Raw genomic sequence first — 824,599 nt, forward strand, 5'->3', positions numbered from 1 at the left:
AGAGCTAATTATACGCATTTATAATTAACAAAAACGAGATAGTGCAAAACAAGATGGATCCAATGAAAAGACAAAAGAGAATAATTAATGGATCGAATATAATTCAAAATGGGCACAAAACAAATTTGCACGCAAAAAGTTATTGAATGAGAGTTGCAAAATCTCATATAGTACTTATTTACTACATATGATTAGTTTATCTCGTTGAAAAGTTCGTGTTTTTTCCTATTTTGCACCAAATTCAACAAATCCTTGAGTCAGTCCAATTACAATTGAAAGTAAAGAACCCAAACTTGAACCTATACGACCAGACGGAGACGGGCATGCAAGTGTTTAAGTGTCATTAGATTACAAATGTTTAAGTGTCATTAGATTACACGAAGTATAGATTTAGATATACCAACTAGCTCGGGTTTGCATGACTTATTTTTTCTCACTAAACTCAGTTACATCATCTCTCCGACTCTCTTTTATGAAAATCATTTTGCTAATTAATAAGGTGCGCGGCAGATAACACGCATGATAAAGCCAATGTATCGGTTTCTCATTTACTCATATAACGTATAAAATGGAAAAGCTAATTCATCGGCGCCTCATGAAACGTGTGATAAAGCCAATGTATCGGTTCTCATTTCTACTATATAATAAATAAATAAATATAACAGTAAATATACACATATTGACCGGAAAAAAAAAAGATTGTTACCGCATGAGCAGTTATATTTGTGACGACTTCTTAAACTTAAGTATCCTACTAATTTTGTTCTTTCATTAGTTAATAATATGCTCGGGTTTGTAGTAGTGCTTTGTTCTTCACAAACGCTTATCCTATATAAAAAGAAAGTTTTTTTAGACCAGAAAAGTAAATAAAATTAAGCTAGTTGTGTGTAGGAACATTCAACTTGTTCAAATATTTGAACTATTTTGTAATTTATAATTTTACATAATGTGGAACAAGATTCTAATATTATTTAAATTGAACTTGACAGCACTAAGTTTTTTATTTATTTATTTTTGATAGAAAGACCACTAAGTTAATATAATAGAGCAATAATTCAGGGGTTTTTTCTATTAAAATGACAGAACCCAAACACAGTACTCTTTCTTATAAGTTATAAATATGGGAAGGGTGGTTGCCAAACTCAAAGTACTTTGGGTCTTAACTCTTTCTAACACACAAACTCACATAGAATTCAAGAAAGAGAGAACGAGGGAGAGATGGGTGAGGATATGCGAGGAGTGAAAGTAGTCTCAAAATGGCCACCGATGATAGTTATGGTGACATCACAAGTAGCGATGGGTTCGGTGAATGCACTTGTGAAGAAAGCTCTTGATGTTGGTGTGAACCATATGATCATTGGTGCTTATCGAATGGCTATTTCCTCTTTCATTCTGGTTCCTATCGCCTATTTTTTGGAAAGGTTTATTGATATTTTGATGAAAATAGTTGAGTTATATATTTTTCTTATGCAAAATTTTCAAAAATTTGATTATATCAAAATAGTTTTTTCATATTTACATAATTAACAACATTTACTACAATTGAAGATTGTCAGAATGCTCTATTATAACATGTAAATAAACACCACTACATGTTACTAATATATGAAGTAGATTGATATTTTCTTTCCCCTAAAGTTTATGTCTTATTGTTAACAGGAAAATAATACCGAAAATAACGTTTAGGCTAATGGTCGATCATTTCATCAGTGGTTTGCTCGGGTTTGTCTTCTCACAATTTCTTATGTTCTTTTGTCGTCCATTTTCCATTTTCCTTTTCCATTATACATTGATTGTTTCCACAGAAGAAAGATTTTCTTTCAAGTGAGCATAAAATCTTCATAAGCTAGCTAAATTGTTTTTAATCTTAGCTTAGTTTTGGGTTTAAATTTGCAGGGCGAGTTTGATGCAATTTTTCTATTTGCTTGGTCTGTCCTACACGTCAGCAACTGTTGCGTGTGCTTTGGTAAGCTTGATGCCTGCAATCACCTTTGCTTTCGCTCTTATTTTGAGGTAATTATGGAACCATCTAACTTCTTTATCATTAAAATAAGTACTGTATTTACTATTACTATGCAATGGGTTCATGCAGGATTTATTCGTATTTGTTATGTATACAGTGCATATAATTTCTTTTGTTTTTTCATCAAGCATATTATACTTCTATATATAGAAATACTCAAAAGAACCTTACTCATAAATTATCTCAAATTTATCATCTAAAAGGTTATATTACTTTTCAGAACTGAGAAGATAAAAGATCTAAAGACCCAAGCAGGAATGATAAAAGTGATGGGAACTCTAATATGTATAAGTGGAGCTTTGTTCTTAACATTTTACAAAGGCCCTCATATATCAAACTCTCACTCTCACCTAGAGGCTCTTCCTCACAACAACAGCGATCACAACACCAAGAATTGGCTTCTTGGATGTCTCTACTTAGTCATAGGAATCGTGTTGCTATCTCTATGGATATTGTTTCAAGGGACTTTAAGCATCAAGTATCCTTGCAAATTCTCAAGCACTTGTCTCATGTCAATTTTCGCAGCTTTTCAATGTGCTCTATTGAGTCTTTACAAGAGTAGAGACCTTAAACATTGGATCATCGACGATGGATTTGTGATTGGTGTCATAATATATGCTGTAAGTTATAATACTATATTATCAGAAATCTTAACATTTTTATAAATTATAATGTAGTATATATGTAAATAATTAAATAAATTTTGGGGTTTACCTAATATTACCTTATTACTATACACGTATTATAGGGAGTGATAGGACAAGCAATGTCGACTGTAGCAGCGACATGGGGAATAAACAGATTAGGAGCTGTTTTCGCATCAGCAATTATGCCAGTTTCTCTCATATCGGCTACTCTATTCGATTTCCTTATCTTACACACTCCTTTATACCTCGGAAGGTGCTCTCTTCGATCATCTCTATGAAATTTTTTGTATAGCTTTATAGATGTTAATGTATTAGGTTCATGCTCGTATTACTAATTACAATTTATTTTGTAACTTTTGCTATACAGTGTGATTGGATCAGTAGGGACAATAATAGGTCTCTACGTGTTCTTGTGGGGTAAGAACAAAGAAACGGAAGCAGACATAACTACATTGTCTTCTCGGATGAACAACGAAGATCAACGAGTCTAGGTCGCCCATTTAATCAAATAATATTGTTGTCATAGAAAGATTCATATGGCTTCATTGTCGTAAATTAGTATTTACTACTGAATACATTTACCGTAAAGACCAGTCATAAATATTTAGATTTAAATTGTGCAAGCACACTCACGTTAAAGACCAGTCATAAATATTCAGATTCAAATTGTGCAAGCAGTTTGTATAATTCATACTTTTCGTTTGCAGATTTATAATTTCGTAAAGAGATAACAAAACAGATTTGTTATAATATTCAAAACTAACCAATATAAAGCATATATGATATATCAAAACATTTCACAACAGATCTGTTAAAAGAGCCTCGTAATATTGTTTTTAGTTTCAAAAGCTCTGTTTCTTGGATTATTTTCGTGCTGATTTTAAATGTGTTGCGTTTTGAGTTTGTAGCCTGTTGCTAAAACAGTAAGAATTTAAGGTCTAGAAAAAATAAAGACCAATTGTAATTAGTACTACTGTATATATATTATGCACTACTGGAGTGAAAATGCCCCGTCCATTTTTTCTAAGCCTTACCTTAATCTAGAATAGCATCTGCTTTTTGTCCCTACAAAGTTCGACGGACAAAATAAAGGAAGGCAAAATTTCGATACCCATATTGGGGAGAAACAACTATATACTAATACAGTATAATTTTTTTCATTAACTTCTATATTGAAATGTATAACAATTATTATGTGCATTATAAATAACAAAAACGAGGTACTGCATGGATCCAGTGAAAGGACAGAGCGTAAAAGGGATCGAATCCAAATTGGGAACAATAAAATGGAGAATTATTGAATGAGAGTTGCAAAAATCTCATATAATTATGATAACTTTTTCCCATCATATCGAATCAGAATTCAATATGACGTGGTCATCGTAGATGGGGAATTCAGTATAATACTTTAGTGTTTATGTGTCATTAGATTACACTAAGTATAGATTATACCGACACTGTTTTACTTCATTTGCATGACACGGGTGATAACGCCAATGTATTGGTGTCTCATATAACGTATAGAATGGAAAGCTAAGGTATCGGTGTCTCATGGAACGTGTGATAAAAGCCAATGTATCGGTGTCTCATGCATTTCTACTAAATATAAAAGTAAAAATAATACAGTAAAGGCAATCGTCATGTATATATCGCAACACTGACCTGAAAAATAAATAAAAAATATTTTACCGCAGTAATTATATTTGCGACAACTTCTTAAACTTAAAGCTAACGATTTAATCCATTACTCAATAAGAATATGCTCGGGTTTGTGCTTTGTTCCCTCCTCACAAACACTTATCTTATATAAAATAAAGTTTATTTTTTAGATTAGTCTTAACCAGAACAACAAAAAAATATATACAAATTAATTAGCTAGTTGTGTGGGTGGGAACATTCAAACTATTTAAATATTTTGACAAAAAAAAATTTTATTATTTTTTTTTACTTTTCACACATAATGCGGAACAAGATTCTAATATTATTTAAAATGAACTCGAGTAGACACCACTAAGTTTTTTTGTAAAAAATGTTTTTGATAGAAAGACAACTAAGTTAATACAACAATTCTTCAACTCAGGGTCTTTTCTATTAGAATTAGAGAACCCATACACACATGTTTCTTATATATATAGAGGAAGGTTTGTGGTTGCCAAACTCAAAGCACATTGGGTTTCAATTCTTTTTAACGCACATACACCAAATGACATAGAAAGAAAGAGAGGACGAGAGAGGGATGGGTGAGGATATGCGAGTAGTGAAAGTAGAATCAAAATGGCCACCGATAATAGTAATGGTAATATCACAAGTAGCAATGGGTTCGGTGAATGCACTTGTGAAGAAAGCTCTTGATGTTGGTGTGAACCATATGATCATTGGTGCTTATCGAATTGCTATTTCCTCTTTCATTCTGGCTCCTATCGCCTATATTTTGGAAAGGTTTGATTTTTTTGATGAAATAGTAAGTTATTTACTTTTTTGGCGAATATTGTGAGAATGCTCTACTTTAACATGAAATAAATATAAACTAGTATTTGTTACTAATATATGAAGTTTAATTATTGACATTTTTTCCTAAAATTTACGTCTTATTGTTAACAGGGAAATAATACCGGAAATAACGTTTAGGCTAATGGTCGATCATTTCATCAGTGGATTGCTCGGGTTTGTCTTCTCAACTCAACATAATATTTGATTATGTTCTTTTGTCGTCCATTTTCAATTTCCTTTCCACATAGGAATTATTTTCTCTCAAGTAGCATAAAATTCATCATAAGCTTTTTTTTTTTTTTTAATTCTAGCTTAGTTTTGGGTTTAAATTTGCAGGGCGAGTTTGATGCAATTTTTCTATTTGCTTGGTCTGTCTTACACGTCAGCAACTGTTGCGTGTGCTTTGGTAAGCTTGATGCCTGCAATCACCTTTGCTTTCGCTCTTATTTTGAGGTAATTATGGAACCATCTAACTTCTTTATCATTAAAATAAGTACTGTATTTACTATTACTATGCAATGGGTTCATGCAGGATTTATTCGTATTTGTTATGTATACAGTGCATATAATTTCTTTTGTTTTTTCATCAAGCATATTATACTTCTATATATAGAAATACTCAAAAGAACCTTACTCATAAATTATCTATATAATGGGTCCGTGTAATTACTATCTTATGCATACAATATATACACATATAAAATTTCTTTAATTTTTTCATCAAAGATAATACTTTTATAGTAATACTCAACAGCATCTTACATATTTTTCATGTTTAATATTTGGAATGAGCCAAATAGGCCTTGGATACTATAAATATATTTATAGCATCCACACGTAAATTATTGGATTTAAGTCGATTTAAACTCCTATTTTCTCCTGTTTTTTTTTTTTTGTTTTGTAACGTAAGGACAAAAACATTTACTGTGTTAAATTATCATATAAAATTACATATCTTTTCAGGACTGAAAAGATAAAAAGTCTAAGAACCCAAGCAGGAATGATAAAAGTGATGGGAACTATTATATGTATAAGTGGAGCTTTGTTCTTAACATTTTACAAAGGCCCTCATATATCAAACTCTCACTCTCACCAAGAGGCTCTTCCTCACAACAACAACAGCGATCACAACACAAAGAATTGGCTTCTTGGATGTCTCTACTTAACCATAGGAACCGTGTTGATATCTCTATGGATTTTGTTTCAAGGGACTTTAAGCATCAAGTACCCTTGCAAATTCTCAAGCACTTGTCTCATGTCAATTTTCGCAGCTTTTCAATGTGCTCTATTGAGTCTTTACAAGAGTAGAGATGTTAAAGATTGGATCATCGATGATAGATTTGTGATCGGTGTCATCGTATATGCTGTAAGTTCTAGTGTTATATCTTCATAAATCTGAATATTTATAAATTACAGATTTTATATGTAAAAACTTAAATAAATAAATAAATTTTGGGAATTACCTTTATATTAATCAAATTAAAGTAGCAACTTTCGGTATCTTCAGATGAAAATTCTCTGTTTCAATAACCACTACAAATTTAACTAGTAATGTTTTTCTTTAGTCTCTGTTATACAAATAATTACTAGACAATCTCATGCATGTTATCAAAAAAATTGAATACTATAACTTGGATAAACAACTCTTACCTTATAGGGAGTGATAGGACAAGCAATGTCGACGGTATCAGTGACATGGGGGGTGAAGAAATTAGGAGCTGTTTTCGTATCAGCAATTATGCCAATAGCTCTCATTTCGGCTAGTCTATTCGATTTCATAATCTTACACACTCCTTTATACCTCGGAAGGTACTCTCTTCTATCATCTCAATGAAATTAAATTCGTTTCTAAATAGCTTTATATATGTAAATGTATGTAGGTCCACGATCATAACACTAATTAAAAAATTTATTTTCTAACTTTTGCTACACAGTCTGATTGGATCAGTAGGGACAATAACAGGTCTCTACGTGTTCTTGTGGGGTAAGAACAAAGATATGGAAGCATAACTACATTGTCTTCTCTAATGAATAACGAAGACCAAAATTAAATATTAGTGTCGTATTATTGTTCTTAGTTTCAAAACCTCTGTTTCTTGGATTTTTTTTTTTTTTTGTGTGTGTGTTGCTTTTAAATGTATCAATGTGTTGCTAAAACAGTCTGAAAGGGTAATTTTATGTGATATGGACTGTAATTTTTCGAAAAGTTCACAAGTGCCATTGGTAAATGATATATAAACTAATAACATCGAGAGGCGCACTATATGAAAAATGGAGGAAGCCATGCCATGAAAGAACGTCGATGCATTCAAAATGAGATTTGAAATTCCTAATTAAAGTTAAGACCAGTTGTATTAGTGTTATGCAGAGTAGTATATTATTCTACTTGGATTAATTCACAGTAAAGAAGAGATATACATAATTCAAAGGCTTATTGTTATTTCAAAGCAAAACATGAAGAGGTCACCCAGTTAAGAAGAGATACATAATAAATTCAGAGGCTTATAACATGAAAAGGTATTCGACAATAGATGAAATGAAAAGAGAAGACAAAGAGTACATAAGAAAGCGCGCACACACAGACACAGACACAGACCAAATTAATAGTTAATCATTCACTTGGGAGGGCGAGTAGCGTGAACTATCCCGTTTTCCTTTAACAGCTTAGTCTCCAACTTCACGAGAGACACGAAAGCAGGCCAATTCTCGGTACGATTGTGCATTTGGTCGCAGTTTGGGTCTACTTTCTTCAAGTAGGAGTGAGCAGCAGCTATGCCGATAGTGTTACCAATGATATCCACAAAGAGTGCAACCTCAGAGGTAGAGAAACTCATCTCCTTTCTATGCATCCACATAAAGATCTAACAACAACCAAAAAAACAAACTTTCATAAATCCTAACACAATGATCTCTAACTAGAAAAGAAATAGAGCGATGAATACAAAAGTTAGATAGATGAGAAAGATACCTGGAGAGCATCTACATGTTTGCCTTCCATGTAAGCTGCTTTGCCGAGCTGACGAGATCCGCCTGGGTGACGGGAACACCCTTCTTCTCTTCCTCCGCGATGATGAATTCTAAGGTCTCTCGGGTAAGAGACCTCAGCTTCTTGAAAATACCACTCTTTGCATTCTCAGCATCACAAGAGGAAGCAGAAGAAGAAGCTCCGTTGATCTGCCTGTTCCCTTTGTTCTCAGCAGAAGAAGAAAACGGAGCCGTTCTCGCGATCTTAATCTCAGCAGAAGAAGAAGAAAACGGAGCCATTGTTCTCGTAAGCGTAGAGATCTTCATCTCTCTTTTCCATAGATGAAGAGAACCTGATGATACCATTCGGCGCAAGGCCAACATTTTCCAAACCCTAATTTTGATAACCCTAATTCTCTAATATATAAAACAATCAAGTTGCCTTGTTAAAATCAGGATATGATCTCTCTTATATTAGTAGGTTACTTACACAATTACCTACATCTTTGTCGATTTGTCAGTTTGACTTATGAATCAGTCTACTAGATTGTAAAAATAAATAAAACGATGAAATGTCTATAATACCCCTAACTCTACACACGTGTGAACTTTTTGAATAGTACTGGACCCGGGTCAACCACACACAGTAGACACGAGCCTTCTTCTTCTTCTCTAAGCGAGTGAAGTAAGCTTACCAGTGGCAGTGAGTGAGCTCTTACCAGTGTTTAGGGTCTTCTGCAATTTTCCTTGTTTTGATCGGGAGCTTGATCAAGACTACTGATGCTGAGATTTACGAAAATTGCCAACGGTCTCTATGTTCCCGGTGACAGTGAAGCTCTTTACGCTTCCAAGTTTCAAGACTCCACTGCTACTTTGACTTCGCCTATCTCGCTGGTACAAGGTCTGTGGAGGTTACAGTATGGGTGATAACCTTTTCCTTCTGCGAGGAAAGCATTGTCTCGGCTTTTACTTTTGTTCATAACTTGTGGATATTGGATAGTAAAGCCTACCACTAATGGCATAACATTCAGGATGCTTCTTGGTGTGCTATGATTTGTTATAAGCGAATCACTCTCGTTGGCTAAACACTTTGAGAAAATGACTCTTAAAATGCTCTCTTGGGCTATACTGGAAACTTGCTGTGTTCAGTGGATCTTCAGGTCCTTGTTGACAACCATTAACAAGCTTAAGGTAAGAATAAAGAAACCAACAATACTTTCAGTCCTTTGATGATTTATAATTCCATAACAGACTAAGGGCAGTGCATATAGATATCTTTCGTACTCATCTGCTTTTTCTGGTCTCCATCACAAAAGCCAACTAGGTAATCATATCAATCTCTCTTTACCGTTTACTCGACCTTTTCCAATCAGGTGCTTCTGGTGTGTCTACTACTATCAGTTTTAGGTCTTTGTATACCTGATCTTATCTGCTACTGAGGCTTGTAAAAGTGATTAAAACTGTGACATTTACTCTAAGAGAAGTAACCTGTTTGATGCATTTCCCTAATATACCGGTGTGGAAAAGTGTAGGTATCTGTACTCAGCTGAAATGGTGGACGATTTTGAAGAAGATGAACTCTCATTGACTGAAAGCGGGTTGAAGAGTGAAGATGGCGTTATTATCGAGATGAATGTCTCCTGGATGCTTTTATTATCATGTTTGGGAATTTACCAAGGGAGAGGTATCAGAATCTATCTTAGAAGGTTACATTTAGCTCAAGCTTGCATCAACATCTTTACTTAGAGCTCTACGGGTTTTAGTGTGTTTGAAGTTTCTTAACTCCTAGTATAATTAGAATCTTCTGCAGCAGACTTTAGAGTTTTGGGATGTAGAGCTAACCAGAGTCGGTTTGTTTAAACTAGAATCTTTTTATGTAGCAGACTTGTTCAGTACCTGAATACCAGTTTTAAATTACCGTCAGATGTTGATCTTGTTGGTAATAATGGAGAAACGGAAGAATAATTAGACGAAACAAACTCTTTAAGAACGTATCTTTCAGTTTTCCATCACAAATTTTCTTACAAGCTACAAAAATCGAACTATATATAACTGAACCGAATTTAAACCGGAGGGAGGGTTTGACTTTGGTCAATCACATTTCCAATGATACCGTCGTTTGGTTTGGGGAAGCCTCGTCGTACAAATACGACGTCGTTTAAGGAAAGCCCTCCTTAACCCCAGTTATAAGCTCAAAGTTGTACTTGACCTTTTTAAAGAAGCACGAAACGAAAAACCCTAAAATTCCCAAGCAGAGAAAGAGAGACAGAGCAAGTACAGATTTCAACTAGCTCAAGATGATCATCCCTGTTCGTTGCTTTACTTGTGGAAAGGTTGATATTTTCCCCTTCGCTTTGGTCTTATTTAGGGTTTTACTCCGTCTTTATAGGGTTTTAGTTACTCCAAATTTGGCTAAGAAGAGATCTTTACTCTCTGTATTTGACACGAATGTTTTTAATCGGTTGGATACATGTTGGGTCGATTAGAGAAATAAAGTATTGAGCTTTACTAAGCTTTCACCTTGTGATTGGTTTAGGTGATTGGAAACAAATGGGATCAGTATCTTGATCTTCTCCAGCTCGACTACACTGAAGGGTAAGCTTACAATGATTCTCACTTCTTGCTGCTCTAATCATCATACTTTGTGTCAAAAAGAGAGTAATTGCTTTGCGTTTTAGAGAAATTAGCCCAGATTTCGTATTGGGTCTGTGAAGTTTCATATTAGCTAACACACTTCTCTAATTGATAACAGAAGCTATAAAATAGATTTGCTGATGAAGGAGTTAGCTTTTTATAATCTTCTGTGTTTGTGTTTTACTGTCTGTGTCATTGGAAGAGACTATGTCCTGCCTATATAATCTCTATGTGCCTATCTAGATTTTCTATACAATTGATATTTGATAGAAGTAGAAAGTAAGACTTAAGGTCTTTTGATTAGACTTGTGCCCATCTACATGATTCTTATTGGACTAATCATTCTTTGTGTGAAAATAGAATACTTTGTCTGAACATGAGAGAATGGTTCATAATACGTGTGAAGTATGGGATTAGTTCAACAATTTCGCTATTGGAGAAGCAAACCAAGGGTTAATCGTTTATAGGGTTAAGCTAATGCTCTGCTCTTTATATGTTATTGGAACAGACTATTGTTGTGCCTATCTTGTTTAGTTGTAGATTCTATCTCGACTGTTATAAGTATGACTGAAGGCTTGATGACTTATGATTCTCTTTACACCTGTAGAAGGATTTAAGCTTGGTGTCTAGATATTCAATCTGTGTTGGTTTTGTCTTTCTTTTGGCTCTTAGTGTTGTTCAATCTCCTCAATAGGTATGAAGTTACAATATCCTTATTATTTTGCAGGGACGCACTTGATGCACTCCAGCTAGTCAGATACTGCTGCAGGCGTATGCTAATGACTCATGTTGATCTGATTGAGAAGCTTCTCAACTACAACAGTATACTCTCCAAACTCTTATCATATGTTGTGTATCTTTTGACTCGGACGTTATTGTCCTTTTCGATTTATTTACTGGTACCCACGTACTTTTCCTTGCAGCTCTGGAGAAATCAGACAACAGTTAGAAGAGGATGCAAATCTGCTGAAAAAGTTTTCCTCTTTAGAGGCTTAAATATTAGTATGTATGAAAACATTTGGTGTATGTGGTGTAGACCCTTCAACTCCATCTAAAATTATATATGTGTGTCAGTTACTTTCTCGTGTGATTCAATCTCATGATTTCCTGACCTTGAAGATTTCTCCTTTGGATTCATGTTTCATTAGTATTATTGAGGTGATTTTCATGGCCATAACTGAAAACCTTTGAGAAAAGAGTTAAAAGTCACTGGTCTTCATAACCTTTTGTATACAAAACGCAAGTACAACAGAATCGTCCAACTGTTTAGTGTGTTCAGGCTCGGGCAAGAGTTTTCAAATCTTCCAAACGAACGGTTAAAATAAAATGTATAACCAAAGAAGAATGAAGAACACAGTGTAATCATATCTGGCTTATGTAACCCGACCCCGTTCTTAAGGGAACATATCACATTCAAATCTCCAATAACGATCCCAAACCACATAAGATGTGTTATTAAGATCCAATTAATCGGGACTAAAACCAATTCGAGAGAACAAACGAACGATGACTCAGTACCCATTAATCTGTCTTCCTGTTGTTGTCGATCCTACCAACCGAGAGAAGGGTTGCTGCTGCGTTTGGTTGTTGCGGCTTTTGTTAAAACTGTTGCTGCTTCCAATTCCAGATTTAGGGTCAGAGAAAGGAGAATAGGCTTGAGCTAGCTCAAGAGCAGAAGCTGCTTTTCCGTGACGAATCCCTGTTCCATTTGGTGAATCCAGTTTCTGGGGAACCGGCTTTCGCCATGTCTCTGGTGATGGATGTCTTGTCTTCTCCTGAGTCTGCTGTTGCTGTCTTGCGCTCTTGTTTTCATTTTCACGCCAGTTTCTCCTCTGAGTTTCGGATCTGGCAATGTCGCTTACATTTCGCCCATCCTTTTGGTCGAATTTCCTCGTTCTCATGTCACGTGGAGAACTCACTGGCCTTTGACTTGCATGCTCTGGAACTCTTTCAATCGGTTTGAGGACCATCCTTTTGATATAAAAGAAAAAACAAAAACAGAACTTTAAATTAGATAGTTGGTCTCAATGGAATCGTAAGTGTTGGATCGCAGAAAGTATACACAGAATGTGAGTGGGTAGAGAAACCCGTTCTACCTATCTGTCGGTTGATCCAATTTGTGATGCTCGGGCTCATCAATGCCTCTCTCCTTCAACACCTGTCCAGGAAATCAAATGATGATAAACAAATGGACAACATAACAAGAGTGAGTTATACAACAAGATGAAACAAACTGCACTCACCAGCTCTCGTGGTCTGGCACCACCAAAAACCGCACTTCTGCACCAGCCAGTACAAATTTTAAGAACAATTCTTCTATATAACTATAGTTATGTCCCCAAGCTCCAAAATAATTATTACCGAGCTGGGACAAAAAAATGTAAGTACCACATTGTTACCTGTCCTTTTCAGTTTTAACTTCTGGCTGCTCAAGCAACTGTGCCACAGGCTTCAGATTCAACTTGGGCCGCTCAGCCGGCTGGTTAGGAATCTCATCTGTAGACAAACCAGATTTTGAATTGTTGAAACTTTTCTGTGTCGCATTTTCACGTTGTATAAGGACTGAAGCACTATTTTCCTGCAGATACAAAACTGAGGTATCAGAAACATAGTTGAGGAAAAAAGAAACCTGAAAACTAAAGTGGCAGTTCAGAAACTTGTAACAACTATACCAGTTTTTCGTCATTCACAGGTTTCTCCACACTTTCAAGTGGTTTTGTCCGAGGAAGCAGGTTCAGCTTAGGTCTTTCCACAACTTCAGAAGGGGCAGTTGGCTGCACCAAATGTCCAGCAGGCTTAACGTCAGAGTATTTTGGATGAGGTTTATCGTTGGTGTTTGCTACAATTTTCGCTTCCTTAGCATCCACATAAGTTGGACCAGGGATTTTCTCATACTCACGGGAGAGTTTTTTCCCACGCTGGATCCCATCTTCAGCAATCAGTGCCCGTTCTACATGTGTTCCATGTGGCTCAACCCCTTGACTAATCACAGGGCTATTAGTCTTATAAACTCTGGTATCTATCTCTGAATGCTTAACAACATCAAAACCCATCTGAGAAGGAACCAAAAGCTTGGACTGCCATCCTCCTGAAGACACTTGGTCAAGCGCACTTGTATGGACCAAATTCGAAACAGCTGGTTGTTTAGTCCATGGAGACTGTCCAGGCTCATTGTTAGCAACTGATACCTCCTTCCTCCCATTCCAAATATTAGAGTGATTTCCTGACACTGAGTTCTCAATATTACCAGTCCCAGAATGAGTCAAAGGACCAGCTGCCCAACCACTATGCCTCCCAGCTAAAACCGAGTCTGCTTTCATCTCCAAACGGTTATTCGCAAACCGAAAAACATCATCACTGACCACTCTACGAGGAGCAGAGTGACCATCCAGAGGCTTCCGTTCATCTTCACTGAAATTACGTCCGATATTGACATTGTGAGGCAGAAACAGTGATTTATCATCGAGATTTCTAATAGCATGAGACGAACTCGGTCTTGCTCTCTGATCTGGCCTGCCAATTGAATTCCCCCAAGGCGCTCTATCAAAAACAGGTCGATCCGGAATAACCTTCGGAGTCCTACAAAGGAAAAAATCGATCAGGATAAACAACAACAGACCTAAACAATCAGAAAATGAAAATTTCTATGTAGATCTAATAATAGCCCTAGGGATAAACGAGATTTTGTCCACCAGAAAACATCACTCGAATCTCACAAAAGCAAAACAAGGATTCGATTGATCTCCGATAAGTATATAAACTAAGAAGGCGATCTAAAGGGAACGAATCAATAGAGACTTACACTCCAGGAGCGGAAGGGAGAGGGAGATCAGATGGTATTGAGCCGCCATGGAAGTCCTTAAGCGTCATGGCAGCCGATTTCTTCTTTGACATCGTTGCACAACTTTTTCTCTCGCGTATCGCTTTGTTTTTCCTCTCTTCTCCGATTGAAACTGAATTTCTCGCCGCCGGAGACGAAGAGGTGGTAAGAGATCACCTCCCTCGCTCTCTCCTCTCTCGCCTCGGTTTATGGTTCGTCTGGTTCAGCTTCTTCAGATTCTCTCCTTCTTCCTCTCTCTCTCTCTCGGATTTTATTAATATCGAAAACCTTTGCTTCCTCAATGGACGGAAAAATGTTTTTTTTGCCCCTTAAAAAGAATTAAAATACGAAACTATCCCTATTGAAATCAACTATTTACGATTGATTACGTGGCAGTCTGATGCACACGTGGATTTTTACACTTGTTGATTCGGCTGATGATGTGGTATACACGGAACCAAACTGAAATGCTCTATAAGTCTTCTGGTGAATATGGGGTATTAGTATACAACACAGTTTATAGGTAATGTATATATTAGTAAATGGAGTGTGTATTGCTAGGATTAGACAAAAGTATTATAGAAAAATGTTTAGTTGAGTTTTAGTTTTTAAGCGAGTTGAATTTATTAATTGGAACAATAATACATATATTGCTACTAGAACTACCTGACTAAGTAGCATTGAAACGGGTACGAAAACTAGTAACGGGAGACGACAAAGTAAAAAATTCATAGATCCGGGTGCATCGTAGATAAAGTATATTCTATAGTTTGAGGTGGAATATAGAAAGGATTCGGGTTCGCATCAGGTGAGGCAGGAATGACCCAGGAATCGTCAAAAGGCTTGGCGATATCCATGAATCCATACTCGTCGTAAGCCTGGACATAGACGTGGTTACGGACTAGGGAAGGAACGGATTTGTAGCTACTAGTTGCAGAGACACAGAAAGATTCAGATTTTGAGAGGAAAATGCAGAGATCTCCAATGTCTCGAGTGTAAACAGCATTTCCTTCTTTTTTTTTTTTTTTTTTTTTTTTTTTTTTTTTTAGCATTTCCTTCTTTGTCAAGCTTGAACACCATTACAGCCTTTGTTGTCATCATTCTCTTCAAATCTTTGCTTTTCTTCCTGTACCACTTAACCAAGAAAGTTTCATTTTCTGCTGACTCCACCAAATGTTCGCTCCTGCTACACGAATCCAAAAGCTTCCATTCCTTCTTTGTCAACTTAGCAAGGTTTCGAAATCGCACCCTCTGCAACTTGTGTTTGTGGAGATCCCACGATCCAGTAACGTGACCTCCAGAAGAAGGTATGCAGAACATCTCAACTCTCTTGGAAAACATGACAGGGGAAGAGAAGAAGCTTGAGTTCTGAATCTCGATGTTGATCCACTCAGGGTTACTTTGAGCGGGTCAACATAAGCTGAGTTGTGGTCCTAAGACTTATAGCCACAACACAGTCATTTTCCTCAGGAGATGAGCAAGACATGGCCATGTTGGTGACAACTTGGGTTTGGCAATGAGGTAGAGTTACTAGACTAGGCAATGAGATGCGTTTCGGGTCTGAATTCGATGTGCTTGGGTTTAGATCATCTTGGAGACACACTACTCCGTCTTTCAAAGTAGCTACCCACCCATGGGATGCTCCTACAATTCCCTTTCCTCCTTCCACCAACTCCACAGGGGCCTTCTTCTCCAAAACCCACATCGAATTATCACTACTAATTGCAATCATGAGTTTTCCCATACCCAATCCGCAAGGTTCAGCGTCGAGATGACAAGCACCCAACACTAGGGCGTCTCTGAGTATAATTGTAGTGATCTCACATCAGCAAAACATCATCAAAAAAAAAAAAAAAGAACAAAGTGTGATTGGGGAGAGAAGAGAATAGTATCTTACAAACAGAGGTTTCCGGAGGGAGAACACTGAAGGCCGGCTCAGAAGCAGAGGAGACATGAGTGTTCTTAGCGAAGAGCTAGTCAAAGAAACCCTAATTGAAGAAAATGGTAGCACTAACAGTTACAGTCTTCTTCACCCTTTAAATATAGAGGCTGGGCATAGACTTGTCCAGCAAGTTTTCCATCTTTCAATTTTGGGGAAAGCCCAACATTTTTAACCTATTACAGGCCCACCAAATTTTGCAAGAAAAAAGAAGATGAGAAAACTATACAAAAACCTAAAGAATAAATTTTGCATATACGGGCTTGTTTCATGGCTTGAAGATTATCACAAAGCAAGGTAACAAAGCTTTTGTACTCAACAGGTAAAGCTCTTCAATTCTTGAATTTTGTCCAACTTTCAAAGCTAGTGAATCAAACTCAGAAAACCCTAAAGAATTTTCAAACGTCTGCATAGGTTTATGAACCCTCCCTGCAATCACTCTACATAGCACAACAGCTATCAATGAACCTCTATTTCTTCCTTGATCGGTTTCGATAGATTCAAGAGCTGTAGAGCTAGTTGATGCTGTGAGAACTCCTTTTATCCCATCTGGTCTTGTTTTAGGACTGAAACCATGTCTTAGAATATGACAAACTTCACAGTGATCCGAGAAACAGAGGTTTGAAGAGCTGTTACTGAAACCGAGAGTGCAAGAAAGAGTTGTACCGTGGAACCCAAGAAACTCGTTGCCATCAGCCATACAACGAGAGTGCTTCTTTGAAAGCTTGTTTGCTCTTATTTTCACGAGCTCTCTGTAATCTTCAAAGTCTGCAACAACTCTCTGCAAGTTCTGGATTTTAAAGATCGCTGAAATGTTGTTCCCTTTCATTTTGCCTAGCTTGTGAGAATAGCCTGTGTTGCAGATTAGTTCCACAGTTGTTCTTGAGAAATCTCCTGCTAAGAGTCTAACGACTGCAAAAAAGAAAAAACAAATCAAATTCTCCTCACAACATTGGCTAAAAGTCAATGAAAAAGTTCATCTAATTCAAGTCTTACCAGAGTGGTTAGAGAGGTAATGTGCTTCAAACGCGTCAAGATCTCTGACTCTCTCATGACATTTTTGACAAGCAAGAACTCCGAAACCGCAGATGTCAGAGCCAACAACATCAAATCTCTCTGAACAACGACCGGGAAGTAAATCAGAAGAAGATGCTCCGCTAAGCAAACCTTTGAATCTGTCTGAATAACCTGCATTCTCCTCAAATTTCACTGTGTTTACAAACCTGGAGCTCTCAAGAGACCGTGAGCTGCAGCAGCTTACATTCTGCATAGCTCCTTCATCTCCATTAGTTACAAAGACATCTCTCAGATTCGACATTGATCTTCTTGAGCATCCAGATGGATTCTCCTTCTTCTGAATTTGGATCTTGTCTGGATCACAAGCTACAGTTGACTTCTGTGCCTTGCAGCAGCTAAGAGACTTCTTGAGATAAAGCCAAACCCCACGCATGTTTGTTCAAGATCCGTCTTTGGATTCACTGGGAGAGATGTGAATTATAAAGATATTCTATGAAGATTTGGCTTTGATTCGGACACAGCTCTGTTTCTGTTTGTTCCTGCTTCACCATATCTACACAAACTGTTTCCAAAATGAGACTGAAGATTTCCATAAACGTATGATATCATGTCACACCATGAAAGAACAAACTAAAAAATCTTTTTTAGAAATAGAAAATTACAACTAAAATTTGACGTTTATGTTAAAAAAAAATGATCAAATCTTAACCCTGTATGATTCTTTTCCAATTACAACCTGGAAAATTATAATAATTTTTAGCATAATATGATTACAGAAAGAAAAAAAGATATGGGAATAATAATTTTCACCTCTCTTCACGTTCCAAAACAGAGTATAACGCCACATGCTGCCTCTATTGAGCTTTGACATTTTTAAAGTAAAAAAGTCAAACATGTGATCAACCTCTTAATTCAATATGAAATTATATCTTTGTAGTAGAATTATTTACTACTATATCCAGTTTACAAGAAAAGCATCCAAACTAATGTCATTATATAGAAAAGGAATGAAACTTTACTTACTTGGAAAGACCAAAACCGAATCTGTATTCTTTTGTCTTGCAGTGAGAGGCAAGCTTAGGAAAGTAATCTGATGCTGTTTCCTTATTATTTTCCTCTTCCTTAAACTTTCATAGAACAATTGAAATAAATACAGTAATCAAATAAAAATATAAGGTTTTTATTATGAATCAAGGAAAAATGGAAAGTGAACTTGGGTTCTTGGTTTCTGTTGTGATCATATGTGCAGACATTACAGCTACAGTCCTCGGGATCGAAGCCGAGATTGCTCAAAGCAAGGTTCTGTTTTATATTAAGAGTGAAATGTAGTTTATTTTATTTTAACTACCAATAATCTTTTCTTGTATTTGATGTTTATCCTTCAGGCACCTCATCATCATCATCAACAACATTCAAGACATTCAGGTTCTGGATGTCGAAGAAGCCCCAGCGATGGAGCATTTGCTGAGGGAGTAGCTGCAATGGTGCTTCTGTTTATTGTCCATGTCCTAGCTAATGTGCTTGGAGGCTGCACTTACATTCGCTCTAAGCAAGATTTCAAAAGAGCAACGGCGAACAAGATACTCGCTGTGGCTTTCCTTGTTCTCTCCTGGTAATGGAAAAGATAATAGGTTTTTGGATTTCATTCAAAAGACAAATTTGAATTATGTCAGCTGTTTTTGTTTTTGACATACCTTTGTTTGTCTTAGGATCTTTTTTGTTGTCAGCTACTCAACGCTAATGATAGGAACATTAGCCAACTCGAGAACGAATCGACTCTGCAGCTTGCCACATCGTTGGTTTTTTCTTATTGGAGGCATATTTTGTCTAGGACATGGAGTGGTGACTTCAGCATATTATGTTTCAGCAATTGCTGCTAAAAAAGAAGACAAAGAGAATGCGCAACAAGAAAATCTAGCAAATAGAAGCCGCGCATAACACGTCTTCTTCATCAAGATACACAAAATGTTTCATCTGTAAATAAACTTAAATTGCTTCAAAAAAGCTTCCTTCCATTTTGATAAATCCGCAATATTCCAAAATAAACTCTTTCAAGAATCAATAGAAAACTAAAATATAATATAAAAAAGCCAAGAGTTCTAAACAAAAGAGGCAGAACCAAAAAAACAAAAACCATAAATATATCTAAGCGTTTGATCCAAATGCTTCAGATATCTTTGATAGCACTTCAAAAAGAAAACCATGCTTCTGCAAAAAGAACTCAAATTCCCTAGCCTGCATCGCTTTCCACTGCTCGTAAAATCTCTTCATATCCTTTGAGGCAAGCTTACTCAATCCTTGTTGAGCAGTAAGTTCATCCATGCCAAGACCCACTATCGATCTAACAAGAGAAGACTTTGTAAAAGAGACTTCTCCTTCATCCATCACCTCATCTTCACAGTTGTTTTTACTGTTGGGCAAAGAAGAATCAAGTTCATGCTTCACAGACTCAAACTTACTACTCTTCTTCGACTTCTCATTAGATTTCATACCAGATGCAAGAGCCATTCTAATACCTCCCCAAACTAACTTAGACAATTCAAAAGCCTTGCGATCATGAGGTTTGACGAAAGTAGGTTCAACACCATCCTTGGCTTTACCAAGATTGTTCTCATACTTCTTCTTTAAAGCCCTAAGCTTTTCCATAAGCTGATTCTTACTAACATCAAAACTAATAGATTTTTTCACCAACTCATAAACCTTATTCGTATTACTTACCCCTGTATCTTTTTTGTCATCAATCAGACCTTGTAAAACCACAATCTCATCATCTTCAGTCCAAAGTCGCTGGAAATAAGTTTTCTTCGTCTCTTCTCCTCCGCCACCACTCTTCTTCTTCTCCTCTTCCCCTGAAACCTTCTTAGCCCTCTTCACATCCATAGACACTGCTGCTTCATCCACTTCAAGAGAACGTTTAGCCCCAGATTTCTCGGAGGTTTTCACCTTCTTAGCCCTCTTCACATCCACAGGATTCGTCACAACTTGATCTTTCTTCTTCTCGAGTTCAGAGTCTGAATCGGTTTCTTCATCCGAACCAGATTCGGAATCGGAAACGGCGTCGAGAGTCGTCTTCAAAGGTGATGGGTTTTCAGAGGAAACGTCATCTTCATCATCCGAAGAAGAGTTTCGTGCGATTTCTTTACCTTCTTCGTCGCTTGAAGAAGCACTCGGCGGATCTTCTAACGGATTGAAACGTCTCGACATTGTTTTAGGGTTTATGGGACTTTGGAGAGACTTAAGAGGTTGAAATTGAGATTTTTGCTTTGCTGCCTTCACCACTTCGTTCTTAGGGTTTATATATATTGAACAAAGTGTCTCTCTGTTTTCCAAAAATAAATAATCAAAAAATTATTGGAAAACGTATAAAATTATTTATTGTTTTTCCTCTTTTTTTGCATGACGTTTAGATTTCCGATTTCCTTCCTTAAAAATTTGGAAATTAGCTATATTGACCAATTTTATTTCCCTATATTTTATCTCTTACAAATAAATGTTAGATCTCTCTTTTCACAACAACACCCGAATATGACCGCTCATTCAATCGTCGCACACGTTGATAGCGTCCTTCCCAAGAAATCTCGTGAGATCGACCGTCGCCGCCGCAGACGGAAGCGGAAGAAGAAGAACAAAGCATCTCAGGCCGATGTAGATGCAATGGACGTGTCAAAATCTCTGTCAAGCACTCCTACTGGTATTGAGACACCGGATGCAATTGAACTTCGTAAGGAACAGAGAAAGGAACCTGATAGGGCTCTATACCAGGTACTTGAAGAAAAGGGAGAGAGTGTTGTTGCTCCTGGAACATTGCTGAGAACTACACACACATACGTTATTAAGACTGGTACTCAGGACAAGACGGGAACCAAAAGGGTTGATTTGCTGAGAGGGCAAAAGACAGATAGAGTGGATTTCAGTTTACAGCCAGAAGAGCTGGATGCTATGGGAAATGTTTTACAGTATGAGGAGGCAAGAGAAGAGGAGAAATAGCGCAATAAGCCAGTGGACTTGAGTGACATGGTCGTCGAGCATGTGTAGCAGAATAGTAGGAAGAGGAAAATGCATGGCAAGGAAGAGAAGAAAAAGAAAGATTTCAACTTCTGAGGTGCGTTATGGAAGAGACAAAAAAAAAAAGATTTTAGATTCTGGACATGAGACATAGAAAGAGATTCATGTTCCAGAATTATTAGTCTTGAGTAAGAGATCTTGAGTTTTTAGTCTTAATGCTTATTAAAAAAAAAAAAAAATGTTAGACCACCAATGATGTAAATTTTTAAATAGGTGATTGCATCATTGTGTAAACCTAATATTTACATTTTGAAGGATTTGGTCTTTCTGCAGTATGTAAGTTAATTCAATCCCCTTATTATTCTGACTTGTAAGGGGATTCAAACCCCATCAATGGTTTCTAAACTTAAGTTTCTTATTTTAGAGAGATAAGTTTTATTATAAAAAAATGTGTGGGTTTTTTGATTAATGAAGAAACCATCTCCAAAATACTTTATATAAGAAATTTTGGAGAGAATTTCTAAATATTTAAGAAACCCACATAATTAAATAATATTATTTTTGTTGTTTTAATGTTAAGAAACTTATATTTAGAAACCACCAATGAAATTCCTCTAAACATTAACATTGCATATAGTCATAAAAAAAATATCTATTTTCTTTTTGGTTCTCTTTTTAATATAGCTTTCTTGGTCAACACTTATTCTTAAATATCTTAGAAATTAATAAATTATTTCGTAACTCGTTGAAAGATAACTGGCCACACTTTTTGTGTATGACTCAGACATAGTTTTTGTCCACTCGGTCCCATCATGCAAGTAGATAAACACTGAATCACCAAATCTTGTTTGAGATTTAGAAAAAAAGGAAGCTCCAAGAGATGGCAAGAGTTGTTAAAATCGATTCTGCAGAGTCATGGAATTTCTATGTGAGTCAAGCCAAGAATCAGAATTGTCCCGTAAGTCTCTCTTCCTCTTATCACTTTCGTTTTCTAGTAGCCAAAATGAAATCTGATTTAGATCCAAGACCTATGAAAGAATCAAGATCTTAGGATTAGAGTTTTATGGAGAATTTGATTTACAATTGGTTAAATCCAAATTGTGTTACTCTTTAAGATATGAAGTTAGTGAGAATGAACCATGAATATTAATGTTCAGGATTGTGAATGAATGGCTCTGTCTTGTTTGTTTATATGAATTACCAAGAACGGTTGTTCCTTTATGGTTTTTTGCAGATTGTGGCTCATTTCACTGCATTATGGTGTATTCCTTCTGTGTTTATGAACTCCTTCTTCGAAGAGCTTGCGTTTAACTATAAGGATGCTCTGTTTCTAATAGTTGATGTTGATGAAGTTAAGGTAAAACTACTTATGTGTCTCTCTACTTGATATGTCTTTCTACTTTGGCTTCTTTGTTGAAGAGAAGTGTTTAACCATCAAGAGTAAAAGATTTAAACAGTTGCTAAATTGGTAGATGATTAATGGTTTTTCTTTGTTTTTTACTATGTTGGATTGGTCAGGAAGTGGCAAGTCAACTAGAGGTAAAGGCGATGCCAACTTTCTTGTTCTTGAAGGATGGTAATGCGATGGACAAACTCGTGGGCGCAAACCCTGATGAGATTAAGAAACGGGTCGATGGTTTCGTTCAGTCCTCACGTGTTGTTCATATTGCTTAAGAGAGATTTATAGATACGAGCAGAATACTAAATAAAGTTTGTGTGAAGTGTAATTAGTTTGTAACTTTGGTATTTGGTTTGTGTGAAATATCAAGTGTAAGTGTAAATTTTTATAAAAGCAAGTTCTGTTATAAACAAGAACTGGATTTATTTAATTTTGGTTCTTAACAGGGTAATTTGAAACCCATGTAGCGACCAGAGACAAAATCATTCCAAACATTAAAAGCTCCATGGGTTGTCATCAGTACAGTGCTAAGTGCCATGACGATACCAACTGCAAACACAATGATCGAAGCCCTCCCATACTTGGCTATAACCTTCTTAACCACCATTAGTCCAACCAGTGATGCCACGAAACAGACCAGAGCAAATATCGCAGCGGTTCCAGCATGTTCCATGCCTAGTAGTAGGTACTGGATTGCAGACATTGATGAAGAAAACAAAACCATGAACGAACATGTAGCTGCAGTTACCTGTAGAGAGAGCACGATTAACTTAAGAATCCAATTGCTTGTTTTGGTAAAACTTTGGTTCTGATGCTGCTAGAGAACAAGACTCAAGAACGTACCTCTGGAGCAATACCGATTTGGAGAAGAAGAGGACTAATGAGCATTCCACCACCAATACCAAAGAGGCCACCCAAAACTCCAGCCAAGAGAGCCATTACAGGGAGCATCAACTTGTTTTGTCTTCCTCCAACTCCAGTCTCCTGTGGAGTAATTTCAGTTTCATATTCATCAAACCTGTTGACTTTTGACCAACAGAAAAGCTAATTTAATCAACAGCAAGTAGTATGTATTGGACCTGTTCAGAGTTTTGGTTACTATGCGATGTGTGGTTGCTTTGAACATTGTCACTGAAGTAAATGCAGAGAGTAAAGAAGATAGTGAGAGGTATTTGAAGCGAGGAGAGGAACCAGTAGAGAGCTCCACATGGCTTGATCGATATGATTCCCTGTGCAAATCCAAAGTATATCAACTTCTTACTTCTACATGCCATTAAGATTTCAATAATTTGGAAAGAATTATAACACTTCAAGGAACGTTCAAATAAGTGGAGGGAATGTGGAAACAGAGCAATGAGAGCATTGAGATAGAAAAATATTCAAATCAATCGACCAAAAATCATAAATACGCGTTTAGATACTTAAATTCATACCTGACCGTATTTGTTTCCGCGGAAAAGATTAATAGAGAAGAACAATAACCAAATGATCACTAAAACTCCAAGCTTCATCCATGGAAACCTAATCATCCCTCTCTGTCTCACATCTTCTCTTTCTTCACTCAGAAGCGGCGATCTCGCTACCTCGATGCCATCAACGTCTCTTGGACTCTTAATCTTCGCTCTTTCCGACTCCAAATTCCAGTAAGAAACTCCCTTTTTACAAGTCTTCATCGTTGACCAGGCGAGGAACACAGCGAAGAGAAACAACACAAGCCAATTTGGGAACATACGGTTACAGATCACACCAATACTTACTCCGAGAAGTAGACATGGCTGAATAGTAAGAGCTAAATCGAAGTCGATTAGGGTTTTGTCTCTTGATTTAGGGTTTCTCAGGAAAAGATTGCATCCCACGTTAGCGAAAGAGACGCCGGTTACCATGAACGCTGAGAAGCTTGAAGCTGTTTTCATTTCGAGACCGGCGATGATTGTCATTATCGAGAGGAAGAGTCCACCGCCGCCGATTCCTCCGGCGCTGGAGATAGAGGCGGCGAAGAACGAGAGAACGGCGGCGATTATGGTGGGGATGGAGACTTCAATAGTTGATTGGCTGAGGTCCTCCGAGAAATGGAGCCATTGGCTTGTTGTGCTGCGGATTTGACTCTGGTCTGCAAGGGCGGATGGATTGAAGATGGTGAAGATGGTGATTAGGGAGAGGAGAAGAGGGACTAAATTGATCGTCATTTTCTTTACTTAGGGGGTTGTTTGTAACCTTTTGAAAGTTTTGGGGTTTATTTTTGTTTGGAACGTTAGAAATTTTATGCTCATTTATTGTTTGGTTTATACTTATATATGAATCAATAAAGGGTTTAGTCAACTGCAATTCTAATACAAGGTATTTATTACGGAATTAATTAATTTAAGACAATTTGGTGAAATAAAAAACTAAAGATGACAAATGCAATTATTTTTCCTATGTTTTTGTAGATCTAGTAGTATTATTTTTATTGAAATATTTATTCAAAGGAGCTTCTTTCCCATATCCTCTAGATTTGTTTTTGTTTTAGGTACTTGTAAAAAGTGGTAATAGCATTATGTATTTATTAGCTGAAAAAATAAAGACTATGGCACCAAGTTATATTTGTCTTTCTTTTACATATCAATTTTTGGAAATTAATTAAGAGAAAGGGAGAAAAGTTTGAATATTTGCATACAAGTTTGGAAAGAAATACTTGTGCTATGTGTAAATGTCCTTTGACTATCAAGACGAGAAATGGGCTAGAAACATATATGGGAGACAAGTTCTAGAGGAAAAATGATGTTAGCAAGCTTAGTTGACATTGTGGTTCAAAGTAAGTTTACGAACATATTTAATTTATAGTGTGTAAGAAAACGTACTATTTATTTTATCCCACCAGTATGTCATATTATTATTTTTATACCCAAAAGTGAGGCAATCGTAATAAAATGCAAGAAATTCAAAATTGTCAATCAAAAATGAATTGTTTTTCAAATTAAAAATGCGATAAATAGTGTTCATCACTTGGCACGTAAAAGGTTGACTTTTAATATCGGAATGAATCCGGACATAACACATGTCCAACTTGGCATATTTAGCAAACTTGGACTATTTATTAGAAGATAGTGTTTATAGAAGAAATGTACATTAAAAAACGGTAAATCGCTAATCCTAGGCCTATCCTCACGATTGTGATGTAATGTAACCCACTTCCGTTGATTTCTTCAAAGAAATCAAAAGTTGTGGGTTCTTCTAGAGATGCTACTACTACAACGATCGATGGACGATTGTCATTGATGTTATCGAATGGTAAATCGGACAAAAGTTTCTGGATATGCTCTCTTATAATATCACAATCACAAATGCTATTTCTTTTCAATAAGGTATTTGGGCTTCATTAGTAGCTGTAGCTGAACCTTTTGTTTGTCACATGTCTTTACTCTTATGCTCATCCATGTTCGTTTATATTTTTGACCCACTGTTCTGTTCTGAGACCTTAAGTGTAAGAAGAATTCTCAAGTTAATATACATCTTAAAAAGCAGTTATGAAATATAGCCGACTAAATAAATAATTAATTAAATAAATAAACAGAGGATATAGTCCATAACAAAATAAGAAATGCCAAAAAAAAGAGAGTAAAATTATTACATAAACCATTTCCACTTTAATACACTCAAAACAAAATTGATTTTAAGCCCAAGGGCTAATGGAACACTCCCAAGGAAGAGTAGGGAACCTCTCACTGTCTTTGCAATAATCGTATACGACGAGATTACGCTGCACCCACGCATAATCCATCTTCTGTGTCTTGGACAAATGCCACGCGTCGTACTGATCCCACCAATTCTCTGTTGTGGTAGAGACGCATGCAGGGAATGGATCCTTCCAACGGCAGCCTTCGACGGCGAAGTCCTTGTAAGAAGAGACGAATGGAGCTTTTTTCCAGTCAGTCTTCTCCAGACCACCACGTGTAGCCCAATCGTCAGCGTTCCAAATGCTGGAGAACAAGTACATCGGCTTCTGGTTCGGGAAGAAGTCGTTGTTTGGTACCTTATCACTGTTCTTGTATACTCGAATTGGTACCCTATCCACGAAGAACCTGGTTTGGATTGGATTAAACCGGGTTATGCATTGTACCAATCGATAAAATTAGCTTTGATTGACCAATTCGGTTCGAGTTGGTCTAGTTTGAGTTCTTTAAAGTTTGGTTAAGATAGGCTTGCTTTGGTCGGTTTGAACTTTAAACCAGATTGGAATTTTTGTGTCGGTCGAAATTTGAATCTGCACCATTTAAGTTTTCTCAAAGCTAAACGTAAGAAAACAGGATTGAACCTATTGTGAAATTAATCTGTAAACTGAATTATGTTATTGTGAGTGGAATGTTGGTTCTAACTTCGAACCGATCATAAACCTAAGGTTCCGGTTTCTACCCAAAATTCCCGGTACAGTTCGTGGTATCTCTATATATGTAGCCAACTAACCATTAGCCAAGATCAAGAGAGGACTTACACAAGCTGGTGGTTATTCCAAAGAATTGAGTAGGTGTGATAATCCTTGGTCGGGTCGAACCAGAGGGAATGTCGCATCTCCCGATTCCCGGTTCCGTTCTTATACACATTGGTCTGAATAATGTAAGGCTGTCCGGTTCGGTTCCCTAGAAATTCGAAATCTATCTCGTCTCTCTCCGGTCCTGCCCCATTCTCCGAACACATCTGCTCAACCAAATTTAATCTAAAATAATTAATACAAAACAAAATCATTGGTTATCTTCTTTACAAAATTGAAACATTAAATAAGAACGACGGCTCACGTAGTAAGCGGTGACGACGCCGGCGGAGTCGCCTCCGACGAGCTTTAGCTTCATACTAAACCATCCGAATCTATACATGTGCTTTGTCTGAAATCCACATCCTGTTTTATTTTTTATCCAATCAGAATATTTAAACTTTCGATATAATAATCAAGAGACTAAGTTAAAAAATGTCATGTAGATTTAAGTAGGAACAGAGTAAGTATCAGTGTAATTTCGAAAGACTAGAACGGCATTGATCCTAAACCGGAAGCAAACTGGATTTGAACGTACCGGTGTCGTTATCTAAGGAAAGATTCCAGATCTCTCCATCATCGGAAGTCGTGAAGTGATTTTCAGACCACATAATGTTGAAATTATCTTCAAACGATTGTGTCGGTGTTGCTGCGATAGAGGACGACGCCATTAGAGCCGTCATGAACAAGAACAGAGCCGTCATGGCAGAACAGCTCGTTATGATCCTCCTTTCCGTCTCCATTGGTTGTCTCTACTTCGAATATTTCGAAGAGAGAGAGAGAGAGAGGTAATGCAATCTACACTTGTTCCGTGAGTGAGAAGAGTATAGAGCTTTCTTGCTTTTATTATAAAGACCGGGGAAATGACTGTTTTGACCATTAATAATTCTTTTAATATGCTATTGCGTTTAGACTTTTGATACGGTTTTTTTTCTAAGATTTTCATGTAATAATGATGTTTACGATAATTTGTAAAAGAAAGCAAAAAGGGTAAATGAAAAAGTTTAATTAAAGAAAACTAACAGTAAAACTCAATGATTTTTATGTTAATCAAGTGTAAACTGTTTGGTTATAATACACACGGTTTAGCTAATTAAAAGCCGACCGGTTTATTCATTAAGTTGCTGAGATAGGTCATTTGAACCATATTGATGAGCTAGCAAGGGTACTATAGGAAATATAGAAAACAACAGCAGAACATGGAGAATTGGATCTCCAGGCTGCCACCAAGTGGAAGTGGGATCCATAGAAATGTTCATGTAAAAGCAAAACCAAAAACATTATTTAACTCTGTACTTTAATTCTTTGGTTAATCTTCACTTAGTAAATCTGATATGGGAATATGTCTAACAAAACCCAAATAATATAGGCGAACATGCTTCGGAACATAATATTTTGTTCAACAAAAGAAAGAGTTTGCCTTGCCTCTCTCATATTTTGTTAGCCCAAGACAAGGCACGTGAAACAAGCACGTTATGAATAAGAAAGCAGGGAAATAATACACCTGGAGTTACTAAATTATTAGGTTGACAAAGATTAGTTTATTGGATTGTCTCTTGCATAATCCGGTATTCTTACATTTTTACATAATTACTATTTTTTGTATGGATATGAATGTTTCAGATCTAAGATTGTAGACTGAGGTTTATATAATACCACAAGTATATGCAACTCGACCTTGTTACTTTAGACTATAATAGAGTAGTATTAAGATTATGATAATGACAAAAATGATTTCTTATACATTAATAATACCATTTAAATGATTTACGAGCGATGAAATAAATATGCATGGTCTAGTTTTATGTAAACTCTCTAATCCATGTATGAGTCTCTCTTTTTTGTATTACTAAGTGGTTTCTCATATGTTTCCTGTAAAAGAATCTCAACTTGTCGGCATGTCGGTCCTAATAAGAGAAACCAGAAGTGATCATCAATTTTATTGTTAATTATAGAATGTTTAAGTTTCACATATCATACAACAAGACAGTTTGGCCGAGTGGTCTAAGGCGCCAGATTTAGGCTCTGGTCCGAAAGGGCGTGGGTTCAAATCCCACAGCTGTCAATTTCTTTTCCTTTTTTTCCCTTCTTTAAAACTAAACCCTCTAACTCATCAAGAAGGTTCAATCAAACCTATAAACACCTAGAATTTTGAACAGTTCTTCACTTCTCCAGTATTTCCCGGCAATTCCAGATCTCTCTATCTCCTTTCTTCTTCAAATCCAATCAGAGAGTGATCTAAAAATGGTGATTCAAACGAATCTCTCATATCGTTTCTTCATCTTAATTGTGTTTTTATTTACCCTAGCGAATCCAAAATCAGATTCAGATCTCAAAAACGAACTAGTCTCCCTCCGATCAACCGCCGAATCAGGCGTGATCTCCTTCAACAACGACGACGTTTCCAAATTCATAACCTCCGTATCCACTCCTAGACCTTACTCACTCATCATCTTCTTCGACGCCGTTCATCTCCACGGCAATAGCCAGCTACGTCTTCCAGAGTTCCGCCGCGAATTCAGACTCGTCTCCGCCACTTTCATCACCAACAACAACAATGAATCTAACGGCACAAAGCTCTTCTTCTGCGAGATCGAATCAACTCACTCCGAGGCTTCTTTCCGCCGCTTCGCCGTCGAGTCACTACCACACATTTCCCTCGTTAGCCCCACGACAGAGAATTTAACAGAATCAGATCAAATGGACGGTGGAGATTTCACTGGATTAGCCGAATCAATGGCAGAGTTCGTCGAACGTCAAACAAAACTCACCGTTTGTTCAATCCAACGACCACCACTCATATCAAAGACACAAATCGGAATCATCGTTGCTATAATCATAATCTCGACTCCGATTCTCATCAAGAAGATTCTAAAAGGAGAAACACTTCTCCATGACCATAGAATCTGGTTAGTTGGCGCGGTTTTCGTCTACTTCTTCAGCGTCTCGGGGACAATGCATAACATCATTAGAGAAATGCCAATGTATATCAAAGATTATGAAGATTCAAGTAAGTTTGTTTTCTTTATAGAAGAATCAGAGATGCAGCTTGGAGCAGAAGGTTTCTTTGTAGGGTTTTTGTATACTGTTGTTGGATTGCTTTTGGCGTTTGTTACTAATGTAGTTGTACGAGTCAAGAAACTCGATGAGCAAAGGATGGCTATGCTTTTGGCTCTGTCTATATCGTTTTGGGCTGTGAGGAAAGTTGTTTACTTGGATAATTGGAAGACTGGTTATGAAATTTACCCATATTGGCCATCGAGTTGGCGGGGATGAGTGATCTTCACGTAAGGTTAGTTTTTCAAGATTGTGGAACTGATTAGTTAGTGTTTTGGCTTTCAATACTTGAACATGCATATAGCCAAGTTTATAGTTTAAAGATTCAATAATTGCAGTTTAGGATTCACGAATTTGTGCTAACTAGAGGAATGATTGCTCGAAGACTTATAATGCTTATGGTGTTGCTTTGCATCCATTGAGAAAGAGTACTCTACCAAATAATCGTTGCTTTACTATGTGTGAAGGTTTGGAAAAAGATTGTATGCAATACTTGACCCACAAGAAACCTTCTTAAAAGTGAAAAGATTCTCTCTTTGTTCTTTTCTTCCAGCTTTGTTTAAAGTTAAGCATCTAATTCCTTCACACCCTAGAATTTAATTACTTAAGAGAGCTCATGTTAATATTACTACTGTTTGGTTTTGCTAAGAAAATCAATTTTATTTTGGAAATTTTGACTATGGCAGAGACAAATAAAGGAATTGAAGAAGAAGTGGCAAGTGCTTTTGTGAATCACTACTACCATCTCTTTGACAACGATCGATCATCGCTTTCTTCTCTCTACAATCCCACCTCTTTGCTCACTTTTGAAGGCCAAACGATCTACGGCGTGGATAACATCTCCAATAAGCTTAAACAACTTCCGTTCGATCAATGCCATCATTTGATCAGCACCGTCGATTCTCAGCCGTCTTCAATGGCCGGTGGATGTGGTGGAATCCTAGTTTTTGTGAGCGGTAGCATCCAATTACATGGAGAGGATCATCCTCTTAGGTTTAGCCAGGTCTATCTCTTATCTATTTGTAATCGATTCGAAGGTTTCATTTGGTTAAAACAATCTTAGGTTTAGCTTAATCGATTTGCATAAAACAAAATGTTATTTTCATTGTTTTCTAGTTTCCATCGGTTTATCTTGGACCCCCGCTATAACAATCTTCAATTTTTAATGTTGTTACTAAATTATATGAATCAAACTATAAGCTATATAGTATGAGCCTGTATTATTTTATTTTTGTTGGATTTTTAGCTGACTTGAATAATAACATTATTTATTAATTGCAGACGTTTCACTTGATTCCGGTTCTGCAAGGAAGTTTCTTCGTCCAAAATGAGATGTTTCGGCTCAACTATGGTTGAACTTATTATAACTTTAATGTTTGTAATCGATTGATCTCTCTTATACGCCGAAATCCAACTGATAATGTAGTCAAATATTTTATGAAAATCTATCGTTTATCTTGACTAGTAAAACATATTGACTTTTTCTGTTATTTTCATATATGTAAACAAGTTTCGAGTTATTGAAAAACATTCGGCAATTATAGATTGGAAAAATCCATACAATATAAGACTATTAGTGAACGTAGATTCACATGATCCACTTTTTTAAAAAAAGCCGAATAAGACTTTTCTCTGCTCTCATATAATCTCGTCCACTCAATAGTTATTAAAAATAGGGATATCTCTGTGTATTTTAAAAATAGTGAAAATTGACGAAAAAATCGAACAAATATGAGGCTACTACTATCTTTTGACTCTTGACCATTCTCTTTTACTCAAAAACATTTCCTTCTCTTCCACGAAACCATTTTTCTCTCTCTCCCTTTTCCTGATCAACTTCTCACGAACTACAATATGAAGAACCGGAGCAAAAACTTAGCCACCCTGAGTTTGATGATAATTACGTTATTGACATGGTCGGATATCGTAGTAGGACAAGAAGCACTACTAGGAAAGAAAGTATTGCCGCTATGCCACAGAGAATGTATGCCAATATGCATGAAAGTGATCGAAGCCACGCAAGACATTTGCGAACCTGCATGCCAATCTGGTTGTCTTCAGCTTCAAGGTAGAGGCACCGGACTTTCAGCTTCCGATCAAGGAGTCGATATGGTCATTGCATAAATTAATATCTTTACCGGAAAAAGAAATCAAGATTTTGATATTACCAACATAGTTGCTTGATGTCGTTCACATGAATAGATTGTAAAATAGGGTTTCATATTTTGTATGATAAATGCATCATCCAATCCCTCCAAAACTAAAACAAAATGTAGTTAATCTACAGAATCCGACATCGTATACAATTTTTGTTTTTATAATTCATGGGGACAAGAAGAAGATCCCTTATGTGTTCGTCTCTTTATCTCATGATCAATCCTAAGATCATTTTAATTTATTAAATAAAATTACAGGTTAGCTTACAAACAAACAGTATATATATTGATACAAATCCAACGTCAGAAGAATTCATAAATAAATATCGATCGAGTGAGAGACAGTTTATAGTTCTTCTGAATTATTTTTGCAACAAAAACATAACAAAAATTATTCGTCACAGGGGTTATGACATTTAGCAAAAAAAATTACTTTGTCATAACCAAGTTATCTTTATCTCCGTTGTTATTTTAAATTGAAAAAAATGGATGACATACTAGTAATCTAGTATTTTCATAATTTTCAATCAATATGTATTCATTGATCGTTTAGGATAATGTTCAATTCTGGAATTTTGAACAATCATATAGCTCGTTAAACACACACAGAAAACAAATGGCTAGTAAATAAAACGATATGTCCAAAATATTCTTGCCATATTAAATTTAAAATATTTTGAATTTATTTGTCTGAGATGTTTATCCCCAAGCCCCCAGCTCTATACTAAGATAATGAAAAGAATATGGCCACCAATTATGCATTGCTTAGAATAATCGCACCAGTTGCGTCGTCTGTAAATGCATCAACTACAGCCTGAAAGAAAAAAAAGTGAAACTTAAAATTTTCAGAAAAGTACATAGGATTAACTTTGAATTATATATTTTGGGACCATTTTCTACAAATACAACATATTTATTTGACATAAAATAGTGAAGCATACATTTTTTTTTTTACGAGAAGTCTGTATTATTGATGATAAAAGTAGTGTTTTAATCATTGAAAATTCAACTAAATTGAGAAAAGTGCATCTAGAATTTTTATTTTCTTTCTTACTTTAGTGGACATATCCCTTTGGAAATTGAATACTATAAAAGAATGACCCTAGTGGCCCGGACAATAACAAAGTTAGAAAACAAGAAAATTATAATTAATTTACACTTGTAGATCGTATACTATAATTTACACTAGCAGACAGTCACAAACGTCGAGGACAATAAACTATCACTAAAAACTAAAAAGTAAATAAAATTAAGGAGAAAACAAAAATAAAATAAAATATTCTGCATATTTTTATCAATAATAGCAAATCACACAGTACGAGTCAAATGGATCAGACAAGTGATCTCAAACTCGGGAAGAAAATTTAGCAAAAAAAAAAACTCGGGAAGAAAAATTGATAGGAGACAAATATAACTAAAATAAAATAAAGACAAATCAAAATTTTAAAGTATTTTCTTTAACATTTACAAAAATAATCGAAGTTTAAGGATTTTATAGTTTCTATCATATGTAGACGCACAAGTGAAAGAAAAAAAAAAAAAAAAAAAACGCACAAGTGGTATCATCCATTGTTCTTCGCAATCGAATCTCCAATATTTTATTTTTATTGTTTCTTAATTCTTAAAAATGGGTCGGGTTCCGGGCCGACTCCATCTACTCCAAAACCACATGTTAAAACCGTGCCACCACTCAGAGCTATTGTAGATCTCTTTTAACTTTTTCATAACACTTGTAGAAAAATAGGAAACGAATCTGGTTTAAAATGTTTTTTTTTTTTGGATAAATCTTCTTTATATGTTATTTAAGGTTAATTACAAAATAAGAATAAAACTTTTCGTTGTATTTAGAAAAACTGAGTAGACATGGCTATATAACTAGTTATCGTCATCTGACCATTTTTTTTTTTTGGCTAATTATTATGTAACAAATAACAATATAGGAAGTTCTTACTTAACGATCAATATGGCTAAAAGATAATTGAATAAGCTAAAGTCGTTGGTTGATCTGATGAAATGGTTATTTCCTATAAATTCTATTGTTACGAAAACGTTTTAGAAAGAAGAACCGTTTAAAAGTTATCAATCAATAAAGCAATTAATCGAAACAGTTAAAGAAGACGATTAGAGAAAGTGACTGAAAGCACTGCAAGATGGCAAATCTAGACAACGTTCTTTATCATATTTTTTTTTTTTGGATTAAATATGTTGAATTGGTGAAAAAATGCACATGTTTTTATCAGTCATCGTTTTCCGCGCATCTCTAACATTTTCTTCATTGGTTTTTTTAACAGAAAATAAAATAAATAAAGCCAATTCCGTGTACTACATATAAGACCACATCTTTTACCAAGCCACCACTCCAACCCATTGCATGTCTCTTTAACCTTTAGTTAACATTCTTACTATAGAAAATTTCGAACTGATTAAGTCACAGAAAGTTTCAAAATGATTATACTTAATCAGTTTTAATTTCATTTTAAGTTAATAATATATATATTACGATAAGGATAAGGTTTAAAAAAAAAAAACAGAGTAGGTATAGATAAATCAGATAATGACTGATACCACTTGTTATTTTTCATTGTAGCTATAGTCAAACGATATATTTTTGTGTTACTTTTTTGTTGTCAGTTATCTTTACTGGCTAATTATTACGATGTAAGTAAAAATAGGTATAGCCGAGTTCATACTTATAAGTCAATATTTCTAAAAGATAGTTTGAAAAGATCGATGAGCTAAATTCTTTAGTTTAACTGTTTAATAAAAAGTCATTGGTTGGTTGCGTTCAATGTAATGGTTATTTCTTTCGAAATCAATTTTTGGTTTATTCAGAAAGCATATGTAACGTATATATTTTATAAAAGACATTACGTGAATATTTTTATAAAACAAAAAGCCATTATTAAGATGATATTACGTTACTTATTTAATTCAAACGTGAAAAGTACAAACTTTTTTACCGCGTGTTTATTGTCAATTTTTGCCACATAATTTAGCTATCTAGCAAATTTATATATATATTTTTTTTTATCACCATCACCAAATATTAATGGTGGTATTTTTTAATAATAATTGATATACATCTTTGGTGGTTGTCAGAGATGAAAAACGCCAGTGATAGAAATCTATAGTTGTCGTCGTTAGTGTGTCGAGCGTCAATGGATCGGATCAGATGTAATGAATTTCAAACAACTGAATAAGATAGCTAGCACTTTATATTTTAGAAAACAAAATAGTTTAGGTGTAGACTCTTTTTTTTATATTAAAAATTGTTTTGCCACTGACTTAATAGAACACCAATTTGTCGTTTTTCTTTTTTCTTATATAGACGGAATCCCGTGAATTCGTGAAAACACGTATATTTGTTCTTTTTAATAAATGTGGATAACTTTTAACAGATTGATGGGGAACATGGTCTTTGTTAATTCAGTATCTCGTAAATTTGGTCATGTAGTTATCAAAAAAAAAATTTGGTCATGTGTACGTTTTATTATATGAATAGTATTGCGATTTCAATCTGTTAACGTTATCTATCAAATATTATATTTCAAGAATGTAAAGTTTCACACATACGTCATTTGGTTTACATGATTTTAATCAAATAATTTTTTTAAATTTTTTTTTAGTAATTAAAATTTACGATAAAAAAGAATTGTCGTCATAATATAAATAAAAATTGGATATGCTAATTTGGTTATATGAGTGCTTCTCTATATTTTTAATTCGAGTGCTGGGCAAAACAAGAGTCAACATGTTCATTTAATTTGCTTTTAAAAAAAAGACAAGCACATTGTTTTACATTAATTTATAGAGTATTTGGTGCAATGATAATGAAAAAGCATGTGCAAAGAAAAGGAAATCATAGCACTTCCTCATGTACTCCACTCACTAGCGTTTTCTATAAAATGTCATGATTTGCGGTAGTGAAAGGCCAACACAAAGAATCATTTTACCTCTAAAGCCAAAGACCAACATGTCTAATTCAAACCAACCACTTCTTTCCAAACCAAAGTCTCTTAAGCACAAGAATCTATGCCTTGTCCTCTCCTTCGTAGCCATTCTTGGCTCTGTGGCTTTCTTCACAGCCCAATTAATCTCCGTTAACACCAACAATAATGATGATTCCTTATTAACTACGAGCCAGATTTGCCATGGAGCTCACGACCAAGACTCATGCCAAGCTCTCTTGTCCGAATTCACGACGTTGTCGCTCTCAAAGCTCAACCGCCTTGACCTATTGCACGTGTTTTTGAAGAACTCGGTGTGGCGGCTTGAGAGCACGATGACCATGGTGAGCGAGGCTAGGATCCGCTCGAACGGTGTTAGAGACAAGGCAGGTTTTGCTGACTGCGAGGAGATGATGGACGTATCAAAGGATCGGATGATGAGTTCGATGGAGGAACTTCGCGGAGGAAACTATAATCTTGAGTCATACTCAAACGTTCATACTTGGCTGAGCAGTGTGCTTACAAACTACATGACATGTTTAGAAAGTATTAGTGATGTCTCCGTCAACTCTAAGCAAATAGTCAAGCCACAACTCGAGGACTTGGTTTCTAGGGCAAGAGTGGCTCTAGCCATCTTTGTCTCCGTCTTGCCTGCCAGAGACGATCTCAAAATGATCATTTCCAATCGCTTCCCGTCGTGGCTAACTGCTCTTGACAGAAAGCTTTTAGAATCTTCTCCCAAGGTAATAAAAAATCATGTTCAATTCTTATACTTCAATTAATAAATATGGCCAATATATTTCTAGGAAAGAAAAAGTTTCGGTTGTAATGTAACAAAAAAATAACTTTTACCTATCTTTCGTCATTCAAACTCTAAACACTTTGACCTTTTACTAGACACTTAAGGTGACCGCGAACGTTGTGGTGGCAAAAGACGGCACCGGAAAGTTCAAAACAGTGAATGAGGCAGTGGCGGCAGCACCGGAGAACAGCAATACAAGATACGTTATATACGTAAAGAAAGGGGTTTACAAAGAAACTATTGACATAGGAAAGAAAAAGAAGAACTTAATGCTTGTTGGTGATGGCAAAGACGCAACGATCATAACCGGTAGTTTGAATGTCATTGATGGATCCACCACCTTCAGATCAGCCACTGTTGGTAATATAACATTTTTCTTTCATTTGTGTCTTTTAAGTTATTACATTCTTGTATCCGAAGAACTTAAAATATTGCTTTGAAAACATGTACAGCTGCCAATGGAGACGGGTTTATGGCACAAGACATATGGTTCCAAAACACTGCAGGGCCGGCAAAGCACCAGGCTGTGGCTCTACGAGTGAGTGCTGATCAAACTGTTATAAATCGTTGTCGCATAGATGCGTATCAAGACACGCTCTACACTCACACGTTGAGACAATTCTACCGCGACAGCTACATCACCGGTACCGTAGATTTCATCTTCGGAAACTCTGCTGTGGTATTCCAGAACTGCGACATCGTGGCACGAAATCCTGGAGCTGGGCAAAAGAACATGTTAACGGCTCAAGGACGGGAGGATCAGAACCAGAACACCGCCATTTCGATCCAAAAATGTAAGATAACGGCTAGTTCGGATCTTGCTCCTGTAAAAGGATCTGTGAAAACGTTCCTTGGTCGACCGTGGAAGTTGTACTCAAGAACAGTGATCATGCAGTCTTTCATTGACAACCACATTGACCCGGCTGGTTGGTTCCCATGGGATGGTGAGTTTGCGCTCTCCACATTGTATTATGGAGAGTATGCAAATACCGGTCCTGGAGCGGATACGAGTAAGAGAGTGAATTGGAAGGGATTTAAAGTTATTAAAGACTCAAAAGAGGCCGAACAATTCACTGTGGCGAAGCTTATTCAAGGAGGATTATGGTTGAAACCCACTGGAGTTACTTTCCAAGAGTGGCTTTGATTTTAATGTCTACTTGTTCTTGTACTTTGTGTTGTGTTACCTCTGTTTTAGTTTGATGTATTTTTTCTGGTTTGTTTTGTATGACTTACCCAATAAATAACATGCTCTGTTTCGCAAGTATTAGGTTAATAATGTTTAATACAATAAATTTAGTGATGTGGCATATAATATTTTGAATAACTTTAATACTAATTAATTGAATTTTTTTAATATATAATCATACTGCCACTCATCAGTTATAACACCATCATTCTACCCAAAAAAAAAATTATAACACCATCAATTTTTTTTTTTTTTATGGGATTATTATATGTACTAGATGACCCAAACTTTGAGAATATTTTCATGAATAATATAAATTTTTTAAGTTGATTACATTATTTATCAAAAACAGTAGTTACCAAAAATAATAGTTTCATATTAAATTTTACACGTTGGTCATATAGGGGATTTTTGCGTACTGCATTCTGCATTGCATGTCAACACAGTGTATCAGCATGTGATATAATTTTACTATAAGTAGAGCATTCACCAGTCGTGAATTTTCGGAATATATATTGATGATAACGTCGGTTGTTAAATGACACAAAAATAATGACGTCGGTTTGAGAACCGTCGTTACATCGTCCGACGCAAATTATATTGGCTTCAGTTAATCAAATGACGGTAAGTTTTACGTCATTATAATTTGCATCGGTTTAATGAGTTTAGCGACGGTTTTCAATTTTGACGCAAAAGTCAAAAGCTCATGCTTTGTATCACTTCTACAACCGACGCATATCCACTGTATTTATTTTCTATTTTTTTCCGTTTTCTATTATTTCTGTATTTCTCAATACAATAAAAATTCAAACTAACCAAAATTCAGAAAAAAACAGTATATTATATATAAAATCAATTGCCGCCCAAAAATAATAATCTGTTTTACAATGAATATAACTGAACAATTATACATATATCTAGCAAATCTATCTCTTGGCATTTCTAAAGTAATAATCTCCATTGAAGAGCTACAACTTTGTGTTTGCTAAAACTTTTTCACCTGGAACAAAATGAGTGTAATGGGAGATTTAAAAATCAACATATGCATACAAAAATATTCCAGAAAGAAGAGAGAGATAATAAGGACAACAAATTTTGAGTCACATCATATTTGTTGTGATGGGCTCCATCCCATTGATAAATACCTTAATCAACCGATTGTCAGCTGAATTCCTCATGCTAATACCTAACTATACAATATTATAATTGCCATATACTAGAAAACTAGCAGATTACACAACAATATAGAAAAGACACAAACATAAGAAAGAAGCCTATGCGACAATTACTACAGATAGAGTGTATCTTTTCGGGTAAACATTGTAACGTAGTGAAAGTTGAGAGTGAATTGCCTAACAACCGATAGAATGAACCAAAAAGAAAAAAAAGAACATCTTTTCTAACGCCCAAAAAAAAAAACCTAGAGTTTTTTTTATTTATTAGGTACATATTGTCTTTTCTAGTACTAAAACAATAATGGCTAAGTCTCATCCTCACACGCAAGAGATTAAGGTTGAGAATATATTGTATTGTTGTTAGCATAAACTAAAATGGATGAAACCAATTTCTATCAAATACATATTTTTTTTAGCCATTTAGAGTACATTGGAAAACAAGTATTTCAACTAAATTACTCTAAGACAATTTTTCTTCAATCTTTTATGAGATAAAAATTTTGGACCACTTTTCTTTTCTGTTCTTTGTGGATAATAAAACCAAACTTCACTGAATTATAGCTTCAATTCACATTGTACTGAATTTTTAGATTGATCTCAAAATAAAGTTTTTTTTCTAAATATTATCTTTTATCGAATACAATTAATTAAAGGGTAAATTGATTAAGTTGCTTTGCTTTGTATATAAGACCACCATCGCTCCATCCTCTTTCATCAGTTAAGATAATATATATTCAGTAATTAAGAGAGAAGAAATAAACACAAAAATGTTGGTTAAAGTTTTCTCTTTTTTCATCCTTATGATAACAATGGTGGTTATTGGTGTTAGCAAAGAATATTGTGATGACAAACAGTCATGTCAAAACTTTTTGTTGGAGCTTAAGGCGGGTTCATCGTCACTCTCGGAGATTAGACGTCGTGACTTATTGATCATCGTTTTGAAGAATTCCGTACGGAGGATCGACATGGTTATGATTGGTGTGATGGATGATACAAAACAACATGAGGAGATGGAGAATGATTTGCTTGGTGTGAAGGAGGACACAAAACTATTTGAGGAGATGATGGAGTCGACAAAAGATAGGATGATCCGTTCGGTGGAGGAACTCTTAGGAGGAGAATTTCCTAATCGTGGATCTTACGAGAACGTCCACACTTGGCTCAGTAGCGTTCTTACTAGTTACATCACATGTATCGACGAAATTGGTGAAGGTGCCTATAAACGCCGTGTCGAGCCAAAGCTTGAAGACCTCATTTCTAGGGCAAGAATAGCTTTGGCTCTCTTTATCTCCATTTCACCGAGAGACAACACCGAACTTATCTCGGTGATTCCCAATAGCCCTTCTTGGTTATTCCATGTTGACAAGAAAGATCTATATCTCAATGCTGAGGTAATAAAACAGAACCCTTATATTTTGAAATTATAATTTGATAATCGTGAAAACCCATATTAAGGATTTACTTGATACTCAAGTAACAAATATTTAGGATTTTTATATTTACCTTTTATTGTATTTACTTTTAGGTAGATAATTCATTTTCCTTAGAGATCAGCCCTTGTATAAAAATAGACCTTAAGGTCACGTAATGAAGAACACAATTCGATCGATATGTTTGCAACTCTTAACAAACCTTTTATCCTTTTTTTTCTTTCTTTCTACTGCTTATAGAATTTCTTCCGTTTCTTATAAAGCAGGCTCTAAAGAAGATTGCTGATGTTGTGGTCGCGAAGGATGGGACCGGAAAGTACAGCACAGTGAATGCGGCCATTGCAGCGGCACCTCAACACAGCCAAAAGAGATTCGTCATCTATATAAAGACAGGCATTTATGATGAAATCGTCGTCATTGAGAATACGAAACCCAATTTAACTCTTATAGGTGATGGTCAAGATTTAACCATCATCACGAGCAATTTAAGTGCTAGCAATGTTAGAAGAACGTTCAACACCGCAACTGTTGGTAAGAATTTGTATTCTCTTCTTGAATAATTTATAGTTTTCTCTTCTTTATACCAAACTATAACATTCTTAAAGACATTACTAATTATTCTAGAAATATATTTGAAGCTTCTAATGGTAATGGATTCATCGGAGTAGACATGTGCTTCCGAAACACGGCCGGGCCGGCAAAAGGACCAGCTGTTGCCCTCCGTGTGAGTGGTGATATGTCCGTCATTTATAGATGCCGTGTCGAGGGATATCAGGATGCCTTGTATCCTCACAGTGACCGCCAGTTTTATAGAGAGTGCTTTATTACCGGCACTGTAGATTTCATTTGTGGGAACGCGGTGGCGGTCTTTCAATTCTGCCAGATTGTAGCAAGACAACCTAAGATGGGGCAGAGCAATGTCATAACCGCTCAGTCACGCGCATTTAAGGACATTTACTCGGGCTTCACGATTCAAAAATGCAACATTACTGCAAGCTCGGATCTAGACACGACAACCGTTAAAACGTATCTTGGAAGACCTTGGAGGATATTTTCAACAGTCGCAGTTATGCAGTCTTTCATCGGTGATTTAGTTGATCCCGCTGGCTGGACTCCTTGGGAAGGAGAAACTGGTTTGTCAACTCTCCACTACCGCGAATATCAAAACAGGGGTCCAGGAGCTGTGACTAGCAGAAGGGTGAAGTGGTCAGGCTTTAAAGTTATGAAAGATCCTAAACAGGCTACAGAATTCACTGTAGCCAAGCTCTTAGATGGAGAAACTTGGTTGAAAGAAACTCGAATCCCATATGAAAGTGGATTGTAATAATGTTGTTCCATGCTTCACATGTATAACGTACTAAATAAAAGATATTATTCTTCTATAATTTTTTCCATGATTTTCTACAAAGATGGTAAGAAAGTGATATCAGGGAAATATCACGAAGGGATTTACTATCTTGAAGGCACGGTTGTTAAGGCTGAAAAGAGTGTACCACATGCTGAAAATGGTGGAAAAAGTGTTGTCAAGGCTGTAGTTGGAGTGAGGAAGAAGAAGTCAAGGAAGGTGACTTTCAACGTGAATTTAATTTAAGGACCTACTCCATATGGCTTTGGAACAAAGGAATCATCAGTTCAAGGTGGAGATGAATCCTCAACAGAAGAATCAGATTGTTTAGAGGAGGTTAAATCTGCGAAAAGTGAAGGACCTTCTGATGACCAGCCACTGTTGAGAGATCACAACAAGGAGTGGATGTTGTGTGATAGTAAAATGAAGGATGAAAGGATTACGATGCCAGAAAGTATCATTAAGAAAGGGGACTCGTTAAAGTTGAAATGAAAGAGTTGGAAAAAGCTTCAAGGATTCAGGGAATGGAGGTTAACAGAGATAAAGCTAAGGGAGTTCTAGCTCTGTTACAAGAAAGTCAGGAAAAGGAAGCTAAAACTTTCAAAATGAATGAAGCTACAGTAGTTGGTACCAACTACATCTCATTTCAGATTAATGAGCTTAACTACAGAAGGGAAGGAATCGGGAACCGAACTTATGGACACAAGATTTCAGATCATCACAGATTTGGTATCCAAAGGAGATGTTGTCCTAAACAAGATACTAAAAACAATTGAACCAACAGATGTTATGACTCAAGCAATAGATGGAGAGGACTTTCATGCTTGCTACGATCTCCTCAACATCGTAAGGAGGACGACACAGCTCCAGGTAACTCCACTATCGATATTGTACGCTGGAAGGAAGAACAGCAGAGAAACAAGTCAACTTTGGGAAAAATTGTTATGTCGATAGGAAGACTTCATAAGGGTTAATGGAGTTACCTGTAGGCGCCTGGAAATACGGTGAGGAGACTTATATTCCAGGTGGAGCTGCAGATTCTGATTCCATGTGGAGTTTCTGTGATGAAGATTCAAGAAATCCGAGTTAGGATTTCAGCGGCTCAAAGGGGAAAAAGAATCAGCAGCAAGAGAGGAGATGATTCATGGTTAAGAGAGTACCTGAAGTCATCAAGGAGAAAAAGAACACCAGTTCATCAAAGGAGCTGCTGTGAAAATTCAAAGTTAGAATGTTATGTAATCTATGAAAATCGAAAGAGACCTAATGAAGGAAGATCAGGTTAAGAAGAGTTACCGGAGCTCATCTTAACAGATGAAGGCTTCGTTGTTCATTGGAGAAACAGTCCTAGTGTTTGTGACTTGATCTTGCAGGACTGTGAAGAAGCTACCTCGGAATATTTTGGAGCCGTGTTAGAAAGTGATAGGTTCCATGAAAGTTTCAGCGAGAAAACTTGGTGGATCAAGAAACAAAAAAAAAGGAGGGAATTAGGGTTCTCGGGCAAAATCCAGAAATTGAGATGGAGCAGCTACAGCCTAAAGGCAATAGAAATTGGGGGGATAAAATTGCTCACCTTTGGATTTCTGGAAGTGACAGTGGAAGATGGAGCTCGTCGGAAGAAACCTACCGTGGTAACAAAATTGAAATTTGTCAACTTTCAAAAATTTTGAATTCTCAGAAGATCTTAATCTCTAAGTGTGAAGAAGAGACAAGAGAGAGATTAGATTTACCTGAGATTTGCAGAGGAATCAATGGTCGGATTCGCGGGAAAAGAGGTGGAGCTCACCAATGGAGACTGAAATTGAATTTGAAGTGTCTCAAAATTTCAGAAGAGATACTCTCTAATCATCACAACAACGAGAAAATGAGAGATTGGAGAGTACCATGAGTTGTGCGGTGATGGTGGCGGTCCGATTCGGCGGAGTTAAACGCAGCCGGAGTTAATTGATGGTGAAGATGATTGTGATGTTGTGATGTGTCACGGACGAGAGGCCTGGATGAGAGACGAAGAGAAGTCTCTTGTTTCACCAGAACGGAGAGCAACCAAGAAAAGGTGAAGGTTTGCAGTTGCTTTCGCCGGAGGTAGCCATCAAAGTAGTCAGAATCTGAGTTTGATTTTGTCATCGAAAGGCAAGCTCCATCTTCTCCATGTCGAGAAAAAGAGAACTCGGTGGGGAAAGGAGGAGACGATGGCTGACGGGAAAAAAGTCCTATGTTCGTCGAAGGAGGTTGGAATCCGGCAGTGGTGTTGATTTCACGAGATGACGTTGGTTGTCGGAGATGTCGATGTCGTCGTGGAAGTGTGTTGTTGCCAAAAGGTGGAGATTGTTATTGAGTTTGACCAAAACACAACATTGGGCTTTTATTGGGCCAAACGGAGTTGACATAAAGAGAAGAAGAGCAAAAGTAACCCATCACATATATATATATATATATATATCTACGTGGGATATGAATCATAATAATATGATAAGAGTGATAGTGGTGGTAACTAGATGTCATATTTAATGTTTAGAGAGAAAGAGAAGAAACGAGAGACTAATATAAATGATTTAATGTGAATATGAATTATTTAATGTTTTTTAATAAATAAATTTATATGCATTTTGCTTTAATATATGTCATATTTTCTTATGTTTATACAATTTTTCTAATATAAAACTCATAAATTTTAAAAATATAATTCAATAAAATAGTCCTTGTGATTAAATGGCTATTGTAATTAAATATGAAGTACTAATAAATTTAGAAAGACTAATAGTATATTATTTATTTTAGTTTATAAATTTAATAAAATAGAAATTTACATTTTGATAATTTTTATATTATTTGGTTATAAAATATTAGAAATTTTTCCATATTTTCAAATATTTTCATATTTTCTTATTTTATTTTTTTTCATTTCACAAAAATCTAATAAAAAAGAAAATAAAAATAGTTTCATAAAATTTAATTAGCGAGATTATTTGTTGTTTAAAATCCTATAAAGACGTACTAAGAAGAAAATAATTTTGACTTTTCTATAATATAGATTAGTTATTTTTTTATTTATTTAATTTCTCCTAAAACCATTAAAAGAGAGGCTCTTAGATCTCAGTCAAATAGTAACAACATGTTTTTCAAATCTAAGAAAAGAAAATTATCTTATGGGTTGTCATATTGCTGTTAAATCAAAATCAAATATTTTTCTTACCTAAATAAATGGTCAAATTATCAAAAAAAAGAAAATATTGAATTGTTTGACAAATTGCTAATAAATTAAATCATTTTATTATGGTACATAATCTGTAAGCATTTAATTTTGAAAAACTTTTCAGCCTATATAAATCTCACGTAAATTCCAAAACACACAGAACAAGAAAAATGGTTGCTTACGTCGATAAAAACTTTTCATTGGCTTGTTTTTTGGTTTTACTTCTTTTTGTTGACTCATCGTATGCAAGGTTTAATATGTTGGTTACAAAAGATCAGATCCACACAATATGCACCAAACAAGATATCAATTCTTCATATTGTTTTCAAGTTCTAAACGCAAATCCTGAAATTGCTAGATTAGATTTTCCTAGTCTCTTCAAATTTGTGCTTAATTATCAGGCTCAAAATATTTCGGATACGCTGAAGCAGTTTAAATTATCAGGAGGTTACACGCCGGGTGTTGAATCTCAATATAGCTTATGCATAAAATTATATGGATGGGCTTTCGATAATCGTGATAGTATCCTCAGATATTTGGCTGCCAAAGACTATAACAGCGTAAGCACTATGATCGGTGGAACGTTGGAAGATATGTTTACGTGTACTGATGATTTGTCAACAATGAAGCCAGTACCACAATTTTTTATGACGGAAAGTAATTTGATTAAAGAATTATCTAAGATTCTCGCAGTGATTCTTGAATGTTTCATAAGTAAGAGAAAAGAATTCTGTAATTGAGATCTATAATAATAATAATATTAGTATGATTGTTTTCATTATAATAATAATAATATTAGTATGTTTACATGTGGCTAACTTTGACGCTTTCTCTTGCTTATGGCTCTTTGATGATGCTTGTCTCTTGGGTCACTCGAGTTGCAGAAGCTCTTAAAATCGATCTCGATTTCTGGAAATCTTTGTTCCCGGTAAAGGATCTAACTTTCATTACTGTTGTTTCTTCATAAATTGTCTTGCTTTAGGTGTGTTTGATTTTGAATGGGACACATCTTTAGATTAAGTGTGTAAGTAGTATTGATGGAACTGTATGATGATGATTTTGATTGTTCAGGTGGCTTTGGCGCATACAATTGGACATGTTGAAGCGATAGTGAGTATGTCTAAAGTAGTAGTGTCCTTCACACACACATCATCAAAAGCAGTGAGGCAGCCTTTGGCGTCCTTGTCTCAAGCCTCTTCTTGGGCGAGTCATTCCCTCTACATGTTTACCTCTCCCTCTTACCCATTATTTGAGGATGTGCTCTTGCTGCTGTTACGGAGCTCAACTTCAGTATGATAGGTACTTAACAACATCCTATTGATACCTTAAGAAGCTAATGCAATTCAATGAAATGTTTTGAGATGTTGATATACGGGTGTTTCTTGGGGGTTTTCAGGGTTTATGGGGGCGATGATATCAAATTTGGCGTTTGTGTTTCGTAACATATTCTCAAAGAAGGGAATGAAGGGGAAGTCAGTGAGTGTGATGAATTACTATGCTTGCTTATCTATGATGACTCTTCTCATTGTTACTCCTTTCGCCAATTATGTGGAAGGTCCCCAAATGTGGGTTGATGGTTGGCAAAACGATGTCTCCAAATCGGACCAAACTTTGTCTAGTAAGTTTATATTGATGTTGTACAATACAAAAGAGACAAAAAAAATCAAAGAAGTTGATTTAAAACCTTGTAAGGTATTTGATTCTAAATGTTTGAATTCAGGTGGGTAGTGGCACATAGTGTTTTCTACCATTTGTATAATCAAGTCTCATACATGTCTCTCGACTAGATTTCACCACTGACATTTAGCGCTGGAAACACAATGAAGCGGATCTCATTCCTCGTTGCCTCTATCATCATCTTCCAAACCCTCTTAAACATGTCAATGCCCTGGGTGCTGCCATCGCGATTCTTGGAACTTTCATTTATTCTCAGGTAAAAAATAGAGTGAAGAAAAATCATATTCTGCTTGTTCTTTGTCTAGGAATGCTTGAACCTTTAGTGATAACTCTATGAATTGGCCAATGTGGTATCGCATTTTGAATTCAATCTTGAACTTAAAGCTCTTCGATTCCTGAGCTGATGATGTTCTTTTGTTCGTTTTGAATCTTTGAGCATGCTAAGGAGTGAGGAAGTTGGAGGATAAAAGATAATTCCTGTGAAGATCTCAAGAGGCTTATGTAATCGTAGGATATGTGCAAATGGAGTTGGAAGATCAAACACCTTAAAATCTTTGTCTACTTCTACATGATTGTATAATATATACTTTACCTTCTTCCAGTAAAATCTAAAGTTCAACTAGTTGACTAATCTAATAAAGTTGATGATACGAGACCTACTAATATATCATATTTTCTTTTTCTTGGAATGTTTATTATAAGCTTCCTTATTCTTTTCATTGGAAGTTTGCTCGTTTTTGTTCTTCTTCTTATGTGTCTTGGTGAAGTGATGAGCTGACTCGTGGGTCAATATGGCTAATTTATTGTGGAGTTGCTATACAAATTTCTGGCAGGCCCACAATTTCTCAAATATATGTTGAGTTACGATCGTGATCTCCCAGTTTCGAAACAAGCAATGTTCACAAATGTTTTAAACTGCAATCAGGGTTAGTACTAGCAACACAATCAACGATGGAAGGAAGATGAATAGCGTGTGATTCCTCTGTTTTCCTATGTTTTGGCTTGCTCTGTTTTCGTCAGGGTTTATGTCTATCATTTTCGTACATTGTTGAATATTATAGCATCACACCATCTATAGATTCTTAACAAGCAACTTTAGAAAATCTTTTAAAATATTATATAAAACAAAATATGAATTAAAAAAGTTTAAAAAAAAAACTCTTAAAAGAGAAAAAATAGGTTTTAATTAAGAGATTTTTGATACACTTTTTCTTTTGTTAAAAGCCCTCTAATATTTCATTATTATTTTGTATATCAAAAATGTTAAGAATTCTATCAAAGCCTATAATCATTGAACGTTTTATTTTTTGTCAATCAAAGCCTTTGTATATAGTCCTTTGAACGTTATTTTCATGAATATAGTTCTTCGTATAACAATAAAAGTAGGCGAATTCTGATTTTCTCGGAACGAATCATTGTAAATTGGGGACGTATCCAGTGCCACGTACCTTACAAACATTAATTTTGACATGCTACATGTAAAATACAATACTATAATAAATTGAGTTTATTTTATAAGATCTCGCTGTATTTTTACAGTGACTTGAAAAGTAAAGTGAAAGTTAAAATAAATAAAAAAAGGAAATTGAGCCAATAAAGACATTAACAATTGGCCAACCAACCTCCACCCGTCTCTGTTAATTCTACAGAGAGTAATTAAGACTCAGAGGCTTCTGTCTATCTGACTATCTATATTGTCTAAGATATGGGTTTTGCCAATATTCGAATAGTGAATGTTTCAGTATTTGAACATTTGTTGGAATCGGTTACTCATAGTAACTTTTAAGTTTTGTAATTAGCTATCGTCGATAACTTTAAATTCATACTTCCTCTTAAAGATTCATGTTTTAGACTTTTGTATTCTTTCACAAAATTGCATGTTATAAGTTTCCGATGTAAATTTAATTTTTGTTACTATGAAAAATAAAAGATAATTTTTTAATTTTTAACGATTAACTTCTATCATCATTCTTTGCAATTAATTATCTTCTTTAAATAGGAACTTCACTAGGATAGATCAAATAAACAGAGAAATAAAGTAGCTTCTATATTTGTGTTTATTTTCTTCTCAAAAAGCTAAACCCTTAACTAAACAACAAAAAAGTCTATAGCTAAGAAGAAGACTTGACGCTTGCAAATGTAAGACAAAATAATTATGCATCCCCTTAATTAATGTTGCCGAAGAAAATATGCGATGCCTAATGTGTCCCCTATGAACACATACCTTAAAATATATCATTATGGAAACTGGAATTTAACTAGATCAATATTTCACAAAAAAAAAAAACCCAGATCTTTAATACTGTCATACTGAAAATTAAGTATACTACTGTAATTAGGCTAAAATCTAATTATATAGTAGTAAAACATATACCAATTATATACAGTATGAAGTAAATGCACACAGATGACAGATGGTTGGTGAGACCAATTACTAGTTGACAGATTCACTTCAGTACCCATACATATACTTTCTCTATATAAGAACCCTAAATCTCTATTCACTCTAAACTTGTTCAAAACTCTGACTAACATTCTTCTTCACTTATCTCCCATCTTTCTCTCTTCAATAATAATAAACATGGATCTCACCGACGTAATCATATTCTTGTTCGCTCTCTATTTCATCAACCTATGGTGGCGCCGGTACTTTTCCGCCGGAAGCAGCCAGTGTAGCTTGAACATTCCACCGGGACCAAAAGGATGGCCACTAGTCGGAAACCTACTCCAAGTCATATTCCAACGTCGCCATTTCGTCTTCTTAATGCGTGACCTACGTAAAAAGTATGGTCCAATATTCACCATGCAGATGGGACAACGTACGATGATTATCATCACGGACGAAAAACTCATCCACGAGGCACTAGTCCAACGCGGCCCTACATTCGCTTCCCGGCCTCCGGACTCGCCGATCCGGCTCATGTTTAGTGTTGGGAAATGCGCTATAAACTCGGCGGAGTACGGATCTTTGTGGAGGACTCTGAGGAGGAACTTTGTGACAGAGCTAGTGACCGCGCCGAGAGTGAAGCAGTGCTCGTGGATAAGGAGTTGGGCTATGCAGAATCATATGAAGAGGATTAAAACGGAGAATGTTGAGAAAGGTTTCGTGGAGGTTATGAGCCAATGTAGGCTAACGATTTGTAGTATCTTGATCTGTCTTTGTTTCGGTGCCAAGATCAGCGAGGAAAAGATTAAGAACATTGAGAATGTTCTTAAGGACGTTATGCTTATAACTTCTCCGACGTTACCTGACTTTTTGCCGGTTTTCACTCCGTTGTTTCGGCGTCAAGTTAGAGAAGCTAGAGAGCTGAGGAAGACGCAGCTCGAGTGTCTCGTGCCGTTGATAAGAAACCGTCGTAAGTTCGTTGATGCAAAGGAGAATCCTAACGAAGAGATGGTTAGTCCGATTGGTGCAGCTTATGTGGATTCTTTGTTTCGTTTGAACTTGATCGAGAGAGGTGGTGAGCTTGGAGATGAAGAGATTGTGACTTTGTGCTCGGAGATTGTCTCTGCCGGTACGGACACGAGTGCAACGACGCTTGAATGGGCGTTATTTCATCTAGTGACTGACCAAAACATTCAAGAGAAGTTATATGAGGAAGTTGTTGGAGTTGTTGGCAAAAACGGCGTCGTTGAAGAGGATGACGTGGCGAAAATGCCTTATTTAGAAGCCATCGTGAAAGAGACTCTCCGACGACATCCTCCGGGACATTTTCTTCTCTCTCACGCCGCCGTGAAAGACACGGAGCTAGGAGGGTATGATATTCCGGCAGGGGCGTATGTGGAAATTTACACTGCTTGGGTTACTGAGAACCCGGATATTTGGTCGGATCCTGGTAAGTTTCGACCCGAGAGGTTTTTAACCGGTGGGGACGGGGTTGATGCTGACTGGACGGGGACACGTGGTGTTACAATGTTGCCTTTTGGTGCGGGTCGTAGGATCTGCCCGGCTTGGTCTTTAGGGATTCTGCACATCAACTTGATGCTTGCAAGGATGATCCATTCGTTTAAATGGATCCCGGTTCCGGATTCTCCACCCGACCCGACTGAGACGTACGCCTTCACGGTCGTTATGAAAAATTCTCTCAAAGCGCAAATCAGGTCAAGGACCTAACGGATATGTTTAGTTTTTGTAAGCGTGTGGGGTAATTAAAAGTTATAATTCCTTAGTACGTCACATTAATCTTTGCTATTTTTAATGTTGTTTATGTCTATCTTTATCTATTCTCAAGGAGTGTAAAATATATATAATCATATGCAGTTTCTGTTCCTTCATGTGTTTGTACTTTGTAGGTATAATTGTTCATCAATTACTTTAAGTATTAATGCCACAATAGTATATAGTTGTAGATATTTGTGTGGACAGTCTAGTCAAGTCTAGTCAAAAGCGATTTAATATTTAGATTCTATTTTCGATTTATTTCAATTATAAGTATATCTTGTACCACGACGAAATGTGGGTAAATCTGACGCAGACGTATTCAAATTTAAATGAACTTGTCAGTAGTAAGGTGGACATTTAAATTCCACCCCAAGTATGTTGGGGCTAGCTAGCCAAGTAGTACGGTGAACAACATTAACTTCGATCAAAAGAAAATTTTTTCTTTATCAGAAAAATAAAACATACTTCTTAAACCGTAATGTATGTACACTGTCACTAATATTCGTTAAAAATACATATATAATTTTACAATGAAACAAACGAAAAGTAAATAAAAAATAGATATATCATTGCGAGAAGTTGAAATTATTTTTTGGCCACCGACAAGGCGACAACTACAGTAAACTTAAAAGATGAATTCTTACTTATCATATGTGAATCACTCGCTTCAATTATTAGTTGTCCTTATAAAGAAACTACTATATGTTTGTAAGATCTAGATTATAATATGATAAACGAACAAATAATAGTAGGTCAACCGATTAACTTAAAATTGCAAAACATTCACACCGAGTGTCCGAGTCACTGACCATTAAAAAAGTCATCTTATGTTTTAGAAAATTAAGGAATGATGGATCTAAAGTTTCTAAATATGAATGTACAAAAACGAAGGTGAAAAGTAAGTGAAGTTTGTGTGTTGGCCTCACTTGGTGAATGAGTAGCAGTGAATTTCTAACCTTCCAAGCCTGTCATTGGGCCAACCGTGCATTAATTTTAGGGCAAAATCATATGCCAAAGATAAACCTTTTTTTTTTTTCTTACCGACAAGTCTTTGATTCTTTCACTTAATTTTATATGTACGAGAGTTTGTTTTTTCTTTTCATATGTGTTTTTGTTTTATTTTAAAAGTAGTAATTTTGGTTCAATATTAACAACAGTTCTGAAATATTAAGTCTTAAGAAAAGCAAATCCCATTTCATAATATGAATATATCAAAGTAAATTCCCTTAACCTTTAACCATGCCACATTTAGCTTGACTTACATAGGCAAACATAGGTGATAAAATGGAAACATTGTTTCTTTCCTTTTTTAACAATAATTAAATTTTGAAAAATGGTCGGCCCTAAATGTTTGAAATTTCAGAAAGTTGTTTTTTTTTTGGTTCAAGAAGAAACTTATTTAATACATGGTGGGCAGAAATGTCTAGACCTTGAATGAACTCAGAATTTTACAATTAAAATTCTGATCAAGGACATCGAGACCCACATCGGCTATCTTCTTGGTCTCGGTGCAAGATCTATAGATAATATTATACTCATCATAAGTTTACTTTTTTTTGTAACATCTGATTTTGCTAATAAACTTGCGTCGCATTGTCTGTGTTTATTTATCATAAATTATATATATTTTAAAAACATTTCAGAATCATATATTTCCAAAATTACACGAATTTTTTTGTTTGAATAGAAAATTCATTAATAAGTTATAATCGAAGAAGAAATTAATTTGTAAGAAAGTGATTCTGAACAAAAAAAAAATAGACAGTGAGATATGTGGATCTTTGGATTTATATTGGACCTAAACCAGATAAATGGGCTTTAACATTTCAGTTTTGCTTCTACCTGCGAAGTCCGTAGAGGCAAAGACTATATAAAGTATGAACAATACATCGCCTTTTTTTTTTTTTTGAAGTCTAAAACCCCCCTCAAAAATCAGACGACGACAGCGTTGGAGCTTTCCTTTGATATGATAGAGGATATACTCTCATGGGTTTCATCTAGATCTCTTCCACGATTAAAATCCATCTGCAAACCTTGGGAAACCCTAATCACAGATTCAAGATTCATGAAGAAGCACTTGTAACACATGCGTGGCCGTGAGCAACAATTCACTGTCTTCAACAACGTTTCCAGTTCCGAAGTTTCTAACAACTTGTCTGGTTCCACAGATTCTTGTGTCGGTATCGATTTCGACGAACTCGAAAACCCTTGTTTGAATTTGCAGGTTTTTCAACCAATTTCGACATTAAATTGTTTGGTACAGAACATGTATCATTGTGATGATTTATTGTTATGAGAACCAAAAAACTTTAGTGGGTTGTTGTTGATGAAAGCTTTAATGGGTTCTTAGAGTTACCAGATTCTAGTGTGTGTTTGAGAGGAACTCCTTATTGGTTAGGTTATCTAAATGGTGTACCTTATGGGACGATACAGAGTTTCGATTTCTATAAACAGAGATTTAAGTCTTTGTTTCTTACTCCTTCATGCGTTGTGTCTGAGAAGTTGGAGAATTCTCTTTCTTTAGGGGTTTTCAGAGGAGATCGACTTTCGTTGTTACATAAGTCCCGAGTAACAAGTAAGATACACTTGTGGGTGATGAAGAAGCATTGGAGTAGGTTGATGACAGTTGGTCTACCTGAATTTCCCATGTGTCCGAAGTATTCAAGTTACTTCATTGAGAATCATGGTAAAATTGTGCTATCTATTCATCACTTAGGGTCTATTAGTATCTACATTGTTGGAGAGGATCAAGAATGTCAAAAAGTTAAATATTCTTCTATGGATCGTTCAGTTGGTGGTTCTGGTTGCTACTATGTTCCGAGCTTGCTTCCGGTTCCCGGTTTTCTCTAGGCGGGAAGAAGAAAGGTCAGGTTATGACTATGGAAACAAAAAGAAAGATTGACTCAAAGAATGATGTCATGGTTTTTCTTGTTGTTGTTGGGTTTTGTCACTACATTTGAAACTGTGTTATTTTAACTTTTTAACGAAGAAAGAGTATGCAGCTTTCATCGAGACTGTTTGTCCTTCATGCGGTAGTACCCCTGCGTGTTGTAGTTCCACAGTTTCTTGTGTGGGTATTGATTTCCACAAACCTGAAAAATCTGGTTGGATATTGCAGTTTTCAAAAGCTAATTCCTTGGCGGTCAATATTTCTCATTGTGACGGTCTATTGACCATTCTGTGGATGTGGACGGTCTTGGATACATTTATAACCAATCATCAAGTCATTATGATTACCAAGTGGTAAGTTTTTGTTGTGATGTCAGAATTAAAGATCCATCATATCATTATCAAAAGAAAAGAAAAGATTCATCAAATCTTGAAGTCTATACATTCAAATCTGATTCTTGGAAGGTTGTTGATGAAAACCTTTTTTGGGATCTATGGATTACCATTGTCAAGTGTGTGTTTGCGAGGATCTCCTTATTGGCTAGGTTACAATAAGAATGATAATCAACTCATGTAGATACAGATTTGATTTCGTAAAAGAGAGATTTGAGTCCTTGTTTCTTCCTCCTCAAGCCATTGGGTCATGTAATTTGGAAACGTGTCATTCTTTAGGGATTTTCAGAGGAAATCAACTTTCTTTGTTACTTGAATGCCACGAAACAGGTAAGTTACACTTATGGGTGATAAAGAAGCAGAAAAAAAGCATGTCAACAAAAAACCATGTTTATTAATTGAAGGATTATTTCTTTCTTACAACTCTTCTTATTCCTTGCACACACAAGAAGAAGAAAAAAAAAACTCTTCTTATTAGTGAATTTCATAATAGGGTAAAAGAAACATTTCATGCAACGGAAGATGGAAATGCAATGAGAGGGTTCTTGCGACAAACATCGAGACCAAAATCTTCAGCTAGATCAGGTTGATCCCCATTTGGTCCAGGATCGACACTCCAGTCAAATCGGCCTACAAGGTTGGCCAATGTAACCTCTACCAAACCCATAGCAAGATTTATCCCGGGACAAATTCTTCTACCTGATCCGAATGGGATGTATTTCAAATCTTGTCCATGATAATCCAAAGTTGAATCTAAGTGTCTCTCTGGTTTGAATTCTTCTGCATCCGGTCCCCATATCGCGGGGTCTCTATGGATTGACCAAGCATTGATTAACACCTGGAAATGTTTCCATTACAAGTTTAGCCAAATCGTTTGTTATATATATTGGAATAAGATGATGGTCAATTATTCAATTGTTATAATTGAATACCTCGGTCCCTGCGGCTATGTCATATCCCTTTACTTTAACATCTTCAGTTAATAGTCTGGGAAGTATTAGTGGAAGAGGAGGATGCACCCGAAACACCTCTTTAATCACTGCTTTCAAGTATCTCATATTTTCAACTTCTTTTTCTTTTATGTATGAACCATGTGGCCTAATGGTTGACCGAATCTCGTTTTGGAGTTTCTTCATACACTCTGGATTTCTGATCAGCTCCGTCATTATCCATTCTAGTAGAGTTGAACTTGTTGAAATACCTCCTATAAACATATCCTGATATCAAGTCATGAAAAGTTGCATGTCATTACTCAAACTTGAAAACTCTAGGTTAGTTATCAATGAATTAGCTTATAATGATCCTACCAAGATCATAAATTTTATGTCGTTTCTTTGAACTTTGAATCCATTATTCTTTTCTTTTTCGATTGATAACAGTATATTGACGAAATCCGCTTTATGTTCGCCCGCCTCTAAATGTTCTTGCACCACTTTTTCCATAAGATCACTATACGCTCGACTCACTTCCACAATCTTAGAATTGAAACCGTTGATCCTGTCTATCCATGCCAAAGCCGGGACATAGTCCCCGATTGGGAACTCGCGTAAAAGCTCCATGATCTGCCTCACTCGCTTCTTGAGACCCCCTGCGGTTTCGTCCTCCCAATATTTTTTCCCCAAGGAAACTCTACTCGTGACATCACTTGTTAGAGTAACAAAGAGTTCACTCAGATTTTCTGCTGAAGAAGAACAACTTGCTTTCTCTAGCTTCTCCATCATTGCATTTACCTCTTCCTCTCTTACCTTCTCAAAGGATGCAACCATTTTGTTGGTGAGTAGATTGAGAATGCAGACACTCTTCATCCAAAGCCACAACAAAAAATCATTATCAGTTGATTAAAGGATATATATACTATATATGAGAATTTGTGGTACATATATATGTGTGGGTGCAAGTTATAAAAAAGATAAATATACATATATATGAAAGAGGGCTTAGTAATGAAATACCTTCATCTGTCTCCAATATTCTCCATAGGGACCAAAAACCACATCACGCCCACCATTCATAAGTCCATGAACGGCTTTTGATTTCGGGCGGTTGGCAAACTTAAGATCGTGTGTTTTCAATATCTCATGAGCTGCTTCGCTGGAGGAGACTACGAGTATGGGGACACGGCCAAAATGAAGCAGCATCAGTGGGCCATACCTGAGGCTGAGGGAGTGGAGGGAGCGGTGAGGGTGGAGGCTGAGCTGGTGGAGGTTTCCAATCACTGGAATTCGCCATGGAGATGGTGGTAAGTTCACTTTTTTGGCGGTTCGTTTGAGGAATTTTTTAAGTAAGAGAAGGGTTAAGAGGGTCGTTAAGCACAGAGAAACCATCAATGTCATTTCCATTTCTTGAATATTGCTCATGTATGAAAATGAAAGTGTATGATTTGTGATTTTTAACTCATCTTCTGCTGGTTATTTATAGGGTTTATTGGAGCGTGAATAGTTTGATTGCATAATTGTGTACGTTGAAAAGTAAAAAATACTTGAAACAAAAAATATTTGAAACGTGAAAAATATTATAGTCAGTTTTCTGTAACTATATCTAGTCGTCTCTTTTGAACAACTTGTCCTTGCATTTTGGGTTTATTGGAACTAGTTCTACTTGTTATTTAATAGGGTTTATTGGAACTCATCGTTTTTTGTGAACAAACAAAGCATGAATAGTGAGAAATTGTCCATAGTATGATTCCTATAGTCAGTGGCTATCGTCAGTGGCTACTTTTCAAATAGGAATTGTCCATACGTTGAAGAGTAAAAAAGTACTATAGTCAGTGGCTCAGTGCCAGTGGGCAACTATATCTAGTCGTCTTTTTTGAACAACTAATCCTTGCATTTTGGTCATTTCATTTCTTCATTTTATTCTCTGCTCTTACCTTAGCTTGTTGGGCCTGAGGCCTTTTCTGATTTTTGCTCTGGATTATTTCTTTTGTGTTTGGGCTTGTAGCCGTCATAAGCCATTCGGCCTTGCAATTACCCCTTTTTAATGGGGAAAAAAAATGTTTGTGTACGTTAGTAATATATAACACTACAGTTATTTTTTGTTAATTCATATTTAACTGTTACGACAAAAAAAAAAAAAAAAAAATCATATTTAATTGTTTCATTATAATCATGAGAATAAGTTTAGCTAGCTGACATATGATAGTAGTTATAATTTTGACTGTATTTTTGTTTACTTAGAAAATAGTATACAAACTATAGTGTTTGGAACTAGACGTTCTTTTTAACAACTCGTATTAGAATATTAAAATCGTAAAGTTTTACTAATTTGATATATACCTTTTGACTTTTGTATTTATGAATAAGAACCATCAGTTTTATTAGAATCAGTTTAGATGATAATGATAATGTAGTAATAATGAATTGGATTGTACTTCTGTAAGAAAATAATAATATACTGAAGTTAGTTTTAGAATTAAATTTAGATATCAAATCTTATATGTTGATTTTGATTGGTTATTATTTTTGAAAATTAATAATGTATTTCGTTTTTAATTAAATTTCATTAATTAAATTAGTATTTGACTTTTTAATCTTTAAAGAGATAAATTAATTTACTCTTTAAAATTTTATTTCTAATGGCATACCTATGTAATTACTTACAAAAATTAAGGTTATATTTAAAATGTACTTCCCAAATAATATAGTAGGATCATTGTACTTGTTGTTAAATTTTGGATTTATCCAAGACTTTACATATTTAAATGTCAAATCATTTTACTAATTAAAATAAACATAATATAAAAATAAAAAAATTAGAGATAAATATGAATAATCATGATTCATAAACGAAGATATTAACAAATATCATAATCTCCTAGATCTTCGTATGGCCGATCCCATCAAACTCCCTTTTAAAGAAGAATAAAAAACTACTGATCACGATGGCTACAATGGATCTTTCGTCTGATTTGGTAGAGGAGATACTCTCACGGGTTCCAGCGAGATCTCTTGTACGATTGAGATCCACATGCAAGCAGTGGGAAGCCCTAATCGCAGAGCCGAGATTCGTCAACAAGCACTTGTCTCACATGCGTTACCGTGAGCAACAATTCACAGTCTTTAACAACGAACACATAGTTTCTCCTTTGTTCGGTTCCACAACTTCTTATGTAGGTATCGATTTCAACAAACCAGAAAATTGTGGTGTGAAATTGCCTTTTCCAATAGCTCTTTCACCAGCGATCAATATATCTCATTGTGACGGTCTATTGCTATACGTCACTAAAAGTATGCTTTTGGTTGCGAATCCGTTGTTGAGTCAAAAGAGATGGATTAAATGTAGCGAAGGGTTTGACCATTCCATGGACGCGTATGGTCTTGGATACCTTTTTAACCAATCATCAGGTTTTTATGATTACAAAGTTGTAAGATTTCGTTGTGGAATTAAAAATTCATCAAGGGTAGAAGTCTACGCATTCAAGTCTGATTCTTGGAAGGTTGTTGTTGATACAAACTTTGGTGGATTCGATGGATTGCCATTGTCAAGTGTTTGTTTGCGAGGAACTCCTTATTGGCTAGGTTACAATAAATCTGGTAATGAACTCATGTCGATACAGAGTTTCGATTTCTCAAAAGAGAGATTTGAGCCCTTGTTTCTTCCTCCTCAATCCATTGGGTCACGTAATTTGGTAAAGTATATCTCTTTAGGGATTTTCAGAGGAGATCAACTTTCTTTGTTACTTGAATGCCACGAAACATGTAAGTTACACTTATGGGTGATGAAGAAGCAGCATTGGAGCAGGCTGATGACAGTTGATGTACCTCAAGATGCGATATATGGAAAATATTTCAGTTCCTTCATTGAGAGAAATGGTAGGCTTGCATTATTGATCAAAAGCAGGAATATTAGCATCTACATTGGGGGAGAGAATCAAGAATTCAAAAGATTTGAATACTTCACTGGTCTTGGTCCCATGCTCAGTGATTGCTGCTATATTCAGAGCTTGCTTCAGATTCCAGGCTTTTCGAGATGAGAATAAGAACAAAGAAGCTGGCTCCATTGTTTGGAACATTTTCGGTTTTTCTTTTAAGGATTTCTCAGTTTCTATCTTTGGATATTTTATGTTTTTTTTTTACTTTCAAATTCAAGAAACAGATAGGAATTACATTTTATGAGTTTGAATCTGATTTAAGTTCAACGGTTGAAGTTTACTCATTCAAATCTGATTCTTGGAAGACGGCTGTTGATAAGACCTCTAATGGTTTATATTGATAACCATAGTCGAGTGTGTGTTTACAAGGAACTCCTTATTGGATAGCTTACAATAAGTCAAATCATAAACCCGTTTCAGTACAGAGTTTTGATTTCTCAAAAGAGAGATTTGAGCCCTTGGTTCGTCCTCCTTTTTATCTTTCGAGTGAGTTATCTTATTTGATGAATAATCTTTCTTTAGGGATTTTCAGAAGAGATCAACTCTCTTTGTTACTTGAATGCGGCTTAACAAGTAACATACACTTATGGGTGAAGAAGAAGAAGAAGAAGCTGCATTGGAGCTGGCTGGTGGCAGTTGCTATAACAGATCGGCTTCCGATATATGGTTGTAGATATTTAAGTTTCTTCAATGAGAAGAATGGTAAGCTTGTGGTATTTATCGAAAGCGGGTATATTAGCATCTACATTGAGGGATATAAGCAAGATTGCCAAAAAGTTGAATACAACACTGATATGGGTCGTACACTCGGTGGTTGCTGTTATGTTCCTAGCTTGCTTTGGCTTCCGGGCTTTTCAGAGGTGGGTATAGGTAGAAGAAGAAGCTGGTTCCAGTATTTGGAATGGCTAGATATGATGCTTTTATTTTTTTGTTTTGGAGAAGAATGTAAATATCATTATAATGAAGAGTTTTGGTCTTACATAAGCTTAACCTGATGGACATTTTCATGAAGCTAACATGGTCCCATGCCAACAAAAGACATTCGAGATTCAATTCATCAGCAAGGCCATGAAGCGATTAGGCTCATCGTTTCCGATATATTGAAAAATGTTACATTCCATTTATATACAACATGTTCAAAAAAATTCAGTAAGAAAATTGATAATTCACCAGCACCAATCCTTAGAGAGATAGCTTCTTAATCTCAACGACAAGATTCTCTTCAAACTATATCCCCTTTCATTTCAATTTTGACAGATGATTTCAGCTAAACTAACCAATCTCAAAAACTTCAAATCCTCATGTCAAATCGAAGATGAATGACTTCTTCTATGTGTACCTTTGTTCACTGAGGCAAAGGCAATGCAGCTTCGACTTCATTCCACAAGTCCACATTTCTGGTAAACTTCTCTTTAACTACCGCAATGAGCTCCTTTGCTTCATCGACCTTTGAACGACTTGCTAGTCCATTAACAAGCCACTTCATGACACTAAAACTCGGAACCCAATTCTTCTCCATACTCTCTCTACAAAGGATCAAAGCTGTCTCAAAGTCCCCTCCTTTACACAAACAATGTATCAAAGTGAAGTAACATTCACTATCAGGCTTGTATCCATTACACACCATAACCTCAAACAAATTCATAGCTTCATCCAAATTCTCCTCACTGCAAAACCCATGAATCAAAAGCGAATACGTCACAGAGTTTGGTCTCATCCTACAAGACATAACCCCATCAATCAACGCCTTTGCTTCTGCAGATTTCTTCCTTTTACACAAACATTGAATCATAATGTTGTATGTAGCTACACCAACATGAACACCAAATTCATCCATCATTCTCATCACTTTCCTCACTTCATCAAACTTCTCCTCCTTGTAAAAACCATCAATCATTAAACCAAAGCTAGCAGCTGTTGGCTTTATCCATTTCCTCTCCATCTCTGCAACAATGGAGTATGATGAACTCGTTGAACCTGATTCACACAAGACTCTAATCATTCTATTGTAAGTTTCGAGATCAGGTTCAATGCCATACATCTTCGGCATTTCGAGGTAGACACGATTCGCTTCTTTGTAATCCTTAGCCATTAAACAAGCGAAAAGAAGAGCATTTAGAGACTTCACCGTCCTTGGGATCTCGTATTGCTCGAGGTTGCGAAATGTTTGTATAGATCGATCAAGCATATTCGCTCTGCCGTATAGGATAATGGCACGGACTGCGAAACTCTCGGATTTTGGATCGGGTTGGTTTTGGATGAAACCGTCGAGAAGCTGCGATACAGCGACGAAGTGTTTCTCTCTCGCTAGTGTCACCACCGCAACGGAGAAGATGATACGGTCGACGTGATAATCAGGTGAGAGTGAAGTGGATCGGCAGATTTCGAGGATTCGATCAGGATTATTCTCGGATTTGAGAAGGGAGAGAGTATCTCGGCTCTTCTTCTGCTTGCTAGTGAGAGATTTTAGTGTGAAGATAGATGAAGAAGAAGACTTCAATCGGAATTGAGTCGCTTTCTGGAGTATAAATTCCGATGTTCGAATGCGGAAGAGGAACGCCATTACTAGGGTTCATGATTTCCCCGAAGAAATGGAGACGACGGCTGAGAGAGAAGAGGTTTAAACCGGTTTAGGGGTTTGACAAAATAAAATTTTTAATTTCAATGGTTTACTTAAATCATATACATAATTCATATCATCCGTTGATTTTATGACTAGTCAGCAACTTGGACGGTTCCGATTGAATCTAGGATATTTTTTAAAAAGTTAAATAAAAAGTTAAGGATCATGTTTAAACCGGGGGTTTGAACCCGACGTGAATCGAACACGCAACCTTCTGATCTGGAGTCAGACGCGCTACCATTGCGCCACGGATCCCTTGTGATTACAAGCACCAAAGGATATTTATATAGTAAAACACATATCGTTTTATTACAAACCGCCGCCTTCTCAAAGGGTTATCAACAATCTCTCATCTTTAGCATTGTTTTGTTATCTTCTTCTTCATCACAATTTTTCTACGGTCAGAGATTCAAAAGAGTTCTTTCTCTCTATCTTATTCTCCGATCATCATGATGCAGCAGCCACCACCCGGAGGTATCCTTCCACATCACGCTCCTCCTCCTTCTGCGCAACAACAGTACGGTTACCAACAACCTTACGGGATTGCTGGAGCTGCTCCACCACCACCACAGATGTGGAATCCTCAAGCGGCGGCGCCGCCATCAGTTCAGCCTACGACCGCTGACGAGATCCGGACTCTTTGGATCGGGGACTTACAGTATTGGATGGATGAGAATTTCCTCTACGGTTGCTTTGCTCATACCGGAGAGGTAATATTCTCAGATCTCTCTGTTTTCGCTTTATCGTTCGCGCTTAATTGTTTGTTCGAAGGAGATTAAGGTTAATTTGATAAGTACTTGTTAGTGTTAATTGTTTCCTCGCTTTTATATTTGAAAGATTTGATTTTGATGTGTAAAAAGATTAACTTTAGATGTTTGAATTTTTTTTAATATGTAATCTCTTTCCGACAATGAGTTAATGAGTGTTCTGTCTAGTTATATAATGACTAGTTGGTTTAACACTATCAGTATTTATTTTGCAGATGGTTTCTGCTAAAGTGATTCGTAACAAGCAAACCGGTCAAGTTGAAGGATACGGTTTCATTGAATTCGCATCTCATGCTGCTGCTGAAAGAGTTCTACAAACATTCAACAACGCTCCTATCCCGAGCTTTCCTGATCAGCTCTTTAGACTGAACTGGGCATCATTGAGTTCAGGAGATAAACGAGACGATTCACCGGACTACACGATATTTGTCGGTGATCTGGCTGCTGATGTTACGGATTATATCTTACTTGAGACGTTCAGAGCCTCTTATCCGTCAGTGAAGGGTGCAAAGGTTGTTATTGACAGAGTCACTGGACGTACAAAAGGATATGGGTTTGTTAGGTTTTCTGATGAAAGTGAACAGATCCGTGCTATGACGGAGATGAATGGCGTTCCTTGTTCTACTAGACCTATGAGAATTGGTCCCGCTGCTAGCAAGAAAGGTGTAACTGGTCAAAGAGGTAAAGTAAAGTATATGTCACATTAGAACTGATTTGATCTTGCATTCTCTTGATTTGTGTGTTGTAGTATCTATGTGATTAGGTTGCCTTAAGTAAGAACTAGTTAACTGCCTTGTGCTAAGTATGACTCCATTACTTTTTCTAAAGCCGCATCCTACATTTACCGCTGAGGCCGCAGTCAATTCTGTTAAAAAACTTAAAAAGATAGAAATCTTATAGAACACTTGTTGTATCCTGTTTGTTTCAAAGCAGGGGAGTCAAGAGGCTCTCTATCATCTTGAGGCCTGGAACTGATATTCAGCTGAAATGGTTATCTCCTTATTGAGTGCCCATGCTTAGGTCAGTTTTAAAGTTCATGTGTTGTCCTTTATTAGCCCTTTCCTTCGATTCAGCCCTACTTTAATTTCCATTTATCTTTTCTATACAAACCTTTATTCCAGTTCTTGGTCAGTTACTTACTTTTATAAGTCGATTCTTATGTAATTACTTTTCTATTTCATTCCGCTCTACTTAAAGTTCTTATCTTTCACTTGATTTACTTATATCTTTAGTACATCAAGCTCTTTTTTACTGTTTTTGTGAGTCTAGATGATAGAAGTTCTATCCTTAAGTTATGAGATTTGGTCAGATGTGACAGTTTCTGGAGTGGCCAGAGAAATAGTCTATACATTGTTTCTAATTTTTTCAGTATTGACCTTTATAATCCTCTATATTCCTCTCTATAGGCATTTCATTTAGTTTACCACCTTTATCTACCCTTGAGTAGTCAAAAACCTTGGGTGAAATGTGATGCAAATGTAATTGTTGCTCTCTACTTGCTCGTTTTCTTGCGGTTGCAGCTCCTCAGATCCTTTCTCAATGCTTGTTGATGGAATGATCCTATACGTATAGTTTATGATTGATGTTAACATCACTGATGCCTTCTTTGAATACTATTCTCCTTTTGGAGTTTGGGCGGTGTGTTGTATATGTGTGAATGCCTTCTTTGCATTTGCTTTCATTTTGATGTGAATATCTAGATGAGGCTGCAAAAGGCTCCCTCATAGTTTTCCAATCACTTTGTTGCATGTGTAATTTACAGTGACTTACTACTTCCATTATACCTGTGTTTTTTCGTGTAAATGCAGATTCATACCAGAGCTCTGCTGCAGGGGTAACAACTGATAATGATCCAAATAACACAACTGTGGGTCTTAAGCTCCTATTATATATTTGTCCCTCTCGGTTATCTTCCAAAGCGGTTATATCTGACGCATTTTAATTTACTGTACAGGTTTTTGTTGGTGGATTAGATGCATCTGTCACGGATGATCATCTGAAGAATGTCTTTAGCCAATATGGTGAGATTGTGCATGTGAAAATACCCGCTGGAAAGCGCTGTGGATTCGTTCAGTTTTCCGAGAAGTAAGTCTGCTGCTACTACTGGAAGCTCTGTCTTTCATTTAACCCTAAAATAGTCTTTGGAATAGAATTCTAATAGTTTTTTTTATCATGTGTTTTGTGACCAACCCTCACTTTTCAGGAGCTGTGCAGAGGAAGCTCTTAGAATGCTGAATGGAGTGCAATTAGGCGGAACAACCGTCAGGCTCTCATGGGGCCGAAGTCCTTCGAACAAACAGGTAATTGATAATCTTTACATTGACATTAGATGATAGAAAGAAACAGCTCACAGTGTATCGCCTTTTGTCTAAGAACTATCGCAGCTTCTCTCACCGTGTATCGGCTTTTGTTCTAAGAACTATGTAGTCCAGGCTATTGTTTTAGATGATAGCAGAATCGCTTAAAATAGTTGAGTTCAAGTAGCTTTTTATAATCTGAAATGCTTTTTTGATATTGGTTTCCAGTCGGGGGATCCGAGCCAGTTTTACTACGGTGGGTATGGACAAGGACAGGAGCAGTATGGGTACACGATGCCTCAAGACCCTAATGCATATTACGGAGGCTACTCTGGTGGAGGATACAGCGGTGGTTACCAGCAGACACCACAGGCAGGACAGCAACCACCACAACAGCCACCACAGCAGCAACAAGTCGGGTTTAGCTACTAACCCCGAGAGTATTGCTTGAGTTAATGTCACTCTGCTTGTTGTTTGCGTACTTTGTTATGAACTTGTTTCTGCGTGCCTTGTTATGAATATTTTCCCAAACACAGTTTATTTGTCTTTGCTTTTCTCTAGGTGTGTGTTGAGTTTTTAACTCTTAATAATGTTTCTGCGATGCTTCTGTTTTTAATGTTTTCATCACCTTTTGAAAGAACGTAAGCGTTGATTATATTTTAGGGTTATGTGTTTATTTTTGAATGTTAAAAGAGTGGTCGATGAATGATAATCACCAGAGATCTTGAGCACAACTAGGCTCCAGCTTTAGAACAGTTGGAGTCTTTAGAGGTCTATGTAGAGGCAGTGTGGTATACGTCTCTCAAATCTCAAGTTGAACATTTTACATACTATGAATCTTGGAGTCATGTATGTATGGACTCATATCAACAGCTCCAAGCTTTGAAAAATATATTTAAAATAATTGTCTTGACCCGTTGTCCTAACCAAAGGACACATAATAAGGAGAATCTTGATTAATTTAGTAGATCTTGCAAATCGTTGTCTTATATCTGAGACCAAAAATTGTTGGCTCCGAAACAATATTATTATTTTCTCAAGTTCATAACGTTATAGACTTATAGCTTTTTCATAACCGAGGAAATTAGAATTCTTTCATTACAATAAAAAGAAAAGTCAGCGATTTTTCCCCTGCTAGATCAGTAATATTCCTAAATTATGTCCATTAATTGAAATCATTATTCATTAATTATAAGAAATCTATCAAAAAATTAAGAACTCAACAAAACTATTGATTAATGGTTTTTCCGACATGGACACAAAGGTTAAAACCAAATTCCACATATGTATTTTTGGGCTGCAAACTCGTAAATTAAAATGCTAAAGTAGTAAATGTTATCTTATACATGTAAGTACTATATATATATGACCTCATTTTTGCAAACAAATAAATTAAGATATTTGGACGGCAAGCTCTTAAATTTAAATGTTTACAGTCTAAGATGTTATCTTACAAATATATAAACTATATGACCTCATTTTGCATAATTAAATATGAACAATGATTTTTATATACAGGCATTAACTATAAGATTGTTAGCTGGAAAATTCATACTATCTTATATATTATCTTAATGATTTGACTTATAATTAAGTTTAATTGTCCTCTCTTTTTTTTTGGCCAAAAAGTTTAGTTTCTAATAAGAAATTACATAACTTGAGAAAAAGAAAATAAGAAACACGTATACAAGCTACAAGTTAGTGCACCAGCACTGCTCAATGCAATGACTACAAATACTTGGTCATTTCAACTCCTCTCCTCATCTCTCTCTGATCACACTACCTTCTCTTCCAAAAGTCGTCGCCGGGAAAACACAAAAAGACGAAAATGACCCTATTCAAGAGGCCATGTCTTTACTCAAAGATGGACAAGGAAGATCCAGAAGAGGTACTTAGCCGACGAGCCAAGTTCTTGATTTACAAAACACTTCAAGAAGCCGACTTGATTTCTCGGCGTGATCCTCATTCGTCGTTTATACGGCTGAAGCTTTATCTGTTGAAGGTCAAGATCGGAAAGAGGTTGGCTAAGCTACGCCGGAGTGTAGTATCCGCCGTTAGATTTGGCGGAATTCGAAAGCATTCTCATAATGGCGTGAGAGCGTTGAAGAAGATGTTCCAAGGTGGTGCAACAACTGGACTACCTAGGCCTATTTTCTCCCTTGAAGTTTGAAATTTCATTTATTTATATTTCTTGTTTTGTGTAATTTTTTTTTCTTTTGTTTCCGGAGTTTCTTTTGATCTCTATTACAAAAGTTTATCAAGAAATGTAATATGAAGAGATCATGAGTTTTGTTTCTTTCAAAAAGGTAAAAAAAAATCTTGAAATAATCATTTAACTATATGATGATCTATTTTTATTTTGTCAAATTTTAATTATATGATGATGCTAAAATATATATAAGACACACAGATTAGTGTAAATGTGAGTTATGTTTACTTAATTTTTGTACCTAAACTTTTTTTTTTTTTTTTTTTTGCTAAAGAACCTAAACTTTTCAAACGCTCATCAAAGTGGTTAGAGATCAAATTTAAGTTTGATGTAAATGTGAGTTACGTTTACGTAATTTTTGTACCTAAACTTTTTTTTTTTGCTTATGAACCTAAACTTATTATTCAAACGCTCATCAAAATGGTTAGAGATCAAATTTGAGTTTGGATATTTTGGATAGTCATAAAAAGCATGGTTGGATAGCTTTTTTCAAATTTCAAATTAGTACCACATATATGGATACAAATCAAGTAATTCATGCATGTTAGCAATATGTAAGTTCAAACGACCTACCTTTTAAAGCGAAATAAAATCTCAAGTCAAAAAGTTATTGAATCCGAAAATCCGATCCTACTCGATTGAAAGTTTGAAACATGTGGGGGCATTCGTGCGACATCGTGAATCAATCTTGCGCTAGGTTGTCCAAAAATATCTCTGGGATATAATATCAATTAAAAGGAATTAATAAGGACTTAAATGCAAATACATTTTTCTTTTCGTTAGCCTTTCCCTTGTCTCTTATTTTTCTAATTTCTAGCCCTTTCTCTCATCTTCTTCGTTCCTCGTTCGAGAAGTCATCGGAGGTCCTTCGAAGTTTCTGATCATCGGTATAGTCTTCTTCATCATTTTCTTCTTCTTATTGTTTGATTAGATTTATCCTTAACGAGCACAAAATTCATAATGCGTATATATATATACCTAAGATCTCTTATTGTTGATTTGCTAGAAAAATCTAAACCATAGAGAAGAAATTTCTGATTTCGTTTAGTGTTAACGATCCTGTTAGGATTTTAGTGCGCATTCTTGTGAAGTTGATCTTGGTTGTATCAAATTTGTTGAATGTTTGCGTTGTTTCTCAGATTGTTTCGGGTCGTGTTCTTACTTTCTATGGATACATGGATTAAAAATCTATGGTGCATTGTTTCGATTCCTTTTTAATCAGTAGATTCTCTTACTGTTTGAGATTGGTTGATTTAATTGTGGTTCTGGTTTCCCATATGCAGAGATTCTTTTCTTCCTTTGAGCTAGACGAAATCAGGTAATTGAGGTTTGTTAAAATGAGTGTAGTGGGATTTGATGTTGGGAATGAGAACTGTGTTATCGCAGTTGCAAAGCAACGAGGGATCGACGTTTTGTTGAACGATGAATCGAACCGAGAAAATCCTGCTATGGTTTCCTTTGGTGAGAAGCAGAGATTCATGGGTGCTGCTGCTGCTGCCTCTGCTACTATGCATCCCAAGTCAACCATTTCTCAGTTAAAGAGATTGATCGGTAGGAAATTCAGGGAGCCTGATGTTCAGAATGATCTGAGGTTGTTTCCTTTTGAAACTTCTGAAGACTCTGATGGTGGAATTCAAATTCGGCTTCGGTATATGGGTGAGATACAGAGCTTCAGTCCGGTGCAGATATTAGGCATGTTGCTTTCACATTTGAAGCAGATTGCAGAGAAGAGTCTCAAAACGCCTGTTTCAGACTGTGTCATTGGGATTCCATCCTACTTTACAAACTCACAAAGACTTGCCTATTTGGATGCTGCAGCCATTGCTGGCCTGAGGCCATTGAGATTGATGCATGATTCTACCGCCACTGCACTTGGATATGGTATATACAAGACAGATTTGGTAGCTAACTCGAGCCCTACTTACATTGTGTTTATCGATATCGGTCACTGTGATACACAAGTGTGTGTGGCATCGTTTGAGTCTGGAAGCATGAGAGTCCGTTCTCATGCTTTTGATAGAAACTTGGGCGGGAGAGATTTTGATGAGGTTCTCTTCAACCACTTTGCCCTTGAATTTAAGGAGAAATACAACATAGATGTATATACAAATACCAAGGCGTGTGTTAGGTTAAGGGCATCGTGTGAGAAAGTTAAAAAGGTCTTGAGTGCAAATGCTGAGGCACAGCTGAATATTGAATGTCTGATGGAGGAGAAGGACGTGAGGAGCTTCATCAAGAGAGAAGAGTTTGAGCAGTTGTCAGCAGGCTTGTTGGAGAGATTAATTGTACCGTGTCAAAAGGCTTTGGCTGACTCTGGTCTAAGTTTGGATCAAATCCACTCTGTGGAGCTAGTTGGTTCAGGGTCCCGCATTCCAGCTATATCTAAGATGCTAAGCTCGTTGTTTAAGAGGGAGCTAGGCAGGACTGTGAATGCAAGTGAGTGCGTAGCTCGAGGATGTGCGCTTCAATGTGCAATGCTCAGTCCAGTTTTTCGAGTTAGAGATTATGAGGTACGCTCTTCTCTATATGTGAAAATACTCTTGCTTACTTCTCATTTCTTTTTGAGTATCGTGTGTATTAAATACATGATGGCAGTTATACATTTACGGATTTATTTTCTATAAATGGTGATGTGTCTTTTGTTTATGCTTCCCTATTTCCAGGTTCAAGATTCTTACCCTTTCGCAATCGGCTTTTCATCTGATAAAGGTCCCATAAACACACCATCGAATGAATTGCTCTTTCCGAAAGGCCAGATCTTCCCAAGTGTAAAGGTTCTTACTCTACATAGGGAAAACACTTTCCAGTTGGAAGCCTTTTATGCAAACCATAATGAACTATCACCAGATATACCAACACAGATAAGCAGTTTTATGGTATGATATCTTTCAGGCTTCCCTTATTCAGATATATATTCAGTCTTTAGAGTTCTGATTACGCATTGGATGGTTATGCCACTATTGGGCACTGCATATTTTATGGAAAGTTAATTTTGCTGTGTATGTTTTGTTAGATTGGGCCTTTTCATATATCGCACGGAGAAGCGGCACGTGTCAAAGTAAGAGTTCAGCTAAATCTCCACGGGATTGTCACGATTGATTCAGCTACGGTGAGTACAATCTCATCAGTCCTCTCCAGATATGATTTCCTTTGTGTGTCTCGCTAGCTTGAGTCTAAACTTTCCGTTTCTGAACAGCTAATAGAATATCATAAGGAGAATATAACTTCTGAAGAGATGATATCTGAAGAGAATCATCAATCTTCTGCTATGAAGGATGGCTCTTTGGACCCTTCGTCAGGTTCTATTGTAAGTATAGTTTAACACCTTATAAAGAAATACAGTTGCATAGCAAAAAGGCTGCAAGGCCGAGATAGAAAAAGCTGTGATTAAATTCTGAAACAATGAAATGATTGATCTGAGGATTCTCCAAAGAAAAAGTCCTGACAATAGTTTCTCTTGTGTAGGGTAATGAGCCTAAGGCTATCAAAAGAATGGAAATTCCAGTTGTTGCGAACGTGTCTGGTGCATTGACGAAGGATGAGTTATCGGAGGCCAAACAGAGAGAGAACTCTTTAGTGGAGCAAGATCTGAAGATGGAATCGACAAAGGATAAGAAAAATGCTCTTGAATCTTTTGTCTATGAGATGCGTGATAAGGTACTCATCTGGGTTTAGTAGACTCAAAGCTTTCCCTTTAGATTTCAGTAAAAAATGTTTGTTCCCTCTTCAATATTTAATCACTTCCAAGAATTAACAATGTGTATACGAGCAGATGTTAAATACATATCGGAACACTGCAACCGAGTCAGAACGGGAATGCATAGCTAGAAATCTTCAGGAAACAGAGGAATGGCTATATGAAGATGGTGATGATGAATCTGAAAATGCGTACATCGAGAAGTTGAATGATGTCAAAAAGGTTACTCTCTCAAAGTTTGCAATATAAAGGTTAAGTCTATGTGGATAACATTGTCCTAATTGATGGCTTATGTTTCTGAGCAGCTCATCGATCCTATTGAAAACCGGTTCAAAGATGGAGAAGAGCGAGTTCAAGCATCAAAAGATCTTCTGAAAACTATTGCAGATAACCGAATGGCTGCAGAGTCTCTTCCTCCTCCAAGAAAGAATGCGGTTTGGTTCTAAACTACTAACATAAGTCTCACTCTGTTGGCAATAATATATCTTATAAGATGGACAAAGTTTGTTGTCTAGTTGGCTATATAATTGAGATTATATAACCATGATGTTTTTTTCGTTTTCAGGTTCTCGATGAATGCCATAAAGCTGAGAGGTGGCTCCACGAGAAAACCACAGAACAGGAATCTTTACCCAAAGACGCTAATCCAGAGCTGCAATCTGCTGAAATCAGGAGAAAAGCTGATGCTCTAAACGCGTAAATCTAATCTTTCCCTCTCTTTCTACTCTTCAAGCCATCTTCATTCTTCACATTTCTACTGCAAAAACTTTGGTCATAATTGATGAAACCTATCCGGATATAAACTGATGAAAGGATTGTGAATGTGTTTCAGGACATGCAAGTACATTGGGAAATCAAACTCTCCCCCCGCGAAACCGGAACATAACGGATCATACGGAAGTAGAAAATCAGATGATATGGAGCTTGATTGATTGTTCTTCTTTCTCTTATAGTCTAAATTTTGAATCTTTTATTCTACATGGGGCAAACAAAAAAAAAAACAATAAACAATCTCACTGTGTATCTCTCATGATGGGTGATTTGAAACGATTATTCTCGAGGTTGATTTTTCAGATTTTGTTTTTTTTTCCTATGGTGAATCCCTTTTTATTTAATCTTTAACCACTTTTATATTTAAAATGCTTTGTTGGATAGATAGATTGTTGTGACATGTGCCAACCAATTTAGACCAATCGTACACAAAACAGTACAAATAAAAAGTGGAATGAGTGAGAGAACACCGTATCGGTTACGCATGATCGTGAGTGGATCCGTAAACTCATATGGAAATGATTTCCAGTTTCTATCATCTGTTCAATTTCTCAGATCGTACGAGCTCGAATCTCAGACGTATCCAACCATAAACATTTAAAATTGCCGGACCAAGTTGAAGAATCATTTATTTATCTTTTTCGTCAAGTCACGAGACAAAATTTGCCGATTTAGTTGAAGATAGACCAAACTCATGTCACGTAAGAACAAACCTATACAATACAATAATAGCGAAACCATATTAATTTGGTCCTTAAATCTATTATCTATAGTATGTGTATATCATGCGAATCATAATCTTATATACAGTATGGGTTCTTTTTAAGGAATAAGTATATGAAATCAAAAATTAAAAAAATAATAAATGAGGTGAATAATTTCCAACGGCAATATTTAATAACGTCAACAACAAGATGGACTTATGTCAGAATAAACATTTAACTGAATCTTGACAAGGACCATTGAGGAAAACGAGTACTGGGGGCTGGGGATGCTCAAAACTCTTAACCTATATCACATCGCAATCTTCGCTATATAAGATTTGTTTTATTTAGAACTTTCTGTTTATATTCAACTCGAATACGAATATAAGTTTTTTTACGAATTGTAAACTTAAAAAACCTAAATGAACAAATTAAACCGTTAGTAATATTTTGTGACGAAAAGTAATGTTATTAAAGATTTGTTTACTATTATTTTATAATTCTGGAATGTTTTATAAATAAGAGAAAAGAATTCTATAATTCTCGTGATCTATAATAATAATAATATTAGTATGATTGTTGTTATTATTCTTTTTTATATATTGAAAATAAAATAACAATTTTTTACTCCCTCTTTTTACGAATTTCTTATTTAAACTATATTTTTTTTCTTTTTTTGCCATCCAAACTAAATTCTTCTCTAAATCGTTTACGAATCTATAAAGATTATGTAATTCTCGTGATCTATAATAATAATAATAGTATGATTATTGTCATTATCCTTTTTAATTTATAAAAAGTCATAAAATATAAAAAGTTCTCCACTCCCTTTGTTTACGAATCTCTCATTGAAAGCTACTTTTTTTTTTTACAATCACATCCAATAACCGGTTGGCACGTAACTCTATCAAATTCCAAAAGCTTTATCAATTCTAAAGAGTTCGGCTCTTTAAATAATTAATTATTTTTTATTTATTTAATTTCTCCTAAATTCATTAAAAGAGATGTCCTTAGATCTCAATCAAATAGTAACAATATGTATTTCAAATCTAAGAAAGGAAAATTATCTTATGTGTTGTCATATTGCTGTTAAATCAAATATTTTTCTTACCTAAAAAAACAGTCAAATTATAAAAAAAGAAAACATTGAACAATTTGACATATTGCTAATAAATTAAATCATTTTCTTATGGTATATAATCTATTAATCTATAAGCATTTAATTTTGAAAAACTTTTCAGCCTATATAAATCTCACGTAAATTCCAAAACACACAGAACAAGAACAATGGTTGCTTACGTAGATAAAAACTTTTCATTGGCGCTTTCCAAAACACACTTAAATAATAATATTAGTATGATTGTTGCCATTATCTTTTTTTTAATATATATAAAAATAAGAAAAATAGAAAACATTTCTCCATTCCCTCAGCCTACGAATCTCTCGTTTAAAGCTACATTCTTTTCTTTTTTTGTCATCCAAGCTAAATTCTTCTCTAAATCGTTTTAATCGACTTGTTGACTCGTGAGTTGACTCGTGTGCTGTTTCTCTAATTGCTAATAGAATTTTTATACGCTGATGGAAGAAACTAGAGGAAATTGTTAAAAGATAAGAATTCATTTCTTCTACGCAGATTGGTGGCTGTTTGGTAGAATTTGTTCTCTATGTTATGCTAAGGTTATAAATTCTCATATTTTTTTTGCTTAGGATTTGGGATTAATAGTTGAAATAAATGATTCATCGCATCACTTTTGGATTTAGGACCGAGGTCTTTCAATCTATTGTATTCATATAGAGGTATGATATCATAAATGGATTTATGTTTCATTTGTATGATGGACCTTAACATGATGGACCTTAAAATTGCTACATATAACAAAAACACAATTTTATTTATATGATGATTTATATATCCATCATTCTGTGAACGGATTACATTTTCTTTGCCTTGTAGATTAATGGTTTGTCCAGTATAGTATAGACAAGTTCAAACTAGCTTGGCTTTGCTTAACCAATCATTAATTCATATTTTAATTTTAATCTTTCTTATCAAAATCATTGATGCTTAACTTAGCTATAGACAGTCTCTACGATCAAAAAAGAAATATAAATTTATTTTACTAACTTTACATGAAAAAGGAAAATTTAAACCCTTTCAGTATCTACCAAACCAGATTTTGACGATTTCAACATTCGTGTGAAGGCAGTCATACTAGACTTAGTTATGAACCTTCTTTTTATATCAATGTGTACTAAAATGCTATAAGAACAAAAACAATTAACTAGCAAGATTAAAAAAATCATCTTGACTTTTGATTTCATCAACTATTACAACAATCATTAAAAAGTTAATAAGTTATAACAATTTCGTCATCATTAGATCAAGAAAAATCAACAAACTAAACTTTGATTACCATAAGGTTTTTCTCATATAAAATTACTGAATATCTAGTATACATCTTAGACTTAGAACTATATTCTTGTAGAAACTTAAATAAAGCGCTTTATTAAGTTTCTACAAGAATATAGTTCTAAGTCTAAGATGTATACTCAATATAGATTTCAATTTCTTACTAGCAAGTTATCTTAGTTTACGGTTGATAAGTCATACAAATAGTATTTCTGCACTGAAAAAGTCTATAGGATTACTCGTTTTATTTTTGTTGACATTATTAACAGATGATAATAACCAAAATTATTACATTTTAAAAAGTTTTGTTTGACGTTGATCCACTAACAGAAAAAAGAATATTGTTATTCTTTGTCGCCGGTGAACGTGAACTGATCCTACAAAGACTTGCATTGACCATTGACTATAGTATACCCTAACATGTTTTGTATTATAGAAACGGGCTTTGTACAAGCATAAATAATCATAAATCACAGCAAAGTTTCCAGAATTACAGAGTACTAGTTTTACAGTTTTATATATTATTGGAGTATACAGTTTTACAGATTACATAATTGATAATATGGAAAAAAAATAATGAGTTCTATAAATCATTGATGGGATTATTATACCTATAGATATAGTTCTACATATTACAAATAAGATTATGTGACCATTACTACTTATACTGATATTATATGAACTATAAAAAAAGTTTCTAAAAAGAAAAGATTCATGTTTCCGATTCGTAACACCACAGAACGACAGTATCACTGAAAATGGACGAATATGCGAAATAAAATCATATACTAAGTAAGAAACTGACAAAAAAATGTAAAACCTTAAAAAGTTCCTACAGGGTTACGAAGAAAAAACTTTTGTGGACCATAACACCCATTTTTCATTATCTGATTTATTTCATACAAGAAACGATTACAACAAATTCACTCTTCCATACAATACAACATTTTTTTCAATATATCATTCTCACTTCTCAATATTTTCTCTTACAAAAATAGATGTACATTGGCATCCTTCTCTTCACTCTAACCCCCTCAGAAAACAATCGATTTTCCAATTCATTAATCAAGAGATTCGCATATCTCTTGAATAACTAACTAGGGTTTTATCCATTTAAAAATCATTTTGGGGAAAACCAAAAATTATTTATATAATTGATCTTTGAATCTCCCCAAGCTAATTTTTTCTTTTTTTTGAAAAAAAAATCAATTTATTTATTTTATTGCTTAAGAAGCGGAGATGTGTCCTCCCACTGGTCCAATCGTCTCGAAGCCTTCTCCACCTGAATTTGAAAACCAAAATAAAAATGAAAATCATCAATAAAAAAATATTACCCAAAAATAAAACATATAATTGTCGTATTTTAAAAAAAAAATATAAATGATAATTAGTAATATACCTCTTTATCCCAATCGGTTCGGAATGTGACAATGACCAAGATAATAGTTTGCATGAGTGTGCCACCAATCATCCCTGTCCATATTCCCTGCACCAAATCAAACCATTCATTTTATAAGTCTCATCTTTATACACCAACCAATTATTAATCGTTGATTAGAATATAAATCATGTAAGATGAAATTTACCCTAGCTCCCATATCATAGGTGAAACCAAGAACATAACCAATCGGAATCCCCACAATGTAATAACATCCAATGTTAACGTAAGCTACATATGCTTGCCATCCACATCCAACGGCCACACCTGATTTAATAAATTTTGTCATTAATCATTTATTCACAACTAATCAATTATTGCATTTTTTTTGTATTAGTTTTTGTTATTAATTTCTACCAGATAAAACAGGTTGAACTCCATTGAGAACTATGGTAATGGCTAAGAAAGGAGAGAGCTCGGCGACGGCTTCCGCAACCGCTGGACTATCCGTAAAAATGTAACTGATGACATGTCGCCACGAGAGGATCACGATGGCTTCAAACAATGACAGTAAAAATGACACTCCTGTAGTTACCGCGGTTGAAAATGCTGCTGATCTTGGATTTCCAGCACCTAATTCGTTACTAACTCTCACACTGTAGTAAAAATAAAATTAATGTTTAGCTTATGCTATTATATTATTACCTCTAGCATAAAAAAAAATGTTCTTAAAACGTTTTCATTTATTTATTACCAACCTGGCAGCTGCGTTGAATCCAACTGACACCATGAACGACATTGCAGAGATTGACATGCTGCAAATAAAAACAAATTAAGTAAGATAAGTTAGAATAAGAAATTATATATTATGGCCAAGTCGTAAGAACTAGTTAGTAATAAACTTTTTGTCTCTAGTGAAAGAGTCAATAATGCACACTTTAATAATCATGGTTGTAAAACAAGTCGCTTAAATAAACTAATAACTTGTGGTCTCGGAGTAATCAACACTTCATGAGTTTTCCCAGGCACAGAAGTGCATGCCGTTGATTATCAAGGAAAACGACGCGCAGTTTGCGCTTACAAGAAACGTCAAAAAAACACTGCAATTTGACTTTAACGGAAAGGTTAAAAAGGAAAAACGTGGCGAGTTATAATTCCTGCTTACTAGTCATAGTACGACGACAAATTATTGCTGCTGAGTAACGTGACTTTCGTTTATCAAAAAGGAGATTCCCGAAAACTAGCCAAAAGTCGAAAGGTTTTGATCGGACAAATGATAAACAGTACAGTACCATTATTAATCATGTGTTCATGTTCAGATTCACTGTTCTTCAATTTTATATTAAAAATGAACAAATCATCCACTTTTTTGGTTTTTCTAATTTCACAATCAAAGCTACATTTCATGGAAGAAACTAAAGTTTTGGAACTATTCAAAGATTTTAATATTACTTACCAAAAAAGAAGGTTATCTATTTTCGGCTGTTAGTGTTTTCATGTGTAATATTTTTACTTTTCTTTTTTTCTTGGCATATGATGGGTATTAGTACTTCATAAGGTAAAATATTGACCGAGTAAAATGTAAAAGGAAAATTACCAGATTGCTAGAGAATCCAAAGCAAGTTCAGGGTCTTTAAGAAGTCCGGCGAGGAGAACAAGAATCTGAGAGTACCAAGATTCAAGGCAGAGCATGACGGCGGAAGCTGCGGATAACTGGAAAAAGTCCCAAAGACCATCAAAAGCTTTCCAACTAAAACCATCCCAAGTCCGGCGACATCTTGGACTTATCTTAATGTAAATAATCTGAGCGAGGACAATGATCCACCACGAGAGACTATGAACAACGGAGAGACCAAGTAAGCCCCAACCAAACTTAAAGACAGAGAGCCAAGAGAGGATTAAGTGGATGACTAGTGTTGCGGCTGAGATATAAGCACTCGGCGTGACGATGCTTTGCGACTGGAGAAACTTTTGGATGGGGAAGTTGACGGCGTAAGCGAAGATCATTGGGATCATACCGTAGACGAATACTGATGCCACTGATGCTACGTCAGCTGGCTCGCCTAAGGAAATGAGGAGAGGTTTTGAGAAGATGAAGAGTAAAGTCATTGGAAGTCCGGTTATGACAAGAACAATCGTGGATCTTTGTAAGTAGACTCCAAGCATGTCGTATCTATGAGCTCCATGCGCTTGCCCACATAATGTCTCCACTGCACTTCCCATTCCAAGCTATGTCACCGGCCATTAAAAAAACAAAGATTAGATTCTGAAGACCAAAGAGAAGACTTTATTTTTTTTGGTATGAAATAGAAGACTTTATTCATTTTAAAGATTAGACTAGATTCTGAAGAACATAAACATCAACTTGTATTTGATCATTTCATCGGATCCGTTTAGTAGTATTTGTGTTTTATGGATATTTTTGATGTGATTTGAAGTTTTGTATAGCTGAAATTAGTTTTTTTAAGAGAAATGAAAATGTAAAGTACCATGAGACCAAGAGTGAACATATTGAAACCGCTGTTTCCTAGAGAAGCGGCAGCGAGTTGCATACTTCCCAAACGACCAGCGAAGATACGAGTGAGCATAGACATGCCATTGTTGATGACGTAGACAAAGATCGCCGGAGCCGCCAAGTGGAAAAGGTACTTCATCTCGATCAACGACGCAAGGTAGATCCGCCGAAAATATGACAAGTGTGTGTCCGTTAATACACTCTCCATCCTGAAGTCAGCTTCTGATTTTGTTGACTCCAGTAACGGTTGCTGAAGGTTGTTCACGGCGGTGGTCGCTTCCGAACCCATTTTTTTTTTAAATATCCAAAAAGAAAACAAATATTTATGAAAAAATAAAAACAAAACTTCGTCTCTCTCTCTATCTCTATCTTCGTTTAAGTCTGTATCTTTCTGCGACTTGGCTCAGAGAGTAGGTGTAATATAAAGGCGATTTTGCCGTGTCTGCTATTTTTTAAATTATTGAAGAAAAAACAAAGCTGAAAAAGAGGAAAATAAGCCTTGTTTCTTTTTTTAATCATAACATCCGTTTCGTGAAAATTATATAAAATGTTTACACAAAATAGGCGTTTGCATGTTTGGCATGTGGTGAACCGATCCTAATCGTATCTTACTCTTTAGGCTAAAAAGTAACTAAAATTGAATAGTTGGATCAATATATATATAGAGTCATATGAGTCCTACCGATATGACTAGCTAGTACGTACATGGAAACAAGTTACTCCAGATAAGCCTTGTGATGGGATGTGCCGGATTGAATCATTTAGCAGATTGTACCCGATAATTTGCAAAGTGCGATTATAAATTCATAACCTTATTTATCAGGACCACCGGCTTGATATCCACGAACTTCAACAAATACACAAATTAATCATTTATCCTTAAATCATAAACTTAATTAAAAACGTATGGTGTAGCATATACTTTAATGCAACTATAAAACTAGTTATAAATACATACATATCTATATATATATATATATAACGTATAAAGATATTACATATTTATAAATTTTTTACACAAACTTCTCTTTTCCTTAAATATAGGTCTTGTTAAGTATTCACACAACAAATGATATACTTCCTTTGTTATTTTTTGTTTGATCTTTTAGGAAAAACAGAAATATTAAGAAATCATATTAAATATTACTTTTAAATATATTATTCTTTCTGGTTTACAATTTTCAATAACTATAAACCAATAATATTCAATAATTTGTATTGAATTTTATAATTTATCAATTATAACTAATAAGTATTGCATTAAAAACCTAAAAAAACAATCTTTTGGAACAATTTTTTTTTCTGAAAAATCAAATAAAAAGAAACAGAGAAGTATATTTCAATTTTTTTTTTATTTTTTTTTTTGCCAAAACAGATATTTCAGTTCTTTTTCTCTAATTAAGCAACAGTTTTCATACAAGTTCTTTTTGATCAACAATCATACAAGTTCTAATCACAGCATTTCACTCTTGGTTGTCACAGTTTTTTTTTTATTATTGAAAAAGTTCGTTGTCACAGTTTACTAATTATGTTCTTTTGACAATTGTTTGTCGCAAAATTTTCTCAACAAAAATATTAATTAGAAAATAGAAAACTAGTCATAAATTAGTAACGATAACAATAATGATAATGATAATTGAAAAATTTACATCTTGTCTTTTTTTTGACAACACTTGTGGAATGAAACGCCGAACGCGGAAATCAAAGCAGAACACGTGAGTTTAACGTACTTCCTCCCGGAAATTAAGTCCAGACACTACTACACAATCACAGAGCAATTAAAAGTAACCTTTCCAATTTTGACACTTTGTTACGTTTAATATTTTAGTTTCGTTCTAAGTATCTTCTGCGACTGTGTGGGTAAAAAAGCTCTTATTTTTGGTCGACGTACGTGTATCATTATGTATTCTTAAAGCAACTGTAGTTATTAATTATGTCTCTTAGATATATTTTATTTTATTATAAACCTCCCCGATTTTTGAAAGGGTGTGTTGGCAAAATAGTCACTTTTTCAAACTTAATTAGGAAAGTAGTCACTTTACTATTCATAATTTGCAAAACAATCACTTTTCACTGTTTGATTCGTACACTTGGATTGTACATCACTTTTAGTGTACAAATGTAAAGTGTACACTGTGTATTTTTATATATATTTGTACACTAAAAGTGATGTACAATCTAAATTTACAAATCAAACAGTGAAAAATGACTATTTTGCAAATTATGAATAGTAAAGTGACTACTTTTCTAATTAAGTTTGAAAAAGTGACTAATTTACAATTTAACCCTTCTTTAAATCTCAACAAGAATCTATCACAATACTACTTTTAAATTAAATCTCTTACGAGTTTCATTTGAAGATAAACGGATGGGAAACCAACCAAAAAAATAAAAATCAAAGATATCTTTTGGGTTTGTTGGCGTAGATAAAGAACACTACATTATAGTATGTAGTTTTTTTTTTTGTTTACAGATTTTGAAGATATTGCATTAAATTCGTGCCAATGCTAACAGTTAAGATATGTTGGAAATATGGCAGTCGTATCGTGGCAATTATGAAAAACAACGAGTCATTTCGTCTGCGATGTCACATGGTGACATGGATATATTTAATATTTTGAAGAAAAAGAATATACGTACTCAACTAATTTTCTTACAAAGATCTTAGCCGATTAGGTACATAATAATACATACGTAAGCATACCAAAATATTAAGCTTGTAATAATATAACAATAATAATTTCTGTTAATATCTAATTTGAAAAAGGGAAATCATTGATCTTTATATGCAAGTAAATGATTTATTGAGTGTTCTTTGACCGAATATGGATGAGATCGAGAAAAAATATAGACTACTGACTACCAACATAAGATTCTGGTTATTACAAAGATTAGTATGTGGATATGGTTTGCACAGCACGTAACTTGCAATTTGTATCTCTTATTTTATCCAATATGTGTATCCTATAGAAATACCAACTCCAACTACAAGATCAAAATTGAAACATGTTAAAAGAGGAAATTGACAACTCTTGGTACATGCTTAAGATTTAAGAAGAGCGTCACATCAACTAAAGTTGTAAAGCAAAAATTATGTTAACTAATAATGCTTTTACTTTTAGTATGAAAATGAAACTAATGAGTTTAAATCAATTGGCACATTTCTATCAAACTTATAGTATACTCGTATCGAAACAAACGTTAATCAAATAATTTTCCGATGCCTTTTATATGAATCTTTATTTCTATCAACCTTTCTGCAATCGAACTCTAACAGAAACCATTAATTTACTTTTAAATTTCCTGCTCTCGTTACTAGTTACTACACAAAAATTCAATCAACAATAGTCCTAAATTCCAGATCAGAATATCTATTTTACATCATACCTTTAAGCAAATTCTAATAATTCACGATAGATAACTATTAACAGATAACTCAATTTACAAACATAGTATTTTTGAAATCTTTTTATAACTTGTGTGAGAGACCGTCGAAGTTCGAAGGCATATATACCCAACATTTAGTATTTTACTATTACTACATGACTAGGTCTGATTTTTTGTTAATATATATTGCAGTATAATTTAACGTAGAGAAGAGAAAAAAAAAAACAAAAAAAACCATGTTTACGAAAGATGTGACGTACAAAAAGTGCCACGTTGGACATGCCAAACTCGTGCTTTAAACATTCACAAATCAACTTTGATTAAAAGGTCAAACTACGTTGACCATTGAGTCGTAAACGCGGCAGTAAATGATATAAGAAGAGTCGGTCTTTTTAGCATACACACACGGACTCGTTGTGTAGACTGAAACTATATATGTTCTCTTTAATAATTTTGTTTATGAATAACATTTAATGCATAGATTTACTTAACTACAATTATTATGTAGAATATTTGACAAGTCATTTTCAGAATAAGATATCATCAAGGTATTTAAGAAATCCGAATAATCGCGGTAATTAGTTGACCAACGAATATGCCATATAATTTTTAGTTTATTTTCATTTTAAATTGTAAGAAATTTATTTTCAACTAATGTTGATTCTCTAACAACTTTTACAAGTCATAATTAATCCTTATATATTTTTCGTGTATTTTTATTCTTTAGTCATAATTATAAAATTAGTTGAGAATGTGTGCACTATGGATTATTGATGTTAACACTTAACATGTATAAATCTGCACATTATGAATTTGCAGCTGTTTTCTAGTTTAAATGTCTTAATTAAGATTAATACAGTAGATAAATGATGCATGTAATGACGCAAGTGTGTAACCCCAAATCTTATACATGTATAAATAATATATCATACATTGAGACGAGTAGTGTTGTAGGCTCTTTAATATGAACACAAATTCCCTTGGGCCATGGTTGTTGGGAAAATTCTTAAATGAAAATGACATTGACATACTTGTATACACACATATGTACATTGACATTTTAACTTTAAACTTTTGTTTTCTGCATTTCTAAATAAATCAAACGACGGGAAGTTGTGAGAGCCACAAGGGTGCGTAAAATGGGGCATTCAAACATTTTAACTTCAAATATTTTATCCAAAATCTTGATAAAAACAAATTATCGTCTTCTTATAACGCATTAAGTAATGTCCCTATAATGATTTCAGCAAGATTATAATAACCGTTCGAGAATGATCTACAAAAACACATGTGTAAATGGATGTGACCATATTGCTTTATATGTCAACGCATCTGATGCATATCAGCATAGAAGTCGAACTTCTTGCGGGAAATCAGGGTAAACCAATATTACAACTCGAGAATCTCGTGGTAAATAATTGTAGACCACCTTGATGTCTATGTAAGACGACTATAACTCGAGGATCTCGTGGGATCCTACATGGTAATTCGATAGATATATTATTAAAAAGAACGTGAGTTTTGGTGAATCAAATGATAAAAAATTTATATAAGGATAATATTTTAGGTCTAGTTAGTTTGGTAAGAATTAGCTTTGTTAAACTATATCTTAAACTAAATAAATATCTAATTGATAAAAATTATAAGGATAGTATTTAGTGTATATTACTAGTAGATATTCTATTGGATTGCATAGTACATATCTGCAATTAGTATTAAATAACATTAACTATTAGATTAATGCGTATTACACATATTTTGATGAATGTAACGATTTCTAGAGATTTGGAATTATTATTTTTTGTTTCATACGCTACGTAATCTAAAAGCTTATACTATTAATTTTTATTATTGTAATCGTATATTTAATAATGTAAGAGAGAGACCAAAATTTAATCTCTTTTTTTTTTCATTCTCGAAACTCGAAAAGCTTAAGAATTTGCGTTAAATACTAGTATTTCTATTGAGCTAAATAGATTAATTAACACAAATGTTAATTTTGATACTGCCGAATCTTTTTGTAAGGGTTACTGGATTAATTGATAAGAGCGACACCATGACAGCTATTTTTCGTCTAACTATTTCCAAGCACTTTTCTTAATTCTCTGTATATATACAGTATATCCTATTGTTAGGGCGTTAGGATACATTAATCGTACTCCATGATTGTTATCATTAAATTAATTATCCACTTAAATTTATCGATTTTTAATAGACGGTCCATGTGATCTCATTATCTTCCATATTACCATATCTTTGTTTGTCATCCTAAAAATTTGTTTCAGCGTATCAATTTATATTAGATAAGCATATATTATGACGTTAGATTACCAAACTATTTATCAAAAAGAGTAGCAAAGAAACAGTTTACCAAACTATATATATATTTAAACTAATTGGCAGTGAATATAAAACCAAAATTAAAAATTTAAAAACATACATTGACAAACAAAGATATGATATGTCTCCACACGAACATATTTTTACAATAAAAGATTTCCAAGAATCATGAACTCATAAGAGAACTTTTTAAAAAGAAAATTAACTAATTAATATAAAAAAATCTTCACATCTTGGTACCGGTGCGATCTAAAAAAAATACCAATTGACTAATAAACATGTCTTCGTATAAACCCAAAAACATGTCTTGTCAATTGTCATAACTCATAACCGGTCTGAGAGAGTCGTTGTGTCTAGGCCGATGGTGATTAATATCTGGTATCTTACATGTTATCTATCTCTGTTTTTACACAAATCCGACGGATCAGTTCAGAGATTCGATGAGTTTTGGTATAGAAGAAGAGAAACTCTAGATTTGTTGAAAATTCTCAACATGATAATCCAAAACGTAACAGGCTCAATAAGATAAGCGGGCCTGAAAATTAAAACAAGCCCAAAGAACAGAATCAGAAACTGGTGGGCGTTAGTGAAGGACCACTCCTGCTTGCTCTTGGCCTTGGCTGCTTAGTGAAGGGAAGGGAGAGAATTGCCAGAGCAGACGCTAAGCCCAAAGAAAGTGTCAACATCTGAGTTGTGCGACTTGTGAGACACTAACTGAGAAAAAAACTAATTGTTTATTTATGTTGAAAACAGAAAAAAAAAACTATTCTAATTGAATATTGTAAGAATACCGTGTGCGTAAACATAAATGTTATCTAAAGAGATTACTACTAGTGGTTCCTCGACATGCACACAATTACTTTAGTTTAAAGCTTAGCTTTTAACCCAACTCGGCACTACTATAAGGTATGGTGAGAGATCAATCTCAAGAAACAAGAATATTCGAAGTCTGGGAACTATAATGAGACAAAACAATCTTTAAAATACTCGATCGCATGTGTTGTGATCACGAGCTCACTACGACTCAGTCACTTTGTTCTTTCTTTAATTTAGTAAAAAAGTCGAGTTACTTTGTTTTCTCCGTCTTAAGGCATTAGCCATATAAATCGCATCATTGTCCGGATCAACTCTTGAGTTTAAAAACCCACATAGACATAAATTTGGTTCGTAGTGGAATCAATCCGAATATATGTTGTGATTTTACGCAGAAAATGGGAATTTACATTCGTCAAAATTTGAGTTATGTTGGATTTTTACATGAATAATACTATTGTGCAATAACATATACTACAACTGAACATAAATTTTAATTTTTGTGTCAAAGCATATACCATCAACGCCGTTGGTTTTACTTTTGTTGTAACGACGTCGTTGGCTGGTTAATGAATATGAAGCTTTTCCGTAATTATACCATCAACGCCGTTGGTTTTACTTTTGTTGAAATAATCCAATCATATTACTAGAAAAAAACAAAATTGCCACATGGGTGTGTTTTCACTTTTTACTTTTTACTTTTTACAGTTGAATTTTATATTAAGGAAAAAGTCGAAATGAAATAGTAAATCGAAAACAAAATCAGAGTTAAAAGAGTAAATTCAGGTGAGAGAAATCAGCTTCAAGCTTAAGAGAGCTTCGAAAGCGAAAGCGACGATTTCTTCTCCATCGTGAGAGCAAATCTCCAGAGCCGTTTTCTCTTCTTCTTCTTCCTCCTCGCGCCGTCTCTGAAACTCCATCATCGTATCAATCAAATTGCTTCCTCCTCCAAAGTAAGCTTCTTTTCGATTCTCAACCAATCATAGTAGTAGTGTGCTTCTCTCTTATCCTCTGTTTTCTAAGTTTTGTATCAATCTCCACATAGCTTTTCTCGTTCTATTATCGTAGAAACTCTTAAACTATAGATTAGATCACTCACGATTCAATCATAATCAATCTGGATCTGAATCTAATTACGCATCGTGATTCAAAATTTGTGTTTTTTTGTGTGTGTGTGACAGTTGAAAAACAATGGAATTGGATTCGGAGAACAAATTGTTGAAGACGGGTTTGGTTATAGTGGCGACACTTGTTATAGCCAAACTCATCTTCTCTTTCTTCACTTCTGATTCTAAGAAGAAGCGTCTTCCTCCTACTCTTAAAGCTTGGCCTCCATTGGTTGGAAGTCTTATCAAATTCTTGAAAGGACCTATTATTATGCTTAGAGAGGAATACCCTAAGCTTGGAAGTGTGTTTACTGTTAATCTTGTTCACAAAAAGATTACTTTTCTTATTGGTCCTGAAGTCTCTGCTCATTTTTTCAAAGCTTCTGAATCTGATCTTAGTCAGCAGGAAGTGTATCAGTTCAATGTCCCTACTTTTGGTCCTGGAGTTGTTTTCGATGTTGATTATTCTGTTCGTCAGGAGCAGTTTCGGTTCTTCACTGAGGCACTTAGAGTTAACAAGTTGAAGGGTTATGTGGATATGATGGTTACTGAAGCTGAGGTAAAGAAATTTGGACTTTTTAGCTTGTACTTGTGATGTATGAGTTTAGGTTCACTTTTCATGCTTCTGCTTCGTTATACTCACATACAACATATACTCTGATTGATCTTTAACGGTATAATCTTCCAGTGAGTAGGTGTTGTGTGCATTTATTGGTAGTTTCATTTATAAATACTTGTCCTTGTTCTTGGCAGGATTACTTCTCTAAATGGGGAGAGAGTGGTGAAGTTGATATTAAGGTTGAGCTAGAGAGGCTCATCATCTTGACTGCAAGTAGATGTTTACTGGGTCGAGAAGTTCGTGATCAGCTTTTTGATGATGTCTCTGCTTTGTTCCATGACCTTGACAATGGAATGCTTCCCATCAGTGTTCTCTTCCCATATCTCCCAATTCCAGCTCACCGCCGTCGTGACCGTGCCCGAGAAAAGCTTTCGGAGATTTTCGCAAAAATCATTGGGTCGAGAAAACGCTCTGGAAAAACAGAGAACGACATGCTGCAGTGTTTCATCGAATCAAAGTACAAAGATGGTAGACAGACAACCGAATCTGAAGTCACTGGTTTGCTCATTGCTGCTCTGTTTGCAGGACAACACACGAGCTCTATCACTTCCACCTGGACCGGTGCTTATCTGATGCGATACAAAGAGTACTTCTCAGCTGCTCTTGATGAGCAGAAGAACCTGATTGCGAAACATGGAGACAAGATCGATCATGATATCTTATCCGAGATGGATGTTCTCTACCGCTGCATTAAGGAAGCGTTGAGGCTTCACCCTCCACTCATCATGTTAATGAGAGCCTCGCACAGTGATTTCAGCGTGACAGCTCGGGATGGAAAAACTTACGATATCCCAAAGGGTCACATCGTTGCAACCTCCCCTGCATTTGCCAACCGCTTACCGCACATCTTCAAAGACCCCGACACCTACGACCCAGAAAGATTCTCCCCTGGAAGAGAAGAGGACAAAGCCGCAGGGGCATTCTCGTACATTGCATTCGGAGGGGGAAGGCACGGGTGCCTTGGAGAGCCGTTTGCTTACCTGCAGATCAAAGCCATATGGAGTCATTTGTTGAGGAACTTCGAGCTTGAGCTAGTTTCACCGTTCCCTGAGATTGACTGGAACGCTATGGTGGTTGGAGTTAAAGGCAATGTGATGGTGCGTTACAAGAGGCGCCAGCTTTCTTAAAGACAAGTTTAAGGTTATTGCAGCTTTGGATTTTTCTCTCTGGTTTCTGCTTTGCTTTTGTCCCTCTCTGGTTTTAGTTTTGTTGTTGAATAATTCTTCTGTTTTTATAAACTGTTGTTACTCTTTAATTGACATTTATTTTTAAGCTTCCTAAGTTTGTTGGTTCTGCAAATGTGCTCATTTATACGGAACTTCTTTGGTTTAGGCTCAAACTTCTAGTAGGCAATATGTTAAATTGGTAAAATTCTATTTTAGGAAGAAAATATTTGATTGTGCCCTATATTTTGGACAACAACCGGTGCAAAACAGTTACTAAAATTACATATAATTATATAGGAAGATATCTATCAAATACTTTTATTTTTGTTCAGTATACCCAAAATTATCTGATTATTACAAGAGAAAAGGTTCATAATGTGCTTTAAACTATACAGATGCGGTAAAGAGACTAAATCTGGTACCAAATCATTGTCTTAGCTGGTTTCGAAATTTCTTTCTTAATACTCTACATTATGATTCAATGTAAATGCAGATGTATGTTATGTATTCGATTTATATGCCCCCAAAAAATGGTTAAATCTTGATTATTATCGTGTCCCTTATGAACGTTTTCTTCTCTCGCATTGCCAACGTTACGGATCAACTCTCTCTTCATCGCCCAAAAGAACACATCTCCTCCCACCAGAGACAACAACGGCCACCTTTGTTCCGTCATAATCTCTCTCGACAATCAAAATCAGAAAGATCCAAAGTATCGGCCAGGAAGCTTGCGTCTAGGCTTCAAGGCCTCCTTTCCAAGGTCAAGGTTCCTTGGCTTGATCATTTTGTTTGGTTTCTGAGATTTCTCTTGGTTAACTCGATTATCTAACACGATAAATTGCAGATGGAGAGCATAACGGAGTGGGACTTGGGATCACTTCGAACGTATTACTCCGTTGAACCTAGTGAGAACTTTCAAGAAGACGAGTTTTTAGACTTTAACCTCGTTCCTTGTCTTCAAACGGAGCTATGGAAGGCTCAAACGAGAATCAAAGAGCTTGAGGCTGAAAAGTTTAAATCAGAGGAAACTATAAGATGTCTCATCAGAAACCAAAGAAATGAGAAAGAAGAAACCACTAATCCATTTGTTGATTACTTGAAGGAAAAGTTAAGCAAAGAGAGGGAAGAAAAGAAAAGAGTTAAAGCTGAGAATTCTAGGTTAAAGAAGAAGATTTTGGATATGGAGTCATCAGTAAATCGGTTGAGAAGAGAAAGAGATACAATGGAGAAGGTGTGCGAGGAACTGGTGACGAGGATCGATGAATTGAAGGTGAATACAAGGAGGGTGTGGGACGAAACGGAGGAGGAGAGGCAGATGTTGCAGATGGCTGAGATGTGGAGGGAGGAAAGGGTTAGGGTTAAGTTCATGGATGCAAAACTTGCCTTGCAAGAAAAGTATGAGGAGATGAATTTGTTTGTGGTCGAGTTAGAGAAGTGTTTGGAGACGGCTAGAGAAGTAGGGGGAATTGAGGAGAAGAGGTTAAGACATGGTGAAGGTTTGATAAAGATGGCGAAATCTATGGAAGTTGTAGACAGTAAGATTGATTTTGAGAGATTTGAGTTTGTGTCTGATGAAGGTAATGTTTAACGACGCTAATGTCTTGCAAGAAAAGTATGAGGAGATGAATTTGTTTGATGTCCAAGTTTTTTTCCTTACAAATTACAAAAGCGTAATTTTTAGATTGTAACCGTTGTAACAAATTTATTTTTTCCATCAATTCGCAACATTTGGAACAATTACATAAATTCACGATAGAAGTATTAACGGGCAACATATGTAATTTGATATGATTTTGGTCTAGTGTGGGAACCAACGAAGACGACCATTTGCAACAACTTTTTCATAGCTTGGAATTTGAACCTCAAATATAAAGTAAAGAAACATTTGTATCTTTAGACCAATCATTAGGTCAAAGTGTCCCCATGATTTTTGGGACATGGTTACATGTATAAATTTACCTTACGCCTTTAATTATTGCATCTTCAAAGATATTTTTTTAATAAAAATCATTGCATCTTTAGTTTTTAGAAAAGTAGTGCAAAATGAATCAAGCATTTTGATAAGAATTTGTCATTTTAATATAAACCAAGCATTTGTCATTTATCAATGTCAACCTCTAATATATTTTATTAATTGTTGAACTCTGCATCGCAAACATATTTGTAATTTTTATGTATATATTTTTTTAGTTTCTTTTTCTATGTCACTTGTTTTGTTTGTTTCTCTATAAAAATAAAAAGTATATAATAAATATCATATAATCTGTCTATCTTATTTTTTGGTTGCTAAATGATCCATGGAATCTAGAGATCCAATCTTTGGCCAGCGTTACGGCTTTGCACATGGCCAATCATATTATTTTCCAACTCCAAAAATTCTATTTTTCAATTGAATACTAATTAAAAATTAGAAGAATCTAACTTTGTCCCGATTCTGCTGGTTCAGAAGATTTGTAATGTCTCTAGCTACATTTATAAGAATTGAACTTAAAAATTAGATATCCCACATGAGAAAGTTTCATAGCCATTGTCATAAAAACTCTAATCTTGTAATATACCAGCCTCCTCGAGGATACTCACGATAGACAAGACTGATGGATTCTATTGTTTGGTGCATTTCACAACAAATACATGTAAATCTTTTCTTGCAGAAGATTGGATCATTTGTACCATATGGTGACAAATATTTAATGTTTGTAGATTATTATAAATACAGTAAGGTACAATTGCCCTAGCTAGAGGAGGTAGGGGTCTATTGTGGGGTACTGAATGAGAACAATAGAATGACTTGTTCGTCTCTCAAAAAGACAACTACCTGACTTATTATATATCAATAATCTCGTCAAATTAAAATTGTATCCCTACATTGATTAAGACGTACAGTATAGTTATATCGAAATTTGTAATTTTTTCCTCATTATTGTATCATCTTTTTCACTATTTCTACTTGTATGTTTTAGTTTTAGGTATTTTCTTTCTTTCTTTCTTTTTCTAGCATTATTGAGTGGAATATTTTTGTGGAACCACTCATGACTCATCTATAGTGTAATCATATATGTGACTGTGATGGATTTACAAACGTAAGAATATTCTTTCAGTGTATAACATACTATTTGAATTTGAAGACACTAATATTTGAATATATTTTCTCACATATTAGTTTAACTATATACGTTGATAAATCAAACACTAAAATGTTTGCTCATATGTTATTCCTATGATCTAAATTGAGAAAAGTAGACAAATTAAAAAGAGTTTTATGTATATCTTAATTATCGATTTTATTCGTAATTGAAATTGTATTTGTTTACGGCAAACATGGCATATGAAGAATTCTGATACTTCAATTGAAATGACAAACACTTGAAGAAAAAAAAGTCGAGTTTACGTACGTATAAGAACACGCATAAATCGAATATTTAAGAGATGAAAAAACGTTTTAATATTCTCTACCAACTATATATATATTTTTTTTCCTCAATATATAATTTGTTTTTAAAGTTTTATTAAAGATGGACTACTTTGCTACTCTATTCTCCTATATTATTTTCAAAATATTGGATCAAAAGATGGAAAAAAAACGAAAAATAAGATGTATACATTTTTAAAACAAAACGTAGCTGGTGCTATGTTTACGAAGTATGTACGATACTCTTCTGTCTCTTATTCTCAGCCGTTCAATGTGGACACAGTGGGGTCCTTCTCTTTCTTTGTACTAAGTTCGTCACAAGTGTCAAGTGGAAAACCTACTTTAAATTATTAATTAAAAGTTATTATTGAATTGAAATGCATGCGACACCATTTGATTACCAATCAACAAATCAGTTAATTATGGTTTTGGTGTTGTGAAATATACTCGAGTTCTTTTGGGTTCCACTTTGGATTTAAATACTGACGTATGATTCCCTTGAACTTGACCAAATTAAGTTTATACTCTTTGTTACAACAAAACAGATATATACCTTTAACAATTACTTTTTTACTTTTTCAGTTAACCATTTTTATCGTTTTTTACCGCATCGTCTTCTCCATCGCCATTACACAAAAACCTTTGGTAGCACTTAAAAACTTTTATCAGACTGGCCACGTCACGTATTGTATATTGTGGTTGTGATCACCATATTTAAAAATGGCGAAATCTAATTAAAATATTGAATGAAGATAAAATTAGTTATTAATATTTTTAACGTAATGTAAACATTAACATAAATTATACATAGATTTATTTTCTACAACATATGGATATATATTACTATACGATTATGACACTATTACAAATCCATAAATTGGTATCATCTTATCGCAAACTTCGTTGCACACAAACAATTTGACTAAACTTTTGATCGTGCTACAAAAATTCTGTGCACAGGAAAAAACTTCTCGTGAACAATTATTTCTTACCAAAACAAGCGACCTAAAGTTTGCAATTTCTTTCCCCCCCCAATTTGGCAAGTTGACAATAAGTGTTTCCCTAGACTTTCTCGAGTAAAATTAAACTTTTATCAGACTGGCCTCGAGTGATTCACACGCGCATCTCGGTAGCGCGTCACGTGGCATGTCTCGTCTTATTACAGCGTATCCAAATTGTTTATCTGTTAACTGTTACGTGTGGGAACTCTATGATTTAGTTTATCCACATTAATCAGACCCTCAAACATTTACATTTACCACCTCCTTATTTTATTTATTTCTAAATAGACCCCTTCACTATTCAGATTCCCAGATATGAGATCACAGAGATTCTTACTTGATTTGACGAAAGACAAAAGAGATGGTCTAAATTAAAAATTCGTTTGCGCTTATTAGATGGCAGAATATTAAACACATTCACGAAATTACGTACTACCTTTCGTGCAAACTTTTTCCATCCAAAAGTTGGTTTTATATATTAAATCCAACGGTGGAAAGAAACTCTATCAAACAAGGACCACTAGATTTCAGAAATTAAAATTAGGGTTTATTAGATATTGATAATATATTATGGGGTGTTTTTGTAAGAAATTCATAATGAGTGGTATAGTTGAGATTTTATTTGTCATTTCACATTCTTTTGGACTCTTCTGCTTACAAAAATGCTATATATAGTCGTCCATTTCCCTTCGTTTAAAACTTATAGCGAAATCTCTAATTACTTAATCTCTGAATGCTTAAGATAATAACTATAATCTAAGAGTAATTAATTAAACGATAAGTGGTTAAATTTGTTGAGGTTAAAAGTGAAGCTTCAATGGCAAGAGGTCGAAAGCTGACGATGAGCCAGAGCGAGAGGTACCTAGGAAGCAGCTATAGTTACGGTGACAGTAACGGAAACTCCGCCACCGACGAATCAGAGCTCACGGAGGAGGACATCTGGTCACACGCCGTCGATCACAGCCCGGAGATGCTGGAATCTCATGGAGCGTGGAACACACGCGATGCTGTGGTGAGGAATGGGCGCGTGGGTGGTGGTTTGTCGCTGGCGTTTGAGGACGCGTCATCTTCGCCGAGGATCGTGCACCAGATACGTGGCGGAGGAGAAGGAGGAGGAGGTGGTGGAGGAGGAGGAAGAGTTGAGAGGCAGTTGGCGTCGTCGGCTCCGGTGAACGTGCCGGATTGGAGTAAGATATACCGAGTCAACTCGGTTGAGTCGATACACGAGTCTGATGAAGAGGAGGAGGAAGATTCCGGGATGATGATGCCGCCGCATGAGTACTTGGCGAAGAGCCAACAGCGACGGAGCAGAAAATCTGGCGGCGGTGGCTCGGTGTTTGAAGGAGTTGGAAGAACTCTTAAAGGACGAGAATTAAGGCGCGTTCGAGACGCGATTTGGAGCCAAACAGGGTTCTACGGCTAAGTTAGTAATATAAAATTTGAAAGAAAAAAAAAACAATATAAAACTTCAACATAAAAACTTTGGAAAATATTTTGCTTATTTTGTCAGTTTAGAGTTAATTTTGCAACTTTCTTGAATCCCAAGCTTGAGATGTATAAGATTTATATATTGCTTCCCATGCAAACGCTTTTTCTTTTCTTATTTTTAGATCCATAAACTAATTGTGGGAAAATTTTCAAGAACCTGCTATGCGTATAATTTTCTCTCTTTTTGCTGTTGTATTGATTTAATTAAAAAAAAATCAATATTTTAATGTCTTTATAACATCCCAAAAGGCATAAAATGTAGATTAATAATATAAGTATGATTAAAATTCAATAAATATTTGTTAATACAAGGCTAATGTATAGCTTACGATGCTAAGCAATAGTTTCCTGACAGGAACTTGATTGAATTCTTGCTTTCGAGTTTGAATATTTATAATTATAAAACATAATGGAATATAACTGAATCTTTGAATTAGCAGCAAACAAATACAAAAATTAAGCTATGAAAATAAGTTATATAATGCTCTTCCTCGTAGTGTTCATTTTTAGTTGTATGTGGTGTATATATATATTAAAACGTCAAAACTCAATTCGTATGTCATGTATCACGTAAGAAGGATATTAATGATTGAGCACCGGTATATAAGATTAAATTAGTGACAATGTAATTAGGTCTAGTTATTAATTAAGTGATAATTTGATATAAAATGAAAGGGAAAGTTTGTATAATTAATGAGAACAGATGTGTCCTCGCAACATTATTGTGTCCACAGGTAAACTGTCCAAAGAATCCACTTCAAAGTGGGGGCACTCACGAGCTAGAAAAAGACACTATTTTCAATTCATTTTCCCAAATAAAATCATGATTGCTCATGAAATGGCATCTTCTTATATATATATAAGGGCGTCACTGAAAGTTATAACATGGAAAAAGATTAATGATATAAATACTTCTGTGCAGATATAGATTAATGATATATACATATGGAGTCATCTAGTGGGAAAACAACTTTAAGACAGTCTACACGAATTAAACTTACGAGCAATAAGAACAATATAACATGCATAAATAAGAAACAAATCCTTAAGAAATTCATGAACAAACTAGAAAATATGATTGGCGACTTGATCGAATCGTTGAAAAATGGTCGTTAGAATTAGCCGAGGGGAATCATGTGTGGTTTCAAGTATAACGAGATTAGGATACATGTTTCGATCTAATTAACAATCCCAACATATACTTAAGTAATGATGTATCTACTACACTAGAGAGATAGATATGTAATATATGGACATGAGGTTATGGAGGGGGTAGGGTATGGTTGGGGTCAAAAGAAAGTGACACAAGTTAGAGAGTGTTAAAGCATAAGAGGGGGAAGTTTGTCAAATATGTTTTTGATCACTTTGTGAGTTATGCCTTTGCCTTTTTCAAGAAAGGACCTTTGAAAGTGAATTTGATCGATCGAGAAGTCTATAATATCATGACCTAATTCATATATGTGGGCTCAACACATCTCTTTCCACTCTTATCTCAAACTCTCTCTTCACCATTCACCATACACTCTCTCTCTCTCTCAATAATTTGATTCCTTTAATTAATTGATTCCTTGCATTTATATATACAATTCCAAAATCATTGTTTGATATGGAAAACTATAAGAATGCTCAAAATTCTAACTAATTAACAATATTTGTCAGCGAAAGTTACATAATATAATTGTCTTTTTGTGAAAAATATAATCCTGCAATAAAGGACAAATGAAAGCATGTAAGTCTTGTGGTAGTTCAAATATGGTACTATGTGATGAGGTTAGTGGACACTTTCACTAAAAAACAATTTTGATGATTGATACATCTTTTGATTCACCGGTGTATCTTCAGATTGCGTAAACTTCGATCCAAAATTCCTAATTAAGAAAAAGAGGATCGGAATAACTAAACCTTGCATATTCCATTTCACATAACTTTGCGAAACAAGTGATTTCATTGCTGCTACTAATGATGGCTCAACAAGTACGTGACTAGTTTAAGTGATTTCACTACTGGATACGTAATGGGCTCATAATATTATAGGGGGTGGATGTCATGGCGCCCAATTGGACTTAGACCCAACTTCGTAAAACTATGCTAAAAGCCTTAAATTATACTATCCCTCGAAACCAATTTCGGTTAATCCTTAACCGGTCCTCTAGTTGGGTATTTAAGCCCTTTTGTCTTTTTAACCGTTTTTCTCTCTGCCGCCGTCGCCGTCACCAGAGTTACTCATCGTGGTTTGTCAAACGCTAGCGAGGCTCATGTATCGGACGATCATGCCTTCGAATTCTACGTTTAAAGACCTCTGTCTAGATTTAGGGGTTTTGCTTCTAGGGTTTATCGTTATCTGAGGTTTTTCTGTGTACCGTATGTTCGGTCACGTTTTCTCCAGAAGAACGAGCTTCCTGGTACGTTGCTTTCACGTTGCTAAGAAATTCTCGAATCCTGAGCCGGAAGATATTCTCTTTAGTGCTCTCTGTTTGAATTTAAGACAGAGAAGATGGAACACTCTTCATCAATTCTCCTCGAGTCTCACAAATCCGTTGATAAGTCGAGTTCTTCGCGAGTTTCGAAGCTCGCCGAAGTTAGCTCTAGAGTTCTACAATTGGGTTTTAAGGAGTAACACTGTGGCTAAGTCTGAGAATCGATTCGAAGCCTCTTGTGTGATGATTCATTTGCTGGTTGGTTCGAGAAGATTTGATGATGCTTTATCAATAATGGCGAATTTGATGTCTGTAGAAGGTGAAAAGTTGAGTCCTTTACATGTTTTGTCGGGTTTGATTCGAAGTTACCAAGCTTGTGGTTCGAGTCCTGATGTGTTTGATTCATTGGTTAGAGCTTGTACACAGAATGGTGATGCGCAAGGAGCTTATGAAGTGATTGAGCAGACGAGAGCAGAAGGTTTTTGTGTTTCTGTTCATGCGTTGAATAATTTTATGGGTTGTTTATTGAATGTGAATGAGATTGATAGGTTTTGGAAGGTTTACAAGGAAATGGATTCTTTAGGGTATGTTGAGAATGTGAATACATTTAATCTGGTTATATATTCGTTTTGTAAGGAGAGTAAGTTGTTTGAAGCGTTATCTGTGTTTTACCGGATGTTGAAATGTGGGGTTTGGCCTAATGTTGTTAGCTTTAATATGATGATTGATGGAGCTTGTAAGACGGGTGATATGAGATTTGCCTTGCAGCTTTTAGGGAAGATGGGAATGATGTCTGGAAACTTTGTTTCACCTAATGCTGTGACGTACAATTCTGTTATCAACGGGTTTTGCAAGGCCGGGAGATTGGATTTGGCGGAAAGAATCCGTGGTGACATGGTCAAATCAGGTGTTGATTGCAATGAAAGAACCTATGGAGCTTTGGTGGATGCGTATGGTAGAGCTGGAAGCTCAGATGAAGCCTTAAGGTTGTGTGATGAGATGACGAGTAAGGGACTTGTGGTAAATACAGTTATCTATAACTCTATTGTTTATTGGCTGTTTATGGAAGGTGACATAGAAGGAGCTATGTCTGTGTTGCGTGATATGAATAGTAAAAATATGCAAATTGATCGATTTACTCAAGCCATTGTTGTCAGAGGTCTATGCAGAAACGGATATGTAAAGGAAGCTGTTGAGTTTCAGAGACAGATTTCAGAGAAGAAGCTCGTGGAAGATATAGTTTGTCACAACACGCTTATGCACCATTTTGTAAGGGATAAAAAGCTGGCGTGTGCTGATCAGATTCTAGGGAGTATGTTGGTTCAAGGTTTGAGTCTCGATGCGATTTCGTTTGGTACTTTGATTGATGGATACCTAAAGGAAGGTAAGTTGGAAAGAGCTCTCGAGATATATGATGGTATGATCAAGATGAATAAAACATCGAATCTTGTGATTTACAATTCAATTGTGAATGGATTAAGTAAAAGAGGAATGGCTGGTGCAGCTGAAGCAGTTGTGAACGCTATGGAAATCAAGGACATTGTAACTTACAACACGCTGTTGAACGAGTCTCTCAAAACCGGGAATGTCGAAGAAGCTGACGATATCTTATCTAAAATGCAGAAACAGGACGGTGAGAAATCGGTTAGTCTTGTGACTTTCAACATTATGATCAATCACTTATGCAAGTTTGGTTCTTATGAGAAAGCGAAGGAAGTTTTGAAGTTTATGGTTGAAAGAGGTGTTGTTCCGGATTCTATAACATATGGAACTTTGATTACATCGTTTAGTAAGCATCGCAGTCAAGAAAAAGTCGTTGAGCTTCATGATTACTTGATTCTTCAAGGAGTTACACCTCATGAACATATATATCTATCTATAGTTCGTCCTCTTCTTGATAGAGAAAATGGAAGGCCTTAGTCAACAAAGCCAATGAAAGCTTGTTTCAGTTTTAGGAAGAAACTACTGAACTGTCCAGAGGGTTTGTTTTGGAGGTACGGTACGGATCAGATTCGTATCCTGTTCGTACACGTGGACCCTTGGACGATTCTTTGTAATCAACGGTCAGTGTTGGAAACAGGATCGCTTGACGTGGACCTGTAAAGCGGGGATTGTCTGACACGTGGCGCTAATGCACCGGCCAAACAATTTGGTTGTCACGAGCTATTACGATACTTTCCACGTGATTTGTTTAAGATTAGCCGTCCAGATTATGTAATGTTGGTAGACACCGTAAGGAATATAATCTGAGAAGCAGACGAATATTATTTTCCACATTATACAAACAAATGGCTGCGTGTGAGAGACTGCGATTGTAAAATCTGGTGTTGTTATTTTGCTAGATGTCAACAAATCAGAGCACCATTGGTTTAATTTCATGAATAAAAGCCACTGTTATGATAAATATAATAATATTAATCAACACATGTATTCTCTGAATAAATTGGAATAAAATAATGAATGAGATGAGTTTCAGACTTCGGTGATTGAGAAGTGTGGTGTGGTGAGGCAGTGGAGTCAGGGGGCTGCTTCAACAACAAACATTCTCTCTCTCTTGTCTAAGCAAAGCAACCCATATAAGATATATACCTGAAGTACACGACCACTTTCTTTCTCCATCTCGTCTCTCTTTCTGTCTTCTTCTTTCTTCGGCAGCTATGGAAGTGTGTTGGCAGATACAGAGACCAGCGAGTCTCAGACCGGGTTTTCAGGAAAAGGGTCGGGTCAAGATCAATACTTTTTCTGTTGGGTTTTTTCCTCGCTCCATTTCTAGTGTAAATCTCTTTTGTTTCTTCTCGTCTCAATTTTTTTCGCTGATATGTTTGTATATCTCTTTAGATTCTACTTATCGGGAATTTAAGTGTAAAGTGTTCTACTTTTTCATAGTGAGATCGCCTTTTCGATTAGTATATCTTTAATTGAATCAATGTACTATTTTTAAATAAGATTCAACTCTGGTAGGGTCTCTGGATTGGGATTCTCATGTTAGAACCTCGTTTGAAATTGGTAAGAGTATAGGAATTGACTTAATTTCTCTAGGAAATGTTCAATTTCTTCTGGTCAAAATCGTCACCTCATTGAGAATACCAACTCGAGGGGAGAGAAATGATTTTGGGGACTATGAGCTAGAAGTAAGAGTCAGCTGAAGATTCACAGTAGAATGAAAATGTCTCATCTTTTATAGTTTGATTTTAATATCCACCTTGTTTTACTTATAGTGTGATTAGTTTAGGTGTTCTTGGAGATGAAAATGTCTCATTCAATATGGTTTTGATTTATAAATGGCTAATATTCTTCTTGTTTATTGCTGGTGTGGCTAGTTTATGTATTTGTTAGAGCTTGTGAACCAGGTGACTGAACAGTTTTATAATCGATTTCTAACCATCAGACATGTTTGGCTTTCAGATTGCTTCATTGGAAAGTCAATACAAATCAAATGGGTTTCTGCATCAGATCACGGCAAGTGCAGGTTAAGAATCTGTGATAACCTTTCATTGTGATTACTGATTCAGTCCTTTTGATGATTTCTTATTTTCTTAACCAAGACTTTTCAAGGAAGAAGCAAGGAAGAATGGCTGCTTCAGGACCAAAAAGCTCAGGTCCCAGAGGTTTTGGGCGACGAACAACAGTAGGAAGTGCTCAGAAAAGAACTCAGAAGAAGAATGGTGAAAAAGATAGTAATGCCACTTCTACAGCAACAAACGAGGTTTCAGGGATTAGTAAGTTGCCCGCAGCTAAAGTGGATGTACAGAAGCAAAGCTCTGTTGTTTTGAATGAGAGAAATGTGTTAGATAGGTCGGATATTGAGGATGGAAGTGATCGTTTGGACAAGAAAACAACCGATGATGATGATTTGTTAGAACAAAAGTTAAAACTTGAAAGAGAGAATCTTCGTAGGAAGGAAATAGAAACGCTTGCAGCGGAAAATTTGGCGAGAGGTGATAGAATGTTTGTGTATCCCGTTATTGTGAAACCTGATGAAGACATAGAAGTGTTTCTCAACAGGAATCTGTCGACTCTGAATAACGAACCCGATGTTTTGATCATGGGGGCGTTTAACGAATGGAGATGGAAGTCTTTCACAAGGAGATTGGAAAAGACCTGGATCCATGAAGATTGGTTGTCATGTCTCCTTCATATCCCCAAAGAAGCGTATAAGATGGACTTCGTGTTTTTCAATGGGCAAAGTGTATATGACAACAATGACTCAAAAGATTTTTGTGTAGAGATAAAAGGTGGGATGGATAAAGTTGACTTTGAGAATTTTCTTCTAGAAGAGAAACTGCGAGAGCAAGAGAAGTTAGCCAAGGAAGAAGCTGAGAGGGAGAGGCAAAAAGAAGAGAAGAGAAGAATCGAAGCTCAAAAGGCTGCAATTGAAGCTGATAGAGCACAAGCAAAGGCGGAGACTCAGAAGAGACGTGAATTGCTTCAACCGGCTATTAAGAAAGCTGTAGTCTCGGCTGAGAATGTTTGGTACATTGAGCCGAGTGATTTCAAGGCTGAAGATACAGTGAAGCTATATTACAATAAAAGGTCAGGTCCTCTGACTAATTCCAAAGAACTGTGGTTACATGGAGGGTTTAATAATTGGGTTGATGGATTATCTATCGTTGTAAAGCTTGTTAATGCTGAGTTAAAGGATGTTGATCCAAAGAGCGGAAATTGGTGGTTCGCTGAAGGTATATATGTGAAGCTTTTTTATCTTTTTGAACGAACCTGCTTTTTTTTTATACATTTTTGTGGTAACATATCCTTTAACTGCCATTTGATTTATTGATCTTTTTCATTTCAATATGCAGTTGTAGTGCCTGGCGGTGCACTAGTCATTGACTGGGTCTTTGCTGATGGACCACCTAAAGGAGCGTTTCTGTATGACAATAATGGTTACCAAGACTTCCACGCACTTGTTCCTCAAAAACTTCCTGAAGAACTTTACTGGTTAGAGGAAGAAAATATGATTTTTAGAAAACTTCAGGAGGATAGGCGGTTAAAAGAGGAAGTTATGCGTGCCAAGGTCAGTGTTCAATGCATGTAAAAGAAATACCAGCTTATCCTCTTTACTATATTATTTGCATTCCTGTCAAATCTCTTTCTTGACTACATTGGTTTACATGTCTTCATCCTCAATTTTTATTGGCAGATGGAAAAAACAGCTCGCTTGAAAGCTGAAACTAAGGAAAGAACACTGAAAAAGTTTCTGCTATCCCAGAAAGACGTGGTTTACACCGAGCCTCTAGAGATTCAAGCAGGAAACCCTGTGACTGTATTGTACAATCCTGCAAACACGGTTTTGAATGGAAAACCTGAAGTTTGGTTTAGAGGCTCTTTTAATCGTTGGACTCACCGCTTGGGCCCTTTGCCACCTCAGAAAATGGAAGCAACAGATGATGAAAGCTCACATGTGAAGACTACGGGTACGATTTCAGTTGTACAGGTTTCCATTCTGGAGACTGTTACATGATATGTGACTAATGTTTCTCTTCTTCTTTTTTCCAGCTAAGGTCCCATTGGATGCTTACATGATGGACTTTGTGTTCTCTGAGAAAGAGGATGGCGGAATATTTGATAACAAAAATGGTCTGGATTACCATTTACCAGTCGTGGGAGGTATTTCAAAGGAACCACCATTGCACATTGTTCATATTGCTGTTGAAATGGCACCCATCGCAAAGGTAACCGTAAGATGTGAGGTTGGCCTTTAAAAGCATTGTATAAATATATCCTAAGTTTTTGTATATCTATTACATGCAGGTTGGTGGCCTAGGTGATGTTGTCACTAGTCTATCTCGCGCTGTTCAAGAATTAAACCATAATGTGGATATAGTTTTTCCAAAGTATGATTGCATAAAGCACAATTTTGTAAGATCAATATCTTCTCATATCTTCCGCTTTCATTTCCCTTTTTTGCTGCTTCTCTCTCTTTGTTCTTAAACTTTGTGAAAATAGGTGAAGGACTTGCAATTTAACAGAAGCTATCACTGGGGAGGAACTGAAATAAAAGTTTGGCATGGAAAAGTAGAAGGCCTTTCGGTTTACTTCTTAGATCCACAAAATGGGTTAGCTTTATGCATATTGCTCTTTAAGCTCTTTCCACATTTCATTCATCATCTCTTGAGGGCATGAAGAAGTTGTTGTCGTTGCTTGACTGTTGCAGATTGTTTCAGCGAGGATGTGTTTACGGTTGTGCAGATGATGCAGGAAGATTCGGTTTCTTCTGTCATGCGGCTCTTGAATTTCTTCTCCAAGGAGGTTTCCATCCAGTAAGTTTACAAGTCCTGCTCTTGTAGAAAAATGGAGAATTCTCAGTGGAAAGTCTTACTAGTATGCTCTAACTAGCGGCTCTAACCCATGGTCTCACCATCTACAGGACATTCTTCACTGTCATGACTGGTCTAGTGCTCCGGTTTCATGGTTATTCAAGGATCATTACACACAGTACGGTTTAATTAAAACCCGTATTGTCTTCACAATTCATAATTTGGAATTTGGAGCGAATGCCATTGGTAAAGCAATGACATTTGCAGACAAAGCCACAACGGTAATTTCTGAAAGCATGCTCCATTTAAGAGATCTGTAATTTCAGAAATATCATTTGTGCTTTTTCTCTGAAGAATCTGAAAATGAGCATGACTCGGTCTGCTCTTAACGTTATACTAGGTTTCACCAACTTATGCTAAGGAAGTTGCTGGAAACTCTGTAATCTCTGCACATTTATACAAATTTCACGGAATTATAAACGGGATTGACCCAGATATATGGGATCCATATAACGATAACTTTATTCCCGTAAGCTTCATCACATCCTCTCCTTTCCTGTCTTTAGATTTCTTTCTACATCTTGTGATGTTTGAACACTTTGTGTGTTTCTTAGGTACCTTATACTTCAGAGAACGTTGTAGAAGGCAAAAGAGCAGCCAAGGAAGAATTGCAAAACAGGCTTGGACTAAAGAGTGCCGATTTTCCAGTAGTAGGAATTATTACGCGCTTAACACACCAGAAGGGAATACATTTGATCAAGCACGCTATTTGGCGTACCTTGGAACGGAATGGACAGGTCCTTTCGAGCCTTATCGACCTTTGAAAAGTCCTGTCATGAACTTTTCACAATCCTTACCGGTTTTCTTGAAAGCAGGTTGTCTTATTAGGTTCAGCTCCAGATCCTCGGATCCAAAATGATTTTGTAAACTTGGCAAACCAATTACATTCTTCTCATGGTGACCGGGCTCGGCTTGTTCTAACCTACGATGAACCTCTTTCCCATTTGGTAGAAAGACAATAACAAACCTTTAGTTGTAGTTCGTTCCTTTATTTGCTGTCGGTATTACTCTTTTAAGTCTTTTTGTGTTTTACTCTCCAGATTTATGCTGGGGCTGACTTTATTCTTGTACCGTCGATATTTGAGCCATGTGGACTGACACAGCTCATAGCCATGAGATACGGCGCTGTTCCTGTTGTTAGAAAAACTGGAGGTAACTGTTTTTGGCTATGGTTAGAATCTTAAGCTTTACCCATTTCACTCAAGACCAAGCTGACTTTACGGTAATGGTTTATCTTTGTCCAACAGGACTCTTTGATACGGTTTTTGATGTTGACCACGATAAAGAAAGGGCACAAGCTCAAGTTCTAGAACCTAATGGTTTCAGCTTCGACGGAGCTGATGCTCCTGGTGTTGATTATGCTCTCAATAGGTAAACCAACCAAAATCTAAACTAAGACTCTCTTTTGATTCGAGCATTATGAACCGATGTTTCTTGTTTCCTTTTGTTCCCAGGGCGATATCGGCGTGGTACGATGGTAGAGAGTGGTTTAACTCGCTGTGCAAGACGGTGATGGAGCAAGACTGGTCATGGAACCGTCCTGCACTTGAGTATCTTGAGCTCTATCACTCTGCACGCAAGTAAGACCAAATAAAATGGAAGCTCTAAGATGAATTCTCTTTGTATGTACAGAAATTAGCTTATGAGACAACTTAGAGAGTTTGATCCTTTCTTCTTCTTTTACATTCCCAAAGCAATATAAAAAACGTGATAGGTCTATGGATTCTGCTTTTGTAATTCTGAATAAATCAAAAGTTAAGCAAAGTTTATACACACACTGTTAGTACTTTTCTCACATTGTTCCAGTTTCTAACTAAATTAGTACTTTTTCACAATTCCAAATCTGACCCGGAAACAGAACAGTACGTAACTCTTTTCTCCGGTACTAGATCTGCAGCTGCAGTTATCATTACATTAGTAGCAAAAATCATCAGTTTAAAATATTTTAGTAACTTCAAAATCTATAATCTGAAACGTCATTATTGTATATGCCAAAACGTTACCAAACTTGTAAGTTATATAAAAAGTGATTCAATTAGTGGGTTTGTTCTCTCTTCATGCGGAGAGAGAGTGGGAGAAAGAGAGTGTGCAGAAAAGTACTGTAAATAGACCCACAAAAAAAGCTTGAATCTTTTGACTTCCAAATTAACAAATCTTTGATTTTGCATTGACCATTCTCTGCTTTTTTTGGATTTGAGTCCTGAAACCAAATCCAAATGTCATTCAAGAACAGAGGAGATTACAATTTTACTCCAAGAAATGTAGTTTCTAGAAACTCTGTATTTTTCATGTGCCTCGCAAGTTTCTGCCTTGGAATGTTCTTCACTAACAGGTAAATCTATTACATGAGCCCCATTTTTATTATGTTCGACGATTTCTTATTAAAGTTTGGATATCTCACTGTTCGTGTTTGATTCTAGCTTCTTTTTCTTTCTGGATTTTTAAGTATTTTGTTGTTTCTAATTTCATCTTCTTGGGACTGAATCTATCTTGTGTTTCTCAAAATTTAAGTAGATTTCTTAAGCTTTGAGTTTTGTCGGTGAAGGCATGTTTTTGTTTTTTATCAAGACTACTGGTCTATTTGTGTCCTTGTAGCTTTAGTGAGGAGGAATCAAGAGACACACACAAAAAAAACTATATCTTATACTGCTTATCAGATAGATTTGATCAAATAGTGGAACATTGTAACTTTTGTAGTATTTGATCAATCTCTTTGCTTAATGTATCGTCGGAAGAGGAACAATTGAATAATTTGAATGGCACATTGTCCACAAAGTATGAAAATAACATAGAGATTACTTCTTTTTGTTTCAAAAATCTGTATCACTGAGATAGATAGTGACTTGATCTGAATTTTGGTTCGGATTTGTGTTTGTTTTGATCTCATGGGATAATGATCATCATTATATCAGGATGTGGAATATAGTACCTGAAGCTAGAGGCATATCAAGACTCTCCAAACTAAGCTTAAGTTCCAGTGATTGCGATAAAAAGAATGTAAGATTTCTACGTTTTTGCATCATCAATTCACTTGGAAATTCGATGATACATTGTTTGAACTTGTGTTTCTTTGCAGGTTTTGGACTATGGTAACAACACTATCGGGTAAAACCATTTAGAAATTTGACTAGATGTATCTATGAACAATTACTATGTATGTTTAGTTGATGATGATGTTGTAGAACTCAAAACAAATTGCAGGATCTTAGATAAATCCATTTCAAATTTAGAGATGAAACTAGTAGCTGCTAGAGCTGAACGTGAGTCATTGTCCGGGAAATTTAACATATCCAATGAAGCTAAGAAAAGAAAATACTTCATGGTTATCGGTATTAACACGGCCTTTAGTAGTCGTAAGAGACGTGACTCTGTCCGGTCAACATGGATGCCACAAGGTAAGTCTGTTTCTACTTTTCTTGATTTCTAGTTTAAATTAGTCAGAAATTGTAACTTTTACGGTTTTTAAACTATCATTCAGGAGAGAATCTTAAGAAACTTGAAGAAGAGAAAGGCATCATTGTTCGCTTTGTTATAGGACATAGGTACAAAGGAGAAGTCATGTTCTGTAGTGAGAAACTAAGCATTTATAACTATACTTTACTTTGTGTATACCGACATTTTTATGTTCTTGGAATGTTCTGATTTCAGTGTGTTGTCCCACGGGATTCTTGATAAAGCTATTGAAGCAGAAGAGAAAACACATGGTGATTTCTTGAGACTGGTAAAACTCTGAGCAATTCTCACAAAATTTTCTGTGTTTGGTATTTTCGTGCTACATTTATTCAAAGCTTTAGAAAACAAAACAGGAACATACGGAGGGATACATGAAGTTATCTGCCAAGACAAAGACGTTTTTCGCTACCGCTGTTTCCTTGTGGGATGCAGAATTCTACATCAAAGTTGACGATGACGTTCATGTGAATCTTGGTAAGAAAATCAAAATGTTTCATTTATGTCTTATATATCATCCATCCATTTTGTTTTGATGCCTTGATCCGATTTTTTGCAGCCTCCCTCAAGAAGGCTTTATCCGCACACCAAAACAAGCCTCGGGTTTATGTTGGTTGCATGAAGTCTGGTCCCGTCCTAGCCAGAAAGTAAGTAAAAACCCTACTAAGGTGAGCATTTTTTAGGTACTTAAACAGCGTAAGAGCATCAACCTTTCCGGACTTTCTATACTTCTGGCAAAAAAAAAAACAGGAGTGTGAAGTACCATGAGCCAGAGTATTGGAAGTTTGGAGAAGTCGGGAACAAGTATTTCCGCCACGCCACTGGACAGTTTTATGCTATATCTAAAGATCTAGCTACTTACATACTGATAAACCAGTAAGTTTTTTTCCTAACTTGGTTTTAGCCAGCGGTTTAATGCAGCCAGAATGCTTGGGAAAAACCTCTAACGATCTCTATTTATTTTGTTGAAATAAGGGATTTACTGCATAAGTATGCGAATGAAGATGTTTCGTTGGGATCTTGGTTCATCGGATTGAATGTAGAACATGTTGATGAAAAAAGACTTTGTTGCAGTACTTCTCAAGGTAAAGAGCTTAACAATCCTGGTTTGGTTTAATCCATAGATGTTACCGGTTTTACTCTAAGTTGATTTTAGTATTTTACAACAGAAAAGCTTTTATACTGGTATGAAATATATCAAGGTTTTAGAAATTTCTCTAAGAAAATCATATTCTAAAGCATTATTGTTTCTTTACAGATTGTGAACTAAAAGCAATGATGGGACATGTTTGCGCGGCGTCGTTCGACTGGAAATGCAGCGGAATCTGTCGGTCGGCTGAGAGGATGGCCGACGTTCACGAACGTTGTGGTGAACCTCAAAATGCATTATGGACGTCAAATTCCTGAAAATATTTATAGAAAACAAAATTTATATCTTACTACTACTACAATGCTATAACTTGCTAATAATTTAGAATGATTAAAAAAAAAAAAGAGAGCGAAAAGATTTCAAAACAATTCTGTTTTTTTTTTTTGTTTTTTTTTGGGTGGGGTTATATAGTTAGTAGGGTTTTTGGTCAGAAAATGAATAAATGTATGCAAAAAATAGTTAGTGAAGTGGTTTAATGAGAGACAAGAAATAATGTTTTGGTCACATTTGGTTTGTCCTATGACAGACAGAGAGTCCTTATTGTTGTGCCTTTTTATTAAATTTCCACATGTCCTTTTTGCTTCTCATTGCACTCCTTTGTGTGTTTTTTCTTACCTTTCTATGGGACCATATATATATATATATATATATATATATATATTAAGTTACTTTTGGACTTATACTCTCTCGTTTTAGAACTCAATTTCGTTTCAGAACAAGTGTAATAACCTCAAACGACATATATGTGAAACAGGAGTATCAATATAGGTACAAAACTCCTAAGTTTATTCAAATGATTTGGATTAAATCGATCGCATCTTTGGATTTCAGATCGATATCATAATTTCTTTATTCGGTCTTGACTTTTCTATGTTGTGGATGTTTTTTACATGTGTTTTCTTAAGTTCGAGCATTTATTTTATTTAGCTGGTAATTCTCTTATCGTCTAACATTGGTTGGACATTTGTCTGGGGAAAATGTAAACAAAAAAACTGACATGTTTACTTTTTTCACTAAACTAGAAATATTATAATTTGATTTGTCACAAACATACTTCCGGAAATGTGGACCGACTTGATGAAATTTCATAGATTTAACCTTATCTGATAGAATAAGTCCAAAAACAGACTTCCTCGTTTTCGTTAGATTAACAACAACAAGCGAATAAACATATACACTTTTCTTTAAATAACAAATAAGATAAATCATTCCACAGCTAACTTATGGACAAAAGTTTCAGATAGTAATTACAAATGTTTTACGTTCTTGTTAGTACTTTTACTCCCTTAAATACTTGCTAAAAATAGAACTGCAAATCGCAGTTGTACTTGGATTTTGGGTTTTGTGTTGCTTGTCCCCTCTAAGGCTACCGATCGAGTGCCTGTAGAGTAAAAACATTATAAAAAAAAAATGAAATATCAAAGCCATTAATCAAAATTGAAACAATAAAACGATAATGATACATACCTTTAAGGTTATAATAACTATCTTTGCCATTTTTGGTTTACCGCGTGATATTGGCACGGCTCAATCGAACAACACCGTTCTCCATGAGTTAAGAGGACGACTATTTGATTGAACCGCACTAATATCTCGCGTTACCTTGCATAAAACCACTCTTGTTCGACTATAATCTCCACTTAGCTCCAGAAAACCAATAAACAAAACAAAAAGTGAAATAAAAATATGTATAAATGACTATTGACACTAAAATGTTAATTTACCGGAGAGAACCATCGGATCCTGGAGAAACTCTTACTGTCTAAAAATTTTAGGGACGTCAGAAACCAAAGTACGAATTAGAAGAATCGAAGGAGAAAATAGAAATGCGGCCAGTAGCAAAGTTTATGAGTATGCATAGTGAAGAAGAAGATATAAATACGAAGATGGTTGAAGAAGAGAGGCAAGCAAGAGACAAGCATTAAATTAGACCAACAACCCCATACCAAAAAGGAGGTTGGTTTATTAAATTTGAATTGTTTCTATGAAAAACTTTTTTCAAAAGATAATAATATTTGTTTATACTTTATACATTAGTAATGTAACATTACATATTCGTTTTTACAACCGATGATATCAAATTATCAGGTATACTCTCAAATGAATTTTCAAGAACAAGAGTTTGTCTTTGTTGTCGCAGTGGCTGTGGCTGTGGCAGTGGCCTAACAAATTTAGTTTGTTCTCTAAAACCATGTAAAAGATGGTCTAATCATCATATATATAAGTTCTAACCAAATAACTATAATCTGGTTTTTACGTTAGAATACGCATTTTACGTAGACTGGTTTGCTATGCTGATATTATTATAGAAGCTATTCTAACCAAATCAATATATGTAAACTAGTATATGCTAGATTGCTAGATAACGATAAATTAAAGGAACACAAGGTTCCCACGAGCTTTCAATTTAGTATTTATGAGGTTTGTAAGAGAGAGCAAGGCATGTTGGTGGGGTTGTGCCACTCCCAATATACATTTGAATTTCGAAATTAATATGGCTCAACTTTCCAAATATTCTCCCTCCCTATTTATTTCTTCTCTTGTTAAGTTCCTATCATTTATTTAATATTTCCTTAAAAAAAAGTAAATATATGTTTTATGAACCTATGCAAAAAAAAATCATGAAAGTGATCATTTCGGCCGCTAGCAAAGTATATGGGTAATCAACATATACATCTCAAAAGTTTATAATGTGTTTTGTGTACTTATTGAAAAGTGTATTCATATTTAAAAAATGCTTACAAAGTAAATGCATACATAATAGAATTTTCCTAATTTTCAATGCTTTCATATCAATAGTAGGGTCAACTTAATATTTAGGAATTCTTATCATTTTTAATAGATATTGCAACCAATTGGAAAGATATGCTTAAAGAAATAATTGACTTTGCACAAAAGATTATCATATAACTACTCTTTCAATCATCTGAAGTATTAACTACTTTTAGTTTAGAAAAAATATGGCTCCAAAAAATTTAGATATATGTTCATGGTCCTTTACAACTAAACCTTAAAGACTTCTAACCAAACCTCTGAAGAGCGTTTTTATTTTTCCTTGGTCAACCAAGAGAATGTGTCTAATCCTGTTAAGGTTGTAATTTTCCTTACGCATTTTAATTTTCTTATCATGATACATGTCTCATTCGTAACATGTATGCTATAGCTAATTACTAATAACATAATATGAAGACAAAATTGAAACAAGTACCCAAAAACACTGAAAAATCAATAAGTAACAGTAATATAGTATACAACTTTATATTCTTTTGCTTCCTTTGGATAGGGATATTATACGGGATCCATCAGACAATTTTTATATTGTGAACATTGAAAAAATTTCAATCCATTCGTGGGATGCACACCATTGGAACTCCAAGATACCATTTAAAAGAATTAAGAATAATAATAGCATAGAAGATTGTGACATTTCAAATAGAAGAAGCAATAGCATGTTTTATATCTATGAAGAAGTAGAATCCTTCTTCTTCCTCTGCACAAGATTCTTCATCCAATTGACACCAATAAATACAACAATCTTGGCTTTGTTAATCCCTGCTTTGGTCTTGCCGGACTTTTTCCCGGTGACGTCTTTTTTGCCGTCAGTTGTCTCCTCCGCAGCCATCACCCCAATTCCTCCGGTCCCCCATTGATCCGCCCAACTAGGTGCTTCACTCGCCATTTTATAATGATCCCAATATCTTATGTACCTATCAGAACATATTAGTTGAAATCGAATAATCTATGAATATATAAGCATGACCAAACAAACAAATACCTCTGATTCTTGGAGCTCTTCTTGGTAAAGACTAAAGAGAGAATGACCGATTTTGGATGAGCAAGATAAGTGGAAATGTGGAGAATGTAGACTAATAGTGGATGGGTTGTCAATCTTTTGTTTTTAATGTAATATAATTATACTATATATTCCCTATTTGCTTGTCGTCTTTTTATCTAAAGCTTTTATTGTTTGATACAAAATGTTTAAATATGATTTTTGGGTTGTCATGGAATGGACTTGCCAACTCAAGTTAGTTCGTTTCCAACTTGCAAAGCAAACGTTGTTTTGGAATCTTTCAACTTTATTTATAACGCATAAGAAGAACCTAATCATACGAAATCATTTTTTATTTTGTAGTTCCATAATTTACTCCACAAAACTTGTTCTATTTTTATAACTCTAAAAGTCCTAATTCCACTTTCTATAATCATGGAAGAAATGTAAAGTTTAAACATAAATCAATGTTTAGGGTATCAAAATGTCTCAAACACCAGTCACTGGAAATATCGCAATTTTTATATGAAAAATCGATCGGATATATATGATAAAATATGCATTTACAAAACCGTCTAAACAAGTTAAAATAGCGAAGGACTTGTAGCCCCTAAACTGTGGTTAATAGACATCAAAATCATCTGTGTAAAATGTTTAGATTAATTATTCATGAGTGACGAGTACTTTGTTTTACAACAAACACAAAAATAAATCACATAGATATGTTAATGATCTAAGTCTAACGCTTAAAATATCGGCTTATAACACTCGCCCCATATTTTGTTCCTCAACAATATGTATTTTGCCAAATTTAAATCCGAATAACAACAACACAATGACAATACTATCACATACTACTAACTACGTATGCATGGTCCCAAGATATTTATCTTTTTGGAAAATTTACTTTAGCGCATCCACATGATAGTGTTATTTTCTTTTTACCTACAAAATAAATGAATAAAATAGCATCATGAGACATATTATTGTTATGAAATGTGATGAAATACTTGTATTTGTGTTCCTTTCTAGTTAGGAAAGATTAATAAGATAAGCGTAGAGAAATGTAGTATTCTATTGTTTAAAAGGAGTTTAGTGAAATATGTTGAAAAGGAAATAGAGGATCTATCCTTGATTAGAAAGATTGAAAGAATGTGCATGAAATTGTCCTATCTATGTATTGATCAGAACTATCAACATCTAAATGACTTCTAGTAGACTCAATAGATCTCTAATTAATGTTACAATTACCTGAATTATCTGAGTTACTAGTCCACTTATACCCTGTTGGTATCGTGAATGGATCCACCACTTGTTCCTCATCCACCAAACGCCGCCGTGAGCTCTTGCCGGTGGCATTGATGTTCAGTCTCAACCAAGAAGGCGTTGAAAACGATGGACGTGAACTTGAGATTCTTCTATCTAATTTTTCATCATCGTGCACGTCATGTTGGTCTTCCATTGCAGCTAATAGATGTTTTGGACTTGAGAGCGGTGTGTAGAATTCATCCAACGGTGGAAGAGCCACGAACTTGCTGAATGTCATGACTACTTTTACTGTTGGGATCACCGGTATGGACAACTAAATACCAAAAAGATGGAAAAAAAATTGATGTGAAAAAGCAAAATCTAAACCGGTTTTGGATTTTTTACGTCCCAACAAACTGTAATCTTTTACTGTTAGTAAAATACCGAATCTCAAATCCGAACCAAACCAAACCATATAAATTTGATAACCTAAAAGCCTAAACCAAATCGTAAACGATTCATTTTGTTCCTCTGACTTTATGAGGAATGTCACATTAGTGCAACTCTAAACATCAACCAATGAAATTACGACACGTCTGATAGAATGTTCATGATACTTAAAATTTCTCATGCAAAACGCTTAAAATAAATTTGAGTAATGTCCAAGAATGCCCCTTCTTACCTTGACCGGAAAAGTTCCCGCCGGGAACTTGGTGGTAAGCAGCTCTCGCATTCTCCGAACAGCCTTGACATGGTTGGCTAAAATATCAAGCAACGGAAGCAACTCCTCTGTTTTCAAAGGAAACTGATCCGTTAACCAAACCGAAGGACGCAAACTCTTCACAATCTCCTTTTCTTTGATCCGCCCCACAGAAGAATTCGCCACCAGAATCGCCGCTTCCGGTAAAGAAACCGATCTCCTCCTCTGCTCCCGCCTCTGCGGCCGTAACGGTTCTGACACACTCCGACGAGTCTCGTCCAAACGCAAACCCTGCTCTTTTCCGACTTTTCTTGATTTAAAACTAAAACTAACGTTTTCGACATCGTAAGCTTTAGCTTTCCACTCTCCGACAGTTTCAATCTTCGCTTGCCGTCGCCAATTCGTAATCTCAACGAGCTTTGCTTTAGTAACATCCATCCCCGGACGGTACAAGCTAGATTGACCACAAAAGCCAGCTATATCGCTATCGCTAATCGGATCTTTAGCGTTTTCGAAAGCGTTCAAGATCGTTTTATCGTCTCTGTTTAACACAAGCAACGTACCAGGAGACACATCAAGAAACTCATCTCCATCACTAAGAAAGAGAAAGCTCTGATTGGCGCGGCGTATCTTGAAACCGTCGAATCCGGCTAATGAAGTATCGGCGCGTAAATCTCCACCGCGTTTCCATATCTTGTAAGTATCGGAAGGAGCGATTTTTCCGACGAATGGAATCACGGAGCTCTCGAAGTGAAATGATATCTCCATGTAGAAATCTCTCATGCGGCTGAGTACGGCGATGAGATGAGGAAGTCTCCGTCTCCATTTGCACCACGCCGAACGGTGATGGTCCCGGAGAATTGCCTCCGTGATCTCTGAGTTCCGACGACACAAAGCCTCATGCAAGGAGTTCCACCCGGCGGCGTTTTGGAGCGTGATATCAGCACCGGCGGAAGATATAGTCTTTGCCGCGAAAACGTCGCCGAGACGTACGGCTAAATGGAGAGGCGTCTCTCCAAAGGGAACGTCACGGCGGTCGATGACGGTGGAGATTTTCTCCGCGACTCGCTCTTGGCTCATTGAGTCGGACTCGGTGTGGATTTGTTCCGGGTCGGTTAGTTTAGGCAAAGACGAAACCAGACGAGTCAAACCGGCGTGATCTCCTACAACGACGGCGTAGTGGACGGGACTGTGAGCATAATCATCTATAGTAGTGGCCGGAATATTTGCCGGCGAAGACCTTGCCATGTTTTCCCCGGCGACTGTTATTAAAACTCTAAAGGAGAGAGTTGAATAACTTCTTTTTAATAAAAAGTTTATGTTTCATATTTATCTCTGACAACAGTCAACGTAAATACAAAATTAAAACTCCATAATCTTTTTGTTCACAGTTTTGACCATTGTTTAAATTCCTTTTAAAATTGAGTATCCTAGATCTTTGTTTTGGCAACAAATGACTAAACCTTAGATTGTTATTCAAATTCAAAGAAGATCCTTTCACAATTCAAAAGCACAGAGAAATGGTGCATGAATTTGTAGATAAAGCAATGGGATTCATATGAGGAACAGAAATATATTTGCATCAAAAAATAATCAGTCAATGCAAAAAGGCTAATTAAGTATAAGTGATGTATTCTATGTGAATTAAGTGTTGTGGTCAAGCAATGACTAATGAATCATAATGACTAATTAAGAGTTTGAACAACATGCACAACCTCTCTTTTTTTGTTTCCTTTCACAAATGCAAAACCGTCTCTAATTTTACAAAATTAACAGATACAGTGGGCCTATTTTGAATCATGTTAAAAATATTAAGTTTGTAATTTGGGCTTATTGAATCATGGATTTGGGCTTATAATTTGGTTTGAAACCTTCTGAGTGCACCTGAGTCTCTGGGACCTGTGTCACTGTTGCTGTTGCCTTGGTTGGGTTCGGTTTAAAGTTCGTGGCCAAACAGTAACCTTGAGTCTTGCCGTCCTCTGTCATCTATCCACGCCTGAACCCGAAAAACTCTGAAAGCTGAGCTCTGGTAATGGCGGGTTTAGCAATTTCACCTCCTCTCGGTCTTTCCTTCTCTTCTCGAACTCGAAACCCTAAACCCACTTCCTTTCTATCTCACAATCAAAGGTACTACTAACTTTTCTAAACGCAATCACACACTCTCAAATGATTATGCTGACCTTAAATTTATGAATTTTGATTTGTGTAGGAATCCTATAAGACGTATAGTTTCTGCTCTACAGAGTCCATATGGAGATTCTCTGAAAGCTGGTAACTTTAAATCATTTGCTTGCTGCTACTAGCTCTAAAGCATTTGGGTTTTAGGTTTTTTTAAATGTTGGAATTAAGCTGCTTGCTGCTCTTTGATGCTGAAGAGTTTCCGGATTGATTGATTCGTTTCTGAGATTGGGTTGTGTTTGATGTTTTCAGGACTTTCTAGTAATGTTTCTGGATCCCCAATAAAGATTGACAACAAGGCTCCAAGGTCAGCTCTTTTCTGTTTTGCCTCTTGATTATGTGTCCATTTTATGTTCTCACCATAGAAATTGCAATAGCTCACTGCCTCTTCCTATCTTGAACATTCTTAAGTCGTCAACAGTGTACTTTATGTATCCAGTTTTATCTGTTTCTCTTAGCTGGATTGATTGTTAGAGTTCTTAGTACTAATGTCAACCGATGACAATACGGTTGTAAATTGGTTGATAGATCGCTGAACCTTTCTAATTTCAATGTATTTAGCTGGTTTTGTTTCTATGTTGCAATGTTTTAGATTTGGAGTGATAGAGGCGAAAAAGGGAAACCCCCCAGTAATGCCTTCAGTGATGACCCCTGGAGGACCTTTAGACCTCTCTTCTGTGTTATTCCGTAACCGCATAATCTTCATCGGGCAACCAATTAACGCACAGGTTGCTCAGCGAGTCATATCTCAGCTTGTAACCCTTGCATCTATTGATGATAAATCCGACATCCTGGTTAGCTGAAAGCTCATTGTTTTCCCAATCATTTTTCAATTCTGTAAAGTCTCATATTTACTTGGAAGTAATCCTTGTTTCAGATGTACTTGAATTGTCCCGGTGGCAGTACTTACTCCGTCCTAGCAATTTATGACTGTATGTCTTGGGTAGGTTTTCTTTTCCTAGTAACGTTTTCATCTCCTAGAAACTGTGATATATTAACCTATTGAATTTTCTTGAAAATGATCTTCAGATAAAGCCTAAAGTTGGAACAGTGGCGTTTGGAGTAGCTGCAAGCCAAGGAGCACTTCTTCTTGCTGGAGGTGAAAAAGGAATGCGCTATGCAATGCCAAATACTCGTGTCATGATACATCAACCACAAACTGGATGCGGAGTATGGCTCTTGAATTCTCCTTGTCAATACCAATATACCATTCTCGTTGGAAATCTTATATGCATATGAACTTCATTGATTTCATGCTAACATAATTTTGCAGGGACATGTAGAGGACGTGAGGAGACAGGTCAATGAAGCCATCGAAGCCCGACAAGTAAGTCTCTCTCTCTCTTTCTCTCTCTTTATTCTCATGCTTCTTGCTTTAAGAATATGGAAGATCGAGTTTTTGGAGCCAAAACTTGAACCTTTGACTGATTGATCTCTTTGGTTGTACATGCAGAAAATTGACAGGATGTATGCAGCTTTCACTGGACAACCTCTGGAGAAAGTGCAGCAATACACTGAAAGAGATCGTTTCTTATCAGCATCTGAGGTAATTTGCCTCTGGTATCTGAAACATTAACGCGAATTCCTTTTCAACGAGACATGGCTCACTGATAGTTAGGAATTAAGAGGTCTCGCCATATCTCGTGGACTTTGTCTTTCTTATGTTCCTCATGATCATTCTGTAACGATGTTGAATTCTGCATATGATATTTTCTTGGTTATTTTTTATGCAGGCGCTTGAGTTCGGGCTCATTGATGGTCTATTGGAAACAGAATACTGAAGCAGCATACAGGACAATGCACAACAACAGCTCATTGCAATGTTCAAAGCTTCCATTTTCATTTGAATATGAACGGTTGTAACTGATATTTGTGCATAAATCAGTTTGGTTTTCTTGGTTTTATTGTCTACTAAACAGAATGAGAAAACTAAACTGTTTATTTTTTTACTGAAAAATCTGAAAGTTGTGTTCTATTTTTGTTTACACACGATAACCAAGCAAACCGGAACTTTATGGAAAAACCGGATTGGTTAGGTCCAGCTTGTTACTACTTAATCCTATACAATGCCAATGCATATGTTGCTTTGGTACATAGAATTGCCGGAAATTGGGAACAGTAGTGGCTGCACTGACTCAAAAGCTCTCCAATAATCTCTCCTTTAGAATTCATTGCAAATATGTGAATCACAAACCAAAAATCGATCTCTGAAACTCTGCTCTCTAGTCACCGTTAAGTTCCTGTCAAGAACAACCAGAACCATCCCAGTCAAGCAACATAAAATAATTAGGGGTGGGTGGCTCAATCAAATTCATAGGTGGAAACATTTGGAGTAAAGATTTGAGACTCAAAAGGCAAAAAGGTGACTCAGTCCAGCTCAGAGGTAGAAACTTTAGTATCTAAACTGTGTGTGTGAGAAGAGCATATAAAGTAGTGGGAGATGAGAGACTTACCATAGTTTTGGTGGACTCCTGTGAACTTGTGAATTGCCTTCAAAAGGGAACCATATCTCATATACTTCAAAGTTCCCATATGTCTATCAACAAACAAATACCGAGAAAAAAGACAAACTCTATGAGATTTAGCTCTAAAGATATAAGAGAAAAAGAGTTAAAAGCACGTACACTATCTCAGTGTATCGAAGTCTCCAAGCAGGGAAACCGAGGTGGCTCCTTATAGGTCCATAAACCAGTAACAGATCGGGTACATGCACATTCTCACCTGCCATAGTATTGATGATCAGATTCTTGGAAATAAACTTAATAATGACTTGAATCCAATATGAGAGAGTCAACACAAACCAACAACTCTTAATGCGTCATTCAAATGAGACTCTGTAAAAAAGTCTTCCCCTTTGTCGTCCTCAGGATGGCTGGATTTCAAGTATCTCTGAAGAAGTATGTTGGCTGCTTTCATAACAGCTTCTTTATTGTCTGAAGATGAAATGAATTCTAATGCAATGCGCTTTCCGTCAGGCGCAACATCCTTTTCAATCTCCTGGGAAAGAAAAACAAAAACATTGACAAGGTAAAGTTTATATCATGAGCTACATAACTAACAACATAAGCTAAAGATTTGATTCACAAGTAAAGCAGCAAACTAAATGAAAGGTATGAGATTAATATACCTCTAACAACATGGAACCTGGAACGGTTTCAAGGATCAAATCCTTGGATTTCTTCAATAAACCTAAAGAAGCCAACATCAGCAATCATTTAATGAACGTGAAAAAACGAGATAAGTAGCTAAAGCATGTACCTTGAGAGTCAAATAGACCAACTTGTTTAACCCCAATGGTGGTTAGCCATTGCAAAAGCTCAACAACATTGGCAACATCTTGAGCTGCTTCGATGTCCACTACAACAGCTAGACACCGGAGTTTCTCAAGATCGATGGAACCGTACTTTTTATTCAATCCTAACGTTATGGCATAGCTTTCTATTGCCTCAAATATGCCAGAGACAATGTACCATAAGCTCACAACAATGTGTATAAAACGCCATAGCAAATTAAGACCAAGATCACCAATCTGTGGAATACAAAAATTCAACAGAAACAAAGTTATGGCTTGAAGACTCAAATTGGCAACACCAAATTGTTCTTAAACACTTAATTCCATAGGCCTTGTTGAAGCATTAATGAGCTAAAGCCTGTCAATGATCAAGGAATACAAAAAAAAATCTCACTTGACCAATCCAAGCACTGAGGAGCCGCATCGATTGATTCGAATCCATATATCTGAAAAATCAGAAAACACACAACAGAATCAGAAGAAATTTGAACAAAAGGGTTGTCAGAAATCAGAATTAACAAAGAGAAGAGAGACGTACACAAAAAGTGACTGTCTCCGTAAACAACGAAGGTGTTTGCTGCGTGTGTTAGGGAGATGTTTCCAAACCAACCAATCGAACTTTCCTAAAACCCAAAATTCCTTTTCATCGGAATCGGAAAAGGAAGAATCTTTGGAGGCGAGGTTAGAAAAAGTGAGACACTTTTGAAGATGATCTTATTAGCCTCTGTATCCTGGTTTTGGCGATTCGTTTGCTTAAACCTTAGCAAAAAATCACTCTAGTTTGCGAAACTAACTCTGTTATCTGAGAGGAGTGTGAGACGTCTCGGGTTCAAACCCTATAACTTAAGTCTTAAGTGTGTTTCTAACTTTTCTTGTCACGGTTTTGTTGTGAGTGTTCATGTTTTTGTTACGTTTATCACGATTTTGCTGTGAACGTGAGGTAATCAAAACTCAAAATTATACTAGTTCGTTTACATTTTTAAACTCTTGATAATCATGGTTAATACAAAACCAAAAACACATCATGTACAAGATCAAAATTAGTATTCTTTTTGAAACAACAGAAACATAATAACATATGAAGAATCACACAAAAAAAGAACAGCTTCTTTACTTGAGATTCAGAATAAAAAGCCCAATATTTAGTAAGAGTCATAAGTCCTAAATGATACCCCCAGTGTTGCTTCTAGCTTGGCTCAATCCCATGAAATAACAGAACATAACACTGATTAGGCCACTCTTCCCATCACAACGACTGACTCGAGAGTTATGGAGCTGCGGTTGTCGAACTTAACACTAACTAGGCACGCTATTGAGTCGAGTCTTCAGAGAATCTAGAATCAAACCCGGTAGAGGATGAATGAACAGAACCAGGAGCTACACCAGAGCCACGTTGCAGCTCAAGAACAAGCCATCGAACCGCTCTACTCATCTGTTCAAGCCTTACTGCACTAATGGGAGGGAGACTAGTCGCAGCACCAGTCACCGCTGCTGGTGCTTGGCCACCTGCTGCAGTAGTAGTTAAACCAGTAGCCTCATCAACTAAACACTCAGATCCAATTCTCTGCTTAACTGACTCCACAAACTCCTCTGCTTGATCACAAGCCACACGGAACAGTTCCCATTTCTCCTTGAAATTCTCCAACGCAGTATCAGTGAGCAAAGCTTTTTGTCCACCTGCACTCTCTTTAGACTCAAGAACACCAGCTGAAGCAAGAACAAACTTCTCATAAGCTTTGTTCAATGAGTCCACAATGTTATCCATTTGATCCCTCCCCTTCAAATAACTGCTCAAACCAAGTATCAATCATGAGATTTCAAGTTAAACAAGAAAAAACTGCAAAAGGAATCAAGTAAGATCCCAGCAAAAGTATCTGGAAATAAGAAACCCTAAAAACCTCAAAAAATCTTAATTCGTTCTCGTTAACGCTACACATAGAATGAGAGAACTCAAAACCTCAGGGAAAGAATAAGATGCTACGGTAGCAATGGAAGCTAAATGATCAAAAAGATTACATCTTTGAGACAGAAATTTAACGAAATTGCAAAACTCGCGATTGCTTTCGCAAACCTAGGGTTCAAATTCACGGCATAGAATCCGTAAACTCGTGAAGGAATTGAATCATTAGAGCAGTTTTAGACAGAATCTAAAAAAATCAGCCCAAAACCGCCGGAGATAAAGAGGAGAAACTTACCGGCGATGAACGGAGAGTCCGATTTGTGTCACTTTCTTTCTTCTTCTTCTTCATTGTAATAGTCTGGTTAGGTTTATATGGTAAAAATTGAAATTAAGATTGGTTAATACAAACCGGACCGACATAAACCGGATTGGTCATTTGGATTTTTTTTTTAATGTTAAAATTCCATATACATACAATTTAATTTCTCATCTTTTAAATATGTGTGTTTAATGTTATAAAATAAAACATCTAATCGAAATCAAGACGATTTTAATCAACTTTAGTGTTAATATAATAATAAAGTTATCACAATTAAACGATAGATATGTATATACTAATCGAATTATTTATCTGTTTGTAACGAATTGGCAGAATATAATAGGTAGTATTTGGTAAATGTATCACGTCAAATTACTGTCCGTGTTGAAAACAAATGTTCTTTGGAAATATTTACTCAAAGATCTAAATCCATATATTGTTCTCCACTCAACCATCCATATCTATTGTTGTGTTTGAAACGATTTGATACCGCAAATCATTAATAGAAAATACTAATAATAAGAGAGCAATATATAATAAGAACGTAAATTCAAAAATAGCATACATATATGTCTATATATACAATACCGTAAATAAAAAATTACTCCGATGACAAAACCTCTAAGCATCTAGAAAGAAAAAATGAAAAATACTTCAATCTTTCTAGTTGTCTTTGCCCTATGCATGATTAGCAATGCATATGGCCATTCGAATCCATTTAAAGGAAAAAAGACGTCGTTGTTATTCAGGAACAGTCTTTCTCACAACAAATGGCTCAAGGTACGTTGTAAATCTGGGGACAATGATGTTCGTGAAAGATATATGAAACCTGGAGAAGATTGGGGTTTTAGTTTCCACGATGACGTTATGGGAGAAACACTTTTCTGGTGTACAATGTATAAAGGAGCTGATTACAAGGTACAAAAGAAGTTTGACGCATATGTTCAAGACAAGAGAATGCCTCATGGTGGCTCGTATAATTATGTTGCTCAAGAAGATGGGATCTATCACAGTACTTTGATACACCGTATGCGGAAGATGTATGATTGGAATTAGGGATGTTGGATAAAACTCTCCTATGTTTATCCAATATTTATAAAATGCTTATTCAAATCTTTGATTTGATATAGTTGTAAAGTATTATTATTACTCTTTGTTTTCATGTAAGAATCACTCTTTACATTCAAAGAAAAGTGTAAGGGAGAAGTTTCAGAATGATTCAAAGAAGGACAATTTGTTTATGTGCATGTTATCCTCATGTCAATTTAAGGAATTCGTCAAGAACAAAAAATAACATGCCATTATTAAAAAAACATTACGTTTGCGCCACAAGCTCTTGACATTGCTTAATTACTTGTTCTCGCCTTTGTTCGAAGTGTTTTTGTTTGTAAGATCATATATCAGCTATACATCCTCCTTGCATTTATTATAGTGCCTAGATTTTTTTTTTTTTTTTTTTGACATTCAGTGCCTAGAATTTTGGTTTATGTAGATAGAAAAGTGACACTCGACGCAAATTCGAAAGAATGCCACCGAAAAAAATGGAACGAATGATGTTTCGCTATGTTGGATGCTTCAGATCCCATATAACAACACTACTCTCAAAATTCATAAACTCTCAAAACATATTAATTTAGTAGCATCACGAAAATACATGTTGTTCTCAAATCATTACAATAACTTCTACTCTTATTAGCTGAAAAGTATAACCTTATGTTTTTGTAAAAAGATTGCTAAACGTTATATTTGTATATCTTTTCAGTTTGTTAATGTCATTAGAACGAAGTGTAAAATCGCTTCAAGATTTGTTATTCTAAATGTATTTTAGAACAAATATTCTGAACATTAAATTATTTTCAACAAAATTTATTTTGAATAACAAATAACTTGTCATGGTCGTAACTCTTTTTTTTCATTCTCTAGATTGAATCAAAAATAATTTTGTTTTGTAGTATAAAACATTTTTGGTCTTTTATTCACCGTTTTATAGAACATTAATATCTCAAGTTCTAATATGAAAACAAAAATAACTGATCCCTCAAAAAAAAGGAAGATAAAGGTTGAAAGACATGTTATTCTCTTCCCAAAACAACCTAATCCAATACCTCTAAAAATTTATCTTTCTCACAATGCCTTCAAACAAATTGTGTTCTTTCTATAGTTAACTTGACTATATTAAAATCTCTAAAGTTAACTTGACTTCTGAAACTTGTGATCTTTCTATAGTTAACTTGACTATATTAAAATCTTGAGCAATTAAACCATTAAAAAAAAAAAAAACAGGAGAAACCTTGACCAATACAACAAATCCTAAAAATGGCCAACGATAAGAATCACAACAGAAATTTAAAGACTACATGTAACTATTTATACTACAGAAAACACCAAATAGAATCCAATCAAAAAAAAAAAAATGAAGATCTTTTGTTTAATTCTCTTCTTAATCTCCTCCTTCATCTCTACTTCTCTTGCCGTCGAACCTCCGCCTGAAACAATCTACCAAAACTTTCTCCAATGTTTCACAAACCAAACAAAAGCTCCTCCTAACTCATTAGCCGACGTCGTTTTACCAAAAACCGCTGCCGCTTTCACCCCCGTCTTACGCGCTTACATCCGTAACGCGCGTTTCAACACCACAGCGACTCCGAAACCCGCGATCGTAATCGCGGCGCGTTCCGAGAGTCACGTCCAAGCTGCCGTCATCTGCACGAAATCGCTAAACATCCAACTGAAAACTCGAAGCGGTGGTCATGACTACGAAGGTGTTTCCTACATCTCTCACGTTCCTTTCTTCGTCCTCGACATGTCAAATCTCCGTAACATCACCGTCGACCCCGCCACAGAGTCTGCATGGGTCGGTGCCGGTGCAACACTCGGTGAAGTTTACTACAGGATTTGGGAAAAAACCAAAAGTCATGGATTCCCCGCCGGAGTTTGTCCCACGGTTGGAGCCGGAGGTCACATTAGCGGTGGTGGCTACGGAAACATGATCCGAAAATACGGACTCTCCGTTGATTACGTCACCGACGCCAAAATCGTTGATGTTAATGGACAGGTTCTTGATCGGAAAGGAATGGGAGAAGACATGTTTTGGGCCATTAACGGTGGAGGCGGTGCTAGCTTCGGTGTTATCCTAGCTTTCAAGATCAAACTCGTCCCTGTTCCACCGACCGTAACCGTTTTCAGAGTAGAGAAAAACTTAGTCGAAAATGCTACTGAAATGGTTCATAAATGGCAATTTGTTGCACCCAAGACCGATCCAGGTCTATTCATGAGGCTATTGTTGCAGCCGGTGACTAGGAATAAAATGCAAACGGTTCGAGCATCGGTTGTGGCTCTCTTCTTGGGGGACCAAAACACTGTTATGTCTATGCTAACCAAAGAATTCCCGGAGCTTGGTTTGAAGAAGGAGAACTGCACGGAGATGACTTGGATACAGTCGGTGATGTGGTGGGCAAACAACGATAACGCTACGCAGATTAAACCGGAGATTCTACTGGACCGAAACCCTGATATGGCGACTTTCGGGAAAAGGAAATCTGATTTCGTTGAGAAAGAGATCACTAAAGATGGTTTAGATTTCTTGTTCAAGAAAATGATTGAAGTTGGGAAGATAGGGTTAGTGTTTAATCCTTACGGAGGGATAATGAGTACGGTGGCTACAACGAAGACACCATTCCCACATAGGAAGAAGCTTTACAAAATCCAGCATTCGATGAACTGGAAAGATCCGGGAACCGAAGCGGAAACCAGTTTCTTGCAGAAGGCGAAAAGCTTTTATAGCTACATGGCTCCTTTTGTGACCAAGAACCCTAGACACACTTATATCAATTACAGGGATCTGGATATTGGAGTTAATACCCCTGGCCCAAACAGTTACAGAGTAGCAGAGGTTTTCGGGAGGATGTATTTCGGTGAAAATTTTGATCGGTTGGTGAAAGTGAAAACTGCTGTGGATCCGCAAAATTTCTTCAGAGACGAACAGAGTATACCTACCTTGCCTGGCAAGCCAGCTAGGCGTTAGTTTGTGTAGTCACCTTACTTGGTTCCCTTTGATTTCCTTAACCACAATGTAAAATATGTATGCTATCTGAAAAATGATATTTCCTTTTTGTAATTATACAATTCTTTTTAAAAATGGCCTAAAACCTCAAAATTTCAGCAGAAATTGATCTGCTATTGTACTCGAGTTCCGGTCATATCTTACATGATAAAGAGATTCTATGACAATAAGAACATAAGAAACCAAGAAAGTGCGAAAGAAGTAGTTGCTGCTTCTCAAATCTTCTGGCTCGATGCGACTAGTAATACAAATTTTTTTGCTCGAAAGCAGGAGAATTCAGGCAATTCAGAAAACTTGCCTGATGTTTATGTTGATCCTCGAAGTTTTGATATACTCTGCGAAAAAATGTCCACTCTCATGGGACAATTCTGATTCAAGTGCACCAATATCCGCATTTTCTTCACCCGTAAAGATACGGGGTATACCTGCAACAACAACAGATATTATAGCAAACCAATCTGTTAATTAGCTGTCTCAATTAGTCAATTAGAGACTTCGAAAGAGTAACCATCCAATTGAAAGTGAAGCAGATTACCGTGAAAGCATTCTCTGGCTTCTCCAGCCATTAGTACAACATCTCCACTTCTGAGATACATAGCATGAGGAGGATCGTCTTTTGATTTTCCGCCTAAGAGGAAAATAGCTTTACATCCCAAGCTACGTAAGAGGACATACAGTTACTCTATTGTACATCATCATACGGTCTTACGTTTAGCAAAAACAGAAGGCAACGAGATATACCTCATGCTTACTATGGGTTTACTCCAGTCAGCTTCCATATCATCAAGGTGGCCTCCAAGGGTATCACCTATAGAATGAGTTAAAAGGCTTTCAGAGTTCAACATCTTAAGGCTTTCCAAAGCAAGAAAATACAAAATTTAAGGTAAACTCTACCTATGCCAAAATAGTTTACAATAGCCCCCTCTGGACGAAATTCCTCTCCGTCAGGCATTGCAATGGCGGCATGTGTCTTAGCTAGTTGACAGAGTGCGTCAGGGATGTTGTTATGAGGGAGAGAAACATCATAGTTACGCTGAAAAAAAGCCGAAAGAATCAGCACTCATTATAGATTCATTGCAATAGGTTACTAAAACTCATCAAAAGATGTTAAAGATTCAACCTTGGACCAATCGAACTGTAAACCGAGAGTGCTCCATCGAAGCTTCCTCAAAAGAACTGAAGCTGAAACTGATTTGCAACTACTTCGTGTTGCTTTTTCAATATCTACTTCTTCATAGAACTTCCACTTGTTGTTGGTAAGATCATCCTGAACCAATACCTTGTTTTCTTTAGCTGAATCAAACAAATCATCAATAGGACCGTAAATTGCATTGTGGTTTGTTCTATTCGGAGGCTGCGGAAAACTCGTCAAGCTCTCTTTAATCCATTTACATTGCTCCTTTAAACTCAATGCATCAGGTATAAAGTAAAAACCTGTATAATAATAGTTCAAAAGCTGAGCTCTTGGATTCTAATTTAACACAGATGATTGAAAGTTGGGGATTTTAACTTACCAGGGCGATTATCGATGCAGAACACAGGAGAAGAATCAACTTTCGAAACCCTAATTCCGTCTGGCAAAACACCGTCATTGTTGAAATTTTGTGAAATCAAATTGAAATCAAGTAACTCAGACAAATCAATTGGTTTTGGTAGCTTCTTCCTGCGAGTTCCAAGTGATTGATTATAAGTGGAAGGATTCAAACAAACGCAAGTGGAGAGAAGATAAAAAATTGGCTTACTTTCTAGAGAACTTAGAATCCTGTTCATAGTAAAGTTTGTATTTTTTCTCTGCTCGCCGGAAAGCCGTACGATCTGCGTCGTCGGAGACGTTCGCCGATTCGTACATCTTCTTCTTCACCAGTCGACGATTATTCTCCGGCTGGGGGAGCAACCAACCCGAGTTTATTTTTTTATTTTCTTTTATTTGCAATAAAAATCACTAGTCTTTCCTAAATTCTTTTTTAGACCTATAATACCTTTTTGTGTATAAATAGACCAATAATTTATTTTGAAAAATTGAACATTTGAACCCTGCATTTCTAGTTTTTGGCCATTGGACATAATCAGAGTTGGAAAGTTTACAAAAAAATAAAAGAAAAATCTAAGGTGTAACACTTTCATCTAAAAACTGATAAAATTAAATGTCAATGGTATTAATTAATTCTAAGGATGCAAAAACACTCTCATAAGCTATTAAATCAATGGTGTTAATTTGTGAAACTTAGTCATCTAAATAATTTGCTAATTTTTGTAAAAATATATCATATATGTAAGAGAAATTCATTGCTTACATTATCTAAGACCTACACTTGATTAATGGTCAGCTTTAGACCTACCCTTGATCTTGGTGGCCAATTCATGTATAGCAAATGTGGACATCAAAATATTTTTTTTCATAAATAGAGATGATAACAATATTGGAGATAATTATTTTGAACCTTTTTCATTCACCATTTATCAAGAAATTAATTACATATACCATAGTCTATAACAAATTTCCAAATTTACCACAAAACTTTTCTCAAGAAGGTTTTAAAAAATTTAGGAACTCTTTTGGCCCAAATCCTTTGAAACAATTGTGAAAGGACTCCATTTACTTTACAACAAAATAAATAGGGAAATTTGCAAAATTGATTAACAAAATAACTATAATTAAGAAACTAACCAACAAAAAAAACAGAGATGATATTTTGTATATAAACTATAATATATACTAAAGTACCCTTATCTACACAATCACCATCTCTTCTATGCTATTACAACCATTACCCTTGCAACCGTCGTCATCATCGCATCCACCATTATTTCCACAAATGTCATACCATCATCACCATCACCACTGCAATCGTCACCACCATAGAAACAACCATTACGCTGTCATCTCTACCACCATCACCATTATTGCGGCCGCAATTGACACACGACCACTGCAACCACCAACACAAATATTACTACGACCTACACCATACACACCATACACACCACCACCACCTTAATCACTTCTTCCTCTCTTCCATTGCTTGTTTCATCTCTCTCGCCTCTCATCTTTTTTTTTCTACTTTAACTTAATTAAAACAGAACCGAACTATAGTTTTCTATTTTACTTTCAATTTTGTACCATTCTATTTGCTAGTTAGAACGAAGAAAAATGAAAACAAAGACTCACAAGATCTTATTGAATATTTTCTGGTTTGATCAATATCTAAAATTGAAAATTCCTAACACAAATTTAAACCCAAAATCGAATCGATTTCAATTCGCTTAAGGAAAGGAGAAAAGAGATTAAAAGTATATAAACATGATTTTGTCAGATTTCTAAAAACTGAAACTTGAGATGATTTTATTTAGTTTAATTATTTTTGTTTGGGTTCTATATATAGTATCTTAGGGTTTAGTTTTCTTAAATCAATAGATGTTTTAAATTAGAATGAATTGATATAAAAAAAGTTAAATTTTCTGGAAATTTTCTGTTGGATTGGAGAGAAGAGAAGAAGCAACGAAGAAGATGATGAATGAAAAAGGTTTGTTAAAAAAACATTACCTTTAGATCAATATCTGATTCACAATCCATTACCTTTAGAACATATGGAATATTACCTTTAGATCAATATCTGATCAACAAAACGAAGAAGATGATGAGTCATGGCAAATTGGAAAATAGGGAAATAATACAGGAATAGACTTGTAATTAGTTAGAGTTTTTGGTTACTTGCTGAATTACGTAAATTATATGGTTATAATCTTAATTTTTTGTCGAAATATGGCTACACAGCTAATTCACCCAAATAAATATCCACGCGTCATCAAAACTATTTATTGTTGACAGAAAAAAAACAAACAACAGACCTTTTTGTCGGTGAAATTAATTAATAAAAAAATGATATATGTGTGTATGAAATGTAAGTAACGTCTTGCAAAGTGTGGACCTTTCCGTCTGAGTAAGAGTATTCTGAGTTTTGCTCTTCTTTGAAAGACCTTCCAGAAATCCAGACTTTTTGTTGTGACTTGACGTTATCTCTATGACTCTCCATTCTTTCTCACCAACCCCATTTCCCCATTGAGACTTTTGTTGACCTAATTCCTCCAAAATCTCACCTTCACATTGCTCGATTTCAGTCCTCTGAAAAAATCTCCCTGCTTTGCTATGGCTCTGAGGTGTTTTCCCATTTGGGTTTGTCCCCAAACGACTCATCATCGTTCTCCTCTCATGGGTCTCGCTGAATTCGACGCTGATAAACGCCGTCGTTTCTGTCTCTGGGAGTGCTCTTCTTCAGCTTCTCAGAGAGCTGTCACTGCCATTGAAGGCGAGATTCCTTTTAGCCGCGAGCTCAAAAAGTCCTCTGATGAATTGGGTTTGACTCAGGAGACTCAATCTCTTTCTTTTCACAGAGACTTAAGTATGCTTCCTAGTGAGTCATCTCCTTTCCCTTCTCGATTTCATCGAACATGTTGGTTTATGGAAATGCTGATTGGTTCTTGTGTTCTGACGATCATTTCACTTTCGAAATTTGTAAATTTTGGATCTTGTTTAGCTGAATTTTGATCTGTAGGATCCTTTGTTGGGGTATATACGCTCAGAGATAATGTGGCTGATAGATTCTTACTGATAGCCTAGATTTTGTGTGAAGAATTACAATGATTATGTCCTTGCATGGTTTTTACAGAAAGTCTTTGCTGATTTCTGTTATAGTTTATTACACTTGTATTAAAATATCTTGAACTTTTGTTCTGTTGATTGTTGAAATTAAGAAATGATTGAGTACTAAATTATGCCCCTTGACATTAATAATGTCTGTGGCTATGTTGTGTTCTTGGATCCAAGATTAGTAAATGTCCTTTGACATTAGATTCCTTCTGCTTACCATATCAGTAGCTGCACTTGATGTTTCAGATTCGATCTTTTCTTATCATGTAGTCATGTGAATGATTAGATCACTGTCATTTGCACTGCGATTTGTGACATAGGGCTTTGCTATAAGTGAATCGATCTAGGATACTTGTATTTCAAACATTGTTAATGAAAATGGTGTACTTAATTTGTTTATTTAATAGTAGATTCTCTTTTCCATATTAGTAGCTTCATTTCATGTTTCAGATTTGATCTTTCTTGTTGTGTAGTCTCATAATTATACTAACCATTGTCCTTTGCATCGCGACATAAGGCTTTCTACACGTGTATCGATCTGTTCTGAATGGACTACTCTATATATTTTCTTAATACCAATTTTTCCAAATTAGTTGCTGCAGCTGATGTTTCAGATTTAGTCTTTCTTGTCATGTAGTCTCATAAATATATCAACCATTGTCCTTTGCATCGAGGCATAGGGCTTGTTACACGTATAGCAATCTGTTTTGAAAATGGAGTATCGATCTGTTCTGAATGGACTACTCTATATATTTTCTTAATACCAATTTTTCCAAATTAGTTGCTGCAGCTGATGTTTCAGATTTAGTCTTTCTTGTCATGTAGTCTCATAAATATATCAACCATTGTCCTTTGCATCGAGGCATAGGGCTTGTTACACGTATAGCAATCTGTTTTGAAAATGGAGTATTCAATATGTTGTGTTAATATTCCATATTAGTAGCTGCATTTGATGTTTCATAGTCGATCTTTCTTGTCGTATAGTCTCATAAATGGATCAATCATTGTCATATTCATCGCGCCTTAGGGACTGCTACACGTGTTATCGATCTATTTTGAGTGAGACGATACTCGCTATTCCAATTGTTGTTAATGAACATTTACATAACAAGCCCCTAGAAAAATTATGAAACTCAAATGCATTGTCTGTCATATCCTCGTTATTATCGATCTTATTACTTTTAATCGCTTCTCATGGCAAGCCTTAACATTTAAAGTTGATTACAGAACCGCTAACTGCAAACAGTCTTTACTCTTCTGATGGCGATGATTCAAAAGTGCGAATTTCGTTTCAGGTGAAATATTAGCTTCCTCACTTACATGCAAAACTGTTTTTCTCTTTCTTTAATTTTCTTGTGTTACAAACTCTCGCCAATTGCAGGGGATACCAGGTGCATATAGTGAGACAGCAGCACTAAAAGCATTTCCAAATTGTGAAACCGTTCCATGTGAACAGTTCGAAGCTGCGTTCCAGGTTTTGATTTATCGGTCACTTCTAATATATTCTATCCCTACACAAAAAGGTACGGTGCTTTACTATGTCTTTATATGATTGATTCTTCAGGCTGTTGAGCTCTGGTTGGTGGATAAAGCAGTATTACCGATCGAGAATTCAGTAGGTGGTAGTATCCACCGTAATTATGATTTGCTTCTTCGTCATAGGCTTCACATTGTCCAAGAAGTCCACTTGCCTGTGAATCATTGTCTCTTAGGAGTGCCTGGTGTTAAAAAGGAAGATATTAAATGTGTTCTAAGCCATCCTCAGGTTCTCCTGCTCCCTTCTTCTTCAGGCGCTGCTAAGTTCACTTGTTTTGAGTACATTTCGTTTAATTTTTTCCTTCTCTCCAGGCGCTTGATCAATGTGTGAATTCACTTAACAATTTAGGCATACAGAGAATTTCTGCAAAAGATACTGCCACTGCTGCTCAGGTGATAGCTCGAAAGAAAGAGTGTTTTTTTAGTTCAGTTCACATATGGATTTGACTAAACATTACACGTTTCTTCAGACTGTTTCTTCAAGTGGTAAGATCGACGTAGGAGCAATCGCGAGTGTACGGGCTGCAAATATCTATGGTCTAGATATTCTTGCTGAGAACATACAAGTAATTAGTCTCCATCCTCTTCTTTACTAATAATGTTGTCTCCTACGGAAATATATTAACATATTGTAATGCACATCATTGGGTAAGGTGGAATGATTTATGACATAGAAGGAATGTAATGATACATATCAATATCCGTTATCTTTAAGTTGATATTTTGTTCTTTCGACGGTTTTCAGGATGATGTTAACAATGTGACTCGCTTTCTGATACTTGCGAGAGAGCCTATGATTCCAAGAACAGATCGACCATATAAGGTAATCACATCTTTATGTACTAACTAATTCGGCTGATACTTGTAAGTTATAACTCCCAATAGTAATGCTTCTGTTTCTCTCAGACAAGTATCGTGTTCTCGCTAGAAGAAGGTCCTGGTGTGCTGTTCAAGGCCTTGGCTGTTTTTGCTTTACGAAGCATTAACTTATCTAAGGTAAGTTCCAAGGAAAAGTTGGATCCTATTATCAGTAATTCATTCCAAAAATAGAAATATATGACGTAACTTTTGCTCTTCTTTAGATAGAAAGTCGTCCGCAGAGAAGAAGACCGTTAAGAGTAGTTGATGGTTCTAACAATGGAAGCGCTAAGTAAGTAGATTTCTAACACACAACATGCAGACATCTTTTTTGACAAAGTAGTTGAGTGATTGTTTTGTGATGATGACAGGTACTTTGATTACTTATTCTACATTGATTTTGAAGCCTCCATGGCTGATACACGTGCTCAGCACGCTCTTGGCCATCTACAGGTCTCAATCTTGTAACCCCAGAGCTTTTATAGCTGGTCTTAAGGCTCACCAATTCTAAAGATCTTACCTTCTGGTTTTGCAGGAATTCGCAAGTTTCATCCGTATCCTCGGGTGTTATCCAATGGATCTAGTCAGATAACCGAGCAACTCTTCAATTGATTTCATGTTACCATACCGTGAAGAACATGTGAATATACCCAAACAGAAGAACAGGGTTTGTGGCTTTGGTATACTTCAAGAATCTTCTTTCACCATTTTCTCATTTTAGAACTTTAGCTTCAAACTCTTCATTGTTGAGACAGATACAATTGATGTAGCATTTTGTTAAGAATATGTTCTGTACATTAAACAAGTTTTTTCAGTTAATATCAATGAATAAGGTTGTTTGATGCAAAACCCTCTGATACCAAAATCTCTCTGGTTTTTAACGATCATATTAATATGTGATTAGTTTCAGAATCTTCATTACAAAAGGTGGGGGCATTGTTGAACAATAAGACTGATCTTTCAGTTCGAATCAGGAAATAAGGCCGTTCCCAAACCAAAAAACAAAAAAAACTTAAACCAAGAACTGTTTATCATCAGTTCGAAACAGAGAAACCCTACGCACCAAATTTGGTGTTTCATACAGTTTTTTAACCTAGTCACAAAAGCTTCACTAAGGAAGACTAACTTCGAGCTCTGAATAGTTTGATCTCATTTTGGCGAAAGGGTTACAAGCAGACCGAAATGATCACTAGGCAACACCGGAAGCTCTAACTTCTTAATGTCACCCCTCACTTTCTTCTCTTTTACATATGATAAACCAGGAATGGCCTCTTTCCCAACCATCTCGATTCCACCAAGCTTGTAATCATCCAGACGACACAAAATCCGGTCTAACCGTTTCTGCAATGCCCGGTTACCGGACAACATTGGGTTTGCTTTTGTGTCATATGTAAAACCCAAATCACCTGGTTTCAAAACCTCCCAAACATCCACCCATTTGTCTGGCAAAGGAAACTTCCCATCTAGCTTGTCGCACCAGTTCATGTCTCCCCCGAATATCACATTGGCATTAGGTCTGAGAATCTCAATTGCCTCCTTGGCTTGTTCAACGCGTTCTCGACTGAACATTTGGTCCCATTTTGGAGGACCTGGACAGGGACTCTCAAGATGGCTAGTTGCAAAAACAAGTGGCTTTCTCCCTGGAACTTCAACTTCTGCGATAGATAGTTCTCTTCCCATTATCGAGTTCCCAAAGCTTTTGCTGCTGAAAGATTTCACTCCCAACTTGCTCAACTGCAAATTACACATAAGGGTCAGTTACAAGAACCACAGGGAATTATTCAGATACAGACGGCAAGAGCCTAAGCCAAGCAAGCACAATCTTTACCAGCATGCAGTAGTAGCCTCTCGAAACTGCCACATCAACTGAGACAGAACAAGAATACGCTTTCCACCAATTCGACTTGCGGAAAATATCATATATCTCAGGAGTGACTTCCTACAAACCACACAAAAACCACTTGTCAAGAAAGCTGAGCTATTTCTAAATGTTGCAGATAGAAATCATTCTATAGCAAAATGTAAAAGTGACCTGAAAACATATGAGATGAGGAGAATGAAGCTGAATAAGATGACCAATCGCTCTCATCCTTAGATTCAACTCAAGGTCTTCACGAAACCAAACATTGTAGCTCAAGATCTTCAAGCAAGTTAAAGGTGTTCCTGAATCAGAAGCTACCCCTACAAAAACCAAACAATGACAAAAAAAGTAAAGACTTCTGCATTGAGGAACAATGGAAATCAAACTCACACAATTTAGCAGTAATCAAAAACCAATAACAAGCTTTAGATGAAACAGGAATCATACAGTAATAAGTCTCGTCTTTCAAACTGATATCTAAGGTATGAGCCACAATGAGTATACCAAAATTCACAAAGACCTAAAACCCTAGGGAGTAGAAAAAAACCGACCTTTCGTTTCAATCTCTTTGTTCTTCTTCATGACACCTTGCGATTCAGAGCAAACAACAGAAGCACCATCGACCTCGACGACGTCATCATCCATAGCTTTACGCTTGATACACCGCCGCAGAGGAAAGAAAACAGACCCGACGGAGGAATCAGCGTCGTTACTCTCGAGACCCGAATCAGTCAAATCCTGAAATCCCAAGAGAGAAGACGTTGGCGATCGTGTTCCACAGACGTCACAGATTGAGTTCTTGTACGTGTTCAAAAAAGTACAGGCCTTGCAAGCCCATTTAGCTTCATCGTTCGCGGAAATTGAGAGAGAAGGTGGAGGAGGAGACAAAGAAGGGAGAGATACAGGAGCCAAGCAGATCATGCAATTGAGTTTCTGAGACGCAGAATTGAGGAAAGTACATTTGTTGCAGGACCAAGACGACGACATTGCTCGACTTGTGACAATTCTCAGAAATCGGATTGTTGTTGACATTTACCCTAATTAGTTTTTATCGATTTTGATTTTTTGACGCTTCGGTTTTCATTTAACGGCTACGTGTTATTATTATACGACATCGTTTTGGACAAAGAAGATGGTTTACAATTTCAATGTTTAAATTTGAAAGGTGAACCGTAATCAAACCGAAACTAACCGAAGTATACCCATATACCAGAAGACAGAATTAGCTGTTGGGGAATACAACAAAAACAAAAACATACTATTTAGGAGACAAATTTTATACAAAATTTTATTGTCAAGAGACTAAAATCTATACTAGCATTTTCGAAGTACATCTCTTGGCAATAAAATTTAGATGACTAGTTTTAGTCTATTGTCTTTCTTTTTCTAAGATCGATCCTAAATGTATTGACATGAACATGATCATGTCTATTGCAAAAACCTGTCATTCTATCTTCAAACTTTAAGAAGAAGAGGGGGAAAAACTCCTACGTTTAAAATGAGTAAGTCTATTTTTCAACTCGGAAGAACAAAATGTTGGATTTGCAGTGATGTAGGTATCTTCAGGACAAGGAATCGCTAAGCCACCCATTGGATGATCAAACCTTGACTCGCTCTCGAAATTACTAATGAAAGCTTGAAACCAAGGTTGGTTCAAGTATGAGATTGGAACCTAATATATCTTCTTCTGGCTCTCTTTGACGTACACCGCAAGCAATCTTTGAGACTGATATTTTTGTTCTTAGATCTTTTTCTTGTTTGAAGTTTTAATTTCTTTTGTTAGCTAATTTTGAAGATGTATATAGTAGGAAAAGTTCAAGTTTTTGGATTGGTCCTTTTTTGTTTGCTTTATAAGGAGTTGTTAGTTCTGTGAATTATTTACAGATCAATGAATGAGTTAAGATCTCTAATACTTATGGTCTACAGTCAGACTAACACAAAGACCAGCAAGTTCTGTTCTTCATTAAGTTGTAATTAGTTCTTAATGTTGTAAATACCAGAACAATAAGTATCTATCATTTGGTCAAGTTGTTCTTTGATCACAAATGACGGTTCTTAGCAAAGAATATACAAGTGTCGTCTCTCACTTCATCATTTAAGGAGACGAACAAATAATGACGACTTTGTCCGATCTTTCAGTAGATTTGGTGGGAGAGATATTCTCTAGAGTTCCATTGATATCTCTGAGTGAAGTGCAATGTACTTGTACAACGTGGAACACTTTATCCTGGAACGTTTTGTCGGAAAATTATGTTTTTGGTAATTAAAGCAGATACAAGTAAGCAATTTCTAGGTTTCGTAGTAATGTATTCTAAGGTTTGTTCCCTGAGACTTGATCTCCAAGGAATCCACAACAACGATTTCGTTGATCCATCTTTAAAGGAAATATATATAGTTGATCAATACGATATATCTAATATATTTCACTGTGACGGCTTGATTGTTATGCGTCATACACAAAAGGAGAAGGAGGCTCATGGTGTGGAACCCTTATTAAGGGGAATTCAGGTGGATCCAACCAAGAAGCAAATACCATAAGTTCCACAGATTAGACATGTATGCTTTCGGTTACGACAAACAACAACAACAACAACAACAACAACGGTGTGTCTTTGAAGGGAAATACTTATTATTATGCTCCACAAAAAGAAGTCAGATAGCCATGCAGTTTCAAATCGTATTGTTTTTTTACTCTGTTTTGATTTTACATCAGAAAGGTTTGGACCGCGTCTTCCTCTTCCGTTTCACTCTAGTGATGAAGAGACTGTGACTCTATATATCTTGTATCAGAGAAGAGCAGCTCGCTATGTTATATCAACCCTACGACTTATGTTTGGACTTGGTCATGGAGATAACGACTAAAATTGAGTCCAATGCAGTATCATGCATGGACCAAGTTCTTCACAATGGAAAGGACATCGCTCTCTGATTTTTCGAGTAAATTTCGTGTTGAGAGCTTCTATATCGACGAGGAGAAGAAAGTTGTTGTGGTTTCCAAATCTCGTAAGTATAGACCGAACGAAAACTGTGGATACGAAACAGTTAACATCATTGGACAAATCTGTTGTGAAAATCGGAACAGATCACATCTCGAAACCTAAAATGTTTAGATATTATTTTGATCCACTTGTGTTCTCTTCTTACGTTCCAAGTTTAGTGCATATACGAAGAATCTATCAACCGGGCAAAAGTAACGAGAGAGATTATTAAATTAGTTCCACTGATTACAATAATTTTTTTTTTTCTTCTTGCATCATCTCCTTTTGTTTCGTGTAACGTCCTTTTGAACAAGATTACTGTTAGTCATTTTAACCAATCACCTTTGTAGATTAGGGATACAAAGATGGAATAAAATCCACCAAAAATAATTAAAATCTTTTCCAGATTTCCTTCTGTATTAAGCATTTATTGCCAATTTAGAAAAGATTTCTTACCCTTAAATCGTAAACTAACACATTTGTCTAGTGGCTACACTGAACCCAAAAACGAAACAACCCCTAACAGTCCTTGGTTTTTCTGAAGTTCAGAGAAATGACGACGACGATGTCAACCCTTCCAGTGGTTTTGGTAGACGAGATTCTCGCTAGGGTTCCCATTACATCTCTTAGATCACTCCGATCAACGTGCAAGAAATGGGAGGCTTCATCGAAAACCAATCTTGTAGGTGGTAAAGCAACCGCAAGGAAAAGCAGTCACGTAGGGTTTATCCTCATTGGTGACAAGATCTGTTCAATGAAGCTGGACCTAAATGGCGGCGATGACTTTGTTGACACATCAGTGAATCAAGTAAGTGCATTTGATGGATTCGCGATATCTCAACTCTTTCACTGCGACGGCTTATTGTTTTGCATCTCCAATAACCACTACAGCAACTACACGCTCATGGTATGTAACATGTACTTGGGGGAAACTAGGTTGATTCAAAACCGTAGCTTGTTCGAGAGTTATCAGAACTTTTGCTCGTATGCTTTCGGATATGATAGCAGCAAAAACCGTAACCACAAAATCTTGAGAAATAATTCTGTTTCTGGTGGTTATGAAATCTACAGTTTAAAATCCGATTCATGGAAAGATCTTAATGTTGATCTCGAGAAATCTATACATCTTTGGCGACTAGGAAGCGTGTCTTTGAAGGGAAATGCTTACTTTCGGGTTATAAAGGTAATTGAAGAAGGAGTTTGGGAATATAATTTACTCTGTTTTGACTTCACAAGAGAGAGTTTTGGAAAGCTTCTGTCTCTGCCGTTTGAGTCTTTGGGTGATGAAGGAGAAGGCATTATGGTTATATCTTGTGTTAGAGATGATCATCTTGCTGTGTTATATCAACGTGACACTTTAGGTATTTGGATTTCGACTGAGATCGAGCCCAACAAGGTGTCGTGGAGAGAGTTTTTGCAAGTGGACTTGGCGACGCTGGATGGTTTTCCGGATGTATTTATAGCTGGGAGATTCATCGTTGACGAGGAGAAGCAAGTCGTTGTAGTTTTCGGTCAAGAGACAGAGTTGGATCTCAACCACGGAAATGCTTTCATCTTTGGAAGAGATGGATACTTCACCTCTTTTACCGTTGGAGATGCTCCGCCCGAAGACTTCACTTCTTATGTTCCAAGCTTAGTCTCATTGCAAATCGACAAGACGGGTAAAAGGAAAGCAAGAGATGACTAGATTGTTTCTTATGTTTCTTATCTCTCTTTTGTTTCAGTCATTTACTTTCATCTCCTTCTGAACAATTCTGCTTTTTCATGTTTATTTGGGATATTTGCTGCTGTGATAACATCTTGATGCGTTTTCTGTTTTTACTTCATTTCTTTTAATTTTATTGCCACAACAACAAATTACAAAATTATAACAAAATAAAATGTTTCAAGACCTAAAATTGGTAACTCGCCAAAAATAAAAATCACGAAAAGGGTTACAATATGGAAAATGTTACAAGAATCATAATAGTGACACAGAAGCCTCTTGAGAGACTCCTTGAAGTAGCTTCACCCGCGGCAACTTCAGTCGAATTCACCACTGTCTGTGTCCTATTTCCGACCTTCTTGCTGCACAAAATGAGGTAAGAGTACCAATTAAAAGAATGAAGACTTTATCTCGTCTAAACATATAGATAAAAGAGTTTCCAGAAGGGAGTTCAATGCAAGAACTTGCAATACCTTCCCGGGAAAATGCAGCTTCCATGACCTGAAACATACGCATCTCCTCATTTAATAGATTTTATAACGAAATAAATGGAAAAGGATAAAGAACTATGTAATGTATCCAGTTAACTCACAATTTCGAACTTTTAAGGAACTCGAGATCATTTACACAACAAGTATATGATCTTGATAAATATTTTCTTGTTAAAGCTCCTATAGACTCTCCCAACTTAGGATCTAAAAACTAACAGACTCAGATGGTGTTTGTTGATTTTCATAAGTCTTTTACTCTAGATCTTCAAACTATAAACCATAACAAGAGAAAAAGAAGAAGAAAAAAAGAGCTTACTTGGGTCAGTAGTAGTGATCATAGCCACACCTTTGAAGTCACATGAACCAGAAGCTCTTCCTTCCTTCTGGTAATAACTATTAAAAGCAAACGAAGCATGTCCCTTCACATTATTCGGCTGGTAACAACTCTCCCCAGGTTGAATCTCACTACAGTTAGATCTCCCAGGTCCACAAGCCCAATCCAATGCAGCTTGAAGCGTCTTCGCATCCACACCATCCATAGCAATGCAGTAAGTCTGGTTTGTTGTATCATTCGCTAAGAACGTTCCACTTCCAGATACATGAAGCAAATAAACCGGTGTAGAGTTCCCATAGAATAACCCCCAACTAGCTTCACTAACCGGAGGAGCCCTCAAATCCTCATTAAACAACTCATAAATGTAGACACTTGAAGTCATCTCAGGGTGCAAAGGAGTACCAGTTCTATCAAACACATGCTTGATCAAATTCGAGTTGTACGTATCAGCATTGTCGATAGTAGCATAAGGCTCTTTCGAGTCACCTTTCGAAGGCCAGCCACTCTCAGTCACAAGCACAGCCACATCAGACACATTTAAGTTTTTCATCGAGACATAAGCAGCATCAACCATAGCATCAAGAACATTCGTGTAATGCAACAAAGTGTTCGGATCCACCATTTCTTTAGACGGTGTCAATGGCTCAAACAAACAGTTATCGAGCGGAACCACACCTTTGTTCTGCATATAAACATAGTAAGGATACAGATTCATCATCAAAGGAGAACCTGTTTTCGACAAGAACTGAAGCAGAGGAACCATAATCGAATGCCAAGTCTGGTTAAAGTAAGCTTGAGAAGGCGGGAAAGTATCGAGCATGATGGAAGCTGCGTGAGGCGTAGAGACCTTGATTTGAGTGTGGAGATTAGAAGCAACAAGAGCATTGTATAAAGACTCAATAGCAGGTAAAAGCAAAGGAGCTGAAGAAGGCACAGTTGTTAAAACCTCATCTCCAACAGAAATGGCTGTGATTAATGTTTCAGGGTAATAAGCAACAACATTTCTACCAATCCATGACGCAGCAGTACTGTTGGATGATCCAATAGCGAGAAGCTGATTGTTTGGTACACTGATTATGACTCGTACCTTGGTTTTAGCTAATGCTTTGAGCAATTCTGGATCAGCATCGTATAATCGGACGTGATTTACTTTCTGAGCTTGGAGAAATTTGACTAATTCCGTCGGCGAGAGAAGATTAGAGACATCTGTGCCGATGTTGAAACCAACGAAGGGATCTTTGTCTTGTTCCTGAACCTTAATGTTGTGAGATAAAGACGACGAATTCGCTGCACATAGAAAGCTAGTTAAAAATCGAAACTTGGCAATGATTTCTAACTAAGGTTTAAGAATTCACTAAATGGGTTTTGTCTAGATTTGGATTCGAAACAAAAGAAGTAATATTTAGCCAAGTGTTAACTCAAAAGGAGACCAAAAAAACAATTTTTTATTTGAAATATGTAAAATTCGTCAATTTGGGGGAATTTGAACTGAAAAGTGGAATTGTTTGGTGAACTTACCAGAAATCAAAAGAAGAGTGAAGAAGAAGAAGAGAACAGGAACGGTGGAAACCATGCTAGTGAAAGCCATTGAAGAGGAGCTTGAGCTTATTGTGCAACTCTTCCCCTTCAGATTCAGACTCAGCGACTGATTCTTGCATTATCTTCCTCCTCTTCCGATGGATTTATGGCTGTATGGTTGAGATAATCTAAAGAGAAACGGAGAAGAAGAAGAGAGATTAGACATTTTTAGGGGTTTTAGGCTGTGAAAGAAAGATTTATGTCTCTGTGCTTTCACGTGAACCGACTCTGCTCGCTCCTCCCCACACAAACTGTTTTTTTTTCAGACCATATGTGATATTTTACCGTAATGCCCTTGAATTCCGATAAAAGCACCAGCTAGGCATCACTATGTAATCTTTAATAGATTTGGTCCATTTGGAATATTTTCTTTCATCCATAAATTTTGTAAAAAACCAAATTAAATAAAGTTGAATTGCTTGTACACAAAAAGACTCTGTCTAAAATAATAGTTCTTCAAACAATTAAGATAAAATAAAATAAAAAATATTATTCTTTATTATTATTTTGGTTTTGTATATTGGGTTGGAAATGGGATGTTGGTGTTGACCACATGTAATAAAAGTGGACAATTGAAAGCATATAACAATGGCCTTTAGTTGAATTATACTATTATATTATGTAGGTGTTTTCTCTATGTATTTATTTTCCGGTCATTGAAATATATCTATCAAACACATTGAATTACAAGTTGACAAACAGAGAATTACAATATAACCCATGCTTCCGCTGAACAGCAAGAAGACAATGGCCCATTTTATTTATTTGTTGATAACACTTTTTCTCATCTCAAACAATACAAGAAAAAAAATAAAAATAGATGTCTCAAGAAAACGTAACAAGTAATATTGTTAGCCTGAATCTTTTTGCACCGACTAAACTGTTTAAAGGGAACTTATATACAAAGAAATTATGTTAGACAAAATGAATACATTTTCTCTTTTTGTATCACTTTTACATAGTCTCTTTTGTAAAGTTGTAGACTTCTTTCTAGTCGAGCAAGAGAAGAAAGAGAGGACAAAAAAAAAAAAATACAGCAACCCAACAAACATACTAACATAGAGATCCATATGTAACATAAGATAACAGATTAAACAAACAAAGAAACAAACTCTGAAAAAGAGGAAAGCTTTCTGTATGTATGTATGTCAATAAACAAACACTCTTTGAATCATGAAATCACACTGAATTATATGCTATAGTATATGCCAATCTCCTGAAACAATTTAGTTATCTCCTTTATATAAATAAAATAAACAGATTTTCATTACGGAAAACAAAATAACAATGAACCGTGACACTTTTTCGTCTGTTTATAGGAATTATTAAATCTACAGTTATATATATTGAAATTATACAAAGGGTTTGATTTTAAAATTTACAATCCGTTACCGCATTGCTAAGAGGTGTGTCGTTTTCATAATGTAGTCTCGGTATACACTACGCATGGCTTCAAAAGATTCAATGTGAAGCCAATTTTATCGTTTTTACTTTTAAAATTTAATGCATAAAAAGCCTTCTTTTTATGGTAGTGCCAAAAAGAAGAATGAAGAAAATGATTCCATTTCAAAACCAAACATGTCGATAAAGAAAGCTTATGATGTGTCGTGAATAAGACATCGTCCAAATTTCATACAAAACACCAGAAAATATATATAAACAAAAGAAATAAAATATTTTCTAAATGGGCTGAGATCCCATTTCACGGACTGATGGGCTTCACTCCCTCGCTAAATTCTAATTTCACAATTTTGTGTGGGCCTTGGCTAATGCCTTTCCAAAATCACATGAAACACGATTCTACTTGAATGAGATTCTTTCTCTATGCTCGAGTCTGTGTCGCACACTGTAAACAGACGGTTTACAGAAGCATGTTTTTAACACCTGTTTCACGCCGCCACGTGTCATCCCATGACACGGCTGTTAGATTATAACCGTAACGGTCGTTCACCATATTTTCACAATAATACACTCATCCATCGGTTGTAACGCGTCTGTGATGATCTAACTATGTCACAGGCAGTAGCAAAGACATTGTCGGCAAAGTTTCTACAAACTCCTATTTAAGTGACGACGATTGTGCCAACAATGACTGGATTACTCACCTACTCGAGAGTGGTTTAGCTTTTTTGTACCGTACATCTTCTTCCCAGGTGTGTTTACTGTTGCAGATATGATCAAGTTCTAAACATTTCGTTGATCATGTTCTAGATTTTGTGATTCTTAATCATTTTTTCTCGATTCAATAGTGGAATTTTATTCTAGCGATCCGGTGTTTTCCGGATCTAATTTAGGACAGGATTCGTGGATCGATAATTTAGTGGGATTTTTATAGAATGTAATTGTTCTTTGTGTTGTGATGATCATTGAGAAATCACAATTCCGTTCGTTCTTGTTGATCGTTTTGCGATTATATAATAGCGGCGAACTTATAATAAGATTCATATTTGGTGCATCATGATTTTGGGTATGTTAAAGTTGAGACCTTTTTGGGTTGAAAATGCTTATGAAGTTGAGATTAGTGATGTTTTATAAGAATCCTGGTAAATGTAAATCTAGAGTTGATGGTGTTCGTTAAATTTATCAGGAGAGAGCAAGTTTATAGGGGAAATGAATGAGATTGCTTCCGCCTCTATGTTGAGGCTGTGTCAATGTTTTATCTCGATTTGTAATGTACATTTTGTTTCAATGAGAGCAGCTGAATCAAGTTTTCTTCTTTCTAGAAACATGGCTGAGGCTTCTGATTTGTTGGAATGGCCTAAGAAGGATAACCGTCGTTTTCTCCATGTTGTCTACCGCGTTGGTGATCTTGATCGCACCATTGAGTATGTCTTTTTCTTTTTCATTAATACCTTATTCTTTATCTTTCTGTAACAGGAGTTATTTTACATTTTAAGATATTCTTTATTTGTCTCACCAGGTTTTACACTGAGGTCTTTGGTATGAAGCTGTTGAGGAAAAGAGATATCCCTGAGGAGAAGTATTCTAATGCTTTTCTTGGTTTTGGACCTGAAACATCTAACTTTGTTGTGGAGCTCACATATAGTATGCACTCTACTCGCCCTCTCCTGTTATACGCTTTTTCACAAGTTAACTACTTTGTTCTAATGTTTTGTGTTTCGCAGACTATGGTGTTAGCTCATATGATATTGGAACTGGCTTTGGGCATTTTGCCATTTCAACTCAAGATGTAAGTCCTATTACTTTGAGCTTTAGGTATCAAGAATCAAAATATGCATGTGATCCTTAACGAAGAGATACACGGCTTTTTTTTTTTGTAGGTTTCCAAACTGGTTGAGAACGTCCGTGCCAAGGGTGGAAATGTGACTAGGGAACCTGGTCCAGTCAAAGGTGGAGGCAGTGTCATTGCGTTTGTGAAGGACCCTGATGGCTACACTTTTGAGCTCATCCAGAGAGGTCCAACTCCTGAACCTTTCTGCCAAGTCATGCTTCGTGTTGGTGATCTCGACCGTGCCATCAAATTCTATGAAAAGGTAATGCAGTGAAATGATTGTCTTAATGTTTAAATATTCATTACTATAGTGTTTACATCATTTCTAAATTCCTCGCAGGCCCTCGGGATGAGACTCTTGAGAAAGATTGAGAGACCTGAGTACAAGGTGAAGTAATCAGTGATGCAATGTAGACATATAATTTAGTTTTTTAGAGCTACGCTGGGACTTATTTATGTTTTTATTTGTTGTTGGATGAAACAGTACACCATAGGCATGATGGGGTATGCTGAAGAATACGAGTCGATAGTTTTGGAGCTGACCTATAACTACGACGTGACTGAGTACACAAAGGGCAATGCATATGCACAGGTCTGGGATTAGACATGTCTCAGTTGCTTTCTGTTAGCTTTAAACCAGTTTCTGTGTTCATTCCTCTGATAATCAAATGGTTAAATATAACAAACAGATTGCAATAGGCACAGATGATGTGTACAAAAGCGGTGAAGTTATTAAGATAGTCAACCAAGAGCTAGGAGGAAAGATCACTAGAGAAGCCGGACCTCTTCCTGGACTCGGCACCAAGATTGTCTCATTCCTTGATCCAGATGGCTGGAAAACGGTTAGTAATCGATACAGATCTAATGATTTGGTATCCGTTTCTAGTGTTGGGATTTGTTTAAAAGGTTTGGTTGTTATAATGACAGGTTTTGGTGGACAACAAAGATTTTCTCAAGGAACTGGAATGAGAAGAGCGATGAATGAAGGTCGAGATCACAAAACCATAATAATAAAAATGTGATCATAAAATAAAAGGAAGACTTAGAGTTTGATCTAAAATAAGAAGATGTGGTTTAGTTTGTGTCGTGCTATGTGTGTGTGCTCGTTTCTTTTGTCTTTGAGCTTAAAAGTTAAAACTCTAGTCTATATGGACCTGAATAAAAATATTTCCACCACCTTGAGGTTTTGGTGTTTGCGGTTATGGACGGTTTATTGAATGTAATATTTTCGTACCAAATCGGTTTACTAGATTTGAGACGGATCATATGGCTCTTCTTGGAAAAAGAGACGGTTTAAATCGGTTTATCTTTAGCTCTGCTTTTTTTCTTCCCGGAATTTGCGGACCAATTTTGATTGTGTTGGTTCAGATATAGAAACCTAGTATATTGTAGCAATTACTCTCCAAAAATAGCATTAGATCCATCCAAGACAATTGGAGAAACAGAGAGGAGAGAAAGAGAACTTGTGTTTATATACGTTTATCAAAACTAAATTTATGTTGGTTAATAGTTATACCATGATGGAGTAAAATCAGATATTGTATACAATAGCTTTAGTATTCAATCTAACTACTATAAGTCTACATCTTCAATACATGTAGTCACATGAAAACTCAGCCACAACCGCAAATAAAAGGGAGATCAAATTAGTTGGCTGTATTAATGGTAATGGATCCACCTACTTTACACTACAACTATATCATTGGAAAGCCATTTATAATATACATTCCATATAGCTAGAGCCATATCCACTACGTAACCGAATCTAAAATTTCTAAACCCTTCTCTTTCTTTCTGCATGCTGATTAAAACCGACGCTGCAGAAGTTCGATCAGTTATATGAGTGCATTAAATAGAATCGATTTTAGAAAAAGAAGAAGAAAGAATCGATTTAACTTAAAGTCAAGCTGTTTGCTTAGGCTAGACCGGATCTGATCTTCATGTATAGGTCTCAAGGATCATGCGATCGATGTATATAAATATGTTTTGGGGTTGGGACCAAATTAAAGTAGTATATAGTGGTATTTCTCTTGGCTCCCCAATTAATTTTATCGGTTGGGTTGTCTGTCTTTTTATGCTCATTTACCTAACTATCACGGCATCTCCATAGGAATTAATACTTTTGTGTAACTATATATGTGTAAGTGTCTATACTGAATATAATCCGGTAATATGTGAATATATGCACGTGAATTTAATTTAAATATATGTGTCCCGCCTCTTGCAAAAATAGTTATGATAATAAGATGACTAAAATTTAAGAATGTATAAAACCAACAAAAATATGTTTAAGAATGTAAGTTTTGTGTATCACATCCCATGTTTTAAGGTTGTTAGGAATCTCACATGCACATTGAAAAGAGACTAACACTAATTAATGTACGAGAGTTGATTGATGCTATGTTTAATCTCTTTGTATACAAATACATATCGTTTGACATAGAAATACAAATACATATCGTTTGACATTGTACTCTTTGAAAAGAGACTAACACTAATATGTTAGTAAGACTAATTTATATTTAGCTACATTGTACTCAAGGTCCTATATCCAAAGTTTTATCTGCATTTATTGCACACTTACATTACGTATGTGTGTGTATACATAACAGCCTATATATATGGTCTTGTAACACAGCTCAGGGATTCACCATAAACAAAAAGAATTTGAACCAACAAAGCAAAACATGAAAGGCACATTCACTAACTTGCTTGTGCTCCTTCTCATTGCACTTGTTTGTGCCAATGTCGGTGCTAGGAAACTTATCTCCGAAGATACCCAATTCAAGGATGAAAAATCTTTCCTCGGAGGCGGTGGCAGCGGTGATGGCTTAGGGCTTGGCCTTGGTGGAGGAGCTGGTCTTGGTGGGCTTGGGATTGGGGCTGGGATCGGCGCGGGAGCCGGACTAGGGTTAGGTGGAGGCGGTGGTGGACTCGGAGGTGGTGGCGGTGGACTCCTCGGTGGAGGCGGCTTTGGGGGAGGAGCCGGTGGCGGACTCGGTGGCCTTCCTTGAACGTATTGACAAGTGTGCGTGTGAGAGCTGATTCTCAGCTTATTACTAATTAATTAAGTTACTTTCATTCTCTTAATAAAATCTAGAGGGTTTGAATTTCGGATTTCTTCAGCTTTAATTTAAACTTCAATATTTGAACCAAAAAGGTCTTGCTACTAGAGGTAATGCTCGTAATCGTATTATGTGTAACGCCGGTTCTGATATTCTTAAGTGCAAGTGTGGAACGTTTCTCTTTTATTCACTATATAGCATTACTTTCTTTTTTCTTGTTTATATATCGCTAAACAAAATGTATTTTTAATTTGTTTTGAACAAGTGTAGTTATAACGCCGAAAAACGATTGGAAGAAGTAGCATATAACAAAACAAGCTTATATTCTATCCGAAGTAGGAAGAGAAAAAGAACTATATATGGATTGTGATCATGACCCCTCCTCATATATAAACAATGCTATGCTTACATTCTTAAACATGTGATTTTAGTCCAGTGGTTTCATCTTTACTGTCATGACATATGATCATAAATATTTTTGCAAGAGGCACACATTTAAATTTACTATGTATATAGTTATTCCTACAACTAGGTTAGTGAATGGAGATGCCGTGATGGTTAAGGTAATTAATAAGATCAAATTAACCGCGACTAAAACACAATACCATTATTTTTGGTCCCAAACCCAAATCATATTTTTATACATCCATGAGACCTAGATATGAAGATCAGATCCGGTCTAGCCTTGTATAAAAAGTACCACTATACTAATTATTCTTCTTCCTCTTCCTCTTGTGTTTGTTCTTGTTCACGTCTTCCGTTAGTAGCCTTTTTTTTTTCTCTACAAGGTTTTAGATCTTATTAGGGAAAGTGGGAAACGAAACCCCATGATTCTAGAGATTAGAAATCACAACGTTATCAGATATATAAAACTGAGGGTTCACAGGAAACCATTTCGACATCTGCTTGGAACAAAAAATGCATAAGGGGTCAAAATTACCCAAACAAAACTACAAGTGAGAAAGGGAAACTACTTGTGGCTAGAGGTTGTTAAAAGACAATGACAAAATCTATTGAAGGGGTTCGTTTTAATGGGCCTGGTGAAATCTCAAACCCATCTTCCCCGGCCCGGTATTACCCAAAAGAAAAAAAACAGAGAGGGCAATGAGCCGTTCTGGTTTTCGATAGAGCGAGAGAGAAGATAGAAGGATTCAGAAGGAAAGTGTTCGAAATGCCGATGATCACATTCACGTTATTGATGGTTGCATAGAACAGAAGATCACAATGAACATACAATGTTAAGTCACATATAAGCAAACAACAAGTTTTAAAGCAGCTTCATTACCCATAGTAGTTGATTTTAAATATATTTCTTGAATACTTGATAACTTAAGAATCAAACCGTGACAAAGGAAATGTTATTTTGAATCCTGTTTCAAATTTAAGTCAATGTACTGTATTCTTTTTTTTTGGAATAATAAATGGATAAAAATGTCTACAACTCCAACATTTGATGAAGCAAATGTTCCTTTTTCATTTTTGGTGATCTACAATACCTAAAAGTTTATTTAGATTTTTATAAAATTTTGAAAAATAAGAAGATAAAGATTGAACAATTACTTACCACTCAATGGGGATGCGGTTGCTTTGGCCTTTTCTTCGTTTGGCTGATGATGATTCCTCTTCCATCACCAACCCCATCTCTTTCTTCACTTTTTTAATTCACAAATCTCTATTTTTAAATCTCATTAATCCTACCTAAATATAAATATATAAAGTCCCTTTTGCCATTGATAGCAACAAAATCATCAATTAATTTGCAATATAACACACACTTACTACTACATAGTAGTTTGAGGAATCTGGGAAGAAGCTCCAGTGGCAAAGACTCAACATTTGTAAGATTTCTACACAACCCATTTCAGTTTTTATGTTTTCTATTCACAGATTATTTCGATTGCAGACAACATTTGTTTTCTTCTTCTTTCTGATAATACGATTTTCGATTCGATCTCATTGCGATTATTAAGTTTTCTGATTGTTTCAGATGCTATATTATGAATCTTAATCTGATGGTTGAAGATTCATAGATTTAAAAATGCTATCTTTTTGCCTATAGAGCCTTTATATGAATCTCCTTTCTTCATTCCATAGCTTAAGAGTTTATCGAATCCAGTTGAATTTGAAAAGATGCATTTTTGGTTATTGATTTTGAGTGTTCTTGTATCAAACTTGTTGTGTAGAAGATGAGAGGTGGGAGTCTATGGCAGCTAGGGCAATCAATAACCCGTCGTCTTGCTCAATCTGACAAGAAGGTTGTGTCACGTCGCTACTTTGCCTCTGAAGCTGACCTGAAAAAGACTGCTCTTTACGACTTCCATGTTGCCCATGGAGGAAAGATGGTTCCTTTTGCTGGTTGGAGTATGCCAATTCAGTACAAAGATTCGATTATGGACTCAACGGTTAACTGCAGGGAAAATGGGAGTTTGTTTGATGTTGCACATATGTGTGGTTTGAGCCTTAAGGGTAAAGATTGTGTTCCTTTTCTTGAGACACTTGTGGTTGCTGATGTGGCTGGTTTGGCTCCTGGAACTGGGAGCTTAACTGTGTTCACAAACGAGAAAGGAGGTGCCATTGATGACTCGGTGATTACCAAAGTGACAGATGAACATATCTATTTGGTGGTCAATGCTGGCTGTAGGGATAAGGATTTGGCTCACATTGAAGAACACATGAAGGCTTTCAAATCCAAAGGAGGTGATGTCTCGTGGCATATCCACGACGAGAGATCTCTTCTTGCCCTTCAGGTTTGGCCATTATAAGATTCTTCTCTTGGTTTGTTCTGTTATTGCTGAATACTTGTATATACAGTTCATGAGTTATCTTGAACCTTGTGATGCAGGGTCCTTTGGCTGCTCCAGTGCTTCAACACCTGACTAAAGAAGACTTGAGCAAGCTTTACTTTGGCAATTTCCAGATTCTGGACATTAATGGTTCCACATGTTTCCTTACCAGGACTGGGTAAAATTTCATGTTTCACTATCTGCTTCTAGTCAGATTTGCTTGGTTCAAGTAGACAATAGCTCAAGAGGAAAAGTTCTGAAGATCTCATAGGTAATGAATGTCTCTGTTTTGGTTTTTCAGGTATACCGGGGAAGATGGGTTTGAGATTTCGGTTCCAGATGAGCATGCTGTGGATCTAGCAAAAGCAATCTTGGAGAAGTCCGAGGGTAAGGTAAGGCTTACGGGTCTAGGAGCAAGAGACAGTCTCAGGTTAGAAGCAGGACTTTGTCTATATGGAAACGACATGGAGCAACACATTTCTCCTGTTGAAGCTGGGCTCACATGGGCCATAGGGAAGCGTAGAAGAGCCGAAGGTGGATTTCTTGGCGCGGATGTGATTCTCCAGCAGCTTAAAGATGGACCTACAATCAGAAGGGTCGGTTTCTTCTCCTCAGGACCACCCGCAAGGTCGCATAGCGAGGTTCATGATGAGAGTGGGAACAAGATTGGAGAGATCACAAGTGGAGGGTTTAGCCCGAACCTGAAGAAGAACATAGCCATGGGATATGTGAAGTCAGGTCAGCACAAGACTGGGACTAAAGTCAAGATCTTGGTCCGTGGGAAACCATATGAAGGCAGCATCACGAAGATGCCATTCGTGGCCACCAAATACTACAAACCAACATGAAATGTGTGTCTCCTTCGTCCATGACTTTGTCTCTTGCTTCTGTTAAATGACTTGTGTTTTTCTTCTGTTCTGTTTTGGCCTGAAAAATGTACGATATTTTGCCAAGAGGGCATTGCTTATTTCATTTTTATTGAAATAAATTTAACACATGTAATAGTATCAGAGCCCATGGTTTTAATGTGTCTCGATTGTGGATCACCCGTGGATGTCCAGTCCTGAACGTGAAGGATGTGTGTTAGAAATTAGAATATGTCTCTCATATGTATATATAAGTATGTGAACAAGAACAAGAGGAAGAGGAAGTGGAAGAAGAATGATAAGAAGACGAAGGCCCTTGACGTTGTTCATAAGTTGTAATAATGCAGAATTGGATTAACTTTCGTCTTCCTCTTATTCTTCTTCCTTGTAAAAGTTTCAACAACATAAGATAGAATTATCATACTTCATAGTTCACTTCATACATACGCAAAACGTTGTCGTTTTTATTGAGGAGAGATGTCAACACTGAATCATAAAGAAACACGTGGCAAGTCAAACCAGTTAACAGATCCAAACGACAACGTTTAAATAGCAATCCGCAAAACAGCAGAAGATAAAACTAAATCGTCGTCGTCGTCGTGTCTTCTTCGTCAGCAGAGAAGCTCCGGCGATGGGTTTACACAAATTGAGACTCGCAGCGGCGGTTCCTGTAACCTTCTCCTCTCGCCTCTTCCTCAAGCCATTTACCAATACTCTTACCCTAGGTTTGTTTTCCCGCCATCTTCAACCCCGTAATAAGCCTCTCCTTGTCAGAGCTTTCTCCGCTTCCGCCGCCGTACAAGATATTCCGGCCACACAGACCTCCGATTCCTCTGGTATTCCAGTTTACCCTCTCTTACCTCGTGGCATTGCTTTTGAATGCAAAGCTGATTCGTTCCTTTTTAGTAGCAGCAAGGCCTCTGTGGAAGGCAGCGATTGATTTCAAATGGATAAGGGACAATAAGGAAGCAGTCGAAATCAACATCAGGAACAGGAATTCGAATGCTAATTTGGAAGCTGTGCTCCAGCTTTATGAGAACATGGTCAATCTCCAAAAGGTTACCTAATCTTCTACTCTCTTCGAATTTGGGATTCTTAGTAGTAGAAAATATGTGAAGTCAGCTACTTTGAGGAAGAAGAACTCAAAAGAAATGTTAAAGTTGCAAAAAGCTTCTTGTTTTCTTAGTTTATGGATAGTTTACTTAGTATTAGTTTCTAGTCTCTGGCTAGATTTGAGAGATTGGATTAAATTGTTTTTCTTTTCTCTCGGTTCAGCTAATCAATGATTGCAGATAGCAGGAAGTTGAGAGGCTTCGTGAGGAAAGAAACAACGTTGCCAAAAAGATGAAAGGGAAGCTGGAGCCATCAGAACGTGAGAGACTCGTAGAAGAAGGTAAATGAGGAATATCCATTTTGTTTGTTAGTCTGTGTTCTGTACTGAGATATCATAGAGCGTTTTTGCCTTCAGGTAAAAATCTTAAGGAAAGTCTTGTTACTCTGGAAGAAGACCTCGTGAAGCTTAAAGATGAGCTCCAACATGTAGCACAGTCTATACCGAATATGACTCACCCTGATGTTCCTGTTGGAGGAGAGGATTCATCGGCAATTAGACAGGAGGTAAGTTACTTTTGTCAGAACTCCCTCAACTCTTGCGTTGACGAAGGCATTTTGCTGTCAAAGGTCTTTCTTAAAACATTCATAATTTTCTTATGTAGGTTGGTAGTCCACGTGAGTTTAGTTTTCCAATAAAGGATCATCTTCAGCTTGGGAAGGATCTTGATCTCATTGATTTTGACTCTGCTGCTGAGGTATACACTTTGTCTTATTTCATAGGCACCAAAGCACAGTTTGTAGGTTGTTGGATCAGATTTGGCATCTTGCGTAGCTGCTGGTTTTCTTTTTTTTAGTGCAGTTGTATTTAGACTGAACATTTGATTACTTCATATTGTAGAGTTCACTTGAGTAGGTGAACGATCACCTCCTTCAGTAAAGTATTAGATTGATGACCAAATATTTTGGTTTTCCGGTATATTTAATCAAGGAGATAAGTTGAAGTAACTTCCTTGTTATTTACACTCATGCAGGTAAGTGGTTCAAAGTTTTTCTATCTGAAGAATGAGGCAGTTCTATTGGAGATGGCTCTTCTTAATTGGACATTATCACAAGTCATGAAGAAGGGTTATACCCCCCTAACGACTCCTGAAATCGTGAGATCTTCTATTGTTGAGAAATGCGGTTTCCAACCTCGTGGGGATAATACTCAGGTTTCTGCAATACTAGTGTGTTTGCTCTGTTTGATAAGTCAACGTTTTTTGTTTGTTGCCAATCATGCTTCCATTCTTCTGAATAGGTCTATTCGATAGATGGAACTGACCAATGTCTCATTGGTACCGCTGAAATTCCCGTAGGAGGAATACACATGGATTCTATTCTTCTTGAATCAGCATTGCCTTTGAAATATATAGCATTCTCTCATTGCTTCCGTACTGAAGCGGGTGCTGCTGGCGCTGCCACAAAGTAAGTTTGACGAAAGGGTTTACTCCTTGTAGCATCTGCATGTTTTTGGCTTCTTCAATTTATACACAGGTTTTACTCAACATCCTACTTTCTCGATTTCGAGCAGAGGTCTTTACCGAGTTCATCAGTTCAGCAAAGCAGAGATGTTCGTCATATGCCAACCTGAAGATAGTGAATCCTTCCACCAAGAACTCATTCAGATCGAAGAAGATTTATTCACTTCTCTAGGATTACACTTTAAGTAAGAAACTAACTTTTAAACCCGATTTCCTCTTACCAGAGATTTTTTTTTTTCACTTAAACTTTATCTTTGCAGAACATTGGATATGGCCACAGCCGATTTAGGCGCTCCAGCATATCGCAAGTTTGACATTGAAGCATGGATGCCCGGTTTAGGACGATTTGGCGAGGTAAAAAACAAACTCTATTCATTTGTGTCGGACCACCAGAATGGAATCCTAGTTTCTACTTTGAGCTTGCTGCTTTAACTTCTGAATTAGATATCAAGCGCATCAAACTGCACAGATTACCAAAGTCGAAGACTGGGAATCCGTTACCGCCCATCTGAACCGCCTCAGACGGGTCCTAAGAAAGGGAAAGCGAATCTTCCAGCCACTAAGTTTGTCCACACTCTAAACGCGACTGCGTGTGCCGTCCCAAGGATGATGGTGTGTTTGCTGGAGAATTACCAGCAAGAAGATGGATCTGTGGTGATCCCTGAGCCCCTGAGGCCTTTCATGGGAGGCATTGAACTCATCAAACCCAAGCACAAGTAGTTTTTAATGGTTAGCTCTTTGCAATTCTTGCTGTGATTCCTCTTGTACTTGAGGTTTTGTTCATTATACTTTTCACAGGCGCTGAGTTTTTTGTGTTCTTGTCTCAGAACATACCATTTATAGTTTATATCATCATAACCGATGTTCTTTGATTCAATAATAACGAAAGGGAAGTATACATTAACAGGTTTCTTTTTAATGCAAATACATGTGGATCGTGGTATTTCTTCTAAAAATAACTGAGGTCAGATTATGTCTTACTAAAAAGAAGTGTTTGATAATTGCAAACTAAATATTGAACTACAGAATTGTAGGGCTTTACCCCGAAGGGAACCCTTCCAGAAATTCTCGAAGGCCCAAGACAAGCTTAGGCCTAGGAGGGGGTTTGGAAATAGTTTTCAACCAGCAATAGACGCGCCTCGGTTAAGACCTCATTAGCTGCGTCATTGCCCCAAGCGCAAAGATACTTTAGCTTCAACCAAAGCCTCTTTCTTATATAGTCACACAATACCCATCAACTTGATACTTACTTCCGATGTGGGACTCTGTTACCTAAAACAAATCGACTCAAGTTCTCAAAAATTCATTTATTCCCGAGAAGATATTTAGATAATAAATGTTGAAAGATAACAAGATTAGGAATTAAATAGTTTACATAAAAAAAAATTAAGACTAATAATGGTAGGGGCTGCGCGAACGCAAACCCCCTCTGCCACAAATAATGACGTAGGCTCTTCCTCAAGGGAAGACCTTAAGCTAAGCACCCCAGACAAAGTGCAGGCCGGTCACTAGCCTAGGCCACTCGTCATCTTGATCACGAGTAGACCCCGTCCAGGTAAGTGATTTGCTCGTTCCAGCCACTTCTTTATTTATACTCCTGTGTCCCAGTCATTATTTCTAGGCTAAGCAATGTGGGATTATTATCACTTACAAACATCCTGCCGTTCGAAGTTACTGGTATCAAACAACGTGCTGGTCTCTTACATATGAGTTTCTGTGCCTCTATACACATGGGCTGGATGCTCTCTATCTAGGGCCCAATCAAATGTCTCGTAGTTGTTACTTGTATAACGAAGAAACAAAACAAGTACTTATACTGAAACAATCATTGATCTAACTAGTACTTATACTGAAACAGTCACCTCAATGTCAAATCTTTTACAAACAGACCACAAAGAACATATCAATGTCTTGCCAAACGAGATCACAGTGAGCACTGAGCAGAGAACAAAAGAAAAAGAAAAAAAAAACAGTTGGTTCTCTGTATTTACATCACTAGAAACCGATAGTTTTGCCTTTAGGAAAGTTATATCCACGTATTAGTACTCCAATGATACTGAGAAAACCATGAATCAAGTGAAGGGATAAAAGTTTGAGAAGAGCAAAGTACCAAGAAGGATATAGGCTGCACAATATGACCATATCAAGTACCCCCATTTACTATGTTTTGGAGATCCAATCAAAGACGATGCAAACCAGTAAAGTGGAGGGCTTGCTGACAAGAACCTTGTTGCAACCTGTAATTACCACAACACAAACGTGAGGACAGTCTCACTAAAACCTTAATCTCATCTAAAATTATGTATATTATATTCTGTTTATGCCATTGAGGATTGTAACCTGGACATGCATGATGAAGAACGCCGTGGTTACCATAAAACTCAAGTGTACGATAAATGGGAAAACATCAGCTGAAAGGTATCCTGATTTTTCTGGAGCCACTTTGGTCCCAGTCACATCCTTCTTACTGCTAGGTTTCCGCTGCCTAATGTCATGGTTTCCTACTCAGGAAAACAGAGAGAATCACTCAACGTTTAATTTTGGAACTATTATATAACAACGATGAAACTGATACCTTCATTTGTTGAAGTTTTAACACTTGGTTCAACTGCATCCTTCAGAGAATAAAGTCTGGCAGCAGATCTCTTTTCTTTCTCGGTGGCTTGAAACCCCAGCGATATGAAGAGCTCAGGCCGAGACTTCATGTAACTCATAATCGAACACACAGCTAAAGAGAGAATTGGGGATGCGAGCAGAAAGTTTGGGAGCTGCTTAAACTGAAAGTATTTAAGGAAACCTACTCCCCTGTCAGAAACAAGAATCTCTAAATCAAATATAAGAAAGAAAATTTACAAGAACAAGAAAAGGTTTGTGTTCAAAGTATTAACCAATAATGACTTTGAATGAAGTTATACAGCAACGGAATCCTTCCTTTGCACCAAGGCCTCACTTCATCACGCGTATGTCCATGGCAGATGTTATAGTATCCGTATGCTTGAAATGCGACAAAAGGAAGACAAATGCATATGCATCTAAGAAATCCAGCAATAAAAACCTGCATAGCTAACTGGGTAGCGAGAAGAATCATTAGGCTACCATACCTTTAAAGAGTTGACAGCAAGTTAAAGAGACAGGCTTTAATCATTACATGATTAACCAAGCAGATGTGATTTGAGACATACTAAATCAAGAAACTATTCCAGTGCAACCATGAACTAAAGAGCATACCAGCAGAACAGTTAAGTAGGAATCCATCAGATAGAGATATAAAGAACAAAGTAACTAAAAATTGTTCGAGTTCTCCTTTTCTATCTTCTAGAAGGATCTTAATTGTAGGAAATAGAATGTTTCAGATTAAGCATACTACCGAAAAAATCCGGAGTTTGAATTGCAGCAATAGTTCTGAAATTTGAATGAAATATGTATAACTTACATAAGCACGCCGTTTCTGATATAAAGCTTCATATGCTCGATGCATTGTCTGGAAACAGATATAACCAGCATTAAGAATTCCATTGGACCTTGCACAGCCTGAGAGAGCAAACCAAAGAACGCCTACATTGCTGGTACCAGATAACAAGTGATACACTCCTCCAATAGAGAAAAGAGCATACAAACTTTCTGAATATCTGAAAGTCACAAAGAAACAGTTTGGTCTTCAGTTAGTTACCATTCTGATAAGACTGAACATATTTACTTTCAGCAAATGAACTTAAGAGATCATTGGCTTAAACACATTACATTGACGAATAAAATATGGACGCCGGATTGAAACAGAAGATAATCGAAGCTCTGAATGATGCTTCAGTATCCTTCAAGATAATAACTGAAACCCTGTTAGCAACGACTGGTGTAAGACACGGTGAATAGCAAACAGCATTAGCTTGTAGAGCTCAAAAGACTCTTGACTTGACTTATTTCTAGACACAATAATCGATTTAGGATGAATGTCAAAGAAGTACCTAAATAGATAGATAGCAGCAAATATGAACGCCAAGTTACTAACAGTGAAACCAGACAACACCATCACAGCTCGAAGACCAATCAATGGAACCAAAGGCGCAAAAACTGAATCCAAAAAGAATCAGTTACTACCGGAATGATACAACCAAAGTAAGGAATCAAGTGGGTAGATGTCTAAATTACAAAACCTGTGCGAGAGAGAAGCGAGATGAAGAAAGGAAGCAGAGGCAAGAAGGCGTAAGTCTGCTCATACTCATAGCCACACTCTGTGATTCGGAGAAAATAAACACTGTCCCAGACAACACTGTTCTCAAGGGATCTCGAAGCTGCATTGGCTACTAGAAACGGAAAAGAATCTTCTTTGTGATACAAGCAAGGAGGATTCAGTGCAGCGGATGTATCGTACGGTTGGAGTAAGCTCCGCCACAAAATGGTTAAGAAGAGAACGAGAAGTCGCGAGAAGATGGCGTATTTGATCAAGATGGTTTCTTTCCTTGATTTCGAGTTTGATTCCAAAGCTTTCGCCATTGATCACGAGCTCGTATTCGAGTATAAAAAGGCGACAGATGGTTCTCGATTGCAAGAGTCCGGTGACGATTTGTGATTTTCGATCTTCTCGTCGGAGAAGAATGTGTTACTCTCTAAATGTAAAAGAGAGTTTCAATTTAATAAATGAACCGGTCGGTTCAATAAAAGGGAAAGTCACCGGTTTTAGAAAATTGTTCCGGTATTATCCGGGTCATTAAGACGCTTTGATCGGTTCAATCCAGTTTTAAAAACGCTAAGATGAATGTAGCGTTTGTGAAGCTAATTAAACGAGCCACGTCATCAAGACATGTCAACAAAACGCGTCATAAGCCCAATCACGTGAGGGCTGGTAATTGGTAATCGCAAAACGTAGATCGCCATAAATTAAATTTCGAACAGACAAAAAAAGAAAAGAAAATCAATAAATAATCATTTAGTCCCTTTGTTTGATAAACCCTTTAATTGAAAAAAAAAACAAATTACTTCTCTTTCCTTCGATCATCGTCTTCCTCTGGTTCTCAGATCTTTGAATCGAGCAGAAGCAATTTTAAATCTCCTATCAGGTTTCTCTAAATCCATGCTCAAGTCTAATTTTACGTTTTACATTTGTTCAATTTTGTATGAGATTTGCTTCCGTTTGGGATCGGAACTTTGAGAACGTTCTGAAGATATTACTTTACTGTGTAGCTCTTGAATCAATTTTTCCGTTTGATGTCTTGTATTGATGTTGTTATTAGATCGTTAATTTTCTTTCCGTAGATGATGAATGTGGATTATGCTGAAATTCGTTATAAACTTTGGATTTGATGGTGGTGAATTGTCACAATGTAGAAAACGAAAGCTTTTGATTATAGAATTTTCTTTGAGGTTGATGTTCTCTGCTATATTTGAATCTCACGTTTGAATAGTTCGTCTTGTTCAATATCTGAATGCAAATAGAGATAAGCTATTTCGAACACTCATTGTTGAAAAATCAAAATAATTCATCTTCTTAGAGTATTGTGTGTTCTTACAGAACCCAAGTTTTAAGCATCTGTGTTTCAATTACCTGGCTTACATGTTCTGTCTTGATGATAAATATTGGTTTTGTGATTTTAGTGAGTTGCAGGATTCATATTCTTGTTTTGAAATTTGTGATAATTGCAGTGAATTTTTATTACTGGAGAAGTAATAAGGCAAAGATGGTGAAAATGACATTGATAGCTCGTGTTACTGATGGGTTACCTCTAGCTGAGGGGCTCGATGATGGACGTGACTTACCGGATTCAGATATGTATAAACAACAGGTCAAAGCTTTGTTTAAGAATCTGTCCAGAGGTCAAAATGACGCTTCAAGAATGTCCGTTGAAACTGGCCCCTATGTTTTCCAGTATCCTTAACCTCTGGTTTTTTCTTCATTCCTTATTAGTTCAGTTTCTGCTGCAAAAGTTTGTTGATTGATAGATATAATAAGGATTGTAGAAAGTTTACTTTGATTTACTTAAGATTCACACTTTTGACATCCTTGTACATTTTTACCAGTTTTTGGCTTAGTACACGTTTCAATCCTCTTGCATTATGTTTGAAATCTACGTTGTCATATTAGTATGCTTGTATCTCAAAGCTAAAGTTTAAGAAAGACCAGATATGTATGCTTCCTTGACCAGAAAACTTTAGTTACATCATAGAAGGACGTGTTTGCTACTTGACAATGTGTGACCGCTCTTACCCAAAGAAACTCGCTTTCCAATACCTGGAAGATCTCAAGAATGAATTTGAACGTGTCAATGGGCCTAACATTGAAACAGCTGCTCGGCCTTATGCCTTTATTAAATTTGGTATGTGTAGTGTAGATTTTTCTGTACATTCAGTATCTTGGAAACATACCTCTCTGGATTCACTCTTTTTCCACTTTGCCTTTTTTTGTAGATACATTCATACAGAAAACCAAGAAACTGTACCAAGACACTCGTACGCAACGAAACATCGCCAAGTTGAATGATGAACTCTATGAGGTTCATCAAATAATGACCCGGAATGTGCAAGAAGTCTTAGGTGTTGGTGAAAAGCTGGACCGTAAGTCAACATCCATTACTTCTCCTATGATCATTATTTAAGCTTTTAGAATAAGGAGAAATGGAACACTAGTTTTGCGTTTGTTATAATCAGCTGAGCAATATGCTTATCATTTGCCATTTTCTCTTCTTGTTTTTTCTTAATGCAGAGGTGAGCGAGATGTCGAGCCGGTTAACATCTGAATCTCGTATATATGCTGATAAGGCTAAAGATTTGAACCGTCAGGTGAGTTTGATTGTATATTACCTTATATTACACATTGCAACATTGATCACACGGCTATGAGATGCTCTCATTCCTTGTGAGCTTGACATATTGTAGCTTAGATAGTTAACATATGGTTATGAAACATTGAATTTGGTTGACCAGGCTTTGATCCGAAAATGGGCACCAGTCGCAATTGTGTTCGGTGTAGTCTTCCTCCTTTTCTGGGTCAAGAACAAGCTATGGTAAAAAAAAAAGGAGGAATCTAAGGCTATTTTCGTAATTTAGCGGACTTCTCCAGACATATGTCGACCTCCCCTACCGGACTCAAGTCTCAGATTCCGGCACCCAAAATATCTTCTTTCTTTCAAAGAGAAACTTTGACACATTTTGTACTTCTGTAGTATGCAAACTTTATGAGACTGGTCATAGTATCATCCATTATACTCTTTTCAAACCTTCATTGTCATTTTCTCAGGCTTCTTTTAAATTGAATTAGAACCACAATTAAAGTAAAACGGATTGGGTTTGATTTCATACATATATCTAACAAAATCTGAAGAGTTTACACAGGCTATTTTAGCGTCTATGTGACCTCAAATGTCTCTTAAAATCTTGTGGACCAGCCAAATCTAATGAGGAAGTGTTCTTCAACTCATCTGAAAGCTGCAATGCACTCTGAAAATCTCCTGACTTCTTCAGACAATCGATTAAAGCTCGGTAGACATAAACCGATGGTCGAATCTGTCTCTGCTTCATCTCATCGAAAAGCCTCAACGATTCCTTAACGTTCCCAGATCGACCCAAACTGTCTATCACCGCTGTATAACTTAGCAAATCTGGTTCAATTCCACATTGAACCATTTCATTGTATATCACCAAACACATATCGAATCTACAAGCTTTCCTCATCCCGTTTAACACCGTGTTGTAAGTAATGATGTTTACAGATACACTACAATCTTCCTTCATCGTTGACAAAACCCCCAGAATCTCATTCACAAGGCCAGCTCGTCCCAAGATATCCAAAACCGAGTTATATGTGATCACATCTGGTTTACATTCCCACTCTTTCATCTCCTTAAGTATCATAAGAACCTTATCGATCTGTCTAGTTTCAGCAAATGCAAAGATGATTCTGTTCATTACTATTAACCTATACGGAAGTGAAGACTCTGATATCTCTTTAAGCAGACTCGTCAAATACGTGCAATCATCCGTGTTAATGAATGCTCTAGCAAGGTTGAGATAACAATCTGAACTCAATGGTTCCTTACCCGGCAAGATCAAGACCTCTCTGAAGACTCTACAAGAAAGCTTCATATCGTTCAGCTCACCCGCCGCTGCAAGAAGGTTCTTGAAAACCGAAATAGGCAAACATATGTTCTTTTCTTGTAAAGACTGTAACAAGTCATATGCTCCAGAGAGATTTCCATCTCTTGTAAACTTCTCAACAAGATTCGTATAATCGATTTTGCTGATGATCTTTGAACCACTTTCACTATGGTTAACGATCTTCTTCAAGAGTTCTTCCTCGTCTTCTTCTCCAGTGTTTATCAAAGAGTGCATACCAGAGAACGAGCAGCTCCAGCTCAAATCAGCTGGAACTAACATCATATGTTTCTGCAATGCCAATAAACAGAAAACCAAATCATCAATTTGCAGAATCACCATCAATCATCAACTTCCACATATAACTATGAACAATGTAAATCTATAAAAATGGATTTCTCAGTTTTCGAGATGACTACAAAAAAACTCACACATTTAATCAGAAAACTTCGTAATCAAACACTAGCTGAAGCGTGAAAGCCCCGAAACTAAAAAACGATCAAACTCAGAAGAACAGCAATGGTTCGAAATTTCGCATCTTCATCGAATCAAACATTGATAGAAGAAACTCGCTGAGCAGTAACAATCAGAAAACAACAACGAGAGCATAACATGAATCACGAAAACGGTTCTGGATTTTTGGAATTCATACCATAGAAATGAAGGAACCTCCATAGACGGGGATTCTCTTAACGATCGACCACTTCATCATCTTCCTCGGTAATCTATCTCCTCTCTGCTTGTGACATTTTTCAGATTTTTGATTTCTGAGGGAATTAGTTTTGGTTACAATTAACACATTAGTTAATATCGAGCCAATTTGAAACCATCTTAAACCTCAGGGACCAATAAGATAAATACACGAAAATTTAAAAAGCAAAATGTTATTTGACAGCTTATTAATTTCCTCACGACTTCAACTTTCCTCCTTAGTATTTTCCGACGAGGAAAGTTCTTCAAATTCGCTGTTGAATTTTGTTTCTCGGAGAAATTATCAAAACCCTAGACGATCACATTATCGCTTCTGAGATCAAAGACGATGCAGCAATTACTGTTCGCTGTTGTTCTCTTCGAGGTTGTTGTGATAATGGCGCTTTCCTTCAAGACGCCGATTAGGAAGCTGTTGATTATGAGCTTGGATCGTTCCAAGCGTGGTCGTGGACCGGTGGTGATTCAGACGGTTTCTGCGACGGTTATTGTGCTTCTGGTGACGAGCGTGTACAATATGATGGGGATCCAGAAGCGTTGGATCGAAGATGGTGTAGTGAATCCTACAGATGAGGTTATCATGGCTAAGCATCTCCTTGAATCGACTCTTATGGGTAAGCTCCTTGGATCCGATTTCGTTCTTCTCTCTCTCTCTCTCTCTCTCTCTCTCTCTCTCTCTCTCTCTCTCTCTCTCTCAGTTTTTACCAATTTGTTTTAGTAATACTGGTTCTAGTGACATATTTTGAGATCTATGATTGTTTTAGAAACTTGTGGATGTTGCAATCTCTTGAATGTTTGTGATCATCACTGTGCTGGATCTTAACTTGTGTCTAATATAGGTGGATAAGTTGTATTTGGTGTTGTTAGTGTGATGGTTTAGCTCTTGAATTTTCGATTTGTCACTGCTTTTGATTCTTTGATTCAACCTACTTCAGTCAATTTGGCTGTGGAAGGTTCCATATAGTCCCATAAGGGATTTGTTATTTGAAGTCGGCTTTTTAAGTTTCAGTTCGAGTGTTGGAACTTTGTCTTTTGCTTTGGTAAACCTTATTTGCTAGTGTGATTGTTTAGCTCTGGAGTTATCCCTATAGTGAATTAAGGGTTTTGTTAGTTGGAAACTGGAATCAGCTTTCCAAGTTTTAGTTTGGTTTCTTTGTTCATTGGAAGTTTCTCTTCTGCTTTGGTAAACCTTATTTGTGTGTGTTTCTTCCAGGTGGTTTTCTATTCCTTGGGCTAATGATAGACAGGCTGCATCATTACATGAGGGAGCTACGCATAAGAAGGAAGAACATGGAAGTTATAAAGAAGGAAGGAGCATTATTGGAAGGTGTTAAGGCCAGAGGTTTAGATGAAGTTAAAAACTTGATGGAAGAAATTACGTCCCTTCGGAAAAGGCAAGAGCAGCTGGACTCTGAGCTTGAGGCAAGGTCTAAAGAAATCCGTACCGAGAAAACTAGTGCGGTTGCTCTACAGAAGCAATCTGAAGGGTTCCTTATTGAGTTTAACCGGTTGCTTGAGGAAAACCAGGTGCTGCGAGACCAATTGCACACTGTGGATTCGAAACTTTCGCGTTCAAGCAGCAAAAAGAATACTTGAGAGACCTTATTCCAACACTTGAAACTTCTTTGCGATTCTGCCGTCTGAATATATATGTTTCGAGTTTGATATCAGGAGCTTGTGGTTTGGTGTTATCGCATCTTGTTAACATGGAAGATGATTGGGAAAGATCAGAGAATACAAAACAAGTATAGGTTTGCTTCTTGTTTAAGTGTTTAGCTAAGGTAGAAATTAATCAATTCTTCTGCTATAGGAAACTGTAACTCGTTGTAACTTGTTCATTTCGCAACAAAAACTTCTCGAATTGGTTCTTATTTCCTTCCATATACGTATACAGTCGCTGCAAGTGGGTTGTCATTATAATTTCTCATAAGTTCACAGACTTGTTCAAAATAGATACTTGTTCCGAAATTCAGGAAGGATGCTGCAAGCTTCGTGTTGGGGAATTTACCTCGCTCTTGACGAATTATTAAGGTTTTAGAAAATTGGGTCTCAAACAGTCTATCAACTTAAAATGCATGTTTCAAGCAGGAACGTTCTTCAATATATGACAAATAACTATTATCATCGTGACTTTTTGACGTAGGAATTTATGTGGTTAGAAAATGAAGATAAAGCGAGCTTGACCATTTTCAAATTTTTTATGCTACACCGTTTTTACCGAACCATTTGATACAACTTACTAAGCATAAACAAAAGAGGCAGGCTTTATTAAAGTTTTCAGTTTTTTCACCATCGAACTTACTTAGAAGGTATTTACAAAGCCAATGCCTTCAAAACTACAAAGGCCTTTTTTCGTTAGGAAACAACTTAAAAGGAACTGCGCCACCATTTCTACTACGACTCAAAGTCCTCAACTCCAGAAAACATACAAACAACACTTGAGACGCAGATTGTTCATACTAAAACCATACGCGACACCAACCCGATCGTGTTTAGGCTGCCTCTGCAAACCCGACCTGTTCGTTACCAAAGTCAAATACGGTGTGGTATTTGCCCATGAACACATCTCCCAAGATCCTGTTACATTTTTACCACCGTTCTTAGGGTTAGAAAAAGAAAGCAAGAAGAAATTGTGCTACAGAGTAATAGATTCAATGGTTTACCAGAGAGGTCCACGAGGTGGAGCAACGTCAAGAGCAATAAAACCACTGATGCACTGTGCCACAGGTCCCTCACCAACTTTCAGAACATACTGCTCACATCATACCAGTACAACAGATTAGTAGATGGTCATATTCACTACATAATATGAATGTTGTCTTTAAATAGTTCACTATCATACCTCTTCTGGAGCAAGATCAAATACTTTGCCTCCAATGGTAAGTGAAACAGTGGGCATTGTTGACAGTTGTGCACAGTCAACTGCAGACTCTCCCATTGGGCTGGGGAGGCGTTCACATAGCTGTTAAGAAAACCCACAGTAGCGATTTATAATCAGTAATCAGGACAACAATAACTACTGTTTCACAAAAGTCTTGAAATGACAACTTATTGGTTACCTCGTTGACGTAGTTCAATATGCGCTCTTGAGTCATGTTTTGCCTCAACTGGCTCTGGATCCACACAACAGCCATCTCACATGCAGAACACGCAGCATCTCCAACACCATTAGACAATTTGGCGTTTTCCTTGTCCACCACCGACTCAATGCCCATACTAGATAATTTATAAACAAAATCATACTAAATATGAGCAGATCACACGGAAAAACAAACAAGCATTCCAAAATGAAGATCCTAGCTTAATGGCAATGACTACAGATTATAACTTTACCTGACACCACGGGTACCATCAAAAGTACACAGACCAATCTGCGAGCAGATTTTCTTCGGTTGGGTCTGCAAGGCGCAAGGGGGATGAATGGTAAGCCAAAATAATTTGCACAGCATATGACTTGTCACAGATTTTATTAGCTAGTCCAATATTAAGCACACTAACCTCAGACAAAAGTAAATCCAAAATGGTCTGCCCGTATTGATCCACAACAGTCTTGCACTGCTGGCTAACAACTCCAGCTGCTCCAATAGCATGGTTTATCATGGTGATTATAGTCTACACAGGGAAAAAATTGAAATATTACTACATATACTAGTTAAAAAACCATAATTCTATAAAGCTATAAGCAATTTTAATTCTTGCTTACCGTTGGACCGGCAAGCAAAGATGTACCAGAATCTGCTATCGCAGAACAGCCACTTTCACAGAACCCTGTATAACAGTAACTCAAACTTTAGAACCAGTTGTCACCAGCAAACATAAATAGCAAAACCTTTTTGAATTTGTCAGGAAAAGCTATATATATGTGTTATAAAGAACAACGCCAATCAGTGTTACACATACCAGTGGGTGCACCGCCAATAAGAACATCACCCATGTCAAACTATAACAAAATATATATAGCTTGAGTTAGATCGTCACTGGAAAACGTTATGAGAAAACCAGACAAGGAAGTGATGTATCACAAACCTGCCAGTAGCCCTTTTGTGTCACAGGAACATATGTATGTTTGCCCTTGAAATGATTTGGATCAACACCTCCAAATACAAGTTCACCACCTTCTTCTTCATCTGCATTACGGTTAAGCCAAAATGAAAAAACCGGCTCCTTGATAAGGCCTTGCTTGAGCATGTTGTACCTGTAAAAAACAAGACATATTAGCATTAACACTACAGGAATGTAGTAACTCAGTCCAAACAAGAGAAGAATGTGCAGGCATACCAAACAGGAGCAGCTTTTCCAACAGAGATCTCTTGGAATCCAAGACCAAGGATACCATCAAATTTAGCTACAACAAATGTTATACCAGGCTCCTTGGTTGCCTCGATAAACTCCTGATGAGATAGACAAATGTTAAGAAGGAGGTCATTGATGTGTATGTTGTAAGAGTACTGATTAGGGTCGGACATATAGTTTACCTGATCCTTGACAACTAAATCGCCAACTGTGACAGCATCATTACTAAAAAAACCAGCAATTGCTCCAGTGCCGTAATGAATTGCGGCAGCTTTTCCTGCATCAAAGATGAGCAAGTTAGTTATAACCTAGCAGCTGCTATCAGTAGTGATGTTGCATCTTTTAACAATGGTTTTCTGCACATTAACATGAATTCTAGAGGCTACATTGAGTGAACTGTAAAGTATCTACCAACTGGGAAATCCAACTGCAAAAAATTTCAAGTTAAGAGAGAGAACAAACCATTCTTCTCATATGTGCTTGAACGAGACGACTTGTATTTGGGATGCAAGAGACATGCAAGCTGCAAAAGAGATAGAACACAATTAGTTTTCTACTCAAAAGTATCTCAACCACAGCTAACAACAATAGTCCAAATGTTGCTTACTGAGAAATAGCATTTTGATGATGGCACCCAGAGGTTAGAGCTCCCAGTGTCAAAAACCACAGTGAACTTCTGAGGTGGAGTACCAATGGCGATCTCACCATAGTACTGAGCATCTAGATAATTCTTAAGCACAACAACATCAGCATCTCCAGAATCTCCAAGTCTGTAAGCTCTCAGGGGCTTTTCTTGCTTGGATTCGACGCGTGCTGCAAGCCGATTTTTCGAATCCAACTTGAGTTTTTTCAGTCCAACTCTGAAGGTCCCGTCATTGCGCTCAGCAAAGGCAGAGAAACACAGGAGGAATGACACAATGAGTGAAACAGCAACCGTTCTAGAGTATATCTTCATTTTACCTATTCATTGACAACAAAAACCAAAAACATAAAACAAAGAAAGTTAGAATCAAGAGACCATCACAGAGAAAAAAAGCAGAGAACCATACCCATAAAAGTCAACCAGTATGTATACATATATTTATATCAGAGAGTTCATATTGAATGATGCAACATAAAAGAAAATTTGTAAAGTGACTAAAAATAGGCTAACTCGGTCCTCCTCCTCAAACAGATAACGAAGGACAATGTTACACGCAATATATTGTACAAACTACAAATTATTAGTTTAATTGGTCTCTCTCAATCAGCCACGAAGCAATAGCGTGGAAGCAATAAATAAAGTAAAAACTCTCTTGACTTTGCAAATGACTAAAGACTTCTTTTGCTAGAGAAAGTGATATAAACCTTGAAATCGACATTTGCTTGCCGAAATCAGAAAGCAAATACCCAGATTACAACAAAACCCTAAACATCCGTTCCTATAAACCTTTTCAACATAAATGGAAAGTTTTGTTCAATAAGACAAGCAATCTAGTAAAAAAAGGAAACAATCTCAATTGCACCAAGACTCACATGCAACATAATTGATTCATAAGACACTGAAAATCGCCACAATCGCGACAATAACAAGAGCATGAAATTTATTTTCTTCTTCTCAATCAACTAAAAACGATCACAACTATAATCGATAAATCTTCAAGTAAACAGTCCGATTACGTAATCAAACAAACCTAAAACCCCAAATAAATTCATACCACCGATGAAACCAAAATTAGCCACAAACCATACACAGATCACAAAATCTAAGCGAGTCTACTAATCACATCATACAATCATCCAGATTCAAAATCGAAGAACATGAAATTCGGTAACAAAACTCTTACCTAACTGCTCAGAAAACGATTTATGAACAAATCCACGAGTATTAAGGACAATAAATTAAGCAGAGAACTAAAAGTATAAGACAATCAACGAGAAGAGAATCGATAAGTTTCATAAGAAAGAGAGCTCACCAAAGCTAAAGCACCAGATTCTCAGAGAAATGAGGATTTTTGTTGAAGAAAACGAGAAGAGAGATGGTTACATTTATTTGCGAAGAAAGAGATGACTGTGAGGAGGGATAATGCTAAATTAACCGCGCTGTCTCCTAAATGGACAATTACAGGTGGAGGCCCACTGTATAATCCCGTCAAAAAAAAAAAGGAGATTTCGTGTGGGCTAATGTTTCGTTATTAGCCGTTGGATCTCTATATTGAACGATTGGATTTAATCGTTGACGGATGGATAGGAAGGCGTAACGTATCAAGTTTTATATTTAGTGAGAAATCACGTGTTTACGAATTTAGAGTGGATTACGTGCTCCTTGGAATACTAACCGTTGGATTGAGATGACTGAAATTGAACGGTTTCGATTAAAGAGTTCACCTTACATGGATAATGATCAATGTGTTGTTTATATTGGGCCTATGAGAAGCCCAATGTGTTGTTTACATTGAGATTATCTTCCAAAGATTACTTCACAAATCACAACCCTTTAAACGAAATTCTAAATAAAAGAAAATTCAAAACTATTATATACTGAAATTACTATTTTGTATTTTATAAGGTTCTCATACATTTTATTTTTTTTGTTAAATGGTTTTTAGATAACATGTTAAAGAACAAATTTTGTTGTAAAATATCAGAAAAAAGAATAGTACGTTTGTTGACATATTGTATGTAAATATTTCAAATAATCTGAAACAAAACCACGAGTCCTCTTGGAATACTTTATACTAAAAAGAAAGGTGAAATTTTAAAAACAAACCGAAACCTAAAATAAGCAATATTAACAAGCACATGACAAGATTGATTCTTAAACTCTTTAACAAGACATTCCAAGCTTACTCAACACTTCACACCACCAAATTATAATCTCATAACTAAAAACTACCCAATAATCAAATCTAAACTCCTAATTTTTGAACAATGTCTCCACTTCACTCTTACATTATCTTCTTCTCCCTTCTCATGACCATCCTTCTTCAATCATCAACAACATCATCCCAATCAAATCTCTGCAGATCTTCTTGCGGCAACATTCCGATAAATTACCCTTTTTCCATCGACGACGGTTGTGGTAGCCCTTATTACAGACACATGCTCATTTGCTCCGACAACGATACCAAGCTCGAACTTAGAACACCATCTGGTAAATACCCTGTTAAATCTATAAGCTACTCTGATCCTCACCTTCTTGTCTCCGATCCATTCATGTGGAACTGTCAAGATCGAGACAATTTTCGACCCACTAGATCTTTTAGCATCGATTCAAGTACACACTTCACTGTCTCTCCTCAAAACGACTACTTGTTCTTCAACTGCAACACCGATAAAGTTATCGTCGAACCAAAACCGCTCTTCTGCGAAAGGTTTCCAGATAGATGTGACTCGTCCTGCGATAGTTCTAGCTATCTATGCAGACATTTGCCTGAATGTGGCTCTGCTTTGGGATCTAGGGTTTCTTGTTGTTCGTATTACCCTAAAGCGACTCAATCTCTTAGGCTCATGCTGCAGGACTGTGCGACGTATACAAGTGTGTATTGGAGGAGTACAGGTGTGGAGAATGCACCGTATGATCAGTTTCCAGAGTACGGGATAAGGGTTGATTACGAATTTCCAGTGACAATGAAGTGCCTTCTTTGCCAAGAAACGACTAAAGGTGGTGGAGTTTGTGGGTTTAATACGAGGACACGAGATTTTTTGTGCCTTTGTAAACAAGGCAATGTCACTACTTATTGCAAAGGTCAAAATGTCTATGTTCATATCTTTTCGTCCTAACTACAATTTCTATTGAGAACTATTTAACTACTATTAGATAGTTTTTTTTTTGGTAGGGACTATTAGATAGTACTAATACGTATTTTCAATCATTTTGATACATTCTGCAGATCCAAGCCTCGTAAACCATAAACGCGTAGGAGCTATCGCAGGTAAATAAGCAAGTTTACTATAACTACAACATGAAGTTTGTGGTCATCTTATTACTATATGACTTTATATATACTTGTAAGTTGTGACCTGATTTGAACCGGAAAATTTGTCGCTAACAGGAACAGTGACGGCAGTTTCAGCGGCAGGAGCGATTGGCGTTGCCGGTGGAGTATATTGGTACTTGAGGAAAGTGAGAGCCAATGCTCCGGTCACTTGTGGAGTTCAAAGCAATGAGAACAGAATTTTCTAAAAGCTCCAATGAAATCATAATTTTAAAAAGATTAAAAGCATGGTCACACTCACACTCTTCTTTTCTTCTTTTTTCGCTCTCTTTTGCCTTTTTTGTTCTTTACCTTTTATCTTTGATTTTGTGTATACTACAAGTTCTAGATAAAGATTTTCGTATAATTTTTTGTGTTTTCTTATACAATAGTAAATTTTTCGTTTTGGTCGGATAGTAATCTTTTGGTAGGCACCAAGCAAGAAAAATTTTGCAAGCATAATGGTAGCTGTACCGTCATCCATATTAAGAATCACATAATTGTTCGTATAAGCCAAGACAAAAACTTCTCCAAAATACTATACTCTTCACATTGGTCAACTTCAAATCTTTATACAAAACAAATCTTGAAAGTAAAACAAAAAGTATATAAATCCTCCAAGATAACTTGAATTCCGTCCCGGGTACTGAATAATTCACAAAACACACCTCAGGAACAGGAATTCCGCCTCGTCGTTTCCAAGGAAAGAAACAAAATTATCAAAACGTTACATTTTATGAAACATTATATATAATCACATATGTATATATACGTGAATAATAATTAATTAGTTAGCAAATTCTGCCGGAATAGCAATGGAGAGGACCGGCGGATGAAGTAAGCAAAGGGACGAGAGAGCCGTGAGACACCGGAAACCGCTCTGCTCTTCCGTACAACGGCGTGACGGTTCCGTAGCCAGAAGGCACGAAGTAAGCTCCGTTCTTAAAAACGTCTTTGGACGTTCTCCATTTCCATCTCTTCCAATCATATCCACTATCTATTCTTTTTGTCACCTAAATATATAGAATCATATATATGCATGTAAGATTTCATTGCATTATTGATGTGTGGTATTGTAATGATAGTTATTAAAATATTAACTATTTTAAATGAAGAGACCTGTTTTTTGCTAGGGTCATCAGAAGCAACGAAGTAGTTGCCTTCACTAAAAATGGTTGGATCAGCACTTCCTCCGATCGCATACATTTGCCATTTCTCGTACCTATTGTTTGCTACATGCGCATATCCTCTTCGCACTCTGCCACGTCATCAGTCACATATCCATGTCAGCATTTTCTAATCTAGTTCAAGTAATCTAGATATCAATATGTATGCATGTACACTCACCTAGGCATTCTCTCAATAAGACCCGGTCCGAAATGGTTGAACGCAATTGTAACTCTCATGATCTTATCTTCCACATTATTGTCATTATGTCCGAGTAACATCACCTTCATAAAAACATACCAAATTATCATCAAGTATTCAAAATACTATTGTAGAAGTTACATCTATGTAAAATATAAACTTACTTTATCATGCTGCGTGAAGTAGTTATTAGAAATAGTGACAGCCGTAGAAGCATGAAGTACATCGATCAAACCATCTTGACACCGAGAAAAGAAACAATGATCAATCCAAATATGTGACGAATCAAAAATGGCTATTGCATCACCGTCCGATCCTTTCCGGCTACCAACATGGGTCGGGCTGCTCCGTACCCGCCCCGACTTACCCGGTTTACAATCATGGATACTTATCCCATGTATAATGACATGGCTCACATGTTGGATCGTTATGCATGGTCCATAGGCAATTTCCACTTTAGCCCCTCTTCCATCAATCGTCTTGTAGCTGTTCATGATGAGCTCGTTACGCAACACTATGACCATGTCACGTGCAAATGTGATCCATAATGGTTTAGATTGGATCACTGCGTATCTCAGTGTTCCGGGTCTAGGGTTTTCAGGGTCGTCTGATGGGTTTGTAACCACGTAGATCGACCCGTATTTCCCCCCAACCGCAGATTTTCCAAACCCTACCGCGCAATCGGCTAGTGCACGACGGTTAGACGCCCAATAAGGGTTTCTTCGCCAGCAAGAATCGATAGGGTTTGGTAATAGTTTGGGAATGGTATAACCATTACTGTAAGCAGCCTCTACAACAGAAGAAGAGAAAGCTGCAAAGAGAAGTGAAATAATTGTTAAGAAAAGAGAAGCCATTTGCTAGAAGATGTAAGGCTTGAATTGAACTATGTGTGTGCAAATATATATACACGACAATAGATATAAGCTAGAGAATATACATATCAGTATCTATTATTAAGTATATATGATTTTGTGTCTATGTGTGAAAGATGAGAAGGTGGGACACACGGATGGCGCTGACTAATGAAATGAAACTTATATTATCGAAATACTTCTTTGATCAACGCTCTTCGCTTATTTATAGATAGACGTGGGTGCACGAGCTTGAGATGACGATGGATTAATGGTTTTGACTTTGGATTTTAGTTTGTACTTGTTTAATAATCTCACAAGTTTGGAGTATATATAATTTAGTCCTTTTGTATATATAAACATAGTGACTAGTCTAAGTCTATGATTCGTGAGTTCGGTACACAAAGACACTGCATTTTGACATGCATGGTATCGGCCGACGCATACAACATGGTGCCAATTATCAGATTTAATTTATCGGTAAATACTTCAACTTGTTTAACATAATGCGCTTTTTATTTGAAAACGACTGAAAACGAGTGATGATATATAAGAAAACTATATAGACGGCAATTAACAAATGTCATTATCATCCCTTTCTTCTAGGCACTAAAGTCAACTTCTGTCAAATGACTCAAATCCGTACATCTCCTAGATCATCTTCACTTTTATATCAAAGAGTAAATGGGATTAGGATAATGTTGGATATTTAAGGGAAAAATTATGATTAATCCCTTAATAAAACTTGAAAATCCATCGTAAATAGAATTGTTTTAGGACTATAGAACTTAGCTTTGTATTGCTTATTTTATAAATTATTAAAAAATAAAATGTAACTAATCAATTCAAACTTTATTCAATAATAATACATTGGATTGTTACATGTGACATGTGCATATAAATAAATTTAACAATGTAATAGTGATGACAAACTTTTACAAGACCTATATATCTTTAAGAACAAGTACTAGACCGTTATGTAAGCTAGCTATATTATCTTTTAATTCCGAAGTGTATGTAATATAAAGGGAATGTAATCCAATTTCAACCAATAAATTAAAATTATTTTTCCTTAGTGACCTTTATCCCATATTTTTTCTTTAAGCATAGCTGCACATCCCATAGGCGCACGATCTCCCTTTCTTGCACTTCTTAAAGCAACCTCCACAATGTCTCCTATCAAACATTGGGTTTACACAATATCCGTTGCAGCAAACCTCCGAGTATTGGCAGCTTTTTCCACATCTTCCGCAGTTCAATTTGTTGGTCCTCAAATCGACACACTTCTTACGACAACAATTACGACCTGGACTGCCTTTGAGACGACATACCTTGGAGCTTTTGTCACATGTCAATGTTGCACCTAAATGTTTCCTACCTTTGTTCCTTGCAGAAGCGGCTATCCCCCAACCATATTTGTGTTGATGTTTTGCTTCAACCGTTAGCGGCTCGCTAAATGTTATAGCAATGGCTAAGACCATTATGAGCACCATAATGAAATATGATATCTTGAATGTATTCATTCTTGTTGTTGTGGATCTTCTTTTAAGAAATCAAAGGAGAAAAATTGAAAAAACAATTTTTTTAGAATTGGGATGTATTTTCGTGTGTTTGTATGTGTATGAATGTTTTTAGATGAAGAGTAACGAACGACGTGAATGGTATTTATAGACGAGAGAATGATGCATAGGTCAACGAAGAAGTTCTTTCAAAATTAGGTCGTAATAAGAAAAATATTTGACTTTTTAAGACTCTTTTAGTGGAGTGGTCAATTAAATTCGAAGAGTTTAGATTTCAGAAGAGTAAAACGAGTTAGGCTCGCGTAGAAAAAAAAACAATAAATTTCTAAATTTAGGCAGAACAAAAGTGGGACACATGAAATTCATTTGATCATTTGGCAATAAATTGTTTTTAGCTATATAGCTCTAGATATATAGATGTTTTTGTGATTTGGTATATATCATCGATATTTGGAGATAAAAATTTCTCCAAAATATCCAGAGACAAAATAAGGAAATTAATTACTTTAAATAAGTAAAAGGGGAAATATCTAGATATTTTGCAAAGAATAACACCATGAGATATCCAAGTTTAATAATATCTAGAGACAAAGTAAAAATAAATAATCTTTTAGCTAAAAGTGCAACTAGTATAGTAACGTCTTGATCGCATCCGTTAGTGATTTTTTTTCTCTTCCTGATCCTGACAACACGATCAGTTAACTCAGAAAGCTCAAATGATTTATCTACTAATTGTTTTTAAGGATTTAATTATAAACGTAACGTAATACGATTTATGATAATATATCTTTAAAAATATAATGTTTTTGCGTAATATTGTTAGGTTGATTACAAACAATCAACTAAATTATAATGTTTTTACGAAGTATATACTATATAGAGATTTACTGATTTAGGGAGATATTGTTCAATAGTGTATCCATATGGAATGGAACTCCACTATCCGAACCAAACCAAGTCTTTTTGTTGTACACACTTTAGCCTTTATGTGCCATGTTTACGAAACTTGCATTCTTTTTTTTTGTCAAAAGGTTAGACATTGACATTTTTTGAAGCGTTCATATTTATTATTCAACTAGTTTTTTTGTAGTATCAATCATATCCATGAAGCAAATAATACATTTAGAACTAAGAAAAATATATAGGAGAGAAAAAGGTACGAGTACAAATGTACAATACAAGACTTTCCGTAATACACGGTATATACATATTTGTTCAAACTTGACTAAATTCAGTTCTGAGAGCACTCAAGTAAGGCGTTGACACTTAACTTGGTGGGATAAATTCAATGAATAATAAATTTGGGACCCTAATATATTTGCGTATTTTAAACAAGTACAAAAAGTCCCTTCAACTTGAAGGACATTGCTGCAATTTAAAGTTCGGACTGTGACGCTATAGGCACACTGGTTAAACTCCTTAATGAAATTCTTATGATTGTTGAGGGATGATAAAGTGTCGAAGTTTCTAAGTGGAGAGACATATGGATCGTTAAATGTACGTTGGATTTAAAAAGCATGAAAGATTTAGAGAACAACTTCAACCATGCACTCATTAAAATCCAGACTTAGAATTTAGAAATATATGAAAGTCCCCATGGTTGAAACTAGTGGTAAATAGGATGTGTGACAATAAATGTACAAAAACACAAATTTAACTTATGAAGACAAAATGAATATCAAAGGTTTGTGGAATCAATTACGAATAAAGAACTTATTTTGATGGTTTATAGACTTTGCCCATTTGTCAAGAAAAAAAAATCAAAATTGCCATTTGCTTATATACAAAAACACAAATTTACACATGATGCTTGGGGTTATTAGGTTCTAGTTTTTTTTTAGGATATAGTTTTTGTTTTATGAAAAAAATATTTCCCACTGGTATTTATTTTCAAAACTATTTAGTATTTACAACTACGTATATAATTAATCTACATCCATAATTTAGCAATACATCTGCAACAGTACATTCGTTTAACTTCTCACGGGTATCAACATTGTTCCTTTTTTTTTTGGGGAAAAATCAACATTGTTCCTCTGTTTCGAAACGTGGCGAATGTTTTTTTTTTCATTGAAAATTAAAACATCGAAACGCAGCGTATTATCCGTCTCTCTGTCCTCCCTCTTTCTCTCCCACAAAGCTGTGACCAGAAGATCAGTGATTGTTCGATGAACGAAGAGGAGCCAGACAAAGAACACGTGGCGGATTCTACTATGTCGGCGGCGGCGATTGATGGTGTGGCGGCTCTGAGATCGGTGTTTCAGCGGGTAAACCAGGCGGCGGAGAAAGCGGGTCGTGGGTCGGATCAGATACGGGTCGTAGCGGTGAGTAAGACGAAACCAGTTTCTCTGATTCGCCAAGTATACGACGCTGGTCAGAGGTCTTTTGGAGAGAATTATGTGCAAGAGATCATTGAGAAGGCACCTCAGGTTCTCTCTGCTTGCTATGATTTCTACGAATCCTTTAAAAATTGAATCTTTTGGATTAGAAAAGTTCTGAATTTATATTGATACATTGAAATTTGCAGCTTCCAGAAGATATAGAGTGGCATTTCATTGGGAATTTGCAGAGCAACAAAGTGAAGCCTTTGCTATGTAAATTGACTTTGCTATTTCAAAGTCCTCATCTTTAGTTTTTTTGTATTGAGTTACTAAATTGGGTGTAAAACTCCACACTTGAGTTCTATTCTTAATTCTTTGGTTTGATCAGCTGGTGTTCCTAACCTTGTGACCGTGGAAAGTGTTGATGATGAAAAGGTAAAAGTTTCTCTTTTGTATATTTAAAGAGAAATTGGTTTGTTAAATGTTCTAGAGCTCTTTCGAGGTGTTAGATAACGAAAACATCATGATCTTTGGGTAAGAATACTACAATTATCCAGATAGTGGACTCTATTGTTGAACTTTTGTGGGTAGTGATATTAAAGATGGATTGAGAGTTTGATAAGTGATCAAACCACTTGAGGAATATACGTGTGACAGTCCACCGGTTTTGTTTATTTGCATATGCTTTATAGATTGCAAATATGCTTGATCGTGTGGTTGGTAATATCGGAAGAAAGCCCTTGAAGGTATTTGTCCAAGTGAATACCAGTGGTGAAGACTGTAAGAATCTGGAATTTCTTCTTCAACATTTATCTCAAATGTTTTCCCACTTTCACTTTTCTTAAAGCTATCTTACATGATCGTATTCACCAAAACTTTCAGCTAAATTCGGCGTGGAACCCTCGGGATGCGTAGGACTGGCGAAACACGTGAAGGAAGCTTGCTCGAATCTTGAGTTTTCTGGTTTGATGACAATAGGGATGGCTGATTACACTTCAACCCCAGAGAATTTCAAGGTTTATATAATCTGGTTTGAACCTATAATGTTTGGTAATATCGTGAGATGCTTAAAAGAGCTCACTTTCGTTTCTTATTGTAAGTGTAGTTGCTTGCGAAATGCAGAAGTGAAGTGTGTAAGGAGCTTGGAATACCGGAGGAGCAATGTGAGCTATCTATGGGGATGTCTGGTGACTTTGAACTAGCAGTAAGTTGTTGTGATTGTTGATTCGAGTGAAAAATTCTTTCTGTTCAAAATGTTAAAGAGTTTTCTTTACGGTTTGGTGAGTTGCAGATTGAACTGGGAAGCACAAATGTGAGAATAGGATCTACTATTTTCGGGGCGAGAGAGTATCCTAAGAAGTAATGATGTAAACTACTGAGTGATGAGATTGATTCTAAGTTTGAACATCAAAACCAGTTTCAGGGAAGAATAAGAGCTTAGGTTTTAATGTTGAAATCATGTAGATCTTCTCTCTTCTTTTGTTTTGCATTGTATTTGGTGATGTTGCTTGTAAGTTGTAACCAAGGTACATTATTACTATTTTTCTAATTTCATGGATATAAACACATGAAAGAAGAATAAAGAATCTTGTCTTTGCTACGTTACTAGTGAGAAGTAGTTAAAAGGGTGTCACAACCACTTGTTACTATTCTTTTGGTTTGAGAGCTCTGCTAACTAAGATTTTAATACTTCTTTTGTGTTATGAAACACTGAAAGCAAAATCCACTACATAGTACAGATGCTTCAAAGTTCAAACTTCAAACTGAGCTTCTCATCATTTCAATTTTTCAGACCCAAGGTGATCATTTTTATTGGACTCTGCATTTAACTATATGGTTACCATTAAGTTACCATATATATTATAAAAAAAAATTACCATACATCTCAAAATTAATCACAATCACTCATTTATATACAAAATTCCTTTTAAATAAGTATGAGCATTTTTGTTTTCTAAAAATATTTAGTGTGAGAGGATAATGGGTTTTAAGCCCAAATGAAAATAAAAGCCTAAAGAGAAAACAAGAAGATTGCAGGAGGAGGAGGAGGAGTTGAGTTTCTGATGAGAAGTTTTCGTTAATGGAAGTTTTCCTTTTTTTATGATTGCTAGGCTTAGCTCGAGTCGGTTGGGAATTTTTTTAATGGTTAAGATTTTTGAACTTAAAAGATTCAGAGAGATTTTTATAAAAATGACAATGCCAATACTATGGATTTGGAATAATTGCATTGTTGTAGCCCAATTAAAAAAATGTTTTTTTTAAGCTAATTTTAGTGAACAAATTTTTTCAAAAAATGTGGCCCAATTGAGCTCAACTACCGTCCAACGGCTCGTCGTTTGACTCATTTCTATGGAATCATCAGATTTGCAAAAGAAGCTTAGAATTCCGACGAACTAGGCCCAGTCCGCCCATAAAGCAACCAAAACATGTGCTTTACGCTACCAACTATAAAGAAAAATGTAAGGTCACTTGTTTAAAAAGTTTGTTTTGGTTAAGTGTTTATGTACTTCATTATTGTGTGTTCGAGTCCTTGAAAATTTTAGTTTTTTTTTAACAATTTCCAGGAGAATGAGTAAAAGACATCAATCCAGAGTAGAATTTGCTATTAACATATTCTATTAATCGAAGCCAGTTTCTTCAGACATATACACATAGAAATTTTAACACCCAAACACAAGATTATCCATGAAGAATGATTATTAGTTTTTACTAAGCGTCATATATAATCATAAACCATTAAACCTCATGAGGGATGTTTGTAATGTATCAATGCTATTCCTACTCTATGTATACGCTCTGTTGCTTGACCTACTTGCTTACACTGTTGCAAAGTTATAAGGTTTTGTTTGCTGATGATCCTATTAGTCCTTCACTCACAATGCGCATAGCAGCTTCATTCGTGAACTTCCTTGCAAAGAGAAAGCATGGGACGGGTTTCGAATCCGCCTTACACCATTCCGTTCGAGATTCAGACTCGTAATAGACATGGTCTATTTTCTGTCCCGAGAAAAGCAAAAGAACTAGAGAGATTACTTAGGGATTCATTCGGTTGTGATATTAATCCTCTGAACAAAAAGATTGTACCTTTATTTCTTTTATTTCCTCAGGGCCGGAGTTTTCCAATGTGAAAGTGACGGGATGCCAAGATTTGGCTTCATATTTTGTACCTGAAACGTTCCATACAGTGTATGTCACTGTTCTTCGTTCCATTTCACTCTCTAGTCCTTGCATCTGAAATGGTCAGTTTGTAATACATTAACAATATGGAACTTTTTAGATGGAAACAAAAATGAGAGAGATGTGTATCAGATATGATGGTCACCGTAAGCAATGTTTGCACATAGTGTTCATCGGGGATGCAGTTGCGTCGCTTCTGTTTCTGAGTTCACATCAAACGTAATAAAAGTTTCCCCATTTGTTTAATAAAGAAAGAGGTTAATCAATGGAGAGAAGTATTCATAGACTACAGAAAAGACACTGTTGAGATTGTTTTGAAACCAACACAAAGAATCAACATAAACATTCAGGCTGGTATTAAATGAAAAATACCAACTTTGAAATAGCACTTACAAGAAACAACCATGCCTCATTGGTACCTAAAGGTGGACATCTCTGCAAATCGAAAGAGAAATCAAGAAGTAAGTTATTGTTTCTTCAGCAACAAAGAATCAAGATTGAAATTAAAGTCATGATCATAAAGCTTAATCTTTACCTTGCAGAATTCCTTAAAAACTGGGAATACGATACCATCATTTACAATGACCTCTGCATGACTTCTGATCAAAGCTATCCACTGCAATAGATAAAACTAAGATGAGATTAAAAACTTCATGAACTTTAAAAGGTCCCTATCCTCCTAATGCTTAAATTTTCACAAGAAACTCAGGCTTCAAAAATCTTGGTAGCAATGTTCATTTCCTAAGCAAGAAAATGAAGATACCTGGGATCCTTTTCGCCATTTCTCTTCAGGTATGACAGGAGACATTTTCACACTGTACCGTGTCTCTTTAGTATGAAGAAAACTGCCAATAGAGAGCAACAAACATAGTTATCAACATCTAGACAACTCCTCTTATAATACACCAGTTATCAGGCCATATATATCAAGTATGAAGTACTAAGAAACCTCATAAATTCAGACTTTCAATCTACCTATCCACAAAACTCCTCGGTGAAGAGATAAGATATTTGTATATATAGCCAAAGTCATATAATGGAGCACATCTGCAAAACAGAAAGTAGATGAAAATGAAATAAGTCCGTACAAACCACAAATGTGCTCAAAGTCAGATGCAATAAGTGGTCAGGCATAAGATGATCTGAAAGAGTAATGCTGAAAGAAGCAAACCTGTCAGAGAGAAGAACAAATCTTTGATTGGAGTGATCCTCTAAAGCAGATGCAAGCAACAATCTTTCTGCTTCAATCATGCTTGATTCTCCCCATACTACCTATAACCATAACAACACCACCCTAAGTTTCACTATAAAAAAACATCAAATGGAGAAATTCTCATGAACACTCACCTTAATGCTATTGTTCAATTGGCGATTATAGAAATACTGTGATCGTGTAGTTTCTTCATTGAACACGAAACCAGGTACTGAATGTATATAAATTGAGAAATTCGCATGATCCACTCCCTGCAAAATCACCAGAATCAGCAATTTTTTCGAAATTTAGAATAACGGACAAGTATTAATAGGACTAAGAATCTTTTTTGACCTTGAAGAATCTATCCCACATAAAATCAAGTGGGAGATCACGGCGAGCTAAGAAAAGGAAAGCGAGCTTGGGACGATCACCGGAGTATTTGTGAAGCGGTGTCTGAGATCTCGCGACGGAGAGTGGAAACGACAATGTCGTGAAGGAATTGTACTGTAGTTGGATTCGAAGAAGAGCAAGAAGGCAAAGCGCGACGGAGAAAGCGATTACGAGTTTCCATCCCAGCCACACGACGCCGCCGCGACGGGACAATGGAGGCGGAATCTGCGGCTGTGATTTCTTCGTCATTGTACTACGATCACTCACCGTCGTACGATCAACATTCGAGTTAGAGAAACGAACAATCACAAGTCTTTTTAGGGTTTTTGAAGTCAATAAATTTCTCAGGAGAGAAACGGAAACTGAAGAATTGCAAATTACAACATTTTGGATTTTGAGAGAAAGAGAGAAAGAAAGGTAGAATGATGTTGATAGTTCGACGTATAAACTTGTAAACGACGTCGTAAGCCACGTACACGTTTTAAGTTAGTTGGGACCCACGTTAAATTAGAACATCATTAAATTGTTGTCCGAAATTGAAATTGTCAGAAAATGGTATGAAAATTATACAATTTGACTAGGAATATTAATTATTGTATTTCCTTCTATACAATTAGAAAAAAAAAAAAAATACCTTAAAACAAAACCTTTGGAAATTAATGTATTAAGTCATTTTAAAACCTTTGAAAACAAAACAATCCATATTTACTGCAGTAAAAATTTGCAAGCAACAACTGAACCAATTGTATTTGCTACTATGAATCTATGATGCTCTCATATCATAAACTTTCATTTGCTCTCAAAATGATGTAAAGATACAAAACTATACAAAAGAAGCTTACATCAAATATTCATTCATATGCCAAAACAGACCGGAAAAGGAAAAGTTACATCAAAATCCCATTTGAAAAAAAGGAAATCATTCTTTTCAAGAGACACTTGTCTCTTTTACATACATATATCACAGCAAAAGCCAACTACAATAGCCATGGCTTTAACAATTCTACAAAATCTGCTGTTAATCCTACAACAACAAAGCTATAGAGCTTTTAGCTGCGATCTAGCAATAATGTCTCCACTTCTTTCAGAGCTTGTTCAACTGCATAGATCACCATCTTTTTTATCTGTTCACATGGCAAAGATTAAAACAAGATTCAACTACAAACAAAACTGTATCCATTGACAGAAGTTGCTAATCCAAAATTGAAAATATCAGAAAAAGAATCACCTCAAGTTTGTCTTCTCTGGCTTTATGGTTCTTAGGGAGTTGTCGAAACTCATCAGTCAAACGGAGACACTCATCGATGTTTTCAGGGGAAACAAAATCAACAGCTACCTTTGTGCACGACTGTATCAAAATCCATAATACAAGTTAAAGATAATGAGAAAAAGTTTAGTTAATAGGACAGCTTCCATTCAAATAATAACCTTGAGATTCCGAACTTGATGAGGACAACCTGCTGGAATAAACACTGCTTCTCCTAGCTTTTGCACAAATGTCCATGGCTCAATCCCTTTAGTTCAAACAAACAAACACAAAAACGTAAGAATACAATGTCGGTAAGTGACAGTTACTACAGTTACAAGTAACCATACCAAATTCTGCCTTGAGTTTTCTTTTATGCTCCACGGTTAAGAAATATGACTGATCATGTATTGGATGATACACCTAACATAAAGAATCCTATCAGCACAATAACCTCTAAGACTCGGAACTGAAAACGTTTTGTGGATTATTTCTTACCTTTGTAACACGAGAGCAATAAGTATGTCTGAATTCTATGCAATGCTTCCTTAGATACTCTTCAAGCTTAGGAACATCTTCTCTTTTAAAGATGTCCCAAAGTGCACCACTTGTTTCATCATAAACCACAATCTCATCACTCACAACCTCTTCTTCCTCTAAACCATTTTGCTCCTGAAGCTCTTTCTCATTCTGTTGCTTATGTTTCTGTTTCAAATCTGCAATTGCAGACCTTTGCTCCTCACTTAGTGTTACTTCAGCAGTATGCATCAGAATATTAACCTACAAAAACAAAAAACCGTTATACACCTGAGAAACCGTATTATTATTTAACAGTACTAAGTAACAATTCTGAAACTTACAGCATCTGACATATCACAGTGAAGCTTAGTGACTGAATCTCCTCTACCGAGCTCATCTGAAGTCCCATATGCAACATAAGTTTTTGGACCAAGATCTGGTTTAAGAAGTCCTTCAGGAAGTTTTGTAGCAATGTTGAGAATTCCTGATCTAGGATCGCTGTATTCTTGAAATGGTAATGCGGAAATGAACTCATCGCAGTGACGAGGTAAAAGGTTTTCAAACTTGTCTGAAGGAGGCCAATCCTTCAGCTTCAGCATCTCAGGCCAGAAGTTTTCATATGTTCTTCCTTTGCTATATCCTTCAAAGAAACATAGAGTATTTATCTTCACCTGAAATAACAAGAAACAAAATGAGCTTTATAACCTCTTATACAGCTATAGAAACTTTATAAGAAAATGAGTTTCTACCTCACAATTAGCTAAACAATCGATAGCTTTGACATCAGACATATTAGAGCTAATTGCTGAATCAACATTCTCACATAAAGCCCGCCACATCACCATTGGCTCCCAGCTTAAACCAGCTGTGTTGTTAAGAGCATTTCGAACAATCACTGGTTCACCTTTGGACCAATGCTCTTGGAAATGCAGAAGTTCTTCTTGCTTCAGGACATCCAAAGAATCAGGAGAATAAAGGTAATTGTCACTAGATCCGTCCCTCGAAGCTGCCTTCCTCTTCATACTACTCATATCAGAAGAACATCTACAATATGACATTGGCGGTTTGATACTATAAGAGGCTAAGAATGTTTCTGCCTTTTGCTCCAAATCTGACATCCAAGTCACTGGTAAGATTCGCTTAAGCTCCAGCACAGAGTCCCCGCAACCTCCTAGCTCTTTTGGCGCACACCGTATGCTTCCATTTTCATCAGCATTCCACTTGATGGATGGAGTTTTAGTTTCATCCTCGGAAACAGAAGAAGAGCTCGGTTCTGCAGCTTCGCCATGTATATACCGGGTCCCTCTGTACTCGAATTGTAGCTGACATTCCGGGCGGTCAGAAAGCCAACCTCCACGGATCTCTTGGCAACAGTTCAGACACAATTCATATGAACACTTTGGACAGCTTCGATGCAAGTCAACAATTGATGTTGCACAGTGGTTACTAGAGCAACAAAGACATTTCAGTGATATATAAGATAGATGTCATGTAACTCTTCAAACACATGCAACAAAAGGATGATACTTACCAGAAGACACGCTCTTCATTTGAGCATAGACTCTCGGATATATCAACTTGAGAAGCCATTGAATCTATAAACATATCAATATGTTATCTTGTAGCAAGAAAAAATCTTGTCTTAGTAGTAAAAGGGAGAACCATATATACCTTGAACCTTAGCCTCGGTTTCGATTTCTTGATCTTGTGCTTTGCATAACTTTTTCAGGAAAGGAAGCATCGCCACAATCAAGAAGCGAAGATGATAAAATCTTTCGTATTTATCGAGCTTTCTCTTAGATGTCTGCAAGACAAATAGATACATCTCTATTCACACCAAAACAAAAATCGAACTTGCGGTTCTTGATCTATATAAACAACCACCACATATTTTGTTAAGAATGCAACTCATACCTCGATTAAACCACTAGAGTGCAAACATGTGCAGCAGTTGCAAGTTCCTCGGCAAAAGGGACATTTTTCAAGGATATCATCCGTGGACAAATGGGGATACCTGTCACAAATCATAAGATTGTAATTGACGATATTGAAACCTATAGGCAGTGTCATTAAAATGTAAGAACAGAAACTAACCATTTCTTTATGCATGGAAAACAATACAACCTCACTTCACAAAAGGTGCAAATGAAAAGATATCTTCTTTCCCCTTTAGAGCATTGATGGCAAATTGCAAGCTCTCCCAAATTTGCCTGTGTAGGGAAGAAAACAAATCAGAAAAAAGTTGAATACAGTTTCATCACATGATGTTTTCTCATTGTGTAAGAACAAATGCTACCTTTAAACTCCTTGTCATGCTTCTGCAGTCATTAAAGTACTCGGTTTTCAGATAAGAATCCGAAAGTTCAGACTCAGAACGCGAACTCAAAGCGCTAACATCAATCTCGTTGTTAACCAACCAAGTATCCACACTGACTGATTTCTTGCTCCTGCTTCGAGATGTTGCCTTGCTGGAAGGAACTAGTTGGAGTTGTTGTTCGCATTTCTTTTCATCATCAACAACAACTTCTTCTTCTTTCCATGTAGTTGCTCTCTTTTTAACAGAGCTCCTCTGCTTCTTCTCATTCTCTTCACACTTGTTCTCATCATCACATTTCCTCTTTCTTGAAGATTTCGTTTTAATCTCATCAGCTTTAGACCGTTTCCGTCTTTGATTAGCCACTCGCTTAGGACATTCCACACTAATCTCTTCTTCTATGTCTGATGAACCACTGCTAAGACTCGTTGCCTCAACCGGTTTCTTCTTCTCTGGCCAACAAGTTTCTAAAGAAATATCCTTTACACCATTATGCTTGAGAATCACTCCGTTAGTAGCAACTTCACCCTCCATTTTCTCAATTTCACCTGCCAATTCCATAACCAAATCGTCAGAAAATTCAAATTCAGACTCAATTTAATTGGACTCCAATCTTTTTCTAATATCAAACTATGGTTTCACAGATTACGAATGGGTTGTTGAATCAAACAATACAGAGGTTTTAAAACTTTAACATCACAGAGACAAAACCAAACAAAGAGATTAACACGAGTCAAGAACAGAATAAAAGTAGAACAAGAACTGAGAAAATGAAACGACAGAAACTAAAAAAATCACGGAAATATGTCAGAGAGAGTAGCATCATCACCTTTCTGATTAGCTCAAATCAAACAAACACAGAAGAGTTCTTCCTGGACAACCCTAGATTCCGGTGAGAGACAGTGAGGCGATGGATAGCTGTTGAGTCCGACATGAAACAAAGAAGAAATTTAAAAAAACATGAGATTGTGAAGAAAGATATGTCCGAAATGTTGTTCTTTAAGAGTTTCTGAGAGATTTAAAAAAAAGAAAAAGAGAAAGAAGTACAAAATTTAACAGTCAAAGGAACAAAAGTTTTTATGAGCGCTTCTAAAGTAAGCTGCTAGCGACTGTTTCGTAGTACCGTACGTTTTGGATATGAGTGGAACCACGCACTCTTCAGTCGCGCGTGACGATTTTAGAACCGAAGCACCGATTCGCTCTCAGTCACATCCACCGAAGCTTTTTCATTTCTTATCGGAGAAAGCAATTCAATTCAATTAATCATCGGAATACACGATATATATGCAGATTTTATTCCTACTTAAGATTTTTAGTTTGATATATATCACAGACTTGGACGTTAAAATCTATGAATTTCTGATTCTGTAAATAATGTACAGATATGTTAGTACAGTTGGAAATAAAGAAATGTATTTTCTATTTCAAATTTTTGGTCAACAAATATGTTATTTTGATTGGCTATAGAAGAAATGTTATTATTTTCTTTTTCTTTCCCATCACAAAGAAAATATTTTTTTTCTTAATATGTATGTAGAGATATAAACATTCAAACTGTGTACAATGTATCTTAATTTTGATATAAAAAGCAAATACGACTTACCATTCTACATTTATGAGTATTTAATCTTCTTTTTTTGCATTTACTATTATGGTGGTCAGATTTTTTTTAAATTGTTAGCATTTAAGGAGAAAGTTTTTTTATGAAGAAAATATCTACAATAAAGTGTTGACTAATCAAAAGAGACTAAAGTGTCTTGGTTTTTTTTTAAATGGAAGTTAATCTACTAAAAATAGAAGGAAACCAATTCCAATGCTGTTTATCGACAGATGTTTGGTTTTTCTTTTTCTATGGTGTGAGCAATAAGGAGATAGATTCTTTAGCATTGGCTTGTTTTTCCTCGACAATTGTTACATAAATTTCGATGGGACTTCAGTAAAGAATTTTTTAATATACTGAAAACAACTCAAAAGTCAGAACCAAAAATATTCTCATAATATACAAAATCTGACTAAATAACTAAAATTCCCAATTGATATCGTTTCTTTCTATACCGTATATATCCACACCCGGTTTAAGTGAATCAATGTGTCTTACTTTGAGGGTGGTGAACGCGAAGAACCGCGGCTTGCATGGCTAACAGCAGGCGTATTTATCCGGGACTGACGTTTGGTCGGTACAGTAACACACTCTTCATCCGAATCTTCGATGCAATAACCGGATATTTCATCAAACCGGCTATCTTCATAGTCGTTGTCTTTGAAAACCGGATGAATGTATGCTTTTTGAAGATACGGTTTCAGATTAAAATTGGGTTCTCTTGCTCGTTCCAATGTATCTTTGACCATAGCTTCCTGTAAACCGAGCCTTATGATATCAATAACATATACTTAACCAAACCAAACCAAATAGAGTTACTTAACAAGTGACAAAACCTCTGTTTTATGAATATGGTTTTAGTAACAAAGTGAGATTTTTATCTACTAACCTTCAAGGGGTGACGGAGGAATGCTGGTTCATACCGGCCTTTGCAGTACCGGTGGAAGAAAAAGGTTATGATCGGTAAGAAGAGTAGGAAAGGCGTGGACTGAGCAGCTCCCTTAGTGCTTAATAGTCCCATCAAAAGGATTTGTGCGATGATCAATGCTGATATTATACGACCATGAACATCTGGCCAGAACCTAGCCGCGCTTTCATATTCCTGATTATACACATTTATGATCTGCAAAAAGGCAAAATCAGCAATGCAAGAAAGTTCAAGAAGTAGAGAAGGTTTAGTGTGCTTGTGTTATAACAAAGGAAGAATCTTGGTTTAACCAAAATTTGGAAAAGCTTGACAAGAGAAAAGAATCTTGAAGATGTTAAAAGAAGAAACAGAATTTGTTTTACTAACCTGATGACGAAAGACAAGGTAAGCCAATGCGAAGAAGATGATAATGAAAGGGAGTAGAACTGGAGTCACAGGAGCGTAGACAAGACCGAGGAGGAAGTAGAGTTGAATCCGAGGCTCTGTCGCATGATAATTGATCTGTCCCGGGTTCATTGCTTCTTCTCTATCCTTTTCGGTTTTCACCAATAAGGAGTTCTTTATATGGAAAAAGATAAGAGGTTTCAGCCTCAGAATCTCCCCTGCAATACCAGCCCAACCGTCCACCATTATATATGTGATAAAAAACGTTGCTTTTATCGGTATCGCTACCCCAACCGTCTTAGGAATCCTAACAAGTGACAAGTGCAACAATACATAAGCTCAAGGATCTATATCTGTTCCAATGGAGACAGAGAAAGAGAAAAGGGAACTTACTCCTTTGCGGATTGTTTTAGGAAAGAATCAAGCTGTTCAAATGCAGAGCCGGTGATTACGCTTCCGAGGAAGACATTGATGAGATTAAAGATATAATATCGAAAAGCCGCTCTTCTCTCTAACGATGATAACGATACAAACCCTTCGAACTTCGACATTACCATCAAAATGCTTGGCAGAAATATTAGAAAGAGCTTTAACACGATACCCGGAAGAAAACCTTGGATAACCGATTTGAAAAGATCGCTGCAAAACATAGCAAATTCAACATCTAATTCATATAAGTAGGCAATACAATGGAGAGAGTAAGAGACAGAAACATTACTTCTCGATGATGGATTTCAGGAAAGGAGCATTTTTCTCAATGCCTTCGATGCTTGCAAGGGATTGAACAAAGGCTATTGGAATCATGAAGAAGAAAGTGAGGAAGAAGAATGCAATGTGCATTATAAGTCTTCTTACTGTTAAAGAGACATAAGGTATTGCAAGGTTCGACCAAAACACTTCTCGTGCCTCGGGAGCCCATTCAGTTAACCATTCAGTCGGATCACTCGACTGTTGAGTCTGTGCACTAACCGCAGCACCCCACCGTGTTTTAAACGAGACAAAAGCGGCTGGCATTACACTTGTATCATCTTTCTTCACTTTTTTCCTCTCCTCCATTATCTAATCAAGAAACCGAAAAGATAAGTCAAGTTTGATTATTTCCAACTGAGAAACCGTTGTAGGAAGAAATGATACTTACTTGCTCGTTTAATTTCTCGATTTCAGCTATATAATGATCGATTGCGTCAACTTTCTTTCCCCATAGCCCGAGAAAACCCGTCTAGTTTCCCAAAGAACACAACATGAAACAGATTAGATACAAGACAAGCTTCTTTAAGTTTGTGTCTAAGACCACTCAGTTACCTTTATCCTCGGCTTATGTTCCTGGTTCCTTGTATACTTCAATTGGTAATAGTCAAGCCAGTTCTGTGTGCTCTTCTTCTGCTCTACTAATGCTGCCAAATCGTTTGCATTGTACACAACCTGGGTATAATCAACTTCCATAATTTAAACAAAACCCGAGGAAAAAGACTGATTCTTTCTAAGCAATGAATGAGCTTATAACCTGATGCGTAAGATAATGGTCCGGATGGTTAACTAGAAAGAAATGTTCCACACTGTCACTAATGGACTCATCTGGGTCCGCTGGTACGTTCCTAACCAAAACCTGGGAAAGTAACTGGCTCAGTCCAAGGTTCTAACATCAAGAAACAAAACTGATCACATATAATTGCTTTACCGTGAACTGATCAGGGCGCCGTTGCTCGTTCTGGAGAAATGCCAAACGCATAGCAGCTACTTTCTCATACTCTTTCATAAGAACATAGCAAGTCCAGAATGTGAATGCGTAAGCCATCACAAGGTGAGTCCAAAACCTTCCAAAGTACAAACTTTGAAGTCACAGAGGGAAGAAAGAATCATCAATATGAGATTTTTTGGGATAATTTGCAAACCTGTCTGATCCATTTTCGATATTCGAGATGGATAACTTATCAATATCACTAGATGTCACATTACGAAGCTTAGCTAGTTGCAGACCATGACTAGTCCAATTGACAGGTACAAGAATCGACCAAGCAAGTAACGCTATCGGTACAAAGATCTTAAGCCTGAAAAAAAACAGAGAAAACAACATTAGTTTTTAAGATCATACTAATCAAAAGCAACAACCTTTCACAAGCAAATCACAAAAACATTAGTACCCTATCAAGTAAATCCTCAAGTAGACAGCAGAATCCAATCCAGCATGATCAATAAGCTCAGGCTCAGGCATCTTTAGAGCCGCGGGCATCCAGTTCAAGAACCGGAGGTATGAGCCTAAGTTAACATTGACAAACTTGCTGACAAGAGCACCTGAATGCAAAGGGCTGCTTCTTATACCTTTGAGATACCATTTAGGGAAATAAACCCTATCGTTGAATGGTTGAATCCTCAAGATTGCAAATGCCAAAAGGAAGATGATTGCAGTGAGTATGTTGATTGCTGCTGCTACTCCAATATCTCCTAGTGTTGCCATCTTTTTTTAACTCTTAGCTTAAATCTATTTATCAAATAAATGAATCTCCTTTGGGAATCAAACGCTTCTTCTTCACCTGCAAAATCAATTCGAACCCTTTGAAATCAAAAACTTCACCTACAAAAATATTCATTCAAAAAGCGTGTGATATATGTACAGATTATGGAAATTTATATTTCTTAGATATAAAAAATTCTACATTTTACCGAAAAGGAAATTGGTAAAGAGGAATTGGTAAGATAAGATTTTCAGAGTATTCCAAAAAGAGTGAAGATATATCTCTACATTTTAATATCATACCTTAATACGTCTCTTGTTCCTCTCATTTTCATATTACTAGTAATCAATAAAAAGAACAGAATTTATGCACTAGTATAGCAGTGACTAGAACCTTTAAGAAAAGATTTCAATTCAATTCAACTCCTAGATCAAAATCTCAAAGAGACCCAAAACCCAGAAAAAGAAGTGTTTTTTTGCAGTAACGTCTCTTTTTGACAAAGAAATACCATTTTCCTAGAATTTCTGTATAAGCAATCTAACTTATAGATTACTCAAATACATAGAAATTAAAATTGAAGAAGAAATTGAAGACAAAGCTAAAAACACCAAATTAGAGAAGTAAGAGATACCTTGGAATGACACTCTTATAGAGAAGCTTAAACAGTATTCACCAACTCTTCAGAAAACAGAGATCTTGGAGAGATCGGTCTTATTCTCTGTACATACATACACCCAGGAAACAAAAATAGAGAAGCTATGTCGGTTTTTAGCTGTGGAAAACGCTGAAAAAACACGGAATAGGAATAAAGTGAGGACGAGGAAGATGAAGAACTTTTTTTTTTACTTTTTAATGTTTGACAATGGAAAGATTTTTTTTTATTTTGTTCTTTAGCATTGGGTGAATAGAAAAAGGTTGAGGGTGACGTTGGTCTGCGTATAGTCTTTGTCTCTGTGGCTCCCTTTTTCTAGTTGAATCCTTGATTACTGATTAGTAAAGCGTTTACTTCACTTAAACACATGTCTTATGCTGTACTGTATTCAATCAGTGAATATGAGAATTTGAAAGGAATGAGTCAAAGTGTAATGAAAATATAAGGATCTTATGAAGTAAGAAGATAATCCGTAGATTGTTAAGTAATTATTATAATTAATTTAGTGCATTGGTATTAGATTTGATCCTAAAATCAGCTAGCTGCCACGTGGGGCGGCAACAGTGGAAGTCGCGTATGTGCCACGTGGGTTATGCATTGATCGAGCTTCTGGAGAATGTCACGCGCAAGTTGGAGCGTGAATGCCACCACGTTAATACTTTAAATTCACATGGGAAGCGGGAGATTGCTGAACGACAGCGTTTCAAAGTCAAATCTCAATTTCTTAGTGAAAAAAAAATCGACATTGAGATTGATCCCATGGACAAGATTGAACAGATCAAAGAAGGAATCGAAGAGGAAATAGGCATTCCTTCTGATGATTTAACCGCCGAACATTATAACCGACTACGTGGTAGTGTTATTCATCGTTTTTGATAATCGATCGAGGTTTGGTTCTATTGTCTTGGTTTTCTATTTTTTTCTTTTATTCTTCTGTTGTATTTCTCAATGTTAATCACTGCTTTTGGTTCTATGAAAATTCTGACTTTTAGACCTAGTTTTAGAGGAGTTTTTGTTTTGTTTGTATGTTTTATGTTGAATTTATGTAGGATTTAATTGATAAGAAGCAAATTAGTCTGACAAATCCGAAAATTTTGGTATTCTCGTCAATTAATGTTACTAGGTGGGTTGTGATTCTACAAAAATATGAACCTTTTAGAACAATAAACCTGCAAATAACCTTATCTGGTAAATTAGAATGTCACACCAAAATCTTGATATTCTCTTGAATCACATAATAAATAAATAAACAAATATTCATTACAGAAATGAGAAAACTCAACTCGATTAAAAAGGTTACAAAATAAGGATAAATCGAACCAAAACCGGACGGCAAAAAAGAAAGAAAACAAATTCATCAATTTTTTTTTGTTTTTCAAACACTCAACCATAATATTCAATTGTCAATATAAAAAGGGATGAATTTGATATTTGAACTGTTTTTAAGTTTGGATAAGTTCTTAAAGGACTTTTGGGTGAATTTCAATTTTTATTTTATTTTTTATTAAAACTTCTAGAAGTATCAAGTAAACCATGAAATTTGATTGGGTTTTTTTTCAGTACAAAGAAAGATTATTAATGGATTACTTGATAAAAGGTATTTCAGTTTTTACCTTAATTTTGCTAAACGTTAATGAATTTTTTATTGATCTGATAAAATCTACTAAAATATGTTAAATAATGGATTTGTTTTGGAAATTCCAATGCCTAAAAAAAAGGAAATAACTCCAAATCCTTCAAGGCTTTTAACTATCCGAAGATATATATATTTTGATTTGAGAGACAAAAGACAAGGTTGAGAGCGAGAGAGAAAACTTGAGTAAGCATGGAGATCAAAGTGAAGACTCTGACGGAAAAACAAATAGACATTGAGATTGAGCTAACGGACACGATTGAGCGGATCAAAGAACGAATCGAAGAGAAAGAAGGCATTCCTCCTGTTCATCAAAGGATCGTCTACACTGGGAAACAACTTGCTGATGATTTAACCGCCAAACATTACAACCTAGAACGTGGTAGTGTTCTTCATCTTGTTCTTGCCCTTAGAGGTGGTTGTTGCTAATCTAGGTTTGGTTACAATAAGACTAGCTAGGTTTATGTCAATTGTTTTGGTTTTCTAATTTTTTTCTTTCTTTCTTTTCTTCTGTTTGATTTGCTTATGTTATATTGGTTGCTTTTGGTTCTATGAAGATTCTGAACTTTGACCTAGTTTTAGAGGAGTGTTTCTTTATTGTGTTTTAATTGAATTTTTGTAGGATTCAATTAATAAGAAACATATAAATCTCACATATCATGTGCACACCAAAATCTTGATATACTCTTCAATCATATAATGAAAAAAAAACATATATCATTACAGAAAACTCAACTCTTAAGAGGTTACAAAATAGGATAAATTGAACCAAAACCGGACCCCAAAAAGAAAACAAAAAAATGATCAAATATTATTGATTCATGCATGACACATACATTCTTTACATCTTGGGTAACGGTAAACGCTGCGTCCATTAGGTCTAGCGAATACATGTTTCGTCTGTCTAATCGCTTTTCTTACTCTTTTCTCAAACACGTTCCACTCAATCGTACTGTTCTTCAACAATATGTCCGAAAGTCTCCGTTTGTTCGGTCTTATCGTCGGCAATTTCCCTCCTCCGTAATAAATCCGATAACCCGATACAAGAGATGATAACTGACTCCCTGAATCCGTCATCGCAAAAGCGTCTGCTGCAGCACAAGCGATGAAATCTAATGCCGCTAGCTACACATAAACCAAAGGAAAAAAAGATTAATACAAAATTGGTTTTTACTTAGGATTTGATGGTTTGTCTATGTTTAAGTTTTACCTGAGATGAAAAGTTTTTGAATGGTTGTAGTTCGGATTCTGTTAGTAACTTTTCTTTGGTGACTAGATTCGGGTATAAGCTAGTTAACACGGCTAAACGTTTTGATCCTCCATATATGTTTGCACCAGCTACGAAAACTCGGGTTTCGCGGTTGAAGCCAAGAGCCGCGAGCATAAGCACGGCTTCTTCGGGTGTTAGTGGACAAAGTCCTTCTGTCCTCAAAACATCCGCAGATCGGAATCTGAATAAAGAAAAGAAACAAAAACAGAGCAAATTAGGTTTAGAATCGAAGACAAGGAAGCTTGAGTTTGAAGTAAAAGGAACAAACTTTTTTTTTCTGGTTAAAGTTGAAAGAGATGGAAAGTGTTTTTGGCGGTAAGAATCCAACTCTTTCTGTTCTGTTTCACCTCCTCCGAAGTAACATAGAGAATGAGCCACCATGTCGATTTCAAACCGTAAATGGAGAGCAAGGTACTTAGAAGAAGAAGAAGAAGCCGCCTCCTCCTGCACCGGAGAATCAGACTTATTGTCCAAGATTAAGGAAGCATATTTTGGACCGAGGAGATGTAGATCAAGTGGTGCAACGTAAGATCCACTGCCCCGTAATCTCTTCACGAGCAATGCCGCAGTTTCTTGTATCCTCGGGACAAAGTTTAGCGCATGAAAGTTACATCTGCACCGAAGCCTCTACTTCCAAAAAGGTTTAGATAAAGAAGCTATAATCAGAGATATATAGAAGCGCGTAGAGTAAAAAAAATGTCTACCTGTAACTCAAACGGTAATGGATCAAAGGCTAAGCGGTTTCCGAATCCGACAAAATGGATTACTCTGTTCTTGAGTAGTATAGGGAGAATGTGTGTCATATAAAAGTCTGGTTTGGCTTCTTTCATCACTTCTATATCTGTCACCTTAAGAGGTAAAAGTGACAAAACATGAACAAAAAGAGAAGAAAGATGAGACTGTTCGCGTCAAGATTTGGGGAGAAATGTATAACTCACGACGCTACCGATTTCTTCAAGATTAAGAGATTGAAGCTCTTTTGGTAGCTCCTTTACTATCCGAATATCGGGCGACAAGTACTCCATAAAATGTTCCTCTTGGTAGATATCTCCAAACTGACTATATATGAAGTATTAATTAAAGTTCAATACATCGTTACAAATGTAAAAACCTCAAAAATGGCTAGAAAATGAGAGATAGAGGACGGAGAGCTTACAATAGTTACCTTGCATCTGTCCAAACGTCACTTAACATGAATTTGGGAATGACGAGAGCCGCATTGAGCAATCGAGCTACAACAACAATGTTACATACCTATGACGAAATCCATTGGTTATAGACTTATAGTCACTAGAGAATTTGAAAGATAAATTTGAAGGACAAGGAGAAGAAAACTTACAGCAACTCTTTGCTGATTAATCCCTCCGTTTGCAGTTACCATAATATATCCATTTTTGCCATCTAAAAAATCAGGCAAGTTAAACTCCATAGGAAACAAGCTTTAACCTAATTTTATAAAGAGAGAGATTGAATGAGACCGTCAGGAGTCAAAGAACGTTGATCCGCACAAGGCTTCCACGCCGAAGCTTGTTCCTTCGGCTCCTGCCATAAGTCTTTGGTCTCAAGTTTGTTCTGCTCAAAATCAAAACCATTACAATAACGGTTATCACGCATTCCCTATTAAAAAGAACAAAACAATGTTACTGAGAATTAGGAAGGATAAGATTGGTTTGTGAAGAATATATTTACCTCTGCCAAAGCATCAGTAGCCAAACTCAACATTCTACCATATGTTCCATTATATTTCATCTTCTGTTTTTCAAACTTTTTACGCTCTTCATTCTGATTCACACAACAAAAAGTTTAGATCAAATGAAACTTTAAGCACAAAACACAACTCTTCATATAGTCAATTACCACCATATAATAATTCAGTTATGCAACACAATATTTTATTTCAACTAAGATATCATTTTTCTTATCTTCTCTGTTTTTATAAATAAAAAGCTTTTTTTGTTGTATGTGAAAATGAGTGTAGCGCAAGAAACGTCAGTAATCAAGGAAACATGTCAATGAAGATTACGATCATTGGACCTGTGCAGAAACATGTTTTGGGTTCTCAGAGAGTCCTCTTCGAAGCCAGACCCGACCTTCGTGAAGGCGAGAGAGCATGAACCAATTAACGAGGCAAAAGAAACCCAAAATCGCCATAACGCCAATAGCTGTTTTAGCCGTTCTTTGATCGTTACAAGCTTGGATTCTCTTCCTCTTGCATCGCTTTATCGTTTGTTTTGGATTCGGGTCTCCAGCAAAGACGTAGAACCTGGTCGGACCGAGACGCGGCGAATGAGGCGGTGAACATCCGTAGACCCCAAGATCACGTGACTCGGGTCTCTCTTCGTCGTTAGGTCTTTCTTGTCCCATGATCAACAAAAGTCTCCTTTTCTTGGTCTCTCTCTCCTCTCTGTCTCTGAATTGACAAAAAAGGGAGAGAGAGAGAGACTAAACTAAAGGATGAAAGAAATTTCCATAAATAAGAAAGCGAAAGCTTTGCCGAATTTAACGAAGATAGTGAGAGAGAGAGAGAGAGAGAGAGATTATTTGAATTTCAGTGTGTCTGTTATTCTCTTCGTTAGAAAACTTCGAACATCATTAACGTTTAATGTTAGTCCTATAGTTTAGCTATTAACAGAAACAACCTTAGTGTTTTTTATTTCTTCTTATAAATATCTTTAATTTATCACAATTTAACATTCCACCAAGGCACCACTTGAAATATCATTTCACTTGCTAAGTTAGGATCTATAAACAGTTAACATACATGTAAAAGTTATGTGTTGTTTTGCTTTCAAGAAGCAAATAATAGACCCGTTAACAAAGCAACCTACCGGTATAATTTGATATGAAAATGACCTTGATGTATCTCTAGAACCTACCAGCATTAGGTTTTACTATTTTCTTTTAATAGGGTTTACTGGTAAGCAAAAGGTGGTTTAACAGTTAACCTCACAAGTAACGATATGTTGATTTTAGTAGCTTAAGATTTTCCTAATAGAAACCAAAAGAACTTTGTATTAAATTTGAATTCTGACTTTAGAACTTTGTATTAAAATTAGAATCTGACCTTGATGTGTATATAGAGCCTACCAGGACTTTTAGTGTGTTGAAACAATAATTAGCCTTAAACTAAATTTGTACTTTAAAAACATCATAAAAATTCAAGTAACGCATATGTTGACAAAAAGTAGCTTACGATTTTCCTAATAGACCCGCAAAGGACTTTTTTCTAGACAGACTCCGACTTTAGATCTTTGTAGTAAATTTAGACCATGTAGTATAATTATCTTATATGTTGAAGAAACACGAGAGAAATAATATTATAATTATCTTATATGTTGAAGAAACACGAGAGGAATCAACTTAATCGAAATGTTACGGACACGTAATATTCAAGATAAAACAAGACTGATGCGAAATTCCAAGGAAGGCAGAAAAGCAAAGGAATGGTGGTTAGTCGAGAGACTATTGAGCCCCGAGTTCAAGAAGTAGAGTGTGGCTGAGAGAGTCTGAACCAGGTCCAGTGAATTGGATCGGACCTGCAAGTCGATAACATTCCCGCAAAGGGATTAGAATCTGAAACACAACAGATGGTTTGTCAAAAAAAGACAAGAAACATGCAACAAACCTGGGCTGATGTATCGGTTCTTCAATGCCCATTCTTCACGCAGTGATGCGAATTTCTTAAATGGTGCACCTGCAGAGCTCAAAAAGACAGTCAGCAAGACAATCTAACCGCCAATCGAAAACTATGAAAAGGGAAGGGAATCAAAGGGTCACCTTCAAGTTCCACCATTGCTTTCTTGATCACAGGCTTGAACTTACCTGCAAGTTGAAATCAACTCTGATTTTTTAATATCTAGATTTCAAAATGTGTCTTAGTAAGCTTTATTGATTTATATTTCTGTACCGTGTCTCCTCTCGACATCCATCAAGGCTGTGAGAGCAGTCCCACCTACAGTCCATTCTTCCACAGGAGCAGCCAAGTTCCCAACCTGCGCCAATAAGTTAACTCATCTCATTCTAAGCACATACTAGTTTACCAAAGGCTATTATGATCACAGATGGAAAACAGATTTTAGTGGAAATGGTGGAGTACAAACCGAAGAAATTAGTCCGGTCTTCCCACTGTTGAGGAGTACTCCAGCGCCATAACCAAGTGCATAACAGTATGTGGCATCAAAATTTGTGGGCAAGCCGCATCTTCCTTCATACCTGTATTCAAGTTGATTACAAACCATAAATCAAGCTTGTATTATTCACATCAATAAATAAGCAATGTATTATATAACGATTTGGTTAACTGAAAGAACAAATTGCGTAACTTACCCGAAGAAATGTGACTGTCCCATGAATTGTCCCTTGTATGCACCAGCTTGCTTTCTTTTCTCCAATTCAGTTTCAACCATTTGAATAAGCATCTTCTCAGTCTCAATCTTAGCAACCTATTGAGATGAGGACATGGTATTATTAATAATGATTTGTGAGAGATGAAGCTAACTGCATTGTGGTGGAAATTTAGTACGAGGAGACAGGACCATGATCAATTACCTGGACATTTCCGTGTGGGTCTCTCTCAAGCATCAGCTGTTCCTGAATTGCTTCAGGCAGAAGATCAAACAGCTTCAGGGATTGCTCGGTGAGCTTCTTCTTCCACAAACCATTTTCATCGACAACCTCATTTGCCAGAATTTCATTCAGTTCAGCAATGAGCTCTTGGACCTGAGAAGTCATGAAATAAAATTAATCATCAGTTAAGAAGAACAATTATATTAATCGGTTTAAAAGTAGTAGATTCTATTTTTTTACAATGACAACACACCTCAGGAATAAAGTCGATCAGACCTTCTGGAATCAGTATGACACCGTAGTTGTAACCAAGTTCAGCACGTTTGCAGATAACATCCACCATGTAGTCTGTGACATTCTTCAAAGTCTGCTTCTGGGCAGAAACCTGCAAAAAAGTATTTCCAGATCAAAGTTGAGTAAATATAAACTGATCTAATGAGGCATGTGTGAGGTCTCTCTGAACCAATAACCCCATATTGAAATGAATAATTTGCTTCAATGGAAAAGTGTCACAAATATGAATCTGATTTGCAGTCTAATTCTATCATCTACACGATTAAGATTCAGATATCTTTACGGTAATTTGAATTGAAGTCAACCAAAAACGTTACCTCTTCTCCAATAATGGTTATGTTTGGGTGAGTTTGTAAAGCACACTCAAGCGTAATGTGGGAAGCAGCACGACCCATAAGTCTTACAACTGCAATGAAAATGTGATACAGCATGTAAACAAATAGGGCACAATAGAAATGATGCAACTTCAAGAAATTTTGTTAAACATTTACTTACAATGATAGTACTTTCCAGTCGACCTTGCATCAATCATGACGTTTCCGATCATTTCAGAGTAAATCTGCATAGGCATTAAAATGTTTTTAATAGGCTTTTTCCAACATAATTCTTCTGGTGGAACAAGAAATTAGATTCTTGACGAGGAATTGAAACGAGAGCAAAGGATTGGTTATGTAATAACTTATGTAACAATTGATAAAAAAAAAAAAAATGATCAAAACGGAATATCACCTTGCAAGCTGTATCAAACCCAAAACTAGTAGGAACCTCTTTGCATTTCAAATCACCATCAATGGTCTTGGGGCACCCAATGACTCGGGTTTTCAAGTTCTTACTCCTAATTATACAAGTAGATAATAAGTCAAATGCTGAATCAGCAAATATTAAAGATTCTGGTCACATGGATCTTCAAGAACAACTACTTTCGCCTAAGATAAATAAGTTTCAACATAACAGATTCAACTGCAAGGTTTACCTGAAGTTTTCAGCAAGAAGGCAAGCATTGGTGTTGGAATCATCTCCACCGATAACCACCAACCCATCCAAATCAAGCTTCTTTGCTGTTTCTTCAGCTTGTTTAAACTGCACATGAGAGGCATATATAATTACTCACTGCACGAAATAGAGGCTTTGGAAGCAGTAACAAATATCTTTTCAAACCACAAAAAAATATTCAACCTGGTCAGGTGTTTCAATCTTGTCTCTTCCACTGCAGATCATGTCAAAACCACCCTGTTGAGACCAAAAAAAGAATTATAACCACATCGACTTAAAAAGACAAGTATATTTAACCAAGGACTAATGCTCCACATCTAGTGGAGTGTAAATTCAAATCTTGTGGAAGGATCTGAATCCAAGTACCTGGTTTCTGTAAGGCTGAATATATTCAGCATTCAACTCAACATATTTGCATTTCATGATACCAGCTGGACCACCCTTGAACCCGTAAAATGTGCTACCTTTCGCACGCTCTTGCAGGTAATCTAACACGCCGAAAACAAAATCAAGAGTGGAACAATGTCAGCAACTATTCTACAAAAAAAAAAAAAAAAACATCATTTGACGTAAAAATCAAACCCTTACCAAACAGTCCAGAAATAACATTGTGCCCACCAGGTGCCTGACCTCCAGACAAAACAACACCAATCTTCAATTTCGGTGCCGACGAAGGTGCATCCTGATCTGGAACCACTGCTACTGATGGCTGGCCATATAGACCCGGAAACAACTTCGCTATCTCATCTACAACCACATAAACCAAAACACTAAATTCTCCAAAACTCTTCTAAATAATCTATAAACCACAGATCTATAAGAGCATCCATTCTCAAACTACACGAGAGCATAATACACACATAATCACAATTAAACTACTTCAATTTAGCTTAATAAAATCATCTAGTTCCTCAATTTTTCTCACCAAACTAACAAGATCTAGATCAGACTGATAAAAAAACTCAAATCGCGAGTATCTAACCTGGATTCCCGGCGGCGGAACTAGCGGGACCTTCGACGATTTTGAAAGCTCCTTTGAGAACAGAAGGCAAAGGAAGAGTGTTGTTAATACGGCTTGATTGAACTTCACTGTAAACCGAAGCACGTCCTTTCGCAGGAGCATTCTCCGGAGATCCGACGGCGGTGAGATCTCGTGTAACGGCGAGAGCAGGGGCCATTGCTCTGTGGGTGTTGTTTCGCTTTTCACCTAACTAGTTTACTTTCGTTTCGAACCTAACTTTTTTCTTCCCTCCTTTCGTTCACTCGTCGTCAATGGAGTTCACTTCGAGGTCTCCGCATTGGGGTTGGTGTGAATATATACTCTGACCCAAGGGTTTAATAGTCAATTCCTTTATTAATTTACTCATCCTACAAGGCAAAGGGTATTTTAGGGATATCTTGTATAATGGCCTGTTCTATGATGTTCGGAACTTTAAGGCCCAATTTAATTTTTGGGCTTTTGAGCCTTGAGATTATCGTATCTAGCTAGCTTCTTTTTTGCTGTCTATTTTTACGTTTTGTATGCGACGAGTACACATGCCTTGCGTAGACACCAAACCAAACACAATATAGCCTAGTCTGTTGCATTTTATTATAACGAAATTAGTGTTGTATTAATGAAAATGCATGCGTGTGTATAACTCCATAAGTTTTTAAAAAGACATGTAATTCCATAGTTTACTTTCACCAAAAAATCAATCAAGACATTGAACAGTAAGAAGAAGACGGTATATATGAACGTTTTGTAAGCATAAATCTGAATTTTTTTAAAAAATTAAAACGTTACCATTGAAAGTAAGTATTTTGTTCATAATAAGTCTAGATAAATCCGAATTTCGATAGATATATAGTTTGTAAATTAATACTTGACAAAAAAAAGAACTTTTCAATTAGTGAAAGAAATAACAAGCTCGCATGGGGGTTATTGGGCTAAGATCACTAAAAGAAAAGTAGGTAGTAGTAGCCACCGACCGAAGTATTTCTTTCTGATTTTTTGTTATCAATTATCAATTAATTTCACAAGATACGAGAGAGATAAAGATTGATTTATTTTCTTGTTACTTGATACAAGATTTTTTGTGGCACGAATTATTATAACCTCAACTTTAACCCTTTTCCGAAAAAAGAAAGGTATTATAACCTCAACTATTACAACTTGGAAGTAATTAATCGTATATTGTGTTGTTTTTCGTACATAAAGAGAAAGTACTATCATTTTAAACTTATTTTATTTTAGTTTCACTTCTTAATGAGTTTGGGAATATTTTCTAACTTTAGTTAAATTATATATAATGTATACTTTTCTTACCAAACATTTGATTTAAAGGTTTTTATTGATTTGTTAAACTATGAGGAATATTTTTTCCCTATTATGGAAGAATCCAAAGATAACTTATTGTAATTATATTAGCTGGCCAAGGCCAACCGGTATTATCGAAGAAGCAACCTCATAATGATCAAGATAATTTGACAGAAAAATGATCAGGTTAATCTTCTTCCTTCCCAAAATTAACAAAGTTGATTTATAATCCAAAAAGGACCAAAATCATATACGTATCTTTAGGTTGTGGTTGGTAATCCATGAATTAGAACGATAAACTGATTTTGCGATTCTGTCAATTAGTTATTGATAATTTAATTTATGTTTTGTTATTTCACAATTTATTTGACAAAAGTAAAAGAAAATGATCATCATATATACATCATAAATTTTCAGTCCAGTTAAGAAAAGGAAAGAAAAAACTTCATTTCATTCTAATTTTGAATATTACTCTAAGTCAAAACTATAAGTCAAATTCAAATTCTCTCACTGAAAATAACATATTTTTACTTGATATATATACATCAGACCTACTTGCCAACACCCATAAGAACGAGGAAATAATCATGCAACTCGAAGATGCAAGATGTTGGTGATGAAAATCATCCTCTTGTATATGTTACCATCTACAATATATATAAATAAATTACTCAACATGGAATTTGTCTCCTCATCCTGCTATTATGCAAAATAAGAAAATCTATCTGTCAAATAGTAGAATTACAAGCACAAACGATTTTCTATTTATTGCTTGTACGCATTTTACAATGACTTAGTCATTCCCTATTCATAGTGATTCAAATAAAATGATCAATCATACATAACTAGATAACCAAAAATCCAAAATCAGTATATTGTAATATTGTTATTTGTCGAGATTGATCGTATATTACACATCATCCCTAGCCTTTTTTTTTGCATCTAATGACTCCACAAAGCACCAGCAGATAAAAAAACTCTTCGAGTCTTTACTTGTACGAACCTTATAAACAATTATTCATGTTTTTTTTTAAAAAGGCAAAAGAAATAACCAATAGAATTGTAGAACTAGAGATACAAATGGAAAACACCAAATTTTATCCCATCTCAAAAGCAGGAGAGTAAGGTCCCCCCAATTATATTGCACACACACAAATACAACTTCCCCAAACTCTTTTTCTTTCTAATAAGAAAAATAATTTTTATATTTAGCAACTATTATCTAAATGACCCAATTATGTGATCTTATGACTCTATGATACTTATCTATCGTTTTACTTAAAAAATTATTTAAAAGACTTAACATTTGTTTTATTATTTGCGCCTATAAATAGCTAGCGACCCTCTCTCAACCCCTTAACTCACACATTTAGCATCATCAAGGATCGAAAACATTAAGTAGCTAGTTAAGAGAGAGAGAGAGAGATGGAGATGAACATTAAGTTTCCAGTTATAGACTTGTCTAAGCTCAATGGTGAAGAGAGAGACCAAACCATGGCTTTGATCGACGATGCTTGTCAAAACTGGGGCTTCTTCGAGGTTCTTGTCTCTCTTCTCTTGCTGATTGATTATCAGGGAATTTAGGTTCTTTCTTAGATATTCTTTGGTATCATATACATAAAACCTATTATTTTGAAAAATAATCAAATTATTTTCCCTTACATTTTTTTTTTCCGAAAATGGACGTTACAATTCAAAGTTTCGTTATTTCAGCTGGTGAACCATGGACTACCATATGATCTAATGGACAACATTGAGAGGATGACAAAGGAACACTACAAGAAACATATGGAACAAAAGTTCAAAGAAATGCTTCGTTCCAAAGGTTTAGATACCCTCGAGACCGAAGTTGAAGATGTCGATTGGGAAAGCACTTTCTACCTCCATCATCTCCCTCAATCTAACCTATACGACATCCCTGATATGTCAAATGAATACCGGTACACAAACAGACTTTGATCCAGCTTTGAAAACGCCTCACAATCTTCCAAAATTATTGATTACTTTGCTTTCCATGTCTCTTAACAGATTGGCAATGAAGGATTTTGGGAAGAGGCTTGAGATTCTAGCTGAAGAGCTATTGGACTTGTTGTGTGAGAATCTAGGGTTGGAGAAAGGGTACTTGAAGAAGGTGTTTCATGGGACAACGGGTCCAACTTTTGCGACAAAGCTTAGCAACTATCCACCATGTCCTAAACCAGAGATGATCAAAGGGCTTAGGGCTCACACAGATGCAGGAGGCCTCATTTTGCTGTTTCAAGATGATAAGGTCAGTGGTCTCCAGCTTCTTAAAGATGGTGATTGGGTTGATGTTCCTCCTCTCAAGCATTCCATTGTCATCAACCTTGGTGACCAACTTGAGGTAAACCGGTTATTTATTGGTTAAACCCGGTTTATGATAGACGTTAGTACAACTGGTTTTTGTTTAACAAATAGCAGAATCCGGTTCTAGTATCAAATTGACAAACCGATATTAATCAACAAATTGGTTTAGGTTAACCGGGATATATAACTTTTTTGTCAAATGTGCGTAGGTGATAACAAACGGGAAGTACAAGAGTGTAATGCACCGTGTGATGACCCAGAAAGAAGGAAACAGGATGTCTATCGCGTCGTTTTACAACCCCGGAAGCGATGCTGAGATCTCTCCGGCAACATCTCTTGTGGATAAAGACTCAAAATACCCAAGCTTTGTGTTTGATGACTACATGAAACTCTATGCCGGACTCAAGTTTCAGGCCAAGGAGCCACGGTTCGAGGCGATGAAAAATGCTGAAGCAGCTGCGGATTTGAATCCGGTGGCTGTGGTTGAGACATTCTAAATGGATGTGGGATCTTCTACGAAAGCTAAAAGTATATGATGATAAAAAGATGTGTGGTAATGTCAATAAAAGGATTGGGGTTGATGTTAGTAAAATCAATAACTAAGTGATGAATATTATGTGTTAAGCGTGGGAGTGAGTGACTATTTATGCAATAATTGTGTGGGTTCTAAGTTCTAACTACAATACAATCTTAAAGATACAATAATTAGAAGAAAAAAAATGACGTTATTTATGTGATTAATATATTCAAGTTTAGACTATAAGTTTATAGCATATGAAGATTGTCACACAAAAGCCATTAGCTCTAGCCATTTACATTTCCATGAATTAAACCTTTCCAATCAAATAGAATGTTATATAAGTTGGGCCGAATTACATTTCAGCCCAAAGGCCCAAAGGCCCAAAAGCAATTACATTGTTTTGGAGAACTTAGGGCATCAGTCAATATCAAACTATAAATACCTCTCTGTCGCTCCGAAGCCTTTTTATCTCGATTTCTAGGGTTATTAAATGTCTTACTTTTATTAGTCTCGTCTCTTTGATTGGATCTAAGTTTCTGAATTGAAATGTTTTTGGATTTGATTTTGGAAAAAGGAAAACCTCGAGGTTCTAAAAAATGGGGCAAGAGAGAGTAACGGTGTCTCTGAGTCCTTGATGAACCGGCGAGGGAAATCAATCTGGCCGAGATATCGTTTCAGTCGTTCTTTGTTTTGGTTTACGATCTGATTGTTGCTCGTCCACATCTTCGTTTTTTATTTATAAATTGATCTTCAAAACTTATGATTTTTGGCAAACTTAATTTGATCGGAAAATGCGAATGATGAATATCAAATTTATTATTTCTTCACTTTGATCCGATTGGGTAATTATTTATCCTTGTGGACAATATTCAGATTACTGACGCATTCACACTTTTTCTTATAAAATCCTAAGGTTTTTGTTTGATCGTATTATTTAGATCTCTTATTCGTATAATATTTGTGACTTATTTTTAGTTTGCTAATACAATTTTCTTCTAATTTGATTATAGAAAATCAGTTGTCCAAATCTAATCTATGGAAATGTCATACGTTTGTATGATGAGAAAGAAAGCAAAAGTAAAGTTGAAACCTAGAATACGCAAATTGATACCCTAAATTGGCGACTTCAATCACTAATTTCGAATGTACAAAATGATGGAGATAGTATTTAGGTGACATGGATGTCACTTAGCTAATTGACATCTTCAAATTGGTAGATTGATACTACGAAAACTAATTTGAGTTCTAATTAAAACATTGGGAAATGAGAACCGTGGAGTGAAATCGTCTTACCCAAATGAGAACATTGGCATAAGTTATTGATACTTTATCAAACAAAAAGATGTAAAGAAATTACTGAATTTTTTTTTAAGGATAAATCGTGTTGAAGCCCAGTGAACATGTAAATTTTGATGGGCCTCGGGTGTTTTGTGATATTCTAAAATAATTTAGTTGGGCTGTATTGAAATATGAAAGGCCCAACTCAAAGTCAGAGATAAAAAAAATTATACGACGGCCCATCTAAAAATACCTTGTTGGCTTGATGCAATAATTTCGTCCCTGGTTTAGCAATGAAAGAGAATTTTATATGCTCTCAAGTCCTATACTAATGATTCAAATGATTCATTGTCAATATAGTACTTGTTACTACAGGTTATTTGGTTTTCACTTTCCGAAAAGTCTAGACGGTTTTCACTTAAGTTACAAAGCCTAAGAAGAAGATGCTACTGCAACACATAACAAGTCAAAAACGTTGCGTTGAGTTTTTAGTACCAAGTCTACTGAATCAAAAACAAAAAAAACTCTCAAACACGCTTGAAAGCTTCTGTCGTGATCACTGACGAGGACTGGTGACATCTTTTTCTCTGACATTATATATTTAACTTCTTTTTTTTTAATATGAAAAGTGAAAACATAACAGTATGACTAACTACACTTTTCCTCTTGACTTTATATATATTTTATTGAAACGTAAAAAAAGACATCAATAATTCTTGAGTAATGTATATCTTAATTATTTTTGCCCAAAAAAAATGTATATCTGAATTATTCGTAATTTTCACACGAATTTCGGAATATGTAACTTGTATGTATATGTTTGCATTTGGTCACTGTTACTCACTGCAGTGTAATTAGTCTACACTCTAACTTCTATTCTGTTAAAATGAACAAGTCGAGTAGAAAACGTTAGTTAGTTTGTTACTACTAGATTCAATTACCAAACACTATACTGTACTATTTTATTTAGTCCAAACGAAAATACTGATCTTTGAGAAATGTGAGTTAAGTGTTACACCGAGACCAGAGCCATTATGTCTCCTCTTTCTCTATTTTCTTTTGTCAAACCCAATGCTTAAAAATCCGCATTTCTAGGATTCAGTTCCCTCGTTTTGTCTAAAAAGTTGAATTACTCCATTTTATCGTGGTTACAAACCATTACCCAAGAGACAAGAATGATGATCAGATCACTTTTAACATTTTTGGTAGTTTAAACTTTAAAGCCTTTACATTTGGATTTTTCATTTACAGGTCAATAAAATACGTATCTTATTAACCTGTGTAAATACTGCAGATGATAATCCTACCGATCTAGCACAACCGCCATTGCACGTTTTAAAGTCTGGTATTCGAAGTTTTCACCTTTTTAAAAAAAAACTTATTTTAGAATTGGATTCGACAAAACAAAACGAGGAAAAAAGATTGAACGTAGAAGATAAGGCGTAGGGGTCCATTATTATTCTCCAAGTTGCAAGAAATCCCAAACAATAAAAAAAAACACAAGATAAAGGATTACCAAATCAGAGCTATGATTACCTAAACAAATAAATGTTTAACTGAAATTTAGAACAAAACTTTTATATTTAATACAATCCACCTGAAAAATATATATATAGCTTGAGAAGAGCTCATTTGTTAAAAAAACACACCCTGGTTTTAGTCTTTGCAAAAGAGAGTAATATATATGAGTTAAATACTTAAGAAATTCATAAATACTTTAAAAGAGAAAAACTAGTTTATATTAGCAGTGGACCAACCAATTTTGCTTTGAGAATTGCGGACCCAATCAATTCCAAAATTGCAACTTTAGCTTTTGCGCGGTCAGATATATATTTTCTATACTATTTTTGTCACACACAAAAAAAACTTTATTTTTCCTGTAGGTTTAACTATTTTTCTATATGTACAAAAAAAACTCCCTGAAAAGTGAAAACCTCACAAATTAGACCTACATCGTATATATGTTGTTTGAATAAAATGGATGTATGATTGACAATTTTATTCACAGACTTCCAGACAACTATTTCTTGTATAATCCATTTTTCTTATCTAACATAAGAGCTTAACAAAACTTTTGTCCAAAAAAAAAAAAAACTTTACAAATCATATATAGGGTCCGAATTATATGGATATTAATTGGCCGATACAAAAAAGAAGTAAACGATCTGATAAGAACGGAGAAATGAGAAGTCTAATACAAATCGATTGACATGTCTACAAAAAGGTTATAAAATGAATTATTCTTTTATTGCGATCATATGTACTCCGAGGAATGGAAGTTTATAGAGTTTAGACTTTAAGCTTTGATGAAAAGGATCAGATTGAGTGACCCGCAAAGGGCAAAAATGTATAGACAAATAATGTGACAAAAACAATTCATTTTTTTTTTTTCACTTAAAATTTTATTAAAGATACTAATTGTAGAATCAAAGATGAAATACATATGCCCAAACAAGAAAAATCTAAGTCGGCAAATAAACAAGTCTCCGAAGACATAGCCGGAAGAGAAAGGAATATTCTCCGAAAACCTAATCCCTATCAAAGGGAGACAACTAAACTGAAATAGACACACAAAGCAAATATAATCAAGCCACAATCAAAAGAGGACGATTCCCAAAACTAAAAGCAAAGGTAACTAGGCAAAAACCTTGAGAGATATGATAGAACCCGAGAACAACAGAGAAACTCTCCTTTTGAAACGCCTGCGAATGCGATTTATCACGGATGCCTACGGCCAAACCAGGAATAAACCCCTACCACCTCCTATCATGTTGAGAGCCAATCTCTCGAGAACCAAGGAAACATAACCCAACAAGCAAAGAGCATTCATAGAAACTCAAACAAGCTTCCAGATGCGACGGCGACGACGACTCAAGCGTCACTTAACGTCTAGCTAGAATCCAACAAAAAGCGATCAGATATAAACCAGATCTCAAAAGCAAGGACAAGGAGCGAAGCAAAACTTCTCAAACATCACCAATCTCAAGAAGGAGCTCGACGAAAGATCAAGACAGCTAACACACACCGCGAACACAAGGAGAAGAAGCTCTGTAAACTGAAAAGACTATCATAACCAAACATGAAACACGAATTCATATGAAGCATAAAAATGGCTGTGGTGGTGGGCAGCACAAAAGTTATCTTTGGACCCGAAATAATATATTATATAGTACATATACATATTTTAATTAAAAGCTTCTATCAAAGCATCCTTGTAGAAGACGATGAATAATCAATTGCATATGTCTAGGCGTCATATGATCGCAATAAAAGACTATAACAATTCTACTTTATATTGTCCTCAATAATGTAAATACTTTTTAATCTTGACGGTAAGAATATAATAAATTAAGAATACGTTATACGTTAATCGTAACCTTGTGGAGTTGTCGTCAGTGGTCACACCTTTGTAGTTGATGTGTGCATACATTCAGGCGTATTAAATACGTGCAATTATACTGACTTTTTCTATATAATCAAGATGTTTAATACACTGATAGCTTGTCGCATTAATTATAAACACAATTAATGTTGTCACATGAAACCTTTCGGGAAAAAACTAACATTTTGGCCTAGAGAGAGATGTGAATAAACAACAATTTAAAAAACCATTTCGAGCATTTTATTTCTTGTAATTTTGTAGCAAAATTTTCTTATCCCCAAACACCAAAAACTTTCTCACCAATAAAACTCACAAATCTCCTCACGGTTCCCTTCTCCTCCTCCACCTTCTCACAAGCGTCTCCGGCACAAAAAAACTCCATTGGTTCCAAACCGCCGCTGCAACCACCTCCATCTTGAGTCAACTCGCTTGAACTCGTACACGGACACGAATTCACAACTGACTCACCGAGTCGACTCGGAATCTCTGAGTCATCCGTACTAAAGCTAGAACTAGCAAGAAGTGAAGAAGACTTCCCTGAACGCTTTCTTCTATCTTTCTTACCAGTAACGTTCTTTTTCTTGTTCTTGTTCTTCTCCAAGCTATCTTCGAAGGCATCGATGATTTCATGAATAAGCTGCCGACTCGGTGACGAGTCCCATCTAACCCAGTAACTCGTGTAGCAGCTAAAGCAGTCACAGTGGAAAAGAGGCGAGTGATTGTCGAAAAGGGCTTTTTTGTGGGCTTTGGTCTTATTCAGGCGAGAGGTAGGGTTTCGCTCGCCGGAGTAAGATGCGGTTGATATGAGATAGGCTAAAACTTCACGGTCTTCCGGTGAGAGAACCGCCGCTAGTGAGAAAATAGCGACGGGAAGAAGAGTAAGAAGGTGGTCGTTGGATTTTATCTGCGGCGGCGACGGGTGTACGGTTCCTTTTCTGTAGAGCTTCTTCATATTTTCTATGGAAGAGAGAGAGAGAGAGACTTGTGGAAGAAGATGTTATCGAGACTTTAAATACCGAAAGTTTTATTAGGTTTTGTTTGTTTTGGTATTGTTTTTTAGTTATTGTCTCTCGTCTTAAAAATCCACCGCCTAAACCTTTGTTTAATGGCAAAACTAGGTTTAAGCAAAAATCATTCGACCACTTTGGTTTTCATCAAATTGGTTAAAAAAAAGTCAGTAAAATGTTAAAAAATTTCTTTTGTATGACCAATTAATCAGCTTAGACGGCTGACTTATATATGAAATTAAGCTATCTTTATTGACTAAACAATGTTCCGATTAACTCTTATCAAAAATTTTATAACATTGATTATATATGAATAAACTAAACTTAATACATTGAATTCCACTACAAAATTCAATGTAGGAAATACATTTAAAGAAAACAGACCAAAAATACTAAATAAAATTAATTATTTGTGTGTTTGTAAGACTGTTTGTGTTTTATTTCACATAAATCCTTCGGCTTTGGATGAGTGATTGTTTTTTTTGGATATACACATTGGTTGCAATAAGTTTTTTTGTTACAAACTTAAAAATGCTTCATTTGTTGACAAAAAAAAAGTGTTTATTAAGACCAATTAATCAGCTTACACTATATCTTCCACCACTTGTTAAGTAGGATCAGTCATTTGCTTAGATCCAATATTTAAATCGACATTCAAATAAATGTATAGTTTTTAGGTTCGAAAACTTGGAATGATGATATATAGTGGAGCTTGCAGTCGAACACTACAGTTAGTGCAGTGTAGTAAAAACTAAAAACGTAAAATATTAAGATGATTGCAATTTGCAACAGTGTTATTTACGGTGTGAATTATTTGTGATGGGTGCACGACACTTAAGTGAGTATATTAAACTTTTCATCATTCAATTACTAGCTTTTTATAAATAAGTTTTGAAGAGAGAGTTGCAAATGCTCATTAAGTTTGAATCGTCCAATTAATTAACTTTTATAAGTAATAAACGCACCACACTCCAATAAAAGTTTCTTAAATGGAAACATTATAGAAGACATATCGAGTGAGATGTTGCAGTCTACTCCTATAACTCTGAATCTCAAATATAAGCTATATAGCCAATGCCATCAATCCTTTGTTATTTTAGTTTTTCCTTCAACAAATCGAAGTAAATTAGTATAAAATTTGTAAGAAAGACAAACAATCGGATACTCCGATAGAGCCGGGCCAATAATATAACGGGCCGAAAGTGAAAAGGCCTTATTTAAAATGTTGCCTAAACAAAATAATATAGACCACTACAACTTACAATAAGTTTTGGTAGCCAAACAAAAACTTTATAGATAATTGCTTCTCTAAACCCCCAAAACTTATATATATTTACAATATAGTATAAAGAACTCTGAAACATCAACACCTAGAGCCCTATACTTTATTCTAAAATATTTGCAACCCCACTTCACTGCCGTTGAAAGCCACCGTTAGCTGGCCAACCTTTAGACCACTCCTCCTCATCTCCCCATCTTTAAAACCATTAAAGGTCGTCATTTTAACCGATTCTTCAAACCCTACACGCGGTCCACAGCCGCAGCTCTTAACCCTACTCACCACTTCGTTTGAGGTTCGTTTATAGTGACCGAACCACTTGGCTTGCATATAACCATTCCTTCTCCACGGCGGCACGAAAATATCCGCTCGCTTCATCGACCGCCTGATCTCAAAGCACATGATCCTCACAAGCTGTTTCAGCTCCTCAGGTGTTCCCACAAAGACACGTGGCACTTGAGCTAAGACGGAGAGGTATCTTGTCGTTGGCCGTGCAATCTCGAACTCTCCGGCAAGATTTGTCTCGACGATGTAACGGTTCTTATCTCCTGCCTTAACGTCTACATACTCGTACTTCCCAGCCGTGTTCTTACCAAATTTCTCCCATCGAGACTTGCAGAGACCTAAACACGTAGATTAATCTTTTCATTTCAGTATAATTGCACACTTACAAAATACTAACAAAAAAAGTTGCACATTTAAATACAAAACATGTATGCAATATGGTACCATACACATCCAAAAAGATGTGAATATTACAACATCAAATGAGATAAAAATTGACATACGATTATCGTTCATAAACATATTTCATTAGCATCTCACTTAATTTCAGGTACAACAATTCATATCTAAATCCTAATGTGATTTGTTCTACATATCATGGTATGCTGATGTGTATGGGGAGAAAATACTTACACTAGCCAGGAACTCTTTATAAGAATCAAATGACTAAATAATTAACCAACCTCAAAGCTCAAATGTGCTACTCTATATTGATCAAATTTATTTCTGAATCATGTTTTTGTAATCACGCCTTCAAATCTATTTCTTTGCAAACTTAATTTTGGTTTCACTATTTCAACCTTTAACAAAAATTCAAATAAGAAAATCAAATGACCAAAAACTCTAAGAGCTTAGCTAGGTTTAGAAGAATCAACTCAACCCAACAAAACTAAATCTCAAACGGATTTGAGCCAACCATTTAAAGTTTGTACCGAACAAACTTAACCAACCTCTGAAAACCAACTACATACAATTGTAATTTCATACGAACATAGAGTAATAGAGATAATTGTTATTACCTGCATCAAAACCTTTGTTACGTAGATAAGCCATAAAGTGACGTTTCTCCCCGGCGAAGACCCGACTAGCATTTACCGCCTCATCCATTATTCTCTGCCGCTCTTCGCCTCCGTGGTTTTCAAGAATCTCCCGTAACCTCTCCTTCACATCTTCGTAATCCTCATCCGATTTATCATCTTCTTCTTCCTGAAAAGCATCCTCAGGTAAAGTTTCCACTTCTCTGTCGATAAAAGATTCGACCAGATCCCAAAGATCTTCTGTGTCATCCGGAGAGTGATCGCTTCCGCTGCTGCTAGCGCACGGAGGGCGTGCACGCGCCGCCGCCACATCAAAAGCCGCCGCTGTTCTGATAAATCGTCCTCCTATCTCTACCATTTTATGCCCTTTTCTTGATTTCTCATCTTCTCGGTGACTTGTGGGATATATATACACGAGTATTAATTATATTTAGTGATATGTTTTCATTATGTTGACAGAGACTTTGACTTTTTGACGGAGTAAACGACAAAATGTAAAATATGACAACATGATGGTGAAAAAGGATTAACGGCGTTTTGTGTAACGGAGAAACCCTAAATCCCGTTAAATTAATTACAGCTTTGGGATATGCTGGCGGATTAATTTTAGATTCTCAATTGTTACCACCATATTGTCCAGATACATTCACTTTTAAAAGGATTATATCAGAAAAATAAAATAATTAGGCATTTAGTGTTAGTCAATTAATTTTCATTTTTAGATTCAGATTTTTAATAACACCTTTGTATATTTTATTTACTTCAAAAATTCTGATTAACGGACGCCAACATTTATTAACTAACGTCCGTGACAAAGTATCCATAACCAGTTCCAGTTGGAGTAAAAACTAAAAAAGCTAGGTCACGGTCACGGTTACATAGTAGCGCGTGGACACACGTACCGGCAACAAGTTAAATTGTGGTTACCACGTGGCAAGTTGTGGTCGGATCTTTCGTCTTGTTTTTTTTTTCACATCAGTAGATTTGCTGATACATTCTAAACATCTGATGCGGAAACCAGAAGTAGTAGAGTAAACCAAACACGTCCAAGTTCAATGAATCTGAAATGCTGTCTAGATTCAATGTATCTAAAGTTCTTGCAATTAGTAGTTGAATACTATTAAACCTTGTCACCGCTAATGGCTTCATCCGGATAGAAACTTATCTATTACACGTGACGGCACTAGTGTTTGGCTCTGTCTTAGTCATATAAAAAATCTCAAATTCTAACAAATTTCTAAAAAAATCTCAAAATATTTGTTCTACTAAACAAAAATCAAAATCACTACGTTTTCATGATTCTCGTGCATGTGGTTCTATATATAAGATATATCGGACTGGTCTGATCTTCTTAACTCTCAAAACCCAGTAGCTTCCTCTAGGTTTGAACACTTCTCCTTTGGATTTAGACAGTGACGTGTTTGAAACACTCTGATCACTAATCACATATATTGAATTTAGTTCTGAATTTTCTGCCACAAATCCACTAATTCCTTAACGAATGAACTAACTAAATCATTTGTAGAACTCTTAAACCTTATGTTGATCTGTTTGACTGACAATTGTGGGTGATTCTTGATTATGGATCGTTAAGTTCTTTTACAACTAGAGTGTCTGAAATTGATGAATACAGTGATCCATTTGATTGTATTGTACCTACTATGACATGATCGCTTATCTATTTCGAAGGATGTGTTCCTTCCTGATTCCCAGTTTGCTAATAACATAAACTTCGATTCTATCTTCATCTTGATGATCAAGCGCGTTGGCTTTATAAATTTTTTGAATGTTATAGCTCTGTTTGATTCAGAGACAATAAGAGTTTTTGTGGATATTGTAGTTTGCTTTGTTGGATCATCCCTTCAAATGATCTTCTAGAGAGTATTTGAGATACTCCTTCAATTCCACATGCTTTAAAATTAGTTTTTTTTTTCTTTTGTCGTCGTCTGTGTTCATTAATTAATATTGGACATTGCTAGCAATTTATGTGTTAGGGATGCATCGCCTTGGATCAATCTCGAGAATAGGCAAAATACTTGAACCGAAAATGAAATAAAAACACCAAGTTAATGAATTTTAGTCTTTCCAACTAATTAATTTTCGTTGGTAATTTGTAGTTGTTGATTCAGTTAAATGGTTTCTTGCTATATCTTAATTATTATTGTGCGACCCTGGCTAACACTTTCTCAATCATTCTTTTGTTCTCAGCAGATTAATACTGCTGGGCGTTACGGTTGGATTGACCATCTTCTGCCATTTTTATAACTTTACGCTTAAGTAGCTTATTTGTAGATCCACATTCGTGAATCGGAGTGTAGAGATTTTTTTGACGCATGCTTTCAAAACAAATTGTTATTTCCTCATATTTTAAGATCGGCATATTAAAATGTAGATTTATCTTTTTCATTTTTATGATAGCCAAAATGTATGGTAAGTTTAGAGGATAGTTTAAAACTGATATAATATGATTAGCTATAAAGTTTGAAATGATAAGTTGATAAGTTCGATTTTTTAAAGTATAGGTCTTCATATTGTTGTGTTGTTCTTTTTTTGTATAGTTGGTAATTAAAACTCATAATTCTTGATGTTAATGTATCAAATATGAACTTACCATTCCAAGCTTTTCTTCTTATGTTTTGCTTCTTGTTTCGTCTTATATTTTGCTCATTTTTTTGCCTTTTTTCTTATATTTTAAATTTTACAACGATTCCAATTTGTCTAATGTATTAATCGATAGTGTTGTAGTAAAATGTATTTTATTTATTAAATTCATTATAAAAAATAATTTAAGATTTTTTAAAAATATTTCACATGGTAATTTCGATAAGAAACTTGGTTGGACCTATGTAAATACATAAGAAGGAAGGCAACCACATGGATGAAGAAGGACAGCGGGATGGAACTAAGTCGTGCTAGCGATATACACGGTGTTTGTTGACAAGTATACTGGTGTTCTCCCCTCTTAAGATCGCCAACACCAACGACAAGGCACTGCTTCACCCATTCCACCACGGATCGTTTCTTAGCCAATTGACCAAAAACGAGCATGACTGTGGTAATGACACACTGATGATGGTATGCTTATGTTTGTGAGCCGGGATTTTCATACTATTACTTCGCGCTAGAGGTTTTCTCATCGGGAAAATTGGATGGCCTATCCCTCTCTTGTTTTAACATGCTTTGCAATTGAACATGTAATATTGGACATTTCTTGCTCTGTTATAGGGCCTATATATACATCCCCTTGGATCAATCTCCAGAAAACGAAAATTACTTGAACATGAGCTTTGCTTATTTAACTACCCGGCAACATAGCTTAAAAGTGAGGTATTTAGGTCATTTTTATGTGGATCTACGCGTATCGCTTGATTTTCTTTAAACTTTGTTTGATCAAACGAATGGACCAATTTATCCTATGATATTATCTTCCATGTGTTGGTGTTTTGTAAGCCAGTTGAATTCTTACCAACATCTTGTACCAAGGAGTCACTTATTTCTGAGTGTCTTTGTAAGACTTTCTTGTTCATATATTAAAAAGATCTACGTCGCTTCCAAGCTACTATAAATAATGAAATCAAAGAGATTAAGATATCATGCTATTTCAGATTATTCTACAAACCAAAAAAGAGATATCGATCTTTCTCTTTTATGCTAGTTGCTCACCTTTTGGAAGACTTGACAACTGATGAACAACTCTTACTCATAGGATTGAAAGATCTAAGGAATGATGATATATACACGTTTTTGTGACAGACATGCGTCCAAGTTTTGTTCCCATTTGGTCGTGCGTGCAGGTTTCTCTTTCTTTGACCGCTTCTAATTCCATAGATCGTGCTATAATGTAGTTTTGAGTTATCAACATATTAAACTCTATACTTTATATGATTTAACGTTGACGGCTGACTATTTTATTCTTTAACATCATAGAACCTCTAGGAACGTGCGTCCAAGTTTGAGGAATTCAGTGACGATGGTTTTATCTCCCCGCAAAGGTCAGCTCTTTTTGTCTTCTCTACGTTATTTCATCAACGTGTAAACATGTCACTAATTGAAAATTTCCGTAAAAAAAAAGAAGGCCAAATTGGAGAGAGAGAAAGAGATACGACTTTGGAATTTCTAAACTGTTTTATAAAGATGGAGCACATAGAGATATTAGATGTTCATAATTAGTAAAATTGGGTTTCTTGACCCATAAGCAATGTTGTTCCCTCCTCTTCGTTCCCTCTTTCTCTTCACCCTCTTGCTCTCCTCCGTTTGTTTCTTACAAATCAAAGCAGACCACGACGATGAAAGCGACTTGGGCAGTGATATCAAAGTAGACAAACGTCTCAAGTTCGAGAACCCGAAGCTACGTCAAGCCTACATTGCTCTTCAATCATGGAAAAAAGCAATCTTTTCTGATCCTTTCAACTTCACAGCTAATTGGAATGGTTCAGATGTTTGCTCCTACAATGGAATCTATTGTGCTCCTTCTCCTTCATACCCGAAAACCCGAGTCGTTGCTGGCATTGACCTCAACCACGCTGACATGGCCGGTTACTTGGCTTCCGAGCTAGGTCTCCTCTCTGATCTCGCTCTGTTCCACATTAACTCAAACCGTTTCTGCGGTGAAGTCCCTCTCACGTTTAACCGCATGAAGCTTCTCTACGAGCTTGATCTTAGCAACAACCGATTCGTCGGTAAGTTCCCTAAGGTTGTCCTCTCTTTGCCTTCCCTTAAATTCTTGGATCTCCGCTACAACGAGTTTGAAGGCAAGATCCCATCAAAGCTCTTCGATAGAGAGCTTGACGCTATATTCTTGAACCATAACCGGTTCCGGTTCGGGATTCCCAAAAACATGGGAAATTCCCCTGTTTCTGCTCTGGTTCTTGCGGACAACAATCTCGGAGGATGCATACCGGGAAGTATCGGTCAAATGGGGAAAACACTCAACGAGCTTATCCTCTCCAACGACAACTTAACCGGTTGTTTACCTCCTCAGATCGGAAACCTCAAGAAAGTGACGGTTTTCGACATCACTTCAAACCGTCTACAAGGTCCGTTACCATCTAGCGTTGGTAACATGAAGAGCCTAGAAGAGCTTCACGTGGCTAACAATGCCTTCACAGGAGTTATTCCTCCAAGTATCTGCCAGCTTTCTAACCTTGAGAACTTTACTTACTCTTCCAACTACTTCTCCGGTCGTCCTCCTATATGCGCAGCTAGTTTGTTAGCCGACATTGTGGTGAACGGTACCATGAACTGCATCACCGGTTTGGCTCGTCAAAGATCGGATAAACAGTGCTCATCTTTGCTTGCTCGCCCTGTGGATTGCAGTAAGTTTGGATGTTACAACATCTTCTCTCCACCACCACCGACGTTTAAGATGTCACCTGAAGTCCGGACACTTCCTCCACCGATTTACGTGTACTCATCGCCTCCTCCACCACCGTCGTCAAAGATGTCCCCTACCGTCAGAGCATACTCTCCCCCACCACCACCTTCGTCCAAGATGTCACCCTCTGTCAGAGCATATTCACCACCACCGCCTCCTTATTCCAAGATGTCACCTAGCGTTCGAGCTTACCCTCCTCCACCACCACCATCACCATCTCCCCCACCGCCTTACGTATACTCATCTCCTCCACCGCCCTATGTGTACTCATCTCCTCCTCCACCGCCGTATGTGTATTCATCCCCTCCTCCACCGCCTTACGTATACTCATCTCCTCCACCGCCTTACGTGTACTCATCTCCACCCCCGCCTTACGTATACTCATCTCCACCTCCGCCTCCTCCAAGTCCACCACCACCGTGTCCTGAATCATCTCCACCACCGCCTGTTGTATACTACGCACCCGTGACACAAAGCCCTCCACCACCATCACCGGTATACTATCCACCAGTAACACAAAGCCCTCCACCACCATCGCCAGTATACTACCCACCGGTGACAAACAGTCCACCACCACCATCACCGGTATACTATCCCCCAGTAACATACAGTCCACCACCACCATCACCAGTTTACTATCCCCAAGTAACACCAAGTCCTCCACCACCATCGCCGCTATACTATCCCCCAGTAACACCAAGTCCACCACCACCATCACCAGTTTACTATCCCCCAGTAACACCAAGTCCTCCACCACCATCACCAGTTTACTATCCCCCAGTAACACCAAGTCCTCCACCACCATCACCAGTTTACTATCCATCGGAAACACAAAGTCCTCCACCACCTACTGAGTACTACTATTCACCAAGCCAGTCTCCGCCACCAACAAAAGCATGTAAAGAAGGCCATCCACCACAAGCAACACCAAGTTACGAACCACCTCCAGAATATTCATACTCATCATCACCACCACCACCATCTCCTACGTCCTACTTTCCACCGATGCCAAGCGTCTCATATGATGCATCTCCTCCTCCTCCTCCGTCTTACTACTAGTTTCAACCATTGAGTAAAAAAATGCATTGCCTTATGATTAACGAGACTACTCACAATTATATTCTTTTGGCTGCGAGACTTTAATTTGTGTGTTTTGTTGATTTAAAGAAAAAAAGACATTCCAGTTACTTTTTCTTGTAATATTTTTTTTTCTTTTGGATATTATGTTCTTTTTTCCCTAACACAGAGCTGCTCATTAGCAGCAATGGAGTATATAGTTTCAGTTTATTTAATTTGATACTAAAATGTTCTGTATAAATAATAAAGAAAATAATAAATCCTTTCACAAAATCCATTTTTATCTCAAATTAAAATTGAATATTTAATTGAAAACTGTAAAGATGACGTCAACTTCTCAGTCATCATCTCAAAAACGGAAGCTTAAGAAAAATCTATACCTACCACTTCGAACTAACTCTCCTCTCTCGCTTACTGGAATTTGGGGATTAGCTTGGGAAACTTCGCCGGAGATTCATACGTCGTCGTCGTCTTTAGTATCTGTATCGTCAATGGCGTTGCTGAAGTCTTTCATCGATGTTGGCTCAGACTCGCACTTCCCTATCCAGAATCTCCCTTATGGTGTCTTCAAACCGGAATCGAACTCAACTCCTCGTCCTGCCGTCGCTATCGGCGATTTGGTTCTGGACCTCTCCGCTATCTCTGAAGCTGGGCTTTTCGATGGTCTGATCCTTAAGGACGCAGATTGCTTTCTTCAGGTTCGTTTTTCCGATTCCTATAAACTCGGATTACTATGTAGTAGTACCCTGGGAATGTTTCCGTAAATGATTTCGAATTTGCTATTTGAACCTGATCTCTGAAGTTTGCTCCATGGTTTATTGGATAGATCAATCCCGTTTAGCTCGAAAAAAATCCATTGTTCTACTCAATTGCTCGTTGCTTCGATTCATTATCTGTTACAGTTTGAGTTTTCTGTTCACGATTTTGAACTTTTGCAACTATGATTATTGCTTTATGATCTGACGGTATAGTGTATTGCTTACACTTAGTGATGAGGAAAATGAGGTTGTGTTTATTTTCTGGTGTGTTTCTTTTGATGTTAATATTGTTTAGTTTCTGTGCTCTGTTTGCAGCCTAATTTGAATAAGTTCTTGGCCATGGGACGGCCTGCGTGGAAGGAAGCGCGTTCTACGCTGCAAAGAATCTTGTCATGTATGCTCTGTTTGATCCTATTGATTTATTTGGATTTTTATGGAGTTTTGTTATTTGGCTTCAAGGTTTTGGTTTTGGTATGTTTTCATGCAGCTAATGAACCTATCTTGCGAGACAATGATGTTTTGAGGAGAAAATCATTCCATCAGATGGTTAGTAGTGTGAAATTGTTTTTTGCTTAAACTAGGGAAATTGTTTGTATATCTGTTACTTACGTTTATTGCTGTTTGATGCAAATTTGCAGAGTAAAGTGGAAATGATTGTTCCTATGGTGATTGGGGACTATACAGACTTCTTTGCATCTATGCATCACGCGAAGAACTGCGGACTTATGTTCCGTGGGCCTGAGAATGCGATAAACCCAAATTGGTGCGTTTATGTTACTTTTGAGCTGAGAGTTTCTTCATGAAATGGTCAAGTCGAAAGGATGACTCTGTATTAACATGACATTACCATATTTTTCAGGTTTCGTCTTCCCATTGCATATCATGGACGGGCATCATCTATTGTCATCTCTGGGACTGACATTATTCGACCAAGGTTAGGAAATTGTGTATTATTATCTGGTTTTTGGTGGGCTGAGAATGGTTGTTAAGAATAATTCACATGTCATATTTGAAGTCATGCATCATGCAAGGTTTTATGCTTTGACAAGAAATATAGTTTTTTATAAGATATTATTACATTGAAACCAATATTGGCGGATGGTAAAATTTCATGCAGACAAATTAATAATGAAATGCTAATTCCAGTTTTATCTTTGCTTGTTTTGCTTTCTTCCAGAGGTCAGGGCCATCCACAAGGAAACTCTGAACCATATTTTGGACCTTCGAAGAAACTTGATTTTGAGCTTGAGATGGTAAGCATCTGATGCCTCAGTTATGTGGATTTGTTTTACAATGATTCGGTTGATGCTTTTTGGTGCTAGTTAAGAATAACGGCATTGACAAACCTCTCTTTTATCACATGATATTCAGGCTGCTGTGGTTGGTCCAGGAAATGAATTGGGAAAGCCTATTGACGTGAATAATGCAGCCGATCATATATTTGGTCTATTACTGATGAATGACTGGAGTGGTACTCACTTAACTATAGTTTTCGTTGAGTCATCTTTAACCTGACCGGGCATGACCGGTTTTTTTAAATGTTTGTTGTTATAGCTAGGGATATTCAGGCGTGGGAGTATGTACCTCTTGGTCCTTTCCTGGGGAAGAGTTTTGGTGAGATATTTGGCTTCAATACTTTGATTTCATTTCCTCTAGTTGAAGTATATGGGCAAAGAACTTCGGTGAATGTTGTCTTGTTGTGTTGTAGGGACTACTATATCCCCTTGGATTGTTACCTTGGATGCGCTTGAGCCTTTTGGTTGTCAAGCTCCCAAGCAGGTTGGTACTTAGGCATCACATTCTTTTTGTGTCACGCAATCACTGATTCTCTCATGATCTAACTTGTTCTTGGGGCAGGATCCACCTCCATTGCCATATTTGGCTGAGAAAGAGTCTGTAAATTACGATATCTCCTTGGAGGTAGCATTCGATATTGGAGTTTCACTTTTTGGCTTTTTGCTATCAACTATAACAGCTTATGGTGGACTGAACTGAAATAAACATCATGTTTTTACCTCTTATAGGTTCAACTTAAACCTTCTGGCAGAGATGATTCTTGTGTAATAACAAAGAGCAACTTCCAAAACTTGTGAGTTCCTCTATAATCTCCTACCCAATTCCTCCATATAATTAAACAGTTTGGTTCAAACTCTTTTAAACTTATTGTGACAGATATTGGACCATAACGCAGCAGCTAGCACACCATACCGTTAACGGTTGCAATTTGAGGCCTGGTGATCTCCTTGGCACAGGAACCATAAGCGGACCGGTAAACTCTTTTCGAACCAGTTCTCTCGTCTACTATATCACGTGATGACTACACAATAACTCGCAAAATCTTTGTTTCTTGGTTCTAAACGCAGGAGCCAGATTCATATGGGTGCCTACTTGAGTTGACATGGAATGGACAGAAACCTCTATCACTCAATGGAACAACTCAGACGTTTCTCGAAGACGGAGACCAAGTCACCTTCTCAGGTGTATGCAAGGTATCAGCTGATTAACACGGTTTCTGCTTTAGTTTAATTTGCTTTATACCCCAACAACTCCAAATGAATTTCGTTGCATGACATTTCGGTTAACGCTTATTAATCAAATTACGTCTATGATTAAACCGTTGTAGGGAGATGGTTACAATGTTGGGTTTGGAACATGCACAGGGAAAATTGTTCCTTCACCGCCTTGATCAGCTGTCGCCGGTAACGTACCTTTTATAACATTAATAAAAAAAATCCCGTCACCTGAATTGTTTACAGAAAAAATGGAATTGATGGGAGTATCACTTTATTGCAGGAAAAATGGTGAAAAGAAAGATTTCCATAATCACGATTAAGCACTTGGGGATATGAATATTATTAAGCAGATAACCCCAACCCATTAACAATAAGTCATTTCTCGATATTAGTGTAATATGTTACTGAATCTTTTATAAAGAAAGACAACGGAATATTAGTAACTTTCAATATAAAAAGTGATAATCATCGAGTGGTAATGAGTCCTTTAGCAACGGTCGGTCGTTTATACACAAAAACTTTCAATAATTGGTCTTTGCAAAATTACTAGGGAGTTATATTTATTTATACCACATTCACGAGTTATATACTAACGACCACCGTCAAAAAAAAAAACAATCTCATCCATATCAAGAAAAGAAAACAAAAAAATGAAACGTTCAAGAAAATTCTCATCGTCGACAACAACAACCACCGTTATTCACACTTTCTATAATGACCATACTACCCCTCCGGCAACCAAAGAAATCCCGATTGAAACTCCATTACCGGCGACGAAAGCCAACGTCAAAACAAACGCCACCGCCGCAGCAGCGAGGATTCAGTCTGGCTACCGTTCTTATAGGATCCGAAACCTATACAAGAAAATCTCATCCATCAATCGGGAAGCGAACCGTGTACAGAGCATAATCCAACGGCAAGAAACAGTAGACGCCATTAGAAGCGATGAGAAGGAACGTCTGAGAATGAACGAGACTCTGATGGCTCTGCTTCTGAAACTAGACTCCGTCCCTGGTTTAGATCCGACGATCAGAGAAGCTCGGAGGAAAGTGAGCCGTAAGATCGTAGGGATGCAGGAAATACTCGATTCAATCTCGGAGACTAAAGACGAAATTCAATGGTGGAATTACAACGATCTCGGCGGAGTAGACTCCGGACAAGGCGGTGGCGCGTGGCCTTTGTATTGGGAAGAAGCGGTGGAGGAAGAGATGTGTAGAGAGAGAGGCGGTGAGGAGATGGAGAGATTCTGTGCTCAGTATTTGGGTTTCAGATGTTTCCAGAGATTTCTCAGAGAATGACGGCGGTTTAATCCGGTGTGTCGCGGTGTACCGTGTACGATAGGTCATCGTTTGCTATTGTTTTTAGTCCGTTTATGTTCCATTAAATAACGAAAATTTCCACGGTTAATAACGAACGAATTATCTTTTTTTTTGTATGTTATACGAATCTTAAACAATAAATTAGTCTCCAAAGTCTAAAACTCAAATTTGGGTCCATGGTAATGTCAAAATATGGTTTAAAGTGAAATAACTTGTTACTAAAAATTATTTATCCAAATAATTATTGACATTCAAAATTCTATGAATGCGTATTGATCTTTTAGTGTTTATTCATGAATCATAATTCAAAATTGCAAAATAAATAGATTTGATCCTACACTAAAAAATTGCATAGCTAATTTGAAAAAAAAATACTAGTTAGTCAATTCTATCCGATTACTATGTGTGTGTGAGTATATTGACCGGAACAAAATACTTGTGTCATAATCCGGAATCAAATTCATCAAATGTGTGTGTGTGTGAGTATATTGACCGGGAAAAAAGAATAATGTGATATATCTCTTAGATATATGACTATAAATAGGAACTATATACTTTTAGCATTCAACGTATACAACATCAAGTTAAACGACAAAAAGATTCAACATACATATATAACATCAAGTTAAAGAGACAAAGATCCAACATGGTAACATTTAACATATTATTTTACCATCAAGAGAGCATTTACTCGATTTGTTCCTAAGCCGCACAGCTACACTTACACCTAGAAACGCAGCGTTTACACTCCAGCAACGACGGCTTGGCCGCGGTGTCGCATCGACACGTGGTGGTGCACTTCCTCTGAGTAACACCGCCCCAAAGACAACGAGCCATGCATCGGAGCACCGGCACGCACTTAGGGCAGTCGTATTTCATTTGCTCCGCCATGCATGTCTTGCAGCTGTTTTGTGATGGTGGATGCCGGCAGACACCGCCAGAGCCGACGGCCGCGGCTCTCGAAATCAATAGCAAGATTATGAGGAAGATGAGAGAAGAGAAGAGGCTTTGAAGCTTGTAGGTCTTCTTCATGTTGGAATTTGGTTTTGGTTTGTGAGAGAGTTTGGAAATTTATATCTTTGAGAATGTTATTGTCTTTATTTATATAGAGGTTTTGTCATGATATACAAAAATATTTCTGTTGATTAGATTATTATCTAGTGACTTCCACAAGAGTTAAAGACGAGATTGATAGTGCAGTACACCAAGATGCATTTAAGTGAGGCATTCATTGTTCTTGAAGTGTACAATTTCCTTAAATGCGCTCTTCACTCTTTTTTTATTTCAATGATATGTTAAATATATATATTTCCGGTAACAGAATGAAACATTTTTTTAAAAAACCAGATGAAAATATAGAATATACAAAATGAGTTTTGGTAAACTTGTAGAATGAAACAATTAAATAATAATATATATATGTGGCAAACTGAATTTAGTTTTGAAAACGGTATGAATGAAACAAGGGTCAAAACATTCGTAGAATTATTTTTAGTAAAAATATCCCAGTTTCAACCGAAGAACCTACTAAATTTCTTTTAGGCTTTTTCTTTATATTTAGAACTCTCCAAGGGAAAACCAAACCAAGTTAAGTTTCAAAATTTAGTTTTATATAGAAGTTTTGGACTATGAATAAACGAATAAGGGAATCTATAACGATGACGTACGTAGTTCATCTATATACATGCACATGTAACAAAATCTGTATCTAGCTAGTTTGAAAAATAGAATAAAATCCGAAAATAGTAACTTACAGAAATACAAACAAGCATATTGTCTATATCAAGTGAGATGAAGAATCATCCAAAAAAAGTTAGGCGAATAACGATATGAACAAATTTAAATTGAAGAAACAATAATGAATAATATTATATTTTTTTCTCTTCTTCCAGTAACTTTTGTGATGGATATCACAGCCAATTTTTGCGAATGTCGAAGGTGTAGTTGTTCTCCAAGTAGCACTGATTATCATCATCGACGAACTGAAAAATAGATACAAGACAATAAGTAAGTGATTTAAATAATCCATAAAATAGTCTACAAATTAATAAAACTCTAAGACAACATATTTTGCTAGATGATGCATACATACTTACATATATTGTAACTAAACTAAAAAAATGTAACTATTAGATTTTTGGTACCTTAGATTTAACAGAATAAGAGCCTCTAACGAGTAGACCAGAGGGTGCCGTCTCTTCAAACATAACATGAGTGTACGGTTCCGCCTGTGGACTAAACGTTCCTAACATCTCCTTTCTACTATACACTGTTCTCCACAAAGTTAAAGAAAATAAATTAGACAACGGCTTCTAAAATGTGTGTATTTGTGGTTAGCGAAAGTGTAAAAGATAAAAATACCCTTGATTCCGGTCTTCCAAACTGTATTGCTGTATTGGAGGCCGGACACAATGTTGTTGGTGACACGGAAAGTAAATATGAGAGTGTACTTAGAGCCTTCTTTGAGAGTGAACCATGGTCCTTTCGAAGCCGGTTTTCCGTTTTCAGGGATCGTTAATACCATGTCTTCTCTATCCGGTGACCTAATTGTTAAGGTTAGTATCTTTACCAGTGGATCCGGAGTCTCTGCATTTACATTTTGTCACTCTATCAAAACAGTACATATATATATATATATATATATATATATATTTTTTAATATTCCTACAATTATCTTATCTATTGAAATCTAAAAAGTAATTCTAATCGGATTCATCTGTTATTTAACCATAGATATAAACCGGATATTGGATTTTGGTTTACCTCCGACCTCCTCAAGATCCACGCTGCCTAGAAGTTGCTCCTTCCATCTCCTCAAGCTTTCATCATCCTAGACAAATTTTTAATTGTAGAAAAGCGCTATAGCCAAAATGCAATTGGGTTTGAATAATTTATGAAATCATAACAAGAGAGATCAAAACCTTGTCTTTCTCGAGCTGTTCTTTAAGAGCAATCATGGGACCAAGTTCGAGTTTCTTGTCTTCTTCTTCTTCATCATCATCTGTCGGACACATAGAGCTATGGCTATTTTTCCTGCTTAGCCCTTGTCCCTTTGGCTCTTCTGAAGACTCTCCAGCTTTCATCTCCTCATCGTTCAAAACCATCTTTGCTTTCCTGATCTCTATTCGTTCTCTGATTTAATTCAGATTTGTCGTAGAAAATCTCTACCGTTGGATTTGATTCGACATGATTTACTGGAGATGGTTATGCAACTGAGTTCAACGAGGAGACAGCAAAAAAAAAAAAAAAAAAAAAACTTCAAAAATAAGACAGCAAAAAAAGAGTATGGGAGAATAAAAGAGAGTCTAATTAAAGGGTTTGTTTTTCGTCAAAAGAATGAGAAGAAAGTAACAAGAAGAGAAATAAAAGATAATGAGAGAGAAATGTTTGAGGAATGTTTAAATATGGAGTTCGAAGAAAAGGTCATATGTGGTGATCCTTAATTAATTAAGACTTGTAGTCTTCCCGTTCACAGGTTTTTTTTTCTTTTTCTAAAAATAATTGGTACAATATAATTAGCTATATATGCATGCATGCACGTAAATCGAAATAGACGCATTCACCTCTTAAGTCTGGTCCGAAAAAATTGTGTGCATAAAGCCCTGGTTACAAAATTGTTACTTCCGTTATCTACCATGACCAGCGAATGTCGTCGTGGCGATGGAGAAAAATTGGTCTGAGTCAGCAGTGGTAATATATAAAGGAAGAGAAATTTCATAGGTTTTAAAGAAAGTCAAATTGAAAATTTTATTGGGCTATTGAATTAGGCCTCTAGTCCCAAGTCCAACAGTGGTCTTTGAAATTTGACCTCCTCCACTATCTGATCGTTAAAATCGAATAAATAAATTTTAACAACTAATACATACTATTCGTAAAGACCAATGCAATCATTATAATCTAAGAAGTTTTTGTTTACCAAAAATATAAGAAATTTTGCTAATTCAATAGAGTTTCACGTACAATTTTTTCGAAAATTTCTATGATTGAACTATATAGCGATTGTTAACTAGAGTCTTCTCATGTCCAAGTATACACCATCCAGAAAAAAATACAGGATTAGAGCCATTTTGTTTTGTATTCTCTGATATTTTTGGGATCAGACCCAACCCAGATTTTGTAATGATCACCAAACCAAAAATATTTTTTCTCTTCATCAAAATTTTCTCTCATTTTTTAAAACATTATTTAATCATAATGTATGATCTTCATATCCAAATTCGAACCAATATTAATTATTTTGGATATGGTCTAGATCGATATATAGCAAACCACAATTCCCAATTACTAACCTTACGATATGAATCCTCTACCATGAGATTCAAATCTTTCTTCTAAATCAACGGTGTAGAACCACTCGTAGAGAAAATATAATTTAGAGACATATCCATCAGTTTGTCCGCGCTTTAGCGTTACACATGTTGAAGACATGGGGCGTTTTTCATAATTGGGACACGAAAAGTGAATTATTTACAACTTTTTTTCAGATCTACCTCATAAATTAATTAAAGTTATATCGAGGAGTAAAGGATATACTGTATGTGTCTCCCTCATTTTTTTATTTCCCCCACTTTTTTCTTTATAATATATCTAGTTTTTGATGAAATGTATGTTTTTGATAAACTATTTTCAAGTATAGTAACGGTTTTTTATCATTATTATTATTATTATTATTATTATTATTATTATTATTATTATTATTATTATTATTATTATTATTATTATTACGATATTGACCGACGACGTCATTAAGCTGCAATTTATTTATCTGCGACCAAACAAAATTTCTGGAACTTGGAAATAGAGTGATGAATGCATTATGTGTTAGATTAATATTGTATTGTATTAACAGATCAAAATGACCCTCTGTGTTGACTTATACCTAAGATATATCTACTTTTTTGTTCCCCTCTACCTAAAGTTTCCAGTTTTGTAACGTTTATCCCTTACGCATTATTGGTGTTTTAGTTCATTTTCGGACAAAACTATATGATAAATAGGACCAACTGAATGGGGTCATCTTAGCCGTCCAACTCTTTTTACCGGCTTTTCTGCTGGCCATTCTTTACAGATTGTGACGAGTACGTGTCTTGTGGCCTGTATCTTCTTCTCTTTTTGTCGAAAAAGAAATCAACCTTATGCACAATTTGCTCTACTTATTTCATCAACTAAAAGTAAAGCCTAAATATAGATTGTTTATAAGGTTATAAAACCTGTTTAATCGAAAAAAAAAAAGTTTTAGAGCCTAAACATTAGAGATTGGCTTAAAATCTAATTAGAGAAAACATCAATCACACAATTTTGATTTACAAAATTAAAAAACCAACATCAATATGTTTAGATAAACTTAATAATCTATCTAACTAAAATATAGATAGTAAAAAGACAATAATGTCAAAATTAATCGTATCATGTATTTTCAATGTAAAGTATACTAAATGTAGAAATATAATGTCAAATTTAGTTTTCTAAATAAATTGGGAAAAATAAATATTACTAGTGAAGATAGTAATTTTTTCAATTTTCATATTAAAATGGTCATTTTGTTAGGCTTAAGATTTCCTTAAATGGCGTTATTGACCAAAAACGGAAACTGATGTACTTTAGGGTCCACATTCACGAGGAATCCTACCTGGCTTATAGTCACATGAGCCCGCAACTTGTAGCCACGTCATCTTAAGTCAAATATGGTACAAATTTAAAATAGAGTAGTACTAATTTTTTTCTTTTGGACAATAATATTTGATGTCATGGAAGATACTTTTGATTTGTATTTTTAAGAAAATTATTGACTACAATAGTAAAGATTGCATTCTCTTTCTCAGACAATAATCAATCTCACATCGTTTAACAGGATTAAAATGGTGAAAAGATAGTCATTTACACAGTTTCATCATGTTCTTTAGTCTGTTCTTTTCATGACATGTAATTTCCAATGCTAATTAACAGATGATAGTAAAATAAATTACAATACAAATATGTTAAAATTTGACAAAATGGTAAATCATTTGTTTATATTTTTATAAATCCAATACCAAAATGATTTGAAGTTGAAACGTTTTGAGTGTGACCCTTTAAATTTTATTCAAGGGTTCTTATTCTCCAAATTACCATTTTCACCAGAATCCAGGCTCTGTCATTATTATTTTAGTTGAGAAAACGACTTTTATCCTATTTACTCGTCACTGACCGGTGGTGTAATTTACTCCTTTTTGTAATAAAAATAAATAAATCATCTTTCTGATATGAAAAACCAATATTTCAAGTATATTTTTTAGTATATAATCAAGTTTTACAAATAAATCATAAAAATACGCATTCAAAGCTACAAATTCTCGTTCTATCTACTTTTTCATAGATCACTTTTCCTAGCCCATTATCTTTTGTTAGATATCTTCACGTCAATTTAAAAATCCTAAAATATCTATTTTTGTTTTAAATGATCATAGGTTAACAAAAAAGTTCGTCAATATAACATGCACTAAAACGAACCACTAAGGTATATAAGTCATAGTTGAAAATAGTTAAGTTTTAATGGACAATCTATTCCAGTACTGAATATAAAACATGATAGAGCTTTTAAAATGTTAACATCCTTCATTTTTATTGTGCGAAAACATCCATAATCTAAAATATAAATCGTATATTGTAGAATTCAAATGTCACACCTAGTGATAAGAACATTGATCTTTTGGCGCGGATCAATATATAGAATAAAGAATTTAAGATGTTTCCGCAGGCATCAACGCAAGTTTAACTGCTGGAATTTCTAAAAGAGTTCAACGTTCAAATGAGAAGTTGTAACGTTCAATTTAAGAGTTTCAACGTTAATTACATGAAAGGTTTGTTGTAACGTTCAATGAAGTCACAGAAGAAGGAAGCAAAAAGCTTCTCAAAAAACTTCTATTGCATTTCATTTTTTTATTTATATGTAAAATATAATTTAATTTCCTAGTTGAAAATTGATAAATCTATTTTTTACAAGTAATGGTTAAGTGGTGATGTTCTAAATCTATGTGGCATGAGGTGTAAAATTGTACATTATTTTTTTATATAAGCAAAAAAGGTTCTTTCATGTGCAATACTCATCATCATGGTTCTTTATAGAAATTAATTTTTTTTTTAATTTATATTTAGTAAAACAATTTTTTTATTGTAAACCATTTGCTTCTACTATAAATACCCCTCCTCTTGATCAAATCTCTTCACTCATCAAAACATCACATACACTATTTTTCTCCTCTCCTTATTGTCTATATATTTTTCCTCTTTAGCTTTTTCATTTCGAAATGGCCACCGTTGAGGTATTCTCTTAATTTTGTTGTTCGTCACATTATAAATCTATATCTATAATTCATTTTCGCTGTTAATATTATCCGGAAATGATTAGTTATCAAAATCTTTACAATATTTATCATGTATGATTCTATCAAGTGAGATGGAACGGTATGCAATTTTTCCGTTTAATAATGTGTTTTCGCTTACAGGTTGAACAAGTCACTCCAGTAGCAGTAGAGAACGTTGAGGTACCAACAAAGACAGTGGAGGAGACAGTGGTGGAGACAGAGGTGACCCAACAGCCGGAAGAATCCGTCCCCGCCGTGACAGAACAAAAATCCGAAGCACCAATTGTAGAAACAAACGAAGAAGTGGTTGTGGAAGAGGCAGAGAAGAAAGATGAAGAAACCGAGAAGAAAACAGAGGAGAAAGACGAGAAGACAGAAGTGATCACGGAAACTCCGGTAGTTGAGGAGGAGGAGAAGAAAGCTGAGGAAGTGACCGAAACTCCGGCGGTTGTGGAGGAGGAGAAGAAGACAGAGGTGGTTGAGGAGAAACAGACTGAGGTTGCGGCTGCTGAGGAAGTCGCCGTTGAGAAGGCCGAGGAGTAAAGAGGAAGGAAGAAGCTATATATGACCTTTTTTGGTCTCATATCGTTTTCTGTTTATTTTATTTTATCAACATTTCATAAGTATTTTCTATGTTTGTTGGGTTTGTTATGATGAAATCAGATGTTTGGATCTTTTAATGGTTGCTACATTGTTTACATGCTTGGTCGTAGCAACAAAGTACAAACTTAAACCGAGAACATGGAAGATTAAAACCGTTTATGTCTACATGCAAAAAAATAAAAAATTACATCCCTTTTTCTAAATATACAACATAACATTATTCAGTTTTTCAAAAAAATAAGTACAGATGAAAGTTTTCTTAAGAGATACTATAAGATCGTACATTTATTTGGAACTTTTCATATTAACTGTAAACGTTAACAATAAGACGAGAGAATCTAATCAATGAATATAAATATTTTGATCATTTCATCAAAGAGGAGTAATTAAGAGAAATTTAAAGAGGTCAATCCGTCAATGATGCAATCTTGAGTGCAAAAAACCTAATATTCTTGGTTTTGAAATTTGAATCAAACAAAGTTACTTACCACAGTTACCTTTTTTTGTTGATTGACCAAGATTGTGGGCTTTTAATCTACAATCTACTCGGGTTAGAGCGTCGAGCATGTAAAAATTGTAGTATTTTCTTCTTTGGTGGTGAATTCTTCTTCACGCAACTATTAGCCATTACAGACGTCGACAAAGTTGCTCTTTTAGTTGAAGCATTATAAAGCGGCATATTTTACAAAAGGCTGCAGACAGTAGAACGAGTCAAAGACTCAAAAGTCTTATAATGCGTTCTGTGGATGTCAAATAGACAATAGATGTGATGATATCGTTTATCGAATTCACTTAGTGGGCTTGGGTCTTGGGTTTATATTTTTGGGCCTACTTTAGTCGGTCTGCGAGATCAGTAGGCTACAATGCTATATGACCCAAGCCCATCTTGGCATTTTCATGATTTCTTATTACATCACAATTATGAATTATCAATTATGTATGTGATAAAAAAAAGGAATTTGCAATAGATTTTAGTAAAAATTATTTCTTTATTATTTTATTTTATTTTTAAAGTATAAATAAATAAGATTTTATTATATAATTATAAATAAGATTTATTGCAAATTAGTTAAAAACCGGTTGGAATTTTCTATGTAAATCTTAATATATGATGTATATTAATGTTAATATGATCTTATTCAAGTAATACATAAAAATTAAATTTATATGGTGACCCCGATCTTACACCATTTCGTTTGTAATAATAGATGTGAGAAACCTATTTTATAAGCAGAAAAAGACGTTTACGTACGTAGTTTATCAACGGTGTTGCCTGCGTCTACAAAATTATCATATCTTCGCAAACCAAAAATAATTATAACAAAACATATCAATAAGGTTTATCATATCACAAGTCAATACTTAACGTCCCAAATCTGTTTATTGCAAAACTTGAACGAAAACGTACATTGCAAAAGATATCCATGCTCCGACGATATCCACTAGTTTGTTTTTGGATTTTAGCCCATTATATATACTTGAAGTTCATGATTCAAAATCAAAAGATTGAGATTGCTTCTACTGTTTCTTGCTTACTCACACGTTATAAATAATTTAGGAGATATTCATTGAACTAATAGCAAGAAGAAAACAAAGAGAGTTCACGGGCTCAATATGCATCCACCGAATGTATAATTGCTTCTTAGGGACCATCCAACTCTGAAATGACACGCAATACATTGTGACAGCAAACTGTGATGACACAAACTCACAAAGTGTAATTAAGTTCTTTTGTTTTAAATGACCGAGAGAATGATCGTGAATGAATCTATATTTACTACTAGCATCTCTAATCTGTTGATTACCTCATATAACGATGAGATTTTAGTAGTATTACTTGTATCAAAAATGATAAACTAATTGTACCCTTTTTTCTGTTGGTTTTCCTTCTTCTTTTAGTTTATGTTAAGATGATAATTGTTTTTGTTAAAGAATGGATTAATAGGCATAAATGAAAATAAAATCACAATGAAAAGGAGATGAGATCTTAGATAATGCATGAATGATATAGATTAAAATCCAGATATATATTTAAGTGAGAGAAGCATGTGAACCTTAAATGGTATTAAAATTCAGGTTGATCCTGTAAACAATTTTTTACTCTAGTGGTATGTCTTGTGGTAGTACTAGTGAGATCATGGAAGAATCTAACATTCTATATTAAAGATATATATAGGTCAATCCATTAATTATATAAATAATAGCTAAAAGGCCATGGTTTTTCAAATACTTTTTTCTCATTATTATAAAATTTTGTTAGTCAATTATTCATTTTATTCAACAATTTTACTCAAATATGATTTATCATAGAGACATAAATCCTAGAGTAAGATTGGATTCATTATAGAATGAAATAGCCATCATAGAGGAAACGTATTAACATTTCACATAGGTAGTGAAATAACATATACAATATTATAAAACTATGTGTTAATCGACTAATAACCAATTAATGAGAAACTAAAACATCTGTTAGAATATGAGATCTTGAGTGTTACAGTATCTATGGCATTGTCACAGAACATTCCTCATTGATTGATTATGACATTTATATGTGTATTTATTCATCTAAATATCTAATGACGGCCAATTGCCAGCTAAAATTCGAAACTTTAACGTTGCGTATATCGTCTATATTTTGAGACTTAGTAATTTATATTGATTTTATTTTCTTTGATATTTTTACGTTTTTGCCTTGATATATATGAACAAAATCCGTTATAGCCATCGTCCGACCAAGAAAAAAATCCGTTATATATATATCTAGTATTGGATAATGTTTTACGTACCTTAGAGAAGATCGGATTTTAAGTTGCTATAATTAGTTTATATATATGTAATAATATCGCAGCCAATGCCCAACTATATATGTATAATGAATTTTTTCCTTCGAAATGCATGTGGTTTGAGACCATATTGGTCTGGAATCTTTCAACTTTATCGAAGTGGTGACTACTACTATCCCGAAAAGACGAAACAAAACAAAAACACACATTTAGTTTGTTCTCCACTTCCTTCCTAGTCCCATGTGACGACCAAAAGAGATCTTAATAACTTACTCTTCAATATATCCTTCACTAGATTCTTTATTCACTGGAAATAATCGTTTGTTACATTTAGATCTTATATATGTATGTTTTTGTTTTGTTTCTTTGTAGCCATATTTTCATTCGATAAGAGTGTTTAAAGTTTATCGATATAAATCACCAAAAAATTTAAGGTCTGTTTTATCATCATTTGCATGTACGCTGAAAATTATTCTATGATAAACTCAAGAATTAGACTTAATTACGTCGGAAAGAAAATTAGACTAAATTACGTAAAAATATGTATATATTGGTGATATAACTAGTCCCGGCTAATAAACATTTCATCTTGCTTTTTCAAACGCTAGATATTATAATATATGTCAAATGTTTTTTCAAAAATGGGGTTTGCTGAAATGTCTAAATACGTTATCAGCCAATGGTTTTTCTTTTTAAACTTCATTTTTGTCCTCGGACCGGGTAAAAACAAATACTCATCATCAATCCTAAAGCGTTTTGAACTTAAAACCATCTTTCATATAAATATTTATGGATTATCAACCAATCTATGGTAATTAACTTATGTTTTTTTCCTTCTATTAGCTAAAGATCAGAACAAGAAAATTAATCCCTTCCCCGCTGTAAAAACACATCTGTTTGTATACACAGTAGATTTTCTCCTCCCCACAGGTCAAAATATACTTGTTTGTATAAGTATTTGACGGCATTTAATTTGTTTGTATAATGATGTTTGGGCATCCATATCAACATAATATATATATTGGTAACTATATAATTAAATGTGTAATGCAGTCATGCAGTTTATGCCTTTGCATGAAGACAATAGTAATAAGGACGCAACGTTTTAAAAGATTGATCGAGACGTCAGGCCCGAGAGCTCAGTTTGAGACAGTTGTCTACTATAAGATCTTTCCTTGCATTTGTGGCCCAAAATATATAACTCGCTTTTTTTAATGCAAAATTTAATTTTCAAGTAAATTTAGTTGATTAATTACAAATTGCAAAGAAAATTTAGGATTAGATACTAATTAATACCCTACATATTCCCCCAAATAGATAACATTTTTTTTTGGTGGGTGTGGGGGGGGGGGGGGGAGCAAAACCCCCAAATTGATAACTATAATCTTTTCTATCATTGATACTAAAAAGAATTTTAAAATTGTTTGTTTGTTTGTACAGTCTGTACGTAGCGTGATATTTTACCAGTGATATATATTTTACCAGAAAAGACATATGTTCAAAAACTTTTTGATATTTTTCTTGTAATTAGTTTTATGTATATGATTATTCGTGAAAGATCCATGCACTAAGAGTAAAACTTATTCCATTGCATATATCAAAGAATCTGACATGATAAATCCGAGAACTGATTATTTCTATTTTATTCTGACGAACTTATAATATCTTCTTCTTTTTTTTGTTTGAAACTTGAATTTAATATCTCATGCACGTATAAGTGTATGTTCTTATGAATTTTATGTTTGATCTATATTTTTCAGATTTGAAATTTAAGATTTTCTTGATTCACCATTTCCTACAGCAGCTGTAACCCAAGATTTTCTTGATTCACCATAATGCTTTAGTAAATAGCTTTTTATTTCTTATTGAATAGTTTTTTATAGTCTTACATGTTGTGCCATAAATTTTAGAAATTTATTCAACTAGATATTTTTGGATGATTAATACAACTGGTTAAAAACATACTCTCCTATACTGATATACATTTTTCCTAACAATCTACGATAAGATAAAAGTGTAATGGGTAGACTTCTCTTGAAATGAATTAGTGCTTGTATACAACAAATATGAACCAAAATATTTGGGTAGAACTGTAGAAGATACAGTCTATATATATAAACCATAAAACACAATATTCCGTATAATAATGAATCCATAACATAAAAGTTAAATTCTTATTAATTCATAGAATCATAATACAAACCAATACAACAATACCCCCAATGGTAAGAGTATATATAATAGGAAATAATGAAACTGTAAACTTCAGGAATCTTACGGATCACCCCAATGAACACCAGAGCAAGCAGAGTAGAAGAAACCACAGATCAAGATATATAAAGACACAATATAAGAGTATAGAGAATCACCCTGTCTCTTTAAAACAAGAAGATAAATTAATACACACATAAGTGTATTTAAATTATATATCAATATGGTTTTTAGCATTGGAAGCCAGGAGGAAGTTGTTTGCTGCAAACATTAAGGAGTAGACTTAAAGATATTGGGAGGTTCAAGTTGATTCCAAGAATGTTAGCCTTAAGAGCGGTGCAGAGACAAACGGCTGCCTCAACATCAGCGAGTCCTTGGATGAGGCTGCAGCATGGCTCGACCGGTGGCTTGCCAAGGGTCAAGTCCAGGAGGCCGTTGAGCACATTAGCGCAGACACCGAGCTTGAGGGTGTCTTTAGGGCACTTGCTCGAGCCAGAGCTAGGGCTTGGGGTTGGTTTAGGAGTTGGCTTTGGCTTGGGAGAGGGGCAACCTCCGCCGCACGGAGTACAGCTACCACAGGCGGAGATTGTTGTGAAAAAGAGAAGATTGAGAGCCAAGAAAAGAGCTATGGAACTTGAAGCCATTTTTGGTATATAGAAAATACTGTTTACTAGCTAGCTAGGTTGTGAGTGAATTGGGTGTGGAGAAAATGAAAGAATTGAGATAGGTTTTATAGTGGTTTCAAGAAAAGCCCAAGAGCGTCCGATCCATAAGATATATGATGGGATTTTTTTATAACAATAAGTATAAATGATTGACTACCATTATCATAATTTTATTGATTACAGTAATATATAATAAAAAAGATTGAATGATTGAAATTAGGGACCTTGAAATTATGTACATGGAAGTTTACACATTGTCCATTTGTTTATATGAAGATACGAAATGTATTATAACTGTGATGTCATATTTGCTTATAGTTTTGGGATAAACTCGTTGTCGTTGTAATCTACGCGAAACAGGATCGATCCTCAACTAGTATAGATGTATGTATGTATGTATGTATTATTATTATTATTATTATTATTATTATTATTATTATTATTATTATTATTATTATTATTATTATTATTATTATTATTATTATTATTATTATTATTATTATTATTATTATTATTATTATTATTATTATTATTATTATTATTATTATTATTATTATTATTATTATTATTGTTTTGTGCAAATAACTAGCTAGATGCATATGTTCTTTTTTTTGTTATGAGTTACGACTGCTAGCTTTATAATAAGTTTGATTTTCATGTCACAGTTGTATAAGTTATATAGATACAGAAAATTTGCGATTTATAAGTTCTTAATTAGACTTTCTAATTTTTAAAATGAAGTCTTTGGTGAATGTTCTTCAATGAATCGTATGTACACTAATTTTTAATTTCTTTCAAATATTTACACCAAAGAACCTTAAGTCTAATATAAGCACAACCTACGTGTGAGATGATCAACACAGTATAGAGTGACTTTGCCACCAAAAAGGAAAAAGAAAAAAACACAGTGTAGTATTAGACTATAGATAGTGGTACTGCGCGTAACCAAAATCAGGAAAAAATATGATGTAAATTTATACCTTAATACACTCACAATTTCGTAACTATGTATTTAATAATATCATGTCCTTAGAAAAATACGATGTACATTTATACCTTAATACATACAAAAAATGTTGATTAGTCATATAAATTAGCATAGATTTGTTTTTCTTCACCTATATCCTATGATATTGCTACACATTTTCTATATGACCATTTGTATTAGAGTTATTATGGGTTGGACACGTTTTATCATGCATTTTTTTAAGGTTCAAATATATATGCACATAAACCACTATTTATTTTCTCAATGTTTTGAATTTATTTTTCTACTCAGTGCATATTGACCACATCCTAAAACTAGCTCTGCCTCCCACATATAAAAGAAACAATTTCCCATAGCTAAATCCAAGAAATATTAATTGAGTTCCTTGGCACTATTTCCTCTTATGATTTTCAGTGAGTTCAGAATTAAATTTAAGTAAAAAAATTACTATAGATTAATAATGTTTTACATATACATAGCGAGACGATAATGCCTTATTACACCTTAAAAACTCGGTCCCAGCTTATAATGTAATTGACAAAAAAATGATAGAATAATATATATGAAAATGTAAACACTCTACCATCTAAAAATGATATGTTTGATTTTATGAGGAAAATGTACATTTTTTTGCTGCTGTTAAAGTCACCTCTAAATATAAATTTACGTACATTCTAAAACGTATAATATTCAGAAAAAATATCAATACAAATATTGACAGATGCGTATATGCGTAATGACTAATAGGCATCTACCAATATTGTTAGACATGGTTAAGTTGATGGTGCATGGAACAAAACAGGCCAGTGATAAAAACAAGTTAAAACTTCAGTCATATCCGCAATCTGCAAAGATATTTTATAATGCATGGTTGCCATAGAAACCATGTGATAGCGAGTGACAATGCTGGTTCTCTTGTGCCCTTCACAAACAAATGTAAAACAAGATAAGATTGATCATGAGAGTACAACGAAGCGCCTCACTGCAGACACATATACCAAAGAAATCTTCATCTACTTACATTCGTCTAGCTGTCACTGAATGATTCGAAATGTGTATATATTAAGATCTTTGTACACAATATAGATGACTTGATATCAAATTTGATCATAAATACGTATTAATTAAAACGTAGTATGCCATCACTATCAAAAGATATGTTGATAAAAGATTATCCTACCATTGATGGTACCGAGTTTTAACCCAATAACCTTTATATGGCATGTAGATGTAGTATTTATTAAAAGAACAAATTGCTACACACTAAAAATGCGAAAATTGAACTATTAAGTTAAGAGTTAAGACTAAGGTAATTTCTTTTTGAATAAGCATATACATGATAATAACAACCAATGGAAAGAAACACGCCAAATGTAAAATAGAATTATACCAAAGAAGCAACTAAAATGTAAAATAGAATTATGGGAACTAGAAAAAAGTAACTTGCAATCAATCAATCAACCATAGATCACCAGCTTACAATGAAATCAATGCAATAAAGTAAGCAAATGATTTGACAGAAAAAAGAAAGAAAGTAAGCAACTGATTTTCCTAAACATGATCATTAATTATGAGATTATATAGAGCTCCTCAATATTTATTACTGTCAAATAAATAAAATCACCTAAAGCTACTAAAATCCTATTGATAATCTTCGTAATAACTCCCTCTGTTCCTTTTTGTTTGATTGTTTATAAAAAAAATTTGTTTCTAAAAGATTGATTTTTTAAGTTTTCTATGTAATATTTATTGGTTAGTATTGGTGAATTGTAATTTTCAAGAAAAATAGTTAATTCTCATTGGTTTAGAGTAGGGATGTCAAAATGGGTAACCCAACTCAACTCATAATCAAATGAGTTTAAGGTTAAATGAGTTATGGGTTGACCCAACTCATTTTGTTAAATAGGTTGGGTCTACCTATAACTCATTTAATATGGGTTAACCCATTTAAATAATAATTTAATTAATTATTATTATAAAAATAATAAATTAATAATGATTCATTATCATCAAACTTAGGATATTTACGGATTCCACTTTTTACGGATTTACGTTTTTGACGAGAAAATCATGGGTTTACGTTTTTGGCGGGAAAATCTCGGGTTTACGTTTTTGGCGGAAAAATCACGGATTTACGTTTTTGGCGGGAAAATCACGGATTTACGTTTTTGGCGGGAAAATCACGGTTTTTTGTTTTTTGGCGGGAAAATTACGAGTTAACGTTTTTGGCGGGAAAATTACGAATTTACGTTTTTGGCGGGAAAATCACGGGTTTACGTTTTTGGCGGGAAAATCACAGGATTTACATTTTTGGCGGGAAAATCTTGGGTTTACGTTTTTGGCGAGAAAATCTTGGGTTTACGTTTTTTGCAGGAAAATCACGGGTTTACTTTTTTGGCGGGAAAATCACGGGTTTATGTTTTTTGGTGGAAAAATTACGAGTTTACTTTTTCTCAATTTCATCGATTGTATATTTAAGAAATTTGGAAAAATATTAATTTTATTAAATTGGTTTAGATGTGTTGGTTAAACTTAAATTGACATTGGTTTAGAGATTTTAGTTGGTTTAATTCAATTTTACAAAACTTATTGGGTTAATTGGGTAAACCATTAAAACCATTAACCATTACAACCCAACTCATTTTACTCATCAAACCAATTGACTCATCAACTCATTTGACCCATCAACTCATTTGAGTCAAAAATTTTAACTCATTAGGGTTCATGGATTGAGTTGAGTTGAGTTGACCATGAATTTTGACCCATTTTGACACCCCTAGTTTAGAGTTATAGAAAACTGTAAAACACTAAAAATAATACATTTATAATCAACATTTAATATGTTTTCTTAATATGTGTGTTTTTCTAAACAATCAAACAAAAATGAACGGAGGAAGTACTAATTAAGTAATTAGTGAGAAACTGTATTAACCGTTCACTAGTTAAGCTCATAAAACTAATTCTCATTGGCTAGCCTAAGTTTACTATACTATTGGGCATGTAATGCCTTGAATTCTATAATCAGGCGAGTGCAATCATAAGCATTAAAATCAAATACCAATCCATAGACTTCACATGCATGATCTATCCTATACCCAAAATTGGTAACTACTTACCCATAATAATCTTTTTATATATAGAAATTAATTATAACATAACATGCTTGATGTGATGAAGAAGCATAATAAGATTTTAAAAGAACAACTAGGAGCCGAATAAGGCGGAATAGGCCCTGTTAAGTTAAAATTTTAACAATCGAACAATCAAACCCGGAAAAAGATTAAGGATCTTAGTTGAACCAGTTGAGTCATACACACTGATTACGAATCACAAATCAAACTGTAGTATAAAACAATTGCAACTTGGCTTTCCACCCCCACACATGATTTTTGTTATTGTTCATAAGAAAACAAAGTATTTCTTATTATTATTCTTCTTTAAAAACAATTCTTATTATTATTCACTTCACGGGATTACATAAGAATTCTAAATCGCCCATTGGTTCATCTTGTGATCCATTGGATGGCAAATGATATTAAATTATGTTTTATTCGGGTAATGGATCTATAAAATTATCGGTTTATTTTTATATAACAAAAAAGGTAACGAAAAATATTGTTTATCATCAAGCGGTCTTTGCCTAATTAATGACGTTTTACAAAAAAAACTCTGAAGGTTGTAATTCATATGATCCCTAGAAGAAAATTATCAACTTGGTGACATATGCGAGTCTTGTGGTTCACCGGAGAACGGGAGCCCTAACTGGCTTTCACACTTAGCCCCAATGCTAATCATATCCTTACCTCTAGTCACATTAAGCAACCTTTATTAGGGTTTAACTAGAGATCAATGGAATCCAACAGAATTTTTCCACAGCTCTCTTCATATCTTTTAATCTCATGTTTTTTGCGCATGTTAGTGGCTGCAACACTTGCTTTCCACCTACCCCAATTCCTAACCTTAACCCTATCAGCAATCCTACAACGCCTAGTTGCTCAAGAGACGCCATAAAACTTGGAGTTTGCGCCAAAATACTAGACGTTGCAGTCGGAACTGTCATTGGAAACCCATCCGACACGCTTTGCTGCTCAGTTCTTCAAGGGCTTGTCGATCTTGATGCTGCCGTATGTCTTTGCACCACCATTAAAGCTAACATTCTCGGGATTAACATCGACCTTCCCATCTCGTTGAGTTTGCTCATCAATACTTGCGGCAAAAAGCTTCCCTCTGATTGCATTTGCGCCTGATAAGTTGTATATGGATGAATCTATCAAGTAGTTTTATTTTTTTCGTATGTTATGCTTCTCTTTGTTTGGTCGGTTCTCGTCTAACTCATCCGCATGTATTCTTGTTTTAGCCATGTCTGACAATCTATTGGTTCCTACTTTTGTTGGGGTAAGTTTTTTTCTGTTTCATGCGTTTAGTTGACAAGTCTTAAGGGTATTACCACTAAAAACACATACAATGACAATATAATGATCCGATAACAATTTTTGATGTTTTTCCATGATTTATCTAAAATATGTTATTGTAGATATTTTAAATAGCAAAGATCATCCAATTATATTAAATTTCGAGGAAAGAAATGGATTTCAAGTCAAATATCTCGGTTTATAAAAAAGTAAATTTAGAAAACGTGTATTAGCTAGATTACCAGATAATAATGTAGATTCCAACTTGTAACATATAGTTAAAATATACATCAAATACTCTCATGTACGTAGGGTTGCTGTCTTGCTGATATATGGGGTTAGGGTTAGGAATTAACCCATCAGATCCTGGCGTAAAATATACAAGAATTAAAAGATTTAATCATCTTGGTTCTGACCTAAAAGTATAAAATCATGTTGGTCAAGACCCTTAACTGTTCCGATTTACTTATATTCTTTGCGGTTAATATCTGGTATTTGTAGATTTTATAATTAGTTTGAATTTATAGCTTATTATATCTAATTACACGTTCACCTTTGGACAAATATTTTAGGCCACTTGTGCTGGTCTCTGTGTAGGGTGTTCCACTCCAAGTTCTTTTGAGTGGGGTTAAAAGGATCAGTAGAGACCCTGACAAAAAAATACTGCCAAAGCAGGACCAGACATACTTTTTATATTAACAATCTTTTAAAAAACTTATATAATGGAGCTTTAAAATTATTGTAATTTGACATTAAAATAGGAAAATGGGAACCCGTGACACGACCAATCTGCGCATGCCACCACCTAAAGAAGTAAAAGAAAATGAAAGTAATTTGTACATATACGTGCATGGCTGGATATTTACCCCTTGTTCTATAAATAAAATTCTTTGAGAAAACATAATTTTTTTTATTTTATTTTTTTGTCAAGGTGAGAAAACATAAATAAGATGTCTTTTAAAAGGCTAAGATGATGTGATTGTCAAAAATACAAAAAAAAAGCTAAGATGATGCTGGTTATGATAAACTGATAATGCAAGTTGCAAATTCAACATTTTCAAAATTGTATATTCATAAATCCAAGATCTAGAGAGTATAGTTCGATCGTACTACTACCTTACAAGAACTAACCAAGCAGTGGACCAAAAATTTTGTATCTGAAGGTAAAACTGGTATATCGGCCTATTATGTGCCTGATGGATCATAATTTTAGTGGATCGAACCCCGTTTCAAATGATCAAACAAATATTCAAACTGCAATTACCATAAGAACTAGACAGATTTGGCCCATCAAATATTGAACCCATTAACAAACACTTTAACAACTAATATATTGTGTAGCCCATTAGTAAAGAGCGTTCGGCAAATTATTATCAAATATAAGATGCGAAAACTCGATCGAGATTTTACGTTTTCACATTAAAGATTAAGAAACTGCAATAGAATATCCTAAATATGAATTCCAACATTAATTTTTCTTTAATACTATAAGTAATTATTATCAAGTTCATACATGTTTCATTGACGACATTTATTTTCTTGAGCGTCATTGTGAAGCGGAAAATCTAATAATTCAACGGCATTGAAATATTTATGTAATTGTAGAAACTTATTAATTAATGTTATAACGTTGAAATGTCGATGTAATGAGAGCTTCTAGCTAGTGTCTCTTGGGTAACTCCTCGAAGCGCAAATTGAGAGATGCGAGACGCGAAAACTTGGGTATGAAATTTTGACTCATAACTTGTGATCAATTTCAACGTTATAATATGAATGAGAATAGTTGCCGAATGTTTAGTGTTTGAATAATGCTTATAGTTTGAAAAATGTTTGAATAGTGTTCTTATATTTTTCTCGAGTGAAAATTTATTATTAGTGTAAATCTTCGATCTGGTAAGACTAAAAGGTAAAAACTTATTTTAAACAAACACAGCATTTTTATGTTCTATAAAACAATAAAATTAAAAACGTAAAAGGAATTCACCATGCAGCCACTTGCTTTAGGTTTACAACTTTTATTTTATGTTATAAAGTATTAACATGCATATTGTAATTTTGAAAGCAAAACAATGTAAATGTAACTAAATGTAAACAAAAGATCGAACGAAAGTAATTGTTGGACAGAAAAATATATCTTAGTTTCCAGGAAATGAGTTTAGTTCACTACTTAGATGCCTATCTTGAAAAACCTTAGCAAAACTATAATTGCCATTGTTTTGGGTTCAACAAGTCTACTTGCTGCTTTTACTAGTTAGTTAATACATCTCATTAAAAATACACTTTACCATGGAAAAAATAATACAATCCACCACATTCTTTTGAATTCTATTTTATAATGACCAGAAAAATCCTAGATTTTCTCATTTATCTACACCATAATTATTATTATTTTTACTTCATTTATATAAGTATGCATTCAAGTTTTATACACATATTTAAATGTCAGTATTTTAGTAACACATACAATATCATTTTAAGTGAGACCGTCTAAATTTTGTAAAATCTATAAACTACAAATTTAATTAATAATATATTTAACATAATTCTAATATATATATAAACGTTTCAATAATATAAATTGAAATGACAAAATTTAAATTTTTGAAATGTCACAGTTATCTTAAAACAGATAAATTGCATCTTACAAATAACTTATCTACCACTTGTTATGGTCGAACATAGATATTTAAATAAATAATCTAATAGGCATGACGGAATTCCTCAGAGTATGGTATGTCGCTGGAATACCCATGATGTACGTACAAGAATTTGCATTTTAGTAAACTGAAAACTACTCCACAAAAAAAGCTATAATTATCTACAAATTTTTACAATGGAAAGTCATAATAATTGTTTTGTTTACAAATGGACGTCTTTCAATCCAATTGCAAGGTAAACATTTTATTTTATATCCGCGAGTGATTTGTCAAGGGTGATTTTTCTAGTTTTTAATTTTTATGTATATGCATACAGGTTTGTGTGTATGCAAATACTAGAACCAAGACGAGGCAATATGATCGATGGAATCTTGTAATAAGTTTCTAGCATAACTTTTAGCACATTTATATATTTGTTTCTAAGTATCCAAGACGTGCAAACTTCATTGCAACCTAGTCGACATGAAATCCAGCTATAGGAACTTATAGGTTATAGATTATATCTCCCTTTTTGACGTGGGCTAGGTTACATCGATCTAACGCATCAATTGTAAGTAACAAATATAAAAATCTTAACATTTTAAGATATTAAACTATTTATACATACGAAAAAGCTAATTATTCGCAACACTTTAGTAAATTAACGGCATGCAAAAAAGCATAGGTATATTTTCCCTTTCTGAAGTAGGTATTCTTGAGAATATATAAAATCGAGCATAGGCATTCTCCCATCTAATTTCTGAACCTTTATGAATTTCAGTTTCAAAAATATTTGACAACGAAAGTTATAATCTACTGTTAGTCTTATTAATTCTGTTAATTAGAGATATCATCTGTTTTTCAATATATATGTAATCATTAATGCTAATCGTGAGTTTCATCTTCTTGGAAGATATGTGTACGTCTGGAAAATCCTTGAAAAATGAGGAAATGCTACTAGTTTTACTATAAAGCTGAGATTCTCAGGGGGAAAAAAAAGAGGAAAAGCAATGCATATTCACAACATGAGCAATGATAAGTTTTGAAGAGGGTGAGATCCAACCTTTTAGGATTAAATAATATAAAGTTTAAAAGAAGCTCATTTGATAGAATGTGTTGGCCACATAATAAGTTGTTTCCTGCCTGGTGATATCTGGATAATGATAGAGAATCTTCTATACCAGTTAAGGCGTTATTTGCTTACCTTTTTGTAAGCAACCCTTGAATGAAGCATTTAGTCACTCCATATATTAGATAATACAATTTATGAACATGCAACATCTTTCAGTTTAATTAACCTTTTTCAACTACAATTTTTAAAAAAATCAAGAAAACAAATCATAAGAAGTATTACTTAAAACATTGTTTTAATCCGAATAATTTTATGTTCTACTTTAGGTTTGACCGATATTTCTAATTTTATATATATGTTAACACGTTTTTATGAACGGCGATTTTTTGAAATAATTTTGAAATTTTATATGACATTAATAAAAGACTGGGGCATATTGTTACCGTTTTACAACTTGAATAACTTAGCTTTAGCTTCCTCATTATATTAGCAATCAACTAATAAAATAGGTCGGCATTACTTTACCTTATACTAAAACAGGAGATTCAAATTCCCATTTGGTGTACAGAATAATTACATCAGCTTCATCATAAAGAATGGAATAAATAATCAGAATATTATTTTGTTGTGTTTTTGGCAGCAATATTATTATTTATTATTAAGTCAACCATTCGGAGTGGTACTACCAAGTTTTTAATATATATCCTTTAATATGATCATGTCGTCATTACTAAACAATCATAAAGGTTAATAAGTTCTTAAGCTTTATTCAATAAGATCAATACTTCCAACAGATTTCTCACAGTTAAACTGCTTTTTTTTACATTTTTATGCCAAAAAAAAATGCTAGTATACAGTTCAGCTGCTCAGATAGGAATCAAATAATTTAAACTGAAACGCTAGCTGTTGAATATCGACATCTTGTATACACATTAATCGAACAAGATTTATTATAGTTTATTTTTCAAAAGTAAACAAACTGCGAACTTGTGTTTTCGTTTTAGGACATTGTGAACGTTTAGACAGGACAAACGACTCTAAGTAAGTTGTCTTTGCTTAATTAAAATTAGGTATATACAAATGATGTCTTTTGAGAACACCAAAAAGACCATATATTTAGATGTTTGGTTCATTTCCAAATATCAGGACGTACTTAACAATATCATTTTCTTTTGCAGTGATGTAAGGTGTCTTTCATTTTCGATTCCCCTCTTCGCATTATCTATTCGTAAGTCTTTTTCTAATAAATTGTCTTTCAGTAATTGTTTTAACTTTTTTTTAAAACGTACACTAATAAATATATGTTACTATGTACATAAACATTGTTTTAAAATCTCATTAGGTTAACAAAAAAAAAAAGTCTCTATTTATGTAGCATAATCGATAAAATGTCATCATTCGAATTCACTTCCACATATTATATGTAAGGTATTTAGGAGAACATGAGTTCGATTATCGTTAAAAATGATTATCAAAATCTTATTTCGATTCTGGAAAATGCATGGATATCTAAATTCGTAATATTCATATTAAAAAAATAACCAATAAATAATGGATCATAATAAGTATTAATGGTTTTTTCCGCTGTTAGTAAAACTTGTACCCAGGATCCGGTCATGATTCCGCAAAAGCTACCCGAGATATCACCTTCTTTTGGTATATACACATCTAGTTCTCATATGTCCTGTCCTCGTAATAAAACGTGATAATATGGTTTTGTCCCCGTAAGTCAAAAACAATTATTTCAATTATTTAGTTATTTAGGATTTGACTTTTTTATCAGGAGAGAGAGCTTGTGCCGCCCATTGGTCATCTAATTATTTCTTTTCCGACTAGAGACACCCAAGTTATTAAATAACTCAACTACGGTTAAGTTAACCAGATGAGTATCGTTTAATATTGTTAAATTTGAGTTCGAAGCTAATTCTATCTTCGTGATCTGAAAACCACAGTTGTGTTAGTCCATACTTATGAAATGTGATTATGTTACCTAGTTAGATGAATTTCGTTTAAATATATCATGAGTTTTGAGTTTGAAATGATTCTACTCTTTTTGAAAAAGAAACAACTTTGATCAAAAATATTACAGTACAGACGAAACATAGGTTAGTGTTTGTAAAGTTTGGTATCTCGTAGAGATGATCATATTATACCAATATACTTATATACTTATTTATGATTTCAATAACATATGTCAAAAAGAAAATGACATGTATATGTAAAAAAAAACATATGTCAATTTACTTGTGTTTAGCAAAGGCATGTAACACGTATTAATATTGAAAAGTAATCAGAGAGTCTAACGGTTTAGGGTCTATCCATTTTCACTTTAAAGACATTTAAAAGTTTGTAAACAGCCTTGTAAACTTATGAAAAATCAAATAAGAGGGATGCAATAGTTTTGCAGAGTTCTAAATTTTAACTGTGGAGTCAGTCTCTTATCATCCGTACACCAACTTGGTTAAAATCACTATCACAACTACCCCTTGAAACTATTATGAATTTCGTTTGTACATGCAAGTGTCTACAATGATTTAATGGGGAGGTTGTTGGTTCAAACTTTCAAATCAATCGTTTTTTTTTCCTGATTTACTTTGTGTTTAAATTTTACTTTTACTTAAGTTACATTTTCTTAATGCTTAGTTTAATTTTCTAAAAGGGAAAAACTATGATTTATACGCGGATACGAGGGAGTGGGATGCATTAAACAAAATTCAAATTTGACGTCAATTAAGCAAATTAAAACAATAATCTGTTTCACCTTTTTGTGACAAGTGGACGTCTTCTTTCTCATCCAAGTTAGCCATCTATTTCTCCTAAACACATTGTTAATTAGTTTCATTATTAGTGACGAAATCAAGACGCCGTAACCGATAATTCTAACATAATCCCTTTTATAATAAGAAGGATACAATTTCAAAGAACATACTAATATTTACAATATTATTTAAGATTGTATTATTGAACAAGTTGTCATTCCTGTGTTTGGTCAACTATGGCCTTTGGGATACTCAGAAGGATTCCATACCCAATTATTTAATTCGATACCCTTCTTCTACATGATTCAATCAATCCTTTTAAAAAATTGAATCTGTATTTTTTTTCTTCCTTCGTCACCTGCTGGAATATTAATATCATATAATTAGTAATAAATCATTAAGTTTTGTCAATGTTACACATTTAGACCCTACAACTTTATTTAATTTTATCTATCAAGCTAACAAAATAAGGTACTAACCAGTTAATGAAATTAAAATTGAGGATATACATATAGTTTAGTAAAAAACTTTGATCGATACCTTATCTGAATTGAAACTATTCTGATCTATCCTAACAATATTAAAAATGGTTTACATGCGCTATCATCATTTTTTCTACTAAAGGATTTAACGCTTATTGTAAAGGCCTTTTTTTTTTTTTTACTCTGATGGTTTGTCAGAAGATTATTCGTTAATGAATTATACGTTTGTTATAAACTGTAAATCTTCATTTTGAATGTAAAACTCAAAAATTAAAATTGAAGCAAAAGGTAGTTTCCTTGTTCGTGCTAACTGCTAATGTCGATTAAGATTCATCCTCTTGAAATGACCGAGTCAACGCTGAGGGAGAATCTCACGTGGTCCTACCAACTATCACGTGCCAAAAATCTGGGCCCTGAGATATACCTATAAGCAAAAGCCAGCTCCGCCCAAAACATTTGATCCATCCATTTTCATTTTTATTTTCCAATTTTGAAGTTAGGGTTTATTTTTATAAGTTTCCATTAATTTATTTTCTTATTCCTTTTCGGAGGATGTGTTTATTAATTTAATTTCAATAGAAGATAATATATTTGGGTTCACCACTCGTTCTCTTTTTCTTTTTGGATGGGACTCTTCATTGTGACTTTTTTGTTCTCGCTCTTCCACAATCTTTGGATGTGTACAAAATAATCGATTGTTGGGGATATTATAGTAAATTTAGCAATATGAAACTAGCAACGAAGAAAGTGTTTATTGATGGGTTCAAAATTTCATCGATCTGCATATCAATAACTCGGAAAGAGATGGATCATGACACATAGTATACAATAAATTTTATAAATTTCGAAAATTAACTAATTGAGGATAGAAATTCATCAATTACTTAATAAATAAATAAAAAACTGATTCAAATGTATGTTTTACTTCTGTAACATACAATTTCTTGCTTTTCTTGAAAATTGACTCGTTTTTTATATTGGATATTTTACATAGACTTTGAGACTTATTAATAAAACTAACTAACCATCTCTTACAAATTGTTGGAATAAATTATTTTTATTTTTCTGTTGGCTCTATAAAATGAAAATGACCTTTGTTCTTCTTCTTTATACTCCTATATATGTTTTCTCCAGAGAGAAAGAGAACCATTGAAGTTGCGAGACTTCCAATTATATATATAGTTCATGAAAGTCCTGTGACCATGCTCTTTATTTATTTTATTTCACTATACGTTAAATAAATGGAAAGTAGGGTAATAATCATATTGCAGCATGATTCATTTTAGTGGCGTCTAAGAAGCATTCATTTTGAGCCATTAAATCTCAAGGTAGACTTTCCCATTAACACAAAAGAAGAAAAAATTGGTACGTAATCATACCAACATCTACAAATCTTTGGTTTCAATTTTGTAACAAAGACCTAGATTGTTGACAAACAAAAAGCAAATACCTAAAAGGACTTTTATTGACTTCTATAAAGATGTTTTGATTGAAATTTCATATAATTTAATAGTTTCCTCAAACTATATGCAATAAAATTATAATTTGATAATTACATGTGAAAGAAAACATGACTCTCAAATTAATATGAGTCGATTATCAATAAATTTTTGTGATATGGCTGTGCTGCAGAACAACTGAATGGGCCTAGAAGTAAAGTTGATATTGAGCAAACAAAAAACGAAATAGATTTTTTTTTTCTTTTGGGCAAACTCAAAAAACGAAATAGATATGCCTCGACAATACTACAAAATCTCAAATGAACAATATTGATGAAAATGCGTTTGTAACACAGAAATCAATTATTTTGAATTATTTTCCATATATAGTACAGACGTAAAAAACATACTGTATTATCTTTCATGGAAGTAAAATAATTTTCCAAGAAATAGAACAAATGTAAAACAGGTGGTGGCTAAAACTGGTGCTTTTAATGGCTAATGCCATTGAATCACTGACAAAATGACCGATGACTTCAACTTAAAAGTTCAAGCCCACAGTTCCAAAGGTAGAGGAAGTGGTAAAATTTAGGTATGGTCTCTTTCTCTCTCTCTCAATTTTCTCTTTCTACAAATATATACTACAGTTACAGTAGTAGTTATTATTATTAATTATTCTCTCCCCAATCAAACAACACTCATCAGAGTCACACATGTGTCACTTTTTTCTTCAATATTTTAGTTTTATGAATAAAAAATCAAAATAAAACAATAAAAACTTTTTTAACTTGGCTAGTTTCCCAGTATAAATAGATGTATCAACGAACACATTTAAGACCACAAAAGAAACCAAGAGCTCTCAAACAAAACAGCCTTTTACATAAGAACAAACACCCCCAAAAACTGCAAAAAAAAGAGAGAGATCATTAATCCATCTTCAAGATGTCTCTTCCTGAAACTAAATCTGATGATATCCTTCTTGATGCTTGGGACTTCCAAGGCCGTCCCGCCGATCGCTCAAAAACCGGCGGCTGGGCCAGCGCCGCCATGATTCTTTGTAAGTATAATCACATAATAAAAGTTCTAGAGAAAAGCTACCAACAATATACATGCTGAAGACAAGAATTGAAACTTTTTAATGGCATTTACTAAGTTATAAGTTTCTTATGGCTATCATTCTTATTCTTTTATGTATTCTCGATGTATCCAACTTTATCATTAACAAAATTTTATTGTGTGAAGGTATTGAGGCCGTGGAGAGGCTGACGACGTTAGGTATCGGAGTTAATCTGGTGACGTATTTGACGGGAACTATGCATTTAGGCAATGCAACTGCGGCTAACACCGTTACCAATTTCCTCGGAACTTCTTTCATGCTCTGTCTCCTCGGTGGCTTCATCGCCGATACCTTTCTCGGCAGGTTTGTCTATAAATATATTTATATTTACTTAACTAAAATCATTCAGATTCTTTTTAAAATATTAATTTGAGTTCATTCATTTTGTTTTGTATAGGTACCTAACGATTGCTATATTCGCCGCAATCCAAGCCACGGTAAGGACCTCAAAAGTCCCTTTCTCCTTACCAAAACTTATACCCAAGAAAACGAAGAAAATAAAAATATTGTCTAGTCAATAAACAAATCGAAATAGTAAACAGCATAAGTCGTTATTTTTGTTATAGTTTTCCGAAAAATAATATCCGTGTTATGAACTATGATGCTATCAGGGTGTTTCAATCTTAACTCTATCAACAATCATACCGGGACTTCGACCACCAAGATGCAATCCAACAACGTCGTCTCACTGCGAACAAGCAAGTGGAATACAACTGACGGTCCTATACTTAGCCTTATACCTCACCGCTCTAGGAACGGGAGGCGTGAAGGCTAGTGTCTCGGGTTTCGGGTCGGACCAATTCGATGAGACCGAACCAAAAGAACGATCGAAAATGACATATTTCTTCAACCGTTTCTTCTTTTGTATCAACGTTGGCTCTCTTTTAGCTGTGACGGTCCTTGTCTACGTACAAGACGATGTTGGACGCAAATGGGGCTATGGAATTTGCGCGTTTGCGATCGTGCTTGCACTCAGCGTTTTCTTGGCCGGAACAAACCGCTACCGTTTCAAGAAGTTGATCGGTAGCCCGATGACGCAGGTTGCTGCGGTTATCGTGGCGGCGTGGAGGAATAGGAAGCTCGAGCTGCCGGCAGATCCGTCCTATCTCTACGATGTGGATGATATTATTGCGGCGGAAGGTTCGATGAAGGGTAAACAAAAGCTGCCACACACTGAACAATTCCGGTACGATTCTTTTAATTAACTCATCATTTGCTTTCCACGTACGATCCTCAAAACTTACAATGATTTAAATTTTAAGATAAAAGTTTTAAAATTTTTCTTTTTCTTTTCCATTTAAGGGTTAATTGAAATAATTGAGGTACTGGTTCCCTTAATTAAATGTGATAGTATCAGTAGACTTTAAAAATGTGAAATTAAAAGTGGGGTTGTGTGGGTGAGAAATAACTCGAAATGCTCGTGTCCTTTAATTATAGTGGGACCGTAAATATTTCTCATTATATGCCTACTTGGCATTAGAAATCATTTTTTTTTGACAGCCATTATAAATTAATTAAAAGGTGTTGAATATCTTTCTTTGTCTTTTGTTACGGGGAAAATAAATTATTTTCATAATATTATTACTCGACCATACAGCGAAACTGGTCCAGGATACGAATTATACAGCTAATTACAACATTTTTGGATTTTTGGGTTCAAAGTCCCTACTTTGGCATTTTATATTGTATATTTTTTCCTTAAAATCCTATGTGTGTGTGCATGTGTATATCTTTGTTAGATAACACGTTAAGTTCGGTTCATAGAATAGGTAGGAAAATAAAAGTAGTCTCTCGGAATTAGTCGGAAAGATAAAGTAATTCAGATAAACAAATGAATAAGTATATGCAAGTGATATCAAGTGGGGTAAAATTCTCCATCTTTACTTTTTGCCTATAAAAAATTTCACACCCACTCGTAGAATATTTGGTTTTTACAGAAAGAGTATCTTCATCATTGCGGAAAATTAAATACACCAATTTGCTATTTTATCTTTATTATAGTATTATAATTATGATTATGATTCTAATGCCTTATAACTTTAAATACACATACACTGACACACATATATCTATATTTATATTCCCCTGACTCGTGAGTTTTCCCCCTTTAAGTACGGTATCTTTTATTTTTGCTAACTTAAGTACAGTATCTTTTATCCATCAATCCCTATGCATACCTACATAGAAATAAAAGAATCCAAAGGAATCAATTTTTCTTTATACCAGATAATTTATGGAAAATCTATTTAGCATCTCTAGATATTGGAATCCCTTTCTCGGAAATAAAACTAATAAAGAAGAAGAGACGAGAAGTTAGGGTAGGGAGGCAGGTGTTTTGTCTGTAGTGAAAACGATCAAATATCGTGTCGTAGCACCTCCACTACTTTACACCTTCACCGGGACAGACCCAAAGTTAGGCATAATTAAGAACCCTAGCGTCACATGCACGACACGTGCTTTGCGTGCTCGGTGCTTCATTAAATTTCTCTTTCGTTTGGGTCTCTCTAAAAGGTAGTTGAAAACTAAAGAAAAAACCTTTTACACTTTTCCATAAATTCAAACTCTTAACTTTTTTTTGCCTACACTATTTTAAAAGCAATTACGTATTTGTCATGCATGTGTGTGAAGGATATATCATCTTGAAAAGATTCCACGTAACTATCTCCACAACATGTTGATTCAAATATTCAATGCGTAAGCTATATTCCAAAAAAAGAAACAATGTATTATTGATATGAAATTTCAATAAATAGGGACACTTCATAATTTTCTAAGAAACACACAAAAGATCTTTGGTTTGAAAAATCAGATACTTATCTTTAATCCAATATATGTAAAATATTTTATCTCCATTTTACATAATTTACTATTATATTCTAATTATTCCTTATATCATTTTTGATGCCACAGTTCATTAGATAAGGCAGCAATAAGGGATCAGGAAGCGGGAGTTACCTCGAATGTATTCAACAAGTGGACACTCTCAACACTAACAGATGTTGAGGAAGTGAAACAAATCGTGCGAATGTTACCAATTTGGGCAACATGCATCCTCTTCTGGACCGTCCACGCTCAATTAACGACATTATCAGTCGCACAATCCGAGACATTGGACCGTTCCATCGGGAGCTTCGAGATCCCTCCAGCATCGATGGCAGTCTTCTACGTCGGTGGCCTCCTCCTAACCACCGCCGTCTATGACCGCGTCGCCATTCGTCTATGCAAAAAGCTATTCAACTACCCCCATGGTCTAAGACCGCTTCAACGGATCGGTTTGGGGCTTTTCTTCGGATCAATGGCTATGGCTGTGGCTGCTTTGGTCGAGCTCAAACGTCTTAGAACTGCACACGCTCATGGTCCAACAGTCAAAACGCTTCCTCTAGGGTTTTATCTACTCATCCCACAATATCTTATTGTCGGTATCGGCGAAGCGTTAATCTACACAGGACAGTTAGATTTCTTCTTGAGAGAGTGCCCTAAAGGTATGAAAGGGATGAGCACGGGTCTATTGTTGAGCACATTGGCATTAGGCTTTTTCTTCAGCTCGGTTCTCGTGACAATCGTCGAGAAATTCACCGGGAAAGCTCATCCATGGATTGCCGATGATCTCAACAAGGGCCGTCTTTACAATTTCTACTGGCTTGTGGCCGTACTTGTTGCCTTGAACTTCCTCATTTTCCTAGTTTTCTCCAAGTGGTACGTTTACAAGGAAAAAAGACTAGCTGAGGTGGGGATTGAGTTGGATGATGAGCCGAGTATTCCAATGGGTCATTGATCATGAATTCATGATCATGATCATGATGATGAACATTATGCATGTCTATGTTGATATGTTTGAATTTGATTTTGAGTTTTGTTTGTATATTTTATGATGCTTTTCTTAATTACCTCTTGTTTCCGAGTCGACAAATAATGGACCGACCGATAAGGGATAAAAGTTAAAGTTTTCCCATCAGGTTCTGTATAAAAGCAGAAATTGTAACATTTCTTAAGATTTGACGCAATTAACGTCTTTTTGTCTTCAATTTCCATTTTTCATTTTTTCCCAGTAAATTATCATACCATTCAACGTTTGTTTTCTCACTTGTTTTGGTATCGTTTGTTTTCGAATATGTGAATAATTTGGACCAGAACTAGGCGTCTAGGCCACTAGCTAGTGCCTAGTGGACTATCACACCTTTCTTTTGTAATATTGGTAAACAAAAAAAGTTGTCTTTAAAACTATAATTGAATTATGACCGAGCTCTGTGAATTTACTGGCTCAATTGTCTCTCGATGACTACTGGTCAAGTGATTAATTTGAATTATCAAGGAGCTGCATGATTAAGTCCAAAACATATATAATCATGATGAATACAAATTAAATATGACAAATGATGAATATTACTTTTATTTGTTTACACTTGTTACTTTTATTTTTTGGATATATACTTTTATATCTTTCAACTATGTAGCTAATTGGATAAAGAATCATCAGTCTAAAGTCTAAACTGATCAACAATCCAGTTTTTTTTTTCAATTATTTTTCAATCAGATAAATACCAATTATTAGCTATAATTTCGATGAATTACTATCGAATTGTTTATAGGGAATTTAATGAAAAAAACCCTCAATTTTGGCCAGATCCATTTTTAAACCCTGAACTATGTTTTTAGTAAAACAAACCCTGAACTAAAACCTGTTAATAAACTTAACCCTACAGTAATTAAATATTAATGGGATATTAATTTCCAAAAATCGACCAAAGAACAATGACAGAATCCGTGATCCAACTGAAGATCGTCCACCTCAAAAAGTTCCTTATACACGTGAAAAAGTTCAAATGGTAAAATAGAAAACAATGAATTATGTTTCACAAGATCTTCTTTTTCAAATTATTTAATTTAATCTTTGCATATTTAGACTTGCAGCAACTGTCAACAAGTCGGACACAACAAACGTTCATGCAAGCGTAAAGCAGTGCCAAAACCACCCAAGAAACCTCAAGGACGACCAAGGAAAAAACAGAAAACAATGGATGAAGAGAACCCTATCACTCAGCCAATACAATCTTCTCTTCAAAGTTAATGCTTGACAAGTCTTTACTTTAGAATATCTTGTCCCTCTGAAACGATTGTTTTTTTTTGTGACAAATATTGTTGTGTTGCAACAGGTTCGATAGTTATGTTGGTTGGATTTATTTAAGCATGACTCTTTAGATTATTTTAAGTTGTTGTGTCTTTCTTTCAGCTTCTAAAATCCAAACTAATTAAGCAATTCAAAATCATTTAGAACGTTTTTTTGTAATAAATTCAAAACAGTTTTAAAGAACATCATGTGGTTTTTGCGCTAAATACAAATGTCTCGTTGTTTTTTTTTTTAGAAATTAATATCCCATTAATATTTAATTACTGTGGGGTTAAGTTTATTAACAGGTTTTAGTTCAGGGTTTGTTTTACTAAAAACATAGTTTAGGGTTTAAAAATGGATCTGGCCAAAGTTGAGGGTTTTTTTCATTAAATTCCCTTGTTTATATTCCGGACAAAGTTAAACCCCTCATGCAGTTGTTCCAATTTTTTTTTCCATTTGTTCCAATTATTAGTAGAATAGAATTTTTTTTTCTAATGCCCTTTTCATACTACCCCTTTTCAATTCTACCCTTTTCTATTTACCATTTTCATTTATATCCTATTTCAATTTTTAATGACCATTTTACCCCTATTTGTAAATTGATTTAGGTTAACAAAATGAAATATTAATATTTTTCGCCTAAAATATTCCAAAATAAAATTTCTCGCCAAAATTTTCCTGCCAAAAATTTTCGAAAAAAGTTTCCCGCCAAAAAATTTCGGAAAAATTTTCTCGCCAAAAAATTTCGAAAAAAAATTTCCCGCCAAAAAAAATTTCGAAAACAATTTTCCCGTATTTTTTTTTTTTTGGCGGGAAATAGGTTTACAAGGAATTTTAAAAGGGTTTTAAAATATTTTAAAAGATTTACAAGAGATTTTAAAAGGGATTAAAAGATTTACAAGAGATTTTAAAAGGTTTTTAAAATATTTACAAGGAATTTTAAAGGGCTTTAAAAGACTTACAAGAGTTTTTAAAATTTTTTTAAAGGGTTTAAAAGTGTTTTAAAAGATTTACAAGAGATTTTTAAAGGGTTTTAAAATATGTACAAGAGTTTTTAAAAGATTTTAAAAGAAATTATAAGAAAACCCTTTAAAAACTCTTGTAAATCTTTTTAAAACCTTTTGTAAAGGTTCACAAGAGTTTTAAAATAGTTCAAAAAGAGTTGTAAATGTTTTAAATACTTACAATTCTTTTTCTAAGAGTTAAACAATGCTTGTAAAGACTTTATAAGAGTTTTAAAAAGATTTACAAATGTTTAAAATCCTTGTAATTTTTTTTAAAACTCTTTAAAAACTCTTGTAAATCATGTTTTACCCTTTTATAAGCTTTTAAAATCCTTATAAATCATTGTATACTACTTATTTATCTTTTAAAAACGATTGTAAACTATGCAAACCTTTTTAAAAATCCCTTGTAAATCATTCGTTAACACTTACTTATGCTTTAAAAACGATTATAAATCATGTTAACCCCTTTTTAAATCTCTTGTAAATCATTTAATGTCACTTACTTATGCTATAAAACGATTGTAAACCATACAAACACTTTTAAAATCTCTTGTAAATCATTCTATGCCACTTACTTATGCTTTTAAAACGATTGTAAATCATGTTTTACCCTTTTATAAGCTTTTAAAATCTCTTGTAAATCATTCCAATACCACTTACTTATACTTAAAAAAACATTGTAAACCATGCTAACCCTTTTTAAAAATCCTTGTAAATCATTCTATGCCACTTACTTATGCTTTAAAAACGATTGTAAATCATGTTTTACCCTTTTATAAGTTTTTAAAATCCCTTATAAATCATTTAATGCTATTTACTTATGCTAAAAAACGATTGTAAACCATGCTAACCCTTTTTAAATCCCTTGTAAATCATTCTATGCCACTTACTTATGCTTTAAAACGATTGTAAATCATGTTTTACCCTTTTATAAGTTTTTAAAATCCCTTGTAAATCATTCAATGCCACTTATTTATGTTTAAAAAACGATTGTAAATCTTGTAAAACTATTGTAAAAAGTTTTAAAATGATTTACAAAGGTTTAAAAAGGGGGTTTTAAAGTATTTATCTATGTTTTTAAAGATTTTATAAAGATTTTAAGAGGTTTTAAAATGATTTACAAGAGTTTTTAGCAACTACCAAAGCTTTTAAAAAACTTTACAAGGTTTTCTAAAAAATTTACAAGGATTTTTAAAAGCATTTTTTTGGCTGGGAAAAAAAATTTACGAGAAAAAATTTTGGCGGGAATTTTTTTTTTGGCGGGAAAAATAAATTTGGCGGAAAACTTGAAGTTTCCAGTTACATGTTCTTATTAGATGAGGGTAATTTGGTCATTTTGTTCAAAAGAAAGGATATTTTCAAAAATGAACAATATAAAAAAGTATTATTGCAAAAAGGTAGTAAAAAAATGATACTTTTGCAAATCTCTCTAGAAAATAAGTTAAATATAGGGAGATTGATTTGTTTTGCACTTACGAGTATAAAATACTACTACTAAGGAATGTTCTGTGCACGTTTCTTTGTCGTACTGTTGTCTCCCAATTCTTATCTAGTTTTCAGCTACAAAATAATAATTTCTCAAATATCTCGCACCCAATCATGTAGATTTAAAATCTGTGAGTTTATATAGATTGATCCCTTCTGGCACGGATGCTAGATAGATCAATTAAATCCATTAATCCTGCATATGGACATTAATTAATCAAATCCATCGATTCATGAACTAAAAACTTAATACTAGTCTAACCATATATATGCTTGTGATATTTTTTCAACAACTCTCTTAATTTATCGTATTGGAGCTGTGGGACAGAGGAATAGGTACCTGAATTTAATAATTTGTAGCATAATTAGTTCAACTATTTTTCATTTTAGAATTTTTATTTAGTTAATATTTGTAGGAAATTATACTAGAAAGCCTTCTATTTTTATCTCTCTTTTCATTCTGAATATATGTATACACACACATATTAAAGAGTAGTCATATATATTTTACTAATATTGGTTGGCCCAAACACACATTATATATAAATTGATTGCCAGCAATATAATATACTGTAATTTGCATATACTCCACTACATTCGCGACAAGTAAAGAACAAAATTAGTGGTGAAAATATTGATTAAAGAACAAAATTAGAAATATCTTGAGAAGTAAACATATGAATATGATTTACTGTAATGATTGGTGGAACAGCAATAATGATGAAATGAGACTTTTTGGATCTGGGAACTACATGAGCGAATCACAACGATTAGTAATGAACTTTTGGTTTAAAGAATTCTAGTTTAGCAACTTTAGTTTTATGTGTCTTTATTTGACTTAGAAAAGAAATGAAAGGGGGAGAATTAACGTTTTCTTTTTAGCAGAGTATCTTTTCATTGGTTTGTCTTTCTTCTTTTTGTCTACTGGTCACAAAAAGACCACAACTTTTTTTAACTTCACCATCGGTGATCGAACTATCATAGGGTCACTAGTGACATTGACGACCACAACTTCTTTGACTTCACCATCGGAGATCGAACTATCATAGGGTCACTGGTGACATCGACGATTCAACAACCCTTAAAAATCGGGAGTAAATTTTAAAGCGTTAATTTAATGAATATACTTTTTAAGTTGTATAAGTTGGTATTCTATAAATCCATATAAATATACACTCAGAAATCCGAACATTTCTGAATGTATATTTTGCTTACTCAAGCCTCAAATGAATATTTATTTCCACATTTTTATATATAATATCTGTGTTATTGTAACAATTATGGGCTTGCATTTTTATATAATGAAAATTTTCTTGATATGAACTTAATTAGATAAAATAAGTTGATTGGGTTGCTATCTCATTGGCCTTGGGGCTTAAACGTGGGCCGAGATAGATAAACATATAAGCCTATTTAAACTTTCATCATCTATTGTTAAGTGTTGGTCTTGGGTTTGGGCTTAAACCGTTTATGACCCAAAACATTCATGAAGATAACCAAAGAATTCTAAAGCAGAACACTGTTGACTAGAAAAACTTGTCTTTGAACAAATCAAACCGGGACTACTAATTTACATGGAGTTGAAGATTGTAGTTAAATTCTAACGATCTATTACGACAATTTCTAAATGTACTGTTAAGAAATGATAGGCTTAAGTAACAATTTGAGAAAATGATTATAATCGTCTCACTAGCCTTTCCTCTTATCATAATCAATGTCATAAGTTAAAACAAATAAATCGAAAACAAAGACTGTTACAAGATTACATGATGAAGCAAATGTATGAAAGAATCAGAAACCGGCAAGGTATCGATATCATTCGGTTTTTCGCCTTCTTTTACCAACGCATCTTTGTGGTGGTGAACGTTTGTTTCTTGGGTTTGCTTTGAATTTGACATCTTTCGTCTTTCCCTGCATCTTCTTGTACTCTCTTGATCTCAAAACTGCTTCCAAGATGTTCATGTCTTCCCGGATCTCATGTCTAGAAAGCGACGTTAAGCTCGGGAGTATCTCTTTTTGGAAGTTCTTCATTCTTCTCCCTCTTCTCAGCTTGAGTCCAATCTCTTTGTTATTATCTCTTGTGATGTTATTAAGTTCATCTAGAGCCATTGATGACACACAGAAGTCTTCTTCAGTGTTGGTTTCGCTTATTCCTAACGTGTGTCGCTCATATGAATCGTAGGAACATCCCGGTTTCGCTTTACCCATCTCCGGTTTATCTGGAAAATCTTGATCTTCAGATGAGCTGTTGGTTCTTAACACAAGCTTTGATTGCAAGTCTTGGTTTTGATACGATATCTCCGATATGTGGACTAATGACTCAGCTGCCATTTGAATCACTTCAGACGAATCATCCTCCTCGTTACAACATCCATTCTCCTCCAGTAAGTCTTCTGTGTTGGTAAACTCAAGCCGGGTACGGCAAGAAGGCTGCAGTGCTCGAGGAGAAGAACTTCTTCTTGACTCAATCCTCGAGTTGTTTTCAGTGGTGCAGCAAGAAGTATCCGAAGCTGGAGATGCTGTGCCGTCTTTTTCATGGACATTTTGGCATTGAGGAGAGCAAAGCGGTGTAGAACCATCATCTATTCCACTCTTCTCGTAGCTCGTTTCTGTCTCCTCCTCGATGTATGCACAGTTCAGATCTTGTAAGAGAGAGTAACGAGGCTCGGAAACAGACTCATCAACCGGTGTGCTATTAAGATCCAGTAAACTTGACTCCTTACTAGTTGTCTTATCACTATCATCCTCAACGAGTGATTGGTCTACATCCATCAGAATGTTTGAGCTGATCCGATCAAAGAACGACGGTTTTGTGTCAGGATTTCTCACAGTAACATAGCTAACAGAAGCCTGAGCATGCTCTGTAGTCTCTCTATGGGAGACCCATGTGGGAGGAGGTTCTTCAAGATCAATAACAATTCTTGGATTTCTCTTGCCAGTCCAACTTGTGGCTGATACTTCCTTCACATTATTAGCTTCGTGCCCCGGATGAAATCTCATCTCTACGGTATCTCGGGAACTACCATTGCTGTAAAATTTCTCAGAACCAAGTGTCTCATGAAAGTTAGTATAAGCGTAGTGATCTGCAGGAAGCCTAAGATCGATATCTTTCTTCAGAAGCTTAGGTGAGCTCTCACTTTTTACCTGATACACCTGAAACGAAAAATCTTGTGATCAATCTAACAACACATCAAAAAGGTCAAAACTTGAAACAAACTAGAATCTGAATAATCTCTACCTGTCTGCCAAACAGAGTGACCATATTGATTGGGTTCTGCTTAGAAGTCTCTTTATATGATACAACATGTTTCTGTGACAACACTTCTTCTTTGGACAAACCGAAGAAATACATTGTGCCGTCGTCTGGTCTAACTCTTTTATACAACGGTCCCGTCCCTATCAAATGCCAACAACGCAAATACAAATAACAAAATGAGATGATCAATACCAAAAAAACAAACTGTATAAAAAAGGATCAACATGAACATTCTAATATCAGTTCATGAATAAGAGTTTACTCAAGGCAAAAACATCCCCTGACAGATTCTATGTAACACAAGGAAATTGGCTACAAGAGCATATAAACAGGTCATTCTGAAACTTAAATGTTTGAAACAAAGAACAATGATATAATCATAATTGGACACAAAATTCTCGGTGATCTGTTCCTATGATAGGTTTGATACTAAAAACCTCTGCTAAACCCTCCCACTATCAAAACCCCCATGAAAGTAAAACAACATCAATGCTCATAATTGGATAAACTATCAAATGATCCATATTGATCTTAAAAAAAAGAATCAATATTATGTTTCCTCTGTAATGGTTTGATTCTAAAAGCCATTAGATGAAAATTAAACCTAGTGTACATTGATAATATCCAAAACACAAAAATCTTCAGGCTTCTGCTTATAAATAAAACTCTAAAAGCATGCAAATAAGTAAAATTATTCAGAAGATGATTCCATAAAAAGAAACAATCGCACATATATTCACATTTTGATGATAGATATATAAACATATTCCTAAATCCTGAATTCAACAGAAGAACTATAAGAGGAAAAGTAAAAGCATCAACTTCATGACGAACATAAAACATAGTACTACTTCGACTTTACATAAAAAAAACTATAAAAAGAATAACAATCTATAAATATTTTACTGTAAATTAAGGAATTACCCAGATAGAGAAAAAAAGGAAGCTTGAAGCTTTCCAATGGTAAGATTGACGAACAGATCTGGGAGACGAGAACAGGAGAAAGAAATGAAAAATATCTCAAGAAGAAAAGAGATCCATGGTCAGATTCCAATGGTTATTGTCTCTATCAATATACACACAAATAACGTGTATCTGTAATTATCACATAAATTTTTTATAAATTATATAAAAAATCGGATCATGAGGAGCGATATAGAGAGAGAAGAGAGAGGAGACTCTCTCAAATCTCAGAAAATACAGAGAGAGAAAATGGTCTCTGAGTGGTTAATGTGCAACATCAGCTATCTTTTTCTGTGATTTATAATATTTTAACTTTATAAGAAAAAAACAAATTTATTATTATTACTAATTTGACAAAAGATTTTTAGGTGTGAGTTTTAGGATTCCTCACTTTTTTCCTTTTTACCCCTAATTATGATCGAATTTGGGTTGTTTAGTCATTTAGTCACAACTGACCATCATAGAGAATTAATTATGATAGAAAAAAAAAGAGAGTTTGTTGTTGTGTCAGCTGTGTCATGTAGTGGGAGATTGTGGTCAGATCTGTGTGGGTTGGAGAAAGAAGAGGACCAAACATAGTGTTGGGACAAGTAGAAGGCTTTGTAGCCCAGTTTCCAGCTTTTTCCCCCATCTTTTTCTCTTAATTGCAGCATTCCCCCACACATATTTATTGTTATCTATCTACCTTAACTTATTAGCACATCTCTAAAATTGCTAATTTGTAGTAATAATGTTTTTAAAACAATTTTTATTGTACTTGCCTAAGTTATGAGATGGCTCTATTCTCGAAGCTATAAGCGTTCGGTGTACGGGGATAGAATTTTTTTCTTTCATGTATAAAATGGAACACTACTGTCTTGGTTTCTGGATTTTTTTGTTCTCGAAGTATTACAAAAAATTGTACTTTTCTTGGTTTTCCACATTTTGTTTTCTCTTTACTAATCCTCCTCTTCAATTGACCTAAATAATTAGAGAGTGTTGATTTATTTTTTAAGTGGATATAGAAATAGAGTAGTGAATAACTTTCACAAATGAAATTTACATGATTTGATGATATAAAGTTGAGAAGTATACGGTCATGGACACGTGTATACTTGTACACGTGTGAGAAAGAAGTTACACTATCGAACTTGTAATCCCCCATACGTATGAAATTTGGAAAACTTTTATAAACGGTCCAATTTCAAGACCATTTACTTATATTTATAGTGATCGTCATACACACTCTTCGAGGAAACAAATACTTTGACTGATACTATGACACCACCGCCTAATTCAATCAGCTCACGTAACGTGGCCGTGATCGGAGCCGGAGCCGCCGGGCTTGTTGCGGCTCGAGAGCTTCGTCGTGAAGGTCACACCGTCACCATCTTTGAGCGTCAGAAACAAGTAGGAGGACTTTGGGTTTGCACTCCAAACGTTGAGCCAGACTTACTAAGCATCGACCCTGATCGAACCGTCGTCCACTCGAGCGTCTACCAATCCCTCCGCACCAATCTTCCACGAGAGTGTATGGGTTACAGTGACTTCCCGTTCGTGACCCGTCCCGATGATGAGTCCAGGGACCCGAGACGGTACCCGGATCACAGAGAAGTCATGAGGTATCTTCAAGACTTCGCCAAAGAGTTCAAGATCGAAGAGATGATCCGATTCGAGACGGAGGTTTTTCGTGTGGAGCCGACGGCGGAGAATAGTTGTAAATGGAGAGTTCAATTTAGGAGCTCAAGTGGTGTCTCCGGCGAAGATATATTCGACGCAGTCGTCATTTGCAATGGTCACTTCACTGAGCCTCGTCTTGCTCATATTCCTGGTAAGTAATTTAAAGTGTAATTAGTTTGCAGTTAAAATGTAATTAGTTTCTTAATTGTGTAGAGGTGTCCAAATGAGTTTTAAATAGAAAAAAATAAATCCAAAAATAAAATCATTGTTAAATGCATAATCATGTAAGTGGTAACTATATTATCAAAAAAAAAAACTTATATATATTCTGTTGATCAACTTCTTGAGATAATTCAAGAATAACATGTTCTTTTTCTTCATTTCTAAGTTGTAAAAACAAATGTTTTTCGAAGATAGTGTAAACGATTATTTATATTTCTGTTTTAATTAAATTAGGTAAAGAATTTAATATGCTTTGGTTGACATATTTTACATGTTATTTTAACTATAAGAAAAAGTCTTATTCCACTAGCTAATTCACTATTAATCAGAGGTAATCGGAGTTAATAACTCATTTTGAAATCCCAATGTGTGAATGTTAAGGGCGAGAATGTTTTGTAATTTCTTTTGTTTCAGGAATAGAGTCATGGCCAGGAAAGCAAATCCATAGCCACAATTATCGTGTTTCAGATCCATTCAAAGGTCAAGTAATTTACAGAAGTCCACAAATTACTTTGACTATATCGTCTTTTCAGTTTTTTAAATGTTTTGTTATAGTATAGATTAGGTTAAGATTAACAATGTTATTGTTTGAGATGTGTAGGTGGTGATAGTGATAGGATATCAATCCAGTGGAAGTGATATTAGTAGGGACATAGCAATCCTAGCAAAAGAAGTCCATATTGCAGCTAAATCTGATGCATACGCAAAGGAAAGTTCGATTTATAGCAATCTACATTTTCATCCGACGGTAAGTAAATAATGAAAACATAAAAACAGAGAAAATAACAAAAACACCATTTAATTTTAATATATGATTACTTGATTTCTTCCTCCCCAACCACCCTGATATGTTATAGATTGACCGAGTGTATGAGGATGGTTCGGTTGTTTTCCAAGACGGGAAACTGATATTTGCGGATGCCATAGTACATTGCACCGGCTACAAGTATTGCTTCCCATTTCTTGAAACAAAGGGTTATGTGAACGTCGAAGATAACCGTGTTGGACCATTATACAAGCATGTGTTTCCACCGGCGCTTGCTCCTGGCCTCTCCTTTATCGGTTTACCTTCCATGGTTAGTAGATTTTATATATATACGACTGATTATGATGGTATTATTTCTTTGATTCGAATTGATCTTGTACGTAATCTTTGAAATTTCATAATACTCAATAGACTTTGATTTCTCATTGGACTCATTACTTGGTTTGAACTTTGTTCTTGATCCAGGCATTGCAATTCTTTATGTTTGAAATCCAAAGCAGGTGGGTCGCTTCAGTTTTATCGGGTCGGGTTAAACTTCCCTCGGAGGAGCAAATGATGGAAGATGTTATAGCTTTCTATGCAAAGCTTAAATCTTTGGGTATTCCCAAGAGATTTACTCATTTTCTAACTGATCCGCAATGGACTCCAATGTTCGAAAAGCTTAAGCCACATGAAGCAGTTTTGATCTCACAAAGTGAGTATTTCAACTGGATTGCGGAACAATGTGGTTGCTCGTCCATCGAACGTTGGAGAGAGGAACAGTATAACATAGCCATCAAAAAAGATGATGACAATTTTCGTGATGAATGGGATGATGATGATCAAATTATACAAGAAGCGTACCGAGATTTTGCTAAATTCAAACCGAGCAAAGTTTGGTCTACATAAACCAATCTTTCCAAAGAAAGTGCACTTCGAAGATCCAAGAGTTGATATTCCCATGTTGAAATGAATAAAGGTTGAAAAAACTTTTTTGCAGTCCAAAAAATAAAATGAAAATGTCTTCGGTTGGTTCCAATTCCAATCTAAGGGTGATTGGCAAAGTTTGACTTATGTAATATCCTTTATGTATTTGGAGAATATATTAGCACTACTTTATTTAAAATAAATATTCTTTATCAAAAAAGAATATATGAACACTCAAATAAGATCTCGATTTAGTCAATTACAGCATAATTGTTGCAACACGTTAATGTTTCATTTTCTGTTCTTTTTTGTTCTCTTTGTTGCGTATCTCCATGTCATTAAATTGCTAACACTCGTTTTTAGTTGGGTTTTAATTTCATTTCTTAATTAAGACTAAAAAATTGATTTTTTTTAGACCGAACCGGTTAATCCGAACCGAAGACGTTCCTATATAAACCCAATTTTGAGAACAGAGCATCATCATCACACAAAAAAGATGGCACCAGCACGAACCCGAGTCAACTCACTCAACGTGGCAGTGATCGGAGCCGGAGCCGCCGGACTCGTAGCTGCAAGAGAGCTCCGCCGCGAGAATCACACCGTCGTCGTTTTCGAACGTGACTCAAAAGTCGGAGGTCTCTGGGTATACACACCTAACAGCGAACCAGACCCGCTTAGCCTCGATCCAAACCGAACCATCGTCCATTCAAGCGTCTATGATTCTCTCCGAACCAATCTCCCACGAGAGTGCATGGGTTACAGAGACTTCCCCTTCGTGCCTCGACCTGAAGATGACGAATCAAGAGACTCGAGAAGGTACCCTAGTCACAGAGAAGTTCTTGCTTACCTTGAAGACTTCGCTAGAGAATTCAAACTTGTGGAGATGGTTCGATTTAAGACCGAAGTAGTTCTTGTCGAGCCTGAAGATAAGAAATGGAGGGTTCAATCCAAAAATTCAGATGGGATCTCCAAAGATGAGATCTTTGATGCTGTTGTTGTTTGTAATGGACATTATACAGAACCTAGAGTTGCTCATGTTCCTGGTACTTCAATTTCAGATGTTTTTTTAGATTGAATGATTTTGAAGTGAATATGTTTTGATTGATGAGAAAACTTGTTATTTTAGGTATAGATTCATGGCCAGGGAAGCAGATTCATAGCCACAATTACCGTGTTCCTGATCAATTCAAAGACCAGGTACGTTCTTGCAGAATATGTGAACAGTTTACTAAATTTTAGTTTTTTAATCTTTATCTTTTGTCCATACCCTTTTACTGATACTTAAAATGTGCGTTTTTGACGATGGAAACAAAAAGTTGCTTTTTCTTATTCGCCAACTATGAAAAAGTGCTTATTTTTTCATTTTCATTCTGTACTCACGAGGAGATCTTTTATTTCACTAGTTATCATTCTATATTAGTACTTTATTCTGTATGGGATGGGTGTTTAGGTATATTGGATGGTATGAGTAATTCAAGTATGTTATTTTGTTGAGTTTGAAATCTATAGAAATATTAGATAGATTCAGTTATCTGACATTGTTGGTCTGAAAAATTTATGGAAGGTGGTGGTAGTGATAGGAAATTTTGCGAGTGGAGCTGATATCAGCAGGGACATAACGGGAGTGGCTAAAGAAGTCCATATCGCGTCTAGATCGAATCCATCTAAGACATACTCAAAACTTCCCGGGTCAAACAATCTATGGCTTCACTCTATGGTAAATAACAATTAACAAATTGAGAGATTTTGGTCATACTAGATGGTCACTGATTCAATTTTTGCAGATAGAAAGTGTACACGAAGATGGGACGATTGTTTTTCAGAACGGTAAGGTTGTACAAGCTGATACCATTGTGCATTGCACTGGTTACAAATATCACTTCCCATTTCTCAACACCAATGGCTATATTACTGTTGAGGATAACTGTGTTGGACCGCTTTACGAACATGTCTTTCCGCCTGCGCTTGCTCCCGGGCTTTCCTTCATCGGTTTACCCTGGATGGTTAAGTCTCTCATTCAATCTTTACTTTGGTTGGCTTTTTCGGATTTTTTCATCGTCTAATCATATTTTTATATATGATATCAGACACTGCAATTCTTTATGTTTGAGCTCCAAAGCAAGTGGGTGGCTGCAGCTTTGTCTGGCCGGGTCACACTTCCTTCAGAAGAGAAAATGATGGAAGACGTTACCGCCTACTATGCAAAGCGTGAGGCTTTCGGGCAACCTAAGAGATACACACATCGACTTGGTGGAGGTCAGGTTGATTACCTTAATTGGATAGCAGAGCAAATTGGTGCACCGCCCGGTGAACAATGGAGATATCAGGAAATAAATGGCGGATACTACAGACTTGCTACACAATCAGACACTTTCCGTGATAAGTGGGACGATGATCATCTCATAGTTGAGGCTTATGAGGATTTCTTGAGACAGAAGCTGATTAGTAGTCTTCCTTCTCAGTTATTGGAATCTTGAAGATCATGAATAATTCCTTGAACAAATGATTGACCTGTCTGTGTGTTGTTGTATTGTTCTTTGTTGTTGTGTTAAATAAAAGCCGTCAAGGTTTCATTGTCTTTTTTTTTATCTTTGAATGTTTGGAAAAAAAAACAAGGTTTTATACAAAATGAAATCATCACTAAGCAAGTTGTACATTTTCTTGTTGACGCCATCTCTGCAACTCACTTTCCACCATTCTCTTTGCAGCTTCTGCAGATTCTGCTGACTTCTGAGCCAATTCCGTTGCTTGCTTCATCTCCTCTATCGCTTTCAGGTTCGCTTCTAACTTATTATCCGCTTCGGCTCTTCGTTTGTTGATCTCTTCAAGCTCAGCTGCTATAGTTGCCAACTTCTTTTCGATTGCAGCCTCTGTTTCCCCTGCTCCTCGTTTCAAAGATTCAAACTCTTGAATTGTGATTTTTATCTTTGAACCAGATGATTCTTCATCTTGTTTCTTGCTCTCTTGCTTCTGAGATATCATCTTCATCTCTTCGCGGACTTTCTCTTCAGCGGATTTCGCCTCCTCCACTTCTCTTATAACAAGCTCTAGTCTCTTTTCAGCTTCCTCAGCAGCTATCATCGCGGCCTCTGTTTCTTTCTTCAGACTCTCTATCTTCCTATTCATATTTGCAGCTTCGTTTCTTGCTTCAATAGCTTCTGTTTTCATTTGCTCCAGTTTCAAGCTCTCTTGCTTGAGAGCTTCCAACTTTTTTGTTTCCTCAATCTCTAATCTCTCTGCTTCTTTCTGCTGCAGCTCTTCGCGTTCTCTTCTCAAGTCTTCTAGTTCCATCCTGAGAGAATTCACCAAACTTCGGAGAGAGCATTCGTCATCAGCAGCTTCTTGTAGCCTCATCGTTGCTTCATTAAGCTCATTTGTAATGATCTTAACCGTGTTCATCTCTGATTCATGAGCTTTCTTCATCTCTTCCCGTAAAACCTCAATCTCTGAAGTTGTCTCTAACAGCTTGGCTTCAAGAGTTCTTGAGAGCTCAGGCTCATATTCTTTCCTCAACACTAGCAGTTTCTTCTCTGCCTCTTCAACAGCAGTTCTATAACATTCTCGTAAATCGTCTTTTTCCTTAACAATATTAGCGTGCTCCTGCAGATTCTGAGCAGCCGCTAGCTTGAGCTGATGAATCGCATCTTTCATATCCGAAATCTCCTTAGAAAGCTCGTTAACTTTGGCGGAGTTGACTTGGAGTGCACGTTGAGCTTCTGCAGCCTGGTTTAAGGCCGTGGCTTTGAAATCCATAGCGGAATCAAAGCTCTGTCTAATTTTGTTGAGCTGCTGTTTTGCAGCATCAAGTTCAACGGTGGTGGAGATATATTGTTCTCTAGCGACGTCAAGTTCATGGTGATGAGGAGGAGAGCCATGACACTTATCATGCTCAAGCTGTTCTTCCCGCTGTTGGACAGTTTCTTTGGTGTCAATAGCTGATTGCTTAGACTTGTTGACAGTCTCAAGTTTGTTGCTAAGATCCTCCATTGTCTTCTTCGCCTTTGAGAGATCGTCTAGAGCACGAGATCTTGTGCTCTCAGCGTTGTCAAGCTTTTGCTTGATCTTCATGAATTCCTTGTGGACCAGCATTAGCTGTGTTTCCTTGTCGCAAACGCTCTGAAACATAACATAAACAAATATTTTTAGTTTTGCACACAACACAATCTGTTACCTAGACATATTCTGGTCATCTAAAACCATGATAGAATCATAGAACCATTTCTTGATCAGACTTTAATGATCCATGTTGTTGGTATTGGATTACTTACCTCAGAGGAGAGTCGAGATCGCCTTGGAGTACTTCTTTGCTTTGAGACTGCAACTTCTCCGAACAAGCTCACCGCAGCTTTCACCGATTGGAACGGTGCTCTTGTGTCTATTTCTCCCACCTCCATCGTCCTCGGAGATTCCGGAGCTTTTTGTACTCTAATGTTCACCATTTTCTACTATCTTTTTTTTTTCAGAACCAACCTGCATACACAAACATTCTCTATGCATAAGAAAACACGAATCATAGATGAGAAACATCATAATCCTCACGTGATCGTCATTTACAATCAACATTTTATATCTAATCCTATAAACTAACAACCACAAGATGTATTTTTACATAACAAAACCGTGAAGATTGCAATTGGAAGAAATTAGATGAAACGCAAGGAGACAAATGTATACGTACCTTGAATTTCTCTTTCTTCGTGTTCTTGGTTGCTTTTTTCTTATTGTCTTCTTGTTATATAATCCTTTTCTCGTCTACAATAACGGGATTTTTGATTGGTTATTAATCCTTTTTGTCTCTTCAATCTATTTATAGAAACTTAGTTGATGGCACGACACCTTTCCTTCTCTTCTGTCTGCACCCACGTCTCTCTGTCTCAATCTCCTTTTTTATTATTTTCTTAATTAATGACTTTTAAAAGCTCTTCAAAATTTCAGTTTCCGCATCAACATGTTATTAGAACAAACAACTAAGATAAACAAATTCTGGTTACACAAAAGTAAACATAACTTCTCTGATTTGTGTCTTTTTGGAGATTTGTGGGTTCAAATTTTTATAAAACATTATTATGGGGTGGAATGTATAAATATTCCATAATATAGGGTCTGTTTAATTATATCAAGCATATATGCACATCTTTTTAAGGAAACTGATAGTTTGACATTAATTGACTTGACACTATGACCAGCGTAATCACCTCACGTGCTCGTCACGTGGCCGTGATCGGACTAGGAGCCGCCGGCCTCGTGGCGGTTCGAGAGCTTCGTCGTGAAGGTCACACCGTCATCGGTTTCGAGCGTGAGAAACATGTTGGTGGACTCTGGGTGTACACTGATCGAGTCGATTCAGACTCGGTTAGCGTTGACCCGGATCGAACCATCGTACACTCGAGCATCTACCAGTCCCTCCGCACCAATCTACCACGAGAGTGTATGGGTTACAGTGACTTTCCATTCGTTACCCGATCCAGTGACGGCGACCCGAGACGGTACCCCGATCATAGGGAAGTCTTGATGTACCTTCAAGATTTCGCCAAAGAGTTCAAGATCGAAGATATGATCCGATTTGAGACAGAGGTTTTGTGTGTGGAGCCGTCGCCGGAGAATAACCGTAAATGGAGAGTTCAGTTTAAGAGCTCAAATGGTGTCTCCGGCGAAGAAATCTTCGACGCGGTCGTGGTTTGCAATGGTCACTTCACTGAGCCTCGTCTTGCTCATATTCCTGGTAAGTAATATTTTGGTTACTTAAAAGTGTGATTAATTAATGGTTGATTAGTCTCTTAAGTATCTTGGTTTTAGTGTTTTAGGGATAGAGTCATGGCCAGGAAAGCAGATCCATAGCCACAATTATCGAATTCCAGATCCATTCAAAGATGAGGTATTTGCAAAATTTATTATCTTCTTCATAATCTTAGCTCTTAATTATACTAATAGATTCTTTTAAGTTATCTACATTGATTGTTGTTTGACATGTTTTGTAGGTGGTGATAGTTATAGGAAGTCAAGCTAGTGGAAACGACATTAGTACAGACATAGCAACCATTGCAAAAGAAGTCCATATCTCGTCTAAAATGGTTGCATCCGATTCATATGGCTGTTACGACAACCTACGGATTCACCCTACGGTAGTAAAATGAAATATAAAGACAACTAAGAATATGAATATGTTCATTTGATTTCTTAAATGTCTCTTGATATGTTTGTAGATATATCGCGCCCGCGAGGATGGTTCCGTGGTATTCCGAAACGGGAAAGTGGTTTTTGCTGATGCTATAGTTCATTGCACTGGTTACAAGTATCATTTCCCGTTTCTTAAAACCAGTGGTTATGTGACTGTCGAGGATAACCGTGTTGGACCTCTCTACAAACATGTTTTCCCACCCGCACTTGCGCCTGGGATCTCCTTTATTGGTTTACCTTTCATGGTTAGTATTACGACATGTTAGATACATATGGCAGTTTTAAGAGATTAAGAATGTTAGGATAATCTTGAAATACATGGTTAATATTAATTGGTATATATACATGAAGTAAAAAAAAAAAGAGAATTAGAATGTGCTATTGAATCTCCAATTCGCAAAAATCAAAGATCAAGTTATTATTTCAAAATGCAAAACTACTTAATCCGGCAACATTATTGAATTTTATGGTGGTATATATTTTTTTTGATATGCCTTGATATTGTAATGTCTGAAATCTCCGGATACTCAAATAACGACTTTGATTTTTGTTGTTGGGCTCATTACTTGGTTTGATCTTTGTTCTAATAATCCAGGGGCTCCAGTTCTTTATGTTTGAAATCCAGAGCAAGTGGGTTGCTTCGGTTTTGTCGGGTCGAGTTAAGCTTCCAGCAGAGGATAAGATGATGGAAGAGGCTGTAGCTTTCTACTCTAAGCTTGAAGATTTAGGGATTCCTAAGAGATATACACATTTTCTAACCGATCCTCGAGGGAATCCAATGCTCGGGACGTTTAAACCGGAGGATGCAGTTGTGATCTCTCAAAGTGATTACTTCAACTGGATCGCAAAACAGTGTGGTTGCACGTCCATAGAACGTTGGAGAGAGCGATTATACAATGTCGCCATCAAGAAAGTTTTCTTTGGTGGCGACAGCTATCGCGATCGATGGGACGATGATCAACTCATCGAAGAAGTGTACCGCGAGTTCGCCAAATTGAAACCGAACCAAGATTGTTCTTCTTAGTTTATCAATTCGGGAAGATGATTGAAATGTGACAAGGGAAAGTTAAAATCTGAAAATTGGGAAGTGTAATTGTTAAGTTGTTGAGTGCTGGTGGACTCATTAAGAAAAAGTTGTAAACATTTGTATGTTTAAACATGATCGATCGATTCAACGATTTAGAGAAATGCCACCTACTTATTAGACCAGCAGTGCATTTGGAATAAGATTTACTTGTTCTATCTATCATAGAATTATAGTAGAAGCAATTTCTTATCCAAATGAATACTGCACCTCGAATAAGCCTTTTTTTTACTTCTCATGTCACATAGAAGTAACTTGTAAAACATTTTATCTTTTTGGTTCAAAGATAATATGCCTCTTTACACATTTTTTTTTTTGAAACATATATTATTAATTTAACCAAAATGTTATTGAATGAACATAATTTTAAATGAAATAATATAACTGGTAAGAAAAAAACACACGAAAACAAAAAAAAATATATATTAAAATTCTAGTTATTGAATCTGAATTCTCTCAAGGAACTGGGATCAAACTGGGAACATAGGAACAATGATTAATATAATTTTTAGCATCAACACCTACAATTTGAATCTTCGTCAACGCATTGCCCCTCACAATATAAACGCAAAGCTTGTTATTTTCATCCTCACAACACATGATAAAACTCTTTTGGTAGACATTATCGATGAAGAAACTTGGAGAAGAGTTACTAGAAATAGCTATTGAAACTGTCATGAACTTTATCCACGCTACAGGCTCCCCATCGTCATTAATCTTGTTTTTTGTCACCCAAATCTCAATATTATTTGTTTCGGCCATTCTCTTTCTTTTTAACACTGAAAGTCGATCTTTCCTAAAAGTTGAGAGGACTGGAACATGGAAAGAATTATAATTCCACGGTAGAGTGCAAAAACATTTATATATCTCTTTCGAAAAATCGAAACTTTCGATAAAACACTCATGTGTCTCGCCATTGCTAACAACCCAATATAAATTTCCATTCAAAGACACATCACTTAATGGGCGGATCTCTCCTTCTTCAGAAAAGGTATTCATACTCTTCCACCCATTAGTTTCGAACGTGTAGATTTCAACACTTCGGTATAATGGATCTTCAATGAGTTTTCGCTTATTATAAATACTTGACCCAATTATCTTGTGACCTTTGTCAGGTCTACCACTATCGTATCCTATGCCACGAAACGTGAAAGTTTTTTCCTTAGAGTACTCTATCCATTTAGTTTGTCTCAACCACGGGTTCCAAATCGCAGCTTTCTTTCTCCATGACCACGAGTCACAAAACAATAAGCCGTCACAAGGAGTAAAGTAGGTACGCATAAAATTATTCAAATAAGGAATATCTAAGGGTAGCTCACGCATATCTATCTTTTGATCATCGTTGAGATTGACGCTTACTGAATACATCTTGGAATCGGTCCATAAGAGGAACTGAGGACGGACACGAACCAAGTGGTTGTTGACGAACGATTTGCTTTTGAAAAGTGTGTTCCATTGTTTGCAAACGATTTTGAATCGGGTTAGAGATAGAGGCGGAACACGATAGAGTATCTCTTCTACCAATTCCCATGGAAGGATTACATGCATCATTTGGTCTTCGGTGTTACCATGAAGCTAACAACATAATGCAATATATAATATTAATAAAAGTTAACTAAGGAAAAAAAAAACAAGAAAAAGGAGAGATTTTTTTTACTAAAAGAGGAATTAAATAAAATAATCTAAAATCATAATATGAGTTTAAACTTAGATTACATTCCCCAGATATGACATAATATGTCTTACATCTTTATACAATAGTTGTAGCAGTTAATGTAAAATTGAAATAATCTACTTTAATGTTTTCACATATATATAATATATCTAACTATATATATAAGGCTAAGTTTTAACGAAATTAAGAAATAAAAAATCTAGCTTAATTTTTGCATATATTTTAGTTTATATTATTTAGCTCCATGTCATAGATTTCATAATATATAGCTTTCATAAAGTTAAATACTTTTAATTTACTTAATACATCCAAAACTCATATAAAGGATGATACAAAAGAAAAAAAAAATCATATGTAAGAATTTGACTGGCCGCGTGTCAAATTTGGGGAGTATAATAGTCATTGGATTTGGGAAAATTACAAAAGAATTAGGATAAGTGAGACGTTCGTCATTGGGCCTATCGAGCTGGCCCACTTTAGCCCATATTGTTTTGAGCCTAACTAGTCACGATTAAGTCACAAAAATATCTTCTTCCGGCTATAAATAGCAACTAGATCATCGCCATTAGCATCAATCAATCAACTCAGTCTTAAACTCAAAACATTCCAAAGACATCTGAATTCGACAATGAGTGGATCCTCCTCGAGGGAAGCCACCTCCGCCGCCGGTGATGGTACATTTTCTTTATCAAAATGTTGCTTGTCTCCCTCCTCTTTTAACCCGGAATTAACCTATCTTTGTTTCATTAATTTCTGTTCTTTTTTTCCACAACAACAGGAAACTACAAACTGGAGATAAAAGAATACGGTGGAGGTAAAGGACCAGTCCGGTGGTTTTTTAAGGAGGACTCGTGCGTTGCAATGATAGATGTTCCGGGTTGTTCAGTAGCACCCAGCAGTTACAGCTTGGAGAAAACCCACGTAGGGTTTCAAACAGAAGAAGTAGACCAGAACAACCACTCCCTACCCGTACGCACATACATCGGCTTCGTCAAGTTCCCAGCGGTTTACGATTCGAAGCATGCTAAGATTTGGGTTGTCAATGGCGTACTCTGGATCACCGTTACTAAGCACCAAGGCCGCCAAGGTTAATTAATCAAGAAGAAGACTAAATGATGCTGCTTAATTACGTCGTATTTAAACTAGAATAATAAAAATCTGTTTGGACCATGCATGGTCGGTGTTATCAGGGTTTTTCTATAGTCGGTATGTCCAGTCTACCTATTGTTAGGGTTTCATATGGTGTGTCGCTAGCTGTTTCATCCAGCAAGCTTGTTTATCTTTTATGGTTATTGAAAGTCTTTGCTTGTTTTATAATTATATAATTAATCAAAAATTTAAACCGTAAAGAAAGTCCAAGAATTTCATCCACCGTCAATTCATTGCTACTTTCTCTCAGCGTCGATCGCTAAATGCTCTAAGTCGTGTGACTTTTGAAAAAAAAACATATACGCTGCGTTTGGAAGTATATATAGTTCTATTTTTGGAATGGCCGAGTAATGAGTAAGTGGGAGAAATTAAATTCTAAGCTTGCCATTTAAACAGAAAGAATCTTTGACATTTGAAAATTGTGGTTGAAAACCGCGTTACTAACTTAGAGCTAATGACAAAAGGAAAAAGAAACATTAGGTTGTTAGTCTTTTTACAAATGTATCTGAAAATATTAAGAGTTAATTAGATGTTTTAATTAAAAATAAATAAAGGAAAACTACATTGCAATAATTGAATTTCGAAGATATCTATTTGTAGAAGGAGTAAGCAATAAGTTTAATGGGTTTATAAAGAAAGGAAAATATTCCTTCTACCATGTGTAATGTACCTAACCCGACGTTTGAAAATATGTTGAAAAATGTGGCCGGATAACCAAAAATGTAAAAGGAAGTTATAGATAAAAAGAGTCAAAGACTATAAGATGATCTCAGATTTAATGGAAATTTAATTTCTCTACAAATTATACAATGTAAAAGTATCTATTTCAAAGAGGTTAGTTAGAAATACGTGTAAGTGATTCATAAAGTAAAGAAAAACGAACAATCTTTACCCTTTGTTGCCGCAGTGAAAAAAAAGTTGCATAAAGTAGATTAACTATAAAAGGGTGAAAACTTAAGAGAGATTGCAAGAACTTTAACATTTCTTTCCCAACCTTGAACCTACATTGGGTTCAAATTTTTGACTCCACCCATGCCCATTAACTACTACACCGAACACTAATACCAGTGGCCCGTCAGATTTTCAGATTATTTAGCTATCAAAGATGATAATACATGTAGTGATTACAGCTTGATACACGCAATTTGAATCGATAAATTTCCTCTTGAGTCTTGATGATGATGCTTATGAATAACACCACTTACACATAGTATATTAGTCAACAAGTTAAACAGTAATTATAAAAAATCTGTTGACTAATATCATCTTATAATTGTTTTGTCAGTTAAATATATGAAAGATGTAAGGTGAAATTTACAAAAACAAATATCAAAAAAAAATTACAGATAACAAAAAAGATAAGTGAAATTGTTGTGGTATTATTGCGTGGGATTATGTAGGCCCATTTTATGTGAGTAATTTGGGCCCACTCCAATATACTCGGCACGTGCCTCTTTCCTCTTCTTTGCCGTACTTTCTTTCGTCAAGCTTGACACGATTTCGTTGACTTTATTTGACTTTTTCCGCCGTTGACTTTATTTGACTCTGTCATAAATTTATGTAAATCCTCTTATTTGGTGTTGTGTTATATATTGCTGAAACATATTCAGGAGATGTATCTCTTATTTTGTGACAAGTAAATTAAATTTTAGTTTTAATCATTTTTTTTGTCTTCAAATATATTTTTTAGTTTTAATCATTTACATTTATGAAATCTTTGAAAATTATATCTGGAGGTAATGGACTTAGATATTAAATTAAAATTAAGTCAGATTGCTCATAAATTATAATATATATAACAACACACAAACGAAGCCAAAATATAATTTTTATATAATAAAAAATAAACTTTTAACTCTTTCTTCTTCTTATTATTCGGAGGAATTGAGATCAAACTAGGAGCATAGCCACACAGGGACAATGTCTAAACTCACAAACCACACAAAACAAAATTACATGCAAGCCAATATATCACAGAAAGAATAAGAATTTCTAACTATTGCTTATTTTTTGTCCTGAAGTCTCTGAAGGAATAGGAATCAAGCTGGGATCATAGAAACAATGACTAAACTCACTAACATGAAAACCTAGTTGAATCTTTTTCCTTGCTTGGTCCTTCACAATATAAACGCAAGCCTTTCCATTTTCGTCACTGCAACACATGACGAGTCTCTTTTCGTAGATATCATTGATAAAGTAACTTGGCTTAGAGTCCTTATATATAGGTATTGAAACTGTCATGAACATCATCCACACCACAGCTTTTACACTCTCATTAATCTTGTTCTTTGTCACCCAAATCTCCATGTTATTTGTTCCTTTAAATTTATGTAATACCGAAAGTCGATCTCCCCTAAAAACTGAGAGGACTGGAATATCAGAAGAATCCTTCTTCCTTGGTAGAACGCAAAAGATTTTGAATATCTCTTTGGAAAAATCGAAACTTTGGATGAGATATTCATCAGTATCATAGCTATTAGTAGTCCAATACAAATTTCCATTCAAAGATACATTATTATTATCTAATGAATCTCCTCCTATGGAATTCTCTCCAAGGGAAACATCATCAATACATTTCCACGCATTACTTTCAAACTTGGTGATATAAAATCTTTTAATAAACTTAGAGGTGTTTCCATTAACACTTAGCCGACTATGACTATGCCCAAATATATGGTAACCTTTTCCGGGTCTACCACTATCATATCCTATGCCACCAAACCGGAAATGTTCTTCCCCCGATTTAATCAATCTAGTTTGTCTCAACGACGGGTTCCAAACAACAGCTTTATTGCTCCACCATGAGGCACAAAACAATAAGTCATTGCAAGGAAGAAAGTTTGTAGTCCTATGATCAATTACATAAGGAATATCTAAGGGCAATTCACGCAGCTCTATATTTGGATCATCGTTTAGACTGACATCAACCGAATAAACCTTGGAATTGGTCCATAAACGGAATTGAGGACGGACGAGAGCCAAGTGTTTCTTGATGAACGTCTTATCGTTGAGAAGTGTGTTCCATTCTTTGGAAACAGTTTTGAATCGGGAAAGAGATAGAGATGGAACACGATAGAGTATCTCTTCCATCAATTCCCACGGAAATTTCACACACGCCATTTTGGTCTTTTGATTTAACTAGCTAGCAACATAATACAATATATAATAAGAGGTGGGAAAACTAAAGTTACAAAAAAATGGAAAATATTATATACAATCTAAAAATATAATATGTATTTAAATCATAACTAATAAACTTGGATAAACTTCTCCAACATATGACATAGCATGTCTTATCTCTTTTATTATATGAGAACATCTTTAGTAATTAATTGTATTTAAATAAATTCAGAAAGAAATTTACTTTGATTTTCATATAGTCAGATTTCAATAACTTAATATATACTATATTATTAAGTAAGATTTAACATAATTTTAAACTATATTGTGATATTTTTTAGTTAACTACATGTCATATATTTTCACATAAATATAATATATGATTTCCAATAGATAAAGACTTATCCATCATACTTTGTCTTTTCCATATTATATCCATCATTATTCTTGTTCATGGTTTTCTCCACGTTATGTTTTTTTGTAGCATTTTCTGTGAACTTGAAATAAGTAAACAAATTTTGACAACGACTATTATTAAAGAAAAGGTGATAAAAATAATATATTTATGGTATACATAATTATTATTATTTTCATTCTAGAAAAATAGAAAAAGTTTAGTAACAACACTAAACAAGGAAGAACTTATTATGAGTTAGAAGAAAAGAAAGATATTGTGTAAAAATAATTAGATTTATTTCTTAAAAATGCTTAAGGTATTCCTTGTAGACAAACCATACACACATAAAACAAAGACGTCCTCTTTTGCTTTTAATGAGCATCTGATTTTTCGAACATCGACTTCTAGAACTGAAAATAGTGACTAACCCCGACTACTCTAAAAATTGAGCAGGCTCTTGGCAAAAGTTCAACTATACGACGTGCATTATCAATCAATAAAGCAAGCACTTATCCTCTTTTAAATTTTCTTTAGTAACTTTGTTATAAGTGGCTTCAATAATTCTTCTTTTGTCTCGTCAAAAAGGGCTGCTTTTCAATATTTTCCACAACATTTCTAAATATTTTGATTAGATCGTCGAACGGTGCTACTGGCTCACCATTGAACTGCCCAATAGAACATTTGAGAGAACAAATAATATTATATTCAAGAGATATGCTCTCAATCCTACATTATAATAATTGAGGAGGGACGAATAATCACTTCATCACAGAACTGAGTTCAATCTTCTCATTTACTATAGTTTGGTCTCTCTCAATGATTCTTCTCGTGTTTCATAATGTACTGCATGCGTTCCAATTCTATAACTAATTAGGGGAGGAAATTGTATTATAAACAAATATGGGGGTTCATTTTACAGAATAAATAATACGAGGGTGGCTTTGCAAAGACTGTGAAAAATGTTACTAACGAACAAGGACCTCTAATTATGATCCACATCCTCTTTTTCGATCATGCTATTTTGGTTACTAACGAACAAGGACCTTTAACTATGATCCAAACCTCGAAAATTTTCCACTTCCAAGCTACAATTATGCTAGTTTGGAACCAGATAATTTGTCTTCTTCACACTGACGCTGCAACTCCCTCTCACATCATCGGCTACAAATTCCTCACTTTAATTGTCGCTTAAATTGCATTTTGGTCTGAGAAAACGAAATATGTTCGTTTTAAGACATACCAAAAAAAAGTTTTGCACAAAAGAAAAAAAAAAGACATACCAAAAAACAAATTGTTGCATAAACAACTACAAAAACACATTAAAATTACAAATTAAGTAGTATATTTTTAAAAATATATATGAAAATATATAAAACATCTAATCTTTAGATTTAAAAAAAAAAAAAAAAAAGAATATATATGTACAACAATTCGACCATACCTAAGCGAAAACCTAATTGGTAGATTAGTCTTTGTGAAGTTCCAAGAGGTTTGATATAAATATATAATCTACGGTTGTAGTGTTTTGTCCAAAAGGCAAAAGTGTCCATAAAGCAAATGAAGAAGATAAAATAGAGACGTCGTTTCCATTTTTCAAACTACTTTGGTAAAGGGTTTGTTTGCAACTTGATGGATATTTTTCCGATTTGGCGTCCATAATTTTCAAAGAACAATGACGTAGTCATTTCATATTTGCCGTCTCCTCATAGCTTTTTACTAATTTTATAATATATATACTCAAACAGTAAACTTAATTTTATGTATTTTATTTTTGAACTAAAACCAAATATACATGATCAAACTTAATTTAAATCGTAAAAGAAAGCTCACTTTCAATATTTTGAGATGTAAGTATATAAAACTTACTATTTATAATCTGAAAACAGACCTTTTAAGTACTACTTATATTATATAAATAAACTGATTTCACAAAACTATTCGAATAATATTTTAGTTTACTTTTCAATTACTTTTATATTTTTGCTATAAAGAATATGTTATGGGACATAAAAATTAAAAATGTCTTATCTTTTCTCTTGATCTCTTCTATTAGGCATATATTACAAAAGAGAGATAACCGATGTGTCTATACATTAAAATGTTCATATATTAGCCCTTTCAGAAAGAAAAAAAAAATGTTCCCCCAGATCAAACAATAGTTAGCTAAATCATTGATTGGAAAGGTTTTTAAAAAAAAGAAGCTGTGCAAACTTTAGAAACAATTTTTGTTTTCTAAATTTGGGATATTACTCATAGTCTGGGATAAACAAATTGTTGAATATATTTTCTAATTTATAAATAAATATTATTCTTGGTAAGAAAATTAGATATTTGTGCATATATATGCAACGATATTAGTTTATATGATGTGAATACTGATAGGAATATTTTATGATGCCAATCTACATAAATATATTTATTCCTACACATATTATAACAGAAAAAGTTTCTTTTTTGGTATACCATGTTGAATAGTACACATGATCCTGGACACTGTTGGGTGATAGATACATTGGGCTGCACTTTAAAAGAAGTAACCAGTCTTCTTCAAAAACTAAAAAAGATACATATAAAGGAAAGTTAATTACAATGAATCATTAAAGCTTAATTAATGTTAATTCAATCATTTTTCATTAAAAATTGTGGAAGCACATCCACTTGATCAAATGATTTAAAGCTCTATATCATGTTTTTTTTGTAACAAATCCCATAAAATGTAATTGCAAAATTTTATCTGAATATCTTCAAATTTGATAATCAGTTTTAGTTCAAATTCTGGTAGATCAGTGATAGATTCTAATTTTTTTATGTAACTACAAGTTTTATAGTCACTTTTAGAGTGATACAAAATTCATTAAGTTCTTTATATTCTCTGATAAAAACAACTAAACATGACTCTCAAGCCTGAAGGTATGCTACCTACTTAATTGAGTTTAATATTCCTACGAGATTACGGAAGAATTGTCCACACTGAAGTGACACGTCATCGTTAGAGTTACCTTTTTCCTCGTATATAATATACACATCGTTATAATCGAAACACACCATCACCTCAATTCTCTCTTCGTTAACATTACAAATTTACAATCTCTTCATCTTTCTTCATTAGATCACAAAACTTCACTATAACCTAACATGGCAACGAGTCATCCTGATCCAACCACCTCTCGCCACGTGGCAGTAATCGGAGCCGGAGCCGCTGGACTCGTAGCTGCTCGTGAGCTACGTCGTGAAGGCCACTCAGTAGTCGTCTTAGAGCGCGGGAGCCAAATCGGAGGCGTGTGGGCTTACACCTCTCAAGTCGAACCAGACCCGCTTAGCCTCGACCCGACCCGACCCGTCGTCCACTCAAGCCTCTACAGATCCCTACGTACCAACATCCCTCGAGAATGCATGGGCTTCACCGACTTCCCTTTTGCGACCCGACCACACGACGGGTCAAGGGATCCGAGAAGACATCCGGCTCATACTGAGGTTCTTGCTTACCTGCGAGACTTTGCTAAAGAATTCGATATCGAGGAAATGGTTAGGTTCGAGACGGAGGTTGTTAAGGCGGAGCAGGTGGCGGCAGAGGGGGAGGAGAGAGGGAAGTGGAGGGTTGAATCGAGAAGCTCCGATGGTGTTGTCGACGAGATATACGACGCCGTTGTGGTTTGTAACGGACACTATACCGAGCCTCGTCATGCTCTTATCACTGGTAATAAGCAAAACCTTACTTGTGTCTTGAGTTTGTGTATTTTATATGTTCAATTAAAAAGAATTTTGTCGTAATATGATAGGTTTAAAAAAATTTCACATAAAGAAAATTAGTTTAAAATAGTAAGAATTCAATTAAAAACAGAGTTTTCTTGAGGGATGGATTATTCGTCAAACAATATCAATATTTAGGTTTTCATTTGGGAATAATATTTTTTTTTTTTTCAGGCATAGATTCATGGCCAGGCAAGCAGATTCACAGCCACAATTACCGTGTTCCTGACCAATTCAAAGATCAGGTACTTGCAGAAGAATCCCATCACTAGAGTGAATCTTGTACGTGATCTCATATATATCCACGTTTCTCTTCACTTTTAACTCTTGGATCGTTTCCTTTTTGTTGTGTAATTTGTAGGTGGTGATAGTGATCGGAAGCTCTGCGAGTGGAGTTGATATATGCAGAGATATAGCGCAGGTCGCGAAAGAAGTCCACGTATCATCTAGATCAACTTCACCGGATACTTACGAGAAGCTTACCGGTTACGAGAATCTATGGCTTCACTCAACGGTACACTAACTAACCGGCCAATGAATGATGTTGGTTGTTTGATAATTCAGTTACTCCATCTATAAGACGGTTGAATGATATAATATAGGTTACAACGTTCATTGTAGATTCAAATTGCCCGCGAAGACGGTTCGGTGGTTTTCGAGAATGGAAAGACAATTTACGCGGATACCATCATGCATTGTACCGGGTAAGATACATATCGGCTCAAATCTCTAAAAGAGATTAAACATCAGAACACAGAACATAGGAAATTTGAAAACGTTTTCACTGACTTGTTTTTATCTTGTTAATATCTTCATCAGGTACAAGTATTACTTCCCGTTTCTTGACACGAAAGGTGAGGTGACTGTTGACGATAATCGTGTTGGACCGTTGTATAAGCATGTTTTTCCTCCAGCTCTTGCCCCCAGCCTTTCGTTCATCGGCTTACCATGGCAGGTTAATAATCTTTATAATGTTTATGATCTGGCTTCTGTGAATACATTTGCTGCTTTTATTGCATATGATCTCATTGTTTGGTTGAGGTGCACACAAAAAAAAAAAAAAAAAAAAAGATCTCATTGGTTTAACTTGGTTTCTTAGATCACTCCCTTTCCGATGTTTGAGCTTCAAAGCAAGTGGGTCGCAGCGGTCTTGTCCGGCCGAGTATCTCTCCCATCGCAAGACGAGATGATGGAAGACACTAAGGCATTCTACGATAAGCTAGAAGCCTCGGGAATTCCCAAAAGATATACACATTTGATGCCAGATGACTCTCAGGTACACATATTTCGTAGCACAACATTACATTACAAAACATGTTATCATAAAAAAAAAAAAAGGTTGAGACTAAACAAATTTTTGGTTGAATTGTTGTTGCAGTTTGAATACGACAATTGGCTTGCGGATCAATGTGAATATCCCCGGATAGAGAAATGGAGAGAACAAATGTTTTACATCGGTTTCAAGAGAATATATGCACAATCCTCTACATATAGAGATAATTGGGACGATGATCATCTCATCGTAGAAGCATACGATGATTTCGTCAAATTCATGTCAAGTTATCAAGAACTTTTGCCGATGCTCAAAACCTAATGATAATTGACGTGGGAGTTTTGTTATGCGAAAATGATGGTTGGGTATATATATATATATATATATATGTTATGTAATTGTAAGTGTGTCTTGTGGTTGCTGTGTTTCAGAATGTGAAAAAGTAGAGTTATAGTCTTAAAAGGAATGTATAACAATAATGTTTGGAATGATTTTATAAAGGTATGTAAATAATGCGATGAGACTTTCATTAGCGAAAAAAGCAAATTTCCCATTTGCATGATTGTGCACTCATCATCCATGACGTCAGTGTGCACTTGTAACTTTCTGAAGACGACTTGACTTGTTTGCTGTGTTACACGGACCCACTAAATCTATTTTTTTTCTTTCTTTTCACAGAATATATATTATTATTATTATCAATTCCATTTCTAAAAGAAAATATTCCATTAAACATTAGTAGTAACAACATTGCTTAATATGACACGGATACAAAAACAGAGCATGAAAACAGGGCAAAATAAACAGATCTTTCTTTGTTGTCACTTGTTTTGACGAGAACAGAGCAAATGCATACATAGGAACACAAAGTTAAGATTTCTCATTAAAGAGATTCATTCATGAGGAGACTGGATTCTGGAGCGTGGTCATTCTCTTAGACAAGTAATCATCTTTTTACAATTCTATAGGATTGGGTTTGTTGTTTTGAGGTTGCAAAGATGGTTGTTTGTGTTTGTGTTTATGTTTCAGTTGGTCTAGCGTTTGGTTCGCTAGTGTTGAGTTACATACTATGATCAATTCCAATGTGCACACCACTTGTTTGATGAATTGTCTCTACGAATAAAAGTGCTATATCTATATTTCTCGTAGAAAAAATGGAAATGTTGCTTGTGAGTTTACTAACTGCCGTATCTGATTGCAATTCTATGACGATTAATTTCATTTATGGTTGTTCTCTATTTTAGGATTAGTCAATACAATGACATCTTAGAATTGCATAAAAGTCTGCGTCTTTACACTACACATTGACAAGTCCTAGATAATTTTTTACTATGCATACAGTGCCATATACTTTCCCATTCGGAAGGTAAAAGATCTTATCAGTTCCAAAGTATTATCTGTGAATATTTCTCTCGCTCTCCTTATTTTGAGATATGGGCGGTTGTGTCTCGGTCTCGTTGTCATGTGATCGAGAAGTGAATCAGTTTTCACAGTGGTTATGTGTCAGTGGGAGTTATATCCAAAACCTATCTGAGAATCTGGCTTCCCTGCAGAAAGCCATGGGAGTGCTCAACGCTAAGCGAGATGACGTGCAAGGAAGGATAAATAGAGAAGAGTTTACTGGGCATCGTAGAAGGCTTGCTCAAGTTCAGGTATGGCTTACACGTATCCAAACCATCGAAAACCAATTCAATGATTTGCTTAGCACTTGTAACGCTGAGATACAAAGGTTGTGTCTCTGTGGATTTTGCTCTAAAAATGTGAAAATGAGCTATCTTTATGGGAAAAGGGTTATTGTCTTATTGAGGGAGGTTGAGGGTCTTAGTTCTCAAGGAGTATTTGATATAGTGACTGAGGCAGCTCCTATAGCTGAGGTTGAAGAGTTGCCTATTCAATCCACAATTGTTGGTCAGGATTCGATGCTCGACAAGGTATGGAACTGTCTAATGGAAGATAAAGTTTGGATTGTGGGTCTGTATGGTATGGGTGGAGTAGGCAAAACCACCCTTCTCACGCAGATCAACAATAAGTTTTCTAAACTAGGTGGTGGATTTGATGTCGTGATATGGGTCGTGGTGTCTAAAAACGCAACAGTACATAAGATTCAAAAAAGCATCGGGGAAAAACTAGGCCTTGTTGGGAAGAATTGGGACGAGAAAAACAAAAACCAGAGAGCCCTTGACATCCACAACGTTCTTAGGAGGAAGAAATTTGTGTTGTTGTTGGATGATATATGGGAGAAAGTGGAGTTAAAGGTGATTGGAGTCCCGTATCCGAGTGGAGAAAACGGATGCAAAGTAGCATTCACCACTCATTCTAAGGAAGTTTGTGGACGCATGGGGGTAGATAACCCGATGGAAATCAGTTGTCTGGACACTGGAAACGCTTGGGATTTGTTGAAAAAGAAAGTGGGGGAAAACACATTAGGAAGCCACCCAGACATTCCCCAGCTAGCACGCAAAGTTTCGGAAAAATGTTGTGGTCTACCACTAGCACTGAATGTCATTGGTGAGACCATGTCATTCAAGAGGACAATACAAGAATGGCGTCATGCAACTGAGGTTTTGACTTCTGCTACAGATTTTTCTGGCATGGAAGATGAAATTCTTCCAATTTTAAAATATAGCTATGATAGCTTGAATGGGGAGGATGCGAAGTCGTGTTTCCTATATTGCTCTCTATTTCCTGAAGATTTTGAAATCAGAAAAGAGATGCTTATTGAATACTGGATTTGTGAGGGATTCATAAAAGAAAAGCAAGGTAGAGAAAAAGCATTCAACCAAGGTTATGATATACTCGGTACTCTTGTCCGTTCATCTTTATTGTTGGAGGGAGCAAAGGATAAAGATGTCGTGAGTATGCATGATATGGTTCGTGAGATGGCTCTGTGGATATTTTCTGATCTTGGAAAGCATAAAGAGAGATGTATTGTGCAAGCCGGCATTGGATTAGATGAACTACCTGAAGTCGAGAACTGGAGAGCTGTGAAAAGGATGTCGCTAATGAATAACAATTTTGAAAAGATACTTGGCAGTCCCGAATGCGTTGAACTTATAACTCTGTTCCTTCAGAATAACTACAAGTTGGTAGACATCTCAATGGAATTCTTTCGGTGTATGCCTAGTCTAGCTGTTTTGGATCTATCAGAAAATCACAGTCTTAGTGAACTGCCAGAAGAAATATCAGAGTTGGTGTCCTTGCAGTATCTTGATTTGTCCGGGACATATATAGAGCGACTACCTCATGGTTTACACGAGTTGAGAAAGCTAGTACATTTGAAACTGGAAAGGACGAGGAGACTTGAGAGCATTTCAGGGATATCATATTTGTCAAGTTTGAGAACATTGAGACTAAGAGATTCAAAAACGACACTAGATACGGGGCTTATGAAAGAACTACAGCTCTTAGAACATTTAGAACTCATAACCACAGATATCTCGTCAGGTTTGGTTGGGGAATTGTTCTGTTATCCCAGAGTTGGGAGATGTATTCAACACATTTATATTAGGGACCATTGGGAGCGTCCGGAGGAATCCGTAGGAGTATTAGTTTTGCCAGCTATACATAATCTGTGTTACATCTCCATATGGAACTGTTGGATGTGGGAGATAATGATAGAGAAGACACCATGGAAAAAAAATCTAACAAATCCCAACTTCTCAAACCTCTCTAATGTGCGAATAGAAGGGTGTGATGGTTTAAAGGATTTGACGTGGCTGCTGTTTGCTCCAAACCTGATCAATCTTCGCGTTTGGGGGTGTAAGCATCTGGAGGATATAATAAGCAAAGAGAAAGCTGCAAGTGTTTTAGAAAAGGAGATTCTTCCTTTCCAGAAACTAGAATGCCTGAACTTGTATCAGTTGTCTGAGCTGAAGAGCATCTACTGGAATGCTCTGCCTTTTCAGCGTTTGAGATGTCTTGACATACTAAACAATTGTCCGAAGCTGAGAAAGCTTCCGCTGGATTCTAAAAGTGTTGTCAAAGTTGAAGAATTTGTCATAAAATACAAGGAGAAAAAATGGATAGAAAGAGTTGAATGGGAGGACGAAGCGACACAATACCGTTTCTTACCTACTTGTAGGCTGCGTTGAGGAGCCCCATGACCCAAAAAATGGGAAAATGGTTCTTGTGATGTGAAGGAATATTATGAGTCTCAGTTCTCTTAAGTAGAGTTTGATGTGGTGGTTGAGACAGCTCCGTCTACTGAGGTAGATGACATCTTGAGGTGGATTATCATCAAGAGTTTCTTCTTCTTTACGCTTAGGGCTCGTAGCGGAGGAATCGAATCCTTAGCTAATCTCCGACAACTTTTCCTGTAATATATAATAACACAAGTTGTAATTAAGAATAATCAAATCAATGAATTCAATAAATAAAAGCCTAGATGACAGAAATATTTCTCAATTGCAAAGATTAAGTGAATAACCTGAATATGAAATTGATCAGAGTGATCCGATCCCTTCAAATTATAAAGTCTCGCACACGTACTGAATTTTCTTCCAGCGTAAACATTACGTTTCGATGTTGTCATAGGCCCGAAACACCCGCCCCACCCGCCCCACCCGCCCCTCCGGCCCAAGGGATGATGATTCTTCCCCATGATTCTTTTGTCCTTTGCCTCCTAAACCCTAGCTATATATATATATTTATATATGTCATTTGGGCCTAACTTTTTTTCTATTATTCCACGGCCCAACTTCGGTTTGGTTTGTCAATTAATCTTTTAGCCGTACGGAATCGAAATCTTGACCCCTTAAACCTCAAAAAAGTGTCGTTGGTTTTGTTCTGTTACTCTGCTTTTTGCTTCATCTGTCAACATGACTTGCACATCAAACTTCTAACAACAACTCCAGTTTAGTTGTATGTTTGGATTGTGAGTGTTCATTGTAATGTAGCTAGGATTGTATTTTAAGTGGGAAGAATGTGAAAATATGTTCCTTAATAGTGTTCTCTCTCTGTTTCCTCAAGTATAAGATAGAAGAAGACAAGTATGCTAGTATGATGAGTTGATTTTGATTTCTCAATTTGGTTCGTCAGCCTATTTTTTATTACCCTATGTGATCAATTCCAGTGTGCACACCACTTGTTTGATGAATTGTCTCTGTGGAGATTTTTTTTTGTAAGTGTTCCTTTCTCAAGTGAAAAACTATTTCTCTATGGAAAATTTAAATGTTATTTTTGTGAGTTTAGTAAGTTCCTTCGTTGATCTGAGTTCAAGATGATTGCAATTCTACAGAACCATAAACCCTTAAATGTTCTTTGAGATGATTCTTAGCTTTTTTGTTTGTCTATTAGAGATTAGTCAACGTAGTGATGACATACTGACATCTTTGGATTGTTTCAAAGTTTACGTTTTTACTATACATTGACTAGTCTTAGAGATTTTATATTATGCATATAGTGACATAGACTTTTCCTTTCTTATCTATTCCTCTTCTCTACCTAATCTGTGAATCTCTCTCTCTCACTCTCTCTCTTTTCCTTGATTGTGCAGAGATGGGAGGTTGTTTCTCTGTTTCATTGCCATGTGATCAAGTAGTGAGTCAGTTCTCTCAGTTGTTATGTGTCAGGGGAAGTTATATTCACAATCTCTCCAAGAATCTGGCTTCTCTGCAGAAGGCCATGCGAATGCTCAAGGCTCGGCAATATGATGTGATAAGAAGGTTGGAAACAGAAGAGTTTACAGGGCGTCAACAAAGGCTTTCCCAAGTTCAGGTATGGCTTACTAGTGTCCTAATCATTCAAAACCAGTTTAATGATCTGCTTCGTAGTAATGAAGTTGAGCTTCAAAGGTTGTGTCTTTGTGGTTTCTGCTCCAAAGATTTGAAATTGAGCTATCGTTATGGGAAAAGAGTTATCATGATGTTGAAGGAAGTTGAGAGTCTCAGTTCTCAAGGATTCTTTGATGTGGTTTCTGAGGCAACTCCGTTTGCTGATGTGGATGAGATCCCTTTTCAACCCACAATTGTTGGTCAGGAGATAATGCTTGAAAAGGCATGGAACCGTCTCATGGAAGATGGATCCGGGATTTTGGGTCTGTACGGTATGGGGGGAGTAGGCAAAACGACACTACTCACGAAGATCAACAATAAGTTTTCTAAAATAGATGACAGATTTGATGTTGTGATATGGGTTGTTGTGTCTAGAAGTTCAACAGTCCGTAAGATACAAAGAGACATAGCAGAAAAGGTAGGCCTTGGGGGAATGGAGTGGAGCGAGAAAAACGATAACCAGATAGCCGTTGACATCCACAATGTCCTTAGGAGACGAAAGTTTGTTTTATTGTTGGATGACATATGGGAGAAAGTGAATTTAAAAGCGGTTGGAGTCCCGTATCCAAGCAAAGATAACGGATGCAAGGTAGCATTCACTACTCGTTCTCGAGATGTGTGTGGGCGCATGGGGGTTGATGATCCGATGGAAGTTAGCTGTCTACAACCCGAAGAATCTTGGGATTTGTTTCAAATGAAGGTTGGGAAAAATACACTGGGAAGTCACCCAGACATTCCCGGACTTGCTAGAAAAGTCGCTAGGAAATGTCGTGGCCTACCATTAGCACTCAATGTTATCGGTGAAGCTATGGCATGCAAAAGAACAGTACATGAATGGTGTCATGCCATTGACGTTTTAACATCATCTGCCATAGATTTTTCAGGTATGGAAGATGAAATTCTCCATGTTTTGAAGTATAGCTATGATAATTTAAATGGGGAGCTGATGAAATCCTGCTTCCTCTATTGCTCTCTGTTTCCTGAAGACTATCTTATTGATAAAGAGGGGTTGGTAGACTACTGGATAAGTGAGGGATTCATAAATGAAAAAGAAGGCAGAGAGAGGAATATTAACCAAGGTTATGAGATAATTGGTACCCTTGTCCGTGCATGTTTGTTGTTGGAGGAAGAAAGGAACAAATCAAACGTGAAAATGCATGATGTGGTTCGTGAGATGGCTCTATGGATATCATCCGATCTTGGGAAGCAAAAGGAGAAATGTATTGTGCGAGCTGGTGTTGGGTTACGTGAAGTACCAAAAGTCAAGGATTGGAACACTGTGAGAAAGATTTCTTTGATGAATAATGAGATTGAAGAGATATTTGACAGTCACGAGTGTGCTGCACTTACAACTCTATTTCTCCAAAAGAACGACGTGGTAAAGATCTCGGCTGAATTCTTTCGATGTATGCCTCATCTGGTGGTTTTAGATCTATCAGAGAATCAGAGTCTTAATGAATTACCAGAAGAAATATCAGAGCTGGCCTCTTTGAGATATTTCAACTTGTCATATACATGTATACATCAACTACCCGTTGGTTTATGGACATTGAAAAAGCTAATACATCTGAATCTCGAACACATGAGCAGTCTTGGGAGTATATTAGGGATATCAAATTTGTGGAATTTGAGGACATTGGGACTACGAGATTCCAGACTGTTGCTAGATATGAGTTTAGTGAAGGAGCTGCAGCTCTTAGAACATCTAGAAGTTATAACCCTAGATATATCATCAAGTTTGGTTGCAGAGCCATTGTTATGCTCTCAAAGGTTGGTGGAATGTATAAAAGAGGTAGATTTTAAGTACCTTAAGGAAGAATCAGTGAGAGTATTGACTTTGCCAACCATGGGTAATCTCCGCAAGCTCGGGATAAAAAGATGTGGAATGAGGGAGATAAAGATAGAGAGGACAACTTCATCATCGTCTCGGAACAAAAGTCCCACAACTCCATGCTTCTCAAACCTCTCCAGAGTCTTTATAGCTAAATGCCATGGTCTTAAGGATTTGACGTGGCTTTTGTTTGCTCCTAATCTTACTTTTCTTGAAGTTGGGTTCTCAAAGGAAGTAGAGGATATAATTAGTGAAGAGAAAGCTGAGGAGCATTCAGCTACGATTGTTCCTTTTAGGAAATTGGAGACACTACACCTGTTTGAATTACGCGGGCTCAAGAGAATCTATGCAAAGGCTCTGCATTTTCCGTGTCTGAAAGTTATCCACGTAGAAAAATGTGAAAAGCTGAGAAAGCTTCCATTGGATTCTAAAAGTGGGATCGCGGGTGAAGAACTTGTCATATATTATGGAGAGAGAGAATGGATAGAAAGGGTTGAATGGGAGGACCAAGCAACTCAACTCCGTTTCTTACCTTCATCCAGGTGGCGGTGGAGAGAAACATAATGAACTTCACTTTCTTCTACAAACTTTTGTTGTCATGGTCTAAAGACATTTGCCGGTGTGTAAATCTCTTCCTTGTCTCTTCTTGTTTGCATAACCGTTCTCATCGTTCTTTTGGTTAGTGATCATTGGATTTGTACTTATCTCTTTCTCTAAACGATGAGTGTTTGTTTCGGCTTCATAGAAACATTACACAGAGACTCATGAGAAAATGAATAAAAACTTGCAAGTTCCTAACCATTGTAATAAAATAATAATTAACTGTCTTATCTCGTTGACAGTTTTCGGATAAATTAGAAAAGGCGGGACCCACGTTAATTGGAAGATATCAACGGCTGGATCTGCTTACTCAGATCAACTTCAGCGAAAAAAATGCCACTCTCGTTGCAATCTCCGCCTTGTGCAACTCTCTCTGCTTCAATCCGAGTACTCTCCTCTTCGCTTACTTCTTTCAATCGCATGTATTTGTGCATTGTTTGTTTTTTATCTAATGGATGCGAGCTTTGAACTTCGCAGAAGGGACGATGGAAGACGCTCGCCGCCGGATTCTCCGTTACTCCTCTTCCCGCCGTTAACTTCAGTCTTCGGCGATCGATTCCTCGGATTCTTGCTTCCGCTAGTTCCTCCTCCTCTCCTGCGTCTTCGTCTCTCGAAGCTGGTATTTGTTTATATCTTTGATGATCGTGTTTCTCATTAATTAATAAATACGATTTCTGGAAAGACAAAACAAAAGTATGGGTTTTTGAAAGATTGACTACGATTCAAGCTTTCTTTTTATGTGGGTTTGTTTTTATACTGTCTTGAGTCACTTGTTAGGAAACTATGCTTGACAAAGTTGCTATTTTTGGTTTACCTTTCTTAGTTCAGGACCTTCTGGTTGCTTTAGTTCTTAGCTGAACAGTGTTGATTTATGGTTGAATTTGAAGAAACAAATTGTGTATTTGGTGTTTAACATTGTTCTTGGATGATATCGGTTTTCCTAAAGTTCTCAACTTTATTTCTTCTGGAATGCTTTTAGATGATCATTGAGTTGTTTGATGAAATTGTGTTTTTTTTTTCAGGTGAGAACAATGAGCTAAATGCTGTTTCAGCTTTTAGTGAGATTGTTCCTGATACTGTCGTTTTCGATGACTTTGAGAGGTATGATATATATCTCTACTTCATGAGACTTTAGTTACACTGGTATATCATAAAAATGGAGTCAGACATTCTTAACTTGAGATTGTACTGAGTTTTTCTCTGGATCGAGGATACAAGAAAGAAATTAGCTTAAGATGTAAAAACTCACTCCCTCACAAGTATAACTTCTAACCTTTAGTTATTGTGAAAACCAGATAGTATAACCTTTTGGTTTTCTAATTGTGCTGGATTGATACCTTTGTTGTATTTTACTGATCTGCAGGTTTCCGCCGACTGCAGCTACTGTTAGCTCTGCTCTTCTTCTGGGTATCTGTGGTCTACCTGATACCATTTTCCGCGTAAGCATTTCAAGAGTTTTGATTCTTAGATGATAGTATATGACATCTCTTGTTTTGGGCTCATTTAATTTTGACATTTTTACATCATGATTAGAATGCTGTGGACATGGCTTTGGCGGATTCTTCTTGTGCAGGGCTTGAAACCACAGAATCTCGACTCTCTTGCTTTTTCAATAAGGTTGATCTTCTTATCCCTTATCTGTTTTTCCACTTCCAGATCTTTGCTGCTTAAAAGCTTTTTTTGCCCTTATTACTGATGAGAAAAGTGCAGGCTATTGTCAACGTAGGTGGCGATCTTGTCAAACTCGTTCCAGGTCGAGTTTCTACTGAAGTGGATGCACGTCTTGCTTATGACACAAATGGCATTATCCGCAAGGTAGTTACTACACCATATATATAAGATAATTTGATTATATGTCTCCTGTATCTTCAAATCACTAACTTGTGATGTGATGATGTGTGTAGGTTCATGATCTGCTGAGACTATACAATGAAATCGATGTACCACACGACCGGCTCCTATTCAAAATCCCTGCAACTTGGCAAGTAAGATTATTTTCAGCAAATACCAAAGCTTTACCTTTTACTGGTCTCTTAGTATTGTGCTTATCCCTCTCATAGGGTATTGAAGCTGCAAGATTGTTGGAATCAGAGGGAATCCAAACGCATATGACCTTTGTTTACAGGTACCATAAAACATACCTTTTGACTCTTTTATTTTAGAATTGTCTATCCATCTGATTTGTTTACTTTATAATTTCGTTTTGCATTCATCAACAGCTTTGCACAAGCTGCAGCAGCTTCTCAAGCCGGTGCTTCTGTCATTCAGATTTTCGTCGGTCGCCTCAGGGTAACCATTTTTTAAACAGATGCTGCTAAGTGATTTCAGTGATATGCCAAAGTTAATATCTTAAAATCATTAGGATTGGGCGCGTAATCATTCGGGAGATACCGAGATTGAATCTGCTATTAAATCGGGAGAAGATCCTGGTTTGGCCTTGGTCAAAAGATCATATAACTACATTCACAAGTATGGTTACAAGTCCAAGCTGATGGCTGCTGCTGTCCGGAACAAACAAGACTTGTTCAGTCTTCTCGGGTAAACTCAAACTTCCAAATCATAGCTTCGACCATCAATGGATTCTGATCACATTCTAACTTTCAATGTTCTCTTCAATCTCAGGGTCGATTATGTCATTGCACCATTAAAGGTACTGCAATCTCTTAAAGATTCACCCGCCATTCCCGATGATGAAAAATACTCATTTGTTCGGAAACTTACTCCTGAAACTGCAACACATTACCACTTCACCAACAAAGAGGTTAGTTCTGAAGCTAACCAACACTCATTTGCTTCTGGTTTCACTAAACCAGTGTCTCACCCTGTTTGTTTGATTCTGGTTTAGCTGGTCAAATGGGACCAGCTAAGCTTGGCTTCATCTATGGGTCCTGCATCAGTGGAGCTTTTATCAGCCGGTGTTGAAGGTTATGCGAACCAAGCGAAACGTGTTGAAGAGCTTTTCGGGAAGATTTGGCCACCTCCTAATGTCTAAATACACAGCTTTTCTCTTCATCAATAAGGATCTGTATCAATAAGAGAACTAAGTGTCCATGTTACTTGAACACTACCCTGTTTATCTTCCTGCCCTCTTTATCTTTTTCGTGGCTTGTTGTTCATCATGTCTGAGACTTGGGCTACAAGATAAGAGACTTTAGTTTTAAGACTAAAAGTCTAAAACCAAATCCTTTTCATGTTGTTTCGTCTGAACTTCGGTCTTTTTTTCTCTGTAATTGACTTAGTCGGTTCTCAGATCTCTGAGTCATGATTGTACCGATAAACCAAAATTGAACCGATTGTTTTTGTAAAACCAATCGGGTTCTATTAAAGTTCAAACTAAACTAAAAATTTAACTATGGACTGAAAATAAATAAAAAAATTCTTAGACAAAAAAAAGTTGGACATAGGCCAAACACTGTTTGTTTGACAAATTCTAAGATAAATGATAAAAAGATGAGTTTTTTTAGGGCGAGAAAGACGGTTTAAATCCAAAAAAAAAATTGGGAATTTATGTGTACCAAATGATAAATATCATGAAGACAATGAAGAGGATCAACATAAACTTATCAATCTCAGTCAGATGCATTATCTGATGTCTAGTCACTTCTCTATCCACCTTCTTTAATGTCATTTAGTAATTTTCACACAAGCAGAAACGTACCATGTTATAAATCTTATCTTCTAATGTTTACAAATTCGTACGTCTTACATTTAGTTGTTGACAAAAAAAAAAGATAATTGAAATTTAGTTCAATCATTTTTTTCCTGTGTGATTGCGTTTTTCCTTTGACGACATGTTGTTTGTGATTAATTATTGTGGGTTCATACCAATAATTATGAAATACCTAGATTATTTTTTAAAATATAGCTCGATTTAAATGTAGTGTCATTACAATTCGACTTATTTGAGTGAAAAGAGTGACTGACTGATTGCTTATCCTTTTTAATTATTGAAGGAGATAATTATTATTACTTTTTTGACGAAAATTATAAGGTTCTCAAATTTTCTCGGGCTATTTTTTTCGTAATTTTCTTTTCTATGATTATTATTGTTTAGCAACATATAGTAGATTCTATTTCAAGAGGGAGACAGAGCACGTGGTGTCCGCCAGAAACCTATCGATCATGTACATGTGGATCTAGTTTTCCCACATCCTCCAATTATACAAGATCTTGTCTTTTCCAATTTGTTGATCTAACGTATATGACTGTAAATTCCATTAGACAACCTTAAAGAGATTAGTTAGTAAAGAAAGATGGTTTCATATGGCTTTTGGATTGTGTTTGCGTTTGTTATCGTCGTTTCTAAACCGTGTTTAGGTACTTAGCGAGATAGATGTAAAAAAATATAACAAACTGCATAGAATATAATCGTATCGATCGTTTTCTTCTTGTTCCTTATCGATTGAATATTCGTTACGTTCAATATTTTCATGAGAACAAATATATGATCTTAAGTAGAGTTAAGAAAGAAAATAATTAATTCAGATTTTACTAGTTGGTAGTTACCATCCAATGCTTCAATTCCCACATGCAACTGATATGTGGCTACAAGAGGTTTCACGTGTTAAAATAATTGTTTATTTTTGTTCAAATTGGCGTTTGTTCATTTCTTTTCACCATTATTGGACACCGATTCCTGTGACACGATTGTGATTGAGACAATGTTTTATATTTAAACATTTTTTTCATGTGCTTGACCAAACTAACAAGTGGTTAAATGTATATTCAATTGCAAAACTAGTTTTCCTAATGAACCTAGAATTATTGTTTATTACATTCTTAGCCCAAATGAATCACTTATTTGCTAGCTTAATTAGGCCAAAACAGAAGAGATTTGTAGTTCATTACTAAAGTTTAAACTAAGTTCGGTCATGTTTTTTGGAGTCTTTCTAAACAAATTATATTAATTCAATGTTATTAAATCAGTTTAAATTAAGTTGGTCAGATGACATACTAATATCACTATTACACGGAAGTCAAAATGTTAGAAAACTAAATATGAATTAGTTTCGTGTAAAAACAGGATTAGTTTCGTATTAGAGTCACTAATCTTTTCATCTTCAATTCTAATCAGTTAAAATGGTCATAAAAATGGCCACAGTACAATTCACACATGTTCAGTCTATCGTTTGGGATTGCTGATTGATTTCTTTCACTCTCAGATTTTTAAACTATTCTCCAAATCTTGAAGTGAAAAAAGTAGTACAGAAATCAATCAGCATAATCATAGGATTGTGTTCAATGACCTGGTTTCACAGATGAACCATTAACCATATAAATTTATTTATTAAATTTTATTACATATTTGTATTCAATGCACAAAATGAGAAATCATATTAGGAACTACATCTACCATGCCAATAAGGAAATCCACCAAGTCAATTTTCTAAAATTTCTGATGACTGTATATATCTATCTACGGATATGTATAAAACTACGTGGACAATTCAATGTAAAATTCATATCATTGTCATACCCATTCAAACAAACGAAAGACTAATTAACCGATAAGAACAATATAATTGTATTCCTTACTAAATTCTTTTACTATATTTTCCAATTTTTGAGAAATTTGTTACCCTTCGTTTCATGCATAATCCCATTGTACAGTATAATGGTAAGAAAAAAAAAGTAGAAATATAAGAAAACCTTTTTTCTTTCTTTTGAAAAACTTAAATGATTTTTCTAATAACACCGCACAAATACAAATAGAAAATTACAGATCTAATTTGTACACCAAAACTCTTTTTTACTTTGGAAAAAAAAAAACTTTTTTACTTTTGACATTTATACCCAATTTTCTCTCTTCCAGCGAAGCAGGAGACAGTAAAAGGAATAATAAATCCAACAATTTCTCTGAGATTCAACTTTAAGAAAAAAAACAATAATCGATATTACAAATATATATATAAAGACATTTGCTCTTTCTCGTGTCATCAAATCTCAAAAAGAAAAAAAAAGAGAAACTCGAAAACGAGAAAAATGGCGAGCTCCGATGCTCTCTTGCCAATCTCCGCCAGAGAAGAAGAACCATTATGTCCTTACACGAGATTACCAATGGCCGACCCGAATCAAGAAACCCATGGCCCCCGGAGAAGAAGACCCTTTAAAGGTCTCCTCGCCGTCTCATTTGGTCTCTTGTTCATCGCCTTTTACGTCGCTCTCATCGCCACACACGACGGATCTAGATCCAACGACGAAGGGATCGATGAAACAGAGACGATAACGTCACGTGCACGTCTTGCTGGTGTGTCGGAGAAACGTAACGATGGGTTATGGAAACTTTCCGGTGATCGGAACACGCCGGCGTTTGAATGGAACAATAGTATGTTGTCGTGGCAACGAACGGCGTTTCATTTTCAGCCTGAGCAAAATTGGATGAACGGTACGCAATCATTAAAAATAATAATATATTATTGATTTTGTTATTTGTTATTTTGCAAAAGTAGTTATTCTTTTTGTTATAAATTCAAAGAATATTCATTATTCCTTTTCACATATATTTGTTTTTCCATAATCTGGGAGAAAATGTTGAAATCATATTCAAAATTTCCAAATTAACTAACAGTGATTGATTTGATTCATTCAAATCCAGAGAATTTTATCATATGATCTTGTGATGATTTTAATTCCAGATTAATTACTAATTAGTTCGTTTGTTTTGTTTCCATATGGTGTTGCTCAATGGTAAATTTGGGATTTTCTATCATCAGATCCTAACGGTAAGTTTTACTTTCCTTTCTTTTCTGAATTTTTCTCTTAGATCCTGTGAATTTTTGATATATAGCATTTTTTTAGAATTTGAAAAAATAATAACAAATAACTGGAGCGACAATAAGTAGTAGATCACAGAACAACACAACACACAATCCACGTTGTATCCAATGTTTACAACTAAAAAGTAAAAAGGTAAAAAGTTCACCGACAAAATCAGAACAGAGTTACCTCACAACCAATTGCAAAATTACTTAGTTGTACCTTTTTGGGGAAATATACTATTTATTTACAGCTGAAAAGGTAAAAAGTTCAGAGACAAAATCAGAACAGAGTTACCTCACAACCAATTGCAAAATTTGGATTATTTAGAAATTTTTATTTTGCCAGTTTGTATTCCACGTGAGATTTTCCACATGCTAAAAAGTTTGTATAAATCATTGGTTGCCATAGAAAAGTAATCTTGATTGTATAAAATCCTTTTATGAATGCAAAGTTTGGATCTTGTCTCAAATTGGATAAAGCCAGTGGGGTATACGAACTAAGCTATATTTCTCTTTGGTACCTAAAACTTTCTTATGTATAAATAGAATCCAATTATTTCTGAGTTATTCTCATTTTGACCCCAATAAACTAAAGTTTTTTGCATTTCTGTACAGGTCCATTGTTCTACAAGGGATGGTACCATTTCTTCTACCAATATAACCCAAACGCAGCCGTATGGGGTGACATTGTTTGGGGTCACGCCGTGTCTAGGGACCTAATCCATTGGGTCCATTTGCCCATAGCCATGGTCGCTGATCAATGGTACGACTCCAACGGTGTGTGGACCGGCTCAGCCACATTTCTCCCTGATGGCTCTATAGTCATGCTCTATACCGGTTCCACCGACAAAGCGGTGCAGGTATGTACCCCGAAATTATTCCTACTTGCACTCAATTTTAAATTGTTGGAACAAGATAATAAAATTGTAGAAACAGTATTCATAAGAAAGAATTAACTTAGAAAAATAAAACACACAATAATTTCAAATCTAATTTTAGTTTTTGTAATTTACAACCAAATTACTCTTTTCTAAATATAAAAGCTAATAAAACTCTACTAAAAATGATTGAATCCAATAAATTGTCAAATCTAACAAGTATTTTTGTTAAAGATATATTACCAAACTAGTACGTTTAACTTTTAACTATAAAAACTAATTCGATGATTAGTAGGTCGATCCAATGATATATATTTATGTGTGAAAATGTTTTCTTAGAACAAGAAACGAGATATTAAGACTTTTTCTTTGGTTTGAAACTTTAGGCGTAGTAGAGTTAATATAGCCAGATTTTTGGTATGTTAGATACTGAACATGTAAATTAGGTTTAATAATTGTATCAATGATTGTAATTTAATGTTTTTAGGTCCAAAACCTTGCCTACCCTGAAGACCCCAACGACCCACTTCTGTTGAAATGGGTCAAGTTCCCGGGGAACCCGGTTCTAGTACCTCCGCCCGGTATCCTCCCTAAGGACTTCCGTGACCCAACGACTGCATGGAAGACATCAGAAGGAAAATGGCGGATCACGATTGGTTCCAAGCTCAACAAAACTGGAATCTCACTCGTGTACGACACAATCGACTTTAAAACATACGAGAAACTTGACACATTGTTGCACCGAGTTCCCAACACTGGAATGTGGGAGTGTGTTGACTTTTACCCGGTGTCTAAGACTGCGGGCAATGGGCTTGACACATCGGTCAATGGACCGGATGTGAAGCATATCGTGAAGGCTAGCATGGACGACACGAGGTTCGATCATTATGCTGTAGGCACGTATTTCGATTCAAACGGAACATGGATCCCCGATGATCCTACTATCGATGTTGGGATGACTGCCAGTTTAAGATATGATTACGGAAAGTTCTATGCTTCAAAGTCGTTTTACGACCAGAACAAGGGTCGAAGAGTCTTGTGGAGTTGGATTGGTGAGTCTGATAGTGAGGCTTCTGATGTACAAAAGGGTTGGTCTTCTCTCCAGGTATGTGTTGTTTCCTTGACGTAACGTGTTGTCAAAGTTAGTTTTTTTGTGTGTGATAGTTGCTTGTAATCCAAGTTTCTAAGATTTGTGTGTATACGGTTATCAGGGTATCCCAAGAACCGTTGTCCTCGACACAAAGACAGGAAAGAACTTGGTTCAATGGCCAGTAGAAGAAATCAAATCTCTTAGACTAAGCAGCAAGCAATTTGATCTCGAGGTCGGTCCCGGGTCAGTGGTACCGGTCGATGTAGGTTCCGCAGCTCAGCTAGACATCGAAGCAGAATTCGAGATTAACAAAGAATCTCTAGACAAAATCATCGGAAACGCTTCGGTAGTGGCTGAAGCCGAGGAATTTAGCTGCGAAAAAAGCGGAGGCTCCACCGTCCGTGGTGCTTTAGGGCCATTCGGATTCTCGGTACTTGCCACAGAGAGCTTGTCTGAGCAAACACCGGTTTACTTCTATGTAGCTAAGGGAAAAGATTCAGAGCTCAAAACTTTCTTCTGCACAGACACCTCAAGGTATCAATGTCTTAAAATCACTACACATTACAATCTATGCCATAATACATTCGGTTATGTAACACACAACACTTTCCTATGACAGGTCATCTGTTGCAAACGATGTCGTTAAACCGATATACGGTAGCGTCGTACCGGTTCTAAAAGGGGAGAAACTGACCATGAGAATTTTGGTAAATAACTGAATCATATATTAACCTTATATACTTTGATGTACTAATTCCATTAACTCATTACATTATGTTTTTGTTATTTTCAATAGGTGGATCATTCGATAGTAGAAGCATTCGGACAAGGTGGAAGAACATGTATAACATCAAGAGTCTATCCAACAACTGCAATCTATGGAGCAGCCAAGCTCTTCTTGTTCAATAATGCTCTTGATGCGACGGTTACGGCGTCGTTTACAGTTTGGCAAATGAACAGTGCTTTTATTCATCCTTACTCTGACGAAGCTGTCCGTGCTCTCTCCCGTACCTGATTATTTTTACTTCCTTCTCATTTTTTATACATAGATTTATCTGTAATAATTAATGGTTTTTTCCGATTTTATTTGATATTTGATTTAGAAAAAAAAGGCACTGAAACATCATTATCACAATTTACAATTTTGGAGAAATAAATTTGTTTAATAGTTTTTTTCATGTAATATATTAAAAGTCAGAACCTTCGGATTAGCGCAGAGGGTTTGAGAAACAGAGCTTCTTTTTTTTGGCTCATCGTCAAAACAAAAGTGTTGGCGATGGAACGAACTACTGTAATACTGTTCGTCTTCTTCTTGCTCTCTGTAGCAATGTGTTCTCTTCACTCTTTTTCTTCCGTAGCAATTTCATTCAGAACTCAAAAGTACGTAAATACCTCTCTCGTTCATCGCTTATCTCCTATAGGATATCGTAATTATCCTCTACCGTGGGCAGTGACGTCAATTGACGAAATCCCTCCTAATGCTGTTCGCCGGAAAATAGACCGGAATTGGAGAGGTGGGTTCAGTCTCGGCGTAGATTTAGGTTTATCTCGAACCGGAATCGCTATTAGTAAAGGCTACACCGTTAAACCTCTCACGGTAACTTTCGAAATTTCTCGACCTCGTTGCGTTTTCAAATTCAGTAATGAAGTTGATATGAATTGGGTATTACTATTAGGTTTTGAAATCGAGAGGGCAAAAACTCGAGACCAGGCTTTTAGAAATTGCTGAAGAAGAAGAGGCTGATGAATTTATAATTGGGTTGCCGAGATCTTCTGATGGGAAAGAGACGATTCAATCGAACAAAATTCGTTCTGTTGCTGGACGGCTCGCTATTCAAGCCGCCGAGAGGTGAAGCACACTCACACTCACACATTTATATATCGATGAAGTGTGATGAAATTGGTAAAGTTCTGTGCTTTGCAGGGGTTGGAGAGTTTATGTATTTGATGAACATGGAACAACGTCAGAAGCTTCAGATAGAATGATTGTAATGTTAGTTTCGTTTCTGAATCTCTCTCTGTTCTTAGTTTAGCAATTCTGGTTTTGATGTCTATAAAGTTTTTTTTTTTATGTACATTGGTATCTATCTATCAACAACCTTAAATCACTGAACTTTCATGAAAATTTCGATTACGGTGTGTCTGAATTAATGTTTGAGCATTATGGTATTTCAGGGGACTTAGCAAGAGTGAAAGACAGAACAGATCAGATGCATATGCTGCTGTGGTAAGGCGAACAGTAAACAATCTCGAGTTCGTGAAATGTAACTGCTATCTTTCTTATTGAATCTTATGTTACAGATATTGTTGGAGAGGTATTTCTCTACACAAGGTTTAGGAATTGAGATTATACTTCCCAAGAGTTTAGAGCTTCAAGCAAAGATCAAGAACGGTGCACCTGTAGACCCCGACTTCAATCCGGAAAACCTCGAAGAGTATTACACATTCTAAAGTAGTTTGCGTTGTGAAATTCTTGTGATTTTTTTTAGTTGGATTCATTTCACGCAGACATCGGTATATAAGCAAAGCAATAAGTTTCTGTTCATGACCTTGTTACTGAATTTTGTTGAAAGCCAAACTAAAGATCTGATTTGTTTTGTTTCTACTGCTTCTGTGTTCTTTGTCACAAGGAAGAACAAAGTCAAAGTAAATTGTGAAAGACTTGGAATTGGAAGAGAATAGAAAACCAAGAACAAAACAGGTGAACATAAGTGACATACGTGTGCACACCTTGCCCAAGCAAAGTGGATAAAGTTCGAAATCCTTCACACGTGCAAAATTCATCTCTTCTTCTACAAAGTTGAATGTATCATTTCTCCCCTGCAAAGTTTTAGACTTTTAACAATGGCTTTCTCTTCTCTATCTCCTCTACCTATGAAGTCACTTGACATTTCGAGATCCTCATCTTCTGTCTCAAGATCTCCTTACCATTTTCAGAGATACCTATTGAGACGTCTACAGCTAAGTTCCCGTTCAAACTTAGAAATCAAAGATTCATCAAACACTAGGTGAGTGAGACTCGAATACTTTCACTAGCAAAACATAGAATCTCAATGTTTTTCTTGTTATTTGCAAATCTTAGTGTCTTAGAAACTTAGGGGATTGAATTGTTTTTCGAAAAGGGAAGGTTGTTGTTCCAGCGCTGAGTCAAATACATGGAAGAGGATTTTGTCTGCAGCAATGGCGGCGGCTGTTATAGCCTCGAGCTCCGGCGTTCCGGCCATGGCAGAGCTTAACAGGTTCGAGGCCGATACACGTGGCGAGTTTGGGATTGGCTCGGCTGCTCAGTACGGTTCTGCTGATCTCAGGTATCATTTAGAGTTCTTGTCTTAAAGTTCTTTAAAGAATTTCATTTGTTTTTGATGGTGATAGACTGATAGTTCGTTGAGATGAACTCTGTTTCTTTTGCAGCAAAACAGTTCACTCCAATGAAAATTTCAGGTAAAAATTTGACTGTAGTTTGTCATGATAGAGTTTAAAGCTTTAATCTTTAGGAAGCAAGAGTTTTGTGGTTTGCTCAATTTTTAATGAATGGAATCTTGAATTAGCAAACCCCAATAAAGATCAAAGCAAGATTTGTGTTCTAATTGTGTGAACTGAAGTAGCTTACTGATATTGCAGAAGAGCCAACTTTACTTCTGCCGACATGAGAGAGTCTGATTTCAGCGGTTCGACCTTCAATGGCGCATATCTTGAGAAAGCAGTTGCATACAAAGCTAACTTCTCAGGTTAGTCTCTCTCAACTGTGTTATCACTTTGCAATGATTATGGATTTATGGTATAAGAATTATGAAAGTGAACAACTTCCACAAATCATAATCGATTCTTCACATGTACCCTTTAACTAACTTCCTTGAATCTTAATCCTTTGCCTCCATTTTGACATAGTTTTAAATGCAGTAACAGTTGCTCTACATGTTGCATCCTTAGTTCCATTTGGAGTAGATCTTTCATCTTTTATATGTCAGCAATGTTTTGAGCATTTAGGAGTTAGGACCCTGGAGATGTGTATCCTCAATTCTTTAAAACGTTCTCCAAGAACTTCACAATGTTCATAGTGATAACCTCCATTAGATTCAACTCCCGAGCTTTCAAATCTACAAGTGTTAGCCTTAGAAATCTGAGAATTTAGTACTTGAGCCAGTTTGTTGTTCTGTAAACTACTTAAGCCAAGAAATCTTCTCTTGCAAGAATTCATATTTTGTGGGGAAATTCATTCATAATAACTCTTCTCGAATACCTTAATCTTAATGTGGTTTGTATTTATGAAAGCTGTGGATTTCAATGGCAGGTGCTGATTTGAGCGATACATTGATGGACCGCATGGTAAACACCACACACCATACTTTGTATACAATTACTTGCATATGATACATTTATCTTTCGGTGAAACCTTGGTTCTGTTACTGGCGATTCTAGGTGCTAAATGAGGCGAATCTGACAAATGCAGTGCTGGTCCGATCGGTTCTAACCAGAAGTGACCTCGGTGGTGCCAAAATCGAAGGTGCTGATTTTAGTGACGCTGTGATTGATCTTCTTCAGAAACAGGTAACAACAACACACCATTATATTTATCCTAGCTTCCGTTCCACTATCAAAAAGTATTTTACTAATGGTTTTCATAACGTTTTGAAGGCTCTGTGTAAATACGCAACCGGGACAAACCCATTGACCGGAGTGGACACGAGGAAGAGTCTTGGCTGTGGAAATAGCCGGAGAAACGCATATGGTTCGCCTTCTTCTCCTCTTCTCAGTGCACCGCCTCAACGTCTGCTAGGCCGTGATGGATTCTGCGATGAAAAGACCGGTCTCTGTGATGTCAAGTAGTTTCAAGATGTTATGTATCATGTGTGATTACAATACAGATATAGAATTTGTATCTTTATATGTTGTGAAACACTAATCATGTGATGTATGTTTATAGGAGTATTGAATTGTAAATGACTGGAGAAAGAAAAAGAACAAAAAGATAACACTGAAAAAGAGGAGATAATGATCAGTTTTGTCTCTAAGACAATCAAAAGGTGTAAAAGCCTGTTTAACTCTACTAGGTTGTCCCCTAGCATTTTAAATAATGTGATTGATTACTTTTTAGACCACATAAATCATAATAGCATTCTAAAAAATATGCCCTTAGCAATTTAATATCCCTATGAAAACTTAAAAAAATTATGCTTGCAAATAAAAACCAAAATCTTAATCTAAATTTGTTTGCAACAAGTCACATTTGGGTTTATGATACTTACCAAATGCAATAAGTTTTGGCAATTGAACAAATAATTACTTCAACATTAGTTAAATAATCATTACAGTTTCAAAATATATTATGGTCTTGGGATTTGTGGTAGTGGCTTATACAAAAAGTAGAAACAAACTAATGATTATACGTCACATGCTACTGTGTCATATTAATAATATGCTTCAGAACTCCCTAATATTACTCAGGTTTCAAGTCGGTATCGAATATTGGTGATTAAATTGTGACAATGTTAATTAACTTTTCGAAAGCGTAATTAATTGTTTGTTATAGCCGCCGGTAATAAAAGAAAATTTGGATTATATCCAAGCTCCTCTGGACCTTGTTTGCCAAACCCAAAGAGCACGCCCTAATCATGATGTTCCTTGCACCAAATTAATTGCGGACGAATTTTTTTCTAAATATAATTGAGAAGAAAAAATCCCAAATTATATTTCAATTTTTTTTTGTGTTGATGATCAATCAACTCCGATCCAGGAGTGGCCCAAATCAATATATCCGCATAATGAACAGAATTTAGTCGTCTAAGTTAATTCATCTTTGAGTAATCACAATTTATATTCCTTAATTGCAGTAAGAATTTTTTTTTTAGTTTTTTTTTCTATCCAAGTAAATTAGAATCTACGGTTTCTTTTTGTGCCGACATTGAATCAAACACAATAATTACAAAATTCTTCCTGAAATGCTTTAGCTTCTTCTTTCATGTGAATAAGAAAATAAACACAGTAAAAGAGGTTCTTCTTTCTTTTTCCACGGCTTGTCTTTATATAACAATAGTCTTGACTCGAGTATGTATCTCCTTCAAGCCACATTCTTCTCATTCTTTCTAATTCTCTATTTATGGTTATACATCCTCTTCAAGCTTCATTGGAGTAATTTTTCTCATGAACACAACTCCGGTAAGTCGCCAGTCCACATTTTAATTAGTAAAAATTTTCTGAATTTTCTCTATATATACTATATACCTATGACTTGTGTGGATATAGTACAGCAAGTGAGAATCTGATCAGACGTATAAATTTGAAGTAAAAAGCTTCCTTTTTAGTGTATGTGAAATTGTTTATACTAGAAGATTATTTAGAAAATAAAATAAAATAAGAAGAGACAATTGTCTATTTAAAAAATATTGGAGTTACATTTAGATTAGAGTTTATATATGGTTAATCATATTGAGTACAAGTATAAATATGCATAGATACGCAATGTATATATGCATATGACATAAGTTCAATAATGTAGTAAGAATCAATCAAAGCAAATATAAATCTGTACCATCATCATCATCTACACTTGATTAGTGTTCGTGTGTACGTATATATATATATGTATATATGCATTTATATGTCTTCTCTTTCAGCTCACTTCCATAGATCAATCTGACAACTCGAAGAAGTAGAAGCAGTATATTCTTCTCCCATGTCTGAAGCCCTTTTCGGATCTTTTTCTTCATCAACTTGGTACTCAGCATTGCTTGTGTCCTTGGCATTATTCTGTATAGATGCAGAAGCTGTGGCAGCCTCCTCGTTGCTTAGCTGAGAAGCAACAAATTTATCGAGAACTCTCCAGTCTGTGACTTGGTCCATCACTTGCTCGTTGCCGCTGTTCATGTATAGAGAGCTGAAGTTCTGATTTCCTTGATTCAATTGTTCCTCATGCGCGATATTTGATTGCTGCAAGTTAGCATTATGGCTCGAGTTATTATCGATGTTGCTTGTTCCATAAGGAAGAGAGTTGCAATTACTGTTATCTTGTTGAATCTTAGGGCTTTCTAGTTGAGGAAGTTGGAGGAACGATAAATGAGATTCATCAAGAAGATGATTTCGTTGTACCAGGTGGTTGTAGTGTAGTTCTAGCTCTTGCTTGCATTGCAAGTTAGGGTTGTTGAGAGCGTAAGCAGATGCATTGAGGCCATATGGCATATGTTGTTGGTGCTCGTGCTGCTGCTGCTGATGATGATTGGGGAGAATCCGTCGTTGACCGTTTGTCTCGAGCTCGGAGGCCATAAAAGAAAGTTGATCATCGTACCAATGTGAAGGGGATGAGTCGTAATCTCCCATTCGTCTAACTGCAGCCAATCTCTTCTTGAAAACCCTACACACAACCCATCCTTCTTCCTACAACCCAAATATCATTTAATGAGATTACCTCAAATGATTTTAGGAGATCATATATGCAACTATCATATAATGAGATTGTTTAGTATAAACATGCAACTAACTTTTATAGAGAAGTAATGTTTTAGGGTTGTTATATTAATACCTGAGGAGTTCCGTTTTCATCGGTTTCTAAGCGGTATTCGTGCATGATCCAATCAGACTTTTGTCCATTTGGGGCTCTTCCCTTGTAAAACACAAGTGTTTTCCTCATGCCAATTAGACTATGCCTCAAATAGATAGCCTTATCTCTTCCGGTGGCTTTCCAAAACCCTGCTTTTGTTGCTCTATTGGTTCGAGTCCCTGTGGGATACTTCTTGTCTTTATGGCTAAAGAAGTACCAATCACTCTGCTCTTCATGCCCAATTTTGCACAACTCTATTTCCACAAACGAATAAAAAAAGACTTTTAAAATCTTTCCTTAGGAAATAGAGACAAAGTAATGAAGGATAGAGATGGTGGGATTGGGCAAACCTTGAAGGTCCCATGGCTCAATCTTGTAAAGATCAATGTCCTTTATGAAATCAATTTCTATTCTCTTCGATGCGACTTTTTTCCTCAGGTAGTAGTCTACAAGTTCTTCATCTGTCGGGTGAAATCTAAAACCCGGAGGGACGTGGGAAAATGAATTCATGTTTGTCTTCTTGATCGGTTAATAATCTGCCTATAAGAAAATCACCAAACAAATCGAAAACAAAGTCATGAAATTATGAACATAAGAAGGTTATATATAGCTAGGTAGTTACATATCTTACATAGTGTGATTGTGAATTAGTTGATTATTTCGACAGACATATGATTAGACGTACTATGCTGAATATATAAGAGGTTGAATTCAAAATCGAAAGGAATTATCGTCAGACATTTATTAATTACAAGAATTAGTTGTGTTACATGCTTACATCTAAAGAAATATGTGAAGACTATTCACATGGTTAGTTATGTAGGTTCGAGATAATTAATTAAACTCACTAGTTTAAAGTCATGGACTCATGGTAAATAACTGAATTTTCAAGAAAGTAAAATCAGTGAAACCCAATTATATACCGTATGATGGTATATAGTTAATTGATTTAATGAGATGCATAATTTCAGCTTCAAATAGACTAGATCGATTATTAAATTTGATTCTGCTTATATTTCCATCTAAGTACTATAACCAAACAAGTAAAGATCAGAAGATGAAGAGGAGTAGTTTTTTTTTTTAAAGAGAGGATGATCCATCTTAAGAGATTCTTTTTTAGATTATTGTATAACATCTTATGAAAACTTTTAATCAACTTAACAAAAAAAAACCCCAGCTTGATCTACTTATGTCTATTTTATTATAATAAGATATTTTAGGTTTAGATGATATTTTGCTTTGCTTGTAACATCAGCAACATTGAGTATGAAATGGGATGGACATGATGATGATGATCATCAAGGTGAATCACCTTAGGTGATTAATGAAGATTATGATCAAGGATGATTAAAGATGATGATCAAGTTTTACTTAAAGAAGAAAAAACAGCCAATATTATTTGTGACGATTGGTAATAAATAGAAAATTGACATAAAATTAGGGTTTTACCTGAAGAAACTCTAGAAATTAAACAGGATAATCCAGATGAGACCTTTTTAAAGCTTCTAAGAAAGCTTTATGTTTCAGCTATTGTATGATTCTCTCTCGTGATTACTATATAGATAACATCACAAGTTTGAAGACTACACAAGACTAGAAAGAGAAAGAGATCGAGATAAGATCAAAGAGTGGACAAGATTTGACAGTGCTCCTCGGGAATAGGTTACTGGAAAGAGAGATCAGATCCCGAGAGAGAAAGGGAGAATGATAGAAAGAATGGGAAAAGAGAAAGAGAGTAGGGTTATATAAAGAAGATCAATCGAGGAAGAGAAGAAAGAGAGAGCACACAAGACACAAATCAAAAGATGACAATCGTGTCCTAATAATCTATTATATATTTTACTTTCTTTCATCTCTCTCTCTTTCCCTATCAATCATACTATCTCTCTCTTGTGAGTCCTTTTGAACCTAGAGAGAGAGGGGGGGGGGACTTTATTTGTTGCAAAAGCTTGGGGGGAGAAGAGAGAGGAGGATAAAGGGGCAAGTAAGATTTAGAGAGAGAGAGAGAGGTGGCAACATCCATTACCACCCACCAGCTCTTGATGGATATACTTGATCATCAACATTAAGGTTAATTTTCTTACTTTAATTTGGACTTCTTTTTTATGTCCTAAAATTGTCTTGCTAAACTAGAGATGTCAAAAAAAAAAAAAAAAAAAAGTAACTCAAGTACTCAACTAGTTTAGAACCCAACGATATTGCTGGTTTGATGGTAGGTTAATTTGCAAGAAAATCTTTGTTGAAAGATCTATACATCCAGAGTTATTCAGATATCTCAGTAAAACATCAACATGCATGATGATTCTTAAATTCAAGGTTGGCATGTCACTGTATTATTCGAAGTTCGAACACCAATGCACACAACAATTAGTGCTATCAAGACTATCATATATATTATCTAGAGATCATATATATTATCTAGAGATATGTATATCATTAAAATTTGTAGATAATTTAGTTATAAGTTATTCTGTACTTCGTATGAGTTAAATAAAATCATCAAGAGACAAACAGTGTATGATCCCTACCAATAATGTGAATTAACATTTTTTCTTATAGGAGTTGGTTTTCATTTTTTTTCTTCTTCAAATTCTTTACGTTAATATTGAAATATCAAATATATATACTGTACATCATTTCCATGTGATTCGGTAATCTAGGACCTATGAGCAATTTTTAATTGTATTTACAATTTTGTACTTGTATTCACATAATCATTCTGATGAAACGAAATGTGGAGACATACTAAAAATAATATGAAAGTGTATGTATCTTCTTGAAGAAAACCTGTTCTATGAGATATTTTTTAAAGTAATTATTGCTCTCTATTTACATTATTACATATATGAATATTTTCATCCTTTGGAAACTTCAAAAGTAACCATAGACAGCTTCCGTTTTGGTCCAATTGACTGGAAAGAAAGATTCATCTTAAACTATTTTGAGCATAAAACAACATTAAAAAAATATATTATCTAAAGTCTTAACTTCAACTTTTAAATCAAAATTTTTGCCATTGATTACCCCAAATATATTGTTCTGCTCTTACGAAGAAGAAGAAAAAAGAAAAGAAAAGAAAAAAAGAGCGCGGAACTTGAGCAAGGTGGTAAGTGTAAAGAGGGACCCACAAAGGGGGGGAGAAACGGAATGATGTGGTGACGTGGCGGGTGGTGGTCCGGCGTGAGCGAGCCATCGATCATTTCCTGTTGCAGGCCGGTTGGTCACGTGGGTCCCTTCCCGTTATCCCGTTCTCTTAAACCTTTCTTAATCCAATTATTAATTAATTAATGCACTGTGTTATAAAAAAAAAATGTGAATGTGATCGTTTTAAGTGTTACTAAAAAAATCATCTACCTTTTCTTACAAAAAACTAACAGAAACGAATTTTGCTTATTCGTGTTCCACAAAATTTCATTATAACTGATACATATTTTTTTTCTACCATACCAGAGCAAATAGTAAAGGTGTTTATTAATAAAAAAAATCCATAAATGAAAAGAAACAAAAAAAACTCAATATTTGGAATCGTTGTACCACATGAAACAATCTTTTAATTCAAAAGTCGTGACAGAACCATCATCACTTGCTTCAACTAAAAAATTTCTATATATGTGTATTATCGAATATATGAATTGAACAGTTACATATTAGTGATATACTTTAATTTCTAACCCATGCGGAAATTTTCGTAGGAATTATTTTTTTTGCTAACTTATCAAATTTTGTAGAAATATTATCCGTGAATGTATGTACCTAAAATATGTTCCCCGATTAACTATACCAATTTTCTTCCGACCCTTAACTATTATATCAATATCGTGTAATCATTTAACTAATTAACTAACCAACTAACAGGATAATATTTTTAAAATACATATTAGGTAAGTTATATGTTGAATATAGCTATAGTTTGTGTTTAGGTAAGTTCATCAAATATCGGATGGTTATGCGGCTGATGCTAGGGACTTCGGGGCAAAGATTTGGTGTCTAAGAAAATCTTATATTCATAAAACTACAATAAAGAATTACAAACAAATAAAGTATTAGAGAGGAAATTGGATGTAGATTTCGTTTAATATTTTTCTTTTTGCTTTTGTGTGTTGTTGAAACGAAGCATAGAAGTGAAGCAAAAGTAAAGACCGTGATCCCAAAAGTGTCGTTTTTGGTCCCACTTTGCCTCTTGTCCATTACCTATTTGATATTGTAATTAAATTATTCTTAGTATTCCACACTTTTTAATTTCATATTGATATATATGCAAAACCATATAAATTAATATAATGATACACAGTCAATATAGTTTTTTTGTTTTTTTCCATAGTCAATCTATAACTCATCGAACTCTGTTTTTTTTGTTAGTAAATACTGTATTACAATGACTATGAATAAAAATTCTCGTTTTGCATAGTTATGTAAGAAAAAACACTCTAAAAATCTCTGCACTTTTGTCATTCCATAATACCATTTACCAACCATAGTCGTTAGTATTTCGTAAACAATCTTTACATAGTTATAAAAACATAAGTGTTTTTACTTCACTAGCTGATTACTGGGATATAATGGTAACTAAGACATAAATGACAGTTTCATTTATAATTTTTCTTTTGTTAAGTATACTGATTATTAATGGTGAATGGTGAGCTCTCATTGGGCCACCTACCATTTGTGGAATATTAAAATAAGAATAAAATACTATTTTCTTTTTGTAGAATCCAAAATTATACGTTACAATTAACCTACAAAATGGTCGATATAATACTTTTCACATAGATCCTGCTGAAATTGCAAGTTACCACTATGAATAAATAATAATTTTGGATTCTAGAAGAAGAATCTCCATGAATACCTCTATATATATGGATGGTATTTTTTACTAACTAATATCATGTTAAAATTTTCAATTGAGTGTATAAAACCTTCAAGACAACTAATTATACTATCCTATATACGCATGGGCCAAGGTGGCATACATTTTCTTATAAAATATAAAAATATGTTACCTTCTAAAAAATACCCTTCTACTATATACTACCGTAGAACCTACAATGATCATCATGACACATTAAGTAATTACGGCCAAATAAATAATCGAAAATAAATGAACGGTGCAAGTCCAAGGCTTTTTTCTTGTTCTAGGGTTTAGAGGGAATTTGCGCATGACTCGTGTTGTATATCCATTTGATGAGAAGATATATTTCTTCACAACTTGTCCCATAACCCTAATCATTACAAAAATTCCCTATGAATTAAACCACGTGGGAAGTTTGTTCCTTTTGTCAGTTTCTTGTCCCATGAGAAAAACTTGTTACATGTGAAAACACTTCCATGTGAAAGATTCTACCATCTTACTTATTGTTTGGTTTGATCTTACCACTAGTGATGATGTACAGCTAGCCAACGTACAGCCAGTGTTTCAAATCGGCTCGTTAGTTTTAGGGTTACATAGCGCCGAACTTTTTAGTTTTTTGAGAAAAATACTCAACTTCAGATGATTCAGTACCGATTCATATATGACCAATTTTCTTAGATTTGAGTCTGGTTAGACCAAATCCATTACACATTTACACCCCGTCGCTTTTTTTTGTTTTGTTGTTATAGATATGCCTGAAGTTGCTTTCTGAATGGCCACAAAACTGAAATGATCAGATCAAATATGAATGTTTATAAAACAAGATCAAAATCTGGATGGATCGATCCATAGAATCTCATGGCGTCATTTCCATGCCAATTGCCAAAACGAGCCCGGACTAAGTAACACCATTGTGACATTTATATTTATCAATAATGGTTATTTGTATTATGTGTTACTACTTACTACTAGTAAGTTACTAGATATCCAATCTCCGAAAATAAGTTCTATGTAGTTTTAAATGATGCATATATATATGCGAGACAAAAAATGTTGCATGTAAACAAAAAATGCTGATTATTGTGAAATATATTAATTATTTTTTTTATTTTTTTGTTATGAAGGTCATGTTAATTATTTTAAAGACTTTGTTTCAAATAAAATAAAAAATTAATTTTAAAAAATCATATATTTGGTATTACAAATTTTTTGAGGTAATAGTTGTAGTTGACTTTGTAAATAATTTACCAAAAAAAATTATGTTTGAAGTGTACTCTGCCCCAGTAAATAATATTTAGGGCCACCACTATCTATATTATTCAATAAATAAGCGCACATAAAATTCTAATAATTACTTTTTTCTTAAATCCATAATAATTAGTAAGCTAATTATCATTAATAATTATACGTAACAATAGTCTAAATGCATGGCTTTAATCACTATACCATGCACCAAACGACTAATTATTTCATGCGATATGAATCATTGAATACGAAAAATTACTGGAAGATTTCAAATCGACGAATACTAACTCAACAAACTCAACTAATAATGACCTTTAAACAGTTTGGATTATAAATTTATTACCCAATTCAAGAGATAAACAGTAAACCCAGTGACAAGTAGATATCTGAAATTTAAATTTTTTTGAACGGAATTGTTTTTTTAATTCATAGGAACAATTTTTTGGAACATCAATCAGCATATATATGGGTTTTTTTGGGGTCAAATTCAACAGCAAGCATGCATATGGTTTATAAACTTTATATATATGATTTTATTGTCAACCTTTTTTTTTTGGACAAACTGGTTTAATTGTCAACCTATAGATGATATTTCAAGAAAGACTGAATTCTATTTTGAGTTGACTGTATGAGTATGTATGAGTGTAAAAGTCAGCCATTTTGCAGAAACAAATATGCACATCGACGACGACCCTCATGATTTCATAGTTGGCCAGCTCAAGCCGTGTGTCAAATTATTACAAGTTACATTTATTATATTTTCGTTTATATATGCTTTAGAGAATGTAAGATGTAAATGGAAATGGGAGATATGATTGCATTTTGGTTTATATGTCTTCTTCGGAACAATAATACGAAATTATAGTAGTAATCATAAGATAAAGAAATTAATGAACAAAAATTTAAAAAGACTCATATTAAAATAAAGAGGGTAACAAAAGATAATGAAAATAACTCTCTAGATCTAAGCATGATGTGTCTATATACACCGACATTTTTTTCTTTTAATTAAGTGTATTGAAAATAAATTAAATAAGCCATGATTTTGATTTTGCAGTTTCGATTTTGATTTTGATTTTATTTAAAATGCTATATATGAGCCTGGTAACAGGAATGGTCGATGCAGTTTATTTCAATCTCAAGAGCTTACATGTGAAATACACAACTCAATAGCTTTCACTATTTCTTGAACGAAATTGACGAACAAGTAACAAAAAGAAAAATCGAACCGGAGAAGAAATCGTTGGTCTACCAATAACCGGAGTCTCCACGACAGTACAAAACCGACACCGTTTCTTAGTAATTTTATTCTTAAGATACAATATAATTTTATACTCGTATCCAAACAGTCCACACACAACCCCAAAACAAAAGTAAGAAAACTTGTAGACAAAAGTAAACAAAAGTAAACAAAAGTACGATAACAAAACTCTATACTCGTAGACAAACTTCACCGAACGTATTTAGCTAAAGAAAACTTGACCTCAAGATTTTCTTGTCTTCTTTAATCCAGGTGCTTGTAACTATGATTCCATATTACTAAAAACATGCATGTCTCCTTAGCAAAGAAAATCACAAGTAAGAAATGTATCATAATGATGAAAAATGCTATGAGACTGGTAACAAGAAATGGGTGATGAAAACAAATTCAATCTCAAGCAACAGTTCTCACTTAGAAGTGAGATCAGTTCAGGAGCTTTCACTATTTCTTAAATGAACTGAAGAACAAGTGAATACAAAAACAAAATCGAACCGGAGAAATGAAACTCTAAACAATGGAACCGGTGAATAAATCGTGGGTCTGCTGATAACCGGGATTTCCACGACAACACAAAACGACATCGTTTTATAAGATTCTTTATTATTAAACGTAACGAGGATAATTATAAACCCGGACAAATATCCACTAACAAATTCTATCCTCATATCCAAACAGTCCCTCAATTTCTCAAAACCCCAAACAAGTGTTCTTTTCTTATAGAGAGTAGTCTCCCAAGAAGCTGCAGAGACTTGCAAAAATCTCAGATTCAAACAATGGCAGAAGAAGCTAAAGCTAAAGGAAACGCTGCTTTCTCTTCCGGTGACTTCACCACGGCTATAAACCACTTCACCGAAGCCATAGCTCTTGCTCCAACCAATCACGTCCTCTTCTCAAACCGTTCCGCTGCTCACGCGTCGCTTCATCAATACGCCGAAGCTCTCTCCGATGCGAAAGAGACGATTAAACTCAAACCGTATTGGCCTAAAGGTTATAGCCGTCTCGGTGCTGCTCATTTAGGGTTAAACCAGTTTGAGTTAGCCGTCACTGCTTATAAGAAAGGTTTAGATGTCGATCCGACTAACGAGGCGTTGAAATCTGGATTGGCTGATGCGGAGGCGTCTGTTGCTAGGTCACGAGCTGCACCGAATCCGTTTGGTGATGCTTTTCAAGGACCGGAGATGTGGACGAAGCTTACGTCTGATCCTTCGACTAGAGGCTTTTTGCAGCAGCCGGATTTTGTTAACATGATGCAGGAGATTCAGAAGAATCCTAGCAGTCTTAATTTGTATTTGAAGGATCAGAGAGTGATGCAATCTCTTGGAGTTTTATTGAATGTTAAGTTTAGGCCACCGCCGCCTCAGGGAGATGAGGCTGAGGTTCCTGAGTCTGATATGGGTCAGAGTTCTAGTAATGAGCCTGAGGTTGAGAAGAAGAGAGAACCGGAGCCTGAACCGGAACCGGAGGTGACAGAGGAGAAGGAGAAGAAAGAGAGGAAGGAGAAAGCTAAAAAGGAGAAAGAGCTTGGGAATGCTGCGTATAAAAAGAAGGACTTTGAAACTGCTATTCAGCATTATTCTACTGCTATTGAGATTGATGATGAAGACATCTCGTACCTCACAAATCGTGCTGCTGTTTATCTTGAGATGGGAAAGGTATGATTTTCATATGTGTAATGCTCTTTTGTTTTGTCCCTTTATTTGCTGATAGGCTAGAAGCCTAGAATGATGATTTGCTTGTTATGTGCTACAATGGTGATTAGTTTTTAATGTCATTGTGTTTTGATTCAGTACAATGAGTGCATTGAGGATTGTAACAAGGCTGTGGAAAGGGGTAGAGAGCTTAGGTCAGATTACAAGATGGTAGCTAGAGCTTTGACTAGAAAAGGGACTGCTTTGACTAAGATGGCCAAATGCTCGAAAGACTATGAACCTGCCATTGAAGCTTTCCAGAAGGCTCTTACAGAGCACCGTAACCCTGATACGTTGAAGAGACTTAACGATGCGGAAAGAGCAAAGAAAGAGTGGGAACAGAAGCAATATTTCGATCCTAAGCTAGGGGATGAAGAGCGTGAAAAAGGTGATTGCTTTAGCAATTAGTCTCTTTTTTTTTTTTTGTGTGTGTGTGTGTGTGTGTGTGTGGGAAAAGAAAGCTTATAGAACCCTGAAAACAAGAATGAATTAGCGTTTTTACTGCTGCTGTTGTGGTGTATTTAATACAGGTAACGATTTCTTCAAGGAGCAGAAGTATCCTGAGGCCATAAAACATTACACCGAAGCAATCAAAAGGAACCCAAATGACCATAAAGTAAGGGCACTTCATCATATTTATATGTTCTTAAGGTCTTCTACAATGATTTTCTATTCCGACTGTTTGAGCAACTCGTACTTTTTTTGCACCTATGTTAGGCATATAGCAACCGAGCTGCTAGTTACACTAAGCTAGGTGCAATGCCTGAAGGACTAAAGGATGCAGAAAAGTGTATTGAGCTCGATCCAACCTTCTCTAAAGGATACAGCAGAAAAGCTGCAGTCCAATTCTTCCTCAAAGAGTACGACAATGCGATGGAAACATACCAAGCGGGTCTCGAGCATGATCCTAGTAATCAGGAACTTCTTGACGGTGTTAAAAGGTATATACACAGATACACAGAGATTATTAACTTTTCTATCTATTGCCATGAATTTGTTTAATGTGGTTCAAATCTATTCTGCAGATGTGTACAACAAATCAACAAGGCTAATCGCGGAGACCTTACTCCTGAGGAATTGAAAGAGAGACAGGTTAGTTACATTCTGATGATTCTCATGTTTTCTCCCCCCATTTGTGATTGAAAGAAAACCCGGGAAGCTAACTTGGATTTCTCCTTTTCTTTTGTGTAGGCAAAGGGAATGCAAGACCCAGAAATCCAGAACATCCTCACAGATCCTGTAATGAGACAGGTAAATAAACAAACTCTGTCGTAAATTGTGATTGTATGAGTATGATGCAATTTTTGTTTGAATCGAGTTTCTTATTACCAATGTTACTCTGTTGTGAGATGTCTAGATAGATCTAACTATGTTTTTACGTGTTGGTTCGAGTTTGCATGTGATAATACCTCTTAACATTCTAAAACCTTTCTTCCAAACAGGTACTGTCTGATCTTCAAGAGAATCCAAGCGCAGCACAGAAGCACATGCAAAATCCAATGGTTATGAACAAGATTCAAAAGCTTATTAGCGCTGGGATCGTCCAGATGAAATAAACTCAGAAGAGTTGAAACATCGAATATCCGTTTTGGCAGATTCATTTTTTCTCTTATATCTTTGCAATCTGCAACAATTCTAGATTTGTGACCGGCTGATTTCCCATGTTTACTGACGTTGTGTTCCGAACAAATTGCAATCATATTTTCTTCTGATATAACATTTACTGCGATCCTTAAAGTTATGTTGCTTTACATCTCTATACCATTTGGAGCATAAGAGAGCAAATGGCTAAATACACAACGACTTTGTCATTCACAAAATTTGAATCATTTCATTGCTTCAGCTCTACAAATTGCTACCGCACATAACTAACTTGCCATTCAGGTCCAAAGAACTTGAAAAAAGGTAAGAAACGGAGTCTTGTGGCTTCGTTGTCCCATTCAACCCTTTCAAGCCATTCTTCCTCTTGGTACTTAATGACAAGTTCTTCATCCCTTATGGCAATTTCAGAATCCAATGGAAGCTTTCTCAGCTCAGGACACTTCGTTATGTGAATTGTCTTCAGACATGGAAAAGACAGAGGTTGCCAGTAGATGCTCCTCAACATCGCTAGATTGTGTAGGCGTAGACTCTCTAGTTTCTGGAAAGGAATGATACCACTCATAGTCATAGCTTTCTCTTGGTTTATTATTCCTTCTACTAGTTCCGAGTCCAGAACCTCGAGACTAGTGAGGTTAGGAGCGAACAACAACCACGTCAAATCCTTCAGACCATCACAGCTACTTATATGCACAGTGGAGAGGTTATGGAGGAATTGAGTTTTGGGACTTCTGTTCGATGATAATGATAAAGTTTTCCTCTCTATCTTTATCTCACACATTCCACACTTCCTTATGATGACTTTATTGAGATTATCCATATCTGGCAAAGTCAATACTCCGGATGATTCTTCCTGAACTCCTCTAAGTACTAAGATTTGAAGACATTTCACCAACCTGGGAGCATTTAACAACTTCTCCACTACCAAGCTTGACTTGATACTTATGTTTAGAACTTCTAAATGTTCTAATAGCTGCAACTCCTCCACTAAGCTCATGTCTAGCGACATTTTAGACTGTAAAAGTTGCAATTTCCTCAAACTTGATATATTTGATATCCCTGAAATACTCTTAAGTCTCTTCATGTAATCCAATCTCAAATATCTGAGCTTTTTCAACTCTTGTAGACCGACAGGTAGCCGCTTAATGTATGTCCACGACAAGTCAAGATAACGCAAGGAGACTAACTTTGATATTTGGTTAGGCAATTTCCGGAGACTTGAATTCCCTGATAGATCCAAAACAACTAGCATTGGGATACACCGGAAGAATTCATCCGAGATATGTAGCAATGAATCATTTTTCTGAAGGAACAGAGTTGTAAGTTCCAGGCATTCGGGACTGCCAGATAAAATTTCAATCTCATTTTCCATCAGCGACATCCTTCTCACAGAACTCCAGTTCTTGACTTTCGGTACCTCACGTAATCCAACACCGACTTGCACAATACATCTTTCTTTATGTTCCCCAAGATCAGATGCAATCCATAGAGCCATCTCCCGAACCACATCATGCATTTTAACTTGTTCTTTATTGATAGCTTCCTCCAACAACAAACATGCTCGGACAAGGATACCAATGATCTCATAACCTTGGCTTAATGCTCTTTCTCTACTTTCATTTTCATCTATGAATCCCTCACATATCCAATAGTCTATCAACCTCTCTTTTTCCATACGATAATCTTCAGGAAACAGAGAGCAATATAGGAAACATGGTTTCACCTGCTCCTTGTTTAAATTATCATAGCTATACTTTAGAATAGGAAGAATTTGTTCCATACCAGGGAATTCTGCAGCATATGAGCTCAAAACGTCAATTGCGTTACGCCATTCTTGTACCATCCTTTTGCATGCCATGGTCTCGCCAATGACATTAAGTGCCAATGGTAGGCCACAACATTTTCCAGCAACTTTTCTTGCAAGTTCAGGAATGTCTGGATGGCCTTTCAATGTGTTTTCTCCAACTTTCATTTGGAACAATTCCCAGGCTTCGTTGGGTTCTAGGCAACTGACTTCCATCGGGTCATCAACCCGCATACGCCCACAAACATCTCTAGAACGAGTGGTGAATACTACTTTGCATCCATTTTGTCTGCTTGGATAAGGGACTCCAAGCACTTCTAAATTCACTTTCTCCCATATATCATCCAACAACAACACAAATTTTTGTTTCCCAAGGACATTGTATATGTCAAGGGCTCTCTGGTTTTCATTTACATTATCCCACTCTTCGCCTCCAAGGTCTAGTCTCTTCCCGATGTCTCCTTGAATCCTATGGATATCTGGACTCTTAGACACCACCACCCATATCACAACCCCAAACCCGCTACATTTTTCAGAAAACTTGTTGTTGATTCGTGTGAGAAGGGTGGTTTTGCCTACTCCACCCATGCCATAAAGACCCACAATCTCGTCTCCGTCTTCTGTGAGACGGGTCCATACCCTTTCGAGCATTGTTTCCTGACCTACGATTGTAGGTTGAATAGGCATCTCTTCAATCCTAGCTATTGGAGTGGCTAAAGTCACAGTATCAAAATCTCCTTGAGAACTAAGACTCTCAATCTCCTTCAACATCAGGACAACCCTTTTCCCATAAAGATAGCTCATTTTCACATTTTTAGAGCAAAATCCAAAGAGACACAACCTTTGAAGCTCAGCGTCATTAGTGGTAAGCAGTTCATTGAATTTATTCTCGACGGTCGAGACATTCGTAAGCCATCCTTGGACTTGAGAAAGCCTTTCACGACGCCTTGTGAACTCTTCTATATCTACCCTTCTTTTCACATCATCTCGCTTTTTCTTCAGCACTTCCATGTCTTTCTTCATAGCCACTACATTCTTGGAGAGCTCGCAAATATAACCCACGTTGATGCATAAACCTTGAGAGATTTGATTCACAACTTCATCACAAGAGAACGAGAGTGTTAAACAAGCTCCCATTGCTGGAGATGGAAAGAAGAGAGAAAAGAGAGATCTAGAGAGCAAAACAAGAAACCAAATTGAGTGAGTGACAATTATTCAAAATGATGAAAAGAAGAGATAGGGAATAAATGATTACTATATCGAATTTAAAGATGTATAGAATAGAATTTCAACCACACAAAGGGAATCAATGATTACTGTATGCATTATTGAAAATATTTATACTTTTCCACGATTATGACATTTCCCACTACTCTAATAATATTGTAGAACTTTCAAATGCAAAAAAAAATCGGATACATTTAAGAGAAAGCACAAAAGATGAAGTCTTGTAGATATTTGCTAAACACTTACAACTTGATGGATTTTTGGTTCCTTTTCCCTACGAATATTGCAAAATATCCACAGATTATCTATACTAACTGCATGATCAGATGCATTCGAGCTACAAATTACCTCAACCTCCATGGCAACTCCATTTGTGCTCCTATATCAACTTCACTTTGGAAATTCCCAAGCAGCACAAGAACCTGATAAAACATCTCCTTTCACATGAATACATGCAAATAAGTCTGATGTAGAATTTGAAATTTTGGTCTTTGAATTGAGTACCTGATCTAACGGAACTGAAACACGATAGTTATGGCTATGCATCTGCTATCCTGACCAAGAACCAAACCATGAATTCCATCTTATGGTGAGTATATTGCTTAACCTCCGCTAGAAACAACTCAAACCTTACATTCAAGCAATCCAACATAAAAATCCAATAACATTTCACACACGAAATTACACGATAAACTTCCTATAACAAGTTTGAGAAATGAGAGGAAAAGAAGATTCAGTTGTTTGATGCACAGGGAGATGAAGGTCATACAAATACAATCTAAAGAACACTCCAAAACATAACAAAACAAGAGAGTGGTAGAGGAAGTAGAAAGTTCTTGCAAAAAGAGTAGAAAAAGGAAAGGAATGATAATGAGGCAGCATAACAACATGACCGTTGAGACCATACAAGTTTTATCAGAAATTTATTCACACCTGCTTTCATTTATCGATTACACAAAACCAACTTGCATGACGGTAAGAAACGGAGTCTTGTGGCTTTGTCCTCCCACTCGACCCTTTCCTTCCATTCTTCATCTCCATATTGTATGACAAGTTCTTCACCCGCCACAATGCAACTTTGAGAATCCAATGGAAGCTTTGTCAGCTTTCGACACTTATTTTGTACATTGATCTGATTCAGACATGGAAAAGGCAAAGGATTCCAATATATGCTCTTCAGTTCAGGTAAATCCCACAAGTGCAGATATTCTAGTTTCCGAAAAGGAACAATATCAGCTGTGGAAGCTTTCTCTTGGCTTATTATTTCTTCTATTTGGCGTGAGTTCCAAACATTGAGATGAGTGAGGTTAGGAGCAAACAACAACCACGTCAAATCCTTAAGACCATTGCAACCAGTTATCAAAACTTTGGATAGATTTGGAAAGCATGGGCTTGTCAGACTTGTGTTCCTTTCTATAATTATATCCCGCATTCCACATCCCCCTATGAAGACTTCCCGGAGATCACCTATAGATGGCAAAGTCAATATTCTGACTGATTCTTCGTCGAGGTATTTAACAGATACCTTTTGAAGACATCTCACCAACCTGTGAGAGCATAACAGTTGTTCCAATGCTGAACTTGATATGATCTCTATGGTTAGAACTTCTAAATTCTCCAAACGTTCCAGCTCCTCCAGTAAGCTTATAGTTAGCCACATTCTTAAATTTAGTAGCCTCACCGTCTTCAGATTCGACAAATGATCAATCCCTGAAACACTCTCAAGGCACAACATTGACTCTAGATTCAGATGCATCAGCTTTTTCAACTTTAATAAACCAACTGGCAATCTCCCTATGCTCGAATATGACAAGTCAAGATATCGTAATGAAACCAACTCTGATATTTGATCCGGTAACCCACTGAGATTGACATTCCATGATAGATCCAAAACAACTAGCCTTGGCATAGACCTGAAGAATTCCCCGGAGATATTTACCAGATGGCGGTTATCCTGCAGGAACAAAGTTGTAAGTTTAGGACACTCAGGACTGCCATGTATCTCTTTAATCCTGTTATTCACCAGTGACATCCTACTCACAACTTTCCAATCCTTGACCTTTGGTATTTCGTTTAACCTAAAACCGGCTCGAACAATACAATTATCTTTATGCTTCCTTAGGTCAGATGCTATCCACAGGGCCATCTCACGTACCACATCATGCATTTTCACATATGACTTATTGTTGAACTTTCCTCCCTCCACCAACAAAGAGGCACAAACAAGAGTACCGAGTATCTCATAGCCTTCACCCACCGCTCCTTTTTTATTTTCATCTCCATCAATGAATCCCTCGCATATCCAATAATCTATCAGCCTCTCTTTTTCTATTAAATCATCTTCGGGAAACAGAGAGCAATATAGGAAACAAGTTTTAACACTCTCACTTTCCAGATTATCATAGCTGTACTTCAAAATAGGAAGAATCCTCTCCTTTACAGCACCAAAATTTGCAGCATATGTTGTTGAGACATCTACTGCACGATCCCATTCTTGCGTTGTCTTCTTACATGCCATTGTCTCTCCAATGACGTTTAGCGCTAGCGGCAAACCACAACATGCTTGAGCAACTTTTCTTGCGATTTCGGGAATGTCAGGGTGGCTGCTTAATGTGATATCTCCAACTTTTTTCTTGAACAAATCCCACGCATCATCTGCACCTAAACACCGGACTTCCATCGGATCATGAACTCCCATGCTCGCACAAACACTTTGACAGCGAGTGGTGAATGCTATTTTGCATCCGTTTTCACTTGTTGGATTCGGGATTCCAATCTCAGTTAGTTCCACCCTCTTCCATATGTCATCCAAAAGCAACACAAATCTCTTTTTGCTTAGAAAATTGAGTATATCGACTGCCTTTTGGTTTTCACTTTTCTGGTTCCATTCCACGCCTATAAATCCTATTTTTTCGCCAATCTCTTTTTGTATCTTGTGGATTTGTAGATCACCAGATACCACAACCCAAATGACAATTTCAACGCCATCATCGGTGTCACAAAACCTATTGTTGATCTGAGTGAGAAGGGTTGTTTTTCCTACTCCACCCATGCCATAGAGACCCATAATCTTAGTTCCATCATCCATGAGGTGGTCCCATGCCTTTTCTAAAATTGTTTCCTGACCAACAATCGTTGGTTGTAGAGGCCTTTCCTCCCCCACAGCTCTCGTAGCTGGATGAGCCACCTCTTCAAAAATCCCTTTAGATTTTAAGTCTTCAACTATATTCAACATCAAGAAGACCCTTCTTCCATAGTCATAGCTCAATCTTAAGTTTCTCGAGCCAACACCACAACAACACAACCTTTGAAGTTCAACAGTTCTACTACTATCTAGATCATTGAATTGGGATTCGATAGTCTTGACTCTCTTAAGCCATACCTTGATTTGATGAAGCCTTTGTAGACCTCCTTCTTCTGCTGTCTGCACCTTACGTAGCAGATCATCTCTCAATGCCTTGAGATCTTCCATGGCTTCCTCCAAAGAAGTGAGATTCTCCTTTATATTTTGAATATAATAAAGTTTTCTGCAAAAGCATCTACCTAGATGGTTCAACAATTGATCGCATGATACTTGGACAGAGACACAACCACCCATCTTGCACTTGACACACAAAGACAGATTCACAAATGCAACGAGGAAGCTTAATCTTGAACTGAAATTTAGTCAATTGGATGTGAAAAGATTATGTGGAAGAAAAGAAATTTGCTGGAAAAAATTGTTTGAATGGGTCAAAGTCTTCTTTTTGTATCGTCATTATGCATGGTAGCATCACATTTATATGTAATATAGCAAATTTAAAGAATACTACAGTAGCAATGTCACTTTCATTTCTACTATATAATATGGGGAAGTTGCCTACGAAAAAAATCTTCATTTCATTTTTACGCCTAATAAAACTCCGTCCTTTTCAAAGGCATATAAACAAACAAGTTTATTCGTAAAATCATACCATTAACAAAAAACACCTAGCTCTGTTAATCACACAAAACTCACCATAGCAGATTAGTTAACTTTGTCTTAAAAAATTACTGGAACTGGCTCAGCCACCACAAAAGCATCAAGATAACCCTTCACCTATAATGCTAACTCTTTCTTAAAATGATCTAGAGCAAAAACGACAGCTAGACAACTTCTAAACTGGAGTTTCTTACATGAATACATAGAACATAAGGTCGATGCAGAATCTTTGAAATGAGTACCTGAACTAATGGCTTTGGAACACGAGAGTCATGGCTTTCCCAACCAAGAACTGAAGCATGAAACCCAACCGTATGGTGGCTTAAGAACAGCAAGATTGATCTCCCTCTGCACAAAACACGCATTCAAGCAATGCAACATGTAATCCAAAAACATTTCAGACTAATGAGTAGTCTTCAGATTAAGTAAGTAACTGAAAGTCTAGCGACTAGCCTTACAAAGCAGAGGCTTTATTAGTTTTGGACTCCAGTAGTAACCCATCAGAGATGGACTCAGGATTAGGTGTATGTATGGTATGGGCGGAGTAGGAAAAATCTTACTCAAATCTTGCGCATCTCAACACTTGCAAACACCAAAACCTTACAAATCCAACATCTATTCCACAAAATTCATTGTTGATCTGCTAGAAAGGTGAGATTTTGCCTACTTCGACCATACATACATACAGAGGCGTAATCCCGAATCCATCTTTGATGAGAATATGACTCCCCTTTGGCGCATAATCATTGACAAAACTTGATGCTCAAATGATACTGAGACAGAGAAACAAACACGCATCACTGCACTAATAGAGATAAAGAGATTCACAGACTAACAACACAGCATAAGCTAATTTGAGTTAAGTAAATCATTAGAATAGAGAACCAGATCTTGAATCATTAGAACAAAAAATAACAAATTTGATTAAAGTTTCAGTCTTTTCTTCACTAAACCCTATCAAGTTTCGACAACACACACAATCGATCCAAAAGAAGGTTAACTTTAATCAAAAATTAAGCTATTGAATAGCCAAATGAGAAAAAAAAAAAAAACGGAAGAACCTCTGCGAGAAGAATCTATGTAATGGTCCGTTGTCCGTTTGTCGAGCTCAGCTCAGACATGATCTTCCACGCGGTGCCGCCATCTCTTTGGGCCCATAAAGAAAAAGGGCCTGTCAGAGAACCCATTTCAACAGATAGCCCATTTCTTCTTCACAAAAGAATATAGCCCATATAGCACATTTTGGCATATTCTCTCACTCCAAATAAAATTGCACTTTGCGTTTGCGGTCTAGCAATAACAACAAATATTCAGGCATTTAAGAAAACTACTAGAAGAGATAGAAAAACAGAACAATATGTATATTGGGTTCATGGGGGCTCCTCAACACAGACTACGTCAACAGGTTAGATGCGAACAAAGATTCGAATAATAGGACCAAATACATCATACACTAGTCGAGAAATAGTTTTTTTTTGCTAAACTGCAAATATCATATAAATGAAAAGATAGATTTACATGGGTTTGAACCTTGAAAATTGATTTGGCAAAAAGTTTTAAAACAAGCAAGCAATATAGATCAGTCTGGGTTGAGCCCATTTTAGTGCAACCAAAGAGTCATAAGCCGCCTGAAACGCTTCTTCAGTCTTCTTGCAGTAATGGAATTTTTAATCTCTCTGTCAATGGTCTTGAATATCACCGATGGAAGAATATACTCATGATTGTGATGCAAATTATTTCTCTGTTTCCAAATGGCATAGATAACAGATTGAGCAATGAGCTTACGTAGAGTTGTTGGCGGTGAACGCTTGTTCTTTTGAAGAGTCCATGCCATGAGGTCGTTCCACACAACAAAGTTGATGGGAGGGAGCTCCAATCTCACACTAACAGTATACCAGATATAACACGCATATTCGCAAGTCAAAAACAAGTGGTCTCTGTCCTCAATGTCCAAGAAGCAAGCCTAGCTTTAGTGGGAAGGCGATCAAGATTTGTTGCCCACATATGAAGCGACATGTTTGGGAATTGCACCTTTAAACCACACTGTGCTTGCCCAGCTAACCACATCCGACCTTGGTCTGAGAATTCCCACGTCTTAGCTGAGGAGAACCCATTGCATAACTTGTCCTCCACCACCCAATCATACGCATCCAACTCGTCAGAGTCAGTAGGCAACGCTATAGTAGAGAGGTAGATAAGAAGGTCACACGCCAAACCAGTTCTAGGAGCCGCTAGAGTCCAACCAACTGAGTTATATAAATCAGCTACCTTAGCATTCAAAGGGGCTCTCAACTACAGGGGCCATCTGTTCCAATGAACTTGATTAGGGGACCAAAAGGAGTCCAGTTATCAAACCAGAAACTAGCAGTCTTTCCATCTCCAATCTTACACCTGACAAAGTTTTCTGCTAAACAACGCAACCTTAAGAGACACTTCCAGTTCCAAGAGTCTGAAGGTTTTTCAGGTTGGTTCCAAAAGCTAGTAGATTTGCTACAGTTGTGATACTTAGAGAAATAGTTAGCTTTATCTCTGGTTGATTAAGATCAAACATTCTAAGAAAGCATATCCAAAAAGCTTTTCTTCAATCTACCATCCGATAACATATCGATAACCATCTTTATAGTGGAAGCATCAACTGAGAACCCGCACCTCTTCAGTTCTTCAATAAGTTTAACTGATTTGGTTGCATCACCATCTCCAAGATGTGCCCTGATGAGTATGTTGTATGTCCAACCATCTGGCGCATGCCCATCCTCTTCCATTTTTCTAAACAACAGTTCCGCTTCAGACAATGGGCCTTTCTTACACAGTCCCCCAATCATTATATTGTATGTTTTGACACCGGGCTTCACTCCTTTGAGGGGGAGGCTACAGAATAAATCCCAAGCATCATCCACCTTACTAGCATTGCACATCCCGTGAATGATGATGTTATAGATACCAATATCAAGCTCCATCTTACTCTTCTCTATTTTTTCAAATATTTCCAACGCTTTTTCTGATTCCCCATTGTCACACAACCCATCCAGCAAAATTTTGTAGGTCACAATATTAGGAGGAACTTTACGAGAAACCATCTCTTGGAAGAGTTCTTTGGCAACATTAAGTTTTCCCAATTCACAAAATCCTTGGATAAGAGTGTTATAAGTAACTGTATCTGCAACCACTCCTCTCAAAGACATTTTGCGGAAGAGTTCCAAACCATCGTCAATTCGATTAGCCTTACAATATCCATTTATGAGGATATTAAACGTCCTGATATTAGGATCGCATCCTTTGCTAACCATCAGATCCACCATCTGGTTGGCCTTATCTAGGTGGTTCTCCTTGCAAAACCCATCTATCAAAGAAGTGTATGTGATAGTATCAGGAGCTATGCCTCGATGTATCATCTCCTTGTGCAGTTCTTCGGCCTCTCGAAGCTTTCCCTCTTTCACAAAACTATCAATCAAAACACTGAATGTGACAACGTTGGGGTTGATTTTCCTCTTGATCATATCCCTCAATAACTTGGCACCATCATCCCATCTACCAGCATTACAAAAGCCGCCAATGAGAATGTTGTAGGTAATAATATTTGTTGTGATCCCTTTCATTTCCATTTCATTGAAAAGGTTGAATGCATTGTCGAGGCTCCCGTGTTTGCAAAGACCATCAATGATGATACTGTATTTGACTGCATCGAGCTTGATATTTCTTTCTTCCATCTTTCTGAGCAACTCCATGGCAAGGGCAGTTTGGCCGGACTTACACATTACATTTAAAACCGGTCCGTAGGTAACTGCATTGGGTTGACAGCCATATTCCACCATTTTATCTATCAAAAGCATTGCTTCAGCCTCTTTACCGCTGAGACAAAGTCCATTGACCAGAGTGTTAATAGTTATGAGATCGGGTTTATGTCCCATTTCAACCATTCGATCAACTAATTCCAGAGCTTCGGAAACTCTACCCTCGAGACATAATCCGTTGATTAAAGTTGAAAATGTGATAGTGTTAGGCTCATACCCAAGTTTAATGATCTTCCCCATAGCAGAAAAAGCCAAACAGAGTTTACGACATCGACAAAAGCAATTAATCATAATACTCAGAGTGTAGAGGTTATGCGCGATTCCCTTTAATTCCATTTGCTTGCAGAGAGCTAACACAAGATCATACTGTTTCGTTTTGGCAATGGCACTAAACAATCTACTGAAATCTATAACAGTGGGAAGAGGACGAGAGTGAATCATGTCTCGGAACAGATCAATAGCATCATCTGCCTTAATATCGACAAGCCCACTTCTCAATCTCTCTCTATAAGACAGATTTCTATCGCTGAAAGCAGAGAAGCCGCGTTCGCAGCAAAAAGATAGCTCATTTGGGCAATTAATCAAAGCAATTCTCAGAGTACCTGTCTCCAGGAGACGAGGCTGAACAAATTTCGAAACTTGAGAACTCAATCTCCGTATCATCAACTTCACCATCTCAAGCTGAATCGTTCCTTTTCAAACTCTCACTCTCACTCTGTGTGTAAATTGCAAACCCTACAAAACAGCCATGGCACACGACGGACGGAGCTTAGAGACAAAAGAAACAACACCCGAAACGTACCAAATAAACCGGTTCAATTCAAATTATGCCGGAATTGGTTTTTTTTGTATCTTACTATAAAATACGGAAAGATTTTTATCTTTTAAGTTGCTCGGTGGAATGCATCAATGGCCTTTGGCACCCTCCTACGTTTTGATCTAGCGATCCAAATACTGCCACGTCTCAATTTACTTGCAAATAGGGAGAGTCCAGTAACTCGGGATTAGAGAGAGCTTGTTTTTATTCACTCGTGTTTTTGTTTAATCGGTCTAAACCGGACATTGTATGTTAACAGATTCATAGTGTAGTGAACCGAACATTTTGGGTATCATTCTAATGCGTATATTTATATGCTCTTTTCTTTTCACCACTACAATACTTCTTATCATTTACATGTGGTATTCATTAACGGAAATATTATTTTGAGAGCTTTGATCTTCACACAAATCATGTATTAGTAAGAAGTAACAGGAACATATAGAGAATGCATGTATCTAATCAAACTTTGAAACTTGCATCAGATTGAAATTTCATTTTCGCATAACCATCTACACAAGAAAACTATACCATAACAAGAACCAAAACCGAGTCAAAAACTACCGTTTCGAGAACATGAACTACAATGTCAGTGCCATAAGCTTTTTCAAAACTTTGTTCTGATGAGCCATCATAAGCTTTATTACCTTAAACCATGTTATCTAGGTACAACATGCCGCCCTGAAAGACAAACAACATCCAACAGCAACATAACAACACGATATTGAACAGCACAAGCTTGAGAGCAACAAAAGATCTTTAAATCATTTCGCAATCTTTTTACTTTCCACTTCACATACCAACAAAACACAGTCCTTGTCACAGATCGTGCCAGGATAAGGTTATGAAACAAGAAGATAGTATCTCATTCAAGAAGACTACTATAACATGAAGAACATTAAACCAAGTCTTAAACAAACAAAAAGGCTTATTAAAAGAATTCAATGCTAGATATCGAAATCAAACATTTCAAGATCGAAAGAGCGAAAAGTTACCACATTGGGAATCAATGAGATTCCTTGACCCCAATCCAACGAATTACAAAGGCATAAAAGACAAACCTTGACATTCTTAGAGATTAGATAAGATAAGAGGAATCACACAGACAACATTTCCATTAAAAATGAAAACAAACATGAAGAAGACAAAGTTAGTAAGCAAATTCCACAATGATAAAACAAACCCTAGCTAGGATTCGCTCGAAATCAAACAAACAAGTGAAAAAAACACAAAGAATCTCTTCTTAAAAATTTCAACTTTCAAAACATAAAAGATTAGATCTCACTTAGCAACCATCCTTGCTATGAAATCTTCATACCGGATCTTTCCATCGGATCCAACATCCACCTCCTTGATCCACTCATCGAACTCATTAGGCTCCAGCTTCTCTCCGATACTGGTCAGAATATGCCTCAGATCCGCCACAGCAACGAACCCGGTACCTTCCTTATCGAGCACTTTGAATGCGTCACGGAGCTGGCGATCGAAAGGTTCCGTCTTCAGATGTTTCGCCATGAGATCGAGGAATCTGTTGAAATCAAACGGTGAAGAGAGATTCTCGGATGCGATTATGGATTTCAGCTGGGCTTGGGTCGGGTTTCCGCCGAGAGATCGCATGAGGATCCCGAGCTCTGACGGTGCGATTTTGCCGTCGCCATCGGTGTCGAAGAGCATGAAGGCTTCCTTCATCGACGAGACCTGATCGTCGCTCAGACCATCTTTCCCCATTTTTCGATTCTTCCGGGTTTTCAGGTCAGATTCCGGGTCAGATGTTTCTCTCTTTTGCTTCTTCTCTGTACAACGAAATTTAGGATCAGAGAGTCGCGTTTGTAACTTTTAACGAGAGAGGTGTTGATATGGCGTCGTTTTATCTAATATTCAAGGCCCAACTATTTCTGGCCCATTTATCTCTTGAAATCTTAAAAGATGAACAAAGTCTAACCAATCATATTAGTGGAAATTTAAAGTTTAGGATCTTATTTTTGAAATGAATGTCTTTCGCCTATAAAGTTTTGATATGTTTGCTAGTTACAAATTAAAAAAAAGAATCAAATATTAGTAGGATAATTTGAGTGGGTTTGCATTTTAATATTTGTATTGGCAAATGAAATTGCTTAAAATGATTCCACTATACAACAAATCATTAAGTTTGAGAAAGTGGGATAAAAAGAATAAACATGACCTAATATTTCTTTAAGCCACAACCGATAGAGTCGTTTTCAAAGTGACATAGGAATTATAAAAAGGTTTGATTTGTCCCACATAATTGGATCTATGGGGTACAAAGACAATTGTTTAAATGCATTGGTCACTATCAATGTATATAGCAAATGATATCATCATGTGATTTAAAAGGTAACCTTCCACTTGGATGATTTTTCACATGTTTGAGTTCTTCTATACTTTATATCTTTCTTTTGGGTTTGCTTTGAAATATGATTCACTTGTTTGAAATTTATGCCATTATCTATGACTATCTCCATTATCCCTAGATGGAAAAAAAAGTATCCAGACACTCCTTATCAACGATCAATGAGACATTATCTATTATATCCACTTGGTTTTAGTTATCACATGATACTAAAGTCATTGAAATTGGGTCTGAATAGTGTTTTTTATTGTACCAACTAAATGAAAATTTTCTAAACTTAACTACTATTAACGAATAAACAGTTGATAAATCGTTTTAGACTAATTATAGTTTAAATCTCGTTAGCCTACACACGTCAAATTCGTCTGGAATAGTGTCAAAGTCGACTATCTAGAAACCTTATCTTTAAAAAACAGAAAGAAAGAACAAAACATAGTAAATCTTTTAGAAAATTTACCTATCACTCTCACATATTACACATTTTCAAAATCTAACCTTTACACCACAAAAATTTAGGATAATAGTACTCTAATTACCTCCGTTAATTCATAACAAGTGCATTCTCTATGTCCATTTTCTGATTTTAAAGCAACAATTTCTAAACAAAGGAGCTAAATCGGGGGGTACTTGATTAAAGTTGATAGTATTGGGGCTAAACCTAAAAACTAGACAAATATACAAGGGCCATATCGATACAAAACGAAACGAGACTTTTCTTAATGTCTACGTTCTCTATAAAAGCAAACTTTAAGCTAAAACCCAAACAAGAAGCAGAACACAAGAAACGTGAGAAACTTTGAGAAGACCAAGAAGAAGAAGCAGAAGAAGAAGAAAATGAAATTGGTTTGGTCTCCGGAAACAGCATCAAAGGCTTATATAGACACCGTTAAATCGGTAAGTTTTTTTTTTATTTTCCGGTGAGTTGTGAAGGAATAATAACACACGCTTCTTCTCTCCAGTTCTCGAAAACTCAGATCTTAATTTTGTTAAAGATTCATGGTTTGTTCTTGTAACGATTTTTTTCTTTTCTTTTTTGTTCAGTGTGAGAATCTTGAAACGCCGGACGCGGCGGAGCTAATAGCGGCGATGGCGGCGGGATGGAACGTGAAGCTGATCGTGGAAACTTGGTCAGAAGGAGACGCAATAGCTTCAAGTATTGGTTTAAACGTAGCAAGCAAACACGCAAACGCTAAACACATATGTATAGTACAAAACTCAAGATCAGAATCTGCTTATCTCCAAGCTATTCAAGAATCTTCATCTCCCTTGAACTTTCCAGAGACTATCGTCGCTGAAGAACCCGGAAAAGCGATGAAGAAGCTACAAGGAGTCGACTTCTTGGTCGTGGATTGGCGGAACAAAGAATTTGCAGCGGCTGCGTTGAAAAACGCTGCGTTTGGAAACAGAGGAGCTGTTGTGGTTTGTAGAAACGGGTATTCGAGCTTGAGAAGGGTTTTAAGAGACCGGAAAGTTGTTAGAACGGTGACTCTTCCGGTCACCGGAGGTATTGAGATAGCTCATGTTGCGGCTAGGAACTCAGGGAAGAGTGGTAACAATAAGAGAAGATGGATCACACATGTTGATCAGAGATCAGGAGAGGAACATGTGTTTAGTATCTAGAAAGTCAGAGACAAATAGTCATAAGTGTTTATTGGATCTTGTATTTGTTGTGTTTGTACATAAGATGATTCCATCAGATGCAATTGTTATTGAAGAAAACATGCTTGTCTTATAAATGTGATCTTTGTGTTGCAAAACTACTATCTCTGCTCGTCTCTCATTGCAATTCACTTGCTTCTATTTGTCTACCATGTTGGGAAGCATGAAGAACACTACAGAGTGATGGGCTTAAAAACAGTTGTTTATGAGTTCTTGAGCCCATTACATTAGTGCTCTCCGTGACTTGTAATCATATCCTTGACTTTATCTACAAGGAAAGTAATTGGGGTTCCCACATAAATGCTTAAGAAAATGACCTAAAGTGATTTGGTGGGTATGTTCGTTGCCGACGAGGTTATCATAACAATCGAGGAGAAAAAATTTCCAACTCGGGCCAATTTATAATAAGTGGATTAGCTTATCTTCTTTATACATCATGTTAGATCCATTTCCACTTCAAATAGGAGAACGGAAACATCACATCATCATGCAAAAATACCACTACAAAGTGGGAATAATCTATCAGATCAATCATGAATCTAAAATCATATGCTTCTAACTTCAAATTTGATTAGCAGTTACAAGATTATTTATGTTGTTTATATAATATGCTGATTTCACCACCCCCTACATATAATGTGAGATAGTGTAACGTAAAACATACCCCAACCAGAATTTCAGATTGATTTCGAAAACAGACCTTCCAACAAAATCATAATGAAGAAAATTCTATCTACATGTTACCGAGAAACACACGTCGAATCATGGATTTTCTGCCATTTTCCAACTTGAGGTTTTCGATATCGATAATGTCACGAGAAATCAAAGGGATAAGAGATAGAAAACAAGCTCAACATTCTTGGTTAATATCCGGTTAGGGTAACATAGTGGTTTGTTTCCCGGTTTCATTTGTCTAGATTTTGATTTCCGGTTAAGAGATAAACATTGCTTTCGTTTAGTCCTATTTCGTGGGTTCAGCTTCTATGTTCTAAACACTAGTCAATCAACCCAAAAGCCCAACTACATAAAATTACTACTGGATGGTTTTTGGTGTTATTCAAATGTAAACACAAAAAGTTAATAAACAACACAAAAGTGAAGAAACAAAATTTTGGTTGATGACTGAAAAAAGTGAGAAGTACGTTTAGAAAAATACAAACATGGGCTATGAAAAACAGATGACGCTTGCGTTTTGTCGTGAACCGAAGTTCCCTGCGGTGTTGGGCTGTCCGGTTTCTGAGCGGTCTGACCATTATGCGATCATTAACATTATCTCAATTTTAAGAAAATAATAATAAAAATGGCCAAAATATTGATAAAGATTGAAGAAAAATAGGAGAAATAAATGAGAAAGGAGGTGAGAAGGCGTCACGTGCACATGATCCAACCGGTGAACAGAGACATGTCACGCAAAGTCAGCCATTTTTCAGAGCCCAAAACCAAAAACCCATTCAAATATTCATGAGCTTTAGGACGATCTTACCCTCTCGTTATCCCATTTTATTACTATCACATGCCCCTTGTTTTCTCACTTTTTGTGTGTGTAGATGGCTTTTTTTTCCTAATTAAAATTCAAAAGATAATTAAACTCAGATCATGTAATGGATATATCCATTGTTGAATCTTTAATTTTGATCATCATTCTCGGTAAACTATGAGTTGAAAACTTTTTTTAAAGAAATGAGAGCAAATTGTTCAAATGTCTTGTATTTAATGAAAGTCCAATTATGTTGTGGTAGCATTATGTTTGTGCTTTGTTGTCAGTGGCTCAGTGTTATAAATTCATGTTTTTAGTACCTTCATTTTTGCCACTACATAGTTATGGCAATGTAAATTTCTTTAACTACTTTTATCTCGCATGAATCTTTGGTAAAAAAACTTTTTTTTATCGAATAGTTATAGTTATACACTATCACCTTAGAATGCTGAACACTACATTAATCAAGATGCCTTTTCCACCTTCCTTTCTCAATTCTCATGCTTATGAATTCATTTCAAAACCACAATCACATGAATTATAGAATGAGAATTCAAGTTGGGGAGCTGAAAGAGAAGACAGACCCAATGAATAAGGCACACCAATCTAACAAGTCCATAGGCCAAAAGATGTTTTTGTTTGGTAATGTGGGTCAACCAATATCATAAATGAGGTAGCTGGATTTGCATTTGTTGCTGCTCTTCTCAAAATTTAATGTGACAATTCCCCCTACTGGATATTTATTACTAAGCAACAAATAATAAATACAAAAGTTCATATATCTCATTTTTAGCGATTTGATGTCTACGTTTTACTACGTTACTCACGAGCTCTCATGAATTCTGGAACTGCATATCTTTATTGTGTGTATTTATGAAAACAATCATACAAGGATGACAATCGTAAAAGTGATGAAAATTTGTACAACTTACGGCAGAGTAAAAATCGCAAAAGCTGTTAAATTAGTATGGTAAGAAAACGATGAATTTTAATGGAAAATAAAAAATTATCAGTTGAAAAGTCATGAAAAACTGGTATAAGTAATTGTTTTTTTTTTCATTTCTTAAATCTTATTTACTGTCGCAAACATATTTACTCTCTAAATTAATCAATTATGTACTGTTTTCTTTACTCATACCAACCAGAACTCTAACCTAACAAAATTATCACATTTCAAATGTATGTGATCTCATTTTAAAAATCAAAATCCCTTTATAGGTCATCATTGCCAAATTTGACGCTAAATATTAGGTATCACAATTTTGATTATTGAAATAATTTTCTGTCGTTTCCACTATAAGCTGGTTTTTTGCGGTTGCGACTATTATAAGCTAATGTATGTTGGGATATGAATGGTAGCAGAATTAGAATACAAACCAAAACTTCAAGCATCAAATCTATATGCAACCCAATATGCATTTATTGAAAGCAATTTTTTGGTACACTTTAGATAAAAAGGAAAAAAATTGAAAAATAAATTAAGTGCTAATAGAAATCTCTTCTTCTTCTTATTTTCTGACATGAGATTGTCGTTACACCCATAACTATACACCTACGTGTACGTATAGCTTTGTTTGTATTTTGTATAATTCCAAGTATATTCACCAAGACATGGATATCAAAATCAAATTACCGGATGAGTAAACTCATGATTTAGATCTTCATGTAAAATCCAATATTATCCGCAAGACAAAAAGAGTGGTTTTATTGCGTAAAAAAAACTTAGGAGGGTTTTAAAAAAAAAGTCTATACGTATAGTATATGATTGTTTTATTACATAATTCTCTTTAAGAGCTCATATAATTTACATACAAAATTTGTGGGTCTATCTAACATGTAAAATATGTATAGCTTTTAGCAAACTTCTCTGATTGTTTCAGAAGAAATGATCACAAGCTGACGAGATGAACAAAAGTGATGGTGAGAAAACAGAAAAAGAGAAACTCGATAAAACACCTCTTTAACATCTATATCGAAGGAAATTATAATCATTGCCGTAGTCATATACACACACGAACACGTAAATCAAGATATTTGAGTAACAAAATTGAAAGTATTGGCCAAAAAAACATGAAAAGTGCCACTAGAATTAGTGCTGGGAAAAAGGCAGAGCTAACAAGTACAATAATTTCGAAAAAATGAAATGAATGAAAAGAAATTACGCCAATGAAACAAAACAAAAAATGCTGAATGATCAAACTATAGTTACTATGAAATTTATCTGTTTTTTATCTTCTAATAATTAATCAAAAATCGAATGTCTTGAATATAATTATTCCAATCTATAAATTAACATATATGAAATTTCAAATTCAAGTATTTTTTCTTCCATTTTAAATGAAGTCTATCTTTTTATTTGAAGTAACTAACTGGTTATTTATATATTGATTTGTAACTAATTTGTCTCGGCAATAAAAGTTGGATTCTTTGAAGTTTTTTTTTTTTTTTTATCGAAACCATGTGTCAAGTGTAGTGCTAATATAAAGTTTTGACGGTTTTCTAACACATGCAAGTTTTACACAGATAAATTTTCTATGTCAAGCTTATACGAAACATATACTATTGTTTTCAAATGAATATACTGTTGAATAATAGGTGATTTTTGTTGGAAACAGATAATAGAAATATTTTTTGTATGGTATATATAATATTGAAACGATAGTGTCTATTAGAGCAACGACAACAAAACATGTCTATAAGAGCATAGTCTTCATTTTGGTTTTGATCTTGAACTAAGATGGAAACAAATTTTAATATTTGACCAAAGTTTACCGGCATAAAACCAAAATAAAAATAATCATCACTATTCTCTTTTTTTTTTTCTTTTTTACAAATTGACTTGATAATAATTTATGTTATCATATGATATATGTGTATACATAAAATTAAAGTTAAATATTAAAGCAAACCAGAAAAAAAGAGAGCAAAGAAGGAAGAACAAAAAAAAATGGCTCCTTCGTCTTCATCTTCTCCTTCCAAATCTCCTGTTCCATCTCTTCACCAATCCCTTCACTTCACTCCTGTAAGTCAAAACTCTAATCCCTCTTCTTTGTTCCCCGTGGAAGAAGACAGCACATACCTCAATTTAGTTTTTGTTTTGTCTTTGCTCTGTCACAAAATCAAAAACTTTTCTTTCTGTCTTTCAAAAATAGTGGAATTGATAGGTTATAGCTCGAAATCTTCTTGTTTTTGCTTAAAAATGAAGGAACAGTGGCAAAAGGAGCATGTTCTGTTACCTTTTCCTCTAAAGTTTTCTCCTTTGATCTCAATGATTCCATTAGAATCTCATATTCATGTCACTTGAAGATTCTTCCAAATCCAAAGGTTTTGTTTTTCTCTCAATTTAGCATAATTTTCATTTCTCTCTCTGTTTTTTCAGATTCTAGAATGTGAAGAAGACGACCTCCAAGAAGAAAGATACAAAAACAGAGCAACACCAAGCAGCGACGGTGGTTCTTCCGCCACACCAAACCACCAGCACCACCGCCGTACCAACAGCAACAACAACCACCAGCACACTCTAACACCTCTCCACCACAACGGCAAACCCCAAACCAGAAAACGACATGACGACAACGACGAAGACGATGGTGGTGCCGTATCCTGCAACAAGTGTCGACCTCACCACTCTCACCGTGACAAATTCTCCGTCGTACCTCTCGAAAGCCACAACAACCCTTCTTTCATCTCTAGCCCCAATCTCATAATCAAATCCATCTTCCAATCTCTCACACGGAGAAGCCCCAAACCTTCCTCTGCAACGGCGGCGCTTCCACCGCGCTCTTCCTCATCCTCCGCCGCAGATGCTTCTAGAGAAGAACAGTGGCGGTTAGCTGTGGCGGAGCTTTCTCATAAACTGATTCAAGCCACGAAGAAGAAAGAAGACGCGGTTATAGAAGCTTCTAGGTTGAAATCATCCATGGCAGAGCTAGAGAAGAAACTCAATAAACTCGAGATTTACTGTCACAATCTCAAATCAGGTCTCGACGAATGCAGCAACAAAAAACAGAGTGTTCCGATTCGAAAAGACGGATTCAACGACAGGATCATTCAGCAGTTTCTCGTCTCTGTGTCGGAATCTCGTTCTTCGATCAGAGCTTTAAGTAGATCTCTCGCCTCGCAGCTACGAACCGTCGGTGGCAAAGTTTACGAGAGACTCTCTCTTCTTCTTCAACCTTTCGATGTAAAGATCAACTCTTTTGCCAAAAACCCTAAAAGTCTGATCTTTTACCTCGAAGCGATTCTGAGCAGAGCCTTCTTCGAGGATTTCGAAGCTCCTGGGTTTCAGAAAAACGGGTCGACCCGGATTTTGAATCCAATTGATCGTTGTGAATCCAATTACGCTTCGTTTAACGTCTTGATGGAGCTGACGTGGGATGAGGTGTTGAGCAGAGGAACGAAGCATTTCTCGGAGGAGTTTAGCCGTTTCTGTGACCGGAAGATGAGTGACGTCGTTTCGATGCTTAGCTGGAACCGTGCCTGGCCTGAACCGCTTTTACAGGTAAGCAAATGTTAAACCAACCAAACGGTTAATAATGGTTTATTTCAAAACTACTTGGATTGAACCGGTTTTTATGGCAGGCTTTCTTTGGTGCGTCAAAGAGTGTTTGGTTGGTTCATCTTTTGGCTAATTCAGTGAACCCGGGGTTGCAAATCTTTCGTGTGGAGAAAGATGACCGGTTTGATCCGATTTACATGGAGGAAACCGGTGGGGAACGGTTTAAGAGTCTGGTTAGAGCTATGGTTCAGCCCGGGTTTTATGTCTATGGGAGTGTGGTTAAGTGCAAGGTGGTTTGCAAGCAATGCGGCAGCGATGAGGAAGAACTAGAAGACCATACGGTCAAAGAATGTAATAAAAACGACAAGAGTTTAATAAGCATTTGTAGCCCATTAGGAGGTTAATTACGTTCATTTAAGGTTTAAAATATTGGTGGGTTTTTGTCTTGTCTTGTGAGGTTGTAATTAAAAAAATCAATGGCTTTTGCAAGTGAATATTTTAAAACTGTTTAATTAATGACTTTTGCAAAGAAATATCTAAGAATTAGTTGTTGTTGTTGTTGTTGTCAAAGTGATTCATGAAAGAGTCGTTCTAAAGTAAAATATTGGCATTTTCTCGTTGGTTTCGTTATCTTTGATTTGATTACATTTACGCGCGTATTAGTAGTAACAAAATGGGCCGTTTCTCAGGCCCAATATATAGAATTTGCTAATCAAAATCCGAGCCTTCTCTGAAAAAGCCCATTTTTGTTCGTTCTTCCTTGTTTCTTCGATTTTCCGTGACTGATTCTGTTTTGCGAAAAGGATTGAAACAACGATGTGTAAGATACATTGATAATTTCAGCTCTGGAAATAGAGGTGCTGCTTCTACTGAGTAAGTTTTTATAGTTTTCCAGACTAAAACCCACATAAGTTTGATATGAACTGAGAAAGAGATTGTAATGAAAAACCTTGAATGTTTCCAGATGACCCATGAACTGGAAAAAAAAAATCCTTTTCGCAAAACAGAATTGGCTTCTCAAAACACATTTATAGGTTCATAGTTAGTTCTTATGTTGGATGTTCATGTCAGGTCTGAGAATTTACCTCCTTAAGCACAGGTTGTTCCTTTATAAATGAGCTCCATTTCGGCATAATGAAGTGAACCCTTTAGTTTTGTTTGTGTAGACTCTAATGAGAGGAGTCACTGAGACTGATAAGCTAGCAAACGGAATCTTCCATGTATAAACAGCTTGGGAAGACATTTTCTAGGAAGCTAACTTCTCTTTTCTGAATTTGAATTCTTTCATTTGCAGCTTGTTTGCTTAGCGGATCTCGAGTTTGATTATATCAACCCTTACGACTCTGCGTCGAGAATAAACTCAGTGGTTTTACCGGAGTTCATTGTTCAAGGAGTTCTATGCGTATTCTACCTCCTAACAGGACACTGGTTCATGACACTCTTATGTCTCCCCTATCTCTACTACAATTTCCATCTGTAAGTCCAACTAATCTCAATCTTTTGCTCCAATCAAATGTTGTGGTATTGATATCCTTTCGGTTTCTCCGTTGTTCAGTTACTCGAAGCGACAACACTTAGTAGATGTCACCGAGATCTTCAATTTGCTAAACTGGGAGAAGAAGAAACGGCTGTTCAAGCTTGCTTACATTGTCCTTAACCTCTTTCTCACTATCTTCTGGTAACGAGAAAAGATATTTCGAATCCCATTATTGCTTAACCATAAGTAGATCAAGAGAGCTAAAACACTTTCTGTCTGCAACTTTTTTTCGTAGGATGATTTATTCGGCGCTGGATGATTACGAGGACTGACTAATGAAGAAGACATGGTCCATCTTCTTCGGTTTATTGACACTACGCTTAAAGATACAGCGACATGCTCGTGGACATGAAAAAAAGCAAGGAAAAGTGTTTGCTTTGTGATGTTTGTAAGATTAGTGGCAGGAAGATTTGTGTATTTATTTATTTCTTAGAAACATGTTCAGATTAACTGTTTTTTTTTTATCTTATGTCTTGATCATTATTTGTACAAGCAATCAAGCTCGTAAACTACTGGTTACAGTAACAATGAAACTGAATATTTTCAAATATAAGAAGAAAAAAAGTTAATTCATGTGAACTTTGACTTTTAAAAGTGGGAAACCCTTTAGAGTGATGTAATAAACGAGAACTTAAAAGATGATTCGAACCTTCTGTTTCAGTTTGGTAATTAGGTTATCTTATAAAGCTAATCCTTCTCTCACACTGACAATCGTCGTTATCAAGGTGATTTCTTTCTCTGCGTCAAACATCGCTTACCCTCTTGATTGATTCCTCCAATCTTCTTCGTGTGGTTTCACAGGTGTGTGGTTGATCTCTAGACCCAATTGATGTGGTTCCATCCTATTTTTATTTGGTCTGTAATCGTAAAGTCTTTAAGATTTGGGAATCGAGTTTATGTTGTGGTGTTTAGGTAGCGAAACCCCAGTTATTAAATCGTTGCATCTAGTAATTTGGGGTCCTTTAATTGAAACAAAGGATTAATCTTTCATTCATCTTTGTTCGTTCATTAGCGAAATCCGAGCCTTCTCTGAAAAAGCCCATTTTTGTTCGTTCTTCCTTGTTTCTTCGATTTTCCGTGACTGATTCTGTTTTGCGAAAAGGATTGAAATGAGTTCGATCTCTGGATTGGTGGAAGATGAAATCAGTTCGTTTTTCGAATCGTCTCCACCTCTGAAGAACAAGGAAGAGATCGTAGCCAATCTTAATCAGTTCATTGAGCTGAATTCTTCGTGTCAAGGTGAGATCAGAATTTGTGTATATATGTAACATTTTGATTTCTGAATGACTTAAAGAGGGTTTTTTCTTTCTTTTATTTTATCAGGAGGGATGAGGAGGATTGTATGTGTGACTTCAGGTGGAACTACAGTTCCATTGGAGCAACGATGTGTAAGATACATTGATAATTTCAGCTCTGGAAATAGAGGTGCTGCTTCTACTGAGTAAGTTTTTATAGTTTTTGTTTTCAATTACTCTTTATAGAACTGGTAAAAATATATATTATTGAATACAAACTTTGGTTTTGATTTGGATTGCAAAGGAATTTCGTCAAGGCTGGATATGCTGTGATATTTCTCTATAGGAGGTAACAATTTGAATGTTGTTTTGTATTTCTCAGCTGTGTGTAGTTTAAAGATTTAGTGAAATGATGCTTCTTTATATCGGTTCTATTATGTCATCTTTAGGGGAACTTGTCAACCGTATTGCCGGTATCTTCCTGATGATCCATTCCTTGAATGTTTTGAGTTTCCAGATGCCAAAAACATTCAAGGTTTTTCATTACAATCTCTTTCTCAGTTCATATCAAACTTATGTGGGTTTTAGTCTGGTATTGTAACAAATTATGTGTTTTTTGTTCATTTTTTTTTTCCAGTTCATGGGTCACATTCAGGAGCTGTGAAGATGGCTGTTATGGACCAGCAAGCTGTATGCTTAGACCAACTGTGTTTTATTTTACGGAAAGCTGATTACTTTTATGTATTTTCGAGTCTTTTGTGTAGTAACCGTGCAAATTAACATTGCAGGCAGTTGCAGAAGGTCGCTTGCTTAAACTCCCATTCTCAACCATATATGAATATCTCCAGGTTCTTAAATCTTACACTAGCTACTTCAGTCATATTGTTTTGTCTTGACACATAAAATGTAATCTTAACTGCCTAAGAAACCATTAGAATTTATCTCAATGCTTGTGGGATTTCTTTAACAGGGCTGCAACTGAGATTATTTTTCTTTGGAATACAAACAGATGTTGCGGTTGATTGCTACGATATTGAAAGATGTCGGTCCATGTTCGATGTTTTATCTTGCTGCTGCTGTATCTGACTTCTATGTGCCATGGTTAAGCATGGCAAGAGTCTCATCATATCCCTGTGATTATGGCTACACAATTCTTGCGTCTGAAAATTGACTTCTTATATATTTGTGAAACCAGACAGAGCACAAAATAGAATCAGGATCTGGTCCTTTGGACATAAGACTAGCTCAAGTCCCTAAAATGCTTTCAATCTTGAGATCAAATTGGGCTCCAAAGGCTTTCTGCATATCATTCAAGGTCAGCTCTCTCCTTCTCCATTCTCTCTCTTTATTGTATTAGTTGTCCATAATTTGATTATTAAAATAGAATTATGTATCCAGCTTGAGACAGACTCAAAGATTTTGCTAGAGAAAGCTACAAAGGCTTTACAAAAATACAAAGTGCACGCAGTTGTAGCAAATGAACTATTAACGCGTAAGGAGGAAGTTGTGGTTGTTTCAAGTAGCGGTAATGTTGTGGTGAGACGTGATAGCAATAAGCCGGAATCTATCGTAGAAGATAATCTCATTCGTCTCCTCGTAGATCGACATTCAACATACATCAAAGAATCTCTCACTTGATCCCCAAATTCTTCTACGTCAAGAAAAGTTCCAAGTGTTCGATGTGGGATACGTGTAATTGTGTATGAGTGATGACTTGGACCATAAATTACTCAAATAATTTTCACACTTTCTTATGTTTTTGACATGTTGGGAATATATGAATCCTAGAAATCAAACATTTTCTTGTACTTAGGAAAACTTTTCAACAACCAAATGAAACTAACTTGTCTATTTATCCTCGAAGAGACCTAGTCCACATCGAAGGTTCGAAGCTTGGTTTACCGATTCAAACCACCGGTTCGGGTCAACACGGCTTTCGATAGAGATAAATTTAATTTTAATTAAAAAAGGTGTTTGGAGAGAGACAACCAAAAAAAAAAAAAAAAAAGAGTTTCTTCATCGGTCTTCGTCTCGTCGTTTGATTAGTTCTCTACATTTGTTTTTGATTAGTTCGCGATTCATTTCTATCTTGTCTCCGGTCAATATTTTTCTTCGATCCGTCGATCGGATATTTTGACTGGAGATTTAAGAAGTCTGAAATTGTTAGATCGCAGCTATGTCGTACTCTGACTCCGATTCGTCGTCTCATGGTGGCGAGTACAAGAATTTCCGACAGATTACGCGTGAACGTGAGTGTTCTCTATCTGTATCGATTCTCATCTGTTTTGACTCTCGTTGATTTGGATTGACTTGTCGATTTTCTGGATTCTCGTGATCGATTTCTGATTCCGGTTTTTGCGGAGCAGCCATTTTAGTTTTGTTGTTTCTGTTTGATTCTGGGTACTACGTTCGTGAGAACGATAATGTGTATTTCTCTGCGGTTTATTCGAAATTGAATTTGTGAGGAGTTCAATGGCTAAGACTTGTCGCGGAATTGCATTGGGACAGTTGTTTGATGTAATATTGGGGAAATCCGTTGCTTGTTACACTGGTTTGGTTTCTAAGGTTGGAATAAAGTTTTAAGATGAGGTTTATGAATAGGTAGTAGAGCTAAAATGTTGATACGTTTTACCAAATGTTGCCAGGCACTTAGGAACAGAAACTGATACATGTTTGAAATGCTCACAATGAAAGCATGTACTGTGTATACATGTAAATGCAGACATGGTTGTTTAATGTTTGAGAAGAGGTTTGTGGATTATGATCGTAGTCAGATTGTAGAGAGTTATATGCAGTTTAGCTCTTGTCATGCATCTTTGGGTCTAAAATTAAACGAGGCTTTCGCTGCTATAATTGCTTATTTTCTCTTAAGTCTCATTAGTTACATTTCGGTAGTCTATCTGATCTATTGGTATTTGGTAGTCTATCTGATCTGTTACATTTCTTTAATTCCCAGGACTCTTGTATGAGATGCTTAGATCTGCAAAGACAGGGAGCTCAAAATCCACCTGGAAGGTATGTTTTCCTTGTACTTCACTGTGGACTGGCCAGATAATGTTTTTCCGCTTTAAGGTTGATACCCATTTTTCGGCTAAATATTTCCTTTTTCGTATTTTAGGTACTAATCATGGACAAACTTACTGTCAAGATAATGTCGTACGCCTGCAAAATGGCTGATATCACACAAGAAGGAGTTTCATGTGAGAATGAAGTATTTTTGTACAAATTCTAGTTCCATATGATACTTTATTTGGGAATAACTTAATTGTCGTAAGATATTATTTCTCTGTAGTGGTTGAAGACATATTTAGACGAAGACAACCACTTCCTTCAATGGATGCAATATACTTCATCCAGCCAACTAAAGAGAAGTAATTTATCTTCGATTTTCCTTTGACTTCCAAAATGTGACATTTGTTCCTCTCATATAATGTTTGATTCTGTTTCATCAGTGTCATCATGTTCTTGTCAGACATGTCTGGGAAATCACCCTTGTACAAGAAGTAAGGACATGACCCCCTCTTAGTTATCAACTCTATCCTAACGACAATCTCTTTATGAAACTGATTTTCTTCTTTATTCCTCTGCATCTGTGAAGGGCATTCGTTTTCTTCAGTTCACCGGTTTCCAAGGAACTGGTTGGTCACATCAAGAAAGATTCGAGTGTATTACCTCGGATTGGAGCATTGAGAGAGGTGTATATTGCCAAAAAACTTACTTTCTAGTGTATACTGTGTTGCTATTTAATTTTAACTTATTATTTGATTTTCGTTCTACAGATGAATTTGGAGTTTTTTGCCATTGATAGCCAGGTATGATCGTTCTGAATATCCTGTGTTTGTGCATTTTAGTCCCGTTTATATTGGTCCACATTATATGGTTTGAAATGGAGTGTAGCCTGCGTATCATGTTGTTAGTCGATGTTTCATGATGTGAAAGAGGGGCAAGAGATAATTTATTTATGACAACTTGTACAGGGTTTCATAACCGATCATGAGCGAGCTTTAGAGGATCTTTTTGGTGATGAGGAAACTTCTCGAAAAGGCGATGCGTGCTTGAATGTGATGGCTTCTCGAATTGCTACAGTCTTTGCTTCGTTGCGGGTACCAATCATTATTCTCACGATTAACATGACTATATTATGCGGATGACTCTTCTGAATCATTTTGGACGTTACAGGAATTCCCAGCAGTACGATACCGAGCTGCAAAGTCACTTGATGCATCGACAATGACAACTTTGCGCGATTTAATTCCAACAAAGCTTGCAGCTGGAATCTGGAATTGTCTGGCAAAACATAAGCAGTCGATTGAAAATTTTCCTCAAACTGAAACATGCGAGCTACTCATCCTTGACAGATCCATAGACCAGGTTTATAACATTTGTTTACATTTGATGCGCCTAATATTTGTTTCGTTTATTAATCGCAATTGCATACATCTACTTATGGAGCTCATGCTTCCTCCTCTACAAGTGTTATATGATTAGCAGCATTTGCTTGTTTTGAATGTCTAGATTGCCCCTGTTATACATGAGTGGACATATGATGCTATGTGCCATGATTTACTGAACATGGAAGGAAACAAATATGTACATGTGGTAAGTTCAAGTCTTTTCCGTATTAGTTATTGTGATTTTGTGGTGGCTCTCTTCCTGGATACTCCATGTGATGTTCATTTAGTTTTTAGATTCCAAGCAAATCAGGCGGACAACCAGAGAAGAAAGATGTGCTCTTAGAGGAACATGATCCTATTTGGCTAGAGCTTCGACATGCACATATAGCAGATGTGAGTCTGATGCCTAGGTATTTATTTCTCTTTGGTAACGGAAAAAAAAAAGTTAAACTTCTTGACTTGTGTTTTTCATCAGGCTAGTGAAAGATTGCATGACAAGATGACCAATTTCTTATCGAAAAACAAAGCTGCTCAGCTTCAGGGTAAGAGGTGGGTATTACTTTTTATTTCTGTAGTAAATATAACTTGAGAGCATATATTACCCTTCTCCTGAACTGGTGGAACCAGATTTTACTGTTGGATTAGTTCCTCTTGTCATTCAGTCATTCAGATTGATAATACTCTTACATTACTCTACGTTGATCTATGTGGTATACTTTATTTGGTTAGAGAAGTAGGTCTTCTCTCCTTTTGATCAATTTTGTTTGACTCTTTTTTCTTAGAGATGGAGCTGAGCTTTCTACAAGAGATTTGCAGAAGATGGTTCAAGCATTGCCACAGTACAGTGAACAAATTGACAAGCTCTCTCTCCACGTAGAGGTAGTTCCATACTTGTACAATTCTCTCCTTTTCTTTTCTTGTTGCGTCCACCTCCACTTCAACTTTTGGTAGTGCTACTCACAATTACTCTATTAATATGCATCATTTGATTAACATTTCACAGGATTTAGTGTCTGACGAATTGTCTGCACATGTCCAGAGTTATTGCTTCTCTGGCTTTTTCTCTGAGCACCGAATTTATATAAACTCTTTCTTCTTTTTGCAGATTGCTAGAAAACTCAACGACCTTATCAGAGAGCAAGGACTTCGGGAGCTTGGACAACTTGAACAAGACCTTGTTTTTGGTGATGCTGGAATGAAGGATGTGATTAAATATTTGAGTACTCAAGAGGTTTGCATCTAGTTAACAGTTGTTGATTTACTGTAATACTTCATGAGATATTGAGCTGATGAGCTTTATAATTTTTTGAACTACTGTACAGGAGGCAAGCCGTGAAGGTAAGTTACGCCTGTTGATGATCCTCGCAACAATTTACCCTGAAAAGTTTGAAGGTGAAAAAGGTCAAAATCTAATGAAGGTACTTGGGGTTTTAGCGCTTGTGGATCTTAGTTTGGTTCTCATCCACCCCATCTAAGGGTTTAGTATTGCTTGTGTTTCTAGTTGGCCAAACTCTCATCTGATGACATGACCGCTGTAAATAATATGAGCTTACTTGGTTCAGCCGTCGATGCTAAAAAGAATACCCCGGGAGGTTTCACTTTGAAATTTGACCTTCACAAGGTAATATCTTCTCTCTCAATCTTCCTTTATAATGTTAAAAATGTACATTTTCTTAACATTGTCTGTTAACGGCTGCAGAAAAAACGAGCTGTCAGGAAAGAGCGCCAAGAGGAAGCAGCATGGCAGTTATCTCGTTTTTACCCCATGATTGAGGTACCAATCGCAATTGGCCTTGTTGATTTTCCTATTTGCACAGGACACTACTTTTGACTTTGATGACTTTTTTTCATTTCTGGTATTTGCCAGGAACTCATCGAAAAACTTAGCAAAGGAGAATTGCCAAAAGAGGATTTCCCATGTATGAACGACCCAAGCCCAAGTTTCCACGGATCAACCTCACTTTCATCAGCAGCAAGTAGTAGTCAAGGTCAAGCTGCTCAGTCCATGAGATCAAGACGCACACCAACATGGGCTAAACCTCGAGGTTCAGATGATGGATATTCAAGGTAAACTGTTTTTAAACAATCCAACAAAGAATCAGATTGGATCAATCCAGTATATTGAATAAAACCCAAACATAAGTTGACTATTATTCGTTGATCTTGTTAACTTCTTTCTGTTAGCAAAGTGAAACCTAAAAGCCAGATGAAACCATGTGTCCCATTGTTCATTTGCAGAATCCAATTCTTGCTCACATCATTTCGGAACATTGAAAAATAAACTTCTTAACTTCTTTTTTTCCTTCTTTCAGTGATTCGGTATTGAGACATGCGTCAAGCGATTTCAGGAAGATGGGACAGCGAATATTTGTGTTCATCGTCGGTGGAGCGACTAGATCAGAGGTAAGAAGCTATGGAAAAAGGCTTTCATTGTTGGAAATAAATTCACATCATAGAATCATGATATATGTGCTGATCTCTTTTCCTGGTATCTTTGATTTCCAGTTAAAAGTATGCCACAAACTATCCACAAAACTCAAAAGAGAAGTAATCCTCGGTTCCACGAGCCTGGACGATCCTCCACAGTTCATAACGGTAAGCCTCACAAATACTTCTCATTCCGAGATTTGGCAAACTATGGAGTATGAATCACCCACTAAATCAAAGTAATCTTTTACTTTCTTCTTGTGTCCCACAGAAATTGAAGCTTTTGACTGCAAATGATGATTTATCTTTAGACGATCTCCAAATATGAGAATCCAGATCTCAAATCAAATCCCTGTCTTTGTTCTCTTTTGTCTCTCAAACTAATTTGTAACCAAGTGAACAAAAAATCGTCAGATTATGAGATCATGATTGTAAGTGTACCCAAATTGTTTGTCCGATAAATATGTAAAGCAACTCATAAAGTTGACTTCTAGATCTTTGGCTATTTTCTTGTTACATTCGATTGTGTAAATTACCTAAACCCTTCTTTGCTTTTTCAGAATCTTCTCTTATATAAGTTTTTCAATTAGATTTTTTTGAATCTGAATACGTTGAATATAAAAATGCCCAACACAGGGCAAAGTAGTCTAACAAGTAACAATACCAAGGCATTCAAAGTTAACCTAAACAATAGTTATCTTGGGATCAACAGAGTCTCTGGTGAGCTGTTCTTCAGCTTTCCTCTTCTTCTTTGTTACTGACACCAAACTCTTGACATAAGAGATGTAACTATCCACATTGAATTTCCGTTTGCAACCCGCGTAGTTCATGTACCGTATCTTCCCAAAAACCGGCCTCTCTTTCCATCCCTAAAACCCGTCAAAGCACGAATCGATAAATCAAAATTCAATCACACGCACAACATTCACCAATCTATTCTACTATCACTTCTAGTCAAGTAAGAGGAGAAAATGAAAGAACCTGATCATGAACGCCACATATAGACCACATGCACCCAACATATCCACTCGGGTCACGACCATCAATCTCATACTACAAAATATCAAAAACTTTAAGCAACAAAAAGGAAATTCATGGTAGATACAGAAATTAAGTTGGAAGAAAACCTTGTTATTTAGATAGATGGATATTGAGAGAGCCTCTTCAGGTCCCTTGGTCCATTCTAGAATCTTCTTTGCCCAATACATTCTGCATGTAATGTTGATAAACGTCAGTTTTTACCATAGTTGCTATTATATAGCACAGTCAAAATCCAGATAAATGATTTCACTTGCCGCATGAAACCGTGCATTTTCCCTTGATAAACCATCTCTAACTGTGAAGCATTCCATAGCTGCCAAGATTCAACAACTCAAAAAATAACACTTAAATGCAAATGCTATGAGAAAAGAGATTGGTGGCTTACAGGATCTGCTGTCAGTCCCTTCTCTAACTGCTCCAACCTACAATTTCAATACCGTTTAACGTGCATATAGAAGCTTGGAAGATTTTCTTTCCAAAAGAATTAAGGAGTAATGGCTAAAACATTACGAGTAAATGTGTTCCCTCTTATCTGAAGCATGATCCATTAGTGACTTGCGTGCCCACTCCCAAGCTCCCTTCAAAGAATCATAATGAGGTTGATAATAGCAAAAATTGTCGGAGAGTTCTCTTCGCACAATCAATTCTTCCAAGAATGTGTCTACCGCCTTTAATGGACAAAGACAAACAATGCAAATACCAAACTAAGAGAGTGACCAACAGGTAACAAACAGAGAAAACTACACAAGTATATACATTCAAAAGTATGATAGGCCTATGAACCTGAGGGGAAGTACTCCGGACTTTACGCGCCTCCAAGGCACAACGCTGAGCTGATACCTGCCCGAAATGTAGATAAGGAGAGAGACCAGAGAGTGCTTTCGGCTTTATAGGATTATTCCGGTCAGTTGAATAATTCTTCAACCTCTTCGTCAAAAAACCATCTTTATTCCCCATCAATACTTCAATCCCTGCATCTTCTCCAGGCACACACCATTCAATTTCAGGAACTTCTGCACCCTCCCTATCCACATATCACAATCACCATAGAACTCAAAACTCAAATAAGCATAAAGAAGCAGGCGTTATTAAACACATTAAACAGCAACTAACCTTACAACTTTATCAATGAGGCTATCCCAATCAACAAGCTTCTTATCCATCATCCCCGTCCATTTCTTCTTCGGCGGCTCAAGTTTAGGAAACTCAATGAGGTAATCAGGTAGTAGCTTGTTGATCTTACCCCTAATTGTTCTAGCACTGTACTCCAATTTACTCGAAGCAGCCCACATTGGAACTACATTGTGAGCATCAACTTCATGTATCGCTAATGAATCACTCGTTCTCTTGACAACCTCATCTTTACAACGCCGGATTTCCCGTAAAGGAGAGAAATCAGTAACCAGATGTGAAGCTCCACATTCTGTGAGGAAATTAGGGATTGTCTCCTTTGCATCTCCCTGAATCGTAAAGTTCATCTTGAGATAAGTAAAGAACATAACTTTACAGCTAATTTTCAATAAACCTACGAAATTCAAAGGTTTATTCAATGTCTAAATTAGCTTCATCTACCATTTCAATTCCTCATATAACAAAGAGCGTAAAAACCCTAACTTTTCCTCTATGATTGCTCTAATTTAAAATGGGTTTGGTGTGAGATCGAGCTATGGACTCACCTGTAAGAGAAAAAACGGAATTTGGAGAGAATCGATTTGGTGGTGAAGCTGACGCAAACCCTTTAACATAAACCCTAATTGCCTCGCTTTTGCGTCCAGAAATTGATCGAACAGATTGAAAACGACGGCCACCGGCGCGTTGGTTCTGTTTGCCAGATCAACGGCGTGGATTAACGCCCAGTTATCTTTCAACCGTTGATCTCTGAACATCCAGTAAACGACGGGACCCACCGTTTGATCCAACGGTTGCCATGAGCCTTTCTTTAGGATCCGGATCCGACCCGGTTGAACTGAGACTGTCGACGCCATTACGAAGGAGGAGAGACGGATTTTTCCGATTTCACTAATGTGCGCCGGTTATGCGACGGCGGAGGAGGATAATTTGCGCAGGGGATGCTCAAGCGACAAAGCGCGCGATGTCTTCGAAAAATGGAGGGAAGGCAATAATACACTGTTTGAGTTTGTGGTTTGAATTGATCTACGTGGATGGTTTACATTATCAACACGTGTCAGACTGTGATTGCTTAATTTTCTTGTCTCTCGCGAATTCTTTCTTAGCAGTTAGCATATTAATACATTTGATTGAAGTTTAAAGAAAACTTAATATTTGTGTAATGTGTATAGATGTTCGGGAAAAATGTTATTTAATACCTGAACTTTCAAAAAATGGTCAAATTAACCGTGAATTTTTGAAATGACCGTTTTATACTTCAATAAATAGTTGATTTCTAATTTAACCTATAAATTATCGTTGATTCGGCCAAATCGACTCACCGTTAACACTTCTTAACAGCTCTCCTAACAGCGTAACTAACAATTGTTTTCGTCCTTAAACCAACGACAACGGCTGTTAGGCCATGTTTTGTAATGGCTGTTAGGAGCGCTATTAAGAAATGTTAACGGTGAGTTGATTTGGTCGGGTCGACGATAAATTATAGGTTAAATTAGAAGTCAACGATAAATTATAGGTTAAATTAAAAGTCAATTTTTTGTTGAGGTATAAAACGACCATTTCAAGAGTTCACGGTTAATTTGGCCATTTTTTGAAAATTCAGGTATTAAATAACATTTTTCGATGTTCTATACTTCTTCTATATTTGATTCCATGATTTCTGTATGCATTATGGTCCAAAATGTCCTAACAGATTTCTTGTAATTATGTATTTTGAATTGGTAAGAAGATAAACGTGTAAGTCCTTTAACGAATCAAATTTATATGATGATGCCGATTCATGATGCAAAAAAAAAGATGAATGGATTGACCTATATAGCCATGGTTCATCATTTCCTTTAAATAAAAGAAACCTAGAGCAAATTATTCCTTCACATGCTCGATCGTGCTTATCTAGGGTTTACTCATATAAATATCTCCAATGCATAATTAGAAACATACATTCTCTTCAAGCATATAAATTTTGAACATATAATATATATATTCCATTTCATATCATGAGGAATGATAATCACTCTTTCCAAATAATATATTTTAGTCCCTAATAATTTAATTTAATTCACTATTATGAATAACTCATCATATGAACATATGAACGGAAGTGATCATAATTAGTATTTCAATATCATGAATATTACCTCACTGGATTTTTTGTTTATAAAAAAAAACTTAGTGGCAATTGATTAAACAAATAAATTTTCAAACGACTAGCGTGAGCGTATGAACAATATGTATTTGGTAGTTACAAATTCACCGCAACATTTGTAAAAGCAAGAACAAAGACGCACATAAATTTCCACCAAACTAAACAATTTTAATCACAATAGCATATTTAACTGCTATGAATAAGTGACAAATACAAGATTGTACAATTCATGTTTTTTTTGTGAATTGTAATGATGAATAAGCAATCCAATGAATGTGGAAACCAATAAGCATACCTACCATATCTTATTTTCGGATTCGATTCAGTAGTAAAGTTTCATTTGACCTCAGCTATACCAAATTTTCATTATTTAAATGACATAAAAGCTATAAGTGTGTAACATAAATGACTAGATTGACCTAGCCAGTGGATTTTTCAACTCATGAAACTCAGGAGTTTCCGGTCTTTTACTTCCTCGGTCTAGTGAGTAATTAAGAACTAATTAACTAACACAGTTGAGTTAATTAATTTTCAGAGCCCTAATGAGTAATGACAGCCACTCGTAAAGTCGTATGTCTAGCACTGCACAGAATCATTGTCTTATATACCTGAATTTTTATTTATTTAGCTTTATAGGGAGACAAAAGCTGATATCTAATTGAATTAATTATAAGATTATACTTGTATTTGTTTGACTTGTTCGTATATGTTCTTTCTCATCTACCATGACAGAACCAACTAATGGTTCTGTTAGTATGTCCTAAACCAGCCATTAATTTAACTTCAAAATCGTAATATGGAGAATGATAACAACGATATAGTACCAAAAATGAAACCTTTGCCAGTTTACTTTACAATTTAATTTTCTTTAAATACGTATTCATTTTTCAAACTATCACAAATGAAAAAAGATAACAACGATATTACATGAAAATGGAAATTTTTTGGTAGGTTATTTGGTGCTCAATAAAAATTAACATGTTGGTTAACTCTACGGAATAATCCAAGTTTACTTAACAATTTCATTTTGGTTAAATACGTATTCATTTTTCAAAATATCACATAAAATAGGATAACAACGATATTACATGAAAATGGAAAATTTGGTAGGTAATTTGGTGCTCAATACAAAATTAACATGTTGGTTAAAACTCTACGGAATAATCCAACTATATAGGTATGTCATTCTTTGAACATTATTAACAAACAAGGTCGAACACTATTAGTATTCTTTAATTTCTATAGTTTTTTTTTTAATATTCGTATTAGTGGTTAAAGACAATTAGTTCTCAAAAACCAATTTAAAATTAATCACGAGATAGTTGCGCTAAGATTATTTATTTCAATATGTGTAGACAAAATACTTATGTTTCCTAAAGATGGCTTGCTTTAATAATTACAAATCAAAATGATGTTTTTAGTGTCAGCAATGTGGTTGTTATCATTCGTTATGTCGTCTGGCCAAAGCTTAGTCTTAATTCCAAACAATAAACCAAAAGTGATTTTCATTTTGATTTTATAAAAATTTCTTTAAGAGAAGTTAAATCATCCTAATATGTTATAAACAATAATAGATGACGTCACTTGTGGGGAACTATTGCATCATAAACTACGTAGATCTACCATCGGTTAAATACAAGACGGTTTCCCCGCACGTGCCAGCAGACACGAGGAAATATTCAGAAATTTGCCATTGCCAAACGACGCAGTTTCATCGCAAGTTTTTTCTTTACCCAGGGGAGTTATTTATCTGCTGCTCCTCCGACGGCGTGTACTCTCGTTGACAGTTTCACGTGTCACTAATAGACTGGAGCGTATCAGTAGTAGTAATGTGGATTACTGAAATCAAGTGTCCACCGCACACGAATGTAATGATCTCTGAGCCACTGATCTTGCCACGTGGTAAATTCATCAGTAGCGCAATCAACTGCCCTAAATCATTTTTGTTTCTTGCTTTATACTATACCTTATTTTACATTTTAGTTTTTGTGTCGATGCATATTTTAAGTTTTTAACCATCAAACTAGAGAGTCTCTTGGGGATAAATGTACTTAACAAGTTAACATACATAACTCCATATGCTTGTATATAAATCCATTCCAAATATTTATTAACGAAAAATGTAAATCATTGCATTTTAGTTGTGAATTAGGTTTCTACGCAAATTAAACATACATATACATACGTTAAAATTAAAAAAATAATACCTAATGCCATATGCTAAGAAGAATATGCACTATAGTATTTGTTTCTTGAAAATTACTATATATCTGTCAAAGCTGAAAAAAATATGTATGTATAACAAATATCGTACTGTCGAGATTTTTTTTTTTTTGGTTAAAAGGAGAGAAACATAAACTTTAGTTTTCTTGAAACAACATTAAAGTTTGTTTACTGACTATTGTGTAGTAGAAAAAAAAATATGTTGTTATCTTTCAAATCATTTAGATTATTCTTCATTTTCTTTTCTCCTTTTAGCTTTTTTAAACCTTTTAACGCAAAAAGAAAATCAAATACACATTCATATAATTCGAGAGAGATTTGGTGAGAAGTCAGCATTGCCGACAGGAAATTCTGCCTCACCACCAAAATGGTGAAAATACCAAACCAATAATTACAACAACTTTATTTAGGTTGTAATTATATGAGTACATAATTACACTACCCTCTTATTTCCACGAAATATGAACTCATATTATTTAATATATTGACAAAAAAAAACTTGTGTTTCTGTGTCTTTTAATTTTCATTGAAATGATGATGTACATGCAGTAGTAATAAAAGTGAAAGCCGATGTATTCTAAGATTTTCTTATAACTATTACCTAATTTAAGTTTTGATTTTTTAAAGATCAACTATTCGAGGAGGTGGGCGAAGTGAATATAATGCATGCTAGAAAGTTCAAAGTTTTACAATGAGAAAAAAAAAAGTGTATATAAAAGAAAAAAGTAGTATACTTTGCTATTTGTGGGGTATAAAATTTAATTATTGATTTCTACTTTTAGGGTTCCCCTCTTGTTCAGCATAGTTACAAATTACCACTCCAATGAAAATGATTCCTTCTTAAATAATTTAAGTGAAAACCTATATTTCCTTCAATCAGTAACCTATATATAGATTCGACTTTATTATTTAACAATACATAAGTATGAAACTTACTTATTAAATATAACAGTGTTTTAGAATGTCGTACATATTTGTTTGTGTGTATGTGTGTGTATGAGCATGTGTGTAAAAAAGAAGAAGAGGTACTTGACTTATCTATTTGTCTGTAACTTAAATGGAAAAATAGCATCTAAATAATTGTATTTCTCTTTACTATTTCGAAATAATTGTTTGTTTTCTCTTTGCTTTCACTGTTCTTACTTAATTTGTGTAATTTCACTTTAGCTGTCCGGTCAGTCCATTTATGAAATCTTGCCACTAGATTTCAAAATTTGTGGTACTATTGATAAAGTTATGATTTACAAGAATATAAATCATGGGTTACAGTTTTTTAAATACCCCACAAAGTACAATACCATGGGCTCATAAATAAAGAAGAAATCTTTTAACCTTTCCAACTATTCATAGCCGTAAAAAAATCATGGGTAAATCACACATCTTGCTACAAAAAGATTAACAAGGTTTCATTTATAAACATCAAAAAGGGTTCTTCACATTTACAATCTCACAATTTCACCTTTTACAGCTTTAAAATGAACTTGTATACAATAGCCAAGAAAAACTTGCTTTCATGGTGGGGATCCACATTTTTGTTCTTCTAAAAGACTTAATAGATTGATATAGATAGATAATCTCATAATCATAATCATGGTTAAAATTAAATTGAAACCCGTTAATCAGGTTTTGCTCTTCAATAACTCAAGATATCAAAAGTATATGCATCTTTAGTCTGTCATTGCCAACAACAAACGTTATCATGAAGAAAGAACATTAAACTTTCAAAAGTTAAGTCATTTTCTCTCGAAAAGTAAAGATATGTTTTCAAGTCATGATTAAGAATATGAATTTCCGATGAAAAAAGCGAGTGGGATCATTACACTATTGTACCAAGAGACGAAGAAGCAAAAGCTGTCATTAATTAGAGTTTCTAACTTCTAACCGATACATCGATGATAAGGACAAGAAACTGAAATAGACACATATGTTATATCGAAAAATTATGATGGTATATTATATAGACTAAAGAAATACAAATACTCTCAATCACCTTCTAAAGAAACCAAGTACAAATTGAATATTAATGATAGTATGAATGAGATACTAGTAAATCAAAGAAATGAATTTAAACAATCCTAAAGAAATGCCAAATTCTAATGAAAAACTAAGGTGAAATCAAATTGATCAAAAAAGAGATTCAAATGTCACACTGAGGACGTATCGACAAGAACATCGTTTAGCATATGGTCGTCACCATTAGCCATAGCGAGAAGCTCTGCATCCCTATCCTCCTCGTTTGAGAAATCTCTCCTTTCGAATTTCGAGTTAGCGGATATGAAGATCAGCTTTTGAGCTCGATCAACGGCTGCATGTGACCGCCCGTTCGAGTTTACCCATTTCAAAAGAGAGGAGTTGCATTTGAACCCTCCAGTCGTAGCGTGGAGGAAAATGAGCCTTACTGCAACTTTTCCTAGTGACCTGAACTCGCTAAGATACGTCTCCCAAACAAGTCTACTGCTTTGAGGATTCGCTATCCTCATCTTTCCGGAAACCGGATCACGCTCTTTCATTTGGACCGCCCTTGCATACATAGGATCAAGCCCTTCGGTTCTCCATTTCATTAGTTCCATCAACGCAATGTGTGCCTCATCTCTAGACACAAGCCTTGTTATCAACTTATCTACATCTTTCTCTTGCTCTGGCGACAAACATTTGAACGGAGGAAGATACTTTCCGCTACTATCTCTTATCAAGTAAAGAGGGTCAAGTATAAAAGCCGCAGCCCAAGCCGGATGATAACTCTTCTTGAATCTTCTCTCAACGACTTTCTCCACATGTCCTTCCCCTACATTAAACTTAGAATCCCAATCTTTAACCTTAGCTCTTAGCTCATCCCATAGAGGTAAGCATTGCCCTACAAGCAGCTTCTCTTCCTCTATTCTCCGAGCCATCTCTTTAACAAGCTTGATCAAAGCATGAACCGCTTCTACCTCGTTCCAAAACCCTTCGTCACCAACCATCTCTCTAACCTCCCTAGCCATATGATCCTCCATTAAAACAACCTTGCAAGCATCATCATGTACTACCAACTGAATTGCTCTAGCGGAACTCAACACATCTTCAAGAAGATTAAACAACGGCTCGTAGAAACAAACCTTGTTACTACCACTACTACTACTACTACAACTTCTACGTTCATCGTCGTAATAGCAATGTAAAGGCAACCTAAGCATTATCGATTCGCCATGTTCCTGCAACTGATACTTACAGTGAGCGTTACGTATCTGCGCGGTGTTATTGATGAACTTAGCTAGTCTCACACAGTTTTGTGAAACGGATTTGAATAAAGGAAGCTCTTTTACGAAATCTTTGATCAAACTGTTGAGTCCCTGAAACTGACAAGAAAGATTCACCATCCATTGATGTTGACTCTCCAGATTCCTCAGTGCTTTGGTCTTAAACTTATCAGAGACTATCCCAACACATCTCTGAGGTGAATTTCCACAAATACCCTTCACCGTCTCCAACAAGACCTCCTCTGCGTAGTTAGACGGCACAGCTCCGTTCACAAGTACCGCTCTTCTGTACAAACTCGTCCCGTTTGGTAAATTCACAATCAAATTCACAAGACTCTCGCCGGACTCTCCTGGTTTCCAACCGTCCGATGAGATTTGGAAGAACATTGCGTCTCTGATTCTCGATTCAGCCTCTGCTCTGGCTTCCTCGTGCTTCAAGTCCAATCTCGTGGTGGCGAAATCTCTCTTGGAGATGATTGGTAAACCAACTTGTGTTAAAAAAGCTCGAAACTTTGGATGCTCAAGACCCGAGAGAGAAACAGAGCCGCAGGACTCGAAGACCCAATCAGAGAGAGAATCTAAAGCTGACTCTATCTGCGATCTGGTAAGAGACTGAGTCTGCGACGGTTTAGGACTCTTAAGCTTCTTCACACTGTCTTCAAGCATAGCTAAAGGACCCAAGTCATCTTTTCCACCGGAGAGCATCAAATGCTGCGGCGGCGGAGGAGTTGAATAATGCAACTCTCCGCCGCAGAATCTAGAAGGATCAACAACGGTTATCGGCGTGACGTGATAAGAGCCTCCGATGGGAGGAGGGTTAAGCCGAGAAGGAATCGCGGTGGTGACAGCGCCGGAGGAGTTACGTTTCCGGTGATGAGTTTGAGGAGAGGAAGAGGAAGAGGTAGGAGAAGGAGTGATGGTGGAAATGGGAGTAACAGAGTTGAAATTAGGACACGTGCCGCGTTTGAGATGCTCAGAGGCAGTGCGTGAAGGATTAGAGGCGGAGAAAACGGCGTCGCATAAAGAACAACGAAGCTTCACGGCTTTAGGGAGACCAGTGTCGGTGTTGCGTACGAGGATTGGTTCAAGATGAGTCCAATACCACGCGCCTTTACCTTTCACTGCTTTTGTTCTCACCGTCATTAAACCTTCGTATCTCTTGTTTAATGCTTTTGCTGTTAGCTCGTCTGTTGTTAACCCATCCATCGCCGGAGGAGCAGGAGCTGGAGGAGGAGGAGGTGGTGGTGGTGGTGTCTGTTGAGTCGCCGTGTGAGCGTTAGTCGTCGCCATCAAGAAAGAAAAAAAGTTTCTAAATCGGAAATTTCGAGGCTCTTGCTAAAAGGGTTTTAAGCGAGAGTTGGATTTTACGTGTGACATTCTTCAGCAGTAGGATTTCGCCGGAAGACGACGATCTTTAACGTCGCTGCCATTTTCCGGCGATCAGAAGAAATGAAATTTTTACTCACTTCTTTAGTTTTTTTTCTTTCTAGTGAGCTCTTGTTCTTGACTGTGAATGGTTTTTTCGAAGAAAGAGACAGAGCGGAGAAGAAGAGGAGAGAAATATGGAAGAAAGAGAGAGAGTTACAGAGGAGGTTGAAGCACACGCGCATGGAGGTGAAAGAAGAGAGTCCCACGTCGTACGAGAACACAAACGTTACATTGGCTCGTAGTCTATCTCGCTTTCTCATCATTGGAGCGTTTTAGTCACGCGCTTTAAGTTGGTTTTGGGGGATTGTTTTTGTTATGTGTGTTTTTTTTCTTTCAACTTTTGTTTCTTTTTTTCTTTCGAAAATCTCTTTTCTTGTCTCCTACTTTAATATTTAAAAGAAAAAAAAATTGGAACTATTTGGGACCTTAATTTAATGCATTTTATTTAGATTTTTTCTCTTCTTAATCTTTATAAATGTTTTTCTTGTGCTATACAGTTTCAACCACCAATGGTAATGTACTTTCGTAACTTCAGTTGAACGGATAAAAAAACAAAATTGGGATCTTGAGAATTTTGAAGGCTCTAAGTTTTGGTAAAAAAAGAATTATTAACATAGGCTGAGTTTTTAAAAAAATCTAAATGATTAATTCGGTTTATAGAATCCTTATTGTGAATTTAGTTAGAGATTATGTGAACGTTGAAGACACTTTTTGAACATTTTTTTTGGATTTGATTACAAAAATGAAAAAAATGGGTGAGTGGGATTTCCATTTGTGTCCTATTGTCTACGTGGGATGAGTTCAGAATTTGGGCATAAAAGGGTAGAGTGAGAATTTAATTTTTGTTTCTAGATAGACAATGAAAGACATTAACGCAGAGACTGTGTTGTGTTGACCATTTTCTGTTGACTCATAAAGTACATTTCTTTGTAAATATTTTTTTTTGGTTTGTGTTGAAAGTTGTTTATTTTTGACTGCAACCTTTTACAACTTCCATTTTTTTACCGACACTTTTGGTTCCTACTAATTCCAACCATTTTTTTACTTTTTGTTAATCTCAATAGCAATTTTGCTTTCATTTGCTTTGTATGAATGTTCATGAATCATGTGTGTCTTGGCCGTCGTTAGAAGTTTGAAGTCATGATTCATGAATAACAACATCCTTTGTACTCTTCACAACTTCTACCTCTTTTTAGTTAAAAGTAAAAACCCAAAAAAACATGAACACACACTAAATAAAATTATGACTGAGGACCAATATTTACCTAAATAAAATTACTGGCCAATGGACACATTTAGCTAAATACCAACCAATCTGTAGCAGTCCAACAAAGTACACATGCTTTTCACTCATAGCCAAAAACTTAGAATTTTACTTTAGTATGTCGTTGATCTATGAATAATTTAATACAACCTATAAAACCATATCAATGCGAACAAACTCATACTAATGAATATTAAAAACACATTTTCTTGATCAACTATTCCAGCTAATTAACCACAACAAAGACTATTTCTTATGTGTCACACACACACATACACACACACACACATAAGTCTTTCTATATTTTACCCTTGATTTTCTACTCTTATTCCAATGCAAAAAGTGTCTTGAACTTGAACTTGTAAATCTCTCTTAGTAAAACGTATAATTAAAGTTATAAGTGGAGGTTAGTAGGAGTCAAGTTTTAATTGGTCAATATCTAATGTCATAAAATCCATGTCACAACTGTCTCCCACCTTCTAATGTAGAAGTATCATGTATGCATGCTTATATGTATGAATGATCAATGAATTCTAAAGTCTAATATACAAAATCCACCCATAACTGTATCTATATAATAAAAAGGCAGAAAATTAATTTCTTACCACATAATTTAGAGCAGTCCTATCTTAAAAAGATGGATAGTACTATCTATAAGAATGATCTTGTCTGTTACATACCAACCACCCAAAAACCATGGATTATGCCCTCTAATTTTATTTTTTGATAAACGACGTTTGCAATATAGTGATGAGAACTATTAATAACATCACTTTGTCATACGTTTTATTAACTTAAGGTGTCTACAATGTAAACAATGTAACAATATATCAAAGTAACTTCTTACGTTAATCTCCACTTAAATAAAATAATGCTGATTTTGTGAATGAAATTTGAAAATAAAATGTTTAGAATTGATATATACTTTTTTGCATGATACTTTTCATACGTGGAATGAGATTTCAAGATTGGTCCCTAAATGCATATATTAACTAAAAATAAGTAACTGTTGACAGAAAATAGGTATGTTATAAATTTGAATCTTCATTTTCCAGTTAGTGAAAACGAAGAGCCAATCCTTTCAGTTAAAAAAATACTGATATTGATTATTACTGTATCAAACGTAAATTGCTTGATTTACAATCTTGTACGAGAACTTCTTTTCCCAACCACTCCACTATATCGTGTTATACCCGAAATAAATATATATATACCATGTAAGAAATAATAATAGTTGAAATAAAAATAATGCCACCTTTTACATTGATAGCGATAGTAATTATTTGATTATTGAACTTGGATGGATTTAGTTACTAACATAGCTTCTTTATTTTACAACTTAATTGAACCACACTAGAGAGGCCAGAATCTATAATTAGTGAGGAAAATCCGACTAAGCTAAACCATATTACAATTCCAAAATGCTATCCTTCATAATCTCAATCTCTTAATCCTTGCAATTATAAGTTATGGATTCACCGTTCTTGAGAAAAGAAAGAAAGAAAAATACATGGAAAAGATGAAGCTTGTTTTTCTTCGTACTAGAAAACAGCTGGCTTTTCTCAATCACATGATTGAATGGTTTCTGGTACCATTTTTGTTTTTAATTTTTCATTTTTGATTTCCTTAAAACTATACAATAAGACAATGACCTAAAAAAAATTATACACGACTCAACAAAAATTACACGGCTCTCGTGCCCAAACCCAAACTGTTTACTATTTAATTGGGCTAAATCTATAGAGGCCCAATGGCTTATAAATCATAGATTCATAATACTGAAATATTAAACCGGCGTAAATGGTACGTACTTCGGGAAATAACGAATTCGATTTTAACCGGAAACTGAACCGGAAGCTGAGTCTCGTGCCTGCCTTCTCTAGGCTTCTTTGTTTCCGATCAGAATCTCGAGCTCAACTGTCAAAACTAGCCGACCACTAAGTCGTTGTCCTAACTTTCTCTCTGTTCCTCATCGAACATTATTGGGAGGAGAGAGAGAGAGAGAGAAGACCAAGAAACAACGAGGATAGATCCGAGGAAATTGTCGGAACCAAAAGGAGGAAGATGGGAGATATCTGGACATGGCTTATTTCCTTCTTCTTCCTCATCGCTCTTGTCGGAATCATCGTCTATCAGGTGCGATTCCCAATTTCTAGGATAAATAAACCCAAAGTTCTTAACTTTTCTATCGGAATTTGCCAATTTTTTCGCTTACGGTTATAATGATACCATATTTGTCCATTTTGATTCATTTGGAGCCTTTTTTTTGTTTCTGGGTAGTCTGTGATTTAGCTAGAATTAGGGTTTTATGTTCTTGTCACATGTTTGGAAGAAGTAAAGGTGTAATTTTTGGGAATGTTATCATCAAAGGAGTAAATTCAGGAACATATATAGTGCGTATTGGCTTCTCAAAACACTTTTATAGGTTCATAGTTAGTTCTTATGTTGGATGTTCATGTCAGGTCTGAGGATTTACCTCCTTAAGCACAGGTTGTTCTTTTATAAATGAGCTCCATTTCGGCATAATGAAGTGAACCCTTTAGTTTTGTTTGTGTAGACTCTAATGAGAGGAGTCACTGAGACTGATAAGCTAGCAAACGGAATCTTCCATGTATAAACAGCTTGGGAAGACATTTTCTAGGAAGCTAACTTCTCTTTTCTGAATTTGAATTCTTTCATTTGCAGCTTGTTTGCTTAGCGGATCTCGAGTTTGATTACATCAACCCTTACGACTCTGCGTCGAGAATAAACTCAGTGGTTTTACCGGAGTTCATTGTTCAAGGAGTTCTATGCGTATTCTACCTCCTAACAGGACACTGGTTCATGACACTCTTATGTCTCCCCTATCTATACTACAACTTCCATCTGTAAGTCCAACTAATCTCAATCTTTTGCTCCAATCAAATGTTGTGGTATTGATATCCTTTCGGTTTCTCCGTTGTTCAGTTACTCGAAGCGACAACACTTAGTAGATGTCACCGAGATCTTCAATTTGCTTAACTGGGAAAAGAAGAAACGGCTGTTCAAGCTTGCTTACATTGTCCTTAACCTCTTTCTCACTATCTTCTGGTAACGAGAAAGATATTTCGAATCCCATTATTGCTTAACCATAAGTAGATCAAGAGAGCTAAAACACTTTCTGTTTGCAACTTTTTTTCGTAGGATGATTTATTCGGCGCTGGATGATTACGAGGACTGACTAATGAAGAAGACATGGTCCATCTTCTTCGGTTTATTGACACTACGCTTAAAGATACAGCGACATGCTTGTGGACATGAAAAAAAGCAAGGAAAAGTGTTTGCTTTGTGATGTTTGTAAGATTAGTGGCAGGAAGATTTGTGTATTTATTTCTTTCTTAGAAACATGTTCAGATTAACTGTTTTTTTTATGTCTTGATCATTATTTGTACAAGCAATCAAGCTCGTAAACTACTGGTTACAGTAACAATGAAACTGAATAATTTCAAATATAAGAAGAAAAAAAGTTAATTCATGTGAACTTTGACTTTTAAAAGTGAGAAACCCTTTTGAGTGATGTAATAAACGATAACTTAAAAGATGATCCGAACCTTCTGTTTCAGTTTTGTAATTAGGTTATCTTATAAAGCTAATCCTTCTCTCCTTTACTGTGACAATAATCGTCGTTATCAAGGTGATTTCTTTCTCTGCCTCAAACATCGCTTACCCTCTTGATTGATTCCTCCAATCTTCTTCGTGTGGTTTCACAGGTGTGTGGTTGATCTCTAGACCAAATTGATCTGGTTTCATCCTATTTCTATTTGGTCTGTAATCGTTAAAGTCTTAAGATTTGGGAATCGAGTTTATGTTGTGGTGTTTAGGTAGCGAAACCCCAGTTATGTAATCGTTGCATCTAGTAATTTGGGGTCCTTGAATTGAAACAAAGGATTAATCTTTCATTCATCTATGTTCTGAGTTATCGAGGATGTTCTTGGGTCATCTTTTGATGAAAATTGAGCTCAGATTATTCGTGTTTTGTATTACAGGTTTTACTTATGGTTAATGCAATCAAAGGAGTGTTCGTCTCTTGGTACTTCTTACCGTTGTTACGATTCCTAAGCAAATCTTGATGAACACAATTGAATCATTCATTGTTTCTTTGTATCTTTTGTTTGTTTGCAGCGATATTCCGATGACACAATTCATAGTGAACATGAACAATTCGATGCCTCCGTCTCAGAAATTCATAATTCATGTACTTGATAGTACTCACTTGTTCGTGCAACCACATGTAGAGCAGATGATCCGCAGCGCCATTTCTGATTTTAGAGATCAAAACTCTTACGAGAAGCCCACTTCTTAGATCACATCACATCACACTTGCTTCTTGTTTTTCTTTCATTTGATTCAAATGAATAAAAACTTCATTGAGATCGTGAGATTGGTTGATATGGCTCATGCTTTAATAGAGTTAAAGTGAACTTTGTTGACAAATAATCTCTCTGTACCGGTTTAGTATCAGTCGGTTTTCTCTGGTTGTGTTGATTACTTTGTCACTCTTTTGTTGAATAAACACGTTTGTTTGGTTATTGTTCAATTACTTGTAGTAGATAATAAACAGATTAAAGAATTCGGAAGTTCCAAATTTCATTTTACTCATGAAGGATGAACCAAGTAAAATCAGAAACTAAGTTAACCACATACAATTTGCACATGTGAACCAATTCGGTTAAGCAAACCAATAAACCAATCTTCTTCAACAAATTACCCAATCTGTATGTAAGCTTTTCCACTTCTTCTAGTCTTAAAATAAAACAAACAAAAAATCTAGTGTTCGGCTCTAACACGCTCGACGACCATGGCGGTCTCGTTTAATACAACGCTTCACCAGCCTTCTCTGAGTCCGAGGTAATCTTCAATTTATCTAAATTTACATACTTTTGTCTCTGTTCACACATATTCACTTGCATCTGATTGCTTTGTTATGTCCTTTTTGCAGCTGTAGCATCAAGCTTTATTCTGGGTTAAAGCCTCAATCTGCAAGTTTGTTCCTTTTCCTCTTAATATGTCCGAAAGTTCATGTTTTTAATCGAATTGGTCTGCGAGATGTGAGGGAACTGATTTAGTTGGTGTTATTGTTGTCGGAATTTGTTCAGGCTTTTTGGCAAGTGGGTATCAGAATTTGAACAAGGAGTTCTATGGAAGAGTTTATAAGAGTCTGCAATCTGGGTAATGTGAATTCTTCTTTTGCTGAAATGATTCGAGACTTTGGTGTTTTTGCTTGGAGGCTCCTCCTCTTGTTCAATTTTGCTTAAAATTTAGGGCTTTTGCTGCTCCAATCTGAGAATTTACATAACTTATACTTGATTTGTAATTGAAATTCCTGAAATGATTGATGAGATGTGAAAATCGAGCTAAAGACTTATAGTGCATAACAAGTGAATTACAATTAGGTTGGTTTGCTGATATTAGAACCCGTTAGAACGGTCATTTGCCGTTAAATGTGATGCTTCATTAGCTTTGTCTTTCACAACTCAGTGTGGTTTCTGTGTGTTTGCAGGACTGGGAAAGCGAGCAGGTCACGGGTAAAGATGATGCCAATAGGAACACCGAGAGTACCCTACAGAAACCGAGAAGAAGGGACTTGGCAATGGGTTGATATATGGAATGCCCTTGTACGTATATTCGACTTGTAAATAATCTTGTGTATACATTTTACATGGTCACTGGAAAGTTTGTAACTTCAATTTTTGTTGCAGTATCGAGAGCGTGTAATCTTCATTGGACAAAACATTGATGAAGAGTTTAGCAACCAGATATTAGCAACCATGTTGTACCTTGATACTCTTGATGACTCGAGGAGGATTTATATGTACCTAAATGGTCCGGGTGGTGATGTAAGTTTCTCTTTCATTCTTTATTCTTTACATATTTGGTTACATTTCTTCAAATTTTGAAGCTAAAGATATAAAGGTTTATTCTTTTTGTAGCTTACTCCAAGTCTAGCCATCTATGATACAATGAAGAGCTTGAAAAGTCCGGTTGGGACACATTGCGTTGGGCTTGCTTACAACCTTGCAGGTTTTCTTCTTGCGGCTGGAGAAAAGGTGATTTCTTTTCACATTTGTTGAATCATATATGTATCATTCTCTATAGTTAAAATGACTGTGTATACTTGGAAATTGAACTATGATGTTTACTTTGCTGTGTAAAGGGTCACCGATTTGCGATGCCATTATCAAGAATCGCCCTCCAGTCACCAGCTGGTGCAGCCCGTGGTCAGGTAAATAACCTGCCTTTCGAGTTTGTTCTACTAAAAGCTTTCAAAATTATGCAAATTCATTATTTCAATGGTCAAAATTGTGTCAGGCTGATGATATCCAAAATGAAGCAAAAGAGCTTTCAAGGATAAGAGACTACCTCTTCAATGAACTAGCCAAGAATACAGGCCAGCCTGCGGAAAGGGTTAGTTTTGTTTTCACAATTACCAAATCCAATAGTTTTTATTTACTGTTTTTGATCAAAGTTATAGATTCTGAGTGCATATAATGATGGTGATTGATGACGATGATACAGGTCTTCAAAGACTTGAGCCGGGTGAAAAGGTTCAATGCAGAGGAAGCAATCGAGTATGGACTTATTGATAAGATTGTTAGACCACCGCGCATCAAAGAAGACGCTCCTCGCCAAGACGAAAGCGCAGGGCTAGGCTAGTCTTTTTGTTTGTTTGTTATGTCAAAAGTTTTAATCTTTATGTTATTGTGATTGTTACCTAATAAAATCACTGATTATTGTTTTTTTATTCCACCGATTATCTGATTTCTACAAACATTTTAAACTGCTGTGTAAGATGTAAAGGAAGTGACTTCCCTGGAAAATTCAACATATAGTCGCCATTACAGAAGCTGAAGCAGAACAAGACATGAACTCTTTGCTTATTTTTCTGTCTAGTGGGGGAAGTAACGCGTATGTTGACTTGGGAGTAATGGTAGTACAACGTAAAATGGCTCAATAGTCAAATTTTATAGCTTATAGGCCTTTGTGCCGATGTTAATAATGGGCCTCTATAGAAACATAATGCTATGTATAGCCTAAAAAAGAGGTCCTAAGAATCAGAGGCGTTAGTTGGTGCTGGACTGGGCTTATACCTGCTACTGCTTGAATCTGTAAGAACGAAAACGAATTTACTGCAAGATTGTACTGCTTTCCACTTCCTTCCTGGATGATGTTTCTCTTTCTCATGCCTCAGTGATTTAAATCTTAGTCTCAAAAATTTATAAGTAGTTGACGTGATAGCATAAAAGCTGTCGGTAAAATTGATGCATAAAACTAATTAACAACTTAGACCTAATACATGAGAACGACACCAACTATATTATTATTGTAGATAGATGGATCATTGGATTAAACATTTCCAAAAAATATTACTTAAAAAATATTCTTGTAGACTTTTACAGGATTGGAGATGGACATTGTATGATTTTTTCAAGATTTTGATTTTGAAAAATGACATTAATAATCTATATTTACACTTTCTACCACCAACTATTGTGAATTTAAAATTTTAACAAAATTATATAAAAAATTGAGCAACGTGGGAAAAAAGACAAGAGACCCCAATTACTCCATGAATGAATCACCCCACCAAAAGCTTTATTGGCTACCTACCTATATTGCTTTTTCTTGTTGGAAAATTATGATGGAAAGTTCCAATATTCAAAGTCTAGAACATACGACTATATTTTCTTAGTTTCCAACAAACGCATTTTCATTAAGATATAGATCAAAAAGGTCATTATATGACAAACATTCAACAACGAGAAGCAACACCGTCTCATAAGTCATAATAAGAGATCATTTGAAATAATTTCACTCAATTTTCTAGTAAGGTATTGGACATTTGGACTTGCTTAATAACATTCATTGTCATACGAAATATGGCGTTGGTCCGTTGGTAAGAATTTATGAACATGTTTCGCCTCAAAGTCATGGGACATGTGTTGAAAAATCATTACCACATCTTTGTTATTTCCATAATTGGAATCCAACCTGTAAACAATATAATATTCCACTAAGACAATACAAGTCAACCACTAAGAATCTAACAACACACAAAAACTTAACAAAACAAATGTAATAAAATAATTAATCTTAGAAACTTTTGTACAACCTCTTCTTTCATCTAAAACCCCACAATAAAAAAAAAGTAAGCAATTTCTGAATTTCTAATCATCCCTCTCCTCTTTTTCTATATTTACAATAACATGACATGACCAAACCATCACCTAACTTAAAATTTAACCTATCAAACCACACGAATCAAAAGGTTTATCCTTTCCAAGGCAAGCAGACTTCTTAAACAAAATCCGCGTGCCTCTCAAAGGATGAATTTCATCGAACCGGTGGTTCGGTCAACCCAAGATTTGAAAGATTTAAGAACATGATTTGATAAGACCAAAGTTGAATAGATTTCTCCAAACCAAACTTCCAAGTGAAACCAACACTGCTTTGGTTTGTTGTTGTTCTTCTCCATCTCCCTTCTTATGATACATTGTTGGCATCTCCTTCACTCTCAAACACTCCAAACCGATTTTCTCCCTAACCGATTCAATCAATTTGAAGTCCGGTTCGTCTCCATTTGCATCAGTTACATAGAATATGTTTGTAGCCATGTCGCTACTCGTTGATATCTCTGTTCTTGTAACATTCAGACCGTTTTCTCTGAATGTCCGCGTTACTTCCGCTAGTAAACCTTGTTTGTCCGGATGCCTCAGCTCTAATCTCACTCCCTGAAGACAAACCAAACCAAAAAAATGTTTAGATTTCCGATTAAACAACAGAAAAATCAATCAATCTCAGTATAGTGTTATTATACCTCTAGTGCTCTTCTTTCAACTGCAGCCTCTAAGCATTGAATCACTCGTTGCCTCTCTGCTTCCGAACTTATCGGTGATCCATCCTTATGCCGGATATAGAATTCCTGAACAGTTTAACCAAACAAAGGAAAGATTCTATTAGCTCAAAATCACAAAAAAACATCAATTCATCAAACGAATTTACAAGATCATTTCAAGAAACATACCAAGTGAGCTTGGTCTTCAGCTGTGTTGATAGTAGCATGAAACACAGCATATTCCATATCGGTTAACGTACAAACCACATCGAATAGAAGCTTGGTCCGGTCCCGACAATGAACATTAACGACAGAGTAACCCCTCTCAGCCCAATTCTGAACCGTCACAACCACCATTGGAGATCTCTCATGTTTCTTAGATCTCCTCTCGTAGTCTCTATCTTCAAACATAAGCTGATGAAGTCTACGTTCGATATGCATCATCGAATCCACAGTAACACAAGTCTTTGCAGCAGAGTTAACATCGTTATCGCCATTCAAAACGTTCTTTAACCGTCCTTCGATCTTTGATATCCGGTGAGAATCGAGAATCGGAGCTCCTGAGATACAATCTTTGAGATAGATCACAGAAGCAACTCTACCGTTATGTGTCCATAGCTTAGCGTCAACCACATCACAGTTGAGATCAGAGAGAACCGCAAACATCTCAGATAGTAAACCGATTCGGTCTGTTCCGGTTAACTCCAAAGCTGTTAAACCGTTTACTTCAATGTTTTCTCCATAGTAAACCGTCTCGATCGACTGTGAAAATCAGAAAAGAAAAAGATTCTATATTTAGAAACTATGTTCTTGAATTGAAACAAATTCATGAATCTTAAAATTACCTGTTCAATGTATCTCAAGACGCTCTGGTCATTCAATTTGTTTCCGTTTAAGTCAGTGACATGAAAAACTGCAGTAATTAAGAAAACGAATTAGGAAACAAAGTTATATAAATGTAATTAGAAAGATAATTGAATTTAAATATATTATTACCATCCATGTTCCATGTTCCATCAGAAGAAATGTAAGCTTTTTTAATGGAGAGATTCAAATCTGTGAGAATTTGTACAGCTTCTAACAATATCCCATTTCTTCTTGAACTATCAACCTGTGAAAGATCCCAGGAAAAATATTAAATTTTTAAATCTTTTGGCTGAAGCTAATTAAAATTGAATATATTAAAAACTAACCTTGACGATTGTCGCTGAAGAACAAACACCATTGTCGATAACGACCCTGTAATAATAATGTAGGAAAATTTGCTTTAGATTTTTCTCTTTTCCGACAAAATAAAATTAAATATCTACAATAATGGGATTTATTTATCAATTAAATGTTAGAGAAGATAAGTCATAATAAGAAAAATTCAAGTTGATGAAAAATAAGGCCAAGCAAAGAAATTTGGAAAAATCTTCTTTGAGGAAGACAGAAAGTACAAACTTTTAAATATTTTATATATATATTTTGGAAAAACAAAAAGTAAATCAAACGATGACCAAAAAAGAAAAGAAAAAAATTTCAAATTTCAAAACTCAATTGTGAACATTTGAAAATGATTTTTTCCCGGACTGATAAAAATATATTTTCCGGGAGAATTTTCCCACCAGAAAAAAAAACGAGACAAAAAGAAACCTAAAATATAAGTTTTTCAATTTTAAAGCTCTGTTCTTAAAGAAAAATTTTGTAAAAAAAAAAACAGAGAAGAAGAAGAAAACAAACCTTGGAGTGTTCATCCTAATAACAAGCTTTTCATACTCATCCAAATAACCCTTCATCGCCATCTCTGATACAAACTAATACGCCGTCGTTTTCAACCTCTGTTTCTTCTTCTTCTTCTTCTAAAGAATTCCAGCAAAATTAACACATCTAAAATCTCTCTTCACCAGCGTTTCTGTCTAAATGAACGGTGCCGTTTTTATTGGTCTGAGAAACTGTTACTTTTTTTCTCTCTCTCTCTCTCTCTAGAATGATAGACAAAGCACGCTTTCACATAATCCTTCCATACACTGAGACTCCTTATATTTATATATATAATGGATAAAAATAAAATATTTAAATTAAGTTGGTAATATATCTCTCCAAATTATATAGAAAAGAAAAGTCACATGGATCACCACGTCTCACGCATGTTACTAATTGCTAAAAGTCTCCTTTAGTTGGACTTATAATGTTTCATCCTCTTTTTTTTTTTTTTTTATCTTTAAACCTTAAAAATGCTTCTATAACCATCATTCATTCCCTCTAAAGTTTTAAACCCAACAAAACACTAATCCATTTATCTTACTACTATTAATTCTTACCAAATGAGGATTTTTAGTTTTTAGTCAGTCAATCCAAATCTTTTTATTTATGGTACTTTTATATATTCCATTCATATACATATATACTTCTACTTTAACTTATTTGGTTCCAAAACACAGAATAATCGAAATCGAAACCAAATCCCAAAAAAAAAAGGTTAAATTAGCTATTAAATATTCCCGGAATTAGTTAGAAATCCCATCATAAGGGAAACCAATAAAAAACCAACCATCCCTCCACGTGTCAATGGATCCCTAACTCTGGTTGTTCAACTGTCCAGCTAGGACGCCACCTGTTCTAGTTCTTCCTTTACTTTGCGTGCATTCCACTCTACCATGATCCTCTCCCGACAATAATCGATCTAACGGCCAGGGTAGGCCACGTGTCATAATCTTAAAGGTCCCACGTCAAATGATACTCGCTTCATAGCTAAGATGAGAAATTTCTTTTCTAGTTCATCGATTCACACACCTCATTACATTGGCGCGTGATCTATACGCGCTTCTTCAAAGTCCGTACTTGTCTCGAAACAAAGTTCCGGTAATAACCTCGTATTTGGTTCGGTTTCTTTGCTTTATAAGGGTATTTAAGTCTTCTTAGCATTGAGAATCTCGGAATCGAGAGGCGTACTTTATAGTAGAAGAGAAAGATCTTTATGGGACCTACTTAAAAGCTGGCATGAGAGAGTGTCACTTTAAGCGTGTCGTGAGTGGCAAACTTGTCTTTTCGTCGAGAGAATTTAGGGGTTAATCACGTGGAGACATTTAATTGGTGCCGCAAGAAAAAAGTAAATTCGCGCGTGATACTCACGTTGATGAGATGATTTTTCTCGACCTACCCATTACTCTCAATTTACCGAACCTAGCCTATATACCAATTTTAAAATTGGTTATGAATCTTATGATAATAAAAACTCCTAAAAATGGAATATCATATATCAACTTTATTGGAATTTTTTGATCGTCCATAAGCGTGATTTTGTTTTAACTTTCCTGTAAAACAGATATATAAGAATCCAAATATCATAAGATTCTTATCTTATTATGTGGATTAGATGCTACTACTAGAAGAATTTTTGAGAAGAAACAAGTGTATTACATAAGGATCTAATGAGATCATTCGTATTAAATACGAATATGCCCCACGTATGGGCCACTTTCTTCCTGAACCATGTCACGTGCAGTTTACATGTCTTAACGATCTTGAATCATGCTCGGTCTTAGATCTTGCCACGTCGACGACACACTTCTCTCTGACTCTGTGAGTTTTTTAGTTTCATACATCCTTGGACGTGCGTTGCAGTAACCAAAAGCTGCAGAAGCATTTAACTATTCGTCAAGCTTAACGGACAAAGACGATTCTTCTCCCCTATTTATTAGCTATTAATGCGTAGTTTTTCATTAATGACAATTTGGTGAGTATTAAAATCTGATTTAAGTTTTATAACTCGACAGCCAATAGTAGTACTGTTGCAAATTAAAAATGTGACAAAAATCGAAATATGTAGGCGGAGAATCTTAGAACAACTACAAAGAGTTATGATCTTTTCCGTGCATCCAAAATAAAACATCGAAAATATTTTGGCTCTTTTAAAAATTATTTTGTCTCTTGTTCTGTCTTTCCACGTCGGATTTAGCGGGAAAATGTGAACGATTCTCCGCCGGAAACGGGAACGGACGGTAATAGGTAACCGGTGGGAGCCACGTCATATTAAGATCATGACGATGGATTAAGGCAACAGAATCAACCAAAAGAAAACGGGTCCACGAGGATTTGGTTGGGTCGGTCGGTGTCGTTAATTCTCCGATAAATTCTTATTTTTATGATAATCTTTTTTACGTGACTTTCTTTAAGAATAATTCGATTTGTTTTAAAGAAAATATGTGGAGCTTAAAGGGAAAAAAACACAGCCCACAAGAAAAAAAACAGCCTTTGTGTAACTCGTAGGAACAAGACGTTGAATGGACAGAAAAATCCCGAGGAGAATTAGCTGACGTAGCTAAGACAGCTCATACATTCTCGTTTCAAAAGCATTGAAAATTCCTTTTTATAGCAAGGATGTTAACTTTGATTCTAAATACAGTGCAACCTACCCTAACCTAATATCCATTGGGCAATTTCGTAATTGACAATGTAAACCAGAAAAAGAAGTGCTTTTGGCTGAGACAAAAGTTCGGTTGTTGCTTTTTTGACTGATTAGTGTTTTAGCGCCAAATTTGAATATGTTTTCCCTCTCTTTGATCAAAGAAGTCTAAAATGTTGCGTTTGGATGATACTTAGGGTTAAGTGCATGCGACATCAGTATATAGATATAGACATATAGTTGTGTTAGCTACATCTCATGTATTGGCAAATATCATATCAAGATTATGCGCATCAAATTGTAATATACTTGCATGATCTATTAGACTATTAGGATATCTCTGTTCGAGGAGAGTTTGTTTGTCAACTTGTAGCTCCAATAATATTGTTAACTACCAAGACAGCTTTTTCATGTCCATAAGCTATTCATATTGTATTGTTCAATCTCATCAATCAGCAATTGTTTTTTTTTGTTTGTAGATCATAAATGAGCTCAAATTCCAATTTCGGGAAGATATTCGCACGACCTCAGTATAAATTAGTATATGTATTATACATATTCTAAGATGTTATTAAATCATTGTTAGAGATAGTCGGGAAGATCAAATTATATTAAACTTCTACAAAGATCACACCATTACTCTCAAGGGGCATGTTGTTCCTCGGACGTGACAAAAACTTGAAATATTTCGTATTATTTTAGTGAGAGATATTTTATATGCTGAATAGTTTATTCATTTCGATAGAATGATAGTTGTAAATGGAGATTGATTAGGCATATAGCCGATTTATATTTTATAACTGAGATACGAATAAGGCAATGTCGACTCTTCCGTATTACAACTGTCGACAAATTTCCATAGTTTTAGGAGAACTTCGCGGATCTAAGGATCTTCCCTTAATTTATACTAAGATCTTAGCCGTCCAAAAGAATATTGAAACTACCACACTCTCAAAGTTTGACTATTATTGGATTTTGTCCGTTGATGACCATGTAAATGTGTCTCTAACATATTCAAACGCTTTTAGACTAATCCAAGTGAGTATTTGTTTAAGACTCAATTCGAAAAGATCAACAAAGCAAACAATGAAAGAAAAGTTGAGTAGTTCTTCTTGTAGTTGTTAATCGTAGCAGTCCAAAATGTTGAGGATTCCATGATTTCACCTACATATAGATTTTAATTATTTCATCAAAAATAAAAATAAAATGAAATGATCCTTTGTAATATTTTTAGTGATGGGTAAATTAATCATTTGTATCTTTAATTTATCTCATAAAAATTATGACATATAGTTAAATTGTTGGATTTATCATTCCTCAATATTATAAGTGAATTGTTAGGCCGAATATTATAATGAGTTTATTTATTCATATTGCATTACATTTTGTGTTTGGTGATCCCAGTGAGATGTTTGAGGAGTAATGAAGAGGCCATATTTATTATTATTTTATTTTTTTCCATATTTTTTTGTTCAATAAGAATAGTTTGACTTTTGTTTCATAAAATATGGTGTAGGTTTTGACTTTTGCTAAGAAAAAATATATTTGACTTTTTGCATATACAATATAAAGAAGCAAACTTTTTTTTTTTTTATCACAAGTACAGCATGATCTATGTTATGAGTTAGCTGTTGAGTAGTGACGAAGCAGAAGGCTAAAAGCACACACAAGTAATTAGGAGTGGTACACACCGCTAGTACTCTATCACGCCGCTTCAGAGCTCATGTTTTTTGTATTTTTAAACCATTTATTTTTCTCTATTGCTATTTTTAACTACAAAGATCGAAAACTACAAATTCGTACTAACCAGTCTATAACAAAAAATTGAATTGAAAATATGTGTACGATTCAATGGATGATCTTTTGCAATTGCACGACTCTTTTAGTTGCCGCTTCATAAGTAAAATTAGTTTCAGGTTAATAATCCCACGACTTTCTAGTTAATACTTCAAAATTTTTACCAAGTCCTGATTTTTTTTTTTTTTATAAATATTATTGAAGAGTGTTAATCTGTTCAAGAAATGCCGACATTTTTTAGATTGTGTGTTTAGACTTGTCAAAACCAGCTGCGAGATAAAATAAAATAAAATTGAGAGATAATAGAAAATATGAAAATTCTAAATAAATAGAAATAATTCATTAATTTTGATTACTTTAGGAGTTGACAATACACTTTTTTGTGCAGGCCGATAGTTTCTGTTAGTTTTTGTATACATGCTTGGACTTAGTGTGGATTGAAAGTCAATCTACTTTGTTTTCTCAAGAAACAGAGTTACTCTGCTTTACGCAAATTAATCTCCCAAAATAAAATAACAAACTATCGAAAAATCACATTCCAACAGTATAGATAATAAAACCCAACATAGAAAATAATTTTATTTTAATTCAATACTACGTCCTATATACACAAACAAAACCCACCAAAATAATATACACATCCAACCCCAAAAAAAAAAAGAAATGCCAAAGCCACGAAAAACCCCACAAACAACCCTAAACATAAGTAAAAACAAAATCATACATATCTTCGTCTCTCTGAATTTTGAATTAACCCTTCTTTATTCCGCAATTCGGTTCGGTTAAGTTAGGCATTAAACCGGTTTACCGGATATCAACACGGAGACGTCTAAGTTCAGTGAGGAAAGTAGGACTTGAAGTGAGAGTTCTATGAGCAAGACTTCTTATGTCTTCTCTCGAACAATCTCTTGAGATCCTCACCAGCTCCCACATTGCTCCTTCCTTCACCATCTCTTTCGCATTCCCTTCTGCAATACTCAAAATTGTGTGTTAGTAGTGTCAATCAGTTTGTACATATGTTTGTACATATAAACACATGCACTTACCATGTTGTGCTAAGTGACAAAGAGCTAATTCAATGTGTCTCCTTATGGCTGCAGTTTCGGTTTTGGCGTTTTGTACAATCCAGGAGAGTGCACCGTCTTCTATTAATAGTGATTTCCCTCTTTTAGTTCCTGCTAAGTGATGCATTTAGTCAATCATTCTTAGATAACGATATGTTAAATAAGTTTTTTTTTATACCTTGTGTTGATGCTCTTGACTCGCATTTCGCAAAGTTTGCGATCCCGCGAGCAACTTGTGCAAGAACATCAGGATGTCCACATCTGACCATTCCCAACAAAGCTGCAATACCTCCTTCTGATCTTAGTTTTGTCTGCAATTTATCTGAGTGACGCAGAAAGTCCAATGTATTTCAAGATTTAACCAATATATAGTCTATGAGTTCTTTTTCATTATAAAGTGAAAAAACGAAAAATACCGTTTCCACATAGATTTGCAATGGCTCCGGCAACCATCCTAAGGGTCTGAGGATCTTCAGCATTGGCTGCTGTTGATGACAATAAACCAATGCCTCCTTGATCCATGATCAGCTCCTGGTTGGTTTCTGAGAAACAAAAGTAAATATGACTTGGTTTCGTGACCAAAAAATAAATGATCAACTAAAGAATTTAGCCCATGAGAACCACAATTATGTACCATTCATTGCAAGATTTGCGATTGCACCAGCAGCAACTCTGTGAATAGTCTCATCTTCTGTATTTTTCAGAAGCATCAACAAGGAAGTAAGACCACCAGCTTCCACAATTTGCTGCTGATTTGCCTCTGGTATTACATTACAATAAACATTCATAGAAATAATGAGGCCACGAAATGGTTAATGGTAAGGCAATAAAAAAAAAGTCACAAGAATGAAGATTGCAGAAAGAAAACCTTCGGCAGCCAGATTTGCTACCACTTTGACAGCATGAATCCTCACATCAGCATCTTCAGCTTCAAGCAGAGACAATATCTTTTGCAACCCCACTTCAAGAGGCAAACGTATGTATAAGGTGTGATATTATATATTTTGCTGTAATGAACCGACAACAACCAACCGATAACGTCAGAAATTACCTTGTTCAAACAATCTAGCTACAGGAGGTTTCTCAGCATTTCCTGGATCTTGGATTTGAGGAAGTCTTAACTGAGACATTAAAGAATCTCTAGCACCAGAAGTTTTCTCTGAACCATGTTGCTCAAGGTTTCGTCGAGTCTGCCAAGAATATATAAAGAATGGGTAAAACAGGCCAGATATTTGAACTAAGAAAAAGAGAGAACAAGTTTTGATACATGAAAGATGACTGTGTGTTCTTTACCTCGTCAGCAGTAAGACTCAATTGCAGTAGTTGAGAATGCAATGTCGCTATTTCCCCTTCTAGTTTTTCCTTTTGTTGAGTCTCATTTTCCAACATCTTATGGAGTCTCATGATCTCAGAATTCCCTGATGCCTAAGTAATTACAGAGTTGAAAATGAATAATCCACAAACAAACCAAAACAAGAAGGATAAAAGCAAGGTTTTCGGGGTATACTTCGACTTTCTTGAACTCATTGAGTTGATGTTTAAGCCTATTCACTTCCTCTTCAGCCGCCATCTTTGATTGAGCTTCTTTCTGAAGCAACTTTTTCAGTTCAGAGACTTCCTCTAAGGCTGGGGCTATTGATCTCTGTATAAGAAATATATGTATAAGCCAAGTTTAGTGAGACTATAGCTGCAACGTGAAAAAAATATCATGCACAACGAGAGACGTTACGTTTCCATTTGATGTGATGTCTAGGCCATTTTTCTCTCCAAGGGCAAGTCTTTCAGCAGCAAGCTTTTTCTGATTCTTTGACCAATTCTCCTCAAGCTTCTTTATTGATTCCATGTAATCATTCTGATACCTTAGCTTTTCGTCCTACACAAAGATTTGATGAGTGAATCCATAGACCAAAAAGACGTTTCTATAGCAAAGGTCTCGTTCCATCACGTTACAAAATGAACTCACCTCTAGAGCATTGGCATATCTCTTTTCAGCCTCAGAAATTTGGTTATGCGCCTCTACGGTTATTCTTTCGATTTCATCAACGAATGCTTTCTGCTGTCTTTCATTTTCCTCAATTAGATTGTCTAGTTGTACTTCAAGTCTTCTAGACAAGCTTTTGTAATCAAACTCTTCCTTTATCTTCACCATATTTTCCACTTTCATTGCCTATAAATAACAAAAAAGTTAAACGTTGCAACCAGGAACACAAAAATTCAACAGGACTATACTATTATATACCAATTTTAACAAAATAAGTCCAAAGCTACGGGCCTCTTACCCTCTGCCCAAACATTATAGTGCTTGTTGTCTCTCCTCGATGTCGTGGTGATGGACCAATTGTAATAACTAAGGAGGTTCTTGCAGTGCCTGTTGAGATAATAGGCCACTTGTCAACATAGTAAACATTGGAATAATCCCAATAATATTATCATCTAATACTAAGATATACAAATGCCTACACTAAAGCAGATATTAACTTGCCTCCAAATGAATCTCTAAGTAATCTAGTTAGCTTTGAATCACGGAATGGAACATGAGAACTATTCTCAGCAAGTGCATTGATGCATTTCCCCAGTGCACTCAGAGAGAGATTGATAGATTTGGCTTCCTCTAGTGTATGTCCCTCACTTCCTAGTAAAATATATAAACAAACAAAAGTTCAGATTCAAGAAAAAGATAAATCTCAACACAAAGTTATTCACTACAACTTGAATAACCATCAACTTTGAAGTTCAAGTTGATGGTTATTATCAAAGTGTAGATGAGGAACCTGATTTATTGATACGTTCTGACCCAGCGAGATCCACCACAACTAACTTTCCTTTCCGGACAACAGGAGGCTTGAGAGACTTAGTCATATGGGAGTTTCCATTACTTTCACTTGACAAACCATCTCTTGTTTTCATAGAGCGCCTAACATTTACCTGCAGTTTAGTTGACTATGAATACACAAGTTTTTTTACTAACAACTCTTCAAGCAAAGTCATGATCAATAGTATTCACCATTAAAATAGCATGACTACGGGATGACTCGGTGTTCAATTTGGTATTAGCAGCAAACCGGTGAGCTTCTCCGAGTTGCAGTAGTTCCAAGAAGCTTTGTTGATCCCTAATTTCAACCAAAGTGGCACCTGGAAGAGACACATCTCCATTTTTCGGGTCCTCAACTATAGCAATGTTATCATTAGACGGATCAAGAAGGTCTTGTACAGTCTCCATATAAAGCTGCAAATAGGAGACAGATATAGAATCCGTCTCCAACGAAACTTCAGCTAAAATATCTTCCATAGCACGGACCATAATTCCACGATCAGCGACATCTTCTTCCCCCAGTTGCCCAAGTGTATATGTCTTACCAGTACCAGTCTGACCATAGGCCATAATTGTTCCATTATAACCATCCAAAACACCCTATACCAAAAAAGAAAGACTCAAATTCATAGAATGTTTTCAACAACAATAAAAAAAACTGGATACTGATGAAGGTCTAGTACAACTTCTATATACCTCCACAACAGGTTTAGCCACAACTTCGTAAACTCGCTTCTGAGAAGCATACTCGGTAAGCACTTCATCAAACTCAAATGTATCAGTGTCCCAATTATTTTTCCGGAGTTTCAACCTCTTAAGCTAAAGAATCAAACAAGAAAGTCACAAAATTGAGCTCTCTCCACATTTCAAAAACCAGACTTTAGTATATAAATAACACTGTACCTCTGGTTGTAACTCAACACAATCAGCAAAATCTGCATCAGCAATCAATTCTTCACCATTACGTGGCCTTAATCTAACAGCTACTCGAACTCTTCCAGGAACTTCAAAAAAACAAAATCACAATCAACAACAATAAGAAAACCAATTTATAATCTCAAACACATCAATCATAAAGTTTCTATCTTTGGGGAGAAAAAAACTAAACAGTGAAAATTTATAGGTAAAAAAAAAGATGAACAGAGGATTTTTGTTTTTACCACCGGCGTCGCCACCGCCTCCAGACTTAGAGCTACCACCACCAAGTGCGGCGGGGCTGCTTTTTCTAAGGACTGACTTGGATTTGACAGAAGCTTTCTGGCCACCGGAGGAAGTAGAAGCAGAGGACTGAGTTCTGAGTGAGCTTCTTTGAGTTCCATTTCTGTAACTGACACCTCCGGTTCCTGAAGTCGTTGACATTTCTCGACTTCAAAAAACGCATAAATCCAAAAACGACCAAACAAATTCTCTGGGAGAGTATCAAAAAACAAAGAAGCTTCTTTTGTGTTTCCACAATTTTATGAGTTCCCGAGAAAATTCCTTTAATTTTTTTCTTTCACGGAGTTTAATTTCTCGGGAAGATTGCAAAAATTTAGAGAGAAGAGAGAGAGAAAGAGTTGAGTGAAGTGGAGGGAATCGTGTAAGAAGGCGTGACACAGTTAAAACTTACATCAACTTGTGTCCTAACTATTTTACCGGTTTGACATAAATGCCCTTTACTGGTCCCGTTATTTACCCCGTTTGGACCATCTACCGTACGCTTGTTGTTGTTCCGCGTGAATCATTTCATTATTAATATGCTATTCGAGCAACCCTGTCACGAGAGATGTGACCATTTTAATTGCTTACTATTTGTAGCAATCTCATTTTTCCAAAACTCGTGTATGTGTTTAGTCATAAGATCGTTAGATAACTACAAATTTGTTTGAATTCACAAAATTTTAGTCCTTATCACATATGTTGTGAAACTGTAAAACACATTTTGTCGAGATGGACTGGTTTGAACTTTGAATGAGTTTTTATATATTAAATTTGAATTCGTTTCTTTAAAGCATAATTATAGGAAGATCAATTAAAAGAACAAAAGGTTTTGGACTGAGAAAAGGCAATAACAACAATAAAGGGATTCAAGGGCCCATAGAAAAAGTATATTTGTCAAATCGTCCCAATGAAAAGAGTTTTCCTTTCAAATATTTTGGCCGAACCAAAAAAAAAGGTGATAGAATATAAATTAAAATATAATAGGAGAAAATAGGAAATCAATTCATTAACAACAATATGTACAAAAAGGTGCTTTGAGATGAATTGAATCTAGTATATGAAAATTTTAACTCAATATAGTTTAGTTTTAAAATGGAAATTTCTGGATCGACATTAAAATAATTGTTCGATCAAAATTATGATTCGATTTTTTTCATAAAATTTGTAGTTCGCTTACACCTGGTTCAAACATCATGATCCTTCCAAACCAAAAAACACCATCATAATAAGAAAAGAATGAATAACAAAATTTGAACATATTCAAATAGTGAATTCTTAACCCAATTGACACATCTCTGATATTTCATAATCAAATGTAAAACGAAACCTTTTTTTTTGCCATTCTGGTGCTTTATAGTGTGTATATACTGCAGCATTGATGTATAAAGAGGGAAACTTATTCAAAGCACTCAGACTATTCAGTATTCATGTAGGGGCCTTCTTCAATGAGAGACTTTACTAAAGTGAGTTATATTCAAGGAACAAAGAGTTATTTTCTATAAAATATAAAAGGGCACTTTGTTATTTCTCTTTCTAATTTCAGCATTATTTGTTTATTATATTGATCATAGGATTTGGGGAGATATTCTAGACATGTAAAATGTCCAAAATCGAAAATTTATGTTTAAAATCGAAAATTGAATTCATATAAAATTGTTTTTTTTTAGGGGTAAAACTATGAATTACAAAAGGTTATACGACTGATGCAACGTCAGATCATTCGATATTGCATCATGGCCTGAAAGTGGTTTTTTCCAAAGGTTGCAATGTCGCAGTAAGTACTTCATTGTTCCACTATTTTTTCATGTATAAGAAAGAAAAATAATAAAGCCTAAAGCAAAGAAGTACAAAACATGTTTCACAGTTGAAAACTAAAAGTCTACATGTTCATTTGTTAAGTTTTATAAAGAAAACTGTAGTGCACTGCTTTTCTCTCTTTGCTTTTTGTAAATTGGTTGATAAGATCCGAAAAATGGACCCAATATTGTAATGTAACCATCAAGAAGTGAAAGTGAAAGTGAAAGCAACAGTTTACCCACACCAAGGACATATGTTCTATCATTTCATAGTCTACCTCAACTCGTCGGTTGCAGTCTTAAGTTTTGATATCAATTTTTGTTTGTTACAGTTTTTCATAGTTTAGACAATTTAGAAACCGTATTGAAAATCAAATCCAGTTTCATCTAGTGAAATTTCAGATCAAAATCAGTTGTATGCGAAGACAGTATATAAAAAATTTGGATGGATACTTCTTTTATAAAAATAGATCAGATGCAACTAGTGCACTTGATTGTGGATATTGACATTGTTCAATACACACCATTCAAAGATCTGCATTGGCATTGACTATTCCATCTTTTTGCTAAAAACTTTTGATGGGTTACACTTTAAACATAACCCCAACGAGATGAAGATCATACAAGCACAGGGAAATAATCTTATGAGCATCATTGCTAGGGAATATGTATACACAAACGACAGAATGTATTCAATCTACAGTCATCGACTACAACACCGAATATCCCAACTAGTTCAAACAAATCGATCATGGCCAAAACCGAGCCTCAAGTCTTTAAAGTTTCTTAAGCTATCAAAGCATACTGCCACTACCAGGCAAAAATCACTGATTTCGTTCAATCACTGGGCACTATCACCTAAACATCTCTTAATCTGCCATGGTTCGATATAGGTAAACTACTTTGACTACTTCATTGGATCCACCATAAGCTATATAAAAACTCCACTTACTCTAAGTCCCACAACTCTTAAGTGAATCAAACTTTGTCCAGGTAAGAAGAACACTACTTTCTCCAGCTAAGACAGAGAAAGCAAAATCAATGACTCATTCAATCAAGGACACTTAACACCTAAACTAAAGACACATCTAAATCTTCCATGACTCGATAAAGATACCCTGAACAACATCTTCAGCTTCAGAAATTTCAAGCTACATACTTTATCCACCATAAGCTATAATGCTATATACAAACCCCAACTTGTTCGTCCACTATAAACAAACCAGGGGAATCCACCATAAGCTCTATACGACATCTTTAGTTTCAGAACTATCAAGCTACACACTTTTATCCACCATAAGCTATTTACGACCCCCAACTAGTTCATAAGCCTCATAACCAAGAGAATCCTATATCTGCAAACAATTCAACTTCTCCAAGTAAGAAGAAGTAAGCTGGTACCAATAAGAACACAATTTCATAATATAACCAACACTTTATTACAGAACAACAAATCCAATGTTGCAAAACATGAAACCACATAATAGCAGAATCTAAGGCCTTTCCTAAGAAACCCTAAAAGCAAATAAAACCATAATAAGAGCAGAAAACAGAGAGCCAAACCACCAACATCACGAGACTTGAAAATAAAAAAACAAAAGAGAACACAACAGTTTCTTCACCAATTCATATCCTATCAACCTTATCAGCCTTCACCACAGGATTAGCTTTAGCAATAGCTTCTCTCGCAACTCCTTTGAAATCGAATTGGCACTCGTGACTCTCTGGATATCTATGAGTTCCACAGAAAGTGCTTCCACACCTACACTTGAAACCCGTCACGCCAACTTTCTTGTTACAGCTCAAGCATCTCGTAGCCGTCGATTTCGGTGGATCCAACGGAGCAGCAGCCGAATCACCCCCTCTCGTTGATGAGGAAGACGATCCAGATCCGAGGACGCCTTGAGTGATTTCTTGGCTCTGTTGTGGTTGAGTTTTGGGTTTATTAGGGTTTAGAGATTTCTCGACGGCGGCTTTAGCGGAAGCGGTTTGTTCCTCCGTGGCTCGGATGTCTCTGTAGCATTTAGAGCAGAGGTTCATGTTCGATGGAGATCCGAAGAAGCCACATCCTTTGACGCAGAGCTTTGGCTCTGAAGGAGAGAAGCTTGTGCTGTCGTTTTGCTCAGAACCCATAATGGAAAGATCTCCCAATTCCAAAGTCGAAATCTTACTGCAAAAGAAAAGACAACACAAATCGTGAATAACAGATGAAGAATGAATTTGTGACTTTAGGTTTAGGGTTTTTATTTATGATTCCGTCGAGAAAATAAAGGGAAATTGACAATATCGAAAGATTTAGAAAACGGAGATTCTTGGCTTGTTTCTCAAGCGAGAAAGACTAAAATTATTTCTCATTTATGACTAAAATACCCTTGGAACTCTTTATAAAGTCGAAGAGTAAATGCGTCATTTGTCAACACTTAAGACCAGGTCAGCGTCTATCTCACAAAGACCACTTTACCCTTCCGGCGCAAAAAAGGACAAAAAAGAGATAGATAAGAGTTGTTTAATCTTCGCCGTCAAAAACTTAAATCGAATGGTTCAAGAATAGATGAAGGATTCAAACGAAGAACACAAATCTGCATATCGGCACAGAACAAAACCAATAAGATATTTACCTAATTCCCACCCAAAACTCTGCTTTAGTATGTCGGCGACAATTCTCTCGTAAAGAAAATCTCTGACGGTATGTATCACTGAAAATTTCCGATAGAAACTTCGTGATTTGATCGGAGATGGAGACCGTAACCGAAACCTCTTAGCTTTCGCCAGAGAGAAATTAGGACAGAACAGAAACCAGACTCTTTTAGTTCTTTTGCATTTGTCTTTGTGGTCAAATGGTTTATTCATATGCGGTAAGGCGCACGGAAGATTTAATACATCCCTGATAATATTCGTTCGATGAAACAATCGGAGAGTGATGACGCCATTGTTTACTAATCCAACGGTGGTGATTGGAAGTTTTTTGATGAGATAAAGTGGATATAAAATGGGTGGGGTTATCAACTTTTTATGGTGTTTGTGGATTACGATAAAGTTGGTTCGAGTTCGTGAAGATAATCGGTTTTATATGAACCGGGTTTGGTTTGTGGGGACATGCTTAGCTGGTTGGACGGTGACGTAACAGTAGGATAAAGAAAAAAGGTGGCGCGTTTGTCCCGACGCGATTAGTCCATCGCTCTTTTGATTTGATCGGAATGTGATGATATGTTGTTCCAAATGTACTCTTTCTTCCTTGGGCCTTTTCAATTATCTCTTTCTTTTCTTCGCTAAAACGACCGGATTTTAAAAGTGGTCAGGTCTTTTCTCACTGAGTTTACTTGCAAATATCAACATGACTAAATCGTTTTAATTTACGTAAAGTGTTTTGGACACCACTATATCTAATCTTGAGCTATAATTTGTTTATGCTTGTCCTTAAAATCGAGACTAATTCAATTTCCATTTATCTGGTTTGGAAACGACTAATCGAAATCCAAAATCATCGAACGCTATCATTCAAGACGTTATATTAGCAAGCGACTCTCACTCGCGACTGCATCCTTTTTTTTGGATCCAATACTGACCATAAGGTCCACAACCAAATTAAATTTGATATAGTTTGTGAATTGTTTATAGGGTCCATAAGCTTCTTAGTTCTTATGCTCCTCTTTGGTATGGTATTAATACTTCAAAACGTAGCTATCTAATCTATATATCATCTATCGATATGTTCATTTTTACAGGGAGTCTTGTTCTTATATTTTGCTTACAAGTATCAACTTTGGTTGCGTTTCATTCTCTTGTTCGATCCTCTCGTTTTCTTTTATGTTATGCTCCGTAATATATATAAATTGCCTTCAAGCAACTAAATTTCAATAATTAAATATGTTACGTATTTCTTCTGTCAGTACGATGTATGTACGCACCGTAACGGCAAAGCGAAAATAAAGCGCCGGTCTAAAGCAACTCTGCTTACACATTTATCGGTGGTTCGTGACGGAGCAACAGCTATTAGCCACTCATATGTCTCCACATGTTTGACTACGACACCGGTTTAATAAGTTGAAACTAAACCACCTAATTATAAGGATATCATTTTTTAAAAGTTTTTAAAGCTAAGAACGGAAACGAATAATAAAGATTCTTTCTTCTAACCCCATTCGCTCTCTCCGATCAACACAACATTTGATCTAACGGTTTAATTTTCTCGAGAAACCGAAGGAAAACAAACAGAGGTGCATAACGATTCTGACGGAAACTTTTGAGATATTTTTTTTAGAGCCAAAAGGATTCACTTTTTTTGGTTTTATCTTCGCATCGATCTATGACGTACAGCAATGGCGTCGATGGGACGGTGCCTGAGCTGAAATTGAGAGTCGAAGAAGATTCCGATAATGGTGATTATCTGAAATTGAGAGGAGGATCAAATGAAGAAGATGAAGGATCATCGGCGGAATCATCGAGATGTCCGATAGGATCGGTTACTTCTGTCTGGTTCTGGGTGAAATTGATCTCCTTGGTCGTTTGTTTGGGTTCATTGGCCTTTGTTATCATCAAATGGGTTGGTCCCTTTTTGATTGAAAAGGTTCGTTTTTTTTTTGTCTCTCGAAGATCTGATGCTTATTGGTTACATTTGATTGGATTAGGGTATGCATAATGATTCTGGTTTCTGCTGGGTTTTTAATTGTTGAAAATTAGGGTTCTTGAATTACATGTATGAGTATGTGTTTATAAGGAAGGTTATTCATTTATCATCATTAATGTTGGTGTGATTTGTTTCAGGAGCTGATTCCATTTATAAATTGGGTGAGAAACACATTCAGCATACCGGTTCTCGGTCTTCTACTATTTGCCTCAGTGGCATTGTTTCCAAGCATTCTTCTTCCTTCTTCCCCTTCCATGTGGATGGCTGGTCTTACATTTGGTTATGGAAAAGGGTTTCTTCTGATTTTATCAGCTGCTTCCATCGGTGTTACTCTTCCTTTCTTAATTGGACATCTCTTCCTCCACAAGATGCAAGTAAGCATCATCATCCCATACTCTTTGTTCGGATACTTATTATTAAGCTTGTACCATGAGATGATCAATTTGGACTTTTTTTCTTTCTTGTCATTTGTGCAGGAATGGTTGAAGAAATACCCTAAAAAAGCAGCCATACTTAGAGCTGCTGGTGAAGGAACCTGGTTTCATCAGTTTCAAGCAGTCACACTAATCCGTGTCTCTCCATTTCCTTACATCATTTACAACTACTGCGCTTTAGCGACTGGAGTTCATTATGGTCCTTATATCTTAGGCTCTCTTGTTGGAATGGTTCCTGAGATCTTTGTCTCAATTTACACGTACATGCCTCTCTCTCTTTCTCTATGTCTCTTGTCTCAATGTTTAAGGCATGTTCTGCAGAATCTTAAGACTGGTGGTTTTCTGTTTTGGGATATTTGCAGGGGTATAATGCTAAGGACACTAGCAGTTGCATCAGACACGAGACACACACTTTCGGTTGTGGAGATAGTCGTGAATGTTCTTGGCTTCTGTGTAACTGCGAGCGCGACTATAGTCTGCACAATCTATGCGAAGAAGAAGCTAAGTGCGATGCAATCAGAGGACGTAGAGACATTACAAAATCCAATACTTTATTAACTCTTTTCACCATGACCACAACATACCATCATCTAACACGATCTTGAAATTGATAATATATAATGTTTTTTTTTTTTTTTGTTATTCTTATTCATTTGAAAATGAATATTTATGTCTTTTTCTCTTGTATATATGATATGTATCAATTGAATTTTGAAAATTTCCAATGTATATTTATTAGATCATCTAAGTCTTTTTCTTTCCTTGCATATAATCCACCTTATGTATCATGGAACAATGTCTTGTTGGGTTTTGTTCAAAAGTAAAAACAAAAATGATCCATGAAGACTGTGTGTCCTCCTATGTTCCATGAAATTTATGTATCAAATGATCTTTGGAGCTAACTTCGATGCTGAGTGTCAATGATGACGTCATCTGTTTCGGTTTTGTTGACAGAGTAGTCAACGCGAGAACCTCTGTGATGTTTGGGTTTAGTGCCACGTTATTGGGCCGTCGGACCAACTGCGCCAACTTCAATTTCATATGGATAGGTTTGGATCAATTTCATATGGATCATATGATACGTTTGATGTATTTAACAAGGAATAATTTCCTGGCAATTTTTATTACTTGGTCTGAATAATGATGTAACGAGTGAAGAAAATATATAGCGTATCTTAAAATTAAGCATAAGTATTGAAAATCATCGAAAAAAGGAGCAAATCTGGCTTCATATAGTGAAAATATTGCTATGAAAGTCTCTGATAGACCTTAAAAAAAAAAAAAAGCAAACCCGTTTACTATATGAGCCATGTCTTGCACACCAGTCTCAAACCACAATAATATCTTCAAAACAATCAAGAAAGAAATGGAAAAAAAGGAAGAAGAACAAAATGATTAAACAAACTCAGTAAAACAGAGAGAACAAAAGCTACAGAAACAAACAAATAACAGAAAGACGTTTACTTTTGGTCACTCACTTGTCTCTGTCTCTAATTCTCTTCCCTTTTTCTAAAACCCATTAGTTTCCAAAAGTTTGATTTGGACCTCAACTAATGAATTAACCCCAAGCATTTCACAAAATGAAACCTACTCTCACTCAATGATCTCATCATAAGCCATGTAACATTCAACATTGCCTAAAAATAACTCATTCATTCTTACTTCACAAGTAATTTATCTTACTCCAAATAACATCTCATCATTTGAATCGAATATTAAATGTACAGTTCTCTGTTCATCATGCATTCAATATGTTTGTAACCACCAATTGAGATTGGGGACCATAACTACTTGTTTTTTTCTTCATGAAAAATTGAGAATTCATATACTCCATTTTTGTGAAAAGAATTAGGTAGGGATTATTTAATGGCAAAAATGGTTGGTGAAGGAGAGAATAAATGCTTTGGTAAGAAGTACAGACAAGCCAGACACTCTCCTCCATTACATACACATATAGACGATTGAACAAAGCAGGCACGTGCTTCTTCTTCATTTGGTGGAAGCCAGAGAGTGTGAGAAAGACTGAATTTAATACATTCACCAGTTTACTTTCCAGCCAAGGCACACACTCTCTTCTCTATAATGCTTAGATGAGACTAGCCTGACAACAAATTCCTTCTTCTTTTGTCCATTTTTTTGTTCAAAAACTTGCAAATACTCTTGAATCTGTGATTCTTTCTTCTTTTGTCGTTTCTTGAGAATGTTGACTTTGGTCGGTAAAATTTTCTAGCCGTTAAGGATGACTAAGTAAATGCAGAAGCAGCTCAAAAGTTCTCACCTTTAGCTCAATCCCAAGAAAAATCAACGGTTTTGTTTTATAAATGCAGCTACTTGTTCTTGGTTCTGGTGTTAGAGAACAAATCCCAATTTGGAGCTCGGGTTTAATTTCGGGTTCGGGTTTGGATCATGAACCGATAATGTCAATTGGGTAGGATCCGTTTATGAGCTGAATATGAGAAAGGTTCATCTTTTTCTGGTTTTGGTTCATTTCATCTACATTTCAACTTCTCGCTCTGATTCCATCAGTGAACGAGACATTCTGCTTCAGTTCAAAGGCAGTATCAGTGACGATCCATACAACAGCTTGGCTTCTTGGGTTTCCGATGGTGACCTCTGCAATAGCTTCAATGGAATCACTTGTAACCCACAAGGTTTCGTGGACAAAATCGTTCTGTGGAACACAAGTCTCGCCGGAACCTTAGCTCCGGGATTGTCAAATCTAAAGTTTATTCGAGTTCTGAACTTGTTTGGCAACAGGTTTACAGGTAATTTACCGTTGGATTACTTCAAGTTGCAAACTTTGTGGACGATTAATGTTAGTTCCAATGCGTTGTCTGGTCCGATTCCGGAGTTTATTAGTGAATTGTCTAGCTTAAGGTTTCTAGACTTGTCTAAAAATGGTTTCACCGGAGAGATTCCGGTTTCTCTGTTTAAGTTCTGTGACAAGACCAAATTTGTTTCACTGGCTCATAACAATATCTTTGGATCAATCCCTGCTTCAATTGTAAACTGTAACAACCTCGTAGGATTTGATTTCTCTTACAATAATCTGAAGGGAGTGTTGCCGCCTAGGATTTGTGATATTCCTGTGCTTGAATATATCTCAGTGAGAAACAATTTGTTGTCTGGTGATGTCTCTGAGGAGATACAGAAATGTCAGAGGTTGATTCTTGTTGATTTAGGAAGCAATTTGTTTCATGGATTAGCGCCTTTTGCGGTTCTTACGTTCAAGAACATAACTTATTTCAATGTCTCTTGGAACCGATTTGGTGGTGAGATTGGAGAGATAGTTGATTGCAGTGAAAGTTTGGAGTTTTTGGATGCTTCGTCGAATGAGTTAACCGGTAGGATTCCTACTGGTGTTATGGGTTGCAAAAGTCTCAAGCTTTTGGATTTGGAGTCTAACAAGCTGAATGGAAGTATCCCGGGAAGTATTGGGAAGATGGAGAGCCTCTCAGTGATCAGATTAGGGAATAATTCTATAGATGGGGTGATACCAAGAGATATTGGAAGTTTGGAGTTTCTACAGGTTTTGAATCTGCATAATCTCAATCTCATTGGTGAAGTTCCAGAGGATATATCCAATTGCAGAGTACTTCTTGAACTGTAAGTTTTAATCGATGTTTTCGAGAATTTATCGGTTCTTGTTACTGTGTTTGAATCTCACATTGTTGTTAATCGTTTGCTTGTTGGTTGCAGAGATGTTTCAGGGAATGATTTAGAAGGAAAGATCTCTAAGAAGCTATTAAACTTAACAAACATAAAGATTCTTGATCTGCATCGAAACCGTCTGAACGGAAGTATCCCACCTGAACTTGGAAACCTCTCCAAAGTCCAGTTTCTTGATCTTTCACAGAATTCGCTTTCAGGGCCAATCCCGTCTTCCCTCGGGAGTTTGAATACTCTAACGCATTTCAATGTCTCCTATAACAATCTCTCTGGTGTTATCCCTCCTGTTCCAATGATACAAGCTTTTGGATCTTCTGCATTTTCGAACAACCCTTTCCTTTGCGGTGATCCTCTTGTAACTCCCTGCAATTCACGTGGAGCTGCAGCAAAATCCAGAAATTCTGATGCTCTAAGCATTTCGGTTATCATCGTTATTATTGCGGCTGCTGTCATCCTCTTTGGTGTCTGCATTGTGCTTGCTTTGAACCTAAGAGCTCGTAAAAGGAGAAAAGATGAAGAAATACTTACAGTTGAAACCACTCCACTGGCGTCTTCGATTGACTCTAGCGGTGTGATAATTGGAAAGCTTGTTCTTTTCAGCAAGAATTTGCCTTCAAAGTATGAAGATTGGGAGGCAGGTACAAAAGCTTTGCTCGACAAGGAAAATATAATCGGCATGGGATCGATTGGATCAGTCTATAGAGCATCTTTCGAAGGAGGAGTTTCCATTGCAGTGAAGAAGCTTGAGACCTTAGGAAGAATCAGAAACCAAGAAGAGTTTGAGCAAGAAATTGGACGGCTTGGAGGTTTGCAACATCCGAATCTGTCTTCTTTCCAAGGTTACTACTTTTCCTCAACAATGCAGTTGATTCTCTCTGAGTTTGTCCCTAATGGTAGCCTCTACGATAATCTACACCTAAGAATTTTCCCGGGAACCAGCTCAAGCTATGGGAATACTGATTTGAATTGGCACAGAAGATTTCAGATTGCTTTAGGAACTGCAAAAGCGCTCTCTTTCCTTCACAATGACTGTAAACCGGCGATTCTTCATCTCAATGTTAAGTCCACCAACATTCTTCTAGACGAAAGGTACGAGGCAAAGCTATCGGATTATGGGTTAGAAAAGTTTCTTCCGGTTATGGACAGCTTTGGTTTGACTAAGAAGTTCCACAACGCGGTTGGGTACATTGCTCCAGAGTTAGCTCAGCAGAGTTTGAGAGCGAGTGAGAAATGCGATGTGTATAGTTACGGTGTGGTTCTTCTTGAGCTGGTTACAGGTAGAAAACCGGTGGAGTCTCCATCGGAAAACCAAGTCTTGATCTTGAGAGACTATGTGAGGGATTTGTTGGAGACTGGTTCAGCTTCTGATTGTTTTGACAGAAGGTTGAGAGAGTTTGAAGAGAATGAGCTGATTCAAGTCATGAAGTTAGGACTCCTTTGTACGTCCGAGAATCCACTGAAGAGACCGAGCATGGCTGAGGTTGTGCAGGTTCTTGAATCAATCAGAAATGGATTTGGATCATGATGAAGCTTTTTCCCTTTTTTTGAGCAAAGATTGCATAGGAAATGTGCAGATAAGTTTATTCTTTTGGGATTTTCCAGTTTTAGATTTACGTTTGTTCAATGAAATTGTTACTCTGGTTTACACAATACCACACCGAGAATACTACTATTAAGGATGAGGGAAAATAGATCAGGATTACAAAGTTCATTCTACAGGCGAGATCAAACTCCTATAGTTATCATAAACTCATACTTTGTCACAAACACATTTAAAATGTTGAGTTTAAAATATCAAATTGTGATCATCTCTCTGGACTTGAGTTTAGAATATTCACTCTCAGTATCTCTTAGCAATACTCTGATTTGGAATCTCATGGCTCCTTACGACTCTTTTGCGAATCCAATTCAACAACATTGAACCGGTTTAGCTGGTTAACTTACTAACTCAGCGAAACACTGCGTTTTAATAATTTACCTCTTATCCACAAAACGCTGCCGTTTCGGTTGTTATGGTTAGTCGGCCTTGAATTCGTTGGCTGCGACGACAGAGACAGATATATAAGTCGGAAGCCACTAGAAAAAGACGGTGGCGTTTTGTATCGCTGATCAGATTTCATAAACCACGACTGACTTCTCCTGCTCGCCGATCAGATCTCCGACGAAGGTAACGGATTCCGATTGTTGTAACCAATGTAGAAACCTTAAATGAATCGGCAAATTCCCAAGCTAAAAATTTGTATTGCAAGTTTCTGATAATCTCTGCTTTTAAATTCCCAATGTATTAATTCTGCGATTTCAGAACTAGAATCGATCTCTCATCTTCTGAATTTTGGTTTACGAGGTGTAATTAATTGGTCAAAAGCTCAAAATCTGAAGAATAGTTTTAAGTTTACAAGTCTTTTTTTGTGTGCAGTTTTTGATTAAGAGAGGAAGAAGATGGATCAAGGAAGGCAAGTGTTTTCAGTAGATCTTCTCGAGAGATATGCGACAAAGAATCGTGGCATGATTACATGTATGGCTGCTGGGAATGATGTAATTGTTCTTGGAACAAGTAAAGGATGGATTATCCGGTATGATTTCGGAGTTGGGAGTTCTAATGGTATTTGTTCATTTTGTCATTCTTTTTCTTTTTTTTTGTGCGAATTCTAATTTTGTCATTTTTGTTTGTTAATTCAGTAGTGAAAAAATAGACAAATCTTTTTTCTCTTTGGGTATAGATATTGATCTCGCTGTTGGTCGAACTGGGGAGCAATCAATTCACAAGGTTTTTGTTGATCCTGGTGGTAGTCATTGCATTGCTACAGTCACTGGTGTTGGAGGAGCTGAAACTTTTTATACTCATGCAAAGTGGCTTAAGCCGCGTGTGTTGAGCCGTTTGAAAGGTTTGCTCGTTAATGCCGTGGCTTGGAATAGACAGCAGATAACTGAAGGTTATGCTTTTGGTGTGATATGATGAGTCTTCTTATTGATGTTTTTCTCACATGGATCCATATTGATTTTGTTTTGGTCTTTCCCTGGATTCAGTTTCTACTAAGGAGATCATTCTGGGCACTCAGGATGGGCAGCTGTTTGAGATGGCCGTGGATGAGAAGGATAAGAGAGAGAAGTACATCAAGTTTTTGTTTGAATTAGAAGAACTTCCTGAAGCCTTCAAGGCTTTGCAGGTACTAAAATTTTATACCGAGTTGGAATTATATGTTTCCTCCATTGGTTCATTATTCCAATCACTGTCTTTTATTGAAACAAATGTGTAGATGGAAACGGCCAACATAAGCAGTGGGATGAGGTACTATGTGATGGCTGTAACCCCTACTCGACTCTACTCGTTTACAGGGATTGGAACATTAGAAGTAAGCTAAACTCTGTTCTGTTATGTGATGACTTCTGTACCCAATGATTTTACTTAGGAACATTAAATGTCATGCTAGTAAAATCAAATGCTTATCATGGAATGAAATGGTAGCATTAGGAGATAAGTGGAAGGTCACAATATATTATTGAACGGGATCCATTTTATTCGCCAATGGTTGGGCTTCAAATGTCAAACATGATTGTTCCTCCTTTCAAATTTGGCATAAAAAAATTAGATATAACGGCTTATAGTTTAGCTCTTTGTTGCTTCAAAATCCATGATCTTTGCCAAGTGTGAATTAACTTTTCTTGCATTTAATTTCTAACCACTAAGTGTTTACTCCAGTCTGTTTTTGCTAGTTATAAAGAACGAGCAGTTCATTTTATGGAACTTCCTGGTGAAATACCAAATAGGCAAGTGCTTGATTACCTTAGGCTCATTTTGCGTATTAAAGAAATCACAAAGTGTAACTCTACCCTCTTAACATGTAATGTTTATCGTTTTTCAGTGAACTACATTTCTTTATAAAGCAACGAAGAGCGGTGCATTTTGCATGGTTATCAGGGACAGGAATTTATCATGGTGGCCTAAATTTTGGAGCTCAGCACAGGTAGAATGACAGTACCAATGTCCCTCTGAAATTATTTGGATCTTTCTATTTGTTTCCCACTTTCATATTTTTGGTTATTTTGTTCTGTAATTTAATTGAAACTTGTTGGTAGTTATCCAAATGGCGATGAGAACTTTGTGGAGAACAAAGCACTCTTGGACTACTCAAAACTGAGTGATGGAACTGAAGCAGTCAAGCCTGGTTCGATGGCACTCTCTGAGTATCATTTCTTGCTTCTTATTGGGAATAAGGTTAAGGTATGTGTAAACACATGAGGTTGATATATTCCTCGTGTATGTATCATTTGATCTGGCTTCATATAAGTGTTTTGTTTCATTAATATGCTTACTCATTCCTTAATTGTGGGGGTAGGTTGTCAATCGGATAAGTGAACAAATCATTGAAGAGCTCCAGTTTGATATCACCTCAGATTCAGTTTCAAGGGGCATAATTGGACTTTGCAGTGATGCCTCTGCTAACGTTTTCTATGCATATGATCAAAATTCGATATTCCAGGTGTGTATTGGCTTACTCATTTATGTGGTTGTAAAACTTCCTCAGTAAATTTATCTGATATCTTCTGCTTTCACTTCTCATTTTCGGCTTTGGATATATTCTTTAGGTTTCTGTGATTGACGAAGGACGAGATATGTGGAAGGTTTACCTGGACTTGAAAGTCTATGCTGCAGCTTTAGCAAACTGTCGTGACCCTCTCCAGAGAGACCAAGTTTATTTAGTTCAGGTGATCCCTTGACACCATCGGTTAAGTTAATAGGCATTGATTTAGGTGCCACCGTGTCATATTGCTGTCACCTGCCCATAGAAACTTGACGGGAAGAATCTCTCTGGTTTTGATTATGTGTGATTGGGCTCCTTCTGTTGTAGGCAGAATCTGCATTCACCGACAAGGAATATCTGCGAGCAGCATCATTCTACGCCAAAGTAATTTCTAGTTCCTCTGTTTTACTTTGTTCTTTCATGATGTAATTCATCATTGACCTGGTACAGTGTTTTCTTTGCAGATCAATTATGTAATATCTTTTGAGGAGGTCACTTTGAAGTTTATTAGTATCAACGAACCGGTAAACATTTACGTTTGTATCGTTGCTAGTTTTATTTTTATAACATAAAGAAATCTCTAATCCAGTGCGTGCTATTTAGGAAAGAAAAATGTGTTTCATTTGTGGGCTTGGAATATTCACTGCCGTTTGTTCCTTATGTGATTGCAGGAAGCTTTGAGGACGTTCTTGTTGCATAAGCTTGATAATCTTTCAAAGGATGATAAATGCCAAATAACGATGATATCAACATGGGCAACTGAGCTATATCTGGACAAGGTTTAGCTTTTGCTGTCTCTGGTCTCACTTCTCATTAAACATAGATTTGGAAAACATCTATTATTCCCTTAATTCCTCTCATTGATTTCGTCCCCGATTTACTTTCTGAGTTGTTATATCTTGTTACTCTGTCTCATATTCCTTGAATGCGAATATAGATAAATCGGCTGCTTTTGGAAGATGACACTGCTATAGAAAATCGTGACTCGGAGTATCACTCAGTCATTCAAGAATTCCGTGCTTTCATGAGCGATTGCAAGGATGAATTGGACGAGGCAACCACAGTGAAAATTCTGGAGAGGTAAATTCCACAAGTATCCCAGGCGATCTATTAAATTCTATCTTTCAGTCAGTGAGCACACTGACCTTCATGATGATGTGTATTGTTTTCTGGGATAATATGTTCTCTTAAATACTGTTTTCAGAACATCTCATAGGATACCTTGCTTGCGGTAAACACTTTCTTCTTATCTATCTCTTTTTTGTTCTCTTGTAGTTATGGTCGGGTTGAGGAATTGGTATATTTTGCAAACTTGAAGGAGCAGTATGAAATTGTAGTTCTCCATTATATTCAGGTGAATGGCATGAAATTTTTTTCTTTTCTTGATTGATCCATATAGATACAACAATATCTTACACAGAGTTGTTCAGTTTACATTATAAGCTTTTTCTTTGTCCATTAGCAAGGGGAAGCAAAGAAAGCATTGGAAGTGCTCCAAAAATCTTCAGTTTCAGTTGAACTCCAGGTGTGTAAAAATTAGCATTGGGATCTTGTGAAATTATGGAGTCTCCCAATCTTTGTTTTGTCCTGAACTATAATATAATTTGCACATTCCAGTATCAATTTGCGCCAGAACTTATTATGCTTGACGCATATGAAACCGTGGAATCATGGATGGCCAACAAAAATCTTAATCCAAGGAGATTAATTACTGCAATGATGCGTTACTCGAGCGGACCTCATGCAAAGTAATGTCCCACATCTTAACTACTGTATATTTCTATTCACGTTGTGTTACTAATCTCGCCAATAAATCCTCCAAAAAAATTTCAGGAACGAGACACATGAGGTCATCAAATATCTTGAGTTTTGCGTCCACCGTCTGCATAACGAGGATCCAGGGATTCACAGTTTACTTCTCTCATTATATGCCAAGCAGGTTTGGTTGCTTTCCGTCTACAAAATTCTTTGATTACCTGAAAATTTAGACGTCTGTAAGTAATCTGCAAAGCATATTTAGGATTACTGTCTCTTTTCTCTTTTTTTCCACTTGTAAGACTGTGAGTCCGTGACAAGAGGTTGCTAAAGTGATAAATAATGGTTCTCTTTATATATATAATTAGGAAGATGACGGTGCCCTCCTCCGTTTTCTGCAATGCAAATTTGGGAAAGGACGAGAGAATGGTCCCGAATTTTTCTATGATCCCAAATATGCATTGCGCCTATGTCTCAAGGAAAGGAGAACCCGTGCCTGTGTCCATATATACAGCATGATGTCTATGCATGAAGAGGCAGTAGCCCTTGCTCTTCAGGTAAGAAATCCATTTAATAACAAAAGAAAAGTATTTTTCACTTCCTTCTCCTACGTGCGATCTTTAACTTAAAACGTTTTTTGAAACAAAATTGTTACTGAAAGCCATATTTTATGATGCCAGTGTGCAGAGAGTTTGGTTGATCATTTGAAAACGGTTTCTGTTTTACAGATTGATCCGGAACTTGCTATGGCTGAGGCTGATAAGGTCGAAGATGATGAAGACTTGAGAAAGAAGCTGTGGCTGATGGTTGCAAAGCATGTCGTCAAGCAGGAAAAGGGAGCTAAAAGGGAAAACATACGAAAAGCTATTGCCTTTCTCAAGGAAACTGATGGCCTTCTAAAGATTGAAGATATTTTGCCTTTCTTTCCGGACTTTGCCTTAATTGATGACTTCAAGGTTAGTCAACGTTTCCTCTTTTCCAGACACACACGCTCTGGCTTGGGCCAAACAAGTTGCTTCTGTTCTCTTGTAATTTTCTTCAATACGCTTTTGCAGGAAGCGATTTGCTCATCTCTCGAGGATTACAACAAGCAAATAGAACAACTGAAAGAGGAGATGAATGATGCCACACGTGGTGCAGATAACATTAGAAATGATATTAGTGCGCTAACTCAAAGATATGCCGTTATTGACCGCGACGAGGAATGTGGGGTATGATCATCCTAAGATTGAGTAGCCTTTATCTAGCGTCTACCTATTTATAAATATGAATCAATGTTTTCCGAAGCACCAAAATCACTAGCACACCTGATCCTTTTCAATGTTGTTACCAGGTTTGTAAACGTAAAATCTTGATGATGAGCGGTGATTTCAGAATGGCCCAGGGATATTCTTCAGCGGGACCATTGGCTCCTTTTTATGTCTTTCCTTGTGGGCACTCTTTCCATGCACAGTGCCTGATCACACACGTCACAAGCTGTGCACACGAAGAGCAAGTAAGTCTTGAAGCATAAGTTCTTGTTATGAGTTCCCTCTATCTCCTTCTGCATATAGATACTGCAAATTTTAGCAATATTTGTTCGTTATTGTGATTCCATTTTTTGATTGGTTTTCCCAAAATCTGTCTAGGCCGAGCATATACTCGATCTGCAGAAGCAACTGACATTGCTTGGAAGCGAAACCCGGAGGGATATAAATGGTAACCGATCTGATGAACCCATAACAAGCACAACAACTGCAGACAAGGTAGGGACATTTTCTTTTCCTTTTTTAATCTTTTCTTTAACATTTTTCTGTGACCTGACATATTTTCTTTACGGTGAGGCAGCTTCGATCAGAGCTAGATGATGCTATTGCCAGCGAATGCCCGTTCTGTGGAGAATTAATGATCAATGAGATCACTCTGCCTTTTATTAAACCTGAGGATTCACAGTATTCTACTTCATGGGACCTCCGATCAGAGACCAACTTAGCAAACCAGAGGACCATTTCTTTGCCTGTTTGATTCATGTCAAACCGTGAATTCTTTCTTGTGTGATCTCTTCTTCAGCTAGCTTTGAAATGTGAATGTGATTTTTGGGTTCTGTATTATTGATGTAGTATTACTATTAAACATGCTTCTGGAGATACATACAATATGCTATCTCACCTACTTTTGTCTCTATATCTAAGTGTTTTTCTGAACTATTATTTCGATCTAAAAGATACTTCTGTATTCCATGATTTTACATCAGTGATGCGACTCTTCCTCTGCTTCAAAATCTTTTTCTGCAGATATTTTCTTCGCCAGAGCCTGCTTGGTCCAGCGCTTCAAGTCATAAGCTCTTTTAAAAGGCTTCTTCTCCCTGGTAAGTTTCCTCTTTGTAATGGCAATTGCAAGATCGTTTGGGAACAACGTTTGCCAGACAAAGGCGTGGAGAAGCGTGGAGACAAACAAAACGCAGACCATCGCTGTGGAAATGAAGGAAAGAGTGAGTGCTAGAGCCCGGCTCGGGTAACCAGGTACTGCCTCTGCATACTTTATTGTTGCTACGGATGCTGTTGTCATAGGAAAAGTATATGACCACCACGCCACTGAGAACCTGCAAAACCCCGTAGCCACTTAGTATCATCAACATATATCTTCAACCAAGAATATTTAAACCCGAGATGGACTTACTTAAATCCAGTGAAGAAATTGATCCGAGCAACTAGGGATATGTATAGGAAGAGTGCAATGAAGAAGCAAGTTCTTGAACATCCGTCGAATTGGCCATATATCGTGTTCCAAGCAATACTTGCTGCTGATGGGGCAGCAATGAACATAGAGTAAACAGGATGAAGCTCTTTAGGAAGAGCTTCACTGGTGGGAAGTCTCTGATAAAGTGTTACAAACACAACCAAGTAATGTGCAAAACCTACTGCCCATAGAAACTTAGCTACTTCATCCCATCCAACTTTTGAAGCTAAGATGGCCCCGACGAAATTCCCTACAACAGAAAGATGAGAAGATGGGTTTGCGACTTTGCATAGTCGCCTCTTCCCTCCCGAAAGCCATTGCCCGTAGATCTTTAGCTCGAGGAAGAAATAAGGACCCATGAAAACACACCAAATGGCGGGATGGAGGTATTTTCGGTTTGGTGAGAACATGGGAGGTACGCTAATGGCTAGGAACATGCAAACCACCCAAGGAGCGAAGAAGAAGTTGACTCGAACAGGATGAAAATACTCTCTTTTGACAGCTTCAAAGTAGAAGATGCATTTGAGTATGTAAGTGAAGGACACAGAGACTAAAACTACCAGTGAAAATAGCCATACAACTAAGTTAATCAATGGTGTGATGTGTAAAAAGTTTGTTGCAGGACTTTTCGCTAGGGCAAGCCACAAGACAGCTTGACTGCTAAGTCCCAAACAGATACCGAAGCATCCAATTGGGAACCTTAGGAGAAACGGCCATTGCTCCTCTTTTGGAAGCAGAATATCTTCATTGTCCTGCAAGAGAGTACAATTGGAACTAACTGATAATTAAGTTTTGAAGAGAGAAAGAGAAAGAAGAAGAGTTGTTACCTTGACTTCATCCAATTCAGGTCCTCTAAGAGCAGCAAAGTATCTTCCTGCAGAAACATTTTCATTTATAGAATCATCTTTGGTCTCACCATCTTCAGTTCTTAAAGAATTCTCAATGTCTCTCTCCCTTATTATAGAAGGCAATAAAGACTTTTGTTTGCTGAGCGTTGATTTAGTCCTAAACATACTAAAATCTGTTTTCCGACCATCTCCACCGTTGATGATTCCACCTGATTCAAACCCGCCAAAGCTACGACCACTCCTCGGTAAACTCTTTTTGTCATCTCTTTCTCTAGATTCTCTGTTGAGCACTGAGAAACCTGTCTCTAGCGAAACCTGTCTGCTAAAACCTCTGAATGGTCTTTGTTTCCCTCGGTTTGGTCCTCTGTTTCCAGAGAATCTCTTGTTGTTGTTGTTCTCTTGCTGTTGCAGTTCTTGCTCTGCTTCATCTTCAACTTCATTGATGTCGGCGAAAGTGGAATGAGCATTTGACTGTTTCCTCTCCATTGATCAGAGCAATTTGATAATTTGAAACACAAGAGAAGATATTTTTCTTCTAGTATGGAAAGGAAACATGTTAATGTATATAGAAAGATGCAATGGACTAAGTTAAAAAAAGCAAAGTTTGTGGTTAAGGGGCACGAGAAAGCTTGGTGAATGGTGTGAGTTAATGCGTATGTGAACCAAAACTTTCCTGGAAAGTTTCTTAGGTTTCTCGTGAAAGCTTTTCGATCCAAACTACTTGGAAAAGGTGAGAGACGATGAAAAAAAAAAAAAAAAAAAGGCCGTTCCATTAGTCACGAGATTCAAATGCAACCAAAGTCAATTTGCTCTTTTCTATACAAAACATAATTTGAGTCGTTAATTCGATTTCTGTTAGCTCCTCTTGTTTGGTTAAAACTTATAAACTTAACATATAATACTAACATTTTGGAAAAAGGGGTCGAAAGATTAAAGCAACCAAACATATGTGCAGAAATATGAATGGCATATATTCTTCTTCTTTGTAAGAGATTTTTCTATGAATTTCGTTCCAAAATGCTTTACGTTTTCCCTTTATCCAAACAAAAAACTTTGATCAATGAACTCAAAATAATACAAAAGTGATATAATAAATCATCAAATAGCCTCGCATGGATTAGGAGTCATAGGACCATAAGACAAACTCACATAAGCCGTGATTATTTTCACAACTTCTTGAATAATATGATACAATCTATAATTTATAATTTATAATGTTTGTTTATGAATCAGGTTTAAAACAATATTCGGACTGTTGATTAATAAAAAATTACAAATATAAGCTAAGCTTGAGATCGAACCCTCACACATTGAAGGTAGATTGCCACAGAGATGACCACTATACCGCCACAAGTTTTGTAAGAGTAACGCCCCTAAGTTGTTCTAAACCTTGGCATTTATAGCCTGTAGTTTTTGTTTTTATAGTAAACAAAAAGTTGTAATGTAACCTTACTTCATATAGCTCTAACAATATATGAGTGTTGTGAAATGGGAATACTTATGGGATTAGATTGTTAACCATATATATAAGGTTTGAGATCATTAGGGTGTGTTTACAAAATCTATATTCTTGCAATACCTAATGTTTTCAAAACCCACAACATTAGTGAAGAATTATTGCATGAATCTCTTAGACTTGCAAAGTAGATTCTTATTTAGCGTTCGTGGCTTTTTGGTTCGACATTATTGGAAGCAACCGGAAAGCAGGCAGACCCAGTCAGAATAGTGGTGGGTCCCACGATGTGTCGAATAATATATATCTGATCCTGAAGACAAGATCATGACCGTCGGTTTAAAACACGTAATTGGGTTCCAAGGCTTTATGAAAACCCTAGAAGTAAAAGGGAAAACCGAAAAACAGAGAGATAGGGTTCAAAGCGGTTAGGAAGATCCTTTTTCCTTAAGGAAAAGGAAATCAAGGATAAAGAAGAATTATTCTTTTCCTGGTTATAAATAAGCAAGCCCCTGTTCAACAAAACAATCACAAAAAGAATGTCAAAAAAGCAACGCTGCTTGAGGATGGAATCGCTGCCCCACGAGGTCGTAGAGCGCATCCTAGAGAAGACTTGCTGTGGATTCTCTGCTGAGATTCACGGCTGTATCGAAACAATGGAAATCATCGATCGAATCTCCATTCTTCCAACAAAGACAATTGACACAGCGTCAGCAATCAGGTGATCCAGCTCTTCTCATGGTCTCCAGAAGTCGTGAGGATTATTTTAACCCGGATTTAAAACATCTAACTACACTGGTGTTGGGTTCATCATCATCGGTCACCATCCCTACACCTTGGGAGAAGGACAAGGAGAAGGAGAAGGAGAAGGAGAAGGAGGACGAAGAATTCTTCTTAGTTTCTTTTGATAGCTGTGACGGTCTCGTTTGTCTCTACAAATACTGGAAATCTGGTTATGTGGTCAATCCCACCACTAGATGGTATCGCCCTCTTCCTCTCTCTCAATTACAACAACTCCTTATCAGCTTAGGTCGCAGTGTCTTCGAGCTTGGATACACAGTCTGTGATATTGGATTCGGTAAAGACAAAATCACGGGCACATACAAACCCGTTTGGTTATACAATTCTTTAGAAATTGGCCTTGAAAACGCTACTACATGCGAGGTTTTCGACTTTAACACCAACGCTTGGAGATATGTTTCTCCGACCGCTCCCTATCGGGAGGAAACCAAAATTCTATCTTTCGATCTTCACACTGAAACCTTTCGAGTGGTCTCTAAAGCTCCTTTTACCAATGTAAAAGCTTTTGATATCGTCATGTGCAATCTCGGCAACCGCTTGTGCGTTTCCGAGAAGAACTGGCCCAACCAAGTGATATGGTCATTCAATTCAGGCAACAAGACATGGCACAAAATGTTTTCCATTAATCTTGATGTAACTTCTCATTGGTTTGGTAATCACATAGCCGCGGTCATGCCACTAGCACTTTTTTATGAGAAGAAGAAGAAGAAGAAGTTGTTGTTTTATTGTCGTGTGCGAAGTCGAACATTGATGGTATATGATCCCGAAACCGAATCATATGATGTTGCTTTCAATGATTACTCCATCGGTTATCCTCTTTGTTATTTCCAGAGTTTAATCTCTATTTCATAAATCTGATTATTGCCAATGTATTATGGTGTAATAATCTTTATTTCTTTTTCCATCCACCGTTTCTTTGTCAGTTTTGCAACTCTTAAAGAGATGATTATGATATATCCAGAGTCTTTTTTTACCAAGGCTGCTTTTTATGCTTCTAGTTTATCTCACTCAGTTTACTTCCTTACATCCTTTTCAGTGATCGCAATATGCTCTGGAGTCTGTTAAGTTTAAACTTTGGCAGACACTTGAATGACAGAATTTGGTGCAAAAAGGTTTAAACCTGCGTAGACAGGACTTTTCGCTAAGGCACGCCACAAGACAGCTTGACTGCTAAGTCCCAAAACATATACCGAAACATCCAATCGGGAACCTTAGAAGAAACGGCCATAGCTCCTCTTTTGGAAGCAGAATGAAGATAATGAAGATATTAAAGAAAAAAAAACAAGGCCGTTCCCATTAGTCACGAGATTCAAATGCAAACCAAAGTCAGTTTGCTCTTCTGTCTACAAAACATAATTTGAGTCCGTTAAGTTGGACCGGTTCGGTTTAGTTAATTCGATTGCTTTTTGCTCTCTTGTTTGGTTAAAACTTATAAACTTAACATATAATACTAACATTTTGGAAAAAGGGGTCGAAAGATTAAAGCAACCAAACATATGTGCAGAAATATGAATGGCATATATTCTTCTTCTTTGTAAGAGATTTTTCTATGAATTTCGTTCCAAAATGCTTTACTTTTTTATATGCAATTTATGAGAATGAGACCACAACAACTTAGATTGGTGTACATATATCAAATGAAACATGTAATATAACAGTCCTATAACTACTTATAGAAACCTAATTAAACTATTACGTAGTGTTACCACCTTAAAAGGTTAACAAACCTTGACAAGTAAGTCTAAAGATAAACTTAACCTACATTAGCTAACATATCATCATCTTTTCAAACCCATTTAATACTGATTAAATCCTAGATGTCAGGTTGCTTCAGCTGAGAATAGCTTGATTACCCAATTATATTAATCAATAAAAATGTGTGTGTGCCTAACATTTTTGTAACAAAGAACGATATCTTATGCTAAGCTCAATAGGTTTTAGATCAAAATAATAATTCCAAATCATAATAAGAATACATGATCTAGAACAATATGTTACAAGTGAATTAATGAGCAAGTTGCCAAAAAAAAGAGCAAGTTGCCAAAAAAAAGAGCAAGTTGCTTAAGAAAGGTGTAAATTTAACCCACCAGATGAAAATGCGATTTCGCCTAACAGAAAAGACTCGAATCAAAAGTAGAAAGAAATTTATTATTTTGACTATTTTCCTCACTATGTTTCGATAATTTTGGTAAGACAAACTATAAAACATAATAGTACAAGAAAAGAAAAAACTAAAAGAAAGTAAAATAAAATAAAGATACAATCTTATTTCCTTTAATTATGCTCCCTACTTTTTCACTTTTGTTACATAAATATATCTCCACTTTTCTTTTCATAGTTTTTCCCCAATCTCAACCATTTACAATTAAATTGATTTTCCCCCTCTCAAAACGAACCAAACCGGTTCCAAACAATAGCAGAATTCCAAAGAATCAAGAAACTAAACCGAAAAAAAAGAAGTAAAAATTAAAAAGTAAAAATTACTTCACCGGTTTAAATCCAATAATCTTTCTCTTCACACTTTTCACTTCTGGTTTAGCAATTTGGATCTCTTCCTAGCTTCGCTATAGAGAACCACACCCATAATCGTCACACCAAATCCGGCTATTCCCATCACCGTCACCGGATTCCTAAATATCAAAACCGAGACTCCGGCAGCCACCGCAGCTTTTCCGTTCCCCAAAACCTGCAATGTGAGAGCACTTGTATGCTTTGTCACCAAGAAATTCGTCAAATTCACTAAATATGCCACTGTCGCATTCCCGGCTAACAAGAAGATGATCAATGGATCCGTCCTCGCTTTCTCGATTAGAACTCTTAAAACGTTTCCTTCAATGTATAGCGTAAATGGTAGTAAGATACAAGCCGCCATTGGAGCCATGTATAGCAAAAGATTCATAGAATGTAGCTTCTCCGATTCCGACGTCAGAATAATCCCCTACAAAATACACAAAATCCGGTTCAACCAAACCAATAGTGAGATCCAATAGACGCAATTCGATCATACCGATCGATTAGAATCTGAATTATCTGTTTAAATGCTATAGATTGAAATTCAGACAGAGACTGAACTAAACCGGACTCATTTCAGTTCTAAGAATAAAAACCGGATTCGAACTGGAACTAAATTTCTTCCAGATTTGTTATAATAAACCTGGATTCGGAAAAATTTAAGAGTGATGTTTTGTAATAAAATCGAAATTCGAACGCAATTTCTGATTCTCTTAGTACTAAAACGGAAAATTCAATACACCAAACCGATTAATACCTGGACGACGGATTTGAGAGCTCTACCGGCGGTGGAAGCAACACAGATAAGGAAACCAAAAAGATGAAAAGAAGGTTCAGAGTTAGAAGCAAGAACGATGCCGGAGACAACCGGAAGAAGAGCTAAATAAACTTCAGTGGACTCTGTTTTACAAGTAATGAGAAAAGAGAACACGGCGGTGAAAAACGGCGTCGTAGCTCCAATAGCTTGATTAAAAGAAACAGGGATATAACGTAGCGAAGTGTTGCCACAGACGACGGAGAGACAAAAGATCGCTGACAAAGAGAGGATCTTTAGAAACTGACGGCGAGATAAGATGTGCTGACGTGGCACGATTCCGGCGATATTGATTACGGCGGAGCTATAGGCGGCGCATGATAACATGTGTGTCATGGTGAGGAAGATTGGGTAACGGAAACCGTAGTAGAAGAGAAGGTATTTGTTTAAGAGGAGGACTCCTATATTTGAGCCAAACCAGGCGGCGATTATAGCCGCCGTGAGGATTGTTGGTGATACGGTGGGGGAAGAGAGGAAGAAGGGTTTGAGTGGTGAAGAAGCGGAGGAGTGTGGTGGTGTTCCGGGGATGTCTACGATGGTTGGTGCGGCGGTTGCGGCGGCGTCGAATCTAGGATTGCTCATCCGCCGCGTTGTCCATGATTGAGCTTCAACCATTTTTCGGATAGGGGCGAAATGGGAATAACAATAAGTTTTTCTTCTTTCTTTCTTTTTCTAGAGAGAGAGAGAGAAAGTGTGAGTTTTTATCTTTTTCGGTGGGGATTGAGATCTGAGTGAGTGAAGAAGAAGAAGAAGGAAGATGATTAATCGGACGGTGGAGATTCAGATTTAGCTGTAAAGGTTTAGAATGATATCAGCCGTTGGATCTTATAGTTGGAGGGAATTGTTATATTTAAAAATAAAAGAAAAATAAATAAAAAGACAAATCTAAGAAAATTAATTTTAAGATTCGAAGTCTTGTGTTCGGAGACTAAGCATGAGTCAGAAGTGTCGGTAGTAGGTCCACATTTGAGATCCGATGGAAGCAATCCTCTATGACGCAGCCTAATTTGTAATTACATACAAACCCCACTCACTAATTATTTAGCCTCTCTTTTCAAGTTTTGTTTTTAATAATTGTCCCTTAATACAATATTAGCAATAGTTGAAACACACATTAGCCTAACATTAACATTCCAGAACACACCAAAAATTAAAAAATCTCAACTAACAAAGTTGGATAAGTCACATTTATATATGGTTACATCAAAACAAATGCGTCGGTGTTGACCAGATTTAGACTCTCTCTTTTTTGGGTTGATTATATATGTTTAGATTTCAAAGAAGCATTTGAAACTATTTACATTTGACAATAGAGGTCGTACATTTTAATAAAGGTTGTCACAAATACCAAAATCTAATCAGATCTGTGAAGTAAATAACGCGATTTTTCTTTTGCATCAGCATTAATCACGCATTGTGTTTATCATCGAAATGACTAATTGACTATATAAGTCATCTAAATATATTAATAGATTTGTTATGTCATTCAAAGTTCAATACCAATTATGGTAACAAAATAGATTATAAAAGGGATATTATAATTCGAGAAAAGGGGACTTGGCCAATAGAATGCATTATTCTTTGCTACTTTCTGCAAAATATTTTCTTTATCGCATTGCATAGATTAAATTATTTTATACGTTCATTACTTGCCATTTTTCCCACTGATCATGCATGCGATTGCTAATATCTAAGGTGATAATAATTTTGTTAGGTGACTTTTGTGAATTCGACAAATATATCCTTCATGCGAAAGGAAAAAAATAACATGGTGGATAATAAATTTGATAAGAGCCATATTAATGAATTACAAAAAGAGAAACTGTTCGTTGACAAAAAAAAATGTCCCACACTGAAAAGGAATCCAAATATGAAAGATGCAACACAGAAATCATGATTTTCTACGAGTGTGTGTAATAGGTAAGAGCTATCTTTACTTAGAAGGACCAGCTCACTTTATCTGTCTTCTTTGCATTCCCTAAAAAAACGAAATGACTCCTTTTGTAAATTGCCGTAAGACAAAATCCAATGAATGATAATAAATGATTACAGCACGTCACTTAGTAAGAAACATTTAGAATGATGAATGTCTACGTATACTTATGATATCATCAAATCAACTAATTCACTAGCTAAAGCTAATCCTTTTATTTATGTAGTAGTTTAGACTAAATAAATAATTATGTATCGACCTTCATAAATTAAAACCAAAAAAGTATGTATGGCTCCCTAATAAAAAAACCAGACAACAGAAATTACACCAAAATGTTTGAAGTTTGATGTTCTGTCTAACCATTACTATTTAGTTTAATACTACAAAGCAATCAATTTTTAATGTAAGAAAAAAACATAGTATATAATAATTCATCTCTGACAATGTGAGATTTTATTATTTGAGAGTAGTTTATAGCAGCACATAACATTTCACATGTTCTTGGAATTCAAAATTCTATATGATTTAAATACTTCTTACGTTTACCAGAATAAATTATGTAGGGCACAATATTGTAGGAACCATTTGTTTCCATGTGCGACCCAATTTTAGTGGGCCAAAAACAGTGAAACTAAAGCTAGTTGCTGATAGGGCCCGCGTGACAACGAAACATTATCTAAAACATTTGGTCTATACTATTACAAAAGCAAAATGGCTTCGCCCGGGTTCGAACCGGAGACCTTCAGTGTGTTAGACTGACGTGATAACCAACTACACCACGAAACCTGTTGAACATTGATTAGATACACACAATATATAGTATAGTGATCAAATTCTGATAGGGGCTCAACATTAGTTACGCAATTGAAAGTACAGAGAGTTTTGGTACAAAACAAAAAGCTTGTGTTGTTTCAATATAAACCTCAAGTTTTGATACAAAACAAGTTCTCAATCACTAAAAAACGTAACGTTTTATAAAATGTATGGTTGTTGACTTGTTATTAAACCTTACTGGCCACGAAATCGCTGTTTGTAGCTTCCCATATGACAGTACCATCACAAGAACAAAGTTTTTTGTAGTTTTCTCCAACCCCTGCGCTTCTAGCAATCACTGCGGCGGTCAATCCGGGGCCTGACTTATTATCATCGGTCTTGTACACCACGACGGCTCTCCCGATAAGGTCTGCAACCTTGAGTTTCTCTTTCTTTCCCGAATAAAAGGCCTCTCCGTTTTTGTCTGCCTCTAGTGTTCCCAGGTCTCCCAATGGCTGACAGAAGAAAAAGAGAGTTTTTAGAGGATTGTGATGACATTTTCGTTTTCTAAGAATGCGTTTCACCAACCTCTGTGCCAGTTTGATCTTGAAATGGATTGTACAAGCTCCCTGTGCTGGCTGCTCCGTTTGTGAGATCTCCATACTCGTTGATACACCAGCTGTGGGTTCCGGGTGACAAACCGGTAAAGTTGGCTTCGATTCTTGCAAGTTCCATACTGACCTGAGCAAATCGGACTACCCCGAAAATGTCAGGGCCTTTGAATTCTGCTACTGCAGCTGAGACTAAGAAATCTGCCAAAACACATCACAAAGTAAATATCATAAAACAAATGAGGAAAGAGGTCATCAATGAAAGACAAACCGTGGAATTGAAACGGTAAATCCTCAAATTCAATACTGTCAGTGTATTAAAGAGTAGCTCAAGAATGGAAAATTGCCAGTACGTAAATCTTCTTAATGTTGAACTAAACATAAACACAAGCCATGTACTCCTTACATGTTCTATGAGCTGAGAAAATATATCTTCTTTCTTTTGATGTTCAAATCTTTCTTCTCAAACAAAAACCAAAGTGACCCGAGAAGAGATATCTAACCTTGAGGAACACCTTGTCCAATTAAGCGAGCTTTTCGACCAGTTTGCTCCAAAGCTTGAGTCATAGCCTTAACAGGGGAAGATCCAAGTATCCTCACAACTTGATTGGACAAATCCACCTCCACTTTCTCAATACCTTACAAGATTAAAAATTTCCATTACACATAATAAGCACCAACAAAGTAAATCATAACCAAACAGACGACGATTAATAAAGTTGTTTCTCCTACTACCTTCAATGGTTTCTAATTTGTTCTTCACAGCATTAACACAACCCTCACATGTCATATCCACCATAAACTCAGTCTGGAACACACAACACAAGTTCTCACTAGCTCAAATCCAAAAATTGTTGTATAAAGATACAGGATTACGAGAAAGACTTACAAGAAGCTGAGGCATGGCTCGATCCTCCTGCAAATCAAATTCAGCTACTTAAATACTTAATCATCGAATCAGGAAAGCGAAAAAGCTCAAATTGGAAATAGGGTATTTCAAAAGTTCAAAGCTTTAAACCAAAACCTGATGGAGATTACGATCAGAAGTGAGAGCAGTCGCCATCGGAGAGCTAACGAAGCTTCGTGAAAGTCCCAAGAGACGTGGAGACGATCGGGAGAGGAAGGAGAAATTGAGAGATTGAGATTTGGGGTTGGTAGAGGAAGAAGAAGAAGAAGAAGAGAAGGCGATCGCGATGGGAATCGCAGAGGCGGCGGCTACGACGGCTGAAGTCGTTGCCACTGACCTGAGAATTGATGCCATTATCTTGCTTCTTCAGTTTTTGCGGCTTTTTATTTCTGACCTTTCAACAACCTTTAAATTTTATCATTTTTAATTAAAAAATAAATCGGTTAATCTGGGGATCACTATTACTTTGGTAAATTAATGTGCAGTAATTCTGTTGTTATTACAAACAGTTGGTGTTATTACCTTAAACGCAATAATATTTCAGAGGGAGTTTATTGATGATACAAAAAACAGTTTTAGCCAAAGCCAGGAGGGAGTTCAGGATCTTCTTCATCATCATTATATGCTTCTCCTTTGTTATCTTGTACATCATCACTACATGCCTCTCCTTTGTTATCTTCTACAGCTCCTTTAATCAGCTCTTGCTTCTGTTTACTCGCTGGACTGGTGTTGAAATCAGTTCTTGCTTCTTTTTTTGGTGTTGGAATCTTATGTTCCATTTCTCTAGCGGATGTTCCGCGTTTCTCGCCTCTCGGGTTAGATAATGTGGCGTAGACGGATTGAACGGTTTCTCTGATTTCATTCTTCATCCCGTCTTCTGATCTTATTATCCCCCATAAACCATCTGAGAGCTGGCTTAGCATCTTGCTCCTACAGGAAACAATCCAAAAAATTTAGTACGCTTGTGTCATAATCATTTACAACAACAGGAGTTAGCTGAATAGAAGAAAATCCCTCTTAATTTACCCGACTTCTTCGAATATCGCATCAGAGAGTTGCCTGGTTTTCATATTTTGAGCACCATGTCGTTTCAAAGATGTTGACTCCTTGACAACTGATATCATATTATTCCGTAAATCCTCCTGCAATCCAGTAACCGCTTTAATAGTCAGATCACAATGCAAACACAGGCAGTCCAGAAGAACAAAGCTCAAGATGTTTATCAAACACTGTTAAAAGAAAATTCCTTGTTGCCTTACATAAACTTCTCCGGCTAAGAAAGTAGTAACCTTCACTCTTATCTAAATATTCTACCAAGTTGCGCTAATGACAATGCCCATTCGATGGATAAGTATAAAGACTCCTCAAAGACAATGAACACTATACCAGCTATAAGTAAGATGTCAAACCAATTCACAGTAAGTGATACTGAAATTCTGAATCAGCTATAGTAGGCCTATAGCTGTGATCTAACAGCTTAACACCATTAAGAGAACTCTCTCCCCTAGGATCTGATTCATCTAAGAAAAACTAAAGGCATCTTGATAAACTCTCCGAATCATCAATGGTTTACTTACTTCCACGCCTCTAAAGCAACTTCAGATACACTTATCCCAAAATCAAAATCAAATGACCAAACTTTCCCTATCTTAAACAACTGGTATTGTTAGGAATCCCATATTAACACAAACCTTCCCTGAGACCAAGCTCAAACTTATCTTTGCACACAACTAACCATATCACTTGTTTCAACACTACAACAGTACACACGAAACGAAAAGATCAAATTTTTTGGAGTGAGTTCCGAGAAGCTACTGATGAAAGTACCTAAAACCATTTATGGAGGACTATTGGGCTCAGTCTATATGAACCAAAAGAGCAAACTTTATACAAATTCTCAATCGAAATCTCTATTACTCAAGTCAAACTAACAAAAGATTCCAATTTGATGATCTTTTGAAACAATCAAAATCGACTAATCATTATCACTGGTCCTAACAAAGCCACGAATGTACTGGGAATCGAGAGAATATGAACCCTAATTAGAGGAGCAAGGAAAGAAAAACACACGATGTGCAATGCGAAGACGACGGAGAAAGAGAAAGAGGGCTTACGTTTTCTTTGAGGCGGCGAATGATTTTGAGACGGAGACGATCAAAATCTCCGTCGTCCTTAAGCTTCTCTACAACTTCCTCTTTGCTTATCTTCCTCGCCATACCCATCATCTCTCACTCTTCCTTCCTTCCTCTGGATTTTCTATTTCTTTCCTTTTATTTTTTTCAAAAAGTCGTATTTAATAAAATCAATAATTTTGTTTGCATCTATTTAAATTGTCAGGGCTTCATGATGCATCATGGATCTACAAATCACAAATTAAACCATAATTGAATAGTTAATTAGCTATTTTATAGTTTTAACAATATTCCTTATCTATTTTTCTTTTGTAATTAGTAAATTTAACTTTTAAACTCTTGTGTTTGAACCGATCCACTTGTAAAATTATAGTTTGTTCGTCTTCATTCACGTTTATATTTTACGAGTGACCTTTGCTGAATGTTGATGTATATATGTTCATTTAACATAATTGCCAACATGGTCACCACCATGTTCATGCACAAAGCACTTCATAATCATAATCATGACACACGACACGATTATGTTGTTATATGGAACAAGTTCAAATGGACCATAAGATGAAAGTCAGACCTAATCCTGACCCCAATATCTATTCCCTTTAATTCATTAAAATCCACCAATTATTGCAAAATTTGGTATCTTTCAAGTGTCCACATCATCCTTCGAAATTAATTAGACTCTAATTTGCCCCCTATATGAAGAATTTGGAATATTGAAATCGTTCTTAATCGAGGATATATAAATAAATAAATCCTTTAAGATACAAAAGTAACCGATTGTATTTTTTAGGACTCTCATGTACTCCAACATTTCATGATCTTCATGTAATTAACGTAATCGACCATTATCTTTTTGGTAGGTCTTATTGTTCAAGACTTCAGACATTTATATAAATTAGATAACGTTGAACTTGTAAGACACAACAAAAGCAAAATAGAAAAACATAGTTCGAAATTTGAGATGAGTTTGTATAGGAAGATCGAAAAACATGGTTCTAAAGAGAGAAAATAACTGAGAGTTCACTTCCAAGGACATTTAAATGAGAAGAAGTGATTGTTTTTTATTCGTGACTACACATATCTATATGACTATACGCTTAATTTTTAACCGATTATGACCAAATCCAATCTCTTAAAACAAGAGTACCACAAAATAAAGTAAATTAAATGTTCTGGTATGACCGTATAAAGTTTCTGTGATTTATAATTAACCAACAACGATCAGTTTTGCTACGTGCTCATAAGTATTTAGTATACTGGGTCTTTGTCCCGAAAAAGTATAATCGATAATTCGATATGTAATGTTACGAATCGTTTACTTAGATGCCATGCAATCATGTCTAGAGAAAAAAAAATCATTTTCTTAGTGCTATTTTAATATAAATAATTATTTAACTTTTGCTTGAAATTGACATAAATCTTAATATACCAACTTTTTCGTCGACCAAAATAATATAAAATATAGGTCTATCATTATATGTTTTTATCCTAGGCTAGGCGGCCTGAAGAATTAAATAATGTATTTCGGCATCTATGGTAAACTATATAAATGACAACACTTTCTCTTTATAATACAAATTGGTAACCTGAAAATTACTATGAACTAAATCGATTAATCGACAAGAAGTACTTTTTTATATATTGGATGATTTTCATTTGTTTTAGATTTTCTATACAGTTACTAATAGTAGAAAGTGTTTTGTATATGAAAATTAAATGATGTATGTATTGTTAAGAACTAGTCATTGTTTTTTGATATGTGTGAATTTTTTAAAAAATCAGTATTTACATAACATAGGAGTTAAGAAACTAACTGAAACTATTTTGGCTCAATAAACTGAAAGTTAAAATCATTTCAAGAACCTAGTGTCGGATGAAACAAAATATATGAATAAAGCACATTTTAAATGTAAGTTGCATGTTTTGCGTAACAATATATATTCCCTAATAAATAGCCACTAAATGTACAGCTCAAGTTAAATCGTTTAAAATGCACACCTTCGAAATAAATCTAATCGTTTAGTATTAGTATCACTCACTCAATCGTATCTTTCGAATAGTTTAACGTTGTTTTCTTTGAGGTCACTAAAAAGCTTGTCTTTTCAAAGAATAAGTTGAAAAAAATGGTCATAAGAAACAAAATCTTGGATGGTATAAAATGACTAACAGCATTGCTGTCGAAATTCTGCATCAAAAAACAAGAGAATTCATATAGTACCCAAAAATTCTCTTATTACCAAAACACTCCCATAACCACCAACAAGAAAATAAAAAGGGCATGAATTTTCCAGATTCTTCATTGTTCACACCAAATTTTGCTTATGAAAATGATTTAGATTTCTCTAGTTTGATCACTCCTTCAACGCGTGTATCATTCCAAGAACCTAAACCATGTAATCCAGTCATTCATAGTGCAGGGATTGAGAACGATGGAAGACAAAACTGTGAGACGACCATGACATTAAGCGAAATCATGAAAGGAGACGATGAGCCGAAGAACAAGAGAGCTAAACATAAAGAGCTTGAGAGACAAAGAAGGCAAGAAAACACATCTCTATTCAAGATTCTAAGATATTTATTGCCATCTCAATACATAAAGGTAAGTAACATTTTCAAATTTTTCTTATACAAATTCTGTCTCATCTCATGAAGTCAAAAAATTTCTATAGATTATATAGAAGATCCCCTTAGTCTAATCACGGTAATTAATTAACAATTGTGTAAATAGGGTAAACGTTCCTCGGCAGATCACGTTCTAGAAGCAGTGAATTACATCAAAGACTTACAGAAGAAGATCAAAGAGGTCAGCGAAAAAAGAGATAGAATCAAGAGATCTATTACTCATCCATCATCAAGAGGAGAATTTTCAATAAGATCATTAGCATCATCAACTTGTTCTTGTGTTGGAGACACGAACATTGCTGTTGTGGTTAGGCCTTGTTTGATCGGACTAGAGATCGTAGTAAGTTGTTGTAACAGACACGAATCTTGTCTATCAAGTGTTCTTCAACTCCTGGCTCAAGAGCAATGCTTTAATATTGTTAGTTGCATCTCAACTAGACTACACCAAGGATTCATACACACCATTGCTTCTGAGGTAATTATCTATAATCTATCTTCGATCTGATTTATGAAGAAAGAGGGAGTTAATCTTTATATTTTATGTGATGAGAGATAAATATTAATATTTTGGGAAATTTCTTAAACTTGTGTAGGTCGAGGAGGGAATAGAGGTTTATTTCTCAGAGCTTCAAGAAAAGATAATCAAAATTGGAACCTCAAGAGTCACTACTCGCTAGTCAGAGTTTATTAAACCTAAAAATTTTATGAATTTACGTCCTAATTAAGATATATATCCTCAACCATTCCCACCACCACAAGCATGTTGTGTTTTTAGTTTTTAGAAGTTTATATTGTTCAGGATGTGGATGCTGTTTGAATTGTTGACTAATACAAAAAAAATTATGAATTGTTTTTTTCCTATAACAAGTTGTATGAATAATTTGATTAATGCAAAATTTTGTGAAATGACATTTTCTAACGATTTTTGTAATAATGAAATCGTATAATAAGATAGCTCATATTCATTGATATTTTTTTTTATTACGGTGTAAATATTACTGAATTATCGATACAAAAACAAAAGTATGTTGATAAAAAAGTTGTTAGATGTATCATGCATTTATGCAATCTATCTGGTGTTAGGTTGTGGCATCTTTTGCTTGCATAATAAAACATTTTTAAAACAATATCTTGAATTATTTTAATTATCGCGAGACAATTAAGAAAACCGCAACATTTAAATATGTCTTTTTTGCCTCAATATAAATACTAATGACAGATATTAATATTCTTAGAAAAACATAAGTATTTGACAGATAAATAATTAATTAAGATGCTTCAGTTTCAACTAAACGAATAAAGAAGTAACTGTGAAAGAGCGAAGAAGAGTCACACAAAAAAAACAATGGCGGAATCTTCAGAGCCTCCGGTTGTTCTCCTTCACCGACCACCGTCTCTAACTTTCATGGACGAGATTCTGACTCGTGAATTCCGTACTCTCATCACCGACACTTCCTCATCGGAATCACTCCCGAGCTTCTTCCCCCGTCACGCCTCCTCCGCCAGAGCCTTCGTTATCAGCGGCAGACTTCCGGTAACCGATGAACTCCTTTCTCATCTCCCTTCTCTCCAGATTCTCGTCTGCACTAGCGTCGGCATCGATCACATCGATCTCGCCGCATGCAAGCGTCGCGGCATCGTTATCACCAACGCTGGCAACGCGTTTTCCGATGACGTTGCTGATTGTGCCGTCGGTTTGCTTATTAGCGTTCTCCGTCGTATTCCTGCCGCCGATCGTTACGTCCGGTCTGGTAATTGGGCGAAATTTGGGGATTTTCAATTAGGGTCCAAGGTTTGTTCGAAATCACAAACTCTCAATTTCGAATTCTGATCTATAACTGTAGTTAGATGATTACAAAGGGGAAATTTAGGTTAAAAGCGTTTTTTTTTATTCTGAGTAAAATTTGGGAATAGCTTTAGATTGTGGGGTTACAGATAAAGTAGAGCTATGTGTTAGTAAAAGTCTTTGTGGTAGTGACTTGTGATAATATTTATTGTTACAGGTAAGTGGGAAGAGAGTTGGGATAGTTGGATTGGGGAGCATTGGATCATTTGTTGCTAAAAGACTTGAATCATTTGGCTGTGTTATCTCTTACAACTCAAGGAGTCAGAAACAGAGTAGTCCATACCGGTATTACTCTGACATTCTCTCGTTAGCAGAGAACAACGATGTACTTGTCCTCTGCTGCTCTTTGACAGACGAAACGCACCATATTGTGAATAGAGAAGTGATGGAGTTGCTTGGTAAGGATGGGGTTGTGATCAATGTGGGACGAGGAAAGTTGATTGATGAGAAGGAGATGGTCAAGTGTTTGGTTGACGGTGTGATTGGTGGTGCTGGTTTAGATGTGTTTGAGAATGAACCGGCAGTTCCTCAGGAGTTGTTTGGTTTGGATAATGTAGTGTTGTCTCCTCATTTTGCTGTGGCTACACCAGGGTCTTTGGACAATGTTGCACAGATTGCTTTAGCTAACTTGAAGGCGTTTTTCTCGAACCGGCCTTTGCTTTCTCCGGTTCAATTGGATTGAGAGAGCGCCCGGTTTGATCAGGTAGCTAAATTAGTTAAGCTATTGTTTATTATAATCAATAATTCAAAAAGAAAGTGTAATGAATATTTGAATGTACCCTGACATTCTCTCCCAAAGAAGAAGAATTAATGACGCATATTATTTAAATAATTCTCCCGCGTTGCACATATGACTAATTTAGTCGGAACATTACGATTGGCAATATAATCATAATGTTTATGAATAACCTTTTGGTTCTAATGTTATTGTGAAAATACTGTTAAAACATGATTTCATATATTAGTTTATCTTTGGAAACGTAAATAGTTGACAAACGACAATATAAAAATAAATGTCTGCTGTTCAATTTAACTAATCATTGAAAATACATAAACGCACGTATATATAGACATTGGATAGAGTCGGTACACGTATCGTCTATAGAACCTGCTCGCACGTCAACTTATACTATATTCAAAAACCTCACTTAAACAACAATTGACCTTTTTTCCTAAATTTTATTAGTATTTCTATTGAAAAAATTCAATGAAATGAAACAAATCCCAATCGGTACGGACAAAAGTCTCCAATAAAAAAGGAATTAAAAAAAAAAAGGATAGTGATCCGCACGTAGCCACCACTACTGTCGTTGAAAATCCCCTCTATATAAGATTGTCTCAAATTCGATTACTTCATCAAAAAACAAACCAAAAACAAACCCTAAGAATAAAGAAAAAGAGGCTAGAATGGGTCCAATCTCAAGTTCTTGGAGCTTTAACAAATTCTTCTCAATAGTTTTCGTTGTTTTCGCCATCTCCGGCGAGTTCGTCGCTGGATACTATCGACCAGGCCCATGGAGATATGCTCACGCCACTTTCTACGGTGACGAGACCGGTGGTGAAACCATGGGTACGTACACAACTTCATTTCACTTCTCTTGCATATACCATATGAAGTCGATGATCCAACGTTTCCAGACATATATATCCACACGATTAACAAAAAAAAAAAGTTTATGAAAAAAGTTTCCAAAATATTTTACCATGGATACGTAGTCCATAGCAATTTTTCATTTGCATTGCATGTGCATTGAACCGTACCTGAATCACAATATGTCACGCATAAGATCAATGATATAATAACTTTATGTATATATATATATATATAATGTAGGTGGTGCATGTGGGTACGGAAACCTTTTTAACAGCGGCTACGGACTGTCCACGGCGGCGCTAAGCACGACATTGTTCAATGATGGTTACGGATGCGGCCAATGTTTTCAGATAACATGTTCGAAATCACCGCATTGTTACTCTGGAAAATCAACAGTGGTCACAGCCACCAATCTTTGCCCTCCTAATTGGTACCAAGACTCCAACGCTGGTGGTTGGTGCAATCCTCCTAGAACCCATTTCGATATGGCTAAACCAGCTTTCATGAAACTCGCTTACTGGAGGGCCGGTATCATCCCAGTTGCATACCGAAGGTATATATATACTACACTTAGTTATTCAACTTCATATATTATATTCCAAAACTTATATATTTTATAATGTGATTGATCATATAGAGTGCCATGCCAAAGGAGTGGAGGTATGAGGTTTCAATTCCAAGGTAATTCTTATTGGCTTCTTATCTTCGTCATGAACGTTGGTGGCGCCGGAGACATCAAGAGCATGGCCGTTAAAGGTAGCCGGACGAATTGGATAAGCATGAGCCACAATTGGGGAGCCTCTTACCAAGCTTTTTCCTCTCTCTATGGTCAATCTCTCTCTTTCCGGGTCACTTCTTACACCACCGGTGAAACCATCTATGCTTGGAACGTTGCTCCGGCTAACTGGAGCGGCGGTAAGACTTACAAGAGCACCGCTAATTTCCGTTAAAACTAGGCTTTTGCCCTACCAAACGAAAACGGAGTTTTCTCTTCTCCTTCTTTTTTTGTTAAGAGTTTCGGTGGCCTTTTGTTGTGGTGGCCCGGCTTTATGTTATACATCTACATGTATGTATAATGTATGTATGTATCTAATTGTGATATAACTCTTCTTATAAATATCATGAAGTCAACACTTCTTGATCAAGAGAATTCGTTTTGTTTCTGAAAATTTTGTTATTTGTAAATTTTCTACCAATAAATCGCTTGCTTTTGTTTAGAAGACAAATTAAAGGTCTTGAACCAGAATTTGGAACAGAGTTTTGAAAATTGGGAATGAGTCTATACATATATTTCCGTATACATCTCAGTTTGGTCTAATAATAAGTACCAAACAGAAATTACCAAGAACAATACATATTCAGCTATTAATAACATCGATTAGTAATATCTTGATTCATTTCATTTTTAATATAACGTTTTCCCAAAACCCCTGATCCGATTCAAAACCCTACTTCTTGGTGAGTCTCTCTCTCAAGATCTTCACACCCATATACCTGCCAAAATCATTAGCCTTTAGTAAAAAAAAACAAAAAACATCAACATAATTAATATATATGATTGATTTTACCTGCCAAGCATCATAACCGTGGCTTGAGGATTTGTCCCGGGACAATAACCAACGGTCGACATATCAATGACTCTAAGCCGGTCGATACCAATAACTTTATAATCCCCATCGACCACTCTGCCCACAACGCATCCTCCATGGTAATGCCAAATGGTTGTAACTGTATGTTGGCAAAATTCCTCTGCGGATGGAGGCAACGAGGCTCCAGGACCACTGCGAGGCGGCCTTAGATTGACAGGAGTACTCGCCGTGAGGTTAAGTAAATACTCAAATGACACATCTGCGTACTTATACCTCGAAAAAGCTTTAGATTGCACGACTCTCTCTATGGTTTGGATTCCTCGAACACAACGTTTTAGGTCGTCAGGATGTTGGAAATAGTTGAAAGTCACAATCGGGTTATCTTTTGGGTTTCGGGTCTTGAGCTCTAAATGACCCGTTGATAATGGGCCCATTACTTTCTCTAAAAGGAAGCCTCCTTGAAAAGGTTGGGCTGATGATAATTTGGTCATTGAATTTGACTCTAATAATGTTGCCCTTGGTGAAAACATTGCATAGTAGTCTCTAGTGGAGGACGATCCACTAGAACCACCACCACCTCCGCCAAAATTTTCACCACCGGCGGCTTCGACATATGTTCCTTCCCCGGTAATCCCAACAACCTCAATGAGTGAGACCTCAACGGGGACTGGAGAAGGAACGAACACGGCATTCATAGGGTTGTCATACATGCCTTGACCCACATGAGGCTGGTCCATCACCACCGTGATGTTTTGGGCCTGTAATTGAGCCGATGGGCCAACACCACTTAGCATAAGAAGTTGTGGGCTCCCTAGGGTTCCGGCCGATAGGATGATCTCACTCAAGGCGCCTTCCTTTAGGTAAGCTCTATGAGCCTGACCGGTCCGGTCTCGGTACACAACTCCGTTGGCTATTGGCTTGGTCGTACCTTAAACGTGAATAATTATATTGGTAATTTGATAGTTAGTTAATAATCTGATTTAGTGGCAACAAAATGAATTAGAATAAAGTGTGGTAAGCAAGAATTTACATGAAATGTATAGTGAAAAAAAGGTAGACATTGATTTTGCAAAATATCAGGTTCAATCCATATTAAGATGAAAAAAATTTAACCATGTGAAAACAGGACCAACATTTTTGTTTAACCAGCATGATTGAATATATTTTAGTTTTACTACGTTATGAGTATTGGATGATTATATTCTGCAATGCTACATTAAGTACCTCGAGTACGAAACAAGATCCGGTGGACGGTGGCATGCAAAAGGACGGTAATACCCTTAGGATCGGCATACTCTAACAAATCGGCGGCGGTGTGTCTATTGCCGTTGCGGTCAAAAATAGTACCGCCAAATTTGGTGCCATTGATATGATCATAGGTGAAACCATTATTAGGGACAATCCCAGCCTCCAATAAGCCGTCTCTCACGGCCGTTTGCCACCGCCCCATCGGAGGCTGAAACGCCACCTTAGCTTCAACCCACTGGTACGACTCGTTCGCTAGCGCTCCGTCCCAACCCATGTTCCTAACAACATTTCGATTCGTATAAATTATTTATTTTAACGTGGACACACCAAGTCACCAAAAACATCAACAATAAGAAATATCTTGTATGTTGTACTATGTAACGACCCTAACAGATTAAATGACTATTCTACATATAAGTATAATAAGATCGTTTTCTCTTTTATTTTTATTTTTACGGCAAAAATCGTTTTCTCTTTTATTAAGTGTGTGTGATAATATATAGTTATACATATATTTAATGTTATCCTTAGACCTTAGTTGATTGATCATATAATAATGTCTACAATTATTACTGTCTCACCAACCATAGTAAGAATGAGGACTCGATAATATATTAATTTCCATGTAAATTGTATGCATGCGTATTAGTGTTACTGTATACATATGCACTAACCTAACGTATTTAGTGCCCGCACGTGTATAGAAGCCGGCGTTGAGAGCGCTTCCGCCACCGAGAACCCGAGCACGTGCATTAATGACACCATCTTCTGATACAAAACGCTGAGATGGTGAGGACTCAGACAGGTCAGAGAGAGCGGCTCCGAAAGCCGAGAGCCTCGTGATGTTGGGGTTATTGTACGGTGAGTCACCGCGTTCGAGCAGCAAAACGCTGGCGTTTTGAGACAGCGTTGCGGCTAGAGGGCACCCGGCAGTCCCACCACCGATGATGATATAGTCGTAGTACGACGTTGTAGGACTTCCTGTCGCGTCCCGCATGAAGGAGTAGTTCGGAGCTGCGATCAAAGGGTAAAACTATAACTTCGCACTAATATGAATACTTAAGAATCTAGTTGTAGTTCATGAATATTACCTTTGTCAGAAGAACAAATTGGAGAATGGAGAAAAAGAGAGAGAGCAACAAACAATCTCCATGACCAAAATCTATCCATCATTAATACAAATTGAGTTTAGCACAATCTAGAGTAGAGTTCTCTCACTTTGTATGCCTATATGTATATGATAATGTATGGGTTATTTATAAAGTCTTTGGTGACCTATGGTGAAATTAATACTCGACCTTTTCATCATATATATAGCTAGAAACAATAAAGAGTCCATCTAATTCTGAGGAAATGCAACATCAAGATTCTATGTCTATTTTAATGGACACGTGTCACCTGAAGAAGCAGATAAATAAGACCCAATAGATAAATTAATTAATTTAATTTCAAGAAAATGCAAGTTAGATGAAGTATCATGAGAGAAAAGACCAAATGGCCGATAAAATTTCTAGGGAATGTAATGTAGATATTGATACACTTAACCTGTCTCTCTTGGATATGAATAAAGAAATCTGAAATTGGAATTAAAATTAGATACTATATATTTATGTAATTGTGTTTCAGTGTGTGTAATACCAACGTCCATTAATAGACAGTTGGTTACAGACTTACAGTTTAAATGCACCAACATTTTCGTTCTCGATCGTGTGATCATAATAAGCCGAATATGTTAGGTGGAAATAATGATTCATAAATTGGTTTCGTACGTTTAAATGAAACGAAAATTAGCAGTACGTATATATACTCCAGTTTTTTTTTTTTTTTTTTAATTACCTTATTGATCATCACTTTAATTCAGCATAAATGATTATGACAATCAATCTAATTAGCAAATGATCAGGACTTGTAGATGTTGTTACTGATATGTCTTTTGACGATTCCATTGATATGGAAAACCCATATTACTGATATGTCTTATCATAACTATATATACTCTCTAGGAGAACTTTTTGAAATAGTTAACAAAAATGTTGAAGTAGTCGATATAGATGATTCATGATTGGGTCATACATCATGTAGGTGTAGCACTCGCACATGATAAGGTCGTGTCATTAACTACTCTACAGGGTATACAGTACAGAGTAACATAATTGTAGATTAATTTTGTATGGTCAAGGTTGCACAATTTTTTTTTTTTTTTTCCATAAAAAATGAGTCAAATTTATGAACTATGGGCCATAATATTTGTGCCGTGTGAATTCAATTATAAAAGCAAACGGACTAAAAAGCCCATCATACATTTTCTTCATCCTTTTTTCTTTTGTCATCCCCTCAAGAACGTAAAGTATAGAAAAAAAAAAAAAAAAAACTATTAAAGTATTCCAAATCTATTCGACTTGGGATAACGTAAGTACGTAACTCTTAGCATAAAAATGAACTGCATATATGGTTTTATAAGTAGAATCAAAAGTTTTGATCAAGAAAACAAAAATCAAAAGTCAAGAGGAAAGGAATAATGCTATATACCAAAAGTCAAACATATAAAATTCCGAAATGAATAACAAAATAATAGAAATAGTGGAGTACACAATGCTTGTACACAGCTCATTAACATGAAATACAGATGGAGGTCTCCTTGGTTCTCAAAAGCATAGACAAATCAACTAACTCTAATGATTAAGTTATAAAAAATCATATTATAAGTAGGTTAATCACTCGAGAGTCTCAGACAGCGAAGCAACCAGAAAAGAGAGAGAGAGTGGAAGACATATAGGTCCCGCTTGCAATGCTTCGTACGGTCACCAAATTAACAAGTGGCATACTTGAAATGGGGGCTGTCTAATTTATTATCGTCACGAACTATAAAAAGCTTCTTGGTGTGACGTTGGATAAGTTTCCCTCTACACCAAATCCACAAGGTCGAATCATTTAGAACCTAATAGTTTACTTTCCAGAATGCTAACAATTTTTTTGATAACATTCATTTCCACTTAAGACAGTATGTAATGTTTTCACATTTATTTATTATTAGATTAACAAAATTCTATTTCATCAAAAATGAATTTTGTAAGCAAATTGAATATTTATAAGGGAACTTATAAGTTCCAATATTCATGGATGAAATGGCTTCTCGCGTCGCCAATGGCTTAACCTTAGAATTAAAAAGTATGAAGTAATAGGTATAATTAGACAAAAAAGTAAGGGTCTGAATTGTAATAAAAAACTTCTCGTGAAGTAAGTAAACGCGAAACTGGTTCTCCCGGTAACAAGTTGACACGGCATTTTTATTTGAAAGAAGAGAAGAAGAAAGAGAGAGAGAGAGGACTGGGTCTGGTCTCTTCGCTGCAACCTATAGCTGTTGTTTGCTCTTCGACGGGATTCTCACTACTCTTTTGCCAAAAAAAAGAGGTATACTTTCCAGAATTGTTCAAACTCTTGATGAATTTCTCTTTAGAAAAAACTCATCTTTTTAGGTTGGAATTGATTTTGTTTTTTACATTTCAAGTTGAAGCAGTTGGAGAGAACTTTATGCTCTTGTTCTTATCTAGATTCCTGCAAGTTTGTTGCTTTTTCTTTCTGTAGCTAAATTTAAGTCTCTCTAGTGATTAATTCGATGCAATTTAATGACCCAATTCGAGAGTTTTGTGTATTCCGTAGAATTTTGAGCTCAAAATTCTTCATTTGAGTCTCAATCGAGTTTTGGTGATGTGAGTTAGTTCTTCGACCTCTGTAGGGAATTTGAGTTATGGGTTTTGTTTTCGATTCACTTTCAAGCTAAATTCGCTTTCATTAGTGGAATGTTTTCATCAAAGCTGGAATCTTTTCCAATTTCAGTTGCTGTTTACTTTGTGGATTACTGCTTAAATCTGAGGTTTTAAGTGTTGAAACTTTACAGATCGGAGGTTCCGAAGGTGAATGCAGCTTGCGATTTCATAGAAAAGAAGATTCGTTTGCTGGATTAGGCTTATTTGTGTATCATAGCTTTGAGGTTTTAACTGAGATTTATTGATAGTGGAACTTAGGTTTTCGAGAGGTGTGAACAGTTGGGTATATGGGTATGGACATAGCTGATAAGGAGAATACGAGCCCGCTTTTATTTGAATTCTGCAATTGCTATAAAGTTGCAAGCCTTACTGAAACCATTCTAAACCCTGTAAATGTTTCCAACTTAAAAGATAGATATGTACTTGGAGAACAGTTAGGCTGGGGTCAGTTTGGTGTGATAAGAGTATGTTCTGATAAGTTAACTGGAGAGAGGCTTGCTTGTAAGTCTATATCTAAAGACAGACTGGTAACACAAGATGACATGAAGAGTATCAAACTCGAGATTGCGATAATGGCCAAGTTAGCTGGGCACCCAAATGTGGTGAATCTCAAAGCAGTTTACGAGGAGAAAGATTCTGTGCATCTTGTGATGGAACTATGCGCAGGCGGTGAGCTTTTTCACAAGCTCGAGAAATATGGAAGGTATTCTGAGGTTCGTGCTAGGGTGCTCTTCAAGCACTTGATGCAAGTGGTCAAGTTTTGTCATGATAGCGGTATTGTTCACAGAGATTTGAAACCGGAAAACATTCTTATGGCCACAATGTCTTCTTCGTCTCCTATCAAATTGGCTGATTTTGGACTGGCAACCTATATAAAGCCTGGTAAGATAAATAACACTGACATTTTATAAGTTATCAAATCCAAAAATGGAGATTGTGTATTCTAAGAAATGGGTTTTCGTGTGAGCAGGCGAAAAGCTGAGCGGAACAGTTGGTAGTCCGTTTTATATAGCCCCGGAAGTGTTAGCAGGGGGATATAACCAAGCTGCTGATGTATGGAGTGCAGGGGTTATTTTGTATATTCTTCTCAGTGGAGCGCCGCCCTTTTGGGGAAAGACTAAGTCAAAGATTTTTGATGCTGTCAGGGCTGCCGATTTGAGATTTTCTGCAGAGCCATGGGACAATATAACTTCATACGCCAAGGATTTGATTCGCGGGATGCTTTGTGTGGATCCTTCCCAAAGGTTATCAGCTGACGAAGTTCTAGGTATGTCATTTCTATCGTTTTCGAAATAATGATTTGTTTGAATGCTTGACTCGAGTAAGTTATCCATGTTCCTAAACATGTCAGGCCACTGAGATATTACTTTAATGTTGTCTATGGATTTGTAGATTAAAGCAGAGTGATAATTTTTGTGTGCATTTGTTTGCAGCTCACTCTTGGATGGAGCAGTTATCTGAATCAGGTCAAGAACAATATGATCAGGATGGGTTTGGTTGTGAAGGATTGGAGAATGGGGGATGTTCTTTCTCCACACAATGCGTTTCTCGGGAACAAGACTATAGCTTTAGCGTTGGCCAGTTAGAGCAATCAACAGATAACGATTTTAAATCATCGTTCTCGACATTCCTACCTGCGGATAACACACTGCCAAATTCCGGTTTTGATGGGTTTTCTTTTGATGGGAAACAACCGGAATCAACCACAGCTGGCTTCTCATCAACTGGAATTCCCTCTATGCCAAGCTTTACCTTTTTTTGTACAAGCCCAGCAAGGACACAGAACAACGACATAACTGAAATAGATGGAAAAGTTCGAGGTACCTCTTTCGCTTTTCCTTGGCTTACAATGTTTGGACTTGATGATTGCTAGAAATGTAGAGTCATATACTTTCTAAATATGGCAAGGAAAATAAGTGAATCAATATCTGGAACAGTTGACTATAATTGAGTTTGCATTAGTATCATCTTCTTTCTTGGTGTTTTAAACGGACATCAGTCTTGAGCTAATCAAATGATCTGTGTCCCATTTTTACAGACTCAAGCCCAAAGAGGTTACTGCCTTCACCAGATTCTTCTTCACAACTTGAGAGGCGTGATGAAGCAGGGGAGAATCAGACAGAAGCAGGAGGAAAGTCAGAGACAAGAAGGGAAAGAGGAAACTGGTCAAGAATGTCAGGTCTACACAGCAAAAGGAACAGAACAATAGGACTAGGCGAGCTAGACCAGTTGGTGGTGGATGTTGCAGTCACAGAGTCGATAATCAGATGGGCATCTTGCACGCATATTCCCACCGCTCCATCTCTCAGATTGTCGCTCGTCTGCTAGAAGAAGAAAACGAAGAAGACAACTGTTATCAGTAAAATATTGTATGTACACATCTGATTTTGTCCCTGCAATGTCTTTGTTTTTGTAGTAAAACTTTTCCATGGAAACTGACCTCAACTGTATAAACCAACGGAAATAGAGTGTGATTTTGATCTCTTTAGAGAAGTTATTGTTCGATTATGAGCAATTTAAAAAGTAAAAGAAAAAGCATTGCGTCTGCCGGGAGTCGAACCCGGGTCTATTGCTTGGAAGGCAATTATCCTAACCGTTGGACTACAGACGCTGAACGAGTGACACATTGATAAAGTATTATTTATAGTTACATAATAACTAAATATTCGTTTACTTGATTACTTCCATTATAACTTAGCTGATAGGCGACACAGACTATAGCTGAGCTAGATATATAGATGTCACAAAACAAACTTAAGTGATACAATATCACAAATTTTATTAGACAAGTGTGTTCAAAGTTCAAATTCTTCACGAGAAACATTGTCAATAAAAATAAAAGAACCCAAGAAAATTAAAATGTAATAAGAAACCAAACATTTTCATTGCATTTGTACTTATTGATCATGTTTCAAATTGAATTGCCGAATGATGTTTCGATTTAAAGATTCTAAACTACAAAGTAATACAAAAAAAAAAATCTACTTTCTAATAACACAAATATACTGAAGATAAAATGTGAAACGAACTAAGAATTGAGTTTTAAACATCTTCTCTCGTCGTTTATTAGACCAATGGACGACTCTCTTCATCGTCTTCCTTCTCAAACTTAACCCGTTCCAATTTTCCGGGTGTCTGACCCGAACCCGAAGATTTGGGGTTTGGGTTTGGATCCGGAACCATCTTGAGAATAATGCCCATAAAGATGAGTAACAATCCCGTACCGTGCTGTTCAGTTAAAGGCTTTGTGAATATCAAATAGGACAGTAACAGCGTTACCGCTTTTCTCGCCGTCGTTATCTACTCCCCAAAACAAAACAAAATATTAATTACATTGTTCTACAAACACAAGTTTAAACTCTAAAGTAATATATGTGGCCTAAACTTGATATGATCGATGCTTTATTAGTTACTATACAAAAACGAAATGCAATAGTAAAAATGATGAAAGTAGTTTTACCATAGCGGTTGTGGCTGCGCCAAAGAGTGCAATGAGGGATAGAACGGAGACTTGTCCGATAAATGTAGCCATGGCTTCGAACACCAACACTCCATACACATATGGATGCTACCAAAATGTCAATTAAGAAAAATGTAATTAATCAACTACATTAGTCAACGATCATCATATAATGTCTCTTGTCATATAAGTTAAGGTGGTGATCGAATAAGAATTAAAGTATTGAATTACATTATGCAAAGTTCACAATCTTATATGATCGCCACTATGGATTAAAGGGGATATAGGTTGAGAGCATGGTTGATAAGAACTAAAGTATTGAAGCTTACTTGAGCACATGAATTCCAAGCTGTGAAAAGCTCTCCAGTAAGAATCATCGGTGCAAGTAAGAACGGTAAGCCAACTACCGTCGAGCAAAACAACATCTCCATCTAAAATCAAAGAGTAAAAAAAAATCTGTTACAAGTTATTCGAGAAAGAGGGATATGTTCAAGAGAAGCTGTACAAAATATTACTTGTGTTGTCTCAGGATTCATCGTGAAGATAGCTTCTTGTAAGTTACCAAGAAAAGCGTCCATGATGAGAGCGCCCGAGATCATCATAACCCCAATTATACTGAAGTTTGGGGAGGTATGGGCATCAGCCAATGTGAATAAGATGAGACCAATTACAAGTAACATAGCAGATATGTACTCGTGGACAGGGTATTTTCTTCTCAACCCTGGTATAAAAGCTCCCATAACCATAACCGGCAAAACCTAGATAACAGAGGAAGAAATCAATGTTAAGAGATACTGCGAGAATTACACAATGATTCACCAATTAAGAAAATGTAACATATCTTGCTAACCAATACCCCTGGGATTAAACAAGAATGTGACTTTTTAAATTCCTACCGTAACATTTATTGATACAAAATCCATGTGAGTTCAAACCGTTACTGACAATGTAATAATGTAAGGAGTCTTTGATTACAAAGCCGAGATAAACAAATGCAATGATCTATATATATTGAACGAAATTGATCTCAGAGATTAATCTAAACTTTGATCCCTCGCTCAACTAATGATGGTATTGGACTATACCATGCATTACTTCTTTTTTTAAATAAAAATCTATAGTATATATATACACCATTAGTTGGTTAAGTGAAATATTATATACCTTAGTGGATTTGAACATGATTTGAGCAGGATAATTGAGATAAGCCAAGGAGCCTTTGGTGAGGCCATGAGAACCCATAAGAACACCAGATAGTTTCACGTAAGTCTTCCATGGATTAACCATTTGCTTCGTCCTGAAGCCATACATGTAAATCAAGGCAATGTACACCAATCCTTGCGCAAACGTGAAATACCATCCATAACTGCAACGCGCACACACACATATTATACTTCTTCTACTATTCGAATTTTAATTAATAAAGATTTGACTTTTAAATTACCTGAATTTAAGCCGGTTGTACACATATTCCTGCAAATTTGATAAGAAGCCAAAAAAAGTGTGTATTAAAGATCCGATATTGTAGTCAAATAAAATAAATCTAAATTTTAATAAATGAATTAAGCAAATACAGAATCTGAAGATTTTTTTTTTTCTGTATTTGTATTAAATGTATACAAATCTCAGATTCAACAAAAACAAAATTGCATGCCTAATCTTCGCCTTTGTTTCCGGTAAAAGTCTTTGTTCTAATGAAATATTTTTAGAAGAAGAACACCGGATTCATCTCTTAACCTTAGGAATGTTTCTCTTGACAAAAAGACAGAGAAACACACCGCATGCAAAACCGGAATTCCCAGACAAAATCAAATCATAATAAACGAATAAATAAAAACAATTCATGAAAAATATCGAAAAAAATCTCTGATACTATTGATTTGGTTATATCAGATTTATTATTTAAAAAAAAAAACGAACCTCGCAGATGCCATTAACGAGGTAACCAAAGAAGAAACCAGAAGAACAGATGAGAAATTGTTGCCATCTGGGTTTATCAGAAAGAGGAATTCCAAACAGTTTTATCATTTGTTCTTCGCTGTTAGTCTTCATGATCTTGAAAAAAAGAATAAATCGGACCAAGGAATGTTATGTTAGAAATGAAAAAAAAAAACTGAAATCTGATTTTCTTTTTGTTCCTCTCTTTGAAGATTTGGGATTTGTAAAAGTGAAAGAGTCAGTGATATTGACAAGTAGATGAAGAAAGGTATTAAATCAAATGAAGAAAGAACAAAAGAATTCTCATTTTGGATTTCTCTTTTTTTTTTTTTCTCTTACTCTCTAACTTAATGCTCACGAACACTTTTTAGCATTAGTATTGAAGTATTAAGGGTCTAATTGTCTTTTAGTTTTCTAACGCTTATATTTGTATTTATCTTAGTATTTATAATTTATTAGATAATTATGTTTATTTAGACCAAAATGTAAAACCTTTTTTTTTTTTTGTCAAAACCAAAATGTAAAACCTAAAAACCGGTTTCATTTGATGAATTTTATTTCAGAGAATATTTTATTTTGAAAAATAAATCCGTCAAGTTAAGTTGGATTTTAGTGAACAATTATATGATTAACACGAACTTACTTTGCTTCAAACCTCGTATAACGAACTCTCCCAGTATCGGGACTTGTGTGACTCGAGTTAGAGCGAATGATGAGCTGGCAAAACAAAAAGTCAGTTTCAGGCAGCCACGTTTCATTTAGTTCCGCGTCGATGTTCATGCCACGTCAGATGATGCTTTAGTATTTTTCCATAACCAAGTGTAATAACATGAGAAAATAAAATAACTAACCTTTTGACGGAGTATTAAAATATTTAATTTGAGGACCTACCATAAATTCCGTGAAAAGACCTTACCATGAATTTCGTTTCAAGGTATTCAATTTATTAGTTGTAAACTTGAATCGTGACATGCTGAGTATTTCGGGACTTGTAATTCCACCGGAAAACTTATTAAATTTGTTTTTTGTAGTCAAGCCTATTATTATTAATATAATCATAAGTCGTTGAAAGCACAAATATAAAATAGTATTCTTAAGAGAGTATAACTATAATACTCGCAAGTTAAAACTGTATTTTTTTGGTCAATTGCTGTCAAGATTTATGTGCTAGTATCCAGCAAGATTTGATTAAATCCCCTTTAATTCTATTACAACTTACAAGTAGATTACACTGTGAAAAAATTATTTCTACAACTGTCACGTTGTAGTTACAAATTGGGCCTAGGCTTTGTATATTAAGATTCATAAAGCCCAATAATTTTATAATTTTATAGGTACAAAGATTCCATACCATCAAGGAAACTTCTAACGCCTGGGACACATCTACAATCTTAAAACTCACATAAATACCTCTTACATAAAAGCTAAATATTATGTATAGTAGATATGTGAGTCCCACTTAATATCTGTAACTCCACAATGACATATCTTCATAACACATCTCTTCTTCCGTGTAAACATTAGTAGGAGTCATGTCTTCCATATACGATCGCGGCGGCGACATTAGTGGCCCCTCCGCGAGTCTCATCATCGTCGTTGAGACTTCTTCGTAGTCTCCAAATCCATACGAAGAAGAATTCCTCTCCTCCGATCCCGAACCAGAGCCGGAACCCGAACCAAAACCCAAATCCACATCATCTCCCGCACAAGGCAAAACCGTAATTCCACTTTCTAAATCCACCGGCCTAAACATCTCCGCAGCTTCCGCCGCAACTCTTCTTATCACATCCGGATCATTGGATTCCGGCACCGGAAGCCGCCAAGCGGAGTCGGCGAAATTCAAACATGCGGATCTCCCACGCAGAGCTAAAACCGCCACGTCGTGTGCACGCGCTGCCATATCTGCTGTGGGATAAGTCCCGAGCCAAATGCGGCGTTGGTGCGTCGGTTCTCTGACTTCGCAGACCCATTTGTCACCGTTCCTCCGCCTTATGCCTCTGTAAACTGGGTGACGTGTCTCCTTAAACACTCTCCTTCCCGCACGCTTCTTAGGCCTCATCTCCGCCAGAATAATATCATCATTATTCATAACTCAAAGTACCAAAAATTCGCCGGAAAACAAAAAGAGACTCCGGTTAACTTAAATTACTGTTGAAAACGTGTTTATTTTTTCTTGTAAGTATTTAGTTACAAAAAAAGATTAAAGATTTGTTCGAATTAAGAGTCTTTCTTCTGACTTAGGCTCTGTTTTTTGTTTTTGCTGGGAGTTGAGAAACAGAGAAGTGAGAAAGAGGGGTATATATAGGCTATGGTTATGGGACCCACAGTATACGAAGTATACGCGCGTAGGACACATGTAATCTTATCCACGAATGCATTTATTAGCTGTTAGCCGTTATAACCTAAAGTTCTGTCTAGAATTTATTAATTGTGTGAGCTTGAACCCACTAATTAATTAAAGAACCCTCTTAAAAAAGTGTTTCTTCTTTTAAACATTGTAGGAGTTAATTTGGCACATTTTATTTAACTGTAGTTTTCGTCATCAGTCTACAAATTCGCAACCTAAGTGCATACGACTGACATATATATACATATATATATTAGTTTTTTCCATACGTTTTACGACTGACATGTAGTATAATTTATAGTTTATAACAGTGTTTCCCTTTGTGGTCTGTTTACCAAATTACGGGATTGGTCTAATATGAATATATGATTATAATCTCACAAGTAAGAGTGCATGGCTTATGGCTATTAGAACTAAAATAAACGAAGAAGTTTCCTGAATTCAACATGACACAAGATGAACAATCTTCTTACAGTTTTAGTCAGATATTAGCTTTTTCATCTTTTTGTTGCAATTTCATTTAAAAAAATACTAAAACTGTATCTTGCAACAAAAAGATGAAATTCAAAACTAGGAAAAGGTTTTCTTACAAAATCAGATTAATTATATAAATTTGACTATCAAAACGTTTACGACAAAATTATTTGATCATCGTTGTTTTTTTGCACGATGGAAGGATATGAAATGTAAAAAAAGAAAAGAAAAAATGAAATGTAGAAATATGAAACGAAAAATGAAAATATATTACATTGGGCAAGAATCATATAGATAATATTTATACCATAAAAATAATCACCTCACTTAAATTTATTGGGTTTTCTGTTCATTTATATACAATCGTTATGTTCGTTTTGATATTTTATGAATGGTGGTGAAATACGATATCAAAATTATCCATTTTCCTCCCATATTTCATCAGTGCCAGCCAATGGTTTTAAAATAAATACCGAGACGAAGAACATTCTTGGAATCTTTTGGTCAAACATAACTATTTGGCTTAGTTTAACTTTTACAAGTTAATAGTATTAAATTCGGGTAGTTGGGTCCAGCTCTACCATGTTGAGATTTTGGGACCAAAATATCCATTTTAATTAGAATCTTATTTCGATATTTGTTTTGTGGATATAACACGTGCCTCATTTCGATACTAAGGAAATTAGCTGTGAGTAACACGTGGGATTTCCGTGGGAACTATTTCTTAGTACTACTACGATAGTACTTGCACATAACATGTGGTGATTAAAACTCATTAAATCCCTCTTTTTATCAAACTAAATTATGAAAGAAAAAACTAAATTATGAAAGAAAAAATAAATCAAACTTTGGTATTAAACAGAAGATAGAAATTACCACATTGATCGTTCAGTTGAAACAGAAAGAATGTGATGCATATCTCGAGATCTATTAGAATACATTAACATGCAAGTTTAATTTATCACATTTTAGTCTCAATTAATTAAAAAAATGAATGTTTAGTGAATTAATGAATTCCTCTAAATTGTAGATGCTCGCTAAAAACCTTTCATGCAAAGTAATAGACGATAGTGACGATGCTGATGTTGAATGTTTGATAACGAGATAGAGTACAGAAAGAAATGTTGAAATTATAAAGTGAAAACTTTAGAGAGACAAGGAGACAACGTCGGCCACAAGAATTAAGGCTTCATGCTGTCTCGTGAGTGTCACATGCGCGTGGCCACAAGAATTAAGGCTAAAGAGTTAAGATTATTTTGTTCAAAAACAAAAAAGATTATATATTTTAGGTGAATACTTTAATGTTCATTATAGCCAATTATATGTATATTCCGTGTATTAGTAATTTGCCGAACTTACTAACTAAACAATTTTTTTTTGGATTATTAACTTTATAAGATATCAAATGATAAACAATCTGTCAAAAAAAAATAAAAGTTATGTCAGCAATGATAATATGCTACGTCAAAAAAAATAAAACAATGTGCAAATTATATACTTCCTAACTAATCCCTCCCAATGCCAACATCTTTGTTGATTTAGTAGACAAACTACGGAAAATTTCTTAAATCATTTCTTTCAACAATTTATGAGCGCAATCCCATCTGCCATTACGACAAAGACCGACTATTACAGAATTACGTGTTTGCTCTTATCCCCTTTCTTTCCATTTTACTTGAAAGTTTCAATGCTTCATCTAGTTGTTGTTTTTGGCAGAGAGAGTGAATGATTGCACTGAACATGATAATTGACACACTACAAAAAAAAAGTATTTTGAATCGCTTATTTTTTATATTTGCATCAATTATAATTGATGCAAATGAGTTTTATATCACTTTTATAAGTGACTCTGAAATTGGTGATGCAAATTATGTGCATCGTTTCAAATAATTTTGCATTAATTGCAAACAATGATGTTAATTTTACACAAATAATATAAATGATATTAGTATTTGCATCAATTTATCAAAATAACGTTAATAATTGTTATGGTAATAATAAGTAATGTTAAGTGTTTATATCAATTATAAATAACTAATGTTAAAATTTGTAAAATCATATTAAATATATATTTAGTAAACAAATTTATTTAATTTTATTAATTAATATAAAAGTAACGATTATATTTGTTTAGTAGAAATAGTTGCTTATTAAACTTTACACTTTGTATACAATAAAAATAGTTGTCTCTTTTTTTCATGGGAGCGATGTGGGACTTTGACAAATTAAGTAACCTATTAAATCGTTTTTTACAATTGATGCTTAATCTTTAATTAACATCATTTGTTATTCATGCAAAAGCAAATTCTTAGGATTGTATCAATTTTTGTGAAAGTGATGCAAATGTTCTAGATTTGTATCAGTTTAAATAAAATGATGCCATATATATCAATAATAGCATTAATCATTGTAACTGATGTTAAATATTTATTTGTATTAATTATAAATAAGTGATTAAAATTAATATCACTAAATTTTTTGACACAAATTATGTGATGTGAATGAGTATTTTTTTTTTTGTTGTGACATCTTCGTTATCATTCTCCATTTTTCTAAGCAACAATATGGCACTTCCATGAAGATCTTGCTTGCAGAGTCCGCTTATAAATGTAGATTTAGTAACTGCATTTGGTTGACAACCCCTTTCAAACATTTGATCAAGTACACCAGGCACTTGAGAAATCATATTACCATTAAGCAGACCTTTAATGACAGTGTTATATGTCACAACATTAGGTTTGTAACCCATAGCTTTCATATTCTTAAACAAAGTTGGTGCATCATAAACAGAAGCATTTTCCTCAAGACAAAAAGGCCTGAGCAACGTGGTAAATGTGAACACATCAGGCTCATGGCCAGCTTTCAACATTCTCGCTAATGTAGACAAAGCAAATCTCAGCTGCGAGCAGTGACAGAAAGCATTTATCAGCAAATTTAGGATGTAGGTATCCTGTTCAATTCCAGCGATTTCCATCGTGTTGCCAAGACGGATCACATGATCATTCTCGGTTCCGATTATATTTTTTTCTTCTAATTTTGTTTTTTGATAGCGATGGTGTGTTTAAGCTACAAATTATATCATTTACCTATACATATTTGTGCAGAATTTAGCAAGTACAATCTGAAAAGCAATGTAGACAGATGAACAGAGTGATAAGGAAATTATGAGCTTGCTTTCATGCCCGGAGAATGGTTATAAATCTTGGTGGTCGATCTGCTTAAGAAAAATGTTGTGTACATCAATGTTGTCACATATGAAACTCCAACTTAGTCTTTCAATGCTCTGAGACGGTAATATGATGTAAACACCAAAATTCTAAGAAAGCATATCCAAAAAGCTTTTCTTCAATCTACCATCCGATAACATATCGACAACCATCTTTACCGTGGAAGCATCAACTGAGAACCCGCACCTCTTTATTTCTTCAATAAGTTTAGCTGATTTGGTTGCATCACCTTCTCCAAGATGTGCCCTGATGAGTATGTTGTATGTACAACCATTTGGCGAATGCCCATCCTCTTCCATTTTTCTAAACAACAGGTCTGCTTCAGACAGTGAGCCTTTCTTACACAGTCCCCCAATCATTATATTGTATGTTTTGACATCGGGCTTCACTCCTTTGAGAGGGAGGCTACAGAATAAATCCCAAGCATCATCCACCTTACTAGCATTGCACATCCCATGAATGATGATGTTATAGATACCAATATCAAGCTCCATCTTACTCTTCTCTATTTTTTCAAATATTTCCAGCGCTTTTTCTGGTTCCCCATTGTCACACAACCCATCGAGCAAAATTTTGTAGGACACAATATCAGGACGAACACGACGAGAAACCATCTCTTGGAAGAGTTCTTTGGCAACTTCAAGTTTTCCCAATTCACAAAATCCTTGGATAAGAGTGTTATAAGTAACCGTATCTGCAACCACTCCTCTCAAAGACATTTTGCGGAAGAGTTCCAAACCATCGTCAATCAGATTAGCCTTACAATATCCATTTATGAGGATATTAAACGTCCTGATATTAGGACCGCATCCTTTGCTAACCATCAGATCCAGCATGTGGTTGGCCTTATCTAGCTGGTTCTCCTTGCAAAACCCATCTATCAAAGAAGTGTACGTAACAGTATCAGGAGATATGCCTCGTTGTATCATCTCCTTGTGCAGTTCTTCAGCCTCTCGAAGCTTTCCCTCTTTCACAAAACAATCTATTAACGCGCTGAAAGCGACCACGTCTGGTGTGATTTTCCTTTTGATCATATCCCTCAGCAACTTGGCACCATCATCCCATCTACCAGCGTAACAAAAGCCTCTAATGAGAGTGGTGTAGATAATAATATCAGCTTTGAACCCTTTGATTTCCATTTCATTGAAAAGGTTGAATGCATTGTCGAGGCTCCCGTCTTTGCACAGACCATCAATGATGATACTGTATTTGACTGCATCGAGCTTGATCTTTCTTTCTTCCATCTTTCTGAGCAACTCCATGGCAAGGGCAGTTTGGCCGGACTTACACATTACTTTTAAAACCGGTCCATAAGTTACTTCATTGGGTTGAAAGCCAGTCTCAACCATTCGATCAATCAAAAGCACAGCATCAGAGACTTTACCGTTGAGACAAAGTCCATTGACCAGAGCGTTAAGCGTTATGAGAGTGGGTTTATGTCCCATTTCAACCATTCGATCAACTAATTCCAGAGCTTCGGAAACTCTACCCTCGAGACATAATCCGTTTATCAAAGTTGAAAATGTGACTGTATCAGGCTCATACCCAAGTTTAATGATCTTCCCCATAGCAGAAAAAGCCAAAGAGAGTTTACGACATCGACAACAGCAATTAATCATAATACTCAGAGTGTAGAGGTTATGCGCAATTCCCTTTAATTCCATTTGCTTGCAGAGATCTAACACTAGATCATATTGCTTTGTTCTGGCAACAACACTAAACAATCTACTGAAATCAATAAGACGAGGACGAGGACGAGACCTAGTCATTTCTTGAAACAGATCAACAGCATCATCTTCCTTGATATCAACAATCCCACTTCTCAATCTCTCTCTATAGGAGACTTTCCCTTTCCCATCACTGACACTAGAAAAGACTCGTCCATAGCAAGACAAGAATAAAGCAGTTCTTAGAGTACCTGTCTCGAGAAGACGTGTCTGAATCAATCCCCGCATGACTCAAGTTAAGAATTTGAAAGCTCTGATTTAAAAAAAAAAAAATTGGAGTCACGTCTTCGGTTTTGTGCTGATTCGTTTGTTCGGCTTCCACAAGCACCAATGTCTGCTCATTACACCTCTTTCACACACAATAAAACAAAAAGATTTAAGCTTTAAGAACTTCTGATTCGGAAATTTCAACAACGATGCTATATATGGGTACCTTGAAAGTGAAAACTTGAAACCTTCCAATTCTAGCGAGTTATCGAAATTGTCGACCCAATTCGCCAACAAGGTGGCACTAAATCTACAGAAAAGAAAACCCAGACACATCGATACGAAGAACGAAGCAATGAGAAACCTGAAATCTTTAGATTCGAGAATGCTTGAAGAACCGGGTTGAATGTACCGGATCAGATAAAACCGGGTTGTCTTTAACCTTCTGTTTCATTCGGAGTTGTTGATAAAATGTTTTTTTTTTCTTCTCCTTTTAATAAAATGAATTTGTTTTTTTTTTTCTTTGTCGACCAGATTAATACTTAATAGGATAGTTTTTTTTTATCGACCACGTTGAACTTCAAAAAGTTTTTTTTTTTTTTGGTTGGTTAGTGGTTACCCAATTTGAAAAAGGACGAATTTATTGGATTGAATTTGATCCTTGAAGATCGAGCTAAACAATTTTACCATAAATTAACTACATCAATAAAAGTAAAAAGAGAAAAATAATGATATATATCGAAGCACACTAAACTTGTTTAAGATGTTGGAGAAAACACTAAACAAGGAGATATTACCAAGTTGACTAATTACACATCTAGATTAAATTCCTGATAATACATCTCCCGTGACAAAAACTTCGATATTGTTCATATCAACGCTTCTGTTTCCGTATGTAAAAGTGAAAGACTTCGTCTTTAACATTCGGTTCCAAGAATCATCACACTATCGTCCACTTGCGAGAAGATCCATCATAATCTCAATGTTGGATATGAACTCTCCCAAGATCCACCATATCTTTGACATTTTATTTTATGAATGTTTTTTTTTTTTGGTTAAGGAGAGGTTAAGGACGTTGATTCGGGCCGAGAAATTGTATTTTATTTTTATGAATGTTTCTCACCAAGATGGCATTTACTACTGTGGGTTTTTAACTTCCTTCCAAGCCAATATTCGTCGAAGCCCGTTGGACACCCTAATTTTGCATTATCGTTCCGGTGGTTTAGCATTTCTAATGTAGCTATAGTTAGTAGGTTAGATTTTACTATTTGTTTAACAGCGATGTTATTATAGTCGATTGTAAAGTATATATATATATATAAGTTTTTCTTAATTTATGTAGTTCAGTCATTTTTCTCTTATATCGGATATGTCTATGTGATCAACTTTGTTTGTGGCATTCTCGTCAACCATTCTTAATGAATTTATATGATAATCAAAACCAAAACAAAATTGAACCTTCGATATGCATCTTTCAACTAATATATGCGTATGCTTCATATGATTAATATAGCTTAAGTATTAACATATATTTCGAAATATATATGTTTATATGCTTTGTATTGATTATATATAGCTTACAGCCTTAAATATTAACTAGTAACTAAACAAGATAACTTATCGGATAAAGTATAAATTATATATATATATATATATATATGTTTTTTTTTTCTTTTTCTTTTCTAAATACGAGATATATATATAGTATAAATTATAGTTTTTTCTTACTCAATTATTATTACAAAAATAACCCCAACAAATGATGACAAAAAAAAAAAAAAACCCCCAACAAGAGCCAACACACTTTCGACAACCCCAAGTGAGAAAGTGAAAGAGAATAACAACTGTGTGTTAAGAAAATATTAGTGAAATAACCCTTTTCTTGATTCATTTCGTATTTGAATATCAATCTCTCACTAAACCCTAACTAATTCAATTATAATCGTCTTTACAGAGATATACAGAACACATATCTATATACTGTTTACCTTTCAGTTCTATATATATGTGGCTGATGGTCACCATATAAATCATACCAAATGTCCCTGATCTTAACCCAAAACTTCTTCATCTTCTTTAATTAGTTTGCCACCTCGCACGTGTGACAAATCCTTCTTCGCCACGTGTGAAAACCCTTCTCCGGCTTGCTACTAATATACGACTAATAGTATGAATAGTTCAATGGCTTCTGCCGGCTTAGGTAGCCGGAGAAAGGATCCGGTGTACAGAGGAATCCGGTGCCGAAGTGGGAAATGGGTCTCCGAGATTCGTGAGCCGAGGAAAACCACGAGAATCTGGCTTGGAACTTACCCCATGGCAGAGATGGCAGCAGCCGCCTATGATGTGGCTGCTATGGCTCTTAAAGGAAGAGAAGCTGTCTTGAACTTCCCTGGATCCGTCGGGTCATACCCGGTTCCTGAATCAACATCCGCAGCAGATATACGAGCCGCTGCGGCAGCCGCAGCAGCAATGAAGGGATGTGAGGAAGGGGAGGAGGAGAAAAAGGCAAAGGAGAAGAAGAGTAGTAGTTCGAAGTCGAGAGCGCGTGAGTGCCACGTAGATAATGATGTTGGATCTTCGTCGTGGTGTGGGACAGAGTTCATGGACGAAGAAGAAGTCTTGAATATGCCTAATCTGCTGGCTAATATGGCAGAAGGGATGATGGTTGCGCCGCCGTCGTGGATGGGTTCTCGGCCGTCGGATGACTCTCCGGAGAATTCAAATGATGAGGACTTGTGGGGCTATTGATCGGTTTGTGTTGTCCACGTACGTATATGTAATCATTATTTGTTCTTGTTGCTTTTTTTTTTTCCGCCCTTAATTATTTCACTTGTATGATATATCAAATCATATGTTTAATGTTTTATTTAAGATTGTTTCTACTTTCTTGTATCGTTGAATTAGGGTTTGCGTTTGGAGTTTTTAGGGTTATCAACTAGGGCTTAATTAGCCTTATAGTGATCCTCCTTTAGTTTCGCGACTTCACGTTTTGATTTCAATTATTACTCTTATTCCTATTTGCATCTTCTTAGTCAAGAATATATTTCATGTTCTTAAGTTTGTTTTTGTTCAATATAAAGATGAGATTATGAATATTTAATATAATAGCTACTCCTTATATACATGAACTAAAAAAAGTCTTTGACATATATATATCTTCAGGTGGAACATAAAAACGGAGGTTTTTTTTTTAAATAACACCGCAATTTAATTCGGCAAAGTTTCATGTTTGTCAATCAAAGATCCAATAAATATGATGAGTATAATATGAATATATGATCTTTGTGGAATTTCTTCTCTTGTTTATTGAGATTAGTCTTTTTCTTATATAACCCATGATCAATTTGTTTCGAGTCTTTTGACTTTCTATGTATCATTTTTTTGCGTTTTTTCTACATACACAACATATATCTATCTATTTTTCGTCACATGTTCGTTGCTCAGATATATATTCGGAAATCCATCCAGCGATCTATATTCCATTTAATTCGTCTCGTAGTGATATATATGTTTTCATATGAATCAATCGATTGATTGATGCTTATTCACACAATGATACATATATTATATTCATCTAGTGTTCCTTTTAAAAAGTTTTGATGTTCCTGAGTTTCCTTTTTTAGATATGTTTTTGTTGTAAAGGTTTTGCCATATATGTATAGACATGAGTGGTGTTTTCTTACTGGGTCATTTTTTGTCGTTTTCTTTAAATTGTGACACTATCTTGCTAATAAAGTGATATATTTTTGTATTAAAATCTTAGTCTTAACTATATACTCCATCTGTTTTACAATTATTGTCATTTTGATAAATTTCATAGAAATTACAAAACTCGTGAAACATTTCATTATGTATTTGTAAATCAAATTAAATAAACTCTTGGTATATTCTAGTTTTTCATTGTAATTTGGTTTTACTTAAGAGTAAGACCATATATTGTGTACTTAACACAAACATTTATTTATATTGAAATATTAAGAAAAAACTTATTTTGAAAAATAGAAACGATGATAAAATGATATTCTGTTTTGAAATGCATAAAGTATCATTTTATCGAATTCAAATATACATATAAGCTTTTAACGTATGGAGAGTAAATAAGAATTCTTACTTGAAACACGAATTAGTAATATTATTTGTGTTAAAATTCTAATTTAAGATATAACGCCAAAACGATGGTGCAAAAGGTTTTAACACCAATGTTTTTACCTGAAACGGACAAAAGAGAGGTTAATAAGAGAGGTGACCATGTGGCTTTTCTTTAATCATATCCGTCACTAAGTTCTATAAACTTTAGCTTTACAACTTTTTAATATTCTATCTAAAATCACACAATATAGTGGTATTTTTTATGAAATTTTTAATGGATTTATATTCTTCAAAAATGGTAAAGGTATTGGTCAGACCAAAGAAATTTGCCTTTTGTTTTAAATTATGTAAACGTCCTATTTATAGTTTTATAAGAAATTTAAGAATTAATTAACTAAAATTAACTCGGCTTGTCTCTTCCGACTAAACATCTGCACTATTTTTTCTTTACAAAATTTCCATTTCCCCAACTCTTTGCCACGTGGCACTATCTCCTCGGATTTGTTTGACCTAAATCCCTTTTTGGTTTTGTTTACAACACCTAGACCCTAAACTGTCTTTATGGTTTTAAAAAATCTATGACCCCTAACATAAAATATCTGTGATCGGTATTATAAGTATACCATACAAACTAAAACATCCATTACAGGGATATCTAGTTCTTTATAAGAATAATAAAGTTCTGTTTTAGTAATTAGAATAACTAAGTTTTTTTTTTTGTGTGTATGGTGTAATTAGAATAACTAAGTTGTGGTTGTCTAGTAGGAAAAAGGTAATTTTGGCGGTTAGACCATATATGCATGGATTCTGATTTCACATATGGCTCGATATCGTGTTAGTAATATTGGTGTAGAAGATGATGTTTCAGGACGTGACGTTCCCCCGCTATCTAAAAAAAAGGGTTAGGTTCCACCGCTCGATCGTGGTAGTGCCGTAGTGCGGGTTCTACATCAATTAACCATACCAAATTGTGGATTCCTATTTGTCAGTTAATTGGCTTGTTATATCGAAAAGCTCGAAAGATTTGTAGTGCAATTACTATGTTAGTTTGAAATTCGTTTGTTTTCTTTGATAACCAGCTGTTGATTTATATTGTAAATATAAAGATTGGTTTCGGACAAATCTTTATACTTGATTTGATGCGATAGTGGTCCACTGCAGATTTGTCTCCCTACGTGTTTTTAATGATAACCCTTCCCTCTTTGGTATGTTTACTCACACTCACACAATGATTAACCATTCTTTTAATTTTAATTAACTCCCATTAATGGCTGTTTGTTTTGAGCATTAGACATTATAATACACTCTCTTTACAGAAGAAATACTTTTCTTTTCTTTTTAATGCTTGTTAACTACACTTTATTCGTTATAGGTTTCTTACAAATCGTTTGGTACTGTCTAATGTCATCATTCGAACTCATAGCTAGTAAAGGCTAGTAGTGTGACACAGAGTCACAGAGAGCACAGCAACAATTGTTGGAGTCTTGTTGTGTATAGTTGTGATTTTGTATTGTTAAGATCTTTATATTTTTTCCTATTATTTATGAAAAAACTATATAATAACAGTTTCCTTCGTCAATGGGTAAAGACTGAATCGAACCTAAGAGTGACTGGACAGCTATCCATGTGGAGAACACTGGACTAAAGTCTCTCATGTTTTAAATTTTAAATATGTGGTTAATCAATTTCTATCTTCTAATTCACTATTAAAACATATATTAGGAAAGTGCATTCTACAAAGTTTTGATCAATCGTGGTCTGCTACATCATATTTTTGATCAGTTTTCATTATTTCTTTATTTTAACATTTCTGCAATCAATTATGAATTTTTAGATCTTTACCTGAAATATTTGTTTTATAACACTCATTGACAACTTGTTCAAAAAAATTTAGAAACACATTTTGCCGACAAAGTAAAAATATATAGCTACATTAGTAACATGGACTTTGGACATATACACCCAGTTTCTTTCATGCTTTAATTTTTAAAAATAAATAAAAATCAAAAAATATATATAGATTTATTTTTTTCTTGAAAGACAAAAAAAGACAATGCTCCTACATTTGAACTTCTAGTTTCTTAAAAGAACTTAAGTCTATTTGTTTGGATTAGTGTGTGTATGTGTTATATAAAATATAAATCTTTGATAAAAATATTTTCCATAATAATGATAAAAGCTCTGATTTGTTTTTCCATCACTTATATCTAAAAAAATGATTCTCACCGATGTGAAATGAAAAAATATATATTTATTTGTATATTGACAACAAAAATTGATCCGATTTCAATCTTTATAGTTTCGAGATCAAGATAAAAACACCAAAAATGTGTCTTTTATTCAGTTTTTCCTTTAACCGGCTTATGGATTTTTTTTAGGGTGTCTTTATGGGAAAAAGCTGCCGTCAATTGAGAAAAATTATTTTACGAACTATTGTGTGTTTGTTAGTGGGGTACATTGATGAATAATAAGTCCTACAACGTAAAAGCAAAAAAAACATCAAACATAAACACTACTATTTTTTCCCATTTGCAATTTACAGTTACATATTTATACTTATTGTCTATATAATTGCAAATCCAATACTAATTAAAAAAAAGAAGTGTGAAAAATAAGATTTATAAGCAACAAATACAAAAAAAATATCGGTGCTAAAAAATCAGAGAGAAACAAGAACCGGATCGGTTTGTTTCCAAATGTTACAGAAGAAGAAGAAGAAGCTGGCAAGCGCGGGAAACTTACTTACCGTTAAGAGAAGAAGATAACTGCTTATTCTTCTTTACGCGGTTTTGGTCTTGAAGGTTTTGCAGGCACAACGTAACTGAGGAGAATCAATCCAACAGGTATGATTGTTCCAATGTAATATACGCTTCCGTAGGCGGTAAGTGTTTCGTGCAAGCTTAACACCTGAGACATTGTGATTGAAAACAAGGTTAAAAAAGGCGTTAAGAGTGATTCGATCAATGAGACAAGAGATAAAAGAGTTGGTAATTACCATGAAACCGACGGCTGAGTAGTTGAGAACCAAAACAGTGTAAAGGAAGTTGATGAAGACCATTATATTTCTCAGCATTGCCATTTTCGGACTGATCGCTTGTTGCCACCGGTAAATAACTGCAAAGAAAAGAGATTTAGATCAACAAGAAGATAGCTAGATGCCATTACCAAAAGAGTGGAACCGGGTGAATTGTATTTACCCCGTGAGCCTGCGATCATCAAAGCTGACTGAACAAAGAACATCATATATCCAGGATACAGTCCCTGCAAATTGCATTAGAGGTAGAAGAAAAGATCAGAATAGAAATACAAATGTATGTTCCTCCATCATTGGAAGTAATTGAAAACATGAAAAAAAAAAATAGAGAACTCACATGCCAAACCGCGCTGACGGTTTGTGTAGCTAGTAACTGGAAGAAACCCGCTTTCTTTCCGTTCTGCACAAGTCTCTCATACACATCTGCATTTTTAAACATCATGAATAAGTTCACAGATGAACCGAAATTTCTGCTTTATAGGATTCATTAGTATCAGAAGACTACTTACAGTGACGGAGCCACGTGCTGACTTGTATGTTCCACACAAGTGGAATCTGAACCGCGCTCTTAGCTAGTTCAACACCGAGAATATCTACGTTCTTGGCACGGTCCCATTTGGGCTTTGGTGAAGCATCATCAGTCCAACCACTGAAACCCAAACCAGAGATGATAATAGAAGCCTCTGAAATTGACCAGATGAAGTAATACTTCCAACGAGCCGTGAATCCAGCCATGTATTGGTAACTAAATTTTCTCAAGAATCCCCATTCTTGATACACTGGTTCTGTGAACCGAGTTAACGGATATTGAGGCACTAAATAGAGATACAGAGCCATGCAAATCGCAGCTTGCAAAATAGCTCGGATTGTAGCTCCATAAGGCGATGGCTTCTTTCTTTTCTCAGTAGTATCCCAAATCTAGAAAGCACAAAGTTTACATATTCACAATCTAGTCTATTAAAACTTCAGAGATTCTTGATAATGATAAAAGCTCTCAAGAAGAAGAAGAAGAAGCTTACCCCTTTCCCTTCGGTCCATTCAAGATAATCTTTCATTTCATAAACAGGACCAGCAAAATGGCTACCACAACAAAGGCAGTAACCAAAGTACTCAATCAAAGACGGCATCTGAATCAATCTGTTTTTCTTCTGAGCTTCACGTAGACCTTCCTCCTTCAACATCCCATCATTGTAATTCATTGAACATGAGATGACTTTCAGCGTCAACACCATTAACGCTCCTAACACATGAACAACAAGAAGGGCAAGTTAAGAAGCTAATCACAATTACTACACATGAACAACAAAGAGCATCCAAATCAAAAGGAAGCAACTTTCAGATGAGGAAGGTAAGAGTTACCAGTAGAATCGATTCCTCCTTCTTTCCACGCATCACCACTCATATAAAACACATGACTACACACACAAATCACGAATTTGCACCATAACTAAATCAGGGTCAATCAGAAGGAAGACGATTTCTGCACTAATTCATAGCATAAAGGGTTCAGAATTTAGTACCAGCCAATAAGATAAGCGAAACCGAGGAAGAAAGTGATGATTCCACACTTGGGTCTATAAATCGCCATTGAAGCATATCCGATCGTCATCGGAACAAGGAAGTGAAGGTTGGAGGAGAAGCCAAAGGAGAGGTAAGAGAGGAAAGCACCTGAAGCAGCGGCATACAAGTGTTTACCGAGTCTACTCGGGACGATTCGACAAGCGAATGAAACAGGGATCGTGGCAACGAAACAGAGGAGGAATCGGAGTACGGCTACCGAAACTCCGATTGAACCAGCCATTGAACTCATATCCATGGTGTCGAAAACCCGTTTTTTTTAACTCGGAATGAGTCACAACGACCGAGTTGCTCCGGGAAGCTTTCTTCTGATCTCGCCGAATCTATAGATCGGTCGTGTCGTGTCGTGTGGTTGTTGGTGTCGTGTCGTGTGGTTGTTGGCTTTCTTTGTTAACGAAAGGTATCATGTAATAAACCGGTCGGTACAGTATTTTAAAACCAACTGAAATTGCAAAACCAACGGTTTAAATTAAATACCCTAATTTCCTCTTTTTTTCTGGTCTTACGATCTCTTTACTTCTCGTGAGTTCTCTCGTTTCTTCGCCGTTCGTTGTCCTCTTTAGCCGTCGTTACTTGATTCTACAGATTTTCTCTGTTCAAGTAAGTTTATGGTTGTGGTACTCTTACTCTGTTTTAGGTTTTTGTTTCTCGATTGTGCCATGCTTAAATTTTGATTTCTGTATGTAACTCTGTTTATGTTGGGAAATTTGCATCTTAAAGGTGTGATCTTTATTGATTAGGTTCACGTGTCGACATGAAAGGAGCTGGTAAGTTTGAAGGGAGCTCAAGTAAGATAGTTTTTGAGGATAGTGAAGAAGATGAAGATCTCTCGTGTTCATCTGTGTCTTCTTCAGATGAGGTTAGTAGCTTTAGAATAGGTATGGAACTTAAATACATTATTATTGTTTGTTGAAGCATCTGTTTTTGAATGTGGAATTAGGAAGAAGAAACAGAAAAAGAGTTAACCTTTGAGGAGATTCATAAATTACGAGCTGATGGGTCTAAAGCTGTTCCATGGAAACCAAATCAAGTGAAGAAAACAGGTCGTGCTCGTGCTAACAAAAACAGGTATACACAACATTGTTTTCTCTGGTTCTTGGTTTTTGTCTTTCTTTCAGTTGTTGGTTACTTTGTTAATCTTTGGTGTTTCTATTTGTGATGAAAACAGACCAATGGAAGTGAGTTCTAAGAAACCTGTGAGTCGTTATAGAGAGGTGGTTCACGTTCCAAAGAAGGTAATAAGTCTTAGCATTGAGAACATTTTGAATCTCTTATTTCTTCTTCCCAAGTTTTTTTATTTTGGAGTTGTTAATAGAGTTTGTTTGTTTGATTCAGGAGGTTCGTGATCCTCGCTTTAACCAATTGGGTGGAACACTTGACGTCGAGGGGTATAAACATCTTTGTCTTGTGAACTTGAAATTACTTATAATGCACTCATTGTTCTTGTTTCAGTGAACGTAAGTTTTGTATCTTCTGTAGGTTCAGGAAGCGATATAATTTCTTTTTTGAGGACAAACTTCCTGTGGAAAGAGAGGTATTATTTATTAAATGCTGAAAACGATATGGTTCCGATTTGTCACGAAGCTTTTTGTTTGATTTTCTGGGGTTCCTAAAACAGGAATTGAAAAAGAAGTTAAAGAAAACAAAGAATCCAGAAGAAATCGACGAATTGAAGAACCAGTTAACTTACGTTGTGAGTGATCCTTTCTTTACCTCTCCTGTTGTAACTCTCTGATCATTAGTTTGTTTACTCACCTTTAAATCTGTTATTTGTATATATATCAGGAGAAAATGTTGAAGTATGAGCCATCAACACAGAACAAAGGAGCAGCAATACTAACAGAACACAAAAAGAAAGAACGAGAAGCCGCAAAAGAAGGAAAAAGGCCTTACTATCTCAAAAAATGTATGTCTCCTGAGTCTTTTACTCAAAAGTCCCAAGTTTAGGTTGAACATTACAGTTTTGCGTTTCTCTTTGCCTACAATTTACTGAATCCTTTTCTCTTTTCTTATGCAGCGGAAATCCGAAAGCAAACACTCATCGAAAAGTACAACAGTCTCAAGGTATGTAAATCAGTTTTGACTACCAAAGTTTTAAATGTTTGTATGGAAACAGAATCACTGAATCAGTTCTTTTTGTACAATCCAGGAATCTGGGAAGCTTACATCGTATCTTGACAAACGGAGGAAGAAGAATGCAACAAAGGATCATAGGTTCATGCCCTATCGTCGAGCAGAGGAATAGAGATAAGCAGTTTTGCTTTAAGACCTGTCTCTTACCTTGGTCCATGACAAATTTTGTGGCGGTCTTTGTGATACTGATCTAAAATTCATGTTTGAGGTTTGAAAGCCAAATGCAGCTTTACATTTTGTTTTTGCAATTGAAAGCCAAATCGAATACAAAGGCTGCTTAGTTTGCTGTTGGTTCTGTGAAGACATGAGAGACTCTAGACCTTTCAGAGGGTTCAAATCTACATTACTTTTCTTATGTTACTTACAACTGTTTAATGTTTTTAAGCATTTAGTGTTTCATAATTCATACTGTTGGTTCTTTTCAAGATTGAATGAAAAATATCCGGAATCCAAAAAAAGGTCTCTAGTTTCGATATATATCGTAATATTACTAACTAATTTATGTTAAGAAATATCCGGAATCTAAAATAAGATTTTTTCTAGTAATTAATTCGATTTTTCAATAACCTTTTTATCAGCTACATTTCACCATTTTTAATGTAGTGTGTTTGAACATAGACGCAAATATCAAAAAGGAAATAAAGCACATTCATGTACGTAAGCAAGCAATTTATGTGTACACACATACACATGTTAGACATACGTTAAAATAAATGGTAACGTATATTTTATCATCATAATTAGACAGATCTACAAATCCTAAACGAAACTCATCTAGAATTTATTTCTCACTATGTCATCATCACACAAATACTACAGCCTGGTTTGTTTTTCAAAATTTTAGGTTGATTTTTTTTTTTTAATTGAAGTTTTAGATTGAAAATTTATTCAAAATAAACATTAATACTTTGAGTCATATATAGTTAAATACTAGTATATATTTTATTGATGAATGTCATTTAGATATATTACTATTTTAACATGCATGAATGTCTATGTTTACACATATGACATATCTAATTCACTTAAAGTCAGGTACATTCATGTATGTACAGTGACGAAGTACAAACAAATATGTACATGCTAGGTTAATGCGCGATTTTGTGCCATAAACATAGTAACATACAATAAAAAAAATCTCTTAATATATTTTGTATTTGTTTTTTAAATATGGAATCTCTAGATTCTAAATGAATTGAATTAGATTTAATTACCAACTTATGCATTGTATGAAAATGTTAACTATAACACAAAGTTACACAATCCCATATAAATAAACCTTAGTTACACAAACAAGCAATCACAATTAACAAACACTTTCCATCAACATTTCTAATATTCTCTGCCCAAAAAAAAACTCTCTTTGTACCTTCAAAAAAAAATGGAGGACAAAAGAGTGGCCATGTTAGTGGTGATGATGTTGGTGATGGGGAACATGTTAATTGAGGCAGAGGCTGTTATGTCTTTTAAATTATGTTACGGAGGTTGTCTTGTGGCGTGTGCTCTAATAGCGCCTCCGATTAAAAAACTTTTTTGTCCTTTTTTGTGTATCAAGGATTGTAAACGTCGACCTATGCTTTCTTTTGAGGCAAATCTAAATGAAATTGACCAAACTGGTTCTTACTGCGAACTCGGATGTGCTACCGATCGTTGTGTTTCATCCTCCTCAATTGATGATAAGGGTAAGTTTGTTGTTTTTGTTTTTTTTTCTCCAAGTTCTTGTATCAATAACGTTCATATATATATACAATTTAATCTTGTGGGTCTAAGGATATTATGTAAATTTCTCTGGAGTAAGAATGATGATTTTGTTTTGGGTGTAATTCTGCTATTAGTAAGAATGTTTGATGGTTTTTAAGCATTCAAATAATTTTATTGTGTGGATTCTAATTAATTTTCTTAGATTTGGTTGTTTGTTTTATATATGGGCAGATCATGTGGAGAAAGTTTCATTATGCGTGGATTCATGCTCAGAAGAGTGCTCCCACAAGAACTAAAATCGCTATTGATTTTAGTCTATGAAAATTAATCTCTAATTAGAAGATAGTGTCGTAGTTTGTATCGATTAAATATTCTCCACTGAGAATTTATTTCCTGAGTTGATATGCTTTGTGTTACGAGCAAGCCAATTGCAAATATATAGGTATCGAGGCATCCATCTGAAATAAAGAGACTTTCATTAATAAAGAAAAGGAATTGTTTCATAATAATATTGTGCAGACTCACCAACGTATTTAATTTAAGGTATGCATCTTGAATCTTATTCGATGAATCTCATTCCTATCCGTAACAAAATTTACAATTTTGATCATTCAAAAATAAATAAGTTTGAAAATTTAACCAAAATAATGTGTTAAACAGTTAAAAATACATCATGTGCATGTTTATTTGCCAAATGATTCAAAATTGAACCAACGCACACATTCTTACGCTTCGAAACCGAATGGTCACATGTGATCGTGATCGATGGAGACATTACGTATGTACGTAACCCTAATCAGATCAAAACTGATCAAAAATATCTTGTTTTACGAATATCTGTCTAGTTAGCTAAAAAAAACGTTGATATATCTTTCTAAGGTTTGGTTACCTTCTTATTTTCTCTTGAAAGCCATAATCCAGTACAAATGCTACTTAGTTTGCTCTTGGTTCTCTTAAGACATGAGAGACTCTAGCCCTTTCAGATGGTTCAGTTCTACTTTACTATTCGTATGTGTTACTTCATTTGTTCAATTTTTTGAATGCTAAAATATCCTGAATCCAAAATAAGATCACCTATATATGTTGCAATATATCATAATATTTATTTAATAATGTTAAGAACTAACTTTGTTTTTATATGCCAAGATTACTCGAAAAATATTCAAAGATCAAACAAACTTGTTCATTTATTCTGTTTAATTTTGTACTTCACTCGATGCAGAAAAAAAATATTGTTTGATTTCTTTTCTTCCAATTATTCTAATTAATACAACGATCTTATATGAATATATGATGCCATGTTGATCATTTCACCATTTTTAATATGGAGTGCTTGAACATAGATACATATCAAAAAGAAACTAAAGCAAATTCATGTACGTAAGCAAATATATACAAACAGTCTGCACATACATAAACATATATGTTAACGTATATTTTGTCATCATAACTAAACAGATCTCCAAATCCCAAACGAAAGGAATCTAGAAATATTAATTTCCCACTATGTCATCATTACACAAGCACTACAGCCTGATTTGTGGATGAATCTGGAAATGTTAACTAATATATAAACTTACACAGTCTCTATTTTAACAAGACATGATAACCCAAGCAACATTCACAGCTTACAAAAAAACACTTTCATAAAAAAAAAAGCATATCATCTAGAGAGAAAAAAATGGAGAGCAAAAGAGTGACATGCAATGTTGGTGGCAGTAATGATAGTGATGGTGATAGGGAACCTTCTGGCTCAGACAGCGGCTCAAAAAATCCCATTTAAAGAATGTTATCCAGCTTGTCTTGTGGAGTGTAAAGCTGGTTCAAAGTTTCCAAAGTATCTTAAGTGTCCATTTACGTGTACCAAAGAATGTCTTCAACAACCTTCTCCACCATCTGTTTCTTCAAACAATATCGATGAATCTGATTATTTCTGCAAACTCGGATGTGCAACTTATCATTGTGTTTCTCTTTCTTCCATCCAAAATCCGAGTAAGTTTATACTTCTTCTAAACAATTTTTACATTGTAAATCTTACCCATAACGGTGTTTACAAATCGATGACCATATATATATAGTTGAAATGAGATTGTAACGTTAAATGGTTTTGGTTGGTGTTTGTGTTATGGACAGATGTGGAAAGAGTATCAGCATGTGTGGATTCATGCTCAAACAAGTGTACCAAGAAAAACTAGAAGCGTTGGTACTAGGAGAATTCATGTGTGAAAAAAGGATCTGAAGACTGGGCCAAAAGCCCATTCATAATTTGGGTTAACTATTGAAATTTAATTACTAAAACAAACTAATGAATTATAGTACTTTCCTTTTTTTTTTGTAACTGTGTATCCTTTGGGCTTAAAGCCCATTCCCAGTTTGGGTTGATTAATAATATTTTATTATATAAAAAAAGATATGAACAAGTTTGTATAATTCAGTTTTTAAATAACGAATTTTTTTTTGGCCGACAAAAAATAACGAATTTTTTATTCAATATATTTTGCTACAAGAAATCAATTGATATAAAAGGAAAACAAAGCTGAGTTAAAAAAAAATCAAAGGAAAACAAAAGCTAAAATGAAGGAGATAATACTATTTACAATTGAGGAAATAAAAAAAAGATGCACGTATATAATCTAATGATACAGAGTCACAGAGAGTATTATAATACTCAAGTAATCTGTATAAAATATTCTACCAATAAATAAAAAATTTAGAATGAAAGAAGAATAATATAATAAAGTAGTTATGTAAATTTAGCAAATTATATTATGAATTTAGTAAAACAAAATCTATTTTTATTAGGAGAATGGATTTTATATCTTTAAACAAAATTGTTTATTGAATTTATGGAAATGAAAACACTAAAAAAGAATATGATATTAGTGTTTGATTTCATAAAATAATAGTATAGAGAACTCCAGATTGTAAATGAATGGAATTAAATAATTACCCACCATGGCTTTGTAACACAAAAGTTATAGCTTAATATCTTATTGATTGTGAATATGTTAACTAATATAGAAATTTGCATTATCCCTATATAAACAAGCCATGTTAACACAACCAACTTCACAATTAACAAACAATTACATCTACAAATATAAAATCTTTTCTTCTTTCTCCCTAAAAAAAAGAATGGAGGGTAAAAGCCTAGTTGCGATTTTGGTGACAATGATGGTGATAGGAAACCTTCTTCCTCAAACAGAGGCTCAAAAGATACCTTTTATGCAATGTTTTCCAGCTTGTATGATAGTGTGTAAGAGTGAGTCAAAGTTTCCAAAGTTTCTTACTTGTCCAATAACATGTCTCAAAACATGTCTTCATCCTCCGTCTCCGCCTCCTTCCCCGCCCCCGTCTCCTTCTCCTTCTCCTTCTCCTTCTCCTTCTCCTTGTGAGAACAATTGAAAATCCAAGTAAGTTTTCACTTTTCGTGTATATATATGTAAATTTGACATTTAATCAAGTGTTGTCTTTGTGGTTTTTGTTGTGTTGTGGACAGATGTGGAGAAAGCCGCAGCTTGTGTTGATATATGTTCGAACAAGTGTTTCAACAAGAACTAGCGACATTTTTTTTTTTTTTATCAAAGTAATGATTCAATAACCATATATGCACCAATAATATGTAACGAATGACCTTTCAAATTAAATAAGTATTATATACATTTTTATTTGATATTTTTTGCATTACAAACGAATTAATTCATAGAAAGGTCAACCCAATAGATAGCTAAATTACACGATCCTTATAAAGTAATAGTATTTCAGACATGAATAAAAGTCACGTTATTTTAAAATAACATGCTTAAGTTTATATAATGTCGCAGTTTGGATCCCACATATGATCTTAAGAAAAATGAATTACAAAAATATAATGATGACACACAATTTAAGTGGTTGACTTCAATGAGAGACCTGCGTATAGTTTTTTTTTTGTTATTGCGGATTTTACTAAAATCAAAATTCGAGCGAAAATTAAGCATATATCGAAAATACCAATTTTTTACCGCATCTAACATACCAATAAATAGCTTTATAATGAAATGAAATGTGTTCAACTAGGTTTGTTTTCCAAAATTTTAAATTGATTTTTCGCTTCGATATGGTTTGGTTTCGAACTTAAAAGATAATTAAAAATAAATCAAAATACTTTCATTCATATGTAGTTAAATAAGAAATAGTACTACATAAACTTTGATGAAATGCACTTACATATACAATATTACTATATGAACACACATATGACAAATCCATTCATGTATTTAAAATGAAGAAGTATGGAAAGAGATGTATACATATTAGGTTACTGTACGATTTTGTGTCATATATATATATATAATAGTAATATAATATAATATAACAATCTCTAGATTCTGAATTGAAAAACAGTCACTAGACTAGTAATGAATGGAATTAGATTTAATTACCAACCATTGTCACAGAAAAATCACAAATAATTGGCTGCTGATTATGAAGATGTTAACGATACCGACAAAGTAACATAATTCCATATAAATAGACCCTTGTTACACAAACAAACAATCAAAATCATCAAACACTTTCAATCGCTTTTTTCTAATAATTTCTGTACCTTCAAAATGGAGAACAAAAGAATGGCCATGTTAGTGGTAACCTGATGGTGTTGGTGATGGGGGACATTTTGATTGAGAGAGAGGCTATAGGTTTTACTGTATGTTACACTCCTTGTGTTGTGGTGTGGTAATTCTGCACACGTAATCAAAACAGTTTTATGTCGTTTCACGTGTATCAAGGATTGTAAATATCTCTTTATCAAAAAATAGGATTGTATGCATCCTACACCTTCTTCGGAGGCAAATCCAATTTTTTTTTTTACTATCATTTCTGCAAACTCGGATGTGCTACCAATCGTTGTATTTCATTCTCCTCAATCAAAGATAAGGGTAAGTTTTCAGTTCTTGTATAAATATATTTAATATATAAAAAGTTTACTTTAATCTTTGTGAGTCTAAGGATACCATGCATGTAGATTTCTTAACAGTAAGAATGTTTGATGATTTTTTTTTATGACTCAATTAATTTTATCGTGTGCGATTCTAATTAATTTTCATATGGTTATTTGATTTATATATGAGCAGATCATGCGGAGAAAGTTTCATTATGCGTGGATACATATTTAGAGTAATGCGCCCACAAGAACTAAAACCCATACCTGTTCAGGTGTATCACCAGTAGGTTTTATCGATAAATTATTTTCCATCCAAAATAAATAGATTAAAATGATAAAGAACACGATGTTTAACAAGAAGAACTTTGCAGATTCACCAATGTACTTCAGGTACATGGATCTAATTGTGTTTAACATATATTCCGACCGTACATTTTACCCATTATATTGACATACAACGAATTACTAGTTTCGTACAATTGTATTATTGTAAAATATCTACAGTTTCCAATTTTAGAGAAAAACTTAGGGAGGGATTAATACATCTAATTTTGATTTTATGAGTATAGAGAAATTGTATTCCATTCTTTCCTCCAAAATAAGAGTAAATTTCACCTTTTTTCTTACAAAGTTTCATTAAATTAAACATTTAATCATGTGAATCATCTCCATGTCCTAATAGTGAATACGTAGTGAAGAACGACATTTACATCCATAACAAAATGTACACTAATTTGATCATTCAAAACTAAGAATGTTTGAAGTTTTAACCAAAATGTGTTGGACTAAAACACCGCATGTATATGTTTATGTCACGCATCTTTACAATCTCATATTCGTTTCTATCGTGTGCAAATACTCTCGATGGAATTTTTTTCACTTAGGTTTCGGTCCGGACGCCTTACCAATACGTTTGACTATTGAGTTTGTAGAGAAGTATATGATATGGGCAGTGGTGGAGATAGAACTTGTATATACAGAGGTCAAAATGTAAAAAGAATTATAGTGATCAATTTAGTTATTGAATTGGTGTCAATTTAAAAAAATAAGCCAAAAATTAAGTAATTTCAAAATTCTTCGGAAAATAAATATCTAAATGGGAAAAAAATATTCATCGATCAAAATATTTTACACATCGATTTGTTGTTGCCTATAAAAATGGTTATTTATACAGAAGATTACACAATCCCTATATAAACAAAAAAACGTCACCACAAAAATATAATCGCAATAATAAAGAATTGCATCACGTATTATAACAATCTCTTAATTCAGAAAAATGGAGAGCAAAAGAGTCGCGATGTTGATGAATCTTATGATAGTGATGGTAATGGGATGTCTTCTGGTTCAGACAGAGGCTAAGTCTAGCCATTTCAAACTTTGTTACTCAGACTGTCATGCCGTGTAAATCTCATACGACATTTCCAAAGTCTCTTTTGTGTCCATTCACATGTCTCATGACTTGTCTTGTTCCTACTCTACCAACTCCTTCTCCTGCTTCTGATACGAGTTTAACAAACAAAATCGATCATACTGAAAACCTTTGCAAACTCGGTTGTGCTACTCATCATTGTGTTTCTCTTTCTTCTCTCCAAAATCCGAGTAAGTAATTATATTTTAATTCTCATATGCAACTTCTCTGTGGCGCCGCTACAATCTTAATTTATATGATGATTGCAGATTACTAAGATTATGTATTTATATGGTTTTGTTGTTTTTGGTGATATGGACAGATGTAGAGAAAATTGCAACTTGTGTGGATTCATGCTCAGAAAAATGTTCTAAAGAGATGAAAAAGTGATATTATTATTATGTTAAAAATCGACATAGTATATTATTAAACGGAATATATGAAATTATTGATTTGTATTGTGCGATATTAAAACAAAATGAGTGGTTTTCCTTTTTTTTTGCAAGTCAAATGAATATTTACTCCTTTATTTAATTAATTTTGTTACTTGCAAAATTAATCGATACATAAAACTATGAACCAAAAAAATAAAAATGAATAGTATTTAAAATTCAACAGAACACAGCCTTGACAATTTAGAGGCTCCAAGTATATAAGATTAGTCTTTGCGCTTATATCTTTTAAAGAAAATTAGTTGTTGATTCAGAAAATAAGAAAAAAACGATTTTTTCCAAAGAAAACAATTGCCTTGCTTTTCTATTTTTTTTCTTCACGGCTCACAGCTGTATACAGCACAAGTCAACAGATTCATGACACCTAGAAAAAAAAAGAATAAAACAGATTCATGTATTTAAGTAAATATATGAGAATAATATCATCTTCAAAATGAAAATGGATGGATTTTTTTTTTGTTACCATTATCGAATTATCTCACCATAATTACACCTTATATTATTGTTGACTGTAGATATCTTAACTAATATAGAAAATCTAGAGTCCATATATAAACAAACAATAACAACACATGTTACCACCAGTCACAAGTAACACACATCTGCCTCAAATTTTATAATATTCTTTGTAGACAAAAAAAAGAAAAAAATATGGAGAGCAACAGAATGGTGATGTTTGTGACAATGATGATAGTGATGGTAATGGGAAACCTTCTGATTCAGACAGAAGCTGATGCTCCACCTCAAGCTCAATCTTCTGGTTTCTTAACTTGTTACCCAGGTTGTGTTGTGTCTTGTTTCGTTGAGAAGAAATTTCCACAATTTTTGTTGTGTCCATTTACGTGTATCGGGACTTGTCTTCCTAGTTCTTCACAGATGGTTTCAACAAACAAAATCAATAATACTCCATAAGCTGTGTGGATTCATGCTCGGACAACTGCTCCACCAAGAACTAATAGTGATATCAACTACTTTTTGTTGTAATAAAGTACCGATCTTAATGGTATGGACCATTTCGTTTGTATATCAGTATGATGAATATTTATGTCACAAACAAATCGGTTAATAAAACTCTTTCTCCGTATTAATAGAAATAGATGTATATTAATTCTAAATATCTAATTTATTTTCTCCTTTATGAGAAAACAAGACGTGGAACTTCTTCAGAAACCTGAAACCCCCAAACAACCTCAAGGGCACAACACAACAACAACAAATTTTCTTTCCTCAAAACATTCACTTTTCTGACGTCTCCTCGCTTCATCATCTTGATCATCTCGATCCCAATATCCACAAAAGTGTGTATGGCTTTGTATCACTCCTCGACGTTTTAACTAAGCTTGTTATCGCTTGCTATGTGCCTAAGCTCATCTGCTGAAAAGTATGGAGCAGCTTCACAAGTTGGGGATCATATGATTAGAAGTGTACTGACACCGGAATTGATGGATTGCAGAACATTGATTTGCGGGCTCTATGATTACGGAGAAAACGAGAGAGCAAATGCAGTTATCCATAAGCTGCTTCAGTGTGGGAAGTACTACGATGATGAAATAGCTTGGACAATCCTCACTGAAATAGCATGTTAATTGTTTTTTAACAAAACTCATAAGGAAACGTAAACCAAAATTTCCACTAACGTTTTTAGAGCATTGTTTATCAACTAATATTATCTATACTAGTGTTATTGTTATGCCACCAAACCAGAAAATTGTGTATAATCAAATATGTGCGACTAACAGATTATTTTTTTTAATACACATTAGTCTACTTTTTTGTCAAAATTAAAAAATATAATCAATAGAGCCGGACCCTGACAATTTAGAGGCTCCAGGTAGATAAGATTAGGCTTTGTTCTATTTTTTTTAGAAAATTAGCTGTTTTTTTTCAGAAAATAAGAAAAAATTTGATTTGTTTTTCAAAGGAAACAATTCCCTTGTTTTTCTATTTTTTCTCGGCCCACAGCTGTATTCAGCACAAGTGAACAGATTCATGACACCTCTACAAAAGAATAAAACATATTCATGTAATTTAGTAACTGTAATTAAAAAAAGGCTGTAATTTTACGTTAATGCATATTTATATGCCATAAACAGAATAATATCATACTCACATCAAAAAATGAATGGGGGATTTTTTTTATATCCATTATCGAATTATCTCACCATAATTACACCTTATATTATTGTTGACTCTAGAAATGTTAACTAATGTAGAAAATCTAGAGCACATATATAAACAAACAATAACAACAGAGACCAGTCACAAGTAACACACAACTTCCTCAATTTTTATAATATTCTTTGTAGACAAAAAAAAGAAAAAAATATGGAGAGCAACAGAATGGTGATGTTTGTGACAATGATGATAGTGATGGTAATGGGAAACCTTCTGATTGAAACAGAAGCTGATGCTCCACCTCAACCTTCTCCTTTTAAAACTTGTTACCCAGGTTGTGTTTTGATTGTATCGTTCAGAAGAAATTACCAAAGAATTTGTGGTGTCCAGTTTCCTGTATCAAGACTTGTCTTGAACCTCCTTCTTCACAGATGGATTCCACAAACGAAATCAATCATAATGATTATTACTGCAAACTAGGTTGTTCTACTCATCACTGCGCTTCCCTTTCCTCTATCCAAAATCCGAGTAAGTTTCTTTTGTATAAGATTATATATGGTCTTTTTTGGTTTATTGACATTTATCAACATAAGATTACTGTATTTATGGTATTTTTGTGTTGTTGTTTGTGGCATGATGGAGCAGATGTGGACAAAGTTGTGGACTGTGTGGATTCATGCTCGGACAAGTGCTCGAACAAGAACTAGAAGTGATATTAACTACGTACTCTTTATTGTGCCACAGTACCGATCTGAATGATATGAACCATTTAGTTTATGTATCATTACGATGAATTTTTGTGTACCACAAGCAAATCGATCGGTTAATAAAACTATTTCCCCATCTTAATAAATCCACCAAGAACTGATATATAGCCATATTAACTACTTTTCCCTTTTTTCTTGTAATAAAATATTGACAATTAATTTATTTTTTTACAATTATAATTAACACTAGGTATGATCGTATAAGATATATTGAATCAATGATAAGATAATTAATGTATTAGAGAAAGAGACAAGGAGTCTTTGTGGAATATTTTACAGTAAGACTTGGTGAGTAAATTAATGGTTTCAGTTGTTCAAAGGAATATTTCGCTATCTCTCTACGCCTCGATCTCCATCTATGTATATACAAGGATTCTGTTTATAACAATGTATTATTTTAACAAAATAGGTAAATTTCAAAGTATAATCATTCTTTGTTTAAACATCGAAGAAGGTATCACAAGTCTAGGTAATCTTAACTAATAAGTGAAATTTCTGATGCTTTGTTCATATTTGCAAGTCTTAACATGTCTTATAATCTGGTTTACATTGTAAGGTGAAATGCTGAAAAGTGAAAATGAGTGCACATCTTGATCCACAATGTCAAAACTTAAAAGACAATGATTTTGTACTAATACAATAATTTTATAATTGATCCATTGTCAAAATTGAACCCAGGCCCGGCCCATAAAAGAAACAGAGTTGTGGACCTTGTGGTCAACTTTTTCCCCCTTTTTTTAGGTTAATCGGAAAACAATTGTTTGTTTTTGGAAGCGAAAATCGAACTAGAAAACACAACCTTTTAAGGCTAAACATCTACTTTTCTGACAAAAAAAGACTCAATGTTATGTGCCTGATGTTTTACCGTATAATATTTGTTATTTTCCTACACATTGTTTCGTTACTGTTGTAAGTAACGATCTGGTATTTGCATTTGTTTAGACACGTTTTTTTACTTCCAAAATTTTATGAAGGGACTAGAAACAACACCTTATAACTCCGATCCAAATCGGATCAATCATTTGTTTAGCATATTCTATTTACATGATCTGTACATGGTCAAAGTAAGAGATATAGAAGAGGAAAAAACACAGAATCATATCACCAACTATTATAACAGAAAGGTCACTAAGATCGTGGAGAAACCATAGCTTGTCGCTTGGACAATGCCCATCTGCGTTTGTGGTTTTGTCAGAAAGCTCGACAGAGTGTACTAGTCGAGGTCAAGTTAGAAGAGTGTTGCTGCTCAATGGGGTTATTGGTGGGACTACAGACTCTGCTTCTCTTTGGTTCTGAGATCCTCACGTTGGCGATTGCAACAACAAGCACATCGACCACACCGCTCTCATCTTCTTCCTCCTCTGTGTTGGAGAATGAATCAGTCGGTGAATCAGATGGTATCTTCTTTTCCCTGTCAGCTCTGTTTAGGTCAGTTTTCTCTGTGGGACTGCGATTCTGGAGACACGTAGAAGATCCTGCTTGACTCTTGTGCTTCGACTTGATACACATGGTCTTGAGTGTCCGGTCTGTGTAAAAGAGTATCCATGGATGCCCTGAAACAAAAGTGGAATATTATGTCAGTTTAGCCTCGCTGCTCATGGATTCCATAATCAAATCAGAATTCATGTATTTGGGTCGATATATAAGTCATTGCTGCAAATAAAGAAGCTGGGAGAGGTTAAAAGGCTTACTTAGCACTTCATCCGCTGTGATTCTGGCAGATTCTTCCCTTGTTAGCATTCTCGCCAAGAGATCACGGGCAGGTTTGGACACAGACTCCCACACTCCCGTGTTGAAATCAAGCTTCACGTTTTTGATTGCTTCGAAAATAGCATCCAATGAGTCTCCCTTAAAAGGGAGTACACCAGACAAGAGAGCGTATAAGAGGACACCTGCACTCCAAACGTCAACCTTCTCTGAATAATTTTCGGAAAGAACTTCAGGTGCAACATAAGCAGGACTTCCTGCCAATCCTGACAGTGTTTGACCTGTACAAACCAATGAACAAACATGTAAGCACAAACTTGACAGCTCTATTAAGCTACAGAGAAAAGGTCAAAATCTTATCACAAGTTCAAACTTGACAGCTCATTTAAGCTACATAGAAAAGGTCAAACTCTTATCACAATTACAAAATGCAAAACATTAACCTCTAGTGAAGAAGAAAGACCATAACTTGCCAGTAATAACAACATAACGAATACTTTAATCAATCAGAACAAGTAAAGCATGAACAGCTGCTATCAACTTTACTCATAGAAGACTAGCTTTCCTCATCTAGTTTAAGTCAACTTTAGGCAATTACAAGTTAAACTACCAGAGGAAAAGACAAACACAGGACAGTTAAAATATCGTACCGACATGATAGATTTTGGGCATCATTAGTTTTTTCACCAGTATTGTTAGACATTGATGCCATGACAACTTATAGCTTTACAGCATCAAGCCGCTATGTTCCTTAACCAATGGAGTCATTACACTTGACAATTTCATAAAGACACTACAAGACACTGCCATGAATAGAAGCATTTTTAAATGCGTACACAAATTACTACAAAAATAGTAACGTCTGAATATAATTTACCTTTTGCAATTCTCATGGCGAGGCCAAAATCAGCCAGCTGTATCTTCCCAGCAGCTGTTAGGAGAATATTCTCAGGTTTTATATCTCTATGCACAACTCCCATCTCATGGCAATAATTGATCACTAGCATAAGGTCCTTGAATATATTAGCTGCTCGTTGCTCAGAATACCTGCCCACCTTTACCATCTGATCAATCAAACGTCCCCCTGAACACAGCTCCATCACAAGATGGAAACAGTCTGACTCTTCATACACAGCATGCAATGTGACAACCCGAGGATGACCAGACAAATGTTGCATTATCTCAACTTCCCGGTGAACAGTCTCCTCCCCCTTCTTCAGAGTTTTACAAGCAAACTCAGTCCCATTCTTCCTAGACTTACAGATCCTGACTGACCCAAATTTCCCTTTCCCAATATTTCGACCAAAAACATAGTCATCGTCTATTTTATTCTTCCTACCAGTCTGTGTGGAAACATCTATGCACCCTATCTTCCTCTTCAAACCTCTTCCTGACGAAACCAAAGATGATGCACCACAAGGAGGTGCAGTAGCAACACCAGCAATTCGTCTCTTAAAGGAACCAACAGACTCGACAGCTTCAGTCTCCTTACACCGTTTCTTAAGTCTAGCATAACCCTCTAGTGAAAAGTGCGACCTGAAGTTGGATGATCGTGATGCAGTTGAACATGATAAATCATCTGGTAAATTCTCCCAACCCTCAGTTTCACTACCTTTCCGCTTCTTCCTCATCAAACCAGCCAACAGATAACGAATATCAGAATCACTTACATAAGAAAACAACAGGTCTTCTCCTGCAAAATCAGAACAAGCGAATCAATCATCAAAACCAACTGCAGAAACAAAAATGCTATAGAGCCAATCAAAAGTTTAGTACATAAAATGTAGCCAAAAAGCCAATTTCCAACACACACACAAAAGAGAAAAACCAAAAATTTACTCCACCGATTACAGAAATGTTTACATAAAACTTCACAAGTACAATCTAGAAAGCAATGCAGAGAAGAGTATGAAAATAAAAGACGCAACTTCAATGACTCTACCCAGAGATTTTCGCGCGAAATCCATAACTTTTTTTCCGGAAAAAAGAAAGAATGCTAGATCGAAACAGCAAAAAACCAATACTTAATCCTTGAATCAAAGTACAGAAAGAGGATCAAGCTCAAAAATTAGGGAAGGTAACGAACCTCCTTTCACCGATCAGAAAAGAGTGATGGAACCTAATGAATCGAATCGAGACGAAATTTCCGATTAAGAAATCAGAGAGGGAAACAATAGCACGAAAATTGAATCAATAGATGTTGATGAGCAGCGAAGATCGAAGAGGAGAAACCCTAGCAATCTCGATGAAGCGCAATATTTGGGGACGAAAAAGCTAAGCCCAAATCATGCAGATAGATCTTCGTTTAGAGATGTTGAGAGAGATTGTGTGATATATATATCTCTGAACCGGTACAATGTCGATAATTAGAAACCGGTTTATCTTAAACCTTCTCCTTCTCGATTTGGCCAATGAGTTTTTTGTTTTTGCGTCTTTCTTTAATATTTTGAGGATATCATCAGGATCACACCCTTTGGTAACCATCAGATCCAACATCTGGTTGGCCTCATCTAGGCGATTCTCCTTGCAAAACCCATCTATCAAGGAACTATATGTAATAGTATTAGGAGCTATACCTCGTTGAATCATCTCCTTGTGTAGTTCTTCGGCCTCTCGAAGTTTTAGTCACGCAAATGAAAAAAATATGTCAGCTAATACTCAGATTTATGGCATTATGTAAATTCAATAATGGTTTCAGATGTTCTTTAGTGAAGCACACCAAGCACAATGTATGTTTCGGATACATCATCAGCTCCCTAACCAATATGTATATGAACTCATTGCATTTGATATTTTCATAAAGATACTACAAGTCACTGCCCTGAATAGAAGCAATTTCCTAAATAAATTCATGTCATTCTGTAAATTTAACACTCGTTATTTTCTTAGTGTATAGTCCAGTACAATTAGTATGTTTCGTTGTATTAGAAATAAATAAATAAGAAAGTTCTGAATTTAATTGGTTATAAAAAGAATCTGCAAACTAGAGTAAAATAGCTATATCTTCTGCAGGACAACAAGTTTTCCATCAATAAAGTCACAATACAAGAAAGGCAGACCATGTTGCTTCTCCATCTTCTTCACTATAACACTTGTGATTCTTCACACACTGTAACCACCGTCATTTTCCTTCCCGGCCTTCTCATTCTTCCAGCTCGATGAGCATAGTGAACAGCATCTGTTGGAAGCTCAAGATCGACCATGAGATCACATTCCGCATCTTCCAAACCCCAAGTCAAGAGCTCGTTAGTCACAAGTACCCTAACATCCCTGTTCTTGAACTTCTTTAGAACCGATGATCTCCTTAGCTTCCTGAGATCTCTATTCAGTTCTGCGGAATTCATACCACGAGCTTCGATTGTGTTGACGTTTAGAGATGTAGTAATAGTGTTGCAGGGCTAAACAAAAATCAAAGTGTCAGGGATTTGGTTTTAGAGTATGCATGGAACAGAAAACATTTAACTGCAAAATTTAGAAAATAAAAGAGAAGAGATACCATTTTGAGAAGATGTCAAGGCAAACGGACAAACATTTTAACAAAGGTTAAGCTACTAAGCCTGATTTTCTCTGAACCGCTTAACTCCAGGAGATCTTGTCGGCTCTTTGAACCTGCCAAGTGCCAACACAAAATCACGAGTTTCTGAGTTTTTAGTGATCAATCAGTTTAAAAACCTGCTTAGTAGATCAAATATTGGCACACATAACTAACCTTTGCTAAGACAATATCTGAGTGTTAACCTTTTCATTGCTCTAAGACAATAATTAAAAACCACCAAACTGTTACGAAAGCATATCTAGAAAGCTTTTGTCCAATTCACCACTCAATAACATATCGATAACCATCTTAATACTGGAAGCATCTGCTGAGAACCCACAACTCTTCATTTCTTCAATAAGTTTAGCTGATGCAGTTAAGTCACCATCTCGGAGATGTGCCCGGATTAGTGTGTTGTATGTACAATCATTTGGCGCATTCCCATCTTCCTCCATTTTTCTAAGCAAGATGTTTGCTTCAGACAGTGACCCTTTCTTACATAATCCTGAAATCATCACGGTGTATGTCATAACATTAGGCTTCACTCCTTTACAAGGTAGGCTACAGAATAAATTCCAGGCATCTTCCACTTTTCCACCCTTGCACATCCCCTCGATGATGGTTGTATACATAACAATACCAAGATCCATCTTACTCTTTTGTAAATCCTCAAAAATTTCCAATGCCTTTTCAAGCTTCCCATTGTCACACAAGCCATCAAGCAAAATACCATACGTCATAACATCAGGAAGAACACCGTGTGAAACCATTTCTTGGAAAAGTTCCTCTGCGAGCTTTATTTTCCCGGATTGACAAAACCCTTGGACAAGAATGCTATAAGTAACTGCATTGGCAACCAAGCCTCTCTTAGAAATATTGCGGAAGACCTTCATACCATCGTCAACTCTTTTCACCATACAATATCCTTTGATGAGACTTGTAAAAGTCACGATATCAGGACTGCACTTATTCCTAACCATAAGATCCAACATATTGTTGGCCTCACTAAGACGGTTCTGCATACAATACCCATCCATCAAGGTATTATAAGTAATAATATTAGGTGATATACCTCTTGTGATCATCTCTTTGTACAATTCATTAGCCTCCTGAAGCTTCCCTTCTTTGACAAAAACATCAAGTAATACATTGAAAGTGATGACATTAGGGACGATTTCCCTACTCACCATATCCTTCAACAACAGTGCCCCATCATTCCATTTACCGGCTTTACAAAGACCTCTCACAAGAGAATTATACGTAACAACACTAGATTTAATCCCTTTCGTCTCCATTTCCTTGAAAAGGCTAATTGCAGCGTCTATGCAACCATCTCTACAAAGACTATCAATGATTGTACTGTAAGTAAACACATCAGCCTTAACATTTCTTTCTTCCATCTTTCTGAGCAAATCCAAGGCCAAAGAAGTATCTCCTGATCTACATATCCCATTTACAATCGAATTATAAGTAACCACATCAGGTTGACATCCGTTTTCCACCATCCTATCGACTAAAACCACAGCTTCAGACACTTTACCCTCAAGAAAGAGTCCTTTGATCAGAGTGTTAAACGTGGTTGTGTCAGGCTCATACCCAAGCTTCATTACTTTTCCCAAAACAGAATAAGCAAAACAAGTTTTACAACACCGGCAAAAGCAGTTGATCATGATATTCAAAGTGTAGATGTTATGAGCAATCCCATTCAATTCCAGTTGCTTGCAGAAATCTAACACGAGATTGAACTGTTTTGTTCTGGCAATGGCACTAAAGAATCTACTGAAATCAACAAGACTAGGAAGAGGACGAGACCTAATCATTTCTTGGAACAGAGCAATAGCATCATCTTTCTTAATATCAACAATACCACTTCTCAATCTCTCTCTGAAACAGACATTCCCATTGCTAATACTTGAAAAGTCTCGTTCGCAGCTAGAAAAGAAACTCGAAATGGTACAGAGCAAATCAGTTCTAAGACTACCTGTCTTCAAGAGATGAGGCTGAATCAATCTCAAAGCCTTCATATTTGTAGTAATCGATCTCTTTATCATCATTATTTCTTCAGCTGAGTTGTTTGTTTTTGCTCTGTAACCTACAAACATCCATGGAGACGGAAGAGCTTTGGGAGAAAAAAAAGACAACCCGGTTCAATCATCCTTTATCTATAAACCGGTTTACTTTTATTCGTTTTAAATCAAATTCCGGAATCGCTCTGATCTATTACTCTGTGAAACTATACTTCCCCACCAAATGAATGTTAGAGCATCTCCATCAGTAGTATTGGTTTCTTAAAAACTAAAAAATATAAAATAATAATAAAATAGGAGAGAGGAGTGAAAAAAGTTTCTCTGCAAATAAACTATGAGATACTCCTCGTGTCACATGTCATATTTTAATAGGTTAAATTATTATTTTCGGAATAATTATTTAAATAAATAATAATATTATATGATAATAATTAAAAAACAATATTTTGAGATACTCCACCCAATTCTACCGATGAAGATGGGCTTAGACCATAACATGTATCCAAAGATATAAATGTAAATAAAGTAGACACTTAAATGGATCTGAAGTTAAACTTTGTAACGATTAATCATTCTTAACGTAACTAATAACAAGTTATAACAGATGGTTTAGTTTCATAACCACAACATATTATTACAGTTTGCCTCAAAACTCAATGAAGTTACAAAACAAAAGCTCTCTAAATAGAAGCTCTAACTACATCTATAGAAGGGGCTAAAGACCTGCATAACAAAAAACCCTGCTTTAACCTCTCACTAAACCGGATCCGGTTGAAACATTAAAACCGCTTCAACTGGTCTTTACACGAGCTCGGGTACACGACTACAGAGTCTAGAGATAACCCGCCTTTGGTATGTGTACAATCGATCTGAGTCATCGAAAACTTAATCTTTGTCGATGACCTATTCGATTCCCGGACAACAACGTCTCCGGCGTGGTAATGAATCCAGTTTCCCCGCTCAGTTAACATACATTGAGATGAGGAATATTGACCATCTTCAGTCCAGAGTTGAAATCGAACCGGTTTAATGTCCCAACCATGGACTTGTTCTGTGTTACAGACCCGTCGACCAAACCACTTGCCCGACCGGCCTAATTGAAGCCTGAAGAAAATGCTGTAGGTTCCAACCGGGAATGGGAAATCGATTTCACCATCAACTTCAAACCACCAGATTTGTTGGAGATAAGCTACAGAAGAAAACCTGCAAGCACCAATGAATGTTAGACCATAACATGTATCCAAACTCTGATAAGAACATGACAGATATCTAATTGTACAAAGGAGTCTAACACATGGTAATAAACTCAGATCACCGAAAAGCTCAAACCTGAAACCACATGATCAAAACACAATTTCAGGTTTACAAAAGCACACTTTTGAAGAGCTTGTGTTAGACAATCCAACAAACACACAAGTTAACGTACAAATGAAGCATACTTTTGCAAGAACTGAGTTAGTGTTAAGCAATCAAATCAAGCAAGTACATGCCACAGATGATTCCCATTAGATAATTATAATCTAAAGACACAAAAACTCACCGAGATTCATCAGTGGGGATATGACTCCAATATCTACGATCATCAATGCCTGTAATGGATAATCCTTTGGCTGAAATGGATAGACAAACACCACTGGTTCGTTTATCTATCCATACCTTCTGCACAATCAAAACTCGTCTATGATGATTCTTGATTGAAAAAGTTTCCAATTTAAGAAAAAAATCTTAACTTTTACATATAAACCTGGAAAAAGAAGAAACAGAGAGAGAGAGAGTGTGTGAAGAGCGAACCTTGGTGGCATCATCGAATGAGTTAATCCTGGAGAGAAAAGCATAAAGGTGTCTTTTTTGCAAATTTTCAGGGAAGCCACCAAGGATTTTCTCGAGAACATCTCTGTAATTCTGAGGAAGTTTCGATTCCCAAACACAATCAGCCCAAGAAGCGCCGCGAAATGCTCTATTGAGCTTTGAGAATCTACAGATCTCAACAGGATCCAAATTCTCAACAATTATAGCCACACACGCCTCTGGTAAATCTCCTAAACCAGGCTTCAAGATATTCCGATCCCCAAAACAAGATGAAGAAGACAAATCATTGTGAAGATCAGAGTGAGCCACACCCATCTAAACCTTAAAACCTCTTTTCACGAGATAGAAAAATCTCAAGAGGTTTTTAAGAAAATGGGTGATCTAGATAGATCTTCAAGAAAAAGTTATGAAATTTCGAGACTTTTCGTCTTTGAGGTTTCTTCGCTCGCGAAGAAATCAAAATTGTTTGCTCAAAGAACAGAGCAATAAAGAAGGGGTTTTTGGTGGTGGTGACTGGTGACAGACAATATTAGACGGTGACGCAAAAAGGCATGTGGATCGTCTATTAAATACTATATTTCTACATTTTCTGTTAATTTTGAAGTTTGTAATAACCATCATCATAATAAATTCAAAGCTGTTGGATTGGATGTTTTTTTTGTCCGTTTTCCTTTTTTTTTCTATCCGTATAATCAAATTCATGAGTTGTAACTTGTAAGAACCATATTACGAAAACAATTATAATATCCAAATCATTAGCCATTTGAGATTTCAGTTATAATTTTCTGTTACACCTAATCCAAAATGTCAACGAGAAAATCTGTTTATTTGTATGAACATGTAGATTGCATTCTCATTTTAATAACGTTTTCCCCATATTTACACGATCATTGTGGATTTGTATTTGTAATATACTAATAGTATAAGTTTTTTGGTGTATTAGTATTATATTATGTTGTATGGTTCATAATTGAATTCTCTGGAAATCTTAGACAGCTACTTAAATTATTGTATTATTGTTATCTATACGATACACCTAGTGATATTGTTAAATTTGAATAGAAATTATAACATTGTGGCGATAGCTAATACTAAACTACAAAGTAACTTTTATCAACATTTGAATAGTAGTACCGTATATAATTATATATGCTTCAAGAGATCCGAACAAAGTATATATTTGTAATCTAATCAGTTTTCAGTTCTCATCTATCTATCTATATATATATATATATATATATATATATATATATATATATATATATATATGGTTCGACCATACCATTGCCATCGTATGTATGATAACTTAAAATTTTGGTATCTTCATCTTGCAAAATTGATGATATTCACGTTCCAAGTTGATAAACAATTGTTGAATCTTGTGACGCAAACAAAATAAAGAAATGTCCATTATGCTTCTCAGATATTTTGCAGATATTTTGACGAAAAAAAGAAAGAAAGATTATCCACTCATGCATATAACGAATACGAAAATATCCAACATCATTTCATAGCTGTCCTCTTCTTGTTAGATAAGAACCTTAATATTTGTTTCCTCCTATCAGATTAATGTCAGGAAAAATATAACATTTGTTTTTTACGTGGGTAGAGGACGACGCATAACACAACCATACATATGATAAAACGAAAAAAGAAATATATTAATAAAATTGGTGGTAGTTCGATCAAATATATAGTAGATGTAGATGATATATCTCAAGACTTGTGTTTATATTACTTTTAGGAAAATGAATTTCTTAGGTAGCTAACGAATTCTCAATCTCAAATAAATATATTAGCCACTAGATAAACAGCCATAAATTAATATACCTACAATTTCTAAATAGACTAATTTGATACAAATTAACGAATCATATTCATATTTAGGAAAAAATGTAGTTAAATCCCCCAACTTTCAAAAAATGGCCAATCAATACGTCAACTTAGATGGAAGCCATTTAAAACATCAACTTACAGTTGACTAACAAATAAAACATGAACTTTGCGTTGACGAGGCCACATTATACGCGTCGTTAAGTCGATTAACAGACCCAATAAACGACGTTTTCTCCCGTTAGTATCTCTCTGTTAGTCAAGAAACGGTGACGTTTAGAGGTTAATAGAAACCCAATTAGGGCTTTGTCGAGAAGAAATTCCCAAATCAAATCAAATTCATTCTTCCCCAAATTGCTTTTGTTCTTCCCCAAATCAAAAACCCTAAATTATCGACGAGTGTTAGTGGATGCCATTAGTTAGACTCAACGGCATCATATCGACGATTGGGTCACCAATGGAAGACGACGAGTTAGAGAGTTCTGTACCTGTAGTTGCTCCACCGGCGGAAGTCATTTCAGAGTCAGGTGGAGGAGATGGAGGAGTAGAGGCAGCTGCTGTTGATAACAGAAGAGTTTCTGGACGTCGTCGGACAGGAAGTAGAGTCAGAGTCGTAGAAGATGATGAGCCTGAAATTGATCCCGAGCTTGAAATTGATCCCGAACCGGATTTGGAAGATGATTGCGCCGTGTATGGTGATGACGATTGTGATGTTGTTGATGATGCAGTAGCTGGTGAAGGCAACGAAGATAACGTTGTTGAAGAAGATGCTAACCTCAACATTGCAGATGATTTTCCCGAGGCTTATAGAGCAGATGAAGAAGCTGGTTCTGATTCCGACACCGGAGATGATATCTGGGATGACGAAAAGATCCCAGACCCTTTGTCATCTGACGACGAAGATGAGGTTGTTAGAGTCGGAGAAGAGGCAGTTTGTGGAGATGAAGACGATCCAGAGGTTTTGCTAGCTATAGAGAAAACTTTCAACTCTCCGGATGACTTCAAGCGTGCAGTATTGATGTACTCTTTGAAGACAAGGTATAACATCAATTTCTATAGGTCTGAATCATTAATGGTTGCTGCTAAGTGTTGCTATGTAAATGAGCTAGGTGTTAATTGTCCGTGGAGAGTCTTATGTTCATATGAGAAGAAGAAGCATAAGATGCAAATAAGAATTTACTTCAACGAGCATATATGTGTGAGGTCCGGTTATACAAAAATGTTGAAGCGGTCTACCATTGCAGCTTTGTTTGAGGAAAGGCTGAGAGTTAATCCAAAGATGACAAAATATGAGATGGTTGCTGAGATAAAGAGAGAGTACAAATTGGAAGTAACTCCAGATCAGTGTGCTAAGGCGAAAACCAAAGTTCTAAAGGCAAGAAATGCTAGTCATGATACCCATTTTTCAAGGATATGGGACTATCAAGCAGAGGTATTAAATCGGAACCCAAACAGTGACTTTGACATCGAGACAACTGCGAGAACGTTTATTGGAAGCAAGCAGAGGTTTTTTCGCTTGTATATATGTTTTAATTCTCAAAAGGTTTCATGGAAACAACATTGTAGACCAGTCATAGGCATAGATGGAGCGTTTTTGAAATGGGACATAAAAGGTCATCTTCTTGCTGCAGTTGGAAGAGATGGTGATAATAGGATTGTTCCTCTAGCTTGGGCAGTGGTAGAAATAGAAAACGATGATAACTGGGACTGGTTTTTGAAGAAACTGTCTGAAAGTTTAGGGCTTTGTGAAATGGTGAATCTAGCTTTAATTTCAGATAAGCAATCGGTAAGCAATCAAGCTTTAGTTTAAGCTTTATTCGTGTTTATGCTTCAGTTTGTATTCTTTGTTTAGTTTCAGCTTTTATTCATGCTTTAGTTTCAGCTTTATTCATGCTTTAGTTTCAGCTTTATTCATGCTTTGTTTAGTTTCAGCTTTTATTCATGGATCACTTTCAGCTTTTATTCTTGGTTTAGTTTCAGCTTTTAATGATGGATTCATATTTCTGTGATTTTTCAGGGTCTTGTCAAAGCAATCCATAATGTACTGCCACAAGCGGAGCATCGCCAATGTTCTAAGCACATAATGGATAATTGGAAGAGGGACAGCCATGATATGGAGCTACAACGTTTGTTTTGGAAGATATCCCGCAGTTACACCATAGAAGAGTTCAACACTCATATGGCGAATCTAAAGAGCTACAATCCTCAGGCTTATGCATCTCTGCAGCTTACTAGTCCTATGACCTGGTCAGAGCCTTCTTTCGAATAGGTACCTGCTGTAATGACAACCTAAACAATTTGAGTGAGTCTTTTAATAGGACTATTAGACAAGCCAGAAGAAAGCCGTTATTGGATATGCTAGAAGACATCCGGAGGCAATGCATGGTCAGAACTGCAAAGAGGTTTATCATAGCTGAGAGGTTAAAGTCAAGATTTACTCCGAGAGCTCATGCTGAGATTGAAAAAATGATTGCTGGTTCTGCAGGTTGCGAAAGACATTTGGCGAGAAACAATTTGCATGAGATATATGTGAATGATGTTGGATACTTTGTTGATATGGATAAAAAGACTTGTGGTTGCAGGAAATGGGAGATGGTTGGAATCCCATGTGTTCATACACCATGTGTGATAATAGGCAGAAAAGAAAAGGTTGAAGACTATGTTAGTGACTACTACACAAAGGTAAGATGGAGAGAGACATACAGAGATGGTATTAGGCCTGTCCAAGGAATGCCATTGTGGCCTAGAATGAGTAGGTTGCCTGTCTTACCGCCACCTTGGAGAAGAGGCAATCCTGGAAGACAAAGTAACTATGCTAGAAAGAAAGGAAGATATGAAACAGCCTCTTCTTCAAACAAGAACAAGATGTCACGGGCTAATCGAATAATGACATGCTCTAATTGTAAGCAAGAAGGGCACAACAAGAGCTCATGTAAGAATGCTACTGTCCTGTTACCACCACCGAGACCAAGAGGTCGACCAAGTCTAAATCAGGTTACACTTCTTTTACGTTTCAGATTCTCAACAAGAGCTTCATTGAATTATGTACGTTTCAGATTCTCATCAAGGCTTCATTGAATTAGGAACCACAAGGAGCACAATCTTATCAAGAACAAGCAGTTTCAGGTCATGGATCACAAGAACAAGCAGCTTCGGGTCATGGATCACAAGGACATGGTTCACAAAGACATGGATCACAAGAACAAGCAGCTTCTGGTCATGGATCACAAGGACATGGGTCACAAGGATCAAGAGCTCATGGACCGCAGAGACAAAGGGCATCACAAAGACAAAGATCAAGAGCTCATGTTAGATCAGAAGCACAAGCACAATCTCAACCACAAGCGCAAGCCCAAGAACAAAGACTTGCTGGGTTAGAATCATGGTTTAATTGTTCATCTCAGCTCTAATTGTAGTATTTCTGTGACATTTGCGTTTTTTTTTGTCAAAAACTTAAGCTTTGCCTCAGGGTTTTTTGGTTGTTTGAACTTAAGCACTTCTCTTGTTGTTTGCTTCTTGTTAAACTTTGAAGAAGATAACCTATGTTTTTGTTGTTTGGTTCTTCTTGTATGCAAACACATGATCTAGAAAAACATCACACTCATTTTCATTACGATAGTAAAATACAAACACAAAGACAAAGAACAAAACGTTGCACTAGTAACCAAGAACAAGCTTTTGTTCTTTGGTATTACCGAACATTATCATACCAACCACAATCACAATGACAATAAAACCAAGACACACCAAGCAACATTTGATCATCCGTTTCCAATTCTTGATTTCCCTTTCGCTACACATAGCTTCTTCCTTTACTTCTTTTATCATAGTCTTCAACTGCTCAATCTCGATTGCAACCTCACATTTGGCCTTCATTATCTCACTGTCAATGCTGGAGATTTTTGGTAAAGCCTCTACAACCTCTTCGTACACGCCATATTCAACCCATTTAAACAAATGATCCTGTTTTCAATCGGAAATCAATTACCAACCAAACCAAAAAGACACAAACTCAATTCAACTTACATCTTGTTTCGTTGGACACCGAAAGAATGGCCTTCCAGGATTCGACTTTGAAGCTGAAGTATAGATGACGACCTCCAAACCACAGTGACACTTCGAAGCTAAGCCACGTCCCCAACAACCTCCGTCTAGAATACTAGGATAAGAATTTCCAGATTTGCAGCTCATTTCTTCAGCTTTTGATGGAGAATTTGGAGAAAAAGCAGAGAATTTGGAGAAGAAGAAGAGAATTAGGGAATTAGGGATTTAAAGTATTGGATTTGGGGTTTTTTGACAAACAATCGGGTTTCTATTAACCTATAAACGTCACCGTTTCTTGACTAACAGAGAGATACTAACGGGAGAAAACGTCGTTTATTGGGTCTGTTAATCGACTTAACGACGCGTATAATGTGGCCTCGTCAACGCAAAGTTCATGTTTTATTTGTTAGTCAATTGTAAGTTGATGTTTTAAATAGCTTCCATCTAAATTGACATATTGATTGGCCATTTTTTGAAAGTTGGGGGATTTAACGACATTTTTCCCTTCATATTTATTAGTTACGGGCCCTAAGCCCGTACCCATTCATAGCCCAACAATCTATTTTAGGATACAGAAATGACAAGTTTCGCTAATTCACACACAAATGATAAGCTTGGCTAATTCATACACAAACTAATTTAATTAGGCTAAATCATACATTGAACAAAAGTATTCTTCCGATTAGTTTACCAAATATATTATTTGGTTCGTTTGAAATCTCTTATATCACGGTTTAATAACGCCGTGGTATTCACTGTTACGACTAGCTCGCCGGAGAAGAAGAAGAATGAAGGAGGAGAAGAAAGACGACGGAGTAATGGCTGAGGAGAAGCCTTACATGTTCTGGATTTGGACTTTGGCTTCTACGATTTTCCGATTATTCCTGATCTTTTCCCCGGCAAATATCAACCTATCTTCCCGTCCGGAGGTCTCCACCCCTCACACCAGCCTTCGCCGCCGTACCGCCTCTCTCTCTCTCTCTCATCCTCCTCGCTCTCTCATACAATCTCTATTCCATAATCTCGATTCCGCTTACGATTCTGCGTTTGTTTTTGAATGTTTTCAGTTGCTGAAGGTTACTGGTTGAAGCAGTCATCACTGTCGCCATACGCAGGTTTGTGATTGATTCGTCTATCTACATATGAGAATTTGAAATTCCACTATTGTGCAAGTTAAAATCGTGGTGTACTTGTTTCTTCTTCTGGTCAGGATCAATGTATCATGGCTCTCCATTGCTACTCTCCATTCTCGGTCCTCTCACAGTTCAGAGGTAGAGTGAATGTTAATCTATTCAAAGTTCAGTTCTTGAGCTTAGTTTCTTAGGGTTCTCGCATTGTATAATTTGAGCCAAAGTGACAAGTTTGTTGTTGCAGGATCGAAGGGCAATCGAGTCATCATTTGTGCAGGTATTTATGATTATACATGTATAAGTTAGATTAAGAAATTGTATAAGTGATCAAGAGTTGTAAGTAACTTTGTGATTTTTTTTGGAATTAGTGATCAAGAGCTTTGTAGTCATGCGGATGATACCAACAATCTTCTGGATACAGTTTGGTTTTTGTTATTGCAGATTTACTTAGTGCACTGCTTCTTCGAGCTATTGGTCAGAAGCTCCAGAAGTCTTATAGAATGAATTTGAGGCCACTTGGTGTTCTTAGGTCATCGCAGGATAGAGGTACACTTAAGTTATTCGACTATGAGAACTTAGTAGTATAACATATGGATTACAATATTTTTGGGAATCGATGTTTAGTCTGATTCCTTGTATATTTTTGTTGAAGTTTAACTCTGTGACAATTTGTACAAAATCATATTTCTATTTTTTGATCAGAAGGGTATTGCTGATCTCTCCTTTTTTCTGTTTCCCTCAGGGATCCTTCCTTGTGGAGATATTGCTGCTCTTGTGTATCTGTGGAATCCTTTCACAATACTTTCTTGTGTTGGCTTATCTACTTCTCCAATAGAAAATTTGGCTGTCATTGTGTCTCTTTATGGAGCAGTTACTCGTAAGCAGTTGTTGGAAAGTGTTCTTTGTATCTATCTTAAATGAAAAACCTGCTTTCGGTTTGTAGTACGCTCATCCCTGTCGTTCTTCTTCTCAACAACTGTCTTCTACCCTTGCAGGACGAGTTCCTCTGGCTGCATTTGGGTTAATCATGGCCACACATTTGTCTCTTTATTCAGCACCTTTAGTGTTTCCAGTATGCATAATCTCAATTCCATTTTCATTTTTAATGTATCTCAAAGTTTTTCAGGGGAGTCAGATTCTAATTGCTCTTATGTTTCCTTCAGTTGATCTTTCTGTTGGGATATGGTTTAGATGCCCCTCCTATAAAAAAGTTCCTTCAGACAAGACATGGAGGGGTTGAGACTGGATCAACCTCTGATGTTTCTAAACAAGAAAAGTTGACTCCGACTACACAACTTCCTTTCTCATGGAGAACAGTCTTGCATTTCGTATTTTGGGTATTGGTTTGGTCGAGCTATGTGTTGGTTTTATGCAGCTTATCATTGAAACAATATGGTGGGCTTGAGGAGATGTTCAAAAGGTACCACTTATCTGTGAAATCTCAATTTATTTGTCATAACCTGAATATCCGTTGTCATATACAGGAGTATGTATAATTATATTATTATTACAATTTCAGTATTAATGTTGAACATTTTTGTGCTTATGTCTCCTATTGTAGGACTTATGGTTTCATTCTCAGAATCGAAGATCTGTCACCAAACATTGGTGTCTTTTGGTAAGTCTAAGTTCAAATCTTTATTGAGCTATGCTAGTTTCTGTATATCTTCACATATTCATCCGCCTTTTCTATCTCATTTCTCAGGTACTTCTTCGCAGAAGCCTTCGAGTTTTCCAGAAATTATCTCCTGATAATTTTCAACTTATATATTCTCCTTACTTCGATACCATCTTTAATGTTCCGGTTAAAACATCGACCCTGCTTCCTTGCTTTCGCTTATTTAGCCTTCACTTCGATTCTTAAATCTTATCCTTCAGTAAGTAATTTAACTTCACTATGAAACAATATTGTATCTTTCTTGAAAAAGCTTTCTGTTCATAGAATCTTAAATCTTGAACGTATTCCTTACTCTCATCACTAGGTTGGAGATGCAGCTTTATACTTGAGTTTATGGGCATTGTTTGTCAATGAATTAACAGGTAGTGAAACAAATTCCATCTCATCTCTTTCAGTATGATCTTGAACCGTCATGAACTTTTCACATCTAACTGGGCTTCTGTGTAAACGTTAGACATGGAGTACTCGTTCTTTATCTTCTGTGGATATATCGGATTTTCGCTTCTCAGCCCTGTGATGCACAATTTCTGGATATGGAGGGTAAAGCTTCAAACTCAACTCCATTCAATCACAATAAAACTTAAAAGAAACCAGAACCCATTTGATATTTTTGGATTTACAGGGAACTGGAAATGCAAACTTCTACTTCGGAAATGCTATGGGCTATGCGTGCTTTCAGGTTAAAAGCCTAAAACCTTGGATCTATTTTCGACCTCATTGAGTCGTGAAATATCAACCAAAAGGCTTGTTATTTAGCTTTTAAGGGTCTTATCTTAGTAGTTTGGTTCGTTGTTTACGGGTTTAAGATTTTGACTGTATTTATTTCAGTTTATGTTTGTGGAGAAGAGTGTAAACGCAATGCTCAACCACGACCAGGCGCTGAAGAAAGCTACTGCAGAAATGACTAAGAACTGAGCCATTACAGTCATTTTTTAATATTCGGTGTTAAGAGTCTCTAACTATAAACTTTTGTGGCAAAATTAGTGGTCTTCTTAGGCCAAACGCAGAAGCCAAAAAGCGTTGAACAACATGTATTAGGAGTCGATTGGTTTAGTGGTAAAGTGTCACATTTGCCAGTGATTGTAGTTGCACAGTTTAAACAAGACCTCAAACTCGGACATCCAAACCAAATGAGACGACAATTTTTTTTACGTCGCGACCACTTAGTTACGATTTCTTGGTTAAGTAGTTTATTGTGTTAAATGTATTTCATGATGTTCATAACTTTTTCAGTTTTTGCAATGAAGATTGTTTTACATGAAATGGAATAGAAAATATAATTATAGAGCTACAGAGAATATTATTTTGTTAGATGCAAAGGGTGATTAAAGTTGGGTGGACCTTTATGACAAGTGCAAAATCACGTGGTTTTGAAGTGCGAACAAAACAAATCAACACTTTTGGAGTTATGAGCATCAATTTTTTTATGTATATATATAAAGTTTAAACTTTAAACCAATCTCATACTTAATAGTATAAAATACAATCGATGCCATGCAAATTTATACGTATAGGTTGTGTGTATATATGTGCATTAATAATCAAATGATATTCATGTTTCCCTAGGCTCCTGATTTATGAAATATGACGAAGTTTTTTGGTCATTGCTTACCGCAATGCCAATTATTTTTTACTTCGCTCACAATTTTCTTCGCGAGTTGCTAATATTTTTATTCTTTAAGAAACACTAATTGACATCGTGAGCGTTTTTGAACAATTTCACTTATAAATTATAATGTACATAATGCGATATATCTTAGACATGTTGTGTTTTCCGAAGTATATAATACTCATATATACACATTCCACGGGAAATCCTTTATTTTTCTTCTAATTATGATGGATTGTCTATATGTTAATATTATAAGAATATCATAGAATCTTCGTTGACTTGTATTAAGTAACAGCGAAATTGCTTACGAAACAGTACAACCAAATTCACTTTGAATCATTTAAACAAATATCGACTGTCGTTCTTCATAGTTATATAATAACTCCAGAATATTTATCTAACTCATTAAGTAATTAATTTATATTTTTATGGTTAATTTAAATACCCTACCGTTTAGTCCGTAGTGATAGGTTAGAAATTATTTTTGGTCATCACTCATCAGACCTGTTATTCAATTTTTATGTGTGGTTTAAAAAACTAATATTTTGACTATCTTAATTAATAGCATGCATCGTTAGTATAAAATTTTATACTAATTTGTATGGCTCAAAATTTATCCCGAATAAAATAGCTAGCGGAAACCCGACAAATCCTATAGAACACTCGTGTTAACTGCTAAGTAACGTGGCTTTGAAATGGTTAAATACAAACGAAGGATTAACATTACGTAAGTCAAAAAACAAAACAAAAAAAGCTATAAAATGAGATGTAGAAGTAGGACAATGGTTCGATATGTGACTCCCCCCACGGCTGGCGTTTTACTTTTGTGAAAGGTCAAACCCTATGGTCTATGGAGACAAGCAGACACGTACGACCAAATCTGTCTTTTTGTATTTCCTTTAACCTAAAAATGATTTTTTCTTAGGTTAAATATATCAAACATAGTATATATATCTTTTGCCCTTTCACATTTTCATTAACCGTCTTTAATTGACGTAGCCACTAGGAGCGTCTCCGGCTTGCGGTTAAGGCCGTTTAGCTCTTTTCCTTTGCATATTCTCTTCATGGGGTTAGATTTATGGTCTACTTTAATTAGTCGATCCAACAAAAAAATTGTCGTCAAGTTTGTCCGCAAAGGTGAATTTTACCCTTCCCTTGGTTTGTCACATTCATAACAAAGGAGGTGATATTAAAATAAGCTTATAATTAAATTAATAATTAATCAAATCATTTGGTTCGTCACATTCGATTATATCAGAGTGAAGATAATCATTCTTACTTTGGTTCTTTATTTTGTGTTACATGCTGTGTAATTCGTTTGAAGGTTAAAAGTTTAAACACTAAAAAAAAAACTAATATGAAAGGGCCAAAGGGCTTGCCTCATGCGTACGGCACAGACAAGATTAACGAACTTTCTCCACAATTCTCTCGAATCCTCGTGTAGCTTCAATCGTCTTTGATCATAAAGTCTTCTTTCGATTTATCTAAATAAGTTTTTTTTTTAATTTTTTTTTTCCTATGTACTATTTATATATCCAGTATCCGTAATAGTTCATCGACAAAAATAAATTTCTAAAAGACATCAAAATATATGTATATTTGATGCAGAGCACCTACACTGGGACTTACCTTCCATTTTTTTTGTTTTCAATTTGTCCATTGATGATGTACATTTATTTCTGTATTTTGTTAGATATAGAGGACAATATGCATATGGTATCTTAAGTCTTAACCCTAGAAAAATTGAAGCTTGGAAATGTTAACACTGTCGTCAACAACGGTTTGATCAAAACAAAATGTTGATTTGTTGGTCGATTCATGTGAATGGCTAAATCGATATAAATGTGTAGAACAAAATATATTCAAGGCTTATTATATATGAAAGTATAATAAGAATTAAGTGACTTTTTGAATATACTCTTTACGTTTACAATACCTTTTCAAATTTGTAAACGTAAATTCATAATTATTTGTAGGAAAAACAAACAAATAAATTACAGCAAAAATTACAAGAAGGATAACATTTTTGCAATACGAGTATCACGTGGTCAACTTTCAAAGCCAATAACTTTATGCCACGTTATAGAGCAGAACATGTAGGACCCAAGTGCACTCTAAGCAAATACAGTTCTTACCAGGGAACAGCTCCGACCAATAATTAATTTTCGTACTCTTTAATTTTAACTTAAATTATAAACTGAAAGTAGTTTATAAATACTCAAATCGTCAAAATTTCTTGCCATCCAATTCTTTTTTTTTGTCGGCTCTTGCCATCAAATTCAAAATTTCAAAATTTCCAAAACTATAATAACAGAAGAAAACTTTTTTTCGTCATGAAAAAAAAAAAATTATATGTATAAAAAGATTGCAAAACAAGCCAAATAGAATCAATTTGAGCAAGTAGCTAGATAATATTAAATTATTAATATTCCAATGCAAATATTAAATCTTAATACGACTAATTTTTTTTGACAAGATATTAAGCACAACATAATAAGGAAAATTAAACAAAAACAATAGCTAGCCTATTGAGTTGTCTCTATCTTGGTACATCCCCCTAGCAATCACATCTCAATACTCTAATGAGTCTATCTATTAATTATGTTTTCAAGTTTTTTTTAATATTAATTTCACTAAAACCCTAACGAGGTTATACCATTTTGGATTTTTCTCCACCCAGTAAGAAACCTGCCAATCACACACAAACACATACCAATCCAACCCTAATCCTAAAATACCATGTTGGATTTTGCTAGCAATGCTAATAATGTTACGTTTTGTCTAAACCCTGTGTATATAGTAGTTTCTAGGTCGAAACTTTAAAGTTGTCTTTTTTGACCCAGGATTACTGATGAAGGAACCACTTTTTGTCACCAATTATGTAGCACTCAAATTGCTTTAGCTAATGGAATATTGAGAGAAAGGTGATCATAGATATTAACGGATAAGTATATTTACAGTAACCTACCTAGTTGAGTTTTTGTGGGTAAAAAAAGTAGAATTGCATGGTTTGTTGCATAAATCCTGAGCCCGTGGCTCAATGGCTAAAACACATATTGTCATGTGATTGGTTTAACCTAATGGGTCCCAAGAGCCGTCTGATGTTATACGTCTCACAATTAAGCCAAAAAAGAAGAAGATAATAATGATAAATAGTATGATTCAACTCTCAGGTTAATTATAATCTGGACAAGAGAACTTGCAGAATCGGTGGTTGATAACAGGATCTAAAAGCTGATGTATGTATTATTTTGCAAGATCTTGAGTTTGACCAATGGAAAATTTAAGTATTTGAAGATAATAATGATAATGATTAAAAACACATGACAAGAAGATCTAAAGAAGAGATTCTGAGCATGAATGAGAACAAACTGAAATGTACTTTATTAGTTAGTTTATATTTGCTTCCCTGGTGTCAAAGATTTTATTAGATACTGAAATTTTAGCATAGATATGGGATGATAGAAAGATATATAAACAACAACGAAGTCAATAATGCAAAGCTGGAAACTTCTATTTATCCCTGTTTGGTAACCAACAAGAGTCTCAAATTTTAAGTTACAACATCAGTTTTTTACTATAATCATTAGTTTAATATCCAATCTAATGGTGAAAAAGAGGCTAGAGCCCACAAAATAATGTCCTAAAATGAAGCTGAAAACTTGTCTAATGTTCAGACTTGTGTTTTAATGCCATATGAGACACAAAAAACTAGGAGGAAAGAGGAACCTTCTTATAATATTTCTTGAATTTTTTTTCTATACTTAAGAAAAGCTGCCCTTTCACACGGATAATGAATCATATATGGTTTCTATAAACAGGTTTTAAGTAACCCATTTTTTAATACTTAAAACCTTATTTTCATTCTGCAACTACTTTAAATGAGAACATGATGATATATTATTTAATCTAATGAGTTATGTCTAGAGACTTGCCCTTGCCTATTTAAGCATTCATCATAATGTTGACGAAGATGGGCCAGCACTCAACTTCTCTTTCTTTCTTCTTCTTTGTCTCTTTCCTCTCTTCACGTTTTCAGTTTCTGTCTAAAGAACACAAACCCAAGAAGAAGTCAGAGAAGAGAGAAAAAAGTTCCATTTGTAGTTTCATATCAAAACAAATCATATATACTCTTCTTAAATTTGTCTTACTGTAATGTGGGCATTGCTCATTTGGGTTTCTTTGCTTCTCATAAGTATCACACATTGGGTTTATAGTTGGAGAAATCCTAAATGCAGAGGGAAACTTCCACCTGGTTCCATGGGTTTCCCTTTACTCGGCGAGAGTATCCAATTCTTCAAGCCAAACAAAACTTCAGACATCCCTCCTTTTATCAAAGAGAGAGTTAAGAAGTAAGTATCTCACTTCTCTCATTCAAAACAATGTGATTAATGCTTATAATGTGTGTTTTAAAAGTGATGTTGATATGTGCAGGTATGGCCCAATTTTCAAGACCAATCTGGTGGGGAGACCAGTTATTGTATCAACAGATGCTGATTTGAGTTATTTTGTGTTTAACCAAGAGGGACGTTGTTTCCAGAGTTGGTATCCAGACACTTTTACACACATCTTTGGGAAGAAGAATGTGGGTTCATTACATGGTTTCATGTACAAGTACCTTAAAAACATGGTTTTGACTCTCTTTGGCCATGATGGTCTCAAGAAGATGCTTCCTCAAGTAGAAATGACTGCCAATAAGAGGTTGGAGCTTTGGTCAAATCAAGATTCAGTAGAACTCAAAGATGCAACCGCAAGCGTGAGTTTCCCATTCAGAATATAGACTTTTATATATGTTTCAGTCTATAATGTTTTATTACTTGTCTAACATGTTAGTATGATCAGATGATATTTGATCTCACCGCGAAGAAGTTGATCAGCCATGATCCAGACAAGTCATCAGAGAATCTAAGGGCAAACTTTGTTGCTTTCATACAGGGATTGATCTCTTTCCCTTTTGATATCCCAGGCACAGCTTATCACAAATGTCTACAGGTGAATATCAACGTTCATGCTTCAAAAGCTTTACTCACATTGGTACTAATGCTTGAAACTTGCTTTGCAGGGTAGGGCAAAGGCAATGAAAATGTTGAGGAATATGCTTCAAGAGAGGCGTGAGAACCCTCGGAAGAATCCAAGTGATTTCTTTGATTATGTTATTGAAGAGATTCAGAAAGAAGGGACAATTCTGACAGAAGAGATTGCACTGGATTTGATGTTTGTCTTGCTATTTGCCAGCTTTGAAACAACTTCTTTGGCTCTAACTTTAGCTATCAAGTTTCTCTCAGATGACCCTGAAGTCCTAAAGCGTTTAACGGTTAGTCAGAAGATACAAGTAGCAAACATGACAAGTTGTATGGTTATTATCGAAAAAGCTAAACTGATATGTGTTCATCTTCATCAGGAAGAACATGAGACAATTCTGAGAAACCGGGAAGATGCAGACTCTGGACTTACATGGGAAGAATACAAGTCAATGACTTACACATTTCAGGTTGCTTTAAAGTTTTATCAAAGTAAGATATCTTCTTTAGTTTCAAATACAAAATCCAGCTGATCCTAAGTCTTAAAATTGTTCTATAAGCAGTTCATAAACGAAACCGCGAGACTAGCAAATATAGTTCCTGCAATCTTCAGAAAGGCGTTGAGAGATATAAAATTCAAAGGTATGATTTAATAAAGGAACAATATATAACATTCTCAATGATTAAGTGCCTCTTTTAATCTTTATATTATCATAAAGAGTTTGTCAATGATACAGATTATACGATTCCAGCCGGCTGGGCGGTGATGGTCTGTCCACCAGCTGTACATTTGAATCCCGAAATGTATAAAGATCCTTTAGTCTTTAATCCATCAAGATGGGAGGTGAGTGGTCAAACCTAAATAAGTAACTTTTACTCCAAGTAAAGTAAAAATAATAATAACAAAACAAATCAAACAATACATACAGGGATCAAAAGTTACAAACGCATCAAAGCACTTCATGGCGTTTGGTGGAGGTATGAGGTTCTGCGTTGGAACCGACTTCACAAAATTGCAGATGGCTGCGTTTCTTCACAGCTTGGTAACAAAATACAGGTTTGACATAATCATCTCTCTTAAGTCATTATTCTTTCAACTGTGTAAGAACACTAAGGCTGATTTTGATTCCGGCTCTTGAAATTATCAGGTGGGAGGAGATAAAAGGAGGGAATATAACTCGAACGCCTGGATTACAGTTTCCAAATGGTTACCATGTCAAACTCCATAAGAAGAGAGACTAGAGAATGTTTTTTAATTAGTGAATAATTGGTAGGATACATACGCTATACATTTTCCGAGACTGTAATAATCTTGAACACCCTAATAAGTGAAAAGGGGAAGATTTGTTTTAGGTTAAAGGCTAAGAATCAGCTACAAAGGTGAATACACAATTTTGTTAGTAGCTTCTGTGTCTGGTCAGAAACTGTAATGTATAGTATTATTGATCACAGACATGGCATGTGCTTTGAACTAAGTTCTGATCAAATCCTATATGTGAACTTCCTAAAATAGTGTTTCTGTGCATCTATATTTAATGAATCTATCGGTTTTAAAGTTCTCTAATCTACAAAACTTGAAGAATCTCACTAAGCCTAAATCTACTAAGCAGAAAACTTCAATATGAGTTTATTGATACACATCAAAACATAAGGATTAAGATGAAGATAAATTATCATATCCACTCAACAAAAATCCAGTTCAATTTAGATACACAGGACAATAAATGTTAGTTAGAAAGAGAGCAATAAATACAGTAATGATGATTGAAATATCAACAAGACCATTTAGAAGTAGGATAACAGTCTAGGCGATGACACCATTTGCAATGCTTGTTCCCATTCTCTCCGTCGAACAGCATCACCAACCCAACTGTTAAACCGGCGACAACCAAAACAGCGGCAACAAAGAACAACACGTACTGGCACGGGTTATATTTTGATCTAGCACGGGCACCGTACTGAGAAGAGTTGCGGAACTCTTCCCACCCAGACTGAGGCTGCATCAGTAGGATAAACCCAAGGCAAAACCCAGTCAAGAGACCGCCAATGTGAGCAAAGTTGTCTACCCAAGGAAGCAAACCTATTGCCAAATTGATTGCGATGATGAACAAGAACGATAACAAAGCACAAAGCTGGAAAAATTCAGAAGATCGTCAAGGCAATGAAACCATGTTATATTTTCGGTTAATGTTTGTATCTTGGGAAAGAACATGACACAGTACCTTGCTCTTGTAGATAGTCCAGTTGGTGAGCAGCTCAGATAACATTGCTCCCATGAGTCCAAGGAGAGCACCCGAGGCACCAACAGAGATGCTTTTTTGAAGGAAGAGAGCTGAGAGAATGCTTCCGCCAAATCCCGAAATCAGATAGATGAGCCCAATCCTTACTGCAGAATCGTTTTACAAGACATTTTGAATACATGAATAGAACAGGAGAATGAGAAGATCGCGGGTAAAATGAGCGGTGATAGGAAAGACTTACTGAAGCCAAACTGTTGCTCAAGGCGGATACCGAAGATGATCACATCAAACATATTCATAACAAGGTGAATGATACCGGCATGGAGCCACATAGCAGTGATGAGCCTCCATTTTTCATTTCCTTGCACGACTTTCTTCCAATCCAAAGCTCCCAATTTCTCCAATCTGAAACCATCATCGGGTTAGAATCATCGCAGGTCGGATAGAGCATGGAATCACAGCAATTCCAAGAGTTACAGACCCCAATGCTAATGAAGCTCATGTGTCATAATCTTAAATCCAAATATGTCCTCAGAGATACAAGTTTGACCTCAATCATGTTGTTTAGACAACAAAGGAAAAGACTCCGATGAGCTGTATCTCAAGAACAGAGTTTGTTTCGAATACAACATGGCATGAACAAACTAATCAAAGCAATCACAAATAACAATGACGTGTGAAAGGATCGCAAAATTGAAAAATAAAGATGAAACGAAACGAAAGATACTAGTGAAATACCCCACAAGCCTTAACCTGATTTGTTAAGGCAGTAATCAAAACCTTGAAACATTGGAGAAATAAACAGAGACTTTTAAGGGTTTATGAATTGAAACAGACAACAAAAGTTCACAAAAATTTGGCTTTCGAGTTCTTTTAGAAACTTACGTTGAAGAAGATGGACCCAAGAAAGGGTTCTCTCTGAGTGGCTGAAACGAGAACCTGCGGAGAAGCTTTGCAACGCAATCTCCGTTGGCTCCCGTGGTTGTCTTAGGGCAGTCGTTGGTGTACATGACAACGATGAAGATGGAGACATTAGCCACGACAATTGTTGGAGTCAGCCAAGCCGTCCACTGGGTGTCCCCTCTGTGTTTCCTACCTCTCTCCATATCTCTACTCCTCATTTTTCTCTTCTCTCGTCGTATGAAGAACAGAATTGGTGTTTCTATAAATAGAAAACACAGAGTTTGTATCAACAGAAGAAAGACAAAGAATAGATTAAGACAGGACACAAGGATACATAGTATCTATTTATCAGAGATTCAGGCAGAAGTTTTTAACCTTCAATTCTCTTCTCGGTGGTGGCAGGCTCTTTCAAGATATTTCCTTTAACTTTCTGATAAATATCTCAGACCTGAGAGAAAATAATCAGACGTGAAATCAATTATTAATACATTGATTGATTCTGTTACCTTCGTCATTTGTGGAGTATTAATTTGTTAATAAGTTGATGTGAGAGAGAAAAGTCTACGGGGAATGTCAATAAGGCATATTAATAAGCTTACTATAATAGATTTCTACATAAAATGTGCCTGCACTATCCATTTTATTTATCTGACAAAAATTAACGGATCCAGTCAAAAACTGATTTTGATGTTTACAAGGTCAACATGAACATTAGCTAATCTAATAATAAGTCCAATTACGAATCATTTACAAGGGTAAAATGGTTTAGGTAGGATTTAGATTCAGTTTTTAGTTGTATAGCTGTCAACTACACCTGTCATGAAACTTTCTTTGAAGAAAACTTGGTTAACCAAAGTTCCTATATATAGCTGAATGTAGAAAGCATATAACTCTGTTAAAACATCGATGAACCTTAGCGATCTCTAGTTTGATAGGTACCGCGTAGAATTTACCTGACTAGGTTGGCTGTTTTAGCTGTATCATGAACAAGGGACTGCGAAGCTGGAGATATGATTGAACTCCATAGCAGATTCGCATAGGAGAGATCATCTCATCTCCTGCAGAAACTTTAGTGCAAGGCGTATGCAAGTCAGAATTTCGTAAAAATGGTAATGGAGAGTTTGAGTCAGGTGGGGATCAAAATATTTCCTTCCAATACATTGACGAGGAGGAAACTTTCGACGAAGATTTATGATTGATGTGCTTCCATTCGTTAGAAAATCACACATTGTCTACGTTTTTTTGGTTAAGAAACCGACACGCACTATAAATCTATTGTAACTCCCCATAGCCAAGTGTGCTCGAGATGTCATGCTGGTTCTAGGAACCAAAACAGAAAGAGGCAATAAAATCAGAAAAGAGCCAATAAGACAACAATGTAATATACCGAGAAGATTAAAACGACTTGAGTAAAGCAACTAACTTTCTATCGAAAATTCAGGAATACTTTCATATATAGTGACAATTTCATGAAGCAAATTAAATAACTATCACCATATGCAAATTAATCTATGAAAAGATCTCACAGTCACAGATTGATCTCAAATGACCTCGATACATCGCATTGAGATACTACAGCAAAAAGCCAAAAAGTCAAAAGTATATACTTTACTACGTTAAAACAATATTCAACATCAAAACCCCAAAACATATCAATCAGACAATGAAATTACAAAACTGAAATCATATATCCTCAAATCGGTCGTCATCAACCATGGTTACACTGAATTAGAAAGTGCTGCTACATAGAAATCGAACAATGAAGCTCACCGATAGAGTAAAATTAGGCATGCTTCCATCTCCGAGAGCTAAAATCCTAGAGACCACCACTCTCTGCCGACGCTAAAGGTTGAAGATGAAGAAGACGACATTGCTTTGACGGGCCTTTTAAAAATATTAAAAGAGAGACACATCAATACCTCGTGGCCCATTTATATAGACCCCGCTTAATTTTGTCTGATTGTTGACTGTTGACTTTTAGGGACCACATGAAACTATTAAACGACTTTTCGGATTTCAAATATTCAATTGAGAGATTATTTTTCTGTTAATTTCCCTTAATCATCATCATCGTCTTCATCATCATCTCTCTCTCTTCTCTTCGTTCCTCTTTCTTTACACGCTTGAAACCCTAGCAATTTCAATTTCGTTTCCTCTAATAGAATCTTCATCTTTTTATGGCGTAACGTTACACGAATTTCAACGATTTAGGTTTTTTTTTTTTTTTTTTGAAGAATCAAACACAAAGATAGAAACAATGTCAACGGAGACTACCACGGGAAATTCCTCGTTAATTCCAGCATCATCATCATCGTCATCCTCCGACGCAATCGATCCAGCTCCGTTGCTTTTTAACGGCGACGATAATGAAGGAAACAACGGAGGAGGAGGTGGGGAACGGAGATCTGTCAGGAGACAAGGGTTGAGAGAAGCTGCGAGGTTTCTTAGTCGTGCTAGTAGCGGACGCGTGATGCGTGAGCCATCTATGCTTGTGAGAGAAGCCGCGGCGGAGCAGCTCGAGGAGAGGCAGAGCGATTGGGCTTATTCGAAGCCTGTGGTGGTGCTTGATATCGTTTGGAATCTGGCTTTTGTTTCTGTTGCTACGGCTATTTTGGTGATGAGCAGGAAAGAACATCCGATTATGCCGCTTAGAGTTTGGCTTTTGGGGTATGCTTTGCAATGCGTGTTGCATATGGTTTGTGTCTGTGTTGAGTATCGGAGGAGGAACAGGAGGAGAACCAATAGGACGACGACGACGACTCCTCCACGGTCACGTTCTTCTTCTTCCTCTTCATCTTCTTCTTCCTTGGAGGAAGAAGCTTTGGGTTCCAGGAGGAATTCAGGTGTGCAGGACTTGTCGCTTGGCCACTTGGATACCGAAAGCAGCAGGTATGAAGTTTTGGTGTGAATTTTGCCTCAAGCTTGCCTAAATTTCGAATTACGGATAAGTAGATACTTGCATGACCTGTGAGCTTTAGCTGGTGAAAGAAAATATTGGATGTGATAGTTATGATGACTTAAAGATGTGAGTTTTGGTTTGAATGATCGAATTGTTTGCTTATTCTGTTATCTTCTCCAACTTGTAGTGGTTTCTTATCAATACTTTTGTCTGCACCTTTTACACCAAGTGTATATTTTCTGTTCCTTGATGTTTTGGTATGTGTTCTTATTTCGCTTACCGTTTCCAAAGCAGTGTTGCTAAGCATCTGGAATCTGCCAATACGATGTTTTCTTTTATATGGTGGATCATTGGATTCTACTGGGTATCTGCTGGTGGCCAAGAGTTGGCACAAGAATCCCCTCGGATTTACTGGTTTGTTATATGCCTCCATCTTCAATGTTAACCTATTCAACCACTTCCACTACTGAATGTCTTTACTTATTTCAGGCTGTCTATTGTCTTTCTTGGTTTCGATGTGTTCTTTGTTGTCTTCTGTGTTGCGTTGGCCTGCGTTATTGGAATTGCGGTTTGCTGTTGCCTGCCATGCATCATTGCAGTTTTGTACGCTGTTGCTGATCAGGTACTTCTCATAACCAATTCCATCTTATATCATAAGTCGCCACATTGTGCTATTTGTTTTAACACAACATGATAAAAATGCAGGAAGGGGCTTCAAAAGAAGACATTGAGCAGCTCACCAAATTCAAGTTTCGCAAACTAGGTGATGCCAACAAACACACTAATGATGAAGCCCAAGGAACTACCGAGGGAATAATGACTGAGTGTGGTACAGATTCACCCATTGAACATACTCTTTTGCAAGAAGATGCAGTAAGTATACACTATAACACACCAATCTCTCCTCCTTGACGAATAACCCCTAGATAGATAATTATGCTTCTTGGTTCTTATGATTCTGCATTACAGGAATGTTGCATCTGTCTCTCTGCATATGAAGACGGAACAGAGCTAAGGGAACTACCTTGTGGACACCATTTCCACTGTTCATGCGTAGACAAATGGCTATACATCAACGCGACTTGCCCACTCTGCAAATACAACATCCTCAAGAGTAGCAACTTGGATCGAGAGGAAGTCTAGAGGAAACAACTTTACGTGTTCATGACCCACGACATTTGATCAGGAGACTTTGGGTTAAGGTAAAAAACAAGACTGGTTTGTTTTTTTAGATACGATGCATTGTTTGTGAAATGATAATGATATCTATACGAAATTATTACACTTTTGTTTGTTTTTGATTTTTGGTTTGGAAACTAATCAGGTCTGTACATCTATCTGTATCTATCTTCTTTTACTTGAAACCAATGTTTTGTAGTTTGTATTACCTCTTTCTTTCTCAGTCGACCTCGAATTGTTAGAGATTTCCATCATCGTAGATCTTTAGTCATGTCTCAATGACGATTTTGATTGTTACTTTAAAGTTTTTCCAATTTGTTCTTTGGTCTCTTGCTTAAGTATAGATAAATGATATCATTTCTAGCTCAAAAACACCATCACTATTAAAATTGGAAAAAAAAATACATACCAAACCAAATCAGATTAGACCCTTTTTTTTTAGAGCGTATACTTTGACAAAATTTGAACAATACAAATCAAACTCGAGTCAGAAAAGATTCAAACAAATGAATCAAATTTTTTGAGTCGGAACCTGAAGTATTTTAGTCCGTTCGTGATAAAGAAAACCGAGAATGTACCGGTTTATCTTCAGACCCGGTTGTTTGTCCGGTTTGGTAAAATTAGAACCTAACCTTTTTATCCAGAACTGGAGACTTTGGAAGAACTATAGAAGTGTTGTTCTCTTCGTATCGTCCTCAATCCTCATGGAGACTATTATCAGGTGCTTTTCTTTTTCATTTCTCCTCATCTATGGCTTTGATACGACCATTTAGTTTCTTATTCTCCTATTGCGAAAGCTACTATCTTTCACATCCCTAGGAATCGGACACTATCTTATCTCTAGTGTTGATATCTGTATGTTAGCCATTTAGATTGCCTCAGAGTTTTTTGGTTTCACCCTGAGTTAGAAATTGTGAGTCTCGGCCTGATATATTAGAATGCTTTTGGCCGGACTAGAGTGGGGTTTTGTTGTGTAAACTGCCACATGCTGCTAAATTGGCTTGTTAGGTGATGATGCTTTTCATGCCCGCCAGGTGTTCGACGAATTGCCTCATTAATTTTCCTCGGCTTGTTTCTTAATATTTTTTGGCGTTTTATAAATCTGATTCCTTTAAGATATATCTCATTCGATATTAGTATTACTAGATTTAAGAAAATCAGTAGTTTGTCTACTAAATCAACAAAGTTGATGTCTTTTTATTTCAGCCTTGTCGGTGTATCTGCGAATAGTATGTTCTTATTGCTGTCTAATTTGGATTCCATGTGCTTTGCAGGCTGTTTTGAGCAAACGCTGTGATAAAGAGGCTTTCTTTCTTGCTAGCAAGTACACACGAGTGACATGGCGGCATCAACTTCAACCCGATTCCTTGTTCTGCTCAAAGATTTTTCTGCCTTCAGAAAGATATCATGGACTTGTGCTGCAACTAATTTTCACCGCCAATCTCGTTTTTTATGCCATGTTGCGAAAGAAGACGGGTCTCTTACTCTTGCAAGCCTTGATTTGGGGAACAAACCACGGAAATTTGGGAAGGGTAAGGCGATGAAGCTTGAGGGAAGTTTTGTTACTGAAATGGGTCAAGGTAAGGTAAGAGCGGTAAAGAACGATAAAATGAAAGTTGTCAAGGAAAAAAAGCCAGCTGAGATAGTGTCTCCTTTGTTTTCTGCAAAATCCTTTGAGGAGCTTGGCCTCCCGGATTCCTTGTTAGACAGTTTGGAAAGAGAAGGTTTCTCTGTCCCAACAGATGTCCAATCAGCAGCTGTCCCGGCAATAATCAAAGGTCACGATGCAGTGATTCAGTCTTACACAGGATCTGGCAAAACATTAGCTTATCTGCTTCCAATATTGTCCGAAATTGGTCCTCTAGCAGAAAAATCTAGAAGTTCGCACAGTGAAAATGATAAGAGGACTGAGATTCAGGCAATGATCGTGGCTCCATCAAGAGAACTCGGTATGCAGATAGTAAGAGAGGTAGAGAAACTGCTCGGACCTGTTCACCGTAGAATGGTTCAGCAGTTGGTAGGAGGTGCAAACCGAATGAGGCAAGAAGAGGCCCTTAAGAAAAATAAACCTGCAATTGTTGTTGGCACTCCCGGGAGAATTGCAGAGATAAGCAAAGGTGGAAAATTGCACACTCATGGGTGTAGATTCTTGGTGCTAGACGAAGTCGATGAGCTTTTATCGTTTAATTTCCGAGAAGATATCCATCGAATACTAGAACATGTAGGAAAGAGATCTGGGGCTGGTCCTAAAGGAGAAGTCGATGAACGGGCTAACCGGCAGACCATTCTAGTCTCTGCAACTGTGCCATTCTCGGTTATCCGAGCAGCTAAAAGCTGGAGTCACGAGCCGGTTCTTGTCCAAGCCAACAAAGTCACTCCTCTTGATACCGTTCAACCATCTGCACCGGTAATGAGCTTGACTCCCACAACTTCTGAAGCTGATGGCCAGATTCAGACTACTATTCAGAGCTTACCTCCAGCTTTAAAACACTATTACTGCATCTCAAAGCATCAACACAAAGTCGACACGTTAAGGAGATGCGTTCACGCCCTCGATGCCCAATCGGTTATAGCTTTCATGAACCACTCAAGGCAGCTCAAAGATGTGGTCTACAAACTCGAAGCTCGTGGTATGAATTCAGCTGAGATGCACGGAGATCTCGGGAAGCTAGGGAGATCAACAGTTCTAAAGAAGTTCAAGAACGGGGAAATCAAGGTACTTGTGACAAACGAGCTCTCTGCCCGGGGTCTGGATGTTGCGGAATGTGATCTGGTGGTGAATCTTGAGCTTCCAACTGATGCGGTTCACTATGCTCATCGAGCTGGGAGAACAGGGAGGCTGGGAAGGAAAGGGACGGTGGTAACAGTGTGCGAGGAATCACAAGTGTTTATAGTGAAGAAGATGGAGAAGCAGCTTGGTTTGCCTTTCTTGTATTGTGAGTTTGTTGATGGAGAGCTTGTTGTCACTGAGGAAGATAAAGCTATTATAAGGTGAAAATCTAAAGATGTAATTTTCAGATACTATTATTACTATTGAAAATTCAGAGTCTTGTCCCTTTTTCTTATATATTGTAAACATATTTTTACCAGACGAAGAACATCTAAAACCAGTGTCGAATTTACTCCAGTTTTGACCGACTCTGACTATTACGAAAACCCATAGGCTCCATGAAACAGCAGGCCCCTGAGGCATTTCACCGAACAACTTGTGGGCTATATCATTGAACCGGTTTCGACCGTATAACTCAGCTAAACCAATTCCAGTATAGCTTTGACTGAACCGGTTTAATCGATAAGTTTAAGGTATTCTTTTGTCACACAGAGTGAGTTTGAAGAAGAAGAACGATTCAGCTTGAGATGGTGAGGATGATGATACGGAGATTGAGTTCTCAAGCTTCGAGATTTGTTCAGCCTCGTCTCCTGGAGACAGGTACTCTGAGAATTGCTTTGATTAATTGCCCAAATGAGCTACTTTTTTGCTGCGAACGCGGCTTCTCTACTTTCAGCGATAGAAATCTCTCTTATAGAGACAAATTGAGCAGTGGGCTTGTCGGTATTAAGGCAGATGATGCTGTTGATCTGTTCCGAGACATGATTCAGTCTCGTCCTCTTCCCACTGTTATAGATTTCAATAGATTGTTTAGTGCCATTGCCAAAACGAAACAGTATGAGCTAGTGTTAGCTCTCTGCAAGCAAATGGAATCGAAGGGAATTGCACATAGCATCTACACTTTGAGTATTATGATCAATTGTTTCTGTCGCTGTCGTAAACTTTCTTACGCTTTTTCTACTATGGGGAAGATCATGAAACTTGGGTATGAGCCTGATACAGTCATCTTTAACACTCTACTCAATGGCTTATGTCTCGAGTGTAGAGTTTCTGAAGCTCTGGAATTAGTTGATCGAATGGTAGAAATGGGACATAAACCCACTCTCATAACGCTTAACACTCTGGTCAATGGCCTTTGTCTCAACGGTAAAGTCTCTGATGCTGTGGTTTTGATTGATCGAATGGTTGAGACTGGCTTTCAACCCAATGAAGTAACTTATGGACCGGTTTTAAATGTAATGTGTAAGTCCGGCCAAACTGCCCTTGCCATGGAGTTGCTCAGAAAGATGGAAGAAAGAAATATCAAGCTCGATGCAGTCAAATACAGTATCATCATTGATGGTCTTTGCAAAGATGGGAGCCTCGACAATGCATTCAACCTTTTCAATGAAATGGAAATCAAAGGGTTCAAAGCTGATATTATTACCTACAACACTCTCATTGGAGGCTTTTGTAATGCTGGTAGATGGGATGATGGTGCCAAGTTATTGAGGGATATGATCAAGAGGAAAATCAGCCCCAACGTTGTCACATTCAGTGTTTTGATTGATAGTTTTGTGAAAGAGGGAAAACTACGAGAGGCCGATCAACTGCTCAAGGAGATGATGCAACGAGGTATAGCTCCTAATACTATTACATATAATTCCTTGATAGATGGGTTTTGCAAGGAGAACCGCCTAGAGGAGGCCATCCAGATGGTGGATCTGATGATTAGCAAGGGATGCGATCCTGATATCATGACGTTTAATATCCTCATAAATGGATATTGTAAGGCTAATCGGATTGACGATGGTTTGGAACTCTTCCGCGAAATGTCTCTGAGAGGAGTGATTGCTAATACAGTTACTTATAACACTCTTGTCCAAGGGTTTTGTCAATCGGGAAAACTTGAGGTTGCCAAAAAACTCTTCCAAGAGATGGTTTCTCGGCGTGTTCGTCCTGATATTGTGTCCTACAAAATATTGCTGGATGGGTTGTGTGACAATGGAGAACTAGAGAAAGCATTGGAAATATTTGGAAAAATAGAGAAGAGTAAGATGGAGCTTGATATTGGTATATATATGATCATTATCCATGGGATGTGCAATGCTAGTAAGGTGGATGATGCTTGGGATTTATTCTGTAGCCTCCCTCTCAAAGGAGTGAAGCTTGATGCTAGGGCATACAACATAATGATTTCAGAATTATGTAGGAAAGACTCACTGTCTAAAGCAGACATACTGTTCAGAAAAATGACAGAGGAAGGACATGCTCCAGATGAGTTGACATACAACATACTTATCAGGGCACATCTTGGTGATGATGATGCAACCACAGCAGCTGAACTTATTGAAGAAATGAAGAGTAGTGGGTTCCCAGCAGATGTTTCCACTGTTAAGATGGTTATTAATATGCTTTCTAGTGGTGAATTGGACAAAAGCTTTCTAGATATGCTTTCTACAACTCGGGCTTCATTGAAATGAATATTTCTTGTGTAGCTATGATTTGTTGCTTTTCAGGCATCAACAAGGTCAAATGGGCTCAATTTTTGTCCTAAACACATTGAATCCATTGAACAAGCCTTTTTATTCAGTGAAAGAAAACTAAAAATTCAATCAAATCAACTTTCCATTTTATTCATCGAAGTAAGAGATCAGTTCGATACATGTGGAATATAAAGCACAACTATATCATCATATGTATGTATATTTCTTTCTTTTAGATTTGAGTAATTAGAAATGGTAACTCCAAACAAAAGAAGTAAATTCAAAGCTTATTCTGGTAACCCCATGGATTATTGTTTGCCCATTTCCACTGATCTCTGCACATCTCATCCACTCCATATTTTGCCCTTTAATAAACCAAATCAGATTGTTTAATAACATTATTTATCTCCTAAACCAATCATGTTAATGGTGAAAGAGTTAAACTTACTTCCAGCCAAGTTCTTTCTCAGCCTTCTCTGTTGAAGCATAAACTGCTGTTGCATCTCCTGACCTTCTCGGACAGAGCTTAATCGGGATTTTCTGCACATGTTGTTTTTGTTTCACCATTTTAGACAAACAATCACAAACTATTTACCCTTCTGAATTCATTTTCTGCTATTACCTTGCCGGAAGCTTTTTCAAAAGCTGCAACCATTTCTAACACAGACGTTCCTTGACCAGTCCCTAGATTGTAAGCAGTACAACCTGGTATTCCAACATAACACAGGTCTGAGAAATAATCTATCAAATCAAACTAAAAACTTCTAACAGTTAAATGTCTGAGAAAGTTACCAATCTTTGGATCAGCAAATAGCTTCCTGAGCGCAGCGATATGGCCATCTGCTAAATCCATCACATGGATGTAGTCTCTTACCGCACTACCATCCTCGGTGGGATAGTCATGTCCATAGACATTGAGTTCCGGTAAACGTCCAACGGCCACTTGTTGGATGTAAGGCATGAGGTTATTGGGGATGCCTTTTGGATCCTCACCAATACTGCCACTCTCATGTGCTCCTACAGGATTGAAGTACCTCAGCAGAATAATTCTCCATTCCGGTTCTGCCTTTTGAATATCTCTAGCTATTTCTTCAAGAAAGAGCTGCACAAAGGAAAGTTTGGTAAATCCATCATGACTTTTCAACAATTGAGCATTGTTATTATCTTTGTTAGGCTTAAGAAAGGCTTCTTAGCTCAGGTAACATTTGGAAAAATTACAAGGTATTAATCACAATAGAGCCAACTTTCACGATTATAAATCTACAACCAAGAGTTTCTAAAGTCTGAGAGACTTGGATAAAGGAGGAAAAGCGAGAGAGACATTACGGTCCAAAGGCATATTGAGTAAAATTTACCTTAGTACGACCATAAGGATTCATAGCCTTTAATTCAAAGTCTTCCATGCATGGAATCTTTTCAGGTTGTCCATAAACAGTGGCAGAAGATGAAAACACCATCTGTATATTCCAACAACACATCAATTTGTATCCCCACCATTGTAAAACCGAACAAGGAAATATAAGGAAAAAAAAGTAAAACATTTCTGAAGTTTAAGAATTATATCTAACCATTTTGCAGTTGTACTTTGCCATGGTCTCATATAGATTGATTGTTCCAACCAAGTTATTGTCAAAGTAGCGGCGAGGGTTTTCAACACTCTCACCCACAGCTTTAAGACCCGCAAAATGAATCACAGCATCAAATCTATTACCTCACAAGAAAACGAAATCAAGCCAAGGGTCAGAGATCCAGAGAAGCTATGATTAGCCAACTTAAAAGGTGAGAATCTAACATACCTCTGCTTGGAGAATAGTTTCTCAATGTCCCCTTTGTTTCTTAGATCACCCTGCAAACAATCAACACCAAAAAAATCTTAATCGATTATCTCCTTACAAATTCAATCCCAAAGATGATATTGTAAAAGAAAGTCTTCAGGTTATAGAGATTGGTCTAAAGTTCTTCAGGTTTTGTTGTGATCCTTGTTTTTCAAAGAGAGAACACACCAATTCAAAAATGAATACAATCACAGAGCAATAATTTCAGCTCACAAGACTAGACAAAGAAGCAGTAGTTAGTTACCAGATTGAAGTCGAGCTTCTTGGAGAGATCAGGACCAACAAGCTCCCTAACTCTATCAACAGCTTCGATAACAGAGTTATCAAAATTATCGATGATCGAAACCTTAAAACCATCTTTGAGAAGTTGAACAACAGTATGCGTCCCGATAAAGCCAGCACCACCAGTAACAAGAATGTTCTGCTCCACAGAAGAACCCATTTCAAAGAAGAAGAAAGGTTATCAAGAAGAACCCACTTGGCAAAATCGATTCTTTGAAAACTAGATCACCACCACCAACAGAAGAACAAATGAAGAAGATTGATGGGAGGAATTGAAAAAGAGTTGGGTCCTTATTTAAAGATATTTGTAGCTTTGTTTACAAGTTGATAAGAAGGCACGCAAAGCGAAAAATAGGAAAAATGAGTGGGCTCTTTCATGTTTTTGTTGGTTTCTATAAATACGGCAGTGATGATCATGACAACGATGATGATGATGATGATCCGTTTAAGTGTATTATAGCTTTGATTCGTCGATTTTCAGTTACGCATTGATGGTGAAACTTTTCTCGGCGGATTTTAATAATTAAAAGGGAAATAATGTAAGATTAAGTCTTCTTTTTTTTTTACGCAATGACATTTTTAACCTATTTTTGTAAATAAATGACTAGTGATGACCAAAATCTACGAGGATTATGGGAATACAGAGAGATAAATTTTCTATGGGTTGGATAACACGCTAAAAACTGGATAGTAACGTTGTCCAATCAACTTTTTTGTGTTTTTTCGTTAAAGTTGTCCACTTAATATTTATCTTTTAACGATACCTAAGATTGTGACAGAGACAGCAGAGACCTACCGATAACGTTATGATCAAATTGATGACGTGTATCTACAACTTTATTTAGGTATCCAATTTGGGTAAATGTTGAAATGTTTTGGTACTAGAGTTAGCTAATAGGATTTTGTTTTGAGAAGGAATATATGTTTCGTATGTTTTTTTTTATAACAAAATATGTCTTTATGTAGATAAATTTTGAAATATATTCATAACATGAATTTTGCATCAATTTGCAAGTAGAAATGGCAAATTCTTCGATTTGTCACAAATTGCGGGTAAAATCTTTTACTTAAGATAATGTGTGATGTAGATGATTTTTAAATCCGGATAACATAAGTAAGAATACAAGAATTTATAAATGCAAAGCCATTTCACATGGGTTTTGTTAGCTTGTCATTTTTGCTTAAGATCAAAGAAACCCAAAAACCCGTAACTATCAACCAAAAGAAAAACAAGTGTGGTCATTTATTGTGCTTAACCCTCAAACTTATCAATCAATCTACCAAACGTTTTCACGATGCAGTTTGGTGTTACTGCAAACATCAAAAAAAGTCTTGGTACCGATCTTTATTGATTAAAGTTCAGATGCTAAACACTTTAACAGGAACGGATGTAATAAAAGTACTAGTATTCAGACAGAGCTAGCAAAGATAAAAAAGTGAGCCATTTTACTTACCCGGTACTGGCTCCTATAGGTGTATGTATTGTAGTCTTGTAGCCATAGCAAAGGACTACGAAAAGTCTTTGAGTGGTACCTTTAGAAACTGTTACGGCCAAGAATAAGATAGATAAGTCTTACGACGTTACGGATTTTATAAGAATTGTGATCTTAGTATCTTACAACTATTTCTGCAGTCGTCAGTTGAATTTGGGACTGAGGTAGAACTCAGGATCTTGGAAAAACCTGGTGAGTGTATCAGCCTTTTTAGAAGAGAGATCTGTGTTTGCTAAAATGTCTTCTTTGGATGCTTTAGCGATTGCTTCAATTGAACCAATAGCCTGGTACAGCTGTAACCGATGAGAACATAAGCAAGCAAGTAGAATTCATGGTGCAGTGACATGATTCACAATAAGGTTTGAAGTTTGAAGTTGGAATTGTATTTTAATAGTATCAAAAGTGCAAGTTTACCACTTGAACCTGCTCATAAGTAAACATTACCGTGTTCGCATCATGTTTGTTAATATTGGGTATGGATGTGACAAATCTGATGAAGATGTTTGTATCCTGCACAGTTCGCTTTCTCTTCACATGAAAGAAAACGAAAGAAGCTTTAGAGATTGTCAAAAACAAATGTTGAGACAGATCATTATAACAAATGAGAACCTACCTCAACCTTGAGCTTAGAGGCCACCTTCTGTTGCTTGCACACTGAAGCTCAAGTTTCAAATCTTATCAGTCAATCACTAAAAAAACCGTAGAGTATATTAACTAACACAAAACAAATGAATCTTATACCTCCACGAGAGTGAGCAATCTTAACAATCTTCTCAAATCCCATCTCAGCATCAGTGACTTGTACAAACGCAGGTTTCCCAAACTCCATCTCATATCTACGAAAAAGATTTATCGAGCTTCATTTCCGACAACACAGATAAGCAAAATGATGCAAAGTGAAAAAAGAAGAGTAGAAGACCACTCACTGGAAGTAAGATCGCATAAAAGAATCACTCTGCTCTTTAGTTGAAAGTGTAGCAACAACATAAAGTTGCGCAAATTGCCCTTTCAGCCTCTTTACTCTAAAAAAGTTTAAGTCAAAGAAATCAGAAGACATATAGGAGTTTGCGATAGAGAGAGAGCTTGAAACTTTATTATATAGACCTGCTGAAGATGGAAGCAACATTGGAAAAATCCCATTTAGTCACAAAAACAAAAGCAATAGAAACACCTCCACAATTGAAGATGAGATCCTATCACAGCATAAAGTGAATTCTTTAAGCTAAATTTTAGATAATCCAATTCTCCAAAAGAATCTAAACAGAGAAAGAAGGCACATACAGGGGGGATAGAGACAAAGTTAAGGCGGAAAGAGTTTGCGCTAAGAAACGCAGATATGAAATTGATCAGTGAAGGTTCTTGTTCAACTTTCCATGCATTGCTCATTATACAAACACCAGCAACATTTCCTGTCAGAGATTATCGTAAATTAATCCAATCGCAGATTCTCAGTAACATGAATCTACTAAACATTAGACTCATCATTCAAATTTCGCAGTAATCAAATCAAAACACATATCGCCTAATTTGAGAACTTATCGACATTTCTACATAAGAAATTGAGCAGATACAGAGTCGAATTCAAGTTTCCTAGATTTGATTTGAATCACAGCTATAAAATCGACACCAAAATTTTGCAAATCCTAGACTCTAACGATTGAGTAGATCGGATATTTTGATAACAGAGAAGAGTGGTTACCTAGATTCACGAGAGGTGACGAAACTTGATGATCTGTTGAGACACTGTAGCTTGATCCCGCCGTCGCCATTGACGAACCTCCTAGAGTTATAGAAATTCGAAAATCTTGGCGGATGAGGATGACGAATAATTATCAAATTTGAATAATTAATTGTTTTCGTCCCACATCGCTCTCCGACTTTGGTTCTCCTAACCGGTTCATGAGTATATATAAACCGGTTTTGAATTCTCCATACGCTCCACATTACGTTTGAGGTCGAAGATATGCTACTGATCAGATTCACTTGATGGTCTTTCAAACTATAATTTCTTACTTTCCTATGGATATCAGGATCATAGGGTGCAAGCCTAAACCATGCATGACATAACAATAAGAGAGAATTTGTTAGCCTGTAAGTAATATAATCCTATAATCTACTTCATTCCTCACAGGAGAGGTGATTCTACATATTTCCAGATTCTTGCTTTTGTTGGGAAAATGTTTTCATATATTAAAAAGATCAGGAAGTATTACATTAGAAATCATGTATTGATGTTGTAGACTTGGTATAAGTCTTCGAATGATACCACTTTCAAGAATACAAAAAAATAGTGGATTCATTCATTCCTTCCTTCCTCAATATTCTCATTCTACTCTGTTGGTGCAAGACATGATTGTAGATTTCATCTCTTCTTTGCTCAAGGATGCTTCAACAATAAGCTGCAGATAAACAGTAAAGGAAAAAAACTGAATCATCCAAGATTAAAATAAAACAGATGTTATAAGTTAGATCTTTCTCTTTCTTTCTTTTACCTCTTGTACTCTGTTTCCAGCTCGAGCAAGCAGTTTGTATTGGTTCTCAAACATTGGAGCCATGTAAACCTACAAAGAGAGAGAAAGCAAACCAGAGCTCTTAGCTTCCGATCAAAACATAAAACGTTCACATTTTTTCGCTAAGGAAGCCGCAACAGTATTCAACTCTTTAGCGGTCTGTTAGATGTTTTCGTGTTTTGATATATACATTTTAGGTGATTAAACTGTGTACCTGAAACGTTGGAGCAAGACCCGGACTCAAGAAGAAACGACTTTTTGAGACTGATTGGATTCCTTCAACCATTTCCAGCTCTTTGATCAGAGATTCCACGTCAGGCCACTGCAGAAGAAAGGTTTCAGAAACCTGTAATAATGGTTTCATCACATAAAATCACAGAAGGTCTTTAATACCTCAGCGTCGAGCTCTGCTGCTTGTAATCGTCCCCCCAACTGATCATTATCACCACCAACTACAGATTCTAAAGCTTCAGTAAGAGGATCAGGCTGCATAAAGACATCAAACGGGTCTAGGTATATATCAAAATGAGTTACCAATTGCTACAAGATAAACTTTTGAGAGATCTTTCTCACCGTAATTTCTTTTAATGACAAGAAGATACGTTCAAGAGCAAAATCTAGCTGGTGCACTTTCGCTTCCACAATCTGATAACAACAAAAAGAAAGGTTTGTCAAACAGTTGTATTCCTTAGCAGTGTTTACGATAGTTCGAGATATTACCTGACCAATCTTGAAATATGAAGCAGGGTCTAAAGTTGCATCCCATGAAACTTCTGACTGGTGAACCAATGCAGGGACACCTTCTAGCTGTTTCAACCCAACTTTTTAGTTTTACACAACATTCTAGATTCCGTTCTTGCCAGTCAATAAAGCAAGAAGGTTCAAAGATATTTTAACTTCTGTAAGTTAGTAGTTAGTACCTCACAGAAAATACCAAAATAGGTAATTTTCTTGATGCAGCATTTCACAACATCCCCAACACGAAGCTTAGCCATAAGAGTTCGTTTTTTCTCAACTTCCTCTTCATTTTCTCTCGGCCTCATTGAAAATATAAGCTTCCTTGAATTTCGATTTGCCATAACAACATTCACTTTGATTTTCTGCATTGAGTTAAATTGTTTAGAAAGGAAAAACAAGCATTTCCATGTATGGAAATTAAAGTCATAGGTTTTTTAGACATACCTGACCAACAAAAGATGACAGGAACTTCTGCTTCTCTCTGTCATATACCATAAGAAGATCTTCCAGCTTCATATCAGAAGAAACTTCTCCGTTGATCGTTGTAGCGACTTCAGAATCTAAGCTTGAATCTGGAGATGGAGATTTACTCGTGACATCTTGACCTCCAATTACCCCAAGGTTTTGTCGATACGGTGATGGATCTACACCTTTTCTTCTTAACCATGATTCAAATGCGAGAAACTTCCATTTTGCTGCAAGGTTCCGGTAGGGTAAAAATCCAATCAAAGATCCATAGGAAACCTGAACAAAGATTATAAATGGTATAAAAAAATAATTAGTAAAACAAAATGAGATGAAACCAGAAGTGAGTACAGATCTAACTTACAGCAAATCCTCTAGTGCTTGAACTTATTAGCTCAACATCTGCTCGTAATTCTGTTTTAACTAGAGACTCTGCCTTATTCCAATCATTTTCCTATAAAAATCACACAAAACGAGTTTATCATACGCCTCTTATCTTATTAAGGAACAAATAGTAAGAGAGTGTTAGTTCTCAACCTCCAAGGACGATCTGGTAGGAGGGCCCTTGAGCTCAACAGAGACCTGACGGCCTTCATGGTTCACGACTGACGGTTTTCCTATGTTCGGAACTGATGGCTCAGCGGAAGACGGGTCTAATCTATAATAAAAGTAACCAGTCAGGCAAAACAGAAAATAGGAGTCAAGAAAGCAAAATTCCTCAAAGTCAAGATACTAAACCAGAATTCACCTTTGTGGTTTCCCTTGTAAAGAAGCTTCGACGATGGTTTGAGAAATTGGTTTCGAAGGAATTCTCTCGAGTGGATCACTGTTAATAGTTTTCTCCTCAGAGGACATCTCGCTATTGAGCTGCATTTCTTGATAAAACAACAAACATATGAATCAGCACAAAGTTAGACTATTTAAAAATATTCTTAGTTTGTCTCTATACCAGTTGGAATTGAATTATTTTCTATCTCCGATGATTCCAAAACTCCGCTATCTGCAACTTCCTTTTCTATGTTCTCAAGCTCTGGCCTTGCTTCTGGCTTCTGAATTGAGTTGTTTACTATCTCAGATGATTCCACTCCTCCGCTATCTCCAACTTCCTCTTCTACATTGACAGGCTGGAGCCTCGCTTCTGGCTTCTCCAAAAGAGTATACTGTGAATATGTTCCACCTTCCTGTTCTCCTTCCTCCATAGTTAAATCATCAGAAAGAGGCTTGTCTTCCTCTTCTGCAACTACGCTCACTGGTTCCGGTTTTCTCAACAATGTCATATCACTAAACCTCTCATTTTCCCTCTCATTTCTCATTTTCAATGTCAGATTCGGTTTCAACCGCAACTTAGACTCCTCATCATCACCATTACTAGTATAAAACGAACTCGGCTTTCTCAATATAACATTAGGCAATCTCTGCACCTTTGGAGCAGCAACAGCCTCCACCAATGGCTTCTTCAAAACAGGGCTTGGCTTCTTCATCACTGGCCTTTCGAACTTGACTCCATCTTTCAGAACAGGCTTTACCAATTTCAATCCATCCAGTGAACTAGTAGATTTCTTCTTGTTATCCTTTGACCAATCCAATGGAATCTCTTCAACTTCAGGAATTTTACCTTTGTTCTTGTAGAAAGATTTCTCAATGTCAATAAAAGAAGCTTCTGGATCCACTTTTCTAGCTACTATCTGTATAAATTTCACCATTAACATCATCAGCACAACAGAGAGAAATCGAAATACATAAAATTCAAAGAACCGTTTTTTACGAAATCTCTCACCTTAGCCAAAGTCAATTTCGGGTCTTCGCCGAGTAAACGGCCAAAGTTGAGCTCCATTTGATCCCATTCGTTGAGCTTAGGCTCTTCTCTTTTCGAAGCAGAAACTAAAAACTTCTTCTGTTTAGCTAACAAATTCTCTCGGTTTCTTCTCACTCTAACCCTAGAAGGAAACGACAGGAATTTTCCGGCGAGAGAAGCGGAGGGTGCGGCGGCGGAAGCGGAAGAGGATAAGGCGAGAACGTCCATTTTCCGATTAAGCCGAAAGATGATAATTTATACGAATGAGAATCATGGGTCCAATCAAAATCACGACTTTATTTTATCTCGAGTGAGACTGTTGCTTGAGCTCTGTCTCTTACTCTCCCCCTATGTGAACTACAGAGAGGAAGAAATGGCTATGGCGGAGGAAGGAGCTTTATCAGTTTAGCTCAATATTTCGCTTCCTGGTTGAACCAGTAAGGTGAAGACACGTGGTTGATGAAGGAGCAACTACAAAAAAAAGATTGCATTTTAACGTCTTGCCGTTGTTTCGTTTTAGAGATGAACTACACGTCGTTTTTTGAAATTTGCTTTAACGTCAAATCTTTTCATACACGCGTAAGATTGGGCTATCATGGGCCTAAAATTGGCCCAATAGAAGGATGGGAAAGAAACTCAAAGAAGAAAACTCTACCAAATAATCCATGTTTTTTTATGTATGCAGAAGTTTATTATATCTGTATATATAGATAAACACTGATATATCTAAATATCTAATGCACTGAGGCTATTTCATTGTTTCAGTTTACTTAACATTGTTATTTATTTTGATATCGATTAGGGTTTGGATTTTGTGGGTTCGTCATAAAAGGGACTAGAGTTTTTTTTTATTGAAAAAGGAAACGGACTAGCTAGAGTTATAGTTTTGCATATCGGCTCTACCTAAAGTTTTAAATAAGTTGAATTCACGCATGCATCAAATAACTCGTGCACTTTAACGAACATTAATTGGTTAATCCACTGATTGTCAAATATCGACTATGAATTAGTCCATTTTATTCTTCTCGTTCCATACAATAAATCGATGTTAGTACAGTGGCAAAAGTGTAGTTTAGCAAGGACGAACACATGTGAGACGAGAAAAGGGACAAAGAGCTGAAAGTATAAATAGGCGTTACGTTCTATAGCGGTTTTCATGCTGAGAACATCATACAATTGTCGTTCGATATAATCTGTGGCTTGCATAGTTTACGGCTCCTCGTTTGGATTTTTGAGGAATTTATATAATTATAAATAATGACTATTTGTATTTTCACATACTTCAGTAGATAGATTCTCGAATCTCGAGATTACCAATATCATGCACATCATCATATGATGCATACACGTGATGTAATAAAGTTATTTTAATATGTATTCAGCCAAAAGTTGCACCAAAAAGAGAATCCATCGAATCCACGAAAACTAGGTTCTACTAATTAGTTATCTATTAAATTATTTCACAAAACTAATAACCATATAGCATTCAACACGAGTACACATCTATAACGGGGGGAAAAAAACTTTTATGGAAAACATTTAAAATAAATATGTATAAGTTAGTTAATATATGTGCCAAAACATGGAACCTAACGCCCACAGTTTTTCCCCATCTATAAAATATATGTACTTTCAGCCTTTCACTTCAATTCCCTAGCTCAACAAACAACAAACTATGAATCAAAACATATATCTCTTTATTTCATAATCATTTCCATAAATTACACCCTCAAAGGTTTTCCACTTCTTAAATCCCTTTTTATCAAATGGATGTCTTTATATCGGAAGAGTATATCAACCGCCGGAGATTGGAGAAAAAAGCTGCCACCGTTGCCGGAAAAAGCATGAGGTTTGGCTCAGCTTCAAGCAAGACACCAGAGAAGAGAAATAGTTACCCTCGGATATCGGAATCTCCGCCAGATAATGAGTTCCGGGTCACTGGCGGGGGTGTTTATGATAGCTTTGCCTTTGTGTTCCACTGCTTCTCGCCGTAAAAAAAACAAAGCGTTTGTGTTTAGCGATCAAAATGCATGCGCAATAGTATATGCATGGGAACTTTATTAGTTGTAGCTCTCGTTTTTCTAACATTTACTTGAAAAAATAATTCTTCTTAACACTGTTTTTCTGAATGATGGATAGAATTTCATGTTTACCAAATAAGTGGATAGGCCCAATAGCAAACAAACGAATAAATAAAAATTATTATCGGCCCAAATCCAATAAGAACGTGAGCAACATGATTTTAGTGACACGTGAATTTACTTAAATGAAAAGAAAAGCCTGGCACTTAAAATATATTTATATTTTCCAATAATCTCAAAAAAAAACTCTCTGATTCGAAAAGTGAAATTTGATTTTGACAAAAAAAAAATGAGCTACGACAGAGTCCCACCGGAATCGTATCCTCCTCCAGGTTCGTTCGTAATCACTTCTCCTTCTTATGATTCTCTTCTCTTCGATTCTAAATTCTGATTCTCTTATTTTGATCTATTCTAAAAGTACTAAGATCCTGTTTTTGATCGGACGAATTAGGATACCAATCTCACTATCCACCTCCGGGTTATCCATCAGCACCGCCACCGCCGGGATATCCTTCTCCTCCGTCGCATCACGAAGGATATCCTCCACCTCAGCCTTACGGAGGATATCCACCACCGTCTTCACGTCCTTACGAAGGCGGTTATCAAGGCTACTTCGCCGGAGGAGGTTATCCTCATCAGCATCACGGACCACCACCTCCTCCTCCGCCGCAAAATTACGACCACTGCCATCATGATCATCACCATTACCAAGATTCTGACTCTGGTTGCTTCTCTTTCATCCGTGGCTGGTTCGTTTCTTTCTCTACCACTTGCCGCCTTTTAATTTTCGTTTACTTTCATTGTTGTGAGTGCACTGATTCGATTCTCTGTGTTTTTTTTGGTCAATCTTGTTAGCTTTTATGTTGGATCACTGATTAATGCTCAGGGTTCATTGAACTAGTGTTTTGGTTTATGGAATTTGGGAATACTATGATCCTGATCAGAACCAGATTCCTTTGAGTTGATTTATGGATAAGCCATAATGTGAAACTCAAGAGTTCCGTTGTGAACCCTGACTTGACTTCTTTATCATTTTGTTTGGTGGCCAATTATCGAAATTTTAGAGCAAGAGATTCGTATTAATCCTTAGATTTAGTTCTCTGAGTGCTTTGCTGATCTTCTAAGGAAGGTTCTTGTCTTTTTATGATGAGTTTAGAGCTATCCATGTATAGACACATTTTTATGTTTATCTGTTGGACAGGATCTTTTACTTTTCAATGGATCTAGTGACTCTCTTAAGAACTACCTAATGGCTTTTATTTTACATTCTTAACCCCATAATATTTAGTATAAAGTTTGTAGATAAAATGTTATATCATCTGCAGCTTTTCTTTTAGTAAGAGATTTGTGATTGACCTCAAGTAGCCTAATCATGTTGCTTACAAATTGCGATTACGGAATCCTTTTTTTTGTGGGTTGCGAATTGCAGTCTTGCTGCTCTTTGCTGTTGCTGTTTGTTGGAGGAATGCTGCTTCTGAGAATGCCGCCAGTCTCTGTGGATCTCGTCGTTTACTGTCAGCATTATGTGTCTAATCGAAGACATATGCCATAACACTCTATGTCTTGTGTACTATCGTGTGTCAATGTCTGTTAATGTTTACCTCTTTGTTTGAGAGTGCACTCATCCAGAGCATGGATTAGACAAGTAGGTTTCTTGTGGATGTCATTGTAATTTGTATTATTTGGAAAACGTGATTGGTATTTTACCTAAATTTATGTTTTCAATGGCTGAATTACGGTGATAATAAAATGCGACATTTGTATTTGTTCCAAGTTTGATAAAAGGCAAAAACTAGTACAAAGAAAAGTTTGAAAACACATGAAGGTGCAAAGAGACTAAAGAATCCTAACATATGGTGGTGCATCTTTTCTAGTCCCAACCACTGTTCGGTAGAGGTAAAGTTTATCAACCTTCTCTCTTTCATCTTCTTCATTCTGTTCCATCCCATTATTCTCATTCTCGTTGATGATCTCTACGTTAAGCCGTGGCGAATTCTGCGCGAGCCTCTTGCAGCCACCGAGTGTTACTTCACAAGACGACATCCAAAGGGATCGCATTGTTTCGTACCTACCCACGTCAGCAAGAAGCGCAGCGTTCCCAAAAGGACTGTCCCTTATCTCCAGCTTCCTCATTTTTTTGCATCCATTCAACACATAGAGCATTCCTTTGTCAGTGTCCCCCGCAAAAGCTATCGAAAGCATCTCGAGCTGTTCCGCGTACATACCGATGTAGAGAAAGACTTGATCGGTTAAGAGACCGGAGACAGAGAGCCGTCTTAGACCCTTGCAAGCTTGTACGATTGCACCAAAGCCCTCGTCCAGTGATTGAAATGTAATGTGGTCAGGTTTGTGTGGCTCGAGAATGCATAGCCTGAACCGGATGAAGTTTGGACAGTTTTTGGCCACGGCTATGAGCGCTGCGTTTGTCATCTGTTTGCAGAAGTACAGAATCGAATGAAGTTTAGGGCAACCTGCGGAAATGGCGACTAGTCCAACCTCAGTCACAGATGCGTTGTTATCTTCTTCACCATGTACATCAGAGGGAAAAACTCTAAGCTCTTGTAACTCTTTACATGTGGCAGCGACAACCGCAAGTCCTTTGTCACCAATACTATCCAATATCTGTAGGAACCATAAAAACCATTTGTTGTCAGGTTAGCAAGTTAGTTTATTTTCTTCAGGACAGTGAAAAGAGAAAGTGAGAACAAACTTACCCATAATCGTTGAAGTCTCTTGCAAAGCTGAATAAGCTTAATGAGGTGGTTGCCTTGGATTTCAGCTGCATAGCTGAGGTTCAAAGAGATAAGGTTTTGGCAAATTGGGTAGAACGCTGGGAGGCAGAGTGGAGCAACCTCTAAAAAGCCAGACAAGCTCCTTAACGATGTGTATTTCTTAATGGCAGTCATGAGTTTTGCAAAAGATTCAGGATCTGGCTCATTCTCATAAGACCCTACTCCTAAGTCCACTAGCTGCGGCGCACAACTCATTAACCTTGCGAGTGCGTCAAGCGGTACTGCACGGTTTAACTTCAAGCTCTTCAGGTTTGGTGACCTAGCAACAAGCCTTTCTAAAGCAGCAACATTGGTCTCTCCTTTAAGGCAAGCGAAATTCAACGACATAAGAGTAGTGCAGCTATCTGGAAAACAGTTCAGCCATTGACCTCTATGATCATCAATCTCATTCTCTTGCAAGTCCAGCTCACGAAGATGCCTAATAAGAAAGACAACAACACATTTTAAAAACAACATAAAACCTAGAGAAACGCCAGTAAAAGAAAGGCCTTTACCTGCAATTAGCGGCAATGGAAGCTAAGCCATCAGTGGTAAACCCTTCACAGCTAACAAGAACCAAAGACTTGAAATTTGCAAAAGAACGTGAAAGAAGGTCCAAGCTTTCATCTGTTACAACCATCCGCTTCAACCTCAGCTCCTCAAGTCCCACACGGCTTCTAGCCAAAGCTTCAATCCAAGGATGCACGAAACCTCCCCATTCATGAGGAACCAAGTTGAAGTCTGCAAAATGAGGCTTCCCTTTTAAAGTTAAGGATTTGAGACATGGAAACCTCCTGATCAACCTCTCCGGGTTAATCGCGTAGCAGTTTCCGATGAACACTTCCTTCCTACTAAACCTCTCGATCTTGTGCCATGATTTGCAGACCAGAGATATCGAGTTCCTGTCTTTGTGAGAAGCTACGAAGTCAAACACGTGCTCTATAACCTCGTCTGGGAAATAATTCATCTTCCTCTATTGATTGTCGAACAGAGGAATTGACTTCAAGCTTAGCTCAGTGAAGAAAGCTTCGTGGTCCAGTGAGATCCACAACACTACCAGGTTCGAAATCGGAGGCTCACAAAATGGAGAAGCTTAGAAGAGCTCAAGAAAATCCACCGAAACCTGAAGAATCTGCAACAAAGCGAGATTCAAATTATACAAACTAATTTAGAAACAACAGATCCTGAAACTCGATAAACTAAACACAGAGATTAAGATTCAGATCTACAAGAAAGTAAATGAGCTAGATCTAGAAAGAGTTTCGAGACCTTGAGCTTATGAAGCTACTAAGATCGTCGTCGGAACCAAACTCGCTGATGATTCGATTGAAGAAAAACGTTGGAAAATGATGAATCTGGATAAAACTCTGGAGTTAGCTTCAAGTCCAATGATGATGAGATGATCAAAGATTTGGATGAGTGAGAGAGAGAAGAGAAGAGAGAGATCACGCAAGCCAAAAAAAACCAGAAACTCTGTAATGGAACAATTTAATCAAGAGGAGAGAAGCTTTAACCTAGCTGACCAAAAAACTAACCATGGTTAAGTTAAAGCTTGTTGGGTGTTGGATGATCCAACGGAGGAGAATGGTTCAATGGATAGCATAAAAAGGAATCTTGACCGTTGAGGAGTGGTATGGTTAATTGGTTATGGCATGTGTTGCTCACCACTGGTTTACGAGACCTTTCGCCAAAGAGAAAGGGTGAAGTGATGCATTAGTGTCAGAGCAAGGGACATGTACAATGCCCTTGTCTTTTTATGTTATTACTAAATTGCCATGTAAAAGCTTTCATGGCCAATAGGAAAATATAATATGTTCCATACTGAATTAATTTATTATTGGTTTTAATCGTTTTTGATTACGTATAATCAATCTTTCACGGTTGTTAGAAAGTGCAACAATGTGAAAAGTATTCGTGAAAATGATATTTGATGTGTATTAATATTTATTGGTTAATCTAATATAATACGGTATTTTTAATTCGTTAAAAAGTACAATAAGAAGAAACTAAATAATATCCAACGTACTGTCGTATCGTACTGCATCAAATACGTATGTTGTTATTCCCACATCATGTTATTTTTTTTGTCAAAAATTTGTTATCCCCATTTTAGACACTTATTTCGTTAATTTATAGTCAAATAAACTCGTAATTTTAGTTAACTGTGGAATAAACGAAAAGAAGAGAAGCAAATTTGTCGTTGGGACGATGACACCTTTTACGGAATTAGAAGTTGATGAGATTTTTTTTATTTTTTTATGTTTTCATAACCAAACAAATCCAAAAGCTAATCAAACTCCCATCTTTTTCAAAAGAAGGTAGTTATGGGTAGGGTTCCATCTCGATTAATTCGTAACTCTATTGAAAACAAACAAGTTTACTATTCAAACAATAAAAAGATTTTTAAGTAGTACATTTTGTTTCGATTTGTCATATACTGTATATTTAAGACAAATTCTAAAAATCATCGTTTAATTGTGTTTTACTGCCTAAATTCAGAATTTATAATATTTATATTAGTTTTTTTTTATATATATCTACTAGATAAATAAACCAAAAAAAAATCATTAAGAAAAAAAGAATATAAAAGGAGCAAAAAGGTGGCATAATCAAACTCAATAATAGACCCACTTGCAGATTATTACATGGAGAAAAGGGGAAGAACGAAGAGTACACAAACAAAATCATTGTTACTACTCGTTGAGACTCGAAAGATTAGAGTCATTTCTCTAGCACACCATTAATTTAGTAGTTTTGAAAATAAATGGCACTAATTATTGGTCAAGTACTTACTATCACATACTATCAACTAATAATCTTTCATAATCCTCTAAACATTTCCCTAATTGCTACTCGTATGTAGAAACAAGTTTAAGTCCTTTGTTGTATCTTCATACTCTCTGGAAAATCAACACTTGTCTTGGTAAAAGTAAATTATTTTTTAATCCAAAAAAGTTATATAGTGATGATTTCACCTCTCTCTTGACCCATCATATGCTACAATGGCTGCCATGTGAATGCCACCTTTTAGTAATCATCTCCATTTTCACCATCGATAGCCCCAAATATTTCACCATTATCTTGGTTTCAGTTGACTCGGATAATGCCTGAATTATTGGATTTTACTGTGCAACCAACCCCCATCTCTCACCTTAGTTAAATTATCTGGTAAAGTAAGTCCAAGATTTGATTATTTACTTAAAAATACATATTCAAGCATTTCTCTCCTTTCCAAATAAAAATTTTGGGTTACCTTTTAAGACAAAGTGAGAAACCTAACAGTAAGAAAATAAAATATTCAGGGGTATCAAAGCTTAGAATATCGAAAATGATAATCATCTGGTCTCTATCATCGGTAAAAGTTTTTGTAATTTTCTTCTAGAACTCTTATCTTCTTCTATTTTCTTTTTCCAGCTTTTGGTTGGTTCATGAGATTCTTTTTCCTTTTATCCTATGAATCCAAAGGCCCAAAAAGCAGAGAGAGAGAGACTCATAATGACGCATGTCTCTCTTATTCAATAATCTCCCACATACAAACACCAGTAGTTACACAATACCAACCACACACATCCATATCATATCAATAACATCATATACACATATCGATCTGTCGACATACATTACACATTTTAAGTATGTATGTATTTGTATCTCCCAATATGAGATTCGGAAAGGAACCCTTTTTCAGTTCTCATTGTCACTCCCTGGTGGTCCAGTTTTTTTTTCATTAAGAACATAAGAGTTATGATGATATTCTCCTGACAAAATTCTGTAACTCCTATAATTGAACTATACGAATCTATGTGTAGAATATAAAATGGTGCTATATACTACTACAGGTTATACGATAAAAACCATGTGGGGAGATTCACTTCAACATACACTGCTGAGACAAGAAGATCTAAATGTTTTCAGCAACCCCTTTAGATAAAAGGGGTCACTACTCACAATACTCTCACAAGCCACATAGAATCACTCAAAGAACGAGCTCATTAAACATAACAATCGAACGACTATGCTACCAGCATTTCATCCTAAGAGTTGTATTTCTCTCCTAACTACCAGTTGAAGACAGAACATTGAGGATGAGAACTAAAAGTTTCGACCTTTACTCATCCGCAGCATGAAAAGCAAAGAACATAGCGAGTAGATTCTAGTGTACTCATACAATCTCTTTAACTGGTTTAGGTTAACCCAAGCCCATCTCATTAACCTTCAAGGACTTGCCAAAGGAACACAAGAACATGAACTAGTTTTTCCAAAGACTTACTATAAGCTGCATCATTATCTCTAAAGCTCACACAGAATGACCAATCCACTACCAGTTTTTTCTAAATGTAAAGTCACAAGCAACGATCTTTAAAGCTCACACAGAATGGAAGTTACGCATCAAGCGACTAAAGATCAGAAAGCATAAGAGGCACAATGGATTGAATTGCAAGAACATCATAGATATATATAAAGCCCACTTTGGTCCAAGCGTTTGAAACATCAATAGATATAACTAATAATCACTGAACAGTGACAAACTCTCTTTTAGAATCAAAGGAACTAATTCTCAGTTATCTTAATCACTAACCTCTTACAAGCTAAGGTCTTTAAGCATCACTATCACTGCTTTCATCATCCTCGTCGTTGACATGGCGGTTACTGAATTCATTGGGGATGAAAACTCCAGGCTGGCTCGATCTTCTCCTAGTCCTCGACGGAAGGATATTATCCAAATCAACCTCAGCCAAAGGATCATCGGAGAAATCGCTTTCGTCGTCTTCATCAAAACCTTCGTCATCTTCATCATCATCACTGTCGTCTTCATCATCACTTTCTTCCACTTCGATCATTTTTCCCTTTCCCTTATCCTCTCGCGAAATCCCTTTACCTTTCCTATCAACAACTTCTTCTTCTTCTTCTTCTTCCTCGTCGTCTTCCTCTTCATCTTCTTCATCCTCTTGCTCCTCTTCAGCTCCAACATCGCCGATTACGCCACTCTCAACCTCTTCAGCTGCTTTCTCCGATAAAACCGATGATTCTGCTCCAATCGTTTCCTCGGTGGAAGAATTCAGATTCTCGATTTGGCCACTTCCATTAGTTTCTCCGTCTTTGGACTCAGAATCAGCAGAATTCAATGAAGGATTAAGCTTCTGAGCCTTGTTTGTCACATTATCCTGGTCTTGACAAAACAGATCCGATTTTCGCTTCACAGGAAACGAAGAATCCTGTTGATTCTCAACATCCGCCATAGATGAATCAATCTTCTTACTTCAGAGACTCGCGATTTTGGTTTGAGGACGACGATTCAGAGTTAGGGCTTTGAAGCTGAATCAAAACACTCGAGCCAATTTAGTTTGTAACCCTAGAAGTTTTTGTAGGGTTTTACCGTCTCTGTTTTTTATTATTTGGATCTCTGAACACATTTGGCCCAGTATTAGCCCATTTACCTATCTTCTCAAAATATTTGGTTCTTAACAAATTCAAGCCTAACCATTAGTACAATTTTAATTTTGATCTGTACATTTTCAAAAACCGGACTCGAACCAAGATCAAATTCAACAATTGTGGCAATTTTAATGGTCGAGTCTCCAGTGTGTATGTGGCAGTAGGAGAACGTGCCGGGGGATATTAAACCGGCTCAATGCTACAGTCGTACCGGTTTGTTTTTTTACTCGTTGGTATATAATTAAAACCGGTTATCCAATTTGACAGGCAGAGAGAAGAAGATTTGATTGAAGTACAGATCCATCGGAGAAGAAGACAGAGAGATTGAAGATCAATGACTTCGAGATATTGGGTGGTGTCTCTTCCAGTGAAAGACTCTGCTTCTTCGTTATGGAATCGATTACAAGAGCAGATCTCTAAGCATTCCTTTGATACTCCAGTTTATCGGGTACTCTGATTTTTGCTCGATTTGGTCTTATTGCAAAATTTAGCACAGATCTTATACTATCTCTTGCTACTTTCGTGTCTACGATTCTAATTACGATCTAATTCCGTGAGTTTTGGTTTCAATTTCGCAGTTTAACATTCCTAATCTTCGTGTTGGAACCTTAGATTCTCTACTCGCTCTCGGCGATGATCTGCTTAAGGTAAAATTCATTTGATCACTGAGTGGATTTTATGTTTTTGATTTTAAAATTCCTCTCTTGATTGAGAAATTTTTGAGATTTGTAGTCGAACAGCTTTGTGGAAGGAGTTTCGCAAAAGATCAGGAGACAGATCGAAGAATTGGAGAGGATTTCTGGTGTTGAGAGCAACGCTCTTACAGTTGATGGAGTTCCTGTTGATTCTTATCTCACCAGGTATTTGTGATTTTCCGTCTCAGAAGGAGTTAATTGCTAATTTGGTGGTGATCGAATTGTTAAAGAACGAAACTTTTGTTGATTGGTGGACTCAAGGTTTGTGTGGGATGAAGCTAAGTACCCAACAATGTCACCTCTGAAGGAGGTTGTGGACAATATTCAGTCTCAGGTTGCAAAAATTGAGGATGATCTCAAGGTATTGTAGCTTAAACCTTTTGTTTTATTGTAAAAAAAAAGGAAGCTTCACCTTTAAGCAGAAAGATTAGCTGCATGAGACCGATGGTATAAAATTTGCAATTCGAGTTTCTTACGATGATCAAATGAATTGCTTTGGTTCAAATGGTGGTGTTAACGACTCTGATTGCACATTTTATTCAGGTTCGTGTTGCTGAATATAACAATATCCGTGGTCAACTCAATGCCATTAACCGAAAGCAAAGTGGAAGGTAATTCTTTTCTTCTCATATTTATACTATAAGAGCACACTAGAAACTGTGGGCGGTTTAGCAACAACAAATTTTGAAGTTTGTTTTCTCATCTATCTGATTTTTGCTTGAAGCATGATTTACCACGTGAACGTTTTAGAATAATACAAAGTTATTTTCCAGAATATTGCTGTTGGTCTTTATCGATATCTCAGCTTTGTTTAGTATCTTTGTGGCATTGTGGCTGATCGTCCTCCTTTTTGTCTCAGCTTAGCTGTTCGTGACCTCTCAAACTTGGTTAAGCCAGAAGATATTGTCGAGTCCGAACATCTCGTAACTCTCCTTGCAGTTGTTCCGAAGTATTCCCAAAAAGACTGGCTAGCATGTTATGAGACTTTGACCGATTATGTGGTAAATTTGTTGACTTGCTAGGTTTATTGAATAGACCAGTGGTAACACTACTGGTTTGACGTACCGTGATTTTAATCAATTTATCCTAACTTGTTTCAGGTTCCTAGGTCCTCGAAGAAATTGTTTGAGGATAATGAGTATGCCCTTTACACCGTCACTCTCTTTACTCGTGTCGCAGATAATTTCAGGATTGCTGCTCGTGAGAAAGGATTCCAAGTGAGTATTCTGTTCAAGTTCCTGATATTACCTCTAGAGTTACGTAGAAGTTAAAAATGATTACATGCTAGTAGGAGTGAAATTTCCTACGAACTGATTGTATTCATGGTGCAAGTTCAGAAATTTGGTTTAGATTCAAAGATTTGTTCATCATATATTGTACACCATCCTCTTCTAGGTCCGTGATTTTGAACAAAGTGTTGAAGCACAAGAGACTCGTAAACAAGAGCTAGCAAAGTTGGTTCAGGATCAGGAAAGTTTGAGAAGCTCTCTTTTGCAGTGGTGCTACACCAGTTATGGAGAGGTAGGTATCTACACATTGCTCTGAATAGATATTCTCTTGTAATACAATACCTGAATCTGTTTTGATCTTCGGTCTACATCTGTAGGTTTTCAGCTCCTGGATGCATTTCTGTGCTGTGCGTACATTCGCTGAGAGCATTATGAGATACGGTTTACCTCCGGCGTTCTTGGTAAATTAGGACTCCAAGCTATGCTATTTTAGAGAATTCCTCTACCCTACTATCTCCCTTACCAAATTACTTTCTCTTGTCTTTCCAGGCATGTGTCTTATCTCCGGCTGTGAAAAGTGAAAAGAAAGTACGCTCCATTCTTGAACGCTTGTGTGATTCTACCAACAGGTATGTTAAAACTCTCTACCTATCTATCGCTCTAGGTGTAGGATACATGGAAGCTGTTTAACATCAACCTTCATATTGATCTGGCGAAGAAAAATGTACTGATAGTTATGACCTTAATAACGAAAGAAATTGCAGAAGTTTGAGGAGAAAGTCAGGAACCAAGTAAAACCAAACTTGTATTAGCATGCAATGCGTTCTTGAGGCTAAATCTATTAATCAGAACTAAGTCGCTTTAGTTAGATTCATCTATTGATGTAGTGTAGTTCGATGAGATTTCAAATTGAGCGTTTTGGGTCTCATTGTATGAAAACAATGCAGTTTATACTGGAAAAGCGAGGAGGATGCAGGAGCCATGGCTGGTTTAGCTGGTGACTCAGAGACACATCCTTATGTCTCCTTCACTATCAACCTTGCTTAAAAATATGATGAGAGATGCTTTTGATGCCACTTCTCCTCTGGTCTTCTCATCTGTTATATTTGTTTGTGGTCTATAGATTTCACATTTATTTTTCGTAACATATTTTGATTTTCATAAATAAGGTGGAACTCAAGAGAGATGTTGCTGTAATTTTATTTGGCCGGAGTCTTTTAGATTCCGGCGAGTTTCAGACACTTGTGGAAGACAGAAGGGTTATACAGTTGTTAAAGCCTTTTTGTCATTTTGTGACATGGTTGATTTATTTATATCATCACTCTGTTTCGTTTTTGTCTGAAAAATGTTTTTGGCTTCTATTGGTATTTTCAAACCGATGTTGGAATGATCTGGAGATTAGCATTTAGCAATCATGCAAACTGGTAACATTTGTGGCTGAGTGAAGATGTTAAATTGGGCAGCTGATGTTTTATACTTTTAACTAAAAATTGATATTCTTACTACTTTAGTTTCTTGTAAGTTGTAACATATTACAGTATCTATCTTTTACATAGTAGAGTTTTTCTAATCTCACTTTACCCTCTTACAATATTTAAGCCACTGCATTTTCTAATTTTGGTTTCTTAAAACGATTTTTCTTTTGTTGTTTTAACCTGCCTAACGACTATAATCGTTTTCTCTAAATTAGTCATGGTTGCACACTTGTATTTTATATGAACAAAATATTCATACACATAAGAATAACAGTAACAACGTAGTATATGTTGAAGTTCATGTGATGAAGAGTAAAACAGACTCCAAGAAGGAACAATGAGGCTCTAAAAGCGAACCACAAAAGATTACAACATCAATAGTGTAGAAACCTAACAAGTATTGGTTCATTAAAACATAGAAAGGTACAGATCCCAACAATGGCTAGAACCAAGGAAATATCAGGATGGAGCCGCATTGATCTGCCTGAAATCTTCCCATTAAGCTGGCCTGAGCTTGGACCAGGCGCTTCTGGTTCTGGAACAGGAGATGTCGCTGTCTCTATTGGCCAGTCTTTGGTCGGAGAAGGGAAAAATGAAGACATATCTGGTGCATTGATATACGGTAAAACAGCAGGAGAAGCTAAGATTGTGGATTCACTGCAAACCAGAGTCCATTGAACCGATACAACGATCAAGAGAAACGCGGAAACTGAGACGCTAGAAAACAGAGCCATGGGTGTTTCTTTTTCTTCTGTTCTGCACAAGAAAGATATTTTACCAAGTAAGTATAAATAATAGAACAGAGAAGAAGACAGATTCTTTTGTTCCCATGTGTGAGTGTGCGTGTCTTACTAAGAAACAAAGAATTGCAATGAATATGTTCACGGACCAGAGTATGTGTCCTTAATTGTTTCACATGCTTATTTTTGGTTTCTTCCTCTTAAGTCATGTGATTTCATTTACCTCTTTTTCACTTCCACCACTAAGGGGGTAACAAGTAGAAACCTTAATGATCTTGAAGCATAATTCTGAAGTAAATGAGAAGCGGTGGAGACTTCGGCAACTAGCAAGATTGATGATATGGCAATGAGCTTTTTTTTTTTTTGTGATTTCAAGCATAAGAATTACATAAGAGGAAGCTTGCAAATAGAAAGAATCAAACAGAACAAGGTAGTGAAACATCAGCATTAACAAATCTTTAGCTTTTCTTTCTCAAAACAAACGTACAAGAGGCTCGTGGCGGGAGCATGTAATCTGCAAGCTTGTTGATCTTCTTCTGCAGACTCAAATGACTTGTGAAGGTCTTGCAATAATTTACCAGCTCGCTGTGTTTTCGAGCTTTCAGAGAGTAAAAGAATTTGATGATGATGAGGCTACAACAGTCTAAGATGAGCGGTGTCATTTAACCGCTTTACCTGCCACCCGGTTTTCCACGAATGCTGTAATACGGTCACAGAGGAATCCTCCACACAGATCTTATGTGTCATTACCGGGCTGCATCCAAGGATACCGGTAAGAAGACACTTTATAGGTAAAGAGTGAGTGAAAACTCCAATGCAGGTTGAGAGTTGAGAAGAAGAACTCTTGATGTTTATATCACCTAGGTGTTGTTCATCATTGTGATTACTAAATATCTCTTCACTACCCTCGTGATCACCAGTTGCATTCATCACCTGAAACCGGCTCTTCCCAGATTTCTTCCTTGTAAGAATTGGGCGATGAATAGAAGTAGCTAACGAGAACCCTCTGGAATTTGTGTGCTGTGTAGATGGAAGAAGTTCTGACCTGAGCTTCTCCGAAAGTCCTGAGACTGTCCCATTCAGAAACTGAACCATCCGAAACTCTACTTGTCTGAGTGATTCACCAGATGGAGCTGAGAAATCAGGTTGGCATCTTTCTATTAAACTTAGAGTTTCAGGTGTGTAAATCTCTGACCGATGACAGCTTTCCCAGTCCCCTAAACTCATCTCAACCACAGCATCCGAGACTTGCAAATGCTCCTCAGGAAAATTCATTTCCTGCAACAAGTATCAATGCAGCATTCAATCCAGAAATCATCCTACAAGCATCCTAACTAGTTCCATCGCAGTCTTAAGAGATTCTTACTATATTTGTTTGTTCTTATTACTAATCCATCACGCAACATTATTGAACCATGAACAACACTATAGAGTCTTAAAGTTGTTTTTCTTAGAATCATCAGGCTGATTCGATCTAACAAGATTATAGAATGATTTAGGTTGGTTTCGTTTCATGAGCTTCCTAGCTACTATACTAATACCTAATTTTGAAGAATTGGATTCCAATTTCACAGCCTTAGATCTAGAATTGAGAAATCGAAGAGTAGAGACTGTACCTGGCAAACAGAAACAGCCATGGATCTAGCTCGATCCAGAGGCGAAGAGAAGACGGAGGTGAATCGAACACCTTCAGAGTTTAAAAATACGGCTAGAGCTCTCGCCTGACGTTTCCCGTTGGGTGTGAGAGTAGCCACGTGGCATCTACCTCCAATCAGATCAGGCCTGAGATTGAGATCACACTCGCCGTGGCTGATGAAATAGACTTCCGTCACGGCGGAGCGATCGTGTTCCGCGGCGGAGGAGATACGAGAGAAAAGAGGCGGAGAAGAAGGAGGAGGTGGCGCGAGGACGTTGTAAGGATCCCAGACTTTAATGGAAGGTCCGATTCGAGGAGTTCCAAGAGAAGAGAGCTGAGGAGAGAGTGGAGAAGCAGAGGCGTGACAAGGAAGCATCTCAGGCTCTTGCTCGAGAACTTTCTTGACCAAGAGATTATCCAGCTCGATTCTTCTGTTATTCAATTCGCTCTCTGCTTCATCTTCTTCTTCTTCTACTTCTTCACCTTCGCTCTCTGCTTCATCTTCTTCTTCTTCTTCTTCATCGAGTAATTGCGAAGACTGTGATGACCCCATCGCCTTTCTCTTGAGTACTCGGAAAATGCAGTGTCGGAGCTTAACGCGAAAGACTTAGTTAGAAATTTTTCAGATCTGATGATGGGTGTGAAACCTCCAGGTCAGTTAGAGGGTTCAGAATCTTAACGACCCGGCCCAAACCATAATTTATGTTTTTTACTACTTAATTATTAAAACGAAAATTCAATTAAAATGTATGCAACTAAGAAATACAAATCTATTCAAAATGAAGTATCTAATATTTTGTATCTATTAATATACAAAATATATATATCATAAATCACGATAAACATAAATATATATTTACTAATCTTGATAGTCATTAATACAAACTGATTATCTAATTAATAATATAAAATTGAATACCTTCAATATTGATTATATATAAAAATTACTTAATATTTTTTTATTTCACACATAGTGCAGATATGTGAAATAGTTTCTCTCAATTATATTAATTAGCCAATAAGCTTATTTATACAAGAATGTTACTTGCATAGCAAGCAAGTTCTTTAGATTTATGATAATACTAAATCTACCTATTTAATAACAAGAATATATTTTACAATATGAATTTTACTTTCAAGTCGATCTCGTAATCCCCTAAATCTCCTAATAAAAAAATCTAGTATTTATAAAAGTGGGATGGAGAGTAGAGAGGATTCATTCATATCAAAAGAGAAGAAATCAACTATGAAAAAAGAAAAACAAGCGATTGCATCACAAAGAAATAGAAGAAGAGTAATTAAAAATAGAGGAAACGGGAAGCGATTGATTGCATCATTATCACAACGAAAGAGAAGAAGAATACCTAGAGGAAGAGGAAACGAGAAGGCAGTGTTTGCACCATCATCACTACCAAACGATGTTGTAGAGGAAATCTTCTTACGACTTCCGGTGAAAGCAATAATCCAACTAAAGTCTCTCTCAAAACAATGGAGATCGACGATCGAGTCTCGCAGTTTTGAAGAGAGACACTTGAAGATCGTCGAGCGATCACGCGTGGATTTTCCACAGGTCATGGTCATGTCTGAAGAATATTCCTTGAAAGGAAGTAAAGGTAATCAGCCTCGTCCAGATACAGACATTGGTTTTAGTACAATCTGTTTGGAATCGGCTTCTATTCTGTCCTCCACTCTTATCACTTTCCCTCAAGGATTTCAACACCGGATCTATGCTTCTGAAAGCTGTGACGGACTTTTCTGCATCCATTCCCTAAAAACACAAGCCATATATGTAGTTAACCCGGCCACTCGGTGGTTTCGACAACTTCCTCCGGCTAGGTTTCAGATTTTGATGCAAAAGTTATACCCCACTCAAGACACTTGGATTGACATAAAACCAGTAGTCTGTTATACAGCATTCGTGAAGGCCAATGATTACAAATTAGTGTGGTTGTATAATTCTGATGCCTCGAATCCAAACCTGGGAGTTACAAAGTGCGAGGTTTTTGATTTTAGGGCAAACGCTTGGAGGTACTTGACTTGCACTCCAAGCTATCGGATATTCCCTGACCAAGTACCAGCAGCTACAAACGGGTCTATTTATTGGTTCACGGAACCATATAATGGCGAAATAAAAGTGGTAGCTCTCGATATTCACACTGAAACGTTTCGTGTGCTACCTAAGATTAATCCGGCCATTGCTAGTTCAGATCCTGACCATATCGACATGTGCACTTTGGATAATGGTTTGTGCATGTCGAAAAGAGAATCGGATACGTTGGTCCAAGAGATATGGAGGTTAAAATCATCAGAAGACTCATGGGAGAAGGTTTATACCATAGATTTGCTTTCTTGTTCTTCTTCTTCTTTATCTGAGTTCCGCGATGGATTTAATTGGACACGAAAAGATTTGGTTGAGCCATCCACACCAGTGGCGATATGCAAGGACAAGAAGATTCTGCTCTCACATCGCTATGCCCGCAATATGATCAAATACGATCCCCAAATAAAATCTATCAGTTTAATTTACCAACCTCCTTTGTGTAGAAGATATGCTTCTTATTTTCAGAGTTTGATCTCTCATATATAAAATGCTTTGATGTATTTGGAAGCATGTAATGTAAGAAACAAAGCATTAATTGTTTGGATTGTTATATTATCCGATAGCATGCTGTTATTCATAAATCATAATAAACCATACTTATTTCGCCAAATGACACTATACTTACCAAAAATCATACTACTTTATGAAATGATACAGATTTTTCAAAAAAATGAGGACGAGTATTTTCGTTAATCCACACAAAAATCAGTTTCATTCTGTGTGTGGATGTAAAAGGAAGATGAAATATAGATTTTATCTTAAAGGGACCATTGCCTCGTTGTTAAAAAAAAGGGACCATTGCATCCGACATCTTTTATCCGTATTAATCTTGAAATGTTTATTCAATATACTTTGTTGCAAGATTTTTTTTTATTCAATATACTTTTGTTATTCATGTCAAAAAAAATTTGATTAATAGCCAATCTATGTAACAATCTAAACACAAGTTTGCCGCTACAATTAATATGAGTCTATGACACACATCACAAAGTTTTGAGAGATTAAAATTCTTTAGTCCCAAATACTTCAAATATAGAAAAAAACTACAATTTTTCTTTTCAAAATTTGTTTATTTTACGGTGACAATTTTTATGATTGCCAACCAAATCCCACATTATTAAGTTTTTCAACCAAACTGAACTGTATACTTATTTTGATTATTAACGGTCGGATTTAGCTTTAACTAAATCATCTTCCTAAGCTCTATCACTGAAATAATTCTGCAGACAAAAAAAAATGAGAGAGAGGTGGCAAAGATGAAGTGGAGGTGAGAGACGGAAAGCAAAAACAATAGTCACGAGAATCAACACCAACTCTTAAACCAAGATAGACCAAGAAACCAAACAGAGTAAATAAATGGTGGCCTTGACAACATTGAAATCCCCAAAAATCTCAACTTTTTAGGGTTTTCGAGCTCTGAAATCTCTCTATCTTTCTTCTTCAGATTTCTCACTTTTTTCTTCTTCATAAGATCCTCGTGATTCCACTTTATAACGTACGCCTCCTTTCAAGAAAAATCTCTCTCTATATTATCTACGTTTCTCTCGCCTTGTCTCCTTTTGAGGTTCCATTTCTACTTCTCTCCAAAATTCGAAACTTTTCCCACTCTCTCTCTCTCTCTACTAGTTTGACATGAACAGCGACGGTGTTTGGCTTGACGGCTCCGGTGAATCTCCGGAAGTTAATAACGGTGAAGCTGCGTCTTGGGTCAGAAACCCAGATGAAGACTGGTTCAATAACCCACCACCACCACAACACACTAATCAAAACGACTTCAGATTCAATGGTGGCTTTCCTTTAAACCCCTCAGAGAATCTGCTTCTTCTTCTTCAGCAATCGATTGATTCTTCTTCTTCTTCTTCTCCGTTATTACATCCTTTCACACTCGACGCTGCTTCACAGCAACAACAACAACAACAACAACAACAGGAACAGTCTTTCTTAGCTACGAAAGCTTGTATAGTTTCTCTTCTCAACGTCCCAACCATCAATAACAACACTTTCGATGACTTCGGCTTTGACTCTGGTTTCTTAGGACAACAATTCCATGGAAATCATCAATCTCCGAACTCGATGAATTTCACTGGCTTAAACCACTCAGTACCGGATTTTCTTCCAGCTCCGGAAAACAGCTCAGGATCATGTGGATTGAGTCCTCTGTTCTCAAACAGAGCAAAGGTTTTAAAACCGTTACAGGTAATGGCTTCATCTGGCTCGCAGCCAACTCTGTTTCAGAAACGAGCTGCAATGCGTCAGAGCTCGAGTAGCAAAATGTGCAATTCTGAGAGTTCTTCTGAAATGAGGAAATCGAGCTACGAGAGAGAGATTGACGATACTAGTACCGGAATCATCGATATCTCTGGATTGAATTACGAATCTGATGACCATAATACTAATAACAACAAAGGTAAGAAGAAAGGAATGCCTGCAAAGAATCTTATGGCTGAGAGAAGAAGAAGGAAGAAGCTTAATGATAGGCTTTACATGCTTAGATCAGTTGTTCCCAAGATCAGCAAAGTAACCAAAAAGATTCTTCCTTTTTTCTCTTTGTTCTCCTTAATAACTTCTTGTGTCACTAATTTTGGGTTGCAAATGTAGATGGATAGAGCATCAATACTTGGAGATGCTATTGATTACCTCAAAGAGCTTTTACAAAGAATCAACGATCTTCACACCGAACTTGAATCTACTCCACCGAGTTCTTCAAGCTTGCATCCGTTAACACCGACTCCACAAACGCTGTCTTACCGTGTTAAGGAAGAGTTGTGTCCATCTTCCTCCTTGCCAAGTCCTAAAGGCCAACAACCAAGAGTAAGAATAAGCTCAATTGCTTTCTAGTGGACAAAGCTGTATTCTTTAATTTTCTTAGTAACGCTTCTTTGTTTTGATATAGGTTGAGGTTAGATTAAGAGAAGGAAAGGCAGTGAACATACACATGTTCTGTGGACGTAGACCAGGTCTTTTACTTTCCACCATGAGAGCTTTGGATAACTTAGGATTGGATGTTCAACAAGCGGTGATTAGCTGTTTCAATGGTTTTGCTTTGGATGTTTTCCGCGCTGAGGTAATATAGTTGTTAAGATGCTATGCTGATCACTGATTAGTAAAACTAGCAGTCAAAGAATAGTTATTTGAGAGAATGATTAGTATACAAGTAACAACATGTTTTGTGTTTCTAATCAGCAATGTCAAGAAGACCATGACGTGTTACCTGAACAAATCAAAGCAGTGCTTTTAGATACAGCAGGTTACGCTGGTTTGGTTTGATTGCGAAGCAGAAGGAAGCATCTGTGTGGAACAGAGCTAGATCTAAGTCCTTGTTCTGTTTTAGTCAGCAATTTTCTTACTTAGTTTCATCAATTTCAATCATGTATGGAAGATGATAACTGTTTTATTTTAGCTATGAGAACATGTGTTTGGGGAACAATAGTTGCAACCTTTGAGCAAAATGCCATTGTTTCTCAATAATTCTACTTTGCTTTTCATTTATATGTTGTTTGCAAGAAGAGAGCAATGTTGATTTTCATTGATAAAACACACATGAGTCTGTCATGAGAAAAGGCTAAACAAAATATTAAGAAATGCACAATTCATAGGCAAACGCTCTGATATATCAATTTTTCAGAACAGAGATGAATCTCTATGTAAAATTCATATTCTTTATAAATGTCTGAGCTTGGTTCAGTTTAGTAAGATTTGGTTTGTGCCGTGGGCGACTGAAGATGTTAAAGACAAAAACATAATGGAACCAGATAAACTTGGCTAATTGGTAAGAATTAAAAGAAAATCTATGGTATAAATCTTCTCCCATGTGTCTTCTGATGATTTCTTCAGCCTCCAAATATTTTGGATCAGCTTATCTCCTTCTCTTTTCGACATGCACAAAGCATTATCCAGAGTGTATATATGGCTAGGATCTAAACTAGCAATAGCGGGAACTATCTTTGGCAGCAACCGGAATTTTTCTGTAATGATATCGAAAACTATTACTTTGATTTCAGCATTATATAGCTCTGTGAACCAATAAAGCGTCCCGTTTACAGATGCTGGCTTTTGGGCATGGTATATTCGATAACTTGGCGTGCAATTCAAGTACCTCCAAGCGTTTACCCTAAAATCAAAAACCTCACACTTGGTAAGTCCTTCGTTTGGACTCGTGGCATCAGAATGAGACGCATTAGAATTATAAAACCACACTTATTTGTATAATTTGCATCCATCTCTATTGTTTTGAGAGAGACTTTAGTCGAATTAGTGATTTCACAGGAAGTCTCAAGAAGATTTCCTCTACAACGTCGTTTACTAGATAGGGAAGTGAGAAATCATAATTCATGAGCAAAGCTTTTCTTGATGCATTTGCAACACCTTAAGAATATCTGATGGTTAATGATTTTAATCATGTTCATTGTTGGATAATCAACATGTCCAAAAACATGAGGTGATAATATGATCCAACAAAAGAGAGATTTCAAATATGTAATCAACTTAATGTCATTGACTTTCTGCAATGAGCTCAAGAAGAGCAATTGCTAGGCAAATTTTGAATCTTTGGATATGATGAGTAGGCTTTTTGAACTTTGTCTTGATTTTGATGTCTAAAAGATATATAAGTGTAGCCTCGTTCATTCTAAATAACAACAAACGTATAATGGAAGCAAAAATAAAAACACACATAATCGGTAAAAAATACAATGAGTTCTTTCTTTCATGCTTCAAAACGCATCAAAATAATTAGTAGTATTTTATTTAAATATGAGAAATCAAACTTGGAAAATAAGGAACAGATCTTAAACACAAAAATTGTCTGAAAAATGAGCAAAGAGATCCTGTTTGGGAATTTACCAGATTGCAGGTATAGCGATGTGAGAGTATGATCTTCTTGTCCTTGTATATCGCCACCGGTGTGGATGACTCAACCAAATCCTTTTGGGTCCAATAACATAATCTGGTCAAATTATATCCATCGAGAACATGGAAATGGCAATAAGAAGAAGAAAGCAGATTTATGGTATAAATCTTCTCCCATGCGTCTTCCGATGATTTCAACCTCCAAATCTCTTGGATGATCTTCTTATCCCCTTCTGTTTCGTACATGCACAAACTATTATCTATAATGCACATGTCAATATGGCTAGGCTCTGAACTAGCAATAAGGCTAGGCTTAGGCAGCAACCGAAATATTTCGGTGTGAATATCCAAAGCTATTACTTTGATTTCTGCATTATATGTTTCCGTGAACCAATAAAGCGTCCCGTTTGCAGATGCTGGCTTTTGGTCATGATATATTCGATAACTTGGTATGCAAGTCAAGTATCTCCAAGCGTTTGCCTTAAAATCAAAAACCTCGCACTTAGTAACTCTCGAGGCATCAGAGTTATACAACCACACTAATTTGTAATCAGTGGCCTTCACGAATGCTAGATGATTGACTGGTATCATGTCTCTCAAAGTATCTAGAGTGGGGTTTAACTTGTGCATAAAGATCTGAAACCTAGCCGGAGGAAGTTGTCGGAACCAACGTGTTGCTGGATTAACTACATATATGTCTTGTGTTTTTGGGGAATGAATGCAGAAAATTCCGTCACAGCTTTCAGAAGCGTAGATGGGATGATGGAATCCGCGAGGGAAATTGAAAAGAGCAGAGGATAAAAAACTAACTGATTCCAAAGAGATAGTCCTAAAACTAATCTCTATGTCTGGATTCCATTTTTCAGTGATGATCATGACTTTTGGATGATCCACATGTGATCGCTCGGCTATTTTCAAGTGCCTCTGTGAGAAATAGCAAGACTCGAGCGTCGATCTCCATTGTTTTGAGAGAGACTTAAATCTCATTAGGGCTTTGACCGGAAGTTTCAAGAAGATTTCTTCTACGACATCGTCTGGTAATGATGATGATGCAATCATTAGCTTCTTGTATCTTCTCTTTCTTTGTGATGATGATGATGATGATACAATCGCTTGCTTTTCTTCATCCATGACCATTGTTTTTCTTCTTCTTATTGATACGAGTGAATTGGTTTTGTCTTTTTATACACACACTTATCTCCAAATTCTACTCTGTTAAGGATTGATAAGGATTAGCCGGTTATGAAAAAGGAAGTTTATCATCCCACAAAATTTATGTTTAAATTAAAATAATAGAAAAGGAAATAAAAGCCAATTTCGACTAAGGAAATGGAAATACATTTTTTTCAGAAACAATTTATTTATTCTCTAATTTGAGTGATTTTAGCAAAAACGAAAAAAATACAAGATTTGCTAACAAACAATTCTGATTGGCTAAAACTAAAACCAAGACCCAACAAAAAAAAAAAAAAAAGACACTAGAAACGAATTGAAAGTTTGAACCTATATGAATTCGGTTTTCAGCAGTCTTGTTTAAAACACGTCTCAAGATAAGTTTTATAGAATCAATTATCGAATAGTTCTTCTCTATAGTGGAGAATACTCGTGAGATAAAACAGTAATAAGTCAAATACAGAATCAGATCCTTTTAGTGACTTGCTTCGAATTTGCGTTCTTAAGGTTCTTCTTGTTTTTGAGCTCTAACAAAAATAATTTATTTATTTTCATGTATAAATATTAAAACTGATTATATAGAGAGACAGGTGATAGTTAGCAGTGAATGCTCGTTGGTACAACTCCTCATTCTTCTCCGCAAAAATAGCAAGTTATTTAACAAACAAAAAAATTCATATAAACGATTTTATTTTTTTGTGACTTTTGAGATTCGTTAATTCTGGAAAATTTGTTTATTTTCAAAACAAGAATATGGATTCGTCATAAAAGCTAGGCTATGATCAACATGTTTCATACAAACAAGAACAGGGCTTTTCAAGAAAGTAGCATTCTCTGTTTCTGTTGTCTCAATCCCTTTTGATTTTTTTTGTGTTGGCAGATTCATCAAATGTCGGTTCTTTCTTCTCGGACAGGACGAGATCGTCAACGTTACGACAACAACTTCCGTCTCGTTTCTGGGTACCAACAACTTACACAACAAAAAATCATTTTGTTTTGTTTTTTTGTTTCTTGCAAATCTTGAAAATTTTCAAGAAACCCCAAAAATCAGAAAACAAAATTGTTGATTTTCTTGTTGTTTGTTTCTCTATACATTATGAACAGATGCATTCCTTATAGGCTGATGAAAGCTGACGAAACTGAAGAAGACTCAGGTGTTGACTTTGTAAACAAACTTGAAGTTCTTATGGTTTCATCTCCTAATCGTCATGATCTTGTCTTCCCAAAGGTCTTTTTTTGAATTGAAAAATCATCCTCTGTACTATCATTTGTAATTGCTCATGTTAATTTGTTGTGTATATTATTATCAGGGAGGATGGGAAGATGATGAGACTGTTCTTGAAGCTGCTTCTCGTGAAGCCATTGAAGAAGCAGGAGTTAAAGGAATACTTAGAGTAAGTTTACACCTTTATTAAACAAAACACTAAGAAAGCTATTTTAAAGTTTTTTGAATTAGATGTGTTTTGGTCATGTTTTTGTTTATAGGAACTTCCTTTAGGAGTTTGGGAATTTAGAAGCAAAAGTAGCACAGTGGAGGATGAATGTTTAGGTGGATGTAAAGGATATATGTTTGCATTAAAAGTTACCGAAGAACTCGAGGATTGGCCAGAGCGAAAGAATCGTGAACGAAGATGGGTAAAGCTTAAGATTCAAATGTGTAGTTATTCATATAAGTAAGTACAATGTTTTAACTCTGAGATTACTCGAAAATGTGCAGTTGACTGTTAAAGAAGCGTTGGAGCTTTGTCGGTATGAGTGGATGCAGAGAGCACTTGAAGAGTTTTTGAGAGTAATGGAAGATGAAAGAAGATTGAGAACAGAGGAAGAGACAGTGCATGATTCTTCAAAGCTAGAGGAGGAGAGTCAAATAGATCCTTGGTACTGTTTTGTAGTTAACTAGTTTTTCATATTCTTTAGCTAACGTAAACAAATTGAAAAAATGAGAAGTAAAGTGACTGCAACACATGTGACATGATATAATCTCAAATCATCTGTCTTGAATCTTGATATCTGTCTGTTTGAAGTGATAAAGATAGAGTTGTCTTTATATGCAATTGGGACACCAAATGCAAAAAGACAAAGGACATAGAAGAAATTACCTAATCACACACAAATCAATGCTTAAGGCTTGACTTCAAAATCAACTGAATACACTTAAGAATCCAAATCCCTAAGCTTATGTCACATGTTTAGTTAGGTTTCTTGACATTTGTACAGTTTTTGTCTGAGTCTATAATGACAATGTCCTTGTCACAACTTGGCTTTGCTCCATACATTCCTTAATATGAATCACCTCACAGACTAAAGTGTGGAAAATATTAAGCAAAAGGACAAAAATAGAGAAAATATGAAACACTTCCTTGTTTCTGCTGACACAGTTTACGAAGGAGAAATAAGTCTTTGGAGTTAAATTTTTGAACTCCCAACAGTTTCCTTAAATTTAATGCCAAATCCAAAAAGGCATCAATCAAGTTCACACACTCTTTTGCTCTTCTTACTCAATATAGAGTTTATATAGCAGCATAAGGAACCTCAAAGCTCAAGAGACTTAAAGAGAGAGAAACATTGATCTCTGAATATTGTGAACATGTTGAAATCAAGTAACAAGAGAAAAAGCAAAGAAGAGAAGAAGTTACAAGAAGGGAAGTACCTTGGAGTGAGGAGACGTCCATGGGGAAGATATGCAGCTGAAATCAGAAACCCTTTTACTAAAGAAAGACATTGGCTTGGAACGTTTGATACAGCCGAAGAAGCTGCTTTTGCATATGACGTTGCTGCTCGATCCATCAGCGGCTCTCTAGCTACAACAAACTTCTTCTACACTGAAAACACCTCTTTAGAAAGACATCCACAACAGTCTTTGGAGCCTCATATGACTTGGGGATCTTCTAGTCTCTGTCTTCTTCAAGATCAGCCTTTTGAAAACAACCATTTTGTTGCTGATCCTATCTCTTCTTCTTTTTCTCAAAAACAAGAGTCTTCTACCAATCTCACTAACACTTTCTCACATTGTTATAATGATGGTGATCATGTTGGCCAAAGCAAAGAGATTTCTTTACCTAATGATATGTCAAACAGTTTATTCGGTCATCAGGACAAAGTCGGTGAACATGACAATGCAGACCATATGAAGTTTGGCTCAGTTCTCAGCGACGAACCTCTCTGCTTTGAGTATGACTACATTGGGAATTATCTTCAGAGTTTTCTCAAAGATGTCAACGACGATGCTCCACAGTTTCTTATGTGAGCTTGTATTACCGATCCTTCAATTTATGTAATATAAAAAGTATTGTATCTTTCTTTAGTGTCAAATGCATTCCCAAACCAGAGTTGTGTATTAAGCAGAGGATGTAATATGTTTGAATCAAGTTTATTACTATAAATTATAGAGCACAAATACATAATAAACTCAGGAACTACAATTATACATTCCGAATCATGTAACAGTAAAAAATAATGGAGCAGACATCAAGAGGTTGTTGAGTCTTCACTTCCAGTTATTGGCAACAATGTCAGCCAAATCAACGACTCTCTGTGAGTAACCCCATTCATTGTCATACCAAGCAATCACTTTAACCATATCATCTCCCATAACCATTGTGAGGGAAGAATCAATAGTGGAGGATACATCAGAGCACCTGAAGTCAACAGAGACAAGAGGCTCATCACAGACGTCAAGGATACCTTTAAGCTCTTTCTCAGCTGCATCTCTGAAAGCAGCATTGACTTCTTCAGCAAAAGTTTTCTTGGAGACTTGCACGACTAAGTCAACCACTGAAACGTTTGGAGTTGGCACACGCAATGCAATTCCGTTAAGTTTTCCTTTGAGGTTAGGAAGCACAAGAGCCACAGCTTTGGCTGCTCCTGTAGATGTTGGAACAATGTTCAAAGCTGCTGCTCTTGCTCTCCTTAGATCACGGTGGCTCGCATCTAACAACCTTTGGTCACCAGTGTATGAGTGAGTAGTTGTCATTGTACCCTTTATGATCCCTAACAAGTTTAACACACAACACAATATTACTCAGATTTTTACAAGATTGCAACATAGCAACATTTGACTTTCAATGAGACGCTTACCAAATTTCTGGTCAAGAACCTTGACGAATGGAGCGAGACAGTTAGTAGTACAAGACGCATTGCTGATGATCGTATCTTCATGGCTGTAAAGTTCAGCATTGACACCAACGACATAAGTTGGGATGTCACCTTTTCCAGGTGCAGTGATAAGAACCTTCTTGGCTCCAGCCTGAAGGTGCTTCCCAGCACCGTCTCTGTCAACAAACACTCCGGTTCCTTCGATAACTAAGTCAATGCCTAGTTCCCTAAACATCATCACCAGGTTTAGATCTAACTGGGTTGATTCAATTCAAATGATATGAGAAGTGTTGTTTTAACTTACCCCCAGGGGAGATTAGATGGGTTACGATCAGATACAATCTTGATGATCTTTCCATCAACAGAGAGAGCTGAGTCTCCTGAAGGTTTGACATCAGCGTCAAAGATTCCAAGAGTTGAGTCGTATTTGAGGAGATGTGATGCTTGTTTAACACCACCAGTGTCGTTAATGACAACGACATCAAGAGGAGAGTCCTTACGACCATGCCAACACCTCAAGAAGTTCCTACCAATCCTACCGAACCCATTGATGGCTACCTTTATCTTGGCCTCGGTCACCCCTTTCCTGTATCCACCATTGCTTCTCATCTACAACACAGAGACAGAAAAAAAAAACGTATATGGTTAATCATGGCTGATCATGCCATGCAGCCTTGTTCATCATGGATAGATCTACAATGGTGGCATTAGACACAAGAAACAGCTCTTGAGTTTACAAGATTGCACCATAAGATATATAACACAGGAGCAATAGAGAGGAGTGGGTGAAAAAGGAACTCACTGCAGAAGTTTGGAAACTGACGAAGGAAACAAACTCATCGGAAGAAGATCTCTTGGCAAAGGGAAGAGCAGAGGAGTTTCGAAGTCCTGAGAACTCAGAAAAACCCTGAAAAAGTAAAACATGAGAGTATTTATGAGATGATGATAAAACTTGTGTGAAGGGCAATCAGATAATGTGGTTAGGAAGATGAAACAAAACCTGAAGAGATGGTTTGGCCACAGAGAAAGTAGCCGAAGCCATGGCTACCAGAGAGAGAAGCTTGTTGTATGATGTAAGCAGAAGAGGCAGAGAGTTGTAATATAGGAAAATATGAATTGCTGAGTTGGAGGCAAAGAAGATGAGATTCTGGATAGCTTTGTCATTCATTTGTATGGTTGTGGTTTTATCTCTCTTCCCTCTTCACGTTTTCTATGATTCACACATATTTTTGATTTTCTCACTTGGGCTTCACAAGTGGATGGGCTTCTCCATCATGTGGTCACATTTGATCTAGTGACTCGACGACATAGCTTTTCTGACATCTCTATGCTGCAGATGAAAATCACTGACACATTAAGAAGTGTGACCCTTCTTGCTCCTTCTTAGCCATTTAAAAGATTACACATTTTGTCTTTGTAATCTCAAAGAAAGATGTGTCATTATGTCTCTGTACCTTTTTGTTTTGCGCATTGACTTTATAGAAAGCTATTCCAAGAAATACAATAGGTACTGAGAGGTGTAACTAACTCTAGCAGTCCATAGCTCTAATCAAATACAAAACTAAACCTAATCATCCACAATTGAGGTACACACTTCCCATGGATCATACTGCAAAGATTGTGCTACGAGAGAAAAAGCAATGAAGCAAAAATCTAGATCAAAGGATTATCCTTTCTTATCAATCATACATCAATAAGAGTCAGTGCTAAGCTTTGCATCTTGAGTATAGCAACAAGATCAAACAGATTCATTAATTCGATTGAGAACAGTCTTTACATCTTGAGGATAGTAACAAGGGTAACGAGACCCCTAATACGATAGAAAATGAGTAAAATCTAATCTGACAAGAGATGAGAAATTCTTTGAAAAGATCAAACCCTGAGAATTTGCAGCTTAGTAGAGAAAGCAATTGCGACCCAATCAGGCTGAGAAGAGGACCACTGAAGCTGCTCAATCTCAGCACCAGCAGTGTAAGCTAGAATAGGGTCAAGACCACCTTCAACATGCTGTCCCATGGATGAAATATCCCAAATCAAAGCTTGAGAATCATCTCCAGCAGTACAAATGTGACAAGAGCTATGAGGAGCCCAAGCAATGGCATTGACACTAGCTTGATGTCGTTGAAGCTCAACCACAGGAAGAGCCGGAAAACGAATGTCAAGCACCACAACTTTAGCACTGTCCATGATAATAGTAGCCATGTACCTAGGATCCTGTTTGTTCCAACCAAGACGCACTAAAGGAGTATCAGGCTCGGAGCTCTCATAGATAATCGTCGAATGTTCCTTATCACGAAGATCAAACACCCTAACGGAGCCATCAGCTGAAACAGATGCAAAAACACCAACACCACCCCAAGCAATATCAAAAACTTCCTTATCATGAGCAATAAGCTGAGTATCAACAGCTTCACGCTCAATGTCCCAGATAGTACAAGTCGTATCAGTACTAGATGTTCCAATTCGACGTGGCTCAGCTTCATTCCAATCAAAAGAAGTAAGAGGACCACAAAACTCACTGTTCTTATTGCTATTGAGACAAGATTTGAGCTCAACACGGGAATGATCATCAGCGATTCTCCATAAACGAAGGAAATCACTTGAAGTAGCGAGAAGATCAGGTCTTTGGCATTCCTTGTCAGGTATGAAAATGGTCTTCGTTGGTGGATAAGGATGCTCAAAGGAGAGGTTAGGATCGGAACGGATCTCACCATTGGATTCATCGAGCTGCACAATCTCGACACGGTTCGGGTATTGCTCGAGGAGGCTAGTGATGGCGAGACGATACTTCTTATCGCGACGAACGCTCCAATTCATTGCGTAGATGTGCCATGGCGCTTCGTATGTATAGATCTCTGATCGCTTCTGCTGCTCATCGGAACCATCTTGAATCGGATCGCTGCTCGTTCCCATCGTGAAATCGATTCCGAGCAAAAACCCTAGAAAATCGCCTCCGCTTCTATCACTCGCTCAAAAGCAAATGGATATTCCAGTCATCCAGTTTATTTTAATAATTGACGAAAACGACACCGTTTAAGGAAAACAGAGTAACATGGCTAACATCGTTATCTCCGTCTCTTCTTCACCAATGATTTTCTCGGAAAATATAAAACCAGAAGAACAACAAAAAGATGTTTAAAATCCTCAAAAATTACAACACAAATTGTCTAACAGAAAGAAAGAGTCAAGCTTTTTAATGTTCTATAGAAAACAAGAAACTTAAATCTCTCTTCTTTGTTGATAAAAGACCATCTTTATGCCACATTTTCCCTCACTGTATCGATCTGAAACCATCACCAAAAGTTTTCCCACTTTAATCAGAATCTTCGTAAACTTCAGTATCTGATAACTCATCAAATGTCCTCATGTCAAGCTGGTAACGTAACATACCACCAATCCCACCAAAACCTCTGCAAAACTGTGACCCTTCTTGGGATTTGTTAGTCACAAACTCAAGAGTGCAGCCGAAACGTTTGTACTCATTTGCAAACCATTCGAGTAGAGGCATCTTCTCCTGTACTTCTAGCTCCGCGTTAGTCTCTGAATCATGGAAGTTGCTTGTATCAGACTCTTGATCTTTCCCAAAGTGTTTCACCACCATTTCTCCTGTCGTACTGTTCTTTAGCTCATACCTGTTTATGTCCAGATTCTCCCACACGATAAGGGTTTCGATAGCACCCATTTCTAGAGCCTTTAGAGTATCCTCCACACCGAAAACGTATTTCCCGGTATCTTGACTTATCTCCTCAAAGTACTTCCCAATCAGTTTCTTCTCCTGTATGAACTTCACATTGGATAGAATCTCAGCAGACAGCTCAATCGCTTGGTTGAAACCGTTTTCACCTCCGTAAGAAACATCAACAACATTCAATATCTTAGCTTGAAGACGAGGATCAAACAACTCTGATTGACTGAGCTCAGTTTTGAAATCAGCTGAACCAGCAAGGATCAGACCAGAGACATTAGGCTGACTCGTAGCTGGATTGATGTAAAACTGTGTAGCAAGCTCAGCGGTTTTCCTAACATAATTGTGTCTCTTCTCCATCCTAAGACGGGCAAAACGAAGTGCAGACTGTCCTCCTCTTCCGTGCTTCTTCGGGAGATCAACAGTAAACTTATGAAGAACCTCTCTAGTATTCCCACTCAAAGTTCCAAACAGTGTCCCATTACCATCCATAACAATGAAACCAAACTTGTCATCAGACTCAAGAAGCTCGTTCAATGCCTCAGTATGGAACTTGTTGTCACAAAGGTACAAGGAAGCATTAATCGGCCTAAAGGGCTCGAAATCAAACGTCACCTTCTTCTCTTTACCGTCATCATTAACAATGGTGCCGGTATAGAGAACAAGACCATTAGTAGGAACCTTGTTGTAAAGCTTCAACCTTTGTTGAGCAGAAGTAATGGCAGACAAAACAGATTGACGATTGACTCGACTCTTAATGTTTGAAGCAGTTCCATATTCATCACCAAGCATCTTTGTGACACGAGATACTTGATCACGAGGAGGCATAATAAGAGAGATCATACTCGTTCCATTACCTCTAGCTGATTCAAGTCCCTTGATTAGTTTCTTAATCTTCCAGATCTCGATGTTCGTATCCGCTTCTTCTGCCATTTTTAGCTTCTCTCGAGGTCGAAGATGGAGAAGGAGAAATCAAAAAGCAATCCCCCAACTACACAAGAAGAACAAAATCAAGTTTCAAAAATGAGTACTTTGAACAGCGTGAATTTCGGACACAACACTACGAATTTTGGTTTCAAGTGAAGTAAAGATCGAAACTTTTGAATAAACGATTACGATGAACAGATTGAATCCATTATGCAGAGAGATTGAAATCGAGCAAGCAAAACGTAAGCTCGTACCTCTTTTTCTCTCTCCTCCGGCGGCCTCTCTCCTCCCAGAATTGACTGGCCTAGGGTTTTCCCCAAATTCTAACTCCCAACCCAATCACGTGATACTCACGTGGCAAACCACATGGAAAGCGAGCTAATGGGCTTTATCTTAACTCAAAAGGCCCAATTACGTGAAAAGTGGAACTGGCTGTAGTCTACATTACCAAGACGCCTTCAAACTGCGTGCCGTTTATTGGTTTGCCTCATAGATTCAAAATAAATAAATGAGAGTTAAATGTTAACAATGGGATGTATATTATTATCCTTCTCATCAGATGAATCTAAAAGAAATGGCTCAAGATTCTTCATGAGGTTTCTTTTCCTCTCCTACTGTACATTAGAAACAGAGCATCGACAGAAATGAAGAAGATGATGGATCATTGCCCTCATTATTAAGGCAACAAAATAAAATAAACATTACAAAAAAAAAAAGTTTATCGATTGATTTATTCATATGATGTTTGGATTTGGATCGTTTCGATGAGAATCCGCAAAATCTCTCACTAATCGCTTCAATGTTCGACCGTGTTTCCCTTGCATATGTCCTCCTGAACTGTTATTGCTTCCAAAATTGCAGCTTTTGTTCTCAAGATAATCGATCCCTGCACCTCCTAGAGCTTCTGACCATTCCCTCACTATGCTTTCTGCTTCTCCTTGCTTTAGATACTCGCTCGGAAGTGCCCAAACCTGAATACAAACAAACAAAAAAAAGCCATTAGAATAAACAACACAGAGGCGGAGTTTGGTGTTGATGTGATCACAAGAGAAAGAGAGAAACCGCTGAGTTTAGCCATCCTTGGAGAGATTTCCAACACAACATTCCTTTCCATGAAGTCCTCTCACATAAACTGCAGATTGCAGCTAATTGTTGCAGTATCGTTGAACACTTATGGACCTAAAACAAAAACAGAATCAAATATCATAATCCATCAACTACTTTTTGAGAGATCTTACTCAAAAATCTTACCCTTGACATAGCTGCAACTCCAAGTAGAGCATAGACCAGATTAGACAAAAGTCCCTCTCCACAGTGAGATACGACCTGGACAGAGACCACGCTGAATGATCCATCTGATATGCTATTCACGGTTTCGATCATGGAAGAAAGTGAAACCTCCAAGAAACCTATAAAGTTCGAAAACATTGTGTTAAGTATGCTTATAACCAAAAATTAATGCTGTTTTCGTTTGTAAACCACTGCAACCTTACCTGATAAGTATGACATTGCAGCTAAAGCAGCGCCTCTGTGCATAGCTGTACAACATATAGCCGCTTTGTGGAAAGAAATTTCAAGAAGTGTTCCAGAAGTACCCAACAACTCCTGTTTGATCAATATAAATTCACCCCAAGACTCCTTAAGAAATTATGAACTGAAAGTTATACTTTAACAAGCAAAGAGTGGTTGCAAACCTTATGACAACTACGGATAAGTGCTGATGCGAAATTCACATACGCTTCCACCAAATCGGGTTCTTGGTCGCATATATATGAAGAATTTATGCCCATCAGTGATGATGCTTGAGTAAATCTTTCAAACGTAGTGATAAATAAGGACCCATATTCCTCCTTATGACAAAATTCTTCGGCGATTACACAGGCTGTGATAACAAGTTCGTGAAAAGGTGAAGTTCAGACAACTGGCTGGTCAATAAACTAAGTTTGGGAAATAATTTATCCAAGCTCGCCAATAAAAACTGTGACAAATGAATCAACGCTAGCATCTCAAAAGATTTTTCTCCAAAAGTGGAGCCTGTACCTGAATTAAGAAACCCTCACCTGTTCTTATGTAACATTCTTGGCTTTGGAATGACAGAAAGTTTCTCGATAGACAATCCAGTACACTAGGTAGTAACAGCATAAAGTGCTCACCTGTGAATAATGCAAATTTTCACATGTTAGTGAAACCTGCCTACTGTGCGAAAACAAGAAATTTTCACAGGTGTAAAGGACGCTTTGGAATAAAGAAATGTTCCAGGCTAATAAAGGCACAACGAGTCGAATGTAGCGGAATAAAATAGGGAGATGAGAAGTTTGAAACCTGACGACTGAACTGCCACTGAAAGAGCACGGCATGCTGCTGCAGCTAAACTACCACTCTCCATGTGTTCAGACCTAAATAGCTTCTCCAAAATGGGCCAGAAAACAGTCAACAAAGAAAGGATTGGACCATCTGCCACAGGAACAGATGGCAGAGACGTTGCAAGGTGACTGAATACAGTTCCTATCCTGATTCATGAAACGAGTGAAGAGCAAAGTCATCAATATGATATTCTTCCCAAATTTGAGTACACCTCAAAAGAAAACTACCAGAGAGTGCAAGCTACTAAAGACCATGGATTGATCAGAGTCATTAAATCTATTTTGCGCCCGGTTACCAGAAAAATATATATAACACAAAATTATGACAATGTTATTTATAGATGTCTTGAAGTCCGGACGCAGCAAAAAGTTCACCAAAAAGCTCCTAGATTACATCGCAATTAAGCAGGATAGAAAATAGATCAGTCACAGAAGCAGACCTGTAAAGACCTCTTGTAACAGAGCTCAGCATTCGTGTATAAGTGGCTGGACTTTGTCTACCAGAAGACTCAGCGTCTTCATCTACCTAAAACCACAAAGGTATTAGTCCAAATCTATCTCAGAAGTGCATCAAGGCACGGAAACATTAGAAAATAATCCCAGAAAGAAAAAGATCATCTTCCAGGTATCATTTCTGTACTATCTATTTATTTTTCTAGTTACTAGCTGAGATATTGATGAATACTGGCCTCAGAGAAGTATGTGGACAATTAGCTGATTATTTTTTCATTAATGCAGAGCAAAAGCAAAGAGCTACTTGTACAAGAAAAAGAATGAGAAGGAGAACCTTGAAGAATAACTCTTTCTAACTGAACAATATAAACACTTACAAGTTTCGAAAGAACTCCATAACTTGACGAAAGCAATTGAGTTAATAATTTATTTTGTAGCTCTTTATTAGCAACAGAGCCAAGGATCACAGTGATAGCGGTAATGACTTCTTCTTCATCTTCCAAGGTCAAATCCCACTGCTCCAAACACTAAGAAAAGTAAAAAATATATATAAATATAATGATTCAGGATATAATTTCAGCGTAATTTGAAGTTTGCTTTGACAGTTAAAAAAAGGGTCTGATTAAGCTGATACCTCTCCTATCCACATTAAGATATCTAAATTCGATGTTTCCTGGATTACAGCAGGAGCATCCTCACAAATTTTACGCAGAGCAGAAGCACAAGCATGTGAACAAATAGGTTCGGAAATCCCTCCTGCGAGAAATAATCTGAAACCAGAAAGACCATGCAGCACTTATGTTATCAGAGAAATTGATGTTGAACATCCTTACACAAGATTGAAAAATAGCATCAGAAAAAAGAAATAAATATGAACAGTTTCAAGCTAATATGCTAAAAAAATTATTGCATTATTGTGAACGGTCATTGAAGAAACTAGACTTACAGCAACGGTCTGGCGTTACTTGGAAAAACAGAGATCCATCTTGAATAGGAGCCAACAACATCTGCCAGTGATCTGTATACCTAATAGTTGATTATTGTCAAATATTGACTGCATTTACAGTACAAGAAAATTGTTGGTGAGGCAAAGGTATGAACTGACATACAACAGATATAAACCCCTTGAGCTCGCTGGACGGCCTAACGGAAAATGCAGAAACCAATTGCATGATCAATGCAAAATCAAAGGCCTCTCCCTCTTGCAAAATAATTTCAGAAACCTGAAATGGTAGAATCCATTAATAAAGACAGGGATGAACAATAGAAACTAAAACTCCTGAAAACTGTCAAACTTAAGCTATGATTTCCAAATCTCCAAAAAAAAAAGTGATAATGGATGGATCACTAAAAGAGACAAAACAACTAACAGTAGAAAACCCATACAATGTGATCGTACCCCTCTGGGTTGTTCTGAAATCAGAAACTTAAGATGAAATAACTTGATTGGAAGAAAAGAGCTCAAAAGTGCTCACCGCAGTAAGAGCAAACAACTTCGCCTCAATCTCCCTCAAGGGCATCGAAACACTTGAAGAAGGCACACCACCAAAAAATAACTACAGGTATATCGGCAAGAAAAGGTTAAATATAACACAAGAAGGAAAAAATCATACTTCATCACAGAACAAGAAAGAGCAAAATCTACTTATCAAGCAATTTTCTAACAAAAGTACTCAAGACACCAGATGAATGCTGTTCTGTTCACGATAACTAACGTATTAGACAGTTACAGAGTGAAATCATCTCATGAGAACTGATAAGATATAGGAGAAAGAAGCTGATTTCAAGGTGACATAGTCCAATATGTTAAAATTTAGGGTAAATCCTGCCTGTGAAGTGAGAGCACACCTTACTCACAAATGTTGTAGGATGAAGTAGCTGACAAATATCTACCAAGAGCTCAAGAAGATTATTTCTAAAATGCAACAGGCCATCAGGAAGGTCAAGCCCCGGACTCTCATCACTGGAGGTAAACTCATCAACCTGAAGATAAATTGCTAAGGAATTTTAGAAGCACAAAGAAAGACCATTAGTACAATAAACAAAGCACTTGTTCAACAATTCGTGGGCTTATGAATATTTAAGAAATGACAAGCTAGGAATCCAAGATTATTTGATACAGTGAGTGGAATGAAGTAAAAAGAAGAAAGGTAAGATGCATGAAACTGTGAATGACAAACCTAAGAGTTTCAAGAATGTGACACTGAACATATTAAAAATTAATCCACCAGAACCTTAATAGTTAACCAATCTTAACAATAAGAACTATATAAATATGAAGATTTCCAGGTTAAGAGAAAAAATATATTGAAATTTGTTTTCTTTTATTTCTAGTTCTCCAACTGATATGATAACTTCTAGATATATAAAACTGAAAGAGACATAATACATAAGAAAGTTTCCAAGATGTAACCTGAGCACGCAGCACAAGGGCATCAACTAAAGCTGAGAAAACTGGTAGAAATGTATCTTTCACACGAGTTCTGTCATTCTGTCTGTTTCCACCTAGGCTAAGTATATATGTCGCAAAAGTTGACCTAAGATAAGAAAAGATAAGATCAAGTCTGAGCTCAAAGAACAGCCAGAAAAAATCCCTCTGATAGGAGGATGGCAAGAAAGATATGAAAGTCCATATGGGTTGTATGAGAGCTTAATAAAATACCAAAACTGTACAGTAGAGTCTGCAATCTCCCAGTCTTCACTTGGAAATGTCACACAGCTGAAAAAGTAAATGATAGAAATAAACAAGAGTAATGTGTAAAAGATATTAATGCCCACCTAACGAAAAGTCGTGTTTGGAGAAAAAAATAAACGCATTGAGGAAAAAGAAATTGAGCGAATCAGCTTAATATTGCACCAACGTGTGAATACTTAGACTGTGTCATATGATTAAGGCCCTAATTATTTCAAACGCCAAGTTTTGAGTTTTGCGTTTTCATGTGAAAAGAAAATTGAAAAACAACATTTTTTAAGTGCAAATATAAACCGAGAAGAATCTACTGTTTGCAAAAAGGAATTTAGGTTAGTATGCTATATGTTGCAAATTTATATGAAAAAATACACACTAAATATAAACGCACACAAGCAATCAAGGCCCAGTATTCACCTCAAAATCGCATCAGTCAAAATAAGCGCTTCAGAACTAGCTTCAACTATCAAGCATGGTGCCTGCAACATATTGCAAACCGACATGAGCCTCACAAAGAGCAACAAATAACGTAAGTAAAGAGTAATAACGTCACAGCATTGGATGTACATCCATGAGGGGATAAAGTGGAACAAGTAGTCTAGTACTCACAGCTTGTCCGATTTCAGACATCAAGCATGCCAGGCCAGAGATAATTTTTAGATCAGCATTTATAAGAGCTGGTTTTAGAAGTGTATCTCTGAGAAACTGTACTTTGTACAATAAAACCTGAGGAAGATCCTGCAAGAAGAAAAAAAAGTCAAAGCCAAAAAATCCAAGCACATACATTTTTCTTATTGACTTAATAAATATTATGTAACCTTCTGCTATTAAACTATAAGATAATACGCTGACATTAAACCCTATGCAACATATCCAACCAGAATATACAAAGAAAATGATGCCAATACAATGTAGTTCAAACATACCTCATGCCGAGTCACAAGTTCAACAAGCACCTCAATGGCAAGATCAAAAGTAGTACCCTATGGAACGCAAAGAAATCAAAACCCAAGAAACAAATTGAAAGGCACTTTACAAAAAAGTGACAGTAATTTAAACTACAAGACTAAGGAGATTCACCTGCAGGGCATTAAATACATAGTTAAGAAGGGGGTGAGAAGGCACTGCGCCTTGTGGAATCTCGGAGAAACATCCAGCACGGACCTAACAATATGAGGACAGACATCAAAGTGGAATCCAGTGAAATGCCACAACAATAAGGCTCTACTCAAAATACTAAGCAACATACCCAACTCAGTAAGCAACGAAGTATTTTGCGATTGTTATCATGCGGGTAAAGAGGAGAGACAAATTGGTTCTCAGACTGCTGGAGTAAGAAATCAAGAACCATGGAAGTATGCGAGAGAAGCTATTACAGAGCGAAAAGCGAGGTTAAGTAAAACGAGGATAAAAAAAAAAACAGACTTCGAGAAAGAAAGGGGAAAGAGAAGGAAGAAACCTCCTGACGAAGATCAGAGTGATGAGAAAAATGGCGAGTATCAGATATTTCTTCAGGAAGCACAGTGAGAAGCTCAAGCAAGACGACATTACCATCATCATGAGCCTGAAGATTCTGGAGTGCGAACATTAACTTATCAAAGGGCTTTGAATAAGGATCCGAGTGAAGAAGAAGCGCAGAGAGAGCTAAACATATCTGCGTCAATAGCTGCAAAATTCCACAAACACACATAAACACACAATCGTTTCGTTCATATCACCGGAGAAACACAAAAAGGGTACAACAATACCTGAGGAACACCGGAGCTATATCTCTTAGCAGCAAGAAGAAGGGCATTGAGAAGAGCATCTTTAGCTGTAGATTGAAGATTCGATGCTTCGTTCTGAATCTGAAAACACAACACAGAAAAAGAGGGTTAAAAAAGGGTTTTTGAGGAGTCGAAAATAGAGAATCTGAGATGATGAAAGACGAAACCTTTCGGCGGAGAATTTGAGCGGCGAAGAATTGGAGGTCGAAAAGAGAAACAATCGGAGAAGTGAGGAGAGAAGTGGAGACGTCCCAAGCAGCAGGAGTAAGCTGGAATTGAACAAGCCATTGGTTAGCAGCAACTCTATTGGAAGATTCAGGATCGTGATTCAAGACATGGATTGCTTCTGCTACTTTTCTCTGTAACTCCATTCTCACTCAATTTCTTTTGTTGCATTCCACTCTCTTCTCTTTCTCTCTTCTTCCACTCTATTTTTTTTCTTCTTCTTCTTCTTCGACTCTTCGGAATTTTTTTTATTTTTCTTAATGTTTTTTGAGAAAGTAAAATAAATTTAATATTTTTTTAAGAATCCAATCAGTTTCTGCTCTTTTTCTTCCTTTTTGGATTCGATTTCGATAATTCATTATATTAAAAAAAAAAACTTATGTACGTTTTTTAGATAAAGGATCTCTAAAAGTGTCTTTAAAACTTATGTTAAAATTTTGAAAATTATAAACTAATATGAGAAATTATAGATTTTCTTATTTTAAAATTATAACACTTTTAGCTGGTTGTTTTTGGTTCATAAAAACTATAAGTTGGTTTTGATGTTATAATAGTCCACAGTGAAGCATATATGATTCACAGTCGTTTCATAAAAATAATGGTTTAGTTGATATTATGTTTACGTTAAAACATAAATAGACTACAATGCTAATTAATGTTATAACCAAAGAAAGAGATAGAAGAAATGAGTGTGTTATTCCATTGAGATAAAGTGTTATTTATATAGAAGTATAAGGAAAGGGTAAAACCCTAAAAACATGTAGATGATGGGCTTAGATGATGGGCCTCATAATGGGCATCCATCTTTATTCATAACACTCTCCCTGATGACCATTATAGTATCATAACTCGTAAACTATTTGAAATGTTGCCTCATTAAAAACCTTACTAGGAAAACCCAATGGGAAAAACCATGGTTAAGGGAAAAAGAGTGCAACATACAATTACTCCCCCTTATGAGTATATTCGTCGAGATCTTTGAGACGGCGTAATCCGATACGATAGACTAACTTCTTGAAAGTAGCAGTAGGTAGCGCCTTGGTGAATAAGTCAGCCAGATTATCATTCGAACGGATCTGTAGAACTCGTACATCGCCGCTCTTTTGTAGATCGTGTGTGTAGAAGAATTTTGGTAGGATGTGCTTTGTTCTATCGCCTTTGATGTATCCGTCTTTGAGTTGTGCGATGCATGCTGCATTGGCTTCGTACATAATTTTGGAGTCTTTTTCCCTGCATATATACCACAGTCTTCTTGTATATGGTGAACTATGGATCTTAGCCATACACACTTGCGGCTAGCTTCATGAATTGGTAAAATCTCTGCATAATTAGAAGATGTGGCAGAGAATAAACAGTATTTGAGAATAAGTCTGCCAAATCTTCTCTTGAACAAATTTTTAGATAAAGTACAACGCCATTCTTCTGCTCATGAATCTTTTAGATGATTCATCTTGACCATCTTATTTATTTCTCTAAATACCATTAGTGTATAATATTCATTTGGATGATTGATAGAATTTCTTAATATTCATCAAGTGTATTATTTGCGTGTTCTTTAATGTCTCGTTAAAAACCTTGTCATAGAAAAATCATGTGGGATAAAAACTATGATAACGAAAAAGGGTACATCTACGCATATCATTCAATCTCCCCCTCGGAAACATCTTCTTCAGGAGATGATTTTCAATCAAATACAGTATCTCGTTGGAATTAATAACCATAATCTTAATGATCAAAATTATATGGTTTTCATATAGACTTATAAATATCATTATCTAATGATATTTTATCATAGATTATTGTCATCGTATTACTTATGATAACTCTGTAGGAGTTTTAATGATTTTCAAAACAAATATTAGTTTGATCAATATATTTTGACAAACTCAACGTAAATATACATTTATATGATTATATGTCATGTTACATATTTCTTTTTATTCGATCGAGTAGAGTTCTAGAGAACATAATTCTCATATAATTAATCCTTCAGAGATTATATCTTTCAAGAATTTTATATAAATGTCATATCCAGTGTTCCGTCTCTTATTGCCAGACTTTAGATACTTAAAAAAAATATTACATCCACCACAAGAGAATATATCTCTTCATAATACATTTCTTATCTTTGTGAAAATCTCATTAATTTCACTATTCTTTCACATAAAGACTCATTTATTTTCCACTGGTTTTACACATCATGTGCATAGATTACTAGTCCAAATATCTCTACTAGAGATTATAATTATATGTCTATTTCTTCTTTTCCATTTTTTTTGCTAATCATTACTTTGTGTACACTTTTCAATAGACTTTCTTTCATGATCCTCCTTTTTGTCTATAATATCAACTGCTCATAGCATGCAAATATATTACGATGTCGATTTGCTTTTGATTCCATTATATTTTGACATGACATAGCTAGCTAGATCTCTTCATTGTCAAGTACTTGAATGTTTCATTTGTCATGTTTATGTCTCTTTTAGAGATCATTCACTCTCTTCAAGAGATCATCAAAATATTTATTTCCTCAATTTGGTCATTTTTAATTTTGTGCTCCTTCACTTTTACGAGGATATTTATATTTGGAACCAAGGTCTATTACGCTTCATGCGATCTTAAGACTCAAAAGCAGTTTGAAATTGGTCCTTACAGGACATTCATTATATTCTGGAGCATTTAATTTACAACTGATATAAGTGACTTCATCACTTTATTTGGGTCAGCAAATGCGTCTGGCAATTACAACGCTAAATTCTGTAATTGAATTATCTTTTGGACTCTTAATATACATTCTTTACTCCGAGGATCATTGATAATTCATTTCTATTTATCTTTTTCACCAGCTGTATACATTCTCCCCCTTATGTTGGAATAGCTGACTATATAATATGATAGTCTTCAAAACGAGCGGTATATAAATCCTTCTAAGATGGCTTAGTTATCATTCATATCCAACATGTATTCTTATCCTCCTTTGAGGGTTCATCTCTGCGTGCTGTGGTGGAGCACTTTTCACATTCAAAGCTTTTAGATGAAAACTATTTGGTTTCTGACCCAAAACCAATAATAATGGGGAAAACTATTAATTATTCATTGGCTTGATGCGTATCGATGTTACTAAACCATTTTGTGTATGAACATGAATTTCAAAATGTTAAACACTTATCCCAACGGATATCTAATAATGGTTATTATAAATAAACACTGAAATACTCTTGTACTTTAATCAAGAAAGTAATCTCGCAAACTCTATGTTGCGGGTTTATAACAAGGATAAATATGACCTTCTTGTCGATTCAACAATCGAGTCAATGCGTCCATTGAATCGATGCATCTTTTACAACCATTAGGTATCTAAATGTCATATACTGGGTGATCAACCCATAATTATCTTCTTGTATATACTTACGAATAGATAAAGTCCAAATTACTTACACTGGTAAAAATCACATTATCATATTGCTTTCTGAGCAAGTAACATTTGATAAATCATTAGAGAGAATCTTCTGGTTTTTCACCTAATGTCCACATAATTCTCAATACTTTCACATCATCATTAAACCAGGATGACCAATCCGGTTAAGCCAAATATACTCTTGAAACTTTTAATTCTTTTGAAACTTCTAGTTCTTTCAAAACTTCTAATTTACTTTTCATTGCTTATCACTTACTCCCTTAATGAGATCTTATAATCAAAATTACTTCCATGTATTTTAATAATCAATCATATGTTAATAAAACAATAACGAGATAATAATTAAAATTTTATATTCTAGTATAAACGATATTAAATTTGACTAGCTATGTAAGATCTTATATTCACTTGAGTTACTTATCAGTGATAACTCTTATGTTTTCTTAGCCTTTGAAAAACACTCGATTTAAGTTTATAATAGTTCTCAAAATTTCTTTCAAAATATTGTATCTACAGGACAACAATACTTGCGTAAAAGTTTAAGCGTCTGTTTTACCATCTCTGCATCATAGATATTCTCTTAACAATGTGAGTTATATTCACAAAGAGACTTCAAGTCTTGAAGTTTCAGTAATAACTAATTATAACTTATTTTATCTAATAACACATCCATATAAGAATTATTTTGTACAACTTTTAGATCTTTAGTAGTCAAAGATTGAACATAATCTTCTGGATATGTCACTTATTATCCATGTGAGATTCATTACTTCTCCTCCTCGAAATGATGAAACTTCAAGTTCATCCATCTCGTTTTTAATTCCACTCTAGAATCATAATGTATTTTATATCTGATCATATTAACTTTAAGATTTGGAGAATTATATGGCATCAATGATTTTAATTTTGTATTCCCATAAAAAACAATGTATATGCTCTTCTAGAGTCTTTTAATAAGATTTTATACTACTTGATATACTAGATTATTTCATCGTTAGAAATTTTTTTTTTTTTTTTACCATATTTATTTTCTCAACTTCTCGTGATAATTTAAATTCTTGAAAAAACTTTGACCATCAAAAATATGATATCTTCTTAAGATACATTAAAATAGTCATTCATGAAAATTTCTATAAGTGATTATACCTTTAAATTAAGTTATTTATCAATCAATTTATTTTATAAAATAATCAAGTATTATATACTAATACAATTTTAATGCAATATTGTAAAACCAATCAGAATAAAACTATTTTGTGCAAAATCTGGATTTTACATATATCTTGACAAAACTTTTATTTAGGATAATATGAATTTGTGCAAAATTTGGGTAAAATGATTTCGTGCAAAATTAGGGCAAAACCATGAACAGTTTTTTTTTTTATTTATTTATTTAGATACCACAAAGATTTAGAGAAAAGAATCTTATAAAAAAAAAATTATCTTGCAACGTTTTAGTAAAAATAATAATAACACAATCAAATATATGGAAATCTTATAAAAAGATTTAAATAATAATAACACAAAGATTTAGATATATGGAATCTTATAAAAAGAAAAATTATCTTGCAACGTTTTTAGTAAAAATAATAATAACACAATCAAATATATGGAAATCAAATATTTAATATAGAAAAGTCAATATCTAAAAGTGATAAGATATGTATAACGTTTTAATCAAAGGAGTTAAATAAGGGATATCATATCAATCATAAATGGATTTTAGACAATATAATATTTATAAAATGATATTGAATATAGATGCAACTATTCAAAACTGGAATGCTAAAACATTAATACATGCTTGCATCACCCACCACCGGGTTATGAATAGTTACAAAATTAGTTATATAATTATAAAATTGGTAATTTATATATTCAATATTATAATAGTAAATCACAAAAATTAACAATTAACAAGCATGATTCTCTTCTTTAACGATTTTCTTTGTAGAATCATTGAATCATGCGATAGTAATCATAGAAACAAATGATAAGCATGATTCTCTTCTTTATTGAATCATTGAAAACATGCTTTTACCGATCTATACTATAATCATCGATCGGCTCATATTGTTTTGTTTCAATAATAGAAAATAAGTACTATGAACCATGAGTCGATAAGTAAACATGGTTCTTAAAAAAAAATGTAAGAATCTCTATATCTACCTTTTAGAGCGTGCTGATAACGTGTTATAACCAGAGAAAGAGATAGAAGAAATGAGTGTGTTATTCCATTGAGATAAAGTGTTATTTATATAGAAGTACAAGGAAAGGGTAAAACCCTAAAAACATCTAGATGATGGGCTTAGATGATGGGCCTTATAATGGGCATTCATCTTTATTCATAACAATTAATAATTTATCCACATAATGCATTTAGAATCGAAATGTTGAATGGATCAAATTGCTCATTCTGTTTAGAAACACTATAGCAGGCTTTTAAAAGCCAATTAATGACCATTGTATTCTTCTAATGACCCATTCAGTACCCATACCAAGAACATATACTAGTAAGTCAATAACAAGCCCAATGCAACAAGAGAGAGTATGAGACAAGCAAGAGTAAAAAAGTACACATGCCATCATTTTACACCGAGCCTATTGTGTTACTAAATAATCTTATCGACATGGTTGACCTTTAACAAAAAAAAAGTATCGACATGGTTGATTCTAAATACTACATTCAATGACATTAAACGAAGCTATAAAGGAGAGGGAGAAGGGTCGAGACAAGGACAACTAGCTAGACGACTACAACTTTTTGGAGCTTTTCTTGGTGTAGTTCAGTCCGTGTAAGCTTAAGTCAACAAGAACAATATATCTTTCAACATCTCTCTCAATCTCTTTCTTTGTCCATTCTGGTTTGATTAATTTTGTGTTAATCAATGAAAATTTGATCCTGGTTTTTTCATGATTTATCCATCACAACAGGATTGTAACATCCACATAGATATATAGTTACTCTATTTACTTCATTAAAAACTTTATTAACTGAATCATAATTAATCTCTTGAACATCCAACTAATAAGAAAAGTTTGCATTTATTTGTAAAAATGTTTACTTTTTCTTTTAAATTTTAATATAATTTAACATAAGATTTAAAAAAAAAATATATATATATATATATAATATATGTACGTTGTGCAGTAATTTTATTACCAAAGTTGACATTTAAATTCTTCGTACATGGCCAACCAGACCGGCCTTGAGGGCTCCATCAGTAGAACATGGCGTGGAGAAAGTATCTAACACCAGTGGTAAAGAATTAATTTCATCTCGAATAAGAATAGTCCACATTCAGTTTTGACCAATGAGATTCCATGGCTTGATTCATGTCTATATCACTTGATTGTCAATCTTATTAAGTGTGTAATACGAGATTATATCATTTTTCTTTATTCATCTTTCTAGTTTAGTCGTGCAGCCAGGTTTTATTTATGATTTTAATTATTCAAATTGCATTTTTCTTTCGGATAACTTGTTTTTCTACTCTATCGAGAGATTCAGATAGTTGATTTAAAAAATAATTTAGACGACTTTTGGAATATGCAGCTGAGCAATAATAATAATATAATTGATCCAAGCATCATTAATCATGCAAGATGTAATACTCAAAACTATTTTGAAAGAAGTAAACTCTTTTCACCATCACCAAAGTACCGTCCGTACATTCAGGTTAGGAGTTTTTTTTAATAAAGAATCCATGATTGTATAAGAATAATGAAATAGTAATAAACATAAACAAAAAATCACTCTGATTTCAACAATAGTTAATCACTGTAAAATATCCGATATTCAGTTTTATCATCATATATGCATTTTGAGGACTAGTATGCGATTCTGCTTTGTGTTTTCCGTAACAAATAAATTCAATAAGTAGATACTTCAGCTTATATAAAGATTACCAAATATCGAAAGCTTTTGAAGAACATTCTTGTCAATACCCTAAAAACAAAGGTAAGATCAATAATAACATGTCTTTAAAATTTATTGTCTATATTCTCAACTGTTTTTGAGGGGAAAAATAGAGTTCATCGTAATCTTGATGAGGTTTCACTGATGTCATATTTGGTATGCAAGAGTAAATTGTTTTTTTTTTTTTTTCAAATGTACAAATGTCAAAAGAAAGAGAGAATCTATCTCCCAAGTTAATTAAGAAGTGTACTTTCATAGGATTCCAACGAGGTCCAGGGGAGAAGGAGATGCGAAAAGTCTTCGCTCACAAGATTCCACACATTAACAAAAGTCCGCATTCTAGGGACCTACAGAATATTCCTCAATTTTAATCAACACTTGAATTGTTGCTTAGTCCAAATAAACGGCTTAACTATTTAAATATTCTGGTGGTTTGTGTTTAATGAACGGTGGTTATAAATCTTATCAACAAGTTTTTGAACTTAAGCAAATAAAACCACTAATATAGAAATATATATATATATATATATATATATATATATGTGTGTTAAGAACTATATAGGAAAATATTATACGTTTTTTTCAGGGACTATACAACACACTTATCAGATTTCCATTTCACTCATTTGATCTATAACTTTGACATTAACATCTCACATTCTATTATAAAGTATTAACACTGTAATCTTCTTTTTTTTGCTGATTTATTTTAGGAGGTGGTCATATATCTCAACCTTTAGAAAATGTACTTTATATGTCAAATATAAAAATGAGTGTGTATCTATCAAAACGAATACAATTATATTATAATAGAAATAGTTACATAAATCATGGGTTTTAATAATATAACCGAAAGTATATAAATCATCATTATGATTAAATTTTAGTAGGTCTGCCATTATAAAATCGAAATTTATCTTAAATTTAGAACTCTTTCATTATAATTTTTAAAACTTCACACAGTTAATTGAATGTAAAAAAAGAAAATCTAAGACTAAATCACATCTAAAAGTTTTCATTTTTCAAGGAACATTTAACATAAAACGACTATTAATTGATATCATAAATTTTGTCTTTTCTATTTTGAAAATGTTACTTTATGCAATAGATAAACTTAATGTGTAAGCCATCGAAATCGATGAAAAAAAAATTCAAAAACAGGATTTTTTTGTTTTGAAAATCTTCCAAATCTCTATAAACATTATAAATAGCAAAAAAAAAAAGAGAAATATATATATATATATATATATATATATATATATATATGATTCAAAAGATTTTCAAAACAGAAAATATATCTTTTTCGAGTTTATCTCTTTCATCGAGTTCGATGACTATCAACTTAAACATTAAGTTTTTATCTAGTGCATATAGTGATATTTACATAAGAGAAAAACAAATTTTGTGGTATTAATAAATAGTCGGTTTATGTTAAATGTTCCTTAAAAAATAAGTTTTTAAATATAATTTCATCTTAGATTGTCTTTTTTACATTCAATTAAATGTGTGAGTTTTCAAAGATTACAGAAAAATAATCATAAAATCCAAGATGCGTTTTGAATTTTATAACCATGAAATACATATAAACCTATGAAAATTTAATCATAATGATACTCATACACTTTCAGTTATATCTTCAAAAATCATGATTAGTGTGTATAATTGTATTCATTTTGATGGATTCACAATTATTTGTATGTTTGACATACATAATATAAAATATATAAATTCCAAAAGGTTGATATCACCGTTTCCAAAAAATAAACAAGCAAAAAGACAGATTTACGTGATAATACTTCATAATAGGATGCGAGATGTTAGTTTCAAAGTTATAGATCAAATCAGTGAAATGAGATTTTGGTAAGTGTGTTATATAGTTCTTAAAAATCTGGAATCCCGTATCATCTTTTCTTATATAGTTCTTACATCTTAACATATATATTTGTTATTTCTATATTGGTGGTTTTATATTTGCTTGAGTTCATAAACTTCTTGATAAGATTCATAAACCGTCTTTGAAAACAAACCATCAAAATGGTCCCTCTTCTTGTTTCTTTGAAAAGATCATTTCATACAAGCGATATAGACAAAGCATTTAAGAAACAACAAGTTGAGAAGTTTTGTAACACGTACGTTGTTGTAACAAAAAAAAAAAAAAAAAAGAGTAAAGACTTTGCCAAAGTTTTCGAAGACTTTACCTTTGCCATGGTTAAGGAGCCCAAAACGAAGCAAGCAACTGATCCCCGAGTCTCAAGTATTGACTTCGAAAACAAATATTAATATATATAATACACATATATATATATATATATATATATATGTAAAGCATATTAATTGATATGTAAATAACTATTATAAGATTTTAAGAGTAAATAAATAGTATGCCAAAACAATAATTTGAATACTTATACTACTATTTTGAGTTTTTGATTTTCAATTAAACATTCAATGACAAAAACAAAAAGGGAACTAATTGAATTATTGCATCTTATGCATATACTATATTTCATAGATCCAACATTAAAATAAACTAACTGTTATTTTAGACCATTGTTTTCTTTAAAATAATTGTTGCTTTTTGCCCACAGAAATTAATAATGTGTTGTTTTAGGATTTTAGTGTAAATTCTGATAAATAATGTCTAAACTTTCTCTATATAAATTAATGAAAATATGAAATAAATTTTTTCTTCTTAATTCGCTTGAAAATAAAAAAAAATGACATGAATATGGAAAACATCATTGTGAATTTTTTTGTTAGTTAGTCAGTTAAAGTAAAGATTATGGAAGTTTTGTTTTGGTAAACTTACAAAAACAAATATTAATTGTAACAAAAATTGATTTCAAACTCTCTCTCTTTCTCATTTATATAACTTTATTTTTCACAAATCACAATGCACAACTCAAAAAAATTAGAATGTTTAAAGTAGATAATGCAAACAAAAAACTCTCAAATCGATTTGATATTAATTAAATGAATCTCTTGATCTTCAAATTGAGTTACAATCTAACCTTTTCTATTTAGATAAAATGTGAAAATTTATTTTAGAACTTATACTGAACACAGAGACGTAACGAAGAGAAACAGAAAACTAAAAAATATGTTGTAAATACGACAAAAGACTATAAAAGTTAATGACATTCACGAAATTTACACGTTCTAATGGTCGATGACACAAGGAAACTTTCAATGTTGCCACAAGTGAATTGAGATCTCAAGTCAGCCTCCAATACTTCTGAAAGAGCGGTGCTAACCCTCTTAATACAAAATTTATATATCTAAACAAAACACCGTACTAAACCAAACAATCTTAGATTCAATCGCGGTGCTTACAATCTAACTTAGTTATAACAAAATTTATATATCTAAACGAAAACTAAACACCACATTAAACTCAACCATCTTAGATTCAATCAAAACCAAGATTTAATATATTTTATTTTTCATCTAGAAAGAAAAACCAGAAAACCTTTATGTAATGATTCAAGTTTTTTTTTATACCATCACACTAAAAATAAAAAGATAGCATTCAAAATCCAAAAATAAATAAATATTAAAATGATTACATCAACGCTTCACAAGAACATAAATCCATGAAAATGTCACAGCTTTAACACTCTCCTTCTCTATAAATACTCATAACCTCAAACCTGAGATTCCTCATTCCTTAAACCCCTAAACCTCCAAAATTCTCTGAACCTTCACAAAGATCACAAAAATGGAGGTCGAAGGCAAAGGAGGAGAAGCTGGAACCACCACCACAACCGCACCTCGGAGGTTCGCACTTCCGGTGGACGCGGAGAACAAAGCAACAACTTTCCGACTATTCTCAGTCGCTAAACCTCACATGAGAGCTTTCCATCTCTCATGGTTTCAATTCTTTTGCTGCTTCGTCTCCACTTTCGCAGCTCCGCCTCTCCTCCCTGTTATCCGTGAAAATCTTAACCTCACCGCCACCGACATCGGAAACGCCGGAATAGCCTCTGTCTCCGGCGCTGTTTTCGCTCGTATCGTCATGGGCACGGCATGTGATCTTTTCGGTCCACGTCTAGCCTCCGCCGCTTTGACGCTCTCCACCGCTCCCGCCGTCTATTTCACCGCCGGGATAAAGTCTCCGATCGGGTTTATCATGGTGAGATTCTTCGCCGGATTCTCTCTCGCCACTTTCGTCTCGACTCAGTTCTGGATGAGCTCCATGTTCTCTGGACCCGTCGTGGGTTCGGCTAACGGAATCGCCGCCGGGTGGGGTAACCTCGGAGGAGGCGCGACGCAGCTGATCATGCCCATCGTGTTCTCGTTGATTCGTAATATGGGAGCCACCAAGTTCACCGCGTGGAGGATCGCTTTTTTCATCCCCGGTCTCTTTCAGACTCTCTCTGCTTTCGCCGTTCTCTTGTTCGGTCAGGTAACAAACCAATCACACTCACCGGTTCAGTTATTTTGGTTTTTTCAACTAATCCGGTTTTGAGAATTTATCACCAAGTTATTTTTTGTTTTGGTTAAATTTACTTTCTTTGTATAGTCAGTTTATCCTGTTCTATATAAATGATTAAACCGATTCGTTTAGGTGCAAACCCGGTTTATTGATACCGGTTTGGGTCGTCTAGTAGAGTCTTTAGTCGGTTAATCATGGTCGAGTTTCAGTGGATATGGACAATAACTGTTTAATCATCTAAGTTGTGTCTATTACAAGGAATAGTAAAAGGATACATTTGTTTTGTCTTATGTTTGCTATATGTTTTTGGAAATGAGTAGGATCTTCCTGATGGAGATTATTGGGCGATGCATAAATCTGGAGAGAGGGAGAAAGATGATGTGGGGAAAGTGATATCTAATGGAATCAAAAACTATAGGGGATGGATAACAGCATTAGCATATGGCTATTGTTTTGGAGTAGAGCTTACCATTGACAACATCATCGCAGAATATTTCTTCGATAGATTCCATTTAAAGCTCCAGACAGCAGGGATTATAGCAGCGAGTTTTGGACTAGCCAATTTTTTCGCTAGACCTGGAGGAGGAATTTTCTCTGATTTTATGTCGAGACGGTTTGGGATGAGAGGAAGGTTGTGGGCTTGGTGGATTGTGCAAACATCAGGAGGTGTATTATGCGCATGTCTTGGCCAGATTTCTTCCTTGACAGTGTCTATAATTGTTATGCTTGTCTTCTCTGTATTCGTCCAAGCCGCTTGTGGACTTACCTTTGGCGTTGTTCCCTTTATTTCTAGAAGGTAACATACATTTTGGTATTGAGTTGCTTGATTGGTTATTCAACATTTTTGCTTACAAAAGTTTGTTTATGCAGATCTCTTGGGGTGGTATCGGGAATGACTGGTGCGGGAGGCAATGTAGGCGCGGTCTTAACACAGTTGATATTCTTCAAAGGATCGACATACACGAGAGAGACGGGTATAACTCTAATGGGGGTAATGTCAATCGCATGTTCATTACCAATATGCTTGATTTACTTTCCGCAATGGGGAGGTATGTTTTGTGGACCCTCTTCCAAAAAAGTAACTGAAGAAGACTATTATCTCGCCGAATGGAACGATGAAGAGAAAGAAAAGAACTTACATATCGGAAGCCAAAAATTTGCGGAAACCAGCATTAGCGAAAGAGGTCGAGCCACAACGACTCATCCCCAAACTTGATAAATTCATGGTGTTTTTTTTGTTTATATGTATCGACTGTTGACTATGTTTTTGTCTTCTTCTCTTTTGTTTTTCTTAAGAGTTTTCAAGAACTCAATTTCTTGATTTTATTTATAATTGTGTGATAAGTTGTGTATGTTATGTAAAACCTACTACTGGTTACTGCTTTCTTTGTAATGGAAGGCTTTTGTAAATGTTTGTTCATCATGGAATGAACAAACGTATTTTCATTTAGTATACATATTTTGTTTTTTAGTTATCTTTTGTTGATCGTGATAATAATGATTTGACCACAAGAATACAAACCAGTAGATTCATAATTTATTATACACTGTTAGTCTGTTAACCTTGTAAACCAAAAACGTTTCGATATTCATATGCTCTTTTACATCAAACACTCGGTTATTTGTTTTATCCAAATAACTATGACAATTACATAGTTACTAATTGGTACTTTATTTCATTATCAGATATTAACTGAGTTGAAAACAAAATTAGATAGCAGTTGAATTAAACTTTCTATTAGTATTACATCATTAAGTGTTTTTAGGTGACCAAAAAAAACAACAATTACATTCTTCCCACTTTACAAATACTTTTAAAACAAAACAGCTTGTCTTTTATGTCAAAGTTCATTGAAAGATGAACTTACTTTGGTATATTACAGATACCATGAAACCTTAAAATCTTCAATAGATCACATCTTTTTAGCCCAACATCTTTATTTTATTTACTTTTGGGCATATTTAGCCCAACATCTTTGGCAGGGAAGAAAAACTTTGTAATCTTCTCGCTATGCCATTGGGCTAGAAAGGCCATTATGGGCCTATTCTTATTTCATTATGTCTCTAGTGGGCCTACTACTGTCTTTACTATCTTGGCCAATTAGAATAAAATCTTTATTGTATGTTTCCCAATCTACCACATTGTCACAAACACTCACAATAATTGCTCCGCACGTAGCAAGAAGTAGGCCATATGGAGTCCACGACACAAAGATTTGAATGGTCAAAGATATATAACAAAACAAAAGAAATAAAAGAGTTGTCGCATGTTCTTATATAAACGATTTATATATTATAACTGCATTTTACATTATTGTATTGTTTAGCCGAGTCGTGCGAATGGAATATCAAATCGTCATCCTTTTGATTTTGAATGACAATTATACAGTAATGGAGACACACACACAAACATATAAACTATTAAATTCTACTGTGAAACGCTAAGTCAATAAGATTAACTGGTGTAAAGCTGTCTGATTAACAAAAACTTAAGTGTGAAAGCTGTCTTTTACCACTCTTCCAAACACTCGTAAGTCGTACCAAATCTAGTTCTTTATTTATTTTTTAATCGTTCTCTATATTATATAAAAGAGAAAATAAAACTATTAACTTCTATATAATTCATAAACCATTGATTCCTAAAGATTACAAAATCATTGATCTCCTTCTTCTTCTTTAACTTTAAGCACTCTCTTTCTCTCTTTCTCTTTCTCTTGTCGTCGGAGAATGGAGAAAGATAATGACTTCAAGGATCCGTTTCTGGCGTCAACTGAGGAGGAGGAGCTCGACCCGGCGACCCAAAAAGCATTGATGGAGTATCTTGGAGTCGGAAGCAGAGCATCTTCTCTTGTCTCCTTCTCCTCTACCGCCGTCGATATCCCTCCAATCTCCGGTGTCGGAGACTTTGTCAGAGAGTTTAGAATCGAGTCTAGAAAGCTATGGAAACTAGCTGGCCCTGCCATTTTTACAACGATGAGCCAATACTCTCTCGGAGCCGTCACTCAAGTTTTCGCCGGACATATTAGCACTCTTGCTCTTGCCGCCGTCTCCATTGAGAACTCCGTCATCGCCGGCTTTTCATTTGGTATCATGGTACGTTTTACATTGATATGTCTCCCCTGATCACATTTTTCCCTTTCTGTTATGGAACGTATACATTTAACAAATCTTTTGCATCTCTTTATAGACTAAAATAAATGATTTATTATACTTTCAAATCATTTTTCACACCAAATTCAAAGTATTAAGAATCTACAATCGATCAACTTTAATCTTTTTATATAACAACCTATATATATCATTTTGTTGTATATTTGCCATACTATAAAACTAGTTTAATATGATTTTGGTAGTTTGTATGCAAATTTCTTACGGCTATTATTTGTATGTATGGTGCCTTTAGCTTGGAATGGGAAGTGCGTTGGAAACGCTATGCGGACAAGCGTTTGGAGCAGGGAAAGTATCAATGCTTGGCGTTTACTTACAACGCTCGTGGGTTATTCTAAGCGTAACCGCTCTCTTCCTTTCTCTAATCTATATCTTCGCGGCTCCAATCCTGACCTTTATAGGCCAAACCGCTGCAATCTCGGCCATGGCAGGGATTTTCTCCATTTACATGATCCCACAAATCTTTGCCTACGCTATCAACTTCCCAACGGCGAAGTTTTTGCAATCACAAAGCAAGATCATGGTCATGGCTGGAATATCCGGTGTGGTTCTTGTGATCCATAGTTTCTTCACGTGGCTAGTCATGTCTAGGTTACACTGGGGACTTCCTGGTTTAGCTTTAGTGCTTAACACGTCGTGGTGGGTCATCGTTGTTGCACAACTTGTGTATATCTTTAATTGTACGTGTGGAGAGGCTTGGTCTGGATTTACGTGGGAGGCTTTTCACAATTTGTGGGGGTTTGTTAAATTGTCTTTGGCTTCTGCTGCCATGCTCTGGTGAGTGCAAACCTTTTTTCTCTTCCAATTATTTTGGTCCGATTTGATCCAACCCCATTAATGAATTCATATTTTAAATACAATTTATTTACTTTTGTAGTTTGGAGATTTGGTATTTTATGGCACTCGTATTATTTGCTGGATATTTGAAGAATGCTGAAGTCTCCGTAGCTGCACTCTCCATATGGTAAAATTTGTTATATCTCTTAAACTAATTAACATCTTTACAACATTTAAGGTTTACATGATTTGTTATTTGATTCATTTATTTATTATCAGAGAGATTCTCTGAATAAAGACTAGACCCAACGTGCGTAGTAGTCTCTTGTTTTGTTTAATAATCAATGTCCTTAATGTATTAAGAATTCAAAATTTTGAATACTTCCACTGCAAAGAAATTTCTAATGATTTGTTTTCCTTAATTAATGGTGTGTGGAATATGAAGCATGAACATTTTGGGATGGGCAGCTATGGTTGCGTTTGGGACAAACGCAGCAGTAAGGTAAATTCTAGCGTGTGAAATAAAACTAACTCTTTACAAATTCTACACATCTAACAAGTGCCAAGCTAATAATACATTTTTGTTGGCAGTGTGAGAGTGTCAAATGAGCTAGGAGCTAGCCACCCAAGAACGGCCAAGTTTTCTCTAGTTGTGGCTGTGATATTGTCGACAGCAATTGGGATGTTTATAGCAGCCGGCCTACTCTTCTTCCGCAATGAGTACCCGGTTTTGTTTGTGGAAGATGAAGAAGTTAGAAATGTGGTTAGAGAACTCACGCCAATGCTTGCCTTTTGCATTGTCATCAACAATGTTCAACCTGTATTGTCTGGTAATATTTGTTTAGTGGACTCCAATAGTCCAATATAATATGGTTGTACATAACGTAAACCGAATGTATATGAGATTATGATAAATTTGATAACGCAGGAGTGGCTGTGGGAGCGGGATGGCAAGCAGTTGTAGCGTATGTGAACATAGCATGCTACTACTTGTTCGGAGTCCCATTTGGTCTATTATTGGGATTTAAGCTTGAATATGGAGTAATGGTAATGAAATTCACATCCTTTTATCTAAAAGTAAAACCTTTATCAAGGAAAGACGAAAGACCGGGGTTTTTGATGTTTTGGAAACCTATTTTGATCAGGGAATTTGGTGGGGGATGGTGACGGGAACTTTTGTTCAATCGATAGTCCTGACTTGGATGATCTGCAAAACCAATTGGGAGAAAGAGGTAAGAAACCAAAACACTTTAAGACCGAATAGTCACGACCTCGCTCACCGAGTTTATTGTTCTAATCTTTTGAATGATATATATATTTGTAGGCTTCAATGGCAGAGGAAAGGATAAAAGAATGGGGAGGAGTACCTGCAGAGAAAGAGACTCTTTTGAACTAGAAAGAGTTATTACTTCAAGACATATTGATGAGTCTTTCAGATCACATTTTTGTATACGAACCTTAAAAGCAAAATTTGGTTCTCTCTTTCTAAAAAATCTGTAACTTGTTATGTCATCAAACGCTGACAAGATATGTTATAACGCTGATAATTATCTATAAACAATTTGACTTTTGAGAATTGGGGTCTTAATGAAAAGTTACCAAATCATTTAGAATAATACTACTCGCTTGTCAGAAGTTGCTTAGTATAGTAGAAACGTGAGGACAACAGCACTACCAGCTTCCTTAATCTTCTTTTCATCTGTATTCGACACAAGCTTAGCCTTGACAACAACAGGTTTATTCTCCGGCAAGAAACCTTTCCCTAAAACCTTAAAATATCCAAATTGAGTAACATCAATCATAGACACATAGTGTTTCGTTGCTTAGTCCATAACGTCCTGAGGAACCATCGACCAAAGCTTGTCAAGATTGACGATCTGGCAGTAAAACTTGTTCCTGAGCTTGTGGAAATACCTCATACCAACTTTAACAAAATATCCAGGATGATACTTGTCGAAGAGGATACGGTGTGATGCATACCACCGGCGTTACCACGACTTCCGGGAAGCTTACGGTGCTTTCCAAAACGACCATGTCCAACAGATACGTGTTCTCTAAGATTTCTTGTCTTCTTCCTGCTAGTCGTCATTTCTCACCGATTGAAATTAGGGTTTCACAAGAAAAAATGGGTATTAAGGTTTATATGTTTTTACGCGGCAAGTAATAATGGGCTTATCATTGGGCCTTAAGAGCGAGAAGAGCCAGAAGAATCCGGTTCCGATTTTTTAGTCAAACCAAATAAAGCCGAAATTAAATTCTGCTGGATTTGGTTTGAAAATTCGTTATTTTAACAGGAAATAAAAACGGTCTAATAAGAATAAAAATCTATTCGAAAAATAAGAACAATTTTTATAAAATAAAATAAAAAAATATATTTAGAAAGTGTTATCTTAGGAAAACTATTCGAAAAAAATATTTAATCAATCATTATCTCTGCCTGATTTTATATGATTTTCACTTTTCTATAAATATTTGACATTTCATTGTAATTATCCAATTGTTCATCACATTAATTGTTTACAAAATATTTCTTACCCTTTTTATAGATAATGAGAATGATCTAGTTTTGTTGTAATTTCGTTTCTTTCCTTCTTCACTCGTTAAATTTTCGTTTAATCAGACATCGATCTCAAAAGCTCTCATCTTCAATCTCATTGAGAATGGATCATGATCTCGAGATCTTCCCTTTACTCTCCTACGTCCTCCACCATTCCGATCCCGCTTCTCACGCGCCACCGTCTCTAGCGATTCAGCAATCTCTTGCGAATCGTTATCCCCTTCTCACCAATCCTTATGTAATCTCCTCGTTGATTGAATCAATTCCCAGTACAATCACGCAGACCCTTTTCGTATTTGGCTCTCTTGGGCCACGACCTGATCCTTTAGCTGTCTCTTCTGCTCGGTCTAAGATCCGAGAGATCAAAGAGAATGATTCTTTATCGCCGGAAGATGCGGCTAAGGAAGAGCAGGTTTACGCTGCGGTTGTGAGTTTAGAGGAAGTTCATGAAGGATATGAGAAGCAGTTAAGAGATTTGGAGGAGGAGATTGGTAGGGTTTATGCTTCGGCGGTTGAATCATTGAGCGGTGGTGATGAAGTGAATGAGGAGGTTTTAGCGGTGATTAAAGACGCTGAAGATGGTGGAGTCGTTGAAAGGATTGATCTTTCTGATCATGAGCTTAAGCTTCTTCCTGATGCTTTAGGGAAAATCGTCGGTTTGGTTTCACTGAATGTCTCTCGTAACAATCTCAGGGTAAATTCACTTTAGAATTTGAATCAGCTCCACATGAATGTTCGTGTTACAGTTTTAAAATTTGAATCAGCTCCACATGAATGTTCGTGTTAAAGAATACTCTCGATTATAGTTTCACAGACCTCATAAATCTCAACGAGTTCTCTGATTAGTAGAGGTTGTGAAAAAGCACGAAACTAAGTTATGGAATTTGGAATGTGTGAGTATTATGTAGACTGGCTTTAGACTATGGAATCGATGATCATCTTTAGAGTTGCATGATGACTCATGATTTTGGTGATCCATTTGTTTGTCTTTCAAGACTTTAGAAATCTGTGAATGTTTTTTCTTTTAGTGATTAGTAATCAGCTGTTGTGAACATTGAGTTAAACATGAGGAGATCTTGATCGGATTCATTGAGTTAAGCTGTTTTTTTGTTCTTTTGCAGTTTCTACCTGATACAATCTCAGGACTTGAGAAACTGGAGGAGCTAGATTTATCTTCAAACCGTCTCGTGTTTCTTCCCGACTCTATTGGACTGTTACTTAATTTGAGGATCTTAAATGTGACGGGGAACAAGCTAACTTTACTCCCAGAAAGCATTGCGCAATGCAGGTTTTGTGCTTTTACGTTTGTTCATCTTTCGTTTCAGCTTAGCCTATTACCTAATTCTGAAGAGAGATATGTTCTTGTGATTAGGTCACTGGTAGAGTTAGATGCCAGCTTCAACAACTTGACTTCTTTGCCTGCAAACTTCGGATACGGATTACTCAATCTCGAAAGGCTATCGATCCAGCTGAACAAAATCCGTTTCTTCCCCAATTCCATATGTGAGATGCGTTCTCTAAGGTATCTCGACGCACACATGAACGAAATCCACGGCCTTCCAATCGCTATAGGGAGACTCACAAACCTTGAAGTCATGAACTTGAGCAGCAACTTCAGCGACTTGATTGAACTTCCTGACACAATCTCTGATTTAGCTAACTTGAGGGAGCTAGATCTCAGCAACAACCAGATCAGAGTCTTGCCTGACTCGTTTTTCAGGCTGGAGAAGCTGGAGAAACTGAACTTGGACCAGAACCCTTTGGAGTATCCCCCACAAGAGATGGTTAACCAAAGCGCTGAAGCAGTTCGAGAGTTCATGAGGAAGAGGTGGGAAGAGATGGTGGAGGAAGAGCAATTGAGGAGTGTGATTGAAGCTGAGAAGCAACAAGGAGGAGCAACAGGTTGGCTCTCATGGGGGAGCTCCATTGTTACTAGCCTTTTCTCTGGAGGTACTCATGGTGGTGCAGCTAAGAAGCCTAAAAACTCATTTTTGGATGAACAGCTCTGATTTTTTTTTTTTTGGCTTTACTATATCTAGCTAGCTTTGACGTTTTTTAGAAAAAGAAAAAAATCCGGAGTTTGGACGTTTGACTTGACTGTATTTCAATGGGCCTTTAATAACCCTTCTGAGGCCCATCTTGGGGTTATGTTTGGGTAACATTATTAATGAGCCTCTTATGTGCCTTACTGCCTTAGCCTTACGTAAGGTTTTTTTAGCTGATTTATGAATATTTTACAAAGAAAAAGATGTAACATGAGAGGAAAGGCCTTTGTGAAAAACTTTTTTCCATCAACTTTATGTGTATAGCCCAATCAAATTTCGGGTAATTATATAACTACAAGGAAAAAAATGAAAAAAGTCACAAAATAACTAATAAAATATCTTATCTGTATACATTTTGACAAAATAGTGTAACTAAGTCATTGAATGTTCTCATTACACCAAATCCATATCCATCCATGTTGTTAAACCATGGTGGTTTTGGTCTTTACAAGTTTGTCAAATTGAACTTTAATTTTTTCCAACCAAACAAATTTGAATACATATATAACATTTAAAAAATTATAGAGCATATAAGTTTAAGAAAATAATTAAATTTATTCCAACGACACTTGTGGGACAAAAGCTGTTGAAGAACATCTAGTTACAGAAAAAAGGAATGATGGATCTTGGGACTAGGGTTTCTACATTAATGCACCAATAATATATAATAATATTAAGAGTAATAGTAATAAAAGAGTAGTCATTTATTATCTGCCAGTTTCTTGTTTGCTAATGGTTTAATGGGCGTACAATGTATATGCATACATATGAATCTGACCCTAAGGTATTAGAGGTAGAGAGATTAGGAGACAATTTGATCAGAGCCAAAAAGTACTACTGATCTTACTCTAGTTTGGCAGATCATTTTGCTCCTCTTCTCTTTCTATTATTTTTCCTAATCTGAATTATTGTACACTTTTAATAGATGTTTCTTTTATTATTATTGTTAGTTAGTACTTCAAAAAAATGAAATAGTTACAGCAGATCATTTTTTTGTTTGTTTTACTGATCATATTCATACGTAATTTGGTGTTGAAAAGTAAGCTTATAATTTGGTGTTGAAAAGTTAGCTTATCATAAGAACAATAATCAATGTGTTAATTAGTTATATAGATTAGGACCCAACTCTAGTGTAATTACTCTTCAAACAGTAAGTTTGGTCTATCTTCTCAATAGTCTAAACAAGACGTGAGCTTATATTATAATAAAGAGCATTACACCAGATTTTCCAATAATCCAGAAGTTTCAGTTTCAATCCGAAATCTAGATAATTTATTCAAGAGTGTGGATGCATTTAATGTTATTTGGCCCAAATTTCTCAGTATATTTGAGAGAAGTAAAAATATTTATATTAAGCAATGAATTATAAGTTCTTAAAATATAAAGATAGTCAAATCACAAAGTAATATTATGTAACGCATGGGTGCTCAGGGTCCACATCATAGGGGGCAAAATGATGAGAATGATCTTTTCTTATGTCCCAAAAGGTCATTCACTTTCAACGGGATTTGTTTTTTTAACCTATTTTGTATCACACTTTTATCTCGAAAGATTTTATTTTATTTTTTACTACTTGACGGTTTTTTTTCCTGTTTTTATTAAAGCAAGAAGGTTGATTGATTGAACTCAGAATTTGGAGTTAGAATTCTTTTTGATGTTGATGAAAGATCATTATTAAAGAAATACATTTTATAATTTAGTCCTTTTTAGCAGAATTTGAGTTAGAATTCTTTTTGATGTTGATGAAGGATTATTGTTCTTGGAAGAATGAATAATTCGAAGAAGTGAAATCCGTTTTTCAAGGGATAAAATTGATTGATTGAGTTTTGGAGTCTTGGTATTTGACACTCTCTTTCTTTTGTCGTTACAATATCTTCTTTTTCTCGACCCACCATTTACTCTGTCTTTCAAAATCTATCAAATCATACTTTTGATTAGTTACTATACTATAGTCATTTATACCAACATAGTTCATACAAAAAAGCAACACTTAACAAGAAAGAAAAAATATAAGGGGATTAAAAATAGAGTGGTGAAGCAACGACTCCAACTCTCCCATTGATTAGAATACATCCTTTTCCATCTTTACGGATTTATAAAGATTTTGGTTATTTATAGATACAAATTAACAGTATAAAAACAGTTATCATTTTTTCTTTAGAAAATAAATAATTTTTTATAATATGGTCCATGTTTTCATTAAAAATTATTTGATAAAAATATGGTTATATTACAGTTTTACTAATATATTTCTATCTACATATAAAATTTAGATAAAATTTGATTTCTTTGCTGAGTTTGTTTGGTTGAACTAAAGTCATGTTAAGTTTGATTCGTTTGGTTGTGAGATATGTAGATTGAGTACGGTTTGACTATAAATAATTGGTTCATTTCTTGCTTTCACTTAATTGATTAGGTTGGATATATAATTCACATGTCCAACCCTAATCGAAACCGAAGTATTTCAAGTTGATATTATGATAGATACACTAAAATTATCTCAGAACACGAGCTATCGTAATAATTTACTTTGTGACATCGGAAATCACAAAGACATTTGCATAGGACTGAGCTGGAAACCAAAAGTCTTTAGTTCCCAAAATTATGAAGAATTTCTCAAATTTTTAATAGAAAATAGATAAGTTCACCAATGAACTCTTTTGTTGTTTTTACCATATAGTAATAACTATACTTAACAATTATTATAGTATATATTAACTCAACCTACCCCCCCAGACAAAATCTTATATCAACCATGGATACTGTTAGTTTGGTAATAAAAGATCTTGCCTATGGTTTCACATAGAGTTGTAACATTTCAACATTAGACAAAATGTTATCAGTTTAAGTTCATATTATGACTATGCACATTTTAAATTAAAACATTTTAGTTTGCTTGTAAAATTACAGAATTAACGCAGGGGTTTTAATTGCTGCTTATTGTCTCATTCAGTCATTTGCCGACCAACCAACATAAATCTCAATATAATGAGTTCATGACGTCATGGTCATGGTAGATGGTTTTATAATAATACCTAAAAAATCTCAAATGATGGTAGTAATTAAACACATATGACGCAAACGCAGCCATTACAACGCTATTTCAAAACTTATTTAAACAATTAGTAATACTTACCAAAGCTTTTGAAAGATACTCCAGTAAACTTGTCAAATTCTTATATTGTTCTAATAGACTTTATAATAAAACGTAAGCATCGGGCGATATGGCATGATTATTTCATGACAGAAGAAATAAATAATTTTAACAAAAAAAAAGACAGAAGCAATAAATAAAAAACAAGCTTCTGATACATGAAATACATATATGTCTCATACATACGTTTAGACAAACCTGAAATGTCCTCTTCGTACAATAATATCCACAAGTGTCAGATTTACACTGAAGTGTTGCTATGCATATCTTTTGTTCCATACTTTTCTTACAAAATCATTTATTTTCTTCTCGATATCACCGATTGGTGTATGTTGTAATCATACATTAACATTAACAAACAAAGATACTTTTTCAAGGATTATTCTAATTGGCAGTTTTAGAAATAATGGAATTATCCTTTACTAATCATACAGAAATAATGTAAATATGTTTAGCATGTGTGAAATGACTGTTGGTCGATTTTTAACTTTAATAAATAAAAAAGCAATAAGAACGTGGTTTTATTTCGCCACTCCCACTTGCATCGTCATCATCAAAGAAAAACACTAATGTCTAGACCAAAGATTTAAAACATCTACCCCATATATATATGATGAACAAGATAGCAAGTAAATTTAAATGTAAAATTAAATTTTAGTTTGCTAAGATTAATATACAAAAGAAGTATTATCAATTTATCAGTTATTAATCAAATCAAGTTTTAAGTGCAACTCAAAAGTTTCCATGCTTATATAGTTATTTGTATACTACTATACTGTATGTGCAAGAAAAGCATTTATACTCTTCGCCATATATTTCAAACTTCACAAAATTTAATTAAATTTTTATACCATTTATGTACCTATAAATAGATAGAAGAAGCTCCATCTCTTTCAAACTATCAACCACCAAAATCTTTCACATTACACCTTCCTTTTGTCCTCAAACCAAAACCCTAGAAACCAAAAATGGAAAAAGCCTTGAGAAACTTCACCGAATCTACCCACTCACCAGACCCTAATCCTCTCACAAAATTCTTCACTGAACCTACAGCCTCACCTGTTAGCCGCAACCGCAAACTGTCTTCAAAAGATACCACTGTAACCATCGCCGGAGCTGGCAGCAGCACGACGAGGTACCGCGGCGTACGCCGGAGGCCGTGGGGACGATACGCGGCGGAGATACGTGACCCAATGTCGAAGGAGAGACGTTGGCTCGGAACATTTGACACGGCGGAACAAGCCGCTTGTGCTTACGACTCTGCGGCTCGTGCCTTTCGTGGAGCAAAGGCTCGTACTAATTTTACTTATCCGACAGCTGTCATTATGCCTGAACCAAGGTTTTCTTTTTCCAACAAGAAATCTTCGCCGTCTGCTCGTTGTCCTCTTCCTTCTCTACCGTTAGATTCCTCTACCCAAAACTTTTACGGTGCACCGGCAGCGCAGAGGATCTATAATACACAGTCTATCTTCTTACGCGACGCCTCGTGTTCCTCTCGTAAAACGACTCCGTATAATAACTCTTTCAACGGCTCATCATCTTCTTACTCAGCATCGAAAACGGCATGCGTTTCTTATTCCGAAAACGAAAACAACGAGTCGTTTTTCCCGGAAGAATCTTCTGATACTGGTCTATTACAAGAGGTCGTTCAAGAGTTCTTGAAGAAAAATCGCGGCGTTCCTCCTTCTCCACCAACACCACCGCCGGTGACTAGCCATCATGACAACTCTGGTTATTTCTCTAATCTCACTATATACTCTGAAAATATGGTTCAAGAGACTAAGGAGACTTTGTCGTCGAAACTAGATCGCTACGGGAATTTTCAAGCTAATGACGACGGCGTAAGAGCCGTCGCAGACGGTGGTTTATCGTTGGGATCAAACGAGTGGGGGTATCAAGAAATGTTGATGTACGGAACTCAGTTAGGCTGTACTTGCCGAAGATCGTGGGGATAGCTAGATATTCATCATGATTATGTTTTGAGTTTTGGTACTATCGACTTAGTTTAAAGTTGCTACCTTTCCCAATGTTGGATATTAACTAAATTATGTTTTAAGTTGAATTTGCTAATAGGATTTCATAATTATAATCAAGTTTATAATATATTTTCGTAGCTAATTAAAGTTTATATCCACGTATTCTGACACATTACGCGCTTAATGATTTAAGTTGTATCATAATTTATAATCACATGGTGGAACTTGTTAAGAAGTTACGTAACTCTTAAACAGCTTTAAGCCTCTAACATAGTCGTAATAGCAAGAAATAATATATATGATGAGAGATGAGTAAAATAGGAAAATTCCTTTGTTCAGCAATGTTGGTATCGACCTATTAAAAGTGAATCTGCAGATGAAAAAGTGATATCCTTACATTTATTTGTTTGTAGTCTGAAAAGTGGACTAACGTTCGTACAAAAGGCAGTGTTTGTCTCTGTCTTCTCCAACTTTTCGTGCTCTCTTCATTCTATCACCAAAGGAAAAGCTGAACTACTAAATAACAAAGGTCAAGAACTTTAATATTGATTGATGTCAAAAAAATTAGTAATAAGTACTGATTTTTTCACATGTTGATTAATAAGTACTGAATTTGCAGAAATAAACTAAAATATATGCTTTGACCAAAAAAAAAAAACTAAAATATATGCTTTTTCAAAAAAACTAAAACTAAAATATATGCAGAATGAGTTTAATTCATTGCGAATATATGATGAAATACAAAAAAAAAATTGCGTTTTTTTTTGTATCAACTGTACCCACTACTCATGTTCGCAATTCCGTATGTTTCGTGGTTATTGCGTTGATGTAACATGTATATCCGTCGATGAAATTAGTAGTATACGAAAATTGAAAACCACAAAAATGGTACCAAAGAAAATGAACACGTACGCACACACTAATCATATGTTTGTAATTTAATCTACTGTCTCATATAAGTAGACAACTTAGATATTCCTGTTGGATGCTAACTTTAGAAATCTCAACGAATTAAAGTGAAATCATAATAGGGGATACATTATTAACAGGGTGAATGTCAAATTGTTTCAAGATGAAGGCTCAAGGCTAGGGGTTTAGGGGTATTTGTAGTCTTGTAGAAACATAAAGTTAATATTCATTAGGCAATTGTCAAAACCATATTGTTCCTTTTCTATTTTTTGATATATATACCTTGTAAAAATATTCCACATCAAAAATCCGATTCGCTCAAAAAAAACTCTGATCGTATGATTCTAGTTAAATAAATAAATGGATGAAAGCATCTATTGCATTGTCAATTTCAACACAGCGAAAGCACGGAACTTCAATTGTTGAACTCTATTCGAACTCCAAGCTTAGTAATAGCAAAATTTCTCTCCATACAGTAGTAGACATGGGCGCAAAAAGTTAGGCCCAGTTTTTAATCAGGCCCATTATGAGATTTACATCTGAGAAGTGGAAAGTTTGTATTCTTGGTTTATGTACTTCACTTGAATTGCTCTTTTCCACAACTCCACACATTATTATCTACGTCTGCTAATTGCTGTGACATAACTTTATTATCATCTATGATCCTGAATATTTAGTGGTTGATTACTACAGAGTATTGTTGTTAAACTCGATGTATGAAAGTGCAGTGCATTTCTTAACAAAATTTAAGTTTACCTTGTATTTCTTCTCTTCTTTAATCTTCCCAAAATATACTTTTGTGAATGGTGATTTAAAAGCTTTTGAGACCACTCAAATGATAAAGTGGGGCTTGTGACGTTTCAGACATTGAAAACCTCATAATATATTAGTGGGAGACCTTAAAAAATCAAGTCAACGCCGACTAATCCAACACAGCGTCACACGTTAACGTATGCAATACAACATTAGGATATTTTTATCACGCATCGTTGTTTACTTTATGTTATGTAAAAAATGTTAGAAATCAAATCGAATTACAAAACGTGTAGTTTATCTTTTCTCAAAAAGCCTCCAAGTCGTCGTTTTCATGTACACACACATACTCCACTCGTTCTCATAATTCCGATCAAAATATTATCATCATTCATCCATACGTATAACCCAATAATTTATTCTTATTGAAATTGAAAAATCAAATTTTCCTTACCGGGTGATATCTTACATTTAACTATTTAAGCAATCATAAACAGAGAAAGAAACTAACATACTCAATTCACTATCAAGAGTGGAAAAAATCGTACAAGTAGACAAACACTTATCTTATTTGTCCAAGTAAGAGTTTTATATCTCAATCATAAGTAAACGGCCTTATAGTCAATGTATCTCGCCGACCTATCCAACACAAGTCACGATGATGATCCACTGGCTTTTGTTTAAAAGATTTACAATCATTGAATCATTTTGTCTCATTAAAATTAAATAATTTGATAAGGATTGTTGATACATTGTTACACATGAAATGATGCTCTGTATCCTAAACATTTTAATCATAGTAATAATTCCCTAGAAGAAAGAAGAATATGATTCTTTCCGTTGACCTTTTAAGGATGTCTAAATGGGCCATGATGAGTGTTAAAAGTAAGCCCAATTACAAAGGAGATATTTTAGATGACCACGTGTCACAAGCTTAGTAATGAAGTCATTTACACGACACAAATAAAACAGAGGCGTTGAGTCAGGTCCGAGAGACTCGTGGTGGGGCCCGAGTAAACCGTTATGCTGCTTCTTAAATGACTATATTATCCCTAAACGCTGCTTCCTTAGAGTGGAGTAAGATAAGGGTAAATACGTAAATTTAAGAGAATGCAGAGAAATTGATGATTTTATTAAGAATTTGTGAAATTGGCCCTCTCTTTTCTTAATCGCGTAGTGCCACCCATTTCCAGAGAGGACACAGCCTTTTCTTTCTTCCTCTTTCTCTCTTACTCATTCGTTTTTTTTTCCTTCTTCTGATTCAAATTTATTTGTTTCTTCTCTCTGAAAACGTTTTTTTTTTTGTTTGCTCTTCTTTTTGGTAGTTTCTGTTTTTGTTAAGCTGAGTTTGAGGAGTGTGAGTGATTTGAATTTTGTCTGATTTTCCGGGATAAAAGAGCGTCGTCGGAGATAGGCGACGGATATTTTGGACTTATCGTCGCCGAAAAGAAGCGAGTTTTTGAATTTGAAAAGGTGGTTGGCATTTTGGTAATCGGTGGATCTGAGTTTGGGATGTGGTGGATGATGGGAGAAGCTGGTGGGCATTACTGTTCTAAGAAGACTGATGATATCTGCGGCGGTGTTTGTAGTCAGGTTTGTTCCTCCGATCTGCCTTTTTGTGTGCTTTTGTTCTGTGTCTTAGAAGATAACGAAGAAACTACATTCATGTGCAAAAACGAGATCTTACTTCATCTCCTCTTAAATTGAAAAACTTTCACTCGAATTTGATAATTTAAGATCGACCCATTTATTCGATTGCACGCATGAACTTGCATTTGTTGTTAGCACCACTGTTCACCGATTCTTAATTCTCCAATTCTAAAGCTTTAATCTCTTTTTCTTCAGTTTTTAAGACTTGGATCTGAGTTTAGATTTTTTTAGTTCAGATTTGAGAATTTCTCATTCAAATCGTTCAAAGGTTACTTTTTTTTAGCTCTGCATCTGTTGTGTTAATGTTCTCATGTTTAACATATTGTTTATTCTCTATCTGGCAGGAACCTGGAAGATTCTTCAGCTTTTCTAGACTTTGTTGTGCTCTTCGTGGTGTTGATATGAAGACTTATATCTTCTTATTAGTGATTGTTCCCACATGTGTACTCGCTGGCTATGTCCACGGTCAGAAGATTTCTTACTTTCTCCGGCCTTTATGGGAATCACCACCTAAACCTTTTCATGACATTCCTCATTACTACCACGAGAACGCTTCTATGGAGACTCTTTGTAAACTCCATGGCTGGGGTGTTCGAGACTACCCTAGACGAGTTTATGATGCGGTTTTGTTCAGTAACGAGCTTGATATCCTCGCTGTTCGTTGGAGAGAATTGTTTCCTTACATCACTCAGTTTGTCCTCCTTGAATCAAACACGACGTTCACTGGCTTGCCTAAGCCTCTTGTCTTTGCTGCTCACCGAGATGAGTTCAAGTTTATTGAGTCACGCTTGACTTATGGTACTGTTGGTGGAAGATTTGTCAAAGGGCAGAATCCGTTTTACGAAGAGGCGTATCAGCGGGTAGCTCTTGATCAGCTTCTGAGAATCGCTGGGATTACTGATGATGACTTGTTGTTAATGTCTGATGTCGATGAGATTCCAAGTAGACACACCATTAACCTTTTGAGATGGTGCGATGAGATCCCGAAGATACTTCATCTGCGCCTCAAGAACTATCTTTACTCGTTTGAATTCCTTGTTGATAACAAAAGCTGGAGAGCTTCCATCCACAGATATGAGACGGGTAAGACACGGTATGCTCATTATCGACAGTCTGATGAAATCTTGGCGGATGCAGGATGGCATTGTAGCTTTTGCTTCCGACGAATCAGTGAGTTTATATTCAAGATGAAAGCTTATAGCCATAATGACAGAGTGAGGTTTGGTCATTTCTTGAATCCTAAGAGAGTTCAAAGAGTTATATGCAAAGGAGCTGATCTTTTCGATATGCTCCCTGAAGAGTATACCTTCAAGGAGATAATAGGAAAAATGGGTCCAATCCCGCATTCTTTCTCAGCTGTTCATCTTCCTTCGTATCTCCTGGAAAACGCGGATAAGTACAGATTTCTCTTGCCGGGAAATTGCATAAGAGAAAGCGAATGATCGTTCGAATCTTCACCACATAGAGTCTTACTTCTCATTCATCTTAAGACCTCTACATTGAGAGGAAACAAAGGCTGGCTTGAATCCTCCTCGGGACTAATAACACTTACACAACTGATATATAATCTCTGCAATTTTGTCTGAGGCGTATCGGTGTCGGTGAATGCTGCAGAGTTTTTCATCAGGCACTTCGAGAGGATTATTAAAGGGTGAAAGATTATTGTATATAGATAGACCTCTTTGTTTCTTCAGGATTCTGATTTCGCATCAGGCATGAAAACCTTCATTCTCTGTGACTGTGCATCATCAAACATGAGTTTCTATTCTTCTGAGTTTCCCCTTTAGGGAAGTTTTGCATCAAGACACTCTTTACTTACCCTTTTTTGTACATCTCTTTCTCTCTTGATTTCAGTGGGTTTGTTAAGTATACGAGGATTGTTGTTTTTCATGTATTCGTTATTAAGAGAATTGTTCTCATATATAAAGCTTCCTTGTTAATGAGTAAATGAGAAATTTCCAAAAATTGTAAGTACTCTTCATGGAAAAGGGAACACTAATTTAGCAAATAGTATTCATCAATTAGATAAGTAACAGTATTCATTTCCAGATATTGAAACAAAGACATTGAGAGAAATGAAGTAACGACGGTCAAGAACACAAAAAACGACAAAAATGATCTCTAATAGTTTCTGTAAAAAATTGTGTCCTGTGTATAGTTGCTTAGTTATCATATGAACAATATAACTTGGATTTGCATAATCATCGTATGAACACTCGTAAACATTTCTGGACTCTACCATGTCATTGTATAATCCTTCACTTGTCTTTCTATTTGTTTAGTTTCTTCAGCTAATGAATCGTTGAGTTTGCGATTTCCTTGAGATACTGCTTCTCGGAACTAGCCATTCGGCTTTGGAACATTGTCCATTCCCGTTTACATCTGTCTCTCACCTTTGCAACAAAACCATATAACCATCATCAATTAGTTAACAAGTAACCGCAAAATTCTCTGTTACAAACTTATGTTTCAAACTTCTTACCCCTTGCCACCCTGCTTTACCGTCTTGTGCCTCTCCCTGGTAAAAAGAAAACCAAAAAATCTGAATCAATATATGAACAAAACAGAATACTTGTACTGAAATTGAGAAGGTATTGTCAAGAACCTGGCTGCCTAAAGAAGGAAGAGATTGATGTATGATCCATTGAGAATCCACAACTCCTATCTTCTCATGTGCAGGCTGTTTGTTTTATTAGGAAACTTTTTAGTAGATAACTTACCAAACACATGTCCAGTGTATTTAAGAGTCAAGGTATGTAGGCAAAATGATTAACCTCAACGCATTTACGGAGTGCGAAATCAAGACCCCAACCGTGAACCAAATCGTTCTGAATCATATGCCACACGCAACGCCATGCATCTCTTGAGAATACTGGAGCCATAATCTCTATAAACCTGTAAGAATATTACATGGAATCAAGAGTACTGTATAGATCTATGTTTTTGTAATGAACATTTGAGACTACGTACGCTGCACAGGGAGGCAAGTGAGGGTCATTGCATCGACCTGGTTTCTCCTTCGCATCTCTGGTGATTAGATTTTGCAGACAGAAAATGATTAGTTCCTTAAAGTTTTCTCCTTTTGATGTTTGGAATTTGTAAAGTTACTTACTTGTGAACTTCTCCTTTGGTTTTTCTCTTTGTTATCTCCCATGTGATCTTTTTCTTAGACTCAACAGCAGGCTGCGATATCTCTAGACCGTGTTTCTTTATAAGCCTGATGTACCTGCAGAAGAGAGAGAAGCACATATTCACATTTTCTGGACTAGGATTCGTGCGGCGATTTAAAAACGTTTTGTTAGAATGAGTAAGAAGACGCACTCTTCTACATCGAAGTTTTCAAGGCCGAGGTCTTCATCCCAGATGAATACATAGTCATAAGGTGCCACAATGTCAGGATGCAGAAACCTTTTAGCATACCACCTTAAAATATATATACAATAACCAGAGAGAGTTAATGGTTAAACAAGCTAGCCTCAGGAAGATTGGAGTAGCTAGAGCAAAGTAAAGTTATGTTTACCATTTGGTTTGCTTTGGCACGCTCACGTGTATTGCGCGTTTGGACCATTCTAATTCTTCCCATTCTGTGGTTCGTCCGTCGTAGTGGAATAGAACAATTGTAAAATCTTTTGAAAACTGTGGAAAAAAATAAGAAAGACTCTTAAGCTTTTTGCAGAAAGAAAGGAGAGCCTGCATCAGCTTTTACCTTCTTGACACAAGCATCAACGTTCACTTTCTGACCAAAACCGACAGTAAACGCAATGAGATACTTTGGCTTCACAGGAACATCCTAAAGAAGCAAGACATGAGAACAAACCCACGATCAGACAATTTAATGCTGCTGGAAAGATGAGATTTTAATCCAAAAGATGAAAGATTCTTAAGAGGAGATACTTAAGGGTCAAACATTAGATTACCTCCTCAGGTAATCCCCAAAGTCTGCGTAAGTAGTAATCTGATTCAGGTGCAATGATACCAGGAGTCAGCATCTCTGCACCTCGGGGATTCGATGGAACCCAAATCTGCATAAGCCTCATCAAAATTAGTATACAAGATCTTTTCACTACACTATAATATCAAAGAGAAAGAAATATGCCTTCCAATGCGGTGCATCACTTGAATTAGCCCCATGTAACGGACCCCTAGATGACCATGTATGCAAAAGCGTTTCACTCGATGTTTCTGGTGTCTCATCTTCTACGTAAGTAATATCAACAGAGGGAAGAATGCCAGAGGGAAAATTTAGCTGAAAGTTTACAAGTTGGCCACATGAAACAACACATTAAGCATAAAGTCATGAGAGCATAAAATATTAACAAAAAGCTAAAGATATAGCTCACTTTTGTTAGTGATAGTGTAGGGAAAGATATCCCCAAGAAGAAACCGACAACTATTCCTACGAATGTCGCTATAATGAGTCTCATTCCATCATTTGGCTTTTTACCATTCGAACTGCAAAACAAAAGGAAGTAACATACAAGTTCATTTTTCTAATGTGATCATCTTAACACATGAATCAAGCAATGAGCTCAGGATATTGGTGAATCTAACCAGCGATTCGAGTTGTCTGTTCGGTTAGCCATGTCCTGAATCCGGTTAAGTTCTCCAAGAACAATACATTCAATGGAAACTTCAGTCTCTGGAAATTTCTTATCTGCATCACCAATGAACAAGAATAAAAATGCAATCTTTAGATTCAGATCCAGTACACAAATGAATGCAAGTAGAGATTTACAAGTTAGTGAGAAGAAAACTATAAAACAATTGAGCTGGGAATATTAGCTTAATGCTAAAAAAGAGAAGACATCACCAAAAATGGAAAATTTGAGATAACTCTGTAACAGTTGCTTCCTAACTAAGACAGAAAACATTGTTTACACCTCCTGAGATCGAAATCTGATGCGATTCATTAGCAAATCAAATTGAAAGCTAACGATTAAAAATTCCAAAATCCTAAAGATACAACTAAAAGCAGATCCACTTCATGAATTAGAGATTTACTTTGAAAAGTAAACGTTGTTACTTACTGGCAAGTAAACAAAGTTACGAACTTTGAGCTAATTGGGAGAAGACAAAGCTTAAAGACGACGAATCAGATTCGGACATAAGAAGGGTAATCTCTACTCGAGTAACAGAAGTAGTAAAATCACGTTACGAACAATAAATGAGACGAGAGAAGCAACGGAGAAACAGAGTTTCAGTAACGGAGCAAGATCGTTGGATAAACGTTAAAAAGGATGCAAATTTAAGGAAGAAAATCAATACCCAGAAGAGTGAAACGAATCAAATCTCTAAAAAGCCGTCGTCGTTGAAAACTTTCGGACGAACTTGACTGAGATTTTTTTTTTTCTTTTGCCTGGCGGGTTAATGAATTAAGTAATTAAGAAGGAAAACAGAGAGGATGAGTAAAAATAAAAAAGATCTCTTTAGGATTCAAAAGGAGAGAAAAGAACAGCGAAGTGTGTTTTTGAATTGATCCCATGTGACGCGACTTACGGGTTATGTAGGTCAAGAGAAAGTTGACTTTTTGACTTGGCTTGTGAAGGTACTAAAGCCTTGGCTTGTGAAGACACTAAAGTCTAAAGCTTTGGCTTACTAAAGTCGTTGATCTTCCACGTGGTAAATGATCTTAAGGCTGTAATTCTTGGGCTCATGATCCAATGATCTAGGGTTTTAAACGCTCATGATCCAATGTCCAATGATCTAGGGTTGCATTTGCAGTTATAAAAGAAACACATTTTGGCTTACATTGACCAAGAGATATATTTTGGCTTCTGAGTTTTCAGTGAAAACACTCGTCTATGAGAAATGTTACAACCTCTCCTATGTTAGGAATCATGAGCATCTAACGTAAAACTAATTGACAATAAGTTAACTCATCCTATTTTATATATTGTATTAGTATTAATCGCTTCATACTCCTATTGTAGAATCCTAACATCCTCATCCTCGACACAAGATCTCATCGGTGTAATGTCCAAAATCCGAAACAAGAATGTGTTTTTTTAATAATGGTAGTGAATATAATGGCCAAATATGTTCTCTTTGGAAGTTACAATATTGTTGTATGTGATATAATAACTTTGAGGAAAAAGAACAAAACGACTTCATGGCCCAATGGATAAGGCGCTGGTCTACGAAACCAGAGATTCTGGGTTCGATCCCCAGTGAAGTCGCATTCTTTTTTACACTATATCCTTACCTTCAAATTTGATCTGGAACAAGGAGAATAAGTAGATATATAGCCTTTCCAAGCTGTACTGCGTGAATCCATGGCTAAACCTTTCTGGTCTGGAACAATGGTCTTTACCTTCCAAGTCTTCTTCATTGCTCAACATTGTCGTCACGTTATGTGCAACGAATCAAAAAATGTGAAATCTCACTTTAACCAAAATGACACAAGCCCTTGACTATAAAACAAAGCTACACAAATTTGAAATAGAAGATGACAATAAGACACAATTAGAAACAGTAGTGGTAAATAGAATGTTTAAACAGAGAAGAAGGAACAGAACAGAGTCTCTGTCTCCAAAAATTCTGAAGACACATCAATTGTCACAAGTCTTGTGCTCTGCCGTTTCACGAGCAAATGACCAAAAAAACAAGTAGAAGAAGAAACCATTAGGCTTCAATACCGAAGATGAACCAGTAAAAACAAAAAAAGAAAAAACCCCTAATTAGGTTTTTTAAAAAAGGAGATGAATTTTTCTTATTAATGTTATTGAAGCTTCTCTCTTATCTGTCTTCTTCAAAATCTGAGAATGGTGTGTCAGCCAAACTCCAATCTCATTCCACATTCATCCTTCCTTTCCTTTTTTACCATCCTTCCCTTGCTGACGATGACCTGTGAAACCCGAAAATCTGAAATGTCAGTTTACTCGCATCTCAAGATCTTGATACACAGAAGCAAACATTATAAGGAATGACCCAAGTTTGGATCTTTATACTAACTTTTGGGTTCATGTCAACCCCAGATAAGTAGGAAGGAAGCTATTGAATGCGAGTATATTGTAAGTCTGTTCCTTGGAATGGGATTGAATCAGATGTAAAAGGCTAACCTGTCGAAGTTTCTGTTGTTGAAGAATCCACGTTCCTTGCTTCCTTGGAAGTTTCTTCGATCATCTACTGGTCTTGGCCAATTATCGCCTGTGCCATGTGATCTAGGTCTTTCCATGGATTCAACACTCCTAGACTCATCGATTGATCCAGCCCGTGAATGTGGTCTTTCTGAATAGGAACCGCCTCTGCTTGCACTGGATCCAGGCCTCTCAACTGCTCGTGGCCTGAACCTGACTTTGTCGTCCAGCTCACGGATCAGTAAGTCTAGGTTCTTTTCTTTCTCACGTATGAGATCCGGTAGATTTTGGTGATTACTGTCGGATTCCTGTTGAGATTCCTTGCTCTCAGGTGCAATGGCTGCCTCCTTCTCGAGTTTCTTCCGTAGTTCTTCAATCTCTTCCTTCAACATCCTCTCTCCCTCTGTTTCAGGCCTGAAATTTTTGTGTTTCAAGAGACCGAGATGAAAAGTGAGACCATAGCTAATCAAGAGATGATCTAGAAAGTCATCACCATAATCACAGAGAAGTTATTTATCTACCAACAAGGCATCACAGAGCTCACAAAAGAGTTAACAAAAGAAGACACAAAACTCAGACGAATGTGACAGCATGAGATACCAAAAAATGCAAGAGCTGTCTTACAAGTTACATGTTACATGTTATGCAATTCTATAAATGCCAAGGAGGCTGAATAAAAAAGATATAGGAACAAAATAAGTTCAAAAAGAGCACAGTTGAGAGAACAAAGATCAATCAATCTGCCAAAGAAATGGGCAATGCATATATTTGGTAATGAAGCAACTTTCAGATAAAAGTCTGATGCCGAGATGCTTAAGAAGACATTCATTCAACATGTCATCAAAAGAAAACCACGAATACACTAAAACTTAAGTAGATAAATCATTCAATTAGTTTCCATTTTGAATTTGAAATAATAAGCCGAAGTGGCAAAATTACCTAAAGCTATTACTTTGAATATAATTTACTATCCTCTAATGGTTCACCAGTTCATATCACTTAAAAGATCAAACTTTTCTGATTCAGTATGTTGAACAGCGGATTATTTGAGACATAATTAACATTCAACCCATGGCAGCAACATAGAATTGACGGAAATTCACATTGCTCAGAGAAAAGAAAGAAAATCCAAATGAATAAGGACCTGTCAACCCTGCGATGCTCGAGTTCAGAATCAATCTTGCGCCAATCTTTCCCTTGTTCCTCCAGCAATACTTCCCGAGGTTTTGCATCACCAAAAGGATTCACCTTTGGTCTCGGTTTCACCACATTCTCCACATTGTTCAATGCTGAACTCTCAGACCTGTTAGATTGAGCACTTGATGGTCTGCTCGATTGCGCGCTTGATGGTCTGCTTGTTTGTCCCTTCTTGGCCTCAATATCCGAGTCAAGTTTCTTCCAGTCCAATCCTTTCTCCGCCAAAACTTGCTCTCTCGGTCTAGCTGCTCCAAATGGACTCGGCTTACTCGTCTTCACAGCAGTTGGAGTTTCACTCACTTCTGTATCAGCCTTTCGTGGTTCAAATACAAGACGACGTCGCTCTTCCTGAACCCCACCACCAGAAGGAAGGACTCCTCGAGCCCATCGGTCAGGCTCTGGTCCGGATTCACGGAAACCCGACCCAAACGTAGATGATTTTGCTTTACCCGCTGCCCAATTATCAACCTCATCAGCTTTAGAGAATCCACCTCCACCTCCACTACCAGCACCAGCACCACCGCCGCCATAACTGCCAGCACCACCTCCTCCTCCTCCACCAAAACTACCTCCCCCACCACCATAACGACTACCTTGACGTCCTTGATCAAACGAAGGAAGCGATTTCTTTCCTTTTCCCCAATCATCATCCTCATCAGCCCTAGAAACTTGTGGGAAATCAGAAACCCTAGAATTAGATCCCCTCTGATCATCATCAAATCCACCATAAGATCTCCTCCCACCACCACCACCGCCCCAAGACCCATCAGAATCCTCTCGATCTCGTGACATTCTTCCCGGAGGTCCACTAGACCTTCCTCCACCATAAGAAGAGAATCCACCACCGAGACGACCAGGTTGCATTTCATCCTCAGAACGTTGTCTTGGACCAGTAGGTAGCTGAAGCATCTGCTCTCTCGTCAATCCAGCAGAACTCGGAGCAGTGTATGCTCCTTTGGTAAACTCCGATAAAGTCATCTTCTTCTTCTTCTTAGAAGACTTAGCAGTCGCAGCCTCTTTCAGACTCGGGAAACTCTGTGAATCTGCCGCCGTGGCTGTAGCTTCAGCAGCTTGCTCTTCATCGGCACGCTCAGCCTCATCAGCCCATGCGCCGATTCCACCCCAAGGTTTCGACATCTGTGAATTTTCCAATTCCAAATTCGGAGATTCCCCCAGATCTGAAAAACGCAGGACAGAAATTGAGAGTGACGAATCTAAAGATTCCAATTCAAAGTAGCTCCGAGTGAGAAATCGAATCTAAAGATTCTCTCGTCGTCGCCTAAAGATGAAATTTTTTATATGTAAAAATCGATTTATTTCCTTGTGAAGCTGGTTTGTTTGTAGGTTTCGGAACGGAGGAGCAATGGACGGAGAAAGAGAGATAGCAATACGCGACGTATTGGAGCGTGTGGTACACGTAGAAATCAGTTTTACGAGGAAGTTAATGGCTTGAACGTTGTGCCGTTGTGGTTCACGCGACGTGTTAGCAAGTGACGGTTGACTTGTACAGGAAACGAACGGTCATGAGTCTTTGTTTTTAGCCAATTCTTATCAAATTATTTATCTTTGTTTTTCCCACCAACTTCAAAACATATACATTGCATCCATTTCTTTAAATCGGGTGATTATAGAAAATGAAGACATAAATGGATATGATATATAACACATTCATTTTTCAGATTTTTGAATGGATTCAAACGTGAAATTCAAAAAGATCTTGAGAGAGTATTACACATTCATCGTTTTTCTCTATACATAAACCTTTAACCTTAGAAAGCTAAACTGTGCGTTTACAGCATCAAAAACAAAATGGCTTTCTCTACCCTTTGTCTGAGTTTTTCATATCCAAAATGAAGACAAAAGCAGCAGAGTTTCTTCTAGAGAGATGTGACCTAGTTTCTCAAATCTCTTTCTGAGATCTGAGATAGTTCATTACAGGACCCATAGCACTGCCTCGCAGTGCCTTGTAAGACCATGAGCCTCCACTTGAACTCCCTTTCTTGTTCCACCCATTGTTGGCCTGAGACAACGCTGCTTTCTTTGCACTTAAAGCTTCACTTAGTTCTTCCCAAGGGCTCACTTCTCCATTTTCTGCAATATTCCAATGAAAGTAGATAAGACTCCATCTATTTCAATACAATGTCGATCCAAGATTGATGGAAAATTTACCTTTTGCAGGGGTTTGCAATTCTTTGTTTGCGCTTAGCTTTGGCTTTTTAGCTGACTGGTCAGGCTCGGGCAGTGCTGACTTGGCGACTTCTGCAGAATCTGAGCTGCTAGTTTTGACACTGCGAACATCGAGCAGAGCAGAAAATTCTATCTGCAGAAGCAAAGTCTTTCTTATATTAGAATTCTGATGCTTAGCAAGCAAACAACTACAAGAATGTTCTTGTTCATAAGATATGTATGACATAATGTAAACCATGAAGCATACCTCCAGGGATCCATCTTCTTTATAAAGAGATGTATCAGGTTGCATACAGAAATCGTCGTCCTCTTCTGTCTTTTTCTCGATTGGAAATTCTTGAACAGGCATCAAAGTCACCATCTTGGAGTCTGGATCATAGTAGCTTATCTTCCCAACCTATCAAAAGAAGTATATTGTAAAGTGGATAAGTTCCTCAGAATAAGCGTTGATTGATCGAATTTGGCTTAAAAGGAGAGCCAGAAATTTTACCCGAAAAGAGGAAACCTCGGGTGTCCAAGATGATGTTAACTCAATGAGGCGGTATGCAATAACATCTCCTTTCTGTAAAGTTAACAAACCAGGAGTTAAGGAGTTTAAAAATGCTGAATCTATAAACAACCTGCTGGGGGTAGTAAAGACTATAAACAAACCTTTACTGAGCCAGTGTAAGCCACAAGCTGTTCATAATCAATCGGACAATTAGCAAGTGTCTCTGCTTCAGCGGGCTGTGTCGTAGCATCTTCATTAAAATCCTGAGCATATCGTTTGGAAAACCCTGACTTCTCTGTGCCCCATTTCTGTCCCTTCTTCTTCGTCATGTTTCCATTCCACAAGACATTTTCCTAATATTATTTAGACATAATCATTACAGATTCAGCTTAGGCAAAGCTTTAAGGATACAAACATAGGGTCAAGTCATACCACAAGAGGTTCACTATCAAGAGAGGCTTCATCTGTTCCAGCTGAAAAATAAGCATATAAGGGAAACTGTGAGGAGCCTTGCAAACGCACAAAAGCTATACAGAGAGAAATTTACATAATAATTTACCGAGAGGCTTGAAGCGTATGTGGCCTGGCCTCACTTCCACAGGTACAACTTCATCCCCGAAACCATCACTAACTTCTTCTGCCTGTTGATTTTCAAGAGTTTCACAGTGCTTTTCCTTGGTTGCTTGGTGATCTATAGTGATGACTGGTTTTTGGCTGGGTGCTACAACCAACTGCGTCTGTAGAAGCTGCAAATCATGTAACAATAAAGAAGATATAAGTGTTGAAGCGCAGGCTGTACATCACTAAAACACGTGATGCATACATAAATCTTATCATTTTAAGTTTAAAGTATTTGATGAAGAACCTCTTCCTTCTCTAGTTTTGTTTTCTCTCTCAGCCATTGCCGTTTCGCCTTTTTACGTCGGGCACTTCTGCTAGGTGTCTAAAATAAAAATAAGGAAGAGTGAAGGACTGATAGGAAGCTAAATGAGTAAGTGAAACAAAAGCCAATCCCTGCATCTACAAACATCAAGGAATTTTACACTCTACACATATTGTTCATTCTAATTCCTTGCAACAACTAAGTAAACTCAAACCTTTTTAGTTTCAGCAGATAGTTGGCACAGATCGTTATGCTCTTTGCTCTCTTCTTGTTGTGATGACCTGCAATCACAAAAGCAAGAAAATGGAAAAAATGACTAGTTAGAGATAATTCAAGAGGATTAAAGATTCACAAGCGAGTTTTGACAAAGCAAAAGTCTACGTACCTCTTTGATTTGGTCATGGGTTTGGTACTATCGTTATTCTGTTCATCATTGTTAGCACTTTGTACATCCAATGATTTCTTCTTCTTCTTCTTCTTCACAACATTGCTAACAACAGCTGTGTTTTCTCTTTCGTCGGGAGATTCTTCAGTAGTATCTAACTTACACTTCTTCCTCCTACATTATCTTCAAACTTGAATAACAACAAATAGACATTTAGGTGACTAAGAATAAGTTTTCGTAGAGATCCTACTTGGTGCTCTGGTTTTTGCTTGAAGTTTTACGTTTCTTCGAAGCCTTCTTCTCTGGCACAAACTCTTCTGCTTCCTCTTCAAGCTCATCTTCCTCAGACTCACTTTCATATCCTCCAGTTTCCTTCTGGAATTCCTCATTAGCAAGCAGCATTTCACCAGGACGAATCTGAGGCCTTTCCTCAACCTCAATAGCGTTGTAAACATTCTCATCACTGTCTTCCCCAACAATCTCCAACAAAGACTCTTTCTTCTTCTTAACACTACACAAAAAGCGCAAAATTTAACACTAATGATACTTAGTAAAGCTCAAAGGAAAAAGCTTTAAGAGATTGACGAAACTAACCAAACGATATCTTTATCCTTCAATACACAGCTGGACTCGAAAGGTGGCAAAACGAAACCTTCCATCTGAAAAGCCCGAAAGATAATGTAAGCATTAATGGCGTCAACATTGACAAATTTGATTTCTCTGAAATTAGGGCACAAAGAAGTATAACGTACAGATAGAGAGAGGCCATGAGGACACGCTTCACAGAGGCTAAATGTGTGAAAGATATGATCAGAAAACTCTGATATAGTTCGGTGACATTTACGATTTAGAACAACCCAGCTCCGTGTTAAACCTTGCTTCTTTTGATACTTACTCAGAATCCGTCGGTCTTCAAACACCAGACGAACCCTCACCTTCTCTTCCTCCATCGTAGACGAACTTCAGATAAGTAAAATGAGAGAAATTTCACTCAAGTTTTGAGCTTTCGGAGAAAATCCTTAAACCCCTGTTGAGCTCCAAAGACGGAGAAGAAGGAGAAGGGGAGAAACTGAAAGCCAAACCTAACACTCTCGTTCACAGAGAGGTTTTAGTAAAATATGATTGGGCCTTATTTAAAGCCCATTTAAGCCCATATCAAGAAAGCCTCAGATTAATTAATGTTGGAGCCTTCGTCTTCTTTTTTTTTTTTTTTCCCTCTAGCTTAAGCTCAAGACCAGCCGTCGTCGTCGATCTGATGTCGCCGCATTGAAACAAAGAAGAGGCAACGGTGATATGATCATATGCGTCGAGCTCTGATATGCATCAGACGCTGGGCGCAGTACGCCTTGCATACCGCTCGCGTATAGCTAACCTCGTTAAATCAGGTATGATTGACAACGCTGTTCAGGTGTTCGATGAAATGCGTCACTCAAGCTACCGAGTTTTCTCCTTCGATTATAATCGTTTCATCGGGGTTTTGGTTAGAGAGTCTAGATTTGAGCTTGCTGAGGCAATATATTGGGATATGAAGCCCATGGGTTTTTCTCTCATCCCCTTCACTTACTCAAGGTTTATCTCGGGTTTATGTAAAGTTAAAAAATTTGATCTCATTGACGCTCTACTGAGTGATATGGAAACCCTTGGATTCATACCAGATATCTGGGCGTTCAATGTCTATTTGGATCTGTTGTGTCGAGAGAATAAGGTAGGTTTTGCTGTTCAGACGTTCTTTTGTATGGTTCAGAGAGGTAGGGAACCTGATGTTGTATCTTATACTATACTTATTAATGGGTTATTTAGAGCTGGTAAGGTTACTGATGCTGTTGAGATTTGGAATGCAATGATTCGTAGCGGGGTTAGTCCGGATAATAAAGCATGTGCAGCACTTGTTGTTGGGTTATGTCATGCTCGGAAAGTTGATTTGGCTTATGAGATGGTGGCGGAGGAGATCAAAAGTGCACGAGTTAAGCTTAGTACAGTGGTGTATAATGCGTTGATTAGTGGGTTTTGTAAAGCGGGTAGAATAGAAAAGGCAGAAGCTTTAAAATCATATATGAGTAAGATTGGGTGTGAGCCGGATCTTGTTACGTACAATGTGTTGTTGAATTATTATTATGATAACAATATGTTGAAGAGAGCGGAAGGGGTGATGGCTGAGATGGTAAGAAGCGGGATACAGCTTGATGCTTATAGTTATAACCAGTTGCTTAAGCGGCATTGCAGGGTTAGTCATCCTGATAAGTGCTATAACTTCATGGTAAAGGAGATGGAGCCTAGAGGTTTTTGTGATGTCGTTTCGTACAGTACTCTGATCGAAACATTCTGTAGGGCGTCAAACACGAGGAAGGCTTACAGGCTCTTTGAGGAGATGAGACAGAAAGGGATGGTAATGAATGTGGTCACATACACGAGTCTTATCAAGGCTTTTCTTAGGGAAGGTAACTCTAGCGTTGCAAAGAAGCTTCTTGATCAGATGACAGAGTTAGGTCTGTCACCAGATCGCATTTTCTACACGACAATCCTGGACCATTTGTGTAAATCCGGAAATGTGGACAAGGCTTATGGTGTTTTTAATGACATGATAGAGCACGAAATTACACCGGATGCGATTTCATACAACTCCCTTATTAGTGGCCTCTGCAGGTCTGGTAGAGTAACTGAAGCTATAAAATTGTTTGAGGACATGAAAGGTAAAGAATGTTGTCCTGATGAATTAACTTTCAAGTTCATTATCGGAGGACTCATACGGGGAAAAAAATTATCAGCAGCCTACAAGGTTTGGGATCAGATGATGGATAAAGGATTCACGCTTGATAGGGATGTGTCCGATACACTCATCAAGGCTAGCTGTTCAATGAGTGCTGATGCGTAGGCATAATAAGGGGATAGACTTTTAAAGTTGTCCAAATTGCCCTCTCCTGTGCAAAAATGCCATCATAGTCAATATTATGGCGACACAGAGATGCTGATACAGAGCTATTAAAGCCTCTACTGTTGCCTGCTGCTGCTCGGAGAGAAAGAAGAAACCTATCAGGTTTAAACTAATTTCCTTCCTTTTTTACATAAACGAATACGTGGTATAGTTTATGTAGACCAACTATATCTTGACTTTTATTACTCGTTTCATATTCCTTACATCTTTGGAATGTGAACCAACTCTACTCTGCCTTGTCCCTGTTGCAGCGACATTATATGCTCCCGAAGGATCATTATTTGTGGTCAGATTATGGAACAAGACAACCAGCTCTCTTACATTGACTCAGTTTAAACCAAGTCCTCAGAAATATTAGACTGAGGACTCAGCTTATTAGACTGAGAAAAAGATCTTCCTTTATTATGCTTAGGCACATCAAGATTATTGATACTTGATATGAGAAGCATGGATTCCTCCTTCAATGGTACGCTTGTAGGACTTTTTTTTTTGCACCACGCTTGTAGAACGTAACTCCACTGTCAGATGCAGTCTCGATTAAGTATCATGTTGGAATGTATGCTACCAATGAGGTTTTGGATCTTGATATGCCAAGAGCTTAAGACGTAACTGATATGCATCTTAAAAAGCTCAGACGTTATCTCACTAGTGTATTGTTAGTTTTGCAGGACTTTGTTTCAGAACGTGCCAACCTTTTCCCTTTTGTCAGAATATTGTCATGATTCTGCATATTTTCATAGACTGACATATTCAATAACAAAATCAAGCTTTGTCTGGATCCCTATTGATCGTGATTTTTTTTCAATTTTATTGTTTTTGTGTGAGTTTTTTCAGCGGCTCTCAGCACTATGCTTCAGACATCCCTTTACTATATTTTATCATGTGTACTAATGCAGAACTAAGCCTTTATAAGTGCGAGACAAGAAGGAAAGAGGCCCGCCGGTTCAAGACACAAACATTATAAAACAGAGCGGCTACTAATCTTAACCATAATCAGAAGAACCTGTACGTTGTTACCTTTCTCTCTCTCTTTTTCTTGGTACTTTAACCAAAAAAATGAGAGAATTAGGACCCAGTATTTACATTTTCTGTTTCAAAACTTTTAGATGAGAAATAAGAGATGATGGTTCTAGTTTTGCTTGCTTGAATATGAAAAAAGATTACTTGCTTCCTTGTGTCAGTTTCCTTTAACACAAGAATCCTACTTAAACTTCTCACCAAGTAATCATCTCTCTCATTTGGAAACACTCAAAATTTTCTCTCTTCATTGCTTTCACTTAACTCTTTTCTCCTTTAGTTGTACTTCAATGTCTCACCACCACTATGAAACCAACCCTCATTTCGTTCAATTTTCCTTGCAGGATCAACATCAAGGTGGTCCTTCTAGCTCATGGAACTCTCCGCACCATCACCAGATCCCACAGGCTCACTCAGTTGCTCCACCCAGGGTGAAAATAAAGACTCGGGGACGCCACCAGACTGAGCCACCTGAAACAATCCATGAATCGCCTTCCTCAAGACCCTTGCCACTGAGACCGGAGGAACCATTACCACCACGCCATAATCCAAACTCTGCCAGGCCATTGCAATTGAGCCCTGAGGAGCAACGACCTCCACACCGTGGCTATGGATCTGAACCAACTCCATGGAGAAGAGCTCCAACACGACCAGCTTATCAGCAAGGCCCAAAGAGGACCAAACCCATGACATTGCCAGCCACAATCTGCTGTGCAATTCTCCTGATCGTCCTAATTTTATCAGGTCTCATTCTCCTCTTAGTCTACCTCGCCAACCGTCCACGCTCACCATACTTCGACATCTCAGCAGCAACCCTAAACACCGCCAATCTGGACATGGGATATGTTCTAAATGGAGATCTCGCGGTTGTGGTAAACTTCACAAATCCAAGCAAGAAAAGCAGTGTGGACTTCAGCTACGTGATGTTCGAGCTCTACTTCTACAACACACTCATAGCGACTGAACACATCGAGCCATTCATTGTACCAAAGGGAATGTCAATGTTCACAAGCTTCCATCTCGTCAGCAGTCAGGTACAAATTCAGATGATTCAGAGTCAGGACTTGCAGCTGCAGCTCGGAACTGGTCCAGTGTTGTTGAATTTGAGAGGAACGTTTCACGCTCGCTCGAACCTTGGGTCGTTGATGAGATACTCTTATTGGTTGCACACACAGTGCAGCATCTCTTTAAATACCCCTCCTGCAGGGACCATGCGAGCAAGAAGATGCAATACAAAACGCTAGCGATTTGCAGCATTTCTGACTGAATACATTGCTTCTTTTCTTGATGCGTTTGATGATAATATAGGCAAATAGATAGTTTTTGTATTTTTCTGCTACTTTTAGAAATAACAAAATGACAAAGGGGAAAATGCATTTGATTTTGTATTTCGAATTATAGAATTGATCTTAAATTGTATGTAATTTGATTATAATATTAGAGATGAAGATATATTATCTAAAAATCCATAATTATTCATTTTGATTATAATGTTCTAGCTAGCTTTAATAATGTAGAAATAAGATCTTATATTACTTTTGTAAAAGTGAAATATGTGCGAATAAAGTGTTTAACTTTGTGCATGTTACACGAAAAGAAAAAGGATATATCCCCTAAAACAGTCATTACTGAGAAATATCATAAGAACAAAAATTTCTTGAAAATTATTGCAATCCTAGATTAACATTTGTCAACAATCAACATGCAACTTGTATATTACATGTTTTAAAACTAAATTACGAATACATAACACTAAACCATATAATTTTATTTTATTTCAAACTACTAAAATTTACTATGTTTAAAAAAAAAACTTAAAGACAATATTTCTATGAAATTAATAAAAATGTATCATAATATTGATTTATTATCATGTTTATTTCAGTACAAACCACAGATAAGAAAAAGTGATCGGCCCATTAAATTGATAGCCCAATATGATTTTACAGTTTATGGCCCATATTTGTGGTTTGCCCGGAGCTCAAGAAACGATCTCTTTCTTCTTCTTCTCGTCGTCGTTTGTCACTTTAGAGCTACTTCTTCTTCTTCTCTGCTAAGCCTTTCCTCTCGACTTGATACTTTTCTCCAGTAAGGTACGTTTCCGATCCTTAATCGAGCTCTAGTATCATTGATTTGGCTATGTTAATGAAGATGAGGGTTTAGGGTTCTTATACAGACACCAATGTATCTCGTGCTAGATCTGATTTGAAGTTATGAGAGAAAAACTCTTTGATTGACATCTGATTTTGGTTTATCTCCTTCTGGATCAGCTTATTTTTATTGTAGCTTCTCTGATTTTCGATGGGTACTTATATTTTTTTTTTCAATTTGGGATTTTTCATGATTCTGTAGGGTTTGCAAAGATGAAGCTTGATACTAGTGGGTTCGAGACTTCCATGCCTATGATTGGATTTGGCTCGAGCAGTGATATGCTTGATGAGCTTTCTTCTGTACCCTCGTTTGATCTACCCCGTACTAAAGAGGTGACTTTTTTTGTTTTTGTTTGTGATTCGAAGCAGTGTGAGTGAATTTTCAATGTTGTTTGATTACGAAACTGGTTTTATTTGTTGGTTTCAGTTTGATGGATTTCAGAAAAAAGCTAAAGACATGTTGAAGCATGCAAAAGGAACAACCACTCTCGCTTTTATCTTCAAAGGTGGTGTTATGGTCGCTGCTGATTCTCGGGCTAGCATGGGAGGATATATCTGTATGTTCTCTTTTATCACTTTACTTTTAGTTTTGTTTGCAGACTTTGACGATGTTTAGCTGTGAGCTCTCTTAAGAATTCCTCCAAAAATATGCATCCTTTCGATATAGTTGACTTTGGTAGAAACACTAGTACAATGAAGATTAAGTTAGCTTGTTGTTGGTTTTGGTTTTGTGCTGGAGTGTCAAACAAATTTCTAGTTTTCATTCTGTTGGCCATTAATTGTGAACCAGTAGAGGAAAGAAAACGTTGTGTGATTTTTGTTAATGTTTTAAATCTGTTTACCACATTCAGCCTCACAATCTGTGAAGAAGATTATTGAAATCAATCCTTATATGCTCGGTACAATGGCTGGAGGAGCTGCTGATTGCCAATTCTGGCACAGAAATCTTGGAATTAAGGTACCTAACTAGAAATCTTTTTGGCCGTGTCTGAACTGATAACTTGGATCTTTGATTAATCTTTCTCTCTGTGGTTATCGGGAATCTTGCTGCCTTGTTATATAGTGATTTTTTTATATATTTCTAAAAGCAGCAGATTCATTTACCTTATCAAATGCTTTAAGTTTTAGTTCTGTCTATATTAAAGAATGACAAAGATTTTGCTTGTTTGATGTTGACCCTAAGATCATACAAGCCTCTTTGAATGCTAAGCATGCAATTTCAGTTGAGCATGTGGTGGCTTTAGATCCCCTTTTTTTCTAATCAAACATTCTGTAGCAAGAAAGTTCAGCTTTTTTTCCTCTGTACTTAGATAGCAAATAAATAAAGAACTTAGTTTGTTGAATGCGATGTGAAATTTTGGCATGTTAATACCATTGTAGACTTCTTCATTTTATCACCAACATCTTGTTTGTTGATTTTATGGCTGATCTCTTAATTTATTTGTCTATCCAAGTGCCGTCTACATGAGCTGGCAAACAAGAGGAGAATCTCTGTTTCCGGAGCTTCGAAACTTCTTGCCAACATGCTCTATTCATACCGTGGAATGGGACTTTCTGTTGGTACAATGATTGCTGGATGGGACGAAACTGTCAGTAAAACCAACTTCATATCTTCAACACTGTTATTTTCTTCCCACGCAAAAGGAAATTTTGAAATGCTAAATCCGTTTACTTCTTGTATAATAGGGTCCCGGACTATACTATGTCGACAACGAAGGAGGACGGCTCAAGGGAGACAGGTTTTCAGTCGGTTCTGGTTCACCATATGCTTACGGTGTGCTGGACAGCGGGTAAGTCATTTCCCAAACAACATCTTCATCGCTTTTGTCCCAATCTCAAAGGCTAAAAACCAAAATCTAATGATGTTAGTTAAGCAACCGTTTCATATTTATGATTTTACTTGCATCATCAGGTACAAATATGATATGTCAGTTGAAGAAGCTTCCGAGTTAGCAAGGAGATCAATCTACCATGCGACATTCCGTGATGGAGCCAGTGGTGGAGTTGCTAGCGGTTAGTAATCTGAATGCATCTGTGGTTCAAATGTAATATTTAACTTTCAAGATTCTGATTTAGCTCATAAGTTTGTTCTCTTCTCATATGACCAGTGTACCACGTTGGTCCCGAAGGATGGACGAAACTATCAGGAGATGATGTTGGGGAGCTACACTACCATTACTACCCCGTGGCACCAGCTACCGCAGAACAAGTCATGGAGGAAGCAACAGCCGAATAAAAATCCTGTTTAGTTTTCTAATCGTTCACTCCCTTTCTTGTTGTTGCATTTTGTGGTAGTATATACTGAGTTGTCTCTAGCTGAAGCTTTGGTATTCTATTTTACTGATCTGAAATGTTGCTCGCGGATTATTCTCTATAAGATTCTCTTTTTCTGCAATCACATTCTTCTCTTACTCGGTGTTTTAAATTCCAATATAGGGAATTGTGATTGTTTTGCACCATTTTGTTAGTTAACCAGTCTCTCCCTATCCAACTCTATCGGCAATCCTCACAGATTTGCTCGTGATAGCTGGTGGCTGGCGTTGTAGAGACTAGAGAGCAAAGCTTAGTTTGGACCACATGAATTGCTTCGGCTCTGTCCCATCTTTTTTATCAACCTAAATTCCCAATGATGATAACATCCACCAACTAGAAGAGAAGAGTTCATGGTTTTGCTTTCGTCTCTCGTTTCATCAATCTTTTTTAAACACCCCTCAGGAAACTTGCACATCAGTCAACATGGAAGTGTCTCAGTGGTCGACAAGGGCATAGTTCTGTCTTAAATGATGCGATTTTTACCAAACGGCGTTCCTATTAGCAACATAAAAAGCCATGAGGTCCATAACTCGTCTTCGTTCAATGATCCAATCAATCAATCAATGATTTTTGAACCACACGACATGATTATGTTTTTTTTTTGTCGCATTCATGACTTGAAAATTTAACGTATCGATCACATCATCAACCCCTTATAAACAAGACTCTTTGAGATTCTAAGCTCATCTATCCAAGAAACAGAAACCAAGGAAACCAAAAACAGAGGAAGGCAAAAATGGCGATCTTGTTCTGTTTCTTCTTGGTTTCGCTTGTTACTCTCGTATCATCAATCTTTTTTAAACAGATCAAAAACACAAAATTTAATCTTCCTCCGAGCCCTCCTAGTCTTCCGATAATTGGAAACTTACACCATCTTACAGGATTGCCTCACAGATGTTATCATAAGCTCTCCATCAAATACGGTCCCGTGATACTTCTTCATCTCGGCTTTGTTCCAGTTGTTGTGATCTCATTGAGCGAAGCAGCTGAAGCAGTACTCAAAACACATGATTTGGAATGTTGCAGCCGACCAAAGACGGTGGGGACCGGAAAACTCTCTTACGGTTTTAAAGACATCAGTTTTGTGCCATACAGTGAGTATTGGCGGGAAATGCGAAAACTCGCGGTTACCGAACTTTTTAGCCTTAAAAAGGTTCAATCTTATAGGTATATAAGAGGGGAAGAGATCGAATTTATGGTGAAGAAATTGTCAGAATCAGCTTTGAAGCAATCTCCTGTGGATCTACCTTCTTCTCCCTCACCGCAAGCATAATTTTTAGAGTAGCCTTAGGGCGGAATTTCCACGAGAGCGGCTCCATTATCGATCAGGAGGGGATTGAAGAACTTGTTACCGCGGCTACAACAGCTATAGGAAGTTTTACTTTCTCGGACTTCTTCCCAAGTGGACTTGGAAGATTCTTAGATTGCTTGTTTCGTACGCAAACAAATATAAACAAAGTCTCGGAGAAGCTTGATGCTTTTTACCAGCATGTGATTGATGATCACTTGAAGCCATCAACTTTGGATTCCTCCGGAGATATTGTTGCCTTGATGTTAGATATGATAAAGAAAAAAGGACATAAAGATGATTTCAAGCTCAATGTGGATAACATCAAAGCAGTCCTCATGGTAAAGTTCAAATTTTGGTTCATATATCTTTTTATTTTTCAAACCATTGAATAAACACTTAGTTTAAACTACTAAGCTTATTATGTATATATGTCTGTTTATGTGATGCTCAGAATATATTTCTCGCGGGGATAGACACAGGCGCCATAACAATGATTTGGGCGATGACCGAGCTCGTTAAAAAACCCTTAGTGATGAAGAGAGCTCAAGAAAATATCCGAGGCGTCCTCGGGCTCAAAAGAGATAGAATCACTGAAGAAGACCTATGCAAATTTGATTGCTTGAAACATATTGTCAAGGAAACATTAAGATTACACCCACCAGTTCCATTTTTGGTCCCAAGGGAAACAATATCTCACATCAAGATTCAAGGCTACGATATTCCACCAAAAACGCAAATCCAAGTTAACGTATTACGTATGGACGATCGGACGTGACCCCAAGCGTTGGACCGACCCTGAAGAATTCCGCCCTGAACGGTTTGCAAATACTTGTGTAGATTTTAGAGGACAACACTTTGACTTTCTACCGTTTGGTTCTGGTCGAAGGATCTGTCCCGCGATATCAATGGCGATTGCTACCGTGGAGCTAGGACTGATGAATTTGCTTGACTTTTTCGATTGGAGATTGCCTGATGGGATGAAAGTTGAAGACATTGATATAGAAGAAGCTGGTAATGTCACGGTAGTCAAGAAACTACTTATTTACCTTGTGCCCCTTCAACGTCATTGATGAGAAGTTAAAGAAAGCTCCATGACATGGAAAGAATACGAGAAGATAACCTATAATTCTCTAGATATTATTGCGAGATATATAAGAATTAATTCATGTTTGATGATCAACATTCCAAAAACAATAATTTATATAATAATAACAAATCTTCTATTTAAACCATTTTGCAATGATTGGATTGAGATTCGGTGGCTGGCTGTCACTTTATCGCAGTTATCGATCTTTTTGTCTACCAAATGATATTTCAAAGAGTCAATTAGTAGTATGGACAAATATAGTAATAAAAATCAATTATGATTCTGTGGCTACTATATATGGAGTTTATCAGGCCACAGACTGAGACGGAAGAATGAGGATTATGATGTTCCAAGAGTAGTGGAAATTTTTTAGTACCACCAACCAACATTTCGTCTTAGGACGAGAATTAAACACTTGTAGACTTTATAATAACATTTCGTCCAAAATAGTGGGCACTAAAACAAATTTATTATTTTCTTTAAAAAAAACACGCTTTTCATTATAATCGAGTTCAAATTTTCAAAAACTCTAGAAGTACTCTATTTACGATATAAACCCATTTGAAGTCAAGGCTAAGTTCACATTCATAAAATCATGACTCATGAGCGACGAGATCAATAATAAACAAATTTTCAGCCTACATTTCTGATTTCTTGCACGTTATATATAGCTTGAATTGTTGTGCCAGTTAGGTGATTTTAATTAGGTTAACTTCTCTACTTAATTTGGATATTTGCATGTGGTGTCTACCACGTTACGTGGTTTTAGGGTTATTATTTATATTTTACTAAAGTTTATATATAAAGTTCGGGCTTTAGGAATCAAGCGATCAAGTCAAAAAAATTGTTGGATAAATTTTTTAACGTATGTTTTGTTTTAACCAACTTAGAAACTTTGTATTTCTCGTGGCAGTTTTTTTCCCTTTTCAGTTCTCGTGCCAAGCTTAAGAATATGAAAATATACTAATTGTGATGGTGATTCAAACCCTTAACAAAAAAAAAAAAAGGTGATGGTGATTCATCACAACCATATCATCGGGATGTCACATTCAATACTAAAGGACGAGACCTCCACCGAAACAAACATCTATAAATCCAATTTTAGTTAATGTTTTTTTTTGTTTGTTTCTGAACAGTTCAATAGCCTATAAGTAGTTATATACAAAAGTAATAATGCAAGGAAACTTGGATCTATCTTAACTTTGATTGATACAACAGAATTGACATATTCAAAAAAATATGGATGTCATATTCAATTTTTATTATTTTTGGGAAATAAAATACAATATGGATGTCACAGTGATAATATATTAATATGCCAGCAAACATGTAAACCATCATCTATTCATCTACGTTTCCTCTAAGAAGAAATAAATTGGATTCGAACAGATTTAGAACTCTCAACGTCATCAGAAATTAGTATATCAAAGAGAGTGGATTTCCAACGACATCATTATTTTCCACCATATAATTTAAACCTCATTAATAAGGTTTCATTTGCCGTTTAAAGGCATAATCATTTGCCGTTTTCCTCTATAATTCTCTTAAAGTTATAATTTAAAACCCCAATAAATTAGTAAATTTGACAATGACATAACCAAAATCCTAATTAATTATAAATTTTGATCAAAAATCTATTAAATTTTCAAATTCGAAGTCTACTCACCTATTTTTAATCTTACTCTAATAAATAAACTTATCTATCTCTATATATCCATACTATGTAATCGTTGACTTAAAAAGGTATAATATTATACAATCGTTGACATTAAAAACCATATAATATACAATGATTGAGAAACTGCTTATCCACTCAACCAATCAAAACAAAGTGTAATCGGAACACGTGGATTTTGAACCACAAGACTTGGTTTATGCTTGTGTCACATTTATGATTTCAACGAAGATAATATCCACAAATCTAGTAACTTCTGTATGCGACTCTACAACCACTTGATTTGAAGAGTTAACGTCTCAATCACGTCGTCAATCCCTGTCACTCTATCTCTATCTTATAAAGAAGAAGACTCTTCGAAGTTCTAAACTCATAGAAACAGAGCCAACAAAACAAAAACAGAGGAAGAAAAACAAAAATGACGATCTTGCTCTGTTTCTTCTTAGTTTCACTTCTTACTATCGTATCATCAATCTTTCTTAAACAGAATAAAACCTCAAAATTCAATCTTCCCCCAAGCCCTTCAAGCCTTCCGATCATTGGAAACTTACACCATCTCGCAGGATTGCCTCACAGATGTTTTCATAAGCTCTCTATCAAATACGGACCCTTGGTCTTTCTTCGTCTCGGGTCTGTTCCGGTTGTTGTGATCTCATCGAGTGAAGCAGCTGAAGCAGTTCTCAAAACCAATGACTTGGAATGTTGCAGCCGACCAAAGACGGTGGGGAGCGGAAAACTCTCTTACGGTTTCAAAGACATCACTTTCGCACCATACGGTGAGTATTGGCGAGAAGTGCGAAAACTCGCGGTTATCGAGCTTTTTAGCTCTAAAAAGGTTCAATCTTTCAGGTATATAAGAGAGGAAGAGGTCGACTTCGTGGTCAAGAAAGTGTCAGAATCAGCTTTGAAGCAATCTCCTGTGGATTTAAGCAAAACCTTTTTCTCCCTCACCGCTAGTATCATTTGTAGAGTCGCCTTAGGACAGAATTTCAATGAAAGCGGCTTTGTTATCGATCAAGACAGGATCGAAGAACTTGTTACCGAATCAGCAGAAGCTCTAGGGACTTTCACTTTCTCTGACTTCTTCCCTGGTGGACTTGGAAGATTTGTAGATTGGTTGTTTCAACGACACAAGAAGATCAACAAAGTCTTTAAGGAACTTGATGCTTTTTATCAGCATGTGATTGATGATCACTTGAAGCCAGAGGGAAGAAAGAATCAAGATATTGTCACCTTGATTTTGGATATGATCGATAAACAAGAAGATTCAGATTCTTTCAAACTCAACATGGATAATCTCAAGGCAATTGTCATGGTAAATTCTCAAATTTTGGTTTTCTTTATATCCTATGTTAACCTATATTGATTCAAAAATTTTGTATCATTATTATGTGGTATTTAGGATGTATTTCTCGCGGGGATAGATACAAGCGCGGTAACAATGATTTGGGCGATGACAGAACTTATTAGAAACCCTAGAGTGATGAAGAAGGCTCAAGAAAGTATTCGAACCACTCTGGGTCTCAAGAAGGAAAGAATCACTGAAGAAGATTTAGGCAAAGTTGAGTATTTGAACCACATACTCAAGGAAACTTTTAGGTTACACCCGGCACTTCCATTTGTGGTGCCAAGGGAAACAATGTCTCACATCAAGATCCAAGGCTATGATATTCCACCGAAAACACAAATCCAGCTTAACGTGTGGACGATCGGACGTGACCCTAAGCGTTGGAATGACCCTGAAGAATTCAACCCTGAAAGGTTTGCAAATAGCTCTGTAGATTTTAGAGGACAACATTTTGACCTATTACCGTTTGGTTCTGGTCGAAGGATTTGTCCCGGAATGCCAATGGCGATTGCTAGTGTGGAACTAGCATTGATGAATTTGCTTTATTATTTTGATTGGAGTATGCCTGATGGGACTAAAGGTGAAGACATTGATATGGAAGAAGCTGGTAATATCTCTATTGTCAAGAAAATACCTCTTCAACTTGTGCCTGTTCAACGTTATTGATGAGCAATAATATAAGCTCGATAACATGGAAAGTGTATGAAGCAAAAAACATAAGATTCTTTAGATTTTGTTGTGTTATATAAGAAAGAAATGTTCCAATAATAAATCAAGAAAGAATAACTTTTGTTCATTTACTTAAAAACTAGATCATAATCAACACGGATTAAGATCTTTTTCATTCAACAAAATTCTAAATTTTGTTTTTTTAAGTAAAAAATGTTATAGCATAAATGTTCAGATTTTTATGTCGTATTATATTGAATTAAATATAGAACAAAGAAAAATAAGATACAGAACAAAGAGAAATTTTGATCCAAAAAAAAAAAGAAAGAGAAATAAGATCTAGAACAAAAACGATACATTCAGATTGATTATTGAAATCAAATAATCGAATTTATAATTGAATTTGATGGAATTTATAATGTATTTTTTGTCATGGAAATAATAAAGTTTGTTAATATAGTAGGCACGATCGAATCTGGAGCTTCAATTTTTTTTTAACTAATTGTTATGGAAGATGCTGGAATGATCTCTTTTTACAAGAAAGCTCCTCTCATTCTTGTTCCGGTTAAACACCATTAATGACATCGGCACACAAAAATTCAAACACCGTTGAAGATTGTTTGCTATACTTTATTTTTATCAATAATAAGTTGCGGTACTTGGTTAACTGTATACGTACTTCTATTTCTTATAGTTGTGCGATAATTACCACAAGTCCAAAAAAGTAAAATATGAATTTGATAAAGCAGTGTAAACCTGAGATTTTCAAGATTTGGGCCTAAACCCATTAGAGAATGCTACGTAGAGAACCATTGGGCCCATAAACTTATTTTATTCCCGCAAAGCCTGAGTGGATTCGAACCACTACCACAAAAAGTAAGAGTTTGGGTTATTTGATTTTAATCATTCACTTTGAATTATTATAGACACCGGACAGTGACTTATGATAAAGAGATTTTTAACCTTTAAAACTAAAACACTAAAATACATAATCCAAAGAAGACGGAACAAAAAACAAAAACAGAGCCAGGAATAATGTCAGTCTTCCTCTGTTTCCTCTGCCTCTTACCCCTTATCTTAATCTTCTTGAAAAATCTCAAACCATCGAAATGGAAGCTTCCTCCAGGCCCAAAGAAGCTTCCGATCATCGGGAACTTACACCAACGCCGGGAATTACATCCCAGGAACAGTCGGAATCTTTCCGAAAAGTACGGACCAATCGTGTTTCTCCGATACGGATTCGTCCCCGTGGTCGTGATCTCGTCAAAAGAAGCAGCAGAGGAAGTTCTCAAGACCCACGATCTTGAGTGTTGTAGCCGACCAGAGACGGTTGGGACCAGAGCAATCTCTTACAACTTTAAAGACATCGGATTCGCACCGTACGGTGAAGATTGGAGAACGATGCGGAAGCTCTCGGTGGTCGAGCTCTTCAGCTCGAAAAAGCTTCAATCTTTCAGGTATATCAGAGAGGAAGAGAACGACTTGTGTGTCAAGAAACTCTCTGATTTAGCTTCGAGACGATCTTTGGTGAATCTTGAGAAAACCCTTTTTACTTTAGTCGGAAGTATAGTGTGTAGGATAGGGTTTGGGATAAATCTCCGTGAGTGTGAGTTCGTTGATGAAGATAGCATCGATGATCTTGTGCACAAGTCTGAAGATGTCATAAGGAATTCTATCTTCTCTGATTTCTTTCCCGGATTAATGGGTAGGCTCATCGAGTGGATCTTCAGTGAGAGGAAGAGATTGAATAGACTTTACTCGGAAGTAGACACTTTCTTTCAGAATATTCTTGATGATCATCTCAAGCCTGGAAGAGAGAGCTCTGATATCATCGATGTGATGATTGATATGATGAAGAAGCAAGAGAAAGAGGGAGACTCTTTCAAGTTCACCACTGATCATCTCAAAGGGATGATCTCGGTAAATCTATAATCTTTCAAGATAAGTGGTTAAAAATCTTGCATGCAACACAGTTTGTGACTTTTGTTTTGTTTTACGTCAGGACATATTTCTAGCAGGAGTTGGAACAAGCTCCACTACATTGATATGGGCGATGACCGAGCTGATCAGAAACCCGAGAGTGATGAAGAAAGTTCAAGACGAGATTCGGACAACACTTGGGGACAAGAAGGAGAGAATCACAGAAGAAGATTTAAACCAGCTTCACTACTTCAAGCTCATGGTCAAAGAGATATTCAGGTTACATCCAGCAGCTCCACTTTTGCTCCCAAGAGAGACATTGTCTCATGTCAAGATCCAAGGCTACGATATTCCTGCTAAAACACAGATCATGATCAACGCTTACGCGATTGCACGTGATCCAAAACTATGGACAAACCCTGATGAGTTTAACCCTGATAGGTTCCTTGACAGCTCCATAGATTACAGAGGACTGAACTTTGAGCTATTACCGTTTGGATCTGGTAGGAGGATATGTCCAGGGATGACAATGGGGATCGCCATTGTTGAATTGGGACTATTGAATTTGCTTTACTTCTTCGACTGGGGGCTACCAGAGAAGGAAGAAGCCAAGGAGATCATCACCGGGAATGAAGTTGCTCTTGACCTTGTTCAAGTTTTTCTCCACTGAATGTGTTTTGGTTATGGAATGTTTGTACTACACTAAGCTTGATTCTAAATTAATAACATCTTACAAGTACTGAAAATAGTAGACAGTAGACACTATGGTTTATCTTCCATTAGAAACAATTAAATTATAAAATCATTTTTGTTAAAACAGATTAAATTCTCTCTTTACACAAGCCATAATACTAATTAATTAAGAATAGGGTTACGCTACGTTGGGAGTTGTTTAAAAGTACATATTTTCGTCCTTTTTGCTTCTCCCACTACCATCAATTAGTGGTTGAAACAGAAAGCTTATCAGACAGAAATTGGCATTTTCGGATATGTTGGATGCACAAAGTGGTATATAATACGTAAGACTTATTCGTGTCAATCATGATTCATGAAGCTATCTAACCTCTACAAGACTACAAACACGTAGAAGTTTGGACTACTCATTTAATAATCGACAACAACCCATGAGCTGACCATAATGAATATTATTAAACAACCCAAGTTGTTTATTTTCTCTTAATCGTTAAGCACTTCATCTGAAATACAAAACCCAAAGAAGAAAGAGATTAAAAAAAACTAGAGGGCAACAAAAATGGCAATCATCCTCTGTTTCCTCATTCTCTTACCCCTTATCTTAATCTTCTTGAAAAAACTCAAACATTCGAAATGGAAGCTTCCTCCGGGGCCACCAAAGCTTCCGTTCATTGGAAACTTACACCAACTCCAAGAACTACCTCCCAGGAATCTCAACCACAAGTACGGGCCAGTGATACTTCTCCGTTTCGGATTCGTCCCCTTGGTCGTGATCTCATCTAAAGAAGCAGCAGAGGAAGTTCTCAAGATTCACGATCTTGAATGTTGTAGCCGACCAGAGACGGCCGGGACTAGAAAGATCTCTTACAACTTTAAAGACATCGGATTCGCGCCTTACGGTGAGGAATGGAAGGCCATGCGAAAGCTCTCGGTGGTCGAACTCTTCACCGCCAAAAAACATCAGTATTTTAGGTCTATCAGAGAGGAAGAGAATGACTTGTTGGTCAAGAAACTAACAGAATTGGCTCTGACACGATCCCCGGTGAATTTGAAGAAGACCCTTTTCACTTTAGTCGGGAGTATTGTGTGTCGGATCGGATTCGGGTTTAATCTTCATGAGTGTGAGTTCATCGATGAAAATAGCATCTCCGACCTTGTTGACAAGTCTGAGATACTTGAGATGACTTCTATGTTCTCTGATTTCTTTCCAGGAGGAATCGGTAGATTCATCGATTGGATCTCCGGTCAAAACAAGCGATTCGATAATGTTTTCTCGGACCTCGACACTTTCTTTCAAAACATTCTTGATTATCATCTTAAGCCTGGAAGAAAAGTAGCAGATAGCTCTGATATAATCGACGTGGTGATCAACATGATAAAGAAGCAAGAGAAAGATGGAGACTCTTTCAAGCTCACAACGGATCATCTTAAAGGGATGATCTCGGTAATGTTTTTGGACCTTTATTAGTTGTGTAGACTAATCTTCCCTTTTTTAATTAAATATTCACACAATTTTTGTTCTGTCAGGACATATTTCTAGCTGGAGTTAGCACAAGTGCCTCCACACTGATATGGGCGATAACAGAGTTAGTTAGGAACCGTAAAGTGATGAAGAAAGTGCAAGAAGAGATTAGGACAACACTCGGAGACAAGAAGGAGAGAATCACAGAGCAAGATCTCACCAATCTCCATTACTTCAAGCTTGTGGTCAAAGAGATATTCAGATTACACCCAGCAGTTCCATTTTTGCTACCAAGAGAGACATTATCTCATGTCAAGATTCAAGGCTACGACATTCCCGCCAAAACCCAGATCATGATCAACGTCTATGCGATTGCTCGCGATCCAAAACTTTGGACAAACCCAGATGAGTTTAACCCTGACAGGTTCCTAGACAGTTCCATAGATTACAAAGGACTAAATTTTGAACTGTTACCGTTTGGGTCTGGTAGGAGAATCTGTCCAGGAATGACGATGGGAATCACACTTGTTGAATTTGCTTTATTGAATTTGCTTTACTTCTTTGATTGGGGTTTGCCGGAGAAGGAAGAGGCGGACAAGATCATCACCGGCAATGGAGTTGCTGTTGGCCTAGTTCAAGTTCTTCTCCACTGAAAATCTGATAGATGTTTCTTTTTTTGGTTTGCAACATTTTTTTAGTATTGGTTATATTGAATGCTTGTGTTTTAACCTTGCTTTTTTCTTTAGAGACATTCTATTAATTAGTAACCCTAATTGACATGAGTAAAGGACCAAAAATGTTGTCATAGCTTAGAAACTCTATAATCCAAACCAACCGAAAATTTTGAAATATACCCTAATTGACATGAGTAAAGGATAATTTGACAAATTTAAAATAGTAAACTTGCAGTTTGCACTATTGAAATTAAAGATAATGTTGACAAATTCTTTATGAAGCCAAATCACATTATTGTATAACCACAAGTATAATGTATATATTTATATATAGTTGGTAAAAACATTCAAGTTCACAACCACATGGTCATTAATTACACTTGATAGGTAGAGAGTGAAGACTAATTCATTGTGTATGTATCCACTACACCAATTATTCATTGACTTTTGGATTCTTATCAGAAAAGCATCCGTGAGTTTATATGAAAGGTCAATCGATCATTAATGCATAATTCCATAATTGTCGATATAACTCGATTTTGCAAACTATATTCTTCAATCTTGTTGCAAAAAATGTCAATCTTGTTACGTGAATAATGGCATATGCATTATTATCGGGTATCATCATTTACAATCAGAGCCAAACCAAACAAAGAGAACTAAACTGAAATAATGTTCTTTCTTTTTTTGTCGACATCTATATTAGATTGATTCAAATAACTTTCGATGATACGTACTTAATAAAGACAAGTCTACGTAAACAGACAAAGACCAAAAATTCAAAATATATAACGCAACCAAACCGGTCCGCAAAAACGAATACTTAATGCGGTAATATGCCTAGTTAAAATCGACGTAATAAAAGCAAAAATACAACCATTGACAGCCCTATAGTCAACTATAGAAAAAGATAAAAGTCAACTTTAAAAATTGTCAAACGTTTGTGAGAAAACTTGTACGTTTAGCAAAAAGAGATTTTGATATTAGTTGCGTTGCCAAAAGAAGAGAGTAAACTGCCTAATAATGGACGTAAACGAATCAATATATAACTATTGACAACCTAAATTACGTAGTCAACTGTATAAAAAACGATCAACTCTGTCAATTCAAACCTTGACATTATTTGCCAAAAGAAGAGAAGAAACTGCCTATTAATTTCAATATAACTAAAATTATTGGACTAGGTCTAAATAGGGTAACCAATAAATTTGAAAGGTACATCTTATAAATTACAAAATTTTGGAAATTTCATGGAGGCAATTAAGATTTATGGGCCCGTGGCACCCCATGTGTTTGGATACTTTGACGATATTTCAGTTTCAATAATACATCATTACTCATGGATGAAGATGAAAAATAGTTTTGTGCTTTAAAGACAGAGGTTGATGGCTTTTGTGGCATATCTCTCTATAGATCACCAGTGTTGACAATTCTTGTGTTCTGTCATCTACAGAATTATTCATAATTGTTCATGTAGCACAAGTTTTTAAAACGATGAATTCTTTAAAATAATTGACAATGACTGAATGAATAAATTTATTAAAAATGATTATCTTAACAAAAATACAAGTTGCAACCAAAGAAATATATGATTCATCCAAGTAGTATATAAAAATAAAATCTCACTGTCTATATATGTCTCTCATTAAACACCCAAATCAAATCGAACCAACTAACACAAAAGAAAAGAAAAAAAAAACAGAGTATCAAACATGTCAATCTTGCTCTGTTTCCTCTGTCTTTTACCTGTTTTCTTAGTTTCTTTATCAATCTTGTCAAAAAGGCTAAAACCCTCAAAATGGAAGCTTCCTCCGGGACCAAAGACGCTCCCGATCATCGGAAACTTACACAACCTCACAGGTTTGCCTCACACATGTTTTCGAAATCTCTCACAAAAGTTCGGACCAGTGATGCTTCTCCACTTCGGATTCGTCCCCGTAGTCGTGATCTCATCGAAAGAAGGAGCAGAAGAAGCTCTCAAGACCCAAGATCTTGAATGTTGCAGCCGACCAGAGACTGTAGCGACAAGAATGATCTCTTACAACTTCAAAGACATTGGATTCGCTCCTTACGGTGAGGAATGGAAAGCGTTGAGGAAGCTCGTGGTTATGGAGCTCTTGAACACGAAAAAGTTTCAGTCTTTCAGGTATATAAGAGAGGAAGAGAATGACTTGTTGATCAAGAAACTAACCGAATCCGCTCTGAAAAAATCACCGGTGAATCTGAAGAAGACCCTTTTCACGCTAGTCGCGAGTATCGTGTGTAGGCTCGCGTTCGGGGTGAATATCCACAAGTGCGAGTTCGTAGACGAGGACAACGTTGCTGATCTAGTTAACAAGTTTGAGATGCTAGTCGCTGGTGTTGCCTTCACTGATTTCTTCCCTGGAGTGGGTTGGCTTGTAGACCGAATCTCAGGTCAGAACAAGACACTAAACAATGTTTTCTCAGAACTTGACACTTTCTTCCAAAACGTGCTCGATGATCATATTAAGCCTGGAAGACAAGTATCTGAGAACCCTGACGTCGTAGATGTGATGCTTGATCTAATGAAGAAGCAAGAGAAAGATGGAGAATCTTTCAAACTCACAACAGATCATCTCAAAGGAATCATCTCGGTAAATCTTCTTCTTAGACGAAGCTAAACTCTTGTAAAGATTTGAACTTACGCGTCTGTGTTTTGTATCAGGACATATTTCTTGCAGGAGTAAACACAAGCGCCGTCACTTTGAACTGGGCGATGGCCGAGCTGATCAGAAACCCGAGAGTGATGAAGAAAGTGCAAGACGAGATTAGGACAACACTTGGGGACAAGAAACAGAGAATCACAGAGCAAGATCTAAGCCAAGTTCACTACTTCAAGCTTGTGGTCAAGGAGATATTTAGATTACATCCAGCAGCTCCACTTTTGCTTCCAAGAGAGACAATGTCTCATGTCAAGATCCAAGGCTACGATATTCCTGTGAAAACACAGATGATGATCAACATCTACTCGATCGCACGTGATCCAAAACTATGGACAAACCCTGATGAGTTTAACCCTGACAGGTTTCTTGACAGCTCCATAGATTACAGAGGACTAAACTTTGAGCTGTTACCATTTGGTTCTGGCCGGAGAATCTGTCCCGGGATGACGCTGGGAATCACCACCGTGGAATTGGGACTGTTGAATTTGCTTTACTTCTTCGATTGGGTAGTGCCTGTAGGGAAGAATGTGAAGGACATCAACTTGGAAGAAACAGGATCAATCATTATTAGCAAGAAGACAACCCTTGAGCTTGTTCCACTTGTTCATCATTGAAATGACGATCATGAAACAATTAGTCCATAAGATTATGTATTTGTATCCAGCTTCTTTATCTTGATATGGTTGTAATCATAATCTGAATAGTGATATCAACACAAGTTTTTGTTTTTTAAACAACTAAACACAAGTGTTTTTAAACAATTAAATTATGAGAATTAAATTATTTAATTAGAACTAGTTAGGATAAAAGACAAATTAATTAATTAGATCCGCAAAACGCATTACTATATTTGGGTTGGCCGCCCACGTTACCGTGAATAGAAAAGGTATTTAACAGAGACCAATTATCATATGCTTAAATTAAATAACAGGTAGGATTAGTTAACATTATCAAACAAAGAAATGGTTAAAAATGAAACAAGAATTGAAATAAAAGCAAAAGAATGCTTCTTGTGAGACAACTATAGTGTTACAACATTGATGAAAATTGAGATGGGTTTTTCTATCCGACGAAATGTTACAACATCAAATCAATAGTAGTTTCTGTAATCATTCCTCTGGTAATTCTGATTGTAGTTCGGCTGATTTAATTCAGCAGTAAGTTCAGAGGACAAGGTACTAGTCGTCTTCATAGCTCTTCCTTCAGGTTCCTTGAGATACATCCGGTCATCTAAGTACGCTGTGATTTCGGCTATGATCACAAGTAGATCCGACGTGTCCTTCTTCGCCCGCAATTTCTGCAAGAAATGCTCTCTCACAACATTCACAACCTTCAGAAACTGAGATTTGTACCTCTGATGAAGACCAAACCCAGCCGTCTACACATAAACATATACCACCGTTATGGTTTTAAAGACGATTTTATATTTAGAATCGGTAACCACAATCAATGCAAACCTGGAGAAAGGAGTTCAAGGCTGTCGCAGTGGCTCTGTTGGCTGGGATTTTGTTAAGGAACCGGGCTAACCAAGCCCATCCATGTTCTATCCCATGAACGTTAGTAGCATTGCCAACGCGGATATCGGTCTGTAATTACCATTAGAAAAAGACTCGCATTAGCGGATTATGGAAATAACAATGCATAAGAGATAGTTGCATAAAAGAGGCAAAAACCTGAACAAGTGCACCGTAGAGCCTCATTATAGAATCTAGGCGTTCATATGCGTCTGAATCCCAAGCTGACTGAATTCATTAGGAGATAATTAATAAGAAAGACACTATTTTTTCACAATTCTGTCAAAATAGATTTCTTAAGAAGTTTATTTACCTGTGAGTTTACAATATGCTTTGGGACAGTGTAAATGCAAGCTTTGTGGAATTCCGCGAGAAGAATATCCATAACTTGGGGAAACTGTAGGCATAAATGGTAGATTATATTCAATAACAGTAACAAGAACAAAAATGCACTGTACAAATCAAAAGTAATTTTGTACCTGTGAGTTGATGTAAACAATGACATAGCTGCATGCAAAAGGGTTTGGTTTTTCCTTAGTGGTGACCATCTGAAAGAATCAGCAAAACGTTAATGTCATCGGTTCACAGTTTCCTAATCATAGAGTCCAGAAGATAATCCAATAAATGAACGTATCAAAGAGTTCTTCACCAATTAGATCCGAGCACAACAGTTTGAGTCATTTTCAACATTCAACAATAGATGAACAAGTAAATCTTAAACAGACCAGATATAAAAGTTACCTTCTTTGCAAAAGCTGCAATACTTATGGATACCGGACAACGAGGGTCTTTAAATATTTTCACAATATCATTGATTTTCCCACTGCAAAGGCCCAAAGTAAACGTAGTTAAGAATAAAGAAAATTAACCAAAGTCCATGAAGAACGCTTAAGTAAGGTTACACCAAAACCATCTTAAATGTATCTAAATCTTTCTAACCAAAGGCTTAAGACTGACATTTCCACAAGTTAAACAAGATCAAGGCTATCGGAATAAAATGCTAAAAGAAGCTAGGCATATACCACTAGAGGACAGGAAAGGCAAAGCTGCAATGAAATGTAACAAATAATCTTAAAACCCTGTCTGGGGAAAAACTGATAAATTAAAGGCAGAAACCATGAACCATACCTTACACTATCCTTTGTCCCACTTATTTGCCTTATCACTCTTCCAATATGCTTCTCAAAACTGCTAAAGTTCTACAAGTAGTAAATAAGCAACATGACTTGTGAGCAAATGTTGATTAGACAGACAGATAAAACGGTAAAAAGATGTAGATACTTCATTTGAACGTGACTTAAGCGATTGGTTCGTTGTTTCTAGTTCTTCGAGCTTTTTCAATCTGTGGTTCTCCAATATCAAAGCACTTTCTGCAGCTCGGATTGAATTACCTTGCACAATTAATAAAAAAATAAACACAGTAAGAAATGAGATCACAATCTTCAATATGACAAAGAAAGAACAATCACAGCAACATAGATGAAAATAGATACTAAATAAAAGATAGCTCACCCCCAGCTTGAGCATTTGATGTAGCTGAACTCCCCGTAACACTCTCTATCACAGCCTTCTGTTCCGCAAGTTTTTGTTCGGCAGCTTTGCGATCTGCTACTTCTTTTTCAGCTACTTCTCTGGCTGCCTTTCTCTCAACTTCTTTCTTTTCTTCTTCAGCTCTGATTTTTGCTAGCATTTGAGCCTCTGCGCGAGCTTTTTCTTGACGTATTTTCTCTTCTTGATGAGCCCTTTCCTTCCTCCTGGCCTCCTCCTGAGCTTCCTCGCTCCTTATCTTTCTTTCTTCTATTTGCGATTTAATTTTATGTTCGCGTTGGACTGCAGTCAGATGGGTATCAAGTGCTTCAGCACTGAAAACAGCAAAAGAAAAACTCATTAAGAATTTGGAGACAATGGAAGAAGAAAAATCACAGTAAATGAACTGAACTGGTAAGAAAATGTATTCCTGAAACTAGAATGCTAGGAAGAATAGCTTACACTTTTCGCTGATATTGAAGATCAAGTTTCCGTTCAACTTCTTTCCGAGTCTCACTGTACTTTTCAACCCGGGCTATGGCAGAGAGAGACGTTTCAATCTCATTCATTATTTCTGTTTCAACAACTGATACTTGATTCCTAATGTCGTCCTGTAATTAAGAGAACCAAATGCTCAATTAATCAAGTACACCAAGCGAAATAAAACATTCCACAATATGTACCTCTTTATTAACAAAACAAAACAAATCTGCCCACCTTGATTTCGGTTTGGTGGTCGTTGATAACCTCATATAGGGCACTCTCAGCCAGACCCAACTTATTCATCATATACTCAGGTTCATGATCAAACTCTTCATCAGATTCATCACTGTATGAACAAAAAATAACCAATAAAAACATCAAACAACCCTCAATACGCCTTTCTTAATTTTGAAACAAACTAGCAAGGAAGAGTTGGTGATGATCACCTCAAGTAAAGCTCATCACAGGCAAAACGTTTTCCCGCTGTACAGATTTGACTATGATCTTCTTCTTCTTCCTCATCATCACTCTCTTCACCTTCGTCACTCTCCATCTCATCTTCTGAGACATGCATTACAAATCCTCCACCTCTCCTTCCCATCCTTTTAACATACCAATGAACACCAATACCAAACAAATTAACACAAATATTTCTGAGGCCATTGTTATTGGTCCTAATTCAATACAGAACTCCAGAATGAAGTAAACATAGATATATATATACCGTAAGGTTGTGTTAGTAATTGGCTGAGGATACATTGAGAAGCCATTGAGCTTCTTTTCAACAGAAGCAATCTCAGCGACCAAACTCTCGAAATTCCAATTAGGCTCAGGATCAATGCTAATCCCATCAACACTTTTAGGACAAGGAGGTTCCAAAACAATCCCCCTGCAAAAGAAAATTAAAACAGAATTGAAACAGAAAATCTCAGTAAAATCCCAAAAAGAACAAACTTTGTTTCCAAAGATGAGAAATTGAAGGAACCCGTAAAAGAAGAGAACTTACATTACACAATTGGGTGATTCCCTGATAACAAAACAGAAGAAGCAATAACACAATTAGTGAATCCTTGATAAACCCTATAAACCCCCTTGAAGCTTCAAGACACAAAACAATTTGGTTCACTCATAGGATCCTTGAATCATATTCTTTGCTCCACAAGAGATAGTCTCTGGCTTCTTCTGAGCAATAAAGACGAACTCATGCCTTGTTTTACAAATTCCCATAAAGCCCCTTACCTTTAAATTTAATCGTACTCTCTGAATCGAAGATTCTTGTGCTGCACAAATCTCGATGATTCTCTAACTCAACTAGAATACAAGCTTTAATATCCCCAACGGGACGAAGAAGCGTAATATCAACGCTATAGGAGCCGATTTCACTTAACCCCCAAAAAAATGGAAACTTTAGGATCGGAGAATCGGAAATCACGAACCAAACCAGACAAGAGATCGGCTTCGTTTTCTAAAAGTTCAAAAGAGCCCTATGCTCGAAAACGATGTCGTTTAGAATTAAGTTACAAACGGTTATAGAGAACCAGTCCAGTCGGTTTAAAATCAGATCGATCGTCGATTAGATTCTCCAAATTATATATGTGTGGAAAATATGCTTAGACCTAGACCGTTTCACAGAGTCCACAAGATTGGGCCTAAAAAGGCCTTGTAACATTTTCTTTCTTATGAAAATCGTTTTTTTTTCCAGAACAAAGTTTAAAAAACAAAATACTGTAAAAAAAAAAAAAAATTGTCGGTAAAAGAAACTAAAATATAGTAGCATGGTTTACGAAAATAGCTTTTTCATGAAGTAGAGTTTTGTGATGACAAAACCTAATCCATATATAATGAAACGTACCAAAAAAAAAAACTTAGATATATATTCAGTCAAGTTATGTTTGTTAAATGTTATACTTCTAGACTTCTAGTATAATAACTAGCTTTAAGAAGTCTACGTATATTTGTGATATTTAAAAATGAGATTTTTTCTTTCTTTCTTGAAGGTAAGCAAAAATCTCTCTCTTATTTACGAAGCAACAAAATCTTGTGTTTAGAACAAACACAAAAGGAGTATTTACTTGGACGTAGGTTAAACTTCAACGGTCGTGGAGTCCAACGCTTTTAAGTCTCCCTTAACTTGTGATTTGTGAAAAAGTGTAGTGAAATTTATAATTACGAGACAGTAATTGTATCTTGCAAATAAAATTACATTCAGGGAATTAATTACCAATATCAGATTTCTTAATTGTTAATTCATCATTAATTTTGTTGAAAGCCAATTAGTGGGGAAGGGTTTTTTACAAAGTAGCTAGTGAAGTACAATGCTAAAATAGCTGTATTACATACAGCTGAGATGAATAAATGGCATTGAAATCATTTATATAAATAGGTTAAATAAGTAAATAGATTCAGATAGTTGGTAACGCATTTGGTTTTGGGTACGTACACACATTAAACGCATATATCAACTACATGGTTGACAAAATAACACATACTGTTGAAAAGTAAAATTATGTGACTTAAGCATTCTAGATCTTAATTAAATAGTCTTCTTGAATCAAATCAAAATAATACCACTCAATACCAAAAAAAGTGATTATTTTTTTTCAGAAAATTTGTTGATTATCAAAAATATTTAGTATGTCTTAATTAATTAAGAACTTCATATAAGCAACAAGTACTGATCAGTTGACAAAAATATGTGGTGGTGAAAATACTGCTCAAGTTGATGCAAGGGTAAAAATTAAAGGCTTTTGTTATCATTCGTTGATTAACACGGACAAGAGGCTAACTAATATCAAAGTAAATGTTAAAAGCATACCTAATAATTTACGATATATGTATGAATAGTAAAGGAAGAACAATTTTACGACAGAGACATTTACTCCTCAACCCTCTCTCTATAAATAAGACTGTTGTCAAATCGATTCTCCAACACACAAAAGAACAAACTTCATACAAGAAATGACATCAAAAGAGCCAAAACACATGTTTTTCATTTTCCCATTCTTCTGTTTCTTCTTCTCCTTCATTGCACAAAACACCGTCCCAAACATGTCTTATCCTCTCTCCACAAGCTCCCGTTGGATCGTCGACGAGAACGGTCTACGGGTAAAGCTCGTGTGTGCGAACTGGCCATCACACCTCCAGCCCGTTGTAGCGGAAGGGCTGAGCAAACAACCAGTGGACGCAGTGGCCAAGAAGATAGTGGAAATGGGTTTCAATTGTGTTAGGTTAACTTGGCCGTTGGATTTGATGACTAATGAGACATTGGCTAATAATGTCACAGTAAGACAATCTTTTCAAAGCCTTGGTCTTAATGATGACATTGTTGGCTTCCAAACTAACAACCCCTCCATTATTGATCTCCCCCTCATTGAAGCTTACAAGGTACTCTTACAATATCTCCCATCTCTTTTTAATTCTAAATATTAATGCGTTTCATTTTATGATTCTTTTTTTCTATGATTATTCTGAGAATGTGAGGTAATTTATCTTGTGCCAGTTACATTGCCATTTGAATTTGATCAACAAGAAATTTAGCGTGTTGGATTGAATTCTGTCATGCAAATACTGTAAGATATATCGTACGTATATATGCATAGATATACACGTGCACGTCAGTACATCTTTTTCATGTGTCATGTGTAGACCAATTTTTCTAATAGAAATTTAATAATTTTTCCTTCAAAGTTTAAAATTAACAAGGCATATAGGGAGGTAGATTGACTTATGTTTTAATGTTTTAGGGAAAGATATCGTTAAACATTAAAAATGTAACTGTTCAACCAATTTTTAAAGTCCAAATATATTAGTAATTAACTTCTATTCATTAAAAACAAAAATTTGATAGAAGAATGATGTTCCAAGTTTCAATGTTGCTTATCAAACTACTACACGTATTGACATTTTAGAAGAACCAATCTGACTAAAGAACACGTCGTCAACTCGTGAAGGGAAAATGACATATATATACAAAGTCCATAATCAATTTTTAGTTGGGGTTTGGTTGGGAATTGTTATAAAAGTAGTCTTAGATTAAACAAAAGAGAGAAACATATATTCCGGTACGGTTTATATCCTGATATATGTCATTAGTCAATTTCTTAATTAAAAATTGTTTGGTAATGAGTAATTGTGAAGTTAATGTAAGTCCAGAATACATAACGCTCGTGACGTTTGTTTGGCCTTTTTCCTTTTCTGCTCAATAACCTAAGTATATTCTCAAGGACTTGTTCTCTTCTTAATGGGGTATATATAATGCACGCATCTATATGGATATTTATTGCATACATGATTCTTTTGAAAATGAACTTAACGTTATGAATCATATATGTATCCAAAAGTTGGTAACTTATTTCGTGAAGGATTTTAGTATTTGTTCCTGATTTTCAAAAACTACTAAATCATGTTTAGTAAACAATTTCATAGTTAATTAAGTTACATAAATCATAATGAAAAGTAGATGAAACGTGTCGGGTGTCGCACGGAAACTTATCTAAACATAAGGAAGAAGAATATAAGATCGCATGGCATGAAAATGTTAAATCCATGTGAGAAAACTAAAATCAGCAATCTCAACCGAAACCGCAATCTTATAATAGACAGAAAGTGATAAGAAATGTGAATGATGATATATAATCTTCTTTTTCATTTTCTGCAGACGGTAGTTACTACATTAGGAAACAACGATGTGATGGTGATATTAGACAACCACCTAACTAAACCAGGGTGGTGCTGCGCCAACGACGATGGTAACGGTTTCTTCGGTGACCAGTTCTTCGATCCTACCGTATGGGTTGCCGCTTTAAAGAAAATGGCTGCGACCTTCAACGGTGTCTCTAATGTTGTTGGCATGAGTCTAAGGAATGAACTTAGAGGGCCTAAACAAAACGTTAACGATTGGTTCAAGTACGGTAACGTTATTATTTAGTCTATAATGCGCATATATACATGCATATATTTTAGTCATAGAGTTTAATGTACGTAGGTATATGCAACAAGGAGCGGAAGCAGTTCATTCAGCAAACAACAAGGTACTTGTAATCCTCTCCGGTCTCAGCTTCGACGCTGATCTCTCCTTTGTTAGGTCTCGACCCGTAAAGCTATCCTTCACCGGAAAACTCGTCTTCGAGCTCCATTGGTATTCTTTCAGTGACGGAAACTCGTGGGCTGCCAATAACCCTAACGATATATGTGGTCGAGTTCTAAACCGGATTGGAAACGGTGGCGGTTATCTCCTTAACCAAGGCTTTCCGTTGTTCCTAAGCGAATTCGGTATAGATGAAAGAGGAGTAAACACCAATGATAACCGGTATTTTGGGTGTTTAACCGGTTGGGCCGCGGAAAATGACGTTGATTGGTCGCTATGGGCTCTTACTGGAAGCTATTACTTAAGACAAGGCAAAGTCGGTATGAATGAGTATTACGGTGTGTTGGATTCGGATTGGATAAGTGTTCGGAATTCGAGTTTCTTGCAAAAGATCTCTTTTCTTCAATCTCCGCTTCAAGGTACATATCTCGCAAAATTACTAAAAGTTGCAAACAACAATTTTGTTAAAGTTTCTAAAGTTTTGAATTGATTTGGTTTACTAGGACCGGGCCCTCGAACTGATGCTTACAATCTGGTTTTTCATCCCTTAACCGGACTCTGCATAGTACGATCTCTTGATGACCCAAAAATGCTTACTCTTGGTCCATGCAATAGCTCCGAACCATGGAGCTATACTAAGAAAGCCTTAAGAATCAAAGACCAGCAATTGTGTTTACAGAGCAACGGACCAAAAAACCCGGTTACGATGACTCGGACTAGTTGTTCGACATCCGGATCAAAATGGCAGACCATCTCGGCCTCAAGGATGCACTTGGCTTCGACAACAAGTAACAAGACTTCTCTTTGCCTTGACGTGGACACAGCGAACAATGTCGTGGCTAATGCTTGCAAGTGTCTGAGCAAAGACAAATCGTGTGAGCCAATGAGCCAATGGTTTAAGATTATCAAAGCCACAAGGCCATTGAAGAGCTCGAGATTGTATAAAGAGATCTCGTCTATGCTGTAAAGCTTTTTGACTTGCTATAACCTATTAGACATTTATTTTAGTGGAAGCGTAGAACATATATTGTTTCAAATTATTAAAAAAATAAAAATCTTAGAATATATATTATAAAATTTCTTAATGTATCATTTGTTTCAAATAAAAATTCTGTAAATTTTTATTTATCTTCAGTTATAATTGATTTTTAATTAGAGAAATTTTATTAAAATAGAAAACTTATCAAGGAGTAAAATTAACATAACTGAAGAAACGGGGTGAATCCGTAAATAGTATAACTAATGAGGAGTAAAATTAGAATTACTCCTCGAGCCGACCGTGACATTGCCTATGTCCGCCGATGAAAGCGACGACGACGAGTCAACAACGGCGCGTGAATTCGACGCGCCTTAAATTTCCGACGACGCTACGGAGCAGTTTATGGATGAAATCGCTGAGAAGATCGCTTCAATTGATTTCTACTGCTTTGCCACCGATGAGTCGTTCGCTGGTATGACTCTGATACAGTCTCGTCTTCAATTTTGGCCGGAAAAAGTTTTAAATTTCTCTTCCTTACATTGAGTTCTTATGTTTGATTCATCTTTTCTCACAATTTTCCTTGAAAGTTTTGATTTTTCTCTTCGTCAAGTTTGTAGATTTTTAGCTTGTTGAGTTTTTTTCATCTTTCAAGATTATACTATAGCCTATATCACTGAGGTAGTAGAAGGTGAAGATGTTACATTGCAGTTTTTAGTATTAAACAAAGTCTAATTTCTCCCTAAAGTCTTAATTTTTTGCAATGCTTCTACTAGGAACATGACTTGAGTAACTTTTCCTACTTGATTCTCTGTTATCTCTGTGGACGTTGATTCACTAGTCTTGAACGTGTATCTTCTCTTCAAGGGACTTTGACGAGATGGTTACCTTGAGACCGTGCCTCATGTACAAGGTTGTAGTTACTCTGGGGACAACTACATGATCTTTAGCAACCTTTATTGAGTACCTAGACAGGACTGAAGCAGCGATTGTCTTCATCTGTAGGTAAGCAAATGTTTTCCCTAAACACAGCCTTGGTCCAGCATTGAACACAACGTATTTAAATTGGTCATCATTCACGAAATTCCCTGATTGGATCCATCTCTCTGGTTTGAATGATTCACAGTCTTTTCCCCATATGGATTCCATCCTTCCCATGGCGTAAGTCGCAAAGTAAACCCGTGAGCCTTTACGTATGAATGTCCCATCGGGAAACACATCGTCTTCGATGGCTTGTTTCATTTCCATTGGTATTGGAGGGTAAAGTCTCATTGTTTCTGAAAGTGCTGCTTGTAGATATACCATGTCGTTTAGTTCTTTGACCGTGAAGAGACTCTCGTTTTTGCTGGTTGGAGAATCCCCTCGCTGTCTTAAGATTTCACTTATCTCACGGATGATTTTGTTTTCGACTTCTGGATGTTTCTGTATCACCCAGAAGAACCATGTAAGTGCAACTGAACTTGTGTCTCGTCCAGCTAAGATGAAACTTGTGCAGAATTGTCTAAAGAATTTGATGGTAGAAGGATCTTTTTCATCAGTCGTCTTGTGACTTTCTATCTCAATAATCCTTGAGAGGACATCGGATCTGTTGCCTAACGTTCCTTCTTCTTTGAGCTTGCAGATACGATCCACAACCATCTTGTCGACAAACTCATGGACGACATCAACAGCTTTCCTGAGACCTTTCTCATACCCGATGTCGAAGAACTTCAGGGGTTTCCATATGAAAGGAGGAATCATGAATCTAAACATAGTAGATTCCGTTGCTTCTTCAAAAGCTTGAGCGAATGGAACAAGGGGGAGATCAGAATCCAGAGTTCCTGGATCATCACCTAGACCGGCGATGCAGATGTTGTCAAATGTCAAACGCAAGAGCACATCTTGAAGGTCAAAAGCCTCTTGTGATCTTGCGAAACTCTCCATCACCTTTAACAGCTTCTTCCTTACCAAATCTTGTGTTGTCTGAAAGGAATGCTCCACGAACCTGGTTGAATGCATTTCGGTAATGATGATCCGTCGTTGCTCCTTCCAAGACTCAGCATCAGCATTGAAGATACCATCCTCGAGCAGATCATTGAACCGTTCTTTGAAAAACGCACCTTTTGGGAAGTTCTTGAAGTTAGTCTTGAGCATGTATTCAACGTTCGCAGGGACACAAGTCACAGCTCCATACGACCCACCAAGCCAGATTCCGTTATAGAGAAAGGTACCTCGACATTTTTTCAAACATCTTGTAGCCCAACCATAAACATCATTCCTGTGAAAGAAGAACTCTGGAGTAATTCCGAACACAGGCCATATCGTTGGCCCCAGCTTTTTAGTAACCTTCTCACGCACACAACAGAAAACAAACAGTCCCAACAAGGCCAGAGAAACATCGGACAGACAAAGATGATTATAAACTCTCTCTGTTAAAGGCATGGAAGATGATATTTCAGACATGGTAAGTTTCTCTCAGTGAAATTTCTAGTGTTGTTTGTGGTCAGATGGTTTGATGTGAAAATGTAATGAGTAAATTGAAGATTCAAAAGAGTATTTGAATAATCAACTTCATCATGTGTTTTCTGTTTTGGCATAAGAACTCCACTTTTGTTGCAATATTCTTGCAGAAGACAGCTAGCTCTGAGGAATTAGTAGCTAGCTCTGAGGAATTAGTAGTCTATTTCAATAAAAGATGAAGTTTCTTGTGGGACACGAAACGTTAATGTTCATGGCTTCATGCTAATGCAAATTGTATGTTGCAGAAAGCGTTACAAACGCAAAGAATGCTTCAAAAAATGCAAAATTTGCGTTCATCATGTCTTTGGTGACAATCACCTTGTACGATATTTATTTGTTGGGATGTTCAATGGTCAAGAGAGGATGGGCCGTAGCAAGAATGAAATTCATATAATAGGCCCAACGGTTTGGGCCCAGAATGCTAAAAAGACAAAAAATGAAAAAAGAGAACTCACTGAGTGAACTCGAGCATCGCTGCCAATGGACTGCCATATCGGAGAAGTGAGATACGACTCTGTTTGACTGTTTCTCACGGAGGATATTTCCAGTGGCGGAGATTTCAGATACAGTAGAGCCAAAACTGGAACAATGAATGTCAAACTTCGAAACCGGAGATGAGACTTAAAGTACTTCAGTGAGAATTGTCTCCGATGGGGTCTCCGATGGAGTAAGAGATGGTTTCAGTCTTCGGGAGCTGGTCAAAAGATTTCAAGAGTTAAAATTGGAGAGACGATGAAGCTTTCGAAGAGTAAAGTTTTCTCTCTCGAATTTTCCTGGAAAAGTTTGAGTCTTTTCTTAGCTCTGTCTCCTTTTGTAACTGTATCTTCAGTCTTCAAACTTTGAGTTCTAATGTTAATTCATCTTTTCTCAACGTTTTTTCTTGTGAGAATTATGAGCTTTCTATTGTTTTGTTATCCCTTACTTTACTATTGTGAGTTCCAGTTTTGAATATTTTCCTCGTTGGTTTGTAAGTCTTGTTAGCTTGGAATGATACATTTTGATTATCAATTGGATTCCAATCTTGGAGTTGTTCTTTAAGGAAGTGGTGTCTTGTGTTAGGGAGAACAGATGGATGGTGATCTTAGACAATTCCACTAGTCAATAGGGTTGGTAATGCAGTGAAAATGATAACAATGTTTCTTCTGGGAGTGATCTTTGGATCGGTTCCAATGTTTGTTCATGTGTTATATGAGTTTGGGATGAGTTTTCAAAATGATCTTAGAGAAGTCTTATACATAATAGCAATGTAATGGTATGAGATGTGAACGCCCGCAGGAATTGGTGTGGCATAAGAATCTCAAACCATTTGCAGAAGATTACACAGTGAAGGATTGCTGAACAACCTTAGAACTGATTGATGTTCTAGGCTTGTTATTTTCATCTTACAGATTGGCTTTTCTTCAGCTCTCATCACACTCACAAGCCATGGAGTATCTGTTTGTGCTGCAACTGCGTATATTGGATGAAAACATTTCTTCAGTCTTGAAAACATATCAAAGAAGTTACCTGCTCACACATTGTACATGTATTGAGATGATTACTAATTGCTCCAAAACAGGTATATACTTTTTCATTGAGATAGTTAAAGGTCAAAAATGTTTAATTGTGGTTTTAGTATTCAACAGTAAAATTGAGTTCCTCTAAGGTATTATAGTTTACAAATCTTCTACATGGAACATGACTCAAGTTTCTTCTCTTCCAGCGACCTTGGTGTGATGGTTACTTTGAGGCCGTACTTCATGTACAAGTTAGTTGTGACTCTCGGGGCTATGACATGATCTTGGACAACCTTGATTGAGTACCTCAACAAAACTGAAGCAGCTATCATCTTCATCTGCAGGTAAGCAAATGTTTTTCCTATGCACAGCCTTGGTCCAGCATTGAATACAACGTATTTGAACTGGTCGTCACTGACAAACTTCCCTGCTTGGATCCATCTCTCTGGTCTGAAAATTTCACAATCTTTTCCCCAGATTGATTCCATCCTTCCCATGGCATAGATTGAGAAGTAAACCCGTGAACCTTTTCTTACGAATGTCCCATCTGGTAACACATCATCTTCAATGGCTTGTTTCATTTCCATTGGAATTGGAGGGAACAGTCTCAGAGTTTCTGATAGTGCTGCTTGTAGGTATACCATGTTGTTTAGTTCTTTGACTGTGAAGAGGCTCTCGTTTTTGCTGGTTGGAGAATCCCCTCGCTGTCTCAAGATTTCTCTTATCTCGCAGATGATTTTGTTTTCAACCTCTGGGTGTTTCTGTATCACCCAGCAGAACCATGAAAGTGCAACAGAACTTGTATCTCGTCCAGCTAATATAAAACTTGTGCAAAATTGTCTGAAAAATCTAATGGTGGAAGGATCAATCTCATTTTCCCTTTTATGACTCTCTATCTGAATAATCCTTGAGAGAACATCAGATCTATTGTCTAACGTTTCTTCTTCCTTGAGCTCGCAGATACGATCCACAATCATCTTGTCGACGAACCCGTGCACGACCCCAACAGCTATCCTGAGACCTTTTTCATATCCTGTGTCGAGGAACCTCATGGGCTTCCATATAAATGGAGGGATCATGAATCTAAACAGTGTAGACTCTGTTGCTTCTTCAAAAGCTTTAGCAAATGGAACTTGGGGAAGATCAACAGCTAGAGTTTCCGGGTCAGCACCTAGACCCGCAAGGCAGATGATGTCAAACGTCAAGCGCAGGAACACGTCTTGGAGATCGAAAGCTTCTTGTGACTTTGCGAAACTCTCCATCACCTTCAACAGCTTCTTCCTTACCAAATGTTGTGTTGTCTGAAAGGAATGCTCTACAAACCCGGTTGAATGCATTTCGGTTATGATGATCCGTCGTTGCTCCTTCCAAGAATCATCATCAGCATTAAAGATACCTTCCTCGAGCAGATCATTGAACCGGCTTTTAAAGAAGGTACCTTTTGGGAAGTTCTTGAAGTTAGTCTTGAGCATGTACTCGACATTTGCAGGAACACAAGTCACAGCTCCATAAGACCCATCAAGCCAAACTCCCCGATAAAGAAAGGTACCTCGACATTTTTTCAAACTCCTTGTGACCCATCCATAGACATCATTTATATGAAAGAAAAACTCTAAAGTAATTCCGAAAACTGGCCATAGCATTGGTCCACGCTTGTTGGTTAACTTCTCACGCAAACAGCAGAAAACAAAGAGCCCCAACAAGGAAAGAAGTAGATCGAAGAGAGAAAGATGATTATAAAGTCGCTCTGTTAAAGACATTGTAGTCTCTTCTCAGTAAACTCTCTGCAGTTTTGTTTGTGGTGATGTCATTGTTTCAAGAGTATTTGAAGAAAGATTTGCGATGCATTTCATATTTTGGTTTTGGAATTACATTTGTTGTCTTCGTGTAGAATTGGTCTATATGAAGAAGATGAGGGTTTCTTGTTGGCGACGAAACGTAATTAGGCTATTACAAATTGTGTGTTTATTGAGAAAAACCCGTGAAAGAAAAATTCCAGAAAAAATGCAAATTTGCCTGTCATGTCTTATGTGAATCTATCTGACATAAGCTGATGACAAACTGAAACTCTTAGAATCAATTAACAAACAAAAGAAAGAGCAATCGTTGTTACTAGCAAGTAGATTACAAGGAATAAATCTGAAAAAAGATTATAGAATTTTGACTTTAGGGGGAAGAGGTCCAAAACACAGAGGACGAGATATTTTAGTTTTAGATATGTTCAGCCTAGTTAAGTATTAATCAAAGAATCCTAATCTATGATGCTTCAATGGCGATCCCACTGATTCACACTTTCACAGTCTAAAGACTCGAGAACAATCGAAAGACTCAAGTAACAAACATCAAGATTGTAAAAAAACTATCTTGTAGTGAGTAGTGGTGACAAATTCATGATTTTTGAGGTTTGATACGTTATATAATATAACCAAAACTTGTAGCACTCTGCAAACACAATTATTATTGATTTACATAACCTGACCCTTTGTTTCAAGAGTCTTTCACTACTGTGAGTCTCTACTTCTCTCCTACATGAAGCCTAAAAACAAAGCTGTTAATAAATTCGCTGTTGCATTGAGACAGTAAGTATGCACCAAGTAAATAAACTCTTCAGTATTCAACAATCAACACCCATCTTTAAGAAAAACATAAATTACTTGGTCTTAATAACCGGACAGAACCAAAGACTAATCAAATCCTGAACCGGTCTGGTTCAATAGATCTAAACCTAAAGTATAAATCAAACGTCTCAATTGTTTTTTCCTAGGGTTTCAATCTCTCTCCCAAAAACCAAAACGCAAAACCTCCGATAATGTCCGGCAGTCTAGGTTTAACGCCGGCATCCTTAAAGGCATCTGGCCGGAGCTCCGAGAATGTCAGTCTTCTTACCCTTCAAGGTAAAATCAAACGTGACCCAGAAGGTTACGAAACAGAGCTCCAATTGATTTACAAACAGTTCAAAACCTCCGTCGATCTCTTCCATGAACTAGCAGCTCTCAGTTTCTCCTCCACTGGTGGCATTGGCTCTGACCCTTCTGTTTCGAAAGACCTCGGCGACCGTGCCATGTTTCTAGCTCACGTTACTCCCTTTTACCCGAAGCAACTCGCGGCGTTTCCAGCTCAATTAACTGGTTTACTCCGTACTTCGTGCTTAGCTATGCCCTCGGGGCTTCGAAACCATATTGCACAAGCTCTGATCCTTCTAATGAATCGAAAGGTTTGTGCTTTTATCTGAATTGATTGGAAAAAACTGTCATTTCTTACTTTGTGTTTGTGGTGTGTAAAGTTTGAGACTTTAAAAAGGATTGGTTTTGTTCTGAGAATGTTTTCTTTGTGGTGTGAATAGAGTCTTGTCATCGAGGATTTGCTGGCTTTGTTTCTGGATATTCAGACTCTTGGTGACAAAAACCTGCGAAATCTTGCTTTTGGTCACATTGTTCAAACCATTCGTAAGATGAGTATCACCGATCCCAAGCACAAATCACTTCAGAAGATTGTAATCTCTATGTTGGAGGTAACACTTTTTTTCATGGGATTGCGTTATGACTTATAATGCGAGTTTTAGTAGATGATAGTTAAGCTTGGTGTGTTTTTTGTTTGTAGCAAGAAGATGAAGCAAAGGCTAAGAGAGCACTTGCTACTCTCTGTGCGCTACACAAGAAAAAGATCTGGCTTGGTGATAAAAATGAAAGAGTTGCAATTGCGATTTGTGAAGCCTGCTTTCATTCTTCACCTAGGTATATCCTTATTTTCTTCTAACTATGGAGTATGTTGATATGATATGATTTTTTGTTGGTCAAATTACTAACTTCTTTTTTCATATGTTCAGGATTATGATTTCCGCTCTTCGGTTTCTTCTTGATTATGAGAACATAGACGATGATGACGATAGTGATGCTGAAAGCGATGATGACGAGGAGTCAAAGAAAATAGATCAGGTTGTGATTAATCGACAGGCTGTTTACAAGGTAAAACAACATTTCATTCACATATATGAATACTTTTGTCATTGAGTACGAAGAAGACACTTACTACTTGTTGATGAAAGTTTCCGCCTTTATACTTATCTATATCATTTTCATCATTTCAAACTAGTATGAAATTAGGTGATGTTTATATGATATCATGGAACATTAATCTATAGGGAAACTGTTTTGAGTTAGTTTTGTATAATATTTTTCCCTGTTTGATGTTAGGCAAACAACAAAGGTACATCCTCTAGCAAGAAGAAAAAGCAAGCAAAACTTCAGCGTGCAGTGAAAAGTATTAAAAGAAAGCAGCGTTCGTCGTCTGAGAACACCACTTCAACATTTTCACCTCTTAATCATTTAAATGATGCGCAGGTTTACTTCTTAGCTTTGTGTAGTGCAGTCACAATGGTATGGAAGTGGCTATGATTGAATGTTTGTTTCTGTTACAGAAATTCGCAGAGAAATTGTTTTCCCGTCTTCAGACCATCAAGGGCAGTGGTGAACGTGTTGAGGTAAACTATCCGTTTAGATTAACCATCTATTCTAATAGAAACATATGAGCTAACTAACTGTTGATTAGGTTTCCCACTATATGATCTCAGTTGATTATTTTTTCCCCTGTTGAATACATTTGCAGACTAGGTTGATGATGATTAAAGTTATTGCTCGCACAATTGGTCTTCACAAGTTGCATTTACTAAGTTTCTATCCTTTTCTTCAAAACTATGCTCTGGTATGATCTGCTTACCCTCTTTATTATTCTTCTGCTAACTGAAATTTGATCGAAATCAGTTATTAAATGCAGCCGCATGTAAAGGACATTACACAAATACTTGCAGCAGCAGTTCAATCTTGCCACGATGGGGTATAGAAACATTTCCCCGTTTAAACTTGATTTTTTTTTTTCTCATTCTTCAATCCTTCTAAATATATTGTATTGAGCAGGTTCCTTCTGATGTTGTGGAGCCACTGTTCAAGCAAATTGTGAATCAGTTTGTACACGACAAGTCACGTCCTGAGGTGCGATTTCGAGTTTTTTCACATCAAGGGACATAACTAGAAAGCTCATTCTATCATTTAATATTTTCCTTTCCAATTCATTTTTTTAAACAGGCTATTGCTGTCGGACTCAATGTGGTGCGAGAAATGTGCCTGAGGGTTCACGACGTAACTAGTTCTTGACTCGCTGTGTTTTGGTCTAATAAAAAAGTAGTTTATCCAGTATCAAATCTGTTTTGTCTGAATAGTGTTTTTTCTCCTGTTCTTCAGTTGATGACAGAAGAGTTACTGCAAGATCTTGCTCTGTATAAAAAGTCCCATGAAAAAGCCATCTCAGCAGCAGCACGTTCCCTCATAGCATTGTTCAGAGAGGTAGCCGAAGCATTTGATTTGTTGGTTTGAGCAAAATAATCGATGTATGTGGTTTATTGAAAATTGCGTTCTGTTATCTCAGATCAACCCTTCGCTTCTGGTTAAAAAAGATCGTGGCCGTCCTGGAGCTACCGTCTTCATACCTAAACATTATGGAGAGTCTAATGTCTTCAGCAATGTTCCTAATGTTGAATTATTGCAAGAAAGTGATAATGAGAGTGGCTCTGATGGTGATCAAGACGATGATGGCGTGGAGTTGCCTATCGGCGATGATGTTGAGCAGGAGCTGATACCTGGTGATTGTGGAAGCGAGGACAAAGCTGAAGAAGATTCCAATGATGGTGATGATATGAATAACACTGAAGACGATAGTGATATAGATACTTCAATAGGTGGTGATGAAGATGAAGAGGTGAATGACAGTGATGAAGCTGATACAGATTCGGAAAATGAGGAAATCGAAAGCGAAGAAGAGGATGGAGAAGCTTCTGATTCTTCTGTAGAGGATAGTGGAAACAAAGAGAAAGCTAAGGGCAAGAAGAGGAAGATTGTAGATTTTGATGCGAATCTTCTCTCTGCTGATACAAGCCTCCGAGCACTCAAGAGATTCGCAGAAGCAAAGAACGAAAAGCCTTCTTTTGATGAAGGTGATGGCATACTTTCGAATGAGGACTTCCGAAAAATCAAAACACTTCAGGTATTAGAGCCCTTTCTCTTTTGTATGTCCTCTTCGTTCTGTTTCGTAAATAAGTCCAACGTTACTGATGTTGTGTGTCGTATACAGGCAAAGAAGGAAGCAAAAATTGCATTGGCTCGAAAAGGATTCAAGGTTCCGAATTCTGATCAGCTAAGCAAGAAGCGGGTCGATCCAGCCAAACTTGAAGTAAGCTGTTACTATGAGAAGCTCCAATTTAGTCACAAAATGTTTGGCATACTCAGTACTAAGTGATTTTAACTCTACCCACAGGCTCACATAAGGCATAAACTAACAAAGGAACAAAGACTGGAATTAGTTAAAGCGGGTAGGGAGGACAGAGGGAAATACAAATCCAAGGCTGCCGTCAAACAGAAGAAGACTGGAGGATCAAGCAATAAACAGAAGGAGCACAGGAAGAATATGCCTCTTGCTGCAATAAGATCAAAGGCTGGTAAATCAAAACGAATTAAGAAGATGAAGAATAGCATCAGCGGAAGCCAGTTTAGAGGAAGGAAAGCTTGGAAGTGAAAAAATGACCAAATCTCTCAATTCTTCCGTCTCAAAACTATACACAGTTTTGTTTTGGTTCAGTTTTTGCATAATTATGTTTTGTTCTTTGTCTGCAGTTTTGATATTGAGGTATCGGCATAAAATTGTCGTTTTTCCTGTCATCATACGTTTTATTTACAGTGGGATTAATAAATTACTATTTTGTTCCTTCGTGCCATATACTTTTTTTGGCTTTTACCACCATTCTATGAACTATAAACAAACATGAAGATTGGAATTCTGAAGGAAAAATTCATCATTTCCAATAATTAGTCTCTTTGACATCTACAGATACACGCACACCAACAAAGGTTCCGGCCAAATTTTCACAGAAGCACAATGAGGGAATGGTGAAGATTCTTTCTATATGTATTAAATTATCAAAGCACAAAAAAAAAACATGGGATAATTGATGATTAAAGAAAGGTAGACGATGAAGAAGATGAGAGCGAGTTACGCTGTTGTTGCTTCTTGAAAATGTCAGTGATTCTATCCCAATCTTTCTTCTCTCTTGCTTCCCAGTAACCTCCTAGATACCGATAATTTCCTTCTTCATCTTTTTCAAACCATCTTGGTTTCCATCCTTTCTCCTGCAGCCTCCTTGCCTGCAACACACAAACGGCACACTCTTCTATATTCAGTCCTGTGGTCATGCACAATTATGTATATAGTCAAGATTAACATATTCTCCTATAGATTTTGTACCTGTCTCTGTAACTGTTCAAGTCTCAGTTTCTCGGCATTTGCTGACTCATATTCACCGTTTTCTAAGTGTCTTTGGTCTGGTCTCAGTCTTGAATCTGTTGGAGGCAATTTGTCTATCATCCCAGGAGTTATCTCATTGAGAGAGATCGCAAAAGGGGAGAGATTGTATCTTGTTTTTGTAGGAGATTTGTCTCTTTCCCACAGTAACACTGCTTCTGTCATTGGATCATACCCCTTTGGTTTTGTTGTCGGATCTCCCAATACATAGTACATTGCTTCATCCCATTTGCCTATCAGTATAGCTACTTTCTCCCCGGTTCTGTTGTCTTGCACAAACCCATGAACCTGCATTACCAAATTCCATTTAAAGGCCTGTTCATACGAGCAGAAAGACAGAAATAAAAATCATTCTACTACCTGACGAGGGTTTCGATCTATGACTGACTGCTCCTTGAACTTCAACCGGCAGGAATAATTGCTACCGCCTTTGATACGCATGGTTCCATAATGGTCGCAGTAAAGTTTACCAAGGATGATGTTGTATATAGAAGTGGTAACCTTGCTCCATTGATATATCTCACCATCATCAAATTTTAATGTTAAGACACCCACTGGGTCAAGCTGGATTGACCGTCCCCAAAATTTTCCTTTGATATTTGAGTCTCCCCAGAAATTCCACCCTTGTCCCTCACAATGGCAAGCAACAATCATAGGATGATGACTCACCTGAACAAGAGAATTATGGTGGCAAAGAAGGTGAGGGGTTGCTATTATATATGTCTGATAGATTTAAAAAGATAATGAAGTGTTAAAGTTTTTCACATTCATGCATGATTTTTCAATACAACTTCTACATTAGAATGATGTGATGGTTGACTTGCCTTCTCAGAGAAGAAACGAAGTCCTTTATCTGGATAATCAGCTTCATAGGTCTCACCAAGTAGAGGGTTGAAAGGTTTGCATTGCCTGCCTTCCGTGGACGCATAGCCAGATACAGCAAACGCTGCTATGTTTAGAATCCTCATCAATTCATTACCCTGAAATGAGAAAGACTGTTAGGAGGCCATCAAATATAATGTTATAGACATTTCAAACTAGGCCAGCAAAACAAACGATTTGGAAACATATATCACATAACAACAAACCGCCTACTTGAAGAATAAACCACTCTTTCCTGTATCGTACTAAAATTAAAAAAAGGCTGAATGACCTGACCTGCTTCCCCCACTCAAGTGCTCTGTCTATCAAGTATGAGTACTCCAAATCTTCAAAGCACTTCTGCAGAGAAGAGAGAGGCTCATTAAAATATACAGGGAGACAAACTCCAGACAAGTCTTTGCCAATGTTTTCTTTGATGATTGACCATAATCCAACTGGCTTTTCCTTCTCCTTTGGCTCCGGTAAATTATCCCTTCTTCTGACATATGGATACTGCGGGATCCTAGCGGGAATTTGCAGACGGTCTGAAAAGAAGGGGTCTTTATCGTAGATAGATCCATTTCCTTCAGCTTCTCTGCTACGGTAAGAAGCACTTCTCATTGCTTCGGCTGATAGGATATCATTTGTATCAAAGTAAGGTACATCATCTTCATCAGATTCAACATCTGCTCCATCTTGACTTTCATTATCTGCCTCAGAATCGCTTGCAGATACCTCTGACATCACTGAATAGAAATCTGTAGGAGAACAATGATGTTAAAACTGTCTCAACTGAGTAAGGAAGAAATTACAATCACTCAGACCTCCAATCGTTCCATATATAATTAAAATTAGTGAGCTAATATACACATAAAGGATGCACAAACATGCAGTTGCAAGCAATGTAATGTAACTCACCACTAAATCGTCTTCCCTGTCCACAGCAAGAGTCATGCTCCTTTGTTTCATCAACGACGGTAGCTTCCAGCTCTATTTTCTCAGTCTGCAAATAATTAAAAAAAAAACGAATCAAATATTCTACTGTGAAGCTGAAAAACTGTAAACCAAATAAAGCAGACGATAGACAGGAGGGGGTGGTAGTGGAATATGTTCAATGTGAAATCGCAGTGAGATTAAAGTAGAGTCTATGGCTGCAAGAAACATATAACCCACATCCAGAGAATTGTAAAAGTTCGAGATAAAGAGGTTCATATCAAAATGTGTGCATAGAGAAGAACTAAAACATACCTCTAACTGTCTCAGTGTATCCAGTAGTATAATGTGTTTATGTGTGAGAACCTTCAACCGGTTCTGCAACACAGAAACTTCCGAAAGCATAATGGCTTCACAATCTTTCACCACTGTCTCACCAACGCCTTCCTGCAGTAACTTTTCACGCAACTTCTCGGTAGAAACAACCGCATCTTCTGAGGGTAGGATGTCGCCACTGGCCACTCTAGGAAAAAGATCCTTGGCCACCTGAAAAGCTTCTACCCAAGCCGCTCTATTCTCTTTCGAAACACAACGTAAATGAAGAGTCTTTGTACCAGTAAATATAGCAAGCCTTTTGTCATCAGACTTGCTCGCTCGAATCGAAGAAACCTACAACAATAAAAAGCACTACAAACTCAACTGCCAGTTCCATGCAACAGCAAAGCACAAACAAACAGTAAGCAAAGAGTTAGTTATAAGACCTTCAAATGTATTTCTCCGAATGGTTTACAAGGCCTTGAAGCTGCTACAGCAGAAGCTCCAAGTCGGTTGCTACTACCGCAGCTAGCTTTCCTAATGTACCTCACAGATTCCTCACCAATCACTCTAACACCTTTCTCTCTAGACGGATTCATCACAATCTTATCAGGTCCATGGATCTTATAATACGACAAAACACCATCCTCCAGCTCAAACCATCTAGCTCTCCATCCTTTCCCATAGTTCACCCACTTATACATGATCCCAGCAACTCCAGCTCCAGCACCGACGCAGTTCCCAAAGAAGAAACATCCTTTATTAGAAGAAGAAGAAGCATCTTTCCCATCGAGATTGACGTCGTCTACTACTTCAGAAGAGAGTCTCTCAAGCTGATCTTGGCTGATCCAAGACGCCTGAGTCGAAAACGACGGCTTAGAAGCGTGTTTACTAACCGGAATAGCTTCGAGCCCTAAATGATGATTCGATGATTTCGCTACGACGGGATTAGTCCGGTCATCAATCGAAACCGGAGCAATGCAGCAAAGAGGATTCATAATAATCGAATCAAAAACAACATTGATCACAAAAAACAGCTACTAAGAATCGAACATTGAAGCTAGATCCTAAAACAACAACCGGTGATCTAAGTCCAGCTGAAGAATCTGAGATCCGGTGAAGGAGATCGAAGAAATGTTGAGTTTGAACTAGAAAAAAAAAGAGAAGCAGAGAGAGCAGCAATGGAGGGCTCACAGATCCAATTTAAGGCAGTTGTCAGTAAAATTTTTTTGTGTTTGTGCAGTGTGCAGAGACTCTGCATAGAGAAGAGAGAGAGATAGAGAGAGAGGGAGCATCTCTCTGAAATCGTTTAAAATTAAATCATGAAAATAGAAATAAAAAAGGTAATTATTTTTACTAATAATGCTCTGAGTCAACATAATTGGTGTTTTCTATGGACCAATCCTACTAGAGCATAGATTATATGTATCGAATTTCCATATTTGTTTTGAAACATAAAAATATTTACCAAATTGTTACTGTCTTTTTTATTTTTTGTTGGTCTCAATAACCAAAATATTCGGTACCAATACTCAATTCCATATTCAAAATATGTTGTGTGTTTTTTTGTTTTATGGATTAAAATAAAAGGAACCAAGTGTTTTACAAGAGATGTTTAGTTGTAAAGCCCATATAAGCCCAATAAGGATCAAATAAGAAGTTCCCCAATGTCGAGCCCAGTAGATGAAATGATAGTCCACATAATGGGATGAAGGCGAATGAGTTGATCCAAACTCTCACCAAATCGAGAACCAAGTTTGCATGCACTCACCATAGGAGTTTATTTTGTGTTTTATGTTTGACGTTCTCGGGGGTTTTGGCTATATAGAAAATAAGAAGATCAAACTAATTAACTATATTAAGAATTGAATCGCTTTCAAATTGATTTTTTTTAATTCCGTGTTTGATCAGTTTAATTTATCCTAATCAAATACTCATAACCCATATATGTGATATTAGAACATGAGGTGATGGTATACTCAACTGCTTACACCTACTAACTCCTAATTCTTAAAATTTGATTATCAATTACAATTAACGGTTTTAATTATAATGTTAAAGTCCATTTCAAATTCCAGTCACAATTTTTATTCCATCTAAAGTAATTTGATACAAATTTGATTTTGCTTCGAATATGGTTGTTTTGTCAACGGTTTTTTATATCAAATATAGTTTTTTTTCTCTTTTCAATGCAATCGGTTAGGTGGTATTTGATTTTTCCTTCAAATTGAATTTTAAAAAATTCATTTTGTTCTTGATGATACAGTTCAATTTATCTGAATTAAACAATCTTAACCATATTGAATATTAAAACATGAGTATTGTATATTTCATTATGATTACACCTCATTTACCCCCAAATCTCTTTAATCAATAAACTTGACATGATCATGAAAAAAAATCATTGTTTAAAAAAAAAAACTAAAACAATAAACAAATATTTGTTTTGATAGTTCGAATATAATACTGCTAATACATTGATGAGTATTTATAAGTAAAAAAACTTGTAGAATCTTAAAAATATATTTAGATCGTCCTTTATCAATAAAATTTGTACAAAATGCGCTTTGTAATATTTTTTCTTTACGGTTACATCTTTATATTTTATTTTTATTTTTTGCTAAAGTGAAAAAAATAGTGCATTCTTTAGAGCTTTGAAGAACGTTGGTAGATCAACAATGAGTCGTCTGGAAAACATGTCGGCAAGAGATGCTTACAGCAATGTGACTGATCTAAAAACGATAGCCAACAAATTCGTAAACGGCGAATATTAAATTGAAAAAACTAGTGAATTGAGTATCACATATCTGCGTTAACGAATTTAGTAATTTGTTGGACGAATGTAGTAATTCGTTAGATGAATGAGATCAATCAAGCCATTTAAAAAAATATATATTCATTCGCATTGTAGTTTTACACATACCACCTAACATTGACTATAAAAAATATATATGAAAAAGAAATCTGTTGCAAGGGAGACTAACCTAGCCCAACAATTTTTAAAGCTCTAGGGCAAAATAAAAATTCAGGACCTTATATTCATGTTAAAAAAAAAAATTTATATATTTGGGCATATTTATACTAAAAATTATTTTGTTTGGGTCTTTTGAAATTTTATTACCTTGAAAACAGGTCATACTTTACACTTAAATGCTAAAACATTGGGCTACATTTTCATTTTGTTATTTAAACGGACCGGTATGAGTGAGACATGCATGATGATTTAAGCTTATCTACTCAATAGGATTAGGCTGAGACTGATATGATTCCATTTTTCGAGACCGTGTGAACATAGTTCATGATAACTACTGTGTAGTAAAGTAGTAACAAGACTTCAATCTCAAGTTTTAATGGGTTTTGTTCGGTGGTTCAAGCGTCCTTATCATAAGTTTGTTTTTCTGTCTTCACTACACACATCTTAATATTGAGTTAATCCAATTAACAGTAGGCATATATCATATATCATATATCAGAACATTATTTGTGTTATGATTACCTTTTATATTATCAAAGTCCCTAGTTAATTTGGTTTGTTTACAAAGACGATTACAGTATATTATATATCCAAACAAAATTTGTAATGATGATAATCAGCCCAGTATGGTTCAATTCAATGTTATTGAAATTTGTTTGGTTTTTAAATCAGACTTGGTTATTGAGTCGGGTTGGAAAACCAAATTAACCACAGCGCATAAGGACGAAGCCAAAATTTAAAACAGTAGTTGTACATAACTTCATTTGTTTTTTATCGGAAAAATCTCACACGATAAAGTACCAGTCGACGACGGCGACTTTCTCTATGATCTGACCGTTTCGCTGAATCTCACGTGAATCTCTGATTTTCCGGGAAAATCAATTTTCTCTCATTGTCTCTCTCCCTACATTGTTTCTCATAGCCTACGAGAAATTACGTGGTAGCTTGTCGGAAACTCAACTTCCGTTGACGGAAGGCGCGAGAAAGAAGCAAGCTTAGGTTCGATCGGAAAATTCTAGGGTTCTCTAGTGTTTAAACGGTAGAGATAATCGATCTCTAATCGGATACTGTTTTGGATCTCCATTCACACCCTCTGGTGAGCTGATTTTGCTTTAGAGATCGCCGGCTTAGTTTCTCTAATGGATCCGACTTCTCGACCCGCTATTGTCATCGACAATGGAACTGGGTACGTTCAATGATAGGTTTGATTTGTTTATGCGCTTAACGTGTTCGATGAAATGCTGCAATTAGATTCATTCTTGTGTGTGTGTGTATTGCAGGTATACTAAAATGGGATTTGCGGGTAATGTAGAGCCATGTTTTATCTTACCAACAGTAGTTGCAGTAAACGAGTCGTTTTTGAATCAATCCAAGAGTTCTTCTAAGGCAACTTGGCAAACTCAGCACAACGCTGGAGTTGCTGCGGATCTCGATTTCTATATTGGAGATGAAGCTCTTGCGAAATCGCGGTCTAGTAGTACTCATAATCTTCATTATCCAATTGAGCATGGTCAAGTTGAGGATTGGGATGCTATGGAGAGATATTGGCAGCAGTGTATATTTAACTATTTGAGATGTGATCCTGAGGATCATTATTTTCTTCTTACTGAAAGTCCTCTTACTCCTCCTGAAAGTCGAGAATATACTGGAGAAATTTTGTTTGAGACTTTTAATGTTCCTGGGCTTTACATTGCTGTTAATTCAGTTCTTGCACTTGCTGCTGGCTACACAACATCAAAGGTATGTTACACATTTCTTTTCTCCAAGTATTTACGTTGTTTGCTGTGATGAAATGCTATGTATTAGCCTACTTGCTGTGATGAAATGATATGTATTTAAGTTGTTTGCTGGGATGAAATGATATGTATTTAGGCTATTAGTTGTTTAAGTTTGCTTGTAGACTGTGTGAATCCTTAAATCAAGTCATAATTATACTTTATTCAGTTTTGGTTTTAGGGACTGAGTCTCAAGAATAGGTTAGTGTAACCTCACCAACATTAGACAATTTCCGAGCTTTGTGGGATTTAGCAAATATTAAACATGTTCTCTTGTTTTTTGTTCTGTCTCGTTATGCTCGCCTCGCCTCTTAATTTGACTTACAATTCTTCTTAGTGTGAGATGACAGGGGTTGTAGTAGATGTTGGAGATGGGGCAACTCATGTTGTACCTGTTGCAGAAGGTTATGTCATCGGGAGCTGTATCAAATCGATTCCAATTGCTGGCAAAGATGTCACCCTCTTTATCCAGCAACTCATGCGGGTATGCACTAATTTATTATCTTAATATTAGTCTTGGTCTTCTTTTGTAGTTGGTTTTCATTCTTTCTCTGTGACATTTTAAGATTTTAAAGGCACAGAAGTTAAATGTGTTAAATCCAAGCTTTGAGTATGGTAGCTAGGCTTCCTGTTTATTTGTTTTAGATGTTGTGCTCATATGCTTAGAGAGGGTGTTTACTGGTTTAGATTAATGTATTAACTTCATGTAACTTCTCGTTTCAATGTTTACTGTAGGAAAGAGGTGAGAATATACCACCAGAAGATTCATTCGATGTAGCCCGTAAAGTGAAGGAAATGTACTGCTACACTTGTTCTGACATCGTAAAGGTAATCCTTAGTGGTGAATATTCAAGTCAGATAATATTAATATATACTCTTCTGAAAATTTATTACTGGCCTGTATGCTGAAATCGCTTGAAAAGAATATAGGAATATTGATAAAGAACATTCATATGGTTGCAGGAGTTTAATAAACATGACAAAGAACCAGCAAAGTATATTAAACAATGGAAAGGTGTAAAGCCAAAGACTGGTGCACCATACACTTGCGACGTGGGATATGAACGATTCCTTGGACCCGAGGTTTGTTACCATCTATCTGTTATAAAAAGTTGTAAGTTGATAAGATAACCAGAATCGGAGACTGGATATCTTTACTGGTGCATGAGTTTCTAGTATGTCAGTGAGCTGTTCATGATTTGTTATCGATTATAAGATATTTTCAGCACTCTGTTCTGATTACTGAACGGTACTGATATAAAACTATGCTCTCTCAGAAACTCAAATTAGGTAATTACTTAGTCCATTATGTTAACTGGAAGTCTGGAACTAATTCTTATCTAGTTAGAATTCAGCTGTCACTACTGGACCCATAGGAAGCTAATCTCCTTTGTATCTCTATACCAAGAGAGTAACTGGAAAGTGGAACATAATTTCCTTTATTGTTCTTGCGTTTTTGTTCTGCTATTACCGATGAGTAATGTTGAGATTTTGTGTGTTACAGGTGTTCTTTAATCCAGAGATATACAGCAATGACTTCACAACTACTTTACCAGCTGTGATAGACAAATGTATTCAGTCTGCACCAATTGACACACGAAGAGCTTTATATAAGGTTTGAAACGCCAAAGACTGGTCAGAGTTTTAAGATAATTTCCAATCCGCAATACTGATGAATTTGTGAAATCATTTCAGAATATAGTGTTGTCCGGAGGTTCAACTATGTTCAAAGATTTCGGAAGAAGGTTACAAAGGGACCTCAAGAAGATTGTTGATGCTCGTGTTCTTGCTAATAACGCTCGTACTGGTGGTGAAATTACGGTAAGAAAATTGTATGATATTCTGGAAAATAAAAGTGATAACCAGTTTTCTTAATCTGAGGTGATATTTATTTATAACCACAGTCTCAACCGGTGGAGGTTAATGTCGTGAGCCATCCTGTCCAGAGGTTTGCAGTTTGGTTTGGAGGCTCTGTGCTTTCATCAACTCCTGAGTTTTTCGCGGTATGCAAACTAGTTTAGAGATCCGCTAGTTTGAAGCTAAACCTCATGGCTTGATCGTGTTTTGAAACAAGATGTATTTTTGTTGTTGCAGAGTTGCAGAACGAAAGAGGAGTATGAGGAATATGGAGCAAGCATATGCCGCACGAATCCGGTGTTCAAGGGAATGTATTGAAGCTGCTTCATAAATAATTCACCAGCAGATTCTGTGAATGTTTGTCTGCTTTACTCCATTTCTATTACTGACTTTAGGGTTCTTGAGTACACACAGTGTAAGCTAGGCTTGATGTAGAAGTCATATTATTATTCAGACAAATTAAAGAAAAAAAGTATGTAGAAGTTTGATTTTTTTTTCATATTATTTTCTGTTAACTCAAGCATTAAATTCCACAGAAAAGTTCCGGATTATCAATCGTCTAATTGTCAAGTTATCATTTTTTATAAGCTTTTATTCCACTCAAGAGCTTAAGTTCTAGATGAAACACATGATAATTAAGTTTTGTCTACTTTATGATGTGTTTTATTTTTTATAAATTAGTTAATAATATTTAAAATTAGACATGAATAGATAAACCTTCTTTTGGGTAAAATACACAAAATCATTTTCTTAAATTACTCAAAACAAATATCTTTCATTACTCTTTGGTTTTGGAGTAATGTAAGATATTCTGTTGTTAATAATAAAGGAAAAAACTTTCATGGGAAAAAAAAATATATATATATATCTTTCATATGTTCTACAAAATACATTATTACATTTATAGCTTGTTGTATAAACGCACTAAAAAAACATGTAAAAGAAAAAAGTTTGTTAAGACAAACTGTTGACATCACGGTGAAGCTCTTCTTTCATTTTTTCTTCTTCTATCGGATAAGAAAGAGAACATCCCGAGTCTCGACGAATACGACTCTCTTCCTCCGATCTCATCAAAAACTCTTTCGCTAAAGCTCTGTTTCTGGGCGTTCAAACAATTCCGGAGTTTGTCGGATTCTCAACTTCCGTATACGGAGAAGGTCGAGCAACAAGTAGTCAAAGTAAGCAAGCGTAGTTTTTTCTCTCTGTCTTTTTCTTTCCGATCCTCAATTTCACGAGGCAATCAATTCAATTCTATTCAATTCGATGTTCTTACTCTCTCGTTGAACTGTAACTTTCCTCGTAGATCTAGTTTGTTTCTTTTCCGATTTTGTAAGAACCCTAATGTTTATAGATTTCTCGGAAAGGGTTAAAATTTGTGTAGCCCCTTCATTGTAAGTCACACTATGTATGTAATTTGATCTCTTCTATATGTATTTATGAAATCTTGTAACACCCTTGTTTAAAAAATCGAGCTAGATCCCAAATTTTTCAGATCTGTAATCTAAAGTTCCTCTTTTTTATTTTAATTCGGACATATTGATAATGGCTTGTAACAAAGTCTCAGCCTAATTGAATTGGCAGAGTTGTAATTTCTTTGAAAAGATGTATTTTTTTTTTAAGTTGGTCATGTAAAAAAGCAAGCAAGGATATTGTGTAGAATGTTGTTATTTGTAATTTTCTGTGGAAGGATGTATTGTTACAGTTTTTTAATCTTCTTGTATTTTCTGGCCAGTTTGTATAAATTCAATGACTGAAGAAAACGATTATGGAGGTAATCAGAAGATACTTCATCAAGGAAGTGGAACTATACCTGCTCTAGCGGATGAAGAACTGATGGGAGACGATGATGAGTATGATGATTTGTATAGCGATGTTAATGTTGGTGAGAGTTTCTTCCAAGCTCATAATCAGCCTCAACCACCAGCTCAGGTCAATACGAGTAATGCAAGTCTTCAAGCTCAGAATAGTCATGTTGCTGCTGAACCGAGGATGGGAATTGTATCTGGAGGTACAGTTGAAGGGAAGTATCGAAATGATGGGGGGCATAATGGAATCAGTGGACCAGACACAAGATCAGATGTTTATCCACAAGCATCTTCTTTTGGAGCAAAAGGGTTGAATATTGATATCCAATCCAACAAAATCGCTCAACAAGGATCAACGACTGTTGTGTTAAACAATCATGGTTTTTCGGGGAATGCGGTAAATGTGCCTGAGATGCCTGTCCATAACTCCTATGGTGCTCCTCCTCAAGGTGCTCAGCAGATTCCTGTTAGCCAGATGAGTGTGAATCCAAATGTTATGATGAACAAAAGCCCTACGCAGTCATTTGTTGTGGACAATGGAAACACCATGCTTTTTGTTGGAGAGTTACACTGGTGGACGACGGATGCAGAGATTGAGAGTGTTCTTTCTCAGTATGGAAGAGTCAAAGAGATCAAGTTTTTCGATGAGAGAGTTAGTGGCAAGTCTAAAGGGTATTGTCAGGTTGAATTCTATGATTCAGCTGCTGCAGCCGCTTGCAAAGAAGGAATGAATGGTTTCATTTTCAATGGTAAAGCATGTGTTGTAGCCTTTGCCTCTCCTGAAACACTGAAGCAGATGGGAGCTAATTTCACAGGGAGGAACCAAGGACAAAACCAAATTCAAAATAGAAGGCCTCTGAATGAAGGAATGGGAAGAGGTAACAACAACAACAACAACATGAATACACAAAATGGAGATGGTGGAAGAAATTACGGTAGAGGGGGATTTGCGCGTGGTGGCCAAGGAATGGGCAACCGTGGAGGTGCTTGGGGTGGTGCAATGAGAGGTAGAGGGGTAAACAACATGGCTAGTGGTTCTGGTGCTGGACCGTATGGGCCTGGACTAGCGGGTCCTGCATTTGGTGGTATGATGCATCCACAGGGTATGATGGGAGCTGGTGGGTTTGATCCAACGTTCATGGGTCGGGGTGCTGGTTATGGAGGGTATTCAGGTATTGCCTACCCTGGGATGCCTCATTCTTATCCAGGTGTTAATGCAATGGGAATGGTTGGGATTGCTCCTCATGTCAATCCAGCCTTTTTTGGCACGGGAATGGGAACAATGGGTAGCTCAGGGATGAATGGAGTTCATGCAGCAGCGATGTGGAGTGAGGCTAATGGAGGTGGTGGTGAAGAGGGTGGTTCTGAATATGGTGGGTATGAAGATGAAACCCAAGAGAAAGAAGAAAAGCCATCACGAGATAAAGAACGGGCTACCACAGAACGTGACTGGTCTGAGAACAGTGGTGACAGAAGACACAAGAGTCACCGTGAAGAGAAAGATAGTCACCGTGAGTATAAGCAGCAGAGAGACCGTGATTCTGATGAGTTTGATAGAGGACAATCTAGCTTGAAATCTCGAAGCAGATCAAGAATGTCCGAAGATGATCATAGATCCAGGTCAAGAGATGCAGACTATGGAAAGAGGAGACGAGGTGACTGAGAAAGAACCTCCCATGTTCTTCGTCTCTTTAGATGCCATTTTAAGTTACTCTCTACTATATCTATCTCTTTATATCATCAAAATATTGGATACAATGTTTCTCTATACTTTATTTACTGATAGTCAGTCTTTGGAGACTAGCATATATATATGTAAACTATGTTTTGTTTTATTGATGGTTCTATTTGTTATTGTCAATCATTACAGCTTCTAGAATGTCGTTTGGTTAAGATGAAATGAGATCTTTATTCTTTGCTGCATTCAAGCTTTTTTTTTTTCTCGCAATTTGACAATTATTAAGTATGTAAAAACTGAGAGCTTTGGCATTTGCATCATATCATCCAAAAGCCTTAACACAGTTTTACATTCTATACAATACATTTACCATCTAAAAATCTGTACAAAGTTTTGTTTGTCCAGATTCTATAGCAGATTTGAGTACTCATAGTAAACCACAAAGAGAGCTTCTGGGTAATCCTTGGGAAGGCTATTGATGTAGAGATAGAATCTGAACAAATCTTCCCTTGAAGCCGTCCTTGTATCCACCACATCGTTATCACCCGCAAGCACCCACAAGTCCTCTGAGTTCACTCTCTTCATGCTGCCTCGACAAAACGGGCATGACTGAGACTTCAAGTTCCTGCAGATTTGAGAATCAACGAGATTCAGTAAATGCATCAGGTCAAAAAGGTCTAAAAACTAAAAAGTGTGTGTGTGTATATACCAATTGCGATAGCATTTGATGCACATAGAATGGCAACAATTAGGCAACACCATTTTGGTGCAAGTTTCTAAACAGATACCGCATTCTTCTTCACGCTCTAAACCGGCATTGCTGAATCTACTACTACGAGCCTCTTTTGTTATCTTCTTACTGAGTCTTTTAAGGTCAAACCCGATGTCTGTGGTTTCCAACTCATCTAAGTTGCTGTGTAATAGCTGCAGTGATGGTAGTATCACACCTATAAAACACAAAACATTAAGGACAAAGATGGAGACACAAACAGACTCATATTAATCATTCAACATCATTCCCATTGTAAATACCCGCAATGTCTCAATCGAAAACCTTTTAAAGGAATGACCATGTCCACAAAAAGCTTTAGCCAAAAACATGAATATTATAACATTAGTGATCGATTGTTACGGGTTTGCTTACCATAGAACTCACTAATCGTTGCTTTCCTTCCGTGCGTGGTAAGCTTAGGTTGTCCATCAGACTGGACCTATTCAAGCAAATATGACAACAAATTGAGAAATTTCAGCCACCAAAGAAAAAAAGCTTATAGTCAAGACATCGATATCCCCATTAAAAGATGGCATTTTGAGATCAAATAAGACTTAAAAAACTAACCTTGTAGACAAGAACATGAAAGAGGTTTAAGTAGCGAGGAATAAGACATGAGGAAGAAAGATCAATCCACCGGAGCAAGAAGAGTAATAATGAAGCAAAGTTACTATGAACCAGTTTCATCTGAAGCCGCACATTGTTCTTCCCCATTGGAATTGCTTCTGCCCTGAAAAGATATAAACCTCAAAGTTCTCATACACAATTCATCGAACACAACATGTGCAATAACAAAGTTTAGGGACCTTGAGCCAAAACAAAAACAAAAAAGCTACTAAATTTGCTTAAATTAGAATATCAAAACCAACAACAACTTTCCAGAATGTTCTATTTGTGAAAGCTTTCTAAAACTAAACTAAAAATTTATCGGAGTTTCCTAAAATAACCCAATTTTGATGAGAAGAGATTACACACAGAGAAGAGAATGACCTAAAATTATCATCTGGGTTTTCAATTTTTTCACTAACTATACTCTTATAGCTCAACTAATCAAACAATTTTAAACTAAAGTCTTAAACTTTAGAAGAAACCCAGAAAAAGGACTTACAAAGAATTAGCGTGTTGAACATCAGCTTCCAAAACCTTCAAAGATTCATAGTACGAAGAAGATGAAGAAGACGAAGATATCGCCAACTGATTATACATATCTCTCTCTCTAATTGTGAGATTACAACAAAGAGGAATCGATTGAAGAAAATTCCCAGAAATATAAGAAGAACGAAAGAGAATAAGATGCTAAAAGTGAAGGAGGGATTGGTCTGATTGATCGGAAAAAGGCAAGAACCTAAAAGACAAAACAAAGAAGCTATAAACACCGTAAGAACACAAGTCTCACTTCTTCTTCTCTCTCTCTCTCTCTTTGCTTTTTGCCTTTTTGATTCTTTGTTTCCGGTTGCTAGCTTTTTATTTATATATTAATCATGTTTGAAGAAAAATTCGTCTTCTTCTTAATGACAAAATTAATATGTTTTTTTCCTTGTTTAATAAGCTAATTAATTATAAACTTTGAGTTGAGATGGCTTTTTGTATGTGAATGAATATGAACTTTTTAATTATTTCAAAGTGAATGAATATAGGTTTAATAGTCGCTTTCATTCAAATTGTAACAGCTTTTGGAATAAATACCTAAAGTGAATATAGACAAAACAAAAACCCAAAGTGGAAGAACGCGTGTACTTTGCCTCACTAATAAAACATGTTTTCCGTAATTCAAGAATAAACCCAATATTATTCTATGGTCTAAAAGAAGACATGCGCACAAAAAATATAACTTAAGTTCAAAATTATTTGAATCGAAACTAAATTTAGTTTGTATAAAAGCCTACTTTGATCTTTTAATAATTTTATAACGAAATTAAGTATAAAGTTTGGTTATCTTTTGTTAACAAGTTCCTGACTTTAGGACTCATATAAAATTTTCTTGGTCAATAACAAATACTTTGTCAATACTAAACTGTTTTTCGAAATAACAAAGAGGTATCATCGGTGAAACAAACAAACTTAGGTTACCAAACTCAAATGCACAAAAAACTAATCTAAGTAAAAAAAAAAAGCATGTTGTAGTACCTATATATTCAGTTAAATTTTTAAATTATCCAATATTTTTAAATTTTATTATTACTGCTAAAAAATATTTTAATTCGATAAAACATTCCCTATACGAACAAATGGAAAAAGATTTAAAGTAAAATCAAATAGAGATGTTTTTTCGGGTAGCCAAAGAAAGCCAACTAACATATAACAAGTGGACACCACATCAACGAAACTACTCCCAACAAGGTCTATCCAACAAGATATATCAACACCGGATTGTCTTTATAGAGGCTTCAAAGAGACATGTATTAGTCATTTAATCTTCATATGGGTCTTACGAGTCCAACTCCTGGACACAACGTACATTCGCTAGCAAAGCATCTCAAACGTGCATAGAATTCTCTACGGGACAAACCAAACACCAACGAGCATTGAGAGACGCGTCGACCATGCAAAAGCACATCTCCAGACTCCAGACATACATGACACTCCACTCCACATAAGCTACTTGGACGGAATGACAACCATCGATGTCACGTCCCATCCACATAAACAACACTAAATAGACTACTATTTTACAGGTAGCGCAACCCAGTCAAACCACCATAAACCAAATCTACTAACTTCAAATTTATAAATAAAATAATAAATTCTACTAACTTGGATTATGCATGTGTCATCTTCAGTCATATCCTAGGAACGAAGCCGATAGAGAGTATGAAATCTATCAAAACCAAAAAGCCACAAGATGAAAAAGTGTTCAAAGATCGAACTTGAGAACCAAATTTGTCTGTACGACAGTGCTAAGAGACCTCTTATTGTGGAGATCTAGTCATTTTCCAAGTATGGATGCAAGCAAATAAAAAGTCTTCAAAAGGAGTAGTAGTAGTAGTAGGGTTTTTTATAGATAAGATATCAAACTTTGAAAATAAGTAACTTTCTGTAAGCACACGGATGTCTGTAAAAGATTTCGAGAGACTTTGTTAGGTGATCATATTTTACGAGACCGCGGAAACGGCGATGTGAGAGCAGGATCTTCTAATTCTTGCAAACCGCCACAGGTGTGGATGGCTCAACCATATATAGTTGTGTTTGAGTTTCCTTTTTTTCTCAAGATGATTGGTTGTATTAATTGAGATAAGTTAATCTTAATTCTATCCATGTAAAACAAGAAAATTTGTGGTGACATGTTAATCATTAAAATGGTTATCTAAAAAGACGTGCTAGATATTTTCCGTGAACGGGACGCTCTATTGGCTCACAGGAGAACATAACGGCAAAACCAAGGTAATAGCTTTTGGGTGTGGTTCGGCCAGTGTGATATGCAAGACCAACAAGATCCTCATTTCGCATCGTTATTCCGAGGGTCTAATGGAGTATGATCCCCAAACAAAATCTTTCGTTTCACGAATTTTTCTCTATGAAAGAGTTGCTTCTTATTTCCAAAGTTTGATATCTCATGTCTATGAAAGAGTATGATCCCCCAAATAAAAAATTTGCTTTTTCACTCATCTCGAGAATCATACAATTTGTTATAAAGAAAAAAAAAACAGAAACACATTCAAATTCATCCGTTTCATAAAAAATATCGTTTTGGAGTCTTTTTCTTTCAAAAAGGATGGCGTTTTACATTTTCAATGCAATTTTAGTAATATCCAAAATTGTTGATTTTATTTGCTTCTCTTTGGACCTCGCTCTCCACTACTTTTAGATCCTCAGCTATTCGCTTGATCATGTTCTCGTCGTATTTCTAGCAGCGGCAAAGTACTTATCTATCATTTTATCATCCCACCTATTGTTGACATTTTTCTTTATTTTTTCTTGCAAACAGTTTTATTTTACTATAGAAATGAGATTATGTAAAGAAGTGAAGAGGGAAGGATGCGTTTATAGATGAATCAACATAAAGAGGGGAAATCAACGTAAAGAGGGGAATGGCAATGGAAAAGCTTGAAGAACATGTAAACTTCTTTTAGTTGATTCATTTTCCTAAAACTAATTAACATTATGTGGTTTAATGTCTCAAATTCAAGTCTATATTATGTATATAATGAAAAAAATGATTATGTTTTGCTTATATATTGCTCATGTTTTGCTATCTTTTTTTTTACTTATTTGATCAAATTGAATTCCTTTATTCTAATTTTTAATTTTATAATGAAATAGTTAACAAGAAAAAAAAAAGAGAATGAAAAAAAGAAAAAAAAAAGATATTATTTGTAGTGGTAACTTTATTAGAGTAACAAAAAGAGAAGAAGAAGTGTGAGCGAATGTAAAATAAAACCCATTTATCATTACTAATTTTATTTTCTTGCTGATTTGTATTTTATGCATCATTCACAGTATCCAAGTTAAGTAATCAGAGAGAGAAAGAGGATAGTTCCGGAGAGCGAAGTTCAGAGGGAGGCAAGCAAGCTTGGATACCCGAAGAAGAAGAACAACAACAACAAGAAGGGAAAGGGAAGCTTCAAGAACAAGTAAACTTTTAAAAAAAGTTTGATTATTATGCATATGCTTTTTCGTTTCTGGTTTATGGTTTGAAAAAGACTCAGAATATTATGGTTAATTTGTATGAAAGACTAAGAAGAGTTTATGGTTGATTTGAATACTCGTACATTTATGGTTTGTATGGTTTATGAATGAAGAAGACTGGTAGTTAATTATTTATGATTTTTATATGACTCCTATTTGCCTTGAGGATATGATTTGCGCAGGACTATATTTTTGTAAATCTAAATATAATATAATTTGTTTAGTAGATTAACTATATATGACCTTATTATAAATGTACAACCCTTTTTATTATGATTAAGATGTCAGTACAAATTTCTTGTATTACATGGATAGATTATATATATTAACTTAACACAATACAACCAATTCTTTGGAGAAAAAAGGGAAACTTACACACTCTATATATATAGTGCAAGCTGCAAGCAAATAAAAAGTCTTTGAAAGGTGTAGTAGTAGTAGTAGGTTTTTTTTTTATAGATGAGATATCAAACTTTGAAAATAAATAACTTTTCTGTAAGCGGTAGGATGTCCGGAAAAAAAATCGATAGATTTTGTTAGGGGATCGTACTTTACCAAACCTCGGGAATAGCGATGTGAGAGAAGGATCTTCTTATTCTTACAAACCGCGACGGGTGTGGCTGGCTCAACCCTATCCTTCTTGCTCCAATCAAATTGATCACGCTTCTCAGTCCGAGAAGAAGGACAGGAAACCAAGTCTATGCTAAAAATCTTTTCCCATGTGTCTTCTGATGGTTTCAACCTCCAAATATCTTGGATCATAGTATCTTTCTCCCTTTTCGACATACACAAACTATTATCCAGAGTGCACATGTCAATATGGTGAGGATCTGAACCAGCAATAGCCGGATTAATCTTAGGCAGCAACCGGAATGTTTCGGTCTGAATATCAAAAGCCACTACTTCGATTCTTTCATTATATGGTTCTGTAAACCAATAAACCGACCCGTTTGCAGATGCTGGCTTTTGGTAATAGAATATCTGATGACTTGGAGTGCAAGCCAAGTACCTCCAAGCATTTTTCCTAAAGTCAAAAATCTCGCACTTTGTGACTCCCACGTTTGGACTCGACGCATCAACAATGTACTTATCACAATTGTACAACCACACTAATTTGTAATCGGTGGCCTTCACGAATGCTAGATGAAAGATTGATTTCATCACTACATTCCACTCACGTTCAGTGGGGTTAAACTTGTGGATCAAAATCTGAAACCCTGCCGGAGGAAGTAGGCGGAGCCACCGTGTAGCCGGATTCACTACATATACGGAATGTGATTTTGGGGAATGGATGCAGAAAAGGCCATCACAGCTTTCAGATATGTAGATCCAGTTGAAGAACCCTTGAGGGAAATTGAGACGAGTAAAGGATAGAAGAGAAGCCGATTCCAAGCAGAATAACCTAAAACCAATGTCAGTGTCTGGACGAATCCCGGTTCCTCTTATGGGATCTTCTTCTCCTACGAGCATGACCTTGGGATGATCCACGAAGGCTTTCTTAGCGATCGTCAAGTGTCTCTCTTCAAAACTGCGAGATTCGATCGTCGATCTCCATTGTTTCGAGAGAGACTTGAGTCGGATTAGGGCTTTAACCGGAAATCTTAAAAAGATCTCCTCTAGCACGTCGTTTGGTAATGATGATGGAACCATTAGTACTCGCTTCTCGTTTCTTCTTCTTCTTTTCCTTAGTCTTCTTCCTCTGTTTCTCTTTCTTTGTAATGATGATGATGCAATCACCTCTCGCTTCTCTGCGTCCTTCATCCTATGTGTTGAACAAAAATCTCTTTCGTCGTATATATGACCTAAATTTAAACCATCGATAATAGGGATCTCGTAATTAATCCCCACGAGTCACGCTTGGAAAGAAAAATCAAAAGAAAAAATGGAACTAAATCAATCATTTAAATCTCTAGATCTCTCAGAATTTGGAATCAATTTTCAATATGTAAGGTTTTCTATTCTACTAAATGTACTAAATAGAATACAGAAATATAACTTCTTTTTTAGCAAGTGGCGATTGTATACATTATATGTAAAGATTACTTTCCTATTGTTAAGGTGTACATATTTATAACAAGTTTCTATCTATGAGATAAAAAAAAATACATGGAACGTTGTTATTAAAGTATAGAAACCATCTACCGTATAAAAAAACTAAAAGGAACAACATTCTTTGTAGTTACATCTCTTATGACTAAGTCAAGAAAAATGGCTTGCGATTAATCAATGACAAAAAGTGTAGATGTTAAAAAAAGATGAAGAGTATATATATATCAATTATAAATACAATTAAATTGAAAGACAAATCGTGATCTACAAGAAAAAAAAGCTACATACAAATAAGTATACGAGTGAAGCGAACCCTTTTTGATGACTTTTCAGGCAAGCAATCACAACATATAAAAGAGCCCTAGCTTTCCCCAGATTGATAGCTATATATACAAGTACATATGCACAAACGCTGAGACATTCCTACACTTCTCTTCAGAAAGCAATGAAATTCTTGTTGAGCTGATCATGAAACCTACCGGACCGCCGTACACTAGCGGCTCTTCTCGCAGTGAAACCAACCGTCGTGGGCCGAATCGATCTCTGCCTAACCATTTCCACAAACTCGGGATCATTAGAATGACCCTCGTACCGAATCCACTGAATCATTTGATGGTATCCCGGGAAGAATCTCATCTGAACTGACTTGAAGACGAAGAAAGGGATCAAAGCGAAGAACATCACGAAGAGAGTGGTGAGCCAGTAAGATGGAGCTGGAGCTAAGGCTTCAATGAAGACTTTGTAAGCATCTGTGGAGAAGCTAGGAGTGATGGCTCCATAGATCATGAGGAAGATGTACCAGAATGCTACTGAGCCCCATATTACAATGTGTTGGAGCCAAGTGAAATAGCTTATGGCTAGAGCCATTTGGAGATTGACGACCCAGACTACGCAAGTGTACATTGTCCCGCCGAGGATTTCTCTGCCGGCGGTTTTGCCATTAGGGTTATAGAGTTGGTGTTTGAGAGATTCCTTGCATAGGAAGAATATGGCTAGTGCGGTAAAGACTCCGTTGAACATCCATCCGATGATTCTCTTCCAGCTGAAGAGAAGATTCTGAACTCCTTCTTGGTATAGCAACGGGAACTGCAAGAACAAAAAACAAAAACAGAGTTTAATTAGCGATTATGAGGAGTTTGAGGTTTTTATAGGGTTTATGGGAGATAATGTTTGGGTACCTTGTAACAGTAACGAGCTGAGACGTCTTGATCGAAAACGCCGAGAGCAATGACGGGAAGCGAAGAGAAGAAAACGTTGAAAAGCGATAAAAACCAGTCGTTATATGCAGGTTGAGCAGAGAATGATGTGTAGGCTTCGTATAAGAACACGGTGACACCAAAAGTGATATTCTTGTAGAAGAAGTAACATATCTGCAATAGCGGAAACAGAACCGCGTTAGAGAAAAGTTTGATGAATGTATAGAGTTTATATGGAGATTGTTTCTGAGAGAGAAAAAATTGTACCATTGATGAGATTCTGCTGTAGCACCAGTGACCATGGACGAGCAAGAGACGCTCTAAGTAACGGAATTGAGCAATGGCTATATCGCTAGACATAACCGCTTGCATTCCTTCAACACCGCTGATTCCAACACCAATATCCGCTTCTTGAAGCATTCCAACATCATTTGCTCCATCTCCAATCGCTAAAGTTGTCTTCCCGGTTCCAGATTTGACCAACCGCGTAACCTGAAAACAGAATCTTCTATTAACAAAACAGAATCTTCTATTAACTAAACCGAAACCGCAATAGTAGAACTCATAAAAAGCTACTTCCATAGGAAAAGACATTACCAATGCCTTTTGTTTAGGTGATGATCTGCAGCAAATAACAGAGGCACATCCTGTAGCTAAATCAAGAAACTTCTTCTTGAAATCATCTTCAAGAGCATAGGTTAGCGACTTCCCGTCAATGATCAACGCAAAGGCCTCATGTGAGCTTGCGCTGCTTGATGCTGTGAGTAGAGCTTTCCCTTCTTCCATTTGGTTCACCACGCTTTCTCTTGATGCCTATAAACATCAGTCAATCCAAATTTCTATAAATCTCATCGATAAAAGATAACGAAAATGTATTATTGTTTTGAATTTTATCAAAAAAAGTTACATGTTCAATTGCATCTTTCTCTCCAGCTTTCTCCAATGCTTTGATATGTGGTGTCTCAAGATTTATGATGATCTGCTTCATCTCTTGTCTTAGTAAACTACAAGCAAATCTGCAGAGATTTCGAAAAAATGTCAGAAACTATGAAACAAACACACTAAGAACAATGTATAGGTTCAGGCATAAGAACAAAAACAAAAGTTCCTTACCCAATATTGATTGCAGTCTCCATTTTGTCTCCGGTTAGAACCCAAATCTTAATCCCTGCTTGAGCTAGCTTGTCGATACAATCCGGAACCTGAAACTCAATCAAGTTAAACCTGTTATAGTCCTACTTGACCCAAATCCGAGTCCAAAATATTTTTATAACCTTTAGTCTTACCCCATTTTGAAGTTTGTCCTCAACTGCAGTAGCACCAAGGAGAATCAAATCACGTTCCATCTGTTCTGTGATTTCATCTATTAAGCTCTCACGATCCGCTGTCACCGAGTTCTTAGCTTCATTGAAGTTCTTGCTGAATTCTATATACTCATTCTCATCAACCTCACGGTATGCAAGTATCAATGTCCTTAGCCCTGCATCTGCATATTCATTTACATGTTCTCGAGTCTTCTCTTCGAACTTTCTCCCGTTTTTGGCTAGTCTTTCAAACATCACACTGCACACAAAAAAAAGCAAGATTCCACAAATTCAATACATATCAACAAGAAGGCCTCAAAATGTATATATAATCTCTCAAAATTTTCAGTTAACTTACTTATCAGCTCCTTTGGACAGTAACAGAAGTCTCCCATCTTCGTCGCGCACAATAACCGACATTCTCTTTCTCGCGCTGTTAAACTCAAGAACGTTTAACAACCGATATACTCTGTAAGAAAACAGAGGAATGTTAGTTTTAACCTCAAGAAATTCCATGGAGGTTAAATTCCAAGAAGAAGAAAAACATGACCAACCTTTCAACTGTTTTCCCTGAAGCAAGATCCAATTCACGGAAAGATATCCCGTTTTGCGTCCGGCTAAAGAACTCAAACCCGAATTCTCGAGCCGCAACAACAAACGCAGCTTCATCAGGAGACTCAGCCTCATAAGAGACACTCCCTGTAGCTTCATCGGTTTCAGGTATCGCCGTGTGACAAACAGCTAACAACCTGAAAAACTTCTGCAAAACTGCTGCATCTCGCTGCTTAACCCAATTCCCTTTCATAACCCTCTCATCCAGAAAATTAAACCCTTTGATCTTAGGACCAGACTGGTCCACTACAACATCCAAATCATCACCAACCAAACTCGAACCATTGCTTCTCATAGCCATAGATCTTTCAACTTCAGTTATACCACGTCCATAAGCTGTTCCCGCGATAGAACATTTGATAAACTCCATTGAATTGCATGTCAAGGTACCGGTTTTATCAGATAGAATCGTATCAACCATCCCAAGCTCTTCATTGAGATTAGACGTCCTTGCATGCGCAGGTTTATCATTCTCCTCGTAGTACATAAGAATGTCATTGTTGATGAAAAGACTCTGAAGAACTTTAACGATTTCGATAGAGACATAAAGCGAAATCGGTATGAAGTAACTGTATAGCATAACCGCAGTGAAGAAATGATAAACCGCAGCCATTGGAGCTCTGTCTGGATCAAAGAAGATATCTGCATTATCTGGTCTCAAGTACCATCTCTCTGTTCTTCCTCCATTTCTCACTCTATCTTCTCTTGTCTCAATACCAAAGACAATGGAGCCAATAAACGACATCAAAAACACAACACCAAACATCAAGTAAATGATTTTATCCATTTTCCTCTCGATTCTGCTTCTCTTCGATGGTGGATCAGTTGAATTTTGAATCACCTGTTTCAAAATGTCACCTTCAACACTTTTGACACAGGGTACAAATGAAAAAAAAAACAGATCTTTAAAGTTTATACCTTTGTGTCATGTCCAGTGAAGACAACAACTCCATAAATATACTCAGTGTTTCTAAGCTTAGAATCTCGAAGAAGAAGCTGTGTAATCGACAATGGTAATCTCTGTTCTTCAAAATGTAAAGTTCCAACAAAAGTATAAAGATCTGCATTTGGATCTTCACATTTCACAACAGCTTTTAACTCTTTGAAATCTGAATCTTCATGTAAAGCCGATGAAGTCGCTTCTAAGCCTTGTTTCACTTTCAGATTCGTTTCTCCGTCGAGATTCATAGTCTCTACATAACAAATCGAATCTTCGTAGCTAGATGATAACAGCAAAAGATCCGCCGGAAAAAACTCGTCTTTTTCAACTCTTACTATATTTCCGACTTTAAGATCCCTCCACCCTTCTCGCCGGAATATTCCATTTCCGTCGTGAACCTTCACTTTCCTATTATTCATTTCGATGTCCTAAATATAGAAGAAGAAAAAAACGAAACTTTGATTTAAAAATTGAAACTTTATAATTTGAGAGAAATTCGATTTGAGCTGGTACCTGTTTTTTGCGACCCCAATCTTCGATAGCTTCTTTAACCATACTTGCGGCGATGACGAAGGTGAGAGGTAAGAGAGCACTAATGGGGCTGTAAGGAGAGAGAGCAGTCAGCGATAAGACTCCGGTGACGAGGAAGTAGAAATTGGCGACACGACGGAACTGTTCGAAGAGTGATTTTGGTATGAAAGAAGCTAGAGTGTATTTTGTTGACCGGACATAGTTTCCGACGTAGTTACGTCGTTCAGCCGCCGGAGAATTTGGTTCGTTACAGTAAACAACTCGTGAGAAACCAGGTCCTCCTATGTGTGAATGATCTTCTTGAAAGTTTGATTTACGACCTTTGAATGCGTATATATTGCTTAGATGTAATCTTCTTCTCCGACACTTTGTCATTGTTTGTCTGAAAATCCTCTGTAAAGTTTTGGGCAATGGCTAAAATTTAGGAAAAAGAATGAAAGAATGAAGATTTTTTGGAGCTAAAGAATGAAGAAATTTGAGAGAGAAATGTTGAATTTTTATGTGTAATTATATGAGTTGATTTGGCATTTTAGCAACTCAGAAAAGAAGAGGAACGAGTGTTTTTTTATAATATGAAGAAAAAAACCCAACTTTGAACGACGACTTTCAACGGATTATTATTTTATTGACGGAGTTTTATTGTTTATTTTTTCGTATTTTCATGGTATGGAAGAAGTTGAATAAATAAATATCTTGGAAATTTAGAATCCTAGGGAGTACTGTATATGGTATTTTTTCGATTAAAATTAGTTTTGTGAACAATACATAGTTGGCAAAAAAAAATGGAAAGGTCAATACGTAATTAAGAATAATTAGAAACATTTGAATAAGAAGAAATTTTGAATGGAATGTAACAGTGAGCTAGAGTCTTAAAATGTATAGAAATCTCTTTAAAATTTTTATCTAAGAATAAACCTCTCATTGTCTTGTTCTAGTAATAATAGAGGAACGATTTACGAATGTGAAAGAGCCGTGGACGAAGACGAAGAGGAAGACGAAGTCGTTGATGGTTACATATTTATCTCTTTTGACAACTTCTTGGAACAGAGAAGAATAGTCAACAGAGTGGGAACTGGCAACTAGCAAGTAATTACTATTTACTGTAATGATTAGTGAATGAATAATTATATTTTTTAATTGATTGTTTGGTTCTAAATTTCTAATGTAAGGATTAGTACTATTACTATTATTATATTATCAAACTAAAATAATTGATTTCCAGTGATCTCCGCCAGGCTCTCTGGCTCGATCTCCTGATTAAATTATCTTCTCTGACACAGACACGCTTTTTAACAAACACATGTGAAAATTAATTTCCACCTCATCATGTATTGCCAGTTCGATAATGCGGATTCATCTACATAAATAATATTCAAGTTTGGCAAAAGAAGAATATGTCATCTAGCTCCTTTGCCCAACTTGAGCTCAATGACAAATAAAATTAGGTTATTTTGCATATTCTTGTTGGTAATTCTTCAAACAAATAAAATATGTTTCCATTCATAATTTTCCTTAGATCTACAAATAGTCATAATTTAAAGAGCTTTAACCATAGTTATAAGCTTGTTCAACTCATCTTTTTCCTTGTATATAAGATTGTTGTACATTTCAGATTCATTTAGTTAGTAACATGATTTACATGCTTATGATCAGATATATTATTTTTAGTTATATATTATCACAATATGTTCATGTCATTATTATAGTCACACATCTTCGCAGCAAATACGTCTTACCTACTCTCATTATCATGGCTGCGCGATTGACTATTCAAACACCATTTCATGTCATGTATGAGCAAATTGAGTCTTATGTAATTTAATAATAGTCATTATCGCTTTGACAATAATGATGCATATGGGACAACGGTTTTATTCCTATGTTTATAAATTTAAAGTTAGCTTTACTAACAGATAAGATATTTTAAGATGGTGTAACAAAAAGATCAACAAGAAAAACAAATGTTCACTTTCACATCAGCGGTCAAGTGACGACTAACATTTAATATTCTAGACATCTTCTTAGCCCTCTTCTTAATTATCTTGTAGCTCTAACGGGCCAGATATTACATTGGGCTTTTGCGCATATTTAACTGTTTTAGGCCCAAAACAAATGTAATTACCTTTTTACCTCACTCGTCGGCGATTTACTTTTTTTAATCGGGGACTTCAAAATTCTTGAAGCCGTTGTGTTGTCAGAGAGAGAAGAAAGAGATAGATTTCTCATTTTGGGAAATTAGGGTTCCAATTTTTTCGAACTAATGTTCACGCCACAGAGAAAACAATGGATGTCACCGGCAATGACGCCGAGAAGCGAGACGCATAAAATCGGCGGTGTTACTAACCCTAGAAACGCTGATAGAAAAGGAAAGGCGGTTGCTTTCAGTGATGACCTAGTAATACCGACTCTTCCTCCGCCTCCGATTGGAACACTGACCGGACAAGGCGTTTCTCGAGGTCACACTGATGATATGGATATGGGTGATTGGAGAAGGTTTAGGGAAGTGGGTTTGTTGAATGAGGCTTCAATGGAGAAGAAAGATCAAGAAGCTCTTCTTGAAAAGATCTCTACACTTGAAAAAGAGGTAACCTTTATCAACAATTTGAATATTCTGCTCTCATGGGTTTATGATGCAATTGGTAACCTTTAGCTGTCTGAAAGTTGAAATGAGTGTTTTGACTCTTTGTTATGGCTTTTGATAAGTACAAATATACAGGCTTTAACCTCTTAGAATTGGTTCTTCTGTGCAGTTATATGGCTATCAGCACAATATGGGGCTTCTTCTTATGGAGAACAAAGAGTTGGTTTCAAAGCACGAACAACTAAATCAGGCATTCCAAGAAGCTCAAGAAATCCTTAAAAGGGAACAGTCATCACATCTGTATGCATTGACGACGGTTGAACAACGTGAAGAAAACTTGAGGAAAGCCTTGGGTCTGGAAAAGCAATGTGTGCAAGAGGTAGCATTCTTTAGCTTTAACATTATGGATATCTTCAAATTATGTTTGGTTTTCTACGTGTTTGCTCTTGTGAATATAAGCTTTATCTACTTATGTGATGCATTGATTTTGAGGTGTTCTTCTTTTCTGTTGAGCTTCCTTAGACAGGAGATTCAGTTTTCTGTATTAGTTAGATGTTTTACTTCGTTTGTATTCTGAATTTTCTTTGATATATGTTCTTTCATTTTATTTTTGTCTGCAGCTTGAGAAGGCTCTTCGTGAAATTCAAGAGGAGAATAGCAAGATAAGGCTGAGTTCTGAAGCTAAATTAGTTGAAGCAAATGCTCTGGTTGCTAGTGTAAACGGGAGATCTTCAGACGTGGAAAACAAGATTTACTCTGCCGAAAGCAAGCTCGCAGAGGCAACTAGAAAGAGCTCCGAGCTGAAATTGAGATTGAAGGAAGTGGAGACTCGTGAAAGTGTCCTGCAACAAGAACGGCTTTCATTTACTAAAGAGTAAGTATAGATATCAGTTATACGTCTGAAAAGTTCAATTCTTTTTCTTAGTCTTACGTGTATGTTATTGTTATTGCACCACAGGCGAGAATCATATGAAGGGACTTTCCAAAAGCAAAGAGAGTACCTTAATGAATGGGAGAAAAAGCTTCAAGGAAAGGAAGAATCCATAACTGAGCAGAAGAGAAACCTGAATCAAAGAGAGGAAAAGGTTAATGAAATAGAAAAGAAGCTGAAGCTGAAAGAAAAAGAACTTGAAGAATGGAATAGAAAGGTTGATTTGTCTATGTCGAAGTCTAAAGAAACTGAAGAGGACATAACTAAACGTTTGGAAGAATTGACTACAAAAGAGAAAGTGAGTTTGTAGCTTTTGAAAATTGCTTATTTCTTATATGACTTCTGCATATTTCGTATATGACTTTGTTTTTTGATGGTTTACCCTAGGAAGCTCACACACTCCAGATCACGCTATTGGCAAAGGAGAATGAGTTACGAGCATTTGAAGAGAAGCTCATTGCTAGAGAAGGGGTAATTTTAGGGTATAGCTTTTGTAGATTGTAGTTGTTGAAAATTGTCATACAGTGGAAATCTAAATATCAAACGAAAGTAACAGCATGCTCATAATAGGAATATTGTTATGCAGTGGATATCGTTATTATATAAATAGATTTCATTTACTCTGATAGCAGTTATAAAAGCTTTGGTTTGGTTTTAACAGACAGAAATTCAGAAGCTTATTGATGATCAGAAAGAGGTATTAGGTTCCAAAATGCTGGAATTTGAACTGGAATGTGAAGAAATAAGAAAATCTCTGGACAAGGAACTCCAAAGAAAGATAGAAGAGCTCGAACGACAGAAAGTTGAAATTGATCATAGCGAGGAGAAGTTGGAGAAAAGGAATCAAGCAATGAATAAGAAGTTTGACCGAGTGAATGAAAAGGAGATGGACCTTGAAGCAAAGTTAAAAACTATTAAAGAAAGAGAAAAGATCATACAAGCTGAGGAGAAAAGGTTGAGTTTGGAAAAACAACAGTTGCTTTCTGATAAGGAGAGTCTGGAAGACCTACAACAAGAGATTGAAAAAATCCGAGCTGAGATGACCAAAAAGGAAGAAATGATTGAAGAAGAATGCAAAAGTCTTGAAATCAAGAAAGAAGAGAGGGAAGAATACCTGAGACTGCAATCTGAACTCAAGTCCCAGATAGAGAAATCTAGAGTCCACGAGGAGTTTCTTTCTAAGGAAGTGGAAAATCTGAAGCAAGAGAAAGAGAGATTTGAAAAGGAGTGGGAAATATTGGATGAGAAGCAAGCAGTATACAATAAAGAGCGGATAAGAATATCTGAAGAAAAAGAAAAGTTCGAGAGGTTTCAACTACTGGAAGGAGAAAGATTGAAGAAAGAAGAGAGTGCTTTGAGGGTGCAGATAATGCAGGAACTGGATGACATTAGACTGCAGAGAGAATCATTTGAAGCCAATATGGAACATGAACGATCAGCGTTACAGGAAAAAGTCAAACTTGAGCAATCTAAGGTGATTGACGATCTTGAAATGATGAGAAGGAATCTTGAAATTGAACTTCAGGAAAGAAAAGAACAAGACGAGAAAGATCTACTAGACAGAATGGCTCAGTTCGAGGACAAAAGAATGGCAGAGCTTAGTGATATCAATCACCAGAAGCAGGCTTTGAACAGGGAGATGGAAGAAATGATGTCCAAAAGGAGTGCTCTCCAAAAGGAAAGTGAAGAAATTGCAAAGCACAAGGACAAACTAAAAGAGCAGCAAGTAGAGATGCATAATGACATCAGTGAACTTAGTACACTCAGCATCAACCTCAAGAAACGTAGGGAAGTGTTTGGCCGTGAAAGATCTCGTTTTCTAGCATTTGTTCAAAAGCTCAAGGATTGTGGGAGTTGTGGGCAGCTGGTAAATGACTTTGTACTCTCTGATCTCCAGCTACCATCTAATGATGAAGTAGCTATTCTACCACCTATTGGAGTTTTGAATGACCTTCCAGGAAGCTCTAATGCATCTGACTCTTGTAATATCAAGAAATCTCTAGACGGAGATGCCTCTGGAAGTGGGGGATCTAGAAGGCCCAGCATGTCGATACTGCAGAAGTGCACTTCAATAATTTTCTCACCAAGTAAAAGAGTTGAACATGGGATTGACACTGGCAAGCCTGAGCAGCGTCTATCCTCCTCAGTGGCAGTTGGTATGGAAACAAAAGGTGAAAAGCCTCTGCCAGTTGATCTACGTCTGCGACCATCTAGTAGCTCCATTCCGGAGGAGGATGAGGAATATACAGACAGTAGAGTACAAGAAACATCTGAGGGTTCTCAGCTATCTGAGTTTCAAAGTTCCAGGCGTGGACGTGGCAGACCTAGAAAAGCCAAGCCTGCTTTGAATCCTACAAGTTCGGTGAAGCATGCCAGCCTTGAAGAATCATCAAAAGATGAATTGAGTGGTCACGTTTCTGTTACTAGTAAGAAGACAACAGGCGGAGGTGGAAGGAAAAGACAGCATATTGATGATACTGCTACTGGTGGAAAGCGTAGGAGACAACAGACAGTTGCTGTCTTGCCACAGACCCCAGGCCAAAGACACTACAATCTGAGACGGAAGAAGACGTAAGTTTCCTAACATTGTGACAATGAGTTTAAAGGCTTTAATATGACTTCACATGATTTTGCTTAAGATATGTTGAGGTAGAGAGGGCTCTTGTATTAGTTTAGTCTCGGTAGGTGAAAATTATTAGTCTGGTTTCACTACTTTTATTCACATTCCCTATCATTTTTGGATCTTAATTCTGTTCATTGATTGCCTAAAATCTTATGAATGAACAGTGTAGACCAAGTTCCAGCAGATGTTGAGGATAATGCAGCTGCTGGTGAAGATGATGCAGACATTGCTGCCTCTGCCCCATCAAAGGACACTGTCGAAGAAACTGTGGTGGAGACTCTTCGAGCTAGAAGGATAGAAACAAATGCAGATGTTGTTTCTGCTGAGAACAATGGAGATGTACCGGTTGCAAATGTGGAACCAACAGTAAATGAGGATACGAACGAGGATGGAGATGAAGAAGAAGATGAAGCTCAAGATGATGATAATGAAGAAAATCAAGATGATGACGATGATGATGATGGGGATGATGATGGATCACCAAGACCCGGTGAAGGATCCATAAGAAAGAAGCTTTGGACTTTTCTCACTACATAACCATCGCACGTGGATGATCTAGGAGATGTTACTTTCACATTTATGTTGTAAAACAATTTATAGCTTCTTGGATCCAAAGAGACACCCCTTTTGATAGGGGTGAAGTTAGAGAATTAGAGAAGCAGAGGCGTGTGTTTTAAATGATGTACTTTGAATTGACAGAACATAAAAGCCAGAATCCAAAAGGATAATATTGATTACAAAATAAATGTCAAAGGATTAATTTGCAGAAAAGCAGAACATTAAAAGAAAAATCTTTGTCAACATTAAATTCAATAACGCTTTGATATGTGTGCTTCTCTGCATGCTCTAGTACACATATGTATACTACGTTATAAGTATTGGTAAAATTCCATATGTGCATATATGTATGGTTATGGGAACAAATGAAACCTTTACTTTATGTGACAAAAGAGGAACATGTAACTAAATTCTCTTCTTTTACTTTTTAACCATTTGAATTGTAATGAGAAAAGCTATTGATTCCCAACGACCTCTCGCTCTCTCTTCAATAAATAATTACAAGAACCAACTCATAACCCAAATAGAAAGAGGACAAAATACATCACACGCTCTGTTTCTCCTGTTCTTGTTCTCTGTCTGAACAATGTTGTGGCAAACGTTTTTTTCCTCTCTTCTCTTACTATCTCTGCTTTTCGGATGTAACGGAGATGAATCTTTACCTGAAGTAACTGATTCTGAAGAAGCTCCAATGGACAAAAGAGAACGTGAAGCCTTGTACTCTGCGATTCAAGGATTTGTTGGTGATTCTTGGAACGGATCTGCTCTCTATCCTGATCCTTGTGGTTGGACTCCAATTCAGGTTTTTCTTACAAGTCTCTCTTTCCTTAAAAAACTTGCTTTATAGTTTCTCTAGAGTTATGTTTTGTACGGTCAAGTAAGTCCTTAATTGTCATAGACTCTTGAAGATAGTGAAGAGCTTGAGCTTATAATGATGTAGAAACTTTTGAGCTTTAGATGTTGTTGAATCAATCAAACTTAACTTCGAAAAAGCCTTTGAAATGATGTGTAAAGACTTTTTTGTTTTCTAGCTGTCTCAAATAATTCTTCAAAATGCTTTGTCCTCTTTGAAAATTTCCATAATCGGATAGTGAAGTTTAAAGCTTCAAAGCAACAAAGTGAATCCTATTTTCATATAACATCTCTTTTTGGGGGTTTCTTTAAATGTTTCAATGGTTGTTACAATTATATGCTCATTGGCCCACCAATCATTCCTTTATCTTGCAGCTAAGTGCTCTTCAGAAAATCCAAACATTGAAAAATAAAACTTTTTTGTTTTTGGTTTCAGGGTGTTTCTTGTGACATCTACAATGACCTGTGGTATGTCACGGATTTGAGTTTAGGGCTTATTTATGAAAACTCGCTTCCTTGCTCCTCAAGTCTTCAGATAAGACCAGAGTTATTTGAGCTCAAGCATTTAAGATCTCTCTCCTTCTTCAACTGCTTTATCTCTCCCATGGTGATAGCTAAAGAGGAGTTGTGGACAAACTTTGCATCTAACTTAGAATCTCTCGAGTTTAGATCCAATCCCGGTCTCATTGGGGAACTTCCTGAAACAATTGGAAATCTCACAAAGCTGAAGTCTTTAGTGGTTCTCGAAAATGGATTTAGTGGAGAGCTACCCGCGAGTATCTGCAACTTAAAGAGACTAAAGAGGCTGGTTTTCGCAGGGAACTCGTTTGCGGGAATGATCCCAAACTGTTTCAAAGGGTTAAAAGAGCTCTTGATCTTGGATTTGAGCCGCAACTCTTTCTCAGGGACATTGCCTACATCTTTTGGAGATTTGGTTTCATTGCTCAAGCTTGACCTAAGCAATAACCTCTTAGAAGGGAACTTACCTCAAGAACTAGGATTTTTGAAGAATTTGACACTTTTGGACCTGAGGAACAACAGATTCTCTGGTGGGCTGTCCAAGAATATTGAAAATATCCAATCTCTAACGGAATTAGTTTTATCTAACAATCCAATGGGTGAAGAGGATATGGTGGGAACAAATTGGGGGAAGATGAGCAATTTGGTAGTTTTGGACTTATCCAAAATGGGTTTGAGAGGTGAGATTCCTACAAGTCTAACCAACCTGAAGAGGTTAAGGTTTCTTGGTCTGAACAACAACAATCTAACCGGTTTTGTTCCATCGAAGAAGCTTGAAGCTTTGCCTTGCCTTGGTGCTTTATACATCAATGGAAACAACCTAACAGGTGAGCTTAGATTCTCTACAAAGTTCTATGAGAAGATGGGAAGAAGATTTAAAGCTTCAAAGAATCCAAATCTGTGTCAACCTTTAGAGATGGTAATGTCAGAATCTCATAAACATTTAAGTCCTCTTGGAGTGAAGCCATGCACTTAAGAGAAGGAAGAAGGTAATTTGGTACAATAACAAACTTGAAACCAGGAGTAGAAGTCATCAATGTGTGTTTGTGAGCTCATCAAGCTATATTTTTTTTCTTACATTTTGGTAAATATGTAAGAATATTGTTTAATCTCATCGAGATTTCTATTATTGTATTTGCTATAACGGTGTGAATTTGGCCCACGAATGAATATGTAGACGCTTTAAAAACAAAGGTCTTATTGGGCCGATATTGTGGTGTTAAAATCAATAAATAAAAGACATATTGGCCCATGCAGGTTTCGAACCTGCGACCTTCGCGTTATTAGCACGACGCTCTAACCAACTGAGCTAATGGGCCATTTTGTTGACATTATGTATTACACGTTTAAGATTTATAATTTTGTGGAGAAGACGAATGATGAAACTATGAGACTCAAAACAAAACAAAACAAAACAAAACAAAACAAAACAAAAAAGACACAAATTTTGTAGACAACTATTTAATACAGTGTTACGGAGTGAAGTACGAGCAAGATGCCAACATATAGACTTAGACTTGTCACAAATAATTGCTCTCTCCATGTCTCATAAAGAGAGGATCATATATTATATAATTAAACGTGAGATAAGATAAATCATATGTAGTGTTATGGGAAAGAAGAACACAATGTGAAGGCACCCGGAAAGAAGCCCAAAATATTCTAGAATTGTGGACAGAAACAAAAACAAACAAAGAAACACAACTACTATATGAGGAAATTAATAATTAGTTGGTTTGATGGGACGAATAGTGTCTGAATGTTTTCTCTTCCAAAGAGATAATGTCAACAAAGAAAAAGTCACAAAAAACTTCTTAAACGTTACAAAGACTCCAATAAATCAAATAGTTGATTTGTTGTTGTTTGAGACATCGTAGGCCATCTCATGTTCATCTTTCGATACACTGAACTTGTTTAAACCCAACAAGTTGGATCGACCTGGTGGTGTTTGGAGTTCCAAGTTGGAAATAAGATGAACGATGGATCGGATCAGTTCACTTAATACTAATCGGTTTTAAATTGAAAACACATAATTCTTATTAGTCATACTCATCAATGTTCATGATTAGAGAAAGATCGTAGATCCTCGTCCTGTTTTAGTGACCAGATTTTGTTTCATGTGGGAAATATGTTTTTAATTAGGGAAAAGTTTCAAGTCGTTGCTTGTGAATGTAACAAGGTCGGAACTCGGTCTCAAATTTATATGAGCCAATCAATAGTAAACATTATTATCGAAGTAGCAAATTCCCTCCTTTTTGGATTTTAGTTGAATCCGGAACATATATATATCTCGAACATGATTCTTGGTTTTTTTAATTTATATCTTGTCCAATCTCATTTCCATCACAAGTTTAATCAAGGAAAAAATGAAACGAGATTTCTTTTATGGTTAATGTGTTAACTTTTGTTTGGCCACCCTAAACCAATGGAGAACGATTTAAAACAATTAAGAAGGAATGTTAGTCATAGTATTGAAAAAAAAATGAACGATAAGTACAAAAGAAGATAAGTTCCAGAAAATAAAGAAGTACAAAAAGGAAAGCATAAGGTTGAAAGGTGAGTGGCTCAATTATTACAACTTTATTAATTAGGGCAAACACTAAAAATTCGTAGCCCGAGAAGAAGTGAAAGAGACAAGAGAGAAGAGACCGGTGGTGATGGTCACGACGGCGACGATGGTAGGACCGCCGCACGTGGCCTGCCTTACCCATGTCTCCATTTGACCAGTCAACGTACTTCTTCTCTAATTATTGGAGTTCTTCAGTACATATCTAAAGGACTAACAGGTTTATTAATTCAAGTTCAACTTATTAACATGACTCTTCTTTTGACAACACCGTTCTAATATAATAAGGTATTACAAAAAAAAAAATGAAATAAATTGGGTAATGTTCAACTTTGATAGTAGATTGGTCTGCAGGTTTTCTTGCATCACTAGTTAAATGGAAACTTTATTTTATCTTTTGAATACTTTACTTTCCTAATGTTACAAATGAAACTTTAGTTGTTCTATTAACTATTAGTTATACTAAAATCATGATGTCCTTTCAAAATCGGAAAACGGCTGATTATAGAATATAATTATTTTAGCACCTAATGGCTAATGATAACGTCAGATAAATAAGAGGGACCAACCAAACTAATGATTTTGAGTATTGTGTCCCTTGGTTTATATACATAGTCGCTCACAAATTATTGAATTATATCATCCCTCTCAATACAAATGTATTTTGAGTAATTTACCTGTTATAGTATAGATAATTGCATAGTATAATTTTAGACTGTAATGTCAACAAGAAATTAGTACTAGTGTTATATGACTTACTTTGATAACTCACTTGTCTCAACAGTTAATCACCACAAATCATAAACGTTTGAGCCAAACCATGGGACATGTCGAAAATTGTGTGGTAGCTCTCCCAAGAACTAAAATAAAAGTAGACTTTTTGTTGTCAGAAATAAAATGGATTAGTTTAACCAACCGATCCCCATGCGTGGGGCAGCGATAATCAACAATTAACTAACGAAATCTTTATTGATTATTGCTTTATTGTTGCCACCTTTGAATCATACATCATAGGAACAGAGAGTTGTTGGTTTGACTAAACATATGATTAATTAATTAAACTGCATAATAGGAGTATCTTCCACAAAAATACATTAATTAGAAAAAGAATAGTATGAGCACTAAGGGCATCTTCATTCATGAGAAACCCACAAAATTTCTCAAACAAAAAAAATATTAATATTATATTACAATTTGATTATTTGATTAAAAAAATATTTTTGTTAAAAAATTGAACCAATAATAAAATGAAAATTGTCATGATGGGTTGTAAAAAGTATCTCAAGTGAGAAACTTTCTACACTCTCTCCTTCATTTTCATTATTTTTATTTTTTTAATTGTGAGAAACTCTTATGAAATATCCTCAATGAAGATGGTCTAATATTGAAATTAGAAAAACTTAATTAACCCAAGAAAAGATTAGATGGACTATAGAAAAGAGGTAAAGACCATTTATGCATTTAACTGTTGTAAATCATTTAATATTTCAAATGTCATAGAACAAAGCCAAAAGCTATTACAAAATTTTGTCAACTCTCTCTATTATACCGTCAAATATATTTACAATATTGCCCTCTCCTCCACTAAATCATTGAATTTTCCATATTTGCTCCAAAGAACAAGAATCTGCTAAACGATATAGAGAGGTCTAATCAAAAACAAGTCAAACTCTTAACCGATTCATCCACAATCTCGCGTAGAATCAAACCCGATCCGCCAGGCCGGTTAAGCTCCAAACATCACGACTCTTCTCCCTCCAACACACGAAAGCCTTTTATACATAAAGATTGATGAGGATGAAATCTGAAGACAGATTGAGGATCAATCGTGCCAACAAAGAAGCATGACGACACATCTTCGAATGATGTATAGCTTAGCTCTTTGTTCTTTAAGAACAGCTCCAAGTCCTTTGCTCGATACTCTTCTCTTTGAACCTCCCATCTTCATCTTTGATATATCGATTGAATTTGGCAAAAACAAAGCAAATTTTTCTTCTCTTAGGGTTTGAGAGATGTATTGAAGGATTAATGAAAATGAGGATACAAAGAAGAAGAGAGTCCTTTTTATAGAAGGAGATAAATATTGAAACGTGGCCCTACACACTTCTTATTCACTACCCACTTGTGTGTTTTTTGCGTTATTGCAATTTATTATCATTGAATATTGAATGATTTATATGGTCACAATTTCACAAAACCCCCCAAACATCTATGCCCTATTTGTCCCCGTTGTTGGTATGTATCATGGCACACATGCACGCCACGTGGTTGATTTATTTTAATTTTTTGGTTGTAATTCTAATTTATTTTTTATATATAAGAAGTTGCAAGTCTCTCATTACTACGAGGATTTTTCAAACAGACGAAACTGGGTTGTCTTCTTCCACCTATAGATGTTATATTGCTTCTAGATTATTATTTTCTCTCTGGGAATTAGGAGCAACTAATAAATCTTGCTTCTAGATCTTAGGGTGGTAATTCGCAGATCCAACTATAGTTTAAAGCGATCAAAACAAGGTTTTAATTAACTAATGCTCACAAGTCATAACAATAGTGGTTTTATTATTTTAATATTTTCTACATATGTTTTATTATTTATATACAGAAAATTTTGTTTCTAATTTGGTTTTAAGAATTAGTGCATGACATAGATATATATAGGCTTATCGCAATGCAAATATTTGTCGTTTTAGAAAATAGATTTTTTCAGTGACGCCTTCTTCTTGTTTCTTTCTGACTCTGCAGATGCAAATGGAGTGGGGCAAATCATTCTTTCTTTTTTGTAATATTTTTAACCAAACAAAAAAAACTCTTTTTTTTCTCTTGTAACAACCATATTTCTTATTTTACAACTAAGTTTCTTCTTCTTCTTTTTTGTCGTGGATTACATCATCGTCAGAAAATTTTAACTTTTATCATACTATTGTAACAAATATATTTCAACTTTTTCTAATTTCGGTAGAATTTTATGGCGGTTTTTTTCATAGCAGAAGCTTCTAAAAAAGGTATGTTCCGCGAGGCCGGGAAAAAGATTGAATTCTTCAAATATAAAATACTTCGAGAAGAATATCAAACTCGGATCCTATACATGCAAAGATGATCGCACTGTACTTCAAATAAAAGTCGTGCATCTGACTTTTTAATGTGGATGTCCATTTCCTACACACAAAAAAAACAATCAGGATAGTTTCTAAAAACCAGACTTCTCAAATCACTAGAACAAAAAGGGTAAAAAGTAACTAAAAACATATTGCCGTCGATTGATAACGTCTCATGGATATCCAAAAATATCAGCGAGTGAAGGATAATATATTAATTAGGTTGTGACCACAGTCAAATTTTGTGGATGATATGAATTGTTGGGGTTATCATAAATCATTTCTATTATTTATTTTACAAACGGGTTGGATCCACGTCAGTGTACCAATCTATTAGACCTTCCACGCACAATTTCAGATTCTATGGTGTGCTGTGATGTAACAATATAAATTGTCTTTTACTTGCTATTATTATTTAAATTAATAAATTATTTTCATTCACACAACTTACTCATTCTAGACGTATTAATTTTCTTATTATCATGTACATTACCTGACAAAATAGTTAGTGTTATAGTCAAAATAATTAATTTCAATAGGATGCATGCATGTACGTATTTGACTATTGTCTATATAGTAGAGTTTCTCTCTAGAATCTAGAATCTTTTTTTTCGTTATACAATTCAGTTTTCGTGAGCTTGTTATCAAAACAAAGTGTCCAACGTTAATGAATTATGACTTCAAAATATTTGTCTTTTCAGATGTTTTAACTCTTGTAAAGTGTCCATGACGTGGCATGGATGTTGAGATTCGTTTAGTGAGAATGTGTCATTAATCACAGAATGCGTTAGGTGACGATTACTATAATAACTTCTAACTAATTGGTCTTCTGGTGGCGCACGAACTAATTTATGATAATTATACCAAATACATGATAGAGCATATACTTTTCACGTATCTGTCCGTGAGGATTGATTTTTCAAATATTCTCTTTGTTTTGCTAATTATTGATTTAAAACAAAGTTTGGATGCATTTTAAATTCAAGTTAAATTAATTAGAAACATTTAAGAAAAAACTATTGATGGAAGATAGAAATGAAGTAGAATTGGTTCAATATTATAAGAAAATAATATTTAGAGTTGAAAATAAAATCTTTTAATCTACTTAAAAATCGTTGAAGTATACATGTGTAGAGGCCTTACTATTGATCAAATATTCAATAGAGGCCTTCATTTGAAAAAAAAAAAAAAAGATCAGAGTCAAAGACTCAAAGATTGAAACTCTGCTATAAGACTCACAAACAAGTAACCAAATTGTTAAGAAGGCGCAACTAAAGTGATTGTGAACTTCTCAGCCCAAAAGAATAATGTGGGCTTCTTGGATAAAACATAAAACGAATGCACTTATAAGTGTTCTTAGCCTTCTTCATAACCTTTCAAGTTAAAATCGGCCCCAATGTCCAAACCCTATCATTGGCCCACTTTCATCATACACCAACAACTTATGTTTATATGTTTCAATATAATGTTTTCGTTTACGTGAGCTCAGAGAATTCTGTTGAAAAACGTGGTTACTTTTCCGTAAATTATGTCACACTAATTAGATCCATACAATCAATTTCAAACACATAATACATTTCAATCGATATGAACCAATCTCCGGAACGTTACCGTTACACAATCTTAACTCTTCTAGTTCACTTTCTTCTTTTCGATTACACTTGGCCTGGGAATTCTTTATCACATGAATGGTTATACACCGTCCGATCAAAACCTACCACCTCTTCAATCATCTGGCACGTGGCTTGACCAACGTATTTATTACGACCGATCAAAATAGCTTTATTCCACGTCAGCAAAACACGGTCGTGCCTTCCTCCACCGTCCGATGTTACAATCAGCTATCAGAGATCAACGGTGAATAACGAAACAAATCATAAGGAGCCCATAACGAATCCAACGGACACGGTCGTCTCGAGTCAAGCCTTAGCCATGGTTTCCCTTTCCCGCTCCAATGCAACAAACTCACCGGACCTGGATGCAAATTCCGGCAAAGTCCTTCCAAGTTATCACCACCAAGACCATGCTGATTCCACCTATGCTCCACCGGCTCAACATCTCCGGCGAAAACGAGCAGAAACGGAGGCAAAGATCCCAATTCGTAAATACGATGTCGTTTTTGAATCCTCATCCATGTCTCTAGCTTCACCGTGACTCTCCTTTCTCTCCATTTTCCGAGATCAATCACCATCACTCCGGTGTTGAAATAACACGGTTTCCTATCTTTCAACGCCGATTTGTAACCTTGACTCGACCAGAATCTTGAAGTGAAGTAGTTAGTGAAATTCGCGTGACAGTACTCCGGAGCTCCGACGACGTGCCGACGTAGATCGATTCTCCAGAGTTTAGCCACGTCATCGACGACTACGAGATCGGAGTCGAAGTAGATTACGCGGCGGACGGCGATTGGGAGGAGATCGGCGAGGTAGATCCGAGCGTAGTTTAACGGTTGGTCTAAAGCACGACGAATAGAGGAAGATATTTTGCTGCGGACGAGGTTAGGGTCAAAATGGTAAATGTGGTAGGTTAGGTATGGGAATGTTGAGGAGATTATGCGGCGGAGATCGGCGCTGCGACGGTGAGTGGCGATGAAGTGGAAAACGATGTTTTCAGGACAAGAAGCGTGTTGGAGAACGGAGAAGACGCCGGCGACTGAGCCACGGAGGTAAATTGCGTCGAGAGTCATAGCGATGTGGATGATTGATGGGTTGTGTTCGTGATCCGAAGGTATCCATGTCGTTTTGGAGCATTCTCTGCCGTTTCGAAACGCCGGAGCTTCACGAAACGCGGGGAGGTCAGTGAGAGTGACTGTGACGCAGCTAATTGTGATAGGTAAGAGTAGAAGAAGACATAAACGCAAACGCAGAGAAGACATTTTTTTAGGTCTGTGTTGTGTAGTCTGTGAGTGAGTGGAGAGGCAAGAGAGAGTGAACTGTGAAAGAGATGGAGGTTTTTTGTGTCGGTGTTAATGGCAGATTAGGGGTAGTTTCGACATTTTAGACTTTTTGTGGTTTATGCTTAAGCGTTAATTGATGATTGTCGTTACTTGTAATAAAAAGTTAAGTCATGAAAGTTAGTGAATAAGTATGTTTTGGGATAATTTTAACAATAATTATGAAGTCTTTCGGTGATTTTGAAAATGCGTACGAAATGGGTAACCGACTCGTGAGGGTACAATCGTCTATTTCCACGTGTTAAACATGTTGACCATGATTTTCTAATCATCGGACGGCTATAAATCGTATGGAGATTTTAACGATCGATTAAAAATTTAAAATAAATAAAAATTACTACAGAGAAACTGAATATCTCAAGAACATTGATATCGATTGAACCAAAAGCATTCATGTTATCATCATTTTCTTTTCTTTGTTTTTACATTGATATTGGTCAATTGGATTTTAAATACGCCAAACATATCTGATATAAACTGATTAAAGATAAAGAAAAACAGGAGATACAGATAGGCTTTATCACTCAAAATGATACCACTCCTCAGTTAGATATCACCACCATTAATGCACTTCTCTCAGCTAACTTATATGCCATAAATGATACCAAATCTAATTTGGTTATTGCAGAACGGTAAAGCCATTTTTTTTTTATCATAAGTAAAAAAGTAAAGTTGTGAATTTTCAAAATGTACTAGTAAAATCTTTTGTTTTTTCATTCGAAGAAACCACAAGACTTAGGTATATTGGTCCTTGAGTTGAATATTGAACATGATGCAAAAAATAAAAGATGAAAGTTGCAAACACAAATGTTTGGATGTTTTTGCTTTGTTAAAGGAATATTATCCTTCATAGATTCTTCTTTCTCACTCTTCCCAATTTTCATATCCACTTAAAGTTTGTCTTAAACTGTAATGTCATCATGATTTTGGATATCCCATGTCTACAGTGTAACGATACAAATTCTTGGATTTTCAAAATAGATTTTGAGAATGTTCAATATTTCATCAAGACTACGATGATTAAGGCGCAGTTTTGTTCCCTCCTTACAAGCAATTTGTATCAAATCAAGCTAAAACATGTAAGAATACAAATTAATATATCGGTATAGAATGGTCCTCCCTACTCATTCTATCAACATAAATGAAATCGAGGTTCTATGAACACGTTTGAACCCATTGTGCCATAGTGCCATAGTGCCATTATTATTTTTAAAAATCAAAATCCTCCGAATGATGTAGAAAAGTCAGATCCCACCGACACAAAAACACAAATCCCTCATCAATTATTTTTCATATAAAACTAGGGACAGACAAAAGTGGATGCCCTATCAATTTTATGTCTCATTAGCTTTACAACAGGTTCAAATTTTAATATTTCCATTTGGTTTACTATTACTAACTAACAAAAACTTAATAAATGGATCAAATATTGCCGTATTTAGAAGTAGTTGAATAATTAAGAGAGAATAGAATAGAAGCAAAAACGATCGTTCTACTTCTACAAATATAATAAGAATCTTTTAATGGGAGTGGTGATTCTTTAGAAAGATTAAAAGAGAATGCAAATTATTCATGGGATAAATATTGAATATTATCCTCCGACTCTTAACGAAATGGCATAAGAAATTGGAAAAGTATTGTGTTTGAAAATACATGTAATGAATATATTTCCTTCTGTGTGTTATGCATGTGTGTTGTCCGACTTGAAACTTAAAATAAGCCCAATCCTGTTATATCTGTTAAGCCCAATAAGTTTTATATACGGGCCCATTATTTAAAATTCGCGTGGATTCAAATAGCTCTTACAAGAGGCTGATGAACCCACAAAATGACTAAAGTTTTAGTCATTCTTGTACGCGATTGCGAATCTACTTCTATGTACGAAATATTTTTTTCATTGACTTCAAAAAAAAAAAAATGCTACACCTAAATTAACATAGTTATGTGCACCCAAAAAAAAACAATTAGCGTAGTCTTTTCTACTATAGATTTGACTTTCTTCTGTCGGGAAATATTCAGAAAACAAGTCTAAACCAGAATTGTAATATCGTTTTAAGTAATTAACTATTTATTGTATGATTAGATGGAAAATTCGTCCACGTGAAGATCCTTAAATGCAACAAAGAAAAGAAGAGCAAAATCGTTTGACGAAATTTGAAAAGTCAAACGGAGTGTACAAGTGGCATATGCAGAGAGACTTGAGAGAATGAGGTTTATAGGTGACCGGGAACGTACAAGTCGGTACAACTCATTCTTGCGTGTATTAGGGTTTTTATTTAGTATGATTTTTAGTCGAACAAAATCTAGTGTGCATTACAACCGTACATGTTTTAGTTTATAGTTATTCCATTAAAAAAATGGGAGAATGAATGATTCTACTAAATTATTATGCCTACATGGTTTTCTTATCATTTACATATTATTTTTGGAAATATCGATCTTCATATTTTTTGTACAGCAAATCGATTCTATCATCTATATTTCTTATGTGCAATGGAGTTTTTCGAACAACGAACCCACAACGTTTGGTAAGTGAAAAGATTGATAAACGAGAAAACAGTTTTCTAACAGAAATGGTTAAAACTTTCAAATGCTTGTGAAGACCATGCAAACTTGTTTTTGTTAGATACTTATCGTAGAATATGGATAGTAAGTTTAAATCCTTAATTGTCTTCTAATAAGCAAATGTTATAATATCAAATGACTTTTTTTCTCTTCTTTATAGAAATCATTTATCTAACTCTTTCTGTTGGGACTTTACAGATGTTAAAAACAGATAAACCTATGAGAATTTTCCATTTATATACACGTATTTATATCTATCCCTACAGGGTACAGGCTACACATGCATATTAACATTATATACATTTGTATATTGGTGAATTATCATTGAGAATTGATGGAATGGGGCAAAAAAAGTCAAAAAATATACATATGCAAAGCTGGCAGATAGACTTTGATGCATTAGAAGGAGGACTTTTATAAAGATTGGTGTTATGTGAAAATTATAAAGATTTGCAAGTGGGTACTTTCTTTAAGACCAATGACCCATCCTCTTATTTTGTTTTCAATAAGTTGTACTTATAAACAAACTAAAATCACATCTAAAACATAGCATTTAAATGATCTTTATCCAGGCTCTGTGTCTTAATCATACTGATATGGGTTGGTCCCAATTTATTAAATAGTAACAATATGATTATTTAAGTCTAATGAGATTATACCTTTATATCTATGTAATATAATATTTACCAATAACAATGTATAGATTGTAAGTTTACGTATAAATGGACACAGGGAAAGGTTCCATGGATAGATAGAGACCTTATAATTATGAAAATACTTGGAAAACTATAGAAATTAAATTGTAAATTTGTTATTTGTTCGGTTGAAATTCATGTAGATATATCGAAAGTAAAAAAGATATAGAAAATATTTCTAGATAAATCAGTCAAGAAAAATAAATAAGACTCTAGATATAAATATCGAACCTCTTCAACGTCGCTGAAATAATGTTAATTGTTAATATGTCGAACGTTCTTTAAGTTATTGACTCGTCGTGCTTTTGGTTTAATTTGTCAACTCTATCTTATTTCTATTTCATTTATATAGCTGAAACTTTTCTGATTTATTTATCGGTACTTTTCATGGGCATATGAGTACAAAAAACCGCGACTTTGCTTTTGACGTCTCCGACCTCTTCTACGTTTGACTATTCGAAGATTATAAGGTTATTTAGCTCGAGGCACAGAAAGCAATTAATAAAGTTTATTACTTACTTTGCTCACGACACTTCCACTATATAAAGTGAATTATTTGCTTAATTTTGTATAAATAAATTTGATATTTTCACTTACGAACTATTATTAATATACTCCAAAACTCACATGTACTTAGCTTAGCTATAGCTATTTACGATAAATGTCAATTCTGAAACAAATACTTAACTTATTAAAATAAGTACATTTACGTTATCATATCAGCCGGAGCCAAAACCCTATATTTTAAAGGGCCCTATTTAGATAACTTATTTGGCATTTTAACAGCGACTTGTGATGATGGACTCCGTCAAAGTCACCGGCGGAATCTGTAACATCATATGGTGTCTTAAAATTGTCGGTCCGTGAATACGTATAAAGATATGTCTCTAAGTTCTTAGGAAAATATATACATGATATCATAGATATATAATCAACATTGTGTTATGCGTCAACGAGTGATGCTGAACATATAATTGTTTGACTTCCAATAATATCCATGCAATAATTGACTTTTGTATTGCAAAAAAAAAAAGGTAGAAAACACAACTTAATAGTCTTAATTTGACGATGGAATATTAGAGTAACATTTACTACTTAATTTTATTGTAACTCCAACTCCAAGTAGCCTGATCTATATGGAATTATTATACTTTATACAACTTTTTTAACTGCATGAATATAAATACCAGTAGAATTGTACTAAACATTAAGTGTTATAACTATATATGTGTACAATATACAAATTTAAGGTAATGATGAAGTATGGAGGAATAGAAGTTGTAGTACAGAATTGCGGTACAGTATCTTACTGGTTTAATTATCTGCAGTCCGAAGCAGTAAAAGAAATCTACAAAATTTACAGTAAAATATATATTTTTATATATAATTTTCAATTTATTAAGTTTTAATATTATTACTAATTAATATTTCAAGTCGTTGAACCATTGACGACTTCTTTTAATTCTTGCTATTATAGTCAACCAGTTTTTATTTTTATCCTTCTCTTTTGTTGACTTGGTCGCATATTTTCATGGGTTTCATGTTGGAGTCTGTCTATTAAGCCATTTTACAACAAAATAATATTTTCTTAAAGTTACTGAGTTCTGATTCTGTGAAACTTATTAGATAAAGTGGTTATCATACAAAATTATAAGATCTGGCTCAGCCGGTTTAATTATATTGGATAATCCGGTGGCATTTCCCGGTTTAGCTCCTAAGGACAATAACGTCTTTCACTGTCTATAGTCCCATATGATATCACCTCTCAACCAATGGGACGAGTTATGTGCACACAGAGATTGTAGAGCCTACCTACATCTTTCGTTTTTTTATTTAAATTTAAAGTTCGTCAACAAAAGCAACTTCGAATTAACATGAGAAAAGATACTAGCTCGTGAACTTAACTATAAAGTATTATTTAAAGGCTAATTGTGCATGTTAATTACTATTAGATTATTGTTTATTTTATTGACATGATCTGATTTTGTGAGTTCAAGGTTTTTTTGATTCGCAATAAAGTAACTAGATCGGACAGAAATATATAGTTTTCAGAGTTTTCTTATGATATTAACTAATTACATCTTTGATCAATGAGTAATGTCGTATAATTTTATATACACAAACTACGTTTTGACTAAAAGGGTTTGTTTTATACCTTTTTCTTTTTTCTTTTGTCGAAGAGGTTTGTTTTATACCTAAAAATAGAAAATATAGCAATGACCAAAAACATCTTGGTAATAGTATATTTTTTGCCTTCTTCCATTATTATATTTAATTCGAATTGTCTATTAATCTTTTTTCAATGAAATTGCCTATGAATATTATTATAGTATGGACATATATATTATCAAATAATGAAATTTTTGAATTGCATTTGAACTTCATAGACATTGTTATTTGCTGATCACGAACTTTCTTCTACGCCAATGTTTTTCAATTCCCACATTATTAAAGTCCAATTACGATCAGTTGATGTATTAAATTAGTCGTAGGAGATTACATTGTACGTGTATAAAAGTTGGTCTTGTTTGGCTCCAATTGGCGTGGTTTACGTGTGAACAGACACAGACAACTTGACGAATCAAAACGCATAAAACGCGTGGCAGAAAGTTTCTATTGCTCCAAAAACAACTTTTTTATTCTCTTTTTTTTTTGACAAAGAAATACAGTAACTTTTTTTTATTCTCTTAAAGAAATAAAATTCCAGAGTACTTTAGTTCAGTGTATATCTCTGATTTATTTAATTACTATTATAATGATTACATACAACACACCTGCTACTGCCACGCTTTTATTCGGTAAGAGAGATCTTTATTTTCAACTATCCCAAATATCTATAAATTTAAAAATTAATTTTCTGTACCAACAAAAAATATCTAATAATAAGCATTTTGGGCCGCCACTTGTGCCCGAGACGTTGAAACCAAGGAAAATATTTGTGGTGCTGGTGCAGCTAAATTCCAAAAATGAATTTATGGGTTCATTTTCAGAGTTTTGTTTTCTAGGACCGTTGTAATAAAAAATCTTTTGTTCTCGTTAAGTATAATAAGAATCTTGATAATAGCTCTTTGTAGTTATAGATGTGTATCTATTAGTCTTGGTCAATAAGGCAAAACTAATACATACTACTAAGTTACATGAATTGTTCGAGAAAGTCTTGTCTTATAAACTCGTTTAGTTTTCTTTGAGAGTACTTTTTTCTTTCTTTACTTTGAGAGTACTATGGTTACGTAGATAATAATCATCGTTATCGGCTTCTAATTTGTATAAGATAATAACTTTTATGCATTTTCTAACACGAGAACTTATCGAGTTATCTCAAACGTCACGAAAGAAAAAGGACAATGAACATAATATATTATATTATCCATTTGTATATTTAGACATATATTTTAATTTATTAACTAAATCCGTTCATGTGACAAGATCGACCCTTATAAGAAGGAGAGATTCGATTTTGTCACGAATCCTTATCTGTCCGAAATTGTTTTTAGCAATATGCGATTATCGTAATAATTTTCTTCTTTATAATTAGTGTCATAAATCTATTACTTTCTATTTTGCTGTTTCCAAAATCTTTTTGTGTTTATGAACTGAACACTCATATAAAAAAAAAATACTTGTAATTGCAACCGTTAAATGAATGTTATATTAGCAACAAACTTTGGTAGTTGTTGGAATGGAACTAAGCACGACATTATCCACGCACTTCAAACATTTTTTCCCCGACATAAATATATCTCTAATACTACTATGTATATAGCTAACTACCAAAGCTGAGAGAGTGAGAGTAACCACAATTTCTTGAAATTTTGTCACAAGTTCTTGCATATATCGATATGTCCACACAAACAATCAAAACATTCGGATATTCATAATTATGATTGTATATCTACATGACAGAATATTAAGCAATGCGTAACAATATTTTTATGACTAGTTAATTTTGTTTCAGTTCCTAATTCCAACGGTGTCGGCCAAATAATACCTGAACCGGCCGGTTTTTAAAGAATGAATAAATAATGTGATATATGACGTGGCGTGTCGTTGGTAGTGGGGGATTAAGATGGCGCAGCCATGGCCCATGAGCGATCTTAAGTCATTCTAATTAAAGTTAAGTAAAATTATATTAGTTCATCTCTAACCGAAAGCGCGCGTTCTATGTGGCACCAAACATAGATTCTTATTTTAAAACATTATCATACTGTATATATCTCCTAACGATAATCGTGATGGATATTAATTAATCTAAAATATATCTATGCAGATAAACACTCGCTTTTAAGAAATTATTTGCTTTACAAATTAGATATAGCGTTTTGATGATTCGAGGATTTACTTTTCTTTAACCAAACGAATGTTCCTAAATACATCACCAACGAAATGTTACATACTTAGTTGACTAATCTCGTAAGATAATGATGTGGAAATCTAAATGAGGATATATAAAGAGCCGTAATTGTTAACCGATAAGGCGATAACCACTTGACATCATCGAAAGTTCGGTTAGTGGAACAATAAAAGATTAATTAGATGGTAGCAATCGGATTTTCACGTTTCTTTATTATTGCCGCTCAGTACTGTAATTCATGATAGGACAATGAATCTATTTATAAAGTAATCAACTACATTTTCGATCGAGTGATAATGTATTTTTATGTAAATATTTAATAAACTATAGCTTTTAATTATTTTAGATAATTACAGAAATCATTTAAAATATAAGTGTGCGCAAATGAAAAAGTCTATTAAGAACTTAAAGCATAATCAAAACAATTAGTTTAACTTTACAATTATGTTCATTTTATATGCCGTCATTTCTCTTACGTGATTAATAAATAGGTAAGTAACTAACGACTAAACCATCAGCATTTATAGTCCATATAAAAACCATCAACAGCTGATCCAATTGCGGAAAGTCAATGATGTAAGCAGATCCATCAGCAATTTTTCCAAATCAATTCAGATTTTAATATCTTCTTCATTCTCGCTGATAGATATTCGTTTAGACTACGTTTTCTATCTTTGGTCGCATACAGTATATAGAATAATAACAGAATCTACAAAATAATATATTCCCCGCCTAATCTTCTGGACATCATCAGTTTATTGCATCCGAAGAGGAAGAAACCTATACTTTGACGATTATCAGCCATCTTCTATTGTAATTTGATTTGAAAAAGAACTACTTATAAAGCGTTTTGTATATTCTATAGTTTTAATTTATATTATCGGTGTCACAGGGTTAATGTGAAATTTCCAGCTCAAAGACTCATATTCTTTTATGAGTATAATTGGTAGTATATTCATGAGTTATAGTGGGTATATTGATGAGATTATTGAACATATGCAAATATATACTGTTTAAGATAGCATGCAGAGTACCCAATATCAAAATTAAACCATTTATAAAAACACGTTTTTCTCGAGGCTCCATGTAATACTAAATCAGGACTCTTGTCTTGTTTTCTGAGTTAGATGAATATTGAATACCCAAGCAAGATAAAATAAAATAATTTGAGCCAGCACAAGAAATGGAATCGTTGAGTTGGATACAGGTAGGAATCCGAATAAATAATTATGTTTGAAATACATGAGCAAGATGGAGAAAATTAAAAAATTTAAAAAGATGGAGAAAATTATTCTTAAAGAAGAGTTACAGTATTACCTACCAGTTAGTATCGTTTATCAAATATATATTTAATATTACTTATTTTTATATGTTAATTCATGAAAGCTCATAAACATAAAGGGGGAGAAAAATGTTATAGTTGATTGCATTCGTGGTAGCATAAACTATTTCAAACCTAATTCTTACAATAATTGATATAAATATTATAGTTATGTTAATAATAAACCGTTGTAAATTATTTACATCATCATCTTTAGAGTCGCTATAAAATAATATAAAAGTTATTTACATTATTAAAAACTAATATAAATATATAAAATAACTTTTTTAATTGTCGTGTCTGTATATTTTTTCTTCAGTGTGTGTATTTTTAAAATTAAGAAAGACGAAACCATGAAAAAGTTACTTCAACACATTCAATGTGAAAGCTATATATGAAATAAAAAAATATCCCAACGCATTATAATTCAATTAGACAAGTCGAGTTTTCTGGTTGAGAAAAGAAAAAACTTTAACAAAAAAAATTGAAAAAAGAAAAGAAACCAAAATCGTTTTTTCCGATATATCGTGTGTTATACGTTGACAAAATAGGTACTGATGGAAATTATTTACCGACAAGAAAATAATTAAATATATCAACGAATTGACAAGCTAAATAAGCTAAAGGACCAAGTTGAGGAAAAATGAGGTCCACCTGCGGACCAATAACAACTCGTCCGTACTAATAATATCTATTTATACCTATGTTGGATGTTTCAAAAAAAAAAAAATTAGCATCATAAATCAGATACTTTTTCCTTTAGCACTCTTATCTATTTTGTTTCTCTATAAATCACATTCTAAGGTCTTCTACCTCCTTTGCTCAAAAAAAAAAAAGGTCTTCTACCTCTTTTTTCTAAAAACATACAGTATATAATTGTAGTTTTCTTATAAAGGAGTAAAAATATGATAAAAAGTTCTGTTACTCTTTTATCATATAACAAAACAACTTTCACTATCTTTGTAATATCTATAAAAATATGCAATGATATAAATTCCAAACAAAATTTACAAAACGTATAGAAGAAACTAACTAATTCTGATATGATCAAATCAAAAGTATAAAACAATGAAAGTGTACTGGTGAAAATGTCTCTCTTTTGTAAGCAGAGGTTACACAACTTCAATAATGTATCACTTACAAAACCAATTTTTCAATTTGGAGCTCAAATACTTAGAATCATAAAAGAAACATGGATGAGCCCAATCTCTCTTACGGAGACAAATTCCATGAGAAAAGAAAGCTGAGTTAGCAACAAGTGCCACGTGACAACATACTCAATTTCTTCTAAGGAAAATACAACCATCTATTTCTTTTTGTCGCATACCCACCCATATATGATATACTTAGAACCATTTTAAGTTTTTTTAAAACATAAAAATACGATTTTAAATTTGAAAATTTGATTAGAGTGTGATTATCTAATTATTGTGTTGTCTATAAATCTACACAGTCACTACTTTCTACCACACTGATTTTAACAAAATCAATTAAAGTTGATCAGCACTTATTTCTTTCATATGGGCTTAAATGCCAATTTACTTATATATATTTTGATGAAAATGTGTGGTAAAACTTAAGAAACAAAAAAATCCTAACACTAATTAGCGCCTAGGTATTTTGAGCAATGCCTCTTTAACTTAAAAAGAAAAAAACGAAAAAAGACAAAAGTAATTGTCCTGCTGTCAAGAAATGCCCATATTATTATTCATCCACACAAGACACGTACGACCATGCCTCTTAGTGATTTGTCATTGGCCCACTTCCCATCCTAGTGGATCAAATTGATAATAAATACTATAATAAATAATTACAAGAATTCAAATAGAAACCGGCAAATCAATTAATAGATATAAAAAGGAGATATAAATCGTTAACATTTTCTATTGGAGCAGGGAGAGCCAATAAAAGTCGAATCTCACGATATTTCGCAGTTCTCTAATTGGCTCTTTGCATAAAAAATGAAACCTAACTAATGGGTAGAAGAATACTTTTGCAAAGCAACAAATATATCAGATAAGATCGTAAGCTATCCACATCACTTGTTAATTGTCCTCAAACCATATTATATAATGCAAACAATTTATGGCGTTAAATCCTTACGTATTTATTCTCTATAAGAGTAAAACACACACACTGAAGGCAACTGATTTAATTGGATTTCTATTGACCAGTAGAAATACTTGTTATGATGTCGGTCGCTCGTTGGCTAAGTATTTCTTATAAATATATAAGACATATTTAAAATCTTTTTACATTACATACACCCACTTATGAGAAACAAATATAATAAAATGTTGATACCAAATATATATATATATATATAATAAAATGGGATAATTACAAGAACAACAAAAGAGAGATTTTTTATGAATTTGGAATTGGAATCTATCGAGTGCATATATTATACGGACAATAATCCTCATAGCAATACACATTTTTTCTATAAAAAGAAACGTAGGATAAGATTATAGAAAGAAGAATAAAAACCTGGAAATGGAAAATAAAGAAGATATATATCATGAGTTCATGACTAAACAACTATTTATAGCTTTTTCAATAATAATATCATTCAAGAGTGAAGAATAACAATCAGATTTGGAAGAGAAAAAAATTTAAAGAGAGACACCATTTAACATCGGTAGGATCTGAACATGGTTATCAAATCTAATACTTTCTATTTTATTATTTTTCATATAGTTATTATCGTTACTATAGTATTATAGTGAATTAAAATTTTAAGCATCAAAACTCAGGGGGGATGAACTTCACTAAAATGATGTCAATATCTCACGTGGACCCTTTATCCATTCCATGGCCCACACATGGGTCCCACTTCCCCATGCACACAGCCCACAACATATTCATTTCTATATTTGTTCCTATACTCTCTTTTCTCTTTTTCTTACATAAATAAAATACTAACTTATTATAAGGATTATTATTGCTTCGTGTGTTTTCTTCTATAAGTTACATCAACAGTTCATGAAATAGACCCTAATATAGTAACCTAAATTAAATGCCGTATATTTCATTATGTTTCCACGAAGCTTCCTTTGTGTTCTTTGAGTTGACCCATACACACCCATCTTACTTCCCATGCACCTGCACATATACTATAATTACTCCCCTCAAACACGCATTCTTACAAATATATTTTTTGTTATTACCAAATAAAAAGTGAAACATAAAATAATAATATCAGAAGTGACACTTGCTGTTTCTTATTTCCCTCCCCCCAAGCTCTTTCTCCTTCTTTCTATATATATTATACACACACACGTATACATATACACAACATAATTCACAACACAACACAAACACATTTCTGTTTTCTCCATTGTTTCAAACCATAAAAAAAAACACAGATTAAATGGAATCGAGTAGCGTTGATGAGAGTACTACAAGTACAGGTTCCATCTGTGAAACCCCGGCGATAACTCCGGCGAAAAAGTCGTCGGTAGGTAACTTATACAGGATGGGAAGCGGATCAAGCGTTGTGTTAGATTCAGAGAACGGCGTAGAAGCTGAATCTAGGAAGCTTCCGTCGTCAAAATACAAAGGTGTGGTGCCACAACCAAACGGAAGATGGGGAGCTCAGATTTACGAGAAACACCAGCGCGTGTGGCTCGGGACATTCAACGAAGAAGACGAAGCCGCTCGTGCCTACGACGTCGCGGTTCACAGGTTCCGTCGCCGTGACGCCGTCACAAATTTCAAAGACGTGAAGATGGACGAAGACGAGGTCGATTTCTTGAATTCTCATTCGAAATCTGAGATCGTTGATATGTTGAGGAAACATACTTATAACGAAGAGTTAGAGCAGAGTAAACGGCGTCGTAATGGTAACGGAAACATGACTAGGACGTTGTTAACGTCGGGGTTGAGTAATGATGGTGTTTCTACGACGGGGTTTAGATCGGCGGAGGCACTGTTTGAGAAAGCGGTAACGCCAAGCGACGTTGGGAAGCTAAACCGTTTGGTTATACCGAAACATCACGCAGAGAAACATTTTCCGTTACCGTCAAGTAACGTTTCCGTGAAAGGAGTGTTGTTGAACTTTGAGGACGTTAACGGGAAAGTGTGGAGGTTCCGTTACTCGTATTGGAACAGTAGTCAGAGTTATGTTTTGACTAAAGGTTGGAGCAGGTTCGTTAAGGAGAAGAATCTACGTGCTGGTGACGTGGTTAGTTTCAGTAGATCTAACGGTCAGGATCAACAGTTGTACATTGGGTGGAAGTCGAGATCCGGGTCAGATTTAGATGCGGGTCGGGTTTTGAGATTGTTCGGAGTTAACATTTCACCGGAGAGTTCAAGAAACGACGTCGTAGGAAACAAAAGAGTGAACGATACTGAGATGTTATCGTTGGTGTGTAGCAAGAAGCAACGCATCTTTCACGCCTCGTAACAACTCTTCTTCTTTTTTTTTTCTTTTGTTGTTTTAATAATTTTTAAAAACTCCATTTTCGTTTTCTTTATTTGCATCGGTTTCTTTCTTCTTGTTTACCAAAGGTTCATGAGTTGTTTTTGTTGTATTGATGAACTGTAAATTTTATTTATAGGATAAATTTTAAAAAGGGTTACTTAGATATGTCTCAAGAGTTTTATTAGCATGAGATGATGAAAATGTTGTTACCAAATCTTACCTTGGTTTCTTTTCATTTTATGTGTATGGGAACTCGTATTTATATGTATGCATTAGCTACTGCTTATGGTATTTGCTGCTTTTTGTATATAGATTTGAGGAGTTATGACTTATGCGTACGTAATTTTATAAAATAACTCCAACCAAAAGAGAAAAAGTTTGCAGGGTCTGTAAACGTATATAATCGTATGATGATATGATAGACCATACTCCGATACAAATAACCAAAGAGAAAGATATTTTAAAATGAATGCTATTTAAGCTTTTGCAAGATATTATTTTAAGCTTCAGAAATTATTGTGTTGGTAGAGAGATTCATGTTGCTGTTAAATAATATATATGTATTTATAATTCTATCTACTACTTTTTCGGCTTAACTCAATCTAGATATTTGTTTCTAAAAGTGTTTTAGTTTTCTTTCTTTCGCTGGCTGCGACTATGAGTATCTTCAGATTCTCTACAAACTTAGGTATATATAGCTATTTATTTCGAAGGAATTTGATGGTTAAAACGAATAACATTAAAACTCTGTTAATCTCTTACGAAATGGTATATAGTATATGCGTTAGAGTTTGAACATATGATGATAATAGTACACCTGCCGCATACATTACTATGTACCTACATAAAGGAATATATTGACCATTGATCTAATGAATGTTCCGTTCATATGCACTTTCTTTCGATACAATTCGGTGGACTATAACATTATTCCATTATAGCATAAAATCCTATTATACAATTAAAAATGCCCACGCAATTTTACGTATACTTTTGTCTATAACACACATCCACACATAATTCAAGTTGTGTTCAAATAGTAACACAGCAGTAGCTTTAGTGAAAATTATTAGACTTGTTGATACCAAAGACTAGAAAGAAAGAAAATAAATAAATGTACTAGAAAAAATCCACCATCATAATCGTTATTGTTGTTTGATTTTTGTGGATCCATTTAGATATACATTTATCAACGACTAATTCTCAATCTAACAAATTCTATAAGATAGGAAAATTTTGAAAAAGCACGATCATAATTTAGAAAAACACAAGTTAATCATAAAGTTACTAATTTAATAGCTATAATTTCTTTTAGTTACAAGAACCATAAAAATGTCGTCAAATATCTTTTAGATAATCTTGTCATAATTCAAAACTTCAAGCAAATCATATCTTCATAAACCCCATATGGCCTAAAGTAGCCTATACTTGATCGATCATATACAAGCCCAATGGGCTTTAAAGTCCATTAGTTTGTTAATTAAAATATCAAGAACCATTTTTTTTTTCTCTTCACTGCAAATTTTGATATTTTGGGTTTTAGCAGTGAAGTTTGCGAAAATGGCGTCTTCGGTTTTTCTATCCAGTTTCTCGTCATCGTCTTCTTTGCAACTCTGCTCTTCCTTTCACGGCGAGTACTTAGCTCCGTCGAGATGCTTTCTCGGAGCTCCGGTCACTTCCTCTTCTTTATCACTCTCCGGTTTGTCATTTTTACTTGTCACTGTTTCTTCGTTTGCTCTGTTCGTTATTCAATTATTGCTTCGTTTTTCATTGGAAGATATCGAAATTATTGGTCATCTGATTGGAAATTTTGAAACTTTCTCCGTTGTTCCGATTTTGAATGTTGTATAATTGAAGAACTTTGGTGTATGAAGTTTATCTTCTCTCATATCTGTAGGTAAGAAGAACTCATATTCTCCGAGACAGTTCCATGTTTCTGCCAAGAAAGTTTCTGGGTTAGAGGAAGCCATTAGAATCAGAAAGTAATTAACTTTGTTTAACTCTCTTGTATCATAAAAATGCAATCTTGAAAAAAGAATTCATCTTTTGGTCATAGAGCTAATAGTACATTAATTTGGTTTACATTTTATAGAATGAGAGAGCTTGAAACTAAATCAAAAGTTAGGAGAAATCCACCATTAAGACGTGGAAGAGTATCGCCTCGTCTTCTTGTACCTGATCACATTCCAAGGCCTCCTTATGTTGAGTCTGGTGTATTACCGGATATATCAAGTGAGTTCCAGATTCCTGGTCCTGAAGGCATTGCGAAAATGAGAGCTGCTTGCGAGCTTGCTGCTCGGGTTTTAAACTATGCTGGAACTTTGGTTAAGGTAAGATTTTAGTTTCCTTGTGGATCTTTTGTTTTCCTATGTTATGGATATGTGGTCTGAGTTGTTGTTTATATGGTTCTGCAGCCATCTGTTACGACTAATGAAATCGATAAAGCTGTGCATGATATGATTATTGAAGCTGGTGCTTATCCTTCACCTCTTGGATATGGTGGATTTCCTAAAAGTGTGTGTACTTCAGTTAATGAGTGTATGTGTCACGGAATACCAGATTCTCGCCAGCTACAGGTCCTCATGTGTGCTTTTTACTGCTTTAAGCTGAATAGCTTTGAAGGAGTTCATTTGTTTATCACTAACTATTAAGTCTTAATGCAGAGCGGGGATATAATCAACATCGATGTCACGGTTTACTTGGATGTAAGTCATTTGCGCTTCTTTTGTTAATTTGCAGACACTTTCACTTTGTTTGATTTCTACATACAACTTGAAACATCGACAGGGTTACCATGGAGATACGTCGAGAACTTTCTTCTGTGGAGAAGTTGACGAAGGTTTCAAACGACTTGTGAAGGTAGTATTCTTCTTCTTCTTCTTCTTCTTCTTCTTCTTCTTCTTCTTCTTCTTCTTCTTCTTCTTCTTCTTCTTCTTCTCTTCACTGTGTTTTGTCTTCAAGTTCACAAAAAAATGAATTCTGTTTTAATATGCTAACTGTTGTCGGTTTCTTGTTCTGTAAGGTTACGGAAGAATGTTTGGAGAGAGGTATTGCAGTTTGTAAAGACGGAGCAAGCTTCAAGAAAATCGGGAAAAGAATCAGGTTGCAACCAAAACTATTCTTGATTTCAATATAACCGTGTAGAAATGTACTATTTGAGGACACTGCTAGAACAAACAATCTCAATGCTTTCAATTTCCAACAGTGAGCATGCGGAAAAGTTCGGCTACAACGTTGTGGAGCGGTTTGTTGGGCATGGTGTTGGACCAGTATTCCACTCCGAACCTCTTATATATCATTACCGTAAGTAATCTCTTCCTTAGCAAAATCGTTCTTATGTTAGGAAACATCAATCAAAAACAATAGTTGGCTGCATATGCATATGAACCTGGACTTACGGTTGAGGAATTTTAATCCAATTTGCAGGAAATGATGAGCCTGGACTAATGGTTGAGGGACAGACATTCACAATTGGTTAGCCATTTTTTCCCCTTCCATGTCATGGCTTTCATTTGCTTATGATTAGGTGATTACTATATAATAAAAAACCGATGAATACATTATGTTGCAGAACCGATTCTCACGATTGGAACCACAGAATGTGTAACATGGCCAGACAACTGGACTACTCTGACAGCAGATGGTGGCGTCGCTGCTCAGTTTGAGCATACCATTCTGATTACTAGAACTGGTTCAGAGATTCTTACCAAATGCTAAAACTATTCACATTGATCATTTCCATTTCACCTTTTATTTGCTGATCATTTAAGGTCCATAGTATAAATTCATTATCTTTGAGACCATAGTCTAACAATTTGTGTTAGTGCCATCTTTTAAGATCTCAAGATTAGTTTGCTATTAGAAATTTTCCCACATGTTCCCTCAAGTCTTTCTTTATTCCACAAATTCCCATTTCACAACAATTATTTGCGACTTTTTTTGTTTCCCTGTCTTTTTGTGTTTAATTCTTAGTTATTTTAGATGAAGCTAGAGACCCACTTTCCCATATTTACGCACATGGCTCCTCATCATTCATCATCACGATAAAAATGCATAGTACATAAAGTATCCATTAAAACGTAGATCTAGTCTCTTCACAACACTTCAACAGTTCAACTAATAACGCAAAAATCAGTTTCTCTTTGAGTAAGTGTTTATTACAATTAAACTAACTCAGGCAAGTCTATGATCATGGCTTCTTCTGCTGCTGCATCGATCTCTATGATAACTCTAAGGAACCTCTCTCGCAATCATCAATCTCACCAAAGCACTTTTCTCGGTTTCTCTAGATCCTTCCATAACCAAAGGATCTCATCTAACAGTCCAGGTCTCTCCACACGAGCAAGATCCACCACTTCCTCCACTGGAGGTTTCTTCAGAACCATTTGCAGCAGCAGTAGCAATGACTACTCCAGACCAAGTAAGTAAAAAGTTAACCTTTATGCTCACAACTAAGTACCCATTTCATGATTTGAGAAAATTAGCATCAAATTAGGTATAAGAACAAAAAAAGAATCAACCTTTAAGCTCAAAATCAAGTACCCATTTCACAAAAACTGATTTTTATTTTGTGAAAAATCTCAGCTAAGATCCAAGAGCTTAACGTCTACGAGTTCAACGAAGGTGATCGAAACAGTCCAGCGGTTTTAAAACTAGGGAAAAAACCAGATCAGCTTTGTCTCGGAGATCTTGTCCCCTTCACAAACAAACTCTACACAGGAGATCTCACAAAACGCATAGGAATCACCGCAGGTCTCTGCGTTTTGATCCAACATGTTCCAGAGAAGAAAGGTGATCGCTTTGAAGCTTCTTACAGTTTCTACTTCGGAGATTATGGTCACATATCAGTTCAAGGACCTTATCTCACTTACGAGGACACGTTTCTTGCTATCACCGGTGGCTCCGGCGTGTTTGAAGGAGCTTATGGACAGGTCAAGCTTCGTCAGCTTGTGTATCCTACGAAGCTGTTTTACACTTTCTACTTGAAAGGTGTTGCTGCTGATTTACCTGTGGAGCTTACCGGAAAACATGTTGAGCCGTCGAAGGAAGTGAAACCGGCGGCTGAAGCTCAGGCGACTCAGCCCGGCGCTACGATCGCTAACTTTACTAATTGAAATCTAAATCTTTGTGGGTGTCTTTGTCATGGATCTTATTGGGCTGTTGTTCATTGTGTTTACATTTTAATAATGGGCCTAAATAATGAGCCTTTGTATTGGGCCGTTCTCGTAAGCGTAATGTGTCCCGTCCCTATAAGCTGGATTTAAGCGCGTGAACTCCACCTTCCGATATTTTTTTTTGATAGATTATATCAAATCCATGGATACTTTCTATATTTGGAAAGTTTGGCTTAGTAGGCTCGTGGCCATGTTTGAGCTAAAACTCATAAACGAATCTTTTTAATGTTCTTTCACCGAATGCTTATTTTGTATTTTTCATCCCCTGAATCGGTTTTAAACATAGTAATTTTATCTGGTATACACTTTTTTTCAGAAGAAAACCAATTTTGTGTAGCATAAAGGAGAAATCTATTTGCAACTGTTCATTAATTAAGGACTTTGCTAGACGAGAATAGTTTTGATCTTTTACAATTTTTATTCTTACAAAAAAAAAGATTGTAGTAGAATAATTTTTTCTAAATTTTATGTACTTGTTTCAGTTTGCGTATATATATCCATAGACTTTGGTCATAAACTTATACTTTAATGAAGTCATGTTGAATGGAGTATCAGTCCAACACTCCTTCAATATTCATCAGTTTGCAATTTCCAAAACGACATTTATGACTCCCGTACCTTCGAGGACCAAATTATTCAAAGTTTCAAACGAAATATTTTTACTTGTAATTTTTTTTTTTTTTTTGGAATCGAGATATTTGAAATATGACAAGTAGTCTGACAATTTAACTATTTAGCTATCTTAGCTCACGTAGATTTTTTTTGGTTGTAGAGATTCGAACGAAATTTATGCTTCCTCCAATTATAAATAGAAGCTGCAGTTATGCGACTTTGGTTTTATCATATACTGATATACATCATGTTATCACGACTTTTTGCACGAATAATTTTCGACATATCCTTTTGGTTTAAAATTTAGAGTGGTAGTTAACAAAAACTGAAAAACATTCATAGAATGCTACTTTCAATCTAAGAATTTATTTTCTTGCATCTCAACTTCTAAATGGAATACTATAGAAATAAAAGAAAAATCAGTAAAAAAAAAGAGAGATAGAGAGAGTGGCAGAGAAACTGAAGTAACCTAAGAGTCGTGAAATTTCTCTCTCCAAGTGTAAGATAGACAAATGTGTGTAACGTTAGACATCACTACATAAAGTGACAACAGACATTTTCTGTCTTTGGATAAATCGAACTGCCACTTTCGATAATTTAGTTACCATTATATTTTACCTCCATTATTTATCACCAGAGATGCGCTCTTTAGGAGTATTCAGTATTCACTACTAGTCTACTACAGCATATTTATTTTCTTGTATTATATTTTTCTTTTCCTAGAACTGTAGTTAAACGATTTTTGTCCTTGTGTGAATTCCACCATGCTTAAGACTTAAATGTGTGTGAGTGTTAATTATGATCTTTGGTCTCTATCAATGATGGTAATTTCAACGCTAGATCTTCAGTTCAGTAATAAAAGCATATTGTCGGACCTTGATCTTAGATCTCTTGGTATTAATTATATACAACCAATTGATTTTTTTTTGGGTCTGAAGATTTACCAAAAATGCAGAAATTGCTTGTTGGAGACAACGTTAGAGGCACTTATATAATCCAAAGCCACCACTACATATATTTTTCGGAAAAGGTTACTTTAAGACTCACTAGCTAACTTGACGAAGAGGTAAATACATATCAAACATACCTCACTTAGATAAACCCTAATAGTACCCATCGATCATAAAAATGTCCCATTTATTTAGTAATTGTCATCAGAAATCTGACCATAACGACGAAAGTGATCATATCTAATCCCATAGTTCTTCTCTCCACGAACATTTTCTTCATGAGCATCTTCTTCTTCTACATCATCTTCTTCCTCTTCTTCCTCCTCCTCATCATCTTCATCTGCGTCCCCAATGCCTACAACCCGATCACTTACAGTGTGAGCCGCATGACCATCACCGAAAGCCCTAACGTGATCCTTAAGTGACCTCTTATGCTTAAAATCTGACCCGCAAACGCAAAACCACAACTTCCCACAATTTTTCTCATGCGTTCTCCAATCGCCTCTCACCGCAAACGTTTTTTCACATTTCTTGCGGCAACGAAAAGGTTTTGCTCCGTGCTTCCGCTTGTAATGCGTTTGAAGCGTTCTAAAGTCTTTGAGAGGCTTTGATCTTGGATGGTCTATGTTGTTCTTACAACCTTCAGCACAACAGTAACATGGCAGCCTTAGTATCGAAGATGACGACTTCGTCCCTCTGAGCGACTCTGGGCCTTTTCGGTATTGCGAACCATGACCCCACATATGCATCTGCAAAAGATGTGATCGAATAAAACACTTGTCCATTTCATTTTTCACGTTAAATTTACATATCCTGAACATTTTACTTAATTTTGAACGTGACTGCAAGATTACATATCACGAATTTTTTTTTGACACTTTAATTCAAAAATACATTTCTATAACGATCCTAAATCAGCATGGAACATATATCATACTAGCTATTAATGTGGAAGGAAAGGGAAAGTCAAATCAACAAAACTTTGTGTAGATCATTTCAAACCTGCATGTTGTTGAAGCGGTTGAAAGTTTTGTTACAGACAGAACAAGAGAACTGAGTGGGACCGACAAGGATCTGCGAAAGTGAAGGGATCCAATACTGTCCCTGCCTCGCCGTTAAACCCTCTTGGTTGTTCCCGCCGCTAAGGGTTTCTTTGTCGGAACTCGGAGGACCGATATGAAGAGCAACGGTAACACCATTAGGGTTTGTTAATGGGTGATTAAACTCATGATCAGAAGAAGGTTTAGTACTGGTAGGTTTGTTATGGCTAGGGTATTGTTGGCCAGGAGGTCCAAGGCTGAGGACGACGGAGTCTTCGTCACCGGAGAAGCTATATTGGTTATTATTATACATTGAGTAGAGAGAAAGAGAGATGAGAGAGAGAGAGAGATGGGGTTTTGAGGAAATGGTGGAGAAAGACAATGGAGGCTGGACGAACTGGTAACTAATAAATGATTCTTTTTATTTTGTACTTGCTTTGGCTTTATTTTCCTCCTCGTAAATTTACGTGTTACGAGTGACAAGCCCATGTTTGGTTCCAAATATCTATATAGCTATTCACTTTTTACAAATGATATATACACATTATTTAGTTGCAGTGTTTTGATGCTACTTTAACTTCTACATTTTTTTGACCTGTGGATATGAATTTGATATATATTAATATTCGGTTAGTCTACATCAATGTTTTTTCTTGACATACAAAGAATATATTACAATGTATGATATATGGTTTAAGAATAATATAATTTGTTATCGATAACCAAACTTATATCCTTTTCATTAATATTAGTTTCTAAATATTTTTGATATGAACGTTTATGCATGTATATCTTCGCAATGTAATTCTCATTAAAAAAAAATGATTCTTATCATCTTATAAATATACTAGATCATTTTTTAATTTTATTTTTGCCAGCAGATAGATTATTTAAGAGAAAAAATTAATAAAGAGAAGGGGATACATATTTAACTTATGAAAAAAAAACTATACATTAAAGTTGACGTGGGCATCTCTCAATATTAGCAAAGAATGTACTATTCACTTGGAACTCGCTCTCCTTTCTAGGATCTCAAAACCATTCTTTGTTTCATGACTTCTCTCTTTCAATTTCTTGTAATATATTTTATAATTTTGAGTTTGTATTTATATCTGAGTGATCATTTACTCTCCTCACAAACCAAAATAAAAGGTGAGAGAGTACACTCTGATACAAAAGAAAAGCAATAGACATGAAGAAACGTGGCGTTAACTGTATATGCGAAAGCTTCTCTTTCTCCCCACTTTCATCATCTGAGTTCTGAACAACTTACTGAGATAGTGATAGTCTCAGTGATGATGATATTATTAAAGTTCCCATTTATTTATTTTTCCCTGAATCTTTGCTGCCAAAAGTTACCCTAATATCTTCTCAGACTTTTTACTTTAGTTTAAATCTAAGGAAAGTGGAGAAGTTTGCTTATTTGCTTATTAATGGAATTGGAATGTATAGTTGGCTGAAAAGTGTACATTTTGTTTTGCTATAATACTACAATTAATGGTAAAGGCATATGGTTTTAGGTTTTTCTCTTTTGAAAGAGGTTTCCGGTTTTTTAGTCTCGATCAGTTTTGCTCTTAGATTTTTAAAATAGAACATTATGCTGCGATCAAATATACGTTTCTGAAAACGTTCCACCGGCTTTCCTATGTCGTTAAAATTTTGAGTATTTTAGGTCAAGTTCGATGAGATTTTGCCGTTTTGGATTTCAGAAAGCGTATAGGTTTCTCTTTTCTAATTTCGGTTTTGAATCTTCAGTTTTGCTGTTAACATTTAAACAGAAATTATATGTTTGACATAAAAGTACGTTGATTCTATCATACACACAAACACCCATAGATATGTTTTTACTGGCACATAATTGCATGTTGTTAACAAAAATAATTATCAAACTTTGAAATATATATCTTCTCTCCTATGTAGATTGTTAACAAAAATGGATTGTTAGGTCGTATGCAACAAGTTTTTGGATCTTAGACTATTCGTTAGACACTAAAAATATATATATATATATATATATATAATGCTAAATTAACCAGATTTGCATCAAAAATTTGATTTTGGAAAATTATGAATTGAATCGAATAAATTATGGACCCTTTTTTATTTTATTTTTCCAGTTTTTGTCTTCTAAAATTGTTGAGATATTAAAAGTTTGTTAATTATCGAATTATGCTACTAGAACGAAACATTTGGAGTAATTGCAACCATTTAATTAGGTTTTTAGCTATTGCTACATGAATGAATAGGATTAGATTACTGTTCAAACAGAATCTTCGAGCATCGACTGTTGCTTTATAATAGGCTACAAGGCTTTCAACCGAGGTACTTTCTATTTTGATTAGACATATCGAAAGAAACCTTAAAACAATGTCGTAGAGAGAGAAAAAGAAGTTAGCAAAGAAACACACAAACAGATATTATATGAAATTTTGGTCCGAGCAAAGTTTTTCATTGTTTTGGTTGGTTGAAGCAGTTAGATTCGGAAGCTTTAAAGGGTCCGAAGAAGAAGAGCACAAAATAGTACGACTGAAACAAAACTGTAGCTCTATCATCTCCTATATCTCTCTGCTCTGTCACATTATTTATTTTAAAATTTAAAAAAATATGAATCCTATTTTTTTTTTTCGTATGAATGCAAATTTTTGGAATTGAACACATGAAAGTAATTTGTCAAAGTTTCCTTTTCCTTCGTCTTGTAAGTTGTAACTCACAACTCTACCCCAACATTTTCTTACTCTTTTTACCTTTTTTTGTATCAAATATATTTAAAATGAGTGCATAATACTAATATTAATGTCATTTTATTTGATACTCGAGTGAGAAAATAAAGGGTTACTGTAAACTATGACATGTCCGAAACTACTCACAACAATTTATTTGATTTTTTTTTATGTCACATGTATCGAAACTTTAAAAGAGTGTGTACTTCGACAAAAGTAAATGTTGTGGAAAAGGCCGAAAATAAACTGGTAGGTCTTACGCTTGAAAGAATACTCATGAGCCTATTGGGCTTGAAAATGACAAGTAAACCGGCAATGGTGTAAAGCGGTGTCATTTTATTGATGTGGTCGCATATGGTTTTGATGTGAGCCTTTGATATATTTGTGAGTATGACCTCTCGAGTCTCTGAAGGGACAATTAGAAGCTAATTAAGGGCAATTAAAAGCCAATTAGGTACAATTAAGAGCCAATTAGGGGTAGATACATATACAATGCGCCAACTCATTTCAAATTTTCAATCTAATCAAAGACAAATTGACTCAATAATCACAAAAATAGATCATTAAAGGTACACAACTAGATCATTCTTATTTTTTTAGCGATTTGTTTTGGAATTTTTCTAATCTTCTGGTTAACGTGCAATTTAAAATATGATCGAACAACGGAATCACATAATATTTTTAGTTATTTAATATTTACAATTGAAGAATATTATTGGTATTATTGAAAAATATTAATGAACCCAAATAATGTCCGATATACATCTTGGAATATTTTAATAAATACCAGAACATGTATACACATTAGTTTCTTTTTTGGTCGAGAAGAAACCTTTCTTAGATAGTACATACTATAAAGTCATAGCTCACACTGTATTATTTAACATTCCATGCATCCAAGAAAATTAAAAATCCATGCATCGAGGTCAAACCGTATTAGATTTTGATCTCTCTCGTTTTTCATGTCAACGAAGATAAAAACTACATTTATTAGTACCGCCCAATTTGCGTTAAGATCTGACTAATTGAATAGTCCAAAATGCATTAGAAATTACGGATATTTGTGATCACCACTCTTTAGGAGGCCCCAAATCATCGACGATAATATTTGTTCTATTAATCCGGTAGAAATATTTAAACAATTTACGCGCTAATTTATTTGTTTTAGGTACGCTAGCAATTAGCAAACTAGGTGCTCATTAGACGTCGTTCCTTTTTTGTTCCTTGGCAAACAATATCGTTGAAGTGTTTTTTTTTTTTTTTTACTGTAAAAAGGGTATTTTCGTCCAAAATTATAACGTTTTAATTTTGGGGTTGAATTGAAACAGAAAAATCTCAATCACTGGTTCCTCTCAAAATTGCAACATCTCCAGCTTTTTCTCCGTTGATTAATAATTTAATATCAAATATCGGAGAGAATTTCTTAGCTAGTTTTCGAGTTCAAGCTAGTCATATTTTCGGATTTGATCTAGTTATTTTGTTTTTCCTATTCTATGAATATATATTCCCTCCTTATGTTGTCAATGTCGTGTTTTCATTTGTTTTGTAAATTTTTTAACACAATGTTCAATTAACGTCTAACGTTTATTATTAACAACGGCCACTCTTTACTTATATTAGTAGAAATGTACAAAATTTTGGGCGACAGGAAAGAAACTTAATTAAGTATTAGGTCAATTTTAGAAAATACTAAACTATTTACTGATTGTGAAAGGCATTGGCACGCCATTATCTATAAAAGTTGGAATGATGCATGAGGATCTTTGATAATACAGTCCAACACGTTATGTTTTTCATGTTTTACTTGGCAATACGAATAATACAACTAATTAATATTACCGGCCAAAATTCAAAGATATTGACACATGTAAGATAGATACAATTACACACACTTAAGTAATAATTATAGACGGATACGGATAATTGAATAGAACTAATTTAACAAAGTCAAGATTCTGTGACATTACATTTTGTTTTTAAAAATATTTGAATCCTAATGGATAAAGGGCTAAAAACTTCAATGAAGGTGTTATTAGTAGTGCCCCTTTTTTTTGTTTCTTCTCCCTTCGCTTGTTTTGGCTTCTTCAGTAAGAGACATTTGGCTTTTGAGTTTAACGTCATTTGGTAGTGATCACTTTTCCTTTAACGAAATTAAGATGAGAAAACTGCAAATTAAGTACAGTATTAATTAACTAAGATATACTGTATATTATAGGTTACTGCATGCTACACTTTTCTTTTCGGGGGCTTGTTTAAACTAGGATTGTGCTACAAACCAGATATTTTATTTTAAAATTAAACATTAAAATATCATTTATTTACAGTAAAATATATCTCATTATAGAATGGATGAAGTATAATAGCATATGGTAAGAAAAAAAAAACCTCAACGGTGGATATGTTTATTCTCTCTATCTCCTTTACAAAACTTCTTCTAGTTTGTATATATTGTAAAAGGTTGTCTGCATTTACATAAGGCAATATCCACGCGGATCGGAGATTAAAGAATACTTCAGTCGCTTATGTAACACAAAGTTAATGTAATGAAGTTCATAACTCATCAGTCACCAGTCACAAGTTAAATTGATTAGATTCTAGACCAATAAGTATCCATCTCCTTTTTCTTTTTGGTCGTCTAATAAGTATCCAGTTCTTTGCATTTTGACAAAATTAATTTATTACCTAATTAACAAAGAATCACATTGCGGAATATTCACCACTCACCATCTACTACTAGCTAGCTAGCCACAACAAGACATAAAATCAAATTGGTTTTATAAACATATAAAAAAATAAACGCATGATTCGTCTTGTAACGCGACGGGCCGACTTATGCATTTTTAATCACTCAAAATACTGATCCTAGAGGCCTTATATATATATATATATATATATATATATATATATATATATATATATATATATATATATATATATATAGAGAGAGAGCCTGATATATATGTATTGATCCCTCTCTCTAAAGCAAAAAAACAAATCTCAAAATAAAAAGGTGGATTAAAATTAAGTCCCTAAAGTATCATCATGATTAAAAAGTTCAGCAATATGGATTACAACCAGAAACGAGAGAGATGTGGGCAATACATCGAAGCCCTCGAAGAGGAACGTCGCAAGATTCATGTATTTCAACGTGAACTTCCTCTTTGCTTAGACCTTGTAACTCAAGGTATGTATAAATATACAATGAAATATATTTATCTATAAAAACATATATTTGCTACATCAAATGTAAAATTTGTGATCTATTTTTTTCTAAATTAAATAAAAATTACAATATATTTATGAAAATTCTAGTATGTATAGTAACGTACATTTTACCATTTCCATATTATTTCTTAAGCGATCGAGGCATGTAAGAGGGAGTTACCGGAGATGACGACGGAGAATATGTACGGACAACCAGAGTGCTCGGAGCAGACGACCGGAGAATGTGGGCCGGTCTTGGAGCAGTTTCTAACTATTAAAGATTCATCGACATCCAACGAAGAAGAAGATGAAGAATTCGACGATGAGCATGGAAATCACGATCCAGACAATGATTCCGAGGACAAGAACACGAAATCTGATTGGCTTAAGTCTGTTCAACTCTGGAATCAACCCGACCACCCACTTCTTCCAAAAGAGGTAATACATTAAATAATTAAGATCAAAGCTCAGACGAATCTTAATTATGAGTATGCAATGCTATAGTGGCTAATTTTTAACATGTTATTATGTTCTTAACTCCTCTCCAAAATTATTGGTTAATAAAAAAAAAAGTCTCAAAGAAAACGCTCTAATATTTGTGATTTGCGTTTCAGGAAAGGTTGCAGCAGGAGACGATGACAAGAGATGAGAGTATGAGAAAAGATCCGATGGTGAACGGTGGCGAAGGGAGGAAGAGAGAGGCGGAGAAAGACGGAGGAGGAGGGAGAAAGCAAAGAAGGTGTTGGTCGTCGCAATTGCATAGACGCTTCTTGAACGCTCTTCAACACTTAGGTGGACCTCATGGTGCGTTTTGAATTTATTTATATGATTTACATTGTTTTCAAACTATTTGAATAAATTTGTTGTTGTTATATAGGGTTTTTGAGATTTTGGTTAGTATATTGATTTTTAGTAAATGAATTTTGCAGTAGCTACGCCAAAGCAAATCAGGGAGTTTATGAAGGTTGATGGGTTAACCAATGATGAAGTTAAAAGCCATTTACAGGTAACTATATGTCTATATTAAGCACATGCAAATAAGATGTTCATCTTAAGTTGTTTTTTTTTTTTTTTTTCCTAACTTAAAATCTATGCTATGCAATAATTATAGAAATATAGACTGCATACAAGAAGGCCACGCCAAACAGTCCCTAACAACGGAAACTCTCAAACGCAACATTTCGTAGTCGTCGGTGGTTTATGGGTACCACAATCGGACTACTCTACGGGCAAGACTACCGGAGGAGCCACCACCAGCAGTACCACCACAACCACCGGCATCTATGGAACCATGGCCGCACCGCCACCTCCACAATGGCCTAGCCATTCCAATTATAGACCGTCGATTATTGTGGACGAAGGATCGGGAAGTCATAGTGAAGGGGTCGTGGTCCGGTGTAGCTCGCCGGCGATGTCTTCTTCTACCCGTAATCATTACGTCAAGAATAATTAATTTGTTTTTACTGTACTCTAATGTTTTGTGGTCATTTAATACTATTATTTTGTTTATTCTCTCTATACTGTATTAGAATTTGATGCCGGGATTAAAGAGTGTATAGAGTTTTGCACCAAATCAATCTTTCTATTTTACTTATAATGTATTTCATATTTATTTTGGAGTTAGTTAATTTCCATCTTCTTTTTTTGGGTAAAATGTACAAGTAGTAATCATCTTACCGTTGTTTTTTTTCGTTTCATTTTTCAACATTGTTGACTTGTCATATTCTTGACTAAGTACGCAAGTGGAAGAAAAAGAAGAGCGTTTGGTCGTTTATACATATATAAATATGTATTAAGAGAGGTTATGATATTATATAAACTAACTGATCAATTAACAAACAACGGATCTAACTATCTCAACAACAGTAAATTGATATTATTGTGGCTGCTGTTTTTGCACTAATAATTATTATATATATATATATGCTGATATTATATCGCATTTTATATGCCTATATATTATATATACATATGTATAATAATTAATAATGTATACAGCTTGTATATATGAACATGGCGGCCAGAGTTGAGCAAATGGATCAGTATATACTAAATATTTGTCGACCAAATTATATAAAGATAATTATATACACAATTCACATGATAACAAAAATGATTTGATTATATTACAATAAGACTCGGAGTAGAAGTTATTGAATTGGTTGCATTCATGGGACGAATATGCTCGAATCCAAAAAGCATAACTTACTATGAGTATAATTTGACAATTTTATATTATCGTCTTAATTTAAATTTGATTCTCATGTTGCTTATATATTAAGACAAAATTGCACGTTAGCTACAATGTCCTAGTCGTAAAGTATATTCTCTGCCTCCGGTTTAGAGAAGACTTTTATTCATAATATAGATAGGGTTAGGTCACTTAATATATTTGCAAATTTGGACAGTATCTCTCAGAATCTTGAATTAATCTAAAGATTCTTTTAATCAATTGTTTATCTAAAGATTCTTTTATTTAATAAATTTGTACAATCCCTACCATTAGGTTTAGCTTTCCAGGTGGCTCTATACATGCTATGTGGCCTTTAGAATGTCTCTACCATATTATCGGTGTGTACAATATAGAAATAAGTAATACAGTACATCTAAGATACTAAATAAATATGGGGTTTAACGATATTTATTTTGTTTTTGATAATAAATATCTCTTCAAGTTTTTGTCCATTACCATTTTTACGATAGTAGTCAACTCTACTAGAAAGGTACTTAAAAACTTATGCTGAATTGTTTTTGGAATTATTTGATGCAAATTTCTTATTTGCTTCCATTAATTAAGTAGATACATTATTTCTTAAAATTATATATAGTTGCATTTTGAGATAGATTTTCAATATGTGCAGATTTTTCTAAAGCACTTATTTATAATTAAGATGATCTTTCGTTTTCAAGATCGGATCAACCTGGCTAGTCATTCCATGTGCAGAATAAACAAACGAATTAATTAATGTAATTAGTCAAGTATTTTACTTTTGAAATATAATAGTAATTTATATACAGAGTGTTTTGACGATAGATCCAAATGACCAGGAACCGGATTAGGATTCATTAGGTATAAAATAATATAGGGATTTGTTAAGCTTTAAGCATGAGTTAACGTGACCTTTCACACAAGTTAAAGGACAATATGGCTCTTGATACTTATTTAAAGAGCAGTAATTATGATTAAAACAAGGGAAAATACAATTCATTAACTAAGTTCAATGCTTTTATTGGTCTGTATATGTCTAACATTAACAAATCAGATACATGGGATATTCGAATTGACCTAATTAAGTCGCTATACTAAACTAATAAGAACTAAGAAGAGATAGTACATTTTTTTTTATACGACCATACCTTTATCACCTTCTGTACCACACATACATGTCTTAAGTACGTGCTAATCTTGTCTTAACCCTTAGCAAAATGTTTGACATTGTGAAATTAATTTTTGACTTTATAATATGAAAGCTTTGGAAAGATTCTTTATGACTAGTAACTTGATAGAAACACCGAAAAATGTATTTTTGAATACGTTTGAAAATAATGAGATAATTATAAATTAAACGATGTGTAGTCATTACATTACATCTCTAAATAAGAGTCATTATAGATTTATATAGTTTCAGACAATCTGTTTCTGTATATTATTTGAAGGTCATATTCACTACCTTAAGACATCAGAAACCTTAGTATATATTATCTTGGTACTGACTTCTGACTTCTAAGTTCTGATGAGTTTTGGAAATTAAGGCAACAAAAATGATTTTCCAACATTTGAGGTTTTGGGCTTAATAGGCCACAAACTAATTTTGGGTAACCCCATCTTTAGAACCTAATGTTAAATGGAACTACATGCATTTTTTTTATTAAAGAGGAAAATATGTTACTAAATTCAATCGATCATGAGATCAAAGCTTTTTTTGTGTGTGGGGAAAAACAGAGTATATTATTGCACAATCAGACAAATTTTATCTGATGGCAAATAATTGTATCACATATCAGACACCTTAAATCTCTTCTCCAAACTCAAAAGAACTAAACAAAAGAATTAATCATACAGTTATTAGATCTTCTTCTAAGACTTAAATCGAAGTTCTCGTACCACTCTTGTGGGAGTATAAGGAATGAGATTAACAATCTTCTCACCTTTTGGAAAAGGTATCTCTCTATCAATTGGAATCTTCTGTAACATCATAGAATCGTTTAGCTTCTCATACTTAGCCATGTTTTTAGCTACATCCTCTCTCTCCTTCTTGAATATTGCTATCCACTTGTCATCTTTGGACGGCGTACTCTTCTTCGCCGCTGCTAAGGCACGCCGGAGAACCCCTACCGCATCGCCTACTCGATCTTCGGATTCTAGCAATTCCGCTAAGTATTTTTGGCTCTTTAGTTCGTGTAAAGCTCCCATTGTTGTTACATACTCCTACATTATCATATGATCAATCAATCAAGTAGAGATTTTTTTACTTCATCTAGCTTCTGTGGAAGATCTCAAGCAAATTATCGTTATACATTCAAAAAACAGAGGATTAATGCATATGAGTGAACTAAAAAAGTTACTTGTTTTTCACGTAAAGTTAAATTTTAGGGTTATGCGACTTACGAGAAAGCGGGTCGATAGGTCTTTATATTCTCCTGTTAGTCTAGATGACAAAAGAGCATAGGCTTCAGAAAGAAATTGAAAAATTCCAAAGTGCAGTTTCGACAAAAGGCTTGCACTTTTGCCGCTTTCTTCAGCCTTCTCTGTAGTTACAGCCTTATTACAAAAAATGTCTCAATAGTAGCATCAAACAAATATGGATTTGAGGCAAGAACCAAGAGTGGTAAATGAAGGTAAAAGCCACTAACCTGACCTTCAGCTAAACAGAGGAGACTCAAAGCAGAGCAAAGCGGAGGAGTTAGTTCCGGAAGCTTCCCTGGAGGCAGACAAGTTTGTAATAAAGGAAGAATCTCATGAGACAGATGATGGAAAACTCCAGATGCTTCTCGGTAAACTGCTACCGCTTTCTTAGAATCTGTTGCAATCAGGAGGAAGAAGATTTTGAGTTAATGAAAGCAAATATATAGAAGCAAGCAACTACAAAAAAAGACTAACCTGTGGATACTAGTTCCATTGCTCTCTCGCGGAGCTTAACCGCGTAAATGAAAAGAACCATTCCAAACTCGAACATTATGTTATCGACTTGGAAGAATTTCGGACATGTACGCTGAATCAAGGTCTGAGAGATCAAACCACTACTCCATCTTATCTTAAGATTCGAAACCCGTTTAATCTTATCAGTGTAATGCACCAAGTTAAAGAGTAATGGAAGGTATTCTCCAAGTTTATGAAGATCCTGAATAATAATAATGAAAACATCTAAGCAACAGTCAAAAGTTTAAGGTTACACAATTGGTAAAGTTTTATAATATACCTGCTCACAAGCAGAAGTTAGTCCTCTGGTCATCTCTCTTGTAGTTGAATCAATGACTTTGCTGGTTTTGTTTACAGATTCTTCGATAATTTTACGCTTAGAAGTTAACTCTTTAACTTCTCCTAGAGTAATTGGACCAGCAGCTTGTAACGTTTTCTCGTACAAAATCTGTTTTTAGGTGACAACAATATCACAAAAAATGAGAAGGCTACAAAACTAAATAACTTGTTTGAAAATCATAATTCTACAAAAACCCTAAAATCAGAATGTGGAATCTGAATTGTTCTATTCACAAACAAACTCAAAGGAAAACTAATTAAGGTTACCTCTTTTGTTTTTGGTTCTGGAATTAGGTACTGCATCATCGTCATCGTTCTTCTTCCAAACTCTTGGTTACGTAACTATTAAGCCAGAATCATAAACAACATAAATAAACTGAAGCCGAGAAACAAGAGAAGACTCTATAATATTTGTGTTGTCGTTTAAATAATTCAGATATTATTTGTAATTTCCTAATCCTATTGCGAGTCGAAAACTGTTGGAAGATCAAATAGAAATATTAAGGAAATTTCGTAGAGTTTTGAAATAGCGAGAGAGGTGTGTGCAAGAGTGGTGAAAAATAATCAACAAAATTTGTAAATAATCAAACAGAAAACGTCAATAACACATATATATTGAACTTTTCGAGGGAAGTTCCTAGGTCAATAATTCTCCGTAAGTGCCTTCTACGACAAGGTTTTGACTTTTGATAAAATAGTCTTCTAGTTAAAAAGACAACAACGACCTGAATCTGATATGTGGAGTATAAAAGCCCATGGGCTTGAAAACGACTCAATAAGTTGGTTGACCAATTAAAATATTCCAGTGGTGACCAATTGTACACTCATGCTTCGAGCAAAAACGTTGCCGAATCACTTGATAAGTAAATTATTTGGACTAAACAAAATTAAGCACCAAAAAGCAAATACGCCCAACGAACAAATCACAGAAAACATGAAGCCAACATTAACATTAGTAGCAGAGAGAAACAATGGTCACGTACGTGTAAAGTAAAAGACAACACACGACAAAGTATCGTTTACAAAATCTCATGAGAACCAAACACAATTCGTTGCTGTCTTCTTTACCTTTTTTTAGCTAGACATCATCACATTGTCAATAGATTGGAGAGCTTGATTTGCGAAATACCGAACATCAACATCTGGGTCTTCACTTAGCTCCACCAAGCATGGCCGTATCATGTTCTCCACAACCTTTCACAACCAACAAAAATGAAAACATTTGAATATATGGACGTTTAGATTCCCTGATGAGGAGGATAATGTGGAATCATAAGCTGTTTCTTTACTTGTGAGAGCCAACAAAGAATGTATACTAACCGCTTGGTCGACTATCGGAATGAGAGATTGCATCATTTTGGCCACGTTAAATTTGATGTTTGGAACTCTGAAAGAGGAGGAGAGAGTGGTTCTTTTAGTTAGCTATTGGGAAAAAAATTGAGTCAATGAGATTTCATGTTAAGAGAGAGACTTGCCTGTCTTTAGATGCAGTTATTACCGCAGGTAAGAGTTTGGAACATGTGATCTCGGATCCCATTACTGGAGCGAGAAGCGATACTGCACGAAGAATCGTCATCCGATATAGATAGTGTGGGTTGTTAATCATCTCTAGAACCTGAACAAGTAAATATACTCCAATAACCAATAGCTAAAATGCTCGATTTGAATTGAAAACATACTATATGCTTAAGATTTCTACACAAACCTGAGGAACTATATGCTGCATTGCCCATTCAGGACCAAACTCTTCAGCAAGACGCTTCAGATTGTTTGCAGCAGCTTCACGGATTGAGTGAACCTGACAATTTATAATTATTTCAAAATTTCAAGCAGTAGAGACGACAAATTTATTTATCTGGATGATTCAATGAAGGTAGAGAATGAGGGACCTTGTCTTGTAACCATTGCATGCAAAGAGCACCAAGCTTCTCATCAAAGAAGCCTACACCTAATTGACTGGCCAACAAGGGAATATACTCGATTATAGCCAGACGTACTCTCCAGTGCCTGTCTTCAGCAAGTTCTACAATGGCTGGCAGTAACGATTGTGATAGTAGATCAATCCCAATAACCTGGCAATTTTAAGGAAAAAAAATCGAATCATTATGAAAAATGGATGGACAAAGAATTTGCTGTCAAGTAGTCATTGACTTGACCAAAACATGATACAGCTCCTTTGAACATGTGGGAAAAAATAGAAACCCAATGTCGTACAAAGAGATGAGTAACTTGGTCAATAGCAAACCTGGTTCACTTGGTCAAGTTTGCTGATAATGTTTAAGCGTACATCAGGAAATTCGTCTTTCAATAGAGAAAGAAAGATTGGAAGAAGATGCTCAATTGTTGCATCCTGAAATGAATATCAATGCCAAGTTAAAAGCTGCAAAATCCAACTAAATATCTTGTGTAGAAAAACATAGTGAGGTTTTCTTATATAGATTATTGTTGCGAGAACCTTCCAGGCACAGTTAAAAAAATTCCTAAAGATGACAGTGACTAGGACGAAGAAGATATATAGATGGTTTCAAATAAAAGAAAAAATCTTTATCTCTAAGATGCTAAATACATAGAATATTATGAGCTTACACTCCAAACTATAGAGCCAAATGAATTTTTGTATAGATGACAGTATTCATGATATGAGAGGCAAATTGTATCGGTTTTTAATTCTGCTTACCTTACCCAAGACTGGAGCCATTCCCATTATAACTGATGCCAATGCAGATCTGACGTGCTGAGAAGAGTCTGATGATAATTCCTACGTGTAGATTTATAGGTAAGCTTAGCAAACACCGACAGTATTTTGGTCCTTTGCATAATATGAAATCAACACACTCTTCTTAAGTGTGTACCTTTACACAGGGAAGAATGTGCTGGATAGCGAGTTCAGGGTTTAAAATGCGACAAAACTTGGTAACTTTTCCAGCAGCTGCTATCCGAACTTCTGCCTCATTATCACAAAGTAGACGAGCATATGCAGGCACCAGATCCGTCCTTAATACATAAGGCACATGAGAAAGTATAAAAAACGACTCAAAGAAATTTATTAAGATGACTCAACAAACATGGACTTCCAAGTACCAAATACCTCTGAAGTCAGTAATCTATTGTTTGATATAGAATTGCATACTAAAGGTCAATACTACATTAAACCATAACTAACTTCAACCATCACTGCTTACCTAGTTGGCTCCGGTCCTACAGCTTCACAAAGTTCATAGAGCTGATTTGCAACCATATAACGCACACGCCAGGACTTATCCTGCTCAAAGACGAAAAAAATCAAGATAAAGCAGCTCATACATATCTGCCTTACAGCTTTCCCATAAAGCTCATCAATAGAATTTTTTTATCATATTCACACATTTATTTACCTGCGAGAAATTGACAATCACAGGAAGAATGTGTGCAACACAGTCCTGGGGCTCCAACAATTTCCCAAGAGCAGCACAACCCTCAACAGCCAATAATCTAACCGAATCTTGATCTGATATCAATGTCAATAAGATACTTAAAATCTGTAATATTATAATATAAAAAGACACTGAAGCTGAGATGTAGACAACCGTAATTCTGCTTAACTTCAGCTAATGGTCAGTGTTCAATGCAGTAACCCTAATACTTGCCTATTACACATCAGCCACCCCCATAACTAGGCTTGATGAAAATTGTAAGAGTATATGCTGGAAAAACGAAACATATAATAAGGGAGAGCATACCATCTTGCGTAAGATCCTCAAACATGGACATAATGTCTGTCTTCAAATGAGCTGATTCAATTGTAGCAGCAAACTTCCCCAAATTAGTTGCTGCAGCTCTGCGCACCATTGGCATGTCATCTTGACAAAGCTGACCATATATTGATCTTAGCTCCGTCTTTAGCACATCTGGGGCACTTGGGTATGCAATATGGAAAATCCCACATGCTGATACTCTGGCTGTGAACCATTCACCAGCTGAAAGTCGCTGTTACACAATGACAGTGTTCAGTAATGCTTAAGTCGGTTTCACATTACGAGCACCTATACCGAGGTATGTATGGTCACATACACAACCACAACCCAAAAGAGCGCTAAAGCCAGAGCGATGTTCTCTTAGATCAACCAAAATGGATGTAAACAACTTCAACCTACCAATTTCCCAAAACACCTATAAGGGGAACACTGAACAAGAAAAGCATATTTCCAAACTTTGGGGGACAATTGACAAAGGACCCCAAAAAATCTATGTTCTTCTGTTTTAGTGGCTTAATAATATTAAGTTTGACAGAGCATGGAAAGGAATCAATAAAATCGACCAAAGAGATTTGATAAAATAAGTAAACCAGCCTTATCTAACCTTAGCCAGAGGAGTGAAATGCTCAACCAAGTCACTCTCCCTCATCTGAGCACCAATTCTACAAAGTGAATCCACAGCTTTCTCCCTCACGCAAGTTTCCTCAACAGTGGATAGAGTCTCCAAAGGTGGAAGCAGAACATATGCATACTCAACCCCTCCTACATACAGAATAAAACCCCCCAACTCTTCCGCCATAGCCAAAAGCACCTCATCGTCATCGTCATTGTTCTCACTAAGAAATGGAATCAACTCTTTTCTTGTCCTCTCCTCTCCAAGAGCACGAGCAATGATAGAAAGCCGTTTAATAGAGTTCAATCTACGCTGAATATCATCGTTTTTTAGCTCGTCGATAAGCACAGCAATCGGGTATAAAGGCTCATCAACCATAGACATCCTCACCAAAACTCAAATCACTCCCTACCTTCAATCAAACACAAATGTACACAAAGTCAGAATAAAACACAATGCATACATAGACACCATCAATACAAAAGACGATAAAGTTACAAACTTTAAACTCAATTCCGCCTCTGAGATAATTCAAAGGTGACCCATTAGCCTCTAAAAAATGATTAGAATGGAGAACTGAAACTTTGTGCCGTCCCAATCTAGAGAGAAACTATTACCATTCTTAGACTAATAAAGAGAGAAGATCTAAACAATAATTCGATTTGAGATTCTCAATATACAATTGGAAAATGTTTCGAAATTGAAGAAATGATCGAGAATTTACCGATTACGCTGCTTTCCAAGTTCCGAGCGATCTATCAATCAGAAGAACGAGAAATGAGACCGGAGCTCGTCTTTCGCAGCAGCTAAACCATCTTCAAGCTGTGTCCATATAATTGGGCCTGTCAAAGATAAGAACTAAATGGGCTTATGTATAATACATAAAGGCCCATATATCCAACAAATACGACTTCGTTTAATATCTCTCTCGTATAAAGGAAGCTTCTCAGTAACTCTCTTCTTCTTCCTCAGAAAATATCGGAAAAGGAAAAAAGTTGCTCTCGCTTCAGGTTTTTTATTTCCCGCCAATTATTTCGACAAAAATGGCTCCTAAATCGGATAACACCGAAGGTATAATGATATAATCTCTGAAAAAAATCTGCTAGTTCTCTTTGATCTTATTCCTCATTTTGATTTCTCTCTTATTTACTTGTTTCCTGAATTTTTTATTTCTGCAGCTATCGTACTCAACTTTGTCAATGAGGTAAGCACTTCTCTGCGATTCTACATTTTTGCTTTAATTCTAAACGGAGATCACAAACAGATACGACCATAAAAATTAGAATTCGAATTTGAAATTGAGTCTAGGTTAAGGTACGCAGTGATGTTCACATGATTCTGAATCTGGGAATTTAATCACTTGGGTTTCAATTTGTGCTATAAGTTTACACATGAATTTTTCGTTTGAAGCTATTGATATTGACTAGGTTTTAAAAATTGATTGATACAGGTTATATATATATATATATATATATATATATATATATTGCAAGTTTTGTTTCAATCTGTTGTATTATTGTTGTTAGATTTTGATGAATGTGTTGTTGGTACTTTTTTGATGCAGCAAAACAAACCTCTAAACACTCAAAATGCAGCTGATGCTCTACAAAAGTTTAACCTTAAGAAGACTGCGGTGCAAAAGGCACTTGATAGTCTTGCTGATGCTGGAAAAATCACGTTTAAAGAGTATGGTAAGCAGAAGATATACATTGCTAGACAAGACCAGTTTGAGATTCCAAACTCTGAAGAACTTGCTCAAATGAAAGAAGACAATGCCAAACTTCAAGAACAGCTTCAAGAGAAGAAGAAAACTATCAGTGATGTGGAATCAGGTGTGAAAAAACTACTTTTTCTCAGTGGTTTTGAGGATGTGATATAGCTGCTTGGATAATGTTATGTTCTGTGATGTTATTTGCAGAAATCAAGAGTTTGCAGTCAAACTTGACACTAGAAGAGATACAAGAGAAAGATGCCAAACTAAGGAAAGAGGTATATGTTTTTCTTACCTTTTGGTTTTTGTCTTTCTTTGAGTAAGGTTGTTGATAGCTTATAAAGTGATTTCAACTGTGTACCAGGTTAAGGAAATGGAAGAGAAACTGGTCAAACTACGTGAAGGGATTACATTGGTGAGGCCAGAAGACAAAAAGGCTGTTGAAGATATGTATGCGGATAAGATTAATCAGTGGCGCAAGCGTAAGAGGATGTTCAGAGACATTTGGGATACTGTAACAGAGAATTCTCCCAAAGATGTGAAGGAACTAAAGGTGCAAACTCATATTTCTTCAGGAGTTTTTTCTTACAGACTACATCAGCTTCGCCATAATTTTTGACTACTGTTACTTTGCAGGAGGAGCTTGGAATTGAATACGATGAAGATGTCGGTCTAAGTTTCCAGGCATATGCTGACCTAATTCAACATGGTAAAAAGAGGCCTCGAGGACAGTAATTTTCAGGTAAGTTCTTCGAATTTGATTCAAAGTTTTCTAGAAACGTTTCTTGTATAAACACACACATATGCAACTGTACAACATCATTGAAAGCTTATATCCATAAAGAACACAATAATCTTACATCTTTGACCACAAAAAGAACATAGAAAAGTACAAAACTGAGTGATTACACCGTAGATGCACCTGAAAAACTTATAACATTTGTACTTAGTATCCACGAACCTGTCTTGTCCTGACTGAAACTGGACCCTTCAAACCTGCTTTACGCATAATAGGATCTTCAATTGAACGAACCATGTGGTCCACATGTCTTGTATCCGCTCTATTCGAACCAACCATACGATTTTGCTCATCTTTAGACTTACTAATAGTAATAGTCTCAACACTAGGTTGGGTTTCTTCTTCACTATCGTAGATAATAGTATCCTTCTCCAATAGCTTCACAGGGTCTTCTCTGAATGACATCACTGGGACATCAATAATATCTTCTGAATCTGACATCGACCTTTTAGATTCTGACATCACATCCCCTTCCCCTTCTGAAGAATCATCATTACCTTCTTGTTCTTGTTCTGACTCTTTGTTTTCAGAACCATGAAATGAATTTTCCCCACCAATGTTACCCGGACTGTCATGTCCACGAGGAGAAAACTGAGAAAGCTCCACAGCCGCTTGTGCAGCCTCTGCTGCATGAGCTGCTGACTCAAACGCTGCTTGTGCAGCATCAGCCACATCTTTGTACTTCTTCTTTCCTCTCTTGACCGAATCAGATAAACCATAACCTTCTCCTCTGCCATCTTTACTTGTTAGCTTAGTCTTACTAACATCTGATGTTCCCTGCATATTTGTTGTTCCCTGCAAATGTTACAAATTTGATTAGAACATGATTTTTTCAACTTTTTGTTATCTTGGTGGTTAATTGCAGATTTCTATACCTCAGTGGACGTAGAAGCTTGGTCTAGTTTCAGAACAATGTTATTCTCTGCAGCAATCTCCTTCAAAGCCTTCATTCTAACTTCTTTCGGTGGAGGTCTTGTCGACAACTTCTGAATTATCTATAGTAACACCAAAAGAAACATGGAACTCAGTAAGTATTTTGTTCTATCAAGAGAGATATATAACATAACGTATTGAATATAGTATTTGTTGAATCGAGAACTTGCTTACTTTGGGATCAACCCCACAATTACTGCGCAACTCAATAGACCGAGCCGCGAGATCTTTGCCAAAACGCGAAATCAAAACATTACGAATCTCTTGAAGCTCAGGGAATTCACCGATTCTAGAAGCTGCAAATAGCAAACCCGAAACAGCTTCTAGAAGCTCTTCAGGACAATCTCTGTTGTGTTCAAAGAGGTGAATACGATCGAGACAGAGAGTGAAGTAGCCATGGATGAAGAAGAGAACGTCGAGAGTGTTTTGGTCTTTGACGACTTGATCGACTCTATGGTAAGCGTGCTCATGTTGGCCGAGCTTAAGAAGCTCGGTGACATCAGAGATGGCTTGAGAGAGTCTGGCTTGACGCTGGTTCTTGAGAATAGAGAGCCTTGTGAGAGCTAAGGTGATAAGAGACTTGAACTTGTTGGTCTTGAAACTGCGACCAAGCAAAGCGTCAAGCTTCTTCCCCATGGCCGAGTTGCAGAGAAGAGAGGACAGGTAGAGAATAAGAGTTTATGTTGTCTTCCTTTGAATTGGAAGTGTTATAAGAGAGGAAAGAGGAGAAGACGCGTTACGACATACGAAGACTTCTTAGCAACGAAGTTTTCAGAAGTTAGAAAAAACGACCTTAAAGAAGAAAATGTGGTACGAATTACGAAATAATAAGCCAAATAATAATAAAAACAAAATGGACCGCTATTTAATATTGCGCCATCGGATTAATTATTTTTAGACCAAATTTAAATCCATTGTTGAAAAAAATGAGTATCGTATCTGATTAATCCAAAATGGGTAGCATATCCGAATACGCTATATCCTTAAGAAACGTTTTGGGCAGTTTCTTCAAACATCTAGATCTTATTACTCTTTCTTATTTTGAATTTTCTTTATGTCCACCTAAAGTTATTAGAATATCTTGTGAAAATTATTTGAAGAAAAGCTACATGAACCAGTCTCAAAACATGAAACTAGTAACACTTTGATTAAATAAAGAGAAATAGTCATCGGTACCAGTATCCACATCTGAACCGGCCATAACTTGTACCAGTCTAGTCTTAAAACATGAAAATGCATGTAAGATTCAGGTTTCCCCTATAAATTGCAGTCTTTAAAGTTTGTAATTTGTATAATGTGAACCATGGACCCATAATTATTGTCTCATGACGAGGAACGTTCGTTCTGTTCTAATTTCTTTAAGTTATTAGAAAACAACAGAAAATAAACGTGTAAGAGAATCCCTCAGGTCCCAATATTTGTTCGAACTTTCCTTACAAAACTATAAACGGAACACTCATAACAAAGTCGTGAAAAAGACTTGCGAGAAATGTCATTGTTACGGCTCTTACTATTGCAATTAATTTAAGAATGACAGGTTTAGATGAATTATTAAAGCAGCCATTAGAAAACACACCATTTCATCTTTATTAGGTGTGACTACAATATCATGATCAAAAGACTACTACAACTCACCTGCACGCAACTTTCCACGTCAAAAACATTAGTAACAAAAATCTTGTTATTATGTTGAAGAGAGACTTTTTCTTCTGTTAGGTACGAAAAAAATGGAAAGACCTTGTTTATTTACCAATGCAATCGTTTCTCTAGACATAATTCTCCCACTCATCAGAGGTGAACCAAACAGATTATAAATATTTTGTAATCACAGATTTGCAAAACTAACTTCAAATGCTACCTACTCTTTCGTAATTATACACAAGTCCTCTCAAACTCTGATATACTTGTATAGTTGCATGCACGTGATAATAATGTGAAACCGCCAACTAAACAATGGCCAAGAACTTAGATTATGGAAGACTGAATCACATGAATCTAGGAACAACATCATTAACAATTTCTTTAGAATCTTAATCAAAAACTAATCGTTTAATATTCAATGTACATGTATCTAGGGTAACAACATTATGAGATTCACTTGCCCGTGATGAATGGGTGAGCTAATGCCTGTGACACTGTAATTCTCTTCTGAGGATCAAGTATGAAAATTCTGTCTAGAAGATCCCTGAAATGAACCAACAACTTGCTATCTTCATCCTTATAACGTTGTTTAATTACTGAACCAAATTCTTTTGGCTTTATGTTTACCATCATTCTCTTTGTTGTCTTTCTAGTAACACTATCCTCCTCTGTAGCATAGAAGCATAAGTCCTTATCAAAGTGCTGATCGATAAATGCTCCCTTGCGAAGCATCTTTTTAGGGAAGGCACCTTTCAGTTCCATATGCAGGCGTAACATTTCATTGTTTGTGGAGCCAGGGAACATAATTTTCCCGCTAAAAAGCTCATACAGACAGCAACCAACTGACCATATATCTAACGGATGGTCGTAGGGAAGTCCAAGAACTACAATGAAAAAAGAGAGTACAGCTTTAGTTATAATAGAACATACAGCCATGAAATATCCAAGTAGATGATTAAGACAACAGCAACAGTGGAACTTACTTATTTCTGGAGCTCTGTAGAAGCGACTAACAAGATATGGTGTAACTTCGTTTGTACCAGCAAACATTGCACTACCAAAGTCACAAAGCTTTAACGTGTTTCTTCCCTCATTCACCTGGATAATCAAGGAACGACCAGAAGTTAAAATTTATGTGCATCAAGCAGGAGAAAAACACAGACAAGTATAGCTTACCAGCATGTTGTCAGGCTTTATATCGCAGTGAAGAACCCCACAGTTCTTGAGATGTTTAAGGGATATGAATAACTGCGTTGCATACACTCTAACACCAGATAGTTGAATACCAATGTTGCGACCATACTTCTTCACAATCTCACGGAGATTCAGATGAAGAGACTCAAACACCAAGCAAAGGTGGTTCCTATACTTAAAAGTTGAAAGAAAACGAACGCAGTGGCGCTTATTCTCTGGGTCAGAGCCAGCTAGCTTCTTCAATATCTGAATCTCAGTCTGGCCGGCCTTATGCCTACACAAAACGTGATATGATAGTGAGACATTCACAACTCTTAGGAAGATAAATCAAACATCACTTGATAAGAATTTTGATAAAATTTGTCCGGTCCTAGAGAAGACCACTTACATTGTCTCATTGTTCCGAATAATTTTTATAGCCACTTCCTCAGGTTCACCTAGTTCAGCTTTTGTGTCTTTTGCCCGCACCACGGTAGAGAAGACACCTTTTCCATGAGTAGCCATGATTTCATATCTATCATCAAGTAGTTCCCCTAATTGATAACCTAAAATTAAGAGAAGATCTTTCATTGTTAAGACTTAAGATGACAAATATTAGAAGGCCTTTTCCAGTTGAATGATAAAACACGAGCAATGAAATGTTCATGGAATTATACACAAATAGGTCTTCAAAGAATTTGAACTTAAATAATACATAGACAAAATAAAAACACTTACTGTAATAACCTTCTGCATCATCCCAATTATCGTCGAGTCCACTCCTTACAATAGGAATGCCATTCCCTTTCCCTCGCAGATAGCCCTAAAATAAAATAATTTACGAAAAACTCCTTAGCCAACAGACAATTATTCTCCACAAACACATGTCAGAATGAAAAGGCAATGAAAGAAGTTTCAGGAGTATGAAGGCAACAGTTGACTAGTGTACAGCAATTGATGAACTACTACCAAAGCAGGATAGAAATGTTTCTAGGAAACGAAAGAAGAGAAAAAGCTCACTACAAAAATGTAGTGGACAAAAGGAAGTCCATTTCTTGAGTATCTTGTCAGATGATGTACGGGGAAAACAAAGCAGATGAAACCAGAGTTAGAAAACTCTATAAAGACAAGGTCAATAATTTGAGTAAGAGTACATACCATTTTCTGACTATCAGCTGGAGACTCCCCAAAGATATCATCAGTGAACATGTCATCTGATATTTTATCCTAAAAATATAGCATAATATAAGACCGGGGAAAATAAAATAAACAAAAAGCATTCCCCAACAAACAAATTTCCTTTGCAAACGCACCTTTGGGCTGCCTTCCCCAAGCCCTGTGGAAGCTAGTGTCCTATCTGAGTCTGAAATTACAAGCTGTGCAGGTGATTCCCCAACTGCCGATGAAAGCTTGGCGACTTCACCATCTACGGCATCAATATCCAACCCAGCTTTAGCTTGATTAACTGCAGAAGTAACAGGCCCCAGAGTACCACTTCCAAGAACATCTGCCACAGTAGAGGACTGCTTGGGAATGTTTGCTAGCTCAAGATCTGGATTCATAAAATATTTGTGTAAGTAAATGTGGGAGGGTGGGCCAAGAAGAATGACACTTTCAGTGACACAATTAATAAAATCTAATGACTATTCTACTAATCGAATTACAACCCACAGATACTAACTTGAAAGGCTCAAGTTGCTCATAAGTGATAGTTTCGGTACACAATACAAAAGATTTGAACAAAATGACTACTCCCATGTCGACTAACAGAAACCCAATGTAAACTAAATGTAACAAGTACACACACAAAGTAGAGAAAGGGCAACTTTGAACAACACCCATATACTAAATGAGCAAATATAAATTCTTCATGCATGCGCTGTTCAGAGCAATGATCATTAAGAAAACTGATAATCCCCTTACCATGAGAAGAAAATCCGTTTTGCTGCTCCAACTTTTTCTTATATTTCTCCATTATGGCTTGCGTTCTCCTCCTGCTTTCCTCGATTAAATTTAGCTCTTCATCTTCTTGTTCAACTTCCCAAACAACAACGTCACCTTTATCATCATTATCAATTCTGGTCCTGTTTCAAATATAAGACAATCAAACACTATTGTAAAAGGTGTTGCACATTTATAACCAACCTAAACATTCACAAGACAAAGTTTTTTCTGGGTGAATATACCTTTCAACATTTCCCCGAGTTTCTTTGACATCGCCACTGTTAGGATCATGGCCATTTACAGAAGTTGGGCTTCTTAACTCTAAGTCATCTTCCGCATCATGTCTTGAGTGTCCAGAATGTTTATGCCTCACTTCACCATATCCATCATCAAGACTTTTATGCTTCTCTCTATCACTCTGGAATTCTCGTCCTTTATCCCTATCTTTTTCACTCCGTCTCTCTCTTTCATTCTCCCTCCCCCTCTCTCTACTACTATACCTGGCTTTATCTCTACTCCTACCTCTGTCGTTGTCTCTATCCCGTAGGTAATCTTTTTCCCTGTCTCCCCTGCTATCTCTATCAACGCTTCCCCTCTCTTTTCTCCTTTCACGGTCAGGCTCTATCTCTTTTCTTTTCTCACATTCTCTTTCCCTCCGCTGATTTCTCCCCTGCAATCACCGCCACAACATATTAAAAGACTGGTTACAAGAGAAATATATGGCGTAGAATAAATAAGCATGAGCATACATGACATTTATATGAAAGATAGTTATAAACGCGTATCCAGCTCTTACAAATCAAGGGAAAGCCATCATCTCCATTGAACGCCTAGTGCAACTGCTTTTGCATTTCTTACAAATGCATGAGACATTCAGGTTATCTAATCCCACACACAGACCAAGAACGAACTTCATTATAATAAGATAAATGGCACAAAACCACATATTACGAAAGAAAAATCTAGACTTTCCCTACTTTCAATTAAAAGCCTTTTGATTCCACCATCCGAGAAGAAGATAAGCTAGCAAACCGGAAACAATAAAATGAAGTAAAAGGGCGAATAGAACAGACCAGATTATTCTCCCGGAATTGACCAGATTTTATATCCCCAAACTCGTCGACGGACTCTAATTTCTTCTTCAATGTCTCCCCAATCCCTTCTTTTCCTAATATCTCACCTTCTTCCATATCAAGATCACCACCGTTAACATTCTCATCATCGTTATATTGAACTTCCTCATCACGATGATGACGGTGGCCATGCCTGCGATGGTGATGACGGGACTTGTGCCGCTTCGGAGATTTAAAGACCTCGTCGGACGGCGAAAACGACCGTCGGTGTTTGCGGTGGTTTGATTCTACATGCTTGTCACTCACCATCAGATCGTCGAAATTAGGGGGAAATCGCAAAATTAGGGTTAGGTTCGATTTTGTCGCGCGCTCTCTCTCAATTTGTGTATCCGTGAAAAAAGACTTACCAGATTTAACTGATTTGTATGGTTACGCGGTAGCCTTAACCGGATATATAAATCAACGAATCCCAGGTTTACTTATATTTCCAGTTAATTTGACCGGTTCTCGGATTTAATGATTTTATTTATACAGATTGAACAGTTAACTTGACCAATCTTTTAATCTGGCATAATCGGTTAGACCCAATCCTTAATTTGTAGTTGTTGTTGGTTTTGGGCCTTTTGGGCTATATAACGTATGATTCATGGGCCATCTTATTCACACCAGTCTGAAAATGAAATCAGACTTACCGTTCGATATGTGAAACTGAACGTATAATAAAAACTGACAAAGAGAGTTTTTCATTCTGAAATTTCACATTAACAAAAGCTATGAAAAAAAGATCTGGAAGAACAAACAAACGAATTCGCTAATACTAATCTAGCAAATTACCCTTACAAAATATTTAACTTTTCCTAAATCCTAATAATTTTAGTTAATAGATATTAACCATCGGGTTAAAAAAAAAAGCGAGGGAGAGCCAAACGCTTTAACAAAACGATATCGTTTTCATTTCCCACCTAATTAAAAAAAAAGTTTGTTATTTATTTATTCCGCCGGTAACGACTCCGACCGCCACGAAAACAGATCGCCGGAGTCAAAACAATCGTCGGAAAATTCAAACAACCCCTCAACAGCCACGTAATCTCCACCATCTCCGACGCCGGAACCAAAATCTAAACCACCGTAATTCGACACGTGATCTTCAAATCCCCAAATCTCGTCGATTCCTGACGAATCAGAAGACGCTCGTACCAAATCCGTTACCGTCTCCGTCGTTACCTCCTCCTTCGCGACGGGAACCGGAGAAATCGATGGAGGTGGTGGTAAACCAAGCTCATCATCGGAAGCTTCAAGAAGATATCCGAGATCAGGCTGAGTTTCGCCGGCGGTAGAGGAACCTTGCGCCGTCGTGGTGGTGACCGTTGATAACTCGTCTTCGAAACTTTTCATAACCGAGTCGAGATCTTGACTCACTGGTTCAGGATCCGAGTCATCCAGGACATCGAATAAATCATCTCTCAACCTCTTCACCTCCGGCGAGTCAAGAACCGCTTCGTCGAATGACTCGTCTCTGACTCGCTTTTTCTCAGCCGAGTCAGTCCGAGTTATATCCAACAACTTCTTCTCCATAGCTTTGGCAATTACGTTTTTCTTTGTGTGTTCGGTGAAACGTATTTTTTTGAATCAGTGGCAAAATCGAAATAAGTGGGGGATAGAGGTGCAGAATGGGAAGAAGGGAACACGAGATTATATAGTAGGGGAGAGAGATAGAGAGAGAAAGAAGGAACGCGTGAGATGTGACGGATACTGAGGCGCGTGGTGAGAGCGAATCCTTTGGAATCACGGATCCCTTGCCTTTTTTATTTTCTTTTTATTTTAAAGCTTTTTCTGGGTTTTTTACTATCATTTTTAGAAAAAAAATATTAATTAGTTTTGAAAACTTCCAGATGTCGCTTTCTAGTTTTAAAAGCATTATAAATTGATTTGAATTCAGATTTGAAGTCCGGTCACGTTGCAGTGCACATGCCCAGTCAATTACGCCTTCTCGATATTTCATTTCTTATTTTAATATCCTTCTCTAGATTTTTCTTCAAACATAATTATCTCTTAACCTTTTTTTAAGACTTATAGATTTTTCTAGAAAATATCGCATGTAATAATAAACACTGAATATTGATTTTTTGTGGCGACAAAATATTGAAGAATATTTTGTTGTAATTATTTGTCTGTATAAAAATAGATGCTGAAACAAAAATTATGTCAACAATTTTTTTTATATTTTTCTTGTTTGCCATGGAATTTAAACGAAATTAATGGGAATGAATGTTATATTAACGAAATTAATGGAAGAAATACTGTAAGCACGTAAGAACTGTTTTAATCAAATTGAAATTATAAAATTGTTAGTGGTTGTATATGTCCAGTGGTCATAGATAGACTTATTACTTTGGGTGGTCCTTTAGCTTACTACTATATTCAACTTCATCTACCATTGTACAATTTAAACGAACGAAAAAGGAAAGAATATATATGTATAAATATACAATAAACTTTTTATCTACTGTTTTCTTTTTTTGATAGAAAACTTTGCTAACTTTTTGTATATTATATTAAAACCATTGGTCCATGACGAGCTATGTGAATGCATTTTTTATATGAAGATTTCATTCCATATATATCTATGCTTTTTGATCATTTACACGTAAACGTGAAAGTTTTATGGGGCACAAATCAAATTACTTTTTCCTATGTTCATATTTAGATATGATAGGACGCAGACAACATTTCCACTACGAGTTTCCTATTGTCTAATAATATCATTGGTCGAGTTTGAAGACAATTCATAATAAATAAACAACAAGATGAACCACTTCGAAAATAGTTAGATTTTACTTCATGATATGGGAAACGCTAGAACAATTTGCAACCGAGTTAAAACAAACCTTAATGTAATGATTTTGCTAATTTTTTTATTCTTGTGGTATTACTATAGGGAACCTCTATTAAAAAAGTAGGTTGATGTTGAGAATTTTGAGTTTGGAATAAGGTGTGGATTTAGACAAAAGGTGATTGTTTTAATTGGTGGACAATAGGCATCTTAGTGTTGCCAATATACGTGGTTTAAGCAAAGTTGTGATTCTTGGGTAATACATTTATGTATCTGTGCATCCATTACTTTCTTCTTCTTTTTCAAATCGAACCATTACTTTTTTTTTAAAGAATATGATTGTATTATCAAAGATGCACGTTTCTCCTCTTTTTTCGGTATGACATTTCGAGCAGTCCATATCAAACATATTGGTACGATTTTTTGGTGGTGAGTGACCTAAAATTTATTTGCTAGATATAAGCAAAGAACATATAACACTATATTGAATATCCATCGCACTAACGTTTTCTCTTTTCTTTAAGGGAGTAGCCAAATTATTTTTACTTAGAAACTTGTAGAATGATCATAGGATCCAAATGATCTTATGACTGACCTAAATTTGTGAGGAAAATAATCGTGTCAATCATAAATGCTAATACGTTTTGAATCATTCAATATATCGTGTCAATTTGACAACAACGATTTTACCTCTAAACATTACTTTATTGTAGAATGATTCTACATGCATCTGACTGTTTTTCTATGTATCATACACGCTTTTATTTAAGCTGATTCTTTTGCATTTAACCCTTCCTTGTTTCAAAGGAAACGTACATATTATGGGTTTTACGAATACAAAGATACAATAATACATACATTGCTCCAGAAACTGAGTTTAATTTCGAGAAATAAAAAAGTTAGATGACAACAAAAGTAGGTACAGAAGACAAAATGTACCTCTTCGGATATTTGGATGGTTTTGGTTATTTTATTCAGAATTTATCTATATATCAATTTTTTTGTGTCGTCCATCTATATCGCTAAGTATGCGTATACGTAGGCCTACATGATGTTGGCCTCATCGTGCGAATCATACACGTATCAAGAAATAAATATCAGTAAACCCTTTGTCAAAAACTAACAAAAAAAAACTGAAGGTCCACTACAGATCAATAAATTGACACTTAATAAAACTCTACACGTATTTATTTACATACTCTATCAAACCTAGAAAACCTCTAAAATGTCAACTAAAAACCATGAGCGAAACAAATAACCTATTCACAAACAATTGATATTGGTAGACCACCATAAAGAGTTCTTTATATTTGTTACAATTGACAAGTAATGCTGATATTCCTGAATGCTGGTACATATTAAAATAAAAACACTGTTACATTATGTATAATCATAGTTAACTTGAAATATTATATGTTATCAGTTTTTTTACATTAATACAAATGTAATATTTATATTTAACTTTGTATTAATACAATTGTCTTTAAATTCACTTAAAATAAGTATATCGATTTGGGTATAAAAAAAGGGCTATAAACAGTATAATGTTTTTAATCATCTTATGAATGACTACTCTTAATTAAAATTATGTGAAGTACATAATTGCTTAGATAGATTTACAATAAAAGATAAATAACTATACTTTATTTTTTTGGTCAACAATTAAAATTCCCTAATACAGCATAGATACGCAGATGTCTTCTTGTATATATTTTAGCAAAAAAAAAAAGCCTTCTTGTATAGTGATTTTAAAACAAAAGTAAGATATATTGTAAAAACTAATCAAAGTGGAGGTGAAGCATAATTGTGTTTTGTGAGTGGTATATATGCGCATGTTGGATATGAATATCAAGCTGGGGACAGTTTCAGTCTATCGGGTGTTTTTCTAAATAACAATATACCCGAGCATATATACTAAGGTTTTATATTTATACGTTTAAATCAAATGTAGTGGAATAAATAAGTAATATATACATTTACTTGATTTATTTTATTGTATTTTTCATTTTGAGGCCAATTCACAACGCATCACGTGAGTACGAAGCAATCAAGTACAGAACCTCACAAAGTAAATTACGTGGTCCCCCACCAACGTTCCATGTTATCTATTCTCTAATAATCTTTTTAATTGACATTTTATAAAGATTATTTCACAAAAATATTATAACCTATCAATATTTTCCGGATTGACATTTTCTTACCTGACATTTATTTATTTAATATCTGTTGATGAAGTTATAATCGATCTGTTCATATTTTAATGGTGTCAATTCAGTTGGATTTAGTTAGGGGTTTGAATGGTTATATACAAATTTGCATTTAGATAACTTAGAAAGTAGTGAAATAAAAAGTGGTAGTTGATAAATTTCCATGTGCACACCAAATTTTTAGTACGGCATATGGTAGCATTTAAAAAGGTACTATATATATGTAAATTAATTATCATCTGAGTTTTGGCTACTCTAAATGCTAATGAATTTAGCTGTGAATTATAGGGGGAAAATATAGATTCTTATAGTTTCTATTTTATGTAAACATATTCTAATTGGAAAAAGTATATATGGTACCTTTATTTATAATAATAATATTAATTAAAAGGAAAATTAACCCATCAAAAAGTATTAAAATCTCACATAAAATGTTTTTTTTAAATAACTGTTTGAGCTAGACCCAATTTAAACTTAACGAAATCCTCCATATAGTCCATCGAGTAACTTATCTGAATAAATAAACAATTCCATAAAGATAATTCGTAAAATAAGTTGTATTTATTTGGTGACCACGGAAAGAAGAGTTATAATGTAAAAATTAGCTTTCCTATTCTTTTTACATTTTTTTTATTTTTTTTTTATTTTTCATGTGGTCCAAGGAAAGTAATTTTTAAAACGACAATAATTTTATGATTTGGCCTTCTATTAAATTTCTGGCCATTGGTTTTAGGTTACATCAGTATGGATATGGATTATAGTAATCAATTCAGCAAAATAAAATTTTCATTTTCTGTGGTAATGGGAGATTTGGAAAAGGAGCGCAACACATGACACGATTCAATATTTAAAACCATATAAATGACAGGTTTTCTATATTAAACATTTAATATATATATAAACACTTATATATCCTTTTCTTTATATATATACGGATAACATTTATCGAAGTAATTTTAAATATGAAATTAATAATCAATTAAATATGACATATGAAGCTACTAGCCGGCGCCCAAAAAAAAAAAAAAAAAAAAAAGAAAAAAAGAAAAAAACTACTAGCCTGGACTAAAGTTTTGCAGAATGCCAGAATCAATTAACTGACGTTTAGCAAAAAAATAACTCGTGAATCCTTAAAGTCTTCCCAATATATTTCACTTGTTTCACTATGATTGATGTTTTAAATTAATGTGTGCTGTATGCAAATAAATTTTAATTAAGCATCATTTAATTATATTGAAAATTATTACTACAGAGGGCCAATGATAATTTAGAGTTGTGAAAAATACTTCGTAAGAATATCGTATATTGATTCGAAAAAACTTGAAAAATGATATCACTTACACTTACAATATTATTATGAATTTGATTGGTAATATAAATCCATAAAGATATTTAGCAACAAAGAATAACAAAAAAAAAAAAAATGACGAAATACTTATAAACCAATTAGATAAACAATATATAATTGCATCTATTAACAAAAATTGGCATTATAAGTCTGTTGAATTTTGACAAAGCAAACCCTAAACCTCATAATGCCAAACCTAAACCCTAAACCTCATACATATAGGTTAATAAAAATAAAATATAGAAAAAGGAATCTACATTTAAAGAATAAAAATACTGTGTTTAAATTACAAAAATAAGAAATACTTTAGAAATGATGTAATTAAAATTTGTCGAGTTCGTTTAGTTTCTCTAAATAATTCTTCTAACTATATCTACATATACATTTTTGCAGTCACTTTGTTAAATAAATCTTCAAATTAAGACTTATTTACAGTGGCTGCCATTGATATTTAATAATTGTTTTTGATAATTAAAAAGTAAAACTTAGAATTAAATGTTTGCATTTAACTACCTTCCCACAATCTCTCCACATTAACTACACAATTAGTTACTAAAATAAAACTTCCAAAATATTTAATATCATTTAAACACTATAAAATTATTATTTTTTAAATTCCTTTTTCATGACTATAACAATTCGATTATAAGCACAAACCGTAAAGATATTTGATAACAGTTAATTACTACAAAGTTACAAAATATTTAAACAATGATTCATAAACATATCATAAATAAGATCAACATTAACAAAATAAATAGGTTTTTTTACGAGACGGATTGGCGGAACGGGTTTGGCAGGACGTTACTTAATAACAATTGTAATTTATAAAATAAAAATATTTTATAGATATATACAATTTGTAAACTTTTATATATAATAACTTTTTTAAAAAAAAATTATTCCCGCGGATTAAAATCTAGTAGACATACATTTTCACCAAAAAAAAAAACTATATAGGCATACAATTTTGCAAAAGTTGAAAAATAGCGTTGAAGTGAAAGTCTTTTCGCCTAATGGCAGAGTCTAAAACATACTATATATATGCAACTTTATATTTTAGTGGTTTCTGTTCGATAAAAATAGGATTTCGTGTTATGAAAAGAGAAGGCACTAAAAGTAACTCATTCTGTATACAGTTCTTTTTAGCTTTCAAATTTCATCAACTTCTTTTAATCTACACCAGGTATTTGACATTTCCTTTTGAGTATTTGTTTTTTCATATGATTTTTTCTTTCTTTTTTTGGTTTATTCCTTTTCAAAGATATGGTTTTAAAAGGTTGAGAATTTGCTTCTCATTCTATTCTTCTAGTCCTGTTTTCTGATAGAAATTTCCACCTAAATATTTTGATGACCATAAACTAATTCAGGAAAAACACAAAACAAAATCTCCTAGAAATCCATATGCGATGGGAGAGGATTGCATCCTAAAATTAGTCACAATATTTTTTTCCATTAAAACTAAATTATTATTCTAGCTTATTGTAAACTTTCTAAAATCAGCATGTTAAAGTGTGTATAGTTTTTAATAGTACTAAAAATAAATAATGCATGAATATAAAAAGAAATACATTGTTTATTCTTTTCTTTTCGTGTCAACAGCCAATATATATATATATTTGTGGCGTATGTATATCGTCGACATAAAAAAGATGGGAACAATTAAGCTAAACGAGGGACCATGTGTTGAAGAACCATCGATGCAAGGGACGTATAGTTCTGTAAATGGCCTAATTGCAAACGATGTTAAACTATTTAATATTCCATAATTCAGATTTCAGATTGTTCAAAACATAAAAACCGTAAAAAAAAAAAAACTAAAAAAAAAGCTCTGAATGATAGATATTTTTTTGAGCCCTAATTTATGCCAATCGTGTCATCATAAATCAGAATCACAAAATTTTCTTGAGAACAATAATAATATATATATTATGCCATGTTGAAAATTGAATTTTCTAATAGAGAATTTAGAAGGATGGTTAAGGTGCGCGTCGCTTTCATTTAGTGTCGTCTTCGGTCAGCGCCACGATAATTGTCTATGAGCAATCATCCTCTGCTTCTCGACCTTACTCTATTACAAGTTACATACAATGACTCGAACTTTGATTAGTAACACATTGATATCGTGGAAAACAATTAAATTATGATTTAAGATTAGTGATCTGCGAAAATCCTTGGTATTTTTTCGTTGTTTATTCTAACAAAAGTTTTACTAAATTATGTTACAAAAACGAATGACTTTTGATCGTGAAAGTTATTTGTTTTTGTAGAAGCACATATATTGTTTTCATTCACTATATATTCACGTAAAAGATATAAAACAAAATATAAAATGAGTTATGTAAATTTTATTTACCTGGCCGATTTTATTTTTTCAACATCCCTTTGATGTTGATGTTGCTTCGTCTTCATAGTAATGTGTCAGCATTTTTTTTTTCTTTTTTTTCTTATCATGATGATGATGGCTTTTGTTGATTCCGGAAATTACTCAATCAAAGTTAATCGTAATAGTTTAAATCAGTCATCTTTTTTGTTCAACGAAAATACCTAGAATTGTCTCGTTTAGTTGGAGGCGCCGCAGAAATTATATAAAAAATGTCTTAGTTTTTTATATAAAAAAAAAGTCGTGAAAAACACTATCATTTATCCTTTAACAAAATAAATAAATAAATTTTGCTATTTGTCGTCCGATAATGTTTTAGCCACTTTAAGCAATACTATTTAAAACCAAAATTTGTATTTCATTTGAATTTTCATTCTGGCGTGTAGTAAAATTCCAAGCCGACAGCGTAAGGCAGACGACGTGTACATAGAACGTGCCACGTGTATCACACCTTACACAGCAATCTGACCGTTAATTTTTCCCGACCAATCCACGTCATCGTCACAACCGCCGTTGGATCCACGTACTATAATGGATATGATTAATTGTTTAGAGGTCTCACATATAAATTTAATACTAGCTGAAACGGTAAATAATAATAAAAATAGTTGTTGGCCATATGTCCATTACATTTTGTAACGTCTGACCAGAAATGGAAATGGTTGTTTTTAAATTTGACCAGAAAATTCAAACTAATTAATGGAAAGTTATGTTTTTGGTGGATTTTAGCTGACCATTAATGATAGTTTTGGTGTGTACTTAAGCTACTTGACAAATGGAATATAGTGCCAAACAACAAAAATATTTGGCGAATTAATTAGTGAACAAAAAAAAAAAAATTAATTTATGAAATATTTGAAAATGCTCAATATTTCTGATGTAACTTTATAAGTAAGAGTATTTAAGGTTTTGCTTTTATAGTTTATGATAAATTCTCAAAGTAGTAATATTTGTTTACCCATTTATATTTAATATTTAAAAATGATGATATATTTCTGATAAGATACGTGAATTAAGATTATATAAATCCTTACTTTGGATCTAGATATGTAATAATATGTCAACTCTTAAATGTTATAACATTTCAAGTTATTTGATTAATGACCATTTTTACCTACGTTATATAAATCATATACATGATATTATAGTATAATCGATTATGTTACGTACTTACATATGACTCGTTAATAGAAAAGTGATTGCGTGATTAGGCTGGACAATTGTTTAAGATAGGAATTTCAAATGATAAATAGTCCTAGATTATTCATTATGTTATGAGAAAATTCATACGATATTGACTTAAGGCTCTATTGATACTTTAGCTTTCACGGAAAAAAAAGAAGTTGTATCCAATTTGGAAAAGTAGAGAACAATTTACAGAGAAGGTCCCATTGGCCCCTTTCTTTATTCATCGAATTTTCAATAATCATTTTTAGTCTATTCTTTTAATTTCTAATTTTTTGCTAATATCTTTTATACAGATGTTGAATATAAAGAAATTGCCAAGCAAGCATATCTTATTAAAACGTAAATCTAATGCTTGAGTGGGTATATTTTTGGATATAGTTCAAAAGATATAAGAAATGTGATGACCTAACACCTAACCCAACAAGGCCAACGCTATTTTATTTTCGAATTCACGACGTTTTGGTAAGTCTATTATATTGGCTTAGGTTGCTTTCACAACTAAACCTGTCAACCTATTTTAATTCTGTAATCAGCTTTTTAAAAAATTTGATTCGGCAGGTTTAACCAAAACGGCACGTAAATCGTCATTAAAAAGTTGTGCTGGTACCGTAAATCTTTAATTTTTAAGAACATCAAATATAACTAAAAATAGGGACACACAAAAAACTCTATTTCAGATTAAAGATAACTTAGCTTTATTTTATTTTCCTTACAAGAAATACACCTTTTTTGAAGAAGATAAAATTCGATTGAACAATTTTGTATGGAAAATATAAAAGCCACGTCAATTGAGCCTTTTTTTTTCCCTGTTACTTGGGTTTTTGTTTGTCCCATTTGCCTTATGATTCGTCGTTTTTATTTTCTAGCTTCTGATTGTTTAATAGTGAGTTTGATAAATCAGTTGTGAAAGGAAAAAAAAACTACAAGCCAAATCCATTCGCAAACTGCAATGACGTAATAGTGATAGTCGTGCAAATCACTAAATTACAAATCCTAGTTTTTAGTTTCAATGGCGAAAGTTTCAAATTTGCAATAAATTTGTTTTCATAGGTCAAGAAAAACGATTATGAAAGTTAAATATTTGCTGATATTTAATAAATAATAATAAATAATTTATACAAACGGTTTGATACTATACCGAGATTCAAAAACCACTTGCGTGGGCCTAAATTTAAAAAGCCTTTTTATGAAGCCCAATACGCTTTATGAAGTCCTTTAGACTCTCGTGTACGTTACAGGAGCTTTATTCTCGGACCAATCATCTTGAACCTGATGATTGGTTAAATTTAGGTTGACATTTTTGATTTGGTTTTGAAGATAAACAAACCGTTTTGTTTTGGTTTTCAGTAAATCTCTGTTCGGATATGGGCCAAGTCAATGAAAATATAGGTCTATAAAATTTGTGTTTTATTGGGCTTGTATATGCTACCATCATTACATGAAGTGGTACTATATTAGGCCTGATTATTTTACGACTTAATTAACGGTGCCGTTAGGGTTTGATTTTCCTTGGCAATTGAGAAACAAATTCAAAAACAGTGATTTATCACACCATCAATTCGATCTAGAAAACCAGAGTAATAAAGGTTTAATATCATAAGCAATTCATCTCTCAAAGAGAATGTGACATAATGTATTTTTGTTAAAAAGCGACAAAGCAAAAACAATCGAAAACCCTAATAGAAAAAAAAAAATACTAGTTCATATGAATGGATTAAATTCTAATTTCTAAGCACGCTCTGCACGAATCCTTCTTGCCAATTGAACATCTTTAGGCATAATGGTAACCCTCTTTGCATGAATGGCACAGAGATTTGTGTCTTCAAACAAACCAACCAAATATGCCTCCGCAGCTTCTTGAAGAGCTAACACTGCATGGCTTTGGAATCTCAGATCCGTCTACATTGCAAATTTCCACCAATTATTTATCAATCTTTTTCATCAAGTTAGGTATAACTAATCAGTATCTAGGGTTTCGATGATTGAAAGACAAAATCTTTTTACCTTGAAATCTTGAGCGATTTCACGAACAAGACGTTGGAATGGAAGTTTACGGTTCAACAACTCTGTGCTCTTTTGGTATTTACGAATCTCACTGATTCATCAAACAATAGTCATCAGAAATTGAAGACGATGAGAAGATTGTGATTCGAAAAGAAGAAAACGTGAAAGTTACCGAAGAGCGACGGTTCCAGGACGGAAACGGTGAGGTTTCTTGACTCCTCCGGTAGTCGGTGCAGATTTCCTTGCCGCCTTGGTAGCGAGCTGCTTCGTCGGAGCTTTTCCTCCGTGTGATTTTCTCGCGGATTGCTTCGTACGAGCCATGGCTTCTTCAAGAATCTGAGAGCTTAGAAACTATGAAAAGATTGAATCAGAGAGAAAAATCGCCAAAGCTTTTAATGTTGTGTTTTGATGTAGAGAAAAGTAAAAAAGATTAGTGAATTTTATAGTGACGAGGTGTGAGAATTAGGTCGGTTAATTTTGGGGAGAGGAGTTGATAGACGTGCGATTAAAGGCATGTTCGACGGTCCATATTTGATTTTGATTAAGATTATGCATATGTGGCGATCTGCGCTTTCGATTCTTATTGGTCCATTTTCTTGTTGAGTTTGTTGAATCTTCTTCTTCTTTGGTTTAAGTAACGTTTTTGTTGCAGAAAAAAAGAAGTAATGTTCTTAAAATGAGTAGGCTTTATATTTGAGTCTACGGGAGGATCTATAATCCAGTTTAAATAGGCCCAGAAGCCCATTATAGGATGAACATTTTGCATTGTTCACATACCTTTTAAAATATGTAGTTAAATAACAATGATTATGACAAATCTAGTCAATACAAACATCCATTACTTATGACCGAAAGTTGCCTATTGAATTGAGAGCAAATAGCGAAAATTTTCATAAATAAGTAAGAGATATATAAGCAAAAGATATAAGAGTAACCAAGTGTTGTAACAATGCAACAATCTCTTTCCTTTCTTACATCTACAATGCAAATGACTAACCATTTCCTCTTTTTGACATTTATGCATAACCCGCCATACCAATATTGGAACTAGAGCGGTTGGCTTTGTGAGCAGGCGGCGAAGAGACGGACTTGGTAAAATACATGTAGTAGTAGACATTAAGAACCATAGTAGCAACTATAAAGACTGCACCTGCAATGAAAATTCCTTTACGCAATGATGCACACGAAAAGGTTTGCGAACTTAAGTACTTTGTGTGGTATGCGTTCTTGGTCGCTCCTGCTATTACACAAGCTTCTGCTACCAGAAATGTCATCCTGAAATTGTCAAATTTGAATATCAAAATATTGGTTGAGAAATCAAACTACTAATCCATTGATATGTTCAAAGCTTCAAAAACAGAAATCAATCTAAAGCTCTTTCAATATATATCACTCTCAAGATGAAGCTAAACTTGAAGATATATACATTGCTTTAGAGATGTTTAAGATAAAGGGACTCACCACGAAGAGATGAAATAGATAATAGACCAAGCACGGTCACTTCCAGGGGCTAAGGGTCTTCCAAAACACATGCATTTGGTAACACTCATAAGCAATGATTCACTAGAGAGGAGGAAAAGGAAAGCTCCAACTCCATAACCAGTGGCTACATCAGAGTCATAAACGCAGAACGTTGTGTTTGTTATTGGGTCTTGAATAGATTTCCCCTGCCACAAAAACAGAGAAATAATGACCTTAAAGAAGTGTCACAACAGATTATAACTCAATGTCTCAATCTATAACTAAGCTAAGTCACTTAAATGTTTCTCTAGTCTTCAGCTACAAAAACATGAACATAGCTCTGAAAAATTTGTTCTTTAGTTTCAAGATTTCCCCCAATTTACTGACTCTTGAAGAATCTTGAATTCAAATTAGAGGCACCAAATAACATGTTCGCTGAAAATTGCAAGTAATTACGAAACAAATCCAGAAATAGAAAGATTCAACAGAATCATACTATTGACTATTATAACCTAAGAATTCGAACTAGAGTTCATTAAAGAACAAAAACCCTAAATGAGAAAAAAAAAGTGGGACAGAGAGAGAAGAGTGAATTTACGATGCTGCGGCGGCGCTCGGCGGCGATGGAGAAGCCGAAGGCTACTAAACTAAGAGCGACGACGAGGATGAAAACCAGAGTGGAGGCCTTCCCTTCTCCCATTATCTCCGGCGAAAGAGAAATAGAGAGTTTTTGCAGAGACGACAGAAGTGAGGAGTGAGAGAGCTGGAAAACGAGTTAAAGTGAAAAAACACACACGAGCAGTGAGTGTCGTTAAAATAAAGAACACGCTAGACATAGCGCGTGCTTGTCACGTTAGAATAATGATTTGAAGAAAAGATTCACGCGGAGTGTGAGGCGCGTGGGGAAAGCTTTTTGAATTTTGTGTTTCCTTTTTCGAAAAAGTTAATAAAGGGTAAGAGTGTAAAGGCCATTTTATAAAGATATGGGCTTGATGGGCTAAAGAGCCCAAATATATCCCTTTTTAAGTTAAGGCCGCCTAATAGGTTTGACTTTTACGAGAGTCAATTTAAGAGGGATTTTAAGAATAATCAAATTGTTTCTTATTGCAAAAATTGTGATTGATACTTTGATACAATCTTAGCGTAGTACAATCTTTTGTCTTACTTCAGGTGAAAGTTACATGTCATGTTAATTTTGATTTGAGATTTATCTCTTTGTTTGTTGTCGTCACTAATTTAGATAAATTGATACTTGAAATTCAGCAAATTAATTTTAAATTAAAAAAGCTTGCGAGATTTCCGGCCACAAAGTTTGACGAATCTTTTGGTTTGATTGACACATTAAAAGCGAAACAAAATAAATTTATTTATATTTATATAATTTACAAGCTGTAAGCAAAAGGAATCGAAATTAAATAGATCAGGAGACAAAGAAATAATGAGTTGTCCTCATGTCACTTGGCTGGTCCGTACCCTAACCACATCCATGTATGTACATTTTCTTATAACGCTTAGTTTATTGGTTTATGTACATTTGTTTAGTTTCTTTTGATATAATCGTAATATATTTGAAGCAAGTTATATGACCAAACGAGACATAGTTTTTTATTTATAATGACGACAATCTACTTTTCCACCGGGGACGGTTGTTTGCCATGTCTTATGTTGTTCTGTTCTTTCCATATCGAGTAAATATTATTTTGAAAAACATACCTTAGGATAAAAACTTTAGTGTGGTCATGAACTTTATTTGTGATCAGCTTTTTAACCCCCGTAATGTTTGCTAATTTGTATTCAGTTAAATTGTCCACAATTATTAATGCAAATCTTTAAACTCTTGAACAATTATGGTTACTTTGTCTACATATTATATTCCATTAAGAAAACTATAGACACATTAATCAAGTATAAAATATTGTTGATACTTGTATTTTGTTAAATTATCTGAAATATTTTGGTATATTACAAATACAAATCATCTTTTGAATAAAATATGATCTTTAAAATTTAGTCGAATCATTTACTTATCATATGTATTTTTTTTATTTTAGACGAACGAATTTCGTAACTAAATAACTTTTCCTTTTATGATATTAGTTCTTTAAGTTTACGTAACATCATAAATGGTAAAAAATAGTAAAACCACGGTATCAGGTTTTTTTTTTTTGACATCAAGGATATATTTCATTAAGTTGCAAGTAAGAGACTCTACTACTCTACGAGAAGCTATATAAACTATTGAACTTATATGTGAGTAAAAAGATACATGAATCAAAATTTTGGTTTAATTACTGTCTTATGATTCCTTGTGTTTATTCTTTTTGCCTTGTAACCATATGTATAGGTTTTCAGTATTTTGATTGCAACTTAAACTGTTTTCATATATATGCAATAGTAACAATTTAGCAAAAGGAAATGAATCGATATATTTCTTGCGAACCACAACATCTGGTCAAAGAGACGGAAGCGAAAATAGTATAACTAGAGATGGTTGTTTCACTCCAGAAATAAGTCACTCGAACTGTAGAAAAGCTAACCGATGATCAATCGCCATCTACCTTGAGAAACATTGCCACTAAAAAACAACAAGATTTCGAGCCACCTATCTTGAGAAACATGGCCACACAAGAATAACAAGATTTCACGGTATCACGTATACTGAAACATATGAACTTGAAATATGAAAGTATACACAAATCATCACACAAAAAGTGACAGTAAAATTCATCACTAATGTTAGCCACGATATAAGAACTAATAAGACTCCAAAACTGATCAACTCCTTTGAAATTTACATCTGTTCAAAAAGAGGCAATGATATATACAAAAATAAAGGCAGAGAAATGATATCTTTACATTTCAAAACTCTTTCGAGCCTTTCCTTTTGTTACAATAAGGAAGATTACACTACGCTCTTATTTCCCACTAAAGATACCAAATTAACCACTCTCTCTCCCCCCTTTTTAATTACAAAATTTTAGAAAATGGACACCCAAAACCAAAACCCTAAATTTATAACAATCCCATTTATAAATCCCCCCACTTTTTTTCAACATATTTACACATTTTCACCAACAAAACCCTCCCACATAATCAATACCTAAACCTTTCTTAGTTGTTCTTTTAATACTCTCTCTGTTATATATATATGCATATTGGACTACTCTTATGCAAGAGTCGAAATGCTCCTGTTGCTGCTGCGTCTGTCACAATCAAACCCCACAACACGAACCACAGGATTGTTCCCGAAACTCGTCGCCGCCATAACACAACTACCGTTCCTTGGAGAAGACGGTGGCTGCGGTTTGGTTGCTCGTGGAGTCGATGGACTCGGAGAAGCCACCATGAGAAGCTCTTCTCGAAAAAGCGAATCTTTTGTTAATGGGTTAGAAACTCTACTTGGAGGTGACCCTGTAAAGAACAGAGGTGGCGTCATCACCGTCCTCGTCTGATCTTGCTCACCACCACCACCACCACCCTGTAAAAATCATCACATAACAAATAAAAATCTAAACTTTAGATATCAATTCAATCAAACAATCATCAACAAGCAAAAGGGTTGTTATTGAATCATATATATACCTTTGTGAGGATGAAATCCAAAATCTCACTTCCTGAATTCGATTCACATAATTCCATCTGATGACTACAAAATCAAAAACCAATAAATCTGATTGCTTCAAGTGATTTGCCTCAAAAAAGTTTTGAACTTTATTACAAAAAGTATCTTACTTGAGTTGCCAACGGAGAGATCGAGAAGAGTGGTGATTAAGAGCACCAACACGACGAGGTTTAGGACAAATCACGGCGTCTCTCCGATCAGAAACGGCGGCGTTTCTCCTCATCTCTTCAAAAGCGTTTTGTTGGATTCCACAGCTGTTCATCATCTTTGGTTGCTGCTTCAAAGAATCAATCAAACCACAAAGAAAAAGTGAATTACGAGATTGAAGAAGAAGATGGCAAAAAATGATATATAAATATATAAAAAAAAAGATAAGAGAAGAGAGAAGAGGTGGTCAAATGGTAACGTGTTTCTTATGGAGATCTGGTCATAAGAGAATATTATATTATTTTAAGGTTGATTATTTATTAATTAAGACAGAAAAATAACAATGGTAAGGAATTAGCCCACTTGACAAAAATTACTTTTAAATATTTTTTTAATACGTAATGTTTCCCATTATAGTGAATGATGTCAAGATCATAGTGGAGACAGATTTTTTTCTTCTTTTTCAAGAATAAGTAAACTCTAACCAAAAAAAGATTATGAGAAAAAGTCTTAATTAAAACAGTGACAAGATGATTAAGAATAACACAAAAGGATCAAGAATTCGTAGAAAAATTGTTTCAGATCAAAATACTAATAAAAATCAAAAACACAAACCAAGAAGGATCTTGAGAGATTGTTGAGATCTAGATCCGAGATTCAAAAGAATTGAGAGAGATACCTGAAGGTGAAAGAAAGAGCAGAGATGGTTCTTGGCTTGTTTGTGCTCTACGTGAGCAGAAGAAACAGAAGAAGAAGAGAGATCTGAAAGAGAGAAGAAGAGTCTAAATGGCTTTTGAGGTTAAGGGAAAGAGAGAACCTGCAGACAACAAATGCTATGGAATCAGTATTTATTTATTTGTTTTTCTTAATATCTCTAACAAGGTATAATTGTTTGTGTTTAGAGCAAAACGCTTATTTTAGCTAAAAATATTTAATTCTCTGCTTATGAAATTTAATTTTAACAAATGTTTTATAAATTGTATTTTGATTTTATGGTGTTGGATACAGCTTTAAGTTTCAATGTTTAGATATTTGCCTTTTTTGGTACAAAGGAAGGCGGTGCCTAACCAGACTCTGTCCTCGTAAATATCTATCAATGGTTATTAATGTCACCGACGATATATATCAATATTTTAATTTTACATTGAGATCTCTTTTTACTTTTAATACACTAATCACTAATCACCATTTGGAGAAATGAAAATGTAGATTTTAGATTTTATAATATTTGCTAATAGAATTGATATTTGTATGTACATTACTAATTAGAGAGATGGATTCTTCTTTTCAGTTTACTGCATGTTGACATTTGTCTATTGAAAATTTATGGCATATCTATGAATAGATTGAAAAAAAGTTAAAAAGCTTTATAAACTGTTATTTTATTGCGTCATAATTATAAAGATTTTAAGAAAACAATATCTTGCTTTCAAATACATAAACAGTAGTTCTATGCTTATAAATAAAATCAGAACTAATTAAATGTTAGATGTTACATTTACAGAAATATTACATTTTGAGGGAAATATTGATTGTAATTTCTTTCTAACTATACAAATTTCTTCTTTATTTTTAATAAATTTTAATAAATATTATGAAAATTACTTAGTTGCAAATAAAAAAATAAGAAAATATAATGACCAAATTTGTTAGGAATATAGGAATTAAGGTGATGCGTAATAAAAAGATTAGAGAAATAACAATCACAATAGTTATTAAGTTTAAAAAAACAGCGGTAAGTGACAATTATTTTTTAAGTTTATAAATGATGGTGATCGGTAGTAATTTAATCATGGAAAGTAACAATGGTAAGATTCAACGATGCGTAATAAGAAAATTTGAAAAATAAAAAAGATAATCTCTATTAGATTTTATAAAATGACGGCGGTGTAAAATGATAAAATTACAAAAATATCAATTACAATATTTTGAAATGTATAGAAATAACGGCGGTAGGTATAAAAAGAATATGGAAATAATATTGACAATATTTATTATTTATAAGATGATGGTGTTGTGTAATATAAAATTTATGGAAATAACAATAACAATATTTGTTAAAAAATTAAAAAATATAACGGTATTCATTAGGGTTATAAAAATGACGGAGGTACGTTGTATATATAAAAGAAAAAAAATGACGGTGATGCAAACTGACAAAATTACGGAAATTAAAATTACAAGATTTTTAGGTTTTTTAAAAAATGGAGGTGTGTAGCGACATAATTAGAAAAATAACAATGACAATTGGTTTATAAAAATGACGGGATACTAAAGAAAAAATAACAATGAGATATTTTGGGTCTATGTATATTATGGCGGTGTGAATGATTATATTAAGAAAATAAGAATGACGAGACATTTTAGGTTTCTAAAATTTACGAAGTTGCAAGATGACCTAGATTTTTTTAGGTTTATGTGAGTCGTCCTCTCTCACGCTACTATGTAAAGCGTAGCTCGTTTGAACTAGTTGATGAAAGTCTTTGCCTTTCAAGCCTTGTATCATGCCCTGTTTCAGCTCGCATTTTGATTTTTTCTTCGATTTAGTATGTAACATTTTGTTTAGTTTTGATAAGTGTTATTGATGGTTCCAATTCCCTCGGTGTGCTTTTGTTTTGTTGATCCTTCTGCTGCAGCATTGTGGTGCTATTAAGTACTTCAAGTCGAATTTTAGGAGAAAAAGATGTTTGGACTTCGTTTGTTTGACCAATCTGATGTTTGGTCTTGGTTCAACTCCTCATGGTCAAGTTGAGTCAAATTCTGGTTCAATCGTGGTTCTACACTTCTACTAGATATTAGCTATTGGACTAGTTAGCCATTGGGCCTATGGGCTCTGCAAAACATATTTATCAAAAAAGAATGGAAAGAAAAATCTACTTAGATTGACATTTTCCCGTACTACTTGAGCTGTGTGTATCCAAAGCTGAGGTTCTAGCAGTTTCGTTGTTCTTTTGGCAAGGCAATCAAGTTTTGATCTCAAAAATAGTATCCGCCCTTAAATATATATCTTGTAAATAAATAGAAGGTCTACAAGAGTAATCAAATAACCAGAATTTCACGGTGTATTAGAAGCGATAATTACGGATTGGGTTTGCATTTTGCAAAGCTTCTACAGTGCATGTTCCACGACAAAATGCAGTATTAATTTTGGTGATTGTTATTTTTTGGGTATTGTATATTAGTGAAGTATATTTCTGAGGGGACCAATGTAACAACTATCTTTAGCATCAGAGATCATAATGAGTAATGAGTAATGACTACTGCCTAGCTCATCTCTACATATTAGGGCTTCTCTTACATTTCTTTGTAACTTCTATTTGGCTTTGAAGGAGTGAGTATTAATTTATAGGCAAATTTCTTTCTTTGGTATGAATGTGAGTTTAAATGTTACTTCTTTCTTTCCAAGAAAATTAGGTGGTCTCTTATAGAAAATACATTTTATAAGTTCGCATAACCTCAAGTACTCATGTTTAATAACTTCATTTAAAGAGATCATTTAGTCTATATTTCAAAATTTCAAATTACTTGAATATAATAACTAGTTTCCTTTATTTGATTGAGTAGTAGCACGATACTGTGTATGTATATAAAAGAAAGACAAAACAACAAATTTAATCTGAAAGATTCGACGAAAATTAAAAGGACTTAAAATTGAAAATATTTATTTTTGGAACTGTGAGATTTTGATTGAAACTCGTACTGACTATACAGTTATTATATGTGAATTCGACAGTGACTTGAGAAAAGATAGGTTTTGGAATTTGATCTTTAGCCTAATATCAATTTCATTACATATTTTAGTGTTACTCATTTGTATATCCTATGTTTAGTCTTTATTTATTTTATTTTAGTTTTGTTGACAGCGATTCGTTATGTTATTATATTAGTGAGAACCTGTAACAAACTAAACTTTTGGTCCAAGTACTTACCGTCTGATCGTTCAAAGAAAAAAAAAACAGAAATGTTAATTAAAAAGTAGAGATTAAAAGAAAATTAATAATAGAGTAAAAATGAAAAATCAATTGGATATAACATCACACAAAATTATTAACAATACATTTTCATATATCGGACTTGTTATATACTTATATGTATATGTGAATATGACCATTATATACACAAAGGGATACCTTGACACATAAAGTCCCCTCAACCTATAGTCCTCTTGCATAAAAGTCACAAAGCCCTCCACTTTGAGTTCCATGCTCAATGTTCTCATTTCTAAAGAGATAAAAAAGAGAGAGATAAACTGATTAAAAGAAATTTCACAAAGCTCTCTTTAATTTATCCCTCCATCTTCACTCTCTCAACTCTTTATCCTTAGTTTCGTCTCTCCTGTCTTCTTGGTAACCATGTATGTTCTCTCTCTCTCTCTCTCCTGTCCTCTCTTCATGTCTCTCTCATTATTTCTCTAACTAAATCTGATTCTAAAATTTTAAACTGTAATTTTTTTTGCAGGAGAGCTGATGAAAATAACACTTTAGATCTTAATAACTTACCTGATGATCCTTCTAGAGACATTTTCCCATTCTTTGAAGAAGGCTTCTCTTCATCTTCTTCTTCTGGTACACACTACTCTCCCTTTTCTTTTAATTATTTGAATAAAGTTTTGTAAATGATTAAATTAATCTCCCCACCTTCTGCTTTGGGTGATTGTTTGTAATAAATATGATACTAGAGTCAACATCATAATAGTAAATTAAGGTTTGGAAACCAAAAAAGTTTTGATCTAATCATTAGACGTACATTTTTGTATTAATTTAGATAAATCTAATTAAGCTATTAATCTTTATTATTGAGTAGGAGGGTTTAGAGAGAAGCAAACAAAAGATGGGAAAGAGTATGAATGTAGATTTTGTTCACTAAAGTTCTTCAAATCTCAAGCTCTCGGTGGCCACATGAACCGCCACCGTCAAGGCAAGATCCCATTATTCTCTATATTATGTATATACACTAATACACATATCTTATTTTTTTTGGGGTTGGTGAAATAGAAAGAGAGACGGAGTCACTAAACAAAGCTCGTGAACTTGTTCTTCGCAACGATAGCTTTCCTCCTCATCAAGGACCTCCATCGTTTAGGTACTTTTAGTTTCTATTTTCTTTAACAATGTTTTACTCATTTTACATTTGATATCTTACTATAAATATTGATGTAAATATATAGTTATCATCAAGGAGATGTGCATATAGGAGACCTAACACAATTTAAACCAATGATGTACCCACCGAGACATTTCTCACTCCCCGGCTCTTCCTCCATCCTCCAGCTGCAACCACCATATCTTTATCCTCCGCTGTCTTCACCGTTTCCTCAACATAACACCAACATAGGCAACAACGGTACGCGTCACCAAACCCTAACCAATAGCGTTTGCGGTGGTCGTGCACTACCTGACTCAAGTTACACCTTCATCGGTGCACCAGTGGCTAATGGTTCTAGAGTTGCTCCACATCTACCTCCACATCATGGGCTATAATGATAATAAAAAATTGAAACAAATGTATTTCTCTTTTTTGGATTTTTCTTTTCAAATTTGGTTGTTTATTAAATGTTAGACTTTAATTTATCCATCAAGTGTTTAAAATTTATCTATAGTTCAATCAAATAGAAAGCCCCGAGGGCGCCATATTCTAGGAGCCCAAACTATGTGATTGAATAAATCCTCCTCTATCTGTTGCGGGTCGAGGACTCCTTCTCCTTCCCCTTTTGGCGATATTGAAAGAGACATGACAAAGTAATTGAAAACGACAAAAAAGTGAAATGCAAATTGGAGAGGGAGTGTTTGGGGTTATGTAAGAAGATTGTATTTTGTATGAATCAAGGAGCAGCTTTTATCTATTTTTATTTTGTTTTTTTCTTATTATATACCTTTTGTCTTGGAGCTGTTTTGTGAGACCACATAGTGTTTATAATCGTTCAATATATGTTTTTTGATTATTTTTTCCTGCGGTGAAAAAAAAGATAGAACTGGAGTGACTAGAGAGAGGAGAGATCAAGTTAGACCTGGACGTTCAGAAGTTGAGTTCTAACTAACTCGTCCACTTTTTGCTGTGGGGATTAATCTTTTTTTTTCTTTTGAAACAATTTTTTTCTATCGCATTATATTTGAATTTAATTAGTTTTGTTAGCCAATTCATTGTTAGATTATACGTAATGGTCTTGTGGAAAGAAATTGAATTTATTTTTATTTGGTTACTCTAGGGACTATATATAGTTCGTGTGAACAAGAAAGAAAAAACATTCAAATTACATTGCAAACCTAACAAAATCCAAAACCCAAACTAAAAAATCACTTTGTATCATGTAAACCAGTCAAAAGTAGTGATCAATAAGAGATAGAGAGAGAAGAGATATGTATGATATCAAGCTCAAGCATGTTTGTGTGATAAAAGGAGAAAAAAAGAGTCAAACATGAAAAGAAGAAACATATCATGGTTTTGTGAAAGAAGGCTAAACCCTAGAGTGTATTTACAGTCTTCCCAAGAGGCATATATATGTATATATAAAAATAAATAAATAATCAGAAAGCGAAGGGAGAGAGATTGAGTGGATCAATATAGATATGTGTATGAGAGAATAAGTTACGATTATTAAAAAGTTAAATTGGTCTGAGTCATAGACACAACTGTGGAAGGACTCATTGATGCAGTTAAGTTTCTTTTGTTTCAGTCTGTCGATTACAAACCCTATTCCCTTAAATCAGCTTTTACCATTTCATAGCTTTACTCCTCAATTTCAACTCTACCCTACTCCTATATATGTATATAATAATATGAGTGTATTCACACATGTACCCATTCCTTTTACTTGTGAATATAGTGTGAACAAACTATAGAGGTAAAATAAGTAATAACTCTCTTTGTTCCTTCTGAGAAAAATTAACATGCATGTAAATGTAACAATGTGACAAGATGAATCTAATAAACATATGTAGTGATCATCAATCATTCACATCAACCTTGATATATATATACATCAGTGTGTTGCATATAAACAACAAAAAAACAAAAATAAATGCATACTAGCTCCCTATGTAAGCACATACATAAAAATTAAAATCATTTAAGCAGTGACATAACATCACATGATATAGGTGTGCATCTATCTATATTCTAGAGCATACCAATTCAAGTAAATATCCCTGAATCTCATGAAAATAGCAAAAATGGAAAACATGATACTTGTTTAAATAAGAGGGAAACGGGTAAGTACTAAGTAGGGGCTAAGAAAATTAGATGTGTTTCAAAAGGAAAGCAAAACTTTTACTATTTATGCCAATAAAAAGAAAGTTAGGGTTCAATTACCGATTGCTATATTATTAGAATAGGCTGCATCTGCTGTTCCTAAACAATGACACCGCCCATCTCTATTACACACCTCTATAAGCATACATTTACTTAACTTTTTATAGATATGTATAGGGCTGTTTATTTTAGGTATGTTTTAAGTAATGCAATTTCAGAGTTCCCTAGGCTGGATAGTTTGGGTTTAGTATAAGATACGCGTAGTTTCGGTATACAAAAGTATTGGCTAATCTCTGAAAAAAACACAAAACTAAAAATTGGATATGATTTGGACAGATTTAAAATTTTATGGAAAATTGAGTAAACACACATATCAATCATCAATCCATTGAAATCAACAAGTGATAATAAAAAAATTAACTCTCTTTTTTCTCGTTAGTTAGAATCGAATGGTAAAAAAATACTACTACACAATTTCTAATTTTCCTACAGAAGGAGCAAATAATTACCTAACCTTCTAAGTAATTGAGAAGGTATTGACTTTGTCTTCAAAGCCTCCACTTTGGGAATCTGATTGTGAACTAAAGGCGCCAAATCGAAACAGTTTCATTGGGAGCTTTCATCAAATTCTCTGGGGAAAGACTCAATCTTTTTGTATTTTCTCGTGACAAATCTGTTACGTTTGTTCCTGAATATCGAAAATTGCGAGAGTTTCTCTAGTTTCAGCTTCTAAGTCACCAAAGAGGCTATTGGAAGAAAAGTTCATCTCTTTCTTGGAATCATGTAAAACCCAGAAACAGCTTCTTCAAATTCAATCTCAAACCGTATGTCACGAGTTACTACAGAATGATTACGTCGCTCCGAGACTCGTCGCTGCTTGTTGCCGAATCACGAGAATTGATTACGCACGCCAAGTGTTCGACAGAATCTCTCAACCAAATGTTTCTGTTTGGAATGCTATGTTTAATGGGTATGCACAAAAAGATTTGTCTTTTGAAGTTTTGTTGTTGTTCAAGAGAATGAGAAGCTTTGATGTGATGCCCAATTGTTTTACTCTTCCCGTAGTTTTAAAAGCTTGCGTGATGGTTAAGGATCTTAGACAGGGAGAGGAGTTACAGTGTTTTTCAATAAAAACAGGGTTTAGGTCAAATGCTTATTTAGGAACTAAGTTGATTGAGATTTACTCATGTGCAGGAGTGATAGCATCGGCGAATAAGGTGTTTTGTGAGATGGTTGAGAAAAATGTAGTTCTTTGGACTTCGATGATCAATGGGTATCTTTTGAATAAGGACTTAGTCTCTGCTCGACGCTATTTTGATTTGTCGCCTGAGAGAGATATTGTGTTGTGGAACACTATGATATCTGGTTATATTGAAATGGGGAATATGTTAGAGGCTAGGAGTCTTTTTGATCAAATGCCTTGTAGGGATGTCATGTCGTGGAATACGGTTTTAGAGGGTTATGCAAATATTGGAGATATGGAAGCATGTGAAAGGGTTTTTGATGATATGCCAGAGAGAAATGTGTTCTCTTGGAATGGTTTGATCAAGGGATATGCTCAAAATGGGCGGGTTTCTGAAGTGTTGGGTTCTTTTAAGAGAATGGTAGATGAAGGGAGTGTTGTTCCTAACGATGCAACAATGACTTTAGTTTTATCCGCTTGTGCAAAGTTAGGAGCTTTTGATTTCGGGAAATGGGTACATAAGTATGGAGAAACTCTTGGTTACAATAAGGTAGATGTTAATGTTAAGAATGCTTTGATTGATATGTATGGAAAATGCGGAGCTATAGAGATAGCTATGGAAGTCTTCAAAGGCATAAAGAGAAGAGATTTGATAAGTTGGAATACCATGATCAACGGTTTAGCTGCACATGGACATGGAACTGAGGCCTTAAATTTATTCCATGAGATGAAAAATTCCGGAATTAGTCCGGACAAGGTAACATTCGTCGGTGTTTTATGTGCCTGTAAACACATGGGTTTGGTTGAAGATGGCTTGGCTTATTTCAATTCCATGTTTACTGATTTCTCAATAATGCCTGAGATTGAGCATTGCGGTTGTGTAGTGGATTTACTATCACGGGCTGGATTTTTAACACAAGCTGTTGAGTTTATAAACAAAATGCCGGTAAAAGCGGATGCTGTTATATGGGCTACTCTTCTTGGAGCTTCAAAGGTTTATAAGAAGGTGGACATTGGCGAAGTTGCGCTTGAAGAGTTGATCAAGCTTGAACCAAGAAACCCGGCTAATTTCGTTATGCTCTCAAACATATATGGAGATGCAGGAAGATTTGATGATGCTGCAAGGCTAAAAGTTGCTATGAGAGACACAGGGTTTAAGAAAGAAGCAGGTGTTAGCTGGATTGAGACCGATGATGGTTTAGTGAAGTTTTATTCTTCGGGAGAGAAGCATCCTCGAACAGAGGAATTACAGAGGATCTTGAGAGAACTGAAGAGCTTCAACATCCTTCGTGACGAAGAACATTTTATGTAATCTTGTAGAGCTTTTGTCAAGCTTAAACTTTTTCCATTACCGGAATTTGTTGTGAAGAACATTCTGCAATGTGGAAGCGGAACCCTCACACTGTTGACGTATAGGAATTTGAATTTCTTAAAGCAGTTTACAAAGAGCCTTGTGCTCAGCTGAATAAGCTTGCTGAGTTCTTGAGTTGTCCATTTACCGCAAAAGAAGAAGAGGTTTTATACTTTTGTAATCTGAGCTTTTAAGAGGTCAACAAGATCATGAATGGAATGGGTCACAAGAAGTATATGACTACTGAAATGGACAACAATATCGGCGAGTTAACAAAAGATCCCATATAGCACACTAGTTAAATTTTCTTGATTGCCAATGTTTTGGATTCGTTATTCGACAAGGGAAAACTTTTTTTTTTTTTTTTTCAAACAATCCATTTCAATATTGTATATATTAGTAAATTTCTTATTGCGTAACAAAATTCCGCAGTATCACAAAAAAGCTATACTCATCATAATTGCTGAATTTATCGGGTTTAAATTTCAAAATCCGGCAGTAGAAAACCACTTTTTAGTTTCAAACTTTTTAATTATATGTCTTTCGATATTGTATAGATTAATAAATATTCATGATTTTACAAAAAACATGTTGTAGCACAAAGGCTAAATTCATCTTCATTGTTGAACTTATTAGGTTCAAAGGCAGTGTAAAAGTTTTTTTATTTAATTTTAAATTTTCTAATTATCTGTCTCTAGTTATTGTATATATTAGTAAATATGTATGATTTAACCAAATATCCGCTGTAGCACAAAGGGTAAATACATCTTTGTTGATGACCTTTCCGGGTTTAAAGCCCGGCAGCAGAAAATCTTTTAGTTTTAATTTTTAACTGTTTAGTTATCTGTAAAGCTAATTTCATCTTCATTGATGGGGTAATTAGTAAATATGTACTGTATTAGTAAATAAGTTTACACTAGTTTAATTTGTCGTGATTGCCGAACTTGCAAGTTAATAATCCCCACACTTTTGCTCTTTGTGTTTTGTCTATTGCTAGCTGAAGCGCTTCAAAATACTTCTTGTTGAAGAAGAAGAATTTCAAGAACATTTTATGTAATCTTATAGAGAAGTTTTTTTTGTCAAGATTAGACTTTTCCATCACCGAAATTAGCTGTAAACAACTTTCTGCGATGTAGAACCGGAAACTTCAGGTCAATGAATTTGTATTAAAAGAAAAAAAAGGAAAGAATTTGTAGTAGTTAACATTTTCTTACAACAATTTACAAATCACGTTGCCAGTTTCGAATTGCTAGAAATCGTTTCATGCCACCAACTTCGATCACTCAAGATTTCAAGATCACTTTATTGGTATACAAAACAAAATGTCTTATCAACTTGATATTATGCCTCTTATGCCACCAAATACAAGTTTTGTTTTTGAGGCTAAAATCCAAATATAAGTTAGTTGGACTTTTGTATGTTTGTAATTTAACAATCTTATATTACGGGTTGAAAAAAATAAATCAACCACCACGTTATTTCATGAACGTTATAAAGGATCTCTCAAGATATGAAAGATCACATGTTTTGTACACATCAGCTTTCAACGTGTGTAACGTGAGTGTTTGATCAACTACTACGTTAACATCCAACACTATAAATAGTAATTTTGCGATTGCAATAAGTCACAACACTCGACACAAAAGCAAAAACAAAAATGGGTGAGAAAGATATTCCAAGGAACTTGAAGGAAGAAGAAGAAGAAGAAGAAGAAAACCAAAGTGAAGAAACCAAAAGTTTGATCTCTTCACTTCCTTCAGACATAGATTGCTCAGGGACCAAGTTGTACAAGTACCAAGGATGTTGGTACGACAAAGATATTCTCCAAGCAATCCTCAATTTCAACAAAAACTTTCAGCCACAAGAAACGGATATAATTGTTGCTTCTTTCCCCAAATCGGGTACGACTTGGCTCAAGGCACTCACATTCGCACTCGCGCAAAGATCAAAACACACTTCAGACAATCATCCTCTGCTAACTCATAATCCTCATGAGCTAGTGCCGTACCTCGAGCTCGATCTTTATCTCAAAAGCTCGAAACCGGATTTGACCAAGTTGCCATCATCATCTCCGAGATTGTTCTCAACCCACATGTCCTTTGATGCGCTTAAAGTACCGTTGAAAGAGTCTCCTTGCAAGATCGTGTACGTGTGCAGGAACGTGAAAGACGTATTGGTATCACTTTGGTGTTTCGAAAACTCCATGAGTGGAGAAAACAATTTAAGTCTCGAGGCTTTGTTCGAGTCTTTATGTAGCGGAGTTAACTTATGCGGTCCCTTATGGGAAAATGTGTTAGGCTATTGGAGAGGAAGCTTGGAAGATCCTAAGCATGTGCTTTTCTTGAGGTACGAGGAGTTGAAGACGGAGCCTCGTGTGCAAATCAAGAGACTTGCAGAGTTCTTAGATTGTCCATTCACAAAGGAAGAAGAAGATAGTGGAGGTGTAGACAAGATCTTGGAACTTTGTTCTCTAAGAAACCTTAGCGGTTTGGAGATCAACAAAACAGGAAGCTTGTCGGAAGGAGTAAGTTTCAAGAGTTTTTTCCGTAAAGGGGAAGTTGGTGATTGGAAGAGTTATATGACTCCTGAAATGGAAAACAAAATCGACATGATTGTTGAGGAGAAACTTCAAGGCTCTGGTTTGAAATTGTAGAGTTCATATCTCTATGTATATGTGTGGGAACAGGTTTAATCTCAAACCTAATAATGCTGGTTTGTTCTTTTCTTGTATGCAATGTAATAAAAGTTACTTTGATGTAAGGTTAAGAGTTTAAGATTCTTAGTGATGTGTTGTTGTTTTTGTTTCGTTTGATAATGAATAAAGCTAGCGGCTTTTCTTCTTCGCCAAGGCATACAACAATCATTTTTCTTTTTTTTTAATAATTGAAAAGTTGGAGTCCAATTGACCTTAATTTCATAAAACATGCCATGTGCGCCGGTTTAATAGCAGTTGACATAATGAGACTTTTAGTTGAACGGAAAAGCCACAAAACTAACTCAATTATCATAAAAACCAAAACAATGGTTTCGGTATAAAGAACCTTATAAAAAGACCCCATGCATGTTCGTTGGTGAAGTGTCCATGTTTACGATATATACAATGGACTAGATTCCTATATACTAGTATTTTTTAATTTCTTAGTGACATGATTGGTTAATATTTGTTAGAAAAAAGTCGAAGATTATAACATTATTTTGTTCTATGTATATAAGGTCAATAATGGAGCGTAATTTTATATTAGTAAAATGCTGCATTTAAGTTTAGCACTTTAAAATCAACTAAAATGTTCACTTAACAAAACAAGAACCAAAAAAAATGGATGAGAAAGATATTCTAAGGAACTTGAGGGAAGAAGAAGAAGAAGAAGAAGAAAATCAAAGCGAAGAAACCAAAATTTTGATCTCTTCACTTCCTTGGGAGATAGATTACCTTGGGAACAAGCTTTTCAAGTACCAAGGATATTGGTACTACGAAGACGTTCTCCAATCAATCCCCAATATACACTCGAGTTTTCAGCCACAAGAAACCGATATAGTTGTTGCTTCTTTCTACAAATCGGGCACGACTTGGCTCAAAGCACTCACATTTGCACTCGTTCAACGATCAAAACACTCGTTAGAAGATCATCATCATCCTCTGCTATCTCATAACCCTCATGAGATAGTACCGTACCTCGAGCTAGATCTGTATCTCAACAGCTCAAAACCGGACTTGACCAAGTTCTTATCATCATCATCATCATCATCATCTCCGAGATTGTTCTCAACTCATATGTCCTTGGACGCGCTTAAACTACCCTTGAAGAAGTCTCCTTGCAAGGTAGTGTACGTGTGCAGGAACGTGAAAGACGTGTTGGTGTCACTTTGGTGTTTCCTCAATGCCAACAAGGGAGTAGAATGGGGAGATTTTAGCCAAAATGAAAAGATCATTCGAGCGGAGAATTATTCTTTCAAGGCTATATTTGAGTCATTCTGCAACGGAGTTACCCTACACGGTCCCTTTTGGGACCATGCACAGAGCTATTGGCGAGGCAGCTTGGAAGATCCTAAGCATTTTCTTTTCATGAGGTACGAGGAGTTGAAAGCGGAGCCTCGTACTCAGGTCAAGAGACTTGCAGAGTTCTTGGATTGTCCATTCACTAAGGAAGAGGAAGATAGCGGAACTGTAGACAAGATCTTGGAACTTTGCTCTCTAAGTAATTTAAGCAGTTTGGAGATCAACAAAACTGGATCCTTGGGTGGAGTAGATTACAAGACTTATTTCCGTAAAGGACAAGTTGGTGACTGGAAGAGTTATATGACCTCTGAAATGGTAAATAAAATCGATATGATCGTCGAGGAGAAACTCAAAGGTTCCGGTTTGAAATTCTAGAATTATGCGTGTGCTTTGTGAAGAACTGCAGAAAAAGTGTTCTTGAATGCGTTATTTAATAATAAAAGTTACATTGTCATATATATAACTTTGATGTATCATTACAACTGATGTGTGGTTTTTGTTCTCTTTGATGTTGCAATAAAAACCTTCTTTACTTCTATGTTCCTTTAATAACTAGCGTGTGATCTCATGAGTACCATTTCAATAGTGGCATGTTACTCTTCATTTACGACTAATAAAGTAATAAAATAATCGTATTATCACATGCAATAACATGTCACTATTGAAAATACGAGTTTCCTATTAACTTTAAAAGTTAGCATGCAAATAAAATTATAATATCAATCATTTTACAATGATGTCAACCAAAAAATTGGATCTTCGCAATTGCAAGGAAATACTAAATTCCAATTTTTGATCCTCCGTTTCAACAAACTTGGCTGATTCGTTAAAAAACAATGTGGCGATGCTTATCAACCAATAAATCCGTCTCAGTAACTTTTGCTTTCAATCGAAGATGATTGACCTAATGTGAGCTATATGACTAGGAAGAACCATTTTGGTGGAGAAGCTCAAGTACAAATAGACTATTAAAAATACGAGAAGAGGACGTTCAATGTTCCAGTTGCCAGTTGGGTTTGAGTTAGCACGAGAAAGTAATGAACTAAAAACTTAATTAACATAAAAAACCAAACCAATGGTTTCAGTAAATAAAGCAGGGAAACATTAAGAGAAAGCAAAAAGACAAAAGCTACAAACTCTCATGACTGCGCATGGAATCAGTGAAAAAACATAACAACTCGAGTTTTCTTTTCTCCTTTTTTTTATTCAGAACAGTACGAACTCAACCACACACAAACTCTCGCCGGTGTAAGCTTAGGCCTTTGACATGTGAACGATAAGGTCAACGACACGAGAACTGTAACCCCATTCGTTGTCGTACCATGACACCAACTTCACAAACTTGTCGCTCAATGCAATCCCAGCCTTGGCATCGAAAATGCTTGACCTATAAACACAAACCCAATATTTCAATTATTTGCTCTCGCCATTTATAAGATCAGAAAACTGTATATCACTCTACAGACAATATTTTTTATACCTGTTGTCACCAACAAAGTCGGTAGACACAACATCATCCTCAGTGTATCCCAAAATTCCCTTCATTTTGCCTTCAGATTCCTCCCTGAAAAGTTTTAACCAAAATCTTTTGTAAGTACCCAATAAATTCTAATATGATATGGTTAGGACTGAGGGTCCTTGATGGTTCTCACTTGATGGCCTTCTTGATTTCGTCGTATGTTGCAGCTTTCTCAAGTCTAACGGTGAGATCAACAACTGAGACATCAACGGTTGGAACACGGAAAGACATTCCGGTCAATTTTCCATTGAGGGATGGCAACACTTTCCCAACAGCCTATCAACAACCATGATACAAAAATCAGATTCAACATAATTTCTCAATCAAAATCAATTAAAACAAATAAGAGGCTGAAATGATACCTTGGCGGCACCAGTGCTGCTAGGAATAATGTTGAAGGAAGCAGCTCTTCCACCTCTCCAGTCCTTCATTGATGGACCATCAACTGTCTTCTGAGTAGCTGATCACCAAAACAACAGTTACTATTGAGTCAAATATACATATTTTCAAGAATCAACCCAATGAAACCAAATATAAATACGTACCAGTGATAGAGTGGACAGTGGTCATGAGTCCCTCAACAATGCCAAACCTGTCATTAATAACCTGCACAAATAGATTGCAACTGTAAGAGAAATGATTCAACTTAAAATTCAGAATTCAGAACAATTTACACAAGTTTATGGGTTGAAACAGAAAAAGATACCTTGGCAAGAGGAGCAAGGCAGTTAGTGGTGCAACTAGCGTTGGAAACAATGTCAAGGTCAGACTTGTACTCGTGCTCGTTGACACCAACAACGAACATGGGCGCATCTTTGCTTGGGGCAGAGATGACAACCTTTTTAGCACCACCCTGAATAACAATGAAACAATATGATGATGATATAGATCTTAAATAAACAAGTTCTCGACTATTATATAAAAGATCCAAGTTCAAACCTTCAAGTGAGCAGCAGCCTTGTCTTTGTCAGTGAAGACACCAGTAGACTCAACAACAAAGTCAGCTCCAGCCTCACCCCATGGGATGTCCTCAGGGTTCCTTCAAAAATAAAACACCACAAATCAGAATTTCACAACTCTCAATAACATAACAGAGAACCACTATAATAAAATCATCCATGATTATGTACCTGATGCCGAAAACAGTGACTGGCTTCTCACCGAAGAGAAGAGTTTTGTCATCCTTCACCTTAAGCTCATGGTGCTTCCACTGACCGTGAACACTGTCATACTTAAACATGTATGTCTGCAACAAATCGATACCATATACACAATCAGTCAAAACGAATTTACAGAGAATCAACATAGAAGAAGAATACAACAAAGCAAGTTCTCAGATCTATATGATAAACAGCACACACCATCATGTATATTAACAAAAATTCAGATAAAACTATTAACTCAAATCCAGATACGAACTAGTATCGAAGAGAAGAAGAAACGAACCATGTACTCGGTGGTGATGAAAGGATCGTTAACAGCGACGAGCTCAACATCATCCCTCTGAAGAACAACTCTAGCAACCAAACGACCGATTCTTCCGAAACCTTCACGAAGATTCAAAACTCAGCTTCTACAGATCCAAATCACTTAAACCTAACCAAAAAACTTATGGAATTCGATAAGAAAAACACTCACCGTTGATTCCGATTCTGATCTTCTTGTCAGCTACACAAACCAAAATTACGATCAGATTCAAAAAGTATCAACGAAAGAACAATAAATCGAAGAATCGCAGATCAACAAGAGCGAGAAGCTTACCCATTTTGCGAAATTGAGATCGAGAGAGATTTAGATGATATCGAGAGAGAAGAGAATGTGAAAATAGTGAGTGAGGGTTTGGGTTTGGTGAGGATTTAGGGTTATTTAAAAGAGAAGAAGAACGTGATGATGAAAATTGAAAATATGATCGAGTGGCTGAGATTTTTTCTTGGGAAAAAGGCTAATAGATTAGATTCACTAATTAATATTACTATATTGTACTTTACTTTCTTTCTTATTTACCATTTTTACCCATCGTTTATGGGTAGGATTAAGAACTGATTTGGGGAAACTAATGGCGCTTGGATTCACGCGCAGGCTGATGGAATATTCGAGGTTTAATACTCTAATCCTATGGGCTGGGCCGGTGCACGCAAGACTGCAACGTAGCAGATTTTGTATATATTCCTTTTGACAGCCAATGAGCTTTGCCAATAGCCAAATTTGTTTTTCTTTTTATTTAATTTTCATAAGATTTTGTATTATTGTTGTTGTCAAACCATAATTTTCCTTAATAAATCCAAAGTAACTGCAATAGTATGCTCATTTTTTAATTTTGCGTAACAAGTAACACCACTGTCTTCTATACATGTATCTTGTGATACCATTCATGGTAAATTCAATTATTATCGGATCAACTTTATCATCCAGTTCATTATAGTGAAAGTTACTCTCAAATGTCAATTCTCACTCAACATTCAGCAACATTACTCCAACCATTGTTTTAGAATAATCAAGGTGAAGATTTGACTTCATAAACACTATATTTAAAGGTGTTTTGTTTTAATCAATTTAGATGTGTAGATGCTTGTAGACGTCTTTATCGAATTACTGGTTGCTTACTGTTTCAAATATTTATAATTTGACACAAGTACATATGGTGTTGTATATTTATCTAATCGTGACTCTATACCAAGACACAATAGATGCTCCACTTTGAGAGCTTTGGTAGGTCAGATGGAATGTGACAGCAAAAAAAAACATCACACCTTATGTAATAGACTAATAGGTATGACTCTTGGCTTTTGCCAAAAGTCTTCTTCTTCTCCTCCTCTTATTTGCTCTCTTTTCTTTTTCCATTTCATTTTTGTTAGGTGAATGGTTATAAAACTCCTTCTTTTGGTATTCATATGGATCTTTATACATCCAATAAATAGCTAAAATATTATCTGAGGTCAACAATATATCATAAATTGAAGTTTGTGATCTTTCTATAACTCATGATCATTTCCAAGAGTCCACTTATAAGTTATAACTGACCCGTCAAGTGTCAGCCATTCTCTTCGACTGAATAAGTTCTATGATTTAAAAACGATTTTCTAATTCGTTTTTCTTTGTAAAATCAATTTACTTTGGTTTGTACTTTGTAGTAAAAAACCAAATTTATTTTTGCTGAAAACCATATTTGAGAATTTTATAACATAACGTACATGTATTTTTTTCATTATCTGAATTATTTGTAGTGATTTTGTGGAATTTTCATATGTTATTTCTGATCTTATCCCTTTTATTTTGAAGTGTCATTATTCACAATGTTCTAAAGTAATCGTGAAGTGAAAAGAACCACAATATATCATTATCAAAGTATATGTTAAAATTCGATTCTAAGAGAAAGAAAAAAAAAGATAGAAAGAAAGATGCAATAATTGATGCAAACCTTCTCGACAAAAACAATTATTGACGCAAAACTTTAACTATTGGAATCTTATCCTGATGATCTGCTTATAACCAATGTTATTCCACTTACGTGATATTTAAGATCTAGAAGTTGGTTTATTTATGCATAAACATTTCAATTAACTCAGTTTCATTTGTATGTTTGTGATGTTTATGCTGTCTTGATTCTGTCTTCCTCCTTTTCACGCTGTCTCAAAGGAGAAAAGTAATAAGGAGATCACGAGGGAGATTCAAGCTATAATGAGACAAGTTGCTTCCAGCATAACTTGCTTGCCTTGTCTCCATGAAACATGTAAGAGAGAGAGACATTAATCGGCTTGGCGGTTGGATAAGGTGTGTTTGTTGTGTTGGGAGCATTTACTGATACCGATGTGGCTGTACCGTTCACCTGGATCAAGAGAGTGGTTGAATTACATTCTTTGATACTAGTGTTTGTTAATCAAATCATTATAGTGTTTTCTCAGTAGTATAAGTTCAGAAAGTTTCTCTGGCTTTGCAGATTGACAAGGTCGAACACACTCATTTCATACAAGAACAATAAAAGGGATGAAGAATGACTCTGATACCACACACAAACACTCGCTCGTCTGATTGTGAACAATTTATTCACTTCTCTTATGTTCTGTTCTTACAAATGTAACAGACCAAAAATCTATTTTGAGGTCTTCTTGGTCTGTACGGTAAATGCCAGTTATGATATTTCATATTTGAGCAAGTACATGAAAAAAAGAAGAAATGTATAAAGAGAATGAGATCATATCTACAGGGGACTGTTTTCTGATCAGATAACTGTTGATAGAATTGGAGAAGAAGTTTTGTGATCTCATTTCCTCATCTCACACCTCGATACACAGCACCAGGTTGAAGATCATCCATGTTTTCTATGTTCCTAAAACCATCAACTTGCAGGCTTGACCATCCCTGTCGAGCCAGAAACTCGCGGTAGTCTTCTTCAGTGTAGAAGATTTTCTCTTCTGAATGGACTGGTAATTGGTTGGATTCATCATAATGGCAAACCCTAATGGCCAGTCCTGCAAGATGGGTTTTGCATACTGACAATTCAGTAAAAAACACACACACAGTTCAAAAGATACGAATAGTGGCAAATTTAATCTTACCATCATCCAGACGGAGTAGATAGTTCCCTAAGGGCATGTCTCGGTCAAGACAGCGAATAATCTGATCTTCATCTTCTAACCAAAAAGCCCTTCGAGTTCTTAACCCAAAAGCAGATCTGATTACCTCTTTGATTGCTTCTGCACTACCATCAACACCGATTCTTCTTGTATAGTCACCAAATTTCACTGTTATGACCCTACCACCAAAAGGCTGACCATGACTATCATCACCTGCTTGTATAAACATGAAACAAATGAAAAGCTCTACTCAGTTATAAAGAGACCGAACGAATAAATCAAGCAGAGGAGCAGAGGCTGTGAAGCAACCTCAAAATGAGAAAACGTGGATTCTTACACATATTACACCATGCTTGGAACATAAACATACAGTTCAAAAAACATATCTTTAGCCTTATAGAAAATTAAACTTTGAGGCTTAAGTTTATATAAGCTTTTTCTGAGGACTTGCCGTTTCCAGGAGTCTCTCTCCAATTCCAAGGAGTAACTCCATTTGCTGCAACAGCATCAACTGCTGTAGTGATTGCAAGAGGATGACCATCATGATCAAGACGCCTTTCAAGGTTTAAGGCTGGCCTGCCATTAGCTGAAACATAGATATATATACACTTTTCAAACATACACACACACACACACATCCTCTAGAAACAAAACTAAACCATCTAACACAGAAACTGCCTGTGAATTCTACGGCACAGTCATGTTTACTATTTGTTTCAGTCCCAAATGTTCACTTCACTAAGCAAGTTCATACCTCTACTATTGCTCACTCAGGGAGATGTTTTCGACCAACTTAAAAGACAACTTCAAGAGGCAGTAGACAAACAAAAGCTCGTCTCTTTGTATACATAGCAAGATACTATAATAAACAAACTAATAGTGATAGATAAGTACCTTCAACGGATCCAAAAGAAATGCTCGTATCATCAAAACCTACAATGAAAGATAAAATTACCACTTAGCCAAAAGAAAATTAAAGGCACAAAATCCACATACGCAGATTCATTTACCAAAACTATCATCTTCTTTAAAGATAACTGAAAAACCACAATAAGAAACCTACTCTAAAATGTAGTATCTTCTCAGCCTAAGATACAGATAAGAATTTTCCCAAATAGTAGCAACAAAAACCATAATCACAGTTACGTTCTCTGAATCCAAATCAAGAAATCTACAATTGATGCCAAAGTTTATACCTTTATCAGTAAATTGCATAAAGGAATCAACTTTGGCTGATGTAGGTGGTGTATTAGGGCTCTTATTATACTGTGGTGGTGTCACTTTTTTGCTCCTCTCTCTAAGAATATCTTCAATCTCTTTGTAATACGACATCTTCGCCGATCCATTTCCTCTATCATGATGCTTAGCTTTCTTAAACTCTTTCAACAGATTCCTCCATTTATCAGTACACATAGTCGGAGATCGATCAAACCCTTTTTCTCTCATCTTAGACGAAATCTGTTCCCAGAGATGTTTATTAGATTTGGATGTATTGAATAAACCATCCATACCTCTACGGAACATGATTAAGCTACGAGTTTCGTCTTGAACCCATGTCTCCGCTCGTTTCTTTGGTGCTTTAACTTCGTGATCTTCTCCACTGCTTTCTCCGAGGAGAATCTGTTGTTGTGGCTGAGATTGGTGGAGATGATGATTGTGGTGATTGTGGTGGTGGTGAGATTGTAGATCTACTGATTCGTTGGTAGTGGTGAGTACATCGATCATCATATCGCGTGTGGTGCTGGTGGTGGAGGAATTGTGATGATCGTCTTTGTAGAAATCAGTAGGACGAGATTTGTCGGAAATGAACATTGCTGTGTTTCCCGGACAGAATGGATACGATGTTCCTTTGTTCCCACCACCGTCAACACAAAAGCCCCCTCAGAACAAAATGAAAAAAAAGGTTTTAACTTTAAGTTAGGTTTTCTCTATCTTAGTCTAGAGATTTGGTTTTGGATAAGGATAATTACAAATTTAAAGTTTTGGTTATATAAATTGGTTTGAATGTTTTTGCCATATAAACTTTGTAATGTCAATCTGTTATTGCAAATATTAGCATGTGATGTTTGTATCTTGATGCATCAAACTTCATCACCTTGGCATCTGATATATAACTTACATCTTGTGTGCATCCATAAGACCAAATGCATCAAAGATTCGAAGGGAGAAAATGTCAAAAAAGAAATGAGACACTCTTCTTTGGAACAAAACAATAACTAAAACCATAAACCGAAATTAAGTTTGTATTAAACACAAGAAAGATTGAACCGAAAAACCAAACCAATATAACCGATTTTATTACATACATTCAAAACTATGTCGTATAATAGTGTTACGGTCGGCAATTAAAATCTGGAATTTTAAAACATTTTGAAGTGTTGTCAGCTTGAAAATTCTGTAAAAATTACTAATTCAAGTGAGGGAGGAGTGGACCTGGCAGGCCAGACCGAACACACACACAAAAAAAAACAATATTAAAATAAAGGGGAATAAAAAAACAATTAAAATTAAATTAAAATAGAATTGAGAAAAAAAAGTTTGATCAGCCATCGGAGGAGAAGAGAGAATGATAGATAACTGGATCACGAGAAGTCACAAATCTCAAAGAAGAAGAAAGAAAACCAAAATCAAGAACAATAACAACAATTCGCAATGATTTGAGCCAAATCTAAAGGGTACAAATTCTTAATTTCAAAGTCAATCAACAACATCGAAGGAGGTTTTTTTTTGGAAGAAGAACTTGAATGTGAATTTTTGTAAGCTTTTTTTATTTCATTATTCATCGTTTTTTTTTTCCTACTTTTGACCTTTGTTTTGTGCAATCGGAGGTGTTGTAATGTGCGATTTCTCTTGATTTTTGATTTTGTGATTGCGTTTGTTTCAGAATCAGAATCGAAAGTTTCGATTTTTATGGTTTGTAGTGGTGATTTTTTTCTGTTTCTGAGTTTCGTGAGTGAATAAAGAAGAAGAAAAAATGGTTTTGTTGTAATAAATTTGGTAAATTTTGGGATTTATCTCCATTTCAGGTTCTTGATATAACTAACTTTGTGTGTGTTTTAGTATCATATCTTCAATATTTCAGGTTCTTAATCTGTTTTTCTTGTTTTTTTGTTCTGTTATTCAGATGGAGTTGATGAAATTGTTCTTCTAGATGTTTGTTTTGGGGATATGAACAAAGAAGAATCTGAGTTTAATACACTATGTGGAAACAGATTCTGAGTAAGCTTCCTAAGAAGTCTTCTTCTAAGAACCATTCTTCTTCATCTAGTTCCACTTCAAAAAGTAGTGATAATGGCGCCAGTAAATCGGGTAATTCTCAAACCCAGAACGCTCCTCCTGTAAAACCTTCTGCTGATTCAGGGTTTAAAGAAGGGAATTTGAAAGGAAATGGTAACGGTTTCACTCCATATGAAGCATTGCCAGGTTTCAAAGATGTTCCTAATGCAGAGAAACAGAACTTGTTTGTGAGAAAACTCAGCTTGTGCTGTGTTGTTTTCGATTTCTCGGATCCAACGAAGAACGTTAAGGAAAAGGATATTAAGCGGCAGACATTGCTTGAGCTTGTGGATTATGTAGCTTCTCCTAATGGAAAGTTTAGTGAAACTGTGATTCAAGAAGTGGTTAGAATGGTTTCTGTTAACATATTCAGAACCTTGAATCCTCAACCGCGCGAGAATAAAGTTATTGATGCGTTAGACTTGGAGGAAGAAGAGCCTTCTATGGATCCTACTTGGCCTCACTTGCAGCTTGTCTATGAAATTCTCCTGCGGCTTATTGCTTCACCAGAGACAGACACCAAGCTGGCTAAGAAATACATTGACCAATCTTTTGTCTCAAGGTTACTTGATTTATTTGATTCAGAGGATCCTAGAGAAAGAGATTGTCTTAAGACCGTTCTACATCGCATCTACGGTAAATTTATGGTTCATCGTCCTTTCATAAGGAAATCCATTAATAACATTTTCTATCGGTTTGTTTTCGAGACTGAGAAACACAATGGGATTGCTGAGTTTCTAGAGATTTTGGGAAGTATCATCAATGGATTTGCTCTGCCGCTTAAAGACGAGCATAAAGTGTTTTTGGTTAGAGCTTTGGTACCTCTTCACAAACCGAAAAGCTTGCAAATGTATCATCAGCAATTGTCTTATTGTATCACACAGTTTGTGGAAAAAGATTGCAAACTCGCTGATACGGTTATAAGGGGACTACTCAAGTCTTGGCCTGTCACAAATAGTTCCAAAGAAGTCATGTTTCTAAACGAGCTAGAGGAAGTATTAGAAGCAACTCAACCACCTGAATTCCAACGGTGTATGGTCCCATTGTTTCGCCAAGTTGCTCGGTGTTTGAACAGTCTCCATTTTCAGGTAATTGTATTTTCCTTTGGTTTGCTAATTCTGTGAATCATGAATGATGGGAACAATTCTTACAAGATTGAAATGCGTGATATTTTGATTGAATCCATAAGAACAAAGCTTTGTGATTATTTCGAAAGCTTGAATCTTTGTATAAGCAAGCTCAAGAAAGAACAAAAAGGTTGAGACTTTTTTTATTTTGTTTTGCAGGTTGCAGAAAGAGCTTTGTTCTTATGGAACAACGATCATATCGAGAATCTAATAATGCAGAACCGGAAAGTTATTCTTCCAATCATATTCCCTGCATTGGAGAGAAACACTCAGAAGCATTGGAACCAAGCTGTTCATAGCTTGACGTTGAATGTGCAGAAGATCTTTAATGACATTGATGCAGAGTTGTTTAAGGATTGTCTTGCTAAGTTTAGAGAAGATGAATCAAAAGAAGCTGAAATTGGCGCAAAACGTGAGGCAACGTGGAAACGGTTGGAAGAAATTGGTAATCAAAAGCAAAAGAGTTCATTGTAAGATGTTTTAGTTGTAGAGACAGAGGTTTTGTTCTGTATTTTCTCGTTTTTTACTACATTGGAAAATTGGGTTTGTTTTTCTTACTCTCCAGAAAAACTTAGTGAGAAAAAAGTTTCAGATTCGTTTTCTTTGAAGAGATTGCAAATATTAAAGATCGTTGTTTTCTAAAGCTTGCTAATGGGTTCCAAATTATACAGCAGAGTAAGCAAGGTTTTAGTTTTAGATATGAGATATGGAAATAAGGAACACCTCTTCCATAAGAAAGATAGTTTTAAATTGAAGAGTATGATCTTGTTTGTTGAAGGTTCGCTAGATTTTGTAATGGTTTTTGTTTTTGAGAAACTCATTCTTACCGATTCAAGTTTTTTTTTTTAAAGTGATTTTCCTCTAAAGTTGAGAGGCTATAGTTTTTGGAAGATTTTAACCATTCTCAATCATGATCACTTTGGTATTTGACAGAACAAAAAACAAAACAAAAAACTCAGTAACAATCTAAAACAATTCATCATCTTATTTAATTTCTTTTCTTATTGCAAAATCCAAAAATATTCAAAACCCCACAACTTATAGTATAGTCCAAAGTCCAAACCCAAAACTTAGAGTTTAAGTTGTTTTTCATTCTGTTTTTGTCTATATGACAAATCTTTTGATTCATATTAATTTATCAAATAACAATTAATTCATCAAAAGCAAATATGAAAATATATGAAAAGAATTTTATTTTTATTAGCGTTAGAAAAAAAAGTTTAGGCCAACATGAAAAATTAATTGCGTTAGCTACGAGATTACAACTAACATCACCAACATAGAGTTAAGTGATTATTGCATTGTCATCACACGGTATTCCTTGATAGAATGGTTAACTTGAGGTTAAAAGAAACTATCTTTGAGGACAAAGTAAAATGTTAGGAAATTGCGTGGAAATAGAACTTGCTTTTAAAATCCAAAAACTAATTAAAACTACCACAACTTATAGTATAATCATAGCTTCAATTTAGTAAAAGTGAAGGTTGGAGCTTAAACTTGAAGTTAATTTTGTTTGTGTCGGTACGTGTTCTATATAAACCACCCATATCTTTTCATTTCCTCATCGATTTCATTTGTGAAATCAGAAACATGGTGAAATCGAAGGGTTGAAAAGAGTTCGAGAGAGACGCAAAACTACTTGTGGCTGCAGCCAAATACAAGAGAGAAAATATTTATCTCATTGCAGAGGAAATGAATATGACTAGGGGTTTGATCGTCAAATATTATGTGCCTTGGAGCAAGTATCTCCAAGCATTTGCCCTAAAACCGAACACCTCACATTTACAATCAATATGAAAATATATGACGAGGATTTTTTCATATACAAAAATTATTTCTTAGAATTTAAGTTGGAAAAAATCTCTTCTCATTCTCTTATAGTCATCTTATTAATTCTTCACAAACAATATGAAAATATATGATGAGATTTTTTTTATGAGCGTTAGCAAAAAAAACTTTAGGCCAATATGAAAAATTAATTGCATTAGCTACGAGATTACAGCTAACATCAGTAACAGAGAAGTTTGATGTCTTCAATTTGAGCCTATAATTTTTGCTATTTTCAATTATATTTTTCTCTGGTTTTACTTATGTTTTGCTTACTATTTGTTTATCTTTTAAATATATAAAATTATTAATAAAATTAAATAAAATCAGTAAAAATTGGTACGTTTATTTTATATACAATTTAAGGAAAATTTAATTATTTTGAATAACAATTAGGTTTTATTATGTTATCCATATTAGGAAAAGGGGATGAGAAAGGAATAGTACATTTAACCAATTAACTTTTGGCATACAGTAGATTCATATTTCATTTCAATTCTAATTGAAAACACTGAACAATTTTGGCGTAATTTTAGATTTCACAATTTATGGAAAGATGTAAGATAACTTCCTTCTTATTATCTTGTTAGTTTTAAAGCTTGTCAATAAGGTTTTCGCCATACTGTCTGATTACACAACGATTTTCAACTAATTGTTTTGCAAACATTTCAGTGGTTTTTGCAAACGAAAAAAACTCCAAATCTTTATCAGCTTATTTTACACAAATGAAACTGAATAACAACGATTTCAACAACACACAAGAAAGCTTAAAACATACAAGAAATCTCTCATGATTCCCACTTGGTTCTCAACTTATCAACATGCTTAAACTCAAATGTCAACACTAAACTCTTATCCTTTCTCCTCAATTCAAAGCTCTCCACCAACACATAACATCTATAACTCTTCCAATTCGAACCGCCTCCATTAAATCTCTCAGATTTCTTAACCACTGCTCTTTGCGGTTCAATCTTCCACCCGAATCTCTCCTCTTCCCATTTCATCCTCTCCATGACCACAGATCTCAAACCTATCCTCTTCTCTGCAACCGCAAACCAAAAAACCCCATTTTCATCCACCCTTTTTGTATTTTTCCCAATTTCTTGTCCCTCAAGCTTCACAACTTCTGGTTCCACTTCAACATCAACTACAACCTCGCGGTTTTCGTTGTAAGCGTTTTCACAAGAGTAAACCTCCTCCCATCTTTGTAGAAGAATCATGCTGTAATAAGCTGAGCTCTTAAGCTGATCCTTTGCATTTCCTTCCTTCACAAATATGAAAGGGACATACCATTTTCCTACCACAACGCTTGTATTAAAATCACTAGGAAGCTCAGAACGAATCTCAGTGTAAATACCTTTTGCATCATCTTTTAGACCAAAGTCCTCAGATGTCGAGTACTCAGCGTTCCAATACTTTCTCTTAAGAAACTCTGGTGGTTTCCCGTTAGGAGCAACAGAAGTGGCAGTGTAATAGCGAGATGATGATCGTTTTTGATGGATCTGGAATTGCTGATATATGTCATTAGGATCTGCTTCTTGTGGCTTAGCTTCAGGAACATAGCTGAAACAAAAACAGCAGGGGACTCTGTCTTCCTCTTTCGCATTAGCCGAAGCTTTTCTACAACACAACAAATCCTTGTAAATCACGTCACAAAACAAAGAAAGTTGAAATTTTGCATAATTTTAAGTCATAACATACCCTGAGTGTTTCCCGCCTCGTTTAATGACATAGTAACGGTTTGAAGATAAGGGTTGATCAAGAACAGGAATGAAAACGACAGGATCTATATAAGTAATCGTCTGGTTAAGAAATATGCGGCTTTCAGATACAATCAGGTTCGCGTTCTGTGGGAAAGGTAAGCCTTTGAGTGTAGCCCGGTAGCAAGATCCGAAGCAACAAGTTGGCCTTGACTCTTCATCTTGAATTATAAGTACGCCGGAGTTTGGACTTTCCGGCAACTCCGATCTGTTTCTTTGGTATTCCGACAAACGCCTCGTAACATACATTTTTGGTTATAACCGGCGAAGATATTTCAGTGGTTTTTGTGATTCATATGAGTTCTGATTGGGTCTATATATATGTAGACTACTAGGATAAGACAATTTGTAACCCAAAAAAAAAAAAGAGACTTTTCTAAGATCTTGACTTGGCTTTTACGGAAGTCTTTTTGTTATGGCAGTTTCTATGTACCTCACATTGTTTTGAAATTCTGTCACTCAATTTAAGTGGTCCCTAGAATTAAAAAGCAAGTTATCAGCAATTGATTCCAAGTTATTAAGAAGTAATACTTACGTTGACTTGCCTACGTCATCAGGGGTGGCTCTATAATTTTATGGGCCTTTGTTGTACAGATCTTAACAATGGGCCTCTTTAGAAATTCTAAACGCTATGTTATGTACGTATAGCCTAAAAATCAGAAGCGTTAGTTGGTGCTGGACTAGGGCTTTTTCTTCTTTGTTTCATTATCATCTCCACCTTCAAACAAAAAAAATATGAATGCATTTGGGCTCACATATTAAATGTAAAATCTCACCTATAAAGCCCAGTCTAGATAGTTTTCTTACACCGGCCTCTTTTGCTTTAGACGATTCATGTTAAACATAAAATATGATCATTAAAGTTAAAACAAAAAATGATCATTGATTAAAAAAAAAACACAAGAAAAAGTCAAAAACTGATCATCAATCTACGGAAACCATTTCTGCAATTTTAACAGTTATTTTTCTGCTTAACAAAAAATTTAAGACCTTGAAGGTTTACCATATTTTTGTTATGGTTTATGGTTTTTGTTTTTTAAAAACTCATTTTTACAGATTAAAGATTTTTTAAAAGTGGTTTCCCTAAACAATTGAAAGTTGGATAAGATCTCAATCTCACTTTCTCTTCAACTTAGAAACATGTCTAAACTCGTATGTGAAAACTTTTAAATTCGTATAGAATCACAACACGTTATCAGCAATTTTCAAGGAAGATTTTGTTTGTTTTTTGTACAAGTTAAAATTATATATAAATGGAGGGTTTACAAAAGTTGTTGGAATTATGATTACAACATGTGCTAATATTGAAAATGATAACCTAGGAAATAGTTAAAACATTTAAGAAGATCGATCAACTAAATTGACATTTACATGAAATTAAATGTGAACTTAAAGTTTAGTATTACATGAACTTGCATAAAAACTTATTCACCAAATTGATTATTGAACAAAAAGATGGCACACAACGAAACTGAAAACAGAATGAAAATCAATCCCACTTGCTCTTTAGCTTATCAACATGCCTAAACTCATATGTCAACACCAAACTCCCATCCATTCTCGTCAATTCAAAGCTCTCTATCAATACATAACATCGATAACTCTTCCAATGCGATGAACCGCCTTCAAATCTCTCTGATCTCTTAATGTTAGATCTTTCGCCTGCTTCGTTTAACCATCCAAACCTTTCCTCTTCCCATTTCATCCTCTCTACGACCACAGATCCAAGACCTATCTTCTTGTCGTCTTTCTCATCCCTTAAGACACTAAACCAAACAACTCCATCACCTGAATCCTCTCTCAAATTAGTTTCTTGTCCCTCAAGCTTCACCGATTCTGTTTCTACATCAACATCAACTACAACCTCAAAATGTTCATTGCCAATGTTTTCGCAGAAGAAAACTTCTTCCCATCTTTGTTGAAGTGTCACGCTGTAAAACGTCGATTTGTTCATCTGATCTTTTACATCTCCTTCCATCACAAATATGAAAGGAACATACCATTTCCCTATCTCAATACTCTTACCTAAACTAGTAAGTTCTGAGTCTAAGCGAAGCTTTGTGTTAATCCCTTTTGCATCATCTCTTAGACCAAAGTCGTGCGAAGTCGAGTAGCTGACCCACCAATCTTTCCTCTTAAGGTAATTTGGTGGTACACCATCAGAAGCAACAGAAGTGGCAGAGTAATAGCGAGATGATGATCGGCGTTGATGGATCTCGAATTGTTGGTATATGTCATAAGGATCTGCTTCTTGTGGCTTAGCGTCAGGAATATAGCTAAAGCAAAAGCAGCTTGAAACCCTCTCCTCCTCTGTTGCACTTGCAGATGCTTTGCTATATTCACAAATTCACATACCTAGATAGTTAGTAACAATTCCTAAATCCTAAAGAAAACAGTGAAAATTATTGAGATGACAAGTAAATAAATTACCCAGTATGCTTCCCACGCCTTTGTAAAACATAGTAAAGGTTTGAAGACAATGGCTGATCAAGAACAGGAATGAACACAACTGGAGTAAGATGTGTTGTCTGGTGTTCTCCTCCTCCACTAGTATACGCTGCATTCAGCTTCACGTTTTGTGGAAACGGCAAGCCCTTAAGTCTACCCTCATAGCAAGAACCAAAGCAGCAAGTGGCCTGTGATTCTTCGTCTTGAATCACCATTATGCCGGAGTTTGGACCTTCCGGTGGAAGCAGTTTCAGCTCCGATGGCTTTTTCTGGTATTCCGATAAACGCCTTGTAACATACATCTTTAGTTTGGTTCTTGTGGTGGTGATACTTGGAGAAGGAGCTTTGGTTTCATATTTATAGGCTTATATGATTAAGCAAATTCTTTGAAGAATAGATTTGACTTTTTGATGATAGTATCTAATCACGTTATAGGAAAATTTCTTGGAAGGTTGTATCTTCATCAAGTGTCTTTATACAATAGCATAAAAATGCATAGAAGTCTTTGTCTTTTGGTTTGACTTTATGCCTGAATCTATAATGCAGAGTATGTGACAATTTATTAACTTCATTAACAAGTTTTTTGACCGGTTTTAGTCGCATTGAGTAGTCAACGGTCCAATACTTACTCTTAAGAAACTATGGTTGTTTCCCATTATGAGCAAAGGAGGTTGCAAAGTATCTACGAAAACTGAAGCAAAAGAAACAGGGGACTCTGTTTTCCTCTTTGGCTTTAGCTAATGCTTTTCTGCCACGTTATTACAATTTTTAATATGGCTTTATCCACTTTTGAAGTCCAAAGTTCACCTTTAAGAAGAGGTTCACAAACATTATCATATAGATTTATTACATAAACTTTACAAATATGTATGAGAGCTTCAAGTTCTATAACACTCGAACTTGCATTAAAGCTCTCATTAAAATGAACACACCATAAATTGCACACATAACACACAAAGAAGCTGAAATAAACTCAATCCCACTTGCTCTTCAACTTATCAACATGTTTAAACTCATATGTCAATACCAAACTCCCATCAGTTCTCTTCAGTTCAAAGGTCTCTACCAGTACATAGCATCTATAACTCTTCCAATGTGGTCCACCACCTTCAAATTTCTCAGTTCTCTTAATGCTAGACCTTAGTTCATCTTTCTTTGACCATCCAAACCTCTCCTCTTCCCATTTCATCCTCTCCAAGACCACAGACCCAAGACCAATCTTCTGAGTCCCTGAGACACTAAACCACACAACTCCATCTGAGTTCACACCTTTTGTCTCTCTTGCAATCTTGTCTCCTTCAAGCTTAACCACTTCTGTTTCTACCTCCACATCAACTACAACCTCAAAATGTTTATTGTTGCCAATGTTTTCACAGAAGAAAACCTCTTCAAATCTTTGCTGAAGCGTCATACTATAATACATTGATTTATTCATCTGATCGTTTGCATCACCACCTTCCTTAACAAACAAGAACGGAACATACCATTTCCCAACTACAACGCTCTTATCTAAATCAGGAAGCTCATAGCGAAGCTTTGCATCAACTACACCCTTTGCATCATCAATCAAACCATATTCTTCGAAAGGCAAGGAAGCAGCCACCCAACCTTTTCTCGTCAGGAACTGAGGTGGTATCCCTTCTGAAGCAACAGATGTAGCAAAAAACTTCTGGTTTGATGATCCTCTTTGATGGATCTCAAATTGTTGGTATATGTCAAAAGGATCCAGAGGCCTTGGATCAGCATCAGGGATAAAACTAAAGCAAATGCAACAAGAAGTTTTGTCCCCTTCTGTTGCACTAACACATGCTTCACTGGAAATTTAAAAGGAGTAAACATTGAGAGTTCTAGTAAATCCTGTATACAACATAAACAAAACACACAAGAGATTTAAGATTCTGAACATCAAGATAGAAAATCACCCAGTTTGTTTCCCGCTTTGTCTTATAACGTAGTAAAGATTGGAGGAAAGTGGCTGATGAAGAACGGGGATGAAAGCGACCGGGTCAAGATAGACAACCTCTATATTGAAAACAAAGCTCAGATAAGAAACAGAAACAGAGTAAAGGAACAAGTTTGAAAGAGCTCTAAGGAGTTAACAGAAGAGTAACTAACTTCCCACTTGGAATCTGACGGTGACTTTTGTGTTCTGAGGAAACGGCAAACCATGGAGTTTCCAATCAAAGCATTTTCCAAAGCAGCATGGAGTCCGTGATTCTTCGTCTTGAATCACCAATACTCCGGAGTTTGGACCTTCTGTCGGAAGCGATGTTAGCTCCGATGGGTTTTTCTGATATTCAGACAAACGCTTTGTTACATACATATTTCCTTTGTTTTCTCTGTTGCTCAAACTGTCATCGTTTATATAGAACAAAGGATCATAATTAAGAACGTGCAAGGAAGTTAACTTCTTGTCATTTTTTACATATGTCTGAGAGGAAATGGCAAGACTGCTACGTCTTCCTCCTCCTTCGTCATGATTGGAGTGTTGAATCATCTCATCTTCAGCCTTACTATTGGACTAGTAATCTTTTCATACTTTCTAATGTAATGTTTAAAAAACAATATTTTCTCTATCTGTTAAGTGTATTTGTATAATGTGAAGATTCGAGGTTGAATGAAACCAGGGAATAATATCAAGCAATGAATTATCAGGTACATATTTGAGTAAAGCTTAACCATAGTTGTGGGAGTATGTATGTTACAGCCATTGTACAAAAAACCTAAACCAAGAAATAATTTGACCATTTCAAAAGAGTATATTATACAAAGCTTTTGACTGTTGATGATTTCAAATGCCAATTAAAAAAAAAACTAAAAATCTTTATATTATTTGTATTGGCCAACCTTAATATCATAAATTTGTAGTTGAGGCAATAAATAAATATGAAATTAAATCCAATTGCTTAAATATAAACTTTTAAAAAATTATGATTGGTCTGAAAATGGACAAAATTACGAGTTGTTTATTGTCACGTTGGTGAGAAAGACTATTTCGCTTTATAGCATTTTCTGTTCTCCATTAACCAAATTCTTTTTTTTGTTTCTTCTTCGTCCTCTTGGTTTCATTAAAACCCCTTAAAAAGCTTTGGACAGCTATTGTTTATAAATTAACTTTGACTGAAAAATTAGTCAGAATCTCTTTTGGACGAGTTCCTAGAAGACAGAGAAAACTCAATACATTTAATTGAAAAGCTTTAGATAATAACCAAATACTACAATTGTAGATTAATCACACTGAGTCACTGACCAATGGAAGTTCACGTCATTAAGATAAAGAAAGCTTTTGCGGATTCGTTGCGTGAATAATAGTATCAAGATTCAAGAAGTCAACAAATCCATCATGAAGAATATCAAGCAACCAAACTTAGATTTCATTACTGTATTAAAACATGAATTTAATTAAATGCGACTTTATGTCTATTATTATTACATGAACTTGCATAAAACTTATAATTCACCAAATTTATTGAACCAAAAGATGACACACAAACAAAGATGAATAAAACTCAATCCCACTTGCTCTTTAGCTTATCAACATGCCTAAACTCATATGTGAACACCAAACTCCCATCCATTCTCGTCAATTCAAAGCTCTCTATCAATACATAACATCGATAACTCTTCCAATGCGATGAACCACCTTCAAATCTCTCTGATCTCTTAATGTTAGATCTTTCTCCTGCTTTGTTCAACCACCCAAACCTTTCCTCTTCCCATTTCGTCCTCTCACGACTATAGACCCAAGACCTATGATCTTGTCTTCTCTCTCATCCCCGACAACACTAAACCAAACAAATCCACCCCCACTTGTCTCTCTAAAAATGGTTTCTTGTCCCTCAAGCTTCACCACTTCTGCTTCTACGTCAACATCAAGTACAACCTCTCCTCCATTTTCGTTGTTACAAAACATTATCATATAGATTTATTATATAAACTTTACAAATATGTATGAGAGCTTTATAACACATGAATTTGCATAAAGCTCTCATTAAAACGAACACACCATATATTGTACACATAACACACAAAGAAGCTGAAATAAACTCAATCCCACTTGCTCTTCAACTTATCAACATGTTTAAACTCATATGTCAATACCAAACTCCCATCAGTTCTCTTCAATTCAAAGGTCTCTACCAATACATAGCATCTATAACTCTTCCAATATGGTCCACCGCCTTCAAATCTTTCAGTTCTCTTAATGCTAGACCTTTGTTCATAGCCTTTGTTTAACCACCCAAACCTCTCCTCTTCCCATTTCATCCTCTCTAAGACAACAGACCCAAGACCTATCTTCTCATTCCCTGAGGCATTAAACCACACAACTCCATCTGAGTTCACACCTTGTGTCTCTCTTGCAATCCTCTCTCCTTCAAGCTTGACCACTTCTGTTTCTACCTCCACATCAACTACAACCTCAAAACGTTTATTGTTGCCAACGTTTTCACAGAAGAAAACCTCTTCAAATCTTTGCTGAAGCGTCATACTATAATACATTGACTTATACATCTGATCTTTTGCATCACCTTCCTTAACAAACAAGAACGGAACATACCATTTCCCAACTACAACGCTGTTATCTAAATCAGGAAGCTCATAGCGCAGCTTTGCGTCAACTATGCCTTTTGCATCATCAATCAAACCATAGTCTTCGACTTCGGGGGCCGAGAAAATAACCGACCAACCTTTTCTCGTCAGGAACTGAGGTGGTATCCCATCTGAAGCAACAGATGTAGCAAAGAACTTCTTGGTTGATGATCTTCCTTGATGGATCTCAAATTGTTGGTTTATGTCAAAAGGATCCAGAGGCCTTGGAACAGCCTCAGGGATATAAGTAAAGCAAAAGCAACAAGAAGCTCTGTCCCCTTCTTTTGCACTAACACATGCTTCACTGCAAATTTAAAAGGAGTAAACTTTAAGAGTTCTTGTAAATTCTATATAAAAGAGTAGACGTTTTGAATGAAAATATATGCTATAATCATTTAAGATTCTAAAGACACGTCAAGGTAGAAAATCACCCTGTGTGTTTCCCGCTTCCCCTTATAACATAGTAAAGATTGGAGGAAGGTGGCTGATGAAGAACGGGGATGAACGCGACCGGGTCAAGATAGAGAGCAGCTATATTGAAAACAAAGATCAGAGAAGAAACAGAAACAGAGTAAAAGAACAAGTTTGAAAGAGATTTAAGGAGTTAACAGAAAAGTAACTAACTTCCGATTTGGCGTTTGACGATGACTCTTGTGTTCTGAGGAAACGGCAAACCATTGAGTTCCCAATCAAAGGAATTGACAAAGCAGCATTTCAATGTAGGCCGTGATTCTTCGTCTTGAATGACCAATACTCCGGAGTTCGGACCTTCTGTCGGAAGCAATGTTAGCTCCGATGGGTTTCTCTTGTATTCAGACAAACGCTTTGTCACATACATCTCTCCTTGATTCTTTGTTGCTCAACATGTCATCGTTTATATAAGAGAAAAGATCATAAGAACGTGCAAGCTATTGTTTATAAGTATAATTGTTTCTTTGAACCAATCTGAAGTTTGACAGAATCTTCTGTGGATGAGTTCTTAGAAGACATAGAAAACTCAATATTTTATAGAAAAGCTTAAGATAATAACCAAATACTACAATTGTACGTAGATTAATCACACTGACCAATGGAAGTTCACGTCATTATCATTAAGAAAGCATTTGCAGATTCGTTGCGTGATAAGCTTAATCCCATTTGGTTTTGAGCTTATCGACGTGTGTAAACTCATATGTTAAGACCAAACTCTCATCCATTCTCTTCAAGACAAAGCACTCTACCAGAACATAACAATGACGATTCTTCAACAAGCTACCATCTGTTGATTTCTCCAATCTCTTAGCTACCATTGATCGCTCATTGTCGCCTTTGCCAGTCCACCCGAATCTCTCTTCTTCCCATTTCATCCTCTCAACAACAACTGATCCTAAACCAATCTTTTTGTCTCCAACCGCAAACCAGACAAACCCATTTGCTTCCACACCTCTTGAAATCTCTTGTCCATCAACCTTAACAACTTCAGTATCTAACTCTACATCAACTAAAACATCATAGTTTCGGCTTTTATCCTTCTCATAAGAGAAAACTTCTTCCCATCTTTGTTCAAGAGTCATGCTGTAGTACATCGATCTCTTGATCTGATCCTCTACGTCTCTTTCCTTCACAAATATAAAAGGGACGTACCACTTCCCAACCACAACACTCATACCAAGACCGGGAAGCTCGGTACGAAGCTCTGTGTTTAGTCCTTTTGCATCATCTTTCAGTTCAAAGTCTTGGAACCTTGAGTATTCGACTGTCCACTTATTTTTCTTAAGGAACCATGGTGAGACTCCGTCAGGCGCAACAGATGTCGCGTAGTAGTAGCGCGAGGATGGTTTCTTTTGGTGGATCATGAATTGTTGATACATGTCATAAGGATCTAGCTGTTTTGGTTTGGCTTCAGGAACATAACTAGAGCAAAAGCAGCACGGGACTCTGTCTTCCTCTTTCCCACTAGCAGGCGCTTCTCTGCAACCAAAACAAATTTAGAAACTTTTTAGGTTATATAAGATGAAAGATGCAAGATTTCAGATCTTCAAGATTCAAAGTCATACCCTGAATGCTTCCCCACTCGTTTGATAGCGTAGTAACAGTTTGAAGATAGAGGCTTATTGAGAACAGGAATGAAGACAACTGGGTCACAAGTAGCGTCATCTTCTCCAGCATTGAATCTGGCTGCTAGCTTAAGATTTTGCGGCAAGGGCAAACCACTTAGATACGAGTCCACAACCAAACACAAGCCGAAGCAACATGGACGTGTCTGTGAGTGTTGGTCTTGTATTACCAAAATTCCAGAGTTTGGACCCTCAGGAGGAGGCTGTCTTAGCTCTGCTGGATTTCTCTGGTACTCTGACAAACACCTCGTAACATACATTTCCACTGATTTTTGTAAGAGTAAACCAAATCGAGTGATCGTTTATATCTAGACTAGGAGAAAAACTTGGATCATATTTTATAGACTCAACAAGTTTTCAGAACACAAGGTGACTTGACTTTTTTGGATGGCTCGTTGTAAGAAACTTGACTGGATCTCCATAAAGATCTTGGCCTACCCTATTGTCACCTCTCATCAAGTATCTATAAAATAGTTTAAACAAAGTCTTTGCCTCTCTGTATCATGACACTACTCTGCATGCATCATGAAGATTCTGTCCACACCTTTTGCATCAGTCAAGTATTCAACGCTCCAACCATTCTAACGCAATCAATTTCTAAGGCACCCTCAAACCAAAAAATTCACAAGTCAAGTAACTCTACCATCTCAAACCTTTAAGAAATTGAGATAAGAGAGAGCAAAAGTTACAAAATATAGTTGTGGTAGAGAAGCAACAAGAATCCTACAAGACAAGACTCAAATCACTAGAAAAAATAATCTCACTAGCGGCTCAATCAACATTGTTTTTTAAGACTTTTCCGAGATCTTTGACTTAGCTTTTATGGAAGTCCTTTTTGGCAGTTTTTAAATTCACATCACATTGTTTTTAAATTCTATCACGTAACTTAAGTTTTTATCTACTTTGAGTTCCAAATTATGACCATTAACTTCATAATTGTTCATTTGAGCAATCTGCAGAACAGAGGTTTTGTATTGAAACAGAGCCCCCAAAAAACAGAACTTGAAGCAGAATTTAAGAGACATCATAAAATTAAATAAATTATGGAGATATGAGAATCAAATTGGAAAAGCTCTCAATCTCACTTTCTCTTCAACTTATAAACATGTCTAAACTCGTATGTGAAGACTTTTAAATTGGTAGTAGAATCAAAACACGTTATCAGCAACTTTCAAAGAACTTGATTTATATTAAAAAAATGGAGGGCCATAGTTGTTGGAATGAGGGTTACAAGTTTACAATATTAAAAAAAAAACATTTAAGAAGAATGATCAAATAAATGATTCATAATTGAAATTTACGTGAATTTAAATGCGAACTTTTTTTTTTTTTTAATTACTACATGAAATTGCATAAAACTTATTCATTAAATTAATTATTGAACCAAAAGATGACACACAAAGAAACTGAACAAAGATGAATAAAAAACTCAATCCCACTTGCTCTTTAACTTATCAACATGCGTAAACTCATATGTCAACACCAAACTCCCATCCATTCTCTTCAATTCGAAGCTCTCTATCAATACCAAACATCGATAACTCTTCCAATGCGATGACCCGCCTTCAAATCTCTCTGATCTCTTAATGTTAGATCTTTCACCGTTGTTTAACCATCCGAACCTTTCCTCTTCCCATTTCATCCTCTCCACGACAACAGACCCAAGACCTATCTTCTTGTCTTGTCTCTCATCCCCTAAAACACTAAACCAAACAAATCCACCACCACTTGTCTCTCTAGAAATAGTTTCTTGTCCCTCAAGCTTTACCACTTGTGTTTCTACGTCAACATCAACTACAACCTCTCCTCCTTTTTGGTTGTAGTTAACGTTTACGCATGAGTAAACCTCTTCCCATCTTTGTTTAAGCGTCATGCTGTAATAAGGTGAGCTCTTAATCTGATCTTTTGCATCTCTTTCTTTCACAAATATGAAAGGAACATACCATTTCCCTACCACAACACTTGTATTCATATCGTTGGGAAGCTTGGAACGAAGCGTAGTGTTGATCCCTTTTGCATCATCTGTCAAACCAAAGTCTTGGGAATTCGAATACTCAACGGTCCAGTACTTTCTCTTAAGGAACTCTGGTGGTATCCCATTAGGAGCAACTGAAGTGGCAGTGTAATAGCCTGATGATGGTTTACGTTGATGGACCTCGAACTGTTGATATATATCATAAGGATCTGCTTCTTGTGGCTTAACTTCAGGAACATAGCTGAAGCAAAAGCAGCAGGGGACTCTGTCTTCTTCCTTTGCACTCGCCGAAGCTCCTCTGCAATCCAAAATTAGTTTTTTTTTAATGAATACCATTTGTGCAAGTCAGGTCAAAAGGGGTGGCCAATCCGGTCAAACCGAAACCATCCCAAGAAAACCAAACCCAAAAGCAAGTATCTCGAACCATGCATGACATAAATTGATTAAAACCTCAAAAAAACAAAACAAAGTCAAGAAAGTAATTAAGATTTTTGGCCATACCCTGATTGCTTCCCACGTCGTTTAATGACATAATAACGGTTCGAATAATAAGGCTGATCAAGAACCGGAATGAACAGAACCTGGTCATGGTAACTGCGCCTGTCATTACCAGTTCCGGTTCTGTAAGTCACAGTCAGCTTTGCGTTCTGTGGGAACGGTAAGCCTTTGAGTTCACCATCGTAGCAATTTCCAAAGCAACAAGTCGGTTTTGACTCTTCGTCTTGAATCACAAGTACGCCGGAGTTTGGACCTTCCGGCAACGATCGTGTCAAGTCCGACGAGTTTCTCTGGTATTCGGAGAGATGCCTTGTAACATACATCTTGAATTCAGAATCTTGATCAGGTTATTGATTAGAAGAGATATGATATGTTTATATATTGCACCATGTATTGAGGATAACGCGGTAAGCAAATTTTACAAGTTATCGTTTGAAGACTTTTCAAATTTTTTTACTTTATGGTTCAATTCAAACTTTAGAATTCCAAAGTTATGACCTTGACCTGGTTTCACAAACCTATCATGGAGAATCAATCAAACAAATTCTATATTTTCTTTATATTATGATTGACCTAACTATAAGGATCTGCTTCTTGTGACTTAGCTTCAGGAAGAAACTGAAGCAAAAGAAACAGGGGACTCTGTCTTACTCTTTGGCACTAGCTAATGCTTTTCTACAAAATAATTACAAAACTTTTGAGGTTTTTTTCCTTTTAGAGTATACACCCTTTTTGTGCAAGTTAGCTTCACCACATAACACATGAACTTGCATTAACCTTTCAATAAAATGAACACACCATAAATTGAACACATAACACACAAAGAAGCTGAAATAAAGTCAATCCCACTTACTCTTCAACTTATCAACATGTCTAAACTCATACGTCAATACCAAACTCCCATCAGTTTTCTTCAGTTCAAAGGTCTCTACCAGTACATAGCATCTATAACTCTTCCATTGTGGTCCACCGCCTTCAAATTTCTCAGTTCTCTTAATGCTAGACTTTAGTTCATTGCCTTTCTTCGACCACCCAAACCTCTCTTCTTCCCATTTCATCCTCTCCAAGACCACAGACCCAATACCTATCTTCTGAGTCTCTGAGACACCAAACCAGACAACTCCATCTGAATTCACACCTTTTGTCTCTCTTCCAATATTTTCTCCTTCAAGCTTAACCACTTCTGTTTCTACCTCCACATCAACTATAACCTCGCAATTTTTATTGTCAACGTTTTCGCAGAAGAAAACCTCTTCAAATCTTTGGTGAAGTGTCATACTATAATACATCGATTTCTTCATCTGATCTTTAGCATCTCCTTCCTTTACAAACAAAAACGGAACATACCATTTTCCAACTACTACACTCTTACCGAAATCGGGAAGCTCATAGCGCAGCTTTGCATCAACTACACCCTTTGCATCATCAATCAAACCATAGTCTTGGGAAGCAGAGAAAGGAACGGTCCAGCCTTTTCTCCTCAGGAACCGAGGTGGTATTCCATCTGAAGCAACAGATGTAGCGAAAAACTTGCGAGTTGATGAGCCTCTTTGATGTATCTCAAATTGTTGGTATATGTCAAAAGGATCAAGAAGCCTTGGCGTAGCATTAGAGACATAAGTAAAACAAAGGCAACAAGAAACTTTGTCCTCTTCTTTTGCACTAACACATGCTTCTCTGCAATACCAATCAAAGTTTTAAAAGATGTGAATTTAGGCCGCTAAACTATTAATCTTGGCTTAATTAAAACTAAAACGATAAACTTTGATATCTACATAACATGAGAAAGATTCAATAGAATCATACCCTGCATGTTTCCCTCTTCGCCTTATAACGTAGTAAAGATTGGAAGAAGGAGGCTGGTGAAGAACGGGGATGAACGCGACCGAGTCAAGCAAGACAATTCTGTCATCTCCATCTATGGTGAAATCAAAGCTTAGATAATAAACAGAGAAGAAACAGAAACAGAGTAAAGTAAAATGATTGACAGAAAGTTAGGAGTGAAATGACTAGTAACTAACGTCCGATTTGGTATTTAACGGTGACTCTTGTGTTCTGAGGAAACGGCAAACCATTGAGATCACAACCAAAGCATTTGCCAAAACAGCATGTAGGCTGTGATTCTTCGTCTTGAATCACCAATACGCCGGAGTTTGGACCTTCCGTTGGAAGGAAAGTAAGCTCCGATGGGTTTCTCTGGTACTCGGACAAACGCTTTGTTACATACATCTCTCCTTGATTCTTTGTTACTCAAGATCTAACCTGTCATCGTTTATATAAAACAAAGGATCATAAGAACGTGCAAGGAAGTTTACTAAGCTATTGTTTATAAATATAATCTGAGGTTTGACTTAAACATTTGTCAGAATCTCCTGTGGATGAGTACTAACAAGTAAGAAGACAAACAAACTCTATATTTTATTCTTTCTTCACCCAAAAAGATTGAAGATAATATCAAAACACAATACACGGAAAAAACCGAATTGAAAATGGCTATAGATAAATCACACTGACCAATGGATTCATGTCATTGAGATTGAGAAAGTTTTTGCAGATTTGGTTGCGTGATAAGCTTAATCCCATTTGGTTTTGAGCTTATCTACATGTGTAAACTCATATGTTAAGACCAAACTCTCATCCATTCTCTTCAAGACAAAGCTCTCTATCAGAACATAACAATGATAATGCTTCCAAAGGCTACCATCTGTTGATTTCTCCAATCTCTTAACTGTCATTGATCGCTCATTGTCGCCTTTGCCTGTCCACCCGAATCTCTCTTCTTCCCATTTCATCCTCTCAACAACAACTGATCCTAAACCGATCTTTTTGTCTCCAACCCCAAACCAGACAAACCCATTTGCTTCCAGACCTCTTTCAATCATTTGTCCCTCAAGCTTAACAACTTCTGTTTCTACTTCTACATCAACGACAACATCACGGTTCTCGCTTTTGTCGTTCTCATCAGAAAAAAGCTCTTTCCATCTTTGTTCAAGAGTCATGCTGTAATACATCGAATTCTTGATCTGATCCTTTACCTCTCTTTCTTTCACGAATATGAAAGGGACATACCACTTCCCAACCACAGTGCTCATACCAAGAAGAGGAAGCTCAGTACGAAGCTCTGTGATGAGTCCTTTTGCATCATCTCTCAGTTCAAAGTCTTGGAACCTCGAGTATTCAACCGTCCACTCTTTTTTCCTCAGAAACCATGGTGGGACCCCGTCAGGAGCGACAGATGTTGCGTAGTAACAACGCGAGGAAGGCTCCTTTTGATGGATCTTGAATTGTTGGTACATGTCAAAAGGATCTAACTGTTTTGGTTTGGCTTCAGGAACAAAACTAGAGCAAAAGCAGCAGGAGACTATATCGTCCTCTTTTGCACTTCCAGACGCTTCCCTGCAATGCAACCAAAATTTTATAAACTTTTTCAGGTTATATAAGAAGAAAGATTCAAGAATTTCAGATTTGCGGATTAAACTTCATACCCTGAATGCTTCCCATGCCGTTTAATAGCGTAATAACAGTTTGAAGATAGAGGCTTATCAAGAACAGGAATGAACACAACTGGGTCACGAGTGCTGTCATCACCTCCAATATTGAATGTGACTGCTAGCTTAAGATTTTGGGGCAATGGCAAACCACTTAGAGAAGAGTCCACAACCAACCACGAGCCGAAGCAAGATGTAGCCCGTGTCCGTGAGTGTTGGTCTTGGATTACCAAAATTCCAGAATTTGGACCCTCAGGAGGAGGCTGTGTTAGCTCTGCTGGATTCCTCCGGTACTCTGAGAAACTCCTTGTGATGTACATTGTTTCACTAAATCGAGTTTTGGACTTGGAGAAAAACTTGATCCTATATTATAGAGTAAACAACTCTGTAGAACAGCAACTGACAAGGTGACTTGACTTTTCTGGATGGCTCGTTGTAGGAAACTTCAAAGAAACTTACTTGATCTCCTTAAAGATCCTAGCCTACCCTAATTTCACCTCTCATCAAGTGTCTCTAAAATAAGATAAACAAAGTCTTCGCCTCTCTGTATCATGACACCACTCTGCATCATGAAGTATTCAACGCTCCAACAACTCTGAAAGATGACATTTTTATTTTCATTTTAAACAGAGTTTACATCAATGTAAAAGCAGAAGACTAAATAAAAGAGAGAAGCTCACAAGTCAATATTGGATAGTCCTCAACTTATCAGCATGTCTAAACTCATATGTCAACACCAAACTCTCATCCATTCTTTTCAATTCAAATCTCTCTACCAATACATAACATTTATAACTCTTCCAATGCGATGAACCGCCTTCGAACCGATCCAATCTCTTAACCGTCACTCGGTTTCCGTCTACCTTCTTCCACCCGAAACTCTCCTCTTCACTTTCCATCCTCTCCACAACCACTGACCTTAAACCTATCTTCTTGTCTTTAACTTGGAACCAAACAATCCCTTTAGCATCCACATTCGTTGTCTCTATACTAACCTTCTGTCCTTCAATGTTAATCACTTGGAGTTCAAGATCAACATCAACAACGACCTCAACACAATCTTCATTGTGAACATTCTCATAGAAGAAAACTTCTTCCCATCTTTGATGAAGCGTCATGTTGTAATACATTGATATTTTCACTTGATCTATTATGTCTCCTTCCTTCACAAATATGAAAGGAACATACCATTTCCCTACAACAACGCTTATATCAAGACCGGGAAGCTTAGAACGAAGCTCTAAGTTAAGACCTTTTGCGTCATCTATGAGACCAAAGTCTTGTAGTGTAGAAGTCGAGTTTTCTATTGTCCAGCCTTGTCTCATAAGAAATGCAGGTAGTAGAGCATTAGGAGCAACAGGCTTCGCAAAGTAGTAACAACGGGAAGGCGAAGAGGTTGTTGTGATCACTACTTGTTGGTGAATGTCATAAGGATCTGGTTGTGGCTTCTTATACATATGAACATGGTTAAATCTAATGCAGAAGCAGCATGTAACTCTCTCCACCTCTTTTTCAGTACTAGTAGATGATTCTCTGCAAACCAAAATGAATTTTTTTATAAATTAAGACTTTCAAAACATATTTGGCATTTGAATTGTTAGTCATACTACCTTGAATAATACCCGCATCGTTCATATGTGTAATAACGGTTAGAAGATAGAGGTTGACCAAGAACAGGTATGAACACAACCGGATCACGATGAACAGTATTGTTCTGTCCACCGTCGTCGCGTCTAACTGTCAACGCTGCGTTCTGTGGAAACGGTAATCCTCTTAGGAAAATCTCGTTGCACAAACCAAAGCAACAAGTGGTCAACGATTCTTCGTCTTGAATCACAAGTACGCCGGAGTTTGGACCTTCCGGTGGAGGCTTCTTAAGTTCCGACGGGTTTTTCCGATACTCTGATAAACGCCTTGTTACATACATGATAGTTTGTTCTATGAATTGTGTGAACATTGTTATTGCCCATTTTGTAGGTTCCAAAAATATGTTGACTTTTGGTTGGTCAAAACTATGCGTTGATTTTTTTATTTAAGTCTTCTTAACTAATGTTTTAATATGATGTTAGGAAGTAGGAACTCAATATGTAATTTCTTTAGGGTTTAAAATGCGAGACACTGATATACAGAACTCTTTGGTATAGTCGTATTACAAAAAGTCAAAAGTCAACCAATTCCTGAAATGCTTGCAAACCAAATCCAGCCAGCCAATTTTCGAGGTACAAGATAAGGTTAAAAAAATGCTCCTTCTAAAATCATTTTCGTAGCATTTCAAGAATAGTTTTCGTATTTGCCCAATGCATAAATCCAAAAACAAGAACATTATACAAAGTTCTACATAACTTCACCTATCCTGATCAAACAGACAACAATGAATAAGAAGAAGAAATACATCACCGATCCAACTGGTCCATATCGACCATTCGCAGTGTCAAAGGTTTCTTTTCAAGCTTCTTTACGCGTGATCCTGTGGATTAGAAACCAGAGATATGTACATTAATTCATTATGCTTTCAAAACAAGAATTTCGATCTTCTTTATCTAAATTTTCACCTAAAGCAGTAGATTCCAAGGGCCTCAGTGATCTCATGGATGACTGATGTTGCAAAGTGCAAGTATAATGACACTGTTTTGCATCAATACAACATTGGTTTAGAGCGGGCAAAATAACTGAATAGTGAAAAAGAAAAATCAACAGCTAACTAAGGCTTTTTTTCTCTTTAGGAGCAAACCTGTGAATATGCAGTAGCCAAGAAGAACCCATAATTCGTCGACTAGAGGAACCCTGAAATATGAAGTTTCTCAGGGTGTTAAAGAAAAAAAAGAACCGATGAAGTTTGTGCGGAAAATTTAAAGAAAGAAAACATACCCAGCATTCAATCTTGCGGTTAGCGCATTTGCAAGTGCAAAGGGAAGATAGAGTAGTGACTGCATTTTGAGTAAAAAGATTTCACAAGGTTACATTTTCAAAACCAGTATCCAGTAAGACGGAGAAATTGGCAAGAAAAAATTATCGGATTTACCATGCACATGTTTGTTTTTAGTCCTTTAGGCTCATCACACAAGTGAGCAAGAATCATTCTTCCCTGAAAAAGGAAAAACATAGTAACTTTTGTTCTATCACAACTTTTTCGCAATAATTGTACTATTGATCTAACTTAAGATTTCGAATCAAGACATACCACTAAAAATCCAAATGCAAGTCCAGTTCCGAGTACAACTAAGTGAGGATATGTTGCTATGAGATTGATTGGAGACAAGTAATCCCTGTAAAAAATAGGATCCAAATAAACTTCAACAATGAAGGAGAGAATAAGATCACGTGGTCTTTTCAAAAGAGAAGAAAACAAGACTTTACCATATCAAAACTCCTCCAAGTAAGACAACGAAGGGATACAGCTGAAAACACGATTTGAACAAAACATTAATTTTGCAGCATAATTAACTATTTCTGAATCAATAACTAGTTAGGAGATTACCATAGCTAACGCTAACACCATGCTCCCGTTTCTTGATCGAACGACTTTGTAGACATTTGTTACACTGCAAAATACAACCGTGTGCAAACCAGCTTAGACATACGAACTTCACAACTTGAAAAGACTCTTAGTTGATCACTCAAAAATAACATAAGATTGTTCAAGTTTGATAGACTCACTTGAATGCAACGGTTGGTATAACAGCAAAAGCGATCATCATGTATAGCACTGCTCTAGAAGTTTGAATCTCTAAAACAGAGAACAATGAATAGCTCAAAAAACAAACTTTAAAATGAAATCAAGAAAGTAACGCTGCAAGAAAAATTGGAGGAAAAGCATGTCGGAGATCTTTTTACCATTCACAAATGGCACCCAACTAAACAATGGTATTGACTGCCCTAACTGCTGAGCCCACCATTCAGCACCTTTAGACAGAAAAAAAAAAAGAAGAAAGATAGAGTTGAAGTAAAGACCAAACCCAAGTATAGAAAGATTGTCCAAGCACTTTAAATAGGGTGAAGTTTTCATGGATTGCAGACAAGAGAGAAGCATACCGACGATGGCTGTGAAGAAGTGGCTGACAAATATAAGTGCAAGCCCCTCTGTAGGCCCATTGATAACCGGAAGAATAAGTGTGTTGGTGAAATAGCTAGAGAAAGGTAAAGAAAAGTATAAGAAAATCGCTAAAACATTTATGGATGTTTTAGGTAATAAAAGCAGTACTTACTGTTCCCATGTAGCTCCATAAAATGGAATAGCTGAAATAACCCAGAACCAGAAAGTATCTCTTCCACACATTGCAGTGCTTCCAAATGCCATGGCTTCAAACTGTTTTTAGGGTAAAACCTTCATAATCGACTCCAAGACGAGTACTGAATTAAAAAAGAAAGATTAAAGGATTGATAATAGCATACCGCACAAGCAAGCGCGTCACAACCTGCAATATTGGAACACATGTCAGAAAAATCTAGAAACAAACTGAAAACAGATAATCAAAGGAGGAACATGGGAAAAATAAATCACCATGATCGAAGAGCTCTCCTAGGGGGCTAGAGGAATTTGTCCTTCTTGCTTGCTTCCCATCAACCGCATCAAATGTCTAATAAAAGCTCAAAAGGTGTAAGATAAAAAAGACTTCAAAACACCTTCACCAGCACATATAACAGAAAGTTAAACTTTTGAAGAAAAAGAGAGACGCAAACCTGATACAAGAAGAGAAGTAAACCATGTGCGAAGTGAACCCATCGTGGAGGAGGAGAATCCAACTGAGGTGAATATATCTGAGACAGATAAAGAAAATTGTCTTCAAAATCAAATCCATATGCAGAAAGCAGGCATATTTACCAACAAGAAAGTAACCAAATACTTCAAGAAACTATAGAACAAGAAATCAAAGAATCGAAACTCACATAGCCTAGCAGGGAGGAAGTGACTAGAAACATAAACCCCATAAGCGTTATCTGCGAAACAAAAACACAAAGCCAAAAGTTACTAACTCAAACTTAAAGAAGAGACCACACATAGCACAATAGCAAATAGGAATTACTTATACCATGTTTGGTCTGGAATGGTCCAAAGAGAAACATGAAAAGACAAACAGAGTTAAAAAAACATCAGTCTGATTAGCCTCAGCAAGTAAAAGTTATTATACATGCAACGAAACAGTATGAAAGAGATACCACACTTACGGCATCCATAGAGGGAAGACTTTGACAAATCGAGTCCAAAAAGGTTGGAGGACGTATTTGGCAAGATAAGAGTGATCCACTCCACTGTATTTGTACCTATGAAGAGCTGCTACACCATGAGCTCCTATGTAACCCATTATTGTCTATCACACTGATTCAAACAAAACAACAAAAACAAGATATCCTCAATTCTAATCCCACAATGACATTAAAGCATGGATCTTGAGAGCACTTTTCATATTCCCTAATGCTAAATCAATAAAATGAGCATAACCCGTCAACAAAAAAAAAAAACTTTGCTCGAACTGAGACAGTGACTTTCGAGATTTGGGTAGATTCTGAAATTTAGATCTTTTGCTACAAATTGGATCAAGAGACGAGTACTTACGATGGTCCGGTGGCGGTAAAATCAGATACGAGCCTTTCTCGTCTCGAGTGTCTGAAAGAAGAAAGAGACAGTAACCTCTCACTTGCCCCTATAGAGAGCGGCGAAACGGGACGAGAGGACCAGAAGCAAAAGGAGAGGGCTTTGCGTTTCTTCCGCGTTCCCCACACGTGTGTGTTAACGATTTTTCCTTTTCTTTGTTTTTTTGATTATTTCAATTTTTACAAACCAACCAAATATCTTTCTTTCTACAGCCGACAACATAATAAAATTATAGTTTTGAGTCTAAATTGATAGGACATGTAAATAACCTACTAATTTGTTAGCATCACTTTCCGAATTTAGACCCCATAATGCATATTACAATTTGAATTTTAGTTAGAATGATAATACTAACACACCAATTCAAGTACAAGTAGTAACTCTTTTTTACTATCTTTGGTCAACTAAGTTCACTCCTGCAGATTCAACAGTTTTGTTATCTTTCCACAATTATATATTTCCTCCAACAGATTCAACACCAAAACATGTTTAGACATGATAACAGAAAGAGAGAGAGGGAGAGAGATGGAGAAGGGGAATCAGATTTCAGTCTTGAAGGAAGAGGAGCTGAGCTCGAGGAGAGACACGTGGATACCTGAGCAATTCGATAACCATATCCATTTTCGCATCTTTATCTGATAAACTTGATGATACAGTGACTGTCTCCAAAACTGGTGAAGTTCCCAGCAAGAATCTGATAAATTCCAATTCATATCTGATGCCAGAGGCGTCTGTTATCTTCACGCTTTCAAGGCTTGGGAGTTTGTAGTCGAAGTAATCTCTTTCGAAAAGGTCAAAACCTTCTTCTTCAAGAGGAAATGGTTGGACTGGTGAAGCCTAGAAACAGAATTACAGAAGATAATGAATTGGAAGAATACCGATTTATGGTCACCTTACAAAAGAGACGAGTTAACGTACCGAAACTTTGAGCTCTTTAAGGTTGGGAGAGTGAGTGACCAAACGAAGAAGAACTAGCACCTCATCGGCATCTTCAAAGCATACTTGGTAAAGTTCTATAGTTTTAAGATGTATGTAAGTAAGTGGAAGCCTTCCCGGGTCATCTCCTATACTCAAGTACTGAGATCAAAGAAAAGAGTTTTTTTCATTAACGGCAATTGCTCAAAATATTTAGGATGAAGCAAAATTACCTTTGTGAAGTAGATATAACCGACGAGCTTCTCAAGAAGGGGCACACCACCAAGGAACTTAACGAGATTATAATCCGAACTCTGCTCAAAATCAGTAACATCCTCATGCATGTACATTGAAACCGATATTGCAACTAGCTTGGGCGTATTCTCGAGGAAAATGTCTTTGAATTCGCCGTCTAGATACAAGTACATGAGATTCGGAGCTGATATACTCAAAACCAAACTGTCAAAGTAAGACAAAGACAGGAACTCGAGAAGCGGACATCCTGAGATCAGACTTTCAATAACCTCAGGAGCAACAAGGATCTGGTGAAGGTTTAAACTCTTCAGATACGAAAACCCTTTGAAATACTGAGGCGGATCAAACTCACAATGACATAACTCCAAACAGGTCAATTTCAAACAGTTAAAGAGACATGCAGGAACCCTGAATTCTCCTTCACCTAACTTAAGAACAAGCTCCTTAATCCCGTTCCTCGAAAGAAAAAGCAACCACTGATCAATATCTGGACGACATTGTTTGAAAGAAGTAGAGAGCTGAAACTTGTGGATAGGTCCTTGGTGAAGGAGAAGCACTCCAGTAATGAATCTCACAAGATTAGTCTCAACAACACAACGGTCATTAGAAGGAGAAACACATTTCTCATCAAAGACAAGATCAGTGAGTGTAGACCATTTATATCTCCATTTGCTAGATAATACACTTGTTCTTATTGCATCTCTAATCGAAAGCCGAGTAAGGATATTCTCAATAATGCTTTGAGGTAGATCGCTTATGAAATCTGGAGATTCACCCATCTAAAAACATTTTCAACACATGCAAAATCACATCAATGCTCATTAACATGCAAACAGAAGATAAAGTTGTTGCATTTGACTTCAAACCTAGAAAAATTGATGAATTTCAATTCAATTCCCAGAAACCCATTCAAAACCTTAGAACCCTAATCACCACTCTAAAAAATTACTTGAATTAAACCACAATAAGATAGACAAAAGTTTCACCTTTTTATCTACGAAAGAAAGAGACAGAGATTGCGATTTGCAATGCAACAAAACAAAAACTCGAAATTTGAATTACCCAGAAAGATTTGAGAAAAAGACTCAACCTTTTTGTCTCCTTGTTCCGCCGGTCCGTTGGAGCAGTGACCGGCTTGAACGGTGGAGTTTCAAATGGGGAAATAGCAGAAGATCGCAGATTTTGCTCTCAGCATCTGTTTTACTAGATTTTCTTACTTTTGCGATTAAAGTTAGCGTTTTGGCCAAAAGTCAATTTCATAATCTCTCGCTCACGTGACGGTTACATTATATTATATTATATAGTATTTCATAACTTTTCTAACAATAAAAAATTCAACTTTTTTCTAGCACATACTTACTTTAAGATAGAAGACAATGGCAATGTATTAGGCGTATGAGAACATGAATCAACATTGATATATATCATGAATGGTGAGTGATCCAAAACAAGAAATGAATACAAAATTTGTTCAGACTACAATTCAATACAACTACAGTTTCATGTCTCCTGAATCAGTTATGTTCCATGAGTTGGTCCAATGTTAGAGATTGATGAGTTATATCAACATTGATATATATCATGAATGGTGAGTGATCCAAAACAAGAAATGAATACAATACAAGAAGATCTGGAATTTGTTCAGACTACAATTCAATACAACTACAGTTTCATGTCTCCTGAATCAGTTATGTTCCATGAGTTGGTCCAATGTTAGAGATTGATGACTCAGTCTCCTCCACTCTTAAACACCCATTAGCGATCAGAATCACAGAGACAGAGAACAAAAGAATCTGCGAATATGTAAAGAGAGAACAACGTGCTTTTACATTTCTATCTACCTTTGTGATCAAATCAGTCTTCGTGCTCATCTTCGCCTTCAGAATCTGCGAGAAAGACACAAACTTGAAGATCTCTTCTTTGATTTGGATGGTGCGAAAACCGATTTTTATTACAGTAAACCAAACTTACCTGATCTGACATCTTCACTAAGCTTGCCTCTATCTTGTATTTGTTTCACAAGCATCCGATACATCAAAACCCACCAATAAATGTGAAGAACAAGCAAGCAATATAGGAGAGTGTTAAACATGTAGTAGTAAATTGGTCCTTCGATTGGATGCTTGTCTTTATCAAGCTCCAAAACTACTTCATAGCTGCAACAAGCAATGTAATATATGTAAGGCGACAAATATTTCGAGAAAAACTATAGAAAGGATCTTAATATATTATACAAACCTTGTACTCCATAGGATCCAAAAGGGATAGTAAATGAGGCGGAGAATGATCCAAGACAAAACGAAAAGAATGAACGAAAAGCTTGCGATTCTTTCAGCTCCACTATATTTAGACATTTTCCCAACCTCAAGAAACACATCACTAGCATCGTGAAGTGCCAGAACAACAGAACCAACACGGGAGAAGCTACAGCGATAAAGAGAAAAAGAAACAAGAAGATCAAAACAATGTGGACAAAAGGAATCAGTTCTGTTTTTCAGTATAGAATAGGATGTGACGATGGAAGCATACCTACATACGTATGAGAGAACAATAAGAATAAGAGTGGCAATATGATGACCCATTGAAACTCCAAAATCAGAACGCCTCGTTTCCCAGAAAACCAGAGCAAAGATGGAGTATGTATAGAAACCAGCCACAAACATATACAAAAGCTTCAACTTTAACCTGCATGAGAGTAGATATATATCATGTAGAGCAAGCACAAAATCGAGAATTCTTTATATACAAAGTAAGGCCTTGAGCAACACTCTTACTTTGTTTGTTGATCAGGCCAAGTCTGATCTCCAGGCCCTACCCAAAAGTATTTAGTGTTCATAAACCAAGGCTCATTGTAAGTCACAGATAAAGCAAGAATCTCAGCTGATAGATAGTAAACACACTTCCAGGCCGATTCTTTGAATTTCCTGATCTTCTTCTTTCTCTCGGTTGTGTCATCTCCCATATCCTGTCTATGTTTTCCATAGATCAAATATTTTGCCAATTTCTACAAAAAAAACAATCATCAAGTCAAAGTTAGAAAGTTAGTAACTTGACCCCAAAAAAAGAAGCTTTCTACAAACCCAACTTGAAAGTAACCAAAGGCACACATAAATGATGAGGAACAAAAGAGAGAACTAGAGCTAAACAAATGTCAAGTACTCACTACATTGAAAAGAATGCAACACAATCAAGTGTCAAACAACATCACAAGACCTACATTCATTCACACAAACTTTAACATTTGTTATAAAGTATAAGAAAAGGTATAAATCATTCTTCACATTTATCAAAAATAGATACTTTCAGCTACAATCATTCTCCTTAGTGAACCTTTTCTATACTTTTAGCTGAAGCAAACAATTAAACTAAGGCATTGATGAAACAAAACAATCATTTTAAGTAACTTAAGCAACACACAAGATACTATATAAATCTAACAACTTTAGGAGACACACTATCACAAAACTTCATATTACCTCGAAGACGAATCTATCGAGGAGAAATCGAATCGAAGGGAAGAACACAGCGAAGAGAGGAAGAACTCGAAAATCCTGATAAACCGGAGATGATTCATGTTCCCAGTTGATTGATTTCACCGATTCCAACAAACCCATCTCCGTAAAATCCTCTCTTTAAACCAAAATTCTCAGAGACTTTTACATAAAGAGATCTCCTTTTTCTGCAAATCAGATGATTCAATGTGAGGGTTCAATGCAAATTGAAGTACTTGTACTATACTCCACCTCCCAAATTGATTGATTCTTACCAACCCATGAAATCTAAGATTGAATCAAATTTGCTTCAAGTAAAGAAAAATTGATGTTTTAGTTGTTTTTTCTTTTCTTTTTCAAAGATGAATAAATCGTAACCTTCTGAATCATTTAGAGTCTTCTCTTCTTCTTCGCATCAATTTTGTCAACGCGTTAGTAAAAGAAAATTAATTTGTTGCCTTGGTTTAGCTGGCCAATAATGTGATTTGATTCGTTCTTTGACATTAATTGAAATTAGAATTGCATAAGAATCACCGTATGAAAAATAATGATTCGTTTACTTTATGTTAATTGCAAATATAATTGGATAAAAACTATATGGAAGAAAAAAAAACTTCGAATATTTAAATCTCAATTAATATTAGCTCATTATTGTGTTTCACACTAGTTAAAGCTTTTGTCCACACATGCTCCATATAGGAGTCGGTGATTATACAACTAAAACCTTTTCTTTTCTTTTCTTTTTTGTTTTTCCTTTGGCTCAACACAACTTAACATTATTAAGTTACTCCATTAACCAACGGCGATTGTACTTACTTGAACCTTCTCTAATACTATTGTCCATGCAGGCTCGAGTCATTATGACATTAACAATATCAAATACAAATAATAATAGCCTATATGTGTCATATAGTATTTTGAAATACCGTTATATGTAAGTAAGCTTAAGTAAGTTATAACTTGCAATTAAAATATACTACAAAATATATCGATGATGTTTCGAGAAATTGAAAGTCACCTTGAAAGAAGAAGAGGTGACGTTTCCAAGGAGAAATGAAAGCGTTGACACCAAAGATGCCAAAGTTTGACTTCCCTTCCTCTCTCTCTTTGTGCATCATCGATCTTTCCTTGTTCTCTGCATGAAACGCCCATTTCTCTATACTGGCATTTATGAATCTATCCAGCCGCATCTTTATTAGTATTATAACAAAGTCAAAATATCTCTGAATACTTTAATTATCAGTATTGGCTTTATATATAAAACAACACTTTATTTATTCAACGTCTCGATCATATCTTAGAGAGGAGAAGAAGAAGAAGAAGAAAAATAAAAGAAATGATGAAGACGAAAAGTGAAGTGTTGATCTTTTTCTTCACTCTAGTATTGCTTTTAAGCATGGCTTCAAGTGTTATTTTAAGAGAAGATGGTTTTGCTCCTCCTAAACCATCTCCCACCACACATGTAAGTTCGTCAATATATGTGCATCACATATAGCGGAATTATTTTTCGATAACATGAATACTTGTTGATTACTGTGCATCATAATAGAAGTTATGCGATAACGTTTTGAAAGAGTGAAAACATGAATAAGTGGTATGCGATCCATCACCATTATAGCTATGTATGTTTGATAACGATATTTGGATAAGAATGGTTATAAGTTGTAATATTGGTTTCAACATATGGTGGATTGGTGATTATAAAAAAATTGAATACAGAAATTTTATTGAAAGATATAAATGAATAATTTTTTAACAAAAAAATATATATATAAATGAATAAATTATAGTGATTCATCATCTCACTACTTTTTTTTTCTTGGTGGATCTAGGAGAAAGCAAGTACTAAAGGTGACAGAGATGGAGTAGAGTGCAAGAATTCAGACAGTGAAGAAGAATGTCTTGTGAAGAAAACAGTAGCTGCTCACACCGATTACATCTATACACAAGATTTAAACCTATCTCCTTGAAACAAGAACTATTACTCTTTGTCTTTTATTTAGCAAACTATATGCATAAGCCTTTGAAAGGAGCTTCTCGCCCTCAAACTCAGCTCTTCATGTTCTTTGTTCTTTTTTTCATAAGCTTCGTTTAATGTATCTCCTAAGGGTGTGACGTAGGCAGCATGGTTTTAGCTGGGCTATAGACGACCAAGAAACTAACCCTTCGAACAAAAAAACTTAATTGGGCTTTTGACTTTGGTTTAGGCCCAAATCGAAGCTTATGGTCATCCTGTAACGAAGTAAACATGCAGAAGGTTAAAACTTAAAAGGATAAAGAAGAAGTAAATATTTTGCTACCAATCGTTTTCTTTTTCAGTTTTTGCTCTACATTTGGTTGTTACTAAGCCTTATTTAATTTTATTTTTATATTAAAGTACTATATATCAATGGTTAATTTTATGATATTTTAACTACTCTAGAGGTTACTAACTAGTAGTAACTACTAAGCCTTATTTAATTTTTAGACATATCTATATATATGTTATATTATATTTTTCTAAATTAGTCTCCATTTTTATATATCTGTTATTAAATTTTTTAACTCTTTTTGCAGAGGCACTATCACCAGGAGCCTCCACCTCCCTTTGTCTAATTTCATTTCAACTACCAATACCATTACCATCCACCATTTTTAAATAGTCTTATATCCAACCATTGGCAAAAAGAATTATCTAATATTGATGATTCAACAACTAATATTGAACTATTTTGATATATTTACTCGGCTTGATGCGTAATAATTTTTTGCAGTTTGTTTCATGGTATTGTCACTATTATCAAACCCTTTTACAACAACAAAAAGAAAAGTATTGTCACTATTATCAGATAATAAATGAAACCACAACCTATAAGTGTTTCAACAACAGGCATGCATATTGATTTGATTATACCCCCAAAAAAATGTACATTTAAAATTTTCTATTCTTGGGCCAGTATCGGTCCAAATGTACGAACTTCCACAGTTAGAATATTAATTATCTTTATCAGTAAAAGATAACAATACAATAATCTATCTCCAACATATGAAAGCAAAACAACGTATAAAACTATGCTGAGGATACTATTTGGTGAAGATAGTTAATTATATTTTTTTCACTAGTGTGTAGTGTTTTATGATGTACATGGATCTCTTCCTTCTGATTTTGATGTGTTTGGATTCAGAAGAATACTAATTCGTCAGGTGAAAAATTTGAAGAAACGATTTCTAGGTGGCTTTGTCAAACTCGAATTATTAGTGATGCATTAATGGCTAAAATAAATAGGTACAAAATAAAAAGAAGGGGCTAATGATTATATGGTTGATTAAAACTAAAAAGAAGAATTGGTCCACCAGTGTTTAGCAATCAATTTCATCTTAAATCTTTGTTTGCCATGAATGTTTTTTTTTTATTTTTTATGATGCAAGTCTATTTATGCGGCGAACTGAAATTTTGGGAGTAAGATTTGGTATTATATCGTCATAAGAACCGATACATTTAATATTTTTGATAATCGAAATTTATCATTCATTTGAATTTTATGATTAAAAACTCGACGCCTGGAAATTCAGCAACATATACTTTTTTTTTGATAAAAACTTTCAGCAACATATTGGTACAAACAAATTTATTGGTAACTAAGGCAGACTTTCTTGCAATCTTATAAAAACACATAAAGAGAAGTACGGACATAAAATAAAACAACGAAAACATTACTTTAGTATTCTCTTGAAAGTTACATGTAACTGATCTAAAATTTCATGTCGACCAGACTTGATTAATACTAAAAATGATGTCACCTGGAACACCTGTTCTGCCAGTGCGAATTAATTCACATCGATCGTGAAACTAATTTTTTTTTATCTTTTTGGAACTGACTCAATGTTATTTTGAGTTTTGTAGGTTTTTGATTCATACATATTTTTAGGACACTTATCGCTTGAAAAAGGCTTTAAATTGAGAACAATATACTATTTATCGTACGTCCATGATCATCACTAATATTCTTAACTAACTCAAGTTGGCTAAAAGAAAAAAAGATATAGAAGAACAATATTTTTTCTCGATAGAGAATAACATTATTAATGATATTATATCATATAATATAGTATGATCCTTAGGAAATCTACAGTCTTGACATAAGCAGAACAATGATCAAGATCATTAACACAACTCAAAATCTCTGCCGCTTTGGTTCGAATCCGATCTAGAGTTTGATATCGAATCTTCGAGCTCTCTTAAAAAACTGTTGTCGTCTTCGTTGTGTGACTTTATCTCAGAGATCAGCTGTCTGAGATCAGAAGTTTCCTCTTTAAGCTTAGCGTTCTCCTTTAAAGCAAGCTCATGGCTTTCAGATACGCGGTTCAGCTTATCCATAAGACAGTGGTTATCAGTGCGAAGTCTTATCACTTGAGACCAAAGCTCATCGAGATGTCTCTGCTTTCTCATTCTTGACCTACGAGCAGATTCCCTGTTAGAGATCATTCTCCTTTGTTTCCTCTCATCGATGACCATACTTTGTTGGTGATCTTCGTCTGAAGTTGAGTTGTTGCTCGTCATTAGATCCTGACCATTGGATGATGAAGAGTAGTTGTTGTTGTTGATCAGACCATTGAGGTGGTAGAAGGAGGAACAAGAAGTAGGAGAAGAGGGCATGTTGAAGTACTCAGACTCCATGATTGGTGTTTGGTTATTATATTTATCTGGTGGTAGATAGTGGAAGTATCCAGTGAGTTCGGCTGGAATCGTGTTCATGATCTTTGCTTTGATTTGTTTCGTGATATGTCTTGTGTTGTTGAAAGATAGTTTGTGGGATGTTTTTAGAGCTAGAGAGGGAGGGTTCTGTGTGTTGTGTGAAGTGGTTTTGAAGTAAGAGGAAGAGAGGGCTAAGGGTTTTATAGAGGAGGGAGGCAAAGTTATGTAGAAAATGGTGTTGAATATAATTCATTATTTTAGTAAAAATATTAGATACATAAAGATTAGTTCATTCAGAAAGTTCTAATACGATGATTTGTAATACTCGATTTCGTATAAATAAATATAATTAATTAATGATGGTATAAAAAAATAATCTACTTGATTATATATACGACAAATATATTGTTTCTAAGATTATTTTATTTTTTCTTTTGTTTTTTTTTGTAGAACCACAAAGTTAATATTGTTTAGGTGGACTAACTTTATTTGGGTGGATTGGTGGATTGATGGTTTTATGAGATGTCTCCAAAATTCAGCCAACTTATACTTTATTTGTTGCATATGAGTTGAAAAAGTTCGCTCACGTTTCAATAACTTTCTAGCATTTTTTGTGGCTGCCTTCTTTTTGTCACTTGAGATGAATAATCAAATTACAAAAACTTCTTTACCAGATGGAATAGTATTAAATTTATATATATATATATATATATATATATCTCTACCAATTGCATGACATATATAAATTTAAATGGCTAAATAAAATAAAAATAAAACGCTATTTATTTATATAGAAAACTTCGTATAACACATTTTAAATCCAATTTTTAACTAGAAATAGCTATTGCCTCCACAATTAACAGTACTATTGAAATATATAATGCTAATATGCATAATAGCTATGATTGTCTTATGTCATATCACCAACCATAAATATTTTTCGCGTATTAGATAAATTACTGTATAAACCACTGTAGTAATCATATCTCTCTCTTTTTTCTTTCTTTTGTGTTTGTGAGTAACCGTTAATTAATCATAGCCAATAAATATATGCATCATACAAGACAAATATTGCCGTAATTCCTTACGTACTTAATTCACTTCACCAAGAACAAACACTTTTTCTGGAAAAAAAATTATTGGGCATGGAAAATTATATTGTTTGTGAAAATTTCAAGGAACGAAAACAAGGTGGGGTTTCCACTTGCTGCTCTAATTCAAGAAGTCTTAATTTTTATGATTGGCGACTAAGTTGAAATATAGATTAATTTCAAGCATTGCATCTACCATGTGATATCTCCAGTAGTAAAAAAAAACATAAAATCGAAAAAAAAAATATGACTGAGAAATGTCAATAATTACATTTTTTTCATTCATAATTAAGTATGATCTGTGTAGACTTGACCGATGAGTGTTAATTGAGTGATATGGCTCTAATCCACAAGACTATAACTACTCCATACCTTTTCAATGCCTATTTGTTTCCTAAATGAACTAGTAATCATTAATCAAGTCCATTTAAAAACTAATTAATTAGGTGTTTTCCCACTATTGATCTTAATTAATAAATCAAACGACATGAGATAAGTTTTAATTGTAGATAACAAGAGACGCCTAAATCCATGTCTCTCTCGCTCTATAATTGTATAGATAAAGTGGTTTTTAATAATTAACATACAACAAGTTTAAATAAAATCATCGTCCATGCCTTCCTATACTACATTGTTTTCAAATGCAGATCGAAAAACGAACTAGAAAAGTTTTTGGTGTGGAGTCATCGAGTTAGTCCGGTCAGATCATGGGCTGTTACACAATTCAAGACACTAATCATACAATAATAATATATAAAGTAATCATAAGATATTTTAAATCATAATTAATTAACACTAATATAGTAATATATACTGTAACTAAATCTTGAATATTATAAAATCCTAACTGGAGAAAAACGTAAATGATAAATAAATCTCTAATATTTGAAGAAAAAAATTCTACCAAAAGGACTCGAAAAAAGAACAATATATATTTCAATTAATGGAAGGAAACCATAATTAATAATAATAATAATAATAATTAAAAAATCAGAAATAACCATGAATCAACAGTCTCCAAACGCTAATTATGTATTTTATCCAGCTTCCACTCCAACAGTCCAAGCCTTTTACTATATTTGAATGTTGACCGCTGAAATCCTTATTCTATTAAAATTACTAAGCCATTCAGCATTTAGCAATATGATTCGTCCATCAACATAACTCCAATCACATCTACATTATTCCTATCTTAAAGAAAATTTTAACAAAATTTGGTAATCCTTTCCATACTATTCGCGTTCTCTGTGTTAGAGTGTTAGTAGTTATTGCCAGAGAGAGGTCTCGATTCCCAAACATGTTTAATCTATTATGTTAGTTCATTGTCTAAAATAAATTTACCAAAAAAGAGACAAATGGGAACACAGATAAGACGTGATTTGATAAATCAGACAAGAAAATGTAATGAGTGGGTCCAAACATTTTGTAGTGACGCCTCATGGCCGGCGCACCAATTCACCGAGACACAACTTAAACATTTACTTAACATGCTAACTTGCTTTCATAGTCTATCTCACAATTGAGTTTAGTTTGAGTTCACTGAAAAGAACAAAAGAGTAAACAAAGTGGTGCAATACTTTCCATTGACTAATTGACTTTAAAAGCCCTCAGCAAACTTTATTTTGACCTTATCTGACGATTTAGTATTCGTTTCCTTACCGGTGAATTTAGTGGTAAATTGCTGGTGAATGGTAACATGTCGTTTACAGTTTCATTCTGCACTTTTACATCAGAAACTTTATTTGGTCATTGATCGATTTTATCTGTTGTTTGTTTTTGAATTTTTAATATTGTAGTTTATTCTAAAAAAATATTTTCATATATCGTTCACTTATTTCGATATGTTATCCATAATATTCTTAGCTTATTAATGTAGACTATCCACTTTTTCTTTAGTTATGTTCATTTGATTTGGTAATACTAACTAAAATATATATCTCTTTTTGGGGTCAAAAACTATATATCTTTTCCACAAAATAATTGTTCTTAAAATAAGTAATGATTTTTAGAAGACTATTTGACTCATTTTCCACAAATGGCCTACTTAATACGAACTTTAAATTTGAAAGATGCACATGAGAATCTGTTAATCAAATCTGTATAGTTTATAACTATCTATAGAAACACGAAACTTTGTTTAAGAAAGGGTAATAAAACTTCCACAAAGTTTTCATGCATTATAGAAAAGAAGTCTCATTTCGTTTTGACCAAAAATTCCTCTATAAATTTGTTCGTAACATAATCAAGAAAGTAAAATTCGGTCGACACTGCAAGAGAAAAGTTGTTTTATGTGATAGGACAGCACGATAAGGGACTGTGTTGAGCACGCGTCAGCGGAAAATTTCATGTCTTCTTTTGTAGTTTTCTAGTTTCAAATATAACCATATAAGAGCCTATGACCCCTATGGTACAATTTGATTATTGAAGTGTACCATTTTGCAAATAACATCATGACGACTGTCTCCACTTTCCCCCATTTCACTTCAAAGCAGCTCCATATTTATATAGTTTCCCTATAAATATTTGATTGGACTAAAGAGGATAAGCTTGTCTCTTTTTTTTTTCCTTCATTCTAAAACCTTGTGTTGTGTGTTGATCTAGACCCATCTTCGTTGTATGCCTCAAGTATCCCTCTAGAAGATGTCACTAACCCTTAAAAAAAAAGTAATCGCTAAAGGTCACTATGTTTTTCTCTGTTTGGAAAAAGATTTGATATCATTTTCAACAGTTTCGACCCGGTCACATCTAATCACTCATAGCTATTTTTTTCTTCTTGGTCTTCATCGTCATAGTTTATCAATAATCAAATTTTTAGACCCAATCTCATATTGATATTGTATAATTTATATAACTGTTTCAGTGTTACCATGATATTTATTACGTAGGACTACAGAAAAAATCGATTTTTGTCGTCACCAGTAACAACACATTCATTTGTCAACGAGTTTTGATCACCAGCCTAACATGATCATCTAATGATTTTACCCACAAAAATCATAATAAAACTATTCTTTCAGTGATTAATTCTGCTATAGTCCTATGCTATGCGATGTTTCTGTAAGACACACTTTCAAAAGGACGTAAATATTTAACATTAAAAAGTAAATTACATCGTCACTATTTTTTCTCTTATAATACAAAACTTTAACTAAAATGTGAAAGTTAAAGCACGGGCATACGGCACCTCATCTAGTTGATGATTAATTTGTGATCGTAATTAATTTTCTTGGCTTAAGCAATCAAAATTAAGGTAGTGATCCACTCACACTTCCGCCACTAATTAATTTAACCAATTAATGAATTCATTTAATTTATTGGGGGCTAAACCTATCTTATTAATTACGTAAACCATTTTGCCAGTTCTTTGCTGTCTGACTGTCGACACGTGTCGTTCCCAGCTAATTTAGTTACATTTCTGAATTCTGTGAGTGACAAATAGTCGATCCATCAAACACATATTTTAACATTTTGTATTAATTAATTAACGATGATAACATGTCACAGTCAAGTCAGGTGTGTGTTACCTAAACCTAGTATTAAGATGCCTCTGTCTCATATTGTTAGCAAAGACGTGCAGTAATACCGTAATGTGTCTCTATCCGTCCGTATTTATATAATGGAGGACTTATGAAGGCTTTTACCCTTTTCAGATATACATTAAAAATTCTAATTGCCTTTTCTTTAATCATATCTCCATAAGATATATATAATGTATAAAAAACATCTCCATAGGTTTTAGTTTTTTTTTGTTAAAATAAAAATACTACCAATTGATAACAAAGTTTACTACAAACACTGAATTCTTACTATTGAATAAATAAATAAATACAGAAGTCGACAAAAAAAAAAGAATAAATAAATAAATATAAATACATCTCTCATATTCAAATAAAATATTTAGGAACAACTATAGTTTTTTTATACATCTTTTGTTTAGCCAAATATTTAGTTTAGTGATTCGTATTAGTATGGCTATCTTGTCATAAGCTCGACCTTTTTTTGTTGTCAACATCATAACCTCGATCCATACTTAGAAGTTAGAAATATGCATGTGTATTAGAAGACTATTAATGCACTAATAGTTCAGTGATTTGTATAGAATGGCTACCTTGTCATAACCTCAATTTCACACACACACAAATAAAACGATAAAATTAGCCACAAATTTCTTCAGCTTTTAAAAATACAACTGCAGTCTAACGATTTCTGTTTTTGCATAAACGAATAGTGTCTAACTACTTACTTAGTTTTAAATTCAACTCGATATGATATCTAAAAGAGAGTTTGTAAAAAATTATTGTCGGAACACATCTTCAGCTACTTACTAGATTTTTCTTTTTGTAATTTAATAAGATATTATCACTTTGTTTTGTAAGATTTAATCGCTAATTGGAGTCGGTGTTTGGCGAGAAGAGGCAGTACATAGAGTGATGGAAATTGACTTGAAGAGGCAGATTATCCAAACCATAACATTTCAAACCACAAATTTAATATAGTAAATTAAAACAGCAATGAAAAAGGGTGAACACAGAATTTAATACTACAAAATTTCAACGAAGGAGAGCCACATATTCTCTGATGAGCCCCTTCGCACGAAGTAGCCAACTAGTAAGCGACAAAAAAAAAATAAAAATACATTTAAAAATAAGTGATCTTGGAGAAAAACAAATCAAGACAAGGATTTGTGTTTATTTAAATAAGATAAATAAATCATTGGCACCTTTGAACCTAACTGCTGCGAACTGGCGTCAGCAAATGTCCACATCAAAACGTTGGAAACTCCATATTGAATTGGAAGATTTAATTATCATTTATATTATAAGGTAAGGCTATATGGTTAAAAGATAAAAAGTATAAATGATAACAATTTGGGAGAAATGGATTAGATCCAAAATGCTTTAATCATCCCACTATTTCTAGGGTTTAATCCTTACTGTCTCTTTGTAGGGTTTAATGCATGGACTTATGCCCAGACATGTTAAAAGAAAATACTTAAACCTCTACAGGGCTAGCTACTAGATAATTCTATTAATATTATAGATGAAATTAGTAGATTACATAACCAAGCTGGATTGGTATATAAATTGTGGTCCATGTTAACACCTTGAATTTTCGAACCCACCTCCTTTCGAAATAAGAGTTTTAGTGGGCAGTGGCATCCAAAGAATGATCTAACAATTAAAAATACTTTAAAAATATATATGCTCCATTATATTATTCCCTTTGCGAGGCAAACCAACTTCACCACGGTAAGAGCCCGAATCAATTCTAGATAATATTATGCTTAGGTCAAATCATGCTTCTCTATTTCTAGATCAAGACATACATATCCATTCATATTCTATGTTTACACATATGTACGAACATATCTTGATTTATTATATATTTTGGATTTCGTAAATAAATAAGTAAACAAACTTTATATAATGTTCTTTTTCCGCCAGGAAATGAACTTTTTGTGGGTTTAAAAAAATACTTTTTTGGTTGTTCTTTACACATTCGATATATCTAATTTTAGATGTCTCTCTTTATTTAATCCATGAGATATTGAGATATGTGGCTGATCCTTTTATGTTGTTTTAAATTCCCTTAGGCTGGTAAGAATTCATAGAAGCCGCATTTATATGAAGAGGGGCTAGTCTAGAAGACGGATCAAAAACCAACAAGATATCTTAACATACTGTTTGAAAAATTAAATGGTAGGTTACTCCTACTTTGACTCCCTTACATACTAACAAGTAAGTCAACATTCAATTTCAAAATCACACTGTATTACCATAATGACGGTCCAAGATAGCTTTTAAACTTATGAAACTTATGAATGCAATTAACTAAATAAAGGGTTTGATTGGTAACAAAAAGCTGTATAAGTTTTTTAGTTGTAAAGCTGTTAGAATGAGCTGTACAATAAAGCTGTACAAAAAAATTAAGAGTAAAACTTTCTATAATGCTTTTGATAGAGTTTTTGTGATTGGTAACTGTCAAACCTGTAAAAAGCTGTACTGCTATGATAATTATTGTCATTCAAACCCAATTACTTGATTCTTTTGTTCTTACCAAAATTAATTTTATTTTTTTTTTAATTTTTACTACAAATAGTCAAAGTTTTTGCAATAAGCTTTCCTCTCTATATAGAGGAGATAATTTATTCACATCGAAATTTTATTCCCATTGCAAAGACTTAATTAAAATCTATGGCGAGACTTATCTTTCATTTTGTATTTGCTCTTATCCTTGCAGCTTGTAAGAATACGTTACACATACCATAGCTTTGAATGTGAAATATCCATTTTACCCGTCTGGCAACATTTACTAAATTTTTTAATCTTTTGGATGCAGATTTATTGTCGGTAACTGATGCGATACCTAGAGGATGGCAAGAACCGTGCTTTTGTCCTTCCAAAAATCCTTACTGCGACTGTGGCGATGATCTTCAAGTTCCTACTACTTCAGTGATTAGTCCTAAACCTATAATTGAGCAGTGTGCGCGTTGCGAAAGAAACTCTCAATGCAACAAAGTTTGTCCGGCAACGTGCAAATACAAAGTCTGTATATTTAATCGAACATGTGAGTTCAGTACATGTCATTGCTATAGATGTTGATTGATGCAACTTCGGTGAAAGTAATAAAAGAAGAAATGTCGAGCTTACATGCATGGCTTTTACAAATATATGGAAATGAATATTTCTCATTATATTAAATTTGCAACGTATGTGTCACGTATTCGATGGGGTGGTGTATGTTTTAAATTCTCATTAATATGATAAGCCAAAAAAGACCTTTGATTGATATAGCTAGGTAAGAAATGTGGAAGACTTTAAAACAAAAAGTTGGAATTAATAAGATAACTCTTGTCCAGATCAGGTAGTTGAGAACAACAGAAGCTAATTAGCACAAATGGGTGCTCTGATCTCTGATGAATCGTAAAATAGAGGTATGCGTGTGTTTAGTAATAGCTGTACGTCTGAAACTCAAATCAGAAGTAGAGGTGGTGACTAACAAAACAAAAACGTGTACGCCCATTTTTGATATTACGTGTATATATTACAAAAAGAGAAGCCGAAACATATTTGACTAGAAGATATACCATATAACAAGATCAACGAAGTTCTAAATAAGAGAGAAAGAGATAAATCAAGAATTTTTTTTTCTGTTAAAGAAGAGAAATCAAGACTTAAAAGAAAGGAAGAAAGGAAGAAAGGAAACAAAAATGAGCAATGTTGCCTCTGTTGCCATCATATCTTTAACTTGAATTTTCGTTTTTATCAATTTAACGTACGTGTAGGATTTGTGAACTAATATAATTTATTGTTTGACTAATAGAATGGACTGGGATATGTGTTGAAGCATGAAAATGACAACTAATTAAATAAGTTTGACTACATAGAGGAGTTTGAAATATATCCAAAAGATTGTTTTACAATGCCAAAACTATATATTAGTACCTCTGTTTTAGTATTAATTTCATTTAAAACATACTTTTTTTTTTTAAACATACTTACCTCTGTTCTAAAATGTATTTCTATGAATCGTTTTAATTATAATTAATTTAGAGAGTTTAATTATTTTAGTGTTGCGTATAAAGTTTGACACTTTCACTGAATTAATTTCAATTTTTATATAGTATACATAAAATTTTCTCACTATTTTTATCTCTATACATTTATTAGTTTTCATCTTTGCTCGTTTTACATATTCTGATTTTTAATACTAATTAGTTAAAATCATATATTTACGATAAATGCATATTGATTTTATTAATATCAAATGAAGTATAATAGATTAAAATATATTTATTGTTAGTAATAGTAATATTCATATACTTTTGATGCAAATCTAAAACTTTATTGTAAACATAATTTTAAATGCTTCTTTTCTTTGATTACTTTTCTAATGTTATTATAATTTAAACATCAATGTATGCTCATTAATTAAACCTTTAATATTTTAAGATAAAAGTTTTCGTTGATATAATTATTATCTTACTGTTACCAATTAAATCTATCATATTCTTGTATTTACTATTTTGAAAATTATTCAATCCAGTTAACTTTTAAAATTTAAAATTACATTTCTTATTTATCTTTACTCAAATTAATTAATTTCGAATTTAGGATAAATTTAATTGTCAATATTAAGTATACTAAAAACACACACAAAGTTTTTAGTAGTTATTTTTGAAAACTTTAAATCTAATCAAATTAACTTTTTCCAAATGATATTTAATAAAAAAATATTAAACTAATTAAGAACAATGAATACTTTAGCGTGTATAAATACCAAAAGCCCATCATCACAAACCAATAAATCATTTACATCCGCTAGTTTAAATTCATTAGACAGAGTCATTTTCAAACTTGGAGACAAATATGAACAATTTTCGAATAACCATTGTTGCGTTCTTAGCCGTTCTTGTCTTCACCACAACTGGTATTTAGTTTCATTATACATCAGTGTTACGCTTAGATTGTTGGCCGCTTTGACAAAAACAACGTTTTGATTAATTAACTATTTTTTTAATTTGTTTCGCAGTTACGAATTCTTTGGATGAACCTAATATGGACACTATATCCAAATCCAGAGAATACAAATGTAAAATTGACCTGGATTGTTCAAACCACATTGCATGTAGGCATTGTTCTTATCGCAATTGCAAATGCGATCATGGAACCTGTAAATGCATGCCATGACTCTTAACCCACAAGGCCACAAGCCATTGATCCAACTGCATCTTCAACTCGTCTTAATCTCTCCTATATATGTACTCTTTTGTTTGTAATGCAAAAGAAAATAAAACATAATATTTTCAGTTGATAAACTACTAATGAAATATTATACGTCAACGAAATTTAGTATATAAACTACAAAACGGCAAAAATAGCTTTCTCGAAACCAACAAAGTTAATTGGACAAACGACAAAAAAACTCACAAAAGCCATAGATAGATTTTTCATTAACCACGTAACCGACACTTTCTTCTTTTGGGATAAATCTATTTTTTTTTAAAAGCCATAGATTCTTAGGACACCTTATTTTAATGAATTATCTAAATTTAATCGGACATTACAAACGTAACATATACTTACATATGCGTTATTTAATGAAAACATTGACAAAAGTAAATCATTTTAGGCAACGAAACTTTCTGGACCCCAGAATGCTCTATATATATACCTATTATTGTAGTCTTCCAATATTATTACATCGCAAACTAAGCTATAGTTATTCAGACCTCAAATTCTACAAACGAAATCGGTTAAGAGCTAGGAGAAAATGAGCAATCTTCGCCTAACCATTGCAGTGTTTTTGGCCGCTCTTGTCTTCACTGCGACTTAGCTTGTACTTAGTTTTTTCTTTTAATCTCAAATTGAATTTCTTTATTGTTTCTTATACAAGAACTGTGTTTTGAATAAACTTTTTTATTGGCAGTTTCAAACTCTGTGGTGGAAGCCAAGGGGAAAGAGGCCACAATCAAATTTTCATGCAAAAAGAATTCGGACTGTTTTACAAACATTGCTTGTTATGCTTTGTACTGATTACCGATGTGATAAAGGATTATGTAAATGCCATGGTTTTGGTGGAGAAAAGGAAAATCCCACAGCTGCGCCATTAACTGCTTAATTTCTCCATTTCTTTTTTAAATTTATCTTTTGTTTTCTTGTAATGCAAATGGATAATTAAAAAGATTTCAGATCAAATTATATCCTATTAATTATTTTAAATCATTATATTTTATCTCATCTCTGCTTGATCCTTTTACATAAAAATATAATAATCACATCATCCATATTTTTTTTCTGCATTTGTACGTGTTAAAAACTGCCACTAGTGATTAAATCCGGAAGTTAATTTCAGGCAAAGTTAATTTAGTTTTTTCCACCAATTTTTTAATTATTAAATTGTGTTTGGTTATATGAATAATACTAGGAAAAAGTATGAGATATTTTTGCCCTTAATAAGTGTCTTTTTTAAAAAAACAGCTTATTAATTAATGACATTTAATGTAAATCTTAACACGTCCATAACTATTTACTTAAAAATGTTCCTCAATAAGTAGTATTAGATATTAGCAGTCAACTTTTCACAAAAAAAAAAAAAAAAAAAGATATTATTAGTCAACAAAATAAAAGATTTGTTTAGTCAAAAACAAAACTCCATATTATTAGTCAACAAAAATTATGATATTTTCATTTATGTTTACTATTAATGTATACAGATTTATAGTTCCAAACATTAAAAAACAGATAAAAACCACTCTCTACTTAACCATCATGCCCCTATATATATATGTTTTGTTCTGTCTTTTGTGTATACTATACACTAATTTCATTACAAACCAAACTAAAATAATATACATCGTTCATTTCATATTCAACAGAAGGAATCGGTTTTAAAACTCAAAGAGAAAAATGAACAACCTTCGCGTAATTATGTCAGTGTTATTGGCCGTTCTTGTCTTCACAGCGACTGGTAATTAGTTTCTTTACCTTTAACGCAATGATCGGCCGCTCTAAACAATTAACAGTGTTTTAATTGAATTGTTCTCTTTCTTCTTCTCGCAGTTTCAGAGTCTGCAGAGGAAATGGGGAAGGGTGAGGTCACAATCTCACTTAGATGCAAAACGAAAACAGAATGCTTAAAGAACATTGCCTGTGAAGCTTGTGTCGATTGTCGATGCGATAAAGGAATTTGTAAATGCCATGGTTTCACAGCAGAAACCAACAATCCAACCGTTTAACTCATATTTCTCCTAAATGTTTTCTTTCTTTTTTAATATAAAATGTAAAAGAAAATAAATCGCAAAGTTCAATTAATACACCAATGAAAACTATTTATCATTATCAATCATTTGTTATATGATTATATATGGAATGACGACGTGTGTTAAGATTGAGATCTCAAATTCCACCCACAAAAACTATGGAAACAGAAAAAAATTAAAAGCACACGAACCAATGTGAGATTTACGTCATCTTTTCGTCTTTGCATAATAATGTGAAGGAGAGAAAGAGAATTGCAATGGCCATTAGCTTGTAAACTGGATGAGAAGAAGCCATTTTGTTTCTTTGTTTTGATTTAGTGTGCATTTAGTAAGGTTATAGGGTTTCTTTATATAGAAGGAGTAGATTGCAACAAAAGCATCCTCAGTGAGTGGCGTAGACTTGGAATTTCCAAACTTGTGTCTGGCTTGTGTTGTTTACGCCGTACACACACTTCTTTAACATTAGCTCACTCAAAACCACTTTGTGATGTGTGTAAATGTGGTGCTGATGTGGCGGCGCTGACTGTAAAATACCAAATATACTTTTTTGTCATGCACAACAGGTTTTTGTTTTTTCCCTCATATTTTCTCAATTAACAATTTTTAAAAAATCTAGAAATTCACACTAGTTAAATTAAATATCGTCGATGAGAATTAATCAGTCAACAAAAAACTAATCATTTTATTTGGATAACTAAATCGTATCAAATGGGAACATATGTTTACAACCTTTTAGAAAGAAAAATGAAGATATGTTGATACAAAAGATGTTTCTCTTTTCCAAATAATCTAACAAACGAATCAGAAGAAAAAAAAACAATATTGTGACAACAATCATCAAACCTCTGCAACTGCATTCTTCACACAATCAACATTACACAACCGAACTGATCTCACCATTTCACCCAACCTAGAACCAAAGATTTAGATAGTAAGATCCCATGTACAACATATGTGATACATATCAACTTCAAATAACGAAACAAAAATTCTATAATTGAATTATTTGATCATAAACTGTTAAGTACTAACCTGTCGAAGCTATTCCTAGCCCGATCAGAGCTACCCACGCTGTTTCTCGGCTTCCCAAACCGATGATCGATACTTATCTTTCTTGATTTGTCTCTAGGAGGAACACATTCTATGCTATGTCTAGATCCAATCCAGCTACTCTTCGTTGATTTGTCGTTCTTGTGGTCATTAGCCAATGATTGGCGTCGAAATTTTGGAACTGGAAGCTTCTCAATGGCTGAAATGAACTTTCTTAAGTGAGGTAAGTACTCAGGAGACATCTCAATATCAGAATGGCCTCTTCCTTTAAGCCATAAGGGTTCGTATTTTTCTTTGCATAGTCCCCATAAATGTTTTCCATGTGAAATATTCACCACATCGTCATCTGTTCCCTGCAATGCACGCAAAGAGAATTATACCAAGTTGTTACTATAATATCGTATAAATATAATAAGAATGAGTATATCTATATTGCAATGAAATATACTTACATGAATTACAAGAACAGGACACTCCACGAGATGAATTTTGTCAATATTCTGCAATAAGAAAACTCTGATTAGTTTTGCCTAAACAATGTGATTATGCTTAGTTTGGGGTATTTAGTAAAATCAAGGAAGATATATAAGAACAACCGAACCTTGTAAATGTCGAACGGGAAGGAGTGCTTGACAGGGTACATAACACGTAGACCAGACAAGAAAGGACTATGGAGAACAAGTGCTCGGAGACGTGGAAGACGAGAAGCAAGCTCAAGCGACGGTCCACTTCCAACGGATTGTCCATACAAAATGATACGTTCATCTTTTGTACCGTAGGTCTGTCTTAGCCAATTGTAAGCTGCTTCTATGTCTGCGTACGTATCTTGCTCGCTTGGCTTTCAAAATTACGATCCAAATCACACACAAATCATACACTCAACAATGAATGTGATCTTCTTAATTACAATATGGAGCTGATAGTATTTTTCTTTTTGCATTTTGTGGTTTATATATGATACACGAATGTATATAAAATGGACGTGCTAATTAGTCCCAAAAGAAAAGAATAAAAAAGAAGAAGAAAACAAGCGTGATTTGAAATAATCGACTTACCTTACCAGAAGATTGCCCATATCCTGAATAATCGTATCTGCAATTATCATCACACAAAACCATATATTATTTATCTAAAAAGAAAATAATATTTAAATGAAATTCTGTGTCTTGCATTTAAAAAAAAAAAGAGAAACAGCGAGCTAAGAAATTTGAAGAAATGATCTGACTTTTGGGATTGAAAATGAATTTGGAATCCTATGCTAAACCGTAACCTAATCTTGTCTCATTCTCAAAAGAAGACTCTAGAAACAAAAACTATCCCTTAAGAAGGTCACAATAAAACTTAAGACAATTAATATGTATGAACTACCGTTAGTATCCAAAAAAAAAAAAAAAGACAAGTGATCAATTTAATACAGTTCATGCGTACGTATATACAAACTAACCCCATGAGATTGACATTGAGTTGAATTAGTTCCGCTAAGATGTAGAAAATCTGAGCAAGATCGGAAGCGTTGCCATGAGAAAACAAAACAGTGAGTTTAGCGGTTGGATTCTTCACATACATGGCCACAATCTCATTCCCTCTTTTTGTCCTTATCTTCACCACTTCGATGTTCTCATCTCTTAGGTAATGCGGCAGGTTCGTAGAAATCATCATCTTCCCCGTAGATTCTTCAGTCACCACCGTGTACGACGGCGGATTTGGTGGGAAGAATGCTAACTTCGCCGCCATAGTCGACGTCGCAATTCCCATTTCACTCAAGAAACTTTTCTTTTCTTTTATTTTTTTGTTGAGAAGACAAGAATGACTTATGCAATACTGATGGATGCTATAAGCTGTTGATATTGTTTATTATTTCTTCATAATATGGTTAGAAATGGATGCTAAGATTTCCCTTTTAAATGCTCTTTCTTTCTTTATATATATAGTATCCATCTAAATATATATGTATGGCTAAGATTAAGGCTTAACATAATATATTAATTTCCTTAACTGTGGAAATTGTTTCTCCTTCATTCCTTAACATCAATGTCTCAAATTTTTATTATTAATTTGAAGCGATATAACAATATGTATATAACCTACATAATCACGTTTCAAAGTCGAATAACCCAAACATTGTGTCAAGAATCGTAAAAAATATCAAATAAGTGTGTTACTTATATTAGTATAAAAGACATAGATGATTGAGGATACACACGCCCACATACTGATCATGGTTCTAGTCTTCCAGATGCTACTTGCATTATAGAAATAAACAAATGATTAATTAATGAAAGAATATTTAATTGAATCTAATAAAGGAAAAAATGTTGTGTAGTGGATAATTAATAGCTGTAAATTAATCTGTAATCTATTCGTTTGGAGGGACAGAAAGTTTACTCTCATCATTACTTAAGAAAAATTTCACATCAATTTTTGAAAAAGTTTATTTTTCTTTTGGAATTACACGAGCAATACCCTTTTGGGGTTAACCACATATAAATTCAAATTTTGCTTTGCAACGACCTCATAAGTCCCTATAATTGGGCCTCTATGCATTCGTAAAGCCCATTATAAGCCATATAAATTTAAGCGAATTCATGAAAATTCATCAGGTTTAAAATTCATAAGATTTACATGATATATAGTTCATGCAAATAAGAAAATATTTATGAAATTCATCAGGTTTAATGAAAATCACTTGCACGACTAATTTGTTAATACGCAGATAAATGTCTTACATAAAATGGTTGATGATTTCAGACTTCAAATTTGTTGTAGTATAAAAGAAAAATATATGTTAGGTAATGTAAATGTGCAAGGATTGTCAGTCTTTTTTAGCAGTTTCACAAATAATAATTTCATCGTATAACTCCAGATGATACAGTAATGGTACTAATACAATATTTTATTATTTTATGTTATGAAGTATGAACTCTGATCGGGTAAAGCAATTAGGTACTTAAAATTTGGTGCAATGTGGGAGAAATAGCATACACAATTTTGATACTAACAAAGATACACAAATTCCAATTATGGAAGCTGTTAGCTATATAGAGTTATAGACCATAGAGTGGCTGAGGTAGAAGATTCAAGGGGGTCCATTGACCCTTGCAAAAATCAGAAAAAGAATAAAAAAAATATGCTTATTGACATCTTAGTTATTAGAGAAAAATTGACCCATGGAAAAGTAATATCTACCTCCGCCACGTCCATAGGTTATATTCCACACCCACTGACTCATCATCCATTAACTAACTAATACATAACTCATATTTGACCGACTTCCTTCGTCTGCCATTTTTTTTGTTCGTTATAGATTCGAGTAAAATTTGTTGATTTCTTTTGTCAACTAAAATTTGTGAATCTTATACGGTTTAAAAGATCTAAGAGGGCAACTTGAAAGTCATAAATAAATATTGTTTAAATCTACTCATGTTTTCACTTGACTTATAAAGAAATTTTTAATGATGGAACTAGTTTTACTTTTATTGTTCTCGAGTATGAGAAAAGTGGTAATAGAGTAAGAGACAAACACAAAACACGCACATCTGTAAATTGCATTGTACGTTATGTTTCTTCTCCTTATTCGATGTTTAATTTCTAGGCTATTCCAAACGTTCTTGCTTTTTTCAGTATCCTACTTTGTGTAGTTATGAGAATAATAGTTTGAAATCACTACATTCGCCTTTTTCTTAATTACTTTCCACTTTCCGAGAATTTAAAAGAAAAAAAAGGATGTTCTTGAATGTTACATCGTACTATTGACTTAGCAAGCACCTTATTATTTATTCTATTTGGTCAACAAGTTGTTTTTCTTTAAAAATGTTATGAAAGGTGCCTTATAAGTTGATGTTCTAAGTTCGACCAAATTTTTTTTAATAAGATAGTATTATAAGCTTATTGCGAAACATCAAATATAATTACATTTCAAGACTATGAAATATTTCATTTACTTAATTCAGTTATTTTTAGTAACTAGTTGGATTGGCTCAGTTTCTTTATGGGTGTGAACTTGGATCTCATGTTGTAATTCACAGTTTCTTACATTGTTCGGGGATTTTAACGCATGTCCCAATGTCTATGCATGACAGGTTCCCAATAAAGACACATGGCTTATGGTAAGATAAAAATAGATTAGATTTGAAATTCTCTTGGGGGTTTTTCTTTCTTAGATCTCCTATATAAACACTAGTTAACCTTCTTCTAATCTTCATCATTCTTGCGTAATTTGATCTCACAACTCATTTTGAGAACATTTTTCGTAGCTAAGAGAAGAAAATAAGACATGACCAATATCACTTCAAGCTTTCTGTGTTTGTTGATCCTTCTTTTGTTTTGCCTCTCTTTTGGATATTCTCTTCATGGTTTATCTCTTTCCTTTATTTCCCTTTTCCCTATTATTAAATCATAAAACTTTCAAATGTCATCAACATTCGTAATAATTGACTCACAGTTTATAAATATACGTTAAAAACTTTCATGGGAATCAATCTTATTAAAAGCTATTTCTTCTTCTTTTTCGATTTGCATGAAATATATAAAGTTGCATGCATGGTTTATAATAAAATGCAGTTAATAAATTTTTGTCCTATTTTTTCATCAGGTGATAAGGATGAAGTGCTAAGTGTTGACGTCGGTTCAAATGCAAAGGTAGTGAATAAATACTCTTATTTTTTCTTGAGTAGTGATTACTTATGTAATCAATTTCCACATCATTCACAACTGCGAATTTCACATAGCGGTTGCATTCAGTTTGAAATTTCGACATGCATGTATATAATCTAAAGAGGTTGATGATAACCATGTAAAGCAGGTTATGAAGCATCTTGATGGTGATGATGCAATGAAGAAGGCGCAAGTACGAGGAAGAAGTGGACAAGAGTTTAGCAAGGAAACGACAAAGATGATGATGAAGAAGACAACAAAGAAAGAGACAAATGTTGAGGAAGAGGATGATCTCGTTGCCTACACTGCTGATTACTGGAAACCAAGGCACCATCCTCCCAAAAACAACTGATCACATCTATCATATTTATATAGAGACTCAACAAAATGCTCCTCATTATTATCATATCAATATAAGATATATATCAAAATACATATAGTATATGGAGTATTGTGAGCTTTGTGTTTGTAAAATCGATCGTTCAAATTATATATATGAAAAAGTGGTATGTATAACCAAATTGTGTTGTCTCAGTTATAAAAAGTGGTATGTATAATTACCAAGCTGTGTTGTCTCAATGTTATCCTTCTCTTAAGTTAATTATGTGCTGATCTTACATTAGTGTTGGGAATAGGTACAAAAGAATGTTTCAGACAGACAAGATATGCTCTGGAATGAGTAAGAACAACAAACTATCAAGAAGTTACAGTAAAAAATCTGGCGATATCTGGTCGAAAAATGGAAAAGCTTTTTGGTTACAAAAATGGATTATGTATTTCACCCGTCTTGGTTTGTAGTTGAATGAGCCCAGAATCCTAGGATCCCTCACGCAAAGCTGAACTTACCATTTTGTCCACTTCCGTCAAATACTCTTATTTACGACCAAGCAGGTTATAACTGGAGTTGTTGTCACTGGCCGGACCCTTTTGATTCCCCCGTCCGTTTTTGACCAAGCTGTGACTTCATCTTCAGAAGAACCTGAAGAAAGTAAATTCAGTCTTAGACTCAAGCAGCAAAACGACCTAGACACTTGAGAGGGTTTGGGTTGAGGAAACTAAAAACTTGACAGAAGTAAAAGTCCCTTGTTCCATATTTCCAATCTAACCAAAAGGCCTCATACGTTCACATTATCGAGTTCAAAGGTTAGTATGAAAATGGTAAAGAAACATCACTTACCGCAATTCGTCAAAGTCGTCAATGTGATACAACTGTTGCCCGATGATACCATCCAGTAGCTAAGATTAATCTGTTAACTGAATCACTGAGAAAGACAATAAAGCATCAGATAAATCCATTACGTAACTTATTTAGTTTCTTTATGCAGTAAAAGTATACTAATAACAGTTACCTCATGAGACAGTTTCTCTACTGAAAGTGTGTGCCTTCTGCAGTTAGCAGATAAGATGGGACAATAGACAAAACTTCTCTCATTACTAATCAGGCAACAAACCCCATTTGATTGTCCAGGAAAGCAATTCATCTGACTTGATCATCACTTCACAAATGTCTAAGTCAGGCGAAATACCCTGGGATAACATTAGACAGAAGAAGAATTTGCTCTCGTTTACCAAATGTCTCCTACACAAACGGTTGATCACCGCGCTATAGTCCCTAATGGAAACATTGAATCCTCTGTGCAGCAGTTGATGAAATAGCTTCACTGCCATTTCAGGGTCACCCTTTACACAATGTGCCTTGATCAGTGTGGTATAAGCAAATTTGGACAAACTAACATTCTGCTCCTGGAGCGAATAGATAAAACTGTCAGCTTTCCTTATGTAACCGTAGACACAAAGGCTGTCGATTAGAATATTATAAGTAGCAGATGAAGCATCAAGATTTCGAGATTTCATTATTTCGAGAAACACAAATGCTCCAGATAAATGTTTAACTCTGCATAGATACTGAATAATTGTATTATATGTGATCTGATCTGGAGGTATACCTTCAGATTCCATGTCCCTGAGTCCCTGCTTGCATTTTTCGAATATCCTTTCCCTGAGTACATGGTTGCAATTTTCATGTTTCCAGCCTCTGCAAAGTCCTTTAAAAATCACTGAGTACGTGACATTGGTTGGTGGGATTCCTTCTGCTTTCATTTCCCTGCGCAATTCATCTATGCTTTTGGTATTTCCACAATTTGCATATGCATCCATCAGAGTTGTATAACTCACAACACTTGGAGCCAATCCATATAACTTGATGACATCTAAGATTTTTCTAGCCTCAGCTATATTCTGGGTTTTGCAATACCCGTATATCAAAGAATTAAAAGTTGCAACGCTAGGAGTTATCCCAGTCTCAATGACTACTTTGAATAACTCTAACGCCTCCTCAATGCAACCAGACTTTGCATACCCGTCAATTACGATATTGTACAGAACAATATCCAGTGTCTCTCCACTTGAAATCAGAGAATCCAAAAGCGATCTTGCCTCAAGTAACATCCCTTTCTGACATAAACCGAGCAAAAGAGCACCATGAGTCCTCGAATTCGGAAGAATTCTTTTGTCACACATCTCGTCGTAAAGCCAAAGAGCCATATCAAATTTTCCTAACTTGCAGAGGCCATGAATCACAATAGAATATGCTACAAGATCAGGGCTCAGACCATCGGCTTTCATTTGATTGAATAACGACAAAGCTTCATCTATTCTTCCTGTTTTACATAAACCACTGAGCATTACACTGCATGGGATGATACTGTTTAACTCAAATCCCCTCGACAACATATCCTTCAGCAATACTAAACCCATGTCAATATTTCCTAACTGACATTGTCCACATAGTAAAATTGTGTATGTAATAACATCAGGACTCAATCCTTTATCCAACATATCTCGAATTACCTCCCAAGCCCCACTGATCATACCGAGAAGATGAAACCCTTTCGCAAGAATATTGTATGTCACAGAATCAGGTTCCACTCCATGCTTATTCATGTCACTAGCCAACTCTAAAGCTTCTGCGATAGAACCAACTAGACAGAGTCCATTGATGAGTATATTGTGACTATATACACTAGGAACCAACCCACATTTCAAAACTGTACAGAAAAACGACTTCGCCATATCTACAAAACCCAATTTACAGTAACCTGACATTATACTATTGAAAGAAACTACAGAGGGACCAATATCCTTCCACTCTGAAGTTCGAAGGAACAAAACTGCATCCTCTAGCTTTTGTTGCCTACACAAACCATCTACAACTGTTGAGTACGTGTGCTCGTTCTTATCCTTGATTTCCTTGTACACATCCCACATCTTATCCGTCTCTCTAAAATGATACAAAACGGAGTTGTACGACTGTGTCGACACATTCAAGTTCTGATCCTTCATCTTTTTCAAGATATAAAGAGAATCATCAACCATTCTCAATCTTGATGAAAGAAACAACAACATATCCCAAACTAATCCCGTAGACTCCCACTTTCTGAAGCTATTAGAGAGAAGTTCACAAAGCCTAGAAGCTGAACCAGAGCCTAAACATTGAAAATTGATACAACAAATCATATTCCACCCCAACAAATATCTTAACCAAACCTAACAAACTCTAAAACTGTAAGCTTTCAATAAAATTGCAGACAAAAGAAAAGAGAAGACGTGCCTTCTTCTTGAAGCAATTGTTCCAGAATCACTTGAAGCTCTTTGAAACGTCTTTGACCAGCTAAAACATGTGAAACCAACAATGTGGAAAAACTCGAATGACGAAACGCATAGATATCTCTCAGCTCTTTGAAAAACCAAACAGAAAGATCTGAGCTTTCAGACATCAATTCATCCATGATTTCTTCGACATGAACATGCCTCAATTCCGAAACCAAACCTCGAAAGTGATACCCGTGAAGAAACTCGCGGAACCCAATCTTCTTCATCCCAAAGAGAATCTCTTTATAGAAGCCTCTGTGATCGGAAGTGGAATTGGTTGTGGGTAATGACTCATCGTCCATTTTCGCGACGGAGAAGGAGGATTTAGTGAATAAGAGAGAAGAGAAAGGAGAGAGAGAACGAGACACTTTGCTTGAATTGAATGCAATCCATCTACAGATCATGGAATTTTGGGATTAGGGTTTTTCAATTGGGGGATTCTGGAGATGCCCTTGTCGTTTTTCAGAGAAAATTAAGCGAATTTGAGGTTCGCCGGAGAGAATTAAGGTTTTCTTTTCCCGGCAAGTTTGAAGAACAGCCGGAGGAGATAAAAAAGGGTTTTAAGATAATTGGGTTTATGATTTAAACCCTAATTTCGGTTAATCACTAACCGAATCAATTTTATATTCCGATTCAACTTTTATGACGGTTTACAAAAATTAGAAAGTGAGAGTCAAATTAGGTAGTATGTCAATATGATGATGTTAAAATAATTTACATCTATTCATGGTTCTCTTTGTGAAGAGTATTGGTGAAATAATGAGAAAAAATGAAGATAATTTTAAAAAAAAAAGAGTATTGGTGAAACAAAATAAATGAAATAAATTAAAATAAATAATTTAAAAATAAAACAAATTTTATTTTAATTGAATTAGTGTAAATAGACTAAAACTATTTAATTGATATATGATGATGTTATAAAAAGTTTACATGCATTTTAACAAAGTAACAAATACGTAGTAAGAAAAAGTATATATTATACATAAAAAAAAGGATGAGAGTTCTTTGTCGAAAATAGGCAAAACGTTCATTTCTCTTAAACATGAGAGCATGCAGCAGCAAAGAGTAGAAGCTAAGAATAATCTGGTTTATAATTATTTAATTCACCGTAACCATATCAATAATCATATTTTCCACTGAAGAAAGATGTGTTGAGTGCGAACTAGACTAGTGTGGTTTTTTTAATCTAATGGCAGATATCAATTTGTTTTTTCCACTTACTTTAACGTGACAAAATTCAGAAAACTTATTGGAATATGAATGTTCAATGATGCAATAATACTCAAATTTAATTATACATATACCGATTAGTATTTCAAATCAAGTACACAAAGAAGAACTCCAACAGATAAAGTTTTTAAAGTAAATTAGATTTAGAAAAGGTACTAAGATGGATCACTTCACCAATTTGGTTATTTGTCACCTTTCTTGATGCATGCATTAGATCTAAAACCAACTTAAGTAAATGCAAAAATTGTAGTATGTCTTTTTCAGCTATATATTTAAAATAAAATCTATATGAAATTTTGCCGTTTCTTTCGTCTATACATACCAATGAAGAAAATATTCAAATATGGTAAAATTTCACAGACTTGAAAATCCACATTTCACCAACTTAGGTGTAATTAGGCATTAACTTAAAAACTCCATTGTATGCTGCATTGCTCTCCTATAAGTACTTGTGTGTGGCTATTCTTTGTTTTGACTTACTCCAAAATCAAAGATGTATAAGGCAAGTCCTAAAAGAAAAGAGATTGTAGAGAAAAGCAAGAGTGTAAGAGAGAAGGAGATTAAACAAAACTCAAATTTCTTTGCCAAACACTTAAAGAGGATTTACCCAATCACGCTTCAACGAAGCACTTCTTCTTCATTTTCACTCTCTTCTATATCTCTATCACTCTCTCAGAACTCGACCGATTCTGTTTCCACGGATTCAAATTCGACGTTGGAACAAAAGATCTCTCTGGCACTCGGTTTAATCTCATCTCCCCACAGAAGAGAAATATTTGTTCCAAAAAGTATCCCACAACAACTATGTCAGGATTTCAATAGTAGTGATGAACCAAAGAGGTGCAACTGGATCACCAAGAAAAGTGGTAAGATCAAGATGTCCTACTCTAATATTATATATAGCTAAATGAAATTTATACAGGTTTATTAATTAGATGATCAATAACGTGACTACACCAAATTAAAGTCCGTTATGAAGAATTTTTAACATATGCATTTCATATATACTATCTATTATGATCATTATAAGTTAAGTATAGATCATAAAATAATACTTTTGTATTAATTTTTTGTAGACGAAGTCTACGTAATGTTTCATGACCAGCAATGGGGAGTCCCTGTCTATGATGATAAGTATGTTTATAGCTTCAACAATTTTATGAGATTAAATGCTAATTATCTTGTTATATTATAAATTTTTATTTTTGGGTGTAAATGTTATATACGCCTTTTTGGGTATAAATGTCTATATGCTTATATTTAACTTAATGTTGTGAAAAAAAAATTAATCGCGTGGTGATTGATAACATAAAACAGCCTGCTTTTTGAGTTCCTTGCCATGTCGGGGATGTTAATGGACTATAACTGGACCGAGATTCTAAAACGCAAAGAACACTTTAGGTAAAATCTTTCACCATATTCATAATATGCTACATTATACATGTAAATAATCATTTGTGGGGTGTTTGATAATTTGTTAAACTAGAGAGGCATTTTGTGAGTTTGACCCAAATCGGGTGGCCAAAATGGGAGAGAAAGAGATCGCAGAGATTGCATCAAATAAAGCAATAATGTTACAAGAGAGTAGAGTCAGGTGTATAGTCGACAATGCCAAATGCATAACCAAGGCAAGTTTCAAGCCTTTTTCCGATTTTTAGAAATAGCCTATAGTTTATTGTGTATTGTTCCATTATACATTTATTTTCTATTATCAATAAATGGATCCTATGAAAAAAAACTATATTTTACAGGTGGTCAATGAATTTGGATCATTCAGCAGCTTCGTTTGGGGGTTTATGGATTACAAACCTATCATTAACAAATTCAAGTATTCAAGAAATGTACCATTGAGATCTCCTAAGGCTGAGATAATTAGCAAAGATATGATCAAACGAGGGTTTCGATTTGTCGGTCCAGTGATCGTACATTCGTTCATGCAGGCTGCAGGGTTAACAATTGATCACCTCGTCGATTGTTTTAGACATGGTGATTGTGTGAGCCTCGCTGAGAGGCCATGGAGGCATATATGATATATTTGGATAGAGATTCTAATCCAGTTTCGGTTTAAAACATATCTTCTGGTTTTTGAGTTTTTTTTGTTTCAGTTTATCAAAAATATATTTGAATTATACTTGGTTTCGGTTTTTGAGTGTTTTTTTTTTTTTTTTTTTTTACTTACGAGATAGAATGATTGATTTGAAATCAAACTTTCTTTGGATTTAGTTTAATATGTGTATAAGTTTTGGTTGGATTTAACTTTTTTATATTTTGACTAATCGATCTTTCATTTTCAATTCGGTTTGATGTTTGTTTTGGAGGTAAAAAATCTATAAACCAAATCTTTTTTTGGTTAAATCTAATTTTCCTTACGATTTTATTTTGATTGGATTTAACCGAATGAACATCCTATAACAATGGTACCTATATTATATGTCCATGTTATTATCATATTGTAAAATTTCTTTTAACCAAGAGAACTTCGAGTCTATACTAATCTCCAAAACTTGCAACTACCATTTGCATCTTAAAATAATTAGAAAAATCAAAAATATATTAAGTGATAATCAATCATTAACCTTAGCGAGCACATAACAGTAACCTCTAAGCCATGATTATCTAGTTTCGTTTTCTTGTAATTTTTTTTTCTATGGTTTCTATATCATGGAGAATTGGAGATGACTATTATTGTAGACCATCATTGTACATGAGTATGCTTTTGACATAATTGAGAACCAATGTTATATGCCTATATTAAATAACCTTCAATTTGACGGAAAACCTTCAAATTATTTAAAGTAATTAAAGATGAAAGAAAAACATTTCAGAAACTTTTAAAGTTTTGCATTAATTATAATGCTTCAACAAGTTGCTTACAAGTTGTGAATGCTTATGTAAGACATTGACAAGAAGACAGGTAATGGTCACTGATGTGGCACTGATGAA

General features: G+C 35.6%; 243 protein-coding genes, 29 long non-coding RNA genes, 19 other non-coding genes and 12 pseudogenes across 459 annotated transcripts; 157 read left to right on the forward strand and 146 right to left on the reverse strand.

Moving 5' to 3' along the window:
• Positions 1-1,085: 1,085 nt before the first annotated feature.
• Positions 1,086-3,409, forward strand: UMAMIT27 (nodulin MtN21 /EamA-like transporter family protein). 5 transcript variants are annotated; one of them, NM_001331987.1, is made up of 6 exons: positions 1,086-1,421; positions 1,660-1,722; positions 1,897-2,013; positions 2,244-2,643; positions 2,772-2,923; positions 3,038-3,409. In NM_001331987.1, the coding sequence occupies exons 1-6, from the start codon at positions 1,219-1,221 to the stop codon at positions 3,159-3,161; spliced, it is 1,059 nt and encodes a 352-aa protein (NP_001320179.1). In that variant the 5' UTR covers positions 1,086-1,218; the 3' UTR covers positions 3,162-3,409. The 5 variants fall into 5 exon arrangements, with proteins under 5 accessions (NP_001320179.1, NP_001320181.1, NP_172612.2 ...); NM_001331989.1 differs by having other exon boundaries at positions 1,318-1,421; positions 3,038-3,349; NM_001084045.1 differs by having other exon boundaries at positions 1,369-1,421; positions 3,038-3,287.
• Positions 3,410-4,843: 1,434 nt separating this feature from the next.
• UMAMIT26 (nodulin MtN21 /EamA-like transporter family protein) lies at positions 4,844-7,367 on the forward strand. Its single transcript, NM_101019.2, has 6 exons — positions 4,844-5,109; positions 5,272-5,334; positions 5,497-5,613; positions 6,124-6,526; positions 6,818-6,969; positions 7,095-7,367. The coding sequence occupies exons 1-6, from the start codon at positions 4,907-4,909 to the stop codon at positions 7,168-7,170; spliced, it is 1,014 nt and encodes a 337-aa protein (NP_172613.1). The 5' UTR covers positions 4,844-4,906; the 3' UTR covers positions 7,171-7,367.
• A 196-nt stretch (positions 7,368-7,563) lies between these two features.
• AT1G11470 (Pentatricopeptide repeat (PPR) superfamily protein) lies at positions 7,564-8,506 on the reverse strand. The gene is made up of 3 exons (NM_101020.2): positions 8,280-8,506; positions 8,129-8,190; positions 7,564-8,021 (listed from the first exon to the last, which is right to left on the reverse strand). The coding sequence occupies exons 1-3, from the start codon at positions 8,422-8,424 to the stop codon at positions 7,776-7,778; spliced, it is 453 nt and encodes a 150-aa protein (NP_172614.1). The 5' UTR covers positions 8,425-8,506; the 3' UTR covers positions 7,564-7,775.
• Positions 8,507-10,300: 1,794 nt separating this feature from the next.
• NRPB10 (RNA polymerases N / 8 kDa subunit) lies at positions 10,301-11,976 on the forward strand. The gene is made up of 4 exons (NM_179309.3): positions 10,301-10,457; positions 10,661-10,719; positions 11,486-11,580; positions 11,682-11,976. The coding sequence occupies exons 1-4, from the start codon at positions 10,422-10,424 to the stop codon at positions 11,705-11,707; spliced, it is 216 nt and encodes a 71-aa protein (NP_849640.1). The 5' UTR covers positions 10,301-10,421; the 3' UTR covers positions 11,708-11,976.
• On the reverse strand, positions 11,945-14,902 carry AT1G11480 (eukaryotic translation initiation factor-like protein). Of its 2 annotated transcripts, none has more exons than NM_101021.4 (6): positions 14,561-14,902; positions 13,431-14,337; positions 13,158-13,336; positions 13,002-13,038; positions 12,855-12,916; positions 11,945-12,729 (listed from the first exon to the last, which is right to left on the reverse strand). In NM_101021.4, the coding sequence occupies exons 1-6, from the start codon at positions 14,650-14,652 to the stop codon at positions 12,270-12,272; spliced, it is 1,737 nt and encodes a 578-aa protein (NP_563891.1). In that variant the 5' UTR covers positions 14,653-14,902; the 3' UTR covers positions 11,945-12,269. The 2 variants fall into 2 exon arrangements, with proteins under 2 accessions (NP_563891.1, NP_001077515.1); NM_001084046.1 differs by having other exon boundaries at positions 12,055-12,729; positions 14,557-14,871.
• A 404-nt stretch (positions 14,903-15,306) lies between these two features.
• Positions 15,307-16,772, reverse strand: AT1G11482 (annotated as a pseudogene). Its single transcript has 4 exons — positions 16,701-16,772; positions 16,494-16,551; positions 15,641-16,345; positions 15,307-15,594 (listed from the first exon to the last, which is right to left on the reverse strand).
• Positions 16,773-16,785: 13 nt separating this feature from the next.
• Positions 16,786-18,427, reverse strand: AT1G11490 (zinc finger (C2H2 type) family protein; the record flags this gene model as incomplete). 2 transcript variants are annotated; one of them, NM_001331990.1, is made up of 3 exons in its annotated part: positions 18,345-18,427; positions 17,514-18,096; positions 16,786-17,429 (listed from the first exon to the last, which is right to left on the reverse strand). In NM_001331990.1, exons 2-3 carry the CDS (start codon positions 17,965-17,967, stop codon positions 16,786-16,788), a joined length of 1,098 nt encoding a protein of 365 aa, NP_001318982.1. In that variant the 5' UTR covers positions 17,968-18,096; positions 18,345-18,427. The 2 variants fall into 2 exon arrangements, with proteins under 2 accessions (NP_001318982.1, NP_172616.1); NM_101022.2 differs by lacking the exon at positions 18,345-18,427 and having other exon boundaries at positions 17,514-18,210.
• A 153-nt stretch (positions 18,428-18,580) lies between these two features.
• Positions 18,581-19,604, forward strand: AT1G11500 (transmembrane protein, putative (DUF1218); the record flags this gene model as incomplete). 3 transcript variants are annotated; one of them, NM_001331992.1, is made up of 3 exons in its annotated part: positions 18,581-18,833; positions 18,920-19,146; positions 19,244-19,604. In NM_001331992.1, 3 exons carry the CDS (start codon positions 18,720-18,722, stop codon positions 19,470-19,472), a joined length of 570 nt encoding a protein of 189 aa, NP_001321292.1. In that variant the 3' UTR covers positions 19,473-19,604. The 3 variants fall into 3 exon arrangements, with proteins under 3 accessions (NP_001321292.1, NP_001321293.1, NP_172617.2); NM_101023.3 differs by having other exon boundaries at positions 18,735-18,833; positions 19,244-19,486; NM_001331991.1 differs by having other exon boundaries at positions 18,581-19,146.
• A 20-nt stretch (positions 19,605-19,624) lies between these two features.
• On the reverse strand, positions 19,625-20,831 carry AT1G11510 (DNA-binding storekeeper protein-related transcriptional regulator; the record flags this gene model as incomplete). 2 transcript variants are annotated; one of them, NM_001331993.1, is made up of 2 exons in its annotated part: positions 20,478-20,784; positions 19,680-20,390 (listed from the first exon to the last, which is right to left on the reverse strand). In NM_001331993.1, exons 1-2 carry the CDS (start codon positions 20,736-20,738, stop codon positions 19,680-19,682), a joined length of 972 nt encoding a protein of 323 aa, NP_001323056.1. In that variant the 5' UTR covers positions 20,739-20,784. The 2 variants fall into 2 exon arrangements, with proteins under 2 accessions (NP_172618.1, NP_001323056.1); NM_101024.2 differs by having other exon boundaries at positions 19,625-20,831.
• Positions 20,832-20,930: 99 nt separating this feature from the next.
• Positions 20,931-21,521, forward strand: AT1G11520 (pliceosome associated protein-like protein; the record flags this gene model as incomplete). The annotated part of the gene is made up of 1 exon (NM_101025.1): positions 20,931-21,521. One exon carries the CDS (start codon positions 20,931-20,933, stop codon positions 21,519-21,521), a length of 591 nt encoding a protein of 196 aa, NP_172619.1.
• Positions 21,522-22,297: 776 nt separating this feature from the next.
• On the forward strand, positions 22,298-23,386 carry CXXS1 (C-terminal cysteine residue is changed to a serine 1). The gene is made up of 3 exons (NM_101026.3): positions 22,298-22,497; positions 22,774-22,896; positions 23,058-23,386. Exons 1-3 carry the CDS (start codon positions 22,420-22,422, stop codon positions 23,211-23,213), a joined length of 357 nt encoding a protein of 118 aa, NP_172620.1. The 5' UTR covers positions 22,298-22,419; the 3' UTR covers positions 23,214-23,386.
• On the reverse strand, positions 22,440-22,797 carry AT1G04853. Its single transcript, NR_138787.1, has one exon. It is a non-coding gene; the product is annotated as an other RNA (long non-coding RNA).
• AT1G11540 (Sulfite exporter TauE/SafE family protein) lies at positions 23,344-25,225 on the reverse strand (the record flags this gene model as incomplete). Of its 2 annotated transcripts, none has more annotated exons than NM_101027.4 (4): positions 24,372-25,057; positions 24,018-24,167; positions 23,782-23,922; positions 23,344-23,686 (listed from the first exon to the last, which is right to left on the reverse strand). In NM_101027.4, exons 1-4 carry the CDS (start codon positions 24,873-24,875, stop codon positions 23,378-23,380), a joined length of 1,104 nt encoding a protein of 367 aa, NP_172621.2. In that variant the 5' UTR covers positions 24,876-25,057. The 2 variants fall into 2 exon arrangements, with proteins under 2 accessions (NP_172621.2, NP_001321541.1); NM_001331994.1 differs by having other exon boundaries at positions 23,378-23,686; positions 24,372-25,225.
• Positions 25,226-26,396: 1,171 nt separating this feature from the next.
• Positions 26,397-28,293, reverse strand: XTH8 (xyloglucan endotransglucosylase/hydrolase 8). The gene is made up of 4 exons (NM_101028.4): positions 27,984-28,293; positions 27,711-27,811; positions 27,410-27,612; positions 26,397-26,999 (listed from the first exon to the last, which is right to left on the reverse strand). The coding sequence occupies exons 1-4, from the start codon at positions 28,186-28,188 to the stop codon at positions 26,591-26,593; spliced, it is 918 nt and encodes a 305-aa protein (NP_563892.1). The 5' UTR covers positions 28,189-28,293; the 3' UTR covers positions 26,397-26,590.
• Positions 28,294-29,430: 1,137 nt separating this feature from the next.
• AT1G11550 lies at positions 29,431-29,510 on the forward strand. The gene has a single exon. It is a non-coding gene; the product is annotated as a tRNA-Leu (tRNA).
• Positions 29,511-29,528: 18 nt separating this feature from the next.
• AT1G11560 (Oligosaccharyltransferase complex/magnesium transporter family protein) lies at positions 29,529-30,721 on the forward strand (the record flags this gene model as incomplete). Its single annotated transcript, NM_101029.2, has 1 exon — positions 29,529-30,721. The coding sequence occupies exon 1, from the start codon at positions 29,690-29,692 to the stop codon at positions 30,719-30,721; it is 1,032 nt and encodes a 343-aa protein (NP_172622.1). The 5' UTR covers positions 29,529-29,689.
• Positions 30,722-31,068: 347 nt separating this feature from the next.
• On the forward strand, positions 31,069-32,031 carry NTL (NTF2-like protein; the record flags this gene model as incomplete). Of its 4 annotated transcripts, none has more annotated exons than NM_001331995.1 (2): positions 31,069-31,505; positions 31,784-32,031. In NM_001331995.1, 2 exons carry the CDS (start codon positions 31,119-31,121, stop codon positions 31,856-31,858), a joined length of 462 nt encoding a protein of 153 aa, NP_001323167.1. In that variant the 3' UTR covers positions 31,859-32,031. The 4 variants fall into 4 exon arrangements, with proteins under 4 accessions (NP_001323167.1, NP_001323168.1, NP_001154326.1 ...); NM_001160854.2 differs by having other exon boundaries at positions 31,136-31,505; positions 31,784-32,027; NM_001331996.1 differs by lacking the exon at positions 31,784-32,031 and having other exon boundaries at positions 31,069-31,720.
• A 212-nt stretch (positions 32,032-32,243) lies between these two features.
• AT1G11572 (Plant thionin family protein) lies at positions 32,244-32,862 on the forward strand. The gene has a single exon (NM_001084047.2). The coding sequence runs from the start codon at positions 32,357-32,359 to the stop codon at positions 32,624-32,626; it is 270 nt and encodes an 89-aa protein (NP_001077516.1). The 5' UTR covers positions 32,244-32,356; the 3' UTR covers positions 32,627-32,862.
• Positions 32,863-36,511: 3,649 nt separating this feature from the next.
• On the forward strand, positions 36,512-38,726 carry PMEPCRA (methylesterase PCR A). 2 transcript variants are annotated; one of them, NM_001331997.1, is made up of 3 exons: positions 36,512-37,348; positions 37,503-37,767; positions 37,860-38,726. In NM_001331997.1, the coding sequence occupies exons 1-3, from the start codon at positions 36,569-36,571 to the stop codon at positions 38,549-38,551; spliced, it is 1,737 nt and encodes a 578-aa protein (NP_001321758.1). In that variant the 5' UTR covers positions 36,512-36,568; the 3' UTR covers positions 38,552-38,726. The 2 variants fall into 2 exon arrangements, with proteins under 2 accessions (NP_001321758.1, NP_172624.1); NM_101031.3 differs by having other exon boundaries at positions 36,583-37,348; positions 37,860-38,713.
• A 945-nt stretch (positions 38,727-39,671) lies between these two features.
• On the reverse strand, positions 39,672-39,874 carry AT1G04857. The gene has a single exon (NR_138788.1). It is a non-coding gene; the product is annotated as an other RNA (long non-coding RNA).
• A 607-nt stretch (positions 39,875-40,481) lies between these two features.
• AT1G11590 (Plant invertase/pectin methylesterase inhibitor superfamily) lies at positions 40,482-42,579 on the forward strand. Its single transcript, NM_101032.3, has 3 exons — positions 40,482-41,159; positions 41,465-41,729; positions 41,837-42,579. Exons 1-3 carry the CDS (start codon positions 40,536-40,538, stop codon positions 42,520-42,522), a joined length of 1,575 nt encoding a protein of 524 aa, NP_172625.3. The 5' UTR covers positions 40,482-40,535; the 3' UTR covers positions 42,523-42,579.
• Positions 42,580-43,031: 452 nt separating this feature from the next.
• On the forward strand, positions 43,032-43,921 carry AT1G11591 (uncharacterized protein; the record flags this gene model as incomplete). The annotated part of the gene is made up of 4 exons (NM_001331998.1): positions 43,032-43,170; positions 43,214-43,413; positions 43,533-43,821; positions 43,914-43,921. The coding sequence occupies 4 exons, from the start codon at positions 43,032-43,034 to the stop codon at positions 43,919-43,921; spliced, it is 636 nt and encodes a 211-aa protein (NP_001320244.1).
• On the reverse strand, positions 43,081-44,836 carry AT1G11592. Of its 2 annotated transcripts, NR_143558.1 has the most exons (7): positions 44,424-44,836; positions 44,271-44,335; positions 44,114-44,163; positions 43,837-43,992; positions 43,704-43,747; positions 43,527-43,602; positions 43,170-43,438 (listed from the first exon to the last, which is right to left on the reverse strand). It is a non-coding gene; the product is annotated as an other RNA (non-coding RNA). The 2 variants fall into 2 exon arrangements; NR_143557.1 differs by having other exon boundaries at positions 43,081-43,440; positions 43,704-43,750; positions 43,837-44,163; positions 44,271-44,819.
• Positions 44,837-45,903: 1,067 nt separating this feature from the next.
• AT1G11593 (Plant invertase/pectin methylesterase inhibitor superfamily protein) lies at positions 45,904-46,511 on the forward strand (the record flags this gene model as incomplete). The annotated part of the gene is made up of 1 exon (NM_001160855.1): positions 45,904-46,511. One exon carries the CDS (start codon positions 45,904-45,906, stop codon positions 46,471-46,473), a length of 570 nt encoding a protein of 189 aa, NP_001154327.1. The 3' UTR covers positions 46,474-46,511.
• Positions 46,512-46,532: 21 nt separating this feature from the next.
• Positions 46,533-47,601, forward strand: AT1G11595 (annotated as a pseudogene). Its single transcript has one exon.
• Positions 47,602-49,851: 2,250 nt separating this feature from the next.
• Positions 49,852-51,797, forward strand: CYP77B1 (cytochrome P450, family 77, subfamily B, polypeptide 1). Its single transcript, NM_101033.4, has one exon. It carries the CDS (start codon positions 49,992-49,994, stop codon positions 51,522-51,524), a length of 1,533 nt encoding a protein of 510 aa, NP_172626.1. The 5' UTR covers positions 49,852-49,991; the 3' UTR covers positions 51,525-51,797.
• Positions 51,798-53,480: 1,683 nt separating this feature from the next.
• On the forward strand, positions 53,481-54,720 carry AT1G11608 (F-box associated ubiquitination effector family protein). The gene has a single exon (NM_001123798.1). The coding sequence runs from the start codon at positions 54,168-54,170 to the stop codon at positions 54,420-54,422; it is 255 nt and encodes an 84-aa protein (NP_001117270.1). The 5' UTR covers positions 53,481-54,167; the 3' UTR covers positions 54,423-54,720.
• Positions 54,721-54,763: 43 nt separating this feature from the next.
• CYP71A18 (cytochrome P450, family 71, subfamily A, polypeptide 18) lies at positions 54,764-57,240 on the reverse strand (the record flags this gene model as incomplete). Of its 2 annotated transcripts, NM_001198035.1 has the most annotated exons (5): positions 54,764-54,953; positions 55,411-55,692; positions 55,787-56,071; positions 56,162-56,653; positions 56,807-57,240. In NM_001198035.1, 5 exons carry the CDS (start codon positions 57,191-57,193, stop codon positions 54,885-54,887), a joined length of 1,515 nt encoding a protein of 504 aa, NP_001184964.1. In that variant the 3' UTR covers positions 54,764-54,884. The 2 variants fall into 2 exon arrangements, with proteins under 2 accessions (NP_001184964.1, NP_172627.2); NM_101034.3 differs by lacking the exon at positions 54,764-54,953 and having other exon boundaries at positions 55,224-55,692; positions 56,807-57,193.
• Positions 57,241-58,734: 1,494 nt separating this feature from the next.
• On the forward strand, positions 58,735-59,826 carry AT1G11620 (F-box and associated interaction domains-containing protein; the record flags this gene model as incomplete). Its single annotated transcript, NM_101035.1, has 1 exon — positions 58,735-59,826. The coding sequence occupies one exon, from the start codon at positions 58,735-58,737 to the stop codon at positions 59,824-59,826; it is 1,092 nt and encodes a 363-aa protein (NP_172628.1).
• An 829-nt stretch (positions 59,827-60,655) lies between these two features.
• AT1G11630 (Tetratricopeptide repeat (TPR)-like superfamily protein) lies at positions 60,656-62,367 on the reverse strand. The gene has a single exon (NM_101036.3). It carries the CDS (start codon positions 62,285-62,287, stop codon positions 61,070-61,072), a length of 1,218 nt encoding a protein of 405 aa, NP_172629.1. The 5' UTR covers positions 62,288-62,367; the 3' UTR covers positions 60,656-61,069.
• A 156-nt stretch (positions 62,368-62,523) lies between these two features.
• AT1G11640 lies at positions 62,524-62,602 on the reverse strand. Its single transcript has one exon. It is a non-coding gene; the product is annotated as a tRNA-Trp (tRNA).
• Positions 62,603-62,675: 73 nt separating this feature from the next.
• RBP45B (RNA-binding (RRM/RBD/RNP motifs) family protein) lies at positions 62,676-66,145 on the forward strand. 2 transcript variants are annotated; one of them, NM_101037.4, is made up of 6 exons: positions 62,676-63,057; positions 63,330-63,795; positions 64,923-64,981; positions 65,069-65,199; positions 65,318-65,414; positions 65,640-66,145. In NM_101037.4, the coding sequence occupies exons 1-6, from the start codon at positions 62,797-62,799 to the stop codon at positions 65,841-65,843; spliced, it is 1,218 nt and encodes a 405-aa protein (NP_172630.1). In that variant the 5' UTR covers positions 62,676-62,796; the 3' UTR covers positions 65,844-66,145. The 2 variants fall into 2 exon arrangements, with proteins under 2 accessions (NP_172630.1, NP_849641.1); NM_179310.2 differs by having other exon boundaries at positions 65,069-65,203; positions 65,321-65,414; positions 65,640-66,078.
• A 993-nt stretch (positions 66,146-67,138) lies between these two features.
• AT1G11655 (uncharacterized protein) lies at positions 67,139-67,771 on the forward strand. The gene has a single exon (NM_148458.4). The coding sequence runs from the start codon at positions 67,240-67,242 to the stop codon at positions 67,579-67,581; it is 342 nt and encodes a 113-aa protein (NP_683299.1). The 5' UTR covers positions 67,139-67,239; the 3' UTR covers positions 67,582-67,771.
• Positions 67,772-68,379: 608 nt separating this feature from the next.
• On the forward strand, positions 68,380-72,468 carry AT1G11660 (heat shock protein 70 (Hsp 70) family protein). 4 transcript variants are annotated; one of them, NM_001331999.1, is made up of 11 exons: positions 68,399-68,507; positions 68,904-68,938; positions 69,007-70,130; positions 70,284-70,496; positions 70,634-70,729; positions 70,817-70,927; positions 71,086-71,277; positions 71,393-71,539; positions 71,623-71,751; positions 71,883-72,013; positions 72,150-72,468. In NM_001331999.1, the coding sequence occupies exons 3-11, from the start codon at positions 69,069-69,071 to the stop codon at positions 72,247-72,249; spliced, it is 2,181 nt and encodes a 726-aa protein (NP_001322126.1). In that variant the 5' UTR covers positions 68,399-68,507; positions 68,904-68,938; positions 69,007-69,068; the 3' UTR covers positions 72,250-72,468. The 4 variants fall into 4 exon arrangements, with proteins under 4 accessions (NP_172631.2, NP_001322126.1, NP_001322125.1 ...); NM_101038.5 differs by having other exon boundaries at positions 68,380-68,507; positions 68,904-70,130; positions 72,150-72,457; NM_001332001.1 differs by lacking the exon at positions 68,399-68,507 and adding an exon at positions 68,558-68,813 and having other exon boundaries at positions 68,904-70,130.
• A 3,548-nt stretch (positions 72,469-76,016) lies between these two features.
• On the reverse strand, positions 76,017-79,603 carry AT1G11670 (MATE efflux family protein). The gene is made up of 7 exons (NM_101039.4): positions 79,070-79,603; positions 78,178-78,809; positions 77,339-77,395; positions 76,998-77,236; positions 76,789-76,907; positions 76,602-76,688; positions 76,017-76,484 (listed from the first exon to the last, which is right to left on the reverse strand). The coding sequence occupies exons 1-7, from the start codon at positions 79,382-79,384 to the stop codon at positions 76,422-76,424; spliced, it is 1,512 nt and encodes a 503-aa protein (NP_172632.1). The 5' UTR covers positions 79,385-79,603; the 3' UTR covers positions 76,017-76,421.
• A 5,544-nt stretch (positions 79,604-85,147) lies between these two features.
• Positions 85,148-85,682, reverse strand: AT1G04863. Its single transcript, NR_138789.1, has 2 exons — positions 85,418-85,682; positions 85,148-85,355 (listed from the first exon to the last, which is right to left on the reverse strand). It is a non-coding gene; the product is annotated as an other RNA (long non-coding RNA).
• A 641-nt stretch (positions 85,683-86,323) lies between these two features.
• On the forward strand, positions 86,324-88,773 carry CYP51G1 (CYTOCHROME P450 51G1). The gene is made up of 3 exons (NM_101040.4): positions 86,324-86,588; positions 86,817-87,300; positions 87,495-88,773. Exons 2-3 carry the CDS (start codon positions 86,827-86,829, stop codon positions 88,485-88,487), a joined length of 1,467 nt encoding a protein of 488 aa, NP_172633.1. The 5' UTR covers positions 86,324-86,588; positions 86,817-86,826; the 3' UTR covers positions 88,488-88,773.
• Positions 88,774-89,004: 231 nt separating this feature from the next.
• On the reverse strand, positions 89,005-89,361 carry AT1G11684 (uncharacterized protein; the record flags this gene model as incomplete). The annotated part of the gene is made up of 1 exon (NM_001123799.2): positions 89,005-89,361. Exon 1 carries the CDS (start codon positions 89,200-89,202, stop codon positions 89,005-89,007), a length of 198 nt encoding a protein of 65 aa, NP_001117271.1. The 5' UTR covers positions 89,203-89,361.
• Positions 89,362-89,370: 9 nt separating this feature from the next.
• AT1G11690 (BRANCHLESS TRICHOME-like protein) lies at positions 89,371-90,114 on the forward strand (the record flags this gene model as incomplete). The annotated part of the gene is made up of 1 exon (NM_101041.1): positions 89,371-90,114. The coding sequence occupies one exon, from the start codon at positions 89,371-89,373 to the stop codon at positions 90,112-90,114; it is 744 nt and encodes a 247-aa protein (NP_172634.1).
• Positions 90,115-91,080: 966 nt separating this feature from the next.
• AT1G04867 lies at positions 91,081-91,332 on the forward strand. Its single transcript, NR_138790.1, has 2 exons — positions 91,081-91,160; positions 91,246-91,332. It is a non-coding gene; the product is annotated as an other RNA (non-coding RNA).
• Positions 91,333-93,485: 2,153 nt separating this feature from the next.
• AT1G11700 (senescence regulator (Protein of unknown function, DUF584)) lies at positions 93,486-94,659 on the forward strand. The gene has a single exon (NM_101042.4). The coding sequence runs from the start codon at positions 93,754-93,756 to the stop codon at positions 94,357-94,359; it is 606 nt and encodes a 201-aa protein (NP_172635.1). The 5' UTR covers positions 93,486-93,753; the 3' UTR covers positions 94,360-94,659.
• A 1,956-nt stretch (positions 94,660-96,615) lies between these two features.
• On the forward strand, positions 96,616-99,261 carry AT1G11710 (Pentatricopeptide repeat (PPR) superfamily protein). Of its 2 annotated transcripts, NM_001332002.1 has the most exons (2): positions 96,616-97,167; positions 97,255-99,261. In NM_001332002.1, the coding sequence occupies exons 1-2, from the start codon at positions 96,788-96,790 to the stop codon at positions 98,759-98,761; spliced, it is 1,887 nt and encodes a 628-aa protein (NP_001323377.1). In that variant the 5' UTR covers positions 96,616-96,787; the 3' UTR covers positions 98,762-99,261. The 2 variants fall into 2 exon arrangements, with proteins under 2 accessions (NP_001323377.1, NP_172636.1); NM_101043.2 differs by having other exon boundaries at positions 96,616-99,261.
• Positions 99,262-99,267: 6 nt separating this feature from the next.
• On the forward strand, positions 99,268-104,946 carry SS3 (starch synthase 3). 2 transcript variants are annotated; one of them, NM_001198036.2, is made up of 16 exons: positions 99,268-99,615; positions 100,247-100,310; positions 100,387-101,520; positions 101,641-101,855; positions 101,982-102,255; positions 102,338-102,513; positions 102,593-102,700; positions 102,788-102,897; positions 102,996-103,101; positions 103,209-103,379; positions 103,499-103,627; positions 103,713-103,895; positions 103,974-104,105; positions 104,199-104,310; positions 104,406-104,529; positions 104,613-104,946. In NM_001198036.2, exons 1-16 carry the CDS (start codon positions 99,499-99,501, stop codon positions 104,740-104,742), a joined length of 3,285 nt encoding a protein of 1,094 aa, NP_001184965.1. In that variant the 5' UTR covers positions 99,268-99,498; the 3' UTR covers positions 104,743-104,946. The 2 variants fall into 2 exon arrangements, with proteins under 2 accessions (NP_001184965.1, NP_172637.2); NM_101044.3 differs by having other exon boundaries at positions 99,455-99,615; positions 100,247-101,520.
• AT1G04873 lies at positions 99,334-99,573 on the reverse strand. Its single transcript, NR_138791.1, has one exon. It is a non-coding gene; the product is annotated as an other RNA (long non-coding RNA).
• Positions 104,947-105,185: 239 nt separating the features above from the next.
• AT1G11730 (Galactosyltransferase family protein) lies at positions 105,186-108,366 on the forward strand. The gene is made up of 11 exons (NM_101045.2): positions 105,186-105,490; positions 106,071-106,155; positions 106,235-106,263; positions 106,360-106,553; positions 106,637-106,700; positions 106,807-106,879; positions 106,965-107,085; positions 107,168-107,255; positions 107,359-107,484; positions 107,584-107,693; positions 107,867-108,366. Exons 1-11 carry the CDS (start codon positions 105,375-105,377, stop codon positions 108,013-108,015), a joined length of 1,155 nt encoding a protein of 384 aa, NP_172638.1. The 5' UTR covers positions 105,186-105,374; the 3' UTR covers positions 108,016-108,366.
• A 479-nt stretch (positions 108,367-108,845) lies between these two features.
• Positions 108,846-109,147, forward strand: AT1G04877. The gene has a single exon (NR_138792.1). It is a non-coding gene; the product is annotated as an other RNA (long non-coding RNA).
• A 102-nt stretch (positions 109,148-109,249) lies between these two features.
• On the reverse strand, positions 109,250-109,366 carry MIR171b. The gene has a single exon (NR_139738.1). It is a non-coding gene; the product is annotated as a microRNA ath-MIR171b precursor (primary transcript).
• Positions 109,367-110,955: 1,589 nt separating this feature from the next.
• Positions 110,956-114,752, reverse strand: AT1G11740 (ankyrin repeat family protein). Its single transcript, NM_101046.3, has 4 exons — positions 113,461-114,752; positions 112,782-113,112; positions 111,534-111,624; positions 110,956-111,465 (listed from the first exon to the last, which is right to left on the reverse strand). The coding sequence occupies exons 1-4, from the start codon at positions 114,724-114,726 to the stop codon at positions 111,219-111,221; spliced, it is 1,935 nt and encodes a 644-aa protein (NP_172639.2). The 5' UTR covers positions 114,727-114,752; the 3' UTR covers positions 110,956-111,218.
• A 625-nt stretch (positions 114,753-115,377) lies between these two features.
• On the forward strand, positions 115,378-117,779 carry CLPP6 (CLP protease proteolytic subunit 6). Of its 2 annotated transcripts, NM_001198037.1 has the most exons (10): positions 115,385-115,605; positions 115,688-115,749; positions 115,909-115,963; positions 116,034-116,087; positions 116,249-116,450; positions 116,534-116,599; positions 116,686-116,826; positions 116,930-116,983; positions 117,110-117,202; positions 117,390-117,779. In NM_001198037.1, the coding sequence occupies exons 1-10, from the start codon at positions 115,511-115,513 to the stop codon at positions 117,435-117,437; spliced, it is 870 nt and encodes a 289-aa protein (NP_001184966.1). In that variant the 5' UTR covers positions 115,385-115,510; the 3' UTR covers positions 117,438-117,779. The 2 variants fall into 2 exon arrangements, with proteins under 2 accessions (NP_563893.1, NP_001184966.1); NM_101047.3 differs by lacking the exon at positions 116,034-116,087 and having other exon boundaries at positions 115,378-115,605; positions 117,390-117,756.
• On the reverse strand, positions 115,861-116,140 carry AT1G04883. Its single transcript, NR_138793.1, has one exon. It is a non-coding gene; the product is annotated as an other RNA (long non-coding RNA).
• On the reverse strand, positions 117,583-119,813 carry LEW1 (Undecaprenyl pyrophosphate synthetase family protein). The gene is made up of 8 exons (NM_001084049.2): positions 119,487-119,813; positions 119,343-119,394; positions 118,915-119,185; positions 118,784-118,845; positions 118,458-118,653; positions 118,281-118,377; positions 118,110-118,192; positions 117,583-117,896 (listed from the first exon to the last, which is right to left on the reverse strand). Exons 2-8 carry the CDS (start codon positions 119,388-119,390, stop codon positions 117,889-117,891), a joined length of 765 nt encoding a protein of 254 aa, NP_001077518.1. The 5' UTR covers positions 119,391-119,394; positions 119,487-119,813; the 3' UTR covers positions 117,583-117,888.
• A 74-nt stretch (positions 119,814-119,887) lies between these two features.
• On the reverse strand, positions 119,888-121,196 carry MED32 (mediator of RNA polymerase II transcription subunit-like protein). The gene is made up of 2 exons (NM_101048.4): positions 121,144-121,196; positions 119,888-120,735 (listed from the first exon to the last, which is right to left on the reverse strand). Exon 2 carries the CDS (start codon positions 120,711-120,713, stop codon positions 120,258-120,260), a length of 456 nt encoding a protein of 151 aa, NP_172641.2. The 5' UTR covers positions 120,714-120,735; positions 121,144-121,196; the 3' UTR covers positions 119,888-120,257.
• A 579-nt stretch (positions 121,197-121,775) lies between these two features.
• On the forward strand, positions 121,776-122,496 carry AT1G11765 (Plant self-incompatibility protein S1 family). The gene has a single exon (NM_179311.6). The coding sequence runs from the start codon at positions 121,810-121,812 to the stop codon at positions 122,221-122,223; it is 414 nt and encodes a 137-aa protein (NP_849642.1). The 5' UTR covers positions 121,776-121,809; the 3' UTR covers positions 122,224-122,496.
• Positions 122,497-123,508: 1,012 nt separating this feature from the next.
• Positions 123,509-125,281, forward strand: AT1G11770 (FAD-binding Berberine family protein; the record flags this gene model as incomplete). The annotated part of the gene is made up of 1 exon (NM_101049.3): positions 123,581-125,281. The coding sequence occupies one exon, from the start codon at positions 123,581-123,583 to the stop codon at positions 125,189-125,191; it is 1,611 nt and encodes a 536-aa protein (NP_172642.3). The 3' UTR covers positions 125,192-125,281.
• AT1G04887 lies at positions 123,849-125,157 on the reverse strand. Its single transcript, NR_138794.1, has one exon. It is a non-coding gene; the product is annotated as an other RNA (long non-coding RNA).
• On the reverse strand, positions 124,741-127,139 carry AT1G11780 (oxidoreductase, 2OG-Fe(II) oxygenase family protein). The gene is made up of 7 exons (NM_101050.4): positions 126,973-127,139; positions 126,745-126,893; positions 126,351-126,664; positions 126,125-126,263; positions 125,972-126,038; positions 125,766-125,887; positions 124,741-125,655 (listed from the first exon to the last, which is right to left on the reverse strand). Exons 1-7 carry the CDS (start codon positions 127,077-127,079, stop codon positions 125,516-125,518), a joined length of 1,038 nt encoding a protein of 345 aa, NP_172643.1. The 5' UTR covers positions 127,080-127,139; the 3' UTR covers positions 124,741-125,515.
• Positions 127,140-127,724: 585 nt separating this feature from the next.
• On the reverse strand, positions 127,725-128,981 carry AT1G11785 (uncharacterized protein). Its single transcript, NM_001084050.2, has 2 exons — positions 128,775-128,981; positions 127,725-128,160 (listed from the first exon to the last, which is right to left on the reverse strand). Exons 1-2 carry the CDS (start codon positions 128,802-128,804, stop codon positions 128,050-128,052), a joined length of 141 nt encoding a protein of 46 aa, NP_001077519.1. The 5' UTR covers positions 128,805-128,981; the 3' UTR covers positions 127,725-128,049.
• Positions 128,982-129,054: 73 nt separating this feature from the next.
• On the forward strand, positions 129,055-133,121 carry ADT1 (arogenate dehydratase 1). Of its 2 annotated transcripts, NM_101051.3 has the most exons (11): positions 129,055-129,642; positions 131,106-131,173; positions 131,260-131,352; positions 131,443-131,643; positions 131,727-131,807; positions 131,885-131,980; positions 132,160-132,237; positions 132,321-132,410; positions 132,497-132,564; positions 132,644-132,725; positions 132,808-133,121. In NM_101051.3, the coding sequence occupies exons 1-11, from the start codon at positions 129,378-129,380 to the stop codon at positions 132,862-132,864; spliced, it is 1,179 nt and encodes a 392-aa protein (NP_172644.1). In that variant the 5' UTR covers positions 129,055-129,377; the 3' UTR covers positions 132,865-133,121. The 2 variants fall into 2 exon arrangements, with proteins under 2 accessions (NP_172644.1, NP_001031024.1); NM_001035947.1 differs by having other exon boundaries at positions 129,150-129,642; positions 132,321-132,564; positions 132,808-133,117.
• On the reverse strand, positions 133,086-135,192 carry AT1G11800 (endonuclease/exonuclease/phosphatase family protein). The gene is made up of 4 exons (NM_101052.3): positions 134,685-135,192; positions 134,305-134,453; positions 134,101-134,211; positions 133,086-134,006 (listed from the first exon to the last, which is right to left on the reverse strand). Exons 1-4 carry the CDS (start codon positions 135,163-135,165, stop codon positions 133,422-133,424), a joined length of 1,326 nt encoding a protein of 441 aa, NP_563894.2. The 5' UTR covers positions 135,166-135,192; the 3' UTR covers positions 133,086-133,421.
• Positions 135,193-135,656: 464 nt separating this feature from the next.
• Positions 135,657-135,932, reverse strand: AT1G11803 (annotated as a pseudogene). Its single transcript has one exon.
• A 315-nt stretch (positions 135,933-136,247) lies between these two features.
• AT1G11806 lies at positions 136,248-137,300 on the forward strand (annotated as a pseudogene). Its single transcript has one exon.
• A 364-nt stretch (positions 137,301-137,664) lies between these two features.
• On the forward strand, positions 137,665-138,968 carry AT1G11810 (F-box associated ubiquitination effector family protein; the record flags this gene model as incomplete). The annotated part of the gene is made up of 1 exon (NM_101053.3): positions 137,665-138,968. The coding sequence occupies one exon, from the start codon at positions 137,665-137,667 to the stop codon at positions 138,796-138,798; it is 1,134 nt and encodes a 377-aa protein (NP_172646.3). The 3' UTR covers positions 138,799-138,968.
• Positions 138,929-141,609, reverse strand: AT1G11820 (O-Glycosyl hydrolases family 17 protein; the record flags this gene model as incomplete). 3 transcript variants are annotated; one of them, NM_001198038.2, is made up of 4 exons in its annotated part: positions 141,160-141,609; positions 139,624-140,928; positions 139,290-139,317; positions 138,929-139,178 (listed from the first exon to the last, which is right to left on the reverse strand). In NM_001198038.2, the coding sequence occupies exons 1-4, from the start codon at positions 141,227-141,229 to the stop codon at positions 139,046-139,048; spliced, it is 1,536 nt and encodes a 511-aa protein (NP_001184967.1). In that variant the 5' UTR covers positions 141,230-141,609. The 3 variants fall into 3 exon arrangements, with proteins under 3 accessions (NP_001184967.1, NP_172647.2, NP_001323381.1); NM_101054.3 differs by having other exon boundaries at positions 138,942-139,178; positions 139,890-140,928; positions 141,160-141,427; NM_001332003.1 differs by lacking the exons at positions 138,929-139,178; positions 139,290-139,317 and having other exon boundaries at positions 139,565-140,928; positions 141,160-141,509.
• AT1G04893 lies at positions 139,295-139,640 on the forward strand. Its single transcript, NR_138795.1, has one exon. It is a non-coding gene; the product is annotated as an other RNA (long non-coding RNA).
• Positions 141,610-143,059: 1,450 nt separating the features above from the next.
• On the forward strand, positions 143,060-145,867 carry GLX1 (glyoxalase/bleomycin resistance protein/dioxygenase superfamily protein). Of its 6 annotated transcripts, none has more exons than NM_101055.4 (9): positions 143,060-143,372; positions 143,918-144,044; positions 144,140-144,264; positions 144,345-144,409; positions 144,501-144,713; positions 144,792-144,839; positions 144,936-145,043; positions 145,141-145,293; positions 145,379-145,867. In NM_101055.4, the coding sequence occupies exons 2-9, from the start codon at positions 143,947-143,949 to the stop codon at positions 145,418-145,420; spliced, it is 852 nt and encodes a 283-aa protein (NP_172648.1). In that variant the 5' UTR covers positions 143,060-143,372; positions 143,918-143,946; the 3' UTR covers positions 145,421-145,867. The 6 variants fall into 6 exon arrangements, with proteins under 6 accessions (NP_172648.1, NP_849643.1, NP_001031026.1 ...); NM_179312.4 differs by having other exon boundaries at positions 143,943-144,044; NM_001035949.3 differs by having other exon boundaries at positions 143,071-143,372; positions 143,943-144,044; positions 145,151-145,293; positions 145,379-145,755.
• A 1,191-nt stretch (positions 145,868-147,058) lies between these two features.
• AT1G11850 (uncharacterized protein) lies at positions 147,059-147,926 on the forward strand. Of its 4 annotated transcripts, none has more exons than NM_001084052.1 (2): positions 147,101-147,379; positions 147,419-147,730. In NM_001084052.1, exons 1-2 carry the CDS (start codon positions 147,139-147,141, stop codon positions 147,463-147,465), a joined length of 288 nt encoding a protein of 95 aa, NP_001077521.1. In that variant the 5' UTR covers positions 147,101-147,138; the 3' UTR covers positions 147,466-147,730. The 4 variants fall into 4 exon arrangements, with proteins under 4 accessions (NP_849645.1, NP_001077521.1, NP_001077520.1 ...); NM_001084051.1 differs by having other exon boundaries at positions 147,101-147,310; positions 147,437-147,730; NM_101056.2 differs by having other exon boundaries at positions 147,104-147,373.
• A 1,088-nt stretch (positions 147,927-149,014) lies between these two features.
• AT1G11860 (Glycine cleavage T-protein family) lies at positions 149,015-151,650 on the forward strand. Of its 3 annotated transcripts, none has more exons than NM_001332004.1 (4): positions 149,015-149,428; positions 149,700-150,263; positions 150,359-150,477; positions 150,601-151,257. In NM_001332004.1, the coding sequence occupies exons 1-4, from the start codon at positions 149,387-149,389 to the stop codon at positions 151,145-151,147; spliced, it is 1,272 nt and encodes a 423-aa protein (NP_001318983.1). In that variant the 5' UTR covers positions 149,015-149,386; the 3' UTR covers positions 151,148-151,257. The 3 variants fall into 3 exon arrangements, with proteins under 3 accessions (NP_001318983.1, NP_172650.1, NP_849646.1); NM_101057.5 differs by having other exon boundaries at positions 149,079-149,354; positions 150,601-151,650; NM_179315.1 differs by having other exon boundaries at positions 149,197-149,354; positions 149,703-150,263; positions 150,601-151,344.
• An 8-nt stretch (positions 151,651-151,658) lies between these two features.
• SRS (Seryl-tRNA synthetase) lies at positions 151,659-154,917 on the forward strand. Of its 6 annotated transcripts, none has more exons than NM_179316.3 (10): positions 151,659-152,001; positions 152,072-152,223; positions 152,465-152,558; positions 152,634-152,782; positions 152,881-152,973; positions 153,250-153,429; positions 153,516-153,682; positions 153,789-153,923; positions 153,999-154,092; positions 154,183-154,917. In NM_179316.3, exons 1-10 carry the CDS (start codon positions 151,797-151,799, stop codon positions 154,456-154,458), a joined length of 1,545 nt encoding a protein of 514 aa, NP_849647.1. In that variant the 5' UTR covers positions 151,659-151,796; the 3' UTR covers positions 154,459-154,917. The 6 variants fall into 6 exon arrangements, with proteins under 6 accessions (NP_849647.1, NP_001321931.1, NP_001321932.1 ...); NM_001332006.1 differs by having other exon boundaries at positions 151,699-152,001; positions 154,208-154,673; NM_202083.1 differs by having other exon boundaries at positions 151,748-152,001; positions 154,019-154,092; positions 154,183-154,640.
• On the reverse strand, positions 154,770-154,922 carry U4.6. The gene has a single exon (NR_138796.1). It is a non-coding gene; the product is annotated as an other RNA (small nuclear RNA).
• Positions 154,923-155,130: 208 nt separating this feature from the next.
• Positions 155,131-155,454, forward strand: AT1G04903. Its single transcript, NR_143390.1, has one exon. It is a non-coding gene; the product is annotated as an uncharacterized misc_RNA (transcript).
• On the reverse strand, positions 155,139-155,298 carry U1.10. The gene has a single exon (NR_138797.1). It is a non-coding gene; the product is annotated as an other RNA (small nuclear RNA).
• Positions 155,455-155,606: 152 nt separating the features above from the next.
• On the reverse strand, positions 155,607-158,363 carry AT1G11880 (transferases, transferring hexosyl groups). 3 transcript variants are annotated; one of them, NM_101059.3, is made up of 8 exons: positions 157,890-158,345; positions 157,701-157,806; positions 157,480-157,572; positions 157,172-157,367; positions 156,627-156,805; positions 156,314-156,543; positions 156,079-156,239; positions 155,607-155,975 (listed from the first exon to the last, which is right to left on the reverse strand). In NM_101059.3, the coding sequence occupies exons 1-8, from the start codon at positions 158,227-158,229 to the stop codon at positions 155,811-155,813; spliced, it is 1,470 nt and encodes a 489-aa protein (NP_172652.2). In that variant the 5' UTR covers positions 158,230-158,345; the 3' UTR covers positions 155,607-155,810. The 3 variants fall into 3 exon arrangements, with proteins under 3 accessions (NP_172652.2, NP_001320480.1, NP_001320479.1); NM_001332009.1 differs by lacking the exon at positions 157,701-157,806 and having other exon boundaries at positions 157,480-157,550; positions 157,890-158,363; NM_001332008.1 differs by having other exon boundaries at positions 156,079-156,543; positions 157,890-158,335.
• A 295-nt stretch (positions 158,364-158,658) lies between these two features.
• On the forward strand, positions 158,659-161,006 carry SEC22 (Synaptobrevin family protein). The gene is made up of 6 exons (NM_101060.4): positions 158,659-158,792; positions 159,376-159,598; positions 159,886-160,046; positions 160,138-160,284; positions 160,433-160,509; positions 160,654-161,006. The coding sequence occupies exons 2-6, from the start codon at positions 159,411-159,413 to the stop codon at positions 160,735-160,737; spliced, it is 657 nt and encodes a 218-aa protein (NP_172653.1). The 5' UTR covers positions 158,659-158,792; positions 159,376-159,410; the 3' UTR covers positions 160,738-161,006.
• On the reverse strand, positions 158,962-159,395 carry AT1G04913. The gene has a single exon (NR_138798.1). It is a non-coding gene; the product is annotated as an other RNA (long non-coding RNA).
• Positions 161,007-161,022: 16 nt separating the features above from the next.
• AT1G11900 (Tetratricopeptide repeat (TPR)-like superfamily protein) lies at positions 161,023-162,590 on the reverse strand. The gene is made up of 2 exons (NM_101061.3): positions 162,473-162,590; positions 161,023-162,111 (listed from the first exon to the last, which is right to left on the reverse strand). The coding sequence occupies exons 1-2, from the start codon at positions 162,530-162,532 to the stop codon at positions 161,068-161,070; spliced, it is 1,104 nt and encodes a 367-aa protein (NP_172654.2). The 5' UTR covers positions 162,533-162,590; the 3' UTR covers positions 161,023-161,067.
• Positions 161,097-161,820, forward strand: AT1G04917. The gene has a single exon (NR_138799.1). It is a non-coding gene; the product is annotated as an other RNA (long non-coding RNA).
• A 93-nt stretch (positions 162,591-162,683) lies between the features above and the next one.
• AT1G11905 (B-cell receptor-associated protein 31-like protein) lies at positions 162,684-164,446 on the forward strand (the record flags this gene model as incomplete). 2 transcript variants are annotated; one of them, NM_001160856.1, is made up of 3 exons in its annotated part: positions 162,860-163,142; positions 163,538-163,568; positions 163,776-164,124. In NM_001160856.1, 3 exons carry the CDS (start codon positions 162,860-162,862, stop codon positions 164,122-164,124), a joined length of 663 nt encoding a protein of 220 aa, NP_001154328.1. The 2 variants fall into 2 exon arrangements, with proteins under 2 accessions (NP_849648.4, NP_001154328.1); NM_179317.6 differs by lacking the exon at positions 163,538-163,568 and having other exon boundaries at positions 162,684-163,142; positions 163,742-164,446.
• Positions 164,447-164,613: 167 nt separating this feature from the next.
• On the reverse strand, positions 164,614-168,945 carry APA1 (aspartic proteinase A1). 2 transcript variants are annotated; one of them, NM_001332010.1, is made up of 14 exons: positions 167,871-168,667; positions 167,429-167,781; positions 167,284-167,344; positions 167,004-167,098; positions 166,807-166,919; positions 166,555-166,723; positions 166,429-166,468; positions 166,232-166,296; positions 166,027-166,140; positions 165,862-165,926; positions 165,588-165,744; positions 165,371-165,490; positions 165,192-165,280; positions 164,614-165,105 (listed from the first exon to the last, which is right to left on the reverse strand). In NM_001332010.1, the coding sequence occupies exons 1-14, from the start codon at positions 167,896-167,898 to the stop codon at positions 165,021-165,023; spliced, it is 1,554 nt and encodes a 517-aa protein (NP_001322792.1). In that variant the 5' UTR covers positions 167,899-168,667; the 3' UTR covers positions 164,614-165,020. The 2 variants fall into 2 exon arrangements, with proteins under 2 accessions (NP_001322792.1, NP_172655.1); NM_101062.4 differs by lacking the exon at positions 167,871-168,667 and adding an exon at positions 168,777-168,945 and having other exon boundaries at positions 164,628-165,105.
• Positions 168,946-169,651: 706 nt separating this feature from the next.
• On the forward strand, positions 169,652-171,194 carry AT1G11915 (wall-associated receptor kinase galacturonan-binding protein). Its single transcript, NM_101063.3, has 3 exons — positions 169,652-170,548; positions 170,694-170,735; positions 170,856-171,194. The coding sequence occupies exons 1-3, from the start codon at positions 169,732-169,734 to the stop codon at positions 170,984-170,986; spliced, it is 990 nt and encodes a 329-aa protein (NP_563896.1). The 5' UTR covers positions 169,652-169,731; the 3' UTR covers positions 170,987-171,194.
• A 240-nt stretch (positions 171,195-171,434) lies between these two features.
• Positions 171,435-173,015, reverse strand: AT1G11920 (Pectin lyase-like superfamily protein). Its single transcript, NM_101064.2, has 4 exons — positions 172,310-173,015; positions 172,125-172,228; positions 171,897-172,035; positions 171,435-171,790 (listed from the first exon to the last, which is right to left on the reverse strand). The coding sequence occupies exons 1-4, from the start codon at positions 172,997-172,999 to the stop codon at positions 171,569-171,571; spliced, it is 1,155 nt and encodes a 384-aa protein (NP_172656.1). The 5' UTR covers positions 173,000-173,015; the 3' UTR covers positions 171,435-171,568.
• Positions 173,016-173,831: 816 nt separating this feature from the next.
• Positions 173,832-174,635, reverse strand: AT1G11925 (Stigma-specific Stig1 family protein). Its single transcript, NM_148459.3, has one exon. The coding sequence runs from the start codon at positions 174,517-174,519 to the stop codon at positions 174,097-174,099; it is 423 nt and encodes a 140-aa protein (NP_683300.2). The 5' UTR covers positions 174,520-174,635; the 3' UTR covers positions 173,832-174,096.
• A 1,861-nt stretch (positions 174,636-176,496) lies between these two features.
• On the forward strand, positions 176,497-178,558 carry AT1G11930 (Putative pyridoxal phosphate-dependent enzyme, YBL036C type). 2 transcript variants are annotated; one of them, NM_179318.3, is made up of 7 exons: positions 176,497-176,945; positions 177,044-177,110; positions 177,226-177,272; positions 177,530-177,617; positions 177,720-177,853; positions 177,943-178,041; positions 178,129-178,558. In NM_179318.3, exons 1-7 carry the CDS (start codon positions 176,685-176,687, stop codon positions 178,198-178,200), a joined length of 768 nt encoding a protein of 255 aa, NP_849649.1. In that variant the 5' UTR covers positions 176,497-176,684; the 3' UTR covers positions 178,201-178,558. The 2 variants fall into 2 exon arrangements, with proteins under 2 accessions (NP_849649.1, NP_563897.1); NM_101065.3 differs by having other exon boundaries at positions 176,594-176,945; positions 178,123-178,437.
• Positions 178,559-179,435: 877 nt separating this feature from the next.
• On the reverse strand, positions 179,436-182,057 carry AT1G11940 (Core-2/I-branching beta-1,6-N-acetylglucosaminyltransferase family protein). 2 transcript variants are annotated; one of them, NM_101066.5, is made up of 10 exons: positions 181,561-182,057; positions 181,362-181,478; positions 181,186-181,286; positions 180,990-181,061; positions 180,778-180,859; positions 180,550-180,630; positions 180,408-180,449; positions 180,160-180,216; positions 179,922-180,068; positions 179,436-179,834 (listed from the first exon to the last, which is right to left on the reverse strand). In NM_101066.5, exons 1-10 carry the CDS (start codon positions 181,846-181,848, stop codon positions 179,670-179,672), a joined length of 1,152 nt encoding a protein of 383 aa, NP_172658.2. In that variant the 5' UTR covers positions 181,849-182,057; the 3' UTR covers positions 179,436-179,669. The 2 variants fall into 2 exon arrangements, with proteins under 2 accessions (NP_172658.2, NP_001320839.1); NM_001332011.1 differs by having other exon boundaries at positions 180,160-180,449.
• Positions 182,058-182,380: 323 nt separating this feature from the next.
• Positions 182,381-186,967, reverse strand: AT1G11950 (Transcription factor jumonji (jmjC) domain-containing protein). 3 transcript variants are annotated; one of them, NM_001332013.1, is made up of 14 exons: positions 186,807-186,967; positions 186,508-186,596; positions 185,661-186,226; positions 185,459-185,574; positions 185,279-185,378; positions 185,036-185,168; positions 184,896-184,959; positions 184,114-184,810; positions 183,706-184,035; positions 183,344-183,625; positions 183,196-183,268; positions 183,028-183,113; positions 182,828-182,947; positions 182,381-182,723 (listed from the first exon to the last, which is right to left on the reverse strand). In NM_001332013.1, exons 3-14 carry the CDS (start codon positions 186,210-186,212, stop codon positions 182,649-182,651), a joined length of 2,628 nt encoding a protein of 875 aa, NP_001322575.1. In that variant the 5' UTR covers positions 186,213-186,226; positions 186,508-186,596; positions 186,807-186,967; the 3' UTR covers positions 182,381-182,648. The 3 variants fall into 3 exon arrangements, with proteins under 3 accessions (NP_001322575.1, NP_001322574.1, NP_172659.3); NM_001332012.1 differs by having other exon boundaries at positions 183,057-183,113; positions 186,508-186,814; NM_101067.6 differs by having other exon boundaries at positions 186,508-186,814.
• Positions 186,968-187,467: 500 nt separating this feature from the next.
• AT1G11960 (ERD (early-responsive to dehydration stress) family protein) lies at positions 187,468-191,948 on the reverse strand. Of its 3 annotated transcripts, none has more exons than NM_101068.6 (12): positions 191,675-191,923; positions 190,732-191,121; positions 190,483-190,638; positions 190,269-190,404; positions 190,095-190,196; positions 189,893-190,012; positions 189,729-189,809; positions 189,309-189,649; positions 188,984-189,229; positions 188,573-188,897; positions 188,168-188,401; positions 187,468-188,033 (listed from the first exon to the last, which is right to left on the reverse strand). In NM_101068.6, the coding sequence occupies exons 2-12, from the start codon at positions 191,043-191,045 to the stop codon at positions 187,773-187,775; spliced, it is 2,316 nt and encodes a 771-aa protein (NP_172660.5). In that variant the 5' UTR covers positions 191,046-191,121; positions 191,675-191,923; the 3' UTR covers positions 187,468-187,772. The 3 variants fall into 3 exon arrangements, with proteins under 3 accessions (NP_172660.5, NP_001320707.1, NP_001320706.1); NM_001332015.1 differs by lacking the exon at positions 191,675-191,923 and adding an exon at positions 191,346-191,611 and having other exon boundaries at positions 187,569-188,033; NM_001332014.1 differs by having other exon boundaries at positions 187,557-188,033; positions 188,168-188,897; positions 191,675-191,948.
• A 323-nt stretch (positions 191,949-192,271) lies between these two features.
• On the forward strand, positions 192,272-192,571 carry AT1G11970 (Ubiquitin-like superfamily protein; the record flags this gene model as incomplete). The annotated part of the gene is made up of 1 exon (NM_101069.1): positions 192,272-192,571. One exon carries the CDS (start codon positions 192,272-192,274, stop codon positions 192,569-192,571), a length of 300 nt encoding a protein of 99 aa, NP_172661.1.
• A 949-nt stretch (positions 192,572-193,520) lies between these two features.
• RUB3 (ubiquitin-related protein 3) lies at positions 193,521-193,757 on the forward strand (the record flags this gene model as incomplete). Its single annotated transcript, NM_101070.1, has 1 exon — positions 193,521-193,757. The coding sequence occupies one exon, from the start codon at positions 193,521-193,523 to the stop codon at positions 193,755-193,757; it is 237 nt and encodes a 78-aa protein (NP_172662.1).
• A 223-nt stretch (positions 193,758-193,980) lies between these two features.
• On the reverse strand, positions 193,981-197,042 carry AT1G11990 (O-fucosyltransferase family protein; the record flags this gene model as incomplete). 2 transcript variants are annotated; one of them, NM_101071.3, is made up of 11 exons in its annotated part: positions 196,633-197,042; positions 196,288-196,380; positions 196,077-196,215; positions 195,938-195,999; positions 195,764-195,852; positions 195,537-195,657; positions 195,303-195,446; positions 195,124-195,225; positions 194,867-195,012; positions 194,539-194,779; positions 194,148-194,453 (listed from the first exon to the last, which is right to left on the reverse strand). In NM_101071.3, the coding sequence occupies exons 1-11, from the start codon at positions 196,960-196,962 to the stop codon at positions 194,148-194,150; spliced, it is 1,773 nt and encodes a 590-aa protein (NP_172663.2). In that variant the 5' UTR covers positions 196,963-197,042. The 2 variants fall into 2 exon arrangements, with proteins under 2 accessions (NP_001322356.1, NP_172663.2); NM_001332016.1 differs by having other exon boundaries at positions 193,981-194,453; positions 194,867-195,225; positions 196,077-196,170; positions 196,633-197,040.
• A 755-nt stretch (positions 197,043-197,797) lies between these two features.
• Positions 197,798-201,773, reverse strand: AT1G12000 (Phosphofructokinase family protein). Its single transcript, NM_101072.4, has 16 exons — positions 201,434-201,773; positions 201,040-201,198; positions 200,818-200,939; positions 200,635-200,688; positions 200,432-200,538; positions 200,188-200,293; positions 199,954-200,017; positions 199,776-199,864; positions 199,418-199,549; positions 199,147-199,317; positions 198,925-199,040; positions 198,699-198,810; positions 198,506-198,590; positions 198,376-198,420; positions 198,224-198,292; positions 197,798-198,134 (listed from the first exon to the last, which is right to left on the reverse strand). Exons 1-16 carry the CDS (start codon positions 201,627-201,629, stop codon positions 198,061-198,063), a joined length of 1,701 nt encoding a protein of 566 aa, NP_172664.1. The 5' UTR covers positions 201,630-201,773; the 3' UTR covers positions 197,798-198,060.
• Positions 201,774-204,066: 2,293 nt separating this feature from the next.
• Positions 204,067-205,870, forward strand: AT1G12010 (2-oxoglutarate (2OG) and Fe(II)-dependent oxygenase superfamily protein). Its single transcript, NM_101073.3, has 4 exons — positions 204,067-204,289; positions 204,464-204,690; positions 204,779-205,112; positions 205,285-205,870. Exons 1-4 carry the CDS (start codon positions 204,176-204,178, stop codon positions 205,570-205,572), a joined length of 963 nt encoding a protein of 320 aa, NP_172665.1. The 5' UTR covers positions 204,067-204,175; the 3' UTR covers positions 205,573-205,870.
• Positions 205,871-206,188: 318 nt separating this feature from the next.
• SNOR111 lies at positions 206,189-206,318 on the forward strand. The gene has a single exon (NR_139739.1). It is a non-coding gene; the product is annotated as an SNOR111; snoRNA (small nucleolar RNA).
• Positions 206,319-206,388: 70 nt separating this feature from the next.
• On the forward strand, positions 206,389-206,478 carry AT1G12015. Its single transcript, NR_139740.1, has one exon. It is a non-coding gene; the product is annotated as a snoRNA (small nucleolar RNA).
• Positions 206,479-209,264: 2,786 nt separating this feature from the next.
• AT1G12020 (uncharacterized protein) lies at positions 209,265-211,451 on the reverse strand. The gene has a single exon (NM_001332017.1). It carries the CDS (start codon positions 211,205-211,207, stop codon positions 210,527-210,529), a length of 681 nt encoding a protein of 226 aa, NP_001318984.1. The 5' UTR covers positions 211,208-211,451; the 3' UTR covers positions 209,265-210,526.
• A 935-nt stretch (positions 211,452-212,386) lies between these two features.
• On the reverse strand, positions 212,387-214,246 carry AT1G12030 (phosphoenolpyruvate carboxylase, putative (DUF506)). The gene is made up of 2 exons (NM_101075.3): positions 213,846-214,246; positions 212,387-213,164 (listed from the first exon to the last, which is right to left on the reverse strand). Exons 1-2 carry the CDS (start codon positions 214,219-214,221, stop codon positions 212,653-212,655), a joined length of 888 nt encoding a protein of 295 aa, NP_172667.1. The 5' UTR covers positions 214,222-214,246; the 3' UTR covers positions 212,387-212,652.
• A 2,476-nt stretch (positions 214,247-216,722) lies between these two features.
• Positions 216,723-217,315, reverse strand: AT1G04923. The gene has a single exon (NR_138800.1). It is a non-coding gene; the product is annotated as an other RNA (long non-coding RNA).
• Positions 217,316-217,893: 578 nt separating this feature from the next.
• On the forward strand, positions 217,894-220,583 carry LRX1 (leucine-rich repeat/extensin 1). Its single transcript, NM_101076.2, has one exon. The coding sequence runs from the start codon at positions 218,062-218,064 to the stop codon at positions 220,294-220,296; it is 2,235 nt and encodes a 744-aa protein (NP_172668.1). The 5' UTR covers positions 217,894-218,061; the 3' UTR covers positions 220,297-220,583.
• Positions 220,584-220,642: 59 nt separating this feature from the next.
• AT1G12050 (fumarylacetoacetase) lies at positions 220,643-224,109 on the forward strand. Its single transcript, NM_101077.6, has 15 exons — positions 220,643-221,012; positions 221,388-221,466; positions 221,560-221,618; positions 221,711-221,835; positions 221,932-222,006; positions 222,250-222,325; positions 222,444-222,543; positions 222,627-222,686; positions 222,781-222,851; positions 222,930-222,992; positions 223,097-223,161; positions 223,245-223,341; positions 223,436-223,561; positions 223,696-223,771; positions 223,866-224,109. Exons 1-14 carry the CDS (start codon positions 220,806-220,808, stop codon positions 223,756-223,758), a joined length of 1,266 nt encoding a protein of 421 aa, NP_172669.2. The 5' UTR covers positions 220,643-220,805; the 3' UTR covers positions 223,759-223,771; positions 223,866-224,109.
• Positions 224,110-224,127: 18 nt separating this feature from the next.
• BAG5 (BCL-2-associated athanogene 5) lies at positions 224,128-225,132 on the forward strand. Its single transcript, NM_101078.3, has one exon. It carries the CDS (start codon positions 224,236-224,238, stop codon positions 224,881-224,883), a length of 648 nt encoding a protein of 215 aa, NP_172670.2. The 5' UTR covers positions 224,128-224,235; the 3' UTR covers positions 224,884-225,132.
• Positions 225,133-225,399: 267 nt separating this feature from the next.
• AT1G12064 (uncharacterized protein) lies at positions 225,400-225,997 on the reverse strand. The gene has a single exon (NM_001035950.3). The coding sequence runs from the start codon at positions 225,934-225,936 to the stop codon at positions 225,607-225,609; it is 330 nt and encodes a 109-aa protein (NP_001031027.1). The 5' UTR covers positions 225,937-225,997; the 3' UTR covers positions 225,400-225,606.
• Positions 225,998-226,448: 451 nt separating this feature from the next.
• Positions 226,449-228,138, reverse strand: AT1G12070 (Immunoglobulin E-set superfamily protein). Its single transcript, NM_101079.2, has 5 exons — positions 227,826-228,138; positions 227,668-227,734; positions 227,266-227,490; positions 227,049-227,173; positions 226,449-226,886 (listed from the first exon to the last, which is right to left on the reverse strand). Exons 1-5 carry the CDS (start codon positions 228,006-228,008, stop codon positions 226,815-226,817), a joined length of 672 nt encoding a protein of 223 aa, NP_172671.1. The 5' UTR covers positions 228,009-228,138; the 3' UTR covers positions 226,449-226,814.
• Positions 228,139-232,063: 3,925 nt separating this feature from the next.
• Positions 232,064-233,087, forward strand: AT1G12080 (Vacuolar calcium-binding protein-like protein). 2 transcript variants are annotated; one of them, NM_101080.2, is made up of 3 exons: positions 232,064-232,205; positions 232,389-232,469; positions 232,572-232,938. In NM_101080.2, exons 1-3 carry the CDS (start codon positions 232,191-232,193, stop codon positions 232,788-232,790), a joined length of 315 nt encoding a protein of 104 aa, NP_563898.1. In that variant the 5' UTR covers positions 232,064-232,190; the 3' UTR covers positions 232,791-232,938. The 2 variants fall into 2 exon arrangements, with proteins under 2 accessions (NP_563898.1, NP_849650.1); NM_179319.5 differs by having other exon boundaries at positions 232,389-233,087.
• A 4,478-nt stretch (positions 233,088-237,565) lies between these two features.
• On the reverse strand, positions 237,566-238,759 carry ELP (extensin-like protein). The gene has a single exon (NM_101081.3). The coding sequence runs from the start codon at positions 238,489-238,491 to the stop codon at positions 238,078-238,080; it is 414 nt and encodes a 137-aa protein (NP_172673.1). The 5' UTR covers positions 238,492-238,759; the 3' UTR covers positions 237,566-238,077.
• Positions 238,760-243,147: 4,388 nt separating this feature from the next.
• On the forward strand, positions 243,148-243,785 carry AT1G12100 (Bifunctional inhibitor/lipid-transfer protein/seed storage 2S albumin superfamily protein; the record flags this gene model as incomplete). Its single annotated transcript, NM_101082.3, has 2 exons — positions 243,148-243,175; positions 243,377-243,785. 2 exons carry the CDS (start codon positions 243,148-243,150, stop codon positions 243,745-243,747), a joined length of 399 nt encoding a protein of 132 aa, NP_172674.2. The 3' UTR covers positions 243,748-243,785.
• Positions 243,786-253,124: 9,339 nt separating this feature from the next.
• NRT1.1 (nitrate transporter 1.1) lies at positions 253,125-257,503 on the forward strand. The gene is made up of 5 exons (NM_101083.4): positions 253,125-253,357; positions 253,543-253,720; positions 253,815-253,854; positions 254,029-254,603; positions 256,328-257,503. Exons 1-5 carry the CDS (start codon positions 253,243-253,245, stop codon positions 257,190-257,192), a joined length of 1,773 nt encoding a protein of 590 aa, NP_563899.1. The 5' UTR covers positions 253,125-253,242; the 3' UTR covers positions 257,193-257,503.
• A 5,072-nt stretch (positions 257,504-262,575) lies between these two features.
• On the reverse strand, positions 262,576-265,516 carry AT1G12120 (hypothetical protein (DUF863)). Its single transcript, NM_101084.4, has 3 exons — positions 265,200-265,516; positions 264,258-264,415; positions 262,576-264,172 (listed from the first exon to the last, which is right to left on the reverse strand). Exons 2-3 carry the CDS (start codon positions 264,369-264,371, stop codon positions 262,835-262,837), a joined length of 1,452 nt encoding a protein of 483 aa, NP_172676.2. The 5' UTR covers positions 264,372-264,415; positions 265,200-265,516; the 3' UTR covers positions 262,576-262,834.
• A 979-nt stretch (positions 265,517-266,495) lies between these two features.
• AT1G12130 (Flavin-binding monooxygenase family protein) lies at positions 266,496-268,861 on the forward strand (the record flags this gene model as incomplete). The annotated part of the gene is made up of 5 exons (NM_101085.2): positions 266,496-267,048; positions 267,534-267,604; positions 267,721-267,867; positions 267,977-268,195; positions 268,351-268,861. 5 exons carry the CDS (start codon positions 266,496-266,498, stop codon positions 268,771-268,773), a joined length of 1,413 nt encoding a protein of 470 aa, NP_172677.1. The 3' UTR covers positions 268,774-268,861.
• A 325-nt stretch (positions 268,862-269,186) lies between these two features.
• Positions 269,187-272,497, forward strand: FMO GS-OX5 (flavin-monooxygenase glucosinolate S-oxygenase 5; the record flags this gene model as incomplete). 3 transcript variants are annotated; one of them, NM_101086.5, is made up of 6 exons in its annotated part: positions 269,187-269,834; positions 269,918-269,988; positions 270,356-270,508; positions 270,576-270,794; positions 270,879-271,566; positions 272,047-272,497. In NM_101086.5, exons 1-5 carry the CDS (start codon positions 269,288-269,290, stop codon positions 271,266-271,268), a joined length of 1,380 nt encoding a protein of 459 aa, NP_172678.3. In that variant the 5' UTR covers positions 269,187-269,287. The 3 variants fall into 3 exon arrangements, with proteins under 3 accessions (NP_172678.3, NP_001077522.1, NP_001323223.1); NM_001084053.1 differs by lacking the exon at positions 272,047-272,497 and having other exon boundaries at positions 269,271-269,834; positions 269,924-269,988; positions 270,879-271,444; NM_001332018.1 differs by lacking the exon at positions 272,047-272,497 and having other exon boundaries at positions 269,271-269,834; positions 270,879-271,268.
• Positions 269,968-270,376, reverse strand: AT1G04927. The gene has a single exon (NR_138801.1). It is a non-coding gene; the product is annotated as an other RNA (long non-coding RNA).
• Positions 271,432-273,553, reverse strand: AT1G12150 (weak chloroplast movement under blue light protein (DUF827); the record flags this gene model as incomplete). Of its 2 annotated transcripts, NM_101087.3 has the most annotated exons (3): positions 273,470-273,553; positions 273,060-273,261; positions 271,432-272,907 (listed from the first exon to the last, which is right to left on the reverse strand). In NM_101087.3, the coding sequence occupies exons 2-3, from the start codon at positions 273,228-273,230 to the stop codon at positions 271,432-271,434; spliced, it is 1,647 nt and encodes a 548-aa protein (NP_172679.1). In that variant the 5' UTR covers positions 273,231-273,261; positions 273,470-273,553. The 2 variants fall into 2 exon arrangements, with proteins under 2 accessions (NP_172679.1, NP_001321466.1); NM_001332019.1 differs by lacking the exon at positions 273,470-273,553 and having other exon boundaries at positions 273,060-273,357.
• On the forward strand, positions 271,543-272,992 carry AT1G04933. 2 transcript variants are annotated; one of them, NR_138803.1, is made up of 2 exons: positions 271,543-271,566; positions 272,047-272,992. It is a non-coding gene; the product is annotated as an other RNA (long non-coding RNA). The 2 variants fall into 2 exon arrangements; NR_138802.1 differs by having other exon boundaries at positions 271,728-272,067.
• Positions 273,554-273,891: 338 nt separating the features above from the next.
• On the forward strand, positions 273,892-276,212 carry AT1G12160 (Flavin-binding monooxygenase family protein). The gene is made up of 5 exons (NM_101088.4): positions 273,892-274,513; positions 274,596-274,666; positions 274,770-274,913; positions 274,995-275,213; positions 275,564-276,212. Exons 1-5 carry the CDS (start codon positions 273,970-273,972, stop codon positions 275,990-275,992), a joined length of 1,407 nt encoding a protein of 468 aa, NP_172680.1. The 5' UTR covers positions 273,892-273,969; the 3' UTR covers positions 275,993-276,212.
• Positions 276,213-276,508: 296 nt separating this feature from the next.
• On the reverse strand, positions 276,509-277,603 carry AT1G12170 (F-box family protein; the record flags this gene model as incomplete). The annotated part of the gene is made up of 1 exon (NM_101089.1): positions 276,509-277,603. One exon carries the CDS (start codon positions 277,601-277,603, stop codon positions 276,509-276,511), a length of 1,095 nt encoding a protein of 364 aa, NP_172681.1.
• A 694-nt stretch (positions 277,604-278,297) lies between these two features.
• On the forward strand, positions 278,298-279,070 carry AT1G12180 (14.7 kDa heat shock-like protein). Its single transcript, NM_101090.3, has 2 exons — positions 278,298-278,401; positions 278,506-279,070. The coding sequence occupies exons 1-2, from the start codon at positions 278,356-278,358 to the stop codon at positions 278,817-278,819; spliced, it is 360 nt and encodes a 119-aa protein (NP_172682.1). The 5' UTR covers positions 278,298-278,355; the 3' UTR covers positions 278,820-279,070.
• Positions 279,071-280,868: 1,798 nt separating this feature from the next.
• Positions 280,869-281,996, reverse strand: AT1G12190 (F-box and associated interaction domains-containing protein; the record flags this gene model as incomplete). Its single annotated transcript, NM_101091.1, has 1 exon — positions 280,869-281,996. One exon carries the CDS (start codon positions 281,994-281,996, stop codon positions 280,869-280,871), a length of 1,128 nt encoding a protein of 375 aa, NP_172683.1.
• Positions 281,997-283,335: 1,339 nt separating this feature from the next.
• On the reverse strand, positions 283,336-283,890 carry AT1G08885. The gene is made up of 2 exons (NR_143433.1): positions 283,835-283,890; positions 283,336-283,598 (listed from the first exon to the last, which is right to left on the reverse strand). It is a non-coding gene; the product is annotated as an uncharacterized misc_RNA (transcript).
• A 1,522-nt stretch (positions 283,891-285,412) lies between these two features.
• Positions 285,413-288,060, forward strand: FMO (Flavin-binding monooxygenase family protein). Of its 2 annotated transcripts, NM_101092.4 has the most exons (7): positions 285,413-286,090; positions 286,318-286,388; positions 286,505-286,657; positions 286,765-286,847; positions 286,963-287,098; positions 287,243-287,419; positions 287,522-288,060. In NM_101092.4, exons 1-7 carry the CDS (start codon positions 285,529-285,531, stop codon positions 287,735-287,737), a joined length of 1,398 nt encoding a protein of 465 aa, NP_172684.1. In that variant the 5' UTR covers positions 285,413-285,528; the 3' UTR covers positions 287,738-288,060. The 2 variants fall into 2 exon arrangements, with proteins under 2 accessions (NP_172684.1, NP_001323033.1); NM_001332020.1 differs by having other exon boundaries at positions 285,417-286,090; positions 286,963-287,419.
• A 57-nt stretch (positions 288,061-288,117) lies between these two features.
• On the forward strand, positions 288,118-291,818 carry RFL1 (RPS5-like 1; the record flags this gene model as incomplete). 3 transcript variants are annotated; one of them, NM_001332021.1, is made up of 2 exons in its annotated part: positions 288,118-288,358; positions 288,970-291,812. In NM_001332021.1, the coding sequence occupies exon 2, from the start codon at positions 288,976-288,978 to the stop codon at positions 291,505-291,507; it is 2,532 nt and encodes an 843-aa protein (NP_001321385.1). In that variant the 5' UTR covers positions 288,118-288,358; positions 288,970-288,975. The 3 variants fall into 3 exon arrangements, with proteins under 3 accessions (NP_001321385.1, NP_001321386.1, NP_172685.1); NM_001332022.1 differs by having other exon boundaries at positions 288,152-288,358; positions 288,974-291,507; NM_101093.2 differs by lacking the exon at positions 288,118-288,358 and having other exon boundaries at positions 288,826-291,818.
• On the reverse strand, positions 288,777-292,016 carry AT1G12211 (uncharacterized protein; the record flags this gene model as incomplete). The annotated part of the gene is made up of 2 exons (NM_001332023.1): positions 288,777-291,382; positions 291,488-292,016. The coding sequence occupies one exon, from the start codon at positions 292,014-292,016 to the stop codon at positions 291,768-291,770; it is 249 nt and encodes an 82-aa protein (NP_001318985.1). The 3' UTR covers positions 288,777-291,382; positions 291,488-291,767.
• A 142-nt stretch (positions 292,017-292,158) lies between these two features.
• RPS5 (Disease resistance protein (CC-NBS-LRR class) family) lies at positions 292,159-295,841 on the forward strand. 3 transcript variants are annotated; one of them, NM_001198041.2, is made up of 2 exons: positions 292,159-292,535; positions 292,911-295,816. In NM_001198041.2, exon 2 carries the CDS (start codon positions 292,913-292,915, stop codon positions 295,580-295,582), a length of 2,670 nt encoding a protein of 889 aa, NP_001184970.1. In that variant the 5' UTR covers positions 292,159-292,535; positions 292,911-292,912; the 3' UTR covers positions 295,583-295,816. The 3 variants fall into 3 exon arrangements, with proteins under 3 accessions (NP_001184970.1, NP_172686.1, NP_001323155.1); NM_001332024.1 differs by lacking the exon at positions 292,159-292,535 and having other exon boundaries at positions 292,857-293,131; positions 293,238-295,813; NM_101094.3 differs by lacking the exon at positions 292,159-292,535 and having other exon boundaries at positions 292,690-295,841.
• A 22-nt stretch (positions 295,842-295,863) lies between these two features.
• On the forward strand, positions 295,864-298,958 carry AT1G12230 (Aldolase superfamily protein). 2 transcript variants are annotated; one of them, NM_001198042.1, is made up of 13 exons: positions 295,864-296,005; positions 296,096-296,237; positions 296,641-296,719; positions 296,812-296,877; positions 296,982-297,057; positions 297,152-297,235; positions 297,329-297,433; positions 297,523-297,603; positions 297,679-297,743; positions 297,838-297,907; positions 297,981-298,156; positions 298,241-298,379; positions 298,464-298,958. In NM_001198042.1, the coding sequence occupies exons 1-13, from the start codon at positions 295,952-295,954 to the stop codon at positions 298,608-298,610; spliced, it is 1,284 nt and encodes a 427-aa protein (NP_001184971.1). In that variant the 5' UTR covers positions 295,864-295,951; the 3' UTR covers positions 298,611-298,958. The 2 variants fall into 2 exon arrangements, with proteins under 2 accessions (NP_001184971.1, NP_563900.1); NM_101095.4 differs by lacking the exon at positions 296,812-296,877 and having other exon boundaries at positions 295,893-296,005; positions 298,464-298,927.
• Positions 298,959-301,542: 2,584 nt separating this feature from the next.
• On the forward strand, positions 301,543-305,555 carry ATBETAFRUCT4 (Glycosyl hydrolases family 32 protein). The gene is made up of 7 exons (NM_101096.3): positions 301,543-302,003; positions 302,332-302,340; positions 302,992-303,236; positions 303,742-304,359; positions 304,466-304,878; positions 304,964-305,051; positions 305,141-305,555. Exons 1-7 carry the CDS (start codon positions 301,601-301,603, stop codon positions 305,357-305,359), a joined length of 1,995 nt encoding a protein of 664 aa, NP_563901.1. The 5' UTR covers positions 301,543-301,600; the 3' UTR covers positions 305,360-305,555.
• Positions 305,556-306,948, forward strand: AT1G12244 (Polynucleotidyl transferase, ribonuclease H-like superfamily protein). Its single transcript, NM_001035951.3, has 5 exons — positions 305,556-305,941; positions 306,021-306,193; positions 306,269-306,337; positions 306,520-306,571; positions 306,646-306,948. Exons 1-5 carry the CDS (start codon positions 305,621-305,623, stop codon positions 306,793-306,795), a joined length of 765 nt encoding a protein of 254 aa, NP_001031028.1. The 5' UTR covers positions 305,556-305,620; the 3' UTR covers positions 306,796-306,948.
• Positions 306,949-307,128: 180 nt separating this feature from the next.
• On the forward strand, positions 307,129-309,408 carry AT1G12250 (Pentapeptide repeat-containing protein). 3 transcript variants are annotated; one of them, NM_101097.4, is made up of 7 exons: positions 307,129-307,352; positions 307,467-307,652; positions 307,756-307,785; positions 307,966-308,072; positions 308,636-308,670; positions 308,764-308,892; positions 308,980-309,408. In NM_101097.4, exons 1-7 carry the CDS (start codon positions 307,189-307,191, stop codon positions 309,169-309,171), a joined length of 843 nt encoding a protein of 280 aa, NP_563902.1. In that variant the 5' UTR covers positions 307,129-307,188; the 3' UTR covers positions 309,172-309,408. The 3 variants fall into 3 exon arrangements, with proteins under 3 accessions (NP_563902.1, NP_001321169.1, NP_001077523.1); NM_001084054.1 differs by having other exon boundaries at positions 307,167-307,352; positions 307,472-307,652; positions 308,980-309,357; NM_001332025.1 differs by having other exon boundaries at positions 307,144-307,352; positions 307,467-307,785; positions 308,980-309,366.
• A 1,319-nt stretch (positions 309,409-310,727) lies between these two features.
• NAC007 (NAC 007) lies at positions 310,728-313,830 on the reverse strand. 2 transcript variants are annotated; one of them, NM_001332026.1, is made up of 5 exons: positions 313,328-313,830; positions 312,229-312,418; positions 311,861-312,132; positions 311,431-311,715; positions 310,728-311,271 (listed from the first exon to the last, which is right to left on the reverse strand). In NM_001332026.1, exons 2-5 carry the CDS (start codon positions 312,386-312,388, stop codon positions 310,960-310,962), a joined length of 1,029 nt encoding a protein of 342 aa, NP_001322893.1. In that variant the 5' UTR covers positions 312,389-312,418; positions 313,328-313,830; the 3' UTR covers positions 310,728-310,959. The 2 variants fall into 2 exon arrangements, with proteins under 2 accessions (NP_001322893.1, NP_172690.1); NM_101098.5 differs by having other exon boundaries at positions 310,728-311,715.
• A 2,955-nt stretch (positions 313,831-316,785) lies between these two features.
• Positions 316,786-316,988, reverse strand: AT1G04937. The gene has a single exon (NR_138804.1). It is a non-coding gene; the product is annotated as an other RNA (long non-coding RNA).
• Positions 316,989-319,936: 2,948 nt separating this feature from the next.
• Positions 319,937-322,632, forward strand: Hop1 (stress-inducible protein). Its single transcript, NM_101099.5, has 7 exons — positions 319,937-320,885; positions 321,021-321,309; positions 321,452-321,537; positions 321,639-321,862; positions 321,947-322,013; positions 322,113-322,172; positions 322,364-322,632. Exons 1-7 carry the CDS (start codon positions 320,007-320,009, stop codon positions 322,475-322,477), a joined length of 1,719 nt encoding a protein of 572 aa, NP_172691.1. The 5' UTR covers positions 319,937-320,006; the 3' UTR covers positions 322,478-322,632.
• Positions 322,633-322,776: 144 nt separating this feature from the next.
• SUMM2 (LRR and NB-ARC domains-containing disease resistance protein) lies at positions 322,777-325,923 on the reverse strand (the record flags this gene model as incomplete). 2 transcript variants are annotated; one of them, NM_001332027.1, is made up of 3 exons in its annotated part: positions 325,900-325,923; positions 324,303-325,421; positions 322,777-324,203 (listed from the first exon to the last, which is right to left on the reverse strand). In NM_001332027.1, exons 2-3 carry the CDS (start codon positions 325,345-325,347, stop codon positions 322,777-322,779), a joined length of 2,472 nt encoding a protein of 823 aa, NP_001322571.1. In that variant the 5' UTR covers positions 325,348-325,421; positions 325,900-325,923. The 2 variants fall into 2 exon arrangements, with proteins under 2 accessions (NP_001322571.1, NP_172692.1); NM_101100.2 differs by lacking the exon at positions 325,900-325,923 and having other exon boundaries at positions 322,777-325,562.
• AT1G12290 (Disease resistance protein (CC-NBS-LRR class) family) lies at positions 325,819-330,495 on the reverse strand (the record flags this gene model as incomplete). 4 transcript variants are annotated; one of them, NM_001332028.1, is made up of 5 exons in its annotated part: positions 325,819-325,973; positions 326,056-326,097; positions 326,261-329,090; positions 329,755-329,860; positions 329,971-330,495. In NM_001332028.1, one exon carries the CDS (start codon positions 329,021-329,023, stop codon positions 326,495-326,497), a length of 2,529 nt encoding a protein of 842 aa, NP_001318986.1. In that variant the 3' UTR covers positions 325,819-325,973; positions 326,056-326,097; positions 326,261-326,494. The 4 variants fall into 4 exon arrangements, with proteins under 4 accessions (NP_001318986.1, NP_001320959.1, NP_172693.1 ...); NM_001332029.1 differs by lacking the exons at positions 325,819-325,973; positions 326,056-326,097; positions 329,971-330,495 and having other exon boundaries at positions 326,261-329,078; positions 329,755-329,913; NM_101101.5 differs by lacking the exons at positions 325,819-325,973; positions 326,056-326,097; positions 329,755-329,860; positions 329,971-330,495 and having other exon boundaries at positions 326,261-329,368.
• Positions 330,034-330,201, reverse strand: MIR472. The gene has a single exon (NR_139741.1). It is a non-coding gene; the product is annotated as a microRNA ath-MIR472 precursor (primary transcript).
• A 416-nt stretch (positions 330,496-330,911) lies between the features above and the next one.
• AT1G12300 (Tetratricopeptide repeat (TPR)-like superfamily protein) lies at positions 330,912-334,149 on the reverse strand. Its single transcript, NM_101102.3, has one exon. It carries the CDS (start codon positions 333,976-333,978, stop codon positions 332,065-332,067), a length of 1,914 nt encoding a protein of 637 aa, NP_172694.1. The 5' UTR covers positions 333,979-334,149; the 3' UTR covers positions 330,912-332,064.
• A 376-nt stretch (positions 334,150-334,525) lies between these two features.
• Positions 334,526-338,244, forward strand: AT1G12320 (ankyrin repeat/KH domain protein (DUF1442)). Its single transcript, NM_101104.4, has 2 exons — positions 334,526-337,385; positions 337,533-338,244. Exons 1-2 carry the CDS (start codon positions 337,326-337,328, stop codon positions 338,109-338,111), a joined length of 639 nt encoding a protein of 212 aa, NP_172696.1. The 5' UTR covers positions 334,526-337,325; the 3' UTR covers positions 338,112-338,244.
• AT1G12310 (Calcium-binding EF-hand family protein) lies at positions 334,555-336,135 on the reverse strand. Its single transcript, NM_101103.4, has one exon. It carries the CDS (start codon positions 335,846-335,848, stop codon positions 335,402-335,404), a length of 447 nt encoding a protein of 148 aa, NP_172695.1. The 5' UTR covers positions 335,849-336,135; the 3' UTR covers positions 334,555-335,401.
• Positions 338,245-338,964: 720 nt separating the features above from the next.
• Positions 338,965-339,170, reverse strand: AT1G04943. The gene has a single exon (NR_138805.1). It is a non-coding gene; the product is annotated as an other RNA (long non-coding RNA).
• Positions 339,171-339,372: 202 nt separating this feature from the next.
• On the forward strand, positions 339,373-339,682 carry AT1G04947. Its single transcript, NR_138806.1, has one exon. It is a non-coding gene; the product is annotated as an other RNA (long non-coding RNA).
• A 2,639-nt stretch (positions 339,683-342,321) lies between these two features.
• AT1G12330 (cyclin-dependent kinase-like protein) lies at positions 342,322-344,651 on the forward strand. The gene is made up of 3 exons (NM_101105.5): positions 342,322-342,649; positions 343,007-344,128; positions 344,209-344,651. Exons 1-3 carry the CDS (start codon positions 342,575-342,577, stop codon positions 344,527-344,529), a joined length of 1,518 nt encoding a protein of 505 aa, NP_172697.2. The 5' UTR covers positions 342,322-342,574; the 3' UTR covers positions 344,530-344,651.
• Positions 344,652-345,297: 646 nt separating this feature from the next.
• On the forward strand, positions 345,298-346,212 carry AT1G12340 (Cornichon family protein; the record flags this gene model as incomplete). Its single annotated transcript, NM_101106.2, has 4 exons — positions 345,298-345,345; positions 345,420-345,601; positions 345,681-345,803; positions 345,898-346,212. 4 exons carry the CDS (start codon positions 345,298-345,300, stop codon positions 345,932-345,934), a joined length of 390 nt encoding a protein of 129 aa, NP_563903.2. The 3' UTR covers positions 345,935-346,212.
• Positions 346,213-346,238: 26 nt separating this feature from the next.
• Positions 346,239-348,751, forward strand: COAB (4-phospho-panto-thenoylcysteine synthetase). Of its 2 annotated transcripts, none has more exons than NM_101107.4 (10): positions 346,239-346,463; positions 346,765-346,901; positions 346,986-347,103; positions 347,202-347,246; positions 347,347-347,432; positions 347,535-347,587; positions 347,686-347,745; positions 347,907-348,008; positions 348,093-348,212; positions 348,296-348,747. In NM_101107.4, the coding sequence occupies exons 2-10, from the start codon at positions 346,772-346,774 to the stop codon at positions 348,533-348,535; spliced, it is 954 nt and encodes a 317-aa protein (NP_563904.2). In that variant the 5' UTR covers positions 346,239-346,463; positions 346,765-346,771; the 3' UTR covers positions 348,536-348,747. The 2 variants fall into 2 exon arrangements, with proteins under 2 accessions (NP_563904.2, NP_001321808.1); NM_001332031.1 differs by having other exon boundaries at positions 346,268-346,387; positions 346,464-346,901; positions 348,296-348,751.
• A 14-nt stretch (positions 348,752-348,765) lies between these two features.
• KEU (Sec1/munc18-like (SM) proteins superfamily) lies at positions 348,766-354,388 on the forward strand. The gene is made up of 21 exons (NM_101108.4): positions 348,766-349,146; positions 349,854-349,912; positions 350,016-350,097; positions 350,190-350,268; positions 350,350-350,400; positions 350,496-350,592; positions 350,677-350,709; positions 350,875-351,000; positions 351,077-351,268; positions 351,413-351,496; positions 351,586-351,684; positions 351,767-351,840; positions 352,074-352,170; positions 352,397-352,522; positions 352,614-352,709; positions 352,793-352,912; positions 352,991-353,065; positions 353,159-353,358; positions 353,604-353,694; positions 353,797-353,886; positions 353,990-354,388. Exons 1-21 carry the CDS (start codon positions 349,074-349,076, stop codon positions 354,044-354,046), a joined length of 2,001 nt encoding a protein of 666 aa, NP_563905.1. The 5' UTR covers positions 348,766-349,073; the 3' UTR covers positions 354,047-354,388.
• PHR1 (photolyase 1) lies at positions 354,262-356,901 on the reverse strand. Of its 3 annotated transcripts, none has more exons than NM_179320.2 (9): positions 356,436-356,901; positions 355,873-356,219; positions 355,543-355,783; positions 355,270-355,427; positions 355,145-355,181; positions 355,014-355,072; positions 354,846-354,927; positions 354,700-354,771; positions 354,262-354,587 (listed from the first exon to the last, which is right to left on the reverse strand). In NM_179320.2, the coding sequence occupies exons 1-9, from the start codon at positions 356,742-356,744 to the stop codon at positions 354,402-354,404; spliced, it is 1,491 nt and encodes a 496-aa protein (NP_849651.1). In that variant the 5' UTR covers positions 356,745-356,901; the 3' UTR covers positions 354,262-354,401. The 3 variants fall into 3 exon arrangements, with proteins under 3 accessions (NP_849651.1, NP_001321694.1, NP_563906.1); NM_001332032.1 differs by having other exon boundaries at positions 355,270-355,337; positions 356,436-356,853; NM_101109.1 differs by having other exon boundaries at positions 354,317-354,587; positions 355,014-355,054; positions 356,436-356,853.
• Positions 356,902-362,159: 5,258 nt separating this feature from the next.
• On the reverse strand, positions 362,160-365,314 carry AT1G12380 (uncharacterized protein). Its single transcript, NM_101110.4, has one exon. It carries the CDS (start codon positions 364,780-364,782, stop codon positions 362,401-362,403), a length of 2,382 nt encoding a protein of 793 aa, NP_172700.1. The 5' UTR covers positions 364,783-365,314; the 3' UTR covers positions 362,160-362,400.
• A 2,631-nt stretch (positions 365,315-367,945) lies between these two features.
• AT1G12390 (Cornichon family protein) lies at positions 367,946-369,705 on the forward strand. Its single transcript, NM_101111.5, has 4 exons — positions 367,946-368,320; positions 368,870-369,051; positions 369,131-369,253; positions 369,347-369,705. The coding sequence occupies exons 1-4, from the start codon at positions 368,249-368,251 to the stop codon at positions 369,381-369,383; spliced, it is 414 nt and encodes a 137-aa protein (NP_172701.2). The 5' UTR covers positions 367,946-368,248; the 3' UTR covers positions 369,384-369,705.
• Positions 369,681-370,777, forward strand: AT1G12400 (Nucleotide excision repair, TFIIH, subunit TTDA). 3 transcript variants are annotated; one of them, NM_101112.3, is made up of 3 exons: positions 369,681-369,912; positions 370,189-370,232; positions 370,325-370,777. In NM_101112.3, exons 2-3 carry the CDS (start codon positions 370,198-370,200, stop codon positions 370,503-370,505), a joined length of 216 nt encoding a protein of 71 aa, NP_172702.1. In that variant the 5' UTR covers positions 369,681-369,912; positions 370,189-370,197; the 3' UTR covers positions 370,506-370,777. The 3 variants fall into 3 exon arrangements, with proteins under 3 accessions (NP_172702.1, NP_001321468.1, NP_001321467.1); NM_001332033.1 differs by having other exon boundaries at positions 369,681-369,836; NM_001332034.1 differs by having other exon boundaries at positions 369,729-369,912; positions 370,189-370,767.
• Positions 370,778-370,931: 154 nt separating this feature from the next.
• CLP2 (CLP protease proteolytic subunit 2) lies at positions 370,932-373,156 on the forward strand. Its single transcript, NM_101113.4, has 9 exons — positions 370,932-371,050; positions 371,142-371,185; positions 371,299-371,371; positions 371,703-371,817; positions 371,902-372,039; positions 372,133-372,249; positions 372,357-372,425; positions 372,512-372,607; positions 372,719-373,156. Exons 1-9 carry the CDS (start codon positions 371,001-371,003, stop codon positions 372,854-372,856), a joined length of 840 nt encoding a protein of 279 aa, NP_563907.1. The 5' UTR covers positions 370,932-371,000; the 3' UTR covers positions 372,857-373,156.
• A 66-nt stretch (positions 373,157-373,222) lies between these two features.
• AT1G12411 (uncharacterized protein) lies at positions 373,223-373,384 on the reverse strand (the record flags this gene model as incomplete). The annotated part of the gene is made up of 1 exon (NM_001123801.1): positions 373,223-373,384. One exon carries the CDS (start codon positions 373,382-373,384, stop codon positions 373,223-373,225), a length of 162 nt encoding a protein of 53 aa, NP_001117273.1.
• Positions 373,385-374,140: 756 nt separating this feature from the next.
• Positions 374,141-377,113, reverse strand: ACR8 (ACT domain repeat 8). Of its 2 annotated transcripts, NM_101114.4 has the most exons (7): positions 376,758-377,113; positions 376,229-376,274; positions 376,032-376,146; positions 375,881-375,948; positions 375,225-375,797; positions 375,018-375,122; positions 374,141-374,931 (listed from the first exon to the last, which is right to left on the reverse strand). In NM_101114.4, exons 1-7 carry the CDS (start codon positions 376,817-376,819, stop codon positions 374,575-374,577), a joined length of 1,326 nt encoding a protein of 441 aa, NP_172704.1. In that variant the 5' UTR covers positions 376,820-377,113; the 3' UTR covers positions 374,141-374,574. The 2 variants fall into 2 exon arrangements, with proteins under 2 accessions (NP_172704.1, NP_001321345.1); NM_001332035.1 differs by lacking the exon at positions 376,758-377,113 and having other exon boundaries at positions 374,159-374,931; positions 376,229-376,373.
• Positions 377,114-381,618: 4,505 nt separating this feature from the next.
• Positions 381,619-386,697, reverse strand: ARK3 (armadillo repeat kinesin 3). Of its 2 annotated transcripts, none has more exons than NM_101115.3 (18): positions 386,256-386,697; positions 385,999-386,099; positions 385,792-385,914; positions 385,288-385,695; positions 385,055-385,208; positions 384,766-384,915; positions 384,563-384,651; positions 384,247-384,450; positions 384,013-384,156; positions 383,791-383,925; positions 383,577-383,708; positions 383,335-383,473; positions 383,152-383,244; positions 382,918-383,043; positions 382,700-382,825; positions 382,462-382,605; positions 382,266-382,394; positions 381,619-382,187 (listed from the first exon to the last, which is right to left on the reverse strand). In NM_101115.3, exons 1-18 carry the CDS (start codon positions 386,452-386,454, stop codon positions 382,024-382,026), a joined length of 2,760 nt encoding a protein of 919 aa, NP_563908.1. In that variant the 5' UTR covers positions 386,455-386,697; the 3' UTR covers positions 381,619-382,023. The 2 variants fall into 2 exon arrangements, with proteins under 2 accessions (NP_563908.1, NP_001184972.1); NM_001198043.1 differs by having other exon boundaries at positions 381,775-382,187; positions 382,266-382,397; positions 386,256-386,666.
• Positions 386,698-389,322: 2,625 nt separating this feature from the next.
• On the reverse strand, positions 389,323-391,131 carry AT1G12440 (A20/AN1-like zinc finger family protein). Of its 3 annotated transcripts, none has more exons than NM_101116.6 (2): positions 390,710-391,103; positions 389,323-390,261 (listed from the first exon to the last, which is right to left on the reverse strand). In NM_101116.6, the coding sequence occupies exon 2, from the start codon at positions 390,222-390,224 to the stop codon at positions 389,718-389,720; it is 507 nt and encodes a 168-aa protein (NP_172706.1). In that variant the 5' UTR covers positions 390,225-390,261; positions 390,710-391,103; the 3' UTR covers positions 389,323-389,717. The 3 variants fall into 3 exon arrangements, with proteins under 3 accessions (NP_172706.1, NP_849652.1, NP_001321241.1); NM_001332036.1 differs by having other exon boundaries at positions 389,487-390,553; positions 390,710-391,131; NM_179321.3 differs by having other exon boundaries at positions 389,323-390,865.
• Positions 391,132-391,805: 674 nt separating this feature from the next.
• AT1G12450 (SNARE associated Golgi protein family) lies at positions 391,806-393,895 on the forward strand. The gene is made up of 4 exons (NM_101117.5): positions 391,806-392,658; positions 392,856-393,092; positions 393,195-393,412; positions 393,515-393,895. The coding sequence occupies exons 1-4, from the start codon at positions 392,398-392,400 to the stop codon at positions 393,708-393,710; spliced, it is 912 nt and encodes a 303-aa protein (NP_172707.1). The 5' UTR covers positions 391,806-392,397; the 3' UTR covers positions 393,711-393,895.
• Positions 393,896-395,119: 1,224 nt separating this feature from the next.
• Positions 395,120-398,660, forward strand: AT1G12460 (Leucine-rich repeat protein kinase family protein). 2 transcript variants are annotated; one of them, NM_001332037.1, is made up of 3 exons: positions 395,151-395,917; positions 396,335-396,758; positions 396,852-398,590. In NM_001332037.1, the coding sequence occupies exons 1-3, from the start codon at positions 395,605-395,607 to the stop codon at positions 398,344-398,346; spliced, it is 2,232 nt and encodes a 743-aa protein (NP_001321135.1). In that variant the 5' UTR covers positions 395,151-395,604; the 3' UTR covers positions 398,347-398,590. The 2 variants fall into 2 exon arrangements, with proteins under 2 accessions (NP_172708.1, NP_001321135.1); NM_101118.4 differs by having other exon boundaries at positions 395,120-396,758; positions 396,852-398,660.
• Positions 398,661-398,846: 186 nt separating this feature from the next.
• AT1G12470 (zinc ion binding protein) lies at positions 398,847-405,294 on the forward strand. The gene is made up of 24 exons (NM_101119.7): positions 398,847-398,988; positions 399,238-399,423; positions 399,542-399,754; positions 399,849-399,988; positions 400,079-400,174; positions 400,522-400,589; positions 400,685-400,786; positions 400,899-401,043; positions 401,159-401,302; positions 401,409-401,528; positions 401,672-401,728; positions 401,809-401,868; positions 402,016-402,123; positions 402,282-402,424; positions 402,620-402,698; positions 402,807-402,869; positions 402,962-403,092; positions 403,178-403,283; positions 403,468-403,656; positions 403,828-404,055; positions 404,155-404,310; positions 404,433-404,594; positions 404,728-404,844; positions 404,927-405,294. The coding sequence occupies exons 2-24, from the start codon at positions 399,261-399,263 to the stop codon at positions 405,101-405,103; spliced, it is 2,967 nt and encodes a 988-aa protein (NP_172709.2). The 5' UTR covers positions 398,847-398,988; positions 399,238-399,260; the 3' UTR covers positions 405,104-405,294.
• Positions 405,170-407,202, reverse strand: OZS1 (C4-dicarboxylate transporter/malic acid transport protein). Its single transcript, NM_101120.3, has 3 exons — positions 406,645-407,202; positions 405,758-406,569; positions 405,170-405,680 (listed from the first exon to the last, which is right to left on the reverse strand). The coding sequence occupies exons 1-3, from the start codon at positions 407,149-407,151 to the stop codon at positions 405,329-405,331; spliced, it is 1,671 nt and encodes a 556-aa protein (NP_563909.1). The 5' UTR covers positions 407,152-407,202; the 3' UTR covers positions 405,170-405,328.
• AT1G04953 lies at positions 405,765-406,539 on the forward strand. Its single transcript, NR_138807.1, has 2 exons — positions 405,765-406,347; positions 406,440-406,539. It is a non-coding gene; the product is annotated as an other RNA (long non-coding RNA).
• Positions 407,203-408,684: 1,482 nt separating the features above from the next.
• Positions 408,685-409,771, forward strand: AT1G12490 (F-box associated ubiquitination effector family protein; the record flags this gene model as incomplete). The annotated part of the gene is made up of 2 exons (NM_101121.1): positions 408,685-408,839; positions 408,868-409,771. 2 exons carry the CDS (start codon positions 408,685-408,687, stop codon positions 409,769-409,771), a joined length of 1,059 nt encoding a protein of 352 aa, NP_172711.1.
• Positions 409,772-409,819: 48 nt separating this feature from the next.
• Positions 409,820-410,261, forward strand: AT1G04957. The gene has a single exon (NR_138808.1). It is a non-coding gene; the product is annotated as an other RNA (long non-coding RNA).
• Positions 410,262-411,051: 790 nt separating this feature from the next.
• AT1G12500 (Nucleotide-sugar transporter family protein) lies at positions 411,052-413,058 on the reverse strand. The gene is made up of 2 exons (NM_101122.4): positions 412,188-413,058; positions 411,052-411,857 (listed from the first exon to the last, which is right to left on the reverse strand). The coding sequence occupies exons 1-2, from the start codon at positions 412,857-412,859 to the stop codon at positions 411,444-411,446; spliced, it is 1,086 nt and encodes a 361-aa protein (NP_172712.1). The 5' UTR covers positions 412,860-413,058; the 3' UTR covers positions 411,052-411,443.
• Positions 413,059-414,889: 1,831 nt separating this feature from the next.
• On the reverse strand, positions 414,890-414,963 carry AT1G12510. The gene has a single exon. It is a non-coding gene; the product is annotated as a tRNA-Val (tRNA).
• A 12-nt stretch (positions 414,964-414,975) lies between these two features.
• On the reverse strand, positions 414,976-416,884 carry CCS (copper chaperone for SOD1). Of its 3 annotated transcripts, NM_101123.4 has the most exons (6): positions 416,566-416,884; positions 416,431-416,457; positions 416,277-416,349; positions 416,045-416,179; positions 415,519-415,742; positions 414,976-415,445 (listed from the first exon to the last, which is right to left on the reverse strand). In NM_101123.4, exons 1-6 carry the CDS (start codon positions 416,800-416,802, stop codon positions 415,179-415,181), a joined length of 963 nt encoding a protein of 320 aa, NP_563910.2. In that variant the 5' UTR covers positions 416,803-416,884; the 3' UTR covers positions 414,976-415,178. The 3 variants fall into 3 exon arrangements, with proteins under 3 accessions (NP_563910.2, NP_001031029.1, NP_001031030.1); NM_001035952.3 differs by having other exon boundaries at positions 414,993-415,445; positions 416,277-416,457; positions 416,566-416,825; NM_001035953.2 differs by having other exon boundaries at positions 415,008-415,445; positions 416,045-416,349; positions 416,566-416,816.
• Positions 416,885-416,887: 3 nt separating this feature from the next.
• AT1G12530 (uncharacterized protein) lies at positions 416,888-418,809 on the reverse strand. The gene is made up of 3 exons (NM_101124.5): positions 418,563-418,809; positions 417,475-417,590; positions 416,888-417,378 (listed from the first exon to the last, which is right to left on the reverse strand). Exons 1-3 carry the CDS (start codon positions 418,671-418,673, stop codon positions 417,024-417,026), a joined length of 582 nt encoding a protein of 193 aa, NP_172714.2. The 5' UTR covers positions 418,674-418,809; the 3' UTR covers positions 416,888-417,023.
• Positions 418,810-420,789: 1,980 nt separating this feature from the next.
• AT1G12540 (basic helix-loop-helix (bHLH) DNA-binding superfamily protein) lies at positions 420,790-422,108 on the forward strand. Its single transcript, NM_101125.5, has 3 exons — positions 420,790-421,182; positions 421,312-421,680; positions 421,799-422,108. Exons 1-3 carry the CDS (start codon positions 420,862-420,864, stop codon positions 421,880-421,882), a joined length of 774 nt encoding a protein of 257 aa, NP_172715.4. The 5' UTR covers positions 420,790-420,861; the 3' UTR covers positions 421,883-422,108.
• Positions 422,109-422,432: 324 nt separating this feature from the next.
• HPR3 (D-isomer specific 2-hydroxyacid dehydrogenase family protein) lies at positions 422,433-423,933 on the forward strand. Its single transcript, NM_101126.3, has 2 exons — positions 422,433-422,997; positions 423,209-423,933. The coding sequence occupies exons 1-2, from the start codon at positions 422,551-422,553 to the stop codon at positions 423,731-423,733; spliced, it is 972 nt and encodes a 323-aa protein (NP_172716.1). The 5' UTR covers positions 422,433-422,550; the 3' UTR covers positions 423,734-423,933.
• A 473-nt stretch (positions 423,934-424,406) lies between these two features.
• On the forward strand, positions 424,407-425,871 carry EXPA7 (expansin A7). Its single transcript, NM_101127.4, has 3 exons — positions 424,407-424,621; positions 424,886-425,198; positions 425,283-425,871. Exons 1-3 carry the CDS (start codon positions 424,459-424,461, stop codon positions 425,593-425,595), a joined length of 789 nt encoding a protein of 262 aa, NP_172717.1. The 5' UTR covers positions 424,407-424,458; the 3' UTR covers positions 425,596-425,871.
• AT1G12570 (Glucose-methanol-choline (GMC) oxidoreductase family protein) lies at positions 425,849-429,033 on the reverse strand. Its single transcript, NM_101128.5, has 5 exons — positions 428,574-429,033; positions 428,157-428,496; positions 427,459-427,760; positions 426,214-427,162; positions 425,849-426,139 (listed from the first exon to the last, which is right to left on the reverse strand). The coding sequence occupies exons 1-5, from the start codon at positions 428,653-428,655 to the stop codon at positions 426,094-426,096; spliced, it is 1,719 nt and encodes a 572-aa protein (NP_172718.2). The 5' UTR covers positions 428,656-429,033; the 3' UTR covers positions 425,849-426,093.
• Positions 429,034-430,695: 1,662 nt separating this feature from the next.
• On the forward strand, positions 430,696-433,778 carry PEPKR1 (phosphoenolpyruvate carboxylase-related kinase 1). Its single transcript, NM_101129.3, has 5 exons — positions 430,696-430,893; positions 431,381-432,131; positions 432,220-432,516; positions 432,683-433,069; positions 433,288-433,778. Exons 2-5 carry the CDS (start codon positions 431,537-431,539, stop codon positions 433,575-433,577), a joined length of 1,569 nt encoding a protein of 522 aa, NP_172719.1. The 5' UTR covers positions 430,696-430,893; positions 431,381-431,536; the 3' UTR covers positions 433,578-433,778.
• A 10-nt stretch (positions 433,779-433,788) lies between these two features.
• AT1G12590 lies at positions 433,789-433,860 on the reverse strand. The gene has a single exon. It is a non-coding gene; the product is annotated as a tRNA-Gly (tRNA).
• A 245-nt stretch (positions 433,861-434,105) lies between these two features.
• Positions 434,106-436,971, reverse strand: AT1G12600 (UDP-N-acetylglucosamine (UAA) transporter family). Its single transcript, NM_101130.3, has 7 exons — positions 436,630-436,971; positions 436,154-436,182; positions 435,874-436,075; positions 435,225-435,467; positions 435,039-435,140; positions 434,710-434,817; positions 434,106-434,549 (listed from the first exon to the last, which is right to left on the reverse strand). Exons 1-7 carry the CDS (start codon positions 436,759-436,761, stop codon positions 434,316-434,318), a joined length of 1,050 nt encoding a protein of 349 aa, NP_172720.1. The 5' UTR covers positions 436,762-436,971; the 3' UTR covers positions 434,106-434,315.
• A 210-nt stretch (positions 436,972-437,181) lies between these two features.
• On the forward strand, positions 437,182-437,438 carry AT1G04963. The gene has a single exon (NR_138809.1). It is a non-coding gene; the product is annotated as an other RNA (long non-coding RNA).
• Positions 437,439-437,784: 346 nt separating this feature from the next.
• On the reverse strand, positions 437,785-438,919 carry DDF1 (Integrase-type DNA-binding superfamily protein). Its single transcript, NM_101131.4, has one exon. The coding sequence runs from the start codon at positions 438,734-438,736 to the stop codon at positions 438,107-438,109; it is 630 nt and encodes a 209-aa protein (NP_172721.1). The 5' UTR covers positions 438,737-438,919; the 3' UTR covers positions 437,785-438,106.
• Positions 438,920-441,956: 3,037 nt separating this feature from the next.
• On the reverse strand, positions 441,957-442,442 carry AT1G12615 (pentatricopeptide (PPR) repeat protein; the record flags this gene model as incomplete). Its single annotated transcript, NM_001332038.1, has 1 exon — positions 441,957-442,442. The coding sequence occupies one exon, from the start codon at positions 442,440-442,442 to the stop codon at positions 441,957-441,959; it is 486 nt and encodes a 161-aa protein (NP_001321650.1).
• An 11-nt stretch (positions 442,443-442,453) lies between these two features.
• Positions 442,454-445,080, reverse strand: AT1G12620 (Pentatricopeptide repeat (PPR) superfamily protein). The gene is made up of 2 exons (NM_101132.2): positions 444,856-445,080; positions 442,454-444,771 (listed from the first exon to the last, which is right to left on the reverse strand). The coding sequence occupies exon 2, from the start codon at positions 444,648-444,650 to the stop codon at positions 442,785-442,787; it is 1,866 nt and encodes a 621-aa protein (NP_563911.1). The 5' UTR covers positions 444,651-444,771; positions 444,856-445,080; the 3' UTR covers positions 442,454-442,784.
• A 1,487-nt stretch (positions 445,081-446,567) lies between these two features.
• Positions 446,568-447,473, forward strand: AT1G12630 (Integrase-type DNA-binding superfamily protein). The gene has a single exon (NM_101133.3). It carries the CDS (start codon positions 446,799-446,801, stop codon positions 447,375-447,377), a length of 579 nt encoding a protein of 192 aa, NP_172723.2. The 5' UTR covers positions 446,568-446,798; the 3' UTR covers positions 447,378-447,473.
• A 3,708-nt stretch (positions 447,474-451,181) lies between these two features.
• LPLAT1 (MBOAT (membrane bound O-acyl transferase) family protein) lies at positions 451,182-453,809 on the reverse strand. The gene is made up of 8 exons (NM_101134.5): positions 453,273-453,809; positions 453,112-453,167; positions 452,772-452,992; positions 452,262-452,670; positions 452,090-452,175; positions 451,916-451,979; positions 451,714-451,832; positions 451,182-451,625 (listed from the first exon to the last, which is right to left on the reverse strand). Exons 1-8 carry the CDS (start codon positions 453,566-453,568, stop codon positions 451,488-451,490), a joined length of 1,389 nt encoding a protein of 462 aa, NP_172724.2. The 5' UTR covers positions 453,569-453,809; the 3' UTR covers positions 451,182-451,487.
• Positions 453,693-455,909, forward strand: AT1G12650 (rRNA biogenesis RRP36-like protein). 4 transcript variants are annotated; one of them, NM_001084056.1, is made up of 11 exons: positions 453,876-453,930; positions 454,051-454,189; positions 454,271-454,398; positions 454,499-454,565; positions 454,666-454,718; positions 454,810-454,864; positions 454,949-455,023; positions 455,116-455,236; positions 455,348-455,394; positions 455,480-455,679; positions 455,719-455,907. In NM_001084056.1, the coding sequence occupies exons 2-10, from the start codon at positions 454,085-454,087 to the stop codon at positions 455,573-455,575; spliced, it is 747 nt and encodes a 248-aa protein (NP_001077525.1). In that variant the 5' UTR covers positions 453,876-453,930; positions 454,051-454,084; the 3' UTR covers positions 455,576-455,679; positions 455,719-455,907. The 4 variants fall into 4 exon arrangements, with proteins under 4 accessions (NP_001031031.1, NP_001077524.1, NP_001077525.1 ...); NM_001035954.4 differs by having other exon boundaries at positions 453,693-453,930; positions 454,071-454,189; positions 455,480-455,909; NM_001084055.3 differs by having other exon boundaries at positions 453,782-453,930; positions 455,480-455,907.
• Positions 455,910-456,844: 935 nt separating this feature from the next.
• On the forward strand, positions 456,845-457,651 carry AT1G12660 (thionin-like protein; the record flags this gene model as incomplete). The annotated part of the gene is made up of 2 exons (NM_001332039.1): positions 456,845-457,145; positions 457,396-457,651. 2 exons carry the CDS (start codon positions 456,845-456,847, stop codon positions 457,458-457,460), a joined length of 366 nt encoding a protein of 121 aa, NP_001318987.1. The 3' UTR covers positions 457,461-457,651.
• Positions 457,652-458,870: 1,219 nt separating this feature from the next.
• On the forward strand, positions 458,871-459,421 carry AT1G12663 (thionin-like protein; the record flags this gene model as incomplete). The annotated part of the gene is made up of 2 exons (NM_001084057.2): positions 458,871-459,156; positions 459,298-459,421. 2 exons carry the CDS (start codon positions 458,871-458,873, stop codon positions 459,357-459,359), a joined length of 348 nt encoding a protein of 115 aa, NP_001077526.1. The 3' UTR covers positions 459,360-459,421.
• Positions 459,422-460,232: 811 nt separating this feature from the next.
• AT1G12665 (thionin-like protein) lies at positions 460,233-460,837 on the forward strand. The gene is made up of 2 exons (NM_001084058.1): positions 460,233-460,577; positions 460,664-460,837. The coding sequence occupies exon 1, from the start codon at positions 460,300-460,302 to the stop codon at positions 460,567-460,569; it is 270 nt and encodes an 89-aa protein (NP_001077527.1). The 5' UTR covers positions 460,233-460,299; the 3' UTR covers positions 460,570-460,577; positions 460,664-460,837.
• Positions 460,838-461,759: 922 nt separating this feature from the next.
• On the forward strand, positions 461,760-462,106 carry AT1G12667 (annotated as a pseudogene). The gene has a single exon.
• A 1,261-nt stretch (positions 462,107-463,367) lies between these two features.
• On the forward strand, positions 463,368-463,889 carry AT1G12669 (annotated as a pseudogene). Its single transcript has 2 exons — positions 463,368-463,690; positions 463,822-463,889.
• Positions 463,890-464,508: 619 nt separating this feature from the next.
• Positions 464,509-465,022, forward strand: AT1G12670 (annotated as a pseudogene). Its single transcript has one exon.
• A 1,188-nt stretch (positions 465,023-466,210) lies between these two features.
• Positions 466,211-466,992, forward strand: AT1G12672 (thionin-like protein). 2 transcript variants are annotated; one of them, NM_001198044.1, is made up of 3 exons: positions 466,211-466,391; positions 466,457-466,594; positions 466,712-466,992. In NM_001198044.1, the coding sequence occupies exons 1-3, from the start codon at positions 466,277-466,279 to the stop codon at positions 466,771-466,773; spliced, it is 315 nt and encodes a 104-aa protein (NP_001184973.1). In that variant the 5' UTR covers positions 466,211-466,276; the 3' UTR covers positions 466,774-466,992. The 2 variants fall into 2 exon arrangements, with proteins under 2 accessions (NP_001184973.1, NP_001318988.1); NM_001332040.1 differs by lacking the exon at positions 466,211-466,391 and having other exon boundaries at positions 466,425-466,594; positions 466,712-466,946.
• A 786-nt stretch (positions 466,993-467,778) lies between these two features.
• PEPKR2 (phosphoenolpyruvate carboxylase-related kinase 2) lies at positions 467,779-471,167 on the reverse strand. Its single transcript, NM_101138.4, has 4 exons — positions 470,627-471,167; positions 469,418-470,233; positions 468,525-468,821; positions 467,779-468,386 (listed from the first exon to the last, which is right to left on the reverse strand). The coding sequence occupies exons 2-4, from the start codon at positions 470,169-470,171 to the stop codon at positions 468,025-468,027; spliced, it is 1,413 nt and encodes a 470-aa protein (NP_172728.1). The 5' UTR covers positions 470,172-470,233; positions 470,627-471,167; the 3' UTR covers positions 467,779-468,024.
• A 267-nt stretch (positions 471,168-471,434) lies between these two features.
• RPF1 (RNA processing FACTOR) lies at positions 471,435-474,279 on the reverse strand (the record flags this gene model as incomplete). 3 transcript variants are annotated; one of them, NM_001332043.1, is made up of 3 exons in its annotated part: positions 471,458-471,938; positions 472,067-472,149; positions 472,250-474,235. In NM_001332043.1, one exon carries the CDS (start codon positions 474,175-474,177, stop codon positions 472,321-472,323), a length of 1,857 nt encoding a protein of 618 aa, NP_001320721.1. The 3 variants fall into 3 exon arrangements, with proteins under 3 accessions (NP_001320720.1, NP_001320721.1, NP_001318989.1); NM_001332042.1 differs by having other exon boundaries at positions 471,435-472,149; positions 472,250-474,279; NM_001332041.1 differs by lacking the exons at positions 471,458-471,938; positions 472,067-472,149 and having other exon boundaries at positions 472,321-474,129.
• A 361-nt stretch (positions 474,280-474,640) lies between these two features.
• Positions 474,641-476,518, reverse strand: PP2-A12 (phloem protein 2-A12). Of its 2 annotated transcripts, none has more exons than NM_101141.4 (3): positions 475,894-476,518; positions 475,643-475,761; positions 474,641-475,305 (listed from the first exon to the last, which is right to left on the reverse strand). In NM_101141.4, the coding sequence occupies exons 1-3, from the start codon at positions 476,224-476,226 to the stop codon at positions 474,882-474,884; spliced, it is 876 nt and encodes a 291-aa protein (NP_172731.1). In that variant the 5' UTR covers positions 476,227-476,518; the 3' UTR covers positions 474,641-474,881. The 2 variants fall into 2 exon arrangements, with proteins under 2 accessions (NP_172731.1, NP_001322372.1); NM_001332044.1 differs by having other exon boundaries at positions 474,641-475,431; positions 475,894-476,448.
• Positions 476,519-478,963: 2,445 nt separating this feature from the next.
• AT1G12720 lies at positions 478,964-481,122 on the forward strand (annotated as a pseudogene; the record flags this gene model as incomplete). Its single annotated transcript has 1 exon — positions 478,964-481,122.
• A 162-nt stretch (positions 481,123-481,284) lies between these two features.
• AT1G12725 lies at positions 481,285-481,935 on the reverse strand (annotated as a pseudogene; the record flags this gene model as incomplete). Its single annotated transcript has 3 exons — positions 481,285-481,328; positions 481,410-481,707; positions 481,771-481,935.
• Positions 481,936-482,400: 465 nt separating this feature from the next.
• On the forward strand, positions 482,401-485,859 carry AT1G12730 (GPI transamidase subunit PIG-U). 2 transcript variants are annotated; one of them, NM_101143.4, is made up of 14 exons: positions 482,401-482,748; positions 482,856-482,903; positions 482,999-483,059; positions 483,163-483,195; positions 483,340-483,464; positions 483,661-483,795; positions 483,914-483,990; positions 484,082-484,338; positions 484,480-484,536; positions 484,624-484,795; positions 484,901-484,958; positions 485,051-485,136; positions 485,219-485,275; positions 485,425-485,859. In NM_101143.4, exons 1-14 carry the CDS (start codon positions 482,577-482,579, stop codon positions 485,509-485,511), a joined length of 1,425 nt encoding a protein of 474 aa, NP_563912.1. In that variant the 5' UTR covers positions 482,401-482,576; the 3' UTR covers positions 485,512-485,859. The 2 variants fall into 2 exon arrangements, with proteins under 2 accessions (NP_563912.1, NP_973813.1); NM_202084.2 differs by having other exon boundaries at positions 482,486-482,748; positions 483,360-483,464; positions 485,425-485,804.
• Positions 485,860-486,843: 984 nt separating this feature from the next.
• Positions 486,844-487,225, reverse strand: AT1G04967. The gene has a single exon (NR_138810.1). It is a non-coding gene; the product is annotated as an other RNA (long non-coding RNA).
• Positions 487,226-490,110: 2,885 nt separating this feature from the next.
• CYP87A2 (cytochrome P450, family 87, subfamily A, polypeptide 2) lies at positions 490,111-492,777 on the forward strand. 4 transcript variants are annotated; one of them, NM_101144.5, is made up of 9 exons: positions 490,111-490,560; positions 490,643-490,964; positions 491,051-491,200; positions 491,271-491,522; positions 491,610-491,699; positions 491,793-491,871; positions 491,967-492,073; positions 492,159-492,286; positions 492,378-492,777. In NM_101144.5, exons 1-9 carry the CDS (start codon positions 490,364-490,366, stop codon positions 492,469-492,471), a joined length of 1,419 nt encoding a protein of 472 aa, NP_172734.2. In that variant the 5' UTR covers positions 490,111-490,363; the 3' UTR covers positions 492,472-492,777. The 4 variants fall into 4 exon arrangements, with proteins under 4 accessions (NP_172734.2, NP_001320968.1, NP_001184974.1 ...); NM_001332046.1 differs by having other exon boundaries at positions 490,184-490,560; positions 491,949-492,073; NM_001198045.1 differs by having other exon boundaries at positions 490,184-490,560; positions 490,625-490,964; positions 492,378-492,759.
• Positions 492,778-492,844: 67 nt separating this feature from the next.
• RBL6 (RHOMBOID-like protein 6) lies at positions 492,845-496,292 on the reverse strand. 7 transcript variants are annotated; one of them, NM_101145.3, is made up of 7 exons: positions 496,143-496,292; positions 495,326-495,439; positions 494,748-494,820; positions 494,355-494,631; positions 493,711-493,874; positions 493,452-493,615; positions 492,845-493,361 (listed from the first exon to the last, which is right to left on the reverse strand). In NM_101145.3, exons 4-7 carry the CDS (start codon positions 494,588-494,590, stop codon positions 493,002-493,004), a joined length of 924 nt encoding a protein of 307 aa, NP_172735.1. In that variant the 5' UTR covers positions 494,591-494,631; positions 494,748-494,820; positions 495,326-495,439; positions 496,143-496,292; the 3' UTR covers positions 492,845-493,001. The 7 variants fall into 7 exon arrangements, with proteins under 7 accessions (NP_172735.1, NP_001184975.1, NP_001322586.1 ...); NM_001198046.2 differs by having other exon boundaries at positions 495,326-495,692; NM_001332048.1 differs by having other exon boundaries at positions 495,326-496,292.
• Positions 496,293-496,399: 107 nt separating this feature from the next.
• AT1G12760 (Zinc finger, C3HC4 type (RING finger) family protein) lies at positions 496,400-498,895 on the forward strand. Of its 2 annotated transcripts, NM_001035955.1 has the most exons (6): positions 496,400-496,729; positions 496,785-497,261; positions 497,566-497,685; positions 497,761-497,893; positions 497,977-498,144; positions 498,241-498,769. In NM_001035955.1, the coding sequence occupies exons 2-6, from the start codon at positions 496,843-496,845 to the stop codon at positions 498,412-498,414; spliced, it is 1,014 nt and encodes a 337-aa protein (NP_001031032.1). In that variant the 5' UTR covers positions 496,400-496,729; positions 496,785-496,842; the 3' UTR covers positions 498,415-498,769. The 2 variants fall into 2 exon arrangements, with proteins under 2 accessions (NP_001031032.1, NP_172736.2); NM_101146.3 differs by having other exon boundaries at positions 496,400-497,261; positions 498,241-498,895.
• Positions 498,896-498,920: 25 nt separating this feature from the next.
• EMB1586 (P-loop containing nucleoside triphosphate hydrolases superfamily protein) lies at positions 498,921-501,699 on the forward strand. 2 transcript variants are annotated; one of them, NM_001332052.1, is made up of 2 exons: positions 498,921-499,484; positions 499,725-501,699. In NM_001332052.1, exon 2 carries the CDS (start codon positions 499,790-499,792, stop codon positions 501,443-501,445), a length of 1,656 nt encoding a protein of 551 aa, NP_001322468.1. In that variant the 5' UTR covers positions 498,921-499,484; positions 499,725-499,789; the 3' UTR covers positions 501,446-501,699. The 2 variants fall into 2 exon arrangements, with proteins under 2 accessions (NP_001322468.1, NP_172737.2); NM_101147.3 differs by having other exon boundaries at positions 498,921-499,171.
• Positions 501,700-501,743: 44 nt separating this feature from the next.
• Positions 501,744-503,831, forward strand: AT1G12775 (Pentatricopeptide repeat (PPR) superfamily protein). The gene has a single exon (NM_001035956.2). It carries the CDS (start codon positions 501,808-501,810, stop codon positions 503,740-503,742), a length of 1,935 nt encoding a protein of 644 aa, NP_001031033.1. The 5' UTR covers positions 501,744-501,807; the 3' UTR covers positions 503,743-503,831.
• Positions 503,828-506,796, reverse strand: UGE1 (UDP-D-glucose/UDP-D-galactose 4-epimerase 1). Its single transcript, NM_101148.4, has 8 exons — positions 505,825-506,796; positions 505,542-505,591; positions 505,314-505,449; positions 505,101-505,202; positions 504,538-504,847; positions 504,368-504,450; positions 504,194-504,285; positions 503,828-504,110 (listed from the first exon to the last, which is right to left on the reverse strand). The coding sequence occupies exons 1-8, from the start codon at positions 506,020-506,022 to the stop codon at positions 504,026-504,028; spliced, it is 1,056 nt and encodes a 351-aa protein (NP_172738.1). The 5' UTR covers positions 506,023-506,796; the 3' UTR covers positions 503,828-504,025.
• Positions 506,797-509,273, reverse strand: AT1G12790 (DNA ligase-like protein). The gene is made up of 9 exons (NM_101149.4): positions 509,055-509,273; positions 508,637-508,764; positions 508,460-508,548; positions 508,282-508,377; positions 508,097-508,191; positions 507,969-508,009; positions 507,800-507,883; positions 507,482-507,648; positions 506,797-507,404 (listed from the first exon to the last, which is right to left on the reverse strand). The coding sequence occupies exons 1-8, from the start codon at positions 509,122-509,124 to the stop codon at positions 507,499-507,501; spliced, it is 753 nt and encodes a 250-aa protein (NP_563913.1). The 5' UTR covers positions 509,125-509,273; the 3' UTR covers positions 506,797-507,404; positions 507,482-507,498.
• A 179-nt stretch (positions 509,274-509,452) lies between these two features.
• Positions 509,453-513,316, reverse strand: AT1G12800 (Nucleic acid-binding, OB-fold-like protein). The gene is made up of 13 exons (NM_101150.5): positions 512,846-513,316; positions 512,018-512,753; positions 511,817-511,943; positions 511,606-511,726; positions 511,433-511,522; positions 511,048-511,347; positions 510,786-510,965; positions 510,586-510,672; positions 510,439-510,510; positions 510,259-510,351; positions 510,080-510,187; positions 509,848-509,916; positions 509,453-509,754 (listed from the first exon to the last, which is right to left on the reverse strand). Exons 1-13 carry the CDS (start codon positions 513,089-513,091, stop codon positions 509,680-509,682), a joined length of 2,304 nt encoding a protein of 767 aa, NP_172740.1. The 5' UTR covers positions 513,092-513,316; the 3' UTR covers positions 509,453-509,679.
• Positions 513,317-514,478: 1,162 nt separating this feature from the next.
• On the forward strand, positions 514,479-515,038 carry AT1G12805 (nucleotide binding protein). The gene has a single exon (NM_202085.2). The coding sequence runs from the start codon at positions 514,630-514,632 to the stop codon at positions 514,855-514,857; it is 228 nt and encodes a 75-aa protein (NP_973814.1). The 5' UTR covers positions 514,479-514,629; the 3' UTR covers positions 514,858-515,038.
• A 119-nt stretch (positions 515,039-515,157) lies between these two features.
• AT1G12810 (proline-rich family protein) lies at positions 515,158-516,724 on the forward strand. Of its 2 annotated transcripts, NM_001160859.1 has the most exons (4): positions 515,158-515,276; positions 515,396-515,693; positions 515,922-516,020; positions 516,374-516,706. In NM_001160859.1, the coding sequence occupies exons 1-4, from the start codon at positions 515,234-515,236 to the stop codon at positions 516,420-516,422; spliced, it is 489 nt and encodes a 162-aa protein (NP_001154331.1). In that variant the 5' UTR covers positions 515,158-515,233; the 3' UTR covers positions 516,423-516,706. The 2 variants fall into 2 exon arrangements, with proteins under 2 accessions (NP_001154331.1, NP_563914.1); NM_101151.2 differs by lacking the exon at positions 515,922-516,020 and having other exon boundaries at positions 516,374-516,724.
• AT1G04973 lies at positions 515,670-516,395 on the reverse strand. The gene has a single exon (NR_138811.1). It is a non-coding gene; the product is annotated as an other RNA (long non-coding RNA).
• Positions 516,662-519,200, reverse strand: AFB3 (auxin signaling F-box 3). The gene is made up of 4 exons (NM_101152.5): positions 518,985-519,200; positions 518,231-518,847; positions 517,659-518,154; positions 516,662-517,566 (listed from the first exon to the last, which is right to left on the reverse strand). The coding sequence occupies exons 2-4, from the start codon at positions 518,680-518,682 to the stop codon at positions 516,781-516,783; spliced, it is 1,734 nt and encodes a 577-aa protein (NP_563915.1). The 5' UTR covers positions 518,683-518,847; positions 518,985-519,200; the 3' UTR covers positions 516,662-516,780.
• AT1G04977 lies at positions 516,882-517,519 on the forward strand. The gene has a single exon (NR_138812.1). It is a non-coding gene; the product is annotated as an other RNA (long non-coding RNA).
• A 2,906-nt stretch (positions 519,201-522,106) lies between the features above and the next one.
• On the forward strand, positions 522,107-526,416 carry DET3 (vacuolar ATP synthase subunit C (VATC) / V-ATPase C subunit / vacuolar proton pump C subunit (DET3)). The gene is made up of 11 exons (NM_101154.4): positions 522,107-523,599; positions 523,730-523,798; positions 523,884-524,011; positions 524,108-524,207; positions 524,390-524,457; positions 524,706-524,847; positions 524,947-525,063; positions 525,242-525,367; positions 525,453-525,536; positions 525,625-525,704; positions 526,023-526,416. Exons 1-11 carry the CDS (start codon positions 523,486-523,488, stop codon positions 526,120-526,122), a joined length of 1,128 nt encoding a protein of 375 aa, NP_563916.1. The 5' UTR covers positions 522,107-523,485; the 3' UTR covers positions 526,123-526,416.
• AT1G12830 (nucleolin) lies at positions 522,151-523,149 on the reverse strand. Its single transcript, NM_101153.3, has one exon. The coding sequence runs from the start codon at positions 522,953-522,955 to the stop codon at positions 522,314-522,316; it is 642 nt and encodes a 213-aa protein (NP_172743.1). The 5' UTR covers positions 522,956-523,149; the 3' UTR covers positions 522,151-522,313.
• A 317-nt stretch (positions 526,417-526,733) lies between the features above and the next one.
• Positions 526,734-527,509, reverse strand: AT1G12845 (uncharacterized protein). Its single transcript, NM_101155.3, has one exon. It carries the CDS (start codon positions 527,282-527,284, stop codon positions 526,925-526,927), a length of 360 nt encoding a protein of 119 aa, NP_563917.1. The 5' UTR covers positions 527,285-527,509; the 3' UTR covers positions 526,734-526,924.
• Positions 527,510-527,595: 86 nt separating this feature from the next.
• On the reverse strand, positions 527,596-529,666 carry AT1G12850 (Phosphoglycerate mutase family protein). The gene is made up of 2 exons (NM_101156.3): positions 528,907-529,666; positions 527,596-528,568 (listed from the first exon to the last, which is right to left on the reverse strand). The coding sequence occupies exons 1-2, from the start codon at positions 529,477-529,479 to the stop codon at positions 527,924-527,926; spliced, it is 1,218 nt and encodes a 405-aa protein (NP_563918.1). The 5' UTR covers positions 529,480-529,666; the 3' UTR covers positions 527,596-527,923.
• Positions 529,667-530,061: 395 nt separating this feature from the next.
• Positions 530,062-531,575, forward strand: AT1G12855 (F-box family protein). Its single transcript, NM_001198047.2, has one exon. The coding sequence runs from the start codon at positions 530,125-530,127 to the stop codon at positions 531,511-531,513; it is 1,389 nt and encodes a 462-aa protein (NP_001184976.1). The 5' UTR covers positions 530,062-530,124; the 3' UTR covers positions 531,514-531,575.
• Positions 531,576-532,205: 630 nt separating this feature from the next.
• Positions 532,206-534,553, forward strand: SCRM2 (basic helix-loop-helix (bHLH) DNA-binding superfamily protein). Of its 3 annotated transcripts, NM_101157.3 has the most exons (4): positions 532,206-533,544; positions 533,626-533,838; positions 533,921-534,091; positions 534,211-534,553. In NM_101157.3, the coding sequence occupies exons 1-4, from the start codon at positions 532,660-532,662 to the stop codon at positions 534,292-534,294; spliced, it is 1,353 nt and encodes a 450-aa protein (NP_172746.2). In that variant the 5' UTR covers positions 532,206-532,659; the 3' UTR covers positions 534,295-534,553. The 3 variants fall into 3 exon arrangements, with proteins under 3 accessions (NP_172746.2, NP_001320453.1, NP_001320452.1); NM_001332053.1 differs by having other exon boundaries at positions 533,921-534,553; NM_001332054.1 differs by having other exon boundaries at positions 532,220-533,838; positions 534,211-534,538.
• Positions 534,554-535,030: 477 nt separating this feature from the next.
• On the reverse strand, positions 535,031-537,012 carry AT1G12870 (F-box and associated interaction domains-containing protein; the record flags this gene model as incomplete). Its single annotated transcript, NM_101158.1, has 2 exons — positions 535,031-535,138; positions 535,870-537,012. 2 exons carry the CDS (start codon positions 537,010-537,012, stop codon positions 535,031-535,033), a joined length of 1,251 nt encoding a protein of 416 aa, NP_172747.1.
• Positions 537,013-537,579: 567 nt separating this feature from the next.
• On the forward strand, positions 537,580-539,246 carry NUDT12 (nudix hydrolase homolog 12). Its single transcript, NM_101159.2, has 5 exons — positions 537,580-538,008; positions 538,153-538,276; positions 538,359-538,442; positions 538,534-538,683; positions 538,766-539,246. The coding sequence occupies exons 1-5, from the start codon at positions 537,938-537,940 to the stop codon at positions 538,946-538,948; spliced, it is 612 nt and encodes a 203-aa protein (NP_563919.1). The 5' UTR covers positions 537,580-537,937; the 3' UTR covers positions 538,949-539,246.
• Positions 539,247-539,339: 93 nt separating this feature from the next.
• AT1G04983 lies at positions 539,340-539,577 on the forward strand. Its single transcript, NR_138813.1, has one exon. It is a non-coding gene; the product is annotated as an other RNA (long non-coding RNA).
• AT1G12890 (Integrase-type DNA-binding superfamily protein) lies at positions 539,573-540,295 on the forward strand (the record flags this gene model as incomplete). Its single annotated transcript, NM_101160.2, has 1 exon — positions 539,573-540,295. The coding sequence occupies exon 1, from the start codon at positions 539,636-539,638 to the stop codon at positions 540,293-540,295; it is 660 nt and encodes a 219-aa protein (NP_172749.1). The 5' UTR covers positions 539,573-539,635.
• A 44-nt stretch (positions 540,296-540,339) lies between these two features.
• GAPA-2 (glyceraldehyde 3-phosphate dehydrogenase A subunit 2) lies at positions 540,340-542,356 on the reverse strand. 5 transcript variants are annotated; one of them, NM_001332055.1, is made up of 5 exons: positions 542,144-542,356; positions 541,946-542,050; positions 541,448-541,752; positions 541,126-541,370; positions 540,340-541,038 (listed from the first exon to the last, which is right to left on the reverse strand). In NM_001332055.1, exons 1-5 carry the CDS (start codon positions 542,309-542,311, stop codon positions 540,536-540,538), a joined length of 1,326 nt encoding a protein of 441 aa, NP_001321059.1. In that variant the 5' UTR covers positions 542,312-542,356; the 3' UTR covers positions 540,340-540,535. The 5 variants fall into 5 exon arrangements, with proteins under 5 accessions (NP_001321059.1, NP_172750.1, NP_001077529.1 ...); NM_101161.3 differs by having other exon boundaries at positions 540,352-541,038; positions 542,144-542,302; NM_001084060.1 differs by having other exon boundaries at positions 540,388-541,038; positions 541,444-541,752; positions 542,144-542,302.
• Positions 542,357-542,798: 442 nt separating this feature from the next.
• Positions 542,799-544,193, reverse strand: ATAN11 (Transducin/WD40 repeat-like superfamily protein). The gene has a single exon (NM_101162.3). It carries the CDS (start codon positions 544,054-544,056, stop codon positions 543,016-543,018), a length of 1,041 nt encoding a protein of 346 aa, NP_172751.1. The 5' UTR covers positions 544,057-544,193; the 3' UTR covers positions 542,799-543,015.
• A 56-nt stretch (positions 544,194-544,249) lies between these two features.
• Positions 544,250-546,095, reverse strand: ERF1-2 (eukaryotic release factor 1-2). The gene is made up of 2 exons (NM_101163.2): positions 546,010-546,095; positions 544,250-545,819 (listed from the first exon to the last, which is right to left on the reverse strand). Exon 2 carries the CDS (start codon positions 545,759-545,761, stop codon positions 544,457-544,459), a length of 1,305 nt encoding a protein of 434 aa, NP_172752.1. The 5' UTR covers positions 545,762-545,819; positions 546,010-546,095; the 3' UTR covers positions 544,250-544,456.
• A 128-nt stretch (positions 546,096-546,223) lies between these two features.
• On the reverse strand, positions 546,224-553,571 carry AT1G12930 (ARM repeat superfamily protein). The gene is made up of 24 exons (NM_101164.5): positions 553,194-553,571; positions 553,009-553,107; positions 552,720-552,926; positions 552,510-552,629; positions 552,341-552,424; positions 552,187-552,243; positions 551,870-551,998; positions 551,678-551,739; positions 551,234-551,290; positions 550,985-551,108; positions 550,420-550,554; positions 550,047-550,127; positions 549,681-549,794; positions 549,518-549,597; positions 549,206-549,341; positions 548,949-549,098; positions 548,559-548,644; positions 548,078-548,265; positions 547,816-547,908; positions 547,450-547,637; positions 547,249-547,360; positions 547,007-547,164; positions 546,818-546,934; positions 546,224-546,726 (listed from the first exon to the last, which is right to left on the reverse strand). The coding sequence occupies exons 1-24, from the start codon at positions 553,395-553,397 to the stop codon at positions 546,490-546,492; spliced, it is 3,018 nt and encodes a 1,005-aa protein (NP_563920.1). The 5' UTR covers positions 553,398-553,571; the 3' UTR covers positions 546,224-546,489.
• A 648-nt stretch (positions 553,572-554,219) lies between these two features.
• Positions 554,220-554,648, reverse strand: AT1G12935 (annotated as a pseudogene; the record flags this gene model as incomplete). Its single annotated transcript has 1 exon — positions 554,220-554,648.
• A 9,568-nt stretch (positions 554,649-564,216) lies between these two features.
• NRT2.5 (nitrate transporter2.5) lies at positions 564,217-566,492 on the forward strand. Its single transcript, NM_101165.3, has 3 exons — positions 564,217-564,993; positions 565,344-565,819; positions 565,894-566,492. The coding sequence occupies exons 1-3, from the start codon at positions 564,307-564,309 to the stop codon at positions 566,237-566,239; spliced, it is 1,509 nt and encodes a 502-aa protein (NP_172754.1). The 5' UTR covers positions 564,217-564,306; the 3' UTR covers positions 566,240-566,492.
• A 1,123-nt stretch (positions 566,493-567,615) lies between these two features.
• RSH2 (root hair specific 2) lies at positions 567,616-570,586 on the forward strand. The gene is made up of 8 exons (NM_101166.4): positions 567,616-568,116; positions 568,427-568,968; positions 569,069-569,155; positions 569,414-569,470; positions 569,560-569,798; positions 569,897-570,015; positions 570,114-570,200; positions 570,293-570,586. The coding sequence occupies exons 1-8, from the start codon at positions 567,751-567,753 to the stop codon at positions 570,362-570,364; spliced, it is 1,569 nt and encodes a 522-aa protein (NP_172755.1). The 5' UTR covers positions 567,616-567,750; the 3' UTR covers positions 570,365-570,586.
• Positions 570,587-570,608: 22 nt separating this feature from the next.
• Positions 570,609-571,057, reverse strand: AT1G12960 (Ribosomal protein L18e/L15 superfamily protein; the record flags this gene model as incomplete). The annotated part of the gene is made up of 3 exons (NM_101167.1): positions 570,609-570,737; positions 570,816-570,892; positions 570,949-571,057. 3 exons carry the CDS (start codon positions 571,055-571,057, stop codon positions 570,609-570,611), a joined length of 315 nt encoding a protein of 104 aa, NP_172756.1.
• A 384-nt stretch (positions 571,058-571,441) lies between these two features.
• Positions 571,442-573,838, forward strand: PIRL3 (plant intracellular ras group-related LRR 3). The gene is made up of 3 exons (NM_101168.2): positions 571,442-572,219; positions 572,647-572,813; positions 572,898-573,838. Exons 1-3 carry the CDS (start codon positions 571,629-571,631, stop codon positions 573,532-573,534), a joined length of 1,395 nt encoding a protein of 464 aa, NP_563921.1. The 5' UTR covers positions 571,442-571,628; the 3' UTR covers positions 573,535-573,838.
• A 3,781-nt stretch (positions 573,839-577,619) lies between these two features.
• Positions 577,620-578,867, forward strand: ESR1 (Integrase-type DNA-binding superfamily protein). Its single transcript, NM_101169.3, has one exon. The coding sequence runs from the start codon at positions 577,693-577,695 to the stop codon at positions 578,677-578,679; it is 987 nt and encodes a 328-aa protein (NP_172758.1). The 5' UTR covers positions 577,620-577,692; the 3' UTR covers positions 578,680-578,867.
• Positions 578,868-581,506: 2,639 nt separating this feature from the next.
• AT1G12990 (beta-1,4-N-acetylglucosaminyltransferase family protein) lies at positions 581,507-584,004 on the forward strand. The gene is made up of 2 exons (NM_101170.4): positions 581,507-581,955; positions 582,357-584,004. Exons 1-2 carry the CDS (start codon positions 581,875-581,877, stop codon positions 583,452-583,454), a joined length of 1,179 nt encoding a protein of 392 aa, NP_172759.2. The 5' UTR covers positions 581,507-581,874; the 3' UTR covers positions 583,455-584,004.
• Positions 584,003-587,541, reverse strand: AT1G13000 (transmembrane protein, putative (DUF707)). 5 transcript variants are annotated; one of them, NM_001332058.1, is made up of 15 exons: positions 587,278-587,462; positions 587,040-587,132; positions 586,564-586,666; positions 586,353-586,464; positions 586,109-586,258; positions 585,930-586,034; positions 585,719-585,802; positions 585,533-585,648; positions 585,334-585,435; positions 585,125-585,238; positions 584,983-585,039; positions 584,787-584,907; positions 584,618-584,692; positions 584,495-584,530; positions 584,007-584,405 (listed from the first exon to the last, which is right to left on the reverse strand). In NM_001332058.1, the coding sequence occupies exons 3-15, from the start codon at positions 586,593-586,595 to the stop codon at positions 584,304-584,306; spliced, it is 1,206 nt and encodes a 401-aa protein (NP_001323027.1). In that variant the 5' UTR covers positions 586,596-586,666; positions 587,040-587,132; positions 587,278-587,462; the 3' UTR covers positions 584,007-584,303. The 5 variants fall into 5 exon arrangements, with proteins under 5 accessions (NP_001031034.1, NP_172760.2, NP_001323028.1 ...); NM_001035957.3 differs by lacking the exon at positions 587,040-587,132 and having other exon boundaries at positions 584,003-584,405; positions 587,278-587,541; NM_101171.4 differs by having other exon boundaries at positions 584,003-584,405; positions 587,040-587,541.
• A 574-nt stretch (positions 587,542-588,115) lies between these two features.
• On the forward strand, positions 588,116-588,188 carry AT1G13010. Its single transcript has one exon. It is a non-coding gene; the product is annotated as a tRNA-Arg (tRNA).
• A 117-nt stretch (positions 588,189-588,305) lies between these two features.
• EIF4B2 (eukaryotic initiation factor 4B2) lies at positions 588,306-591,856 on the reverse strand. Its single transcript, NM_101172.3, has 3 exons — positions 590,233-591,856; positions 589,071-589,502; positions 588,306-588,856 (listed from the first exon to the last, which is right to left on the reverse strand). Exons 1-3 carry the CDS (start codon positions 591,420-591,422, stop codon positions 588,829-588,831), a joined length of 1,650 nt encoding a protein of 549 aa, NP_172761.1. The 5' UTR covers positions 591,423-591,856; the 3' UTR covers positions 588,306-588,828.
• An 88-nt stretch (positions 591,857-591,944) lies between these two features.
• On the reverse strand, positions 591,945-595,314 carry AT1G13030 (sphere organelles protein-like protein). The gene is made up of 13 exons (NM_101173.5): positions 594,983-595,314; positions 594,825-594,889; positions 594,481-594,741; positions 594,231-594,404; positions 594,060-594,126; positions 593,828-593,905; positions 593,522-593,708; positions 593,395-593,435; positions 593,124-593,315; positions 592,963-593,034; positions 592,720-592,869; positions 592,455-592,605; positions 591,945-592,376 (listed from the first exon to the last, which is right to left on the reverse strand). Exons 1-13 carry the CDS (start codon positions 595,178-595,180, stop codon positions 592,186-592,188), a joined length of 1,827 nt encoding a protein of 608 aa, NP_172762.2. The 5' UTR covers positions 595,181-595,314; the 3' UTR covers positions 591,945-592,185.
• Positions 595,315-595,450: 136 nt separating this feature from the next.
• Positions 595,451-597,903, forward strand: AT1G13040 (Pentatricopeptide repeat (PPR-like) superfamily protein; the record flags this gene model as incomplete). Of its 2 annotated transcripts, NM_001332059.1 has the most annotated exons (2): positions 595,539-597,264; positions 597,414-597,903. In NM_001332059.1, the coding sequence occupies exon 1, from the start codon at positions 595,549-595,551 to the stop codon at positions 597,100-597,102; it is 1,554 nt and encodes a 517-aa protein (NP_001323253.1). In that variant the 5' UTR covers positions 595,539-595,548. The 2 variants fall into 2 exon arrangements, with proteins under 2 accessions (NP_172763.1, NP_001323253.1); NM_101174.2 differs by lacking the exon at positions 597,414-597,903 and having other exon boundaries at positions 595,451-597,102.
• AT1G13050 (proline-rich receptor-like kinase) lies at positions 597,615-599,644 on the forward strand. 3 transcript variants are annotated; one of them, NM_001332060.1, is made up of 3 exons: positions 597,615-597,628; positions 598,059-598,167; positions 598,524-599,644. In NM_001332060.1, the coding sequence occupies exon 3, from the start codon at positions 598,866-598,868 to the stop codon at positions 599,421-599,423; it is 558 nt and encodes a 185-aa protein (NP_001318991.1). In that variant the 5' UTR covers positions 597,615-597,628; positions 598,059-598,167; positions 598,524-598,865; the 3' UTR covers positions 599,424-599,644. The 3 variants fall into 3 exon arrangements, with proteins under 3 accessions (NP_001318991.1, NP_001154332.1, NP_172764.1); NM_001160860.2 differs by lacking the exon at positions 597,615-597,628 and having other exon boundaries at positions 598,072-598,167; NM_101175.5 differs by lacking the exons at positions 597,615-597,628; positions 598,059-598,167 and having other exon boundaries at positions 598,169-599,644.
• Positions 599,645-600,091: 447 nt separating this feature from the next.
• Positions 600,092-602,802, forward strand: PBE1 (20S proteasome beta subunit E1). 3 transcript variants are annotated; one of them, NM_001332061.1, is made up of 9 exons: positions 600,114-600,272; positions 600,343-600,662; positions 600,757-600,886; positions 600,946-601,017; positions 601,181-601,287; positions 601,784-601,918; positions 602,016-602,119; positions 602,242-602,342; positions 602,438-602,778. In NM_001332061.1, exons 2-9 carry the CDS (start codon positions 600,543-600,545, stop codon positions 602,563-602,565), a joined length of 897 nt encoding a protein of 298 aa, NP_001323153.1. In that variant the 5' UTR covers positions 600,114-600,272; positions 600,343-600,542; the 3' UTR covers positions 602,566-602,778. The 3 variants fall into 3 exon arrangements, with proteins under 3 accessions (NP_172765.1, NP_001323153.1, NP_001184978.1); NM_001198049.1 differs by having other exon boundaries at positions 600,532-600,662; NM_101176.3 differs by lacking the exon at positions 600,946-601,017 and having other exon boundaries at positions 600,092-600,272; positions 600,532-600,662; positions 602,438-602,802.
• A 526-nt stretch (positions 602,803-603,328) lies between these two features.
• CYP71B27 lies at positions 603,329-605,133 on the forward strand (annotated as a pseudogene). Of its 2 annotated transcripts, one of them has the most exons (3): positions 603,329-603,736; positions 603,810-604,271; positions 604,385-605,133. The 2 variants fall into 2 exon arrangements; another variant differs by having other exon boundaries at positions 603,329-605,133.
• Positions 605,134-605,172: 39 nt separating this feature from the next.
• On the reverse strand, positions 605,173-605,415 carry AT1G04987. The gene has a single exon (NR_138814.1). It is a non-coding gene; the product is annotated as an other RNA (long non-coding RNA).
• A 1,488-nt stretch (positions 605,416-606,903) lies between these two features.
• Positions 606,904-608,898, forward strand: CYP71B2 (cytochrome P450, family 71, subfamily B, polypeptide 2). Of its 2 annotated transcripts, NM_179322.1 has the most exons (3): positions 607,068-607,471; positions 607,545-608,010; positions 608,098-608,842. In NM_179322.1, the coding sequence occupies exons 1-3, from the start codon at positions 607,395-607,397 to the stop codon at positions 608,707-608,709; spliced, it is 1,155 nt and encodes a 384-aa protein (NP_849653.1). In that variant the 5' UTR covers positions 607,068-607,394; the 3' UTR covers positions 608,710-608,842. The 2 variants fall into 2 exon arrangements, with proteins under 2 accessions (NP_172767.1, NP_849653.1); NM_101178.4 differs by having other exon boundaries at positions 606,904-608,010; positions 608,098-608,898.
• Positions 608,899-609,639: 741 nt separating this feature from the next.
• Positions 609,640-611,371, forward strand: CYP71B28 (cytochrome P450, family 71, subfamily B, polypeptide 28). Of its 2 annotated transcripts, NM_101179.3 has the most exons (2): positions 609,640-610,632; positions 610,715-611,371. In NM_101179.3, the coding sequence occupies exons 1-2, from the start codon at positions 609,748-609,750 to the stop codon at positions 611,300-611,302; spliced, it is 1,473 nt and encodes a 490-aa protein (NP_172768.1). In that variant the 5' UTR covers positions 609,640-609,747; the 3' UTR covers positions 611,303-611,371. The 2 variants fall into 2 exon arrangements, with proteins under 2 accessions (NP_172768.1, NP_001318992.1); NM_001332062.1 differs by having other exon boundaries at positions 609,640-611,371.
• A 389-nt stretch (positions 611,372-611,760) lies between these two features.
• CYP71B29 (cytochrome P450, family 71, subfamily B, polypeptide 29) lies at positions 611,761-613,627 on the forward strand. Its single transcript, NM_101180.2, has 2 exons — positions 611,761-612,769; positions 612,853-613,627. Exons 1-2 carry the CDS (start codon positions 611,885-611,887, stop codon positions 613,438-613,440), a joined length of 1,473 nt encoding a protein of 490 aa, NP_172769.1. The 5' UTR covers positions 611,761-611,884; the 3' UTR covers positions 613,441-613,627.
• Positions 613,628-614,995: 1,368 nt separating this feature from the next.
• CYP71B7 (cytochrome P450, family 71 subfamily B, polypeptide 7) lies at positions 614,996-616,935 on the forward strand. Its single transcript, NM_101181.3, has 2 exons — positions 614,996-616,076; positions 616,148-616,935. Exons 1-2 carry the CDS (start codon positions 615,174-615,176, stop codon positions 616,757-616,759), a joined length of 1,515 nt encoding a protein of 504 aa, NP_172770.1. The 5' UTR covers positions 614,996-615,173; the 3' UTR covers positions 616,760-616,935.
• A 110-nt stretch (positions 616,936-617,045) lies between these two features.
• Positions 617,046-621,221, reverse strand: GLE1 (nucleoporin GLE1-like protein). The gene is made up of 14 exons (NM_101182.4): positions 620,676-621,221; positions 620,394-620,558; positions 620,116-620,271; positions 619,904-620,015; positions 619,649-619,797; positions 619,172-619,521; positions 618,941-619,050; positions 618,788-618,858; positions 618,401-618,482; positions 618,139-618,207; positions 617,973-618,056; positions 617,819-617,887; positions 617,603-617,731; positions 617,046-617,523 (listed from the first exon to the last, which is right to left on the reverse strand). Coding segments are annotated over exons 1-14 (1,836 nt in total). The 5' UTR covers positions 620,678-621,221; the 3' UTR covers positions 617,046-617,235.
• A 1,364-nt stretch (positions 621,222-622,585) lies between these two features.
• AT1G13130 (Cellulase (glycosyl hydrolase family 5) protein) lies at positions 622,586-625,907 on the forward strand. The gene is made up of 4 exons (NM_101183.4): positions 622,586-623,053; positions 624,327-624,574; positions 624,654-625,174; positions 625,259-625,907. Exons 1-4 carry the CDS (start codon positions 622,628-622,630, stop codon positions 625,720-625,722), a joined length of 1,659 nt encoding a protein of 552 aa, NP_172772.2. The 5' UTR covers positions 622,586-622,627; the 3' UTR covers positions 625,723-625,907.
• Positions 625,908-626,285: 378 nt separating this feature from the next.
• CYP86C3 (cytochrome P450, family 86, subfamily C, polypeptide 3) lies at positions 626,286-628,229 on the reverse strand. 2 transcript variants are annotated; one of them, NM_001198050.1, is made up of 2 exons: positions 627,414-628,229; positions 626,521-627,335 (listed from the first exon to the last, which is right to left on the reverse strand). In NM_001198050.1, the coding sequence occupies exons 1-2, from the start codon at positions 628,171-628,173 to the stop codon at positions 626,569-626,571; spliced, it is 1,527 nt and encodes a 508-aa protein (NP_001184979.1). In that variant the 5' UTR covers positions 628,174-628,229; the 3' UTR covers positions 626,521-626,568. The 2 variants fall into 2 exon arrangements, with proteins under 2 accessions (NP_172773.4, NP_001184979.1); NM_101184.6 differs by having other exon boundaries at positions 626,286-628,227.
• On the forward strand, positions 626,927-627,611 carry AT1G13143 (uncharacterized protein). The gene is made up of 2 exons (NM_001332063.1): positions 626,927-627,175; positions 627,353-627,611. Exons 1-2 carry the CDS (start codon positions 627,035-627,037, stop codon positions 627,512-627,514), a joined length of 303 nt encoding a protein of 100 aa, NP_001321043.1. The 5' UTR covers positions 626,927-627,034; the 3' UTR covers positions 627,515-627,611.
• Positions 628,230-628,761: 532 nt separating the features above from the next.
• On the forward strand, positions 628,762-629,236 carry AT1G13145 (annotated as a pseudogene). Its single transcript has one exon.
• Positions 629,237-629,776: 540 nt separating this feature from the next.
• CYP86C4 (cytochrome P450, family 86, subfamily C, polypeptide 4) lies at positions 629,777-631,653 on the reverse strand. Its single transcript, NM_101185.3, has one exon. It carries the CDS (start codon positions 631,484-631,486, stop codon positions 629,897-629,899), a length of 1,590 nt encoding a protein of 529 aa, NP_172774.1. The 5' UTR covers positions 631,487-631,653; the 3' UTR covers positions 629,777-629,896.
• Positions 631,654-632,485: 832 nt separating this feature from the next.
• AT1G13160 (ARM repeat superfamily protein) lies at positions 632,486-636,479 on the forward strand. Its single transcript, NM_101186.5, has 14 exons — positions 632,486-632,940; positions 633,070-633,237; positions 633,327-633,460; positions 633,553-633,691; positions 633,920-634,066; positions 634,144-634,206; positions 634,332-634,427; positions 634,500-634,559; positions 634,640-634,714; positions 634,808-634,861; positions 634,964-635,065; positions 635,148-635,762; positions 635,850-635,948; positions 636,033-636,479. The coding sequence occupies exons 1-14, from the start codon at positions 632,536-632,538 to the stop codon at positions 636,288-636,290; spliced, it is 2,415 nt and encodes an 804-aa protein (NP_172775.1). The 5' UTR covers positions 632,486-632,535; the 3' UTR covers positions 636,291-636,479.
• On the reverse strand, positions 636,435-640,569 carry ORP1D (OSBP(oxysterol binding protein)-related protein 1D). 2 transcript variants are annotated; one of them, NM_001198051.1, is made up of 8 exons: positions 639,629-640,489; positions 639,183-639,536; positions 638,853-638,937; positions 638,169-638,692; positions 637,898-638,053; positions 637,434-637,742; positions 637,017-637,361; positions 636,435-636,916 (listed from the first exon to the last, which is right to left on the reverse strand). In NM_001198051.1, the coding sequence occupies exons 1-8, from the start codon at positions 640,178-640,180 to the stop codon at positions 636,728-636,730; spliced, it is 2,514 nt and encodes an 837-aa protein (NP_001184980.1). In that variant the 5' UTR covers positions 640,181-640,489; the 3' UTR covers positions 636,435-636,727. The 2 variants fall into 2 exon arrangements, with proteins under 2 accessions (NP_001184980.1, NP_172776.1); NM_101187.3 differs by having other exon boundaries at positions 636,527-636,916; positions 638,232-638,692; positions 639,629-640,569.
• Positions 640,570-642,825: 2,256 nt separating this feature from the next.
• On the forward strand, positions 642,826-646,371 carry DIS1 (Actin-like ATPase superfamily protein). The gene is made up of 9 exons (NM_101188.3): positions 642,826-643,342; positions 643,437-643,896; positions 644,269-644,415; positions 644,667-644,759; positions 644,895-645,014; positions 645,436-645,546; positions 645,627-645,752; positions 645,836-645,934; positions 646,026-646,371. Exons 1-9 carry the CDS (start codon positions 643,296-643,298, stop codon positions 646,104-646,106), a joined length of 1,284 nt encoding a protein of 427 aa, NP_172777.1. The 5' UTR covers positions 642,826-643,295; the 3' UTR covers positions 646,107-646,371.
• Positions 646,372-646,665: 294 nt separating this feature from the next.
• AT1G13190 (RNA-binding (RRM/RBD/RNP motifs) family protein) lies at positions 646,666-649,526 on the forward strand. The gene is made up of 2 exons (NM_101189.4): positions 646,666-646,966; positions 647,521-649,526. Exon 2 carries the CDS (start codon positions 647,535-647,537, stop codon positions 649,254-649,256), a length of 1,722 nt encoding a protein of 573 aa, NP_172778.1. The 5' UTR covers positions 646,666-646,966; positions 647,521-647,534; the 3' UTR covers positions 649,257-649,526.
• On the reverse strand, positions 649,483-651,578 carry AT1G13195 (RING/U-box superfamily protein). Of its 2 annotated transcripts, NM_101190.7 has the most exons (5): positions 651,152-651,578; positions 650,611-650,773; positions 650,416-650,482; positions 649,981-650,218; positions 649,483-649,896 (listed from the first exon to the last, which is right to left on the reverse strand). In NM_101190.7, the coding sequence occupies exons 1-5, from the start codon at positions 651,247-651,249 to the stop codon at positions 649,680-649,682; spliced, it is 783 nt and encodes a 260-aa protein (NP_563922.1). In that variant the 5' UTR covers positions 651,250-651,578; the 3' UTR covers positions 649,483-649,679. The 2 variants fall into 2 exon arrangements, with proteins under 2 accessions (NP_563922.1, NP_001117278.1); NM_001123806.1 differs by having other exon boundaries at positions 650,611-651,445.
• A 3,544-nt stretch (positions 651,579-655,122) lies between these two features.
• Positions 655,123-656,430, reverse strand: AT1G13200 (F-box and associated interaction domains-containing protein; the record flags this gene model as incomplete). The annotated part of the gene is made up of 1 exon (NM_101191.1): positions 655,123-656,430. One exon carries the CDS (start codon positions 656,428-656,430, stop codon positions 655,123-655,125), a length of 1,308 nt encoding a protein of 435 aa, NP_172779.1.
• A 377-nt stretch (positions 656,431-656,807) lies between these two features.
• ACA.l (autoinhibited Ca2+/ATPase II) lies at positions 656,808-661,912 on the reverse strand. The gene is made up of 11 exons (NM_101192.3): positions 661,284-661,912; positions 660,749-661,198; positions 659,773-660,671; positions 659,577-659,687; positions 659,201-659,477; positions 659,028-659,116; positions 658,822-658,930; positions 658,512-658,727; positions 658,182-658,406; positions 657,897-658,088; positions 656,808-657,804 (listed from the first exon to the last, which is right to left on the reverse strand). Exons 1-11 carry the CDS (start codon positions 661,674-661,676, stop codon positions 657,154-657,156), a joined length of 3,612 nt encoding a protein of 1,203 aa, NP_172780.1. The 5' UTR covers positions 661,677-661,912; the 3' UTR covers positions 656,808-657,153.
• Positions 661,913-663,365: 1,453 nt separating this feature from the next.
• On the forward strand, positions 663,366-668,208 carry LINC2 (nuclear matrix constituent protein-like protein; the record flags this gene model as incomplete). 3 transcript variants are annotated; one of them, NM_001332064.1, is made up of 7 exons in its annotated part: positions 663,366-663,885; positions 664,052-664,261; positions 664,503-664,756; positions 664,841-665,111; positions 665,201-665,284; positions 665,475-667,384; positions 667,601-668,208. In NM_001332064.1, the coding sequence occupies 7 exons, from the start codon at positions 663,562-663,564 to the stop codon at positions 667,971-667,973; spliced, it is 3,426 nt and encodes a 1,141-aa protein (NP_001322783.1). In that variant the 3' UTR covers positions 667,974-668,208. The 3 variants fall into 3 exon arrangements, with proteins under 3 accessions (NP_001322783.1, NP_563923.1, NP_563924.1); NM_101194.2 differs by having other exon boundaries at positions 663,601-663,885; positions 667,601-668,186; NM_101193.3 differs by lacking the exon at positions 667,601-668,208 and having other exon boundaries at positions 663,508-663,885; positions 665,201-665,497.
• A 252-nt stretch (positions 668,209-668,460) lies between these two features.
• On the forward strand, positions 668,461-670,546 carry AT1G13230 (Leucine-rich repeat (LRR) family protein). Its single transcript, NM_101195.3, has 2 exons — positions 668,461-668,796; positions 669,283-670,546. The coding sequence occupies exons 1-2, from the start codon at positions 668,581-668,583 to the stop codon at positions 670,339-670,341; spliced, it is 1,275 nt and encodes a 424-aa protein (NP_172782.2). The 5' UTR covers positions 668,461-668,580; the 3' UTR covers positions 670,342-670,546.
• Positions 670,547-670,610: 64 nt separating this feature from the next.
• On the reverse strand, positions 670,611-670,684 carry AT1G13240. The gene has a single exon. It is a non-coding gene; the product is annotated as a tRNA-Ile (tRNA).
• A 2,488-nt stretch (positions 670,685-673,172) lies between these two features.
• MIR8166 lies at positions 673,173-673,262 on the reverse strand. The gene has a single exon (NR_138815.1). It is a non-coding gene; the product is annotated as a microRNA ath-MIR8166 precursor (primary transcript).
• A 53-nt stretch (positions 673,263-673,315) lies between these two features.
• RTFL17 (ROTUNDIFOLIA like 17) lies at positions 673,316-674,106 on the reverse strand. The gene has a single exon (NM_148462.3). The coding sequence runs from the start codon at positions 673,877-673,879 to the stop codon at positions 673,754-673,756; it is 126 nt and encodes a 41-aa protein (NP_683303.1). The 5' UTR covers positions 673,880-674,106; the 3' UTR covers positions 673,316-673,753.
• Positions 674,107-674,861: 755 nt separating this feature from the next.
• AT1G04997 lies at positions 674,862-675,266 on the reverse strand. The gene has a single exon (NR_138816.1). It is a non-coding gene; the product is annotated as an other RNA (long non-coding RNA).
• A 1,120-nt stretch (positions 675,267-676,386) lies between these two features.
• On the reverse strand, positions 676,387-678,124 carry GATL3 (galacturonosyltransferase-like 3). The gene has a single exon (NM_101196.3). The coding sequence runs from the start codon at positions 677,902-677,904 to the stop codon at positions 676,867-676,869; it is 1,038 nt and encodes a 345-aa protein (NP_563925.1). The 5' UTR covers positions 677,905-678,124; the 3' UTR covers positions 676,387-676,866.
• A 1,970-nt stretch (positions 678,125-680,094) lies between these two features.
• On the reverse strand, positions 680,095-680,352 carry AT1G05003. Its single transcript, NR_138817.1, has one exon. It is a non-coding gene; the product is annotated as an other RNA (long non-coding RNA).
• A 9,717-nt stretch (positions 680,353-690,069) lies between these two features.
• RAV1 (uncharacterized protein) lies at positions 690,070-691,872 on the forward strand. Its single transcript, NM_101197.4, has one exon. It carries the CDS (start codon positions 690,288-690,290, stop codon positions 691,320-691,322), a length of 1,035 nt encoding a protein of 344 aa, NP_172784.1. The 5' UTR covers positions 690,070-690,287; the 3' UTR covers positions 691,323-691,872.
• A 918-nt stretch (positions 691,873-692,790) lies between these two features.
• MAP1C (methionine aminopeptidase 1B) lies at positions 692,791-695,275 on the forward strand. 2 transcript variants are annotated; one of them, NM_101198.4, is made up of 10 exons: positions 692,791-693,039; positions 693,238-693,322; positions 693,433-693,670; positions 693,755-693,916; positions 694,004-694,045; positions 694,128-694,199; positions 694,363-694,442; positions 694,546-694,643; positions 694,767-694,814; positions 694,912-695,275. In NM_101198.4, the coding sequence occupies exons 1-10, from the start codon at positions 692,901-692,903 to the stop codon at positions 695,055-695,057; spliced, it is 1,110 nt and encodes a 369-aa protein (NP_172785.1). In that variant the 5' UTR covers positions 692,791-692,900; the 3' UTR covers positions 695,058-695,275. The 2 variants fall into 2 exon arrangements, with proteins under 2 accessions (NP_172785.1, NP_973815.1); NM_202086.1 differs by having other exon boundaries at positions 692,858-693,039; positions 694,363-694,643; positions 694,912-695,200.
• A 14-nt stretch (positions 695,276-695,289) lies between these two features.
• On the forward strand, positions 695,290-696,796 carry AOC4 (allene oxide cyclase 4). Its single transcript, NM_101199.4, has 2 exons — positions 695,290-695,760; positions 695,925-696,796. The coding sequence occupies exons 1-2, from the start codon at positions 695,526-695,528 to the stop codon at positions 696,452-696,454; spliced, it is 765 nt and encodes a 254-aa protein (NP_172786.1). The 5' UTR covers positions 695,290-695,525; the 3' UTR covers positions 696,455-696,796.
• Positions 696,797-698,054: 1,258 nt separating this feature from the next.
• DOT5 (C2H2-like zinc finger protein) lies at positions 698,055-699,522 on the reverse strand. The gene is made up of 2 exons (NM_101200.2): positions 699,079-699,522; positions 698,055-698,825 (listed from the first exon to the last, which is right to left on the reverse strand). The coding sequence occupies exons 1-2, from the start codon at positions 699,427-699,429 to the stop codon at positions 698,268-698,270; spliced, it is 909 nt and encodes a 302-aa protein (NP_172787.1). The 5' UTR covers positions 699,430-699,522; the 3' UTR covers positions 698,055-698,267.
• Positions 699,523-704,779: 5,257 nt separating this feature from the next.
• HRS1 (myb-like transcription factor family protein) lies at positions 704,780-706,695 on the forward strand. Its single transcript, NM_101201.2, has 5 exons — positions 704,780-705,020; positions 705,195-705,478; positions 705,655-705,844; positions 705,970-706,046; positions 706,152-706,695. The coding sequence occupies exons 1-5, from the start codon at positions 704,879-704,881 to the stop codon at positions 706,491-706,493; spliced, it is 1,035 nt and encodes a 344-aa protein (NP_563926.1). The 5' UTR covers positions 704,780-704,878; the 3' UTR covers positions 706,494-706,695.
• Positions 706,696-708,929: 2,234 nt separating this feature from the next.
• Positions 708,930-711,062, reverse strand: AT1G13310 (Endosomal targeting BRO1-like domain-containing protein). Its single transcript, NM_101202.5, has 6 exons — positions 710,787-711,062; positions 710,461-710,628; positions 710,142-710,382; positions 709,895-710,061; positions 709,650-709,802; positions 708,930-709,469 (listed from the first exon to the last, which is right to left on the reverse strand). The coding sequence occupies exons 1-6, from the start codon at positions 710,829-710,831 to the stop codon at positions 709,119-709,121; spliced, it is 1,125 nt and encodes a 374-aa protein (NP_563927.3). The 5' UTR covers positions 710,832-711,062; the 3' UTR covers positions 708,930-709,118.
• Positions 711,063-711,329: 267 nt separating this feature from the next.
• On the reverse strand, positions 711,330-715,751 carry PP2AA3 (protein phosphatase 2A subunit A3). Of its 4 annotated transcripts, none has more exons than NM_101203.5 (13): positions 715,591-715,751; positions 714,858-715,278; positions 714,239-714,485; positions 713,894-714,006; positions 713,702-713,781; positions 713,372-713,513; positions 713,197-713,277; positions 712,765-712,869; positions 712,409-712,591; positions 712,225-712,317; positions 711,995-712,134; positions 711,840-711,906; positions 711,330-711,713 (listed from the first exon to the last, which is right to left on the reverse strand). In NM_101203.5, the coding sequence occupies exons 2-13, from the start codon at positions 715,248-715,250 to the stop codon at positions 711,594-711,596; spliced, it is 1,764 nt and encodes a 587-aa protein (NP_172790.2). In that variant the 5' UTR covers positions 715,251-715,278; positions 715,591-715,751; the 3' UTR covers positions 711,330-711,593. The 4 variants fall into 4 exon arrangements, with proteins under 4 accessions (NP_172790.2, NP_001320387.1, NP_001184981.1 ...); NM_001332065.1 differs by having other exon boundaries at positions 714,239-714,648; positions 715,591-715,667; NM_001198052.1 differs by having other exon boundaries at positions 711,373-711,713; positions 714,858-715,274; positions 715,591-715,709.
• An 85-nt stretch (positions 715,752-715,836) lies between these two features.
• AHP2 (Tat-binding protein 1(Tbp-1)-interacting protein (TBPIP)) lies at positions 715,837-718,500 on the forward strand. Its single transcript, NM_101204.3, has 7 exons — positions 715,837-715,937; positions 716,045-716,070; positions 716,431-716,698; positions 716,785-716,855; positions 716,942-717,130; positions 717,214-717,319; positions 718,242-718,500. The coding sequence occupies exons 1-6, from the start codon at positions 715,910-715,912 to the stop codon at positions 717,310-717,312; spliced, it is 681 nt and encodes a 226-aa protein (NP_172791.1). The 5' UTR covers positions 715,837-715,909; the 3' UTR covers positions 717,313-717,319; positions 718,242-718,500.
• AT1G13340 (Regulator of Vps4 activity in the MVB pathway protein) lies at positions 717,350-719,131 on the reverse strand. Its single transcript, NM_101205.3, has 3 exons — positions 718,484-719,131; positions 718,252-718,371; positions 717,350-718,171 (listed from the first exon to the last, which is right to left on the reverse strand). The coding sequence occupies exons 1-3, from the start codon at positions 718,943-718,945 to the stop codon at positions 717,524-717,526; spliced, it is 1,230 nt and encodes a 409-aa protein (NP_172792.1). The 5' UTR covers positions 718,946-719,131; the 3' UTR covers positions 717,350-717,523.
• A 1,074-nt stretch (positions 719,132-720,205) lies between these two features.
• AT1G13350 (Protein kinase superfamily protein) lies at positions 720,206-724,613 on the reverse strand. Of its 3 annotated transcripts, none has more exons than NM_001198053.1 (11): positions 724,141-724,534; positions 723,817-723,897; positions 723,310-723,737; positions 723,047-723,207; positions 722,437-722,675; positions 722,282-722,350; positions 721,862-721,946; positions 721,533-721,689; positions 721,127-721,418; positions 720,934-721,048; positions 720,321-720,834 (listed from the first exon to the last, which is right to left on the reverse strand). In NM_001198053.1, exons 1-11 carry the CDS (start codon positions 724,447-724,449, stop codon positions 720,404-720,406), a joined length of 2,367 nt encoding a protein of 788 aa, NP_001184982.1. In that variant the 5' UTR covers positions 724,450-724,534; the 3' UTR covers positions 720,321-720,403. The 3 variants fall into 3 exon arrangements, with proteins under 3 accessions (NP_563928.3, NP_001184982.1, NP_001321965.1); NM_001332066.1 differs by having other exon boundaries at positions 722,144-722,350; NM_101206.5 differs by lacking the exon at positions 723,817-723,897 and having other exon boundaries at positions 720,206-720,834; positions 724,141-724,613.
• A 161-nt stretch (positions 724,614-724,774) lies between these two features.
• Positions 724,775-726,271, reverse strand: AT1G13360 (uncharacterized protein). 3 transcript variants are annotated; one of them, NM_001198054.1, is made up of 2 exons: positions 725,207-725,869; positions 724,775-724,866 (listed from the first exon to the last, which is right to left on the reverse strand). In NM_001198054.1, exons 1-2 carry the CDS (start codon positions 725,713-725,715, stop codon positions 724,797-724,799), a joined length of 579 nt encoding a protein of 192 aa, NP_001184983.1. In that variant the 5' UTR covers positions 725,716-725,869; the 3' UTR covers positions 724,775-724,796. The 3 variants fall into 3 exon arrangements, with proteins under 3 accessions (NP_001184983.1, NP_683304.1, NP_001184984.1); NM_001198055.1 differs by lacking the exon at positions 724,775-724,866 and adding an exon at positions 724,869-724,926; NM_148463.4 differs by having other exon boundaries at positions 724,791-726,271.
• Positions 726,272-727,981: 1,710 nt separating this feature from the next.
• On the reverse strand, positions 727,982-728,266 carry AT1G05007. Its single transcript, NR_138818.1, has one exon. It is a non-coding gene; the product is annotated as an other RNA (long non-coding RNA).
• A 3,334-nt stretch (positions 728,267-731,600) lies between these two features.
• Positions 731,601-733,527, forward strand: AT1G08895. 2 transcript variants are annotated; one of them, NR_143434.1, is made up of 2 exons: positions 731,601-731,714; positions 733,298-733,527. It is a non-coding gene; the product is annotated as an uncharacterized misc_RNA (transcript). The 2 variants fall into 2 exon arrangements; NR_143435.1 differs by lacking the exon at positions 733,298-733,527 and adding an exon at positions 732,131-732,250.
• Positions 733,528-735,681: 2,154 nt separating this feature from the next.
• AT1G13370 (Histone superfamily protein) lies at positions 735,682-736,563 on the reverse strand. Its single transcript, NM_101207.3, has 3 exons — positions 736,276-736,563; positions 736,104-736,194; positions 735,682-735,998 (listed from the first exon to the last, which is right to left on the reverse strand). The coding sequence occupies exons 1-3, from the start codon at positions 736,422-736,424 to the stop codon at positions 735,828-735,830; spliced, it is 411 nt and encodes a 136-aa protein (NP_172794.1). The 5' UTR covers positions 736,425-736,563; the 3' UTR covers positions 735,682-735,827.
• A 332-nt stretch (positions 736,564-736,895) lies between these two features.
• On the reverse strand, positions 736,896-738,403 carry AT1G13380 (sodium/hydrogen exchanger (DUF1218)). Its single transcript, NM_101208.3, has 3 exons — positions 738,163-738,403; positions 737,565-737,770; positions 736,896-737,378 (listed from the first exon to the last, which is right to left on the reverse strand). The coding sequence occupies exons 1-3, from the start codon at positions 738,262-738,264 to the stop codon at positions 737,120-737,122; spliced, it is 567 nt and encodes a 188-aa protein (NP_563929.1). The 5' UTR covers positions 738,265-738,403; the 3' UTR covers positions 736,896-737,119.
• A 1,802-nt stretch (positions 738,404-740,205) lies between these two features.
• On the reverse strand, positions 740,206-742,370 carry AT1G13390 (translocase subunit seca). Of its 2 annotated transcripts, NM_179323.4 has the most exons (4): positions 742,013-742,370; positions 741,297-741,460; positions 741,147-741,210; positions 740,206-741,042 (listed from the first exon to the last, which is right to left on the reverse strand). In NM_179323.4, the coding sequence occupies exons 2-4, from the start codon at positions 741,449-741,451 to the stop codon at positions 740,731-740,733; spliced, it is 531 nt and encodes a 176-aa protein (NP_849654.1). In that variant the 5' UTR covers positions 741,452-741,460; positions 742,013-742,370; the 3' UTR covers positions 740,206-740,730. The 2 variants fall into 2 exon arrangements, with proteins under 2 accessions (NP_849654.1, NP_172796.1); NM_101209.4 differs by having other exon boundaries at positions 740,251-741,042; positions 741,297-742,353.
• Positions 742,371-745,468: 3,098 nt separating this feature from the next.
• On the forward strand, positions 745,469-747,043 carry NUB (C2H2 and C2HC zinc fingers superfamily protein). The gene is made up of 5 exons (NM_101210.3): positions 745,469-745,687; positions 745,792-745,898; positions 746,137-746,250; positions 746,328-746,415; positions 746,501-747,043. Coding segments are annotated over exons 1-5 (624 nt in total). The 5' UTR covers positions 745,469-745,685; the 3' UTR covers positions 746,814-747,043.
• A 2,093-nt stretch (positions 747,044-749,136) lies between these two features.
• AT1G13410 (Tetratricopeptide repeat (TPR)-like superfamily protein) lies at positions 749,137-751,537 on the forward strand. Its single transcript, NM_101211.4, has 2 exons — positions 749,137-749,551; positions 749,776-751,537. Exons 1-2 carry the CDS (start codon positions 749,428-749,430, stop codon positions 751,074-751,076), a joined length of 1,425 nt encoding a protein of 474 aa, NP_172798.2. The 5' UTR covers positions 749,137-749,427; the 3' UTR covers positions 751,077-751,537.
• A 1,052-nt stretch (positions 751,538-752,589) lies between these two features.
• Positions 752,590-753,969, forward strand: ST4B (sulfotransferase 4B). The gene has a single exon (NM_101212.3). It carries the CDS (start codon positions 752,773-752,775, stop codon positions 753,766-753,768), a length of 996 nt encoding a protein of 331 aa, NP_172799.1. The 5' UTR covers positions 752,590-752,772; the 3' UTR covers positions 753,769-753,969.
• Positions 753,970-754,401: 432 nt separating this feature from the next.
• ST4C (sulfotransferase 4C) lies at positions 754,402-755,682 on the forward strand. The gene has a single exon (NM_101213.3). The coding sequence runs from the start codon at positions 754,432-754,434 to the stop codon at positions 755,485-755,487; it is 1,056 nt and encodes a 351-aa protein (NP_172800.2). The 5' UTR covers positions 754,402-754,431; the 3' UTR covers positions 755,488-755,682.
• Positions 755,683-755,978: 296 nt separating this feature from the next.
• On the reverse strand, positions 755,979-758,780 carry GAPC2 (glyceraldehyde-3-phosphate dehydrogenase C2). 2 transcript variants are annotated; one of them, NM_101214.4, is made up of 11 exons: positions 758,393-758,780; positions 758,270-758,299; positions 758,078-758,178; positions 757,762-757,877; positions 757,571-757,670; positions 757,338-757,484; positions 757,177-757,237; positions 756,994-757,091; positions 756,765-756,907; positions 756,593-756,676; positions 755,979-756,499 (listed from the first exon to the last, which is right to left on the reverse strand). In NM_101214.4, the coding sequence occupies exons 1-11, from the start codon at positions 758,394-758,396 to the stop codon at positions 756,367-756,369; spliced, it is 1,017 nt and encodes a 338-aa protein (NP_172801.1). In that variant the 5' UTR covers positions 758,397-758,780; the 3' UTR covers positions 755,979-756,366. The 2 variants fall into 2 exon arrangements, with proteins under 2 accessions (NP_172801.1, NP_001077530.1); NM_001084061.1 differs by having other exon boundaries at positions 756,098-756,499; positions 757,177-757,223; positions 757,408-757,484; positions 758,393-758,549.
• A 647-nt stretch (positions 758,781-759,427) lies between these two features.
• On the forward strand, positions 759,428-759,675 carry AT1G05013. The gene has a single exon (NR_138819.1). It is a non-coding gene; the product is annotated as an other RNA (long non-coding RNA).
• A 469-nt stretch (positions 759,676-760,144) lies between these two features.
• Positions 760,145-760,831, forward strand: AT1G13448. The gene is made up of 2 exons (NR_139742.1): positions 760,145-760,473; positions 760,569-760,831. It is a non-coding gene; the product is annotated as an other RNA (long non-coding RNA).
• GT-1 (Homeodomain-like superfamily protein) lies at positions 760,633-763,255 on the reverse strand (the record flags this gene model as incomplete). 4 transcript variants are annotated; one of them, NM_101215.4, is made up of 5 exons in its annotated part: positions 762,402-763,161; positions 762,100-762,138; positions 761,657-761,791; positions 761,188-761,418; positions 760,633-761,100 (listed from the first exon to the last, which is right to left on the reverse strand). In NM_101215.4, exons 1-5 carry the CDS (start codon positions 763,015-763,017, stop codon positions 760,901-760,903), a joined length of 1,221 nt encoding a protein of 406 aa, NP_172802.2. In that variant the 5' UTR covers positions 763,018-763,161. The 4 variants fall into 4 exon arrangements, with proteins under 4 accessions (NP_172802.2, NP_001117279.1, NP_001318993.1 ...); NM_001123807.2 differs by having other exon boundaries at positions 761,188-761,791; NM_001332067.1 differs by lacking the exons at positions 760,633-761,100; positions 761,188-761,418 and having other exon boundaries at positions 761,610-761,791; positions 762,402-763,255.
• A 413-nt stretch (positions 763,256-763,668) lies between these two features.
• Positions 763,669-766,351, forward strand: AT1G13460 (Protein phosphatase 2A regulatory B subunit family protein). Of its 2 annotated transcripts, none has more exons than NM_202087.2 (3): positions 763,669-763,961; positions 764,330-765,569; positions 765,768-766,351. In NM_202087.2, the coding sequence occupies exons 2-3, from the start codon at positions 764,406-764,408 to the stop codon at positions 766,080-766,082; spliced, it is 1,479 nt and encodes a 492-aa protein (NP_973816.1). In that variant the 5' UTR covers positions 763,669-763,961; positions 764,330-764,405; the 3' UTR covers positions 766,083-766,351. The 2 variants fall into 2 exon arrangements, with proteins under 2 accessions (NP_973816.1, NP_172803.1); NM_101216.2 differs by having other exon boundaries at positions 763,669-763,880.
• A 1,651-nt stretch (positions 766,352-768,002) lies between these two features.
• On the reverse strand, positions 768,003-769,487 carry AT1G13470 (hypothetical protein (DUF1262)). Its single transcript, NM_101217.4, has 2 exons — positions 769,137-769,487; positions 768,003-769,055 (listed from the first exon to the last, which is right to left on the reverse strand). The coding sequence occupies exons 1-2, from the start codon at positions 769,442-769,444 to the stop codon at positions 768,224-768,226; spliced, it is 1,140 nt and encodes a 379-aa protein (NP_172804.2). The 5' UTR covers positions 769,445-769,487; the 3' UTR covers positions 768,003-768,223.
• A 964-nt stretch (positions 769,488-770,451) lies between these two features.
• AT1G13480 (hypothetical protein (DUF1262)) lies at positions 770,452-771,983 on the reverse strand. The gene is made up of 2 exons (NM_101218.3): positions 771,626-771,983; positions 770,452-771,528 (listed from the first exon to the last, which is right to left on the reverse strand). Exons 1-2 carry the CDS (start codon positions 771,943-771,945, stop codon positions 770,685-770,687), a joined length of 1,164 nt encoding a protein of 387 aa, NP_172805.1. The 5' UTR covers positions 771,946-771,983; the 3' UTR covers positions 770,452-770,684.
• Positions 771,984-772,072: 89 nt separating this feature from the next.
• Positions 772,073-772,246, reverse strand: AT1G13485 (uncharacterized protein; the record flags this gene model as incomplete). Its single annotated transcript, NM_001160861.1, has 1 exon — positions 772,073-772,246. One exon carries the CDS (start codon positions 772,244-772,246, stop codon positions 772,073-772,075), a length of 174 nt encoding a protein of 57 aa, NP_001154333.1.
• A 219-nt stretch (positions 772,247-772,465) lies between these two features.
• AT1G13490 (hypothetical protein (DUF1262)) lies at positions 772,466-774,068 on the reverse strand (the record flags this gene model as incomplete). 2 transcript variants are annotated; one of them, NM_001332069.1, is made up of 3 exons in its annotated part: positions 772,466-773,457; positions 773,566-773,665; positions 773,759-774,068. In NM_001332069.1, 3 exons carry the CDS (start codon positions 773,964-773,966, stop codon positions 772,617-772,619), a joined length of 1,149 nt encoding a protein of 382 aa, NP_001322967.1. In that variant the 3' UTR covers positions 772,466-772,616. The 2 variants fall into 2 exon arrangements, with proteins under 2 accessions (NP_001322967.1, NP_172806.1); NM_101219.2 differs by having other exon boundaries at positions 772,606-773,400; positions 773,759-773,966.
• Positions 774,069-775,690: 1,622 nt separating this feature from the next.
• Positions 775,691-777,071, reverse strand: AT1G13500 (hypothetical protein (DUF1262); the record flags this gene model as incomplete). Its single annotated transcript, NM_101220.1, has 3 exons — positions 775,691-776,537; positions 776,665-776,764; positions 776,858-777,071. The coding sequence occupies 3 exons, from the start codon at positions 777,069-777,071 to the stop codon at positions 775,691-775,693; spliced, it is 1,161 nt and encodes a 386-aa protein (NP_172807.1).
• A 33-nt stretch (positions 777,072-777,104) lies between these two features.
• On the reverse strand, positions 777,105-778,723 carry AT1G13510 (hypothetical protein (DUF1262)). Its single transcript, NM_101221.2, has 2 exons — positions 778,270-778,723; positions 777,105-778,183 (listed from the first exon to the last, which is right to left on the reverse strand). The coding sequence occupies exons 1-2, from the start codon at positions 778,587-778,589 to the stop codon at positions 777,361-777,363; spliced, it is 1,143 nt and encodes a 380-aa protein (NP_172808.1). The 5' UTR covers positions 778,590-778,723; the 3' UTR covers positions 777,105-777,360.
• Positions 778,724-779,534: 811 nt separating this feature from the next.
• Positions 779,535-781,201, reverse strand: AT1G13520 (hypothetical protein (DUF1262)). Its single transcript, NM_101222.4, has 2 exons — positions 780,806-781,201; positions 779,535-780,602 (listed from the first exon to the last, which is right to left on the reverse strand). Exons 1-2 carry the CDS (start codon positions 781,123-781,125, stop codon positions 779,759-779,761), a joined length of 1,164 nt encoding a protein of 387 aa, NP_172809.1. The 5' UTR covers positions 781,126-781,201; the 3' UTR covers positions 779,535-779,758.
• Positions 781,202-781,491: 290 nt separating this feature from the next.
• AT1G13530 (hypothetical protein (DUF1262)) lies at positions 781,492-783,031 on the reverse strand (the record flags this gene model as incomplete). The annotated part of the gene is made up of 3 exons (NM_101223.2): positions 781,492-782,479; positions 782,609-782,720; positions 782,824-783,031. 3 exons carry the CDS (start codon positions 783,029-783,031, stop codon positions 781,642-781,644), a joined length of 1,158 nt encoding a protein of 385 aa, NP_172810.1. The 3' UTR covers positions 781,492-781,641.
• Positions 783,032-783,364: 333 nt separating this feature from the next.
• AT1G13540 (hypothetical protein (DUF1262)) lies at positions 783,365-784,707 on the reverse strand. The gene is made up of 2 exons (NM_101224.2): positions 784,288-784,707; positions 783,365-784,198 (listed from the first exon to the last, which is right to left on the reverse strand). The coding sequence occupies exons 1-2, from the start codon at positions 784,608-784,610 to the stop codon at positions 783,376-783,378; spliced, it is 1,146 nt and encodes a 381-aa protein (NP_172811.1). The 5' UTR covers positions 784,611-784,707; the 3' UTR covers positions 783,365-783,375.
• Positions 784,708-784,885: 178 nt separating this feature from the next.
• Positions 784,886-786,232, reverse strand: AT1G13550 (hypothetical protein (DUF1262)). Its single transcript, NM_101225.2, has 2 exons — positions 785,901-786,232; positions 784,886-785,823 (listed from the first exon to the last, which is right to left on the reverse strand). The coding sequence occupies exons 1-2, from the start codon at positions 786,215-786,217 to the stop codon at positions 784,974-784,976; spliced, it is 1,167 nt and encodes a 388-aa protein (NP_172812.2). The 5' UTR covers positions 786,218-786,232; the 3' UTR covers positions 784,886-784,973.
• Positions 786,233-786,369: 137 nt separating this feature from the next.
• Positions 786,370-790,092, reverse strand: AAPT1 (aminoalcoholphosphotransferase 1). 3 transcript variants are annotated; one of them, NM_101226.5, is made up of 19 exons: positions 789,845-790,092; positions 789,457-789,607; positions 789,321-789,330; positions 789,178-789,228; positions 788,971-789,048; positions 788,792-788,867; positions 788,683-788,705; positions 788,496-788,596; positions 788,323-788,417; positions 788,125-788,193; positions 787,948-788,017; positions 787,769-787,832; positions 787,648-787,688; positions 787,472-787,556; positions 787,313-787,375; positions 787,159-787,217; positions 787,022-787,074; positions 786,843-786,915; positions 786,388-786,757 (listed from the first exon to the last, which is right to left on the reverse strand). In NM_101226.5, the coding sequence occupies exons 2-19, from the start codon at positions 789,591-789,593 to the stop codon at positions 786,736-786,738; spliced, it is 1,170 nt and encodes a 389-aa protein (NP_172813.1). In that variant the 5' UTR covers positions 789,594-789,607; positions 789,845-790,092; the 3' UTR covers positions 786,388-786,735. The 3 variants fall into 3 exon arrangements, with proteins under 3 accessions (NP_001323307.1, NP_172813.1, NP_973817.1); NM_202088.2 differs by lacking the exon at positions 789,321-789,330 and having other exon boundaries at positions 786,416-786,757; positions 789,448-789,607; positions 789,845-789,990; NM_001332070.1 differs by lacking the exons at positions 789,457-789,607; positions 789,845-790,092 and having other exon boundaries at positions 786,370-786,757; positions 789,321-789,360.
• AT1G13570 (F-box/RNI-like superfamily protein) lies at positions 790,026-792,324 on the reverse strand. 3 transcript variants are annotated; one of them, NM_101227.3, is made up of 4 exons: positions 792,144-792,324; positions 791,032-791,832; positions 790,802-790,960; positions 790,026-790,720 (listed from the first exon to the last, which is right to left on the reverse strand). In NM_101227.3, the coding sequence occupies exons 2-4, from the start codon at positions 791,830-791,832 to the stop codon at positions 790,430-790,432; spliced, it is 1,251 nt and encodes a 416-aa protein (NP_172814.1). In that variant the 5' UTR covers positions 792,144-792,324; the 3' UTR covers positions 790,026-790,429. The 3 variants fall into 3 exon arrangements, with proteins under 3 accessions (NP_172814.1, NP_001321684.1, NP_001321685.1); NM_001332071.1 differs by having other exon boundaries at positions 790,138-790,720; positions 790,802-791,832; NM_001332072.1 differs by lacking the exon at positions 792,144-792,324 and having other exon boundaries at positions 790,248-790,720; positions 791,032-791,928.
• Positions 792,325-792,422: 98 nt separating this feature from the next.
• On the reverse strand, positions 792,423-795,044 carry LAG13 (LAG1 longevity assurance-like protein). 3 transcript variants are annotated; one of them, NM_001198056.2, is made up of 7 exons: positions 794,820-795,044; positions 794,530-794,732; positions 793,828-794,057; positions 793,583-793,738; positions 793,292-793,477; positions 793,025-793,209; positions 792,423-792,939 (listed from the first exon to the last, which is right to left on the reverse strand). In NM_001198056.2, exons 2-7 carry the CDS (start codon positions 794,665-794,667, stop codon positions 792,908-792,910), a joined length of 927 nt encoding a protein of 308 aa, NP_001184985.1. In that variant the 5' UTR covers positions 794,668-794,732; positions 794,820-795,044; the 3' UTR covers positions 792,423-792,907. The 3 variants fall into 3 exon arrangements, with proteins under 3 accessions (NP_001184985.1, NP_001031037.1, NP_172815.2); NM_001035960.2 differs by having other exon boundaries at positions 792,461-792,939; positions 794,530-795,044; NM_101228.2 differs by lacking the exon at positions 794,820-795,044 and having other exon boundaries at positions 792,602-792,939; positions 793,025-793,477; positions 794,530-794,755.
• Positions 795,045-795,716: 672 nt separating this feature from the next.
• PSK1 (phytosulfokine 1 precursor) lies at positions 795,717-796,968 on the forward strand. The gene is made up of 2 exons (NM_101229.3): positions 795,717-796,006; positions 796,377-796,968. Exons 1-2 carry the CDS (start codon positions 795,881-795,883, stop codon positions 796,512-796,514), a joined length of 264 nt encoding a protein of 87 aa, NP_172816.2. The 5' UTR covers positions 795,717-795,880; the 3' UTR covers positions 796,515-796,968.
• AT1G08905 lies at positions 796,805-797,317 on the forward strand. Its single transcript, NR_143436.1, has 2 exons — positions 796,805-796,828; positions 797,101-797,317. It is a non-coding gene; the product is annotated as an uncharacterized misc_RNA (transcript).
• A 1,190-nt stretch (positions 797,318-798,507) lies between these two features.
• bZIP58 (basic leucine-zipper 58) lies at positions 798,508-799,451 on the reverse strand. The gene has a single exon (NM_101230.4). The coding sequence runs from the start codon at positions 799,277-799,279 to the stop codon at positions 798,689-798,691; it is 591 nt and encodes a 196-aa protein (NP_172817.2). The 5' UTR covers positions 799,280-799,451; the 3' UTR covers positions 798,508-798,688.
• A 6,988-nt stretch (positions 799,452-806,439) lies between these two features.
• Positions 806,440-807,017, forward strand: AT1G13605 (defensin-like protein). The gene is made up of 2 exons (NM_001035961.3): positions 806,440-806,553; positions 806,650-807,017. The coding sequence occupies exons 1-2, from the start codon at positions 806,505-806,507 to the stop codon at positions 806,910-806,912; spliced, it is 312 nt and encodes a 103-aa protein (NP_001031038.1). The 5' UTR covers positions 806,440-806,504; the 3' UTR covers positions 806,913-807,017.
• Positions 807,018-808,679: 1,662 nt separating this feature from the next.
• AT1G13607 (Defensin-like (DEFL) family protein) lies at positions 808,680-809,233 on the forward strand (the record flags this gene model as incomplete). Its single annotated transcript, NM_001035962.3, has 2 exons — positions 808,680-808,740; positions 808,843-809,233. 2 exons carry the CDS (start codon positions 808,680-808,682, stop codon positions 808,998-809,000), a joined length of 219 nt encoding a protein of 72 aa, NP_001031039.1. The 3' UTR covers positions 809,001-809,233.
• Positions 809,234-809,583: 350 nt separating this feature from the next.
• Positions 809,584-810,330, forward strand: AT1G13608 (Defensin-like (DEFL) family protein; the record flags this gene model as incomplete). Its single annotated transcript, NM_001035963.2, has 2 exons — positions 809,584-809,628; positions 809,740-810,330. 2 exons carry the CDS (start codon positions 809,584-809,586, stop codon positions 809,929-809,931), a joined length of 237 nt encoding a protein of 78 aa, NP_001031040.1. The 3' UTR covers positions 809,932-810,330.
• A 269-nt stretch (positions 810,331-810,599) lies between these two features.
• AT1G13609 (Defensin-like (DEFL) family protein) lies at positions 810,600-811,155 on the forward strand. Of its 2 annotated transcripts, none has more exons than NM_001035964.3 (2): positions 810,600-810,780; positions 810,873-811,155. In NM_001035964.3, the coding sequence occupies exons 1-2, from the start codon at positions 810,720-810,722 to the stop codon at positions 811,046-811,048; spliced, it is 237 nt and encodes a 78-aa protein (NP_001031041.1). In that variant the 5' UTR covers positions 810,600-810,719; the 3' UTR covers positions 811,049-811,155. The 2 variants fall into 2 exon arrangements, with proteins under 2 accessions (NP_001031041.1, NP_001184986.1); NM_001198057.1 differs by having other exon boundaries at positions 810,654-810,742; positions 810,836-811,121.
• Positions 811,156-811,732: 577 nt separating this feature from the next.
• Positions 811,733-814,032, reverse strand: AT1G13610 (alpha/beta-Hydrolases superfamily protein). Of its 2 annotated transcripts, none has more exons than NM_101231.4 (6): positions 813,567-814,032; positions 813,178-813,214; positions 812,724-812,960; positions 812,575-812,622; positions 812,105-812,475; positions 811,733-811,982 (listed from the first exon to the last, which is right to left on the reverse strand). In NM_101231.4, exons 1-6 carry the CDS (start codon positions 813,875-813,877, stop codon positions 811,910-811,912), a joined length of 1,077 nt encoding a protein of 358 aa, NP_172818.2. In that variant the 5' UTR covers positions 813,878-814,032; the 3' UTR covers positions 811,733-811,909. The 2 variants fall into 2 exon arrangements, with proteins under 2 accessions (NP_172818.2, NP_001031042.1); NM_001035965.2 differs by having other exon boundaries at positions 812,724-812,955; positions 813,567-813,933.
• A 2,235-nt stretch (positions 814,033-816,267) lies between these two features.
• Positions 816,268-817,373, forward strand: RGF2 (root meristem growth factor-like protein). Of its 2 annotated transcripts, NM_101232.3 has the most exons (3): positions 816,268-816,474; positions 816,714-816,760; positions 816,924-817,373. In NM_101232.3, the coding sequence occupies exons 1-3, from the start codon at positions 816,396-816,398 to the stop codon at positions 817,125-817,127; spliced, it is 330 nt and encodes a 109-aa protein (NP_172819.2). In that variant the 5' UTR covers positions 816,268-816,395; the 3' UTR covers positions 817,128-817,373. The 2 variants fall into 2 exon arrangements, with proteins under 2 accessions (NP_172819.2, NP_001322540.1); NM_001332073.1 differs by lacking the exon at positions 816,268-816,474 and having other exon boundaries at positions 816,621-816,760.
• Positions 817,327-820,975, reverse strand: AT1G13630 (Tetratricopeptide repeat (TPR)-like superfamily protein; the record flags this gene model as incomplete). 6 transcript variants are annotated; one of them, NM_001332076.1, is made up of 4 exons in its annotated part: positions 817,327-817,754; positions 817,953-818,037; positions 818,125-820,260; positions 820,386-820,975. In NM_001332076.1, the coding sequence occupies 2 exons, from the start codon at positions 820,828-820,830 to the stop codon at positions 818,210-818,212; spliced, it is 2,496 nt and encodes an 831-aa protein (NP_001320809.1). The 6 variants fall into 6 exon arrangements, with proteins under 6 accessions (NP_001320809.1, NP_001320806.1, NP_001320808.1 ...); NM_001332077.1 differs by having other exon boundaries at positions 817,346-817,754; positions 818,125-820,217; positions 820,382-820,956; NM_101233.4 differs by lacking the exon at positions 817,953-818,037 and having other exon boundaries at positions 817,686-817,754; positions 818,125-818,256; positions 818,345-820,217; positions 820,382-820,728.
• A 1,078-nt stretch (positions 820,976-822,053) lies between these two features.
• On the forward strand, positions 822,054-824,386 carry AT1G13635 (DNA glycosylase superfamily protein). Of its 2 annotated transcripts, NM_001198059.2 has the most exons (6): positions 822,054-822,522; positions 822,733-822,790; positions 822,974-823,057; positions 823,143-823,284; positions 823,408-823,745; positions 823,807-824,386. In NM_001198059.2, the coding sequence occupies exons 1-5, from the start codon at positions 822,150-822,152 to the stop codon at positions 823,684-823,686; spliced, it is 936 nt and encodes a 311-aa protein (NP_001184988.1). In that variant the 5' UTR covers positions 822,054-822,149; the 3' UTR covers positions 823,687-823,745; positions 823,807-824,386. The 2 variants fall into 2 exon arrangements, with proteins under 2 accessions (NP_001184988.1, NP_973818.1); NM_202089.2 differs by having other exon boundaries at positions 822,112-822,522; positions 823,408-824,360.
• Positions 824,387-824,599: the final 213 nt, after the last annotated feature.

Source organism: Arabidopsis thaliana, assembly GCF_000001735.4.
Source record: "Arabidopsis thaliana chromosome 1 sequence".
NCBI classification, from domain to species: domain Eukaryota; kingdom Viridiplantae; phylum Streptophyta; class Magnoliopsida; order Brassicales; family Brassicaceae; genus Arabidopsis; species Arabidopsis thaliana.

Excerpts from the sequence above, each read along its gene's own strand:
- SCRM2 (NM_101157.3), top strand. The coding sequence starts at position 532,660 with ATGAACAGCGACGGTGTTTGGCTTGACGGCTCCGGTGAATCTCCGGAA. Across the intron at positions 533,545-533,625 it reads TTGTTCCCAAGATCAGCAAA|ATGGATAGAGCATCAATACT; the intron begins GTAACCAAAAAG and ends TTGCAAATGTAG. Across the intron at positions 533,839-533,920 it reads CTAAAGGCCAACAACCAAGA|GTTGAGGTTAGATTAAGAGA; the intron begins GTAAGAATAAGC and ends GTTTTGATATAG.
- AT1G12000 (NM_101072.4), bottom strand. The coding sequence starts at position 201,629 with ATGGCCCCTGCTCTCGCCGTTACACGAGATCTCACCGCCGTCGGATCT. Across the intron at positions 199,318-199,417 it reads TGATCGACTTTATTCCTGAG|GTCCAAGAGCTCATTGCTGA; the intron begins GTGTGTTGTCAT and ends ATGACTTCTCAG. Across the intron at positions 198,421-198,505 it reads GGATGTCGAGAGGAGACACG|GTAAGTTCAAGCCTGTGATC; the intron begins GTACAGAAATAT and ends TTCAACTTGCAG.
- AT1G13350 (NM_001332066.1), bottom strand. The coding sequence starts at position 724,449 with ATGGTGAGTGACAAGCATGTAGAATCAAACCACCGCAAACACCGACGG. Across the intron at positions 723,738-723,816 it reads ATCTTTCATATAAATGTCAT|GGGAGAAATCAGCGGAGGGA; the intron begins GTATGCTCATGC and ends CGGTGATTGCAG. Across the intron at positions 721,049-721,126 it reads TAAAGCCTGACAACATGCTG|GTGAATGAGGGAAGAAACAC; the intron begins GTAAGCTATACT and ends TTGATTATCCAG.
- AT1G12320 (NM_101104.4), top strand. The coding sequence starts at position 337,326 with ATGAAATTGGTTTGGTCTCCGGAAACAGCATCAAAGGCTTATATAGAC. Across the intron at positions 337,386-337,532 it reads ATATAGACACCGTTAAATCG|TGTGAGAATCTTGAAACGCC; the intron begins GTAAGTTTTTTT and ends TTTTTTGTTCAG.
- AT1G12650 (NM_001035954.4), top strand. The coding sequence starts at position 454,085 with ATGAAAGGAGCTGGTAAGTTTGAAGGGAGCTCAAGTAAGATAGTTTTT. Across the intron at positions 454,399-454,498 it reads GCTCGTGCTAACAAAAACAG|ACCAATGGAAGTGAGTTCTA; the intron begins GTATACACAACA and ends TGATGAAAACAG. Across the intron at positions 455,237-455,347 it reads GCCTTACTATCTCAAAAAAT|CGGAAATCCGAAAGCAAACA; the intron begins GTATGTCTCCTG and ends TTTCTTATGCAG.
- CYP71B2 (NM_101178.4), top strand. The coding sequence starts at position 607,114 with ATGACGATCTTGCTCTGTTTCTTCTTAGTTTCACTTCTTACTATCGTA. Across the intron at positions 608,011-608,097 it reads ATCTCAAGGCAATTGTCATG|GATGTATTTCTCGCGGGGAT; the intron begins GTAAATTCTCAA and ends TGTGGTATTTAG.
- AT1G12030 (NM_101075.3), bottom strand. The coding sequence starts at position 214,221 with ATGGTAGAGATAGGAGGACGATTTATCAGAACAGCGGCGGCTTTTGAT. Across the intron at positions 213,165-213,845 it reads TAACAAAGGTTTTGATGCAG|GTCTCTGCAAGTCTCGATGG; the intron begins GTAATAACAATT and ends CTACGTGTTTAG.
- NAC007 (NM_101098.5), bottom strand. The coding sequence starts at position 312,388 with ATGAATTCATTTTCCCACGTCCCTCCGGGTTTTAGATTTCACCCGACA. Across the intron at positions 312,133-312,228 it reads TGAGCCATGGGACCTTCAAG|AGTTGTGCAAAATTGGGCAT; the intron begins GTTTGCCCAATC and ends TTGTGGAAATAG. Across the intron at positions 311,716-311,860 it reads ATGAAAACGGAACTCCTCAG|GAAGAAGGATGGGTTGTGTG; the intron begins GTATTAATATAA and ends TTTGGGTTGTAG.
- AT1G11960 (NM_101068.6), bottom strand. The coding sequence starts at position 191,045 with ATGGCAACACTAGGAGATATTGGAGTAGCAGCAGCAATCAACATACTC. Across the intron at positions 190,197-190,268 it reads GGCGCCCTGATCAGTTCACG|GTTTTGGTTAGGAACGTACC; the intron begins GTAAAGCAATTA and ends TTACTTTCCCAG. Across the intron at positions 189,810-189,892 it reads AACATAAGCCGAGGATAAAG|ACGGGTTTTCTCGGGCTATG; the intron begins GTAACTGAGTGG and ends TTGGGAAACTAG.
- CYP87A2 (NM_001332046.1), top strand. The coding sequence starts at position 490,364 with ATGTGGGCATTGCTCATTTGGGTTTCTTTGCTTCTCATAAGTATCACA. Across the intron at positions 490,965-491,050 it reads TCAAAGATGCAACCGCAAGC|ATGATATTTGATCTCACCGC; the intron begins GTGAGTTTCCCA and ends TAGTATGATCAG. Across the intron at positions 491,700-491,792 it reads CAATGACTTACACATTTCAG|TTCATAAACGAAACCGCGAG; the intron begins GTTGCTTTAAAG and ends TTCTATAAGCAG.
- ELP (NM_101081.3), bottom strand. The coding sequence starts at position 238,491 with ATGGCTTCAAGTTCCATAGCTCTTTTCTTGGCTCTCAATCTTCTCTTT.
- AT1G12990 (NM_101170.4), top strand. The coding sequence starts at position 581,875 with ATGTGGTGGATGATGGGAGAAGCTGGTGGGCATTACTGTTCTAAGAAG. Across the intron at positions 581,956-582,356 it reads GCGGCGGTGTTTGTAGTCAG|GAACCTGGAAGATTCTTCAG; the intron begins GTTTGTTCCTCC and ends TCTATCTGGCAG.
- AT1G13230 (NM_101195.3), top strand. The coding sequence starts at position 668,581 with ATGTTGTGGCAAACGTTTTTTTCCTCTCTTCTCTTACTATCTCTGCTT. Across the intron at positions 668,797-669,282 it reads GTGGTTGGACTCCAATTCAG|GGTGTTTCTTGTGACATCTA; the intron begins GTTTTTCTTACA and ends TTTTGGTTTCAG.
- DDF1 (NM_101131.4), bottom strand. The coding sequence starts at position 438,736 with ATGAATAATGATGATATTATTCTGGCGGAGATGAGGCCTAAGAAGCGT.
- MAP1C (NM_101198.4), top strand. The coding sequence starts at position 692,901 with ATGGCGTCTTCGGTTTTTCTATCCAGTTTCTCGTCATCGTCTTCTTTG. Across the intron at positions 693,040-693,237 it reads CTCTTCTTTATCACTCTCCG|GTAAGAAGAACTCATATTCT; the intron begins GTTTGTCATTTT and ends TCATATCTGTAG. Across the intron at positions 694,644-694,766 it reads ACCTCTTATATATCATTACC|GAAATGATGAGCCTGGACTA; the intron begins GTAAGTAATCTC and ends TCCAATTTGCAG.
- PP2AA3 (NM_101203.5), bottom strand. The coding sequence starts at position 715,250 with ATGTCTATGGTTGATGAGCCTTTATACCCGATTGCTGTGCTTATCGAC. Across the intron at positions 714,007-714,238 it reads TGAGGATCTTACGCAAGATG|ATCAAGATTCGGTTAGATTA; the intron begins GTATGCTCTCCC and ends CATTGATATCAG. Across the intron at positions 712,592-712,764 it reads AACTTGACCAAGTGAACCAG|GTTATTGGGATTGATCTACT; the intron begins GTTTGCTATTGA and ends TAAAATTGCCAG.
- XTH8 (NM_101028.4), bottom strand. The coding sequence starts at position 28,188 with ATGGAGACGGAAAGGAGGATCATAACGAGCTGTTCTGCCATGACGGCT. Across the intron at positions 27,812-27,983 it reads TTCCTTAGATAACGACACCG|GATGTGGATTTCAGACAAAG; the intron begins GTACGTTCAAAT and ends AAAATAAAACAG. Across the intron at positions 27,613-27,710 it reads GCGTCGTCACCGCTTACTAC|ATGTGTTCGGAGAATGGGGC; the intron begins GTGAGCCGTCGT and ends TTGGTTGAGCAG.
- GAPC2 (NM_101214.4), bottom strand. Across the intron at positions 756,908-756,993 it reads GCAGCACTGGTGCCGCCAAG|GCTGTTGGGAAAGTGTTGCC; the intron begins GTATCATTTCAG and ends GGTTGTTGATAG. Across the intron at positions 756,500-756,592 it reads GACTTTGTTGGTGACAACAG|GTCAAGCATTTTCGATGCCA; the intron begins GTATAAAAAATA and ends TTGTGTTTATAG.
- ERF1-2 (NM_101163.2), bottom strand. The coding sequence starts at position 545,761 with ATGGCAGAAGAAGCGGATACGAACATCGAGATCTGGAAGATTAAGAAA.
- AT1G12672 (NM_001198044.1), top strand. The coding sequence starts at position 466,277 with ATGGAGAGCAACAGAATGGTGATGTTTGTGACAATGATGATAGTGATG. Across the intron at positions 466,392-466,456 it reads ACCTTCTCCTTTTAAAACTT|TTTCCTGTATCAAGACTTGT; the intron begins GTTACCCAGGTT and ends TGTGGTGTCCAG. Across the intron at positions 466,595-466,711 it reads TTCCTCTATCCAAAATCCGA|ATGTGGACAAAGTTGTGGAC; the intron begins GTAAGTTTCTTT and ends ATGATGGAGCAG.
- AT1G12790 (NM_101149.4), bottom strand. The coding sequence starts at position 509,124 with ATGGCGACGGCGGGATCAAGCTACAGTGTCTCAACAGATCATCAAGTT. Across the intron at positions 508,010-508,096 it reads GATTGCTCACTCTCGTGGAG|TGTGCAAGCAACAGAAGGTG; the intron begins GTATAAGATTCA and ends CTTGAGCTTCAG. Across the intron at positions 507,884-507,968 it reads CCTCTAAGCTCAAGGTTGAG|AGAAAGCGAACTGTGCAGGA; the intron begins GTAGGTTCTCAT and ends TTTCATGTGAAG.
- SEC22 (NM_101060.4), top strand. The coding sequence starts at position 159,411 with ATGGTGAAAATGACATTGATAGCTCGTGTTACTGATGGGTTACCTCTA. Across the intron at positions 159,599-159,885 it reads ACTGGCCCCTATGTTTTCCA|TTACATCATAGAAGGACGTG; the intron begins GTATCCTTAACC and ends AGAAAACTTTAG. Across the intron at positions 160,047-160,137 it reads TTATGCCTTTATTAAATTTG|ATACATTCATACAGAAAACC; the intron begins GTATGTGTAGTG and ends CTTTTTTTGTAG.
- AT1G11920 (NM_101064.2), bottom strand. The coding sequence starts at position 172,999 with ATGGCTTCTCTTTTCTTAACAATTATTTCACTTCTCTTTGCAGCTTTC. Across the intron at positions 172,229-172,309 it reads ACTTCACGCAGCATGATAAA|GTGATGTTACTCGGACATAA; the intron begins GTAAGTTTATAT and ends GTTTTTATGAAG. Across the intron at positions 172,036-172,124 it reads CTTATTGAGAGAATGCCTAG|AGTGCGAAGAGGATATGCGC; the intron begins GTGAGTGTACAT and ends ATGACGTGGCAG.
- AT1G12850 (NM_101156.3), bottom strand. The coding sequence starts at position 529,479 with ATGGGGTCATCACAGTCTTCGCAATTACTCGATGAAGAAGAAGAAGAA. Across the intron at positions 528,569-528,906 it reads TGGCTGTTTCTGTTTGCCAG|GAAATGAATTTTCCTGAGGA; the intron begins GTACAGTCTCTA and ends TACTTGTTGCAG.
- ATBETAFRUCT4 (NM_101096.3), top strand. The coding sequence starts at position 301,601 with ATGGCGAGCTCCGATGCTCTCTTGCCAATCTCCGCCAGAGAAGAAGAA. Across the intron at positions 303,237-303,741 it reads CCACCGACAAAGCGGTGCAG|GTCCAAAACCTTGCCTACCC; the intron begins GTATGTACCCCG and ends TAATGTTTTTAG. Across the intron at positions 304,360-304,465 it reads AGGGTTGGTCTTCTCTCCAG|GGTATCCCAAGAACCGTTGT; the intron begins GTATGTGTTGTT and ends TACGGTTATCAG.
- AT1G11800 (NM_101052.3), bottom strand. The coding sequence starts at position 135,165 with ATGTCAACAACAATCCGATTTCTGAGAATTGTCACAAGTCGAGCAATG. Across the intron at positions 134,454-134,684 it reads CAAAGAGATTGAAACGAAAG|GGGTAGCTTCTGATTCAGGA; the intron begins GTCGGTTTTTTT and ends TGGTTTTTGTAG. Across the intron at positions 134,007-134,100 it reads GAGGCTACTACTGCATGCTG|TTGAGCAAGTTGGGAGTGAA; the intron begins GTAAAGATTGTG and ends TGTAATTTGCAG.
- GLX1 (NM_001198039.1), top strand. The coding sequence starts at position 143,830 with ATGAATGAGATTGCTTCCGCCTCTATGTTGAGGCTGTGTCAATGTTTT. Across the intron at positions 144,265-144,344 it reads TGTTGTGGAGCTCACATATA|ACTATGGTGTTAGCTCATAT; the intron begins GTATGCACTCTA and ends TGTGTTTCGCAG. Across the intron at positions 144,714-144,791 it reads CCATCAAATTCTATGAAAAG|GCCCTCGGGATGAGACTCTT; the intron begins GTAATGCAGTGA and ends AATTCCTCGCAG.
- AT1G12460 (NM_101118.4), top strand. The coding sequence starts at position 395,605 with ATGAGAAAGGTTCATCTTTTTCTGGTTTTGGTTCATTTCATCTACATT. Across the intron at positions 396,759-396,851 it reads TGCAGAGTACTTCTTGAACT|AGATGTTTCAGGGAATGATT; the intron begins GTAAGTTTTAAT and ends TGTTGGTTGCAG.
- PP2-A12 (NM_001332044.1), bottom strand. The coding sequence starts at position 476,226 with ATGGGTGTGGCTCACTCTGATCTTCACAATGATTTGTCTTCTTCATCT. Across the intron at positions 475,762-475,893 it reads CATTCGATGATGCCACCAAG|AAGGTATGGATAGATAAACG; the intron begins GTTCGCTCTTCA and ends TTGATTGTGCAG. Across the intron at positions 475,432-475,642 it reads ATCCCCACTGATGAATCTCG|GTTTGAGCTTTTCGGTGATC; the intron begins GTGAGTTTTTGT and ends ATGTGGTTTCAG.
- PSK1 (NM_101229.3), top strand. The coding sequence starts at position 795,881 with ATGATGAAGACGAAAAGTGAAGTGTTGATCTTTTTCTTCACTCTAGTA. Across the intron at positions 796,007-796,376 it reads AACCATCTCCCACCACACAT|GAGAAAGCAAGTACTAAAGG; the intron begins GTAAGTTCGTCA and ends TGGTGGATCTAG.
- LAG13 (NM_001198056.2), bottom strand. The coding sequence starts at position 794,667 with ATGGGTTTGTTGGAATCGGTGAAATCAATCAACTGGGAACATGAATCA. Across the intron at positions 793,739-793,827 it reads TGGCCTGATCAACAAACAAA|GTTAAAGTTGAAGCTTTTGT; the intron begins GTAAGAGTGTTG and ends ACTCTCATGCAG. Across the intron at positions 793,210-793,291 it reads TGGATCCTATGGAGTACAAG|CTATGAAGTAGTTTTGGAGC; the intron begins GTTTGTATAATA and ends TGCTTGTTGCAG.
- AT1G11710 (NM_101043.2), top strand. The coding sequence starts at position 96,788 with ATGTTCGGTCACGTTTTCTCCAGAAGAACGAGCTTCCTGGTACGTTGC.
- DOT5 (NM_101200.2), bottom strand. The coding sequence starts at position 699,429 with ATGTATAATAATAACCAATATAGCTTCTCCGGTGACGAAGACTCCGTC. Across the intron at positions 698,826-699,078 it reads ACCGCTTCAACAACATGCAG|ATGCATATGTGGGGTCATGG; the intron begins GTTTGAAATGAT and ends CATCTTTTGCAG.
- NRT2.5 (NM_101165.3), top strand. The coding sequence starts at position 564,307 with ATGGAGGTCGAAGGCAAAGGAGGAGAAGCTGGAACCACCACCACAACC. Across the intron at positions 564,994-565,343 it reads CCGTTCTCTTGTTCGGTCAG|GATCTTCCTGATGGAGATTA; the intron begins GTAACAAACCAA and ends GGAAATGAGTAG. Across the intron at positions 565,820-565,893 it reads GTTCCCTTTATTTCTAGAAG|ATCTCTTGGGGTGGTATCGG; the intron begins GTAACATACATT and ends TTGTTTATGCAG.
- AT1G11925 (NM_148459.3), bottom strand. The coding sequence starts at position 174,519 with ATGAATACATTCAAGATATCATATTTCATTATGGTGCTCATAATGGTC.
- AT1G12070 (NM_101079.2), bottom strand. The coding sequence starts at position 228,008 with ATGGTTTTGAACGATGAGGAGATGAAAGCTGGAGAGTCTTCAGAAGAG. Across the intron at positions 227,735-227,825 it reads AACAGCTCGAGAAAGACAAG|GATGATGAAAGCTTGAGGAG; the intron begins GTTTTGATCTCT and ends AAATTTGTCTAG. Across the intron at positions 226,887-227,048 it reads CTTATTCTGTTAAATCTAAG|TTCGTCGATGATGATAATCA; the intron begins GTACCAAAAATC and ends TCTATTTTTCAG.
- AT1G13310 (NM_101202.5), bottom strand. The coding sequence starts at position 710,831 with ATGACGATGATGCAGTACCTAATTCCAGAACCAAAAACAAAAGAG. Across the intron at positions 710,383-710,460 it reads TAACTTCTGCTTGTGAGCAG|GATCTTCATAAACTTGGAGA; the intron begins GTATATTATAAA and ends ATTATTATTCAG. Across the intron at positions 709,470-709,649 it reads ACCTATCGACCCGCTTTCTC|GAGTATGTAACAACAATGGG; the intron begins GTAAGTCGCATA and ends ATGATAATGTAG.
- OZS1 (NM_101120.3), bottom strand. The coding sequence starts at position 407,151 with ATGGAGAGGAAACAGTCAAATGCTCATTCCACTTTCGCCGACATCAAT. Across the intron at positions 406,570-406,644 it reads CTGAATTGGATGAAGTCAAG|GACAATGAAGATATTCTGCT; the intron begins GTAACAACTCTT and ends ACTCTCTTGCAG. Across the intron at positions 405,681-405,757 it reads AATTTCTTCACTGGATTTAA|GTTCTCAGTGGCGTGGTGGT; the intron begins GTAAGTCCATCT and ends GGGGTTTTGCAG.
- AT1G12330 (NM_101105.5), top strand. The coding sequence starts at position 342,575 with ATGGCTCCTTCGTCTTCATCTTCTCCTTCCAAATCTCCTGTTCCATCT. Across the intron at positions 342,650-343,006 it reads AATCCCTTCACTTCACTCCT|ATTCTAGAATGTGAAGAAGA; the intron begins GTAAGTCAAAAC and ends CTGTTTTTTCAG. Across the intron at positions 344,129-344,208 it reads GGCCTGAACCGCTTTTACAG|GCTTTCTTTGGTGCGTCAAA; the intron begins GTAAGCAAATGT and ends TTTTTATGGCAG.
- RSH2 (NM_101166.4), top strand. The coding sequence starts at position 567,751 with ATGGAGAAAGATAATGACTTCAAGGATCCGTTTCTGGCGTCAACTGAG. Across the intron at positions 569,471-569,559 it reads GGGACAAACGCAGCAGTAAG|TGTGAGAGTGTCAAATGAGC; the intron begins GTAAATTCTAGC and ends TTTTGTTGGCAG. Across the intron at positions 570,016-570,113 it reads AGCTTGAATATGGAGTAATG|GGAATTTGGTGGGGGATGGT; the intron begins GTAATGAAATTC and ends TATTTTGATCAG.
- RPS5 (NM_001198041.2), top strand. The coding sequence starts at position 292,913 with ATGGGAGGTTGTTTCTCTGTTTCATTGCCATGTGATCAAGTAGTGAGT.
- AT1G13195 (NM_101190.7), bottom strand. The coding sequence starts at position 651,249 with ATGTATAATCAGTTGGCGATATCTTCGTCTTCTTCATCTTCTTCGTAC. Across the intron at positions 650,483-650,610 it reads TTCATGTTCTTGTCTACAAG|GTCCAGTCTGATGGACAACC; the intron begins GTTAGTTTTTTA and ends TTGCTTGAATAG. Across the intron at positions 649,897-649,980 it reads ATCAAATGCTATCGCAATTG|GAACTTGAAGTCTCAGTCAT; the intron begins GTATATACACAC and ends TCAAATCTGCAG.
- AT1G11670 (NM_101039.4), bottom strand. The coding sequence starts at position 79,384 with ATGGGTTCGGAAGCGACCACCGCCGTGAACAACCTTCAGCAACCGTTA. Across the intron at positions 77,396-78,177 it reads TTGGATTCTCTAGCAATCTG|CATGTCAATCTCTGCAATGT; the intron begins GTAATTTTCCTT and ends TTTTATTTGCAG. Across the intron at positions 77,237-77,338 it reads GGATTCAACGCAGCTGCCAG|TGTGAGAGTTAGTAACGAAT; the intron begins GTTGGTAATAAA and ends TTTTTACTACAG.
- RTFL17 (NM_148462.3), bottom strand. The coding sequence starts at position 673,879 with ATGAAGATGGGAGGTTCAAAGAGAAGAGTATCGAGCAAAGGACTTGGA.
- AT1G12010 (NM_101073.3), top strand. The coding sequence starts at position 204,176 with ATGGAGATGAACATTAAGTTTCCAGTTATAGACTTGTCTAAGCTCAAT. Across the intron at positions 204,691-204,778 it reads GATATGTCAAATGAATACCG|ATTGGCAATGAAGGATTTTG; the intron begins GTACACAAACAG and ends GTCTCTTAACAG. Across the intron at positions 205,113-205,284 it reads ACCTTGGTGACCAACTTGAG|GTGATAACAAACGGGAAGTA; the intron begins GTAAACCGGTTA and ends AAATGTGCGTAG.
- AT1G11470 (NM_101020.2), bottom strand. The coding sequence starts at position 8,424 with ATGGCTCCGTTTTCTTCTTCTTCTGCTGAGATTAAGATCGCGAGAACG. Across the intron at positions 8,191-8,279 it reads TGCTGAGAATGCAAAGAGTG|GCGGATCTCGTCAGCTCGGC; the intron begins GTATTTTCAAGA and ends CCCGTCACCCAG. Across the intron at positions 8,022-8,128 it reads AACATGTAGATGCTCTCCAG|ATCTTTATGTGGATGCATAG; the intron begins GTATCTTTCTCA and ends GGTTGTTGTTAG.
- AT1G11785 (NM_001084050.2), bottom strand. The coding sequence starts at position 128,804 with ATGGATTGTGAATCAGATATTGATCTAAAG. Across the intron at positions 128,161-128,774 it reads AATCAGATATTGATCTAAAG|TGGTCGTGTGTCAATTGCGG; the intron begins GTAATGTTTTTT and ends TGGTGGTTGCAG.
- AT1G12050 (NM_101077.6), top strand. The coding sequence starts at position 220,806 with ATGGCGTTGCTGAAGTCTTTCATCGATGTTGGCTCAGACTCGCACTTC. Across the intron at positions 221,836-221,931 it reads AATGCGATAAACCCAAATTG|GTTTCGTCTTCCCATTGCAT; the intron begins GTGCGTTTATGT and ends CATATTTTTCAG. Across the intron at positions 222,993-223,096 it reads ATTACGATATCTCCTTGGAG|GTTCAACTTAAACCTTCTGG; the intron begins GTAGCATTCGAT and ends TACCTCTTATAG.
- AT1G12390 (NM_101111.5), top strand. The coding sequence starts at position 368,249 with ATGGGAGATATCTGGACATGGCTTATTTCCTTCTTCTTCCTCATCGCT. Across the intron at positions 369,052-369,130 it reads CTATACTACAACTTCCATCT|TTACTCGAAGCGACAACACT; the intron begins GTAAGTCCAACT and ends TCCGTTGTTCAG. Across the intron at positions 369,254-369,346 it reads CTCTTTCTCACTATCTTCTG|GATGATTTATTCGGCGCTGG; the intron begins GTAACGAGAAAG and ends TTTTTTTCGTAG.
- AFB3 (NM_101152.5), bottom strand. The coding sequence starts at position 518,682 with ATGAATTATTTCCCAGACGAGGTTATAGAGCACGTGTTTGACTTCGTA. Across the intron at positions 518,155-518,230 it reads TCCATTGCCGCTAATTGCAG|GCATCTTCGTGAGCTGGACT; the intron begins GTAAAGGCCTTT and ends CTTTCTTATTAG. Across the intron at positions 517,567-517,658 it reads AGAGACTTCAACGATTATGG|ATATTGGATAGTATTGGTGA; the intron begins GTAAGTTTGTTC and ends TGGTTCCTACAG.
- AT1G13340 (NM_101205.3), bottom strand. The coding sequence starts at position 718,945 with ATGGGGAAGAAGCTTGACGCTTTGCTTGGTCGCAGTTTCAAGACCAAC. Across the intron at positions 718,372-718,483 it reads ATTGTGGGGTTGATCCCAAA|ATAATTCAGAAGTTGTCGAC; the intron begins GTAAGCAAGTTC and ends GTGTTACTATAG. Across the intron at positions 718,172-718,251 it reads AAGCTTCTACGTCCACTGAG|GGAACAACAAATATGCAGGG; the intron begins GTATAGAAATCT and ends TAACATTTGCAG.
- GATL3 (NM_101196.3), bottom strand. The coding sequence starts at position 677,904 with ATGTCTTCTCTGCGTTTGCGTTTATGTCTTCTTCTACTCTTACCTATC.
- CYP86C3 (NM_101184.6), bottom strand. The coding sequence starts at position 628,173 with ATGTCTGAAATATCATCTTCCATGCCTTTAACAGAGAGAGTTTATAAT.
- CYP71B7 (NM_101181.3), top strand. The coding sequence starts at position 615,174 with ATGTCAATCTTGCTCTGTTTCCTCTGTCTTTTACCTGTTTTCTTAGTT. Across the intron at positions 616,077-616,147 it reads ATCTCAAAGGAATCATCTCG|GACATATTTCTTGCAGGAGT; the intron begins GTAAATCTTCTT and ends GTTTTGTATCAG.
- AT1G11915 (NM_101063.3), top strand. The coding sequence starts at position 169,732 with ATGTCTCCACTTCACTCTTACATTATCTTCTTCTCCCTTCTCATGACC. Across the intron at positions 170,549-170,693 it reads TGTCACTACTTATTGCAAAG|ATCCAAGCCTCGTAAACCAT; the intron begins GTCAAAATGTCT and ends TACATTCTGCAG. Across the intron at positions 170,736-170,855 it reads ACGCGTAGGAGCTATCGCAG|GAACAGTGACGGCAGTTTCA; the intron begins GTAAATAAGCAA and ends TGTCGCTAACAG.
- AT1G12470 (NM_101119.7), top strand. The coding sequence starts at position 399,261 with ATGGATCAAGGAAGGCAAGTGTTTTCAGTAGATCTTCTCGAGAGATAT. Across the intron at positions 401,529-401,671 it reads ACCAAGTTTATTTAGTTCAG|GCAGAATCTGCATTCACCGA; the intron begins GTGATCCCTTGA and ends CTTCTGTTGTAG. Across the intron at positions 403,093-403,177 it reads TCGAGCGGACCTCATGCAAA|GAACGAGACACATGAGGTCA; the intron begins GTAATGTCCCAC and ends AAAAAATTTCAG.
- AT1G12400 (NM_001332034.1), top strand. The coding sequence starts at position 370,272 with ATGAACACAATTGAATCATTCATTGTTTCTTTGTATCTTTTGTTTGTT.
- MED32 (NM_101048.4), bottom strand. The coding sequence starts at position 120,713 with ATGGATAACATTGTGGACTCATTGAACAAAGCTTATGAGAAGTTTGTT.
- ACR8 (NM_101114.4), bottom strand. The coding sequence starts at position 376,819 with ATGGCGATGAAGGGTTATTTGGATGAGTATGAAAAGCTTGTTATTAGG. Across the intron at positions 376,147-376,228 it reads CTTCAGCGACAATCGTCAAG|GTTGATAGTTCAAGAAGAAA; the intron begins GTTAGTTTTTAA and ends GATCTTTCACAG. Across the intron at positions 375,123-375,224 it reads CTGAAGACCAAGCTCACTTG|GAATTCTATATCCGGCATAA; the intron begins GTATGTTTCTTG and ends TAAACTGTTCAG.
- SS3 (NM_001198036.2), top strand. The coding sequence starts at position 99,499 with ATGGAAGTGTGTTGGCAGATACAGAGACCAGCGAGTCTCAGACCGGGT. Across the intron at positions 103,102-103,208 it reads TCCAAGGAGGTTTCCATCCA|GACATTCTTCACTGTCATGA; the intron begins GTAAGTTTACAA and ends CACCATCTACAG. Across the intron at positions 103,628-103,712 it reads ATAACGATAACTTTATTCCC|GTACCTTATACTTCAGAGAA; the intron begins GTAAGCTTCATC and ends TGTGTTTCTTAG.
- AT1G11630 (NM_101036.3), bottom strand. The coding sequence starts at position 62,287 with ATGGCGTTCCTCTTCCGCATTCGAACATCGGAATTTATACTCCAGAAA.
- AAPT1 (NM_101226.5), bottom strand. The coding sequence starts at position 789,593 with ATGGGTTACATAGGAGCTCATGGTGTAGCAGCTCTTCATAGGTACAAA. Across the intron at positions 788,706-788,791 it reads AGGAGAGCTCTTCGATCATG|GTTGTGACGCGCTTGCTTGT; the intron begins GTGATTTATTTT and ends CCAATATTGCAG. Across the intron at positions 788,194-788,322 it reads CTTCTTCACAGCCATCGTCG|GTGCTGAATGGTGGGCTCAG; the intron begins GTATGCTTCTCT and ends TTCTGTCTAAAG.
- AT1G12244 (NM_001035951.3), top strand. The coding sequence starts at position 305,621 with ATGGAACGAACTACTGTAATACTGTTCGTCTTCTTCTTGCTCTCTGTA. Across the intron at positions 306,194-306,268 it reads GCTATTCAAGCCGCCGAGAG|GGGTTGGAGAGTTTATGTAT; the intron begins GTGAAGCACACT and ends TGTGCTTTGCAG. Across the intron at positions 306,338-306,519 it reads TCAGATAGAATGATTGTAAT|GGGACTTAGCAAGAGTGAAA; the intron begins GTTAGTTTCGTT and ends ATGGTATTTCAG.
- AT1G13380 (NM_101208.3), bottom strand. The coding sequence starts at position 738,264 with ATGGGAGAAGGGAAGGCCTCCACTCTGGTTTTCATCCTCGTCGTCGCT. Across the intron at positions 737,771-738,162 it reads CCGAGCGCCGCCGCAGCATC|GGGAAATCTATTCAAGACCC; the intron begins GTAAATTCACTC and ends TTTTTGTGGCAG. Across the intron at positions 737,379-737,564 it reads ATCTATTTCATCTCTTCGTG|GATGACATTTCTGGTAGCAG; the intron begins GTGAGTCCCTTT and ends TGACAATTTCAG.
- AT1G12160 (NM_101088.4), top strand. The coding sequence starts at position 273,970 with ATGACCAGCGTAATCACCTCACGTGCTCGTCACGTGGCCGTGATCGGA. Across the intron at positions 274,514-274,595 it reads TCGTCTTGCTCATATTCCTG|GGATAGAGTCATGGCCAGGA; the intron begins GTAAGTAATATT and ends TTAGTGTTTTAG. Across the intron at positions 275,214-275,563 it reads TTATTGGTTTACCTTTCATG|GGGCTCCAGTTCTTTATGTT; the intron begins GTTAGTATTACG and ends CTAATAATCCAG.
- AT1G11740 (NM_101046.3), bottom strand. The coding sequence starts at position 114,726 with ATGGCAAGGTCTTCGCCGGCAAATATTCCGGCCACTACTATAGATGAT. Across the intron at positions 113,113-113,460 it reads CGGGAACTTTTCCGGTCAAG|TTGTCCATACCGGTGATCCC; the intron begins GTAAGAAGGGGC and ends TTTGGTATTTAG. Across the intron at positions 111,625-112,781 it reads TAGTAACTCAGATAATTCAG|TCTACATTCTCCACATTTCC; the intron begins GTAATTGTAACA and ends ATCCACTATTAG.
- PIRL3 (NM_101168.2), top strand. The coding sequence starts at position 571,629 with ATGGATCATGATCTCGAGATCTTCCCTTTACTCTCCTACGTCCTCCAC. Across the intron at positions 572,220-572,646 it reads TCTCTCGTAACAATCTCAGG|TTTCTACCTGATACAATCTC; the intron begins GTAAATTCACTT and ends GTTCTTTTGCAG. Across the intron at positions 572,814-572,897 it reads GAAAGCATTGCGCAATGCAG|GTCACTGGTAGAGTTAGATG; the intron begins GTTTTGTGCTTT and ends TCTTGTGATTAG.
- GLE1 (NM_101182.4), bottom strand. Across the intron at positions 618,483-618,787 it reads GGGACAAAGGATAGTGTAAG|TGGGAAAATCAATGATATTG; the intron begins GTATGGTTCATG and ends GGGCCTTTGCAG. Across the intron at positions 617,732-617,818 it reads TCTACGGTGCACTTGTTCAG|ACCGATATCCGCGTTGGCAA; the intron begins GTTTTTGCCTCT and ends TGGTAATTACAG.
- RBP45B (NM_101037.4), top strand. The coding sequence starts at position 62,797 with ATGATGCAGCAGCCACCACCCGGAGGTATCCTTCCACATCACGCTCCT. Across the intron at positions 63,058-63,329 it reads GCTTTGCTCATACCGGAGAG|ATGGTTTCTGCTAAAGTGAT; the intron begins GTAATATTCTCA and ends TTTATTTTGCAG. Across the intron at positions 63,796-64,922 it reads AGGTGTAACTGGTCAAAGAG|ATTCATACCAGAGCTCTGCT; the intron begins GTAAAGTAAAGT and ends GTGTAAATGCAG.
- AT1G11608 (NM_001123798.1), top strand. The coding sequence starts at position 54,168 with ATGAAGAAGCATTGGAGTAGGTTGATGACAGTTGGTCTACCTGAATTT.
- LRX1 (NM_101076.2), top strand. The coding sequence starts at position 218,062 with ATGTTGTTCCCTCCTCTTCGTTCCCTCTTTCTCTTCACCCTCTTGCTC.
- NUDT12 (NM_101159.2), top strand. The coding sequence starts at position 537,938 with ATGTCGGTTCTTTCTTCTCGGACAGGACGAGATCGTCAACGTTACGAC. Across the intron at positions 538,277-538,358 it reads ATGATCTTGTCTTCCCAAAG|GGAGGATGGGAAGATGATGA; the intron begins GTCTTTTTTTGA and ends TATTATTATCAG. Across the intron at positions 538,684-538,765 it reads AGAATCGTGAACGAAGATGG|TTGACTGTTAAAGAAGCGTT; the intron begins GTAAAGCTTAAG and ends GAAAATGTGCAG.
- AT1G11572 (NM_001084047.2), top strand. The coding sequence starts at position 32,357 with ATGAAGAACCGGAGCAAAAACTTAGCCACCCTGAGTTTGATGATAATT.
- ORP1D (NM_001198051.1), bottom strand. The coding sequence starts at position 640,180 with ATGAATCCTCTTTGCTGCATTGCTCCGGTTTCGATTGATGACCGGACT. Across the intron at positions 638,054-638,168 it reads AAGAGTGGTTTATTCTTCAA|GGTAATGAATTGATGAGGAT; the intron begins GTAGGCGGTTTG and ends TTCTCATTTCAG. Across the intron at positions 637,743-637,897 it reads TTCGTTTCTTCTCTGAGAAG|GTGAGTCATCATCCTATGAT; the intron begins GCAAGTCAACCA and ends TCTCTTGTTCAG.
- AT1G12570 (NM_101128.5), bottom strand. The coding sequence starts at position 428,655 with ATGATGGATAGATTTTGGTCATGGAGATTGTTTGTTGCTCTCTCTCTT. Across the intron at positions 428,497-428,573 it reads AATTTGTTCTTCTGACAAAG|CTCCGAACTACTCCTTCATG; the intron begins GTAATATTCATG and ends CTTTGATCGCAG. Across the intron at positions 426,140-426,213 it reads ACGGTTATGATGCTTGGCAG|GTATATGGGTGTGAAGATCT; the intron begins GTAAAATCAATC and ends TGATTTTGGCAG.
- AT1G12450 (NM_101117.5), top strand. The coding sequence starts at position 392,398 with ATGACGTACAGCAATGGCGTCGATGGGACGGTGCCTGAGCTGAAATTG. Across the intron at positions 392,659-392,855 it reads GTCCCTTTTTGATTGAAAAG|GAGCTGATTCCATTTATAAA; the intron begins GTTCGTTTTTTT and ends GATTTGTTTCAG. Across the intron at positions 393,093-393,194 it reads TCTTCCTCCACAAGATGCAA|GAATGGTTGAAGAAATACCC; the intron begins GTAAGCATCATC and ends TCATTTGTGCAG.
- AT1G11730 (NM_101045.2), top strand. The coding sequence starts at position 105,375 with ATGTCATTCAAGAACAGAGGAGATTACAATTTTACTCCAAGAAATGTA. Across the intron at positions 106,701-106,806 it reads CGCTTTGTTATAGGACATAG|TGTGTTGTCCCACGGGATTC; the intron begins GTACAAAGGAGA and ends TTCTGATTTCAG. Across the intron at positions 106,880-106,964 it reads ATGGTGATTTCTTGAGACTG|GAACATACGGAGGGATACAT; the intron begins GTAAAACTCTGA and ends AAAACAAAACAG.
- AT1G13160 (NM_101186.5), top strand. The coding sequence starts at position 632,536 with ATGTCCGGCAGTCTAGGTTTAACGCCGGCATCCTTAAAGGCATCTGGC. Across the intron at positions 632,941-633,069 it reads TCCTTCTAATGAATCGAAAG|AGTCTTGTCATCGAGGATTT; the intron begins GTTTGTGCTTTT and ends TGGTGTGAATAG. Across the intron at positions 634,428-634,499 it reads TTCTTCAAAACTATGCTCTG|CCGCATGTAAAGGACATTAC; the intron begins GTATGATCTGCT and ends TATTAAATGCAG.
- AT1G12930 (NM_101164.5), bottom strand. The coding sequence starts at position 553,397 with ATGGAGTTACAGAGAAAAGTAGCAGAAGCAATCCATGTCTTGAATCAC. Across the intron at positions 547,361-547,449 it reads TTATCCGTAGTTGTCATAAG|GAGTTGTTGGGTACTTCTGG; the intron begins GTTTGCAACCAC and ends TTGATCAAACAG. Across the intron at positions 547,165-547,248 it reads TGCAATGTCATACTTATCAG|GTTTCTTGGAGGTTTCACTT; the intron begins GTAAGGTTGCAG and ends CGAACTTTATAG.
- AT1G12775 (NM_001035956.2), top strand. The coding sequence starts at position 501,808 with ATGGTGAGGATGATGATACGGAGATTGAGTTCTCAAGCTTCGAGATTT.
- AT1G13610 (NM_101231.4), bottom strand. The coding sequence starts at position 813,877 with ATGGGAATTGCGACGTCGACTATGGCGGCGAAGTTAGCATTCTTCCCA. Across the intron at positions 812,623-812,723 it reads TCCCGTTCGACATTTACAAG|AATATTGACAAAATTCATCT; the intron begins GTTCGGTTGTTC and ends TTCTTATTGCAG. Across the intron at positions 812,476-812,574 it reads GTCCTGTTCTTGTAATTCAT|GGAACAGATGACGATGTGGT; the intron begins GTAAGTATATTT and ends CGTGCATTGCAG.
- AT1G12810 (NM_001160859.1), top strand. The coding sequence starts at position 515,234 with ATGAGCTACGACAGAGTCCCACCGGAATCGTATCCTCCTCCAG. Across the intron at positions 515,694-515,921 it reads TTCTCTTTCATCCGTGGCTG|CCATAATGTGAAACTCAAGA; the intron begins GTTCGTTTCTTT and ends TTTATGGATAAG. Across the intron at positions 516,021-516,373 it reads AATTTTAGAGCAAGAGATTC|TCTTGCTGCTCTTTGCTGTT; the intron begins GTATTAATCCTT and ends TGCGAATTGCAG.
- HRS1 (NM_101201.2), top strand. The coding sequence starts at position 704,879 with ATGATTAAAAAGTTCAGCAATATGGATTACAACCAGAAACGAGAGAGA. Across the intron at positions 705,021-705,194 it reads CTTAGACCTTGTAACTCAAG|CGATCGAGGCATGTAAGAGG; the intron begins GTATGTATAAAT and ends TTATTTCTTAAG. Across the intron at positions 706,047-706,151 it reads AAGTTAAAAGCCATTTACAG|AAATATAGACTGCATACAAG; the intron begins GTAACTATATGT and ends CAATAATTATAG.
- AT1G12064 (NM_001035950.3), bottom strand. The coding sequence starts at position 225,936 with ATGAAGAAGACCTACAAGCTTCAAAGCCTCTTCTCTTCTCTCATCTTC.
- Hop1 (NM_101099.5), top strand. The coding sequence starts at position 320,007 with ATGGCAGAAGAAGCTAAAGCTAAAGGAAACGCTGCTTTCTCTTCCGGT. Across the intron at positions 321,310-321,451 it reads GGATGAAGAGCGTGAAAAAG|GTAACGATTTCTTCAAGGAG; the intron begins GTGATTGCTTTA and ends TATTTAATACAG. Across the intron at positions 321,538-321,638 it reads GGAACCCAAATGACCATAAA|GCATATAGCAACCGAGCTGC; the intron begins GTAAGGGCACTT and ends CACCTATGTTAG.
- AT1G11660 (NM_101038.5), top strand. The coding sequence starts at position 68,958 with ATGAGTGTAGTGGGATTTGATGTTGGGAATGAGAACTGTGTTATCGCA. Across the intron at positions 70,497-70,633 it reads CACAGATAAGCAGTTTTATG|ATTGGGCCTTTTCATATATC; the intron begins GTATGATATCTT and ends ATGTTTTGTTAG. Across the intron at positions 70,928-71,085 it reads ACCCTTCGTCAGGTTCTATT|GGTAATGAGCCTAAGGCTAT; the intron begins GTAAGTATAGTT and ends TCTCTTGTGTAG.
- AT1G13605 (NM_001035961.3), top strand. The coding sequence starts at position 806,505 with ATGGCGAGACTTATCTTTCATTTTGTATTTGCTCTTATCCTTGCAGCT. Across the intron at positions 806,554-806,649 it reads TGCTCTTATCCTTGCAGCTT|ATTTATTGTCGGTAACTGAT; the intron begins GTAAGAATACGT and ends TTTTGGATGCAG.
- RBL6 (NM_101145.3), bottom strand. The coding sequence starts at position 494,590 with ATGAGGAGTAGAGATATGGAGAGAGGTAGGAAACACAGAGGGGACACC. Across the intron at positions 493,875-494,354 it reads TTGGGTCCATCTTCTTCAAC|ATTGGAGAAATTGGGAGCTT; the intron begins GTAAGTTTCTAA and ends TGATGGTTTCAG. Across the intron at positions 493,362-493,451 it reads GGACTATCTACAAGAGCAAG|CTTTGTGCTTTGTTATCGTT; the intron begins GTACTGTGTCAT and ends GAATTTTTCCAG.
- UMAMIT27 (NM_001331987.1), top strand. The coding sequence starts at position 1,219 with ATGGGTGAGGATATGCGAGGAGTGAAAGTAGTCTCAAAATGGCCACCG. Across the intron at positions 2,014-2,243 it reads GCTTTCGCTCTTATTTTGAG|AACTGAGAAGATAAAAGATC; the intron begins GTAATTATGGAA and ends ATTACTTTTCAG. Across the intron at positions 2,924-3,037 it reads ACTCCTTTATACCTCGGAAG|TGTGATTGGATCAGTAGGGA; the intron begins GTGCTCTCTTCG and ends TTTGCTATACAG.
- ARK3 (NM_001198043.1), bottom strand. The coding sequence starts at position 386,454 with ATGTCAACGACTTCAGGAACCGGAGGTGTCAGTTACAGAAATGGAACT. Across the intron at positions 383,044-383,151 it reads AGCAAATCTGGCTGCCGAAG|AGGCAAATCAGCAGCAAATT; the intron begins GTTTTCTTTCTG and ends ATGTAATACCAG. Across the intron at positions 382,188-382,265 it reads TTGTCACTTAGCACAACATG|AAGGGAATGCGAAAGAGATG; the intron begins GTAAGTGCATGT and ends TGAGTATTGCAG.
- AT1G13390 (NM_179323.4), bottom strand. The coding sequence starts at position 741,451 with ATGATGAACAGCTGTGGAATCCAACAAAACGCTTTTGAAGAGATGAGG. Across the intron at positions 741,211-741,296 it reads TCTCTCCGTTGGCAACTCAA|TCATCAGATGGAATTATGTG; the intron begins GTAAGATACTTT and ends TTGATTTTGTAG. Across the intron at positions 741,043-741,146 it reads TGGATTTCATCCTCACAAAG|GGTGGTGGTGGTGGTGGTGA; the intron begins GTATATATATGA and ends TGATTTTTACAG.
- AT1G12120 (NM_101084.4), bottom strand. The coding sequence starts at position 264,371 with ATGTATTTCTTCGGTTTGTCCAAAGAAGAAGTGTTGTCACAGAAACAT. Across the intron at positions 264,173-264,257 it reads TCACTCTGTTTGGCAGACAG|GTGTATCAGGTAAAAAGTGA; the intron begins GTAGAGATTATT and ends TTTTCGTTTCAG.
- AT1G12500 (NM_101122.4), bottom strand. The coding sequence starts at position 412,859 with ATGGTTGAAGCTCAATCATGGACAACGCGGCGGATGAGCAATCCTAGA. Across the intron at positions 411,858-412,187 it reads CTCTCAAATCCGTCGTCCAG|GGGATTATTCTGACGTCGGA; the intron begins GTATTAATCGGT and ends TGTATTTTGTAG.
- SRS (NM_179316.3), top strand. The coding sequence starts at position 151,797 with ATGGGTTTACACAAATTGAGACTCGCAGCGGCGGTTCCTGTAACCTTC. Across the intron at positions 152,002-152,071 it reads ACAGACCTCCGATTCCTCTG|TAGCAGCAAGGCCTCTGTGG; the intron begins GTATTCCAGTTT and ends GTTCCTTTTTAG. Across the intron at positions 152,224-152,464 it reads ACATGGTCAATCTCCAAAAG|GAAGTTGAGAGGCTTCGTGA; the intron begins GTTACCTAATCT and ends TGCAGATAGCAG.
- GAPA-2 (NM_001332055.1), bottom strand. The coding sequence starts at position 542,311 with ATGAATGACAAAGCTATCCAGAATCTCATCTTCTTTGCCTCCAACTCA. Across the intron at positions 542,051-542,143 it reads TGGCCAAACCATCTCTTCAG|GGTTTTTCTGAGTTCTCAGG; the intron begins GTTTTGTTTCAT and ends TTACTTTTTCAG. Across the intron at positions 541,753-541,945 it reads TCAGTTTCCAAACTTCTGCA|ATGAGAAGCAATGGTGGATA; the intron begins GTGAGTTCCTTT and ends TCTGTGTTGTAG.
- AT1G13000 (NM_001035957.3), bottom strand. The coding sequence starts at position 586,595 with ATGGCTAACCGAACAGACAACTCGAATCGCTG. Across the intron at positions 586,465-586,563 it reads ACAGACAACTCGAATCGCTG|TTCGAATGGTAAAAAGCCAA; the intron begins GTTAGATTCACC and ends TTTGTTTTGCAG. Across the intron at positions 584,693-584,786 it reads CACTCCGTAAATGCGTTGAG|CCTGCACATGAGAAGATAGG; the intron begins GTTAATCATTTT and ends TAAAACAAACAG.
- AT1G13410 (NM_101211.4), top strand. The coding sequence starts at position 749,428 with ATGATTACGTCGCTCCGAGACTCGTCGCTGCTTGTTGCCGAATCACGA. Across the intron at positions 749,552-749,775 it reads TGGAATGCTATGTTTAATGG|GAGTGATAGCATCGGCGAAT; the intron begins GTATGCACAAAA and ends ACTCATGTGCAG.
- AT1G12380 (NM_101110.4), bottom strand. The coding sequence starts at position 364,782 with ATGGCGACGACTAACGCTCACACGGCGACTCAACAGACACCACCACCA.
- AT1G12230 (NM_001198042.1), top strand. The coding sequence starts at position 295,952 with ATGCCACTCTCGTTGCAATCTCCGCCTTGTGCAACTCTCTCTGCTTCA. Across the intron at positions 296,238-296,640 it reads GTCTTCGTCTCTCGAAGCTG|GTGAGAACAATGAGCTAAAT; the intron begins GTATTTGTTTAT and ends TTTTTTTTTCAG. Across the intron at positions 297,744-297,837 it reads CATATGACCTTTGTTTACAG|CTTTGCACAAGCTGCAGCAG; the intron begins GTACCATAAAAC and ends ATTCATCAACAG.
- AT1G13190 (NM_101189.4), top strand. The coding sequence starts at position 647,535 with ATGACTGAAGAAAACGATTATGGAGGTAATCAGAAGATACTTCATCAA.
- AT1G12300 (NM_101102.3), bottom strand. The coding sequence starts at position 333,978 with ATGGTGAAGTTGATGATACGGAGATTGAGTTCTCAAGTTTCGAAATTT.
- AT1G13370 (NM_101207.3), bottom strand. The coding sequence starts at position 736,424 with ATGGCTCGTACGAAGCAATCCGCGAGAAAATCACACGGAGGAAAAGCT. Across the intron at positions 736,195-736,275 it reads CCTGGAACCGTCGCTCTTCG|TGAGATTCGTAAATACCAAA; the intron begins GTAACTTTCACG and ends TTGATGAATCAG. Across the intron at positions 735,999-736,103 it reads AAATCGCTCAAGATTTCAAG|ACGGATCTGAGATTCCAAAG; the intron begins GTAAAAAGATTT and ends TTTGCAATGTAG.
- PEPKR1 (NM_101129.3), top strand. The coding sequence starts at position 431,537 with ATGGGTATGGACATAGCTGATAAGGAGAATACGAGCCCGCTTTTATTT. Across the intron at positions 432,132-432,219 it reads GGCAACCTATATAAAGCCTG|GCGAAAAGCTGAGCGGAACA; the intron begins GTAAGATAAATA and ends TCGTGTGAGCAG. Across the intron at positions 432,517-432,682 it reads ATCAGCTGACGAAGTTCTAG|CTCACTCTTGGATGGAGCAG; the intron begins GTATGTCATTTC and ends ATTTGTTTGCAG.
- CYP51G1 (NM_101040.4), top strand. The coding sequence starts at position 86,827 with ATGGAATTGGATTCGGAGAACAAATTGTTGAAGACGGGTTTGGTTATA. Across the intron at positions 87,301-87,494 it reads TGATGGTTACTGAAGCTGAG|GATTACTTCTCTAAATGGGG; the intron begins GTAAAGAAATTT and ends TGTTCTTGGCAG.
- AOC4 (NM_101199.4), top strand. The coding sequence starts at position 695,526 with ATGATCATGGCTTCTTCTGCTGCTGCATCGATCTCTATGATAACTCTA. Across the intron at positions 695,761-695,924 it reads CAATGACTACTCCAGACCAA|CTAAGATCCAAGAGCTTAAC; the intron begins GTAAGTAAAAAG and ends GAAAAATCTCAG.
- AT1G13550 (NM_101225.2), bottom strand. The coding sequence starts at position 786,217 with ATGTATGTAACAAGGCGTTTATCAGAGTATCGGAAAAACCCGTCGGAA. Across the intron at positions 785,824-785,900 it reads CGATGCGGGTATTATTCAAG|AGAATCATCTACTAGTACTG; the intron begins GTAGTATGACTA and ends TTTGGTTTGCAG.
- HPR3 (NM_101126.3), top strand. The coding sequence starts at position 422,551 with ATGGCGGAATCTTCAGAGCCTCCGGTTGTTCTCCTTCACCGACCACCG. Across the intron at positions 422,998-423,208 it reads ATTTTCAATTAGGGTCCAAG|GTAAGTGGGAAGAGAGTTGG; the intron begins GTTTGTTCGAAA and ends TTATTGTTACAG.
- LEW1 (NM_001084049.2), bottom strand. The coding sequence starts at position 119,390 with ATGGATTCGAATCAATCGATGCGGCTCCTCAGTGCTTGGATTGGTCAA. Across the intron at positions 119,186-119,342 it reads TCAGTGCTTGGATTGGTCAA|ATTGGTGATCTTGGTCTTAA; the intron begins GTGAGATTTTTT and ends TGTATTCCACAG. Across the intron at positions 118,654-118,783 it reads CAGGTTCCATGTTGTTAGAG|GAGATTGAAAAGGATGTTGC; the intron begins GTATATTAATCT and ends TTTCTTTCCCAG.
- AT1G12730 (NM_101143.4), top strand. The coding sequence starts at position 482,577 with ATGAAGGAGGAGAAGAAAGACGACGGAGTAATGGCTGAGGAGAAGCCT. Across the intron at positions 482,749-482,855 it reads TCACACCAGCCTTCGCCGCC|TTGCTGAAGGTTACTGGTTG; the intron begins GTACCGCCTCTC and ends GAATGTTTTCAG. Across the intron at positions 485,137-485,218 it reads ACAATTTCTGGATATGGAGG|GGAACTGGAAATGCAAACTT; the intron begins GTAAAGCTTCAA and ends TTGGATTTACAG.
- RAV1 (NM_101197.4), top strand. The coding sequence starts at position 690,288 with ATGGAATCGAGTAGCGTTGATGAGAGTACTACAAGTACAGGTTCCATC.
- AT1G12540 (NM_101125.5), top strand. The coding sequence starts at position 420,862 with ATGAATTTTCCAGATTCTTCATTGTTCACACCAAATTTTGCTTATGAA. Across the intron at positions 421,183-421,311 it reads TGCCATCTCAATACATAAAG|GGTAAACGTTCCTCGGCAGA; the intron begins GTAAGTAACATT and ends TTGTGTAAATAG. Across the intron at positions 421,681-421,798 it reads TACACACCATTGCTTCTGAG|GTCGAGGAGGGAATAGAGGT; the intron begins GTAATTATCTAT and ends AAACTTGTGTAG.
- RGF2 (NM_101232.3), top strand. The coding sequence starts at position 816,396 with ATGACCAATATCACTTCAAGCTTTCTGTGTTTGTTGATCCTTCTTTTG. Across the intron at positions 816,475-816,713 it reads TTTTGGATATTCTCTTCATG|GTGATAAGGATGAAGTGCTA; the intron begins GTTTATCTCTTT and ends TTTTTTCATCAG. Across the intron at positions 816,761-816,923 it reads ACGTCGGTTCAAATGCAAAG|GTTATGAAGCATCTTGATGG; the intron begins GTAGTGAATAAA and ends CATGTAAAGCAG.
- AT1G11590 (NM_101032.3), top strand. The coding sequence starts at position 40,536 with ATGTTGGTTAAAGTTTTCTCTTTTTTCATCCTTATGATAACAATGGTG. Across the intron at positions 41,160-41,464 it reads ATCTATATCTCAATGCTGAG|GCTCTAAAGAAGATTGCTGA; the intron begins GTAATAAAACAG and ends CTTATAAAGCAG. Across the intron at positions 41,730-41,836 it reads GTTCAACACCGCAACTGTTG|CTTCTAATGGTAATGGATTC; the intron begins GTAAGAATTTGT and ends ATATATTTGAAG.
- AT1G13143 (NM_001332063.1), top strand. The coding sequence starts at position 627,035 with ATGTCGTTTAGTTCTTTGACCGTGAAGAGACTCTCGTTTTTGCTGGTT. Across the intron at positions 627,176-627,352 it reads GTATCACCCAGAAGAACCAT|ATACGATCCACAACCATCTT; the intron begins GTAAGTGCAACT and ends TTGAGCTTGCAG.
- CYP71B29 (NM_101180.2), top strand. The coding sequence starts at position 611,885 with ATGGCAATCATCCTCTGTTTCCTCATTCTCTTACCCCTTATCTTAATC. Across the intron at positions 612,770-612,852 it reads ATCTTAAAGGGATGATCTCG|GACATATTTCTAGCTGGAGT; the intron begins GTAATGTTTTTG and ends TTGTTCTGTCAG.
- AT1G13635 (NM_001198059.2), top strand. The coding sequence starts at position 822,150 with ATGTATAAGGCAAGTCCTAAAAGAAAAGAGATTGTAGAGAAAAGCAAG. Across the intron at positions 822,791-822,973 it reads GTCCCTGTCTATGATGATAA|CCTGCTTTTTGAGTTCCTTG; the intron begins GTATGTTTATAG and ends AACATAAAACAG. Across the intron at positions 823,285-823,407 it reads ATGCCAAATGCATAACCAAG|GTGGTCAATGAATTTGGATC; the intron begins GCAAGTTTCAAG and ends TATATTTTACAG.
- AT1G11765 (NM_179311.6), top strand. The coding sequence starts at position 121,810 with ATGAAAAATACTTCAATCTTTCTAGTTGTCTTTGCCCTATGCATGATT.
- CXXS1 (NM_101026.3), top strand. The coding sequence starts at position 22,420 with ATGGCAAGAGTTGTTAAAATCGATTCTGCAGAGTCATGGAATTTCTAT. Across the intron at positions 22,498-22,773 it reads CCAAGAATCAGAATTGTCCC|ATTGTGGCTCATTTCACTGC; the intron begins GTAAGTCTCTCT and ends GGTTTTTTGCAG. Across the intron at positions 22,897-23,057 it reads TTGATGTTGATGAAGTTAAG|GAAGTGGCAAGTCAACTAGA; the intron begins GTAAAACTACTT and ends TGGATTGGTCAG.
- FMO (NM_101092.4), top strand. The coding sequence starts at position 285,529 with ATGGCAACGAGTCATCCTGATCCAACCACCTCTCGCCACGTGGCAGTA. Across the intron at positions 286,091-286,317 it reads TCGTCATGCTCTTATCACTG|GCATAGATTCATGGCCAGGC; the intron begins GTAATAAGCAAA and ends TTTTTTTTTCAG. Across the intron at positions 287,099-287,242 it reads TCATCGGCTTACCATGGCAG|ATCACTCCCTTTCCGATGTT; the intron begins GTTAATAATCTT and ends TTGGTTTCTTAG.
- AT1G13480 (NM_101218.3), bottom strand. The coding sequence starts at position 771,945 with ATGTATGTTACAAGGCGTTTATCGGAATACCAGAAAAAGCCATCGGAG. Across the intron at positions 771,529-771,625 it reads AGGCGTGGGAAGCATACTGG|CAAAGCATCTGCAAGTGCAA; the intron begins GTAATTTATTTA and ends TTGTGAATATAG.
- KEU (NM_101108.4), top strand. The coding sequence starts at position 349,074 with ATGTCGTACTCTGACTCCGATTCGTCGTCTCATGGTGGCGAGTACAAG. Across the intron at positions 351,001-351,076 it reads CAGTCTTTGCTTCGTTGCGG|GAATTCCCAGCAGTACGATA; the intron begins GTACCAATCATT and ends TGGACGTTACAG. Across the intron at positions 352,710-352,792 it reads AAGGTCAAAATCTAATGAAG|TTGGCCAAACTCTCATCTGA; the intron begins GTACTTGGGGTT and ends TTGTGTTTCTAG.
- UMAMIT26 (NM_101019.2), top strand. The coding sequence starts at position 4,907 with ATGGGTGAGGATATGCGAGTAGTGAAAGTAGAATCAAAATGGCCACCG. Across the intron at positions 5,614-6,123 it reads GCTTTCGCTCTTATTTTGAG|GACTGAAAAGATAAAAAGTC; the intron begins GTAATTATGGAA and ends ATATCTTTTCAG. Across the intron at positions 6,970-7,094 it reads ACTCCTTTATACCTCGGAAG|TCTGATTGGATCAGTAGGGA; the intron begins GTACTCTCTTCT and ends TTTGCTACACAG.
- AT1G13510 (NM_101221.2), bottom strand. The coding sequence starts at position 778,589 with ATGTATGTTACGAGGTGTTTGTCAGAGTACCAGAGAAATCCAGCAGAG. Across the intron at positions 778,184-778,269 it reads CGAGTGGGGAAGCATTCAGG|AGAAGCGCCTGCTAGTGGGA; the intron begins GTATGACTTTGA and ends TTTTGGTTGCAG.
- CLP2 (NM_101113.4), top strand. The coding sequence starts at position 371,001 with ATGGCGGTCTCGTTTAATACAACGCTTCACCAGCCTTCTCTGAGTCCG. Across the intron at positions 372,040-372,132 it reads TAAATGGTCCGGGTGGTGAT|CTTACTCCAAGTCTAGCCAT; the intron begins GTAAGTTTCTCT and ends TTCTTTTTGTAG. Across the intron at positions 372,426-372,511 it reads CTGGTGCAGCCCGTGGTCAG|GCTGATGATATCCAAAATGA; the intron begins GTAAATAACCTG and ends AAATTGTGTCAG.
- AT1G11940 (NM_101066.5), bottom strand. The coding sequence starts at position 181,848 with ATGACGAAGAAATCACAGCCGCAGATTCCGCCTCCATTGTCCCGTCGC. Across the intron at positions 181,479-181,560 it reads TGTGGGATAGATTCTTCAAG|GGAGTGGATCATGCGAATTT; the intron begins GTCAAAAAAGAT and ends GTGATTTTGCAG. Across the intron at positions 180,069-180,159 it reads ATGTGCAAACATTGCTTACG|ATGCAAGGACTAGAGAGTGA; the intron begins GTGACCATCATA and ends TGACCATTTCAG.
- CYP71B28 (NM_101179.3), top strand. The coding sequence starts at position 609,748 with ATGTCAGTCTTCCTCTGTTTCCTCTGCCTCTTACCCCTTATCTTAATC. Across the intron at positions 610,633-610,714 it reads ATCTCAAAGGGATGATCTCG|GACATATTTCTAGCAGGAGT; the intron begins GTAAATCTATAA and ends GTTTTACGTCAG.
- CYP86C4 (NM_101185.3), bottom strand. The coding sequence starts at position 631,486 with ATGTCTTTAACAGAGCGACTTTATAATCATCTTTCTCTCTTCGATCTA.
- AT1G12630 (NM_101133.3), top strand. The coding sequence starts at position 446,799 with ATGAATAGTTCAATGGCTTCTGCCGGCTTAGGTAGCCGGAGAAAGGAT.
- CLPP6 (NM_001198037.1), top strand. The coding sequence starts at position 115,511 with ATGGCGGGTTTAGCAATTTCACCTCCTCTCGGTCTTTCCTTCTCTTCT. Across the intron at positions 115,606-115,687 it reads TTTCTATCTCACAATCAAAG|GAATCCTATAAGACGTATAG; the intron begins GTACTACTAACT and ends TGATTTGTGTAG. Across the intron at positions 116,984-117,109 it reads AAGCCATCGAAGCCCGACAA|AAAATTGACAGGATGTATGC; the intron begins GTAAGTCTCTCT and ends TTGTACATGCAG.
- AT1G12180 (NM_101090.3), top strand. The coding sequence starts at position 278,356 with ATGAGTGGATCCTCCTCGAGGGAAGCCACCTCCGCCGCCGGTGATG. Across the intron at positions 278,402-278,505 it reads CACCTCCGCCGCCGGTGATG|GAAACTACAAACTGGAGATA; the intron begins GTACATTTTCTT and ends CCACAACAACAG.
- CYP77B1 (NM_101033.4), top strand. The coding sequence starts at position 49,992 with ATGGATCTCACCGACGTAATCATATTCTTGTTCGCTCTCTATTTCATC.
- AT1G13609 (NM_001035964.3), top strand. The coding sequence starts at position 810,720 with ATGAACAACCTTCGCGTAATTATGTCAGTGTTATTGGCCGTTCTTGTC. Across the intron at positions 810,781-810,872 it reads TCTTGTCTTCACAGCGACTG|TTTCAGAGTCTGCAGAGGAA; the intron begins GTAATTAGTTTC and ends TTCTTCTCGCAG.
- AT1G12830 (NM_101153.3), bottom strand. The coding sequence starts at position 522,955 with ATGGCGGATGTTGAGAATCAACAGGATTCTTCGTTTCCTGTGAAGCGA.
- EMB1586 (NM_001332052.1), top strand. The coding sequence starts at position 499,790 with ATGGCGGCATCAACTTCAACCCGATTCCTTGTTCTGCTCAAAGATTTT.
- AT1G13130 (NM_101183.4), top strand. The coding sequence starts at position 622,628 with ATGACATCAAAAGAGCCAAAACACATGTTTTTCATTTTCCCATTCTTC. Across the intron at positions 623,054-624,326 it reads CCCTCATTGAAGCTTACAAG|ACGGTAGTTACTACATTAGG; the intron begins GTACTCTTACAA and ends CATTTTCTGCAG. Across the intron at positions 624,575-624,653 it reads AACGTTAACGATTGGTTCAA|GTATATGCAACAAGGAGCGG; the intron begins GTACGGTAACGT and ends TAATGTACGTAG.
- AHP2 (NM_101204.3), top strand. The coding sequence starts at position 715,910 with ATGGCTCCTAAATCGGATAACACCGAAG. Across the intron at positions 716,699-716,784 it reads TATCAGTGATGTGGAATCAG|AAATCAAGAGTTTGCAGTCA; the intron begins GTGTGAAAAAAC and ends TGTTATTTGCAG. Across the intron at positions 716,856-716,941 it reads ATGCCAAACTAAGGAAAGAG|GTTAAGGAAATGGAAGAGAA; the intron begins GTATATGTTTTT and ends ACTGTGTACCAG.
- AT1G13470 (NM_101217.4), bottom strand. The coding sequence starts at position 769,444 with ATGTATGTTACGAGGCGTTTGTCGGAATACCAAAGAAACAGATCGGAG. Across the intron at positions 769,056-769,136 it reads CGAGGCGGGAAACACTCAGG|AAAAGCTTCGGCTAATGCGA; the intron begins GTATGTTATGAC and ends GTTGTGTTGTAG.
- AT1G12250 (NM_101097.4), top strand. The coding sequence starts at position 307,189 with ATGGCTTTCTCTTCTCTATCTCCTCTACCTATGAAGTCACTTGACATT. Across the intron at positions 308,073-308,635 it reads ATACAAAGCTAACTTCTCAG|GTGCTGATTTGAGCGATACA; the intron begins GTTAGTCTCTCT and ends TTTCAATGGCAG. Across the intron at positions 308,671-308,763 it reads ATACATTGATGGACCGCATG|GTGCTAAATGAGGCGAATCT; the intron begins GTAAACACCACA and ends TGGCGATTCTAG.
- AT1G13050 (NM_101175.5), top strand. The coding sequence starts at position 598,470 with ATGTCTCACCACCACTATGAAACCAACCCTCATTTCGTTCAATTTTCC.
- AT1G11880 (NM_101059.3), bottom strand. The coding sequence starts at position 158,229 with ATGGCGAAAGCTTTGGAATCAAACTCGAAATCAAGGAAAGAAACCATC. Across the intron at positions 156,806-157,171 it reads ATCAGAAACGGCGTGCTTAT|TTAGCTATGCAGGTTTTTAT; the intron begins GTAAGTTATACA and ends CTCGCTACCCAG. Across the intron at positions 156,544-156,626 it reads TTCATTCAAAGTCATTATTG|GGGAGTAGGTTTCCTTAAAT; the intron begins GTTAATACTTTG and ends TGTTTCTGACAG.
- ACA.l (NM_101192.3), bottom strand. The coding sequence starts at position 661,676 with ATGACAAAGTGTCGGAGAAGAAGATTACATCTAAGCAATATATACGCA. Across the intron at positions 659,478-659,576 it reads CTGTCCAAAGGAGCTGATAA|TGTGATGTTTGAAAGACTAG; the intron begins GTAAGTTAACTG and ends TTTTGTGTGCAG. Across the intron at positions 658,407-658,511 it reads CACCTAAACAAAAGGCATTG|GTTACGCGGTTGGTCAAATC; the intron begins GTAATGTCTTTT and ends TTCTGTTTTCAG.
- ATAN11 (NM_101162.3), bottom strand. The coding sequence starts at position 544,056 with ATGGGAACGAGCAGCGATCCGATTCAAGATGGTTCCGATGAGCAGCAG.
- ADT1 (NM_101051.3), top strand. The coding sequence starts at position 129,378 with ATGGCTCTGAGGTGTTTTCCCATTTGGGTTTGTCCCCAAACGACTCAT. Across the intron at positions 131,353-131,442 it reads AGTTCGAAGCTGCGTTCCAG|GCTGTTGAGCTCTGGTTGGT; the intron begins GTTTTGATTTAT and ends TTGATTCTTCAG. Across the intron at positions 132,726-132,807 it reads ACGCTCTTGGCCATCTACAG|GAATTCGCAAGTTTCATCCG; the intron begins GTCTCAATCTTG and ends CTGGTTTTGCAG.
- AT1G12530 (NM_101124.5), bottom strand. The coding sequence starts at position 418,673 with ATGATGGGTATGGCGAGGAAGATAAGCAAAGAGGAAGTTGTAGAGAAG. Across the intron at positions 417,591-418,562 it reads TTCGCCGCCTCAAAGAAAAC|GAGGATTTACGGAATAATAT; the intron begins GTAAGCCCTCTT and ends ACTGGATTGCAG. Across the intron at positions 417,379-417,474 it reads GCGATATTCGAAGAAGTCGG|GAGCAAGATGCTAAGCCAGC; the intron begins GTAAATTAAGAG and ends TGTTTCCTGTAG.
- APA1 (NM_001332010.1), bottom strand. The coding sequence starts at position 167,898 with ATGTATACATACTGGTTGACTTTTATGG. Across the intron at positions 165,927-166,026 it reads TGGATTTACTTTTGTCTGAG|ACCCAACCGAAGAAAATCTG; the intron begins GTTAGTGTGCTT and ends TGCGCCTTGCAG. Across the intron at positions 165,491-165,587 it reads TATTGAACTACGTCAACGAG|CTATGTGAACGCCTCCCCAG; the intron begins GTAACCAATAAG and ends TTTTCTTAACAG.
- LPLAT1 (NM_101134.5), bottom strand. The coding sequence starts at position 453,568 with ATGGATATGAGTTCAATGGCTGGTTCAATCGGAGTTTCGGTAGCCGTA. Across the intron at positions 453,168-453,272 it reads TTCGCTTATCTTATTGGCTG|TCATGTGTTTTATATGAGTG; the intron begins GTACTAAATTCT and ends TTGTGTGTGTAG. Across the intron at positions 452,993-453,111 it reads AGGAGGAATCGATTCTACTG|GAGCGTTAATGGTGTTGACG; the intron begins GTAACTCTTACC and ends TTCATGTGTTAG.
- PHR1 (NM_179320.2), bottom strand. The coding sequence starts at position 356,744 with ATGGCGTCGACAGTCTCAGTTCAACCGGGTCGGATCCGGATCCTAAAG. Across the intron at positions 356,220-356,435 it reads TTCCGTTTTTTCTCTTACAG|GGAGATGCAAAGGAGACAAT; the intron begins GTGAGTCCATAG and ends TTTACGATTCAG. Across the intron at positions 354,928-355,013 it reads AAAATGCACGGTTTCATGCG|AATGTATTGGGCAAAGAAGA; the intron begins GCAAGTGAAATC and ends CATTACATGCAG.
- AT1G12800 (NM_101150.5), bottom strand. The coding sequence starts at position 513,091 with ATGGACGTTCTCGCCTTATCCTCTTCCGCTTCCGCCGCCGCACCCTCC. Across the intron at positions 511,944-512,017 it reads AAATAATTCAATTCCAACTG|AAATGCAGCTCAATAGCGAG; the intron begins GTATAGAGACAA and ends TGTTTTATCAAG. Across the intron at positions 510,673-510,785 it reads ATTTTGGTATTTTCTGTGAG|CTAGAAGGTGTCCCTGCATT; the intron begins GTACTAACTACT and ends GGGTTGAAACAG.
- NRPB10 (NM_179309.3), top strand. The coding sequence starts at position 10,422 with ATGATCATCCCTGTTCGTTGCTTTACTTGTGGAAAG. Across the intron at positions 10,720-11,485 it reads CAGCTCGACTACACTGAAGG|GGACGCACTTGATGCACTCC; the intron begins GTAAGCTTACAA and ends ATTATTTTGCAG. Across the intron at positions 11,581-11,681 it reads GAAGCTTCTCAACTACAACA|CTCTGGAGAAATCAGACAAC; the intron begins GTATACTCTCCA and ends TTTTCCTTGCAG.
- AT1G12600 (NM_101130.3), bottom strand. The coding sequence starts at position 436,761 with ATGAAGACTAACAGCGAAGAACAAATGATAAAACTGTTTGGAATTCCT. Across the intron at positions 436,076-436,153 it reads TACAACCGGCTTAAATTCAG|TTATGGATGGTATTTCACGT; the intron begins GTAATTTAAAAG and ends TGCGCGTTGCAG. Across the intron at positions 435,141-435,224 it reads TGAATCCTGAGACAACACAA|ATGGAGATGTTGTTTTGCTC; the intron begins GTAATATTTTGT and ends CTTTGATTTTAG.
- DET3 (NM_101154.4), top strand. The coding sequence starts at position 523,486 with ATGACTTCGAGATATTGGGTGGTGTCTCTTCCAGTGAAAGACTCTGCT. Across the intron at positions 525,064-525,241 it reads CTCGTGAGAAAGGATTCCAA|GTCCGTGATTTTGAACAAAG; the intron begins GTGAGTATTCTG and ends ATCCTCTTCTAG. Across the intron at positions 525,368-525,452 it reads GCTACACCAGTTATGGAGAG|GTTTTCAGCTCCTGGATGCA; the intron begins GTAGGTATCTAC and ends CTACATCTGTAG.
- ST4B (NM_101212.3), top strand. The coding sequence starts at position 752,773 with ATGGGTGAGAAAGATATTCCAAGGAACTTGAAGGAAGAAGAAGAAGAA.
- AT1G13520 (NM_101222.4), bottom strand. The coding sequence starts at position 781,125 with ATGTATGTTACAAGGCATCTCTCCGAATACCAGAGAAACTCGTCGGAC. Across the intron at positions 780,603-780,805 it reads CGACGTGGGAAGCAATCAGG|AGGAGCTTCGGCGAGTGCAA; the intron begins GTATGGCCAAAA and ends TTTGGATTGCAG.
- AT1G13460 (NM_202087.2), top strand. The coding sequence starts at position 764,406 with ATGTGGAAACAGATTCTGAGTAAGCTTCCTAAGAAGTCTTCTTCTAAG. Across the intron at positions 765,570-765,767 it reads TGAACAGTCTCCATTTTCAG|GTTGCAGAAAGAGCTTTGTT; the intron begins GTAATTGTATTT and ends TTTGTTTTGCAG.
- NUB (NM_101210.3), top strand. Across the intron at positions 745,899-746,136 it reads CTCTTCATCTTCTTCTTCTG|GAGGGTTTAGAGAGAAGCAA; the intron begins GTACACACTACT and ends ATTATTGAGTAG. Across the intron at positions 746,416-746,500 it reads CAAGGACCTCCATCGTTTAG|TTATCATCAAGGAGATGTGC; the intron begins GTACTTTTAGTT and ends GTAAATATATAG.
- AT1G12020 (NM_001332017.1), bottom strand. The coding sequence starts at position 211,207 with ATGAAGAAGCTCTACAGAAAAGGAACCGTACACCCGTCGCCGCCGCAG.
- UGE1 (NM_101148.4), bottom strand. The coding sequence starts at position 506,022 with ATGGGTTCTTCTGTGGAGCAGAACATTCTTGTTACTGGTGGTGCTGGC. Across the intron at positions 505,592-505,824 it reads AGAAGCTCGACTTCAATCTG|GGTGATCTAAGAAACAAAGG; the intron begins GTAACTAACTAC and ends GATTGTTTGCAG. Across the intron at positions 504,111-504,193 it reads GAGAAAGAACTTGGCTGGAA|GGCAAAATATGGAGTGGATG; the intron begins GTAAGTTTAACT and ends GGTTTATTAAAG.
- CCS (NM_101123.4), bottom strand. The coding sequence starts at position 416,802 with ATGGCATCAATTCTCAGGTCAGTGGCAACGACTTCAGCCGTCGTAGCC. Across the intron at positions 416,180-416,276 it reads CAAATTAGAAACCATTGAAG|GTATTGAGAAAGTGGAGGTG; the intron begins GTAGTAGGAGAA and ends TAATCTTGTAAG. Across the intron at positions 415,743-416,044 it reads TGGACAAGGTGTTCCTCAAG|ATTTCTTAGTCTCAGCTGCA; the intron begins GTTAGATATCTC and ends GTGTTTTGGCAG.
- AT1G11930 (NM_101065.3), top strand. The coding sequence starts at position 176,685 with ATGAACGAAGAGGAGCCAGACAAAGAACACGTGGCGGATTCTACTATG. Across the intron at positions 177,618-177,719 it reads GAATACCAGTGGTGAAGACT|CTAAATTCGGCGTGGAACCC; the intron begins GTAAGAATCTGG and ends CAAAACTTTCAG. Across the intron at positions 178,042-178,122 it reads CTGGTGACTTTGAACTAGCA|TTGCAGATTGAACTGGGAAG; the intron begins GTAAGTTGTTGT and ends CGGTTTGGTGAG.
- AT1G11780 (NM_101050.4), bottom strand. The coding sequence starts at position 127,079 with ATGTACGAATCGGCGAACGTCTCCGACGACGCAGATCGTACGGCTTTC. Across the intron at positions 126,894-126,972 it reads GATTCTAAGTTCTCTAGAAA|GAAGAAGCTACCAAAACCAA; the intron begins GTAAGCCAATTT and ends TGGAACTCGCAG. Across the intron at positions 126,039-126,124 it reads TGTAAACTATTTTGGCATAG|GTGATACCCTTGGAGGCCAC; the intron begins GTAGAGTTTACC and ends CTCATTCTATAG.
- ST4C (NM_101213.3), top strand. The coding sequence starts at position 754,432 with ATGGATGAGAAAGATATTCTAAGGAACTTGAGGGAAGAAGAAGAAGAA.
- AT1G11480 (NM_101021.4), bottom strand. The coding sequence starts at position 14,652 with ATGTCAAAGAAGAAATCGGCTGCCATGACGCTTAAGGACTTCCATGGC. Across the intron at positions 13,039-13,157 it reads GTTAAAACTGAAAAGGACAG|AAGTGCGGTTTTTGGTGGTG; the intron begins GTAACAATGTGG and ends TGGCTGGTGCAG. Across the intron at positions 12,917-13,001 it reads GTGCCAGACCACGAGAGCTG|GTGTTGAAGGAGAGAGGCAT; the intron begins GTGAGTGCAGTT and ends TTTCCTGGACAG.
- AT1G11850 (NM_179314.2), top strand. The coding sequence starts at position 147,139 with ATGAAAGGCACATTCACTAACTTGCTTGTGCTCCTTCTCATTGCACTT.
- EXPA7 (NM_101127.4), top strand. The coding sequence starts at position 424,459 with ATGGGTCCAATCTCAAGTTCTTGGAGCTTTAACAAATTCTTCTCAATA. Across the intron at positions 424,622-424,885 it reads GACCGGTGGTGAAACCATGG|GTGGTGCATGTGGGTACGGA; the intron begins GTACGTACACAA and ends TATATAATGTAG. Across the intron at positions 425,199-425,282 it reads ATCCCAGTTGCATACCGAAG|AGTGCCATGCCAAAGGAGTG; the intron begins GTATATATATAC and ends TTGATCATATAG.
- AT1G12845 (NM_101155.3), bottom strand. The coding sequence starts at position 527,284 with ATGGCTCTGTTTTCTAGCGTCTCAGTTTCCGCGTTTCTCTTGATCGTT.
- ESR1 (NM_101169.3), top strand. The coding sequence starts at position 577,693 with ATGGAAAAAGCCTTGAGAAACTTCACCGAATCTACCCACTCACCAGAC.
- NRT1.1 (NM_101083.4), top strand. The coding sequence starts at position 253,243 with ATGTCTCTTCCTGAAACTAAATCTGATGATATCCTTCTTGATGCTTGG. Across the intron at positions 253,358-253,542 it reads CAGCGCCGCCATGATTCTTT|GTATTGAGGCCGTGGAGAGG; the intron begins GTAAGTATAATC and ends TATTGTGTGAAG. Across the intron at positions 254,604-256,327 it reads CCACACACTGAACAATTCCG|TTCATTAGATAAGGCAGCAA; the intron begins GTACGATTCTTT and ends TTGATGCCACAG.
- AT1G12620 (NM_101132.2), bottom strand. The coding sequence starts at position 444,650 with ATGCGGGGATTGATTCAGACACGTCTTCTCGAGACAGGTACTCTAAGA.
- AT1G11950 (NM_001332013.1), bottom strand. The coding sequence starts at position 186,212 with ATGGAGGGTGAAGTTGCTACTAACGGAGTGATTCTCAAGCATAATGGT. Across the intron at positions 184,960-185,035 it reads AACCGAGGCTAAGGTTCAAG|ATTCAATGGCTTCTCAAGTT; the intron begins GTATATATGGTT and ends ATATGTTTATAG. Across the intron at positions 184,811-184,895 it reads AATGAAGAGCGTGTCTTCTG|TAACCACTGTGCAACATCAA; the intron begins GTAAGTATCATC and ends TTGTTGCTCTAG.
- AT1G11700 (NM_101042.4), top strand. The coding sequence starts at position 93,754 with ATGGCAAGAGGTCGAAAGCTGACGATGAGCCAGAGCGAGAGGTACCTA.
- AT1G13030 (NM_101173.5), bottom strand. The coding sequence starts at position 595,180 with ATGGAGGAAGAGAAGGTGAGGGTTCGTCTGGTGTTTGAAGACCGACGG. Across the intron at positions 594,405-594,480 it reads AGCAAAAACCAGAGCACCAA|GAGGAAGAAGTGTAAGTTAG; the intron begins GTAGGATCTCTA and ends AAGATAATGTAG. Across the intron at positions 593,316-593,394 it reads TTGATAGTGAACCTCTTGTG|GAAAATGTCTTGTGGAATGG; the intron begins GTATGACTTGAC and ends AAATAATATTAG.
- AT1G11860 (NM_001332004.1), top strand. The coding sequence starts at position 149,387 with ATGTTTTCTATTCACAGATTATTTCGATTGCAGACAACATTT. Across the intron at positions 149,429-149,699 it reads TTCGATTGCAGACAACATTT|AAGATGAGAGGTGGGAGTCT; the intron begins GTTTTCTTCTTC and ends CTTGTTGTGTAG. Across the intron at positions 150,478-150,600 it reads TGTTTCCTTACCAGGACTGG|GTATACCGGGGAAGATGGGT; the intron begins GTAAAATTTCAT and ends TTGGTTTTTCAG.
- PMEPCRA (NM_001331997.1), top strand. The coding sequence starts at position 36,569 with ATGATTTGCGGTAGTGAAAGGCCAACACAAAGAATCATTTTACCTCTA. Across the intron at positions 37,349-37,502 it reads TTTTAGAATCTTCTCCCAAG|ACACTTAAGGTGACCGCGAA; the intron begins GTAATAAAAAAT and ends ACCTTTTACTAG. Across the intron at positions 37,768-37,859 it reads CTTCAGATCAGCCACTGTTG|CTGCCAATGGAGACGGGTTT; the intron begins GTAATATAACAT and ends AAACATGTACAG.
- bZIP58 (NM_101230.4), bottom strand. The coding sequence starts at position 799,279 with ATGAACACGATTCCAGCCGAACTCACTGGATACTTCCACTATCTACCA.
- AT1G12855 (NM_001198047.2), top strand. The coding sequence starts at position 530,125 with ATGGAGAGTAGAGAGGATTCATTCATATCAAAAGAGAAGAAATCAACT.
- AT1G13570 (NM_101227.3), bottom strand. The coding sequence starts at position 791,832 with ATGGGTGAATCTCCAGATTTCATAAGCGATCTACCTCAAAGCATTATT. Across the intron at positions 790,961-791,031 it reads GTTATATCTACTTCACAAAG|TACTTGAGTATAGGAGATGA; the intron begins GTAATTTTGCTT and ends CTTTGATCTCAG. Across the intron at positions 790,721-790,801 it reads TTAAAGAGCTCAAAGTTTCG|GCTTCACCAGTCCAACCATT; the intron begins GTACGTTAACTC and ends TTCTGTTTCTAG.
- AT1G11655 (NM_148458.4), top strand. The coding sequence starts at position 67,240 with ATGACCCTATTCAAGAGGCCATGTCTTTACTCAAAGATGGACAAGGAA.
- DIS1 (NM_101188.3), top strand. The coding sequence starts at position 643,296 with ATGGATCCGACTTCTCGACCCGCTATTGTCATCGACAATGGAACTGG. Across the intron at positions 645,015-645,435 it reads AACGATTCCTTGGACCCGAG|GTGTTCTTTAATCCAGAGAT; the intron begins GTTTGTTACCAT and ends TGTGTGTTACAG. Across the intron at positions 645,753-645,835 it reads GTACTGGTGGTGAAATTACG|TCTCAACCGGTGGAGGTTAA; the intron begins GTAAGAAAATTG and ends TTATAACCACAG.
- AT1G12310 (NM_101103.4), bottom strand. The coding sequence starts at position 335,848 with ATGGGGAAAGATGGTCTGAGCGACGATCAGGTCTCGTCGATGAAGGAA.
- PEPKR2 (NM_101138.4), bottom strand. The coding sequence starts at position 470,171 with ATGAGGAAGAAGCGGAAAGGTAGTGAAACTGAGGGTTGGGAGAATTTA. Across the intron at positions 468,822-469,417 it reads CGCCATGAGAATTGCAAAAG|GTCAAACACTGTCAGGATTG; the intron begins GTAAATTATATT and ends TGGTTTGTACAG. Across the intron at positions 468,387-468,524 it reads CACAGCGGATGAAGTGCTAA|GGCATCCATGGATACTCTTT; the intron begins GTAAGCCTTTTA and ends CTTTTGTTTCAG.
- AT1G12805 (NM_202085.2), top strand. The coding sequence starts at position 514,630 with ATGGATGTCTTTATATCGGAAGAGTATATCAACCGCCGGAGATTGGAG.
- AT1G13360 (NM_148463.4), bottom strand. The coding sequence starts at position 725,715 with ATGGAGAAGAAGTTGTTGGATATAACTCGGACTGACTCGGCTGAGAAA.
- COAB (NM_101107.4), top strand. The coding sequence starts at position 346,772 with ATGAGTTCGATCTCTGGATTGGTGGAAGATGAAATCAGTTCGTTTTTC. Across the intron at positions 347,104-347,201 it reads AGAGGTGCTGCTTCTACTGA|GAATTTCGTCAAGGCTGGAT; the intron begins GTAAGTTTTTAT and ends TGGATTGCAAAG. Across the intron at positions 348,213-348,295 it reads CTTTCTGCATATCATTCAAG|CTTGAGACAGACTCAAAGAT; the intron begins GTCAGCTCTCTC and ends TTATGTATCCAG.
- AT1G12760 (NM_101146.3), top strand. The coding sequence starts at position 496,630 with ATGTCAACGGAGACTACCACGGGAAATTCCTCGTTAATTCCAGCATCA. Across the intron at positions 497,894-497,976 it reads TGTACGCTGTTGCTGATCAG|GAAGGGGCTTCAAAAGAAGA; the intron begins GTACTTCTCATA and ends ATAAAAATGCAG. Across the intron at positions 498,145-498,240 it reads CTCTTTTGCAAGAAGATGCA|GAATGTTGCATCTGTCTCTC; the intron begins GTAAGTATACAC and ends TCTGCATTACAG.
- AT1G13540 (NM_101224.2), bottom strand. The coding sequence starts at position 784,610 with ATGTACATCACAAGGAGTTTCTCAGAGTACCGGAGGAATCCAGCAGAG. Across the intron at positions 784,199-784,287 it reads CGGCATGGGAAGCATTCAGG|GGAAGCGTCTGGAAGTGCAA; the intron begins GTATGAAGTTTA and ends GTTGCATTGCAG.
- BAG5 (NM_101078.3), top strand. The coding sequence starts at position 224,236 with ATGAAACGTTCAAGAAAATTCTCATCGTCGACAACAACAACCACCGTT.
- AT1G12665 (NM_001084058.1), top strand. The coding sequence starts at position 460,300 with ATGGAGGGTAAAAGCCTAGTTGCGATTTTGGTGACAATGATGGTGATA.
- AT1G12440 (NM_101116.6), bottom strand. The coding sequence starts at position 390,224 with ATGGGTTCTGAGCAAAACGACAGCACAAGCTTCTCTCCTTCAGAGCCA.
- PBE1 (NM_001332061.1), top strand. The coding sequence starts at position 600,543 with ATGAAGCTTGATACTAGTGGGTTCGAGACTTCCATGCCTATGATTGGA. Across the intron at positions 600,663-600,756 it reads ATCTACCCCGTACTAAAGAG|TTTGATGGATTTCAGAAAAA; the intron begins GTGACTTTTTTT and ends TGTTGGTTTCAG. Across the intron at positions 601,288-601,783 it reads ACAGAAATCTTGGAATTAAG|TGCCGTCTACATGAGCTGGC; the intron begins GTACCTAACTAG and ends TGTCTATCCAAG.
- AT1G11900 (NM_101061.3), bottom strand. The coding sequence starts at position 162,532 with ATGATGAAGTGGTCGATCGTTAAGAGAATCCCCGTCTATGGAGGTTCC. Across the intron at positions 162,112-162,472 it reads GAGGTTCCTTCATTTCTATG|AAACATATGATGTTAGTTCC; the intron begins GTATGAATTCCA and ends TTGGCATTGCAG.
- EIF4B2 (NM_101172.3), bottom strand. The coding sequence starts at position 591,422 with ATGTCGAAACCTTGGGGTGGAATCGGCGCATGGGCTGATGAGGCTGAG. Across the intron at positions 589,503-590,232 it reads GAGCATCGCAGGGTTGACAG|GCCTGAAACAGAGGGAGAGA; the intron begins GTCCTTATTCAT and ends CAAAAATTTCAG. Across the intron at positions 588,857-589,070 it reads AACAACAGAAACTTCGACAG|GTCATCGTCAGCAAGGGAAG; the intron begins GTTAGCCTTTTA and ends CGGGTTTCACAG.